General features: G+C 36.6%; 8 protein-coding genes and 2 long non-coding RNA genes across 15 annotated transcripts in view; 3 read left to right on the forward strand and 7 right to left on the reverse strand.

Moving 5' to 3' along the window:
- Positions 1-18,926: 18,926 nt before the first annotated feature.
- ftz-f1 (ftz transcription factor 1) lies at positions 18,927-525,982 on the reverse strand. Of its 2 annotated transcripts, XM_081764115.1 has the most exons (7): positions 525,676-525,982; positions 366,998-367,282; positions 132,823-133,511; positions 75,277-75,535; positions 59,841-59,941; positions 27,904-28,101; positions 18,927-22,704 (listed from the first exon to the last, which is right to left on the reverse strand). In XM_081764115.1, the coding sequence occupies exons 1-6, from the start codon at positions 525,785-525,787 to the stop codon at positions 27,955-27,957; spliced, it is 1,593 nt and encodes a 530-aa protein (XP_081620241.1). In that variant the 5' UTR covers positions 525,788-525,982; the 3' UTR covers positions 18,927-22,704; positions 27,904-27,954. The 2 variants fall into 2 exon arrangements, with proteins under 2 accessions (XP_081620241.1, XP_081620240.1); XM_081764114.1 differs by lacking the exon at positions 525,676-525,982 and having other exon boundaries at positions 366,998-368,490.
- A 73,116-nt stretch (positions 525,983-599,098) lies between these two features.
- On the reverse strand, positions 599,099-660,150 carry Mcad (Medium-chain acyl-CoA dehydrogenase). 3 transcript variants are annotated; one of them, XM_081764118.1, is made up of 11 exons: positions 659,975-660,150; positions 645,019-645,118; positions 641,238-641,405; positions 629,385-629,485; positions 623,117-623,197; positions 618,644-618,774; positions 615,310-615,418; positions 612,745-612,885; positions 612,214-612,315; positions 607,449-607,619; positions 599,099-602,975 (listed from the first exon to the last, which is right to left on the reverse strand). In XM_081764118.1, exons 1-11 carry the CDS (start codon positions 659,990-659,992, stop codon positions 602,826-602,828), a joined length of 1,272 nt encoding a protein of 423 aa, XP_081620244.1. In that variant the 5' UTR covers positions 659,993-660,150; the 3' UTR covers positions 599,099-602,825. The 3 variants fall into 3 exon arrangements, with proteins under 3 accessions (XP_081620244.1, XP_081620243.1, XP_081620242.1); XM_081764117.1 differs by lacking the exon at positions 629,385-629,485 and adding an exon at positions 634,783-634,883; XM_081764116.1 differs by lacking the exon at positions 629,385-629,485 and adding an exon at positions 627,116-627,216 and having other exon boundaries at positions 659,975-660,148.
- A 28,066-nt stretch (positions 660,151-688,216) lies between these two features.
- LOC145689855 (carboxypeptidase B-like) lies at positions 688,217-795,285 on the reverse strand. 2 transcript variants are annotated; one of them, XM_081764119.1, is made up of 10 exons: positions 794,874-795,285; positions 756,880-757,089; positions 741,598-741,688; positions 736,359-736,506; positions 729,741-729,898; positions 725,932-726,022; positions 708,479-708,624; positions 703,757-703,813; positions 695,534-695,618; positions 688,217-691,804 (listed from the first exon to the last, which is right to left on the reverse strand). In XM_081764119.1, exons 1-10 carry the CDS (start codon positions 794,969-794,971, stop codon positions 691,605-691,607), a joined length of 1,284 nt encoding a protein of 427 aa, XP_081620245.1. In that variant the 5' UTR covers positions 794,972-795,285; the 3' UTR covers positions 688,217-691,604. The 2 variants fall into 2 exon arrangements, with proteins under 2 accessions (XP_081620245.1, XP_081620246.1); XM_081764120.1 differs by lacking the exons at positions 756,880-757,089; positions 794,874-795,285 and adding an exon at positions 746,011-746,161.
- On the forward strand, positions 776,243-781,776 carry LOC145688827 (uncharacterized). The gene is made up of 3 exons (XR_014131995.1): positions 776,243-776,399; positions 777,557-777,696; positions 781,560-781,776. It is a non-coding gene; the product is annotated as an uncharacterized LOC145688827 (long non-coding RNA).
- Positions 795,286-804,077: 8,792 nt separating the features above from the next.
- On the reverse strand, positions 804,078-808,877 carry LOC145688828 (uncharacterized). The gene is made up of 2 exons (XR_014131996.1): positions 808,757-808,877; positions 804,078-804,842 (listed from the first exon to the last, which is right to left on the reverse strand). It is a non-coding gene; the product is annotated as an uncharacterized LOC145688828 (long non-coding RNA).
- Positions 808,878-818,670: 9,793 nt separating this feature from the next.
- LOC145689856 (carboxypeptidase B-like) lies at positions 818,671-885,729 on the reverse strand. The gene is made up of 10 exons (XM_081764121.1): positions 885,599-885,729; positions 862,693-862,902; positions 861,184-861,274; positions 858,721-858,871; positions 846,936-847,093; positions 843,954-844,044; positions 830,850-830,995; positions 823,747-823,803; positions 820,257-820,341; positions 818,671-818,927 (listed from the first exon to the last, which is right to left on the reverse strand). Exons 1-10 carry the CDS (start codon positions 885,676-885,678, stop codon positions 818,719-818,721), a joined length of 1,278 nt encoding a protein of 425 aa, XP_081620247.1. The 5' UTR covers positions 885,679-885,729; the 3' UTR covers positions 818,671-818,718.
- A 22,976-nt stretch (positions 885,730-908,705) lies between these two features.
- LOC145689858 (rhythmically expressed gene 2 protein-like) lies at positions 908,706-943,426 on the reverse strand. Of its 2 annotated transcripts, none has more exons than XM_081764126.1 (2): positions 943,096-943,426; positions 908,706-913,000 (listed from the first exon to the last, which is right to left on the reverse strand). In XM_081764126.1, exon 2 carries the CDS (start codon positions 912,990-912,992, stop codon positions 912,273-912,275), a length of 720 nt encoding a protein of 239 aa, XP_081620252.1. In that variant the 5' UTR covers positions 912,993-913,000; positions 943,096-943,426; the 3' UTR covers positions 908,706-912,272. The 2 variants fall into 2 exon arrangements, with proteins under 2 accessions (XP_081620252.1, XP_081620251.1); XM_081764125.1 differs by lacking the exon at positions 908,706-913,000 and adding an exon at positions 929,164-932,041 and having other exon boundaries at positions 943,096-943,353.
- Positions 943,427-943,459: 33 nt separating this feature from the next.
- On the forward strand, positions 943,460-960,916 carry LOC145689857 (splicing factor C9orf78). Its single transcript, XM_081764124.1, has 6 exons — positions 943,460-943,615; positions 946,338-946,452; positions 949,022-949,170; positions 949,975-950,184; positions 955,597-955,730; positions 960,499-960,916. Exons 1-6 carry the CDS (start codon positions 943,488-943,490, stop codon positions 960,672-960,674), a joined length of 912 nt encoding a protein of 303 aa, XP_081620250.1. The 5' UTR covers positions 943,460-943,487; the 3' UTR covers positions 960,675-960,916.
- Positions 960,917-969,615: 8,699 nt separating this feature from the next.
- Positions 969,616-992,402, reverse strand: LOC145689859 (synaptonemal complex protein 3-like). The gene is made up of 4 exons (XM_081764127.1): positions 992,014-992,402; positions 989,019-989,164; positions 981,658-981,771; positions 969,616-969,924 (listed from the first exon to the last, which is right to left on the reverse strand). Exons 1-4 carry the CDS (start codon positions 992,318-992,320, stop codon positions 969,760-969,762), a joined length of 732 nt encoding a protein of 243 aa, XP_081620253.1. The 5' UTR covers positions 992,321-992,402; the 3' UTR covers positions 969,616-969,759.
- A 710-nt stretch (positions 992,403-993,112) lies between these two features.
- The window catches only part of GABA-B-R1 (gamma-aminobutyric acid type B receptor subunit 1), a 77,004-nt gene continuing 56,280 nt past the window's right edge, over positions 993,113-1,013,836 (forward strand). The window contains exons 1-6 of the mRNA XM_081764128.1: positions 993,113-993,717; positions 1,000,158-1,000,295; positions 1,004,484-1,004,582; positions 1,007,299-1,007,433; positions 1,010,578-1,010,748; positions 1,012,925-1,013,141. Coding sequence (XP_081620254.1) covers positions 993,703-993,717; positions 1,000,158-1,000,295; positions 1,004,484-1,004,582; positions 1,007,299-1,007,433; positions 1,010,578-1,010,748; positions 1,012,925-1,013,141 — 775 coding nt within the window. The 5' untranslated portion in view covers positions 993,113-993,702. The remainder of the gene's footprint in view (positions 993,718-1,000,157; positions 1,000,296-1,004,483; positions 1,004,583-1,007,298; positions 1,007,434-1,010,577; positions 1,010,749-1,012,924; positions 1,013,142-1,013,836) is intronic.

The following is a 1,013,836-nucleotide window of genomic DNA, read 5'->3' on the forward strand; positions in this document are numbered from 1 at the left end:
GTTTGGAAAACTGGTCTCGCGAAGAAGCCTGCTCGGCTATTCTATTTTTGTGAGCGAAACATGTAACCACGGCTAAAATTCACCGGTAGATGATACGAGATTTACGGAGAGATTGTAATGTTTCGTTAGCATGTCGCAAAATGATGGTGAAAGTTTGCGGCTGGTAGAGAAAATGTAACCGACGAGGAGCCCAGTGGCCGATTCAGCACGGCATAAACAGATTTGAACACAGCTCTATCCTCTCTACAGCCCGGACCTCGCTCCGAGCGACTTTCACCTGTTCCCGTTCTTAAAGAAGCACCTAGGAGACAGTCGCTTCGCTTCAAACTAGAAGGTGAAACACTTCGTGACAACGTGACTTAACACGTAAGGATAGGATTTTTATCAGGAGGGAATCTTCAAAGTCATCCCTCCCCCGATGCGACAAGTGCCTCAACCGATATGGTGATTATGACGAAAAACAACCTAATGTATGTACTATCTGTTGGCTGTATTGGTTGTATGAAATAATATATACACGTTTCACTGTAGGCTTTGTAACCTTACTTTCTGATCAATCCTCCTATTTATTAAGTGATTTACTTTGGTCAACCGATATGGAGATTATGTCGAAAAATAACCTAATGTATGTACTATCTGTTGGCTGTATTGGTTGTATGAAATAATATATACATGTTTCACTGCAGGCTTTGTAACCTTACTTTCTGATCAATCCTCCTATTTATTAAGTGATTTACTTTGGTCAACCGATATGGAGATTATGTCGAGAAATAACCTAATGTATGTACTATCTGTTGGCTGTATTGGTTGTATGAAATAATATATACATGTTTCACTGCAGGCTTTGTAACCTTACTTTCTGATCAATCCTCCTATTTATTAAGTGATTTACTTTGGTCAACCGATATGGAGATTATGTCGAAAAACAATCTAATGTATGTACTATCTGTTGGCTGTATTGGTTGTATGAAATAATATATACACGTTTCACTGTAGGCTTTGTAACCTTACTTTCTGATCAATCCTCCTATTTATTAAGTGATTTACTTTGGTCAACCGATATGGAGATTATGTCGAAAAATAACCTAATGTATGTACTATCTGTTGGCTGTATTGGTTGTATGAAATAATATATACATGTTTCACTGCAGGCTTTGTAACCTTACTTTCTGATCAGTCCTCGTATTTATTAAGTGATTTACTTTGGTCAACCGATATGGAGATTATGTCGAAAAATAACCTAATGTATGTACTATCTGTTGGCTGTATTGGTTGTATGAAATAATATATACATGTTTCACTGCAGGCTTTGTAACCTTACTTTCTGATCAATCCTCCTATTTATTAAGTGATTTACTTTGGTCAACCGATATGGTGATTATGACGAAAAACAACCTAATGTATGTACTATCTGTTGGCTGTATTGGTTGTATGAAATAATATATAAACGTTTCACTGTAGGCTTTGTAACCTTACTTTCTGATCAATCCTCCTATTTATTAAGTGATTTACTTTGGTCAACCGATATGGAGATTATGTCGAAAAATAACCTAATGTATGTACTATCTGTTGGCTGTATTGGTTGTATGAAATAATATATACATGTTTCACTGCAGGCTTTGTAACCTTACTTTCTGATCAATCCTCCTATTTATTAAGTGATTTACTTTGGTCAACCGATATGGAGATTATGTCGAAAAATAACCTAATGTATGTACTATCTGTTGGCTGTATTGGTTGTATGAAATAATATATAAATGTTTCACTGCAGGCTTTGTAACCTTACTTTCTGATCAATCCTCCTATTTATTAAGTGATTTACTTTGGTCAACCGATATGGAGATTATGTCGAAAAAAAACCTAATGTATGTACTATCTGTTGGCTGTATTGGTTGTATGAAATAATATATACACGTTTCACTGTAGGCTTTGTAACCTTACTTTCTGATCAATCCTCCTATTTATTAAGTGATTTACTTTGGTCAACCGATATGGAGATTATGTCGAAAAATAACCTAATGTATGTACTATCTGTTGGCTGTATTGGTTGTATGAAATAATATATACATGTTTCACTGCAGGCTTTGTAACCTTACTTTCTGATCAATCCTCCTATTTATTAAGTGATTTACTTTGGTCAACCGATATGGAGATTATGCCGAAAAATAACCTAATGTATGTACTATCTGTTGGCTGTATTGGTTGTATGAAATAATATATACATGTTTCACTGCAGGCTTTGTAACCTTACTTTCTGATCAATCCTCCTATTTATTAAGTGATTTACTTTGGTCAACCGATATGGTGATTATGACGAAAAACAACCTAATGTATGTACTATCTGTTGGCTGTATTGGTTGTATGAAATAATATATAAACGTTTCACTGTAGGCTTTGTAACCTTACTTTCTGATCAATCCTCCTATTTATTAAGTGATTTACTTTGGTCAACCGATATGGAGATTATGTCGAAAAATAACCTAATGTATGTACTATCTGTTGGCTGTATTGGTTGTATGAAATAATATATACATGTTTCACTGCAGGCTTTGTAACCTTACTTTCTGATCAATCCTCCTATTTATTAAGTGATTTACTTTGGTCAACCGATATGGAGATTATGTCGAAAAATAACCTAATGTATGTACCATCTGTTGGCTGTATTAGTTGTATGAAATAATATATATGTTTCACTGCAGGCTTTGTAACCTTACTTTCTGATCAATCCTCCTATATATTAAGTGATTTACTTTGGTCAACCAATATGGTGATTATGACGAAAAACAATCTAATGTATGTACTATCTGTTGGCTGTATTGGTTGTATGAAATAATATATACATGTTTCACTGCAGGCTTTGTAACCTTACTTTCTGATCAATCCTCCTATTTATTAAGTGATTTACTTTGGTCAACCGATATGGAGATTATGTCGAAAAATAACCTAATGTATGTACTATCTGTTGGCTGTATTGGTTGTATGAAATAATATATACATGTTTCACTGCAGGCTTTGTAACCTTACTTTCTGATCAATCCTCCTATTTATTAAGTGATTTACTTTGGTCAACCGATATGGAGATTATGTCGAAAAATAACCTAATGTATGTACTATCTGTTGGCTGTATTGGTTGTATGAAATAATATATACATGTTTCACTGCAGGCTTTGTAACCTTACTTTCTGATCAATCCTCCTATTTATTAAATGATTTACTTTGGTCAACCGATATGGAGATTATGTCGAAAAATAACCTAATGTATGTACTATCTGTTGGCTGCATTGGTTGTATGAAATAATATATACACGTTTCACTGTAGGCTTTGTAACCCTACTTTCTGATCAATCCTCCTATTTATTAAGTGATTTACTTTGGTCAACCGATATGGAGATTATGTCGAAAAATAACCTAATGTATGTACTATCTGTTGGCTGTATTGGTTGTATGAAATAATATATACATGTTTCACTGCAGGCTTTGTAACCTTACTTTCTGATAAATCCTCCTATTTATTAAGTGATTTACTTTGGTCAACCGATATGGAGATTATGTCGAAAAATAACCTAATGTATGTACTATCTGTTGGCTGTATTGGTTGTATGAAATAATATATACATGTTTCACTGCAGGCTTTGTAACCTTACTTTCTGATCAATCCTCCTATTTATTAAGTGATTTACTTTGGTCAACCGATATGGTGATTATGACGAAAAATAACCTAATGTATGTACTATCTGTTGGCTGTATTGGTTGTAAGAAATAATATATAAACGTTTCACTGTAGACTTTGTAACCTTACTTTCTGATCAATCCTCCTATTTATTAAGTGATTTACTTTGGTCAACCGATATGGAGATTATGTCGAAAAATAACCTAATGTATGTACTATCTGTTGGCTGTATTGGTTGTATGAAATAATATATACATGTTTCACTGCAGGCTTTGTAACCTTACTTTCTGATCAATCCTCCTATTTATTAAGTGATTTACTTTGGTCAACCGATATGGAGATTATGTCGAAAAATAACCTAATGTATGTACTATCTGTTGGCTGTATTAGTTGTATCAAATAATATATATGTTTCACTGCAGGCTTTGTAACCTTACTTTCTGATCAGTCCTCGTATTTATTAAGTGATTTACTTTGGTCAACCGATATGGAGATTATGTCGAAAAATAACCTAATGTATGTACTATCTGTTGGCTGTATTGGTTGTATGAAATAATATATACATGTTTCACTGCAGGCTTTGTAACCTTACTTTCTGATAAATCCTCCTATTTATTAAGTGATTTACTTTGGTCAACCGATATGGAGATTATGTCGAAAAATAACCTAATGTATGTACTATCTGTTGGCTGTATTGGTTGTATGAAATAATATATACATGTTTCACTGCAGGCTTTGTAACCTTACTTTCTGATCAATCCTCCTATTTATTAAGTGATTTACTTTGGTCAACCGATATGGAGATTATGTCGAAAAATAACCTAATGTATGTACTATCTGTTGGCTGTATTAGTTGTATGAAATAATATATATGTTTCACTGCAGGCTTTGTAACCTTACTTTCTGATCAGTCCTCGTATTTATTAAGTGATTTACTTTGGTCAACCGATATGGTGATTATGTCGAAAAATAACCTAATGTATGTACTATCTGTTGGCTATATTGGTTGTATGAAATAATATATACATGTTTCACTGCAGGCTTTGTAACCTTACTTTCTGATCAATCCTCCTATTTATTAAGTGATTTACTTTGGTCAACCGATATGGAGATTATGTCGAAAAATAACCTAATGTATGTACTATCTGTTGGCTGTATTAGTTGTATGAAATAATATATATGTTTCACTGCAGGCTTTGTAACCTTACTTTCTGATCAGTCCTCCTATTTAGTAAGTGATTTACTTTGGTCAACCGATATGGAGATTATGTCGAAAAATAACCTAATGTATGTACTATCTGTTGGCTGTATTGGTTGTATGAAATAATATATACATGTTTCACTGCAGGCTTTGTAACCTTACTTTCTGATCAATCCTCCTATTTATTAAGTGATTTACTTTGGTCAACCGATATGGAGATTATGTCGAAAAATAACCTAATGTATGTACTATCTGTTGGCTGTATTAGTTGTATGAAATAATATATATGTTTCACTGCAGGCTTTGTAACCTTACTTTCTGATCAGTCCTCGTATTTATTAAGTGATTTACTTTGGTCAACCGATATGGAGATTATGTCGAAAAATAACCTAATGTATGTACTATCTGTTGGCTGTATTGGTTGTATGAAATAATATATACATGTTTCACTGTAGGCTTTGTAACCTTACTTTCTGATCAATCCTCCTATTTATTAAGTGATTTACTTTGGTCAACCGATATGGAGATTATGTCGAAAAATAACCTAATGTATGTACTATCTGTTGGCTGTATTGGTTGTATGAAATAATATATACATGTTTCACTGCAGGCTTTGTAACCTTACTTTCTGATCAATCCTCCTATTTATTAAGTGATTTACTTTGGTCAACCGATATGGAGATTATGTCGAAAAATAACCTAATGTATGTACTATCTGTTGGCTGTATTAGTTGTATGAAATAATATATATGTTTCACTGCAGGCTTTGTAACCTTACTTTCTGATCAATCCTCCTATTTATTAAGTGATTTACTTTGGTCAACCGATATGGAGATTATGTCGAAAAATAACCTAATGTATGTACTATTAGTTGGCTGTATTGGTTGTATGAAATAATATATACATGTTTCACTGCAGGCTTTGTAACCTTACTTTCTGATCAATCCTCCTATTTATTAAGTGATTTACTTTGGTCAACCGATATGGAGATTATGTCGAAAAATAACCTAATGTATGTACTATCTGTTGGCTGTATTGGTTGTATGAAATAATATATACATGTTTCACTGCAGGCTTTGTAACCTTACTTTCTGATCAATCCTCCTATTTATTAAGTGATTTACTTTGGTCAACCGATATGGAGATTATGTCGAAAAATAACCTAATGTATGTACTATCTGTTGGCTGTATTGGTTGTATGAAATAATATATACATGTTTCACTGCAGGCTTTGTAACCTTACTTTCTGATCAATCCTCCTATTTATTAAGTGATTTACTTTGGTCAACCGATATGGAGATTATGTCGAAAAATAACCTAATGTATGTACTATCTGTTGGCTGTATTAGTTGTATCAAATAATATATATGTTTCACTGCAGGCTTTGTAACCTTACTTTCTGATCAGTCCTCGTATTTATTAAGTGATTTACTTTGGTCAACCGATATGGAGATTATGTCGAAAAATAACCTAATGTATGTACTATCTGTTGGCTGTATTGGTTGTATGAAATAATATATACATCTTTCACTGCAGGCTTTGTAACCTTACTTTCTGATCAATCCTCCTATTTATTAAGTGATTTACTTTGGTCAACCGATATGGAGATTATGTCGAAAAATAACCTAATGTATGTACTATCTGTTGGCTGTATTGGTTGTATGAAATAATATATACATGTTTCACTGCAGGCTTTGTAACCTTACTTTCTGATCAATCCTCCTATTTATTAAGTGATTTACTTTGGTCAACCGATATGGAGATTATGTCGAAAAATAACCTAATGTATGTACTATCTGTTGGCTGTATTAGTTGTATGAAATAATATATACATGTTTCACTGCAGGCTTTGTAACCTTTCTTTCTGATCAATCCTCCTATTTATTAAGTGATTTACTTTGGTCAACCGATATGGAGATTATGTCGAAAAATAACCTAATGTATGTACTATCTGTTGGCTGTATTGGTTGTATGAAATAATATATACATGTTTCACTGCAGGCTTTGTAACCTTACTTTCTGATCAATCCTCCTATTTATTAAGTGATTTACTTTGGTCAACCGATATGGAGACTATGTCGAACAATAACCTAATGTATGTACTATCTGTTGGCTGTATTGGTTGTATGAAATAATATATACATGTTTCACTGCAGGCTTTGTAACCTTACTTTCTGATCAATCCTCCTATTTATTAAGTGATTTACATTGGTCAACCGATATGGAGACTATGTCGAACAATAACCTAATGTATGTACTATCTGTTGGCTGTATTGGTTGTATGAAATAATATATACATGTTTCACTGCAGGCTTTGTAACCTTACTTTCTGATCAATCCTCCTATTTATTAAGTGATTTACTTTGGTCAACCGATATGGAGATTATGTCGAAAAATAACCTAATGTATGTACTATCTGTTGGCTGTATTGGTTGTATGAAATAATATATACATGTTTCACTGCAGGCTTTGTAACCTTACTTTCTGATCAATCCTCCTATTTATTAAGTGATTTACTTTGGTCAACCGATATGGAGATTATGTCGAAAAATAACCTAATGTATGTACTATCTGTTGGCTGTATTGGTTGTATGAAATAATATATACATGTTTCACTGCAGGCTTTGTAACCTTACTTTCTGATCAATCCTCCTATTTATTAAGTGATTTACTTTGGTCAACCGATATGGAGACTATGTCGAACAATAACCTAATGTATGTACTATCTGTTGGCTGTATTGGTTGTATGAAATAATATATACATGTTTCACTGCAGGCTTTGTAACCTTACTTTCTGATCAATCCTCCTATTTATTAAGTGATTTACTTTGGTCAACCGATATGGAGATTATGTCGAAAAATAACCTAATGTATGTACTATCTGTTGGCTGTATTGGTTGTATGAAATAATATATACATGTTTCACTGCAGGCTTTGTAACCTTACTTTTTGATCAATCCTCCTATTTATTAAGTGATTTACTTTGGTCAACCGATATGGAGATTATGTCGAAAAATAACCTAATGTATGTACTATCTGTTGGCTGTATTGGTTGTATGAAATAATATATACACGTTTCACTGCAGGCTTTGTAACCTTACTTTCTGATCAATCCTCCTATTTATTAAGTGATTTACTTTGGTCAACCGATATGGAGATTATGTCGAAAAATAACCTAATGTATGTACTATCTGTTGGCTGTATTGGTTGTATGAAATAATATATACATGTTTCACTGCAGGCTTTGTAACCTTACTTTCTGATCAGTCCTCCTATTTATTAAGTGATTTACTTTGGTCAACCGATATGGAGATTATGTCGAAAAATAACCTAATGTATGTACTATCTGTTGGCTGTATTGGTTGTATGAAATAATATATACACGTTTCACTGTAGGCTTTGTAACTTTACTTTCCGATCACTCCTCGTATTATTATTGTTACAAATATTTCAATGTAGGTATACACATACATTAAACATGCTGCTATACCCCTTACTTATATTCTTGACTCTATACTATTTAAAATACGGAATTATTCCATTATTCCTCATAATTTTTACTATCAAGAATATTATATGTTCTGTTTTAACCCTTTGGCGACGGCTTTAGCGCTACATATGATCAACTACCGACTAGATATTCACCATTCGTCAAATACTTGGAAAGAAATGGGAATTAGCGTGGTCAAATGTCCTGCTTTTGGCCGGACAGTCCGACTTTTGGAGATCCTGTTCCGTGTTCGGCTTAGTAGTCGAGCTGGACTCTCATTTGTCCTGCTTTTCAGTTATCTCTTAAATATTTAACTTTCCATTATTCTCATGGTTCCAGTCTCAGACATTTCAGAATATGTTTTAAGTTGTAAAGTAAGAAAAGTTTAGTTCCAAAGTTTGGTGGGAAAAACATTAAATTGCCAACCCTGACCAGGCCATATCAATTATGAGTATCCGTCTGCTTCATAAGCCTTCAATGGTTTTAGAAAAGAGGTGTGGCCGCGTGAGAGTTTACAGTGAATTTTAATTACACAGCGACAGTTAATTCTAAGATGAAACTATTAGTTCCTTGTGATATAACAAAGTACATACGAATCTGATTTTTTTTTTTTTTTTTTTTTTTTTTTTTTTAATTTTTATTAAACGGGCTCGTCAATACATTCGCGAGAGGTATTATTTCAGTGAGACTCTCGTTGCTTTCACTTGGGAATCCCGACTGTTATTTTGAAAATTTTATTTCTGTTGAGGCTTATAATATTAAATCCACTGACATGGATGGACTTTACGAAGAATTCAGTGTTACAAAATGTACCAACTTCAGATATCTTCAAGAATTGTTGAAGAAAGGTATTTAAAACTTTGAGAACGTGCGAAGACACCAAGAGAAGGATTTGAGAATTTGAAGGAAGTCGGTTCATATATTGTTTCCATACGAAGTAGTAATGCTTACTGCGAACGGATATTTTCATTAATGAATTCTGCTTGGACAAAAGAACGCAACTGACTTAAGAGTCTTCATCCCGGCGAAATTAAAATACCGCTAATTTTACAGTAATTAAGTGATATCTTCAAATAGATAAAAGATAATCGAAATGTGGAACAAGAGCCCCCTAGACAATATTGTTTTAAATAAGAAAGCGTTATCACGACTCACTTATCAGCTTTCGATTTCGAGCCATTTTGAAAATCGGCATTTATTTTCGCGTTTTAAACACCTGAAAACGGAAAGCCACTAGGTGACTTGTGTACCTCACGCAAAATAATATTGTCTAGGGCGCTCTTGTTCCATACCTCATTTATCATTTATCTATTTGAAGATATCACATAATTACTGTAAAATTAGCGGTATTTTAATTTCGCCGGGATGAAGACTCCTAATATCTCCACAGTAAAGTCCGAATTTCACATTTGTTTCAGGTTTGAAGGAAAAAGAGAATATAAGTGCAGTGACATCTTTAAAGAATTCTTGCAGAACAAACGTCTATTGAAGGTCGCTCGCTTGAGCCAAAGATGCCTAAACGCAATTAATGAATTGAATTGTCATATGTGAGGAATAGGTTTACAAATTCATAAAGTCTGGCTTTCTAAGTCAATGTCCGGCTTTTTAATCGCTGCTTTCTGGTCACCCCAATGGGAATACAATACCCCGGTACATCAATTATTTATTGATTTGAAAGAGGCATACGACTCTGTTGGGAGCCAAATATTATATAACATTTTTTAACGAATTCGGAACACCGAAAAAACTAATTAGATTAGTTAAGATGAGTTTAAATGAATCTCAAAGTAAAGTCCAGGTAGAAAAATGCCTGTCTATAAACTTTTACGTCAAGAATGGTCTGAAACAAGGAGATGTATTATATCCATTATAATTCAATTTTGCTCTAAAATATGCTATAAGAAAATCAAAGATAGCAACCAGGGTCTAAAGCTGAATGGTTTGAGTTGTTTTTGAGTTTAACGTCCTGTTCAGCAGCGAGGCTATATGAGACGTGGGTCTACTAATTAACGTGGAATCCGAACCACATAAGCTCCCGCCGGGAATCGAACCCGAGCCTCCCACCCCAAAGGCGCGTACGCTAACCGCTTAGCCACTGAGGAGCTCTAAAGCTGAATGGCATTTACTAGATTATCGCTTATGCTGATAATGTAATTTTAACAGAGGATGAAGGAGGAAAATAGAAACAAATGCAGAGGTTTCATTAATGCCTGCAGGGACATAGGTATAGAAGTAAATACAGAGAAAACTACATACATACAAGTTCACTGTGACCATAATACTGCAAATTACGAGTACGTTAAAATATCAAATAATACTTTTGAGAAAGTGGACACATCTAGGATCAACATTAAAAGACCAAAACCATATCCACCAAGAAATTAAATGTCGACTGAAAGTAGGGAATTCGTGTTATTAGCTATATTCAGTCTAAAAGTTTTTGTCCTCGCGAATCCTGTCGAAAAATTTGAAACTTAAAATATATAGGCTAAAACGATAAAAATCTTGTACTGTATGGTTGTGAAACTTGGTCGCTTACTTTGAGGGAAGAACGCAGACTGGAAGTACTTGAAAATAAAATCTCAATGCAATTATTCGGACCTAAAAAGGACGAGAACGGAAAATGGAGAAAAATTCGAGGAACTGTATAATTTATACCACTTACCTAACATTCTTAGGGTCATTAAGTCTAGGAGACTCAGCTACGCAGATCATGTAGCCAGAATGAAATAAAGTACGAACGCTTTAAAAAAAAAATAACTGAAATTTTGACCAATCGGAGAGAGACCAATAGAAGACTTAAGTCACAGATAGGAGGACAATATTAAGATGTGTCTCACAGAAATAGTAATACCAAATCGAAACTGGACCCAGTTGGCTAAGGACAGACGTTGGAGAGCTTTTGTGAATGTGGTATTTAACCTCCGGGTTTCATAACTCATAGAGTGAATCAGTAAATTAGTTAGTTTAGCGATACCTTAAGGGTTTGACCGACGCTAAAAGGGTAAATATGTCTAACACATTTATTTCTGCAAATTGGCCAGATTTCACCACCAATATAAAGGCAGATTTTACTGTATAATAGGTGCTTTTCTATTAGTAAAGAAATTTTGATTTCACCACCTTCATGTGGTTAACGTATAGAGGAAAACTGAGAGTTCACACATGACAGGTAAACGCCAAAAGCCAAGACCTGGTAGTGTTTGACAAAGGTCAAATTATGAAGCTTCGAAGGGCTTGTGTTTCGATTGCGCAAAGAGCTGCAATAGTAGTGTGCTCTCAACAGGGGCAAGTGATGAAGCTTCAGCAAAACTGCGGAAGATGATGTAAGGTTAATCGGGATGAACGTCGCAATCAGAAACTTTCACATGTACAGTACAGTGGAGTAATTGACTGCCCAGTACAACCTTAGTCACCTGGGAAACATATCCCATATAACGATGTGCTGTTTCACAAGAAATGCCACTTGGGTCACTCAGGCTTCAATAAGCATGTGAATTAGATTATATAAGGTTGGAAGAACGTCCATTTGTCTGATTGATCACGATTTCTAGACCACTCCGTGATAAGCGTGTGCTTGGCGGAAACCCCATCATGAGGGTTTCTTCGTGTATGGTGTAAACAGTGTAGATCTGGGGAACAGGGTATAATATGGGTAGGAGCAGGGTATGATATGGGTAGTAATGATCAATTTGTAATGCATTGTGGGCTAGGGCAAAGTAACAGCTATTTTTATTTTGCCTTCCTCTGCTGCAACAATTCGCTGAATATGCATAAATCTACATTTTCTGAATTTGTTCTATTCTGTTCCATGTGTCTAGGGTAATTAGGTACCCACCTAAGAACTTTAAAAGCAACCATCTAAAAGAAAGCCTCACCTTGGAGCAGTGGTTCTCAATCTAATTCCTATCACGACCCCCGTTTTATCATATCCTCTTGTCAGCGACTTCCTTATAATTTCTGGTTTGTAATAAGCTTGTGTTGGAATTTTTAATATACCTATTGCAGAAATCTCACGATATCCGTCTATTTCTATATAATAGTAGAATCCATTTCTTGTATATAGTGGATACAGTAACTTCCCTAAAAGCGAATGGATTAAAACAAAATTTGGTCAGTTAATTCGCATTACAAATATCGAATCTGACCCGTCATAGTGTTTCAAAGTGAATACCATTGGCCGGAGTGTTTTTTTTTTCTTTCTTCCATGGTAAGCATTAAAACAAAGACAAGAAATCGCTTATCAGTTGAAAATGACTTGATTATGTGCATCACGAAGATTGAACCGAACATTGCCTCACTAGTAAAATCACACCATGCTCAGGTATCTTATTAGCTTTCAATTTTAATTGAATTTCAATATACAGGTTTTGTTGCTTTTGTACTTCTCTGGTATTTCAATATGCAGTTCTCATTAGTTTCATATCGTACCTCTTTCATATAAATTGATTTTTAAACAACTCTGCACCTGTTGAAAAGGTATAGTAGACGCATTTTTTGTTGTTCTTAACAGTATGTATAAAAAAAATAAAAATATGCCTATCAGAACAAAATTCAAAATAATACTTTAAAAATTTTTCCGGTATTAGATTCTTTTCTCTATATTTAGTACATCCGCTTATTTTTTACGACTCCCAGGTTGAGAAACCCTGCCGCATTGGAGAATGGGTTTGAAAGTCGAAAGATTAAAGAAAATATTTTCACATTTTAAAAGTAAATGACTCGATTCAGATATTGTGATCGATATTATGATAGATACAAGCTTCTGTTCGTATGGAACTAACAAATGGAATAAACCATACAATTTTTTTTTTTCAATTTTATTCGCAAATCGCTATTTGACGATCACTTACTTGGTAAGAACTACATCGTCTCCTGCTGGTTGTAGACGGACATACGAGGTGTGTTCAAAAAGTATCGAATCTTAATTCTCCCCGCGTAAACCAATGATGCGCAGTAGACTTTCTTAGGGGACACGCATGCGCAGTCGTGATTTTTTTCCCCGCCCGCAGAAAGTTTCAGTCGCTGCCAGTCAGCCAGTCAGCCAACGAGTGAAGACGTGTAGTGAGCGGTCTCGGATTTGTGTTTTTTTGTAAAACGACAGAAAAACTTGAGCAGCGATATTGCATCAAATTTTGCTAAAAGCTTGATGATACCCAAGCGGAAACCATTCAATCGAATCGGTGCATTAAATTTTAAACGAGAGTTTGGGCATGAGGAGAGTGTCCACGAAATTTGATTCACGCTTTCATCGCCAAAGACAACATTCCTGTGTGACGTCAGGCTCTCTACTCACCCGACATGGCTCCGTGTGACTTTTGATTATTTTCCAAGCTAAAAATGCCACTAAAAGGGACCCAATTTGAGTCAAGAGAAGACATCATGCAGCATGAGACGGTACGATTGCTCATCATTCCAAAAACTGCGTTCCAGAAGTGTTTCTAACAATTGCGGAAGCGCTGGGAGAAGTATGCGCATTACCAAGGAAACTACTTTGAAGGGGATTAATATTTCGGATTCCCAAATCAATAAATGTATTTTTGCCAATCAAAGGTTCGATACTTTTTAAACACACCTCGTATGACTGCTGTCCACCTGACATACAGAATACATCTTATGCTGTACTATTCTCCCTTTCATGGCGTTCTTCAAGACGATAACGCAGCTAGTCATTGTGTACGCTCTGTGCAGCAATAGTTTGAGAAACATGGTGCGGACTTCCATCATCTTCCATGGCCCTCGAACTTGTCGGATCTTATCTCCACTGAGTACCTGTGAAACATCATGAATCAGATCCATTCTCTCAAGAATGTTTCTCCCCCTTTAGCACACTGTTTCCAATACATGCTTTTCATATTCATTATTTGAAATGTCCTAAGTTGGAAATTAATGTACCAGAGATTCAAGTAACTTTGAAACAAATAAGTGAGCCTCGTTTCAAAGTGTCAAACTACAGTAGACTCCAAAACTATAGGAATTCAATCCTCAAACTTGAAGTAGTATATCTGTAACTACTGGTTGCAATAGATTAATAAGATTAAAGCTAGAACCTGTTCCTCGAGCACTGCTTCCATACACAAAGGCCTGTACACGCTATGCCTTATTGTGTTTGTTCTATGACGATCAAGGTTGAAGCTGCAAATCGTTAGTTTGGATCAATTCCGGATTGATTTAGGATTTAGATTTCTGGGCTTTCGGCATCTAAGGCCATTTAGCCCTTCACGTTTTGAGGGATGACATCCCTCGGCGAGCACATAATCCGGGGAAAGGGAAGGAAGGAAGTGGCCTGGGACCTATAAGTTAGGTACCACCCCGACATTTACCTGGTGTGAATGAGGAAAACCCAGGAACACCTCATTCAGGGTGGTTGGCCTGAAAAAGCGTGTTACATTTTTTTTCAACCGAGTGACCCCACCGGGAATCGAACGTGGGACCGCTCGCACCGAACGTGGGACCACTACGCTACGCGGGGCCACCCAATTCTGGATTGAATAGACGGTTAAGAGAGAAGATAGAATCTACTCTTGGGAAGCTGGATCGATTGCAAGAAAACTGTACCTAGTTATCTATAACCGTTTTTGCTCTACGAAGATCAGTATTGGAAGCGGAACTAGTAGTAAATTTCAGCCACTTCTGGTTATGGTAGAGTGATGTGGGTTGTGATATGATGTTCTCTTGGGACCATAAAACGTTTTCAAAAACGCTTGTCGCTATCTAATACCACTTTTGTTTTCTGGAGATAAATGATGAAATCGGAAACAGTAATCTTGAACCACTTCCGGTTTGAAATAGAAGGTTAACAGACCAGATGGAATCTATCTTAAGGTGTTAACCAATTGCTAAAAACTGCATCTCGATATATCTTATCGCTTTTGCTCTATAAAAATCAGTATTGAAACCGGAAGTAGTAGTAAATTTAATCCAATTCCGGTTTTAGTACAGTGTTGTGGTTTGTAACGATATGCTCTCTTGAGACACTGAATCGACTATTACACAAAACCGCTATCTATTACCATTTTTGTTCTATGGCGATAAGTCTTGAAACCGAAAATGACCAAGTTGAATTACTTCCGGTTTGAATAGAGGTTAACAAAGAATATTGTACCTATTTTTGGGCAATGAATCGATTGCAGAAATTCGCATCTCGGTATCTCTTCCTGTTTTGGCTGTGGAAATCGGTATTGAAAACAGAACATTAAATCTGAACTACTTCTGGTTTTGGTACAGTGTTTGGGATAGTAATAGTACGTTGTCTTGAGACACTGCTTCTTTTGCAAGAAAAAACAGCTTCTCGCTATCGGGTTCTCGTTCTAGGCGATAAACGTTAAAACCGGAAATGGCTCATTTGAACCACTTCTGGTTTGAATAGAGAGTTAACGAAAGAGATAGGACCTATACTTTAAACGCATAATCAAACACAGAAAAGAACGCATGTCAATATCTCTTTACCATTTTTGTTCTGCTGATACCTGCCGACAGACGGACGAAGAAAGCCGTTCCATAAAACTTCCGACATTTACTTACAGCATAATTTGTGAGTCTAAAAAGACAGGAAGTTTTGGTCAAAGAACAGAAAAAGCAGAAGCCCTTGTATACATCTTTTCCACATATACTTCTGCTCTTGAGTCTTCTTTAGTAAACGTGAAGTAGTGAAATAGTTTCCATAATGTTTATTAATTGCTATGTTTGCCCAGTGATTATGAATTCTGGTTACTTTTATTTCTAGAGCCACTTCATGGACTGCCTTTTCATTAACCATTTTATTTATTTATTTATTTTAAGCAAACAAGCTTTCTGGAGCTGTTTTCCACTCATCTCAGTGAAATAATGGGTCCAGAAGACAATGTTTCTTGACTTATGGTAACTTTTTTCAGAACAGGATTGCTTTGAAAATACATGTTCTGTGGCCTTCTGTCAAAATCTTCTAATTCTATGAAATTACTATATATAAAGTGTTTCAGTTTTCATTTTTCCTAGAACTTTCTTTCATTTTGATCCTACTTCGAGTTTAGTATTATTTAACGTTAGATATGAACTTGGAACTTTTGTCTGAATAATTTTCTCAAAAGACTTTGAACTACAGTGTACCCCATAATTGTGTAAATGATGTTTGACTGACTGTAGTATTTGTACAAAAAGTTTTGGTATGGCAACACTGTGTAGCCTAGCCTGAGAATGGGGTAACGGTCACTAGACTTAGAACCGTTAGTGTATGACAGACAGGATGGTGGACCGGTGGGGCTGAACGAAACATTTCCGAATCACGACGTGGGTTTGTGGAGTGGTCAGCTCGATCTCCCGATTTGATACCGCATGATTTTTTTTTTCTTACGACGTGTTTTAAAGGACAAAGTGTATCAACATCACATAAACAATTTGGTCGAACTACGGGAAGCTATCATAGGAGAGCTCAACAGGGTGCCAGTACGGGTCTGTCAAGCTTCGTCTCCAGGCATGTATCGATTTGGATGGTTGCTCTTCGTCTCCAGGCATGTATCGATTTGGATGGTTGCTCATCGTCTCCAGGCATGTATCGATTTGAATGATTGCTCTTCGTCTCCAGGCATGTATCGATTTGGATGGTTGCTCTTCGTCTCCAGGCATGTATCGATTTGGATGGTTGCTATTCGTCTCCAGGCATGTATCGATTTGGATGGTTGCTCTTCGTCTCCAGGCATGTATCGATTTGTATGATTGCTCTTCGTCTCCAGGCATGTATCGATTTGGATGGTTGCTCTTCGTCTCCAGGCATGTATCGATTTGAATGATTGCTCTTCGTCTCCAGGCATGTATCGATTTGTATGATTGCTCTTCGTCTCCAGGCATGTATCGATTTGGATGGTTGCTCTTCGTCTCCAGGCATGTATCAATTTGGATGGTTGCTCTTCGTCTCCAGGCATGTATCGATTTAGATGGTGCATGGTGGACCATGCCATGGAGAACAGAGATTAAAATTCTTGTAAGGAAAGGTACGACAGTAATGTGTTTATGTTCTATTTTATGATCAAGTTATGTTGCTAGTTTCTTTACCGCAGTCTTTGAAACATTATATACATAATTATGGGAAAATGTAAATCAATGGCTTTTTTTTTTTTTTAAAGCAGTTTGATAAACTTCTCAAATGATAATGACTCATGTACGAGAGAATCCAACTGGCTAAGGAGTTCTCACAGAATGATTGTTTGCACACTACAGTATTCATTTCTACTAGTTCTTGGTCTCGTTTGGGAAGCTCTGAGTATTTTTTTTAATGCTATTTTAATGGTATTTTATTGCTGGCCACTGAGATATAACCCTTTTCGCGGCTATCAACTACATCTTTCAACAAAGATCCTGCATAAACTTCATGAAAATATTACTTGTATGTACAGGGTGTATCAAAATGACTTTCCAACGTTGAAAACTCGTATTGATTTATTCATTTTGCTTACAGACATGATTTGAATATCATTTTGTAGCACTGCCTGAAGATTTGTCGTACGGGGACGCCCTGAAGATTTGTTGTGTCTTACTGAACATCCAGTTTCAATAAAACACTTACGAAACTGATAAATAGTAGGGCTATTGGGAGGATCTTTACCATACTTTGTACGAAAATTACGTTGCATAGTTGTCGAAGACTTGGATTCTTCAAATCAAAACACACAGCTAACACGCTCGGGACCAATAAAGGCAGCCATCTTTGCTGCGACTGCCGCTAGCACTTGCGGTGGCTTGTTTCTGAACTAATATACTACGTGAATCAAAACTTGATTTATTTTGCTACAAAATGACACCAAAACCATGTTTGTAAGATAAATGAATCAACCAATATGAGAAGTTTTAATGTCCTTTTTGATACACCCTGTATTTATTTCTAACTGAAAGTAGAAAAGGTAGGACTTATTTTAAAAGCATAACCTTTCCTGCTGAAAAAGGAGCAAAACTTGAATCTCTGTCCTATAGTACACATATAAAGTAAAAATTCCCCCTTTTGTGTAATTTTCAGTGCTTATTCCTTTTTACGAAACAAATCAGATAGGTAAACATAATAATAAAAACAATTTTTAAAAAAACAAAAGTACTTATTTTTAAAAATCCTTCCAAGGATTTTATTTCTACAATTTGTTGCCTAACTCCATGGACACATGGTTTGTGGTACAAGAAAAAAAAATAATGGTCACCCAAAATATTTTGTTTCAAAACTGACCAAACTGACTTATTCTGAAATATAATTAATTAGTATTTCGGCCAAATTCAAAGAATATCTTTGAACTTCAGTAGCCATTTCTTTATATATACATACATTTACTGTATACATATATATATGTATATATATATATGTGTATTTATATAGAAAGATAAACAATTTGGGCATATTTATTATAAAGTTATAATTGGAACAAAGAAAATGGCATATAAAATATTGTCGCTGGAGTGAAATAAACATATTTGGTACAGCTTTGAAACAAAAAATAATCCCAAACATTATCCTTCAGAATTCATTTGTGTTGGGTTTTTGTTTTTGCTTTTCATGGAACTGATAACGGTACTTTTTTTTATAACTCATTACATACATACATATATTCATATATATATATAATATATATATTTTTCTTTACAAACAATGGTATTACATGTTTATATACATTTAATATGGTGACTGACAACGAGGTAACAGAAACTGCTTGTAACAAACAAGTTACATTGTTAAATGAAGGAGAGAAATCATCATCATAATAATAATAATAATAAAAAAACAGTTAATCCTCTTTTAAGACTGTATAGAAAAAAATCAAATCACAATAGATTCTTCACTCTGAAGATGAGTGAAATCTGTATACCAACTATGTATATATATATATGTTCCAATTATTTAACGAAATTATAGATTCTTTTTAAAAATATGTTTTTATTTACTAAATTTGTAGCAACAAAGCGGTTTCATTTTAATACACACACATATATATATATATATTTATTTATTTAAGGATCTTTCTTTCTTTATTATTTGTTTTTAAAAAAATACCCCACCTGAATATTCATCATCTACATGTTAACAGCAACAATCTCATGTAGTAACCAGGATCACACTCAGTTCATCAAAATAAACATTGTTTCTTTTTTTTAAAAAATCACAACAACATAATAATGACCTCTGCACTGCGCATTAGGTGGACATACACAATCTATATTTTCTTTAATATATATATATATATATATATATAATCTGTAGGCATTTATTATCTTTTAAAAGAAGGGGAAAAGGCAATGTAATAAAATAACTGTACTTTTAACAACATTTTTCTCTCTCTCTCTAAAATTCAAAAGTGGGGTAATAATAGTAATAATAATAATAATAATAATAATAGGATATTGTTACAGCTTTGTATTATTTACTCCCAGGGATGCCAGCATGGTCGTTAATTTTTGGCAGTGAAACCGTGGTGCTTCATTTTACTTACTTAACAATGAAATTGGCTTTGAACAAATCATTACATAGGCCCTACTTTTAATCACCTTTGTTTACCTTGCTTTACGTAACATTTGTTTACATTTTCATATGAATAAATCCAATTATAAAAGAACATGAAGAAGTGAGAGCAGATTTGGCAAACATTTTTCTTTTAAATTTTTAAATGATATCCTTGTCCAAGCAAAATTCAACGGTATAACAATGTTAATTTGTTTACGACAGAGATACAAATAATAATAGTAATAATACAACTTTTATAGATATATATATATGTATATATATGTAAAACACCATAATGACGAGCATCCCTTCTACGGAGTAGGTAACATTCGTTCTTTTTTTATATATAAATGTAACAGAAACAAAAGTTACAACATGAAAAGGACTTCATATTTGCACCAACAGCTGTGTGCACAACTTTTTTCTCTTTGTCCACAATAATATGTTAACAACTATATACTATACAGCGTAATACTCTACGAATACGTACACACACACACGAAAAAAATATATATATTGACCACAGTATCTTTGCTCTTTTTTTATTTTTATTTTTTTAAATATGCATTACTCTACGAAAAAAAAAAAACACTACAGAGCGTTTAATTAGGTTAGTCCATCACCAAATTTAATTGACACACAATCAGTGTTAATAACTACTATAAGAGACTTTCTTTTTTTAAAAAAAAAAATCTAATTAATAGCCAACAAGGAAAAAAAACAGATTCCTTTTCTGCAACCGACAGTAGGTTTTAAAAAAGGAACTTTGAATGCATGACTAACAAAAAAATCGAAGAAATTGGAATGTTGTTTAAAAAACTATCTACTGCCGTTAGAGGCTCCTAATAAAAATCATGCAACGACCTTAAAAGGAAAAAAAATGAGTAAAAACAGCTACATTTTTATTTTTTTCCGCCGGTATAATAAAAAAAAACAGAAATAAGTGCGGGTATACATTTAATACAAGCGTTAATTCACACACACACACATACATACACACATACACATTTATTCTTCATAGGCACTCTTTCACATCACAATAAATCATCAAAGATCATTCGGAAACATGCACTCACATAAAAATCTCTCTGATGCCCTTGAATCCCTCTGTAGGGTAAGCTATGCTTTGGTGCTTACGCCTTGGAATGTGTAAATGCACAAAAAAATATATCAAAGACAAAAAAAAAACAACATTATAAATTAAAAAAACCAGCGATAGAGCAACGATATTGTGGTCCTACTTGACGAATGGGAAAACTAGGGAATCAGGAATAGAATGATTTCAGAAAAAAAAGTAGAAAACGAAAAAAAAAAATACAGACGAAATCATTCTAGGGTCAATATTATCCCTTGAAGTGTTTTTTTCCAAGCTATTCAACAGCGAAGTTCACAATATGTGACATTCTATAAACCATCTATATAAACCCTTCCTGTAATAAGGGATATAACATAACTACAAATCCTGAGTTTCCATGACAATGTGCCTTTCTATGTTTATTTATTTATTTTTTTTCTCTCTCTCTCTATCTTTAAAAAGTTTTGTACTGCTTAAAAAGGCATCAGTTTTCTTGAAAAATATTTGAAAGGCATCCACATTTTTTTATACACACTACAGCACTTTGTTTTAGTTTTAGTTTTCTTTTTTACAGCTTGTTTCATTATGTAGTGCATATTTTATGGTGAAATTATCACTTTAAAAAAAAATCTGTATTTTCTCTGAGAATACTACTACAGAATACAAATATTTAAAAAGATCCTACTAAATTCATTACTATTTAATTTTTTTCTTGTTTTTTTGCAATTGAAGAAAAAAATATTGCACATAATTTGCTCACTAAAATTCTACTTCATTAAAAAATGATGCATATATCATACGTAAGGAAACAAATTCCACATGTTGTTTATATCGATAATATTTATATATATGTATATATATATCTATACTGTATATGCCTTTCATAAATCTTGCAAGAGCTCTTTGTTCTTATTTTTTTTAAAGAAAATAACAATGGAAACTACCCTTTACAAATCACAATCTCTATAACAAACTGAATATCAGCTTCTTTATACCATTCAAGTATTTCCGTACGAAATTCACATCATCGTAACTACAAACAGCACTTCAATTTTATGCTCACTCGGAGAGAAAAATCTTAGCTTACAAACAACACCACACGCAGATTGTTTTGGTCTTCAGAGAATTTCTTAAGGAAAAAAAAAAGTCTCAAAAAAAAGTCTCATCTTCGTCCTTTCAAGACTGGCCAAAAAACTACATATTTAAAAAAAAAAATACACATAACAAGTTCTTTCTCCAATGTGTCATTGCGGATACACAAGAATTTTTTTTTACCATAAAAACACTGGGAAAAGATGCACGACACATTTGGATCATTCCAAAACACTGTGCTTTCAAAAAAAAGTTAGCAAACTCCCAAGAGCACTAGATAACAATAGTTTTTCCGGTGCATTGCTATTATTCTGTTTCTCACACTGCAAAATACTTGTTATGCCTCATATTTATGTGGTGTGTGTGTATATGTGAAAGAAATAATGCTGTGTTCGTGTATTTTATTATTACAACAAACAGTACACAGTTATTTCTAGCTCTTTCTTCAGTTTTCTTATTTCATATGAAGATCTGACAATAACAATAATAATAATAATGTTTTTCGCACGCAGAACGAAGTGCATAACTGAGTTCCATTAGTTGTAAAGTCCACTATCATCATTCTTATTATTATCATCATCATCTGTTCTTTTCTTTTTTTGCTTCCTGAGGAGGTGTATGGAGCTCTGAGACTCATAATTTCATAATGCAAAGAGTCACTGGACATAGGTAAACAGAGGGGCCGGCCTCTGTGCATTTGATTCACAGCTTTCTTGCAATCCTGGAAAATAAAGAAAAGAAATGGGTATTACCATCAATATTTTATATATATACTCAGGAAATATAAACAAATTGTAATACTACGGTAGATTTATAAATTATGGCATTCAATACTGAAACCAACAGTGGTACACCTATGACTTCCAGTACTGACAGTTGGCCATTATGGACAAATAAATGGGTTTCTTTCCACATTGTAAAACTACGGTAGACTTCTGTTTTTTTTCAGTATTGAACCCCATAATTCAGAAGTGATAGATTTATCACTTTCAGTACTAACAGTCGGCCATTTCTGCACTCATACAAGTGGGATACCTTTCACATTGTAGACTTCCAAATTTTGAGATTCAATACTGAAATCGGAAATGTAGATCTATAACTTCTGGTTTCAACAAAGAAATAAATTTGCGAGATGGAATCTGTTCTTGGGACGATGAATGCATTATCAAAAACCATTTCTTGCTATGTCTTACCGTTCATGTTTTTTGAGGATCAATGTTGAAACAAGAAGTTACAGCGGTAGAAAAGTGATAAGAGATACAGAGAAATGGATCTCTTAAATGGATCCAGTATCTTTAGAATACGTTTCATCTCTATTCAAATTGAAGCGGCAGAGATCAACCATCAACATTCATAGAGCGAAAACGATAATAGACAGCGAGAAGCGATTTTCTGAAATGGACTCAAGTGTCCCAGGAAGAAATTTTATCTTCATTCTTGTCCTTCTACTAAAACCAGGAGTGCCAGAAATCTGCTACTAACACTGGTTTAAATTTAGAAATAAGGCTGGAAGCTATACCTATTCCTAGGATGCTGAATCCATGTTAAAAATTTCTTGCTCTCCCTTCAGTTTTAGAAAGATCAACATCGAAATCGAATATTTATTAAAATGCTGTTTGCAACTGTTTTATTATTTTTGTTCGAAAAGCAAACAACGTTTAATTTCACTGACAGAGAATGTATTTTAACAATTAAGGTTGGTTTAAAGGGACAAATTTTGCCGATAGATGACACTACAGTTTTCATATATCTCCCATGTATTTTTTTACCATCCACAAAAAATCACTATTTTTCTTACAAATTTCAACCTAGAGACTTCAAACTTTTAGAAAGGGAACTTCATAATCTATCGAAGGCAATAAACTCTGCCGTTTTTTTGTTTAGAATTTTCTTCATTTTTGAAATGGCTTGATTGTTGGAATGGATATCCAAACCTTTAACAATGAAACTGTTTCAACGATGAAAAAATTCTAAATAAAAAAATCGTCACGGATTGTTCTGTTCCCTTTAATAGGTTATGAAGTTCCTTCTCTAAAAATTTAAAGTCTCTAGGTTGAAATTTGTAAGAGAAATTGTAAATTTTCGTGAAAAGTAAAAAAATACATGGGAGAAATACGAAGACTGTAGTGCCATCTATCAGCAAAACTTGTCCCTTTACACTAACCTTAAAGGTGCTGAGTACAAGTGCAATCTCTGTTTTTCAGTTCATTGATTTATACGAGAAGCAGGGGCGGATTAAGGCTTTTGAGGCCCTGGTGCCGACTATTTCAAGGGGGCCCTATGTTACAAACAATTCCAACGCATACATTTTCTTATTACGCAATAATTGTTATGTTGTAAAATCCTCCATTACTACACGAAATAATATGATCTTAATGCCATTATTGAAAAATGAAATGAAATCTTTTGAGTTTTACGTCCCACGGTTATGCCGGTTAGGCTAATAGAGACGGTGATTATGAGAAATGAATGAATTAGTGGAATGAAGAAAGTGGGAGGAAACGGAAGAACCCCGAGAAAACCCACGAGCACGGTGTTTGTCCACCACAAGATCCACACGGCGCGAGCTGAGATCGAACCGGGGACCCCAAGCACCGGAGGTGAACGTTCTATCATTGAGCCAAGCGCCCCCCAATGCCATTATTGATTGAAGATAAAGAATATTGATGCTGTATTAGATTCTGCTTCGTAGATATCAATAATTAGAGAGTATTTAGTTTCACCTAAGGATAAGATATTGAATATCAACACACGAATAAAAGGAATTACTCAAAATTCTCTTTGATAAACAAGATAGCAATTGTACGTTTCAAAATTAATAGGAGAACATTTCATCATGCTTTTCGCGTATTAAGTAATTTTTCCCAAGGGCATGACTTTTTAGTGTCTCAGAGAGCCCAAATGCATTTGAATATAAACGTTTTATTGTTAAGGAGATTTGGAGAACCTCCTAGATTTGCTCTAAGTAATGACAGAGATATTTCAAAGCAATTGACACCACACTCTAATAATTTGGTAATAGTAATAATAGCTCATTCCCTCACAAAATAAGTATCGTGAAGAAGATGGCGGAAGAAGACCTAACTTGAGCGATACCGTGAGCGTAACGAGCGGGAAAAAACTTAGCATGGGTCTAAAGCCTATAATAAATTGATTGCTATATTTTAGTATTATAGAGAGAAGGATTTTTTGGGGGCCCCTGAGCCTGGGCTCCATTCGCTTCGCCCTTAATCCGCTCCTGACGAGATCAATTTTTCTTCTAAATACACCGGGATATTAATAATTTCATTTTACTGACTTCTTCTTCAAGTCTAGTGGAATGCTTTTTGTTCTTATGAAAATGAATTTTACGTTACAAGCAACATAACGGATAAGTAACGGTAACGTAACGGTTAAATCACCGTTAGAAAAAGACTAAACACTCTGCTAGTTAACACTGTATTCTACTACATGTATAGTACATAAAATAATTCTTCCAAAACGATAAAAACGGTTGATTATTATCGGTAACTTCAAAATACTTCTCCGCACCACACATGTTCATTTTCTCGATTATTTTAGAAAACTACGCATGAGGATTCACCCCGAAGCATTTTATTTTGTTCAGTTTGATGTGATCTATCCACTTACACAGCACAAGTCAAAAAAGATGGACGAGATTCCAGAAATTTTGTTCCGTGAAATCTAATAAATATATGTTATTGTGAGACAAGTGATACGAAAGATAAACAGCGGGCACGGTGGTTCAATGGTACAGCGCTTAACCTTTAGTGTATGGTGTCCCTGATTCGATCCCCGGCCAAGTAACTTCGTGGTGGACAACATCGTGTATGTAAGTTCTGTCGGGGTATTCCCGTTTCCTCCCACTTTCTCATTTGGAGCGGTACACATGAAATTTTATTATAAATATGTACATGAACGATTTTCTTCGACGTAATTTCAAGACATCAACATTTGAACTTCACTGTCCCACGACACTGATTTCTCCCCAGCAGGACACACATTTTTTTTTTTTTTTTTTTTTCTGGTAGATTTACCCTTCTTTTATATAATTCTAAACTTATCCTTCGATTGCTCTTCTCCAACAATACTGTGCTTCTCACACGTATTGTTCTTTCCAAGTCTAATGTCAACTTCAGGAGATTTGTTACTTTCTCACTTAAATTTGTAAAAAGAATCAACTCTCCGTAGACGCCAAAAGATACAACTTCCTAAATTCCACAAAAAACTCTTTCTCATCTCCTACTCCCAATTTTTGAAAGCGTCTGCAGTAGAGTCGCTTCCTCTCAATCCAGATATATTCAGTTTTTCTCTAAAATCCGCCAAATTCTGTGTTAAAGAAACAGCCAACCAACTTCATAGGACTTAGGAAACTAGAAAGGAGCCCAAAGTTTCTTTCGTTGAATTTTGGAGTGGAGAATAGTGAGGATAATTTTGAAAAGGGAGTGTGTGTAATGAAGTGATTGCAACAACATCGTGTGTCTAGTCCAAGTTGAGTTGATTTTGAGTTTAACGTCCTGTTCAGCAGCGAGGCTATATGAGACGTGGACCTACTGATTAACGTGGAATCCGAACCACATGAGCTCCCGCCGGGAATCGAACCTGGGTCTCCCACGCCATGTGTCTAGTCCGAGTCAGACGGCTGGACGAACTAATCAAATTGTGCAGATATATCATCAGCATGGACAGCAAAGAAAAGTTTATCATATCGAATAAATACCTCAAATCATACAAAGTGACACATAAGGTTGATTAACAACCCAAGTGAAGTGAACTGATTCAGTTCATAACGGTAAAAACAGCAGAATCCAAAGAAGAAAGGAACCTGAGACTGTGCAGTGACAAGGAGTGAACTGAATGACAATTCTAGTAGAACCGTCCACGAGTAAAATTGTCATAAAGAACTGAGCTATCTAACAAACTTTTAACGCAATTCAGAGACTCTTTTAATCACACAATTCAATCAGAGACTCTTTTAATTCAGAGACAATTCAGAGACTCTCAGAAGATAGACTCAATTCAGAGACAATTCAATTCAGAGACTCTTTTAATCACACAATCTTGATATACACGTGGGATGTTACACTGAAAGATTTTAATTAATTTCATTTCAAGAAAGATAAATTGTAAAAGCTTTCTTCAAACATATCACAAGTATACTATGTGAGAACCTCGCGTATCACGCTATCAATCAAGCCGATAGTCTATCTTCTACTAAACCTTTTGTAGCATCTTGCGCTATATATCAAACCAGATGATTTTCGTTTATAGATGCAACCCGAATCTATTGCGAAAATATATATTTGTATTTGTTCAAGAGTTATCGTGTAGCACAACAGACGTACACTCATGTCCAAAATGATTGTCGCATATCTATAACTATCTTCTTATATGAATATAATTTGATAATGATTTTTGCAGGGTACTTTTAATAGTGATACTATGTGTATAATCGGGAAATGTATATTTGTCGTAAATTTCATAGGAAAAGAATTATAAATACGAAAATTAGAATGAGTAAAACAAAATGTTGTTAAATGGACAAGAAATTTTTATTTTCGTTTTATTGTTCTTATTTACTGCTCTTTCGACATGAAATTGGCCACATACATGTCTTTGCCGATTATACACATACTAACATTATAAGAAATACCGGGCGAATTCGTTATCAAATTATACTCCTACAACAACATATTTATAGGCATGCACAATAATTTTGGACATGAGTGTACCTATGTAATATTATAATATTACAAGTTTCACTTGCGTAACCCTATCAAGTAAAACCAAACCATTAAAAATCCCAGTTCATTTCCAAGGAGAAAGAATACTTTGAAGGGACTGAAAAACAGAGATAGCACAGGATAATTACCACCCTTAATGAAACCTAGCAGTAATAATCTATCATTGTAGTAATTACCATGAAATATCTGGAGAAAAATTTTCAAATTCTGAAGCTGAAGTGGATCTACTATTTTCTCTTCGCGTGTAGCATTTCCATTAGCAACGTCTGAGTGGGCGCTCCTCCGCTGCAATGTTTGTGGTACAAATGCTCTTCCCCTCGAGTGGCCAGCTGATGAATCTCCGGTAACAGCATCATAAGCTTCGTGAACTTGTCCTATGGCAAAAAAACAATGAAAACAGATGAAGTATCATAGCACTTCTATTACCGTATTTACAACTAAACTTCTTACGTCATATTGAAAGCACCAATAAACAGATAGCTTACAGATGAAAGGTATTTATGATATGAATCTAGAAGATTATTTCCTCTAAAGGTATAATTAACATTATTATTTTCCATAGTAAAATTTACAAAACAAAGACAAAAAAATCTATTATTTTACAATCGTACCCAGCAATTCTACGATTACAACAAATAATAAAGAAACTGATTTTTTTAGTAGTCATAATCAAAACTAATGCAAAGACACTGAAACTCTCCATGGAAAATACATTTAGTTCAGAAGAAATTAATATTTTATTTTTTAAATTGTCTTTGAACCCGTTTTTTTTTTAAATTGCTTTAAACAATTACAATCGCGATACTACCAATCATTATCATTTTAAAATAATAAATTTCTTCTGAACTATTTTGCTATTTCTTTTTCTCTTTTTTTTTAGTTTAAAATTATCTAACGATAAAAGCCTCCACACAATGGCCAAAAAAGATAAAAGAAGATGTATCAATACCCAAGTGGCCTCATTAGGTCACGAGAAAAAAAGTGTATTAAAATTGGAACTCATCAAACATAGTCGCCCCCAGGACACTAGGCGGAAGTGAAAACTGAAAAATCACTGTCGCACGCAAAATACCTGAAAAGATAATTCAAAAAAACAAACACAATTGAAGGAGTGAGTGAAAAAAAAACATGTTGCTAATCTTTGCTGCTGGCTGTTTTTTTGTTTTAAATCAAACACACACACACAGCAAACAATTTTTTGGGTTCTTTTATCTAAAGTGCAAGAAACAAAAGCAGCATGCAGAAGAATGTACTAATTAATAACAAACTTACCTTCACTAGTATTATTATAATTATTATTAGCTAAATTTTGATTATTGATTCAAGAAAATACAGTATTAATTTTGACATGCTCTAAAACAGCAAGCATTGTTCTGTTTACTTCGGCTACTGGTATAGGAACACACACTACCATACAACTAATAGTTATAGCTATACGAGTACAGAAGTGCACTATTATAATAGTTAGTTTCGTTTTCTATAACTATTAACTAAGGAGAAAAATGTAACAAGGGTTGTACCATGCTAAAAGCTAACAGTGGAAAAGGACACAAGGAATGGTACAGGTCTGGAATAAGTTGAATTAATATTGTAGATTTTTTTTTTTTTTTAATTTCTCCTCAAACGAAAACTACGAATAGACATTCTTCTAATACCGTAAGCATTAAACTATAATTCACACTAACAGTTTTTAGTGTTTTATATATATATATGAAAGAATTCAGAAGAAATATCACTTAACCTAAAATATTGTATATAAATATAACTACACTGAACTTCGAAAAATAATTAAGAAATGTCTTCATATTAAGACAATTGCTTACAAGATCACTAGGATTAATTTGTAGATCTGTGTATATTAAAAAAAAAAAAAAAAAAAACTTCTGAAAGAACGTGAAATTCTTTGTTAACAAGTTATCATCCCATTAGTTCCATTATCTTTTACCGCAATAAAAATGTTTGTTTCAAGGCATTACGAATCAGTTACGCACCATTTAAAAAAAAATAAATAGTTATTATTATTTGCAATTGGATCGATAATATTTTGTGTAACTGATTCAGCTGTTTAACTGTATTTTAATTACTTAGGTATATTGATAATTAGATCAACGGTTATTTATGAATATACTGTATAATAAATTTCAATCACGTAGCTGCTACATGTACATAACACTCAGTATTAATATTGTTACGCTAAGAAGTAATTGTTGTTATTATTTGTTTAAGATAGTCGACTTAGCACAATACTGTGACTTTTTAACCTATTTATCCACAAATTTACTGTCCAACTTATGCAATTAGTTGCACGAAATATAAATGTCTGTATAACTATGTTTGTATAACATTCAGAAATATTTTCTTTATTATAATTACTGATGATAGTAAAGGTAGGTATAAACTATCTACTAATAATGACAGAATTACGACGAAGATGTATGTAAACCCTACGACAAATAAAAGGGTTACTAAAATACGAAAAACAAAAACTACACAGCAGTATCAAGAATAAGAAAAAGTCATTAAACAAACAAAACATTTGGTTTACTAAAATGTACAATTATTTTAAAAATTATCTTCTAAAAAAGGCATTTCTTGCATTATAATCTGCAACAACTATTTGAGACCTTCTTGGATTCAGGAAAGAAAAAAGAAAAAGTACTAACAACATAACAGTTCTAGGATAATCTTAAGAAGCAAGGCTGAAAAAAGTTACAAACACTGGGTATCATATACGCCACATGTTGTTTCTCTGCTCTTTCTGTTTCTACATGTAAGGAAGAAGATTTAAAATAATAATAATAAGCTAATTCTCCCCGCGACCATTCCCGCTGCTCCTAATAATTTTGTGGAAAGATATTTTTGAATTCTTTATATACTACTATCTTCCATGGAGGCTTCATGTCTTTGAAAATAGCTCCTCAAAACGCCCCCGAAATTTGTTTGAAGATTCCCCGCCTATTTGAAAAAAAAAAAAAAAAAAAAAAAACTTATCCCGCAAATAATCAAATATTGGATTCTACATAAATTTAAGATAGGAAAAGAGAATTAGCGAAAGTTCTAGCATCTGTTTTATTTTTCTTTAAAAATACATTTCATCTGCAGTACTAACTATTCACAGAGCAACTAACAATCATACTTTCATTGCAATTTCGTTTTGGTATTTTTTTTTTCTTTCTCTAAAACAAGTGTACGTGAACATCATTTTCTGACTTGTGACGGGCGGGAAAGTAATCATTTTCTGACTTGTGACGGGCGGGAAAGTAAAGGCGCAACAACATTCAATTACTGCGGAGTATAGTTTCTCTTTACATTACGTGACCCGGGACTTGAATTAAAATGCAATGCAGGCACAGAAACTGACAAAAGATATAAAAGGGCAAAATGTTGCACTATTACAAATTAAAATCCGCAAACAAATAGAGAGTGTTTTAGCTAGTTTATCTAGAAAACGATTTCATTTTAAACATTTTCAATTTTTTGACATATGTTGTTGATGTGATGATTTAAAAAGGAAAGATATAGGTTAAACGTAATAAATGAGTGACAAAATTTTTATGTATGAAACTGATATGCACTGAATTCTTAATTATCAGGGGCCGCGGTGGCTCAGTGGTACAGCGTTCACCTCTAGTGCATGGGTTTCTTGTTCGATCCTAGTTTGCGCCAAGTGAACTTTGTGGTGGACAAACACGATGTGTGTGAGCTTTCTCGGACTTTCTCCCGTTCCCTTCCATTTTCATCATTCCACTATTTCATTCACTTGTCATCATCACCGTCTTCTTTAGCCTACCCGGGATAATCGTGGGACGTAAAACTTAAGGATTTCATTTCATTTTCTTGTTGTCCTTCAATAGTGTGTTTGATACCTTTTTCCTATCTTGCTTATTCCTTTTTTTTTTTTTTTTTCTAGTTGTTTCGCGTTCTATTATCATAAAAACGAAGTCCAGACTGTAGCTGTAAAGTGTGCTTTATTCAATATTTTGTCCGTGCAAAATTAATCTTTAAAAATCCTATTAAAAGCAAATTAATGCTTGCTTATACTTAATAAATACATATATATGTGTAGTCAACCCATTTTGTAAAGTCTCTATCGAAGACGAAAACAAATATTTAAGATATCAGTGTTTTACAACCAAAACTGACGTGATAGAAGAATATATATCAATCTTAATTCTGACTAAGCAAGAATGACATATCTCGTCCTACATACGTTAGTTTTGTTTTCTGAAAAAAAAAAAAAAAAAAAAAATCCAGTTGAAGATAGAAGCGGAAATGAGGAATGTGACTAGTACGTTTTAAAAAAATTCTACCACTGAAACATATTAAGATAAAAGATAGTTCCTGGATTAAGGTAAAACCTATGATTCACCATTATCGTTTATACAAGATTTTCGACCAGCATTAACCAAAAAGTATACTTTATGGAGTCAGTAAGAGTCGAAAACTATTTAAAATAACTTTTTGAAATTTGACGTTCCTTTTAAATATCAAAACAGCTTAGGGCTTTTTTGTCTTCTTAGTTTTTCTTCGTACATTATCTAAATATAAAAATCAAATAAATACAAAATAATTTTCATTGAGATATATAAAAAAAAAAAGTTTGATTCACTACCAATAAATCAAATCTCATAAGAACTTACGTTCGAAATTTCCCTGAATGTCAAAGGTTATTAAATAAGTCCTAAATACGCTCCTAAAATTCAGCCAATAGTTGAAGAAAAAAAGTTCATTAAAAAATTAGTTGGAAAGAAAACTAATTTTTGTGTTCATTTATCATATTTGACAGAGATCAGTAGCGGCTCTTGAGGGAAGTCACAACAGCAAAAATCAAACTTTTATCGCTTGAAAGTACGAGAAGAAAACCCACCTAATGTTCTAACGGTAAAATACAAGAATTAGGCATTGGGCGAGCTTTCTTCCCTTAGTTTGGAACGATAAAATTCTACCCTCAGAAGCCACCACTGATAGAGTCTATACGAACAAAAAGAAGAAAAAGCTGATTATTCTTATTGTTAATCAAACAAAAGTAGAACTTTACAATCAGGTTCAGTGTATATACAAGTAGAGGAACCAGCAAAAATGCATATCCACTTCATACATGCTAATCCAAGTATTTGTGAATAAATATCGCGATTTTATACTACAATTTTTGCTCAATTGTACTCTTAGCATCTTCACGAGTTTCAAATACTATTCCTTTTACCCGCCTTTTCTAACGCTTTCTTAATGTTTAAGCCCAAGCCTTCCAGTGGTATCCATGTGGATGTCATAAAATACTCCATTGCAAAATACCAGTGGTATCCATGTGGATGTCATAAAATACTCGGTTGCAAAATACCAGTGATATTCATGTGGATGTCATAAAATACTCCATTGCAAAATACCAGTGATATTCATGTGGATGTCATAAAATACTCCATTGCAAAATACCAGTGACATTCATGTGGATGTCATAAAATACTCCATTGCAAAATACCAGTGATATTCATGTGGATGTCATAAAATACTCCATTGCAAAATACCAGTGATATTCATGTGGATGTCATAAAATACTCCATTGCAAAATACCAGTGACATTCATGTGGATGTCATAAAATACTCCATTGCAAAATACCAGTGATATTCATGTGGATGTCATAAAATACTCCATTGCAAAATACCAGTGACATTCATGTGGATGTCATAAAATACTCGGTTGCAAAATACCAGTGACATCCATGGGGATGTCATAAAATACTCCGTTGCAAAATACCAGTAACATCCTTGTGGATATCATGAAAATGTATCCTTTATTAAGGGTCATATTAATCCTGGAGATGATGAATTTTTTTAGTGGAAGCAAGACACGAGTTTGTTCTACTATTTCTCCTTAGATGACAGCACATTACTGACAGAAAAGAAAAAACGTTTTGTCTCAACAGATAGCAGGCCTAAGGGAGCCATGTGTTTGTTTTGACGATAAACACTTGGCAATTTCGATATCGTATTTCGAGATCGAAAAAAAAAACACTGTGTTTGGTCTCCGGTTAGTGTTGCCAACCTGAAGCAGCATAAAAATCCCTCCAGAACATAAAAATTTCTCTTTTTCACTCCAAATGTTCTATAATGCAGATATATATATACAGTGCACAGTTCCACAATCCCAGTGCTTGGGCTGGAGTTGGTCAAAAATGAAGTTCGTAAGGTCAAAAATGAAGTTATTAACCACCTCTGTCCCTAACCCACACATGTATATTGTATGATTTCAAGAAAAAAATTGACAGCAGCCTTCGTAAAATAAAATAATTCGATTATGGTGAAATAAAAAATAATTCTTGCTGAGGATTCTCAATTGTCTTTACTGCTTGCAAAGTTGAAATGTGAATACTGAACCGAGTAGATTGTCCTCTCCCCCCAATATCCCCTAAATAGGGGTTCTCCCTTTCCTCCTAACTTTTTCATTCCACCATTACCATCCACTTCCTTTAACCTTGCTGCACAATCATCGGATCTTGAACTGTAATAAAAACACTGCCCCATGACAATATCAAAAATCCTCTGCTCCTCACTTGGAAACGAATTCGGGCCCACGCACTCTGAGGGTATCCTCGTTAACCAAATAGCACAACGACGTCAGAGATTACTGAACTTAAATTGGTATATTCGCAGCGTTATTTTCTTTTCTCCGAAGAGCATTATGAAGTGGATATGCGCTTTTGCTAAAGGCTATACTTGCACCAAATAATAAGTAAATATCATTATTGAAAGATAAGATTTTCCACGAATATCAGCTTCAGTATTTTCCTTTGTCTCCTGGCAAATATCGCTTTTCCTATGTACATTTTAATAAACAGAAGAAAGAACAGAGGCAGTGTTCTAACTTCGAAAAACGGTTTCATCAACCTCTCACTAATTATATTAATTCCAACGTGAACCGCTTATGAATGAACTCAAAAGGTACTCACTCTTTTTTGCTCCTCCAGATTATTACAGATAGTTTTAAAAATTATGTTAAACATCATATTTTTGCTGACAGCTGTCAGCATTATCAAAACTACGGTAAGGAATATAATAGTAGTATTTATATATAACATTCATAAGTAAAACATCTCACTCTTCCACAGATTATAAATTTTAAATCTTCCTTCTTCTTCAATGGTTGGTGACGGCAGTTAAGGTGCCAATAATGTTATTCCAGCTTCTGTCCAGAATGCCTATGTCCAAATTTACTTCTGGTTTCCTCGTTCGAATGAGAAAGGTCTCATATACCTGTCTTTCCTTTAAAAATAAATAAATAATCACTTTATCAATGTTGTTATGCTTCGAGTCTTTCACACCAAATGGTGGGGTATCGTTATATTTGGCATCCTGAATACGTTCTTTCAGCTCTGTGTGTGTGTATTCCTCTTTGCCACGCCTATATAACTGCTTTGATATGTAAATACATGAGATTTCATAGATATATGCGGACACAAGTGGATTGGCGAATATTGGAGAAGCGAAAATAAGTTCACCTTTGAATTTATTAATCGATCTACACTTTCATCGATATATATAATATTTTGCAGATACCTTCCTAGTTAAGACTTGATTTTTCAATTATGAGATTTAAAAAATGAAACCAAAGTTCTCATCACGGTAAGCAAACGTATACTGCTTATAAGTGACTTCAATTTAATGAAAAATTGACTTCCTGTCAACCTTAAATTTTTATTCAATTAAATTTCGACTACTGTTAGTACGTCATTGAATTAAAAGTGATAACTTCAGGATATACAGAGTAAACAAATTGACAGAATACTACAAAATGTTCTTAAATTGTTTCAAAAATTAAGAGCCTGCCTTACTAAAAATAACGCAAAATTTACAATTTTTCTTTTGATTGTTTTTCATAAGAGAAAGGAGACAATGAAATACTACTTTCCAAAACGACATCATACGTAAGCAAATGCAGTTGAGTTCGCTCCTCTAGTTGGTGCCGTAACTTAGATTTTGGGAGAAATATTATTCTGGCAACACTGTAATTCCTACGGATGGCGAACACTGAAAATTCTTTAGGTTCATATTTTCTGTTGTAGAATAACATTACCTATGATTGTTGTCAGTTGCATTTCATTATCTCCATTCACTTATGAAAAGCAAGCAAAAGAAAAATGGTAAATTTTGTATTATTTTTAGAAAGGCAGGCTTTTAAGGTTCACGTACATCAATTTCGCAGAGAGAAAAACACTATAACCAACATTCATATCCAGGGCCGTGCCGTGGAAAATCAGCGCCCGGGGCGACAGTATACGACGCCGCCCCCATACATATATTCCAAGCAATTTTTCCTATCTTTTTTCCTTTTTTCTCCCGAATTTTTCACCCTCCTTACTTCGGCGCCCGGGGCCGTCGCCCCGCTCGTTCCCCCACGGCACGGCCCTGTTCATATCATTATTGCCCACTATCAGTCCTTACTAATTTTACATGTCCACTAATGCAGCACTTCACCCGTAGCATAGTTTAAAAAAATAAACTACTAGACTTGTAAACACTACGCAATGATCACTTTGTAGGCATACTTTATCTTCTAAAGTAGATGGTGTGCACCTTGTTTCCACAGTTCGACTTTTAATTTCATTCGTACTTAAATCTAGGTTTTGTTTAACCCTATATAAGTGAATTTATGTCAGGATTTTAATGATGAGAATGTACAGACTATAATATTTCTGTAACTTACTTAAGAATGACACTATGGATTAAGAGCTTCGAACTAACATGGACCATAACTTTTTTCATTATATATTTCGTGGTCTATAGCTTTTTTGGGGGGAAATGTGCACAATATTACGACGTTAACGATAAATATGTTACTTCAACTGCACCGGTGGAAGCTTCATAAACATATTAAAATCGTAGTTCATTATATTAAGAAAGGGTTTCCTCATGAAGTTTTCAATTGTTACTAGCTGAACCTGCGGTCTCTATACAGTGCATCATTTACATATGAGCATGAATCTCCTTGTCATTCTTCACAACATCTGTACATGTCCCTTTTCAGACACAAGTGAAAGACATCTTGATAAAAATCGACAAGGGATACCATAAAGGGGGAGATTTATTTCAATATCTCACACAGTTTGCAAAATTTGAGCCTACTTCCGGTTGGAGTTTCTAATTCATGTTATGATCAATGTTTTATTTCTTCTTGCATGCAGTAAGTAATAAGCAAACACATTACACACACCATTAATTATAATGTCAGTGATATACGGTGTTCATTGGGCAAAATACTCCAAACAATAAAGATTCATCTTAGAAAAATTATTGTCCTTCGTTTTTCATTATCATTTGACCATGAAACAAAGCCTGAGAGATACACAACCCCTGTATACAACTATGTGGTGTTGAAATGTATAACTCGTAGGATATGATGCTTACTTTTTTTTAAAAATTTCAACACTTCCAGTGTACCCCTAAAAAATGTAATAAAGAAATAACGGCCACATTTTTTTTAAAAAATATTCAATTAGAGCTGAACAGAGTACACAAAATTTGCAATCGATCATTGAAAACGGTATCTTTCTAGAGCTTGTGGCATCCGAGATGATATAGTCAAAAGAATTGGGCATAAAGATATAAACGTCCACAAACATATAAAACTAGCATTTTGATATATATTAATATAATGAATTATTACACCTTATGAATTTATAACTTTATTATACCTTACGAAGTTTCCATTGACACAGCTGCATTAAGCATCCTTCGTTTTCACTGAACTACTGTGACATTTTTCCCCAGAAGAAAACTCATAAGGAAATCCAATATTAATATAATAAATTAAAACTTTCATATGCCATTGAAGCTTCCATAGATACAGCTGTTTTAACGCATCCATCGTTTATACTGAACTAACATGCCTGATATACAAATATGATGAAAAGCGTTTACGTTCACGTTAGATCAAAGTTGTTAATCCATACTAGCTGTACCCACTCGTGGCTCCTGTTAAACATGATTTCTTTACAGTGAATATCTACGCTGTTATAAAAACTATACACACACACTGGAAAAACAACATTACATAATTAATTATTATGTACAAAAACAGTTAATTACGGTTGATGAATACTCACCCACAAAAATAACTGTAAATTCATTTCAAATGTTTTTGATAACGCTACCTGACTGTTACAACTTAAATTAGCCAGGAAAATTTATAGTTATTCTTTTGAATAATTACTTAATAAAGAAACAAAATATTTAAAATGAACTACACTTACCTTTGTGGGAGAATTACATCCTTTATATCACTCGATTTGCCAGTAAGTGGCTAACTTACAGTACATCCTTTTATAAATTAACTGACAAAAATTTACGGAATTAAAATATATTAATACATGTGCATATTTTAAGTAGGATATATAAAAGTGTTACAAAAATGTGTACACAATATTTATGGAACAGATTTCTCACATCAAAATAAGAAAGAAAGTTCATATGAACCTGTGCTCAAAAGTGGATAGGTTTGGAGTTATAGGGTGCCGAAAACGTGAAAAAAGTGAAATTTAAAAGTCCATAGTTCCACTGCTACAGGACCGATCGTAATCGGGTCAAGACATCAATGAGGAACTAATACGTGAACTATTAAAATATCCAATTTTTTTATTTTTTATTTTATTTTTTTATGTTTTATTTTTTTATTTTTTATTTATTTTATTTTATTTTATTTTATTTATTTATTTATTTTTTTTTTACAGAACATCGGGTACTTGCACAGGCCGTTTGGGAGTACTTGATCACTCTCCGCCTACTTCTAAAAATTGGTGTACAAGTCTAGAGCATTCTTAAACATGGATATTTGGATAGCTCACATACCAGTTCCTCAGTGATGTCTCGATCCGACTACGATGTGTTCCATAGTAGTGGAGCTATGAACTTTTAAAGTTCAATTGTTTTACGTTTCCGGCATCCTATAACCCCGAAACTATCTATTTTTGAGCACAGGTCCATATGAACTTCTCTTTTATTTTAATGTGAAAAATCTGTTCCCAAAATATTGTGATACATTTATATATCACTGTATATTAGCTATATATTAGCTATTAGCTATTTATTTATAGCTAAGTAGTTTTCTTATTGTACCTACCCCGCTAATTTCTATTACAAAAATATTCAACCATAACCAGTTCTATGTATATACAAGTAGATTTCACTACTTCACGTTGAAATATAACAATAAATACAGCAGCTACGAAAACAACAACTGAAACTCTATTTTGTTTAAACTTAAACAAAAATTACACTCAAATATAAAAACATGTACCAAGTTTCTAATATGATGCCTATTCTATAGCCTTAGTTACATATTCTAATACGTAAAATATACGTAAAAAGATTACTTGAAAAATTCACAAAATCGCACCTAAAGTCCTTATTTTTATATCATAACATAGTACAGAAATAAAATTAAACTAAATATCCACTATACGAAAACTAAACATATCTGCCCTATGTGTATACTATTGTAAAAATTCATACAGTTCTCATTCTCAGGTTTTTTCTTTCTTTTCTTTTTAATCTGAAGAGCAGAACAGGAGTATCGTGCAAATAATTTAACTAGAATTCGAAAGTAAAGTAATAAATAAATAAATAAATAAATACGCTGTATTTTAAAGTTATCAAGTGTGGTTGGGAGAAACGAAGTATTGTATTTGTAAGACTTAACGAAAAATAATACTAAATGCATTAATATACTTATCCTAAATGTTATCTACTTTAAATAATATCTTAAATTGCTATACGACATAACATCCATTAAAGCTAGATATGCTAACAACGAAATTGTACAATTATTGACCCATTCTGAAGAACTGTTTGCGTCAAGTTTTCACTTCTTTTTAAATGAAAATATTAAGGTAAAGCCAAAGTATAATTACCAATCTCTAAGGTTTTATTGGAAACAGAAGTTTAATTTAAAATATTCAACAAGAAATGCTTACGAAACAAACAAACAAAAAGGAGATTATAAGACGATTATTCTAGAGTTCTGATAATACGAGCTTCATTAATGAAGTTATATATAGTATGTAATCAACACATAACTGTTGTGTAGCATTCCTAAATATCTTCCACCTGTAGGAAATGTTATTTTTCGAACTTTTGTTTTCCCTAAATATTGTTATTAAATACAAACAAACTATTTGCTGAGCAAAACAATATATTCACATTTAAAAACTACATAGATGTTATAGTTGTGCCAACTAACACTTTGGCTTCATCAGACACTATCAGACTCTTGATAGTGTCTGATGAAGCCAAATTGTTAGTTGGCACAACTATAACATCTATGTAGTTTTTAAATGTGAATATATTGTTTTGCTCAGCAAATTGTTTGTGTTTAATTATATACCAAGCACAGATTCTACTTATGGAAAATACTAAATATTGTTAAGTTCTTCCTTTTCTCTCCAATTTCTTAATTGTGATATAGATGATACTACTGCAATATTTACGTATAATAACTTAGCTACAGGACAAAATTTAATGTGAATACTTTCGTATGTTAGTAATACACAAGAAAACTAAACTGACAAAAGAGTGAAAGATAAAAGCAAAATGGTTTTTGAAGTCAATTTGCAGTTTTTGAATTAAACAACACAAAATAATGCAAGATTCTGCACAACAAAATCTTGCTACATTATGAAATAAAGTTAAATTTCTTTAAATTAGATTGTCAATACATTTACCTTATCTAAAACCATCTTCAAAACAAATTATTACTAGGTTAACGTTAAGTAACTCAAGAGTTACTTTTGATGATGATCTCCTTACGTAAGAAATTTCACTGAATCCGAATTATTTTTATTTCTTTTCTGAAAAGTTTATATTTTGCTGTATACAGGGTTGACATAAAGTTACATGTGAAACTTGCGCGTCGGGGATGGTCTTGTGTTAACGCATGAACAATCTGCACCTTAGAGGCGTATAACTTCAAGCATTTGTGCAAAATTTTTAACATAGTTGACTTCGGAATGTCCAACTCACGTGATGCGCAACACAAAGATTTCCGTGGGCTTCGGGTTAAAGCAACACGAACAGCTTCTACACGTTCTTCACTAACACTTGGTCTACCGCTTCTATCACGATCTAAAACACTTCCTGTTGCAATCAACTTGCTATACCATTCTCTTATGCTCTTAACATCTGGTGGCTGCTGTCCATACTTTCTCCTGAATGTTCGTTGTAACTGTGACGGGAAATTTTGTTTCATGATACCACAACACACACTTCACTTTCTGCTGTGTTGACGCCATTTTTAAAGAAATCACTGTTGCGCTGCGGTCAGCTGCAGTAGATGGCAGCACAGGCTGTGGTAAAATCTTGAAGTATCACATACAAACGATGTTTTCAGAACGCATATTTCTATCGTTCTTTGTTTTCTTGTTATTAATGTTTGTCATTAAGGAGAGACTTTATGTCCACCCTGTACTTTATATACCGTACATTTTTACATGGGAAATGGGGTAGGACAATATTATCATAACAGATTACCATCATTAGTTAAACACATTAGCATAATTATCAAACGCACGGAGACTGCTTATGCTATCAATTTATGTGAATTTCTTTTTTGTCAACTATTACACAGACAGATCGCATACACAATAATTTAGAATTGCTCATTTCCTGTAGTCACTCGACTCTTCTTCGGACACTATGACTTTCTAATTATAATTAAACTAATCTCATCCGAATATCACCTTTCATTCAATGTTGCTTCCACGAAAAATCATTTTTTGACCAGAATGAATTATTATGAAGAAACGTTTGGACTACCGTTGCTGCCTCTATTCTTTCTAAAGTTATAATAATCTACAGAAATAAAAAAAGAAAATAAAATTATTATGTTTACTACACGACAGGCACCTAAATGGTAGCGTAGATTAAAAAAAAAAAAAAAACTGCGATAATACGTACTCGAAGTGGTGACGGTGCACAGACCTATATGGGAACTACATCGCAAAAAAGTGATGACCACCTATCTGCATTCGTTCCTGCCTAGGTAGATAACTTATTGGACGCTTCTCGTATTATCACCCACCTCCTCACGGTATTATTTTATTTTATCCTCTCATATCCCTTTTTATCTCACTCAAAATACATTTTCGCAAAAGCTTTTTTCTTTTTTTTAAAAAAAAAATCAACCCTCTACAAACTGTCCGGGTTCTCCAAGCATGACACGAAGTATATATGGGACACTCGATTTACTTTAACTACTGGCATAACATTTAATGACGAAAGGATACTACATAGTTCGGTACAAATTTACTTGTCGAGGATAGAACCGGGGACCCCACGCACCAGAAGTAAGCACTCTACCACTGAACCACCGTGCCTCCAGTAGTAGTAGTAGTAGTACAATTCTCTTGAACTTCAATCTTGATTTGTAAACTTCAACGCAACAATTATAGTTGATTTGTAAAAGTTTCCACGGTTTAAACACAGTCTATAATTAGTATGTTGGATAATCTCTTGAAATGCACCTCAAGATGTTGGGAGCCGGGACCTATGGCACCATCCTGAATACAACTTTTTTTGGAGGCGAGACAGTGCGGTGAAGAACGGCCTATTTGCACGATGGTCTGTGAATTCGCCCAGTTATGGTTCGGAGCTCCTATCAATATTACGTACTGTCCTTCATAACCTAGGCGTTGCAGGAACGCAAAACAAACTCAAGACTCAAGATGTTGGATGTTATATCAACTATAACCTGTTTGCTTAGGGATTAACTTGTAAAAATATCATAATTTTTGGCTCGATCATTGCTGCTGAGGCACCTTCTTTATTATTTAACAAAGTCACTAGAAAATGTTAACTATACTCCGCGTCACCCGAATTGGCGTATGGCGTCAGCCAATAAGCTCTCAGTGCGCTGTTACTAAACCTTCAGTGACGAATCTAATCATTCATAATTGCCCACAAATACGAACGAAATCAATTATGAATAATTCATTATATTCCACCCTGAAAAGTTTAATAAGAGCGCACTGCGAGCTTATTGGCTGATGCCATCCATCAATTCGGGTGACGCGGATAATAGTTAGCATATCAAATAAGGTGCTTCATCAATGAACGAGTCTAGTTATGTTAACTCTTAAATAAAAAGATATTTTACATTATTCTAAAAACAAGCATAAGATTATTATTTTAAAAAAATATATATATTATCGTTCATCGAAATTCTTTCATTTACTCTTTCAATTGTTGCAGAAAAACTAATGTCAGTCTCAATATTATTTGTGAGATCGTAAAACTAGACTTCAGAAAATTTCATGATGTAAAACTTTTTGATACTCAATTTCTTTCGAACCACGAAACACTTAATATTTGCGGAACAAGACTAACACAGAAAGAATACACCAGTAAAGAGTTGTAAGAGTTCCTTTCTATTCAACTTCACTATCTTGTGGTAGTTCAATGATAATAGTTAAATTTTCTACATAAACAGAATATATTATTTTTCTTATTAAAATACTTTAACCGAAATATGGGTCTCTGAGATCCAGTGGTAAATGTTAAAACACAATGGTGGCACCTCTGGTTTAAGTTTATTTGACACTCATATTTTAAACTTTCATGAGCGAAATGAACTTTCACGAGCAACCAGAGGTGCCACCATTGTGTTTTAACATTTACCACTGGATCTCAGAGACCCATGTTTCGGTTAAAGTATTAATTATTAGAGACCGGATGTTAGGCAAAATGCCTATTCTTTAATATTAAAGATATGATAAAAAAAATAGCGTTTTAAAGTTTATATGGGGTGTTATAGTTTCAATTTAAGCCAATTTTATTTTACCTATTTCGCCCATTCCTGTCTAAATAATTGCTTTAGTGCCTAATATTGCCTATTCTATGCATTTTCTTCAAAATATATAACTTCATTGGGAAAATATGTAATTTATATAATATAAATAATATACAAAAATGTATACATGGAATGCATTTCAAGTTTCGTTTTTATATGTATAGCAAAAGATATTAACAAACAGGTAAGTTTCTATATTCGCTGAACATTATCTGTTACTTGAATTTACTTTTTTAAATTGGATTGAGTATTTATCTTCATTATTTCGAAATATATTTTAGTGTCTATTTTACTACTTTTTTTTTTAAGTGCCTATTTGCCTGGCTATTTTCCAGGTTTCTAATGCCTAAACACTCGGTCTCTATTAATTATGTTTGCACCTGAACTTTTTTCACGATGAAGTTCATTAAATTTGGTCCAAATATTTCAAAATAATTCTTTTTTCGAGTTTCTTTTCAAATTTATAAGCATTATTATAGAATTTCTTGAAGCTTCTTTCTCAAAAAATCACACTATTGCTCTTATTGATACAGTCGGTAGTCTCTTGAATAATTGTAATATCTACTTTAGAATTTTTAAGAATATCTACTCACAAGGGTAGATAAGTAACTAACATATTAATTTGTTTAATTTTTCCGTATTTAGATTACTCACACTGGGTGATAAAAAGAACCCCGTCCTATTAATAAACCTTACCCTAACTACAAAAAAATATTTTAAAATATAAAAGGTATCAAAATAAAATTGTGTGCCTCCATTAAACTTTTAAAACACGATTTCTTCGGAAACAAAAATAAATACATTCCTAAATGATAAATATAATCAAAATATGTTTTTAAAAAATATTCTTACGGTCTACATAGAACGGAACACCAATCCGCGAATTTATGGACTCAAACAGACACTTAAAAGGGTTTGGATATTTCAGTACTATTTTTGTGAAATACCGCTTAAAGAAATCTTGCAACCAAATTCAACAAAGTTAAATGAATAGCCAAAATAGCAATCAAGAAAAATCACATTAGTAAGAGCTCCAGCATATAATTCATCTCCAATTTCATGTATCACTTCGAACGGTAAAGAATTTCTATCCAACAATAAAAAAGCTTTCTGTGAATTCGAAATGTTTCACAGAACTGAACATTTAACCTTCACTGCATCCAGTATTCAACATTGTATCTTCTACATGGTTTCGGTAACCCCTGCTATCTTCCTCGACAGCGATGGGTAATTTCCTTCCGAATTATTTTATTTCTCACAATGTCATTTCTGCACTCGAGAGTGTGTATTGTTGAAGAATAATGGGGTCAAGAAGCTTAATAACCTATCTTTGAAAGGTAGCCTAGGCTATCAAAATCGTTTAGAATACAATATTCATTACTGGACTCAGTGCTAACTGAACTTTATGTAATAATTCTTTAAAAACATGTATCAATTTGTCTCGTTAAATAAGTATTCTTCCATAAGAATTAACTAGTGATTCGCAGCAGCTAAGACCTAATAAATGAATTATCCTTGTGATATGATAAAAGCGATCTGACACAAGTTCTCTTTTTAAGTTAATCACCAGATTGGTCTTACTTGCGATTTGCAATTTTGAAAACAATTTATTATATACTAGCTCTTTCATAATTTCTAACTTATTTACTTAAATTAACAACTACTATAACACAATCTGTAACATTTATTGGTGTAGCTATTGCGTGGTACAGGCACTGGTGTATAGTTAGCAACAAAAGTACAACGTATACCTGTATACTTCTGTCACTAACTTCAGAACGAGTAACCGATGTTTAGACATTGTAACAGACAATGCAAATATCAATCTTAGTTATAGGATATTTTACTCAAATTTATAAATTAGCTCCAATTTTATTGAAAAAAAAAAAAAAAAACATACGGCTGAGTATACAATTTTTATTGGAGAACTGCACAAAAACCTTGACGTATCCTTTGGCAAACTTGCTCTTGTTAAGAGATTTCCACGAACCTAATTCTCCGACTTATTACAATTAATGAATTTCAGAATAAAGTAATAATAAAAAAAATGTTTCATTTTTGTTTCTTTCTTTTAAGTACATACAAAATACCATAAATAAAAATGGTCACTATTCTTCAAAAGATATAACAACGCAATTAATATGTAGACATGACACTACTAAATAAGAGGCATTTTGAAAATAATGGCCACTTCTTCAAGATATTCTGTAACTATTAGGAAACTACAAAGCATCTGCCTAACAGCATTATTGCTGTACCGCAAAATTTTCATGGTTGTACCAAAGCAAAATCTTGACAACAATACAGGGTGTTAAAAAAAATTGTCACAATATTTTGGGGATAGATTAATCACATCAAAATAAGAGAAAAAAAATCAAATGGACCTGTGATCGAAAGTGGATAGTTTCGGAGTCATAGGGTGCCAAAAACGTGAAAAAAAAAAAAATGAACTTTAAAGGTCCATGGTTCCAGTACTATAGGACCGATCGCAGCCGGGTCAAAACATTACTAAGGAACTAGTATGTGAACTATCCAAATATTAATCTTTCAATACTTCCGGTACTTGCACAATCATTTTTAGAGAGGCTGTTTGGGAATACTTGATCAGTCTCCACCTACCTCTCTAAAAATTGGTGTGCAAGTACTGGAGCATTCTTAAAACATGGATATTTGGATAATTCGCATACCAGTTCCTCAGTGATGTCCTGATCCGACTATGATAGGTTCCATAGTAGCGGAACTATGAAATTTTAAAGTTCACATGTTTCACGTTTTCGGCACCCTATAACTCCGAAACTATTCACTTTTGAGCACAGGTCTATATGAACTTTTTTTTCTTTCTTTTGTTTTGATGTGAGAAATATGTTATCAAAATATTGTGAGACATTTTTGTTAACACTCTGTATAAAATCATATTATTTTAGTGCTATACAGATTGGTCAGTGATACCGATATTAGCATGCCTGTACAACACATCTCGATCATACGCCTTACAACTGGAAAAAAAAAAAATCGACCCGAACAAATTGACGGATATTTATTGAATACGGCTGCATTAAAAAAAGAAATTACTGTACAAGAGTTATTAAAAAAATCTAAAAGTACCGTATTTTTGCAACTGCTGATTTCAAAAATACGAAAGTGGAATGAAAGTATAAATGTCAGTCACTCTGGGTGCTATCAAGTTATACACCTAAACAACAGTCATTTACATATGCATATGAAAAAATATAATTCTAAAATTAACCCACTTCAAACAAATACAGAAAATAAAAACTATTGTATCTTAAGACTGTTCATTTTAATAGTTTAATTTCCCGTACTAATGCTGTACGTTTAAAGAAAGTATTCACTATGCCATGGCTTTTAAAATACAAAAATATTGAAAAATACTACGAAAATGACGCTATTTTCGAGAAAAATACTCTACGCATTCGCAGTGATCTAAAAGTTAGAAAGTGCAACGAACTCATAAACAAGGTAAGATTTGTTCAGCTCATATGTACAGCTGAAAATCATCTCATGATTGCATTATGACGTCACAATGTATGTGACGAATTTCTCAGTTGTCAGAACATTCTCAAAATATTTACCACTTTATTTTATGATACCTCCTAAACTGTTTTATCACTTTTTACAAATTTTATCACTTCTTTCATACTTGAAAAGGAAGGAAAACGGAATTCTATTTGGAATAACTTTTTAATAAAACATTTGAAAAAAAAAAAACATTTCGGGTAAAACATTTCGGGAAAAAAAAACATTTCGATCTTTCGGTTTCCGATTTAACTAAGTTCTTTTATACATATATTAGTAAATCGAGTGGATAGTGATTTCTATATTAGAAAGTAATAATAATAATTGTTATTTTGAAGTTTAACGTCCCACACTTATGCAGCAAGGCTAAGGAATAAGGCCAGACAGAATGACACAGACCACAGCGGACTACTTGTCACGATTTGCCACTCGATTAATACACCGTGATTCTCACGTTGGCTATCCCTGTTCTACAGTTAAGTTGATTTTGAGTTTAACGTCCCTTTCAGGAAAGAGGCTATATGAGACGTGGACCTACTGGGTAACGTGGAATCCGAACCACATAAGCTCCCGCTGGGCCCTTGTTCTAGAGTAGAACAAGCAGTTAAAATCACGGTTCACTTCAACTATTGAAACATTCCTTAATTAAATTATTGTGCCAAGAAAACAAACAGCACTGGTAGTATAAGAATCCAATTCCTGATTTGTTCAATTTAGTATCAGATCACATCGCATTACAAAATGTACAACTTCTTGAATGACTGGCTTTAGATTTACAAGATGTAGCGACCAAAACGATTATTCAATAGTTTAAATTTTAGATACAATACAGCTTTTTTTTTCTGTACCTGTTTTGTGGATACTATGATTCTTCTCTACTGTACTTACGTTCAGAAGATAATTTCTAATTTGTACATATGTATATAAATACCAACATGCTCAAGATAACAAAAATATACACTCGCTAACAAATAAGTAAACCTTTTAAAAACGAATAAATAAATGAAATTATCATAATCGCAATGAAAAGTGCATAAGATATCCATCCACATAAACCTGAATAAAAAAAAAAGGATACTGTATTATTTGTAGTGTTTTAAAACTTAAAATATACGACTAAAAACCTTAATAGTTATGAGCATTCAGTACTACTTCAATAGAAGATTATATTTCCATAATCAAATCTTAACTGATCTCCATCATCAAGATGTCTAAAAATATATTTTTACTAGGCACTGTGTCTAATGAAGAAAGTGAAGACAGTACAGCAAGAAATCACTAATAGAGCAAGCAAGTGGATTTTGAGATACATTAGTTCCATTAGGGTCAGAAAGGAATAAACATAACACATTGCATTACAGCTCACAAAAACTACTGGCTTTTAAATTCAGTCGATTATAGTGGCACCATCTAAACTAGCTGAAACCTATATAGTTTGTTCAAAAAGGACAGGTAGAGAATTAAGAGCCTGACATACTAAAAAAATAACGGAATACAAAGTTTTATCATTTTTCTTTTTCTTGTCTTTCATAAGTGAAAGAAGATAATGGAATGCAACTTACCACAATCATAGATAATGTTATTCTACAACAGACAAAATATGAACCTCAAGAATTTTCAGTACTGCCATCCATGAAAATTACAGTGTTACCAGAATAACATTTCCCCCAAAATCTAAGTTAAGGCAGCGACTAGAGGAACGAACTCAACTGATTACGTTACGTATCATGTTGTTTTGTTATCCTGTGAACTACTTTTTAAATAACATTATTATTTAATTTTAATAACTGTATGTTAAAACTATTTTGTTTATTACAAACTAAATACAACTATTATTTAAAAAGTAGTTCGCAGGATTCCAAGCCGGCATGATACGTAATCAAACGCAGTTGAGTTCGTTCCTCTAGTCGCTGCCTTAACTTAGATTTTGGGGGAAATGTTATTCTGACAACAATGTAATTTCTATGGGTGGTACTACTGAAAATATATCAGGTTCATATTTTTTGTTGCAGAATAACATTATCTATGATTGTGGTAAGTTGCATTTCATTATCCCCTTTCACTTATGAAAAACAAGCAAAAGAAATATGATAAATTTGTATTACTTTTAGTGTCAGGCTCTTAAGCAGAATATATACCATTGAGCTTAAAATCTCTTTACAATTGCTCTAGAACAATCCTATAGTGCTAAAGTTAAATTAGCTCGAAAAATGAAATAAACAAATAAAAAAAATCGCACATGTTTTTAGGCTACAATTATGAAAAGATGCAGTTTCCTATCCCTTTATAATAATATGTTTATCTATGGCTTCATTTTGTATCTGTCCTTTTCAAACAGTATATATAACCACACTGTAAACAGCACTGCAAAATTAACAAAGAAAGAATACATTCAGTCTCATTTATTGGCAAAGCTCGGGAAAATTTTATGATTTGCTCTACGCTTAAATTAAACGAAATCTGTTTACTTGAAGATCCTCTCTAAGTTTTCCAAGTAACTACAAGCATACCTCAACTCGGACACAACTAACAACTTAGTAAGAAATACCAGTTACTACATATCTAACCACATTATGTATTGAATTCTGTTTCCCATCTAATAATCATGCGCATCAAAATGTTGTTTGATACTATTCCTGAATATAATGCAACCTGTGTACAATCTGAATTTCTATATTGAAAATGAACCTCAACCACTAGAAACGCGAGATTAAAACCTTGATTCTAACAATATAATTGGTGAACAGGTCTTCTCGGGCTAGCAGCCAGGTAAATACTGTTATATCTTGCGACGTTTCGAGGGCTGACATCGTCCTCATCTTCAGGCGAATATGAACTGAAGGCGGCTTTTCATATTCGCCTGAAGATGAGGACGATGTCAGCCCTAGAAACATCCCAAGATATAACAGTATTTACCTGGCTGCTAGCCCGAGAAAACCTGTTCACAATATGTCGCCAGGAAAACTTTAATAGATAATATAATTGGTATTCTACAATTGATAACGTCAAAATGTAATTAACTTTTAATATAAAACACATTTAAATGCGTTTTACAATAGTTTGATACATTCAAATGATTTGATATTTTTTTATTAGGGGCTTCTTACGAACTGCACAGGAAATTACTAAATTTACATACGAATCAATATAGACTTGGAACACAATATGTAGCTCGAAAGACTTAAGTACAGACAGATAAAATTATGCTATTCGTCTCAGTTACGCAATCCTACTTTGAAGCTACTATATGCCTCACACAAAATCTAAGATTTATTCAAGTGTTGAATGAATTGAACATGTTTTCAGATATTCTCGACTAAGAACATTAGTATTTGTTTTGACTAGGATTTTTAACTATTTGATCTCGTAGTCGAACAGAAAAATGTATTAGTACATCCATTGGAATTCTCTAAAGAATACGATATTCGGTTGCGTTAGTAAATGAATTTCTCCAATTCGTACATGAGAAATACTACAATATAAATTACCAATTTGAATTAAACAGTTGAAATAAAGCTAAGAATTACATATTTCTAACAAGCCTGTAGTTATTTATCACCATAATTGAGCATCATATTATACAGGGTATCACAAAAATTTTGACACAATATTTTGAGAATAGATTCTTCACACCAAAATAAGAAAGAAAGTTCATATGGACCTCTGCTCAAAAGTGGATAGTTTCGGAGTTATAGAATGCCGAAAACGTGAAACAACTGAACTTTAAAAGTTCGTAGCTCCATTAGTATAAAACATATCGCAGTCGGGTCAAGACATCACTGAGAAACTGGTATGTGAACTATCCAAATATCCATCTTTCTGAATCTCCGGTGCTTGCACTATCATTTTTAGAGAGGCTGTTTGGGAGTACTTGATCAGTCTCCACCTACCTCTCTAAAAAATTAGTGTGCAAATACTGGAGTATTCTTAAACATGGATATTTGAATAGTTCACATACCAGTTTCTCAGTGATGTCTTAACCCGACTACGATAGGTCCCATAGTAGTGGAGCTATGAAATTTTAAAGTTCATGTGTTTCACGTTTTCTGCACCCTGTAACTCCGAAACTATCCACTTTTGAGCTTAGGTCCATATGAACTTTTTTTTCTTTAGTTTGATGTGAATAATATGTTTCTAAAATATTGAGACACACATTTATATAACACCCTATATATTTTAACGAGTGGAATACACTATTTCACTCCTTATTAAAACAATTTGCAGTACTTATGGAAAGAACGTAGCGTGTATCACAAACATACTTTAGAAGCGATCTATCGTGCACTTAAAAGCAAAGCAAGTCGGCAATGAGACAGCAATAACCGTGACTGACAACAAATTTGACCTAGCCGTCCATGCAAACAAGTCTCCATTAGAAGACAAATAATTCTAAATATCTGTGACGTAGAAGTTACCTATAATCTATCTAAGCTTACGTTAGTAACAGTTAATTTTGAAGCCAGCAGAGTGAATGCTTTGTATAGCAATAATCTAGCCTAGTAAGAACATGTATTGTTCTCCATATTTTAACACAGGAGCAATAACATAGCTTATCCGACTTTTATTTCATACATGAACCATTTTGGCATAATATTCTTGTATTCGATGCATACGGACAAACGAATTTAAATATACACAGATAATCTATGCGTCCATTCTTATGGATCTATTTTATACAACTGCAACCTAATTTTTACACCTACCCTAAACATATTCTTTAATCAGTACCTTTAGAACAAACAGACCAATATATATTGGATCACTTGCCAGTTAATAGTGATCACACATACTTTAAAAAAAGTTACTCTATACGCACTTTCGCTAAATGCTTTATCAGATAATGGAGGGAAACAAGTAGGGGAAAGATTATTTTACACCAAGAACAGAAGTGGTGTAAAATACCATTTGATGATTCCCGGCTTTAGGTTAATTTTCTGTTGTGCTCTCCTTCCTTATGTGATGAAGCATTTAGCGAAAGTGCTTATATAGCACTTTTTTAAAAGTAAGTATGATAATGTTTACACTGTTTAGTGACAGGTAATTCATCTTCTATTCCCACTTCGACATCATTTGTTTCAAAATATCATGAATAGTTAGTATCTTCATCCCAAAGTTACTGACGGAAAAGCATGTATACGGAAAGAGTACGCTTTCGCTGATAATAGTAACACTACAGTCTTACAGCTAATCAAACATCTGCAAATAACGATTGCGCTAGCAAAAACTTCTAGGATAGGAACACAATCACACATATCAATCCATGTGTTTCATTAAACAAAACATTCTCAAATGAACCTGGAGCGGAATAATATCTGTTTTTCAAGTGATTTGTCCGAATAATAGCAAACTAACTTAATGTAATCGTATTAACAGCATGAGAAAATTGTATTTAATAATATTAGTAGTAATTGCAATTAAATAAGTTAATTTAGCATACGTCAGAATATTTCAAGTAGATATTTCCATTACATGATATATTTGAGTTCGCTATTTTATGAAATAACTGTTATTCTCTTTTTGTTCCTTGCATTCGATTACTAATAAACTTTCTCGTTCTCACCATGTTTTAAAAATCTAATTTCGTAATTAAAACTAACACCTACAGCACTAGTAAACATTCAGAAATTTATTGTGCCATATATTCGACAACTTAAGAAATTTCTAGGATATATTCGTCATTAGAAAGTGAAAAAAAAGCCATCAGCTAGTACAGAGTAACAATTTGCACCTTTACTTATTACATACATGCAAAAATATCCAAATTTGTCGACTATAAGTGCCAATTATCTCAACTTCTTTCAAACTCTGATTCCCGAAAAATTCGCACATTTTTTTGGAACTTTCAGCCCTTGCCTAGAGCCTTGTTCACTGAAGTTAAAACAAAGCAATAAATATACGTTTTGTCCTATCGATTACTAGTATCACTCGTCAAGTAATGCACACGTTTTATTCTTCACACGTTTTATTCTTCGTGTGCAAGGCTCCAGAGGACAGCCGAAAGCTTGCATGTGAATGAATTTTTCACTAACCAGAATTTCAAATAAATGAAATGACTGTTAAAAATTCCTAAGCGTATTACCATATTGTCTATTAGTGCCAAGCTTATAGAGCATTAGTCTGCAACATTAAGAAGCACAGATACGCCACTTCACGCAAGCACAATGATTAAGATTTCGGAAGTACAACTGAACTGAACTGTCTAATAATTCCATTTTATACTCTAAATTTACTTAATAGTACGAAATTCGCAGGAAAATTAAGAACATAATATAATTCTTTTATAGACGAATGAACCGTATGTACAGCAATAAAAATTGATCCATGGCACTTTTCTCGAAACTGATGTTTCAAGTTTGCCGAATTATAAAATTCCTATGCTGGCAAGTCTTACATTGTGGAAAAACACCGGGATCAATTTATGTTATAATACGTTTTTAATACTGAAGTGTAAAACTAAAAATCTAAAACAATTCTATTACATAATTTTATACTATTCTTAAATACGAACATTTAATGGCCACAGCCGATGATAATTGAATTTCAAAACCATTATTAAAACGGTAACGCTTCCATATACTACTTTCTTTAATGATAATAGGAAGAAGTTAATAAAATAATAATGGAGAACTCTTATCAATTACATCATACACTGTAACTATATGTCAATGCATTTTCAAGATCGTCCTTCAACATGGTTAAAAGGAACAATAGTCTAACAGAGCAGCAATCAACTACGGGAAATCACATCAAAACTTTGCCTACGAATGACGCTACTTTTAATTATTCCCTCCTTCCAAATAAAATAATAAGATTTCAGAACACTTCATAATCAATTCTAAAGTTATATACTTTTATGTACATTAGTGATTTGATGTGACTCTTAATTCTACACAAAAAACAGTGTTAATATTCCGTCAGCCACATAGTCACTCTAAAACCTGACTGAAAATTTCAGATATATTACTTCAAACTTGTATCATTTATTCCTTAAACAGCTAATAAGTTGTAATTTGATTATCTTTTATAATTAAACTTACGAGTAAATCTTTAAGGTTAAGTACACTCACATATTAGAAAAGTGCTTCAACTAATTATATTCCTAAAAGCAGAAAAAAAAAATATTTTGAATTAGTACACGAGTATCTCCTTACGACGAACAAGGAGGTTAAATACATGTTATGCAAAAGGTTCTTCACATGCTTGCACTATCAATGTCAGCACGACATTTTAAAAATGTATTTCTCGCAGTGATGTCTGTTTTAATACACTAAATTTACATGTGAGGGCGTAAATAAAATTATATTCTTCCACACTAAAATCAATTACCTGTAAATGCACTTACAAGACTTGTACTCAGTAATTAATTTTTATTTTCCACATGTATACGAATATTCTCCTAGGCAATGATCTTTTGCGTAGCAGACTGAAAATACATCAAGGTTATTACCTAGGAGAATGTTCGCATATATCTGATGCATTAAAATTAATTATTGAGAACAAGTATTAATCTGATAAGTTGATTGTAGCGTGGAAAGAATATAATTTTATTTAGTTCTCATATATACATTTTGTGTATTAAAATAGACGTATCTACGAGAAATGCGTTATAGGAATTGTAAAATGTTCTACTGATACTAATAGTACAATCATATGAGGAACCTTTAGCATAACATGTATTAAGCCTCCTTGTTTTTCGTAAACGGATACTCTTGTACATATCCGAAATACTGGACAGTTTTCTACTACTTCTACGAATACGATTAGGTGATAACTTTTGTAATCTTAAAATATGTATTCCAAAGGTTCTGTCAGTCAATATGCTTACATAATTCTAACGGATCATACTTATATATATATACTAAACAGCCATGTCTAAAGCATTTTTAATCAGATAGTAAACTAATCTAGAACTCTCAAGGAGTAATTGTACTTTTATTACATTTTAAACGTATAAAAATAAGGTAACAAATTATATTATAATACCAATTATAGAATGCAGTGCTGTTCAGTAAACACACTACGGGGAATTACTATGGTCAAATTCAGTAAGGCGAATTGCTGCGTCAAATATATATTACTGCCAGATGTTATCGAGTGAAATACCAGAAGTTTGGTGTTATTAATTGAACGCATCAGTTGTTAACAATCATTTCAAAAAGGACTAAAGTTAGTGGTATACTGAAGGTATATAAGCCTTTAAAAATAAGTATCAAGTTGTAACATGACGTTCAATGTTACAATGAATAAACCGTACCATTTAATATCGAATATAATACTTAGGTGTCAAAGAAAAATATTAGTAAAAAGGAACCTGATTTGACTTTCAGCCACTAGACTACTCCTTTACATTTTCTAAATAAAATTTGTGAATTAGTTTAGGCGTCTTCTTTTACTGGATGCGAAACTGGTTTTGAAGCATAGTTGAACAATAACTGCAGCATGGATAACAGTTTCTTCTTAGGATTCAGAGGCACTTTATAGCACCAAGCTGATTCTTCCCCTCTCTTTTCCCGTTTTCTCGAGAACTTCTCGTACCTCTCTTCTCACACACTCATTCTTCCACAATCACTACCATGCCTTCTCTTCTCAAATTCTTTTGTTAAAAATACTTTCCACACACACTCTCTCCAACAATCTTACACGCCCTTCCTTTCATTCCTCACTGTTTCTTCATTCCTTTATACAGTTTTCCCCCGTTACCACTCCGTTCGAGCTGTCATACTGACCAGTAATTTTACCCTCCCGTAACGTTTTACGTACACAGCTGAATTAGCCGTAAGAAAATGTTTTATATACAATATTGCTGCTGAAGAAGATCGAAGCTACAGCTGAGTTTACTTATTTTGTTAGTCCTCTCGGGCATTCCTATGGTGATATACTGGGGGCAAGATTTACATAGTGACAATCTTCTTAGATCAAGCACTCATTCCAGTGATGAAACTAGTTTATTCCATTGTTCGAAATGTCAACCCAACAGAAAGTATCACATATATTGTGAAAAGTACATGTCAAAGATATGCAATTAATCTTTTTGTAAAAACGTATTCCTATAAGCCCACATTTACAGTACAACCAGATTTATGTCTTTTAGAACATACAAAGCATATTTTTCTTTTGTCTCTCTTTATGTCAACAACTTTTTTATTGTTTAAAATAACAAAAACAACACCGATAAACATCTGCAAACACAGCACATTGGCGAACACTCACCTGATCGTTTTCTTTTTTTTTTCTTGTCCCAAAAGCAAATTAGAAATAAAATTTCTTACCATTATGGAGAACAATTCTGGGGGTTACCAATTTCCACTCGGAATGTTAAAGGGCACAACAAAAATCCACCTGTATATCTATCGGTCTGTGTGGTGTCAACCTAAAGCTTAGGATTGTACGCATAAAGAAAGAGGTTTCATCAAACGATAAAAAAAAGTTACCTTATGATACACATTAACACGTATAATCTTAACACTTAAGATAGATGTTTATCGCAAACCTTCACCAAGTATCTAACACATATACATATAAATACGCTTATGGTTTTTAAATTAGCGAAAGCATCACACATTCCTAATTATCACATCCATACTATTAACTAATTTTTGTAAACTATAAAATTAAGGTTAAAAAAGAAGCTATGATAGTGTTGAACTAAAATCGAATGCTAACAGAGAAGTATCTATCAAATTTGAGCAACTAGCTTATAATTTACTTTCTACAATATTGTATACTTCTTTCTTAACAGCTTGCACAGTCGAAAACACAAAAAATATGACTATTCATGATTGAGAAACAGATAAATCTGACTATTCATGGTTGAGAAACAGATACATCTGACTATTCATGATTGAGAAACAGATAAATCTGACTATTCATGGTTGAGAAACAGATACATCTGACTATTCATGGTTGAGAAACAGATAAATCTGACTATTCATGGTTGAGAAACAGATAAATCTGACTATTCATGGTTGAGAAACAGATAAATCTGACTATTCATGGTTGAGAAACAGATAAATCTGACTATTCATGGTTGAGAAACAGATAAATCTGACTATTCATGGTTGAGAAACAGATAAATCTGACTATTCATGGTTGAGGAAAAGATACAGCTGACTATTCATGGTTGAGAAACAGATAAATCTGACTATTCATGGTTGAGAAACATAAATCTGACTATTCATTGTTGAGAAACAGATACAGCTGACTATTCATGGTTGAGAAACAGATACAGCTGACTATTCATGGTTGAGAAACAGATACAGCTGACTATTCATGGTTGAGAGACAGATAAATCTGACTATTCATGGTTGAGAAACAGATAAATCTGACTATTCATTGTTGAGAAACAGATACAGCTGACTATTCATGGTTGAGAAACAGATACAGCTGACTATTCATGGTTGAGAGACAGATAAATCTGACTATTCATGGTTGAGAAACAGATAAATCTGACTATTCATGGTTGAGAAACAGATAAATCTGACTATTCATGGTTGAGAAACAGATAAATCTGACTATTCATGGTTGAGAAACAGATAAATCTGACTATTCATGGTTGAGAAACAGATAAATGTGACTATTCATGGTTGAGGAACAGATAAATCTAACTATTTATTGTTGAGAAACAGATAAATCTGGCTAATAATTGTTGAGAAACAGGGAGAAGCAGTTTTATCTATTTTTTATACAGTATTTATATTGAGTTTAACATGAGACATACGAAGTATATATGCTTCCACTGGGTATCGAACCCGAGACCAATCTCTGAAATGGATACACCACATCTCTGTGTGACCACACAATTCTAGAAAGGTGCATTCATTCCTTCCCATCCCAATAGATAATGACCTATTTTCACAATTTGTTAAAATACTGTAAAAAACAAAACAGTCAACATCTGCAAGACATTATTCACTGTTGTCCCTCGCAGTAGAGCGTGAGTTACAGAATAAATATCGAGAGAACTTCAAAATGTGGTGTTGGAGGAAGATGGAGAAGATAAAATGGACAGAAAAAGTAACAAACGAAGATGTTTTAAACTGGACAGGAGAGAAGAGGACGTTTCTAGCCATCATCCTTCGAAGAAAGACCAATTGGACCAAAGACATCTTGAGAAGAAATTTTCTTCTTCATACCGGCATAGAAGGAAAGATGGAAGGAAAGCAAGGGATAGAAAGAAGAAGAATACAAGTGATCGATAATTTAAAAAAAAACAGATCAAAATATTGGGGATTAAAAGAGGAAGCTGAAGATCGAGAATCATGGAAGAAACATTTCCAGGCCCAAACTGAAAATTAAGAAAAAAAAAATATATATATATATATATATATTCCCCGGACCTGCCAAAAGGCAGAATACTTAATAATAACCTGTACTACTGGCTTAGTAGTTCTGGCGACAGAGTAAGCGAAATAGAACTTGCTTGCGAGTAGAATACGGCGGCTTTTGACGGAAGTAACAACCGTTAAAAATTGAAATTTTATTGCTAAGACCTACGGGCAGAAAGACTACTCTAATGATCTAATTCTTATAAGAGTTAATACTTTAGGTAACTTTTCTTCCCACGATTTGTAACGACAAAATTTTAATTTTTAACGACGTAATCACCTTTAAGAGCCGAAACTGCAAGACACACTATTGAGAAATGTCTCTTTCGGTTAATAATGAGTTCACAAACACAACGAATTTAATAACAATTACGCAACGTTCGAAACCACTTAAGGTTTAAGTGTAAAGGCTCGACTATCGGCAACAGATGGCACCACGTACCCCCAATCTTTACAATGTATTTTGTAGGGAGCGACAAGATTTAAAATAATTCAATCAAATTAAGAGAGATGAATATTCAGACTTCCTCCAAAGACAAATTAAATCATTAATTACAGAATAATCCGTGCACTTTTTTTATTATTTCTGATGTATTCATTGTTCAGAGCACTTAATTTAATTGTACGGAAGCACGCTCCCTCAACAACGAAACAAACGAAATATCACAAAGTGCACGGATTATTCTCTATTTATTGATTCAGTTTACCTTTGAAGAAAGCTTGGATATTATTCTCTTTAATTTGATTGGATCAATTTGAATATTCTCCTTCTTTACATTGTTAAGATAGGGAATACGTGCCGCTATCTGTTGGTAATTAGCTGTCCTTTAAACTTACCTTAAAAAGTTTTTAATATTTATCTCGAGATTTTTTTTTTTTTAAATTTTAAATTGCTTGAGCGAACAGTTTTTTTGGTCTTCGACTGTACAAAATTCCTCTTTTGAACCTACCTACAAAGGATCCCTGATATTTATTCCTACTGCCTGATAATATTTACTCTAAAATACACGCAGAGAAGTGAAAAATACAAATAATTCATGCATGTGGAAAAGAAGTCAATAATGGACACAGATTTTCGTAAAGAAGCTAGGAAGGATATCTTGAAAAAAAAAAAAACTAATTGCGCAAAGAATACAAGACAATAAAATTAAATAACAACAATGAAATGAATTTTTCAAAAAAATTAAATTAACTACTTCAATGAATCATAACATTTGGAATATAGTAAACACGTGTAAAACTTTTCAATCATTGTGATGTCATGTCATAACTAAATTATAAAAATAAGCTAATAGTAAGTAAAAATAAATATATATAAGAAACAAGGAATGAAAGATACCACAGCCTTTCATGCAAAAAAATTCTGCTTATTGGCTATCACTACAATCGCATCCAAAAAAGCAACTGATGCGTCTACTACCTGAATTTGTGGATAACAATTCACCGTATAGTCGAGTAGTGCCTGTTGTACTTGGTCATGACCATCCTGGACGTGTTTCTTATTCATTAACCCTCGAACCTCTGGAAAATAAAAGTGAACAAGTTTTCATTAGCAATCTTAATATCATTATCAACTGCTCTAATTTTTCAATTAAGAATGAACTACTAGGGCAGTCAAAAAGTTCCCGCATTTTGTTTTTATTGCCACAAGCAGTGGTTGAAGTGAGACGGTATGTGGTGGTATGCCATTCGGCCTCTGGTTTTTCAGTGGTCAAGACATACCGCCACTGGAGAGTGGATGCTTTAATAAATCAATTTTTATACACAGAATTGACAAATAGCTTTGCACGTAAAAAAAAATTGTACTTCTTATATAGAAATAATTTCTACGTTGGCAAGGCCGATATTTTTATCTTTTTCCTATCTTTTGTTTTTAAAATGAGGTGCCTTCAAAGAAGTTCGTCTAGTTTTAATTTTAATGTGCCATTTTCTTATATGTGCGTGTGTCCTCTTGCATATAAATGTCGTGTTTTGAGCATGGGCAGATTTAGGAGCTGTCTGCTTTTGGGGACGGATCTTCCGGGGTTTTGGAATTCCCCTCAGTCAAGTGAGGGGCCCAGGAGCTTTCTCACAGGAAATTGTTAATATAAAAACTCGGCAATTCAGCATTTTTGTGTATAGTTCTCTATAATACAACGTAAGGGGATTTTTTTTTTAGAAAGTTGTTGGCGGGGGATTAAAGCCTCTCCATACCCCCTTTCCCATAACTAAAGAGAAGTTCTCCAATAGTTTTCAGTATTTATGTAAATAAAAATGCAATCCTTTAGGCAACATATCCTCAATTGTATTTCAACATTTAGACAGCCGGTATGTCAAGTCAAAATTGTGATAAAACATACCACCTCGGCTTTTTTCCTCCCCACTTCGAACACTGGCCTCAATATAAGCAAGCATTTACTTAATCGCCCTGAAGGTAGGCATCTTCGGATTACACATACTTACTCCATTGCTCCTGCCATTGCTGGAAACATATCAGACAGAAGTCCACTTTTGGTATCTTCTGAAGTTAAGTCATCACGTTGGTTTTGATCGTCTTCTACAGTGGCGAAACGGGTACCTTTGAGTTAGTTTAAAGGGACAAGTTTTGCCGATAGATGTCACTACAGTCTTCGTATCTCTCTCTCTCTCATGTATTTTTTTACCTTTCACGAAAATTCACGATTTCTCTTACAAATTTCAACGTAGAGATTTCAAATTTTTTAGAGAAGGAACTTCGTAACCTATCGAAGGCAACAATCCGTGCCGATTTTTATTTAGAATTTTCTTCATTGTTGAAATGGCTTGTTTGTTGAAAGGGATATCCAAACCTTTAACAATTTAACTGTTTCAACAATGAAGAAAATTCTAAATAAGAAATCGGCACGGATTATTGCCTTCGATAAGTTATGAAATTCCTTCTTCAAATATTTGAAGTATGTACGTTAAAATTTGTAAGAGAAATTGTCAATTTTCCTGAAAGGTAAAAAAACACATAAGAGAGATACGAAGATTGTAGTAACGTCTATTGGCAACACTTGTCCCTTTGCACCAACCTTAAAGCATTATCACCGTACCCGTAAACTGTTTTAAGGCTATCAAAGTCTTTGAAGTAGATTTCCCCAATTTGAACATAAACTTCATGTTTGCGCGTTGCTTGAATTGTGACATTGCACCGACTGCTCACGTACATTGCCTGTTATCATCTGTTCAAACATGTCAAATTCATAATTAGGCAATCTGCGAACTGTACTGTACAATATTCATTGTGGCTGCATCACAAATGCCAAGACAACAACAATATTCCGGCAACTTTTGACTGCTCTGGTAGATAAACAAGTACTATCACAATATGGAGGCATATTCAGGAGCATTAGCTACAGTTAGGATTATTAGGCTTGCTTACACCTTGGTATGAAGCTAAAAGAAACTTTCATCATCTTTCTTGGGTCTTTTCATTCCCTTTTCCACCCTTTTGCCACTGTTTTTCAAAATATTATTTAAATTACCACAATCTCTTGTGCGAGAATTTTGAAAATCAAGCAGCTTATACTTCATCTGGATAGAAGTGACGCTGATGAAATTTCCTAGGGGAGATGATTTATGATTTTCGGACATAACTTTTTCGTATCTATGGTTACAAATATGTGATTGTCACTATTCAAATCTAAAAGAACTTTAAAAAAAAGAAGAGTGGACTATTTACTTCTGAGAGACAATAGATAAATGGTTTTGTCAAATTAACGCTTAAGGTTACTTTTAGAGAAATCCAATGAATCTATCCATATTTACGTTACAGTGCCAGACATTTAATCATGTAATGGATTTAACCTATCCAGTACTATTTGTTAAAGAAAGAAAAAAAAAAAAGCAAAAAGTTGCTCTCTTTCATGTGGCCCATAATGATCTCTGAAATATTAATTGGACGGGTTGCCTATTGCATGTAAAGCTCAATGACAATAAAATATTCTATTCTATTCTATTGCTGCTTGCAGTTTGTGCTTCTATGGGAGATCTAAAGTTTAAAGTGGGATATGAATCTGTAATATGAACTCTGTGCTTTTCCACCAAAAATCGAACCTAGAGACTTGTGCACTAAAGGCACACATGCTAGCCATCCTAGTTCAACGAGGAAACAACACAATGTGTCAAAGACTTTTGTTTTATGGCAATTCTTAAGTACTACACGGTTGAAAGTCAAGTTACTTATTTGTCTATTGCCGGGGTGAAAAAAAATACAAAAAAAAAATCTACAAATGTCTCTATAAACAACAAAATGCTGTACTAACTAAAATATTTTAATATTAACATTCCTTTTGTGCTATTTGGACTACCTTTATACACACAACTGAATGAACAAGAACGAATAAATTGGAGAGATTGCTCAACAAGTTGATTTTTCCTGTGCCCAAGGCCAACCGGAATCACACTTACAAACACCTGAGGGAAAGTGTTCCACATAGCACCTCAATGCACATTACAACTTTGACGTTATTTTTTTTTTTTTCATAACATCATCGAATTATGCATAAATATTTATTTTAAAAATATATATTATCATGTTCCTATCAGTGGTTAAAATGGAACAGATTGGATTGAAACCACTTCATTCTTTATTAAACCACAGAGTTTCTCAAACTTCTTTTCAAGTGAGAGCCACTTTTATTAGTCACGATGTTCTAAAGGTCGCCCTACTCCTATCCCCTTCAAAAGCAAAGTTATCATTTATTTAATGTTTTAAGCATATACCAGAATATATATACCATTTTAAACATATACCAGCAAGACATACAATTTCTATTACATTTGCTAAAAAAAGCATTAAAACATTTCTCTTCGTGCAGGAGTTATCGTGTGGAGTAACGGACAGATGTAAGTCACCGTTACCCGTTAAGATGTTAACGGATTGACTCCATTAATGAATTCATCCGACATAATCGCCCTAGCTATACTATTGAAAGGCATCAACATTCGCTTTCGTTCGAGATAATCGTGTGCACTAACGGGCGGGTGTAAGTCAACGTTACCCGTTAAAATGTTAACGGATTTATTCCATTAACGTACTCGATTGACATAATCCCTCTAGCTATCGAAAGAAAACAAATCTGCTTTCGTTCGAGTTATTGTGTGCACTAACGGACGGATGTAAGTCAACGCTACCCGTTAAAATGTTAACGGATTGATTCCATTAATGAATTCGTCCGAGATAATCGCCCTAGCTATCTACTGCCAAAAGGTTTTTAAAAAATCGTTTCTACTGAAGAGTTATCGTGAGGAGTAAGGGACGTACAAACCGATGTACTAATATTATAAGTCCCATTCGGATGATCCAAATAATACATATATATAAGCTAATAGATTTTTTATAATCTTTCCCTTATTAACTTTGTAAAATCTATTACTTATATCATCTATACCTCCTTAATGGATAGAGAGAGTAATAAATAAACATATATTTTAAAACGGATAGGAGAGAAGAGGACACTTTTACCCAGCATTTTTCGTAACAAGGAAAATTGGATTGGACACCTCCTGCGAAGAAATTTCCTTCTCCATGACTCACAGAGAGAAAGATCCAAGTAAAGTAAGGAGTACAGAGAAGAAAAACACAACTAATCCATGATTGAAAAAAAAAAAAAAAGATAAAAATATTGGGAGTTACAAAAGGAAGCTGAAGCTCGAAAAATGTGAAGAAGAAAAAAAACATATCCAATGCAAACGTAAGGAGAGTTCTTTTTAAATAAAAATAAATGAATAAATAAATAATAAAGTATTAATCCCAGGATCTGCCTACAGGTAGAATACTTAATAATAACCCAATTCACCTCAATTTTATTTTATTTTATTTATTTGATTATCAATTGTCTTTTTTTTGGAGTAATATTCAATTTAAAAGGACAACAAAAGGTGTACCTCTAGGGCGAAGGTAAGCGGACTGCAGTTTCACAAACGCTGTTATACAGAGAATACTAAAGAGAAAGGAATATACAATTTCTTCCAACAATATCGTCAAAGTGAGCAGGTTTCTTTTTTTCTTTTTTTTTTTTTTTTTTTAACAATGCAATTTGTTACTCAGAACGAAGGACGCATACTCAAAATCTATCATACCTATCTGATTAAGTACCCGTTTGTTTTGTGATAGCGAGTTTTCAGAAATCTACTTGCTCTCTTTTACGAGCTGTTCCAAGAAGGAACGTTGGAGGGGAAAAGCTTGACGAATAAATTTAGGTTATGGAAGTATGTAGTAATTGATATTACGGGTTTCCTTTAAACTCTAAGGGGAATATAATACACTTTATTCCTACGTCCATCATGCTTGTCGGCTGTTAATCAGTTTAAATGAACCGTTGCTAGGTTGTGTTTACCAATTATGTGCACTAAAATATCATTACTCATGTTGTAACAAATACGTATTTATTGAATCTGAATCTTTTATTTATAACTGCCAGTGCAGTATTTAGTATTTTGTTTCGGGAAGGATATGTCCCGTTATGTTTATATCCGTAGAAGTTGGGGTGGGACACCAGTTTCACTTTATCAGCTTCTCTTAGTTTTGGTGTTGCTGACGACGATCGACTTGAATCATAACTAACAACGGTCGAGAGCATGATAGGAGAAACGAAAGAAAGTAACAACTAAGAAAAAGAAACAGAAGAGTAGAATGGACGAAAGAAAGAAAAAAAAAGAACGCGGTTCTTACATGGAATGAAATTTGACAAATACGGTATTATTTCTGAACAAAGAGCATAAGAAAATGGAAAGTCAATGAAATTCTTAGAAATGTTAAAAAGAATTATTGTTGTACATGGAATGCGAAAAAATAACACATTTATTTCGGGGGGAGGGGGGTTGAGTTTTCTACCTCCCTGTTTTACCTTTTACCATATTTTTAATAAGGCAATTTCTTTTCAAATAAAATATTAACCAGTTTGTTTTTCTCTTTCCAACCATTTTCAGTACTGTTTGATTTTTTCTTCATTGTTTTTTTCGTTTCTCTATTCTTCTTGATACCCATATTTTGAACGTTACACAAAGTTCTCAATATCGTAATGTCCACGACTGTTATCGTACATTGAACTAGTGGACAAAACATTTGATGAAGCCTGGCTAACTAATTCTAAGCATAAAAAAACTGCAATGAAAACTGCAACAAAAACATAATGCACACTGTAGCTGCACTTTACTCACCATACTCCATATGCAACAAAAGATTCGAGCATCCTATTTACCTTAGAAACAGGAAACTACATCTTCTAATAAAAATTTAATTTAAAAAAAAAAAAAAAGTTATTTTTTTCTCTCTCTCTCTCCCTACCCTCGATTTTCAGGTTTGCGGGAAGTCAAAAGCTGAGCAAGTCAATTGTTCGAGACAAGTTACAGTAACCAGCTAGCCAAGCCACCCATTCTTTCTATGGCATAGTCTATGTCATGAATGGCCTTGAAAATCACGTCTGCAACACGCCAACGGAAAACTTTCCGCACCTGCTTCATCATTTCGCAACTAAATAAAACAGCTGAATCACTTTGTCTATTGTTATCGCCTATAAATTAAGAGAATCAAGAAACAAAGAAAAGTAACAAAACATCACCAAATCAATCAGAAGTTCTCAGTTCTGAAATCGGTGACGTACAGTGGACTACTCGTAATCTCCTGGGAACTGATGATGTAGAAGTGTATGAACTAGATTGTTGTGTATGTGGTGGAGATGAGGACGGTAAAACGAAGCCCAACACGATACAGAGGTCTGAAAGGTGCAATAATTCAGAATGTGACTGACGCCCCACCCTCCACCCACCTATGATTATCTGACAACAGTAATAAACAAGAAACTTATCAAATCAATACATTTAGCAACAATAAGTAAGTTAACTAAATTTTACCTGAGATATTTGTGCCTAATCTTTTCAGATGAGTTTGAACAGAAGTTTGACACTATCTTATATTGTATATGTGCAGTCAGATCTTGAGGCGAATATTCGGACCCAAGAGGAATGGGGATGGGAAATGGCGGAAACTTCATAACGAGGAATTACATAATTTATACGGTTTACCCAACATTATTAGAGTCATCAAATCTAGGAGGTTCAGGTGGGCAAGTCATGTAACCAGAATGAAAGAAAGTAGGAACAATTTCAACATTTTAATTGAAAATCCAATCGGACAACGACCATCAGGAAGATCTCGGTGCAGATGAGAAGACAATATTAAGATGGATCTCGCAGAAATAGGAATACAAAGTAGAAACTGGATCCAGTTGGCTAAGGACAGAAGTCAATGGAGAGCTTTTCTAAACGCGGCACTGAACCTCCGTGTTCCATAAGCCATAGAATTACCTAAGAGTTAGTTATGTACAGTCAGAAACAGTATTAAGTATAGATTGGAGCTATCATTTCCTATACCTCCAACCTACACTTAATATTGTTTCTGACTGTACAATAATATAAGACTTTTCCAAATTCATATGCGACTTTTTATGCATATTCAATATGTGTACAACCAAATTGACCGACTACGACGAACTGAAAAGTATGGAGGATACTATTGCAAGTGACAACGATAAGCATAATAAAATAGTTAAAAATAGGCGAAGGTGAAAACAGGGGGAGGGGACATTATGCTAGCTGTGAGTATAAAATTAGAAGAGGCGAAAAGCGAAATATTTATTTCAGAATACAGTTTGCAGACTAAAATTATATAAAATTAGCGTCAATTATCCGCTTCGCTGGGTTAAAATAAAAATTAATAATAAATTGTGTTAATCAGTTACTTTGTACTATTACTGAAGTGATCTCTGATATCGGTCATTTTCGATCATTTTTATATATCTCCCACTCCCTCCAAGTTGCGGGGCTGAATTTGCATTTAAACGGAATTGGAAGTGCCATTGTTCATCTCAGGGCCCCCAAAAACTATGGATTCGACACTAAAATCAATAATTTTCGATCGGTACAAACTAACAAAATTATCCTGAAGTAACTTATATTCAGATTTGATAATTTACGAATATGAATGTCATACATACTACATATTCTTGAAATTTTTAATCATTATTATTATTTCTTAACAACATTCCGGAAAGAATCAAAAAGATTTGGCAATACGAAAGTAATTTCCTCTTTTTGTCATATACACAACATGGAGAGGATGTTTAGAAAAGTCAACCAAGTCATATTGTATATTGCATCATGTTCGTTCACATGGTGGAACTGAGGAAAATGCAGTCACGATAGTTGGCCATCAGACTTGAACCTAAGACCTCTTGATTGTGAAGATAGAGTGAAAATTCATGACTGGGCCGTGATTCGAACCCGGGCCTGCAATTTGTGTCGATACGTTAACCACTACACTACTTACCTCGTTCCCTAAACATCCATAAATTCTATCAATCTTTAAGTTGGTGTGTTCAATCAATCGGACTACCTGAATTGTACAACTTAAGTCATGCTAAGACTACACACTGTCTACATTACAAAACATCTCTGAAAGTTGAATACCATAAAATAATTGATAAGATATAAAATCGGTTATCTCTTCCATTTACCATATATAGCTATACGAGGGCTGTCTAAAAAGTATCCGACCTTTGGCCAGAAAAATAGTTGCGAATACCTGACAGATTTGGGACCCTAATCCCCTTCAAAGTAGGCCCCTTGTGCTTCCACACACTTAGCCCACCGATCCTTCCACTGCTGGAAACACCGCTGGAAGTCTTCTTTTGGAATGTTGTTCAGCTCCGTCGTCGTGTTCCGCATTATGTCTTCTCTACTCTCAAAACGGGATCCCTTCAGAGGCGTCTTCAATTTTGGAAACAACCAGAAGTCACAAGGAGCCAGGTCTGGAGAGTAGGGAGGTTGGCGAACGGTTGTAATTCCATGTTTGGCTAAGAACGTGTGGATCAATTGGGATGAATGTCCTGGGGCGTTGTCATGATGGACGTGCCAGTTCTTCGCTGTCCACATGTCTGGTCTTTTGCGCCGGACTGCGTCACGGAGTTGCCTGAGAACATCTTGATAGTACTCCTTTGTCACTGTTTGTCCTTCCGGTGCGTACTCGTGATGCACAATTCCACGGGCATCGAAGAAAACAGTCAGCAACAGCTTGATTTTGCTTCGCACCTGCCGCGCTTTCTTCGGCCTTGAAGAATCGGGATGCTTCCATTGAGACGATTGTTGTTTTGTTTCTGGGTCCTACCCGTATACCCATGACTCATCTCCAGTTATCACGGAATTCAGATACCCAGGATCAGTGTTGGTGGTGTCCAGAAGGTCCTGTGCAACGTCAAAACGGGTGTCTTTTTGTTCCTGAGACAACAACTTGGGTACAAATTTAGCAGCCACTCGTTTCATGTTCAAATCGTCACGCAAAATTGCATGTGCAGAATCTTTACTCACTCCAACATCTTCTGCAATCTCCCGCACTGTCAAACGGCGATCTGCCATCACCAAATTTCGCACCCGCTCAACAACAGCTGCATTCCGAGCAGTTTGGGGCCTGCCGCTACGCTGCTCACTCTCGACTGATGTGCGGCCATCTTTGAATCGGTTGAACCATTGTTTAATTTGTGTTACACCCATCGCATCTTCTCCAAACACCTGCTGAATCTTACGAATTGTTTGGCTTTGAGAATCACCCAGCCTTTGACAGAATTTGATGCAGTATCTTTGCTCAATTCGTTCAGTCATCTTGCGAGAAACACTAAATCCGACGAACACTACCAACAGCACCTCACTTCGCGACCACCAGCTCACGACTGGCACATGCGAACGCGGTGAAAAAATTCAAGCATGCGCATTAAGGTTCCTCCTTCCACCGTGCACGGTGGCGCCGCCTGAGAATCACTACTTTGCGTGGAAAAAATTAAGGTCGGATACTTTTTAGACAGGCCTTGTATATAAATCAACGGTCAGGGATACTTTTAAGTTTTACGTCCCACGATTATGCCGGTTAGGCTAAAGAAGATGATGATGATGAAATAATGAATGAAATGGTGGAATGAAGAAAGTGGGAGGAAATGGGAGAACCCCGAGGAAAGCCATGCACACGGTGTTTGTCCACCACAAAATACACTTGGCGCGAGCTGATCGAACCTGCAGTCAGGGATGCTATGTAATATACATAGACATTAGGTTGTTCAATCCCAACAGAAGTTATGGTACAGTCTATGGGGTCTGAGTGGCTTAGTATCAGCTTTAGGAGTGATAGAACGTATTACTGTTCAGAAAGCGGACTAACTAGGGTAATGTTATTGCATCAGTAACGGTAAGCTAAGCTGGACACCCGGGTTCGATTCTCGTTTCAGTCGTGAATTTTTTTTCTTCGTTGCATGTCTTTAAGTTACCACCTACGAAAGGAAATGAAGGTTATTTCTTCATTTATCATTATGAGAAGCAAGAACTTATCTTACATTATTAGCAATAATCATTCACTTTACTTTCCACCTCTTTCATTATTAAATTTAACTGTTGTAGCTAAACAAACAGAGGGTTCATCGCCGCGGTTTGCAATTGAGTTCTATTCACGTCAAGACAATCTAATCAGGATCACTGCTACTCATGTCTAATAATACAATCTTTAATTTATTTTGATCTTGTTCCACTGGCTCTTCCTTAAGTCTTTCCCATTAGAACTTATACAAAGTTAATATACTCACTTTTGTTCATGTATTGTACATAATGTATAATAATAATAATAATAATAATAATAATAATAATAATAATAATAACGCAAAATTAAATAAAAACCTTAGTTCATATTCTTTTTGTTTCTACTCGAATTTTCCATACTATGTCTGCTACTTTTGACTAGGGACGAAAAATTTCGACGACAAACTAAATTCCATCTGGCTTCATTTATATTACTGTCTTCATATTGTTTCCCCAAATCCCTGATTTTTAGATTTTGACAACAAAAGCACCAATGGAGTGAAAAAACAGTGGTCGATTTATAGCTCAAGTTTACTATATATTTTTAGTTTGTTTTTCAGTGTGTTAAGTATTATAGGAAAAACTTGAAGAATAATCTGAAGGTGTACCAAAAAAAACTTTTTAAAAAACACGATAAGGAACCAGGAATTATGGGAAACAATACGAAGACAACAATAAGAATGAAACCAGGTGGAATATAGTCTCTCGTCTTTATTCAATGGAAACAGGCAACAGTTACCGAAAATTCGGGAACAAAAAAGAAGACGTATAAATGTTTTTTTTTTTTTTAATTTTATTTTGTTTTATAATTATTCAATAGGGTCCTATGCACCAAATGCAAAATTCCCATGCAAACGGCGTCCGCACCACCATTTTAGGTGTTTCAGTCTCATTACTCGTGTGATATTTGGAGGCATACAGCCACTATAAAGTCAGCAGTGTGAAGCTTTCTTCATGTACCTGTTTCGTAGTGAAGTTTGCACTAAGTAACTTTCATTTACCTGTTTGATTGGTCTATTTTCGCACCAACTAGCTTTCTTCATTCACCTGTATGATGGTCTATTTTCGCACAAACTACCTTTCTTCATTCATCTGTTTGATGATCTATTTTTGCGCTAAGTAGCTTTCTTCATTCACCTGTTTGATGGTCTATTTTTGCGCTAAGTAGCTTTCTTTATTCACATGTTTGATGGTATATTTTTGCACCAACTAGCTTTCTTCATTCACCTGTTTGATGGTCTATTTTCGCGCTAAGTAGCTTTCGTCATTCATCTGTTAGATAGTATATTTTTGCGCTAAGTAGCTTTTCGTCATTCATATGTTAGATGGTCTACGACTATTTCTTTAAAGAAGTATCTTTCTTCATCCACCTGTTTGATGGTTTATTTTTGCGCCAAGTAGCTTTCTTCATTCGCCTGTTTGATGGTGTACTTTTGCGCTAAGTAGCTTTCTTTATTCACATGTTTGATGGTGTATTTTTGCACCAACAACTAGCTTTCTTCATTCACCTGTTTGATGGTCTATTTTTGCGCTAAGTAGCTTTCGTCATTCATCTGTTAGATAGTATATTTTTGCGCTAAGTAGCTTTTCGTCATTCATATGTTAGATGGTCTACGACTATTTCTTTTAACAAGTATCTTTCTTCATTCACCTGTTTGATGGTTTATTTTTGCGCCAAGTAGCTTTCTTCATTCGCCTGTTTGATGGTGTACTTTTGCGCTAAGTAGCTTTCTTTATTCACATGTTTGATGGTGTATTTTTGCACCAACTAGCTTTCTTCATTCACCTATTTGATGGTCTATTTTTGCGCTAAGTAGCTTTCGTCATTCATCTGTTAGATAGTATATTTTTGCGCTAAGTAGCTTTTCGTCATTCATATGTTAGATGATCTACGACTATTTCTTTTAACAAGTATCTTTCTTCATCCACCTGTTTGATGGTTTATTTTTTGCGCCAAGTAGCTTTCTTCATTCGCCTGTTTGATGGTGTACTTTTGCGCTAAGTAGCTTTCTTTATTCACATGTTTGATGGTGTATTTTTGCACCAACTAGCTTTCTTCATTCACCTGTTTGATGGTCTATTTTTGCGCTAAGTAGCTTTCGTCATTCATCTGTCAGATAGTATATTTTTGCGCTAAGTAGCTTTTCGTCATTCATATGTTAGATGGTCTACGACTATTTCTTTTAACAAGTACCTTTCTTCATCCACCTGTTTGATGGTTTATTTTTGTGCCAAGTAGCTTTCTTCATTCGCCTGTTTGATGGTGTACTTTTGCGCCAGTAGCTTTTCTACATTCACATGTTTGATGGTGTATTTTTGCGCCAACTAGCTTTCTTCATTCACCTATTTGATGATCTATTTTTGCGCCACGTAGCTTTCTTCATTCATCTGTTTGATGATGTATCTTTGCACCAAGTAGCTTTCACCATTCATCTGTTTGATGGTCTATTTTTGCGCCAAGTAGCTTTCATCGTTCATCTGTTAGATAGTCTACGAGCATTTAACAAGTATCTTTCTTCATCCACCTATTTGATTGTGTATTTTGCGCCAATTAGCTTTCTTCATCCACCCGTTTGATGGTGTATTTTTGCGCAAAGTATCTTTCTTCATTCACCTGTTTGATGATCTATTTTTGCGCGAAGTAGCTTTCGTCATTCACCTGTTTGATGGTCTATTTTTGTGGCAAGTAGCTTTCTTCATTTACCTGTTTGATGGTCTATTTTTGCGCCAAGTAGCTTTCGTCATTCATCTGTTTAATGCTCCACGAGTATATTTTTTTAACAAGTAGCTTTCTTCATTCACCTGTTTGTTATTCTATTTCTTCACCAAGTATTTTCCTGGAAATTTGGAACTCAGTTACTAGGAATAAAGTAAAAGGAAGTCGTTATTATTGGTAAAAGGGCCTTGAAATGTTATTACATTGCAGAACAACTGGGATTTACTATTTCTTCCGATGTCCGAAGAAGAAAAGATGTTATGAAATGTAGTCACAAAATTAATCGTTACTACTCATGTGAAATCAAAAACTTGCTTTGGTTTCTAAGACTTTTAATTTGGAATTAAAGAAAAAAAATCACCATCTTGGCCCCATTAGTCAGCCACGTGCGCACAAGTTTCAACATGAATTAACTTGAATGTGGTTCGTATACAACAGATGAATAGTTCACTGTTAAAATTTCTTGTTTTGTTTGACAAAGAAATTCCGTGACACCGACATTTGTTTGACGTGGACAGACCTTCATGCAACTTCTGTTTAAGTGACCAGTTTGGCTGTCAGATGTAGCTCTTAAGACAGGAAGGACATCGATTCCAGGCTGTACAGCCTTGGGTTATCACGAAATAAGTTAAGTGTAGTTCTTGAAGCAACTGTCAACATAATACACGAGATATTATGCCGGCTTCCTAATTGGCGATTGGATTATTTTCAATCTTATCTTTCGCGTTAATCGTTGCTATCATTACGTAACTTAAAACAACCAATTTGCATGTCTTCAATAAATGACATATTTGGCTAATAATATTCGAATTGCGGAAGGTCTTTCCCCCTTAGCTGTAAAATTAGGTCGGAGTTTATCAGTTTAATAATGTCTAAAAATGAATATTTAATTCTTCTCTGGTGTTGTGCACTGTGAGGCCTTAATAAGACGGTCATATCTCGGAATTTCTTATCGTTGGAGTCATGAAATATGGTATTTTTATTTTTATTTATTTATTAATTTTTTAACTTTCAATTATATTGACCAGTTTGGCTGTTCAAGCTTTATTCTCATATAAAATAATTAATGAATTGTCTGTTTTCTATTTGTTAACAGGGTTCCACACAGTCGCATTCGTAACTAAAAGAGGTTAAGAAATAGTTTGTGTGAAAGCAAATCCGATTATTGTGTTTCAGTACTCCAGCGGTGCCTTCTTGGTCGTTTGTCACATTAATTTCTTGCGTTTCAACTGTACTTGATTTTTCTCTTAAACGTCTATGTCCAACGTTTTTCTAATTTTGCAGCCTATAGCTAACTGCCCCATTCGTTTCTATGTAAAACAAACTTAGATTTATGGTAAACATTTTCCTTATTTTGCAGGTCTATAGCAAAATGTTCCATTAGATTCCATATCGTGCCTCTCAAGACAAAGGGGCGTATATCACTTTTTCAAATTTTCCGGGAGACAAGTTTAAAGATTTTCTCATCATTTATTCTATCATTTTCTGTTAAAATTTGATTTGATTTGGTAAGTTATATACCTGAATCTAAGGAAATCAAACTAATTTTTAAAAGAAAATGAGAAAAGGTTTAAGCTTGTCTTCTGGGAAAATTAAGAAAATGACATACGCCCTTTTGTCTCGAGAAGGAAGATATATATACAAACTTTACTTTTTAAGTATGGTAGTTTTTCCTTACTTTTCAGATCTATGGCAAACCTTTTCTTTACTCTGTAGGTCTACGGAAAAAACGTTCCATTAGGTTCCATATTTGGTCAACCTTATTTTAAATTAGTAACTTTTCAATTCTATGATAATCCTACAAATTCGGGACTCTTCTTTCATTTATGGCATACCTTTCCACTCGTTCTGAAGGTCTATAATCAACTTTCGCGTTACTCCTGAAACCTACAGCAAAGTACTTTCTCACCTTTCAGATCTACAATGACACGGGGAACTTCAGTTTTACCTTTAGATCTATAGCAAACATTTTAATTTTGAAAGTCCACAACCAATTTTCAAATTACTTTTCCGGTCTATCGTAAACTTCTTCTTAATGTTCAGATTCACAGCGAACCATTTTATTTTTGCAAGTCTACGGAAAACTTTCCCATTACTTTTCCCGTTAGGGAAAACTTTTCCACTTCCAATTATATACAACCAAATTTTTTCATATATAGGGTCTATACATATATATTACATCCTTCCCCCATTTGGATTTAAACAGCATCGAAAGTGTCACCGTTCATCTCAGCGACCCCGAAAATTATGGATTCGATAGTAATATCGGTCATTTTCAATCATTTCTAAATATTTCCCCCTCTCCTCCCATAAGCTGCACCGTCAAAGTGGAATGATAAAAAAAAAAAAAAAAAATCCCAGGCACGAACCTTATCTATGTGGTAAATTTAATAAAGATCGGTCTCGTGGTTCAAAAGTTATTTTAAGTTTTATTTATTTTTATATATCTCCCTCCTCCCCCTCTCCTATGCTGCATCGTCAGTGAACCATCTCAAGCACGAACCTCATCTATGTGGCAAATTTGATCGAGACCGATCTCGTGGTTCAAGAGTTATTAAGTTTTACTTATTTTTATATCCCCCTCCCCTACGTTGTAACGTCAAATGATTAAAATCATCCCAGGCCCGACCTTCATCCATGTTGAAAATTTGATCGAAATCGATCAGGTGGTTCAAAAGGTACGAAGTCACACATATAGTCACAAACGATAATCTAAGCCAGTCTAATCCAATTCACTTACCAGGGTTGAGTAGGAGGAGGAACTTGATACAGATATAGTCGCTGATGTCGAATTTGAGCTCATGGAGCTTGGCAGCGAGGTCATTAAATTGGTCGGCAAGCGTGGGGACGCCCAACAGCCCCAGGCACAAGAGATCGAACTTCTGTCCGTTGGGTAATGTAGTCTCGTCCGGAAGATTATTATGCATTCGTTGGTGCATATGGTCCAACACCAACATATCCGACCACGAATGCTGCAGAAGCTTCATTTGGTCATCCACCTGAAAAAACAGAAGAAAATAACATGTTAAAATAAATGTTTCCATAGTAAAAAATGCTTACAAAGTTAGAAATAACTACCTGAGAACCAAGAAATAAGAAGTGTAAGAAATCACTGAGAAAACTGTCACATGAAACTTTTGCACATAAATTAGCTATAATTATATTAGAATAATATGACCGTATAAATTCAAGTTTCGAATACTCCACGGATCACGCAGCTATATGAGATGTAGAGCTCATAAACGGAAATCGAACACTTACGTGTCGGTGCAATAATCACTACGCTACCCAGTTCTTCTTCAGATCAGGGGGCGGATCCAGGACGAACTTCTGGGGGGCGGGTTGTAATATTGCTACTTAGTGCTACTTTTAAGAGCTCCAAACTCTGGGATGGGTTTTATTTATATATAAAATAAGAAAGTTTCCTCTTCTGGGGGGCTGACGATCGTCCCGATCGCTTCCCCCCTTCCCGATCCGCTCTTGCTTTAGATCAGTCACCTATCTTTTACTCAGCGGATTGATTGATTCATTCATTCATTAATTCATTTTGTCTTTATAATCATACATATTGCACGAGTAAGTGCGTATGAATAACTCGTCAAATGTATACAAAGATATAAAAGACACATAGTTATGACAAATGCATACCGATTGAATTAAAATACTAGGCTACGATATAAAGGCAGTACCAAAAAATAGATGTTTTTAATATCAGTAGGGAAATTCATTCACACATCTAAAAAATTATTCACGGAATAAAAACAGTGCTGTAACATATATGTTTTCATTAACCTCTTGAATTCTCCTCGTTGTTCTGTTTACTGGAAAAGTTTATTATATAATATGCTACCCATAAACATTGGATTCCTTTCCTATAACTTTGTGCAATACTGTTTGCTCGGCATTTTATCTTTACGCCTGGTATCATATTTATGGGTTGATGGTGTGTTAAATTAGTCAATGTTGTTTTTAACGAAGAGCAACATTGGAAATACGAAAGGTGAGGGTAAAGGCAATATTTTAAGTTCCTTGAATATTGGCCTACATATATCGTTTATTTTGGCCCCTGTTATAATTTTTAAAACCCTTTATTGAGTCACGAACAACATATTACTTTTTGGGGGAATTTTCCCAGAAGATTATGCCATATGTAAGTAAAAACTGAAAGGATCCGAAATATAAGTTACGAATCGTAACTAGTTGTAAGACATGTTTGATTGATTTTTATGCATGGCACATTTTATTGAGCATTTGGGCCATTAAAAATGTGTGTACTCCCAGGAGAGATTGTGATTTAGCCAGAGTCCCAAAAATTTGGTTGAGTTTCAGAACATTATTTTTTTGATTATTTAACAATATATTGATTTTTACGCAGTGCTTATTTTGAATGTGGTGGAAATTTAGAGCTGTAGAATTGTTTATGTTTAGTTTGTTTTGGGCAAACCAGTTTTCTAAACTACGGATTGTCTCGTCAATTTTATCGCAGATAATATCATAGCTTGCACCTGTTATTGTTAGTCTTGTGTAACTTGCGTATATAGTTGTATTTGCTATTGATACATTATGTGACAAAACATTTACGTATAACAAAAATAATATGGGTCCTAGCATCGAACCCTGAGGGACACCGGTAGACATGCTTCTAAATTTAGGTTTATGAATTGCTGATTCAGCTGTCTGACGAAGCTTGGCCATGATTTTGATAGATTTTGTACTAACTATATATATATATATATATATATATATATATATATATATATATTACAGGTTGTTCCCTGTATCTTATCATAATAAAGCTAGCCAGTTTTACTTCTTATTCTCAAATCCTTCCCCTTATTTTGCAGATGCAGATCTACAACAGAACACGCTATTAGTTCTAATATACCAAACCTTACTTATTAAACATGGTCCTTTTTAAATATGGTTCAAGATCAATGGCAAACTATTTTTCTCTTTTCAAATATTTGGCAAATGTTTTCTTTATTTTGCAGGTCTGGAGGAAAATGTCCTGTTAATTTCCACATATAGTAAAACTTACTTTAAATGTGGTAATTTTTTTATATTTCAAATCTATGACAAACTTTTCCTTTATTTTGCAGATCTGTCGCAAAAGGCCCCATCAGTTTCCATATACACCAAAAATTACTTAAAAACAAAAAGGGTCATTTTCCCTTACTTTTCAGATCTTTAGCAAACCATTTCTTTATTTCCAGGTCTACGGCAAAACATCCCGTAAGTGCCAATATACGGCAAAACCTAATTGCACGAAAAAATTCAATAAAATTGATTGCATTTGTTACGAAATTAGGTATCTTAAGTGACACCATGAAGAACCTATCTTCTGCCAATGAGGATGATCTCATCCCAGGTTTTGAAAGATTGGACAGGTGGATGGGTGGTTGTAGGAATTCGGCGCCCCTTTTCACCGCTAAGGTTGTATGAGACATGGATCAACAGTTTACCGTGGGATCATTCCACATAAACTTAGATCGGAAATCGAACCTAGGATTCCCGCACCAGATGAGAAATGAAATAAAAACTTTTAAGTTTTACGTCCCACGATTGTGCTGGCTAGGCTAAAGAAGACGGTAATGATGAGAAATGAATGAAAATGGTGGAATGAAGAAAGTGAGAACCCCGAGAAAACACACGCATACGGTGTTTGTCCACCACAAAAATCACATAGCACGAGCTGGGATCGAACCAAGGGTCCCATGCACCAGAGATGAACGCTCTACCACTGAGACACCGCGGCCTCACACCCTAACCATTTCGCTAAGAGTGGGCTCAGCATCGGCTGGTACAAAAGGTTTTCATGAGATTGATGGTGAAGTTTATCATTTGACTCTCATCTCAAAAATGATCAAAAGCTTCTCCAATGTCAAAGAAAACACCAACGAAGTATCTGAAGCTCATCGGGATGAAGGTGATGAAAACACAGAAACATTGTATGCGTGACACTAAGTAGTAATCGTTAAGTTCATCAACCGGTTACTTCCCTTAACTTCTGAAATTGATGGCTGACGTGACTCTTTTGTTTTTCTCTGTTTCCCTGTTCACCTGTACACAGGGAACACAAACACACATATATACATACATACATACAGAAACATACACAAACACACACACACACACACACACACACACACACACACACACACATACGAAGATTTCCTCATCTCGTTCGCTTCCACACCATCTTACGGAAAACACAGAAACAAAAAAATAATAAAAAATGTAACTCTTTTTATTGCAGTTGCCCACACACATTAATAGGGAGAAAAAAAATATGTACCACAAGCAAGAGTACGCCTAAAACACTTTGGGAATCGGATAGACAGTCGACCTTGGGCCAACAATATCTCCGGGGTCGGCACGCATCCAAGTTACGCACATGTACGCCTTTCACATTCCTCCGTGTTGAGGAAGAACCTTGACTACAAGGTTAGAACTGGCAGCCGTTGTCATGACGACTTCGGTCACGTGCTTTGAAGCCACGGTAATGCACGCGATGCCCCTTCTCTCTCTAACAAAAGAAAGGAGGATGGATATTAAGACAAAAATCAAACACAATAAGAAATGTCATTATTAAAACCAGGGCAGAACGTAAAAGTTGCCATTCATCTTAATGAAATTTTCTGCAACAGACCAGCTACATCAGGAATCGAACGGAAAACTAACGAACTTCCTGCAACTGTTCTCAAAACATCTCATTCACTTAACGTTTACTTCTTTTGTATATAATAAATAAGTAAATAACAATAACCGAAGACTACAATTTTGAGATAAACCTCACTAATAAAATGTTTGACTTCTTTCGCTTCTATACACTCTTGAAATGAAATAAAGTATCAAATTTATATGAACAATTTATTTATTTATTTATTTATTTATTTAAGTCTAAAGGAATTGAAAGAGGTGAGGAAGGACTAGATATCAGGGGAGCTGGCGAATAAATCAAATTTGTACGCAATATACATGACAATGGTGAGAGATTGCTACTTTGTGGGACACCGAAGAGATCAGTATCCCTAAAATCCTGGTGGTCAATGAGAAGGATTTTAAAAGTGGTGAGACAAACAATGGATAGATATATTAGTGATCTAAGGTCTTTATACCCCACACAATCATTTTTTTAACATTATTTACTAAATGACGTGAATTTTATTGCTCGAAAATCTTTAAGCATAGATTAGGACATAGTTAGTTATCAGTTTTATCACTTATAAGCAAAAGAACACAATATTTGTATCAAGACATATCACGATCGATTGTGAGGTCAACGCACGTATGAACTGAAAAGTAAGGGTGTCCATTGATAATTGGGTTACCTTAAGTCCCAGATATACCGGAAGTAAGGAAAACTTGTTCGAATTTGTTTTATAGTTGATTGATTTGGAGTTTAAAGTCAATTTTCAGCACCAAGGCTGCATGAGAAATTAACCTGCAGCTTAACGTGGGATCTAAAGCACAAGAGGACGCTGACGGAATCGAATCGGGTCTCTCACACCACAAGATTCTAACCTTATAAACTTGCGGAGAATATTTCTTTTATATCCCTTTCTCCTTTTCATGTAATACTGGTTCTTTTACTTTACTTTTATTACCAAGCTACTAAATAATTTCATATTTATATTGTATTTGGGGATTTTTTTTTTTTTTACAACAGACTTCAGGAGACCTCAATTAACCTCGGAAGCCTAGCAATAACTATTAGTAATTACGATAGAAAGTAAAATCCATAAACAAAGTCTAAGCTTAATTAAAACCATAAGATGTTCCAGGGAGCACGGTGGCTCAGAGGTAAAGCGCTTGCCTCTTGCGCGAGGGGTCTCCTGGTTCGATATCCGGCCAAGTTAGTTTGTAGTGGACAATATTGTGTCCATGGGTTTTCTCGGGTTACTCCTACATTCTCATTCCACAAATTATTATATCGTCATTAATTTGCCTTAATCGTCTGTCTCCCTTAGCCTAACAGGCATAAATGTGATAAGATAAACTGAAAGATTTCTATAAATGTTCCATAATCGACGTCGTGAATTATAGTGACCTTGCGAAAGACTGAATTCGAAATCACACAATTAAAATAAGTGCTCACAAAATAGAGATAAAGATCATCCTTAGATTGGTACAAAGACCCTCTGTAGTCGCTTGAGATCATCATTTAGTCACACTAATCAGCGTTCCATGTGTGTGTGTGTGTGAGAGGAAGGGGGGAGTTACAATTGTTATTTACTGGACCCGAGAAGATTCGCTGAATCGGTTGGAAGACATCATTCGGCATGTGTTCACAAATCACAGAACTTTCTGTCTAACTAAACTCAATAGTGGCTATTCCCAACGTTGGTGGGAGAAATTCGTGGGCAATTCTAATACCCATATAGAATTTTAATTTTGCATACAAATTATATTTTTCCGAGGTCTTCATCAACCCTGTAAATCAATCAATTACTGTAAAAGTTATAAGGGATTTTCTACTGACGCTAACTTTTCGCCAACCCTATATTTTAAAATACTTTATCTAACATTTTAATTTTGCGATGGACTTCTCTCCGCTTCTGATTATCATATATTGGTGTCTTGTCTCCTCGTGCGCCTCATTTTTCCATTCTTTCTTAATTTCTTGTAGTCTTCCGATGACAGTCGTTTTGGCAAGAAGCCATACTGATGACGTCAGGCGCAGTCATGCAGAAAGAAAGGAAGAAAAAAAACTTGCGGCAGACGGAGAGTTGCAGAGTGTGTATGTGCTAAAGCACAAATAATCACAGCAATGACACACTACATAGCTGCAGTTTCAAAAAGCATTCCGCAATCAATGCATCGTACCACCAGTGCTCAGCTTATAGTATACACTGATCGCATAAATTCTCAGGACAGCAAAATTTTGGTTAAAAGGTCCCATCACGGAGAAACAAGAATGCCGTTACTTTTACAGTAATTATATATGTTCAAATAGATGAAAGATAATCGAAAGGTGGAAAAAGAGCTCGCTAGATAATATTATTTTACATGAGGTACCGTTATCTAGCCTAATTTATCTGCTTTCAATTTCAAGCCATTTAGGAAAACGACACTTATTTTCGCGTTGATAAATGGCTGCAAACGGAAACCTACTAGGTTACCTGTGAGGGAACCGGTCAAAACCCCCACAGCCAAAACCCCCACACTCAAGAAATGTCAAAACGCCCACACACACGGTCATAACTCCCACACAAATGGGCAAATCCCCCAAACGCACGAACGGTCAAAACCCCCACAGCCAAAACCCCCACACTCAAGAAATGTCAAAACGCCCACACGATCGGTCATAACCCCCACACAAATGGACAAATCTCCCAAATACACGAACGGTCATAACCCCCACAGCCAAAACCCCCACACTGCTAATCGGTCATAACCTCCAACGGTCATAACTCCCACACAAATGGACAAAAACAGCCACACATAGCAAAGGTCACAATCCGCACATAAATGGACAAAACCCCCACACAAATGGACAAAACTCCCACATGCAGAAATTGTCACAACTGCCACACAAATGGACAAAACCCCCACACAATCTATCAAATCTCCCACACTCTGAAATGATCCTGGTTGTATGTCTTGCCCTTGTACTTTTTAATAACATTTTTTATTCCACTTAAACTGATGTTACAACTATTCTCCTTGCAGTGGGCGTCGTAAAGAGCCGCAACAAAGACGTGCAATCACGATAATTTCAGAGTGTGGGGGATTTGTCCGATTGTGTGGGGTTTTTGTCCATTTGTGTGGCAGTTGTGACAATTTCTGCATGTGGGAGTTTTGTCCATTTGTGTGGGGGTTTTGTCCATTTATGTGGGGATTGTGACCGTTGCTATGTGTGGGCGTTTTGTCCATTTGTGTGGGAGTTTTGTCCGATTTTGTGGGCGTTTTGACATTTCTTGAGTGTGGGGGTTTTGGCTGTGGGGGTTTTGACCGTTCGTGCGTTTGGGAGATTTGTCCATTTGTGTGGGGGTTATGACCGATCGTGTGGGCGTTTTGACATTTCTTGAGTGTGGGGGTTTTGACCGTTCGTGCGTTTGGGGGATTTGTCCATTTGTGTGGGAGTTATGACCGATCGTGTGGGCGTTTTGACATTTCTTGAGTGTGGGGGTTTTGGCTGTGGGGGTTTTGACCTAGACCCACCTGTGAATGCTAATAAGACGCTAACAACGCGAACACTACCTTGTCGCCGAAAGTTAAGAGGTCAGCGTCACGTGGTTTTTGAGAACAACTGAAAATCGAACGCGCATTGGCTTGTTACTTCAATTTAAAGAAAAGCGTCTCGCAAGTGATTTTTGGGTTGCCTGCGCTACAACAAAAATAAGCTTTTGTGTATAAGCGAAAGCGAAATAAAATCAAATAGAAGCGACAGGCAAGCTTGTGGCAAGCAAACATGCTGCCTGGGTAGTCTACCTGGCATAACCATGGGATGTTAAAAAATGTGTACAGCACGTGAAGAAGTTGTTTTTTTTGGCGTGATATTTTTTCAAAACTGAAACCGGAAGTGATAGTACATTTCTATAACTTCCGGTTTTAGTAGAGCAATTAGAGATAAACTATTTCCTGGAACGCTTAACCGATTGCAGAAAACCGCTTCTCGCTATCTATTACCGTTTTTAGTTCATAGCGACCAACGTTAAAACCGGAAGTGGCTGATTTCTGCCACTTCCGGTTTGGACAGAGGCTTAAGAAAGATAGTAGCCTATCTATTCTTAAAACGATAAAACAGTTCCAAGCTTAACCCTGTCTGCTCTATGTAAATCACTATTGAAACCGGAAGTTGTATTGGATTTTGATCACTTCCGGTTTTAGAATAGATTTAAGGTTAAAGATGAAATGTACTTTTCGGACACTTAATCGACTGAAGGAAGCCACTTCTCGCTATGTATTAGTGTCTTTGCTCTATAGTGGAGTGATCAACGCTAAATCCAGAAATGTTATTTCTACCACTTCCGGTTTGAATACCATCTTCAATCAGGAACTCTATTTCTAATTTCTTTTGATTCTCTAAATACTGGCTCAAATTGACGATGATCCATTACGTAGGTCTAGTTCTTGATTTTTTTGTGTGTGTCCCGAACGGACAGAAAAAATAGTTTTAAAGCCAAGCTCCTTAAAACTGATCTATAAGGCACGGTAATTAGTATAGTCTGATTGTGGAAGTTTTACATTTTATTTTTTTTCTTTTAAATGAACGAAACCAACCAATAATTCCGAACCCGATTCGATAGTGGACTCCACATTGTAACTTTGCCTTCCTTGGTAGCCTTTTATGAGTGAGTTCAAAGCATTATCTTTCTTCCATCTCTTTAGTAGCCTTTCATGAGTAAGTCCAGTCATTTCGCCTCTTCCGCTGTCAACGAAAGGTTAAGGATCCAGAAGTTACATGATGGGTGCTAGGTACAGAATGCATAGGCCGGTAATTAACTCTATAGCCCATAGAACCCGAACGTTCAATGCCGCATTCACGAAAACCCTCTATTGATTTCTGTCCTCTAATCAATTGGATCCAGTTTCTACTTTGTATTGCTATTTTTGCGAGATCCATCTTAATATTATCCTCCCATCTGCGCCTAGGTCTTCCTAATGGTCGTTTTCCGATTGGACTTCCAATTAAAAGCTTGAAAGCTTTCCTACTTTCTTCTATTCTGGCTACATGACCTGCCCACTTGAGCCTCCTAGATTTGATGACCCTAACAGTATTTGGTAAATCGTATAAATTATTTAGTTCCTCGTTACGAATTTCCGCCAGTCCCTATTCCCGACCCTCATGAGTCCGAATATTGGCATTAGGAATTTATTCTCAAGTTTCACAATTATCTTCCTTCTTTTTGCTTTTAATCTATTTATTCTTTAACGGTGTTGAATACCAGCGCCATGTTTATTTTTGAGCTCGTTGATTGATATGGGAGAACATTTTTTCTATATTCTTTCAACTGGAATTTTAATGGTTCGAGATTATTGATTTTTCTTCTTATCTATTTAAATGTCCCTTACTTTATGGAAATTTAATTAAAGTATTTAAAAATTAAATATAAATATTATTAAGTTTATATAGTATGCAAAGGCATTTTAAAAGAGAAGTGGCTTTTAGCTAGACTTCAAAAACAAGTCAGTAAATTTAAATCATGAAATTTCCAGCTCATTTCAAAGAAAAACAAAATTAATTCCCCGTAAAAAATCAATGGGCTAGGAAATGAATGCGCAACTGAAACTAAAAGTAAAATTCTGTTTTTCAATGTAATTTTATGGATCAGTGCAAAGCATACCATTGCAAATTCCATGTGAAGAACATTTCTTTGGTTATGATAAACAGATCAAACAACCAATTTCAATTTTATATCACATCAAGTCAATTTCTTCTTTCTCAGTTTTTCCCACCTAGGTGGGGTTGCTGTTTTTGATAAGAGTTCGCCAGTGTGATCTATTTAACACCATTTCGGTCCTTTTTTTTTTTTTTTTTAACCAGATCTCAGCATCTTCTTTTAGATTTGCCTCTTCTCCGCGATCCAGCCGCCTTTATTTCCATGACTTTTCTCCCCATATATTCTTCATGTGTTCTCAGCACGATCCAAACCATCTTCTTAATGTCCACTCCTGTACCTCCATGTCCAGTTTTGTAACCTTTCATGATCCTCGAATGTATTCGTTCCTTGTTATCTCACACATACACCTCAGCATTCATTTCTACCACCTCCATCCTATTTATATATTTCATCTTCTGCGCCGCTGTTTCTGTAGGGGAAATATGACTTGTCTCACTGTTCTCTTATGTACCACTTTTCCTTTGGGTTTGATTGGGATTTTCTTGCATACTACTGAGATTTCGCTCCCGTTTGACCATCCTCCCTCAATTCTGCGCACTACTTCCTTCCCTATATCCCTTTGCTCCTCCAATGGGGCTCCTAGATATTTAAAATTATTCATTTTCTTGATTTATGTTCTCGCTCACATTCAGACCACCCTCATCCCTTCCTCCTTACTTCCTACACATGTACTCTGTCTTACTCCGGCTCCATTTCATCCCTCTTTCTTCCAAAGTCCTTCCCCATTTTACTTCCCATCTTTTCTCCTTTCTTTGGTTCATGAGACAATGCCGTCTGGGCCAATTTATCTTATAGGTGCAAATTCACTTGCACACAGAATGGAAAAAGGTACAATTGGACCAGGAATTGAGCTGGGTCTCCAAATTTCCGTGCAGCACCACTACACTGCCCAGCCTGCAGAGGAAGTGGTGTGATATAAAATCGGTTATTTCCTTCACTTATCATATAATTCAACCATCAAAGGTTGGGTAGTTGGATAGTTCAGCGTTCCGTTCAGCACCGGGGGCATATGGGACGTGGATCTACAACTTAATGTGGGATCCGAACATGAGCTTTCACTGGAAATCAAACCTGGATCTGTTTCGTGAAAGGAACTGTCACAGGTGTTCTGCAATTTAGGCATTAGGTTGTTCACGCAGAACTCAAACTGTAATACAGTCCATATGATTTGTTGCTACGTACAGTCCTCAAAAGTTATAGAGTATATGGTTGTTTAAGGAGCGGACTGTGTAGAGGTTAAAGTATTGACACGGTAAACTGGAGACCAGAGTTTGATTCTCGATCCAGTCGTGCATTATTTTTTTAAACTTTTTGTACATAACATCTCTTTGGAACTGTCGTACAATGGGAAGCACGACATGCTTAACTCATCCATTACTAAAAGGTAACTTTTCCACAAATTAAAAATTATACGTACTACGATACGCATCTCAATTTTTTAATCTTGAAATACGAAAATACATATACTTTAGTGCTTCCATATTTAAAAAAAAAAAAAAAAAAAAAATCCCATGCCTGTAATAATATAATTTTTATTCTGAAACAGTGTCTGAAACAGTTTCTCTTCCTCTTTTTTTTTTTTTTTCATTATTTTGCGTATTGAAATAAAAGGATTCATCAAACATGCTAGTACAATATTCTTTATGCTCTATTAATCTGAGTACTTTCCAAGGCTAACTCTTGAATTATTTAATTGAATGTATACTATAAGTATTTCCAAAGCATACGGCAGTCACTTTTTTTTTTGTTTGTTTGTTTTAGAATCATAAAACTAAATGAATAAATTATCTGAATTTAGTTCAAGGCTGATGTATGTATATTTCAAATTAAAGACCTTAAATAGGCACCTTTTTCTCACGATTATTTTGTCGTTGACGGAAGTGTTATTATAATATCTCTTCTAAGGACATAATATTCAAATAATTTGAAGTCTTCTAATTATTATTTAAACAAACATAATTTTTTTGGTACAAATTAACAATTTTCTTTCCCTGATATTTATCCCTTTTAAGTTCTAGTAGGGGCTACCTATTTTTAGGCACTAAAATAGTGTCTTCATCATTCGATTAAAAAGTACCAATAAAGATCTTAACTTCTTTTTTTTTAAAGAAAAAAGTCTAGATGCATTGTAGAACACGTTACGTACAGTTTCACGCCTTTCTGCGTCGACACATAGGGGGTGATGACGTAATAACTTTAAAAAAATATTTTTTGTTTATGCCTATTTTTCTTATTTTTTGACGGGCTTACTTTTGCATCTGGATTGAAATTTTGCACACACATTCAGTGCACCCCTTAGTATTTTTTTTTCAGATTTCTGCGTTAAAACAGGGGGGATCAGACCGGTAAAAAGGTATCCCCTTTTTCGTGATGTTCCCGCCTCAGACACATGATGGAGACATCTAAATGGTACCGCCTGAAAGGTTGTTCTAATCTGAAGAGAATGATGTACGAACCATGACCCTAGGATAATTAGGAATGTCTCAGGAAATTTTTATATTACATCCGGATCTTATGGAGTAATCTGGGGCATTGTGGGGTTCACTGGTAAATATTCTTTCCTGCCCTTACTATTCACGATAGAAGCTTGAAATTTTGTACACATATTTAGTACCCCCTTACTATTTTTCAGTTGATTTTGAGATCTGTGCGTTAACACAGGGAGTATCCAGAGGGGCTCAAAATTTAAAAAAAAAAAAATAGAAAAATCCCGATTTCTCTCATAATTTCCCGCCTCAGGGACATGATAGGGATATGTAAATCGTACCGTTTTGTTTTTGTTTTTCTTGTACGCTGACCTGGAAATTAGTTCATTAAATAAATATGTCATTTACTAATGATTTTTTTCTAAAAGAAAGTATCGAACTCTTTTTCCACGAGTGCAAAATCTACACAATATGAAAGCACACTTGGGACATGCCACACGTTCCTGGATTCAAAACTCGAGTAAAACCAATATTTATGAACTTAGTCTGGGCAGGGAGTCTTCCTAGAATATGAAATGGGACAAAGGAAGTCCAACAATGGACTGGAATAACACATGTACTACACACTCTTCGCTCTTCTGACACGTTAGTCTCGAAAAAAAAATATGTAACAAACTTTAACAACAATAGGTCTATATTAAAATATCATCATCACTATCCTGGTAACACTGATAGATTTTGCTTCAAACCGAGCAGTCGTCATGCACCTTAACCCATTACCACTTCTTCAGTACCCTCTTCAATACAGGCCATTCCGAACATTCTTCCTTTTCCTATTTTACTTTCTATCATATTTTTCATTACAGTGCTGTAAAATGTCCTAACAAGTTTCTTCTTCGTCTTTTTAAAACATACTTTTGGATACCTTTTAACGTTTACTAATACATTTGGATACCACATTACTCCTCTGTTCAAATTTCCCACCATTCCGCAGTATTACTTTATCACAGCCGCCGTCAGATCCTCGCAACATCATATGGAAAATGGTTTCGCATACAGAAGCATGGTCAAGGTATTAGTACGATCAAATTAGATTATTCTGTCTAAACGGCATTTCACCTAAAGATATTTATCGCTAAGTTGTTGAAGTGAACAGTGCTAGTGTCATGTCAATAGGCGTGGATTTGGTGCAGTCACATGGAATTGCCTTAGAATCAGCACTTGGATGGTAGGCGATCCACAAATGATGCGGGAATTCAGCAAACCGTCACGATGCAGCTTCAGGAAATCGAAGCAGAGTCCTTCTATGTTGGTATCAATGCCTTGGTGTGTCGGACTAAACAGGTGGACAGTATGATGACTATGTTGTAATTATTGTGTACCTGTGCCTATTAGGGCCACAGTTGCTCAGTGGTAGAGTGCACACCTCTGGTGCATGCGCTACTTGGTTCGATTTCAGCTCGCGCCAAGTGCACTTTGTGGTGGACAAACACCATATATATATATATATATATATATATATATATATATATATATATATATATATATATATGTGTGTGTGTGTGTGTGTGTGTGTGTGTGTTGGTTTTCTCGAATTCTTCCGTTTCCTTCCACCATCTCACCCATTATAAGCATCGCCATCTCCCTTAGCCTCGGTGTATAATCATGGGACATTACACTAAAAATTGCATTTCATTTCATATTGAAGTGTCCTGTCACTGCAAGAGAAGTAGGATCATGATAGCTCGTTACTTTACTTTTTGAATCATTCTTGTATTTACTTCTTGTCTCCTAACGGAATATATTTATTTACTTTTCTGCTAGAACCTGGACTGTGAATTCATACGACACGTTTTTAACTTTTTTTTTTTTTTTTTTCATTTTCTTTAATAGGATAGATGTTCACTAATGTTGGTGGCAATACCTTATGGAAATCTTTTTCCAGTTGGAAATATATCAAACGTCACATTTTGAGGCCTTTTTGTTAAAATGTACATTTTTCATATCTTGTTAAATGGATCCAAGGTAATACAATGAACCCTTCTATATGTATGCCACTGGTCTAAAGGAAATGTTAGCGAATGATCTTTTCACGCATATCTCCTGATATTGATGTTAGAACGACAAAGGCCATTATGATTGCAACAAAGCAGCCAGTGTCAAATATAAAAGTGGGAGGGGAGAAAATAGAACAAGCGAATAGTTTTCGATACTTGGATAGTATCTTTAGTAATGACATGAAGTGTGAACATGAAATAAAAGCAAGCATAGGAATGGCAAAAGAAGCCTTTATGAAGAAGAAAAGTCTGTTTTGTGGGACCGTGAATAAAGACTTAAGAAAAAAAAAGACTCATAAAATGCTTTGTGTGAACTATTGTACTGTATAGGGCAGAAACATGGACATTATGCAAAAATTATGAAAAACGACTGGAAGCTCTGGAAATGTGGGTGTGGAGAAGAATGGAAAGAATTAGTTGGGTCGAGCGGAAAACGAATGAGAGAGTGTTAGAAACGGTGGGTGAGAAAAGAACAATCTTACGTATTATTAAGAAGAGGAAGAGAAACTGATTGGAACATTGGCTAAGAAGAAATTATAACATGAGGGATGTGCTAGAGAATATGGTGGCAGGAAAGAGAGGGGGAGGGCGAAGGAGACTACAATTAATGGACGATATAAAAGTAGAAAAATAAACACACAGCTGAACAAGACTGGACTTATTTAATACAAAAACACATTTTCACGTGTTTTTATATTAAATAAGTGCAGTCTTGTTCAGCAGTGTGTTTATTTTTCTACTTTTATTCGCAAGACGTTGACTATGATTGTGTGTCAGATATAAAAGTAGAAAGAACATACGTGAAGACGAAGAGGTTAGTGCAGGACCATGGAGCATTGAAGCTTCTAAGTTGCAGCAAATGACCTGTCAATTAGGACAGAATACCTATGATGATGATGATCCTGATATGATGTTATGTTTCATGACGTTAAAGTTGACTATACTCCCGAATATGGAGCAATTTCACCCATATGAATAGTATGACTACAGCAAAGATACTATGACACGCCAAAAGATTCGAACTTACGAATAAGACCTCCACTACTGAAACAACCATTACCGCATGTTGCACCCTTTTGTAGTAAATATATGGAAATGAAATGTTACTACAAATACATTATTAAAAAAAAAAATCCATTCCATAATCAAGACGAGCTCCTTGTTACATTTTCAGTTCCTGGTGGAAAGGAATGACGTCACAACAGTTGGTAACGGCTGGTTTACTGAAGGACTTGTTCTGGTGGTTGGTACAAGTACCACGAATCAAGTGGAACCTTTGCCTGGCTTTGACACACTTTATCAAGGACATCAGAGGCAGAGAAATCGGAAATACCGTGAAATTACAAGCAAGGAGAACTGCCACCACTTTCGATTGCTCTGATGATGTATTCGAAAACAACAACAACAGATTGATACAAGAAGCATTAGTGATTTACTCAGGTATGAAACATGGTTTCCGCGGTTTTGGGATCTGGGAGAGGGGATTTTTTTTCCTTCACGATATATTATGCATTTTGTACATTTGCGCCATTATAATTTGCGAAGTGTCCAAATGAAAATAAGGTTGTCACATTTGGCTGTATGTGCTTCTAAGCTACGATTACTGACGGATGAGAGTCAACTGGATAACTACTTGAATTAAGATGACTCAACTACTTGTCAGCATAACTAGAGTTGACCACGAGATAGAATTTTCGTGATGAGAAAGATGTTCCAATAGAAATAGATACACTATCCGAAAAGTGGCTTCACTTGCACAACACCTTCCCGAGACGAGACAGCCTCAAATCTTGTCTCCTATCCAATCCCACGTTAAGGTTGCCAAACGTCCGATATTTTACCGGACAGATCGGTTTTTGACCTCCTTGTCCGGTATCCGGTACATCAAAATCGGACATTAAATGTCCAGTAATTTATTCTCTTACTAATCCTACTCTCTGTTCTATTGAGATTATTTTTTTAATTCCGTGGAAAGTAGATTTAGTTTAATTTGGATTCTAAAATGAACCATATTTGACACCATAAACCGGCTGATCACGGCTATAGTGCAATTCCATTCCGCAACGAATTTGTTATTCCGTCGCAGTGATGTTACTGTTTGCAAGGTGTAGTGATGCCAATTTGTCCTTTTCTTTTTTTCTTTTTTCTTTTCTTTTCTTTTTTCTTTTTGGTTAAATCTAGCATATGTGGAGAAACATTTAGTCATACAAATATACGAAATACTTATAGCCTTAAGCATAGCATAAGATGGAGTTACTTTGCACCAGATTTAAGGTATTTTAAATAAAATCGCATCTAACTTACACACGAAAATATTTAGAACATTGTATTTTAAATATATAAGGAAAAAAATCGTGCAAGTGCATAAACAAACATTTATTGAAATATAAACTTTGGTGCAAAGTTACCCCATAGGTGGGGATACTTTGCACAACATACAAAAAAAAAAAAAAAAAAAAAAGTTCAAGATACGAACATAATGTTTTTGTGCAATGTTTTCAATTCAGTATTTCTACATTCCACTTCCTACACAAACCTGCATGCAGTCTACAAATGTCGATGTTAGAATGATGGTACCGTTATCAATACTTAGTTTGAATTATCGATATTTGTAAAGAAAATTATGTATTTTCTGGTACCGGTACAGGAACCACATTCTGATAGTTTACCATATGCCCCACGAAAATGCCAACTCAGGAACAGAAAAAAAGTGAACTGATTTGACTTCTTGTTCTTTATGTCCAAGAATATCATCCCAAACGTAATCACTGGTATATTTACAGGTTTTGGGGCTTTCAGGCTGAAGCCCACCCAAAATTGAATGATTTCCTTTTTTTTAAAAAAAAATCTAATTTAGTAATTCCTTTGCGTATAGGCTTCAATTCCCCCAAAAGTCTAGAGATTTGTAATAAATAAATAAATAAAAATCTGAGTGAAGCCCCACTCAAATTATTTTTCTGAATCCTTCACTGTTCGTAATTTATTTTCCAACAAGAAATCCATTTTGGCATCTACCTAAATAAAATAAAATAAAATAAAATAAAATAAAAACTAAAATTAGAAGGCAGAATGTACCAGCAGGAGAAATCTCCTATCTAAAGGGATAGTTTGGACCGTTGCAAAGTAACCCCGATATAAAACAGCTCAATAGTTCGAATTTTATATATATGTATATAAAATAAATACATAGTCCAGCACTTGAGTCCAGCTGAATTTTTATCTTTTCACTCTGATTGAAAGCTATCTTAAGCGGAAGAAATGGATGCAAATATAACTTTCAAACATTTTCGCGTAGCGTAGTCGCTAATGCTCTTGTCTTTAATGCGAGCAGTCCCGAGTTCGATTCCCGGAGGGACACTCGGTCGGTAAAGTGTAAAAGCTTTTTCAGGCCAGCCATCCTGGGTCTTCTGCATTCACACCAGGCAAATATCGGGATGGTTCCTAACATATACATCCCAGACCGCTTCTTTCCTTCCCTTTCCTCGAATTGTGTGCTCACCGAGGGAAGTCATCCTTCATACGTGACGGGCTAACATGGCCATAGATGCCGAAAGCCCAGAAATTTAATTCCTAATTCTAAAAATATTTTCCATATAATTTAGGCCTATTCTTTCCTATTACAAAGAATTTATCCTATTACAAAGAATCAGAATGTGACAAGTTTTGCGGTGTTGGAACTTTTATGTACGAAAAACTGAAGGATAATATTTTGAAGACATTAGTCGAGTAGCAAAGTTTGTCATCGAACGCGCAAGTTCCGTAAGCCAGACAACACAATAATATAAATTCAATTTGATTCATAATCCTATATGTTTTGTCTTACATTATCAAGGCGTCGGACTCACATTTTCAGTCGCCATATGACGATCTGACACACAGGAATCTTCGAGCTCTGTGCATGAGAATAAAAGTGGGTCTATATATCGCAAAATCAACTGAGATTAGTGTGGCGTTTAGAGATGCGGTCACCACACTTCCCCCTTCTCCGCAGATCAGTCACTCTGACATCCACATATCATATACCGGTAAAAAATTATATATATACAGGGTTCCCAGACCCTTTCTTCCTTCCCCAATCCTCAGATAGTATGATCACCGAGGGACGTTGTCCCTCACACGTGACGGGTTAACATGGCATGGATCCCGAAAGCCTAGAAATATAATTTCCAATCCTAACGAAGGGCCACAACAGAAACGTTACGCATACTGTTTATTTCACGTCTACTTTCAGCACATGACTATAAGCGACATGCATTTACAGACATCCCTTACAGTGGATGATCAATACATAGAACCCTGTGAAACAATCTCTTTTCTAAGAATCACCCGGTACTGTGTTTTAGTTGGGGGCTGCGCCTGTGCTGAGGATGTCGCAATACTACAATTAGAAACTTATGCTTTATGCGTCGTGTACATAGTTTGCAGGTGATAGGGGATAAATCACATTTTCATCTCCTTCCTCCGCCCCTGAGAAGATGATTCACTAAATGTACACTCATGTCCAAAATGATTGTCGCATATCTATAACTGTCTTCTTGCGAGAATATAATTTGATACTGATTTTGCTGAGTACTTTTAATACTGATACTATATGTATAATCGGGAAATGTATATTTGTGGTAAATTTCATAGGAAAAGAATTATAAATACGAAAATTAGAATGAGTAAAACAAAATGTTGCTAAATGGACAAGAAAGTTTTATTTTCGTTTTATTGTTCTTATTTACTGCTCTTTTGACATAAAATTTTCCACATACATGTCTTTGCCGATTATAAACATACTAACATTACAAGAAATACCTGACGAATTCGTTATCAAATTATATTCCCACAACATATTTATAGAAATGCGACAATAATCTTAGACATGGGTATACATACGTTACTTTAAAAAAAAATGTTCTGTTCTGAGTATTTCATGTAGCTACACCAATTAGGGCCTGAAATACGAAAAATCTGAAAGTAATTTTATCTATTTATTTAGTATTTATATATGAAGTGCCCCGGTAACAACAGCTTTGCATTGCGGAAGAAGCCTGTTATCAGAAGGTATGCGCTACAGTGCAATTCAAATTCGGACCTTCCACCTTTCGCACGTTGTGTTTGTCTTATCATGAAGTTCATACGGTATTGCTAGCATTCGAACTCAGTTCTGCATCTTGTTTAATCAAGTAATTTGTTTCATACAAACAGTGGTGTACTTAAGGGAGGGCTTCCGGGCTTAACCCCTCCCCCCTGGAATTATATTTACTATATTAAAGTAAATGAAATATCTTGCAAAAATTTTTACATTTCCAAGAATAAAGTTGCAAAGCCTGCTCCGAAACAAAATCGTAAATACGCCACTGCATACAAGAAATAAAATTCTAAACATACAAACTAAGTTCACTAGTAGCGAGTATTTAACCCGTTTAAGCCCAACTTATTTGTTGTTTCAGAATTTCGTAATTCTTCCCAAACTTATTGATTCTGACTTCATTTACTATATTTTGAGGATTTTTAGTGGTAGCAGATGGACTGGTACCAGGTCCTTATTGTAAAAGACGAAATAAATCCATAACAAATAATATACTAACAAAAAGGCGTAAAAAAAATAAATAGTTTCCATTTGGGAACAGTGGACTTAAATGGGTTAAAAGTATCGAGAATTCAATTTGAATATATATAAAAATTATAGGTATCCATTAACTGCAAATTCGGAGCGAAGTGATCGACCTTCGTTGATTATTCATATAATTTTTAGTGCATCAATTGTTTTCGTGAACGAACACGACATGCAACCTGTAGTTGAATTTGACATATCAGCAAAAAGCACAATTGCTTTGAAAAACTGAGTTCGCAGAAGTAAACGAAACGGATTTCGCTCTACTTCTAATGCTCAAAATTCTGTTTTCCATTGTTTACAATAAGAATTCGTGAGCAAAATGTTTTTTTCCAAAGTTATATCTATGGGCATCCTGTTTTTTTGGTGATTATTCCTCAATGGTATGTACACTCATGTCCAAAATTATTGTCGCATATCTATAAATATGTTGTTGTAGGAATATAATTTGATAACGAATTCGCCCGGTATTTCTTATAATGTTAGTATGTGTATAATCGGCAAAGACATGTATGTGGCAAATTTTATGTCAAAAGAGCAGTAAATAAGAACAATAAAACGAAAATAAAACTTTCTTGTCCATTTGGCAACATTTTGTTTTACTCATTCTAATTTTCGTATTTATAATTCTTTTCCTATGAAATTTACCACAAATATACATTTCCCGATTATACCCATAGTATCAGTATTAAAAGTACTCTGCAAAATCATTATCAAATTATATTCTTACACGAAGACAGTTATAGATAGGCGACAATCATTTTGGACATGAGTGTACAATCAGGATATGTGACCTTTTCCCTTAAAACACTCAGCGCGCTCTCTAATCACCATCTCAAATTAGGTTAAGGGTCTTCACTACAGCGAAATTAAACTACCACTAATTTTTGAGTTTTTCTGTAATATCTTGAAAACAAATGAAAAATATTCGAAAAGCAGAAACGTAGTGAACTGGAGAATACGATTTTGCATATGATACCGTCATCACAACTCATGTATTGCAAATGTAGATAGATTGAGTATTTTTTTGCGGGTTCTGTAAATAGCGGCATACCAAAAGCAAATAAGTGAATTGTGGTAAAGGTATCACATGCAACATCGTATCATCTAGTTCACTACGTTTCTGCTTTTCGATTTTTTTTTTATTATTTGTTTTGAAGATATTACAGAAAAACTCTAAAATTAGCGGTAGTTTAATTTGGCTGTAGAGGCATCTCGGAGGAGTATCCGGATAACCGAACGCCTTAAGTCGAGTAAAAAGGAGCTTTGTTCCAATTAATATTAAGTAAAGGAAACTATTCTTCTATGCGCCTAAAATTGATCTGTCTTTACTAAATGCTAAAACTCTACTAAATAAAACCTACACACTTTATGCTTACTGAAAGTTAATACAGCACTGGACGAAGCAACACATATAAAAAAGAAATAGACAAAAAAAAAAAAAAAAACTTGTCAAATGATCTTTAACAACTGGGTGGGGCCTTCTATGATAATGGCGGCACAGGACGTGATCTTAAAAAGAAAAAAAAATCTTTAAAAAGTGAAAGGTACGTCATACAGGGTGTAAACTAATGGGCTACCTTTGTAGTGGACAACCGTCCGTCATATGAACTCTACACACACTTTGTGCTCATTATCTTACAGTAGAGCACAATAGAGTGATTGAGTTTAAGTGCAAAATCATATGGTTCTGTCATCCTACTCAAATCCTATTTCATTTAAGAAAAGATTTTACCTAAATGGAAATTACACGGGCTAAATAATGAAATATTCATGGTCACCTTTAGTTCTAAGTTCGTTGAATCCTTTACATTCTCTTTGCCAAACTCACATTTATTTCTTTCTATTTCCTTTGTTAGACTGTCTTCTTTCCTATTTTAACCAATACCGTATCTCAAAGTTTTTCGAGTTTAATTTTCTTCATTTCAAATTTGTCATCTTTTCCCTGTATTTCTTATATTTCTGTTTCATTAACATGATTAGAGCGAAGATAATTCGATGGTACAGCATTCACCTTTGGCATGAAGGGTCCTTGGTTCGATCTCAGGTCATGTGAGTTTGTGGTGGACAATATTGTGTTCATGGTTTACTCGGGGTTCTCCCGTTTCGTCCCACATTTTCACTCCACCAAATATTTTATATGCATTCACTTTCATTAACCCTTCACACACCAAGCTGGGGGAAGGGGGAGTTAAACATGTCCACACTTTTATTAAACGATGATTTTTATGGATTTTTTTAGTATCATGTCAGAACAGATTTTGTGTCAAAATATTGTAAATTTTATTTTTTGCCGTTCAATATTTTATTATTATTATTTTTTTTTTTCCAAGAGATCCAAAGCTTCGTAGACTCGAGTTCCCTATTTCCTCATTCAATTAGTTACGCAAATAAGATGTTATGATGCTAGGACAGCACTTCAAAGTTCTGGATTTCTCCCGGAATCATCTGCAAAGCGTTGGAATAGAAGAGAACATAACAATAATAATTGTGTCCCTTTGTGGCTGTTTAGTTCTAACTTCTGTGAATTATTTAATTTTTGTAAAAATAAAATATATCCAGTCCAGACCCACAGAATGTACTTTATTACCTGTACCACATATTCTATACAACAGAGAATTTTTAGTTAAATACGTTTTGTTATCAGACATATAAAACATTTGTCTGAATCTGAGATTTTGACAGGGCAATAGAATGGTAACCTACTTAAGAAAAATATATTATCCTCGTCGTTATCGTTTACATATAGATTATGGCCGCACCTGCGCATCTAAACTTGAGCCTGTTCTCAATTTCTTTACTGCAATAGTACGCTTTCGTGTTCCCGCATCTTGAATATTACGTAAGGAGGAAATTTTGCGATATCTTAATATCCAGATGCCGGGAGTACGCAGAAATAACTCTGATTTGAAGTTTCTTTCCAAGATAGTTAATGGAAACCTAAGATCAGAAACCCTATTTCAACAACTATCCATATGTGTCCCTTCCCGCAAAACCCGGAATACCTCCCTATTCCATCTTGCACACTCTAGGTTGACTATTACACAGAAGTCTGTTTTTCACCGAGTACCTAACAATTATAATAATCTAACTAGTGACGTGAACAGTTTTTTCGAGCTACCCGGCGCTTGAAAGAGCAATAAAACGCATGCTGGCCAAATAATAGTACTTGTGCACTCTTTATTGAAATTATTTATGTTACTGTTGTTATTTATTTTTATTGTTTTTATCTTTTATCTTTTTTCCTTTTTTTCCTGCTTGTTAACATTTCCCTGTGTAAAATGGCACAATTATGCTGTATCTCGGAATTTCTTCAATAGATAAGTAAGTTTTTTCAAGTACAACACACATTGAATGAACCTTCTATTTTCCAATGATAAAAGCTAAAATCTCCTGAGAAGTATAGTCTATTGTAAGATATAACGAGTTGATATATTATCAATTTTATAACTAATATATTTTAACTTTTTTGTGCCTCTTCTACTGCACATGAAAAATATATACCGCTAAGGGTAGTAAATGTTATTTGATTTCTCCTAACACTTAGACACCTACTACTTGTAAATAATAATAATAATAATAATAATAATAATAATAATAATAATAATAATAATAATAATAATAATAATAATAAATTTCTCCAACAGCTTCTGTAAAACATATGAAGTATAACTTCTTTTGAAATAAAAAGGGTGTAATATTAACGACATGCAGAGTAATTGAGAGCACAATATATCAAGTGTAATTAATTGTGGTATATAGAATATAGTGTGCATATTGTAACTAATAAAAGTACCAGAACCATTACATTATCAACATTCAAGTAAATCAACTTTTAAAAAAAATCAGAAAACCACCACCAGCATCCTGTGATTTACATTTATTCATCGCCTTTTCTCCTTCCTCCCCTTCTTGCTCCGAAGGAGAGCTGCGTCGTCGACGCGTGCGGATCGATGCCAAAAGGCAAGAGAACGAACAAGCGAGCGTCTAAATCCCAGACCTACATCTACCAGTACGCAGTGGCCTAGTGACCCACTTTTGGAATTGGGTTATTGATGGACGCTCTTGGCCCACTTCCTGCTGATCATCCCAAGCTCTCTTTCTCTCAAGACATTTGCCACACAACATTTTACGACTAACTTAGTTTCTACCTCTAACTTTTTATTTTTTTTTTTTTACTTCTTTTACCTTATAGAAGACTAGGTCTGTTATTTTATAAAACATGATTTTATAACTTTATTATTATTATTATTATTATTATTATTATTATTATTATTATTATTATTATTATTATTATTATTATTATTAGCAAAAGTGTTCGTTCTTCGTACCAAAAGCATAATGTTTATACAAAATCTTTCAAAGAAATGCGTGAAATATTGAACGACGTACAAGATGTATGCAACCTGCATCATAGGAAGAATGTTTGGGTTGCCTACCTCTCATGCAGTACTGTTCACTTTTATATATAGTAAAATCTGCTTTAACGAACTCTTTATAAAACGGAAAGTTGTATTACATGGAAATATTTCACGATCCCATGAATTTACTGGCGAAAATAGTGTTAAATTACCTTCACTAAAGGGAAACTTGTAACGCCAATATATTTATTTAGTATATTCAGGGTTACACTTTAGCCCACAGTTCGAATAAATATAACCTAGTCTACTACTTTTTTCTGAAATTCATTTGAACACACCATCTTGATATTAACTTTTTATTATAATACGTAACGAAGTAAACATTTAAACCTTTTAAACATCACACATATTGATTCTACAAGATGGATCTTCTGTTATATATTATGTTTTTCGTTTCTATGACAGCCAAATAACACATATCATCAGATTATCATGTCGACAAGATATCAATAATAATACCAGAAAGAAATTAATTTTATTTCTTTTCATATTTTCTTCTTCTTCTAAGTAGCTTGTGCATATTTCAATAGCACATATTGCCCGTAAATATAAGAAATGATGTTGAAGATTACGAAAATTAAGCCCCTTACCGGAAAATTTTAAGTCTCGCAGAGCAGCATTTACAAAAATTTTATACGTTCTATGAGAAGTTAAATATAAATACAATATACACTATGTTGTTAGCAAAACAGACAGTGATGTTCAAACCGAAAGAGATACAAGGGATATAGTACTTTAAGAGAGAATTATACAGGAAGTATGAAAGGAGAAGACGAAGTGGAGGAAGAAGAGAACTATGGCATTGAGTTAGAAGAAGAGTAACCCAAGAGAAGCTGTTAAAAATGCAAAGGGGCCCGCCCATACTTCCAACATGCATGCATGATAAATGATAAAACCACAGGCTAGTTGATCGTGTATGGCGTCGTTCATGCATGTTGAAACTTTTTTACAATCTTCTATAAACACACATGAATGATTTTGCCGTTCTTCAAGCATGTTTACCGTGTGTGTGCTCGTTCATGCAGGTTGGTTGTTTTATATTTAGGTCCGCCAATCACGACAGCGGAAGGAATCACGTGACTCTTCCCTATGTAATGCCAAGGTCGTTAATGATGGATGATCTTCTAGTAAGTTGGCCAGCAAGTTGGTACGTGTGTGCGCAAAAAATTCTTGCAACATGCATGATGAAACAAATCTTTAATGCAAGTTGGTCAAGAAAGTGTGTGCGTCTGCCCCCCTTAAAAGAAGTGCAACAATCTGTCTTACGTCTAAATGACATAGACATGCTTAATGTGGTTTATTAGGCGGAAATGTTTGTAACAAGTTGATAAGCAGTAACGTACACAGAAACCCTCCTTAATGTGTGTATAGTATTTTCTGTTCATTGTAAGTTTTACACGTAGTAGAAATAAATTATTGGAAATTGACTAAAGTACGTACAGTATCTTATTTTATATATCCATTATAGCCATGCACTTTGCTTTTATTTTTTGTATAGGTCTACCTTCGTTAACCGGAAACCTATCTCTAACGGAGTTCCGTTCGATTCCGCTAAAGATAGGTTTTATTGTATATTTTCTACATAAATTTTAACTTCTTAATTGCTCCTCGAGCCGAAAAAAAAAAACTGCTTCATATCCAATTAGATCTGGTGAACATCTATCTGTATATAAAAATTTGGTAGCTCTGAACGACTCCTTTCTATGTGAAAATCTTATTATATATACACACGTTATTTTATATATTAGTAGCGGAGATTCCAAGAGAAATGAACTGGTTACCCTATCACAGCTTTACTGGCTTATTGGACTACCCATCTACGGTAGGGTAAATGGGCTAGAACCGATTTCACTACTGCTTCGATTTTATATTATTATTATTATTATTATTATTATTATTATTATTATTATTATTATTATTATTATTATATTCAAAAGAGCATTTCTTTCAAAGCCTTGCATCTCTACTGCGATGACGATATTTGGAATCCACATGTCAGCTTTAGTCTAAATAGTTGAAAGGTATTTTTTTTTCTCCTTACCTACAATTCTTGTGGTCCTGAAGGGGTAAAGTGCCCAAAGTCACAAAAGTGTGAAGACTTACTTCCATCCCATGTAGAACCCCTTCAATCCTTGGGACATTTATAGCTTTTCCCCAATGAGTGGTGGGTAACTTACACTTTACTTTTCAGATATCAGGCTATAACCACTGTGGACCAGGATTCATGTAACTTACACGGACAAGACACATACAGTGGGAATGCACAATATTTAGGAATTTGTATGCCTATCAGTCTACATATAGAAAATTAAGATATATATTTACAATATAAAAAGAATACAAATACAAAAGCCTACAGAGCATAACTAATAATATTGCGTCCCACGCGTACGCACTGTAGGCCAAAGGAAAAATGAAAATGAATTTAAATCGTTTGAGTTTCACGTCCCACAGTTAATATACTGTGTGGGGTAAAGGAGACGGTGGTAATGAGAAATGAATGCAATTATGGAATGCAGAAAGCAGGAGGGAACAGGAGAACTCCGAGAAAACCCACGCACACAGTGTTCGTCTACCACAAAGTTCACTTGGCGTGCGCTGAGATCGAACCAGGTATCCCATGCTCCAGAGGTGAATGTTCTACCACTGAGTCATCGCGGTCCTTCTGCAGGGTAAAGGAGATGGATAATTAATGAAAAGCGAATGTTGTGAAAAATAGTAGAATGAGAATGTGGGAGGAAGTGAAAATAGCGACGGACACGATGTTGTACACCCCAGTCATATGGCCTGGGTTCCAACCAAGGAGTCGTGGCACCACAAGTGAACGCTCTACCGCAGAACCACCGTCCCGTATAGTATAAGTGCAATACAAAGTCTGTGAGTAGCCTACTAGTTATATATTTATTTACTAGCCTTTGGCTAGCTGGGGGCTCCGTCCCCAGACTCCCACATTTACTCGGCCTACGCCCTCGCATTTCTTAAAACCAGAATTCTACCAAATTTAAAGTTTCTTTTACGTATTTCAACTATCTGAAAGATAAGATTTTGTATCCCAAGAAAATGTTTATTTAAATAACATGAGAATTTCTTCATCCCCCTTTAGACCCCTTAAAAACTAAAAAGATTCACTTTTGGCAATTTTTCTCTGGGTTAGTCCCGGAAGGTAACAATCATGTCAATTTTCATCATTCTAATCCTGACAGAAGTGCCTAAACATTTTCGGGTGTAAATGATGTCCCATATAAATAACATGGGAAAAATTCTTAGGTTCCCCAAAAAACCACTCTACAATTGATTTTTATTTTTTTATTTTTGGTGATTTACTTAAAAGCCGATAACAGGACGTACACGCATACTGAATTTCAACTATTGATTCCTATTCCAAATACCTAAAATATGAGATTATAGGTTTTTAAAAAAGACCATTTAAATAACATAGTATTTTTTCATCGTCCCTTTCGACGACCTAAAAATTAAAAAAAAAAAAAAAATACTTTGGCAATTTTCCTGTCAATTAGTATCGAGAAGTTACAATCATGTCAAATTTAATCAGTGTAACTTTACAGGAAGTGCCCAGTAATTCTGGGATGTGAAAGGTTTCCCATATAAATAACATGAAGATTTTTTAGTTACCCATAAAATTACTCTAAGTTCGAAATTTTTATTTTTAGTGATTTTGTTACATAATCCTATAGCAAACGTACAAGCATACCGAATTTCAAATTTTTATTCCAATTACTGTACCTACAATATATGAGATTATAGGTCCAGAAAAAAGCCCATTTAAATAACTTCGGGAATTTCTTTATCCCCCTTTTAAACTTCCTAAAAATTAAAAATATTAACTTTTGGTAATCTTCCTGTGGGTTAGTCCCAGAAGGCTACAATCATGCCAAATTTCAACTTTTCGTGTTAATCGGAAGTACCCCTTTATTTTATGTCGGTTCATATAATTTTATATATAGCTAGGATTTCACTTTATTTGTATTTCTGAAGTGCCGAACTATCAACATGCACCTAATTAAACTCTGTTGACACCAGGAAAACCATTTTGTTTGAATTCACAAGTTGAACACGAAGTCAGCGTTCCTCCCTTTTCTTGACTCCATTCCAGGTATTTGTATCTAAAATAGACATTGCTTTATTTGTTTTAAAAATAATTGAATGGAAAAACCATTCAATCAATGATTCTAACATTACAACTTTTCTGTTTACAAAAGAAGGGAAAAAACACGGCTTGTTTGTTTTTCTTTCCTTCTGTTTATTCTGAGTGGCATTATCAAGTCAGTAACTAACTCGTCATTTGCAATGGATTTTACTGCGACAATATGTACACTTTTACTTTACGGGACAAACTTGACAGTTTTCAAGTACTAAAGACGTCTTTTCACGTTCGACGCACGTTAGTGGCACAGTGGCGTATGCAAAACTAACCAAGGGGTTCAAAATATATGTTAAACTCCACATTAAGATCACAAGTATTGGAACAGCTGAAGCAAAAATCCGTTCCCAGAATGCACTAATAACTCTATAAAGAAATAAGTAAATAAATGTACCGCCAATGTAAAACATAAAAGGAAAACGCTAAGAGAATGATATAACCAGTATTATGTGCTTTCCTATTGTTTAAAGGTGTTTTTATATAACAACTGACAATACACATGAGCGGAAAGAAGTAAGACTTCAAGTTTAAACATCATAAGCGATGAATCACAGAGTAATGTAACAAAAGTTGAAATATATTGTTATAGATGTATAGGGGAAAGTTTAAGCGGTGTCTTTGTAACGATTTTTTAAATTTTATTATTATTATTCGTTGAAATAGGAAAATAAAAATCAAACAGAACATATCGTATATTTTAGTCTATACAGTGTATTTCAGTTTGTACTTGTAGCTTTTTAAAATTTTATATTTATATAGGACTCGCTGCAATGTTCCGTCTTCGCACGGCAAGAATAGGTTTTTGGAAGATATTTGAAAGCTAGCTAAACTTGAACCTTCTGCGCTTTGGATATTTAAATCGAAATAATAATAATAATAATAATAATAATAATAATAATAATAATAATAATAATAATAATAATAATAATAATAATAATAATAATAATAATAATAATAATAATAATTAGGGCACATACGCAGGAATTTATTTCGTGAGAGATCCGAAGCTTTTTTGGTGAGATTCAAATTCAACATATGGACAAATTATATTAAAATTTGTAAAATCCCCCCTTAAAATTAAACTAAATATTCAGCAAATTCGGGATTTCGAGGGAGGTCTGGACTCCAAGAACCTACCCGGTGGCACAGTTTAACGAGACGATTTCTCAACAGAGATGGTCCACGTGCAAGGAGACAAAGACAATTATTGTCCCTGAAATCATGGATGAAATTTATGATACAGAAAAATCACAGAATCTCAGCAAAATATGTGGCTTAGATTGTGGGTATTTCTCGGGAACGCGTCGGTAGCATAATTCATAATGACTTAGGCATGCGGAAGTTCTGAGGAAAATATGTTTCCAAAAATCTTGTCATCAAATCAAAAGCATCAGAGAGTGATGGCATCAAGGGAAGTCAACTCCCATTTTGACCAATTTCTGTCGCGATTTGGACGAGACACGGACGTTTCAGCAATCATGGACGAAACACGGATGTATCACTACGATCCTGAAACGAGAATTTTCGATTTAACGTCCCACGGTTATGCCCGTTAGACTAAAGGAGATGGATGATTAGAGCAAGTGAATGATGATGGAAGAATTGGTGGAAAGAGAATGTGGAAGGAAACGCACTGACAAAACCTATGCACACGATGTTATCCACCACAAACTTATTTAGCCGGGATTGAACCCAGGGGCGTCATTTAGGGGTGCAGGAGGGGGCAATTGCCCCCCAAGAGTTTGAGGAATGCATATACTTTAATCGATTGTCTACTAATATACTAGTACAAAACGCGAAAGTGTTATGTCGGTAGTGCTCTTGCTACCTCCCCTCCCCCATGCGAAGTCTGAAATGACGCCCCTGATTGAACCATGGACCACATGCACAAGAAGTAATCGCTCTTTCACTGAGGTATCGTGCTTCCAAACCTGAAACGAAACAATAGTCAATGGAATCGAAGCACTCAGGGTCCCCTCACACCAGGGACGTACGCAGGAATTTATTTCGGGAGGGGTCCAAAGCTTTTCGGGGGGTCCAAACACAATTTCAGGCTAAATTATACTATTAAAAATTGTAAAATTGCTCCTAAAATTAGACTAAATTTACAAAAAAGTCCGGATTTCGGGGGGGGGGGGTCCGGACCCCCAGGACCCACCCCTGCGTACGTCCCTGCCTCACGCCTCAAGAAGTTTGAGACAGAAGTAGGCTGAGAAAGTGTTTAACATTCTTCTGTGATAAGGATGAAGTCGTCCTTATTAGACTACCTACCCAAGGGTCAAATATTTAATTCAGGCTATTACTCTACATTGCTCACAAAACTAAATGTACGTACAACGCTGTGGACTATTGAAAAAAAAAAAATGTTCCTTCAAGTCACTGCCCTGTCCATCGAGCACGAGACTAGCTGAAGTGTTCTTACACAGGGCCAAAGCTGAGGATTGCTCTGGGAGGGTTTAAACCCTTCTCAAAAGTTTTCGAATTGTAAATCGATTTAATCAACTTCATCTGGCTAAGGTCTTACTTCAAGGGCACTCATAGCGCATATTACAAATGAGGTAAAGGCAAAGGATAATGGAAGATTCTCACAGAGGTTTAACGAAAATATTTACCTTTTATGAAGAGAGATTTTTATTTTCATTTATGTCGATTTAAGCCGGTTTCGACTCAATAATCTGACGGCTGTCTCCAAGGAACTTCCTGACCATATGATAAGTATTCAGAATTACTGACTTTTGTAGATTTGTTAAACGATGTTTTGCAATTCTCTCTTCTAACTGATGCACAGTGCCTTTAGGGACAATAACTGTAGCTTTGATAAGGATTGCTCTTACTGTAACTTTTCCAACATTTCCATATATTTTTGATTTCGTCTGTCAATACTTACTAACTTTTGTACTGAATGTTGTACATATGTTGTGAGACAGTGGCGCTGCTACATCAACGAGTTACTTCTTAGTTCTATTATTATTATTATTATTATTAGTAGTAGTAGTAGTAGTAATAGTAGTAGTAGCAATAATAATAATAATAATAATAATAATAATAATAATAATAATAATAATAATAATAATAATAATAATAATAATAATAATAATAATAATAATGACATTAATATCGGGACTGTTTGCAGATTGAGTTATATCCGTTCCGGCTTCTCCACCCCTGTATAGTTTGTATTCGTTGTTTTGAAGTACTCGGAATTTGTCTGATATTTTGTAGCACGGTTTGTAATGGGTGATAGTTCAATGTTATATCCCAGAAACTCGTAAATGATTTTTTAAAATACTGTTATGTGCAAAATACTATCCCCATATTTTCCGCATTTTTCATCCAATATTTCTTGCTTTAATACGTATTTACAGAAGTTTCAAACTATGGTATCAATCAGGCGCGCACACAAACACTTTTGCTGGGAAGGACGTAAAAATGGGGCCCAATACTGCAGGCCATTGCGTCTATGTAGCACTGAACAGGTATTATTCTACACCCGAACAGACGAAAAGTAATTGTAAAATACTTCCACCTATATATTCAGAAAAGTTGTAGAACTATGTACATTGCTTTTATAAGAGAAAGAGTACAGATGAAGTGTAAGATAAAATTTTCATGCTACATCAATCTTTTCTCTGTTAAAACAAGTATAGTTGTATTGAGAAAATGTACAAATGTACCGTATGTTGAGTCAGGAAGTATTGAGGTGCCCCGGATCCTATGGACCCCCGTGAGTGTGCCCCTGGTATTAACCTGTCCTGACCAGGGGCGGATCCAGGACGGACTTTTGGGGGAGGGGTGGTCGGTAGTAATACTGCTACTTAGAGCTACTTTTAAGAGCTCCAAACTTTTTATGGATGGGTTTATTTATATATAAAATAAGAGTTTCCTCTTCTGGGGGGGGCGATCGCCCTCTTGATACGCCCGTGGTCCTGACCAGCCACCATAAATCCTACTGTTCCACCAAAGATTTCAGGTTTTTTTTTTTTTTTTTTTTTTAACCAAAGTATAAACTGAAGTTTACCTTACTATTGTCTCGTAGGCGATTCTTAAAACGTTACTATTATTATTTGCGGTAAACTTCAATATTTTGGAATAGTTTGGATTTTTCTATAGAAGTGAAGTGACTCAAACCGTGGCCCTTATAAAGTTGAGTTTCTGGTGATGCCAATACTACCTACGTAATGGCGATATTAGCACCGAGGTTTGCTACATTTACTATTTACGAGGATATCATATTTTACTTTTGATCAAGATCTTTCCACAGAAACGACAACATCAGACTTTACTGGGAAACAAGAAAATCGAGCGCCAGCCACCAGAAAACACAAGAGCAGTTTTCTTTCGTGCAATTTTAAGAAAGAAAAAAAAAAAAAAAAACATGATCACCCAGGCGATCTGTAAACTAAAATTCAGCCAACTTGTTGAACTGTTATTTTTAGAAATCTTGGGCGTTAAAATAAATAGTAAAAAAAAGAAAGCACACAGAAAGACGACAGCAAAACTAGGAGGCTATCTCTAATGTGAACTTGACCAACTGGGTATTTCTTGTCTGCACAGATCAAGTAAAAAGCATTCTGGTGAACTTGACCGCCATTTTCAGTTGCCTCGCTTTGCAATGTCCTACTTCTCCTTTGGAATGTGATCTCACTTTCCTTGATTCACTTGGCATTCAGGAATCGGCTCTCCTCCCCTCCATCGGAGTCACTTTTGCTTTTGAGATGTTAGTGCTTATGTAATGATAATAATGTTTACATAGACACAACAACTTGTTACATGTATAGTAAGTACAAAACAACCTTATACGGACAACTTTTCTTCTGTTTCTCATGGAATTCTCGTTCGTTTCACAAGTCCATTCAAGAAGCTCATGCGTTCATAGCCGCAGAAACAAAAGCTTGCTGTAAAGGTCTCACCTTATATTTGTCACATTTCCCATTCGACTGGAAGGTATAATTGGGACATCCCAGAACGGCTATTTGTTATATTTCTCACTCGACTGAGAGATAGAATTAGGTTATCGCATACTTACAAGGTTAACTCGACATATTTTTAAAATTGAAATAAAATTTAACTTATTTTATATAATACACTTTTTTTTTCTTTTGAGCCACAATAAGAATAGCCAAGTCTTGTGATCGTGAAAAAAAAGTATCTAATTTCAACGTATTTACATTTGATGATTCTTTTAAACATCGACAAATTGTTTTCTGGATATCACCCGTCTGTCCGTGAAGTTTCGAATGCACACTGTTCAATAAAACAAGACGAAATTTTAACTTTTAAATTCACTCCCTTTCATCCAAAAATAACGGTTTTAAGGACGAAAATCGATTTTTTAAAAATCTTTTTCAAAAACGGTTCTAACGATTTCATTCACATTTGGTCTACAGTGGCATGGTGGCTCAGTGGTAGAGCGCTTACCTCTGGTACCTGGGGCCCCCGGTTCAATCCCCGGTCAAGTAAGTTTGTGGTGGACAACCTCGTGTTCGTGAGTTTTCTCGGGGTACTCCCGTTTCTTCCCACATTCTCATTTTACCGTTCTATCACCTTTCGCTTGTGTTAATCATCCGTCTCTCTCAGCCTAACACACATAATCGTGGAACGTTAAACTCAAAGATTTTCACATTTAGTCTCCAATCCAACAAAATGGCATGATTCCATGTTTAATTTTAAAAACTGAAAACAGAAAAGTGTGTTCTCTTATTTAATACAGAGAATGTACAGCGCTTTGAATGAATATTTCACACATCACTATAGGTCATTCCTTGGCTCTTTGAATCAGAATTTAGCTAGCATCCTTTGCAGCAGCGACGCTATATGAGACTTGGACCTACACGTTAACGTAGGATCCGAAACATATGAGCTCCTAAATGTATGCCGCGTATTCACTGAATATTATATTTTTCACAGTGCAGTTTAATATGTCTCTCGAGTCGCAAATTATCCCTTACATAGGGAATAAGAGTACACATAGAATCTACGCTACAATACAGTTTTATAACGAATATTATGTTTCAGACTCGTTACAATAAATTATTTTTTCCCTAGTGTTCTACTGTTCAACTCAAAGGTTGAAACAGCCATAATTGCGTGTGTATATATATATATAAGTAGTTTTTAATGTTTGATAACACAAACTAATTATCGACCAGTACTACAGTTTTCAACACTAGTTAATAGCAATATATTGTCTACTTAGCAGGGTAGCCACTGGAGAGAGAGAATTTTCGAGTAGATGAACCTGCCCCTATAGCTTCGCCACTGCTAATAACCCCAGACGGGATCAGACCAGCGATATTAGCAATCATAGGTGAAAAAAAGACCGATAACAGCGAAAGAAAATCGAATTCAAGAGTTCGAGGTATTCAAACATGTCAGGCTTTATGCAGAGTTGTTTTGACGTATGATTAACATCATACTAAAGGCCTGACTACTGCAGGAAATATGTTAGTACAACTCTTTAGTATGGCACTAATCACGCGTCAGAATAACTCTGCATAAGGCCCTTCATGTTTAGGCATACCGAATACGAATTTTGGACATCGTATCTGCTCATTAATATTTTCATAGTCCCAGATCTGATTCTTAATGAGGCCTGAAGAATTTTCAGTATTCAGCCGGAAATGTGATGCAGTTAATGAACGGTTTTCAACCAGTCTGTCGCGCAGCCCCTAAAGCGTGTCGCGAAATTTTAATGGTCTTATTATTATTATTTCCTGTCTAGACTAAATATTTATTTATTTTTTCTTGTTGGTCATGAAGACTTTAAGTTCTAATCACTCTTGAGATCAGGCCCGTGGCCATGCAGGGGGGCTGGTAGAAGTTAGGGGAGCCCGATCCAACCATAATTTCCAAGCCTACCGTGAAAATTTAGGAGACCAGCAAAAATTTTGGTGGGGTTCGGCCTTCTAGCTCCACCCGTGGATACAGGCCTGCTTGAGATAGACTATACCAGCCAACACCAACAACAATAGTCAATTCTAACCGAATCTCTGTATACTGCCATGCCGTGAGCATTCAGTAAAGTAAAAGAAAATCAAGTGATAGTGGACGTCGGTCTAGAAGACAAGAAATAGAGGCAATCGAAGCGTATGTGCTGACCACCAATAACTCGATGTCAATTGGCCGTATAGTTTGTCGTAAACAGGGCCGTGTCGTGGCGGGGGCGACGGCCCCGGGCGCCGAAGTGGGGGGGGGCGAAAAATTCGGGACAAAAAGGAAAAAGATAGGAAAAATTGCTTGGAATATATGTATGGAGACGCAGTCGTATACTCTCGCCCCGGGCGTTGATTTTCCACGGCACAGCCCTGGTCGTAAATCATATCAGCAGTGGCGTTTCAGATTTTGCTTGGGAAGAGGAGACAACCCAAAACTTGAGTATTTGTTACGTTTTCCATTGTTGTATTTAAATTTCAAATTTACGTGGGAATTTTCCGTCTGGAGCCTCAAATGAAGCCCCTAAGCACTGACGGATTTATGTATGATTAAACAAAAGCTATAGCGTAGGGCCCCACTCTGCTGGGGGCCCCAAACAATTCAAAGAAAATCTGGATGTATATTTCCAAAATATAAGAAAACCAATAAATAAAATAAAATCTACATATAGCAACTACAGTGCTTCTTGTTGTGGGCTTCTATGACGTAATTAGGACCCTTCAGCTAGCCTGCTTCCCAAATTATCGCTAGTTTTTTCATTTCCTGGACACAAGGAGCCCCTTTATGACAAGATACATAAAGGTGCCCCATTAGCTTCAATACCTTAGGGTCCCACCAAACCTAAATCCGACTCTGCCCCAGGTCATATAACAAAATACTTGTTTTTAAGTTGATTCAAACTCCACTTCTGCAACCTAATCTTTAGTCGCGGCGCGTCTCGCCAACGAGTTTCCTGTTTCCGTCAACAGATGGCATCCCACGTACTTCAGCAACGAAGATGAATGAAAATCGTGCTGTTTCCCGCTTCCCTCTCCTGTACTCGCTCATACATTACATGATGCAGCAACACTCTACTATATAATTAACATACGAACAAAGTTTACGAGTTCTTAAAACTTCTATTACGTCAACTGAAATAAAAAGAGAAGAATATTCACTTAGCAGAAAGTGGAAAAATAACATAATAGCTGCACACGACACACAACCCGTTTCACATTACACACTTTTAACTTTTTCAGTTAATTTAATTTTTAACTACCACAACTAATGTTATTTATAAGTTTACGTAGTTAAAATTAAATTGACTGAAAAGTTTTTTTCTTTTTTTTAAAAAAAAAATTAAAGCGTAAGATTTTCAACAAATGTATCCTAGTTGTTTTGACAGAGAGATCGGAGCCGTAGAAATTACCAAATCGGACTACCGTCTGGTGACTACAAAATGAAAAAGTTAAATGAAATCCTTTAGTATAACATCCAATGACTCAGTAGCGAATTTAGGTCGGGGCCGGGGCAGGCCTGTTGCCAGTCCCAAAATTTAGGGGGGGCCCGACCCAATCATATTATACTTCATCACCATATTGTAGTTCATATGCAAACCTACCGTGAAATTTTATGAGGGCAGCCAAAGTTTAGGAGGAGGCCGGCCCCCCTTTCCCCCCAAGTGGATACGGGCCTGGGCCGGGGAGACCTAGGCGTAGGGCCCTCAGTTTGTGTGTGTGTGTGTGTGTGTGTGTGTGTGACAAAAGCAATCTAAGCTATTATTTACATAGGGTGTGGGAAAAAGTCCTGTAACGGTTCAATATGTTGCGAAATATATGGATCAGCAAAAAATAAATAATTTTAAAAAGCTATCCAATGATACCAAACTCAATTCCCTGTCCCCAATCCTTTCAGGGGAGGTAACTTTAAAATTTTAAATGGGAACCAACATTTCTTATTCCAGATTTGGATTCTCCAGAGAAAGGAACAGTGATTTAGCCCAGAATTGAGACAGTCCCTTCTCGGATGGCGCTTGAATCGACACACAGAAAAGGGGATACTAAAACGTTATGAAAATGCGAGTTGTCAGTCTCGTACTCTGTCGCCAAACGGTTAGCATACTGGACCGTTCCGGGACTTTTTCAGCACTCTACATATTTTTTGGAAGTTTATGGTAAACTCATTATATACGTGTCACAGTCTGGGTTCTGGCTGACCCTCCCTTGCCAAATTTTTACCTTCTAGATACCCCACTGCAACGATTACCTAACGAAGCATGGAGTGAAGTATGCTAGGAATCATCCGCAACAATAGGAAACGAATGAAATAAATGGATCAGACACTATAAAGACAATGGCATTGAAGCGACACTAGGCCAGTCTGATATATTGTAAGAAATGGCGATGACGATCGACGTACGCAATTGTTAACCGGACGAGACGAGAGGAGACCTAGCAAACTTCCTCGTACAAAGTGGTGTAACGAAATCAAGAAGTACTGCAGAGTAACGTGGAAAAGAATTGCCAAAGATTGATGGTTGTGAAGAAGAGTTGGAGACTTCTTTATCCAGTAGCGGACTGACAATGGTTCACTATATATTATATATATCTGGTGTATCAAAAGTCAATGGCCACCTCCGTTAAAAAGAAATAAAAAAAAAAAGAGTTGTTGGAAATAGGTGCTTTCCAATCTAAAATGGTGGAATGCCTTTATTTGCACTACCCGTTTAGATTTCATACTGGTAGTGCGCCGAATGTTAAACAAACAAACAAAAACAAAAAAACGCTGCTAGTTCAGCGTACAGTTCCCTTGGATCCTCACCATACTAACGATACATTGTTGGGAACTGATTCAAAGTTTCTTAGGTCCCCTCACTCAAAATGTGCACGTACCCCCATATCACTTTTGCGTGCTTTTTATGTTCCGTTCAAACAGTTTGTTGCACTGGAAACATTGCTTTTGCATTTAACATACGGCACATTATTAGCATGGAGCCCAAAGGATTGATGTGACTGGAGAACTTTCAATAAGGATAAGAATGTCAAAAGAAGCCTTACAAGGAAGAAAAGTATATGATTGGGCCTTGAGTAAAAAGTTGAGAAAAAGACTCATAAAATACTTCGTGCGGAGTATTGAACTGTATGAGGCAGAAACATGGACATCACGCAAAAGAAATTAGAAACGACTGGAAGCTTTCGAAATGTGGGTGTGGAGAAGAATTGAGAAAATTAGCTGGCTCGAGCGGAGAACGAATGAAGGGGTGAAATAAATGGTGGGAGAAAAAAGAACAATTTAGGGTGTTATTAAGAAGAGGAAGAGAAACTGGTTGGGACATTGGATAAGAAGGAACTGTATCATGAGGGACGTTCTACAGAGTATTAGAAATGGTGGGGGAGAAAAGAACAATTTTAGATATTATTAAGAAGAGGAAGAGAAACTGGTTGGGACATTGGATAAGAAGGAACTGTATCATGAGGGACGTTCTACAGAGTATTAGAAATGGTGAGGGAGAAAAGAACAATTTTAGATATTATTAAGAAGAGGAAGAGAAACTGGTTGGAATATTGGCTAAGAAGGAACTGTATCATGAGGAACGTGGTAGAGGGTATGGTGTTAAGGTTAGGTTAGGTGTGTGTGTGTGTGTGTGAGGTCGGAACCAGGATTTTCTGAGGGGGGGGTGCACCAATACCTACCAAAATAACCAATCAAACTGAAACTCATCAGTAATACGTGACAATAATTTTTACCCTGACAATGTTGATACATAGAAGGGGGGGGGGGAGTATTTTAAAGAGGATCGCAAGCGATATGCAGGAAATTTTTTTCTTCTAGTTTCTGGTTGTTTTTCTTTTTCCTAGTTGACAAATGTTATATTATTTTGCTTGATGAATCTTCCTTCAACCTTCAGAAAATCGACTTAATAAAGTATTGCTTTTGCAAAACACTGCTTTCTTTGAAGCCCCAAACGGAAACATGATGGCAGAAAGTTTCGGAAAGTGTTGCTATTTTTACTGCTTGCTTCTCATTTTAGATAGTGTATATTTTCAATTTTCAACGAAAGGGAGAGGGTGCACTTGCACCTTTGCACCCCTAAATCCGACCCTATTAGATATATATATATATATACACACACACACACACACACACACATATATATATATATATATATATATATATATATATATATATATATATATATATATATATATATATATACAGTGGCGGATCCAGGATATGATCAAGGGAGGGGTAAACCATAGTTTGCCGTTTATCCAGTGTAAAGCAGGATTGAAGACCATTTTATCCAGTGTAAACCAGAGCGTCAAGGGGGGCTATAGCCCCTATAGCCCTCCCCTTGGACCCGCCACTATATATATATATATATATATATATATATATATATATATATATATATATATATATATATATATATATATATATATATATATATATATATATATATATATAAAGAAGAGAGAAAAGAAATATAAAAGATCACATCTACAACACTGTTTCCAAGTCTAGCAATCGACGCAATATTTGCACGCTATTTTTACGCACACATCCGATGCGTTACTATTACGGCATCATGTACTCAAGCGGAAACAGATCGGTTTTAAAAAGTTTTATATATATATACACAGTATATAATAGTGTTCGAAAGTGAAAGTTATTGTCGTCGTAATTCTTTATCGTAGTATATTGTGTGTGTTTCTGTAATGCTTGGTTTCGTCCTACTGGCAATGACCCACTTCATGCTTCTCCAAGCGCGGTTTCCCAGACCCCGTTTTATTCGAACCAGCGACATCTACACTATCTCCACGATACATCCAATGACGCAACGCTGGCTTCTAAAAAAACACAACGTTGCCACAACACAACACGCATTCAACATACACTATATTTTTCTCTCTTTTTTTTCAACTTTTAGAAAAAAATAATCTCCCCATCTCTATATAATGAATTCATTTGGAACGAGATTCCTTACGCATACTTCTTTCTTTCTTCTGAACCTAATCGCTCCTTTATTGGGAAAATATCATTAACTCTCAGAGTCCTTTTCGAGCAGTGGCATATTTTAAGAGAATAATATTACACAGTTTGATATTTAGGGGGCTATCGGGCTCAATCCTCCTTCTCCACCGAAATAAATTTGTTAGCTTTTCGTGTTCCACGTACAACAATAATAATCCATCTTACCATTTCTAAGAATTTCATGTACGTCCCATTTTCTTATGCTCTTTGTTCAGAAATAGTACTGAATTTGTCAAATTTCATTCCATGTAAGAACAGTTTTTTTTCTTTCTTTCTTTCTTTCATCCATTCTACTCTTCTGTTTCTTTCTTCTTAGTTGTTATTTTCTTTCGTTTCTTCTATCATACTTTCGACCGTTGTTAGTTGTGATTCAAGTCAGTAACACCAAAACTAAAGGAGCTGATAGGTCAGTTACACACCAACTTGCAAGGATATCAACATAACGGAACTTTAGTTATTATAGCAAAGGAATATTTACATCGTTTAGTTATAAAGAAAGATAAATGTCTAAATTAAAGAAAATCAAGATGGGTTAATAAGTAGCCCGAGAAATTAGGTAGGCTAAAAGGATGCTTCCTTTGTCTTCTATGAATAGAATAAAAGGTTAGATTCACTGCTGAATTTTTGGGTGTATCATAAGATTCACCAGTCTGCAATTCTTGCCATTAAAATTGCAATCACTGTATTTCAGCTTCAACTTGTCTCAATATTTTCTTTCGGGTAAGAACGTACACAAATAAAACTGAATATTTCCATTCTTTTCTAAAATGAAATCAGTTAGGCTGAAACAAGATTACAAACATTCAACGTGTGTTTGCAGAAGCGTCACTCGTTTCAGATTTACCTACAGGGGGGGTCCTCCACCAACACACAAGTTTCACGTTTTTTTTTTTTTCCTAGTATATTAGTAGACAATCGATTAGAATACATTTAATTCTCAAACTCAGGTATGCAAATGCCACCTGCTTCCCCGTGTTGTGCATAGAAATTCCCGAAACAAAATCCTAAATACGCCAATGAATATACACTTTTACATTTTCTTCTATTATGTTACGTCAATGTTTGTGAGTGAGGGCTGGTCCAGAATTCAGGTTCACCCCAAAGTAAAATGGGGCTTTGTAGCTAGGTACTCTGAATAAACCTGAACGTTCCTCTTCGGCACCAAAGCTATATTTACGCTGAGACGCAATACGGTGGCCTGTCCTGTTCTCTCTGTGGAAAGTGTTTGAAAAGCTGCAGAAAAAGGCAAACCCTTACACCTAGTATCAAAGGATACACAAATAGAAACCGTTCTCAAATTCCAACCAGCAGATTTCGGGTTGAAAACATGACGATTAACCCGAATTATGCCTTTAAATATAGAAACCTTGAAGTTTGAAATTTCCTTCTCATCTTGCATTACTAATTGTTTTCGCTATAAACTGATCCTCAGTTCGGTTGCAAGTCTGTCCGAAAACAAAACCGTAAGTGTTATCAAAGTGATTAACCATTCGATTTTTTCTATATTAACCCGGCATTGTGTGACAATTCTGATTAGATATTTAAATTTGGAGATAAGGAAACGCCCGGCAAGAAAGGCAGATATAATGGCGTCGAAAAACCTGCAACACTTTGCAACAGTCTGGTTGATAAGTTGACCCGCATCTGGTTGGCGTAGCTTTTACTAAGTTGTAATAGCAGGATAGTTTACATCGTTAATATTCTATAGTAGCCGAACAAATAAAATGCACAGTGCATTTTGCATAGTTAAAATGCATAACGGATCAATCTCCCACAAGTGAAGACAATGGTACTATCTGTCGGCTTTCGAACACAAAGCTGTGCAGCCAACCCACAAACGATTAGAATAGGACCACACATACTTATTGACTTTTTTTTTTTTTTTAAATTCAAACTAATATCTTTTGCTTCTTACTTTCATATATTCATTATACACACATGTCATGTTTTATGTTACGAATGTTCTTGTGTAACAAAATTCTTCATAAGAATTGCATTAAATATTAGTATTATTCAGTTCAGCCTACGATAGCGCGGAAATCCTGCTATTACCGCCACAAAGTAATGTGTATTTCAACCGCAAAAATCAACTCATAAACCTTTTCCCACAAGCAAAAAGAGAGAAGAATGAAAGATAATACGAACCTAAATCATAAAATGTAGTAATTAAATAACAGATTATATTCTTGTGATTAGCACGCATGGTCTCAGATTTGATTCCCACGAAGAGCATTTCTGAGTTAATTGGATAACTACTTGAATTAAGCAGTGCAAAATTCTGGTGAAACGAGGCGAGGAAAACTGAGACATGTAGGTGGTTGAAGACCACTGTTTTGATCATATTTTATCGATTATCCACGAGAAATTTAGATTTCCTCTTCCTCACCGAAATATGTATATTTGTCCGTTACATTTTCTCGGCCTACAACTCTTCTACAAACAAAACATTAGCATTGTTTTAATCTCAATTTTCTGAGCCAAATAATTAGTAATAAGAGATTACTAATGATATAGACGAATTAAAATTAACTTATAGTTTTAGAGAAAAACTCTGAAGCCGATGGGTGTTGAGAAAATGTTTCGAGTTGATTTTCATCTTAAGCTTGCACATTTGAGGTTCTTTCCTACGGTAGTAGTCAACCCAACACACATTGGTGCAGTGTGGGTTGTATACTACGTCAGGCGTTCTCCAAGTTAGCTTGAAAGTTAAAATTAAAAAAAAAAATCAATTAAATCAGTATTTCAAAGCGTATTGACGGAATAATTTATGATTTGCTTCTTCAATGTTGATCCATTTATTTCTTTCATAATAAAAGTGATATGATACACTATACGACTTGTATTTGTGAAATATTTTGTCACAATGCCCTTTTATTTCATACAAACAAAATGTTTAGCTGATATTTAAGTTTTTGTTTTCTTCTTTAGCGACTGCCATATTTAATTTTTCATGTAATGCCGTACTCGTAGAGACAAATGTGTAATAATGACCGAAACATGCACCAAATATAAAGTAGAATAGTTTTCGATGCTTGGGTAATATCATTAGTAAAGACATGATGTGCAAACGTGAAATAAAATCAACGATAGGAATGACGAATGAAGCACAAAGGAAGACAAAAAAGTGAAATTTAAAGCTTATTAAATACAGAGTTAAGAAAAAGGACTCATAAAATATTTCGCCTGGAATACTGTACATTATATTTGGTAGAAATATGAACACTGCACAAACATGCCGAAAAAAATAAAGAGTTGATGCTTTCGATATATATATATATATATATATATATATATATATATATATATATATATATATATATATATATATATATATATATATATATCTGTGTGTGGAGGAGAATGGGGAACATAAGCTGGGTACAATGGAAAACAAATCTTAAAAATAGTAAGCGTAACAAAAATTTTAGGAAAATCAAAAATGGATCAAAAGATGGCGATTTTGGCCAATAATAAGTTTTTGGACCAGGGGCCACAAAATTTCTGAACGGACCTTAAATCGAGTTTTCGTATTTTCCACGGAATAAGCACACCATACTGAGATAAGTGATAGTTTGGGTTTGGCTACACTATATATAGTTATCCAGATATAGGGCCTGCAAGAAAATTTTTGTTCAAATATATTGGATCTTTTGATCCATTTGGATCAGAGGCCACAACATTTTTGAACGGCCCCTAAATACAGTTTTCGTATTTTCCACAGAATAAGCACATCATACTGAGTTAACTGGTAATTTGGGTTTGTCTACACTATATGTTGTTATCCAGATATAAGGCCTACAAGAAAATTTTTGTTGAAATATATTGGATCTTTTGATCCAATTATATCAGGGGCCGCAACATTTTTGAACGGGCCTAAATCGAGTTTTCGTATTTTCCACAGAATAAGCACATCATGCTGAGGTAACTGATAATTTCAGTTTGGCTACACTATATGTAATGCCAAAAGAACAAATGATAATTAACCGTTGATAATAATGAAATACTTATTGGAGGAAACAGAAGAACCTCGAGAAAACCCATGGATATCATGCTACCCACCCCAAACACGCGGACTTAACACCAAACTAGGGATTCCTTGCAACATGAGGTCAGTGTTCTACTATTACTCCCGTACCACCACTTTTAACGTAGTTAACAGTGATAATACCATGAAGAGCACAACTGTTTCATTCCAGCTAAAGCCGAACTTTAGTCCTCGCCAGCAGCACACATTCCGATAAAAATGACCCGCATCCGGATGATTTAAAAGTGTAATTAAAGTGGTAGGAGACAGAGTAAAAATTAAGTCTGAAGAGGCAAATACACAAGTGACTAATACAAGCTGCCTCCCCCCCCCCTTCTGTTTCTTATACCTGAACTTGATGAGTAATCTTATTGTGTGTTGTATAAAACTGACTCACTCACTGACAACTTTCCACTTCACAGACCGGAACGGATATTATACACTAAAATCCAGAAAGATGAAAAATAAACGTAGTTAGCATACAAGACCTAAGCCATGTAAGACATTACGCGCGCTGCGCCTTTAATATTACAAAAGACTAATCTTTCTCGCATCGTAGACTTTAGAAGTTTATGGTCGATCAGACAGGTTTTGGCTTGGTGATGTTTGGTTCGACTTTCGAGTCGACCTCCATCGCCAATATGTGTGACTAAGTTTAAATCTCGAAAATAAGTAATCAACTGGAAGTTACATAATGTGATTACATGTGATTACAATCTGATTACGTTTGATCTGGGTTCACTTATGAGACAAGAGTTCAGCTCAGTAGTAGAGCGCTCACTTATGGGTGAGGTTCAGTCTGATACCAAGTGAGTTTGAGGAAGACGGTATCCTATCCGTGGGTTTTCTCGGGATTCTCCCGTTTCGTAATTTTCATTTCACTAATTCTTTCACCTTCAAATAATTATGCCGTCTTCTTTAGCCTGGAGAGCACATACGTGTGATGTTCTAGAACAGTGGTTCCCAATTACTTCAGAGTTGTGGACCCCATAGATTTAAATTTTATTTTAAATTTTTGAGACAATTATAGGTCGTTTTCCATTATTTATACCTCACCTCTTTTCACCCCATCCCTCACACTTTCTCTTTCTTCCATGGCGGTAATGTGGTAACCTAAGAGAGGCCATGATTCACTAACGTGCTAAAAATAATCAAATTCGGTGCAATTTTAAAATAATCAATTATGAATTATTATTATTATTATTATTCTGCCTTTTGGCAGGTCCTGGGACTAATGAGATTATTTTATTAATTTATTTATTTATTTAAGTTTGAGTCTGGAAATATTTATTTCACGTTTCTCAATCTTCAGCTTCCTCTTTTATCTCCTAATATTTTCTTCTATTTTTCAAATCATCGATCACCTGTGGTCTTCTTCTTCATATTCCTCGCTTTCCTTCCATCCTTCCTTCTATGGCGCTATGAAGAAGACAATTTCTTCGCAAGATATGCCCCCAATCGCCCCAATCCAATTGGCCTCCCTCCGAAGGATGCTGTCTAAAATGTCCTCTTTTCTTCTATTCGTTTCCACTCGCAAAACATCTTCGTTTACTACTCTCTCTCTCTCTCTGTGTCTGTGTCTCTGTCTCTCTCTCTCTGTCCATTTTATCTTCTCCATCTTCCTCCAACACCATATTTCGAAGCTCTCTAAATATTTTTTGCATAATTTCTCTCCTACTAACTTCTCTAACTTCCATCCGTCAGTGTCCACGTCTCTGAACCATACAGTTCAATACATCATATATATATATAGCACTTTACCAACTACTTCTTTAGTTGAATATTAAGGCTGCTAGTTGAGAGTGATCTTTCTTTGTTGAATGCCTTTTAGACTCTGGCAATTCTTTACCTGATCTCTTTGGTGCAGTACAAATCTTTCGTCAAAAATTCTTCCCAAATGTTTGATTGACTTCTGCATGTTCTCTCTGTTCTACCCTGACCTATAAAGGTGCGTTTCTACGGATATTCTCATAACTTCATACATTTCGATGTTAATTTCCATTCCATACAGTTTTCCAGTGTTTGTCAATCATCTCCTGTAGTTCTTCTTCTGTTCTAGCTATAATAATCGGATCATCTGCATACCTGATCATATTGAATATTATATACAATAAAATTTAATTTACACTAAGTTAAGGACCAACTACAACAAATTTGAAATCAGTAAAATCATCAATTAAAATTCCCGCTGATTTCAAAGAAAACAAGAATTTTAGGAACGATTAAAAAAAAATGCGATCTTCGTCAATAATTAGTTTTTGGATCAGGGGCTACAAAATTTTTGAACGGCCCCTAAATCAAATTTTCGTATTTTCTGCGGAATAAGCACATCATACTGAGTTAATTGATAGTTTCGGTTTCGCTATACTATATGGCGTTTTCTAGATATAAGGTGTACAAGGAAAATTTTTGATTGAAATATATTGGATCATTTGATCCAACAAAAAATAATTCTCCATATAAAGCAATGAGTTAAACATCAAAGATGGCGCAATTATTAAACATCCTTAAGAATTATTTCTATTGGTTGAGCTTAAATTGGGTGAAGGGTGAAATGGTGAAATTTTTCATGTTAAAAACTTAATAAATCAGAGAGAGAGAGACCTTTACTATTAGCATGAAGATGCATTTCTGCGTGTACAACTACTCTGTCAGAATATATTACATATTGATGCATTTGTGTGTTTCACGAGCAAACATGTCAATGTGTCTTTTTATTAAAAAAAAAAAAAAAAAAAAAAAAAAAAAAAACAGAAAATTTATTCATATTATCGTTGTCAGTGAAGACAACATCGCGTTTGTGGTAGTTGGACATGGGACTCTTTTTAATGTTGGAATGGAAATGAGTGGAGAGGAGAGGAGACATGTGTCAATCTTGTATGGTATGACCGGCTAAAGGCATCCTTGACCTGGATGTTTTGTGCAACAGTCCTCACGTGAAGCTGAAAAACCACGCAAGCTCATCTAAATAATGACTTTTTAATACATTCGTTCGTCATGTCTCGGCAACACCGCATTCATCTTCGCATTTTTAGCTCTCGCTTACCTCATGCTCTTCACTCGCATCACGTGTACTTGCCTTACGTACTGCGGCTATAAACACCACCCACACTTTTTCCCACTGGAATTATCTACTACTGCCGTAAGTAACTTTGAAGTTCGGATCAGCAGGAAATTTCCGAATGTACTTTTTTTTTTTTACGTACCCTCCCACCTTTTTATGAAAGAACATGAAAGACTATCACGCATTAAATAACGCAGTTTTGAACACGATTACTGCGCATTTTATTACACATAATATGTACGACAATGCTAGGACTAAGTGCAGGGGCGCACATATGGGGGTACATGAGGTCCGAATCTCCCTAAAACTTCCTCACTCACATATATTGTACACTTTCTCAATAAATTATATTTGTTTAACAGGGAAATGATTGAGGCACAAGAAAATTTGATCTTACACTTCATCTGTACTCTTTCTCTTACAAAAACAACCTAATTCTATCATTGTACTCCCTGAAAATATAGATGAATAAGTATACTCCCTGAATAACTATTTTACAATTTCTTATCATCCTTTCGGGTGCACAATAATACCCGTTCAATACTACATAGACGCAGCGGCTTGTACTATTGGACCCCACTCCCTAAAAATTTGAACCCATCCTAGCAAAAAAAAAAAAAAAAAAAAGGCGCTCCCGTTTAAGTATATCACTGTTAGGAGTATGTGTGTGAAAGTTTTTGAGTTTAACGTCCCCCGTTATGTCCGTTGGTTAGGCTAAGGGAGATAATTATAGCAAGTGAATGATAATGGAATAATTGGTGGAATGAGGCAGTGGGAGGAAACAGGAGAACCCTAAGAAAGCCAACGAACACGATGTTGTCCACCACAAACTTATTCGGCCGGGGATCGAACTACGGACCACATGTAAGCGATATACTACTGAGCTACCGTGCCCCCCTAGGAGTATGTGTTTCACTGTTAGGACTACGTGTGTCATTTCTAGGAGTATTGAGTCACTGTTAGGCATGGTCTTACATATGAGTTTAGTGTCCCTCTCAGTAGCGACACTATATCAGACGTAGACTTACAGCTTATCGTGAAATCCTTAGTGTTCATGAGCTCTCGGGATACTCCCGTCTCCTTCCACTTTCTCATTTCACTAATTCATTCATCATCGTTCACTTTCTTTAATCATAGGTTGTCCTTAGCTTAAAAGGAAATAATCCGGAGACGTTAAAAGAAAATATTTCATTTCATTTTGAACGTGAGATTCGAACGAAATGAGCTCCCGCTGGAAATCGAACTCAGGTCTCCCGCATCAAAGGCATATACGCTATTCACAAATCCACGAAGGAATCTCGTCACTGTTAGCAAAAATCACACAACAATACTAAGTATAACAAAAGTACAATCTCCTATTTAACAGTCTAATACTTTTGATACTATACGCTGGGGCCGCGGTGGCTCAGTGGTAGAGCGTTCACCTCTGGTGCGTGGGGTCCCTGGTTCGATCCCAGCTCGCACCAAGCGGGCTTTGTGGTGGACATACACCGAGTTCGTGGGTTTTCTCGGGTTTCTCTCGTTTCCTTATACTTTCTTTCATTCCATCATTGCATTCATTTCTCATCGTCACCGTCTCCTTTAGCATAGTCGGCAAGTCGTGGAACGTAAAACTTCTTCGTGGGACGTAGATTTCACTTCTTTTTGTTTTCTTATAAAATCTCTCTTTTACCTAGTTCTATTATTTTTTCTGAAAATACAGATAGAAGTATTTTAAAATTACGAGATAAATATTTCTCTTGATATTTTCTCTATTTCAGGACTAATATTCAATCTAAAAGAATCAAAAGAGCAGATCTCGAGGACAACAGTTTGAGAAACGTTGCATTAGAATTCCCAGCGTACAGTTGTGAGTATATATTCTTTTAAAAAGAAGAGAGAAATTGGATTTTTAAACAAGATTTTACGTATGGAAGCCCAGCACCTTCAAATATTTGATTTTGATATATTCATGTGTCATCGTAGTGCTGTAAGAAGTCCAGAGGGTCGTAGAGTGGAAATATATTACTTTTTCGCTTTTAAAAGCAGAATAACAAAGTGAGAATTACCCAGTTTTTATATACACGGCATGCCTAATTCATCAGTAATTCTCAACGTAACTCTTCACTCCAGAGGAAAGAACTGGTTCCATTATCGTCTAGCCACTCCAAGTAAATGATCTGGAACATACTTACGGGCAGCAAATCCACAGAACTAGCGTTAATGATCCGTTGAGAAGTCAGAATCATTTATATCAGAAAATAAATAAATAACATATGAATATATCCAGAATGAAGTCTTGTATTTGCCATCGTAATTCTCATTCTATCGTTATTTATTTATTTATTTTCAGTTTCCACAGTACTTGTGAACTACAGAATGAATGACCACCCTACTTCTGTTTTACTGGAGTAATAGCTCTCAATTAAAGGTACACACACAAGAACAGTGGTTTCCTATTACTTCGGAGTTGCCGATTCCTTTCTAAGGGAAGGTACGATCCCAACACCTTTAAATTTTGACATCTGCATAATAATAATAATAATAATAATAATAATAATAATAATAATAATAATAATAATAATAATAATAATAATAATAATAATAATAATAGTGGTGGTGGGTGTTTAAGAGATAGACAGCAATACTAAGAACTAATTTGCCAACCTCTCTATCTATCTAATATATACAATTGAAACTGACTACGTTTGTGACTTAATAACTCTTCAACCACCCGAGCGATCTCGATCAAATTTTTAACATAGATGAGGTTCGGGCCTGGGATAGTTTCCATCATTCCACTTCGCAACTCTGAGGAAGGAGAGAGAGGAGATATTTAAAAATGATCGAAAATGAGCGGTAATAGTGTCGAATCCATAGTTTTCGGGGTCACTGAGACGAACAGTGACACATCCGATGCCGATTAAATCCAAATTTAGCTCGCACTGCCCTGTATGTCCAAAATGAAACGTATTCTTCCCGTGCGTAGAACGGGCAATCTGCAATCTGATAATATGCTATAAGTGTTAATCACATCTTTTATGAATTATTAAATATAAATAATGCTACGAATCAGGCCCACACCAAGAAATTTCGGGACAGGGATTCAGCTACACTCAACAAAGCGATAAGTAATTTTCAAGTACTGCTACCTACATTTTCAGCAAATTAATAAAATGAACTGTTTTTATAAGAAAAGAAAGACTACAGGTGTAATGTACGACCAAATTTTTAAGATGCCATCTGTTTCCTAAAGCAACCATAGTTTTCTTAGGAATGTGTAGAAATGATTATCGAGTTACGAAGTTTCAGAAGCGGGGTTCCAAACTCGGTGGACCACCCTCGTGGATGTGCCCCTGTTACGAACATCTTAACATCAGGGATGTATGCAGGAATTTATTTCGGGAGGGGTCTAAAGCGTTTCGGGGGTTCCAAATACAATTTGAGGCTAAATTATATGAACATTTATAAAATTCCCCTAAAAGTAGACTACATTTACAAAAAAGTTGGAATTTCGGGGGAGGGTCCAGACCCCCAGGACCCACCCCCTGCGTACGCCCCTGCTTAACATCTACACGGACTTCTAAAGGTCCGGGGACCACCGACTGGGAAATATTACGCAGGAACAATCTTTATAAAAAAAATATTCGAACAAAAAAATCCTTTCATTCTCTCAGAGAAGAGACGAATGTTTAATGAAAATGAATGATCATGAAAGAATCGATGAAATGATAATGTGGAAGGAAACAGGAGAATCCTGAGAGAATTACGGAGTTGTCCACAGACAAAATGTTGTCCCCACAAGCTCACATGGCCAGGTATGAACCAGGAACCTCTCGCATCAGAGTTCTACCATTGGTATTCATTGGAATCTGGAATCCCATGCAAATTATTTATCGTATCAGTATACTAAATCTCGGCCAATGGCTTAAAAATCCTTTAAATCTTATATAAATCATAACTCATATTAGGTTATGTACAGAATTATTTTCACAAGACTTTAGTAATAATGAAAAAAGATAGTACAGAACATAACATTATACGCATCTTTTTGTTAGCTCTCGTTTTGGAAAGTCTGATTCTGTTTTCGATTCCAACTGAAAAAAAAAAAAAAAAAGATTTTTCATTCTAAGCTATGATCGTGAGGAAATTGAGGTAGTGGGATTCAGGCCCGTATCCACAGGGGGCAAGGGGGCACGGCCCCCCTTAAACTTTGGTTGACCTCCCTAAAAGTTTCACGGTAGGCTTGCAAATGAACTATAATATGGTGATGAAGTATAATATGATTGGGTCGATCCCCCCCCCTAAATTCTACCGCCCCCAATAAATTTTTGGATTGGCTACGGGCCTGGTGGGATTAGTTTAGCGATCTAGAAATAACATATTGGTTTCATCAGACACTGTCAAGATGTCACCAGACAGTGTATGAGGTAGCCAATATGTTCATTTACTTGGCAACTGTTATACATGTATAATTTTTAACCCTGCACCACTCGCGCGGTGTTAGGTATCAACAACCCCCGCGTGGGGTCACAGTGATCCCACTTTATATTAAACGTATTTTTTTGTGTACGACAAAAGTTGCAGTAAACAACTAACTAATTGTTGGCCTTGAAGTAGACAATACAACAGACAGCTAGTAGGGGGTGGCCGGGTCAGAATTGCCAACTGTCTAGGAGAGCCAAACAAAAAATATCCCTCTGAGGTCATATTTACCCCACGCGAGGGTTGCAGGGTTAAATAAACGTTGCTTTGTTTAATTGGTTTGTATTTCGTGTTTAAGGGTATTCACTACAGCGAAATTAAACTACCGCTAATTTTTAGAGTTTTTCTGTAATATCTTCAAAACAAATAAAAAATATTCGAAAAGCAGAAACGTAGTGAACTAGACAATATGTTTTTTGCATGTGATACCTTTTACCACAATTCACCTATCTGTTTTTGGTATGCCGCTATTTACAGAACCCGCAAAAAAATGTTAAGTCTATCTACAGTTACAAATCGAAATCAGATAGATGAGTTGTGGTAACGGTATCACATGCAAAATCGTATTGTCTAGTTCACTACGTTTCTGTTTTCTGAATATTTTTTATTTGTTTTGAAGAAAATCTCTTGTCGTCGCGAATTCTGTCGAGGAATTTGAAGCTTAAAATATATAAAACGATAATCATGCCTGTTGTTCTGTATGGTTGTGAAACATGGTCGCTTACTCTGAGGGAAGAACATAGACTGAAAGTATTTGAGAACAGGATCCTGAGAAGAATATTCGGACCCAAGAGGAACGAGAATGGGGAATGGCGGAAGCTTCATAACGAGGAACTACATAGTTTATACGGTTTACCCAACATTGTTAGGGTCGTCAAGTCTAGGAGGCTTAGGTGGGCAGGTCATGTAGCTAGAATGGAAGAAAGTAGAAACGCTTTCAAAGTCTTGACTGGTAGACCCATAGGAAAACGACCATTAGGAAGACCTAGGCGCAGATGGGAGGACAATATTAAGATGGATCTCGCAGAGATAGGAATACAAAGTAGAAACTGGATCCAATTAGCTAAGGATAGAAGTCAGTGGAGAGCTTTTGTGAACGCGGCACTGAACCTCCGGGTTCCATAGGCCATAGAGTTAGTTAGTTAGTTAGTTAGTTTTGAAGAAAAAACTCTAAAATTAGCGGTAGTTTAATTTCGCTGTAGTGAGGACCCTTACGTTAAAAAGAAATTATAGTGTTTAACGTACATTATATTGTGAGAGACAGTTAGTTATACAAAACAGTGTCTGATATATAAAAAAAATAACCACATTCGTGACACGACTGCTATTTTCTGAGAAGCAAATATTGTCTGATAATGAATGAAATACACTGCCAACTTCTGGATGATGATTTTTATTATCTGAAATGGCGACACTTGGCGATATGAAAAGTACGAAGTGATACAAATACGCACGTTTCAACATACTAACGAGAATGTACGTCCTTTTGTTTTTTTTTTTCTTCGCATTAGCGGAATTTAGAGTATTTCTGTTTTTCCTTGATATCAACGGGAATTTAAATATATTTTACTTAGTTCTTCTTCAAATGTAGTTATGTTCCTTGATTTTCCAAAATAAATATGAATTATTTATGCATTTAATATCACTTAAATGTGATCATTACATCTTAACAAAATTTAATTTTCACAAAGTAAAGGATACTTGAATATATCTGAGGCAGCAATGGAGTGGGTAAATGGATCAAGATTTGTGAGTGGGTCTTGGCCCACTGCGACCCACCACTCACTGTGATCCACTCTGGTGCACCGACTCTTTCTACTCTGCGGGGGCCGCGGTGGCTCAGTGGTAGAGCGTTCACCTCTGGTGCTAGGGGTCCCGGGTTCGATCCCAGCCCCCGCCAAGTTAACTTTGTGGTGAACAAACACCGTGTGCGTGGGGTTTTCTCGGGGTTCTCCCGTTTCCTCCCACTTTCTTCATTCCACCATTTCATTCATTTCTCATCATCACCGTCTCCTTTAGTCTAACCGGCATAACCGTGGGACGTAGAACTCAAAGATTTCATTTCATTTCATTTCATTTCTTTCTACTCTTCATAGAAGACAGCATCTTTTGAACACTGGTGAATTTGTTTATGTTTTACTTTCTAGGTCTCCATTTACCTTCCTTTTTCATTTGTTACTGTTTACTTACATTAGGGAAATATATCTAACTGAAAAAAAAATTTCAGCCACTTTCGAATATTGATATTTGTATTTGTAATACTACCAAAACTTTCAAATTTAGTCCTATTTTTCACTGAAAAGTATCTGTAATTCAACAAGGAAATAATTATATATGATAATTAAACGAAAATTCATTGTAATATGGCCCATGACAACCACTTCACTACTTTATATCTTAAAGGGCAGATGCACTGGTATTTTAACAGAGCGGTGCTTGAGTGATTGACCGTAGAAATTTAAACTCCGATTAGTAATAGCTGTACAATCCTTACTCAGTGGAGAGAAGGATCAGAGTTTGATGATGATGGGTTTTGGTAGGTGGTAGATCATGGAGGGTCGTGGGTAACAGTCGGTCACGGTGGGTAGTTGGTAATTATGTATGGTGGATCAGTGTGTCATGGGCAAGTTTTCATTGACCCATGCCCTCTCTGATTTAAAGAATAAATCAGTAAAAACACTGTAGTTTATATCAACGCGATTCTATATCCTTTTATTATAGGCAACCAACATATTTTTGCTACTGCTCAGGTTGCATACAAAGTAAGGAATATTATAAATTTTAAATGGAATATGGATATCCACAGTTAACGTCATCGTTACCATTGAAGATGTTAACGGATTGAGACAATTAATAAAATCGGCCAAGATACTCACTCTAAAAAATCAAAACACTGACACTGTAGTTTATATCAACGCGATTCTATATCCTTTTATTATAGGCAACCAACATATTTTTGCTACTGCTCAGGTTGCATACAAAGTAAGGAATATTATAAATTTTAAATGGGATATGGATATCCACCGTTAACGTCATCGTTACCATTGAAGATGTTAACGGATTGAGGCTATTGCAAAAAATAACGCTTTCGTTCAAGAGTTATTGCGTGGAGTAACGTACGTACGTACGTACTACCATTACCCCCTCACAAGCCCCACTGTGTGATTCTAATAATAACATTAGCCATAGCCACTGGTAACTATCCACGCGATTCTTGATTGAAAACTATTCTAAAGAAATCGTTATGGTTATCACATAATTTAATCACAGCTAACACAGTTTATAGTTATCACACGGCTTAGGACTTATTACCTTACGCTAGCTCACACTTGCACTTTCTTGAGTTCGAAGACGCTATTTTCAATGAGACTTATGCCATCTCATATTTGTAGTCTCTCGAGTTCGGACTACCTATTCTCGATGAGACCCACGATAGATCGTACTCGTACCCTCTCGAGTTCGGACTCGCTAATCTCAATAAGGATCACGCTAGCTTAAGATTTGCATTCTCTTGAATTCGAACTCGCCAATAAGTCTCGGTCTCTGGTTTACTATTCCTACTATACCACTCATCATCATCACCATCATAGGTATTCTGCAATTATTGGCAGGTCACTTGCCCCAACTGGGCACCTTCCATGCTCCACGGCCTTTCGTCAACCTCTTCGTCTTCAATACGATTTTTCTGCTTTGATATCGTCCACCAATTGTAATCTCCTTCGCACCTCCCTCTCTTTCCTGCCCCCCTACTCTCTAAGCATGTCCCTCATAATACAATACCTTCTCAGCCAATGACCCAATGAAATGAAAAGAAATCTTTGAGTTTTACGTCCCACGATTATGCCGGCTAGGTTAAAAGAGACAGTGATCATGAGAAATGAATGAAATGGTGAAATGAAAAAGTGGAAGGAAACGGAAGAACGCCGAGAAAACATATGCACACGATGTTTGTCCATCACAAAGGTCATTTAGCGGCAGCTGGGGTCGAAACAAGGGCCTTATGCACCAGAGGTGAACGCTCTACCATTGAGCCAGCGCGAACCAGGAAAATTTCCAGTTTAACGTCCCACGATTATGCCCTTTTAGGCTACGGGAGACGATGATTAAACAATCGACTGATGATGGAAGAATTGGTAGAATAGAAATGTGGGAGGAAATGGGAGTTCCCCGAGAAAACCCACAGACACGATGCAGTCCATTACAAATTTATTTGGCCGGGGATCGAATCAGTGACCCCACACAGCAAAGGTAAGTGCTTTACCACTGAGCCACAGTACCCCCCACCCAAAGAAAAAAAGGAGATTTTTTTATATTTTCACTACAATTGTATGTAGATCTTTATATATAAAAGAAGCCCTGAGCGAGTGACTGACTGACCGACCGATCGACGCTTAGGCCAAACCCCTTAAGATAGAAATTTGAAACTTTGACAGAGTATAAGACTCGTGACGTGAGGTACCACTAAGGAAGTATTTTTTTGGAAAATCAAAGAGGAAGAAAGGGAGTGGCAATTATTACAATAAAATATTCAGATCTCCGAATCTCTGAGGGATAGAAACATGAAATTAGGTATTTAGGCTTCTCATTTAAAATAAGTAAAGAAGTGTTTCATCGTTTTTTGATATTTTCCATAGAACACAAAAAGATGGAAGGAAAAAAAGATAGGAGTTACAATTTCTGTAGTAAAATAGTCATATCTCGAAATCCCTTACGGTTAGAGACATGAAATTTTGTATTAATTTGGCTTTTAATATAAATAAATAAATATTCAAGATATGTTTAGGCGTTTTCTGAGGTTTCCTTCGAAGAGAACAAAATAAGGTGGGGGTTTTAATTGTTATAATAAGCTGGCTATATCTCCAAATCCTTTAATATTACAGTCATTTTAGGGATATGAAACATGCTATATAAGCTACTTATTCAAAGCAAATGGGCATGCGGTACAGCTTTTTGGGGAATTTTCGATTTTAACGAGAGAAAGGAGGTAATTTGTATATTTTTTCTTAATGCAGAAAAACGACTTCAAGGTTGTCAGTCTCACCATCAAGGCAAAATTAATTTTTGAATGGTTCACCCGTTAAAAACCAGTTGGATCGGGATGGATTTTTTAAAAAATCATTTTACTTTGATTTGCGTACTCAAAGGGAGAACGTGTTTAAATTTTTCGCAAAGAATATTGCCATAAACGTATTCTTGTCGTGCGAAGACGCAAAGGTTGAAATATGAGGTGCGAGGCCGAGCAAAGGGGTTTTGCGACTAGGACAATCTCCATTCATAATCTAATGTATTAATCATTTCCCTGAAGATGCTGAAATTAACCAATGTTATCTCCCTGGAGATACAAACTATGATATAATATGGCCGGCCTAACGGCTTTTATTTGAGTAATATATGGCCAGTGTATCAACTCCCATTGCATTTCTAGCTTTTCAGACCAAAGTTCGTTACCTCTTAATTTAATCTGACTAATCGTAAAACCGAAAATTGTCTCGAATGGGAATCAAACCGGGAATAACGAGCGTTATGTAACTGTCACAAAAATAACGCAAATTTTAAACAATGATTGATCCTCACCTCCCCCATAACTTCTTCCAGAAAAGAACTTTCGTTTTGAAGTACGAATTATTTCTCAAAATGTTTGTATTGTAAACTAGTTATGAATTAAATATGAGGATTATTTAAATACGAATTTCTAATGCATTCTCTCAAAATCTTTTGTTCTCCACATGGGAACGAAAAACAAACATACAAAGAAACAAAACATATCACTTACCTTCAGGTCCTTGAAGAATATCGAGTTTCGCGCCCAATCGACTTGAGAGAAGAGGTTTTGATCCAGCACTTTGCACATAAGTTCGAAAAGATCCACTTCACACTGGTTGTAGGTCTGATTCTGAAGGAGACCGAATAACGAGTTTTGCCACTCTCTATCGTCCACTGCTTGCACAAAGTCCCTGATGAGCGGCGAGATCTTCACCGTGTTGGGAACTGCCCCGTCGTATTGGAAGGTCTTGGGCGAGAGCGAATGCGGTGACGGGGTTGTAGAGTTTGGACTCGCCCACAGTTTATGATCCGCTCCGAGGATCGCTGGGCCGTTGGCTGCCACGTGGTTGTTGGTCGTCGCGGTGGTGGCCGTGGTCGTCCCAACGCCGAGCGGGGCGAGGGACTGGTTGATGGGACTGGGCGACGAGTCAGGGGACGACGTAAGTGACGACACTTGAGGGATTTGGATCTCCTGTTTGATGTGAAGATTCGAACCACCGGGCGCTGCAGCGAAATGACCCGTTCCAGCAGGTGTGCTATACGTGAGGGTAACCGCTTCGTTAATACCGGGTACCGTCATACCCGGCCTCTGGGCTGAGAGCTGCCGCTGTCTCATCAATTGTAGTTTTCGAGCTCGGTCTCTTTTGTACATGGGTCCGAATTTATTCCTCCCTCCCCGCATTCGGTCCGCTCGGACGGCTGCAAAGACAAAAGAAAATAACAATATATTAGAATTTGTAAACAAGCACATCAAAATAGAAACAATAAACAATGTCTAAAATAAGAAATTAAGATATTTTATTAAAAAAATATACAGGGCGTTCAGAAAAATCTGGCGCTGTTTTCCACACAGATCATCATTAGATAATGGAAAGAATAAGAGTAGAAAGGAATGTCACAAAAGTGAGCGTAGTTTTTGTTGTACTAAAAATTATATATATAATTTAAAGGGTAATGAAAAACAATAAAAATAAATGAATAATAGAAGTCAAGTTCATATCTTCATATCTCAAACCAATGTTTTGTTTATTATTTCAAAACCATTTTCTACCAGTGGCGGCTTTTGCGAGAAATCATAGGGTAAAAAATTAAATGTTATTGCTACAACAAAAGGCAAGAAAGGATCATACGGTTTCAGAATACTATATACAAAAGTTAGCTACTGCCAATAACCACTTTCATATAGAAATATTATAAATATTAGATCGTTTCAAGCTGTAAATATTTGTTTCTAACCTTACTATCTAGAAAAGTTCCTTAGTTAGTTTATAGTCATAATGCTTTTTATTCTACACTAATCTAATTTTAAAGGTTGTAACCTCAGTATAATACAACAGCCACTTTCTTATTAAAAATTCTATACTAAAATACCTTCAATTATACCCATTAAAAACTACCCTGTAAGTCACACATTACATAATAAAATACACATCATAGTACTTCTGCACTAGGTTACTATCTTTCGCATAACAGTACCTAATATAACATTTTGTACTTGACATTCTCAATCTAACATAACATAATTAATTGATTTATGATTCGTTATTAAAACGAAATATACCATGTCTCAAAATATTAAACGTCTCTAACCTTTTTGTCAAAAGCATCTCCAAACATAATAAACAATACTATTATACAATTCTAGAACACGTTCTCCTTTAATATATACGATTTTGATTCGATTTTAAGTTTAGCGACCCTTTCAGCAGCGAGGCTATATGAGACGTGGACTTACAGCTCAACAAAGGAAGCGAACCACATGAGCTCCTAGACGTGTACGCTAATCGTTTAACCACAAAGGGGCTCTCTTCATTCCCGAGAACCATGTATCGAATGACAGAACACTTTAGTACAGAAAATCCCGACGAACTTAATGCTGAGTTTACGCATATACCCAGTTTCATCTTTCTTATTCGACAGGCTAGTGAGAGAGTGTATTTTTGGTATAAATTTTGAACTAATCTACCCCCTTAGTCAAAGTAAAATGACAAAAGCCAGCTCAAAGTTAATTTTAAATTATTCAACTGTTTCCACGTGATGCGATCATGAGCAAACTACAAAGCCTTCAGTGTGAAGAAAGCAATAGTAGAAAATGTCCTCCATGCTCCCTTCAATTAAAAATAAGAATTTTCAGAATCTTTGGGACACAGGTCCGTTTATTTTCAATGAGTTTATATACCGTAATATAACAGTTTCGTGACAAACTTAATTATCGCATAAATTATGATTCCACATGATTCGTGTGAGTATTGAACTCGAACATTATGCAAAAATGATGAAAAATGACTTGAAGCTTTCGAAATGAAAACTTGACCCACGACCCACACCGTGACACCCTCTGACCCCATGACCCACTCGTAAGATACTAATGTTTTCGCAAAAATTCGAACCTCCACAACCTCTTAGGATATGTATTATAATGACAGCGATATAATAACATCCCAGTTGGGATTGAGGCCTAAACTATACACCAGAAGTCATTGCATTTGGGTTGACATTTGGCCGTGATGATCACATACACATAGTTACATTCATTTTTATATAATTAATTCATATATTAGAGGTCATTCAAAAATATATTTATCCAGTGGCCAGCTTTCAGATGCTGTCTACAATGCACTGAGCAGAATGGCTTGATGGGTCGTAGTGGGTCATAGTGGGTGGTGGGTCGTAGTGGGTCACGTTCTGTTGATCACGACCTATTCAGAAATCTTGACCAACTTGAGTTCTACAGAGATCTAGACTTATAAGGGATCGAAATTACAACCTCCCACACCGCGAGTTGAACCATTTTGTCCTAGACCATTTAGCAGTCAGGTAGCTCTTTATTCGACATTTATTAAGCAAAATTAAAGTAAACATCGTTATAAAGGGAATAATCCTATGTCGAGGAAATTGTAAATTCTAGGAAACAAAAACGCATTACGTCCAATTAACAGACGTAAGCATTGTCGGAAATCTTCATAAAATAAACGCCAATTATGCTTATTGGGATGAAAATAATTATTGTGCTGTTGCATGACAATATTCGTTCTAAACAGCAAAATTTAATAATAGATATTAACGAGGAAAAAATCTTCCGGCCAATTATAGTATTAAACTGCCCTTCTAAAAACATGTTATGACTGTGTTATATAAAAAGGAATATTCTTTTGGAAAAATATCCTCAATAATAATAATAATAATAATAATAATAATAATAATAATAATAATAATAATAATAATAATAATAATAATAATAATAATAATAATAATAATAATAATTCAATTGTAATATATGCTTGTTTTCAAGCGAATCCCGAACCGTAACAATCGTTCACAAGAAGTGAACTGATGCTAAAGTAAATCGACTTCCTAGAATAAGACTATCGTAACTCTAAAATGTTCATTTTACAGGTAAGCTAAAAACTACAGAAACTTGATTTTCTTCTCTACTTTGGGAAATTGTAACGTTGTTTCAATACGTATAACGTTAATTATTGTAGAGAAAACCTTTCTTAAATGCGTACACATTACGAGTATTGCACATTAAAAATTGATATTACGATAGTCTTATTCTGGGGGTGCAAGATGTACTTAGGGACTACAAGGTATCTACTTCTGTCAAATATTTTCATTGTTGGTTTGGATGATGCACACGTTGGCTTATATAGCCATTCTTTCTTGCTTTCAGAACTCTTCAGATATATAAAAACACTGCACAGATCAAGGAGGTTATAAAACAGAGGATCTGCCCTTAGAACAAAATCTTGAAGCCATACGTCACAGTTTCACCACTTCTACTCTGCCTACTCTGCCCAATAAGATCGCAATGTTTGGAGCCAACATTCATGGCGGAAACCAAAGTAGCGAATCAGACAATGGCGAGACAGCAGAGTAGCCAATCAGACGTGCCGATACTCGGCAGTTTTTTGGCTTCATAGTTTTAATAGGATGAAGATACATATGGACAGATACTCAGAGAGAAGTGAGAAGAGTGCATCGCGTAAACAGTTTTATTATACCTTAACACTATGGTGCGTAAACGAACACGGAAGACTAACACTTCCACACTAGACAATGTCATAACAATACAAGATTCTGATTCACAACAGTCAACTGAAACAGAGAAGAACTTCGACATTTCACCCACCAACACTAATACAGAGAAGAACTCAGAAACCTCACCCACCAACACCAATACAGTGAAGAACTCAGAAACCTCACCCACCAACACAAATACAGAGAAGAACTTAGTAACTTCACCCACCAATACAAATACAGAGAAGAACTCTTCTACCCACAACAGAAAACTCTCTATTCTAAAACATTATGTATTCACAAACCTAGCTGCCCATTTCTATGAAAACAATGAATTTTTCGAATATATAAGTGAGAATCTTCCAGACTACAGAAGAAGTTTACGTGGCCGTCAAACCACAAACGGAGAAGGATTTCACCTACTCATTGAAAATCAGGAGACCCTCGATGCATTTCACAACCAGTTCAAAATAACAGATTTCGGCCCCAAAGCCAAAATGTCCACCATACAGACTCCTGAAGACATCAAGAAGGCAGACGGTCTCTTACCATCACCTAAGAACACACAAAACAAGAAAAACAGCAAACATATTTATACTTGTGTCATAAAAGGTGTAGATGTAGACTTCACAGTTCAAGAGCTTAAGGATTCATTCACAGATGCTGGACTGGATTATTGCAACTTAACAAGAATTCGTAACTCTGCTGGTCCACTTCCACTAATCAGGCTTTTTTCCACCAACCCAGAAACCATTAGCAGCTTAATTGCGAAGGGTATCATCATCAACAACAAGAAGCATCGAGCAGAGGCATCAAGATCAGCGCCAAGACCTACACCATGTTTTAATTGTTACAATTACGACCATCCAACCCATGTTTGTACTCAGAGTAGAGTCTGTTTTCGTTGTGGCGAAAGTCACAGTTCACCTTGTGGAAGACCGATTAATCGCTGGTTCTGTGCTACCTGCAAGACAATAGGACATCGTACCGGCAGCAGCGACTGCCCCAAGAGGCCTCAATTCACAGAAAGAAGACAGATCATCCCAAACATTTTAAATACAATCGAATTTCCACCACTTTCAGAATCCGGCCCTTGCAAGGACCACAATCAGGATCCTACCATCCAAGATGAAGAAGAAGAAGCAGCAGAACCAAATTCACAACCGGCTAACCAATGTTTAGATTTTCAAGACAAAATTAATGCAGCAATAGAACAGGCCACAAATTCCATCATGAAATGGGTAGCATCAATACTTGCAATAGTTACTGAACCACCGAAACAAAAAACACTCCATCAGGCCATTTCTCAAGCCACTCGTCAAATATTCCGAAAACAATTAAACATACTTACAACCACACATGGAAACATTTACATCACTCACAAAAATCTACCATCCAGTGGCACAGAAAAAAATTACAGCGAATTCCTCCCATATTACATACAACCATCTCTCTATACACAACACCTTAACAAATACACATTCATAGAATTACATTAACACACACACAATGTTTTTGAACTCAGTGCCAAAGGCTTCTTTCTTTGGCACTCTTCACGGATTTACAAAGGGAAGAAGATATCAAGATCAGAAGCTCAAACCATGGACATAAGAAGATTTTCCAACGGCCAAGTACAGGACCACGCACAGGACCATCTACCTGATGGAAGAACTTATACATCGGCTTCACTCCACTTCGGAATCACACACATAGAAGACCCAAGAACAGAAGCCTACGTGTTAAGACTTGTTGAGACCAATTGTGCGCTTAACATCGCTGCTACCAATTCATCACATACATTTATTAATCCTTTCTCTGGATGAAATAGCAAAATGCTAATATATCCTTCCATCTTTATGAGATGGTAAAAAGATTATGCCTATGCCTATGGACAGATACTCTATTTTACATAATCCTAGGCACAGAAAGTGAATAATTTTGGCCACTCACCGTGAATCAAACCTAATTCTTAAACAGCTAGGTCTCCCTATCTAAATCCTAAAAGTAAAAATAAAAATAAAAATATGTGAATAGAGTCTATACTTAAAAATTCAGTCGGAAAATATAGCCAACTATGACTCCGGAATCCAAACTCTCCACAGCATATTTTGCCCGATATTACGAACACTGCTTTGCAATCCGAACACACAGCACAATTTTTCGTACGTTTCTCCTACGCTTGGGGCATCCATAATCTTTGCTTTTCCGTTCGTTCTCGTAAGCTCAGACAGAAGGTAAAAAAAAGTGGGGGACGGGGACAACTAGAACCCAGACTATGATAACTGTATCATGAGTTGACTATAAACTTTCAAAAATATATAAATAAGAGCTTCAAATATTTTTGTCACTCAAACAACTGGGGAGCCTCGACACCTCTGTCTCTGGGCTAGATCCGCCACTGCGTAAGCTAAAGTCAAAGCACCTCGTGCCGTTTCTTGCTGTTAATTTTATGCTTCCTGTTTTATACTATTATTTTATATATTTAATAAGACTTAATAGTGGACTAAGGAAGTTGATCAAGCATTGGACTGTATAGTTCAGAGATTTGGACATTAAGGAAGTTAAGAGAAGAAATATTTAGAGAGCTTCGAAATGTGGTGCTGGAGGAAAATAGAGAAGATAAAATGGACAGAGAAAGTTAACAAATGATGTTTTGAAACGGATAACAGAGAAGAGGATGCTTCTATCCACCATCCTTTGTTGAAAGGTCAATTGGATTGGATACATCTTGCAAAGAAATTGTCTTCTTCATACCGCCAAAGAAGGAAAGAAGGAAAGCGAGGAATAGGATGAAGAGGAGCACAACTCGATGATTTCACAAATAGAAGAAAATATTGGGAGTTAAAAGAGGAACCTGAATATCAAGAAACGTGGAAGAAACATTTCCAGGCCCAAATCTAAAATTGAAAAAAGAAAGAAAACTTATTAATCCCAGGACCTGCCAAAAGGCACAATACTTTAATAATAATAATAATAATAATAATAATAATAATAATAATAATAATACAGCATTATAAGAACTGAGGAAGCCTTGGTACAAATAAAATATAAACTCGTGAGAATAGTCTATTATTATAACTAACTAACTAACTAACTCTATAGCCTATGGAACCCGGAGGTTCAGTGCCGCGTTCACAAAAGCTCTCCACTGACTTCTATCCTTAGCTAATTGGATCCAGTTTCTACTTTGTATTTCTATCTCTGCGAGATCCATCTTAATATTGTCCTCCCATCTGCGCCTAGGTCTTCCTAATGGTCGTTTTCCTATGGGTCTACCAGTCAAGACTTTGAAAGCGTTTCTACTTTCTTCCATTCTAGCTACATGACCTGCCCACCTAAGCCTCCTAGACTTGACGACCCTAACAATGTTGGGTAAACCGTATAAACTATGTAGTTCCTCGTTATGAAGCTTCCGCCATTCTCCATTCTCGTTCCTCTTGGGTACGAATATTCTTCTCAGGATACTGTTCTCAAATACTTTCAGTCTATGTTCTTCCCTCAGAGTAAGCGACCATGTTTCACAACCACACAGAACAACAGGCATGATTATCGTTTTATATATTTTAAGCTTCAAATTCCTCGACAGAATTCGCGACGACAAGAGATTTTGAACCGAATAGTAACACGAATTCCCTGCTTTTAGTCGACATTTAATTTCTTCGTGAATATGATTTTCGTCTGTTAATATTGATCCTAAATATTTGAAAGTATCCACTTTATCAAAAGCATTATTTAATATTTTAACGCCTCCACAATTTGCCGTATTACGGTCCCGACGCACTTCCATGTATTTAGTTTTCTCTGCATTTACTTCTAAACCCATGTCCCTGCAAGCGTTTAATAAGATCTCTGCATTTATTTCTACTGTTCTCCTATCATCTCCTATTAAATTTTACATCATCAGCATATGCCATAACCTGGTGAATGCCGTTCAACTCTAGGCCCTGGTTGCTATCTTTGATTTTCCTTATGGCGCATTCCAGCACAAAGTTAAATAATAATGGCGACAACGCATCTCCTTGTTTCAGGCCATTTTCGACGTGGAAGCTCGTGGACAAAAATTTTCCTACCCGGACTTTACTTTGGGATTCACTTAAACATATCTTAATTAATCTAATTAGCTTTCTCGGTATTCCAAGTTCTGTAAGAACGTTGTATAATGTTTCTCTCCTAACCGAGTCGTAAGCCTTTCTAAAATCAATAAATAGTTGATGTACCGGGGTATTGTATTCCCACTTCTTTTCGAGTATTTGGCGAATGGTAAATATTTGGTCGATAGTTGATCGATTTTGTCTAAATCCGCACTGATAATCTCCAATAATTTCATCTGCGTATGAGGTCAATCTTGCTAACAGAATATTTGAAAGGATTTTATAGGATGTTAACAGAAGAGAAATGCCTCGATAATTATTAGTCAGTTTTGTCGCCTTTCTTGTGAATTGGAACAATGATTGATTCTTTCCACTCTTGTGGCAATTCTTCCTTGTTCCAGATAAGGAGAATGAGTTTGTGTATCTTGTTCCACAATTTTTCGCCTCCAGCTAAAATTAACTCAGCCGGAATTTCATCTACACCCGGAGATTTGTGTTTCTTCAATTTCTTTATAGCGGCTTCCACTTCTATTCGATTGGGTTCTGGAATATACGGTTCTGCGGTGTGTATCTCCTTTTCTCCACGCACATTAGTTTTTGGCTGCGTGTTCAGCAAATTGTCAAAGAAATCTTTCCATCTATTTAATAGGCTATCCGTATCGGTGAGAACTGTTCCGTCAGATTTCTTTAATATATAAGCACGAGGTTGATAGCCTTTCTTAAATTCGCTGATCCCCTTATACATGTCCCGAATATTTTTGTTTTTACTATTATCTTCAAGTTCCTTAATTTTAGCTTTCAAAAAATCCCGTTTCTTTGTTCTAAAAGTTTTGGAAGTTTCCCGCCTGATATCTGCGAAATTTTGTGTAGTTGTTTCATTCGGATTTTGTAGCCACCGTAATTTTGCCTGTTTTCTCTTCTCTGCTAGTTTAATGCATTCTTGGTCGAACCATGGTTTGTTCCTACGTATTTCCGCGTGTCCCAATTTTTCTATTGCTGAACTTTTAATGCTATCTCTAATTGCAATCCAAGTATTCTCAACACTAGTACACTCCGAGTTTTCTAAAACCGCGAATCTATTCGAAACTTCAATCTGGTATTCCTCTCTTACGTGGCTCTCTTCTAATTTCTTTAAATTAAATCTCTCCGTTTTCGGACATTGAATATTACCTTTATTCAACGATAATCTCTCCCGTATTATCGCTACTACCAGGTAGTGATCAGTGTCACAATCAGCCCCTCTAAACGACCGGACGTCAATTATGCTAGATTGTCTTCTTCTATCTACTAAAACGTGATCAATTTGATTATGTGTTTTTGTGTCTGGTGATGTCCAAGTGTATTTATGAACGTCGCGATGTGGGAATTTTGTACTCTTCACGATTAGGTTTTTGGATGTTGCAAAGTTCACGAGTCTAACACCGTTGTCATTACTTTCCTTATGCAAACTTTCGTTCCCTATAATCGGTTTGAAAATATCCTCTCGTCCTACCTTCGCATTGAAATCCCCTAATAGAATCTTCATATGGTATCGCGGGAGTTGGTCAAATATCCGTTCCACTTCTTCGTAAAAACTATCTTTTATATCGTCACCCTTATCTTCAGTTGGAGCATGTGCATTTAAAACAACAATATCACACCACCGTCCCTTAAGAGTAATAAAAGAAAGTCTGTCAGTAACAAATTCAACCCGTTTAATTGCTGGTAATATTCGTTTGTGAACGAAAAACCATGTTCCTAACTGGTGATTTTTATTTCCTTCCCCGTAAAAGAACGTAAAATTTCCGGAATTCTCAGATCCATTTCCTTCCCACCTAACTTCCTGAACTCCTACTAAGTCCATCCTGTATTTCTCTAACTCACTCGTTACAGATTTTAACGCGCCTGCCCTATAAAGACTTCTAATATTCCATGTTCCAAATCTCATGTCCATTTTCTTTTGCTGATGTCGTGCCAAGTTATCAGTCCTTGTCCGAGGCTTTTGTGAATGTTTCTGAACAAGTACCTTTTTTTACAGGATGAGGGTGTTAGCCTTACCCAAACCCCCAAGCTGGAGGACCACTCCTAGTCGTCTGTCCGCGACTGCTTATTCAGTATATTCGCAGATTATTATTATTATTATTATTATTATTATTATTATTATTATTATTATTATTATTATTATTATTATTAAAGATTTGATAATTGAAAGCTGTGCCCGAAGTCGCAGAAGGGGTCAGCTAAACCCACGTATAGGCAGTGATGTCAACTTGTAGGAAAATCCCATATTATGGGATTATTTTGACAATGATTTTTCGAAATGGAATAAAGGGAATTTTCGTAAAAAAAAAAAAAAAAAAATGGCGGTACTTATGGAATTTTCCATATATCTATTCCACTGACACCAACAAAATTGTTTATGTGGCGACGAGTAGACAAATTGGTCTTCAATAAATTTGAAATAAATCTCATTTGTATTCATATTTTATTATTATAAAATGCACCGAAATGAAAGAAAGTACTGTACGAAAGAAAATAAAACGAGAAACGTCCAACTTCCAAATCGTTCCATACAAAATGACTAAAGAATGAAGTTTATCTAATTTTATTACGTTCCCTACAACATTAAGGCACAAAGGTGGGATGGAAGGAAACTCACAACAAAATGTACTTATTTTCGTCAGCATGTTGAATTTCTCTCTTTCAATTAAGGAAAATACTTGTTCATAAACTTAGTAAACGCAGGCAATCGGAAATTTTTAATAATTTACTCATATCATTGTTCATGTTTTGTAAGTTTAGAAAATTTTATTAGTATAGCGGGGAAATTCAAGAGCAAAATGGGAATTTCAGCTTTTCGAGATGGGAACTTGATAACATTTCAGGCTGACATCACTGTGTATAGCCAACAAGCAAAAGGGACGAGGGATAAGGTACGTTAAGTATGCAAGGTTTATGAAGAGGACGCCAAGTAAATTAGATTGGGAACCACGAAGGGCGCCCATATTGTGGTTTCCAAGAGGGGGAGGGGCAAGTATACGCGACATTTCAAATATAGGTTCAAATTTTGCTGTAACTAATGTAAAAAATCAATTGGGTTTTCGATATTCCGAAGTACGATTTCCTCTAAGGGGGGAGCGAGCGCCCCACCTTGCTCCCCCTGATGAGCGCCCTTGGGAACCACTGTTCTAAGCATAGTGTTGTTTCCTCCTTGCACTTCGCTAGGCTTAACAATCATAATACATTGACTGAATAATAATAGAAATACGGACTGTCATGTTCCTGAAGGTGAGTTTAAGGTCAATATCACACTACGTTAATACGAACAAAATGATTTATTTTTCTTTCTTCGCAAAGTGTACGTAGGAGAAAAATCGATATATATCTGACCGCGAACTATCCTGAATTCGACTCCAGGATTCATTATTTGGTCACGTCATCTAACCCCACACACTATTGATTAATCAATTTATTGGTTTTTAGGGAGTGGCGGGGGCAGGGAGGCTGTGTAACATTCTCCTTATATTTTTATTCTGCAATTACAGTTTTCAAACCTCTTGCATTGATTCTATGTTTATTTCCTTGTCAAAGTCTAATAATAGAGCTTTTGTATTAGTGTTTACGACAAGGGTTATGTCATACAAACATCACAACAACTATTTTCATTTCACAAAACCTAATAACTTTCATCAATTGTCCTTTTGTAAAAACTGCAAATTTCCTTTCTTAGAAAATAGTGCTATTCCCTCGATACTTGCTGAATCTTTTACCTAGCTATGAAATTATGTTTTCAAGTTTATTTCACAAATATATCAAAAACAAGTAAATTTCCAGGGAGCATGGTAGTTAACTGTTGATGAGATTACTAACGAACACTTAAGAAAATCAATAAAATGTTAGAAAAAATGAGAAAGGGCTTTGAAGAATATGGGATGAAAATAAATGTTAGAAAGACAAAAGCCATGGTGATTGGAACGAAGGGGTGTGTGTCAAATATAAAAGTAGGAGGGGAGAAAATAGAACAAGTAATGACATGAAGTGCGAACGTGAAATAAAAGCAAGGATAGGAATGGCGAAAGAAGCCTTTAGGAGGAAGAAAAGTCTGTTTTGTGGAACCTTGAATAAAGAGTTGAGAAAAAGACTCATAAAATGCTTCGTGTGGAGTGTTGTACTGTATGGGGCGGAAACGTGGACATTACGTAAAGGTGACGAAAATCGACTGAAAGCCTTCGAAATGTGGGTGTGGAGAAGAATGGAAAGAATTAGTTGGGTAGAGCGGAAAACGAATGAATGTGTGTTAGAAATGGTGGGTGAGAAAAGAACACTTTTAGATATTATTAGGAAGAGGAAGAGGAGCTGGTTGGGACATTGCCTAAGAAGAGATTGTATCATGAGGGACGTCCTAGAGGGTATGGTGGCGGGAAAGAGAGGGAGGGGGCGAAGGAGACTACAATTAATGGATGATATTAAAACAGAAAGATCATACGCGAAGACGAAAAGGTTAGCGGAGGACCGTGGAGCATGGAAACTTCTCAGCTGCGGCAAGTGACCTGCCAATAAAGACAGAATACCCATGATGATGATGATGAACGAATACTTTCCCGAATGTTCGTTATTCGAATTTATACTATTATATATAAAAAAACAGTAAAAATGACTCATCATCGTACGGGGCATATTACAGCGTAAAAGGTAGAAACTTAGAAGTGTGGCCACAAAGCACGAAAAAGGAACATTTTTTTTTTTTTTTTTTTTTAAATATGAATTGTACCACTGATCAAAAAGTAAAGTTACAAACCCTGCAGTGAAACGTATATATAATTTTATACAACCAATACAGCCAACAGTTAGTACATACATTAGGTTATTTTTCGACATAGTCTCCATCGGTTGAGGCACTTGTCGCATCGTGGGATGAGTTTGAAGATTCCCTCCTGGTAAATAATCCTTTCCTTGAGTATTCAACCACGTTATCACGAAGTGTTTCACCTTCTCGTCTCAAGCAAATCGACTGTCTTTTAGGTGCTCCTTCGAGTGCGGGAACAGTGAAACTCGTTTGGAGGGAGGTCCGGCCTGTAGGGAGGGTAGTTGATGATGTCGCAGCGCAACTGTTTCAACTGCGTGGTGGTCTGTTGATGCCGTGCTGGGTCGGTCACTGCGCTCGTCCTCGGTGACGTTTTCTCTACCAGCCGCAAACTTTCGACACTATTCAGCGACATGCTGACGAGACATTACAGTCTCTTCGTAAACCTCTACCAGCTCTCGGTAAATTTCAGCCACAGTTACATATTTCGCCCACAGAAATCGAATAACTGAGCAGATTTCTTCGCGAGACCAGTTTTCCAATTGTTCTTACCAATAACTGGCGCTGTAGGTCGCGGGTGGCTGAAACTTCACAGTTGCAAACTACACATACTACAATTACGGCACACTCCTCATTCGTCTGTAACATATGAAATTACAGAAATATCTTTTTTTTTTTTTTTTTGTTCCTCCCTTGTATATTTTACGTATCCATGAAGTTCCAGGAAACTCAGCAAGTACTTTTAATTAAAAAATAAGGTAATAAATGTATTGAAACTTTCACTCCTAAAAAGTGGAACAAAAACATTTCTAAAAATACTCAAATTTTCCTTTGTTAATCAGAAAGCGCTGAACGTATGGATTTCCTTAACTTGGAGATTTGAAATTCAGAATATAGTCTTCATATTAAAAATAAGGAAACACGAATTTCAACGTTTCTGAATATCCCATTCCTAAAGTAATAAACGCAATAATATTCAAATTTCTCTTTATTCATAAAATGTGGACTGTAGGGATTCACTTAAGCTCGAGATGTGAAATTTAGCGTAAGAAATCTTTAAATAAAAATAAAAGAATACTTGCTTCAGTGTTTTTTTTTTAAATCTGCTCCAAAGGGAGAAAGGGGGGAATCGGTATTATTATATGAAAGAGCGAAAGTAACTGTCACTCACAGACGCCCAAACCATAGAAATACATCTAGAAAAATAAGCGTTGGGCAGAAAACTCCTATTATTAGGAGAGTAATGAATGAATAAGAAAGATTTATGCTAAGGGAAATACAGGGCATTCAAGTATTTTGCTTAGAACACAGTAACATGAATTCCTGACGTTAGAGAGATGAAACTGATTTTTTTTTTTGTTTGTTTGTTTGTTTAGTAAAATTCAAGCAGATTCAAATTATGATATTAAATAGGGAAAAGAACTTCTGTCAAATGCAGACTGCCAAGTTAGTAATATATCAAACAGTTTCAGAGCACATCGTTCTTAGGATCACGCAGTGGGATATATAAAAGACTGTGCTGTTAACACGTCCGTCCGTTACTCCACACGATAACTCTTGGACAAAAGCGAGTTTATTATTATTATTATTATTACAGTGAAACCTCCCTTAACGGACACCTCTATAATACGGACAGATTTTTTTGTCCCGGCAAAAATATATGTTCTCTTACGGAACAAAGCCCTCCCTTTTACGGACACTCTCAGATACGGACGCGGACAGTCCTTTTCCTCCCAAACGTTTCAATAACCTCTTCATAACGGACAGGAATTATTCTCGATTCTGCGATATATTACAGTAGACAGAAAAGTCTTTTCCCCACAGATGTATCTATCATGAGTCTACACCGGTGAACCATCAAACAGAACAACTTCAACTGAACTTGAAATTATTTTTTCTGCTCTCAATAAACTGCTTTCTGGTGGAAATCATAGAAAACCTTCAATAAGTAATAACACTCATGTAGGCTCAGTCGTATGGCCAAGAATTCTATACAAAAGATCTTCCCTTCCCTAACAAATTTAGTCCTTTTTCCTCTGGGCCTTGAATTTTTCCCGACAATTTCATAGATAACAAAACAAACGCTGTTTGCTTTACAATAACATTTTCAACGAGCAATATTTCCTCGTACTTTTTTGGAAAAGTAACATTTTTCTTTTACTTATGATACTGGAACAAGTCTGGGTTGGAGTTTTCCAGCCATCCTTTTTCACTTTTTCTAAGAAGATATTCTTTGTGATTGGGGATGAGTCAATAAACATATGTAATCACAATAACTTGCTTTTTTCATCCATTCCATGAGTACACAAACATACATACACACACATATATTTTTTCCGCAACTGTACTGAGGATTTTCAGAGGACATTTGCTAATGAGTTTAACCGGTTAGTTGATTCCTAACGCATCTTTTGAGAAGGTCCCGAGGATTTGAAATAAATTAAAAACGCTTTCCCTCCCACTTCCCCCTCCTATGTAGGAATAAAATTATTACCATACACACATTATCTTTTGCAATATACGAATATATTAACACATCCCCAGCAATAATACTATTTAACAGAAATCAATTTCTTCTTCATCCCTCCCAGTAATTCAAATACATACTAAATAGAGTATTTTCATATTGAATTTTACGTAGTTATGCTCATACATAATGTATTTACTGTATATTACTGCATACAGTTACCGTTGCGAGAAATTAAATTACTGTAACCTCTCTGTAACGGACACCTCTCAGTAACGGACAAAAATTTGTGTCCCATTGGTGTCCGTTATTGAGAGGTTTCACTGTATTATTATTATTATTATTATTATTATTATTATTATTATTATTATTATTATTTTGCAATAGACAGCAAAACCCTCTCGACCGACTTTGTTAATGGAGTCAATCAATTTAACATCTTAACGGGTACGGTGATATTCACATCCCGTTTAAAAGCTACAATATTCCCTAGCTTTTATGCAACCAGCACAGTAGCAAAGAAATATTGGTTGCCTGCAGTCAAGGATAAGTAGCTTTTCTTATTGCGACAATCTCTACTGAAATCGTTAATGAAGTCAATCTGTTATATTAACTTCTTCACATACTTTAAAATATATGACATTCCCTAGCTTCTATGCAACCTGGGCTCAGCAAAGCATTGTTGGTTGCCTATGATAAAAGGAGGTTTATGTAGCTAGTTTCGCTCCTTTTTATTTTTCACTTTTGTTGTTCATAAGAGGTGAGTTTTTATTCAAAACGCAAAAATAAAATTGATATAAAAAGATCCCTGAGAGGGAATTTATCTAACTAGCACAACATTACATTAGTACTCCATATTTATTACAGGATTTTTGTTTAAATTCATAATTTTGCGCTGACGATTGTCACAGAAGAGTAAATCATACTTTTAGTACAAAATGTCAATAATTAATACAGCTTTAAACAATTATAACGAAAACTATTTTCTTTCACTTACATTCGCAATTTTATCCGCGATCCACAGAAGAAAAAAATAGTGTCCGCGAAAAGCAGTATTAAGGGAAATAACCACATCTATGTTTACTTTTTTAAAAAAAATCAACAGTTACAACAATTTGGGAACTTCTGGATCCTGAAGAAACCACGGTTATCGGCTACCGAGAATACAGAAGGAGGAGACATGCTGAGTAACAAATAATAAAGAATCAAAGAAACAACAAGTTTGCTGCGTAACATTCCAAACTACAAGAACTTAACATTGAAAACGGAAGTATACTATATCTCGTGCTTCCAGTCACAGTAGAGGGATACGCTCATCACAACACAATTCCTGATTACCTATTATTTTCTAAGATCTACCGGGAATTTCTGGTTTCCTTTTATACATAAAGGTAGTAAAATAAAGGCGGAAACAGAACTTATGGTACTGAATCCATTTTTTAAAAAATCTTTTACTCTATTGTAATCAGAGTTAAAACCATAAATCTTTTTTTTTTTTTTTTAATCTTTTCCGGTTTCAAAAGAGGCATACGAATAAAGATAAAATCTACTCTTGGGAACCTGAATTCATATTTTAAAAAACCATTTCCGGTTATCTTTCAAAGTTTCTGTTCTATGGGGAACAATACTGAAACCGAAAATTAGCAGCTGATTTCTACCATTTCCAGACTTGGTAGAGAAATAAGGGCGGAGATGACACGACTTCTCATTATTTATTACCGTTCTTTTCCTTCTGATGGTAATCAATGTGGAAACTAGGAAGGGTTTGACATCTATAATTTCCAGTTTGAGCGAATGGTTAAGAATCCAAGTGAGTGACAGCCCTAATGAAGTTAAACAGCGCGAGCCCAATCAGTAAAATGGGCGCAAGACCGACCTAGTGCGAGCCTCAATGAGGAAAGCGACTCTGAACTCGAACGAGTGTGGGAAAGCGAGTATCTTAGAGGATAAGGCTCCTGAGCCCGACTGCGAAATAGCTACCTCTGCTGCAGTTACACAAATAAATAAGAATTACCCACGAAAGACACGGTTCTGAACCAAAGTAGGAGACATGTGGATGAATAATGATTGATTGTACTGATGTGTGTACCACAGTGGAGGCCATGTGAGCTTCTGCCGAATCATCATCTTGTTCACCTCAACCATAGGTTGGAAGGTAACATGTAAATTTTAAAACTTTTCTCTCCTTTGGGAGAGCTGTTTTATATTTTGGTAAGTCCTCTTCTTCGTAACTGTATCTAGATATACTATCATTAGTCTGCCTCTTCCTAGTTTACCTTCTGCCTTTCCCTCTATCAGCACGGTGATATAATCGGAGTGTCAAATAAGATGGTAGCTCAGTGATAGAGCCAGCGGTAGCTCAGCGATAGAGCACTCACATCTAGTGTGTGGGGTTCCTGGCCCGATGCTAGCTTATATTAATTGGGCTTTGTGTTGGGCAATCAACGTATGCGTGGGTTTACTCAGAGTACTCCCGTTTCCTCCGATTTTTGTCATTCCATTATTTTATTCATTATCCCAGCTTATCTGTCAGTCCTTAGTGTTGTCCACAAGACGATTAATAAAGTTTCTTCGTCTCGTCTCGAATCTCGAACAATGCCCTCCCAACTTATCTCGAAAATCTTGTCCCGTCTCAAAGATATTCTCGTTTCATTTTGCAAATTAATGTATAAAATTTACGCCCTGATTTTTTCTTAATTTCATCTAGAAAATGAACGAGAAATAAAAGCAAGAATAAGAACGCCGAAGAAAACCTAAGAGACTCATACAATGCTTCGTGCGGGATATTGTACTGTATGGCTAAGAAACATGGACATTACACAAAAGTGACGAAAGTCGATTCGAAGCTTTCGAAATGTATATGTGGAGACGAACAGAGAGAATTAGCTAGGTCGGGGAAAAACAAATGAGAGGGTGTTAGAAATGTGGGGGCAATAACTTTAGATATTATTAAGAACAGGAAGAGAAGGTGGTTGGAACATTGGCTAAGAAGAAATTGTATCATGAAGAACGTGCTAGAGGGTATGGTGGCAGGAAAAAGAGGAAGGGGAGAAGAAACTACAATTAATGGACGATATTATTACAGAAAATTCGTACGTGAAGACGAAAATTTTAGCGGCAGAGCATGGAATCTTCTCAGTTACGGCATGTGACCTGCCAACAAGGGCAGAATACCTATGATCATCATCATCATCATCATCATCATCTATAAGTTATCAAAATGCTTCCGCGTCACGAGAGGACCATAAAGAGAATGACAGAACATTAACATACAAGCCATGCTTATTGTTGGAGTATATTGTGTGATAATGACTTGTTACATCTTCAAATGTTGATAAATGGTCTTCAGTATGTTCGTAGAATCAATTTATCAATTTAAACTTTTTAAACTGTGAATCGTGTAACACGAAAATAGTGTTTGGGATCTAAGACATGGATGAACTAGTGTTGCCGACAAGAGTCACACAAAAAAAATCTCGTCTCATTTTGCAAATTTGAAAAACTCTTACCAGATACTTCCCTAGTTTAGTGAAGAATGTGGAGAACTGTGAGTTGCAGAGCACTCAGATGGAAATGATTTCTCTAGGGCAGCCTTTGCCAACCTGGGATCCGCAAGACGATCTCAGGGGGTCCGCAAGCCAATCTGAGAAACGCATACACAGTCATGGGAAATACAAAATTTAAAGTTAAATGATGGAATTAATAATATCAAGTCAATTTGCGTGGGAAGTGATACTCAACTTCTATATGCGAAGTGAAGTTGTGTACCTCGGTGAGACATACATTTATTACCATGTTAACTCGTTGAAGTTAATTCATTTTATTTTTATTTTCAGAAAAATACCTTTTTCTATACCTGATGGGTAGGCTAGTGTGGTTTAGTCTTGTTTTCGTACTGGATTTGTTTATATATTTGCAATATCTTAGTCAAGGTGTCCGGTCCCAGTTTGAAACCCAGGACCACCCGATTACGGAGTAGTTATCACCCATTCTAACATGATTATACCGCCGAAAATTCGAAATCTCATATTTCAAAACGCCCTGGCTTAGAAACTATAGGAACTTCCTATCCTAAGCGATTTAAGGAATTACATAGGAACTAGTACGCGTTCTGTCCAAATATCAATGTTTCAGAATTCACCGGTACCAGCGAAATGAACGCACCGCTCAATTTCCTTTTTACAGTTCGTTTCGCCGATAACGGAGGATGGTGAAACATGGATATTTAGATAGAGCACATACTAGTTCCTGTGTAATTCTTTAAACCGCCTGGGATAGGTCTTATAGTTTCTAAGCCAGGGCGTTTTGAAACGTGAGATTTCGAATTTTCGGCGGTTCATAACTCTGAAAGGAGACGTTTTTCGACCCATGTTTATTAGAACATTTTTCTTTCATTTCATATAAGCAATCACTTTCGAAAGTTTTTCGGTGTAGTTACCTTTCACCTGGGGAAAGAAATATAAATACTAACCGTATATATTTCAAGGGGTCCTTCACGTGTATTGTAGGCTCTTAAGGGGGCCGCAGTGTTGAAAAGGTTGGGAAAGGCTGCTCTAGGGCGTAAACACGGTATGTTATGTATAGAATGGTTTCAGCAGGTACATATGCAACTTCTTTTATAACAAAAAAATCATCCTTCCCACGGTTTCTTGAATAAGTAATTTTCACATGCATTTGTGCACAATCCTTTATAAAAAGAGTAATTACAATTCAAACATTGTTGTTCTTTTACAGAGGAACTTACTTGTTTTTCAATAACCAAGTGCAACGTATTACACTATTTCTTTCTCCTCTTACAATTAAATTGAATCCAGATCTCTAGCACGAAGGAAAGGAAGGAGGTTTATTTTTCTTAGCAACCTACGTTTTCCTGGAATACGCCGCAGGCGCATCACGTAAAATACAGATTGGTTGGTCTAGCAAAAGCAACTAACTGCATGACGACACACAAGATTCTCACTCTATCAAAGAGAGAGAAAGAGAGAAATACTCAATCCATCGACGTTGCCAAGTAAACTTCTCACTTTCCGACACAAACCAGCAACATTTCATTCGAATCGGCCTTCATCGGAAATTCTTCGGCTTTAATCGGAAATGAAGTAGTGTCGTGCCGACAAATACAGTGTTGCCAATAACTAGGATAAACATAAAATAACGTAATAATTTTATTGGGTGTAGAAAAAAAAAGAATCCTAGATTGAAATACTGGTTTTATTTAGTTTTACTCGTACGTTTCACACAAGGCAGGATCACAAACAACCGGCTGAAAGTTCGGCAGGAATTTTTGTGAAGGACTGGATTTATTTAAATGTACCAATCCACCAATCGTCTAGTGGAGTTTAGAAAAAAAACGATAAACTATGAATACGATAACCGACCATGGGATTCTAATATTTTTTTCTTTAACAATTTTCCTTCTCTATTGGTAAAGTCCGGGTCAGTACTTTTGAATATTTCGTCTCTCATCACCATTGCAAGACTGTACACTTGGGATTCAAGCTTATAACTCCTTTTACTAAAGCAACCCAATACTAGAGCACTTAACATGTTCTAATTGGTAATATAAACATAAATAGCTCTAAATTATGTCTGGAGCATCGCGCCTCAATGGTGTAAAGTATCCCTGTGCACCCAGGGGGTCAACCGGGTTCGGAACCGTTAAGAACTTAATAAATCAACATACATTGGTACACCTTTCTCAATAAAACTATAATTATATAGCAGAGAAATGATTGATGTAGAATGAAAATTTGATCTTACACTTCAGCTGTACTCTATCGGTCATAAAAACAATCTAGTTCTATCATTTTTTTCTGAAAATACAGTTGGAAGCAGTGGCTGATCCAGGATGTGATCAAGGGAGGGATTAAACCATAGTTTGTGGTTTTATCCAGTGTAAAGCAGGGTTGAAGCCCATTTCATCCAGTGTATACCTGAGCGTCAAGGGGAGGACTATAGCCTCTATAGCCCCTATAGTTACTGCCTTGGATCCGCGCCTGGTAGGAAATATTTTACAATTACTTACCGTCTTTTCAAGTGCAGAATAATACCCATTTAATACTGCATAGACGTAGTGGGCTTGGAGTATTGTACCCCACTCCAAATCTTGGACCCTTCTCATCAAAAATTTCTGGGTGTGCGCCTGCCCACATCAACTATATTTCTCGTAAGCAAGATCGTTCTTGTGACTTCTTTTGAGACTAATTTTTTTGGTTGCTCATCACAATACTTCTTTACGATATCGTTGATTTGCACCTTACATTCGTCTTTTCAGCCTTTAAGGTATAACAAGGCGCTAAACTAAATTTTCCTTACATTTTAAAAATCAAGCATACAGTAAGTAAATTTCCAAGGCAAATACATTTTGAGTCCAAGAAAGAAAGAAAAAAACAGCGCTCTCGAAGAAAATCGGGAGATTTTGTATTTGAAATCAACGGTTGGCCATTTGCAACAAATTCAGTTGCGTAAAGAAGGAGACATTCTTTTTTAAACATCCCACAGGCAGACCATTAAATTACTTAGGAAATCCAGCATTAAGGAAAAGTATTTCATAAACTTAACAAATTTTACCTGCATAAATTCGTATTGGTGCGTCATTATTACGAGGTGTCAGGCTTGAATCCCGTGGGCACTCATTCTGATTGACGTTTTTGGGTTAATCACCCGGATTACTCTGACTCGCCAAAGATTATCCGGATAGTGGCTCTAATATATAGACCGTAGTCGATGTTCTTGGTATTTTTTCCCCTTGTTGTAAATGTTTAACTGTACAAATAGTCTTCCATCTGTATCTGAAACATTGTTAGCTAACTACACGCTTCCAATAATTGGCTACGTTCTTGCTAAAATTTATCTTACATATTTTCTTGAGATTGGGCTCTGGGCAACTTCTTTACGAAAGTTAATGATCATAACATCTACGAGTAGAATAATGTTATTTCATTATTACCAAAGTTATAGACGGAGCCATTTCAAATTCAAAACAAATAAACTATATTAAAGAAAGTAAAGAGGGTCACGCGGATATAGAGAGCCACAGTTACCCATTAAAATGTTAATGGATTGACTCCATTATCGAACCTGGACGAGTTATCAGTTAAAATGTTAAAGGATTGACTCCATTATCGAACTCGGCCGTTCCCCATTAAAATGTTAATGGATTGACTCCATTATCGAACTTGCACGAGTTATCAGTTAAAATGATAAAGGATTGACTCCATTATCGAACTCGGCCGTTCCCCATTAAAATGTTAATGGATTGACTCCATTATCGAACTTGGACGAGTTATCAGTTAAAATGTTAAAGGATTGACTCCATTATCGAACTCGGCCGTTCCCCATTAAAATGTTAATGGATTGACTCCATTATCGAACTTGCACGAGTTATCAGTTAAAATGTTAAAGGATTGACTCCATTATCGAACTTGGACGAGTTATCAGTTAAAATGTTAATGGATTGACTCCATTATCGAACTTGGACGAGTTATCAGTTAAAATGTTAAAGGATTGACTCCATTATCGAACTCGGCCGTTCCCCATTAAAATGTTAATGGATTGACTCCATTATCGAACTTGCACGAGTTATCAGTTAAAATGATAAAGGATTGACTCCATTACCGAACTTGGACGAGTTATCAGTTAAAATGTTAATGGATTGACTCCATTATCGACCTTGGACGAGTTATAAGTTAAAATGATAAAGGATTGACTCCATTATCGAACTCGGCCGTTCCCCATTAAAATGTTAATCGATTGACTCCATTATCGAACTTGGACGAGTTATCAGTTAAAATGATAAAGGATTGACACCATTATCGAACTCGGCCGTTCCCCATTAAAATGTTAATGGATTGACTCCATTATCGAACTTGGACGAGTTATCAGTTCAAATGATAAAGGATTGACTCCATTACCGAACTTGGACGAGTTATCAGTTAAAATGTTAATGGATTGACTCCATTATCGACCTTGGACGAGTTATAAGTTAAAATGATAAAGGATTGACTCCATTATCGAACTCGGCCGTTTCCCATTAAAATGTTAATGGATTGACTCCATTATTGAACTTGGACGAGTTATCAGTTAAAATGATAAAGGATTGACACCATTATCGAACTCGGCCGTTCCCCATTAAAATGTTAATGGATTGACTCCATTATCGAACTTGGCCGATTTATCCGTCACTACGAGGGTTGATCTTCCATGATGGTCTCTGCACTCGCCAAGTGCAGCGGATTTACGGCCCGGTCGTAGTTCGAAGCCCACGTTAACAGTATGTTCCGTCCTTTATAACCTCGAGGTGTAGGATACGGACGCAGAACAAAAATTCACTCAACATTTGTTCAAAAAATGAAATGAAATATTTCAGTTTAACATCCCACATCATGCCTTTACGGCTAAGGAAGACGACGATTTAAACAAGTGAATTATGATGGAAGCATTGGTGGAATGAGAAAGTGGGAGGAAACGGGAGTAACTCGTGAGATCTCATGGACATAATGTTGTCCACCACAAACTTAATTGAGTGGGGATCTAACCAGAGACCCCACGCACCAAAAGTAAGCGCTCTACCACTCAGCCAACATGGAACGTGCCCTCTTTTACTGTTCATATTCCTCAGCAAACATCACTGAATACCTGCGAAGGACTCAGTTGTCTGCAGAAGACGTGAGGTCTTTCCACCGTTTTTTTAGTTTAACATCCAACGCTTATGCAGCGAAAAGAAATGGTGATAATGGTGAAAGGAAACGGGAGAATAACAAGAACATCCACGCACATGGTGTCTCTCCACCACAAAGAACACTTAAAGATAACTGGGATCAAACTAGGGACTCATGCACCAAAGGTGACCGCTCTACCACTGAACCACAGCGGCTCTAACATCTGATGCGACAAAATGACTCTCCAATATTTTCTGTACAAATATACCTCAATGCATACGCTTGTTGACAGTTAATCTTGAGATCTATGCAAAAGTTAATAAGAAAAAGAGTATGTATGGATCGCCTTGTATTACAGAGACCGAGAAAAACATCGACATTGATTCCGTTTCTGGCTGGTGACAGGATAATTTGTGCTAGCAATGTTGGCAACGCTCCGATCGCTTCGCTTGTGAGTGGAGTGGAACTACACCGAGGCGCCCAGCAGAAGAATGAGTCTCGGGTAGGGGAAGTCAGGGGAGGACTATAGCGGGGAAGGCTGGCAAAAGCTAGCTGACCATGACCCACTTCGTGCGTCCCCTACCGCCGCGAGCTCTATGCTACTAAAGCTATTTGAGCTGCCACAACAACAAATATTTCTGGCTGAGGCATTAAATAACTTCTTACGTTGCCGCATTTTTATGCTTCATTGATAGCTATTTTTAGCATTACTCCACCCTGAACTTCAAAAACGCTATTTTGTTTCTCTCACTATGGAAATAATAACCAGGGCTCATATACACTTTGGAGACAACCGAATTTGTTGATCTGTTTTGTTACCTACATTCTGAGCTCTATTACCATTAAGCAGGTACCTTTCAAAAATGATATTACAGCTCATCGGGAATCGAACCCATTGTCTACGGTATCAGATATAAGAGGGTGGGATGAAACGAAATCTTTAGTGTCACAATCGAAAATAAATTATACAGGGGAAATGAGTGAGTGTGTGAGAGAGGCGCGAATATACTCATGGACATTATGTCCGCTATAGTTTACATAGCTTGTGATTGATTCACGGACCCCTTGCATCAAAGCTGAGTGCTGTTAAGCACCACGTATCCAGAGGTGCTATTCAGCCGGTTTACAAGAACCGGTTGTTAAAATATTATGGGTTCGCAGAACCGGTTGTTATACCCAGACATAAACACACACACACGTGCATGCATGAGATATCAAGAATGAGAACTGGAATCATATGAGTGAATCGGTGAGGGATATTTGTAATTGAAGCAACATTATATAAAGAGTGTTTCAAAACAACACCGACAATGCTTGGAAGGTGATTCCTGACACGAAGATAAGAGGAAAGTATAGAACAACCTGGGTGCACAAATGCTTCCTTTCTGAGTTACTGACTGCCGAAAACATGAAAAATGAACTTTAAAGATACATAGCTCCTAGACAATGGTACCTATCGTAGTCGGGTCAAGACTTCACTTAGAAACTAATGTGCGCTGTCCAAAAATACGTTTCAGAATCCTAAGGTACTCATGAAGCAACTTTTATAGGGAAGAAGGGGTTGGCTACGAGTATACAATTTGAAGTACTCACTAACTACCTCTATAAAAATTGGTTGTGGAAGTACCGCAGGATTCTGAAACATGGATATTTGGATAGGGCATACACTAGTTCGTAAGTCAAGTCTTGACCTGACTACGGTAGGTCCCATAGTTTTGGAGCTATGGACTTTTAAATTTCATTTTTTTTTTTTTAATGTTCTCGGCAGCCTTATAACTCCGAAAGGAAACATTTGTTCACCCAGGATGGTCTATCCTTTTTTGTCTCATCTCGGTGTCAGGAATCACCTCACAAACGTTGTCGGCGTTGTTTTGAAACACCCTGTATATTTGAAACACCATTATTAACAGTCGATCCATTGCTGGATGTTCTTCCCAATAGTTTTTCACAACAATCTATCTTGGACAACTCGTTTCCAAGATATTCGCAGTGCTATAATTTCGTCACATTACCTTGTATAAGTTGCTACTAGTCACTTGTAATGTCTAAGAAAATTGCTTTTTTTTATCTTGTATGGTTTGTTTCCAAAGAGAATTATATTTATCTAGCTACCTATCAATCTACTCTATCTCTCTCTCATATATATATATATATATATATATATATATATATATATATATATATATATATATATATATATATATATATATATATAACAGAGAGAAAGAACCGGCACGTATTGGAACACTCAGAGGAGAGACAATTAAAAACTGTTTTACTATGTTCTATTAATATTAACCTGGGTAATGTATTAGAGATGATATGAAATGTGAACGCGAAATAAAAGCAAGGATAGGAATGGCGAAAGAAGCCTTTAGGAGGAAGGAAATATCACTGTGGGACCTTGAATGAAGAGTTGAGAAAAAGACTCATAAAATGCTTCGTGTGGAGTATTGTAGGCTTGCTGTATGGGGTAGAAACATGAACATTACGCAAAAATGATGGAAGCTTTGGAAATGTGGGTGTGGAGAAGAATGGAGAGAATTAGCAGGGTCGAGCGGAAAACAAATGAAAGGGTGTTAGAATTGGTGAAAGAGATAATAATTTTTATTATTATTAAGAAGAGACAGAGAAACTGGTTGCGATATTGGCTAAGAAGGAACTGTATCATGAGGGATGTGCTACAGGGTATGTTGACAGGAAAAAGAGGGACGGAGTGAAGGAAACTACAATTAACAGACGATATCAAAGCATAAAAATCGTTTCATGAAGACGAAGTAGTTAGAGGAAGACAGTGGAGTATGGAGCTTCTCAGTTGTGGCCAGTGATGGTAGAATATTTATAATGATTATGATTAATATTAATAATAATAAACTAATGAAAAAGAATTTCAAAAAATATCAAAGTACAGCAGTGGTTACTGCACATATTCTTTTTCTGCCTTTATTGTCTAACACGAATCTGTCCAGCGAGGAACGGTACTTCCGAAAGTTTGGTTTCCCCATCTTCTATGCATCTAATATAGACTCTCATGTATTACAAGTCATTTTTTTAAATGTGTGTTTCTTGCTGTTCGAGTATTAATTGAAACTTGAAAGAGTTATCGGTGTCTAACAGATATCCAAGTAAATTAATTCTTCTATGGCTACCCATAATTTTATAACCGATGACAATACGTTTACTCTTTCCGTGTCACTTCAGATACAGTTAGATCATCCTTCAAAATTAAAACATGGACCTTCGTTTCTCAGCCGCATTCAAACAAAACTAAAAGAGACATCTTGAGTTGGAGATAACCATAGGTATTCGAGTAACAATAATTTCTCAACACTATCAGTGGGTGTCTTTCAGTCACACACAAAAATACTCAGGTAAAATAACTTTTTACACGTTATTAATGCACAGTGGTGTGGAGAAGAATGGGCAAAATAAGCTGAATTAAATTTGAATTGTAACAAACTATGACGTCATATAGAGTATCAATTAGGAATTGGAAACATACACAGTGCACACAATTTCACTATGTAATATTATATCAATAATAAATAATTAAGCAGAGAAACTCTAGTATTATTCTTTGATTTTTTAAATATGAATATTTGAGCAGAACTAGAGATGCAAAAAAAAAAAAAAAAAAAAAGTCTGTTTTTTGGGGATAAGTGTTTCTATCATTAAAAGACGTCTGTTTTGAGGGAAAGGGGGAACGTAAAATTTACCTTATTTTAATTTTATGATTTTCTTAATCAATTAGTACTTCCCTCTCCCTGTAATGGATTCTACAATTTAAAAAGCTCCTTTACACCATTCACTGCTTTTGGATCATATGATGAATCCTGCATCCTTATTTGTTTTCAAAGTTAAATCATTATTTGCAACCAACAAGTGTAAGTTATGCAATCCACCACGTTACAACAGTCGTGTTGGTTGCCTAACTATACCATAAAGTGCTTCTAAGACACAGATCTTGCCAATTCGTATTGTACGAGTTATCTAAACTCAAACTGGTATACGACAAGGAAAAAAGTATCATAAACAAGGAAACCGATACAAACCAATATTTGTTTAGGCATAGAATTTCAATTAAGTCTCGTTCTCCGTCCGGGAAACACTTTCTTATGAACTTCAGAACCAATTCTATTTTAACTAAATATAAGTTCAAGTTTAGGGAACAGCGTAGCCCAGTGGTTAGAACGTTGGACTCACGTCCACGCTGTTCCGGGTTTGATTTCCGGCCGGTGATTCCCAATTTTCTGGCATCCATCCAGTGTCGTGAGGCAAACTGGGGAGTCACGTGAATGAAAGTAGTGATTGCCACTATGTCTAGAAAGCTCTCGATACGGCGGTTAGTGACGGGGAGGATGCAGCCCGCTAACCACGTGCTCGTGCTACGCTGGACGGAATTCAGCCGTCACTGACAATTGGCGTTAGAGCGGCTCAGGCCCGCAAATGGGCTGTTACGCCAGTGGTTTTTATAAGTTCAGTTTACAAAATTAAAGCCGTAAACGTACATTTTGGGTGTGAGACTAGTATAACGGTAGTAAAAGTTCATTATTTACAGAAGTTATTCTTTTATTATTTATATAGCGTCACTAAATATTTGAAATAAACTTGGGTATAGCGTTTCAAAAACAGAAATAAAAGGACGAAATCATCCTCTCAGTGAAAGAAAAAAGTTAGTCAAACTCCAATTATCAACACTAATGAGTTCTAGACACAATCTGGATATGCAAAACTCCGGATAATTGGGGCAATCATCCTCCAAAATCGCATTTGTTTAATAAAAAGAAAGGCCTAATGTATGTTGAGAAAATCATGAACAGAAATGAAAATTCTTTCTCGTTTCGTCTCGTGTGCAACCCTACAAAGCCTCTTCAATGCCTTCTTCGCGTGAGGAGTAAAGCACGAGATGAAAATTTAGTTTATTCTCGTCTCGTCTCAAATTACATTTTCAAATTTTATATGAGACTAGTCTTTGGCTAGCTAGGGGCTCCTTCCCCCCAGACCCCTCCGTTTGCTCGACCTGCGACCTCGCATCTCTTATGCATCAACCTTTGCGTCAAACGTAAAATTCGTGCATTTGTTCTTAATATTTCCTGAATTTGCCCAGCTGAATTTGCCCTTTGCCTCAGACCTCCGCGTTTGCTTGACCTACGGCCTTGCACCTCTAGAAACCCACAATTCTACCAAATTTCAAGTTTCTTTTCGTATTTCAACTATCTAAATGATAAGATTTTGTATTCCAAGAAAATGCCCATTTAAATAACATGGGAACTTCCTCACCCCAACCCCTTTAGATCCCTTAAAAACTAAAAATACTCACTTTTGGCATTTTTTGTGGGTTAGTCGCGGAAGGCTACAATAATGCCAAATTTCATCATTTTAATCCTGCCGGAAGTGCCTAAACATTTTGGGGTGTAGAAGATGGCCCATATAAATACTGTATTTATAACATGGAAGAGATTTTTCAGTTCCTCATAAAACCATTCCACAGTTGGATTCTTGTGTGTGTGTGTGTGTGATTTACTTAGGTAATACTAACAAAAACGTACAAGTATATCGAATTTCAAGTATTTATCTCAATTCCAAAACATAAGATTATAGGTATATAAAAAAAGGTCATATAAATAACATGGGGAATTTCTTCATCCCCCTTTAGACCCGCTAAAAATTCATTATTGGCAATTTTCGTGTCGGTTATTCCCGAAAAGCTACAATCATGTCAAATTTAATCATTGTAGTCCTACAGGAAGTACCCAATAATTTTGGAGTATAAAAGGTGTCTCATATAAATAACATGGAAAAAATTTCCCAGTTCCCCATAAAACCCTCTAAATTTGAATTTTTTTTATTTTTGGTGATTTACTTAGGTAACGCTAATGAAAACGTACAAGCATTCCGAATTTCAAATTTTGTATTCCAATTCTAAGTACCTGAAATATGAGATTATAGGTCCAAAAAGAGGCCCATTTAAATAACATGGGGAAATTCTTCATCCCCCTTTAGACCACCAAATTAAAAATATTCACTTTTGGCAATTTTCCTGTGAGTCTGTCTCGGAAAGCTACAATCATGCCAAATTTCAACTTTCCACGTCAATCGGAAGTACCCGTTATTTTATGTCGTTCATGTAGTTTTATATATAGTTAGGATAATGCCAATTATCTTCTCGATTTTACGACAAGACTGGGTAAGACTGGAATGTTATTTTCTTAACATAGGTTTTTGAATAAAGTTTTTAAATTATTTTCTACATTTCCTAAGATTAAGTTCATTATACACGAAAGTTTTCACATAAATCATGGTAATTAATTAACTATTACGAAAATGGGAACGAAGCAAAAAAATAAATAAATAAAAAGAAAGAAAAGAAAAGAAAAGAAAAAGAAAAAATGCAAATGGAAGGTTAGCAATGTAAACGTTACATGTAGGGAGTTGGATGAACACATATATGTCCATCAAGCCATCAAGATACTGGTAGGACGAAAAGAGAGAGAGAGAGAGCAACGAATAGTTCGTTTCATGTATTTTACGTCGAATTACAGCATTACAAACCACAGTTACAATTATGCGTAAAGCCCAGACACATGGTCTTTCGATACAACTGGCTAGGTCGTTCTCGGCTTTACGCATAATTTTAATTGTATTTATAATTAAGTCGGGATAAAACACATACAAAACGATCGGTGTACTCACTTTTTAATGTTATTTCGTAATAGGGATCAGATATGTATGTTCATCCAACTCACTACATGCAACTATATGAAATAAAATGAATAAAACGAAATTATTCTTTTCCAGTTTTACGTCCCACGATTATGCTGGCTAGGCTAAAGGAGACGGTGATTATGAGAAATGAATGAAATAGTGAAATGAAGAAAATGGGAGAAAACGAAGAACCCCGAGAAAAAACCCATGCATACTGTGTTTGTCTACCACAAAGTTCATTTGGCGCGAACTGGGATCGACCCACGAACCCCGTGGTCTACCACTGAGCCACATTGGCTACTCCCCACGTATAATGTTTACATATTTACTAAACTTATATTTCCATATTTTAGAATTTCTTACATGGTTCCCATTTTCGTTAACTAAAATAGTTGTAATGACTTTTGCGGTAACTCTTGTATTCGTTATTCAGTAATATTCAGTTGATCATCATCATTATTATTATTATTATTATTATTATTATTATTATTATTATTATTATTTCTTTGTTAAAGAGTAAGGTAAACCACTTTCAACACCAACTAAAATTTTAATGGTACACTTTCGTCTTTTTTTTTTTTTTTTTTTTTTGTAATAATATATTACATCTCTTAAACTACTTATAACTATAAGAGGTCCCACGTTTCGTAACAATTTGTGAATTTTACGTACAACTCAAAAGTAACTATAATACGAGACGATAATCTTTGTTTTATTACAAGTGTAAACTCTTTAGTCAGTGGATAGGAGGGCGTGGATCATGGGTCAGAATTTATGACGATGGGTTTTGATATGTGGTGGGTCAGAGTGGGTCATGGTGAGTGGCTGGTCGGAGTGGATCATGGTGAGTGGTGGGTCGGAGTGGGTCACAGTGGGTTACGGCGGGTGGTGTATCAGAGTGGATTACGGTGGATGGTGGATCGTCGTAGGGCGGAGTGGATCACGATGGGTTGTGGATCAGTGGGTCAAGTTTTCATTGACTCACGCCATCTCTAGGTACTTAGTTAGGCTTTAAATCGGTCAAGATAAATGCCAGAATCAGTCTAAAATTCTCCCAATTTAAAATAACAATGAAAGTTCCCTTACATATAATGTGCACGGATGTACCAATACTATTTATACTATCCAAAACCTTGGGGTGACCAGGGCTTCTTAAAGAATCAACTTCTGTGTAACAGATCTGTTGCCTTAGCAATAGGCATAACCACGAAAGTCTTCATTAGTACTAATCAAATTATCATACGTTTTTTTGAGCATGAATTGTACAGTATTATACAGATTATGAACTTCTTGCTTCTAGTGTGTACTACTGCCGATACTAGCAAATATATATCGACTCAAATTGAATAATATATTATCAGCCGTTGTTGACTACTAACAGAGAAACAAGACCACAGAAACTGGATCTGATAACCAGAATAACCGAAATTGATAAAACAGAAACATAATTACTCGCAACTTGTTTGAAGAGGGGGAAATATAGGCCTACAATACATGATTATTATAACGGAAACAGACGAAAATAAATGCAGTGTCAATATATATATTTCTAGCACAGAAGTAGTATTCTCAAATAAAGTATACTGAAATGAAATTAAAAAAAAAAAAAACTAACTGAATCTACGCTATTTACACAGCGCACAGTTTTAATATGAGCATGAATTTCCTTCCCACTTCTCACTATGTCTGTGCAAGTCCCTTTACGAACACAAGTAAATGACAGGAAGATTCTCAAATAGGTTTTATCCAAGGCAACCACGAGAGTGAATAGGTTTTATCATTCGGATTAAAACAAAGCGCCTGAAATGTCCATCAACCTGCTATACGTAGCTGCTCTCCTGGTTGCCTTTCACAAGGATATCAACGTCCTAGTGGCAGTATTAAACGAGTAAGGTCAAAACGACGCCTAAAATGTGGAATAGAAAAATAAAGACAAGCTTTTGAAAACTGGCAAATGTACACAAAATTTGGAATCGACCAGCGATAACGGGCACGTTTCTAGCACTTTAGTATTCGAGATCTCATTGTCGAAAGGATTGCCCATAAACATATACTGTAGGTCCTATACTTTTGCACAAACATGTAAACCAAGTATTTTAATATATAGATACTTCAAATGTCTGTAAAAATCGAATAAACTCTTTATTATAACACGATTATACCCTTTAAGATAAAGAAGACGGGTGATTAATAACAGTGAGTGATTTTGAGATAGAATTGGTGGAATATGAATGTGGGAGGAAAGAGAATATCCAAGAGATAACAAAAAAAGTTGTTCACTAGAAAATCACAAGGTTTGACCACGAACCAGGGATTTCTTGCACTACATATTACAACACCTCGGCTAAAGAACAAGGACCATTATGGCAAAGGAACAATGATGGAAGAATTGGTGAGAGAATGGTGGTGTTTGGTACAAACTCCTGTGACCTGGGATCAAGCCTGAAACCCTTTACACCGAGAAAAAAGGACTAGGGTTTCCGTGTGGATACATCGTATTTACGCAGGTGCCCTCCTTAAGTAATGTAATTTCATGTATAAAAGTACAGCAGGTGGGAACACCATGCCAAGTCTGGAGTTCGGCGGCTGGATTTCATGTTAAAAACAATATTTCCTTTCGTTTCTTCTCACAGAATGATATGACGTCTTATTACTCTCGTAAAGTAGGGAGTCACAGATTTAGAAAGAACCAAGAGGGGACAGTCGTAGGAAGGTGGTAACCACATTATATAAGTAAGTTACCACCGTCGGAATGGATATGGCGTTAATTCTAGATTTGAAATGGTGGTCCCACAATACAAAATTTTCGCTGGACGGTGGTGTAGTTCGTACTACGGATTAAACAACATTACTTAATGTGGTGACGCGCGTAACCTGGTAAAAACAGCATTTACATGCCAACTGGACTATGCATTTTTCTCCGTGTACACACGGAGATGAGCGCTCCAGTACTGAGTTACTGTGCCTGCGAGGTATGTGCTTATGAGTGAAGATAAATTAGCAATGGCGACTTCGGATGAACACAGGAACTATCTGTGTAAAAACAATTGCCAATATCCTTTCAATATGCGACTGCATTAACTTTTCAAAAAAAAAAAAAAAAAATCTTGCAGTTTATCGTCCCATGATTGTTTTTATGGTAAAGGAGACGAATGCTTACTGATAGTAATAAAGAAAGGAATTGAAGGAATGATCACCCAACGATAGGGTGTTGTCCACCACACACTCTCATGGCTTGGAATAGAACCACAGATCCTTCGTGCCTAAAGTGAACACACTAAGCCATCGTATTACTCCTCAAAACTTTTAGTTTATATATTATTGAACTTTAAGAGACTGGTCAGAATTTATTAAATATCTTAGTGTTTAAATAAGTATAAAGATAACCAAAAAAAGTTCTGTCGCTTTTTCAACCACCATCTTCGAACATCGGTATGTCACCTAAGACGTGCCTAGAAGATCAAAAATAGTCCCTATCAGCATCGACGACCTTCTGCTAACGTTCTGGAAGGCCATGGATGCCACTGTCGTAGAAACTGATGGGCCGTAAAGCGAAGAAGGTATCAAAAGTCCATTTTGCACCTCTATAAGGGATTTGAACTGGTGTCCTCTAAGGTGATTATCCAAGGAATTGAACAGGTGATAATCGGATGGTGCAATGTCCAGGAGTATGGCTGATGGAGGAGTGTTTCCCATCCAAGGCGTAGAATGGTGTCCCGGGTTATCCTAGCCACGTTGAGCTTAGCGTTGTCCTGTAACAGGAGGATCCCTTTGTGATTCAGAAGTGCTGGCTCCAGAGTTTTGAATTTTTCTTGAACACGGCTCAACTGCTGACAGTACACAGTTGCATTCATACTCTGACCAGCTGGTAGCAGTTCCCCGATGCATGATGCCGCGAGCAGTCCAGCAAACACACAGGGGGACCTTCTTCTGCTGCAGTGCTGGTTTCGGCTGTTTTGGAGCCGCCTCATGAGATGCTAACCTCTGTAGAGATTCGTACAGGACCCACTTGTCATCACATGTCAACCTGTCCAGAAATGGCTCTTTCCTGAGACGAGACAGCAAAAAAACACAGGTATCTGCTCTCGTTGCCTTCTGGCCCGGAGTCAAATCATATGGGACCCATCGACCGAATTTGTAGTGCTTCCCAAGTTGATGGAGGTGCTGTCGAATGTTTTTTCCGCTCACACTGAATTGTAGTTCCAGTTCCTCACATGTCTGGCCATTGTTCGCCTCAATTGCTGCCTGAAGATCTTCATTTTGTACATGTGTTGGTTTCTTGGTTTCTCGGCACGTGGTGCGTCTTCGAGTGTTTCGTCGCCGTCCTTAAACTTGTAAAAACCACTGCTGCACTGTCCGCGTAGACATGACACCCTCACCGAGAGCCTGGCATATCTTCCGCCCTGCTGCAGCGGCGTTTGACCCCAGTTTGAACTCGTACAGCATACACACCCTTATGACGCTGTGTGGAGGTCCTATGTTCACTCTGTCCTTACGTAACTTCACGGAGTAACTGAACTGCCACAACAAGCTAGTAAGTAGAATATATCCACACCAACATCTGACCTTCCCTTTACCTCCATTCGCATTCAACTCACGGTGTGAGGGCCAATTGAACATAGACATCCACAAAATGCAACAGACGCGTGTACCGTATGCTTTTTACAAAAATACGATATCACTATAGACGAAGGGAAATTTTTATTTCCTGATTTGCGTTTGTGTTTTTTTAAAGAGAGTTCATTAAAATTCTATAATATTGTTTGCCTTAAATGAAAGAAGTAGTCCAAAGATGAGACATCTACCAATCGATACAACTCATTGAGCTCTTAAAATGACATGGATCGGTGTAAATCCTCATGCAGTGTTTACGAGAGAAAAAAAAAGAAACACTTTTGTTGGTTTTTATAAACCTAAAAACCGATACTTTAAGATATCCTTGCAACCTATTGAGATGAAAATTATACTGAAATGTACACCAATCAAATTTCATTGTGATATTAGGAAATGAAATGAAATCTTTCAGTTTAACATCCAACGATTATACTCTTTATGCTAAGGGAGATGGGTGATCAAGGGAAGTGAATGATGATGGAAGAATTGGTGGAATGAGAAAGTGGGAGGAAAAGGGAGTACCACGAACTTTCTTGGCCGGGGATCGAACCAGGAACCTCATGCACCACAGATGAGTCACCGCCCCCCCCCCCCCAGGAAAAATGCAATGTGTTGAGCTGCAGATTGCCTGTACTGCGTTCGAAAATGAAAAATGATTTTTTTTTTTTTTTAAAGTTTAACGTTCCACAATTATGTCCTTTAAGCTTAAAGAGATGGATGTATAATGAAGACGGACCATGTGAAATTACTTTTTTCTGATACTTTACCGGGAGTCGAACACGGAACCATAAGCACCAAAGTCATACGTGCTAGCCACTAGACCAGCGGGAGGTCATACTGCGTTGCAGCCAGGTCAGCCTACATGTTACATACGTACCCCTTATCTCTGTACGTGTGTTCCGCAAAAAAAAAAAAAAAAAATCTAAGTGCTGATATGTACTCAATTATCTTCCCTGTATATTTATTTCCAACCAGAGAGAAAATCTAGATCATACACAAGAATGAGGATGTATAATGTCCTACACAACCATAATTATCTGTATCCTGCAGTGTCGACAGTGAACACGATCATTTATGTCTATACAGATTGGCTAAGCAACAAACTTGTAGATAGACTGATAGAGAAAATCTTGTGTACGATACAGAATCCTGCCTATGTGGATTTTCTAGAATAAAATAAGCTTTTTGTTGTTGTTGTTGTTGTTGTTGTTGTTGTTGTTGTCGGTGCAGGTTAAAGAAGACATATGAGTAATTAAACAGATTATGAAACAACTGATGGAATGAGAATGTAGAAGGCAACACGAAAATAACGAAAGAACCGATGGACACAATACTATCCAGCATAAACTCGCATAACTTGGAATCGAACTAGGGACCCATGATATCAGAGGTGAGTGCTCCACCAGAGATGGAGTGGGTCAAGAATTGTGAGTAGGTGGTGGGTCAACACGACGCGACCCACTGTGACCCACCACCCACCCTGAACTACTCTGACTCATCGAAACATAAACTCATTCTGCTGAGTGCCGTGTAGACAGCATGTTCTGAACACTTATGTATTTGTCTACGTTTTACTTTCAGGGCCTACATTTTTTTAAAATCCTTTTTCATTTATTTATATTTACTTTCCTGAGATGAATATATTTAAGTGAAAAAAGAACTTCATACACTTTTGGATATTGATATTCGTAAATGTTCTTACTAGTTGCCTTTCAAGATACAGCCTGAGAATTTTTAGAGAAGCTAATTAGTGAAAAAAGAATATTTTTTTGAACCACCTGTAATATATGAATTATTATATAAAAAATACATGTAACTGTGTGCGCCTGATCATCATGGCCAAATAGCAAAGCTAAATAAAATGACTTTTGGTATATAGTGAGGCTTCAATCCCAACTAGAATGTTATTTCATTATAATAATATAGTTAGGGGGGAGTGGGGGGTCGGAATTTCTGCGAAAAATTGAGTATCTTAAGAGCCGCTCAACTTAGGAAGCTCTTTATTTATTAACTCTTTATTAATTCTTTATTAAAAATAAACAGAACGTGTCCCAGCATTTTTAAAAATTCTCTTTTATATGGGGGGAATACTTTCTACATATGGGAAATTGGTAGTGGGTTGATTTGCAAAAATAATCGAAAACGATCGATATTAGTTGAATAACAAATTGAGAAACAAAAAAATACAGTGCTTCGTATTATATATCCACTGTTTTCTACTATAATAATTGCTGAAGCTTGTGTTTATTATATGGAGCCTTCAGAGCACAAGGCAATAAGTTGAAAAAAATATACATAAAATTCGTACTGTAAGCCTAATTATATGGAAATTCTAAATTTGAACGGATGCTTAATTGCATATAGAAAATTTTAACCTTTTTTCTCTACAATGGTCTACTATACCTTTATTTGGGACTTCCAAATTTCATCCTATTTTCCACACGAAAGTATCTGTAATTCATTCACAAAGGTATGATAATTAAACTAAAATTCATCGTAATATGACCCATGACAAACACTTTACATTCTATATCATAAAGGTCAGATTCACTGGTATTGTAACAGAGCGGTGCTTGAGCGATTGACCGTAGAAATTCAAACTCCGATTATTGATAATTTCACAGCCTTATTTTGTTACAAGTGTAAACTCTTTAGTCAGTGCAGAGTAGATGTGGATCACGTGTCAGAGTTAATGACAATGGGTTTTGGAGGGTTGGAGTTGGTCACAGAGGGTCTAAGTGCGTCATGGTGGGTCGTGAGTCACAATGTATCGTGGGTCAAGTTTTCATTCACCCACGCCATCTCTGTGTTCTACTACTGAGCCACCACGCCCCCTCCCCAACTTATGCATTCAAGTAACCATTCTATCGAAATAACGAATGCTACTGCACTTTGTGGGTCAAGGTCATATAGGAGCATGGTCCCCTTATTTTCTTTCTCTTACTTTTGATCATATATATGGCAATACTCGGAGTAAAAACTGCCAAATATTTCAATTATTTCTATGGTTTACTATCCACCTCCCTCAGATCCTGCTTTATACATTCTTGCACTTCTTTAGTAAACTCTTCCCATCAGCTTCCAAATGAGTATCCTATACAACACACGAATATTTCAAACACGAATAACAGGCCTCGTCCGTCTTAAATATCTCGATCGATTATAATTGTAGACCTATTTAGTGGCGAGTACACCCAGGGTTCGGCCGAGAGGAAAATCCGATGGTTTTTGAAATCATTGTACAACGTTGTATTCTGAAACAAAACAGAACTTATTTAGTTCTTTTACTTACACCAAATGAAGTACAATTCACGAATCATTAAAAACAAATGGATAAAAAAAATGTTTAAGCTTTTAATATGACGTCACCTATATAAGAACTATCCTTGCGAACGCAGACGACCAACTAATCCCACACAAATGAGGTTTAAACAAGAAGGAACGACTGACTGCTTATACATCAAAAGCATCAATGGCTGTTCTCACACAATACGGTAGTTTCTCCGCAAAAGAGCAACGTGCCACGACAGCCACTCTTAGACGATCTATCGGCATGTGATTATTTTCTATAGGGCTACCACTAACGAAAAAAATTCATGAACAAACCACGCAGCATGAAGAACTGAAAGACGCAATTCGTACGGAGTTAGATATGATTTCGTGCCATGAAGAATTTTCGAGACAGGTTGTGGCAGCGCATTTGCAATAATGGTTCACTTGCATGACGTCACTTTTGAGCTTCATCTACTTTTTAATGATTTATAAATTGTACTCCACAGGCTATCAGTTAAAAAAAAGTTTTGTTAGACTACAACCCTGTACTATAATTTCAAAAACCGTTATATTTATCTGACGGACTATGTATTATATACCTACTCCAAATTTCTTGGTGTGACAAGCGATTCCTTTTCCAAAGGCTTCCCAACGAATACACTACACGCATTTTCCCCAAGCAAATAACGTATCTCAACTATCTTTAAACGTCCTTATCTTATTTTTACTTTCTTATACATCGGCCTTTTTCAGATATCGGCAACATCTGACAGGTTAAATCATAATGACGAAAATAGAGGAAGGACAGGGCATAAGCATAAAATGCTTAACTGACGACTTCGAAAACATTAAACTGTTCTTATCACTATAAGGGCAGAGTATTCAGTGTTATCACCGTGACACTATGCAGAACTAATGAGATCTATGTAAAGGCACGGTTGTTAAATGGATAACGGAACCTTTGGTGTATGTGGTCCCGGGTTCGACTACCGCTGGGAAAGTTGAACGCATCACATTGGTACGGATTCCACCTTAAAGCTGGAGGTCATATATAGTGTCGGTGCTGAAAAGAGACAAATGTACTTAACAACCAAATAAACAAGGTCTCCACTTCAACCTAAGGAACTTTGGGGCTGAGGTAAATAACATTGTCCGTTGCTTCTTTCCTTTCTTCTCGCTTCTTTATTCTATCAGGTCTTTCATCATTTCTTACGTTTATCGACGCATCTTTCGACTATGTATCATATATGGAATGTTCAACCAAAAATTTGTTTACACCCCATGCTGAAGTTATGTATGTCAAATATTATTAATAGATTATTTTTATACAATTACATGCAAATGAATTCATTCGCCATAATAAAGGAACTGGTGTTAACAGTAACCTTTTGGCAACACTAATAAATTCTCTGCACCATGCCGCTAGGTATAACTGCTTATAGTCAGTAGGTGGTATAATTGTACGTAATTTACACGCAAGATGATGGGCGTCGTCATTTTCAAACAGGATGCAAGAGAAAAGTGTCTCCAATCTCGTTACGTTAAATGGAAGTGGCAGACGATTCTGAACAAGTGTTATGCTACACGGTGGTCGCATCTGGATTCAAGTGATAGTACTGTTCTTTTCTGATTATATATTGAGGGACTGATAAACCAAATGAAGGGAGGAAACTGTACTGAACAAATCTAATTAAATTAAATGAAGTTAAATCTTTTAAGTTTTACGTCTCACGAGTATGCCATGAAGGCTAAAGGAGAGTGATGATAAATGAATGAAATGGTGGAATTAAGAAAGTAGGAAGAAACAGAAGAAAATCGAGAAAATACACGCACATGATGTTTGTCTACCACAAAGCAAACTTGGTGCGGGCTGGAATCAAGCCATGGACCTTATAAATGAGCTTTGTGGTGGACGAACACCGTATGTGTGGGTTTTTCTGGGGTTCTCCCACTTCCTTCATTCCATATTTTCATGAATTTCTCATCGCGGCACGTCCCTTTTAGCCTAACTGGCATACCCTAGGACGTAAGACAAAGATTTCATTTCATTTCATTAGCAGGTGAAATAAAATACAGCACATACACCAGAGATGAACACTACCACTAAGCCACCGCGGCCCACCAGATTAATTAAACAATTCAAGTTATATTTAACTAGCATCACAACCATTTTAAAGACACTATTCTTCTTAAACAGTTTTTACATATCTTGAGACACAACGCATATTCAACCAATATACATTTTCTTACGGATACCACGCCGTTAAACAGAAACTATCTTCAACACGGCCTCAAACTTCCACACTATAATTAAAAACTTATTCCCTCATAGTAAACCAAGAGTACACAATAGAAGTTCTTTAAACGGCCTAGCCCAGCCATTCCAACCAGATGCTCTGTGAAGTTACAGTTTGCTGCTCGTATTCTCAGTTAATCCCAGGAGAACACAAGGAAACCCAACACTGACAGAAAACAGTGATAACATGCAAACAAGGCATAGTCGACGGCTTTGCAGATACAGTACTGTTAGACTAACAACTGCTAACAATTGTTTTATTCTACTCCAACGAACTCGTCCATTTCCTTTCCTTTCTCAATCTGTTCTCTCTGTCTTAGCTATGATAGTAAAACCCCGTTCTACACCACACAGTTGGAGTTCCTCGAAAAGGCAAGTTGAAGCTCCTCGTCAGATGAATATTAATTTACGGCAAGTTGAAGCACCTCCACAGATAATATTAATTTACAAGTGCAAATGAATGTATGTGTAATGAAGACATAATTTACATCTTCTTGTATACGTGACATCCCTAATTCGTAACGTATTCGTCTACCACAGCCAGGCACGTAACCAGAATTTCGTGAAGGGGGGCGTTCGTGACATGAAATACTATGGTCATCACACCAGGTGCTCGATTATTCTAAACTATTTTACTGGAACATATATTGGTTCGTTTAGCCAGGATTTCGTAGTGGAGGTGGGGGTGACATGAAATTCTGAAGGCCCAGGAGCTCGATCAATCTAAACTACTTTACTATCAATATATATTAGTTTGTTAGGACAATAAAATGAGGATATGTTGGTAAGTATTTTAATAAACTATGAAGAAATCTCGAGTAAAATAATTACAAAAAAAAAAAAAAAAAAGTATTGAAAAAGATTATACAATATTTACGTCCTTTCTCTGTTTATTCAAATATAACAATTTTCCTTTCATTATGACCTCAACTATTATAAAAAGTACATATTCACTATTATACAAAGTACATACTTAATAATGTCTTGTAAAATGTTTTACAATATCTGCTTTCTTTTCTCTGTTGAATCAAACGTTAACAGAATTTTCTTTCCACATAAATGTTTGTTTTTATTATTCTGCCAACTAGTGTCTGTTCCAAATGACAGGTTAAAGGAGCAGTAGAAAATTGTTTTTGAAATAACATATTTGATACTGCAAGGATGCGATGACGAAAAATTATGATAGAAAATGTCTACGCTATTTTTACAACGGCACTATGCTTTCGGAAGCTTGAAATCTCTCTAACTAGTAGCAGAAATTCAGAATTCCGTAACTTTTCTAAAAATTTCAAATTTCCTGACTCTTCCAGGATATCTCGCTCACCTTGCCACCATGCACTGCAAGCAATACAAATCTCCTCATAAGAAAGAGTAACCAAAAGCTTCCTGTAGTTTATTTTTAATGCTGATCCTTCTTTTTCTTATGTCATTTTGTTTCATCCTTCCTTAATTTTTTTCATTTCTGGTCTTGAAGGGGGTCCTGGATTCCTCGGACCCCCCCTTTTGGCTACGTGCCTGACCACAGCCCTCCGTAATTTCCCATTTCTGTAGCGTTTTGTAAAATACAGCGGAAAAGAAATGAAGAACATACACATGTTCTACTGGCTTAGTAGCCCTTCGTTATGGTAAGCAAGCTTAAATCTGTCTTCGGAAGGAATACATGCATATAACATACATGTTTCTCATCGTAAGAACATTCCAGGCTCACATTGCCATTAACAAGTCTCCATTCTCCCACCACAATCTCCTAATAGTGACGTCTTCTAGATACTGAATTGGGACAAAGGATTCTGTTAAATAGGAAACAAAGTCGCCTGACCTAAACCCCATGAATAATTCAACTTCGGTTTCCATGGAATATTAATATGGGATTCCAATGGGAAAGAAGCTTGCACCTCTAACGTTGAAGATAGTGTAAAGAATTCTACGCCATTTACTCCATTATCCGAATGTGAGTTCTACCACTGAGCCACCATATTTGTTTGCTTCATTGGATCAAAAGATGCATTACATATTTCAGTCAAAAATTTTCCTCTAGGCCTTACATCTGAAGAACTACATATAGTGTAGCCAAACCCAAACTATCACTTAACTCAATATAATGTGCTTATTCTGAGAAAAAAAAAAAAAAAAAAAAGATTTAGGGGCCATTCAAAAATTTTGTGGATTCTGATCCAATACTTAATTATTGACCAAGATCTTGCTTTATTTCTAAAATGTTACACGACGTTGAAACTTCATATGCACACAAAAACACGTAAGTTGTGTTTATCAAGATTAATGATGGTAAACACATTTCTGTATGGAAGCAAAAAAGGATTGGGAAAGAAAGTGGCCTAGACCTGTATGTTAGGTCCTATCCTGGCATTTACTTGGTGTGAATAAGGAAACCCAGGAAAACCTTACTCAGGAAGGCTGGCCTGAAAAAAAAAACTTTTACACTCTGTCAATCAGATTCTCCACCGGGAATCGAACCCGGGACCGCGAGTATTGGAAAATGTGTTTATTTGCTTTCCTTTAGGATAAATGAGATATTAAGAACCAAGTGATGCTTAAAAAAAAATACCTTCGAAAAGACAATGCATAGGACCCATGCCATGAATGGGATCAGAAATTGCAAGACAAGTTTTGTGGTCATCAACATAACACTTTCAATCGTTCAACCATGCCAGATGGTGACACGGATAATTAATGAAAAGTTAATTATTATGAATTAATTGATACAATGAAAATGTGAAACAAAATGGGAGAATCCCGAAAAAAGGCCACGGACAAGAATGTTAAAGAGAAATAAAATTTTTGAGTTTAACGTCTCATGATTCTGCCCTTGGCGCTAAGGGAAACGATGATTAAAGCAAGTAAATGATGGTAGAAGAACTGGTGAAATCAGAAAGTGGGAGAAAACGGGAGTGCCGCGAGAAAACCCACGGGCACGATGTTGTCCACCACAAGCTTTCTTGGTCGGAGATCGAACCATGGACCCCACACACCAGAGGTAAGCGCTCTACCATTGAGCCACCTTGCTTCCTAGACACGAAAGTTGTCTTCCATAAATTCACATGGTCTGAGATCGAACCAAGCCCCTCTCGTACCAGAGATGAACGCTCAACCACTGAGCCACCACTCTTCTTGAAAACTTTCATGTGTAGAAATTCGAGTCCTCCACAATAATGACGTCATAAACTGTACATTCAAATTTCTAGCCTATAAAACATTGGAGTTCATTTGCGAACATGCTTTCTCAATTTCTGAAGTTCAAATAAGTGCCAAAGACCGAAGTGAAGGCTTTCCAAGAAACATTCAGCAATTCCACGAGGACCAACGTAGAAAGCTACATATCCCATCCTGTACACTAATTACATTGTTTTTTCAAAAGCTTATTTAATGATTTGCAAAGCAATGGGACAATTAGTTCTACACAAATTAAAACGCAATTAAGCGGTGAAACATGGGAGTGAAACCTCCTAATTGAAAAACCATAGTATTGCCACAACGACACGAAAAAAAAAAAAAAAAAAAAGAGGTGGAACAGAGATGCCAGAAAAAAAGTATAAGAAACGGAAAAGTAATCTTGCACTGGCTAGCAAGTGCAGCATAGCACACAGCTCAGTAGCGAACCTAGGCTAATCAATGGCTTGTAAGCCTGATTCCATCCATCCATCCAGCAGCAGCTCGGCCGCCTGCGCAACTCAGCAAAGGCATACCAACACCCACGTGAACACTTCCCGTCTGCGAAAAACTTCGCTCAGAGACTTTCCCGTGTCCTTGAGAGCGTTGCGTAATAACTGCGCGCCACCACTGTGTTTACTACGTTTTTGCAACGTTGCCACATCACTGCATTTCCGAGCGAAAAAAAAAAAAACACGAAACGCAACAGCATCTCTTCTCCTCATAAGAGCGTTTCCTTACGAGTGTTTACGTTAGACCCAAACCAAAGAGCCCTTCCTTGCGTCCCTTAAAATACGTGCACGGTAAATGAAGTGACGGGCCTGAATAATAGAATAAACAGTCCCGCACAACATGGAATTCGCCAGCTGTAGGCTTGCTCACTGTTCGACCTCCAAGGACACTCAACGACGATATATTCCACTTTAACCCTTCTTTTACCAACTAAGTTACTCCAACGTCTGTTTTTCTAACAATGACAATAAAAATGTTTTAGGAGAAAAGTCTTATTTTATAATCAATTAGGCCTACCTATTTTAATATAATACGTTTTCTTTATATAATTACCAAACATTGCTGGTATTGTTGTGATTGTGCATTTTTTAAATAAGTTAAGAAACTGGACTAAGTGCAGTTGATTATAACTGATTATGATGGATTATAGCAAACCAGTTCTGGGATATATATATATATAAATCTTTAGCCTTTAACATATGGCTTTTTAAGGTAAATTTTAGACTTTCAGTCAAGCAGGTGGTACTGCTTCATTGCTATTTATCGTAGGATCAATGGGGAGGTTTTCTTGAAGTAACTTTTTCTTTTTTTAAATTTTGCGCCCCTCTGGCCTGGACCTGAATTGACGAAGGCATCACAAAATCACTAGAAAAATACGTAGTTATGTACACAAATATGTGTGCAAAATTCAAATGCGATATCTTTGAAAACTAAGGGCGGGATTTTTAAAAAATTGCCTGACGAAACAAATGTGATGTCACGCCATCCACCCACCCCTTTGGCGCCGCCAAGTTGACCATGTGATTCCGAAACGCATCCGAGGTATTTTTGGTCAAAGTCGTAGCCAAAGTCTTTGGTCATAGTCAAAGTGCAGCCTCCTCCTCTGAAGCGAAGAGCTGCACATTTGTGTTAGCTTTGGAAATTATATGTTATAACCTTGGAACTCTCTCATTAAAACATTAAACATTATAAAACATATTAGAACGTATGCTATTACATCAGCACTATAAGGCATTAATAATATCGCAGTTTATAATTTTTGATTTTTTTTTTTTTTTTTAATACGAACAACAGACATTTTTCTTAAACTTCATGGGCTTTGCGCGATCGGAAGATATTCTATAAAATCATAAAACAACTGTTTTTGTTATTAAATAAGGCAAGTTGTAACGTTTTATCACTATAGCGTAAAAAAATACGAGAGTATTTTATTTTAATAAAGAGTACGAGAAAATTAAGTTTTTCATTTTTTTTTTTTTTTAATTTTTCAGACGCTTTGCGCGATCGGAAGATATTAACCGATTTCGACACTTCTTTTTTTTATTTTTCAAGTCATCACTAACCACAACTTTTCCGCGGTATAGCAACACGGAAACTAAAAAAAAAAAGTTTTTTTCGATCCACCCTAATTTACAGTGAAGGGGTGTATGTGCTCCGGTGCACTCCCCTAAATCCGGCCCTGGGAATACCTGAAATTTAAGATGCAAAACAGAAAAGTAAACTAATAACACCTTGGGCTAATAAAAACAAATGATCTGAACGTTCGATTCATCAACTACCACTCTATCAGAAGCCAGAAGCTCCAGGCGTGGAAATCTGTGGCCAAGGAGAGCTCGATCACGAAATACAGCCATCTTTATTCCTTAGACCAGTGGTTCTCAAACTTTCCGATAACGCAGATCTCCTGTTCATTCGGAAAGTGATATCCGGACCACCTTGCAATGCTATCTGAAATTGCATATGGTATTAAAAATGTACATACTAATTAGAATTACCACTGACAAGAAAAATATTAAGAAAAATAATTCAAAAAGTAGCTAATTTATTCTAACGATACGTGACTTTTTTTTTAAATGAACGAAATTTCAGTTGAAAATATAGTAACTTTCAAAACTGATTAAAACAAAAAAGAAATCCTCTTGATAAACAATGTTCTCAAATGTAGGGTCACTAGAATGAAATTCTGTGTGTTTTTTCCACAATTGCATTGAAATCTGAAATAAGTTTTGTCACCATCAATCTTAGGTCCGATTCCACATTAAGACGATTTCGTTTTAGGGTTTTAATACTACAAAGAACAGAAAAGGTCTGGTGACTTAAGTAAGTGATAGGGAAAGGCATAAAACGTTGCAGTGCCTCTTTAGACAACTCTTCATACTCACAACGCACACAACCAGAAGCTACAAAGTTCATTTTCTTTGAAAACGTTTTTCCATGAAGTATCGTAGGATAGTTCCAATAACTGTTCTTGTTCTGTGTTAGGGATATTCACACTTTGTACGTAATGAATTCCTACATTAGTGAAAGGAATTCAATCCAACCATTACCAGGTTGTGGGACAGGGAAATATCCTCGAAATCTTGTAGCTAATGCTCTCAAGTGTCTTACAAATGTTATGTACATTGCAGCAGAGAGTTTTTCTCCTGAAGAATCAATGAGATCCTTGAGCACTGGAAATAATGAATAGTTATTGTTTTGTACTCGTACTGCCTACAGCTGCAAGTTTATTAATCTTAAAAATACTTCTTGCATAACAGTTGAGAGTTCCATTTTATTACAACACATTTCATTTTATACGCGCTGCGGACCCCTGGTTACGTCTCGTGGACCCCACTTTGAGAACCACTGCGCTTAGACGATGGGTTACTTGTCCACCAAATTTCATTCAGATCCGGCCAGTACGTGTACTTCACGAGAAATAAAGTACCACATATACACTCACTCATATACATCTGGAGTGGAACTATAAGCTCCCGTATGCTTACGCCGAGAGCTAAAAACACTGTAGGCTTAACAAAAAGATCAGTTTATCATAAAATTTAAATGGAGAATGATATGAACTTTCCGCAAAACTGAGTACAGTTTACGATTTCGATAAAGGAACATATACTGTGCAGAATTGTGAAAAAAAATTGTGAGGTAAGGCATGTAATAGATAAGACACATTATCAAAGCAAAAAACAAGGCTCAGGCGCCTTCGCTCTGAAAATTTCGATAACTAAAATGCTCCTCACAGTGGGCGAACAGTTACGGCAAAAGGGGATGATGTTCTGGCAAAGACCAAGCACGACTGATATGTACGCATCCATCACCAAACAGTGTTAAGCCATTTGAAGAAAGGCGGGCCGCGGTGGATGAGTGGAAGAGCGTTCCCTTCTGGTTCACGGGGTCCTTGGTTCAATCCCAGCTCGTGCCTAGAGAACTTTGTGGTGAACAAACACCGTGTGCGTGGGTTTTCTCGGGGTTCTCCCGTTTCCTCCCACTTTCTTGATTCCACTATTTCATTCATTTCTGTTGATCATCGTCTCCTTTAGCCTAAGCGGCATAACCGTGGGACGTAAAACTGAAAAATTTCATTTATTTTGGAGAAAGATGGCTAAAATAGAAGTTCGACATTTGGATGCCACGTGATCTAACTCAAAAACATTTAGTCGATCTGCGAATCTCTACCGACGAACTTGAGCCATTTCTGAAACTGTTCATCACGAGTGAAGACAAATGGATAACAATATGCGAAACAGATCGTTGTTGAAGCGAAGAAAAAGCTTTTCTGTGACAAAGCCCATATTGACGCCCAGGGAGGTTATGCTCTGCATCTGGTGGGATTTGAAGAGTATCGTGCATCACGAGCTGCTGCCACTGGGCATAATAATATACTCGAATCTGTACTGTATAGCGCGAGCGCACTTAGGAACTCAAAAGACACTGCAAGAACTGGTCACCAGAGAGGGCGTCGTATACCGCGCTGACAACGCCAGACCGCACACATCTTTAACGACCTGTCAGAAATTGAGAGAACTTGGCTGGGACGTTTTTGTACATACACCGTATAGCACGAACTTGGCACCGACAGACTAGGATTTATTTCAGTCTCTGAAGAACTTTCCGAATGACGTTAACTTAGTTTCAAAAGAGGCTTGTGAAAGCCACTGATCAGATTTTTTCGACCAGAAACATAAATTTTATAACGATGCCGGAAGAAATGGCAGAAGGTCATCGGACAAAATGCTGCGTATATGGTTTTATAATGTTATTTTCAAATAACAAAAATGTATTCTTAATTTTGATCTACAAAAGATCAATATTTTTTGGACAACCTGATATCTGCCACCACCACCACCACCACCAATAATAATAATAATAATAATAATAATAATAATAATAATATTTTAAGGGTTACTCTACTCTCCTCGTACATTTATTGATTGATCAATTACTCCATTCAATGTATCTTAACTGTTGAACTCCTCTGTCTCTTCAAAACACTAGAAGATGCATCCATCGCAGAAGCAACACACAAAAGAGGTAGGGTTACCAACTTTTGAAAATGGAAATTCTGAACACCCTTCGCGAGTACGTATACTCTTCTTAAGATTGTAACATTATCGCCCGTCAAAAATCGGTGAATAACCCAGAAGTCGTTACTCCACATAAAATTGAGCAATCGGGAGTTCGAATTTAATAACTTTAGTTACTTTTGAAGCATTTATTAAACCCACTTATTCCACTTTTGGCACTTATTCCACTTATGTAATTTTTGTAGTCATCATCATTAATACACCGTATTTAAAATAGAAAAGAAATATAATTGTCAATATAATTATGACATGCACAAAATATACATGAAGAATAAGTGTTCCTAGCTTCGCTTGGGCTGGTAATGTCTGATAATGGCTACATACATTACTGGATCTGGATGCATTATTTAATTGAAAGATGTAGCTGAGGATGAACCAATGCTAGCTGCGCTCTTGAAAATGTACTTTTGTTGACCTTTAGCAGTTTTGATAAGTTCAGTAAATTTTCCTGCCTTTTAAACTCTTCAGCAAATTCCGCGCATGACAGATCGGTATGAAAGTGAATTTTATGCCCTGCCTCAACCATGTTCATCGACAAACGATTGCTTTCATCACTCCAAAGATTCTTCATAACACTGAATGCCCGTTCAACATAGCAATTACATACTGGTGACTAGTAAGGGAAAAAAAAATTACCGAACATTTAACTTCCGTTTTTGAGGTCGTACCGGACACCAGAGAAACAGATTAAAAACCGAACTGTTCGATAAAAATACCGAAAGGTTGGCAACCCTAACTAATGGATTCTATTGTGTGCTAATCCAACGGAATCATGATTACTTTACTGCCTCGTTACTTCTAGCATCACCGATTACTTTCGTAATACCTCTGTCTTAGAAATTGCAGCACAATGATTATAGCTGTAAAGGCTGATTTATACTATCCTTTCAGACACGTAATATATCAGACAAAATATTCCCGACGAAAACATCCCCAATCAATCAGCTGTATCACTTTGTGCTGAACACGCTATATGTCTGAATGGATAGTATAAATACGCAATATACTGTATTACGCTAGTATAAATACTTGCTTCTAAAAATACTGTGAGAATTATTTTCCTGATTCGCCGTATCTGAACGGATAATATGAATCAAGCCTAATGCGGCTGAAGACACGTGGAACACCACTTCGCGCAATACACTACAGAGTACATAGGTGGTACCCTTGAAATCAGAGAGGCGTATGGAATATAGTTATTCGCCCTACTCCAAAATCAATTATTTCAAGTGTGCCTCTGCTGGTGCTGCTGTCGATGTGTGTTTCCCCCTACCCTCTCAAAAGAGACGGGACAAGTTGCTTTGGCCAAGATCCTTCAGTAGTTGCGTGAGGATTAGGTTGTCACATTGACGGGCTTCGCTGTGCACCGACTTGTTAGCCTTTCTAAGTAGCCTACAGATCTTCACTCACCAAGACCAAATGACTGAATGATAAATTGGCAACACAGCCAAGGTCGTATTTTCCCCAAAGCAAAGGGACCTCCGTAAGAGGGCGGCGAGGGTGAGGCCGAAGTATTTTCCGAGGGACACTTGAAACAGAAAAGCTGTAGCAAATACATTATACATCTACATATAGTGGACAAAATAATGGAAACACGTTACGACCCTATGTCATCGTTCAATGTAATAGTGCTTGGCTAGTCTGAAACACTGCGTCACTCAACTTTTTCTTCTTTGTTGCAGCTAGCAGGAACTATAGAGTAATGCTGTAAAATTATTCGAATTTCCGTTATTCGAAGAATTATTATCGAATAATTCAAATTATTATACTTTTTCTTCGAATAATTATTTGAACAATTATTCAAATAAGGCATTTTGTTTGAATATGAACAACACTACTGTGGAGTACTGACCAGTGGTAGCGAGAGGCAGTCCCATAATGAACGTTAAGCTCATGTGTTGAGTAAACAATATGTCAGACCTTACTTTCAAAGAGGGTTGTCTATTTGGTATAACACGAGGCACGGTATCGAAAATGATAAGATACACTATACATGAAAGAACAGTGTTCGCTAAGCACAATAAATACCGCTAGAAAAAGAAATTATTACAATTCTGCTGTCAAAGACGAAAACCTAGTCGTATCCCTCACTGCCGCATTTGCCGACAAAGCGGCAGACTACGGTCGAGCAAAACACACTTCCTCTAAGTAACTGTGATTCTTCGTTAAGTTATTAACCAGTAAACCGCTAGGTCTTGACACTGTCATCCCATGTTCTACACATTCTGCAAATGTCGTATGGGATCAGACGGATGCCTACCTTTGTGATGCCACTTTCGTAGAAAACAGCAATACAATGTGTCTTGTCATTTAATATATATCTGAAAATTCTCTTTTCGGTTTGTTACAGACGTTAAAAGCATTACATGTACATTACTTGGTATCTTCCTTGCATTGATATGTGAAGCATACCTCCAACATCCAAATAAAAATTTATTTACAGGCAGTACAACAACTAGGAAACAAAATTGATTTTTTTTTTTTTTTTTTTTTTTTACTGCGAAGTTCGTTTTGACAAGGAATCTTTACGTGGACTTTCATAGTTTTTCGTAGTGTGAAGCTTACGTATGACATTGGGAACACGTGCGGAAATTTCCAACTCGGCCGGCTGCCAGTGTGGCGCGTGACGCGGCTACGTATGGACTGGTGGCATGATACAGTGTTACCGCTTCAACAATGGTAGAGACTAAATATGAAGTTCTGTGCGTCCTAAAGTTTTAAAGGACTACCTGCTTTTCACGTTGGCGTGTTATTCAAATGGCATAAGAGGTTCAGTACTGACAAGGAGTCTGTGGAAAATGATGTGTCCAGATCCAAACACGTCTGTCAGAATAACTGAAAATTCACCCTGATTTCGTGGAGAGTAAATGAGGAGACTGTTCACTAAATAATAACGAAGAATTCAAAGAAATGCAAGCTGAGAGAACTTTTCGTGCTCTATTTATTAATGAAAGAACAGAAACTGGAAGGAGTGCGCCACTGCATTCGTGAGTTCTTGGCCAAAAACGTGTTTGTATTACTGCACCCCGTGTATACGCCAGACTTGTACTCCTGTGATTACTATCTTCAAATTAAAAGCATTACCAATGGGTTGCATTTTTTGATGATATTTCCTCAACCCATAAAGCAGTGACGATTACCTTATGCAGAGCTGTGTGTGGGCACAGGATTTTTACTTTGGATAAACTGGGGCAATTTGATTCCATTTCTTACTCATTTCTTATTACACACCCGTACTCGTTTCCCAACTGCCACACTATGTATCTTGCTAACATAATTACAACTTATTCTGTATACTGGAAGTGTGGTAACTTTGCTACTCTTTGTGTATTATCCCATAGATCGTTGAGAACTAACTAACACACAGAGCCTATCATACGCCATATTCTGTGCGTAATTTACAACTGAGAACATCAGAAACCAGAAAGTAAAAATAGAAACGAAATACGGGATGAAGATCAAGGTCTATCTTTTTTCGCAGACACATAGCAGACATATGTGCGTATGTATGTGTGTGGTATCCTCTACCCACCACTCTTCCCTGTCAATTTTACATTCGGTATTTATTTATTATCTTGAGAAGCAGTAGCACGGAACAGTTGCAATTTGTCATACAGTTTAGATAAATGAAGCGAGACTGCTTACATGTCACATTTCATTCCTTTATTTCTTTTTTTCAGGTCGTAAAGTACTAAATTTTGGCAAGGGTCTTTTCCGCTATTTTCTATCGAACTGATCATATTGTGAATTGCTTCCTTACACTGTCCTTAGAGTTCTTAACCGAAAACAGACCGCAGCCTATCAAAATCTACTGCAAAAAAAAACTAAGGCTCGGCAGAATTAATATTAATGCGACACAGTGGCTTAGTGGTACAGCAGTTAGTTCTTCCGGAACGAAGGATTTCCGTTGCGAATCTATACCATGAGAATTTGGTAAACACCGAACCAATATAGGTGAATGTCGACTTTTTCTTTAATTGGAAGACTGTCCATCATGTCAGAAATCGTGCCTTTAATGCTTTAAAATTCATTTCCATCTTTCACTGGTAAGGCTTCCTATATAAATTTATCTGTTATACTTGAGACATCTCCAATAAATGTTAGTTATTAATTAAGTATTATACTTATAGGTTAATCCAGTTTCTCACGAACTGTGCATTTGCCTTACTTATTATTATTATTATTATTATTATTATTATTATTATTATTATTATTATTATTATTAATAATAATAATAATAATAATTTTGTCAATATAACACATTCCTCCACGATTAAAGAGATTTAGGATTTAGATTTCTTGGCTTTCAGCATCTATGGCCATGTTAACCCTTCCTGTGCGATCATACTATCAGGGGAAAGGGAAGGAAGGAAGCGGCCTGGGACCTATTAGTTAGGTACCACCCTGGCATTTGCCTGGTGTGAATGAGGAAAACCCAGGAAAACCTCTTTCAGAATGGCAGGCCTGGAAAAGCTTTTTACACTTTTTCGACCGTGTGTTCCCTCCGGGAATTGAACCCGGGACCGCTCGCACCGAAGGCGAGAGTATTAGCAACTACGCTATGCGGGCTCTACCACACTCTCTCACACACACACGAGGCAAATTTGTTCTATTTTTGAGTAACAGTCCTTGCTTGCTTAGAGATAAAGTTATGATTTACTTTCTATTGTATTACTCTTGCGATTACTCCTTCCAAATCTGTCACACTCAATCCGCACAAATTAACAAAGTTGTTTTTTTGACTGGCTGCCGCTTATTATAAATATTGCATTACCTTTTCAAGCGATAAAATATGTTTCACTAAAGTTTTAAAGTTAAAATCTACTGTATCTATGAAAGCTGAATATATTACAGAAAGATAGTAAAAACTAAAAGATGAGCACCTCTTGCTTTAATAAAGCTTATTTTTATTAAAATTCTTGTGTTCAATCTATAGCTCGACCTATAGTTCAAAGTTGTGTCACACAAGGATATGTATACCCCCAAAAGAATGGAGAAGTTCATAAACCAATTCTCACAAAATATGATTTGGGTTCTTTCTGACGTCCCACGATTATGCCGTTGAGGCTAAAGGAAACGGATGATTAATAAAAGAAATTGTTGGAATGGGAATGTAGAAGGAAACGAGAGGAGCCCGAGAAAACCCACGAACACGATGTTGACCACCACAAACTAGCATATAAGCTGGGATTGAACCAGAGACTCTCACACCACAAATAAGTGTTCTACTACCGAGTCATCGTACCGTTTGTTATCACAATGGGTTCCCCATTATTAAATAATACGTCTTCAAATAAAATGTTGATGCAGACTTAATCGCCGAACTAGGTACAAACAAGAAAAATAGATTCACTGGTTGGCTTAGGTAGTACTCTGTGGTTTCCTGAAAGTTGTGTAGAGAAATTATTATTCTTTGATTTCTGCATTAATTTAACAAAGGAAGAAGGTTGGGATGGGACTTTAACTTAAGCTTTATTTCAATATTAGAAATGCAATTAATCTATCATTAATAGGAGGATGCTTGCCACAAACTGACGTCACTCGCACTGCGGTTCATCGCTAACCTCTACCTTGAAGTAGGATTTGTCCAACTTTCGTCCCTAAGTTCAATTTTATTTTCCCTTTCTCTGTTTTTTTTTTTTTCCATCGCCTCCCTACTACATTGATCGGAACAGGATTTCTTCCTTCAGAGAATATCTTACGTAACTCTTTTATTTTTGAGCTTCCAACTTCTACCTCACTGCTTCCGAAATTTCTAATTTTCTCTTCGTCTAATTTTCTCTATTCCTCTATAAACCCGTAATGCGAAGGTTTCTAAACGTTTCTCACAATTTCCTATACACTACATAACGTACCATGTTTGTACCTCATTTACTACAACATTCACTATTAGCAAGAATGTATATAAAAAAAAAAAAAAAAAACTGCGTTGAATGCTAAACTTTTCTGGAAGACAAGCTTTTAAAATTCTGCGAGGAGTGTTTAAAAAATTATTGGTGCAGCATGTAGAAATATAATAATAATAATAATAATAATAATAATAATAATAATAATAATAATAATAATGATAATAATAATAATTTAAATTACTTCTCCACTACCTACACAACGAGTTTCGCCTCCCACGAAATCAATGTTGAATCCATGGCACATCTCGAAAGCAATACAACAACGAACTCACGTTTCATCTCTCCCATTCTTAGGACAATCAAAAGTTTGCTTGTGGCCAAGTCACTAACGCTCTCGTCTTCAGTGCGAGCGGTCCCGGGTTCGATTCCCGATGGGGTCACTCGATCGAAAAAGTGTAACACGCTTTTTCAGGAGGTTTTCCTGAGTTTTCCTCATTCACACCAGGCAAATGCCGGGGTGGTACCTAACTTACAGATCCCAATCCGCTTCCTTCCTTCCCTTTCCCCGGACTGTGTGCTCGCCGAGGGACGTTATCCCTCAAAAACGTGAAGGGCTAAATGGCCTTAGATGCCGAAAGCCCAGAAATCTAAATCCAAAAATCCCTAAATCTCGAAAGTTTGCTTTTTCGATGAGATTGTGTGGCTAATTTAGATCGATCAAAAATAACTGCTACTGAATGTTTTTATTATTATTATTATTATTATTATTATTATTATTATTATTATTATTATTATTATTATTATTATTATTATGTTTTACATCCAACAGGAATTAGGAACCAAGCTCTTCATAATTAACCCTTACGATGCCATAACTAATGCTGACTTTTTAATAATAACTTCCCAGATTATCTTATCTTTCTATTGCACGTGCTGTTATCATTACAATACGGCTTGTTTTCAGCAGTTGTAAACGTTTAGTTCTTTGTAAAACATTAATCATCCAAATCTTTATGAACAAAAGTAGTCAACTGCCAAGTTTTACATTTACCAAAATAAGTAACTTTTTCAACCCACTTATATTTGTATTTTAAGAGTTCACTCACTACTCACGACAGGTTTATCACTGCTGGTAATATTCGTACGTACCTAAAAAAGAAAGAAAGAAAAAATGGTATGAGCAACACGTAATAAAAACTGGCATTAAACAAATTATAGTTACTCTATGCAATATATTTAAAGATGATCGAAAACTTGCCATATCGTTAAGACTCTCAGTCTTACGTGACTTTCAAAGTATATCGGAAGATAGTAGTATGGACTAAAGCTTTGGATGATACATTTTAAATCGCATCTATCATATATATAATTAGACATTCGAAATCATTATTCTGAATTTGAAATAGTTTATGCATCTGTCTGAGGCTTAAATGGATTTCGAAAAAGAGTATTTTTATTCTTGAATGAATAATGTTTGTAACTGTATATTAGAAATTCAAGAGGGTAGAGCTTGATGCAAGTGCCGAGTTCGATTTCTTAGGCACTGACTCAGCATCGTACGGTCGAGTAGGGTACAGAATGTGACACAGTCGGAAATATTTATGCTAAGAGCAGTGTTGCCAGGTCTCCTGATATTCCAGGAGATTTCCTGGTTTTTAAAGTTATCTCCTGGTCTACTGATTTTCCTTTAAAAAATGTTAAAAACTCCTGGTTTTGCGCATCATCCAAAAGCACTTAGAAAATCTAGACTTCAGAAGCCAAAAGGAGTTCTTATCTACAGATGAAATGTACTTTGCAGCAAAAGTTTCCCTATCAATGGCATCAAGAAATCTCCCAAATTATGGACTGCAAGATTTTAAACTCAGGTGTCTTGAATTATATATTGAAGCAATACATCAAATTCAAGAGAGATATGAGCTCATCCGTGGCTAAGCGGTTAGCGTACACGATTTTGGCGTGGAAGGACCGGGTTCAATTCCCGGTGGGACCTTATGTGGTTCGGATTCCACGTTAATCAGTAGGTCCACGTCTCATATAGCCTCGCTGTTGAATGGGACGTTAAACTCAACTCAACTCGAGAGAGAGATACGCTTCATGATCCCGCCATGAAACATTTAGAGATGATTAGCCCATCAAATGAGATAAAGGAATCGGCACAATCAATTGCTCCTCTCGTAGAATAGAGTAAATTGCAACAAGTAGATACAGAATGGCGGTTATTGAGAAACACAGATTTGTAAACTGAAAATGATTTTTCTGTTCAAGATTTTTGGATGATTGTCAGGAGCGTCATTTCAGATTTTGCTTAGAGGGATAAGACCCTTTGATATAAGTAAACTTTCGGACATTTCATTGATTCACTACTATTCTATTGATAAAAATCAATATAACTCTTCAACTCAGCGAGGGCAATTGCCCCTCCCCGCACTCCCTAAATGACGCCTCTGATGCTTGTTAGTAAAAATAGAAGTAGATAGCCTAACCAGTTAATATTTCCGAATTTATCCACATTTGTTGTGTCTTTGCTCTGCCTTCCTCAAGTGTCACTGTAGAAAAAGTGTTTTCAATCGTAAATTTGATGAAGGCGAAACAGACTGACTTGATACCCAAACTTTGCAAGGATTGCTGCACAGAAGAAGGTTGACTTCTACTTGATACCCAAACTTTGCAAGGATTGCTGCACAGAAGAAGGTTGACTTCTAATAACTCATGCTAGGTAGGATCCCCTGTGAATTGCTCTCTGACCAGCAGAGTCAATGTTGACATGTACGCAGATAAAGATGATTAGCCTTTTATTGGTAAGCATAATCATTGATGGGTTCACTGTTTGCCTTGTAAAAAAAAAAAAAAAAAATAGTCATCCTAATTAACATCTTTAGATATTAAGTTCTATCTCCTGGATTTTTCCTGGGGTTTGGATATGAATTTTCCTGATTTTTCGAAAAATTGGTTGGCAACACTGGCTAAGAGTCATTGCGTTGAACAAACATGATACAGTGGAAAATGTACTCTCTGACCAGCTATGACCATTTACCAAGCTGTACAGTCCAAGTTTAATTCGATCAGCAGCGAGAACATAGACTGAAAGTATTTGAGAACAAGATCCTGAGACGAATATTCGGACCCAAGAGGAACGGGAATGGGGAATGGCGGAAACTTCATAATGAGGAACTACATAAGTGATATGGTTTACCCAACATTGTTAGGGTCGTCAAGTCTAGGAGGCTTAGGTGGGCAGGTCATGTAGCTAGAATGGAAGAAAGTAGAAACGCTTTCAAAGTCTTGACTGGAAGACCAATCGGAAGACGGCCATTAGGAAGACCTAGGCGCAGATGGGAGGACAATATTAAGATGGATCTCGCAGAGATTGGAATACAAAGTAGAAACTGGATCCAATTGGCTAAGGATAGAAGTCAGTGGAGAGCTTTTGTGAACGCGGCATTGAACCTCCGGGTTCAATAGGCCATAGAGTTAGTTAGTTAGTTAGTTAGCGAGGCAATACATAGGGTCGTGCAAAAGTAACATATATTGTGGATATACTACAACAGTATTAAGCTTCAACAACCGACAATAGAACAATGAGTTCACTGCTGCGAAAGTCACATGACAACATGATCAATTCTATTGCTCAAACGTTGAGTTGAGTGGATTTTGAGTTTAATGCCCCTTTCAGCAGCGAGGCTATATGAGACGGAACCTACTGACTAACGTGGAATCCGAACCATATGAGCTCCCGCCGGGAATCGAACCCGAGTCTCCTACGCTCTATTGCTCACACGTATCACTTAACATAAAGTATATTGACTTGTGAGAGAGGATTAACTTTTGCATTACCCTGTAGGACGAAACCTATTGTCTGAAGTACCATCTGTATTATTGTAGTGCGTTTGATGCTCTCCAACTGAGAATCGAACCAAGGACCTAGTGCACCAAAGAATTAATCGATTCCCTTATGGTGTTTTTCCGTTATTAGTATAATAAGTTACAAGTTTAATAACGGTTGCATTAACATATCTGCCGTTGACATTGAACTCCAATCACAAAGCGTCTATGGTCCATGTTAACATCCATACTAGTTGTTTTGACCCTTGCTCCCTCCTAAGCCATTAGACCAGGGATGAGGATGCCTAGGTTTATTTATTGTGACCTGTGAAATCTGTTAAAACGTCTCTGATGTTGCGCCTATGTGTATTCTCACCGGAGGAACAGTTGCCAACATTATGGTAACCACTTATATAATTTCTTTGTCGATAATAATGAAAGAACGTTTCACATCAGAAGAAGTCACCCAGAGCCATCATATTTCCACATTGATTGAACTTCGCCCGATCTAATCGCGTACGAGGCCATTTTTCGATTTTCGACTTGGAGGGGGAGGACTCACACTGTCAACACTTATGCTAGAATTATAGTGAAACATAGTGCATATAATGTAGGCAACCCAACAATTCTTTCTGTCATCCAGGTTGCATCCTGAAGGTATTGCTCATTATATATTTCAACGGATTCCTTCACTTTCGTGGGCACTTCTCGTAGTGCTTTAAAATAAGACAAGCATTTGGTTACGGTTCAGTAGCTTAAAGAAGAGGTGAGATTTGCACATTTATAGGCAACTGTACTCAGATCGAAGATAGAAAAGAAATTGTAAAAGTAGTTACTCCCCAGTGAATGTTCTACCATATGTTATTCAAAGGAGGGCTATCAATATCGATATTTTATTATCGATTTTATGTTTTGCATGTGTTGACACATTCCAGAATACGCATAGTTGCATGTCACACCGTCTTAATTATTGTTTTTTTTATAGACGAACTAAGGAAAGTAATACAGAACACTCATCATAATCATCATCATAGGTATTCTGCCATTATTAGCAGGTCACTTGCCGCAGTTGAGAAGCTTCCTTGTTTCATGGTCTTCCGCTAATCTCTTGGTCTTCATGTATTATTTCTTTCTTTTGATATCGTTCATCAATTGTAGCTTCCTTCGCCGCCTCCCTCTCTTTCCTGCCATCATACCCTCTAGGACATCCTTCATAATACAGTTCATTCTTATCCAATGTCCCAACCAGTTTCCTCTTCTCAATGCTATCGAATATAAAACACTGGCGCATGTAAATTTTGTAGAATTCAACGATTCAACATACACATGTATGTAAGTGTATGACTTCGGGACGAGAGATCCGGAATTGATTCCCGGTGATATTGAATGCGATTCGAAACTCTGTAAGAGGTGCATTTACCGATCAGCACAGTCCCGATACCTGTTTGTGACTCTGACCTTAAGTTCAACTAATATTCTAATATTTACATTTCGATTATGAGTTACAGAAATTCCAGTTTGGTCTCTTAATTCATTCCTCGGGAGAGAACGAGTATTGATATTCTTAAAAGGAACTGGATTTTTACCAAATGTACTACATTGAAAAAAAAATCAATACCAAGTAGGTTGTAAAGAATAGAATCACCGTTCGTTTTTTCAATTATGCTCTGTGTTAAAGAGTGACATTTAAGTGTAAACAAACATACACAAGTCTTGGGTGCAAGTGTGTCGACAGGTCTGTCTGCGACTGATACGAGAACTATCTTAGTTCTTTCTCAGGAACCAAACTAAAGTAAGTTACACCAAGAATCAAAAGTAAGTCTGAAAAGCCCATTTTAATAGAACTACACTAAAACACAGATAAATTAGAAGAAAATGTGGATGCAAAAAATTTAAGTTAAATTTTAATCAATTTGCCCACTAGTACCTATCATGTTAACGAACGCTTCTAATCGCAACTAATGTCATTTTTACTCTCACAGCGAGGCATGAAGATTTGTCTGGAAAATATGTTACTTAGATGTAATCAACCAATATATAGTGGTGACTTGAACAGAGAGGGTCTTTCGAGGTATTAGAAAAAAAATCTTAACATGTTATAAACAGTTGTATGTATCATGAATGTGGTAAGTAAATCTTTCAGTGCGCTAAGCATTCTTTACTGATAGTGATCCTCTGAGATCCACCCTTGTTCCTCGTACAGTTAATGCATATGTGCTCCATATGCATGACCCTATTCTTGACACATTTCCCCAAATGTTTCATTAAAATCTCTCCAACAAGAAGCAGCTGAGTGGTTATTCTCTTTCGAAAATGAGTAAGATTTTAAATCTTTGTTTTTAAATGTACTCAAATTGTGAATTCCAAGAGGTTGAGTTGGGTTATGCTATGCACCAGTGAGATGCACCTGTCTTTGGACAAACATAACATTCAACATCTATGTTATTATATATATATATATATATATATATATATATATATATATATATATATATATATATATATATATATATATATATATATATATATATATACTACAAACTTCTCATGTCAGCTTACGCTTTCTCAATTTCCTGTTCTACAATTCAGGGATTACAGATAGTGGTGTTCTAAACTAAATAAAAAGAAATTGTTTCCAGCGAGCTCCCAAATTTGGATTGGACTTTGTCCGGCTATGGTAATACCATGGGATACAATACTTTGATTATGTCCGGACGCCTTCTGATGCCAATGGCGTAATGAACTGTCCGGTGCAAACACGGGATATGTCTCCTACTCAATAAGGGAGTTTCCTCCACCGGTAGATATAACTGGGAGACAAGCTTCGGCCCATCGGAAAAACGTTAAATTACCACTCAGAAATGGCGGGAGATCTGTTTTAGAGAAGGTAAGGATCGTTTCAACTAGTGCACTGAAAAAAAAATACTTTGCGTATCCTGATTATCCATCCTGTCTTCGAATCGTTGGCGATGGGATCATAATATTATAAGGTATTCACCGTTGTAAAGCCTGTATGTTAACTCAGGGAGATGCACTGAATACTTGTAGCCTGAAATTGCAAACACACTGCATACAACATATTCATTTGCAATTGTGCCTTACATTTGCGTCAGATATAACTATACCAGCGATCTTACGTAAAACAATATAAACAGAAAGGCATTTTAGGAACTGCACAGTCGCTAGTAAAGTTTTAACAACAACCAAGTTCATTTCGTCATTGCTTCCGATCCCGACTCACTTTCAAAAATAAGCTTTTACTTCAATTGTTCATTGTCTTAGGAAAAATACGAATGGGCAGAGACGTTCTATAAAAGTTCCTATACTTATGCAAAATATGTTTTATTTTATATGCTTTATCAAAGCATAGCTAAGTCTAATAATAGATAACAGGTAATTTAAGTATAAATTATGAAACAAAAATGATTTCGGGACAAATATCGTTTAATCATTGGAGCTTCCCGAAACAATTGCAATTATGTCGTTCAAAAATTCTTTCCTAACATGCGCTCTGGTTTAAACAGCAAAGAAGCAACAAAAATGTAAAGTGACAAGCGCCCATTCGTGACCAAGAGGGGGATCGCCTAGTTCCTGTTAGAAATCTACCTCCATCTAGATATTATGAAGCCAAATTCCGAATATGTCACAAATTAGATTAGGACCTCACCCGCTTCCCTTACAATTCCCCTCTGCAAGTTGTCAGTCAAAGGAGGGATCTCAACTCAAACCTGAACTGTGGATTTTCATTTCTGTGAATATTGGTACTAGCCGGTACTGGAGCCAGATGAGGTATTGAAATTGATTATGTGTATCCTTTGGTACTAGAGGTACTAAAGTCTGGTACTGGTGTGGTACTAAAGTTAGATAAGGTATTGAAATTGTCCAGTACTGAAGTCAGATTAAGTACTGAAAATGAATGTACCGCACTTGCCGGAGTATAAGAAGCACTTCCATTTTCTGTAATCAATTCTAAGGGGGGGGGGATATTTTCACTGCACTGAAAATTTAATATATATATATATATATAAGCAAGAAACATATGTAGACTTAGGTCTAATCTGGGCACCTTTACAGAGAAAAAGATAGCTACTCTGAAACTGTAAATAAAGCGACTGTATTCAAATTACATTTACTGACTCAGTCATGGGCATTGACGATTAGGGGAGGGCAAGAGAGGCAGTTACCCCTACTTATTTGAAGTGACCCCATAATGTATATAGTTTCATTTGGAAATGTAAAGTGTTAGTATGTATTACTGGTTCATAGAAAAAATGGTGCCATATAATATTTGCCGTTGCGTAAGTACGTATTGGTTATTTGTCTTCCCGTGGACTTAAGAAAGCTACAGAAATTGCGTTTTAATTGCAATTCAAAGCAATTAATATGGCAATTGCGTATTTCTTTAAATGTCGTAGCACATCCTTGCAGTATTTCCTGTCTTTCATTTTCTAATAGTAATAATACACATTTACTGGCATATGTGGAATTAACAATGTAAGTTGTTCATTAATCCCTAGTTTCATTATAACTTCTACAAAACAAGCCTCATTATTCATTACTATGATAAATGTTATCCTTTCTATTTATTTGTTTTGCAAATTTGTTATTAAATAATCTGATCACATAATTTTCCAGACAGAATTTTAAGATGTTCATGAGCAAGGAATCAAATCCCTTCTTACACTTTCGTTGTTTAAGAGTACAAAGGGCTAGTGCCTACTTGTGTTGCTCTTGTCAATTTACTTAATAAAATATGAAATACGATATACTATCTTTTTAACTGTAAAAAAGATAGTATCTTATTAATTATACAACCTTTCGTCAAACAAAGTATTAGAAACAACCAGGAAAACTAATATTGATATACAAATACAATATACAATGATCATTTCTTGCCCCCCCCCCCTTCAATTTTAACGTCCAATCGCCGCCACTGGACTCACTGAATTGTGTGTTGCCGGAATTCTATTGTACACGCACAGAAACAAGGAAAATAACGAAGAGTTGAGAATATGAAAATGAAATAGGCTAATCAAAATCTCTGTATCGGCGTATAACACGCATTCCATTTAATAAGTTCACAGTTTGACCTAGGCGATTCTATTAAGAACCTAGGTTGGTCATGTTTCGATGCAGTTTTCACTAATGGAAGAAATTATTCCTAAGAAAGATTCTTACGTATAAGATACTTGAAAATTTTTAATATTTAATTTTTAAAAAATAAAATAATACCTGCAAGCCTATAAGGTTGAAAAGAACTTATCATAAAATATGTGGCAACCCGATAATCAAAAACGTAACGTTGGTTGTATACAGTCAATATAATAACATATTTGTACCCAACTAACAATAATAAGTAACTAACTCTATGACCTATGAAACGAGGAGGCTCAATGCCACATTCACAAAAGCTCTTCGTTGACTTTTGTTTCTAGTCAACTTGATCCAGTTTCTACTTTATATACCTCTTTCTGCAAGATCTACCTAAATACTGTGCTCCCATCAACTGTACCTAAGTCTTCCTAATGGTTAGAGACCGGATGTTAGGCAAAATGCCTATTCTTTAATATTAAAGATATGATCAAAACTAACATTTTAAAGTTTATATGGGGGTTATAGTTTCAATTTAAGCCAATTTTATTTTGCCTATTTCGCCCATACCTGCCTAAATAATTGCTTTAGTGCCTAATGTTGCCCATTCTATGCATTTTCTTCAAAATAAGACTTTATTGGGGAAAATATATACAATTTAGTATTTCAAGAAAGGATTCTGCACCTTTCGAGAAATACTTGTTGTTTCAAAACAACACCGACAACTTTTGGGAGGTGATTCCTGACACCAAGATAGCACAAAAAAGTATAGACCAACCTAAGTGTACAAATGCTTCCTTTCAGAATTATAGCCTGCCGAAAACGTTAAAAAAAAAAATAAATAAATAAATAAAAAAAATAAAGGTCCACAGCTCCGATACTATGGGACCTACCGTAGTCGCGTCAAGACTTCACTTAGAAAATAGTAAGTGCCCTATCCAAATATCCATGTTTCAGACTCCTGCGGTATTTATAAAAGTTGTTGCATAACTACCGCAGGATTCTGAAATATGTATTTTTGTATAGCGCACATGCTAGTTCCTAAGTGAAGTCTTGACCCGACCACTGGAGACCCCATAATATTAGAGCTATGGATCTTTAAAGTTCATTTTTTCATGTTCTTAGCAGCCTATAACTCCGAAAGTAAGCATTTGTGTATTCAAGTTGGTCTATATTTTTTGTCTTATCTTGGTGTCAGGAATCACCTCCCAAATGTTGTCGATATTGTTTTGAAAACTCTGTATAAGTGCTGTTTGTAGTGATAAGATGTAAAACTTTGAACTGCTATATGTACTAATAAAGTGCTGTAAAACTTTGGACTGGTGTGCGTACTGATAAAGTGCATAAAATTTGGACTGTTATTGTACTGATAAAGTGCTGTAGGGAATGTATTTACTAAATATACCTATATGGAATACATGTCAAGCTTCGTTTTTATATATACAGTAAAAGAAGATATTAACAAACAGGTATGTTTCTATATTCATTGGGCATTATCTATTATTTGAATTTATTTTTTAACTGTATTGAGTATGTATCTTCATTATTTCGAATTATATTTTAATGCCTATTTTACTGCCCACTTTTTTTTAATTTTAAGTGCCTATTTGCCTGCCTATATTCCAGGTTTGTAATGCCTCAACATCCTGTCTCTACTAAGGGTCTTTACCCCCAATGAGTTTCCAGTTAAAATTTTCAAAGCGTTCCTACATCCACATACCCTACCCACGTGTCTCCTACATTTAATGACCCTAACAATGTTAGGTAAACAGTACAAATTATGAGTTGCTGCCATTCCCTAGTCTCATCCCTCTTAGGCTCGAATATTGGTCTAAGGATTTTATTTTGAAATATTTTCAGTCTGCGTTCTTCTCTCAAAGTGATTGACCTTACTTTGCAACCATACAGCACAACAGGCATAATTATCGTTTCGTATAGTTTAAGCTTCAAATTCTTCGACATAATTCGCGAAGACAAAAAGAGTTTGGACTCAATAATAACGTCAACTAGTTAACAATAAATTTCGTAGTTTTTATCCGTTTCCAGATATATGAAGACAGTTTGAAGAGGAATGTGAGGATCTTATGACAGGTGTTCGAGGCCAGTGAGAAGTCGTCAGGAGTTTCGCCATTGCCACCCTGAATTCTATTATGGAAATTAACAGCCAGTCTACTGCATAAGACGATTGTTAATCTGCATCAGCTGAAATGCAGAATCAAGTTTATCAGCACACTGACTGTTAATGGAATAGTAACATTTGTGTGTTTCGAATAATTGAGTTCTTTCGAATATATTTTATGAAGTCCTCCATTATTCCAGTCCTCCATTATTCCATTACTTCTTAGAGTACCTATACATTGAATTACACATCACAACTTTAATGGCTATAGAGTCTGCATTCTTTTTTGATTTCTAACGATGTATATTTTACATCTTATAACACAAAGCATTGAGGAACGTTAACAACTTTTTCCGTCCAATTCAAGGAACTGCCTAGAGCGAGTTTCCCTGTCTAAGAATATGGCTTATACTCGTTTGGAAGCGAGAGTATGAAAGCACAAGTAACATAAAGGAAGAACGCCTATTTTAAAAGTGAGGCACATGCTTCAAAAACAGGGGCGGCTTTATGATTTTAATTTTGGGTAGGCCCACTCTCTCGTTTATAAATACATATACACATTTGGTTGATTAACGACAGTAGGAAATTACTTTTACAATAATAGTTGATGCTATTTGTTAAATAATTATCTACCCATTAATATAAATGGTAGAAAATATATTTACTCCTTGTTATATCTTTTAGTGTTTATATACAGTAGTTTCCAAAATTTTTGGGTAGACCTATGCCTACCGGACCTACCCGCTAAAATCGCCACTGTTCAAAAATTTCACAGAATTGTGAGATAGGTGAAATTAGTATACAACCCAAGTAAATAACGCTTACTAATTCAAGCTATGCACGATAAAAATTTGAAACAAGTAGCACTGTCACGTGTACATCCGTAAAGGAATATTTTGAAATTGGAAGTGGTTGAAGATTAACATTCCGGTTTAAATAACGTGATTAGAATGGAAATGAAATATGATCTTGGGACGCTTAATTAATTAATTGCAGAAAACTGCTTCTCGCTATCCATGAAGACAATACATATTCTTAAAACACTAAATTGATCTTTCATCATTTTCGCTCTATGTACATCAGTATTGAAACCGGAAGTTGTACTGGATTTCTATCACTTCCGGTTTTAGTAGAGTTAAGGATGAAGATGAAATGTAGACTTGGGATGCTTAATCGATTGCTGGAAACCGATTCTCTCGTTTTTGATCTATAATGATCACCGTAAAAAAAATCAAATAGTTGATTTCTATTTTCAGTTTGAATGTCAAGACCATCAACGAATTCTATTCTAACTCTCGACCTTCTTCATCCTCCCCAATATTCATGGTAATCCATCAAAAGCAGTTTTTGAGATTTTTTTTGCCTCGCACATGGACCGACAGGTACACGAACTGACAGGGTAAATATAAGAAGAAATTTTGATAAACTCCTTAAAAATCAATTGTTTCAATATTTTTAAAATCGTGTTACCAGGATTCGAAGTTTATTAATGTCTCCATTTGACACTAACACCCTCTGTACGATACTTGTATGAATTACCTGAAGCCAGCATCTGTTTTTCCAGGTAGAAGGGCACGGTGATTCACTAGCAGACCACTTACTTACCTCTGCTGAGTGTGGGGTCCGTGTTTCGATTCCCGGCCAAGTAAGTCTGTGATGGACAACATCGTGCTCGGGAGGTACTCCCGTTTCCTCCCACTTTCTCATTCCACCACTTCTTCCAACTAGCCTAAAGGGTATAATTATGGGTTTGACATGTATTTAAGGTTAGTTTAAAGGGACAAGTTTTGCCGATAGATGTCACTACAGTCTTCGTATCTCTTTCACGTATATGTTACCTTTCACGAAAATTCACGATTTCTCTTACAAATTTCAAACCTAGAAACTTCAAATTTTTAGAGAAGAAACTTCATAACCTATCGAAGGTAACAATCAGTGCCGATTTTTTTTTTATTTAGAACTTTCTTCATTATTGAAACAGTACATTGTTAAAGATTTGGATATCCAATTTCAACAATTAAGCCATTTCAACAATGAAGAAAATTCCAAATAAAAAATCGGCACGGATTGCTGCCTTCGACAGGTTATGAAGTTCCTTCTCTAAAAATTTGAAGTTTCTAGGTTGAAATTTGTAAGAGAAATCGTGAATTTTCGTGAAAGTTAAAAAAAAAAAAATACATGAGAGATATACGAGGACTGTAGTGACATCTATCGGCAAAACTTGTCCCTTTAAACCAACCTTAAACTGAAAAATTTCATTTCATTTTTGTTTTTCCAAATAGTCATTAAACATATGAATTCTCGAGTTGCAATCTGCATAAATAAACACATTAATGGATATAGTTAACAATGACTTCAAGGAGAAAGGTCTAACAGGGAAAGGACTCCGGAACAGGACATTATGAATTGAAGACTCATCAAAAACGTCAACCGCACATAAGCAGAAAATAAAAACGGAGAAAGAATAATAATTACGATTTTATTTTAATTCATCTACGTTTTCAGTGTGTCGAAGTAATTTTAATTCATGTACGTTTTAAGAGTGTCGAAGTATTTTTATTTCGTACAGCTATGGGTTAATTCCCTCCCAACCACACCGCGCAAAAGCCATGGCAGTAACTAACAAAAAGGTTCCACGCTGTTTCCTTCTTTCCCGAATATTGTGATCGCTGAAGGAGGACATCCCTCATACACGACGGGCTAAAATAGTCACAGACAGGGCCGGATCCAGGATTCTTTGAGGGGGGTGCACCAATAACTATCAGTACATTTGAATTAAATTTGAGTTTTTTTTTCTTTCTTTTTTTTTTTTTTTTTTTTTTTTTTTTTTTTTTTTTAATGTCTTTAGGCATCTGTGATGTGAGTGAGAAATTCCTCTGGAAATGCTAAATGTCTGCTCTCGATGAATTCTTTTCCTTCAACCTTCAGTTAAACTATCGATTTTGCATAACTCACTGACTGCTAGCTTCTCACTTTAGGTAGTGTATATTTACAATGAGGAAGGGTGCACATGCACCTTTGCACCCCGCCCCCTAAATCCGGCCCTGGTCACAGATGTCGAAAGTTCAGAAATATAATTCCTACTCAAAGATTTTTTTAAACAATTCTATTCCTCCCAACCACATTGATTAGATTTGGACATTTGTTGTCCATTATGAATCCACTTGAGAAGCACTTAGTTCTTCCAATTAAAAGACTTTTCTTAATTTATTTGCCGTTACACCTGGTGCTCACTGTTTAACAACGTGTCCTCGATCTATAAATACACAATATTCACTTTCGTTAATATAATATATACTATGTGTGTGTGTGTGTGTGTGTGTGTAAGGTAGGTGTACCTAATACAATGTTTGTGTGTGGTCATTAAGAGAAATCTGTTGGGTGTCGTAATAGCAGGATGAGTAAACACGATATACGAAATAAAAATACTAAAACAAAGAACTCACAGCATTTGGTTGACATACGCGCGCGCTCATTTGCAGGAAGCTTGAGAAATATTTGACGTTCTCAATTACCCATGTTTCTTCCTTTATACTTAAAACAGCTGAAGCGGAACGAATTTCTATCTGGATGGATAATTATTGCAAAGTATGTGAACTTTTCATGCGTCACACACACACACACACAAATATATATATATTATATTCGTTGATATTTAATAATAGAGGGAAAGCTAGCTTTACTGTAACTTAATGGAAGACATTCTTATATATCTAATTTTTTTTAAAAAATGTAGAAAATAAGAAATATAAGACATTCATATGCTCCGTATGATGTAATTTTGCACTATCATTGTTGCATATTTAATTTAGATCTCAATGACACGCTCATCTAAATAAAATGCACAAAATACTCATCGCAACATCTCCAAATAAATTATATTATGTAATGACATCACCAGATCAAATCATGTACTATACTGCAGAAAGCATTATGCGTAACAAACATAAAACAACATTTCAGTATATATTTCCTAGGTTTTATGCGTGCTAATTCCAGTCAGCAGACCGTGTTCATGATGTAGAACACGTGAACTGAACTATTACACGTGTTTAGTTATTTCTAATTTTACAGTCTCAAGTTCATTATTTCTTAATTAAAGGAGCTTCTACCAGCGATATTGCACAAACGTCCAAAAAATGTTGTGCTCCACCGAGAACCGAAACCAAGTGATGCCAACAACCTCTGAAGAAAATATGCTAGATGGCCTTCCGAAATAAGCTTTTCTATTCATTCTCTCTCTCTCTCTCTCTCTCTCTCTCACTCACTCACACTCACACTCACACTCACACACACACACACACACAAAGCTAGATTTTGAACTGCAGCTAACCTATAACCCACATTGTAGATTTTAAACCCCTTTTTTGTGTGTAGGATTATAAGCGAGTTATAGTAAAATTTGGAATGTTGAATTTTATTCACTGAAGAATAATAAGTAACGTACTTGACTTTAAATTACAATAAAATCCATCAACAACTCATCTGATTTGTGACTTTCAACAACCATAATATCATCTAAATTGAAATAAGTCATCATCGATGACGTTCTTGCTAGCCGAAACGCTGGAACTGGATGCACCATCGTTGGATTGTGGATTGGTGGTGTTTGTTTATATTTCAGTAACACTTCTTCCGGCAGGTCATACTCCTTACAAACACTTCTTATTTATCCGTACACCAACATGAATCAACATGATTGCATCGCGAGTTTTCAAGCTAAATAGATATCCTATTTGCTTCCTTTAATAAACAAAAACAATCTCAGTGGCTTGAAGAACTGGACAGTTTACTAAATTTCTATTAGAAAACTTTCATTCTTGCAATGAAATGCGATAATTAAAATAATTAAAAAGTAGCAAATAACGGGGCCGTTACAGGAGCGACATTAGAATTTTGTCTGAGTTCATAAGTATTGTTAAGTAGTTGTAAATCTATGGGTGGGCAGATAGAAAAGAAGAAAGAAAAAAAATATTTGTTGCGTAATAAACTAGCCTGTTTTCTAAAGAAGTCAGTTAATACGATAATATATGATGACAAGTACGCTAATATTTAAAAGTTGCACTGTATTTTCAAAGAAAAAGTATTTTTAGAATTGATTTAACGGCTAATAAAAAAAAGGCAAAAAATTTCATGAAATAAGCTAGATTTACGGCTATAAACATTTCGTAGATTTGTATAGCTAAATGCCTCTCCAAATAGACTAGATTTAGCCAAAAATAGGCTAAATTGTCTGAGACTAAAGTGATTTTTAATTTCGGTTAAAAGCTTGGGCAGTTGTTAAAACAGTTATTGAGTATTTTAAATGACTTGATAATGTGCCCTCAAGAAGATTGAACCGGACATTGCCGCACTACTGAAATCACACCATGCTTAGGTATCTCATTAGCTTTCAATTTTAATTGTATTTCAATATGCAGGTTTTGTTGCACTTGTATTTTTCTGGTATTTCAATATGCAGTTCTCAACAGCTTCATATCGTATTTCTTTCATTTAAATTGATCTTTTAAGAAATCTGCATCTGTTCAAAATGTTTAGAAGAATTATTTGTTGTTGTTGTTGACAGTGTGTATAAAAATAAAAATATGCCCATCAGAACAAAATTCAAAATAATATTTAAAAATATTTTACGGTATTAGATTCTAATTATATCTATGTGTTCCGCTTATCCTCGCGTCTCTCATGAAACCTTCTCGCGACCCCCAGGTTGAGAAACCCTGGTATAGATAATAAATATGACTATCCAAAATAATAAGAAAATCATATTTCTCGGCTACTAGATTCTAATTACATTTCTCTCTCTCTGTTTCTCTCTCCTCCCTTTGCGACTGCCATACATTTCTTCTGCGATCAGGAATTCCGACCCTCAGGTTGAGAAACTTCGACTTGCACTAATTCCTCAAATTCAGTGCCGGCCAGTGGTGGCCCTTGAGGGAAGTCACATTCTTTAAACTTCATCGGTTTCAATCGCTACAAGCTCACAAAAGGAAGTTTCATACGGCTTCAGGAAAAAAATGAAATGAAATATTTGAGTTTTGCGTCCCACGATTATGCCGGTTAGGCTAAAGGAGACGGTGATAATGAGAAATAAATGAAAAATGGTTGAATGAAGAAAGTGGGAGGAAACGGGAGAACCCCGAGAAAATCCACGAGCATGGTGTTTGTCCACCACAAAGTCCACACGGCGCGAGCTGGGATCGAACCAGGGACCCCAAGCACCGGAGGTGAACGCTCTACCACTGAGCCACCGCCTCCCCCATACGGCTTCAGAAAGTTGTACATAAGAATTAGTATCTTAGGTACGCTTTCTTCCTTAGTTTGTATCATCATCATCATCGTAAGTATTGGCAGGTCACTTGTCGCAATTGAGAAGCTTCGATGCTCCACGGTCTTCCGCTAACCTTTTCCTCTTCACGTACGATTTTTATGTTTTGATATCGTCCATCAATAATAAAGTCTCCTTCGCCTCTTTCCTCTCTTTCCTGCCACCATACCCTCTAGCACGTTCCTCATGATATAGTTCCTTCTTAGCCAAAGTCCCATCGCCTCTTTCCTCTCTTTCCTGCCACCATACCCTCTAGCACGTTCCTCATGATATAGTTCCTTCTTAGCCAAAGTCCCATCGCCTCTTTCCTCTCTTTCCTGCCACCATACCCTCTAGCACGTTCCTCATGATATAGTTCCTTCTTAGCCAAAGTCCCAATCAGTTTCTCTTCCTCTTCTTAATAATATATAACATTATCCTTTTCTCACCCACCATTTCCAACACCCTCTCACTCGTTTTACGCTCGACCCAGCTAATTTTCTTCATTGTCCTTCACACCCACTTTTCGAAAGCTTCCAGTCGTTTTTCATCATTTTTGTGTAATGTCCATGTTTCTGCCCCATACAGTACGATACTCCACACGAAGCATTCTATGAAACAACTTTTTAACTCTTTATTCAAGGTTCCACAAAACAGTGTTTTCTTCCTCCTTAAAGGCTTCTTTCGACAACCTTATCCTTGCTTTTATTTCTCCTTCACACTTCATATCATCACTAATACTACTACTACCCAGGTATCGAAATCTAGGAAAATTTAATTTTTTTTACTGATATGTCTTCTAGAAGAATCCACCCCCAATACTAACCATGATTTGTGAAAAAGATAAGATCGATCGAATATCATGAGATTGACTCTCCTTCCTAGGCTAGTTACTAGAGCACACACACTTTCGGGAACGAAGTCTCGAATTCGATTCCCCGGTACAAGAGAACCGAAAAATACATTACTGTGTTTAACTGTAATTCTCGTCCTATATCGCCTTCCTGCTAACAAAGAATGTAAATACAAATCGATCGATTAATACGGTTAGCCTCTAATTATGATTAAATCTACAATTTAAGAAACGCGATAGTCGCACATCGTCGCACAAAAAAAAAATACAGTCCCGTGCCAATCCAATCAAGTCAGGACTAAGTTATTCACTTCTCTAATGTTCTATTTAATGTTATCGTCTTTTCTTTTCATCATTTACCCAAATCTCTATTTCTTCACAGACTCCATAGCTCCTGGAAGTATGCACCCGGCATATATTTTCCGTTCTAGCGAAGTGTCATGCGCCCCCCCTCTCTTATATATATATAAGTTGATATTATAGCGTGGGCACAGTCGACGGCGCGTGGTAAAGAGACGCAAGTAAATGGTGATTCACTTCGTATACACAGTGATGTTAATGTTTACAAAGATGTGACAACATCGCAACCCTCTTATTTGCTAACAGTGTTTAAAGGGGACTTAAAGCACCACTTTCACACGTCATAAACGCCACTTCATAGCATAGTATCCGTATGATATTCGGCGACGGGTGTATATATATATATATATATATATATATATATATATATATATATATATATATATATATATATATATATATATATATATATATATATAGCTCTTATGAAATTTCGCATAGTGTTACTTCTGCACTCACCCGTTTGTTACCCTATAGTAATGAATGAAATTGAATTCCATTATAAATGCTAAAACGCACAAGGGCTATGGCCGATAAGACAGGGTTTTGCATTTAGCAGTGGCGGCTACTGCCTTAAGGTTGAATGGTTCTGCAACTGCCTAGTTCTTAATCTCAAAGAATGTATTTGAAGTCTTTCAAAGCACTGTCTCAGCTCAAATAAAACTTTGCCCTTCAGTGAAAGACCATATTTATGTATTTATCAACAAGTAGCAATGTCACGCATACACCACGTGAAAGAGTTTAGTGTGTTTCTGCCACTGGCAGCTTTAGTGGATATCAGAGTAAATATGAAATACGTACTTAAGATACTTAAACAATTGCAGAAAAACATTACTACCGTTTTCACTCTATAGTGGGGGAGTAGCTCAGTGGTAGAGCGTTCACCTCTAGGGATGCGCACGAGACAAGATTTCACGTCTCGAAAATGTGCTGTAAAAGTGATGTCTCGACTCGAATTTTGTCGGGAAAATACTGTCTCGACTCGTCTCGTGCGCATCTCTATTCACGTCCGGTGCTTGGGGTCCCTGGTTCGATCCCAGCTCGCGCCGTGTGGACTTTGTGGTGGACAAACACAGTGCTCGTGGGTTTTCTCGGGGTTCTCCCGTTTCCTCCCACTTTCTTCATTCCACCACTTCACTCATTTCTCATAATCACCGTCTCCATTAGCCTAACAGGCATAACCGTGGTACGTAAAACAAAGATTTCATTTCATTTACTCTATAGTGATCAAGGCTAAAACCGGAAGTGGCTGATTTCTTAAGCTTCCGGTTTAAACAGAGGGTTAAGATATAAGATACCTACTATTAGAATGCTACATCGATTCCAAAGAAACGATTCTCGCTACCTATTACCGTTATTTACTATATATACACGGTGTAGATCAGACTGAAACAGGAAGCGTAAAGTATTTCTATTATTTCTGGATTTAGTATAGAGTTAACGCTGAAAATGAGATATATATTTTGGGACGCTTAATTGATCGCAGAAAAACGTTTCTCAATATCTACTACCGTTTTGCTCTATAATGACCAAAGTTAAAAACCAGAATACCGAACAGGAAGATGGTTATACTGACAAACAGTGCTGTTCATACTTCTCGGTAAACAAGAGAGTGGCTAAAATTAATATTCGGAGCTTATTTGTATCGAATGATCCCCTCTAGCCTTAGATTTGAACTCAATTAAAGATAAGTATATCTATATGGTGCAAAAATAGTGAATCTAATGGTGGTGTAGAGACGTCAGAATCGAGACCAAACGTTTCTTCAAAGGCCATAACATCAAACAATTGAAACACCCTCTGATTGCTCGGGACTTGTATCTAACATTCCCTCTAGATTCTAAGAAACTCTGGAAGTGACTACACTAAGTATTAGTGTGTCACTTTTATGTAAATCTCTTTAAATTCCATTTGTTTATTATATTTTGTGGAAAGTGAGAAATTCATTCATCTTTGTCTTATTATTAGCTACGTCAAATCTAATAGAAGAGTAATAAATTTTTAATAAAGAATATTTGTTAATTCATTCTTCAAACGGTGTCATGAGCGCCGGGCACTGAAAATCAGGTGGGGTGTTCTCATTCCCAGTCTACAACCGGAGGTTATGGGACAGTCTTGGGGTGGGGTGTCCTTTCCCGGAAAATTTTGAACATTGACTCTTCTAAAAAAAAAAAAAAAAAAAAAAAAAAAAAAAAATACAGTTGATGTATTTTTGAGTGAAGACGGAGCTTTTTTTCCCTTTGTATAGTGAAAATTATTCTTGAAAAAGAGTACGGTGGCGTAACTAGGGAGTTCTAGGGTTCTAAGCTCCTTAATCTTAGAACGCGTTAAGCCATTCTGAACACTAACCTTTTGACTTACGGTATTAAACGGGAACCAAGAAAATGAAGTTAGTTTGATAGAACATAATTTAAGCGCACATTTGTCTAATGTATATAGCACGGGCGTCTCTGGCGGGGGAACAGGGGGAGTGTTCCCACAATATTTTGTTGAGGAGATGAAATTGACCAATGTTGATCTATATGAAAGAAGTACAAAGAAGCAGAACAAGTGAATTTATATGTGTTTGTTAAATATTAAGTTGGTGTCACTGAAATGTCTGTTTGACATGGGCTACTTTGCTACTTTCAAGGATATATTATATATATATATATATATATATATATATGCAGTGGCGGATCCAGGATATGATCAAGGGAGGGGCTAAGCCATAGTTTGCAGCTTTATTCAGTGTAAAGCAGGATTGAAGCCCATTTTATCCAGTGTATACCCGAGCGTCAGGGGGGGCAGGCTATAGCCCTCCCTTGGATCCGCCCCTGTATGTATGTATTTAAAAAGGTACATTTCTTGGTAGCATTGGCAATACTACGAAGGTACAACATACTAGTGATATTTCCCTTATTAAAGGCGGATATATAGCTTTACTAATTACCAGAAAATCTAGTGTGGATCGTATATGACAAATGGATTCACGGTGGATTATTTTTTTTTTTTTTTAACCTGCAAGTTTACATACAAGCACAGTTCCATCACTGTGTTCAAAACAAAAACCACTCTCATCACTGAATATAATAATATTTCATTTGCCTTGCCGCTGCGGTCTCTCTCGACATATATCACAGAACAGAATTGCAGCAAGTGACTTGAAAATAGGTACTAAAGAAGCTTAGGATAAAAGAAACTTAACCAAGTATTTACAGTTGGAATACTGCAAATGACATAGGATGACGAAATGGACAGAAGTATTTGATAAAAATTTCATCTCTTAGTATCATCATTTGCGAGTGCTATCTAAAAGAGTATCGAATAAGAGTTTGATTGGGAAACACATTGATTATAGAAGGTAGAAGGACTAATAATGAAATGGTCGTTACTTCAGAATCTGAACGGAAAATTAACATGATACCAGAGAACATACGGAAAGGCTCTGAAAATAATATAAAAATAAATGTGAAAAAATATTAAAGCAGTAATGGGTAGATGATTGAGACTGTGATACATGTCTGAGCAAAGCAGTAGTTTAGGTGATTACTGTATTACAATACCTACCGGTACATAGCATTATTAACGTAATTATAAAATGTAAACTTTAAATAGAAACGGCGGGGAAAATGGTGAAAAATCCTTTAGAAGATTGTGATGAAAAGCATACTGTGTGAGTCACTCGAATGAAGATTTACAAAAAGGACTGGGATGAAGAATATTGCATTGTAAGAAATAGAAATGTTGCTTACAAGCAGACAACACAAAATACTTGGGTTCTGGATATTTGTACTTTGAGGTGAACGTAAAATTTGGAACAATGAACCAATGAAGCATATTGGGAATAATGAGTAATGATTCTGGGTGCGCAAATGAAGACGAGGAAATTTTTCGAGAATCTACGCGAGGAGAAAGAATTCATTGACACTCAAGACGAAATGAAACTTTCTGCAAAGATTACGAGACAAGAGGAGAAAACCTTATGTCTTGTTTCGTCTTATAGCCAACACTAGTTGAAACTCGTAATCGTAATCGGGTTTCGTCTTCAGTAACGCTGGCGTTGCATAAGAATGAAAGACAAAATCACTGGCTAGTTAAGTTAGATGAATGCATGCATGCTCGTATGTGTGTGGTTCCCTCTTTTTTTTTCCAGCTGTCTCTGCTGCCACGAGTGTGAAGTTAAAAATGTGAACAGGTTCAATGTAACAAAGCAAGTGGTTGACCTTCACCGTTTGCCCCCATACAATTTCCCAGCATCTTCCTGGAAACTATAGCACATTTCTTCGTCCGAATGCAAAACAATGAAAGCTCTACGAAATTCAATCCACACACACTTTTTTTGTACTGTTATCCTGTAGGCTTCCGTGCAGCCAAATGATCAGCGCACAGTTTCTTGTTAGGTTTGTTGTGGGTTCAATTTCAGTGCTGACACACAATTACACATACAGTAATTGATTGGCCTAGTAGCTTGTTGTGGGTTCAATTTTAGTGCGGACACATAATTACACATAACTGATTGGCCTAGTAGTTTTGTTTTTAGAGAGCTAGAGGAATAAAAATAGTACTGTAGGTTACAGTTGCTTTCCTCGCTCCATATTACCACTGGCGTTTCTGGGATGTAAAATTTGAGGGGCCTCAAAGAAAATTATTTGAATGGTAATACCTAGCCCAATCTGTTTATTATCTTTGATTCCATTTGTTACCTTTCTGCTTATCTTCACGAACTCCCTGAGACATATCAAGAACTCTGTTATAATCATTTCACAGCCTGAATATTATATTCCAAATAAATATAATTATTATTATTTATATGTTATTCTGTCGTTAGTAATTAAATTAAATTAAAAAAGAATATTGAATATTTTGTACTTCAAAATATTGAGGGGGAGACGTCCCCTTCGTTCCCCCTAGCCAGAGACGCTCGTGCATATTACCATCACTTGAAGTCATTCATACCATGTTTGAAATTTATATAAAACTTAACGTGACAGAGAGATCGGAATTGGCGAGTTCGGGGATACGCACTAAACGAAGCTAAGGAAAACAGGATGTCCATACCGGAGTGCAAGCCCGAGCTCCATTGAGGAAAATAGCGTTCCACATGAGACGAGATGAGGCAAAATATAAGAATTTCCAGCATCGACTCGTAAAATTTTTGTCAAAGTATCGTTTCCTCTCAACTCTTGACATTTTGTAACATTATATACAAAATTTATGATCGGATTATTTTGTTAATGTATCGAGAAGTTGTGAGAATCGGTCTGTATAACGAAAAGTCCACGAAGGGTGGTATTATCTATATATTTATTATTGGGGTATGTATATTGTGTAATGACTTGCATGTCTTTAACCGTCGATAAATGTTCCTCACTGTGTTCGTACAACGACTTATCAATGTATAGTCTTTATACTATACATGTTTGTGTTGTTATAATAATAATAATAATAATAATAATAATAATAATAATAATAATAATAATAATAATAATAATAAGAAGAAGAAGAAGAAGAAGAAGAAGAAGAAGAATCATTGATAATTACCTATCATTGATAATTACCTATGTAGGATACCTGAAGAGAATACTTGAAACTACACACAAGATTTGGCTCCAGTCGACTCGAAACTCGACTCGAATTCGAGTCGAGTTTCGAGTCAAGTCAACTTAAAAAAAAAAAAAAAAAAAAAAACTCGTTTGAACTTGCTCATGCCCATCCCTAGCCACTTGACAAGAGAAAAAGCCTGATGTCTATATTATAAGAAAAGGCTGATGAAACGTTTTCTAGGAATAATAAAAAAACGACCAGAGGCCTTCGAAATATAATTGTAAAAAAGGAAAAAAAAAGTAGGTGGGTTGAACGGAAAACAAATGTAGGCATGTTAGAACAGAAGGAAAAATAAAGCCATAATAAAAGTTTGAATTTGAGCTAATAAATAAAATAAAATAAAAATTACAATGTTTGAACCAATAAATGTTTGAATCAGGATAGGGGAAAATAGATAACTAAGTCAACCCATTCGGGAGATTTTTTAATACTGAACCAAGAATCCATTCCAGAGTAGCAGCTAGCAAGTGTAAAATGAAATATTTAGTACCATCCAAATGTCAACCCCGTAGGACAAATAACAATGGCTTCAAACAAGTATTTTACAAAACAGAGAACACTATGTAACATGCAAGTGCTTTTAAAATGTATTTAAACTATATATTGCACAGACGCCAATCTAAATTAATATTTTGGAAAGGAGGACATTTTGCCTGAGAAACATATGGGGTCTCGGGGTCACCCGCTAAGGCACAAACACATAATGTAACGAATATCAGAGAATACTGACGCAAACTATGACGTTTTATTTTTATTATCCACACAATTATTTTTATCAACTCTTGTTCCGCAGTTCTACTACTAAATTTTTCCGTTCATTATTTCGCAGTGTCACGCATTAGACCAAGGTTACTAATATTAAATTATCGGAGTTAATCTAAACCAATGCTTTTCAATAACTGTTCCGCCTCCCAGTACAGAGTGTCTTCCTTATATTTACTAACACAAATGTACTGTTAGTTTCGAATTTTAAGCACACTGAAAATTTTATATTATTATTTAAAATATATTTGTATAAGGAGCCGCGGTGGCTCAGTGGTAGAGCGTTCATCTCTGGTGCTTGGGGTCCCGGGTTCGATCCCAGCCCCCGCCAAGTGAACTTTGTGGTGGACAAACACCGTGTGCGTGGGTTTTCTCGGAGTTCTCCCGTTTCCTCCCACTTTCTTCATTCCACCATTTCATTCATTACATCATCATCACCATCTCCTTTAGCCTAACCGGCATAAAAACGTGGGACGTGAAGATTTCATTTCATTTCCCTCGGAGATCCGGTTTTCAGAACCGGTTCCAGATCCGGATCTTAGGAACCAGTTCCAGACCTGGATCCGAAAGCCCATAAAGACCTGTAAAGGAGGCACAAAGTTCACCTTCAAAAAATGCAAAGAGGACCATGCGCTTGTGTCCTACCCGCCCAGACCCGTTTGTGCCCCCAGAAAAAAAATGTGGTCCACCAGTGTGGGTGTTTAGCCAAATGAGTTGGCCAGTTTGCCTGTTTAGCCAATGAATTTGCCAGTTTATTTAGCCAAATGAGACAAGCGGCCGCCGCCTGGGCGCCTGCCTGTCCCCTACACCATTTCATCTAGCACACTGTTCACAGCCTGCCAGCAGCTCGGGTTTAGCGTAGGGAAGGTCACAAAGTTTCGGTTCCAGCGGAACCGGTTCCGTGATGAACTGGTTCTTGGAGATCCGGTTTTCAAAACCGGTTCCAGTCCTGGGTCCGTAAACCCGGTTGCAGAACAGGATCTTGGGAACCGGTTCCAGACCTGGATCCGAAAAACCAGTTCCGGAACCGGATCCGTTCAGACCCGAAAACCGGTTTCACCGGGAACCGGATCTGGCCATCCCTAATAGGAATTGGACACTCTACAAACTAGGGAAAATTTTGATAAGGAAAAATTTTGTCAGTCGAGAGAAGTTTTCTTAAGGAAACCTACAAATATTGGTGTTAATTAGCTTCCTCTGAGCGCTGAAGCTCGAGTCGTACCTAATTCAAGTAATCAGAGAGTCCTATTATAATAACAACTCAACATCTCATTATGCTTTTGAATATAACGTAAACCTGGAAAATCAAACGTTACGTTTCGCATCTACAATGAGAGAGACATCCAGTAGGAACTTGATCACTTCTAGTTTCATGGATCATACAGCGCCGCTGTTGAAAAGGAATGTTAAACTCCAAACACACACACAAGAAAAAGAAAAAAGGAAAAAGCGAGAGAAAGACACACACAAACACACACAAAACGACAAGCTTTCATTATTGGAATATTCCGATGACAAGTACAAAAAAAAAAAGTGTTAAATTCAAATACACGAAAAAAGGAGAAAAGTTTCCAATACCGAAATATTCCAAGAACACGGAAAGAGAAAAAAGAGAAAAGTTTCCAGTACTGAAATATTTCAATGACACCTGCTGAAAATAAAAAAAAAAAAAGCCAAAAACCATCTTATCGCAATTTAAGAACAAATATCTGTGAATGGACAGAAATGAATTGTAGGGGCAGATATTGAAGGTAAAAATTGATGGGCGTCAGCTAGAACCAAGACTACGATAAGTATATCATGAATTTACTATAAACTTTCAAATATATATATATATATATATATATATATATATATATATATATATATATAGCTTCAATTATTTCTGTCATTTAAAATCTGCAGGCCTCCCCGGTCATGGGCTAGATCCGCCACTGGAATTGAGTAATTTCCTGGGCTTAAAGACAAGTGATGCTTCTAAAACACACATGTAATCTAATGAATAAATAAAAGACTTTTAAAACATGTCAACATATAACGTCGTAAAAGGTCCTCAGTTTGTATTATTTATATATAACTAAGGCTATTGATTTATCAAAAATCCATTTTACACACTGCGTTATGATATTACCTTTTATTGCAATGCGAAACAAGTTAACTGTTTACACTCCTTAAAAATTTTACATACAGTATTCACAAGATGGATCCTCTATTATAATATTATTTATTTTTCGTTGCTATGACAACTAAACACACATCGTCGAATCACTATTATAACAAAATATCATCGCATAACAACAGAAAAGTAATTACATCTATTTTCTCTTTTCATATTCTTCTTCTTCCTTTTTAGAACAGCTTGTGCATAATTTTAAAGTACATTTTGCCCATAAATACAAATAAAGAGGTTAAAATTACAAGTATCGTTGTAAACATATCAAATTAACATGTATCCCGTCGCACAATGCTATGGAAATATTATGAAATAAAGATGATCATGTTATTTTTCTTTTAGTAATTACCAGTGTTCGATGCTATTTTCCTTTTATGTAACGCTCTAACGAACTTTTAAATATCCATCTAATCATCTTTTTCAATTGTCATCAAAACATGGGAGTCGCTACAGAATTTCGCAAAGGATAGAAAATTAAATTGCGTCGTCTATTCTCACATGTCATATCATTATTATTATTTTTTTCCGGTGACAAGTGCTGCTCTCTACAAATAACATTAATAAATAAATAAATAAATATTTTAACAATAATAAACACTGGTAAAGACCATGATGAGGATCATATGATACAGATAGCTACTCAGAGATGGCGTGGGTCAATGAAAACTTGACCCACGACCCATGTGACTTACTACCCAGCCGTGACCTATTTTGACCCACCATCAACCGTGACCCACTCTCACCCACTATACCCACCAAAACCCATCGTCATCAACTCTGACCCGTGATCCACGCCCTCTTCTATACTGACTAAAGACTTTACACTTGTAATAAAATAAGGCTGTGAAATTATCACTAATCGGGGTTTGAATTTCTAGGGTCAATCGCTCAAGCACTGCTCAGTTACAATAACGGTGGATCTGGCCTTTACGAAATAAAATAGTAAAGTGTTCATGATCGGCCAAATTACGATGAATTTTAATTAAATTATCATGGTATAATTATTTCCTTGTTGAATTATCGATACTTTTCAGTGAAAAAAGGACGAAATTTGAAAGTTTCAAATCAAGGTGACCAACGTAAACGAAAAATAAGTGTAAAATTTTCCATATAATTAAGCATCAGTACAAACATAAAATTTTCATGTAATTAAGCTTACAGTATAAATTTTATGTCTATTTATTTCATAATTTTTTGGCTTAATTATTTTATGGTTTGAACGCTCCATATAATAAACAGAAGCTTCAGCAATTATTATAATAGAAAGCAGTGGATATATAATGGGAAGCACTGTACTTTTTTGTTTCTCAACTAATATCGAACGTTTTCGATTATTTTTACAAATGAGTCCACCACCAATTTCCCATATATAGAAAGTGCCCCATCCCCATAAAAGATATTTTTAAAAAATGCTAGGACACGTTGTGTTTATTTTTTAATATACTGAATTTCATCTTTCTACGTTGAAGAGCTTGTGAGATACTCATTTTTTTTGCAAATCTCGGACCCCCACTACCCCCTTAGGTTATGTATTATAATGAAAGCGATATGATAACATCCTAGTTTCTATTAAGGCTTAACGATATATTAAAAGCCATTTCATTTGACTATGCAATTTGGCAGTGATGATCAGGCACACGTAGTTACATTCAATTTTTTATATAATAATTCATACAGGTGATTCAAAAATGTATTTTTCCAGTAGTTAGCTCATCTAAAAACTCACAGGCTGTGTGTCTCGAAAGCCAAGTGGTAAGTTGTATTGCTATTGTTACAATTACAAATATCAATATCCAAAATACCTAAAGTTCTTTCTTACTTGTTAGATACACTCATCTCAGGTAAGTAAACAGAAACAAATTTAAAAAAAAGAGAGAGAGAGAGAGAGAAATGGAGGCCTTGAAAGTAAAAAGTAGACAAATTCACCAGTGTTCACAAAATGCTATCCACTGGTTTAACACTAGAACGGCGGCTGGGTCATTTTTGACCCATTTCGAACTTTACGTTTTAACATCTTTTCTATTTTCTTACGAATCGGATCGAATTATTGTGACTTTTACTCATTCTCTGGAAGAAATATTTGTACTAAGTTTCACTGTTAATCACACTTTGCCTTCTGAAATATCAAACAATTATACTAGAACGGCGGCGTGGGTCAATTTTGACCCAACTCTTTTGTTAGTGATAGTTTGTTGCATTGTAGCAACACTGCTGGCTGTGTCTTTATCTTGCGACCGTTCTTTCCATTCCAGCTCGTGTTCAAGACCAGCTTCTCAGCAATTTTGTCAGTGTAGTTGGAGTTAGTAATACTTTAGAGAGTCTGTTGATTAGGAGAATCTCATTATTTTCGGACTGATGTGCTATTTCAAACATTCATTATGAGCAAGTAACTGATGACACCGAATGAAATAGTTGCAAATATCAATGACATAAGTGAGGTCGAGTCTGACGCTGAATTCGTTGACATTTCTTCAGATGATTACCTGCCGAACAACAACGAGTGTGATGATTCGGATGAAATATCGGAAGAGGAAGAGATAAGCACCGAAAACCATATTTCTGCAAATAAGCGTAGTAAAATAGTTAAGACTATTATTATTATAATTATTATTATCATTATTATTGTTATTATTATTATTAAACACAAATTATATGTCTTACATCGTAACAAAATATTCACAAAAATTTCAATCATTTTAACAAAAATTTTGCAAACAATTTGCATGCTATTGTGAAAATATATAGCTAGTGTTTTTTTTTTTTTTTTTTTGTATCACTGTGTTGAAATGTTTCATGAGAAGACGTTTATAGCACAAATAAACCACAGCCATATTCGATCCAATATTGGATGAGGCCTCTCCTCGGAGGGAGGACTGGGTCTACTGCTCCCACGCTGACCAGACGGGTTGGGACAAAGTTCTTATATACCAGACGAGTTGGGAGAAGAAAGCCGAAGCTCTCACTGTGATCGCCACTATATGAGCGCCCCTCTGGTTTAGTGGTGAACGTGACTGACTACGGATTCAGGGATCCCGGGTTCGATTTCCGGCGCTGCCAAGAATTCTTAGGCTACTAGCCTGTGGCGTAACCATAAATTTCAAAGCTACTGAAATCAAAAAGTTTAGAAGTCTAAATTGGAGACAACTTACTATGTCGCATGTTTGAATAACTTATATTTCAACCAAAGAAGTAGAATCTCTAAAGGAGTTGTTCGAAAAACAGGTAGTTTACCATTCATGTCAGAGCTTTCATGATTAGAACCTAGCATATCTTATTTAGAAAACAATCACTCTATACTGACTTTTCTTGGTTTGAACTACTGCAAATCTATGCTATTTTAGGTTATGTCAGGTTATGTGTTTTCATAAATTCTAAATAGGGAGAGGAAAGTTGTAGAAATGCACAGATGCGTATCACAACCATATTAGTAAATATTTTTTGTGTAATACGTCACGTTTTATTTGTGAAAAATGTTTTTGTATGACTCTTCTCCTTGTAGAGGAGTGACTGAACTTTGTTCTGTGTAAGGCTGCAAGTTTAAATGTGTGTACATTAGGTTAGTTTAGTTCAGTTAGGTCATACGCTTGTACAAACTATCTAAGAATAATAACTATCTAGGAATTAGAATGATATATAACATTTCTATATAATAAACTGACATTTTATATAATACATTTAATAATATCGTCCTAACAATATTATTTTCATAAAAAATATCATGTTTCTCAAATTTGTATTATTGGCAAAAAACACTTTGATCAATAAATATTAAGCTAGAGTTCAAAGAAGTTGTTTGTTTTATTGAATGAAAGTCACGTTTAATTATACAATAAATATTAGTGGTTTAGAATACAAATAATTAGTAAAAATGGAATGGGTCATTTTTGACCCACTCCCGTCGTTCTAGAGAGTATCAAAAACACCGCCGTTCTAGTGTTAAGCAAAGTGGGTCGGTAGGTCAGAGTGAGTCATTGATGGATCTGTGAGTCAGAGTGAGTTACGGTGGATGGTGGGTCGCACTGTGTGAACCCCTGTTGACCCACTGACCCATTCCATCTGTGCTACCGTCATGTAGAGACCTGCACGGGCCGAATTTTCCGGCCCAAGCCCAATCAAGCCCGAATGTACCTAGGCCCGGCCCAGCCCGAGCCCGAAAAGTTTTGGAGATTTTCGGCCCTAGCCCGGCCCGGCCCGATAAGTTTTTTTTATTCCTGGCCCAAGCCCGATAAATTTTAAAAGTTTCATTTTGTAAAATTTTTCGCGGGCACACTTCTTCAACGTTTGGCTTTATTCCAATTATCGTTTAACGAAAATCAATAATTATTAAAGAATTGCAATTAATCGGGCCAAGCCCAGCCCGACCTGAAGAGAAATCAGTGTCGGTCCACCCAAGCCCGGCCCGCAGGCCAGGAGGGCTTCGGGCCAAGCCCGGCCCGTGCAGGTCTCTACCGTCATGCCTTAGGATAGGACTGGTTCCATTAACGAACTCACTCTAGCTATCTGCCGAAAAAAAAGATCAAGATCAAAATTTTGCTTTTATGTATACAAATGCAGGGTATGGAATACAGATAACTACTGTTACCCATAAAGATGTTAACAGATTTTGACTATTAAAGAACTTAGTCGAAATAATTGTTCTAGTAATTTATTACAAAGAAATTAATAAAAAAAAAATCGGTTAGGCTGCATATATGTGATTATAAATAGCCACCGTTATCCGTTAAACCGTTAACGAACTGACTCCGGTAATGAATTCGGACGAGATAATCGCTGTAGCTATTCCAAAATTTAAAATTCAAAAATTCCTTTACATAGGCTATATGGGATGTGTGATACAGAAAAGCACCGTGAAGTCACCGATACCATTTAAATATAACAGATTGACTCAGTTAAAAATTTGGTCGACATAATCGATTCTATTGCAATTTAAAAAAAAAAAAAATGCTTATATGTATGTGCGATATAAATATTCACTGTTAAAGTCACCATTACCCGTTGGACTGACTTATTTAACGAACTCTTATGAGATAATGACCCTAGCTATGTATTGCAACAACAGAATTCAAAAATTCGATTTGGTTTAAGAGTTATTGTACGAAAAGTGACAAGCAAATACAAGACCAAGGTCTTGGTCTTCCACATCCAGTCTTGGTTTTGCTTGCAAATCTTGTTTTTAAGAAACCTTGTGCTGTTCATTGGTAAATTTAACACTAGATATAAAAGCTATGCGTGTCATCGTTTGTCTTAATGTGTCAATAGTACGGGAAATGTATGTTTAGACGTGATATTGTTCATCTTTATGTGAATATATGATAGTGTACACAATTACGGAAGTTGAATAATAATTTCGCTTATTTTTAGAAGAACTTCATTAACATGTACTGTTAGTTTACTTTCAGTTTACCTGGTGGCACTTCTGGCACACAGCTATTTTTTATAGGATTTCACAAAATCGAATCATGAGCTACCATAAATGAATCAAATGATGGCCAAAGTACACCAGAAATTGAAGTTTTTATTTTGTAACAATCCTACGAATTATTCTCTCTGTCGTCTTCTACATACCGTTCCAATTCACTGACATTCTTCGTGCTTCAGGTAAGTTCTAAAGGAAGACTAAAGACATTGAGATTGTATTTGACTAACAATTAACCTTCTTGCTTGCTTTTACTAAGGAGGAGTAGTGCCTACAACCCGAACAACGCACACTGGCTAAAAAGGAACTGTATCACGAGTAACATGCTACAGGGTATGATGGAAGGAAAGAGACGGAGGGGGCGAAGGAGACTACAATTAATGGATGATATTGAAAGGGAAAAATCATACATGAAGACGAAGAAGTTAGCGGAAGAACGTGGAACATGGAAGCTTTTCAGGTGTGGCAAATGATCTGCCAATAATGGCAGAATACCTATGATGATGATGATGATGATGGTCATGACAAGAGTTTTGGCAGACAGAAGGAAGTAATCGAAAGTAAAATTATCTATACTTGGGAGACTATGGGGCAATAGTTTGCTATTGAACGAATGTATGAATGTAAAGCTTCTGAATTTGAAGTTTTTCCGAGGTCAACACACCCATCTGTTACATCTTACTCTTAAGAAACTTTATTATTATTATTATTATTATTATTATTATTATTATTATTATTATTATTATTATTATTATTATTATTATTATTACTATTATTATTATTATTATTATTATTAGTTTAGCATAAGTTAGGGTGACCAGACGTCCAGTTTTTAACGGAAGTGTCCTTTTTTCAAAAAGTTGTCCGGCGTCCCGAGAAGTAGTTATATAGCATACGCACTAGTAATTTCTTGTACAGACATCAAACAGTGTTTTCACATAAAGACCAACTCTTTTGAAAGAAATTGAATCACAAAAAGATAAGAATTCAAGAGATAATCGATTCTGGTTCTTGTTAAATACTAAAATATTTTTTTTTTTTTTTAAATTAAGATCGGAGTAAGTTTAAATAAACCAGAAGTTATTATTTTCGAAAGATAAAGACTTTTCTCACTGGTATGAACGACTATATAACAATGACTATACTTTAGTAGGAATTGTCAAATTATGTCAGTTGGCCATGTGTTGCTTTTTCTTTTTTTTTAAAAAAAAATCTGGTTATCATTGTGTGTGCGTGTGTGTCCAAAAAAGAGTGGTAAAGACCAAGCACGGTATGACTTTTTTTTTTTTCTTTTTGAGTTGCATTAAGCGAAACGTGGAGGTCTGGAAAGTAATCAGGTATTTTGCATAAATCGAAAAGAAGCCTTGTATAATTTCATGAGATCATTACATTTTATACTAGCTAAAATCTTCGTTCTTCTTATAACGAGAATAGGTATATAAAAATATTTAAATCCACTTCCCTCTTATAATACGCAATTCAATGAAATTACAATGAGAAATATTCATTAAGATACTCTACTTTCGGCATAAATTTTCAAACATCCTACCCTTACAGAATGTGAACTATAATTGAAGTGGCATGATATATATATATATATACAGTGGCGGATCCAGGATATGATCAGGGGAGGGGCTAAACCATAGTTTGCCGTTTTATGCAGTGTAAAGCAGAATTGAAGCCCATTTTATCTAGTGTAAACCTGAGCGTCAAGGGGGGCTATAGCCCCTTAGCCCCCCTTATCTATCTATCTATCTATCTATCTATCTATCTATCTATATATATATATATATATATATATATATATATATATATATATATATATATATATATATATATATATATATATATATAAACAAGGTTGATATTAACTATATTCAAAAAGTTATTTCAAACAAATCAGATCCTAAAATTATGGATTCGACACAAGTTTCGGTCCTGTTTCGAAACAACATATATTTCACTTCTCACCTATCACGCCGATAGGGACTGAACATGGACTTAAAAAAAGACATCGGGGATGCCAATACAGCCCGGAAAGTCCCTCGACTCCGATAACTATGAATTCGACACTAATATCCATTATTTTGTCATGTCATCCTCTTCCAACCCCCCCCCCTAGAGGAGTCCTAGGGAGGTTTTAACCCATTGCGAGCTGAACTTGGTCCTCTTAAACGGTATGACCATCTTGTGGCACTTCCGATTATATCCAACAGTACCTGCTCACCATTTACCACTAACTAATTCTGGACTATTGCGGACTTGATTAACGTGAGATTTTTGGTAACAACAATAATAACTATAATCGATGTATTCCCATATTTAATAAAAGCAGAGATGTATATTAGACATGCTCTTAGAATTGTAGCTCTTGGTTTCAGTCACTTCAAAATACTGTCAACTGAGGAATACAGAAAAACACACACACATATACAAAAGTGCAAAATTGGTGAAGCAAAGAAAATTTACTTTAAAATATAGAACACTGTCTAAAGAGTCCATATTATTTGAGTATCTCTTATGCAAACATTTACGTATTCTCAATAATTCTCCAATCCACGGTTGTTAGCACCGGTTTAAATACTGGTACGAACTGTTCAAAAAAAAAAAAAAAAAAGTCCTGTCATCTCAGTTTCGACAAAAAGTAATTTCACTAAATTCCTCGTGGATTCTTTATTTATGACCTATCCATAAACAAGAACAAAAAACACACTTAAACATTGTTTACAATTTCGTCATTGTATATCCGGAATGGCAAAACTGCATACAGTGGATTATGCCATTACAATCGGCTGAAAACTCTATCGAGTCAAGGGCGAGTCTACCTAACTGTTGATAGTACTGCATTCAAAATGGTTGGTCACACTGGACTGGTCTCTTTTAGCACCGTGGCTGTAAAAGATCTAGAATTTAAGGTGGAATCCCAACCACATTTGGGCGTTCCTCACACCGGGAATAGAACCAGCGACCATGAGCACGAAGGGCGCGTGCGCTAACCACTAGATTAATTGGAAGGACTGCCATGGCTTGAAGTTTGACCTGAATTACTTCCCTTAAATTTAAGTTTACAATACACTCAACAATTGAAGAATTTGTAAGGCACAGCATTAGATTAGCACCACCCAAGGGCGCCGATTTCTCTGTTAATTTTCGGGGACCCATTCAGATGCAGACGGCATATATATATATATTTAAGACAAATTGCATTCAAATTATGCCAAATACAATGAGGGGACCCACATGAGTTTTGGGGTCGCCCGGGCCTGAGCTCCCCAAGATCGGCGCCCTTGGCATCACTAACAATTAGAAAAATCCGTTATTCGGAGAGCAGTATGTTGTACAAATACAGGGTGGCCCAAAAGAAAGTAGGTATACAGTCCCGTACTCACCGACTCACTGTATTACATATCATTTCTTATTATTCTCAAACAGGTAGACCTAGCTTCTTTATTATTTGTTCTTAATGTATTTTTACTTATACCTTAAGCCCGGAGCAGTCGAAGCAAATAAATCGATAAGCTAGAATGTTATACTTGATCAATGCAGGGATGTATACCTACTTTTGGGACACCCTGTATACGGAATCCATATATTTATTACGGAAATTTATACGGATTAAAGGTTATCCATATGTTAAAATACGTACTGCTCTTTTCCCGCTTAGATTTTACATCATGCCGCTGAAGGATGTCTAACAGTCTTCTGTATATTACATACGTCAGCTACATGTTATATACGTCCATTTGTATGTGATATCCTTACTACCTATATACAATTCAAGTACTTATAGATGGAACACTTATACGGAAAGTACTTATAGATGGAACACTTATAAGGAAAGTACGTATAGATGGAACACTTATACGGAAAGTACTTATAGATGCAACACTTATACGGAAAGTACTTATAGATGCAACACTTATACGGAAAGTACTTATAGATGCAACACTTATACGGAAAGTACTTATAGATGGAACACTTATACGGAAAGTACTTATAGCGCACGCGCCTTTGGCGTGGGAGACCCGGGTTCGATTCCCGGCGGGAGCTCATGCGGTTCGGATTCCACGTTAATCAGTAGGTCTACGTCTGATATAGCCTCGCTGCTGAACGGGACGCTAAACTAAAATCAACTCAACGGAAAGTACTTATAGATGGAACACTTATACGGAAAGTACTTATAGATGGAACACTTATACGGAAAGTACTTATAGATGCAACACTTATACGGAAAGTACTTATAGATGGAACACTTATACGGAAAGTACTTATAGATGCAACACTTATACGGAAAGTACTTATAGATGGAACACTTATACGGAAAGTACTTATAGATGGAACACTTATACGGAAAGTACTTATAGATGCAACACTTATACGGAAAGTACTTATAGATGGAACACTTATACGGAAAGTACTTATAGATGCAACACTTATACGGAAAGTACTTATAGATGGAACACTTATACGGAAAGTACTTATAGATGCAACACTTATACGGAAAGTACTTATAGATGCAACATTTATACGGAAAGTACTTATAGATGGAACACTTATATGGAAAGTACTTATAGATGGAACACTTATACGGAAAGTACTTATAGATGCAACACTTATACGGAAAGTACTTATAGATGGAACACTTATACGGAAAGTACTTATAGATGCAACACTTATACGGAAAGTACTTATAGATGGAACACTTATACGGAAAGTACTTATAGATGCAACACTTATACGGAAAGTACTTATAGATGCAACACTTATACGGAAAGTACTTATAGATGGAACACTTATACGGAAAGTACTTATAGATGCAACACTTATACGGAAAGTACTTATAGATGGAACACTTATACGGAAAGTACTTATAGATGCAACACTTATACGGAAAGTACTTATAGATGGAACACTTATACGGAAAGTACTTATAGATGCAACACTTATACGGAAAGTACTTATAGATGCAACACTTATACGGAAAGTACTTATAGATGCAACACTTATACGGAAAGTACTTATAGATGGAACACTTATACGGAAAGTACTTATAGCGCACGCGCCTTTGGCGTGGGAGACCCGGGTTCGATTCCCGGCGGGAGCTCATGTGGTTCGGATTCCACGTTAATCAGTAGGTCTACGTCTGATATAGCCTCGCTGCTGAACGGGACGCTAAACTAAAATCAACTCAACGGAAAGTACTTATAGATGGAACACTTACGGAAAGTACTTATAGATGGAACACTTATACGGAAAGTGTAATAAAAGATATGTTTTCAGTTGTATGTTTGCTGTAAGATGTTACATATGGTCGTACGTTAAGAGTCTTCATCCCGGCGAAATTAAAATACCGTTAATTTTACATTAATTATGTGATATCTTCAAATAGATAAAAGATAATTGAAATATGGAACAAGAGCGCCTTAGACAATATTATTTTGCGTGAGGTACCGTTATCACAAGTCACCTAGTGGCTTTCCGTTTTCAGCTGTTTATAAAAAGCGAAAATTAAAATACCGATTTTCAAAATGGCTCGAAATCGAAAGCAGATAAGTGAGTCGTGATAACGGTTTCTCATGTAAAATAATATTGTCTAGGGCGCTCTTGTTCCACACTTCGATTGTATTTTATCTATTTGAAGATATCACATAATTAATGTAAAATTAGCGGTATTTTAATTTCGCCGGGATGAAGACTCTTAAGTCCAAAAATAGAGGATTTACGCATGTAACCTACGTTTTTACGTATGCAACATACGTTTTTATCTCCCTGTGTGTGTGCGCGCGCGCAGGCAATTACTAAGCTTTATTCCTCCCTAGTCCATTTTCTTGGTCAAGTGCTTCAATGTAGGTAGCATTGTAATCTTTTCATTTATCAAACTTCGCAGTAGTGGTAGGTGAAGAAATTGAAAAAAAAAAAAAAACTACCCATCTTCTAAAGATGACTTTTTAACCTAATGTTCCCTTCGGTTTACTGGAGACGGTTGTCTCTTCAGTACTGTAATTACAGTAGAACCCCTCTTGCCCGCCCTCGGCTAGTCCGTCACACCGGTTGATCCGACCGTGCTCATGCCCTCAACCCCTATAGACATTTTGTGGATCAAGAAATGGAGGAACATTGCAGCTAAGTCTAGAATTTCATTTGCTAAACAAAAATCTGTAACTGACGTTTTTCTAAGTAATTTTTTATAGTAGGCTTACCTACTAAATACTGTGCATACAGTATGTATTGCTCTTTACAATAATAATAACTTTTCTGAGGTTTTTGCAATTTTTTTTACTGTAGAGAACAATATAGTCATTTCTGAGCTCAGAGATTGTTTATTTTGCTGTAAATTTGTACTTTTTTGATTTTTCGTATAATCCGACGTATTTTGCGTTCCGAGCTCCCTCGTGGCTAAGCGGTTAGCGTACGCGCCTTTGGCGTGAGAGACCCGGGTTCGATTCCCGGCGGGAGCTGATGTGGTTCGGATTCCATGTTAATCAGTAGGTCCACGTCTCATATAGTCTTGCTGCTCAAAGGGATGCTAAACTAAAATCAACTCAACTCATTTTTTTTTTTTTTTTTTTTTTTTTTTTTTTTTGCGTTCCGACCATACCCCCAGTTCAAAGACACACTGACACGGTGACCGATAAAAAGGGTTCCACTGTATTATAGGTTTGTACTATGCTATATTTTACTTGGTTCAAGGGATTTTCGTACATGAGGAAATCTTGGAATTTTAAGGCCATATTTAGTTCAATGTTTTTGTAACTTTGTGTTCACAATTTTAAGTTTAGTACAATATATAAAAATCCGTTGTCTATTTCGTGATTTTTTCACGTTCAATCACATGATTATGATTATGATTCTTGGCTGACATTAACGGCCGCTAGAAGAAGAAACACATCAATAACCCCAACCCAATCGCCTGTTATTGATCAAGCTTTGACCTCATTTCCAGTATTGGATTTCACGCTCAAAACTTCATATTTGACGGGACGCTATTCGCACCTCATTACTGTAATAACAACATAAGGGACAAAGCTAAGACTATATACATTCTCCACCGCTTCTTCGTGAATAACGCAGACAATAAAGAAAATTGGAAATTTTAAAAGCGAACGATCAGTATTTAACCAATAAACTAATAAGGACTTTTACATTGATTTTTTTAAATTACAAGTCTCACCCAATATGTTCCTTTACAGTTTTCTACATTGCAATTCGATACTTCTTAATTCACGTAACTCTCCATTTGATATATATGATTATGTTACATCAACACTGAAAATTCTGGGCCCACACCGGAATCAAAGTTCAGACTAGTGCATCAAAAGAATGCCATGTATACCACAAATTTGCGATCTTTATAAAATAATCTATCTGCCTTCTTGACTACATATATCACTATACCTTATATTGACGTACCGGTAAGTAACTGATATGTGCATATGGATATTTGTGTAGTGGAATCCATCAGTATTCAGGTCTTCTATATGACATATACCCAATCCTAACGCCCAGTCTTTCTCTAAGCATTCTATATGTGGTATACCCAATTCTAAACCTCGATGTCTTTATCAAAATATCCTGTATGTGGTATATGCTCAATCCTACTATCCAATATTTTTCTCCAAATATTCTATACATGGTATACCCAATCGTAATGTCTAATGTCTTTCTCCAAATATCCTATATGTGGTATATCCAATCCAATCTCCAAATATTCTAAATGCAGTATACGTATGGATTCAAAACTTTCCATTTCATGAAACGTTGTTTCCCTTGTTCCTACATCATTGTAATGCTGTAAGTTTTGAAATGAAATGAAATGAAATTTTTGAGTTTTTTAAGTCCCACGGTTATGCCGGTTACGCTAAAGGAGACGGTGATGATGAGAGATGAGTGAAATAGTGGAATGAAGAAAGTGGGAGGAAACGGGAGAACCCCGAGAAAACCCACGCACACGTCGTTTGTCCACCACAAAGTTCACTTGGCGGTTTGAACCCGGGACCGCAAGCACCAGAGGTGAACGCTCTACCAGTGAGCCACCGCGGCCCGCTGTAAGTTTTATTTGTAGTAGAAGTCCCATGAAAATATACGTAATTACGTAAAGTGAAAAATCTAACATCTTCATTTCTAGAAAAAAAAAAAGTGTTCAAAAAATGCACCTTTTTTCACAGAATTCAGTTTTGACATGGGCGTCTCTGGCGGGGGGACGGGGGAGACGCGTCCCCCCCAATATTTTGAAGTGACATAATCTAACATTCCGCTAAGATACTAGCAGTTAGATCATTTCCTTTGATGTCCCCCCCAAATTTTACATGCCAGAGACGCCAATGAGTTTTGATCATACCAAATAGTAACATTGGTACAAAATTAATTTCGTACTTCATTTTAATTTATAAAAGAACAAAATATTTCTTGCTTTTTCGTTAAATACGTATTTTTCTATAATTATTTTGTTTTCTTTCACTATTTCTTGGAAACTTTCTTGTAGGCCTTATATCTGGAGAACTACATATAGTGGAGCCAAACCCAAGCTATCAGTATGATGTGCTTACTCCATTAAAAAAAAAAAAAAAGAAAGAAAGAAAAAAACTCTATTTAGGGGCCGTTCAAAAATTCTGTGGCCCTTGATCCAAAAACGAATTATTGACCAAGATCGGATACTTTTGATCCATTTTCTTTCATAATTCCTAAAATTCTTGTTTAAATATTCTACGTACATATTTTCAATCCAAAGTTTTTAGATCCACTTTTTTTTTTTAAAGAATTAGAATTTATAATTAAAAAGAAGAGTTTATCACTGCAGTATATAACAAAATTTCATATATAGAAACATATATACATAAAACTGTTCCAAAGTCAGAAATTTCCGGGATGGAGGGCTTCGTTTTGTATACCCATGATCTCTTCATGCAGTTTCATTCTATTATTATTATTATTATTATTATTATTATTAAATAACTTTCTTTTCTACATTTATTTTCCCTGTTTTTGAAATACACACAGAAATACATACACATTTCATTACCAAGTATAAAATAATATTTGAGTTTTCCACTTATCAAAGACTTGTTACTGGAAAAATTAGATCTGTTGTTTTATATTCCTATCCATGCAATCAACCCATTTTAAAACTTTGTGTGGAGTTAATACTTGGTTTGGAAAATTTTCCGAAAGAATATAGTGGAAAAATTTTCCATCTCACATCACTAGGTATACCCAATTCTAATGCTCAATGAATTTCTGCAAATATTCTACACGTGGTATATACCCAGTACTAACGCCTAATGGCTTTTTCCAAATTTTCCATATGAAGTATACCCCATCCTAATGCTCAGGGTCTTAGCCTAGATCTTCTATAGGTCTACGTTGCATTCTCAATTCTAATACTCAAGTGTATTTATCCAGATCAGTATGTTGTATACCCAATCTTAATGCCCGGTATTTTCCCCCAAATTTATGTGTAGTATACCCAATTCAAGGCCCATTGTTTTTATCCAGACCTTCTATACGTGATATACTCAAACATAATGCACAGTGTCTTTCTGTCTTTGTCCAAATCTACTATACACTGTATACCCAATCCTAGTGTATAGTATCTGTCTTTAGAGATTCTGTACGTAGTATACCCAATTTTAATGCCCAGTGTCCTTCTCCAAATCTCTTATACGTTGTATACCCAATCCTAATGCCCAATGTCCTTCCTCAGATCTACGTAGTATACTCAATCCTAATGCCCAGTGTCTTTCTCCAAATCTCTTATACGTTGTATACCCAATCCTAATGTCCAATGTCCTTCCTCAGATCTACGTAGTATACTCAATCCTAATGCCCAGTGTCTTTCTCCAAATCTCTTATACGTTGTATACCCAATCCTAATGCCCAATGTCCTTCCTCAGATCTACGTAGTATACTCAATCCTAATGCCCAGTGTCTTTCTCCAAATCTCTTATACGTTGTATACCCAATCCTAATGCCCAATGTCCTTCCTCAGATCTACGTAGTATACTCAATCCTAATGCCCAGTGTCTTTCTCCAAATCTCTTATACGTTGTATACCCAATCCTAATGCCCAATGTCCTTCCTCAGATCTACGTAGTATACTCAATCCTAATGCCCAGTGTCTTTCTCCAAATCTCTTATACGTTGTATACCCAATCCTAATGCCCAATGTCCTTCCTCAGATCTACATAGTATACTCAATCCTAATGCCCAGTGTCTTTCTCCAAATCTCTTATACGTTGTATACCCAATCCTAATGCCCAATGTCCTTCCTCAGATCTACGTAGTATACTCAATCCTAATGCCCAGTGTCTTTCTCCAAATCTCTTATACGTTGTATACCCAATCCTAATGCCCAATGTCCTTCCTCAGATCTACGTAGTATACTCAATCCTAATGCCCAGTGTCTTTCTCCAAATCTCTTATACGTTGTATACCCAATCCTAATGCCCAATGTCCTTCCTCAGATCTACATAGTATACTCAATCCTAATGCCCAGTGTCTTTCTCCAAATCTCTTATACGTTGTATACCCAATCCTAATGTCCAATGTCCTTCCTCAGATCTACGTAGTATACTCAATCCTAATGCCCAGTGCCATTCTCTTCATTCCAGCTCCCATACTCTTGCTCCATTTCTCTGCCTGCTTCCCTTGAAGAAATGGCTAAAACCCGCCTATAGGGACCAATCACAGAAGTGTTACCGCTTTCGGTAAAAATCTTACTTCGTTTTCCTGTATGATTTCAGGTGTTATTTATAGTTGGGGCGCGATGGCTAAGTGGTATAGTGTTCACTTCTGATGTGAGATCCCTGTTTCGAGCCCAATTCGTGCCAAGTAGCCTTTGTGGGCAAATACGTACGCGTGGGTTTTCTCGGGATTCTCCCGTTTCCTCCCACTTTTCACTCATTAACACCATACCGTCTCCTTTAGCGTACACGGCATAACCATAGGACGTAAAACGGAAAACTTTCCCGACTGTCAGAACTTTCAAGTCCCATTTTCTTTGCTCATACAGTACATTATTTCTCTTGTGTGTGTTACAATGTCGAAGCCTATTCGCCTGGCGAGACTCCTGAGTCCTCCTTTTCCCTCAGCATTGTTGAGTAATAATAGAAGCAATTTTTTTTATATAGTCTAAGGTACCCTCAATTTGCTATAACTTACTACCAGGCCTGCAACCAGCCACAGAGGTTTGGGGGGCATAAATATGTTGGGGAGGGGCAAGTCATCAAAAATTCTATTACAAATATCTAAATTGTTTTTTTTTTAATTAATAATATAATTTTGTATCGAGGTTTGGAGGGACCATGAAAAGTTTAGGGGGTCAGGCCCCCCCTAATCTCCCTCTTGTTGCGGACCATATCAAATTGTATTTTAAGAAAAATATAATTCAGTCGGAAAAGGGTTAAAGACATCATTTCATTTCATTTTCATGTGTTTAGATCCCACGTTACGCTATGCATAGCCACGTCTCCCATAACCTCGGTGCCGAAACCCTGCTACACCATCACCAACAACATAAGCAACCAAAGACAAAGAAAGAAAGAAAGAAAGAAATCAAGAAAACGTTAAAAGTTAATCACGCATAATTTATTGTGAATCGATAACTTATTAAAATATTAATTGGTTTACGGAACTGTCAAGGCCGAAGTATTTCCTTTGTATTACGGAAAGAAGAAGAAAGGAAAGAAACAACTGTCGATTTCTGTCATACTGTGTATTATGCATTGAGTGTGATTTCATTGTTATGGAAAAGAGATTTAGAAAGTGAATCTGCCGATGGGAATCGGACTGTTACGAACGAAAAATTATTTCAAGGCCGTTCGTTTTTCTTGCACGAGGCACATTCGAATCGAAGGGGAGGGGAGGGGAGTGGGAGGAGAAGCAAAAGCACGAGAAGTAGGACAAACGAAGGGAAACTCTACACAACAACTTTAACTTCACAGACAGAGACAAGACAGGTTCAATCACAGAAGTTACTCCTCACAACAGAACTATAGGAATCATCTTTCATTGGAAACACGTAGGACAATGAACTTCCGTCCGATCTTCACTATAAAAGGTTACTTTTAGAGCACTGATGCCAATTTGTAATGTACTGCAAACTAAGAACCATAATTAAGGCCATTTTTCTATTTCCCCAGCGATGTATTGCTAAAATTTTTTGTAGATATACAGTTCACTTTGAAAAATATAGTGCATCCAACCTTATAATCTTTATTACATCCCTGTCTATCCCCTCCCTAAGACGATGGTCCACTGAATGTGCGTAAGTGATACATTTTCTGAATTTCTATTCAATTCTGCGTATCCCACTGCTCGTTTCATCTCTAAGCCCCCTGTTGTCCCCTAGAATACTGTTGGACTACAGGTAACTTGCTTCTTTTTCAATTCGCAGTAATAAAGAGCAATACACCCATTAACAAAATATCCTAGTTATCCTATAGTCACGCCAATATGAATGAAGTTACACTCGTAGACCCATAGGTGTCCATTTTTATTTTTTTTTTTTCAATGGGTACTCACGCTTTGGTATTTATAAACAATAATACCTCGTATATTTTCTTTTTCTCACAGATTAAATAGACCAGTACTTCCCAAACAAGGAAGCTCAATAAAAAGTCTTAGAAACCATCAAGGAAACACAGGTTACTGAAATAAAATTAACTCTGAAATTATTTTTAATCCGGAAAGACATTTTTTTTTCTATTATTTTGTGTTTAACAGAACTGAAACTAAATATTAGAATCTCGGTTTAAATTTCAGATGTTTAATAATATTAGTCAAAGGAAAGCGAAAGAAAATAACAGAGAAACCACGGATGAGCGCAGAGAATAGATCCTGGGGGTTCAGAGCCCTGCCACATTGTCCCGACTTCTGTAATTTTTTTTTTTAAATAGAAATTTGAATATAATTTATCCTCACATTGAATTTGAAACCCCCAAAAGCTATTGGACTCTTCGCCAAATAAATTCTAGCATAATTCTTGAATGAAATAAATTCTAGCGTAAGTGCTTGAATGAATACAATCAAAACTCTAAAACATTTTAGAATAATTTGAATGAAAACTGAAACTAATCCAACTGACTGGCAATATATATAAACTCAATTTACATAAATGCTTTTCACATTAAAGAAAAACACACATAAAAACGACACCAAACTCGAAGTTGTGGAATGAAATAATTCTACAAAATAATTAAATATTCAATGTAAATACATCCGTATTTGAAATCAATCCAAGTGTCACATCATACTTTTTTTTTTTTTTTTTTTGAACTGATCCGTATTTTTCTTGGCGTGCTTAGAACACTGTGTACTATACTAGTAATTATCATCGCATTACTATTACTTATTATTGCATATATATAAAAGCTAGCAACAAAAATCATTTGTTACATTATTTGTGAGAATATTATAATACTACAAAATTTCATTCTGTTTGGAGCTTACGTTCATCGTTCAGGAGGTAATCCGCCCCCTCCACCCTATCTTTCTAGATCCGTTAGTGGCCTCACTAAATAGTTCGTACTATACACTTATATCTCACTTCAGAAGGGTGATTTGGGTATGCTCCTTTCTGCTTAAAGTAAACAGCATAATGTATGTTTGTTATTTTTAACTCTAGAATTAGAAATGTTTATAATATTTTGCAAATACACATCTTCAGTGAAATTCTTCTTTAAGAAATTAGGACTAGGATTAGTTGTACGAGTATCTGGACGCCAACGGAGCAAATTTGTTACGCCTGCCGTTAAAAGTTTCACAATATCATCAAAATTTGCAGTTTAAAGAATATATCACACGTTGTTCCATGCTTGTGTGACTCCTTGTTTGGAATCCATAACGCTTTCAAATTCGGAAGTACCTTTGGAAAAACATTACTTACAAAATTCGTTGTGTAAGCACTACATAGTTACTAAATAATTCTATGGCCAATGGAACCCGGAGATTTAATGACGCCTTCATAAAAGCAATCCATTGACTTCCATCCTTAGCCAACTGGATCCAGTTTCTACTTTGTATTCCTATCTCTGCGAGATCCATCTTAATATTCTCCTCCTATCTGTGTCTAGCTCTTCCTAATGGTCGTTTTCCGATTGGACTTCTATTTAAAACTTTGAAAGCGTTCCTACTTTCTTCCATTCTAGCTACATGACTGCGCACCTGAGCCTCCTAGATTTGATGACCAATAATGTTTGGTAAACAGTATACACTATGCAGCTCCTCGTTTCAGCCATTCCCGTTCCTCTTAGGTCCGAATATTCGTCTCAGGATCTTGTTCTCAAATACTTTCAGTTACGTTCTTCCCTCAGAGTAAGCGACCATGTTTCACAACCATACAAAACAACAGAACATGGATATCTAACTAGAAGTTACTGTAGGTTTCTATTACTTTTGGGTGTATTTTAGAAAAATTCTACAGCCTTTGAGCTTGTGTTAGAATTTCTTTCTTAAATTTTTCGACTATTTAAAACTGAAAAATGCTGCGATTTTCAAAGTACATTTATCAGATCTTTTTCACTTGGTGCACGCAATTACATTCCGAGGTTTAGTGGTAATATTATTCGCAGTAGATTCTACTTCTTGACTTTTATTTATATTGTAAAAATGAGATGAGTCCCGTAGCCAGCAACCAACATTATAGCTACTAGTTGTAGTGAAATTAAATGGAACTTACAGTTTTATTTCCACTCTTTATGGGGGGGGGGGTGATTAATGAAAATGAATAATCATGAAATAGCTAGAGGAATTATAAGATGAGAGGAAACGGGAAAATCTCAGGAAAACCCACGGACGCGATACTGTCGACCACAAATTCAGTCCTTTTGAGAGTTCGTAGTGGACAATAGCATATCCGCAATTTCATGAACATGCTCCAGTTTCGTCCCATTGTACTACCTTTCCAATTGCTTGAATCTCGCAAGTGAGCCTTATCAGACTCTAATGTTAGTACGTCCGTTCCTCCATTACTCCACATAACTCTTGAACGAAAGCGGGCTTTTTTTTTAGCTCTGTTTTTACGTACAATAGACAGCTATAACGATTATCTTGGCCAAGTTTGCTAATGGAGTGAATCGGTAATGGTGGCTATCCATATCCCATTCATTCATAAAGATTCGCGTAACGCCAATATGCAACCCTCACAACATTTACAACTTGTGGGTTGCATAAAGAACTAGGCGCAACATTTAGTTAATAAACGTAAGCCCATTCATTCATAAATGTGTGTTTCGATTGATCTTCTATACTGTCTTTAGACTATTTATTATATAAATTTCTGTATAGCACCGTCTGTTTTAAAAAGTCTAACGACGAAAGTTTAAATATAATAATAATAATAATAATAATAATAATAATAATAATAATAATAATAATAATAATAATAATAATAATAATAATAATAATAATAATTTCATTTCACTTTCATCTACAGACCAGACACAATCATAAAACCTAGGTTACTACTTGTACTTACAAAATTAGCCAATAAGACTTCAAAATGTTAAGCTGTTTCATGCTTACCTGAAATTAAAAAGAGGAAACATTAAAATCAATTACTTACTTGGGATGACTAGTACAATATTTTCAAATTATGCATTATTTTTAACAGTTAATTACTACAGACATAACCACTTTTAGTTTCAGAAATTTCCGTCTTTTTGTCAATGGTTGCTTCCCAAAATTTGTATTAAAAAAAAAAAAGTTCTGTATACTCAGTTTCCAAACATACACTGTATGTACCCATTTTACTTCTTTTTTTAATATGCAAGAAATATATTTTTTTCTTACTTAAACAGAGATTATTAAGGGTGATCGGGGAAAGATTTATAGAAAAAGGGAAAGAGATGTATGTTGTATTTATTGATCTAGAAAAGGCTTTTGACCGCGTGAATTGGGAATTGTTGTTGGGAGTTCTAACAAAGATAGGGTTGGAATGGAAAGATAGAAGACTCATAAGAATCTTATACATGAACCAACAAGTAAGTGTTAGGATAGGGGAAGAACTGACGGAAGAGAGTGCAATTGGAAGGGGAGTTTGACAAGGATGCTGCCTCTCGCCAACACTATTTAATGTCTATCTAGAAGAGATAGTGAAAAAGAGTTTACATGATGATGATGGTATTTCGGTAGGAGGTAGAATGATTAGATGCATAAGATTTGCAGACGATATGGCGCTTCTTGCAGAATCTGAAAAGAAAATCAATAAAATGTTAGAAAAAATGAGAAAGGGCTTTGAAGAATATGGGATGAAAATAAATGTTAGAAAGACAAAAGCCATGGTGATTGGAACGAAGGGGTCTGTGTCAAATATAAAAGTGGGAGGGGAGAAAATAGAACAAGTGAATAGTTTTCGATACCTGGGTAGTATTCTTAGTAATGACATGAAATGCGAATGTGAAATAAAAGCAAGGATAGGAATGGCGAAAGAAGCCTTTAAAAGAAAGAAAAGTCTGTTTTGTGGGACCTTGAACAAAGAGTTGAGAAAAAGACTCATAAAATGCTTCGTGTGGAGTGTTGTACTGTATGGGGCGGAAACATGGACATTACGTAAAGATGACGAAAATCGCCTGGAAGCCTTCGAAATGTGGGTGTGGAGAAGAATGGAAAGAATTAGTTGGGTCGAGCGGAAAACGAATGAGAGAGTGTTAGAAATGGTGGGTGAGAAAAGAACACTTTTAGATATAATTAGGAAGAGGAAGAGAAACTGGTTGGGACATTGCCTAAGAAGAGATTGTATCATGAGGGACGTCGTAGAGGGTATGGTGGCGGGAAAGAGAGGGAGGGGGCGAAGGAGACTACAATTAATGGATGATATTAAAACAGAAAGATCATACGCGAAGACGAAAAGGTTAGCGGAGGACCGTGGGGCATGGAAGCTTTTCAGCTGCAGCAAGTGACCTGCCAATAAAGGCAGAATACCTATGATGATGATGATAAACAGAGAAATATTTCCTAACTTTAGAAGTCTAAAAAATACATATAGTACTCTTAAGCCGCCTGATAGCTCTAAAAAAAACATCTCAGCTTAGTTGTCTGTATTCTGTAGGCTAGATATGACACTACAACAGTACAATGTAAAAAGTCACTTAGAGCAAATAACCATCTTTGTAATATTTCACCTTAACGTTCCTTTAGGTTAAAAGAGACGGATGATTAAGGTAAGTGAATGATGATGAAATAATTTGTGAAATAAGTATGTGGAACGACACGGGAATACTCGGAGAAAACTCACAGACACGTCCACCACCACAAACTTACCTGGCCGGGGATCGAACCAGAGATCGCTAGCACCGAAGGCGAGAGCGTTAGCGACTATACTACGCTCTATATACAATACTAATATAGCAAGTGTTTATTTTTTTCATAATATTTACCTCAGCAGGGTTAAAATCCCCGAAATCCCCGTTACCATAATAGTGTACGACTAAAAGTTTCTATGAAGTAGTGAGACTACATAGTACTGGGCATTGTCTTTAGAGACGCTGACTGATGCAGTCTGTCTCAAAATGGATTTTAATTAATTGGTTTATTCAATTCATTCATTTTCATTCGCCTTTATTAAATTTAAAATTCCGTTACACGCCGCTTAGAAACCACTGGCAAAAACCTTTGGTCGAAACGGTCCCGGATTCGATTCCCGGTGGGGACATTCGGTCGAGAAAGTAAAAACTTTTTTCGGGCAAATCATCCTGCGTGAGGTTTTTTCTGAGGTTTTCTCACTCAAATCAGGCAAATACTGGGACGGTATTTAACCTAATGGTCCCAGGTCCATAATGTTCTTTCTGAGGATGTTATAAAATAGAGGATCTGCCCTTACAACAAAATCTTGAAGCCATACGTCACAGTTTCGCCACCCCTACTCTGCCCACTCCACCCAATAGGATCGCAATGTTTTGAGCCAACAATCATGGCGGAGACGAAAGTAGCCAATTAGACGATGGCGGAAACGAGAGTAGCCAATCAGACGTGCCGTTGCTCGGTTCTTTTTTGGCTTCATTATTTAATAGGATGAAGATAGATATGGCAGATCCTCTATTTTATAAGATCCTTGGTTCTCTCCCTATTCCTTTCTTCGTTCCCAATTCCCTGGGTAATGTGATTGCCAAGGGACAACACGTCATTTATGAACGATGACAACAACGTCATAGCTGCCGAAAGCCCACAAATCTCATTCCTAGTAGTCGTATGTAGTTTGCCTTTCAGACAATATTTATTCGAGTGAAGCATTGTTATTCCTGTATAATTTGTCTCTGAGACGCGGCGGTTAAATTAGCACGGATAATAATGCAAACATGTTAACGAGTATATTGCAAAGTATTTTCTAAGGAATATATACAGTGTATTTTGCATGCAAGACTAGGGTTCGATTTCCAGCGGAAGTTCATGTGGTTCAAATCCCACGATAACCAGAAGATCAAGCCTCGCTCTAAACAGGACGCTAAACTCAAACCTAAACCATTTTAAGGAATAGATAACTATACACATGAGATTTTGACAGTTTCCTTTGTCTCATTATTTTAAATTTTAAACTACTAACAACAACAACAACAGAAAAAAAAATGAATCCCCAGATATGAACTTTATCACTTTTTTTTTTTCGCCACAAGTTTATTTGCGTGTGTGTGTTTAAATCCTGTGAAGCTTTCCATAATTCTTTTTAATGAAGCTAATTCGTTTACATGAATTCCGTAATTAAGAGAACGTACGTTTGCCGCTGACCTATTTAGCGGTTGATTGTGGTTGTAAGCAGGCCGCAGCTCACCTTTGCCAGGTTGTGCAAAAACACGGAGCCAGTAACTGAAGCTGGCTTAATCCTTTTTTTTTCTTTTTTTTAATGGCTACTATTTTTTTTTTCTGTGTTGCTGACCATAATATAGGGTGTTCTCTACAAAAACACTCTAATACTGTATATTTTATTATGTATATTTATTTAACAGAGAAATGATTGATGTAACATGAAAATTTGATCTTACACTTCATCTATCCTCTTTCTCTTATAAACACAATCTAGTTCTATTATTTTACAATTACATATCGTCTTTTCGGGTGCAGAATAATACCCGTTTAATACTATATAGAAGCAGTGCCTTATAGTACTGGGCCACCCTCTAAAGCTTCGACACCTCCCAATAAAAATTTCTGGGTGCACGCCTGGAGCAGGTTGTGATCGTTTGCCAATCTTGTAAAATCATTTCCCTCAATACAAAAGTAAATGGTAAATCGCAAGAAAGACCACAACATTTTGGCTCCTGAGGTGCAGGGGAAAATTATAGTTGTGTGTGGAGATAGATGACCAAAATATCACCTCAGGTACGTGAAGACATTCAGGTTCGGAGCAAAGTTCGCTGAAAGTGGTCTCAAATATATAATAGGATGGAGCGAAATGGAGGGGGGGGGGGGACGATTATCAAAAGTTGTCCAACAAAATAGCACTAGGCGTCAAAAGTTGTGTACTGACTAGTATAACATTCGTGATTTTTTTCATAATTTTTTAACTTCATCTTCATTCCCTGCAAGGGCCTTAAAATTTTGCAATTTTTATCAAAATCTGATATTTTTTTGAAAATATTAAAAATTTTTAAAGCTGTCCAATGAAATCGAACCAGGTGACAAAAGTTGCATAATGACTAGATTAACTACACTGTTCATGATTTTTAAAATAATTTGCATCTTCATTCCCCGCAAGGGCCTGAAATTTTGCAGTTTTTATGGTAAATTTCGAAATTTCACTTAAAATATAAAAGTTTTAAAATCCGCCAAATCACTTCACACTAGTTTAAGGAAGAGCTGTGTTCACTACCATAACACCAACGGTATTAAAATAATTTTCGTGCTTTATCTTATTGCCTGCAGGAACCTTAAAATTTTGGAATGTATACGGTAAATCTCAAAATTCATTGAAAACACTGACAATTTTCAAGAACTGTCAGATAATAACTGCTAGATGTCAAGTCTTGTGCGTGACTAGTATAATTGGGATGATTTTAAAAAATATTTTTTCTTTGTATTTCGTTACCTCCAACAAGTTTTAAAATGAGGTTTCACACTAATATCTAAAAATACATTGAGCATAATATTAAAATGCATTATATAAATTTAACAATTTTGCATTGAATTTATTTTTGATATACAGCTTTTTGCTGGTTCCCAGAACTCACCACGAGAAGGTGGGCTGCATGTAGAGTTTCGCCCATGCACCCTACCTTTGGAAATTATCTCTTTAACTTTTTAGTTTATATTCAGATTTTGTTTCAAATGTGGGCATAATTGACCTATCCAAAAGTATTACTCTGATAAATCCATCTCAAGCTAAAACACCCTTTACACGAAGGTTACACACTTCAGACGAAGCTTCGGTAACAGTTTTAACGCACTTCTCGATTGTTTGGGTATGATTTGGCAAATGGAAAACAGACAGGAGGACAGATGAACCTTCCGTTCCACATTTCTGTAGATCCTCCTCCAACAAATGGCATGTCAGGGGTGGCTCGGTTACTTTGCGTTCTTTCCAGTTGATTAGGCCAGTGTAATCCTGAACACTAAAGTGTATTGCTGGAATACTGAACTTACGTACAGGAGATGTTTAGTTTGAGATTCTCGAGTTTGTGTCAAGGATTCTACCAGAGATGGAGTGGGTCAGTGGGTCGATGGGTCAGTGGGTCAAGTTTTCTTGGTGGGTCAGTGGGTCGTGGGTCAACAGCATGTGACCCACTGTGACCCACCATCCACCGTGACCCACCACCCACCATGACCCACTGCGACCCACCACCCACCGTGACCCACCACCCACCATGACCCACTGCGACCCACCACCCACCGTGACCCACTGCGACCCACCGACTCAGTATGATCTACCGACCCTCTCTGCTCACTGCATTGTAGACAGTATCTTCTGAGGACTGGTAAATTTGTCTCCGTTTTACTTTCAAGACCTTCATTTCCCTTTCTTTTCCACTTGTTTCTGTCTACTTACCTGAGGTGAGTATACCTAACCAAGTGAAAAAAGAACTTCAGGCACTTTTGGATATTGATATTTTTAATAGTAATAATAGCAATAGGACTTCCACTACTACTTGGCTTTCGAGACCAGTAGTAATAATACATTTTTGAATCACTGTAATACATAAATTATCATATAAAAAAATTGAATGTAACTATGTTGCCTGATCATCACGGTCAAATTTCAAAGTCAAATGAAATTACTTTTGGTATACAGTCAGGCCTTAATCCAAATTGGAATGTTATATTGCTTTTATTATAATGCATAATATCCTAAGGAGGTAGTGAGGATCCGACTTTTTGCGAAAAAAATGAGTATCTCGCAAGCCGTTAAACTTACGGAGATGAAATTCAGTGTATTAACTCTTTATTGAAAATAAACAGTGTGTGTCCTAGCATTTTTTAAAATTCTTCTTTATGTGGGGGGGGGGGCACTTTCTTTATATGGAAAATTGGTATTGAGTTGGTTTGTACAAATGATCGAAAACGACTGATGTTATTTAAGAAAAAAAAAAAAAGAAACGAAAAATACAGTACTTGACTTCATATATCCATTGCTTTCTGCTATAATAATTGCTGAAGCTTATGTTTATTATTTGGAGCGCTTACAGCACAGGGCAATCAACCCATAAAATTGTGAGAAAAATAGGCATAAAATTTGTACTGTAAGCTTAATTACACGGAAATTTGAAGTTTGGATTGTACGTATGGAAAATTTTACACTTTTTCTCCCTTTACGTTGGTCTACTTACTTTGATTTGGAACTTTGAAATTTCATCCTTTTTTCCACTGAAAAGTATTGATAATTCAACAAGAAAATAATTATACTATGATAATTTAATTGAATTCATCGTAATTTGGCACATGGCAAACAGCAGTGTGGTAATTGAAGTTGAAGAAGGAGGGAAATTCCCATTCAACTCTGAACACTTTCCAGGAACCACGTTCCCTTTCGCTTTCTAGACGGGGAAGGGAACTTGGTAATGGTATCAAACTTTCATGTGTAATTACAAAAAATAAATTTATAAACAAATAAGAAATCATCAGTTTATCAGGCTTTAATTGATAATTTATTAACAAGATTTCCTATCAAAGGCGTGGTAGATGAAGTTTCTGTTTTACATGGGTCGACATTACCAACTGACATGGTCGATATGGAAAAGATGTTGTATGGTGATAGAGAGATGATACTTCTTGCTGAGTATTTCAAACCTAACCAAGAAAAATCGTTATCAGACTTAAGTCTAACAAGTAGATTGTCAATGAGAAGTTGCAGAAATCGGGTAGAAATATTATCAATTTCCACGACAGAGTGCAAACGGGGATTTCTCCTTATGAATTTACAGATGACATATTAGAAATAGACTAAGTGCTCAAACATTGTCTAACTTGTTGCTCATCAATGTTAATGACCCACCGCTAGACAAGCTCGAAATAGACGAGCTAGTTATTTCTTGGTTGAAGGATGGACATCATTCCGCTGCGGACTATTTACCACGAAAAAGTTACCAACAGGAAATAAATCCGATTTCAGATTTGTTTTAAGGTGGAAAATTACAAGTTACGGAAAATGTATACTTGTATTACTAATGGCTTATTTGTGTTATTCAACTTTGTACCTAATTTTTAGTAAGTCTCTTCTTTGCTTTAGGTAAACTACTTTGAATAAATATTCATAATAATTGCAATTATGCATATTTGTAACTTAAATTTAACATGGTGTTTTAGTGATTACACAAATTACAATTATGAGCATACTTTATGGAGATGCTCCCACAGATTGTAACCGAGCACCTTTATACCCTATGAACAACTGATTTTTCAAGTCTTGTGAGAAAAATACTGTGAACTGAGAAACCATAACCGTTTCCATATTGTACAGGGGTATTTTCCTGCGAATAGAAGTTTCTTGTGGAATGCGTTCAGAAATTAACACTTGAAAGAATACTCTCTTAGTACAAGTATATTTTAGGCACACACTAATTTCCCCCCACCTCGAACTGTTTCAATTTCCTCACTGACAAACACTTTACCATTTTATATCGTAAAGGTCAGATCCACCGTTATTGTAACAGAGTGGTGCTTGAGCGATTGACTAGAAATTCAAACTCCGATTAGTGACAATTTCACAGTCTTGTTTTATTACAAGTGTAAACTCTTTAGTCAGTTTAGAAGAGGCCGTGGATCGTGTTCAGAGTTGATGACGATTGATTTTGGTGAGTCAGAGTACGTCAAAGTGGATGGAGTGGTGGGTCAGAGTGGGTCACCGTGGGTGGTGGGTCATGGTGGGTCACAGTGGGTAATGGTGGGTGGTGGGTCACGGTGGGTCGTGGGTCAGTGGATCGTGGGTCACGGTGGGTGGTGGGTCAGTGGATCGTGGGTCAAGTTTTCATTGACCCACGCCAACTTTGGATTCTACGAATAGCTATTTTTCGAATATGCTTTTGATCAGCGGCGAGCATAGATGTCAGGTTCCTATTGGCACTGCCAGCAATTGCCGAATAGTATTCACAACCAACACAGTATACACAGGGGTAAAATGTCTCAGAAAATATTCCCAGGTTCATATTAATACTGCCAGCAATTGCCAAATAGTATTCACAACCAATACGAGTATTCACAGGGGTAAAATGTCTCAGAAAAAATCCCAGGTTCATATTGGCATTGGCAGCAATTGCCGAAGATTATTCATAATCAACACCAGTGGGATGCCGGATTTGGCTACTTCCTTTATTCGTAATTCGGATAATTATTTTGGCATGGGAGACCCGGGTTCGATTCCCGGCGGGAGGTTGTGTGGTTCGGAATCCACGTTAATCAGTAGGTCCAGTCTCATATAGCCTCGCTGTTGAAATGGACGTTAAACCCAAAATCAACTCAACTCGAATAATTAATTGCAAAAGCAAAATACTTGAATTACGAATAAGTATTCGAACAAATATTTGTATTACAATAATTGCTCGAACACTAAAACGAATACCCAAATATTGAATAAAAGCAGAAAAATGATTTGGGTTATTTTAACAGAAGACATTGGCTGAAAAGAAGGAACTGCATTCTAACGGATAACCAGAAGGTGCGTCGGAAGGGGGGGGGGGAGATAGACTACAAGTGATGCCCGGTATTTGAACTGAAAATTGCTACGTGAAGACGAAGAGGTTATCTGAAGACCATGATATATGGAAGTGACCTGCCATTATAGGCAGAAAAAGTGTGATGAACGGGAATCAAATCAGGACCACGAGCACCAAAGACGAAGGCTCTACTAATCCAGCAGAGCACCAAACGAAATGGCAACCAATGAAATATGGCCAGGTAAGAAAAGAAAGAAAAAAACGCATTGAAAAAAAGGAGAGAAAGAAAAAACAAGAGAAGTGTATACCCATGAAGTAAGAGCAAGCAGAGAACTCGTATTATTTTTTGTTGAACAAGAAATGACGCAAGGGATTCAAATCCAGCGCACGCCCTTTCCCTCGCTCTTTGGGTTGCGAAAGAACTCTTTTCAGAGCTTTCCTAACAACAAATCCCAGCGCTCGCTCTTCGTGTGGCTGTTCTGGTCCTCACAAACAGAAACGCAACTACTAATTCCCTCGCTAATAAGAGGAAGCTACTAACTGCATTGATGGACGGGCGACCTTACAGAAGCAACAAAGATGCAAATATACTCTCGCAAAAAAGTTTAAGATATGGTTACATATTTGAAGTATGTTTACACAGTAAAAAAAGAAAATAACTTCAGATCCTTACTAACTCTTGAATACATTATAGTTAGAGATATGCCCGGATGTTCGCGAAAAGATAAAATTTTTGTTTCTAATCATCTTCGAAGCACTGTTGTAATTGACAAATGAAATCTTTGAGTTTTACGTCCCACGATTATGCCGACTAGGCTAAAGGAGACGGTGATGATGAGAAATGGATGAAATGGTGAAATGAAGAAAGTGGAAGAAAACGGGAGAACCCCGAGGAAACCCACGCACACGGTGCTTGTCCACCATTGTTATAACTGAGTTCTTGTACTAAGCGTGTTTAGTTACCATTTCGGGTCAACATCAAAACTGTGTGCCACTGGATTTTCCTTTTTTTTTTTATGTGACTTTGTGTTTTTTGTGTGACTGTGTTGAGGTACCTCTCTCTCAATGGTCTTTTATTATTATTTTTTTTTTCACCTCTGCGTACTGAACAAAGAAGCTTATCTATTTCATAAAAAGTGATACTCATTTTGTGTGTGATCGAATCACGGGAAAACGGCTGAACCGATTAAAATGGATATTGGAATATAGTTTATTACTTAGATCGAACTGGCTTTTTATCATGTCATTTTGATTTACATCCATATCTTTATAAAGAAAGCGGGTGGAGGAGAGTATAATTTATGTGACAAAATTATATCTCTCACGAGCCCTTCAAGTTACGAACAAATCTCCTATTACACACACACACACACACACACACACACACACAAAAAACGGACAGACGTCCCAGTAATTTTGAACTGGGGACATTTCATATATATTGAACACAGAGTTGAGAAAAGACTCATAAAATGCTTCGTGTGCAGTATTGTACTGTATGGATTAGAAACATGGGCACTACGCAAAAATGATGAAAAACGAGTGGAAGCTTTCGAAATGTGGGTGTGGAGAAGAATGGAGAGAATTAGCTGGGTCGAGCGCAAAACAAATGAAAGGGTGTTAGAATTGGTGGAAGAGAAAATAATTTTTAATATTATTAAGGAGAGAGAAAGAAACTGGTTCGGATATTGGCTAAGAAGGAACTGTATCATGAGGGATGTGCTACAGGGTATGGTGGCAGAAAAGAGAGGGAAAGGGTGAAGGAGACTACGATAATGGACGATATCAAAACAGAAAAGTCGTACGTGAAGACGAAGAGATTAGCGGAAGACCGTGCAGCATGGAAGCCTTTCAGTTGCGGCAAGTGACCTGCCAATAATGGCAGAATACCTATGATGATGATGATGCGCTGTTTAAAAGAGATATTTCTGATGGTAATGATCGCATCAAGGGGAAACGGTTACACAGTTTGAAATGAATTTTGGAACAATACGTATACCTCGAGCTAGTATTTTTTTTTATCATGTCACTTTCATTCGAACCGTATCCTAAGGGGGGAATTGGGGGATTAAAATTTATGCGAAGAATAGAGTGTCTCACAAGACTCTCATAGCTAAGAACATGAAACTCGGAAATCCTTCAAGCTTGAATGTCTTATGAGCTTTGTATCACTCAAATCGTTTTAGAAAATGTTAAGGTTTGTATTAGAATTCATTTGTTAATCGTGAGTTTAATGAGAAAGTCGCGCCGAGGTCAAATTCATAAAGTTGTCACACGTTAGATGAATGACAAGGTAAATAGGTTTTACTGTGTAAAAAAGTGTTTTCAAAATTATGCTCAAAACACCAGTGTATGCTCCACCTCCAACACAAACAATACTATACAAATGACTGTGATTAATCCGGTAGGTATGAGATAAATTTATATCGGGTTAGCAAACTCGCCGAATTACAAGGAGATTGTATATTTTTTTTTTTAAAAAAAAAAAGCATTTTAAATAAACTGCAGTTCATGTTCTGTCGAAAACAGTAACAGCACGAGTCATAGTATTACGTTTTTGTCCAGGTAACGTGGGTCTGACTCGTTTCTCAGACCCCGTGACTCAGAGCCCTACAGCATTATTACAAGATTTAATAATAGGATAGGATTATGTCTATTAGTCAAGCTTGAATGTCTACGTGGCTCATTCCCAATGTGACATGCTATTTCTTAATCACGATACACTGAAAATAACTGTTCGGTGTTCATCTTGCACAGCCGATCTCATGAAAGGGAGGACTTACAACTTTAATATGGCATGCGTTTCTTGAGTCTCCTATGGCTCGGTGAGTCACCTCAGGTGGAAAGGATCCCTGATTCGATTCCCGGCAGGTTAGTTTATGGTCGACAACATCGTGTTCGTGAGTTTCTTTAGGGTTCTCCCGTTTCCTCCTACTTTTTCATTCCACCAATTTATTCATAATCATTCACTATCCTTAATCATGTGTCTCCTTTTAACTTCAAGGGCAAAACCATGGACCGTAAATTAGAAATTTCATTTCATTTCATACTATTCCATTCCTAAACCGAAAGCGATATATATCAACAGTATAAAATTTAAATTCTAAAAGTGAACCTCAATTTGTTCACATATCCTTACACATATATGGTCTCGTTATCTGATGTGTACGTATATCACTAGCACAGTTCTATATTTTATTACAAAACGACAAATAAAGAAAATAAATTAGTTTCGTTTCACAGTGTGAAACAATAGACTTCCAAACTACGGGAATTCAATACTCAAACTTGAAGTAATATATCTTGCAATAGAGCGATAAAATCAAAGATAGAACCTGTTCCTCGGACGCTGAATCCATATTAAAAAGCCATTACTCATTATCTCTTACTGCTTTTGTTCAAAAGAAATTAATATTGAAACTGGAAATAGTACATCAATATCTTCCTTTGCAATAGAGAGATAAGATCAAAGATAGAACCTGTTCCTCGGACGCTGAATCCATATCAAAAAGCCATTACTCGTTATCTCTATGGTGATAAAGGTTCAAACCGGAAATAATTAATTTGCACCACGTCCGGTTTAAATAGATGATTAATGGAGAAAGTGGAACTTATTCTTGGGAAGCTGCATTAATTACAAAAATCCGCATTTCGGTATCTATTACCGTTTTTGCTCTATGAAAATCAGCATTGAAACCGTTCGTAATATTTAATTGTAACCATTTCTGGTTTTGGTAGTGGGTTTTGGATAGTCAATGTACGTTGCCTTCGCCTTGAGACGCTGAATCATATACAAAACTGGTTGCCGCTATTTGTTAACGTTTTCTATTATAGCGACAAATGTTGAAACGATAGATGCTCAGCCACCACAAAGTTACTTGGTCCGGGATCGAACTAACGACCCCACGCACCACAGGTGAGCTCTCTACTACTGAGCCACCGTACCCCCCTAAGTATATTTTAAGAGAAATGGATATTCGAAAATGGAAACTATTTAAGGCTTTATTTAGATTTGTTGAGTATAAACGCATTTAAAGCCTGTGACAAACATCTTGGTATTTCAGCTAAACGAATAAGGGGTGTGGCTATGGCTAAGCAGACGAACTACAGCGCGATCAGGTGGCAGAGGATAGACGTGGATGTGTACAAAATAAACATGGCAATACCGCTGGACTCTCATTTGCTAGCAGAATTTAAAGGGAGCTTGGAGCGCCGCCTTCAAATGCCAAGATGTTTGTCACGCCGTTTATTTACGTTTTAGCGTTGTATTTCAAAGACAGATTCATATTTTGACATCCTGAGCATTATACTAACCCGCTAATCTCAACAGGGATGCGGGTAGTTATCAAGCACGGTTGATATCCATAATCATTTTCATAGAAATATATTTTGATTGTCCTCCATATCTTGGGTCAACTGGATGGATCACCTTCATCAACCAAAGCGATTAATAATTTTCGACCTACTGGTACATCCTGGCCAAAATTATTGGTTATCCATCAAGTAGTTGCTGAGATTTTGTGACTCCCGAACGGATACACATAGTAAATATATAAAGGAGTTATGGGAAACCAAACTTAATCATTCGAAATGAAATCTTTGAAACCTTTACGTCCCACGCTAGGCTAAAGGAGATGGCGATGATGAGAAATGAATGAAATGGTGGAATGAAGAAAGCGGGTGGAAACAGGAAAAACCCCGAGGAAACCCACGCACACGATGTTTGTCCACCACAAAGTTCACTTGGCGTGAGCTGGGTTCGAACGAAGGACCTCATGCACCAGAGGCGAACGCTCTACCACTGAGCCACCGCGGCCCTGAAATCTTTGAGTTTAAGGTTCCACGATTATGCCCGTTAGACTAAGGGAGATTTTGATTAAAGCAAGTGAACGATGATGGAAGAATTGGTGGAATGAGAAAATGGGAGGAAACGGGAGCACCTCGAGAAAACCCAGGGATACAGTGTTGTCCACAACAAGCATACTTGTCCGGGGATTGAACCACAGATCCAACGCACTAGAGATAATCACACTCTATCACTAAGCTACCGTGCTCTCCTTTGATTATTCATATAATTCAACAACAGTGATAGAAATTCTTCGAACTAGATAGGGGTGTGCGCTGACCCACCTCAGTTCACCTATGAAATACTTCCGCATGTTCACGTTGTTCCTTAAATACGCGGTAAAAATGAACAGAAAGACAATTTTAAGAGAAAGATAATAATTTAAGTTTTATTGTGCAAATAAATGAACATGAAGTAAATAATGTACTATTATATTAATATTATATTCATACTGTTAACAATAATATTACAAATAGCTATTGTAGAAAACATTCTTAAACCAGTTCTAGGAATTAAGCATTAATACCAGTATCTTGCTTTTTTTTTTTTTTTTTTTTTGAAAAATAAAGAAAAGAAAACATAACACAAGTAGGTCAAAATGAGTGTACGCTGCGAAATATTTTCGCTGAACCAGGTAGATAAGAGTCATAATTATATTTGCATAATTTCTGCATATTTGCGAAATATTTTTTTTATCAAATTAACATTTAAATGATATTTTTTTTAAACTTTTAAAGTATGGTTTTCTTGCCTAAGAATAAATTTAGGTCATAGTTGGGATTCGTCCTTCGAAGTTAGTTACACTTTTAACGGGATGAAGTATATGAACTTATTATTCACCGTCCCATACATATTAAGGACCTTCAATATGCTCTCCACCACTTCTGTGAATATTACTGAATATTTTACATTTTTTTCCTTAATATAACAAATTTTTATGTACAAAGTGTTATTAAAAGAATTAATAATTAATCACAATTCCCCAGTACTTGCATAACAAATTGTTTAGGGTAAACTAGGGTACGGGGATCGATTTTAAGTACTAACTGAGTACTCGATGCGAGTACTAGAGGGTTATAAAACATGGGTATTTAGAAAAATGAAATGAAATCTTTGAGTTTTACGTCCCACGGTTATGCCGATTAGGCTAAAGGAGACGGTGATAATGAGAGATGAGTGAAATGGTGGAATGAAGAAAGTGGGAGGAAACGGGAGAACCCCGAGAAAACCCACGAGCACGGTGTTTGTCCACCACAAAGTTCACTTGGCGGGGGCTGGGATCGAACCCGGGACCCCAAGCACCAGAGGTGAACGCTCTACCACTGAATGGGTATTTAGAGAGAGTGGATACTAGTTCTTGAGTAATTTCTTGAATCACTGGTGGGAGGTCGCGTAATTTTCAAGCCAGTGCGTTTTGAAACGTGATATTTCAGATTTTCGGCAGGTTAAAGATCTGAAAGAAGGCGATTTTCAAGACATGGCTATTAGATCTTATTTTCTTTCATTTGATACAGAAAGAACCACCTTCTAAATTTATAAACACAGAGTTCATTAACACCCTATACTATTTCATTTAAAGAAAGATAAAGCAAGCAAATTTATTTATCTATCTTAGAACTTCAGCAGGGATGAATCCCTAATTATAGAAGTCTCACATAAATTGGAATACATTATTTCATGTTATACAGAGAACAAAAAAGAATGAAGCGCTAAATAAGACAGCTGATTAATGAAAGTTAGTGGTTATGAAAAAAAGGTTGATGGAATGAGAAAGTGGAAGGAAACGAGAGAACTCGCGGACATGATGTTGTCTATTACAAATACAGATGGCCTGGGATCGGACCGGGGACCCCTCACACCACAGATGAGTATTCTACCATTGATCCACTGTCCTACAGCATTTCTATCTGAATGACTTCTTACACTGGATGCACCCCTTCTTAACGAGACACGAGAGAAACTCTCGAGAGCTACTTTATGGATCACCATTAATTTTGGCCAGGATGTACCAGCAGAGAGTCAAAATTTAGGAATAGAGTCCGTTGATGCAGGGAGGGATACATCCAGTTGATCCCAAGATATGAAAAATCAAAAACCGGTTCCCCATGCACTCCTATGAGAGTTAAGTATAGATATCATCCTCACTTGATAGACTACCCCCAGCGCTGTTGAGGTTACCGGGAAAGTATAATGCTAAGGATGCAAAATACTGGTCTATTCTTGGAATAAAACGCTAAAATGAAACTAAACGATTTTCTGTTCAACAAATGAAAAGACTTAAAATATTTTCTAATTTGAAATATTCATTCATTTATCTTAAAAGTATACTTCATTTAATTTGAATATTGAGTCAAGTCTCACGTAGTAAAATTTAACTTGTTAAGGAGTTTGATCGACCAAAAAACCAAAACATATTCCTTCATGTACTATTATTACTTCAACGTTAGCCACTTATGTAAATTTGTATTCTCTTCTGTCCAATCAGAAGTGGGCAAAGGAAACTAATTTTACAGTGCTAGTATTACTTTATACCCAAAATGGCACTCACTTCCAGCTGGCCATTGTACGACGTAGGCGCAAGCTTTTACAATCAGAGAGCTGGCAGCGAGAAACTGTACACCGAAGGAGGGGAGAGAATAAAGAAATGTTGGTAGTGTAGACGTAATCATAGGTCCATGACTAGCACCGGTCCAAAACCTCGTAGACTGCCAGGCCAATACAGTCAGAGAGCGGCTAGAGCGGACAGTACCTGCGACAAAATTTCCCCCCTTCCAAAACGCAACTCTGTACAGAATGTTTACACTGCCTCAGAACTAGATACGGCATTCTTAACAATTTAGTTTAATAACTTCAATTTAATTTATCGCATTTTACTCATTTCTGCATAAAATAATATGCTTTTTGGTAAATGCACTAATGAAGAAATTAATACGTAAAAAATTAGCTGAATTGGATTTGCCTTTTTTATGACAACTTCCTGTAGTCTTGAATTTAGGTCTATGTACCGTAATTTTTGTCAATATAGTAAGGGAGCTGCAGCTTAGTTAGTTTCCGTATATTTTTTTCTGTTCCTTGATGTTTCTATCACTGCCCTCCCAGTATTCCAGTATTCATTGCTCGACCTCTAAGAAATCAGAGGGAAACGGTACCTTCAACTTACGAAGCATATCTATAGTACCTAAAACAAAAACAACAAACGTTTCGTACTTGGTAACGGGCAAATTGCTGTAATACTCGACCTTCATATTTCGTCAAGTTATATAGTACATATTTTAAGTATGGCTTTAATAAACTCTACCAACCGTCTGAATTAAATTGATTAGGTCGGGGTTGTTTCCCAAATCTAATTCAGACGTAATTCGTGTTTCACATGTAAGAAGGATTAAAGTAAGTGTATACCTAGATGTTTTTCCATTGATCTTTTATTTCATCGCAAGGAGTACGAGGGAAATTTTCCATTAAATTCATTAGCACTGAAACATGTATATAGTTAGGTATACAAAAATAAATAAATAAATAAAAAGCACGGAATTCCTAGATTGATTAATAGCGTTCTTGCTTTGTAACCAGGAGGTCTTGAGTTCGAATCTGGTGGCCCAACACCTGATAGAAAATGAAAAATTTCAATTTAACTTCCCACATTAATGCCCTTTAGGCTAAGGAAAACATATGGTTAAGGCGTGTGAATGATGCAAAGATTGGTGGAATGAGACTATCTGAGAAAACGGGAGTACTGCGAGAAAGCCCACGGATACGATGTTGTATACCACAAATCTACTTGGCCGGGAATCGAACCAGGGGTCGCACGCACCAGATGTAAGCGCTCTACCACTAAGTCACCATGCCCCCTGTTGATTTTATGTGGAGAGTGTATGGGGATGTGAGGATACAGAGAAACTTCGACATCAGAAGTCAAAAGTGAAGACAATGCTTCTGTGTTTCGACGACGTAAGGGTATCATTCATCAGGAGTTTGTACCAGAAGGTCCTCAGTGAATGCCCATCTTTATTTAAGTGTTTCATTACGAGAATTCGTCGTGTTCAATCTGAATACTCAACGCCATGTATCTGATTCCTTATCCATGACAATGCACCTGCTCACCGGCCAGTACTTGTTCAGGAATTTTTGGCCAAAAAACAAGTATGTGTGTCTGTGTATGCTGCAGTACCCTCCTATTCTTCATATATATATCCTCCTGCGACTATTTTCTGTTTCCTAAACTGAAGTTACTATTAAAAGGACGGTAACGGATACTTTCACAATGTTTGAAAACATCCAAGCAGCTGTAACAACAACAGCATTACAGAACATACTACAAACTGAGTTGCCGCAGTTCTTCTACTTCTTGCCTAATCGTACCACTAGCTGTATTGGCGCAGGAGGGATGTACTTTGAATTATAAACAGGTATTATTATATTGTCTTTGTTTGTTTGGTCACAATAAAAATCGGTATCATTACTTAATTGTCGGACGGTGTATTTAGATTTCAGCATTAATATTTGTGTAACTAAGTGTTGGTTGGTAGGGAAATTAAAAGATACACAAATTTGTTAAAATGTAAACAATTAAAAGTCATAATTAAGCATGACTTCGCTTATAGTGTGCAGTGGGTCAAAGGCTCTGGCGAAACAACTAGTAACTGGTAAACGAATATTTCGTATTCATTTATTACAAAATCACCGCAAACCACTAAACAACTTGCAGAGTTTACGACAGGATTCCATTCGATAAAAATCTTGGAAAAATAACGGTAATCTACGCTACTACGCACAGAATTTCCAATGACCTCCGCCTCTTACTACTGTTTTTCCAATGAACACGTATCAAGTACCCTCTGCAATCGACTTATGGACAGCTTCGAATACCAAAAAATTTATCTCGCCAATCTGCCACTGCCTCATAATAAAATGCCTCTCATGTAGACAGGCAGATATCTGTTTCACGGAGAAGACGGAAGATAAAAAGAAAAAAAAAAACTCAGAGGGTGGGAGGGAGGAAGCAGCTTCACAATGCTTACTGTGAATGGAACAGATGGTGAGCTGTATCTGAAGGCGGAGCTGGGCTCTTTGGTTGGAAGAATAGGCGTCGCCACATTCCGCATGTTAAGTATGTGGGTAGTTGAGATGCAAGATACTTGAACGTGTCAAGCACACACACCAACAATACCTCAATTACTATTCTAATATTATCATAAAAAGAGAACGATCAAGTAATAATAGATGGCCAGAACTGACTTTAAAAAAGAATTTGAAAAGAAAAAAAAAAAACTAGATGGTAATATTAGTTTGCGCAAGATGAATTTAGGTGACTTGTTATGTTTTATATCAATTCGTTAGTATTGATTTTGTCTAACAAGAATTTTATACTGCATTTACTACTAGCATATCGGATTGCTTTAGAAAAGTATTTCAACTATATGTACAGAGCAATCTAAAAAATTGCCATTCACCTTTTAAAGCATTATACAGTGAAACCTATAAATAACGGACACAGACGGGCATGATTATTTGCCCGTAAATGATACAGTAAGTATCCATTACAAATAAATTACACAAATTTAGATACCATAAACCAGGGTTTCTCAACCTGGGGGTCGCGACGATAAGTGGAAGATCAATGAACTGACCAAATTTGGTTTTAAATCGCTTCTAAGAAAGTTACTGTATCCATTATATACAAGAAATGGATTCTACTATTATAGAACTAGATGGATATGAGATCTCTGCGTAATAGGTATATTTAAAAAAAAAAAAAAAATCATACAAGCTTATTACAAACCAGAACTTATAAGGAGGTCGCTGGCAAGAGGATGTGATAAAATGAAGGTCGTGGTAGGAATTAGGTTGAAAACCACTGCTATAAACAATTATCACAGCTACCGTGATAATTGTTCGTAGTACACTGAAAATTCATTGTTATAAATATATAGACTAACCATGTATACGATAGGATAATGGAAATACAGTACTCTTTAGGTGGTGAACGGGATATTCATCTCTGTAAAGAAACAAAAGTTTTGCTGGGGGTATGTTGATCTACCTTACAACTTAGTGCTACAGCCCTAGGTGGGCTTCGTCCATGATTTGTCTCCACTTTTCCCGACCTTTACATTTCCCTTTCCACCTTCGAACCTTCAATTTTTCCCTTTCTACTCCATCCAGCCATCTAGTTTTTGGCCTTCCTTTACTTTTGCCGAAGTAAAATCTCCCTTTGATTATTTTATATGTCATTTGGCCGCTTTCCATTCTTATTACATGCCTTAGGGTGTTCACCACAAAGTTCACTTGGCGGAGCAGTGTTTGAGCCCGATACCCCATGCACCAGAGGTGAACGCTCTACCACTGAGCCACCGCGGCCACTACATTAAAATTGTCTCGAAGACTATCCACTATATGACCTAGTTCGGTAAACAGTTGTTTTTATATCTATAAAGCGTCCCAGACCTCCAGGCAATAATTCTTCTTTACGCAAGAAGTAAATAAATTCATCTATTCATCTGTCCCGGCTTCAATTGAATCGTTGCTACAATAAATGAACACTTCCTATTTCTAAGCTCTCTTGTGGAAGGTACCAGTGGCTCAGTGATAGAGCGCTCACCTATGGTGTGTGGGTGTGTGACGTTCTTCGCTAGATCTCTCGCCATTGCGCGTTTTCTCGTGGTTCTTATGTTTCCTTCCCTAGGAACGTACAAGAAAGGGGTGGTATTTTAAATATCTGAGAGTATTTCGTGATCAGGAACGAGACGAGACAAAGCCCCTATAACAAAAACAGCTACATTTTCAAAACAGGATATCACGTTATGACATTTATTTCGAGACAAGACAGCTTTAACTTTTACCTCGTAGGCAGCCATATTTATTTATTTATTTTTTTATTTAACAACCACCAGATATAGCTTTCAGGCCAATTTTATGCTGGAAATCTATTAGCAATCCAATAACAATAGAAAGGATTTAGGAAGGTATCGGCCAGGGCCTGTTTAGTAGATACCATCTCGGCATTTCCCTGGTAGGACTGAGGATAACCCCAGTTAGGATGGTCGGCAGCGGGAATCGAACCTACAATCTCCCGAATGCGAAGCCAACCTTCTATCACTTGAGCTACTTCGCTTTGGCATATACAAATAATATTGTAGGTACCACATGCGGTAGCTCAGTGGTGGAGCGCCCATCTCTGATGTGCTGGGTCCCTGACAAACACCGTATGCGTGAGTTTTCTTTGGAGTTTCTTTCGTTTCCTCCTACTTTCGTCATTCCACTATTACCATCCATTTCATCATCACTACCTCCCTTTGTATCGGTGCACACTCCTGGGACGTAAAAGTAAAAAAAAAAAAAAAAATGCACCAGTTGCCTTTACCTCCCCCCTTCTAAGATTTACTCAGATGCCTATTTTGCAGAGGCTGGATAATTCCTGAACCGCATTGGAATGAGAATAGGACGAGAAAAACTTCTTGACCCAAGGAATCGAATGCGGCCCTCCTGGTTGTTTTACTCAATAATCAGCCAATAATACGAGAAAATCCAACGCAAGTATACCCACTCGACTACACCTACTCCGGAGCAGTGTTTCTTACAGACATGTTTTTAGGTAGGCATTGCCCCCCGGAGGAGACCAAAATAATACGTCTATAATATAATAATAAATAGAATAGTACCAGCAGTGCCCACCCCTGCATATGAAGTGTGCCCCCCTGAAAGAAACACTGCACCGGAGCACAAATACATTGATCATATGACTGTGATTAAACAACATGATTTCTGTTAGTCCACTTCGTGTCACCTAATTGCTCTTATCAAGTAACACATAATGAACCTGTCTCTCTGTGAACATTGATGTAAGTGCATAACTGTATGATTTCCGCAATAACAGGAAGACAAGTGTACGGAAAACCACAAACAGAGAAGGAGACTGTATTAAGATCTAATTACAAGGACAACGCCTGAAAAGAAGAGAGAGAGGGAGGAAAGACAATCTACCTCCTGGAAAATAGTCACACCCGTTATAAAGGAATACGTTACTATGCAACAAAACCTTTGACAGAACAATAAAAAAAAAAAAAAAATGATCCACTCACACTGTTACTACCGTATCCTGTTTAGGGAGAGTGATATTATTGGTGACACTAATTCCGAGGCAGACCAGAAAATCTCTAGATTTCAGGTTCTTGATTAAAATCTTCACTCAATCCCTCACAACAAAAAAACCTCTACGTCGTGGGGTTTATCCCTTAATTTAGCAACATTGTTTATATGTGGTACAAAATGAAAAACCTTATAGTGCAGATGATAATGAGAAACTGACGTGAAACTACCAAAAATGCAATTTGAGTAGTACAATATCGTTACATGGAAGACGTGAAAAAGAAGTTAGAACAGGGAAAAGGGTACGCTCTACCGAAAAAAGAACAACTGACGTTAAAGCTGAGTAAGAAAATGCTTTAATTAATGAGTTTTTATGGATTGCAGCTCTATATTAATATATAAGCATAGACAGTGATGACAATTGATATTTACAGGGGAAAAGCAACAGAGTCTATTCTACCAACTCGCGATTACATATCGCACATTTAAATCGTAACATTAAAATGAATAAATTTATTTTTCAATGTCCTAAACAATACTGACTAGCAGTGTGTACAAAACAGCGGCACAAATCTGTCTTCAACATTGGGGGGGGGGGACAAGTAACTTTTTTTTTTAAGCGATGCTCAAAATATTTGTGAAGTTGAAAAACAATGCTGTGGAGGATCAGGAAGCAGAGTTCTCTGCAACATTGAGGGGCGGGAAGATTTCAGGCTGAATCTGGGGGACATTAATTTCATCTCACTTTGATTTGTAGCCATCTGACACAAATCATCACATTTTCACCCCCAAAACACATTTCAATTCGGATTATTGGGGAGGGGGACAGCCCCCAGTTTCAAGTTTGGAGGGGACATGTCCCCCTCATCCCCCTTCGGGATTTGCGCCAGTGGTACAGAAACATATTTCTTGGTTTTCGGTTTTTAGAAAAACTGAATTTTAAAAAATACTTTAAAAAAAAGTTTTATATCTGCTTTAAACTACTCGCTGGCAAAACAAGAAGTTTATTATATATATATATATATATATATATATATATATATATATATATATATATATATATATATATATATATATATATATATATATATATATATATATATATTAACGTGTAACAGTTTCGTTAAGTATCTATTTTGGTTTCATCAGTCACTATTAACTATATATACTTTGTGTTCTTACTCAACACCAAGGTCCGAACGACAGAACTTATTAACGTGAGATATCAGAATCGGGACTGAATCTAGTGCATTTGGTGGATGCAAGAACATCATGCAAGATCAGCTCTCACAATGTAGCCAATCTTTACACCATTTCGGCTCCATGACAGACATGGATTACAGGACTACGCCACGTTTTAAATTACTGTTACTCCTCATTGACATAGGCCGAATCCATGCTATGGTCTTGTCTGCACTAACGTTAGATTCTCCGCAGTGAAAAACTGTGATTCAACTTGCCCTGCCAACAGAATCAATGGAAAAGAGGAACACCTTCCAACAGACTGGAGAGAACATATTTCGTTTGAAACATCTTTTGAGTTCGCAAGGAGGTTATGTAAAGAATTGTACCTACAGCCTGACGCAAGATCTAAAAAGAGCTTCCACTAGGAATCAAACCAGGGACTACCTCACCAAGTCGGAGAAGCTAACCATTACGCTAAGACGACCTCAAACTCGAAACTTTCGTTGCTTATACCAAGAACCTATTGTTTGCTTTATACATAATGACTCAGTCGTTGAGCAGTTACTGTACTTATACCAAGGATCCCTAATCCAATGCCATATAAAAGACTGTAGTTTTTTTTTTTTTTTTTTTTTTTTTTTTTTAATGTAAGTTCTCCAGGTTTCTCCACCATCTTCAGCAATTCTTTGACCATCAATCACAAGCATAAACTTAAAGGCTGTAGCTACGAGACAACTACTCGTATTTAATCGCAATTCATTTTGTGTTAACCATCATTTCACTAAAACCCAACAGGACTAAAACTTTAATAACAGTGCATTTTGCAGCAAAAAAAACAAATGTTCTACAAAAAAAAAAAATCCGCGAAAGGAAACAAAATGTTATGTATAACTCATAAAGAGGGAACGTCCATCCGATTGTTGTAACACACGCTAGCTTTTATCTGTTAGGCATAATCACAGAGTAAAAAAAAAAAAAAAAAAAAAAAAAGAGAGAGAGAGAGAGAGAGAGAAGGAAAATGGGAAGGTGTGGAATGGGAAAAGTGCTTCATCATCTAAATTTTTTAAACAAGAATATTAATGTTGAACAATTTATTTTAGGAACGCATAAACTAAACAATTACGTAACGTTTAGCGTTTTGTACAGTGAAAGAGCACCTTCTGTTGTATGCTATGTGCTTTCGTCACGCCCAGACGATTCCCCCAAAAATCTGGAACTCCATACAACTCCTTTCTCTCTTTCTCTCCCAGCCACTCAATTAGGAAAACAAACGCTTTCGAAAGAGGAGACATTATACACACTACTCTACACGTAATATTTGTAAAACATCATTTTTTTTGTTTTGCCTTTTGTTAGCACATCTGAGAGTTGGACACAATTCTCATAACTATCTCGGAACGGGAAAATGAGACGCGATACGTTTGTGAGAGTACCCTTGTGGCGGGAGAACCGGGCTCGATTTAAGATGGGGATTCACGTGGTTCGAATCCAACGTTAAGCTGTAAGTCCACGTCTCATATACACTCGCTAGTGAACTGAAACAGACGCCTCACTCAAATACAACTACTCATCCAGCGATAGTTATGTGGTTAAACGTTTACCTCTAGCACAGTGGTTCTCAACCTAATTCTTTTCACGACCCCCACTTTATCACATACTCTTGTCTGCGACCCCGTTATAATTTCTGGTTTGTAATAAACTTGTGTGGGATTTTTAATATACCTACACAGTATGTCGGAAAAAATAACGCGACTTTCTGAATTAGAAAAAAAAATAATTAAGTATTTTACTAACTGTAGTTGTTTTCATTCAAAAATATATCCCTTCCGCATCCAATACACAGCTGGGCACGTTCAACCAATGCTTGCATAGAGTTTGGAATGTCCTTTTTCCGAATCGCCTGAATGACCCTCGTCACGGCACACTGGACGAGTGTAACATTGTCGTAAAATGTTCCTTTCATGGTCAATTTCAGTTTTGGGAATAGGAAATAGTCACACGGCGATAACTTAGACGAATACGGAGGGTGTGGAAGCACAGAGATTTGTTTTTCAGCCAAAAAGTCACAAACTGCGACGGTTCTATGACATGGTGCATTGTCGTGCAATAAAAACGAACTGCCTTGTACTCGATACTCAAGCCTTACGCGAACGATTCGCTTCCACAATCGCTCCATAACACGCAGATAATATTCACCATTAACAGTTTGACTCTGTGGAATGAATTCCCGAAGTATAATACCTTTCGAATCGTAAACACAAATTAACAGTGTCTTCTCATGTGACTTTTGAAAACACAATTTTTTTTTCGCTTTCGGACTTCCAAGTAGCATTTTGACGTTTTGTTTTGCGAAGCAAAGAGCGCTTCAGTAATACTGAAAAAGTGACTGACTAACGAAACATATTACTATTTTTTATTTTTATTTTACCCCAGCGAAGCTGGTAATTAACGCCAGTTATTTATATACCCCACTGAATTAACATTAACTCTCTGCAAGATTGAGCACATAATCTAAAACCCGAATTTATTTTGTTTATTCAGCAACACCAATGATTATATCAAACACCTGAATACCGATATTTAACAGACACTATTATGTTTGATTGGGAGGAAAATATCGCTACGATGCCGAACCTAATGTGTATAATTGTATTTAAACATTACACAAGAAGTACCATATAACTCTAACATACGTATATCTCGCGTTATTTTTACCGAAGTACCTTTGAATATTGCAATATCCTCCACATGGCTCTATTTACTAATAACCAACACGTGCTTACGTTATATTTATAAATCATGCAGATCTAAATATAAATTACTACAGTAAGCTTTTTTTTTTCCTGCCCACTTAATTTGCTCAAAGCTCTATAAATATCCTAACCTCAGCCACCCAACTTGCGTAAGGCTTTGTAACTTTTAACCCCCCCCCCCTTTTTTTGCATATTAAAAATTCTAAATTCACTCTATCTAGCTTGCACGCAGTTCTATAAAAATCCTTTCCTAAGCTACTCAACCCCTAAAATATCTGTCTTTAGCCAATATTAGTAAACTATTTATATTAAAGTAATTTTATATTTCACCATCTATAATTTTAAAAATACGGTATAATAAAATTCAATAACAACATTAAAAAATGTTCCCGTATATAATTTAGCTTTACCTATACTCTACCTATACTTGCATAAACTTTACAATATGAAGACAAAGTATCTAGGGATGCGCACGAGACGAGTCGAGACTGGATTTTCCTGACAAAATTCGAGTCGAGACGGCTCTTCAAATAGATTGATTGATTGATTTTGAGTTTTACGTCCCGTTCAGCAGCGAGGCTATATGAGACTTGGACCTACTGATTAACGTGGAATCCGAACCACATGAGCTCCCGCCGGGAATCGAACCCGGGTCTCCCGCGCCAAAGGCGCTTACGCTAAACGCTTAGCCACGGAGCTCGCTCTTCAAATAGAGAAATATACATTTTTTGAGTCGAGACCAACACTTTTACGGCACATTTTCGAGTCGAGACAGCCACAAATCTTGATCTCGTGCACATCCCTAAAGGCAACTTATTTGTATTACATGAGGAATTTCCTTCGGCAATAACAGGGCTCATAGTGGTCTGGTCTCTTGTAAATAGTTGAAAAGTGACCGAAAGCACACGAAAAAGTGACCAAAATCCCATCATGCCCCTTTTTTCCTTTGTCAATTTTTCCATCACCTCTCTCTTTGTTTGTTGTTTTGTTTCATCTGTTCTTCTTTACTTCTTCTTTCTGAGCTTCCTCCTTTCTTAGGTTTTCTAAGTATGCTTTGTAGTTACGGTAAGCAGACTTAGCAGATGTAAGAAGCTTCTGAGTAAGTGGAACCAGTTCTGGCCTATTTCCGAATTTCTTCATCCCAGACATTACATTTAACTTAGCATTGAGAGTTCTCAAAGCCATGAAATATTCTAACTCATCACCTACTCTTAAGAACATCATACAAGAAGCATAACACAAGACGAACCACACGTGCACACAACGTTGAGCGGAGCGTTAACTATTACGAGAGAAAACTAAAAGACTATTATGATAAGAAGAAAGAATAGACACAGAAGGGTTCATAACCCCACCTTGAGAGCTTAAGCATCCACCAACCATCCACTGTGCTTTAGAAAGCATAAAAGCTGAAGTGAGAATAAAACTGACTGTTTCACGTGGCTGCAAGTACTGAAGCTTTCAGAAGAGTAATGAGTAACAAGTTTTTGCCTTTTTTCACTTATTTTTATATTTTTCTTAGAAAACTGATAATGCAAAACATAAATCACACGAAAAAAATCACTTTACCTTCCAAAAAAGTAATTTTTAGTGACAAATTTGAAAAAAAAAAGTAACTTTTAGTGACCAACTTGAAAAAAGTAACTTTTAATTTTAAAAAGTGACTCGCTATGTGCCCTACAATAAGTACTTCGAAGATATACAAGTGTAGCCGAAGAGCATCGTGCATGCCACTTATGAGAAGCTAATCTCACGATGGGTCCCGAAAGTCCACAATGATATATCACTCAAACTAAGGCAAGTGCCCGTTCCTCCCACGGGAAGAATAAGGTTCACGCAATATCTTTGAAAGTAAACAAATGCGTGAAATATATAACTTCGAACAATGTCTGCCGGCGGACATCTTCGCAATTGAAGAATAAGCTTAGTGCAAAATAGGACGAATATATGAAAGATATGCAACCTGGAATACTGACAAAACAATTGGGTTGCCTACTTCACACGCAATATGGTTTTATATGTATGTACTTTAAATATTGATCCTCCAATCATCCCCTCGAGTCGAAAATCGAAAAATGGCTTCGTACGCGATTAGAATCTGGTAAAGATCAATCAATATAAAAAATGGTGGCTCTGGGTGACTCTTTTCGATCACACACACACACAGAAGTGATATTTTATATATTAATAAGGATATAGGCCTAGTCAATCGAACCTCAAATCAAGAGTTGTAACTACTGTTTCTTATAATAGTATGAATTTGCAATATCGAAGAGCTTCCTCTAACTGAACTTCTACCTTCAGAACACTAAATTCTTTATATATATGATATTTGACTGACTGTAATATTTGTCATTCTGGACAAAAAGTTTCGATATGGCAACACTGTGTAGTCTGAGATTGGGGATAACGGTCACTGCATGGAACATGCCACTCTATGTGGAATGGCCAGCTCTATCTCCCCTGATCTCTTCTTATGGGGTGTTTTATGTTCAATTTTATATTGAAGTTATGTCGCTAATTTCTTTACCGCAGTCTTTGAAACATTGTATACATTAGGGCTGTTCCTAATTCCGGAATTCAGGAATTTTTTGGAACGGAAATTGCAATTCCGGAATCGGAACACAGTTTCAAGACGTTCCAGAATTTCGGAATTTCGAAACGTTCCGGAATTTCGGAACATTCCGGAATTTCGAAACGTTCCGGAATTCCGGAACATTCCGGAATTAGATGAATTCCGAATTTCGGAATACGAAATCGAATTCCGAACACCCCTAGTATACATAATTATGGAACCACCCTGTGGGTATTTACAAGAAAAGCAAGATATACCAAGAACTAACAATATCCGATGCCAGGTATAATATATGTTTCAATGAAGTACGTACAGTTAAACGCCCAACTGTTAGCATTTTAGGTAAAAACAGAGAAATTTTAATTTATGATACAGGGTCAGTTTGAAGGCATGTATCATTTGCGAAGCTATTACACTTCAGAAGCACTGTCTTTCTATTAATTTTGAATACTTCATTATTTAAACTAAATTCCCTGGCACGAAGTCACGAAGACATTTTTTTTGATTCTTTTAAATGATGTGCTAATTATTTATAGACGTATTCATACATATTTGTACAGCATGCATAATTAATAAAATTTGCAGAACAAATAGCAATAGTACGCTACTTAAGACTCGCCTCGCCTTGTATAATAGCATATGAATACAATTTCTGCACGTCCTAAATTCTCTTGGTACTCGTTGGGATTCATGAATCTATAAAAGGTACGTTCTAAAAGTAATTTGAACACATGTAGCGCCAAAGAATGTATTACCTCACATCCCGTTTCCTCTTTTCCAACAGGAATCATAAATTTAATGATATTATCACATAAATCATGTGCATAACAAGCACGTCATAAATTATTACACACGTGGACGAAACATCTGAGTGGTTTTTGCAACTATAGATTATAATAATAATAATTTATGAATAAATGACTTAACTGAAGATTTGATAATCTCTTATTAAAGTCGTGACTGACTGACTAAATGATCAACGCCAAGGCAAATAGCTTAAGCTAGAAACTTGAAATTTGAACTGGACATAGGATTTGTGATGTAAGATCCCAATACGGAAGGATTTTTGGCAGGGCTGATTAACGCATCTGGAGGACCGGGGCTAGAAAACATATGCGGTCCTTGCTGACTTCACCTAATACATTTCTGTGAAAATACAGTAGAAAAGTTAAGGGAATATGTTTCATATTTTTGGTTATATTTTATTTTATGATGATGATGATTGTATCTTCGTGATTCTTTTTAGATAGTCAGTTGAGATTTTGATCAGAATGGAGGACCCTGTCCACCTGGAGCTATAGTCCCCCTAAGCCCCTCCTTAAAGTGTCCCTGATTTTTGGAAATTCGACGGGAAATGAGGGGTGACGCGTTTCAATGTTTTTCGATGCTTTCTTTAGGCGGGAAGGAAAAAGTTGAGAGTTGCAATATTTAAAATAACATGGTCATATCTCGAAATCCCTTAAGAGTAAAGACATGTTAAAGACGTGTTCCAGCGTTTTTTGATGTTTCCCTTAGAAGGAACTTAGGAAAAGGGTGGAGGCTGTTATTGTTAGTAAGATACTCATATTGGTAAGATATTAGTAAGATTAGAAATATCTTACGGATATGAAACTTGCTATATAAACTATTTATTCAAAGCACATGGGCATACGCTACAGCGTTTGGGAAAATTTCGTCTTTAACGAGAGAAGGGGGAAATTTTTATTTTTTTCTCGTATAAAGATGACTTTCAAAGTTGTTGGCATTGGTGCAAGTTGAGCCCAATTGTCCCGCACCGCCTACGGCCAGATGAGGGCACTTGGCTCGGATACAAACCCAAGTACTGATTCGGAACCCATTTGAAAAAGTAGGTTCCCTATTGTATACCTTCAGTGGTAGAAATGGACGTTAAACATTAAGAGTCTTCATCCCGGCGAAATTAAAAAACCGCTAATTTTACAGTAATTATGTGATATCTTCAAATAGATAAAAGATAATCGAAATGTGGAACAAGAGCGCCCTATACAATATTATTTTACATGAGAAACCGTTATCACGACTCACTTATCTGCTTTCGATTTCGAGCCGTTTTGAAAGTCGGCATTTATTTTCGCGTTTCTAAACAGCTGAAAACGGAAAGCCGCTAGGTGACTTGTGATAACATTACCTCACGCAAAATAATATTGTCTAGGACGCTCTTGTTCCATATTTCAATTATCTTTTATCTATTTGAAAATATCACATGATTACTGTAACATTAGCGGTATTTTAATTTCGCCGGGATGAAGACTCTTAAACACTTATAAATAAGCACTTTTAATCTTGTCCTCTCATCAGAGGTTGACCCCGGGTCTCCCACAATAGAAGAACGCTGAACATTTAAGAAGCTCAAAAGCCTAGTCGAAAGATATACGAAAGGAGTAAAAAAAAAATAAATTAAACCACACACACACACACACTTTCGAAAGCCACTCCAAGCGGTGCACGATAACATTAATAATTATATAAATATGTTTCTACCTAAGCCTACTAATTTCAAGACCGATTTAATCACCTAAAATACAACCGAAAACGAAGAGGCAGATGTTTGACTAGCCAGTCTTTAGTGAAAGTTAGGAGAAAAATCATTTTGTTGTCTTTTTGAGCAATGTTTTCTGCTGAAGTATTTAAAATAAGTTATTCGCTCGGCTGGGCTGCCACCACTAAAACTTCTGTCCATACCATTCTTGTGAGTTACGCAAGCATTTATGCGAAGACTTTTGCTTTAGCACCGATTGACACCTGTAGCCTTTTGAATCTCCCCCCCCCCCATCAAAAGGCAAGCACCGATGGAGTAACAACTGGTCTTGCAAAATTAGCAGCACAGTGTTGATTGGGCCAGAAATATTGCATTTGTGTATCTTTGCATTACACAAACGGGAAGGCCGGACAGGATAAAATTCTTGTTTTCTGACCTGTATATTAAGTTTCTATTAACTCCTTTAGAGTCTCGACTTTTCGAGTTTGATAGGATCGAGATTACCTCGGATTGGGTATGAAAAAGGAGACGTAATGTTACACAAATTATCTTAATATATTTAAAACAACTTGTTACAATTAATTCATAACACAGTATTAAGTTATGATTTTTAAAAACAGAACTGTACACTAGTGTCAGCAATAGGGATGGCAACATTGTTTCGAAAAATACTTTTTCGAAAAATAAATTTTTCAAAAACGAAAAATTTTTCGAAAAACGAAAAACTGAATTTTTTTTTAGAAAAACGAAAAATTTTCGGAAAAACGAAAAATGAAATTTCCGAAAATCGAAAAACAGATTTTTCGAAAAAGGCCATCCCTAGTCAGCAACGACACAAGATTTGTGATTATATTGTCTCGAAAAGTATACTTGCTCTTGTTGGAAAGGCTGTCTTGTCTCATCTCGTCACGAAAATTGTCTTGTCTCATTTAGTGGGTAACACTACTGTATTGTTTCTAAAACTGCATACTGAATATTCGGAAATTGTATAGAACAAAACTGTTCCTTTTTGTTTCTATAGGGTACCTCACAAAACAAAGCAAAAAAGAGTATTTGAGTTGAGTTGATTTTGCGTTTAACGCCCCTTTCAGTAGCGAGGCTATATGAGACATGGACCTACTGATTAACGTGGAATCCGAACCACATGAGCTCCCGCCGGGAATCGAACCCGCGTCTCTCACGCCAAAGGCGCGTCGCTAACCGCTTAGCCCCCATGGAGCTCATTGGAAGGTATTTGTTTCAAACGTATTTTACCAAGATACAGAAGAAACCAGTTGAGAATGCTCCAAGAGCATTGCCAGAACGAACTTAAATATGGCTCCTTAAATCTCCCGGAATCGGAACTATTTGGGCCAATATCTCGTAACGATAAGAGTGATGCGAAAAATTCCATCACTTTTCAGAGATATTTTTTTTTGACTTTCTATCGAATGAAGGGCTCAAAATTGAAAAATCCGCAAATAATACACACACACACATACCACAGACATAACAACTCTGTAATGAACTTTTTTTTTTTTTTTTTTTTTTAATTCGTTGTCGGTGAACTATTGTTCTCGAGACTCGAGAAATGTATTTTCTCCTCGAAAATGAAACCAGCATTGACATGTTTCTCGTCTCGTGCCATGTTGTCCAGAATAAACTCCTATTGTCTGTTAGCAGAGCGCCTGTGGACAAAAATAATGAAAGCACTCTACCCTCTGCCATCAAAGATTATGTTTGGAAATTTAGAGAAAAGCTGCACAAAGTGAATGCTATAAGGAAGAAGTCTCTCATGTATAATCAGGGGGCTTAGAAAATCTTGCTTGCAAGTACTATCCAGCACAAAAAAAAAAAAAAAAAAAAAAAAAAAAAAAAATCAGCCAGACCATTTTGCAATCACAGTGTTTTACACAGACTTTACTCGCCATATATGAAAAAGTATTCGCCACTAGCGAGCAGACGAATGGATTTTTCAAGCCCTGCGTATAATCGTTTATACGCTCTAATATAATCAAAACAGTTGTTTACCAGGATCAAAGGAATTTGTTAAATTTGATTTGTTTGTTCAATTCCTTGATGCTACAGCCGACAGGGTTTGTATTCGAGGGAATCATCTCCACTAGCAATCGAACCCGGTATTATCTTGTTAGCCACTTGGCCACGAAGAGACAGCTATTGAGATATTGAATCGTAGTTTAACACATCAACAAACAATCACAATCATTGTCCTGCTCGAGTTGAATATATTTTCTTCATAACGCGGTGGATATTTTTCAATAAGCGTAATTTTGGTGAAAGAGCATTTGTACGCGGGAACACTACTATGTGGCAGTAGCTTTGACCTCATTTCTTGCTTGAGCAGTTTTAATCCAAAGGTTAAATCATCCACGCTGGGTGTGGAGACACAAATTGTGTTGTGAAATGAACGCTCCGCATTCGGTTGATACTTTCTTTGTAACGATATGGGTTGCCCAGGAAATGAGGCACCAACAAGCCACATGGACTTCTGCGGACAGCCACATATATTATCTCCATTCTTCATACGTGAATGCAGAAAGCAGTTGTGTGTTCAATTCTACGAAACTTTACTTCAATCTAAAGCTTCAATATTTCAGCGATTGCTTTATATAAATTTGCTATTTTAGCGAGATGAACGGAATTACACTAATGTATTTGCCAATGAAGTTCAATCACTGTTAACTTTAACATAGTGGTTTTCTATTGTATTTTTTGTTTAATACTCCTCACCATTCGTCTAGTGACTACTACGCACATCTTTGGTTCGATTCTCGGTGCAAGAACTTTGGAAAACTTGAATGTAATACAGTAATTTGGATTCCACCTGCTGAAAGGGACGCTAATCCAACTAACTAGCTTTTGTTTAACAGTTCATGTGTAGGCTATGCTTATTATTTAAAGACGTTCAGAAGCGGCTTATTTTTTTCTTATAAGCAGTGATTTCAGTACAATTTCTCCCGGGAGGAATTTCAATACACTGAGGGTTAAAGTAGTAAAGTAGAACCCTTATTGAGCACCCCATCGGAGATTATTTGCCCCGAGAGGAAATTTCGTACCTTCGGGAGTTTTAGCTGATTTGATTTTAACGTCCCTTTCAGCTTAACATGAGATCCGAACCACACAAGCTCCCTCTGAGAATCGAACCCGAGTCTCCTACGCAAAAGGTGCGTATCGGGGGAATTTTCCCCGGATCGCCCACTGAAATCATCACTGCTCACAAGACTTTCAAACTATACTATGCATAAGTATTGCAAGTCTTACAGGACGGCTCTGCCTGTCCAACTATCTGTCTGTTGACAAGAGATGCGAGCAAACACGGTAACATACAGTGAGAAACTTTTTTGTTTGTTTGTTTGTTCTGATCTGGATTTAGATTTCGTCCTCATTCTTCTATTGCAATCAGAAGTGGTAGAAATCTAGCAGTTTATGTTTCAATAGTCAGTGACATAGAAGAAAGAACATTTTATTCCACTCCCATTGTATTTCCCTAATTGCGGTGAAACAGACGTTTCTTTAAATCGGTCTGTTTGCTCCGGCTTCCAGGGACTTATCGAAAGATGTACGCTAAGTACAACACACAGAAAACCCTAATTATAAGTAGGATATAGGATACGCTCATTTTGTGGTAGGACAAGGTCTATCTTCTACTTATTCAGAGGGAGAAATGCCCAACAATGTACGTCTACCGCCAACTGCAGTATCGGTAGAGGGATGGTAGAATCAGAAGGCATAATGTGTACATCGTAGTAAAGCCTAAGGTCAACCCAGGTCAACCCTATATTGGTCATAATCTCAGACTCTAAATGGTAGGAGGACAACGTCTTTAGAGAATCAGGCGTACCTATATTATCCACTCTAAGTACCCAGCATAGTAAATCCTGGGTATAACTCATGAGAGGTGCTCTGACTTTGCTTATCATCTCAAACTCTAATTGGTACGAGGACAATGTCTTCCGAGAATCAGGTGTATTCTAGTTCACCACTCTACCGTCGGATGGTGATGGTGGGGCCATTAAGGCATAAGGAACCCCTACTGTAATAAATCCTGGGTACAACTCAAGAGAGGTGCTCTGAGCTTTACTCGTAAGCTCAAAGTCAACCCCGACTTGATAATTTAAGTTAGTTCTCAACTGCCTTATAATCCAATAGTGTTGTCCCCGAGACGAGTTTGTCTCGTTTCAATTCTTGAAGAATTCTCTTTCGTCACGTCTCGATTCGACTCTCAAAAAGTTTTTTTTTTTTTAATCATTTCTTCTTGAAAATTTTATCCTCGTTTAGTAAATTTACATACAAAATTTATCCCATCACTTATTTGTTTCTTTGTTTAATTTCATCTAGACGTTACCAGAATCCTACCACGTCACGGAAATCCATGAAGAGTGTGATATGCATAACGAATAAACCAAATTTATTATTGGAGTATATTGTTTAATAACTTCGTATTTTAAACGTTGAGTGTACGCGCCTTTGGTGTGGGAGACCTGGGTTCGATTCCCGGTGGGAGCTCATGTTATCGGATTTCATGTTATCAGTAGATCCACGTCTCATGTAGTCTTCTGCTGAACGAGACGATAAACTCAAAATCAACTCAACTTTAAACGTTGATAAGACGTTTTTCATTATGTTCCTATAATCACGTTATCAAATTACAATTCGCACAATCAATGAATGATGTTAACACTGAAACAGATTGAGATCTAATAAGGAGAAGGCAGACTTTGGTAAATGAACTTCGGGCCATTTTTTGCGAGTTGGTAGTGCACATTTAAAGAATTGATATTGTAAACTGGGAGCGCGCAATGGCCAAAAATTACGGAGAAAAACCGTTTTAAAGTTTTCTACTTGCTGCACATATTGTACGACACACACGTTTACCAAGTGTCGGCGTCGCAAAGTGAGGAAAATCTTTGACTCATGAGTAAAGGGTTCCGGGTTCGATTCCTGTTCGAGTCATACATCTTTTCTTTTTTTATCTTCAACCAATAAAGTAGGCATTTGTAACTATAAGTAAAATATTAATTCACTATATGTTTATAATGAATAAAACAATAGAAATCTTTCAATGTTCCATGTTAACTACGGTAGGAACAAAATTTAATCTATTCCGTAAATATTATTGTTACCTCAGTCGTTGTGAAAAATGTTCTTGAAGCTTCGTGCCTACATCTGTAAACAGTGTGCGAATTACAAGGGGAATGAGGAGGAAATCTCCTTTGGTTACAGCAACATCAAGTATTAGCAAAGGTGATACTCCCCCTCAATTCCTTTGTAATTCGCAAACTGTCAACAGCTATAGACACGAAGCGTCAAGAATATTTATTACACAGCGACTGTCGTAACCACTGGCGTATTTAAGGGGGGCGCTTCCGGGTTTAAGCCCCTTCCAAATGTTATTTACTATATTAAAGTAGATGAAATACCTTGCAGAATTTTCACGTTTATAGGACTAAAGTTGGCAAAGTCCACCCCGAAATAAAATCGTAAATACGTCACTGGTCGTAACCATAATATAACTCGTGATATCAGAGTATTTACGGAATAGATTAAATTTTGTTTGCTAGTTAACATGGAACATTGAAAGATTTTACAAGTGATTTGAAAATTTCTATTGTTTTGTTCATTATAAACATACGGTGAATTAATATTTTACTTATAGTTACAAATGCCTACTTTATTGGTTGAAGCAAAAAAAAATGTATGACTCGAACAGGAATCGAACCCGGGACACTTTACACATAAGTTACAGATTTTATTCACACTGTCACTTGGTTAATGTGCGCGTCGTACGATATATGCGGCGAGTAGGAAAACTTTAAGACAGTGTTTCTCCGTTATTTTTGGCCATTGCGCTCTCCCAGTTTGTAATATTAACTCTTTAAATGTGCACTACCACCTCACAAAAAATGGCCTCGAAGTTCACTCACCAAACTCTACCTTCTCCTTGTAAGACATGAATGAACTAGTGTTCCCCAACGAGGCTCGAAAAATTTGTTCCTCTAGTCTCGAAAACGATCCTAGGACTGTAATGCTTCTCGTTTCCCGTACTCTGATCTCGTCTCGTCTCGTATTTGAGCATGTATTTATGATCTCGACTTCCGTCTCGTGCGCAACACTACACTCCGAAAATTTTGTACTTCTCACCGAAGCTGAACCTGAGACTAGCAAGATTTTAACATCACTCTATTTAAATGAATGTACATAGAAAAATAATTAATTATGCTTTCCAGTAAATTCACAAAGGACTGCTCCACCAATGCCAGTAATCGAAATAATGATATTCTGATTCTGAAGCAAACTTGGGCTTCTTACCACAAATACAAGTAAAAGTCCTTGTGATTCTAGTTCTGGTCACGTGACTTATTAAAAAAAAGACCTATGAAAACATTTACAATTAAATACGCGAAACTGTTACTTTGTGTTATCGCTATTTCCATTAGTTAAGGAAAAATATGCATGTTCCAAATAAGGTAGCCCAGAAAAAAAAGCAAGAACTACCGTATCCAATGGAAGTTATCAGCAAACGCCAACCTAAATACCCCGATTCCTTAAGCTCGCAAGCTTGAGGAAAGCAGCCAAGGATTTCACACTATAAACTCTTGTTTTCATTCTTTTTTTTTTTTTTTTTTTTGCATGCAATACCTAACTTCAAGAAGAGAGAAAATTTATACACTTATCGATACTTCTATAAGGTTTCTATGATGAATTCTGAAAAAAAAAAAAAAAAAATGGTTTTGATTCATGGTATAATATACACTGGTTCGGATATTCCATTAAATCTATATCTCATTCTTAACTACTCTCAGTGTGGAAAAGAGCTAAACTCCCAACTAATAAACGTAAAGCTGGGGGCATAATGAACTCTTGTCAGCTGGAAAAATCTTTCAGTTTTACGTCCCATGGTTAGGGATGCGCACGAGACGAGTCGAGACAGGATTTTCCTGACAAAATTCGAGTCGAGCCACGGTTCTTCCAATAGACAAATATACATTTTTCGAGTCGAGACATCACTTTTACAGCATACTTTCGAGACGAGACAGACACAAATTTTGTCTCGTGCGCATCCCTACCCATGGTTATGCCGGCTAGGTTAAAGGAGACGATGATGATGAGAAATGAATGAAATGGTGGAATGAAGAAAGTGAGAGGAAACGGGAGTACCCTGAGAAAAACCACGCACACGGTGTTTGTCCCTTACAAAGTTTACTTGGCGCGATCTTGGCAGATGAGTCCATCCACTAGTGCTATTCAATAACTTCTGATCGTGATGCAACCGTTTCTTAAATGCACTGAACGAAAATGTTTCTGAACATTTTTAAGAGGTATTGTTCACCAATGGTAATTTATACCTGTTGCATATAGTGCAAAGAAGCTATATGTATCTAATTCATATCTGTTTGTAATAAAAGCACCTTTGGTCCGGAATATCCAGTCGGTGGGAGCTCATTTGATACTACGTTAAATTAGTGACGGCATACTGCTGCCTCGGTGTTAACAATGGTTTATATTATACAAAAATTTTATCACTAATATATATATATATATATATATATATATATATATATATATATATATATATATATATATATATATATATATATATATATATATATATATATATATATATATATACTGAAAAAAATTGAGGTGTTGAAATAACACAAAATGACTACCACTTTAGCGTGTTACTTTTGTGTTAATTCAGCAGCAAGCACATCGCCTTCCGGGCATATCAGAAATAACTCTTTACTACCTGGGAGAATTTTCATTGGTATTTATCGTTTAATGTAACGAAGGCTTTGCGAAGTATATTTGGCACTTATGCCAAGTAACGAATAATGTTCTATGTTTTCTGTAATCGGTCACAATAATATTGTTGTAAACCTGTGAATCGTCTGACAAGAGTTGAGCTGATTTTAGTTTAGCGTCCCGTTCAGCAGCGAGGCTATATGAGACGCTCGCTATATGAGGCTTTTGGACCTACTGATTAACGTGGAATCCGAACCACATGAGCTCCCGCCGGGAATCGAACCCGGGTCTCCCACGCCAAAGGTCGTCTGACAAGAGTTACATAGGGAACAGTTCTGTCATCTTCTGCTCATACGTGCTAAGACACAAGAATAACAAATAAAGAAAACAGATGGAAGCACTGCTCTCTGTGTAACTGTTGTCAGATGATTCAAAGATTTACAACAATATTATTGTGACTGATTACAGAAAACATAGAACGTGTTTAGTTACTTGCCACAAATGTGAAATATATTTCGCAAAGCTTTGCTCGTACCAGCCAATAAAAAACAATACAAATACTCACAGCCAGTAACAGGATATTTTTGATATGCTCTAAGGCGACGTGTTTGATGTTGAATTGACACACAAGTAACAAGCTAAAGTGGTAGTCATTTTGTGTTGTTTCAACACCTCATCTTTTGCTGTGTATAGTTAACATTCTGTTCAGATGATATTGCACGAATTATTTCTAGGTTCGAAATAATTTTCTACGTATTTTATATAATAGTAGCAAATGCCCTCAGTGTTACCGTGGGCAACCATTTGCGTTTCTACTTCTGCAACTTTCATATAGACTTCGTCTCGCAATAAATTGGAACACCTCGTATAAGCTAAGCATCTGAGTGAACCGCTCCAATCCCTTTTTCTTCTCATCTACTTAATATACAGGGTGGCCCTGAAGTAGGTATATACCCCTACATTGATCAGATTAAAATACAAGTAAAAAGGCTTTAGGAATATATCATTAAAAAAAAACTAAGTGTACCTGATGCATAACAATAAGAAATGATATAAAAAGCAATGACTTGACCAGTACGGGACTGTATACCTACTTTTGGGCCACCCTGTATATATAAACGCTGAAACATGTGTTTCACTATTCTAAGTAGGAATCCAAATACCAAATATCATTTCTATGAGTTGATCAGTACGGGACTGTATACCTACTTTTGGGCCACCCTGTATATATAAACGCTGAAACATGTGTTTAACTATTCTAAGTAGGAATCCAAATATCATTTCTACAACTTTAAGGGGTTTTGAGATATGGACATATTATCATAATAATTGCAAACCCCCTCCCCCCTTCAAGTCGAACTTTTAAAAATCTTTCCTGAGTGATACCTTACGTCAAAACTCATGCGAATCCTCCGAATTTAAAGTTTGGTCGAGGCGTTATCAGTCAGTCAGGACTTGCTTTACATACAGACACGAAAATGCTTACACATAATATTTTGATTATTCAAATTATTGAATACTGCAATTAGTCTGTAGCCTGTTGTAATCTTACACAATAAATGGTCAAACTACGCTGGGGATAGGTCATAAGGCTCACGAGAAGTGTCAAAGAAAGGTCTACAGTAGTACTGTTACAATCATTCGAATATTATTTTCTGTTTTTACTCGAATATTTGTTTCAAATAATTGAACAATTATTCGTTACTCAAATAATTATATTCATTATCCGAACAACGATTATTATTTGAATTCTAACAGCACTCCGCTTCAGCTGCCTTTAGCTCCTCTCCCCCTAGGTACCCATGCTATAGAAGCTAGATGAGCCCCTTAGCTGTATTACAACAAGGATCATCATCATCATCATATGTATTCTGCCATTATTGGCAGACCACTTGCCGCAGCTCAGAAGCTTTCATGCTCCATGGTCTTCCGCTAACCTACTCGTCTTCACGTACAATTTCTCTGTTTTGATATCGTCCATAAACTGTAGTCTTCTTCGCCCTCTCCCTCTCTTTCCTCCCACCATATCCTCTAGAACGTTCCTCTTGATAAAGTTCCCTCTTAACCAATGTCCCAACCACTTCCTCTTCTTAATAATATCTAAAATGGTTCTTTTCTCCCCCACCATTTCTAACATCCTTTAATTCTTTTTCCACTCGACTCACCTAATTCTCTCCATTCTTCTCCACACCCACATTTCGAAAGCTTCCACTCATTTTTCATCATTTTTGCGTAGTGTCCATGTAGATATCTAATCCATACAGTACAATAATCTACACGAAGCATTTTATGAGTCTTTTCTCAACTCTTTATTCAAAGTCCCACAAAATAGTATTTTCTTTCTCCTAAAGACTTCTTTCGCTATTTCTATCCTTGCTTTTACTTCATCTTCACACTTGATATCACTAATAATACTATTCAAGTATCGAAAACTAGTCACCTTTTCTATTTCCCCCCTTCCTACTTCTATAATTTGACACCGACCGCTTCGTTCCAATCAGCATGGCTTTCGTCTTTTTAACATTTATTACCATCTCATTTTCTTTATAGCCCTTCCTCAAGTTTTCTAACATGCTATTGATTTTCTCTTCAGATTCGCAACAAGCGTCATATCATCTACAAACCGTATACATCTATCATTCATTCTACCTCCTACTGAAATCCTGTCTTCGTTATGTAGGCTCTTTTTCACTATCTCTTCTAGATAGATATTAAATAATGTAGGGGAGAGACAGCATCTCTGTCGAACTCCCCTTGCAATTCCCCCTCTCGTCTGTCATTTCCTCCCCTATTCTGACACCTACTTGTTGGTTCAGAACGACAAATAAACCGCGCCCTACCGGAAGTCGAGACCGGGTGGTCCAACTCGTATACACCACCGCACCTCATTCACTCACAACAAATAATTCACCTTTCCACAGAGGGACAACAATTAAGGTGTCAATCGATTCAGTAGGACCTAAAGAGTGTTTTAAAGTTGGTCTCAATCACTTGCTGATGTGTGGTTGCCGAGATATTCAGGATCAAAGTATAAGAGGACGGAGCCATAGACAAATTGTAAAAATCGGTTCTAAAGCATACCGCATGCAAGAGAATGCAGCACAACGTTGTGGAACAGTAAGAAACGGTCAGTCACAATTTAAATGAAAAGTCTAAATATATTTTTTTTCTTTTTCTTTTCTTTCAAATCCTTTCTAAGCAGTATCTTATGTCACTAATTCTATGTTCTGTTTAATTTCAAGTTTACTTTAAGCAGTTTGTAGTGTGCAAAACTTATATTCTATCCTGTAATTCTTTCTCTAGTTATAAAAAAAATCTTAGATCTTTTCTTTTCTCCATAAAGGCTAAATTCTTCTTTACTGATACTAATTTTCAAGCTTATATAGTGTAACTGGCTAAAACGCTATTGAAGATCGCATTAAAAAAATAAATAAATAAATAAACAGAAGGAATTTTAAATTCAAAACATAACCTCAACCGAAAGAGGTAGTAGTTACCAGAATAAAAGAGTTTTATTCAACAATGAAAACCGAATAAGGTCGAAAATCAATATCAATAAAGGAGAATTTAGCCCTTACAGATAATAAAAAGATCTCAGTATGTTTTTTTTTTTATCACAAGAGAAAGAATTACAGTAAAATACGTTCAGATAGAAAATATATGGAATGAGTTTTGCACAGGCCCGTAACTATGGGGGGGTCTAGGGGGCCGGCCTCCTCTAAATTTTTACTGCCCCATAAAATTTTCACGGTAGGCTTGCAAATGAACTATAATGTAGATGGATAGGCCCCCCCTAACTTCTACCGGGCTTCCCTACATTTTGGAACTGGCTACGTGCTGGCTACCCTACAGTTTGGTTTTGCACACTACAAACTGCTTACAGTAAACTTGAAATTAGACAGTACATAGAATTTGTGACACAAGATAGCGCTTAGGAAGGATTTGACAGTAATTTTACTTGAAAGGGAAAGAATAAGGTTGGTAATTATTATAACAAGACGTTCATACCACGGAATCCCTTACAGTTTAAAAAAGAAAAGAAAAGAACAATTGATATTTAGACTTTTCATTTAAACTGTGACAGACCGTTTCTCACTGTTCCACAACGCTGTGCTGTCTTCTGCTGCATGCGGTACGCTTTAGATCCGATTTCCACAATTTGTCTATGCTCCCTCCCCTTATATTTTGATCCTGAATATCTCGGCAACCACACATCAGCAAGTGATGAGTTGAGTTGATTTTAACGTTGCAGCGAGGCTATATGAGACGTGGACCTACTGATTAACGTGGAATCCGAAACCACATGAGCTCCCGCCGGGAATCGAACCCGGGCCTCCCACGCCAAAGGCGCGTACGCTAACCGCTTAGCCACGTAAGCAAGTGATGAGACCAACTTTAGAACACTCCTTAGATTCTACTGGATCGATAGACACCTTAACTGTCCCTCTCAGACAATTTCCGACAAAACCTATCTGCTACCAAGAAATCTGCACATAATGTGTTATGTGTTGCTCACCCTGGTGCAAAAAGGTCCCTGGTTCGATTCTACAGCATGTGAGTTTGATGTGGATAATATAGTGACCGTGGGTTTCGTCGGGGTTCTTCAATTTCCCTCTACATTCTATCAATTACCTCATAACCATCCACTTCATTCGTCTGTTTTAGCTCAAATGTCACAATCGTGAGATATTAAACTTTTTTTTTTTTTTTTTGCGCTGTACAGGTATATGGAGACTACATGGACCATGTATAGATACTTCACACAAGATTAAATAGGTAAATTACCACTAACTGTAGCTGTTACTTTTATCACAAATGCACGTCCACAAACTCTCATTCAATTACCACAGGAAGAAAAAATGAAAAAAAAAAAAGAAATAAAAAAAGTTTGCATCACGTGCGAAAGTGATGGACACGAATTATGTGAATTAGTCACGCAACCCTCTCCTCTTCTCGCCTATAAGGACATCACGTCTTCAGCAAAAAATAAAACATTGTTATAGTCCCATTTATTTAGCAAATACATAAACCACACCGCTAAGTATTGATCAGAGTATAGAACCTGACAGGTATAAATTACAACCAATGATTGCCACTAGGTTGCTTACAGTTTGTTCATGGCTGTATTATCCAACTGTGTACCTTCGGCACGGGAGAACCAGATTCAAGTCCCGATAGGAGCTGATATTCCTCAAATTCCACGTTAAGCTCTAGGTTCAAGTCTTCTCATGCTTTCGGTGCTAAACGAAACGTTAAATAACAAAATTAAATTGACTAGTGTACGGAAGTTTGCATATATACAAGGTATGATCAAAAAGTACGGTGAATGTAGTTGAACAGTGCCATTATCTATTGACGTTGTATCCATTTCATCTGGTAATCCTGGTAGCTTAAATCTTTGGCACAGTCAGTGTTGTGTTTGAACAAGTTGTGACATGTTTGTTGGCTTCCAGAGCAGTGTTGCCAGATCTACTGATTTTGCAGGAGATCTCCTGCTTTTTCTACGTTCTACTGATCTACTGTGAAAGAAAATAAAAAGTGAACAATCTCCTGCTTTTTTCCTTACTTCGAGAAGTTAAAGAAATATATTATTATTAATATTGAATTTTCAATGTTTCCTCACATAAAAAGACGAAATTTCTCTGTTATAATGCACAAAGCTCTGTAGAGCATATAGTTATAGAGCTTTACTGTATATAATATGAATCCAAAGAATACAACTGTACGTCATTCTCTATATGCATTATGGTTAGCGTTTTTATGACTTTCTGTAAGATTTAGATTGGGACTTGGGTTTGAAGAGTGGCTTAGATCGTTTCTCCACGATCGTCAGCAAAAAAAAAGTCTTACGCCACGGTCACGTGTGACTGGACCATATAGCTACGTTATCGCTACGTGCATGAAAAGACATTTTCCCACTCCACTTTGCTCTTTCACTACGTTTTACTTCACACATGTGTGTGTCAAATAATATTAATATAAATCGGGACTTTTCCCTTTCATTTGCTCAACGTAGTTAATCGGAAATGAATTCTGGACTGCTTGGTTTGACTAGTGCCCCCTTAATAATGGCAAATGTTATTGCCCTCTCCCCTCCCCCCGGATTCACATTCAAACGCCACCACTGTATGTGTCTACTGCTTTCTCCTGTTTTTTTATCTTCGAATCTCCTGCTTTTCCAACTGACTCGTCTGGCAACACTGTTCCAGAGGCAGAAGAGTGAGGACGTGTTAAGATAAGGTGACCAAATCGTCAATTAGAAAAAACGGGACACCTTTTATTTCTAGATAGATTGCTCCCCTAAATATATTTTTTAGCCTCTCCGTTCTCTCTCTCTCTCTCTCTCTCTCTCTATGTGTGTCTTTGTATCTCTCACAAAAAGGGTAAATGTACACTTTTTCGTTTTAGAACCTTTTGAAAAGGTCGTGGAATTAATTACACAAGTAACTATCAGCAGCTAACCAAAAAAAAAAAAAAAAAAAAAAAAAACATTTGAAAACATTACTAAAGATATATGAGCGCTCAAATCTGTCATCGACAGGATTTATAATTACTCTCAGCATCGGATTCCAACTCCTTTTATTTGCATTTTCTTATTTTTAAACATTATTTCACTTACAACTGATTTTTTTTCTTTTACTTTTACTTTTATAGTTATATACCTCTGTTCTCCTTTCGTAGTGTTACATCTTACAGGGGTATTAGTCAAATCACGGAAACACTGTACTGTACTGATGACAGCGCCTCAATGCACATAAATTGAGAATAAAAACAGGTTACATTTGTTCTCCATAAGACTTTCAGTCCCTTGCACTGTTGTCTGCGGAGTGGGGATTCCTAGGAGGGAAAACAGTGCAATTACTACATCCAATATCGCAAACGTCGTAATGACGTTACTCAGTAATTAGACATATTCCAATATAATCACATAGCTTAGAAAAATAATATAAATTAGGAAATTTTAGCGATTCGAAAGGTTTTTTGTACCGAATGTACGTAAATACGGGACATTTTGGCGTCCCGGGAGAATTTTTCGGGACACCGAGAATAGTAGTGAAAATACGGGACAATCCCGTTTTTACGGGACGGTTGGTCACCCTATGTTAAGAGTGTCTGTCGCGCGCCAACATTAAGTTTTGTTCTAAGCTGCAGAAAAGTACCAAAGAAGCTCACGAAATGTCAAAATCAGTGTATGGCGATGAAGTGGTTTTTCGAGGACTGTTTACATGTGATATGAGTGAGTCAAAAGCGGAAAGGACTCGGTTAAAAATGAGCAATGATCGAGACTTCCTTTGATCTGATAAACAGATGAAAAGTGCAAAAAAGTGGCACAAATGATTTGTTCAAACAGGCAAATCATTATTATTCGAGAGCTTTCCGAATATACTAAACACCTCGTATGGGTCCGATTAAATGTCCCGATTAAACGAAAACACGGCGTGCCGCGCTGTGTCACACCTTGCTTTTGATCCGTGAGGTTTTTTGGCAAAGAAAAAATAATCTTGTCTGTCCACGTTCGCTGTGTTCTCCAGATATATTATCATGCGACTTCTGGCTCTTCCCAAAACTGAAAACCGTGCTTAAGGTTGGTTTAAAGGGACAAGTTTTGCCGATAGATGGCACTACAGTCTTCGTATATCTGTCCCATGTATTTTTTTATCTTTCACAAAAATTTATAATTTCTCTTATAAATTTCAACCTACAGACTTCAAATTTTTAGAAAAGGAACTTCATAATCTATCAAAGGCAATAATCCGTGCCGATATTTTATTTAGAATTTTCTTCATTGTTGAAATGGATATCCAAACCTTTAACAATCAAACTGTTTCAACAATGAAGAAAATTCTAAATAAAAAATCGGCACGGATTGTTCCCTTTAATAGGTAATGAAGTTCCTTCTCTAAAAATTTGAAGTTTGTAGGTTGAAATTTATAAAAGAAATTGTAAATTTTTGTGAAAGGTAAAAAAAAAAAAAAAAAAATACATGGGAGAGATACGAAGACTGCAGTGACATCGGCAAAACTTGTCCCTTTACACTAACCTTAAGCGTCTTCATCCCGGTGAAATTAAAATACCGCTAATTTTACAGTAATTATATGACATTTTCTAACAGATAATAGGAATGTGGAACAAGAGCTCGCTACACAATATTATTTTACATAAGATACCATTATAACGACTCACTTATCTCTTTCGGATTTCAGGCCATTTAGAAAATCGGCATTTATTTTCGCGTTTATGATTGGAAATGGAAAGCTACTAGGTGACTCTTGATAACAGTACCTCATGCAAAATAATATTGTCTAGGGCATCTTGTTCCACATTTCGATTATCTTTTATCTATTTGGAGATATCAGTAAAATTACTGTAAAATTAACGGTATTTTACTTTCGCTGTGATTACGCCTCTTAAAAGTGTTATTAACGCTTGTTCCTTTACCGGGAATTCAACCCAAGATCACGCACTGATTTCAAAGGCTTTTACTTTTACAACTTACTTATTATGCTAAATATGATGGAACTTCATGCCAAGAATCCTTACGAAATTATCAATAAGCTTCTTGTAATTTCTATTGATTTATGAACATATCATCATCATCAGAATTATCCTATCATTACTTGACACAAATTTTGGATTTGCATACATTGAGGCATTCTACTAGATCATTTCTATTTCAACTGTGCCCTTACTGGCGTTGCTGTCGCTATGTGATTTCCCGTACCTCCCTGGAAAGAGAAGGGACACGTTACTGCGGCCGAGATCTTTCAATTGTTGGATGCGGAAGCGTTGCCACAATGAATTATTTCACGCACTTCACTGCGCTCTGTCTTTCTTAGCCACTCTCTGAGTAGCCTACGATCTTGACTCGTCAAAACCCAACAACTGAATGGCAAATTGGCAACACAGCAGAGATCATTCACTTCTTTTCCCTAAGCAAAGGGTGGCAGGGGTGGGGCCGAAATATAGTGCGCATACTTTCCGAGGGCACAAGTGGAATAGACAGCTCTAATGACGTTATCATCGATCGAGATATTGCTAGCCCAAGGAGAAATGTCCATCACCTGCAATCTTATTTTCCTCCTCCATGGTTTACCTCATACAGTGCCTTCTATCACTAACAAAATAATTTATTTCTAAATAATGCCCTAACCAGTTTCCAAATACAGGGTTTTCATAAAGTCTGGACGGATTTAATTTGCTTATAATTTTCATAAAAATGCTCACAAACGGTAGCGGAAAGATTAATTTTTTAGTTGGCAACACTGTTAGATAAGCGGCAACTCTTAACACGTTGAGAGAGGGAGAGGGAGGGCAAGCGTCAGTTTCTTACCAAATTCCATCCATTGTTGTTTTCATTGTTGTTTCAATGTTGACTGTTAAAAGTAAGCTGTAAGCTGTATTGGTGTGTGTGTCTTTTAAAGAAAACCCAAAGGAATTTGAGACACATGAGAGAGATAGCCCTAAAGTGAACGTTTGGTGCGCTGTGTCCTATGATCATCTGATTGGACCGTTCTTTTTTGAAGAGGAGACCGTGAATGGAGATTCGTACCTGGATATGTTGCAGAAATACCTCATTCCGGAACTGGAGGCACATGGAATCCAGAACGACAGGACGGGGCATCCCCTCACTGTGCAATCAAGGTGAGACAGTTCCTTGACGAGAAATTCCCTAACCGATGGATTGGCCGCGGTGGCCCGACCGCTTGGCCGCCAAGATCACCCGACCTTACCCCCTGCGACTTCTGGCTTTGGGGTCATGTGAAAACGGAAGTTTATGCAAAGAAGCCAAGTGGTTTGGAGAACTTAAAGGACAAAATCAGAGCGTCTGTGGCTGGCATTTCGGATCAAACACGGCGGAACGCTGTGAGTGGATTCCAGCGCCGCCTACGCGAATGTGTGGACGCAAATGGCGCCCAGTTGGAGGTGTGGCGGTGAATGAACTGAGCTGGTGCAGATTACAGGTAAAAATTTAATCCTTCCGCTACCATTTGCACTTTACTTGAATTCAATATGAGCATTTTTATGTAAATCATAAGCGAATTAAATCCGTCCATACTTTATGAAGACCCTGTAATGCCCAGAATATAATGCTTATATTCTCCATTTCCAGTGCTCTTTATTGCTCACCGAACGTTCGTTAATTGAATGTTTACAGCTAATTTTCTCTTCTGTTATTCTAGGAAGTTCATATTCATGAATAACCATAAGAACGTATCTGTCTGATACAATATAGATACTGGAATTAAAATTTGAAAATACAAGCACCAGTAATATTTACAGCATTTTTTTTTCTTCGAAATAAATAAATAGTATACTGTTTTTATTTCTACTTTCGGAACGCAATACAAAGAAAATGGTTTGATGGTTGTAAATAATAATAATAATAATAATAATAATAATAATAATAATAATAATAATAATAATGGAATTTCATATTTGAGTAATTTCCACGTTTCATTGCCCCTAAATGCCAAAAAAAAAAAAAAAAAAGTTTCTTTTTGGATGTCTTTCCGTTCATTGCTATGTATGCACACTCTCTACTGGCCATATACCATTTAACACCAAATCTTTTTTCTTCGAACTTTCTTGCGCCAAAAATAAGAGTTTGTCTAAAGGGTGTAAACCAAAAACTATCAATCTTTCGAAAATGGCTTTAACGGTTTTGCTTATGGTTCATAAATTAATATTTGGTTAACAATCCAATAATATGTATGACTTAGAATGTAAGTATTTTGTCTGGGGGGGGGGGGAATCCAGAATAGGCAGTAAGGCCTAATTCTTGCAGTGAAATTTATTTCCCGGACGAAATTATCAATAACATTCACTGTCGTTATTAATTTTGTTCATATTTCATAAATACATACAGTATTGCATTGTTAACCCTACGATGTGGCTTGATTTCTCATGCAAAAACTAGATATGCGAAAAAAGAGATTTCTAGGGAATGGAGGTTTCTTCCCGATAAAAAGCGGTTACTTTCGCTTTTGGGGGGGGGGATTTTTTATGACTTTCTTGTTCAAGTATTATTTCCCTGTAGTGGATTCTACAATTAGGAAAGTGCGTTTATAATGCAGTCCCCACATCCGAAATATCGTTCTGGTTGCCTAACTATCTTATCTAGTACCAGAAAGTTAAGCAACTTCAAAAACGTGCTTGAGTAGTTGCCTAAATTTAAACTGGCAGGCAAGAAAAAGTACCACAAACCAAGATTCGCCTGGCAAGAAAAAGTACCATAAATTAACCATAACCAAGATTCGTCATTCATGAAAAAGTAACATAAACCAAGATTCGACAGACAAGAAAGAGTACCATAAACCAAGATTCGACGGGAAAAAAAAGTAACATGAACTAAGATTCGGTAGGAAAGAAAAAGTAACAAACTAAGATTTGGCTGGCAAGAAAAAGTACCATAAACCAAGATTCGGCAGACAAGAGAAAGTACAATGAAAGAAGATTCGGCAGGCAAGAAAAAGTATCATAAGATTCGTCATTCATGAAAAAGTAACATAAACCAAGATTCGGCAGACAAGAAAGAGTACCATAAACCAAGATTCGACAGGGAAAAAAAGTAACATGAACTAAGATTCGGTAGGAAAGAAAAACTAACAAACTAAGATTTGGCTGTCAAGAAAAAGTACCATAAACCAAGATTCGGCAGACAAGAGAAAGTACAATGAAAGAAGATTCAGCAGGCAAGAAAAAGTATCATAAGATTCGTCATTCATGAAAAAGTAACATAAACCAAGATTCGGCAGACAAGAAAGAGTACCATAAACCAAGATTTGGCTGAAAGAAAAAGTAACATGAAACAAGATTCAGCAGGAAAGAAAAAGTAACATAAACTAAGATTTGGCTGTCAAGAAAAAGTACCATAAACCAAGATTCGGCAGACAAGAGAAAGTACAATAAAAGAAGATTCGGCAGGCAAGAAAAAGTACCATAAATTAAGATCCAACAGGCAAGAAAAAGTACCATAACTAAGGTTCGTCATTCATGAAAAAGTAACATAAACCAAGATTCGGCAGGCAAGAAAGAGTACAATAAAAGACAGGGTTTGCCCAAGTGGGCCCAGCCCGAAAAACTCACCGGGTTTTTTCGGGTTGGACCCACCTGGGCTTTTGAGATTTTTGTTAATATATTATTGATACAACCAAGGTGATCACATTGAAAGTGATTTTTATCAGATTTTGGACTTTCCTTGGGCGAATTGAATCCTTTCCCGTTAAGGTATACAACATTCAACATAAGACCTTTATAAAGTTCTGAGTGCACTGAATGAATAATAAAAACTTATTTAGCTTGAGATAATTAAGTAACAAATTAATGTATGGATTATGCTGATGCCTATTTGAAGGAAAAACATGCAATTTTATATTTTAGAGAATACTTTCCGTGAATATTGTGCTCGCCAACTCGACGACGCCGAGGGACATTGTTCCTCATACGTTTGACGCGTTTAAAGCCATAGATGCCGGTACTAGCAGTAAACATGTAGTGCATTAGTAAAAATATTAGTATTATTTATGCCTTGCCTTTGATGGTAACACAAGGATTCTTCAGTAAAATTTAGTTTTCCAACAATAACAGTTTAGTGCAGTTATTTGTAGGTACTCTTCAAATAAGCATTCTATAGAATCAACACCAAGAAAAGCGTAAAAATTCGTCAAATTTAAGAAACTCGATGCTCAGAGTTCCGAACTACGTACCGCTTACTATTTCAAGTGCTGAATTCGAACTTTCGTACTAGTGGAAGTATCGATGTACAGTAAAGGGAGCTGCATTTTCGACGGAGAAAAAAAAAAAAACGTCCCGAAAGAAGTTCTCGGGAAATTCCCCCAATTGAACACACAAATCATCGAAACTGAATACTTCAACAATAAAACTATTTATTTTATGCTGGAAGATATTTAATTTCATTTAAGACATTCTGAAACATCCTAAATATATATAAAACTATATGATCTGACATAAATTATTGAGCACTTCCTGTAGGGCTACAATGATTAAATTTGGCATGATGATAGCTTTCCGGGACAAACCCACAGGAAAATTGCCAAAAGTGAATATTTTTAATTTTGGGGGGTCTAAAGATTGGATGAAGAATTTCCCCATGTTATTTATATAGGCTTTTTTCTTTTAACTTATAATCTCATGTTTTAGGTACTTAGAATTAGATTAAAATCTTGAAATTCGGTACGCTTGTACATTTTCGTAAGCGTTACCAAAGTGAAACATCAGAAATAAAAATTTCCAACAGTAGAGTGGTTTTATGGGGAACTGAAAAATCTTTCTCATGTTATTTATATGGGACGTCTTCTACAGCCCAAAATGTTTAGGCCCTTTCGACATGATTAGAATGATGAAATTTGGCATGTTTATAGCATTCCAGGACTAACCAATAGGAAAATAACCAAAAGTGAATATTTTTAATATTTTTAGGGGTCTAAAGGATGATGAAGAAATTCCCTTGTTATTTAAATGGGTGTTTTCTTGGGATACAAAATCTTATCTTTTAAATAGTTGCAATAGGAAAAAAATGATAGAATTCTGGGTTCAAGAGATCCGACGAAGTAGGCCGAGCAAAGACAGTGAGTGTGTGTGGGGGCGATGCCCCCGGGTGGGCAGATTCAGGAAATATGAAGAACAAGTTCACGAAATTCACTGTTGATGCAAAGGGCGATAGATAAGAAATGCGAGGCCGTGGGCCGAGCAAACTCGGGGGTCTGGGAAGCAGAGCCCCCAGCTAGCCGAAAGCTAGTTTATTTTATAAAATATGAATTATTTCTTTCTTAATGGTCTTAAATTAATTTTCCTGAAAGATCCCTCTTGAAACAAGTGCTCGGGAAATTCCCGTAATTGAACGCACAAGGTATCGAAAGTGAACTTCAACAATAAAAACCATTTATTTTACGCTGTTAAATTAATATATTTGATGTTCACATTTGGCAAACGTCAATGAGGCTTCTGGGATGATTCAATCTGCATTTGTTCTTTCGGCTGCTTGTACCACACATACTACAGAGAATCACTTCCGGTCTTTTAAGTGTAAATTTTCAGAGTACACGCACGAGACACACTAAATTTCCTGTATAGATTTTGGCGGCATACCAACGTAAAATTTCAAAAGGGTGACAATTTTTTTTTTTTTTTTTCAAAATAGCGGGTACGCACGCTACAAAGCGCAATTTTCGGACTCTTAAGTCGAAATTTTTAGAGTAGAAGCACGAGACACTGTAAATTAGCTGTGTATATATTTTGGCGATGATCCAATGTAAAATTTCAAAATGGCGGCCATTTTTTCAAAACAGCAGTGAATAGAAAATTGTTGCAAGTTCTGAAAATGATAATCTTGAAATATAAATCACATTTTAACACTTTTACCCCAAAGACATTAAAATATTTTGATAAAACCTAATTAAACCCGAAAAAACCCAATAAAACTCGAAAATACCCGAAAAAACCCATATGGGCCCAGGTGGGTTGGGCTTTTTCAGAAAAACCCGGGTTTTTTCAAACCCTGATAAAAGATGATTCGGCAGGCAAGAAAAAGTTCCATAAAAAAAAGAAACATACAAAAACCACTTTTTTGGGTATAAATATTGCCTACATATTGTTCTCAGTACACAAAGCACTTTATCTTGATCTTCAGAGAGTTCAGTTTACAAATTTAAAGCCATAGATATATTTATTTGGGATATAATGTTAGTTTAACGTTATTATTTATACAATTTCTTCCGTCTTTACTGTATTATCGTGTCAAAATTTCTGAAATTAGAAACTTGTGGATAGCGATTTAAAGGCTCTACCCCTTTGAATTTTAGTGACCTCAATAAATGTTACATATAGTTATAATGAAGTTCTAGTTTAGTCATAAATTTTAAATGATAAATTTGCTCATTAAAAAAAATGAATTGATAAACCTATAGCTAACTAGTAAATATACGTAATAACAAGCCGTTAAAGAATAATCCGCTTGTTTAAAACCGTGTTATGTAAAGTACGCAGATATTTCACTAACAGACGCACAATAACGCACATTTTTTAAAAATTCCTTATCTTTCACTATTCCCAGTCAAAAACTGATTTCTACACGACATTCAAAACTTCATAAATAAACATGTGTAAACATTAAAGTCGTAACGAAATGTTTTCAAATCTACCTTAACCCGAATAAAACATCATCATGACAACCAACAACCAACGTGAGATACAATTAACATATTTGCACAAGTACAGACCACATGATAGTGTAGAAAGAATCAAAGAAAAGAGTAACAGTTGTTAACAATGGTCCCACCTTTCATGTAATATCCGGCATGTCCCATTTTCATCATTCATTCAACAAACTACGTTCAGCACAATCATAATTTAACCTAATTCACATAACGCCGATATGTAGGTATTTTACAGCTCGGCAATACGTTTTGTATTTAATAGTCTCAATGAATAATATATGCCATTTCACATATTCAAATGCAAGTCTCATTAAATTCCTGAGTGTTGTTATTTTCTCTGCTTAAAATAGTACGTAAGTGGCCCTGACCCAATAAATAAATTACACGCAGAAAGTAACACAAAGAAAAATGATTTCTCAAAGCGTTTGGAAAAAATCAGCACATGAAGGACAAATTTCAGTGAAATCTTAAAAGTTGAACAGTTTTGATTCTAAATTAGGCCTATACAAGTGGACAGCTTAGATAGGGCAATCACACAAGCATGTGCAGTTTATAAAATTGCCCAAGTTACAGAGTTAACTGACTTGATAATTTTACTTATACAGTGACACCTGTGAGGATTCTGACAAAGCAATCTAACAGGATATCAAATCACACGTAAATACTTCTTAGTTTCCACAAAAATATGTCCAACTTGGGTAGGCATATTCTCCAATTACCAACTCCCTAATAGCCTTCATAGTCTGCATTGCAATAATTAGAAATATTATTCGACCTGGAATATAATCATACTAAAAATATATACAGGGTGGCCCAAAAGTAGGTATACACCCCTGCATTGATCAAGTATAACATCCTAGTTTATGGATTTATTTGCTTCGACTGTTCCGGGCTTAAGTTATAAGTAAAAAGACGTTAAGAACAAATAATAAAGAAATTAGGTCGACCTGTTTGATAATAAGAAATGATATAACATACAGCGAGCTGATCAGTACGGATCTGTATGCCTACTTTAAGGTCACCCTGTATATAACGCCCCATGATTATGCTCTTCAGGCTAAGGGAGACGGATGATTAATAAAACTGAATGATTATGGAAGGATTGGAGGAATAAGATGGGGGATAGGGGAAACACCAGAAAACTCTCTCGGAAATGATGCTGTTCATCACAAGTTCACATGTCCTGGGATCAAATCTGGGAACTCTCACAACAAAGGTAGCTTTCTACCACTGACCTACAGTGCCCTCTGAAAGAATATGGATTAATTGGTAGAATCCGAAAGGGGAAATGGGAGTACACGTGACTCTCTCGAACATGATACTGTTCATCGCAAGCTTGCATGTCTTGGCATCCAACCACGAACAACTCGAATCAAAGAGGTGAGCGCTCTACCATTAACCAGTAATCCCCCCCCATCACCATGTATTTAGTGGAGAGAGACAGAGAGACCACCTTACATTACTAGCTAAAGAAATTTATTCTCACTGACATGCTGACTGGCATGTATGGATTGTATTAACATGTAAATGAGTAGAAATCGTTGGTTTCTTTATTACGCATTACTGTATATTAGTTGTTTCCAAGTACGTAAAGAATATGAATCCACGGCACTGTCTCGGTCGATTCGAAATGATTATCGATTGAAATCCAATGTCAAACGAAACTTACTTCCAGTTATTTAGAATTTTCTCTACAAACTATTCTTACTTTATCCATTTTTCAAAGGTAAATTAATAACGAATAACATATTCAGAGTTATTTAAAAACATTTTGGTTTATGAAGTACAATTAATTAACTTCGTCTACTTATCTACTTTTTTTTAGTTTTACGTACCACGTTTCTTTCCTTTAGGCTAAAGGAGACGATGAAGAATGAAATAGAAATAATATACTTTTGTCAACAAACATGCACGCCATAGAATTTTCACCCATCACATGTAGGCCTATTAGCACATCATAATACATTTTTTTCTTTAAATAAAAACGTAGTACGAAAACACCCTAACCTCATGTAATCCCGAAACATGATAATTAGAGACCGGATGTTAGGCAAAATGCCTATTCTTTAATATTAAAAGATATGATCAAAAATAACTTTTTAAAGTTTATATGGTGTGTTATAGTTTCAATTTAAGTCAATTTTATTTTGCCTATTTCGCCCATTTCTGCCTAAATAATTGCTTTAGTGCCTAATGCTGCCTATTCTATGCATTTTCTTCAAAGTAAGACTTATTGGGGGAAAATATATAATTTAGTATTTCAAGAAAGGATTCTGCCTCTTCCAAGAAATATAAGTGTTGTTTGCAGTGATAAGATATCGTAAAACTTTGGACTGCTATGTGCACTGATAAGGTGCTGTAAAACTTTGGACTGGTGTATGTACTTATAGTGTACAAAATTTGGACTGTACTGATAATAATGTGCTGCAGAGAATGTATTTATCACATATACATTAAATACACGTCAAGCTTCGTTTATATATATATATATATACAATAAAAGAAGATATTAACAAACAGGTATGCTTCTATATCATTTGAACATTATCTATGAGTTGAATTTATTTTTAAATTGTATTGAGTATTTACCTCCATTATTTCGAGTTACACTTTAGTGCCTATTTGCCTGCCTATTTTTAGGTTTTTAATACCTAAACATCCGGTCTCTAATGATAATAAACACCATTAAAGGGGACGAGAGAGAATTACATCAAACGTACGTATATTTATGAATGAGTGGGCTTTCATTTATATTAAGAATTAAAGATACCTAAACATTTTCCCCTGGATGTTTATGTAACCCGATAACTCAAATGTTTTAAGGTTTGCATATTAGCGTTACACGAAACGGACTTCAGCGTGATCCTTATATTACAATCTTATAAGACCCTAATAACATTACAATTGTCGTAAGACCCGCTAACGTGAGCCTAATAATTAAAATTACCACTTTTTGAGTGTATGGTTGGTTGATCGATTAGTTTCACCAGTGACGCTAAAGAGACATGGATCTACATAAATCCGAATTAGATGAGCTCCCACTGGGAAACTGAGTCGGACCTTCTCTTTTAGTGATGTACTAACATGTAGTACTATGTAATACACTGAATTGTAATCCTGTTACGACACAAGTTTCATTTACTATTTTTTACTAATGCTGCTGTTTATTAAAGTTTAATGTCTCTTTTCAGTATCAAGGCTATCCAAGACGTACACCTACATTTGAGGAGGAATCCGGAAGACCATAACGAGTTCAAATTTCAATGCTCCATATTGGTAATCGAACCCAGAACCTGCACCAAAGGTGCTTGCGCTAGCCACTAGATCTGTGAGAAGCGCTTGGATATATAGTTGTTCCTTTAACAAAAAAAAAAAAAAAAAAAAAAAAAAAACAATGAAACAAGTGGACTGTAGATTAAACAACTTACTACCACGTACATGGAGAGATTTAGGCAACAACTTATGAAGTCTTATGACAAACACATACGGGATTCGAACCTTTTATCTCGAAACTGCGAAGAGAATATACTAACCTATCACCTACGCTTGTTCTGTGTATTCTATTTAACTGTTCTCCCTTATTTTCACACACTGAATTTACCGTGTTTCGAACTGAACCAATAGGCTCAGAGTTATTGCTCCGTTGCTTCGCCATCGAAAGTAATTTTCAGCAGTTTTGAGAAGGAAGATTAAAGATTTGCGCATTTAGCGAAAGACAGCTCCGTGTAGATTACAAGAAATCATGGGGAACAAACATAGCTATGGAGAAACTGGCTAGCAGGAACGTAAATACTACCGAGAGTATTTGGAGGGCCATAATGGAAGAAAGATAACTGGGAAAGGAAGGATTAGAACTGATGAGTATATAAAGAACAGTCAAACGAAACTTGGAAAAAGTCCGTAAAAAAGATGCTAGTTTTTGACTATCATCGACATACATTTATCGAATTCTTGTACAGGAGTCGGATCAATCTCACCCACGAACGATTTCAATGTCCTTGCATCACTGCAGCAAGAGATTAGGAAGTGTAATCTACTAACGACGGACGCAGTCCTCCTTCAAGATAACGCTAGACCCCACAGAATAAACTGTACCTGCTTGGACGTCCTGGCCCATCCAGCCTACAACTGTAAAATGGTTTAATATTGGCTTAATCATACTGGGAAAATATGTCTCCAATGGCAAAAAGTTTATCTCAGAACTGTAGTACTGAAAGCTACTAAATTTTCAGCAACAGATCGATCTACAAATGACAACAAAATAGTTTATAACGGTCACATATGCGGAATATTCAAATACCAACAGCGATAAAAGAGTGCACGATATACATAGAAACACACACATGTTTGAGCCTGTCAATAGTACTGCTAATTGCTCACCCTCCCCCTTGCCCCGTCAGTTGTAATCATCATGTTGGAGCAGAAGGCACACAATATTATTGTCAAGCGAATTATTAATAAAAATTTAGTAAATTAAACAGATTTGGTAAAGAAAATAGAATTAGCCAATAAATACACAAATTTGTTCTTGCAGTTTTACGAGCAGCACACTATTTCCCTTACTTTTCTATGTAGCAGCATATTGGTAGTCCCCTCCCTCACCTCTTTACCACTGTCGGATTTACGTATAAGCTAAACAAGCTATAGCTTAGGGCCCCACTCGTTTGAGGGCCCAAAAAAATTCAAAGAAAAACTTATTGTAATGTAATTTCCAAATAACAAAGAAAACGCACATACAACAATACTGTTTCGTATTGTTGTATGCCCTACTAGGCTTTTATGAAACAAGTAATAGGACTATTTCTCAGACCCACTTGTGATGGGGCCTCTGTTATCCAGCCCCGCTTATAATGGAGCCCCGTTTTGGCCCTGCATGTTGGGCCCTTGTTTCCATTAAATACCCATTACATCCATAAATTATCATATATTCAAACTTGAAAAACGGCGACATTTTGTCACTGATAAAGAAAGCTTGACGTATAAAGGGCCGCTTCGAACCTAAATCCGCCACTACTCTTTACCTATCTGAATTGAAATGACGAGTTCTCACTTTCAGTTTCGTCAAACAAGAATTACAAACACTCGAGCAGAGCAGTGCAGAGCAGCCAGCCATCGCTATGAAGTTTTATCTCACATTACCAATTCTCCTTTCCCATAACCTAATTTTCTCACTCACACAACCAACAACCAGCGGTGACGAAACAAACTCTTCTCTTCTCTTCTTTTTCCCCTCGACACACGATTCACAGAATATAACGTTTAAAAAAAGAAGTACACTGTGAAAATTAATAGCGAAAAGAGGCTTTTATTAACAGATATATACGAAAAATTCGTTAAAGCACAGGAAGGAGGGGGGGGGGAAGCAGCTTAACACAGTATTGCTTGATCATTAGATGAATGTTGAATCGATATTTGCTTCATTTAGGTGTTACTCAAAATTAATGGCGAAAGAGACTTTTACTATTAACAGGTACGAAAAATTCGTTAAAGCACAGGATGGTGGGGATGGGGACTCCCACAATATGGTAGTCTGTTTTGAGTGGAAACTAAATGTGCAATCACTAATTTTTCTTTACATAATCATGGTCCAACTACAGTTGTTTCCATATGTTTATTTTAATACAGTTAATTCCAACCACCAGTGTATAAAGTAAGACCACGTCTCTGTTCCCGAACAGTGACACAGAGAGAGGGACAACACGGGCGAAGAGAAAGTGATTAACAATTACATTTCTGGGCTTTTCGGCATCTCTGGCCATATCAGCCCGTCATGTATGAGAGGTGACGTCACGGACGTACGCAGAGGGTGGGTCCTGGGGGTCAGTAGCCCCCTCATCCCGAAACTTCGACTTTTGTATAAATTTATCCTAATTTTAGGGGCAATTTTAGTAATTTTAATGTAAAATACCCCATATTGAGTTTGGACCCCCTCCCCGAAATAAATTCCTGCGTACGCTACTGGGTGACGTCCCTCGGCAATCACGCTATCCGACGAAAGGGAAGGAAGAAAGTAAGCGGCCTGGAGCTTGTATGTCAGGTACCATCCCGTAAAATAATATCACAGGAACATAAAAACTGTTATAACGGTAACCAAGATATTTACTTACTAAAGAAAAGGAGAAAAATTATTTATTTGCCATTTTATTGAAACACTTGATCAGTCTCCAAATATTCGGTGGTATACTCATGTTCAAAATTATTGTCGCATGTCTATAAATATGTTGTAGGAATATAATTTGATAAAGAATTCGCCCGATATTTCTTATATTAGTTTATGTATAATCGGCAAAGACGTGTGTGTGGCAAATTTCATGTCAAAAGAGGAGTAAATAAGAACAATAAAACGAAAATAAAACTCTCTTGTCCATTCAGCAACATTTTGTTTTACTCATTCTAATTTTCGTATTATAATTATTTTCCTATGAAACTTATCACAAATATACAAATCTCGATTATACACATAGTATCAGTATTAAAAGTACCCTGTAAAATAATTATCAAATTACACTCTTACAATAAGACTGTTATAGATATGCGACAATCATTTTGGACATGAGTGTACACTTCACACTGGATGTTTAAACGCGGAGGATATTTTGAAGGTGGACATCAGTTATGCAATAAACACTTTCATTTCAATTTAAGAGATTACGTAAGAAATTCATTTTCAATAACGAATCAGGCGGGCCGGATTAAAGGGCTTAGGGGGCCAGGGGCGGCCCGAGGGCCGGCTAGTAAACATGGCTGCTTTACACACTACACTTTTTGAAATGTTTCACGGTCTAGCTCCAAAGACTATCACTAGACCCTAAAGAAATTTTCGTCACACTACCGGGAAAGCATGCTCTTTCACACAAAAGAAGAACCATCAACATCGGTGGAGCTTCGTTCAAGTTATGTGTGAACATAGACACAATCTACATCAATGGGTGGAATTGAAAACCTACTTTAAAAATTTAAAAAAAATATAAAAAAAAAGAGAGAGAGAGAGAGTCGGTTGAAACCAGAAATCCATTTTAGTTTCTTTCAAAACCGGTTCACTTTTGCACAGAAACTGTTTCCGGTTTTCTCCAAAAGAATAATTTTGAGGTTTCACTGAAACCAGCATAACTTTCTCGGAAACCGGTATCAGTTCTTGTTTTTGTATTTTAATCGTTTCTAAGTAAGATAACGAAGAAACAAAGTTTTTGATAGAAAACCGGTTCAGTTTTGCACCAAAACTGTTTCCGGTTTTCTCCAAAAGAATAATTTTGAGTTTTCACTGAAACCAGCATTAACTTTCTCGGAAACCGGTATCAGTTCTTGTTTTTGTATTTTAATCGTTTCTAAGTAAGATAACGAAGAAACAAAGTTTTTGATAGAAAACCGGTTCAGTTTTGCACCAAAACTGTTTCCGGTTTTCTCCAAAAGAATAATTTTGAGTTTTCACTGAAACCAGCATTAACTTTCTCGGAAACCGGTATCAGTTCTTGTTTTTGTATTTTAATCGTTTCTAAGTAAGATAACGAAGAAACAAAGTTTTTGATAGAAAACCGGTTCAGTTTTGCACCAAAACTGTTTCCGGTTTTCTCCAAAAGAATAATTTTGAGTTTTCACTGAAACCAGCATTAACTTTCTCGGAAACCGGTATCAGTTCTTGTTTTTGTATTTTAATCGTTTCTAAGTAAGATAACGAAGAAACAAAGTTTTTGATAGAAAACCGGTTCAGTTTTGCACCAAAACTGTTTCCGGTTTTCTCCAAAAGAATAATTTTGAGTTTTCACTGAAACCAGCATTAACTTTCTCGGAAACCGGTATCAGTTCTTGTTTTTGTATTTTAATCGTTTCTAAGTAAGATAACGAAGAAACAAAGTTTTTGATAGAAAACCGGTTCAGTTTTGCACCAAAACTGTTTCCGGTTTTCTCCAAAAGAATAATTTTGAGTTTTCACTGAAACCAGCATTAACTTTCTCGGAAACCGGTATCAGTTCTTGTTTTTGTATTTTAATCGTTTCTAAGTAAGATAACGAAGAAACAAAGTTTTTGATAGAAAACCGAACTGTTTTTTTTCCTTTTCGTTTTCAAAAAAAAGAAAGGAAAGAAAAACTAGAAACCCGATTTTTTCTCCACCAACAGTTGTACTCTTTGAGCAGCAGAATCAGTCTCATAGGACCTCGACAGTGAAATGGGATGTCAAACCGCCAATTATCCAATCAATCGAACTTACGGACACTGAGGCCCCACTTAACCTCATTATAAGATTGAATGAGCTCTGAGGTCAGGCCTCTCAATCTGGTTTCAACGGTATTCAATCTTAAAAACACAGTAAGCTTACACCTGTAAATGCATGCACTTCGCGTAATTTGCACCACTGTGTATTTAGGGTAACAATGTTTTTAATTTAGATGCTTCATATAATTATCTTCCGAATAATGAACGATATGGAATTCCTAAAACTAAGTGGAGAGGACCCAATAATAATAATAATAATAATAATAATAATAATAATAATAATAATAATAATAATAATAATAATAATAATAATAATAATAATAATAATAAACTACGTCACAGACAGAACTTGTATTTGCTACATAACGCTTCCTGATACAGCTGACTGAACAGTCCAGCAGCAATCAACTAATTATTCAACTAGCTGAAACTGAAAGCCCATTCTTCGCAAGACAAAAATGTTTATGCAAAATATTTGACAATAAAGAAGTGAGAAAAATAAATAACCACAATGAAATGCCCGTTCTTCGCACGGGAATAATAAGTTTATAGAAAGAATCTGAACTGCTGCTGTTATAAATTATAAGTTATTCGAATATCTTTCTCCTGTTTTTCGTACAACTGTTCAACAATTACTCCTTGTTTGAATAACTGTTCAAATAATGTATAATGTGAGAATATTCTAATAATCCATTATTCGAACATTTGAATAAACCATTATTCGAACATTCCAATAATACATTACTCGAAAATTTCAATAATTCATTATTCGAACATTCCAATAATCCATTAATTCGAACATTCTAATAATCCATTATTCGAACATTATTCGAATAATAAATTATTTGAATTTTAACAACCAAAATTTGAACCTATTTCCCCCACAAGATACGCATTTCAATGAAAGTTTTACGCCTGCTGTATAGGCAATCAGCATTGCTACAAGTTGCGAAGTGTTGACTAATCTGTAATACGTTCCCCCTACCCCTCTTTCCCATCCTTTCCTCACAGTATTTTTTTTTTCAACATTGCAAGTCATACGTTTCCGAACTTGAAATTGCTTCAGGTGTTTACGACTTACGCTAGAATATATATATATATATATATATATATATATATATATATATACTATTTGTGAAGGATTTAACATTATATAAATTATTTTATTCAATTGTATTACAGTATGCTACGCAATGACTAAGTCCATCTATGTCATAATTCCCATGGTATTTTTGTTTCCCAGGTTTTAGTCATTCTTTCCACTACTAATTTCCTGAATTCCTAATTTGGTAGCCTTGAAATTTGATTGCATCAAGGAAGGGAGATTCACAAACCGAAGCGAAACACTGTTCATTAACAGCTCACTTCATTAATTAAAGCTAACACTGGAACAAGCGTAACATTACGTGTATATATACAGTATTTCATTCTTATAACATCACTACCGTATGATTTACAGAGGTAGGCCACTTCAACGCCACTGATAATCACAGTGAGGTATAGATTAAAGGTCCAGATGGATGACTTGATTTTTTCGAACTTGAACCATTCCTTCTCAGGCTATAATAAACCAAGACCTACTGTTTAAAATAGCCATGTCCAACAGCAGTTCCCCGGGTCAGTCCCGGCCCACTGAACCCTTTATTATTATCATCAAGTATTCTGGGACTAATAAGGGTTTTTTTTTTTCTTTTCTTCTTAATTTTCAGTTTGAAAATATAGTGAAACCTGCCTTTAGCGAAATCGAGCAGGACTCGCAAAAATTTCCGTTAAAGCCAGCTTTCCGCTTAATGGAAGTAGACCTTGCCTTAAAAAAAAATATACATGCTTATAACGGACATATATTGAGAAAGTATATTGCTGTACGTACTTCCTTCAGTTACAGTACTTCTTTCTTCTACAAGTTAATACACAAAAAAATTTCAAATGAATTCAAAATTTCCTATGTACATGTTTTCTTTATTTTTTTTCTTCTATATATATGTAGTGCTGCTTGGCTGCTCGACTTTCAGCACACACTTTAGCCTGAGCAACTAAACTAAGTAAATCAGAGTCATTTTACCGTAAGCCAAATTGTTGCAATTTCTTTAATATGAGTAGTGGTTGAGGAAAGTCAACACTGTCAGAAAGATTTAACAAAAGAACTAAGACTTTATCGCATACAGTGTAATGTAATATAATATTTACTCTCTCACAAAATGTCTAAGACATTTTCCTTAGTCCGGAACTCAGAATTTTCCGCTAAAGGTTTATTTTGCTTTCTGTTGTCCGCATAACACATTTTCCGTTTAATGAAGGAACTTTATTCGTCTTGTACTCCACAATTCATGGGGCCATGAAATATTTCCGTTTAAGACAGTTTTCCGTTTAATAAAGGGTCCGTTGAAGGCAGGTTTTATTGTATTTCTTTCATGTTTCTCGATTTTCAGCTTCGTCTTTTAACTCCCAATATTTCGTTCTGTTTTTCAAATCATCAATCACTTGTGTTCTTCTTCCTATTCCTCGCTTTCCTTCCATCCCTTTATTGAAAATATAATCCTTACGTAATCTTAAACTGAATTGAAAATATTGACTGGATAATTGACGTCCATCTTGAAAAATATCATCCGCGATCGAACATCCAGTGTAGACTACTTCAGAAAATGAAGAATCAAATTTCAGACTAAAACGATAAATAAATAATTTTTCTGCCTTTCTTTAGTAAATAAATATTTTGATCACCGTCATAACAGTTTGGTGTTCCTATGATGTTAGCGTACGTCGAACAAGTTTGTTCATTAAGTATGGCCATTCAAAAATTATGAAAATGTTATACATTATATCATACGACTCTCGACACCGGTAAGTCCTTTGTGATTGGTTCACCCCCTTGCTGCAACTTGCACATACCTGGTTTAAAATGAACCTCAAACTACTATTTGGTACTTTTACTCAGGGCAACGCTTCACTGGGGATCGAACAGGAGATCACAAACAATGTACCACTTAGCCATGAACGAGTTTATTTCATAAGACTGCCACAAATATATGTCTATCTTCTGTTTCTTCATCATATGCCTTCTTCATGCTTTACAGAAAATAGTTCCTTGCCTTAATGTTCCATGGATTTAATCCTGTTATCAGAGTTAAAACTAACACAGGACTTCCACTCGAAACTAAATAATTGAATTTACTTACGGTTTTTTCAAGGTTTTTACGAACAGTTTTTTTTTTTTTAATTTCACGGTTCCGAAGCACAGTTCTGCGATTAAAATGACTTATTTTATTTTGATAACCCATGGTTTATTCCTTTTTTTTTCATGGTATGCGGAATCCATGGCTTATTCACGGTTTTCACGGTTGGGTGAATACCTTGTAACAATTCTCAATATCTATTAGGCTGTTTTTCAATCAGAATAGTTACAATTATATTTAACAATTTAACGAAAATATTCTACTATTTAGGAAGTTAATATTCTACCACTTTCAAATATAGAGTTAATATGATACCCAGTAACTTGATGTTCATTGTTGAGTTGTTGTAGATTGCATTTACAAAGTCATAACTAAAAAGTATTTCTCCATAATGAAGAATACAACTTCCTTCATAATAGTTTTAGTCACACTGTTATTTGGAAGTTACAATACTCAATGGTACTCATAACTTGTGAACTTAAGTTATGTCATTTTCATTATAACTTCTCAAACATCAAATGACATCAATAAAATGCAGGGTACGGGATAAGTCAATTAAGAGCCGAAAGAACAGAATACTTGACACGTCCTGAATTTCGCGGATCATTTTCTTCGGAATCATATAAATCTAGTCTCCGACTTATCATTAAGTGACACCCACTATTGTACCCAATTTACAATATGTGAAGTCACGCTCATCATATTTAACTCGCCTTGAAAATAAGTAAGTTAGCTAATGTAAGACCCAAATTATCTGGCATGGAAAATTTTATTGTACAATGCAAAAATTACGGTACTCATAGCGTTAATTATGCAGTGCTATATACAAATGTTCTGACTTGTTAAGTTTTTAAAAGTTGGGAAACTTATGAATGAATTTACTATCTACGTAATTTAGCAGCTTACACCGTACCCTGTAATACAGTTCAAAGGCTATTTTAACACGTCGCTTACCTTCGATGTCTAGAAATACGTATTTCACTAAATCAACCACAGTCTACGACGTTTAGTCAACTTACCTATAAAAAGAAAGAAAAATAATTATTAATTAATTACTCTATACAAACAAATTAGACAACAAACATAACATACAGTGAAACATCTGTTTAACACACATTTACAGCAGGGTTGAATTCAGGGGGTAGCCCGGGGGGGAATCTCCCCCCCGAAGAAAATTAATTCCCCCCCGGAGAAACTCCCAAAATTTCAGTCACAAAATGTAGAAATTACTTCACCCAATTATTTGCTTTTCTTTCCGTGTACGTGCAGACGAAATCCGATCTCTCAATATACATATAAATGACGCAGACCCATTCTATATAAATGTTAACATGTAACATCTAAGATAGAATACCAAATAGTGAATAAAACTTGTATTTCTTAACGCTATGACTGAGTTTGGCAGAACATGAAATTGTTAACTGTTGAAGAAAGGTTTGTATTTTAGTAGGTACTATACTCTCGCCCTTTATTATATATTAGTAGGTAGCACTAGCACAGGTTGAGATACGAAAGGAAAGATAGGGAAGATCTTTCGATCATTCCATATAATCTCTCATGTCAGCAGACTTCAGTTCTTGAAAATATACAGTTCCTACATTATTTGAAATAGGGCGCCTAAATCCCATTTCTCGCATCGGAAGTAACAGACGTAAATGTGTTTTACGATTGTTAAAGTAAACACATCTTTCTTTAATTAAAAATAATTCAGTTAAAGGGTGAGATTCAGTGGGCGTCATTTAGAGGGATCAGGGAGGAACAGTTATCCCTCCTTGATTAGAGACTTATATAGAATTTATCAATATGATAATAGTATATAAGTGAAAGATTGCTATTGAAGGTGGCCAAGATCCTGCTCAGTGCCGTTCCATGGGGGAGGGGCAAGCGGGGCGACGGCCCCGGGCGCCGAAGTTGTAACGGTGTTCGAGTCCTAGTTCGGGGGCGGAATTTGTAATGCTGGGGGAATCAAATTTGTGACCAGATAAATTTGATTTCCAGTCTTAGTTGTGAAATTTTATTTGAATAATTTCATAAAAATTATGTTCGGGTTCGCCAAATACTATTTATGAATATGCAAATTATTTTTGCATATTTACTCGCCGCCCTGGTAAGTTATAACATGCCTAAAAAGCAGAAAACTGAAGATACGTGCGTTGATTTATGAAAGCCTGATTTACACCGCACGAGGCTCGATCTTTATAATCCTATTTTCCCCATACGGTACTCCAGAGTGCTAGGAAAATAGGTGCGTAGTTAATTAGAACATATTTCAAAAGATAGTCACGTGCTGCATAGCTGAAATAAAATCACTATTGTAGTTTTATTGGGAAACAGCTGTACTGGCCGTCACTTCGCTAAGCAATTAAATTGTTGCATAAATTAATTTAGTTATCAGACTAAAAGAATTTATGTAAATGTAGAATGGAAAAATTTACTATAAATACTAATAACTGTATCTGTGAGGGTCAGCTCAGCTAGGTTCCCAATTGTTTCGAAATAATATACGAAAATTCTCTAATTGGCCTAGAATAGGTTGGGAAATCTGAATTGTTTTTGAAATGACACTTTAACAAAATTTTAGTAACAGTGATAAATTTTTAATTATCCAAACTTGCAATAAATATTTAAATTGAACAACAATAAAAAAATGAAATGACATGATCATTTTAAGTTGAAATAAATTGAGACAAATGTCACTAAAATAAAATAAAGATGAAATATGGAATACGTTGACTGAAGAATCTGAAGGATTCTTATTTTCTTTACGTTGTTTAAAAATAGGTCTTAGGCAATACTTTCAAATTACAAAGATTTGAATTTAGTGAGCGGTTTACCTTTCTTTTGTAACTGCTTATTATATAAATTACAAACAATATTTTCTATTTTCCACTTTTTAAAGATGAATATTCTAGATATTCCAAAAAAAAAATTAAATGTACATGGCATCATTGTTTCATCTTTCTGATATAACCTTTTGTGTGTGATTTATTTAGTCCAGAAGACAATATTTTATTCATCAAGCACAGAAGGAGAAAGTAAAAAAAAGTATGCTTGAGAAATAGATAATTGACGAAGGTGGGAAAATTAGATGATTTTGAATGCTAGCAAGATTACTATTATTTAGATTAATTAAAGATGAAAAGATAGTGAAAGCCTCGATTTGAGCAGTGCACTGATTTGACTTTAACTGTCTACTTTAAATTGAAAATTCTCAACACATATGTATAGCTCTAAGATAATAATAATATCCAATAATAAGAAAAATACCTTGTAATATAAAAACAAACAATTATATATACTTGGACACATATACTAGATAGTCATATCATATATACACAATGATTACTAGAACACATATATAGATATCAGAGTTTATACTTAACTTGGCCAATATTTCTTTCTAAATGTCGGTACCTTATATTTGTTTATTTTACTTTGCGCAATATTTTACTTCATAATTATGAAGATCTGTCTGTGCGGCGTTTGCGCAGACAGATGTCTTTTTTTATGTTTAGTTGCTTATTTACGAGTTAATTTTGTCCTAATGATATTTTTCTCTATTTACATGCTTAGGGCAAGAATTATACTCTATGCCTTTCAATTTAGGTACACCCTGTCAATACAAATGAAAATACCTATATCTAGCCAACAGATTATACTCGTCTTCTAACTGACAATTACGAGCTTTCTGGGTATGTACTTGGTAAATAAAAAAAATCTTTTGACAGAAATACATGAAAACATAAAGATCATTCATCCAATTAATACTTGAATAGTAATGCTTTTCTGACACATTAATCTCGTCGTGTAATAACCTAACTTTTTATGTCACAAAATTTTCTACATATAATATCTTTAAATGAGCAAACAACACTAATATTTAGAATATAAGGAGATAATTTTCAGAATCTAACACTAATTAGCTGTGTAAATATAAATGGTTAAAATGACAAAAGTTAATCACAAATAAATTTTAAAATATCGATTTCAGTTATAGTTTCTTAAAAAAAATAATAAAAGATAACTGTTCAGTCCGTCAAGGCCGGATTACCACGATTCAATTCTCGTTTCGATACATTAGTGAATTTGGCCAAGGTAAGAGGATGCGCTCGCCCACGGTAATGTGGCAACAAATTCCAAATTGAAAATTTAATATAAAGGTTTTGTCCTACCTTCCCGTCGATTCCCATGTTGAAGCTACCACTTTTATTCACCTCTGGTCGACCACTTACAACACTCGAGTTCCTGTGTTCATGTGACTGCAGCATCCCGTTCGACTCCCGAGATGTGTATTGGTCACCCGCCGATCTCTCTCTCTCCTCCTTAGGCCTTTGGCTCTCTCTCTGGATGCTTAGGACGTCATCATCGGACTGAAGCATCCAAATTCCTCCCCATATCTAGGCGTCTCGGCGTCTCTTCCTTAGTTGTCTCGGTCAAAGTGATTATAGAAGTCCAATATTGGTGAATCCAACTGATACACTGATTAACAAATTATGTATCCGTAAACTGATTAACAAATAATGTATCCGTAAACTGATTAACCAATAATGTATCCGTATATATATGTTGATCACAATTATCAGAATTGGTCACAGTCACAAATCAAACTTTAGTTGCACTCTGTTATAAGTCGATATAAATGCAAAATAGATTATAGTTGTAAGAACGTTCGGAATTTGATTTAACTGTATCAGTGTTTTTATGAGTGAACTCGTTGCGGCACTATTGGGTGTGTTAGCACTTCATTGTCTATAGTTGCTCAACACGATAAAAATAATTAATAAAGTGTGTGTGTGTGTGAGCTCTGTATACGTGTTGTCGGTGTCACTTCTCAAACTTAACTGCCTTTTCTTTTAGTATCTTGCAACCGTCTTTCTATTTTAAAAAAAAATAACGTATGTTCTCCCAATTCCAGTTTTAAAATTTTAAAATTGCCAAAATAGGTTGTTGTTTGTGCGTTGTTCTTTCTTTCTTCCTAAAATGTTAAAATGTGCTAATGGACTTCTAGCTTGCAATATCGTGCCGGTGTGGTTCCTTCGGTTTTATCATGCGCTTGCGAACATACCTCTTTTCTACGATAGCTATTGTGAAGATTCTTTTTCTAGACAAACTGTCTAGCTTTACAATGGAACTTGAGTGTGTCTCCTGGCTGTGGGTGGTCGTGGTGAATAAAGACTTTTAAAGAGTTCCGTTGCTCAGGTGTCTCATTTACCGCTGAAAGGGTGGATACCGTTGGAAAGCAAATAAAAAAATACGCGTTTGAAGGAAAACAGAAATACAGATTCTTCATTTTAAAAGAAAAATGATGTTTCAAAATATGCACTAAAGAATATACTAATAAATGATTTACTAATTAATTGGGGTACAATAGCAACTGTCACAAAGTAAGGGGTGAAAAATTCGGGAGGGAAAAAGAAAAGAAAAGAAGGAAAGAAAAACAGAGGAATGAAATACATGTGGACATATATAAAATGAAAGGAAAAAAGTAATGAAAAGTGCTCAAAATCAAGGAAAAGCAGGGTTTACTTTTTAAAATTTTCCCACCTTTGGCGGCTGGTCTGTCGACCTCACTCATATATACGGGGATGCCGTCGTATACTCTCGCGCCAAGCGCTGATTTTCCACGACACGGCACTAATCCTACTGAAGATTTCGTCAACTAAACTATTGATGTATATGCAGTGAAGAAACCAAGGCTAATATGTTTGATTTAGAATCAGAAGTGTGAGAAAGAATGATAACTTTTTATTAAGATATTCCTAAGTATGTTTGTTTTAGGAGAAAAAATATTTCAGTTAATTTAAATCTTTTTAAAAATTTTTACATTAGTAACAAACAGTAATTACTGAATATAGGAAATAATAAAAATAGTTACTGTAAATAGCAGTTAAAGTTTAGTGTAAACTATTCTTGCCAGTCTTTATTTAATGTTTTAGATGAAATCAAACGATTGTTTTCTTAAAATTATAATCTCATTGAATATTTATCAGCAATTAGTCTCAATATTAGGTATGATGTGTATGTGAATGGAATTGTTAAATATGCTGCTTTCTTGAAAAAAATACAGAAAAATAACCCTCCCCCGAGCAGTTGACATTCCCCCCCGGGTGTAAATGTCTGAATTCAACACTGATTTACAGTATCCATAATTATATTACACAGTACTTGCTAAAGTGAACAGGAATACCTTTCTCTATGTAGCTTCTTTTGAAAATAAATAAATAAAAACTTTAACTCCATGTTCTATGGTTGTGTCCTATAGGAAAACGCAAACGCATGAATAATGAAAGCGAAGCATTATGAAAGCGTTACAATGTGGAGGACCTATAAGTTAGGTACTATGCCGGCATTTGCCTGGTGAGGATGAGGAAAATCCAGGAAAATCTCTTCCAGGATGGCTGGCCTGAGAAAGCTTTTTACGCTTTTTCGACCGAGTGCTCCCACTAGGAATCGACCCCGGGACCGCTCGCACCGAAGGCAAGAGCGTTAGCCACTACGCTACGCGGGGCCACAGAACACTTAGAAGACCCACTAACATGATGATGTTTACCATAAACTCAAATGGCCTGGGACCGACCATCGTGCCTTCATCCTACAGTCATTTCCATCAATGACTTCATGTAAAGGATGTCCCAATTACAGTACAATATCCTTTGACGGTAGAGTGGACATATGTAGTTCTGTCAGTTAATAAAACTGTCCATCCCATCCGGCGTTACTGATATCTATGCGTGTATGCTTATGACTATACACAGCTTTCCGTACAATAAAGGTGAGTTCGTTGGTGCCTAAATCTTTAGCGTTACCGCCCTTGCTGCGGCACATCCGACCGCAATCCCTAATGCGAGTACTTATGGTTCAGACCCCCACGTTAGACTTTAGAGCACGTTCAATATAGTCTGCTGAAAAGGTAAATGAAAAATGAATTTTTTTCAGTTTCACGTCCCACGGTTATACCTGTCGTGGAATGAGAATGTGGGAGGAAACGGGAGTACCCTCGAGAAAACGCACGGACACGATGTTGTCCACCACAAACTAACTTGGCCGGGTATCAAACAAGGGACCTCATGCACCAGAGGTAAGCGCTCTACCACTAACGCACCGTGTCCCCCCCCCCTCCCTGCTGCTGAAATGGGGAAGCTAAATCCAGAAATACAGAAGCATTATGAAGGCGAAATAAATTCTGCTGAAGATAGTAAAGACGATCACATGATTCCATGTACGGGTATTTTGCAATAAGAAAAGCTGTTTATCCCTTTATTATAGGCAACCAACATCTCTATGCTACTGTGCAGGTTGCATATAGGCTAGGAACCATAATATTTTAAACAATATATGGATAGTCACCGTTTAAGACATAGTTACCTATGAAGATGTTAACTAATTGACTCCATTAACGAACTACACCAAGATAATCGCTAGCTGTCTAGTGGAGAAAGCATAATTTTAAAAATCACTTTCGTTTAAGAGTTATCGTGTAGAGCAGCGGTCGCAAAACTTACTGAAGCTTCTGAGCTACCGTGTCATTTTTAAATCCTACTATTATGAACTACCGACCAAAAGGACTGCCAACATTTTTTAACATTTGTTACCCCGAATTGGCAACACTGATCAAGATTAGCCAACCGGAGTATTAACGCGATCTACTGGAAATGTCCCGCGAGCTACTAGTAGCTCGCGATCGATTGTTTGGCGATTACAGGTGTAGAGTAATGAACAGACAGACTAACACTACAATTTTATAATCTAATAAGGTCCATTAGTGTGGTCCTAATAAATAATGTTTAGAAGTATAAAGATCTTTAATATGCTTATGCTAAAAAATAAACTTTCATTGCATTACATTAATGCAAGTGACAGCCACAATTCAAGATAATTAATAAAAAGAACCTTATTTATGATGTAAACCTGGTGAGTATGCAACCACAAACACTTTTTCCGATTGCGGGTTGCCTACTCTAAAGGAAATACTACCCAGACATGTCGGTTGGTACGATAACCTTTCATCATTGTGATGTACAGAACTTTTCTTATATATATAAGTTAGGTGAAACCTACTTAGACGTTACACTTCTTAACCAATTGTGATGACAAATATTCATTTTTTTTTAATAAATAAGCTGCTGCCGTTTCCAGTTCCACAAATCGAACTTCCCGTCCACTAACTTTCTCATATTTATTGTAAACATGTGTATTCTTAGCAACTATCGGCATTTCAAATCGCTACCCCGTGCACAATGATTTAAACCGCAAAGCTGCTACACAAGCTTTTCATTCGCTTTCTTTAAAAGCAAGTTAGAGAGGAAAAGAACGTTAAAACGTTTTATTTTGCAACAATTGTATCAAAATTAAATATGTTACCCGAAACTCTCATATGCTGACACATGAGATTATGTCTAACCAGGCAGCAGCAATTAAAATTTGTACGAAACTGTATTACATTATATACCAACATGTTTTAATCAAGGATGTACACTGAAAGGGGGTGAGATCAAGAAAAATTCAGCAGTAGCCACGATTTAAGCCCTTTAAATTAAGGGAGGCGATGATTAAAGCAAGTGACTGATGACGGAAGAATTGGTGGAATGAGAAAGTGGGAGGAGGCGGGAGTACCCCGAGAAAACCCACAAGCCCGATGTTGTCCACCACAAATTTACTTGGCCGGGGATCGAATGAGGGACCCCATGCACCAGAGGCAAACGCTCTACCACTGAGCCACCGTAACCCACAAAAGTTTAAAAGTAGATCTTATTTTGTTGGGGATTAGTGAGAGTTTGGGCGGCCCGACGTGGACATTGGGGGATAGGAACCCTTGTATATACGGCATCATTTTGTATTTCAATCATTTATTAATTACAGATCAAATTTATACGAACAACCTGGAAGGCCAAATTGTGTTGAAATTGTTTTTTTAAAAAAAAAATAATAATAATAATAATAGGAAAAGAAAAACATTCTCCTGGTATCCCAGCATTCGGTCGGTTAAGACAGTGAGGAAATCCTATGAAAACACTCAGTACGGTGGCCACCGGCTTTACATCCAAGATCCTGTTTCAGGGGCGTCATTTCAGACTTAGCTTGAGGGGGGCAACAGCACGACCGACATAAGACTTTCAGTTTTGTACTAGTATATTAGTAGACAATCGATTAAAGTATATGTAGTCCTGAAACTGTTGGTGCGGAGTAACTGCCCCCTCCTGCCCCTCCTAAATGACGTCCCTCTCCTGTTTATGAAACAAGAACATTAACCACTAGCCTCCAACTTTTTTTTTTTTTTTTTTTTAAATCCAGACCAAGCTTCTCAATGAGCCGAAACTCGTGTATAAGTAAAATATATTGTCGCATATCGATGATTCCAGTAAGTAGTTTGTCAGGGACAAGAAATCCATTAAATTCAGGTTTCGTTAGTTTATCTTTAAACTAGCAACAAAAACTTGATATATCTACAATGTGATGTTTTTATTGTTAAATCGGTCCCAAAACAAGTTAAGCAGGTTACATACACTTCCATAAATATTTTTCAGTCTCTATAGATCACAAACAACATAATTTTACAGCAACAGAAAATAATACCAAACAGTGCCACAGAAGAAAGAAAAAAGTAATCTTTCTAAGAAAGTGTCACTGTATCGAGCTCAAATCTGTGCAGTTTACAAGTCAGGGTACTTTACACCAAGAAATATCAACTCCATGTACTGGAGGCGAGCCCTTCCCCTGAAGTTTGATTGGGCCTACGTATGCATATTACAATCCTCATTGGTGTCTATTTAGATTATGACTGACAAACTTGACTTCTCCCTTTAAAAAAAAAAAAAAAAAAAAAAAAAAAAAAAGCACTACTGAATGAGCCTATGATCACGCTGTTTCTTGTATGTGTGGTATATCCCTCACCCTGGTTCTCAACCATTTTCTTTTCTTCAGTCTTTAATTTTCAGTTTTTCATAGCATCTTTGGAACAACAAAGGAAAAGAACTGGTTGTCCTACCTCTGTTCTATTGGCTCCATCTATATGTTAGGGTAAATGGGCTAGAACCTGCTTTTGGACAGAACAAAAGGTACACTAAGAGTAGTGGGTTAGAATGTATGTATCATGGTCATCTCCACATTCTTGCTGCACCTTCCTTACGTACTGCGGCTCCGTCAAAGATTGTTTACCACTAGTGCGCAGGATTCCTGGTTCAACTCTAAGCCATGAGTACGTAGTAAATACTTTGCTACCAATAGTGTTGCCACGAGATGAGACGACACGAGATTTCAGGTTGCCTCGTATAGCTCAAAGAATGTCTCGTCTTGTGGTAACACTAGAGCGGCTGAGGCTCACAAGAAAGAATTATCATGCCAAGTGGTTAAAATTACAACTTCTAACCAAGTTTGGTTTGATTAACAGAACACAACACGACTACAATCTTCCAACAACGACTGCTTAGTTTCGACTGAACCAGTAATGAACTTCTACGACAGGAATATTTGTCAATACCGTCGGTACAGTCGACAGGCGATCCTTCCCCACTTATTCTGAAATACTTTTTTTTCAGAACCTCTGGCTCCAATCCAACAAATAAGGAGGCCTATGTGACCTTTCGATTTCAAAAATGGCTTAGATTCGAATACAAAAAAAAAAAAAAAAAAAAAAAAAAAAAAAAAACCTAAATTTTGTCAAACCAAAATCCTTTCAAAACTCAGTACCGAAAAAGACTGACATGTTTCTGTCTCTGTTCGGAACGAGAAAAAACAATACAATGGTTAGTTATTGATAAAATTTCCATTAAGAGAACTTGTACTTCTATAACAGAAATTTTATACATAGAGGCCTCCACCAGACCCTGGAATGAAATCTTTTGAAACACTGATCTCGATGAATGCTTTAACATTGTACTTGAATCTGAAGCACTATCACAAACTAATTAAACTTGAATCCATTGACAATTGGAAATGAAAGCTATCTGTAAGAATCACTTGAAATAATAACTTTAGGTATTCCGTGTGATTTGTAAGATAGTCCTCATTTCAAATAATAAACGCTGGTATACATTTCGAATTTATTCCGAGATAATAATTTTTTAAACAAATTCAAAAACTGTGTTCGCATTTTCGAGACAGGAGACGAGACATTTCATGAGACGTCTCGTCTCGTCTTGTGTCTCGCCTCAAACGATTCTGTCTCGTCTCATGACAACACTAAGTAAAGAAAAGCAACTGTCCATCCTGGGGGTTTCAAGCCTTTGCTGGTAACTCTCAATTGTCACCACTTACACATCACTCGAAATAAACTTGAGACCTCTCACGCAATAAGACGTAAAAATATTTAGCATCAAAAATTAATACCAGTATTTCCTTCCATTAGTATATTTATATTTAAAAAATGACCTAATCGTTAGTTTAGTGGCTATCGTGTATGCTATTAATGCACGACTCCCTAGGTTCGGTTCCCAGTTGGAGCGCATCAAACGTATTACAGACGTTCAGATTCCACTTTAGATTACAGGGTTCATACTTCAGCCTCGCTGCTGGCAAAGCACGTAAATACACATCAGTCAATAAATGAGATCCAGGAGAGAGTCGTCTGAAATTGTTTCTTTATTTTCTTCAAAAAATGTTTCTTACATTCACTAGTATCAACTAGACGACATGGCAGCTCGTCTCAATGGGACATAGCTCATTTCTAGTGAAAGGAGAGCTCCCCGTGGCCAAGCTTAGCGTACTCGCCCTTGGCGTGGGAGATCCGGGTTCAATTCCCGGCGGAAGCTCATGTGGTTCGCATCTCACATTAAAACTGTAGGTCCACGTCTCATATAGCCTTGCTGCTGAACAGGACGCTAAACTCACAAAAGAAAACAAAAGATATTGAAAGGGGTCCCTGGTTCGATTCCTGGTCATGTGATTTTGTGGTGGACAACATTATGTCCGTTGGCTATCTCAAGGTTCCCCAATTCTTCTTACATAATAATTTCAATATCGTTTACTTTCATTAGTCATCCGTTTCCTTTAAAATGTAAAAGGATGTTAAATTTAAAAGTAATAACGCAGCAATTATCCTATAAAGGGACGTTAAATTTAAAAATAATAACGCATGAATTGCCTTTTTTCTTATCGTCCTTCAACTGTATTTTTCTGTCGCTGTCTTTTTTTTTCACTTTGTCTTTTATCACGCTTTCAGGACACTTGTCTTTCTCAAACAATGTTCTGAACAAATTCTCTTCCTTTTAATTACATCCAATATTATTCATTCTCCTTACTATTGATACGGTCCAGTGGTGGATATAAAAGGTAAAAACTGGGGAGCAGCAAACACCAGACTGAGACTATGATAGATAGATATATCAAGAGTTTACTATAAACTTTCAAAAATATTATACTAGCTTAAATTATTTTTGTCACTCAAAAAACTTGAGGGCTAGCCCCGCCCCGGGCTAGATCCGCCTCTGCTCGAGTCTTGGCATTTCTCTACTGATTTTACGTTCAACACAGCTAATTTGGACTAGTGTCCATATTTCTGTTCAGTAACAACAACAAAAAACATTTGATGAGTCTTTACAAAGATACACAAAACATGTTTTCTTTCGGCCGGGGTGTTACAAGCTTTAAAATGTGTTTTGTGTATAGTTTCTGCCGACCAATTTGTAAATAATAAACACGAAAACGTTACTTATACATAGATAACTTTGAAACCAAAAATACATTACGAATTTTCTCTCTCTGTAGGCCCAAAGCAACAATATAAAAATGAGTCACCAAGAAATAAAAAAAGGCGACTTAACAAAATCAGTGCAAAAATAGTCTACCAACTGGTTCCTCTACCCATATTGCACGCTTACCAAAATGCGATTGCGGAATACGAAGTAGTATTACTACTACTGCAATTTCTGCCTTCTTTTGGCCTAGTTGCTGGCATACTCGATACGTTATAATAAAGGAACAGGTACCGACCGTGATTTTACCTTCCTTTTCTTCCCTCGCAAACTGCTTAAGTTCCGTTCTGCCGTTCCGTTCAAAGAGAGGAGTAGGGAGGTACAGTAAATAAACAATAATACCTTGATTCACACTTCGCAGTATCTCAACACGCTCGTTCCATCCTACCAGTCAAAAACGAGACTTACAATACCCATACACTGAGAATTGAGAACAAGCAAGGAAACGCGGCAACACTGCGCCACTTTCCGCTCCTGTTGGCACGAGCTCTGTTGGGCAACACACGGTCGGAATGAAATTGGTAAAACTTAACCGGCGTTGTCATACTTTACGTCCACTCAAGTATTCCCCAATGAAAACAAACCATTGTTTCTCACGTGGAAGCCCTCTGACCCCACAGTTGATCATCTAGATATTGGTCCGCTACGAGTGAGCCGCGAAAACTGATTAGATAAATCTATAAAAAATGCGATAATGGTCAAAGTTTGTGTGGCAACACTGCAACACTTTTGTGCTCGAGGCATGCTACCTGGCTGAGTGAGTTTATGACGAAATCAACGTGATCCGAAGCTATTTCTTGGTGAGGGCGGGAGAGAACTGTGACTATATGTGTATGCCCATTATCTCATCTCCATATATTCAACAACCAGATTAGACACACAGATAATAAATCAATTCGTCCCATACTTAAATAATAATAAAAATAGTTGGTGGTTGCTCTTTCAAATTGAATGTAAACATATAAAATAAATAAATAATAAAAAAATTATATTACGAAATCAAATACAATCTCCACTCCCCTCCATTCCTCCCGCGCATTCGTAAACCATTGTTGTAGCAATCAAGCTGTAATCAAAAAGGATATAGAAAAAAAAAACTTTCTCGACCACATTTTTTTTCACGGAGTTAACTAATATTCAGTTGTAGCTACAGGTAGAGATTTCTTTTGTATGTTTATTTTTAGAACTTGATAACACTGCGAAACTCCTGTAACTTAGACACCTGCGTCTTTCTTGTGAAGTGTCCAAATGGAGGGCATTTTTTTTTTTTTCATAACGATTACATTAATACTGTGTATACAGAATCTAGCTTCTTGACAATATACATATGGCCAGAAAACGAATTAACGTGTGCAACAAAATAATATCTGTATAACAAAGATTTAATAATAATGTATCTGGTATTCCTGCTTCTGAGCCTATTCCATCACTCAAGCTTCCCTATTTTCTAGTTCTGAGGCTATTCCTTCACTCAAGCTTCCCTATTTTCTAGTTCTGAAGCTATTCCTTCACTCAAGCTTTCTTATCTCCTAGTTCCGAGCCTATTCCATCACTTAAGCTTCCCTATTTTCTAATTCTGAGGCTATTCCTTCACTCAAGCTTTCTTATCTCCTAGTTCCGAGCTAATTCCAACACTCAAACTTCCCTATTTTCTAGTTCTGAGGCATTCCTTCATCCTAACTGATTATTTCCTAGTTCTAAGCTTATTCCTTCACCCCTGCTTCCTTTATTTTCTAATTACGAACTTATTCCTTCCCCCCCCAGCTTCCTTATTTCTTATTATTCACATTAATCTTTAGAGCCACAAGAGAGACATCGTACTGCATTACTGGTTTAATCCTAGTAGGAGCAAGTAAGTAAAGTCTCTATATACATCTGAACATCTTGTGCGTCTGTCCATTTGGTGCAAATTTGGGATTTTACACTTGTGCCCTTCCTGAGATATTTGTTGGTGAAAATACTCGATTTTCGAAAATTCATAGTGTTTAAACATTTCCAAAAAATCAAGTATATGGCTCTAAGATCTGAAACTTGTTTGGGACATTGTCTATTATCTAGTCTCTATGTAGACAAAAACTTGAGAAGGTGAGTCTCACTTATTAGGTTTCAAAATGTACATTACAAAATGGCCTTTTCAACCTCACTGTTCGGAGCTTTCTCTTTCGACGTTCTGAAGTATTTTCTACGTACCAATGTGCACAGAACACAGAATGCTGTCCATTCCATTACCTCTCAGATGGTTTTGGTTTGAACTCATTGGGCCTTATGCTGTCATTGTGACGCGTGATTAGTGCCATACTTAAAGAGTTCGACTAACATATGTTTCCTGCAGTAGTCAGACCTTTAGTATGACGCTAATCATACGTCAAAATGACTCTGCATAAGGTGGATTATCTTTAAAACTTAAAGTTACAGCGTTTAATGGAGTCCTCTGAAAAGTGCAAAATACGCTCAAGCGCTATACAAAATGGCCGCTACGACAAAACCTGCGCGGTTAAAAAATAAATGAATATCCGTTTTCAATTCCCTGAATGTGATACAAACTTAGGTTACGAAAATTTAAAAAATAAACAATAGATAAATTTTGTCAGCAATCTTTGGCCTGAAAATTGGTCGATTTCATTTGGACTGCCCCTAAGACGTGCTAAGCAGAGCAAGCGGAGGTTAATGGTTAGCGTTGTTTGCTTCGCAATTGGGAGATCACGGGTTTGAATCCGATGGGTAGCTATCTGACTGACTTTTTTTAATATAAAAATGTTTATCCTGTTGCACGAAACGGATGCCGGGATGGCATTTTTAATCAGATGTTCTTGTAGCTTCATTCTATTTCCTTTCTCATGCCGTATATTGTTAAGTATTCCAGTGGAACTTGGGCGCCCAAGCTGTATCAGGATATTGATAATAATTAACTTAGGTATCCAATACTCAATATCTCAAATAAATATTTAGTATTACACAAACATAAAGACTCTTAGAAACATTAACACAAACAACTATTTCACACATATCCTAGTGTTCAATTAGTACAGCAATACTAAGTTAGATTATTCGTTTTATTTCCACCACAGTTACACACAGACTCGAAAGATCTCCCTGATTTAAAGCCAAGATACATTAATAGGGCAAAATTTGTATATTTTATTGGACGATACTTGTCATCAGAGCACTTTGTTTTTTTTTTTTTTTTTTTTTTTTTAAATGTCCAAACTGTTGTCGTTACGAGACATACGTACAAACCCGAAATTCCATCCCCTTCTGCAGTGTATGCATAGGTATTGCCTCTTGTATTACCACATAAATAAATCAATTCAGTTCCTTAGATGTCTGCGGCCTATGCTTATCGATATCAGCTCTTTTATATATGAAAGTAAATCTGGTGGGTGAGCTGGCCAAACAACGTCATCGCACAATGAAATTAAGCGCCCTGGAATCATTTCTCGTACAACTGCAGTAGCTTCGTGGTGTTTGAACCTTGCGACATCTACCGACATTTTTTTTTTTTTTTTTAGATTAATTGTTTGGTTAATTTTTCAGCATCCGATGCCCCATGAGATGGGATGTTTCAAGTGGAACACCCTATGGATATCACGAAGGTAATACCAAGTAGCAATGGCTATTTCACAAATTTACCTCTACACTCAACTAATATCTCCTCCCACCTAGGTGGTATAATTAGTGATTATTTGAAATGTAAACAAAAAAACGAAAACAAGTGTATTTGTGTGTGTTTAATAACGAGATGCAGAAAACTCGCATTCGAATAGTTTATTGTAATGGACGAGGCAATGATAGAACCAGTGACCTACGAAGTCTTGGAGGCAATGGAACTTCGTCAGGCACATGGAAACGACTAACGAAATTCTAACCAGCAATTCTACCAATGAAGCAAGACCACTTACCATCAAGGTTCTTGTAAATTAACCTTGGATCGGATCCATGATTCCCACTGAATGTTCTTACATGCATTCTTACTGTGTACATACAGTTTCTATTTCCAGTCCATCTTCGAAATTTAAACTTCTGTAAATATGATTCGGCAAATTTGGGTTGAATTCTGGGATTTTACTTTAGGCTCGGATTCAATTCCTGGTAGAAATTGCGTGTGATTTCTGATTCCATGTTATCTTAATGAGATTAGTTTTAAGCAACGTGACAAATTCCGAACAAAGTCCATTTAAATGTATCATGATCAAGAAATAGTATAGTTAGTAAGTATTATTAATTACTAGTAGTAGGTATTATTAATTACTATAAAATTTGTAATAATGTAGAACTCACACAGTTTCGTTTGCTTCCGTGTCAAAACAGGTTCTGGAACTGAGAAGCGATATCCAGACCTCTGTTACCCTGTGACACTTTTAACTATTATCATTTACTTTATTGTCCCACAATTATGCACTCAGACCAAGGGAATCGGTACAAATGAAATAGGTGATAATGGTGAGATGAAAAATGGAAGGAAAACCGCGACAAACCTCACTCACACAGTGTTTTGTTCACCATAAATCTCATTTGGCGGTTGCTGGCATCGAACCAGGAGCCGTGAAAACCTGGTGCGGAACTCGTTACGGAAGAGAGAACGACTGGGAAATTTGAAATACAGGTCTGGAGATGAACAGGGTTGGGCTACCAATCTGGAAGCACAGAGCTAGAAAAAATAAGTGGCCCCTGGTAACTACACCTAACACATTTCTGTGAAAGTACAGTAGGAAAGTTAAGGGAATATATTTGATATTTTTTATCATATTTTATGATGATGATTGTATATTCATCATTCTTTTTAGATGACCAGTTGAGATTTTGATCAGAGTGGAGGCTCTTGTTCACCTGGAGATCCGGGGCTATAGCCCCCTAAGCCTCCCTTAATCCGGCCCTGCAGATGAACGTATAAGATTAATTGTGTTGCGCCAATATTCAATCAAAAAGTGTTAACAAATATTACAGAAAGAAAAGTCCAAAAAGAGGAAAACAAGTTGGTTGGGATATTATTTAAAAAGAGTATATCTTCTTACGTTCGTATAGTTATACAGGATGTTTCAAAACAACACTGACAACGTTTGGGAGGTGATTTCTGACACCAAGATAAGACGAAAAGTACAGACCAACCTGGATGCACAAATGCTTCCTTTCGGAACTATAGGCTACCGAAAACGTAAAAAAAGAAAGGAAAAAGAAAAGAAAATTTAAAGGTCCACAGCTCCGATACTATGGGACCTACCGTAGTCGGGTCAAGACTTCACTTAGGAAATAGTAAGTGTCCTATCCAAAAATTCATGTTTCAGAATCCTAAGGTATTCACGCAACAATTTTCATAGAGGGAGTTTGGCTACGGGCATACAATTTGTAGTAGTCAGCAACTACCTCTATAAAAATTACTGCCGAAGAACCGCAGGATTCTGAAACATGGATATTTGGATAGAACACATAGGCTACTAGTTGCTAAGTGAAGTCTTGATCCGACTACGGTAGGTTACATAGGTTTGTAGTTATGGACCTTCAAAGTCCAATTTTTCATGTTTTCGGCAGCCTATAACTTCGAAAACAAGCATTTGTGCATCCAGGTTGGTCTATACTTTTCGTCTTATCTTGGTGTCAGGAATCATCTCCCAAACGTTGTCGGTATTGTTTTGAAACACACTGTATATCATTTAGGAAACCAATTAAAGGAAATGATGTTGCAAACTCAAGGCTCCGTTCATGAATTGTGTTACAATACCCTGTGATGAATGTAGCTATTTAAAAAAAACTGCCCCACTGAATCACATGCAGGTTGTTTCAGCAGCTAAGCGCATACATTTTTATTTCAGTGTGTGTGAGCAGAGAAGACAGGTTGGTTGGTTCCACTGGCACGGCAGCAGCTGTAACTTTGCCATTTTTACCCAATGTTGTTGTTGTGTTCGCTTTACTTCCCTGATGAGCAAACACCTCGGCGACCTCTACAAGATCAGGAAGAAAGAGCGATCTCTCTCTCTCTCTCCTGCTCTCAAGGCATTCCTGGGGGACCTGTCAAGGCCACGGCGCGCGGGCGCTCTTTGTTGAATCGTTTCCTGGATCTTATGACGTGGCTTTTCAATTAGAACAAGATTGCTTACACCAATAAAAAAAAAAAGAGAGAGAGAGAGAGAGAATAATCCTTAATTGAAATCCATGAATAATACGAAATGTCTGTTGCATTATTGAGAAAATCAAAGAAAGTGCCTTAAAAAGTTTTTTTTTTTTTAAATATTCCTTGCAGATTGAATATCACTGTCCATTGTATATTTTGTATTATTAAAATTCCGATTTTGAGATGAGTAGTGTAATATTTAAGAACAGAAACAGAAAGAAAAGGGTCAGCTTTTAACACAAGAGTTATATATTCCACCTCTCCCAAGTTGCGCGGCTGAATTTGGATTTAAAGGGCATCAGAAGTGTCACTGTTTGTCTCAGCTACCCCGAAAAGTATGGATTCGACACTAATATTAGTCATTTTCGATCATTTTTTATGTATCTTCCCCTCCCCTAAGTTGCACCGTCAAAGTGAAATGATAAAAAAAAAAAAAAAAAAAACATCTGAGGCCCGAACCTTATCTATGTTGAAAATTTGATCGAGATCAGTCGGATGGTTCAAAGGTTATTAAGTCATAAACATAGACACTTTTATTTTTATTTATATAGATGAACCCTTTTGATTGTTAAGTTCGTTCGAGAGACAAAATATCTCAACAAGTACTTGATGAATCTCTACCAATTTTGGCCAAGATCGAGAAAGTCAAACGTAAGGAATCGAGTTCGCTGATGAAGGTGATCCATCCACCGGAAGTGGTATAAATGAACCATTTCCGGTTTTAACATCGATCACTATAGAACGAAAATGGTATAAAAAGTAGCGAAAAACATTTTCTACAATCAATTAATCACTCTAAAGAATACATTCCACCTCCACTCTAATCTCTCCACTAAAACCGGAAGTGGTAGAAATTTACTATAACTTCTGGTTTCAATATTACTGATATCACACAATACAAACCAAACTCCATCCCGTGGTGTACACGCGACCTACTACTTATTTTATCTCTATCATAGGATGAAATAATTAATCCATTTTTCGCATTATGGTTGAAACAAGAAGCATCTTTTTTTTTTGAGCAAGACTACACACTCGATATTATGATCGATTGAATGCCTCAGGTTTAGCAAAGCCAATAACAACAATCGTGTTTACAGTGAAAATTCTCTCATATTGATTGCTATATTAGCACATACGTAAAAGCTACGCTATTATGTACTGCGAAAAATAAATGCACTTCTGTTTATATGTATTAAACTACAACAAATAGCGAAACACTTATCTAAATTAAATTATCCACAAACAATATGAAGTGCTCCTTTGTAAGTAGTAAGTTTAAATTGTTCTCGTAATCTTCTTTGCAAGTATTTGTATTATGTTATGTTCTCCCCACAAAATTATGTAACGAAGTCTACATTATGTTAATATTTACAATTTTTCAAAGAGTTTCAATAGTATTGAACGACAAAAAACAATCACCGTCTAGTAATTTTCACGTCTAAATTACGTAATACGTTATTTTAGTTTTTGTACATTATATGTATCTATATACCTTTATATAATATTTGTATATCAATTTCAATAGATGTTTACAGATCGCGGTAGAATGCTCATTTCTGGTGCTTTGGGTCCCTCCTCGATCCCAGTTTGCGTCAAGTGAACTTTATGGTGAACATACACCGTGTGCGTGGATTTTCTTGGAGTTCTTCCACTTCTTCCGACCTTCTTCATTCCAAAATTATAATTCATTTTATCACTGTCTCTCATTGCCTCGGTGCATAATCGTCGGACGTTAACTTTAAATACAATTCATCAAGCACAAAGGAGAGTAGAATATAGACCTCTCCTTATGTCCTGTCTTTCGTGACCCCGGCGTCAACTTTTCTAATCTTGGGACTTAAGTAAACATTTTGGTAAATAATTGCTGGAAGACGCAACAAACCAGAGTTGTCCTACCAATTCCGGGTTTGACAAAGTTGGTTAAATCATAGACAACAAACAAGGAAAGAAACGTTTTTTCCGGCTTATCTCATTTCTTAACAATGTTGTTGATTTACATCCTCAGTCAGGATCGATTCGTCTTCTATTCTTTCTTTCTTTCTTTTTCTTTTTCTTTCTTTTTTTTTTTTTAAAAGAATTTTCCGTCTACCTGATGTAACAGTCAATACAAGAATATGGGATGAAAAAAAAGTGTTAGAAAGACAAAAGCCATGGTGATTGGAACGAAGGAGTCGTGTCAAATATAGAAGTAAGAGTGCATAAAATAGAACAGGTGACTAGTTTTTCGATATCTGAATAGTATTATTAGCGATTATATGAAGTGTAAACGTGAAATAAAAGCAAGAATAGAAATGGTAAAAGAAGCCTTTAGGAGGAAGAAAATACTATATGTGGGACCTTCGATAAACGAGTTGAGAGCAAGACTCATAAAATGCTTCGTGTGGAGTATTCTACTATATGCGACAGAAACATGAACATAATGCAAAAATGATGGAAAACGACTGGAAGCTATCGAAATGTGGGTGTGGAGAAGAATGACAAAAATAGTCGGTCGAACGGAAAACGAATGAGAGGGTGTTAGAAATGGTGGGGGAGAAAAGAACAATTCTAGATATTATTAAGAAGAGGAAGAGAAAGTGGTTCGGACATTGGCTAAAAAGGAACTATATCATGAGGGATGTTTTAGAGGGTATGGTGGCAGGAAAGAGAAGGTGGGGCAGAAAGAGACTACAATTAATGGACGATATCACTTAGATACAGTGATCACAATAATATTAGATCTAGATGCAGGGAAAAAAAAGTATATGGAAATCGTGTCATTGAAACTTCAGCAAATTCATGAAGGAATCAAACTGCAAAATGATATGACGCGCTTCCCAGTTGATCTGATTTTGAGGTTACCGTCTCTTTCAGCAGCGAGGTTGTAGGTGGACTCACAGCTTAATGTGGCTTGCGAATTACAAGAGCTCTCACTGGGAACCGAACCCGGGGTTATCACGTCCAAAAGCGTATACGATAACTGCTTAGAATGGAGAAACCTCAAGCGCTTTGGAGTAAACTCGTGGCTAGACTGCTCTTTTTTGCGAGTTATAACTCTGTTAGGAATACAATACCTTCGATACAAACTATAAGTTATTCAGATCTCATTGTAATAAGTCAGCTAAATAGACCTACATACTTATGGCCGTATGTTTGCAAATCTCAAAGCATAGCTGAGGTCGAAAACTCTCCCACCAATACGAATCTTTAAGATTACGCTGTCCTTTATAAATTCGTTACATAGGATGTAAAGCTAAGAATTACAAATTATGAAAGTCATGCTTGTTCGAAGTTTAAAATGGCGTTTCAGCTGTTATATGAGACGTGCACAGCCTTAGTTTAATCGTGTAGTCTGAGTCACATAAGCCCTCACTAAAAGTCAAATCCACGTACATTGCAACCGAACGCAAGAACTAATTGACCTTGACAAATCTCAAGCATTCGGTAAATAGCAAACTTATCAATCACTAGACTCTAGTGAAGAAAGATACCGTACAACTCTACTACATTAAAATGTACATCTATTAACATTGTTTTTCCTCTACGAAAGGTATTTTATTACTACGTGTTACGGCTAATGCCAAATATTAAATCTACTTTGTTAAAGAAAGAAAAAAAAAAGAAAAATGCTGAGAACCGGTCCTACCAATTGGACACAACCGGCTTCTTATCACTTGACTTGAAGCGTGTGCAATTTGGGACACTCCACACAGGTCGTTCCAATGGTTTCAAAATATACAGCTGCTTAGAATATATAAATAGATAAATACGAAGTCGTCAAACAAAAGGCTGACAACTGGTTAATGATGCTACTTTTACAAAATCTAATCCCTCATAATTATAAGAGAATCATTGGTACAACAGCCTGTTTTGAAAAGCTTCGAATTGCTAGATGAATTTGAAAAAAAAAAAAAGATCGTGTGGTCTTGGGTTTGATTCTAGGTGAGGGCACTTACTGGTATAAACGCCGAGAAACGAAACAGATTCACTTTTTAGTAGTAGGCCCTGAATCATTGTCTCATATTGCATCGGGCTCACAGGAAACTCCAACAAATCGATCAATCAAACGTAGAGAAGCTAATTATAGTGGGACCCCTTGCGGGAAATCACAGTGGTAAAAATTAAACTTTTATAGCTTCACAGTAAGTAAATAAAACTAATTTAATGTACTAATTATTGTATACAGGAATGAGAACATTAGCTGAATTTCCTTCCCTTAGTTTGAAGCTTTAAAAGTTGAATTTTGACTTCCATGACTTGACTCAAGAAGTGACACTGGTTAATTCTCTGTCGTAAGGTACAAAAGCAGCAGTTCAATCGCCCTAATCTGTCCAAAGTTTTGTGAAAAACATACGTACGTATATGTACTAGATAAGTACTCTTTACGGTTTGTGTTTTCTTCTTTTCTTTCTTCCTGACTTTTTAAAACTATACCAAAAAGTTCCAAAACTTTGACTTTAAACCAAACGGTACACTCGATGGGTGACAATTTAAAGTAGAGACTTTCCTTTGCAAGCTTAACGTGCCACTCACGATTATGAAAAGAGAATCGAAGGAGTTTGGATTACATTTTAAAACTAGTATCTGGTTCTATACGGCCTAGCTCTAAGACATCTTGCAAGGGAATGTCTTAACAATGGAAAATACGAAGGCGTCTACCCTGGTTATGTCTACGGTTATGTCCGGTTATGTCCACCTCAGTATTTGCTTGACAGAAAAACTGATGAAAATTTCTGGACAATTTTCGTCAGAATAACTGGACCGGGATTCAAACACGGGGCTTCTGGACTGCGACATGCCGTTAGATCCACGATTAACGCACTAGCATCGTAGTTGATAGGAACTAGGTCTGAATCTTCGGTTATCCTGACTAGTTATCCTGATTTTTTGGTTTTTTTTCGGGGATTTTCTCAGTCGCATCAGGCAAATGCAGATATTATTATTTTCATTAGAAAAGACCTGGTCGACTTCCAAAAGTATCTGCTATTGTTAATGTTTTCCAAGTGTGACATATCGACACGAGTTTTATTTATTTATTTATTTTTTCCTTATGAAGCACCGAAGTTTGGACAGAAACAACTATTAACGACCGGGACACAGAACACCATATAAACGAAATTAACGTCCCACGCTTTTGCCACGTTAGGCTAAAGCAAACAGATGATTCATGAAAGTGAAGGACTTTTTTTTTTTTTTTTTTTAAATAATGAAATTAGAATGCGAAAGGAAACAGAAAACTCCTGAAATAACTCATGGACACGAGACATCACAAACTCATTGGTCTTGGATCGAACTAGGGATTCCTACTACAAAAGATGAACCCTCTGCCACTAAGCCACCGTACCCCCACCATTATTCATGATTAAAATTTACAGTATAGACCTACACTGTTCCCCAGCAACAGCCGGATAAGACCTAGCGGACGACGCCACAGATCAAGCAGCAACTATTTTGAGGTCACTATTAATAATTTGATCGATTTATTGTTATGTTTGATATTTCAATCAGATATCGAAATGTTATGAATATCGACTTTTAATATCCAAATTCGCATATCGCGTTGCCCTACTAACCATCCGCACATATTTCGAACAACTCTCTGGTTGATAGTCCGCCAAGGGCTGGGCACGTTCCCAACGCTGCTGCTGTTCTAGCTTTCTGGCCCAGAGTTCGCTGTCTCTTAATTCAAACAGCTTCTGAGTTGTCTTAGGATTAGTGATGTTAAAATTATTCGAACGATTTTTATATTATTCGAATTTATCAACACTCAAAATTATGTAGCCACGGAATAGAACCCGGAATCATGAACGATAACTTATTCGGTTACAACCTGAGGGCATACAGTCAATACAGTATAGTAGATCATAAATATGTCGTGTCAGAGTCAAGATCTCATTTCATTTCATTCTGTATGGTTCATACATAATCTTTCGATCTTGCTCCAATTTGTCACGTAGCTTCCATTTTGGTTGGTGTACGTGAATGAACTAACACCAACCGTTGTAGTGTGTTTTGGTGCTAGACTGTAACAGGTACAGTGTTATTTACATGTATATATATATATATATATATATATATATATATATATATATATATATATATATATATATATATATATATATATATATATATATATAGCGTCAAAATGAAAGAAAAAAAGAACTCAAAAGAAAGAAAGAGAGAAATTTTAATCTGAGAGTATGAAACATTGTTTCTGCAACCCAAAGTAAAGAAAGAACCAAACTGGCCATGCAGTGTTTTCGTTAGTTTCTATTCCATAATACTTTGTGTGTATGGATGGATGTGTGCGAGTGGAGTGTATTGAAGTGGAAAACGAGAAAGTTGTGTGGAGACCGCACTGTTTGTTGTTAAAGTTCTGTGCTAGATGACGCAATGAGTGGAAGTTTGTTCATATCCGACAGAGGGAGAGAAAGAAAAAGAGAGAGATATAGTGGAGAATTCAACTTACAGTAGGCTACATTAAGTGTGGTATGTTATGAGCTCATTGCTAAAATGTTTTGTTCCCGTTGGATAATAATTTGGTATGCAACTTTATTCTTTAGTTTAAGAAATAAAGCAAAACTTTGAACAACACTTTACATGAATGGTCAGAGAGAGAAAAACGTGGACCAGGTGTCATGCCTCTCAAGTATCGCAAGTTCGATCTCAGATCATGTCGCTACCAACACAGGTAACCTAGATCAGGGTATCTCAAGTGGAGACCACATACACAGGGTGTTACAAAAATTTGCCATAATATTTTGGGAATATATTCCTCTATCAAAATAAGAAAAAAAGTTCATATGGACCTGTGGTCCAAATGCATAAATTCGTAGTTATAGGGTGCCGAAATCGTGAAAAAAAAAACTTTTAAAAGGTCCATAGTTCCACTGCTATTGGACCGATCATAGTCGGATCAAGACATCACTGAGAAACTAGTATGTGAATATCCAAATTTCCATCTTTCAGAACCTCCGGTACTTGATGCTTGGGAGTACTTAATTACTCTCCACCTACAACTCTAAAAGTTACTGTGCAAGTACTGGATGGACCATTCTTAAATATGGATTTTGGATAGTTCACATACCAGTTCCTCAGTGATGTCTTGACCCGACTACGATAGGTCTCATTATAGTGGAGCTATGAACTTTTAAAGTTCACTTGTTTCACGTTGTCGGCACCCTATAACTCCGAAACTATCCACTTTTGGCCACAGGTCACGGTAAGCTTGCAAATTAACTATAATATGGTGATGAACTATAATATGGTTGGGTCGGGCCCCCCTAACTTTTACCGGCCCCCTACATTTTTGGTCTGTCTAGCGGTCTGCTGCTTCAGTCACTCCTGTCATGATGCGCATGCGTAAGCATGGTCACATCTGTGGGGGGACAATACAGCAGCCATCTGCAGCATTTATTGCAAGCTTCTGTACCATGGAAGTATTCTGATTATGGCTGGTATAGCGACTTTCGAATCACCCTGTACAGTTATCATACAGGTAATAGTATAAAACCAAAGGAATAACGCTCCCTAATTCGAGTTTAAGGACGAGAAATTTATTTATTCTGGAGAATCCGTTTCTGGAACTACAGTTTGGTAAGACATCAATGTTATCTGTAGCCAAAGATAGGCATTTTCAATTGAGGCTTTTGCTAGATCAGACTCACTCGTCCAAGACTAGGTCCATAATCAATGGTACTTGCACTACCTCCTGCTCACGCTCACTCGAACTCAGGTTCTTGAGTTCGCTCATGCTCACACGTGCTCACATTCAATTACTGAATTCGGGGCGAATTGTACCTGCGAGCAGGGCTCGAACTCCGGACATTTTTGTCATTGAAGGAGCATGACTGATGGAATTTCTTATTTCTTTCATAAGTCGTAAACTCTGAACGTGTATCAAGCTCATAGCTGTACTTGATATTCACCTGAACTCATGAACATCAGAAAAGCATAATTAAAGTGCATGAAAGTTTAGTCTAATGTAACTCGCGAACCATAGATTGAGAACTCCGTATTATGTATATTTACACTCATGTTAACACACACACACAAAAAAAAACTCACTAGTCTCAAGACCTGCCAAAAGGAATAATAATAATAATAATAATAATAATAATAATAATAATAATAATAATAATAATTCCTCCCCTTAGGAACTGTTTAACATGTGCCTTTATTTAAAACTAACACTTGCACAATGAGTGAATATACAGGGTGCCCACAGTGGATCGGGCGACTTTTAAAAACGTTATTACAAGAAAATGATTAAATTTATTTGGATGTAACAAGTTGGAATACAAATTAAACATGAAAGCATTTAGTTATTTGTGAGTTTAAGTCACCAAACAGAAAACAGTGTGGCAGCAAATAAGGAAAATAATGTTCTACCGAAAACATTTTGCAAATGACCACTTTCGGCTGTACACATTTAGTAACCCTCTTCCTAAGGTCACTCATTATTACTCTTTGCAGCATATTTACGGGAATTCTCGGAACTTCCTCATGAATATCACGTTTTAGTTCTGAAATTGACACAGAGAGAGAGAGAAAAAAAAATTCTTTAACAAACATCATTGTATATGTCTTTTCTTTTTGCAATACATTTTTTAAAATTTGTTCAACAATGTTTTCTGTTTGGTGATTTAAATTCAGAAATAAATAAATACTTTCATGTCTAGTTTGTATTCCAACTTGTTACACCCAAATAAATTTCATCATTTTCTCGTAATGACGTTTTTAAAATCGCCGGATCCACTGCCACACCCTGTATAAAGGCTGACCGACTACTACATTTCATATGCTCCTACACTTACACGCTTCATTCTTTAATTAGCTACACATTTTTCTTTCCTCTGTAAATTCATGTTGAACTAATACAGATCCTACAGTGAATACAACAATAGGCGAGCGAGACCTTGAAAGCTGTATTATTTTAGTATAAGTTGTTGTAGTAAAATTTTGTTAATTTCGGAGGGCTCTAAAATTTCGTTAAACTGGCAAGTATTTTACGGTAGTTAGAAAGAGGACATTATGGAAACAATACATTCCAAATACTTTTGCAATACAATATTACAGCAGGGATGTCAAAACATAAGGAAGTTATTAATCGACTTTCTCAATACAGCCACGTGTAAGATGTACAGGCCCACGTGGACTAATAAACAATTATTTTGAAGCAAGATGACCATTAGGAAGGTACCGAGATTCAAGAGTGTGCAGTTCAGAATGTAACACACATATATTTCAAGGCAAACTAGAAGACTCCACGTGTTTCTCCTTTTGCTTCCAATTTTACTAGCAAGACCTGCACAGTATAGCGGTTTACCTTACGGGCAGCAAAACACACGCAGACAAGTTGAGTAAGGAACCGGTACTTTTGTATCCGTTTATTATTATTTTTATTTTATTTCAGCAACATGTAATGTGAAGTATGGTCTGCTCTAATCATCTTAAACAGTATTAGCTGCACGTGAATTTTTTTCTTTGTTTAAAATTATATCCTGACCTTCATATTCTACGCTTGTTCAGTCTTTCTCTTTTATCACGTGAAATATCAAAAGATCTGACGAAATATTATGCTAAAAATTATTACCTCCAATTTTCGGGTTTTTACTTCCTAGTTGCACAAAAAAATGTAAAGATTTCGTTAGATTATTCAAATACTTGTTTCATATAAAGTATGTCCTAATTAATAACTGATAACCATGAATAACAATGGCTCTTCAGGCTAGTCCAGTGGCTAGCATCTGCGCCTTTTGTGCACACAGTTTCCGGATTCGATTCCCGTGGGACATCATTTAATGCATCGAGGTGGTTCGGATCCCATCTTAAAATGTTCAGATTCCATACTCAACTATCATTTTTTTTTTTTAATTTCTTAAACAATGAAACCTATGTTTTCAGAATTCTTCACTACTGAACACTGTTGAGTATGGATTCACGATTAATTAATAGCCCTAAATATTAGTAAACACTGGTAAACAATGTCGAAAACAGTATTTTAGAGTAAAGCGTTTAGTAAGCACTAAAACCTTTTTTAAAAAATTTAACTCTTCAATTTTCTTTCCCTCTCCTAAATTTTATAGAATTGCTTAAATTAGGCCTCTAGAACGCCATTTTTCTCGAAAAACAGCAGAAAACAGCGCCCATTCTCAGGTTTACAAAGAATTTCAATACGGCAATTGGTGCTGTGACCTGGTGTGGTGCGATTAGTTCATGTAATCATATTGAATCCTGAATACGCTTAGGGAAATACCTACTTTTAGCACGCGATTGTTTAGTTTAATGTCCCACAATTATGCCCTTTAGACAGATGATTTAATGGAAGTGAATGATTGCAAATTTTTCTGCCATTTCACCGGGAATCCAGCCCAGGACCACGTACACCAACGGCACACGCACTAGCCACTACACCAGCGTGGATGAAGATATTAAAAAAAAAAAAATACAATTAATAAGCTTGCTTACCTAACTTGAACCGACAGTCAAGCCAGTGTGAATTAGCGAGTATTTGTATCTGTTTTTCGCTGTGGATGAAAAGGGGCACTGGAAAATAGTATATAAAAGCTGGGGTGATAGTACTGATTGAAAATTTGGATTGCATCCACCACGAATTACATGAATATAAACAAGAGATATTCATTTGCATGCGCCAACTTAAATTCCTCCAATATAAGATGTTTATAACGTTAGAGAAGAATTTAACAAAGGTACAATACATTCGCTACAGCAAGTTACGCCACTTCCTCTCACCGAACAAACAAACAAACGAACAAAACATTCCGGTAAGGTACTTGCAACACATACAAACCCGAAAAGCTGCAGTCGTTCGGATCCCACGTTAAGTAGATGTCTAACGTAGCCTCTGGAAAGAAACGCTGGAGTAGCTAAAAGTTCTACTTTAATTTCGGTGAGATGAATGAAGATCCTATTCGGAGAATTCGGAGTCGTTTCGAGCCCAAGTTAACAAGTAGATCTCGTTTGATACAGCTTTAGTGCATCAATGAGTCATTACACCCGAGAAGTAGTCGTTTGAATACCACGTTAAGAAGCGTATTTTGTTTTGTATTGCCTCGGTGCTGAAAAGCATGGACGCTGATCCTATGGGACCTATGAAGTTTGCTTAGGGCTACGCATTTGCATGAAAATCCTTATTGATGATTTGTTATACGAGAAACAGTCAAGAAGTTTCCGGAATTCTGTTATAGGCCTTTATTACCACAATATAAATAACCATTTACTTAATTGCTTTCAAAGTAAGCATCTGCGGAACACACACACACACACACACACACTTGCTCCACCGCTGTTGTGATTGATGAAAACACTGACGAAATTCCTCTTTTGGTATCTTCCGAAGTTCAGCCGTCACGTTAGTATTTGATCCCTTCTGCGGTGGCAAAATGGGAACTTTGAAGCCGATTTTGAGCTTTGCCGAGACGCAAACATCAAAATTTTGGTGCTAAACTGTTTTTAAGGTTATCAAAGTCTCTGAAGCAGATTCTTTCCCCGCCCCCCCATAATTTGCACATGAACTTCTTTGCACGTTGCTCGATCTGTGAAATTACTCCAACTGATCACCACAAACTCCTACGTTCAGCTACACTTCTCGTACGCTGCCGGTTAAAAATGACCTGTTCACGCTTGTCAAATTCATAAGTAGACAACCTAAGGACTGTACTATAAAAGATTCATCGTGATTGCATCAGGGGCGGACCCAGGGGGCGATCCCCCCAGACGAAGATTTTTTTTTCTTATTTTATATATAAGTAAAATCCATCTCAGAGTTTGGAGCTCTTAAAAGTAGCTCTAAGTAGCAGTACCACAACCCACCGCCTCCCCCCAGAAGTCCGTCCTGGGTCCGCCCCTGGATTGCATCATAAATGACAAAACTACGAGATTCCGAGAACTTTTTGACTACCCCTAGTAACATATGTGACAAACAGGAATTCGTCACCCCGAAAGTTGGCACCACTACTGAAAAAGAGACGTTAAACTGTAATCAATCAATTAATCAAGAACTCTAGTGATGCTTGATGATTGATAGTGACATAAAGAAAAAAGTGATTTCCTAATCATGTTCCTGACTAAATCGGCAGAAAGAACCAATACTCACACAACAATATGCAAATAATACGTGACAAGACAGCTCAACACGAAAAGACGCAACACATAACAATGACGCTTCACATATTATTACACGCACTAAGTGTGAATAAATTTGCATTTAAATTTCTGAATTATTCGCGGAAAAGTAAACGCCGGGAACTGTAAATAATACTTCCAGTACGTTTACGCATCTAACATGAACTCAAGTGTGTTGTACTTTTATTATTAGCTAAAGTATATCTTCATTTATTCTACACACTCTGCTCCTATACGCGCACATTACTTACGTATTTGGTACGAAACGAGCTGCCGCAAAATTATTCTACATTGCTGTATACACAGACGATCACTTATTTTATACATCCGGTCATTTTTTCTAAAACATAGTTTCACTTCAAATATTTGTGGCTAGTACGGAAGTCTCATTTCCTTCGAATACGTTGGATAAATTTTACGACAATAAAATAATGGAATTTCTCTTTGGAGTCCATTAAAAAGGCTGAAACCAATATTTCAACGTCCTTATGAACAAAATATTTGGACATAGAACTATCTGAAATATAGTGAAATCATGAAGAAAATTTTCTTACTGGATATGGCAGAACAGTAGGACACGTACTTCCTCTCAAGTTGCTATTCGAGGTCACTATATGTATAATTTTGAGGTGGATGATCACTTAATTTGGTGACTTTATGGAGGTAATCCGCTCCCATCCCCACATTAAAATCCAAGCATCTTGCACTGAACTTCCATTTAGTAGTACATAAATTTCCCCATCATTCTGTCCCATTATATTTGACGACTCTTGCTGTTAATTTGATCCACATACACAATGAAATTTCTGCCATTTTTCCATTTCTTCTAAATTAACTGAAAAAACAGAGGGAATTTACGATATAGGTGGAAATCCTTAGAAGCTAAGTAGGTTTTCACAAACTAATTCACTGTATTCGGTACCGAAAGAATTCTCTGTGTCTCCTACAGGTTATACAACACTTCCACACGCAGTGTATGAATGGCTGCATATGCTTACAGGCGTCAATTCCTTGCATTTATTTCTATAGAAGAAAGTGACTAATGGTTGGTTCTCCGAGATTAATTCCCTTGTGATACGTACTACTTGATACTTTCATTTTTTCTAACTGGCAACCAATGATTTTGATGACTATGCAAAATCTGGGCGAGATCAATCGAGACATTTAGAAAAACAACAAAAATTCAAATTTCTAGTTTAACGACCCACGTGTATGCCCTTCAGGCTAAAGGAGACAAACAATGAAAATAAATTATTATTATGGAAGATTAGGAATTAGATTTCTGGGCTTTCGGCATCTATGGCCATATTAGCCCGTCACTAGGATTAGGATTAGGAATTAGATTTCTGGGCTTTCAGCACCTATGGCATGTTAGCCCGTCACTAAGATTAGGATTAGGAATTAGATTTCTGGGCTTTCAGCATCTATGGCCATGTTAGCCCGTCATGTATAAGGGATGACGTCTCTCGGTGATCACACCATCCAAGGAAAGGGAAGAAAGAAAGGATTTGGGGAGGAAGGAAGTGGCCAGGGATCTGTATGCTAGGTACCATTCTGGCATATAACTGGTGAGAATGAGGAAAACCCAGGAAAGCCCCATTCAGGATGGCTGGCCTGAATTTTTTTTTTATTTTTCCGATCAAATGTCTCCACCGGGAATCGAACCCGAGACGAATGATTATGAAAGAAATTACGGAATGATAATGCAGGAGGGAACTAGAGAACACCGAGAAAACACACATGCAATATAGTCCACAATAAATTTACACGCCCGGTGATCGGACCAAGAACGCCCTGCATCAGACGTGAACGCTCTACCACTGGGCCACTGTGACTCTTCAGTTTGTTTATTGAAGTTACACTAGACCTGGACCAGTGGCACCAAAGGCGCACGTGCTAGCCGCTAAACCAGTACAGAACGATATTTATGATATGGATTCCAAATAGTTTTAGTTAAAAAAATAATAAACATTTTTAGTTTAACGTTGAATAATTATGCCCTTCAGTCTAAAGGAGACAGATGATTAATGAAAGTGAATGATTGTAAAACTAAATTTTTTGTACTCTCTCACTGGGAGTTGAACCCGGGACAACGTGCACAAAGATTAGCGGAGAAGCCTCATAGTTTTGGTAAGTTATTTACATCCGAGAAATAAATAATTGTGATCTCATAATTACGATTAATCAATTTCAAGGTATTATCTGAGTGTCACAGAGAGTTCTATGTTCATCATAGTAATTCTGGCTTTTCTTCTAAATAGACCCAAGGGTGCCGATCATGGAGGGGCCACTCCAAAGCTCATGTGGGCCCCTTCACTGTATTTGTGAATTTACAATATTTGGCATAATTTGAATGCAATTTGTCTTAAAATCCTTATATATATCCCGTCTGCATCTCAATGGGCCCTCCCAAATTTACAGAGAAATCGGCGCCCTAGGATAGACCTATCAAAAAAAAACCCGCCAGAATTGCGTCTTTCCTCTTGAGAAATAATAACTGATACGCACAGTCCAATTGGAATTATTTTTTCATAGGTTTGCGGCAGAAGTCGAGGACATTACTGAAATATAAGACATTGTTGTGACTGACAATAGTTCACGTAAATCTCGTTAATGGTGTACTAAAGCTGGTTGCTGATGAGAAATTGCTCCGATTCCTTTAAACAGAGGATATATATTTAAATGCTGTGAGGGAAATAATAATTATGATGTCTTGCATTACACATTCCTATTTTCAGTAAACCGTATGAAACGTACTGTGTATATATATAGGTCTATTATTCATTCCGGTCGGAAGACGTACTCGATAGTTTCACCTCTTACTGTTATTTTGTAAAACTTATATTTGCATTTATGAATCTATAATCCCTAATTAACTTGCAGAAACGTATGTACGTAAATTACGAGTTTATAAAATAATAATATTGACTGGAGCCAAGAGAAGTTATGTTCTGGCTGATAAAAGACAAAACTTCATACTTATTAAATACTACATTCACAGAATGTATTAATGGACTACATTTAAGGTTGGATTCTTCATAAAATTCATCTTTTGCTTTGGTTCAGCCCCGTATCCAAGGGGGTCTAGGGGGCCGCCCTCCTAAAACTTTACTGGACCCCCTAAAATTTTCACGGTACGCTTGCAAATGAACTATAATAATATGATGAACTATAATATAGTTGGATTGCCCCCCCCCTACAATTTTGGGCTGGCTACCGGCCTGCTTCGGTTACAGCAAAGGCTATCAAGGGTCTTAACAGAATACTTCTATAATTGATTATCAACCAATGATGGCGTGGTAAGTGTGCGAATTACTAAGACGACCACGAGAAAAATCTCTTTTAAATACTGCATTGTTCCTCTGTATAATGAGTGAAAATAACAGCTGGAAGGCTATGTATGTAAGCCTTTATAATGCTACAAAAATGCATATGTATTATCGACCACTCGTCGCAAATCAAGGAGCTTCTAATTGAAATGATATTCTTCCCCTCCCTCGTTTATCTTCCACTTATCATTCCTAATACTTTAGAATACCTCATAAACACAACGAAGATGACAAAAAAGTATCAATGTTACGTATACTCCAAGTGAAGGAGATTCGTTAGAATACTGGGAGTAACTGAATGTTATGGTGCCGACCTGACGTTTAAGTATTGTTGAGTTGCATACTACCAGGGGTATTTCATACTGTAATACGTAAGGAGTCTCACTCTCGAATCAACTGTGTTTATTTCTTCCATCAACAGATTCAATTCGTAACTTCTGTAAATCTTTAACGTCCCACATTATGCCCTTTTGGCTAAGAGAGACGGATGATTCAGGCAAGTGAATAATGACGGAATAGTTGGTGGAATAAGAAAGTGGGAGGAAACGAGAGAACCCGAGAAAATCTACGGTCATGATGTAGTCCAGCACAAAGTTACTTATCCGGGGCTCAAACCAGGGACCCCACACATCAGAGGTAAGCACTTTACCACTCAGTCACCGTGCCTCCCCCCAATTCCTAATTCCTCACCTTCTACATCCTCATCAAAATCAATGGCAATCCATCAACTTTTTTTGTCTCCCGGACTGATGAACAGACAGGCTAAATATATAAAGGAGGTTTGCTAAAACAAACTCATTAAAAACCGACTTTTGAAAATCCGTAGTATTCAGCTGGCCCGCGACCAGCCACAGACGTTTGGGACGCCATGAATATGTTCAGAGGGGCCAAGTCATTAAAAATTCTCTTACAAATAGCTAAATTGTGTTTTTTTGTATTAATAATAACATTTTGTGTTACGGTCTGGAGGAGCCACGAAAAGTTTAGCCGCCCCCTCCCAGTCCCTCTCTGGTTGCAGGCCTGCTATTCAGTCAGCTGGGACTGCTTCAAAATCATTGATCTCGAATATTTGTTTCAATTTCCAATATTACTTCCTGAACTGTATTTCCGAATTCTTCCCAGATTACAGACTCCCTTAGATATATCGTTTATCAGACAGACTTCTTATAAGTTAACGCTAAATGGAATCAGAAATACTTTTTGTCTTTTTTTTTTTTTTTTTTTTTTTTAATCTCCACTGGGGATCGACTCCGTGATTCGCACACAGAAATCACACATGCTAGGCACACGATGAAGTTCTGTATAGTATGAATGAAGACCACAAAACGTGACAAGCAAACAAAAATGTGAGCACATCGTCTCAAGACGTGAAACATTCAATCGCCCAACGAAGAAGTTTGAGTCGCCAGCCAAAGTTATCTCCAAAGCTCTCTGAGACTCGATCACTGGGTCTTCTTACAAGGCCCTAACCACATACAATCTCAGTGTGTATTAAGATAAAGTAATAAACCTCCATAGACACTGCGCAGAATCATTTTTGTACGCGTCAGAATATGTGTGACCCTGGCAAAACGTCATAGCCTACCATCTCCACGCAGTGTGGTTGCCGCCTGTTAATACTGTACACAGCCAGAAAAGTGAAAGGATTTCTTCCGCACATTAATATTTCTTAAAATGCAAAACGAGATCTCACGAAAAACGTGTGGAAGGCCATGGAATTGAAACCAAAAGAATGTGTTTCAAAAGTCACTGATTTCTTACGACTCCATCAGGAGTAGATAATAAAAACACCATTTTGTTGTCCAACACATGGAATCTATTTTTGATGACCATGGAATTTAGGTTGCGGTGCTTTTGTTCAATAGCTTTAGATCACATTATGTGAGCTTATTGTCCCTTTCAGTAGCAGTGAAACGAGGACCTACAACTTAAATATGTACCGAGTCCTGCGAAAACGAACTAAGCGCCACTTCCATACTTTTAAGAAAATTACGTTTGAAGCTTGATGTCCAGCATTAATGTAGCCGTAATCAAAAGTGAAATTATGTTTCTTTTTTTGGAAAGGTGTTGGTTTTCCTCTCTTTTCGATTGTGCAAAACGTTTTAATGCTTATCAGGAACAAATCGTCGCACTTACGTGGATTTTCAAAATTTGGCGCTTAGTTCACTTTTGCATAACACGGTACATATGGAAACCGAACTACATGAGCTCCCATCGGGAATCGAATGTTCCCTTATTTGACCAATGTGATCATTATTGACTGGGGGAAGTGAGGTTAAGTTTGAAAGAAAATTAGAAAATATGCTACTTACAATCCATGCTATTACATAGGACTACTACTGATATATATCTAAACTTGCATGCCAAGCTAGTGGGGTCGAGATCAAAACTCTGCGAGCCATTGCCCAAGTCCAAGTGAAACCCCAATGAGTCCAAGTGGGGAATATCTCTCGGGGAAAATATCCGCATCCCAAGTTTTAGCAAAAATATTCATTAAAAAAAGTTTCACTCAATATTTCCAGTGATGGATGAACGGATATGGGGTCGGTATTCTTTCAATGTGTTGACTCTTCCGTATTACTCAAAAGCAGAAAAGGGGGCCGAGGTGGCTCAGTGGTAGAGGATTCACCTCTTTGTGTATTGGGTCCTTGGATCGATCCCAGCTTGCATCAAATGAGCTTTGTAGTGGACAAACACTGTGTGTGTGGGTTTTCTCGGGGTTCTCCTGTTTCCTCCCACTTTCTTCATTTCACGTCCCACGTTTATGCCAGTTACGCTAAAGGAGACGGTGATGATGAGAAATGAATAAAATGGTGAAATGAAGAAAGTGGGAGGAAACGAGATAACACCGAGAAAAACCACGAACATGGTGCTTGTTCGCCACAACAGCCAACTTGGCGCGAGCTGAGATCGAACCACGGACTCCACTCAGCAGGAGTAAACACTCCACTACTGAGTCACCACAGTCAAATATAAATAGTATGTACAGTCAGAAACAATATTAAGTATAGGTTGGAGCTATCATTTCTTATACCTCCAACCTATACAGTATTTAATATTGCTTCTGACTGTACAAAGAAAAACTAACGATGATACCTTTCGACAAATCTTCAGTTCTGATACGGTTTAGTATTTCACGTTCTAATGAAACACATAGGTTATGAAGGGCAGGAATTAAAATTAACGTGCGTTTCGAACTACAAGTGATCACTAAATCCGTTGCACTTGGCGGATGCACAGACCATCATATGCCAGATCAACCCAAACAGTATTGGCCGTTCCCTAAGGGTCACGGAAATGGTTCCGGCTCTTCATCTGATAAGAGCAAGGGGTTGCCAACCGATCGTTATTCCACCAAACAGTTCGCTTTTTAATCCGTTGTTCGGTGTCCGGTACGACTCAAAACCAGACGTTAAATGTCCGTTATTTTTTCCTCTTACTAGTTCTATTCTCTGTTCTATTCAATTATTTTTTTTTAATTTCGTGGAAAATAGATTAAGCTAAATCTGGATTCTAAAATCTCATTTCACAGTCGGCTGATCACGATCATAGAGCAATTCCATTCCGCAACGAATCCGAATCGCTCAATTTTATGTGAATAACGACACAGGTTGTTTATATTTTTGACGTGCTATGATGTCACAATCTTAAGAGTATACGTACATCAGGAGGGTGTCCGGTATTTCCATTTTTCAAAAGTTGGCAACTCTAGTCCAATTAAAACCAGAAATGAACAGGGAAGGAACCTATTCAAGAAAATAATATCTTCATTTTTCTTACCTTTTTTTTTAAAAAATCTGATACCTACTGACAGGTAAACGGACGGATAGACCCGTTCTATACGACTTCCAATACCGGAGGTTTCAATGTAAAAAAACAAAAGGCTAATGTAACATCTGCACATGTGTACCAGCCTCCCTGAAGTAAGCAGAGTCAAGCCTGGACGGTTCCTGAATGCGTGACAACTGGAGAAAAGGATAGAAGACTTTACCCATCGCCGTGAGGACAATATTGACGAGCTACCTGAATGGAAAAATAGCGCACTTCAGTTAGGAACACCAACAACGATGTCAATGGGTTAAGCGATGTGCTGACTGTACATTCCGAATCTCAAATGGAGTGTACAGTGGCATATCTGGTGCAAGGGGTCTCAGGTTCGATTCCGAATCATGTGAGTTTGTGGTGAACATCCGCGGGTTGTTTTCTCGGGTTCTGTAGTTTCCTTTCACATCCTCAGTCCACAAATTACTTCACAATCATTCACTTTCATTAATCACCCGTAACTTCTAGCGAGTGGCGGAATAGAAGTTAAAAACTTGGGGGGGGGGAAGAACTCATACTATGGTAGATGTATAATGACTTTACTATAAAGTTCAAAAATATATAAATAATAGCTTAAATTATTTTTGTCATTCAAAAACTGGAAGGACGTAGCCCCCCCCCCAAAAAAAACTAGATGCGCCACTGTTTCTAGCCGAAAGAATCTAATCATGGGATGTAAAACTTTTAAACTAATATTACATTTTATCTCATTTCAAGTCGCTAGCTGGACGGATAATCTTTCGCACCTTCATGCCAGAGAATTAAATTCGGTTTAATTTTTTGCAGATAAAAAAGCAACAATTATTACGTGCTGTTTTAAAAATGTAAAATTATACATACGTACTTCTTCACTGACAAATATAGATAATAAGTGATAATCACACGCTCATCATCAACGACTTTTTGTTTACCCTTTTAATTATGAACATTAATTACTACCTGGAAAATGTAGTTATTGGTTGGAACCTGGGAGTATTGGAATGTGTATAACATATATACGAAAACCACTCATCCATCACCCATCAATGTTAATTTATTCTGGCATCGTAAGAGAAACATATATATCTTACTTAAAAATAAAATAAACAAAGCATGTCTTCTCTCTCTCTCTCTCTCTCTCTCTCTCTCTCTCTCTCTCTCTCTCTCTCTCTCTCTCTCCCTTTCTGTTGTCGTTTAAATGACGTTACAGTGATGTGAACCTTCCCATTATTGTGAGAGAGTGATTCTTCTTTAAACACACACATATATATATATACATACTGTGTGAGAGAACACACCATCAACCACATTGCGCAATTCTTTCGTCATTTTGTTGTGTAACTTCCCCCACGGAGTGGAACTCCAACGACAATGGTCTGCTTGCATGGATGTTTGTATGCGGTAGCATTATTATCTCTCTTTCTCTCTCTCTTTTGCAGCTTCGATGTTAAAAGGCGACCCAAATTTTTCACCGGAACGGTTCTGCCTTCTGCGGATTCGCAATTTTTATATATACTGTTTATATATGGTATTCTATACTGTGCTTCCCAATAATGAGGCAGCCCAGCCCATAACGCATCACATGCGTAGAAAGTACTGCACAAGACATTCAGATATTAAGATGACCTTCATCTCAGTATCTCAGGTAAAGGTGCAGATATGTCCCCCTTCCCACTTTGAACCGTCCAATGAGACCCACAAACAGTGTGCAGGTAAATCTTCACGCGCAGCTCGATCATGATTATTATTCTCAATGAAACTCACGCTCACAAATTTCAATGAGGCTCACGCTAGCTGGGGCTTATATTCATTCGAGCTCGAACTCACTAATTTCAATCAGGCTCACGATACCTTAGGTTCGCACGAATCTCTTGCTCAATCTCACTGCCTTCAAGGCGCTCACTATTACTATCTCAAGCTTGCAATGAACTCTATTTCCGCCTCACTATCCTCAACAAGACTCGCGCTCAGGATGGCACTCACTCCAGACAGACTCACTACCATTAATGACGCACAAGCTCAATAATTTCAAACAAATTCTCACTAGCTCGAACTCCCATAAACTCGAGCTCGCTCTTACTAAGTTCAATGGCTCACAATACCTTAGGTTCGCACTGATCTCTAGCTCAATCTTACTATCTCCACGAAGAGAGCTCACTAAGCTCAATGAAGCTCTCACTAGCTTAGGCTCACAATCAACTCGAGTTCAGGCTCACTATCATTAATGACACTCGAGCTCATTAATTCAAATCAAGCTCACGCTAGCTTTAGCTCGTACTCAACTTTAGCTTAGGCTTACTCTCCTCAACAGGACTCGCGCTCACTAAGTTCAATGAAATTCTCGCTAGCTCGGACTTGCACTCAACTCGAGCTCAGGTTCACTATCCTCAAGAAGACTACTTGCACTTACTAAGCTCAACGAGGCTGAATCTAACTCAGGATAGCACTCACTCGATATCGGGCTCACTATTGAAGTGAAATATTCAAGTTTTAGTCCAAAGGTTATGCCGGCTAGGTTAAAGAAAAAGGTGATTATGAGAAATGAATGAAATGGTGCAATGAAATGAATAAAGTGGGAGAAAACGAGAGAACACCGAGAAAACCCACGTACAGGGTGTTTGTCCACCACAATGCCTACTTGGTGTGAGCTGGGATTGAACCAAGGACCCCATACACCAGAGGTGAACCCTCTGCCACTAAGCCACCTCGGACTCACTATTATTAATGACGCTCAAGCTTATTAAATCTCAATCAGGCTCACGCTAGCTGAAAGCTCGTCCTTAAGACGAGCTCGCGCTCACTCAATTCAATGATGCTCTCGCTTTCTCACGCTACCACTGAATTCGAGCTCAGGCTCACTATCCTCAACAAGACTCGCGCTCACTAAGTTCAATAAGGCTCACGCTATTTCAGGTTGACACTTACTCGAGGTCAGAGACATTATAATTATAATTAATGACACTCGAGCTCATTTAGGTTCATGTTAGCTCAAGCTCGCGCTCACTAAGTTCAATAAAGCTCTTGCTAGCTCAGGTTCGCACTAAACTCGAGCTCAAAGTCACTACCCTCAATGAGACTCGAGCTAACACTCACTATCCTCTATGACACTCGAGCTCACTTAAGTATAATGACTCCCAATCTAGCTCAGGCAGATATTCATTCGAGCTCAGATTCACTATTCTAAATTAAGCCCGCGGTTGTCGACGTTCGCACTCACTCGAGCTTGAATGACGTTCGCAATTGTTCCATCAGAAAGTCAAGGAGCTCGTGTTCGCTACAGGTTCGGGGACTCAGGCTCGCTATACTTTTAAAGGGCTCGTATTCAATTAACTGAGCTTGAGCTTGAAAATATGAATTTTGCATCTACAGCTTCCAAATTTACTTAAACTTTCCTACCTAATCGAAAGCAATTTAGTTAATTTTTGGGCAACTTACATCTACTTCAATCAACTATCTTCAAAGCCACAAGTATTTTTTAACACTGTATTGGAGCAACAAGCCTTTCAGAGACCCCTTCTGAATGCAACTGTAAATAATGAGTTGTGTGTAAAGTAAACAGAAGAAATAGCAGTAATGTTGAACTTTGAAAGAGGAGATAACTTGCTCTTTTGCTTCGGAAAAAACAAGCACAAACAAACCCCAAGCGTGTGACCAAACCAACGCTGTACATCTTATGCTCAAGGTCCAGAAGATACAATGCAGGCGGATTGCCAATTTACAAGTCGTCACAAGTTTTTTTTTTTTTTTTTTCATCCGTAAGATATAAACACACGAAAAGCAGTTTTTAGAACTTCCAATAATTTATTTTTATTCCATTTGCGCATTTATTACTGAAAAAATATTAAATCTTTAATTTAACGTCCTACGCTTATACGCTTTAGCAGCGGGTAAAAGTGAGGGAACGTGTGTGGACGCCGTTCCTCCACTTCCAGAAAATATCTATGAAAATATCTATTTCCTAAAAAAAAAAAAAAAAAAAATACAATGGACAAATGTAAGAACGGGAGACAGCGTGACGTTATGCGTCCCCCTACCTTTTCAGATCCAGTTTTACTCCTGCCCTTTAGACTAAAGAAGATAAATGTTTAAGAAAAAATTGATGGAATGAGAATCAGGAAGGAAACAGAGTCTGAGAAAACCCACGGGCACAATGTTGTCCACCACAAGCTCACTTCAACTGGGATGGAACCAAAGACCCTTAGCACCAAGGGTAGGCGATGTCACTAAACCAATGTGCTGCCCTCAATTGCCGCCAATGCCCCCAATGTGCTGAAACAATTAACAATCATCAAGAGACGAATTTTGTAAATAAATAAATAAATAAAATGTAGAACAGGGCCTATATACGTATTAAACGTACATTCCCAGCATTCGCCTTCCGAGATTTAGATAAAAAGTTGAGAAACTCTATTGCTCATATTAATTTTATCGTAAAACTTTTTAGATATTTAAAAAAAAAAAGTGTTAAACATACAGGCTGACCAAATAAAATTTCTCACATTTTTTCAAGTCTAATAAAGAAAAAAGTACTGTAGATAGAAAGCTGTTTAATGAAAACTATAAGATGGTATTGACAACAGCTTCTTGTAAAAATTCTTCTTACACTCTCCCTAGGAAGACCAACAGCTGCAGCCGGCTTCCCTGCAGACGTTTTGGGAACTGCAAACCAGACAGTCTCACACCCTCAATATTCTCAGGCTACGAACACCTTTGAGGTCGGCCAAGCGAGATGATTTTCTCTCAACACTGAAGCCACTGTTCGGAGATTCTCGATCAGTTGTTCTTTAAAAAAAAAAAAAAAAAATGTTCCGGGGGGGGGGACACGTAGAATTCCAGGTGGGAGCACTTCTGATACTATTTTATTTATTATTATATTATAGACGTATTGTTTTGGTCTCGTCCCGGGGGCACTCTCAGAGCTCCGGGGGGGGGAGTGTCCCCCCAAAAACATGTCTGGAAGAAACACTGTACTCGACCTATTGCAAGATAGTCTTTTGATCGGAAACTTTTTCATTACAGGAAGTAGCAAAACTAAGCGAAAAGCTCTTTGCACTGTAATCATAGAACTGCTACTTTTGAAAGACATTTCGATCAAGGATCTTATAAATAGAGGATCTGTCCATATGTATCTTCATCCTATTATCGACGAAGCCAAAAAACAACCGAGCATCGGCACGTGTGATTGGCTACTCTCGTTTCTGCCATCATGTGATTGGCTACTTTCGTTTCCGCCATGATTGTTGGCTCAAAACATTGCGATCCTATTGGGCGGAGTGGGTAGAGTAGGGGTGGCGAAACTGTGACGTATGGCTTCAATATTTTGTTGTAAGGGCAGATCCTCTATTTTATAAGATCCTTGATTTCAACTGTGTATCCTCCTCCCTTCCCCCAACGAACTTGTGACCAAACCATAATAAGCACTTAAAACGGCAGCAGAGTGAGGAGCGACGAACCCCCCACTTCTCTGGTTTCACCACTGACAGTGCTAGTGACGATCAAAAAGTGGGAGGTTCTATTGGTTATCACTGACAATAATCGTACTGTCAATTGGAGTCATTTTGAATACACAAAAGAATACAGTAATTCAAATCAGATACAAATTAATTCCAATTGTTTTCAACTCCATTTTATATTTTTGAATAACCAAGTTTATATCTACAATACTATTTTGTTTTATTAGCCTTTGAATTGCATCACTCTGTATATGACTAACAAAATGTGTCAGTATTTACAAAATAGCATGAGCGTGTTTGCGATATATTTTTCAACGTACGTCATTATGTCCGAGACGTCAAAAAATGTTTTATTCATAAACAAAGAGTATTTCGAAATATCTCTCTCGTATTTTAGTTAACCAGAGTATAATAGCGAATGGTATTTGATATTGTTTTTCATGTTTTAAAAGTGTTTGCCATTCACTAGATCTTGGAAATTATTAGGGGCAGAAGTCGGAATTTGGTAGAAATAAGCTCCTTAACCACTGGTTAGAAATACGATGGGATTTTGCGAGATGCGACCTCGAAAGAAGATAAATAGCGAAGCTTGAAAAGTTTTCTTTGCCGTTTTCACACCTTTCGAAACTTGAAATTCTGTATAAATTTTATTTCCACACCCTAAGCTGACGATAAGGTGGAGTTTTCAAAATGTGGCCTTTAAAGGAGTTACAAGAGGCGGGGGGGGGGGGGTTGAAACTTACGAAACTCCAGGGAATCGAAATTTAATGAACAAGTATTCTAAACTAGAGAAAACTGAGGGTTGGTCCACAAACGTTATTTTTCCCATGCGAAAAAAAAAAAAAGGAATTTAGGATTTAGATTTCTGGGCTTTCGGCATCTAAGACCATTTAGCCCTTCACGATTTGAGGGATAACGTCCCTCGGCGAGCACACAATCCAGGCAAAGAGAAGGAAGGAAGCGGCCTGGGACCTGTAAGTTAGGTACCACCCCGGCCTTTGCTTGGTGTGAATGAGGAAAACCCAGGAAAACCTCCTGAAAAAGCGTGTTACACTTTTTCGATCGAGTGACCCCACCGGGAATCGAACCCGGGACCGCTCGCACCGAAGGCGAGATCGTTAGCGACTACGCTACGTGCGAAAAAAAAAAAAAACCAGGAGTTCTGATGATAAGTATTAATTATTATGGACAATGATCAATTCTTTCCACTTTTTCAATTTTCAAACCATCATTACGCACCAGATGGGCAGCCTTTTTTTTTTTTTTTTTGTGTGGGATCTAAGCTTTGGAGAGGGGGTTCCAATACTACAAACGTACGTGTATATTGTATTGAATGGGTATTATTCTGCACCCCTAAAGAGGATAAGTAATTGTAAAATACTTCCACCTAGATCTTCAGAAAAAAAAAAATGTAGATCTAGATTGCTTTATCCAAAGATGCAGATCCAAAGTGAAAGATCAAATTTCTGCGTTAGAGGAACCATATCTCTGTTAAGCAAATATAGTTTTATTGAGAAACTGTACATATGTATGTTGAGTTAGGTAGTTTTGGGGGGATAATAATAATAATAATAATAATAATAATAATAATAATAATAATAATAATAAAGACGTACTAGTAGAACTACGTGATATTTCGACATATCGATCGATATTGTGAAATATCGAAATATCTAAATCAAAAATATTAAGCGATATATTCGATATTTGAATATTTTTCGATATATCGAACACATTTTGATAGCTTTCGATATCGAATTTTGATATCGAAATCAAGGTACCGCATAATCTACTAAGCTTACCTACGAGACTGTCTCGTCTCATTGGTTTGGCACGTATTAAGAAATTACCTAGAAAAAAATATTATCGATTCCTACTAGTATTGGCTCATCTCGTCTCAATTCTTACAAGTCGAGACAAAAAGATCGTTTTTAAATTCAAAACGAGATGTTTTCGGGACAAGAAATTTCTCGAGTATTGTGGACGACATTAATTCAGCCAAATGTTAGATCTCGAACTCAGTTTTAGAATATAAAAAAATATAAATCGATAAAGTAATTGTACGAACACAATGATGAGCGTTTATCAACGTTTAAAGATACACAGGTCATTTACACAGTACACTGCAATAATAAATTTGACTTAAATGTTGTTATAATACACCCTTGGTGATCCTCTCGTAACGCGGCAGAATTCTGATAGCTTATAGATTAAATTACGAAAAATTAAGACAAATTTTGTGCATAATATATCTACGAAGTGAGATGACAAAAGCTTTTGTAGAATGGGGACGAGACTTCCACAAGATTTACAAGGCAAAGACGGGAAAACCTAGTCTCATTGCGTGGGCAACACCAACTCTTCAGGGATGCTGAGGTCCATCGAGTCCAGACCTCCACCCGAAAAAAGAAACTTCCTAACTCCACATACATTTCCTTATTTTCTCTATATAACTATATTTGTTTAACAGGGAAATGATTACTGCAGCATGGAAATTTCATCTTACTCTTCATCTGTATTCTTTTTCTTATAAAAACAATGTAGTTCTATCATTTTTTTTGAAAATATAGGTACAAGTATTTTACAATTACTTTATCGTCTTTTTAGCTGTAGAATAATACACATTCAATACTCCATAGACATAATGGATAATTACTTGTAATGCTGAACCCTCCCCCTCCAAAAAAAAAAAAGCTTGGACCATTCAAACAAAAAATTTTGAGTGCGCGCATGACTAAATTCCTACAGTTTTTTAAACAATGAGAAAATAGGAACTGGTCAGTGCTTTTTAATAAGGAAACCTTCATGAACAACGGAAAATTTTCCACTAGACGCCATCGATGGTGAGGAAGACAGCAATATTTTTTTTTTCAGTTTTAACGTCCCACGTATATACCCTTTAAGCTAAGGGAAGACTATTAATAAAGCAAGTAAATGATGATGGAAGAACTGGTCGAATGAGAAAGTGGAAGGAAACGGGAGAAAAACCAAGGACACGGTGTTGTCCACCACAAACTTACTTGGTCGGGGATCGAACCACAAAGCCCACGGACCAGAGGTAAGAGCTCTATCACTGAGCCATCATGTCTCCTGAAGACAACCACTTATCATAACAATGAATCTGCTTTATCTTGTAATATATCAAACCATGTTCTGTAACCGATCAATTCACACAAAAGATACAAAAGAAAAAATATTATATATATATATATATATATATATATATATATATTACTTTTTAAAAAAGCCGACTGTACAACAGTAACACGTGGCACACTGGCGTTGCCTTTATAATATATTATTTAAATCGCGTTTTGATGTTCAAAATCCTCGTGCAGAGTATGCTAGTCCATGTCCCATACTGAGCGGCCGGTACCTCTAGGGAATTGCTGAATCTAGGTCACTTTTATTCTTAAAAACACATTCACTAGCCAGTCGTCTTCGGAACGTAAACCAGTTAGTTCCGAAGAAATAACTGTATTGCTTACAAAACCAACACCACTACTCACGATAAGTCATCTATATCTATTCTCCTCCTCCCCTCGCACCCTGTATTCAAGTCGCAATCATCGACTCCACGAGCCACGCCTCCTGCATTTTATATATATATATATATATATATATATATATATATATATATATATATATATATATATACCAGTGGCGTCATCACAGCTGTTAAAAGGGGGTTTAAAATCTACCGCAAAGCGAGATGAAACAGTCCTCTAACTGGAAGCAAAGTAGCAGAAATTCGGATTTTTCATACAACAACTATCTCATATACTAAAGGAAAAATTATAATTTTGGCTTAATATCTAAATTAGAATCAACTGTCGAGGTATTCATTAATTTTTATTTACAGTAAAAGTACACTCCGTAACGTTACAAGCTACGAAGAAAATCTACGAACCAAGGACCCGACGCACCAGAGGTGAATGCTCTATTACTGAACCAGTGCGGCCAGAACCTCCACGAAGAGATATGGCCGTCCATATTACCTTAGTTGATTGTCGTTTGTTGTAAGTAGGAATCGGATATGCATAGTGAACATTTTTTAGGGATGGACACGAGACAAAATTTGACGCTGTATCGTCTCAAAAATGTGTTGTAAAAATAATGTCTCGACTCGAATTTTGTCAATAAAATTCTCTCTCGTCTCGTCTCATCATCATCCCTAAAAATTTCATGCAAATATACAGTAAAATTTTGAAAATATGCACTATAAATAACGGTGTATATTTTGAAACAGTAAATTCATATTTATTAAAGAAAGAGCTTATTCATTACAGATCTACTTGTCTGCCATGCTTACTTGAGTACAAAGTGAATTTCTAAAGTACATTCTAGGTTTTCAATGTCAAAAGTCATCTGCTAAGTGTTCACGTAAGTCATCTGCTAAGTCATCGTACATGGCTTTAACATACACTGAAGTAATAGGGTAAAGATTTGTTTAATAGCACCATTAAGTTTCAAATTCTCATCTAGCAAAGACGTACTGATCCCATATATATTTTATTAATTGATTCAGCATCTCTCTTAATCCTGGATTTGAGCAAAACACCTGATCTAACTTCCCTTTGATTTCTTTTCTTAACTTCTGGGCCAGAAGTAAATCGCAGAAGAATGCACCTTGAATTTCCAGACGTTTAACTGTTTCGACAATTGCCGAAAAATGTATATAAATGTAATTAAGATCTTGATATGCAGTATCATTTTCTAACGCTAGAAGATAATACTCTATAGGGTAGAGAAAATGCTTTCTTAACGTATATAAAACACGCACGAAACTATCGACTCAGGATGGCAAAAATATTTTTAAAATCTTAACTTCAAATTAATGCAGAAATATCCGAATACTCTTAAAATATACATTAATATTCAAAATATGCATTTTTTTTTTTTAAATTTCGGACCCTGCTTTTCAGATTCAATGCTATACGAAACGTGGATCTGCAATTTAAAGGTGCGTGTGTTCTGACCTATACGATCTCTTGTCGAGAAATCGAATCCCGGTATCGCGCATTAAGAGCCTGCCTTACTAAAAATAATACAAAATATACCATTGTTCTTTTACTTGTTTTTCATAACTGAAAGCAGATAATGAAATGCAACTTACAACAATCATAGATAATGTTATTCTACAACAGACAATATGAATCTGAAGAATTTTCAGTGTTGCCATCCATAGAAATTACAGTGTTGCCAAAATAACAACTGCCCCAAAATCTAAATTAAGGCAGCGACTAGAGGAACGAACTCAACTGCATTTCATTACATATCATGTTTGTTTTGGTATACTGTGAACTATTTTTTTAAATAACATTATTATTTATATGTTAAAACTATTTTATTACAAACTAAGTACAATTATTATTTAAAAAAGTAGTTCACAGGAATCCAAGACAACATGATACGTAATCAAATGCAGTTGAGTTGATTACTCTAGTCGCTGCCTTAACTTAGATTTTAAGGGAATTGTTATTCTAGCAACACTGTAATTTCTATGGATAGCAACACTGAAAATTCTTGAGGTTTATATTTTCTGTTGCAGAATAACATTATCTATGATTGTGGTTAAGTTGCATTCCATTATCTTCTTTCAGTTACGAAAAACAAGCAAAAGAAAAATGGTAAAGTTTGTATTATTTTTAGTAAGTTGGGCTCTTAACCCATTTAATCCCAAATTATTTTTGTTTCAGAATTTCTTAATTCCTTCTAAACTTATTGATTCTGACCTCATTTAATATATTTTGAGGATTTTAGTATTGTTGAGTTTAGTTTATCGTCCCTTTCAGCAGCGAGGCTATATGGGATGTGGTCCTACCACTTAATGTGCAATCCGAATCACATGAGCTTTCGCGAGGAATGGAACCCGGGTCTCCCACGCCAAAGGCCCGTACGCTAACCGTTTAGCCACAAAGGAGCTCAAGAGGATTTTAGTAGTAGCATATGGACTGGTATAGCATGTCCTTATTGTAAAAAACGAAATAAATCCAGAACAAACAATCCACAGACAAAAATTGATAAAAATAAATTGTTCCCATTTGGGAACAGTGGGATAAAAAGGGTTAACCTTTGGAGGGGTGGTCATAACCAGTTACCGACGATGAAGCTCCCGAGATAGATTCACGCTAAGTGATTTGCAATCAGCACGTCGCGTCGATTCCCATTATCAAATTGTTTGTTTCTAGTCGAGAGTTCATTATCTTTTATCTCGTAGTAGGAGTAGGTCTCCAAATCGGGCAACGCAGGGCAAAAATCTTAAATTATTTCCCCCAACGAATAGAACCCAGAACCACATGTAACACAGATAATCACGATAACCATTATTCGATATGACAAAACACGACTGATTTTTCTTCTTATGTAATAAGACTGCTGAATCAAGTACCGTAAGATAAGTTGGTAGATTTCGTCAAACATAAGATAAGGTTTTATGTCATAATTAATCACCAGATAACACACAGGAATGTTTATTTTTATATCTACTGAACTATTATTATTTTTGTTTGAAATACTAAATTTAACATATACACAATACGAAAAGTACAATGCACTTCGTGACCAAGTACCTAACCTGCGTTTTCTGAGTGTACTACTGGGTTCGATTCCTGGTAGGGACACTTGCTTACAATATTAACCTATGTATCGGTTGACATTGAACTTGAAATTGTAGGTCGTGTCTCATATAGTTTTGACGCTGAAATATGACGTTATAAACTCCAAACACTCAACCAAAAACAGATCCTCAGTTACCTTTTTTTTTTTTTTTTTCTGTCATCTCAACCAACTTTGCTACTCTCGACCTCAATGCAATTCGCTCTCACATTACATCAGGGATGCAAATAAGCAACAAAATTTTACTAGCCCAAGCAAAAAACTACTAGCCCTCATCCCACAATAGAAATCATTTACTTACCTTCGGTGTGATATTAAATACTCGCCCGCACTGATGAACCACTCGCGAGTGGGCGAGTTGTTATTTGCATCCCTGCATTACACCGTAACTTCAACTAATTCAGGCTCAATATTATTATTTTTAAAAGTGGTAATTACATTTCTTTTTCTTTATAATTTTCTAGTATTCAGAAACTTCTTCCAATGAAATAGTTTCTATCCTTAATATATATAAGTTCAACGTCTCACGATGATGCATACAGGCTAAGGCAGACAGTTATAACGAGATGGATGATAATGCTGGAATGATAAAAGTGAAAAGAAATGGTAGAACCCTGAGGAAACCCATGCATACGGTGCCTATCCAGCACTAAGCCCAGTTTGTGCAAACTGGGATCGAAACACGGACCCCGCCAACATCTATGATCACCTCGTTCTCCGATATAAATAATTGTGATTTCTTTCTCTTTGTGTTTCAAAACAACACCGACAACGTTTGGGAGGTGATTCCTGACACCAAGGTAAGACAAAAAGTATAGACCAACCTTGGTGTACAAATGCTTCCTTTCGGAGTTATAGGCTGCCGAAAAGATGAAAAAAAATATCTTTAAAGGTCCATAGCTCCAATAATATGGGACCTACCGTAGTCGGGTCAAGACTTTATTTAGGAATCTGCCCTATCCAAATATTTATGTTTCAGAATTCTGCGGTACTTCCGCAACAATTTTTATAGAGGTAGTTGGTGAGTACTTCGAATTAAAGGCCAGTAGCCAAACTCTCTCTATAAAAATTGCTTTGTGAGTACCTTAGGATTCTGACACGTATTTTTGGACAGCGCACATATTGGTTCCTAAGTGAAGCCTTGACCCGACTACGGTAGGCCTCATTGTTTTGTAGCTATAGACCTTTAAACTTCATTTTTTCATGTTTTCGCCAGCCTATAACTCCGAAAAGAAGCATCTGTGCACCCAGGTTGGTCTATACCTTTCTTCTTATCTTGGTGTCAGGAATCACCTCCCAAACGTTGTCATGCTGTTTTGAAACACCCTCTATATATATGAAAGACACAAGTGAAGTTTCCGATACAGACTTCCATTGCGGGACCTAGAAGATTAGAATTAGAAATTAGATTTCTGGTCTGTCGGCATCTAAAGCCATTTAGCCCGTCACGTATAGAGGAATGACATCCCTCGGCGAGCACATTATCCAATGAAAGGGAAGGAAAGAAGCGGTCTGAGACCTGTATGTTAGGTACTATCCCGGTATTTGCCTGTTGTGAATGGGGGGAAACCCAGGAAAAACATCACTCAAGATGACTGGCCTGAAAAAGCAGTTATACTTTTTCGAATGAGTGTCCCCCACCGGGAATCGAACCCGGGACCGCTCGCACCAAAGGCGAGAGCGGGATCTAGAAAAACACCTGACATTCCGTAGAAAATACACATGGAACCTAATATAATTTGGACATCTTACGATCAATCATTGGTGAATTTGAAAATGAAAAATTAAATTGAATCTTTCAGTTCTATGTCTCACAATTACACTCCTTACGGTAAAGGCTATTAATGAAACTAAATAACTATTAAAGAATTAGTGGAATGGCAATGTGAAAGAAGAAGAGGAGAATCGCGAGAAAACCCATGGACGCGATGCTGTCCACCATAAACTCACAAGTCGTGGTACCAAATCAGGACCTTCCATCCCGAGATCAACTCTCTACCACTGAAACACCGTGTTCTCCTTCCAATAGTAAATGTATTGTATAATACTGAGTACGCTGCACTGAACTTTTGCTTCTAGTACATGTTTGAAGAATACAAGTTCTTTGTTCTATATCGTAGCTTCATTTTGCAAGCAACCTGAACCTCAAGCAAGCAACTATATAAACTCTTGTTTGATGAGATTTATCATTCCTTTTCAGCAACGAGGTTATATGAGACATGGACTTACAGTTTAAGCTGGAATCCGAACCCCCACAATGCGTTCACCATTTTAGTGCTCTCCCACCGGGAATCAAACCCTGGGCCATGTGCACACAAGGCGATAGCCATATAAATAGCTACTCACTTGTCAGTCATCAGCTGCAGTATTAGTACTTGAAATAAAATGAAATGAAATCTTTTAGTTTTACGTCCCACAGTTATGCCGGCTAGGTTAAAAGAGACTGTGAAGACGAGAAATAAATGCAATGGTGGAATGAGTCAAGTGGGAGGAAAGGGGAGAATCCCGAGAAAACCCACCAGCACGGTGTTTTTTCATTAAAAAGCCCACTTGACGTGAGCTGGGATCGAACCATGGACCCCGCGCACTAGAGGTGAACGCTCTACCACGTACAAGTACTTCGAGATAAGTGCTCTACCAGTGATCCCCCGTGACCCTCTGGTGACCAAGACTCCATCCCCAGAGGGAGCTCACGTGATTCGGATTCCAGTTTAACTGTAGATCCACGTTCAATGTAGCCTCCATGCTGAAAAGGGATGCTAACCTCATAATCAACCAATTAGTGAACCTTCTGCTAATATTTTCAATTTTAGAATTGATAGCAAGTTTACGAAGTGACCCCTAGAAAGATCATTCTTCTGCGCACGTCTTTGTCATAGAAAACAAGTGTATGGCGACCACAGAATTGATTCAACGCCTGGCTGTATTGCAACCAGCATTTACAAACAGAGTACCGCAGCTGATATGGAAAAATTACAACCAACTGCTTTCTCACCTACGCACTACATAGCCGCTATTATTTACAAGTGCACGCGATTAGATAATCTGGAAGGCTCTTTCAAAACATAAATTCCAAAACTATCTTTGTAGATATAATAAAATCAAACGAAGCACAAAAGGCTACTCGAAAGTAAAATTGTAATTTTTTCTTCTGGATACACCAACTAAACAATGCAAACACTGTATATTATTTATTCCCATATGCAAAATAAGAATAACAATGTTAGTTCATGTATTTAATACTTGAGAATAATACCAATATTTTTGAAAAAAAAAGTAATTACGAACATACATCAAGGTCACTTATATAGAAATGAAATGAAATCTTTAAGTTTAACGTTCCACGATTATGCCTTTCAGACAGAGAGAGAGAGAGAGAGAGAGAGAGAGAGAGAGAGAGAGAGAGAGAGAGAGAGAGAGACTATGATTAAGGCAAGTGAATGATTATGAAAGAATCGGTGGAATGATAATGTGGAAGGATACAGGAAAACGTCAGCAAAACCCACAGCGTGATTATGTCCACCTCAAACGCACGATCTTAAATCGAACCAGGAAGCCCTTCCACCAGAAGTGAGCACTCTATGACTGAACAATAATGGCCCCCCTCCTGAACTACAACGGAATCTGCAACTCTTCCTAAAAGAAGCGATCTCTCTGGTCTTCAACATTTTTCAATTATCAAAGAAATTACGAAGCATGAGCATACGTATTAATACATGGATCGAATACATTTGTTTTCTTGTACAGTCAGCGACAAAAGTTATTTCCGTTTGATGAAATTAGTTTCGTAAATAACTTTACAATAAAAGGACAATTTGAGTAGTTTTCAGTAAATTAAAAAGAATAGAATTTTCTGTGTGTTCCAGCCAGTGGCACGTAGCGGTTACCAGTGAGCAATACCACCGTTATTCCCGAAATAAATTTTACCAAACGGAAAGAACTTTTGGCACTGACTGTACATCCCCAAAATGAGAATCTGAACTGAGTTCTTCTTTAACGATAATAATAATAATAATAATAATAATAATAATAATAATAATAATAATAATAATAATAATAATAATAATAATAATCCTTAGAATAAGACATTCCATCTCTATACTAGCACAATTCCAAATAATACAGTTTAGGAAATCACAGACTAATCTTTCATCACATACTAATCTTTAAGTCTAGAGGTCAGAATTCTCACTCAAATCCACTTGCTTGGCAAAAAAAGAAAAAATCTTTAAGTTTTACGTACCACGCTTATGCCGTCTGGGCTAAAGGAGACGGTGATGATGAGGAGTGAATGAAATGGTGGAATGAAAAAAGTGGAAGGAAACGAGAGATCCTCGAGAAAATCAACGCACACGGTGTTTGTCCACCAATAGCCTCCCTTGGCTCGAGCTGGGATCGAACCAAGAACCCCATGCACCAGAGGTGAACTCTCTATCACTGAGCCACCGCAGCCCCGATTTGCTTAACAAGTTTCAACACTTGAAAGCTGGAAGTAACTGAATTAAGCTCACGGACTCGCCCTGCCATTACTATACTTATTTTTTGAAGTACCAAAATATACCGTACGTAAATACTCCCCTAAAAATGTGATAGGATTAAAATAGTTAGATATTTTACCGTCCTGACAATTTACAACTTCATAAACGAAAAACTAATGTTCAACACAGAGACGCTTTTATTAAGTATGGATATATAAGTTTTTACTGTATACATTTATCAATCTACTCAGATTTTACTGTATAATTCTATCAATTTATCTATAGCTCTGCATTATTCGCTTCTAACATTTAAATACAATTAATAGGAGATGAGACGGCACAAATCGAACACAATTACAAAGCCAAATTGGTATTTAAAAAAAAAGAGGGGGAGGAAGGAAAAGAAAATTTTTTAAAAAGTGACTGATCAGACTCAAACGAAATATCTTGCCTTATTCTGAATAAGTGCTCATGGTACAATAACATCTAACAATAATTGAACATCTAACAATAATGGTACAATAATTGAACATCTATGTGAACCACAGACAAGTGTAAAATCCGAAAATATTGAAGCGTAATTCTTTATTTCTGGTGTAATGAGTTGATACCAGTCCAGTAGCTTTTCAGATTTTGCCGGGGGAAGAAGGGAACATGACTGTCCACCGACATGAGTTTCACATTTTTTTTATTAGTATACAATTTATTGAAAATGTTATTTCTCACACTCAGAGGGAACACTTGTCCCTCCCTGAACTGCTCAAATAACGCCCCTGTCCGAACTATGGAGAAAGAACACAGTGTTCGAGGATTTATGGCTTTTGGGTTTATTCACCATTTTATTATCACATTTATCATCCATTTCCTCTAGTCTACAAAGGATAACAGGAGAACGTTAAACTAAACATTCTAATTGATGTAATTTTCTCATATAATAATACGCGTACTAAATTTAAAACAATCAACAACTGAAGATAAGTGCTGCCATAGCTAAAGAAGCATTCAACAAGAAAAGATCACTCTTAACTAGCAGGCTCAATATTTGGACTTCTTAAGAAGAAGTTGCTCAAGTGCTATATATGGAGCATTAGACTGTATGGTTCAGACACTTGGACATTACGGAAGTTAGAGAAGAAAGATTTAGGGAGCTTCGAAATGCGGTGTTGGAGGAAGATTGAGAAAATAAAATGGACAGAGAAAGCATCAAACGAAGATGTTTTAAAACGGATAGGAGAGAAGAGGACACTTCTAGCTACCATCCTTCGTAGAAAGGCCAATTGGATTGGACACACTTTGCGAAGAAAAATTGTCTTCTTCACACCACCATAGAAAGAAAGATGGAAGGGTAGCGAGGAATAGGAAGAAGAACACAGCTGATCGATGATTTGAAAGACAGGAGAAAATATTGGGAGTTAAAAGAGGAAGCTGGAGATCGAGGAAAGTGGAAGAAACATTTCCTAGTCCAAATCTTAATAATAATAATAATAATAATAATAATAATAATAATAATAATAATAATAATAATAATAATAATAATAATAATAATAATAATAATAATAATAAAATCCTCATTAGTCCCAGGACCTGCCGAAAGACAGAATACTTAACAATACGACTATAATCTTCATTCTGAAAGAAAATCTGAACTGTCCCAACATAAAATAATAATAATAATAATAATAATAATAATAATAATAATAATAATAATAATAATAATAATAATAATAATAATAATAAATATGAGGCAATGGTCTTCAACCGGTAAAAGATTAATCAACTTAAGAGACAGGACAAGACTTTGTGCAAACGAAATAAAAATCTTTTTAAGTGCCCGGTTTTTATTCTATACACAATACAAAGATGGGTGATAAATAAAATTAGATGGTAGTGAAAGAATTAGTGGAATAAAATTAGTAGGGGGGAAAATAAGATAGCCGCTCTTCCCCAGCAACATGAAGCTTTTTCGATTAGATTGAACCAGAGTCACTTCGTACCAAAGCTAAACTGCCTAAGAGCCATTGTTCCGTAAAAAGACCGTTATTACATGCATGATAATTAACACTAGGGTTAATTACGCGCTTCACTGAATTAAAATAAGAAAAATTAGTAATATGTTCTGTTAGTCAATCTCTTTTTTACTATTACTGAAGCGCTCTGAAATCAATACAAACGAAGAACATATAATGAAAATCACAAAATAATAAGTAATCTATGTAAATAAAAATTAAATATTACTATTGTGGACTAAATTTATATTTAAATGGCATTAAAAGTGTTACTGTTCATATCAGCGACCCTGAAAACCATGGATTCAACACTAATATCGGTAATTTTTTAAATCATTTTTATATATCTCCCCCACCTCCAAGTTGCGGAGCTGAATTTGGATATAAATGGCATCGGAAGTGTCACTGTTCATCTCAGCGACCCCGAAAACTATGGATTAAACACTAATACCGGTCATTTTCGATCATTTTTTTTTAAATATCCCTCCTCTCCTAAGTTGTACTGTCAAAATGAAAAGATAAAAACCATCCCAGGCCCGAACCAAATCTATGTTGAAAATTTGATCGAGATCGGTCACGTGGTTCAAGAGTTATAAAGGATATGAACATAGTGTATGGAATACATAGACAGATAAGCTTAACAATGAATCACATAAAAAAGAAAACGCGTAAGTTTCGTCCAATATCATGAATTATTTCCTGTTTACTTCAACAAGTCTTCAAAGAATTAACGAATTTTCTAAACCAATGATGGAAAATTGATAACGCACTGAGGGCCAGGACAAACTGGAAGCTAGACAAAAAAACAAAACAAATAAACATATAATGGTGGCAATTCAACAACATATATACTGTTACGAAAACATTAAAGTAAAAGTGCTTAACGGACAATAAGAGAGCAACCAAAGCTTTTAACTAGAAGAACGAGGTTTGTTTGATTCTTCTACAAGATTTTGATAAAAAGTTCATTTCCATTTCTGATTACAATCCTAAGGCTTATGGAAACACTGAATCATATACTTTAATTTGCGCGCTGCCACTTGGCCACCAATGGTTCTCAACCTAATTTCTATCACGACCCTCATTTTATCACATACTCTTTCCAGCGATCCCCTTATAATTTCTAGTTTGTAATAAGCTTGTGCGGGATTTAAAATATATTTATTACGGAGATCTCCATCTACGTTATCCATCTATTTCTATTATAATAGAATCCATCTGTTGCATATAGAGGATAGAGTAACTTCCCTAAAAGCGAATGGATTAAAACCAAATTTGGTCAGTTCATTCATATTACAAATAATATCAAATCCGATCCGTCACATTGTTTCAAAATGGAGGCCGTTTGAAAATTTTAAAACTTCATTACTCCCTTAATTTTGGGTCGTATGATAAAATAAAGTGATTTCTAATTTTGATTTAAAAAAAAAAGACTTGGACAGTTGTTTAAAAAAGTTATTGAGTATTTTAAATGACTTGATAATATGCGTCACGAAGATTGAACCGAACATTGCGGCACTAGTAAAATAACACCATGCTCAGATATCTCATTAGATTTCAATTTTAATTGTATTTACAAGTTTTGTTGCATTTGTATTTTTCTGGAATTTCAATATGCAGTTCTCATTAGTTTCATATCGTACCTCTTTCATTTAAATTGATTTTTAAACAACTCTGCGCCTGTTGAAAATGTTTAGTAGACCTATTTTGTGTTGTTCTTAAGAGTATGTATAGAAATAAAATTATGCCTATAAGAACAAATTCAAAATAATGTTTAAAAATATTTTTCGGTATTAGATTCTAATATTATTTCTCTCTTCCGCTTATCTTCGTGACATTCAGGTTGAGAAACCCTGATCTAAACAATTGTTAAGTGAATTTACTGGCCACTGCTGAAACAGAAGGCAAATATGTGTATAAGTGTACTCATGAAAATACAGGGAACAGGGAAGTACTGTAGATATTTATTTTATCCGTGAGCACAACAAAGAAACCTTTCTCTGATTAACTGGATAAGATTGTTCCCTCAGAATCAAGGCATGTTCAATTTGATACCTTAATCTTTAACCATACAAATTCATTCTAGAAGTTTGGTGATTTCAATTGAGCGAAAAAAAAAAAAAAAATGAAATCCAAAATCCCAAACAAAGATGGTGCAAAAGAGAAAGAATTAACAGAAAACAAAGTACGGAGAATGTCTGCAAGCTGCCATGAGTTCAACTCCCAAGGTCGTGCAAGTAAAAATCTAACAGCGTATGAATCAAGGACAGAAATAGAAGGGGGAAAAGTATGAAACAAAGAAACTCAATAGCGCGAATCAAACACAATAATATAGCTTACACTTTACGTTTAAAATACTGTTTATAAATACGTTATTTTATAAGATGAAATGCAATGCACATTAATCAAATTATATTCATTATTTTGCACTTATCAGTGAACTTCCTCCACATAGAGCACTAAAACTGTTTTACTCCGATGATAAATAACTAACAATGAAATATGGAAACGGATTTTTAAAGTCAGTCAGGACATGTATGACTTGAAAAGGTAATGTCCCAACATTTGTCTGGTGGATAAAAAAAAAAAAAAAAGTCCTGGAAATTTCACTCAGGATACCAAGCCGCGGGGCTCTCCTTACTAGTTTAGTGGCTAGCGCGCATATGTTTGGTGAAGCACGTAATCCCGGATTCGATTTCCGGTGGGATAATCTTGAAATTTTAACGTATTACAATGGTTCAAATCCCACTTTAAATATACATCTCGTCCTATTTAGGTTTCATGTTGACAAAGGACGTACACACAAATTAATCAATCAACCAAAGACATTTTTTTTTCAGTTTTACGTCCCACAATTATGCCCTGTGAAGATGGGCAATGAATGAGATGAAGGAATGAAGAAACGTATGCAACAAGGAAATAAAAAAAAAATGAAATCTTTAAGTTTAACATCCCACGATTATGCTGGTTAGGCTAAAGGAGACGGTGATAATGAGAAATGAGTGAAACGGTGGAATGAAGAAAGTGGGAGGACACGGGAGAACCCCGACGAAACCCACGAGCACGGTGTTTGTCCACCACGAAGTCCACACGGCGCGAGCTGGGATCGAACCAGGGACCCCAAGCACCGGAGGTGAACAAGGAAATCAAGTAACCACTAACACAACATAAATTAATATTGTGAACAAGCAGGAGAACCGAATTAGGTTTCCAGGGGGAGTCTGATATGATTCAAATCCCATGTTAAGTCCAGGTTCAGGTCTCATAATGTCTGTACTAAAAAGGAACGTCAAGGTACAAATTAAAAGCAAACGGAAAATTATTTCTTTAGATGGAGATTCAAAAGCTTCGTTTTCAAAAAAGCAACAATATTAACGTTAGTGCATTCTACCTAGGTAGAAGTTGATTTGGATTAGGAATTAGATTTCAGGGCTCTCTGCATCTATGGCCATGTTAGCCCGTCACGTATGAGGGACGACGTCCCTCGGAGATCAGACTATCCGATGAAAAGGAAGGAAGCGACCTGGGACCATTGTGTTAGGTACAATCTCGGCATCTGCCCGGTGAGAATGAGGGAAACCCAGGGAAAACATCTCAAGATGGCTGGCCTGAAAAAAGCTTCGTTCGAGTGCCCCCACCGGGAATCAACCTGGGACTGCTTATCCCGAACAGAAGTTGAACCCTAGAATTTAAAGGAGCGGAAAAGAAAGAGAAAGAAAAAAATGTCCGATTATAGGCCAAGGGAAGAAAAGAAAATACCAATGATCATTTACCGGCAAATTCAGGAAAATATTTCATTTTACCCCGGACTTAATGGTGCTTTCTCCTCTGCACGATCGTTCATATTAGCAACAAAACATCAGACCCACTTCAGTAGAAATGAATACCAACATAAGCTTAGAGAATAATCGTAAAATCAAGTATGTATGTTTCGACAATTCTGTCGTTGGATAAAATTACGATATCTGCAATGTGACCACCTTCTACAGTCCTATTATTGCATTATAGTTATTTCAAAATGAGAAACCAGAACATTTTTAACAGCACACGATATGACAAAATATCAATTTTTGTAAGGTCGCGAATATAAGAGCACCCTAATTTTTTATAATAGAAATTTGGATAAAATGTGTGCCTTATATTCGGACCAATACAGTATATAGGACGATACTTAAGAGTTTAAATTGGGTGCTGAATCATTGTGCTGTATTCTCCCACCTGGAATCGAATCCGGGATCTCATGCCCCAAAGGCACGCGGGCTAATCATTATGTTACCGAGAAGGACTTTGTGAACTTCATATTCGAAGCCCTGGCATTATTAGCTACGAAGACTTACGGCCGGCCAGACTGATTTTAGTTATATGGTCAGCACGTCAGTCCAACTAAAGTTACTACTGGACATGGCACAGTTTAATGGTAGAGAGGTAAACTCGGGTACAAGGGGTCCTAGGTTCAATGCCAAACTATGTGAGTTTTGTGATGGACAACGTCGATCCTCGGGACACTCCCGTTTCCTCCCAAATTATTATTCCACCATTTTTTTTTTTCATAATCGTAACCTGAAAGGCATAACTGTGAGACGTAGAACTAGCCCCGTAGCTAGCAGGTTGCTACGGGCGTTTGAGCCCTAACTGCATCCGTTGAAACTTGCAGGTGTTTGCTTAGATTAAGTTATCTGACTCCCCCTTTTTTAGTACTCTGGATATAGGTCTGCGTAAAACTAACTAAACAGAATTCTTAATTCAATTGCCTTCCCAATTTACTCACGACGCTGAGTTGAGTTGATTTTGAGTTTAACGTCTCTTTCAGCAGCGAGGCTATAGCTATGGGACAAGACCTGCTGATTAACGTGGAATTCGAACCACATGAGCTCCCGTTGGGAATCAAATCCGGTTGTCCCATGGCCCTCACGATGCTGAATTAACACTGAAAATTTTTACACAAAAGCAAGGCTGTGCTCTCTTTCTTTCCTTCTCTCTCCCTCTCTTTTTAAGTCAAAAGCGAAGGAGGAGAAAGTAACCATAACTGTTAGTAAATTTTATATCAAATCTCCCAAAAATGCTGAAGTACACAGCTGGATAAAATAACAGAATTTCTTAAAATGCAGGAATTCTTAATACATTAGATAAATTTTGATAACTAAAATTCTAAAAGACTAAATAATTTTATGGAAGATTAAAAAAAAAAAAGTTTCAAATTCACAATCCCTCTACTAAACGTACACGTAACTTGGCTTCACCATTCAAGAGGAAAACAGCAAAATGAAACATGCTTGTCTAGTTCCTCAACTGAATATATTGCTTCAAAGATTTCATCAATTTACAGTACGCCATCACTACTACTACTATTATTATTACTGTAAGTACGAAAACTCCCATTACTTCTGCGCAGGTTCGTAGAATATCTTCCCAACAGAACTCCTAGTCACGATCCCCCTCCTCTCTGGCGGCAACCAAAACGCTTAGAGAGGGAGCTAGCTAGCTCGCACTTCATTTTTTTTTATTTTCTTTCTTTTCTTACAGGCAAAAGTAACACGTAACCTTGGAAGAAAAAACAAAAAGCAATTGAAGTAACGAAAGAATTCTCTCGAAACGTCGGAAAAATGAATTTGCTACACTTTTTTCTCTTTTGTTTTTTTAAGTCGCTTCTTCTAACTGAATATTTCGTCCAAAACTAAAAGTGGGGCCCCTGTAAGGAGACGACAAAAGCCCCAGGGCCCTGGGTATGTACACGCTCGAATGTACCTGACAAAAACATGATTTTTTCTTTTATATATAAACCATTCCTTTGTCCAAACCGGATGGATTTCTTGTCCGTGCCCCCACTACACGTGAGAGCTGTACTATTCAGCAATGGCAGGGTCAGGTTTTGTACTTACTGGTTATGAAGTATTACACTTATTGTAGGTACAGTTGTGAATAAAAATATGTTTCCATCACATTAATTTATTTTGTTCACGACTGGAAAAAAAAATAGGTACCATTTTTAGCACAGTTCTCGATAACAGACTGACAAATTACACGCATTGAAATTAGCCATTTTTTTTTCAAATTTACGTATTTAAAAAAGTATGCAGACTTTTATGATGATTGTACAGTCAGCAACAAATGTTCTTTCCGTTTGGTAAAATTTGTTTCGGGAATAACGATGGTATGCCTGGAACGTAGAGAAAATTACATTCTTTTTTTTTTAATGTACTGAAAAATGTACTCAAATTGTCCTTCCATTTTGAAGCTATTTACGAAACTAATCTCATCAAACGAATAGAACTTTTCTTGCTGACTGTACACATCCTTGATGATCTAATGTCACGAATAAAATATCGTATCTGATGAAGACAATGATATGTTGCCGAAACTAACACAAATTAGTGACAATAAATGGTTTGCTTTAATCATATTTAATTAATTATTTTTTTTTAAATTTAAAATGTAGGAAAGAAATGAATAATCGATTGTGAATTAAATTATTGCGCTTCGTATTTCTAACTTAAATGACATGTTATGTGAAATCTTGTTCAAACAAATTGAACACAAGCCACTTATTTAAAAATTATATTCTTGCAATCAAACGGAGAGAATTTTAATACCCTGGTCTAATGTAAATCATTACTTAGATTAGCCAAAAGAACATTAATTTTTGATTTAATTCCACCTACGATTAAGAATATACGGCTTCACAAAGAGACATGCGAGTTTTTCTTTCCTTAACATGACAATATAAAATAACCCGCAAATTTCACAAAGAAAAATTGCTACAAATGACACAAAAATATATATGTATGATCTTTTCATGATTGAAATTGTGTCAAATGATTGGTTGGTTGCACTGGAGTTTAGTTGTCCTTTCAGCACCGAGGCTATATATTACGTGGGATTCGGACATGAGCTCCTACCGTGAATTGAACCCGGATCTATGTCAAAGAAAGATTTTATATATATATGTATGTATGTATGTATATATTCCTGTGCATTCCCGAGCAAAGGAGTATACAATTCACACGTTAGTAATACATGCTTGGAAGAAGTATACGGGTTTAAGTTTCTACGATCTTTGTTTTACGTCCCACGATTGAGCACTCTGGGCTACAAGTGATAGATGGATACGTTGATTACAATAACTGACGGATAAAATTGGTGGAATGAGACAGTGGAAGGAAACGAGAGTACCCCGAGAAAACCTGCGGACACGATGCTGTCCATAACAAACTTACTTGGTCGGGGATCGAAGCAAGAACTTCACGAACCAGAGGTTAAGCATTCTACCACAGCCACCGTGCCTTCTGGATGATTAATGAACACGAACTATTATGAAAGGAATTAATTGATGAAGTAAAAATGTTGGGAGGAAATGGACGAATCTTGAGAAAAACCCACGGACATGACGTAGTCTATTACAACTCACATAGAATGTGATTGGACCAGGGAACCCTTCGCACTAGAGGCGAGCGTTCCAGCACTGATCACAATACCTCCATAAAGGAAAATTTTCACTAAGACATAGAAAACAAAAGCAAACACACAAAAAAGTGAGAAGCCCTGCAAGGATATCCCCCCCAAAAAAAAAAATATTCTCAAGAAAGTTAAGCTCTTTGCCACTAAGCCAGCATGCATTTTGGGCAGAAGAAAAAAAGACCCTAACGATTCAAAAAAAAAAATCTTTTTGGCAAATTCTCGTAAAAGTATTATAATTTGTGCGTAACTTCTGTTTAACCAAGCCCTTTGCACTAAAGCTACACGAATGGTGTTATTTTTATAAACACTCACTATTTCATCCTTCTTTACAGGTAGAACAAATAAAGAGTCATGTGTTTGTTGCTATTTGCAGCGGTTATGAAACGTCTTTTGTGTGTGTGTGTGAGTGAGTGTGTTGTATACATTGAGTGACGAAGGAGTGTGTGTGTGTTTGTATGTGTGCAAGCCTAAAATGATACGTCGACATAGGCAGGTAGGCCGCACACAACCAAGTGACAAACAAATATCTGGTAATACAAGCCTTTTAAAACAGACGCGAATAATATTTCCAACAACCTGATTCATTTACATTTTTAGAAAAATGAAAGTGAAAACCACAACGGACCACAAACAGAAAACAACGTGTTGAGGAATTACGTACACTCGCAGTGGGGAGATTCCAACAACTCGGGCTGTTTACTTTTGCAATCGGTCATTTTTAAAAATATATTTTCCAAAAACCTAATAGCGCAGGTATACATAAAAGATTCTAGTTCGGTAGAAATTTAATTACTGAAAATCCTATAAAAACGAACCTGACATACAGACTCGCTAAAATAAATAATAACCATCTCCGTTTCTAGTTACACCTGTAAGCAACAGGTAGTTTCCAATACAGGCACCCAACAGGGGGTTCCAAAAACACGGAGCATCACACATACAGGTACAGAATTTCTGCGGGATACACAGAGGAGGTCTTTTTTTTTTTTTTTCCAACGCTCTGGATCCACTTGATATTATGGTACGTTAGATTACTGTATCAATACGTCATTGATAACCGACTAAAATCCAAGTTCTTTAATTATGATTATTATTATTATTATTATTTACATATCTTAAAATGGATCGAAATTACAATTTTCTCCAATTATAAACACGACATTCCCTGCGACGCTTCACGGATAATCATATTAGCTCTTCCCGTTTGTCTTGTGGTTAGCACGTGTGACTTTAGTGCACAATGAGCCCGGGTTCGATTCCCGGTGGGAGGATATTCAAATTTGAATACTACGGTGATTCAACTTCTAACACTGTCGGCTTACGTCTAATATGGCCTCGGTGCTAATGGACGCTAAAATTCAACAGAGGAATAGTCAAAATGTTAGCACGCACTGTTTTTGTTGAGTTGATTTTGAGTTTAACGTGGAATCCGAACCGCATGAGCTCCCGCCGGGAATCGAACCCGGGTCTCCCACACGCATTGCTTTGGGTTCCATACAGACGGGATTCATATAATATTTGCACGAATTAGTACTTCATTATTATTAGTAGTAGTATTAAGAAGCACATAACCTTGAGTTTTAACAGCCAAAAATAATTTAAGTCAATGTACTGATCACGTGTCAACACACTAAAAAGAGATATTTACTTCGCTCGTTCATTCACTGTCTCCTACATATGTATTGATTGTTTTCGAATGGTATAAAGTGTACGCGAATATGTAACGATACATAGATAGCTAGTTGAGTTGTAATCACCGTATGTTTGTACTAAGGATCTTTCTTTCTTTTACGAAAATACCAAAAAGAATAAAAGCAAAGAAGGTCACTCGTATACGGTCTACATAATAATAACCCGTTGTCTTGGCCAATACTCAAAACTGTGTTATTATTACAGTTTTAAGGGGTTTTTAAAATTGAACATTTATAAGTCAGTACTTCGACTTTTATTGCAGTTACTTAGTTCTCTAGGCTAAAATGGCCGCTTTAAGGATCTCAGTGGCAAAATTCTTGATATATGGGCCGACTACGAATAATAGCTAATCATGACATTTGGGTTGCAACTGAACGGGTACTATATTCGGTCGTGATAGATACTATGTTCGTGTTTTTTTTTTTTCTCGGGGTATCCCCACTGTCTCTTTGTGACCATCCATTTCCATCTGTCACTTCATTTAATCTATACAACCATGTTCCCAACAAGATTCGAACCAAAGACCACAGAACGTAATTATATCAGGTCGCACTTGCTTCAAAACAAAAACATCATAGAAATATAAAATTAAAAAAAAAATGTACTCACCTTCCAATTTCATTCCAACTTCGAGGCACTTCTGGAATCTGCAGTACGGACACCTTTTTCTTTGCGTTTTGTCGATATGACAGCTCCTATCCGCCACACACGTATAAACTTTTTTATTTTGCACAGTCCGTTTAAAGAATCCTTTGCAAGATTCACACGTCAGGAGACCGTAGTGATATCCGGACACTTTGTCTCCACACACTGGACACAGTTCTTCGATGCCTTCCTTGGTGTCTGGAAGGTCCTGGGACGGGAGGCCTCCGGTGTACTCCATCCCGGAACTCCCTGCAGAGAACAAACAAGAAGGATCCAAGTTACTGAGGCCGTGGCTTAAGATAGATCCCCCTGCACCTCCTCCGCCAGTGCTGGGCACTGGTCCATGGATACTTGTTACCGAATTCACAGGGTAGTTAGGCCCAGAGGTCAATGGGGGTGATCCAAACACTGACATGTTCATCGAAGAGGTATGTCCTTGACTACCACTAGAAGTCATTGCAATAGAAACACCCATTGGAGGGCCTAGGTTATAGGGTGACATATTCAGCAAAGGGTGTTCCATGTCTAATAACATAGCTTAGATACACTACACTATAAATAAATTATTTGTTGCTGGTTTCCAGAGAAAAAAATAAAAATTTACCACCACCACAAAAAAGTGAATCAAAAAAGCACTGGGGTCACTAAAAAAGTCAGGTCAAAAGTAACAAAAACACACTTAACACCGTAACACACTGTTATTGTTATGTATATATTGATGAGGATTGTATTTCTTAATTCTTTCAATGCTTGATAACAAGAGGCAACCACCTTCCTACCTCCCCCAAGAAAAAGAGTAAACAGTAAATTTTTGGGACCACCAATCTCAGGTTATTTTGTTTTGGTAAACAGATCACCGAACAGCACTTTTTCTCTCAACTCGATTGGGAAAGAAGTAGTACTTCGAGGCTTTCATTGGTGTTGCCAATCAGTACACCCACAAAAGAAAGAAAAAAAAATGAATGGTCACTCGAAAACTTTTGAAAGTGTACAGTCCTTATTGAGCGATATCCACTGTATGATAGCTGCACATAAATAAATTAAATAATAAATAAATGAAATGATCACGTTTTGGTTTACTTAAAACAGAACTGAATCCACTTTGATCACTAGACTCATCGGGGGCATCAGTTTGGATGAAGGTGAGAGATGTGGGGGAGGCACTAGCCAAAAATAAAATAAATAAATAAATAAAAATCGCACACAATCTCTTGATGCGGACAGACACAAGGGATACGCACGCTCACTCAGCACTGGAGTCAGGACACAACTGTTTGTTGTTGTGAAGAGAACAACTAGACAACCTCGCTGAAGCTATGAGAGAGCGAAGCCGCTACAGAGAAACCCTTTCGATTTTTCCCAAGCTAGGAGAACTGAGGAGTACATACACTTCGTTCCAACACGACTTGAGTTGCGAGCCACCCAACACCGTGATACAATGGTAAATGATTAGAAGTCCATGTAATAAGTGAAAGTGGCTTGGGACGGGTGACCCACTTTCCCAATAACCAGGTCTATGTTAGTGCTGTTGTGTGTGTAGACAGCGAGAGTGGTTCGTATTGGGGGCTTGGAAGTGGCGGGAGGGCGAACGGTGCGGGGGGAGGTTTTTCAGTCAGGAGTGGGAGAGGATATCGTAGCTGTCCTACTGACCTACTTTGCCGACAGCCTCACTCTACAGCGCAAGAACTACTCAAACGACCGCTACCACGACGAGCTCTGAGGAAGCTGATAGAAGGGGGGAGGTTCCCCTCCGTCCGTGCTCCACAATCATTGAGTACAAACGAAAATAAAAGTGACAAGAGAGTTAAAAAAAAAAAAAAAAAAAGAATAAATGAAAACGAATCTCCTCGCGTAATACTCTCCCGTCCGCGTCATCTCCCGTAACAATTTCATTTACACTTTTGTTCGACTTCCTCTCACGACGCTCGATAATAAACTAACTTTTATTTTCATTTATTTATGTATTTTTCCCTTCTTTTTTTTTAAAAAAATAAAATGCCATCAATAAAAAAAAATGTATATTCAGTGAGATGCTCTGGAATTAGTACTGCAGGCACTGGAATGGACCAGTGGCGTTGACGCCGCCTAGAACAACAATTTTTAGCAATATTGCATTTTTCATTATAATTTTGCACCTACTGAATTAAGAACGAAAAACCCACATGGTCTTAGTTTTTAGGAAGGCAAAACAAAACTAATAATCAAAACCAACAGTATTAAAGCCTACGAAAGATTGCATGTTATGTTATTCTTTAAGTATTTATTGTCACTTGTGGTACTGACCTATTTCAGCAAACAGTTGATATAATGTTTCCAAAATACGGGATATTTCCCACTTTTCAGTTTACGTAAATAACATCAGTGGCATACACAAAGGGGATATTCTCTTGAGCATGATATTATGCAGAAAATGTATATTTACTACATTAAGATTGAAACGGTATGAATTTGGGGGTTTGAAACTGCCCCCCCCCCTTTAACCCGCTGCGTATGATACAGAACACCATTAAACCTTTCCTAACAAGTATATAAAAAAGCGTGTTTATGTCTTGTGTTTTAGTGAACCATGTTTAAAGGCGACCACCCAAAATTTTAAATAAAAACTGATCATCTTAAAAGAAGATTATGTGATTCGCCAAAGTGTTTCAAATCAGATATTAAACTCGAATCAGGAGAGAGGCTGTAACTGAATTGTAAGGCGTATTGTGTTTTCTGATTTTAGATCAATATACTAGAGGCGGTGACACACAGCGCAGTGATGGCCAAATGGCAGGCCGTAAATCTGTTTATTCTCCCCGCGAATAGAAATTAACAATGTTCCTTTCTTTAATTCCTCCATACAACACAAGTGTCGATATATATATATGTATAATGGAGATTCCATATAAGAATATTTCATAGCTCATGCCCTAATAGGCCAACACATATGAAACGAAAAGTAGGATACCCACAATTGAACAAAGATTCAGAAAATATATGACTTATGCATATTCAGCAAGCCTCAGGGGGGGGATGAACCTGGTCCCAAAGTTTGTTTCTTATATCGTGATAAATTGGCCATCACTGGTTCAGATATTTTTTTTAGTTGGCGGCTCAGTGGTAGAGCGTTCACTTCTGGTGTGTGGGGTCCGTGATTTGATTCCAGCTCGCACCAAGTGGGTTTTGTAGTAGACAAATACCATGTTCGTGGATATTCATTGCAATCATTTCTCATCATTACCGTCTCCTTTAGCCTAGCTGGCACAAGCGGGAATGTAAAACTGAAATGTGTATTTTTTTTTTCTGTTTATCTCTCTTTTTTTTCGTTTATGAAAAATAAACTCTTCATGAATTATGCTTTCACGTAACTGATAGACTCGAGCACAAGTCTCGAATTCGATTCTCAGTAGGCGCACAGGATGACAATGTGATGAAATCGGAAAGCTACTTCGGTAGCAATTTCTTGTCTAGAAAGTCAGAAACAACGGTGCTGAGAATTTTTGTACTGACCACACATCACTCAACTAGAAGTATTCAGTTGGCTATAGCCCACCACAAGCTACAAAGCCAAGAGCTTTTAGTTTTAAATCCCGTAGAACAACAAAATTCCAGATCTTTTTAAAGACATAGTTGAAATGTTTGAAATGGATTATAATTTTTATTGCTGGTTTACCCTTGTATTATCTTCAAGATCTTATATATGATCTTTTGATATATCTCGCGGTATCATGTACACCAGTTGGAAATTCCTGTTCCTAGAACAAATACTTCACCCCTTCACTTTTTTCCGGTTGTTTTTGGAAGCTATGTATAAATGACTGATGTTCTAGGAATCACAGAATGATGGACATGGTTGGAATTTTTCCTCAGTGATGTCACATTTTGTTTTACAATTATGCGAGAATTGGTTCAACCGCATTGGCAGTGTATGTTTAAAAATAAATCATTCCATGTTTCTACATGCCAGTTATCTTTCAATATCACAGTTTTCGATATTAATTCATGCACCTGTTGTTGAATTATCCCTAGGCATGTGTTTCTGTGTAACAAATAAAATTGACCTCCGGCCCTTCTCACGTCTCGTTTATCAAATTTCCAAACACAGCCTGCCAATTAGCCTGGAATCATTAACAGCTAAAAGAGGAAGTGAAAAAGGGTGCAAGTGCGAGTTTACGATGAGCCAGCTCAGAGCACTTACCCAGGCTTTACTACGATGGGCGCCTGTGACGAATATGGACTGAATAATCAGGGTAAGTCTGGTTCGCGAACGATTTACCCTGATCTACTAGTTAATCACCAGCTGGTACGATCCGCGGTAGGCTCACCAGCTATGCTCATACCAAATCTTTCACCACTACTAGGTAGATTACTAACACTCTTTTGAAGAAGGATATTGACATAAGCCCATTCCTCGATCTGCAGCCCTGGTTACACTTACTGGTAGAGGGAACTCCCACTAGTGAGAACGAGTCTAACCTCTCCACTAGTAACACGTCTAGTGGCGGGCATATCGTGTCGGCAACGGAGCGTTAAACAAGCACACTCCCCCAGTAATTTCAGGAGATCCCTTACATGCAGGGCCGGATTTAGGGGGCGTGCACCGGAATTCGTATACCCCCCCCCTCCGTTCTGAATATACACTATCTAAAGTGAGAAACTGGCAGTGGAAATAGCAATACTTTCCTAAAATTTCATGTCATGTGTTCCGTTTCGGGCTTAAAAGAAAGCGGTTTTGCTAAACACAATAGTTTAAGTCAGTTCCTCATACACATCACAAATGCCTAAAGGCATTTAAAAAAAAAATTAAATTTGATTCAAATGTACTGATAGTTATTGGTGCAACCCCTGTTCAGAAAATCCTGGAACCGGTCCTGCTTACACGTATCATACCTTACGGTTTGACCACAACCCGACTAAGCCTTATCCGACCTAGGAGCTTCCTGAACCAGGATGGAGGTGGAATTCCGGTTCTGTCTACATTATGTTATGGCAGAGATAACACGAATATTACCATACTAAATCACAGGTAAATTGCCCATTTCGAAGCGGCATTTCGTTGATGAAGTGTAAATCGATCAGCACCTTTATTACAAGTTACCATTCCAGAATACGCCTGGCGCAACTGAGTAAAAACGGTCATGATGGCTAGGCGTCAGATTCGAAGTCAGTATCTCTAATTAGGATTTAAAAACACAACCACCACTATATGCCGTCTTAGTCTGCAACTGTTCAAGGTACTATACTCTTTTTATAGTATGAATATTCTGGCTACACAATATTTATCCAATAGCAAGATCTATGAAAACATTTTCCCACATACTCATTATTATTCGCAGCGTATTTTCTCAAATGTTTATACATTCCTTTCAACCTTCTCCAACATGAAGGGTACAGATCAGCCATTGCAGAGGTTATCCAAATTCTGGTTTCCTATTGTTTGCTTCAGATTTTCAAGCTCCCAATATGACAGATGTTTATTGGAATCAAACCCGGACCTACTACGTGCATCAGTCACACACGCTAAACACTAAAGCCAGTAATAAGGACTCTTAGCTAAATGAAAGACACGCTTCTTCTCTTGTTAATCACGTGAGAACTTCAACAAAAACATCACATTCGATAAGTGATTTTTATCTTCCAAAACGGGAATGAGTATATACGCTATTTATTTAAACGTTTTTAACGAATATTCAAACAGAAGCATTAATTATACAACCGATCTTAGCGCATGAGGCATGGTTGCCGGCCGCAACGGATGGGTGTCCCCAAAACCCCTTAAGCAATATAACATGAAACAGAAACCAGATCTTCAGCTTCGCCTGGACTACAAGATCTCGATATAGTAACAGTGAAAGTGAAGAATCACCCGGTAATTCAAGTTCTTTTTTCCTTCTTTTTCTTTATGTTCACTTCCATATCCTTTAGCCAACTGGACTTCATGAAGATCTCTTGTTTTTTTTTTTTTTTTATTTTTTTCATTCTTTCTTTCTTTTTAATGGCATATACGTTCCATAAATCACCTTACTAACTTCATACACACACTTTCCTTACATAATTGTAACAGTGTACTTGTTAATAATAATAATAATAATAATAATAATAATAATAATAATAATAATAATAATAATAATAATAATAATAATAAATCACAGTTCCAGTCAAATTGATGAAATACTAGTGTCAATTACCCGTTTCGTTGAATTAAAATAAAAATGAAATGAAATCTTTAAAGTTTTACGTCCCACGCATATGCCGGTTAGGCTAAAGGAGACGGTGATGATGAGAAATGAAAGAAATGGTGGAATGAAGAAAGTGAGAGGAAACAAGAGAAACGCCGAGCAAATCCACGCACACGGTGTTTGTCCACCACGAAGTTCACTTGACGCGAGTTGGAATCGAACCAGGGACCACATGCACCAGAGGTGAACGCTCTACCACTGAGCCACCAAGCTTACCACTATTTTGCCAAAACAACAGGGTGCAATTGCGTTCTATTGAATATCGGCAGAAAACTTCATCCTTCAGAAATGCATTGATACCAAAATTATTTTTCTAGCTTAATTAAGGGCTAAGCTATTGAGGTTTAAATTCTTGACGCAGCAGTTGTGTCAATGGGCGCATAAAGGTTAAAGCAGGCCCCAAACCAGCAGTCAGTCCTCTACTGCTCTAGTGGCCTCGAGTTCCAATTCCGGTGGGAGATAATTGAAATGCAACAAATCACTGTAGGCCAGATTCCATCTAAAAATGTAAGTCTATGTCTCATATAGTATCAATGCTAAAAAGGAAAGTTAAACTTCAACGAAGAACAACAATCGAAACCACTTCTTTCTTTCAACTTAACGTCCCACAATTATACCCTTTAGACTAAGGAAGACACTGATTAAAGGAAGTACTGGTGGAATGAGGAGAAAACCCACTGATCCGGTGCTGTCTACTACAAACTTACTTGACCAGGGTCGAACCAGGGACCCCCACGCATCAGAGGTAAGCGCTCTACCACTGAGCCACAGTGGCCCCCCTCGAAACCACTTCTCCGAGGCAAGTACATCCAACTGAGAATCGAAACCGAAACCATCCACACGGAAAGACGGGATTTGCCACTCAGTCAAGATGATGCATATGACACTAATTCTATGCTATCAATTCAATTATTAATTAATACCATCAAAGGTACGAATACCAGTTCTGTCCCTTGAGAACGAAATGAATAAATTATAAGTTAATAACCATCACTTGCTCGTCCTCGCATCTGAGGATTTACTTCGCTCAATGCAATAGGCGGGCGTTGGAGAGAAGAAAAAATTCCTTTTCGGATGTCTTTTCCATAAGAGTGACAAAACTGATCGAATGTAGGTCAGGACACGTCTACAAGAGAGAGATACCACAAATTCCACATGAGAGAGAGAGGAGGGAGAAAGAGACGCATCGCACGCTAACACTCAAACCAAATTCTTCTCAAATTCTGAAGATACAACTATATCATACTAATACAGTATCTGCGTCATTTATGCATCCTTGATTTCCGAACTACTAAAAGCCACAAGATAAAAGGAAACTTAACATGGAGTGAAAAGATGGTAACAAAAAAACTCTTTTCTAACACAATGTTATAATTTAATAAACTATCATACAATTACACTATTATTCCACAGGGCACAGGGGCTCTGTGGTAAAACATTCACTTCCACTGAGGGGAGTCCTGGTTCCACCCCAAGCCATTTGAGTTTGTGGCGGACATAATCATGTCCGGGGGTTTCTTGTTATTCATTTTCTCCAACATTTTCATTCCAACAATTACTTCAAGCTAATTCACTTTCATAAATCACGTGTTCATTAATCTACAGGGCACAATCGTGGGACGTAAAACTACAAATTACACTGTCATTCCGTTATTTTACACTGTGTTTATTATATAATATCTAGACATTTGGTTGAAACTCCTAAATTTTCTGCCCTACACGCTGTTTCTTTCTGCAGCTTGCGCTCACGGCTCTGAACCACAGCGTCCCGAATTCGATTCCCGGCGGAAGAGGCTTGAAATTTCAACGCTTTACGGTAGTTCAGATTCGATCTTACATTGTAGGTCCAACATTTCATATACCCCTGATGCTGAACAAAGGGTCACAAAACTCCAACCAATCCAAAATTTCCCTTCCTTCTTTCTTTATTTATTTATTTTAAATTTGAAATAAGCAATGCGTCTATATAGATGCGCATAAAGTCGCTTTTTACAAAACAAATAAGCGAAGAAAAGAAATAATGGAGTTATGGACACAAAGTTGCCTCCACTAAAACAAATAAGGGAAGGTGTATGATGATTTAATCTTAAATTCTAATGAATATTTTAGAGTGATAATTGTTCAGCATTAGTGATAGTCAAATAGCGACCCGTGACTATGTATTATCCGACCTATATATCGCGATTTTTTTTTAAATGTACAATTTGTTCCTTTTTTTGTTTTACCTATATGTATAATAGAAAGAGTGTAGGTGTCACCATTATATAACTATATCGAGAGCTCCCGCATGGCAATGGATGGCGTACGTGCCTTTGCCGTGAGAGACCCAGATTCGATTTCCGGTTAGAGTTTGTGATTCGGATCACACATTAAGTTGTAGATCCACGTCTCACATATCCTTGCTACTGAATGGGACAATAAACTCAAACCCAATCCAATACAGCTGAATCGACATTTCGCTTTTAACTATGAAAACGTTTGTTTTAACTTTTTGGTTACTAAATTCATTATGGATGGTAAGGATGTTGGTAAGAGATCAATTTTAAAAAAATGCAGATTACATACAGTTGCTTTCAATTGTTCGTACTGCAGTCCCTAATTGACCTACATACATGAAATTCAAAGCAGAATGCGCAAAATAGAACAAAAATGAAGTGAAATTGTTCAGTTTAACGTCCCACCATTACGTCCTTTAGGCTAAGGGAGACGGAAGATTAAGGCAATTGTAATGATGGAAGAATTGGTGGAATGAGAATGTGGAAGGAAACGGAAGTACCTCGAAAAAATTCACGAACACGATGTTGTCCACCACAAACTTACTTAGGAGGGTATCGAACTACGGACCCCACGCACCAAAGGTGAGCACTCTACCACTGAGTCACCGTCCTCGTAAAATAGAACAAAGACTCACAAAATGTATGACTTACGCTCTCTCGCCTCAGCAGGGAAAGAAATGGCTCCAAAGCATGCATCTTATTTTGTCTTGGCCTGCAGCAGGTAATAAATTGACAAACACTGCCCTACACAATTGGTAATTTAGAAGTTATCACGTAACACTATTTAAAAGTTTATTTTCCTAGGGAATAACCTTAGTATTACAGTAAAAATATGTTACCCTAGTTATATGTTCTCCTAGCCCTTCCCACGAATGTGTACGCATCTGCACAAATGCAAACAACGGACTAGTGATGTCAACCGGCTCGGCTCGAGCCGGCTCAGTTGATGAGCCATCGGCTCGGTTCGGTTAGGCTCAGGTGTGCCATCGGCTCGGCTTAGCTCAGTTGAGCTACTAGCTCGAGCCGGCTCGGTTGGGGTGATCCATCGGCTCGGCTCGATTCGGCCCAAATGAGCCGAGGGCTCGAGCCAGCTCGGTTTGGTGAGCTGTTAGCTCGATGGTGACTGAGCCAAGCCGCTCGAACCGTTAACAACACTACAACGGCTATCAAAAATGGTATAATGAGACATATAGTCATAAAATGTGGAGATCAGATTTTTTTTCAAGCAATATCACAAGATTTTTCTCGATCCAATCGTCGTTCGACATTAAAAATATGTCACCGGATTCTTCATTATGAACCAATAGCATTCTATTTTACACCATTTTGATCCTTTTTTATTCATCAGGCGTTCCTGTTATACGATGAGAAAAAAAAAGGTAACGCACCCGATTCCTTTCAAACGTAAGACTACCAACCTCATCATCCCCAAAATAAAAGTATTTTCCCACGAAAGGTCACAAAAGAGAACGAAACAATAGTTTAAAAAAAAAAGAGAAGAGAAAAGGGGTAATTCTCGTCTTTCAACTGAAAAAAACAGGACAATTTAAGAATTTTTAGATTGAAAAGTAAAGAAGATTGTCAACATCAATTGCTTTTTTTTTCTTTTTCTTAAGAAAAAAAAAAAACTTTTCTCCTGTTTTTCAAGGACGTTACTGAGTTTTCATAGAGTCTAAAAGTAGGTCACGCTTAACATTTCTCTCATGAAGACACCCTCCGATGCACTTTTTTTTTTCTAATTCTTTCTCTGCTTTATTCCCAAGGTGTATGTACACTAGAGACCAGGAATATACATACTTATACGTAAGACCCAGTTTTATAATAGAGTCCTTCATTCATTTTGTTCCCAGTCCTCTCTCTCCCTTTGATCTTTCTATTTTGCTTGTTTTCTTGATCTCCCGTCTCTCAAATTTCCATTGAAAACAGCTGAAACAAGATTTTGATTATTACAAGTAACGTCCTAGATCAGCCTCATGGTGTGTTTCCTGAAGAAATCTCTTTTCCCAATATAACAACTAAAATAATAAAGATATTTTATTATTATCTTAGTAAAACGCATTAATCCCCCCCCAAAATCATAAATTATGTATTTTAATGTACCATAAAATGCATATGTATGTATATTCATATAAATATTCAACTGTATTTATCCTTCCCAGCGTATTTACTAGTGCTGTTCAGAGATCCGAGGATCAATGAACACTTGATTTCCATCACCCACCGTGACCCACTCTGACCCACTACCCACCAAAACCCATCGTCATCAATTCTGACCCATGATTCACGCCCTCCTCTAGACTGAAAAAAAAAGAGTTTACTCTTGTACTAAAACAAGGCTGCACCACCCTATTACAATACCAATCAATCTGACCTTTACGATATAAAATGGTAGTGTTTGTCATGGACCACATTACGCTGAGTTTCAATTTGATTATTATATGTAATTATTTCCTTGTTTCCCAAATCACGGTAAAGTAGGTCAACGTAAAGGGGATTTTTTTTTTAAACTATAGAATTTGACTTTCTCGAAAGCCGAATAGTTCAAGTCCTATTGCTATTATTACAATTACAAATATCAATATCCAAAAGTGCATGACGTTCTTTTTCTCACTTAGATATACTCATCTCAGGTAAGTAAATAGAAACAAATGAAAAATGAAGAAAAATTGAAAGTAAAACGTAGACAAATTCACCAATGTTCAAAAGATGTTGTCTACAACGTAATGAACAGAGTGGGTCGGTAGATCTGAGAGAGTTGATGGGTTAGAGTGGGTCACGGTGGGTGGTGGGTCAAATCTTGATCCACGATCCACTCAATCTCTGGTTATGTTAACTTTTCGAACATTTGAATAACTTCTCGAATGTTCGTAATTTGAATATTTTTCTTCTGTTATTCCAATACTGAATATCCAATTATTTGTTATCGAATAACTATACATAATTATTTGAATAACTATATAATAACTGCATATAATAGAATACCAGGTATTAGAATAGCACGTAGTCATTTCCAGCGTACATCAGTTTCAACACATATTATCAATTTGTACACAATTATTTTGGCATTCGCCACGATCACAACAGTCTAGGACATCTTAGAAAATCATTTAAAGCAAGAAAATGCTTTTCTTTAATTTGATGAACTATTTTTAATCTGCATCAAAAGCTTCGACTAACCTGTGCTAGGTTCCACTAAAAGGAACGAATTGCATCTGATTGAGCCAGCTCACGCGCGGGGAGCATTTGTAAGGAGCAGGCGTGTCAGCAACGGTGAGTATGCAGGTAATCGAGGATGTCCAAAAGAGGATTGTTGAATTTACGTGGCCTACGGTGAACAACAAAAGAACGATTTCCGAAAGCGTTTCACTACTCTAATTCTTCCATAAAATTTTTAATTTTTTTAAGTACCTCTGGCTCGCATCTGCAGAATGAGAATATGGGTTATGTCGACTTTTTTAAGGGAAGGGGGCTAGGTAAAAAAAAAAAAAAACTGTTTACATTATGAATGAGTTTATGATACAAACGAGAGTGGTGAGATGTTCTGAAAGACTAAGAAATTATTGAAAAGTGATAAACTGCCAGTCGACATGCAAACAATTTAAGAATAGGTAGCGTTGAGCAAAGTACTGTGTGCTTGCATTTGGAAGGAGCACATGGAAGGATATTTGGCAGAACATCTATTCAGATGTTCAGTTGAGGAGGAAAATGTAGTATACAATTTTTTGAAAGCCATGGCCGATCAATACAAACCGTGCAGGTAAGTACAAATTTAAGTTACCGTGAAATACCTAACCTAACCTAATCAAAATTAGCCAATACTCAACAAAATACTAACAATTTTTACCAAAAAAAAAAAGGCTTCCCCCTCCCAAAAGCCGATATGTGCCGAGAATATAACAATTATTAAAATTAATGAAACACATCTCCATCACGTGATTATAATACCATCGAAATCAGTTCTCAAATCAGCTTATTTCACTTTGAAATCCATACCCAAGAAGCACCAAAATTTTCGTTGTTTTGCCAATCGCTAATTACTTAAATTTGGTCATCATTTAGGAAGAATACATATTATCAGGTAGAGCAAGAACTTTCGGGATTGTAAGCTTTCCTAGCTGTTATTCATGGTCCTTTGATTATTCACGTTAAAATAAACAATAACTTGTTTTGTACAGTAATTATCTTAAAATTTAAACTCTGTTAAAATTTTCTTCTTCAGGAACGATTTGATTCTATTATTTCGCAGATTTCGCAGACTACTAAAGATAATGACTGACAATTCTTCAAAACTAAATTCTGCTTTAACTACGTTTTCTTTTAGTTTATTCTCTTCTGTTCTTTTTATCTCTCTTTTGATCCCACCCCCCTAGTTCATTCTAACTTTCAGACCTTTTAATTATATATGAACACAGTTAATATATTTACTTTTTAAATAGTTCTTCTTCTTTCAATCCGAAGTTTCATATGGTTTGGAGTAAAAATTTTGTAGTCCACATCTTTTAAACATGCAACACGGAACACAACTAAATTTTCAAATTGAACTTACAGAAAATTAAAATAAACAAAATTGAACAATAAGGATATCTACTACTATATTTAATTCATGGCATACAGAATGCCAGGACGGGTCTCCACTACAGCGAAATTAAGCTACCACTAATTTTAGAGTTTTTCTGTAATACCTTCAAAACAAATAAAAATATTCGAAAAGCAGAAACCTAGTGAACTAGACAATACGATTTTGCATGTTATACCTTTACCACAATTCATCTATCTGCTTTCCGTATGCCACTATTTACAGAACCCGCAAAAAATACTAAAGTCCAGTTGCAAATCGAAAGCAGATAGATGAGTTGTGATAACGGTATCACATACAAAATCGTATTGTCTAGTTCACTACGTTTCTGCTTTTCGAATATTTTCATTTGTTTTGAAGATATTACAGAAAAACTCTAAAATTAGCGTTAGTTTAATTTCGCTGTAGTGAAGACCCTTAAAATACATCCCTTTTGATTTGATAAGATTTCGAAAAGCATTATATGTCAGACCACAACAATATGCAAATATCAGCTCAAAACCGATCGTGGGTAGGGATGGTTCATTATAGTTCCGAAGCCTTCAAATGTCTTCAGTACTCTGAGTGAGACGTTGAAATTTCAAATTGTTACGTGATTTTAAACCTTGTGGCAATAAAGACCCTTAAAATCCCCAACACTGCAAAAAAGAAACGATAAGTTAGTGGTAAAAGTAACCCATGGATTGGATAATAAATGAAATGATCTAAGAAACGTGTTTTCATATAAGGTAGTCAGACAAAATCAGAATTGCTGAGTAACATAAAAAAAGAAATGCCCAAGATAGGTGGTTGTAGAGAAGATTAAATCGGACTTTTATATAGCAGTAGATTGAGAATGGTTCTATGTACAGTTTATGTACAGTCCGCAGCAAAAAACCTGCAATATGAGCATGTAAGTTTATTGTAAAACTACACCTAACAGCGCAGGGAATCAACATAACGTATAAGTGGCACGAATCACGCCAGAGAAACCTCGGCGTCCTCCCCATCACACTTATTTTGGAGCAAAATACTTAATCGTTTCACAATAAACTTACATGCTCATGTTGCAGGTTTTTTGCTGCGGACTGTACAATCTTGTTCAAAAAGACTTGGCCACTGACTTTGCTGTAAAAGTCCAAATTCTGACAACCGCATGCAGCAAATCCTTATACCTGTGGCAGTAAGTAAAAATCTCAATTGAGCAAAGACAGTCGCATTTTGTATACCTGAATTCTAACTGTATGTAAGAGTACAGTGCGTTTCAAAGAGAGGTACTTGGTCAGGTTGTTTTTAGAACAAGACTGTACATGAGATGGCCTGTAGTACAAATCAATATCACACAACTTAATTTCTACATTTTTACATTATTAAGTTATTCACAGAAATAGGTTTTAAAAAAAACTGGGGAATATAATGAAGACCTTTAAATTCAAGATCCTACACGTTATACATTCAAGGCGTTTTTAAAAGTAGAAATATACGAAATTCTTTTATAGCATGTTCAGAATCTCATAAGATATTTGTCAGTGGCCATTGACATTCCATGTATACTTAGTTTACTATATCGGGGCCGCGGTGGCTCAGTGGCGTTCACCTCTAGTGCTTGGGGTCCCGGGTTCGATTCCAGCCCCCGCCAAATGAACTCTGTGGTGGACAAACACCGTGTCCCCGGTGGCATAACCATAGGACGTAAAATTCAAAGATTTCATTTCAATTTTTTAGTTTACTATAGTACGTTAATGAATGAATCTACTGTAAGTTTTACGTCTAACGATTATGCCAGCTAGACTAAAGAAGACGGTGATGAGAAATGAATGAAATGGTGAAGTGAAGAAGGTGGAAGGAAACGGAAGAACACCGAGAAAACCTACGCACACGGTGATTGTCCACCAAAATGCTCACTTGGTGCGAGCTCGAAACGAATCAAGAACCCCATGCACCAGAGGTGAACGCTCTACCACTGAGCCACCGCAGCCCTATAGCAACTTAATGTTCTGACAACCATGCTTGATTCTGTATGCCACAGTGCTTTTAGATTCACTACAATCCCCATCTTTTGGAACACCCTGTATAACTTTTAACATATATTTACTGTAACATTAAATCATTATCTTAAATAGTTCACAAATGCCTTATTCACCGATTTTGCTTTAGTCAATGGAATTCAAAGTTTGTTGTATTGCAAATTATACAGTATATTAACAGGTTGTGGTGGGGGGAGAGGAACGAAAGAAGAACAAAGAAAACCTGTTGGAGGTGTTTTAAAATAATTCTACAGACCGTCCAGTTAAGAATATTCTGATAATATGCAACGAAGTTACCTTCACCTAAATATTTTTCAACTGATTACAACGAAACACCATTCTCGAAGTGTCTAACCATCTAAGAAAACAGCTGACAAATCCTTGTTCGGAACATGATAATAGGTAAACCAATACACGTTACGCATGCAACAGACGTTAAGTAAATCGAAGCAACTATGAATACGTACAGAACAAAACAAATCTTCTTTTATTTAACATAGTCTTTGTTACTTTAATATTAGCGTTAAAATAGTATAACACTAGTTTTTATAGACTAACTGACGTTGGGCTTAATGATCCTGATCTATTCTAAGTTTACTACCTAGGTATTTAGCATAAGGAAGAGATTCAGAACTGTGCATCGCAAAGCCCAAGTGCAGGCGCCAAAATGACAGCGTGATGATTCTGTTTACAAAATATTATTAAATAAATCAATTGAAAGTTCCAGGCCTTTCTTTTAATAGCCGAAAAGATTTGTTGGAGCAGTTTATGACGCCACAATTATTTATTCATCCAATATTAGTTAAAAAAAAAAAAAAAAAACCTAGCAGAATGCCCGCTCTTCGCACGAGAAGAATTATTCATTTTGGACATGAAGGGCACCAAAACTGTTAACAATCAACTTAGGAACCCCAAAAATTATGAATTTGACACTAAAATCGGGTAAATCGGTCATTTCCGAACATTTTTATATATCTTTTCCTCCCTCTCCCTCAAGTTGTGGAGCCGAATTTGAATTTAAATGGCATCGGAACTATCACTGTTCATCTCAGTGACCCGGAAAACTATGAATTCGACACAAATATCGGTCATTTTCGATCATTTTTAAGTATCACTCCCCAAATTGCACCATCAAAGTGAAATCATAAAAATCATCTCAGGCCCGAACCCCATCTATGTTGAAAATTTGATCGAGATCGCACGAGTAGTTCAGGAGTTATTAAGTCACAAACATAATATTATATAGATTAAAACAATCTACTCTCTAGAAATAATTATCTTTTAAAATGAATTGAGATCTTTAACAGTTTACGGATATATTCTTTAGGGTTAGGTTAAAAGGGACGGATGATTAATAAAAGTTAATTATCATAAAATAATTCATGGTATGAGAATTTAGTGAGAGAAAACGGGAGAACTAGCGAAAAAACACACGGACAGAGTCTTGTCCATCACAAACTCATATGGCCTCGAATCGAACCAGAGATCCACCGCACCAAAGATAAGTATTCTATTACTGAGCCGTCATGTTTTGTAGTTGTCATCATCTGCAGTATTATTAAAAATCAATCAATCAAATCGAAAGACTGATTTAAAAAAATCAATTTCAAAATGGGCTTCAATCAAAAGTGTGAGACCGAAACAGTGTTTGTCCTCTTAAATACAACTAAACTACATCTTCCATTAAAGTTTTGTACTTGGTAGTGCTATATGTTAAGAAGGTGATAACAGACACGAAATTATAGGGGGGAGAGTCTAATGAAGATGGGTCAAAAACGGTACAGTTTTAACCGTGAGAGGCGTTCAAAAACCGGCGAAGGGAGCTGATATAGCGCCGACTACCTTATGAACTCCGAAAGATACGCTATCGGGTCAAAATATTACACAAAATGTCGACCCTGACAAAAGAAATGACGTACCAATAGCAGTGGAGCAGTCGCCGCGATACGGGGATCCATACAGACGGTTCCCCATCTGAAGAGAACCCGGTTACGCAGCGAATGCTCCGCTACCATTGGTACGTCATTGCATTTGTCAGGTACGACTTTCTGTGTATTCTTTTGATCCTACAACGATATCTATCTGCATTCAAGAGATAGTCAGAATAGATCCCTATATCAGCGCCTTTCGGTTGTCGAACGCTTCTCACGGTAAAACAGTGCCGCTTTTGACTCATGTTCATTAGACATTTTTTTCCTGAATTTTATATTGTCACTTTCAGTTTGTCGGTTTATTACCGTACCACCCCGTATAAGATGAATTTATATTTCCTGTTAATAGTGGTGTTCATAACTTTGGAACACTTAACAGATAAAGTTTATGACAATGATCGAATGGTTCATTGGAGTATTAACATGTCCCTTTTCGGTGTTTAAGTCATACTACACGGGGAGCAAATGCTTAAATAGAGTTCTGAATCTACTTAGCTTTTTATCCAAAGTTTGGTGGCTCTACCTGGAATCGCACCCGACACCATAGTCGTAAGCCACTTGGCAAAAACAAAAAACAAAAAAAAAAGTACCTTTACGATCTGAATGTTAAGTTCAAACTTCTGATTTAATAAATTACATGCTATTCTCTCTTAATTTATGCCTATTTTATTTATTTAACGAACTTCCAAATAAAACTTTCGAAAAGTTATCGAATCATCTACAACCAAACAGAAGATGGAAAAAGATACGGATTTCAGCCAGGACTTAAATTTGAATGTAGGGGTCGTGGTGACTCAATGGTAGAGCATTCACCTTGGTACTTAGTATGCGAGGTTCGATCCCCGCTCAGTCCAAGTTAACTTTATGGTGGATAAACATTGTGTTGTGCGGGTTTTCTCGGGGGTTCTTCTGTTTTCTCCCACTTTCTTCACTCCACCATTTCATTCATTTCTCATAATCATCGTGTCCTTTAGCCTAGTCGGTATAACCGTGGGACGTAAAACTTAAAGATTTTAAAATTTGAATGTTATATCCCAGCTGGTGAAACTTATAATCTGATTTTATTCTTTATTATTGTAATATTCTTATTATTTTAGTTATTTCAATACTGCAAGTGTTCCTTGTGCCACGCAATTGCTGCAATTTTGTTTAAAATTCTTAGCGTATCCGGCGTCCAAAAAATCTACCATGCAATACAGTGTCACGTCTTTCAATATTTGTAAACATTTCTTGCTTTCGTCCCCAAGCGAGTCAGAATACTTTGTACTAATATTTGTTACATCAGCAGTACATGGGACTGGACAACTAGATAACTGTTCAGATCTACTTTATACATATACTCATAACAAGCGTTGGAATATATAGATACTTTTGAGGCTTCTCTATATCGTAATGGTAGAAATTTCAAGCTCAATTACTGTTTTCAGTATGCTATTATTTAGGGATATCAGATTTTCAGACAAAAAAAAAAAAGACATCGAATTAAAATTTACACTAAAAACTGGCACACGCTGTGATTTTTTTTAAAGATCACACGAATGGTAACTATCTTATGTACTGGAGAAAAACGAAGACATTCGGAGCTTTGGACATTTCTTTTTTTTGGGGGGGGGGCGGGCATAGATAATGTAAATTCGATACATCTGGGACCTCTGCCTATAAGAAGGTTGAGTGCCAGAGTAGGTTATATGCCACGTTCATACTTTCAAGAAAATTGGATCTAAAGCCCAGCTTTCTCATAAGTTTTAACAGCGTAACAAGTAACCACTGCCCCCTAGCACTAAATGTGCCATATTTCCCCATAAGTTAGTATCTCTTTCGGTAAGAGCGGTTCGTAGACCTAACTCAGAAATTCCTATTTTGGTACTAGGAGACTCTGGCATTCAACCCTCCATATATTGTATAAGCTATTATGTATCAAAGAAAGCTAACAGAAATTCTCATTTGTTCTTTAATTCCAGAACTAAGGTTTATACCTTTCTTAACAGCTGCCATTTTCAAGAAACAGAAATAATTTTCACCTTTAAGATGGGCATAACCGTATCTAATTACGAGGATTTTCGCCATTGATATAACCTGTGATGATTTCAGAAGTTTTCACTCTGGTGAAAATTTCTATAACTGGAGGGTGAAAAGTAGTACTAACTATGGAAATACCGGGTATCTACATTGAGGACGATAGGAGATATGACTCCAGAGATTCCTATATGACTGTATTTTTTTTCCTGAAGCAAAAACATGTGTACACATATTTCCGTACCTTTATTATCAATGGTTTGAAAAAAAATGCAACAATAGTAAGTAAAATTCTCCCTTTTCCCTCATTCCTGGCAGAAATCCATTGAAAATTCGTATTTTGTATACCAGAAACCCCTAATGCGTCAAATTTTGAGCTTATACATTCAGTTTTTAAAAATCCCCATGCATTCGCCATGCTGAATTTGTGTAAATAAAACATATATTCGAATTCTACGGACGAAATTGTCCCTTTATATCCAATTTCATGTTTATACGACCAAGAACTTAAAAGAAACACGAAATTTGGCACTTTAATACCTCCTTCGCGATCGATTTTCGAAAAAAAAAAAAAAAAATGTGTTATACCAACAGCATGTTAAGAGACGACGACTAACTTAGACACAATAATTTTGTTAAACAATGCTGGAGGTGATAACGGCCGTTCTTTTTCATATAAGAGCTTTATTTCATACATATACGTACTGTACTATATTTGTGTATCAATTTTTGATCATAGACAATGAGCCCTACCAAAGTTTCTTCCATATCGGCACCTCTGTAATGCATATATTATGTTTCGTACTACATGAATTTTTATATGGGACATTTAGTACTGAAAGAATACAAACAAAACTTTATGCGAGAATTCCTTATAAACTTCATCACTCTCACTTTCGTAAATGTGGAAAATAAAAGTAAAACGAACAGCCAAAGCTACTATAATAAAGTTTAACATTAAGAAAAAAAAATTATCAACAAATCGCAGATTCACGCTTTTCTAACGCGAATTGTATCATAATGAGCTTGTAACAATTGTGTAACAATTCTGCGCCGACGCAGATCGCATGACACAGTTTCTAACTTTTTTCAAACGTGGCCGCCATGACAGTATTTTCCCTTCCTCGCCTTTACTTAACTACAAGATCCATAGTCACTGAGGCTCGCTATAGACAACAGCAACCTGTTTGCCGGGCGACTGCGCTGTGCGGCCATCTTGAATAAAATCGCTAGTAAAAAGAGACAGCAAGTAGGAGCACCAACGTATAAAATCGAGTTCAAGTGCAGTGGGTTTCTAGGTTAATACTGCCATGAGGCTTTTCAGCAGCCAGGGACACTTTGATATATTGTTCATATATTGAACAATATCATCTCAAACGAAATACGAACCATATATGATTAATAGGTGATTCATCGGCATGAAGATTTTTAAGCAACTATTGAGTAACTTAATGGGAAAAAAGTAAAGTAACATTAATAAAACTTTCCTTACTCGTTTTGTAACAAAAAAAGGAAAAGTTCAAATATATTATATCATGGTTGAATCGTATGTATATTAAATAAAGAGATACCGCTACATTGAAACCAAAAATATCCTGACTATATATAAAACTACATGAACTGACATACAATAAAGGGGTACTTCCGATTGACATGGAAAGTTGAAATGTGACATAATTGTACCTTTCCAGGACTAATTCACAGGAAAATTACCAAAAGTGAATATTCTCAATTTTTTTCCAGGGTCTAAAGGCGGGATGGAGAAATTCCCCATGTTGTTTAAATGGATCTCTTTTTGGACCTATAATATCGTATTTTATGTACTTAGAATTTGAATTAAAAAATTGAAATTTGGAATGTTTGTACATTTTCTTCAGCGCTATGTAAGTAAATCACAAAAAATAAAAATTTCGAACACGCCGTCCCCTGCCTATCTTTGCCCATTGTAATTTTTTAGGAATCGGGGAACGCCGTACATATTTTTTGAAGGTGGGGGACGGCGTCCGCCTGCTTTCCCCTTTACTTTTACCCCTGCTTCTGTATAAATCTTTGTTTCAAAGGCTAAATTTTAAATTTGAGGAATAAAGCGCATACATCAGACGCACGGAGATCTAGGTCAGGAGTCCATATGACTATAGAACAACTGGATGACAATCGGTAATGACTAATGAGATTGTGGAAGATGGTCTCAACTTTAGACCAGACAAGTGATGGGTAAACATTTTTAGGAGACGGACAAAGGAAAAAGAAAAAAAAACATAAGGAGAGCCAAACAACAATTGAACATTTTACAAAATTCTTATATTCTAAGCTTTATTAATGATTGAAGTTTCTCTAATATGGTTCAGAATGGAATGCATTATTTCTCAGAAGTAATGTTAACAGCAAATTAGTCGGTATCTTTCTAATTTTCAACTCATTAAAAGTAACTCGATTCTTCTTTTAATTTGTCAGATTAGGACTTACATCGCAGGCCGGATATGACTTTTCAGAGTCGCACGCATCTGGCCCGCGAGCCTCAGTTCGCTCATTACTGAACTAGACCAAATAATATTCATTAGCACATATACTTATAAAAGCACTGCATCTTTTCTCCGATGTTTCGATACTATACGTCTAAAACAGTTGTTCACTGTAGCCACATAGACATATGTGGTGATATCCTCCATTAACTTGTGTTCATAAGCTTTAAATAACAATTCATGTTTTTTTTTTTTTTTTAAATCATCTACAACTTTGTAACTCTCGTGCATATTTTTAATGAAATAATTTAATAAACTATGCCTGACGCATATGCAACCAATTCCACACATTCGTATCGACGTGGCATAACTTAAAGGATATTGCTATCAAGAGGATGCTAATACAATTGGTAGTACTTAATACGTTTCGGTCATCAATTAGGATGCATTTCTTTCGATCTTTTTAAAGGTTAACGCCCCACAAGTATACACGAAATAAGGAAAAAAGTAATACGCGTGAAGAGATTGATAATAATGAATAAAATAATGGGATGAAGAAAGGAGGAAACGGGAGGGCTCCGGGAAAATCCACACACACGGTAGGAGTCCACAACAAAGCGCACCTGACGGGACCTGGGGTTGAATCACATACCTAAAACACCAGATATGTGCACTCTCTACCATTGAGCCACCACGGCCCCTTCCCTTCTTTCAAGATAGACGAAGGGATGAAGAATGGTAAAAGTGGATTGGTAAAATCTAATGATTCAGTCTGCACAATGTATTATCAGCAGGAGAGATGTTGTATGCTATTTTAGTCAATAATTTGGGAATTATTGACCAACTTTAGTAGCATTCTCTTTTTAACGGAAATATTGTAATGCTCTAAATAGCTCCGACGATCATACTACAATTAACGAAATTAATAAACCTAAAGGAACAGGATTGCAATGAATTAATTATTTAATATAGTTTGTTATTCAAATACAATGAGAAGAACAAATGACTATGTGGTCAGAAGAATAATGGCAATGGATGGGAAGATAGGTAGAGGGTAACCAAGAGGAAATGGGTGGATATGATAAAAATGACTTCTGGGAGAAAGATCTAACAGGGAAAGGATTCCCAGACAATGCTTTACAAAAGGAGACTCATCAGAAACATCGACGTGATAAAAGACAGAGAGAAAGAAGAATGTCAACAGATAAGAAGGAATGCTGCTGATTATACAGTAACCCGTTAGAATTCAACAAGTAAGAATTAGGGGGATGATTTATTGCTCAATACTGACCAGTTGAGGGATGCCAAGGTTCAGTATATAAAAAAGTAAATAATATTTCACGATACTTTTAGTATAACGTCCCACGATTATAGTCCGAGGCTAAAGAAGACGGCGATGATTTCTTTGAGTAAATCCTTTAGTTTAGCCCACGACTATGGTGATGATACTAATGAACGAAATAATGGAATGAAAAAAGCAGGAGGAAACGGGAGAACCCCCAAGAAAACCGACGCACATTGTGTTTCTTTTTAACTTTTGAACATAAAAAGACACATTAAGAAAATACTCTTATTACTAGAGATGAAAAACGACTCTCTTTTCACTCGCTTATTATGATTGTTTTATTCAAGTACCTTGGTTTTCCTATAATGAATTTTATAATTTAAAAATTGTCTTTACAACATTCAATATTTGTGAGTCCAATGTGCACTCTACGCCTGGCTATCTTGATTGATTTTAAAACTGGCATTGCATTAGTTACCAGCAATCATAAGTTATGCAACCAAACATATCACACGTGGCGTTTTTGGTTGCCTACCTATCTTATTAGTCATGAGAGTTATGCATCATGTCTGGTTGCCTAAATTCAATCTGGCAGATAAGAAAAAGTACCATAAACCAAAAAAGACACAAAAATATTTTTGTTTTCGGGATGAAATTTTGCTTGCATCTCGTTCGTTCGATAAAAACTTCACTGTGAGCCTCAGATATTCCATTAGAACCTAATACGAATTCAGTTTACAATATTAAAGCCATAAATGGCTTTTGGATATAATACAGTAGTTTAACAAGGTAGTAAAAGCTTATTATTCACATAACCTTTTGTTGTTATATCATACTAGAGTGATATGTTTGAAACACAAAATTGAGCGATAAAAAAATTGCCACGTGTCGAAGATGCACGAGGTCCAGGTTTCGATTCCGGATGGAAGCATGGAATGCACTACTGTGGCTCAAAGCTCCTTTGAACAACATATCTTGCTCTCCCATGCTGTAATTGGACCAAATACACATCAATCAAGAACAATGAAGAAAAAGTAAGATGAAAGTGATCAGAGCCTAATTACAAGGCCTTCCTTATGTTCTTCTACCATTTCTCTGAATTTAAATCAATTTCGAGCTCTTCCTTATGTTCTCCTACACACAATCATTTGTTTCATTTCTTGGGGGGGGGGGGCGTAACAATAATGTGTGAGTCACTCTAATAAACAATGTCAAAATAGAGTAAGCTCCAGCAATACACAAGCCACGTGATTCATACTCAAAACCAATGACAAATACAAGGTAGGTCACCTATTGCGATAGATACAGCCCGATAAGTCACCTACTGCGAGAATACCGACTTTTCTTCCTCCTAAATGCATCTTTCCCTATTCCTATCCTTGTTTTAACTCACGTTCGCACTGTATGTCATATCACTAATGTAATAATACCACCCATGTATCGAAAACTAGTCACCTGTTCTATTTTCTCCCCTCCCCCTACGTTTTGTATGATAAAACGGTGATTTGGTGAATTGACAAGAAATGTGTGTATCTACCAATGATAAAATCGTAGTTGGAACAAGTTTTGTATTTTTTTTTTTTAATACTACAGTATGTTTGAAAGGTTAGTTGGGTTCGAGGCAATATTGCGTCAAGGTATAAAGAACTGTCTCGAACTTCTTTTTAATACAATGTTTTATTTAATACAGATGCTGTTTTTAGATTCTTTTTATTTTGGATACGGAATTTAAATTGTGTGGACAACCTTGGCGTCACTATTTTCCTTATTTACAATAATTTCAATGTATTAACAATATTGTTTAAAATGGGCGAATTCGGGTTCTATACCTGTGCCATTTTGGTTACGGCCCCAGTAGTGATTATGTCTTTTAGCGTAAACCAATTATTGTTTACTGCAATTTCATTATCTTATAACAATTTATAATGCAGTAATTGACATGGCTAATATGGTTGCCACATTACTTTTTAAAACCAGAAAATGGTTATAACACAATACAAGGTTAGTTTTGGGCCCCATAGCAGAACATGCCGCGATCTGCGATGTGATCGCAGAAAATTTGCCGCGCCCGTGCAGAAAAAATGGCCAACAGAAAAGTATAAAAAACATGCCTGCTATCCTATGTTTCACAGATGTCTTAAATGTATGGACGACTTGCATAACTATAGTTTGAACTGTTATTTTACATCACGTACAGCGTTTTTTTTTTTTTTTCAATCACAAGTGTTTCTTCTGCAGAAAATTTTTGCAGAATCCCCGCAGAAAATTTTTGACTTACAAAAGCTCGTAGCAGAAAGACAAAGAAAGTTCTGCCATCGGGGTTTTGAGACGATTTCAAAGTGGTATGGTTTGTATTTCTTTTGTAATTACTTCATATATTACAATATTTTATTGCTATTTGAAAAGCTGCGCTTTTGATATATGTTTTGCTGGAACTCAAGTTATATTTTAGAAGGAAATTTATTAAAATAACTTGTATATATCCGGCCAATGATTGGCATTTAAATTGTTTAAGACTCTCCTAATAGACTATTTGACGCCAATAGCTTAATTCCAATCAACATGGCTCTCGTCTTTCTAACGTTTATTTTCATCCCATACTGTTTACAATTCTCTCATTTTTTTTTTTTTGAACAAGAAATGCAATATATTTCAATCAAAAATTTGCTTGTACGCCTTATTTGTGGAGAACTACATATACAGGGTGGCTCAAAAGTAGGTATACATCCCTGCATTAACCAAGTATAACATTCTAGTTTATGGGTTTATTTGCTTCGGTACTTCCGAGCTTAAAGATGGAAGTAAAAACAATTAAGAACAAATAATAAAGACATGATATAAAATGCAATGAGCTGATTAGTACGGTATTGTATACCTACTTTTGGGCCACCCTGTAGTGTAGCCAAACCCAAACTATGAGTTAACTCAGTATGATGTCCTTATCCCGTAGAAAATAAGATAACTGGATTTTAGAGGCCATCCAAAAATTTTGTGGTTCCTGATCCAAAAACTAATCATTGGTAATTTTTGAGCATTCCTAAAATTCTTGGCCAAGATCGCAATCTTTTGATCCATTTTTTTAAAAAATAATTCCTAAAATTCTTGTTTAATCATCATTTTGATTTTCTTTTCAACTCCAAGAAGCGCCATATCATGTGCAAACCAGGGGTAAAAGTGAGGGGGAACGCGGAGGGACGTCGTCCTCCTACCTCGAAAAAATATGTGCGGCACGGCGTTCCCCCAGTTCCTAAAAAGGTTACAATGGGCAAAGATAGGCAAGGGGAACGGTGTGGCGTCATGCTGCTACCTACCGTCCCTCCACCTTTTCAGATCCACTTTTACCCCTTGGTGCAAACCATATACATACACAATCATTCTACCTCCTACCGAAATACCGTCTTCATTATGTAGACTCTTAGATTTCAAAAAATCATCATAAATTTCATCAACCTTTATAATATGGAAAAAATAAGGCAGAAAATATTCCCATGGAATTTCTATATTAAAGTGGGCATTTAATTTAAAGAGAAAGAAAAATAACAAGTGGAGAAATCCTAGTTGAGTAAATATGAACAATTTCATTCCCTTCCGCAAATGTTATAATTTCTACTAAATTACATTTTTAAGACTCGTAATTTGCAGAAGTGGCCTTGGAAGCAATACTTTCATAGGACACGGTGCGTAATTGTGTCAAGAACGTTGCACACAGAGAATAGGATGTTCCCGTTTAAACAACACTTTTTTAGTTCTTCTCTACCCCCTTCCCTTCCCCCTTACAACAATGTACAACTGAGTCAGTGAGTGAGTGAGTGATTCCTTTGTTCACCTGTTCATCATCATATATCATCCCTCTTGGGACCATTGACGGTAACGCCATATCATGGATTTATTCACATGTTCTTTTTCTTTTTAAAAAAAAATCTAGAAATAATATATTATAAAAATAAAACCAGTGGAGAATACTCGAAAAACATTCACAAAACGAGCTTAAAACGAATTATTTTTTTCGAAATTTATATGAAATTCTATATTAAATTTATTTGATTATGTTCAATAGATAAATACATTTACATATTTGGAACCTGCGTATTGGAGAATGTGTTGAATTAGCTATATTGAGCTGTCATTTTTTATCACTGTATATATATATATATATATATATATATATATATATATATATATATATATATATATATATAGTGGCGGATCTAAGGGGGGCTATAGAGGCTATACCCCCTTGACGCTGAGGTATACACTGGATAAAATGGGCTTCAATCCTGCTTTACACTGGATAAAACGGCAAAATATGGTTTAGCCCCTCCCTTGATCATATCCTGGATCCGCCCCTGCATATATATATATATATATATATATATATATATATATATATATATATATATATATATATATATATATATACAGTGGCGGATCCAAGGGGAGGGCTATAGGGGCTATAGCCCCCCCCCCTTGACGCTCAAGTATACACTGGATAAAATGGGCTTCAATCCTGCTTTACACTGGATAAAACGGCAAAATATGGTTTAGCCCCTCCCTTGATCATATTCTGGACCCGCCACTGTATATATATATATATATATATATATATATATATATATATATATATATATATATATAAAAGAGAACGTACAATTCTTTGTCCGCTCATCACGCTAATACGGCTGAACCAATTTCTTTCATTTTTGGGGGGTTATTAGGATTTGGACCCTAGATGGTTTTTATCATATCACTTTAATTTTTAATTACCAGTGTCTTGAGATAATTGACCATTCAGGTGTCCACAAATCCTTTGTTAGTTCATCATAGGTAAAAATAAACGTATTTATATGCAACCCGCATGACCGTGTCACTCGGCGGGTTAACATAAATGACAGGCGATATACAGCGGAAAATAGCTTGAATCTTCTGTTTAAAATTTTTTAATTGATTTGCTTATTTTTAGAGACACTTTTACAATATGCCAGCACCGGGATGACCGCAGCGAAGCGGGGCGGGTTAACATAAATGACAGGCGATATAATGTTAAGATTTACTGCAATCTTCTATGGTTTTTATCATATCACTTGAAAGCGAAAAAGTAAAAATTATCTAAGTAACAAAGTTTATTGCGTTCCGGGGTGACCGCAGCGAAGCGGGGTGAACGCTGCTAGTATATATATATATATATATATATATATATATATATATATATATATATATATATATATATATATATATATATATATATATATGTACGGTATATTGAAAATAAAAATATAACCAGTGGCCACCGCTTACTATTTGATACCAAAATGTTCACCATCCTCTTAGGTTTTGATAAACACCAAACGGTTCCCGAGAAATGGTTCCTTAAATCTCCCGAAATTGGAGATTTTTTTTTTTTTTTTTTTTTTTTTTGGCCAATATCTCCGGAACGGTAAGAATGACGCGAAAAATTCCGTCATTTTCTCGGATAGTTTTTGATGCTCTATCGAAAGAGGACTCAAAATTAAAAAAAAAAAAAAAAAAAAAAAAATCGCAAAGAACGCACATACACTCACATAGAGAACTCAGTAAAGAACTTTTTAAGTTCGTTGAATATGGTACCCATTTCCAGAAAACAATAATTCATATTTAAATCTAGTAATATATATACATATATATTTATGTATTCTTTTCTAATGAATCAATGGCGGTTCTTAAAGGAAGTCACACTGCAGAAAATAGCAATTTTATCGATACAAGCGAAGGGAAGATATATTATCTAATTATATACACGAATTAGGACATTAGAAAGTGTTCTTCCCTTATCTTCCACTGAAAAAAATCGTGATTTTACCGATGTGATTTCCTTCAAAGGCCGCCACTGAATTTAAGAAGTTCAATAAAAGAAAAGAAAATTAAATACATACATTAAAGAGAAAGAAAGTAATACATATGCATATACAATCTATTAAACGTGGCAATTGCATATTGAATTTCCAGATGCAGACTTTTAAGTTATTTCATTCTGTATGTCATAATATTACACTAATAAGTGCGTAGTCAGAGATTTAAAAAATATTTGAGTTTAACGTCCCACGATTATGTCCTTTAGGCTAAGGGAGACGGATGATTAAGGGAAGTGAATGATAACGGAAGAATTAATGGAATGAAAATGTGGGAGGAAATTGGAATAGCCGAAAAAAAACCTACAAACACGAAGTTGTCCAATACAAACTTACTTCCCCGGGGATCCAACTAGAGCCTCCACGCACAAGAGCTCAGAAACTCTAGCACTGAGCCACCGTGCTCCTCTGGGTGATATTACGGGGCCAGACAAATATTTTACAAAAGCTAATAGTTTTTCTTTCGCCTGCTTTTCGTAAGTAAACAGAGAGAATGAAATGTAATTCACCACAATAATAGAAAATGTTATTCTATATCCAAAATTACGAATCGGCAGAATAATCAATGTTGCCATCCATGGAAATTACAGTGTGGCCAAAATATAAATTACCTTAAAATCTAGGTTAGGGCAACGACTAGAAAAAATGAACTCAACGGTAATTGATGACTTATCATGTTTTGGTTCACTGTTAACTAGTTTTTTAAATAATATTTGTATTTATTTTGTAATAACGGTCATCAATTATCATTAAGTTAATTTTTCTAGTCGCTGCCTTAACCTACATTTTTGGCTACCGTAATTCATATTTTGGCCACACTTTAATTTTCATGAATGGCAACACTGATTATTCTGCCGATTCGTATTTTTGGGTGTAGAATAAGATTATCTATTATTGTCGTAAATTACATTTCATTATCTCTTTTCATTTACAAAAAGCACGCAATAGAAAAACTGTTAGCTTTTGTAAAATATTTAAGTCTGTCCCCTTAACACTGGACCAAAAAAAAAAATCTGTTGAGCATGACACTGTAAATGTGAAGCTGAAAATGTTGAAGTCGAACCTCAACAAAAAGTATCCATTAGGGAATATGATTTATTGAAAATGTGAGAATAAGTGTAGCGGCGCAAATCTATCTTTAACACTGGGGACAGGCATTTTTTTTTTTTTTAATGGATGTTCAAAATCTTTATGAAGTTGAAACACAATGCTGAGAAGGATCAGGGTAGCAGAGCTGTCTTCAACATTGAAAGGCGAACAGATTTGAGGCTTATTCTGGGGGACATCAATTTCATATCACTTTCCTTTGTAGCAATCGGACACAAATAATCACATTTCGGCCCCCCAAAAATTTCAAATCGGATTACTGGGGGGATAGTCCCCCCAGTTCCAAGATTGGAGGAGACATGTCCCCCTTATCTCCCGAGATTTACGCCAGAGGATAAGTGAGGTTGTCAGACTTCTACAAAAATTACCCGTTGAACGTGATTGAGGTTCAGGTCGGACCCCAACAACAACGACAAAATGTGTTGAACCTGGCTTATCGGGATTAAAAATGTAACGGTTGTATCAATTGAACGTCACTTACTGTACTGAAAAATATTAGGAAGAATGAGGTACAGGACGGACCTAAGTAAGTTTTCAGCACATCTGTACATCAGACATTTTACAACACGTGTATACTAAACTAATATTATGACTGCTTAATATTATGAAACATAATTACTTGAACAGCTTTCATTAGCGTCTTACTCCTTTATCCATGGTTCACAAGAAATTGAAAATAAAAAGAAAAATAAAAAAAACAATTTGGAAGGCAATTGTGCAACTGGAACTTAAGTTCCTTTCAGAGAAACTACCATAGGAGATGGAGTGAAAACCTTAAGCAATTTGCCAATCATTTTTTTTTATATATGTACTTTCACTTTTATCAAACTTTTTTTTTTCTGGAATTAAGATTTTACTTGACTCTAATAAATGTATATTTTTGTTACGATTTCGTGATATATGTACAGGAGCTAAACGGTTCTATGAATTCACATGCTGGGTTGTAAGATCATTTGTTTTTAGGCTTTCCACGCACTATTTATGACCAAGCTTATAAAGTCCAGTGACGTTTCGGGTGTAATTTTGGTAATCCGGTGCAAGCTATGCGGTTTGTTCGCTTGTATAAAATAAATTATATTCAACCGTGCTCAACACATAGGTACTAATTTAGCATTTAACGTAATTTTCGGCAGTGTATTTTTTTTTCTGATGGCACATTTTTCTTCAAATTACATCGGTTTATTTGAGTTAATGTTTGCAGCATAACGAAAGCGTGAGTTTCCAGAAATGTGTTATTGCTCCACTTAGATTTTAGATAAGGATGGTCTCGTAGAATGGAAGTACTTCCAAACGAAACAGAACATATAGTAATTTTGATTGAAATTATATTACACAGATATCTAATGTATTAAATATATTTGAGAATACCTAATATAAGACAAAATACGGTTGATTTCAGTAATATAAATGGAGTATGTAGTTTGTATAATAGTTTTGTAAGAAGTAAATTAGAATATGGATATATAGATTGGGCACCTTGCTAACAATATTATATAAAAATGATTGAAAGGGTACAAAATAAAATTTTTAAGATATCTCTTTTATATATAAAAAAGTATAGAAGATCATCGTATCAAGACAAAATATCTTATTTAAAAAAAAACCTACTAACAGAATTTAATTATGATAGCTTGTGTGACAGGAAAGAATTAATTGATCACATGTTCTTATACAAAATAGTTAATGGTTTGATTGATAGCCAGCAACTTGTACATTCATTAAATTTTAATATTAGGAAGAAGAGTCTACGCGTACGTTTACCTTTTCATTTAATGTAAGTCTAATACCCTCGTACAGCAAAACTCACCAATAATAAAACTAAAAAAAACAGAACCTATTAGTGAGAAACTGTTGGGCGGTCGACTTTACGATGAATCTGGGACATTATAGAACTATACTAAAAGAATACATTTAACAAGTACGAGAGTAATTTTGTAACTAATAATGTATTAGTAATTTGCAATGCGATTTGGACCATTTATAATTTACAAATACTAAAATATGTAATGTGCTAAAATTATAAGAATAACTATGGTTTGCACTTTATTCTTGTATTTTTTTGTTTCATTCTTATGTATATGCTTACTCTTTTCTTTCTTTTAAAGGGTGGTCCAAAAGTACGTATACAGACCGGCATCAATTAAGTATGACATTTTAATTTATTAAGATAATGCATTTATTTGCTTCGGCCTGTTCCGAGCTCCAGGTATAAGTGAAAAGAAATTAAGAACAAATAATGAAGAAACTAAGTCAATACCTGTATGGATAAGTATATAAAATGCCATGAGCCGATCAGTACGGGACTGTATACCTACTTTTGGGCCACGCTGTATTTTTCTTTTCTGTTTTTTTTTTAACTTCATTATTGTTTACTATTGTAAAATTAACCTGTATTATCTATTGTAAAAGGGAGCAACAGCTCTGTAATAGGTAATAATGATAAATAAATATAGAAATTAAACTAATCTTGTGGGTAATAGAATCACGGCAAAACCGTTAAAAATTAATTTTGAAACATAGTTAACAGTACCTCGAATTGTTATTATTATTATTATTTTCATTTAATTTTGTCAATTTTATTAAAACAAATATCCTACGGGGGAACAGGGAGCAGTAGATTTATTTTCTGAAAGTAAATTCGATCCATCTACTTTATTATCTATTGTTCGGACTCACGGAGGGGATTTCTTAAGTTCATTAGTTGTACTGTGATGTTAAATTATTTATTACTTATACTATTTTTAGTCCGTCTTGATTTTAATTTTAAATTATGATAAGTTGTCCAATTTTGGCTTGTTGTTGGGTGTTTTTTTTTATTTATTTTAGGAAATAGAATATCTAATGTGTCTTCAGACGTAAGAAATTCTGAATGGCTCGAGACAATCTTTAATTTTATTTTTAAAAATGAAATATTTTAGTTTAATGTCCCACGATTATGTCCTTTAGGCTAAGGGAGACGGATGATTAAGGCAAGTGAATGATAATGGAAGAATTGGTAGAATGAGAATGTGGGAGGAAACAGGAGTACCCCGAGAAAATCTACGGGCAGGATGTTGTCTACCACAAAGTTACGTGGCCGGGAATCAAGCCAAGGACCTCACACACCAGATGTACGCGCTCTGTCACTAAGTCACTCAGCACACAACCAATGAGTAAGATTTTTACAAATGAAGTGGCACCATCTGTATCTATAATCCATTATAATGAGAATAATATGGAAGAGATACAATAACCAACTAATAGTATCTTTCTTTTCAACAATGTAAAGTACTGATTGACATGTATAGTGACTATTGAGAGCCAACTCATACTAAAGAAGTCCCTCCGTGGCTACTGGCTAACGGTGGATGTATGTGTTTCTTACCATTCGCGTGTATGAGGCAGATCCATTTTTATAAAGCTGCAGCTTATATACGCGAGAACACCAGCTATTTTTTTTTTAAACAACTTTTAGAGAACACTGAAGAACTCAAAAGATACATCAATGAAATTGATGAATGCGTACAGGAGAGGCTTACGCAATAGTATTTCGGAAAATTACCTCCAGAGAGTATTCTCCTGCAACGCAGAGCGATACTTGCATAGCAGCTGAAGGAAAGTACTCCATTGACTTCCAGAAAATCATTTCAAGAGTACACTTTACCAGTGAAGGAACATACTAAACGTATAAGTAAAGGACGGAATGAAGAACTAAGCTGAATTATTGACTTCCTTACGGTATACCTATTCGTCCCGACAATTGAATAGCACCTCGCATTGTCATTCAGAATCCCACGATGAGCCAACCCCACTCGTTTTCACTCTGGCTCAATATTTGCGCTTTTGGGGAGCAAAATACATTAATGATTCTGGCACAATCTTCGTGCAACAATACTTTCTAATTGTTGTCCTGCTGCCGGTCATGTCCTTGGTACACGAAATCCCGGATTCGATTCCCGGTGGGACAGCACTGAACGCATTAAAATGATTCGGACTGCACTCGCTATAGATCCACGTCTCATAGAGATTCACTGGTGAAAAGGGGCGCTAAATGTGTCAATGCAATAATAATAATCAGTGGTAGCTTTAGCGGGTAGGCCGAGTAGGCACGGGCCTACCCCCCCAAAAATTGAAAAATATATAAACGCTAAAAGACATAATAAAGAGTAAATATATTTTTCATTATTTATATTAATGTTAGATAATTATTTAACAAATAGCATCAACCACTATTGTACAAGTAATTTCCTACTGTCGTTAATCAATCAAAAGTGTATATGTGTCCATAAGCAAGGGAGCGGGCCTACCCAAAATTAAAATACTAAAGCCACCCCTGATAACAATAAGGAATTTCAAGCGACAAATAATGGAAAACGCAATTACCATGCAGAGCAAACTGTATTTTTACAAAGCATTACCTAAAACAAAGATATAGGTTGCTACTGTGACTGTACAACGCTATGTGCAAATTACATAGAGTATGCAGCACGTATTTATGCATACAATGAAGGAATAATTTCAATAATGTGATTGCGTCACAGCATAAAATCATATAAGAAAAAAAAAACTAAACAAAAACAAATACTCCTTCGGGGAAAAGGAAGAAGAGTTTATTTATATTTGACGCTGTATTTCCTGGGTCACCTGACATCGAGGTTTAAGCTTAGGTCAATCCACATTACGCTTTTTGCCCTACAGGCTAATGTAAACAATGCTCAATGCTAATCAATTAGTGATCACATAATTCGAATAATAATGAAGAAAAAATACTCCTATAAATATACTAGCTATTCTGTATATCTACCATGAAAAAAATCATTACTAGAAGAATACTAAGTAGTCTCCAACAATGCTCTCTACCAAGCTGTTCATATTCTGAACGAATGTAAGCCATCAGGAAAAACAAATACCTGTATCACAGTATACACCACGCGAACTTAAGTGTCTTCATCCCGGCGAAATTAAAATACCGCTAATTTTACAGTAATTATGTGATATCTTCAAATAGATAAAAGATAATCGAAATGTGGAACAAGAGCCCCCTAAACAATATTATTTTACATGAGAAACCGTTATCACGACTCACTTATCTGCTTTCGATTTCGAGCCATTTTGAAAATCGGCATTTATTTTCGCGTTTCTAAACAGCTGAAAACGGAAAACCACTAGGTGACTTGTGATAACGGTATCTCACGCAAAATAATATTGTCTAGGGCGCTCTTGTTCCATATTTCAATTATCTTTTATCTATTTGAAGATATCACATAATTACTGTAAAATTAGCGGTATTTTAATTTCGCTGGGATGAAGACTCTTTAAGTTTGAATTTTTCATGTTCCTTTACCTTCTATTCCCCCAATCAAAGACTTCAGTAAAATAAATGATTATTTTAAAATGGAAAATACTTGTAGTTAATTCTCTAGATTTATCGAGTTTCATTTTAGTGTTGTATTCCACGGCCAGATTAGTATTTTTCATCCTGAGCATTATACTAACCCGTTAACCTCAACAGCGGTGCGGGTAATCTACACAGCAAGGATGATATCCACAATTGGTCCCATAGAAATACATGATGAACCGATTTTTGATTTTCCATATCTTGAAATCAACTGGATGGATTTCTGTCGTCAACGAATTCCTAACTTTTGATCTATACCCGGGCCAAAATTAATGGTGATTCATCAAGTAGTTCTTAAAAATTAGTGTCTCGGACAGACACACACCCAGAGCGGATATACACCGTGAGCATAAAGTTCTGCCCTGATTATAAAAATTTATTACGGAATAACCGTTGGACAGAATAATGTAAATTCTGGTCCGTCACATAGGTTAGTATTACAAGTTTTTTTTTAAAAGACCAATAGATGGATGGCACTAGTGCTACCCAAGAGTGACGCAGTACGAAATGGCATCGAAGCAGGAGAAAGCGCAATGCGTGCTGTGGTATCACGAAAGCAAATCGCCCATCAGTAACATAAGTAACATAAGTGGTCTTTAAAAAAAAACTTGTAATACTAACCTATGTAACTGACCAGTATTTACATTATTATCTCAAACGATTCTTCTGTAATAAATTTTTGTAATCAGAGCAAGACTTTATGCTCACCCTGAATATATATATATATATTTACATATGAAATCCAAACTTATTACTGAATACATATCCTTCATATGCTTTGTCAGAAACTTTTGAGAGTTGATGGCAGGGGTCCATGTTTCATTTCACAGACCTGTTTGACTCAAAGTCCTGGTCACCCAGATAAATGATGTCCATCAGACCTGGTTTGACTCAGAACGCTCTGGTGACCCAAACAAAATGTGTATATTAGACCTGGCTTGACTCAGAAAGCTCTGTTGACCTAGACAAATGATGTCCATCAGACCTGGTTTGACCCAGCAAACCCCGGTGACTCAGACAAATGAGGTCCGGTTTGACTCAGAAAACCCTGGTGATCCAGACAAATGATATTCAACAGACCTCGTTTGACTCAGAAAGCCCTGGTGACTTAGGCAAGTGATATTCATCAGACCTAGTTTGACTCACAAAGCCCTGCTGACACAGACAAATTAAGTCTACTACTTGCGTCCCCAATATTCAGTTGATTGATTCTCGGCTGTGTGACATTTCTTATTAATGAAGGTACCATGCCTCCAATATTTTCAAATCTTATAATTTCATCCCGCGCCTTTAATCCACGTAGACCCGTGTTCGGTCCACAAGGATTGAAATTTGAACTATTTCGGACGTTAGGATTCCACTTTAAATTGTAGTTCCACGTCTCTCACAGCCTCGGTGCTAACAAGGAATGCTACATAACAATAACAAATATAATTTCAAGTTTTTGCGTCTTCATTCTCTGCAAAATAAATAGTGATTGATTGACTGTAACAGTTTAGAGAAGTTGTTAACAGCAAGGCTCTTTGTCCCTCTCACGATAAAAGCACGACACACGCTCCATACTGAAAGTTGACAATAAAACATGTAGTTCTCAGACACGTTCTAAAAATTAGAGTATATCTAAAATACTGTGAAAATTAAAACAAAGGTCACAAAAAGACTAAAAGAATAAATAATAAAGTATAAAATATAACTAGAGAATGAGTCAAAAATACCAATAATAGATAAATGAAATAGTAGTTTTGAAAAAAATGACAAAAAATAATACAGTGCGTTTGGCATAGCTCATTATTTACGCAACATTTTTTTCCGGTACTTTTAGAGACTCATTTGCTTACCTAAGATCGACATCCCTCCCGCCAAAACTTCCTAACCCAACATACATATGTACACTTTCAGCAAGTATAGTAAAACTTCTTAACATACATTTGTACTGTTTCTTAATAAAACTATACTCGTTTAACAGGGAAATAATTGATATAGCATGAAAATTTGATCTTACACTTCATCTATAGTCTTTCTCTTATAAAAACAATCTGGTTCTATTATTTTTTTTCCTGAAAATATAGGCGGAAGTATTTTACAATTACTTATCGTCTTTTCGGGTAAAGAATAATACCCGTTCAATACTACATAAACATAGTGGTTTGTAGTACTGGACCCCGAAAAGCTTGGATCCATCCCAACAAAAAGTTTTGGGTATGCAGCTGCATCCCTCGTAAGACAAAAATGTACACTTTCTGATGCTGACACTTAGTCTAAGATAATCCTTGCAGTTATCTTTCAGTATAGTCCTTTACAGATATACACACATACGTAAGGGAAAATAAGAGATTTGACATGAAAAGAGAGTTAATTATCATGCTTATTAGAATTACATTAGTAGACGTTAAGTTCTCCGTATGAATGATGAAACTTCGTGGTCTCCGGGTCACGGGTGTGACTGCTTCCAGGTCAGGGGTCACAAAGTTCATGATCTGTTCCATCACCCTTTATTTTAATAGGTTAATTTGTTCAGAAGTTAATGCCAAAAAGTATACGGGCTATACGCCCATTTTGGTGAGTGTCCACAAATTTAAATACTATGTTCAGTAACCATAAGTTAGCTTTCCGTCTGCTATACACAGAGTGCTTGCTCATTCATTGGAGATGATATTGCACAGCTCGTACTTATTTTCATACATTTTGATACAGAATATCCTTTCTGAGCTTCTCACCCTAACAAACGAAAGTCTTTGTTCGGTGCTCTATTTTAGTTCAGCTTTTATTTCCACCTAGACATGAAATACTCAACACTTCGAACGCTAAGATCGGGTCAAAATGACCCATGAAGGCGAAATTTATTTTTTTGACCATTGATAATTACACGCGTATTCTTCACTAGATGTCCAAGAGCCTTTAGAAAGAAGAAAAAGAAAAAAACACTAAACTCAGGTATTTATTATGTAATAAAAAAAACAGAAATATCTACCATGGGTCAATTTGTTCAGATCTTCGCGTTCTGTGTAACAACTTCAAGGGATGCGCACGAGACGAGTCGAGACAGGATTTTCGTGACAAAATTCGAGTCGAGAAGGATTTTCGTGACAAAATTCGAGTCGAGACACGGCTCTTCCAATAGAAAAACATACATTTTTCGAGTCGAGACATCATTTTTACAGCACATTTTCGAGACGACAGTGCCACAAATTTTGTCTCGTGCGCATCCCTAACCGTCTACTTTCAAGTTTAATTTTATGTTGAAAGAACAAGTTGTTTTGTGTTCAAATGATCCCACGACTCTTGTCAAACGACCGACACTTTACAGTTCCTCAATTTTGCAGACAATGTAGCCACTACCAGCTCAAGCAACCATCCAAAACACCTTTAGTTCAATTCAGGCGCACAACCAAAAATTTTTGTTGGGAGACGTCCAAGTTTTGGCAAGGAAGTTCCAACATTACGAGCCAATACATTTATGTAGTATTGAACCGGTATTATTTTGTACTCAAAAAGACGATAAGAAATTGTAGAACACTTCCACCTATATTTTCTGAGAAAGAAAGAATGATAGAACCAGATTGTTTTTATTACAGATGAAGTGTAAGATCAAAATGTTTTAAGCTGCACCAATTATTTACCTGTTAAACCTGTATAAGGTTATTGAGAAAGTGTACAAATATATGTTGAGATACGAAATTTGTGCCGCCCCTGGTTCAGTTAGGCGTCACTATATGGCTGTCTGCAGGAGTCAGTACAGTACTAGTGTAGATTTCATAATTACGTGAAACAAGCCACAGCCTTCACTCTCTATGGATGAAAGTCAAAAGAAGTGACGAGTATGCATGGTAAATTGAGATCGAAAATTGCACACAGGATTCTTATGCGTATTCCACTTTGTGACGGGTGCGAAATCAGTGAGTATAGCCTTGTGGAGGTGGGTAGACTATACCCACATACAATGTGAGCTAAGTTAAGCATTGTAATGCTTAGTGTAGGGTAAGGTTGTCTTAGTATAAGTAATTGTAGTAGGTAGTAGGAACGGGTTAGAAGCCCCACAGGGGTTGGTTAGGTTCTGTTCTCAACATTATTATTATTATTATTATTATTATTATTAGTAGTAGTAGTAGTAGTAGTAGTAGTAGTAGTAGTAGTAGTAGTAGTAGTAGTAGTAGTAGTAGTAGTAGTAGTAGTAGTAGTAGTAGTAGTAGTAGTAGTAGTAGTAGTAGTAGTAGTAGTAGTAGTAGTAGTAGTAGTAGTAGTAGTAGTAGTAGTAGTAGTAGTAGTAGTAGTAGTAGTAGTAGTAGTAGTAGTAGTAGTAGTAGTAGTAGTAGTAGTAGTAGTAGTAGTAGTAGTAGTAGTAGTAGTAGTAGTAGTAGTAGTAGTAGTAGTAGTAGTAGTAGTAGTAGTAGTAGTAGTAGTAGTAGTAGTAGTAACTATTATTATTTGTTTGATTTCAGTGTTCCTGTAAATATGAGAAAGACAAAAGCCATGGTGATTGGAACGATGGGGTCGGTATCAAATATACAAGTAGAAGGGGACAAAATAGAACAGGTGACTACAATATCTGTATAGTATTATTAGTGATGACATGAAGCGAACGTGAAATAAAAGCAAGGATAGGAATGGCGATGGACGCCTTTAAAAAAGGAGAAAATACTATTTTGCAGGACCTTGAATAAAGAGTTGAAATAAAGACTCATAAAATGCTTCGTGTGGAGTATTATATTGTAAGGGTCAGAAACATGCACATTAAACAAAAACGATGAAAAACGACTGGAAGGTTTTGAAATTTGGGTGTTGAGAAGAATGGAGAGAACTAGTTGGGTCGAATGAATAAGGTCTTATGAATGGTGGAGGAGAAAATAACTATTTTAGATATTATTAAGAAGAGGAAGAAAAAACTGGCTGAATCATTAGCTAAGAGAAAACTGTATGATGATGATCGTTTTTGAGGGTATTGTGGCAGGAAAGAGAGGGAGAGGGCGAAGGAGACTACAATTAATGGACGATATCAAAACAGAGAAATCGCACGTGAAGACGAAGAGGTTAGCACAAGACCGCGCAGCATGGAAGCATCTCAGTTGCAGGAATACTAAAAATGAAATGAAATCTTTAAGTTTAACAGCCCACGATTATGCCCGTTAGGCTAAAGGAGACGGTGATAATGAGAAATAAATGAAATGAAGAAAGTGGGAGGAAACGGGGGAACGCCGAGAAAACCCACGAGCACGGTGTTTGTCCACCACAAAGTCCACACGGCGCGAGCTGGGATCGAACCAGGGTCCCCAAGCAACAGAGGTGAACGCTCTACCACTGAGTCACCGCGCCCCCTGTAGGAATACTGGCAGCATACCTATGATGATGATGAAGATGATAGAAGTACCGATATTATACGTATGAAACACTGATCTGGAGTTTAAAATGAAATCCGGACCACTGTAGTGCGTTCACCTTTAAGGGCTCACCCACCGGGAATCGAACCCAAGACAATCTGCACCGAAGGCGTGCGCGCTAGCCACTAGACCAACAAGAAGGGTAGCAATCGTTGTAGTACGCATACGAACATGACCTTATAATACGAATTCCACTAGAAATAATACATAACCTTCTGACACTACAAAACATAAATATTTTTTTATTATGATTAGACCAGCGAAAAAATTAAAACAAAATTGCAAGATATTGTTATTTGTAGCAGACAAATAAATAACTGTCCTTAAATATGCAGTGTAGAACCCTCATATCTCCTCTTCTTCTTGACTAAGCGAACAACTTGTCACAGTGCTGTCATGTGACGCACCGCATGATAAGGCCCGTCCTCATCTTAGCTAAATTAGTATCTTCCCACCTCGCCTCCCCTTCCTCTGCTTACATAAATCACGCTCGCAAAAACCGAGAGTAACCACATAGGGCGGAAAATAACCCTTCCCCGACGCACGCCGCTCTCCGCTGGCCTACTTAACCACTAACCCACTGCACTTGAACTGCTTTCGAAAAGATATTCTTTGAAAAAAAAAAAAAATACTCTCACTCTCGTTGATGTATAACCACGCCTACAGGCACAATGTATATACTTTTAGTTTCTTTAAACCAATCTAATAGATAATACACACTGTACTGTACAATGTGTAAAAATCTTGTCCATGTAAATTAAATACTTGTGCTTGTTTTTATGTTCCAAATACTACAAAAAAAAAAAAAAAAAAAACTAATACGCAAGAACATTTAAAAAACCTTACCATCACTTTGTGATATATGAATCACCCTCTCCGCTCGTCTTTTGCTGCACGTAGTCTATCAAGTATGATTCCCGGTGGAAGATCATTAATATTTGAAATTATTATGGTCATTGGGATACCACGTTAAAAACTGTAGGTCCATATCACACACAGCCTTGGTACCGAAAACGTACGCTGAACTTCAAACGAACAATTCTATAGATTTGACACAATTATGTGAGTATATCAGCCATGCAATCCAGTACCGTGGCGTGGAGAGGGGGTGAGCGAGGTGACGGCTCTGGGCGCCGAAGTAAGGGGCGCAAAATTAAGGATGAGTAAATGGAAGGAAAAAGTAATAAAAAGTGCTCAAAATCCAGGAAAAGCAGGGTTTACTTTTGAAAATTCTCGTGCGCTTCGCGCCAACCACCTCACTCATATGTTCGGGGGAGGGGCGCCGTCGTGTACTTTCGCCCTGGGCGCTGATTTTCCACGGCATGGCACTGGTGCAGTCAGAGCCTGGGCTTTGCTACTATAATAGTACTTTGTAGTAATATATTACTTTTATAATAATAATATACTTCTTATCCATGTTATGATTAATATCTAAACCACATTATATATAGTTTTGAGGATAATTCATAGAAAGTAGCATATCTCCCGTTCATCACAAAAGGGAGAGGCATGATGAAAATCGCGTCAATGATTATTTTGTAGGACCAGATTGATTGATTTGAATTTGAAGTCCCTTTCAACAATGAGACTATATGAGACGTGGGCCTACTGATTACCATGGAATCCGAACCACGTAAGTTCATGCTGGGAATCGAACCCGGGTTTCCCATGCCAAAGGTGCGTACACTAACCGCTTAGCCACGAAGGAGCTCGAGGTTCAGAAAAACTAGTGGACGAATTTTAATCAACTAACTGATTGACCAATAGAAATTCAAACTCCGATTAGTGATAATTTCACAGCCTTATTTCATTACAAGTGGAAACTCTTTAGTTAGTGGGGGGTGCGGTGGCTCAGTGGTAGAACGTTCAACTCCGATGCTTGGGGTCCCTGGTTCGATCCCAGCTCACGCCGTGTGGACTGTGTGGTGGACAAACACCGTGCTCGTGGGTTTTCTCGGGGTTCTCCCGTTTTTCCTCCCACTTTCTTCATTCCACCATTTCACTCATCTCTCATTATCACCGTCTTCTTTAGCCTAACCGGCATAAGCATGGGACGTAAAACTTAAAGGTTTCATTTTTTTCTTTAGTTGGTGGAGAGGAGGACGTGAATCACGTTTTCATTGACCCACGCCAGCTCTGATTCGTACTACAGAACAAGTGCGATTTTTGAATTCAGATCTCAATATAGTAAATTTTTATTTGTCCATGTCTTGTAAGAAATGAAAATGAAACTTCTATTTTTATGTCACACAGATATGTTCCTAAGGCTAAAGGAGACTGAAAATTAATGGAAGTAAATGGCTATGAACGAACTGTAGGAATAACAATATGAAACGAAACAGAAAATCACAGAAAAAGCACCCGAACATGATATCTGCCACAAACTCACATGCAGTAGCGTAGCCAGGATGTGTGTTGGGGTGGGGGGCAAGTGCTGTTATAGGTATATATAGAAAAATTACAAACAAAAAATATATAAATATAAAAATATACAAAAAAATACAATCAAAGTACCAAAGTACATTGTCAGACCCCTCTGGGGAAAGGGCGCCCCTCTGGGACCCCCTTCCCTACACCACTGCTCACATGGCATTAGATCGAACATGGAATCTTCGCAACAGAGCCGAGAACTCAACAACTGAACCACTGCCCCCTTGGTTACCTTACGTTTTACAAGGCTTCCCATATTTATGTGTGATTTGGAAATCTTTTTAAAAAATGGTGCAATGGTGCAATGGGAGGAAACGGGAGTACCCAGAGAAAACCAACGAGGCCGGGGAACGAGCCAGGGTTCCCAGGCATCAGAGGTATGTGTTCTACCCCTGAGCCATTGTACCCCCTCTGAAATTTCATTTTTAATCTTATTACTATCACGGCCTTCCTTAAACGAATCTATTTCTAATTTTCTCTTTACCACTGGAAATATAGTCCAGGGTTCTCTATGATGATGATGAAAGTGAAAAAAAAAGTAAAAACCAACACTGATGTCCTCCCATAAAATAATGGAAAAATGTTTACTCCAATTTCCACGGCTTTTTCATGCCACAGAGAAATTAACAATTCCAAGCTTACGTCAAGGCCGGGTCGCTTCCTCACGCTACAATTTCTAACGCCAATTATGACTCAATACGACATTTAATTACATTTTATTTTGAATCCTTTTCTTTCTGTGGGAATACTTAAAATTTATTTCAGTCTGCCTTCGTCTTGTAGAAGAGTGCTAACTCACCTCTTTCAATATAAGAATAAAATTGACGTTGACTCTTACATCACAACGAATAAACGGCTACACTGTTTGAAATGAACTTTTTTATTTTTTTTATTTTTTTTACTTTTTGAACATGATACATACCTGGACTTTAATATTTGTCATGCTAATTTGATTAAAATGCGCATCCAATGGAGGGAATGAAATGAAGTCTTTCAGTTTTACGTTCCAAGACTATGCAGTGTGGGCTAACGAAGACGGTGATGATTAGAAATGAATAAAAGGGTGAAATGAGGAATGGGAGGAAACGGAAGAACCACAAGAAAACCCAAGCATACGGTGTTTGTCAAACACAAAGGCAATTTGGTGGATGCTAGGGAGTTGAAACTCAGTATCAAATTTCATTAAAAATAAACAGATCACGTGATTAAAAGTTTTCGAAAATTCTGCTTTTACGGAGGGGGGATGGAAATTTCTATTTCTTTTTAACCGCCATATTCATATCGATGTTATTAATCTCATCATCGCGGATAACGGCTTAACAGTTTCGTTTTTTTTTTTTTTTTTTTAACCATAGTTAACACTACTGAGCCCGCGTTCTTCTCAAGTCACTTTCATTAAAATTCGTACTACAAAAGGAAGGAGGGTGTCATAAAAAAAAAAAAAAAAAAAGAGTGGCAATCTTCCACACGTTTCGATTTTCTTCTTCAAATCCCAACAATCATACATAATAACGGACCGACTTTTGCTGCTCTTATATTCTGGCAACCCTGTAAAGTAATGGAGAAAACCTCTCATATCTGCCCTTCCAACACCCCCTTCAACCAATAACACCACGTAAACATAACACCGACTCTGCATACAAATGCAGTAACTAATTAGAAACTTACTACGTCATACTAACCATAAATGTTTATTTCGTTATTTATGTACACTTTTTTTCTTTTCAATGAATTGCGACTTCTAGAAGAATATTCTGATACTACTAGAAGGGTCAGCCACCCTGTAGAAAAATCTTTACAGTACCGAGCGGACAGAAAAATTCAGCTGGAAGGTTCAGCAAAGTCGATTTCTGATCTGGTTCTGCTGACCAACAAAAGAATACAGACGGAAGGAGGTCCGAGGTGGTATTTTCTTTCTGTGGTTCGAAGGAATACCATCTGGACAAGTTCATGAATTGGTGACTGTGTATGGAAATGACATAATCGAAGTACTTAATGATACCGTGATTTTGGAACACATGGACGGGCTTGCATACTGTAAACTTATTTTCATCATTTATACGCAGAATTCCTCAGTCGCATGTAATAACTTCATGTTGTGTCATTTCAGAACAAGTTAAGTTTCTACCGAATTGATAACACTGAGTTGGTGATAATATTTGTTGACAGCCTTAGTAGTATGTACTATGTAACTAAAGATTGTTTTATATTGATTACATATATTTATTAAGAAAATGGTTTATTAAGACTGGTATGGAGACTGGTAGAACAGAGAGAGAGACATGAACATTGACAAAAGCTGAAATATTCAAGTTGGAAGCATTTGAAATGTGGTGTTGGCGAAGAATGCTGCGCATATCATGGACCAAAAGGAAAAAGAATGAAGACGTACTAAATGAGGCTAAGGAAGTACGACAGATCACGAGGATAATAGGAAAAAGAAGAAACATCACGCTTGGCCATCTTGGTCGGTACTCCGATTGGATCACCGTGTTGATGGAGGGAAAGGCAATCAGGAAAATCAGGAAAAGGAAGACTAAGGATAGAATATCTAGATGCAGTTAAGAAGAAAACACCTTATCAAAGTATAAAACAGCTCTCCCAGGGGAGAGAAAAGTTCTAAAATTTCCATGTTGTCCACCAACCTATGGTTGAAGTGAGAAAGAAGAATTTATCCATAAACTTTACAATTATTCGCATGCACCATTTTTGTTTGACATAATTTTCTTACTCATCGGTATTAGAAGCTACAATTTCAGAGATAATCACGTCTTCAAGGGATCTACCAAATGCAATATTCAGAGTTTCTAAATGCATTTTACAGTTGGTAAGCATCCCTTGTCAGTAGATCAGCATCAATCTATATTGCAATGTCATGTACACAACATAATGTTGTTCATTCATTTTATTTATTTATTTTTTCCACTGAAAGAAATGAATCGGAGAACAAAAATGGTGGAAAAGTCCGCTAGTTCTTCGCTCATATCACGATCTTTTCTGCGCATCATAAAATACGCAATCATTTTTTTGTTGATACACTCACAGTCGCTGTAGATATGTTGTCATCTTTCTTTCTCGTCTCTTTCCTTCTTCCAAAAATAAATACTCCAAAGGTTTTTTGGCGAGATTCCAAGATCTGTTTCCAATGAAATCCATCGAATGATTCCGAGAGGTCAGGAAAAAACAGCGTTATCTGTTCATTATAGGTCACCCGAATCATCTTAACGACAGAATGGCTTAAAACACACGGAAGAAGATAATTTCTGCACCAACAGGGCATTCATCCTCAGCTATTACAACGCTGCAGTCTGCATTGGGTGCAAGCAAACAACTAGCAGAAAATCTGACTCACAACACACTTTAATGCGATTTCGAAAGAATGTACCATTTCGTTTACTGTGAGAAGTCTTGGTGGAAATGCATACTTGCAAAATGAGAAGCTTCGATACAATACTGTCTTTCATTAACACTTTTATCTTGATACAACGATATACTCGTTTAATGTTATCAATAAATTACAGTTTTCTTCTGCTATTTTTACTTCCTACTGTATTTTCGGAAATATATAAAATATTTACGTAGTCTTCTTTCAGTATTATTACTATTATTATTATTATTATTATTATTATTATTATTATTATTATTATTATTATTATTATTAAATATTCTGCCTTTAGGCAGGTCCTGGTGGGACTAATGAGGATTTTTTTTTTCAATTCTAGATTTTGGCCTGGAAATGTTTCTACTACTTTTGTCGATCTTCAGCTTCCTCTTTTAACTCCCAATATTTTCTCCTATCTTTCAAATCATCGATCAGCTGTGTTCTTCTTCTTCCTATTCCTCGCTTCCCTTCCATCTTTCCTTCTATGGCGGTGTGAAGAAGACAATTTTTCTTCGCAAAATGTGTCCAATCCTATTGGCCTTTCTACGAAGGATGGTGGCTAGAAGTGTCCTCTTCTCTCCTATCCGTTTTAAAACATCTTCGTTTGTTGCTCCCTCTGTCCATTTTATATTCTCCATCTTCATCCAACACTGCATTTCTCCAAATATTTCTTCTCTAACTTCCGTAATATCTTAATTCTCCAACTTCTTCTTAAGTCAAATATTGAGCCTGCTAGTTAAGAGTGATCTTTTCTTGTTGAATGCTTCTTTAGCTATTGTAACTCTTGATCTTATATATATACAGTATATATACAGTATATATATATATATATATATATATATATAGGAAAATTATGATTTCTATTATTATTATTATTATTATGAAACTTATGATTTCATATACTTCAAGAGCCCGGATCAAAAGATAACAGATAACTCTATATTACAGTTTTATTTACGATACGTATTCCCTCATTCAACATCACCTGACTTCAACATTATGCTACAATATTTTAGTTTCCTCATGAAAGCAATTCTAAAGCACAGTAATTCAGTGATAGAGTCCTTATCTCCCAAATGAAGGGATTCTGGTTTCAAAAAGTTCATGAGAATGCAATGGATAATATCGTGGGTTTCAGTTTTTCTCCCGTTTCATCTCTCTACCTTTATGCCACCTCGTGATGCTAACATTAGAATAATACATGATTAATTAAGGATTCTTCGAATAATTGTTCTATTGAGTAACGAAAAATTATATGAACTACTGGAGTAACGAAAACTTATTTCAAAAATTACTTGAATAACGAAAAGTTATTTGAACGATTACTAGAATAACGAAAAATTATTTGAACGAATACTCGAATAACGAAAATTTATTTGTACGATTACTCAAGTAACGAAAATTTATTTGAAGGATTATTAGAATAACGAAAGATTATTTGAATGATTAATAAGATCGATGATTAATAATCGAATAAGAAAATTTATTTGAATGATTACTCGAGTAACGAAAATGTATTTCAACAATTACTTGAATGACGAATTATTTGAACGGTTACTCGAGTAACGAAAATTTTTTGAACGATTACTCGAGTAATGAAAAGTTATTACAACAATTACTTGAATAATGAAAATGTATTTTAACAATTGCTCGAATAACGAAAAAATATTTGAACTATTACTCGAATAACGAAAATTTATTTGAACTAGTCAAATAATGAAAGATTAAATGAACGATTATTCGAACTCGAATAACGAAAATTTATTTGAACGACTACTCGAATAAAGAAAAATTATACGAACAATTACTCGAATATGAAAATTTATATGAACAATTACTCGAATAACGAAAAAAATATTTGAACGATTACTTAAGTAACGAAAAATTAGGAGAACGATTACTCGAATAATGAAAAATTATTTCAAGAAGTATTCGAATAACGAACACTCAAATTATTTTAACAGCAGTAATTCCAACATTTATTTCATTTTTAAGCTTGCTTTAGTTATATGATTACGTACACGCCTTCAATGGGAAAGGCTTACGTTCTATTAGGGTGGGAGCTCATGTGGACTGGATCCCGCGTTCAGCTGTAGATCCACGTCTCATAGAGCCTCAGTGGTGAAAAGAGATTTTAAAACTTCAAATAAACCATTGAAACAAATTCTATCATCATCATTGTATAGCACATGTATAACTCGTCTCGTTTAGTCCACATACAGTAACAATAAACACGCTACTATAGATTTCCAGAATAACTATAACTTTCCAATTTCAGGAAGAAACACTGAGGATTAAAGAGGCTGAGGTCGAATTAACCTTCTGAGAATGACCATACGACGAAAGTTTAATCTGTATCAATCATATTTTGCCTAATTTGGGCATGTTCTTTTCTCATCAACAAAGACATTCTCTATATTTTCGGGAAGAGTGTATACATACAAAGGGTCCCAACAAAGAAGTGTAGACTCTGCATCCGTCCCCCGATTTTCCTCTCGAAACAAGCTTTCGAAAATTTAAAAAAGAAAGAAAGAAAAAAAACATGACGACGAAAAAGGAGTGATTTCACTAACCTTGATCCACTTACTCCTCCCTCCCTCCCCTTTCGTTGGAGGTGGAAGAGTAAGTGAAGTGGCAATTTACTCGTATACAACAAACGTGTTGAAACTTCAACATCCAATTACGTACAATCTAATTACAAAATTCATCCTCCAAAAGCTAATACAATGCGTACTGTTAATCTCACCTATGTGTGCGTCTTATACACGCTGCTAACTAACGTCTTTTACTATTTGCTCATCTCACAGTCTTTCAGTAAGTGACAGAGAGAATGAGTCAAAATACAGGGTTACATCAAGAGGAATAGAGACAAAAAATATTACAATAGAATCAACATTGAGAATATATCTCCAACGCGACATTAATTAAATTAAAACTGTTCTCTTTTAGGCATAATGAAAGGAACATACATGACTGACATACCACTACACCTACACAAATCTCTGCCTATTTTATGGCCAAGTGACTATCATACGTGTAGTCCTGGGTTCGATTCACATTTTAAGAAGTTCCATCTCTTGAAATGAAATGAAATCTTTTAAATTTTACGTCCCACAGATATGCCAGCTACGCTAAAGGAGACGGTGACGATGAGAAACGAATGAAACGTTGGAATGAAGAAAGTGAGAGGAAAAAGGATAATCCCAAGAAAACCCACACACCTAGTGTACACAACAAGGATCACTTGGCACGAGCTGGGATCGAACTAAGAACCCCGTGCACCAGAGGTGAATGCTCTACCACTGAGCCACCGCGGCCCCAAGTTGCGTCTCCAACAACCTCAACGCAAAAAAAAAAAAAAAAAAAAGCACTCGGTGGTGACAGACACTTAAGGTGAATATAAATAAATGATAGTACTCGACAGATGGCAGCACATGCCTTCTCTTTTTCCCAATGCCGCAGTGACTCAGTGGCAGAGTGTACACCTCTGGTGCATAGAGTGCCTGGTTCGATCCCAACTCGTGCTACGTGAACTTTGGTGGACAAACACCATGTGCGTGGGTTTTGTCGGGGTTCTCCCGTTTCCTCCCACTTTCTTCACTCCAGTATTTTTATTCATTTCTCAGCATCAACGGCTCCTTTAGCCTAGCCGGTATAACCGTGGCATGCAAAATTCAAATAACTGATTTTTCTTTTATTTTTCCAATTTATTTTGTAGAGTGCTACAAAATTCAAAACAATTTAATCCCATACACGAGATTAAAACTTTGCCCAAAGTTAAGTCTAATTAATAGTAATCAGAAAAGAATCCACTCATTTTTTTTTTTTTTTTTTTTTTGGGAAAAAAATCTTTTTCTTCCGTCATTATTGAGAAATTTTTGTTGTTGAGATCAACGGCGCCGACTTTCCAAAATTTATGTAGGTGCATATCAATGGCTGGACGTATGTTTTCAGGGGAGTCTCAATACTCTTTGACTGATTTCCTTTTAGCTAAAGTCTTTTATGAACACTGTCATGAAGGGTTGTAGTTCGATTCTTTTCACAATATAGTTCCAATTTTTATTATAGGGACTGCTTATGACTAAACTAGAGACAGGCAAGGAATGGGCGAGTGTGTTGCTTGGTTGCCTCTAGACAAAATTTGAAACAAACAATTATGTTTTAGAGGTTAGAAATTTTAACTTCCATCTCAACTTTTTAAATTGCTTATTATTTTTCATAATGGCAACTGAGAAATATTTATTTTATTTTGTTTCTATCAAACTAGTTTGGGGTCATGTTTCTGAAGAGTAATATTCTCAATAATAATGGGAACAAAATATTTTTTAAAAAATCGCATGGATTCTTTTCTGATTACTATTAATTCGACCTGACTTCGGGCAAAGTTTTAATTATTAATCTCTTGGATTGGATTATTTTCAATTTTGTTGTTTTCTACAAAATACACTAGAACGATAGGGGTATATGCTGAGACTCGTCGAGCCTTAAAATGTTTCGTGTTGAGTATTGTACAGTATTTTTAAAATGATTTTTTTTTTTTTTTTAAGTTTTACATCCTATAATTATGTCCTTTAAGCTAAAGGAGACGAATGACTAATGAAAGTGAAAAAGAATGAATTGTAGGAATGAGAACGTGCAACAAAACGGGAAAATCCCGGGAAAATCCACGGATACGATGCAGTCTACTACATTCTCACAATACGGGATCGAGCCAGGAATTGCTAGCATCAGCCGCCTGGAGTACTTTATTGTATGATGCTGATGCATAGACATCACGAAAGAGTAGTTAAAAAAAAAAAAAGTGTATTAGAAATTTTGTTGTGAAAAAGAAATCGTCAAGTGTATGTATGTTTGTTTGTTCTGAGTTTAACGTGTATCCCTTTCAGCATACATGTGTATTATAGTTTAAAAGAGGGATCGGAAACAACATCAACTTCCCACCGAGAAACGAATCTGGGTCTCCTCCAAAAACGCTAAACATTTAGCCACGAGTGAGCTGAATACAAATAAATATACAGAGTGTTTCAAAACAACACCGACAACGTTTGGCAGCTGGTTCCTGACACCGAGATAAGACAAAAAGTATAGACCAACCAGGGTGCACAAACGCCTCCTTTCGGAGTTATAGGCTGCCGAAAAACATGAAAAAATGAACTTTAAAGGTCTATAGCTTCAAAACTATAGACCTACCGTAGTCCGGTCAAGACTTCACTTAGGAACTAAATCTGTACCCTATCCTAAAATACACGTTTCAGAATCCTAAGATACTCAAGCGACAATTTTATAGAGGGAGTTTGGCTACGCGCATATAATTTAAAGTCACCAACTACCTCTAGAAAAATGGTTCCGAAAGCATCTTAGGATTCTGAAAGATGAGTATTTGGATAGGGCACATAATAGTTCCTAAATAAAATCTTGACCTGACTACGGTAGGTCCCATAGTTTTGGAGCTAGGACCTTTAAAGTTTATTTTTTCATGTTTTCGGCAGCCTGTAACTCCGAAAGGAAGCATTTGTGCATCCAGATTGGTCTATACTTTTTGTCTTATCTTGGTATCAGGAATCACCTCCCAAATAATGTCGGTATTGTTTTGAAACACCCTGTATAAATAAATGAAATTAACTGTAGCACGAGAAAACTAATGGGAAAATGTTACCAAAAGTTTAGGAATAATACACAACTTACACATGCTTGCTGAATAGATTTTCTCATTAGAAATATGCCAGAAAGTAAAGGAAGGAAAGAAGTTAGAAATAATAATAATAATAATAATAAATATTCAGCCACAAACTGAGACCTTCCATGTATCACAATCCCAAGGTAATTTCGTTACGACGCAGAAATGTTTCGCTTTTTGTTACCGTCCATCAATTGTAGCCACTTTTGCCTCATCCTATTTTTCCTTCCACTATGCCTTCTATCACGTCCCTAAAGACACATTCCTCCACAGGAATGTCCAAGCCAGTTTCTCTTTCTCTACTATTCCTTACATTTCTAATTCTCTCTGGTCTAGTGTGACTTTTGTGCACAGGGTCTTGGGTTCGAATCTAGAAGAGAGGGGTTTTAAATTTGAACGCATTATGATGGTTCTGGTTCAACATTAAAAACTATTGTTCCACGTCTCCTACAGCCTCAATGCTGAAAAATGATGCTAAATTCTAATCAACCAATCTAACATCTCTAATTTAGTTTTCCGCTTGACTTCATTTAATTCTCTTCATTCCTCTCAATGCTCACATTTTCGGTCAATTTGGATTGTTTTTACATGTCTTGGTATCCGGTGATGCCCGGCCCGCATACAATGGTAACTGAATTTTAAAGTAATCGCTAATGGAAGTGTCACCATTGATCTCCGCGAAAATTATGGATTTGACACTAATATCGGTCATTTTGGATTATTTTTACATGTTTCGGTATACTCCCCTTCCGGTGACTGCCGGCCCACAGCCGAATGGGGTGAATTTGAAGTTAATGCGATCGGAGTTTTACCATTAATCTCAGCGACCGCAAAAACTATGCATTTGACACTAATAATAGTCATTTTCTACTACTTTTACATGTCCCGGTAAACGCCTCCCCCTGAGTCCCCTGGTTCGAATTTTGAAAAAAAAAACGCTTTGTTTTGGTCCTGGGCCTGGATCGAGGTACTCGTTTTTCGAGCGTTTATTTTCATTCCATACACATCGCAGCATTTCCTCGAGCTTTGCAAAAGCCTATATATATATATATATATATATATATATATATATATATATATATATATATATATATATATATATATATATATATATAGCCTTCATTTGAAGACCATTCTTTACTAGCTCTACCAGTCAGATTGCAACAGATGGGCAACGTTAAAAGAGCAAATTTTCAAGAAAAGATAAGCAGAGAACCACAGTGAACCGACAATTTAAAGTTACAGGAAGCGGTCTAAAGTTGATGAAAGAATGATTAACCGGAGAAGTGTTAAACAGTTACTTCAAACCCTACGGCACAGGCCAGTAACCAGCCCAAATATGTAGGGGAGGGGGGGCGCGGTAGAAGTTAGGGGTCCTGATCCAACGACATTATTGTTCATCACCATATTATAGTTCATTTGCAATCCTACAGAGAAAATTTTAGGGGGCCAGTAAAAATTTAGGGGGCGGCTCCACTAGACTCCCCGTGGATACGGGCCTGCTACGATACCTTTTAGAAGTTATCTTTAGTGTACTTTCAGCCTTACAGCATCTACTCAAATATTATTTCCTCTTCGCCTCTTATGTTGTCTAAATTACCAAACATACGTGTATTGAGCGCCTTCCATTTCAATTTTTCCACTCCTTTCTGAGGATCATATTTAATTCGTTGCCAGCAGTTTTTTGAGTATAGGCCAACAAACAAACAAACAAAACAAAAAAATCACCAAGGCAATGCAGAGAACATCTGGTATCGTAAGTTACATATGCTTGTGCGGGTAGGTCTTCCAAGGTCGATCGAACAAATACAGCGTAAAACACGTGTCAAATCTTTCATATCCTAGGCATTTAAAGGAAAAGTAAAAAGGTAAACAACGATATGAAATAATTAGATTTTATTTTCTTGATTGAAGATATCCCTTCCTTTGGAATCAGTATGAGTGGAGAGAATTTATTGATGACGCAGAAAGAAAAATCACGAACACGAGCGCGCACTAATGGAAACTGATGATGCAAAAGCGTTACTGGAATTTTACAAGATCGAAAAAAAAAAATGTAGCTTAAACCAGCCCAGAAAAGCATTACGCACAAAAAATTTTGAGAAAAACATTAAGCAAACAAAAGTTTGCATAAAAACTGTACAATATGTATAAGAAACCTAAGTTTTAATCAAAGCTATACTTGAAAGTGACCATACACATTCAGAAGCAGATCATTTAAGAGTCTTCATCCCGGCGAAATTAAAATACCGCTAATTTTACAGTAATTATGCGATATCTTCAAATAGATAAAATATAATTGAAATATGGAACAAGAGCGCCATAGACGATATTATTTTGCGTGAGGTACCGTTATCACAAATCACCTAGTGGTTTTCCGTTTTCAGCTGTTTAGAAACGCGAAAATAAATGCTGATTTTCAAAATGGCTCGAAATCGAAAGCAGATAAGTGACTCTTGTTCCACATTTCGATTATCTTTTATCTACTTGAAGATATCACATAATTACTGTAAAATTAGCGGTATTTTAATTTCGCCGGGATGAAGAGACTTATTACAAATTTTTGCGAGGGTGCATGAAGAGGATAATTTAGGGTAGAGGGTCATAAACCATAAGGAGATACGTACGTCTCTCTGTGTTAAAACAATACCTAGGGTGAGAAAGAAGTTGTACAGTTGTATGGCGTGGAGGTTATGATTATTACGCAGGGACGTCATTTAGGGGGGCAGGGAGGGGCATTTGCCCCCCTCTCTGAGTTTGAGATTTATAAAGATTTTATCAATAGAATAGTAGTAAGTCAGTGAAAAAAGCGAAATTTTACATATATCAAGGGGTCTTGCCCCACCCAGGCCAAATCTGAAATGACGCCACTATTATTACACTGAGGGAAAAACTGTGATGTACGTAAAAACATAGGTTACATATGTAATTCCTATAGTCTTTTGACTTAACGTACAGCGAACGTATAACTGTAAAAGTATATTTTATACGTACTTTGCGTATAAATGTTCCGAAAAAATGTACTTCCCGTACCAACGAAAGAAATGTATATAGTCAGTCAGGATCTAACATACAGATAGACGGATGTAACATATAGCTGACGTATGTAAAATATGTATACGTATGCAATATAGGGAAGACTTACTCGTATATGTCAGACATCCTGTAACGGCGTGATGTAACATCTAAGGGTGGTGCGTATGTATCATATGAATAATATATGGTCCGTACTGATTTCTGTAGTAAACATAAGGATTCCGTATATCTGTACAATATACCGCTGTCCGGATAACGGATTTTTCTTAGTGAGTGGTATTTACTAAATTATAACCTGAACATTTCTAACACAAGTCTACCACAAGCCCTGTAATTCTTATAGTGTTTCATGATGGAGAACTTTAAGATAGCATATTTGTGATATTTGTATTGTGCGAATTAAGGATAATTCTTATTATATGAAGTACATGTTCTTTGGTAAAGCAAGGGACAGAGAGAATTAGGGCTAAAAACAGAAAACTGGGTAATTATTTATTGCTGAATTGAATTGATTTTAGTTTAGCGTCCCTTTCAGCAAGGAGACTATATGAGACGTGGACATACTGATTAACGTGGAATCCGAACCACATGAGCTCCCGCCGGGAATCGAACCCGGACCTTCCGCGTCATAATTATTTACTGTCATTGTTTTGGTTACTGAGGAAAATATGTTTGACTTACGAAAAAAAAAGTGTTAACAGAAATTCCAGTAGTTTGGTTAAAGCTTTGCCTACCCAACAGCTTTAATTCCTGCCACAATAAAGTGTTGCAAAGAACTGAACTTCTCGGTAAGTATCTAGATACCACAGGCGTTGGCTCAAGTTCGTAAAATAGGTGTTATGAATTCACAATAATTAGAATTTTTATTAATGAAGATCCGAGATGTGAAAGTGAGATAAAAATAATCAAGGGAAGTATTTCGGAAGAAGAAAAATGTAGTTTTGAAATTAAAAAAAATGAAATCTTTAAGTTTTACGTCCCACGGTTATGCTGGTTAGGCTAAAGGAGACGGTGATAATGAGAGATGAGTGAAATGGTGGAATGAAGAAAGCGGGAAAACCCCGAGAAAACCCACAAGCACGATGTTTGTCCACTACAAAGTTCACACGGCGCAAGCTGGGATCGAACCAGGGACGCTCTACCACTGAGCACCTCCCCCCCCCAAATGTAGTTTCGAATCGTCTTGAAGAAAGAGGTACGAGAAGAATTTCTATCAATATTTCGTATGGAGTGTTGAGCTGTGGAACGAAACACTGAAATGGAAAATTGATAAGAAAGTATTAGCAACGTCTGGAATGAAGTTCTCTGATATTGAAAAAGCCTACGAGGACAGAAACTGTAGTGTGTGTTGTTAGTGCATACGGTAAAAAAAGACATTAGACGGAAATGTTCCAGATATATTAGAAGTAATTTGAGGACAAACTGGTGTGTATTTCTTTTATATATATTAAGAGTCTTCATCCCGGCGAAATTAAAATACCGCTAATTTTACAGTAATTATGTGATATCTTCAAATAGATAAAAGATAATCGAAATGTGGAACAAGAGCGCCCTAGACAATATTATTTTACATGAGAAACCGTTATCATGACTCACTTATCTGCTTTCGATTTCGAGCCATTTTGAAAATCGGCATTTATTTTCGCGTTTCTAAACAGCTGAAAACGGAAAGCCACTAGGTGACTTGTGATAACGGTACCTCACGCAAAATAATATTGTCTAGGGCGCTCTTGTTCCATATTTCAATTATCTTTTATCTATTTGAAGATATCACATAATTAGTGTAAAATTAGCGGTATTTTAATTTCGCCAGGATGAAGACTCTTAAGTAAATGAAATGAAATCTGAGTTTAACGTTCCACGTTTATGCCCATTAGGCTAAGGAAGACAGATAATTAAGGCAAGAGGACGATGATGAAAGAGTTGGTGGAATGGCAATGTGGGAGAAAACGGGAGTACCTCGAGAAAACGCACAGACATGATGTTATCCACCACAAACCTACTTGGTCGGAGATCGAACCAGGGACCTCACTCACCAGAGGTAAATGCTCTACCACTGAATCACCGTTCCCCTCATTAAATAAGTATGTGAAAAATAGGAGAGAAATGAATTACATAGAAGATAATTTTAAAAAGTTGATTAAGCTAAAAGGTATTAATAGTTTCATGTTGGAGAATAAATTATTTTGAGTGATGTGACGAAGTTTAGTTGAAGGGGAGATACTAAAACTACAGAATTGACAGACAGCGTTCATGTATGTAGAGATGGTGGACAATATTGAGGCTTCATGAAAACTACCAGAATATGATCTTTCAACGAAGGTAGAATTATTACATTATTAGACTAGTTGAAATACTTGTTCTTTGCTGGGAAGAGTAATATTTATGCAAAATATTTTAAAATAAAGAACTGAATGGAATAAGTGAAATGCCTGAATCTTTGCTCGAAAGAATTGGTTTATGATAAGTATTTGGACCCCTTTCTCCCGTAGGATATCAATTCCAACCAATGAAAGTGTTACCCTTGCTGTCTAGGCAACCATCTTTCTGTTAAGTCACGAGTGTTGCCTAATCTGCTAGGGACTGATAAACGTAACCCTATTGGGGTGCTAGGGTTGTCTTACTTGCACAGTTTTTTTTTTTTTTTTTTTTTAAATTGTAAGTCATAAATATGTATATCAAGTTTGGTTGAAATTGCTGCTGGCAAATATGCTGGAACACATACATATTGTTGAGAGAGAGAGAGATAAACAGAAGAATAAGGCCGACTGATTTGGATTTAATTATATAGTTACATGAAAACCAATATTACAGAAAAAGGACCCTACTATCTACGTAGGTCCCGAGCTCTGCCATCTACAGGCAAGAAACCATATCTTCTGAAAAAAATGGCTTTGAGAAAATTTCGAGTTTCTGTTTAGGCTCAAACTTTGGATATGAACGGCAGCTGGGATTTGAAGTCGATGCATCATCATATATGCATAGATGGCGCGGGTCAATGAAAACTTGACCCATGACCCACTACCCACCGTGAACCACTCTGAACCATCCACCAAAGCCCATCGTCGTCAATTATGACCCATGATCCACGCCCTCCTCTCCAATGACTAAAGAGTTTATACTTGTAATAAAACAAGACTGTGAATACGATGAATTACAAAATTTAATTATCATATCTAATTATTTCCTTGTTGAATATCAGATACTCTTTAGTGGAAAATAGGATGAAATTTGAAAGTAAAGTAAGCCACTGTAAAGGGGAAAAAAACTGTAAAATTCGACTGTGTCTCGGAAGCCAAGTAGTAAGTTCTATTACTATTATTACAATTACAAATATCAAAATCCAAAAGTGTCTGAAGTTCTTTATTCACTTAAATATGCTCATTTCAAAAAACGGAGGCCTTTGAAAGTAAAACAAATTAAATGAAATCTTTCAGTTTAACGTCCCACAATTATGCCATTTAGGCTAAGGGAGACGATGAATGTAAACCGTAGACAAATTCACAGTGTTTAGAAGATGCTATCTATAATGCACTGAGCAGAATGGGTCGGTTTTGACCCACGATCCACTGACACACTCCATCTCTGCATATATGATCACCTTGCACACAGAATAGGCTCTTTCCATCACATTATTTCGTGTTTAAGAAGCTGAATTAGAAAGACCACTATAAGTTCACTGCAGTGTCTTAGGTAGTAAAAGGAATTACTTCATTATGTGTTTCTTCCGATAACGCACCCACTATAGAATTACAAATTATGCGAAAAATGCTTGTATCTAACAAACCTGGTTTAAAAGGGGGGGGGGGGGGGCAAAGGGTCATTTGGCTGAACTTCGTGTGGGCAAGAAAAGAAAATACGAAGGAAAGAAAGAAAGAACTACTTACACAACTGGTGTTAATGATGACAACGAAGACAGGAGAGACGGGGGGACGACCAAGTTGTGAAGAAGATTCGTTTCATAAGCACCATAATGAGGTGAAACCATCCACAAGCAGACACATTTCCTAACGCGTGATAAATGCAAATCCACGGAATCGGTATTACCTATGCACTTTCATATACGTTCAATGTTTTTCCTCACAATTAGGGAAAAAAAAAAAAAAAAAAAGCTTCGTATTAGGACAACTCCGAAAAGCTGGCCAGAAAATGACAGCGATATGCTAAAACGAGTTTCATGGATTAATGTACGAAACACTGACTATAACACGGCTACCTATATCATTGATGAGAATTTCCTCAGATCACCACTCAAAAACATGTCCCTCTAACTTATCCAACATGTGGTGTATCCATCAGGGATCTATTTATTTTGTTATTAATATAGTTTCAGATATAACTGTAAAGCCATTTCACATTTAAAACAATTGACAATGAAACAATGGATGGAATTGAGAGGTCTGGTGAGAGAGGGAGCTATGCCACAAATCTTGAAAATTTTAGTTATTGCCATTTCTAGTATTGTACTCGCATATGCCATCTAACATCCAAACTACAATTATGTGACATAGCTCCCACATTTTCTGCAGCTGATATTGTGGGTTTATGAACACGACCTCAGCAGCATTTTGAGTGAGAGAGGATTTATACCACTTATCGATGATTTCTGGTAGGCAATAGAGGAGGTACTAACAGTTGAATAATAAACTGGTAATAGTACAGGGTGGTGTTGTAATATGTGGTGCAAGCTGTCTTATCACGAAAATAACTACTGTGAAATTTGATACAACACTACAACGCATATTCTTCTTTAAATACACCTATTTTGACATGTAACTCTTCAAGAAGATGCCATTTCGTCGCTCGAAAATCAGAAGAGATCTCGTGGTTGATTATCCTTATATGACTACACTTCTTGAAGAAACACCACTACTCTATTCACATGGACGACCCATATCAGACCTGAAGTTAAAATATCTCAGGGTAATAATGCCTTATGCTCGTCGTTTTTCATGTTATTTACCAAAAACTGACATCCATAGAAACAATGGACAGTAAAGATACTCCAGAAGACATGTTGGCTTTCTGTAGCTCATATGAAAATATATCACCATTATTTAATCTCAGGCAAAAGTATTTAAGTCATGTTAAAACTCTTTGATGCATTATATTGATTTTTCCACATGGTATACTACAAACATTATACCATGCATTTAATAATAAATGTTATTTACATTAAAATTCGTATTTTTCCTTTTGCATAATTTACCGAACACAACACGATGCTTTAGAGAACTCAATTTATTTCCATTTCTTGTTATAGTGGCATTGTTCCCTGGAAGGAAGATGGCCAGAGACTATAAACACTTTGACCAATATTTACCCTACAAAATCGCAACGACTGCTAAGCGACAAAGTTAAACGCCCTTTCCTTATTCAGTATCAGAAATCACAGTGACTCATCCATAGAGTTCATCTCTGGTGTGAAGGGTTATGGTTATGTCCCTGGTTATAGCATGGTTATGTCCTTTAGGCTAAAGGAGAAGAATTATTGATCAAACTATATGATTTTGAGAGGTTGATGGAATAAAAAAAACAAGAAAAATGGACGACAAGAATACTACACACACGAGGTTATCCACTGCAAACTCACACTGTCTGAGAGCGAAGTAGACAAGTGAAATTGCATGTAGCGATATCTATTATCGTCAGACAGACAGGTAATATTGCATGTAGCAACTCTATTATCGTCAGACATACAAGTGATATTGCATGTAGCAACTCTATTATCGTCAACAGGCAAGCCATATTGCATGTAGCAACATCTATTATCGTCAACAGGCAAGCCAGTAGCATACGCAGGAATTTATTGCGGGAGGGATCCAAGCTCAATATGAGGGTATTTTTTACCAAAATTCCTATAATTGCCCCTAAAATTAGGCTAAATTTACCAAAAGTCGAAATTTTGGGGAATCCGGACCTCCCAGGACCTGCGTACGTTCCTGAGGCAAGCGAGTTGATTTTGAGTTTAACGTTCCGTTCAGCAGCGAGGCTATATGAGACGTGGACCTACTGATTAACGTGGAATCCGAACCACATGAGCTCCCGCCGGGAATCGCCTGAGGCAAGCGATATTGCATGTAGCAATGTCTATTATTGTCAGGCAGGCAAGTGATATTGTATGTAGCAACATCTATTATCGTCAGGCAGGCAAGTAATATTGCATGTAGCAACATCTATTGTCATCAGGTTGGCAAGCGGCATTTCATGTAGCAACATTTATTATCGTCAGGAAGGTAAGTGATATTGCATGTAGCTGTATATATTAGCATGGCTTTGATTAGTATTAGCGTGTATCGATTTAATTGTAGTGCCAATTTTCCTGAATATATTTTCAATTTTAGACGTCTACGTATTTGCTGAATATTTCGCATACTTTTAGTGCCTAAGATTCGATTCTTAATTATAAGCATTAAGAACAACTCAATACATTAAAGTCTTCTACTAGCTAGCTTCGAGAATGAGGAAAAACCTCGCCAATTTAGTAAACCACACACACAAAAAAAGTTAATTAATTTCCAGAACAAATCCAATTTTTTTTTCCCTTCAAGTTTCCTAGAAGACCACCCGCCATCCACGAAAGGAACAAAATGCAATACGGAATGAAAACAATGAAGGATCAAGACTATATACGAAGGCCACATGTTACCAAAAGGTTAAATCTGAATTAAATCCTACAGAGATCCATTAATGAATACACAGACGAATTACTCTTATAATGTCCTCCTATTAAGTGCGAAGGACAGTATCAGTCGTTCGTTTAAGAAACCAATTTCAATCCTTTTCAACTACATAATTTGATTCCATACCAAAACATTTCTTATCAGCAATTCAGTAAACTATTCAATTAGAGGTCTTCATGAAGATTCTCATTAATTTTGCTTACTATTATTATTAATACTGTATTAATGTAAATAATAACATTATAACATATACACTAAGTGAAGGTTTTTGGTTTGTATATCGTGATATATTCTCAATTAGTATTGCAACCAAAAGTTGCAGTAATTTTACCACTTAAGATTCTTAATACTCAAAAAATACTTCTAACTGCCTCAATCTTTGTATCATAGGCAGCCTGACTTTAATACTCAGAAAATACTTCTGTCTCAATCTTTGTATCATAGGCCTACTTTAATACTCAAAAAATACTTCTAACTGCGGCAATCTTTGTCTGATAAGCAGCCCTACACTAACCCAGAAAATATTTCTATACACATTTACCATTGTTTCCAGGATCTATTTATCTAGCACAGAAAATTGAGTGTCAGATTCGACAATTATAACCCCGTCGACTGCCTATAAGAAACCACCTAAAAATAGTTTCTAATTTGGCTGGTCGGTTAGATTGGAGTTCAGCGTCCCTTCCAGCACCGAGGCTGTATAAGACGTGGATCTATAGTTTAATGTGACATTCTAACTTACATGATGAGTTCAATATTTCACTATTCTTCCAACGGGAAGAACCTGGGACCCCGTGCACCAAAAGGGCACGCGCTAGTCACTAGTTAAGGAGGGAGGGCAGTTTCCAATTTATTTAGCAGCCATTTTGTAGATGCTACCTGGATGACTTGCCAAGTTTTTATATCTTTCTTGTCTTTTAAGTTATTTACAAAAAAATGTTAAGAATCCTAAGGAAGATTATATTAATGGTCGTACGACACAGATCATTACTTTACATGAGAAAACTTAAGAGTTTGTTTTAAAAATGGCCATGTTAAGAGGTTTTACTGTACAGGTGAAAGGTAAATTTGGGTGCTATTCCTTATACATATATAAAATAATTCATTTATGGAATTAATCAACTTAGTAACCAATAATAATACACGGTTATATTATCATGGTTTTGCACAAAACGTGAAACTCCAAAGGTGGTCAACTTAACAGGCACAATAAAACTGGTTCATAAAGGAACTTATTTTTTAAAAAGCAGAAACCTGTGTCTGCTTTAATGAGAAGTGATGCGGTTCCGTCATTTTTCATGTATGATTCCATATAATAACAAGAACTTTAGGAAAACTAAAAATGGATCAAAAGACTGTGATCTTTGCCAATAATCAGTTTTTGGATCAGGTGCCACAAATTTTGAACGACCCCTAAATAGAGTTTTTTTCGTATTTTCTACGGAATACGCATATTATACTCGTATTGAGTTAGGTGATAATTTGGGTTTGGCTACACTATATGTAGTTGACCAGATATATGGCCTAGAAGAAAAATTTTGATTGAAATAATATATTGGATCTTTTGATCCAAAAACAACTAACTCTATGCCCTATACAAGCCGGGGGCTCAATGCCGCACTCACACAATCTCTTCGTTGACTTCTGTCCTTAGCCAACTAGATCCAGTTTCAACTGTATTTCTATTTCTGAGAGATACATCTTAGTATTATCCTCCCATCTGCACCTAGTCCTTCCTAATGGTCTCTTTCTGATTGGGTTTCCAGTTAAAATTTTGAAATTGTTCTTTTTTCTTCCATTTTGACTATATAACCTGTTCACCTGAACCTCCTAAGACTTAATGGCCGTAACAAGGTCGGTAAACAGTAAAAATTAGTAATACAGTTTCTCTTTATGAAGTTCTGTTTATAATTTCTATCCCCCTTACGACTGAACACTCACCTCAGGATTGTATTCTCAATATTTTCAGTCTGCGTTCTTCCCTCCAAGTAAGCGACCACGTTTTGCAACCATACAGTACAACAGGCATAATTATCATTTTATATATTTGAAGCTTCAAATTCTTTCGACAGAATTCGCCAAAATAAGAATTTGAACCGGATAATGACAAGAATTTCCTACTTTCAGTTGACATCTAATTTCTTCATGATTTTGGTCTGTTAACGATGATTCTAGATATTTGAAAGTATTCACTTTGTTGAACATATAATTAAAACGGAAAATCAAATTAAAGTTTAAAAATTAAGGATAACTTAAGGGAAACTCAGGATAATTAAAAGTCTAAATCAGCTACATCTTGACTGTAATTTTGAATAATAATAATAATAATAATAATAATAATAATAATAATAATAATAATAGAAAACATCACACAGGAAAGGACAACTCAAGTATAAAAATAAAAGATAAATTGAAGGTAACATACGATGCAGACAACTGAAGTCTAAAAATACATTTCAGAGTATGTTAATGCATTTTCTTTTATATAATTATTAGGTCTATTTTACCATACCTTTTCTGTTGTAGTAAATTAACAATCTATCCCAAAATCTACCTTACTGCAGGGACTATTTGGTCTTAGTGTGAAATATTAGTGATTTTCAGTTGCTGAGGACTTAAAAGAAAGGCTACTGCGTCAGGGGCGGATCCAGGACCGACTTCTGGGGGAAGGGGTTGTCATACTGCTACTTTTAAGGGCTCCAAACTTTGCGATGGGTTTTATTTATATATATAAAATAAGAAAGGTTCCTCTTCTGGAGAGGGCGATCGCCCCCCCCCTGGATCTTCCCCTGTACTGCGTTATGCTTGTTTCGACGTACTGAGCTACCACAGACACTTCCAAAAATACTTTCGAGAATAGTACTTAAATAATAGTACATTTTATTACAATTCCATTTTGTATACTACTTATTCTTGTCTCAATTCGATCGAACTATATTACGTGAAACTTTTTTCCCCCTCTAACTAGAGGCTCTCCACTGAATAATTAAGAACCATACAAGGTGTAACGCATAACATTATATTTCTCATTTGTACGTTGTCTGTCTGTCTCCCTTTATGTTGATTAAGCAATCCGAGAAAAGGAGTGAGTTTTCATTTGTAAATACCTCCACACCCTAAGTATGTTGCTTCAAAAAAAGGGGGGTAAGGAGGGCGTATTATATTATATCAACAGTTTTAACATGTTTTTCATGTAAACAACAACATTCTTGACTGTTTAATAAAAAAAAAAACGAAGATGCCTCATCACTGTTAGGAATATTACATTCTCATCTCTGAAAACTTGGGACAAAACATTTTGAAAGGGAAACTGGGTCATAGTGTGACGTCACCTCTTGTACTTCGCGAGGCATGACGGGGCCATTGCGTCACTTTCCCAGATGGCGATTCGCTCCGTTGGCTTGCATCCGGAGAGCCTTGAAGTACTCCTGTGCCCTCTGGTGGCAGAATCAAGAAACATCCTTTTTCTGTACGAGGTCATAGGTCATGGTGTGAGAGCGTTAACTATAGTTGTCACTTGCAGAACAAGATACAAGGAGTTTCTTTTCTAATCTTCTTCAGGCGCACCACCACATAATGTACGTTGAAAGTTACAGTTCACGCAAGGCGACATCTACCTGCGCGTGTAACGAGTGTTCCCCACCTATTTCTTCACGTTTCTCTTGAGCATTGCAAAAAAGAGAAGTGAAGTCTTTAATTAAACGTCGCATTATTATGCCCTGTAGGATAAAAGAGATGGATGACTAATGTAAAAGAATGATTATTAGATAATTGGCGGAATGGGAATGTAAGAGGCAACAGAAGAGCCCGAGAAAAATCAAAGGACACGACCAGTGGCGTATTCAGGGGGGGCTTCCGGGCTTAAGCCCCCCCCCCGAAATCTTACTTACTATAGTAAAGTATATGAAATATCTTGCAGAATTTTCACATTTTCAGGCAAAGCCCTCCCCGAAAGTTAGCAAAGCCCCCCCCCCGAAAGAAAATCGTAAATACGCCACTGGACACGACAAATGCAACGTAGCGTGGAAGAGAACCATGGACCCTTCGCACTACAAGTGAGCGCTCTACTACTGAACAACTACGTCCCCAAATACTGCAAAAAGAAATATGTTAAGCTGGCCATATTGGCTTAAATTGTCCTATAATACAGGATAAATGGTAAATCAGAAGTTCCACAAGGTTCCAACTTAGGCCCTTTACTATTTCTATTATTTATGAACCATCTTCCAGATCATATATCCAACAGCGAAACATCATTGTTCGCTGATGATCTCAAAATATACGCCAAGATAAAAAGCTGTGCATGTTTGTCTTGATTTACAATACGACTTAGAGAGTATAGCGAACTGGTGTTCAGTTAATAAATTTGGAATAAATATACACACATGTAATGTATTATAATTCAGCAGAGACAAAAGTACCCTTCAATATGATTATAAGCTTAGTAATACTTCTGTAAGTTAAATTGGGGTCAAAATAACACCTAAATCTTTTACTTAGCTCCTCCGTGGCTAAGCGATTAGCGTACGCGCCTTTGGTGTGGGAGACCCGGATTCGATTCCCGGCGGGAGCTCATGTGGTTCGGTTACCTGACACAGTTACCTGATACAGTTAAAGATTTATGATGATGATGATTTTGAGTTTAACGTCCCATTCAGCAGCGAGGTTATATGAGACGTGGACCTACTGATTAACGTGGAATCCGAACCACATGAGCTCCCGCCGGGAATCGAATCCGGGTCTCCAACACTAAAGGCGTGTACGCTAATCGCTTAGCCACGAAGGAGCTAAGTTAAAGATTTAGGTGTTATTTTTAACCCCAATTTAACTTTCATTAAACGCATCAAAAATGTTACTCATGATGCGTCTAAATTATTAGCATTTATAATTGGAAATGGTAAGGACTTCAGTAATATTGCAACACGCTTGAAAATGTATCACTCATATGTACGCTTCAAGTTGGAATATGATATGATTTGAAACCACTCGCAACAAAAGTATCACCAACAAACTGAAAGAGTTCAATTAAATTTCTAAGGTATTAAATATACAAAACAACTGGAATTTATCCTTCACTTGAAAGTCATTGTACAGTACACTGCTAGACAATTTTAATATTTACTCATTAGAACAAAGGATTGATTGATTGATTGATTTTGAGTTTTACGTCCCGTTCAGCAGCGAGGCTATATCAGACGTGGACCTACTGATTAACGTGGAATCCGAATTACATGAGCTCCCGGCGGGAATCGAACCCGGGTCTCCCGCGCCAAAGGCGCGTATAGAACAAATGAATACTATTGCCGATCTGGTATTACTGAAAAAAAAAGAAAGAAAAAGAAAAAAGTTCAAAATGAATTCGCTTGTTCAAACTTTATATCTTCATTATACTTCCATGTTTCTTCAGTTAAAACTACAACCCAGCGACGTACGCAGAGGGTGGGTCCTGGGGGTCCGGACCTCCTCTCCCCGAAATTTCGACTTTTGTGTAAATTTAGCTTAATTTTACGGGCAGTTTTAGGAATTTTAATATAAAATACTTTTATATCGAGTTTGGACCCCTCCCGAAATAAATTCCTGCGTACGCTACTGCTCCAACCAATAATACACGTCTCTTCTATTGCAAAAAAAAAAAAAAAAAAAAAAAAAGCTAGGACCAACATAATGCTGGAGTCATTAATCTGGAGAGTATGTTCTTTCTGCAACAAATTATGTCAAAAACATGATGAAATTGATATGTGTACAATGTCCTGTAAAGCACTGAAAAGAACCGTTGCAAACTTATAATGTTTCAACACTTTAATTGGTATAAGCCGGTTGAATTGATAAATACTGAGCTGGAGATTTTTGGGGAAGCTCTGTGGTTACACTGTAGTTACAAAATACTTTTTTTCATAAAATAGTTCCTGCCGTCAAGACATTTCGTATGGCCAGGAAATGCATGTTCAAATCTAAGTTAACAAGCAGCAGTTTACACAACGTAAAAATTGAAGTTTTAATTTTTGCATACCCCTCACCCCTTACTGTCCACTTCCTACTTTAAAAAATCCAATGAGATGAATGAATATTTGAAAATAGAAAATATTCAACTCCTTAGATTTGTCAAATAAAAAGCCATTAAGTTTCATTTCATATAGTCCGCGTCACCCAAATTGGCGTGTGGCATCAGCCAATAATGTTCAGGATGCAAAATACTTATCTCCAAGTGTAATACAACACTATATAGTCCGCGTCAAACGAATTGGCGTGTGGCATTAGCCAATAAGTTCGCAATGCGCTGTTACTAAACCTTCAGGGAGGAATCTCTCTAATCATTCATAATTGATTTTGTTCGTATTTGTGGACAATTATGACTAATTAGATTCATCCCTGAAGGTTTAGCAACAAGAACATTGCGAACTTATTGGCTGATGCCACACACCAATTCGTTTGACACGGACTATATAGTGTTGTATTACACTTGCAGATAAGTATTTTGTATCCTGAACATTATACTGACCAGCTAATCTCAGCAGCGCTCCGGGTAGTCTGTCAAGCAAGGATGGTATTCATAAATACTCGTATAGGAATATATGGGGAATAAATTTTTGCTTATCTGTATCTTGGGATCAACTGGATGGATCACCTCCATCAACGAATTCTATTCCTAATATTTGATCTTTTACATTCTGACCAAAATTGATGGTGTTCCATAAAGTATTTGGTTGGTCCATCTTGGCATTTTTCTTTTAAGTGAAAATTTTGCGTAAAAAATAAAATTTTTTACAATGCCTTTTATGGTACTCGATTGAGAATTGTGTGCTCTACAAAATAGTGTGTTTATTTATTTATTTATTTATTTTTTCTCCTGATATACTTCTTTTTTCTTTTCAGATCATTAAAATGGAGTGTCACGTCGACAAGAGGGAGCATTTTCGACACCTTCTGCTTTTTGCGTTTAATCGAGGTGCCAAAGCTGCTCGAGAGATTTGTGAAGTGTATGCCAAAGAAACGACGCCTCCTAGGATGCGTGCGAAACTGAGGATTCCAAAACGGATTTGAGATTCGTTCTACCTCTGTTCCCAGAGAAACTGTAACGGCCAGAGTTTGGTGTTGAATACAGCACTCCCTGTTCGTGCCGAAGAAAAAAAAAACTTTTAGTTTAAGTCTTCATCCCGGCGAAATTAAAATACCGCTAATTTTACAGTAATTATGTGATATCTTCAAATAGATAAAAGATAATTGAAATATGGAACAAGAGCGCCCTAGACAATATTATTTTGCGTGAGGTACCGTTATCACAAGTCACCTAGTGGCTTTCCGTTTTCAGCTGTTTAGAAACGCGAAAATAAATGCCGAATTTCAAAATGGTTCGAATTCGAAAGCAGATAAGTGAGTCGTGATAACGGTATCTCATGTAAAATAATATTGTCTAGGGCGCTCTTGTTCCACATTTCGATTATATTTTATCTATTTGAAGATATCACATAATTACTCTAAATTAGCGGTATTTTAATTTCGCCGGGACGAAGACTCTTAATGTCCCAAGTATATGATCGTTAGGTTAAGGGAGATAAATGATCAAGAAAAGTTAATGATGGTGGAAGAATTGGCGGAATGGAAAGATGGAAGGAAACGGAAGAATCCTTAGAAAACCCACGAACACGATGTTCTCCACCAGAAACTTATTTAGGGCGCTCTACCACTGATCCACTGCGTCCTCTCTGCTGAAGTCGACAAAATATGGAAACTTAACATCCACATCGTCCATGGAACATGTGCAAAGACTACGTGGGTGATCCGGGGTTTCAGCACCCACACAAATAATCTTGTGGGTACGTAGCATCACACAAGATTTTTAGTTTGGTAGAAACAAGATAAAATAAGTAGTTCTCACTTGCCATTATCAAAAAATTATAAGCAATTAAAACATTGTCATAGAAGTTAAAATTTCTAACTTCTAAAACCATATTGTTTGTTTCAAATGTGTTTGTGGAAAGGCAAGCAAGCAACACACTTCTCCTTTCCTTGCCTATCTCTGATCTAGTCAAAGGCAGTCTGCACAATAAAAAATGGAACTATATTGAGAATAGAATGGAGAACAGCCCTTTATGACAGTGTTCATAAAATATTTTAAATAAAAGGAAATTAATAAAAAAAATGTCGCAGCTTTCTTGAAAACATAACACGATCCTCCATTGATATGCACCCACATAAATTTTGTAAATTTGGCGCCGTTGCCGTCGAACACTTACAGAGGGGGAGGGGGTTCCGAATTAGGGGGGATGTTATGTGAGTGCATCACTGAAGATGATGTACAACAGTATGTATTAAGAAAAATGCACCTGAATAAGAAGTTAGTAAATACTATAAATGAATATTTGCGCATTAACGTGACAAATCGAGCAAACACTTCAAAGCGGAAATTACAGTTGACAGAATATTGTTTATCTGCGATAGTGACAACGGGACCTATCTACTCGTAAATACACACAGTTGTCCAGACAATCTTTTATGGATTATGGGAAATATTATTACTTTAGAAAATTAAGAAAAAGAAAAAAAAATGAATGTGCGATAAACTAACATCATGTGACTCAATATCAGTTTTATATCAGCGTGAGAATGAAATATATATACACACACACTCACGCAGTTTGGTTTGATTTCTGCTCTGAAGATCTATACATATATATTTTTCACATATACACTAAAAAATTCTGTCATAAGTCACCCCATGAAGAAGCTCGAGTAATATATGATAAAAATGAAGGGAAAGAAAGAAAAGTTCTTTTTTTGCTGGGAAAGTCTTATTCTCAAAGAAATGTTACAAGGCCACATTACAACAGGAGAAAATTGGAAAAGAAAACATTAAGTAGGTCAGCATTTACAGTTTTTTTCTTTCTCTTCTTTTTTATTTTTTTTATGCAACATATTTAACTTCCTAAATCACGAATAGGGATAAACAGAGGTTGGATGTGCTGATATTTGAATTTTTTTTATTTATTGTGTAGCAAAATTAATTAAATTGGCCACCAATATTACTTCATGTCCACGTAAAACAGTAAAATAATAAAAATACGAGGGGGTGCTGATAAAGATTGTCTTACTAAGAAAAAATGAGCTAGGAAGCTGAAATTAGCAGAGTATATAGGGCAGGATCTGTATAAACTATGTTGCAAAATGCAATGCTTTATAGTGTTAACACCAGTGGCGTATTTACGATTTTGTTTCGGGGGGCTTTGCTAACTTTCGTGGGGGATTTGCCTGAAAATGTGAAAATTCTGTAAGATATTTCATATACTTTACTATAGTAAGATTTCGGGGGGGGGCTTAAGCCCGGAAGCCCCCCATAAATACGCCACTGGTTAATACCCTTTCCTTTTTCATTTCAGAAGTGAAAATAACTTTACCTCCAGCAAGCTTCAGTCCAGAAGAGCATACGACCGTCATGAAGTTTCTATTCCTCCAAGGGAAAGGTGTGATGTGACGCAGATCTACGATGAAATGAAACAAACTTTGGGGGACCGTGGGCCGTCATATGCAACTGTCAAACGCTGGGTGGAAAACTTCAGAACTGGCCATTTTGATGTCGAAAGTGCGAAATCCAGTGGCATGTCTGTTTCCGAAAATGTGGAAGCCATCCAGGACATGATGATGGAGCATCGTCGAATATTATTAAAAAAAAAAAAAAAAAAAAAAAGCTACATGTTTAGGCATATCACATGAAAGACTTGATACCATTATTCATAATGATCTGGATATGAGGAAGATTGCAGCAAAGTGGATCCCCAAACTTCTGACAAAGGAACAAAAGCAGGGAAGAGTGAGAATTTCGGGGACAGTTTTGGAACATTTTGCAAGAAGTGAGGTTGGTTTCTTGGAGAAACTCGTAACTGGTGATGAGACGTGGATCTATTGTTACGATCCCGAGATTAAAGAACAGTCTAAGGAATGGAAGCACAGTTCTTCTCCTCAGCCAAAGAAGTGCTATGTGCAGAGGTTTGCACAGAAATAAATGGCAACAATCTTTTGGGATAAAGACAGATTTCTGCTGGTGGATTATCTTCCAGTGGGTGCAACCATTAATGCAGCATATTACTGTAGTCTCTTGAGGACGTTGCGCGAAAACATCAAGGACAAACGTTGTGGTAAGCTCTCCAAAGGTCTTATGCACGACAATGTCTCCTCACACACGGTATCCGAAACACAGGACACATTGGCCATCCTAGGCTTTCAAGTGTTGTCTCATCCTCCTTATTCGCGTGATCTTGCTCCATCCGATTATCATCTGTTCCCGAATCTCAAAAAACATCTCAAAGGTCGCCGTTTTCAGAGTGTTCACGAGGCAAACTGATGCTACAGATGAGAGGTTACAGCAGCAGACAAAAGACTTCTATTTACAAAGACCTAAAAAGTTGCAGGACAGATGTCGCAAATGCGTTGACCTACTAGGGAAATATGTGGAATAGTGTGGGAGTTTCAGCTTCCTACCTCAATTTTTTTCTTGGTAAGGCTCAATCTTTATGCTTTAGTTTTTGCTTTTTTTTTTTCGAAAAAAAAAATAATAAATCCATCGAAGAAAAACTTTCTGAAAAACAAAATACAGTTTCGAATGGCTATAACTATGCAAAGAATTATAACAGGCAGCAATACGAAGTTTATACTATGAAAATGTGACATTTCTTGCAATGCGTACAGTAAAATCATATTATGAGATGGCATGTTTCCCTTCCTTGAAGGAACAGGAAAACTTCCTTTCAAAATATGTAATATTCAATAACTAAGCAAGTTCCATTACATAGCTAAGTTCCAACCAACAAACACAATTCATTGTTACGGAAAATATAAAATCTAGCTGCTACGCCATCTTCCTTCACGATCCATTCAATATATATTTCAACAATACACCAGTGACACATTTATTCAACCGTTCAAAAATAACGGTTCTGTTTCATAAAATACAAAACAAGGCGACCAACCCCGACGGCAAAACCCAGAAACAGGAAATTTTAAAATTAAGAACGATGCGTAAATCTTAAAATTTTACGCCTCATAAAACGTCATACCGTTACTTTTCGTTAACCTTACACAACAAGTCTTATTCTACCTGACTCCCAATACCTAATATAAATCGAACTTGAAAGAGAGAATAAAGCTGTACAAAGCCGATACTAGCTTTCTCCTAAGACACGTAGCTACCAATAAAATCTAACAGCTTCTATTAACTACTGTATATAGTAATAATAATAAAAAAATACAGATTTCTGGGATGAACCCCCAAGCTTTCACCTGTCTTTACGTTCTATGATCTTAAAAACATCTTCCAAATTCTTCAAAAAGGTGAAGAAACTACTTACCAAATACCACATTACCAAAAGAAGATGCCCAGTCCTTGTTTTCACCCTCAAGCTATATACACCTCAAGATTGGCAAAAACTACCTGCGGATTACACTCATAAATATTTTCTGCCAAATACGGTACTTTAAATTCCTTTCAGTCATCTTTCTGAATAGAGCTACCGCTCGCTCTTTTCCCTATTGTGCCCGCTATGGAAACAGGAAGGTTCCACGGAAGCTCTTCATCTTAGAAGAAATTGTTATTTTGTGTGGGGGGGGAGGGGGAGGGAGTGCATCTACGGTTCGAAAACAAAATTTGACAAAGGAAATTGCACCTCTGCAACAAAACACAGAACAAGATATACCAGGGCCGCTATGAACAAAATTTAACAAACAACTTTCAACATCCAACGTACAGCCGCTGAATGCAGACTATAAAGTGAAAAGTATGAAGATTGCACGATCACAAAACTTTATTTCTGTCGGAATAGGAAAACAAGTCTTACATTAACTCAATTAGTTTGCATAGAGAGAGCTATAATTGAGAAAACTAGATTATATAGTCATTTTATAAGGAATTAGAAAGGAATTAGGTTTCTGAGCTTTCGGTATCTATGGCCATGTTAGTCCGTTATGTATGAGGAATGAGGTCCCTCGACGAGCATACTATCCGAGGGAAGGGAAGGAAAGCAGCACCCTGGGACATGTATGTCAGGTACCATCCCGGCATTTGCCTGGTATGAATGATGAAAAACCAAGGAAACCTCACCCAGGATGACTGGCCTGAAAAAAGCTTTTCACACTTTTTCGACCTAGTGTTCGCACTGGAAATCGAACCCGGAACCGCTCGCACCAAAGATGAGAGTGTTAGCGACTACGCTACGCAGGGTTACTGTAATTTTATAATTGTTAATAGAAGAACTATCCATTCTTAAAAAGGAAATAATAACTTTAATGAATTTAAAACTGGATATTTGAATATTATAGGATTTTCACTCTCCTTTCCCCACTCTATAGAAGAGGAATTTTCTAAAGCGTTGCAACATATTTTCAGTCATTTTTAGTGAAGAGTTTATATATGGAATTTCTTATCTTCAGCCTACGCGAATCCTCATATTGTTATTTTTAATAAAATACGGAAATTAGATTATTATAGAAATTCCATCTTTGGGAGCGGATAGTACTTTATATACTGAGTTTTCCACAATTTCAACTTGAACGAACGTTTACACTGAGCAATTTCAGAACTATAGAGTCAGAAATAGAAATGATATAGAAATTCCACCTTTTCCCTCTTAAAAGCAAAATTTACAAAAACGCTGATACGCATGTTCAGTTAGTTTTAATGAGGAGTTTGTAGGCCGAGTTTTATCTAATTTCAGCGATTTGTGGCTATATCAGATATCCTACTTTTGAAAAATAAATACATAAACCCCTATACCTCATCTTAGAATATGTACAAATGAAGTGAAATTTTTGAGTTTTACGTCCCACGATTATGCTGGTTAAGCTAAAGGAGATGGTGATGATGAGAAATTAATGAAATGGTGGAATGAAGAAAGTGGGAAGAAACAGGAGAACCCCGAGGAAACCCACGCGCACGGTGTTTGTCCACCACAAAGTTCACTTAGCAGGAGCAGGGTCTGAACCCGGGACCCCATGCACCAAAGGTGAACGCTTTACCACTGAGCCACCGCGGTCCATCTTAAAATATGTAGTTCAAAAAAGTAATTTTCTATTCCTTGCTCTTGTAATAAAATGAGTTTTCTGTCCACGCCTTGCATTTCTAGATGCAGTAAGTAGTACGTCTGGACATTGATGTTGAGTCAGTCAGTGTTATTCTTTTACATAATAATAGATGTAGCTCAAATGGTAGCGTTAGCTTCGCATTCTGGAGGTAGTGAGTTCAATTCCCGCTGCCGACCATCATGACAGGAGTTTTTTTTTTAGAGTTTTCCTGTCCTACCGAGCAAATGCCGGGATGGTATCTACTAAACAGGCCCTGGCTGGTACCTTCCCAAATGCTTTCCATTGATATTGTTGTTGTTAGATATTCAGTATAAAATGGCTTCTGAGCTGTACCTCGTAATTGTTAAATACATAAATATGGGAGTTCTGGATTGAGCATAATAAACAGAAAATTTTAGAACAGCTGTAGAAATTTTAACCCCAAATTTAGAACACTCAACAAGTTCCTAAATGGAGTTGCTATCCTTTTAGACTGACCTATGTAAGTTTCCCATCCCAAATACATGCAGATCTAAAGTACCTTATTAACAAAAACTGAATCCATGGTATTTACTGATCTAACTAATCAATATACACTTAACGAATGGACTTGATCTCACTCTGACTTCTTTGAGTTTATGATTATATCTAATTCCTTTTTGTTTCATCTTCCCTATTTTAAACTATACCATAAATTTGTACCAGTGTAACTTTCCCTTAGCTGCACATAGAATGGCAGAGAAGATATTCAATTTATGTAGATATAGGTACTCATTATAAAATAAGTGTAGTACGCTAGCAAAGGAATAGTGAAAAAAAAGTATATTTGTATGTTTGTTGAAGATTAGAATTCCTTTTCAGTGCCGAAGCTACAAGACACATGGACCAACAAAACTTAAAGTTGAATCCGAACACGTAATGCGCTCAAATTTTAAGGCTCTTCAATTGGGAATTGAACCCGAAACCAACCACATGAAAGACAGGCCGGCGCCCCGCTGACCACTAGATTAACAGAAACAGTTAAAATAACTTTCATTGTCGATCCCTCGCAAAAAACATGTCTTCAAATTACGAACTTCTTAAGAAAGAAGACTACATGAAAAAAAAAAAAAAAACGGTTAGCTTACTAAATAGTGTTCTGTACTTTATAGAAAAGCACATATACAAATTATAGCCTAATATTACAACAATGAAGTTTTAGTAATATGACACAAAAACAAGCTCAAAAGAAGAGAAAATTCAGACTGAATCAATTTTCATGTTAACAAAAACAATGCTTTTTTTTTTCTAGTCGAGCATTACCCACGATGAGGGTTGCACAAGAATGAGACGAGATATATTTTGTTACCAAAGAGAAGATTCTTGCAATAGAAACAGATACACTATTCGAGACGAGAAAGCCTCAATCGCTGTCTCGTGCTCACCCCCTACGCATACGATTTACCCTCAACACGTCATTTTGTTCAAGCTAATGAGATCTATGAATTCATATAGCTCTGAAATTTCCTATTGTTTTTCCTATTATACATTCATAATATGGTAAAGATTTTAAGTGTCTTTGGCTCGGAAGACCCGGGTTCGACCCGAGTTCGGATCCCACTTTAACCTGTAGATCAACATCTTATATAGCCTCCTCGCTGCTGAAGAGAACGCTAGTCAAATCAAACCAAACCAAATGCATTGATTTGTGATTTTCTTTATAAAAAACACGATCATCCTCCGAGACTAAGAAAGCTGATGAATGATGAAAAAAAAAAATGGAAAGAAACGGGAGAATCTTCACGGTAGTTGCCCACTTAGCGGGAGCTTGGATCGAACCAGGGATCTTACGTGCCAAGGGAGAGCGCTGTAACGAAACAGGGATCTTACGTGCCAAGGGAGAGCGCTGTAACGAAACAGAGCTCTTCCAATACATATTTTTTTTCGAGATGAGATTTCACGATATTTTCTAAAGATACAGCTTTGAGACGAGACCGCTTCATCTGCTGTCTCGTGGTTACTCATACGCACGAGGACTTACCCTGAAAGTATCTAATGTTGTTCAGCTCATTCAGATATATCGATCGATATATGTGTATGGCTCCCAGGCGTCCTGTATCATGTCCCCACCAGGAATTATTCGGGATTCTCAATGTCCTTATTTCTCTCCAAAACAAGTTAATATGATTCGCGTTTGTTTTTTTTTTGTTTTTTTTTTATCTTGCTTTTATTAATCAGCTATACTCAACTAATAGAAATAATCTACTCTCTGTCACTTACGTTTGGTTAGTGATCAGTTGTACTGTAAATTTTCATAGGATATCCCGGTTTCTTAATTTAGATGTATGGAAGCCCTATAGTATATCGTTGTTGATACTACAGTAGGTCGAATGCCAATTTTTTTTAGTACAGAAAAAGAATTAATGCTTGTTCACGATTGTTTACGAGTAAATTAATTTGAGATGATATGTCATATATATATATATATATATATATATATATATATATATATATATATATATATGAACCCTATGAATTTCCTTACGTCCACACTATCTTGCACTATTAGTTTACCTGTTGCGCCACCTATTCAGTGTAGTTTGCTGGTTTCACGTCTTACTCCAATCGAAAAAGTATTCGTAGCAAAATTACCTTCCAAAATACTGTTAGTATGATTACTCTTGTATTGGTGCTTGAAAAGGCTGCTGACAGAAGTATAAACCTATTTCTCAGACTCTTGTTTCACTTCAAATATTTAGAAAAAGAAATGATAGGACACAAACGAAAAGAAACAACGGAGGATGAAAGAAAAATTATTATCAGGGTTCATAATGAGATTAAATCGGTATCTGAAAAATCTAAAATCATGGAACGACATTCTTCAATGGCGCAGTTGATATTTGATAGATCCAGCGTTACGAAGTCAATTAAAAACGAACGTAGGAGTGTTACCTACACGAACTATAAAATAGATACAAGAACATAATAGTGCATACTATCAAAATTCATCCAAAGACAAGTGCCCCTGAGATAGCAAATGAGCTGCAGAGACGACGAGTAAAAATATCATTGGCTACAATGAGGAATGCGTTGAAACAGTATGCTATAATTGCCGTATCTCAGAAATAAAAGTTGGGCGATAAGCAATAATCGCAAGAAGGCTCCTAGAATTCTCTCTGAAGGGCGTTAATAAGCCCTCTGGCATTTGAAACGAAGTTATTTTCATCGACGAGAGATAAATACAACTTGTTTGGGTCAAACGGGAGAAAATCTATGTGAAGAATGAAAAGAACAGAGATCGATCACAAAAATCGTACTCCCATAGTGAGACATGCTGCAGGATCTATACTTGATTGGCGGTCACTGAGTGCCTTTAGGGGGCGGTAATTTGTGTTCGGTAGAAGGAACGATGAACCAAAGGAACGAAGAACCAAAGGAACTTTACCAAAGGAACTTTACCAAAGGAACGAAGAATCAAAGAAACTTTACCAAAGGAACGAAGAACCAAAGGAACTTTACCAAAGGAACGAAGAACCAAAGGAACTTTACCAAAGGAACGAAGAACCAAAGCAACTTTACCAAAGGAACTATATCAATATTTTAAATAGCAATCTTCGGCACAGAACTGCAAAAATGGGTCCCAATAATGACTTCGTATTTTTGCACGATAAGGATCCAAAAATACCACACATAATGCTAGAATGTCGGTATTAATAATGTACTCAAAGAAGTTCACTCATACACAGATGTGACATTAATCCCATAGAGCTTTAATGGGAAGTTTTCGACCCCCCTAAAAAAAAAAATACAGGGCTATTTCTAACAAAGTAGTTCTCAAAAATGCTTTATTGGAAGAATGTAACAATATTTCACTTAAAAATACACCGAACTTAATCGTTCCTATTCACAAAAGACTCACGCAATTATAGCTGCTAAAAGCAACCCTACAGAGTATTAATTGAAAAGTGATGTTATTATTACTATTATTTTCTTGAATATATTAGTTCTACAAATACTTTTTCCACCTACAAATTTAGAATAATTTTGTTTCTATTTTTTGTTAGAGAGAGAGAAAATACCTTTTATTTGAAAGTCACTTCGTTAATATATTCACAGATGTATACACGTAATTCTATCACCCACTTTACATCCTTGATATGAATAGTACTACTGAAATTATACGAGACTTGTGACCATGGGAGTCTCTGGCGGGGGGCGGGACGAGGAGGACGTGTCCTCCCCAATATTTTGAAGTACCAAATATTGAAAATTTTATTCTAATTTAATTTAGTTACTAACGACAGAATAACATATAAATAATAATTATTATATTTATTTGGAATATAATAGGAAACGATTATAACAGAGTTTTTGATATACCTCAGGTGGTCCGTGAAGGTAAATAGAAAACTAACAAATGGAATCAAAGATAATAAACAGATTGGGCTAGGTAGTACCATTTAAATCATTTTCTTTGATGTCCTCTCCCCACAATTTTACATGGCAGAAACGCCAGTGCTTGGGACTGTATGGTTACTTTTTCGAGTCAGTGTATACTGATTGCTGTATCCAAATCCGAGACAGTCCCTTGAGACTAGTTGTACTGTCAGGGTGAAAGTAAGCCCTTTGCTATTGGTGTGACATCTTTCAGGGACCTAGTAAAGGCATTGAGCTGAGTTGATTTTAGTTTAGCGTCCCGCTCAGCGTACAGGCGATTTTAATTCAAAAATTGATTATTTTGTGACATGCAACATACGTCTCACACTTGGAATTACGTTTTTTTTTCTTTTGCCTCCAATATACGCCAAAAATATTGTAGAATTCATTAATTTCTACAATACGTTGGAGGAAATGAAATCTTTTAGTTTAACGTCCCACGGTTATACTCTTTAGGCTAAGGGAGACGGATGTTTAAGGCAAGTTAATGATGATAGGAGACTTGGTGGAATGAGAATGTGGAAGGAAACGGGAAACCCACGGACACGATGTTGTTCACCACAAGCTTATTTGGCCGGGGATCGAACCAAGGACCCCACATACCAGAGATAAGCGCTCTACAACTGAGCCAGAGCCACTGTACCCCCCCGCCCCCCGAAATACGCTGGAGGAAAATGAATAAACAGTAGGGTTGAAATGAAAAAAAAATAGCAGAGAAGTATTAATGGAGGACAAATTGTTATATTTTGGGCAAATGATCAGCCAGTGATTAACAATACTTATATATTGATGATGATTTTTCAAAAAACGTATATTACCCTGAACTATGACTCTAATCGCAAGATTACGTCATATGTTATCAGTCAAGTATCGTGTCATATCCCAACTAAACTTAACGCTGGTTGGGTTGCGACGTCTCTCGTCTCTCTCTCTCTGTCTATCGACGTTTCAGCCATAGCATCATTTAGTCTTGCAAGCGGCGTCGCTCACTTGATTTCATCGGACAAGCCAACATTGATCTTACTGACTTACTGACCTATTTACCTAGTGCACTAGACACAAATTTTCCCTTCTCAGCCCACCACAATCTTACTGCTCATAGCGTGGTGTGTCACTCAGTTAGGTAATGCAACGCACAAGTTCGGCAATGCTTACGTCACACCACGATATCACTTTCGAACATTATGCTAGCTAGCTAGCTATAAGAATATGTTGTGTGTGTTTGTGTGTGTGTGGCATAGCATGCAGACAAACGCGTAATCACATTCCCTGACCTACTAGCACAGTGCACTAGACCTACTTTTGGCTTCACTTTCAGCCATGCCAACAGCTTTTTATTTTCTTCTTTATAATATTGATGGTATTACCAGTGCTAGTATTAATATTATACGTAAGAAACAAATACTTTCCCGCCAAAGGGCATTTTTTCTTTTAAAAAAAATTCTGTAGGTAACCTTGACAAGTTCTCTTTTCTATCTTCTTCTTTCAATAGCCACGGCATACAGAGTACGCCTTGTTGCAAGCTATGACGTACACAAGAAAACCTTTGAAAAGAAAATGCAAAGAACTGTTTAGCGAGATGCCACGCGCATCCGCAATTCACGCGAATTCATTACCTACATAGCAACAGTTGTCTATTTAAAAAAAAAAAAAAAAAAAATCCTATGCCTTAAACTGTATTTTTCTTAAATTGAAAACTTTTTTTTTTTTTGAAAAAAATCATATTTTCCACGCTAATTAAAAACCTAATAAGTTATACCTGATTTTGGAAGGCATAGTATTCTTTACAAAAAAAAAAAAAAAAATCTCACCCATACGTAGCGTAAATTTAAGTCTCTTCATCCCGACGAAATTAAAATACCGCTAATTTTACAGTAATTATGTGATATCTTCAAATAGATAAAAGATAATTGAAATATGGAACAAGAGCGCAATCGACAATATTATTTTGCATGAGGTACCGTTAGCACAAGTCACCTAGTAGCTTTCCGTTTTCAGCCGTTTAGAAACGCGAAAATAAATGCCGATTTTCAAAATGGCTCGAAATCGAAAGCAGATAAGTGAGTTGTGATAACGGTTTCTCATGTAAAATAATATTGTCTAGGGCGCTCTTGTTCCACATTTCGATTATCTTTTATCTATTTGAAGATATCACATAATTACTTTAAAATTAGCGGTATTTTAATTTCGCCGGGATGAAGACTCTTAAGCATGTGAATCTTCTAGTGGCGACGTCCTGTAATTCTGCTCTTTTCTGGAGGCGGGATTGTGTGGTGGGAAAGAACAACCTATAATGTAAGGGATAATAATGTATGATGGCATGAGCACCCGGTGACTATACAGGATTTAATCCCGGTTGTAATTCGGAGCCCACATTTAACACTTGGTTTCGCACTTCGTAACCTCCTCGATTTCATAAAGGAAGCAAAATGAGAATCTTTTTTTGTTTAAAATTAAGAACTTCTTTCCAAATCAAAATAGCCTACTAAATTGTCCGAAAAGTCGAACTCTCCTAAAATATTACGTACTGTCGTATTTTCTTTATTCTTAAACAGAAGAAAGATAGTAAATATGTCATTAAAAAAGATATGTTACTAAACCATATCTAGGTCGAAATTTGATTCCACTTTATAATTCTGAAGAACTTTTTTTTTATTATTTGAAGATAAAATACAGTATGTTGTGTGTGGTTGCATAACTATCGAAAATAAGCTTGGCTGTTGCATAAAAGGGAAAGGTGATATTACTGGTTTTCGATTATTAACACAGAAATGAAATGATTATTAAAAATTACCTGCTTGAATGTTGTCATTACTGCTTAATAAATTACTACGCATTTTAAAAGTGTATCCCCGTACCCCACCTTTCGTTGCGCCGGCATGGGACGATTCCGCAACATAAATATTTAGTTTCATACTGTTAATATATGTGTAATTTCTTAAATCGCTTGGGGGTAGATCTCACATAACTTTCAAGCTAGGGCATTTTAAAGTGTGATTTTTCGCATTTTCGGAGATTTATAACTATGAAAGGAGGCGTTTTCCGACTATGTTTATTAGGACTTTTTAAATTTTTCAATTGATACTAGCTGAAACTGCGCTCTCTACACAGCATATCATTCACATACGAGCATGAATCTCCTTGTCATTCCTCACATCTGTACATATTGCTTTACAGACACAAGTGAGACATCTTGATAAAAATCGGCAAGGGGCACAATAAAGGAGAGATTTTTTCGATTACTTTTTTCAATATCTCGCACCGTTTGCAAGATTTGAGGCTCCTTCCCGTTGGAGTTTCTAATTCATGTATGATCAGCGTTTTCATTCTTCTTGTACGCAGTATGTAATAAGAAAATACATTATATACACACAATTAATTATAATGTCAGTGATATAGGTTTATTGGGCAAAACACTCCAAACAATGAAGATGCAAGACTGGAGAAATGGTCATCGTTCGTTTTTGTTATAATTTGACCATGAAAGAAACGCCTGAGAGATATACTACCACCGTAAACAATTGTGTGGTGTTGGAATGTATAACTCGTAGGATATGATCTTTATAAATCAACACTTCCAGTGTACCCCTAAAGATGTGTCCCACAAGATATGTCCTAAAGATTCCAACACTTTCAGTGTTCCAATAAATAAAGAAATAACGGCCATGTTTCTGAAATATTCAATTACAACTGATAACCTATACAAAATTTGCAATCGATCAGGGAAAACGGCATCTTTCTAGAGCTTATGGTTTCCTAGATATCACTGTCAAAAGAATTCGCCACAAACATATAAACGTCCAAAAACACAAACTTTTCTTGACCACAAACATATAAACCTAGCATTTTAATATATAGATAAGAAATCGCCTCCCGAAATTTGATGGTATTATTTTTCTGCACCATGAAATTTTAAAAAGTTAAAAGTGTACTAAGGATGACGTCACTTGTGTGCAATAATAATCAGAATATTCTTACAGAGTGGTGTGCCTCTAGGCGACGCAAATGATCAATTGCTCATTAATCAATTGAGTATCTAGATGGTGGTTGGTAATGCAGTAACTGTGTTCTCAGGAGTTGTGTGATTGGCTGTACTTACTGAAAGGAAGATTCTTTATAATCTTAATATTCATGGTCATACGTAGACTACAGCGAGAGAGCAAGAAGTTGTCCATTTTGCATAGCGAGCAGCTGCCCCCGCAAATACCGCAGTGCGGGGGGCCCCGAAGTCTTGCGATGAATAAAGATTTAAAGAAGTAGAGCTTCAACCTTACTTCTGTCGGCTTTACAACTAGGGCCCTTTCTCTATACTTTGCGGGGGGGGGCGCAAAAGTGTGCTACGCCACTGACTCTGCCGCTCATTTCCCTAACTTACAGCAAAAAATAATGTTCACCATTTGTTTCATGTAAGAATCGATGACAATGGGAACAATGGGGTCTTCGATGATCGATTTTTATAAAGAGGGGCATAGGTAGATGTTCTGTTCACCGAATCTTCACGTTCTGCAAAACAATAATTTCGTAATACTAATTCACCGAAAATCACTGCGGAGTATCATTAAAAAGGATTGTCCAACATAGATGGTATGGAGAAAGATTGGAGAGGCCTTCACCCAGCAGAGTACAGACAATGGTTCACTATGATATATTTACTACAAACATCGTATACTCTTATTACGGTCCTAATCGTTAACAAAAAGGACGTTAAAATAAACAAAATATATCATTATGTTAAATGAAAGAATAGTAGCATGGCTTGGATGGAAACTTTTTTTTTCTGTTTAAAAAGTTCGACGTCCGCAAGATTTTCTCATTGGTGTAATTCTGTTGTTTAACATACATTCGGGTCCTTTGGTACAACATCAACTATAAAGCGGCAACCGCCAAGCACACGACAGCAATTGCATTGCTGTGCAAGCATTTTAAAACACTTTCTTAGCCGATGCTCGGTCCATTACCAATGAACAAAGTTCTGTGGCTAATAATTTTCATGCCTAAGAAATAAGAGATATTTCAGTTTTATAGGATAAGTGTTTTAAGAGAAGCAACTTCGAGTATTCCAACATCAAAGTTAAAAAAAAGAAAATCCTCTCAATTAGCTTTTAAAAACTCTTTAGACCTGCTTTAAGTATGGTTCTTCATGGCTAAAATGTTAGGTTACAATCTTTGGTCCCGTTGATCACAGTTCTATTCTCAGTGAGAGAGTAATGAGATCTCATTTGAATTCTACAAGCTCCAGAATAACAACAACAATAACTAAACTACTAATGCATTTATAGGGTGTCTACTAGATGTTTGTTTTTAAATTTCAGACTTTTTCCAGGTCTATTTATATTATTTTCCAGTTCTCTATTTTTTTTTTTTTAACAGAAAAGTTAATTATCTCCTAAAGAAAAGAGCAGCTGAGAAAAATGTGCAGTAACTGAAAAAAAAGTAGAGTTCTCAACTTTAACTAACGAGTGTTTCATATCCCTCTCCCGTTTCAATTATCGGTTTATCTTAACAAATACGCAAAACGTAAAAGAAAAAAATTCACTTCCTGAGCAAAAATCTTAAATTTCCCTTGATTTCCAATTTAAGTACAATTTTCCCTGATTAGTCCCTTACTTTTTCGTAAAATTTCCTTTTCCGTTATTTCCTTGATTTCTAGATTTGTAATGCTGCAAAAAATGTTTTCGGATTACCATATAAAATATGGATAGAAATTTCACCTAAAATCTTTCTAGGTCTCTGGGAACTCTGCCACAGAAAGCGTTAAAAAAAAAAAAAAAAGAAAGAAAGAAAAGAAAGAAAAAAGAAACCTGTCACAAGCAAGTGGAAGCAGTGTCAGAACTCAACTCAGGTATCCCCGTTGTCGCCATCAACATACTCACAAAACGTAAGCCTTTAAGAAAAGTGAGGATTTTTCTATTATATGCAGTGAAAAAAGCAAGATTGACAGAAGTCCAGGTTTGTTGTTAAATTCCAGGCTTTCTTCAGGTTTTAAAGGTACAAAAATAAATTCCAGGTTTTCCAGGTGTATTATTATTAATACACAATAATACACTACATGTCTGCACGAGTCAGAATTTTTAGCCCGGGCCCGGCCAGGCCCGTGAATTTATGACCGAGTCCGAAATATGCTTTAGCATTTAGGCCCGAGTTTGACCCGAGCTCGTGTGATAGTCAAATGAGGTCGAAATAAGCACGAATTACAGAAGCTTAAATAATTAACTCAAAATTATGTTTTTAATTACAGCAAATACAGGTTTAATTTTGCAGTTATGCTATAAAAGTTCTCCAGAAAGAACAGCCCAATAAATATCGCTGTACAGTGTATTTACAAAGTTAGGCCCGAAAATGTCCAAAAAATAGGGTTTTATAATTAAAAATTTGCGGACCGAGCCCGGTCCGGGCCCGAAGTAAATTATAATGTGTAGGCCCGAGCCCGTGTAGACCTCTACTAGACACCCTGTTTTATTTCACATACGCACTTACGCCTTCACTAATGATACCCAGGTACATTCATGTTCAAAATGAGTGTCGCATATCTATAACTGTCTTCTTGTAAGAATATAATTTGGTAATGATTTTCAGGGTACTTTTAATACTGATACTATGTGTATAATCGGGAAATGTATATTTGTGGTAAATTTTATATGAAAAGAATTATAAATACGAAAATAACAATGAGTAAAAAAAAGTTACTAAATGGACAAGAAAGTTTTATTTTCGTTTTATTGTTCTTATTTACTGCTCTTTTGACTTAAAATTTGCCACATACACGTCTTTGTCGATTATACACATGCTAACATTGTAAGAAATACCAAGCAAATTCGCTATCAAATTATATTCCTACAACATATTTATAGACATGCGACAATAATTTTGGACATGAGTGTACCTAAAATTAATCATCTGTTCTATTTTCGCCTCTCCTACTTCTGCGTATATTTAATAGAGACTGCATCATTCCAATCACCATTCTTTTTGTCTTTCTAATGTTCATTTTTATCCGATAATATTCGTAGTTTTTTCCTCCAAATTTCTTACTGTATTAATTTTCCTTTTAGATTCCGAAGTCAGTGCCAAATCATCTGCAAACTGTGTGCACCTAGTCTAAAAGTACACGGCAATATTATCTAAAGTTTTAATTTATTTATTTATATTATTACTATTAATGCTACTTCTGTTTTTAATCCAACTTGGGGCTACCCTGTTTTTACCCTGTTTCCGAACAAAAAACATGTTAAGCACAATGGCATTGGCAGGCAGTTTAAACAGTGTTCATAGTTTGAGGGAAATTTCCCCGATTTAGGGAAATTTCGTAGGCAAATTTAGCAAAAAGGGATTTTTTCGATAAAACGTGAAAATCCAGGGAAATTCTCGCGCTGACTGATCGACCAACATAAATGCTAAAATTTTTCTTTATTCTTGAAAAATAAAACATTAGAACAGCAATAGTGTGTGTATGTATCTGTCCATAGTAGCATAATTTTCACTCATTGTTTGCTAATAGTATTTTTCTTTGTAGGAAAAGTGAAAGAGGAAAAGTAAAAATCGGTAAAATTAGATCGATTTCGAATGAAATTTTCGGACTTTCGGCATATATGGAGATGTACGCACAACATGTACGAGGGATGACGTTCCTCGGTGATCCGAGGAAAGGGAAGGAAGATAGCGGAAGGAAGGAAGATTGCTGAAGGAAGGAAGCGGCCTGGAACATATGTTAGGTACCATCCCGGCATTTGACCAGTGTGAATGAAAAAAATCCAGGAAAACCTCACGCAGGATGACTGGCTTCAAAACGTTTTTACCCTTTTTCGACAGAGTGTCCCCCATCAGAAATCGAACCCGGTGAAAAAGTAAAATAGAAGCAAAAGACAAATGAACCAAATAGATGTAGTTGGCACTTTCTTTAATCAGCTAAATTATCACATAACTTCTGTCATAGGAAATGGACACTCAACAAACTCGGGGAAATTTGGTAACAATGGGAAATATTTATGTCACTCGAGGGAAATTTTCTTTTAAGGAAACCTACGAGCACTGAGTTAAAAATGGATCGAGTGTTCTCACACCTGCCAAATAATATATAATTTGTATTTATTAAACGAATGTTATGCAAATGTGATGTGAAGAATATTCGATCTGAGCAGTAAAGTTTCGAAGTTGTTAGTGACTTTTTCAACTACGAATTTATGTGAAACAACTTGTCTGCTGTCTGTGTAACCAACATTAAAAAAAAGGTACCGACTGGACGTTGATGCCGCTCCATGTCTTGCATTTTCAACGTTATATCCAGGAATAGAGAATATTTTTGGTAAATAAACAGCAGTAAATGTCACATAAAAAACTACTTTTCAAATAAATAAATTACATAATGTAGTTCTGTGATCGTAACATTTCTAACCCAAAAGTAAAACTTAGTTATGGCTCTAAACTTTGTAAATTTTGTATTCATTATTTCAATAACAAATAAAAATTTAAAAAGTGGCCTTGTATAGCGTAGTCGCTAACGCTCTCGTCTTTGGTGCGAGTGGTCAGGAGTTCGATCCACTGTAGGGACACTCGCTCGAAAAATTGTAAAAAAATCTTTTCAGGACAGCCATCCTGAGTGAGGTTTCTCTGAGTTTTTTCCCATCCACACCGGGCAAATGCCGGAATGGTCCTTAACATGTAGGTCCTAGGCCGCTTCCTTTCCTTCCCTTGGATAATACGATTACCGAGTAACGTCATCCCTCATACATGATGAGCTAACATGGCTATAGATGCCGAGAGTCCAACAATCTAATTCCAAATCCTAATGTTAGAAATAAGAAATAACGTTCATTATTAATACTGGAGTTGAGATCTAAATGGCATGCAACTGTTTTCTACTTTGCCGTTCCGCGGATACCGAAAGGTTGAAAATCACTGCTTTATACAACTGGCAACCCAGAAACTGATTTTTGAAAGTAGATATATTTTTTGAAATTATTTCTGTTCCCCCCAAGGAAGAAAAATTAAATATGTCTGTCAGTCTATCAATGTGATTTATCGAGAGTAGTTTGTAATTAGATATTTTGTACTTCCCGGCAATTCTTGAGTAGGTAATTTTTGAGGAGTACACCGGTTAGCAGCCAAAAACACAACGGTTCTTCGTTTGCCACCAATACCCAAAGAAAAATAAATATGCATGCATAGTCAATAGTCTATAGAATGGTGGGCTACGTTAATTGCGTAACTTCCTATTAGTGTCCATTGGCAGAACTGACTTCGAAAACAAAAAAAAAACAAAAAAAAACGAGGGAACGTAAAACAATATTATTCATACGTTCAACCATCAGTAAAGCTACTTATACATGGAAACGTTACAAGGTTGAATAGCCAATAGAATTATTACTGCATGACGAATAAATACACATAAACAAAACCTAAAGGAACTGATACACAACTGGCTCGTGCATCTCTTTTATTCAAACCAAAGGACAAACTTACAGTAGCATCACTAACAATTCTTTTTAGAACTCAATTTTCACTTTCAAAAAAGAAAAGAAAGATAATTTGCACAGTAAAAAATAATACAATTACCAATTTCGGATGTGTGGTTCAATCTTAACCTCATCCTTTCTTTACCAGTGAAACTTATAAATACCGTATATAAAGGTCTACAAATGATTTGGAGTTGACTTACATACCCTGATTCTACATATTTATAAAAGTGTAGCGCAAACACATGGGGATTTTTGCTATTAAATGTATCAAGGGCCAGAAATGATAGGTACACTTTGGATAAAGCTAAGAGCCTTATTAAGGTTATACGATCACAGGTACAATGAAATCGAGCTTAGGGACGGTTGAGATTCGAAATTGATGCTAGATTAAAGATGAAATGAAATCTTTAAGTTTTACGTCCCACGTTTAGGCTAAAGGAGACGGTGATGATGAGAAATGAATGAAATGGTGGAATGAAGCAAGTGGGAGGAAACGGGAGAACCCCCGAGAAAACCCACGAGCACGGTGTTTGTCCATCATGAAGTCCACACGGTGCGAGCTGGGATCAAACCAGGGACCCCAAGCATCGGAGGTGAACGCTCTACAACTGAGCCACCGCGCCCCCCTTGATGCTAGATTGAAAGTGAGTATGTGTCTATGAAAGCAAAACGGTGTTTTATTGACGATAAAGAAGGTTTCAAAGTTCTGAAGTGATCTGGAGTTGAGTCTGACTGACTAGGAAGGTGTAAGGTGGATCAGGTCACGAGCTCTTTATACTACTCTCAATTTCACCCAGTATGCGAACTGACGGAATGGGGAAGGGGATAGACCACGGATTTTCCCCTATGACAATTCTTTATCTCCCTGGAGAAAAAAAAATCATCCCTGACAGAAATATCTTCCCTCCCTGTGTGTGTGTGTGTGTGTCATGGCTGGGTCATGTATGGGCGACATTCATCCCCCCTTTGGAAAAAAAAAAAATACTCAATTCGCACACTTATTTCACCCGCATTTGATTCTATTCCAAAGCAATATCGAATCTTCTGGTTTGCCTTATTTTCCATAACAATATGTCGCGAAGAACCGTTGTTTTGCCTCTTCTATATTTTGCTTATTTCTCTATTTTCTTGATAACTCCAAATGAGGATTTTCTCTCACGCATAACCCTTTGTTTAGTTGTATGATACCTATACGACTGGTACAGACGCCACCCAAAAATTTTTGTTGGAAGGGATCCGAAATTTGGAGAAGTTTCAATAATACAAGACACTATGTTATATATAGTATTTAATGGGTGTTATTCTATAACCGAAAATAACGATAACTGCTATCTATATTTTCACGTAAAATTACAAAACTACTGATTTCTATCAGAAAAGAAATAGTACAGATGATTAGTAAGGCCAGATCTTTAGTTTACATCAGTAATTTCTCTGCTGAACATGTATAGTTCTATTAAGGGTCTTCATTACAGCGAAATTAAACTACTGCTAATTTTAGAGCTTTTCTGTAATATCTTCAAAACAAATAAAAATGTTCGAAAAGCAGAAACGTAGTGAACTAGACAATACGATTTTGTACGTGATACCGTTATCACAACTCATCTATCTGCTTTCGATTTGCAACTGTAGGAAGATTTAGCAATTTTTTGCGGGTTCTGTAAAAATAGCGGGATACCAAAAGCGGGTAGGTGAATTGTGGTAAAGGTATGACATGCAAAATCGTATTGTCTAGTTCACTACGTTTCTGCTTTTCGAATATTTTTATTTGTTTTGAAGATATTACAGAAAAAAACTCTAAAATTAGCGGTAGTTTAATTTCGCTGTAGTGAAGACCCTTAAGAAAGTGTGCAAATGTATGTCGAGTTACGAAGATTTTTTTGGGAGGGGGGAGGGGGGATGGGAGCTGGACCGGTGGGCATCTTGTGGGTGTGCCCCTCGACTGGTGTATGTTTCATGTTTCGACATTTTTTCCTCCGTTTAACAAAATATACTAATATTATCGAACTATTAAAAACTACAAAGTCGGTCTATTATTTTGGTATTTTGAGGATCTGCTATTAGAAATACAATAATATGAAGCATTCTGACGAAAGTAAAAACCATAAACGTTAGTATTACGTTTTTGCTTTCTTCATAAACGAAAAGTATGCCGCTTAAAAGTACTTTCACCGTAACATACTGTTAGGATGAGCTAACTATTACCTCTTCATGTATGCTGTCATACCTCTTTTTTTGTTCCGTTACATTATACTTTCACCAGTGCAAGTTAAGTTGATAAAAAGTTCTCTGTTTCGATTACGGAGTTTTTAACTGCATAACGTTTTGTGTTTTCTACTCGTGCAATCCCAAGTCATTCTCCCGCCCCCTCCTCACTCCGAGCCCCGCGTGTCCAAACGAAAAAGTAGTGCCATTGTCAGTAGGTGACCAGGTTAATAGGTCACTTTCGATTTCAGGCTATCTCTTATGCCGAAAAGTGGGTCACCACAACATGTGCATGTGGATTATATCACACACACACACACACAATTCGCTGAAGGTATACCCTACAACCAGAGCGACACAGCACAGCGCATGCGTGTGCACGTTTATATATAAATACTTTTTTATTCTTTTTTTAAGTCCACACCTCTTTTTCAACAGTACATACTAAACGAAGATTGTGCCAAGGTCGCTTAGTAGTAGGTTGGATCATCACAGTAGGCAATCAGAGAGAAATATAATATACGTACACCCTAATTTAGGAGAAATATCTCGAAAATACCTCGTCATTTCTGCGACAATTATAGAGCTATCAATTATTCTTTTACAAAATCCATGTCAAACAATCACGCAATATTTAAGGGATAAAAAGGCAATTTTCTGAACAATTTATAGCTAAAATAGTAAATAGGGCACGATAACTATCAAAAACAGTCCAAGACATAAAGAAGATACATTTGTAATTACAGCATTCAGAACAAGGAATACTTCAGAGAGAACATTAACAGAAAATGTTCGATTTTTAGAATAGAATGAAACGAGTAAAATTGGATCTGAAATGATATGAGGACGCATCACGTCATGCCGTTTCCCGTGTCTATCTTTGCCCATTGTATTTTTTACAGGTGCACTGTCGCCCTAGATATTTATAGGAGGTATGGGGACGACGTCCCTCGGCGTCCTCCACACTTTTACCACTGGTGTGAATATACAATATGATAAGCGTATAACAAACAAACAAACAAACGGAAGACACTGTAGCTCAGCGGCGCAAATGTGTCTTCAACATTGGGGGGAACGGGTAAGACCGTACCCATAATCTTTATTTACTTTTTTCTTTTTTAACACATGTTCAAAATATTTACGAAGTTGAAAAACAATGCTGTGGAAGATCCGGAGAGAGAGTTGTTTTCAACATTGGGAGGCGGGTAGATTTGAGGCTTATTCTGGAGGGACATCAATTTCATGTCACTTTACTTTATGGCAATCGAATCATCACATTTCTCCGTCCCCCCCCAAAAAAAATCATTTCAAATCGGATTATTAGGAGAAACATTCCCCCTCAGTTGCAAGATTCTGGGGACATGTTTCCCTCATCCTCCGGGATTTGCGCCAGTGCTGTAGCTCAGTGGTACAGCACTTACCTCTCGTGAATGGGGCCCCTAGTTCGATCCCCGTCCAAGTAAGTTTGTGGTGGACAACATCGTGTCCGTGGGTTTTCTCGGGGTACTCCAGTTTGCTTCCACTTTCTCATTCCACCAATTCTTCCATTATCATTCATTTGCTTTAGTCATCCGTCTCCCTTAACCTAATGGGCATAATCGTGGCAGGTTAAACTGAACAAACAAACAAATCAAAAGATGAGAAATACAGTAATTGATAGCTCTCATTGGGCTGAACGAAGTGATTTGGCTTGGTGCAAATTCAGATGTGTTGTTTCCAAGATGTCCTAGTAGCTAAGCGGTTATCTTTCGTGCCTGTGGCGTGGGAGAAGAGGGCTCGATTCCCGGCGCGAGCTCACGTGGTTCAGATCACACGTTAACCTGTAGCTCCACGTTTCATATAGTCTCGCTGCTAAAAAGGGACGCTAAACTAAAACTCAAATCAAATCCAAAAAATTAGAGGGAAAAAAAATTAAGTTAACAAGGAGTGTCACACTGTATACCACATGAAGAAGTTTGGTTTGTTTTTTTGGTACACAGAATTCCTTAACAAGCGAAATTTTACTAAGTCTAGGCTTAAATATAGCATTTTACCTCAAATTAAGTGCATCAGTCGTTACGCTTGTGGTGGACAACATTGTGACTGTGGGTTTTGTCTAGGTACTCCTGTTTCTACTTATTATTATTTTTTTTTTCATTTCACCAACTCTAGCATCATCATTCATTTGGGGTTAATTATCCGTCTCTCTCAGCCTAAAGAGTATAATCTAGAGACGTTACACTGAAAATATCATTTTCAAATTAAATGCAGTATAATCTGTACTTTAACACGAATGAATATTTGAAAATATTTAGGAGACATTTAAGTTTCTAGATTTGTCGAGCAGAAAGTTATTTAATTTCATTTTAGTATTGTATTCCCAGGAACAGATTTGTATCCTGAGCATTATACTAATCCGTTAAGCTCAACACCAATGTGGGGTAGTCTATCAAGCAAGGATAATATCCATAATTACTCCCATAGGAATACATGGGCAATCGATTTTTGATTGTCCATGTCATTGGATCAAACACATGGATCACCTCCATCAACGAACTCGAATAATGGCATTTAACCCCCTCTACATCTCGACCAAAATTTATGATGATTCATCATTAAACCCCCTAAAAATTGATCTTTTATAATAACCATCCCAATCATTAAGATGAAACTGATAGTAGGTATTTAGTAACCAATCTTTTCATTATGACACGAGCAAAACGACATCATCAAACTCCTTAAAAATTGATGTTTTACAATAACCATGCCAATCATTAACATGAAACTGATAGTGGGTATTTAGTAACCAATCTTTTCATTATGACACGAACAAAACGACATCATCAAACTCCTTAAAAATTGATGTTTCACAATAACCATGCCAATCATTAACATGAAACTGATAGTGGGTATTTAGTAACCAATCTTTTCATTATGACACGAACAAAACGACATCATCAAACTCCTTAAAAATTGATGTTTTACAATAACCATGCCAATCATTAACATGAAACTGATAGTGGGTATTTAGTAACCAATCTTTTCATTATGACACGAGCAAAACGACATCATCAAACTTCTTAAAAATTGATGTTTTACAATAACCATGCCAATCATTAACATGAAACTGATAGTGGGTATTTAGTAACCAATCTTTTCATTATGACACGAGCAAAACGATAGTACATCTAGTATTACTAATAAGGGAAGTTCAGGAGAAAGCACTCATCTGCAGACAACCTAAGCATGTCATTTGAAAGACTAATTTTAACGTCCCATAATTATGCCATTTTAGGTTAAGGAAGACGGATGATAATGGCAAGTAAATGATGACAGAGTAAAATAAATGAAATCTTTCCGTTTAACGTCTTACGATTATGTTCTTTAGGCTAAGGGAAACGATAATTCAGAATTATATGTCCTTTCTCAGCACCAAAGGCGGATCCAGGGGGGCGATCGCCCCCCCAGAACAGCAAACTTTTTTATTATATATATATATATATATATATATATATATATATATATATATATATATATATATATATATATATATAACCCATCAAAAAGTTTGGAACCCTTAAAAGTAGCAGTATGATAACCCACCGCCCCCCAAAAGTCGGTCCTGGATCCGCCCCTGCTCAGCACAAAGGCTATATAGCACGAGCCTTAGGGTTTCAAGTGGATTCTGAATCACTGTAATGCGTTCTACGCTCGCCGATTGGAAATCGCAGCCGGTATCGAAAGTACACATGCTAGTTACTACACCAATGCACTAATCAAATGGAGATGCATGTCAGAACAGAGGCCTTAGGGAGCGAGAGCAAAATGAAGTTATGGAGCGTGAGTTAAAATCAAACTAACAAGAAGGCGAAAGCCTCTTTGAGTATCGCAACTCCGAGCACAAGCGAGTGCGAGACCGGGCGAAGACAGGAAGCCCGAATCCTTAGGCTAGCGCGAGCCTAATGGTGTTAGTGAGATCGAGACAGTGCAAACCTCAATGACGATAACAAGCCTAAGCATCCTACTGCAAAATTGCGATTTCTGATCCTTGTTGACAATAACGAGCCTGAGCACCCTATTGCAAAATAACGATTTCTGATCCTTATTGACAATAACGAGCCTGAGTACCCTATTACAAAATAACGATTTCTGATAATTATTGACGATAACGAGCCTGAGCACCCTATTGCAAAATAACGATTTCTGATCCTTATTGACAATAACGAGCCTGAGTACCCTATTACAAAATAACGATTTTTGATAATTATTGACGATAACGAACCTGAGCACCCTATTACAAAATAACGATTTCTGATCTTTATTGACAATAACGAGCCTGAGTACCCTATTACAAAATAACGATTTTTGATAATTATTGACGATAACGAGCCTGAGCGCCCTATTGCAAAATTGCGATTTCTGGTTCTTATTGACCATAACGAACCTGAGCGCTGTATTGCAAAATGGCTATTTCTGATCCTTATTGACGATAACAAGCCTCAGCGCCTTATTGCAAAATGGCTATTTCTGATAAGACCTGAAATTCCGAAGTTAGTCTGGTTTTCCATTCTCAATTTTGCTGTTGTCTAAAGGCTTAAACTGGAAGATATGACAATATTCTGAATTATATAATCATGAAATCCTGACGTTGTTGCTGAGGAGGAAAAGCAACAAGTCGCAACTGATGACGCTAAATACCATGGGGATAAAAGTAATAATAAACCTCGTACTTAATTGTTTTCTTGCCGGAGCACCCAACAAGGTAAAGAAAGAACAGACAATTTTTTCATAGGAGAAGAGTGGAGCATGTGTATGTATTGTTACATTTTAGCCTTGAAGTCGTCAGAAACTGGGGCAATTCAATGAATCTGACAACATTCACCGAAACAGAAGACAAACGCAAAAAAAAAAATCACATGTCTTCGTAACTCCTCATCCTTCGCCATTTCTATCTCTCTCTCTCTCTCTTTAGAAGTATTTCGGGTGCTTAAATGGCTTTGCAATGTGACGACACCAACCATCTTTTCTCATGAAGCCAAACGGAACGAAAAATAACTTGCCACACATATGTCTCAAATAAATGGACAGGGTGGTTATGAAGTTTAGAAGCCAAAAGGGGAACGACAGAAGTATTCTAACGCAAGACTTAACCTCACATGTCCGACATTATCCCCAATGCATTTCCTCACATATTCCTAATGACTTAAACCTCTCTTTTACATGTGATAACTCAGAGCAACTGTTGTAGTGGTTATCCTGTCCCGAAAAGAAATGAAACATCAACAATAGAGATACTTTACATTGCACTCTCACATAAAAAAATATAAAAATATTTCGATACATTTTTTGAAAGTTTTGTTCAAATGTTTCAGTATTTATTGATATGAATTTATTATCTGGTTGCTCGCTTTTATTTCTAAGGTGTGAAATATCTATGCAAACAGACAAGACGGGATGACCAACAAAATGGTGGGTGGCGTTTCAAGTGGAACAGAAGATTCTCCATATCATCAAAACATATTCCTATTTATTAATAAAATTAAACATAAGCAAGCCGAGAACGACAATGTCGTGAATATTCTCGAACTAGGCTAACAGTCTATAAAATAAACTAAACCAAACCAAACCACTTGGTCTGACAGTTCTTTGTGGACCTGAGTCACTCCAACGCCATCTGTTAGCGACCGGCTGAGGTACGTCCAAATTAGCGACGAATATGTAGTCAACGTGTTGCATCGCCATTGTCTCTAACAGGCGTATAAGGATATCTGTAGACCTAGTGTCTGTCACGTCTTTTCTTAACATGACTCCCAGTTTGGCTCCCAATGCTCGGTCGACGCTCAGAAAATACCAATCTATAGCTCACAAAATGAAATGGAAACAGATTATAGCCTTGGTGTTAAAAAAAAAAACAAAAAAAAACCTTTAAAACAATGAATTATTTATTATTATTAAAAATTCTGCCACTCGGCAAGTCCTGACGAGCTCCCTCGTGGCTAAGCGGTTAGCGTACGCGCCTTGAGCGTGGAAGACCCGGGTTCGATTCCCGGCGGGAGCTCATGTGGTTCGGATTCCACGTTAATCAGTAGGTCAACGTCTCATATAGCCTCGCTGCTGAAAGGGATGCTAAACTAAAAATCAACTCAACTCAACTCGGCAAGTCCTGGAACCAATTAGTTATTATTATTATTATTATTATTATTATTTTAAATTTAGGCCTGGAAATGTTTCTTCCACTTTCCTCGATCTTCAGCTTTCTCTTTTAACTCCCAATATTTTCTCCTATCTTTCAAATCATCGATCAGCTGTGTTCTTCTTCTTCCTATTCCTCGCTTCCCTTCCATCTTTCCTTCTATGGCGGTGTGAAGAAGACAATTTTTCTTCGCAAGATGTGTCCAATCCAATTGGCCTTTCTACGAAGCATGGTGGCTAGAAGTGTCCTCTTCTCTCCTATCCGTTTTAAAACATCTTCGTTTGTTGCTCTCCCTGTTCATTTTATCTTCTCCACCTTCCTCCAACACCACATTTCGAAGCTTTCTAAACATTTCTTCCCTAACTTCGGTAATGTCCAAATCTCTAAACCATACAGTCCACTGCTCCAAAATATAGCACTTGACCAACTTCTTAAGTTTAATATTGAACCTGCTAGTTAAAAGTGATCTTTTCTTGTTGAATGCTTCTTTAACTATGGCAATTCTTGACCTGATCTCTTTGGTGTAGTTAGCGTCTCTCGTCAACATACTTCCCAGATATTTAAAATGATCGATCTCTTTAAGTACTCTTTGTTCTACTTTGATCAGTAAGGGCGCATTTTTTACGAGATATTCTCATGACTTTCGATTTTTCGATGTTGATCTCCATTCTATATAGTTTCCTAGTGTCAACTATTTTGTCAATCATCTCCTGTAGTGTCCCTTCAGTTTTAGCTATTATAACCGTATCATTTGCATACCTGATCTTGTTAATGATCTGCCCTCCAATCTTGAAATTTCCAGTTCCCATTAATGCAATACTTCCTTCATTAAACATTCATTGTAAATGTTAAATAATTGGGCGGACAAACTACATCCCTGTCTGACTCCTCTTCCAATCTCCACAACAATGAAATAGGTTTATATTCGAATTTGGACATTGTCATATTGTGTTCATCTCGAATAGTGGTTCCCAACCTATGGGGCGCAAGTTTTAACAGAAATAAGGCGTGAAATTACCATTACCATGGCGCCGAATAAAGCATCACTTGTATTCAGATTTAAATTTAGTTTTAGTAAAATCCGTAAACGCTATGTTTTGACATTTTGTCTCTCCTATTCCTATTCAACATTTTTACGTAATTAAAAACGTAAATGTAAGGGGGGTGATACTATGGTTATTAGTAGGTCTACTATTGAAGTTTTCAAAATTCAATGTTGCATCTGAAATTGCAGATCAAGTGAAACAAAACAAGCAAATATAACCAACAGCGGGAAGGAGGAGGGTATGTGAAGTACGGATGGGTAAAACCGGTTTTTATAAAAAAAACCGCAAACCGGTTTCTAGAAAAACCGAAATCAAAAACGATATTTCGGTTTCCTCAAAAAACAGTTCGGTTTTTCAACGAAACCGGTTTCGGTTATCTCCAAAACCGGTTTCGGTTTTCTTGAAAACAGCTTCGGTTTTCAGCAAAACTAGTTTCAGTGAAAATATTTAAAAAAAAAACATAAAACTATTTCTGTGCAAACGGAATCGGTTTCTGGAGAACAACGAAAGGAACACTAGTCTGGTCAGAAATAGAACCAATTTTGGAAACGCCGGAACCGGTTTTGAAGAAAACCGAAACCGGACCAGATGAAAAACCGAACCGGTTTTGGAGAAAATCGAAACCGGGTTCGGTAAAAACCGAACCAGTTTTGAAGAAAACCGAAACCAGTTTTTCGGTGAAAATCCTCAAAAAACCGGTTTCGGTTTACCGAAAAAACGGTTTTTGTGCCCACCAATAGTATGAAGTATTCAGGGTTTACGAAGAGAGATTCCTGGTACAGAAGACTGGGAAGCACTGATCTGGAATCATAGTTTCTCAATATGTGGTAGGCGAGCCGCTGCTAGGTGATAGATACGTACTACATTTGGTGCTATTGTAGAATGTTAGATTAGTGAGATGATAAATTCGCTTTTTAACTGGCTCCTAAAAGGAAGATGTCCTAAATTCGACCTGTTTATATAATGTTGTAAGTATGTTCACTCATAACTTCACATAGGTGAACCGATTTTGATCATTTTTTTTTTCAAAGAGTATACTTTCCCGGTGGTCCCGTATAAATTTAATCAAGTAAGTCTACTAATACGAGTGTTTTCTTTTAAGTTCTTATAATTATTATTTCGTAAATTGAATCGTGAACTTTTAACGCATAATTACGACGAGTGTCTGCAAAGTAAGTTCCGTTTTGAAAACAAATATATTAAAACAGTTCTGTTCAAGCCAAAATTATTTTTACATGACATTATTTGGTCACCTTAAACTATTGTTCTACATAATTTCCACCAATGTTCAAATACTTGTCAGAGCGGGTGACCAACTCGTCCAAACTTTACTCAAAGAAGCATCCCGCCAGTGTCCGGCAAGTGGTAGGAAACCATCAATGCGGAATGATACTGTGAGACTCTTGAGAAAACTTCAGCATGCAATCCAAGATGAAAGGAGAGGACTGCTCAGTAAAGGAGTTGTATTACTCCATAACAATGCTCATCCATCGTTGAGTACCGATTTGGCGCCGTCAATCACCTGTTCCTGCACCTGAAGCGCGAGCTCGGCGGTAAGCGCTTTGAAAGTGATGATGATGCAAAAAAAAAAAAAAAAAAAAAAAAAAAAACGCTGTGGAGGTATGATTAGCTTCAATGGCAGGATGTTTTCTTTGAAGGAGGTTTGGTTACCCGCTATGACAAGTGTTTGAACATCATCGAAAAATAGTTTAGAGTGTGATCTTTCATGTAAAAATAAATTTGGCGCGAACAAACCTGTTTTAGTATGTTATTTTCAAAAAGGTATTTACTTTCCGGACACAGCTTGTAATTTAATGTTAGTTAATTCATTTTACATAAAGTTATTGGAAAACAGAAGCAGGTTATATTTTGAAAAAGAAAAAATAGCTTTATCACTTTTCTTTAGTTTAACTGATGAAGGTTGAACAACTTTCTACAAAATCAAAAATAACTGAAATTATTTTTAAAATATTGACCAGAGTGGAAGGTTAATATATTTGAATGTCTCTATTCTTCACATATTAGGTAATTTTCTTCTATATTTTCTCCACGGTTTAGGCATAATAAGGATCCGTATTTTGTCTAAAATGGCGGACACAAATTTATCTTTTAAGTGTATGAAGTACAGTAGACTCAGGATTATCCGAGTCCCGATCCTCTCGATTAACCGAGGCAGTCTTTAAAAAAATAAAGTTATCCTGAATATTATAGTTGTGAGGGATGGCGTACACACTGACTGTTGCTAACCGGTAAATCCCAAATCTTCGGACACAACTGTCTGTCACTCCAAAACATGTTCAAGAAAACAATCACTGAAATGTCCCAGAAAACAATTAAAAAAAAAAAAAAAAGTTTTGTACGGTACTGTAGGTATGTAAAAAAAAATTGGCTTTTTTTATGTTCTAGTATAGTGTAATAAACAAAATTAAGGTACGTACTGCTATAACAGATAACAGCTGATCTCCGTACTATCCAAGTTTGTGCGTATCCGAGGTATGCCTGGTCGCAATTACCTCGGATAATCGTGACTTTACTGTAATTAGGCGAAATGATGAGACACGTGCATTTACCTACGATTTGAACAATTGAGTTCGGTCACATCCATGTGAATTTGTGGCGGATTGCATCGTATCCATGGATTCTCTCGTTTCCTCCCACATTTTGAAAATACCAATTCCTTCGTCACCTTTCAGTTACATTTATTATGCAAATACTTTTGGCTTGAGAGAATAGCCGTGGAATGTTAATGATATAAAAATTCATAGTAACCCAGGTTGTTAACGAAAGGCTCAGTGTAAATATACAGAGAGAGAAAGAAAGAGAAAAAAAGAGAGAGAGAGAGAGAGAGAGAGAGAGAGAAAGAAAGAAAGAAAAAGAAAAACTCTGACCGTGATAGAAGCAAAATGGCTACTACGTACTTTTTTTTTCTTTTTAATTCATGTTTTACTTGACATGAAGGAACTTTAGGAGAACCCACCCACTCCGTTTCGAGTGAGCTTCTACACGGAATAAGGCATTTCCGTTCGACCCCGGCAATTCAAGGACGGACGTACTATTGCTTCAGATTCCTCCAGCCTTTTTAGATTCTCTACTGTTATATGATTTTTTTGTCCTGAACACAAGAGTACTATTATACAAACCATAAGAACAAAGGAAAAATAATACTTCACTGGACTAATCGTTACCTAACGCTCATACGCTATTCAAGAATTAAAAAAAGAAAGAAAGAAAGAAAGAAAGAAAAAGAAAGAGAAGAGAGCACAGGGATTGATAGCCATTCTGAAATAAAATCTTTTAAGGTCAATGTTCCATGATTATTCCCCGTAGGCTCTGTCGAATGATCACAAGAAGGAACAATTTTGAGAAAATCCCGTCTGTCTACAAGTTTAATATCTCTTAACATTGAACCTACGACACTGAAGACCAATTGAGTTACCATGATCAACGGCGCCGACTTTCCAAAATTTATGTGGGTGCATGTAAATGACGGGACGTGTTAGCCTATATGTTTTCAGGGAAGTCTCGATAGTTGATTGATTTATGTTTAGTTAAAATCTTTTTATGAACACTCTTATAAAGGTCTGTGCTATGATAAAAGTATAATATACCAGGTACTATAAGGAAAAGTTAGGGCTGCCCTAGCTCAGTCGGTAACACGGCTGACTTACACGCAAGAGAAACGGGTTCAAACCCGAGACCAAACTAAAAATCTTGTGGGTGCGCCGCACTTACAAAATTATTTGTGTGGGTGCCGGAGCCCCGAAGCACCCATGTAGTCGGCGCGCATGACCATGATCCCCATCCAAATCAATTTGATTTCAAGACTAGTACGGAATTTTTATATACTATTGGCGAGTCTCCACGGAAATTATTATTTTAGACGTCGACCTTTGGGCTCCACTATCCAGGCCATATGCTTTTATTTACCTGTGAGAACCAGTTGAACACTGTGTCATAAATTTAGGTTATATATATATATATATATATATATATATATATATATATATATATATATATATATATATATATATATATATATATATATATATATATATATATATATATATATATATATATATATATAAATGTTAGAAAGTTGTGTTTGTGGACGTTTATATGTTTGTGGCCAATCCTTTCGACAGTGAGTTCTCAGGAAAAAAATGAAATGAAATCTTTATGTTCCACGCTTATGCCGGTTAGGCTAAAGGAGACGGTGCTGATGGGAGATAAATGAAATGGTGGAATGAAGAAAGTGGGAGGAAACGGGGGAACCCCGAGAAAACCCACGAGCACGGTGCTTGTCCACCACAAAGTCCACACGGCGCGAGCTGGGATCGAACCAGGGACCCCAAGCACCGGAGGTGAACGCTCTACCACTGCGCCACCACTGAGCCACCGGACCCCTCCCGAAATAAATTCCTGCGTACGTCCCTGTTAGCATGGAAGTGGAAACATTCCCCTATATATAAGCTGCATGTCGAGAGACACCAGGAAGGCTGACGATAAGTTGGCTATCTTCCTACAGCCTCGGAGCATAAGTGTGCAATGTTAAAACTTCTCTTCCCACACAAGGAGATCTATCTACATTAGATGTCCGATCATAGATTTTAAATATTGTTTATACAAACTCTCATGAAATGCCGTTTGGGAAAGAAATATAGCAAACAGGAAAACAGGACTTGGGATATAACAAATACGATCCGTGTAATTATCGTTTCATTAATACACAGGTAATCATCTACTTACATAATTGTCATTCCTTAGATACAACGCACTGACTTCATATAATGGTGAGGAACCTTGTAAAGAATTGCGTTATGTTAAAAGAATATTAATTGAAGTGTGCGCGGGAATACAAGAAGTTATACTTCTCTTTTCACTCAAGTCCTTAATTAGTAGTTTTACATATACCGTTGGAATCAAAAGGGGAAAGGAACAGGCCATCTTACCCTTGGCTTACTGTTTGAAAGCCTCTTCTAGCTACCTTAGATAATACGATTAAAACTAGTATTGCTAAAATTATTCGAATATTCCAATATTTTTTTTTTTTTTTTGTTATTCAAATGTCTGTTTCCAATATTCGTGTAGTTCTTCGTTATCAGAATGTTCGAATAATTCTTTGTTATCCGATAATTATTTGAATAATTCTTCGTTATCAAAATGTTCGAATAATTCTTTGTTATCCGATAATTATTTGAATAATACTTCGTTATCAGAATGTTCGAATAATTCTTTGTTATCCGATAATTGTTTGAATAATTCTTCGTTATCAGAATGTTCGAATAATTCTTTGTTATCCGATAATTGTTTGAATAATTCTTCGTTATCAGAATGTTCGAATAATTCTTTGTTATCCGATAATTGTTTAAATAATTCTTCGTTATCAGAATGTTCGAATAATTCTTTGTTATCCGATAATTGTTTGAATAATTCTTCACTATCCGATAATTGTTCGAATAATTTTCGTTATCAGAATAATTGTTCGAATAATTAATTATCCGATAACTCTCCAATAATTCTTCGTTATCTGATAATGGTTCGTACGATTATGTGTTAACCAGTAATTATGCAAATAATCATACATTATCCAGAACAATGTATGCGTGGGTCTTCTCGTGCTCTGCCGTTTCCTCCGATTCTCTTCATTTCATCATTTCATTCAATCTCATTATCACAGTTCCTTATAACGATGAGACGTTAAAAATGGAAATTTCATTTCTTTTTGTTTGCATTAAGCACCCGAATAACATTCGAATACGGAATTTTATTTGATTGCTCGCATAACGAATAATGAATTTTAACAGCATCATCTACAGACAGCCTTAGACATAACATTAAGGCAAGACATTTAAATGACACATTCTCAAATTCTTTACATATTCTATCAGCAAACATATTTAAAAAAAAGACATGAGAACTTAAAAAAAAAAAAAAAACTTCTGCACGATATTTATTCTTGTCAGTGTCGTCACAGAATAAAATATTAGTTTTATCCATTTTTCAGTCCTCATATTTTCAGCTAACCACAACGAATTAAGCAATCTTCTTCGATCAAATTATGTTATTGTTTGTTCCCTCTGCGAAATGTAGGGAAACCGGGAACGTCCTGGGAGTAAATCATTAACCTAGTTCCAACAAAGCCTGACCTAGATACAACCATGATATTGACCTGCTCTGTTCCATCCACGCTCCAGTCTAAGAAAACAACGCATGTCACAGTTTCTGCGTACAAGCACGCAATTTCACATAAATCTTTTACGATGATAATGGCCACATGTAGATATTATCTACACTAGTATATCAAACATCATATGGTAAGATATATGTATATATTGTTTACTTAAAACCGCAGGATCGATTTTAATGAATCTTCAGCTATGTCTTTACTAGAATCTCGAAAGTTGAGTCGAAAAATATCGCGTATCCTTTCTGAATGAAGCAACTAGCCTTCCCGGCTATTTTACACAGTGAATTTCTTAGAAGATGTGTAATTTTCACGTGAAATGAATTGATTCTTCTAGTCTTGCATTTTATGTTTATGCCCTATAAGCTCAAGGGGACGGATGATTAATGAAAGCTGGCTGATTTGGTGTTTCGAATCTTTTTCAGCGCCGAGGCTATGAGGCGTGAATCTACAGCTTATAGTGGGACTCGAACCACATGAACTCTCATCAATTAATGGGAGTGAATAATTAATAGGGACTGCTGAAAAAATTCGTAGCCCAGCTCAAAAGGAGTGCAGGTAGAACGACGAAACTCTATAATTTTAAAGAATATGTGTCTGTATGTACAAATACAAATTTTCATATCAATAAACTCCTATTCTGTCCTTCAGACCCCTGAAGTGATCATGTCTGCCCAACCAGCAAAATTCACGATCGTCAAGATCAGAGCTGTCATCAAATTTTAGATTCATCAAGGAAAATCACCAAAGCAAATTCATGACGAAATCAATTAAACATTAGGGACTCGCCTCCGACATATGCGGAAGTGAGTGACAGTTCAAATGCAGCGATTTCTCAATTGATGTTCCACGTACAGAAAGACCAAAATCGGTTACTATCCCCGAAATCATGGATTAAATTCATGACATTATTCTTGAAAATCGCAGAATCTAAGAAAAATTTGTACGAGGAATCGTGAGTATTTCTCACGAATGCGTCGGTATGGGCATACGCACACTCTCGGCAAAATGGGTTACCAATAATCTGTCAGCAAATGAAACGCTTAACAGAGCGAGGGCATCAAGGAAAGTCATCTCCCATTTTGACCGCAATTCCGACCAATTTCTGTCACGAGTGGTAACCATGGACGAAATGTGTCTGTGAAACTAGAACTTGAAACAACAGTCAATGAAGTGGGGGCACTGAGGTTCCTCTCGCCTCAACAAGTTCAGGAGACAAAAGTCGGTTGGGAAAGTGTTTGCAACATTCTTCCGGGATAAGGATGGATTTATAGTCATAGACTACCTGCCAAGGGTCTGACATTTAATGCAAAGTATTGATCTGCATTATTCACAAAACTGAAAGATAAATTGAAGTTTAACGCCGCGAAATATTGAAAAAGAAATTATGTCCCTTTAGGACAATGCGCCAGTCCGCCAAGCACTGCAAACAAACGGACACTTCATTATCTAGTGATTCAATGCCAAGATCCTCCTTATTTTCCAGATCTAGCTCCGTCGGATTGTTACTTATTCTCCAAACTCAACATCATTTGAAACGAAACCATTTTGGATCTGATAAGGAGGAATTAATGGTACACGAAACATTTTTCAGAATTTTTATTAACTGGTGTGCAAAAATTGGACATCGTGCAAGGAACAGTACTGTACTTCGGGGGAGTATGTAGAATAACTGAAAATTTTCATCCTTCCACGAGCACTCCTTCTGGGCTCAGCTACGAATTTCTCACCAACTCATCGTATGAAAAATCAGGAATGAGAAGAAATGAAATGGGAAAACCCCGAGAAAACCCACGGGTACGATGTTATCCGCCAGAAATTCTCATGGTCTGGGATTGAACCCGGGATCTCTCTCACCAGATGTGAACGCTGTGCCATTAAGTTATCGTGTCCCCTTCTCCGTCTTATAGTTTTGTATGATGATATAAGATCCAGGTTTAGATCTTTAGAAAAGCCGTTATTTCTTTATGCGTTGCTGTGTTGCCACTTCTGTTCTCCATGTTCTTTGAAGTTACCGTTGGTCTTCTGCCTTGTTTTTCGTCCTTCTTTATCTGTTGTACATTGCCTACGCTTTTACGGGCCGAGGTGGCTCAGTGGTAGAGCGTTCACCTCTGGAGCATGGGGTCCTTGGTTCGATCCCAGTTGGCTTCAAGTGAACTTTGTGATGGACAAATACCGTGTTCGTGGGTTTTCTCGGAGTTCTCCCGTTTCATCCCACTTTCTTCATTCCACCATTTCATTTATCTCTCATCATCACAGTCTCCTTTAGCCTAGCCGGCATAACGGGGGGACGTAAAACAAAGAATTAATTTCATTTTTTCTACGTTTTCAGTTCTTTGATATGCATTACGGTGTTTATCCACTACAAAGTCCACTTGGCGCGAGCTGGGATCGAATCAGACATGAACGCTCTACCACTAAACCAGTGGCCCTTATTTTAGAAGGACACTTACAAAAAATTATTTCTTATCTCCCGCGAAAATATCATATTTTCTCCATGATGAAAATATCTTAATTATGACAGAATCAAACCAGTGAGAACGGGAAAGGCTACCGTTCTAATGGAGACGTTGAAGAGGCACATGAAACAAAACTACTAAATTTTCTATTTGTTATATAACATCTTAATTTAAGTATAAAAAATATATAGTTGTGCACATTCGCTGACTCACGATTCGCTACCAGAATTGAACTCAAGGGCTTTCTTTCTCTTATGACTAAAGTAAAAAGGTTCAAATACATAATTACGACAATTTTAAAGGAGTTTGTTATTCAAAATACTTATATCGCATATTTTGGAATAATTAAACTGGTCATACTGTGTACAAATCATAAATTTAAATTCTGGAACAAAACACTAGAAGCAAAATTCGAGAAAAGTAATTACATGGTTGACGATGGATTCATAATTAAAGAGATTCACTGTCTTACATAGCCACGAATTTTGTTCTCAGAACGATCTGTTCATGGGAATTCTCTCTTTCTCCTCGTAATATAAGTTTCAATGTCGAAATTGTCTCCAGTTACGACATTGTCGATTATTTCATCAGCAGTTCTTTCTATTTGGTATCGTCACAATTAGTTCACATATGTAGGTCACATTATAGTGCGATTAATCTATTTAAAATGGCATACGTGATAGCGCACACCAAAATATGGGTGGGAAGCGTCAGTAACGGAAGTGATAGTGTAAACAAAAATGAAAATTTTCAGTTTTACGTCCCACGATTATGCCGGCTAGGCTGAAGGAGATGGTGATGATGGAGAAATGAATGAAATGATGAAGAACGTGAGAAGAAATAGAAGAGCCCCGAGAAAACCCACGAACACGGTGTTTGTCCACCACGAAGTTCACTTGGCGCCAGCTGGGATCGATCCAGGGACCCCACGCACCTGGGATGAACGCTCATACCACTGAGCTATCGCGGTCCCTGATAGTGTAAACAAGAATAAGAGAGAAAAGACTCAATTGCGAACGTAATGGTACCCAAAAATACGAACAAGTGGGCTCTTTTATGAGTTACGGTCTCCTGTAAGTTGCATTTGTCACATACACAATTTATATATATACGTATTTTCTAAATTACTGAAGGTATCTATGTAGAACTGATGTAGTTAGATTTTTTTTTGTGAAACAGACACTTACTGACAACTAAATAGATCTGGCCCGCGGAGATTTTGGAATCAGAACTGAAACACTTTGGATTATCTTTAATTTCACTACGTTCCGATCACGACAGAGTAAAAGACCGCTTTATAAACTTGTACAAGGTTGGGTGCTGTTCGAAAGTTATATCCAAATTAGCATATTGTATTACACTGTATTACACTCCTTGTGTGTAATTTTTAATCCAACCAGCAAACTCACTGCTTCGCCAATTACTAACACAAAATGTTGATTAAGAAATCATCAATATCTATTAAAATAACATTTCTATTATATACAGTATATGTTTTTCTTTGAACTACTTCCACAGTGAATACTAGATAGTCAGTTTTTCACTGAGTAATATAAGGAACATAGGTCACATTTTTACATTAAACAACTTTTCCTTTTTGGGCATTTAGCACTTTATTATTATTATTATTATTATTATTATTATTATTATTATTATTATTATTATTATTATTATTATTATTATTATTATTATTATTATTCAGGCTACATGTTCTATTATAACTTTATTCAATATTGATTCCGACACAATACGGTATACGTGTTTATTGAGGTTTTCACATAATTCTCACTGTTTGGATGTGAAATCAGTCAAATGTGAGGACTCAATAACAATTCCATCCGAAGATTTAAAAGAAGAACCGTTCCATGATAACCTTCGTAAAACAATCGATTTAGTCGAGATGTATTTTATTTTTCTTAAGGATTTCCAATTGTCTGAACTGCTTGGAGTTGAAATCTGTATAAATAAAAATGAAAGTCACCATATTTGTGACTTAATAACTCTTGAACCATGTGACCGATCTTGATCATATTTTCAACGTAGATGAGGTTCGGGCTTGGGATGGTTTTTATATTTCAATTTGACGGTACAACAAAGGGGGAGAGGATATATAGAAATAAATACAACTTAATAACTCTTGAATCATGTGACCGATCTCGATCAAATTTGGCACATAGATCGAGGTTCGGGCCTAAGATGTTTTTTTATATATGTCACTTTGGCGGTACAACTTAGTAGATGGGAAGAAGAAGGGGAGATACATAAAAACGATAAAAAAAAATGACCGATATTAATGTCGAATCGATAGTTTTAGGAATCGCTGAGATGAAGAGTGACACTTCCGATGCCATTTAAATCCAAATTCAGCCCTGCAACTTGAGGGAGGGGAGAGAGAGAGATATAAAAATGATCGAAAATGACCGATATTAGTGTTGAAGCCATAGTTTTTGGGGTCGCTGAAATGAATAATGACACTTCTGATGCCGTTTAAATCCAAATTCAGCCCACAACAGTAATATTTAATTTTTTTTATTTATATATAGTAAATTACTTATTATTTTCTGATTGTTCATTAACATATTATTAAATTTTCTTATTTTAAACCAGAAAAGCGGGTAATTGATGGTAGTCGGTCTATAAGGAGGAAGTTGTATTCAGGGGCGTCATTTTAAACTTCGCTTGGGGGGGGGGGCAAGAGCACGACCAATATAAGACTTTCATGTTTTGTACTAGTATATTAGTAGGCAATCTATTAAAGTATATATATTCATCAAACTCTTGGGGGGAGGGAATTGCCCCTCCTGCCCCCCTAAATGACGCCCCTGGTTGCATTCTCTTGAAGTTTATATAAGATATTTCCAGTGGACGTTTATTTAAAACACTCATATTACATTTGTAATTTCTTCGCAGATTAGAAACTTACTTCTATAATTAGGAGCTGAAATTAGTAAAATGGAAGATCGCCCGTTTCAACACCGCACAGCATCAACGACTATGATAATACACAATGAGTATGCTTTTTTTTTTTTTTTTTTTTTGTTTATGGTTGAATTTATTAACTTACAGATTTATTATTATATAAGGAAGAATGCAGCACAATTCTATCTAATTTTTATCGATGCAAATGAAAAAAAAAACTATAAATTAAAAAAAATGCTTTCCTTTTCCTAATTAGAAGCGTCGTAAACTTCTAACATCCATGTTTTTGTCTCGTTTCGAAACACACGTTCAATGGAAAGTGTCATGTGACGCAATTCAGTTAGTATGTGTCTATTCTTTTTCACAAACCATGTATACACTCTCTCATATAGTGTATAGTATAGAGTGTTATCTCCCAATCTCTATATTTTTAGGCCAAGATTCACTTTATGTTAAAGCATGGAAGAACAGTGTACTGAAATATATATATATACATATACACTGTATATGATGAAAAAATCTCTCTTTTTTTCTGTGTTGTATGTTAATTGTGCCAAGGTCGTTCTCGTCCCTTGAGCTAGTAGAGGTTATGGCATACATGCGAGGATTTCCAAAAGTGGGTTTCCGGGGGAAAATAACCAATCACGGGGGGGGGGGGGGTAAGGGGCTGTTTCCTATATCATCATATGGAAGTTATCTTGTAACAATACAAAAACATCCGGCTTATTACCAATAAAAATTATTGTATTTGGAAATTCGAAAAAAAAAAAAAAAAAAACGTTCAAAAGTTAGTAAATTTTCTTCTAATGTGCTTCTGTGAGATTTCTTTCACCCTTTCCAAACAGCTCAATTTAAAATGTCATGTAAATATTAAAATGCTTGTATATTTGTTGAATTGGGGAGTAATTATATTTGGGCAGGGATAAAACATTCACCTTTCTTCCTTCATAATGTCAGCGAATAGGCCCGACAATTTCGTCTAAATGATATTCAACTTTTAATATTTCATTTATTAATTACAAAATACTTGAAAGCACAATACAAATCAAAGTACTTGTGCTCCAAATGGGAATTGAACCCGAGTCTTCGTAACCAAAGTTAAGGACAGTAGCCACAATTAATAATTATTTAGTACATTTTACAACAAATTCTGAAATGAAAGTGTAACCTTACCGAGCAGATATTGACGAAAAGTTATCCACAAATACTGACCAAAAGCTATCATTTTACAAATCCTGGCTGGAGAGTTCCGGGTCCATATCTCGCACATGTCTATCTTCTCAGTATTTTCAGGGATTTTTCCACAATCCCACCACACGTATGTTCAACAATATATTATTTAGTTATATTTATTTCCTGGCCAATATCCTTTAGCGCCGAAGGACGTAACTGCTGCGTCGTGTTAAACCTTAATACCTCAGCCCCTAATTAAGCTAGGAAGATAGTTTTGTTATCACTTGCCGCACAATATGCATTTTATGTATGTGGGAGTACTATGGCGGAGAGTGGGGAAGGTAAAGTTCGTGTAATTTGTTTTTTTGTATCAGTTTTATTGGGGGGCATTCTCTTCCCTTAGGGGTATAGTCATAAAAATTGGTACGTGAAGCAAATAAGTAGTCGTACTACACGCTAATACCCTGCAAAAGTATTTGTTGCTTATATGGGGGTAATAGGGGAGAGCAAAAGATGGTCAATTTTTTGAGTCTCAAGTTTTTTTTATGTAAATTAAATTCATTTTCTGGACGGTTCCATGTAAGACAAGATATCTTTTCACTAAATTGGTTTAGAAGCATTATTCTTGTTTCTGCACTTCCTATGGACAATAATATTTTTTAAAAAAATGGTATGCATATAACGTGGTACTATGGTGTGGGGAGCGGCGACAACGTGAAAGTCTGCAACAGCCCTTTGAAAATGATATACAGGGCGTTTTATAGGAATTTTGTTCTGAATTTTTACCTCGTTTTGTATTGCAGCAATAGCCACATTTTTTTATATTATTATCACAAGTGTACTGCATACACATTAGCTTCATTTTTGTCAGTGTAGAGTGACTGTAAGGGTTGCAAGGCTCCCAAATTCGATTTTTTCATATCTTTGGGGTATTTTTGTTTCTTTTCTTCTACGAATAGGGTGGGAATTGCACACGTGCTACATTGTTGGAATCAGTGTTCCATAAACTTTCCAACGAAGAATTAAAAATTAGCCTATGATAATTAGGGGGGTCACCAGGACCCCCAACGTAAGAATCTACGACTTCGTTCAAATCTCTGCCCGGTTTATAAAGGATATTAAATCTCCTCTTCGGTCTAGTTGCTAGGGCACGTGCCTTTGGTGCATGTGGTTCCGGGTTCGACTCCTGATTTCGGTACACTTTTCAAATACCCCTGGTATTGAAAAGAGATTCTGAACACCAACTAATCAACCATTGTTCCCATTTCCAATTCATAATGTTTCAAACGTAAAATGGCCCTCTATAGTGCTGCCAAAATGTCTTGAGCCGTGGCAAAAATGTGAACTAAAGCTCATACCCGCTACACACCCACGCGTTGAGCCACTGTTGCTACGCGAGAGAGCCTTAGCGAAAGGGAGTGGAATTCCTTCAGCCGATACCAGAGCTTGGAATGGAAGACTATCAGGTGTCAAGTCAATGCGGCATATCCATAGTACATCGATTTCTCTGAAACTTCTTTAATAAAGAAATATTCCTTTTGGATTCGTTTGTAACAAATAATGTTTAATTTAAGGCAAGTTATTAATCTTACCTGCACACCATGACGAAACAACACACTAAGTATCACTTGGATCGCCTCCACTCACACATTTCCACTTTTAAATAATACAAAATCCATACTATAATACACATGATCACTATCAATATTACACATACACCCTGTCTTTCCTTCAGCAACTAACAACTAGGCTGTCAAAGTAATAATGAGAATCTAATGAAAACAACGAAACGAAATACGCAATCAAAATGTTGTCTGTACACGTAATATGTTATGACGAGCAAAGGAAAACATGTGTGTATAAAGTGTTACAATTAGAAATGCCTACTTGAAGAAAAAGTATACAAAAGATGCCATACTTCATATACAAGCTAATATCTTCGTTATGATATGCTTTCTCAATCTGCAATAGCGATTGCGAAACACTAGATCACAAGTGGATCAATAAAAAAACACAGTAAAAAAATGAAATCTTTCAGTTTAACGTCCCACATGTCATGCCCTTCGGGCTAAGGGAGACTATGATTAAGCCAAGTGAATGATGGAAGAATTGGTGGGATGGGGATGTGGGAGGAAACGGGAGAATTCCGAGAAAACCCATTGACACGATGTTGTCCATCATAAACTTATATGGCCGGGGATCGATCCAGGGACCTCACGCACCAGGTAAGCGCTCAACCATTGAGCAACCGTGCCCCTGCCCCCCTAAAAAATACAATAAAACTCTATAGCGTTGGTTAGCTTTATTAGCTTGACCAAAGCGGATCGTGTTCATAATTTTTAAGGAAAGAGGGCCGTTCGACACTTGTACTATTAAACTTAACTATAGGTTTAATTTTTCTGTATACACACTTCGATTTAATGGGAGTAATACGTAACACAAGGGAGGTTTGAAAAGCTTTTCGACTAACTTTACTCTTATTTTACTAACCGTGTTCTCAGTTGTTCTGGGAATTTGTAATGAAAATATTTTAGGATAAAAGCGAGTCTCTTCTATATGCTGTTTATTGTAACGAGAGTCGAATACCCTTAGGGGCGAATCCACGACGGACTTCTGGGGGAGGGGGCGGTGGATTGTAATACTGCTACTTAGAGCTACTTTTAAGATCTCCAAACTCTGGGATGGGTTTTATTTATATATAAAATACGAAAGTTTCATCTTCTGAGGAGAAGGGGGCAATTGCCCCGATCGCCCCCCCCCCTTGATCCGTCCCTGAACACCCTAGTATGCTTATTAATATACTTTTAAGTTCCGATCAATAAATATATATCCATTGGTGTCTTACGCGTTATTTTTGGGTAATTGTGGAATATTATCGGTAAAATATGCATGTATACACAAAATTGAGGAATAACATGTGTATCTTGGAACAGTGTGTTACAGTAGGTTATGATAGTTCAAGTTTACTTAAAAACATGTGAACTTGTCCTTTTATAAAAGTGAAGTTTGCCCATTCACCCCTTGTAGGTTGCTATATTAATTTTATGTTTGTTGTTCATTAAAGACAGCACAGAAAAAAAAAAGAGAGAGATTAAAAAAAAAAAGAAAGCTACATTTGTATATATATACCAAAGTCGTCGTCCTGACTGGTTGATTGATTGACAACGCTCAGGCCAAACCGCTTAAGCTAGACACTTGAAATTTACAGAGAACATACGATTTGTGGTGTAAGGTCCCATTAAAGAAGGATTTTTTTTTTTTTAAATTTGACGGACTTGGGAGGCAAGAAGAGTGGCAATTATTATTTTAAAATAGACATATATCAGAATCTCTGAAGTTTAGAGAGAGAAAATTTGGTATGTGGACTTCTCTTTTAAAATAATTAGATATCTCTTTCAGCGTTTTCTTTTTTCCTGTTTAATATTTGATCTAGAACGGAAGAAAATGGGATGAGAAGGAAAAGGGGGTGGAAATTACAATTATTATAATAAGATGTCAACATATCGTAATTTCTTAAGGTTAGAGGCAAGGGCGCCGATCCTGGGGGGCGAGGGGGTCCGGAAATAGATTACGGTTAGACGTATGAAATTTGATGCTTAGACTTCTCATTTAAAATAAAGACATATTTAAGCGCTTCTTAATATATCTTTTTCCCTACTTGAAAAAAAAAATCGGAGATAGTGCTGGCAATTTACGAAAAATGTCGCTAAATCTAGGAGATTCGAATTTCAAGATAGCCACCAAAAAAAAAAAAAAAATGGAGTTTGGCGACTTTTTAGGTGATTTTTAAATGACGATCTATGACAACGTATTTACAAATCTGAGATTTTTGTGCTGCTAACAATTTGTCCTTCTATAATCAAGCACTGGTTAGTTCGAAGCACTTTTGGTGCTTCTTTTTCTTTGTTTTTGTTAGTTTTAATCAACGCAAGCAGCGACAAGTTGGGCAAATTTACAGCGTGGCCAATCCTCGACAGTTCCATTTTGTTTCTGTTGCCCCTTAACCCTGTAACGAAGAACTCACTGCCTTCAGTATCCATAAATTTGCACAGCTTCCATTGAGATCATAACTAATACAGCATTAACTTCAAGCAGATTAGCTGTAGAAACGTAAAACGAAGTGAGTATTTGCGGACTTTTAAATTGTATGGATTTTTTAAAATTGAATTTTAAAAATCTGACAAAAGGACAGCTTATTATTAATCTGTGCTAGTCTTTCGGTTATATATCATTGCCTTTACAAGCGACCTTATCTGACTTATGTTTAATTGATTTGATTTTAAGCTTAGCGTTCCTTTCAGCAGCGAGGCTATATGAGACGCGGATCTACTGATTAACGTAGAATTCGAACGACATGAGCTCCCACCGGGAGTTCCGCGCCAAAGCCCCGTACTCTAACAGTTTAGCCACGAAGGAGCTCTAATTTATGTTTTATTGTCAACATTGTATTTTCTAACCAATATTAGTGTATGGTTTGGCTAATTTTATTTTTAAAGTAACTTCAATACCAACGACGAGACAATTGGCAGAAATAATCGAATGCTCCCATCGTACCATACAGCGTCACCTTCACTCGATGGAAAAAGTTAAAAAAAAAAAAAAAAACAGAATTTACGGGCCAACCCAATATGAGACTCATTTAGTTTTATAATTATTGCACGTACGTTAGAAGGGGTCATAAAACCAAGAAATATGAATTTTACAAAGACAAAGCAAAGAGTTGTGATAATGTAATTCTTCCCAAAAGCAATTAGTGGAAGTGGAACATAATACACGTCTACATGTAAAATTCTACATTACTGTTAGCATTTAACGAAAAAATGTTCTCTCTCTTTCTATTTGTCTGTCATCCAGGAAATTAGTTACATCCAGAATTCCATTTTCAGCAAATTAACATCCTTCTGTTTCCTTCTTTTGTTTTAAAGAACTAATTTTAAAAAAGAAACATTTTCGGAGTCTAACTTAATAAACGAACTTATTAACTAGTGAATATGAGGTGTGTTCAAAACGTGTCGAACCTTATTTTTTTCCCGCGGAAACCAACGAGGCGCAGGATACCTTCTTTAGTGTAAATGCAGAATGGACTAGGGATGGCATTTTTCGAAAAATCTGTTTTTCGATTTTCGGAAGTTTCATTTCTCGTTTTTCGCTTTTTCGGAATTTTTTCGTCTTTTTCGAAAAAAATTTCGTTTTTGGTTTTTTCGAAAAAAATTTCGTTTTTGGTTTTTTCGAAAAAAATTCGTTTTTGGTTTTTCGAAAAAAATTTCCTTTTTCGTTTTTCGAAAATAATTTCGTTTTTCGTTTTCGAAAAAAAACATTCCTAGTATTTTTCGAAAAAATGTAGCTATTCCTAGAATGGACACTCAAGCGCAGTCGTGATTTTTTATCGCAGAAACCGTCTGTCATTGGCAGTCGGTCAACGAGTAAAGACGTGTAGTGAGCGGTTGTCGGGTTTTTCAGTTTTTTTGTAAAATGACAGAAAAACTTGAGCAGCGATATTGCATCAAGTTTTGCCGAAAGCTTGGCAAAATCTAAAGGGAAACCATTCAATCGGATCGGTACATTCAATTTTGAATGAGAATTCGGGCACGAGGAGAGTTCTCGCGAAATTTGCTTCATGTTTTCATCGCCAAACACAACATTCCTTTGCGTCGCCAGGCTCCTTACTCACCCAACATGACTCCGTGTGATTTGTTGGTTATTTCCCAAGCTGAAAATGCCACTAAAAGGAACCCGATTTGAGTCAAGGAAAGGCATTACGTGGATTACGACAGCACAGTTGCTCACCTTTCGAAAAACTGCATTTCCAACTATGGCGGCAGCGCTGGGAGAAGTGTGTGCATTACCAAAGAGACTCCTTTGAAGGGGATTGGTGTTTCGGATTTCCAAATCTATAAATATGTATTTTTGTCTACCAAGGGCGCAATACTTTTCGAACACACCTCGTATACCGTTTTAAAACACTACGACATTCCGAAGTCAAAAGTAAACAGAGAAATATACGTTTTTGTATCATGAAACAATAATGCATAATATGTTAACAAATAGTTGATTCATGTGTAAACTAACTGACAAAAAAGCAGTCAAAATAAACATGGAATCAACAACTGAACATATAATACATGTGTGTATATAAATTACAGAAGCTGCTTTATTGTTTTTCTTTCTTTCTTTTTTCTTTTTTTTTAAATCAACATATCGTCAACAACTCAAAAGAATACATAGAAGCTTTTCACCATTGCGATTCATACTTTGTCATGCTCCAATTCTCTTTACTTCTTAAGCAATCATGATTTATTACGTTTCTTCTACGAAATAATACACACTTCTGTCATCCTTATCTAGTCAGCAATCTATTCATCAGTGGTTCTCAAACTTCCTGATTAATGGGGGATCCACTGCTTTAATAAACACCGTAATTATAACAATTACTATTAATTGAAAATGAAATGAAACTAGGCTAAAGGAAAAAGGATAACAAAAGTAAAGGATTACTAAAATAATTGGTGGAGAAATGAGAGATATGAAATGAAATCCCCAAGTTTAACGTCCCACGGTTATGCCGGCCAGGCTAAAGGAGAAGGTGATAATGAGAAATGAGTGAAACGGTAGAATGAAGAAAGTGGGAGAAAACGGGAGAACACCGAGAAAACCCACGAGCACGGTGTTTGTCCACCACAAAGTCCACACGGCGCGAGCTGGGATCGAACCAGGGACCCCAAACACCGAAGGCGAGAAATGAGAGAATACCGAGATAATCCATTCGTATACGATGTTGTTTATCACAAATTCGGATTACCTGGGATCGAACCAGAGACTTTTCACACTGAGTTACCGCACCCCAGGATTGTTCGAAGTTTACTATGACATTTCAGCATCGATTAGGATTAGGAATTACATTTCTGGGCTTTTCGGTATCAAAGGCCATTTAGCCCCGTCACGTACATGATGTCCTTTGGCGAGCACACTATCCGATGAAAGGGAAGAAAGGAAGGATTGGGGAAGGTAGGTAGAAGCCTGGGACTATTATGTTAGGTAACATCCCGACATTTGTCTGGTGTGAATGAGGGAAACCCAGGAAAAAACCTCACTCAAGATGGCTAGCCTGAAAAAGTTGTTACATTTTTTCGACCGGGTGTCCCCACCGGGAATAGAACCCAGGACCGCTCGCACCAAAGGTGAGAGGGTAAGCGACTACGCCACATGGAGGCACATTTCAACATCGAGGCTAAATGATATATATCTTAATCTTTAGTTCAACGTGTAATCCGAACCAAATGAGATCTCATCGGGAGGATCAAACTCGTGTCTCCCACACAGAAAGCCTGTATTATAACCATACCTATGGGGTTAGGATACGAGTTATTTTTAAATATTATGTGTGGTAGGCTTTTACCACAATATGAACATATTAGGTATTTAACGTTTAAAAGAAGGGGAAAAAAGTAAATAAATAGGTTTTGATATAAAATATGAGATAAAAATGAAATTAAAAAATAAAAACCAAGTTTCTTGGTGTTTTATCTGCTTCTTCATTCACATCTGGGGATAAAACTCACCCCCAAGCGACCAGTTACGGGTTAAAGATCACGGTATTACAATCTTTTTCCTACACATTCAGTTTAAGCTTTAATACAGTACATATCTTTCCCAAGCCAAATTAGCAATTCATCCTTACTTCCTGTTCGACAAAGGTGCTCCTTCCTTTGCTAAAACTTCAATTTTCGTTCCCAAAGCCTCAGCTCGCATGCGGTAGAATCCAGTGTAAGAATCGCGTGTTAACTATGTATTCGAATTATACTGAAGTACTGATTTTAATTTCAGCTTTTTTTCTGACCAGGAACAGGGTCTACCCATTCCCCATTGGCTATAAGGTACTGCTCTCCTCCGAGAAATTCTCCTACTGATACGCGTTCTGAAAATTTCACTCATCCAATACCCCCCCCCCTCGATTATGGCTTATTTAAGAAACTGTTTTTATTATAGAATTTTGATTACAAAAACTTCATTGTATATTTTACTCTGCCCTGTGTCCGACCTCTCAAGAACTACTTGATGGGTCCCCGTCCATTTTGGCCAAGATCCAGAGGAGCAAAAATTGGGAGTCGAATTTGTTGATGGAAGAGATCCAACTTCGGAAGTTGTATAAATAAACCATTTCCGGTTTTAACGCTGATTATTATACAGGGTGGTGCCGAGCCGACCGAGCCCTAAGTAGAATTTTATATTGGGTTGGCAACACTTTTAACCTGGTAACATCACAGAGTATCCAAACAAAATCCCCCTGTCGATATTTGTACGGTACTATATTATAGCGTTTTTTGTCTATTGGTTTAAATTTTTAGAGTTACAAGAGCATATAAAGAAAAATTGCAAACCCTACATATCAGCGTTTTTTTTTTAATTTTGATTTTTACGTACCAAACTGCGAACAAATTTAAATTTGCATCCCAATTTACAAGTTTTGCACCGCATTCATTATTTGGTTATTTATTTTACTACTTTGCATGAAATAATAAACTATTTTGTGTGTACCACGAACAAGTATGACAAAGAAAAGCAAAGGGGAAAAGTAATGGCAGTTATGATTTTAACATGTCTTAACTTTGACATTGTAGATGTTTTCGAATGTATCACATTTTACGGTATTTTATTTCTAATAAGTTTTGAATTCGTAATGACTTCAAGAAACGGAGAATTGGAATCATACAGTCCTCGAATTTAACCTTCATTTTTACGATAAAAACAAAATAGGTTAATAAAAGGTTTTCAGGATATGTTTAGCAAAAATTTTCCAGCTTTCATGAATGCTCTCTATAGAATGCTTGAAACTGACATAGTCAAAAGTTCTCCCTTCCACTGTGCACGATTCATTACTTGAGTTCAAAATTTATTATCAAATTCCATTTGCTAGAACATTCTAACACCCAAGATAAAACTTCCAAGAAAAATATTGACAGAAAAAAAAGATAATGAAACAGCGCCATCTAACTGCTGACAACAATTCCTCTCCATGTACCCTTTACTTGACACGTAAAAAACATGCAAATGAATATACCAACAGAATTAGGAAAAAGGAAAAAAAATACCAGTTAAATGTTTAAAAAGTGCACAATCAACTATTCGCCTTTACAATATAAATAAAGGGGGAAAATGTTTTGCAAACGAGACAATTCAACTAGGCAACACTGCATATCTTATGTAACAGTCACACACTGATGCTAGATTATGTAATATCCGAAAGAATAAGTTAAAAGAGTACCAGCAAATTGTTAATGCTTTAAGACTCTTCTACTTACTAGGTAAGTCAAAGGCAAGTACATACGATAAGAATATCGTGATGTTAATAGTTCCATTATTACTAGCAAAAAGTGAAATCTCCAACGATGCTACTTCCCATACGGTGTCAGAATGTCCAAATTGAGCTCGCGCTCAACTGGGCCTGGGCTTAATATATAAGCCCGAGCCCTGTTGAGAGTAGGGAGTCTCAGTGTGAATGCGAATAAAGGTAGCGAGCCTCAGGGTAAGGCTCAATGAAGATAGCAGGTCCGAGTGCGAGTAAGCGCGAGTCCCTCTGAAGGCAGCAAGCCTGAATTCCAGTCCTATTGAGAACAGAGAATCCTGAGCTCAAGTCCTATTGAGAATAGGGAAGCCTGAGCTCAAGCCCTATTGAGAACATTGAATCCTGAGCTCAAGCCCTATTGAGAACAGGGAAGCTTGAGCTCAAGTCCTATTGACAACAGAGAATCCTGAGCTCAAGCTCTATTGAGAATAGGGAAGCCTGAGCTCAAGCCCTATTAAGAACAGAGAATCCTGAGCTCAAGCCCTATTGAGAACATTGAATCCTGAGCTCAAGCCCTATTGAGAACAGGGAAGCTTGAGCTCAAGTCCTATTGAGAACAGAGAATCCTGAGCTCAAGCTCTATTGAGAATAGGGAAGCCTGAGCTCAAGCCCTATTAAGAACAGAGAATCCTGAGCTCAAGCCCTATTGAGACCATTGAATCCTGAGCTCAAGCCCTATTGAGAACAGGGAAGCTTGAGCTCAAGTCCTATTGACAACAGAGAATCCTGAGCTCAATCCCTATTGAAAATAGGGAAGCCTGAGCTCAAGCCCTATTAAGAACAGAGAATCCTGAGCTCAAGCCCTATTGAGACCATTGAATCCTGAGCTCAAGCCCTATTGAGAACAGGGAAGCTTGAGCTCAAGTCCTATTGAGAACAGAGAATCCTGAGCTCAACCCCTATTGAGAATAGGGAAGCCTGAGCTCAAGCCCTATTAAGAACAGAGAATCCTGAGCTCTAGCCCTATTGAGAATAGGGAAGCTTGAGCTCAAGTCCTATTGAGAACAGAGAATCCTAAGCTCAAGCCCTATTGAGAATAGGGAAGCTTGAGCTCAAGCCCTATTAAGAACAGAGAATCTTGAGCTCAAGTCCTATTGAGAATAGAGATGCCTGAGCTCAAGCCCTATTGAGAATAGGCAAGCCTGAGCTCGAGGCCTTACTGAGGGTAGCATGTTTAAGTATGAGCAAGCTTGAATCCCATTGAAGTTCACGAGCGAGTTAAATGCAAAATAGCCATCTGTGATTCAAACTAACGAACCCACCTTTCGGACACAATTATAAACGGATTGTGAGCCACAGTCTAAACTTGAGCCCCAACGAAGATACTGAGGGAGATATCGAACAGATACAAGCACGAATTAACGTCAGCCTTACTGAGACTTGCGATCCTGAGCCAAATTTATCTAAACACGTTAGGATGGGAATATCTCCCCTATTTTTATATTGTAACTGAAGCAGAACTAAGAAAGAAATGAAGATAAATTTTTAAGTTTTACGTCCCACGCTTATGCCGCCTAGCCTAAAGGAGACAGTGATGATAAGAAATTAGTGAAATAAAGAAAATGGGAGGAAACGGGAGAACCCGTAGAAAACCCATGCACAAGGTATTTGTTCACCACAAAACTCATTTGGCGCGAGCTGGGATCGAACCAACGACCCCAAGCACCAAAGGTGAATGCTCTACCACTGAGACACCGAGGCCCTAGAATTAAGAAAGATGATGAATATAGTCTCGCCCTTGAAATGTACAGCCTGTCGCCGAAATCAAGGAGACTGGATACAGCACCGCGTGAGCCTCATATGCATGAAACAAAGACCCGACTTCATGGCTGACCACATTAATTTCCACTAACCAAAGAATCGGGCCCAAAATCATATACATTAACGACAGGCATGGTTAATGGTTCCACGCCTGTAATTTATATTTTTTATGATCAATATCAGCTCATAAGATAAATGTTAACCATTGAGAAGTAGGCAGGAAATTTTGGAGGGAAATCAGCAAACCCCTATATTCGTAGGTGCTGCGCATTAGTTCAGTCTACATATACATGTGTGTGTGTGTGTGTGTTCAAAACGCCGCAGGAAATGAAAAATAATTCCAAAATTTGTGTGCGTAATTAATTGCATCTTAGAAACTACTACGTAATAAAACAGATTGTATTTTTGACATGTTCTGTACTGTCAAGGTAAAAGACTAAATAAATGACGCCCTAGGATTACATAAGGGATTAGAGACGAATGAAGATCTCAAAAACAATGATTAGTGTACTCAGTGGGTTTTCGTGCTGGTTTAGTTGCTAAGAAGTGTTCGTTTGGTGCACGAGGTCCCGGGTTCGATTTCTGAAAGATTAGCGAACGCACTGCAGTGGTTCAAATCCCAACTTAAAATGCAGCTTTCTCCTATTAACTACTGACAACAGGTTCAACTTTAAAACAGGGATGGGGAAAACCGGTTTTGATAAAACTGGAAACGGGTTTCTACAAAAACCGAAATCCGACAACCCACATTTCGGTTTTCTCCAAAAACTGGTTCGGTTTTTCACCGAAACCGGTTTCGGTTTTCTCCAAAAAAAAAAACGGTTCGGTTTTTCACCGGAACTGGTTTCGGCTTTCTTCGAAAACTTTTGGAAAACGCATAACTATTTCTGTGGAAACGGAATTGGTTTCCGGAGAACAACGAAACACTATTCTGGCCAGAAATAGAACAAATTTTGAAAAAAAAAAACGGAATCGGTTTTTTGTAGAAAACCGAAACCGGATCGAATGAAAAACCGATTTTTTTGAAAATTTTCAAAAAACAGTTTGTTTTTCTAAAAAACCGAAAACCAAAAGACTGTATTTTTGTCCACCACTATTTTAAAATGTAGATCTGTCTTATACAGCTTAGCTCTTAATAAAAAGACGTAAAAACAAATGAATCAATTAGTATTTCTTACTTATTAGGAACTTTTACTTTAATATTATTATCCGATTCCTAACATATTTTGAGAAAGTGAATAACTGGAGAAGTCAGTGACGATTTCAGACCATTTCTCCCCGGGGGCGGTGGGGGTGGGGGGAGGATTTCAATATGGAGAGGATTAAAGTATCGCTGCGAACATATTCAAAGCCATTATTAAACACGATCTGAGATTTACTCCGGGGTAATTTCTTAGCTCGGTGGGGGGATTCCCCCTGGCCACTCCTGAAATCATCACTTAAAGGTAATCGATGAGAGTGTTGCCTACCAGACAAAAGGTTACGAGTCTCGTCCCGAAAAAAAGACCGGATTTGAGACGAGTTCATTTACAAATTCGAGACGATACAACAAATATAACGAATATCGTGAAGAACACTATAGTCCGCGTCACCCGAATTGGCGTGTGGCATCAGCGAATAAGCTCGTAGTGCCCTGTTACTAAACCTTCAAGGGGGGGAATCTAATCATTCATTATTGATTTTCTTCGTATTTGTGGAAATTATGAATGATTAGATTCCTCCGTGAAGGTTTAGTAACAGCGTACTGCAAGCTTATTGGCTGATGCCACACGCCAATCCGGGTGACGGGGACTACAGTCCACCCTAGCCTTAGATCTCAAACACCATTTCAGTGTTGCATGATTCGTAACTATAAATTGAGAAAAAGGAAAAATTCAAGTTTTACGTCCCACGTTTATGACGGTTAGGCTAAAGGAGAAGAAGGTGATGATGAAAATTTAATGCAATGGGGAAATGAATAAAGTGAAAGGAAACGGAAGAACCCCCGACGGAAACCCACGAACACGGTATTGGACCACCACAAAGCTCACTTGGCGCGAGCGGAGATGCAACCAGGAACATACGCACCAAAGATGAACTATAAATTGATAAAGTGATTGTACGAACACAATGAAAAACATTTATCAACGTTTAAAGATACAAAAGTCATTACACAATGTAATCCAATAGTAAATATCGCTTAAATGTTGTTATACCACACCCTTTACGTCATTAGAGTACGCAGGAATTTATTTCGGGAGGGGTCCAAACTCAATATGGAGGATATTTTATACTAAAATTCCTAAAATTGCTCCTAAAATTAGACTAAATTTACACAAAAGTCGAAATTTCGGGGGGGTCCGGACCCCCAGGACCCACCCGCTGCGTACATCCCTGCTTCACGTACCTCTCGTGACGCTGAAGGATTCCGCTAAATTCTGGATGAAATTTAAAAGGAAAAATTAAGGCATCAATTTTGTATCTAAATTTACAAAATGAGACGAGAAAATTTTATGATAATCGAGACGAGACAATTGTATATCTCGCCTCGTGGGCAACTCTGTTGATGTGTGTCCGAGGTGTATTCAAAAAGTATTAAACCAGTGCGAGAAACTTTCTTCAGTGTAGATGTAGAGGGGACACTCATGCGAAGCCGGCAGAAAGTATCAGTCGCTGGTAGTCGGCCAACGAGGGTGACGACCAGTGGCGTATTTAGGGGGGCTTTCGGGTTTAAGTCCCTCCCCGACATCTTACCTACTATAGTCAAGTATATGAAATATCTTGCAGAATTTTCACATTTTCAGTAAAAGCCCCCCCCCCCGAAACAAAATCGTAAATAAGCCACTGGTGATGATATAGAGTGAGCGGCTGTCGGATTTCAGTTTTTGCAAAATGACAGAAAAACTTGGAACAGCGATATTGTATTAAATTTTGCAAAAAAAAAAAAAAAAAAAAAAAAAAAAAACTTGTCGATACCCAAACGAAAACCATTCAATCAGATCGGTACATTCAATTTTGAATGAGAATTTGGGTATGAGGAGAGTGTTGCCGAAATTTGATTCAGGTTTTCATTTTCAAACACAACATTTCTGTGTGCCGTTGGGCTCCCTACTCATCCGAGATGGCTCTGTGTGACTTTTGGTTATTTCCCAAACTGAAAATGTCACTAAAAGAGACTCGATTTGACTCAAGAGAAGACATCATGCGGAATTCGACGGCATGGTTGCTCACCATTCCAAAAAACTGCATTCCAGAAATGATTCCAACAATAGCCAGAGCGCTGGGAGAAATGTGGGCATTGCGAAGGAAACTACTTTTAAGTCTTCATCCCGGCGAAATTAAAATACCGCTAATTTTACAGTAATTATGTGATATCTTCAAATAGATAAAAGATAATTGAAATATGGAACAAGAGCGCCCTAGACAATATTATTTTGCGTGAGGTACCGTTATCACAAGTCACCTAGTGGCTTTCCGTTTTCAGCTGTTTAGAAACGCGAAAATAAATGCCGAATTCAAAATGGCTTGAAATCGAAAGCAGATAAGTGTCATGATAACGGTTTCTCATGTAAAATAATATTGTCTGGAGCGCTCTTGCTCCACATTTCGATTATCTTTTATCTCTTTGAAGATATCACATAATTACTGTAAAATTAGCGGTATTTTAATTTCGTCGGGATGAAGACTCTTAAGGGGGATTAGTATTTCGTATTTCCAAATTGATAAATGTATTTTTGCCAATCAAAGGTTCGATAGTTTTTGAACATACCTCGCATTTTAAAGTGCCATAACATATTTGCCCAGTGAGATTAAAAGGTCAATCCCGGATAACCCAACTTCCGATACTCATCTACAAGATTTGAACAAATAAACAAATCCATCACGAAATTAATTAGTATTCATATTTAATCTCTATTCATACATACAAATATTCTTTGTCGCTGACTTAACAATTATTTCACGCTTTCGAACGCGAAAAAAAAAAAAAAAAAAAAAAGGAAGCCTACGGCAACAACAGATATCTGCATAGCAAATACCGAGGCAGCGAACGCGACCACTTATCTGCAACAAGGCACTTAGACCGGAACATGACACTCGTATACAAGACTCAGGGGAGGGTGCAGGGGGCAAGACTCAGCAGTGTCCCTGAGTTCTTTTTCCGGAAAGGATAGCAGCAATGGACCTTGGCCCAAAACACAAACCTCTGATAAAGATGCTTTAACCGACCGACCCTGTTCTACACACGCATACAACTGGAAAGGAAAACACGGAAGTAGCTTGTCTTTATAATATACCAAAGAGATATTACTGCGGACTAACACAAAACAATGCAGTCGCATCTAGAACCTAGATCTCGCCTAATCACAATGTACACTGTCACTTGCAAATAGGTCTCATATCCTGCCGCCCTTAAAAAAAAAAAAAAAAAAAAAAAAAAAAAAAATCACTGAAGACTGACAGGTACAAGCTAAATGATATTTTTTATTTAAAAATTATAATTCTTAAAAACACGATCATCATCTACTTAAAGATTATTCTTTCAAGGTTTTCTGTCGATTTTTTAAGAATAAATTTAACCAACTTACACAAGTATATTTTTTGATCAATCGGTTATGAAAACATAAGGTAATATCTGCAACAGCCGTTGGACCCACTGCCGTACACAAAGGGGAGTTTTGGGGTTTTTACCCACCCTTCAAAAACATACGTTGTATTATCGAAAAACAAGAATTTTAGGAATGATCCAAAACAATGGATCTTGCCCAATAATTAGTTTGTGGATCACGGGCCACAAAATTATTGAACGGCTCCAAGAACGAGTTTTCGTATATTTTACGGAATAAGCACATCATATCAGTTAAGTGATAGTTTGAGTTTGGCTACATTATATGTAGTTCTCCACATATAAGGCATACAAGAAAATTTTTTTATTGAAACATACTGGATCTGTTGATCCAATACAAGTTTATTAAAATGTGTATACAGACGCATGCGTGGCCTGAAAATATGTGAGACTGGTTGCTTGAACGCCCTCCCCTTTTCCTGATGAAATTCTGCTTACGGCACTAGCTGGAACCAGTGAATAATTCACATGAAATTTTAAACAGTTATTCTGAATAATTTAATGAAGGTAATAGGAGTGAAATTTAAATGCAGCTTGACTGGAATCATGTTACGTGCAAGGTAGGTACTAGCGCGCTCATTCAAACTTTGAAGACTCTGTGATAAGAGTCTCAGCTCTCACGCGAGGGGTCGATGGTTCAATTCCAGGATATGAATTTGTGGTGTGCTTTCTCTTTAAGTTTTCCCATTCTCTTCCACACTGTCATTTCACCACTTCTTTCTTAAGAGACTTCATCTCGGCGAAATTAAAAAAACCGCTAATTTTACAGTAATTATGTGATATCTTCAAATAGATAAAAGATAATCGAAATGTGGAACAAGAGCGCCCTAGATAATATCATTTTACATGAGATAGCGTTATCACGACTCACTTATCTGCTTTCGATTTCGAGCCATTTTGAAAATCGGCGGTATATCTCATTAATCATACCATGTGAGGTATATCTCATTAATCATACTATTTGGGGTATATCATTAATCATACTATGTGGGGTAAATCTCATTAATCATACCATGTGGGGTATATCTCATTAATCATACCATGTGGGGTATATCTCATTAATCATACCATGTGGGGTATATCTCATTAATCATACTATATGGGGTATATCTCATTAATCATACTATGTGGGGCATATCTCATTAATCATACTATATGGGGTATATCTCATTAATCATACTATGTGGGGTATATCTCATTAATCACACCATGTGCTGCCCTCTTGCTAGTGTAATAAGGGAAACTTCAGTATTGGTTTCGTCAATGGGTGATGTGGTTATCATACAGAATCACTTTTTAAAAGTACAAAGATCAGTTTTCCTCGATTTTGTAGAAAAGTACACATCAGTATTACACTGAATGATATGATTTTGTTATGGGGGATCCGTAGTCTAATGGTTACTCGTTGGACTCATGTCCACGTGGTCCCGAATTCGATTTCCGGACGATGTATCCCAATTTCTGGCGTCCACCCAGGGTCGTGAGACAAACTGGGGAGTCATATGAATAAAAGACGTGACGGCCACTAGTTTCAAAAAGCTCCTGATAGGCCGATTAGAGATAGAGTGACGCAACACACTGACCACATGTTAGTCGATAGGGTGGACATAGTTCAGCTAATCGTTAACAGATGGCGTTGGAGCGCCCCCCCAGGCACAGAAAGGGCTGTCACGCCAGTGGTTAGTTAGATATGATTTTGTTTATCTCGCTTGAATATATTGATTGACATACCTCACCATTGAACTTCTGTTTTGTTAAATGCTAAAAACAGAATTATTGCTTACCATGCGTAGACTATTAGTTACAAATATCGATTTATCATAAGCATACAATACAATCAGGGCCGAATTTAGTGGGGTGCACCGATGCACGTGCCCCCCTTCGTTGTAAATTTACATAATCTAAAATGAGAAACTAGCGGTGAAAGTAGCAACAGTTTCCGAAACTTTCTGCTGTCATGTTTCCGTGTTGGGGCTTAAAAGGAATCGGAGTTTTGAAAAACTAATAGTTTAAGTCGATTTTCTGAAGCTGAAGGAAGAGGATTAACCAAGCAAAATAATATTCCATTCACACCACAAATATCTAAAGGAAATTTTAAAAATTCAAACTAATTCAAATGTAGTGTAAGTTAGTGATACATCCCCAGCCTGCTCCTTGTATCCGGTCCTGAATTCAATCTGTGAACTGCACAACACACAGTAAATTAATTCATTTCTCAAGTAGAGACGAATGTTCAGGCATGTCTTAAATTCGTGTTATTCCTTGATCCCTTTGCTTCTATGTTGTTGATGAGTAAGCCGTCACTTTCCTCTTATTAAATCAATACATTCCATAACAGTGTCTTCTATATTTTATCAATGTGTCAATTTACAGCTACCATGGCTTTGATGAATTACAAAGCATGTGTAAACAAATCTAGTTTCCATAGTAATAACACACATCCATTTAAAAGGGTTTTAAGAAACGTATTCGCTGCTTTAGGTATATTATACATATATTTTAAGTAGTAATTCTGCACAGTTGCATATATGATCCTAACTAACTAACTAACACGTCGAAAATGGCCTGAAACAAGGAGATGCGTTGTCGCCATTATTATTTAACTTTGTGCTGGAATACGCCATAAGGAAAATCAAAGATAGCAACCAGGGCCTAGAGTTGAACGGCATTCACCAGGTTATGGCATATGCTGATGATGTAAATTTAATAGGGGATGATAGGAGAACAGTAGAAATAAATGCAGAGATCTTATTAAACGCTTGCAGGGACATGGGTTTAGAAGTAAATGCAGAGAAAACTAAATACATGGAAGTGCGTCGGGACCGTAATACGGCAAATTGTGGGGGCGTTAAAATATTAAATAATACTTTTGATAAAGTGGATACTTTCAAATATTTAGGATCAATATTAACAGATGAAAATCATATTCACGAAGAAATTAAATGTCGACTAAAAGCAGGGAATTCGTGTTACTATTCGGTTCAAAATCTCTTGTCGTCGCGAATTCTGTCGAAGAATTTGAAGCTTAAAATATATAAAAACGATAATCATGCCTGTTGTTCTGTATGGTTGTGAAACTAACTAAAGCATATATGATCCTTCCAGTATTTAATACCTAGTTTGATTCTTGATGAAAGGACAGTTCTTTCCAGCGTCTTTTCAAATGAAATCGTTTAGTTTAACGTCCCGCAATTCTGCCGTTCAGACTAACGGAGACCATGAATAAAGCAAATGAATGATAATGGAGCAATCGGTGGAATGAAAATGTGGGAGGAAACGGGAGTACAGGACAAAACCCATGGACACGATGTTGTCCACCACACACTCACTTGATCGGGGATCGAACCAGGGGCCTCACACACCAGAGATAAGTGATCTACCAATGAGCCACCGTGCCTCTTAGGGTCTTTTCAGTCCATGGACTATGACCAGCCGGATTGTGCACACTCAGTCAATCAACTCCCCCCAAGATTGTATATATTAAAATACTATATGTATGTGTGTTTGTCTATAGCAATTCACTCCCTTTGAGAGACTTCTTGTCCTTGACTTGTGTTCGTAAAGGGACTTCCACAGATATAATGAGGAGTTGGAAGAATATCCACGCTCATATCAGAACTGTGCGCTGTGCACGCAGCGCAGGTTCAGTTAGTTATAGCATGAAAAAAAAAAATATATATATACAGTGGCGGATCCAAGGGGAGGGTTATTGGGGCTATAGCCCCCCCCTTGACGCTCAGGTTTACACTGGATAAAATGGGCTTCAATCCAGTTTTACACTGGATAAAACGGCAAAAGTATGGTTCAGCCCCTCCCTTGATCATATCCTGGATCCGCCACTGTATATATATATTCTGACAAAAGGGAGTAAAAAATTATCAAGAAAAACAGTCATGTGACAAGAAATAAAAAGGACCAATTGGTGAATGTAACGCATTCTCTAGTTTTAACTATTAGAAATTAAATGGAATCTTTAAGTTTTACGTCCCACAGTTATGCCGGCTAGGCTAACGGAGACAATGATGATGAGAAATGAATGAAATTGCGGAATGAAGAAAGTGAGAGGAAACGGGAGAACTCCGAGAAAACTGACGCATACGGTGTTTGTCTATCACAGAGCTCACCTGGCGCGAGCTGGGGTCGAACCAAGGACCCTGTGCCCCAGAGGTGAACGCTCTATCACTGAGCCACAGCGGCCCAGTTTAACTATTAGAGCACCGTTCAACTACAAATATATTTGTGAAAATATTAAATAGTGATATCAAAATGCCTGTATTCAAAATGTAATGTTTGGGTTTTGTTTCACGTTATTATTATTTTTATTCAAACAGGATACGATGTAATAGTAAAGGAAAAAAATCCATGAATAATAAGATTTTACTAAGTAACTAACTCTATGATCTATGGAACCCGGAGGTTCAATGCCGTGTTCACAAAAGTTCTCCACTGACTCCTGTCCTTAGCCAACTGGATCCAGTTTCTACTTTGTATTCCTATTTCTACGAGATCCATCTTAATATTGTCCTCTCATCTGCGCCTAGGTCTTCCTAATGGTCGTTTTCCGATTAGACTTTTAGTTCAAACTGAAAGTGTTTCTACTTTCTTCCGTTCTGACTACATGACCTGCCTACCTGAGCCTCCTAGACTTGATCACCCTAACATTGCTTGGTAAATGGGATCTTACTACCACGTTAAACTAACATCATGCCCAAAATGCCAGTCATTTTTTAAATTTGAACACATACAGTAAAACTTGCCTTCAACGGACCCTTTATTAAACGGAAACTGCGTTACGCGGACAACGGAAATCAAAATAAGGTTTTTAACGGATAAATTCAAGTTCCAGATTGCGGCGTTTAGAATTTTTTTGACAGCTACTGGGAGTCAAAATACATAATACACATAATACACCACGTTGACAACCAAACAGATAGTTGATGTGCAAATCAAAACAAACACAATGAGTATAGATGCCTTAATGAGAATTATACGGAAAATCTGAAAGGAAAAGAGGAAGTAGAGAAGAGAAGAGAGAGATGCCATTCAGCTGGAAGAAGAATGTAGGGTAAAGACTAATTAAGATTCTGGTAAAAGTTTAAAGGAAATGCAACAATATGCCTTACGTCAAAATGACACTGATATATTCAGTGTGGTTTCTCAGGCTAAAGTGTTTGTTGAAAGTCGAGCAGCCATACAGTAATATGTACAAAAAACTCTTTTTGACTATAGGAAAACAAAGTTAACGTGCGTACAGTATTTTTCTGTTGATTGTTAGTTTTGTATGTATTAACTCGCAGTAGAAATAAATAATGTAAATTGGCTAAGATACGTACAGCATATTATTTTGTTTTGGTATGTCAATTATATACATGCATTTTTTTCACAGATTTACCTCCGTTAAACGGAAACCTATCTTTAATGGAAATTTTTCCGAGTCCAGTTCGATTCCGGTAAGGACAGGTTTTACTGTATTAGGTTATTGTAATACAATATAAATCTCACATTGAAGTGTTTCCAATTCGGAGGAAGAAATATACAAGCGTAATTTTAAGCCAAAACAAACCCATCCGAACAGTATCGTCTACATAAACTTACATAGTCTGAGATCGAACTAGGGTCCTCCTACACGAGAGATGAACGGTCTACACTGAGCCACTGTCCTCGCTATTCACTTATTGAATTTGCGCTCATACGGCTAGTGTCGAATTATTAAGCTTGAGGTTTGCGAAACTATATATCTAATCAGGGATGTGGTTATGATTACTGTGTAAACAACTACTTCATAAATATAAAGAACGTTTGATACAATTTTGTGTTCTACGCACATTCGTTAGGATCAGTGGCGTATTTAGGGGAGGACTTCCGAGCTTAATCCTCCCCCCCACGAAATCTTACTTACTATAGTAAAGTATATGCAATATATTGCAGACTTTTCACATTTTCAGGCAAAGCCCCCCCGAAACAAGATCGTAAATACGCCACTGGTTAGGATAAATAACAAATATTATAACCTACATGGATAAATTCATTAGGATCAGTGCTAACACACCTAAGAAGCCATAGGGCCAGCCAAGCCACCTGTAGCACCTGTGAGAGGGAAGAAAAACACGTTCTACCAGATTCCCCTCTATGAATTATATGTTCTTATAGAACATGAAGAGCGATTTCCATTCAAGTATTTACACACACGATTTATATGGGCCACGTCCTTCCATATAGAAAGGTAATCCTATATAATTAAATTTGTGGTTAAACGTTGCTCTTTCTTTCATTATCATTGCAACATAAAGATATTGCAGGTGTATTTGTTAAATCTGTTTTTATCTTCTCCCAGAAACGATTAAATATTATCCAGAGGAAACTACACAAGCTGGGAATACAGAAGGAACTACATGAAAAGAACTTCAGAAAAACAAACTAAAGCCATGCTTTCCAAACCATGATTCCTAATCCACAAGTGGTCCTCGAGGCATGGCCTTATTTGGGCTTTAGCTCAAAAAAAGACGGAAAATTTTAAAAGGATTGTGTATCACACACTATAGTGGAGAACAAAGGGTTTTGTATCGATTAAACACATCCTGCATGGAATTTCTCCGGGTTCTCTCGTTTCCTCCCACTTTCTTCAGTTCATCATCATCATAATCACCGTTTCCCTTAGTCTCGGAGGAGATGGGACGTTAAACTCAAAAACAATGGGAGGTACGGTGGTTCAGTGGTAGAGCGTTTTCCTCTGGTGCGCAGGGTCCCTGATTGGATCCCCGGCTTAGTAAGTTTGAAATGGACAACATAGTGTCCGTGGATTTTCTCAAGGTTCTTCCGTTTCTTCCCAGATTCTCATTTCACCAATTCTTCAATCATCATCCACTTGTCTTAGCCATAGTCTCCCTTAACCTAAAGGGCATAATCTTGGAGCGTTAAATTGAAAGATTTCATTTCATTTTCAAACAAACTGAAAACGAAACAATTAAACATCCCCATTAGTCTACTGAATAGCGCGCGCGCCTTTAGGTACACGGGGTTCCCAGTTGAACACAACACACTAGCTCAGATTCCACCTTAAACTGTAGGTTCACGTCTTACATAGCCTCGGTTCTGAAATCGTCGCAAAACGCAAATCCAATCACAGAATAAAACATTTAACGTGTCTCTCAACTCTTTACTCACGGATCAAGAAAACATACTTTTCTTCTTCCTATACACAAAGTAGCAACCTATTTTACTCTCTCTTCGATATTATATTTGAGACTAGGGCTGCACCCACGGAGGGGGGGGGGCGAACCCCCTACATTTCATAACTCTACTAGAATTTTTAGACTTTCTTAACAGAACTATACTTGTTAAACACAAATGATTAATCTAGGCAAACGATTTGATTTTACGCCTCATGAGTACTGTTCTTTTCTTGTAAAAATAATCTACATTTTTCTAAAACAATATACGTGGCAGTAATTAACAATTACTTATACTCTTTTCGGATGCAAATAAGACAGGTTAAGTATTATATAACTATTGGATTACGCCCAAAATACTCTGGACTCCTACCGGCAAACATTTTTACGTTCGAAATGCCGTCTTTTTATTATTATTATTATTATTATTATTATTATTATTATTATTATTATTATTATTATTATTATTATTATTATTATTATTTCCATCCCATATTCATCGCAGCAATTCCCAAATTTTCTAAGATCTTACTAACTTCTGAAAATGTGTACCTGAAACCGTAATGCACTTCTGCGAATTAAATGGTATTTCTTTGTATTATCATCGGACTACAAATTGTAGTAGGACTACAGGTGTTTTCGATTTCTTCATTTAAATTATGTGTGCGGGGTTTTATATTCTGCATTGTTAGTAAGAAAAGGGCACTTGGGTAGCTACAGGATGTCACTCCGACAAAATGAAGGGTTTACTCGATACGCTCTCTGCCTCGCACAGAACGGAATTCTACGGAAATGCAGCGATCCTTAAGACTTCTACTTGATAAAACAATACAGTATCTTGCACACACATATATTTAGGTGAAACATTTACATAATAAATTAATAATGCACACACTAATTAGCGAAGCACTGACCAGTTGTGAACGTGAGAATGTTGCCACTGTGGGAATGTAGGAGAATTGCGACCTGCAACAATTACGATTAAGTGAAAACCCGAAACGATTGCCAATAATAATAATAATAATAATAATAATAATAATAATAATAATAATAATAATAATAATAATAATAATAATAATAATAATAATAATAATAATAATAATAAAGTAAAATAAATAAAATAAAAAATAAAAATAAAAAAATAAAAATGAAATGAAATCTTTGAGTTTTACGTCCCACGGTTATGCCGGTTAGGCTAAAGGAGACATGATGAGAGACGAATGAAATGGTGGAATGAAGAAAGTGAGAGGAAACGGGAGAACCCCGAGAAAATCCACGAGCACGGTGTTTGTCCACCACAAAGTCCACACTGCACTAGCTGGGATCGAACAAGGGACCCCAAGCACCGGAGGTGAACGCTCTACCACTGAGCCACCGCGCCCCCAACCCGAAACGATTGCAATCACACTGTAAATAATCTTATACGCTTGTACCAAATTTTAGGAATAATGTCTGATATCTAGGCTAAAACTAAGTTAAAGACTGCTGAATGAGAAGATAAAGGTACAATCATGTCCAAAATGATTATCGCATATCTATATGTTTTGTTGTGCGAATTCGTTATTAAATTATATTCCTAGAAAAACATATTTATAGATATGCGACAATAATTTTGGACATGAGTACATCGCTTGTACACGCCAATGAATATTTCTCCGGTCTAAAGCAATCTGGTTTCCTACAGTATGAAGGAGCCAGAGTTTTCATAGAAGACATATCACCATATGGTTGTGAAATATGAGAATCGAAAATTTATATCGACAAATATTGCAATTCGTACAATCTATCCAATCCAGCCCGGCCCGTGAAATTATAATGCGAGGCCCGACGCGAGTCCGAAATATGTTTTAGCATTTAGGCCCAAGCTCGTATGATAATTAAATGAGCTCGAATTACAGAAACTTAATAATTACCGCAAAATTGTATTTTCATTTACAGCAATTAGAGGTTTAATTTTGCAATTATGTTTGAAAAGTTCTCCAGAAAGAACGCTCAATTAAATGTCGTTGTACATGTACAGTGTATTTACAAAGTTAGGCCCGAAAAGGCCCAAGAAATATGATTGTAAATTTAATAAATTTACTGCCCGAGTCCAGCCCGGGCCCGAAGTGATATGTAATTTGTAGACCCGAGTCCGGCCCGTGGACCGAGTTGGGCTTAGGGCCGCGGGTTCGACCCGAGCCCGTGCCGACCTCTAATATCGGAATATCGCAGATCACAACTGTTATTTCTCGTTTTTCGCATAGAAGTATCTATCTCTTAATCCAAATAGCCTCTTAATTTCCTCAGAATCCGTGAAAAAAAAAAAATATATTTGGTCTAGGAATTAATTCATGCGGTTGGTACGCACACATTGAAGCTGTAGTACAAACACAAAATACATAAATACCTTAAGAAAAATATTGTCCATCGCTAGCCACCACTTTCGCCCATCTGTCAGGCAATGTACGGATTCCGTGGCGAAAGAAGTCCTCATCCTTGGAAGCGATCCAGTCAGAGACCCAAGTTTCGATATCTTCTGAAGAAATAAACCGCTGTCCAATCAAATCGTTGTTCATGCAATCGAACAAGTAGTAGTCCGAAGGAGCAACGTCTGGTGAATACGGCGGGTGGGGTAAAACTTCCCATCCGACATTTTCTAAATAGGTTTTGACCGGTTTTGCGACATGTGGGCGAGCATTATCATGTTGAACAATAAGTTTATCATGTTTGTTCTCCCATTCTGGTCGTGTTCTGGCCAGAGCTTGCTTCAAACGCATTAATTGTCGTCGATAACGTTCTCCATTCATAGTTTCACCCGGTTGCAGCAGCTCATAGTACACCACACCTTTCATATCCCACCATATGCACAGCATAACCTTTGCACAGTGAATATCTCGTTTTGGTTGTGATGGACCTGGTTCACCTGGTTTCACCCAGGCCTTTTTTCGTTTAGGGTTCTCGTAATGGATCCACTTCTCATCACCCGTAATAATTCGATGCAGAAACCCCTTTCTGCTCTGTCGTTGAAGCAGCAATTCGCAAATGGTTTTTCGTCTTTCAACGTCTCTGTCTTTCAATTCATGTGGAACCCAATGTGACATCTTTTGAATCATTCCCATGGCTTTCAAGCGTTTGGAGACTGTTGTTTGATCAACGCCTAATGCTGCTGCAAGTTGTTCCTGCGTTTGACACGAATCCTGCTCGAGCAATGCTGTCAATTCTTCGTCTTGAAATTTTTTTGGCTGTCCAGCTCGCTCTTGGTCTGCCAAGCCGAAATCACCACTTCTAAACCGTGCAAACCACTTCTGACACGTTCGCTCAGCTAGAGCATGGTCACCATACACTTCCACCAAAATACGATGACTTTCAGTCGCACTTTTCTGCATGTTAAAGTAATGCAGCAGGACACCCCGCAAAAACACTTTATCAGGCACAAATTGCGCCATGTTCACTTAACTACAAACTGGTGTTGTTGACGCTTTAATCCACTGCCCTATACTACGAACGATACGCGATGACAGGGGTTTGCAACACATGTGTGAATACACGGAACTGTGGGACGCTCCGTTCGTTGCGCCATCTCTTGTCCACCCGCACGAATTAATTCCTAGACCAAATATTAGCATCTGGTATCAAATTCGAGATATCATGTACTAAAAGGACACGTGCAAATCATTCGATTAATATATATGACATTTCTATCACAATTTAAATTTCGTCTATTAATACATATCTATTCCTTCGAATGACAGAATTTTCTGGGCATTTTTTTAAAGCTGAAAATTTGGCGATATTTGCTCCAACAGGTAGGCTATAAATAAGCATTACCAATTTTGTTTGTTTCTTTCTTCAAATTTACGAGTGTTGGAAGCTTAGAAGTGGGTTGAAAACTACGTTAGCATTTGCTGCTTTTCATATATATATATATATATATATATATATATATATATATATATATATATATATATATATATATATATATATATATATATGTATATATATATATACCATCTGGCTCTTTCAGAAGTGCTGGAATTTTCATGCACATGTGATACTGTACAACCATTAACAAAAATACTTCCCTATGTATTCTATGATCTGCAAGATCTGCAACTTCGTAACGAAACTAGAAAATTCTAGTACTGATCTCCTTGACGTAAAAACGTAACCCTTGTAAAGTTACAACACTCCACCACTCAAAATAACGGATTCCTCCCAATGATATTTTTTTTAACCATTCGATTGGTAAAAGAACAACTTCACTGGAAAAGTATCAACATCGACTGCACACTTAGTTCTTATTGCTGGTCTTAAGGTTAAATCGCTTCTTTGGTGCACGTGGACCCAGGTCCAGTTCCCGGTGGGAGAGCAATAAATGCATTATGGCAAGTCGAATTCCACCTGAATTGTTCAGGTCCACATCTTACATGGCCTCTCTGCTGAAAATGTATAGGCTTAACTTTTCACAAACAAGACTGGATATCAACTGTATACAAGATCTAGTGTTACCCATGAGACGCGATATGCTCACTGTCGTCTCGAAATGGTGTAGTCAACGTGATCTATAATCTCGCATCTCATCAAGAAAATCATGTCTCGTCTCGTGGATAATGATAACAAGATCCTTATTACAAACATACGTTTTGTGTTGTGTAAATGTAAGACTTTCAAAAGCAAGCTGGGTGCTTAATTTTTAATATTACTATATAACTCAATGGTATACTGCTGAAATTTTCATTCGATCAGTGTTTCTTCCAAGTATACCTCCGAACGATGAAAACGACCCCGGAATTCCCTTTTCTCTCTCCTTCCGGAGCTAAGGTAAGTTAAATTGCGATTACATGTGAGTCTAAGGCAGAGATTTAGCAAACACAGTCTCAGTGGAGGTCCTCCACATTTTGATCTTAGCCCTCTCCCTCCTCCCCCTTCCGGTACAATACTTCGTGAAAGAAAGGCTGCATCTTTCAGTGTGTCGCGAAATTTTTAGAATTTCAAACTTACTTTTATGACATCCAAAAAGGTCTGTTCATCTCTATTTTATACGACACATATTTTTACCAAGAAGCCTTTAAATAATGAGTTAAAAATCAATTTTAAGACAATCTGTAAACAGTCAACACCTGTAACCACCTAATCTCAGTCGTTTGTTGATCCCGTAAATCGCTCATTTCCTGTCACGTATGCAACACCGCACAACTCAGTCGAGTCAGGAAAAAAAGAAGGAAAAAAGAGCAAGTAAGAGGTACAGGAAAGGGAGGCCGTGTGAAGTTCATTCCCACAACTGGGCTTTCTCCGAGACAACCCCTTCCGACCCTTGAACAGCTCAGCCACCTGTGGCACCTGTGAGGGAAGGGGAGAGAAATAAAAAAAACATGCTCTACTACCAGACTCCCCCAACGAACCGCAAATAATGCTTTATACTCCAACAACCTGCTGCACATCCTGTCGGCTTCTATTTAATAGGGGAAGGAAACGTTTTAAACAGGTCGCTCGCTCTTCATTTCATACGAGAACTCTACGAGAAATGAATATGCGATTCTCTGGATACGAACATCTCTAAATAAGTCACCTCACATATTTTATATATAAGAAAGCAATTATACAAGGCCGTATTCAGCACAGGTATTCAGGGTCACAAATATAAAATACCAACGCATTGTTATGCTCTCCACAATTTTTATTTTATTTCCAGTTGGTTTCTTAATTGATTGACTCAATTAAGAATGTCTCTTTTCAGCCCCAAGGCTATAATAAGACAAACTCATGTGAAAATCTTATGCAAGCTCTCACCTACTCACCGGGAATTGGAGTTTTCCATCAAAGTCTAATGTAAAGCTACAATTACAGCTATTTTTCATTAGTATAGCATTATTCTTCGATTATTCTTCAGTATTACTGTCAATAAATGTGTAATAGTGTTCAAGCTCAATAGTTGAGCGCAAGCCAGAGTCCAACTCATCAAGAACACACGCGAATTCGAGTCCCATTGAGAATAGTAAACTCAAGCCTTTAGTAAGCACCAGAACAAAAGTCAAAAAGATCTGCCGATCACGAGCTCCGATGAGGATTGCGAGCCACAGTTCGTGCAAATGCGAGCCTGATATAACGTGAGGATCACTCAGGATAGTGAGCACAGCCTGTCTAAGTCCGGATAAGGCTCGACTGCAAAATTACCATGTCTTTAATTGGTAGCTCACTTAATTAAAATTAAGCAATCTTCATGCGCTTCTATCTTCAGCTGTTAGTCCCTTTCTATCGGAATTCCACTTTTTCTTCAAAAATATGCTCTACCAATTGCAACCTTTCCCCCTCTTTCAATCAAACACGGAAAATAACTTACTGTAATACAGGGTGATTATAAGTGATTCATCGTGTTTTAAAGTGAAATGTCTAAAACTACTAACACAATACGTTATTGCTACTGACGAAACGAAAGAACACATTCGAAAGTTTAATTTCTCATATTCGTCATCTTGACTCCTAGTAACAGATGACAGCACAAAATGGTGTCTATGAACCAGAAAACATTATGTGTTTTGGAACGTAAGAAGTGTTTGCAATTACACCGCCAGAACACTCAAGCATTCTGAAATGGTATCGACACTTTAAGGACATTAACTATGGGTCTACAGTAAAATCACAAGACGTCAAAGCGTTTCTGATAACGATATGAAACTTGGACAGTTTCTGTATATTGTCATGTATCATTAGTTGTTATACATTTTTAATATAACCCTTCCAAATCCAATAAATCAACTATAGAATTATAGTCACCCTATATAAAACAAAAAACGGAACACGTGACTTATAAACAAGCAAAAGTCAATTGTAGTGATCAGGAAAAATGGAATGCGTTTAAATTACTTACAATGTACACTCATGTCCAAAATTATTGTCACATGTCTATAAATATGTTGTTGCAGGAATATAAGTTGATAATGAATTCGCCCGGTATTTCTTATAATGTTAGTATGTGTATAATCGGCAAAGACATGTATGTGACAAATTTCATGTCAAAAGAGTAATAAATAAGAACAATAAAACGAAAAATAAAATGTTCTTGTCCATTTAGCAACATTTTGTTTTACTCATTCTAATTTTCGTATTTATAATTCTTTTCCTATGAAATTTACCACAAATATACATTTCCCGATTATACGCATAGTATCAGTATTAAAAGTACCCTGCAAAATCATTATCAAATTATATTCTTACAAGAAGAAAGTTACAGATATGCGACAATCATTTTGGACATGAGTGTACATAACTATCTATTGTCATTAGAATATACAACAACGTTAACTAACTTTAAAGACGCGTTGGAAACTGAACTGCCATTTGAGAACAGACGGATGATTTTTAGGGGAGTCATTCTGTATTGTATGTTAGAGTAAAAAGAATTTTACAGAAACGGAAGATCCAGAAATTTAAAAGTTCAATCTGTTTGTAAAACAAATATTGTTGATAATGGTTAAATGTGAAAACCTTGAAAAACAAAACATAATTATGTTGATTATTCCACGATGTGGGAGGCACTGTGCCTCAGTGGTAGATCGCTTACCTCTGGTACGTGGAGTCCCTGACAAAATCGTGCTCATGGGTTTACTCGGGTACTCCCGTTTCCTCCCACTTTCTCATTCCACCAATTATTCCATTATCTTTCTTTTGCATTAATCATCGTTTCCCTTAGCCTAAAGGACACAAGTGTGGGACGTTAAACTCTAAGATTTCATTTCATTCTACAATGTCTAAAAGCCTATACGAATACTGAGAGAAATGATGAACGTATTCATGTAGTCTTCATAATAGCTGCTTAAAAGTGACAGAAACGAAAGTTTATTAGCAGTGAGTTGTTGGTAAGGTACAATTACATTAAAGCTAAAAATCTATCTTTAACAATAGAGAACAACGGATCGATATTTTACTATAATTTAACGTCAATTAAAAATTTACAAAAAAAAAAAAAAAAAGGAAGTGAGAAAGATAGTAGCTACACAACGCTGTTAAATAAACTTAAAAACTATTTCCAGGTGTTTCCTTATAAAAATCTGGACGAACAGTTTATAAAATCGTAACTGTTGGCCACTGACTCAAATGTCTGCATTAGATGAAAATTCTGGAAAACAACTATTAATTCATTTAAATAGCATTCTCTAAGCACTAGTTGCGCCTGCCTGCTTCGCTGGGTGTTACATAAAGTTTCAATAGACGTTTAAACAACTTTTGTTCTTAAGAACTCTATCTATAACAGCTGAGCACACACACACACTGCATATCTTTCTCCCTTTTTTTTCTTTCTCCCAGCTCCAGATTAAGTTATCCTTCGTGGTTAGGTAACCCACCGAACAACTAATAAATGCGGGTTGCTGCACCACAAAGGGAAAGTTCTAATATGAAAAAAAAATTAAATTAGTAATTATATCTATTAAACGGATGAAACTAAAATATTATACAGTAGAATATCTATTAAACAACCGTGCTACTTTGACTATCGAGTATTCTGGTTTTCTGGTGGACTCTTCTGAGCGTGGAGAGTAAAAAAGACCACTATCTCACAAAAGTTTCGAATAACAATGTATTCCGTATTCATACTTGAGTTTTAAATAATGCTGAAAATATCACTTTATTCCTTTTTTTTTTTTTTTTTTTGGAGGGGAGGCATTAGAGTTAATAAAATCTTGTCACTTTCAGATTAACCATGAAACGTGCGGAATCAAATATTCAAGCACACATCTGAAAGCAATCTCGACTGATGAATATATATTTTTTAATATGCTGGTGGAAAAGAAATATTTGTGTCCAAGTACTAAGTCGGAAGCATGTAAAGTGACGGATAAAACTTTAAAATAGGACGTTACTGTTAAAAAACATCTGATTTACTATTCCAACTATATTACTTTTTTATACCAGTCCTTACAATTCAAGGCCAAAACATGTAAGCCTATATATCAATTTGAATTTGTGTTATTGGAGCACTAGGGTTTTAGAATTGACGCCTATATCAGAAGATTTTTTTTCAAGCCGTATCACTAAGAGAGTGTTGTAATTCCATGTCAACAATATGAGTTGAGTTGACTTCGAATTTAACGTTCCTTTTAGCAGCGAGGCTATATGAGACGTGGACTTACTGATTAACATGAAATCACAACCATATGAACTCCCGCCGGGAATCGAACCCGGGTGTCCCACGCTAAAGACGCGTACGCTAACCGCCGAACCACGAAGGAGCTCACGCGAACAGTATGTGAAAATTTAAATTTGTATTTAAGTGTTTGAAGCATACAAAAGTGACTGTTGCGCATTGGTCGGTTTAATGGCAACCAACGAAAAAAACATGTACTGCTATGTACTGCCATGTCAAAAAAATGGTATCTTACATAAGTTTCTCTTGCAAGATCTTCTCAGAAAGCCAATACTACTATGTAGATCACAATAAGAGTACTGTATGTAGATCAGTAATAAGGTACTTTCGCTAATTCGGCACTTGTCTGGGTAAGAAGAGATCAGATTAGAGAAAGTACAGTGGTTTACTGGGCCTATTTTCCAAAGATGTTCACATTATCTTAATCGCATTATTAGCAAAATTTGAAATAAAGCAGTGAAGGCCTTTGAATGTGGCTAATTTGAATTACGATTCCTTCTTTAAAAAAAAAAAAAAATGTGCCAATGAATTTCTGAAACTCTCGTATTATAAAGAAAAACTAAAAATTCTTCGAAGTTAAATCTATTCATTAATTTCAAAGAACTCAAGTTTATTTTAAAACAGAAACGTAATCAGAAATACCATAATATGCGTGTACTATTTATTCCCAACACAAGTGACCATGACATACATACTTCTCTACCTCTCCTCTCCTCCCACATTAGGTAAAAAAAAAAAACTATTGTCATTATGTCCAATATATAAAATTACATCATCAATTGGGATTCATTATTTTATGTTGAACTTTTTTTTCTAAATCATCTCTCGGTTTATTATGAATTTTATGTATAAGGTACTTTCAATTTCGAAAAAGAGTAATTAGTATACGGATGATGCAACTACCACGCTATCACTTTCAATCAAACAAACGTTTACTTTAAAAAAAGAAAAATCAAAATATAAACAGCCTTTCTTGGCATGCTGAAAAATGTTGTTTTACGACAACGATTACACAGAAAATTCAGGTCACCTACTAACATTGGCACTATTGCCCGCGTGGCCTCTTTGTATGTAATGGGAAGGGGAACGGGGAATCTTGCTTCTAAAAGAGTGGCGCGCAGACGCAACACGCCACTGTCCCGCCTACTACATCCATCCATTCCAACTTCACTTGTTTCGCTTTCGTCCGTCGCTCGCTACATTACTACGTTCGGCTCGGCTCCCTCAAATACCATGCGAACACAGCTTATAACAAGAACCGAGAGTACAAGTGTGGTGCGCAAGGCAGCCATATTGGAGGCACAGTGAGAGCGGCGCGCAGTCGCTTTTCGTAATTCTCTCCTGACCTAGTTTCGCGATTGATTGCAAGTACACTCAGGGTACTGGCCAAGGGCTTTCTCGGATTAAAAATGATATATACATTATTTTCATTATTTCTTTTATCTTAAAAAAAAGCATATTTCAAAATTTATGAGCGTTAAATGTGCAGGATATATTTTTTTCTTTTTGTTTTAACCAAAACAAAATATGAGCCAATAATTTTAAGCGTAATACAGGACTTTATACAAGACAGAATTGCTACGTTCAATTAAAAAACATTACGACGTCAAAAACTGTTGTTATGTCAGCTACACTATCTACGAATTAAAGTACTTTTCTTTTTTATCGGTATTTACCTATTAATACTATATTTTGATAACATTTTTTTGTAGAGATTTTTATCTTGCAGTGTTTTGGAAAATTACCTGACCAGGTACAACCATCAAAGTAGTGGTCTTTCAATTTGTCTTGAAAGGAATTTAATTTTCAACTTCTCAATTTGGAAACGCTTTCAAAATTCGACGCTTCCGCAAAGTTAAGAGTTTGAACTTCATCGATATTCAACGAACTTTTTTTTAAAAAAGTTCGTTATTGAATTCTCTATGTCTGTGTGTGTGTGTATGTCCTGCCTGTTATCTGTGATTTTTTTTTTTTTTTTTTTTTTCAATTTTGAGCTCTCCATTCGATAGAGCACCAAAAACTATCTGGGAAAATGATGGAATTTTTCGTGTCACTCTTACCGTTTCCGAGATATTGGCTAAAAATTAGTTCCGTTTCGGCAGATTTAAGGAGTTATATCTCAGGAACCGTAAGTCATAAAGAGATAATATTGGTGTTTATCAATACCTAAGAGGATGGTAAATAGTTCGGTACCAAATAGTAACCGGTAGCCATTGTTGAACTGGCCACCGTTCTCCATATATTAGCCAAAAAAAAAAGTTCGAATTTCGGGAGATTTAAGGAACTATATCTCGGGAACAGTAAGTCTCAGAGAGATCATATTGGTGTTGATCGATACCTAATAGGATGGTGAACATTTTAGTACTAAATAGTAACCGGTGGCCACTGATCAACTGGCTACTGGCTAACTGGCCACTGTTCCCCAGATATTGGCCAAAAAGTTCGAATTTCGGGAGATTTAAGGTAATATCAGAGAGAGATGATATTTTGCGAATTTTTGCGAGAAACAGAATAAGGTGCGGATAAAAAGATTTACTTTTACATGTAAGAACAATCACATTTATCCTTCCCGCTCCATCTCTCCATTCTTTTTAAGTTCGTTCTGGCAATGCTCTTGGAGCATTCTCAACGGGTTGGTGTTGAAAGTAGTGTTTACGTTACTGTTACAAGATAAATAACAATACAACCAATACGTTACTTTACAATATGACATTTTTACATGTACAGTGCCTTAAAAAAATATATGTTCCAGCAGAATTAATATAAATGCAGATTATTAATGGAAACGAAATGAAATTTTTGAACTTAACGCCCCACGATTATGCTCTTTTAGGCTAAGGGAGACAGATGATTAAGGAAACTAATGGATGAGGGAAGAAAGATTAAGGGTGGATTCAGAGGGGGGGGCTGTAGATCGAAGCCTCCAGGTGGACGGGAGGCTCCACTCTGATCAAAATCTCACCAGGCTGTGTAAAAAAGAATCATACAAGATTCAATCATCATCATAGGATAAAATATAACCAAAAACATGAAACGAATTTCTTTGCTGTTAGCGTACGCGCCTTTGGCGTGGGAGACCCGGGTTCGATTCCCGGCGGGAGCTCATGTGGTTCGGATTCCACGTTAATCAGTAGGTCCACGTCTCATGTAGCCTCGGTGCTGAACGGGACGTAAAACTCAAAGTCAACTCAACAAATTTCTTTGCTTGTTACATCCACCATAACAAACGATAAATTAGCATATATCAGCTTTTAAAAAACATCATTACATTTATATTATAGATTTACTATTTTATGTATTCTTTATGCATTTGGAGCGGTCCCAGGTTCGATTCCCGGTGGGGTTACTCGGTCGAAAAAGTGTAACACGCTTTTTCAGGCCAGCCACCCTGAATGAGGTTTTCCTCATTCACACCAGGCAAATGCTGGGGTGGTACCTAACTTATAGATCCTAGGCCGCTTCCTTCCTTCCCTTTCCCCGGATTGTGTGCTCGCCGAGGGACGTCATCCCTCAAATCGTGATGGGCTAAATGGCCTTAGGTGCCGAAAGCCCAGAAATCTAAATCCTAAAAATCTTTATGCATTTGGAAAGCTCCATTAGATATAATATCATCCTAATGCATGGCGTGGTTGATATAGTAGAACTACATGTATTCCCTTAACTCTTCCACTGTTCTTTCACAGAAATATATTAGGCGAAATCAGCAGGAACCACATATTTTTTTTCTAGCCCCAGGCTAGATGGATTAATCCGGCGCTGGAATTATTTGTGGAATGATAATGTGGGAGGACGATAAAAACCCCAAGAACACGATGTTTGCCCCAAAAACATACTTGGCCAGGGATCGAAAGCAGGGACCCCACATGCCAGAGGTAACCGCTTTACACCGAGGCAACGTGCTATTATTGCTAACACGAGCGATACACTTTCCAACACCATAAATTGTTGTTTTTGTCGTCTTTTTTTTTTTTCTTTTAATTACGCATGACAATTTACCTCAAAGCATGTCAATTTGAGAGTACAAATGTGAGGAAACAAATTCAAAACTGATAAAGCCTCCGTTTGTAGTTTAATGTCCCTCCCACTTTTTCTTAAGCACCAAGTTTATATAAAACATGAATTTTAATGTAGTATACATGATCTTAACGATCCCATATACACCAACTAAAAATGAAATCAGTGTTGCCGGTTGTCTTTGCAAAAAAATACTGTATATGTATTCTTAATATTCATTTTACTCCTTTATATTGTCTTTATATTTATTGAAAACCGTCAACGCAATTGGATGTGATACTTATCTGAACGCTTTTTCGAAATAAAGTCTTTTGAAAAAAATAATCGAATTTTCAATTCCTTTTAACTTTTTACTACTTCTTCGAAATACGTCATCTGATGGCCATAGTACTGAACACTAAAGTATCTTGAATGTGTGTTATCCCATTCGTACAACTTGTGTAAATACTGTTGAAGAACCTGCCAAAAATTTGGGTGTTGTTTTTCAAGATTTGTATTACTGTAATATTCTTAGTTTGCAACAGTGGATAATAAATGTGAAATTGTAAGATATTGTTTTACATGTAGATTTGAAATATGTAATAACTTAACGCAGTGCCATTTGTTGAAGAGTATGTCAAACAATGTTCCTCCTGTCGATATTTTAATGGTACAAAATTTCAGCATCTTGATTTGTGTTTGTTCGGGTGAAGATAATGGTCCACTGCACTACGCGGTGGAAGTTCCTTTCTTGGGAATCACTTTCTCGAGGACGGCTTTAGCTACACTTTTTCCATGTCGGTTCTCGAAGACATAGAAATTTTTCATGAGAACAGTGTCCATGGTGTACAAGGTCAGATCCAGAATTATGTGACGAGCAGGTGCACCAATAACTACCAATAAATTTTGAATTTTGTAATGCCTTTAGGCATCTGAGGTTTGAATGAGAAATTGCCTTGCAAATGCTATGTCTGGTTTCGGGAGTCGAACCCACGACTTTCCGAATGCACACTCAACGCTTTACTATGTGAGCCACCGCTGCTTTGTATTGCTATAATTTTTCAGTATATAATTAGCTTGCTGCTTTTCGATCAGGAATTTCTTTAATCATTGACACCTGGAATGTGATGGATACTTGTATCGTAGAGAATCCTTATGAAAGTGTTGCCATTTTCACCGCTAGCTTCTAATTTTAGAATATTTTTTATTTACAACGAAGGGGTGCACATACAACGATGCAGCCCCCTAAATCCGCCCCTAATGGTGTAGGTCTCTCTCAAATCCTCAAGATTAATGACCGAAAAATTGTCCCATTCGTTAGGATGGATACTTTTAAAAAAAGACCAAACTTTGCAATTTATTAAGTAGTCATGACGTAGATAGTTTTAAGTAAGGTGATTATAATCAGTCATGACCCCGAGGAATAGTGGCCAAAAACTTCCCATACACTTAACATTCCATACGTCCCTGATGAACTAAGACATAACTTACTTTGCACGGTAATTCGCGTAGTGGTAGGAACATTTCCCTTCCTCAGCTCAATTTTGCATTCTGAATAGGTGATGAATAGTATTAATTATTCTCCACAATTGATAATTAAATGAAATCATAACTGATTAGCTATACTTATCTTTAAAAAAAAAAAAAAAAAAACGTCAAATATAAATTCATTCCACAATTCTTGCGGTAATTTGACGATTATCATTGGTATTAAAATCTTCAATTGTATGGTAAACTAGCCCCTTCATGACAAAGACTTAATAGTGACGCTCATCGTTAGTGCCAGCGGTCTCTGTTTCGATCCCGGCTACGTAAATTTATGGTGGACAACATCGAATCTGTGGGTTCTCCAATTTACTCTCACACTTTCATTCCTCATTATCTTTATTTTTCCTTAGCCTAAAAAAAGAGATTTATGAATTAGATTTCTAGGCATTTGGCATCTATGGCCATGTTAGCCCGTCACTAAGATTAGGATTAGGAATTAGATTTCTGGGCTGTCAGTATCTATGGCCATGTTAGCCAGTCGTGTTTTGAGGGATGACGTCCTTCGGCGAGCACACACTATTCGGGGAAAGGGAAGAAAGAAAGTGGCCTGGTACCTACAAGTTAGGTACCACCCCGCCATTTGCCTGGTGTGAATGAGGAAAATCCAGGAAAACCTCATTCAGGATGGCTGGCCTGAAAAAGCATTTTACACTTTCTCGATCGAGTGTCCCCACCAAGGGGGCTAACAAGTATACTTTCCCTTGCGCGTGGGTTTGGGTTAGAAGGTCCCGCAAGGTATGCTTCCACGGATACAAACCAGAGTAAATAGTTCGGATTCCATTTTAAATAGAAGTTCTCTCATATACCCTCACTGTCACAAATATGTATAATAATAATAATAATAATAATAATAATAATAATAATAATAATAATAATAATAATAATAATAATAATAATAATAAGAAGAAGAAGAAGAAGAAGAAGAAGAAGAAGAAGAATCTAAGAGTCGAGTCTAACGTTCCACAATTATGTCCTTCAGACTAAGGGTGACGATGATTACAGCAAGTGAATGATGATGGGATGAGAAAGTGGAAGGAAACGGGAGTATCCCGAAAAAACGCACGGACAAGATATTCTCTACCACAAACTTACTTGGCCGAGGATCGAACCAGGGTTCCCAAGTACCAAAAATATGAGCTCTACCACTAAGCCACCGTGCCCCCTTGCAAAGACGTGTTAAAAGAAGTCGAATTGCCTACGTTCATAATATGTATATACTATATAATATTGCTAACTATTATCTATATTTTTAAAAAAATCTTGATACTTCTGTAAAGAAATTTAAGATTTCAGGATTGTGTGAAGGGTGTAAAACCTTCTGTAAAATGCCGTGGCAATACATTGTATGCAACAGTACTATCCGCAGTCAACTGGCTGGAGATAAGAAGAAATAAAAAACACATTTGCCAGTCATATTTCACTGTTTTTTATTTTTATTTCTTGAGTTATTTTGAACGGCAAAATGGTGAAGACAACTCACGTGCGAACTTGGCCCAGAAAGAAGAAATGGTTAGTGGGTCAATTCAATACTGTGATACCGTGTAAAAGCCAGGAGTAGCTTCTATTGCAAAACCATGGCAACCGATTATCTAGCGCCGTAATCAAAACGCCTACGTAAAAGGCTCGATCGAAGTCGAAAGGATGGATCTCTTCGTTTACTGCTAGTACTGTGATATATATATATATATATATATTCTCCGGCTTTTTTCTTCTTTCCTCAAAATGTAAAAACATTCCACTCCACGAAAATGTAATGCTTTGCTTCGAAATAGGTTACTGGGACTCATTTTGTAGTTCAAAGTCGATGGGGGAAGAAAGAAATTGGGGTAAACTTAATAGCAAGAAAACACGATAGATGGTAGCACTTGTTTTAACTCAGAACTCATTCATTACAATATACAATGAAGTAAATTTATACGGGAGGAACACCAAAACTTGTCTATAAGAAAAACATTAAGTTTCATTTTTAGAGTAAATTTTTACAAAAGTAATCAAATAAAGTGAAATTCATTTACATGTCCATCTGTTATATGTATATGAAAAGGGCTGGCAACCACACTATTCAAACCGAAACAAATTGTAAATATAAGTAATTCAGCACTCAACATTGGTGAGAGGGTTCCCTGGTTCGACCCTTGGCCACGCAATTTTGTGGTGGACACCATCATGCTTATGGGTTTTCTCGGGATTTTCCAGTTTCCTAACATATCCTCACTTCACCAATTATTTCATACTAATTTACTTTCAATAATCATATCCATCTCCTTTAGCCAAAAGATCATTTTACTTTATAAGCTCGTATTTAGGGGATTCCTTAATGAAAAGTTCCTTTCAACCTTAAGAGGCCTCATCCCGGCGAAATTAAAATACCGCAAATTTTACAGTAATTATGTGATATCTTCAAATAGAAAAAAGATAATTGAAATGTGGAACAAGAGCGCCCTAGACAATATTATTTTGCGTGAGGTAACGTTATCACAAGTCACCTAGTGGCTTTCCGTTTCCAGCCGTTTAGAAACGCGAAAATAAACGTTGATTTTCAAAAACAGCTCCAAATCGAAAGCAGATAAGTGAGTCGTGATAACGGTATATCATGTAAAATGACATTGTCTAGGGCGCTCTTGTTCCACATTTCGATTATATTTTATCTATTTGAAGATACCACCTAATTACTGTAAAATTAGCGGTATTTTAATTTCACCGGGATGAGGACTTTAACACCTAATACTAAAGCTAACGTAGAACTTAAATTTCCTTACGTTACAGACCAGGTTTTCTTTTACAAAATTTTGTATGGAAAATCATGATGTGAGAAGCCTGCGATGCGATAATATCTGCTTAATGATGTGTCCTGTACTATACATAATAGCAATTCAATTTATCTTGGGTAGAGATGGAGAGTTGATCAATTCCGAGATGCAAAGCTCTCAGAAAGTGTACCTCGAAGAAACATTGCTACAGCCCACGAAAACTCCGGTCGCCTATATGGTGCATACTCAACAGTTTGATGTATGGTCAGCACTTGGACGTCTTATACCATTATTGCCGACTTTGAATGTCAAGAGTTTAACCCCTGTAACTCAGGCAGCTTTTCCAATTTTAACCAGGACGTTGAGTACACAATGACAACAATCTTTGCTTTTGGCCAAGGATCGAACCCGGGACTATGTATATCAAGCACGCTCACTAATCGCAAGGCTACACTTGAGTTGAAGGGTAGTTTACTGAAGAATAATAAAACTGAAGAAAAATCAAATATTAAAAACGTCCATAGTCCGAGTTAATATAAACCGCGTACATTGCAATTCAGCGTGAAAGTCAATGTAGGACCATTCCTATGTTTAATTTGCAGAAATTCAATCCTACCCTCAACCAAGCTAAAACCAACCTGCTATTAGCCTCTAGCGGGTTATGGGCAACCAAACAGCCTTTAATTTGGTGATGTGTGGCCAGTACATCGGTTTATGTCTTTCTCGCTTGCTGAAGATTCGAAACATGTATAAATTGGATTATTATGAATACAAACTATTCAATAAATTAAATCAAATTATTAAAAAAAAAAACTGACTGGCATTATAATACTATCTCCATTTGACTTTAAGTCTGTGGTATCTTGCGGAAAAAGGGTACTCTTATGTTTCAAACAAAATCATAAAAATTAACATAGCTGTGGTTTTGTGGAACAGTGATGACCTTTGGCGAGGAGTCTCTGGTTCAATTCTAAATGCTATAAGTTTGTGGGCATTACGTCCACAGGTTTTCTTGAGGTTTTCTTCTTTACTCCCACATTTCCATTCTATCAATTCTTTTGTAATCATTTCATTTTCGTTCATGAACCATTTCCTTTAACCTAAAGGACGGTTTTTATTTTTTTAATTTTGAATTTTTGGAAATGAATCTCGACCATTAGATTGGGTACCTCTATCTTCAGTTTTCAGATTGCAAAGAATTAATTAATTTAAGATATTAGATGTTTCTTTGACTAATGAGACTCATCAGATGTTTAGCGTGAAGATTTGTATTTTATGGGGTAGAAATGACAAAAAAAAAAAAAAAAAAAGCGACCGAACAGGACTGGACGAATTCGAAATGTGGATATAAAACATGTAGACAAGTAGCTGAAGTGAGGATATATTGGATAGTAGGAAAGAACGAGTTTTGATCCAATTAAAGATAGGAAGGAGACGAAAGAGACTACACTTGTATGGAATTAAAAAAAAAAAAAAATGGCGTCAAGATCAAGAGGTTAACTGAGAACTGTGGTACACAGTGCCGTAACTTAGATTTTTTTTCTGGAGGGAAAGCATTAATACGCATACTTGAGCCCACTAGAAAAAGTTGTTTTAATAATTCTTGGGCCCCTCTTTCCATCTTTCTCTTACTCTTTATGAGCCCCCGGAGTCTGTGGGCCGTTCCGCACGGCAAGGTCTGCAGGGCCGTTAGTTACGCCCCTGGGTGCGTTCCATACACGAGAAATTAATTAAGGGGATAATATTGATATATCTCAAAGCCATACGAATAAATATTATTTCTAGGTCCCCTAAGAATATATATATATATATATATTTTTTTTAACTGATATGCGTCCACGACTCATTGTTTTATTTGCCTTTTGTGTGCTGTTTTGTTTATGTAAGATAGTGAACCTGTTTGATGCTTCGTTTATAATTTCATGTTCGTATCGTATATGGAGTAAGAAAATTTTGTCAAAGTGGGAACCCTACGAACGAGGGGAGCTTTCCTGGAGGGGCAGTTGCCCCCTGCCCCGCATAAATTACGGCCCTGGTTGTACATGTGAAATCTTTGCGGTAAATGATCTGCCAGTAAAATGTGAGCGCAGCTAAGATATCACTTAGGCCCATACATCATATGGGCCTACATTTTTTTCATTAATTTAGTTTGATTTTAAGATTCAGTCTGTAAAAATGCACTTACAATAACTTTGGGAGTTATGCAGTTGTGGGGTTCCTAACGAGAAACGGATTAGTCCTATACATTAAAAGAGTGGCTCCCAACCGTTTCTGACTGAGGACATATTTACTGAACACCTACTTTATCGTGATACACTTGTTTGATTTTTGATTAATATAAATTTAATAGTGTACGCCTATAAATTTCCGAAAGGTGGTAGCTTAGGTAGTACTGAGAATTGTTGCTGCCGATGCAAACGTTGAATGGTACCACTGGCGGATCCAGGAAATGATCAAGGGAGGGGCTAAACCATAGTTTGCAGTTTTATCCAGTGTAAAGCAGGATTGAAGCCCATTTTGTCCAGTGTATACTTGAATGACAAGGGGGGGGGCTATAGTCCCTACAGCCCTACCCTTGGATCCGCCTCTGAATGGTACAACCTGTCTCAATTTTTTTAACGTATTATTAAATGGTTCATGATTTCAAAATTCTAAAATTTTGCTACACACCAGTGTGTCGCGACACACCGGTTGGGAACCATTGTTTGGCAAATGTTTATATTAAAAATTTCACGTCTTTTTTTCCTACTATCCTTCAATAACAGTTGTTTATTATATCAATTAAACTATTCATATATTATACAGCAAAAGAAGTCCCTGGACAGTCTTACACTATTCTTTTAGTGTAATGAATTGGAAATAAATCTTTGGGAATAAATCTTTAATAAGAGCAGGGGTAGAAGTGTGGGGAAACGCGGGATGTTGCTCCCCCCACTTCCTAACAAAATTAGAATGGACAAAGATAGACAAGGGGGGCGGCGTGACGTCATGCGTCCTCCTACCTTTTCAGACCCACTTTTATCCCTTGCTTAAAAATATTAATTTTAGTGGGAAAATGTATTATTTGAAGTACATTACTTAATTTCTACGTTCATATTATGTACGTTTAGAGTGACAATATATTTTTTTTTCTACATCAGGAAGCATCATCAAGTGGCCAAGATAGGGTTTCTTCCACCCCACAATATATAATCAGTTATATAGGGTGTCTTACACAAATGTATCCATCCATTTATTTCGGAAGCAATTCGCACAAATGAATGGAAAGTGAGGAGGCCGTTTTGAGTGTGGGAGACCTACAATGTGTTTAATTCAACTCTACATACCGACCTAGAAGGGACGACATTCTATCCTACTTATAAATTTTTAATTGCAGTATCGGCTCTTGAAGGAAGTCAACTATTAATATATAAGATATTTTCTTCCTTTGTAGCAATAAAATTATTATTATTATTATTATTATTATTATTATTATTATTATTATTATTATTATTATTATTATTATTATTATTATTATTATTATTATTATTAGAGATGCCACTTCCATCAAGAGTAGCCACTGCTTAACTGATAATATGGGTCAAGTTATATGTTGTTTAAAAGATGATGTGACTCTCCTCAGCGACTATTATTATTAATTTATGCAGAAGCTGATAAATCGTTCTTTTAATCATTTCAAGAGTAGGAACTAACTTCAAATAGAATTCAATGTTGCCAACTTATTTATTTAACATTTGCAGTACTGTAATGGAAGGGCCTGGAAAAACAGAAATGAAATGAAATGAAATATTTGAGTTTTACGTCCCACGATTATGCCGGTTAGGCTATAAGAGACGGTGATGATGATAGATGAATGAAATGGTGGAATGAAGAAAGTGGGAGGAAACGGGAGAACCCCAAGAAAACCCACGCACACGGTGTTTGTCCACCACAAAGTTCACTTGGCGAGAACAGGGTTTGAACCCGGGACCCCAAGCACCAGAGATGAACGCTCTACCACTCAGCCACCGCGGCCCCCCCCCCTGGAAAAACAGAAACCACTATCTCGGTTACGTCTTTGGAGCCTTCTTCTTCTTTTTTTTTCATATACAATGAATCAGTATTGTTACCGCCTCGTAAAATATGAAATTTAGTAAATTTGTATTCAACTTTGTTTAAACTACTCAAATTTAAAGAAAATATGCTAACGAACAGGATTGGAAATTATCATGAATTCATTGCGGAAAGGCAATTCTCTCCTTCAGCTTCTTCCTATTTGGCACCCACCTTACCGCAAAGCCCGTATCTCAGTCAGTGTCTGTTACAATGACTGCCAATGTCAATAATAACAAACGAAATACGTTTGAAAGTTCAGATTCTTTACTAAATAACTTTTTTGACTTTCCTCCATATTTCCATGTACCAGACCATCTATTTTCTCTGATCTGCGTCATTTACAAAGATAAACAGTTTACTGATTAAAAAAAAAAAAGAGAAAAAAACTAAATAAAGGCTTGGTCAATAACAACGGATATACAAACACGTAAAGTAACCAAAGAATTGCTGTTTGAACTACTGAATTAGTATGTGAGACAAGTTTAAGTTAATACATAAGTCTGAATTACTGGCTTATCACAATAAATAAGCAAAGCGGGGGAAGGGGGAGATATCACTATCTAAGAAAAATCCCAGTTTTCCCTGATTTCCAATCTAAGAATTTTTCCTGATTTTTAAAAATATTTCTAATTTCCCCGAATCCCGATTTGTGAGAATCCCGATTTGTTGCTTTAGTTGAACAAAAAATGTCCAAAGGAAATGGGCACCGTACAATGTCGTCCACAACTATATTTATTTACACATAGTAAAGCTTGATAAGTTAACCACCTGTAGACTTTTGACCGCATATTATTTGAATAACGGTATGTTTTACTCTGCAAGTTGGATATTTGTATCAGTTACCCACTTTTTTAATGTTAAATATAGGTGGGATCTCTTTTTGAACTGAGTAAGGTGTGAAGAGTGTTGAAAAAGACAGTGGAAGTATAAAAGTATGTAGATATAGCCCAGTAAATCGTGTATGTTCTGTAAGAACAAGCGTGGTCAACAGATGGCTGTATATCCCATTATAATTATTTTGGGATCTGAAATATCATCCTTGGACAGTCTTACTAAAGATGGAAAAACTCCCTATTCATACCTTGGTAACAGAAACCTCTAGGCCCGCAATGTATATGTATGCCTTTATAGTAAGAAATTACAAATTTTTACGACTAAATATTACACGAATATGCGTAGCTACTCTCCAAAGTTTTAGGATATGGTTGTTCTTCCCTAGTTTAATTCAGCAAATTCAGCCCATGAAGTGGCAGTACTCTCAGGTAGAACATACGATGTAAACATAATTTAACAAAGTAGCCAGTCACGTACGTAGGAATTTATTTCGGGAGGGGTCAAACGCATTTGTGGGGGAGGGGTTCAAATTCAATTTGAGGATAAATTATATTAGAATTTGTAAACTTGCCCCTAGAATTACATTGAATTTGCAGACAAGTAGGGATATTGTGGGGTCCGGACCCCGAAAACCCATCTCTGCATACGTCCCTTTAAGTAGCTTATGTAAATATACTTACAAGTATCTAATTCGCTCTAGTTTCTGTACTACGGAGGTCTTACAATCACCACTTTACGTATATTAATATGCAGTGTGTCATTATATAACCGTCATTGTATTATTTATGATACTGATTTATTTAAACAGTCAATATTTATATAGAGATACGATAAAATCGTTTCGTGCCAATAGATAAATTAGATGCGCATATTCACGATTAAATCTTAAATTTATTTTCTGTGTATTGTATAATGAATGCCCAAGATGTAGGGCATTACGAAGACTTTTATAGGGACGAAGGAGTGGGATAATCTTCTTTCTCGAAATCTTGAAGTAGGGTGTTGCTGAAAAAAAAAAAACTTGGCCATACATCTCTCTATAAAAATCTCTGTACTTTTAGCCATACGAGGATTGAAATCACCAAAAGTGGTTCTTATTTACTGTTGGAGTTTTCTATTTTATGCTAAATTAATAGTGTTTTCTACACTGTTACGAGAGTTCGGTCTTTGAAGTGTATGGTCAGGAATTTTTTAAAACAAGACTGCACATGAAATAATAACTTATACCTTTGTTTTACGTCCCACGATTATGTCCTGTAGGCTAAACACGGATAATTAATGAAAGTGAGTCATCATGAAGGGAAATGATGAAATGTGTGTGAGGAAACGGGTGGACTTTGGGAAAAACATAACGACGTCCACCACCTACTCATATGACTTGGAGTCGAATCAGGGACTTCTTGCATCAGATGTGAACGCTCTATCACTGAGCCACTCTGTCTCCAAAACTAAGCATATTTGTTAGCTTTTTCTTCGTCACAAGCTCCTCAAAATTTTAGCTATAACCAACTCTTAAGTACTATAAAATTACCGTAACAGTTTCTGGCTCAGTTAAAGTTTAGTGGGTCCACTACGGTATCGCATCTAAGTAGTAGTTTGACAAGGTCAAACTGACAAAATTAATATTTTCTTCCAGGATTTTCCTTGCTTAAAAAAGAAAACTCTTATGTCGTTTTTAATAGTGAATGTTCTATTTTTTAGGTTCATAAATTGTGGCCGTACTGAGGTATTAATGGACCACCGGTATAAGGATCTCTAGTGGTAGAAAGTGCTGTTCGGTGAACTTGAAATCAATACCAATGCCTTTTTTACGATTTATTAATTACGTTTTTTTTCTTTCTTTCTTTGAAACGTGTATACGCAATACAATTGTAATGAGATGTGTAACTATTATGAAAAAAGAAAAAAAATTTCATCCTGGTTTTCACTTTCGTGGCAACCATAACCTACACAAGTAAGCAGGCAGCTCTTCCTTTCTCATGACCCACAAAACCAGTTCAGCAAAAAAATACTTGTTCCGATTTCACTCTCAATACAATTGAATGTAAAGTGATCATCATTCATTGCATAATATGAACTGTAATCCTTCTTTATTATTATTATTTTTTTTTAATCATAAATAATTTTTACTCGCAATAATTAGCTGCTAAATCATCTCATATTATTTTATATAATTTTCCTTTATTTATTAATGACGAAACTCATGTTAAAATTGTATTTGTTTATAATAATTTGTGTTGTCATTAATTTAAATTTTGAATTACAAACGTAAATAGTAAACAATTGCGCACTATGTTCTTCTTAAAAACTATGCCATAATAATGCTAACAAAATTATTAACAAATAGTTCTGCGGAGCTGTAACAAAAACATACATACTAAATCACGTTTTTGATTTGTTTTAGATAGTTAAGGTTGTTTGTTGTTCTACAGGTAGGCTTACCAACCTACCCAAGCATTCCGGTACAGAAACGATAACAAGATTTGTTTTTCCCCACAAGGGCAAGGGTAAACTGGTTGCTGGTCGTGCAACAGTTTTTTTATTATTACATCTACTCATGTTCACACGTCAATAGCATAAAAATGAATTTGATTTTTGCTGAAATAACAACACATCGAATTTACCTGCAGTGCCAGACGAGTATGACACTTGTAGTTCTGTGTCCGTGGGCTGTGTAGTGGTGCAAGTTGCTGCAGCTGTGTTTGGAACGCTCATGCTTGTGGCCTCTTCATGCATGTTTTTTGCGTTATCGAACAATAATGTTGAGGCACCCCCGGAGTCCCAGAGCTTCAGAAAGCCCTGAACTTTTCGTCTATGCCAAGGTTTCACTAAAATCTTCTTCGTTACGTAGTGAAAAAAAAAATTGGATGCTGAAAATGTAGGTCTCTAGGACACTTCACTCACACTTTACATACAGACATTACTACGTGAGTCAACTCAGAAACATGGTCCGTAATAGATGAAAATAACTCAAAGTTAGTTTTGTTTGAGGACTCTAAATTGTAATTAATTACAAAATTAATTAATTTAAGTATTTATTTTGATCTTTTGAACTGTTAAAAGTGAAATTGGCAATTTAGTTTGAGAAATTCAACGATAAAAATATTTCTATTCGCTTACATCGCTTACATCTACAAAAGTAGGTCGAGCGTTTTATTGGGTTTTTAGCTATTTCTGTACAATAAAGAACTACCAAAGACGCTTTATTATTTCTAATAATCACAATCTATCATTTGGTTCTATAACAAGCTGCAAAGATTTATACTTTTCAAAATATTCTATTAAATATATAATATTCAGAGCGTTACTTGCTTTGTTGATGTAAGCGAGCAACCTTGAGGACACACTGCCATCTATTACCATTTGGCCGTACTATTTGAACTTAAGATTTGTTTTGTTCCACAGGAAAGTAAAAGACAGAAATGAATTACAGAAAAAAAAAGAGGAAGAGAAGCCATGATTTCTCTCTATACATCTATATTTATTCTATTCATTCACAATCCAAATCGATATTTTTATTATAATAACTAATACATACATGTTACCTACAGAGAAACTGTACTGAACATTTTTTTTTTTTAAACAATTGTATGCATTAGAACATTTTGGTAAGTAACGAGGCCGCAACATTAGTATTTATAATGACTTTTATCATTACTATCATTCTGGTATTCTGCTTTGCAATATTTTGGTATTTGTAAATATCATTTGTAGAATTTGCACGTTTTGAAACGGCCTCGGTAGTTTGTGGTGTATATTCACACTGTCATAATGGTAGGGAAAAAAGAGAGAGAATTTCCATTAATAAGATTTAAATATATATATATATCTTTTAGCAGTGGTAGTAGGCTATGAGTTTTGCATTGTTGAAATATTAAAATTCATTGAGGAAAAGGCAATTGAAATTTTGTCTCTGTTGGTGAAGGAATATATCAGGCTACAGATAGTTATCTTTAGGGTTTGGCATGTTTCGGAAAAGACCTCATTCCGTAGAGATTTACGTCAATGTAACACAAAATTTGAGCTTTAGTTTGCAATAATCGACAAAGCCAATATAATTATTAATTGTAATTTTTGCGTTGTATTGCGATCCGCAAATTTTGCTAAAATTGAACAGAATAAGGCTCTGCCTAGAAAATTTCTTTTAGTCAAGTTCCCTCAGAAGCATGGGCACCCGAAGAAAATTTTCTAGGGGGAAGTCATCTCCCTGGTTGCTAATTAGGTTTGGATTTTTTATTTTTATTAAGGGGACAGACTACTAAATATTTTTCAAAAGCTAAGAATTTTTCTTTTGCCCATTTTTCGTAAGTGAAAAGAGATAATGAAATGTAACTTACTACAATAATAGATAATGCTATTCTACACCCGAAAATACGAATCAAGAAGTTTCAATGTTGCCATCCATAGAAATCACAGTGTGACCAGAATTTGAATTACCCAAAAATCTAGGTTGAAACAGCGATTAGAAAAATGAACTCAACGGTAATTGATAACTTATCATGTTTTCTTGGTTCCTTGTTAACTACATTTTAAATAATATTTGTATTTATTTTGTAATAACTCATTTATTTTGTAATAGCTTACGTAAGTTATTACAAAATAAATACAAATGTGATTTAAAAAGTAGTTATCAAGGAACCAAGACAAGATGATAAGTCATCAATTACCGTAGAGTTCATTTTCTAGCCGCTGCCTTAACCTAGATTTTTGGGTAATTTAAATTCTGATCACACTGTGATTTGTATGGATGGCAATACTGAAAATTCTTCGGATTTGTATTTTCGGGTGTAGAATAACATCAGTGTGCGAATTAGATAATCTATATTGGGGGGGATAAAATTAGGCCAACAGGACATAAAGTCTGAAGGTGCAAATTTCAAAATGAGACAATAATGCCTTACCCCCATATTATATATATATATATATATATATATATATATATATATATATATATATATATATATATATATATATATGACATCTGTAATAAATAAGAGATTTATTAATTTAATATATCTACCGACAATAACTATGCACGTATATATTGTCTGACACACACACACACACACCACCAAACCTTTCTGAATGTGTTTAAATGTTGTACTCTCTCTTGTCCCCGTAGCTCTCTAAGGTTTGTTTAGTTGTTAATTCGGCCCGAGTGATAGCCACAATCACAAGTATTTGTTAATTTTTCCACTCATAATGAAATCTTCCACTTTGTGTTATTACATACAGGTTGAGAAAAAAAGATACTTCAGTCTTATGAAAACCACTAAAATTATCAGTTAAACCTGGCATATTTTTTTAAAAAGAAAATCTAGATATTAGCCCATCAAACAAGAAATGGATTGTTGCTGGTTCCGATCTCTGACACCAAGGTCAAATCGAAGGCCAAATATTTAAAATCTTTCAATTCAAATTTCGAGCTTGTGCTTCTTCTCCCCGCTAACACTGAGCTCTTTACGACTTTTTTCTCCAAATATCGATTCCTTGATGGGGCTCAGGAAGTCAACACTTACAATTACTTTCTGTTAGGTTGCAGATGAGTTGATTCACTATGGGCTACGTTATTCAAATAAAGTAAAACATTCCATTGAAGTTTCTCTGACATTATTAGCGTGGGCAGCAAACTGTACAGCGAAAAGAAAGATGAAAAATGAAGGGTTAACTTTAAAAATCCCGCTCAAGTTGAAATGCGTATACAGACACGGACAAAATGACACGGAGAACCAATTATTCAGTATTAACAAATGCTGAAACAAATCTTCAATTATGCGCTTATTCATCTAAAAATCACCTTCACTAACATGTCTACTCACTAGGAGCATATCCCTAGAGTGTACGTTAACATATACTTACGAGAAAATATCCATATCTCAGATTTTGAGTACAGTTTCAAAAATTCATTTCCGTAAACTGTAAAAGGCAGTGATTACTATGCTAATTATTACAAATTAAATGCAACCTTTGAGTTGCATACACACAAACTACTAGGGAATGAAGACCATGTGCTAAGAAATAGTACACTGGAAAATGAAATAACTTGTTATAACAAAAAATTAAAATAAGATGATAATCGATACAAATGTAGAGGATGAATATGACATGTCCGAACTTCCCCAAGTATGGTGGAAGAAACTATTTGTTTACTTCTTGGCCAACCGCTAAGAACATATATAAAACCATATGTGGCTTTGGTGTACACAATTAGTACATTCAAATTCACGAACGATGACGAACTGAAGAGTACGAAGGTACAGCTGCAAGTAACAACCGTAGTCATAATAATATAGTTCATAATAATATAGTCATAATAATTAGGTGGTAAGTAGAAATGACCAAAACTGAATAGTTTCCATCGATCATTTCGAAATACAGCTAGAAGGTAGAAGATTGAACTTACAAGAAATGACAAAAATCAGTGAAATATGGAGTTATACTGAGCATAGTTTGGGGGGGAAAGCGAGCATCCCCGGTGGGGATACTTCAGCTGACTTCTTTGGGGGGGAACAAAATGTGATTGAGGGGGAAAATCCCCCTCATCCCCCCCGGTAATTCGCACCCTGAATAACATTATCTATTACTGTGGTAAGTTACATTTCATTATCTGTTTTCACTTACGAAAAACGGGCAAAAGAAAAATTGTAAGCTTTTGAAAAATATTTAGTAGCCTGCCCCCTTAAGACAATCTTAAGAAGTTTAATAGGTTTTTGTAAGTCAAGGGGCGGGCCCCTTCCCTGCCCCCTTCGGGCACCCAACTCTCAGAAGACAACTCAGGGGCGAATCCAGGACGGACTTCTGGGGGGACGGTGGGTCGTAATACTGCTACTTAGAACTACTTTTAAGAGCTCCAAACTCTGGCATGGGTTTTATTAATATATAAAATTTTTTAAAAAAGGTTTCCTGTTCTGGGGGGGGGGGCGATCGTTCCCCTGGATCCGCCACTGAGACAAGTAAGGTTCTGGAGTCTCCCATTTCATAAATTAATGGTGTGCAGGATTTTAATTTGTAATTTTATTTTATTTTTTAAAAATTTAAGCCGCAATACATTGGTATAAAGCCTAGTTCACTTTAACTGTGTATTAAGTAGTATTCTTTTTTTTAAAAAAAAGTATCTTACTTCAAGTTATTTGAATTTCGTGTTTACTCTACACTGGCAAAGCAAAAGAAAGAAATGATTTTTTATTAATTTTTGTCTGCAGAGGCGAATCTAGAAGGTAAAAACGGGGGACAACCAGAATCCAGACTATGATATGTATATCATGAGTTTACTATAAACTTTCAAAATTATGTAAATAATAACTTAAATTATTTTTGTCATTCAAAGAACTGGGAGTTCTAGCCAGCCGCGTAACAATATTTCGTATATAGGAGGGGACAAGTCTTTTTGTTGCGCCCCTCTCACAACAGCGCCCCCCCCATCACAGCGCGTAATTTCCACTAATCTTTACAGTATTACTGTTATGTATTTTTTTTTCGTGAGTGTGGGAAAATAATTTTAATTTACGAAAACAGCTATACATTTGAAAAATTAAAATATTGACTTACTTGAAGTAAAGAGCTTCTTCATCCACACAATCTATTCATTCAACACAAGAGTCGAACATTAGTAGAACTAGTAGACCTCATTTGATTTGCGTCGGGATATGTATGAAGTACAGTTTACTATTAATTAATCACTAAATAGTACGACATGATTGTTCCGTATACGTTCGGCACTAAAGCCACATTCTCATTCTCTAGAACTCATAGGCTGAAGACATATCACAACCACAAAATTTTTTTCTAAATTGATCAACAGATTCTCACAATACACCTACACGCACACTTTTCTTATTTTACTTTCAAACCACATTAATCTTCAAACGTTTCAGTACATAGATTGAACTGCATTTTGTATTGATATACCGGACTAGAGATGCAAAATAGCCGGATTTTTGAGACATGCTTTATTTTCATTAGAAAAACGGCTTTATGAAAGAAAACGAAAATTTTCGCTCTTTTGACATAACTAGGATCTCATAAGTCCTACGTTGGTTGCCTTACCATGATATGAAGTTCTTGAAATTTATACATCTTGAAATGTGTTGTTTGGGTTGCTTAAAGTCAAACTGGCAGACAAGAAAAAAAAATATCACTGCCGTTCCAGAAACACTATTGTTTCAGATACTCTTCAATACCTAATATTAGAGCCGAGAAGGCTTAATAATTTTGTTCATATTTCAGAAGAAAATGCTTCACTAATAGCAGCAGCATAATATGATTTAGTTTAAGGAACTGAAGCAACAAAACTTAGTGCAGTGGCTCTTACTTTTTATTTTTCTTCAGAATACAGTTTTTTTTTTTTTTTAAGTTAGACTATGATGGGAAAAGAAAGCTGGAACACACTGTTGTTTCTTCGCTAAATATGAAATATTAAAAGAAAAAATCCTAAGCCAAGAAAAGCATTGAAAAGATATATATATATATATTTTTTAAAAAAAGCAGTTTTTTTCCGAGACCTTAAACCACTATACAGAACAGTTATTGTTCCCACCACTAACTTTTCACTCTTTTTTTTTTTCAAACATTATTCTAAGAACTATACAAACAATTCGTTCGAACTAGGAAGCCCTATACATTAACCCTTTTGAGATTTCCACTTTTTTAGGTAAATCTTATACTTTCAGTCAAGCAGCTATTGCGTCGAGACTATTTATCGTAGAATCATGGTTCATACCCCGTTTTATTCGGAATGAAACAGTGTTTTCCTAATTTGTAAATTTCCCTAATATGTACCCAAGGCAATAAAACTTCCTGTCCAAATTGGGAAAAAAATAACTTTTTTAAAAAAAAACTCCCCATTTCCTGCGAATTTCTTCCCTCCGGTACAGAACATGGACATGCGAATGTTACCAAAAAAAAAAAAAAAAAAAACTTTACTTCACTCCAAACAAAATGAGGTATGAACCATGATACTGGGGTAAATAGTCTTGGTGCTAAAATTCATTTACTATTTTTTCCTAATATCTATTATTGTTATTCAACAATCTTTAGTGTCAAGACTCTTTATCGTAGGATCATAGTTTGTAACTCTTTGTATTTGTAATGAAGGAATGTTTCCAACTGTATCATTCATATTTCCCCATTATGTACCAGATGTGAAAAAATCCCGATTGGGAAAAAGAGATTTTTGTCAGGAAAAAATAACCTTTTTGAGAATTTCTTCCCCCAGATAGATGCTAGCGCCACGGCAGTGGTACAGTTCGAAACGTTACTTCATTACAAACAAAATGAGGTACAAACCACGGTCCTACAATGAACACTCTTGACGCTAGAGCTTATTGAATAACAATACATTAGTAACTATTACCCAAAAATGGGGAGGGCAATTTAGTACATCAGCTCTAGCACCATGACTATTTATTCTAGGGTTATGGTTTGTACCCTTTTGTTTGTAATGAACCAGCATTTTAAATCGTATCACTTGCATGTACCTATCATGTATCTGAGGGGACAAATTGCCGCCCACAATGTATAAAGAAAAGCGGGAAATTCAATTTTTCAAAAATTAACTTTCTCGGAATCTTATCTCCTCAGGTACATGACAGCGCAATGGTAGTGGTACCTTGGAAACGTTGCATCATTACGAACAAAATGAGGTGCGGACCATGATCCTACGACAAATAGGGATGACCTGTAGCTACTTCACTAAACACGTTGACTAAAAATGTGTAATAGGGGAAAAATTGATTTTTTTTTTTTTTGAAAAATCACTATTTACCCTACGATCATAGTTTGTATCTTGTTTTGTTTGGAATGGTGGTAGGTTTTAAACGGTACCACTCACATGTCCCTGAGGAGAGGAATTCCCGAAAAAAGATCTAAAAAAAAAACTTTTTTCAATTTGGTCGGGATATTCCCGTTTCTGGTACACAATAGGGAAATTTGAGTGGTACAGTTGGAAACATTTCTTTATTACGAACACAACTAGGTATAGACCATGATCCTTGATTAATAGCGATGTGTTAGGATTTTTTATTAAAAGAGCTCTAAAATTTATCCTTTTCTTTGTTCCTTCGTCCATGTTTGTGACGTCACTGCCCCCAGGCATCGCAAGCGTGACTGCAAAATGCCCATGAGACATATACTTTGATGCTTCCCCGCTTGAATGAATGCAAAAAACACGATGTGAAAAGCTTTACTAGAGATTTATAAAGCAAATTCCGAAGGTCGACGTCATGGTTCAGATCTGTACCAAAAGTCCCCAAAGGGTTAATATATTTGGCCTTCTTTTTCTTATGAGTGATCAATTATTCTTGATTGTTGAACTTCTCATATTTATTTTTCTTGAGAATACAGTAACAGAGCTGCTTTTCTTCTTATAAGGGAGAACAAAGGTGGAAAAATACTTTCTTCATTAAAGTTGAAATATTAAAAAAAAAAAAAAAAAAAAAAGTTCAAAATTTGACAGGCATCAAGCGGTGGAAAAAAAAACTTTTAAAAGCCGTTTTTTTAAGCCCTTCCGTACGTAACATCCAACTTTTAATACATTTAACAAAAACGGAATAATATAGTTTCAATTTGATTAAATGTTCAATGTAAAAAATAAGGAGCTACTGTGATCCTATAGCTCATTTCCACACAAAAACTGCACACTTCAAAGAGCAGAATTCACAGTTTTCGGAAGACAAGGCACGGTAGGAGCTATTTGTAAATTCTCTACACAGTTTCTTCACGTCCAGTGAGTCAAGTCTGTCTGAGTATGCATTAAGAACTGCAAAATGGTTGTCTTGCTCGGCAGTTGCAGATATCGCTGGGGTGACAAACAGGAGACGAAGGACTTTCAACACTTCAGGAAACAACTCTCTTGTTTCTTTACAGTTTCTTGAAGTTGTGAAGCAGATCTCTTAGATTTTTTGAAGTGGGAATAGTTGTGAGTAACTGTTGCACCTGTAGTTGTAGTCTTTCCGGATTGACATGGTATTCTTTTAAAATGTCAGTAATGTCGTGAGAAAAATTACCTTCCAGAATTACATCCTCTATTGCACGATACTTCTTCAGTTCAGGCTGATGGAATCGACTAAATTTTGCAAATGATATTGTCCAAACATTCATAATAGGTTGCGCGTAATTTCTCTTCTGCGGTATTAAATAGGTAATTTTTCGCGGATGTCTGCGAGTGTTCTAGTCTTTTCGGGGTCTATTCTCTGCGCGGTAGCTGAGGAGATCCTTGTTTGTTCTATCGAAGATCCACCTATACAATCAGGGGCGACTAAAAGAATAATTAATACATCTACAACGCCCTTGATGCAATATTATATCCTTTTTAGTTCTATCGACGGCGCCCTATACACTCAAGGGCGACAATAAAAATAATTAATGTTCCTAATGCGCCCCTTGTTGCAATGTTATTTCTTTTTTATTCTATCGAAGGCGCCCCTATACAGCCAGGGACGACGAAAGGAATAATTAACATATTTACAATGCTCCGTCGTTGTAACATTATTTCCTTTTTTATTCTATCGAAGCATTATGTCGCCCATACATAATGAGGGGCGAGAAAGGATTAAGAAAATGTTTATATCGCTGCTTGACTGTCATATAGATAATTTTTATTTCTTTATTTTATTGTATCAAAGGTGCCCTGGACAATCAACACGAAAGGAAGAGAAAAACTGTCCATTAGTTATAATAATACAAAGCACTACTGCACTCTATATTTAGTCGAGTATTTGGCAGTGCATACAAAACACTGCTTTTGTACATAAACTTCTCATTCTTCAATCGGCTTTGAAAAATGCAAAGTAATCATTAGGCGCCTTCGGCGCCCCCAATAACTTCTACCAGAACTTTTGGGGAGGGGCAATGCCCCCTTGCCCCCCATCTTTTTACGCCACTGGTTCTAGCCCCCCCCCGTCCCCGGGCTAGATCCGCCACTGTTTGTCTGACTGCAATGAAGTTAAAAAGGGTAATGTTTTCGTTTTTACCCGATTGTGCCCAAGCTGTAAGAGGATAAAGTTTTCCATCTATATCTTAATGTGTCTGAGGAAGGCTATATTTCATACCCGAAACTGTAACACAAATATATATATATATATATATATATATATATATATATATATATATATATATATATATATATATATATATATATATATATATATATATATATATATATATATATATATACTGCTTAGGTCAGTTGAAGTTTTATTACCCATCTATATATATAAGTTTACTAACATTCATTTTCCATAAGGGGTTTATACAGTATAAGAGGAAAGGAATATACGAGTGCCATATCATTAGAAAATATCCTCAAAACGTAATTTGAAGGCTTGGGGTAATATTTTGATTTTTTACGTAGTTCTTTTTAATACAATACGACTGTTGAGTGCCTATTTGAACGCCATATCGTATTTCAGCTCATTAATTTATGTAGAAAAGTTATCATCTCTTATTTAATTTGGCACACTTATTAAGTTTTATTTATTTAATAGTAACTTAATTTTCTCAAAGTAAGGTTAAACAGATCTGAAGAAAAATCTAGTAGCATCGAACTGTTAAATTCTAAGATCTTTTCAAAGAAAATAAACCATTTTCTCATATAAAATAATGAACTGAGAAATCAATATGGCAGGGACCGCGTTGGCTCAGTGGTAGAACGTTCACCTCTGCTGCACGGGGCTCTTGGTTCGATGCCAGCTCGTGCCAAGTGAGCTTGTGATGAACAAACACCGTGTGCGTGGATTTTCTCGGGGTTGTCCCATTTCCTCCTACTTTCTTCATTCCACTATTTCATTCATTTCTCATTATCACCATCTACTTTAGCCTACTCGGCATAAACGTGGGAGGAACATCAAAGATTTCATTTAATTTCATTTTTCATTAATATGGCATATAATATTTAACAGTTATAATTAGATTATTAATAGTTTAATGCATTACTAATTTGATTTGGTGGATAATGTAGTTCCTGGGAGGTGGGTTATCCGTACACATGCAACCTATATATCAATCAACTCGTCTTGACGAAAGAAAGTGATCGCTACCAGAATTGGTTACTTCTGGAACACTATCTAATACTGTTTCCAGGGTAGATTAATTTAAGCAATTGCAAACATTTAACTTATATATTGATCAACTCGTATTCGAAAATAAAGCGTTCGGTACCGGAATTGGTAATTTCCAGTACACGTTTGCGATGATTACTCTCTTGATGTGTACGGTTGCTGGAAAAAATCTCAATCCTGAAAACTATATTAGGTACCGTGTAGCATGTACTACTGTATGCGCAAGAAAAGGTGGCTTCTGACAGTTGGGTAGAGCAAGTGAAGTATTGGAGGCGCTGTTGCCAGAGGCTCAGCAACAGAGACAGCAGCTCTGTGGACAAACTTAAGACGTTAAATTAAGTCGTCTTAACTACCGGTAACAGCTCAGTCAGTAAACTTCGTTGCCTAGAAACAGCGTGGAAAAATAGTGCTGTGATTGGCGAACAATCCTCCCTCTCGTTTTGTTTACAACATGCGCAGCTATCTGTCAGAGGCCACCTTTCAGTGACTCGATAGTAGAAGTGGGAGACCAGATGTGACCGATTTCGATACCAGTCGCTTTCTTTCCTCAAGACGAGTTGATCAATATATAGAAGATTATGTGTTGTTTGCCACGGCTCGATATTGGTGTTGTTTATCATGATATTGTTCTCTATAGTCTATCTTATATCATAATCGTGAAGATGTATACAAAATCGACTCATGAGCTAAAGGTTGCCAGATGACTTTATTGTAACAATCAAATCTATTATATTTATAAATAGAATACATGCAATACAAACGGTCCCAAGCATCTTATAGGGTTACTGCGACATTGGCTGTTAACGCCATAGTTAAACTTATTCGAGTTTAAGCACTCGGGGTAATCATTTGTGAGCTTAGAAACTCTTCAAATGTATTTTGAAAATTGATACGACGTACAGTACATTTGTGTGTGTTGGAATGCATAACCAACATTGAATCTAGGCAAAACCTCAGGACCACTCGTAAGTGAGGAGTAGCAATTCCGACAGTGGTGACCCTGGCATTCGTGAGGAGGCGTGATATTTTTTTCTTTTAATATTTCATAACTTTCCTCGAGATTAAACTAAACAAAATTAAAAATATAGATTAACCAATCTTTTAAACACCTTTGGTGAGAGGAATTAAATTTAGTGTATTTTTAATACAAGAATTTAATGACTTTTGTATTGTTTCTTATCTATTTTCAAGCCCACAGAGATTATCTGAACTATATACGGAGCTGACAAATTGTTGAACACTTCCTGTAGGGCTACAATGATTAAATTTGATATGATCGTATGTTTCCGGAACTAACCCACAGAAAAATTGCCAAAATTGAATATTTTTAATTTTTAGGGGGTCTAAAGAGGGGATGAAGAATTTCCCTATGTTATTCAAATGGGCTTTTTTTTTTTTTTACACATATAATCTCATGTTTTAGGTACTTATAATTGGAATAAAAACTTGAAATTCGGTATGCTTGTACGATTTTGTTAGCGTTACCTCAGTGAATCATCAGAAATAAAAATTTTCAACCATAGAGTGGTTTTATGGGGAACTGAAAAAATCTTTCCTATGTTATTTATATGGGACGTCTTCTACACCCCAAAATCCGGTAGGATTAGAATGATGACATTTGGCATGAAAGTGAATGATTAAAAAATCATTAGTGGAATGGTTATGTGGGAGGAAATACCAAACTCGCAAGAAAACCCATGGACACGTTGTTGCCCACGATAACTTACATGACCTGGGATCGAACCATGACCCTCGTACCTTCCATTAATCAACCGTCTCTTTTACCTTACAGGATATATCCGCAAATAACCTTAAATAACTATAAATAAGGGGGCCGCGGTGGCTCAGTGGTAGAGCGTTCACCTCTGGTGCTTGGGGTCCCGGGTTCGATCCCAGCCCCCGCCAAGTGAACTTTGTGGTGGACAAACACCGTGTACGTGGGTTTTCTCGGGGTTCTCCCGTTTCCTCCCACTTTCTTCATTCCACCATTTCACCCATTACTCATCATCACCGTCTCCTTTAGCCTAACCGGCATAACCGTTGGACGTAAAACTCAAAGATTTCATTTTTTTTAACTATAAATAAAACATCTTAATGAACTTCCATATAAAAATGGAACATAATATAACGTAAAATTAGAGAGTGTGCCCAAACTGCAATTTGAAGAGGAAGGCGAGAAAGTTCTCTCAAAAAACATAAATAAACATTTCTGGAAGTGTTTCAGTGTCAAATGGATTGTCTTTGGATTGCAAGAGTCAACTTCTTACATTTAACTATACAGTATAGTCTATTTTTTTTTTCAAACATCTGAGGGAATTAATGGTTCAAATTTACAGAAATGTTATCTGACCGTTTACTTATCTTATAGGTTTCATTGTTTCAGTTCGTACTCACAGCTCTCTTGTGGCTATGTGGATAACGTACGCGCTTTTTGTGTGGGAGACCCAGGTTCGATTACTGGCGGAATCTCATGTGGTTCGGATTCCATATTTATATTCGGATTCGGAGTCCATAAAATTTTTCGAAAAAGCGAAAAACGAAAAATGAAATTTCCGAAAATCGAAAAGCAGATTTTTCGAAAAGGGCCATCCCTACTTTCTCATCTCCTCTGAAAGTGAAACCTCGCTCTATAAGACTACCACAACTCATTCAAGAACTTGTTTCCAGTACTGTCGTTCATCACGTATCTGTTCCGCTAGTTTGCAGTCAATTGTTGAACCACATTTCCTTGTGAGATATGCTACTAAAGCTGTTCAATTGTCTTCAGAATTTTCATGACTTTGAACTAAATAGGTATTACGCCAATCAGAAAATCCATCTGATGACAACAGTGTGAAAGTTACTAAATGTAAAGACTGGGAAACAGGGGCCTCACTACAAGCAAGGGTGGAAAAAGAGGGCCCCATTATAAGCGGGGCTGGGTAACAGAGGTCCCATTACAAGCAGGCTGGGAAACAGGGCTCCATTACTTGCTTTATAAGAGCCTAGTACATAACAATGCAGAACACCGTCGTTGTATGTGTGTTTTATCTTATTTGCTTTTTCTTATTGTTTAGAAATGGCATTACAGCCAGTTTTTTCTTTAAATATTTTGGGGTCCCCAAGAGAGTGGAGCCCTGAGCTATAGCTTGTTTAGCTTATACGTAAATCCGGCACTGATATAGGGTGTCTCAAAACAACACCGCCAACGTTTGGGAGGGGATTCCTAACACCAAGATAAGACGAAAAGTATAGACCAACCTGGGTGCACAAATGCTTCCTTTCGGAGTTATAGGCTGCCGAAAATATGAAAAAATGAACTTTAAAGGTCCATAGCTCCAAGCTACCGTAGTTAGGTCAAGATTTCACTTAGGAACTAATATATGCGCTATTCAAAAATACATGTTTCAGAATCCTAAGGTACTCACTTAACAATTTTTATGTAGGCAGTTTGGCTACGGGTATATAATTTGAAGTACTCACCAACTACCTCTATAAAAATTGTTGCGGAAGTACCGCAGGATTCTGAAACATGGATGTTTGGATAAAGCATATAATAGTTCCTAAATGAAGTCTTGACCCGATCACGGGTAGGCCCCAGAGTTTTAAAGCTATGGACTTTTAAAGTTCATTTTTTCATGTTTTCGGCAGCCTATAACTCCGAAAGGAAGCATTTGTGCACCCAGGTTGGTCTATACTTTTCGTCTTATCTTGGTGTCAGGTTGTTGGTGTTGTTTTGAAATACGCTGTACATGTAATGACTTGTAGTGTATTTTGTACTAGCAGGATAGGTCTAGTAGCCATGTCTAGGATTCTACACTTGAATAGCTTTTATTGCCCTCTTAATTGCTTTTATTGCTTTTATGACTGTGTAGATTTGATGTCAATATGGCCGTGTCGGCCTTGGGGATGTTTTAGGGGGAGGCGGTTTTATTACCCTGTTTGTTAGGTGGTTAGACGGGTTCCTGGAAAAGGTTGAGTGTTAGGAGGGATGGAGTAGTTTCTAGAAAAGAGGTTGAAGGACATGATTTTGATAGGGTTGTTCCTATCAGCTATGCTATGATCAAATTAATTATTCTTTTATTTGTATTTTCTTAATAAATTAGTCGGAGCAATTTGTACTGGTTCGCTTGCCCTGCAAACTTTTTTTTATTGGATCGCTTCATTAGAAGCTCATTTTTTATTTGTATTTTCCTAATAAATTAATTGGAACAATTTGTATTGGATCGTTTGCTAAAGCATACTCTGCTTATTTATTGGATCGTTTGCTGTGCAAACTCCTTATTTATTGAATCATATGCTAAAGCATATTCCATAGAACAATCTCTGATTGTGATTATATTAATTAATTCTTTTAATAAATTAATTGGAACAATTTGTATTGGATTGCTTGCTAAGCAAGCTCCTTATTTATTGGATCGCTTCATTAGAAGCTTATTATAAAAATATTATGTTCGAACAATATGTGAGCATACTAGAAACGCTCGTTGTTAAATTTGATTGTGATTATATTAATTAATTTGACCATTTGCATTCATATTAAAATGGTGGAGGGAATAAACTTTATTCATGCGGGACTTTTTAATTTGACGAATCGTATGCATAGCATACTCGGTGAGCGTGGTAAAAGCTCGTGTATAGAATATGTATAGTGCGGTATGATAAGCATTGCTGGTACATATACAGAGCGTGGTTCTCGTACGTCTTTCGCTGGTGAACTTAAGACATGAACTGAACTTTTCGCGCGCTTTTTGGAAACTGGTTGTGCAACAGGGAAAGATGGCGTTGTCGGGTAACAGGTGCGTGTTAAAACATGAAGACAAATACAAAGGAAAACCGACGACACGTTTAGTACACATCACAGAGTACCGACAGAGTAATAAAAACAAGTTTGGCGCCAGGGTAGGTGAACACAACACATTGTCGGCGAAGAATACAAAGAAGATTGAGGTTGGGGGTAGTTAAACATGTTGAATCATGCCCCTATGCTAATTGGTAATAGAAAACAAGTTTGGCGTCAGGGTAGTTGAACACAAGATAATGTTAACGGTGAATACAAAGAAGATTGAGGTCGTGGCAGGTAAACATCACAGAGTGCCGACAGCGTAATAAAAAAGAAGTTTGGTACCGCGTTAGGTGAACACAAAACAATGTCGATGGTGAATACAAAGAAGATTAAGGTTGCGGTAGATAAACATTGCAGAATACCGACAGAGTAATAAAAACAACTTTAATGGTATAGGAAATGAAAATAAAACATTGTTGACGAAGAATACAAAAGAAGTTTGGTACCACGAATGGTGGTACATGATGCGATAGTGAACGGAAATACAAAAGAACTGTTGATCCTGTTGAAACATGAAGCGGCATTGAATACAATAGAAGATTGTCACATTGATATGATACCGAATGAAAACACAAAAGAAGTTTTGCAGTATGAATTGTGTTGACACTTTTCTTTGTACGTAGATAACATTTTAAGTGATTAGTACAGGATATGAATAACATTATTGAGGGAATACAGTTGTAAGATGTGAATGATCGTGGCACAATGTAAATAATATTGATGATGTTGTTTCAAAAGAATGTTTGATCAATAAATGATACATGAGCACATAAACGGAATGTAAGCATATGTTTTTTCGTCCCTTATACCTATTGAAAGTTGTATAGAGAATTGGGAAAGTACATTTGAAAATATTTTAAATGATGTAAGGGGGGCGTGTTTTAAAGTACCACGTGATGTGACGTCGACATAAGTTTTCCTTATATACTGGGTATGATGAGAAGACTGACATAGTATCATCATGGATTCGTCTACCAGTATAGTACAGCGAGAAATTCAACTTTGCAACGAAGTAGATTGGGATTCTACATTTGACTATGTTGAATCTCCCAACAAAAAGTTTAAATTGCATAGAGAATCTCCGGACTTGTTTATTGATGAAGAAACTTGCTATTTTTCACCGGCTTCTCCAGATGTCATTATAGAGGAAGAAACTTGCTCACCGGCTTCTCCAGATGTCATTATAGAGGAAGAAACTTGCTCACCGGCTTCTCCAGATGTCATTATAGAGGAAGAAATCATTGATTTAAGAGAAGAGCCAATATTAATTCCAACTTCGCCAGTTGGATCAAGAACAACTTCACCAGTATCAGTAGCAGGAACACCGGAGCAAAAGTTTCAAGTTCCAACGATAAAGTGGACACTTCCAGAAGAAGGAAGATCAACATCTCCTGATTTATTTAATGAGGAAGAGGAGGAAGAAATTTGTAAGTTATTCAACGAGATAGAAGAGTGCAAACCCAGCACGCCATCACCAAGTGTTTCACCGTTGGACTATTCATCTTCACCCCAAAAGGTTCCATTGGATTTGCGTGTGCAGTACCAGTGCGAGTGTAATAGTGACTTTGTAAGTGAAACCTGTGTTAAAGATAGTATTTTAAAGTGGAAACCAGATACAGTTTTACTATGCCCTGGTTGCAACCTACATTATTTCAACCAGTTCGGGCACAGGTGCCTTCTTGTGAATATATTAACTCTCGAAGCAGAAGCATGGAAAATTATGGCAAGCAAAAATGTGAGAGACAATGTGTATTCAAATTATGTGAAATCACATTCTGCTAACAAAAGAAGTGAACATTTATTTCATGAAAACTATGACAACTTATTAAAGAACCCAAATTATATTGAAGGACTAGTGAACATTTTATTAGAAAAAGATAGAAACGCTACAAACTGATTTCTTTTTGTATGTAATATAATCTGTATATATTATTTTTATATATATATGTGTGTGTGTGTGTGTGTGTGTGTATGTGTTTGTACATATATATAATATTTTCTATACTTGTCTGCTTGTATATATCTTTATCTCCAAATAAATATATACGAATTTCATTTCTTGATTTTTTTATTTAATAAAAGAAACTTTCCTAAATAAAAGGTATCATTGGCATTTTACAAACTGAAACTCATTTACGGTTTTTATCGTTTAAAATTGGTATTTGATGTGTGTTTTATATTTTTCTTCATTTTACTAATACTTTGAAGTATTTAAAAGTTTGATGAGTATTTTACAAGTTTGCGATTTTGAAACATAGATCCTCAAAGTTTGTGTAACAAACAAACATACCTTGAATAAGAAGAGTTTATGTAACGAAAGATCCACATAAATAAGAACGAATTTGTACAACAAATATTTGATGAATTACACTCTATGAGTATTGTGTTAAGAAAAGTAAGTAGAGTTTCTGCAAGAATTTTTATTATATTCACAATCATAGATTGTTTAGAGTTCCACAGAAACTTTTTAATATATTTACAATAAAAAAAATTAACACCGACTTTGCAATGAGAAAGCATTTTAAGTTCACACTTAAGTGTCCTTAGTATTTTACATAGTATTTATTTAACACTACATAACTATGTTGATGTAAGAGTATTACGGTAAGTAAAACGAAATAAGAAGATTGTTCATCGTATTCTTAATACGTTCACACAAAGTGTTCGATTAAATAATTACGAGATATTAAATAATACGACAACAAAAAAAATTAACACCGACTTTGCAATGGCAAAGGAGAATATATATAAAAAAAACAGAAACTGATCGAATAATGAATTTAAATATGTATACTATGAAGTAATATTATAGTATGATTTATATACTTACCTTACAAATACAATAAGTTTCACATATATGTGATATAAAATGCAGAAAGTGTTTTTACAAACGCGAATCATAACATGTAGAAGTTGTTTTACATACAAGCATCATAACATGCAGAAACTAATTTTACAAACGCGAATCATAACACGTAGAAAGTGTTTTACATACAAACATCATAACATGCAGAAAGTGTTTTTTACAAACGCGAATCATAACACGTAGAAAGTGTTTTCACATACAAGCATCATAACATGTAGAAAGTGTTTTACAAACACGAATCATAACATGCAGAAAGTGTTTTACATACAAACATCATAACATGCAGAAACTAATTTTACAAACGCGAATCATAACACGTAGAAAGTGTTTTACATACAAACATCATAACATGCAGAAAGTGTTTTTACAAACGCGAATCATAACATGCAGAAGTTGTTTTACATACAAACATCATAACATGCAGAAACTAATTTTACAAACGCGAATCATAACACGTAGAAAGTGTTTTACATACAAACATCATAACATGCAGAAAGTGTTTTTTACAAACGCGAATCATAACACGTAGAAAGTGTTTTCACATACAAGCATCATAACATGTAGAAAGTGTTTTACAAACACGAATCATAACATGCAGAAAGTGTTTTTTACAAAGTGAATCACAACATGCAGAAAGTGTTTTTACAAACGCGAATCATAACATGCAGAAGTTGTTTTACATACAAACATCATAACATGTAGAAAGTGATTTTACAAACGCGAATCATAACACGTAGAAAGTGTTTTACATACAAACATCATAACATGCAGAAAGTGTTTTTACAAACGCGAATCATAACACGTAGAAAGTGTTTTACATACAAACATCATAACATGTAGAAAGTGATTTTACAAACGCGAATCATAACATGCAGAAACTGTTTTACAAACGCGAATAATAACATGCAGAAAGTGTTTTGCATACAAGCATCATAACATGCAGAAACTGTTTTTTACAAACGCGAATCATAACATGCAAAAAGTGTTTTATAAACGCAAATCATAACATGCAAAAAGTTTTTCACATACATGTGGTATAAATGTCGAAAAGTGTTTTTTTCAAAAACAAATAATTAACACCAATTTTAAAACGTTCACAAATAAATTTGTTCAGAGTATGTTTAACATACGATCCGTAAAAAAAAATATGAAGTGATTGAACAAATTAAAACTAAAAAATACAACTTACGAAAATGAAAATGTAACTTGCAAAATGAAAATGCAACTTGTCAAAATGAAAATGTAATTTTCAAAATTAAAAAATGCAACTTGTCAAAATGAAAATGTAATTTTCAAAATTAAAAAATGCAACTTGTCAAAATGAAAATGTAATTTTCAAAATTAAAAAAAATGCAAGTTGTCAAAACTAAAATGCAAGTTGTCAAAATGAAAATGCAACTTGTCAAAACTAAAATGCAACTTGTCAAAATGAAAATGCAAGTTGTGAAAATGAAAATGCGAGTTGTCAAAATGAAAAATGCAAGTTGTCAAAACTAAAATGCAACTTGTCAAAATGAAATTGTAACTTTCAAAATTAAAAAATGCAAGTTGTCAAAATAAAAATGCAACTTGTGAAAAATGAAAATGCAAGTTGTCAAACTAAAATGCAACTTGTGAAAAAAATGAAAATGTGAAGTTTTCACATGCATGCAATATAAAAGTGTACAAACAAATTTTAGACACGCGGATCATAACATACGGATTTTTTTTTGTTACATACACATGATAAAGTTTTTAGTTGTATGAAATAATTTTAAGTACGATAATGTAAAACGCATTTACACAAAAGAAAGTTTTAAAATCATACATCTAAGGAAATAATATAAATGAAAACAAGTAATATACAGTGATAAAATTTTATTTACAAATTATAATAAGATATATATTTATAGTTTACATACAGATACAATTGTGATTTTAACATTCCTTGATATATTGTTTAATACAATCTATATTTATATTAGTATATGTACAATTACATATTGGCCAATTTTTTGCTGAAAGTTTTTTAGCACTTCTTTTTGTTAATTTATACACATTGTTATTATTATTATTTTGTAATTGATTAGCAGAAGAGTTTTTATTTTCCATTATTACTTTTTGTGCATATTATAATGTAAATCTTTTTGTAAGAATAACTCTGTAATTAACTGAATGTTATCTTTGTTTAACAAAATGTTATATAATGTATATGTAAATGTCCAATCATCAATTTCAGTATCACAATGTACTGTTGCAAAATCTTTATATAAGTCATCAAAACTTTGTGTGCTTACCATTCTACGCCATGCATTATAGCATAACATATCATAGTCTAAAGTAATACAATCGTGTTCTTCTATTTTGCTTCTGTTTTGAAAACACCCATAACACAAAAGTTCTCGCTGTGGTTTCCAACGGTCAATACATAATAACAAACACTGTTCATCTATAGAAAAAGAAGAACACCGATATTCACAATAATTGTATGTATTTAGGAAACGACATTGGTATTCACAGTATGGATTGTTGATACACATTTTTATCGTGTTCAAGATATGTTTCTCTTAAATCAGAAATGTGATAATCATTGAATGTAATCTCCTGATATGTATAGTTAAATTTGTTTATAAGATGGGGAATAATGTTCACGTCTATATATTTCACATGAATCTTTAGATATTGTTTTAATATTTCTTCGCGTGTTGATTTCTTAATTAGGAAATTCCACACAGTAGTATTTAATTCTTCATCACTTTCACTTACACATTTATGCTCAGTTTCTTTCTCACTACGAATTGCACAACTTTCACAAAGTAATGGTTCAGAAAGTTTATATTTTTCTAGTAACTGTTTTACACAAACTTCATTTACTTCATTAGGAGTACAACCACACTTCACATCATTGAATATCAGAATGTCATTAGAAATTGTATTTTGATCTACCACTACTACTTCCTCTTCAAACGGTATTTCATTTGGGTATCTGAAATTTCGTCTATACACAGTATCGTCTATGCTAATTTCTTGTGTTGGATAAATAATCCTATATTTTTCAGCGTCTTCTTCAGGAATGTCAGGATCATTTGGTTGTACAACAATAATTTTCTTTTGTTTTTCAAGTTCAAAACGTTTTTCACGTGGTGAAATGTACTTTACATGTTTACTTTGCGATAAGGAAAGATTGGTTTCAATTTCACCTTTTCTTTTCTTATTATGAAAAGAAGAATATGTTCTTAATTGTTTAACATTATGCAGGTCTTTATTTATTTGTCGCTTTGCAACTGCTGAAACATCTACCTTTTGACTGTACATCTTAACAACGTATCATCCACTTTATTTGTGTTAGTACAAGTACACGCATGCGCAGGATTTATAGTGCAAAGGTAGGGGATGCGCGAAACAAATGCGCAGAAAAATAGTATGAATATTTTAAAAGTTTTTTCCCCATTACAATATTTGTTTACGTATTGAATTAGATTCCGTGTATTTTAAATATCAAAAATATTTAATTTGATACGTCAGACTAACTCCACTTTTATTTTGATTGAATATAATATTAACTTAAGAATAACATTAATTATATACATGATCTTATGAAAATATAGTGTGAGAAAGCATGATTTTATTCATAAAGATTTAATTGGATGACAATTCAGTATTTGGATGTTACAGTACTATATCCACTTGTAATGTTTCATGATACAGAACATATACACAATGTAAAGAAATATGCATGTAACAGTAGACATATACGTGTAACGGTTGACTTATGTTTGGCTTATGTTGCACATGTAAGGAAGAAGGTATCATTGAATGCACACATTGTGACACTCAGCATGTCTTAACAGACACATATTGTACCCCAAAAATTCATAAAGCGTTAAAGACTGAATATAAAATTCTGCAAATTATTGAAGTATGGGAATTATGAACTGTTGGTTCTGAGCTTAGTCATTTAAATATATCAGGAAGCTTTAAGATTTACCTTATGTCAAATTAAAGGAGACAAAGAAAAATACATGAAAGAGTATCATGTATATGAAGGAATAGAATTAATGGAAGATAATATTAGGATAAACCCATGCATGTAACAAACTACATGTCAATGTACGAAAAATGGACATAACGATCAGACTTACTGCAAAATAAAAGATTTTGTTTACTTGGTGTTAATGCAACGTTATGCTACGGGTGTGAGGGTAAACATATGTAAACTTACTGCCGGCAGCATTCCTGCATTTTGGTTGTGTACCGGCTATTGTATTGAAGAGTTGCAAGTCCGCAAAGGATATTATTGATTTGTATCGTGTGGGCTTCTTTCGTCAAGACAATATGCTGAAAGCTACGTGTGAAAAAATTAGTGAATTTGTGTCTGTAGGGAAGACTACCGGCTTAACTGCTGATGATTCCGACGAGTTAATGGGTGTTCTTCCGGGGGCTAGTACGAGTTCTGCACCAGAACATAGTACATGTTCTACATTGGAACCTACATTGTATGGTGCAGGCAAACGGGATTATTTTCGCATTGTTAATAGTAGAACTAAGCACTATCCTTACTTTGGTCTGCATGGAAAGGAAGTTACCATTGAGCGTATGCGCGCTACTGGAATCGAAGACCCGCAAACATATATTCGCTCATTATTCGAATTTGCACAAGAACATAGGCTAAATGACCTCAATGATGATGATATGTTTATCGGTATTACTATTGAAAGTTCGCGTCAAAATTAAACAAACGATGTACATAACATGACAGCCTAAAAAGGAATTGAAACCCGATATATCGTTTCATACAGTTGAAAATGTTTTAAATACTAATGAACATTTTGGAAAGAAGGGAGATCCACGCAAGGGAAAAGGGTCAAACCCGTGGATCAGCCAAATATGAAGATTATGCAACGCTTTTGGAAAAGTGTTCCACCCCAATGAAGAAACATTGTATATTGTTATCCTCGGAATGGGTAAGACTGATTAGCGTCGTAACTACGTGTACAAACTAAAGAATCATCCTGAGCTAGTATTAAAACAGGCTATGGATTTGTGCATTGATCCCAATGTTAGTGTTGACCATTAACATGGTTGTACTATTGCAGATGCGAAGAAGTTCGAAAACAAACTAACCTCTGAATACCAGATAATTATTTATGAGAAGAACAAATGAGTTAACAGTATAATATATCCGTGAATTAAAGATTGCAAACAAAATTTACACCTTGTATGAGAACCAATTGATAACTAACATACATAAACGTTTGGAACCCAATGTTTTTGTGGTGATTGTTTGTAGGATCTTACATGTATTATAGTGAATATCTTACTATCACTTATTTAGTAAAAATTATCTATTCATTCTTACATTATGAAACTTTTAACACATGCTAACAACTCATCAAGACTTATAAACACTTATTTCCCAAATAATTCTAGCAGAAGCATATCTTTCAATATTTTAAATTGACTTGTACATAGTTTTCATTAGTATTGGTGTTAATCAGTTCTTTGCAGCATTTACCACATTCTTTTCATCATTATCAAACATATGTTTAAAATTATCGCACTATACCGAACTATGCAGTAACTATTGTCAACTTTCTTAGAGAATTACAGCAGTTAGATTCATTTGTTATCAGTTTTTTTACGTTCACAGAAGAAATCAAGTCATACCAAATCCTTTTTTTACACTTTGTATGTGTAATACGTCTACAGAGGAGTAACATTTTATCCATACGTCTATTATTTCTTCATATTTTTCAATCACAAACACTATCACTATCACTATGGTTTTTATTCCAAATTAAGAATTTCTTAAAATCTTTCTGCAAGAATATTTCTATCAGTTGATTAAGAAATGTATCATTATGAATGGCATCATCATATATATGAAAAAACTGTTCTAATTTATTAAAAGTATTGCCGTGCATCTTTTGAAACTCATGCCAAATTTCATCCTGTGTATCAATATCCATAACAATGCTTAGTACTTTTGTTTTCAATATATTTTTATCTAACAGAATACACTCATGGTTTATTGCGTCTTTTAATCCGCGTGCACATCCACTGCAAAGAAGCATACTTCTTCTTTTAGATTCCCACAGTTGAAACGCATTTATTAAGCACTGAGTGGTTATGCGAATGTTATCGCAGAAACAAAGCCATACGTTTTCAGCATTAGACATTTTTTCAGTTCAAATTTTCAACAGTTTGAAAATATTGTTGTTTTTATGTATTTTTCTAAAACACTAGGCACAAATATTTTCACTGCCCACCATACGAAGAAGAAATCTTTTCATCGACTACAACGGCACAAGATTATTATATGTACCTTTGTTAACTCTGGTATTTATACGTTTCGCCGTAGGATGTATTGTATTATCTGGATTAACCAATGAAAACAGGTTTGAACAAGTTTAAGGTAGACCTGAAGCTCATAGTTTCCACCCCATTAGTTTTAGTTGCTATTCTTTTATGATTATGAAGTGATTCTTATATTCAAATTAACTTGAATATTTCATCTTTGCAACAGTTTTTTTCCACAACAGACAAAGTCACCCACCCCGTTTACCCGCGCTTGCTTGAATATCACATCTTTGCAACAGTTTTCTTATAACAGACAAAGTCACCCATCCCGTTTACCCGCGCTTGCTTGAATTTCTATATACTGACATTTAGATTAATAATTAGAAATCACAATACCTGAACACCAATAGATCCTTTGCATGTGTTTGTTTTAATTAGACTATTGGATTCCAACGCAATGTGACAGTTTGATTTGATCGATAAATAATCCCTTTAAAAAGTTAAAGGGAACATTTTAACAATGTCTACTAGATTTTCCGATTCTTAAGTAGTCCTTTGCTCTTGTTATTTTCCAATATTGATTATCTTAATCTCTAATGTGATATGTATCTAATTATCATTTTCTTACTTTTGACCAGTCTCTCTCTCTTATGCTGAGTTTCCTACTTTGTCCACAGTCGTCCTATCCTATTACCCATTGAAGCCTTAGCGGTTTACTCCCCATTTCTATTTGCTTTTGGTATTGCTTTTGACTTGGTTCCAGCGTAAAATTCAACAGATTTGACACCGGGATAGGGCTACAACAAAACATTACCTAAAATAATACTGGTCATAGGCAAAATCAAATGGTAGTAATAAATTGTTTAAGGATCTGAGAAGTGAACTTTGTGCCGGACAATATTGTGTTCGTATCTTTTCTTGGGAATTTTCCCCGTTTTCCCTCATAGTTTTATTCATTTCCTTTACCCTAACCGACATAAATGTGGTACGTAATACTCAAAGATTTCATTTATTTCATTGTTTAAGGAGAACGAGAATATTTGTCAGCATTGGTTAGTCTAGGTTGGGAATATATGTTGCAGTTGTACTCGCTGTCCAAATCAGCTATTTTGCTACAAACTTATACAAATTCTCATATTCACTTGATAAATCTCCGAATGCTGATATTGTTCACAGTGCAGTACACTTTTTATAGATAAATAGATACTGAGACCTTCATAGCTAACATGTCCTTAAGCTCAAACAAAGAAAGAAAAAAATCTAATTCCTAATAATATTTAAAGTAAACTGAGCAAATTATAAAAGTTTCCAACTTCACCCTCTGCCACCTTTCCTTCTTACGTTTCATGAAATTGGAATTTATTTTACGGATAAAGTGTAGTATATCGCCTATTTATCTGTTGTACAATCAAATAGCTTTATATGTAATAGGGTACACATCTCTGATGTGGTAGTTTGTGATTCGATTCCCATCACCCATGTTTTCCTTCATTTATTCACCCACATGTCTTAAGAGGTGTTCTTCATACCCACTAGAAATAAAGATTTCAGTTCAAGTATACTTTCTGACTTGAGCCCATTCAACTTGTTGGTATTTAATAGCTTCAGCTATATATCAGGTCTAATTTTGAAGTGCTTACTTATCATTATTTAGTGTTCAAACATTTTTAACAAGGAGTCTGCTACGCATATGTTCTCTAAAATAATACGAAAAATTACAGTGAGAACTATGAAATTGTTGACAAATCCATCATTAGGTTAGTTCTAGCTTCGTATTGCTTATGAGGAATTCAGTTGAGTCTGAAGAAATAAAATGATGTGAACTATCAAATCGTTGTAAAGAAAGATAGGAACATATTTCGCAAAACCATGAAGATTATTGAATACAAAGTTCTTGTAGTGTACATCCTATTTCTCTCCCTATCTCCATCTCTGTACCTCTCTCTATCTTTCTCTTCATCTCTCTCTCCCTATCTTCCTATCTGTACCTTTCTCTCCATCTCTGAACTTCTCTCTCTCCCACCATCTCTGTACCTCTCTCTATCCTTCTCTTCCTCTCTCTCCCTTCATCTCTCTCCCTATCTCCATCTCTGTACCTCTCTCTGAACTTCTCTCTCTCTATCCTTCTCTTCCTCTCTCTCCCTCCTTCCCTCTCTGTACATCTCTCTCCCTCCATCTCTGGACCTCTCTCTCTCTCTTCCTCTAAATGTACATTTTGTTTTGTTTTGATTGTCAGCATTATTCATTTCTCTTAGCTTACAGAGCATGAGGAAAGGAGATTACACTAAATGATCAATGTATCGATTTCATGTCTCATATAACCTCACTACTAAAAGTAATAAGAATAGTTTTTCTCTTTGTTCTATCTTGCCTATGAGATGAAACGATATGAAACAAAAGTTTGTATGGTTAAGCGGATAGCGTACATGTCTTTGACATCTAAATTTTATTCGTACTTATAGTTTTCTAATATCATTTTCCATTTATTTCACAAGTAGCTCTTAATATAGTCATAGACTTTAGTGTTATTATAAATAACACGAAAGAATTCAAAAGCTGAGTTTTAATAAAAACGAAATAACACAAAAGCAGAGCTTGAACAAGCGATTCGTTAAAAATGTAATTGGTAAGTCAAAATACATACCGCAAAGCCGATAATCCAATACAAGAAATACTCAAAAGAATAAGTAATAAGAGGATTCGATTCCCAAGTAGAATGTTTAAAAGAACTTCAAAGTCTATCAGTTTACTGTCTAAGGACTACAAAGAAAATAGCTTTGATGATGGCAAACTCCAAACAAATTCATACGTATCATGACTATCTTACGTAAAGTTTTCCTTAATCGTGCCACGCAAATGTGATGTCAAATAAAATAAGATTGTTTTCACATTACGCTCACAAATTCAAAACCAAGGGAGGTTTACACCAATTAAATGTTAAAATGAGACTTGACATACACTTGCTTACTGTTCTATCCTCACGAATACATATTTTCAAACTAATTGTGGAACCAAACTTCACCTTAGATGGTTGAGATTCCGGGTTGACCAACTAAAATTATGACTGAACATATTGTGTCTGTAACTTTTCCAAGCGTTCCCCTCAGAGTTTCTTCATTTTACCAATTGCTTTATCCTAACCAAATAATTGTGAGGTATCACATTTCATTTTAATACACAGTCAAGGGGAAATCATTTCAATACCTAGCGAAGAGAGACCACTAATTATTTATTTAATTAGTAAAGAATATGATTTCAAATTTCAATATAAGACATCAGTGGGTCAGTGGTAGTACCACCAGTTAGACTTGTAGTGAACTCTCTTGGAGTTTTTCAAGACGAAACAACATTAAATCATTCATTCATTTCTCATAATTACTGTCTCCTTTAGCCTATCCAAGTTTAAACTTTGATTAGTTTACCACAAGACAAAGAGAAATATTACTGGTGAAAAATCAAATAAGCAATTTTCTTTCTCTCTTTTCAATTGTTTTGAAATCTTCAAGGTTTGTACAGTATAGTTCCGTGTACAGTTTGTTTTCTACTGTACCAACTAAAATTGTTTCATGACCAAGTGGTTAGTATGATCGTCTTGGCTAACTGAATAGTACATCAGTGTTGGACATTTAATATTTTTATTTGTACGAAAACATTTTCTAATATCACTCGTCAAGGATTCGATTCCCGAAGATAGGTCATGTGACAACAGATTAATTCTTACAAGGAATGTTCTAAGAATTTAGAAAAAAAAATAGAGACTTCTTGCTGAAAAATAAACTCAAAATTCAACCATTCATCAAAATAGACCCTGCATTAATTTCAAGTATATATAAAGGAAGAAGAAACCTTATATGTTTGCACATTAGTTATTGAGACTATTATCAAAATACCTCAGCACTGTTAAAAAGTTGGAAAGGTTTTAAAAATTCAGAGGAAAGAAAACACAAATTTCCCAGCACCCATCCAACAACAACACACAATTTATTTACAAATATATATACACATATATACAAATATTTACACCCCAACAATTACTTCACCCCCCTCTTCCTCCAGTTCATCCACTTCCTCTTCCATCACTTCTTCTTGTTTTTGCCCCCACACTTTCCCCTCCAAATCCCACTTAATCCCCAAAATCTCCTTTACACTTGACTCTTTTTCTTTTTCTGAAACATAATGTTCCAATAATGTTTCATTAATACAGTTCGAACATGTGTGCCATCTTTGTTGATTACTATTTAAATAACACGCTGTAGATAAATAATACGCTTTTCTTTCACCTCGCTCTCGTATTTTTTTGATGCAATATTCTTCACATGTCATGGCTGCGCTGCATGGTACTGGTTTAATTCTTTTTAAAATAAATTTTCTTAACCTTTTTCGGCATTCCCCCAAATTCGGTGATGATGTGAAAGCTTGGTGTTGGGATTTCATCTTTTCTGCAAAATAATAAAAATAAAAATTATTAGTACAACATAATTTCATCAAAATAGTGCAAATTATACTTAATAGAAATAAAAATTCTGTTATTCTATCCACGTACAAAATCAGTTTCTTTTAGCCTATAAAAACTATCTTTAGTTTGCAAAAGCTATGTAGAATTTTGGCAAAGTACTTTATACATTTTCGAATTCTCAATAAATCTGTACAAGCAAACTATCTGTGCTGTGTAAAACCCAAAGCTGAACGTACCAATAACTTAAGATCAAATCTAGTGTTCCCTCACAATATAATCGGTAACGTTCTTGCATTCAGTGCGAGCACCACCGGGTTCAATTCCCGGTAGGGGAACTATTGTTCCCCCTCACAATATAATTGCTAACGCTCTTGCATTCAGTGCAAGCACCACCGGGTTCAATTCCCGGTAGGGGAACTAGTGTTCCCTCACATCGTAGTCGCTAACGCGTTTTGGCTTTAATGCGGATGGTTCCGCGTAGCGTACTTGCTTTCGCTTTTGCGTTCAATGTGAGCGGCCCCGGGCCCGTTTCCCGGTATAAAGGTGTCGCGACGCGGACGTACCCGAAAACGTATTCAAAGCAAACGGTTCCGGTCCAATTACCGGCGGGCCATTCAGTCAAAAATAATAATAATAATGATTTTCTCATTTACACCAACAAATGTCTTGCATGATACCTAATTTCCCTCTTTTCCCTCTTTTCCCAAATAGTGTGCTCGCTAAAAATTGTCTGATCTCACAGGTTAAAATGTTTAGAGATCGGAAATATAAAATCAAATCAATCTTTCATCATCGTATAAAAGATAAATCTAATTCACCCGCAAAAACTCTTGCACTTGTAAAATCCTATATCTCAATCCCGATAAAAAACTTACATGAATCCACTTCAACAACATAACAATCAAAATTTTGATGTTATAAAACGGAATTCAGACAAAATTTATTTATTTATTTAAAAAGTGGTAAGGTGTTCACTTCATATGTTAAGGGGTCTGTAGTTCAATCCTAGGTCATACCAACTGAACAAACACTATGTCTGCGGATTCCTTATACTTTTTTATATACTAATACTACCAATATGTTTCCAAGAAAAAAAAAATCAGAACCAGTACATTAGCAATAGCGATTTAATACTATTTTAATAGAACTAGTAGTGACACCTATCGGTAAAAGTCACAATTAAAGATTAGTTGTGCGTTGAAAGTCCCGCATTGCTGACGCGTGTTCAACAAAGTTCCGTATATTTCTCAGGTGAGTATAGTATATATGTTTTCAATGTGTAATAAACCATAGCACATGTTTGTATATTCTGTTGGTCTTAATATTCTATCAAAGTATTGAAGATCAAACGCGTATAAGTAAAACTATTGGCTTAAATAAGGAATATAAACCCATGTCTTTCAGTGACAAGCAAACATTTACTTAAGTGGTGCGGTACCACATCATTTCAGGGGGATGAACCCCAGTCTTTCAGTGAGGGACCCCTCTACTAGTACTGCTGCATACGTTTACATTAAAATCCTAGTGCAAAAAAAAAAAAAAAAAGACGGGATAAAACCGAGATCTCTCACTCCAAATCCATATATAAAACAAGTAACGTTCAGTAATGGGAGGCATTACTCTTAAGGACGGGTATACCCCCTTTTCTCTACGCAAAAAAGAGTGCATTCAGTAATTAAAAGTTATGAGGGGGAATTCAGTCCGGGCATAGTGTCCCCTCTTCTCAACGCAACAGAGCGCGTTCACTATTTGGAAAAAGTTATGAGGGGAAATTCACTCCGGGTATAGCCCCCCTTTTCCTCCACGCAAAAGAGCGCGTTCACACTGCATTGGATTCTCTTTCTGCAACCCCTAACAAAATATTTCGTATTTCATTTCATTTTTACAAAGCCAATATTTATTTTTTTCACTCATTACCTTGCTTAATATAGACTTAGTATGTACAAAAACCATGTGACTACCATATGATTAAGATTTTGAATACTGCATCACATGTTTAAATACGCAAGTTCATTTTTCAAATATATTCCCAACACTTCTCACTCAATTATATTCGTTTATTCCTCATGTCTTGGAAAAAGATCCATTTGAGTATTCACTACGTTTCGTGATAGCCAAGCTATTCTAACACGAATTCAAAGGGAAAAGGCCGTTGCTATGATTCAAAATGAATCAATGAACGTAGTTCTTTTCTTTCGAGTCTAACTGTGGGAAAGAAAAGTCTACACATTTACGTAAAAATTGCAATATTCGCATGTATCTTGGAAAATTGCATCCACTACAACTAAGAACTCTTTATATATATATAAAAAAAAACACTTAATACTGACTGATTTTCTAAATATTAGGGATACAAGCAAGACAAATGTCTATCTTTTCTGTTGAACTTAATTATTTTACACTAAACAATATATTTTGAACATTATCTGTAGTAAATATTGAATATGTATGTGTTCTAAAAGTGTTCTTTATGTGTAAATTGCTTATTTTCCGAATAGACAATCCAATATGAATACAGATTCATGACAAATCATTCAGACACAATGTATTTATATAAAATCTACCATCAAAAATATTGGACAGTACGCAGTTCAGTTTAATCACAATTTCAGTTATAAAGATTCAAAGAAATTGCACACTTGATTTTGCCGTAAAGTCCATCAGTGGCGGGTCTTAAGGTAGATTGTCAAACATTTCTAAAATACCAGCTATTATGTAAAGTATCTCATTGACAGTTCTTAAGGGACGTCACCATGCATTTCTAAAACTATAAGTCCAACCGTCATTGGCGGTTCTTAAGGGACGTCACCACGCATTTATAAAACTATAAGTCCATCTGTCATTGGCGGTTCTTAAGGGATGTCACCACGCATTTCTAAAACTATAAAGTATCTCATTGACGGTTCTTAAGGGATGTCACCACGCATTTCTAAAACTATAAGTCCATCTGTCATTGGCGGTTCTTAAGGGATGTCACAACGCATTTTTTTCTCTAAAAAGATTAACACTGCCAAGATATTTTTCGTGTCCCCACATATTCTTAACTATGATAATAATGCTAATTCCATTCTTCACTCTTTCCTGTGGTCAACTTGTCCAAAAAAAAAAAAAAACGCAACCGAAACGGAATCAAAACTCAAACATAGTCTTCAAACAATTTTAAAAAAAAATAAAAAATAAAAATATTTCGTTCCTTCGTGGTGACCGTTCAGGAAGCTAGCTTTTCCGGTGTTGGTAAACCCACTGTTTGGCAAACACGAAAAGCAATATAAGTCAAACGCGGTTCCCTCAGGTTTGGGGGGCTATGCACCCATGTATGCTTCCCCTCGGTTTTCGGTAAACACATAAGGTGTTATAAGTCAAACGCGGTTCCCTCAGGTTTGGGGGGTTATGCACCCATGTATGCTTCCCCTCGGTTTTCGGTAAACACATAAGGCGTTATAAGTCACACGCGGTTCCCTCAGGTTTGGGGGGGCTATGCACCCATGTATGCTTCCCCTCGGTTTTCGGTAAACACGTACAACAATATAAGTCAGCCGCGATTCCCCTGTTTGGGGGGCTATGCCCCCATGTATGGTTCCAACGGTTTTGGCTCGATATGCTCCCCACAAGTTAAAACATATTGGCAAACTCATAGCTCGTTTCTACACCGTGTTAATTATTTTCATAAGAAAAAACAATATGTGTTAATTTTCTAGGAGGAGTCCCACCATTCGATACTTATGCAAATATATCTAATCAATTATAATGATATAAAACTTACTTGAATATATTATCTTCTTCTTTGAACAAACACAGAAAAAATCCAGAAAAAACACTTTAAAGAAGCAAGGCAGAAGCAAGGTAGAAAACTTCACGAGCAAAATTGTTAATACAGGAAATGTGTACTCCATTTATATAATATATTTTTTTATTTATTCATTAACATAAGGGGAATGGAATAGGGGGAGAAAAAAAAATAAAGTAAATGAATTTGCCTTGTAATACAGCATTGCCTCGCTTTGCAAAGAAGCAGAAAAGAATTCCTTTGTCGGTCTCTTGCCGAATCGAAGGAAATATTTCTTTTCTATAGAGGTAATAGCAAGGAATTTTCACACAATGCCTAAAGTTTGAAAACATCGCCAGCATGTCTCAATTCATACCTTAAAGACGCCAAATTGTCGTATTTTTCACAGCAAATAGTTGTTTACCAAGCAATAAAATTCGTTAGTTGGGTTCAGGCAACAATGTTCCTAAATTTTAAAATTCCGGCTTTATTCAGTAAGCTAGATAGCTATCATTTCAACAACTGTTTCAATAGCTTGTATCTTGCCGAAAAGAACAGCATAATTATTGTATGTGGGAATACACAAAACCATTCTACAGGTTCTTTTTTGTGTGTGTGTTGTTTTGCAGTAGTCAAAATGAAGGACAACCATTTATTCATCAGGTTATTGGCAATGAGTACAAGGACATCCTACTTGTTGTCCAGCAGGTTAGTGGGCGGGGAAGAGGTTGTTGTCCGCAAACCATCCACCAGAACTGGTTTGAAAAACACCCTTTGTGAGGAAAAATGTGTCAGTTATCGCCGTTGGGGGGAGAGAAGGTATAAGCATGTTCACACAGGATGCAACCAAAGAGTGGCAGTGAGGGGTGGGGAAAAAATGTGTGTCACTTGTCGCAGGGTAGAAACCTGATCACACAGAATGCGGTCAAGAGATGCGGGGAAGGGTGGGGAGCGGGTAGAAACTTGTTCACACAAGACATTGATGATGGAAAGAGAAGCGGGGACGGGTGGGTTCTCCCGTTCAGTCAAACTAAAGGGAATGATTGGTCCCCATTGTTAAACATTGCAGGCGGAGCAAACTGGTTTTTCCTGGCCAATCATATCGCAAGGTTGTTTGCATAGGGTGTGAGAAACTGAACTTCAATCTTCACCCTCAGTATTGCAATGGCGCTTGGAGAGAACACAGAACCTTGCGTATCTGCGAATTTCGTACTGAGCGCGGCTGAAAAATAGCAAAGTTAAGTCTGTCATTTAAGAACCATACAAGCTAAACGAAAGAAGTGCAGTTCGCAACAAGAAAAATAAATGAAAATAAATAAATATTTCTTCCTTTCCTTCCTTTTTCCCTCCCATCTTAATACTTTACTCCGTAAAACAAAGCACCATTAAAAATCGTTGCTAAACATTGGAGCTTAAAGGGTGTAATCATATTCATTATTCATAATTTTCTAGTTCAAATAAGAGTGTTCAATTAGTTACGAGCTTTACAAGTCAGATCATAATTAAATTAATGGGGAAAAACCTTGTGGGAACTAGGGACCGCGTTTTAAGCCATATACTGAAGTTCTAATTATCTAAATCATAGTTTTAATTCTAATTTGATTATAATTTCGATTCAATAAACGTATTAAATCATGTTTAAAGCTAGGAACAGCATTCAAAGCCGTATCCTCAATCAAAATCGTGTTGTTTCATGTTTGAAGCTAGGGATTGCGTTCAATGACGTATACCACTGCTCTAATTATCTAAATCGTAGTTTTAATTCTAATTTGAATATAATTTCGATTCAAAAATCGTATTAAATCATGTTTAAAGCTAGGAACAGCGTTCAAAGCCGTATCCTCAATCAAAAATCGTGTTGTTTCATGTTTGAAGCTAGGGATTGCGTTCAATGACGTATACCAATGCTCTAATTATCTAAATCATGGTTTTAATTCTAATTTGATTATAATTTCGATTCAAGAATCGTATAGGAGCATGTTTCAACAAGAAAGAAGGTCATTCCACTTTTCCAAACAACCTCTATTGCACAAGTAATAAAACCACTTCCCCCAGAAACTTCCCCCAAGCCCGGGGCCGGTCTCCCCAAGGCCGACACGGCCATATTGACATCAAATCTACACAGTCATAAAAGCAATAAAAGCAATTAAGAGGGCAATAAAAGCTATTCAAGTGTAGAATCCTAGACATGGCTACTAGGTCTTATTAACATGTTACTTTTATATACAATTTAAGTATTTTACTTATTTTGCCACTTTCCTTGTACTATTCTAATAAATTTATTTGTAGTTTACAGTAAGAAACTGCAATATAAAAGCATCTCCTGAATTTTTCAATGCGACTCTGAGGGAGGACCCGATATTTCACGTCACGCCAAATAGCCTGTTTCTGTTGGCGTGACGTAAGCAGCGCATTTTGCTTCGTTTGAAGCTTTGTATCTCCGTAAATAAATATTTTTCTGAAATTTTTTGTATGTGCTATATTAAAGACTAGTTGTACAAGATAAAATCATTAAATTAAAACTTTTGGTCAGAAAGCAAATGTCCATTATGTTCAAATTGACCCCCCAAAAAAAGGACTTGTTTCTCTTGTGCACTGAACACTGCACATTAATGTTGGATTTGTACTTTAGTAACCAAGGGGATAATTCCTGTTCTGTTAAATGGGATAAGTATTGTTTCCGTATTGTATTAAACATATTTTCCGACACCTCACAACAACATCTCAAAATCCCACTATGGGCACGCTTGGTATACACAAAATTTGCTTTGGAAGGTACGTGTATAATTGGTTCAAACAGCTAACTTAAAAATACTGATGAAAATAATAATAATAACTCTACGGCCTATGAAACCCGGAGATTCAGTGTCGCTTTCACAAAAGCTATACATTGGTTTCTATACTTAGCCAACTGGATCCAATATCTAGACCTACTTTGTATTCCTGTTCCTGCGAGATCCATTTTAATATTGTCATCCTATCTGCGTCTAGGTCTTTCTAATGGTCGTTTTAGCTCCAACAGCTAGAGTTTTATATTGTAATCAAGTACGCCCCCCCCCAAAAAAAAAAACACTATCCCGGGCTATCCTCAAATATTTGTTCCGGAATGGGTCTATCCTAGTTGGGAATCCTAGACTGAGTTTATTACAAATCTGACCTCTATTGTTGTATATCTTGGAGTGCTGTTTATTTTTCAGCATAAAAGTTTTTTTCAGTCTCAATCTCTAAAATGGTTCTATATTAGGTCAAAGTAAGCCATGAGAAAAAAATAACTCAATGCATATTTAATTATCTTAGACAAAGGGTCCAAACGAACAAAAACGAACCATTTTTCTCACATACGAATTTAGCCCTCAATCTTGGGACGTGCGCCTATTTTCTAAATCCCATTTCTTAATTTTACCTCTCTCTCTCTCTTCTTCACACACACACACACACACATACCCGAAATTATTTTAGGGCATTTTATGAAAAAACCTATTATTAGTGATGATATGAAGTGTGAACTTGAAATAAAAGCAAGAATAGGAATGGCGAAAGAAGCCTTTAGAAGGGAGAAAATACTATTTTGTGGGATCTTGAATAAAGAATTGAGAAAAACGATCATAAAATACTTCGTGTGAAGTATTGTGATGCAGTGGCGGCCGGTGGATTGTGGTTTCAGGTGTTGCAGTACGAACGATAAGAGACAGAAGATATAAAGTTGACTCATTGACTAATCAGCATAACTTTAGATGCAAATGCTATGTGACATGTTAAATTAATAACATTCTGTTTTTAAAAAATAAAAAAATGCAGAACATTTTATCCGATTAATCACCTTAATTAATTAGTAAGTTTATTCTCCTCTCTTTGATTGGAGAAAATCTGTCTAATGCATGCTGGTTGAACTCTGGTATTCTTATTGTCAGGTCTTTTTCGATGGAAAGCATAACCAATGGTGATAATCTTTCTTGGGACATTCAATTCCTTGAAAGTGTCAATTCTTTCTCATGTGAAAAAATTTTTTTTTCGTCATTTGCTGACGCCATAGGTACAGTTAATATTAATTTCAGAAGCTTTGTAGATTCACTAAATATTTTTTCTAGATTATTGCTAACGATTTATTCTAGCAAACTCAGCCCTTACAGTGATCCGAATTCCTCTTCAGCGTTAACTGAAGAGAGTTCGTAGCAGAGATTAGTGTTATAAAAAAAAATGTACATTGAACACACTTTATTCACAGTTTATCCAGGAAAATTTAAAATAAATTGAGGAAATGTATCTAGTGCAAACAACACTACTGCCATAAGATATCCTGTAAATTTAAATTGGATTTTGTTTCGAACACTCTCCTGAATTACCCCTTGCTTGTTTTGTCTAAGCCTTAATTGCAAATTTTTCCTCAGTTGAAAGCTGGTGAATGTTTTTTGTAAGTTATTTATAGAAGTCATGATATACAATTCTTTCAGAATTCGTAGATTATTTACAGAATTAAAACACATACAATAAAATTAAACCTAATAATTAAAAACCAAAACAGCTGATACAAAATAGGTACTGGTATATGAATTCCGAATGTCACATATTCATACATCAACACACACACACACATGTGCGTAAAAGAAAAAACTACATTCCAAATCATCCGTCTTGGTTGTTACGCAATGCACGATGAACACAACATACTTCCACATGAGGCGAAACAATACTTAGCAATGTGATATGTTCTGGAAAGGAAACCTCGAAACCCGCCATATGAAGGATCAGCATGTAACAGAAGCCAAAAATCAAAGAACACCAAAACAAAAAGTACTCCCAGTTCTACACCCAGAAATGTTAACTGGGAGGGGTCCAAAGTATTTGATGGAGGTCCAATACGTCTACATAATATGGAACCTGTCTTATACTGCACCTGAAAAGACGATAAGTAATTCTTACTTACTGTCATCTATATTTTTAGAAAAAGTGATAGAACGATTATTTTTATAAGAAAAGAAGAGTACATGATGAGGCGTAAAATAAAATATTTAGCCTACATCAATCGTTTCTTTGTTAAACTAGTATAGTTCGTTAAAAAAGTCTACAAATGTTAGTAAAGTTTCGAAATTTTTGGGAGGTCCGGACCCGGTGAACCCCCCTCGTGGCTACGCCCCTGAGCATTGCTAACTAGTCCCAAATTCAATGTGGCGTTCCCCATCACACAGTTTTATGTGGAAATTATCAAGAGTATAAAATATACTTATTTTATAAAAGAAATATGTTTATACTAAAATACTATCCACAGGGGAGGGGGGGGGGGAGCGATTCTACATACTGACTTTTTAATATTTGATTTATCAATATAAGCTAAGAATTAACTTGTAAAAGCGGGTCTACTTTCATTTGTTTTCTCCTCTACTAGATATCTTCTTTCTTATTTTGTAATTCTGCAATTACTTGTTTTAATTGTCATTATATTGATTTGCTTCAGTATGATCCCGTAATTTAAAAATATGAATGCATAGAAACAAATCCCATTTGTTAATTGCTAGTGAAAAAATTCAGAAATCTTATTTAGCGTAAAAAACCTTCTCGTTCACTGGAAACCGTGTTGTGTTGCAGAAGCATTGCAACGACCAGTTCCTTTAACTTCTGAGATAGGAGAAAGGAGACTTAACATTTGCTCCAATTGCCGCGCTGAAGGAATCTGGTCGTTGTATGCTCGCTGCAACACAATATAAATAAGAGACTCTGTGACGGATTATTTTTCGCTTTTTAAAACGGATTAACGAAACGGACAGTTACAGAAGTAAAAAGATATGTTATTTAAAGTGTATATATGCAAATATTAAAAAGTATTTTTTCTGTTCTTTACTACTATTGATAATAACATTTTTTTTTCTTGAAATACTTTGGTCGTTGCGCAACGCTGCAACACTAACATTAGCCGCCACTGTTGTGATGTATGGGTCAGAAACACAGACATTACGCAATGAAAAACGACTGGAAAATTTTCAAAATGTGGGTGTGGAGAAGAATGGAGAGAATTAACTGGGGCGAACGGAAAACGAATGAGAGGATGTTAGAAATGGTGGGGAAGAAAATAACAATTTTACCTATTATTATTAAGAAGAAATGAAATTGGTTAGATTATTGTCTAAGAAGGAACTGTATCATGAGCGACATGCTAGAGGGTATGGTGGCAGGAAAGAGAGGAAGGAGACAAAGGAGACTACAATTTATGGACGATATCAAAACAGAAAAATCGTACGTGAAGAGAAAGAGGTTAGCGGAAGAACGTGGAGCATGGAAGCTTCTCAGCTGCAGCAAGTGACCTGCAAATAATGGCAGAATACCTATGATGTTTTTTTTATTATTATTTTTTTCATACTGGCCACCAATGTCACACAAAAATAGTCTAAGATCATTCTAAAAATTTAAATGTAAAAATGCAAAACCGAACTGATATTTTCGGCAAATTCCGATTTTGAACTATAAATTTGACGCGCATTGTTTATAACCTTATCGTTACTATACAGGAAATGGAATATCAATAAGCACAGGGAAAAAAGGAAAAGAAATAAGTTCTACGATTATCGACGTCTTAATTTATATTGTCATTGTTGTCGTATCAATAGAGTCGAATAACTTACTGAATTATCGAACAACACTGTCATAACAAGGTTATGACCATAACTTAACCAACTAACCTAAATAACTGACCTCATAAAATCCCTACTGTCTACAGAGTGATTGTAAATTAACATTGATGCATCCCATTTAATTCCTGTAATTTAGAAGCAGACTTTAAGCTATTATTATTATTATTATTATTATTATTATTATTATTATTATTATTATTATTATTATTATTATTATTATTATTATTATTATTATTATTATTATTATTTAAAAACTTTAAGGTAGCTTGTCCATCCGTTCCTTTGTGCAACGCCTTTCAGTTTCCATCGTTCAAAATTTCAAGTTCAAATCTATACTATCCTATAACGTATCAGTGCGTCACGATAAATACAAATAATAAACAGTCATGTTAATAGATGTAGATGAATGCGCTTTCACTTGCCTGCCTAATGCTAATAGATGTCGATGCATGTACTATCACTCGCCTGTCTAATGCTAATAGATATCGATGCGTTAGCTATCCTTCGCCTGCCTAATGCTACTAGATGTCGGTGTATGCGCTATCACTCGCCCGCTTAATGCTAATAGATGTGAATCCATGTGCTATTGTTCGCCTGCCTAATGCTAATAGATGTCAATCCATTTGCTATCGTTCGCCTACCTAATGCTAATAGATGTCAATGCATGCATTATCGTTCGCTTGCCTAATGCTAATAGATATAGATGCATGCGCTATTGTTCGCCTGCCTAATGCTAATAGATGTCAATGCAGGCGTTATTGTTCGCTTGCCTAATGTTAATAGAGGTCGATGCATACGCTATCGTTCGCTTACCTAATGCTAATAGATATTGACGCATGCGCTATCGCTCGCCTGCTTAATGCTACTAGATGTCGATGTATGCGCTATCGCTCGCCTGCTTAATACTACTAGATGTTGATACATGTGCTATTGCTCGCCTGCCTAATGCTAATATATGTCAATCCATGTGCTATCGTTCGCCTGCCTAATGCTAATAAATATCGATGCATGTACTATCACTCGCCTGCCTAATATTAATAGATGTTAATGCATGTGCTATTGCTCGCCTGCCTAATGCTAATAGATGTCGATGCATGTGCTATTGTTCGCCTGCCTAATGCTAATAAATATCAATGCATGCGCTATCGTTCGTCTACCTAATGCTAATAGATGTCGATGCATGTGCTATTGTTCGCCTGTCTAATGCTAATAGATGTCAATCCATGTGCTATTGTTCGCCTGCCTAATGCTAATAGATGTCAATCCATGTGCTATCGTTCGCCTGCCTAATGCTAATAGATGTCAATCCATGTGCTATTGTTCGCCTACCTAATGCTAATAGATGTCAATCCATGTGTTATTGCTCGCCTGCATAATGCTAATAGATGTCAATACATATGCTATCGTTCGCCTACCTAATGCTAATAGATGTCAATGCATGCATTATCGTTCGCCTACCTAATGTTAATAGATATAGATGCATGCGCTATTGTTCGCCTGCCTAATGCTAATAGATGTCAATGCAGGCGTTATTGTTCGCTTGCCTAATGTTAATAGAGGTCGATGCATACGCTATCGTTCGCCTACCTAATGCTAATAGATATTGACGCATGCGCTATCGCTCGCCTGCTTAATGCTACTAGATGTCGATGTATGCGCTATCGCTCGCCTCCTTAATACTACTAGATGTTGATACATGTGCTATTGCTCGCCTGCCTAATGCTAATAGATGTCAATCCATGTGCTATTGTTCGCCTGCCTAATGCTAATAGATGTCAATCCATGTGCTATCGTTCGCCCGCCTAATGCTAATAGATGTCAATCCATGTGCTATTGTTCGCCTGCCTAATGCTAATAGATATCAATGCATGCGTTATCGTTCTCCTACCTAATGCTAATAGATATCGATGCATGTACTATCACTCGCCTGCCTAATATTAATAGATGTTAATGCATGTGCTATTGCTCGCTTGACTAATGCTAATAGATGTCGATTCATGCGCTATCGTTCGTCTACCTAATGCTAATAGATGTCAATCCATGAATTGACTGAATTCAGAATTTCATAGTAAGCATCGCTCATATATCCAGGACCGGATTGCCATGTTTTGCACCCATGGGCCCTAGCGAAATTGCCGTCCTTAACTATACTAATTACATCACTCTCCAGAAACTTCCATTCTCCTAGATCCACTTCTTAAAATATTATTTTTACGTTTGCTACTAAATTATAGTTATTACTATTACTAGTTATTACTGTTCTTACTTATTATATATCTGGCCAACATTTGGAGTAGATTCATTAAAACTTCCTTGCTTCTGCCTAACCTATTCAACATTACATGGTGTAAAAGACAGCAAAATATAAAACAGTGCTAAATTATATAAAGAGGTTAATAGAGGTTAATAGAGGTTAATATTATTGTACCTAAAAATTTACAGAATGACGTTTCTCAAACTTATGTGTATAAAAACTGTTTTCGATTTGCTTTGACATTGGCAAAATCATTAAGAACGTAATCAAAATCAAATTTAACAGTCAAGTCAAATTCAAATAGTTTTAGGTTCTTGATAGTGTGGAAAACGATATTTCCACCGCACAATAGGTTGCTGGTGTACATAAAAACACTTTAAGGTAAATACTTATGTTAGAATATAAGTCCTGAAGATTTTTTCGATATGAGAAATTGGTTAAGTTGCGATAGTTACATTTTTTCAGTACTTCCCAACTTCTCTGAGTTAGAAGTCCTTTCAAATGACGGCACTCAACAACAAACGAAGATTCCTCGATGTCAGATGTAACTGACTTTTCTTTCCGAAGCAAAAATGGTGCTAATCAAACCGAGCGAAATAGCTCTGTTGTAGAGCGTTGGGTTCGCATTCGGAAGGACGTGGGTTCGATCGTCACCACCGACCATCCTAACTCGGATTTTCCCTATTTCTTTCCCTTATTGTTAAAGGCCTATATCCAGTGTAAAATGGTGAAATATGTATTTTCAATAGTTTTATCGTTTTTATTTATTTATTTTTTTTTATATTGCCACCCCCTCAAAACTTGCCGCCCTGGTTCCGGACCCATGTGGCTCATGCCTAAATCCGGCCCTGCATATATCAGGTAGATCTTGTGGTGAACTTTAAGAAAATAAGGTTATTTGATTCTTGATAGTGTGGAATAGAACATATTCGAGAAATCGGTGAAGAAAGAACTTGCTTGATTGCAGCTTAGTACCTTGTCCAGGTGCTCACTCGTAATGCGGTACAAGTTTTATTAAAAAAAAAAAAAAAAAAAAAATCAAGGAAGCGTTCTTAACATGAAAGAAAGTAAATCCTGCTATTCATTTCTGTATTTATGCATATCAATGCATGCCATTCTTAAATTTTAAGTTATCACGGCATCGAACGCAAAAGATTTCAGTCTTGTGGATAGGTCATGTCACACTGAAATCACAGTATATGATTACGTCTTCCTCGTGTTAAGCAAGTGCATAATCAGGACATCATATATTACAGCAATGATTCTTAACTGTTGTGCCGCGGCACACTAGTGTGCTGCGAGATTCGGCCTGTATGCCGCTGAATTTTTGAGGAAATGTAACAATGTTAGGTGAAAAATAAATAAAAAAATAAATATAATTAGTGACGAAAATCACATCGATAAAAATGTAAATTCTTTTGCTACGCGGGTCCCGGGTTCGATTCCTGGCCGGTGTTTCCCAATTTTCGGTGTCCACAGAGCGTTGTGAGGCAAACTGGGGAGTCACGTGGAAACAAGACGTGACGGCCATTAGGTCTAGAAAGCTTCTGATGGGTCTGTTAGGAATAGGGCGTCGCAGCGGGCTGATCACGTGCTTGCTGTTAGGGTAAACATAATTCAGCTGGCCGCTAGCAGGTGGCGCTGGAGCAGGCTTAGGCTCACAAATGGGCCGGTCGCTAGCGGATGGCGTTGGAGTAGGCTTAGGCTCACAAATAGGCCGGTCGCTAGCGGATGGCGTTGGAGTAGGCTTAGGCTCACAAATGGGCCGGTCGCTAGCGGATGGCGTTGGAGTAGGCTTAGGCTCACAAATAGGCCGGTCGCTAGCGGATGGCGTTGGAGTAGGCTTAGGCTCACAAATGGGCCGGTCGCTAGCGGATGGCGTTGGAGTAGGCTTAGGCTCACAAATGGGCCGGTCGCTAGCGGATGGCGTTGGAGTAGGCTTAGGCTCACAAATGGGCCGGTCGCTAGCGGATGGCGCTGGAGTAGGCTTAGGCTCACAAATGGGCCGGTCGCTAGCGGATGGCGTTGGAGTAGGCTTAGGCTCACAAATGGGCCGGTCGCTAGCGGATGGCGTTGGAGTAGGCTTAGGCTCACAAATGGGCCGGTCGCTAGCGGATGGCGCTGGAGTAGGCTTAGGCTCACAAATGGGCCGGTCGCTAGCGGATGGCGTTGGAGTAGGCTTAGGCTCACAAATGGGCCGGTCGCTAGCGGATGGCGTTGGAGTAGGCTTAGGCTCACAAATGGGCCGGTCGCTAGCGGATGGCGTTGGAGTAGGCTTAGGCTCACAAATGGGCCGGTCGCTAGCGGATGGCGTTGGAGTAGGCTTAGGCTCACAAATGGGCCGGTCGCTAGCGGATGGCGTTGGAGTAGGCTTAGGCTCACGAATGGGCCGTTCCGCCTAGCGGTTTAATTTGGTTTTACTTAAGAAAAAGAATTAGTAATTAATGAGAAATTCGAGCTCGTCGTTTATTATTCGTACGTTAATGTACCGTGGATACACTCAACAAAAGAGGCTGTGCCGTGACTAAAAGAAAATGGATAACTATTGGCTTTGAAGTCAACTCTATTCCCTCCTCTTCCTCACTCAAACATTTAAAAAGACGGAAGTTCTTTTATTTAGTCACAATAAGATGAGATTACATTGTACGTAAATGTAGGCGTTCGAAACGCTATTCTGTGACAGCAAGCGGACATTAAAAAGAGCCAAGCTAGAACACGTGAACGCCTATCAACATTTGAATATCAACCATCGTGATTTACATTATTTTTGCAAATCTCTCAAGAACATCGAGCAGAGCTGAATTAAAATAACTAAAATGTATTCGATCTTACCTCATTCGTATACAGGAATAAATGTACGGTACTTAGATGTTTGTTTGTTTACAATTTTCTTTTCTTCGTATTAATCGGAAAGGCACGTAGCTTTGTGAATACATTATTGAGTCTCTCCTCTAGAATACTGTTTATATACGGGGGAGGATCAGAAACCAAGTTTACAAGATCAATATTTCAGGAGTTTCGTCTGTTACAGAGGATTGAGGGGTTGCGGTAATTTTAATCCATGAAGTTGGCAACTGTGCAGAGATTCAGCCACTCGCCACTTATGCAGGATTGAAACCAGCCACAGAGGTTTGGGGGGAAGGCATGAACATGTTAGGGGGGCCAAGTCATTAAAAATTCTCTTACAAATAGCTAAATTGTGTGTGTGTGTGTGTTTTTTTTTTTTTTTGCATTAATAATAGCATTTTGTGTTAAGGTGTGGAGGGGCCACGAAAAGTTTAGGGGGGCAGGCCTCATAGCCCCCCTCTGGTTGCGGGCCTGCACTTACGGCGCTAGTTGGAGGTAAACACAAATGGGGAGTCGTTCGGAAAACCGATCTCGCAAAGAAGGCCGCTCAGTTATTCGATTTCTATGAGCGAAACATGAAATCGCGGCTGAAATTCACCGGTAAATGATACAGATCTACGGAGAGACTGTAATGCCTCGGAAGCATGTCGCAGAGTGGTATCAAAAGTTTGCGACTGGTAGAGAAAACGTAACCAACGAGAAGCACAATGTGGAAGAAATTAAATGTCGTCGGAATTCGTGTTATTATACAGTTCAAATTTTATTGTTACTGAGAATTCTGTCCAGGAATTTGAAATTTAAAATATATAAAATTATAATCATGCCTGTTGTGCTGTATGGTTGCGAAACATGGTCCTTAACTCTGAGTGAAGAATGTAGAGTGAAAGTATTTGAGAATGAAATCCTGAGACGAATATTCGGACCCAAGAGGAAAGGGAATGGGAAATGGCAGAAACTTCAGAAGGAGCAGCTACGAAATTTATACGGTTTACCAAACATTGTTAGCATCATCAAGTCTAGGAGGTTCAGGTGGGAAGATGATGTAGCTAGAATGGAAGGAAGTAGGAACGCTTTCAAAATTTTAACTGGAAATCCAATCGGAAAACGACCATTAGGAAACCTAGGCGCAGATGGGAGGACAATATTAAGATGGATCTCGCAGAAATAGGAGTACAAAGTAGAAACTGAATCCAGATGGCTAAAGAGATAAGTCATTGGATAGCTTTTGAAACCTGGTATTGGACCTCCAAATTCCATAGGTCATAGAGTTAGTTAGTTAGTTTCAAAATAATAGTGGGGTCGCGGTGGCTCAGTGGTAGAGCGTTCACCTCCGGTGCTTGGGATCCCTGCTTCGATCCCAGCTCGCGCCATGTGGACGTTGTGGTGGACAAACACCGTGCTCGTGGGCTTTCTCGGGGTTATCCCGTTTCCTCCCACTTTCTTTATTCCACCATTTCACTCATCTCTTATCATCACCGTCTCCTTTAGCCTAACCGACATAATCGTGGGACGTAAAACTTAAATATTTCATTTCATTTTTCAAAGTAATAGTTCCTCACAATAATTCGAACTAGAGTAACTTAATCAGTCAAGAATATTTGTAATTTATTACATATAGAACATACATCATCAATAAATCGCAAAAATGTGATTTTGAGTTTTGACGACCATCTATCGATACAGGCCGGTAGCCAGGCCAAAAATGTCGAAGGGGGGGGATGAAGTTAGGGGGGCCAATCCAACCATATTATAGTTTATCATCGTATTATAGTTCATTTGCAAGCTTACCGTGAAAATTTTAGGGGGCGGCCCCCCTAGACCCCTCTGGATACGGGCCTATGTCAATATCTTTCTTTGACCTGTTCTATCAACCGTAAAAGGTCCATAGTTAAATTCCTTATATTAATGGAAATATGAACTTTCTGAAGATGGCGTATCTTAAAATGAGTAGCATGTAATATGTCATTACAGTCTAGTGAAATTATGTTTTTAATAAGAGGGTGCCCGAAATTTTTTGCACCGACTGTACCTGACGTTTAACAAAAAATTTCTGGCTGTTCATATAATTCGTAATATTGTTCATTATTCTATTTCAAATTAACATGGAAAAACTGTAAAAAATTCATTGGGAATGATAGTTTTGGGAATCAATATCTTTATTTATATTTTAAATTAGTTATAAGTCTTGCATATGTATATGTAAATGGATTATTACAATTCTTACGGTGTCAGTGCTATCCGAAAATATAGATCCACTATTGGACGGAACTTTCCAGATCAAATAACCAATCTAAAATTCGACAGAATTTTCAGGACCACCCTTCACCTCTCTTTTAGATACCTAGGTCCTTCTAAAATCTAGTTTAATCCAGATTTTACCAAATTTTATTCGCTTCAAAGCCCCACCGCCAAAATGCTTAGTTTTGATTGGATGATAAACCCACGCGATGATATTAGGGCGCAATTATTCCATTCTACGCCGGAAAATCTCACTGACAACAGCCAGATTCGGATCTCCAGCTCAGAAAGATAAAAATGAGCTAGAAAAACTGCAGTAAAAGGTAAAACTAATATAATAGTCGAATAACTACCAAGCAGGAAGCTACGGAGCCATAATTTGTTAGTTTTTCATAGTAAAAACCGGACTGAAGAAATAAAAAATAGATGACGCCATGTTGTGCAGATATTGTTAGTTATGGACAGGCTTTGTAAAGTGCATCAGTTTGCGAGTTTTCTTAGGAATCTATAAACAGTTTCGGAGGAGTGGTGTTTTCTCCCTTAAAATATTCTTATCCTTAAAATTATTCCTTTTCTAGTTACGTAAGGCCTGCCTCACTACCGTTTGTGTTCGTGTATGTAGTGGATGTGATTTCTTTTTGTATTTATTTATTAGTAACATGGCGGTATTTAATTTTGTGGTAGTCAGTCCAGTAATCACAATGCACGTGTAAATTTCAGTAAGGGCTCCTATCTGACTCCCAAATTGGGAGTACGGCTTCCAGCGGGATGAGTTGAACATTCAGTTTGTTCCGGGTTCCTGCCCCTTCAGGGCAGGGGTCCTATTGCTAGCTAATACTCCGATATGTCCCCTCAGGGCATCGATTAAATAGGTCGAGTAAAGAATATGATTTAGTAAATATAAGGGCCAGTTGGCCCTGTTCATTTCTTTCCTTTCGTTACCTTTCATAGAGCCGATTTAACATGGTAAAATCTGAATGATTTCTGTGTATATTTATTAGTATAACATGTATTAATGTAGTGTGTAGTATGAATGTGGCATGATGTGTCTTGTAGTTCGAGTAGTATGTGTATATTTGTAATGTAGTATCAGTGATAGTGATAATTAAGTGATGAAAGAGTGTGTTGGACAGTGTAGTATTTACTATGCGATAAATTTTTATTACTCCGTCATTAAGTGAACGTAATATAGTATAATAATTCCGTGTACAAGGTCACATTCAGTTGTTCAAGGGTTCATTATATCGTCGCTAGCCCTAGTGTCAAAAGTCAGTACTAACCGCCATTCTTCTGTCGAGGTGCTTAGTGATTTAGTTTTCGTGAAATTGACCTTTCTTTTCAAACTAAAACCTGGAAGGTATAATTCACAGCCTATATGGATGTACAGTTAGGTCAAGTGACCCAAAATTAATATATTCTAAAAAATTTCAACATTCTGCCTAGTCTAGAAATCTAAATATTTAAATAAATAAACAATACGTAAATTTTTAACAGAAGTCGGGCGATATGATGCTAGTTCTTCGCTTTGAAATTATATTAGATGTTCATTTTTCTTCGTGGCTGCAGAAGCTTATTGTTGCTGCAGAATTTCATAAACATTAAACATTATCGCAGATAATTCTATTTTCAGTGAACATACATAGGATTTTTTTTTCGTTCTTAATAAAGCTACCAGGTATTACATCGTATTGTGTGTTTGGTAAAAGAGTCTTGGGTTCGAGTGAGGTTGTCGTGCGGTGATCGGAGCGGGAAATGTTTGTAGTGATTATAGATTTTAAAGTATTATGATGAAATGTGTAAATAGGCTGGGCGTAGATAGAGGAAACAGGGTGTTTGTAGAATATAGCGTCGTGGCAAATGAATATTAATGTGAATATGAATATTAATAAGTATATGAATATTGTAGTAGATGAATATAGAATATAGGACACCCATATAGTTAAATATATAGTAGCCCAGTGAATACTTCGCCGTGTGTTGATATATATAGATATTGAATAGATATGTGTGGCTACAAACATCTCAAGTTCTGACCCCTGCACCATAATATCACGCGGACCGGAGGGCGATATATAGTCGGACTACGGTAATACTTTGTAGTTTTATGTGTTATAATAATAATCAACCATAGTAATACCATCTGATAGAATAGGTAGCATCATATAATCGCAGACTAGACATATTGAATAATAAATTATGAAAAGACAATAGTAGTTAGACAACAGGGCTGTAGTGAATTATATTTTCTGGTCGGGTTTTAAAATAAAATACCCTGCTCCGTGAGATTTTTTTTTTCCCACGTTACCTACTCGAGCTAGCTTACAATGTTCATGGAGGCGACAGCTCTGTATCAAAACAATTAGTTATTGAAATTTTTTCGCGTACCCGGATGTCGACCCCTAGTCCCTTTAAGTATTTTCATTTCTTTTCTTAGTTTAATTAGACGAGGGAAATTAACGACATCCCAGACTGTGGCGTGTCTGCGCGGGGTAGCTATCGGTGAAGTTTGGCAATAGAAATCACCGATCCAAAATTCAGTTTATTTAATTTTTTTTTATTTTGGCAAATCACTAATTAGGGATATCTTAACTATTACTCTAATTTCATTACTATTCTGGAATCTTCTAGTTTCCAAGAGGTCGGATGATTTTTTTTCTTTTGAAATCCTAAATTAACGCCGTCTCTAACCTTCCGGAGGATTTCGGGGTCTGCAAGGGTGTTGACCGGATACGGTGAGTGGTGGGATTTCCCTAAAGCCTTTGTCTTTCCGAAAATCCCATTGTGGACACAGACTTGTCTCATCTTCGCAGACAGTTTTATCGGCTATTTATTTGGTAAGCCGAACCCTTTTTGGCATGTTAAGAATATTTTGGCTATGGATTTTGTTGAGAGCGAAATTCGACTTCTAACTTTGTAGCGTTAGTTATTTCTCACTTAAGTCTTTGGCGCCCCTATTCTTCGTCTTCCTTCTTCTCTATCTCTCTCTCTGTCTTCATTTCTTCAAGTTTTTTTTAATTTTTTTTTTCAACCTTCCCCCCCCCCGAGATTTTGAACTTGTTGCTTACGATTTATTTAACGTACAACTCTGATCTGAAATTACCAGCTGAGACGTTGCAAGACACGATTCATGAATGGAGTAGATAATGATTGGGTCCTCCATCACATTTTGACCTATCGCTGAAATGAACAAAGACTTCGTAGTTGACGACACTTCGATTACGTTCTTTCACCGTCGTCCCTCTTAAGTTTTTTTTTGTAATCCGTTGGTCACTTTCCTTTCTGTTTTGGTTTTCGATTACTTTGTAGTTAATCTGGGCCCAGAAATTGTATTTTGATTTACCTAGTTATATCTAGAAATGCTCTGTGTTACGTGCCTGCCTCACAAAGTTTTTTTTTTCTCCTTCATGATTTAAACACGAATTGATTATATAAAAGTTAAAAATTTATAGACGCGCGGTATCAGATAAAATTTAATTTGTTTCCAAATGTAATGTTGGAAGTCATTTGTTTTCTTGGACAATGTTGCAACCTTGTAAAATTTTATTGTTGGGGATGATTAATTTAAATGTGTGCGCATTTATTATAAATATATATATATATAGAGAGAAATAAATACTTCGAAATGTATGTGTAATTAGTATGTGAATATGATGTTAAAGTAAAAGTATGATATTAAATGTATTATGAATATATGTAAGAGCGCTCGTGTCTGTCCCCCTAGACGTGTATTGGTTGCTATAGTTTACCAGAAGTCTTCCGACGAATTTAAGAACGTAGATTTTGTTAAGAATACCGCCGTGCACTCAAGTAATTTTCCTTTTCCTCTGAATCAATGTAAGTGATAACCTCTGTAATTATATAATGGCATGCATTGAAAAAATATCGGCAGGTCTAAACGTAACCCCCATCATAACAAATATTATTCCTGGACAATTAACCTAAAACCATTGTGGAAAGTGCACCTTGAATCCTTCTCACCTACATGTGTATCCTATGACTTGACCAGTTTTTTTTTTATCCTCAATTTGAACCATCATACTCCGTACACCTGTGGAAGATCATTTTTTTTTTTTAATCCGAACCATGTATAAACATATACGAAAGTGATCCTAATGAAAGGTCTCGTGAAGTGTCCCAGTGTTGGATAAATAACTCGAAATTATTCGATTAATAAATTTGGAAATAGACCGTCTAAGAGGAGAAACTTCCTCTAGTGAAAGCTATTTTCTCGAAATCCCTAGATGGGTATAGACGTAGCAGTGTGCGATTGCAGATATAAACTGTTACCAGTTACAAACCAAATATAGACGACGAATGGTTTTGTAAACCAATAGATATATATATATATACATATAGAGATATATATAAATGACCACAAACTAAGTCAAATGGAGCGAAATGTTTTGGACACTATGAGTAGTGCGTGATTTGTGATTTGAACGCTCAAAATCATTAATATTTTATTACCCGATGTGAGGTAGAGACTCATATAAGTTCTGATACACTTAAAAGTTTTTTTTTCTTTCCTCTTTGTCCAATTTTTTTTTAAGTGAAATAAGTGTCTTCTTTGCATATGTTGCAAATCATAATTTTGCTTTAGCATGCCTAAGATATGATATATGTAATAATTCCTTTTTTCTTTTCTTTTGTCAATATGATTGAATATATAAAAAATTACTAAAATATAACACTATGTACTCTATTAATATATAACCAAGAACTTGTGCGTTTAATATTTTCTTCATAATTATTTGTTTTGTTCTTTTTCTTTTCACTATGAATGTAATAAACTATTTGTACCCTTGTAGCTAGTTGATTTTCCTTTAAACATATATACACTGTCCTGAGTGAGTGAGCGTGTGAATGCATGATAGATTTAATTTAAGTAATTTTAGTGATATCATTTGTCATATTAACATCTGTAATATATGTGTCATGTTTTAATATATGTGTTAAGGTAAATAACCTAGGTTATGAAGGACCGTCACTAACGGTTTAAATCGGCTCGAGGAGTGAAGCAAAAATAGCAGGATAAGCCTAAATACGACATCTTTCTTCCAGGAAGTTGAGACTTCGATTGATACGATACCTAAATTTATATTGAGTTAATAAGTTTTTTTTTTTTTTCCTCTTGGCTAATTCATATGTGTGGTCGATCCTAGAGGACAGAGTTCAGATGCTGGATAGTTATCAATCACCGGTTGGAATAACTTTACAAAGAATTAAATTTCACTTTTCTCATTTCCAGGTCTAGGTCTGGGCAACCCCATGATCGTGGTGCCTGGAGCTAGGTCTGGGTGGTATGAGGGAACATGTGTCTATTCCGAAGCATTCCAAAATTGATTAGTTGTTAATAACATTTAGAATGATTCATCTTTCAACGACTTTCCCGACCTTTTACTATATTTCCGGAATTATCCAGTAACCTGTTTCTCATTAAAATACCCTATTTCTTTTCTTTCTTCTTTACCTACCTCCTTCTTTTACCCTTCTACTTTCTTCCCTTTCTTTCCTATTTCTAAATGAAAGAAAACGGAGTCATGATTGAGAGTAGTCGCTATTGGCACGGTCAATAAGTTGTTTCGATAAGTTTTCTTCGGGAGTCCGATATGGAATAACTAACAATAACAAAAGGTTTATTGGAAGTTACTCTATTGGAAAATAATCTGGATTTCAATCAGTAAGTGATCTTTCGTAATCGTCCTCGTTAAAGAGAATTAATTTTAGCGACTCCTCTTCAACTATTACATTAGTTTTTTTTATCTTCGTTAAATTTTTACGTCTTCTTTCAATTTTGGCTAACCGTGACAGGATCCGTTGCCCTAGAAACGACGGTTTCTATGGCAACGGACAGAAGTTTTCTTTCAATATTGGCGACCGTTGACATCGGACAGTTACCATGGAAACAATTGTTTTCCCTGGTAACGAATCTGAAATTATTTATTAAACACTGTTTAGGATCGAGCACATATTGACTTGGCCACAAAGATGAATAATTAAAAAGTCACAGTGAGATTAAATAATTATAGTCATTGGCTATTCTGCTATCTTTGTCTCTCTCTGTAGAAAGGGGGAAATGAAGGAATTTGTCAAAGTAAATTCTAAAATTTGAAAATGCTGGAAGTTGACCCAAGGAGGGAATTAGATAGGAGTCCCTTAATTTATGAATAGTACCTGATTAATAAGTATTGTTAGTTTATAAGTATATAATTGCATGTGTTCATATTGTGTCTTTTTATATGGAAACTATGGCAACCAATAGGGAAGTAGTATCACACGAGAACGCGGAAGTCTCATGTACACAATGTACTTTAGAAAGTAGTGAGAAAAGAGCTCGCGTCTCTCGTAGGCTAGTGAGGTGTCACGAATGTGGGCTGAAATGGATTCATTTCAGTTGTACCAATTTAGAGGATACTGCGGAAAATGCAGAAAAGGTCCGGGCTGGTGAGATAGTTAAATACTGCAAAGAATGTGAAGGGAAGCTCCACCAGTCGCGTGAACCCATGAGTTTATCCTCTGAAAAGGAAAATGAACATCCCGATTCAGACGGTGAGCGAGGGTTTAGTACCCCGAAGAACCGAGGCCAAATATCTCCAGTGGAGATATCTGACCTCGATGATGATGAAAGAGATGGGGATCCAATTGGTGATAAACCCAAAGAAAAGCAAAGGAAGACTGGGTCATCTAATAATGACGCTCTCCTCCTTTCATTGCAACAAATGCTACAGGAAATGAAACGCGAAATAAATGGAAAAATAGATAATAATAGCCTGGAAATGAAACGCGAAATAAATGAAAAAATAGATAATAATAGCCGAGAGATGAGACGCGAAATGAATGAAAATAGCCGCGAAATAAATGAAAAAATAGATAATAATAGCCGAGAGATGAGACGTGAAATAAATGAGAAATTTGACACCTCGAAACGAGAAACCGAATCTCGATTCGAGGTATTAACCCAGAAAATCGACAACATATGTTTGGACTTTGCTTCCTCAATAACCACATTGAGGCAGCAAACGTCTACTGAAATTGATTTGGTCAGATGCGAGGCTCAACAGTCCCTAAAGCAACTTCAGCAGGAGACTGGTAAATTCTGAAATCGAACAAATAGATACCAAATTGCACAAGATTAACAATAAATTAGAAACACAGCAGGCCGAAATTGATAGTTTAAAGTCAACCTTGTCGGACTTATCATTGAAAACCGAACTGGAAGTAACTGACCAGAAAATTTCGAAAATTCAAAACGAAATAGTAAATATTCAAAAGGAAATGACAAAATCTAGTCGCGAAAAATCAGAGGTAACCTATCCTTTCCCCGGTAGCGATTCCTCAGAAATATTACCCGCTATAACAACTACATGTAGCGCAGGAAAAGAAAATTTAATGTCAGTTGATGCACGGAATATTGCGACGCACTACCCCATGCATCGGTCGGAACCAAAGTCGTGGTTCAATTCCAATAGTGTGCCGAATCAGTCGAGTGTTGTGACGACTACGGTCACTAGCGTGAGTGCTCCCTCCTTACATGGAGGTATTCAATCACATAGCGTGTTGCCGGGAAGAGGAGATGGGTGCCATTCTGAGTCGTTGTTCACGGGTGCGATTGGTCCGGGGATGGAGCCCAACATATTTAATACGACCAACAAAATCCCTTTCCCTTACATGGGTAGTTATAACACCGCTACTACGTCGTCGGTGGTAAATCCGGTGACGACTCCGATTGTGCAGGAGAATATGTTAATTCCCAGTAACAATTCCCCTGCTTATGTTAGTATGAGCTCTAAAGTGTCCCTCCGGGATATTGAACATTTTCCCACTTTCGATGGGAACATTGCGAACTGGTTACCTAGTGTTTTCCTGCTACCTAAAAGGTGAACTCACAATTTCCAAAATCTTAAGCTTTTCAACTGTACTGAGGACAAAAAACGGGAACTTCCATCTCAATACCCAAAGTGAATGTTACACTGTCTCATTTGAGTGTATGAGAGTATGAGTGAGTAGTTAGTTTATTAATATTAATACATGTTAATTCTATTCAACAAAATTTTGTTATTCAAACAAAATTTTTTTTTAACGACGCCGGGGAACTGTAATATGTCATTACAGTCTAGTGAAATTATGTTTTTAATAAGAGGGTGCCCGAAATTTTTTGCACCGACTGTACCTGACGTTTAACAAAAAATTTCTGGCTGTTCATATAATTCGTAATATTGTTCATTATTCTATTTCAAATTAACATGGAAAAACTGTAAAAAATTCATTGGGAATGATAGTTTTGGGAATCAATATCTTTATTTATATTTTAAATTAGTTATAAGTCTTGCATATGTATATGTAAATGGATTATTACAATTCTTACGGTGTCAGTGCTATCCGAAAATATAGATCCACTATTGGACGGAACTTTCCAGATCAAATAACCAATCTAAAATTCGACAGAATTTTCAGGACCACCCTTCACCTCTCTTTTAGATACCTAGGTCCTTCTAAAATCTAGTTTAATCCAGATTTTACCAAATTTTATTCGCTTCAAAGCCCCACCGCCAAAATGCTTAGTTTTGATTGGATGATAAACCCACGCGATGATATTAGGGCGCAATTATTCCATTCTACGCCGGAAAATCTCACTGACAACAGCCAGATTCGGATCTCCAGCTCAGAAAGATAAAAATGAGCTAGAAAAACTGCAGTAAAAGGTAAAACTAATATAATAGTCGAATAACTACCAAGCAGGAAGCTACGGAGCCATAATTTGTTAGTTTTTCATAGTAAAAACCGGACTGAAGAAATAAAAAATAGATGACGCCATGTTGTGCAGATATTGTTAGTTATGGACAGGCTTTGTAAAGTGCATCAGTTTGCGAGTTTTCTTAGGAATCTATAAACAGTTTCGGAGGAGTGGTGTTTTCTCCCTTAAAATATTCTTATCCTTAAAATTATTCCTTTTCTAGTTACGTAAGGCCTGCCTCACTACCGTTTGTGTTCGTGTATGTAGTGGATGTGATTTCTTTTTGTATTTATTTATTAGTAACATGGCGGTATTTAATTTTGTGGTAGTCAGTCCAGTAATCACAATGCACGTGTAAATTTCAGTAAGGGCTCCTATCTGACTCCCAAATTGGGAGTACGGCTTCCAGCGGGATGAGTTGAACATTCAGTTTGTTCCGGGTTCCTGCCCCTTCAGGGCAGGGGTCCTATTGCTAGCTAATACTCCGATATGTCCCCTCAGGGCATCGATTAAATAGGTCGAGTAAAGAATATGATTTAGTAAATATAAGGGCCAGTTGGCCCTGTTCATTTCTTTCCTTTCGTTACCTTTCATAGAGCCGATTTAACATGGTAAAATCTGAATGATTTCTGTGTATATTTATTAGTATAACATGTATTAATGTAGTGTGTAGTATGAATGTGGCATGATGTGTCTTGTAGTTCGAGTAGTATGTGTATATTTGTAATGTAGTATCAGTGATAGTGATAATTAAGTGATGAAAGAGTGTGTTGGACAGTGTAGTATTTACTATGCGATAAATTTTTATTACTCCGTCATTAAGTGAACGTAATATAGTATAATAATTCCGTGTACAAGGTCACATTCAGTTGTTCAAGGGTTCATTATATCGTCGCTAGCCCTAGTGTCAAAAGTCAGTACTAACCGCCATTCTTCTGTCGAGGTGCTTAGTGATTTAGTTTTCGTGAAATTGACCTTTCTTTTCAAACTAAAACCTGGAAGGTATAATTCACAGCCTATATGGATGTACAGTTAGGTCAAGTGACCCAAAATTAATATATTCTAAAAAATTTCAACATTCTGCCTAGTCTAGAAATCTAAATATTTAAATAAATAAACAATACGTAAATTTTTAACAGAAGTCGGGCGATATGATGCTAGTTCTTCGCTTTGAAATTATATTAGATGTTCATTTTTCTTCGTGGCTGCAGAAGCTTATTGTTGCTGCAGAATTTCATAAACATTAAACATTATCGCAGATAATTCTATTTTCAGTGAACATACATAGGATTTTTTTTTTCGTTCTTAATAAAGCTACCAGGTATTACATAGTATTGTGTGTTTGGTAAAAGAGTCTTGGGTTCGAGTGAGGTTGTCGTGCGGTGATCGGAGCGGGAAATGTTTGTAGTGATTATAGATTTTAAAGTATTATGATGAAATGTGTAAATAGGCTGGGCGTAGATAGAGGAAACAATGTGTTTGTAGAATATAGCGTCGTGGCAAATGAATATTAATGTGAATATGAATATTAATAAGTATATGAATATTGTAGTAGATGAATATAGAATATAGGACACCCATATAGTTAAATATATAGTAGCCCAGTGAATACTTCGCCGTGTGTTGATATATATAGATATTGAATAGATATGTGTGGCTACAAACATCTCAAGTTCTGACCCCTGCACCATAATATCACGCGGACCGGAGGGCGATATATAGTCGGACTACGGTAATACTTTGTAGTTTTATGTGTTATAATAATAATCAACCATAGTAATACCATCTGATAGAATAGGTAGCATCATATAATCGCAGACTAGACATATTGAATAATAAATTATGAAAAGACAATAGTAGTTAGACAACAGGGCTGTAGTGAATTATATTTTCTGGTCGGGTTTTAAAATAAAATACCCTGCTCCGTGAGATTTTTTTTTTCCCACGTTACCTACTCGAGCTAGCTTACAATGTTCATGGAGGCGACAGCTCTGTATCAAAACAATTAGTTATTGAAATTTTTTCGCGTACCCGGATGTCGACCCCTAGTCCCTTTAAGTATTTTCATTTCTTTTCTTAGTTTAATTAGACGAGGGAAATTAACGACATCCCAGACTGTGGCGTGTCTGCGCGGGGTAGCTATCGGTGAAGTTTGGCAATAGAAATCACCGATCCAAAATTCAGTTTATTTAATTTTTTTTTATTTTGGCAAATCACTAATTAGGGATATCTTAACTATTACTCTAATTTCATTACTATTCTGGAATCTTCTAGTTTCCAAGAGGTCGGATGATTTTTTTTCTTTTGAAATCCTAAATTAACGCCGTCTCTAACCTTCCGGAGGATTTCGGGGTCTGCAAGGGTGTTGACCGGATACGGTGAGTGGTGGGATTTCCCTAAAGCCTTTGTCTTTCCGAAAATCCCATTGTGGACACAGACTTGTCTCATCTTCGCAGACAGTTTTATCGGCTATTTATTTGGTAAGCCGAACCCTTTTTGGCATGTTAAGAATATTTTGGCTATGGATTTTGTTGAGAGCGAAATTCGACTTCTAACTTTGTAGCGTTAGTTATTTCTCACTTAAGTCTTTGGCGCCCCTATTTTTCGTCTTCCTTCTTCTCTATCTCTCTCTCTGTCTTCATTTCTTCAAGTTTTTTTTAATTTTTTTTTCAACCTTCCCCCCCCCCCCCGAGATTTTGAACTTGTTGCTTACGATTTATTTAACGTACAACTCTGATCTGAAATTACCAGCTGAGACGTTGCAAGACACGATTCATGAATGGAGTAGATAATGATTGGGTCCTCCATCACATTTTGACCTATCGCTGAAATGAACAAAGACTTCGTAGTTGACGACACTTCGATTACGTTCTTTCACCGTCGTCCCTCTTAAGTTTTTTTTTGTAATCCGTTGGTCACTTTCCTTTCTGTTTTGGTTTTCGATTACTTTGTAGTTAATCTGGGCCCAGAAATTGTATTTTGATTTACCTAGTTATATCTAGAAATGCTCTGTGTTACGTGCCTGCCTCACAAAGTTTTTTTTTTCTCCTTCATGATTTAAACACGAATTGATTATATAAAAGTTAAAAATTTATAGACGCGCGGTATCAGATAAAATTTAATTTGTTTCCAAATGTAATGTTGGAAGTCATTTGTTTTCTTGGACAATGTTGCAACCTTGTAAAATTTTATTGTTGGGGATGATTAATTTAAATGTGTGCGCATTTATTATAAATATATATATATAGAGAGAGAAATAAATACTTCGAAATGTATGTGTAATTAGTATGTGAATATGATGTTAAAGTAAAAGTATGATATTAAATGTATTATGAATATATGTAAGAGCGCTCGTGTCTGTCCCCCTAGACGTGTATTGGTTGCTATAGTTTACCAGAAGTCTTCCGACGAATTTAAGAACGTAGATTTTGTTAAGAATACCGCCGTGCACTCAAGTAATTTTCCTTTTCCTCTGAATCAATGTAAGTGATAACCTCTGTAATTATATAATGGCATGCATTGAAAAAATATCGGCAGGTCTAAACGTAACCCCCATCATAACAAATATTATTCCTGGACAATTAACCTAAAACCATTGTGGAAAGTGCACCTTGAATCCTTCTCACCTACATGTGTATCCTATGACTTGACCAGTTTTTTTTTTATCCTCAATTTGAACCATCATACTCCGTACACCTGTGGAAGATCATTTTTTTTTTTAATCCGAACCATGTATAAACATATACGAAAGTGATCCTAATGAAAGGTCTCGTGAAGTGTCCCAGTGTTGGATAAATAACTCGAAATTATTCGATTAATAAATTTGGAAATAGACCGTCTAAGAGGAGAAACTTCCTCTAGTGAAAGCTATTTTCTCGAAATCCCTAGATGGGTATAGACGTAGCAGTGTGCGATTGCAGATATAAACTGTTACCAGTTACAAACCAAATATAGACGACGAATGGTTTTGTAAACCAATAGATATATATATATATATACATATAGAGATATATATAAATGACCACAAACTAAGTCAAATGGAGCGAAATGTTTTGGACACTATGAGTAGTGCGTGATTTGTGATTTGAACGCTCAAAATCATTAATATTTTATTACCCGATGTGAGGTAGAGACTCATATAAGTTCTGATACACTTAAAAGTTTTTTTTTCTTTCCTCTTTGTCCAATTTTTTTTTAAGTGAAATAAGTGTCTTCTTTGCATATGTTGCAAATCATAATTTTGCTTTAGCATGCCTAAGATATGATATATGTAATAATTCCTTTTTTCTTTTCTTTTGTCAATATGATTGAATATATAAAAAATTACTAAAATATAACACTATGTACTCTATTAATATATAACCAAGAACTTGTGCGTTTAATATTTTCTTCATAATTATTTGTTTTGTTCTTTTTCTTTTCACTATGAATGTAATAAACTATTTGTACCCTTGTAGCTAGTTGATTTTCCTTTAAACATATATACACTGTCCTGAGTGAGTGAGCGTGTGAATGCATGATAGATTTAATTTAAGTAATTTTAGTGATATCATTTGTCATATTAACATCTGTAATATATGTGTCATGTTTTAATATATGTGTTAAGGTAAATAACCTAGGTTATGAAGGACCGTCACTAACGGTTTAAATCGGCTCGAGGAGTGAAGCAAAAATAGCAGGATAAGCCTAAATACGACATCTTTCTTCCAGGAAGTTGAGACTTCGATTGATACGATACCTAAATTTATATTGAGTTAATAAGTTTTTTTTTTTTTCCTCTTGGCTAATTCATATGTGTGGTCGATCCTAGAGGACAGAGTTCAGATGCTGGATAGTTATCAATCACCGGTTGGAATAACTTTACAAAGAATTAAATTTCACTTTTCTCATTTCCAGGTCTAGGTCTGGGCAACCCCATGATCGTGGTGCCTGGAGCTAGGTCTGGGTGGTATGAGGGAACATGTGTCTATTCCGAAGCATTCCAAAATTGATTAGTTGTTAATAACATTTAGAATGATTCATCTTTCAACGACTTTCCCGACCTTTTACTATATTTCCGGAATTATCCAGTAACCTGTTTCTCATTAAAATACCCTATTTCTTTTCTTTCTTCTTTACCTACCTCCTTCTTTTACCCTTCTACTTTCTTCCCTTTCTTTCCTATTTCTAAATGAAAGAAAACGGAGTCATGATTGAGAGTAGTCGCTATTGGCACGGTCAATAAGTTGTTTCGATAAGTTTTCTTCGGGAGTCCGATATGGAATAACTAACAATAACAAAAGGTTTATTGGAAGTTACTCTATTGGAAAATAATCTGGATTTCAATCAGTAAGTGATCTTTCGTAATCGTCCTCGTTAAAGAGAATTAATTTTAGCGACTCCTCTTCAACTATTACATTAGTTTTTTTTATCTTCGTTAAATTTTTACGTCTTCTTTCAATTTTGGCTAACCGTGACAGGACCTGTTGCCCTAGAAACGACGGTTTCTATGGCAACGGACGAATTGTTTTCTTTCAAGCATAGCATAACGTCAAACAAGATATAATACATCACTGTCCTGTAAATTTATAAAAATCAATATACCTTGTACACTACTACGCCTCTTCACCGACAACATGGATCTTTACATTTTATTGCAAATATCTAATCTATTAAATTTAATAGCAGAAAAAAAAAATAAATGTAAGTAAAGAAAATACTATTTTATTTATAATTCATTATGAAATGACGTAATAATTCCTGAAAGAGAGTTCTTCTTGTCTTTTGGATGTATGCTGCTCAAGAATCTCAAATCAAACTTCTTCACGTGGAACACCTTTTCTTCAATAGAAATCCCAATCCAGTGATCTAATGATGAGTCTTTGAGTCAATTTGTTAGAGGTGTTATGAATCCATTAATTATGCCGAAAGACCTTTTAATCTGACACCGTTAATATGTTTCACATATGCGCTTATTAGTCCATCATAACCTAGACTTGAACCCAGAATGTATTTTAATGTTGACACATTGCTATTTATACACTTAGTTAAGAATCTGAAGGATTTTACATCTGCTGGTAAATTGTCTTAATCTACAGGGTGAGGCAGAGAAGACGGACATTTTTGAAATGGCTAAAATTCCCCACTAGGTGGAGTGACAGATATACGGAAAGTGTTATTAGGTTCATGAAGTCTTAGCTAGCATTTTATTGTTTTTTTTTTTTTTTTTTTTCAGATTAACCCATGGAGCCATGAACAATAGAATACCATGTTTTTTGCCTATGATAGTTTTGTCAAGAGTAACGAGTCTATCATGATAGTTCAGCTTGAGTTTGATTACCATTTCAATATCCACAGAAATCAAGCTGTTGCCAGTCGTAATACGATCCTATACATTGGGTTAAAATACTTCGTAAACGAGATACGCTAATGAACAAAAAGCCGCCAGGGACTACACGAATGCCACGTACATTCGAAAATGTGGAGAGTCAGGCAACCGTGCTACGCAGTCCACGTCGATCCTCTCGGAGGCATGAGTCTGAACTTGGTCTCAGGATTCGTTCAGTCAGGCATATTTTGTATTTAGAGCTGTTCTTCCACTCATACAAATTGGTCGTTTACAACAGTTGAAGACCAGGACTACGCACAGAGACTGAACTGCATATATGAGATGGAAGCAATTTTTGAGCAAAATGACAACTTTCATTTGTTCATGAGTAATCAAGATCCTTTTCATCTCAATGGCAATGTGAATCAACAAAATTGCCGTTATTGGGCTTCCTAAAGAATTACACGAAAGACCATTGTACAGCCCTAAAGTGACGGTTTGGTGCACTATAGGCGAAACTGCTGTCATCGGTCCTTACTTTTTCGACGACATTAGTGGAAATGCTGTTACCGTGAACCCGGAGCACTATGTCGAGATAATCAACTTCCTCTTAGCCGAACTGGTGTCTCCTCCCCAGTGCAGCGCGGAGGTAGGTAATGCCTCCTGCCCAGTGCAGCGCAGCGATAGGATAGAAATCTCTTGCCCAGAGCCGCGCAGAAGTAAGGTTAGAGAGTTCCTCTTGGCCAGAGCAGTGCGAGGAGAAAGGTAGGAATGACTCATATGTCTTCTGTCCCTCGACGTGCTTTCTTACAGCCGAATTTGGAAGCAAAGACTTTGGAAGGGTTGTAGGGGTCTCTACGTGGTTCTCCGTGTCCTCTCCGTACTTTTTCGTAGACGACTACCTTCGGCTGTTTGATGATCCTGGTGGAGACGCATCCTGGAATATTGCAATTTTGTCCTCTCATCTGCGCCTAGGTCTTCCTAATGATCTTTTCCCAATTGGGTTTCAGCTAAAATTTTGAAAGCGTTCCTACTTTCGTTCATTTAAAAAAAATGTACCTAGGTAAGTATTGGATGTAGAGTGGAGAGAGAATGTTAAGAATCGGCTAAATGTCATTACTGGGTAAGAGATAGCAAGGAATGGCTGGATGAAATGGATTCAACATTTCCAAGAATAAATTTAACCTCACAAGGGAACATTCCGACTTGGTGAATTCAATTGCTGAAAATGATTGCTAGCACTGGATTCAGCACCAAAAGAAACGGAGAAAAATGGGGTGTTTAGTGGCAGACCGTATACAAGGTTGGAGATAAATGAGGGCAAAGTGTGAAGATAGAACGTAGAAAATGTCTAGAAATGCCATGTTAATTTTGAAACGAATAGAGGAATTGAGGTCAAATGTTGGATATGAGGAATGCATGTAGAGCTCCACTGAATAGATGTAATGTGAACCATGGGGGACATCTGAAAAGCCACTATGTTGGACTTAGCGCAAGAAGAATATATGGGAAAGGGGCCATGTGACATATGGTTCTTGACGCACACCGTCCATTGAAATCAATAGTGGCCAATACGGTTGGAGACCTCTGTTTAATTGCAACTGTTATGGACCTTAAGAATGATTGTGTGGTTGATACCAAAATGGAGACAACAATGGGCACATTTGAAAAACGATAAAGTGGACAATCGGGCTCGTCACAGCTGTCGCCGGTATTGAAATTGAAGCAGTAGTCGACAGGTGTCATGAATGCGCCAGCCGCTGCTTGCAAATATCCAGCTTTGTAGAAAGCATATCTAGTCATAACATGTAACCTTGGTGCTGTAAACTGGAAGTGGGTGAGTGACTGCAACTTAATAAAGTTGTCCCATTGTCATATTTTGAAGTCAGATGACAGAAAAACGATATCTGTTATATATTTTACGAAATTCTTATACAGGCGGAAGAAGAACACATCCAATGGTTGTATGAGTGACGTGCAGTCATCATGGATAAGGAGTTGGGTAAGTTCAGCATTGTCCGGTTTCTGCACCAACTCTTCATCGTTATTGGTTCTCCATGAATCAACGAGGAGCAGAAGTTTTATCTGCTTTATATAGAAGACCAGAAAACGTCAGTCATGAACTCTTTCAGGTCATATTTGCACTTTTACCAGCATATAAACGAATATTGGGTTGATCGGGACGTTTGTTGGTTGGAGTGGTCTTATCCATGTTTGTGATTGTTTCTCATTCACGACACCTTTACGACAGTATTGCTACATTGCTATAGCGTGGAACATGCTATAGAGGTCTCAGACTGTATTGGCTACTATTGATTTCAATAGACGGTGTGCGTCAAGAGCCATATGTCGCATTGACCCCTTTCCCATATATTCTTCTTGCGGTAATTCCAACATGTCGGCTTTTCAGATGTCCCCCATGATTCACATCACACCTATTCAGTGGAGCTCTACATACATTCCTCATGTCTAACATTTGATCTCAATCCCTCTACTCGTTTCAAAATTAACATGGCATTTCTAGACATTTTCTACGTTCTACCTACCAACTTTGCCCTCACTTATCTCCTACCCTGTATATGGTCTGCCACTAAACACCGTCTTTTTTTTATGTTTCTTTTGGTACTGAATCCAGTGCTAGCAATCATTTTCAGCAATTGAATTCACCCAAGTCGGAATGGTCCCAGACTTGTCATTTCTTATTGGTCTACTGAAACCGGAAACAGTACAACTTTCAGTTTCAATATTGGTTCCTATATAATGACAATTATAACATATAGCAAGAAACTGTTCTTAATATGAATTCAACACGTTCTCTCTTGACACCGGAAGTTACTAATACTTGCAACTGGAGATCTACTTCCGGTTTCTATATTGGGTTCGCATAGTTAGGAAGTCTACGCAGTTTCAGAACGTAAAACGAAACTCATTTTTTTAAATGACATTATCAAGGGCTCCCATCAGGGGGGAAGGTGGGGAGCTCGCCTTCCCCCTAAGAGGAAATTGTACTTGGGAATATCGAAAACCTAATAGAATTTTTACATTAGTTACAGCAGAATTTGAAACTATATATGAAACGTTGCTTATACTTGTCCCCCCCCCTGGAAACCACAACATGGATGCCCTTGGACAGAATGGATTTTGTGCAGTGTGAGACGGGTCAGATTTTCGTGCCCAAATCCTGCAGGGTTTTTTCCCCTTAAGATTAAAGTTCACGATTATGCATCGAAGCTAAGTGATGATGAAATGAATGACAATGGTGGAATTATGAAAGTGCAAGGAAACAAGAAAATTCCGAAAAACCCACGCACACTTTATCTACCACAAAGTGCGGGCTCGAATCGAAACAGGGACTAGAGGCGAACGCTCTATCATTGAACCACGCGGCCTCCAATTAGTTAGCAAAATATTCCCTAGTATGAAGCTCCGATTTCAAGTAGGGAACATATGGTCAGCACATTGCGATTTCTGTCATCCGTGTTACAATTTTTTGAGACCGGATTTTTTTTTAACTATTATTGTATTGGCCATGTATAGCACTGGACCTCACCTTGAGCACCGACCTCATGCTTCCACCTACTCTACCTTTGCTAAGGGGGCTAGAAAACATACTGAAGACACTGACCATTATGCATAAGGAAGAAAGGGAGGATTTTTAACCCTTTAACCGCCATGAGGCATCAACGCTACTCTGTTTTTATAAATTTGTGCCGCGTGGCACCTGTGGATGCCTCACTTTTTTTTTTTCGAAGATTATACACATGCAGTACGCAGAATCGGTCCAAATAAAATGAGGAAAATCAAAATTACGTTTTGGCCCCAGCGATATAGTTTTTGCTCAGACATCGTGGCAGTTAATGGGTTGAGTTTCCACAACAATGCATCACTAAAATGTTCCAAGCACCGTACTTGGAATTTGGCCTGCTAGTTTCCCGGACCAATTTTATCTCAATTAATTGAAAGAAAATATATACGAGAACAATCTCTACAGAATGGAAGTTGACAGCAATTACCCAATACACTATAGAGATCATTCTTACCATCCTCAGTAATGTGTTCAATTTAATACGTTGTGTTCAGGCATTTACATCACCTACTGTAGAAGAAACTACCATATCTAACAAGTAAACCTTACGTTTGGGTGAATCAAGTTGGTGACTGAGACACGTATGAGAAAGTAGTACTAAATGTGGCAAGTATTTCAGTGAAGTTGTAGGTGCGAAGCTCCAGGGGTTTAGGAGATACAGCTACCAGAACATCACATGGAAGTACAGAATAGTCTTCATACAGTTGGAGGTAAAAGCTCTGTAAGACCTCTTGTAACGACAAAAGGTGAATAACAAATATATGGGCACATATTAGGACTAGGGGGAAGTCATATAGTAAGGGTATACCTGACGGCGGCCATCTTGAAATCCGCCATTTTGAATTAAGGTTAAGTTTTTAAAATAGGAATAGGGTCATGTGATACATGATTTAAGGCGTAAATTTAATCAGAAGAACAATGGTGACGTTAATTTTGATTTATGCCCAATTGGTAAAAAGTTACAGGGAAATTAAATATTGTTGCAGCATATGTATTAGTCCTTTACCCCACCTAGTAAATTTGGGGTAATGATAATAATTAAATAAAAAGCAGGTGGATAAATATTAGGTCTATGGTAAGAGTTGCCTTGATGGCGGCCATGTTCAAATCCGCCATTTTGAATAGACAAAAGTTTTAAACAAAACGCATAACAGTGACACCTTATTAATAGCAAATTTTACCATAACTCCAACGGTATAATCATCATTATCATTAGCCAGCACAAAATTAAATGGATCGCTCCTTAGACGGAATTGTTAACGACAAATGTGTCAAGTGTAACTCGATTGCCTTTGTCAGGTGTGCTCACTGTGAGCAGAGCATTTGTGCAAGTCATGCACTATTTTCTGAACTACATATTGATTGTACTCGTCGAGGACTTTTCTGGAAGAAAGACCCAACTTCAATTATGACTCAATTCCACTTTGGTCATTTTTCCTTAAATCAGCAACGTGTTTATGCGATAACAAATGCTGGTTAATGATAAAGCAAAAATGGTTATACCGTTGGAGTTATGGTAAAATTTGCTATTAATAAGGTGTCACTGTTATGCGTTTTGTTTAAAACTTTTGTCTATTCAAAATGGCGGATTTGAACATGGCCGCCATCAAGGCAACTCTTACCATAGACCTAATATTTATCCACCTGCTTTTTATTTAATTATTATCATTACCACAAAATTTACTAGGTGGGGTAAAGGACTAATACATATGCTGCAACAATATTTAATTTCCCTGCAACTTTTTACCAATTGCGCATAAATCAAAATTAACGTCACCATTGTTCTTCTGATTAAATTTACGCCTTAAATCATGTATCACATGACCCTATTCCTATTTTAAAAACTTAACCTTAATTCAAAATGGCGGATTTCAAGATGGCCGCCGTCAGGTATACCCTTACTATATGACTTCCCCCTAGTCCTAATATGTGCCCATATATTTGTTATTCACCTTTTGTCGTTACAAGAGGTCTTACTAAGCTTTTACCTCCAACTGTATGAAGACTATTCTGTACTTCCATGTGATGTTCTGGTAGCTGTATCTCCTAAACCCCTGGAGCTTCGCACCTACAACTTCACTGAAATACTTACCACATTTAGTACTACTTTCTCATATGTGTCTCAGTCAGCAACTCGATTCACCCAAACATAAGGTTTACTTGTAAGTAAAATTTAATTTTTGTTCCACGATTATTTAAACCTTTTCTACTTCACTGTAACTTCTTTAACTTATATACAAGAGAATATTATCTCGTGCATTTCAAATAAACGAACCTCACAGTCAGAGGGTAACCAAACGTCTTCCTTTATCCGAAAATGTTTTCTGAAAATTCATCCGGGTGGCTTTTAAAATATAGTAGTATGTCCGAGTTTTTAAATAGAAATAATTAGAATAAGGTTATTTGTTACAAATAATTTCTTAAATAAGCTTGCATGAATGCCGAACAAAATAAAACGCATCTTTAAAAGACTAGTAGTCGTCTTGTGTTCTGAGGTTGGTGCTATTGATAATGTCATATGAGATTTTGCTTGGTGTGAGTTCCGCCTTGAGGCCAGACTTGCCATACTGATGGATAAATTCCACGGAGTAGGGATTTTCCTTGTGTAGAAGTATTACCTAATGAACCATTATCCCAAAGACCGCTTTCCCGCTGGTGTAGTTGCTAGCACGTGCGCCGCTGATTCGATTTCCGATAGAAGAGTATTGAAATTTGAACACACTTCGGTGGTTCGGATTCCGGGCGTTAAATTTTAACAAATATTTCTTTCTTATACGCCTTCCTTTAAAAGGAGTACGATTTGTTTTACTATCTTTATCCGCTGTTAGAACGAAAAATAAACAGAATACAGAAGTTGAGCCTGAAGGAAATTGGATCAACTGGAAAATACCCTTGGTTATCAATAGGAACATCCAAGGAGGAAGTTAGGATAGGCATTAGATTTCTGGGTTTTCGGGATCTATGGCCATGTTAGCCTATCATTTAGAGGGATGACATCCTCGGCGATCTCACTACCCGCGGAATCGGAGGAAAAAAAGGAGGTTTGGGACTACTATGTGACGTATCATCCCGGCATTTGCCTGGTGTGAATGAGGAAAAGCTCTCAGAATGACAGGCCAGTAAAAGCTTTCTTTTTCGACCGATAATCCTCACCGTGACCCTCGCACCAAGGACGACAGCGTTAGCGACTACACTACAAGGGGCTATATCAAAGAAGAAAGTACTAGACTAAGCAGTAATTATGTTTGTACAGATATAAATTTATTCACTGAGCTAGTACTCTTGTAATTTTAGTGTCATGTCAAGATATTTAATGTTTGTATAAATCCTTCAAGTGTGTTTTGTTTCAAATAACAATACATGAAGTAAGGAGTCATTTTCGTTGCATGGAATTTGGTAACCCTGCTGAGGCACCTTTAATATATCTAGTTCGGAAATTTTTTTAAAAAGATCACATTTAAAATGTGACAATTTTAGTTTTAAGAACAAATAGAAACATACTACAGACATAATTAGCATATAATTAATAAATCACTTCAAATTTGTAGTGCGGTAGCAACATGTAATGCTTAGTGAAATGTATTTTACATGTTATTTTAAAAGTTTTTTTTAAAAAAAAAAATCGTGATATTTTACGGCTTAGAGAAGAGAAATTATCATATTTATTTAAGCAAATTAGTTAACAGAATTTCTATTTACTACCTGAAGTACACACAAACGTTAGGAACAAAATTGACGAATGAAATTTTGCAATCTTACCACAAAAATATCATCCAGATTACACTTTTGAAGAGTAGCGAAAGTTTGAATCTCCAATAACTTCAAAACTACAGAATGAACATAATCTGCTATCCAGGATTCGGTTGGATGTGCGCTGTATAGTTGAATTGGTGAGAAAAAAAAGATCCATATTTTGGTCAAACTTAACTAACTCAACTATCAATTTGTTCCTGAAATGAAGACTCATCCACAGAAAGCATTCACCGACTTCTAGTACATTCAGAAGCTACAGACAATTTTGACAGATGAAGGAACATATTTTTCAAATGTTTCCCTTCTTAATCGGGGGAATTTCGTTTCTTCTATTGTAATAAGTGTATAAGCAGTTAAATTCCACAGAAGGGTCATGCCATTATACATGAATCTATTCACATTAAGTATGAGGCCTTTAAACTGTACAAAGATGGGAAAGTTACACTTCCTACTGTTAGGATGCTTTACGCGAAAGTCAAGACGCAAATCTTGCAGATAAGCACCTCGGACAAAATATTACGAACTGTGGCCATTCTAGAGGTCTTGCGGAAAGTGTTTTGGAATAGCAATATCTTTGTAGATACCGCGAATTTGAGTACTGTATGCTATTTGTGTCAGTAAGCGGCTGGTAAGACATGCATGTTGATGTGGTATCATTTCATTATAGGTTGAACCATGGGGTAAAGAAGGGATGTGACCAAGTGGCAAAAGGGAACCATTATCTTCGGGCGTGAACATGAGCATAACCTGCGTGAGGTAGCACAGTTCGTTGGTGTATCCGAATCCGTGGTCAATACTTATCCATGCAGAGTGAAGTACGTCTGGCAGAAATCTATCCTTTCGAAGCAACAGTGGCAGGAGCCCCTCATGTTGTGACTATGACCGTAGACCTCTAAATGGTTCTAAACCCAACAGGAACTGCTGCAGGAGCCAGTCAAGTTTCTGAGTAAACCCTGCAACCAGAACTGCATGGTATAGGCATATTCAGTCACGTTCCAAGGTACGCTCCTACAGAAGAAAAAATCACCTGTCGAGGGTGAGGGATCACTACCAATGGACTAGAGACCAATGGTGACGTATCCTCTGGTCAGATGAATCCTGGTTCTACCTCTATTCCAATGACGGCCGCTCCAGGGTAATGAGGTGGGCCGGAGAAGCCTACAAACTTGAAAGGGCTGTACAGAAGGTGGCGGTAGTGTCATGTTGTGGGGGGTGTATTTCGAATGTTGGTGTGGGTCTCTTGATAGAGGTGCCCAGCCGCAAGAAGGCTGTGGATTACGTGTGCATTCTGGATAATAAGGTGTTGCCATTTTCCAGTTTCTGCGAGAAGGTCATATCCTAGAGTCCCAGTATCAAGACAACAATTGCACCGTCCACCGAGTCAGTATTGTGCGGGAATGGTTTGCTGAACATGACGTGGACATCCCATATCTCACCTGGCTCGCGACTTCGCCTGATCTCAACGGACTGTGAAGAGGAGACATCAACATCATCCCACATTGGCTGCTCTGCAGGACCACTTGTTCAAAGAATGAAGCAAATTTGACTTGAACGTCATCTTCTTCAACACTGACAGCATGTCACAGAAAATTAACACTGTAATTCTAGAGGGGAAAATCAAATGAAAACTGCAATTATTCCCCCCCCCCCACTATTTTACTGTAGGAAGAATGTCTGCTTATTCATCATTTTTCTATATAGTCCCCTCCCAGTTCTATGCATTTACGCCATCGGATAGAAAGTGCTTCGATACTACGTACAAAAAAATATTTTAATTGAGGCTGTAGCTACTCGTGCACCGCTAATTGGACGTCTTCGTCAGAATCGAACTTCTGTCCTCTAAGGGGCTCCTTTAATGGATCAAAGGTGTGGAAATCTGTGGTGCCAAATCTGTCGAGTATGGCGGATGTGGGAGGCACTTGAATATGTTGTCAATGGCTTTTATGGCTGCACGAGCAGAGTGAGGATGGGTGTTATGTTACAACAAACCATCTCCAGTCAGCAATCCCCTTCGCGTTGTACCGGTACGTGTTGCTGGCCTCAAATAGTTCTTGATAAGGTCGGTGTATGTGGCACTAGTCACTGGGAGCATATAGTGTTACAAAATCGGACGATTCTTATCCCATAACAAAGTCAACATGACTCCCTGCAGAGGGCCTGGCTGGGAAACTTCTTCGGTTTCGGTGAAGAATGTCGGTCACTTTTCTATAGTGGAATTTGTCATGCACTACTTGTTGTACTGAACCGAAGCTGTTATTCACCAAGGAAACCATTTCGGTCAGAGTGACACGTCTGAATAAGCCGATCTGCTGCGGTATAGTCTCCTCTGGGCCTGACCTGGATGGAGAAAATCAGTCAACAAAGTCGTCTGTGAATTTCTTGCACGACTCGTATACTTGCCGTGTGACAGACAGATGTGCCCAAACTTCGTGTTCATTCTCCGATGAATATTAACTGGTTTCACCTTTATTCCATAAAAATCGAGTAACTGCACGCCGTTCCTCCTGGGTGCAACTGCGTAGTAGTACCGCCATATTGAAAAATGAAATGGAATCTGAGTTTTACGTCCCACGGTTATGCTGGTTAGGCTAAAGGAGACAGTAATTATGAGAAATGAGTGAAATGATCGAATGAAGAAAGTGGGAGGAAACGGGAGAACCCCGAGAAAACCCACGAGCACGGCGTTTGTCCACCACAAAGTCCACACGGCGCAATACCGCCATATTGAATCAGCTGTTACTCAACTCTAACTCCATCTACCGTTAAGGTACCAGCTCAGAAAGATGTCAAGGACTGTGTCTGCAAATCATCTTAAAATCACTTTTGCAGTTTTCATTTGATTTTCTCTTGTATTATGTATTGTTAAGAATTCAATATACTGTATAATATGTACACTCATGTCGAAAATGATTGTCGCATATCTATATCTCTCTTCTTGTAACAATATAATTTAATAATGATTTTGCAGGGTTCTTTTAATACTGATACTATGTGTATAACCGAGAAATGTATATTCGTGGTAAATTTCATAGGAAAAGAATTGTAAATACGAAAATTAGAATGAGTAAAACAAAATGTTGCTAAACGGACAAGAAAGCTTTATTTTCGTTATATTGTTCTTATTTACTGCTCGTTTAACACGAAATTTGTCACGTGCATCCCTTTGCTGATTATACACATACTAACATTATAAGAAATACCGGGCGAATTCGTTATCAAATTATATTCGTACAACAACATATTTATAGACATGTGACAATAATTTTGGACATGAGCGTACATGAGTTCTTTGAACAATATATAATAGAAGAGCACGGAGAACCTTTTGAGTATTAATAAAATATTGTGTTTTGTTTTTCATTGTTAAACTACAAGAATGGACATAAGTTATTCTTTTGATTGTTAAGACTTAAGTAATTATTCTTAAGAGATGTATACATTGTATTATTTGTATTTTTCCATCACACTTTATGCAGTAAGTTTAAAAAGGGAAAAATTCCATTAACTCTTGCTTTTCCATGAATATTTTAGAAATAACATACTGGACAATCTTATGTGGGCCTTACTAAGTTCGTAATTATAGCTTTGTGGTTTAGACTTAATCTAGCTGCATTCCTTTATCTTTTTAATTTTCAAAAAATTAACGTCAGGTGTAATACTTCCCTCCTTAACCTCAGTTCTTCAATTGTTATGAACTTAAAGGCAGTATCTTATATCGATCTGTTTTGTATGGTTGGCTGATTGCAGCCGGCTTTTGTCACTCACGCCTTTGGGGGTGATATGTGACCAGTAGATCGGCTCCCTTTCACCATTAATGCTGACTTTCTAAACCGTAGTTCGCTACTTCCTTTCTCTCAAGAAGCTCCCAATTGTCCTCACGATGCTAACTGGATGCCACACTACCAACACCATCTGGTGAGCACAAACGGTCATCATCTATTCTCCGATCAGATCAACCATTACTTGACTTCACGAGAAGCGGTATTCCAATGCGGCTACGGTGTTTGCTATGTTTTAACTAACAAGTCGCTCTCTTCCTGTTATATTTTCAGAAAAGAAAGAAAAAAAAAGTACCGAAAAATATTAACATTACATTTTTCCCCTACTCATACGGTACAGTCCGCAGCAAAAAAACCTGCAATATGAGCATGTAATATTAAGTTTATTGTGAAACGACGAAGTATTTTGCTCCAAAATAAGTGTGCAGGGGAGGACGCCGAGGTTTCTCCTGGCGTGATTCGTGCCACTTAGACGTTATGTTGATTCCCTGCGCTGTTAGGGGTAGTTCCACAATAAACTTACATGCTCATGTTGCAGTTTTTTTGCTGCGGACTGTACAAGATGTTAAATGATTATTTCCAACGACATTTTTAGTCATAAGCACAACATACTAGAGGCATGGATATCAAATTACCAACACTAAAAGATTTTTCATACGAACGTGAAATTACATTCCAATTACGCATAGTTCTTTGCATTTTATTTAAAGTCGTTTTATTTATACAAAAATGACTTTCTTGGAAAATATAGTATCACGATCTCATGGTATACATACACATATAAATATTTCATGGAACTAATACACTGGGTGAAACTCATTATGTACAGAACACTTTTTTTTTTTTTTTTTTTTTTTTTTTTTTTACAAATTACAACTTTTTAATTAGGTTTTTATATATAGCAAGCCAAAGTGCATATCTCCCCATCCTGTATGTTATCATTATCTTCGGAATGAATTAACAAAACTGAATAAGTGTTGCAGTCTCTTCTTTTAAAACTACTAATAGTCAAAATCTATTGGAGGAGGAAAAAGTACGACGCACTTTTGCTGACGACTGTACAATGGAAATTATTGAGCACTATAATGTTTATCATATATTTAGTAAGTAGGCACTTTACAATATTGTATTGATTTCTGCATTCAATTTACTGGTATTCTGAACAAAGAGCGGCAATGATAAGGATCGATCTTAAAATTTTACATGTTTTATAAACAAAATTATACATGTTTTACAAACACTGCACGTACACAGTTTTTTTTAAAAGAATAATTGAAAAGACAAAATCCACAAGATTAATTTAGTTGGATTGTTTATTTCAAGGTCCCTTGGAAGAATCTATACTAAAAGCTAAGCTAGAAGGAGAGAAATTTCACCTGTACCAAACATCAAATGTAACCAACTTAACAACAGGTTTCAGTCTAGTGTCTTAAAACTAGATATATAAAGCTATTTGCTTCGCAAATATCCAAATATAATATAAAATAGATGTTTTTATCACCTTCTATACCTGCTTATTTCACGCAGCCAAAATCTACATGACGAATCAGATATTAAGGTTAATTTCTGAAAGTTTATACAAGTCAACATTGAATTCACTATTTCATACTGTATTCAGTCAAAAATATATGAAACTAAATTATGTATTAAGGAAACACAAAAGAAAAAAAATATTTTTATAAATCATCATCTGAACCATATTTCACACATACTGTCATTTTCTTAAGCTTCTCTAAAATTCACATATTTTCGCTCCGCTGCTTCTTCAAAACTTGTGCAAATCATTTTCGGCAGGGAATTCAACAGTACGTACTCAATGGTGCATGATTAAATGAAACAAGAATTTTAGGAATGATCGAAATCCAATCAAATGATTGCGATCTTGGCCAATAATTAGATTTTGGATCAGAGTCCACAAAATTTTTGAACAGCCCCTAAAATCGAGTTTTGGTATTTTCTACAGAATAAGCACATCATACTGAGTTAAGTGATAGTTTAGGTTTGGATACACTATATGTAGTTCTCTAGATATCAGGCCTACAACAAAATTTTTGATTGAAATATATTGGATCTTTTGATCCAAAAAGACTTGAAATAAAACGATTAGGAAATATACGAAAAATAAAGGTTTATACAGGGAAAAATTTACATTTTTGCAAGTTTGTTCCAACACTTTTTCGATATAATATCTACAAACAAAATACTAATGCTCAAATCGATCACCGTAGGAAACTCTGGAACAATATGGAGCGAAACAAGTACGAATCTGCGAGAAGCCTTAAGTTTGTTAAGCTGTAAGTCTTTCCTGAAGTAGCAATATATCACATTTACTGCTTACATCCGACACGAAAAGAGGTTAAGAAAAGCTATTATAACCTAAATATACAAGAAATTTCTGTACACAAACTTCTCAGCCTATATACAACACACACTGTAAAAAATATACATCATCAAAATCAATATACGAAAACAACTATTTTTGTAGTAAATTGCAACAAAAATGGGAATAACTACAAACCTACTTCTGTAGATTACTCTTTAATACATAATTCATCACTTAAAAGTGTTGCATACCAACGCAAATAGCACCATCACCATTTTTCATTATTGATAACTTCCCACGCCACGGTTTTACCAATTTAAAATTGGCTCACCGATTTTAAACAGTTTTTAGGAACAACATAACGTAAGTATAGAATACAAGCAAATATATTTATTTCGACTTATTAAAATATAAAGAGATATATAAAGTCCGACAGCAATGACTTGATCTCTGGGAGTTAATAGTTCGGTACAAGTTAATTATATATATATATATATATATATATATATATATATATATATATATATATATATATATATATATATATATTAATTTTACTTTTATCTGACTTCCGAAAACTATCTTCTTAAATTTATCTTTCCTAATCATCCAGAAGAGTGTTGCAGCAAACAACCAAATACATGTTTGAATTACAGAAACTATTTTCATTTATTAATACTACTTTATCTAAAATCAAAAATTTTCGTATTCGATTAAGACCTTACAAGTATTTATCAAAGTCATCACGGTCGAACTATATAAGAAATATACATTTTTTTAAAAAATACTTTGAAATTAAATTGAGCTATGTCCAATTTTCATAAGTGAACATGTTAAGGTCAACTTTTGTCAGTCGATTCAGATATACATAAAGCAGAAAAGCTGTTCGTAATGAGGCGCAGAAAATGATTTTATATCTAAAGATGTACTTATTCAGTCAGCAACTCTAATGTATATTTTTCTTTCTTTATGAATATTTTATAACCTAGTTAAATCAATTAATATACTTACAATTCCAACACGAACTGATGTACCCGGTATTCGTATAGGAAAAAGAAGTTTTGAATGGTTTGGCGAAACAATGATGCGTGTTTAAAGAACACTTTATTTAACAAGTGTACCGTTTATCATCTTCTGCCCGACAAAACAGCAAAGTACTACCTGGTCGAAATGCATTCACTCATGCAATGAACTTGTCCTTAGTTTTGTCTGCTACACGAACCCCAATCCGAAGTTTTATATGTTAAACGATCCACATCCAATCCAGGAATAATCGAACATCCAACCTTATATGGAGGTGAAATTATATGGGGACTTCGATATAAAAAGGCGCCTGGATATTCTTACAGGCTGTGAACAAGTTTATAGCATATATTTTTGGATGGCATATCCTATCTGTATTTCCTGTTCGCTTGGCAAGACAGAAAAAGTGTTAGGGATTTTTTAAATAAAGTTTTCTTTATATACGCACTGTGTTTTGACAATTTATTTTGATTCGACATTCATTTCCTTTTCTTCTGCAGGAATATTTTTTGAACTTTTAACTGCTAATATACATTACATAAACTGTACAGTATTTTTCTGGTTTCGTAAATAGGGAAAACAAAATTGATCAATAAAAGTAAAGGGATACATTTATATCATGGTTATCGATTTCCAATTAATACTTAAGAAAATATAAGTATTATTACAAATTTGCACCTCATGCATAACAAAGATGACGTATTAAATCAGTGTGCAATCTGCGACCAGAAATAAAAAATAAAATTTACATTTGAAATATACTATTTCATTTTGTTCATGACTGTACACACAGAGCGGTTGAGCGCATAATATGATTCCAAAATATAATGATACAATAATAAAAACATTTCTAACTGGTTGCTAAAATTCAGCAACAACTAGAGACGAAAGTACAAGTTGATGTTTTGCATTGAAAAGCTGAGAATAGTTTTTTTTTTTTTTTTTTTTTTTTTTTTTTTTTTTTTTTTTTTTAATACACCCATTTCAACTCGTTCCTGAACTTCACACAACCATGGATTGATGTTAATTGTTATCCCTTCCGTCTTCGTTATTAGTTCTTTCATGACATCTGCTTTGCTCGTTCAATTACCTCCCTGGATACAATCAGTCTCTGAATCTGCGCTGTACCTTCGTAGATTTGGTAGATTTTAGCATCTCGCATTAGCTTCTCAACTGGATACTCGCTGTTAAAACCATTTCCACCAAATATCTTAAATTGAAATAGTAAATCCCTTTTGTTAATATTTAAAATGTAAAATAGTACTGAACACAAAACAATAAAAGAGAAATGAAAACAAAAACAATACAAGATAAGTAAAATGAAGACAAAGTCAGTCAACTGTAAAGTAAACCCAATTAGAGATTAATAATAATGTTCGTTTCTGTAGATTAATGAACATAAACACTCAGCACTAGCTTTTTCTACAGGATATATTACACTCAGGAGGACAAAGACGCACCTATATCTACGTTACAATGAGATCACTGGAAAGGAGGTATGATACTATAAGAGCACTGTGTTAAAGAGTTATCTATCTATCTATTATATATATATATATATATAAAAGGCCGGATCCAGGATTGTCTGAGGGGGGCACCAATAACTACCAAACAAACCAATCATACTGAAACTCTTCAAAGTCACACGTGACAGTATTCTTTACCCCTGACAACGCTGATACATAGAATGGAAAGGGGGGGGGGGGGTATTTTAAGAAAATGAAATCTTTGAGTTTTACGTCCCACGCTTATGCCGATTAGGCTAAAGGAGACGGTGATGATGAGTAATGTATGAAATGGTGGAATGAAGAAAGTGGGAGGAAACGGGAGAACCCCCGCACACGGTGTTTGTCCACCACAAAGTTCACTTGGCTGGGATCGAACCCGGGACCCCAAGCACCAAAGGTGAGCGTTCTACCACTGAGCCACCGCGGCCCCAGGGTATTTTAAAGAGGGTCGCAAGTGGAATGGAGGACCTGCTCTTACCTCCTGTTTTCTTTCCTACTTTAAAAATCTTATATTGTTTTGCTCAGTGAATCCTTTTGCTCCAACCTTCAGAAAATCAACTTAAACTTGCTTTTGCAAAGCTCTGCTTTCTTTTAAGCCCCAAACGGAAATATGATGGCAGAAAGTTTCGGAATGTGTTGCTTTTTTCACTGATAGCTTTTAATTTGAGATATTGTATATTTGCAACGAAGGCGGAGTGCACGTACACCTTTGCAACTCCCCCTAAATCCGGCCCTATATATATATATATATATACACACACTAGAGATTGGGTAGTTGGAGATTACTTCAAATTATATGCTCATAGCCAAACTGCCTCTATAAAAATTGTTGCGTGCGTACCTTAGAATTCTGAAACATATATTTTTGGATCGGGTACATATTAGTTTCTAAGTGAACTCTTGACCCGACTACGATAGGTCCCATAGTTTTGGAGCTTTGGGCCTTTAAAGTTCATTTTTTTTATGTTTTCTGCAGCCTATAACTCCGAAAAGAAGCGTTTGTGCACCCAGATTGCTCTATACTTTTTGTCTTATCTTGGTGTCAGGAATCATCTCCCAAACGTTGTCGGCGTTGTTTTGAAACATCCTATATATGTATAAAATTGAAAGTACTATGGTTGTGACTTAACTGTTGAATCACACGACCAATCTGAATCAAATTTTCAACATAGATGAGGTTCGGGCCTGGGATGGTTTTTATCATTTCACTTGACAGTGCGACTTAGGGAAGGAGGAAGGGAAGATATATAAAAATGATCGAAAATGACCGATATTAATGTCGAATACATAATTTTTAGGTAAGATGAACAGTAACACTTTTGATGACGTTTAAATCCAAATTCAGCCCATAATTTGGAGGGGGGAGGGGAACGGATATAAAAAGATGATCGACAGTGACCGATATTAGTGCCGAATTCATAATTTTTGGGGTCCCTAAGTTGATTTGTGACAATTTTGGTCACCTTTATATTCAAAATGAATCTTATCTTCCCGTGCGAAATCATAACAGTGGAAATGGGACAGACAGAAGTGTAAAACATACACATACAAAATAAATAAATAAATAAAAACTTTTTGCACTGGAATGTTTTGACAAAGCACACATTTGATCATTCATAAATTATTAAACTATATAAAATTAGGGATACAGTTATCCACTACTCCACTCACTGATTAAAAATGAAATACATCTTAATTACATAGAATTACTGTAATTACTTTCAAACATCTGATAGTGATGTTAATTTATCCACCCTCAGTTGATTTTAGTTCAGAGGAATTTTCTTCAAAAAATATTAAGTGGAAGGGAAATTCCCTCCCATCCCATCAGCATTTCGCATCTTAATCTACAGTCAATATTAATTATTAATGTTATTTAATTAGATGTTCGGATTATGAAAATATTAATTGCTTATACACATATTGTAGAAAAGTTTAGTATTAAAATACGTTGAGCGCCGCAGTGTATTTTGTGTGTTTTTTAATGGGCCGCTAATAATTTTGTAGATGAAAAAATAAATAAAAGGCACAAAACCCTTCGAAGGGGCCGCGTCTGTCCTTTCTAATGGGGAAGTCTCAACGAGATCGTCCGAACTTACGGCCTCCTAAGAAAGTAACGAAACGCAGTAGACATGTCGGCTCATGGGGAGTACATGGTGCTTAACGTGTTAAGTAAATAAACAAGTGGTAGTGTCACGTGTACACAACATGAAGGAATTTTGTTTATATAGTGAGATATTTTTTATTATTATTTAACCGGAAATTATAGAATTATACCACTTCCGGTTTCAGCAGAGATTAGAGTCGAGATTGAATATATTCTTAGATGCTTAATTGATTACAGAAAACAGTTTCTCGCGATTGGTTTCCGTTTTCACTCTATAACAATCAACAGTTAAGTGACTGATTTCTACCACGCCCTGTATGAATCGAGGTTAAGAGAGAAGATGGTACCCATTGCTACCAGAAGAAAATGGTTCTTGAGTGCAAAGATCGCGCTAGACGTCCAAATTACTCTCCTGTGCAATGTATAGGAAAAAAACCAAGGATCCTCAGGCGAACAACAACTACCAAAGGTGAGACACTACTAATGAGCAACCGTGCCCCCTAATTGGTAAGTGTAATATCAAATATGGGTAGTTCATTAGATAAGAAATTAGGGCCAAAGACTATAAAGGAAGCCTCATTTCTAGCGCTCCATGAAAAATATACTCGCAGGAAGCACCAAGGAAAAATAAGTAAGATTTTTCAAATTTAGTTTTATTTAGTTTTGCACCTACAAGTGCAAGATGTTTTTTAGAAAGTACGAAGATTTACATGTGTGACCGAACTCTCTGAAAAGCCAGTAGCAGGAACTATCGAAACGGTAAAGTTTTATTTTTTTTTTTTCGAATCTTGTATACGCATGATTATGCGCCAATGAGTGAAAATTGGAAATATGAAGCATTGTTGAGCTGTACAGTGCCAAAATCAGTCCGTAAAGCAAGTAGTAGTGTTTGCGTGTTTTAAGTGGCCAGTGTTATGACGAGTTCTAAACCAAGTTTAGGAAATTTGAACTACATTCTTGTATAAAAATCCAAGCAGTTCTTGGTATAAATGCACTACAGAGTTATGAAGGATTGCAGAAAGAGTGGTAAAGACACACTACAGTATCGGACAGCTGCACAATGAATCAAGAGATTCGTCAACCCGGAAGACGCCTGGTTTCCAGCTATTCTGTCCTTATTAAATGATGTCGGACGGTCCATCGCGGAAATCAAAGAAAGAAAAAAAAAAAAAAAAAAAAAAAAAAACAAGTCACCACGGATTTGTAAAATAGTCCAAGGCCACGCACGAGATTATATCAGAGGCCTATAATGTGATCGTCAATACATGATCAAGTAACATGTCTGCACTAGCTCTGTTGGCAGTACTTTATTTACACATCACCTACTTATTTTCAAAGAACTTAAAAGGTTCGTTACTGAAAGCTAGCTAGCTAGCTAGCTCTCTCTCTTTCTCTGTCTCTCTCTCTCTCTCTCTCTCTCTCTCTCTCTCTCTCTCTCTGTTATTTGAGAATTTTTCAATTTTGAGCCCTCCATTCGATAGAGCAATAAAAAACTATTTGAGAAAGTGATGGCATCTTTCGCGTCACTCTTACCGTTTCCGAAATATTGGCCATAAAATGCCTATTTCGGGAGATTTAAGGAGCCATATCTCGGGAATCGTAAGTCACAGAGAGGTGATATTTTGCGAATTTTTCAATTTTGAGCCCTCCATTTTGAGCATGTGTCTTCGTAAAACAACATATCGTAGAACGTTTTAACAGAACTCCTCTTAAACAAAACCTGTTGACAACTTTTAGTAAAGAATTGTTTGATAAGTATAATAATAATAATAAAAGTACATAGAACAATTGTTATAAAGCCTGTAGAAGTTAATAAGAAAAAATAATTCTTTTTAAGTTCATTCTGGAAATTCTCTTTGGAGCATCTCAACTGGTTACGATTAAATTCAAGACAAAAGATTAAAAAAAAAAAAAAACAAAAAAAAACGCAAGAAACAAAAGTTACTTTGACGGTAATAACCCGAAATGAAATTCGACAAGTTCTAAGATTTATTGCGTTAGTCTAGTAAGTTGTTCAAGGTCTCGCTATACATTTACGAATGAAACCTTGCACTGTTAATCCTTTTACCTGGACAGCATCAGAAGCACACTTGTTGGCTACGTCGCCAGCTAAAGCTTTAGCAATGGATGCAAAGTACGTGTTTTTTCTGCCTTGATCTGTCTCCCAGGCAGCACGCATCCAGGCCAATCGAGACACTTCAATTCCAATGGCCATCTCAGCTAGCATAAAAGCCACTGCCTGAAAAATAAAATCACAATTCAAAAATTAATAATACTGAGATGTGCAAATAACAATAGGAAAATCTGGGAAGACTGGTAGATAATATTATAATCCAATTTCCCATTTAGTAATTCAGCTTTCACTAACACGACCTATTTTCTATAAGCAAGAACAAACGAAATATAACCAAAGCAATAACTATGTATTAAGTTACAGTTTTGGCATACATCATTCCCTTAATCAGACATACAAACACAACTTGAATATACTTTTAAAATGAATGAAGGAAAGCCAATCAGTATCCTTTCCTTTCCCCTTTCATTTTTCATAAGAATTCTACTCTTAATTAGGTACAAAATACAGACTGGCCAAAATACAAAATACAGACGTATATTATGATTGATTAACTGTAGTATTTGTAATTCTGGCCAAAAAGTTTCTAAGTCCTTTTTTGGATATTTTTAAGTCTTTTTATAGGTAATTTTTAGGTCTTCAACTTCCGAGCTCTAGTTATCACTGAGCCCTCTTGTCATAGAATGATTTCTCGATTTTTTAAAATTGTTATTGTCATTTTGAAAGAAGTGATTTTTGGAAACTAAATATCTAAACAGGTATGTACTTGAACCTGAACCCACAAAGTGGGGGGTGATGTATATATTTCCTAAAAGCTTGGGTCAAGGTAAGATCAAAACCGGTTACCAAAATTGAGGAGGTCTCATGCATTCCACTTGGGGGCAGCACTTTATTCATTGTTATTAAAATCTTTAAGCGTGTCCATAAAGTCCGTTGCAATCCCCGAAAATCTGAAACGGTAGGACAGATATGAAAAACAGAAAAAACTTGTCTTTCATCATTTCAAAACTACAACGTATCAAAGTAAAATAAATTGTCGCAGGGACCCAGACGGGGTCCAACTCAAAATTTTTAAATGGAAAGGGGCATTAATGTGCATATCGTGTGAAAGTTGGTGTTAAATGAAAGAAGATAAATAAAGCCTCGACTCGCTACGATATGCCTGTGCCAAATAGCAGTGGGTCAAAATATCAACACAATCTTCATTGCTAAGACTATGGCCACTCGTATGAATCTAAAACGATGGGATAGGTGAGAAAAATAACACTTGAATGTATCAACACGCTTGTATTGACATTTTGACCCACCGCCATTTTGCACAGGCGTATCATCAAGAGTCGAGACTTGTTTCATCTCCTGTCATTTAACACAGTTTTCATACGATACTCAGCTTGAATCCCCTTTCCATTTCAACATTTTGAGTTGGACTCCGTCTCGGACCTTGCGATCGACCCTGGATTTTTTTATTTTTTTTTTTTATTATTACTTCGAATCATCATACTTTTGAAATAATGACATATCTGTGATTTTGTTTTTACACCTGTCCCACCGTTTCAGATTCATACGAGTGGCTATAAACTCTGCAATGAAGATTGTATTGATATTTTGACCCATTCGTATTTTGCACAGGCTTATCGTAGAGTCGAAACTTGATTTATCTTCTTTCATTTAACGCCAACTTTCACTCGATATGCAAGCTGATCCCCCCCCCCTTTTTTTCATTTAAAAATTTTGAGTTGGACCCCGTCTGGGACCCTGCGACAATTTATTTTACTTTGATACGTTGTACTTTTCAAATGATGAAAGACTTTTTTCTGTTCTCATATCTGTCTCACCGTTTCAGATTTTTCGAGGTTGCAACGGACTTAATGGACACGCTTAAAGATTTTAACAAAAATGAGTAAAGTACTGCTCCCAAGCGGAATGCATGAGACCTCCCCAATTTTGGTAACCGGTTTTGATCTTACCTTGACCCAAGCTTTTAGGAAATATATACATCACCTCCACTTTGTGGGTTCAGGTTCAAGTACATCCCGGGTAAGATTTAGTGATATCGAAAAGCGCTTTCTTGGAAATATTCACTTTTTGAGAAAAGAAAAAAGTGAAAAAGTAAGTATGAATGAGGGGGAGAAAAGAGAGAGACAGGGGAGAAGGATGAAAGCTAGTTCAGCTGAAATTCTCCTCTCTCCATGGCCTGAAAGAAATTAAATGGTGGTACTGAAAAGGAGGGATATTTCGAACGCACATACTGGTTTTATTCAAATAATTATTTGAACAAAGTTTTTATTCTTTTCAAAATTATTTGACAAATAATAAACAAAACTTAGGTTGGTTCTCTTAAACGAAATTAGGCCAGAAATTATGGCCCCCTATAAATTAAAAAAAAAAAAAAAAAATATCAAAACAAGAGAAGAACATATTAAAAAGAAAGGAACAAAATATTTCTCGTTTTTCTAAATTACAATATTTTAAATTTTTCTTTATTCATTGTGCCTCCTACTTCCTTGTAACTGTTTTCTCTTTCCATTCTTTCTATTTGCTTCAACCTATTTCATGCCTTGCTTCCCTTACATGCTTGCCCACTGCATATAATACTTGAACCGAAACTAACGCAATTTCTTATTTCTTCTTAGTCTTAAGACAGGTCTAAAAGATGGTAGACTTGTTTTTTCTATCAGGTATTTCGTGTTCGACTCGTTGGGTGGATTGAATTTAGCGTCCTTTTTCAGCAGCAAGGCTATATAAGACAAATCTACAGTTTAAGGTGGAATTCAAACCACCGTAATGCGTTCAAATTCTAGGCTCTCCCACTGAGGATCGAACGAAAATCCGTGCACCAAAGGAGAAGGCATGTTTGCCAAACATTAATGGAAAGAGCTTTGTTCAATGTTGAGTCCTCTCCAGTCTTGTGCTTAGAGTTTTCGATTATTTTTACTTTGTGCGTCTTGGTATTAAATTCTCAAAAATATAAAAGAATAATAACGGTCAAGTATCGTGCATAATGTAGCACTGACATCAGCGTGGTCGAATCGTATCTGGGAAAATGCTGATTTAGACGACAAAAATTTTACAAACCCTAATCATGTCAACATCGTCCAGATTAAACTCGATTTCTCACACTAAAGACGAGATCGGCGCCTACTTAACTTAGGAGAGCACCAGATGGAGACTGGAATGTTGGAGGCATACAAGAAAGAACATTGATAGTATTACAGTTTTAAAATTTGAAAACTCTCAAGTATAACTGTCATTAGCTTTCAATGCATCGCAAGACTAATGAACCACTTAAACAATGTACGACACGTATCGGAATTATCAAGTTTAACCATAACAGACACTTTTGACATTTTTAAATTAGAGACTGCAAAGAGATAAGTAAGTTACTAGTAAAATGCTCTAGGGTACATATTTAATACAAAAACCTATTTTCAATATTTCAGCTCGATCTGGGGCTTTTGCCCAAATAATCCGACTGTAAACCAGAAGGATTTAATTAAACATACCTCGTTGTTAAGAACAATTCGTTACTTAGTACATGTATCTTCATCTCTGCATACACAAAGCAGCACAATACCACGGACTTAATCTACAAAACGGCAGCAAAAGGGAGTGCTTCACGTGATTTTGGTTGCTGAAAATTTTAGTTCTAACTTTATGTGGTTTACTCGGTAGGCTGAACAAAATATTATACAAGATGTGATCAAAATGTACCGTGAATGTAGTTGCACAGTGCCATCTATCGACGTTGTATCCACTTCAACAAGTAAGCCCGGTAGCCTAAACCTTTGGTACAGTCAGTGTCAAGTTTGAACGAGTTGTGACATGTGTCAGTTGGCTTTCAGAGGCAGAAGAGTGAAGACGTGTTAAGAGTGTCTGTCGCGCGCCAACATTAAATTATGTTCTAAGCTGCAGAAAAGAGCCTAAGGAGCTCACGAAATGTCAAAATCAGTGTATGGTGATGAAGCAGTGGCATTGAAGATTGTTTATAAGTGGTATCAGCGATTCAAAAGCGGTAAGGGGTCGGTTAAAACCGAGTAACGATCGAGACGACCTTCGATGTCAAAAACAGATGAAAACGTGCAAAAAGTGGCACAAATGATTTGTTTAAAAACAGGCGAATGATTATTCGAGAGTTTTCCGAAGAACTAAACATCTCATACAAATTCATGAAAAGCATTTTAACTGACGATTAAATGGGCAAATGGCCTCCTTCTTCACCACGAAAACTTGCTTTTGATACCTGAGTTTTTGGCCGAAAAAAGTGTTCCTCTCTGTCCACATCCGCCTTGCTCACCTGATTTAGTACCATGCGACTTCAGGCTCTTCACAAACATTAAAACCGTGCTTAAAGGATAATGTTTTGACACCATTCCTAACATTGAGAGGACCACGACAGAGAAGCTGAATGCCCTACCAAAAGAAGCGTTCTAGAAACGCTTCTGGTCATGGATTCAACGTTGGGATAAGTGCACTGCTAGCCAAGGACAGCACTTTAAAGCAGATTAAATTAAATTCCATGTAAGCTTACTACTTTGTTTCTAATAAATTTACTCACCGTACTTTTAGATCACACCTCGTAAATATAAATATGAACGATATTGGTGGAATGAGAAAATAAAAACAGAAGAGAACAAAAAACACAACAATGCTGATCAGTACTGAGGCTCTACAAAACAATCTTTTCTTTGGACTGTCAAATTACTCTAACATGGATCAGTACTCGATCAACTATATAAAGACAACAGCTTTTAATAGTTACCTGGTGATTTGCAATTGGTTGTCCGAATGTTTTTCTTTCTATGGCGTATTTTGCAGCTTCATCCATTGCTCTTTGTGCAAGACCCACGGCTCCTGATGCTACCTAGAATACATAACGTAAATAAATAAATAAAAAAGCAAAAAGAGAAAGAAATAAATATTTTAGAACATCTCTGAGAAAGTAATTAGACCAATTTTACGAATAGAGGTAATGGGAAAAAACTTAAATTTTACAACCTAAATTCATCCAGAATCCTCTATCAGAGTACATTAGATGCATATTATACAGGGTGGCCCAAAAGTAGGTATACACCCCTGCATTGATCAAGTATAACATTTTAACTTATAGGTATATTTGCTTCGGCTGTTTCGAGCTTAAGGTATAAGTAAAAATACATTAGGAACAAATAATAAAGAAAGTGATGGATAACAGTAAGGAATGATATAAAAAACAGTGACTTTCCATACATATACCAAACACTAATACATTTCGTAAATATATGTGGTTTTATCCTTTTACATATTTACTTACTGGAGGACGAGTCTTGTCAAAGGCTCCCATGGCTATTTTGAAACCTGCACCTTCGCCTATTAGAACATTCTCTTTCGGCACTCGAACGTCTTCGAAGGTGATTCCACGTGTATCAGAACACCGCTGACCCATGTTGATTTCCTGCGAGTGAAACAATAAAGATTACACCTAAATCAAAATAAGAAGTACTTAGATAATACAACGAACTTTCTTGGGAGTGAGCTAGTTTTAACTATACAAATTCAATCATCGTGTCTTCACTAATAATCGATTGTCAAGCACAGTAGTAGTAGTAGTAGTATTAGTATTAGTAGTAGTAGTACAGTCTGAACGACAGAGCAACGACCTTAGGAATGAAGGCAACGAACTAGTGTAGTAGTTAGCGTCCTGGTATTGTAAATCAGATACCTGGGTTCAATATTGGGACCCACTAGCACTTTCACTCTTTGAACTTCACTGAATTCACTTCTCTCTCCCTTATGCCCAATGGAACCGGAAGGTTCAATGCCGCGTTCATAGAAACTCTCCATTGACTTCTATCCTTAGCCATCTGGATGCAGTTTCTACTTTGTATTCCTATTTCTGCGAGATCCATCTGTATATTGTCCTCCCATCCGTGCCTAGGTCTTCCTAATGGTCGTTTTCCGATTGGATTTCCAATTAAGACTTTGAAAGCGTTCCTATTTTCTTCCTTCTGGGTACATGATCTGCCCACACGAGATCCTTGATATCTTTGATTTTCCTTATAGCGTATTCCAGGACAAAGCTGAATAATAATGGCGACAACGCATCTCCTTGTTTCAGACCATTTTCGACCTCCAAGCTAGTGGACAAGAATCTTCCTACCCAGACTTCATTTTGGGATTCATTTAAACATATCTTAATTAATCTCACTAGCTTTTTGGGTATTCCAACTTCTGTAAGGATGTTGTACAATGCTTCTCTCCTAATCGAGTCGTAAGCCTTTCTAAAATCAATAAATAATTGATGTACCGGGATACTGTATTATTCCCATTTCTTTTCGAGTATTTGTCGAATGGTAAATATCTGGTCGACAGTTGATCGATTTCGTCTAAATCCGCACTGATAATCTCCAATAATTTCATCTGTGTATAGAGTCAATCTTGCTAACAGAATGTTTGAGAGGAATTTATAATGACCTTCTTAACAGCGGAATTCGCTTCTATAAAGAATTAAACTGTTTCCTCCATTTTTCATATATAATATCCGCTGTTGAGAAGGTCATTATAGGAAACTGTATAATAATAATAATAATAATAATAATAATAATAATAATAATAATAATAATAATAATAATAATAATAATAATAATAATAATAATAATAATAATAATAATAATAAATATTACTACTACTACTACTACTACTACTACTACTACTACTACTACTAATAATAATAATAATAATAATAATAATAATAATAATTTGTAAATTTTTAGAAAAAATAATTTTAAATCATCGGCATAACAGAAATTTTAAGTGGAAATCCCATACTAAACGCAAATTAAAAGCTGAAAGAAACTAAGTTTCGTTTCATACTGTAAAACCAAGACAAATTTCCAACCATAAGGCTCTCATATTGGAATCGAAAGTGGGAGATTATCACATCCGGTGTCAATAATGGATGAAGTGTGAGAAGGAAACCTGTTCTTCGGATGATAAATCCATATCAGAAAAACATTTCTCGCTATTGTCTACAATATTTGCTGATAGCTGTCGACAGACAGACCAATGGAGACATACATTGGCATTAGTTTGGAAGTCTACACCGTAAGAACGTGTGTATTATGAGTATACAAAAGTAGAAAAAACACTGACAGAAGTAATGTACGAACTTTATCTCAGCTTTCTCATGAAGTTTATCCTTTGAGTTTATATTTTATCATTGGAAGCTACGTGAGCCTTAGGGCAAAAATGACACACTGGTAAATAAACCTCTTCCATTGTGTTAAATTTGATTTTCTTCAGGATCGAAAATAAATTCCAGCCTTTCAGGTCCCACAACGCCTGTTCCGGCTACTGAAAGAGTTCACATGTACATTGTAAATATTTATATTTGTAGATTATCCAGTTGTTTTAGAACTTCTTATTGCCCACTTTTCAGAAAAAAAAAAGTTTTGAATGTTTTAAAAAATATTTATTGTCAAAGGATAATCAGAGTACTGGACAGAAATTAAAAATGAAAATGTCATTGCAAAACGAACAGCTTGAAAAGCAATCTTAAACTCAAACTTACTCATTTTTGCTCCTCTAAATTTCTCCAGATTGTTTTAAAAAAATGTGTATTCTGTTGAGCAACTAGATTTTTTTTTTTTTTTTTTTGTCGAACTTAAACATTTAATTACCAAACTCCTATCTCTACCCAAACAGTTCCTTATCTCGGTCTTGATAATGCTGAAAGTTGTCAGCGAAATTCGACGCACAATACTTTTACACAAGAATTTTACAGAATCACAAGTGAGCAATTTTGAGCTTATAGAAAATGTCAGTTTGTAATACTATACTATATTTCGATTTGGAAGAAAAATAAAACGATAAAACGAACCTTCCTACCAGGTGTAAGTCCCGGCGTATCTCTATCCACGATAAAGCCTGTGAAAGCCTTTCCGGCAGGTGCCTTTGGATCTGGATTTGTTCTTGCAAGAACGAAGTACCTTAAAAAGAAAGAAAAAAAATTGTTTGTATTATCTTGAAGTCACCACTAATACTCTTCAGATTCCGCGACGGAAATACTATTTTTTTTTTTTTTTTTTTTTCAGACTACATTAAAGCTACACGGGAGTTAAAGAAAGGAAAGCATCATGTAATGCATAATTTCTTGGTGAAATGTATTCTTTTTCGTACACAGAACATTGTAGTGCACATTCTATTATTAATTAAATAAATTTATGAATTAAATAAAATATAATTAGAAGTACATCAGCGCCTACTACACCTTCGAAACATTTTTGAAGCTTTATTTCTGGAATGGTCTTCAGAACTACCGTCGAATTAGCCTTGATGTAATTGAAATGCCTTTCTTCCAGTAGTTTTTACCCTTGAGTAAAGAAAATATCATTGGAAGCCAGATTAGGTGAGTATGGCGGATGATGTACCACAGTTATTTGCTTTCTGGTCACAAACTCAAGTATGGATAATGCCGTGTGGGCAAGTGCAATGTCATGATGGAGATGGTATGAGTTTCCTTCGAAAAATTCTGGTCGTTTGCGTCTCATCTTCCCACGCACTCTATGCAGCACTCTTAAATAGTATGTTTAACCTCGTGGTACAAACTCATGGTATACGATCCTATGGACATTAAAAAAATGTTATCAACATAGTTTTTATTTGTTATTTTGACTGCCTTAACTTCTTCGGTCATGGGAAGTAAACTGTCTTTCATTGGGCACTTTGTCGCTTTGTTTTAGGATCTTACGCTGTAATGGGCTGTTAATATGATTATTTTTAAAAAGTAAGCTATTAGAGTTGTACAGATGTCAGGGAGAGTGACTACAGCGCTGTAGTGGCAATATATGGAACTACAGCTGTTCGAATTTTTCGTCATGCGTTATATGCTTCAGTTCTGAAGCTGAAATCCAACTGGTCGGGAAAAAAAGAATTGTATATTGAGTTAGTGAGTGGTGTGTTAAAGTTTTTTGTAAGGCAATTACGTTAAAACAATTGTTTCGTGAGTTTTTTTTTTTTTTAAAAAAGCAATTATTTAATGTTGGTAGATGCCAGATATAAACAGTATTGGGTGAGTTTTAATGCTTACATATTTTTCTTAAAATACGAGGTTGAATAGGTTGCTTAAACGAATGTACGTTGATTCCAGAGTTCATGACTGAACTTGTATTCTAATAGAGCTTGCTTAACTTTGATCAATTACAAGCCAAATATTTTGAATGTTATTAATACCTGAAGATATAGTTTATGTTAGAGAATTTAAATCGAAATTAGATCACTTGTTTTTCAACCAGTTATAGTATTGTTGTTCGTTACAATTCTTTGAGAAAGATTTATATTAAAATAGCATTATTTAGAAATTTGCTTACTCATTTCACCTTATTGAAAGTTCTTAATAATAGAGTAATATTGTCATAAACTTATTTGTGCATTATGTTTGGTGTACCCGGCTCAGACAATTTAATACTTTTTATTTTAAAAGTCTACTACCTTTAAACAAATAGTGTAAATAATCGTTGTACGTTCTCGCAACGGATGTATATCAGCAATGAGCAGACGAAGCAGCCAGTGGCTTTGGCAATCAACTTCAGCCAATCACAGTCGTACTTGTGAGGCAGCCATGGCCCAAACGCGAGAGGCAGCCATCATTAGGCACCAAGAAAGTTAATAGGATGAGATTCACCTTCTCATCGCTGCTGAAACAACTCATATAAAAAATAATATTTAGCACATCTGTCTGTATTTGCACAATTTAAAAACATCAATATCGTCTGTTATAATCTTACCTTTTACTTGTAAAGACATGTAAGTATAGTGTTAATATTAAATATAAATCTCCAATTTGTGCGTATCATTAGCGGTATTCTGACCCGAGAATGCTGCCTCATGTTTGTTCGCTTTGTTGTGCATGGTACGGAATATATATTAATGCTAGCAAATTATTGTTGTAAGTTGTTTTTCACATTAAATGATGCTGAAATTTTGTCCTATTCGTAAGATTACGGTTGTTATTTGAATTTTCGCCTATGTGTAGTTAGCGGTGAAAGAAACTATTGCTTTTGAGATAACTTGTTTCGTCGTTAACGCTCGGGTGAAAAGTTCGATTAATGACTATCTACTGTAATGTTTGCTCTACTGGAATTACCATCCTATGGAGTAAACATCAGAATATCTAGTTGACAGGTAGGTAGGTAGGTAGGTCGGTCGGTCGGTCTACCTACCTACCTAAACTAAACTAAACTAAAACTAAACTAAACTGATTATTCAGCCCAAAACTTCGCACTGCCTCTCAAACAGGTCTGTGTACAATTGCACCCTTCTTTGCTTTTGTTCATCTAGGAAGTCTTTTGGAACACACTTTGCGCATGTCAACGTCCTCAGTTAAAAGTTTCCGTACAGTTTCTCTATCAATGTTCACTTCGTCTGCTATGAATCGCAGTCAGTTGCCGATTTACACGCACAATTTGTGGAATTTTGGCAATGTTTTCGCCTGTTCGACTCGTTACAGGTCGCCCCACCCTCTCTTCATTAGTCACTTATTCCATCTTCTCTGAAAAAATGTTTAACCCATTTGTACAATCAATGACAAAACTTCTTTCCGTTTGATGAAGTTAATTTCGTAAGTAACTTCCGTATGGAAGGACAATTTGAGTAGTTTTTGGTAAATTAAAAAGAATGTAACTTTCTGTACGTTCCACCAACGTTGGTCGCTAACTACACACTGCTGTTTTCTTTATGGAATTGTCGTTGCACATCTGCTGTAACGTTTCCTGTATTTCACTTCCTCTCTTTCTCAGCTTCACCAAAAATTTCAAGTTTGTTCGTTGCTCCAATTCCAGCTCAGATATTTTCAAGACAACACACACGCAAGTACAAGCAATGCGACTCTCAGGATGAAACCATCACGCGTCAAGCAAACACTGCTGAGAGATACTGAAATAATAGGCTTTTAGGAAAATACAAAATTGCTTGTATAGTGCTGCCCTCACACGGTGGTGAGTTCGCGAGCTTAATTGTCACATCTCAAACCTTCGACCATATACAGTTTGGCAATAATAAACTATTCTTTTATTTAAGGGAATATTCTCGCAACTATTCAGAGGAAATTTTAGTAATTTCTTGTAATGTTTTGGTTTGAATTAAGATCTTCACTGGTAAAAGCCCTACATTTCTTCGTTTAATTTAATTAAAGAAGAAAGAGAAGAAAAACTCACCAATTAGCTACACCTCCGTTTGTTATCCACATCTTTTGTCCATTAATAATGTATTCATCACCTTTCTTCTCTGCTCTAGTCTTTACTCCTGACACATCGGAACCTGCGCCAGGTTCTGTTACACAATATGCCTGAGAATAAATGCAATTTATCAGATTTGCAAATCCGAACATGAATATATAAGTACTAAAATCAATCGGTACATTATTCCTTTACATATAGTGTACAGCACAAGGGCTGTAGAAGAATCTAGGAATATGTATCTGAAATATGACTACTCAAAATTATCTTAATATTGAACAAATCATATTATATATATATATATATATAATGTATAGTTTTCGAATAACTCGAATTTGAACACTAGGGTTGTTTGAAGCCCTATTTCGTAATTCTCAAGCACACTAACAAAATGAGTCACTGACTGTTTGAAGAATAGATTTCCAAGTTTTGAATAATTACCTTGATGCTTCGTTACCCCTCAAATATTTACTTGTTTACGCTGGGAATGGAGACACCTCTAAAACGTGTTAGTCATTTTCAAGTTCCATGAAAAACGGTTCAGTTACTACGGTGCAGTATGCTTTTTGAAGGTGATTCAATATCACTCCGCCCTCTCCCAAGAACAGTCGACAGTTTTAAAACAGTGGACACATTACAAAAGCAATCAGCGCGCTTGAAAAGAATTCTCATGTAGTCTTGATATTACCCATGCTACAAGTAGTGACCACACTGAACAGTTTTGAGACAGTAAATAAAACTTTATTATTAGTAAAACTTTTTTCTTAATAGAATACAGTATCACGAAGCCAGTCCATTCGTTTGGAATAACTTTGTATTTTAAATTATATACAATTCAAAATGAAATGAAGTCTTTTAGTTTAACGTCCCACGATTATGCCCTTTAGGCGACACAATTTATTACAGTAGATTCTTTGTAATTCGGCTCACGATACTCCGGTTTTAAAATATACTATGTAATTATTTTAGTAAACTTTGTAATTTATAATACACTATATTCCATATTCACTTGAGCTATTTTCTTGTTGGTACTAAAATTATGTACTGTACTGTACTTATACAGTTAGTTTTAGGTTATTTAGGTTATTTTGAACAAGCTTTCTCGTGAGTCAGCCATTTCCGTAATCTTGCTCAATCTGGTCCGATATCAGATAGATTAGCGGAAGTGTATAGTTTATAAGGTTCTAAAAATGTCCCCCACGAACAACAGAACAAAGGTAAATATAGCAAAAATGTTATATAATGGTATGCCCTACAGGACCACCTTCAGATGCTACGGCCAATCAAAACTCTGACGATGTGGCAACGTCGACGACAAAAGTTAGGCCATAGTACATTGTATATGATCTACGAATCCATCAAATAGTGACATTTTCCCCCAGATAGCAGAGAAAGACGCCAGACGTTATTACTAAGTACATCTATAGGTCGTTACAAGTTATGTACGGTGTATAAACAGAAATAAACGCTTTAACTTGCTAACAGAGAAGGAAACACACACAAATTTTTAAAGAGGTGATTTATCTTGAACAAAGATATAACTTGTACCAATGTTAATAGACAAGTTAGTATCAACGTCTAGCGGCTTTAACTGTTACCTGGCGAGAATCGAAGCAACTATTTGATGGATTCGTGAAACAATGCTGCTAACGGTTCATAGTTTGTGACGTTGCCATATTGTGAAATTTTTGGATGGGTCCTACTGCCCTGGAGAGTATACCATTATACAGAGTGAACAAAGTCTCTCCCTGATAACAAACATTAATAACAAGAAAACTACGAATGATAGAAGCATGCGGTTTGAGGTAAATAATAGGAAAACGCATTTAAAATATGATTTAGAGAATTTCCACATGTGCTCCATTAGTTGCCCTCAAGACATCCATGCGATATTCAACTTCCATCCATGTGTTACTCGAAATTTCAGGAGTCACTGTGTCTATTGCGACCCTTATTGTGTTTTTGAGTGTTGCAATATCATGAACAGGTGTTGCCTAAACCCTGTCTTTAACATAACCCCACAGGAAGAAGTTCGCGACGCAAGGATTTGTGTGGACTTCAGGTTAAAGCAACACGAACAGCTTCCACACGTTCCTCACTAACACTGGTCTAAACTTGCTATATCATTCTTTTATGCTCTTAACATATGGTGGCTGCAGTCCATACTCTCTCCTGAATGTTCGTTAAACTGTGATGGGAGATTTTGTTTCATGATACCGCAATATACACTTCGCTTTCTGCTGTCGTGACGTCATTTTTAAACACATGACTGTCCGCTGCGGTCAGCTGCAGTTAATGGCACCACAGGCTGTGGCAAAATCTTGAAGTATCATACAAGCGATGTTTAGAGAACGTATGTTTCTATTATTTTTAGTTTTCTTATTATTAATGTTTGTTATCAGAGAGAGACTTTATGCACCCTGTATATCTTTCCCGTTTTTATTTTCATCTATAGAACAGGTTTCTCTGATCCCTGGGCTTTATGTTTAGAATATCCGATACATATAATAAGCAGTTAATTACAGGTATGTAATAGGCAAGTATAGGGTGGCCCAAAGTAAGTATACACGCTGTACTGATCAGAGATCATTGTATTCTATACCATTTCTTATTGTTATCCATGTTTCTTTATTATTTATTCTTAATGTGTTTTTACCTACATTTTAAGCTGGAAAGAGCCGAAACAAATAAACCCATGAACTAGAATGTTATAGTTGATCAATGCTGGGGTATATTCCTACTTTTGGGCCACCTTTTATTGAACTGTACGATAATACAGGGCCTGTCCCAAAAATAAGTTGAATAAATCTGGGAAAAGAAATTTATTGCAGATCAAAGTACAAATTACTAAAATTCTTCCAAACAGCTCCTTTGTGCATTGACACTGTTGCTGGCACATCTGCCAGTCTCCGTATGCTTCCTGGAAGGCGACGACGGGAATCTCGTTCAGGCATATCTTCACAGCCTCTGATGTTATCTAGCGTTCCAAAATGACTGCCTTTCAAGCTTCTTTTTATTCTTGGAAACAAAAAGAGGTCTAGTGGTGTCAAGTCGGGGATGTAGGGAGGCTGGGGCAGCGTTGCCACCTTGTGCTTGGCCAGGCACTCGGTCATGAGGAAGGAGGTATGGGGCGGTGTATTGTCGTGATGTAGCTTCCCGTTCGCAAAGATCTCCTTCCTTACGCGTTGCACTCTTTTCCGGAGCCTTTCGAGGTCCTCCATGTAAAACTTACTGTTCACTGTCTATCCCTGCGCCAGACTTGATGGATAACGCTTTTTGAGTCGAAAAAGATTATGAGCATCACCTTCACCCGGGAATTGCTCATCCTTGCTTCTTTCAGACGTGGAGGACCCTTTGTGTGCAGTCTTTGACTAGAGGTCAAACTCAAAGACCCATATCTCGTCATTAGTAACCACTCTTATTTAAACGGGTAACTTTCACAGCGGTCCACGCGAGACGGTTACACGAGCAGCCCTCTGATATTCCGAGAGCACCTTGGGGACCATCTTTGCGCGCACACCTTTTTCATGGCTAAATTTTCTGTAAGAACGATGCACTGTGATTTTCGGAATATTGCACTCTCCTACTAACAGTACACTCAGGCGTCGATCGGAATTTATCTTCTCATTTTTTGCACATTTTTGTCCACTTTGTCCTTGACGAATATCCAGGGCGTTTCGCGTCGTCAGCCTCCTTTCAGCCCTCCTGGAACATGTTGTGCCTGCGGAAAACTATTCCTTGGGATATTTCTTCATCCCCGTAAGTGTCTTTAATTTTGGTCATGGTCCCCGAACGCGATTTTCCGAGCCTAACATCAAATCTGATCGCATACCGGTATCGTTGCTCCATTGAACGTGAAGTCGTAACGAAGTTGAACTGGGATTCAGTTTAGGAGGAATCCGCACCAGGGCCGTGCGGAACATCAGCGCCCGGGGCGAGGGTATACGACGGCACCCCCATACATATATTACAAGCAATTTTTCCTCTTTTTTCTTTTTTCTCCGGAATTTTTCGCCCCCGTACTCCGGCGCCCGAGCCCGTCGTCCCGCTCGCCCCCCCCCCCTCCCCTCGGCACGGCTCTGATCCGCACACTGTAACGGCGTGCAGGTAATTGATGTGCCTACGTTGCTTTTCCAAGACACTCACCACTTTTCCCGTCACAAATAGCCCTACTCCAACCGTCCGTGTCGGCGGCACCACATCATTCTACTTATTTCTGGGACAGACTCTGTACAGTATAAGCTATATAAACATTTCAGGAAAGATATGAAGATGGTATTAAAAAAAAAAAAAAAAAAAAAAAAAAAAGTGTTCAACAAATAAATCAAAATGGTCTACATAATCGGAAACTTTCAGTAATAAATCCCGTATCTTATGAACAGACATAAGTCCCTTGAATGAATTAAATTTTTATTTTGCTAATATTCTGCATGAAAATAAAGCAATACTTACAGCAACCAAAGGTTCATCAATTAACCTTCCTAAATACTTCTTCTGTTGTTCTTTATTTCCAGCTAAAATTAATGGCATTTGCTACAAAGGAAATGAAAAAAATGTATTACATTACACAGAAACAGTAAATTATTACATTTAATTTCTTTTCATCCCTCAATTCTTATGACAAGCCTTACTAAGAGAGTACAAATATGATTTCAGTAAATACAAGTTTAGCCTTAACAAATACATCTACTTCGTTACCCTAATAGAATAGAATATAAAAAGAAGATTTGTCGTACCTCTGTACTTCCCGGTCACAAACAAAACGCACTCTGTCTATAAAAGGAAAATCATATTTATGTTTTAGTTGTAACTTGTTTGCCTACGCTCAAACTACAAAGGTGCGGATGTTAAAAAACAAATCAAATCATAAATTCGAAAAAAAAAAAAGTACTATTCACGTTTAAACTAGTGGTGGGCACAAAAACTGGTTCCAGTTTTGTCCAAACACCGGTTCGGTTTTTTACCGAAACCACGGTATTGTAACTAACATGCGTCGAGAACACATATGAGAGAATGAGAGAAGCTCAAAAAATGTGTAAATTCTCATAAAAAGGAAGTGCAAACCGAAATCGATATGTTTAAAAACCAAAATGTTTAAAAACAAAACTGTTTTTGTTGTAAACGGATCCTGTTTTCGGACACTGCGAAACTACTCTGGTGAGAAACCGAAACCAGTTTCAATGAAAACCGAACCGGATTTGGAGAAAACCGAAACCGGTTTCAACGAAAAAACGAAACGTTTTTTTTTTTGAGAAACCCGAAACTGGTTTCGGTGAAAAACCGAATCGGTTTTGGAGAAACTGAAATGTCGGTTTTTCGGATTTCGTTTTTTCTGGTAACCAGTTTCCAGTTTTTATAAACACCGGTTTTGCCCATCCCTAGTTTAAACTGAGCATTATCTCTGAGAAGTACTGTGATGTGCATTAGATAAGAACAGAAAAATACGAGGGGGGAAGGGGGCTAAAAAGTTTCTGGCTTTGTTACCTTTAAATTGAAGTAGACAAATAAAATTGTTGGCATATGAAAGCCTCATATCTTAATATGTAAATGAGTTAAAATCAATTGATCTTAATTGCATATTTGGTATTGCAGATAGAAGGTAAGATAGAAGATGCACGAGGAAGTTTCACGTCGTCAGAGCTGAGGACCGTTATGAAGTTCTTGTGGCACCAAGGAAAGAATGCAAACGAAATTCATATGGAGATGTGTCAAACACTGGGAAAGAAATGTCTTTCATACAGCTGTGTAAAAACCTGAATATCACCTTTCAAGACTGGCCCTTCACAGTGGAAGATGAGCCCCGAAGCGGACGCCCGTTAACTTCAACAGACCAGCAAATATGCAATGCTGTCCATTCTTAAGGACCGTCGAACATCCGCCAAAAAGACTGTCCAGATACTGAACATCTCCAGGGAGCGAGTTGGTTATATTTTATTACCAGTCCTAAACATGCGCAAGCTTTCAGCGAAATGCGTGTTGAAACTTTCGAGTACGGATCTAAAGAAGGAACGTCTTGCAGTATCGAAAGGCACCTTGGCCCATTTTCAAAAAGACAAATGACTTTTTTCTTTTTTTTTTTGGGTAAATTAGTGACAGAGGATGAAATCTGACTTCATATTTATGAACCCGAAACCAAAGAATAACCAAAAGAAATGGCGCCATAGTGGTTCCCCCGCCCGAAAAAGTTCCGTACCAAGAAATCGATTAAAAAAGTCCTGGCGTCCGTTTTCTAGGACAAAGATGACATTATAATGGTGGACTACCTGCCAAATTGCACCTCCATCAACGAAGAGTATTATGCTAATCTTCTAGACCAGCTGAAAGAGGCAATTAAGAGAAAACACCGTGGAAAGCTCATAAAAGGGATCATGATGATGTACGATAATGCATCCATATACAAGTCCAACATTGTTGCTGCCAAATTGGCCACCCTGGGATTCCAATTGGTCCACCACCCACCTTACTCCCCAGACCTGGCCCCTTCTATTTCCCAACCTGAAAACACCTGATGGATCACCGTTTTGAGGACATTTCTGACGTCACAGGCTGCTGAGAGCTGGTTTGAGGGACAATCAAAAGACATTTTTTGCATGGGCTAGAAAACCTTCAACAACGCTGTCAAAAGTGCATTGATCTTAACCCCTTCACATATGATTTCTTTCGGAATTTTTCTGCAATGCTGTAAATATCTATGCCTCTTCTGGCGCTTACTTAAACAGATGCTCACAAAGCACAGGAAACCTGTAAGCTTCTGCCTTCTATTGACAGCAAGCGGGATACAGCCGCTCAAACATCGGAACGCGTGACAACGCGTCAAAATACGGAAGTGAAAAGTGAAAAGCAACGCGTCCAGCGCGTCAAAATATGGCAAGGCGTTAATGGGGAATACGTTGAATAAATATGTAATCTTAGCCCTCTGACACTTGTTTTTCTTGGCAAAGCGAGAACTTTTCAGCACCTCCTCGTAATCTTAGTACAATAAATTCCTTAAACTTCTTTCTCTCTCCATGCTAAAGTAATTACTAATTGCTTTCTCCACGCTCTCCATGTGCAATTACTACGGATAAGTTTAGTTGTTAGTGAACTAAATTAACACGTGAATTAGACGGTATTTCATCAAAATATTGTACATTGAAATAGTATTCATCCAGTATCCAAACAACTGTTCGAACATTAAAAAAAAAAAAACATTATTCGAATGTTAACAGAACTAATATGTACAGTACCTAGCCTTATAGGACAGCATCTTACTACTTTAATCTGAACTGTAAATGAATGTGGCAATGATTGCTCCGCTTTATCTACCAGTTTTGCCTACTAGCGCGTACAAGTCTAGCTCACATGCTCCTTTTTGGTGCTTCGGCACCGAATCTCACACCCGGCTACAAATCCCAGCCCTGTCTAACATTAGGGCTGAGGTACCAGCCTGCACTACCGGAACCAATGACTCGTTCAATACGCTCATTCGGGAAAGCTCCTTCGTGGCTATACGGTTAGTGTAAGCGTCCTCGACGCTGGAGACTCAGGTTCAATTTCCGGCGGGAGCTCATGTGGTTCGGTTCCCATGTTAAGCTGTGGGCCACCGTCTCATATAGCCGTGGTATTTAACAGCCTGCTAAAACCCTAGTTCAAGCAATCTCATTCGGGAGTGGGACGAATCTTGCTCCTCCGGCAAGATATCTCGTCATAAGAAAGATATTGCCAATAAAAAATATGAATGTCTCCCAACTACAAAGGACGGGAAACTATTGGATCAAAATTTATCTAGCAACTGAAATTACTAGGAGCTGATTTGGACCTCTGGTACTGTCGCATACATGGAGCGTATGGCCCTGATACTAACATCAGAAAATGAAATGAAATCTTTAAGTTTTACGTCCCACGGTTATGCCGGTTAGGCTAAAGGAGACGGTGATGATGAGAGATGAATGAAATGGTGGAATGAAGAAAGTGGGAGGAAACGGGAGAACCCCGAGAAAACCCACGAGCACGGTGTACACTAACATCAGGTTTATCAGTAAATGTACCCGATGCATCGCCAGTGGATTTCTGCGATTTAATCTTGCTTAAACTGGCAGTACGACAGCGATCCATTAATGGCTTCTGGAAAAAGGATAGCAAAGTACAGCTGCAGAATAATATAATTGGTAGTGGAGCAAAGTCTAATCTCTTACGATACGAAGCCTTCAATGTTTGCTACCATAACCATGAGCCAAACAAGATACATGGAAAATGATACTGCTTCATTACATAAACTATTTGGAAATTACAACACTAGTTCTAGCCAAAATTTTAACATAAAAATTAAATCTATAATACACAACTGTGACCATCATATCTGAATGGGTTAATAATAATAATAATAATAAAGTAAAATAAATTCTCTTATAACCCTGGCTTTAAAAATATACTCACAAACTTAGTAACTATAACAAAATTACATTTACTTACACCTAACCCGCTTGCTTCCAAAGCTGTCTTAATACCAGTACAACCATACGCTAATTCTTCAGCGACAAGACAGTCTTCAAACACTCCAAGACCCATACCACCTAGAAGCAAAGAACTCGTACATTTAAACATAGCACACTGACACCACGCCCCTTGGAAATAGTACACATAACATTCTGATTATTCACATCTGAATATCCACAAGGCGTAAATTATTGACGCACAAGTATGCATCAATAATCTTGCTACAACATTGAGTATGTCTCATCGGTCCACTTTTATCTCCATAAAGCTTGTAGTTTTGATGCTCTTTTCACTGTGACCAAGGCTCGGGACAACAGCCGAAATAGGTTATGAATTTGGTAGCGGTGGTTGAGAAACTAATAAGAGAAGAAATCTGTGAGTGGTGGAGCAGTTTTTTTCTTTTTAAGGTGGCCCAGAATGATGATGCGGCAATTAAGTAGATTAGTAAAGGTACAGGTTATGACAATATCTGCAGAACGTGTTTCCATGAGGGACGGTGCTTAGCTACTTCTACAAATTGTGCATTTTCCATACTCATTTCCATGTTCCTTGAAGAAAAAGTGCACAAAACATGCAAGAATTCAAAAAATAAAAATAAAAAACTTTCATTTATTTTCTCTCTTCCAGTAGTAATGATTGTTACTTTTTCAGACGTTCCTATTTTTCACATATATTTTTTACTCGATGAAATGCCCGTTCTTCACAGGGGGAGACTAGAATTGGAAAGTATTTGAATAGTCTTCTACCCACTTCGTATATGCATTTCAATGACCACGTGTTGATAAAAAAAAAAAAAAAAAAAAAAAAAAAAAAAAAAAACCGTAAAATATTTTATTTTTGGTATAATTTTGAACCAACTCCCTACCCTATCTTGAAGAGATAGCGAAAAAGAGCCTACATAATGAAGACAGCATTTCCGTAGGAGGTAGAATGATTAGATGTATACGGTTTGCAGATAAGGCGCTTGTTGCGGAATCTGAAGTAAAAATCACTAAGATGCCAGAAGACTTGAGGAACGGCTGTAAAGAAAATGGGATGAAAATAAAGACACATTCCATGGTCCGAGCGGGCTCGGGTTCGATTCCTGGTGGAGGCATTCGGTCGAAAATGTATAAGAAGCTTTTTCAGGCCAGCCACCCTAAATGAGGTTTTCCTTATTCATATCAGGCAAAAGTCGGGGTGGTAACTAACATGTAGGTCCCAGGCCTCTTCCTTCCTTCCCTATCCCCGGATGTTGTGCTCACCGCGGGACGTCATCCTTCAAACGTGACGGGCTAACATGGCCATAGATGCCGAAAGCCCAAAAATCTAAATCCTAATCCCCGTTACATGCACTGATACTACAAAACGGTTTAATCAAAAAAGGTTTCGTAACAAATAGATGTGTGTTTTAAAGTGTAAGAAACGTTTTTAGGTGCGCCTATGGAAAAAAAAAAAAAAAATAAAATAAAACAAAAAAAGCATTTAAACACAAGTAAGTCAATATCATCAAAAAAGTATTTTTATAGACTCAATTACGTCAATGATCTTCCAAATCTCAATAGTCATATACGTCAAAAATAGGAACATGTAAAAAGTAGCTATTCTTACTGCCGGAAGGAAAGAAAACTGAACTGTACATTTTTATGTACTTTATCTGTCTTCAGGGAACATGGAGGTGACTAAGGAATTAAATAATGTTCTTAACGTTCTTTTAATAACTGTAAGGAAGTATGTATTGTTTATTTTCATTGTGTGTTGGATGCTGTACAATGGAATTAAGTTGTTAGTTGGATATTTGACCATAGTAGTAAGTTTGAGCCACAAAACTGTAAAGAGGGCTAGATAAGTTGAGCGGTCTTAGAAGAAAAGATAAGCAGATGCGTTGTTCCCATGCGATATACACATTTCTTTAGGTCCCAATTTGCAAGTTCAGTGTAGTACATTCATTGGTTTCTTGCTGACACTCTTGATTTGCAACACTAACAGAAAAAATTAAAAATTATTTTGTATGTGGAACAATTAGTATTTAACGAAGTATAAACATTCATTTCGGCGTTAAAAATCACCAAAGAACACCTCAACCACATTACACATATTCAATTAATATATATCATACAACATAAAAGCTAAGAACACAAAACATAAGCAGTTACAACCCCAAGAAAAAAAAAACAATATAGTGAACCATTTCTCGGCGCCAGAAATACACTTGCTATACAATCTTGACGTACAAATTTTAAAATCACTGTGCGCAGTAACTTACTCCAAGTTCGGTACCTCCCACAGCAGTACATATGCCTGTGCAACCATATGCTAACTCTTCTCCTACCATACAAGAAGTAAATACTCCCGCATTCAAACCACCTGAAAACACCAGTAAACATTAATTCAACAATGAACCAAGTTTCATTTCGCAATCATTAACTTTGGATAATATACGGGGAAACGATACAAAATAAACGTGATTACGCATGTAGTCTTAAAAGGCATTTTTTTTAACTTGTACTTAATAAAGCACTGAAGTGGTACTTTCTAAGTAATGTTAGCTTTGTAATTCTCCAGTTCAGAAATTATAAAGCTGACCAATTGTCTCATGATTTTAATACTGAAATCCCCTCATACAATCGATTGACTATGTTCACCGAACAACTTGCTTGATGTCATCCAAATTTCCGTACAACAATTGACTATTTTCTGAGATTATATTGTAAGGTTCCATGTATTTTTACACTATGCTGGATGTAACCATGTGTTTTTATAACACGTGTTTGAAGTAAATACTTTTCAGACGACAGCCACGAAGAACATCATCCACAATCGCCAACGTTCGGCAAGTGACGCAGACGCACGCTGTCAGCAACACTTCTGTATAAAGGGAGACTGGATACCACAGAAAACATCAATCTCGCCCAATTGATCAAACTATCAGCTCTCTAAGACGCCTGGTCATTGAGAGCTACCCTTCCTATAAGATCTAAGACCCCTAGTCATTAAGCTCTTTTCTACCTCTCTAAGACACTCAATCATTGAGAGGGACCTAATCATCAGTCTGTAAGGCTCACGGTCACTGAGAATTCCAACTCCTTTCTCTAAGACGTCCGTTCATTGAGACGCACATATCCTATACGATCTAAGACGCATGGTCATTGGGCTCCTTTAAATTTTACCAATAAACCTCCAAAGTAATTAGAGGCACTTGTACTTATTTGTAGTTTTTTGTATTCAAGAGGAAATCTTTTATAATACAAGGTGATGGGGAAGTCCAAACTTTTGTTTACCATCTTTTAGCTCTACCCTAAAAGGCAGCAAACTTTACAATATACATATGAAACAAAGGAATTCTAAAGCGGAAACAAAACTAATTACTTACCAGATAATAACACAAAAACATCAATTACATAAACTAAAAACATCAGTGCTCTTTCGCAAAATGCTTCATCAGATAGGAAGAGATGATAAAAACTCAAAAAACACAGAAAAAAGCTATGAAGTGTCCAGTTAGACATAAAATTAGTCAATTGACCACTTGACCCTGCATGTCATCTATCTGGACGCTTCACAGATTGGTTGAGAGGAGTTTACAGTCTCTTTGCAGCCACGAGGCTATACGAGACGTGGATCTATAGTTTTAAGGTAGAATTTGAACCACCGTAATGCGTTCAAATTTTAATGTTCTCCCAATGGGAATCGAGCCCGGGACACCGTGCACCAAAGATGCGCATGCCAGCACTAGACTAACGGGAAAACGGGAAGAGCTGGACGCTTTACAGAATCAACACTATGAACATGAGTTGGAATCTTCTCTTTTCAATCAAAGGAACACACAACTTAATGCCACCATTTTATAGAAAGCCATACTGTCACGTGGGAAGTGATTGCACTGCACCAATCTTGGCAGTGTATACGGTGGACGTTGCGCACTGAAAGCGTACTTTAAATAGGATCGGAGAGAGTATATATCGACTACTTCTACTGAAACCATTTTGATATGGTTTACATTGACTAACTTAAGAATTTATCGTTTTACTTCGAAATTATTTCACACAGTGGGGAAAAGTCTTGTTTAACTCAACGAAAATATACGTATATATAATCCATTTAGAATGCAGATTACTTGTAGATAGAATGGCACTGTAGTGATTTAATAGATCCCTAAATAACATTAGTTTCATGAACTTTCGCTTACTTTTTCTGTCTTTTTCTTTTAAAGCGCTTTTGTCAACAACTACAGCCACGTCTCAACTTTCTGACAATATAAATTATGGACGCTTAAGTACGAGCGGAGACTAGGGATCTGCATTTGGTCCACTGACACGTCTTTTTTTTTTTAACATCTTTATCTCGTGCTGCCTTACATTTCTTACATTTATTGATCAGTCTTAATACCCATCTACATAAAAATCTGGAGTTAAAGGCAAACCAAATTTCAATCGCATTAATAACTCACCACCCGCAAAACGCCTACTTCTCAAATGTTCCTTCATATTTGGGAAGAGGAAATAATCGGACGGGGTCAGATCAGGTATACATGGCAAGAGAGGCAGAGTCGCAGCCACATTGGTGAACAAATGTGAGTTTTTGCTTACCAGTATGCCAGTGCATTGTTCATTAGTAGTAAGTAATACTTTTTGAGAGCAAACGCGGCCTCTCTGCTTCGATATAATTCATAGCTTCTGCAACAGGGCTCCGGTGATTATAGGCCCTTTTTCGTAAGTAATAAGTCAAGATCACACTTTTGTGGTCCAAAACACGAACAACATGACATTGGATGAATGCTACAACCTTTCTATAGCTGTAGCCTTTTTGGATGTGGGAGATGTTAAGTAGTCGAAAATTAGAGCAAAGGTATTTACTTTTAACTTTTTAAACTACTAGTAATTCCAAATGAATGTCTAAACTTCGAGATTTTATCCAACCTTTAATGTCACTTATGGTTCCTTTCTAACTTACAAATATCATCAGCCACTTATGGCTCATATCTCATTTTCAAACAGCTTTCAGTCACTTGTGGCTATATTCCAACCATTAATACAAAAGCCTACTATTTATATTACAGTTACGTCAGTTACGCCCATCATTTGTTCTCACAATTTTCTAACACCTTGTCCGATTATTCAATAACAAACAGACATAACCTAACATGAGACGTGGTATATTTCCATATTTTATATATTTCTTTGGTTTCAGAGTTAAATAGATACACCCAGCATTCATCTATAGTCACTAATCTGTTTACAAAAGAATCCTTATCCTTGTGGTATAGGTCCAAAATACTTTCTGCGTATTGCACACGTTGCTCTTATAGAAAAGTTTTCATCAATCTGACAATCCACCTTGCTCATACTAGAATGTCATATAATATGGCGTGTGAACGGATTCCTACTAATGTTCACTTCCCTTGCTAAACAATTATGTCATACGTCAACTTCAAGCACTAGTTGCTTAACTTTTGCCACCACGTTTGAGTATGTAGCCGTTGAGGGACTACCTTCTCTTGGGTCATTCCGTAGACTTGTGCTATCACATCTGAGTATTTTTTTCAGCGTTTCACTATAAGATGAACATTCCTCACCATACATAGATGCCACCTCTTCATGTATCGTTTGTACCGATTTTACTTTAAGACGGACGGAGCCTCGTCACAGCTTGTAATCGATTTTGCCCAACATTTTGTTCCTGGAAATTTTCTGGCTGAAACATTAATTCAACAGGATCTGTGAAGGTCAAATTTGCACACACATTAGTGAGATCCCAACCTATCATAGTGCAAATGTTTATATTCCTAGCATATCCTTATCGTGGTGCGGATACTTTCCGGCATCCCTTCGTATTAATGAACGTATATAGAAAACGGACAGGATTAGTATTGTATCCCTGCAAGTATCTAGTTGTTAGTATGTGCTATCCAGCAAAAATGAATCCCGCTCGGGCCAGAAATAAAAACAATATTTACAAATCCATGCAAAGAAAAGTGAACAAAACATTGATGTTTCGAGTTCCTATATATAAACCAACCATTCATTGATTTGAAAACCAATTTATGTACAAAACACCAGATACAAGAAAACAATAGAAAAGCCAGTAAATTATATACAATTTAACGCTTGAAATCAATTATAACATCCAAAGTTTAATTTATAATTCACAGCTACACTTATCAATATTTAATAGCTATTAATGTCATAGAACAGCTTCAAAATATGATAGAAAAGTAGCTTATTCCATAGACAGCTTCTCTCTATATAATTGAACTATGGAAAGAAATTACTACAGAAACTGAGAAGTAGTATCTATGACTTATTTCAATATGATTAGAATTATTATTGAAGACAAGTGCAAACGACAAGGCGAAGGAAGTCTTTGGGAAGAAAAGATAATTTTGTAATTCTTAAAAAGAAAGTCCAGAACAAAGGACACTTTAAACGACCTTAGGACACTGTGCTGTCCTTAAATGCAATTCAAATAATCCTGCGATATTTGGCACACAACTGAATTCACCACTTGGAAAGATAATGTAAAAATCTACCAATCAGAAAAGAAACGAATCTCCGACTGTTTATTTTTATGTTTGTATTAAGAGCTTTAAGCTGTGTCTGATAAAGAAAGAAAGAAAAAAAGTTACAAGGAGAGATGTTTTATTTTTATTTATTCCAATGTAGTTTCAATAGGAACTTCTACCTTCCTCGGTTGGAAACAAAAATATTACTGAATGCTTTTTTTGTTTGTTTGTTTGTTTGTTTGTTTGTTTGTTCCAAAATTCAAATGGCATACTTATCATATCACTTGCTGGTTAAAGACATTAACTTTTCAAAGCGTGAATGATTTTTCTTCAAATGAAATGAAATGAAATCCTTAAGTTTTACGTCCCATGGTTATGCCGGTTAGGCTAAAGGAGACGTTGACAGTGATGAGAAATGAAATGGTGGAATGGAGAAAGTAGAGGAAACTGGAGAACTCCGAGAAAACCCACGCACACGGTGTTTGTCCACCATAAAGCTCAATTGGCGCGAGCTGGAATGGAACGAAGAACCACACGCACCTTAGGTGAACGCTCTACCATTGAGCCACCGCGGCCCCTGATTTTTCTTCAAGTCATGTTGCTTGTGGTGGACAATATTTTGTCCCTTGGATCTTCCGTTTCCCCGCACATTTTATTCCAGCAATTCTTGTATTATTCTTAGCTTAAAAAAAAGAAAGAAAAAAAAGAAAAAAAAGAGAGAGAGAGAGGGAGACGTTAAATTAAATTTAGAAAAGAATTACCATCTCTCCTCAGAAGGATCAGCACGTTCAACACAGAAAGAAATCAGCATGTTCATGTCTTGACGAGAAATTATTTACGTATGTTGTAGTTAATGCCTTAAGCACCGATTATAATGATGAAGTTACCACACGAATTTCGCGTGGGAAGCATTTAGTAAAAAGTTTGTACGAAACGAGAAAGGTGGAAGTTTCCATTGGAACTGTATTGGTATTTTTTTTTTTTTTTTAAATTCAAGCCCACATAAAAGCCCAAAAATGACAGGAAGCATACAATTGATTCAAACTCCATGATAAATCAATATCGTAAGCAAGAGAATACACATTTCTTGGCACCCAAAATATATATTCGCTACTGCGACCTTGACATGTAGCTCTTAAAGTCAGCGTGGGCAGTAACTTACTCCAAGTTCGGTACTTGCTACAGCAGTAGATATGCCTGTACAACCATACGCTAACTCTTCTCCTACCATAGAAGCAGCAAATACTCCTGCATTCAAACCACCTGAAAACACCAGTAAATACAAATTCAACAATGAACCAGGTTTTAATTAAAGAAAAAATCTGACCAAAACAAATTATTTCTAATAAATAATAATATTCCAGTTTCAGAAATATATCATTGCCTTTTATCAGATCATGTGTCTGATGAATATTGCTGTAAAATCATTGTTTATTGTAAGTGATTTACTTTTAATCAGATATTAAATTTATTTAAGGCAAAGCAGTTCCAAAGCTAAAATGAACGGCATTCAAACCAAGTTTTATTTCCACGTACTATTACTTCGGAGAGTAGACGAAAAATGAAATCTTTGAGTTTTACGTCCCACGGATATGCCGGTGAGGCTAAAGGAGACGATGATGAGTGATAAATGAAAATGGTGGAATGAAGAAAGTGGGAGAACCCCGAGAAAACCTGTGCACACGGTGTTTGTCCACCACAAAGTTCACTTGGCGGGGGCTGGGATCGAACCCGGGACCCCAAGCACCACAGGGAAACGCTCTACCACTGAGTCACCACGGCCCCCCGGAGAGTGGACGAATACGAATGAGTCTTCGGCATATATGGTCATGTTAGCCCGTCACGTATGAAGGATGAAGTCTCAGCGATCCGCACTGCCCGGGCAATTGAAGAGGAAAAAGGGAAGCAACCTTGGACTAATGTGTTAGGTACCATCCTAGTAATTGCCTGATATGACTGAGGAAAACCTCATTCAGGATGTCTGGCCTGAAAAAGCTGTTACACTTTTCCGACCGAGTGTCTCCACTCGGAATAGAGCCCAGGACCACACGCACCAAAGGCAAGAGCGATAGCATCTTGGAGAGTAGACTTAGTAAACTAAACACACAGATACTACGATGCATGTGGTCATAAGTAGTTTTCATTTGTATTTAATATAGCATTTTTGAACAAGTTGATATTAGGTGTAGTAATCCTTAATTCAAATAGGTTATCAACTATCACGATTCTGACAATATCCAAAATTGCTGTGGTATTGGGATTCGATCCTCAGATCATCACTAACACGGGCCTATGTTATTACACCCGGACGACCAGCAGAGGAAAACAACAGTCTGTATACAGATATCAGAGCATCACAGGAAGACACAAATCCATGTATGTCTTGTGTACTAATAGACTGCAATGAACAGCAGGAATACTTCAATTCCATTTTCTTCCACTACCGGTTTTGCCAGCATTTCTTAAACAACGACTTTTCTATCGGTCTAAACTCGCTTAGCTCAGCATCTGATTTCGACAGCTACAATCAAGAACAAGGTGGTGGCCAGACCATATCTACGAACCGTTTGACCGCCATATAAAAACTTTGGACAATAAGGTCAAAATTATCTCAGTTTATGGCCGCTGGCTTTTCATTCACAAGATCTTAAAAGCTAGATCACAAGCATATGTTTGCTTGAAGACCAAAAGCATGAAGGTCATGGACTTTGGTCAAAGCCAGATAGAACTCCAATATTAATCACACAAGACTACTGAGACTTACAAATCTCAATGTCAGGTGTCAGAGCATTCCTTAACCCACTAAGTCTCTAATAACCTCACTTTTTTTTTTATTTTTTTTTTATCTACTTTCATATTCAATTTTAGTTTCTGCAACACTTCTATCAAAGCGTTTGGTTTTATTTAAATAATTTGCCATGCAACATAACCACATTCAAGTAAAGTCTTCAGTTATTGCAGTTAACGATTACTTGTCAAGCTGTCACATCACCAAATAAGATACTCTTCGAGTATACCGTATCTTCGAAAATGAAATGAAATCTTTAAGTTTTACGTCCCACGATTATGCCGGTTAGGCTAAAGGAGACGGTGATGATGAGATATGAATGAAATGGTGGAATGAAGAAAGTGGGAAGAAACGGGAGTACCCCGAGAAAACCCACGGGCACAGTGTTTGTCCACCACAAAGTCAACACGGCACGAACTGGGATCGAACCAGGGACCGCAAGCACCGGAGGTGAACGCTCTGCCACTGAGCCACCGCGCCCCCATCGTATCTTAGATTCGATACCAGTATCTATTATTGGAATATGGTATCAAATACTGATTTTTAATACTGGAAGAAAATTACCTTACAGAATCGAATAATGAACTCTGGACCATTTATCTTGAAATGCCTTTTAAATATAAACTTAAAAATGCTGAAGGGCCAAATTGTTTGATATAGCGGAATTATCAGATTAACAATGTTGCCAACCCCAACCCAACACTATACTGTTTTCAAATAACACTATGTCAGACTATTACATATATCAAATCTACATTTTAAACGAAAACTTAAAATTCTACACTTATTATTCAGTGTTTCAAACTAAAGATAATACGGTATCACAAACATTCAAATGTCGGAGGCCTGTACAACAATAACAAAGGAAATGAGACAAACGGAGCAATGCACACCCAAAGTACGAATACTATGATAATGATATGAAACATTTAGAATAGAAATATAGTTGTAAGGGACTGAAAATTGGACTATTTGCAAAAGGCTCTATTTCGAATAGTTTTCAAGAGAGGCAAATCATAATGCAGTTTACAGCAATTTGATATGCCAAACCGTTTCGGAGATTACTGTATTGCTTAAAATGACGTACTTGAGGGAAATCGTTCAAATAATCGTTGCTTTCCTTTGCTTCAATAACATTACAATATAGTTTTTAGTAATTGTAATTACAAGTTATCGCATTCACATAATTTATACATGTAAACATATACATATTTTGAAATATGCGTAATCTGCTTTAGTGCAATTAAAAAAAAAAAAAAAAATACAACTTTATGTTGAGTTGGCAACTGTGTTAATATGATAGTATTGCCGAGTACGTGAAACAATGCCCCTCTTGTCGATATTTGTGAAACGTCACCTAAATAATGCATTATAAATATGTAGCTAAAACAATTGTGCCTAAAATGAGCAAATCTTAAAACACCATTTATTTAAAGATTTCACAGGCTCAATAGCCATATACCAAAAGTAATAAAAAATCCACTAGGGAATGTAATTTGATGTTACAGAATTTTTCAATAAAATGTGAACATTTTGACTTTTGAAATAGGTACGGCGGACTAAAAGATTAAGGTGCAGAGATGTGAATCAAATCGGGGAGTGCTTTTAAAGTGTTTGGCGTAGAAGTTCCCAAATGTCTGGCACTTTACCTTGCTTTACAGGTGAAGACCCACTATCTCACTGGTCGACGAGCTCATGTGAACCGTCGAAATCTGGTTCTTGAATTCTCCTGTTCTCCTCAGTCGGTAGTTTTGTCTCCGAGAACTTTTCTCGGTTCCGCCTTCGGTTTCTTCCAACTCCAAATACGGAAACTCATGACACAGCTCCCACAATTATGACCAAGATAGATGCTATCTCGGGTGTTGTGCATGAAGATTATGGACCTCAGTTACACGCGTCTTCTTTAAACCTCACTACACGACATCGAACACAGCAGACTTATGATGTTGCAGAAAAGCGAAATAAAAGCTCCTGACGATAGGACAAAGTTACGGAAGACCAGAATGTTCGGGTGTTTACATTCCTCATTACAAAGCAACCAGGACGTTTATACTCATACACCGCCAATCCACTATATTTCTCGGAAATAAAATAAGGCAGAGAAGTGTAATGACAGGAAAGAATGAGGAATAGCTGTAAAAGGTAAAGTTTGCGGAAATCGCTTAAGAAGGAAGTCTGCATAATGACATGTGTTTATTGTGCAGAGGAAATTAGAAAAAAAAAAGGAAAAAAAACTTAGAAGAGCGCTCACAGAGCTTCAGACTACATCAATACTGTGTTAAAAAAATAAATAAACAAATCAACGATGATGCCTTGAGCTGACATTAACGCGGATCGAACCTGTGAACCCTTCAAACACAATCTTCAACACTTGCATCGTACAAAATTTCAGAGTTATATAATTCATCAGTTTAAAAGTTGCAAGAATGTATGAAGAGAAATGATCCATCCTGTATATGAGAAACATCCACATGCGCACCATGTTGAAATGCATTCCTAACTCCTGCGATGGATCAGTCATTTGCGGGCGAAATGATGGTGGTGGAGTTAGATCACAGTGCCGAGATTTGGCAACACGGCAAGTCTTGAATTACTGAGACTACAGTCCAACACAAGTTTTTCAACCGCATCCATTAAAGGCCTATGGAAAAGAACCCCTATCCAATTTGACGCAGACAACCATGGTCCACTCAACAACCTATACCAAGTCACGATCTTCTACAAGAACACTCAAAACCCCTACTGCAACATACACAAACCCGGCAATCCAGAAAAGATCTAGTGTTTCCAATATTGATAGCCCTATCGAACGTGTAAGGAGTGCTAATTGGGTCTTTACCACTACTAGGACCTGACCTTGGACTTAAAACTGTACCAAACCGGTCACCAATCAACTTACGGGCCCCGAAAACTATGAATTCGACACTAATATCGGTCATTTTCAATTATTTTCACATGTCACCCCGTCAGAAGTGCTAATGGGGGCTCAATTTGAATTTAAACGACATCGGAAGTGTCACTTTCCATCTCAACGACCCCGAAAACTATGGAATTCAATATTAATATCTGTCGTTTTAGATCATTTTTATGTCTCCTCTTCCATTCACTCTAAGCGTACAAGAAGAGTCTTACCTTCACTGGGAGGCCGAATTAGAACTTAAGGGCATTAAAATTGTCACCAATCAGCTCATGGACCCCGAAAACTATGGATTTGACATTAATATAAGTCCATTTTAACAAAAGTTCTTATAGCGTACTCTTTTAGCATGTGTATGTGTGTGTGTTTTCACTAATATTTGTGAAAGAAATTATTTCTTTTTCCTATTCCAGCTTCGGGATTCCTCCGTTCCAAATATAAGTGTACACAACAGTATAAATTATGGCAACTTAAATTAATAATTCCTGGGATATTTAAATTATTCCACTTTTATTAGTCACCGATACTCAAGTAATAGAAATAATCTACCTAGGCACTCCCGGTCACTCACTTTTGGCGAGTGTTGATCTATACGGTATGTGGCAAAAACAGCACTGAAATTCGTGTACGGATGGCTCCCGGTGCAATGTAGTAGGATCTGTGAGCGACACATGTGTGCTTAGTTACATGTGAACTAGCATACAGTTGACGCGAAGATTAATGTTCCTCAGAACAGAAAAGGTGTGTATTGTCGAGAACTATTTCCGTTCATACGGTGTGGGACAGCGTCTCACTGCAGGAGATGAGCGCGCAGGTCTACTGTATTGCTCTAGAGCGTAATTATGGTATACAAAGATGATCTCATCAGCAACACATGGTCCAGTGATGAAAGCCATGTGTACCTTGATAGCTACATTAATTGACAGTTGATTACTGACCCATTCTTGCATGATTTCCGCGGTTTTTACCACACCAAAAATCTGTTGTTTCAACACAATGGATGCAGCAAGATGGGGCTACTGCCCACACTGCAAGTGAGTCACTTGCCCTTCTGCCTACAAGAGTCTAGACATCACTTGATTTTCCGTGGAACGGATTTTCCATATCCTTCCCACTTCCCTGACCTCACGGCTCCAGATGCTTACATATAGGGTATGCTGAAGGGAATATTTTCCGAACAGATAACCCCGTACCACTATACCGGAGTTAACAGAGAAGATTGGGTCATTTGTTTTGTCGTTCCAGCAAACCGTGCTTATGAACACATTCATCGATCTACAGAACCGCTATGAAGAATGTGTACGACATAATGGTCAACATTTTGAACACATGATGTACGTGCGCGATAGCTCTTAAACGTAATGTGTTAACACGTTTAACTTGTGTTGGGTAACATTTAGTTGACACCCATTTAACAATATTTCTTATGTTTCATTATGTTGAACAAATAAGTAAATAAATAAATAAATGTCAACCATGTGATTTCAGCTGTTTATTTTCCCGCATATTGTATGTAATTAATTGTGAAATTTCAGCAAGACGCAACTGCAGAAATGTCAATATACCGTAAATGTTCATCCTGGCTTTTTACATAGATAGGACAATAAATGATAAACATGTAAACTGTGCATCGTACTTTTCTCATGAAGCCAAGTTCATTATCAGTTTGAAAAATGAGTTAGTTTACTTTATCTCTTAAGGAAGATTCTACTTGAAGTTTGAAGCCCTAGCAAATGGATTGTTTAGTAAGTCATCGAAAAAAATGCCAACACTGAAACAGTTTGATCGAAATAAAATTACTTCGTGATACAAGGTGAGACTGTTCGTATTTCAGATGGGAATTTATAAAAACACGTTTCTGCTGCCGATCACACTATTTACGGACAACAGAAAACGCTTGAAGATCACTTACCACAGTGTTCTGGAATATGTAGATTCATAATACCCAAAGACCACGCCTTCTTCACAATATCCCATGGGTACTCCATTGTGCGATCATAATGTGCAGCTTTGGGAATGATTTCTTCCCTTGTGAATTTTCTTGCGACTTCTTGCATTTCCTTTTGGGTATCACTTAACTCTGAAAAGAAAGAGTACGTCAGAAATTTATTTGAACTAAGACAACTACGCAAAATCTCTATATAGTTTCTAATGCAGTGCGAAATCAATTAGCTTACTTTTTAATTTTTCCCCTCATTAAAATTCCTTTTCAGCATTAACGGTATATCAGACGTGGACCCAGTTTAATGTGGTATTAGAACCATCGTAATGTATTCGAATCTCAAGCCTTCCTCACAGGAAATCAAACCCGGAAGCCAATCAACTGCACTCGATACTAGTCCCAGATGTGACTAGGTCGCATCCTTCATGACCACGGTGTTTCATAAAGACGTAAACAAATCAAAAAGATTAAGTTATGCAATCCTCCTCATCATTCGTTCTGTTTTGATTGCTTAAATTGAAACGTATAGGAAAGAAAATATCACTTTGAACACAGAATCAGCAGAAAAGTACTTAAAACAAACAAACAAAAATAAATAAATAAATAAATAAAAAATTAAATAAAAAAAATAAAATAAAATAAAAATAAAATAAAATAAAATAAAACCTTCCATGCTCACATTTCGAGAAACAATTATCCACGTGCTTCAAATATTAGGTTTGAAGAATAATGTAAATTTACTTATTTATACATATTTAAGGGCATTACAGGCATCTATGGCCTTAAGCGCGTCATGTATGACGTCCCTGGGTGAACACACTATCCGGAGAAGTGAAGGAAGAAAGCAGCCTTGGACCTGCATGTTCGGTAGCATTCCGGCATTTCCCTTGCGTGAAGGAAAAAAAAAAAAAATGGCTGGCCTGAAAAAGCTGCGACACCTTTTTGATCAAGTATCCCACCAGGAATCGAACCCGAAACTACTCACACTAAAGGCGAAGAGTTTTGTTTAAAATATTGAAGAAATGAACTGCCATTCTGAAGAGGATGCACGCATAATACGAAATGAAATTTCTCGTTTGATGCCCTACGATTATGCACCGAGGCTAAGGGAGACGGTGGTGATAATGAAATAAATAGTGGAATAAAGAAAGTGGGAAAACCCCGAAAAAACACACATGGTGTTCGACTACCACGAAAGCCCACTTGGCGCAAGCTGAAATCGATCCGGGGGCTCCTCTCATCATATGATCACTAATACTGACTGAGTCACCGTGATCAATAAACCTACTACGGTAGTACAAAAGAGTCGTTAACGGCAAAAGAATCGATAGATGTAAATGGGTTCTACTAGGTTCCGAAATCGAAACCTAGTAGAAATGAAAATCGGTTCCGGTTTCAGAACCTGAACCGATATTCTCAGCAAAATTTCCAACCTTCTTTCTCAGTGATGTCAATAAGGGCATAAAGAGAAAATGAAATCTTTCAGTTTTACGTCCCAGGGTCATGCTGGATAGGGTAAAGGCGACGGGTGATGATGAAAATGAAATGAAATCTGAGTTTTACGTCCTACGAATATGCCGGTTAGGGTAAAGGAGACGGTGGTGATGAGTAATGAATGAAATGGTGGAATGAAGAAAGTGGGAGGAAACGGGAGAACCCCGAGAAAACCCACGCACACGGTGTTTGTCCACCACAAAGTTCACTTGGCGGGGGCTGGGATCGAAGCAGGGATCCCAAGCACCAGAGGTGAACCCTCTACCACTGAGCCACCGCGGCCCCACGGGTGATGATGAGAAAGGAATGCAATGGTGGAATGAATGAAGAGGAGAACCCAGAGAAAATACATAGCCACGGTGTTTGTCCACCACAAAGTTCACTTGGCGCGAGTTGGGATCGAACCAGTGACCCCACGCACCAGAGGTGAACGCTGTACCACTGAGCCACCGCACTGCCAAGGACGAAGAATATACACCAAGGCGTAGTTTGGTGAGTACAAACTCCTTCTTACTCACCTCGCGCGTTCGTTTACTAAAAATGTGTGCTACCTTCTATGAAAGGAACCAAAATTGTAAAAATAAACAACATAGCAAAGGCTTCTAAGATATCTGTAAGAAGTGTTCCGCTCCCAAGGACATGGCCAGCTTATTTTCAAGAAGAGGGAAAGCAAATTAGCTACACACAGCCAGATTTCTGAATTTATAGCAAGGTTGCAGAGAATAAGCGTACGTGATTGTCCAATAACTTTATTGTTCGTTTTATTGAGTCTTATGCTCCAAGGTTTTGCGTTATATTGATTAAAAAACTCGGTTAGGAGAGAAACATTGTACAACATTCTTACAGAATTTAGAATACTGAAAAAGCTAATTAGATTAATTAAGATATGTTTAAATGAATCCTAAAGTTAAGTCCGGGTAGGAAAATTCTTGTCCATGGGCTTTCACGCCAAGAATGGCCTGAAACAAGGAGATGCGTTGTCGCCATTGTTATTTAACTTTGTCCTGGAATACGCTATAAGGAAAATCAAGATAGCAACCAGGGCCTAGAGCTGAATGGTATTCACCAGCTTATGGCGAATGCTATGTAAATTTAGTAGGGGATGATAGAACAACAATAGAAAGAAATGCGGAGGCATTATTAAATGCTAGCAGGTTTAGAAGTAATTGCAGAGAAAACTAAATACATGGAAGCTCGACGGGATCTTAATACGGTAAATTATGGACGTGTTAAGATATCAAATAATACTTTCGATACAGTGGATACTTTCAAATATCTAGGATCAATATTAACAGACGTAAAACACGTTCATGAAGAAATTAAATGCCCACTAAAAACAGGGAATTCGTGTTATAATTCCTTCGTGAAATTTACAGCTCAAAATATATAAAACGATAATCGTGCCTGTTGTTCTGTATGGTTATGAAACATGGTCGCTTCCTCTGAGGGAAGAACGTAGACTGAAATTATTTTAGAATAAGATCTTGAGATGAATATTCGGACCCAAGACGAACGGGAATGAGGAATGACATAAACTTCATAACGAGGAACTGCATAGTTTATACCATTTAACAAACATTGTTGGGGTCATCAAATCTAGGAGGCTCAGGTGGGCAGGTCATGTAGCCAGAATGGAAGAAAGAACGCTTTCAAAGTTTTAACTGGAAAACCAATCGAAAACGATCGTTAGGAAAACCTACACGCAGATGGGAGGACAATGTTAAGATGGATCTCGCAGAAATAGGAATAAAAAAATGTAGAAACTGGTTCCAGTTGGCCAGTCAATGGAGGGCTTTTGTGAACGCGGCATTGATCCTCCGGGTTCTATAGACCACAGTTAGTAAAGGAACATTTAAAACTATAGTATGTTAATGAATGCTTCCTTACAAACTTCGATTTTCATAGAAATACAAACTCACTCTTGAAGCTCCACAAATATATAATCTTATTGATTGGAGATTAGCATAGTTTTTCAGCACAAAGTGGAATCCAAACCACTCTACCAATTTCAACGCTATCCAACCGGAAATCGAACCCGTGACCTAGTGCATCAACAGCAATGTTTAACAAATTTCTCCAACAGAAAGAAGAAATTGCGCATTAAGGTAATATTTTACACGTTTTTCTTTACTCATTTTAATCTATACCTAAATTGTAAATAATTCTGTGGAACAAAATCTGCTTGTCATGATTTTCTTAGTAATTTCACTTCCTTTAAACTTTAACTCAGTTACTCATTCATTCATCAACAACTTACCGAAGTTATATCCACCGGATGGTCTATCGGAGGCTTCGGCAACAGCACTTGCAGTGTTAGCCAAAGCACGAATGCTTGGTCGCAAACCATTCTTCACAAACTGAAAAATAAATTTTAGAATGAGAAACGATATTAAGTCCTATAAAATAACAATATTACATCTGAAAAATTTATCTAGCAAACCAGGGAAAAAAAAAAAAAAAAAAAACGACCGTAATAAGCAACTAATTATATTTTGATTTCTTACATACACGCTGAAGATTCCTTTGTCTGGAAGTGGTATTAGAACAAAGGAGTATTAGATTATGGCCATCCATTGATTTCGCGGACCTCCAAACAAATTCGGCGAGAATTTCGTAACTTACATAAAAAACACACATCATAATTGTATGAAGAAAACTACACATAGAAGAAGAAGAACAGAGAGAGAGAGAAGATAAGGAGTAAAGAGAATTTATAGAAGGAAGAAAAAAGAGGTCTTATGATGTTGAGAAGTAGGAAAGACATAGTAGTAGAACAGGCGGACAAAGGTGGAGCAGTGGTAGTTATGGAGAAAGAATGGTACAAGAAGAAACTAAGATTTATGTAACGATACATATGAGATTATAGGGGATAAGGATATGAAGGAAGAGGATCTATTGAAAAAAAGTAATGAAAGAAGGAAGAGGTTTCTCAAAATTACACAAGAAAGAGGTGAAGCTTAGACCAGTACTAGACTGTACAGGCAACTACTGGGAGCCACTAGAGAAGGAGTTGAAGGAGATTTGTGAAAGCATAAGCGAAGGACAAGAATCGTGCAGAGTGAAGAACACAGAAGAAGCCAAGGAAGTGTTAAGAAGAGTGGATCTTAGTGGAGGCAGAAAACTTATGTTTAGTCTTGATGTTAAGGTTATGTTCCCGAGCCTTAGTAGAGAAACAATAATAAGTGTCATAGAGGAAGAAATGGGAAGTAAAAGTATAAAAGGATGGACAAAAGAGAAGGTAGTTAAGGCTTTGAAGGTAATATGGGAAAACAGTTATTGTATAATAGGGAAGAAAGTGGTAAAAGTAAGAAAAGGAATCAGTATAGGTTCGAGGCTGAGCCCAGTACTGGCATAAAATAATTATGAACAAATGGGAGAAAAAGGTGAAAGAAGAAGGGGTAAGAACTTGATCATGTTTTGTAGGTATGTGGATGACTGTTTAGGCTTGTGGAAAGGGACTAGGAGACAATTAATGAACTTCAAAGATAATGTGGAAGATAAAGAAAAAGGTATAAGCTTGGACATGGAGTTGGAAGAAAATGGAAGAATAAACTTTTTAGACATGACCATAATAAAACAAGGAGAAGGGCTGGTTACGAGGTGGTACCAGAAAGAGTGCTCAGTGGGGGTATACTGCCATGAGAGGAGCGACGTGGATAGGAGTACAAAGAGAAATTTCATAACAAACATGATAAGAAGAATAGAAATGCTGGAGGATGAAGAGGAAGGAGAGCATACAGAAATTCTACAGACAGAGAAGAACGGTTACAGCAAGGAGGAGTTAGAGAAGGAAGAAGAACGCAGGAAGAGAGGGAGAAAGAAGAATGAAGAAGATGAGAGTGGAAAATGGCATGGTATAGAAAGTACGGGAGAAGAAACGGAGAAACTGAATAATTTATTGAAGAATGGAGGGGTCAGAATTTATAGAAAGAGTGGAGAAAATTTATTAAGATCAATAAAGAAGAAGAATAGAGAAGGAACTAAAAAGATTAACGAAGATGAAGATGGAATCATCTACACGGTATGGTGTAAGGACTGAGATATGTCATATATAGGAGAGACAGGAAAGAGCGAAAGAAAGATTAAAACAACATGAAGATGATGTTAGGAGGAATAAAGATACCAATGCCATATATAAACATGTTAAGGAGACGAATCACGGAATTAATTGGTATAAGATGGAAGTATTGGAGATGGAGTAAAGAATGATAATAAGGAAGTGGAAAGATGCAGATTGGATAAAAAAGGTAGGAAGAGAAACTGATGAACTGGACAGGAGGCTTACTTATTATTGAATTATGGCAAGGAAGTTTGGATAGCATAAACAAGAAGAAAATAAAAAAAAAGGCCCTTATAAGAAACAAAAATGGCGGAACGTGATAGTTGGAAAGTGAACAAGAAAACTTACGGGATAGGCTGAAGGCTTCAGCAAATAGGAGGAAAAAAAAGTACAACAATAACTATATATATGTCTGTTAAAAAAGTTTAAATGTTTTGATAACAATGATTATATATATATATGACTGTTAAAGAATTTAAACTTTATCATAAATATGACTATATATATATATATATATATATATATATATATATATATATATATATATATATATCTGTATTTTCATTTATATTCGATATTGTCTGAAAGAATATTTACCTGTTCATAAAAATATTTGGCTACATCCTAAAGAGCGACTCCCGAAAGACTGTATTTTACTATTCACAGATGGCTCAAAAAAAAAAAAAAAAAAGTAGGTGTGGCAGTTATAATTCCCCAACTTGAATTAAAACGTCAATACAAATTGCCGAAACGTATCTCCATCTTTGAAGCGGAAGCTTTTGGAATAAGACAAGCTATGATTTTAATTAAACATCTAAGGATAAAGATAGCATGCATATGTACTGATGCCTTAAATGTAATAACTGCAATTAACAATCCCAAATGGATAACCACAACGACATGGAATATAATGTTAATTAAATCCTGTTACGATACTCTACGACGCCAAAATTATCAAATTACATTATTTTACACTAAAGCACATGTTGGCATAAAATATAATGAATATGTGGATGACTTATCTCGGAAAGCAGTTACGTCAGGAATAACAACTAAAATAAAAATACCACATCATAACTTTAAATACTTAAGCAAGGAATATCATCACCAACAAATTTTGGCATGGAGAAAGAAGAGTGAATCAGGCCCAGGACAGAATTATTGGAAAATAACAGAATGACACACGCGCCCAATCTCAACAATCATAGATTCTTGGACAAGATCAAAAACTATATTACTACTTAGGTTACTTTTACATACTACTTTAACTCCTAGAAAATTGTGTCAGACTAAACGTACAGATTCAGATACTTGCTGGTGTGGTAAATCAATTGGAACAATTAATCATTTGATATTTCAATGTGAATTATTCAACAAAAATCGAGACAAGTTTATGGAACAAATTGTTAAATATTTTCATACAATACCAGTCAAGATTAATTTTCTTTCAACAACCATAAATCAAGAGTTTTTACATATCTTTTTACAATTTCTACAACAAAACAATTTAAACATATAAAAGAAAAAAAAAGTTTAATAATATATTTTTCAAACAGCTTGATGGCAGATTACAAAGTATGCTGGACTTCAAAATTTCTTTTAATAATAATAATAATAATAATAATAATAATAATAATAAATTACCCTACATAATCTTTACGTTTGATCTTGTGTTTGTTACTTTCAATTTCAGTTACAAGAAGAATCCAGTGTTCGACCACAAAGTTTTCAACTCAAGACTTTATATCAGGAATCATTAATAACAATAGCAGGACATAGGCAAACTGGGATGAGATAAGATCTGTGCCTTATACCTAAACTCCTCGAAAGAGGATAAGACAAGATATTGTCTGAAGAAGGATATGTTAGATATTCGAAACAGTTATTATAATTTAAAATAAAGTGTATTTTAAGCTTTGGTCAGTGTTTCTTTTGTTAGAAGAAAACTTGAAAAAAGATAATTATTTTACGTCCCCCGCGACATTTGTCAAGGTTGCTGTCCTTCCTCCTTTATAGGAGGCTTACTACTATTGGTACCAACAACTATCATCGCTTACGTAAACGAATTGACGTACAAGGTGGCCTATAATTGTGTGTATGTTGTTTGACTGACTGTAGTATTTGTAATTCTGGACAAAAATTTCGATATGGCAACACTGTGTAACTTGAGAGTGGGGATAACAGAATCATTAGTGTATGCCCGACAGGATGGCGGAACGGACGAAACATTCCAGAACCGCAGTATCGGTCGATGAGGGGTCTGTGACGTTTCCAGCTCGATCTCATGATCTTATACCAGGGTTGGCAAAAAGCATGGTTTTTATTGAAAAAACCAAAAAACCACGTATTTTTGGTTTATACTTTTTTTTTTTTTTTTTTTTTTGTGGTTTAAATACTTTGCTCTATGTATTTATATCACATACGGCCAGAAATAAGCTTGTTTCGCCTTGGCGTTAGTATGCAACAACCGGGTTATGCTGGAAGGGGTCACATAAGCTTAAAGCGGAATCCAAATCGCTTCTCGACTTACATGCAAGAAAAATTGTCCTCCATTTGAACTCGAAACCGGGACTAATTGGCCACAAATGCGATACGTCTGCCGACTCACTCACGAAGGACTCCTGATAAAAATACGTTGACTGATCTTTACATATTTGTTAATATAATCGTAAAGAGCCATTAGGACAGAAGGACAAAAAGATAAACAATTGCACAAGTGGAACCATTATACAGAATTATATATGGACAATTTCAAAGTACTACAGAGTACAGAAGAACTAATTTAGTCCAAGTCAGTTCACTACGACTTTCATTAGTCCAAGTTAAAGAAATATAACGACTTACTTTGCATATCAGTAAGAAAAGTGAATAAAGATACGAATTATTTGAATCCACTTTGGCTCTGACCCATTTATACATATATAGTTACCAAAGATGCTTGTTATTTCAATAATTGCCTCTCGTGGGGTTTGTATGACCCCCTCCCCCAAAAAATACGGCATTTCGATGTATTTTATCAATAGTAAACATTATTAAAACGAAACAATGTTTAGAATTTTCCTTTGGTTGCATAACAATAATAACAAACTATAAAAAAAATCACCAAAGAAACACCCATAAAGTTACATAAAAAAGTTGCTTTTGTAATATAATCTCTGAGTAAACAATGGAGAATTTAGGTCTGAATATAGTACGAATAATATATGGGAGTGAAACGTGATAACCCACAAATGTGTGTTCATCAAGATCTCACGAATAGTTACACTGTTACGAACATTTTTCGTTTTTTGGTTTAAATCAGCCAACCCTGTTTTATACCACAAACTAACTAACTAACTAACTAACTCTATGGCCTATGGAACCCGGAGGTTCAGTGCCGCGTTCACAAAAGCTCTCCACTGACTTCTATCCTTAGCTAATTGGATCCAGTTTCTACTTTGTATTCCTATCTCTGCGAGATCCATCTTAATATTATCCTCCCATCTGCGCCTAGGTCTTCCTAATGGTCGTTTTCCTATGGGTCTACCAGTCAAGACTTTGAAAGCGTTTCTACTTTCTTCCATTCTAGCTACATGACCTGCCCACCTAAGCCTCCTAGACTTGACGACCCTAACAATGTTGGGTAAACCGTATAGACTATGTAGTTCCTCGTTATGAAGCTTCCGCCATTCCCCATTCTCGTTCCTCTTGGGTCCGAATATTCTTCTCAGGATCCTGTTCTCAAATACTTTCAGTCTATGTTCTTCCCTCAGAGTAAGCGACCATGTTTCGCAACCATACAGAACAACAGGCATGATTATCGTTTTATATATTTTAAGCTTCAAATTCCTCGACAGAATTCGCGACGACAAGAGATTTTGAACCGAATAGTAACACGAATTCCCTGCTTTTAGTCGACATTTAATTTCTTCGTGAATATGATTTTCGTCTGTTAATATTGATCCTAAATATTTGAAAGTATCAACTTTATCAAAAGTATTATTTAATATTTTAACGCCTCCACAATTTGCCGTATTACGGTCCCGACGCACTTCCATGTATTTAGTTTTCTCAGCATTTACTTCTAAACCCATGTCCCTGCAAGCGTTTAATAAGATCTCTGCATTTATTTCTACTGTTCTCCTATCATCCCCTATTAAATTTACATCATCAGCATATGCCATAACCTGGTGAATGCCGTTCAACTCTAGGCCCTGGTTGCTATCTTTGATTTTCCTTATGGCGTATTCCAGCACAAAGTTAAATAATAATGGCGACAACGCATCTCCTTGTTTCAGGCCATTTTCGACGTGGAAGCTCGTGGACAAAAATTTTCCTACCCGGACTTTACTTTGGGATTCACTTAAACATATCTTAATTAATCTAATTAGCTTTCTCGGTATTCCAAGCTCTGTAAGAACGTTGTATAATGTTTCTCTCCTAACCGAATCGTAAGCCTTTCTGAAATCAATAAATAGTTGATGTACCGGGGTATTGTATTCCCACTTCTTTTCGAGTATTTGGCGAATGGTAAATATTTGGTCGATAGTTGATCGATTTCGTCTAAATCCGCACTGATAATCTCCAATAATTTCATCTGCTTATGGGGTCAATCTTGCTAACAGAATATTTGAAAGGATTTTATAGGATGTTGACAGAAGAGAAATGCCTCGATAATTATTACAGTCAGTTTTGTCGCCTTTCTTGTGAATTGGAACAATGATTGACTCTTTCCACTCTTGTGGCAATTCTTCCTTGTTCCAGATAAGGAGAATGAGTTTGTGTATCTTGTTCCACAATTTTTCGCCTCCAGCTAAAATTAACTCAGCCGGAATTTCATCAACACCCGGAGATTTGTGTTTCTTTAATTTCTTTATAGCGGCTTCCACTTCTATTCGATTGGGTTCTGGAATATACGGTTCTGCGGTGTGTATCTCCTTTTCTCCACGCACATTAGTTTTCGGCTGCGTGTTCAGCAAATCGTTAAAGAAATCTTTCCATCTATTTAAGAGGCTATCCGTATCAGTGAGAACTGTTCCGTCAGATTTCTTTAATATATAAGCACGAGGTTGATAGCCTTTCTTAAATTCGCTGATCCCCTTATACATGTCCCGAATATTTTTATTTTTACTATTATCTTCAAGTTCCTTAATTTTAGCTTTCAAAAAATCCCGTTTCTTTGTTGTAAAAGTTTTGGAAGTTTCCCGCCTGATATCTGCGAAATTTTGAGTAGTTCTTTCATTCGGATTTTGTAGCCACCGTAATTTTGCCTGTTTTCTCTTCTCTGCTAGTTTAATGCATTCTTGGTCGAACCATGGTTTGTTCCTACGTATTTCCGCGTGTCCCAATTTTTCTATTGCTGAACTTTTAATGCTATCTCTAATTTCAATCCAAGTATCCTCAACACTAGTGCACTCCGAGTCTTCTAAAACCGAGAATCTATTCGAAACTTCAATCTGGTATTCCTCTCTTACCTGGCTCTCTTCTAATTTCTTTAAATTAAATCTCTCCGTTTTCGGACATTGAGTATTACCTTTATTCAACGATAATCTCTCCCGTATTATCGCTGCTACCAGGTAGTGATCAGTGTCACAATCAGCCCCTCTAAACGACCGGACGTCAATTATGCTAGATTGTCTTCTTCTATCTACTAAAACGTGATCAATTTGATTATGTGTTTTTCCGTCTGGTGATGTCCAAGTGTATTTATGAACGTCGCGATGTGGGAATTTTGTACTCTTCACGATTAGGTTTTTGGATGTTGCAAAGTTCACGAGTCTAACACCGTTGTCATTACTTTCCTTATGCAAACTTTCGTTCCCTATAATCGGTTTGAAAATATCCTCTCGTCCTACCTTCGCATTGAAATCCCCTAATAGAATCTTCATATGGTATCGCGGGAGTTGGTCAAATATCCGTTCCACTTCTTCGTAAAAACTGTCTTTTATATCGTCATCCTTATCTTCAGTTGGATCATCCTTATCTTCAGTTTTATACCACATGATTTTTTTTTATGGGGTGTTTTAAAGAACAAAATGTATCCACATTACATACACAATTTAACCGAACTACGGGAAGCTATCACAGAATAGTTCCCCAGGATACCAGTACAGGTCTGTCAAACTGCTTGTGACAACTAGGGATGGCCAGAACCGGTTCCTGGTTGAACCGGTTTTCGGATCCAGGTCTGGAACCGGTTCCCAAGATCCGGTTTTTTCGGATCCAGGTCTGGAAGCGGTTCTGAAAACCGGATCTCCAAGAACCGGTTCCGCTGGAACCGAAACTTTGAGACCATCCCTACGCTAAACCCGAGCTGCTGGCAAGCTGTGAACAGTATGCTAGATGAAATGGTGGAAGCGACAGGCAGGCGCCCAGGCGGCGGCCGCTTGTCTCATTTGGCTAAATAAACTGGGTAACTGGCAAACTCATTGGCTAAACAGGCAAATGGCCAAATCATTTGACTAGACACAAACTGGTGGACCAACATTTTTTTTCTGGAGGCACAAGCGCATGGTCCTTTTTGCAGTGTTTTGAAGGTGAACTTTGTGCCTCCATTACGGGCCTTTGGGGGTTTTCGGATCCAGGTCTGGAACTGGTTCCTAAGATCCGGTTCTGGAACCGGGTTTTCGGATCTAGGTCCGGAACCGGTTCTGAAAACCGGATCTCCGAGAACCGGTTCCGTCGGAACCGGAACTTAGTGGCCATCCCTAGTCACAACGCGGCTCTTTGTCTGCAGGCATGTATCGATTTGGATGGTGCATTGGTGGACCATATCACCGACAACAGAGATTAAAATTCTTGTAAGGAACGATATGAGAGTAATGTATTTATATTCAAGTTATGTTGCTATTTTTTTTACCGCACTCTGAAATATCATGTACACTCATGTCCAAAATTATTGTCGTATGTCTATAAATATGTTGTTGTAAGAATATAATTTGATAACGAATTCGCCAGGTATTTCCTATAATGTTAATACGTGTATAATCGGCAAAGACATGTATGTGGCAAATCTCATGTCAAAAGAGTAAGTAAGAACAATAAAACGAAAGTAAAACTTTCTTGTCCATTTAGCAACATTTTGTTTTACTCATTCTAATTTTCGTATTTATAATTCTTTTTCCATAAAATTTACCACAAATATACATTTCCCGATTATACACATAGTATTAGTATTAAAAGTAGCCTGCAAAATCATTATCAAATTATATTCTTACAAGAAGACAATTATAGATATGCGACAATCATTTTGGACATGAGTGTACATAATTATAGTAATATTAAATTTCACACTGAAAACCGTTGTAAATATTTATTTATCGTAACGTTATCGACACAGAAAACTAGAAAGAAAAAGAAAAACACTCTAGAGCAGTGGTCGAAGTGAGATGGCATGCGGTGGTTTGCCATACCGTCTCTGGTTTTTTAGTGATTAGGGCATACCACCTCTGGTTTTTCAGTGATTAGGGCATACCACCTCTGGTTTTTCAGTGATTAGGGCATACCACCTCTGGTTTTTCAGTGATTAGGGCATACCACCTCTGGTTTTTCAGTGATTAGGGCATACCACCTCTGGTTTTTCAGTGATTAAGACATACCGTTACTGGAGAGTAGATGCTACATATCTTTAATACATCCATTTTTATACGTAATAATTGACGAATAGCTTTGCACGTAAAAAGATTTTATTACGTAGAAATAATTTCTAAGTTGACAACATCGACATTTTTGTTATCATTTTCCTATCTTTTGTTTCTGAAATGTGACGTCTTCCAAGAAGTTCAACTAGTTTTTATTTTGATGTGTCATATTTAATTTTTTTCTTTCCTTCCCTTAATGCATATGTTGTGTTTTGAGCATCGGCGAATTTAGGGGTTGTCTGCTGTGGAGGGCGTATATTCCGGGAGTTTGGAATACCTATCAGTCAAGCAGGGGGTCCGAGAGTTTTCCCGCAAGAAATTGTTAATATAGAAACTCGGTTTTTGAGAATTTTCGTGTATAATTCTTTATAATACTCTCTCGTACAATACAAGGGGATTTTTTTTTTTTTTTTAAATTTCAGAAAGTTGTTAGCGGGGGATGAAAGTCTCCCCATGTCCCTCACGTAACTACAGAGAAGCTCTTCAATGGTTTTGAAGCATTATCTAAATAGAAATGCAATCTTTTAGTCAACATACCCTCACTGTATTTCAACATTTAGATAGCCGATATGTCGAGTCAAAATTGTAATAAAACGTACCGCCTCTGCTTTTTTTTTTCCCCACTTCGAACACTGCTCTAGAGACTTCACAAAACAATCTAATCACACCTCAAAACTTCTTACATCAATGAAAGAACTCATGCTGAATCATCTTACATTAGAATATTAGAAACGCAAAAATCCTATTTAGATTGGATGGATTGTGATCAACATCGAGAACGGGTCCCAAAATAACCCCTCATCTCAAAGGTGGCGTTGAATGCATGGTGGCCTACGGGAGAGGAATTCATTATGCAGTTATCTGTCAAGGGGGAAATACAGAGCTGAACTTCACGAAACGAACCATAAACTTGTCTGCATGCATCCAATGATGGTGTTTTCATGTTGTAAAACAATGCATGTACAAAAGAACGGTGGAGACTCTCTAAGATTTGCTGTGTGAAATCCTTCTTCACCTACCGACTACCATCTAGATCACTTCTCAAAAGGGAAGAACTTCCCTAATAACTAAGCCGTGCAACATATGGTTTCGCACCACAGATTCCAGATTTGTTTCATCATGCATTCCAACTATCGGCTAAGCAATGGGGTAAACAGCATGATTTGTACCGCCGAATACTTTAACTAATCAGGAGTTATACTTTTTTCTGACTTTCTTTCTTTGAAACAAAAACGTTTGTACGACACTTCCATCGTACCAACCCAATATTTTCTATTTTTTCACTTATCAAGAAGGTAACAGTTTAGTAGGTCTATATCTTAGCAGCACCGATAAAGTTTTTGATTTCGAGGTCAGTATTGACATCAGGAAAAGCGAGTTAAAATCAGCAATTAAGTTTTAAATAACATTGTTGATGATCACAGGGGAGCGTGCAGAAAATGTTCCGGTAAAAACAATTACGACATATTTAAAGGTAGCTTTTAATTAAAAAAAAAAAACAACTGTCATTTTTTCCTCCTTCCGTTTTTCATCTTTTTCACACCCGAAATACATAAAAGGACACCGTACAAAAAAAAAAAAAAAAAAAAAAAAAAAAAAAAATGCATTTCCTCGCCTGTTCGATTTGGGTGATTTTTGGATACGTTGTAGCTGAGGACTCCCTGGTCAATTGTTTTATATGAGGTCAACTCCATATGACTAATCCTGTGACCTCCAGAGGTCATCAAAGTCACCGTTACGTGAACTATCCTCATTTGCCGTAGTCCAGTATAACACACAACTATTTTTTTGTATGCCAAGTTTGTACCAGTTCTAGTAACACCCATTAATTATGTGACCTTTGGTGATCTCTGGAGGGCACAGAGTTTGTCCCATATAAACAATTGACCAAGGGGTACTCACCTACAACATATATACAAAAATCAACCAAATCGGACAGACGAGGAAATGCAATGTTGTTTGTACGGTTTGACCTTTGGTGACCTCTGGAGGTAACAAGGTTGGCCCCATATAAACAATTGACTCAGATACAACATATCCAAAAATCACCCAAATCGGACAGACGAGGAAATGCAATGATTTTGTACGGCGTTCTTTCCATTTTTACGTTCAATACTTATGCTATGTAAAGTAAAACGACATGGGCAATGATTGTAAATAAACGAAAACGAAAGTAATGATGGAATGTGAATGTGGAAAAAAACCGGAACAATTTCGAGAAAAATAAGGGATACATTTTTGATCTTGGTCTTAGTATTAAACGCCTGCGGTCACCAACCCGCCTCTGCTACGCCCATGTCGTCGGTTAGACAGAATTCCCGATTTAAGTGACCACCTACCACAAGTTGGTTTGGTTTTTTGAGTTAAGTGCTGTATCGTCGGACCAATTTTAGGAAATTTACCGGATCATTGGATAATTTATTTAAGTTTGTGAGGAAGACTGAGTCAAAGTCAGGTAAGGGGAATAGTAAAAGTTAAGAAACTAGTTGTTTTTGTTATTGTAAGCGGCACTGTATATGGAGGCAGATGGACTATTCGCGTAGAGGTACACTTGTTATGATAAAGTGGCGCAAAAGGCAGTGTGCAAATGGCGCATGCATGTCAAGGCATATCATGTGAGTTATATAGAACTATTCAAAAATATCAGCGACAGTTCTTGAAATTTTGTGAAAGACGCGGTATGATAAACAGGCGAACAGTGTGAGGTAAATGTGGAATGAATTGAGAATACAGAAAAGGAACACGCATTCATTTCAGTGTGGGGAAAGGAAACGTGGGAATCAGTGTAAGTGGCATTAGTTTTGAAGGTAAGTGATTTCTAACTCAACGACAATGTATTTCTGCGCAGTTTACAGAAGCTGCATTTTATGTTTACAATTGATGCGCTATTAGTACGAAACGATGACAAGCAGTATTGAAAGTTTGTATGATTGCCAATATCTACATGTCAGTACACTTGTTTACGCGTATACCCATCGCCGCTATCACGCCTGCTCCCTCCGGACGCCCTCTGCGCGGGCTCACCAGCATCGCACTGCCCTGACTTGGTTAGATAGCATTCGTGATTTTTAGTCGCCACCTACTACTTGTTGGTTTGTGTTCTTGCACTATAGTTTTTATGCCCCTAACCTAATGTAACGTAATCTAACGTAGCCTAATCTAACCCAACCAAATACAACCGACATTTAGGTACTTTTTTTTAGATTTTCAAATTGGTCCGGCGATACAACACTAAAACTTTTTTTTTTTTTTTTTTTGCACAGTCGATTTTATGGCATACATTTGAATGCATATTTATATCAGTAACAGGAATTCTCGTAAAATGCACCCATGAATGCTACTGAGAAGGTTTAGAATGCTGGTCCGCACATATAGGTGAGGCTAGGTTAATAGCTAGACTGGTTTCTTTATTTATCAAAACTCAATACTCAATTCACACAATAATGTCGAGCGTGCGACAGGAAGTGAAGGCGGGTAGATTACTTTCAATATGACTCAACAGAGATGTAATCCTGGGTATTACTGCTGTATCGCCGGACCAATTTGAAAATCGTAAAAAGTACCAAAATGTACTGCATTCGATTATATTTGGTTGGATTACATTACGTTACGTTAGATTACGTTATTAGACGTGTAGATTTACTATAGGGAACCATAATATAAATAGTAGTAGTAGGAACGGGTTAGAAGCCCCGCAGGGGTTAGTTGGGTTCTATTCTCGACATGAAATGGGCAAATTAAAAAAAAATGCCCAAATTTTTCTTGCCCCTTTTACAATCTATGGATCTGTATAGTAAAACAAAGTGTACCTCTCCGCAAAATAGTCCATCCACCTCCACATACAGTGCCGCTTATAACATCAACAGCAACCAAAAAATACAAACATTTTCTTAACCTTTACTATTCCCCTTACCTGACTTTCACTCATTCTTCCTCACAAACTTAAATCAATTCTCCAATTGACCCGGTATTTTTCCTAAAATTGGTGCGGCGATACAGCAGTTAACCCGTAATCCAGTATTAATCCTGCCAATGCAACTCCTACTCTAAGACAAAAACTAAAACGCTGCGAGTGAATTTCATTCTGAAAGAATTACATTTAATAGAATTGCAGGTAGGTAAAATAGCATGCAGCAATTTCCAGTGCACATCAATCTGTACGCAATTATTTGGGCATTGGACAAGAGTAATAACAGTCCAAAATTCCTTAGGAAATCATTGAAAGCAAGAAAAGTGAAACAAGACTCTTTTGGGTTTACTTTACAACGCCCGCTCCGTGTTAAGTGCCGTATCGCCGGACCTATTTTAGGAAATTTACCGGGTTAATTGGAAAATTTATTTAAGTTTATGAGAAAGAATGAGTACAAGGGAGGTAAGGGGAATAGTAAAAGTTAAGAAAGTGGTTGTATTTGTTGACTGTTTTTGATGATGTTAACGGCACTGTATGTGGAGGCGGATGGACTATTTCGCGGAGAGGTACACTTGTTTTACTATACGTATGCAGAAATTGTAAAATGTACAGAAAAAAAAACATTGGCAAGTTTTTAATTTGACCATTTTATGTCGAGAACAGGGGTCCACGCTCCAGCTACGCATCGATAAGTAGGCCTAAGGCTCTTTTAAAATGTATAGTAGAGTAGGGTAGGGTAGAGTAGAGTAAGATATAAATAAGTAGGGTAGGGGTTAGGAACGGTTCTGGGTAGGGTAGAGTAGAGTAGAGTAAGATATAAATAAGTAGAGTAGGGGTTAGGAACAGGTTTAGCTTAAGTTTTGATCCATTTTCATAAAATTATTGGTAATTTCTCGTTTCTGAGTGAGTATACCTGCTGGAGGGTGTTGTAAAGTTAACCCCAGAACAGAACCCAACCAATCCCTGCCGGGCTTCTAACCCGTACCTACTACTACTATTACTACTCTTACTCCTGCTACTACTACTACTACTAATACTTATACTATGGATCCGTAGAAGTACTGCACGCCTAACGTAACGTAATCTAACGTAACATAATGTAATCCAATAAAATATAACCGAATGCAACACACTTTGGTGACTTTTTTCAGTTTTCAAAGTGGTCCGGCGATACGGCACAAATGACCCCGCTCCAGCTGGTATAGTCACTTTATTAATTTTATGAAAACCGATCAAAACTTCCCTAACCTTAAGATAACCTGTTCGTATTCCTACCTTTCGTATCCCTATCTTATTCTACTCTACTCTTTTAAAGTTGTCCTACTTATCAATGCGCAACTGGAGCGTGTATTGTAAACTTACTCCAAAAAATTTTTCCTATAAAAATGTATTTCTATGCAGAGTATTCAATTTTACCTGTACATTTTGCCAAATGTGGTTAAACTTAATATGCACCCTATTTTCACAGTACTTAATTCTTATACTGAAACTGAATTGTATTATAAAGTGCATTGGCCTCTTTCTATATATAAGGCGAGGAGAAATATTACGTCTGTAAACATAATTTGGAAAATTAATATTCTCCACAATTGATGTAAGAATTTTACAAAGGCTCAATTCTTACCTGTGACAAGGTACTCATTTTTTACGTATTATTAAACGACACTTCAATTAAAGTACTGAGGTATTTTAACTCACTACAAAGCTCGAAAATTCACAAGTCACTCTTGCTCACGCGCAGTACAGCGCAGACACAGCTGTGCGAAGATCGTAATGTAATCTTTAACCCAGTCCCGACCCCTATTGCTCGAATGCTATTGGTTCCTCATGGCACTCCAAACTGCTGCCCGCCTTGAAGATAATTCTTTGCTTACATTCTAACTTCCATCATATGGTCGATTAGATAAGGAACAAGATAAACAGGCTTTCACCTTATTTTTGTTTTTTGAAAATTATAAAGTGGTGAGATGAACAATATAAGAATAACCTGGTGCAAGGGTCTTCAAACTGTACGGCGCGCCTCCCTGGGGATGCGCGAAAACTTCTAAAGATGACACTACAAAGGAACATACCCTTCTTCTTTAGTAATATATAGTGGACTAAGTTTGTATCACCTCTGTTCCACAAACGATCAGGGATGACCCTATCACCTTTGGCTTAAACGTGTATAATCCTTGTTAGATGACCATTAACGATCTTCTATTTTATATCTGTAGAATAGTATGTCTTCTTAAATGTCTGTGGAATTTCGTGCGACGCCAATGAGAACTGAGTTTTTCTTTCTCTCACTATTCTGTTATTATTTTTGGGACGATTCTTGAGTTTTAATACTTTCTACCGCCATTCACAAATAGTCTTTTTTGTTTTATTTTCATTGGTCGGAGCCGTTTTGCGTCTTGACATTTCAAAATAAGTACCGAGATTTAATGAATTGTATGACTCAAAACAAGCTCATATATTCCATTGACTACGCTCAACATTTAAATGTGCCGGTTTTTACTCTTTAAATTCCTTCTCTGCTCATATTTTTCAATTTTAACATAAACATCTTAATTACCACAATTTATAATTATTAACACCGGTTAATAACATTAAAGAGTGTAGTCAGTGTGTACACTAGAGATTTCCATTAGTTATTAATAAATGAAACATGTAGTCAGTGTGTACATTAGAGATTTCCATTAGTGATTAATAAATGAAACATAGTTTATTATAGTGATAGGCCTAGTCTTTCTTTTAGAGATACATATTTATGTTGTTGACACATTTGATTTTTGATAGGCGAGGCTCGTTCAGATTTCGGTGGTTGAGAGGAGCCTCTACTGCAAAAAGTTTGAAAACCCATGGCCCGATGTGTTTAAGTTACATGCAAGCTATTTGAGGACAATAAGTATTTTACGACATAAATGCAAGAAAGTCAACTTAGACGGATGTTTTACATTGATTCTCTTCACTTCACTTCGTCACCTATCAGGGGCGCACAGCATGAGTGGTTTACCCACCGAATTCGGATTCCCCTCCGAAAAAAAAAAAACTCGGGAACTCGACATATATTTGTACTGTGACATGGGGATACTTTAAATCCCGGGGATACTTTGATCAAAACTTCCAAAGTGAATAGAGAGTCACCTAGCGGCACCAATACAAAATATATTGTAATTATTTATGTGAGTGTGGAAGCCCTGAGAATCACGTCACGTACTGATGACACAGTTGTTGATCAGTTTGCATGTGTCCATATGAGGAGGTGCTTTATCCGCAGCGGAAAATACGTATAAACTTGTAAGCGTAACTAACGTCTGCAAAACTTCCCACTTACAAAGGTATGTGTAAAATATATACTAATTAAATGAGTACTGTATAACTTGTGTTTGGTAGCTCTGGGAGTATAGGAAAAAACATGAATGCAAAATGTTTGTGCTCATGTATCAGGGGCGGATCCAGGGGGGGTGATTGGGGCAATCGCCCCCCCCCCCCAGAAGAGGAAACTTATTTTTTATGTATAAATAAAACCCATCCCAAAGTTTGGAGCCCTTGAAAGTAGCAGTATGACAACCCACCGCCCCCCAGAAGTCGGTCCTGGATCCGCCCCTGTCATGTATGTTGTAGAAAATATTAAAATTGAAGGTGTAACTTTGATCTTTGATAGGGGCAGTGGTGTATTTACGATTTTGTTTCGGGGGGGGGGGGCTTTGCTAACTTCCGGGGTGGGCTTTGCCTGAAAATGTGAAAGTTCTGCAAGATATTTCATATACTTTACTATATTAAGTAAGATTTCGGGGGGGGGCTTAAGCCCGGAAGCCCCCTAAATACGCCACTGGATAGGGGCAACATTGATCAAGCAGTAGTAGCATGTTCCACACATACTCACGAATACAACTGCAACATGACATCGGATTCAAGATAAATTTGATCAATGGATTCCGAACGTGTGGGATATATTCCATTGATCGTGAACAAGTGTTTAACAGATTGCCCAGAGAACATGCTTCAGAAGATCCCACCCATGGGGTCGAAGATGCTTTAACTACTCTGCTCAAAGAGCAGCTATTTGGTATCGATACTTCAAGCAAAGTACCCAGAAAGAAGAAAAGACTGGATGCAATATACTACGGCTGTAACTACACCAGAAGGAGACACTGAGAGCGACGACCCCGCTGATTTGCCTGGGATACAAGAGCATCCCTTCTCCGGAGACGACGCATACGCAACACTTGTCTCCCAGCAGCCAACATTACGAGTTTACGAAGTTGGTCAATATATTGTATGTAGCGAAGTTTGCTTCCCAGAAAAGGAAAAAAAAAAACTGACAAATAAGAGACATTAAACCTGAAATAATCGTCGCAGACCTCAAAAGAAATGGCGCCAATAAAAGAGAAATTAAATTAAATCTTAAGTTTTACATCCCACGATTATGCCGGTTAGGCTAAAGGAGACGGTGATGATGAGAGAAATGGTGGAATGAAGAAAGTGGGAGGAAACGGGATGACCCTCAGAAAACCCATAAGCACGGTGTTTGTCCACCACGAAGTCCACACGGCGCGAGCTGGGATCGAACCAGGGACCCCAAGCACCAGAGTTGAACACTCTACCACTAAGCCACCGCGCTCCCTGCGCCAATAAAAGAGAGTTCAAACTTGTTGCTGATGATGTCAGTATCATGCAACCAGACGATATACAGGGTGTCCAATATACGATGCAACCCGGAGTTTGGGATAGTAGAACTTTTGAACCTTAAGCGATACACAAATAATGGTTATATCAAAATGAAGCTTTGCTCATGTATATATTTTTAAACTAGGAAGCAACGATTGAAGTAAAGTAGGAACAACACAATGACTTGACTTGACTTTTTGAGTTTAGCATTTCGTTCAGCAGCGAGGCTATGTGAGACGTGGACCTACTGATTAACGTGGAATCCGAACATGAGCTCCCGCCGGGAATCGAACCCGGGCCTCCCACGCTAAAGGCGCGTACGCTAACCGCTTAACCACAAAGGAGCTCTATCAACCACACAGTGTTCCTAGATGTAACCGGAGGTGAAATTCTTTTTTTTTTTTTTTTTTTTTTTTTTTTTTTTTTGCAAAACACGTATATTGACTCATAACTCATACATATGGATGTTCTGTCGTTAATTTTCAGTTCGTAGCGTTGGAGTAGCTTGGAAACTATGGAATGGAAAAAAGAATTTTCCATTCCCACCGATAACTAATCGGATGAGACCTCTGTAAGGGGTTGCAAGGGAAAACATGGTTTTCATAAGTTAACATTCTGAATTGGCAACAGTGCTGATGTTTCAGTGCATCAAAAGGTGTGTTAAGAAACTATGGAATGAAAAAAACGAATTTTTCATTTCCACCGATAACTAATCGGATGAGGCCTCTGTAAGGAGTTACTAGGGAAAACATGATTTTCATAAATTAACATTCTGAATTGGCAACAGTGCTGATATTTCAGTGATCGAAAGGTGTGTTAAGGATCTGTTTACATTATGAAATTCCTGAAAACAATGAAAAAGAAACTTCGAAATTATCATGATAGAATTTTTACTTATATGCACCCGGCAACATTGCTATTCATCACGAACTAAATTGTCAGTTCTACGGCAGATTCTAGAAGTGGCCCCGTTTTGATTCAATGAATATCAGTGTTGCTGGGTGCATGCAAGTAAAAGTTTTATCACGATAATATCAAAGGTTTTTTTTTTCATTGTTTTCAGGAATTGCATAATGTAAACAGATCCTTAACACACCTTTTGATGCACTTCTCGACCCCTTCCCCTCCCTGTAATCCATCAAGATTCTTGGTTTAAAAGGAGGCGGGGTCATTCAGGATCACCTAGCTACAGCCAGAGGGCAAACAGGTGCAGAGGAGTCGGTGACATTATTGCCTTCACAAACAGAATTCTTGAATTATTTTTAACATCAATATGTGTTAAATGCTCATACTTTTCCGATTGTTGCAAAGGTCAGACAAATGAGTCAGAGAAACACTTTTATTCTGCTTTACAAAGAAAACCACTGCGGAAGTATTAAAAGATGTGGCTCTTCATTTTCTATGGGAACGATTGAGGATAACTTGCTTGATTCTTTCAACGTTTGAGATTTTGAAAACGAATTATCGTGAAGTGCTACGGAGGGAACATACGATCCTGTCTACGGAAACTCCTTCTAAGTTCAATATATATACTTGACTACTTCAAGATAAAGGTAATATTAACTAGATTTCCAGGGGGGTCGACCGACCCCTTCGACCCCCCTGACGACGCCTATGTCCTTCTGAATAATTGAGACAAAATAGGATCAATTGTTGGCTTTGTTTTTCAGAGATGAATCTTTGAGTTCGTGAAAACGTGGAGTATCTTGTTAGACTAATATGAAATAATTTGTAGACTTAATTTATTTTTTGCTGATCTAAAACTTATAATAGAAAAATTATCATAAACAAATTTCATATGAAAGAAGAATACCACATAATAATATTGCTATCAGTTTTTCTTCTCTCGCGCGACTCTAGATGGGATAGTTTCAAGTAAACTACTTAATCCCTACACAATCTTCCAACTTACAATTAGATATTAAATTGAAAAAAAAAAAAAAAAATGGTACGTAAGATTCTTACTGTCAGATACAAGATAACTTTCAAGGTTAAAATAATAGCAACCTCGTAATTTATCTATACATGATGTAACTTAATCTGTAGTATGACTTTTTTTCTGCCAAATCATTTTATGTATAAGAAAGGTGTGTTTGTGTGTATAAAGCAAGTTGCTATGGTCGTTGCAATGTCATTTGTCTGGTTAGCGTTAAGAAAATGGAGCAATATTTTCGTCGTACTGATGTTACATCTGCTTGTATTGCTACTGACCTCTGGATCTTTCAATTACAACAAGCTACTATCGTAATTCCATGCTGAGTTAAGAATTAAAAAGAAGAAAAAAAAACTCACGCGTGTCAAGTTAGACCAACCACCAACACCAAAACGACCGGAACATATCTAAGAATTATGGGCTATTTATGGGCTAATTAGTTGCTCTAATCCCAATTTTTGGGCTCCTACTGTTTAGCGGGAAATCGGATTCAAAGTGGGCGAGTCCAGCTTGATATCAAGCTAGAACCCCCCATATGGTTAGAATGGTCCGATCGAAAAAATTCAAACGCCAGAATTATGGGCTATTTATGGGCTAATTAGTTGCTCTAATCCCAATTTTTGGGCTCTTACTGTTTAGCGGGAAATCGGATTCAAAGTGGGCGAGTCCAGCTTGATATCAAGCTAGAACCCCCCATATGGTTAGAATGGTCCGATCGAAAAAATTCAAACGCCAGAATTATGGGCTATTTATGGGCTAATTAGTTGCTCTAATCCCAATTTTTGGGCTTCTAGTGTTTAGCGGGAAATCGGATTCAAAATGGGCGAGTCTAGCTTGATACCAAGCTAGAACCCCCCATACGGTTAAAATGATCCGATAGAAAAAATCCAAACGCCAGTATTATGGTCTATTTATGGACTACTTATTAATTTTAATCCCAATTTTTGAGCTCTTATTGTTTATTAGGAAATCGGATTTAAAATGGGGGAGTCTAACTTGATATTAAGCTAGAACCCCCAATATGGTTACGGTTAAATTGGTCCGATCGAAAAAATTCAAACGGCAGAATTATGGGCTATTTATGGGCTAATCAGTTGCTCTAATCCCAATTTTTGGGCTCCTACTGTTTAGCGGGAAATCGGATTCAAAATGGGCGAGTTTAGCTTGATATCAAGCTAAAACCTCTCATTCGGTTACGGTTAGAATGGTCCGATCGAAAAAATTCAAACGCCAGAATTATGGGCTATTTATGGGCTAGTTTGTTGCTCTAATCCCAATTTTTGGGCTCCTACTGTTTAGCGGGAAATCGTATTCAAAATGGGTGAGTCTAGCTTGATACGAAGCAAAGACCTCCCATACGGTTAAAATGTTCCGATCGAAAAAATTCAAACGCCAGAATTATGGGCTATAAATGGGCTACTCATTTGCTCTAATCCCAATTTTTGGACTCCTAGTGTTTAGTGGGAAATCGGATTTAAAATGGGCGAGTCTAACTTGATATCAAGCTAGATCTCCCAATATGGTTACGGTTAGAATGGTTCGATCGAAAAAATTCAAACGCCAGAATTATAGGCTATTTATGGGCTAATTAGTTGTTCTAATCTCAAATTTGGCTCTTACTGTTTTATCGGGAAATCGGATTCAAAATTGGCGAATGCAGCTTGATATCAAGCTAGAACCCCCCATACTGTTAAAATCGTCTGATCGAAAAAATTCAAACGCCAGAATTATGGGCTATTTATGGGCTAGTTTGTTGCTCTAATCCCAATTTTTGGACTCCTACTTTTTAACGTGAAATCGGATTCGAAATGGGCGAGTCTAACTTGATATCAAGCTAGAATCCCTCATATGGTTAAAATGGTCCGATCGAAAAAAATTCAAACGCTAGAATTATCTGCTATTTATGGGCTAATTAGTTGCTCTAATACCAATTTTTGGGCTCCTACCTTTTAGTGGGAAATCGGAATCAAATTCTGCGAGTCTAGCTTGACATCAAGTAAAAACTCTCCGTAAGGTTAGACATCTCGAATCGAAGAAAATCAAACGTCAGAAATATGGGTTATTTATGTTCTAATTGATGCTGTAATTCCGAGTTTGGGGCTGCTACATTTTAGCAGGAATTCCTTATCAAATTGTGAGATTTGGCTTAACTTCTTGCTATAAACCTAGGGCTATAACACTCCGATCAAAAGAATTAAAACGTTGGAATTATGGGTTATTTGTATTGCTAAAATGTTGCTCTAATGTCGAGTTTTTTCTTCTATCGTTAGCAAGAAATCTCAAGCAAGATTGGTATTGATTTTTAGATAAGTTGGGATGATGCTTTCAAAGTTGCAGTGAGAAAACATCGATGTTTATTAACTGAAAATTGATTTATTTGCACTCTCCGCAAAAGTACATCTATATCTCTACTAGTAAATCCATAAATTCTTTTTTCACGTGTTTATGTTCATTAAGTTTTGAAGTAAATAGTGTATATATAGAATTTATATAGTGAAATATCATTATTTTTTAAATCAATTTTTTTCTAAGGAAATGCCTCTTTGCCGTTGCTGGGGCCGCAGTGGCACAGTTATAGAGCGTTTACCTCTTGTGCGTGTGATTCCTGGTTCGATCTCAGATCGCACCAATTGATCGTTATGGTTGACAAACACCATGTACTTGGGTTTTATCGGCATTCTACCGCTGTGCCATTGCGGGCCCATCAACGATGAAGAGGCATTTCCTATAAACTAAAAAATAATAAAAAAAAGCAATATGATATTTCACCATATAAATCCTATATATACACTACTTACTTCCAAACATACTGAACATATAAACGTGAAAAGACAATTCACAAATTTACTAGTAGAGATATATATTTGCATTCGCGGAGAATGAAAAAAAAAACAATTTTCAGTTAATAGATATCGACGTTTTCTCACTGCAACTTTGCAACTATCATCCCACGTTATCTAGAAATCAATACCAATCTTGCATGAGATTTCTTGCGAACGATAGAAGAACCAAAATGGACATTAGAGGAACTAATTAGAAAACAAATAAACCATAATTCCGGCATTTTAATTATTTGGTTATTTATAGGACTAGATTTATAGCTAGAAGTTAAGCCAAATCCCACAATTTGATGAAGAACTCCTGCTAAATGGTAGCAGCCCCAAACTCGGAATTAAAGCACCAATTAACCCAAAAATAGCCCATAATTCCGGCGTTTGAGTTTTTTTGATCTGACCATTCTAACCGTAACCGAATGGGAGGTTTTAGCTTGATATCAAGCTAGACTTGCCCATTTTGAATCCGATTTCCCGCTAAACAGTAAGAGCCCAAAAATTGGGATTAGAGCAACTAATTAGCCCATAAATAGCCCATAATACTGGCGTTTGGATTTTTTCTATCGGATCATTTTAACCGTATGGGGGGTTCTAGCTTGGTATCAAGCTGGACTCGCCCACTTTGAATCCGATTTCCCGCTAAACAGTAAGAGCCCAAAAATTGGGATTAGAGCAACTAATTAGCCCATAAATAGCCCATAATTCTGGCGTTTGAATTTTTTCGATCGGACCATTTTAACCATATGGGGGGTTCTAGCTTGATATCAAGCTGGACTCGCCCACTTTGAATCCGATTTCCCGCTAAACAGTAGGAGCCCAAAAATTGGGATTAGAGCAACTAATTAGCCCATAAATAGCCCATAATTCTGGCGTTTGAATTTTTTCGATCGGACCATTCTAACCATATGGAGGGTTCTAGCTTGATATCAAGCTGGACTCGCCCACTTTGAATCCGATTTCCCGCTAAACAGTAGGAGCCCAAAAATTGGGATTAGAGCAACTAATTAGCCCATAAATAGCCCATAATTCTGGCGTTTGAATTTTTTCGATCGGACCATTCTAACCATATGGGGGGTTCTAGCTTGATATCAAGCTGGACTCGCCCACTTTGAATCCGATTTCCCGCTAAACAGTAGGAGCCCAAAAATTGGGATTAGAGCAACTAATTAGCCCATAAATAGCCCATAATTCTGGCGTTTTAATTTTTTCGATCGGACCATTCTAACCATATGGGGGGTTCTAGCTTGATATCAAGCTGGACTCGCCCACTTTGAATCCGATTTCCCGCTAAACAGTAGGAGCCCAAAAATTGGGATTAGAGCAACTAATTAGCCCATAAATAGCCCATAATTCTGGCGTTTGAATTTTTTCGATCGGACCATTCTAACCATATGAGGGATTCTAGCTTGATATCAAGCTGGACTCGCCCACTTTGAATCCGATTTCCCGCTAAACAGTAGGAGCCCAAAAATTGGGATTAGAGCAACTAATTAGCCCATAAATAGCCCATAATTCTGGCGTTTGAATTTTTTCGATCGGACCATTCTAACCATATGGGGGGTTCTAGCTTGATATCAAGCTGGACTCGCCCACTTTGAATCCGATTTCCCGCTAAACAGTAGGAGCCCAAAAATTGGGATTAGAGCAACTAATTAGCCCATAAATAGCCCATAATTCTGGCGTTTGAATTTTTTCGATCGGACCATTCTAACCATATGGGGGGTTCTAGCTTGATATCAAGCTGGACTCGCCCACTTTGAATCCGATTTCCCGCTAAACAGTAGGAGCCCAAAAATTGGGATTAGAGCAACTAATTAGCCCATAAATAGCCCATAATTCTGGCGTTTGAATTTTTTCGATCGGACCATTCTAACCATATGGGGGGTTCTAGCTTGATATCAAGCTGGACTCGCCCACTTTGAATCCGATTTCCCGCTAAACAGTAGGAGCCCAAAAATTGGGATTAGAGCAACTAATTAGCCCATAAATAGCCCATAATTCTGGCGTTTGAATTTTTTCGATCGGACCATTCTAACCATATGGGGGGTTCTAGCTTGATATCAAGCTGGACTCGCCCACTTTGAATCCGATTTCCCGCTAAACAGTAAGAGCCCAAAAATTGGGATTAGAGCAACTAATTAGCCCATAAATAGCCCATAATTCTGGCGTTTGAATTTTTTCGATCGGACCATTTTAACCATATGGGGGGTTCTAGCTTGATATCAAGCTGGACTCGCCCACTTTGAATCCGATTTCCCGCTAAACAGTAGGAGCCCAAAAATTGGGATTAGAGCAACTAATTAGCCCATAAATAGCCCATAATTCTGGCGTTTGAATTTTTTCGATCGGACCATTCTAACCATATGGAGGGTTCTAGCTTGATATCAAGCTGGACTCGCCCACTTTGAATCCGATTTCCCGCTAAACAGTAGGAGCCCAAAAATTGGGATTAGAGCAACTAATTAGCCCATAAATAGCCCATAATTCTGGCGTTTGAATTTTTTCGATCGGACCATTCTAACCATATGGGGGGTTCTAGCTTGATATCAAGCTGGACTCGCCCACTTTGAATCCGATTTCCCGCTAAACAGTAGGAGCCCAAAAATTGGGATTAGAGCAACTAATTAGCCCATAAATAGCCCATAATTCTGGCGTTTTAATTTTTTCGATCGGACCATTCTAACCATATGGGGGGTTCTAGCTTGATATCAAGCTGGACTCGCCCACTTTGAATCCGATTTCCCGCTAAACAGTAGGAGCCCAAAAATTGGGATTAGAGCAACTAATTAGCCCATAAATAGCCCATAATTCTGGCGTTTGAATTTTTTCGATCGGACCATTCTAACCATATGAGGGATTCTAGCTTGATATCAAGCTGGACTCGCCCACTTTGAATCCGATTTCCCGCTAAACAGTAGGAGCCCAAAAATTGGGATTAGAGCAACTAATTAGCCCATAAATAGCCCATAATTCTGGCGTTTGAATTTTTTCGATCGGACCATTCTAACCATATGGGGGGTTCTAGCTTGATATCAAGCTGGACTCGCCCACTTTGAATCCGATTTCCCGCTAAACAGTAGGAGCCCAAAAATTGGGATTAGAGCAACTAATTAGCCCATAAATAGCCCATAATTCTGGCGTTTGAATTTTTTCGATCGGACCATTCTAACCATATGGGGGGTTCTAGCTTGATATCAAGCTGGACTCGCCCACTTTGAATCCGATTTCCCGCTAAACAGTAGGAGCCCAAAAATTGGGATTAGAGCAACTAATTAGCCCATAAATAGCCCATAATTCTGGCGTTTGAATTTTTTCGATCGGACCATTCTAACCATATGGGGGGTTCTAGCTTGATATCAAGCTGGACTCGCCCACTTTGAATCCGATTTCCCGCTAAACAGTAGGAGCCCAAAAATTGGGATTAGAGCAACTAATTAGCCCATAAATAGCCCATAATTCTGGCGTTTGAATTTTTTCGATCGGACCATTCTAACCATATGGGGGGTTCTAGCTTGATATCAAGCTGGACTCGCCCACTTTGAATCCGATTTCCCGCTAAACAGTAGGAGCCCAAAAATTGGGATTAGAGCAACTAATTAGCCCATAAATAGCCCATAATTCTGGCGTTTGAATTTTTTCGATCGGACCATTCTAACCATATGGGGGGTTCTAGCTTGATATCAAGCTGGACTTGCCCACTTTGAATCCGATTTCCCGCTAAACAGTAGGAGCCCAAAAATTGGGATTAGAGCAACTAATTAGCCCATAAATAGCCCATAATTCTGGCGTTTGAATTTTTTCGATCGGACCATTCTAACCATATGGGGGGTTCTAGCTTGATATCAAGCTGGACTCGCCCACTTTGAATCCGATTTCCCGCTAAACAGTAGGAGCCCAAAAATTGGGATTAGAGCAACTAATTAGCCCATAAATAGCCCATAATTCTGGCGTTTGAATTTTTTCGATCGGACCATTCTAACCATATGGGGGGTTCTAGCTTGATATCAAGCTGGACTCGCCCACTTCGAATCCAATTTCCCGCTAAACAGTAGGAGCCCAAAAATTGGGATTAGAGCAACTAATTAGCCCATAAATAGCCCATAATTCTGGCGTTTGAATTTTTTCGATCGGACCATTCTAACCATATGGGGGGTTCTAGCTTGATATCAAGCTGGACTCGCCCACTTTGAATCCGATTTCCCGCTAAACAGTAGGAGCCCAAAAATTGGGATTAGAGCAACTAATTAGCCCATAAATAGCCCATAATTCTGAGATATGTTTCGGTCGTTTTGGTGTTGGTGGTTGGTCTAACTTGACACGCGTAAAAAACTCTATGGTCTATGGAACCCGGAAGTTCAATGCAGTGTTCACAAAAGCTCTCCACTGACTTCTATCCTTAGCCAACTGGATCCAGTTTCTACTTTGTATTTCTATTTCTACGAGATTCATATTCATTTTGTCCTTCCATTTGTGCCTAAGTCTTCCTAATAATCATTTTCCGATTAACCTTCCAGTTAAGACTTTAAAAATGTTCCTATTTCCTCCCATCCTGGCTACATGACCTGCCCACCTAAGCCTCCTAGACTTAATGGCCCTAACAATGTTTGGTAAACGGTATAAATTATGTAGTTCCTCGTTATGAAGTTCCCGCCATTCCCCATTCCCCTTCCTCTTGGGACCGAATATTCGTTTCAGGACCTTGTTCTCAAGTACTTTCAGTCTATGTGCTTCCCTCAGAGTAAGCGACTTTGAAGTTTTGAAAACGAAAACCGCCTATACGACACACCAGAAACACAGATTTCCAATAACTGCGCACAACCAACTATGCAAAACTAAACCTTTCTCTTCTTGAAAAGGGTCAATCTCCATCCTGCCCGCTAAAAATAACATTGTACTTTTAAACCGCGGGGTCTCATAGGAAAAAAAAAAATAAAATAAAAACAGCTCAATTTCTTTCTGCTCAGAACGCTACTAAAAACAAGGAAGACAATGTTTGACAGCATTAGAATCATTGTCCCTGCTGCTCCATTTGCAGTTTTGAGTGTCGGAAAGTGATAAATGTGTGTGGTTTTCGATCTCTGGTCTCTTTCAGAATTTAGTTGGTGTTTTCCCCTTAGTTTATAATTTATTTAATATCTCATGTGTAGGTGAGTGAATTAGAAAGAATTGGTTTTTAAAAATTAATCATGCATAAGCATAAGCAAATGAAACTCGATGTTTTTTCTAAAACAGCAAGTGTCCTCAAAATTGGAAAACGCCAAACGTGATATTCTGTGTGTTGAAAATCTGAGCGAAGAAAAAGAGTTACCGGAGGGCAATATCGTTAGCGTACCTTCTCCCCAAATGTCCCCTTGTGCAACTTTATTAGGCGAGGAGACGTCCTGTGACCCAAAAGACATTGACTTAAATTTGCAGTCAGGTTTGTCGGGCACTGGTCGATATGAAATATTGATGTCACCGTGGCACCCGACCAAAACAAGATGTGATTTTAAACAAGATGTTATGCCAGGAAAACGCCCCATTTTGTATAAGTGGTTTGTTGAATTTCCGTGGCTAGCATATTCTAGAAAGTTGCGAGGAGGATTATGCAAGCAGTGTGTTCTTTTTCAATCTCCGGTAAAAAGAGGATTGCAAAGGTCTTTTATACTAACACCGTTTAGAAATACAATGATTTTTTTGGATCTGCTCGACAACACGAACAATCTGAATGGTATCGGACGTCCACAGAACGTGCTCAGTTATTTTCGAATGTTATATCTACGAAAAGTTTGTCCGTTGATTTGAAAATTGATGAAGCGGCTCGGAAGCAAGTTGAGGAAAACCGAAAAAAACTGTCATCAATCATTGAGACAATTGTCTTTTGTGCGACACATGATTTGTCTTTACGAGGAAAGAATGCTAAATCTGGCAATTTCTACGATCTTCTCCAATTTAAAGTAGATTCAGGAGATATAACATTAAAGCAACACTTTGAAACTGCTGCTCAAAGTGCAAAATACTTATCTGTGCAGACTCAAAATGGATTGATATCAGTTGCAGGCAACACTTTATATGAACAGTATATAAAGCCTAAAATTGTTTCTTCCCACTATTATAGTGTGCTTGCATATGAGACAGCTGATATTGGGAGTGCAAAACAATTGTCTCTAGGTATTCGGTTTTAAGATACTGTTGAAAATCAGATGCGAGAAGATTTCGTAGGTTTCATTTCATTAGGAGAGTTAAACGCCGCATATATTGCTAGAATAATTCTAAAAGCATTGGAAGAACGTGGATTATCTCAGTGTGAACTTGTAGGGCAGGGTTTCAATGGTTGTTCCACCATAGCTGGATGTAGTAACGGTGTACAAAGCATTATCAGACGACAATTCCCAAAAGCGTTTTTTTTTACCATTGTGCATCACACAAGCTCAATTTTGTCGTTAATAAGCTATGTTCCGTTTCTTACATACGAAACACAGTGGATACTATCAAAGAAATCACAATTTTCTTTTGCGAGAGCCCATTAAGAAGAAAAAAATATTCCAAATATCCCACTTCTTTCTGAAACCCACTGGACTTCCAAATACAGCAGCTTCAGAAAACTGGACATTTCATAGAAATAGTGTGTGCGTTAGAAGAACTGTCAATAAATTCTACAGTTTCTGATACTAGAAGCAATGCTTATCGTCTTTTTTGTGCAGGAACAACAAGAACCTTTATTGTTTCTTTGTCAGTTATCAGTCAATATTCCTCGTACCTTGAGCCAGTAGCACAAATTTTGCAAGGAGTTCAGTTGAACTTTATGGCGGCAAAATCACACATTTCGGAGTTGATTTGTATGTTCAAAGAACAGAGAGACATTTCATTCGATCTTCGAAAAGTGTATTCGTGTTGCTGATGAACTGAATATTGAGCCGTCAGTTCCCAGACTTGCATCTCAACAAGTTCATCGTGCTAATCCTCCATACAGAAATGCAAAAGAATATTATCGGCAAATCATATTTATACCGTACGTAGATTCTTTGTTACAGTCGGTAAATAATAGATTTTCGGAAGAACATAGTCCAGGCTTTTCACTTTACCCCCGTGTTCCTTAACCGTTCTCGCATCCTTTTCCAGGAGCGGGGGTTGCACGGGGGAGATAGGGCGACACTGGTACCATGCTCGTTGCCGGTACTTTAACTGCCATATGGCAGCGAGTGCATTGCAGTTTCAACAACCTACCGGCAGAGGTGAGCCTGAGGGGGGCATCCTCTGAAATGGGCGACTAACTCGTGCCATTGGATCTGGGAGAGTGCGTGTGACCCCATCACGTCCTCAGTGGGGTAGGTAGTTTCGACTGCCGTACCTACCGGCGGGGGTGAGCCTTCGGGTATCCCCCGAAATGGGCAACTAAGCCGTGTCCTTGGGTCCGGAAGATAAGGCTGCGTGGTACCCCAACACGCTAAAAAAGAGTGGGTAGCTGGTGTGCCCAAGGGTGTGGGCGGGTCCAGCGCCCTACCGGGAGGAAGATGTGCCCTCAAAGAGAGTGTAATGTGTTCTCTTGGGTCCGGGATGGGATACCTAGTATCCTAACGCATACTCGTACCTCAGGAGCGCTGAGGAAGTGGGTCACTCCGTCTCAGTAGTGTAAGCTGGGTGCAGGAGCCACGACCCTACCAGGGGAGCCGCCGCTCCCAAATGGCCATTGTCTTTAAAGGTAGACAGTCTACATCAGCCATTGGGTCTAGTAATGTACGGTGTACCTCTACCGTAATAAGAGGTAGTTCCGTATTGTTTGAACGGCCCTACCGAGGAAGGGTGTGGGTGTCCCTTCTAATGGTGGTCTACACGTACCATTGGGTTTCGGACAAGTAACTTAGCTACAACGTGTACGTGGTACCTAAACACGTTAAAGATAGGTAGCCCCGTATTGTTTGGACGGGCCTACAGGGAAGACACGGCTCCCTCGGGAGACACGAGTCCCAAATGACAATGTCTGCCTTGAGCAAACGGTCTACATCAGTCATTGGCTCTGGTAATGTACGGTGTACCTCTACCGTAACTAGAGGAAGTTCCGTATTGTTTGGACGACCCTACCGGGGGGGAGGGTGTTTGATTCCTGCCTGCAAGGGGACCAAACGTAGGTGGGGGAGGGGCCAATCCCAGGAATCTGGGTAACGGTTCTGAACCTGCTAAAGGGAATAAACTCTGTGGGATATGGACCGGCACCAAACTCAAATGGTAACTTAACACGTACCATTGGGTCCGGGATGAGATACGGGAGTATCTCGACGTGTGCGTAGTACCTCTACACGACAAGGCGGTTGCCAGTTGAACGATAGAGATAGGCAGGGCCGGGATTGAACAAGCCCCCTCGGGCATTGCCTGGGGCCCCGGATTTGGGTTGGACTCTGCCGGGCTGTGGTCATACCGGGGGATTCGGTAGCTTGTGGGAGCCAATCCCAGGAATCTGGGTAACGGTGAACACGGGCGGGAGGTGAGCTTGCCTTATAACACTCGGGCGCCATGCCTGCAGAGCATTGTAGGACTGACCCGCTAGCAGTCTGCCTCAACCAGTAGGTATACTGGTAGGCACTCAGGGCTTCGGTCTGGCCGCGCAGTGGACGTATCCCACTCCCTCAGTGAATGGGGGTTACATCGCTTAGGCGAGTCAGAATTAAGGGGCAAATTCTGACGGTGCACATTGTGCATGTGAAATCAATAGCGTATTGAGGAACTACGGGCGGGGTGCCTTGTTTGGCGGAACCCGTCCATTAAATAGACCGAACGGTCGCGGACATGCTCTCCATGCATGCAACTAAGCGTGGCAAGGTAGACCACTAGCATCAACGTCTTCACACTGCATCCCCGTGAAATAAAAAAAAAAAAAAAAAAAAAAACACATCTAAACTACAATTCATGAAGATGATGGATGAAATAAATGAAATTTATGAATTTGACAATTTTCTTCCTCAAGCTGAATGCTGGTACGATTTATGGAAACACAGAAATCTAGATGCAGACAGTTTAGAGAAACTCTCTCTTTTTGGTTTGATGGATCACGCCACATTTTATCCGTCAATAAAGCAAGAAATACAAGTAATAGTTACTCTCCCCGTTACAACATGTAGTGTTGAGAAAAGTTTTAGCACCCTAAGACGTGTGAAAACGTGGTTAAGGTCAACTATCTCTGAAGAAAGATTGACAGGATTGTGTATGTTGATTCTCCATCGGGAACTTATAAATAAAAATAAAACACAATTCATATCAGACGTGTTGGATGCTTTTGGGAAAGAACCAAGGCGTATGCAATTCTTGTTCAAGAAGTAGACCTATATGACACGTAATAATGCTTATCTATATATAGAGATTTTTTATATGCACTTTCCTTTATATTGTGTGTTCGCTTTTTTTTATATAAATATAATTTGATTGTTCTGCGTTTTGTAAAGTGGTTACGGAAGAAAGAAAGATTTTGTGCATTTTGTGTGAACTTTATGAAACAAGACAAGGAATTATTTCTACCTGGTGGCTTAGTTATTTACAAACACGAAGATGACGACTTTATCTTATAAAATCTGACCTTTTCCTGTTTGGTAAGTAAAACCGTAATATTTTCGTAAATAATTTTTTGCATGTGTTATTTTTTTAAATTTCTATTTATGTGAAACGTTTAAGTTCTGATTTTCATGCACAAAAAATATTTTACTTGTATTTATCGAGATCCCGACAGCAGTCTCGTTGTTGCATTACTTCGCAAAGGACTGATAAATAAACATCAAGAAACACAGTACTGTTATAAAGTTTTCTCTTTTTGGGTTGGTTTATTCTAAGTTTAGTGTCCCTTACAGCCCCGAGCGTGAGATGTGGACCTAAAGCTTCATATGGAATGCAAACTTCATGAGCTCAACTTCTACCGGGAATCTAACTCGAATCTCCCACACCAAAGGCACGTACGGTAGCAACATAGTGACGAACATGCATTCTTTCTCTCTCTCTCTCTCCTTGATTCTTTCAACGTTTGAGATGTTAAAAACAGGAATTATTATGAAGTATTAAGAAGGGAACATATGATTCTGTCTTTGGAAAGTTCTTCTAAAGTCAACATAGTATATGTACTTGCATGACTTTCTAATTATAATATTGTGATTTTGTTTAATATATATATATATATATATATATATATATATATATATATATATATATATATATATATGTGTGTGTGTGTGTGTGTGTGTGTGTGTTATTAGCGTTTGTTTTGACCCCCCTGCGAAAGTTTCTGGCGACGCCCATGCAGAAGGATCCAAGAAATAACTTCTTTTGTTCCTGGAATTCAATTTTTCAATTTTTTATAGTCAGGTCATCAATCTTATACTTAGCACAGTGACGATGATTTGTGTATAACTTTTGAGGGGGTATTCAAGTTTGTCAGTTATCACTAGGGCTCGAAATTCGAGTGGTGGTGATTCGAGTTAATGGCCAGTAAATTTATTGTCGAAAGATGAAGTGCAAGAAAAGACGTTAAGACCAATGAAAAGCTTTAAAAAAAGACCAATAAAAAAACACACCGAAAAAGGCAAGAAAGGACAAATAAAATCCACCATTTTCTTGCCTACAATGACCCAAAATGAACATATATTATGTTAAGCCGTCTTCAGGTACTCGTAAAAAAGAGGATTTTCCCTCAACTTCCGGGCCCTAGTTATCATCTAACAAGACATCAATGAGAATTTTAATGTAAATACTCCAGGCGGTGGGGCTTTTGATTTCCCAGAATCAGGCCTCATAGCTCAGTCCCAGATTTAACGAAGAACCACATTTGTTTTCGTCAATTGGTCAATAGTACAGTTAATATTTAGCATGGAGGCTTGATCTCTATCCCATACCAATACTTGTCACCGGTAGTGTTACATAGAGTGTCACCGGTAGAGTGGTCGAAGTGAGACGGTATGTGATGTGTGCTATACTGTTCCTGTTTCGACGATTCTGCGAAACAGGAATGTACAAACTTGACAACATTGCACACTGATAATACATTCTGCGAAACAGGAAACAACCGCCTCTGCTTTCTCAGTGATGAAGACATATCATCTCTTGTTTTTCAATGATCAATACATACCGTCACTGGAGAATAATACCTTTAATAAATCCATTTGTATCCACAGTAATGGCGAATACTTTTCCAAGATTTTATTTCTTATATAGAAATAATTTCTAAATTGACAACACCGACATTTTTGTTATCTTTTTTCTACTTTTTGTTTCTAAAATGTCTTCAAACAAGTTCATCTAGTTTATATTTTGATGTGCCATGTTGAATTGTCTTTTTCGTATATGTGTGCATATAAATGTCGTGTTCTTTTGAGCATGGACGGATTTAGGGGTTGTTTTCTGTTGGGGATGGATCTTCTGGAGATTGGAATACTCCTCAGTTGAGGGGGAGGGGCGGGAGTTTTCCATCAGGAAATTGTTAATTTAAAAACTCGGTTTTTGAACATTTTCGTGTACAATTCTCTATAATACAATATAAGGGGATATTTTTCTCAGAAAATTATTTGCGGGGGATCCAAGTCTCTCCATGTCCCCTCTTCCCGGAATTAAGGAGAAGCTCTCCAATGATTTTCAGTCATTATGTAAATAGAAACGCGATCTTTTAGACAACATACCCTCACTATATTTCACCATTTAGATAGCCGGTATGACGAGTCAAAATCGTATTAAAACACACCGCCTCTGCTTGGTTTTCCACTTCGAATACTGCCTACCAGTAGTGGTTAGTATCCTGTAAAAACAGAGATTTCGGAATCCAAGACATGTGAGCATGAACGGCTACAGTATCAAATGTTACTTAAAAAGTTGGAAGACAGGGGCAGGAGAATATATTATTGATTATTTTCATATTTATTGGATTAAATTTCCTAAAATTAAGAGCTCGAGTCCGAATTATATCTTAACATTTACTATATACGGTTGGGTTTTCCCTTTAACCTAACATAACTGTCAATACCTTAAACTGTTGAAAAACAAAACATATTTTGTTTGTTATAAGCAGTATAATATCCTGTTCAACAATAAAGATTGCAGAAATTGATCTATTAAGTACAAAGATCAATTTAAGTTATCACTAACTATTTTTAAATATCTCTAACATGTGTAGTTTCATGTTTTTTTTTTCAACCGATAAAAGTACAATTTTATTCTGTTGATCAATGCGTTGTTATGTAGGCCTATAGGTAATGCGGAAAACTTAACACAGTTTGGTAACATATTTCTTCAATGCTGGTATTTGGGTCACATATTATATTAATATATCTAACTTCAATCAATACCTGGGGGCGCGGTGGCTCAGTGGTAGAGCGTTCACCTCTGGTGCTTGGGGTCCCGGGTTCGATCCCAGCCCCCGCCAAGTGAACTTTGTGGTGGACAAACACCGTGCTCGTGGGTTTTCTCGGGGTTCTCCCGTTTCCTCCCACTTTCTTCATTCCACCATTTCCCTCATCTCTCATCATCACCGTCTCCTTTAGCCTAACCGGCATAACCGTGGGACGTAAAACTCAAAGATTTCATTTTTTTTCAATCAATACCCCTCTAGAGATTAACCCCTCCTTGGTATCGGGAAGACTGGATCAAGCACCGGAAAACTGAATTTTTTGATAATATCGGCATCTTATGCAATTAGGAAAAGCTTTAAATTTCGCTCTTTTCATTGATTAGCCAGGGGTGCCCACAAGGGGGGGCTATGACGCAAACTGCGTCACTGAAATATTTGGGGGGGGTAAAAATCTATATAAATATGTTTGAGGGTGTGTAAAAATTAATCGAAAAGATTTTTTTTTTCATGGAAGAACACTTACGGATAGACAATTGAGGGGGGTGCGTCATGGACATGAGGGTGGTGGGCACCACTGGATTAGCGTATGCAATTAGAAACCACACAAATATCCTATAAACTCTAAACTTGTTAATCATTTTCAATAAACTTTATTACTTTATTCAAAGTCCCTTTCGAGCACTGAACCAAGGTGACCAGACGTCCCGTTTTTAAACAAAAATGACCTAGGTGTCCCGTAATTATTATTCAAAATGTAAATGGTCAATGCAAATTCTACACTCTTCCGTTCCAGCACTCATTGGGAAGGTTCAGCCGTGTCTGAAACTTCTGAATGTTCAAATTGAGTGTTCTGTGATTCAAGAGGGAATTCTGAGTGTTCAATTAGTTAAAAGTATTGTTGGGTAGTACTTAAGTTAGAAACGCTGTGTTGTCACTCTTACTTGCGTATTTTGTAAATTGAAAACACTGCTCAGTACCAAAGCACAATCTGGAAGTCAGATATTTACGACCCCCTCCCGTCAATGATTTGTATGCGTCCCGTTTTTGCAAGTAAAAGTTATGCTCACCGTGCACTGAACATACAGTATATTAAACACTGTTACATTCTGTATACGTTTTGCTTCAACGAAACGCAAATTACTCGTTGATGTTTGTGATATTCAATATAATATACTTATTTTGTGGTATGACGTCAGTGACACAAATTTTTAGTTTTGCAATAATCTATCCTCTGCATTTTTGTGCACAGACCCACCAACCAAAAGTTGATATATACAGAGTGTTTCAAAACATCAACGACAACGTTTGGGAGGTGATTCCTGACATCAAGATAAGACAAAAAGTATAGACCAACCTGGGTGCACAAATGCTTCCTTTCGGAGTTATGGGCTGCCTAAAACATGGAAAAAATGAACTTAAAGGTCCATAGCTCCAAAACTATGGTACCTATCGTAGTCGGTTCAAGACTTTGTTTAGAAACTAGTATGTGTCCCATCCAAATATCCAAGTTTCAGAATCCTACGGTACTTCCGCAACAATTTTTTATAGAGGTAGTTGGTGAGTACTTTCAATTAAATTCCCGTAGCCAAAATCCCTCTATAAAAATTGTTGCCTGAGTACCTTACGATTCTGAATTTTTGGATAGCGCATATACTAGTTCCTAAATGAAGTCTTGACCCAACTAAGGTAGATCTTATTTTTTTTACCTATGGACCTTTAAACTTCATTTTTTCATACCCGACTAAGATAGATCTCACAATTTTGGAGCTATGGACTTTAAAAGTTCATTTTTTCATGTTTTCGACAGCCTACAACTCCGAAAGAAAGAATTTGTGCATCCAAGTTGTTCTATACTTTTTGTCTTACCTTGGTATCAGGAATCACCTTCTAAATGTCGGTGTTGTTTTGAAACACCCTGTATATATAAACGGGTCGAATCGAAAACTTCTTTTTTTTATAAAGTCAGTTAAAAAACTAATCAGTTTCTTCCTCTCGAAAGATTTGTGTAAATTGACTAGTATCTCTTTTACGTGTAAAGTATAAGCAACTTATCATCATAGCTCCTTCGCCAGTAAAAATACGTTACTAGTCAGTTGACTTATTATCATTAGCACGTAGCAGGAACTCGTATTAGCTTAATTAACATACAAAGAGTTATTTAAACACAGAAACACACACACACATCTACACAAATATTGTGTAAAGTTAAAAAAAAAAAATTAACGGGTCGTTGTACGAAGAGAAAATTATTCAAGTTCGCCTAACCTTTTTAGATTAATGAGCAACTAATGTAGACCCTAACTCAAAAAAAAAAAAAAAAAAAAAAAAAAAAAAAAAAAAAAACTTCGCAATATACTCCGTTTTCTTCATCATCTTCCAAATTAAACGGTTCTTCACTGTTATCTTTAACTTAAAGCTAAAGATTTTATTATTATTAATTATTATTATTATTATTAAGCAGGGAATTCGTGTTACTATTCGGTTCAAAATCTCTTGTCGTCGCGAATTCTGTCGAGGAATTTGAAGCTTAAAATATATAAAACGATAATCATGCCTGTTGTTTTGTATGGTTGCGAAACATGGTCGCTTACTCTGAGGGAAGAACATAGACTGAAAGTATTTGAGAACAGGATCCTGAGAAGAATATTCGGACCCAAGAGGAACGAGAATGGGGAATGGCGGAAGCTTCATAACGAGGAACTACATAGTTTATACGGTTTACCCAACATTGCTAGGGTCGTCAAGTCTAGGAGGCTTAGGTGGGCAGGTCATGTAGCTAGAATGGAAGAAAGTAGAAACGCTTTCAAGATAGGAATACAAAGTAGAAACTGGATCCAATTAGCTAAGGATAGAAGTCAGTGGAGAGCTTTTGTGAACGCGGCATTGAACCTCCGGGTTCCATAGGCCATAGTTAGTTAGTTAGTTATTATTATTATTATTATTATTATTATTATTATTATTATTATTATTATTATTATTATTATTATTATTATTATTATTATTATTATTATTTGGAACAAACTCATCCAAGATCCACACATAACAGCTACTATTCATGTATTTACTTGGCTGAATTAAGGGAAACCTTTGTAACAAAAATTTTAGGAATGATTAAAAAAAATGCATTGAAAAATTTTGATCTTGGCCAATAGTTAGTTTTTGGATCAAGAGCAACAAATTTTTTGAACGACCCTTAAATCGAGTTTTGGTATTTTCTACGGAATAACCACATCATACTGAGTCAAGTGATATTTTGAGTTTGGCTACACTGTATGTAGTTCTCCAGATATAAGACGTACAAGAAAATTTTTGATTGAAATATATTGGATCTCTTGATCCAAAAATCCCTACTACGATAGCCAGTTGAGAGAGATTTGATCCTGAAGGGCGCCGATCCTGGGGGGCCCGGCCCCCCCAAAGCTCATGTGGGCTCCCCTATTGTATTTATGAATATACAATATTTGGCATAATTTGAGTGCAATTTGTCTTAAAATCCTCATAGGCCTATATATACCTTATGCATCTGAATGCCCCCCCCCCCCCAAATTTACAGAGAAATTGACGCCCTTGCCTGAACGTCCCGATTAAATGGTCACTACGTCGGATAGGCCTATAACACTTTTCTCGGGGTAATACGTGATACAGAAGGGCTTCAATAGCTTTGTTTTCGTTTAAGTGCAAAATCTCTGTATATAACAATGTTATCTTTCTTTCTTATTCCGAAATAAAACATTTCATGGCTATTATAATCACATTCGAATATGACAGAAAACAAAGACCTGCTTAACTCAAGGATAGTTGTTTATTTTCGCTTCATTCAGTTGCTGTAATTTTCCTTTCAAGATTTTGTTACTTCTTACGTAACAAGAGGCAAACATCCTTCTATGAAACACACCGTCAGAATGTAGTAGCAAAAAAATGTAAGAATGCAAGCTAAGCATGACTGAATGAATGTTAGTTATGTATATCTTATCGCTCAGCGAAAGAGCAAATTCCGTATAGTGATCTTTGAAACTGAGTTGCACTCGAGGAGAAAAATATAATTGAATGTTTTCGTAAATTATAGAGGATACAATAATTTGATACTCGACTACCCTCGAAGGTCCCTAGAGACAAAGGTGCACCCATCGGGGGTCCACCAGGTCCAGACACCCCCAAACTAACTCAACGTATATTTGTATATTTTCTCAATAAAACTATACTTGTTGAACATGCAAATCATTGGTATAGCATGAAAATTTTATACTTCATCTGTACTCCTTCTCTTATATAAACAATATAGTTCTATCATTTTTCTGAAAATATAGGTGGGAATATTTTACAATTACTTATCGTATTTTTGGGTACAGAATAATAGCCGTTCAACTGTACATAGACGTAGCTCCTTGTAATATTGGACCCCCTCCCAAATAAAAAAAAAAGCATTGATAGCCCCAGCAAAAATTTCTTTGTGCGCATGTGGTTCCTGATAAGCATTTGCACGGAGTCCAACCCAGTGGACGGGAATTTTCTCTTTACATGAGCTTGGTTTAAAGGGACAAGTTTTGCCGATAGATGTCACCACAGTCTTCGTATCTCATGTATTTTTTACCGTTGACGAAAATTCACGAGTTCTCTTACAAATTTCAATCTAGAGACCAAATTTTTAGAGAAGGAACTTCATAACCTATTGAGGGCAACAAATCGTGCCGATTTTTTATTTAGAATTATCTTCATTGTTGAAATGGATGTCCAAACCTTTAACAATGTAATTGTTTCAACAAGAAATAAAATTCTAAATAAAAAATCGGTACGGATTGTTGCCTTTGATACATTATGAAGTTCATTATCTAAAAATTGTAAATCTCTAGGTTGAAATTCGTAAGATAAATCGTGATTTTCGTCAACGATAAAAAAAAAATACATGAGAGAGATACGAAGAGTGTAGTGACATCTAGTGGCAAAACTTTTCCCTTTACACCAACCTTAAAAAAAAGTTTCAATTAGGAGCGAGTTAGGAGGGTTTTTTAAAATGTCTCTTTGACTACTTTAGATCTCTTTGGTGGAATAAGTGTCTCTCGTCAAAGGACTTGCTAAACGTCGGTAGGCTGACGACATAATGACGTAACTCACTTTTTTTTTTTTTTTTTTTTGAAATTGACTGACGCCTATTTTTATGCAGCTACTGTTAGCCTTATCTTCTGACAAAACGATGAATTTCGATTTCAAATAACAACGAAGTTATTCTTTGTGAAAGTTATTTGTATGATACTTTGACAAACGTACGGGAAAAGTGATTTTCCTCTATACTTAAAAATTAAAGAAATTGAGATACACCAGTATGTTATCCGACCGATGATATCTGAAGTGATCAACCTTTTTTTTTGTTTTTTTGATGTTTGCTTTGTTCTTCCTTGAATTGTAAGGGCACGTTTCCACGGGATATCCTTGCGAATTTAGGCTTTTTTTTTTAAATTTTAATTCGCATTCCATATGTTTCCCAGAATCACTATTCTATTTATCATCTGCTAGAGTTCTTTTTCGGTTCTGTAGCTATAACAAGTAGTTGGAGTAGACGGTGAACTTAATGAGAAGTTACCGGCAAGGGCGCCAATCGTGGGGGGGGCTCCCCAAAGCTCATGTGGGCCTCCCTATTGTATTTATGAATATACAATATTTGGCATAATTTGAGTGCACTTTGTCTTAAAATCTTCATATATATATATATATATATATATATATATATATATATATATATATATATATATATATATATATATATATATATATATATATATATATATAATATATATATATATATATATATATATATATATATATATATACCTTCTGCATCTGAATGGGCCCCCCAAATTTACAGAGAAATCGGCGCCCTTGGTTCCCAAGCCGAGGAAAGTAGAGCTTGTCTCTGATTAAACTAGTCCACCAAATTTAGCGATCTTTATTCTTTATTACGATTGGCTATCTCCTCACCAAAGGACCTATCTAGAATCTACATAGTCTGTTCTATATTTAAGCTGATTTTCAGCCCTCTCTCTCTCTCTTTTTTTTTTAAATGATAAGTGGAGGAATTATTTGCTTTTCATTGCTTTTCCATTGACATCAATGTTAATGTGCTTTTTTAAATGTCCCATCCATTTCAGGACAATTTGCTTTTTGGAATATATAATCTATATCGTCTCTTCTACATTTGAACTGAATCTCAGCCATCTTCCCCCAAAATATGTTTACATCATTGCAACCGATAGGCTCTTTGGTTCAGATCCGGCAAGTAGTTACCAAGAAATGAAAAACCACATACAAGTCGAGCCGAACCTGTCCCTGGTAGAGCTTGGCCATCAAAAATAATGATCTCTATTCTTTAGATGACAGGCTATTTCCCCATCAAATTTTGTACAAACTTGATCAGTAATTACCGAGAAATAAAGTACCACATACGAGCCGAGACGAACTTGTCCCTGATGGATCTTGTCCACCAAATATAGCAATCTTCATTCTTTAGTCGATAAGCTACTCATTTTTTGCCCTGACTGAATTTTTCATTTAGAGAATCGTTGCACGAAAAACGTAGTTCGATTTTTTTAGTTTGAAAAAATTGCTTGAAAAATTTATGTTGAAAATTTTATTTAAAATTTTTAGTTTGGAATTTTCATTTAACAATTGTCGCACCCATAAAAATTTGAATTTTTTAAAGTTGAAAAAAATTGTTTGAAATTTCAATTTTAAAAAAAATTTACTTGAAAATTTTGTTTCAATTTTTTTATTTGAAATTTTTAAAAATTGAAAACACTTCCCAAAATTTCAGAGTGTTGCACTATGCTACCCATATCCTATTGAAGTCAAAAAATCAATAAACTCCTCCATATAATGATATGTTGCAATAAAGCCTCATCTTAGTGAACCTTGGGCCAAATATTCAAATTTCCAACCTCATACAGGAAGTTAGTTCAAAGTTTCCTTCAAATGTGCTGTGTAGCTTACATATACTTTTCGGCAATTTTTTTATCCATGGAAGCATACGAGGTGAATCAATCAAAGCCATTATGTATTTACGTACTAGAGTTTATTCAATCACTCATTTATATTTTTTAACAATTTCCTAATTTAGGTATTGTCCTATGTATTCCCGAAATTTGAGAGAGTACACTATTTGGAAGGTCGAAAACGATTTATTAAGAGTATGGTATCAGCAACGTGGACTTTTGGGATCGGCAACGTGGACATTGAGGTAAGCTGAAATATCCAAGCTGAAAGCATTTAAAATGTGGTGTTGGCGCAGAATGCTGCGCGCCCGAAAAGAAACTGAATGAAGACGAATTAAAAGAATCTAATGAAGGATGAGAGATCATGAAGATAATAGGAAAAAGAAGAAACATGCTTGGCCATCTTATCCGGCACTCCGATTGGATCATCCTGTTGATAGAAAGACAGAAGGAAAACCAGGAAGAGGAAGACCAAGGATAGAATATCTAGATGCATTTACGAATAAGAGACCTTATGTCGCCCACCAATCTATGGTTAAGGTGAGAAAGAAGAAGCCACTATTACACTTGTATCCTATTCAAGAGAATGGATCCGTAAATTTACTCATATATTCATATGTTGTATCAAAGTCTCATCAAATTAGGTCAATTATTGACTACGTGGTAAAACGTGTGATTACGTAATTTCTAAAACAGTTTTTACCCATGAAAGGGAAGAAGAAATACCAACAAAATTTACAGAAGTATATGGTTTAGAGAACATTTATCAAGTTTTAGTTCTTAACAATTCCAAATTTATGAAGTGGGCCAGTGTACCCCTCCCGAAATTTGAGAGGAGAGCATCAACATACCCATATGAAAGAAAATGGATCCTTGTATTCATCCCTAACCACATAATATGATAAACCACCATCTAAGAAGATAAAACATCCGGAATTTTATGTTTTGAGAATTTTTTATACATAGCAGAGAACAAGATGGATCACATATACGAAAGTGATACCCTGATCCTATACTACTACACCAAATTTTTAGTTGTGGAAATTTTCAAAATTTAGGGAGGTTGGGTCAAGGTACCCCAGCCAAAATCAAAAGGATATTGGCCCCTATGACGTGGAAGAAGAAAAAAAAGAGGAATAAAAAATGAAAATACTAAAACACAGTAAGTTCTAGTTGTGTTTATTCGGATTTGAACCTTATACAGATAAGTGACAAATAGTTAAATTACAAAATATGGTTTACAAATAATTGTACCTATCTATGCTGCAATATGTTCACACAAAATATGTCGACGGTATGTGTCGGAAGTTCATATGCTAGGAAGTCAGCCAGTCTCATTAGGTTAATTGGCATTGTCGCAGGATTTTTCACCGTAGTAGGACTCCTGTGCAGAAGAGGAAGTTGGATCCATTCCCATTTCTCTTGACAGTCCTTCTTCGTGGTATGCAACGTGTGGCTGCAGTTAAAACCTTGATTTTTATTGAATCTACTACTCAAAGCTTCCACAAAAGGTCAAACGACCACAATAGGAAATACACATCTTTTTTCTACATTTTTCACAAACATTAAATTATGTATATTTTACCAGTGGTGTACGTAGAATTTTATCATAGGGGTGTTCAGTCACTTAATCTCATATCCTTTTAGGACAAGCTTGATTGATATTTGTAAATATAGTAAAGGTTTACTTTTCTTCAAGAGGGCGGTTTAAACTCCGAGACCCCCTTCTGTACACAACTGTATTTTACTTAACTACATTATTCAGATTGTTTCTAAATAAATTTCGATGTTACTAGTACACTTTGTAAGAAAAACTACGTACAGGGGCGCACCTACGCGGGGTCCATTGGGTCCGAATCCCACTAATAAGTTCGTAAATCAACATGCCTGTACAGTTTCTTAATAAAACTATACTCGTTCAAGAGATAAAATAGTGATATGTATCTTAAAGATTGTATCTTACACTTCATCTGTACTCTTTCTTTTCTTATAAAAATATTCTAGTTCTATCATTTTTCTGATAATATAAGAGGAAATACTTAAGAATTACTTACTGTCTTTTCAGGTATAGAATTACACCGGTCCAATACTACATATATAATATGAGTGACCTGCAATATTGGACCCTCCCAAATAAAAACTGAATCCCTTCCAAGAAAAATTTTTTAGGTGCACACTTTACTATGTAGTTTACGCTGCATGTTTGCGTCTACTTTCGATCATCAAAATAAGTTCTTTGAAACTAAAATTCTACTTAATTTGATCTCAAAATTTATCCTTGATCTCGCAACAGAGTGCTTCTCTGGAATAAACCAGGCTTCGCCACTGCATAACAACGCACAAATGGTTAAATAATCTAAAATCACGATAAAAAAGTAAATAAAAGTATAGAGTTTCAATTATTGTAACAATTTATGCCTCGTTGTCTTTGTATTCCAACTCTTTCTCAAACGATATGTGTCAATGGTATACAATGTACCGATCGAGGAGATTTTATGAAAATTATTCATTGTCATGATTTGGCAACCTTATCTCGATTGCTGGAGTGATACAAATAGCCATAGGATTGATAATAAATCATCGAAGTTTCAATGCGATTAGCATAACAGGGAAGAAAAAATTACAATTAATGAAAATAACTTAATTAGCGTATATTCTAAATAACGGATGTGTAATTATTCTTTTTTCTATCACTATAGTGTGTGAAATCATTATATTTGTTATAAAGCATTTTCAAATTATATAAGAGCCAATGTTATAGGACATACAGGTTAAGAGATACAAAGTAATTTCCAGGAAAATTATCATCTAACCTAACTTTCCTAACCTAAACCGGAAATTTTCTAGTATTTCCAAATCTAAGACATTTAAAACATTGTTAACATTTGAAAGTTTTCGTTGTGAAAAATAGAATGATAGACTGTTTCGTTTTCTTTAGGATAGTCATATGCAACTGGATACTTCGTGACGTAAAAATCTGGTTCTTGGAAAATGGAATGAAATCTTTAAGTTTTACGTCCCACGGTTATGCCGGTTAGGCTAAAGGAGACGGTGATGATGAGAGATGAGTGAAATGGTGGAATGAAGAAAGTGGGAAGAAACGGAAGAACCCGGGAAAACCCACGAGCACGGTGTTTGTCCACCACAAAGTCCACACGGCGCGAGCTGGGATAATCTGCTTCTTGGATTCTCAGTAAACTCGTAGAGGGCAAGGAGAAGGCAGCAAACCTAGCGTTCATAGGAGGCACTGGTATGCTGAAGTAGGCAAATAGCCAACGAAGGAGATTCAATCTGTAAGAGCCTTCGCAACGACGCGCAAAAAATGAAATAAGTGTTTATAACAGCCATATCAACTATTGCAAAATGCTGTAAAACACAAAATTTGCGTTGCGTTGAAGCAAACCGTTACGGAACAGCAACCCGGAAAGTGCGTTGTCATTACTTGTATAGCTTCCTTTTAGCCTTTGCTCACGCTGAAGAAAACGATTACTCTAGGGGCAACTGGTATTACCTGGCAGCACATTCGTACGCTGTGGGTGGAGAGGGGAGCGAAGAAAACTGCGATGTTAACTATTCTAACTAGAAAAGTGATTTCTGCTACATTGTCATACCGAAGATCTCTTAAATTACCGAGACAGACTGCGTACAAAAAAGTTAGTGGATCTTTCTAAATACATAAGATTTTCAGAAACTTGTATCATTGAAAGAAGATACTAAAGTATAAAATTATCAATATAAATTAGTTTATATTACAATAACTTTATTTTGTAATGTTCTACGACTACCGCCAGTAGCCCACAAAATACAACACTGCTCCTATGTCATACGTCGACGAGCTGGATATATTTGATCATCAACGAAATCAATACACTAGTAAATAAAATTGATTGTCACATAGGCCATTTTAAAGAATAACTCATATACAAATTAATTTGTTCCTCTCTCTCCCGATCAATACATCTTATGGCATTGAGACTTATACATACACATAATGACATGTAAATAACCTTAGTTACAATGAGAACGGCAGCTAATTGAATTAATTGAATACCCCATGTATCATATTATTTAGGGATGCGCACGAGACGAGTCGAGACAGAATTTTCCTGACAAATTTCGAGACACAGCTCTTCCAATAGAAAAGAGCACATTTTTCGAGTCGAGACATCACTTTTACAGCACATTTTCGAGACGAGACAGCCTCAAATGTTGTCTCGTGCGCATCCCTAATATTATTCTGGTACCTATAAATTAAAAGGGTTAAAAGTGATAAGGATGAGTAATGTGGTGCTATGGTCCTTTCAAAAGACTAAATTCGGAACAGCGCATAGCACTAATTTTTGTCCTAGATACGACATCAAGCAAACTTTAGTTCACAATTTCTTTATGTGGAAATATAAATTATATGTTGAAAATAACAATTTCATTAAAAGTCTTAAAACGAACACTTTATTATTATTATATTTCTTACTATTTTTTGTGTCTTTTTACGGAGGTAAATTTTCGACAGTTCTTGTCTCCTGATGTTGTTCGTCCGATGACACTCTTAGCAGTTACGTCCCTCTCGTGTTGGATGACAACTTTACAAAATTTGCGAAGACTTTCATGCCTTCAAACGTTTCTGCAACAACCCCCGCTATTTCACCGGGCGGGAGATCAAATCCCCAATTGGCGCTGGGTAGCTCGAAAGTAAATGCGTAGCTGATACCAGCGACACCACGCACCCAGTCTCTGCTAGACCCTGAGGAAGTAGCTGAAATAAAACATAAAATTATTATTAATAATATTAATAATATCTTTATTTCAAGTGCTGCGAATAGCTCAGGTAAAAAAAAAAAAAAATAATAATACATTTTGTAAAATATCAATATACAATTTCAATTTTGTATAATAGGCTAGAAAAATTAATAATATGGTAACATGCTAAAAAATCAGTCACAGATTAGTAGGTATTTATTCATTTTACAAATGAGTTCTTGCTCACGAGAATCGGCACACACAATTTTTTAAATATAGACATTCCTTAACTAGGAAATAAATAGTGAAATCTAGATATTGCTGAGTCGAAGAAATATATCTGTCTTCCCGTAAGACTGAAAAATAGGGAATAGAATTGAAATCAGAAGAAGAAAAGAAGCATAATAACGACACGGAAAGAGAAGGTTCGTGGACATACTCGAGAGAGGGAGAGAGAGAGAGCAATGACAATCAAATTGAATTTATGGTAAAAACAACATCGAGCCCATTGACCATATCCCTAAAATTGGTGGTAAATACCAATCTCTACTGACTTGGAAATTATGATGTATTAGAACTGGCAAAGCCTGATTCATATCAATATCACTGTTGCCGACATCAAATTGTTATTTCTATAAACTCAAAAAAAGTTTCATCTAAGAGACACTGAAACAGAATACCAAGGTTAGAATACCAATTCTAACACCAGGTTAGAATACCAATTCTAACACCAGGTTAGAATATCAATTCTAACACCAGGTTAGAATATCAATTCTAACACCAGGTTAGAATATCAGCTAATCACAATTCAGTGTTTTATTTGTTTATTAAAATAGATCTGCATGTCTTAAATAAATGAAGTAAAAGTGACATCAATTCTCATAAGGGTTCTAAGTGTGCGTGGTCTACAGTCCGCATCAAAATCAATGAAAATCTGAACTACGTATTGACCACGCTCCAATATAGTGCATAATGAAATATAAGGTAAGTAAGAGAACTAAGCAGGCCCTTATCAGAAGCTTAAAATATTCAAATTTCCTAGCTTGACACTGATTTTTCAAAATAAGATTCAAATCAAAATAATCACTTTAGAAAACTATTTATGGAGTAATGCAAAGAAAGTTTCATATAAAAAGAACTAATCAATCTTTTTAAACTTTACATCCAACAGATAAAATAGTAAATGTAAAATAAATACCTAAATGTTAAATAAATAGTAGAATGATTGAAGTATGTTGAAGTTAATTATTAACAAAATTGATATACATTTCCTTGTCAGAAAATTAAAATAATCTGTTAATCTAGGTGACAAACCTCGGTTAGTGATTATTAATACTTTAAAAATACAATTAGTTTAAATTTGCAGATTTTGTAATTCTTATCAGTCTTCAACTAACGTTTCGAATTTAATGTAACCAATAGTGATTGATTCCTTATACTATAATTCAATTTTGAAACAATATTCGCTATTAAGAAAAAAGACCCTCCAAATTATATTTAATAGAATGTTGCTAGAGTTATCAAATGAAATAATAGTAAATCTCATAATATTATCCTACTTGTTTAATATAATTGATTAAATCAGTTTTTTTTTAAAATAAGTTAATCATCTTAAAAGATCAGAACTCTAATGTATATACAAGAACTACAACTTATAATTTGTTATGTTATTATTAGGTACTTTGAAGCCAATATTATGTACAGTACGTGCATTATCCAGAACATATTGTATGAAAACTTTTATCTGACTTATCTTCTGTTAGTATGACTCTCCAAACTTCAATAGTTATTCCATCATGGCAAAGAGAATAACAGTTATTTCAAAATAGAATACTTTTGCAGACAACTTTGTAGATTTAGATACCATCAAGCGAGCGTTTCATAAGTTGATACAAACAATGAATAAGGCATGTATTAGTTAACATGAAAGACGACGCATCGGTGGATGAATTTCTTTAAAGTTGTGGCTTTCAACGTGGGACGCACGCCGCAGTAGGGGAAAATTTGATATTTTAGTGGAGCAATTCGACAATTTAGTTGCGTTAAACAACCTCGTTCAACAATGAAAATGTAAATTGAACAAAATCTAATTCTTATTGATTTTGTGGAGCTGAAGACGAATTTAAAAACGAAAATTAGCTATCGTTCTTACATTACATTTCGATGTGTCTAATAGTAACGTTATACTAGTGAAAATGTTCGCCACATTTGGAATAAAATGTCACGTTGACGTGGGAACACTAGAAGTACTATAACAACACTGAATTTTTCCGTTCCTTATTTCAGTTGCGTATTGCTAGTGTGCGAAACAACAACTTAATAGCATTCATCAGACTTCTCGATGTGTGTTATCTGAAGTGCTATACATAAAAATACATATGTTTGCTTGTATATTTGTGAGCAGTTCCTCAGAATTTTAGTAAACTTTTTAGGCAAAAATATCGCGACGTTGTGTAAAAAGTGAGAACAATTTCTGCTACGTGACATTTTCTTCACAAAAAACGCACATAACCCCATTAATCAGGAAAGCCCATCATTGTTAATTTGGGTGTAAAATTGGAGACAAAGCATGGGCATCGTGCATTGTTTACAATACTTGCGCCAGCAATCTATGAAATTGGATATGTGCAAAAAGATGTCCAATGCTGTTTGCAGTGTCAATGGTTTGGAAAGAGACAAGCAGAAACATCAGAGATTGATGCTTTTTTTTATGGTTCCTCCCGTTCAGAAGGGAATTTCCGGGAAGAAGAAGCGGACATTGATCTATCCTAACATTCCATCTGCAATGCGCCCAGTTCAACATAGAGGACTTCCTGTCCATAGTTCACCCAAAAAATACATTTCATCTGATGAGTATTAAGAAGTTGAATCTTCTAACCAAGTACTTCAAAAGGCCTTGAATTGGTTGTAAACATACCACATAGGCTAATCCGAGAAAAACTAAGTGGTCTCATTTGGGATTTGAACCTCTCAAAAACAAAGCTGAAAGCTTAGTCTTGGTTTACAATGGAATTTACTGCAGGGAGAAGTAAATATTTCAGTGTATCAGAACAGGGAAAAGAATTTCACTTTTTTCTACTATACAAGAGACATTTGTGGCATGTGTAGACCCAAATGGCCTCATGAAGGCTCTAAAACTTAATTACGATTCTATGGAATGGAGGCTCTTCATAGATTCTTCAAAGGCGAAGAAGCCTTTACATGCCATCTCGATCCTTGCACATAGCCCCGCTCGATTTCTTTTCGTAGAATGTCCTGTATGTATAAATACCACAAAGTTGACGAACAGAATGACAGAATACGGGGACGATTCGCTGATATTCTCGTCGATTTATGTCGTAAGACTTGTTTGAATGAGGTTAATAGGATACACGAATGTCTCGCACGAGGTAGATAGAATTTTTTTTAAAAAAAATCACATAAAATGTCGTATACTATGCTTTAGTGTGGTGTTGTGTAATTATGTTCTGATATTATATTTTTGCGATTGTCTTCAAGAAAGTAATATGAGAACATTTCTGATTCTATCATATAATAAAAGATTTGATGTGGAATATCTGCACATGAAACAAAGGGTCTTCTTTCTACCGTATACATATAGGAACATGTTACGAAAGAAAACTTTCCATCCCTTCTAGGAACAAGAGGTGACTATTTTATTTTTGCAGATTTAGCAAAGTGTACATATTATAGCACTATTAGAAGATATTATTTTAAATAATAATAATAGGAAGAAAGGCCATACCTAATATATTGGCTGAAGATCCAATTCGGTATTGAGTTCCTCTAACGGACTGGATACGGTCTGCTACTACTTTGGCTAGAAATTCCTGTCAAAATAGATATCAAAATAAAATAAGTGTTTTTTTGCATCAAACAATTAGTCAAGTAGCAACACCGATAGAAAGTTGTATACACCGGTTGCGGTGTTGCCAGATTTTGGTTCATGGATTTTGAATCCTCTACAACATAAGGTCCTAATTTAATATTATTATTACAGAATCACAAAATTAACTATTTGCATTCGACATCATTTAGGCTTTTTGGTGTGTTTTTCGTGCTTTAAAAAACACAGTAAAGCACGGTTACTATATTCTGAAATGTAAAAAATGCTTGTACACTTGTATTTAGAATATATCGTTCTCTTTACTTGGCTGATGTGCTGGCCTGAAAACATATAGTAAACACAATAATAAGATATAGAATCGTGGAGTCCCTAGATTTAACATTTATATATAATAATATGTTTACAAAACATTAGCATAGCAAAGTATACGATCGATCGATCGCATAAATGTTGAGTGTACTGCCAATCTACTTAAAGAAATACTACTGATCTACTTTCTATGTATGAGGATTTTAATTTTATAGTGGTATCACTGTTGGGAATATGATATACTACAGGGATACAAGTTACAAATCTACCCTTTGCACATGGACCGAACCGAACTAAATCGAAACTCATCAATTTACACCCCTCAAAGGATGGGTGTGATGGACTTCTAGCTCTTCAGCTATTTTGCCCTCGGATTTTATTTATAGAATGTATGGCTATTTAAATAGGCTGTTATTCTTGTTATAGTTCGATGTATTTGTAACTTCCTGGTTTTGGAATTGTTCTTCATAAAATAACGGTTGACAGCGTCTGTGGTGAAAGATGTCACCCATCGACTTTTTGTATGAGCGGGACACTGCTGCTGGGTATTGGTGGCAGGAAGCATCCACACAAAACAAGAGGAGAACTTGGTTCCTCAAATTGCAATATAAAATTAGCCGGTGTTAGAGATTTGTCTACTAGTTTTGTAGTTATTTCTAATCTTTGCGTTTCGTTTTCTGTGAACAAGTGTGAACTTTTGTTGTTCTTTTTCCTTGTTGGTTGCAGTTCTAACAGTGAGATATACACATCTCTGTTTGTGGTTTGCAGGACAGATATTGAGGATTTTAATATTTTCTGTGGAGTAGATTGAATGACTTTGTGAAGAAAAGCCTGTTGTGGTCTACTCGTAGTGATGAGTAATAAGGAAGCTACCCATTACATTATTTCTTGTTTGGTGCTCAAGATTGCAGAGTTGATGGCCTCCTGATATTTGAAGTAATCTGCTTTGTTTTATTGATTGGATATTGAAGCAGATTATCTATTTCTAATTGGTTGTTGACTGTACACTCTGATTAACTGATATCGATGTAATCTAATTTTGTGCTGTCGGATTTTGCAAGGGTCAGATTTTGCTCTTTAGCCGTTTATAAAAAACAATTATGTTTGACAGTGATTTCATGAAAGTAGGGTTTTGTAGTGTTTTTGGACATTTGTTGTCTTCGGTACGATGACCCTCCTCCTTGTAGGTAGAGTAGAAATTAGTTTTCACAGGTACGGAGCAGGACCCATCGTGAATTTCACCACATCTGAAGCACACTTGAATTTTTACAAAATTGGTCAGAATGACCGTATTTGAAACAGTTTCAACAAGGAGACACTCGTACATTAGATCTAGATACTAGTGCTGTCGAAATCGGTTTTTGAAAAAACCGAAAACCGGTTTTTGAAAAAAGTGAAATTTCACAAAACCGAAATGTCGGTTTTGTAAACCGCATTTGCGGTTTCGGTTTTGAAAACCGCATTTGTGGTTTCGGTTTTGAAAACCGTTTTTGCGGTTTCGGTTTTGAAAACCGTTTTTGCGGTTTCGGTTTTGAAAACCGCTTTTGCGGTTTCGGTTTCCAAAACCGCATTTGCGGTTTCGGTTTTTAAAACCGTTTTTGCGGTTTCGGTTTTAAAAACCGTTTTTGCGGTTTCGGTTTTGAAAACCGCATTTGTGGTTTCGGTTTTGAAAACCGTTTTTGCTGTTTCGGTTTTGAAAACCGCACTTGCGGTTTTCGGTTTTCAGAAAACCGGTTTTCTCAAAAAACGAAAACTGCAAAAGTCACAAAAATTCGACAGCACTAATGTCAAGCAATGACGAGAAAACAGCAAAGAATCTTTCCCATCTTCGACTCACAGTTGCCAGATGGAGGAAAAAAATGCTCAAAATTTGCAGAGGGGAAAGAAGATATTTTTTCTTAAAATGTCTTAATGTGTAGGGAAATTCTTGTTTAGTATACTTTTACAATTGGCAGAATAAAAAAAATAAGTTGCAGTTTCTCACAAAGAGGCACGGCTATCGTTATTGGGAAGTAAAATGATATACAGTAGAATAAAATATGATCGGCGTTCCCTTCACGTATGAACTATTGCAGGTGTCTGGGACTTGCGATAAGAAACCAGTCAACACATGCAAAACCACAACATTCTCATTTATCGGAGTGGCAACAAATCAACAATAAAATTGTGTATTGCGATCTATTTTTTTCTTTTCTTTCTTTTTTTTAAGAAATGGAGGTGGTGTTTTTTAGTTAACATAAGAAAGACTGGCAGTACTATTTAAAAACAAGGTGAAAAAGTAATGATAATATAAAATATCTCAGTCTAAGTGGATGAGATTTCAAGTTGGATTTCATGAGTTGCAGGTGTAGTGATCTAAAATAGGGATATACCTTATTTTCTATTTAGCTTAGTGTTGTCATATTACCCGATTTTTGCGGGCACCACCCGATTTTCAGGTTCTATATTCGTCCCTCGCTTAAACGTATCTTAATCACGAAAACCCACCCGCATTTTGGGATTGAAGAAAAATCTAAGACGACTTATGGATAAAGTCTTGGCATATTCAACGTAAACCGCTACAACTCTGACAATCTTAACCGCTACACCTCTGATTTTTATATATTTCGTAAACTAGATCACAAGGAACACGAATCTGAAGGATTTTTGGCATTCCGACTTCCGGAACTCGAGATATTAAAACTTTAAGTTTAATATAGATATATTCTCTATACGAAAAATATTATGTCCTGTGAGATATATATATAAAGGTAACCAAGAAAGTTCTGTCGCTTTTTGTGGAGGTTTGTGTTCAATTGATCCTCACACCGTGAGTTGAATGCGAATGGAGAAAAGGCGAAGGTCAGATGTTGGTGTGGGTATATCCAACACTCTACCTGCTTGTGGCAGTTCAGTTACAACGTAAACTTGTGTAAGGACAGAGTGAATATGGAACCTCCACAGAGCGTCATAAGGGCGTGTATGCTGTACGAGTTCAAACTTGGGTCAAACGCCACTGCAGCGGGGCGGAAGATATCTCAGGCCTTTCGTGAGGGTGTCGTGATTACGCAGACACTGCAAGGGTGATTTAGAAAGTTTAAGGACGGTGACAAAACACTCACGAAAGACGCACCACGTGCCGGAAGACCAACACATGTACAAAATGAAAATCTTCAGGTAGCAATTGAGGCGAACAGCGGAGGGACCTGTGAGAAACTGGGGCTAACATTCAATGTGAGTGGAGAAACCATCCGGCAGCTCTTCCATCAACTTGGGAAGCAGTACAATTTGAGTCTATTAGTCCCACATGAATTAACTCTGGGCCAGAAGGCTACGCGAGCAGACACATGTGTTTCTTTGCTGTCTCGTCTAGAAAGGAGCCATTTCTGGACAGGATGTTGACATGTGATGAGAAGCTCCATGGCGTCGTCACCACTGGTTAAAATCCCATGAACTGGTTCCAAAACAGCTGAAACCAGTAATGCAGCACAAAGTCCTGCTGTGTGTTTGGTGGATTGCTCGCGACATCGTGCATCGGGAACTGTTACCGACTAGTATGAGCAGAACATTAATGCAACTGTTTACTGTCAGCAGTTGAGCTGTGTTCAAGAAAAACTCAAAACCCTGGTGCCAGCACTTCTCAATCGCTAAGGGGTTCTCTCGTTACGGGACAACGCTAAGCCCCACATGGCTAGATTGACCCGGGACACCATCCTACGCCTTGGATGGGAAACACTATTGCAACCGCCATACTCCCCGGACATTGCACCGTCCGAATATCACCTGTTCCATTCCTTGCACACTCACCTTAGAGAACTCCAGTTCCACTCCGTAGTAAAAGTGCAAAATACACTTGATACCTTCTTCGCTTCACGGTAAACCAAGTTCTACCGCGAAGGAATCCATGCCCACCCCGAACGTTGGGAGAAGGTCGTTGATACTGATGGGTACTATTTTTGATCTTCCAGGTACGTCTTAGGCAGGGATGTAGTTACCACCGCGTAGCAGCGACCAGCGAGAACTTTGTTTTGGTCCGCACTTCTTAGATTCTTTGCGGAGAATCGTGAAGGAACCAACACGAACTATCGCCAGTCATGTGCATGCGGTTATTATTATATATTATTTTTTCCTGGAGAATTGTTCCTAAAGTGAGCTCCGTGGGTCAAGAATAACCTCTGCCTCAACATCATGAAGTGAAAAATCTTGAGATAAGTGCGATAATTGCATGAATTTAGATGGCAACTGTCGTCGATCATTAGAAAGTGAGTATGGGAGAACTATGAAATAAAGTAAATAGACACGCGTGATTTTGTTACAAAATTACACACATTTTATCTAATTCCAAACAGTTATCGTCGAATATACACGGTTAAAGGAGCACTCTGATTGAACCAATTAAAAAGATCTTAACGATTTATCCCTTTACAAGCGACGTTTCCTTCATCGCCTTCGTAGCGAAGTAGGAAGAACACTTGCCTAGTAATCATAAGGTTGGTGGTTTGAGTCCCCTGCGGGGTAATTTTTTGATACTTTTTAAAGTGTTTTTTAGACTCACCTTAATGTAACTAAATCACACATATAGCCGATTTAACATTTAACGTTTGGGGGAGTAAGTTTGTGGTTCGTTGGCGCTTTGTCGCGTCTCTGCCGCTGGTGGTATAATTTTCAAAACGGTAGAGGGGCCACCGGGAATCGTCGCTGCGGCGCCGCCAATGTTTGGCGAGATGTCGCTAATTGCCCATTTGTAGTCCACCGACGCTTACGGCATGGAGACAATTCAGTGTGAGTGGCGAAACCATTTAATAGCACCTTCATCAACTGAGAAAACACTAGAAGTTGGGTCGATGGGTCCCACATAACTTGATTCCGGGTCAAAAGGCAACGCAAGCAGACACCTGTGTTTCTTTGCTGTCTCGTCTGAGGAAGGAGCCATTTCTGGACAAGGTGTTGCCATGTGATGAGAAATGGGTCCTGTACGAAGTTCCACGGCGCCGTCATAATTGGTTAGCATCCCATGAACGGTTCCAAGACAGTCGAAACCAGCACTACACCAGAAGAAAGTCCTCCTGTGTGTTTATGAACTGCTCGCGGCATCGTGCATCGGGAACTGCTACCAGCTGGTCATCGCATCAATCAACTGTGTACTGTCAGCAGTTGAGCAGTGTTCAAGAGAAACTCAAAACTCTAGAGCCAGCACTTCTGAATCCCAAAGGGGTCCTTATGTTACAGGACAACGCTAAGCTCCTCGTGGCTAGGATGACCCGGGACACCATTTTACGCCTTGGATAGGAAACACTATTGTATACGCCATACTCACTGGACATTGCACCGTCCGATTATCATCTGTTCCCTTCCTTGGACAATCACCTTTAAAGGATGCCAACTCAAATCCCAAGTAGAGGTGCAAAATGCACTTGATACCTCCTTCGCTTCACGGAACACCAACCTCTACCGCGATGGAATAAATGGCCTTCCAGAACGTTTGCAGAAGGTTATCGATGTATTCTTAATCTTCCAGATACGTGTTAGGTGACATATGAATGGTGGTGGGTGAGAAAGCGATAGAACTTTCCTGTTTACCTTTATAGATCGGTTCTGTGTATTGAAATAGTTATGAACAAAGGTATAATGTTTGGTCGGGGGCAGTAGTTCTTGGTTAAACATAATACAAACTATCTGTAATATAATTTATGAAATTATTATTATTATTATTTTGTTATTAATAATAATAGTAAGAAGAAGAAGAAGCAGCAGCTGAAAACAGTGTTTTTAGTTTTCTGGAAGAAAACCAAAAATTTCCACGTTTTTTCAGGCTTCAAAAACACTAGCTGCAACACATTTTTTTTTTTAGATTGTAGCTCACCCCCCTTCAAAAACGACGAGCCCCTCCTACAGAAACCTGCTGGCTACACCCCTGGTCTTAGGTGACATATCGATGCTCTAAGGTGATAGGTCAAAAAGTGACATAACTTTCTTCGTTAATTTTATACATACTATGTAAAACTACTGTATAAGTTCTAGTATCTCGAGTTCGGGAAGTCGGAATGTCAAAATTCCTTCAGATTCGTGTTCCTCGTGGTCTAGTTTACAAAATATATAAAAATTAGTGTGGTCACTTTATGTTCGAATATCTCGAGATCGGAAATTCGGAATGTCAAAATTCCTTCAGATTCGTGTTTCTAGTGGTCTACTTTACAAAATATATAAAAATAAGGTGGGGTCTAGTTTGCTTCCGTGGTCACTTTATGTTCGAATATCTCGAGATCGGAAATTCGGAATGTCAAAATTCCTTCAGATTCGTGTTCCTCATAGTCTAGTTTAGAAAATATATAAAAATTAGTTTTGGTCCAGTTTGCTTCCGTGGTCACTTTAAGTTCGAATATCTCGAGTTCCGAAATTCGGAATGTCAAAATTCCTTCAGATTCGTGTTCCTCGTGATCTAATTTACAAAATATATGAAAATCAGGTGGGGTCCAGTTTGCTTCCCTGCAGCCGAAAAGTACATTGGAAGTGTCATCAAAGAAGTAACTTAAAAAAAAAAGTGCGATGGATCCAAGGTCAGTATTTGTAACACACAAGTTCACATCAGTACTTACGGTTTAGAACTCCCCACTTTTCTGACTTTAAAATATTGCAACCCTAATTTAGCTGTGACTTGTACAACCATCGAACAATCCCTTTCGCACAGTGCTGCATATATTACCATAATAGTCTTGGAGCAAATAAAAAGAGTTAAAACACAGACATAAATCAATACAATTGTCTCGATCGATAAATGCTTTCACAATTGTTAAAAGGTGTAATTAAAAACATCAAACATTGTTTGTGCTTTGAAAAGGACAAACAAGGTTTCGTTCATAAAACCGCAAACACCGGCTTTCGCTTTCAAAAAGAGCTTCTGCGGTTTCGGTTTTGAAAACCGCTTTTCGGTTTCGGTTTTGAAAATCGCATTTGCGGTTTCGGTTTTGAAAACCGCTTTTTCGGTTTCGGTTTTGAAAACCGCTTTTGCGGTTTCGTTTTGAAAACCGCATTTGCGGTTTTCGGTTTTCAGAAAACCGGTTTTCTAAAAAACCGAAAACCGCAAATGTCACAAAAATTCAACAGCACTACTAGATACTTCTACCTTGAGTAGTTTCTTCTGAATGTGCACTCCTCTCTGTTTTATTTTGGTCACATCTGCCGGGTGTTGAGTTAAAATGACGAATGGCATGGGGCCATTTCTTGATTTGATTCGCACTAGATTGGTCCTATAAATATTTTTCAACCTGTGCTAATTTCATTGAAATGTCAAAATCCTTTGTTGGATACGTAAAAATATCTTTCTTCGGCTGCTGATTTGGCGCGGTTTTGACAAACGGCTGGTTTGAACTGTTGATTTGGTGCGGTGTTAACAAGCGGCTGGTTTGAAGCGCTTTAGACACTGGTTGAATGAGAACCTCTAATAAAATAGGCTGCTGGTTTGGTAGAGACGGGCCGTTGAGGGGAGATCTATGTCCTCACTCTTAGCTTAGGGGAGGCCTATCGTGGTGGAAATAAGAAGCAATTAATATTGTTCCACTATTGCCAACTGCGAAAAACAAATTATCCTCCTTTTCAAATTGTAATTGAGCGGATTTTTGACTCTTTAAAACTGAATTCCAGCTTTTTTTGGGCGAGGTTTGCCTGTCTTTAGTAATGGGAACTAGTAATTAGTACAGGAACTTGATATAAAACACTTTTCTTTTAAAAATTGGCTACCAGAAATTTGTTTTTTTATTTTAAAAAAATCTTATATTAGTGTATGCGTTATAATTTTGTTCAAAATTAAAAATTATTTCGAATATTTTCACTTACCAAACTTCTCCAATCTGCGGGAATTTTCTTGGTAAAGCCCCAGGGATACAAAATCATCTGCAATTAAAAAAAAAAAATTCGATTGGTGGTTCTTAACTTAGTACGATAAAACAATCTAACCATATCATAATTCAAGGCGAGACAAAGAAATAGAATGTTTTTGAAAAAACTAATACTCGCCGTGTAGGAGGGAAGTATACTCGACTTGTGATGGCGTTCCATTTCTTTCTTCATAGCATTTCACTCTCACGAGGGACCCTATCCAAGTGAGACTCTGACTTCGAGTCGAGACTATGGTCGTTGGATACCTTGTCCCAAAAGAACATAACACGAAAAGTGATACATCCTCGATCGCAACCGTTGCAGAGATATAAGCGTGAAAAGTTCGAAATTGAGCTCCATACTATACATTACAAAGTCAGCTTCCGGGTCAGATTTGGCGGAAACGGTCAGGTAAGGAAACTCAGCGAATACATATCAAAGTAGTGTTGGGAGCCCACCACCTTTTGAATGAAAAAAATGTTGCCCCCGGGGCACTCGCAGGGTCCCAGGCGGGGTCCAACTCAAAATTGGCAAATGGAACCGGGGGTCAAGTAGCATATTGTATGAAAGCTAGTGTTAAATAAAAGAAGATAGAACAAATCTCAACTCTCTATGATGACCCTGTGCAAACGGGCAACTGGTCAAAATGTCAATACAACCTACATCAGAAAATATATGGCCACTGTGAGAGACTCTGCAACAATTTGTTTAACTTCAATACCTTGCACTTTTAAACGTGTTTTTCTGTCTTGTTATTGTCACAACTTAACGGATTTAGAAGAGTGGCCAGAAAATATATGGCCACTGTGAGAGACTCTGCAACAATTTGTTTAACTTCAATACCTTGCACTTTTAAACGTGTTTTTCTGTCTTGTTATTGTCACAACTTAACGGATTTAGAAGAGTGGTCATATATTTTCTGATGTAGGTTGTATTGACATTTTGACCAGTTGCCCGTTTGCACAGGGTCATCATAGAGAGTTGAGATTTGTTCTATCTTCTTTTATTTAACACTAGCTTTCATACAATATGCTACTTGACCCCCGGTTCCATTTGCCAATTTTGAGTTGGACCCCGCCTGGGACCCTGCGAGTGCCCCGGGGGCAACATTTTTTTCATTCAAAAGGTGGTGGGCTCCCAACACTACTTTGATATGTATTCGCTGAGTTTCCTTACCTGACCGTTTCCGCCAAATCTGACCCGGAAGCTGACTTTGTAATGTATAGTATGGAGCTCAATTTCGAACTTTTCACGCTTATATCTCTGCAACGGTTGCGATCGAGGATGTATCACTTTTCGTGTTATGTTCTTTTGGGACAAGGTATCCAACGACCATAGTCTCGACTCGAAGTCAGAGTCGCACTTGGATAGGTTCCCTCGTCAGTCAACAGTATCCAACTGTAAATATTAGAACAGCGTGGTTTTTGTATGACTGCTTTGTGAGAAATTTGATCTAGATTGGTCGGGTGGTTCAAGAGTTATTAATTCATAAACATATTGACTTTCATTTATAGGCTATATATATATTTAATTTGCAGTTTGCATCATAATTGAAGGTCGACTGAAAAATAAATGTACTGAAATAGAAAATAAAAGCAAATTAACCTAGCTATTTTGAGTTCCCTGGATCTACTACATTTCTTGATTTTTTTTTAAAAAAAAGAAAAATTACTTAAAAAATATTTTTACACATCACATGTTCTGGAAAGTGTTTATACTAACTTTCAACTTTTGTTTTCTTCTTTTATTTTAATTGTATTTGTATTCTCTAAAAAGTAGCAACAAGAACAACTGTTCTCCTAGGTCATGATTATATTTCTTTTTGTTTTCAAGTAATCATCACTTTCTTTTTACGTGGGAAATGTCTGTACTAAAAAGGAGAAAAATCAGGTCATGATTTAATAATACCTTAACACAATATGAATTTCAGCTTAAAATGATATAACAAGTCTAATTTTCCCATGATTGTTTTCCTGCCGAAAGAAAGAAAATAAGAGCGCATACTGTATATAATTCATTTCAAATTGTATACTGTATACAATTTAATCTTCACCTTAAAGATCTCTATGGAAGGTATAATTTGGATTACATCTTTTCAGAAGAGAAAAAGTTATAACTTTTGCGGACAAATACAAGTTCTCATTAGACATAAAAAAAGAGGAACAAGTTTCTATATAAATATCTGGCAACAGTGAAGAAAGATTTTGTAAAAATTGTGACACTATTTTTAATAGCGCAAGTGACACAGTTCACATAAAATTAACATCTTAGAAAATACTATAATCTAAGATATTTTACGGGCTCATACGCTGTGCTTTATACGAAATAAGAGTGAAGATAAAAACAACAAACTGTGATAATACTAATATTTCTATAGTTTTCATGAATTCCCCTGGCCATTTTCATGGACTTGCATAAAGAGATGTGTTGCTCACTGTCGTTCATAATCAAAAGAATAATCTTTTACGCTTAATTTTAGGGGGGGGGATATAATTAACCGTACCCGAATTTGGATTGGAATAAAAGAAAATATAAGGACTCAGAAATTAACAAATTTTCTTTAAATTTCCAGTATTGGAACCAGTGGCGCAAATTCCGGGAAGATGAGGGGGACATGTCCCCTCCAATCTTGGAACTGAAAGGACTGTTCTCCCCAATAATCCGAGTTGAAATGTGATCATTGTAGCTGTCTAAGTAGAAACATACCAGTTATAAGTATACATGTATTGAGATTTCAGAATGTGTTCACGACACTGATTTGTAACATTGATATGTATCACTACTTCATCTACATTGTCTCATATATAATATATACAACAAGTTCATATCGGAAATCAGATTCATCTACCGTAATATAGTCTCACCTCCCGCCCCCTCCCAGAATAATCCTCAAATCTGCCTGCTTCCCAATACTGAAGACAACTCTGCTCCCCTGATCTTCCACAGCATCGTTTTTCAACTTCATAAATATTTTGAACGCTTTCCGAAAATTTTTGTCGTCATATTTCCGTTTGGGCTTAAAACAAAGGAAAGTTTTGCAAAATCGATAGTTTAAGTCAGTTTTCTAAAAGTTGAAAGAAAAGGATTCACCGAGAACAGACACTTAGCATTTCCAGGACATCTCCTCATTCACACCACAGATCCCTAAAGGCATTTTTTTTTAAAATTCAAATTCAGTTCAAATATACTGGTAGTTATTGGTGCACCTCCTCAGAAAATCTTGGATCCGACCCTGTATGGGAACGGTCTTACCCGTACCCCTCAATGTTGAAGACAAATTTGCACCGCTGATTGGAACGAAATATGTTTGTTTATAAACATTTATATCACTCCATACGCAAAAATGATGAAAAACGACTGGGAGCTTTCGAAATGTGGGTGTGAAGAAGAATGGAAAGAATTAGCTGGGTCGAGTGGCAAACGAATGAGAGGGTGTTAGAAATGGTGAGGGGGAGAAAAGAACAATTTTAGATATTATTGAGAAGAGAAAGAGAAACTGGTTAGGAAATTGGGTAAAAACTGTATCGTGAAGACGTGCTAGAGAGTATGGTGGCAGGTAAGAGAGGGAGGGCGAAGGAGACTACAATTAATGGACGATATTAAAATAGAAAAATCGTACGTGAAGACGAAGAGGTTAGCGGAAGACCGTTGAGCATGGAAGCTTCTCACTTACAGTAAGTGACCTGCCAATAATGGCACAAAACCTACAATGATGACGATGATAATAATATCGCTGCTGTTAAAATTATTCCCTCAATTGGTTTCATTAGAGTTTACCGTCACCTCCAGCACCGAGGCTATTTGAGACGTGGACCCACAGTTTAAGGTGGAATCCTGCTCCTAATCCTGACCACATTTCTGTCATTAAGGTTGGTGTAAAGGGACAAGTTTTGCCGATAGATCTCACTACGGTCTTTATATCTCTCTCATGTATTTTTTACCTTTTACGAAAATTTACAATTTCTCTTACAAATTTTAAAATGGAGACTTCAAATATTTAGAAAAGGAACTTCATAATCTATCGAAGGCAAAAATCCGTGTCGATTTTTCATTTAGAATTTTCTTCATTATTGAAACAGTTCCACTGTTAAAGGTTTGGACATCCAACTCAAGAGTAAATCCATCTTAACAATGAAGAAAATACTAAATAAAAAATTTGCACGGATTGTTGCCTTCAATAGGTTATGAAGTTCCTTCTCTAAAAATCTGAAGTCTGTAGGTTGAAATTTGTATGAGAAATCGTGGATTTTCGTGAAAGGTAAAAAATACATGAGAGATATACGAAAATTGTAATGACATCTATCGGCAAAACTTGTCCCTTTAAATTAACCTTAAACCGATAAGCAATACAAGCCCACCGATCTCTGTATTAATTTGAAACTAGCAGCTTACCTACTTGTAATTTGCTGCTTGCATCCAGCAGAGAAAAATAATACTGTTCGTTACTTTTCGATCTCTCCTCGCATATTACTTAATCAATTTATAATAGAAAGTAAGATCATTTCGACTTTGGTTCTAAAAAAAAAAAAAAAAAAAAAAAAAAAAAAAAATACACAAGAAGGCACCCTAATTTACAAAGGAAAGCTGTGTAACAAAGATATTAGTTTAGACAGGTCAAACATAAACATAAACATAAACAAAAACAAAAACAAAACAAAAAAAAAACAAGAATGTGAATACCTGAGCAGCACTGTGAAAACTGATGTACAATTGAAGTTTGCTCCTTAGTGAGAGAATTGTATCTCGAAGAATCTGAGATTCAGGCTCAGAGAAAGCCGTGGGACCCCGGTAGACCTGACTGCAAGGGTCAGGAGACGACCCCTTCCCTAGAAAGAATAACAATATACATATGCATATATAAGGTCTCTGCACACACGTAACACCACTTACTCACTACACTAATACATAGTTATAGTATTTTTCAAGCTGACAATAATTTCAACCTATTACGTGCCCTCAAAATTGCCATTATACTGTTCAGAAAACCTTTGAAAACACTTTAAAACATATTTAACCTCCGCATATTGTACGACTATGATGTCATTGTTGATTATTGAATGTTGATACTGTTTATATTTGGTTATTTTACTTTGTTAATTTTGCATCATATTGTTTAGTTTTGGAAGGATGATAGCTCAGTGGTAGAGCGTTTGCTTCGGGTATATGGGGTTTCTGGTTCGATACAAAGCAATATGAGTGTACAGCTCACAGATGACGAGAAGAATCCTAAAACAGGGGCAGCGGGGAAAGGTCAACGACACGGTCAAGTCCGTTTTCGATTTTTCAGGTGTGGTCTATACTTAGATGTCGTCTGCTACTCCGGGTAGTTATCTTAGTGCTATTCCGTGGTGTCATTTGAAACACCCGTGCGAAAAGTGGGCGAGCCCATACCTACGTCACACTACTTCTGCTAGGGTTCTTCTCGTCATCTGTGAGCTTTTTTTGTACTCCCATATTGTCTCTAGGTACTTCCGTTTCTTTCCACATTCTTCTCACATCGATTATGTCATTATCCATTTGTAATAGGCTAATACAGTGGAGTACCGGTAATCCGAACATCCGGTTAATCGGAACAGGTCTGGAAGGAAAATTTTATTTATTTATTTATTGTGGGGAAAATACGCAGTTTGAGGAAATTAATAACTAAAAGGATGAAATTGGGTGCATGTTTTCAAAGAAAACAAGTAAACTTTCGTTAAATACAGTTTTCTTCTTTAATACGTGTATTTAGGCCTTAAGGTTATTCATTACGTCCAAATAGTTTGTGTCTAAAACGGTAGATGGCGCCACCGTCACCAATGTTAACATATGCAACTAATAAAATTAAAACAATCAAAAATAAAATGAACAATTCAAAAATTAAGCAAAAACGGATATAATCTGGTTAATGGACGTTACAAAATCTAGGGAATGGTACGTGTCGATTTCACTTATTGTTATTAGTTTCATTGTTAGAGGCCACCATTGTTAAGTAAACAATCAACTTTATCTGCCGTACTTTTTACCAGAAACTGACCAAACTTTACACACCCATTTAAAATTGAAATATCTAGGGAATGGTACGTGTCGATTTCACATATTGTTGTTAGTTTCATTGTTGAAGACCACCATTGTTAAATAAACAATCAACTTTATGTGCCACACTTTCTAAAACAAACTGACCAAACTTGGCACACCCATCCGATTAGCAGATACATCTAGCGAATGGTACCTGTCGAATGTTCGACAGGTTTCATTGTTCGAGGAAACCATTGTTAAACAAACAATTGCTGGATTTTTCCATTGTTAAAAAAACAATTAACTTTATCTGCCATACTTTATACTACAAACTAACCAAACTTGGCAACTCATTTACAATTAAGACATCTATGGAACCGTACGTGTCTATTTCACTTATTGTTGTTAGTTTCATTGTTAGAGGACATCATTGTTAAATAAAGAATCAACTTTATCTGCCACACTTTCTACCAGAAACTGACAAAACCTTGCACACTCATTTAAGATTGAAATATCTAGGGAAAGATATGTGTCGGTTTCTCATATTGTTGTTAGTTTCATTGTTCAAGACCATCATTGTTAAATACACAAGCGTTAGATTTCTACATTGTTAAATAAACGATCATCTTCATCTGCCATACTTTCTAACACAAACTGACCAAACTTGGCGCACCCATCGGATTACCACAGAGATATATACTGAATGGTACCAATCAATTTCTCATATTGTTGTTAGCTTCATTCTTCGAGGCCACCATTGTAAAACAATCGTTGGATTTCTCCATTATTAAATAAAGAATCAACTTTATCTGCCATACTTTCTACCACAAACTGACCAAACTTGCACAATCATTTACGATTGAGATGTCGATGGAACGGTACGTGCCGATTTCACTTATTGTTGTTAGTTTCATTCTTAGAGGCCACCATTTTTAAAAAACAATCAACTTTATCTGCCACACTTTCTACCAGAAACTGACCAAACTTTGCACACGCATTTAAGATTGAAGTATCTAGGGAATGGTACGTGTCGATTTCACATATTGTTGTTCTTTCATTGTTAGATGCCACCATTGTTAAATAAACAATCAAGTTTTTCTGCCACACTTTCTACCACAAACTAACCAAAATTTGCAGAATCATTTAAGATTAAGATATCTATGGAATGGTATGGGTCGATTTCACATATTGTTGTTTGTTTCATTGTTAGAGGCCACCATTGTTAAACAAACAATCAACATTAATGGCCATACGTTCTACCAGAAACTGACCAAACTTTGCACACCCATTTAAAGTTGAAATATCTACGGAATGCTATGTGTCGATTTCACATATTGTTGTTAGTTTCATTGTTGTAAGACACTATTGTTAAATACATAATCGTTGGATTTCTTCATTATTAAACAACAATCAACTTTATCTGCCATATTTTCTACCACAAACTAACCAAACTTGCACAATCATTTACGATTGAGATGTCGATGGAACGGTACGTGCCGATTTCACTTATTGTTGTTACTTTCATTCTTAGAGGCCACCATTTTTAAAAAAACAATCAACTTTGTCTGCCACACGTTCTACCAGAAACTATCCAAACTTTGCACACGCATTTAAGATTGAAATATTTAGGGAATGGTACGTGTCGATTTCACATATTGTTCTTTCATTGTTAGATGCCACCATTGTTAAATAAACAATCAAGTTTTTCTGCCACACTTTCTTCCACAAACTAACCAAACTTACACAATCATTTACGATTGAGATATCTATGGAATGTTATGGGTCGATTTCACATATTGTTGTTAGTTTCATTGTTAGAGGACACAATTTTAAGTAAAGAATCAACTTTTTCTGCCGTACTTTCTACCACAAACTGACCAAACTTTATACATCCATTTAAGATTGAGATATCTAAAGAATAGTACGTGTCGATTCCACATATTCTTGTTAGTTTCATTACTGAAGGCCTACATTGTTAAGTAAACAGTCAACTTTATCTAACACACTTTCTAACACAAACTGATAAAGCTTGGCACACCCATCGGATTACCACAGAGATATCTACTGAATGGTACCAATCGATTTCACATGTTGTTAGTTTCACTGTTCGAGGCCACCATTTTAAAACAATCGTTGGATTTCTCCATTATTAAATAAACTATCAACTTTATCTGCCATACTTTATACTACAAACTAACCAAACGTGGCATACTTATTTACGATTGAGATATCTATGGAATGGTACGTGTCGATTTCATTTATTGTTGTTTGTTTCATTGTTAGAGGCCACCATTGTTAAACAAACAATCAACATTAATGGCCATACGTTCTACCAGAAACTGACCAAACTTTGCACACCCCTTGAAAGTTGAAATATCTACGGAATGCTATGTGTCGATTTCACATGTTGTTGTTAGGTTCATGATTGATGGCCACCATTTTTAAATACAGAATCGTTGGATTTCTCCAGTGTTAAGTATACAGTCAACTTTTGTCTGCCATATTTTCTACCAGAAACTAACCAAACGTGGCACACTCATTTACGATTGAGATATCAATGGAATGGTTCGTGCCGATTTCACATATTGTTGTTAGTTTCATTGTTGAAGGCCACCGTTGTTAAGTAAACAATCAACTTTATCTTTCGTACTTTCTACGAGAAAATGAAGAAACTTTGCACACCCATTTAAGATTGCAGTATCTAGGGAATGGTACGTGTGGATTCCACATATTGTTGTTAGTTTCATTGTTGAAGGCCACTATTCTTAAATAAACAATCAACTTTATCTGCCATACTTTCTAAAACAAACTGACCAAATTTGGCACACCCATCGGATTTGCACAGAGATATCTACTAGTCGATTTCACATATTGTTTTTAGTTTCATTGTTCGAGGCCACCAATATTAAATAAACAATCATAGGATTTCCCCACGGTTAAATAAACAATCAACTTTATCTGCCACACTTTCAACCACAAACTAACCAAACTTGGCACACTCATTTAGGATTGAGATATCTATGGAATGGTACGTGTCGATTTCACTTATTGTTGTTAGTTTCATTGTTAGAGGCCAGGTTTGTTAAATGAACAATCAACTATATGTGCCATACTTTCTACCAGAAATTGGCCAAACCTTGCACACACATTTAAGATTGAAATATCTAGCGAAACATATGTGTCGATTTCTCATATTGTTGTTAGTTTCATTGTAAAGATCACCATTGTTAAATAAAAATTCGTTGGATTTCACCATTGTTAAATAAACGATCAACTTTATCTGCCATACTTTCTACCACAAACTAAGCAAACTTTGCACACTCATGAACGATTGAGATATCTATGAAATGGTATGTGTCGATTTCACATATTGTTGTTCTTTCATTGTTGAAGGCCACCATTGTTAAATAAACAATCGTTGAATTTCTAAATTGTTACCTAAACAATCAACTTTATCTTACACTCTTTCTACCACAACTAACCAAATTTGGCGCACTCATTTACAATTGAGACATCTATGGAACAGTACGTGTCGATTTCACTTATTGTTATTAATTTCATTGTTAGAGGCCACCATTATTAAATAAAGAATCAACTTTATATGCCATACTTTCTAGCAGAAACTGACCAAACCTTACACACTCATTTAAGATTGAAATATCTAGGGAAAGATATGTGTCGGTTTCTCATATTGTTGTTAGCTTCATTGTTGAAGACCACCATTGTTAAATACACAATCCTTGGATTTCTACATTGTGAAATAAACGATCAACTTTATCTGCCATACTTTTTACCACAGATTAACCAAACTTAGCACACTCCTTTACGATTTAGATATCTATGAAATGGTACTTGTCGATTTCACTTGTTGTTGTTAGTTGCATTGTTAGAGGCCACCATTGTTAAATAAACAATAAACTTTATCTGTCATACTTTCTACCAGAAACTGACCAAACTTTGCGTACCTATGTAAGATTGAAATATCTATCCTATGGTTTATGTCGATTTCACATATTGTTTTAATTACGTTGTTGGAGACTACCATTGTTAAATAAACGATTCACTTTATTTTCCATACTTTTTACCACAAGCTGACCAAACTTGTCATATTTACAATTCAGATATCTAGAGTGGTACATGTCGATTTCTCATATTGTTGTTAGTTTCATTGTTGGAGGCCTCCATTTTTAAATAAACAGTAAACTATTTTCCATACTTGCTACCAGAAACTAAGCAAACTTTGCTTACCTATTTACGATTGAAATATCTATGGAATGATACATGTCGATTATCAAGGGCTAACAAGCTCTAGCCAAATTGTGTGTAATACATCAGTATGCGTTGGGATCAAACGATAATTATTCGTGATCAAACGAGCTGGACAAATTCCGATTGAATTTGTTTTCATGGTGGCTGTGGTGGAGGGGTTAATAGGTCATCGGTAAATGTTATTGTTCGGAAAATGGAATAGTAAATATATATATTTACACTGGAGCCGGATGGCCCCCCTACAGCGTTCCTAGAATTACACTCTAAAAGCCCACAGTGTTCCTAGAATTGCACTCTAAAAGCCCCTCCCATACAACTGACCTGTGCTTCCCAGCAGACACCTCACATTTGAACTCTGTTGAGATTCTATGTAAGTTTGTCGGCTGTACGTACAAATTCAGAGAATAAACATGTATTAGGGAATGAGAAGTTCTCGAAATAAATTTGCAAGCTGAATATTTTTTCGCGACATAAGTGAAGAGTAATTATATACCCTTGAAGAGTACCCTGGAGAGTAAGAAAGCTCTAAGCAAAATAATCATTGAATAAATAGCAATGTAATCACAGTAATGTGTATATATGGCATGTTGTATTTCTACCAGATTGTCAGAGCACTAATTATCTCATTTTTTGATGTGAGCGATCTCGCTATCGAATTTCCAGAAGAACATTAAAAAAAAGTTGTAATTAGGTCTATTCCATTTTAAACAAACGAAATACGTTGCGTAAAAGAATTTTCCATGTTAAAATATTTGATGAGTAGAGTAGTTTGTGTGGGATTTGATTGTTATTGCATGTATCTATTGCATGCTGAATGGGTAGCTGGGAAAGCAGCCAGGATATTCATTCTGACGGTTGCAAACCCATGAAAATACAGAGCAACAGTTACTCCAAGGGAGTAGATAATAGATAAAAATTCTTAAAACAACCGTGGGGGAGAGAGCCGAAAATTTGGGCCAGAATCACCTGTATACAGCTCTCATTGTTGAGACACTAAAATTTTTCAATTACTCGTATACGGAAGATAAACATTACGAAACTATTTTTATTTATTTATTTATTTACTTATTCCTCGAGGGGTAGTCTATCTCAGAAAATTACGATTAGCATAATTCTATGTTTCAGGAGTGCGCTTCGAACCCACCCCCCAAGTGCGCTTCGAACCTTGTCCGCAGGTCCACACATTAATTAAAGTATATGTAACACACATGTACGTGTGTGTGTGTGTGTGTGTGTATGTATATATATATGTGTGTATATATGTATGCTAAATGTAAAATATTTTTGAACCAATGTTTCCAATCCAAATAATAGAGCCCCACGGCTCCAACTCGCCAAGGGCTCCATAAGAACAAATTCCGCCTGTGTCACCTTCTACACATCAGTGACTATGCCCATAGTATATTCTATGATAACAATTGACTGAATGTGCTTTTCAAGTTTCACTTTCTTGGAAAGAGAATGCGTAAGACTCTCTTAGTGTTCCAACGAGACGGGACTCGACTCTTTGAAGCGAGACACGATACAATACGAAACTTTTTGTGAAATGTCTCGTCTCGTGTGTCGAAAAATACAAACACAGTTTCTGAATTTGCTTAAAAATTTATTAACCCGGAATAAATTATTTGCCTTCGAAATGTATACCATCTTTTATTATTTCGAATGATCCAAATGATTCAATGTTTCAAATCCTACAAAGAACAGGGAATACCTAAAGAATTTTTTTAAAAATGATTCTTACAAACAGCTTTCACTTCCATTTTTCAATCGATTCAAATTTAATTATTTTGTGATAGTGCTCTAGACTCAAATACAAATGTAAAGCGTTCATTGAGATCAGTGTTTCAGAAGATTTTATTCCGGGGGCTGGTGGAGATATCTACGTATAAAAATCCTGTTATAGAAGTACAAGTAGAAGTGGCAATTTTATCAGTACGGTAACTAACTATTGTTTCATTGTCTTTCTCGTTCCGAACCAAGACAGAAACGTGTCAGCCTTTCTCGATACTGAGTTTTGAAAAGATGCTGATTTGACAACAAAATTTATCTTTTTTATTGTTTTATGATGTTATTCGAAGCTAAACCATTTTTTAAATGGGAAAGTTACATAGGCCTCCTTATTTGTTGAAGTGGCGCCAGGGGTTCTAAAAAAAGGATATCAGAATAAATGGGGAAATCTTGCCTTTCGACTGTACTGACGGTATTGACAAATGTTCCTATCGAAGTAATTACTGGTTCAGTCGAATCTAAGCAGCCGTTGCTGGAAGATTGCAGTCGTGTTGTGTGTTGTGCTACCAAACAAAACTTGGTTAAAAGTTGTAATTTTAACCACTTGGTATAACAGCTCTTTTTGTGGGCCTCAGCCTTTCTGGTGTTGCCACGAGACGAGACAGAACCATTCGATATGAGACGAGACGACACAGCCAGAAATCTTGTCTTGTCTCGTGGCAACACTAGACTCTCTAGATATGTCAGTAAAAGGAATGACAACGTTCCTCACGGAGCACGTGTTAGCTCTCAGCCTCTTTCTTTCACTGATGTTTGTTTACATAGTAGATGAATATATAGAGAGTAACAAAAGGATGAGATATGCAGATTCTCCTGAACCACATTAAAATTGTAGCAGTATTTGGAGCTTGTTATAAATGGATGTACCGGGGAACTAAAATAATTCTTGGAATTGATCATACAGTATTGATATAAAAAAAAACATGGAAACAAGTAAAGACAAAGAACTGAAATCGTGAATTTGTTTTCAAAATACAGAAATCTCAAAGGAATATCTGTTTAGCCGACTTTAATTGTAAACGAATTTTGAATAAATTTGCATTCCCTGAATTCTTATACATAAAAAATAGAAATTTTTCTTTTAGCGTACGAATGAGAGGCTTTAGGAAATTAGGCCAAGATAATTAAAATGATACTGTCCTTTACAAAATTTAAGGGGAAGACCATGATCGAAAAAGCATCAGTCAAACTATAAAGGTCAATGGTAGCTTTTGTCATTTCTTACGACCACTATATGCACCTTATTGCGAAAAATTTATTAGTATTATAAAACCGCTATCGTTCAATAAATGTCAAATTTAATAGATCTTAAAGATGAAATTGTCATTACCTCTGTCGCATAATATATTCTAGCTTTGGGACCTATGTCATTATATGACTTTCACGATAAGTGACAAGAATAATATAAATCCCAAGTTCAAAACGTAAGGAAAGAAACCGGCTGTTCGCCCTTCAAATTATGAAAAATGTACCAAAATGGTTGAAATTATGATTTTGTATTTCTTTACGAGAGAGAAGAATAAAAATAAAAATTGGAGCAATTGTGTATGTATAAGGCCACTATCTTCTTCAAGTTACTAAACTAACTTCAAGTGTTTCTACCATTTTTGACACATATCTCGAAAACTTTTAGTGATATTAGAGGCAAGAATACGTGGTTGATAATGAGCTTTTTAATTATGTCACAATACTTTTGAACTTTACCTTATGAGAAATGGCATATTCCAAAAATAATTCTGTACCACCCTAACCTGAATTTTACCAAAAGATTAGCGAAAGTGATACGGTGTGCGTCGTCCAGAGTTTAATTCCCGGTGTGGCACTCAAACATTGCTGTGTTGACCAAACATCGAGAGAAATGTTGGGAAACTAAAAGATAGCGGACTTCAATCTAGACAGCCGGCTACGTTGGGTGTAGTTGTGCTGACCACTAACATAAGCCCGCTGCAGACTCAGATCACAAGGGACTGTTGCGCCAGAAGTTTATATATATGTATATATTGGTGTTATTATTTTACCTTACCTCTCAGTAGCGTAAGTAAGGACGAATGGGCCTCCCCGCAAAAATGTTAAACGGACCCCCTCTATCCACATCCATGAGTCACGTAAAATTTACAGAGAACAGTTTTGACTTTCTATGTTCTATCAGTGAGTCACAACTTGCTCATATGCAAAAAAAAGCACATTATTATTATTATTATTATTATTATTATTATTATTATTATTATTATTATTATTATTATTATTATTATTATTATTATTGTGCTATAGTTTTCGTCTATTCTTCTGTACCAACCTCGAGAGTCTACGACATTTTTAATGAGATGTAGTCGCCCCACTTTTTGTTGTTTGGTTCGATGCTGGTTTCACTGTCCTTTTCCCATCTTTGAAATACATAAGCACTGCAGATCGCGAAAACTCGACAAGTCGCGCTGTTTTCGAAATGAAGCTCCCAGCCATTTAGTCACCCTGATATATCGTCGTCCTTCCCCATTCAAGGCACAAGCACCACACTGACTAATCGAGTGAGATTCTTGTCGTGTTTGGCGCGCGGTTGTGATATGCCTTGTAGCTCTTATCTCAGCCCGATGATTTCGTTCAAAAAGTAGCGAGTGGTCATAATGTTTTCGCTGGTCAGTATAAGTTTTGTTGGCATTTAATTTACTAAATAATCGCTCAGGTGTTACCGTCTTCACAGGTAAAAATGATATATAGTTGAAACATCACATAATTTTTAACATCCTAACATTATAAAGTTTAACTTCGAAACTGAAATGGGCCTCTTTCTGTTCTGGGCCTCTCAATGTTGCGGGCCCTGCAGGCCCTTTAGTTGCGCCACAGCATTCTCTCTACTCAGAAGGATAGGGACAAATAGAAAAATCAAAATTCATTCTGTCCATTTTTCAAGCATCATACACTTCATGAAAAAAAATCATATAATACTGATATGTAAGAAAATATTGGTATTGTTTGTTTTCTGTATACAAAGAACCATTTAGGTTTTTTATCTCATATTCTGGTAATATTCGAAAAAAAAAAAAAAGAAAAGAGCTTCATGTGATAAACGGACGAAAGAAAATTTGTCAACGCGATGCGAATGACGCTCTTTGCAACCTAATTCACGTTTTTCGTACAGAAACTCTATTCCTACCTGCAAAAAGGAAAGATTTCTGTTACCCGTCAATGGTTGAGATTCTGCCCTGCGGCTGAACAACACGGCTTGCTGACTGACTGCAGGTGCACGAAGGAAAAAAAAACTGTTGGATTCCTCTCCCCGCCCACTTCAATTGTGGATATCCTGGACACATTTAAACTGAGCGGTACGATCTTTCAGTTCTTCCCAGTAGAGGTACCAGCAGTGATTGCTAAATGAAAAAGTGAGCATCTGGTGGCGAAAAGGCGAAGTGCTCGGACAAGGGGGTGGGCACAGTAACCTTAAGCCACATTACAACAATTACACAGAGTGTGATATAGAATACGGTATACGTACTATACAATATTGAAACTTGTAGGTTTAGTATGAGTGAAATACAGTAATGCAGTAGAATAAGTACTGTACTCTTAATATATAACAACGTACAATACTGGCAGTGTACAGCACTAGTATTGTACTAGCCTACTATAGTACGTACCATAGTACCGTACTAGTATTACTTGTTAAAAGACATTAACTCAGTTATTGTATTTTGTCGCAGTGAAGAGTGTTATTGGACGACACGAGTTTCGCCATCGTCTCATAAACATTATATCGCCAGGTGTAGCAGTAACCTGTCGTTCTAGACACAGGAGTACTACGTCAATCACTGCTGCTCTCTCTGCATAACTGTTGTACGTGAAAAAATAACGACATCAAGTTTTTCCAATATTTTAAACATTTTTCCAATACAGTACACATACTATAGTCAGAAAATGTGTTTTGAAATACTATATACATTGTATTACAACACAATAGACCCTTTCGCCCACTTCAAACTGCGATTTTACTGTTATACCGGCTAATCCAAACATGGTTCGGTCCCGATTAGTTCGGAATAGCGGGACTCCACTTTTATATATATATATATATATATATATATATATATATATATATATATATATATATATATATATATATATATATATATATATATATATATATAAGAAAAAAACACACTTACATAGGAATCCCAGAGTTCTGAATTTGATAGCACTTCTGACTACACAGTTGATTTTATTGAAAAGTTTCTGTATTGTTTTCTCTAGTTGGTTAGGACGGTATTCAAAGAGAATTCGTTAATCGAGGATTAGTCACAGACTAGTTACTGGCATACTAGCTCTTTACTAAGGAAGGTGCACTTTTTGGTATTCAGAATCAACTGTGAGTACAACTAAAATTATGATTTGGGTATGATTAAGTTATATAACCCTAATGCATCGGGTGAGAAAAATAAATGTGGCAACTACGGAAAAGTAGATGAGCGCATGCGTAGTCTGTAAAAATGAAAATACATGAAATACGAAATGTTGTGTCGCACGGTATACCGTGGGTAAAAGATTAGGCTTTGCTCTAGATTAATTAGTCACATGTGATTAACTTTGTCAAATACAACGTCATAATCAGAGACTCTGAATACAATTTTGATAACCACCCGTTAGTCAACCACGTAGTATGGCGTTAATCAGAACTCAAAACGACTTTGCATAAGGCCCTTAGTGTTTATGTTATGTAACATCAAAGTTTACTACATGTTCGAAATAACTCAGAAATCAAGCCAATTTCGACTTTCCTGTGCTCGTATGCTTTAAGGAAATGCTTCCTAATGTCTCAGTGTTCTGACAGATTTTAGTTCATTTACATAGAGAAAATAATTTCTTTCCCATTTGATTTTATAGTGCATGGAAAACTGGAACGTAGGATGACGCTGGACTGAAGGAATATATTGAAAAAAAAAATGGGAAGAATATGTATAAATTCAAATACTGAGTAGTAATTATGGCCTCATTACACATATTCAGTTCATTTGAACATGTCAATCAATAAATATTCCACCGATAGAAGGCACTCTGATTTCTTATAATGTTAAACCAATCCTTGACAAAGACAAAATGATATATGTAAAACCAGCGCCATAACTTAGATTTTTTTTTTCTGGGAGGGCAAGCACTAATATTTGGACCCCCTAGAAAAAGTTTTGGGCCGCAAAGTTCGAAAGTAAGTCCCCTCTCTTTCCATCTTTCCTTACTCTTTGTAGGCCTCCAGAGTCTGTGGAGCCTCTCGCACGCCCCTGGTCCCGTTCCATACATAATAAATTAATTAAGTGGACAATATTGACAAATCTCAAAGCCATACGAATAAATATTATTTGAAGGTCCCCTAATACTAATAGTAGACTTTTTTTTTTTTTTTACTAAAATGAGCTCACAACTCATTTTTGTTTTATTTACCTTTTGTGTGCTGTTTTGTTTATGTAATATTCTGAATCTGTTTGATGCTTCATTTATAATTTCATATTCATATCGTATATGGAGTAAGAAAACTTTGTCTTAAAGTGGGCCCCCCTCGAACAGCGGGGAGCTTCCTTGGGGGGGGGGGGCAGTTGCCCTCTCTGGTCCCCCACAAGTTACGGCCCTGTGTAAAACTGGAGTGAAGGGATAGATTGAAAATTAGGAATTAGAGACATAACGCATCCATAAAACGACGTAATAATGAATGCATTGCATAGATATTTGTTTGAATACATCAGTCAAATTTTCTTTCTCCGGTATAATGCATTTAAAAAAAAAATATTAAAATGTCAATAACCCAGGTCCACCACAAAGTTATGTTTCAATAAAACTTACAACAGTAAAAAAGGAAAAGGAAAAGAAATAAGGCAAAGAACTGGAATGCTTTTAACAAAATTAACCTTATTTTTCTTGTAAGTCATTCTGAACATGCTAGTTTTCAGTTGCACTACTTTGATAAAGTAATGTTATCATTGTTTACAGATAACACACTGAAAACTGGTATTTTCTTAAATTCGAGATAAGTCGTTTATATAATTATAATTTTTTAAACATTCTTTGTTCTTACAGTATATGATTAGTTTAAATGCTTCAAAATAATCGGCACAAAGTCTACAAACTATAGGGTTACTCAGAAATTTACTCTGTGGTTTCATACCTTTTCAGTACAATAACAAAGAAATCCACAGCGGAAATTAAGTTACCAGCAAACAGAAATTCTCTGCAAGTTTTAATTCGTAATACGTGTTCAAGAGTAATTGCAGAGTTTATCGTCAGAGGATAATTGTAGCATTCACTGGTGATCATGGACGTCGATAAGTATGATTTCAAGGGGAGGCGATTTTATGATCACTTGTTTTATACATACAGCCGCGGCAGCGTAGTCAGAGTAATGTGTTTCAGTAAAGAAAGAAGAGTTCAGAATGAGAACATACGGTGTCCAGCAGAGAACTTCAGTGTTCTACTGCTCAACAGAAGTTGAGAAGTAAGAAGGTCGAGTATTCACCAAAGATTGCTACAGTAGTACTAAATGGGATACTCTTTTGAGATAATTCTGTCAAGCACTTACTGTTAAAAATAAATACTTCAATATTGCTATTACAGACACTTACACACACACACTGTGCTTCATGGGAAATAGGCATTACTTCCCACCTATCTGACTCCCTATTGTGGAGCATGTTTTGGCCATAAAGTTCCATAAACTTTGCCGATAGTCGACGGCACGGGAACACAATACTCAGATAGTGCTAGAAATGCGCCAAACACAGCAAATTAAGTTGATTTTGAGTTTAGTGTCTCTTTCAGTAGCGAGCCTATATGGGATGTGGACCTACAGCTTAACGTGGAATCCGAACCACATGAGCTCCCGCCAGGAATCAAGCTCGGATATCCCACGCTAAAGGTGTGTACGCTAATCGCTTAGTCACGAGGGAGCTACACAACAAATTAGAGAAACATTTGCCCTTATTAGGACCATCTCATCCTAGCTCGTTCATAGAACTACGTTCCTTTTAAAGACCAATTCTTAACTAGATGATGCCCAGGAGAGCTCGAAAGGAGACACCGACCAAGAAGCCACGAAATGAAGCCGATCGAACAAAAGAAGTTCTCAGAGAACACGGCACAACAGAGAACACTGTAACCAAACCTCCAGGACATGTTACGTGGAGAAGACAGCAGAGAAGAAAGGACAAAGAAGCCACAACCGGAAAAGAAGAAGCCCCACCGAGGAAGCCAAACTGCACACCAAGTAAATATCATTAATTTGACCAAATCAGGTTTTTAGGAATATTCATAAGTCCTGCTAGAGTCTGTATAGAGAGTAAATCAAAGATACACTAACATAGACGAAGTAGAAGCCAATTTTTTCAAGGACGAATCCAGAAGAATTCCTTATAATACACTCATGTCCAAAATGATTGTCGCATATCTATAACTGTCTTCTGGTAAAAATATAAGTTGATAATGATTTTGCAAGATACTTTTAATATTGATACTATGTGTATAATCGGGAAATGTATGTTTGTGGTAAATTTTATAGGAAAAGAATTATAAACAAGAAAATTAGAATGAGTAAAACAAAATGTTGCTAAATAGACAAGAAAGTTTTATTTTCGTTTTATTGTTGTTATTTACTGATCTTTTGACACGAAATTTGCCACATGTCTTTGCCGATTATACATATACTAACATCGTAAGAAATACTGGACGAATTCGTTATCAAATTATATTTCTACAACAACATATTTATAGACATGCGACAATAATTTTGGGTATGAGTGTACATAGGGGGACAAAAAATATTGTATAAGTCTTACTTAAAAGCAGAAACTTGAAAAGAAATCTTCCTAAAATCATTTCCAACTTGAACTTTGACTTAGAAGCACTCGTTCTAGCAAAACACCGCTATACTCACTCAGATGAAAGAAGAAACGCAAGGAGGTATCACAAGAAAACCCACAAGCACCAATACAAAACTACATAGATGTAAGAAACCAGGTCTACGGGCGTCGTTAGAATCACCCGCTTGCGTACAGGTGAAAAATAGCTTGTGATGGATACCATTGTGTCTCAAAATGTTCTCGAAGTTGTTCTGTTTCCTCACATTTTCTCATCATACCAATTATTTCATTATCACTCAATTTATTAATTAGCCGTCTCCTTTGGCCTGACGGGCGTTCACCTCTGGTGCTTGGGGTCCCGGGTTCGATCCCAGCCCCCGCCAAGTGAACCTTGTGGTGGACAAACACCGTGTGCGTGGGTTTTCTCGGGGTTCTCCCGTTTCCTCCCACTTTCTTCATTCCACCCTTTCATTCATTACTCATCATCACCGTCTCCTTTAGCCTAACCGGCATAACCGTGAGACGTAAAACTCAAAGATTTCTTTTCATTTCATTTTTTAGCTCTACATTAGATTTCAACAAATTATTTATTCACAGTATTGATCATTTTTTTCTGAATTCTTTCTCGCTAGCACAAACATAAAAATTTATCATCTAGAAAGGGAGTGTTTAAGTTTTAAATACTATGGATCTCCTAGTTAGCCAGATTGTTAAAAGCATACGATTTCGGTCTGCATGTGCCACGGCTCCACCACCTGTGGAAGCACTAAAAAAGTCTCCAGTATTAAGGCAATTGTGGAGCTACTTACATTAAGAGATATCAAACTCTGGACCAGAAAGCCAAAAATACTGCCACCTGGGAGCTGTATATCCCAGTTGAACTAGTGTCATCTAGTAAGCCATAGCTATTTATAGCTGAAGCGAAAGTGAGTTTAGTTCAATGATTGCTTCTACCTGTTGCCTAATTTAATCAGTATTTTAATGTCGTGTAACTAAAATCTGATTTTTCAGGTCAGTATAGTACAGGGTCATTACAAATGATTGGCCCTATTTCATAAATTCAGTGCAGCTTTATTGCTGGACACACTGTTACAAAACTTTGCAAACATGCTGAAAAACTCAAAAAGGTTTTTAGTGACATATTACTAGTGCTCTATATGTGCCCCCTGCAAATATCAAGTCGATAATCAAGTTTCCACACTCGGTACATGATCCTATCAATCCGTTGTAAAGCACTGTTGATGCAAGCTCTCAGTTTCGTTAGGTTTATTGGTAGAGGAAGTGTAAACACTGTATCTTTCACATAACCTCACACGAAAAAAAAAAATAATAAATAATACATACGGTTAGGTCCGGAGAGCGTGGAGGCTACGGCAGAAATTGCTTATCATCATCCCCACCATGACCATTTCTTCAGTCACTGTAGGCCGACCACTTGATTTCCTCTTACAGAGGCATCGTGAAGCTGCAAACTGTCCATACCGTCACCGAATGCCCTTGACAGTTGGTAGATCTTTGTTGAACTTCATTCGGAAGTATCGTTGCACTATTAGGACAGGCTAATCTGAATAACACTCGAGCAACATAAACTTTCTCTGTGCCTGTCGCCATCTTGAATAAATGTTCACTGCTGCGCTCTCTTGGCGGAAATCAAAAGTTAAACTGATATATGCTTATGTATGTGATTTCTTGACATGAGAATTATTAGCGCTTCTCATGTGTTTCTGGCTACGCTACTGCTCGTGTTGTTTGAAACCGAAAATTTAACTTACGGAACCTTACTCTTTCGATACGGGGTGGGGCCGCGGTGGCTCAGTGGTAGAGCGGGGTCTGCTGCTTGGGGTCCTGGGTTCGATCCCAGCCCCCGCCAAGTGAACTTTGTGGTGGACAAACACCGTGTGCGTGGGTTTCCTCGGGGTTCTCCCACTTTCTTCATTCCATTATTTCATTCATTACTCATCATCACCGTCTCCTTTAGCCTAGCCGGCATAACCGTGGGAGGTAAAACCCAAAGATTTCATTTCATTTTTTTTTCTTTCGATACCGGAAATATCAAAATTATTAAATGAATCCATTACGTGTTAAAACTTGGAAAGATTCCTGTCATCACCTGGTAGATTCATTTCTGTTGTTCTCCCTTTGATGTGCAGGGAGATTTGAACTCCAGAATAACAGAATTACAGAACTCTGTAGATTAAAAATACACAATGACATTTACAGTTCTTTTCTTTTTCTAAGTAAGCTACTTACCGCCCCACTGGTATCCGAAATTTCTGTTCAGATCAACGCCAATGCAGTTGGTACCCGCACTTCTGGCTCTGTTCTTTCTCCAATATCTGTCCTACACGAAAAGAAAAACAATGCAGAAGTGTTTACTTGTACCATTCTTGATTGATGGTGTTCAGGGGCGTCATTTCAGACTTCGCTTGAGGGGGGGCAAAGAGCACAACCGACATAAGACTTTCACGTTTTGTACTAATATATTAGCACACAATCGACTAAAGTATATGTATTCCTCAAACTCTTGGGGAGTAATTGCCCCCTCCAGCCCTCCTAAATGACGCCCCTAATAGTGTTAGTGTTCCCTCTAGTACTAAACTCTACACAATAGTATTACAATATAATGAAAACAAATCCAAAGTAGAGACATTTATTAATAGATAGCTCTCATAGAACTAAATAAAATAAATCTTTTCCTTTCCTTTCCAACCAGGCTTGCCAACCGTATGATAATTTATCGTGATATACGATACTTTAACTCTTAATGCTATATACGATAATGCTCTTGCGATATTAGATGAAAATACGGAATTTTTAGAATGCCTACTTTTTTTTTTTGTTTTTGAATGTCCAAATAAATAGCAGGTTACATAATTACAAAACACATACATTGAGGTTTTTAACAGTCATTCCCGCTAAAACAAATCAATAATAATTTGAAAATTGGCAAATGGCAACCCTGTATCCATTCTTTAAATTCAATTGCGTTTACGACGGGATGGAAACATTGTTGTTGCTTAGAGTAGTGTTATAAGAATTTTAAAAAATGGTTAGAATAGTGACGCCGATTTGGATTTCGAGACTGAAGATTATTGGATAAGTTTATTATATCTTTATATTATTATATCTATATTTAGTAATACGATATTATTCTTATCTCTAGAAATATCACGTCCATAACGAATATACGATAATTACTTGTAATATAAGATAATTTAAAAGACGAAAATCGACAATTTTGTTCTTTAACGTTGGCAATTCTGTTTCAAACCACAAACGGGTTATATTAAATATGGTGTACACATAAAGCCACGTTTTCTACAAATCCAGTGTTCTTTCGTGTAGGAATTGTGTGAAAATAGTTTAAGGTGAATTGCCGGTCTGTCGTATGACTGAATTCCCGATCTTAATGCAGTTATTAAGATACTGATATGGAGCGTGACGATTTACAGATCAGAGACGTGGACATTGAGGAAAGTCGAAATATTCAAGCTGGAAGCATTTGAAATTTGGTGTTGGCGCAGAATGCTGCTCATATCATGGACCGAAAGGAAAAGAAATGAAGACGTACTAAAGGAAGTTAATGAAGAACGACAGATCATGAAGATAATAGGAAAAAGAAGAAACAGCATGCTTGGCCATCTTATTCGGCATTCTGATTGGATCACCGTGTTGATAGAGGGAAAACCAGGAAGAGGAAGGCCAAGGATAGAATATCTAGATGCAGTTACGAAGAGGCCTTATGAAAGTATAAAACATTTCCATGTTACCCACCAACCTATGGTTGAGGTGAACAAGAAAAAGAGTGCAGTTATGGTAGATTAGTTGAATTGTCTTTAAAATAATGTCGATCATGTAAGAATCGTGTTGTAAAATACTCAATATTTCTAACTTGGTAATATATTAAACATTCTAGATAGTTGCGTTGCCATTTGCATTTCAAAAACATATGAGTTTTCTTTTTTCACTTCATTAGTGTACACTCATGTCCAAAATTATTGTTGCATGTTTCTAAATATGTTATTGTATGAATATAATTTGATAACGAATTCGCCCGGTATTTCTTATAATGTATGTGTATAGTCGGCAAAGACATGTATGTGGCAAAATTTCATGTCAAAAGAGCAGTAAATAAGAACAATAAAACGAAAATAAAAGTTTCTTGTCCATTTAGCAACATTTTGTTTTACTTATTCTAATTTTCGTATTTATAATTCTTTTCCTATGAAATTTACAACAAATATACATTTCCCGATTATACACATAGTATCAGTATTAAAAATACCCTGCAAAATCATTATCAAATTATATTCTTACAAGAAGACAGTTATAGATATGCAACAATCATTTTGAACATAAGTGTACATATAAACTGGTTTTAAGTAAAACTGTTGTAAGTAATATAGATTCCATCACACAACCAAAGTACACGTGAAGTATTATCTGTAAATCATTAATTAAGTAACACTAAATATGAGAAAAATTGAAGTCTAACCAAGATGACAACATTACCGAGCGATTGAAGATGGCGCCGTGCGAGCAGTCCTGCCAGATTGGACTACAAGCAGCGGATTCAAATTGGGAGATACGCTACTTTTTTGCTGCTAGTTTTACTTATTTGCAGGCTATAACTTTTAAGAATGCGCCACTTCCTTATTTTCATATATGAAATCATTACAAATAATTAGTTTTATATAACACAATACAAGTTTTTCTTGTCGAATTTTCTATTCACAATGAACAATAGTTTTAATAAAACTAACATGTTTGATACTAGTTCAATTCTTGTTTTAGTACTTGTAGTAAAGCTTTGTGGTTTCTTTTCCCACCTAGCTTGCAGCTGAGCTCTGTGGGATTTCGATCTCTCTTTGCTCGCAGCGGAGCACCAACAATCCTACTCCACCTCACTCAGGTTGCAGCGAAGCTCTGTGAGGAATCCTTCCGTTGGCTGTCTAGGCCTTGGGATACCTACTTACTAGTGAATTTCGTACTTATTTAGTAAAATTGTTTAATACTGTTTTATAACAGGAAGTTTTATAATAAAACTGGTTGTGGGAGAAAATCGATTCCCGTGTGTAATTACTTTACCTTCTACTTACATGAGCAGAATTTTACAATATTCTTTTTATTTTAGTTTGGGTTTAAATACCGCCTAAAGCAAAAATATAGTTCAAATATGCATTTATACGACCAATGAAAATAATAATTCCATGTTCACAAGAGAGTCAGAAATGAGTTTATATTTAAATAGAAAGTTAAAATATACCAGGATAAAAGTATCACATATCATACAAATTCAAATCTTACTTACGTAAATTATAATAATTGTAACCCTCATCTCATCCCTCTCTTAAGTCAAATTTCCAAAAATTCTTGAATAGTACCGGTACTTTAAGCCATAAGTAATATGCATTTATTATCGAAATTTCAAGGTTCTAGCTTAATTAAACCCAGACGTTCATAATTCATTCAGTCAAGATTTTATTCTTGTGCGTTTTTCGTGTGTCATATATTGTTTCTGACTGTACAAAGTTTTGTTAAGCTTTTGAAATATTTAAAATAGCGGTCTAGCCTCCTATTGACCCATCTGTAGAACCATACACTATGACTCATAGTGTATGGTTCTACAGATGGGTCAATAGGAGGCTAGACCGCTATTTTAAATATTTCAAAAGCTTAACAAAACGTTGTACAGTCAGAAACAATATCAAATATAGGTTGGAGGTATAAGAAATGATAGCTCTAACCTATACTTAATATTGTTTCTGACTATACAAATATATACATATGTTGGGAACTTCCAATATATGTATTAATGTGTTCATTCAGTATTTCAGGAAGAATTTCCCTTTCGATCTTACACTCTTCTACTGAAACCGGAAGTGGTAGAAATCGACCACTTCCGGTTTCAAGATTTCAATATCCATCCATGCAGAGCAAAAATAGTGGTAGATTTGAGAAGTGGTTTTATGGTATGAATTCAGTATTCCAAGAATATACTATATGTTTTCCCTCATCGCTTTGTTGAAATCGAAAGTGGTAAAAATCTTAGAGCTTACCTGAGTAAATGTATAGTTATATCCATCAGGGTTTAACACTGGTAGCAGATACCAATCAATGGAGTCCACCAGCTCCTTGTTTGAGTCATAATTCTCAACCAGTTGATGAAGGATATAGAGAACAGTCGATGGGGCAATCCATTCCCTCGCATGAATAGCTGTAATAGCAAAACTACATTAATTCTAACTACCTTCAAATCTTAATTCTATCATTAATGACATGTGCTAAAGGGTCAGTTGTGTGATTCCTTCTACATTATCAAAACAAAATTTGCTGGTTATATGAAGCATTTTATACTATAATACAATAGCAATCTATACCCATGTTTCTCATGTCTTCGAAACCGTTTGAAATATCAAATTGTTGTAAACAGGATTATGATCTTTACATCTTTCGAAAACAATCTACGTAATTGGATCTGATTATACTAAAGATGTTGGGTGGGGTTATTTGTGTTTTTAACAGTGTGCTTCTTTAACTGGCAACAGTGTTATGTAGCTTAGCGCCTTGTTTTTGTTTCCAAAGTGAGGAGGCAAAAGTTGCAGTTTCTGGCAGATGGAACATATAGTACGGTCAAAGATTTTACAACGTAGTTCAAACAATTAGCTATCTTACCACAAGCAGTTACAGCTAGAAGGATTGGAAACATATTTTTCGTGTAGTATTTTATATGCAGTTGAAGTTAAAATCCATTAAATATAGTACATTTTATATTTTGTTGCACTCGTGTGGTGAGGCAAATCAAACTTTAAAATTACAGTCCATTATGAACATTGTTTCTAGCATTTTCATTTCATTTAGTGAAAACAATTCAAATATACACATTTACATGTACAGATATGATACTAAGGATAATGGCGTCTGAAATTATAGGTACACTCATGTCCAAAATGATTGTCGCATTTCTATAACTGTCTTCTTGTAAGAATATAATTTAACAATTCTTATGCAGGGTACTTTTAATACTGTCACTATATGTATAATCGGGAAATGTATATTTGTGGTAAATTTCATAGGAAAAGAATTATAAATACGAAAATTAGAATGAGTAAAACAAAATGTTGCTAAATGGACAAGAAAGTTTTATTTTCGTTTTATTTTTATTTACTGCTATTTTGACATGAAATTTGCCACATACATGTCTTTGCCGATTATATACATACTAACATTATAAGAAATACCGGGCGAATTCGTTATCAAATTATATTCCTACAAAAACATATTTATAGACATGCGACAATAATTTTGGACATGACTGTACACACGAAGCAGAAATATATTATTGAACTTCCTGAAAGCTTAACATATTACATTCATTCTCACTCATCAACGATTGAAGAAGACGATGCAGGGGATGCGAGTACTGTAAAGCGATAAGTAGTACCTCTTAGAAGTGGTGAAAAGGGTGTACACCACAAGCCACGGCCCCTGTTCAGCTGTCATGCCTCAATCAACCCATCCGTGCTGCCTGCTTTGAGATCACAAGATGTTTCAACGTTTTTAGAAGGGTCATTCTGAAAGTAATGAAGAACATTCAGCTGTGCATACAGTTTCTTGGACGTAATGTCATATATATCCTTTTCACAATTTCTCAAGCGCACTACATTCCCTGCAGGCTCGTGTCCAGGGGAGGGGCGGGCCCCCTAAATTTTTACTGCCCCCTTAAAATTTTCACGATAGGCTTGCAAATGAACTATAATATGGTGGTGAACTATAATATAGTTGGATCGGGCCCCTCTATATTTTTGGGCTGGCTTATGGCCTGATTCCCTGTATGGTCTCCATAAACCTTTAGCAAGCAAGCGTGAATAAATGACAATTGAGTGCAATTAGTTCAGCTGTCAGGAACTCCAATAGCATTTCTGTTTTGTATTATCTATGCCAGAATCCATTTTGACTAAATGCTGCGTTTGTTGCTATCTATCGGTAGAGAACGAAAACGATATTAGCAGTAAGGTTCCTCCTTTACTACAATACCAATAACATTCGCCTCGGATCTTATTCATAAACGCAAAGGTCCCCAAAACATTTGGAATGACACGTGTACACTCAATGACACGTGATGTGCATTCACCAGCCAAAACATTATTACCACCTACCTAATATGTGGTATGTTCACTTTTGGATCTTAGGACAGCGGTAATGCAGTGTGGGATGTCAATAATGAGACTTCGATAGATTGGTAGACGCGTGGTGATACTATGGATGCACAAACAAGTCACTTAATTCCTGTAAATTCCGCGGAAAGGGTGATAAGCTCAAGTCTAACGTTCAATGACATTCCAATGGTGTTCAGTTGGGTTAAGAATCAATGAGTTTGTGGGCCATTCCAGCAATAGAAATTCACTACTGTACTCCTTTAACTACTGTCCTGCTGAAAGATATTGTGCCAGCTTGAAACGTGGTTCACATAAATGGGTATACATAATCAACAATAACTTGCCAATAGCTTGGAACCATCGTGGTACACTCTACACGCACTACTGGGCCCATAGATGACTACGTGAAGGTTTCCAAAATTACAATGCAGTTACAATTTATATATAATCGTCCTACTGTGCACATCTCGATCAGTTGTTTCTCTGAAAGACGACGGATTCTGACCCAGCTATCACCGTGATGAAGGCAGTATTGTGATTTATCGGATCATGCAACGTTGTGTCATTGTTCAGCGGTCCAATGACAAATGGTAAGTGCCAATTCCAGTTGTTATCCACGATGCAATGAAATTATCTTTGATGCACATGTGGATCATCGACTGCGGAGTTCCATGCCTAACAGTGTACGATGAACTGTGTGTTCATACAGTCTAGTGTTTTGCACACTGTTAAAGCCTGTTGTTAATTGTGCAACAGTTTGTGACCAATCCTGTTGCACCAACCTCCACAGTCAACGTGTCTGATATCTTTAATGAGGTGTGGCCGCTCCAGACCTTGTCTTTTGGTGCAGGTTTTACCGTCCTTTTTCCACCTTTGAAGACATTAACCACGGCAGCTTGCGAACATCCGACAAGTCGCAGAGTTTCTGAGATGCTCGTTCTCAGCCATCACAATCTGGTCTCTATCAAACTCTGATATGTCGCCAGCCTTCCCCATTCTACCTACAAGTACTACACTGATTGATCGAATACGATACCTGTCACCGTCTGGCAAGCGATGCTGCTGTGCCCCGTGACTCTTATCAGGCCAACGACTTCATTCAAAAAGTAGTGGGTTGTTGTAATGATCTGGCTTGTGAATTATTTCACTCATTTTTAGAATACATTTGCTATCTTTTTAATAAATGTATGATATGGTTCTATAATTAGAACGTTAGAATGCATATATTAATAGTGCAAGGTTATTTTTAAGTATGTTTTCAGTTTTCGCGTATTAGAGGCAGTGGTTTACACTTCCATCCATTTATCGAAATCCTGTACTATCTATGAATATCTTTACATACCGGTACATGAGTATTAATCTGCCATCTATAGAGAAGCTATATTTAGAACAGTTCATTCTGGTATAGGTATTCTGAACAGGTAAAAAAAAAAACGCTTTTGGATATTAGGTACGACATTGCTACACGTAGGTTTGGTCTATATAACTTCACATTAATATAATTAATTTTAAAATACCAATATTAAAGGAGCCTTTCTGTAAAATGAGTGCTTGAATATGATCGGTGTTGGTCACTGATAATAACATTAAGTTCACGAGTTTACGATATAATATCCATTCCGAATTATTTGTTCTTACTTTCTAAAAAAAAATGAAAAGAAATCATGGCGAACAATATAAGCAGAAAAAATAAACTTGCACTGCTGCTCATAACACGAATTATACAACCATCAAGTACATATTATGCATTATTAAAAAGATATAAAAACGAGATATTACATTGACTGTAGATTACCTATAATCTTCGAGATAGATTACAGCTTTTCTCGTGTTTCAACTTCACCCCACGGCTGCAAAGGTTAAGACAATAATTCCGCTACTATAATATTAGAAAATGCAAGAAAAGTCTTCTATTTTTACAGAGAAGCACACATTCGTCAGTCATATAGGATACTTCGCAAGGTTACTCGTTCTGGCCTTCTGACAGATAAGAAAGAATCTTTATCACATGAATGAACTTTTGATTTCTTATTTATAAGGACTTGATTCGGATTGCCAGTTTGAACCTATTTCAAGCTACATTCAGCTCAGTTGGATAATAACTCGGCGGCATAAAGTTCATAAAATAATATATGGCTTGATACATAGCCATCTCTTTAAATAGAGATGTTATGCTTGAAATGTAGTTTATTTGGCTACTTGCAGTGAAGTACAGTGCAATTTTTCTTTCGTTTCATTCAGCAGTTCTCGTGCGCATAAGGTTGCCAACATTTGAAAGCGAAGAGTCAGGATACACTTGTTACGTTTCAAATCCTGTACCCTGTCCAAATTTCAAGTTTCTAGCTTAAGCGGTTTCGCCAAGGCTTGGATCAGTCAGTCACTAATTTACTCAGAACTTCTTGTGTTATATTATAGAGATAAGGAAACAAATAAATCTGTTAAAATCGCATTAACAACATAATTGTCAATTTGTGTGCCATAATGAGTTTCTCAATTATTTTACATTTTATAAGCTGTTCGTGAATACTTCTTCGTCTTTATTTTCAAGCAGTGAAAAAAATAATACCAGGTAATGCTAAATATATCCACTGAAACATTGATGATAAAGTCAGCGTTATCAATGTTATAGCTTGAAAATCTTTCAAAAAAATATTTTTGCCTTTGATATAGTGGAATTTCCGATATGGTATTGTCAACTCTGAATTTGATGTTATCTCTCACAACATATTCATTTATAGCTAATCTACAGCCACTGTACAGCTACATGATGTCTGAATCACAGAATTGGCATTTATTTACTGCAGTTCATTTAGAATAAAACATATCTAGCTAATGTGGCTATTGTCTTCTGCATTTGACTACAAAGGTGGATCAATATCTAACGTAAAACTAAGAAAGTAATAAGTAATAGGTAATGTAGATGAAAGTAATAGGTAATACGACAATAATACATAAAACTTACAAAAGAATTATATTAAAACTACTCTTTAACATAGCCATCAAATTTCTCAACACATTTCTCGCATCATGACACAAGTTTCAGAATATTTTATTCATAGAAGTTGTCTTTTGGGAGTATAACCATGTGCCCACAACTGATTTGACTTAACCATCAGAACGGAAAAGTTGACTAGTCAAGAATTTCTTAATTGGGCCAAATATCCAGACCAGGACTGTACAGCGCGTGTTCGAGCAGCACCCATCCAAACTTCTTGAGCTTCTTACGTACAGAACAAGCATCATGGGAGCGTGCATTGCCATAAAGAAGTTTTACATTTCCAGCATTAATATTAAGGCATTTGTCATGATCCTCACGAAGTGCATGACACAATTTTGCCAATGTTGTTTCATATGGTGTAGCATTTACAAAGGCCTCGCGTATTAGAAATAACCTATACCATAACCCAGAATACAGTCACTAACACAGATTGAGTCACCTTGGATTTCTCTTTTGTGAAGAATCGCTACGTTTCCATTCCACACTCTCTTTGTTTCAGGTGTGTAGTGGTACGCTTAGGACCTTTACCTGTAAGGAAACTTTCCAGGAAAGAATGTCCTTTTCAGCGTACCGTGCCAGGTCGGGGTATGCCATTATTCGCTGCCCCTTTTGAATGTCTGTGAGATTTTTTTTCACTTACCGTGCATTCATTCTTACGAAATTTCGGTTTTTCATGCACCACATCATTCGTTGCACCGTACGAAATGTTGAACATGTCTGACAGAGCTCGAAGGTGGATTCTCTGGTCTTACCAAGTTGGCTCTTTAATGGATGTGACATTCTGGTCTGGTCTGGTCTGGTCATGTGACATTCTCTTGATTCTGGTGCTGGACGTATGGCACGTGGCAAATTGGCAAGGTTTACACTACCCTCTTCACAAATTTTGTACCAGTTGCTATGGTCCATACCGTCTTCCTGATACACCCCCCGAATTTCTCTGGTCTTGTCCTTCGTGAGCCAAAAAAAAAAAAAAAAAAAAAAACGCACTGTTTTTTACAAGTAGACGGCTGTAACACACACTCCATCTTTGCTCAATAGTTCACGCCTGATCCAACAACTGCCGACTACAGTGCGAACTTGAAAGTACTTTACTTTGAATTTTCACGTCCCAGGTTAATATAGTGTCTCGTGAAATATGTGCATTACTAATTGATCTGCTGTTGCATTTAAACCTTGTAGTAGCAGTTATAAATTTATTTTCTACTTTGCGAGTGATCAAGTCATCATGACTAGGCAATAGCTAGAACAAAGTCCTAATAAATAAGAAAATATAATCCTTACCGGCAGGTTTCACCAACTTTCATTAAATACGAGACAACATTTGTGTAACAAAAATTGCATAAAGTCATTTTGAAATTAATTAGGCCTAAATTATTAAAAACTATCATTTCCTGACGATCAACGATAATCGAAATTGGTCAAAAATATATTTTTTTTAAAAAAGATTTTAAAAACAACATGTTAATTACAACGATTGTTGGTGAAACTGGCGGTTAGATATACAATAAAAAGTAACTCACTTCCATCAATGAAAATGGCGGGCTTATTGGAACCTCCTTTGGACACTTTTATCAGGTAAATACTGCGTCCTTCTACACTTTTTCCTAAATCCCAGGCTGTCACAAGATGAGGGAAGTTGGTTGCTAAATGCTTCAGATATGAGGAGATCTAGTGAAATGTAGAAGAACAAAAATTAGTAAATTAATTGCAAGAGTTGTATTAATTTGCAAACACTCCCAACCAGATATGTAACGTGAACTATTATGTGCAAGTCAGTTTAATTTACACGGTACATAGACTAATATGAACCATATTCAGCACGGTGGATCAGTGGTAGAGCGTTTACCTTTGGTGCGTGGGGTCCCTGGTTCAATCCTCCCCCAAGTAAGTTTGTGATGGACAACATCGTGTCCGTGGGTTTTCTCGGGGTACTCCCGCTTTTTCATTCCACCAATTCTTCCATCATCATTCACTTGCCTTAATCATCGTCCCCCTTAGCCTAAAGGGGGCATAATGTTAAACTGAAATATTTCATTTCATTTTTACGAACTATATTTAATTAACTTACCAAAATGTGTTAAATAATCATCATAAATAAGTAATTAAATTCTGTAAATAGTTAAACAGGTTCGAAGCAATAGTTTAGGTCCTGTAACCCAGACATGCTCCTAGTTTGTAGAATAGAGTCGAAACATCAGGTGTCAGAGGAGCATATTCCCTATTCATTAAGAAGGTGATAGTTTTCCAGTATTTCGAGCAGTCAAGCCATTGCTTTCAAGTACGGATGCGCACGAGACAAGATTTGTGGCTCTCTCGACTCGAAAATGTGCTGTAAAAGTGATGTCTCGACTCGAAAAATGTATACTTCCCTATTGGAAGAGCCGTGTTTCGACTCAAATTTTGTCAGGAAAATCCTGTCTCGACTCGTCTCGTGCGCATCCGTACTTTCAAGCTACTTTGTGCACCGCCGGGGAGCAAACCTTGATCCAGGTGGAGTCAAAGCATGCGCGTTAGCCATAAAGCAACACACTTTTCTTGAAGGCAAAATAACGTAGTGGGGAAGGGTTTGCTCTATCCGAGGTCCGTGAACCGTCATGATGCTCTGTGAACTGTCAACTTGAATGGATTCAGGGGAGGCACGGTGGCTGTGATAGAGCGTTCACTTCTGGTTCGTGGGGTCCCTGGTTCGATCCCCGGGGAAGTACGTTTGTGGTAGACAACATCGTGTCCGTGGGTTTTCTCGGGGTACTTCCGTTTCCTCCCTATTATCATTCCACCAGGTTCCTCTATCATCATTCACTTGCCTTACTCATCCGTCCCCTTTAGCCTAAACGGCATAACCGTGCGCCCTTAAACTGAAAGAAAAGGTTGAGTGGATTCAGGTTCTGATGTATTCGGAGCCCATGCACGTAGTAGGTTCCGCTCTTTATAACGTCAACGTTGCGTAAGAATAAATCAAACCTTAAATTGAGTTCGTGGTGTATAAATGATTGTTTCTTTTTAATGTTATTTTCCTGTATAGTTTGTATTCCAATAATATGGCCCGGAAATACTACAATAATGTCTAGAAATAAGAAATACATTTATTATTTTATACATTGCTTGTAGTAATATTATTTTGCATATATTTTTTGGGTACTCTTTAAAATTTATATACAGGGTGTTTCAAAACAACATCGACAACGTTTGGGAGGTGATTCCTGACATCAAAATAAGACAAAAAGTATAGACCAACTTGGGTACACAAATGTTTTCTTTCGGAGTTATAGGCTGCCGAAAACACGAAAAACTGAACTTTAATGGTCCATAGTTCCAAAACTATGGAGCCTACCGTGTTCGGGTTAAGAGTTCACTTGGGAACTAATATGTGCCCTTTCCAAAAAATGCATGTTTCAGAATTCTGGAACAATTTTTATAGAGGAGGTTTGGCTACGGGCCTATAATTTGAAGTACTCCCAACTACCTCCATAAAAATTGTTGCAGAAGTACCACATGATTCTCAAACATGTATTTTTAGATAGCGCATATATTATTTCCTAAGTGAAGTCTCGTCCTGACTACGGTAGGTTCCATAGTTTTGGAGCTATGTACCATTAAAGTTCATTTTTTCATATTTTTGCAGTCTATAACCAGTGGTGCTATTCAAATTTTTTAACAACCGGTTCTCTCTCTCTCTCTCTATATATATATATATAGTAGACGGCAGGGGCGGATCCAGGACCGACTTCTGGGGGGGGCGGTGGGTTGTCATACTGCTACTTTTAAGGGCTCCAAACTTTGGGATGGGTTTTATTTATATATATAAAATAAGAAATCTTCCTCTTCTGGGGGGGGGGCGATCGCCCCGATCGCCCCCCCTGGATCCGCCCCTGGTAGACGGATAGGTAGATATAATTCTCTTGTGACATGTAGCGACCTACACAGCATACAAATAGTGTGACGAAATTATGTTGCACTTCGAACGAATTATCCAAGATAGATGGTTGTCAAAAAGTATTTAAGAGACCTTGATCCAACAATGGATCGACAATTGCTAATAATGGTATATATGAGTTTCGAAAGTAAGTAACCCTCACTACTTCACCCATATGATCCCAGTTCTCATTCTTGATATCTGAGCATTTGAGATTAGGGAATAAACATCTATACCTTCTTCTGAGATATCGTACTTAACCCTGTAGCTGTAAGAATTTCTTAGAAAAAAGACACTTAAAATAAAATTTACCATTCCCCCCGCCCTCCATTAATAATCTCGTATGTACAGAGCAAAGTAATGTTCTTCAAATAGGTCAATTGTTTTGGCTGCGAAAAATTTGTATTCTACAAGCTCTCCCTTCCAGCTGAAATTTGGAATGCACACACTTGCTATGCTAATAGAAATACAAAAGATATAGAAATCTTATCTGCGTAGTTTATTTTCGATTGCCGAAAATGGATACTGCTACGTGTAGTTGGCACCGCCGATTTTGCTTTTGGTATTAATTGTTTATAAATCCTGAACAAAAGAAAATTTTATGAGAATAATCGTGAACGAACGATCTCCATGGTTTAATTTTCAAATTCTGAAAATGAGTTCTGCCAGGTTTAAACATATACTTTGTTTGGCTTCTTTCTTCCACGCTTGGCTTGGTAATTGTGTGTGTGTGTGTGTGTTTGTATGTAGGTTTATCTCGGTATAACAAACGGTTCTGCGAACTCGAAGTATTTTAACAACCGGTTCGCCCGAATAGCACCATTGCCTATAACTTCGAAAGAAGCAATTGTGCACCCAGGTTGGTCTGTACTTTTTTTTTGTCTTATCTTGGTGTCAGGAATCAGCTCCCAACGTTGTCGGTGTTGTTTTGAAATACCCTGTATTTATTTTAGTTTACGTCCGACGATTATCCTAAGAGGTTAAGGGAGGCGTAATGATAATAATGGATGGTGGGAGGAAGTAAGTGAAAGGAAACAGAACATGAAACAAACGCAGGCGGTTGGCCCACCACAAAGACAACTTGGCTCGAGCTGTGTTCGTACTAGAGACCCCACACATCACAGGTGAGCGCTCCACCACTATGTCACTGTGGTCCTACTATTTAAAAATCGCAAATACTGTAAATTTCAGACTTAAGTAATACAAGCATTCGTTTTGTGTGTCTATCACCATTTTTATTGCGAACACATTCAACAGATGGCAGCAGCTCTATACTATGTGCTATCTATGGTACGCTGTACAGTAGCGCGGCAACGCGGTAAATGATCAAAATTCTTGAAAGTAGAAGTGTATGTTCTTATCAGTGCTGACAATTTTTACATTTCTACATGCTGATTAGCTAGTAGTATTGTGGTTCGGCTGTAACTTTGGACCATTCTGCACTCATAATGCCAATTTCTAACGATCTACACTTAACAGTAGCATTTTTTAAAAGTATAAATGTTACTTTTAGCTAAGTGTAGTTTGTTCATTTTCTAATCATGCTGCTCAGTGACAATTTCCAGGGAGTGACCCTGAAGGAATTTCCCACGGAAATACAAAATCCCTTCCGGGGCTATGTCTCCTATTCTCCTGAATGTGTATTCCCAAGATTTCGCAGTATTACTTTCCACCCCAGTGTATTAAAATCCGCTCCCGCTGGAGATGGAATATTTTGCACTTTCAAATGAAATGAATTTTTTCAGTTTAACGTCCCACGATTATGCTCGTTAAGCTAAGAGAGACAGATGCTTAAAGCAAGTGGATTAAGGATGATGGAAGAATTGGTGGAATGATAATGTTGAAGGAAACTGAGTATCTCGAGAAAACCCACGGGCACGATGTTGTCCAACACAAATTACTTGGCCCAGGAATCCAACAAAAGTCCTCATGCACCAGAGGTAAGTACTTGACCATTGGACCGGGGCCGCGGTGGCTCAATGGTAGAGCGTTCACCTCCGGTGCTTCGGGTCCTGGTTCGATCCCAGCTTGCGCCGTGTGGACTTTGTGGTGGACAAACACCGTGCTCGTGGGTTTTCACGGGGTTCTCCCGTTTTCTCGCTCTCTTCATTTCACCATTTCATTCATATCTCATCATCACCGTCTCCTTTAGCCTACCCGGCATAAGCCTGGGACGTAAAACTGAAATATTTCATTTTCTACACTGAGTCACCGTGCAGGCCGATGGCCAGCCTAAAAATGTAGGGGGCCTGGCTGAAATTAGGGGGAACGATGCAACCGTATTATAGTTCATTTGCAAGCCTACCGTGAAAATTTATGTGGAGCAAAAATTTAAAGGGGCCCGACCCCCCTAGACCCCCCTGGATACGGGCCTGCCACCGTGCTCCCCAAATCTTTTGAACTGCTTGTAGTCGCAATCATAGAAAAATATTTTCGTTTCGCAATAGAAGTCATTCACAGTTAGATTGTCATAGCCTCAGGGCAAAGGGATTCCAGCGAGCTATATGCTTGAGCGAGCGTATCTAGCATATAGCAAATAAGTTTCAGAGGTTATTTTCCGGGGAAGACAATAAGCATAAGGGGATTGACTACAAAAATAATGATAACCCACCTTAAACACAATCAGAGATAGACTTCTTGGTGGGGAAAATTTCAAAACTCCGGTGGGGGATCCAGGATGCGTCCTGAAATCATCACTGGCAGCTTTCGTTGCGGAAGATCCGTGTTCGATTCCCGGTAGGGATATTTTGCATCAGGATGCACAATATTATTTTTACTTCATGACACATTTTTATGTACTAACATTGTTACATTCTACGTATAGTGTACAGGTAAAAATCACTCACCTCTGATAAACTGTGATATCTATCGAACGAAATAGTGGACTCCAAAGCAATTCTTGATCGCGATTGCAGCGCCATTTCTGCATCTACTGCTCTGCAAAGAATCAACACATTTCTTAATAAAATGACAAAAACTGTTTTTATTCAATAACAACAGACAAATAGGAAAAGTGAACATAATAACACATCAGTATACCGTAACTTTTCTTGCTACTTTCCGCCATTACACTGCTAAAGTCAGGCTCATTTTTTAGGTAATTTACGCTCCTGGGACCAAGAAAATTTTGCGCCTCTCCCAGCTTATTTGATGGTACTCAGTATAAGACTACGGCTGCGTCCGCTTAGATTGAGCCATCGCACAATGACGATGCGAGAGGAAGCAAGGGGTAAGTGCCCCCGGTGACATCGCCTGCCTTCCAGACAAATATTAATTTCGGTGTACAGAAATAGCTGCCCCCCCAAAAAAATTCTCTGGTCCTCTGCTTACCTATCCCCTCGAGATATTAAAGCTAGCGTCGTCACTGATCATACCGGTTCTACCATAAGGAATCTGCTTCTTCTTTATACATATCTCTTGCTTTACATCCCTATGTAGCACTGATTTTATTTAAATAATAATATTATTATTATTATTATTATTATTATTATTATTATTATTATTATTATTATTAATAATAATAATAATAATAATAATAATAATAATAATAATAATAATAATAATAATAAAAAGGCTCTGCTATCTTCTACAATTGAGTATGAACTGCAAGAGCTTCTGATCCACGAGGTTCCGGATTCAATTCCCGGTAGAAGATAACTTGAACGCATTATGATGGTTCGGATTCCACCTTAAACTGCAGGTCCTCATCTCATATAGCCTCGATGGTGAAAAGAGGCGATAAACTTCGATGAACAAAAACAAGTACAAAAATCCGGCCTTCCCTGTTAATACGCTCCTTCAACTCAACACAGAATTCAATTCCTTGGTACATTGGATTCCTGATTCGATTCCAGCTCTTAGTTTTATTGCAATCGTTGGTTTGAGAGGACAAATAATGTTATTGGATTTTAATTTAGAAATTTACAAGCAGAATACCCGTTTTTCGCACGGGGAGAATACATTTCATTTTGGACATAAAATACTAATGGGTGATGAATTTGGATTAAAACTACAACGATATGTTGTATTTTTAATTGTATTCTTTGGGCAAAATGTGTGATCTTTTCTATAAAATATGCACTAGCCAGCTAGGTTAAAAAGAAGAAGAAAAAGAGGCAACATATCTTGTTATAAATCAATGTATGTTTTGTTGTTTATATTTTACCAAGACTATGTGTTTATATATGTTACTATGGAAACAGAAGCAAGGTTAGACATATTGACAACTACTTTTTAAGAATCACAAAGTTTATAAAAAGAAAGTATAAAATAAACGACATTTTGCATTATGTCAATTTAGTTTATTCATTGTGGCTCAATAAGATAATATAATGTTAGAATCAGAACTAAAACAAATATAACAAAAGTATATTGTTATAAAACGGCATTGGAAATATCACTGTTTATCTCAGCGACCCCGAAAACTATGAATTCGACATTAATATCGGCCATTTTCGATCATTTTTAAATATCACCTCCCTCCCTCACTCCTAAGTTGCATCGTCAAAGTGAAATGATACAAAAAAAAATTCCAGGCTTGAAGTTCATCTATGTGACAAATTTGATCGAGAACCTTATTTTTTATGGTATACTCTTTCAAGTAAGTAGCTTTTAATCAGCGAAACATCAAAACTTCGATGTAAAAAATACTGTAAACTGTTTTATAGGTTATGATTACCCTCATAATCAATAATTAAGAATCATGGTTAAATAAATAAATAAATAAATAAATATATATATATTACTTTTACTTTTCAAAATATCTTTTTGTAAGAAACATGATTACATTATGCTACAGCAACTATCATGTACACTGTAAAAATCCTACACTTCTTGTGTGCCTAAACTGCAACGAGTTTTGATCACTTCATTTACATGTATATCTGTGTGCAACAGGAGTGAAAAATATGTACAAAATGTGTGTGAAATGTGCAGAAACTTCCAAGGGTGGAACTAGTGCACATTACTCACACGTTTCGTACACACTTCACACTCCTCCTGTTGCACGCACACACATACACTAACATACACCAAAGTTTCGGACCTAGGCCTAATAACGTTACTTTCGAAGTAGGGTAACAGTTACTTTTCTGGTGCAAGTAACGCGTTACTTTTTAAGGGAAAGTAAAGTAACTTGTAACGCGTTAAATTTTTACAAGTAACTTACCCAACACTGCCGCATAATGATACATTTAAGTAGGTTAAATTGAAATTTACTCTTCAGAGCAAGTTCTCTGGATTGTTTTGTTACAACCAACTCCAACTTTCTCTACAATTTTTCATTTTCTTGGGTGGGGAGAGTGATAAGTGTGGAGTGATTGCTCCCACGTATTTGGGAGGGGGAGGGAAGAGAACCTTCGCACTAACAACTAAAAAAAAAAATACACCAACATTGTCTTTGAGCCACAGTGGCTCAGTGCTGCAGCACTAATCTCTGGTGCGTAGGGTCCGTAGTTCGATCCCAACTGGCGCCCAGTTGACTTTGTGATGGACGAACACCGTGTGCATTGATTGCCTCAGAGTTCTTCTGTCTCCTTCACTTTCTTTATTCTCCAATTTCATTCAGTATCATCATCACCGTCTCCTTTAGCGTTGTGCATAATTATGAGGCGTTAAACTAAGAGAAAAAGTGTCTTGAAAATATATATATTTTCCTATTGACAGGAACGTACGCAGGAATTTATTTCGGGAGGGGTCTAAAGCGTTTTGGGGGGTCCAAATACGAGGCTAAATTATATGAAAATTTTTAAAATTACCCCTAAAAGTAGACTACATTTACAAAAAAAGTCGGGATTTCGGGGGGGGGGGTCCGGACCCCAGGACCCACATCCTGCGTACGCCCCTGCCTATTGATTCTCATTGAGTTGTCAATTTCATTGTCACTCAACAACTGCTAAACATTTACCCAAATACACACAGAACATTTCAATTGTAGTCGGAATTTGCGTACTATGTATCCTTGCTAACATATTTTTTCTTCTTCGGTATTTGGAGGGAGGCCACAGTGGCTCAGTGGTAAAGCACTTATCTCTGGTGCATGGGGTCCAGGGTTCGATCCTCTACCAAGTAAGTTCGTGATGGATTTTCTCGGGATACTCACATTTCCTTCCACTTTAACATTCCACCAGTTTTTCCATCCTCATTTACCGTACTTGCTTGAATCGTCGTCTCCCTTAGCCTAAATGGCGTAATCGTGAGACGTTAAACTGAAAGCTTTCTTCGGTATGTGTTTAGCTATTCCTTTTTCTACGATTAGCGTCATTGAATTCCACTCGTTATAGTTTATCTATAATGTCATTGACAAAATTACCAAGAAATTTGTGTAAAAATTTCGTTGAAAAAAAGTAATTTCTCCGTGTCTATCACTCGTTTCTAGCTGTTTATTAGATTTCTGCATTTCGTGTTTTTTTCTTCAAAGAATTAAAATAAACTTAAGACAAAACATCTGTCATAAATATATAACTTGTATTTTTTATATTATACTAGCTGAATCTGCGCTCTCTACACAGCGCATCACTCACATATGAGCATGAATTTCCTCGTCATTCCTCACAACATCAGTACATGCCCCTTTACAGACACAAGTGAAAGACATCTTGATAAAAATCGGTAAGGAGTTTCTGATTCATGTATGATCAGTGTTTTCTTTCTTCTTGCATGCAGTATGTAATGAACAAATACATTAGATCATAATTAATTATAATGTCAGTGATATATGGCGTTCATTGGGCAAAACACGCTAAAGATTCATCTTAGACTAGAGAAATGGTTATCCTTCGTTTTTCATTGTCATTTGGCCATGAAACAAACGCCGCAGAGATATACTAACACCGTATACAAATGTGTGATGTTGGAATGTATAACTTGTAGGATATAATGCTTTTTAAAATTTCAATATTTCCAGTGTACCCCTGAAAAACGTAATAAAGAAATAACGGCCATTTTTTGAATATTCAATTAGAACTGAACAATTTACACAAAATTTCCAATCGATCAGTGAAAACGGCATCTTTCTAGAGCTTGTGGTTTCCGAGATATCACTGCCAAACGAACCGGCCACAAACATATAAACTTTTCTTGACCACAAACATGTAAACCTAGTATTTTAATATATAAATAGCATATAATGGCACATTGTGGTCTGAGGGAGCAACAAACAATTAGCGAGGGAGGGCCCACTATCCGTTCCGTGATTGCGACTCTCCCACTATTGCTTTTAAACTCCATTGCCATCCTGTTCATTAACAAATTTACCTTACCTTAGCGTTAAGGTGTGGCGCCAGCATTGAAACATTTTTAGCAACATGTTATAATTGTTTAACAAGCTTCTGCACTTAGCACAAATGAACGCGCAACGAGAAACAAAAACTGAAAATCCCTGTAATTTTTTTATATCTGTAACTAGTAATTTATTTTTATGGTTTCCATGAAAACAAAGAACATACATTACATTATTTAAAAGAAACAGATTAAAACAGAAGAAAAGGAAAGCAAGCGTAATGTATTTAGTAAAGCAAATGTTTTACACAACACGCATAGAACAAACACGTAAGAGTGTAAGAAGGATTAGCTCGTAAATTTTATAACACATAGGATGCAACGAAAGAAAATGAAATGAAATTTTTGAGTTTTACATCGAACGCTTATGCCGGTTAGGCTAAAAGAGACGGTGATGATGAGAGATGAATGAAATGGTGGAATGAAGAAAGTGGGAGGAAACGGGACAACCCCTAGAAAACCCACGCACACGGTGTTTGTCCACCACAAAGTTCACTTGGCGGGAGGAGGGTTTGAACCCAAGACCCCAAGCACCAGTGGATGCAACGAAAGAGTTCCTTTTACAATTAATAACTACAATCTACTTTTCAATACCTCCAATATATGTTTTTTATCAGGGAAAAATCTTGGGGTGAAGGAAATTCCCTCCTTAATATTTTTGGAAGAAAATTTCCCCATTCGTAACTTGCTTAGTGGGAGTGAATAAAATCACACTATTATTAGAAATTGACGTGTTAACTACAGTAATTGATGTGTAATTAACATGTATTCCACATGTGATTAATGAGTAAAGTATTGGTTTTTCGTATCCCTAATCTTACATACGAGGGATCATTAAAAAGTAAGGTTACAAAGCCTGCAGTGAAAAGTGTATACATTACTTCATACAACCAATACAGCCAACAGATAGTACATACATTAGGTTATTTTCCGACATAGCCTACATATCGGTTGATGTAGTTGTTGCATTGTGGGATGAGTTTGAAGATTTCCTCCTCGCAAAAAAAAAAAAAAAAAAAAAAAAAAATCCTATCCTTGTGTGTTCAACCACGTTGTCACGAAGTGTTTCACTTCCTCGACTGAAGCAAGGATGTTATAAAATAGAGGATCTCCCCATACAACAAAATCGTGAAGCCATACGTCACAGCCTCGCCACATCTACTCTGCCCATTCCGCGCCACTAACATTGCAATGTTTCGAGCCAACAATCATGGCGGAAACGAGAATAGTCAATCAGACCTGCCGGTTCAGACGATGCTCGGTTGTTTTTTGGCTTCACTGAGTTCATATGATAAAGATACATATGGGCAGATCCTCTATTTTATAACATCCTTGGTCTGAAGCGAAGCGACGCCTTCCAAGATACTCCTTCAAGTGCAGAAACAGGTGAAAGTGCCATCAGATGCCGTGAGCTGTGTACAAATCTGTTGATGCCGTGCTGGGTCGGCCACTGCGTTCCCTGTCGGTGACGTTTTCTATACCAACCGCAGACCTTCGACACCATTCTGCGACATGCTAACAAGACATTACAGGCTCTCCGTACACCTCTATCAGCTCCCGGTGAATATCAGCCACAGTTACATATTTCGCTCACAGAAATTGAATAACTGAGCGGATTTCTTTGTGAGACCAGTTTTCCATACGAGTCGCCATTTGTGTTTACCTACACTAGCGTTGTAGGTGGAGGAAACTATACACAGTTGCCAACTTCATGTATTTCCTCTATAAGAGACGAAACTTCAGAAATATCGGCCTTGTAATATTAGTTTCTGATCCTGCCTGGCAGTTCAATAATCATGGATTTCAAATATTTATACTCTGTATGTACGTGGAAATATGTCAGTTTTTTTTTTTTTTTTTAACAGTTGTCTCACCCTCGTTCTACACACATACACACTTCAACAATTGCGACTTCGCAAGCTGTTTAAATTCTTTTTCTGTATCCTTTGAAATGAACTGGGATTTAAATGGTTTGATTTCTTCTTTAAATCAATGGTAGTGATGTATTTAAGGGGGGGACTTCCGCTTAAGCCCCCACCCCTCGAAATTTTATTTACTATTTTAAAGTAAACGAAATATCTTGCAGAATTTTCACATTTCCAGGAATAAAGTTAGCAAAGCCCTCCCCGAAACAAAATCGTAAATGCGCCACTGATCAATGGGAATTAAATTTTCTTATAATTTTTATTATTTTATAATCAAATTTTTTTAAGTGCTATGATTTTTTTTTTTTTTTTTGTATAATGCAAATTCATTTTGAAAACGCAAGACATTTTAAACTTGAATAAAAGGTGTCTTCCAACTTGTGACAGTCCTATTAGCGACAGGAACTGTTAACTATCCTATGAGCGACCAATTCGATCTGTTAATTGTCCTATGAGTCACCGATTCGTTCATACTAAGATAATGGAAGAAGATAAGGTTCTCTCTTCTTTAACTTGTTTCATGCTAATGTTATTTAGAACCTAATAAAATCTACTATGAAAAATTTCGCTCTACCTAAATTTAATACGTGAGAATGCTCTCATTACATTAACAATCTTTTATACGTTTTTCCTAATATTATATTTTTGAATTAATTTCTATGAATACATTGACTCTTCGCCTTTGTATATGATTCTAATATAATTAAAAAATTCATGTTAAAATGATACGGAGCATAAGTTTAGATTGAATATGTTTATGGCATAAGAAAGAAATCAGAGAGAGGTAGGAGCGCCCGAAGAAAATTTTCTAGAGGGGCATCCCCATGGTTGCTGTATCACGTCTGGTATATCTGGTATTTAATATACGTGGCTTGCTATATTATGTATACATTTTTGTGAGCCAGGGGGGCGACCCCTGCCTTCCCATCGGACGCCTATGGAAAAAAGGTGTTCGCTATTTGAGGATATCAAAGAAATCTAAAAACACGGTGTATTCGAAGAAATTATTACACAAGTTACAAATCTCTCGCAGGACTTAACAGTTCGGCTAGTTATAAGGGATTATTTCAGATTGCTACACGACAAACTTTTTTGTATAAGTCAAAACAAGGGAGGTAGGCAAATTAAGCAATTAGTTTACGTTTTAGTAGCTTACAACAGGGGGAGGTAGTTTAAAGAGTTTGTTTACCTTTTGGATTGTTTGGAGTGAACTGCATTATAATTAGTGGAATTGGTTGAGAATAGCCAATCAGATGTAAGGGATCTCAAAAGCTGTCTTTTATCATTGACATTTTTTTTTTTCATTTTATTCATAGAGTCTTAGGAAGTCTAAAAAGTAGATAGTTGGCGAAACTGTTACACGTTTAAGTTTTTCAAAATAAAATATATTAATATGCTTAGTGAGTAATTAGATTTGAATCAAATTAAGTACAGAAAACAGAGCTTTTCAAGAAAGGGGATATTATAACTGGATTTTCAATAATTACATAGGAATATACTTTTCATGGAAATATCCCTGTTGTCCCGTTAAGTTATTTGATATGTTTTATGGCAAATCTAACTCAATATTAAAATAAGTTTTATTTGCACTCACCGTAGAGGAAAAATATATTTGACGAACAGTATCACTGGAACGTACATATTTCATACCAAGGTTGTTCGGGCGCTAATAACGCCAGAGGCAAACATATTTTACGAGATGGAATCATATCATCTTCCATCATCTCAATGTAAATGAATCGGTCGCTCATAGGACAGATAACAGTTCCTGTCGCTAATAGGACTGTCGCTTCTGGGACTAATTCGAATAAAATACCAGTAACATCACATCACTAAAATTCCGTTGCAATTAAAAGAAAATAGAAAAATACATGATTTTCCATATAAATAAGTGAGCTTAGAAGCAAACGTGATGCAGATATTCAACATCGTTAAATATCTTTGTTAAACTTAACCCAGTCTATTTTGAATTTTAATGTCCTTTTATCCTTATGGTTGCGGTAACGGGTACGTTTCTAAACTACTTGAGTTAAATAAGTTCTTTTATACAGCCGGCGAGCCTGAAAATCCAACTATTGCTTACTAGTTAATATCAGCGTCGGGTGGGTGGTTTCTAATTACATTGTATTATGTATAGGACTTTTATCCACAGCGCTTAGGTCTGCCGACTCTGCTCACAGCACGGTTTAAAACCATATGTTGTTCATAGATTTCTATAAGAAAATTTCCCTCGACTGTCACAAAATTTCCCTTTTCTTAACAAATTTTCCCTGGTTTGTTGAGTATCCCATTCCTATGACAGAAGTTATGTGATAAGATTAATTTAGCTATATTAAAGGAAGTGCCAACCACATTTCTTTTATTCATTTGGTTTTTGGTTCTATTTTTCCTTTTCTTAACAAATTCTCCCTAGTTTATTGAGTATCCAATTACTATGACAGAATTATGTGATAAGATTAATTTAGCTATATTAAAGGAAGTGCCAACCACATTTCTTTTATTCATTTGCTTTTTGCTTCTATTTTTCCTTTTCTTAACAAATTCTCCCTAGTTTATTGAGTATCCAATTACTATGACAGAATTATGTGATAAGATTAATTTAACTATATTAAAGGAAGTGCCAACCACATTTGTTTTATTCATTTGCTTTTTGCTTCTATTTTTCCTTTTCTTAACAAATTCTCCCTAGTTTATTGAGTATCCAATTACTATGACAGAATTATGTGATAAGATTAATTTAGCTATATTAAAGGAAGTGCCAACCACATTTCTTTTATTCATTTGCTTTTTGCTTCTATTTTTCCTTTTCTTAACAAATTCTCCCTAGTTTATTGAGTATCCAATTACTATGACAGAATTATGTGATAAGATTAATTTAACTATATTAAAGGAAGTGCCAACCACATTTGTTTTATTCATTTGCTTTTTGCTTCTATTTTTCCTTTTCTTAACAAATTCTCCCTAGTTTATTGAGTATCCAATTACTATGACAGAAGTTATGTGATAAGATTAATTTAGCTATATTAAAGGAAGTGCCAATCACATTTGTTTTTTGCTTCTATTTTTTAAGTTTTTCCTTAACTTTCTTTACAAAAAAAAAAAAAAAAAACACACACACACACAAATACATCTAAGGTAATTGCTGGTATATATGCCAGTGCAGCTAAATACGCCAAGCGTTCGACGAAATCCCTTAGACTGCGCCTCCAAAATGTGCCTGGTCTTGGACAAATTCAATTTGACGAATATTCCGAGCAGGGTTGTCAACCGTCCCGATTCTGTTGGGACTGTGCCGATTTCCGACTTATTTGTCTCGCGTGCCGACCAAACACTCGTCGGGACGCATATTGTCCCGATTTATCGATTTTCAAAGTTAATTAATATTTTACTGGGCCATTTTTACAAAGGAATGAGTTATTCTTTTACACACACAGTTTTATGTATAGAATCAATTTAACAAATTTGTGTTTTAATTTGACTCATCAAAAAATTGTTAGTAGCTCGTTTTTATTTTATAATTATTCAGCTGATTATCCAGCTGATTATGATGGTACTACAGGGTGATATTCTTAAAACTCAAATACTTAATTTGGGTCTAGAATTTCTAACTGAAACCCGATTTTGATGTGGTTGGTGGCAAATGATCAAGGAAGAATGGGAGATTTATGGGACTATCTCTACTGGTTTAAATTCATCCGGGGTAATATCGTCCATGCTTCTGAAAAAACAGCAAATATGAAGCCATTTTTTTTTTTTACATAGAGTCCATCATGTGCTGAATGTCTGGGGGGGGGGGAGCAGGAGTTCTGCAACACCGACTGTCCCATCCCGGTTTTTTCTTTAAAAAAGTTGGCAACCCTGATTCCAGGAGACAACGCTGAGATCGCCACGCCGCGCCGTGCAGTATTGTTTGCTTCAGGAAGGTTCCGTGGAAGGACGTTAGTATTTCAATAAAGGTAAGAATCCGTTATTAGTACCGTGCTAACTCAGAACATTACCGAATGTTTACAGCAGTGTACGCCTTATTTCGTGTCCGTCTAGGAACACTCTGTTTTGTAAGTGTAATTTAAGTATTTGTGATTCTGTAGCTACTAAATCAATACCACATATGGTGCAGTGAAATACACCAGGGCTTGTGCAGGACTGACTGCAGAAGACGAAGATGTTTTCATTTGTCCCACATGTTCCAGGTAATATCGATGTAGTTTTTCTTTTTAAGTCACAGTACAATGATATTGTTTGTTTATCTTTTTATGGACTAAAACTTTTCAGTTTGGAACTTCATTTCAACTTTGGAGATTATAGCTTTTACATTTTATGTTCTTATCTTCACCTTGCACTTTGGTTTTTCTATTTTTTTTCCTTGCTTCACCCATGTTATACAGTAATATTTGAGTTCATATAATACAGATAATGTAAGCAGTTGCAAGATTTATTACAGGTTTCTAGTAGTATCTGGACTTGGCGTAATTACCTGCACGTGTTGGTAAATACGCCACTTTGTAACACTTTTTTCTTTTACCTTGGGTACAAAATAGAAATGAGTTGCATCATTCCCACATTTTTTTTTTCTAAACGTGGAAAATGCTATTCTGCAACGAACATGGCGGAGCTATTTACCTGCACCTACCTTAGATAACAATGGGTGTAAATTATGCTACTTTCAGCACGAACACACACATACATACACTATAGCTACTGTAATGGTTTATTTCTGAAAAAACAGAGAAAAATATAAGCATTTATATTGGTCAATAAGTCAGCGTGAGTATTTCCCTGGATGTTCATGTTTTATCAAAAAATCCCTTTTCTTTTTTTGGCCAAATTTCCCTACGAAATTTCCCTAAATTAGGGAAATTTTCCTCAAACTACGAACACTGCCGTATGTTCAGTTACTCGTTGTTATCTGAAATGGACGAATCAAAACATGAATGACTTCAATACAAAACGTCACAAAACTGTTAACTGAGTATGTCAACAACATTGTCTAACGTAATTCCTCCCCAAAATTGCCAAAATTGCCAGACACAACCGCAAGTGTGAAGAACACTAGTGGACCCGCGGCGGTCGAGCAACCGCGTGGACGAAAGGACCCTTCGTGAATATCTTTATAATAAGTAAATAACATACTTAAAAAGCTTAGAAAGCAAACCAGTTCTATCTACAAAATGCTATTAAATGAATTAGTGAATGTATTAAAACCGTTAAAAGAAAATAAATCTGAGTTTGAAGTTTAAGATGAAAGATACCGAAATTTATGCATTATAGGTCTTGAATACAATTATTAGTTCCTGTAATAGGATTTTGTAGATAAAACTATATGGTATGTATTCAATGATTGATTTGTAGAAGTTTAGCGTGCCTTTTCAGCAACAAGAATTACAGTTTAAATAAAGTGGAAGCCAAACCATCGTAATATGTTCAAATTTGATCTGCTCATCCATCGGAGATTGAAGCCGGGATATCTGCAACTAAGAGGCGCGTGTTAGTAACTAGACCAGCAGGGCAGACTTTATTTATTTCATTGCCTTTTCTCCAACGTAAACAAAGAATAGTCAATTAGGATCATAAATAGATATGGCGTTGTATCTACAATGGAGTGCCGCAAGGCAGAGCACTGAGTCCTCTTCTCTTTGCTCTTTACATTAATGATCTCTCTAAAATTATGACATATTGTAAATACCATATTTACGTGGACGATTTTCAGTTACATGTTTCTTTTCTCCAAGAAGATATTAGTAATAGAAAGGAAATAAATGGCAATTTAAGAACAATCAGCGACTGGCCCACGGCTCACGGGTTAAAATTAAATGCAACAAAATCCTAGTTGGCTCCCCAAGAATTCTCTCTTATATTAGCACCTATCAGTTCCCAAATAAAATTGCCCAATACTGTTATTCCATTCTCCACAACCGTCAAACATTCGGAAGTTATACTAAACTAAAGTTTCTCCTGGTCAGATCAAACAAATGGAGCTTATAAAAGAGAGTTTGGTGTCTTGCATACATTAAGTCGGCTTAGAAATTTCTTACCGATATGTTTAAAGATCCAACTTGTGAAGGTAGCTACTCGTGTTTCCACATCTTGACTACTGCGACTCAGTTTAATCTGATCTTCGAGGTAATCAAACAAATCGCTTGCAAACAGTGCAAAATGCTTGCATTAGATTTATTTTCTATTTAAACTACAGTGAACATTTCAAACAATTTTATAAAAAAAACCGTCATGGCTGACTTTAGTAGAAAGAATAAATTTACATAAGCTTACTCTCTCGTACAAAATATTTATTACGTCAGAATCAGAACTACTGTATCTAGCACGTAGATTCTTATATTTATTGGATTTTCACAATAGGAGCACTAGATCACGAGACAATTTCTTGCTTTCCATACCTAGTCACAATTCGGGCTCGTACTCCAAATCCTTCACAGTAGAAGTTCTCACGTCTCTGGTACAGTTTACTTCAATTAATACATAGTATTTCAACAGTTGCCAAATTTAGAAAATCTGAGAATTCCTTTATCTTAAACGAGGATAAAGATATTAGTGGCTCATAAGGCATCTTCGTATTACCAGATTATTTATCTATGAATGATCACACAATTGATTAGTAACCCTTATTAATTTTTACAGCTTACAGCTTATATTACCGCTATATACAATACTAGCCTTTAGCTAGCTGGGGTCTCCGCCCCCAGACCCTCGCGTTTGCTCGGCCTATGACCTCGCACCTCTTAAACCTACAATTCTACCAAATTTCAAGTTTCTTTTCCTACTTCAACTATCTAAAAGATAAGATTTTTTATCCCAAGAAAACGTCCATTTAAGTAACATGGTAATTTTTTTCATCCTCCATTAGACCCCTTAAAAACTAAAAAAATATACACTATTAGCAATTTTCCTGTGGGTTAGTACCGGAAGGCTATAATCATGCCAAATTTCATCATTTTAATCCTACCGGAAGTGCCTAAACATTTTGGGGTGTAGAAGATGTAGCATATAAATAACATTGGAAAGTTTTTCAGTTCCCCGTAAAACCACTCCACAGTTGGAATTTTTTGTTTTTGGTGACTTACTTAGGTAACGCTAACGAAAACCCACAAGCATATCGAATTTCAAGTTTTTATTCGAGTTCTGCGTAACTATCTTGGCAATTTTCCTGAGGTTAGTCCTGGAAAGCTACAATCATGCCAAATTTCAACTTTCTACGTCAACCGGAAGTACCCCTTTAATTTATGTCAGTTCATGTAGTTTTACATATAGTTAGGATTAGGATTTGATTCATGTTTCTCTATGTTATTTTTGTTTTTGATTATTTTTTGTTTGTTTGTTTCTTCTCTTGTATTTTATTTCATTTTATGTTCTGTAGTATTTAACTATTTTCTTAAATAGCATATTCTTTTTTATGTGGTTGAAATCAATTTCTTTTGTAATTTTTGTATTTTTTGAGTATTAATATTTTTAAAAAAAAACAACTATGCATGTGGTTAAGTGCTCGGAAAAGGCTGCAGAGCCATAATTTCGCTACGCAAAAGAAGTCATCAACCAATAAATAAAATTAATTGATGATTAAAAAAATAATGTTATTCATTGAAGCGAAAAACAGATGGGGTAGTAGAGACCTGCACGGGCCGAATTTTTCGGACCGAGCCCAATCCAGCCCGGGCCCGATAAATTTTAAAAGTTTTGGGCCCGATCCCGGCCCGATATATATTTTTTTTAAATTAGCTCGAGCCCCAATCTTTCTCAAAATTTAGTATTAAACTTGACCTAACCCTCAGAAACATTTTCTAAACTCTGGTTCACAACCTGACGCTTGCCTCCCGAATGGTACCATTGCCTCCTAGAACTTTGTCTATCATCGAGAGAACAAAAACTCCATTTCCTGTGACAAAAATCTAACTTAATTGATTTTTAGAATAAAGTGAAGATGGCAATATTGTTTAGCGACAGGCAAAACTTTTCCACCCCTTCTTGTAATATTTTGGATTCAGTGAAGGTCAAGGTCAGAGCTCAATCTACAACGCAATGCCTGCAATTCTCTATAGTGAAAGTGGAGCCGCTAAGCAACACAAACTGTAAATAGCTATTGCATTCTTTGTAACATTTTTCACGGGCACACTTCTTCAACGTTTGGCTTTATTCCAATTATCGTTTAACGAAAGTCAATAATTATTAAAGAATTGCAATTAATCGGCCCCAGCCCGGCCCGACCTGAAGAGAAATCAGTGTCGGCCCGCCCAAGCCCGGCCCGTGCAGGTCTCTATGGGGTAGGGATGAACTTAGTTAGCTAAGAGTCTTAAAGAACATTTGAAAGAAGGGAAGGGACAACCGCTCCATTTATAGGTTTAGAAAAGACCATAGCAAGAGTTGCGTGAAATCCAATCAGAATGTTAATTGCACTCTGAGACTACCCGATATTTAATAATACTTTCATTCAAGTGGTATTAGGCCCTATTTTTTGGAGTAATGTCGAGGTGTTACTTTTAAGACATTGACAAATTCTACAGGTCGTCAAATGGGGGGCCGCGGTGGCTCAGTGGTAGAGCGTTCATCTCTGATGGATGGGGTCCCGGGTTCAAACCCTGCTCCTGCCAAGTGAACTTTGTGGTGGACAAACACCGTGTGCCTGGGTTTCCTCGAGGTTCTCCATTTCCTCCTTCTGTCTTCATTCCACAACTTCATTCATTTCTCATAATCACCGTCTCCTTTAGCCTAGCCGGCATAAAACTCATAGTTTTCATTTCATTTCATTTTCGTCACTTAAATGAGTCATCAACCAGGTTCTTCGAAATCGGTCAAACCATACAGGTAAGTTGAGCATAGAGCTTGCTTAAAATTACAAATGTTCTCTCAAACAACGGAAGCAAGATTAACAAAATCGTAAAATAATAATAATAATAATAAAATAAGAAAAACACTTACTTCTGTACATCGTCCATCATTATCGAGTAGGAGATGTTATGTCGATCCAGGTAGTCCAAGAACTCTTCTAAATACTCAGGTGCAACCATTACGTCTGCCTGTCTTCCAAGAGAAGGTGTTGTCCAAAAATCTAGATCCGAGTGGTAATACATAGTTGCTAGATATTCCAGGGTGTCATTATCTCGTACAGGAATACGAATAACTTTGTATCTAGAGGAAACAAAAAGAATGGAAAATAATCCAGTTTTATTACTATTAACCAACATTTTTAAATCCATAAATAACTATGCTAAAGATTAACCCTTAAGGGATCCGGGTTTTTTGGAGTATTTTTTAGACTTTCAGTCAAGCAGCTACTGCATCGTTACTATTTATCCTAGGATCATGGTTCATACCTCATTCTCTTCAGAATGAAGCTGGTTTTCAAATGGTATCACTTGCATGCCCATATCATATACCAGAAGAGGGAAAATTGATGTCAAAGGGAAAATTTCGGAGGGATTTTTTTTACAATTTGGGCCCCTCTGAAGGGGCCCTGTGTGAACGTAGAGATCTAAAAAAATCTGATAAATAGTACTTGGTAGACTGAATGTGTGTGCCAAATTTCAAGTTTCTATCTTGAATACTAAGGGCGAGAGAAATTTTATCAGGAATCCCCACAATGCCCCAAATTACCGCAAAAGACCATGATCTCAGGGAAAAAATTTCCTGAGACATCCCTAATTACCCTAGGGTCATGTTTCGCCCATCATTCTCTTCAGAATAGAACTGCCTTTCAGACGGTATGCCTCACATGTATTTAAGGCGGGAAAATCCCAAAGAAAGGGATTTTTTGGACTAAATATCCCTTTTTTCAACTTTTACCCCTCTGAACCCCCCTGTTTTAACACAGAAATCTGAAAAATATCTGGTAAATACTACTCGGTGGACTGAATGTTTGTGCACAATTTCAATCTTCTACGTGCAAAAATAAGGCATCCAAAATATAAATATATATATATACCGACAATGTCCCATATTCCCCTATACAGAAGTATATTTCGATAAAAATTCCCTGAGACATCCCTAATTACCCTAGAGTCATGTTTCACCCATAATTCTCTTCAGAATAGAACTGCCTTTCAGACGGTACGACTCACGTGTCTCCATTATGTATCTAAGGCGGGAAAATCCCGAAGAAAGGGATTTTTTGGTAAAAATATTTCTTTTTTCTGCCCCTCTGGATCCCCCCTATTTTAACGCAGAAATTTGAAAAAAAAAATCTGGTAAGTACTACTCGGTGGACTGAATGTTTGTGCAAAATTTCAATCTTCTACGTGCAAAAATAAGCCCGCCAAAAATGATGAACATAGGCTTAATAAGAGAAAATATATATTTTAAAATTATGACGTCATCACCTCCTATGTCTGGACGCAGGAAGGTATGAAACCATACGTAAGGTCTTTACAATGCCTCTGGACTTTGAAAAAAAACGGTCGAAAAAGCTCAAATACAAGAGTTATAATGCAATGTACCATGAAACACCCGTATGGTGCAAATTGTACCATATCGGATCCCTTAAGGGTTAAGAATTCCACATATAACTAGTTGGGTACTATTTTAAGGACAGTTGAATATAGAATAACTGGAAAGTAAGCAGTTTAAAATGAATACTAATACTAATGAAAATACTAATTTTTGCGATAAACTTTAAAAAAAAATCATAACGTCGGACCATAAATGAGTATGTACTGCATGTAAGCAGAATCTATTTTGGAGGGGCGCGGTCTTGAGCCCGGTCAGCCCCCTGGCTACGACGCTAGTTTAATTATTTTTTTAAAAAAAATAAATAAAAATTCTTGTTATTTCAGAAGTGCAACGCATCACAAGAATGAAAATAAAAATTTTAAATATAATTTTATCTTCTGCATCAGAACTGCCTCTAAGTTGGAAAGAATGATTGCGTTTTATTACTTAGATTACGCTCAGTTGTCCAAAGATGGATATATGTAGACCTCAGGGCCGGCTCTACCATATGCAACACGTACATTTGAACTGAGCGGCAAAATCTGTCATGTGGGTAACATTCATAAGTCCTAAACGGCATAAGACCTACAAATATACGCACCAGATCTAAATTTTAGGACTTGTGCCGTTTAGGATTTGTGCCATTTAGGACTTGTGCCACGAAATGACTTTTAGGTCTTGTGCTATTTAGGACTTGTGCCGCGTCCCCTGTCATGTCGCATTAGTTTAGGGTTACATGGACAATGCTAAAGCAAATGGACAAACAAATCCCAGCACGAATTGCTTGATTATTGTCAAATACAAGAACTTAATTCTCCAACAGTAGCGAACACCTGTCACATTTAGTTAGTTATCACAGGTTTGATATGAAAACTAGTCTTGTCTTTGTCAGAAACAAGTTCCTTTTCATTGAATATGGAAACAAGTTTTTTTTTCTTTAAAACTTATTAACAGCTGTAGAAGGAAAATCACGAAATAAAGGTAAGGCCTCTTTCACATTATCCGGCGATTTGCCGGATCCGTTTCCGGCTGTTTGCCGGATCCGGTTTCAGCCCCTTTCATATTATCCGGTGTTTTGCCGTGGATGAAAAATATGCGAGCAGGTTTGCTGTGCAACTGAAGAAACAAAACTCTGTGACTCTTGTCGTGTTGTGGTGGTTTTAATGGACAGACACAAAATGTATTTTCTACTCGCCTTGTTAAGACACAGGCAGAAAAAAAAAGTCAGACACATATATGGGTTCACTTTTTTTTTTTTTTTTTTTTTTTTGTTTTAGAGAAGCGGTATCTTGAAGATTTTTCTATACTGTTTCCACAATTAAGGGAAGACGAAGGAAAATTCTTTAATTACTTTCGTATATCTATCGCATCAACTATTGTCATTCATTAGTTTTGTTAACGTGGCTGCAGTGGACAAATGCAAAATAATATGCATTTTATTCGCTTTGTTACCAGGCCCGTAGCCAGCCCCAAAATTTAGAGGGGGCCCGGTAGAAGTTAGGGGGGGCCTGACCCAATCATAGTATACTTCATCACCATATTATAGTTCATTTGCAAGCTTATCGTGAAACTTTTAGGGGCTAGCCAAAGTTTAGGGGGCCCGGCTCCCTAGCCCCCCGTGGATACGGGCCTGTTTGTTACCGAAATGAGAGAACATGCCACATACAGAAAAGATGTGCACTTTTTATTAGAGAAGCGGTATTTTGGAAGAGATGTTTCTATACTGTTTCCACAATTGATAAACTTGGGCAAAATAGCGGCCCTGTTCTGGATATTTAAAATACCATTCCGGTATTCAACTGTTGTGACTGAGAAAACCAGGCTAAAGTCCTCTCGAGATAGTTGACCATTGAGGTCTATCCGAGAATCTCAAGCCAACATTCAGTCACTGACCCCAAGACTGGTCTGTAGGCATTCTTATTATTATTACTAGCTGTTATGCCCGTTCTTCGCACGGGTCAGATGAAATATCAATGTAAACAAACTGAACAATGAGAGAAGAATTAAGAAACATTTCTAAAATTAGATACATTTTGTGTGAATGTATATCCAACAACGTACGTGTTTTCATTGGGAAGGCCGATGGGGGCTGAATTTGAACGTAAACACTATAGAGAGTATCAATATACATCTGAGCGGCCTCGATAAATATGAATTCGACACAGATATTGGTCATTTTCTACTACTTTTACATGTCCTGGTAAACGCCCCCTGAGACCCCTCCCTGATGCGAATTGTGAAAAAATCGCCTCTGGCCTTCAGCCGATACCGCAAAAACTATGAATGTGACACTAACATCTGTCATTTTCTACTACTTTTGCATAGAAAGTAAACGCCTCTGTGATCCTCTGGTTCCAATTTTGAAAAAACAACGCCTCTGGCTCCCAGTCGACAGAGGCTGTATTTGGAAGTCAACGCCTTGGGAGTATCACCATTCATCTCAGCGACAGCGAAAACTATTGATTTGACACTAATATCGGTCATTTTCGATTATTTTTACAGGTCTCGCAATTCTCCACCCCGGTGACTCCCGGCCCGCATACAATCGTGGCTGAATTTGAAAATCATCGCTAATGAAAGTATCACCATTTATCTCAGAGACCGCGAAAACTGTGTATTTCACACTAATATCGGTCATTGTGGATTATTTTTACATGTCTCGGTGATCTCCTGGCCCAAGTTCCTTAGCTGATGGGACTAAATGTGAAAGTAAACGCTATCTTGAGTTTCACCATTGAACTCAGTGACCCCGAAAGCTATGGATTTGACATTAATATCGGTCATTTTTGATTATTTTTACGTCTCGAAATTCCTCCCCCCCACTGGTGACCCCCGGCCCGCATACAAATGGTGGCTGAAGTCATCGCTAATGGTAGTGTTACCATTGATCTCAGCGACCGCGAAAACTATGGATTTGACACTAATATTGGTCATTTTCTACTAGTTTTACATGTCCTGGTAAACGCCCCCTGGGACCTCCTGGTTCGAATTTTGAAAAAAGCGCATCGGCTTGATCAAGGTACCCGTGACCAAATTTTGGTAACTTTCGGTCCACTCGTATGGTCCCCAGGCCGCACAAAGACACAGACAGACACATAAACTCTTTATTTTATTTATATTAGATTATTATTATTATTATTATTATTATTATTATTATTATTATTATTATTATTATTATTATTATTATTATTATTATTATTATTATTATACTATTTCGGGTTTATTCCTTTGTTTTAAGCGTTCTGACTATTGACTCAAGTCTCTTTAAAGCACTGCTCTAGTCCCTTAATTCAGAGGACTATTCAAGAAATTACAGCCAGATAATTATTCGCCGGGAAACAGAAAAGTACGGTATATTTATCAAATATCACATCATGAATTCTCTCTTGCTTTGCGTAGCGAAATAGTACATAAATATATAGCAAAAGACTGTATTGCTGAAATATTTGATAGTGTCTACTTCAAGTTTGGATCACCACAAATTTATAGAAGCTCATTTGTCCAGTGATACCCAGACATCTCCCAATCTTCTATTACATAGAAAAATAATAATTTATATTGATTTCGACACTTCGGTAGTATTGGTCGTTTTCAATTAATTTTACATGTCATCTTTCCCCATATATTGTATGTACAGGTTTGGTTAATTACTCCAGATGTACTGGGCTAGAATATAATCACATACACAAACACACTCCACACATACACAAAACCACATGCTCCCATATTATAGCAGCCACTTTCTGCTGTTTCCTGGCAACACTTGCTTCCTCCCCCACACCCATCCGGTAGTTTGCCGCGTATATGTGAAGAGCTTCATTGCTTGTAATGTCTCGCTTGGCTATACACGGCGATTTGCCGCGCCGGATTCTAGCAGGGAGATCCGGCTGTTTTTGCTCGCCGGATAAATGTCCGGCGACCGCCACACACATGTGAAGAGCTTCATTGCTTGCAATGTCTTTCTACCTCGTCCGGCAATTCGCCGGAAACGGATCCGGCAAATCGCCGGATAATGTGAAAGGGACATAAAAGAGCTAGTTGCACTGGAATTGCAAACTGATATATTGAGATTGAAGCTAGATATTCAATTCTATATAAAGGATTATCATTTTTTCTCTGTAGATGTGTTTGCTTTATCTCTCACTAACGTAGGCCCTAATAGATTATTGTTTAAAGAAAAAAAGACAACGAAATTGTATTTGTAGTGGTTAGGCCTTTCTGAGTGTGAGTTATCATTCCTTCCCCTTCGTTGATCAGCATCGAGTAGCATGCTTAAAATTGTGTCTTTTAAGATCTATTCTTTCTGGAAAAAGGCGTCTGCATTTACACGGGTCGACAAATTGCCTAGGGTCGGCCCTGGTAATCTTAAATATAGTAGTGTTAAAAACACACAAAAGAAATTTGATAGTAACTTAAAATTATATTTCACCCCTGTAACTTAGAATTTTTGGAAGAGGGCTTCTGGCTCCATTGCTCCCATCCTCTCGAAATAGCATGATTTTTCTTTCACTTTTTTCTTTTCTTTTCTTTCTTTTTTTCGCTATTTACTATTACAGGTTTATTATGACAAACAAGTAGTTTTAATGATACATAATGAGCTTTTCAACTCATAATTGTTCTTGTTCAACTTATCAGTAAGAATTTCAATAAACAAAATTTTCACATTGCAAACAAGGTTATCTTCTAACAATCACTGATGATTTTGTTTTGGTGCTTCTTGTGTCTCACAATATGAATATCTCTAACGTAAATTCATTCCACCAGATGCCATTAGTAGTCTGTTAGCAAAAAAGAGAAGTACGTGTTTCGCTTCAGGCCAATTTGCAATCTGTTCATTTATCTATGGATTGTTTACACTGCTTTCACTTAATGAAGGTTGGTATTACTTCCTCGTTTTGGGTGTTTTTTTTTTATCTGCAAATTATTGTTTTTTGCCTTCTTTAAAACTATTGGCCTGCTTTAATTTTACAGATGTATCCTTGTTCTAAACTTTAAGAGTATCAGTTGGTCTTTCAATATATTTGTTTTTTAAGAATTTCGGTTTGCCAAAACTTCTCTGGGAGACAAAACCTCATCAATTTTAGCCAGAATGTTGTGGGTCAAAAGTTAGAGATCGAATCCTCGATGAAGGTGGTCTGTCTACCGGAAGTGGTAGAAAAAAAACTATTTCCAGTTTTAACGTTAATCCCTATAGAGCAAAATGGGTAATATATATTGACAGACGATTTACTGCCATTAATTAAGCATCCCGAGAATATATTTTATCTCAATCCATAACTCTATAGTAAAGCCGGAAGTGACAGAGATCTACTACCACTTTCGGTTTCAATATTGAGAAAAAAATCACACTGAACCTAAAATACTTCACGTATTGTACACGTGACACTATCACTTGTTCAAAAATATATTTTTCTTTATTAACGTCAATTGAGGTTTTATATCTTCAGATACAAACCTAGGTCCTAGTCACCGTATAACTGAGTTTTATTGTTTTTAATATATGAATTTCAGTGCAACATTTGATGAAAATGATAGATGATGATTAAAGATAGCGGATTAACCCTACTTCATATTATTTATATAATACTTTTATGTTGTAGTGTAAGTTTCTTGAGTCACCAAATTCTCTGGTGTTCCACACGCGGGTATACGGCCAGCTAGACAACATTTTTGAGTGGAACGTAAGTACATTTTTTTTTTCATTACTGACTTTCTAGATCAGAGAGATCGTTGACTCTTATATCAAGTAGCTCCCAAATTGCTTGCATCACAGTGCTAGTCATTACAAAGGAAAAATCTGTATCATAACACCAACAATTTGAATTTTAAAAACTTCTCTTCAGCTGAACACTGTTGTGTTACGTGACTTCTTTTGCTGTTTAGGTCTAAGATCAAATACAGAGCCTTTTCAAACATTTTGGACACATGTAAACCTTGAAGATACAAGAATTGAGTACTCGTCACACTGCCGTCTTCAGGAGGTACGATGGTATGAACGTACCCTCTGTTGTTCCATTGATACCGGACCGATGAAGGCAAAACATAAGAGAAAACGTTAATATGTGCAAAAATGTTAATATTTCGGACTGGACTCATAGATTATAGGCTTCTTTTGCAAACTCAATTCTTAACTTTGGTCTCTTTAACATGCACAAACATTTCAGTACAAATGGAAGAAATTTAAATAAATCTTACAGTATCAGCACTACAAGAGCAAGATAATTTTTTTCTGCTTAGAGGGTAAGGTGGATGGTATATTCAGACGCGCACCCCGAAATTATTGTTGGAATGGGTCCAAGTTTTTCGAAGGATCAAATGCAGGATAGAACTAGATTTTATATATATACAGGGTGGGCCATTTTAATTAAACCACGGAAATATCTGAAAAACGATAAAACATAGAAGAAATTTTTGAAGTACACGTTATATATTGCTAAGGGGGAAACCCAATTCCGCCAAAAGTACCCCTCCCCGCCCCCCGTAAATGGGGGTAACGGGGGGTAACTTTGAAATGTCAAATGGGAACATGGGTCGAGTAATACCTCGTTCGAAAGGTCTTGGAAAACTAAGTAACGCTGTACCAAAAGATGTTCCATATTGTGCACCGGTTTCAAAATGGCCGCAACCATGGAAGGTAAATGAATGGAACAAAATTGAAATACGTAAATATCGTAGGACATATCGAACGGTGTGGTCCCTGTGATCCCAGTGGCCTCCCTAAAGGGGTCTTGGGGGCTAACTTCAAAATTTCAAATAGTAACATGAGTCGAGTGGTACCTCGTTCGATAAATCTTGCAAAATCTAACATATTGCAGGAGAAAACGATTGATGTGAAATGGCAGTGTTCTCAAAAGGCCGCCGAAACATAGTATCCGTGTCAGAGAAAAGGTTTAGTACCCGTAGTATGAAAGCGATTGGAGATAAATCAACAAACGAAAAACTGGCGTAGCTAACTGACGTAAGGCACATCGAGAGGTGTTGTCGGGGTGACTACAAGGGCCAACTGAAAGGTATCCGGGGCCAACTTGAAAATTTCAAATAGCAGCTTGAAGCGAGTAACATCACGTTACATAGCCAAATTAATATCAAACAGCTTCTGTAAGAAAATTTTCGACATGAGACACCGTTTTCAAAATGATCGCAAAGACATGGTGACTGTGTCTAAGGAAACGTCTAGTGCCCATAGTATGAATACGGTTAGACATAAATGAAAATAACGAAAATTAAATAGGAAAACCACGGAGGCGTTCCAAGGCTCGAGAATAATACAACAGAGATAAAAATATTACAGTAAAATTGCCATAATGTATAGAGAGAAATCAAAGTCCTGCAAAATAATCTCTCCCTGCGCTCTGTATGTGAGTGGGGTGGAAAGTAAAGTGAAAGTTCAAACAAGAACTCTAATTTAATTCTTAAATTAAGGCTAACCTTACAAATAGGTATGGTGTGGTTGAAACATTTGTTTGTAAGTATGACGCTGTAGTGACTAAAAAAAGAGAAACTTTTATGCAATGCGTGCTGGTTATTCAGAAAGCATTTCGGGAATATACGTACACACCGTTTCGTCCCTCAAGCTCACAATATGACATGAATGCTAATAGTTAATCAAAATGTAACTGTGGCCATCCGCGTTAACTTAGTGCACCAATTCTCTATGCATGAAGTCTGCCTTCTAAACAGCATTGGGTAGGTCAAGCGTACGCCCGAACCGTTGTCCGGTCGGACATTGAAATTTTGAAGTTAGCCCACAAGACCCCTTCAGGGAGGCCACTGGGATCACAGGGATTACATCATTCGATATGCCCTATGATATTTACGTATTTCAATTTTGTTCCATTCATTTACCTTCCATGGTTTTCATACTACGGGTACTGGAGTTTCCGAACTATATCATGGCGGCCATTTTGAAACTGGTGCACAATATGAAACATCTTTTGGTACAGCGTTACTTAGTTTTCCAAGACCTTTTGAACGAGGTATTACTCGACCCATGTTCCCATTTGACATTTCAAAGTTACCCCCCGTTACCTCCATTTACGGGGGGCGGGGAGGGGTACTTTGGGCGGAATTGGTTTTCCCCCTTAGCAATATATAACGTGTACTTCAAACATTTCTTCTATGTTTTATCATTTTTCAGATATTTCCGTGGATTAATTAAAATGGCCCACCCTGTATATAAGTACAGATGAAGTATAAGATCAAATTTTCAAGCAGCATCAATCATTTCCCTGTTATACAAGTATAGTTTTATTGAGAAAGTGTACAAATGTACAAGTGTTAGGAAGTTTTGGGGCGGGGGTTTAGACGCGGTGGACCCCTCGTGGGTGCGCTCCTGGTGATATTTTGGAAATGAGGACAGAATCAATTACTTTCTGGAAATACTCAGTGATAACTGTCGTCTTCGGGACACACAGTACCTAAGAAATGAACAATATAGAGGCGTTAGTAGTTTTGTTAGAGGATTGTATTTAGACCAAGGATGTTATAAAATAGAGGACCTGCCCATACGTATCTTCATCATATGAACTCAATGAAGGAAAAAAAAACTGAGCATCGTCTAAACCGGCAATTCTGATTGGCTACTCTCGTTTCCGCCATGATTGTTGGCTCGAAACATTGCGATCTTAGTGGCGCAGAGTGGGCAGAGTAGGAAAAAATGAAATGAAATCTTTGAGTTTTACGTCCCACGCTTATGCCGGTTAGGCTAAAGGAGACGGTGATAATGAGTAATGAATGAAATGGTGGAATGAAGAAAGTGGGAGGAAACGGGAGAACCCCGAGAAAACCCACGCACACGGTATTTGTCCACCACAATGTTCATTTGGCGGAGACTGGGATCGAACCCGGGACCCCAAACACCAGAGGTGAAAGCTCTACCACTGAGCCACCGCGGCCCAGGGCAGAGTAGGTGTGGCGAAGCTGTGACGTATGGCTTCACGATTTTGTTGTATGGACAGATCCTCTATTTTATAACATCCTTGATTTAGAAACTAAAATTCAAAAAGTTGTTATGTTAATTATGTATATTGTACTAATATACTAATAAAAAGAAGTCATGTAAAAATACAGACTGAACTACATATAAATTTGGCAGAAAAAAACTAGTACAGGGTGATTCAAAAAAACGGGAAATTTTGAAAATTAAATAATTTTATGAAAACATTTTTTAAAACTATTTATCTCATTTAATAGTAAAAATAGTACCACTTTAGAATACACAAAGTACAATTTTAGTAACTGGTGACCACTGGCTAACCGGTTTGGCCAGTGGCCCCTAGTTACTATTTGGTACCAAAATGATCACCATCCTCTTAGGCATTGATCAACACCAATATCATCTCTCTACGACTTACCATTCCCGATATATTGGCCAAAAAAAGTTCCGATTTCGGGAGATTTAAGGAGCCATATCTCGGGAACCGTTTTGTTTATCGTACCCGTTGTTTACGAATCCTAAAACTGCCGACGATCTTGATATTTGAAGAATATAGTACATTAATAGTGGATTACTTACGTACACATGTCTCCATACGTTGAAATATGTAAGGGGTGATTGGAAATGGTTGCCAGAGTTTCAGTATTGTATTATAGACATCATAGGAAATGTGTAAGGTGTATAACCACTTATATTGATAGAAAAATTCACAAAGTTTACTTTCACTATAAATGATGTCCAAAAGAGGTAATTTCGAGTTTGGTCGCTAAGAGGAGAAATTTTCAAGATGGCATCAAACGGCAGAGAGAAAACAGTTTCCCTACTGAAATTTCATGAAAGTCACTCAATAACAATTTGTCGACACTTCCGTACTCAGAACTGGAAAAGTCTTCTATCTGATAGTTCCATTATGAGGTGGTATGCCCAGTTCCAGTGCACCGGGTGTCCTCCACTAACAAAAGAGCAAAGTAACCAGTTAAGAGAATTTTCTTAAGGAACCCTAAGAAATCAACAAGATGAGCTGGCAGAGAACTCGAGAGTTAACAGTTTGGAACATTTTACTTAACGATCTACCTACCCCAGTTTCCCAACCGGTGTGCCGTGAATGGGCCACTGGTGTGCCGCGAAGAATCGAAACAAAATTATTATTTTATTTTAGCAATCAAATTGCAAAACGTATTGAAAATGGTATATTTGTATTTCACATTACTATGAACCTCTACTATGGATCTACAATTTTAAGTTTCATACCGGGCTACTATTCTGTACATTTCTAATGTTGAAAAAAGTATTTGTTATCATTGTTATGACCATTATTGCTTCCTTATTGTTGCAGACTATTTTGTAACTTGAAAATTTAAAATATCATTCAATCCTTTCGACAAATTACCTATATTTGTGTTTTAAAAGTAAGAGAGATTTGTTTGTTCGTTCATTATTTAGTGATCTTCCTTCTTAGTAAAATCTTGGATACAGTTTTTAAAAATAAAGCGTATTTCTAAAAACCTGAGTCCAATATTTCATCGCAGTTGTTTTCTAATTTTAAAATTAGGATGAAAAATAAACATAATGATTTACCACGGGGAAAAACCAGTGATCGAGCTTTCTTCTCTGTGAGAAGGAGATCAATAATCAGAGAAAAAATATCACTGTGTTTTATATTTACTAATAATAATATCTATAAGTGTGCCGCGAGAATCCAACTAACACCCGTAGTGTGCCGCAAGTTGAGAAAGGTTCTGAAACGCGGGTCTACCCTAATAGCATCCCAGACTTTCAATAGCCTTACTCAAGTCTTGAAAGCTAAGTCTATACGCTTCCACTTTTGAGTTACGGTCTACCCTAATAGCATCCCAGACTTTCAATAGCCTTACTCAAGTCTTGAAGGCTAAGTCTATAGGCTTGCACTTTTGAGTTACAGTCTACCCTAATAGCATCCCAGACTTTCAATAGCCTTACTCAAGTCTTGAAGGCTAAGTCTATAGGCTTGCACTTTTGAGTTACAGTCTACCCTAATAGCATCCCAGACTTTCAATAGCCTTACTCAAGTCTTGAAGGCTAAGTCTATACGCTTCCACTTTTGAGTTACAGTCTACCCTAATAGCATACCAGACTTTCAATAGCCTTACTCAAGTCTTCAAGGCTAAGTCTATAGGCTTGCACTTTTGAGTTACAGTCTACCCTAATAGCATCCCAGACTTTCAATAGCCTTACTCAAGTCTTCAAGGCTAAGTCTATAGGCTTGTACTTTTGAGTTACAGTCTACTCTAATAGCATCCCAGACTTTCAATAGCCTTACTCAAGTCTTCAAGGCTAAGTTTATAGGCTTGCACTTTTGAGTTACAGTCTACCCTAATAGCATCCCAGACTTTCAATAGCCTTACTCAAGTCTTGAAGGCTAAGTCTATAGGCTTGCACTTTTGAGTTACAGTCTACCCTAATAGCATCCCAGACTTTCAATAGCCTTACTCAAGTCTTCAAGGCTAAGTCTATAGGCTTGCACTTTTGAGTTACAATCTACCCTAATAGCATCCCAGACTTTTAATAGCCTTACTCAAGTCTTCAAGGCTAAGTCTCTAGGCTTGCATGTAATATAAGGCTAACTTTAAAATTTATTTAAAATGGACACATATCTCAAGCTTGATTTAAAATTTACACTTGGAAAAGTCGTACACAAAGAGGATCTGTAAGTTTAAATCTAAGACGCACACGTTTTTGTGCAAGGGGGCGGGGTGGCTCAGTGGTAGAGCGTTTACCTCCGGTGCTTGAGGTCCCTGGTTCGATCCCAGCTTGCGCCGTGTGGACTTTGTGGTGGACAAACACCGTGCTCGTGGGTTTTCTCGGGGTTCTCCCGTTTCCTCCCACTTTCTTCATTCCACCATTTCATTCATCTCCCATCATCACCGTCTCCTTTAGCCTAACCGGCATACTGTGGGACATAAAACTAAATATTTCATTTTTTTTAACGTTTTTGTGCAGCCATCATTCTTACATCTGATCTAAGCGTACACAGGTTTCTACATCAAGGCTATTTGGACACGAATCACGTCTTAAAATTTACACTTGGGAAAGCCATTCACTGAAAAAAAAAATCTGTAAAGTTACTTGTATCAAGGGAAATTCAGTGCAAATTTAGATTTACTCTAGCCGTGCTTGCTTACTATGTACTGATTAGATGAAACCACAGTGACTCAGCGGTTGAGCGCTTGCGTCTAGTGCGTGAGGTCTCTGGTTCGATTTTCGGCGGGCAACATCGTGTCTGTGGGTACTCTCGGGATACTTCTGTTTCCTCCCACTTTCTCATTCCACCAATTCTTTCATCATCATTCACTTGCATTAATCGTCGTCTCCCTTAGCCTAAAGGACATAATCGTAGGACATTATACTAAAAGATTTCATTTTACCGGGTGCTGATATGTTTCTATTTTCACACAAAACAAAATCATAACAATTTTGTAGTGAATTTCAAGAGATTATGGAGGAAGATGATTTTCATGAGGAAAAGTTTTCATATCGAGGTATAAGTAGCTGTACAAAATATTCTAGAGTCATTAGTTGAGTTGAATTTCAGTTTAGCGTCCCTTTCAGCAGCGAGGCTATGTGAGACGTGGACCTACTGATTAACGTGGAATCCGAACTACATGAGCTCCCGCCGGGAATCGAATCCGGGTCTCCCGCGTCAAGGGCGCGTACGCTAACTGCTTAACCACGGAGGAGCTCTCTAGAGTCATTCTATCAAATGCATAAACACTACTTGTGGCAAATATTGCAAACTTCGACGATAATTTATAATCACTCTGTGTATGTCTATCGTGCTATTTTGCAGAAAATGCTGCTCATCGTATCCTTTTCAAGAAAGAAAAAAAAATTAAGAAGTTAAGAATGATCTACTGTTGTACTACTCTACAAATACATTTACTAATTCTTTACGACAAAACGTAATCGTATTCGGTCTTGTTTTTTGGTGAAGAATATGGCACACACACATTATCTGGAGCTAGAGATCTGGAAAGAAGATGAAAGCGTGCGTTTCGAGAAAGGTCACAGTTTTATCTTGATTTTCTTTCAGGTTATGAAGACTCAGTTTGTGACAAACTAGTGCAGAATAATGTGTGGGCTGCATTCACACATTTATTTAAGGGAAAAAAAATAATAAACAAATGTTAGGTGAAGAGAACAAATTAACCCATTATTATTTTGACAATGTTTAAAATTGGGGTTAGTGTCATATGGGCGTTCATGTGGTAGAGAGAAAAGAGAGCGATCATCCTCACATGGCATTCCAGAACATTTTACTTAGATTTAAAAAAAAAAAAAAAGAAAAAGAATTGAAAGAGAAATACATGAGCCAAATAATATTTATTTACTCATATTGAACAGTGTGTAAAATCTGCATTAATTTGGACTTTTTTGTATCCCAGGGCATGAAAAACGACACGAAAAATTTGAAACCAATGATTTGCATTTTTTTCATTGTAGGTTTTAATAAAGTATTGTTTAGAATATATTAATATCATATTACAAGTTATGTTCTGAGGTTATTAACGGTATCACTACGATTGTATCCTACTACATTAACAGTAGTAGGTATATCTTAACTGGAAGAATTAAGATCAACTTAAACTATCAATGTTTTTATTGAATTCCATAATACAGTAGAGCGTCGATTATCCGAACGTCGGTCAACCGAACGACCGCTTAACCGAACTGTGTACTCGCTCGCACCTGTTACTCTCCCACCCTACCGTCCATCATCCCCCTCACTCCCAAACCAAGTTTCCCACAGTAGTCGCCGCACTGACCCACCGCTGGCGGAACATTGCTTCTAATGGGGCCTTCATAAGGCGCTGCTGACCGGCCAAGCCGCAAGTCGTTGTGTTTCAACAATCAGCACACTTCTGTCGGTTTGGCACTGGCTGTAGAAGTACAGTCCAGTACAGTGCAGTACAGTACAGTACAGTACAGTACAGTTCGATTATCCGAACAAACCAGTTTTCCGAACACCCATGTCCCCCAATTACTTCGGATAATCGACGCTCTACTGTAATAATAATAATAATAATAATAATAATACTCAGTAATTTTACTTTCGCCAGAGTTACAAATCATACTGTGAGCCAGTCAGGGTTTTCGGGTCTTTTTTTTGCCAGGTCCAGGTCTATAATAGCAGAGTTCCAATACTCTGCACAAAGCATCTTCCAAGCAACTGTTTCTTGCTAAAAATCCCCATGCCTGGCAACACGTCTTTCGTTTTTTTTTTTTTTTTAACTTCCTTTAGACATCTATTAAACAGCAGCGGTCTATTGTTCCGAAACGCACCAAATACGCTCGAGCTGACGGTTTCTCCATGTTTTTATTGCTTTCGCGTTTGTGATTAGCCATCTACATTTAAATACATGGTCAGCGTATTCCAAGCGTACGCATGAGCAATATAAACGCTTTGCGAACGTTTCAAATAGCCACCTACTAACGTTCTACACATCTAAAGATATTTTGATCCGAGTAGCAAAAGAGGTATTTTCTAACACATCATAACACGAAGTCGAATTGGATGTTTTGATATGTATTGCGAAGAACTGGACAACTTTCGAAAAAGGGGGGCGCGGTGGCTCAGTGGTAGAGCGTTCACCTCCGGTGCTTGGGGTCCCTGGTTCGATCCCAGCTCGCGCCGTGTGGACTTTGTGGTGGACAAACACCGCGCTCGTGGGTTTTCTCGGGGTTCTCCCGTTTCCTCCCACTTTCTTCATTCCACCATTTCACTCATCTCTCATTATCACCGTCTCCTTTAGCCTAGCCGGCATAACCGTGGGACGTAAAACTTACAGATTTCATTTCATTTCATTTCAACTTTCGAAAATTCAGATGAGAGAACTTGTCCGTTCCTATGTGTGGAGATGCATGTAAAGCAGGAGCGGCGATGAGGCAAGAGGAGGCAGTTGCCCCCTCCACTTTTTTTAATTGACCCCTTAATGTACGTATATAGTTTCATTTGGAAATATAAAGTTTTTGTATGTGTTACTGGTTCATACAAAAAATGGTGCCATATTATATTTGCCCTTGCGTGTATACGTATTGGTTATTTGTCTCCCCGTGGAGTTAAGAAAGCTACAGGAAATGCGTTTTAATTGCAATTCAAAGGAATTAATATTGCAATTGCGTATTTCTTTAAAGGTCGTAGCACATACAGTACTTGTAGTGTTTGCTGTCTTTCATTTCCTGACAGTAATAACATACATTTAATGGCATATGTAGAATTAAAAATATAAGTTGTTCATTAATCCCCAGTTTCAATATTCTATAACTTCCACAAAATAAGCCTCATTATTCATTACTATCATTAATATTATCCTTTCTATGTATTTGTTTCGCAAATTTGTTATGAAATAATCTGATCACACATTTCCAAACCAAATTTTAGGACGTTTATGAGCAAGGAATCAAATCTCGTTTTACACTTTCGTTGTTTAAGAGTACAAAGGGCTAGTACCTACTTGTGTTGCTCTTGTAAAGTTACTTAATAAAATATGAAATACGATATACGGTGTTTTAACTTAAAAAAAAAGTATCGTATTAGTTATACAACCTTTCGTCAAACAGTGTTAGAAACAACCAGGAAAACTAACATTGAGTTACAAATATTCAGATCATGTCTTGTCCCCTCCCTACTTTTAACGTCCAATCGCCGCCACTGATGTAAAGAATATCCTATAGAGAATGCAACTTTTAAAATGCCCGGTATTTCTGTTCTAGTAGGTTCGCAGCACTGAACTTTACACGATTTTCAGTTTTTAGTAGTCACGGAGATCCGAATCAAGGATGTTATAAAATAGAGGATCTGCCCATACAACAAAATCGTGAAGCCATACGTCACAGCTTCGCCACACCTACTCTGCCCACTCCAAGCCACTAAGATCGCAATGTTTTGAGCCAACAATCATGGCGGAAACGAGAGTAGCCAATCAGACGATGCTCGGTTGTTTTTTTGGCTTCATTGAGTTCATATGTTGAAGATACGTATGGGCAGATCCTCTATTTTATAACATCCTTGATCCGAATAGCGTATGATCGTCATTTGTTTCCTGTACAGATAGAAATGGAACGCTTCACGACGGAACAGGGTGTTGTTATAACATGAACTTATTACAAATGAGGTGAACTGTTCGCAAACTCTGTAGAATATTTGATCAACGTACTGCACCAAATAAATCGACTGTGATCAGACTGATTGCTAAATTTGAGAAAACCGATTCGGTCGTGAACATTAAATCTTGTAATAAGTTTTCACTATGACAACACGCTGTTTCGCCGTGAAGCGCTTTGTTTCTATCCATACAAAAAAACAGAAGACGATCATGGCGCTATTCGGCGCTCTGTGACTACAAAGACAACAGATGGAAATCGTGTAACGTTCAGTGTTGCCAACTTACTAGAACAGAAACGGCTGACATTTCATAAGTTGTGTTCTTTATGGGATACCCTTTATATATTATTGTGGTAATACAGATTTACTGAAGACAGGGCCGGATTAAAGGGGGGCCTTAGGGGGCCTCCAGGTGGACGGGAGCCTCCACTCTGATCAAAATCTCAACTGACTGTCTAAAAAGAATTATACAAGGTACAATTATAACATCAACATAAAATAAAATATGATCAAAAATATGAAACATATTCCCTTAACTTTCCTACTTTACTTTCACAGAAATGTATTAGGTGAATTCAACAGAGGCCACATACCTAGGTATTTTGTCTAGACCCGGACCGGGATCAATTCGGCCCTGCCTGAAAAGTATTGAAGGTAGTGAAAAAATATGTGGAAAGTAGCGTACCATAAAGGATCATTTGTTCACAATTCTTCCGTTTTTCGAATTTGAAATATAGTGACCCCAATTAAACATGATTTTCACCTATAGGATACAAGGGACCAAAGATTTGGGCGGAACAACTCCAATATACCTAAAATACGGACTCCTACACGACCCATCAAGGACGCTGATCCTGAGGGGCTGGGGTCGGTCCCCCCAAAGCTCATGTGCCCCCCTGATTGTATTTATGAATATACAATATTTGGCATAATTTCAGTGCAATTTGTCTTAAAATCCTCATATATATACCTTCTGCATTTGAATGCCCCCCCTCCCAATTTACAGAGAAATCGGTGACCTTGCCACCCAACAGATTCTAAATGAATAAATTGACTCATGTATGCACGTATCTCATACCACCATTCCTATTAAAAAAAAAAAAAATAGTCATTGTGGAAATATCTTCCAGTGCCATTATGGGACGCTGTAGCTAGTTATCCATCGCTTGAAACGAGATGATACAAACAGAGGTTCATATGGAAACACAAACAACACCCAAAATCACTAGGGCTTAGACACTGAGGGCGAGTGCAGCCTTCGTCAAAAGTTGACAAGATAATTCGGATGTGTTGTCTAAGAGATGAGCCGAGACAAGAAATAAGGTTTTCTAGTCTCGTCTCAAAGAATTTTTCCAATTCATTAGCCTATGCAGTAATATTGACATTCCTGTAACCGTACAGCAAGAGTTACCCGTAGGATTCTTTCAAAGAGGGAAGCGGTGTGCAAAAGATAGACATACAAATGTAATTTCCAATGCATACACACATACACTCTTAAAAATTCAGGTGGTTTCGCAGAAAATTCACCGTAAAGTTTACAGGTCTTTTACCAGAATTGACATTTCAGGTGAAATTTCAGTAAATTTTGAACAGTGTATCCAACATTTGACAAAAGCTCTTTCGAGTTGGTTGAAGTTGTTATCATATTTCGAATAATAGAATGAGTATTAAGTTATACGAAAGAAATAACTTTCAAAGATGTTTTTCATTATTTCTTCTGGTTTAATCGTAAAATAATTTGAAGAATTATTAAATAGTTTTAGCTTTATATTGAGTGGTTGCAGACACTGTCGTAAGATACTATTATGACAAATGAAAGTTATTTCCGCAACTGCAGCATTTAAGAAAAAAAATCTCACCAGTAATGGGATTGTTCGTGTTGTGTGTATTCCAACGTTAGAAACTGTTGATCACACGTTTTCTTCATTTACATTATAGGTGTAGGTGAGTACATTTATTACTATTATTTTAAGTATATTTATAAGGTTCTTATTGCTTATATTTTACGGATTGGAGTTCAAGTTTCTTTTAGTATTTCATGATCATATTCTGTGTGAAGTTTTAGCCGGTGAAGCACCTTGGTTTTTTTTGCATCCAAAGTTTGATCCCACGTTCAGTGTATAAATAGTGCACTGACGTTGAAGTCACATATTATGCAACATCCCATAAGGAAAAGTACGTTCGGAACTGTTCTAGTGCAAGTAGTAATGTGTGCCGTCAATTTAAGTGCAAGAAAAAAATTGGACCTTTGTGCCGTATAGTAGATCCAGTATTTTCAGACCTAGAAACGTTAAAATTTTATTATTTATCAAGAAATTCACTGTCACTACCTTAGAAATTGTTTCTTGGTGCGCATTCACTTTAAGAGGACCTCATCGTTTGTTTGTAAATACTGCGTCCGGATATATGCTATAAAACTGCAGTAACCTGTGCTTGGTGGCCACTAAACGCACGAATGCCATGTAATAGAGTCAGGACAGGGCAGCCCGAGCGGTAGCAAGGGGTGCGTGCGTAGGTAGCAGGCGTGTCAGCGATGGTAGGTATTCGCGTAAACAAGGATGTCGTTGAAAGCACTTAGATAAATTAGGTTAGTTTCTTAACACGTGATTACTTACCTTTACGATTTGTACAATGCACTTAGGAAACTATAAACAACTAACTGGTTTGTGGTAGAGGACTTGAATTCCTCTGATAACCTTTCATGTGCTCACTTTTCTCACATCATTAACACATTTGAATATACGTATAATTGTTTCTACATTTCTTTATTTTCAATGTTTTCCTACGTTGGTCATATTTTCTGCTCAATTTCAATAATACGTACCGGTCCACAAAATATAATAACTCTTTTCTTCATAATACAAATTCTTATAACACTCAAAATCGAAATCGAACACAGAGTTGCCATTTTTGAATACGCCGAACTAATTTCCTCATTATACCCTAATGTCTCATGTCAGCATGCATCCACTGAAAATAGTACCAACAGCACGCAGATTTTCACGTCTGAAAATATTACATTAAACTATCTAGCGTGAATTTTTTAAAAAATACTATGTCTTTCCTTTAAAATTTACGTATTTTTCATATTTCAGGTCCTACTCTCACGCACTTAACTCGAAATTCTCTTTGGATGCTTCGTTATACATTTTAACCAGCTAATGAAAATAGTGGAGATCGGAATATGACTTCGCTTTCGTGCCTTTCGCTAACAGTTGATTGTTAGGGAAAAAAGGTAAGTAAGAAGGCCAGGGGAATTAAGGTTACAAATTTCACAGTAGCCCTGTAAACATACTTTTTTTGTAAGAAGTTTTCAATTTAATACACTGCTTTGCTGAACATTCAAAATTTACCGGACATATTAATCAGCATATTGAGTTGCTGGCTAAGACACACCAATTTCATTTGCTTTATACAATAATTGTTGCTTTTTATAGTTATCGTTGTTATTTAGCAAGAGTTAAACTCTCTTTATGTAAAGTGTTTCATGCTTATTTTCAATGTTCCAATGTATAGTTATCTCATAAATTTTGCATGGCACAACTTATCAATAAATAATTACTCTTCAATTCTTATTCTTAAACTTAATATAAGCTTAATTTATTGCATGGTAGTGTTCATTTTGAATAAAACTCTTGAACTTTAACAAATAATTTTCTATGATATATGAAATACGGAATTTTTTAAAAATATGCTTGTCTTTAGGTATTTATAAAGGAATAATTTTTAAAATCATGAAATACTGAAAATTTCAAATAATATGGAAAGATTGGCAATTTATCCATAAAAATGAATACATTATTTAAAATATTTACAGCTCATACTGAACTGAACTACATCTTTGATAACTTTTTTTTCTTTCCTTATTATGAAACAATGTATGGTGTGGCTCCTTGACAGTTGTTACCATTTGCTCTGCGTCAACATAAAACCTCGGTTTACTAATTGCTACATTATGATCCTCTTGTCTTCATTACGGTCTGTACGCTGTAAGTTAAAATCATTCCTAATGCTGTAGCGATATTTTCTTACATTCATTATTATTATTATTATTATTATTATTATTATTATTATTATTATTATTATTATTATTATTATTATTATTTTGCTCACCAAACACCACACATTCATACCATATATTAATGATATACTTATTTATGCACTTATTCAAGGGTTTCATTATAAACAACTTTTCGCTGAAGAGAGTTAATATGTGCCAAAATATTAGATGAGGCAAGCATCAAAGTCCATTATTTTTAACTATCATCTATCTTGATTCTACAGTATAGCGTTGCTTAGTGCGTTTATATAATTGACCCTGATTCAGTAGTGAGATGTTTCGCTTTTATAAGAACGATGTCTTAACATTAGTAGATCCCACTTCAAATTTTTAAGATTAGAAGAAATAAATATTGCAGGAAGTTGATATATATATATATATATATATATATATATGTGTGTGTGTGTGTGTGTGTGTGTGTGTTTGTGTGTGTAACGTAAAACAAAAATAAATTGTAATATTAAAACAGAGCTTCCGGGTAGCCGAATAATCAGCGCGCGTGCCTTCTGCAGAATACGTATGCAATAATTTATCCATACTTCTGCCTATAATTTTATGAAATAAAACGAAGTCGTTTGCTGATATTTGAACAAAGGAGTCAACAAATAAATAAAAGTAAGTGAAATGAAATCTTTGAGTTTTACATCCCATGGTTATGCCGGCTAGGCTAAAGAAGACGGTGATGAGGAGAAATGAAAGAAATTGTGGAATGAAGAAAGTGGGAGAAAACGGGAGAACTCCGAGAAAACCCACCCACACGGTGTTTGTCTAACAGAAAACTCACTTTCCGCGAGCTGGGATCGATCCAAGGACCCCACGCACTAGATGTGAACGCTCTGCCACTGAGCCACCGCGGTACCCTAAAGCAATTAAGACTACAAACTAACCAATCACATTTTTTTAATCAGTAGGTTGAGCTTATTAAGTTGTTCCAGGTTCAGTTTAGTAAGTTATTGCATCGAAATTGAACTAATGTGATGTGAAAATAAACCTGTGTTGTACCATTCAATCCATAGACTTTATAGTTGAAGTTCCAGATAACAATTATTCATAATGTACATGTATTAACAGAGTTCTTCATAGATATGACAAAAAGGCCTATAGCCACTAAGGTCAAAGAGTATTCCAGATTCGATAAAGAGGATGATGAGATACTTTCAGATTTGTCACAACATCTTCATGCGTTCAAACACAGGTCAATGATTATTAAAGTGCTACACAGAACAAATTCGTTCATTAAGAGGAATGTTTATGAATAGTTTTGTACAAGAATGAACAACCTAGTTTGAATCTCGACAAAGGCCACTTGAACAACAAACGAGTTAAAATAATCAAATGTCATCTGGAGCACAAACTTTAAAGTCTGAAGATTGTATGGTACAAAACAGGTTTATTTTCACACAACATTATTTGCGGACATATTTATAATTTTGTTGCAAAAACTCACCTTAACTAAATCTGCAACAACTTATTAAAAATTAGCTTACAGGCTAAAGAGGGTGTAGTTAGTGTTTTATTTTTATTTATTTTGTTATATTACCAGCTAACAACTTAGTCTAAAAAAAAATATAGACTCACAGGTGTATGGATATTTTACCAGCATATGGATAAATGTATAGGGAATGTTATTGTATAGGAATTCGAGTTAATATTTTGTGTAAAACAACTGTTAAAAGTATGATAAAATATGAAGTATTAGTTTTTGGAGACTTATGGCAAGGCAATTAGCAATAGAAAATATACTGAATGCATCACGTTATTCATAAGAGGAAGATTAAAATATTAAGAAAAGTTTCATAATGGGAGTTTTGTAAATGTGTTCGTTTTATTAAAACGAAAGAAGAAAGGAATTTAAAGCTTTTGTTGCTGATAATATTAAGTTATTTATACATATTTCTATCATTGGAAGGAACGTCTTCATTTTGATATCTCTGTACTTCAAGGGTGGATAATATGTTAAGTGGTTGGTGTTTTAATGAAGACGGGAGTTCCTATCGAAAATTTCGGCATTTACTATATGACTGACGTATACAAGATTAGTTCCAGTTAATAACGATTCTCTCTTGTTGCGTGTTCCAGTGACGCAAGCATACACCAAGTAAAGTGGCTTCACAACGTTTGTCGGAGTAAAATTACTCATGGGTAGCTACTTGGCCATAAGACCTAAGTTTCCACATCTTGTGTCGAACACTTACGGTGAATAGAACCTGATACACTGTGAGCGGGGCGATGGATGATTACATTTCCACAGAACAATCTACTTAAACGCTCTACAGTTCTGGAGGCCAAAATGTGAGGTCGTCCTCGCTGCTTTTGTGTTCAGGAACGTCGCACCACTTTTCCTTTTCACTGCAACAAGTGACGCCTTTTTTTTTTTTTTTTTTTTTTTCAAGAGCTTAAGTATCCTGAACCAGTTACACATTAGATGTGGCATGCAACCATCTCAGCACGTTGGACGTTCGTGAAATGCACAGTTTTACTCATTCGGTTCTCTCACTCATTTAGTACGATAATGAACGTTGTCCATATCTATTATTCCAGACATATATGGTTTCCCTTTGTAACTGAAAAACACATTTCTTGTGTTTGATACCACTATTAGGTGAAATCTGTAATACTGATGATAATACACTATTTCTCAGTACCTTTTATGGTGCGAAATCGTTAATCGTTTTCCACAAATCCAAATCGGTTTTCAAGACTTCTATTTATCTTAATCCACAGTTCTTATGCCAGCTTCACGGATGTGAAATAGTGCAAAATGAGAATGGTTAGTGTTCATCAAAGCTTAAGTAAATTTATAGAATAGTTAATGCAAATGTATATGAATAATTCATAGTATTGTTTATGAAACAGAGAAGAGTTTGTCTTAAAAAATCGTACAGGAAAGGAAAATGTAATGATATGATGATAAAAGAAACACGATTTAGCATGATATTGCGCTCAGAGTTACATAACTCAATTTACAGCTTGAAAGAAATAAAAATATGTTTTGCCTATTTTCTCCTGCTTCGAAATATATTTGTTTCTGATTTCAGGTGTTTTGTTGGAATTAATCCAGAAATTGAATTAATCCGCGGAAAGCGAGAGAAGATACAGCAATATGATACTTCTAAGGATTTTCCGTAGCAAATTTTTGACTTCCATGAAAGAACTCACTGCCAGTTTATAAACAGAATATTGACTAGACTGATCATTTCTTTTTTATTTCATGTACTATCATTTGAGAATTAAATATGATGAGAGATTTAAAAATATATTGTTTTTATTTGTTTTTACTAAGTCCTGTTAGTTTGTTCAAATCTTTTTTTTTTTTTTTTTCTTTTCAGTAGCGTCATTTCAGACTTTGCCAGGTAGGAGTAAATTTGTCCATCAACATAAGAGTTTTATGTTTTGAATTAGTATTTTAGTATACAATTTATTGAAGAGCATATGATTCTCAAATCCAGGAGGACAATTATCCTCCTTGCCCTTCCCAAATGACTCCCTATTTCTTTCTCCCTGAAAACCTTCTTCTGATCTCTGTACATGTAGACTTAACTCTGGTTGTATTACTGTTACAAAGAAAAAGTGTCGTGAATACATACACGTTTTTGTATACAAACTACTGTATATTTCTGAATGCAAGACTAGGTATTTTGCCGCAATTTTGTGAAAGAAAATATGGAGTCGTCTTGCTTTTGCGACATATCATGTAGAGTTTTTCTTTACTGAATAGAATCACGAGATTCCATTAAACGATAATTTTACCCATTTCCTTGCCTATCGCTTTAGTCTTCAATGTTTGCAGATTTACTGCAGAGGCATCATGTGGGAAGGGCAGGGACAATTGCACCCCACTTAGCACTTAGTTTGAGAAATACATGCTTTTTAATAAATTGTGTACTAATATTCTAATGAAAAAAACTTGAAACTCTTACGTCAGTGAACAATATTGTTCCTCCTGCCAAAACCTGAAATAACGCTATTGATCCAGTGGACCCTTCTAATGAGAAAGAGTAAGTTTCTATTTGATTTGATTTTAGTGTAGTTTTGAAAATATGTCTAGTATGTGCTATAGATGTATTTGTGTAATCCTTTGTTAAAAATATGGTGGTTCGTCTTAGTAATTATGTGTGAATTTGCAGGAGGAAATACAATTTAAAGTAATCCTAACATACTTGTGAAAAAGTGCACTTGAAAATATTCTTACTTGTAACTCTATCAGTAATAGTCACAATAATTGATTATTTATTAATATTATTTTTTCCCCTTTTCACTGTAAAATTGTTTTCTTGAAGTGCTTTCTTGAATTTGATGTTGAAAAATCTCAACTGAAGTTTATAAGAATTTAAGCGATTAAGTCATCTTGCGTCGTACTTAACTACTCTGATGCACTTTTTTTTTTTTGCCAGATAATAGTTACACAATCTTTATACATCGTAGCTGCTCCGATAAGTTGGCAAACTTGACGAGGAAGAATGTGTCTTAAGGCCATCAGTGTAATTGGGCTCTTAAGTAGTACCGATAAAAATATTTCTTTGTTAAATGAACACGGCAATAACTTCAAAGCTTGTTGAAGAGTACCGCAAATAAATACATTAAATCATCACTGTGCAAAATACTCTCATGCTCATTTGTTGCTCTAAACTAAACACGAAATCACATAAAAATATCTAGTTTTTAACCATAATGATTTCCACCTCAATTTGTGAGGCAGTTTCAAATGCCTGTGGAAAACAGATGTCCAACGTTTTGGTGAATTTACGGAACTTTCCAGGAGAAGTTTCTGTAAATTGTTAAATGAAATTCATGCAACATATCCGTTGAAATATCTGTACATTTTTGTGTGAAATATCTAGCACTTTAGGTTATGTATATGCTATAATTCCCGTAAATTCTATAACGCACAAAGAGTGAAAAAGTGACCAACTGGACAGAGAATCGACCCCGGGACTTCCGACATACCGTGTCGATGCGTTGACCACTATGCCATCCAGTCCGTCTCCCAGAAAATTCACTCACTCTCGAGGTCGATGCTCTACACTCAGACCATGGGTTGTACCAGAGAACCACTGCTGTGCTCGGACAGTGCCTGTGTCCGTACATTGAGTACCTATGACGGTTGATTTCGTAAAGATGTTAATGAAAGAGGAAACAACATATTTTTAACACACCAGTTCCTCTGTAGATGTGAATTCTATAATGCATAAAGAATGAAAAATTGACCCACTAGACCAAGACTCAAACCCGGGATCTCCGGCATGTCGCGCCGATGCTTTAACCACTATGCTACCCCGTCCGCCTCCGAGAAAAGCCACTCACTCTCGAGATCGGTGGTTCCCACTCGGACTCGTATAACCCACGTGCTTCGAGTGGAGAGCACTGCCCTCGAGAGTGAGTGGCTGTTATGGAAGACGGACTGGGTGGTATAATGGTTAACGCATCGACACGGTATGCCAGAGGTCCCGGGTCCGAGCCGGTCCCGTCGGTTATTTTTTCACTGTTTGTGGGGTATATAATTCACATCTACATAGGATCTGGTATGTTAAAAAAATGATTGTTTCCTCTTTCATTAATATCTACACTCCGGCAAAATTACTACAAAATTTCCGTTAAAATATTTGAAAGTCCAGGTGAAATTCATGGAATTATTCCGGTGAAATTACTGTAAATGTTTCAGTAAAATATCTGCAGGTAAGGTGAAATTCATGGAATTATCCAGGTGAAGTTACTGCAAATTTTCCGGTGAAATATCTAAAGCTCAGGTGAAATTCCTAGAATATTCCGGTGAAATTATTGCAAAATTTCCGGTGAAAATATGGCATCCCCGATTGCCATATATTTCACCGTAAAAATTCCGGTATTTTTTTAAGAGTGTACATATATATTAATTTATATATATTATTAAAAATTTGCGTATTCTCTCTTTCTTTCTTTCGTTTTAATTTCTTTTCTTTAATTCATTTTTTATATTTCTTTTCTTTTCTTTTGAAGCCACAAATGTGCAGTTTCCTACTTGCAATTGCAACAATATGACCTTTAAAAGAAAGAGAAATACATTTATACTTTTTTTTTTTTTTTTTTTTTTTTTGCAGAAGGATGGAGAAAGTTATATAACGCGGAAATCCGCAATAGATACTCGTTACCAGCTGTAGTGTCATACTTATAATCATAAGTCCATGTATAAGGTGGTGGCATGGTGTTAGAAAGGAGGCTATAGGGAAAATTGCATAGCTTCGAGTTTGTTGCCTTATGAATGTTTGGAGTTTCCACAATTGACTCAAAATCTAAAGGACTTTCCCACTGATCTAGAGGTTAGGATGCTCCCCTTTCATACACGGGACCCGAGGCATTCGCAGTGGCGGATCTAGAAGGTAAAAACTGAGGGGGAGGGAAGCAGCCAGAACCCAGACTCATAGGTACACCATGAGTTTACTATAAACCTTTAAAAATATATAAATAATAGCTTAAATTATTTTTGTCAGTGAAAAAACTGGGGAGCATCGGGCTAGATACGCCACTGGCCAGGGCGGAAAGCATTCTTGAAAGCATTACAATCGTTCATATTCCACCTCAAACAGTAGGTTCACTTCTCATATAGCGTCGGAGCTGATAAGAAACCTTACACTTCGATTATGCAATAAAGGAGGTACTCTGTCAATTTACAATGATATACTGATAGCTTCATTGTCACATTGTCGTTGTAAAATTGCAAGTATTGTTTGAATATTAAATTATCATTATTTGAATATGAAACTTATTCCTTACATTACACCTAGTTTTTGTTAACGATATGTTTAGTGACAGCACTTTTGACAACGTATCATTGCACAGGGTGGTTCAAAAGTGTGGAAAGACCCAAATAAAATCCAAACCGTTCAGAATTGGGAAAAAAAGGAAAGAAGTGATGATAACAGACAAGGGGAAAAATCTTTTAAGACATATGGCACCATTGGCCACCATCTTGAAATCTGCCATCTTGAAAATTTTAGTCCTATTTGATGTACCACACGATAGGATTCCCATTTATAAAAGTTACCGCCATTTCAAGATGGCGGCCGATGGTGCCATATGTCTCAAAAATTTTCTCCTTCGTCTATTATCATCACTTTTTTTTAAATCTAATTCTGAACGGTTTGGATTTTGAGTGTTTCCACACTTTTGGACCACCCTGTAGTTTGGTTTAAAATCTTGTATATAGTCTGTACCTTTTTAACATTAACCTTCTACTGGAAAGATAAAGCGATAAAATTTCCGTTCTAGTCCTTTGTTCCTTGCTGTATAGGCTTGTGAAGAAACCGCCACTGTCATTGGTTCCTGAATATGTGTATCTGTTCATAGTTTTTGTCTGTTGTGATGTAACTTGGTGGTAAATTTGGGTAGTATTTTTACAGTTGTTGGTTGAAGTGAGCTCTAACTTGGTGGCTTTATGGATTGGATGGATTAAAGTTGAGCTATTTTCTATTTGAGGCAGTGGGGCTATTTGAGATATGTACCTACAGCTTAACGTGGAGTTCGAACTACATAAGCTTCTCCGGGAATCGAACCCAAGTCTGCTACGCCGAAGGCACGTACGTAACCATAAAGCCACGACGGAGCTCTTAGGTGGCTTTATGTACACTCATGTCCAAAATTATTGTCGCATGTCTATAAATATGTTGTTGTAAGAATATAATTTGATAACGAATTCGCCAGGAATTTCTTATAATGTTAGTATGTATATAATTGGCAAAGACATGTATGTGGCAAATTTCATGTCAACTGAGCAGTAAATAAGAACAGTAAAACGAAAATAAAACTTTCTTGTCTATTTAGCAATATTTTGTTTTACTCATTCTAATTTTCGTATTTATAATTCTTTTCCTATGAAATTCACCACAAATATACATTTCCCTATTATACCATAGTATCAGTGTTAAAAGTACCCTGCAAAATCATTATCAAATTATATTCTTACAAGAAGACAGTTATAGGTATGCAACAATCATTTTGGACATGAGTGTACCTAGTACTGGTAACCCTTATTGCGCACGATTGAAAATTTGCCCCGGGGGGAATTTCCCCCAGGTCATTTACTGAAACTATCACTGTGGACGAGTCCTTGCTCTGTTTGGCTGATTTCTGATTGACTAGTTATTAATCTGGATGGCGTATACTGATGTTCAGGTAATTTTCATGATGAATGTCACTCATTTTTTTTCCTGGAAAGCCACCGCTTTTGTAAATCATTGTAGAATTTCCCTTACTGCTTAAGAGTCTTCATCCCCGCGAAATTAAAATATCGCTAATTTTACACTAATTATGTAATATCTTCAAATAGATAAAAGATAATCGAAATGTGGAACAGAGCGCCCTAGACAATATTATTTTACATGAGAAACGGTTATCACGACTCACTTATCTGCTTTCGATTTCGAGCCATTTTGAAAATCGGCAATTTATTTTCGCGTTTATAAACAGCTGAAAACGAAAAGCCGCTAGGTGACTTGTGATAACGGTACCTCACGCAAAATAATATTGTCTAGGGCGCTCTTGTTCCATATTTCAATTATCTTTTATCTATTTGAAGATATCACATAATTACTGTAAAATTAGCGGTATTTTAATTTCGCCGGGATGAAGACTCTTAATCGGTTCTATCATGTACAGGCACGTCAAACTCGTGGACCGCGGACCACATGCGGTTTTGTATTCATTTTTCTGCGGCGCTCGGTTTATCCCAAGAAAGTAACAAAAATATACAAATTTACTTATTTACAAAATTGGAATGGTTTATTTGTATGCTCAACGGGTGATGTGCTGTCTAACACATTCCTGAGTCTTGCAGCAACATTAGAGCAGTCCTGCACGAGCTTTTCTCACTTATGAAAAGAGTTCCCACTAAAGATGGGGTGCCACGTTAGAAGAACTTGTAGCTGTCATAAAAAAAAAAAAAAAAATCTTGAAACCCTACCATATTTCACCATGTACACAGTCTTGAAAGTGTGATAAAACATGTTTTTCCATCTTGCAAGGAGTCGAACCCAGTGTTCAATTTTCTGGGACGTCTTGTTTGCTACCTGCTATCGCCCTCCCGCTGATATAAAGAAAGAAAGAAAGAAAAAAAAACAGTTTCGCCGCTTTCGAAATAACGGATTCTTTTGGACAGGGAGAGAAAGTGCGCCAAAATACACGTTTTTAATGAGGAGGTTCACTGTTTGTCCTCTAGAGTGCAGTGCTACAGGGGTGGTGATACCTTTCTTGCGTACAAGAAGTTGTAAAATCTAAACAATAAATAGAAAGATCGGGTAGCAAGGTCTTTTTTATGACAGCTACATGATTCATGTAAAATGGAAACGTACCATAAGATCCAGGATTGCACGCGTTCCTCTCACTTCTGTTCCGAAATTCGCTAGTACGGGAAGCATATCTCTAGACATTCGGAAGCTGGTTGTAGGGAAAAGAAGTTTGGCGTTAGGAAAGAGATATTGGGTTTCCATCTACTACCTTGATTTAGTTATGTACACAGTAAAAAATGGTTGTGTTAATTCAACTCAATTTTAACACAGGGCAGTGGTTCCAGCGTGACTACCACTATGTGGTGTTAATTCAACACAGGCCCCGCGGTGTTGACTTTTAACACAGGAGGTGTGTTACGTTTTTAACACAAAACCGGTGTTGAGCGGTGTTAAATTCGGAGCTGTGTTAGTATTTTCAGTGTTGATTCAACACCATGTCAGGGTCAGCAGTGTGGGGAAAAGTGTTGAGTGTAACTTATGGCGGTGTTGCACGAACACGAAAAAATGTAACACAGTGTGTAGTGTGTTAATTTTTTGTGTTACACCATGTCAAGTATCAATATAACACAGTCCTTGTGTTATTTCAACATCATTTTCTTATTATTTCAACACACAATCTGTGTCATAATTTAAGGTCAAAGCCGTATAAGTAACACCGTTTTCGTGTTAATTCAACACTCCCTGTGTTAAAATTCAAGGTCAGACCACCAGATTAACACCGTTTTTGGTGTTAGTTCGGTTCCACTTCTGTGTTACTACGACACCTATTTATGTGTTGAAATCAACTCCGTGTGATGTGTTGATGTAACCATTTTTCCGTGTTGGAAAAGGTTGTGGTGTGCATGCTTACGCTTACCGAAGATTCTAATTTTAAAATAAGAATAGTAAACTACAGAACACTTCATTTAGAAAATCTTCATAAACTTTTTTGTCGTCTTCCCCAACATTTATTGTGAAGTATTTCTTGATGATGCGAAACACAACCTTCACCAACATCTTGTTCAAGAATGATAGGAAACTCTTACTTATATCCTTATAATTTGTTTGCCTCTTAATCCTGATTCTACTTGTTTTCCGACATTTTTGAAGCACAAACCCCGGTGTCGACTGGTGAGTTCTAGTGCAGTGTAGAAGTTGCACAGTAATACGATGTTGTTTCTCGCTGTTGACATATTTCTTCAGGAACATTATGTAAAACAATTGTAAAACACATCGCGCGGTTTGCATGTTGAAATTTTGTGTATACCTGGATTTGTTTAAGTATTTCTTTCTACTGTGTTTCTCTGTAGCTTCAATTTATAAGCCTTTATAATTAGATGCCCAACATATTTGGCAATCACGCAGAAAACAACACCGAATTCTACACTTGTGTTAATTTTACACACAGGCTGTGTGTCATTTCAACTACTGGCATTTGACACATGACTCCAAATGGAGAGTGAGTTGCTCTAATCACCTGTTTGTGTTATATTTTAACACAATCGTGTTAACACATAGGCATGTCGTTGAAATAACTCAACGAATTTTTGCAGTGTACATTTTTACTTTTTTCAAGAAAAAGAATTACAATATTAGGTCGATTTTCAAACACATCATTAAATAAGAAAATAGTTTTTTTATTATTATTATTACGGCCTACACTATTGTACACTGATGAAATTTCGCCCATTTGGCTCATTTCGGCTATTGAGTTTGACATGCTTGATTTTAAGATTTCTGCCGTCATTTGTTTGAGAATGGTAAATCTTGCAGTTGAGTCCTTTGCTGCTTTTAATTTCAGTTCGGTTTCGGGATTAGAACTTTCAATAGCTGTCTGATGTCCTTAAGGCTATTACTGATCTCATTTTTGTCCGAATTAAAGTGTTCTTCTGGGTGGTTAAATACCGCTTATGCACGAAGGTTTTGATGATAACATAGAAGCTGCATTCAAAACAACGATCATAGCTGTCTATTGTGTAGGTCTGAATGTTTGTATTTTCTACTTCTTCATTTGTGGTATACTCGGCGCACACACAATGGAAGTTCAGGAGAAAGCACTCGCCTGCAGAGAAAATAAGCATGCCATTTGAAATACCTATTCATGCTGAACGGTTGTGAACTTTTCGAGAGATTCAACGTTAAATGTACGATTGTGTCTCCTAGCGACCTACCGTTATTATGCAGTTTTGAACAACACCAACAGATTATGGCAGGAGATTCCTACATAGTATGAAACTTCTTCATCCGGACGTTATGATGTACACTCATGTCCAAAAGATTGTCACGTATCTATAACTGTCTTCTTGTAAGAACATAATTTGATAATGATTTTGCAGGGTACTTTTAATACTGATACTATGTGTATAATCGGGAAATGTATATTTGTGGTAAATTTCATAGGAAAAGAATTATAAATACGAAAATTAGAATAAGTAAACAAAATGTTGCTAAATAGACAAGAAAGTTTTATTTTTGTTTTATTGTTCTTATTTACTGCTCTTTTGACATGAAATTTTCCACATACATGTCTTTGCCTATTATACACATACTACAATATAAGAAATACCGGACGAATTCGTTTTCGAATTATATTCCTACAACAATATATTTATAGACATGCGACAATAATTTTGGACATGAGTGTACAAACGAAACAATCAAATAAAGTTCGTGTCCATGCTAATGAATCAGTTCCGATCATAGCGATACATTGGGATGTCTCAGTTTGCGTTCCATAAGGCAGGTAATCAAACAAATTATATACCTTTTGAATTAAAAATTTGCTTTTCGCTTTGGTTATGCAAACTGTTCCCTTGATGGATGCAACGCAATTGCATATATAAAATGTTCATGGTGCAAGGCAGTCTTTTGCCTGCATCATTTCTTTATAGAACAGAACAACAACAGTGATCAATTATCATCTCTAACCTATCATTATTGTGAACAGTATAATGACTAATTTTAACTAATAAACCCCTCAGTTAGTGCATTCCGATATTTTTCAATTGGTGTGTCATTATTTGTTGCTAATAATGTACGTAACGCGTTTAAATGCGCATATACTCATTTTTTTAAAATATAAAGTTTCAAGTTGAATCTCTCGAACAGTTTCCAACCGTACAGGAATTTTCTTGGAGCTCCTCCGTGGCTAAGCGGTTAGCTTTGGCGTGGGAGACCCGGGTTCGATTCCCGGCGGGAGCTCATGTGGTTCGGATTCCACGTTAATCAGTAGGTCCACGTCTCATATAGCCTCGCGGCCGAAAGGGACGTTAAACTTAAAATCAAGTCAAGTCAAGTCAGGAATTTTATTAGCTTGTTATATCAGCATGAATTGGTCCTCCACATGGCATGCTTACAAGGAACGGACATGAAACCTGTCATCCGGACATCCGAATCAAACCTAGTCCATTCGATAAACATAACAAAGATATGTTCATGCACAAACAGTTAGGTACCGCGGACAACAGAATAAGTCCCTGGGCCCACTAACCCTGTTAGTATTAGGGATGGCCACAAAGTTCCGATCCCGGCGGAACCGGTTCCACGAGGAACCGGTTCTCGGAGATCCGGTGTTCAGAACCGGTTCCGGACCTGGATCTTAGGAACCGGTTCCAGAACTGGATCTTAGGAACCGGTTCCGGACCTGGATCCGAAAACCCGGTTCCAGAACCGGATCTTAAGAACCGGTTCCAGATCTGGATCTGAAAACCCGGTTCCAGAACGGTTCCAGACCTGGATCCGAAAGCCCCCAAAGACCCGTAAAGGAGGCACAAAGCTCCCTTCAAAAGAAATGCAAAGAGGACCGTGCGCTTGTGCCTTCCCCGCTCAGACCCGCTTGTGCCCCCATAAAAAAAAATTTGGTCCACCAGTGGGTGTTTAGCCAAATTAGTTGGCCAGTTTTCCTGTTTAGCCAATGAGTTTGCCAGTTACCCAGTTCATTTAGCCAAATAAGACAAGCTGCTGCCGCCTGGGCGCCTGCCTGTCGCTTCCAACATTTCATCTAGCATACTGTTCACAGCCTGCCAGCAGCTCGGGTTTAGCGTAGGGATGGTCATAAAGTTTCGGTTCCAGCGGAACCGGTTCCACGAGGAACCGGTTCTTGGAGATCCGGATTTCAGAACCGGTTCTGGATCCGGTTCCAGACCTGGATCCGAAAACCGGTTCCAGACCTGGATCCGAAGAACCGGTTCCAGACCTGGATCCGAAAAACCGGTTCCGGAACCGGATCTTCTAGAACCGGATCCGTTCACACCCGAAAACCGGTTCCACTAGGAACCGGTTCTGGCCATCCCTAGTTAGTATAAAGAAAACCGTTGACTCGCAGTGAAATAGCTTTGCATCAACACTGTTCATTGGAAAGTCATGGTTTATAGTTCATTCTCTTCAGCATGAAATAATTCTTCCAGACGTGCTACATATTGTGACCCTTAACGTACTTGAACAGAGCAAACTGGGAGAATGTCGGGCATGTTCCCTCCAGAAATCCCTTCCATCAACTTCGGACCCCTCTGGAGTGGCCCCGGGTAAAAACACATAATCCAAATGTATCTCGAAAAATACTATAGGGAATAAGAAATGTGTGTACCAAGTTTTGTATTGATAGACAGAATAAGTATGAGGGGAAAGCGTGAATTGGTATACAAGCTGTGTGTACATTTTCTTGGGGTACTCCCGTTTCCTCCCTCTTTCTCATCCCACAAATTCTTTCATCTTCATTTATTTCTTTTAATCATCCGTCTCCCTTAGCCTAAAGCACTTAATCGTGGAACGTTAAACTCAAATAATTCATTTTTTTTCATTTGTTAGTAAACGTATCAAAATTCACTGTCTGGATTTTAAAGTGCAAGGTTTTTAAAGATTTTAAAAATAATACTGACCTTTTGTTTGAGCTGATTTGTTAGTGCGTGCTACTTCAGTGTACGAAGTCCCTGGTTCTATTTCCGGTGGGAGCACTAAAACTTTCCCTGTTGACCTAGCATCAAGAGACAATCGGGATTTCTCTACTTAAATTAAGAGATAGCGAACTCTGGTTCAGAAAACCAGAGATAATGACGTCTCGGAGCTGATCCTCTGATGAAAATGAAATGAAATCTTTGAGTTTAACGTTCTACGACTATGTCCATTAGGCTAAGGGAGACGATAACTGAAGCAAGTGAATGATAATGGAAGATTTGGTGGAATGAGAAAGTGAGAGGAAACGAGAAAACCTACGGACACGATATGGTCTACCACAAGCTTACTTGGCCGGGATCGTACCAGGGACCTCACGCACCAGAGGTCTGTTCCACTGATTATGTATCATCCAATTCTACGTCTCCTTCTATCCGCTCATAGAGCTTCGCTTCATCGGAGCCAGGGAGTTCAAGTTAATACTTTTCCCTACCTGTTAGCTAATTTCATGGGTATTTCAATTACGTGTAACTGAAGAAAATTGAAAAACAATGTGACTTCTTTATTGTCTCTCCTAATTCACATCACCTCTGTGCACTGTAATAAAAGTATTAAATTTCGTGTCGCAAGAGTCGATGAAGGACTGGTATTGCGTGCATTTCAGCCAGTGTAACGTGGTAAGAATTCCTCAAAAATCTTCCTCTCTTCCCCAGAATCAGTAGACCACTAATTTTAAATTTACTAAATGCTTCAGCTCAACACTGATGTTACGATATTATTTAAAGTGTTTTCCAGTGGCGGGTCCGGGGGGGGGGGGGGGCGATGGTCCCCCCCAGAAGAGGAAACTTTCTGATTTTATATACAAATAAAACTCACCCAAGAGTTTGAAGCTCTTAAAAGTAGCTCTAAGTAGTAGTATTACAACCCACCGCACCCCCCCAGAAGTCCGTCCTGGATCCGCCCCTGGTGTTTTCATTGTATAAATTATAGTTTCTATTTATTTTCTTTTAAGTTGTGAGCTAGATAAGGATGCTCGCAAGATGAGGCAAAATTTTCGTGACGAGATACAAGACAAGACATAACTTTCACGAACTCTTTGAGACGAGACCAAACCAATACAGATACACTTTCCGAGACGAGACGACGCACTTCCAATAGAAACAGATACACTTTCCGAGACGAGACGATGTACTCACAATAGAAACAGTCATGCTTTCTGAGACAAGACAACTTTAATGGTACCTTTTCGAGACGAGACGATGCACTTACAATAGAAGCAAGTACACTTTCCGAGACGAGATGACGCACTTCCAGTAGAAACACATATTCTTTCCGAGACAAGACAATGCACTTACAATAGAAACAGACAAGCTTTTCGAGACGAGACATCACTTTTACGCACTTTTTCGAGACGAGACAGCACTTTTCCAAAAGACATAGACACACTCTGTGAGACAATATATTTTCAGGATACCTTGGAGACAAGATGACGCTTTTTCAATGGAAACAGATACGGTACTGTCCGAGACTAGCCATCATTTTCACGAAACCTTTTTCGAGATAAGTAGAAATTAAAAAAAGAATGAAATTTTTCAATTTTACGTCTTACGATTATGCCGTGTAGGCTAACGGTGATAATGAGAAATGAATGAATGAAATAGTGGTGTGATGAAAGTGGGAGGAAACGGAAGAACTCCGAGAAAACTTACGCACACGGTGTTTGTCCACCACAGAGTTCATTTGGCTTGAGGGGGATTGAACCAGGGACCCTAAGCACCAAAGCTGAAAGCTCTACCACTGAGCCACTGCGGCCCCCAAACCAGTAGAAGCAGACACATTTTTTAAGACGAGACCACTATCAAGACGTTATTTCTTGACGAGACGAGACGACCAAAGCTATTGCTTCGTAGGAGGCAACTGTATCGTGATCCCATTTAAATGATCCAACTATTGTTTTCGCGATCTCCTAAAATTTTAACGACACAATTTTCTCAATGTCTCTTCAGTTGCGAAGGACTCAATTCGACTCCCGGTAAGAGTTAATGTAGCTCGGATCTCACGTTAATTGTGCATGCTTTTAAAAGGCACGTTAAAATTCCAAAGAACAACTTTCTCAGGCAAAGAAATTGATCACACTCCGACTGTAATATATTTTTTAATATATATAAAAGTACAATTGTGCAAAATAATGTTTGAAACAAAATAAAAATAAACAGTACCTACCCTTTGTAAGATTTGTAGTCCGCCGTAGTTAAAACAAATAATACAGGTACAACCACAAATTTCACAAATGAAAGCAAATCCATTCCGTCGCGTCGCATGCGAAGAGATGATACCAGCGCAGTGACTACAATGCAATTAAAAGCGTGTTTTGCTTCACTTCTGGTCTATTCACAATCAACAAACCACACCAGAAGACCAAAAGAGAGTAGCAAAGCGTCTTGGAATCCCGTAACAGTGACACAAAAAGAAAAAAAAAGCGCCAAAGAAGAAAACATTACGCTATTCCCCTTTATTAGGTCACTTTCGAAAGCTCGTTATTTACTCCCACCTTTGAGAGAAAATCTTGTACGTTTTAATACTCGGTTTTCCCACAGTGGAAAAAGGGCTTCCATGTAAAGCACACACCAATTGCATATCTATCTCTCTTTCTCTTTCTTTGTTGTTGTAGATTACCAACTGCAATTAACAAGACAACTGACTTGTTGAGGAAGCTCTCAGAACTACATTCCACCTTCTCTTTATTTTTTTTTTCCTTAAATCTCTTGACTGGTTTTTCTTTAATGGGTGCATCTACTTAGAAATCAATGTCGCAATTTATTCAGTGATATTTATAGAATAGCTATTTTACACGGTTGTTCCGAAAATACATATGAAGCATTTATTATGAATATATTTACAAGTTATGTCCATATTAAGGTAACAGCAAATCCAGCGGGTCCAGTTCTCTTTTTATTTTGTAGTAATTCGAAGATAAATGTCTTAGTCTGTCAGTCACAGTAATAGATGTCGATAGCAGGGGTGGCCAACCATCAAATCGCGAAAGATAGTCCGCGGTGGTCCAGGGGCGGATCCAGGGGGAGGGCGATCGGGGCAATCGCTCCCCCCAGAAGAGGAAGCTTTCTTACATATATATATATATATATATATATATATATATATATATATATATATATATATATATATATATATATATATATATATATATATATATATATATAAGACCCATCCCAAAGTTTGGAGCCCTTAAAAGTAGCAGTATGACAACCCACCGCCTCCCCCAGAAGTCGGTCCTGGATCCGCCTCTGCGGTGGTCTGTGTCATACTATTTGTATCCATCACTTTATTTTACGTTATTTATCACGTTGTCACGTTATTTTATGTTTTATGATCCCTCTAGTTCTATAATTGATACTTTCTTTTTTTCTTCGAGTTTTCCGTTTTCGTTCTCTTAAGACTTCTAATTTCACAACTGAGTCCTCTGTATTGTTTGGAAGGGGGGATACAGTGGCAAATTGGTAGAGTGCTTACCTTTGGTGTGTGGAGTCCGTAGTTTGATCCCCGGTCCAGTAAGTTTGTAGTGGACAACATTGTGGATTTTCTAGAGCAGCGTTTCCCAATGGGCTGCTGGTGTGCTGCGAGGAATCGAAACAAAATTATTAATTTTATAGCAATCAAATTGCAAAACGTAGGGAAAAATGTATATTTGTATTTCACATGATTATGAAACTCTACTATGAATCTACAATTATAAGTTTCATACCGTGTTACTATTCTGTACATTTCTAATGTTGAAAAAAGTATGTGTTATCATTGTTATGACCATTATTGTTTCTTTATTGTTGCAGACTATTTCGTAACTTGAAAATTCAAAATATCATTCAATCATTTTGACAAATTACCTACATTTGTGTTTTAAAAGTAAAAGAGATTTGTTTGTTCGTTCGTTATTTAGTGATCTTCCTTCTTAGTAAAAGGTTGGATACAGTTTTTAAAAAGAAAGCCTATTTTTAAAAATCTGAATCCAATATTTCATTGCAATTGTTTTCTATTTTTAAATTAGAATGAAAAATAAGCATAATGATTTACCACGGTGAAAAACAGCGATGGAGGTTTCTTCTCTGTGACAAGATCAATAATCACAGAAAAAATACAAGTGTGCTTTATATTTACAAATAATAATATCTATAAGTGTGCCGCGAGAATCCAAGTAACACTCGTAGTGTGCCGTAAGTTGAAAAAGGTTGGGAAACGATGTTCTAGAGGTACTCCCGTTTTCCTTCCACATTTTCATTCTACCAATTATGCAGCATACACTTGCTTGATCATCATCTCCCTTAGCCTAACAGGCATACTCGTGGGACGTTAAAAAGGAAATACTGTTTTCTTTATGAAAGCTAAGCTTTATGAGTCCACCTATTTATATACCTTTGTGTGTTCTATGACCCTATTGACAAGTATGCAAATTTTCACCGGACGTATTTAGCAGCCAAATTCGACCATACAAGCAGGGGCGGATCCAGGACGGACTTCTGGGGTGGGGCGGTGGGTTGTAATACTTATACTTAGAGCTACTTTTAACAGCTCAAAACTCTGGGATGGATTTTATTTATATATAAAATTTAAAAAAGTTTCCTCTTCTGGGGGGCGATCGCCCCGATCGACCCCTCCTGGATTCGCCACTGCATATAAGTTTGGTTTGGCTTAAATTCTGTCATATTATTTCAAGTGGCTCTCTAACATCCTCACGACCCTGACTCAACATCAAATTTTCTTGAATGCAACTTGATATCACTTGCTTGACTACAAGGGTGAACTTTTTTTTACCACACTTTTTTTTAAAGAAATAATTAGGTTTGCTTCTCACATAGAGTGCTCCTACCAGTTTCTGACCCTCTTTGCAAATCATGTACATTTTTCTCAGTACCTCTATACGTTTTGTCGTACCAACTAGTGAATATTGTCCATCCTGCCTTCTCCAAACGCATAATTAAAAAGCATTTACAGTAGTATTTATTTTCTTTTTCGTAGCGACCATATTTGGTTCCTATGTGGGCCAATATTTCGAATTACAGAGCGTAATGTACAGTAGTAGAGCTCCCATCCCTGTTTTGAGGGGTCGCTGGTTTGATCCCAGACCAAATAAGTTTGCGGTGGAAACATTGTGTTCAGGCGCGGATCCAAGGGGGGGGCTATAGGAGCTTGACGCTCAGGTATACACTGGATAAAATGGGCTTCAATCCTGCTTTACACTGGATAAAGCTGCAAATTATGGTTTAGCCCCTCCCTTGATCATATCCTGGATCCGCCAATGATCTGTACACACTGAAAAAAATCATATGTGAGGTACGTAAAAACGTAGGTTACATGTGTAAATCCTGTAGTTTTTGGACATAATATACACCAAACGTATAACGAGAAAAGTATATTTTATACGTACTTTCCGCATTAATGTTCCCAGTAAACGTACTTTCCATACGAACGAAAGAACTGTATACAGGGGTTCAGGATCCCACATACAGATTGACGTATGTAATATATAGCTGACGTATGTAACATATGTATACGTGTGTAATATACGGAAAACTGTTAGATGTCAGACATCCATCAACGGCATGATGTAATATCTAACGAAATAAAAAGGCAGCACGCAAGTAGCATATGGATGAGATATGCTCGTACTGATTTCTATAGTAAACATAAAGATCCTGTATATTTGTACAATATATCGCTCTCCGAATAACGAATTTTTCTCAGTGTAGATTATCCGAGTCCAGGGCCGTGCCGTGGGAGGGGGGGGCGAGCGGGCCCACGGCCCCGGTCGCCAAAGTAAGGGGCGAAAATTTCGGGAGAAAAAAATATAGGAAAAATTGCTTTGAATATATGTATAGGGGCGCCGTCGTATACTCTCGCCCCGGGCGCTGATTTTCCACGGCACGGCACTTCCCGAATCCCAACTAACCAAGCTCTCGGCTCACTGAAGCGGTCCTAAGAAAAAAGAGAAATGCCAGAGCGAACGGTATGCGTTATAGTGTATGAGCAGAAGCCGAGGCGATGCAATAATTGGTTAAATTACCAAAAATTCAACTTACACTAGGACGATTGAACATGCTGTAGAGCAGCCGTGTCCAACAGCCGGCCCGCGGGCCATATGCGGCCCGCCTAACCCTGTCTTCCGGCCCGCTTTTCAGTTATTGAAAACAATAATTACAATTTTTCTTTTTACAAAACCTGTTAAGAGTGAACTGGAAATTTCCCATCGATCACACAGTGCGAAACGTAGTAACGCCTTGAAGACAAGCACTTGGCAAGCGTAGGTACTTGGGGGAAATTTCCCTCGGTATATGTATTGCTAGATGTACCGACAAAGTTTTAAATACATTATTCTGCTCCACTTTAGTGAGTAAATACAGTATTTTGGTTACCAGTATAACAGCTGTTTTGTGATATTGTGATGTAAATTACGATGAAGATGTTCCATCATTTAATACTATACTATTCAATTGTCGTAAAAATGATATACCTACAGTGAGGCCCGCGACGCCATTTAGTGCTCTGTAATTGGCCCGCCCACTGATCTAACGAGGAAGGTCCATAAACTGTGAGAGTTAAATTTTGATTAAAATTATTGACAAAATTCAGTTCGAGTTGCTAAGTAACGTAGTAATAGTCACTCGATGCGCAAATGCTTCATTGAGCTGCTATACGGACGCCATCTTGAAATCTAGTAGGCAATGTCCAAGAATACCCTTTTGGTACAAAAATGAAAAAAAGCTTTTGATAGACCTGACTTCAGTATTGTAAACCGAAATAGAGCATCTATATGTGGGAGTACTTCCAGTGTATGATCGCCATCTTGAAAGGCGCCATATTGAATCGCAGTCAAATGTGATATATGGCAAGGGGGTCATGTGGGGTATCAAATAGCACTGGAATTTACTCCTGAATCCATTTCCGTAACCAAAGTTTACATATCTGTTTTTACGTCAGAGTTAAGAGCTCTCTAACCCACACGAACATATAAAAACTGTGCGAGTCAGATGTGTTATGAAACCGAGCACTTGCAGGGTTTTAACTAATGTAGTGGTAGTCACTTGATGTACAATAGCCACGATACCAATCAGATCTTGAGCCTAATGAGAGAAATCGTTAATTAAATTGAAATGCCTTTAGTGAAAAATTGAAAGCAGCATGCTACAAATTATACCTATTTCGAAGTGCGAAGGAATAGACTGGTGATCGATGAAACACATGTTTAATAGTACTGACGAGCAGAGAATACCAAAGGGTTTGTTCGGATATACTGTATATTAGAAAAAATATATATACTGGTGTATATTAGTTGAACGACCAAAATGGTTTGGATTCTACTATAATCAATAGGTCCACGTTTCCTTTAGCGTAGCAGATATAAGTGTGGGACGTTAAACTGAATCAAACCAAAATTCTATTTTAGGCAATTTTACATGGTCCATTATAGTGTGTTAATTTTTCTTCTCCAATCTTGAAACCTTACACAAAGACCCTCATTATTGCAGAATATTGAATTCTTTTCCAATACTCATACTTGACAACCTATAATTTACCATGCATATTACGAAGTTAAAATACTTTAATGTATTTATTTTCAGTATGTTTAAATAAAATCGATTTATTGCTGACGCATTGAACAATGAAGTGGATTTAAATTATCAGTTCACAGCCTATTCTTAGAAGAAGATACACCTGGAAACTTGGAATTCACTTTTCTTGTGTCCGTTCTGCTATTAGTGATAAGATAGTGCATACACACCTGCTACGAATAGATGGCAATAAAGATTATTACAAGATTCGATACCAAGTTGCAATCCATTAAACAAGCCTCTTTCTTTCTTTTTCTTTCAATATTAAATAATTAAATATCTGTATCTTTCCACCTTTAACGATAAAACACTCGCTTATAATAAGGGCAAGACTAGTTCTCATATTAAAACTGTGATAAGTAACTAATTATAGCAGGTCTTCCTTAAAGTCCGAGGATTTATTTATTACTCGTATTTAAATTACGTACTTGACAACTCAAGAAATTCATTTTGGGACTTGTTTATTCATTTGCTTTAACATTCACAATGATATGTATGGCTCTTTTTTATGTTTAAAATACTCTATGGGAATGGGGTGAATTTCCCCAATATTGTACTCCGTATTATTAAAAACTGACAAAGCAATTAGTTCCTTTGACTTTACTGTTGTTTAGGGTTTTAAGACATAGCACGCAGAATTTAGAATGCTTTCCTAGGCAATTCAACATGGGTGTGCAGTGAGGTGTATGGTACCTGTCTTCGAATGACAAACGGTAGTAGTACAGCAATTTTGGTGCGGACAGGCGTGTGACGTTCGGCACGAACGCATTTGTTGGACCAGTGAAACATTCGTTCTATGCATAAAATGCGAACATTTAATCCGATAAACGTAGTCAACATTTTAAATCAAGCAGTCGTGGGAAAATATAGTGTCATGAGTGAGAATGTGGTAGAAGAGAAGACATTTGCAGGTACATTGCTTGCAATGATAGCAAGCAAATATGATGGTGACGTTTCTCTAACAGTTAGTGACACATTAGATGTAGACACTGACACAGAGAATGAGCATGAATATTCGACAAAAGAAATGGATTTGGAACAGATAACTAGTCCATCAATTAGTGAGCCTTCTAAGAGCGAGTATGAGATGTCATCCCTAAGCCGGACTAAATCTAAATTGTTGAAATGGCTTGATTGTTGAAATGGATACCCAAACCTTTAACAATGGAACTGTTTCAACAGTGAAGAAAATTCTAAATAAAAAATCGGCACGGATTGTTCCCTTTAATAGGTTATGAAGTTCCTTCTCTAAAAATTTGAAGTCTCTAGGTTGAAATTTATAAGAGAAATTGTAAATTTTCGTGAAAGGTAAAAAAATACATGGGAGAGATACGAAGACTGTAGTGACATCTATCGGCAAAACTTGTCCCTTTACACTAATCTTAAGGCTTCGGAGGGCAACAACCGTACTCATTTCATTTTATTTCATTCAACATTCAATTCAATAATACTAACCAGCAATAAGAGCATTTCCAGAAGTAACTTGAAAAGAATTATTTTTTTCTTATTAACTTCTACAGGTTTTATACTAATTGCTCTATGTACTTTAATATTATACTCATTAAACAATTCTTATAATATATCTATCCATTTATAATTTCCTTGAGTACAAAATTTTTTCCACATGTTTTGTTTAAGAGTTCTGTTAAAACGTTCAATGATATGTTGCTTTACTAACACATGCTCAAAATTGAAAAATTCTCAAAGTATCAAATCTCTATGACTTACGGTTTCCGAGATATGGTTCCTTAAACTTCCCGAAATCCGATTTTTTCCCCAATATGTGGGGAACGGTGGACATTTGACCAGTGGCCACTGGCAGGGGTGCTCACAAGGGGGGCTATGACGCAAACTGCGTCATTGAAATATTTGGGGGGATAAAAATCTATATAAAAATGTTTGAGGCGGTGTAAAAATTAATCGACAAATTTTTTTTTTCATGGAAGAACACCTACGGATAGACAATTGAGGGGAAGGTGCGTCATGGACATGAGGGGGGTACCACTGGCCACTGGTTACTATTTGGTACCAAAATGTTCACCATCCTCTTAGGTATTGATCAACACAAATATCGCCTCTCTATGACTTATGGTTCCCGAGATATGGCTCCTTAAATTTCACGAAATCGGAACTTTTTTTTTTTTTTTTTTTGCCAATATCTCGGAAATGGTAAGAGTGACGCGAAAAATTCCATCATATTCTCAGATAAGATGCTCTATCCAATGGAGGGATCAAAATCGAGAAATTGGCAGATAACACACACACACACACACACACACACACACACACACACACACAGAGAGAGAGAGAGAGAGAGAGAGAGAAAATTCAGTAACGAACTTTTTAAGTTCATTGAAAATATGGCTCGTTATTGAAGGTATCCCTTTCTAAGAATAATAGTTTTCACTTCACAATTCAGCGACTGTCCATCCTTGGTGAAGTTTTTCCAGGCCTTTTCCTCAACTCCATCAAGATGATGTATGACTTTTAACGTTTAGTTATCTCTGCCTTATTCCTAATTATTTCTTCATTATTAATTAACTGTTTCCAGTTTCAGTGTAAAATAGCTTCACAAGTAGATAGAACTATGTTGATTAATAAATAAACAATCGAACACACTTCGTAGAATATGGCAAATAATACTCTTTTCAACACAGAAAAGAGGACATTTTTTATTTTCAGAAACGACTTTTCCGTCTAAAAATGTTATGTAGTGTTCCATTAGTGTATAAAAAGTGTCCAGAATGTCTTCTAACAGTCAACTGCCCAATAGTGTTCAAAATGTATCTGAACTTCAGATGTATTCAATGAGTATACCGGCACATTGCAAAAAAATAAATAAATAAAAAGTAAAAATAAAATAATAAAAATAAAAAAAATAAAGAAAGAAACTACTTTGAGAAACAGGAGGACACTTTACACATTACCGATACTCTTTGAACACCTCCAGATTACACATATTCACCTGTTTCAGATACTGTGTTTTCCAAGTATGTCCCAGATGTATTTGCAAAATGTGTCAATACTTTGTTTCACAAGTGTTTCCCGACAAGAAGTGTTTTAGATATTTCATACTAGATATTGTTTTTAGAGAAGTAACGCTTTCAGACACGAAGCACACTTTATAAACACTATTTCATCGATCGTCTCAACATCTGTATTAAAAGTGTTTAAATTATACTTTATTTTTTTTTACAGTACAGAAAAGACTTGTAAATGGTTATGTGTTAAGTGTTCTAACTCTGTTTAAAAATGGTTTCTCTGTCTGTATATCCACTGTACACATTTTAAAGTTCAGGTACGTATAAAGTTTCTTAGGATAATTCCTCTTAACCACTGGTAGCAGGCATTCTAGACATTTCTTTTTGTTTACTTACAACTTTTCAAAATATTTTTGGACATGTTAAGCAATGAACTAAAAAAGTTTCTTAAAAAATGGCCAAATCATATTCAAACACTGATTTTTTTCCATTGAAATATTTAAAGAATCCGTTACTAAAGACGAGGAATTTCCAACATTTTTTTTTTACTTTGGTACACTTAGAAAATCATAAACTTTGGAATATCTTTGTTGGGATTTTAAACACTAATATTTAAAGTATTGACATTTTAAACACTAATATACACTTAGAAATTCACGACACGTTTGGTCATGCTTAAGCAAATGTGTTGGTTTTCATTTGGGAGATAGATTATAGATTCCATGCATTACACTTAACTTTTCACTTGGAGAACCTAATTTATAATTCGCCGAAATTTAATTTAACTTTTTACTTGCGGGGTAACTACAATTGACACAATTCAATTAACGTTTAACGAGTATATTGAAGAATATGTCTACACTTAGCACAATTATGATTAATTTAACATTAGGAAAATATATTACAATTTTGTGTGCATTCCTAGTAACTTTTCATTTGCGATATAACTTACGATTTGCACCTGTTACAATAAACGTTTCAGTTACGAGATAACTTACATTTTGCACGTGTTACAATTAACATTTCACTTGCGAGTTAACTTGTACAAGTTACACATGTTACAATAAAGATTTCACTTGCGAGATAATTTACAATTTGAAAGTGTTACAATTAACTTTTCACTTGCAAGATAACTGTCAATTTGCACGTGTTACAAGTATCGTTTCATCACTTGCGGGATAACTTATAATTTGCACATGTTACAATTAACGTTCCACTTCTGGGATAACTTACAATATGCACATGTTACAATGAACGTTTTCCTTGCGAGATAACTTACAATTTGCACGTGTCATTATCGTTTCACTTGCGAGATAACTTAGAATTTGCGCACATTACATTTAATGTTTCAATTGAGAGATACATTGAAATATCTTACATTACAGTTAAGAATTTATAATTTAGGGAATACATTACAAATTTGCACAATTCAATTAACTTTTTTGCTTGAGAAATACATTGAAATTCACTTGCATTACAATTAATACATCATTTGGAAAATATATTTCAATATTGTGCGAAACCATGGACAGAAGTCTGGCGCAACCATTGTACGTACTACAAAATAACAAGTACGGGTTAAAAGACACCTATGATAAGACATGAAAAGAGAATAATATGTTTGTAGAAAGAGAGAAAGAAGAAACAAACAATAAACACCTATTCCTAATACTGGACATGAAAGTATGTAAATTGTTCTTTCTTTATTTCTGTGTGGTTTGAAACTTAAAATACATGTAATAATAATAATAATAATAATAATAATAATAATAATAATAATAATAATAATAATAATAATAATAATAATAATAAACTCCCGTTTTCGACTCGTAGTTACGTACAATACTAGTTTTTTTGTATTGACTTTTACAGTTGTTTGAAGGAAAGGTCAATCCTTTCTACACTGTAAAAAATAAAACACCATTCAAACACTTTTAGTACAGATATTGAGGGGAAAATTGATGAAATAGTGTTTATAAAGTGTGCTTCGCGTGTCCAAAAGCGTTAATTCTCCAAAAACAGTATCTGGTATGACATATTTAAAACACTTCTTCTTGGCAAACAGTTCGAAAACTAAGTGATGACATACATTTTGCACGTACATCTTGAACATACACTGCAAAATATATAGAAACTACTTTTAGATACAGTAGGACACTTTACGCATAACTGACACTCTTTGAACACCTTCAGTTGTAAAGACTGTGTTGTCCAAAGAATGTTCCAGATATATGTGTAAAATGTATGTCATCACTTTATTTTCGAACTGTTTGCCAAGAAGAATTGTTATATGTCATACTAGACAACTGTTTTCGGAGAATGAACGCTTTTGGACACACAAATCATACTTTTTAAACAGATACTTTATTTATTTCCCGCTCAACGTCTGTACTAAAAGTGTTTAAATGCTGTTTTACAGTGTGTACTAAGAGTATTTTACAGTGTATTTGGATAACACAGTATCTAAAAGGGGTGAATATGTGTAATCTGGAGGTGTTCAAAGAGTGTCGGTAATATGTAAAGTGTTCTACTGTATCTAAAAGTAGTTTCTTTATTTTTTGCAGTGTACAAGAAAATTCAGTCATAAAAATATGTGACATTCAAGAGACAAATGATATCCTGATTCCTGTTAAATGTTAAATTACAGCGACGCCGATTTCTGTATAACTTTGAAGGGTTCTGTTCAGAAATGCGTGATTAGTTGGCAGATACTCAAGCGAAGATGTTGAGATCCTGGTGGAACCAAGGAATCTTTGGGTGGCCCAGACGCCGTCGGTAGGCCAGAATCGGCTTCCACGTTAAAGGTAATGTACAAATTAAAGGATTAGAATTAGGAATTAGATTTCTGGGCTTTTGGCATTTATGGCTATGTTAGCCCGTCACTAAGATTAGGATTAGGAATTAGATTTCTGGGCTTTTGGCATTTATGGCTATGTTAGCCCGTCACTAAGATTAGGATTAGGGATTAGATTTCTGGGCTTTCGGCATCTATGGCCATGTTAGCCCGTCACTAAGATTAGGATTAGGAATTAGATTTCTGGGCTTTTGGCATCTATGGCCATGTTAGCTCGTCACGTCCCTCGGCGATCACACTATCCGACATCGTAAAAAATAAAACACCATTGAAACACGTTTAGTACAGATGTTGAGGAGAAAATTAATGAAATAGAGTCTATAAAGTGTGCTTGGCGTGTCCAAAAGCGTTACTTCTCTATACTGAAAAAAAATAATACAGAAACTACTTTTAGTCATAGTAGAACACTGTAGACATTACTGTACACAGCAGGACACTGTCTTTGAACACCTGCAGGTGACACATATTCATCCCTCGTAGATACTGTGTTGTGAAAGTATGTTCCAGATGTATGTACAAAATGTGAAAAATGTGTGTCATCGCTTTGTTTTCGAACTGTTTGCCTCGAAGAAATGTTTTAAATATGTTATACTACTGTTTTCGGAGAATGAACGCTTTTGGACACACGAAGCACACTTTTCAAACACACACTTGATATATTTTCCCCTCAACATCTGTACTAAAAGTGTTTAAATGCTGTTTTACTTTTTACAGTGTAAAAACAATATCCAGCATGACATCTCTGCGAACAGTCGAAAACAGTGATGACATACATTTTGATCATTTTGTACATACATCTGGGACATACGTGGACAACACAATATTTACAACGGGTGAATATACGTCATCTAGAGATGTTCAAAGAGCGTCGGGAATGTGTCCTATTATGTCTAAAAGTAGTTTCTGTATTTTTTTTTTTTTTTTTGAGCGGAGGAAAGGGAAGGAAGAAAGCGGCCTGGGACCTGTATATTAGGCATTATCTCGGCATTTGCCTGGTGTGATGGAGGAAAACCCAGGGAAACCTTACTCAGGTTGGCTGACCTGAAAAAAACTCTTACACTTTTTGGACCGAGTGTCCTAGTCGGGAATCGAACCCGAGACGGCTGGCACCAAAGACGAGAGCTGTATAAATTAAAATTGAAATAAGCTTAAATAATTAAAATTCTGGCCATTTTGCAAACCAGGTTTCAAATCTGATCATTACTTCACTGGTACGAATAACAGTATACCGCAACAATCACTTGACTAGGTCGTTAGACAAATTATGGCAGATTGCTGAGTGTTCCGTTTATTGTTATTATTATTGTTATTTCCTTAATCTGGTCACCCCTAGAGTACAAATAAACTCTCCGCCATTAAACTACTTTGTATTTCCTTTTCGTTTTCTTCATTCTTGTTTTGTTTCTAACAATTCAGATCATGGGAAGAAAAAAAAATGTTAACATGTGTAAGTGTTTTTAAGTGTAGTTGTTTGCTTACAGACGACACGCGTAGCAAGAGAAAGTATTGAGAACACACTACTCTTCCTTCCAACAGATTTCCAATCATTGTCTCACTTCGCGAACATCATTTTCAAAGCTTTTTTTTTTTTTTTTGCGAGATAGTTTGTAGTTTTCAAAGATACAGGGCGTTCCAAAATTAGGCCCTTAGTCAGAATACTAAAAATGGGAGGCAAGGTTTTTTTTTTTGGGGGGGGGGAGATAGCTTTAGTTCATCTTACATTCATAGTTTGAGCTTTTCTATTTCAAGTATGTCTTGGCTGGCGCTACTGTCGATGTGTTTTCCCGTACCTCCCTCGAAGGTGGAGAGACAAGTTGCCACAGCCGAAACCTTCCGATTGTTGGACGCAGAAGCGTTGCCACAATGAATTATTTCACGAAAACCATTTGCTTACGCGTTCACCGACTAAAAAACGCGAAACTTGATATTTATTGGTGAACAAGGGCGCCCATATTGTGGTTTCCAAGGGAAAGGGGCAAGTATACGCGACATTTCAAAGATAGGTTCAAATTTTGCTGTAACTAATGTAAAAAATCTATTGGGTTTTCGATATTCCGAAGTTAAATTTCCTCTAGGGGGGACAAGCGCCCCACCTTGCCCCCTGATGGGCGGCCTTGTTGGTGAAGTATTTTGCTCCCCTCTGACAAAATCTGAAATGGCGCTGCTGGTTGTATCTTGAACAGCTTTATACAGGATGGCCCAAAAGTAGGTATACAGCCCGGTACTGATTAACTTATTGCTGTTTATATAATTTCTTATTGTTATCCACCAGATAGACTTAGTTTCTTTATTGTTTGTTCTTAAAGTCTTTTTACTTATATGTTAAGCTCGGAACAGCGGTGGCAAATAAACCCATAAGCTAGAATGTTATATTTGATCAATGCAAGGGTGTATACCTACTTTTGGGCCACCCTGTATGTTGTAATTATTACTTTACTTGTGCATTTGAAGAATGTACTTAGATAGAGTGGTTATAATTATTGCAGAGAAAGTATTTAAGTATTCCTAAATAAATGTTATAACGTAACTCGTTATACACAGGTCCTCAGTCATAATTATAGCTAAATTATATTAATGAAATCACTTAAAACAGTTTATGTTGCGTTTAGCTTTCCTGACATTTACACACTTATTGAAATAAATACACACCTTCATGATTATGCGTATATTCCTTTTATAATGGTTCCTGAATTATATTGTTTATTTACAAAACGTTGCTATGACAATGTAAAGACAAAAACTTATCACAAATCTTCAGATTAGAATCAATTTTGATTCTCTTTCCTTTTTCGTATTTTCTTCTTCTTCTTCAAACTGGTTAGTGCATATTTTAAAATCATACATTGCCCAGAAATATAAGAAAATATATTTAGAATTACACTGAAAATACAAGATGTCGTTGCAATGTAGGCGTACGTTACATTAGAGTGGGACATTTCTATATAATATTTTGCCATGAGAAGAATGCTCGAGGTAAATTTCAAGCTGGATAGCACATATTAATGAAGATTTTAGTATTAATTATGCATCTTACGTTCATCTGTATTAGAAAAACAGTGTACAACTGCAATAGGTAAGGTGAGAATGCTTTGCATCTTAATATAGGGTCGTCTCACTGGAAACGGCCTAATAAAATTGAGAATGCAAATCCCGAGGATTTGTTGATAACTATTTTCTAGTGTTTCACACGAGACAGAAAAGAAAGTTTTCTCGTCTCGTCTCGTATATTTGATACATGTCTCGTCTCGTCTCGTCTCGATTATCAAATACTTATTTCTCGTCTCGTTTTGTATATTTATGTGGAAAATTTGTGCCCTAATTGTTTTTTCTTAATAATTATCTAGAAGTGATAAAAATTCTTCTTTCGCGTCATAAGAGGTTCACATAGTATGTGATATAACAAATTTAAATCATATTTATTTATTGGAGTATATTATGTAATAACTTTTGTGTTTTTTAAACGTAGATGAACACGTTACATTTTGTGCGGCCACTTTATCAATTTATAATTTTTTACAGTATGAATTATATGTAACACTAAAACAGTGTTTGAAATCAAAGATTTGGGTGAGCTAGTAGTACCTACGAGACTGCAGAAAATGTTTGGTCGCATCTCGAATTTAAAGATGTACTTCTCCTCTCGTGGACAGTGTTAGAATGTTTGTTCACCTTTCTCTTTTATATACAGGGTGTTAGAAAAGTTTGTTACAATATTTTCGGAATAGATTCCTCACAATAGTTACAGGGTGCCGAAAACGTGAAAAAAAATGAACTTTAACTACCAACTTCCCCATCAGGATTCTGCCGCCTACAGTCGGGCAATTTGTCAATGACGACCAGATGCCGCGGTCAGATTGCCGGCGCCGGACGCCGGCGTCTTTCAGCGCGATTTTCGACCGGGACGAATAGTTGCCTTGCCGAGCAGTTGGCAAACAGCCGGAAGTGAGCATTAAATGCGCCGGCGCCGCCGTCGGAAAGTTGTCTTGCCGAGCAGTCGGCAAACAGCCCTAAGGGCGCAGTAAATGCACCGGCGCCGCCATCGAAAAGAGGCGGCATAAGGAGTCGGCAGAGGGTCGGAAGGAGGCCTTCCCGACTGTTTTGCTGACTCTGACGGTCGGCAACAGTTGGCAAAGAGTCGGCAAAGGACATTTTATTTTACGATTTTTGACCACTTGCCGCCTCGGCAAAAGGTCGGCAACTTTGAACAAGTAGATCGTCGTGCCGCCGCGGATGGGTGCCGGCTGCCTCCGGCGGCCCGCCACCGTCCACGACGGCAATCCCTCTTTCCGACCGCGACTTCCTGATGGGGTTTAAAGGTCCATAGGTCTGCTATAAGTCCATTGGTCTATAGAACCGAACCTAGTCACTGAGGAACTAATAGGTTTGTAAACTATCCCAATATCCATCTTTCAGAACCTCCGGTCCTCGCACAATCATTTTTAGAGAGGCTGTTTGGGAGTACTTGATCACTCTCCACTTGACTGTTCTAAAAATTGGTGTGCAAGTATTGGGGCACTATTAAACATGGATATTTGGATAGTTCACATAACAGTTCCTCAGTAATGTCTTGAACCGACTACGATAGGTCCCATAATAGTGGAGCTATGAACTTTTGAAATTCACTTGTTCCATGTTTTCAGTATACTGAGAGAAAAAGGACTAGGATTTCCGTGTGGATATATCGTATTTATGCGGGTGCGCTCCTTAAGTAATGTAATTTCATGTATAAAAGTACAGAAGGTGGGAACACCATGCCAAGTCTGGAGTTCGGCGTCTGGATTTCGTGTTAAAAACATCTTTCCTCTCTTTCCTTCTCACAGAATGATATGACGTCTTATTACTCTCGTAAGGTAGGGAGTCACAGATTTAGAAAGAACCAAGAGGGGACACTCGTAGGAAGGTGGTAACCACATTATATACGTAAGGTACCACCGTCGGAATAGGTATGGCGTTAATTCTAGATTTAAAATGGTGGTCCCACAATACAAAATTTTCGCTGGACGGTGGTGTAGATCGTACTACGGATGAAACAACATTACTTAATGTGGTAACGTGCGTAACCTAGTAAAAAAAAAAAAAAAGCATTTACATGCCGACTGGATTATGCATTTTTCTCCGTGTAGCAATGCGTACGAGACAAAATTTGAGACTGTCTCGTCTCGAAAATGTGCTATAAAAGTGATGTCTCGACTCGAAAAATATATGTATATTCTATCAGAAGAGCTGTGTCTCGACTCGAATTTTGTCTGGAAAATTCTGTCTCGACTCGTCTCGTGCGCATCCCTAGTTTTCAGCACCTTATAACTCCGAAACTATTCACTTTTGAGCACAAGTCCATATGAGCTTTTCTTCTTATTTTTATGTGAGGAGTCTGTTCCCAAAATATTGTAACACATTTTTGTTATTACCCTGTATATATATACAAAAATCACACTCGTCCTGAAAGTATATGAAATTGAATTCTTGTATGCCCCCTTAAGAATCTTCATCCCGGCGAAATTAAAATACCGCTAATTTTACAGTAATTATGTGATATCTTCAAATAGATAAAATATAATTGAAATATGGAACAAGAGCGCCCTAGACAATATTATTTTGCGTGAGGTACCGTTATCACAAGTCACCTAGTGGCTTTCCGTTTTCAGCTGTTTAGAAACGCGAAAATAAATGTCGATTTTCAAAATGGCTCGAAATCGAAAGCAGATAAGTGAGTTGTGATAACGGTTTCTCATGTAAAATAATATTGTCTAGGGCGCTCTTGTTCCACATTTCGATTATCTTTTATCTATTTGAAGATATCACATAATTACTGTAAAATTAGCGGTATTTTAATTTCGCCGGGATGAAGACTCTTAATGAAATTCTGCGTACTTCACTGTCCACTATTCTGCTAAAATATCGTGTATATTATATTCCTTTAAATTAAAGGAAACAATAATAGCTGTTGGAAGTAAGAAAAAACAGAGCACATTTCGAAATCTCTTCATGTACGGGAAGCGGACGCCATCTTTTACCAAAGAGAACTTGAATCTGTGTAGAAAGTGTCACACATGAACCTGTTGGATTTCTCGATCACGTAGCTTCCAAGGTCAATTTCACATTTTGTTGAAAGGACAAGTGTTGCAACTTTTCAGTCAAGTACCATTGTAATGCATTTATTTGTTTTTTCCCACAAGATGGCTTTAGGCATATCCAGAGAGGTTCTAAATTTATTTAGTGTCCTGGATAGAAAAAAAAAAACATCTGTATCATTGATATGTAAACCAGAAAATCAATGCAAAAGTATGTTTTTTTCTACATACCATGGTCGCCTCTAGCAAGAGCATTGTCCCCCTCCCCAGGCCGGTAGCCAGACCAAAAATCCCGGTAGAAGTTAGGGGGGCCCGACCCAACCATATCATAGTTCATCACCATATTATAGTTCATTTGCAAGCCTACCATGAAAATTTTAGGGGACCAATAAAAATTTAGGGGGCCCCGGCCCACCCTAGCCCCCCGTGGATACGGGTCTGCCCCTCCTGCTTGAAGTTTCGAAAAGGATTTGGTTCTTCGAAATAGATATCCAAAACATAGGTCTATTAGATTTGGTTACTCATACATAGGCAACACGTAAATATAAATATGTGAATATGTAATATGTGCGTAAACGTGTGGGAAATATTATGTTGTTTTACATCAATTATTATACACATCAATTTGTTTATATTTGCGTTCGCTTGTGTGTCGGCACTTTTGCACCCTTCCCCTTGGAAAAAGTCATTGTAGTGTTCTTCCTTCTGGGTATATTGAAAATAACGCAGTTACATATTAGACAAATCTAGGGGCGTCATTTATGGGGGGGCAGGGAGGGGCATTTGCTCCTCTGAGTTTGAGGTTTATATAGATTTTATCAATAGAATAGTTGAAAATCAGTGCAAAACGCGAAGTTTTACTTATATCAAGGGGTCTTGCCCCTCCCCCAAGCAAAATCTGAAATGACGCTTCTGGACAGATCTACAGCTGCATCAGTGTTTTGATGGTAAAACTTATGTCCTAATGCCTTAAGCCAGTGGTTCCCAACCTCTTTTTTAACTGAGGACACACTAATTTTAACTATTAAATACTTCTTGATTTTTCAGCGAACTTAAAATGTTCGTTACTGAATTATCTGTGTCGGTGTGTGTGTGTTTGTCTGTTATTTGCGATTATTATTATTATTATTATTATTATTATTATTATTATTATTATTATTATTATTATTATTATTATTAGTAATTTTGAGCCTCCCATTCGACAGAGCATCTAAAACTATCTGAAAGAATCACGTCACTCTTACAGTTCCCGAAATATTGGCCAAAAGGTTCCAATTTCGGGAGATTTAAGAAGCTATAATCTCGGAAACCGTAGAGAGATGATGTTGGTGTTGATCAATACCTAAGAGGATGGTGAACATTTTGATATGAAATAGTAACCGGTAGCAACTGGCCACTGTTCCACAGTCATTGGCCAAAAAAGTTCGGATTTCGGGAAATATAAGGAGCCACATCTGAGGAAACTAGGTCATAGAGAGATAATATTTTGGGAATTTTTCAATTTTGAGTCCTCCATTTTCAGCGTGTCTTCGCAAAACAATATATGGTAGAACGTTTTAAGAGAACTCTTAAACAAAACATGTGGAAAAAAATTGTACTCAAGGAAATTATAGTTGAATAGATATATTACAAAAATTGTTTAATGAGTATAATAATAAAGTACATAGAACAATTGGTATAAAGCCTGTAGAAGTTAATAAGAAAAAATAATTCTTTTTAAAATCATTCTGGCAATGCTCTTGGAGCATTCTCAACTGGTTAAATTCTAAAATTTTACTGTGAGGAACGATAGCGTTACGCTTTTAACTGCCGAAATTTTCACCAGTTTTAGAAATAATGTGGCTGTTTTAAAAAAAAATTAAATGTCATCTCATAGGTGCCGACTCTTGATTTTTTTTCAGTGGGTGCTCAATTTGCTCATGTTTGGTACTTACATACCAATCACGATATCTTGGATCTCGTATTCTAATTTTTGAAACAGTTCCAATCAGCAATGATTTCAGAAAGTGGTTGGCCAGAAAATCCTCTTCTAGCTACTAAGTTATCCCGAAGGGTGTCTTTCCGTTCTACCTAAAGGTCGTCCAGCACTTTGTAGAAAATATTTTATATGATCTTATCTTTAGGCAGAACAAGAATTCCCGTTCTGCCTAATTCCCGTTCTGCATAATCTTTTGAGACGGGGAATTTTGTCCAGGGAGGGATTTCTTCAAGGGCATTTTTCTCTAGTAGTTGTAACAGATTCTGTAAGAAGAATAACTATTTCTTCAAGTTTCGTCATAAATGATTGATGTTATTCTACTTGTTCTTCTCGAAAAAATGGCTAGATACAATTCTGTTATTAGCAGTGTTATTCACATCTACTTTAGTAAAAATAAATCTGATTTTCTTTCTTGCTTTCTTGCAACTGAGTCGATCGACAACCCAAAGGTTCAATGCCGCATTTGCAAAGGCTCTCCATTGACTTCTATCCTTAGCCAACTGAATCCAGTTTCTACTTTGTATTCATATTCTTCAAGCTCCGTCTTAATAATGTTCTTACATCAACGTCTGAGTCTTTCTAATAGTCTTTTTCTGATTGGATTTCCAGTTAAAATTTTGGAATTATTTACTTCCATTCTATCTATAGGCAGGGTTGGCAAGGTAATTTACTTGTTACGTATTTTACCTAAATTACGCGTAATTTACTTGTAATATACGTCATGTAGAAAACCAGTTTTTTACGCAGACGTAGAAAACTATATTTCTTTCATTAAAACTAAGATCATTTTGAATAATCGGTTATATTGTAAGCTTAGTTTTCTTATTTGAGCATTAAAATATTATTATCTTCTAAACATTATATTGAAAAGTAATGATTTCATGCCAAATCATAGTAATAAAAGACAATTTTGGATAGCCCCTCGCCGGCCCACTACTACTTTCCACTTATTAGCGCGCACACAAGCACAACCACCCAACATGTAAGCACACACATTAAAAATATGTGTTGGTTCGGATATGTTTGAAAGTATCAAGTAACCTTTTGATTATAACAATTTATTGTTACACGTTTGCAGCTTTTAATATAAAACTCGAAACATTTCAGTATATTTTGAGACTTCTATTAGAAAAGAAAAAGAGATTGACTGTTAGGCTCATTTCAGCTTCATATTACACACTAACACACACACATAACTGATACGAAAAATACTGAACAGACTATTGAAATAATGAAATTTTAGAATAAACTGATTTGTTTTTCTTCAACGTCCCAACGATACTATATATACCACTTCAGTTAGCACTGGGACATATTGAATTTTCGATGTAAAAGTTATTAGATTCTCATTTTAAACACACACAGGTGAAAAAAAATATAAAAGCACCCAACAGAACATTATACTACATTTTTCGGAATGAACTCATTTATTTTGCTCTTTTCTTCCAAGTCCAATAACAACACTAAATATATTGCTTCCCTTAGCACTTGACTATCATTTGAACTTTTAATGTAGAAATTTTTCATGCTCATAATAAATAGACAAAACTGAAGAAAATACTCAACAGAATATTGAACTACTTGTTTGTTCGTTGTTTTTGGAAAGAAACAATTTGTCTTTATTCCTAGTTCGAATACTGAATATATTTCACTTGGTTCCAATAACACTGAGTATATCATTTCATTTAAAACTTAGCCATTATTTTAATTCTAAAAAAATGTTACATGCCATTTCCATTATAGTTCAGTACAATTCGAACACAACACTCTTAATCACACTAATATTCATAACTTGAGTGGTCTTGTAATTTGAGGGTGTAGTATATTTGAAGTAGTTTCTTCGAACGTTCGAAGCTGAGCCGGTTCCTTGTGACGTTATGAACAAAGGACCAATTTGAGAAAAAGTCTTTCAATTTTGTGCTGAAGATGCTAGAATGTTCAGTGACTTCATAGCAAATTCCGACAACTCCTTATGTTGCCAAGTAGCGAAATACCAGAATGTGTGTGGTGTTGTAATTCCCTTCTTCATAAGTTCTTCAAATTTTCCACATTTTCCCCGATATTGCTGGTGGCTAGTTATTCCTGAAGGGCCGAGGTTTTCAAACAGAAACTCCTCTACTTGTTCGTGATTCTTTTCTCAGACATAGCAGAAAGTCGTCACAAATGGAGACCACGAAATCTTACCATTGTTGTGTATTGCACAATAATTTCTCCCACGACTTCTCTGGCATAAAACTTTTCTCGATTACAGAGGGTTAAAAACATGAAACATGATGAAATGGGTTTTGAACAGTCACGCATGCAAACCGTATTATACAATGCTACTTTACAAAGCCAATACAAAATTCCCAGTTTATGCTTACGGATTAAGTTATGCAAAAGCCAGCTAGATTCCATATAATTTTAGGAAGAGTTTTTTTAAAGCTCAGCGCGTAGAACGTTTTCTTTTAATTTGTAGACATGTTTCTAATTTTTTACGTACTTTACGTATTTTACGTAAATTACGCGTTTTTTACGCGTATTTTACGCGTCACACAGAAAACCTTTTTTTACGCGTAATTACCCAACCATGGCTATAGGACCTGGCCATCTGAGCCTTCTAGACTTAATGATCTTAGGTAAAGAATGTTAGATAAAAGTTTTAAGTTATGCACTTACTTAAGTAATGGTAAGTAAATGGACTTCTTTATATTGTAAGGTTCCATTCCCGCATGCACTATAACCATATGTATTTACTACGAACACATTTTTTTACGTTCATAAACGAACAATAGTAAACGTCGTAAGAGAAACCACACCTCCAGGCATGAGCGCCGACTACGTGGGTGCGCCGGGGCTCCAGCACCCATAAAAATAATCTTGTGGGTGCGCCAGGGGCGGATCCAGGACCGACTTCTAGGGGGGGGGCGGTGGGTTGTCATACTGCTACTTAGAACTACTTTTAACAGTTTCAAATTTTGGAAGTGTTTTATTTATATATATAAAATAAACATTTTCCTCGTCTGGGGGGGAGATAGTCGCGATCGCCCCCCTGGATCCGCCACTGGGGTGCGCCGCACCCACAACATTTTTAGTTTGATAGGAACAAAATAAAGTAAATATTTCTCACTTGCCGTTATCAAAAAAAAAAAAAAAAAAAAAAAGCGATTAAAACAGAGACGGAAGTTATAATTTCTAACCTCTAAAAATAATTGTTTCTTGTTTGTTTCAAATGTGTTTGTGCAAAGACAACCAAGCAACACAGTAAGTTATTCAATTTATAGTTTATGTTCACAACAAAATCCTTGCACAGTTCTTTCTGCAATACCGTTAAAATTATTTGTTTTCATGAAGATTGTTTCATCTTAATTTGTATGAATGTGGTATTTTCTTTTAGTACCGTGTTGATAATATCATTGCCTCTTGCAATAATTGTGCATCATGTAAGTTATGTAAAGTATACATTTAATGCTACGATTATATATGTTGAGAATATTCATTACAGTAACTTATACTTAACCTTGGATCCGGGTTTGAACCCGTTTCTCTCGTGTTTAAGTCAGCGGTGTTACCGATTGAGCTAAGGCAGCCCCAACTTATCCTTATAGTACCTGGTATATTATACTTTATTACAGTAGAGCACTTTATGACAGTGTTCGTTTTAACTAAAAGGAAATAAATAAAAAAATATTGAGACTTCGCTGAAAACATATTACACGTCCCGCCATTCATATACACCCACATAAATTTTGAAAAGTCGGCGCCGTTGTCTCAAGGAAGACACGAAGATGAATTCGGAAAAGCTATCGAAGAAGGCCATCTTCCCCTCATGGGCTCTTCCTTGAAAATGATGTCTATAAAAGAAGGCCTCAAGAAGAGGAAACTATCAGTTTCGCGCTGATCACTGACCCATCAACACTTTCTCCTGGGGCTGACATGGGCTATGGAGAATTCCTTTAAAACCATCTTCCGAAGGTGCTATGAGTGAAGGAGTTCTCATCGTTACCTAAGGCCATTACGAGCTAAAGACAATTGAACTTTTATTCCGAGGCCAGGAATAAGGGCCGATAAATATAAATATAAGCTAAAGATAATTGAACCTTTATTCCTTTTGTGTGCCGAGGATTTTATTGAAATCTCAAATCAATAAGAAATTCACAAGAACTTTGTAAACATTCTTATAATACTTTATATATATACAGTGGCGGATCCAGGATATGATCAAGGGAGGGGCTAAACCATAGTTTGCCGTTTTATCCAGTGTAAAGCAGAATTGAAGCCCATTTTATCCAGTGTAAACCTGAGCGTCAAGGGGGGGGGGGGGCTTTAGCCCCTTAGCCCCCCTTGGATCCGCCCTTGTTTATATATATATATATATATATATAATAAAAGGTGATGGGTTTAAACCCCGAGTCTGTGATTTGAGACTGTAGATCATTTCAATAACAGAACATTTCAATATTATGCACTTATTACGAAAAAAATTAGACAGTAAACAATCAGACTGATATAAATAAGAAGCAACACAAGTGAAATACGTGTCTTCACTTTATTTAATACATATAATACAAAATAACCCAGTGTCACAGGGCTACAATATTTGTGTTAAACATTTTTCGTTGTTTTGAAGCAAAATTCGCGAAAACTTTGATGGCTTCGAATGTTTCTTGTACAACTCCAGCGATTTCTTCTTCCGGGAGGTCGAAGCTAGGTCCTGGTAACTCAATTGTGTAAGCATACTTCACTCCACCTCCGCCTTTCACCCAATCCTGGGCTTCACCAGAGGATGCATCTGAATTAAATACAAAGGAATAATAATAATAATAATAATAATAATAATAATAATAATAATAATAATAATAATAATAATAAAGTGGTGCCGCGTCATGCTTGGCATATATATATACACACACTAGTCTTTGGCCAGCTGGGGGCTCCACCCCCAGACCCCTACGCTAGCTTGGCCTACGGCCACGTATCTCTTGGGTCTGAGGCCTTTGCATCAAGAGTGAATTATGTGCATTTGCTCTTTATTAACATTTCCTGAATTTGGTACAGCTGAAGGCTTCGCCCCCTTGCCCTCACGTTTACTGGGCCTACGGCCTCGCACCTCTTAAATCTGCAATTCTGCCAAATTTCAATTTTTTTTCCTATTTCAACTATCTAAAACAGGGATGCAAATAATCACTCGCCCACTCTCCTGGGGCGAGTGGTTCATCGGTGCGGGCGAGTATTTAATATCATATCGAAGATAAGTAAATGATTTCTATTGTGGAATGTGGGCTAGTAGTTTGTTTCTTGGGCGAGTAAACTTTTGTTGCTTACTTACATCCCTGATCTAAAAGATAAGATTTTGTATCCCAAGAAAACGCCCATTTAAATAACATGGGGATTTATTAACCCCTCCCCCTTTAGATCTCTTAAAAACTAAAAATATTTACTTTCGGCAATGTTCCTGTAGGTTAGTCCCGGAAGGCTACAACCATGCGAAATTTCATCATTCTAATCCTGCCGGAAGTGCCTAAACATTTTGGGGTGTAGAAGACGCCCCATATAAATAACATGGGAAAGATTTTTCAGCTCCCCATAAAACCACTCTATAGTTGGAAATTTTTATTTTTAGCGATTTACTTAGTTAACGCTGACGAAAACATATAAGCATACATAATTTCAAGTTTTTATTCCAATTCCAAGTACCTAAAACATGAGAATATAGGTAAAAAAAATAAAATAAAATAAAACACCCATTTAAATAACATGGGGAAATTCTTCTAACCCTTCTTTAGACCACCTAAAAATTAAAAATATTTACTTTTGGCTTTTTTTTTTTTTTTTTTTTTTTTTTTTTTTTTGTCGGTTAGTCTCGGAAAGCTACAATCATGCGAAATTTGAACTTCCCACCGATTTAATTTATGTCAGCTCATGTAGTTTTATATATAGTTAAGATAATATATAAGCCTATATATATATATATATATATATATATATATATATATATATATATATATATATATATATATATATAGAGAGAGAGAGAGAGAGAGAGAGAGAGAGAGAGATAGATATAGATATAGATATAGATATAGATATAGATATAGATATAGATATATGCAGCACTTACAAGAAATGCTTCCTGTAGATCCAACTTCATACTCTGTGCCTCGTACAGCAGATAGAGCCAACGCTGCTTCCTGTGCCACTAAGTCCTAGAGAAAAGCATAAGAGAATAACATTATATTCTTTTAAAGTGATTAATACTCAAGTGGTATTATTTCAAAGATCTTTATCAAAATACTAGAAACACCTGAAAAAGTGCAACTTGAAAGTCCAGGTTAATATAAGGGTCGTTCAGTAAATAATTAGAAAAAAGACCAAAAAAAATCATTTTGGGTAGATTTTTATTTCTCAACATAATCTCCATTTAGCTCGACAGATTTTGCCCAACGTTTTTCCAACTTTTTTTTAAGCCTCCAAAATGTAGAATTTCGGAAGATCCTCAGGATAGGCATCTGCTTGGGCAATGACCTCCTCGTTGGACGCAGGCCGGTAGCCAGCCCAAAAATGTAGGGGGCGGCTAAAGTTAGGGGGACCCGATCCAACCATATTATAGTTTATTATCATATTATAGTTCATTTGCAAGCCTAGCGTGAAAATTTTAGGGAGCCAGCAAAAATTTAGGGGGTACCCGGCCCCCTAGACCCACCTGGATACGGGCCTGGTTGGACGTGAATCGTTTTCCGCGAGTCATTTTTTCAAGTTTGGAAATACAACGACACTGGGGGCCAAATCTGGTGAATATGGTGAATGTTGTAATAATTCGAATTTTAACTCCATAATTTTCACTATCGAGACTTGTATTGATGGAAGAGAGTTTTTTTCTTTCTTTGCCAGATGATTTTTTTTTCTTGATTTCTTCTCTCAACCGATGCAATAACGACGCATATTACTCTACATTTATAGTTTGCCCTTTTTTTCAAGTAATCGATGTAGATGATTCCGCGTGCATCCCCAAAAATTGGCCATCACCTTGTCGGCCGATTTCACCGTCTTCGCCTTCTTCGGAGCTGGATCACCTTTTAAAACCCACTGCTTCGGTTGTTTCTTTGCTCTGGCGTCTAGTAGTGTATCTATGTCTCGTCAATTGTTATGTATTGACGCAGAAACTCATCGGAATTGCAATGAAGAAGCTCCAAACCGGCCTCCAAATCAATCACACGATTGTGTTTATTCTCTACTGAGAGCAAACGCGGCACCCATCTGCTGAGATTTTTTCAAATCCAGTTTTTCTTGCAAAACTGAAAACACTGCACCTTCTGAGATGCCTGTGACATTCAACTATTTGGCGCACTTTGATTCGTTGATCACTTAAATCATATTGTGGATTTGTCAATCATTTCGGAGAAAGTCACTTCCACTGGACGTCCCGGACGATGTTCATCATTTATGGATGCACAAGCACGTTTAAACTTATTTACTCAATTGCAAACAGTCGCAAATACAGAAACATATGTATATGCCATGAACTTAATCAAATTCGGCTTTGATCTCTCGGTGTTAAATCTTTTAAATAGAAGTGTTTAATAACGGAAGAAACTCATTTCTTTCCATTTTTCTAAATAAACACAAGTTTATTTCTTCAATCGACTATGGCAATGAAACCACGTGGCGGGTATAGCTGAAACTTTAACAGAAGTCTAGTGAGGAAAAACGCTTACCAAAAGCAAACCATTTTCGATACTACGAGTCATCTTTCGAATTTTGTAAGGATTTATTGAACGACCCTCGTATTGTGCAAATGGGGAAATGTCAGCACTTGTAGCTAAGATAAAACTTAACAACGAAAGGGATGATTGGTGATAGAAACTGACAAATCCTCTAGCATGTTCAACAAGACCAGATTATGTTTGGGAATGTATAATCAAACTCAATACTTAGAAAATGAGAAAGCACTAGATTAGTGAAGATCGAAAAGTGGCAGAAGGGATTAACTATAAGGAAAGGATAACGAGCACAGTATGTCTTTAACTTGCGTCGATCTTTGGTTCTTTCCTTGATGACAAAGAAGATGGCCGTGTGGCTACTGCTGGATAGATAGCTCTCAAACACAGGTAATGCGAAGACAGAAGTGTGGTACGTAAATATCACATCCTGTCTAATAGCCAGGGGCGACAAAACCGGTGCTCTGCCAAATATCAGTTGTGAGATATCGGTCTAGTTTGCGTCAACATCACAGATGATAGCATTTGTGGCGTTTAACGTAGAGAAACTAGTAGCTAGTCTACAGCCGGGAAACAACCTCTTGTCTCTAAGGGTAGAAGGCGTGGATTTGCTATATCTCTCAAGGACTGTCACCACAATCACCCACGATTCCTCTGGTCGATTGGTTTTGATCGAACCCTCTAGTGGCGCAGATATTGGTTGCCTTTCAGAGTACTGTATCCCGGAACAAACATAATATGCTTCAATGGAGTGTCGTTGTGGAAGGGAAAGAACAGTCTCTGTTATTTTATTTTCAATATCGTACAAGCTGATGAAACGAAGACAGAATTCTACAAATAGGTCTACTTGACTGTCTGAGAATAAGAATGAAAGTTCCGAAGTTCTTGAGAACTAAATATCCAGTTGAAGTAAATTGCGAGGCCAATCGAGTACCTTCACAATATGGCGTTGGACGACCTTTTGCCCTCAGGACAGCTCTGATGAGATGTTAAATGGATTCATAGAGGTCGTGAATGGTAGCAAATGGTGGAATATTACACCACTCTGCATTCAGTGCACCACTCAATTCCGTGAGAGAGGATGGAGACGGAAATTTGCGCTGGATGCCACTGAGATGTTCAATTATGTTCAGGTCCGGGCGTTGGGCAGGCCAGGAGGTGTTCAACTTCATCCTCATGTTCATCAAAACAGGCTACAATAGCTCCATTTGTATAAATGGTTGCACTATAATCCTGAAATATGCGTCATTGACCGGAAGCAACATCTGGACCTAAGATGCATATAGTTCCCTAAAATGGAAACATAATCACAGACAATGTCGCGATTAGAGGACTAACTGGAGACTAGGATATTGTGCTCCACGGCGCAGCATCACAGAGCTCCGCCATATTTTACGGTTGGACTGAAACACCGCCTGCTGTACGCTTCTCTGGGCGCCCGCCAACCCTGAAAATGTTGGGATGATACTTTTAAATAGAGATTTCGTTTGAGTTCCTTTCTGTTATCCTTGTTGATTTTATTAATTCTAATGTAAATTAGCATGCTGGAAGCTTATTAAATAAATATATACAATCAGTGGCCTATGCAAAGGGGTTGTTCTGGGGTTTAACCCTCTTGAGCAAGATCTAATGGAAACTTAACTATATATCTATAAATCACTCTTGTTCTAAAAGGAAATAATTTGAGTGCTTGAACACCCTTTGACGAAATTCTGTGTATGCCACTGTGCACATAAACAAACAAACAATCTTTGCAGACTTTTAATTCTCGGAAGCTGGTATGAGTCAGGATACATCCGCTGATGGGATTTACATTCTACGGCGATGAACCTTCAGGTGCCTTATTCGATTGATTTAATTAGTTAGTTTTATATCATATATTTATTTACTTACCAAATCTTGCCAGTCAGCAGGTCGATTAGAGGAGTAGCTCCAAGGATACATAATTTGCTGAAATAAAAAGACGATTATTCTTCAATATTAAAACATGTAATAACTCTGTGCACACTTTATATGCTTGTATATAAAAAAAAAAGTGATGTGCAGAGTTGAATCAAACCTATACTCAGGAATTAAAATTCTAATACGATCGATGGGTACGCCTTCGACCAAATGGTATCATGACGCTAGAATGTAGCTTAAATGATGTAGGACACTCCTATCCCAGCAATAGAACTTTCTTAGTAGAGGGCTAAAGAAAGAAAAAAAGAAACTTAAACGGGCTATTATTAAAAATAACAATAGTGCATTTTACAAAAATTCTTGTAACACTAATTGTTATTAATAATTAAAGTTACTCATAATCTGGTTCAAACTGGAGTCCACTGATTCTCAGAAGCAGGCTTGCCAACAATACGATAATATATCATGATATATGATAATTTAAGCCTTAATGTTATAGCTATATGGCAATGTACTTACTATAATAGGTGAATATTAATAAAAACATACTATAGTCATTTCCGCTAAATAAATCAATAACGATTTGAGAATTAAAGGATTTAAAAAGTGAAGACAGTGATACCAATTTGGAATTCGAAACTGAGGATTAAAGTTTATTATATATTACTGCTGTTATTAGTAGTATTATACATGTTTTTGTAATTATCACGTGCACAACGAATATACTATGTAATTTTTTGAAATATACGATAATTTTAAAGACGAAAATCAATAATTTTGTTCTTTGAGGTTGTCAACTCTGCTCATAAGTGAAGTTGAATACTCAATTGTCAGTCTGTTTCTCGAGTGGAAAACGAATGAGAGAGTGTTAGAAATGGTGGGTGAGAAAAGAACACTTTTAAATATTATTAGGAAGAGGAAGAGAATCTGGTTGGGGCATTGCCTAAGAAGAAATTGTATCATGAGGGACATCCTAGAGGGTATGGTGGCGGGAAAGAGAGGGAGGGGGCGAAGGAGACTACAAAACAGAAAGATGATATTAAAACAGAAAGATCATATGCGAAGACGAAGAGGTTAGCGGAGGACCGTGCAGCATGGAAGCTTCTCAGCTACGGCAAGTGACCTACCAATAAAGGCAGAATACCTATGATGATGATGATGATGATGAGTCTGTTTCTAATACAGTTTTTTTGGGGGGAGTAATTCTAAATTCTACTGCCTTTTATTCGTCAGATTAGAAATCGCGGGCTAGATAGAACCTTTCAGGAGGCCGTATCTGGCCCACAGGTTACAGTTTGCTCATCACTGTCGTGTCCTATCAATGGACCTTATGCAGGGCCATATTTAACAATTTTGCGTTCCCAGACGACTATAAAATAAGTATTTTAAACTACAAATATTTGAAACCGATCGCGTGTAGTTTTAATTGGAGATGGAGCTACGGCAACCTCTATAAAATCGGTGTAGGAACTCGGACTCCTTTTGGATACTCACTGAATGTAACCCCTGCCTATAGGATCCATATACCCACTCGTACTGCAAGCCTCTCTTTTTCAATACAAACACGTGTTTTTACAATTATAAACAAACAGTGACAGACGACGGAAGGAGACTACACCTCTACGAAGAGAATTCGGAGAACTATGAGAAAAACAACAACCCCTCTACAGGCCCTTCCTCCAAGAGGATGGTTGTGCTTGGGGTCCCGGGTTCGATCCCAGCCCCCGCCAGGTGAACTTTGTGGTGGACAAACACCGTGTGCACGGGTTTCCTCGGGGTTGTCCCGTTTCCTCCCACTTTCTCCATTCCACCATTTCATTCATTACTCATTATCACCGTCTCCTTTAGCCTAACCGGCATAATCGTGGGACGTAAAACTCAAAGATTTCATTTTTTCCAAGAGGATGGTTAAAAAATTGGACGACAGAACAAGAAGTTAATCAGACCAGTGCTGATCGTTTACCTACTAAAACCTTCTTCCAAGGCCGCCATCGGCTACGGAGACTTCCTTTAATACCTATTCCTCAGGCTGCTATGAGCTACGGAGTAAAATCCTTAAAATCACCTTACGAAGTATAATCCTTTAAAATCATCCCACGAGGCTCCTATAAACAACGGACATATCCTTTAATACCTGGGGCTACCATGAGCTATGGAGTGTAATCCTTTAAAACCACCTCCCGAGGCTCCTACAAGCAACGGATATATCCTTTAATACTTGTTCCTCAGGCTGTTATGAGCTACGGAGTATAATCCTTTAAAACAATCTCCCAGACTCCTATAAGCAACAGACATATCCTTCAATACTTGTTCCTCAGGCTGCCATGAGCTACAAAGTATAATCCTTTAAAATCATCTCACGAGCCTCCCATAAGCAACGGAGATATCCTTTAATACCTACTCCTGGGGCTACTATGAGCTACGGAGTATAATTCTTCAAAACAATCTCCCGAGGCTCCTACAAGCAATGGAGATATCCTTTAATACCTATTTCTCAGGCTGTTATGAGCTACGGAGTATAATCCTTTAAAACCACCTCCCGAGGCTCCAATAAGCAACGGATATATCCTTTAATACTTGTTCCTCAGGCTGTTATGAGCTACGGAGTATAATTCTTAAAAACAATCTCTTGAGGCTCCTATAAGCAACGGAGATATCCTTTGATGCCTACTCCTGGGGCTACTATAAGCTACGGAGGATAGTCCTTTAAAGCCACCCCCAGAGGCTTCTATAAGCAACGGAGATATCCTTTAATACCTATTCCTCAGGCTGTTATGAGCTACGGAGTATAATCCTTTAAAACCACCTCCCGAGGCTCCAATAAGCAACGGATATATCCTTTAATACTTGTTCCTCAGGCTGTTATGTGTTACGGAGTATAATTCTTCAAAACAATCTCTTGAGGCTCCTATAAGCAACGGAGATATCCTTTGATGCCTACTCCTGGGGCTACTATAAGCTACGGAGGATAGTCCTTTAAAGCCACCCCCAGAGGCTCTTATAAGCAACGGAGATATCCTTTAATACATATTCCTCAGGCTTCTATGAGCTATTGCGTATAGTCCTTTAGAACCATCTCCCAATGCTCCTATAAGCAACGGAGGTATCCTTTAATAACTACTCCTGGGGCTACTATGAGTTACGGAGTGTAACCGATCCCGTTTGAGACCGCCGTGGGATAAGGCAAATATCCTTTATTCTGAGGCCACATCGTGTGCTGAGGAACTTTGCACTTACTGTATACTGGAAACATATAAAGATTTAGAGAAAACACACGAATTTTGTAAAAATATTTATAAGACATTCTTTTTATAATAAAAGTGTGGAGGTTGAAATTCCGCATACGTCATTTAAATTTCACCTATAGAACATTGCAATGTAGTCGATTTTATTAATACTCAAAATTAGTTTCCCATACAATCAAACACTGTTTAGATTAAATTATACCACAAGCAAACTGTACTTAGTTAACACTTTGAACGTGGTGACCATTTTCATGCAAAACCTAAGAAATAGAAATGAGTAAGAGGACATATTTGTTACTAATCTATCACTAATTTGATGTTACGTTTAATTTTTTTTGTTTGCAGTTCTTTTCTGCTAAAGATTGTATCTATACAACTTTGCTGTAATTAGGCACTATAGTTTCTGTTTGAAGTTGATAAGTAAATAAGAAAAAATCTGTGAAGCAAATGCGTTATAGACGGTGAAGCGACTTCGTTTGTCCTTTACGAATTTCCCTGATAGCTCTCTGTGTTTATCTATACAAATAAAATTTTGGAGCACCTGGTTTTCTTGAATTATACATAATGAAAGTCAATTATACAATAGTGACTCGTGAATTTAATGACATGAAGACTGCAGATTTTATATAACAAAATAGTTTTTCTTCGTCGTTTGTTACTAGATACTGTAACTTACTTAAATTAAAACGGTATCACTTTAGAAAAGAAAATAGAGTGAATAGGTATGGATCTAGAAAAGGCTTTATTGTGTGTTAAGAAAGACTGTATGTAAAAAAGATAAGGAGATGACGTGAACAAATGCGATATAGAGCCATGATGGTTTAGCGGATAAAGTATTTACCTACCAACGACACAGGCTGAGTTTGGTGTTCGGTGGGGACCAGATTTAGCATTTTGTTTCGTTCTACCCTCGTCCACATGGAGATCAGGGATTGCATAGCCTCTGTCAAATGGGTTCCAGGGAAAACCTGGGGATTAAAGGCAACTAGAGAGTGGTATTGAGGTCATGGAAGTGTAGACCCTGAGCTCCATACGATTCTACACTACATTGGGCATCTCAAATAGGAAGCGTACTTTTATTATTGTCTTAACAAACACATTGATTGCTTAGATTAGTTAGTCTTTCATTGTTATATTACTCAATGCCTGTTATCCTTGAAGGAGGTGTGCCAACGTGCGTGGCTCCAATCCACGGCTCATTAACACGGACCATTGCGCACAAGAGTGTACGTCGTACCCCACACAACATACGTTGAACGTTCTAAAGTAGGCAATTATTGCCGCATTGCCGGGAAAGAGCGATTGATACCTCCCAAACGGTAATATCTGTCTGGTACAGATTATCTAGATTAGCTATTTGTTCCCATAATGTGTGGTGTACCTCTTCCATAAGATGAAGCAGGCAGGACATTAACACTTGCTGAATATTCTTCTGGAAACCTTCGGGACATTTCCCAAATGGATGAATAATGCGTGACCTTGAGCTCGGGAAATGGTACTTCCCCATAGAGTTTGAACGATCTAAGGTAGTCAGGGCCAGGAGCCAGACCCCGTACGTTATCTGGTGTTCTTGGGCTTGGATTCGTTTCTGACGGGCTGTGGTCATACCGGTACAATGGGATTTATTAACATAGAGTCGGGTACCAATTCTGCTTATGCTGGTAGATTCCTATTCGTTACGGGAGACCCCTCGATCAGTAAGTATAACTAATAATCGATAAGCCTCTAAAATCTGCTGGTTAGGAAGTTGGACGTCGAGCCTGAATGGACTTAATCCATCACCCTCCTTCTTGAAGGGTTCTGAGTCAGGCATGGTGCAATAGGAAGCTGAGCGAGAATAGGCGTTCTGGACCAATAAAATGTCAGTGCAATCAGTGCACCAGTCATGACATGTAAGACACGTCTATAAAAATCGGGATCGTCCCAGCCCATAACAGGCAAACTCAGGGTGTACTGCTCACGAGGAACACTCGTTCCGAGTGAAATGTCGTAGGATTTAGTGGGGATGAGATGTGAATATATAAGGATTTCAATTCTACGAGCAACAGTGAATATAAGCAAGAGGAGCTGAAGAATGAAATAGTGCACAGGATTCAGGTGAGATGGTCAAACTAAAGGGAAATCCCAGGTGTATTATATGGCAAGAAAATTGCGATCAAACTCAAGGGAAAAAGCGTATATGACAGCAGTGAGATCGGATATGATGTACTCAACTAGAAACAGTGGCTCCAAAGAAGAAAAAGAAAATAACTAAGATGAAAGTGACAGAAATGAGTATGCTGGGCGTAAGAAAAAAGAATCACATCAGGAATTAATACATAAGGGGATCAACAATGGTTGCAAAATTGGGAATGAAGATGCAGGACTCGAGATTGAGATTGTTTGAAGGAACATGTGTGCTGAGAAGGAACAAACAATGCACATAGAGAAAATTTGTGCAAATGTGAGGCAGCTGGATAGCGGTGAAGAGGCAAACCTAAAAGAAGATGGCGCAATCTACTAGAGGCCTCAGAGAAAAAGAACTGACGGCCGAAATGACTTTAAATATATCATTATGTTGAACTTACTAAGGCAGTCAAAAAGTTCCCGGACTTTGTAGCTCTTTATTACCACAATATAAGTACACATTTACTTAATAATTTTCAAAAGTAGGCACCTTCGAAACACACAAACTTGCTCTACCGCTCCTGCGATTGCTGGAAACCCAGACGAATGTTCTCTTTTGGATCCTCCGCAGTTCAACCGTCACATTGGTTCTCATCGTCTTCTTCGGTGGTGAAGCGGGCAAGTTTGAGGTCAACTTTTCCTTAAGAGTCTTCATCCCGGCGAAATTCAAATACCGCTAATTTTACAGTAATTATGTAATATCTTCAAATAGATAAAAGATAATCGAAATGTGGAACAAGAGCGCCCTAGAGCCTGCTGTGTTATTTTATGTAATAAAATAAAATAAAATAAAATAAAATAAAATAAAATAAAATAAAATAAAATAAAATAAAATAAAATAAAATAAAATAGACAATATCATTTTACATGAGATATCGTTATCACGACTCACTTATCTGCTTTCGATTTCGAGCCATTTTGAAAATTGGCATTTATTTTCGCGTTTCTAAACAGCTGAAAACGGAAAGCCACTAGGTGACTTGTGATAACGGTACCTCACGCAAAATAATATTGTCTAGTGCGCTCTTGTTCCATATTGCAATTATCTTTTATCTATTTGAAGATATCACATAATTACTGTAAAATTAGCGGTATTTTAATTTCGCCGGGATGAAAACTCTTAAAGCATTGTCACCGTAAACTGTTTTAACGCCATGAAAGTCTCTGAAGCTGATTTCCCCAAATTGCATATGAACCTGATGGTTGTGCATTGCTTGAACTACGACATTGTGCCAACTGATCATCAAGCATTCTTCCGTTCAGCTACACTACTTGTATGACCTGTTTACACTTGTCAAATTCATAAGTAGACAACCTAAGGACTGTACTGTAAAAGAGTCAAAGTAATTCCATCACAAATACCAAAACTACAACAACATTCCGGGAACATTTTGACTGCTCTGGTACACCAAAAACAGCGAGAGCATGTGGGAAAAACTGGGGCGGAAAGAGAAAGAGAACTGGGGATAGGATGTATAAGAACTAATTACATAGTAGCCTATATAACTAAAAAGATGAAAGGCAAAAAAAAAAAAAAAAAAAAAAAAAATTACACTAGTAAATATTAACTTCTCGACAATGCTATTATATCCATAACAAGATACAAAACACCAAAATGGTTATCTTCTAAGTTTATTTTCATAAGACTGTCTCGCATTATAATGCAATCGAACCCATATTTACCTGGCCGTAGCTGTGAAATGCAATATAAACTTGTATTGTGTCTGTGTTATTGAGTATAAAATCTCGAAGAGCCTGCGCTTCTGGTTCTGTGAAAGGTGCGGTGCTACGATAAGTTTCACTACAAGGGTTGCTACTGGACGAAACACCTGCGAGAAAAAGAAAGGAATCCATCATTTGCAGAGCTCAAGTTGCAGAATACAGTGTATCAGAAAGGAATTTTCAACTTTGAAAACTCATACTGATTTATTAATTTGTCTTACATTTTGGTGCATTTTAGCAAAATACATCAAGTTTTGACCCACGTCGTACACTAGTTTAGAAACATGTCACTGTACCCAGATAGCAAAAATGACTTGCAACAAACTTGCAGCAGATTTGCAATTCAAGTCTGGCAAACTTGCAGCAGACTTGTGACGCAAGTTTGATGCAAGTTTAATGCAAACTTCCTAGTTGGCGCTCTTCGAACTTGCATAGCACGCCTGCAGTGCAAATGTATGGTAAGATTGCAAAGCAAGTTTCTGCAAGCGGTTTACTTGCACAGCAAGCCTACTGCAAATTGCTACTTGCACTGCAAGTGCACAGCAAGTTAGTGCAGGTTTGACGTAAGTCTCTGCAAGGATACCACTTGCACTGCAAGTTCACAGCAAGTTTGTAGTAAGTCTTCTGCGAGTATATACTTGCATTGCAAGTCTACAAAAGGTCTTCAGCAAGTGAGTGTAGTCAGGGGTGCCCACAAGGGGGGACTATGACGCAAACTGCGTCATTGAAATATTTGGGGGGTTAAAAATCTATATAATGACAACCTAGCCACTCAGTGCCTAATTGGGGATGCAAAGTTGAGTGCAACTAGGCGCCTTCCACTCACCATCTAGAATGAGTGGGACAAACACTGATATTTACTTGCGAGAGGTTTCTCATTTGGGGATAAATTAAATAACAATACGTCCACTTCATTAAAATAAAACACTGTATTTCGTTATGCTTGAGAGTGTACTGTAAGATTTCAGAACGTTAGTAATGACGGATATTAAGATTCATTTTGCCAGACGAGTACAGAAACGGTCAAGTATTGAGCTTTTGAATACTGAATCGGTGCTACACATACCTGGATGAACTGGTGTATTTCCCTCGTTGTTCCGGCGTTGAACTCGGCTCCTTTAATCTGAATCTCCTAGCTGATGAAAGATGAAATGAGCATTGGAGTATGACTCCGTTCCAATGCTACCCTCTGCGTGACGTTCTACGTTGTTAGGATGATTTGGAATATGAAGTATTTTCTCCTCCTGTCATCTGGCTGATTCTCGAATAGAACTTGGTTCTCCAAACTCGAACCAAAGAATGATCACTGTAACTTGATCATAGACTCTACTATAGACTTCCTATCAAATCTCGAAGTACTGTCCACTGTCGAATCTCTACGAACTCTCCAAAGACTGTCTACGAACTCTCTTCCACAGACCGTCTACGAACTCTCTCCAAAGACTCTCCCAAAACCTTCTCGTCCTCCAGTTTTGTTTCGCCTTGTCCAACCTCCGTCGTCTGCTTGTCGTCTGCTGCCGCACGTGCAACACCGTTTTCACATGGAGAGACAAATTCCTTCCATGTGTCAAAACTCAAAATTGCAATCCTCGACACGTTCTGATTTCCCGATTCTAAGCAATTCTCCGAACATCCGTAATCTCATGAAATTCGTGAAATCTTACAGATTCACTTTATACAATTTCTAGAATCTGGCTAATGTGAGGATAGACACATTGTCAACATTTCCTTCCTACATTGCCAGACTCTCAACGATGACATTCTTGTACACATGTGTTTACAATAAACTGCTGACACAAACATTAGCAACTTTGTGCAACTTGCATTTACTCACATATACAACATTTAATTCCCATAACCTCAATAAATGATTTTGTGACATAAACATAAAATAAAATCAAAATATACAAATTACTTTCCTCGAAAATCGAGTCCTGCTACATGGCCCCCCTTAAAAACTTGGTTGCTCCGCAAACCAAATTAGACCTCATAAGAGGGCGATTTTCCATAAACACCCTGTACATGATATATATATTAAATCCATATAAAATAAAATGAAACATGTATTATTATGCAGAATAATTATATAAATAGTAATGAATATTCCTTCACCTAAAATTATTCAAAAATATATTTGAATCTTTAATCTTTTTTTTCCTTAATTCCTATAATTATAAAATACAAAAACTTCAAATGTAATGTAGCAAAGTATATCCTCACGACATCTAGTGAGTTTTCGCAGAACTACTTGCTCATCACATTTGGTCAAGAATGATTGTGCATAATTACATATATGTTAGTTTGCAAGTACTCTTGAATTATCTTCTCTTAGCGACAACGCTTTTAGAGTCTCAAGTTACCAAAAACTTCCACTACTCTGTCTGTCCATACGTGCCAACCAATGAATTTATTGGCCGTATCAGTACTAGATCAACTTCATTTATTTCCACCGCTATGTAAATGGAAATCTAAAACAAAAACTTGTAACATAGTTTGTAAGACATAGTTAGTTAATATATTCACATTTGCACTGTAAAAACTTGAAAATATAATTGTTTTATTTTCATCAAAATTTTATTCACTGACATTTTAGCATGAACGAAAATATAATCTAGCCGCAGGGCGTTGGATATCCTGTAGATACTTCCAGTATAGTTACTGCAAGATCAACAGTTTTCAATCAAGTGCGTCAAGGTTAACCTAACTTCTATTTCCTGCCTTTCTGTTCGCGCGTCACTGTTGACTGGATAACATCGAGTGTTAATCTTCCGTAGCAATTATTACGTTATTAGTTTTAAAACACTATAATTTATAATACCACGATATCACACGTAGTATGTAACTGCTTTTATCCGTGTCGAATGTTTATTGAGATTCACTACAATTGTTCCAATTCTTGATGTTTACTTTCGGGATTTCGTGCGGGATCTCATGCACTGCAGTAGTGTAACCGATATTCAAGGCTCATACTAGTACTCAACCTTTACTCTACCAATCTGGCATATCCGTTTGTGATTAAAATATTTAAAATGTGATATATTAAAATTAATAAAATATTATTAAGTGATATAATGTTTAAAAGTGAAAATGTTATTGGTTAATACGTGATATATACTTAAATGGATATAATTACTTTATGGACATTACACAGGATTACACAATGGACTATTTACTGGATTATCTATATGGGTAAGTACAAAATTTACACGCGAATATATATTTAATTACTATGACTATTTACTTATTCATAACCTATAATTATTATTATCCCTAACATTTGTTAACTGCATACAAAAATTGATTGCGATTCAGAGAAAATGATGGATTTTACATTTCCTTAAAATCCTGAAGGCTTTGGTTGTTAAATACGGCAGCCTGACTTGCCGTATCATCTCAATCAAAATTTGGCTACAGCTAGCACATTTATTATTATCTATATACATGATTTTACAAAATCTGACCGATTTTCAAAATTTTAAAACTTGATTCTTCTCCATACTTGCATTTGATAGAACTATCGTGACGTGATTCCTTTTTTTTCATCAAAATTGAAGACGTGACTATTTATTCTCCTAGATCATAACCATAGACTACTTATTTATTATATTATTTATTTATTTGCCTAATTACGTTGTCTAGGATGGCCATTTCCATAACAATTTCACTAGGTCAACAATTCATTCTATTATTTACTACTATTAATCTTCTTATCATATACTTATTAACTTATTACTCTATACTTATTTCTACATTAAAATATTAAATTATTAAATTATTTTAACAATGCCGACAGGGCCTATAGCGTGTGAGAAGGATTACTTTCGAAGAAAGTCTAAAACTACTTCATATTTCCAACTCGAATAAGTACTAAATCTGTTCAGGGCTTCTCGTGTACAGTAAAATCCTCTGCATGTCCCCGATAACATTTCTCTTTTTTTTCCACTATTCTTCTTGCGCTTTATTCATTTATTTCTATCTACTTCTTATATTCTCTTGGAGTACTCTTAGCGCTAACTCATGCATAAATATTCATCTATAAATCTATTCGTCGATGCATGCTTTATTCTATAAACTCATTATTTACTTCTATCTTCTTACTCTTATTTACTTATTAAACATTATTCATTATTTATTATTTCTCTCTTCTTCTCTCTATCTACATTTATTATTAATTCTAGTCTATGTTATAAATCTACTGATGGTTATTTCTTTACGTCTTACGTCTTTAATTGTTTACATTCTAAATCTATCTTCCACCAACATGTCCTTCTTCTCAATACTCACATTCCGAAAACCAACTCTTTTCCTCTTTCTTTCTTACTAACACAAATGAACCGATTAATCTAGACAATTCTTACATTATAACTAGAAGAATATAACTATATTCTATTTTCCTATATTCTAAATGTACTACTAACATCTTTTTCTCTTCTGACTATCCTAGCATTCCCTAGAATATCGAATGAATTACTCGCTAATTATTACTATCTTAATTTTAATCTTACGCTAAGGGACTGGCTAAAAATGAAGGATATCTCCACCAAAAAAAAAAATGCACGGCTTTACACGTGATGTACGAGTCAACTCCTGTGTCTCTTTTCAACAATCACGGAAGACTTATGTTGCACAATAAATAAAATATTCTCGTCGACGTTCGGTAATCGCCCAATTTTAACTCGACGAGAATGGGATTTCCTTCCTGATTAGAGTTTCCCCTAATGAAAGGTTTGCCTAATTATCAGGGTTTCTTAATTTTAACTTATGTCTAGATTAAATCTACTTCAATTGCATCATTCATTTCTTGTTTTTTTTTCATTCTTGCCTTTTCTTACATCTAAAATCCTAATGCAAAAACTAATCACAAAATCATTCATATTTCATTTTCTTTATTTTGCTTTTCTTTTCTCCATAGTCTTTCCTACTTTTATTCTTTTTATTACGTCACTATAAAATTACATTAAAACTATATGCCATAAAGACATAATTCAAAAACCAATAGACAGTCAAATTTTATTTCTTAAAACTATAATTATATCACTAATTATACTCCTATCATGCTTACTTCTACACTTATTTTACTAATTTAACTGATCACCAAACTAATAAACTGGAATATGTGTACACTAAAATATATCCTATATCTATATGTCCCTTTAAATACTAGTAACAATATTATTTACAAAATTCCTACTCTCTTAGTCATCTTTAGGCTGATAACCAAGGTGTCCTCTCCTTGAAAAATGTTGCGAATGCAGTTAAATCCAATAAAGATTTATCACTCGCTACAACTATTCTTGCTTGTTTTTCGTACTGTGCTAATGTTGTTACAAAGTCAGAAATTCTGACAGCCTGAGTACAATTAAATTTAAGCCTAAATCTTTCTAACCATCTATTTACTATGTCTTGACTAGCACCATTTGAGAACAACGCACATATTTTATACTTAATCGGATCCTCTTTCACTGCGAAAAATACAGCGTTTCTAATCAACGTATTGGTTTCAGCTATTCCTGTTAAAACTGACAAATAATGCCTTCGGAAACCTAATTCTACCAAATCCTCTATACTAAAATTTCTCTCCGAGAACTCTATTAAATAATAATGCTTATATGCGTAACCTAAGACATTACATCTAAATACTTGTTCTTTGTTATTGCTATACGTTGGAGCATATTCTGTGAAGTGTTTTAGTACTCCTAGGTCTAAACAATAATATCTAGACTTAGAAAACATAGACACTGGCTTTCCATTGTCTTTTAACACTGGGTAGTGAACCCTGTGATTATTCTTAAGTGATAGCATTGTAAGATATTAGTACTATTTTCTACAAATTGAACACTAAATAGTTTACTTTCAAGATTAATATAGGTTATATTTATTCTTTTACACAGTAACTGCTTTGTATTTGTTATTCTCCCTACTCTGCTCGTTACCTTGAAACGGAGCAAATAATTCGAGCGGCACTCGACGTGAAAATGCACAATCGTGTGCCGTCGTGTCTAATCGGCCACACTCGTGTTTAATCGCTTGAGCCACAATCTGCGTTCGCTCAGCATATCCTGTCTGATTCATGCATCCCGTTCTGTGTATTCAGAACGTACCAACAAACTTATTTCACTACTTTTCTTTTCTCTTATTATTATTACTCTACACTTGTAATATATTATCACTATATGTGTTACTATTATTAACCTGACGATTATAAAACAAACTACCATGAAATTACTACGTTTGTCGACCGTAATACGTTATTTAATTTAAAATATCACTGAAACACATTCCTATTATACAAACGAGAATCGAACTCAGTCGTTACACTTATTATACTGTTATACATAATCGAAGTGAGGGAGGGATGGGTGGGTTTCATGTACAAATATATAAGTTACTAATTTAACATACTTCACCATTAATGGGCGGGTAGGGAGGGTTTTTAAATTTACTATTGTTTAAATTTACAAACGCTTAAACTTATTTTCTGAAAAATACCCCGATTATTTCTGCCATGGGTGGGAAGGGAGGGTTTTAAATTTACTTACTGAGATGTGATCCCAGCTCTACACCATGGGAGGGATTTAATCGTATCTACTGGGATCGTTACTACGGCGTAAGCCACCAGCGTCTCCAACATGCTGTCTAATTACTAGGATCGCTACAATAGTCAAAATGACCTCACAGCATCTCCACTATGACAACCTCCAAAATGAGGATAAATTAAATACTGAAATCGTAAACTTCATTACAATAAAACACTGTATTTCGTTATGCTTGAGAGTGTACTGTAAGATTTCAGAACGTTAGTAATGACGGATATTAAGATTCATTTTGCCAGACGAGTACAGAAACGGTCAAGTATTGAGCTTTTGAATACTGAATCGGTGCTACACATACCTGGATGAACTGGTGTATTTCCCTCGTTGTTCCGGCGTTGAACTCGGCTCCTTTAATCTGAATCTCCTAGCTGATGAAAGATGAAATGAGCATTGGAGTATGACTCCGTTCCAATGCTACCCTCTGCGTGACGTTCTACGTTGTTAGGATGATTTGGAATATGAAGTATTTTCTCCTCCTGTCATCTGGCTGATTCTCGAATAGAACTTGGTTCTCCAAACTCGAACCAAAGAATGATCACTGTAACTTGATCATAGACTCTACTATAGACTTCCTATCAAATCTCGAAGTACTGTCCACTGTCGAATCTCTACGAACTCTCCAAAGACTGTCTACGAACTCTCTTCCACAGACCGTCTACGAACTCTCTCCAAAGACTCTCCCAAAACCTTCTCGTCCTCCAGTTTTGTTTCGCCTTGTCCAACCTCCGTCGTCTGCTTGTCGTCTGCTGCCGCACGTGCAACACCGTTTTCACATGGAGAGACAAATTCCTTCCATGTGTCAAAACTCAAAATTGCAATCCTCGACACGTTCTGATTTCCCGATTCTAAGCAATTCTCCGAACATCCGTAATCTCATGAAATTCGTGAAATCTTACAGATTCACTTTATACAATTTCTAGAATCTGGCTAATGTGAGGATAGACACATTGTCAACATTTCCTTCCTACATTGCCAGACTCTCAACGATGACATTCTTGTACACATGTGTTTACAATAAACTGCTGACACAAACATTAGCAACTTTGTGCAACTTGCATTTACTCACATATACAACATTTAATTCCCATAACCTCAATAAATGATTTTGTGACATAAACATAAAATAAAATCAAAATATACAAATTACTTTCCTCGAAAATCGAGTCCTGCTACAATAAATATGTTTGAGGAGGTGTAAACATTAATCGAAAAGTTTTTTTTTTCATGGAAGAACACCTACGGATAGACAGGTGCGTCATGGACATGAGGGGGGGGGGGGCACCACTGGTGTAGTAAGTCTTCTGTAGGTATATGCTTGCATTGCATTGCATGGCTTTTACAAACCGAACATTTACTGTATACTATCAATCACACAGTATATTTTTCTCAACAACTTTGTCAAACAATACACGTTTAAAATACAAATTATCTCTACATACTGGATGCTTACGTAATTATCTTAATTATCCACTTGTTTTAATGCTTCACACACTTCGCACCTACTACAAATGGCGGCCTGGCGGGGAGATTTCTAAGATTAGACTTTTGTGCCACCTGTTGGTAGAAACTAGAACTGACACACTTGCTACAAAGTTGCAGCAAGCCTCCGAGGCAAGTAAAATCTAGCAAGTGAAAATCAAATTACGACATTTGCGGGTAACTCTTTCAAAACGCCTGCAGCAGGTGTACAGTGCACGGAAAGTCTAGCAAGTTAAAATCAAATATAGTGAAAGACTTTATGCAAACCAACATGCTATTGGTGCAAGCGCTAGCGGCAGTTGCATGAAAGATGGCTGCCTTTACTGGTCCCGAACGTTCTAGCTGTGAGTTTTGGTTTGAAGAATCTAAGTCTGCGTCAACTGTGCAACGTAATTTTCTTACAAAATATGGTAAAGATCCTCCCACTAAGCCTACTATTTATCAGTGGCATAAGTATTTTATTGAAATTGGATGTTTTGGTAAGACACAACAAATATTCAGGTCGTCCCCGTATGTCTGAAGACATTGTAGAGCAGAAATCGGCTTCGGACGGGATATGTTTCACATCACCAATGGAAGCAACATTGTATATCTTTGTATATAACGTTAAAAAAAATTGATGCATTTTGCTATAAAATAATACAAAAATGTCCGCAAGCTAAATAAATAAAATGAATATGAGTTTTCAAAGTTATATAGTCCTTTTTGTGCTAGGGGGCGCGGTGACTCAGTGGTAGAGCGTTCACCTCCGGTGCTTGGGGTCCCTGGTTCGATCCCAGCTCGCGCCGTGTGGACTTTGTGGTGGACAAACACCGTGCTCGTGGGTTTTCTCGGGGTTCTCCCGTTTCCTCCCACTTTCTTCACTCATTATCACCGTCTCCTTTAGCCTAACTGGCATAACCGTGGGACGTTAAAGATTGCATTTCATTTTTTTCCTTTTTGTGGTACTGCTGCAGTCGTCACTATTTATCTTTGAAAATTTGTCTTTGAAGAAAGTGATTTTGCCATAATAATTTAGTTATAAGCAGGATAAAATAAGTAAAATGCCACACTAAAATAATACTATATAATATATTACTAATAATAGACAATACTTCAGATTGGCGTGAATTAAAGAGAAAGATAACAAGCCCAAGCTATTGTTCATCGAAAGATTCTTAAACTTTCATTAATTTTCCATTAGTCGCATGAGTTAAATTTCCATTAGTCGCATGAGTATCAGATTGAGTATCATATGCGTATTTATTTGCCACCAATCATTAACTTTTGCATTACTACGTCATGACCTTTTAATTAGTTCTCTCTCTTTCTTTTCTTACAACAAACCAGCGATGCCAATCCCTGGGAAAAATCCCATATTACAAATTATAACGAGAATATTTATATATCTATATTTCTATATTATTATTAAATAATATTATCGGCAAGACTTTTTATAAGATATTATAATCTTACGGTTCCTTTTATTTCCAAAAGATGACTCCTTGAAACCATTACATCACAAAATATTTGTCTTCATAACAACCATACCTTCTTGACAACCTATTATATACAGTATATCCATGACAACCTAATCAACAAACTTTTTCTTTTTCAATATATATATATTTCTGCTCACTTATTGCGCCTCTGATTATATTCATAAAACAGGTACAGATTGATAATATTATTTTACATCGTTATAAAATTACATATTACATATTTAATATTAGGCCTAATATTTATATTTATTATTTGGTTTTTTGAAAATATTGAAATTCCACAAATACAGTTCCCTAGTATCTTATGAAAAGTGCTTTGTAAAGAAAGAAAAGAATTAGCGAACCCTATTCACGGTTGTCAACTGTACAGGTTTCACCTGTATTGTACGCGTTTAACAACTCAGATACAGGTGTACGGATTGCTATTCAAAATGTACTGGTGAACTAATATTTTTCTGAAAATTTACTGAAATCTGAACTAATGGTAAAAAGTAACTTTCACATGTCCTGCAACGAATTATACTCTTAAGTAAAAAAAGAATCCTATTGTGTTAAAAGGTGCTAAAAATTGAAAACGAGGTAAGTTTAAGTTTGTTCAGAAATAAATGTTAATTACAGTTTCAAATGAACCCTATTTTGTTTCTCTAACAAATATTGCTAAACATAGATTTAAAAAAAAAAAAAAAAAAAAAACATACATGGGTGTGTTTAACTGAAATAAGGTTCTAATTTAACGAAATTGAATTTAGAGGATTCAAGCTGTGAATGTAGCCCTGACCCTATTGCGAACCCAGGCACTGCAGACAACACCTGAAGATCTGGTAATCCTACGGTTGTCCAATATACAATATTTCCATATTCACATAGAATTTTGTAAATTCTGAGTTACGAAAAAAATACTTTTTACGAAAAGAAAATAATTTTCTAAAATCAATACGAAGTTACTATTATTTTTTCTTCAACACCTAGGCTGAAATTCTTTTCATGGTTTAACAACATTTCTTCTATGGAATGTTATGAGTATTGTTGCTATGTTGTTCGATGGTATAGGGCTTACAACTAATCCTTCCATGTGGAAACAAGTCATGACACGATTGTCCAACGAAGTTAATCAACGAAAGTCAGTATGATTTAACCACTCTGCAAGTATAGATATATTTTTTCAATGTTGATTTTGAAAGTATGATTAAATTTCAGAGATATTTTTTTTTAAAAAATCCAAATTGGAGCATTCGGGAAAAGGAGCATATTACATTCGGGAAAAGGCTAACTTAAAAATGTTAAATTTATCGTAAAACTGTGATTTTTTTTTTTTAAATATCGGCAAAATTTAGAGCACATGCTCACCCGGAAGATATAAATCGTCTTTATTTCTTTTTTCTTTTCTTTTTTCTACAATTTTTTAGTCTTCTGAATTGCAAATTTTCCACGATATTACGACTTGAAGAAAGCATTTTGTATTTTTTTCGTCCTACCCTATTGCACATCCAGAAAAAAAAAAAAAACGCTGTCATAGGTAGTATTACATAATTCAAATAAATTTGGACTCTAAAAACGCTATGGTATGTAAATACCATTTTAAAGACACTATGATCTTACCTTAGTTGTGTTCTGTTTCTATATTTTGTTTATTTATAATTTCAGTCAGTTGTAAACTCAAGCATCTTCATTCCAGCAGTTGGAAAGTATGGTTGGAAAATTGCAAAAAGTAAAATATATTAATATTTTTTTCTTTTCTTTCTTTCTTTCTTTCTTTTCTTTTCTTTCTTTCTTTTTTTTTGTTTCACATTATAGTGTTCCTAGATCATGTGGCTAATTTGTGAAACTTATAATTAATTAACTTTTATAATAAAATAACTACATGCATTACTGTTTGTTAAAAAATCGTCCACATAGTCCATTTTTTATTTATTTAAATTATCTCTGTCTGTATTGAAATCTGGATCTCTGGCTAGAATAAAACATGATTAAAATGTATTCCTTGCAGTAAGTAGGTCTAATAATGATTCTTGTAGAATGTGTATTCACAAACAAATTAAATGTCGACTAAAAGCAGGAATTCGTGTTATTATTCAGTTCAAAATCTCTTGTCATCTCGAATTCTATCGAGAAATTTGAAACTTAAAATATATAAAATTACAATCATGCCTGTAGTTCTTAATGGTTACGAAACATGGTCGCTTACTTTGAGGGAAGAACGCAGACTGAAAGTATTTGAGAACAAGATCCTGAGACGAATATTCGGACCCAAAAGGAACGGGAATGGGAAAGGACGGAAACTTCATAACGAGAAACTACATAATTTATAGTAGGTTTATCAAACATTGTTAGGGTCATCAAATCTAGGAGGGGAGAGGTGGGCAGGTCATGTAGCCAGGATGGAAGGAAGTAGAAACGCTTTCGAAGTCTTAACTGGAAATCCAATCGGAAAACGACCATTAGGAAGACCTAGGCGCAAATGGGAGGACAATATTAAGATGGATCTCGCAGGAATAAGAGTACAAAGTCAGTGGAGAGGTTTCGTGAACGCGGCGTTGAACCTTCGGGTTTTATAGGCCATGGAGTTAGTTTGTTAGTAGAATATGTATATCATTTGCATTTTGTTTGTACTGTTTAAAATGTTTAGGTAATCTAAAAATACTAATGCGTCTCTAATGTATCACCTAATGTATTTTCAGATCTCCAATGTGAAGGGGATCGCGGGGGACGTCATCCCCCACTTCCAAAAATATCAATAGCGTCCCTCCACTTCCTAAAAAAATAAAATGGGGAAAGATAGACACGGGAGACGGCGAAACGTCATGCGTCCCACTACCTTTTCAGATCCACTTTCACCCCTGCTCCAATGTATTTCCTTATTCTTGTTCTCTTGTTGCGTTTCGTTACACTAATATAAGTAGTTTTTGACATCTACATGTAACTTCATAGGCTCCTGATCGTTTCTTTTGGTTTACAATACAGTATTTGTACCCAATTAATGTTTTTTTTTTCTGTATTAAATTTCTTCTCTAAGCTCATCCCACCTTTTCAAAATATTTGAGTGAATACCTTAAAGACAATAAGAAATATCAGAAAAGCAGAAAGCGGGCCAAACAATTTCTACAAAACGATATTATGTGAACTTGTGTCGGAACTGATTATTTATTTATTTATGGAATAAATATAGTTAAGTACAAACTGTATCTATATATTGCTGTTTGGATTCTCCTAACAGTGGCACAGATATACCTAAAAGTGATGCATATGTCACTTGTAAAAAAAAATAAAATAAAAATAAAGTTAAAAATAAAAATAAAAATAAAAATAAAAATAAAAATAAAAATAAAAGTAGATAAACCAATATGAAATCTATTGCTTTTGTTTGAGAACAATGTTCCCCAGTTTCCACACTGAAAAACCGCCCATAAGAAGAAATCTTGTTCTTTGGAATAATTTTGTGCAGCCTATCACGTTACATGTAATTACATTTCTTTCACAACATGGTATGCAGAAAAGGAATTGAAACCACTTACCTCCCCATTCATAGCCGAAATTACGATTTAAATCAACTCCTCTGCAACGATATCCAGAATTTAGTGCACGGTTCTTCCTCCAAAAACGATCCTAAATATCAAAGAACAATATTAGTATTTTTTAACACCATGAAATAAACAAAAATTTTATACGCAGTACACACGATAGTCAAATATTATGAACCAAGGCAATAAAACAATTGATCTTTGATTTTCTCCTGATCAGTATTAAGAACTGGCATTAAACAACATATGATTAATATAACATTTTTTTTTTTTTTTTTTTTTTAGTTTGGGCAAGTCTCTACCTTGTACATGCTCCTCTGGACGAGTTTTGATATGTATAAAATTACTGACGTGAGAGCGAGGTGAACGTTTTCTGTCGATGAGAATGCGATTAAGGGAAGAGGAGTTAAAAGATATTAGGATTAATAATATGTGAAATGGAACGTTGCAATAAAATAATTCTTTAACACATTGAATATGGAGGCATGATTAACAAATCAAATACATAGAAACATATATATATATAACTCTCTCTCCATGCAGGCACGTAGCCATGATTTCGTGAACGGGGGGGGGGGGGGGTCCATGACATGAAATACTATGGTCATCACACCAGAGGCTCGATCATTATAAACTATTTTGCTGAAACATATATTGGTTCGTTTAGCCAGAATTTCGTAACGAGGAGGGGACATGAAATTCTGAAGGCCCAGGAGCTTGATCAATCTAAACTAGTTTGCTATCAACATATATTGGTTTGTTAGGACAATAAAATTAGGATATGTTGGCAAGTATTTTAATAACAAACTATGAAGAAATCTCGAGCAAAATAATAATAATAATAATAATAATAATAATAATAATAATAATAATAATAATAATAATAATAATAATAATAATAATAATAATAAAGAACGTATTGAAGATTTCACAATATTTACGTCCTTCCTCCGTTTATTCAAATATAACAATTTTCCTTTCATTATGACCTCAACTATTATAAAAAGTACATATTCACTATTATAAAACTACATACTCAATAATGTCTTGTAAACTATTTTACAATATCTGCGTTCCTTTCCCTGTTGAATCAAATGCTAACAGAACTTTCTACACAAATTTTTGTTTTTATTATTCCGCCAACTACTGTCGGTTCCAAGTGACAGATTAAAGGAGCAGTAGAAAATTTTTCTTGAAATAACATGTTTGATACTGCAAGGATGCGATGACGAAACATTATGATAAAAAATGTCCACGCTGGTACTAAACGGCACTATGCTTTCGGAAGCTTAAAATCTTCCTGACTAGCAGAAGAAATTCTGAGAATTCCATAACTTTTCTTGAAATTTCAAATTCCCTGACTCTTCCAGGATATCTCGCTTACCTCACCACCATGTATTGCAAATAATACAAATCTCCTCATAAGAAAGAGTAACCAAAAGCTTTCTGTAGTTTTTTTTTTTTTTTTAATTTTTAACATTGATCTTTCTTTTTCTCATTTCATTTTGTTTAATCCTTCCTTAATTTTTTCATTTCTGGTCTTGAAGGGGGGAGGGAGTCCGGACCCCCCTTGGCTACGTGCCTGCTCCATGTAAAGTATTGAAGTTTGATAGATTATTTTAGACATTCTATTATATGATATTAGAATTACCATCGTTGACAGAAACATGCCATTCGTTAATTTAACTTGTCAAAGTTTAACAATAGCTAATTAATTTCCTCTTGAATAGTTTATTCTTGCTTCATTCTGCCATAATCTGCTATGCAGACCAACACATATATTAAATATAGAACACTTAAATGATCAACACACTTAAATGACTTCCCCATTCTACCTACAAGCACTACACTGACTAATTAAGTGAGATTCCTATCACTGTTTGGCGAGCGGTTCTGCTGTGCTACGTGACTCTTACGTCAGCGCAACGACTTCATTCAAAACGTAGCGAGTAATCATAATGGTTTGGTTTGCCGAGTGTATAAAATCAAAGTATATTGAAAATTCGCAAATGGGAACTTTAACACGGTAGGCTGGAAGAAGTACATAGACGAGCAATGTTTTGACACTCTGTGCTAAAGGACATGCTCTGCATAGGGTAACACTTTTACTCCCGAGCTTATATACAAATTCCAGCTTTCCTAGTTTAGTGCATGTATAGAGTAGTAGGGAAAAAAAGTAGACATATGAAATATATGGCAAATAAGTTTATAAATACTCCGTTTTAAGATGAATGCAAAATTTATTGGTATTATTGGGAAGAAATGCTGTAATATTGCCGTACTGACTCGGAGTTTGTCTGTTAACATTAATAAAGTTATTGTCAGTTCTGCTCAGTCATAGACTTATAATTCAAAGTGTTAATTTATCTTAGCTTCGGGTAGGAATAGGAAAGGCAATTTTTTAGAAGTCTGGAAGAAACACTGCCTCTATGTCGGCGAGATGGCTTGGAAGCGAAGGTTTTTTTCTTCCTTTTTTCAACGATATGTTTATACAAGCGTAGCAAAACATGATATTAGTATCGAATCCATAATTTTTGGAGTCACTGAGATGAATAGTAGCACTCTAGATGCCATCTAGGGCAAAGTTCAGCCCCTATCAGAATGGGGCAACAGATGAAAAGGGATGAAAAACAAATGTCCAAAATGACCGAGACTAGTGACGAACCTATAGTTTTCGGGACCACTAAGCTGGTTGGTTATAGTTTCAATTACATTTAAACCCAAGTTTAGTTAAGAACGTGAATGACACCTGGCAAGGAAATTGGTACGGGCAACGCCAAAAGCGTTGCTTGTGGTTTATTTCACTTAATCCTTACTTCTCACAGACTAGACTGGTTAGTACAATATTCTGTCAAATAAAAATAACCCCCACTTGGCAAAACGAGACTTTGAGAAACGTTGCCCTTGTGTTTTTGTTTTTATCCTCAAAAACCGTTGCAGCTTTGGAAATAATAAGGTGAATCAGTAATTGCTTACATTTGTCCAAGTGTAGGAGTAACCATCTGGATTGAGGACCGGGATAAAATACCAATCCACGGCATCTGCTATTTCTTGGTTTGACGCATAATTCTCAATCACTTGATATATGGCGTACAACACCACTGCAGGAGCTATCCATTCACGAGCGTGAATTCCTGAAATATATATTTTATATATGTGTTAGAACAAAACAATTCTACAATAAGTATATAAAAATGATCATTAAAAGTATTTGTATGATTCTTATGTAGATAGACACTAAAATCACTAAAAAGAATATATTTAGCTTTCAAGACTCGAACGGATTGTCGTCAGAAGATAGAGAAGAGAGCGTTTGCGGATCGTGAGCCAAAATTATGATGGTTTGGATTCGTAACACACATGTAGAAATAAGATTAATGTATACCGCAGAATTTGAAACATATACAATCTTCTGGCATCTGATTTAGAAAATGCATTTATGCAAATTCGCTCACTGTGGAGTTTAAAATATTTATTACACCCTCCAAGTCGCCCCTAGATAAACTTTTCGAAAGGGTAACGTGGCTAGATTTTTTTTTGTATTTAAAAACTGTGCATTCATCCTATATCATGTATATCGTTAGCTAATCAAGAGAACTAAACGGAAAGAAATTACTTATTATTTCATTTATTACACCCTTTGCGACACAAGCTATTGATAAATCCTTGTAGTCTAAATGTGATGGCAAGTAATCTCTAACCATTCCAAGATTACAGTGAGAATGTTAAGAGCGGCATAGCAGTACTGTATATGAGCAGTAAATGCATACAGAGTTCGTCAAAAAAATTTATACACTGTTTTAATGGAGGAAAAGCCCATAGAATGATCATAAAGTCCCGTTATTCGCTATGCATATATCGCAGTACAAAAGCCATAAACGTTTATTTCTGGAGTGAAGAAACCCCACATATTTATGAAGAACTTGAACACAACTCACCACATGTCATGATCTGGGCTGCAATGTCTGCAATCCACTTGGTAGGTCCATATTTCTTTGACGGTGCTGTGAATCACATTGCGTATCTCACTGTCACGTGATTGGTCTATTCCATATCTGCAAGATCGAGGACTGCTTGGTCCTGTATGGTTTCAGCATGATGGAGCACCAGCCCATTATTCTAGTGCCGTTATAGAATATCTCAACGAGGCATTTCCTGATAAATGGATTGGACGTGATTCTGCCCTTTGTCTGCAACTTTGGAGGGGCCACCCCGAAGTCCAGATATGTCATCTTGCGACAAAGCATTTTGGGGTTTCGTAAAACAAAAGGTTGGTGCCACACGTTAAGAGACAGTTGACGAAGTTAAGGATGCTGTTCGACGTGCAATTACTGCTTAGGAACGTTGAGGAAAATTTCACATCGCATATGGAGTAAGGAAGCATAAATTACTCTGTTATGAAAACGATGGTGCACATGCAGACACACTGGAATAAATAGTAAAGAATAGTCATACTACTTACTATTCTTTACTAGCCCACTACCATACCCCGTATGTCACAAATTATAGTTCTTAAGAATTCCGACGTCTGCTGAGGAAACACCAATGCTAATTCAATTTCAAAAACGATACACAGATACCATCAATTAACTTGTGTATTCAATTTTTAACGGACATGAAACAGTAAAAATCAAAAATAAGTTGTCACGTGTCTCAACTTATTTCCAAATTTCCATTTTTAAGAGAGGAAAAAGGGGAATTTCTACATTTTTGTGCCACAGTAAAATTGATGTTATCTGTTGCTTGTGATCCCATCACGGGAAAATGGCTTACTCCTTTGAATGAATTTTAATACATAATTAGTGCCAAGCTCGAGCTAGTTTTTATCATGGCAGTTTGATCAAAGGGCGTATCCTAAGGGAGTGGGCACAGATGTAACTAGAGGAACGTAGACAAATCTAAAATACCGTTGGACTCCATGTAAGCCTAAGGTTTCTTTTAATTCTCAGAAGTAAAGGATCATGTCCCCTAGCAATGTATCTTAGTTACGAAAGTAGAGGAAGAGGGCTCAAAATTCATGCTGAAAATAGGGTACATTGTAGATTTTTACCATTACACCTTGACTGAAATGCGTATCTTAGGGGGTAAGGGTACAAATACTTTCCATAATCCTATTATTCCCCGTGCGAAGAACGGATATCTCAGCTAGTATATGATGATTTAATAAGATTTAAATTATAAGCATTCAAATAGCTTAGGCAAGGTCAGGTTGTTAACGAACACCGATGTAATACCCAACACCCTAGTTTTGTTCGAAGGACTCTTTAAAAATCATTCGATAGCGCTGCAATCTATCGGAAAGACTTGGAAAAGCTGTAGTTCACCGCTCGGTGACAGTCGGTTGAGCGAATTAGAGCCAATAAAATATTTTGTTGTTTTTCTCGATTGTCTTATAATTTTGGGTTTATATTCTGGTCAAGATAAGTTTATTTCTATTACACCTAGATTATTACATGTCAGGTTACATTATTCATTCCCTATTTCAGCATTAATTCTGTGTGATCCCACTATCCGTATTGCACTCAACAAGTAGATCTGAACTTTACAATAAAATGGCGTCTCCGTGGGTAATGCCGGAGAGAAAGTTCATTACCTCGGAGTCTGATGCCAAATGTAAGAATTGGATTCAAAAAGATTGCAGTTCTTGCAAACGAAAGGTTAATGCATTTATTTGAGATTTCTGAACTTAGACCTAATGCTATGTGTTTATTTTTATCACAATTTTCTTAAATTCCCATTTCTTTATTTGCTTCACCTGAGTAGCTGTTGGTTTAGCCTATGAATAGCTTTTCTTTGAATTAAATCAAATCATAAAAGACTAGTTCCTTTATGTACCTCATTATGGTAAGATCTTTAAATGCAAACAATATAGTAAAATTCCATCTCCGTTAGCCTAAAAGGCATAAGTGTGAGACGTTAAGCTGAAAGATTTAATTTTCAATACAGTAAAATTACAGCATACCTTCTAATATAGACTTTTTTTTTTTTTTTTTTTAATTCAACTTCATGTCTTTGTGAAAGGGGGATATGTAATGTTCGGGATTGCCGAACAAAAGTGTATTAGAAACTAACATTTTTGGGTTTAAAAGATTTAATTTTCTTTTGTACTTTAGTAAGTAGGACATTTTCTATTGACAAAATATGTCACTTTTATCTCTGCAAACTTAAGTGTTCCAGAATACCTCAGTTTCCCTTATATCAGGGGCGGATCCAGGACGAACTTCTGCTGTTGGTGGGTTGTAATACTACTACTTAGAGCTACTTTTAAGAGCTCCAAACTCTGGAATGGGTTTTATTCAGTGGTCGAAGTGAGACGATGTGCGATGGCATGCCATACCGTCTCTGGTTTTCAGTGATGAAGGCATAGCACCTCTGGTTTTTCAGTGATCAAGACATACTGTTACTGGAGACTAGATGCTAAATATCTTTAACAAAAATCCATTTTTATACGTAGTAATTGAAGAATAGCTTTGCACGTAAAAAGATTTTATTACGTAGAAATAATTTCTAAGTTGACTATATCGAAATTTTTGTTATCTTTTTCCTATCTTTTGTTTCTAAAATGCGATGTCTTCAAAGAAATTCATCTAGTTATTATTTTGATGTGTCATATTGATTTTTTTTCTTTCGTATGTATGTGTGTGTCTTGTTTTAATGCATATGTCGTGTTTTGAGCATCGGCGAATTTAGAAGTTGTTGTGGAGGGCGGATATTGTGGGAGTTTGGAATACCTCTCAGTCAAGTATGGGGTCCGTGAGTTTTTCCGCAGGAAATAGTTAATACAGAAGCTCGGTTTTTGAGAATTTTCGTGTATAACTCTCTATAGTACAACATAAGGGAACAAGGGCGCCCATCAGGGGGGCAAGACGGGGCGCTTGTCCCCCTAGAAGAAATTGTACTTCGAAATATCGAAAACCCAATAGACTTTTAGAATAGTCACATCAAAATTTGAAACTGTATATGAAAGGTTGCTTGTACTTGCCCCCCCTGGAAACCACAGCATGGGCACCCTTGTAAGGGGATATTTTTTTAAAAACAAAATTTCAGAAAGTTGTTGGCGGGGATGAAAGTTTCTTCATGTCCCTCACGTAACTCCAGAGAAGCTCTTCACTGGGTTTGAGTCATTATGTAAATGTAAATGCAATCTTTTAGTTAACATAACCTCACTGTATTTCAAGATTTAGATAGCCGGTATGTTGAGTCAAAATCGTAATAAAACAAACCGCCTCTGCTTTTTTCCACTTCGAACACTGGTTTTATTTATATATAAAATAAGAAAGTTTCCTCTTCTGGGAGGGTGATCGCCCCCTGGATCCGCCCCTGCCCTATATAAATTTTCTTAGATATATTATTAAACATATTTGATAGCTTTAAATTACTTTTAAAAAGCTAATATGTCTAAACTAACGATCGATATTTGCTCAAAATATAAAAGATAAATTATAAACTTGCTTTCGAATGGAGCAGGAGTACAATATTCTTATTAATAAAAATGATCCTTAGTTGAAAAAAAAATCGAGAAACGTTGATTTATGGTAGCCTACATCCACAGATTTGCGCTCCATAGAAGTGTGTGGTTTCTTTTACATTGTTTTGTTGTCCCCTGTTGAGGAAATTCCACTTTTTCGCTCAATCAACAAGAAGAAACCTGAACAACTTAAATACATGCAAATTAACATTACATTAAACAAAGTTTTGAAGTGAAAGATGATCTAGCCATAAATAATTTCTGTAGAAAGAGAAACAGTAATAGTTGTCACTCCGTCCGGCAGATGGCATCAGTGTCTTCTTTCCGAAATAGCGCTGAACGACTGAGGCAGATATTTTGCAAAGTGATGATTTAATATTTTCACCAGGAGGAATTTCAATATACGGTGGGTAAAAGTACTGCAAAAAATAAAGGTAATTCACATTGAGCACAATCAGAGATATGGCCACGAAGGGGGAGTTCGTAGCTCGGGAGGATTTCTTATACGGCAATAAGTTATCCAAGATTCCTCTTTGAGGCGGGGGGAAGACAGAGAGAGAGATTAGAATATTGCTGTACTGCTCAACAAAAAGATTACATAAACCAATGCCAGTAGTTTTCGTTGAACATTGCATCCAGTGTTTCTTTCACAAACAATGTTCCGAGGGTCACACTTAGTATTCCTGGGAGGGGAGGGGGAAGGCGCACTGCTGGTACTATTCAATTTATTATTATATATTATAGACGTATCATTTTGGTCTCCTCCGGGGCATTTTTAGAGCTCCGCGGGGCAAAAACACGTCTGGAAGGAACACTGATTGCATAAGACTATGAAGCGTATTCTTACTATAGGCTAATAGTCGAGATATCATATCAGGAATGAAAACTGACAAGGGAAGTATGAATGAGCTCATAGCGAAACCTACCGTAAAATTTCACTCAGAGGAAGGAAGTCCCACAGAAAGACCACACACAAAAAAGCAGCTGCGTTTTCGAAGTGAAATTAACCAAAATGGCAAATTGAAATATCGCGTATCCATGTCGACAATTGTACAATACTTTCAGTACCACCCCTTGTAAACGACCTGTTAATAATAAAAAAGTCAATAAAAACAATGTGGGTACATACTATACTTAAGGGGAAGTCGTACGGTAAGGTGAACCTTGACAGCAGCCACCTTGAAATCCGCCATCTTGAATTCAGGTCAAGTTTTGTAAATAGGAATAGGGCAATATGATACATGATTTTGGTTTAGAATTTAAGCAGAAAAACAATGGTAGCAATAGTTTTAAGATACGTGCATTTGGCAAAAAGTTACAGGCATATTTATTGTGTATGTTTCCACGTGCACAATTCCCGAATGAAGCAGATGTCCAAAAATAAGTTGTCGCTGTTGAAATGTAACTCCTACTTGATAGTTCCACAATACATTTCAATGAGAGACGAAAGAAAAGCAGAAATGAGACAGATTAGAAGAAAATTGCACATACAGCATTTGTGTTATCAGCGATTTTGGCTAAATTTTCGTATTATCTGGTCTATCTCCGCCCCTATTCAACCAATTTGGACCAAATTTGCAGACTAATCTCCTATAAGTGTGTAGCTTTGCTCAACAACATTTGGAATAAATTGGAAAAATATAGAGGGTGTTTCCTATATTTTTGTATTTTACAAATTGTTGGACAGCTGCTTCATTCGGGAGTTGTTCACATGGAAACATACACAATAAATATGCCTGTAACTTTTTGCCAAATGCACGTATCTTAAAACTATTGCTACCATTGTTTTTCTGCTTAAATTCTAAACCAAAATCATGTATCATATTGCCCTATTCCTATTTACAAAACTTGACCTGAATTCAAGATGGCGGATTTCAAGGTGGCTGCTGTCAAGGTTCACCTTACCATACGACTTCCCCTTAGGTATAGATATACCCGCATTGTTGTTATTGACTTTTTATTATTAACAGGCCGTTTACAAGGGGTGGTACTGAAAGTATTGTACAATTGTCGACATGGATACGCGATATTTCAATTTGCCATTTTGGTTAATTTCACTTCGAAAACGCAGCTGCTTTTTTGTGTGTGGTCTATCTGTGGGACTTCCTTCCTCTGAGTGATATTTTGCGGTAGGTTTCGCTATGAGCTCATTCATACTTTTTTTGTGAGATAATTAAGCGTCCCGAATATACTTCTCGGGTTCCTCAGGCAAATACAGGACCATCGCAGGGGCGGACTGGGTATATTAGGACCTAGGCCGCGGTTACCAAGGAGAGCCCTCAGACTATAATATCAATTTCTAAAATAACGTAAGAATTACAATGAACATCTGCGATGAGCCATCGCGTTAAGCAGTTTAAATGTTTCGTTACTTGATAGTTTCTGCAAGCTATGATTTATCATTGGTCATTGGAAATTTGATGTCAGAGCAAGTTTTAATCAAAGAGCAAAGCACAGGATTTCCAAAAACATAAACTCTCGAGAGAATACTTTATAATTATTTTTGTATTGCCATGTAATAGCTGAAACACTAAATAAATAGTAGCCAATAACTTCATATTGTGGAATGAGCAGGACAGTTTACTGAAAATTGAAACACTAAACAACTTCTTCTGACTGTTGAATGAACACGACGGTTTTCACTACAAATGGAAAACACTGCTGAAACAAAAACAACTAATAATCTTTTAAAAATAGTATTCTTTTCAGTTCAGATGATGAATTTCAGAGTTCCTCAATAATTTCGTCCACGAACACTAAATTTAACATGACTTTTTCCATACTCATTAGTAAAAATATGTCCAAAATGTCTTGCTCTGACAAACTAGCTCTGAGATTTATTTTCGCCAAGTTTAACTTTGAGAAGCATATCACTTGTGTGCATGGTTGGTAAAGATAACGCATGTTTGTATACAATATATAAATTATTAAAACAACTAGACTGACATAGAAATTGGTACAAGATTTTTCCTGCATATGACTAACAATTTTTACACAAGGTGTTTGCAGCATCATTATCATTCTTGCCTTGAATACCGTTCAAAGATGTTTCATCTCGCATAGCAAGCGCAAATGCATAATCATAATCTTCTTCTTCTTCTACTGATTCAGGGACTTCATTCTTTTCTGGATCATCAAAAAGCAGAAGGTTTTTGGACATAGTGTCATACACGACATAGAACTGCTGGAGCTCTTTGGATATTTCCTCTTTTTTGCAAGAACTCTGAAAGCTTCTGCAGGCACACCATTCTTCTTGATTTCCGAAAAGTGCTTAGGATCCAAGATTTGAAGTTCAGACAGAAAGCTTTTTGGATGCTGAAATCTATCACTGACACATGTAACAGCTGTATTCAGAATTTCGTTTTTTTTTTTTTTTTTTTCTATTCTGAATAAACCGTATTCACTTACATTTAATTTCTTTCCCCGTTCATCTGCAGCAAGCTTTCCTGGCATTTTCTTCCTTCTTTGAGATTTTTCTGGGCGGAAAGTCTTCTTCAATTTCTATTTCTACACCAGATTGCGCAAGCTGGTGATTTATCTTCTTACTAAATATGTTTGTGTTTTCGCAAAGCATTAAACAGACATCTTTTGCCTCCATTTTCTTCTGAAGCTGCTGCTGCAAATTGTCTACAAGTCTCCAGAAAGTAAAATAGTCCAATCCGTGAGACTAGGTATTTTGAAACAGGCTCCGTTTTTGTAAACAAGTCCTGATTCACAGAGCACATCATTACAGTGTTAAATTCTGTCCATTTATTCAGCAAAGTCTCAACTTGAAATTTTGGTTTCGCATCAAAGCGCTTGTCCTGTATAACATCATTGAGGAACAATAAAAATTTAAGAAATCTTGATGATGACGGACAGTCGTAATCGTTTTGGCTTCCTGTTTCGTAGCGAAACTCGTTAGTGTCGATTATCACATTCAGTGCCTTGCTTTTGCTCCACCATCGTGTTGCACAAACGTTTTGAAGTTTTCGTAGTCTGTCATGTCCCTCGTGGCTTGCATCAATCATTTTCTTCCAAGCATCCATTCTTTTGTAGGATACAGACAGGAACACAGCACTGGTTTGAACCACACCAAATAAGTTTGCAGTTTCATTGATCTGCTCAGTCGAATTTGTCATAACCAAATTAAGTTGGTGTAAATGGTTTCAGAATTTTCATTCTCCAGTAATGCTTTAACTCCTTTATAGCAACCACTAAAGTTAGCAGCTTCATCAAAAGAGCAGTCTACAATAACATATATCAAAACATTGTTGGCAGAAAGCACTCTTTTGATTTCATTATGAGTTCCTTGTCCTGTTGTGTCAATGTTTACAACAACTGCTAACAGCAATTGACAATACTTGACCATTTATGACAGCAAATTACAAATGCCAGCTGATTGTGCATTGAAACATCTTGGGTAGAATCAACCATTATGCTGAAAATGACAGCTTTCTTGATGTCTTCCACTATTTTTTCTGCAATAACTGTTCAATAATACGAATTGGTTTATTTATAAAATTTTGTGATAGAAAAGTCATTAGCGATCCTCTTCTCTGCCCTTTCAGATTTCCACGACGTTGCTGCAATTCCTTGCGATGTTTACTGAACGATATAGCTTCTTTAACATGCTCTTCAATACTGCATCATATTCAGGCACTAGTAAAAAACCAATTCCAGGAAGCTCCCGTGGTTGATATTTCTTTCATCCAGTTTATAGGCAGATTAAGTGTTCCCTGTTCCCCCTAAGTATTGTCTTCTAATGAACAAAACAATATCTAATAACCGTTTAATCACAGCTCGCTTCTTCTCTACTTGTTTTCGTCGCAGATTTATTTCATTAGTATAACAGAGAGATGATATCTTCTTCACTCCAGCAGCTACGACTGCCTCCGCAGCCTAAACGTGGAACAAGGAATTTTTGCGGCGTTTTACATCTTTGTGCACGTTTTTCATATTCACTCTATATCCTGTGACAAACTGACTACTCGGAGTGACAGTCCGAATTTCCCCAAACGCCATGCTGGTTGAGCAGTACAACAACTTGCTTGTAGCATAAAATGATATCCACTGTCGCTTAATCTTTTCACCATTTGGTAGTTCTTGATAATACAATTTCTGAGCTTCAAATGGCAGTTCGGTTTCATCGATCCGCGGCTGAATCGGGTGGTGCTTCAAACATGCGATCTTCATAACGATATCTCGTTCATGAGGAGGTATGAAGAAGGACAAATAGGGTGTCTGTTCCTTGCACTTGTTGATCAGGTACTCCTTCACCAAGCGTTTCTTTTGTTTGGTCATCATCACTGGAACTATCCGACTGGATTTGTTCTTCTGTTTCTTCAATAACGAAAGTAGAATCATCGGGTTTTTGGAAGTTGCTGCTTATTTCACAATCTTCATCAATGTAAGAGATGATATTTTCATTAGCAGGTTGCTGATTGTTAGAAGTCCTCCTTTCTTCAGCGGAAAGATTTAAAAAAATGGCATGTAGTGCAAATAAAGCAAAATAAAAATTCGCCTAAAAGATCGAGTATTATGGCGTATACTTCGCACCATTTAAAGCTACAGAGTTCCGAAATTCAGTGATGACATAATACTGTACCTGCAAACATTATTACGAGAAACGAAGAAATATGTTTTCTGTTCTAAATAAACTTGATATTTGGACTAGGCAAAAGTAAATACATTTTTAAAAATGCGCTGTTTTTCCATTTTTGAGTTATCAAATGTAGACCTACAAGATGTGTTAACATCCATAAAGGACCAATCAGCCTGTGGTTAAATATGGATGCAGCTAGAAGCCAGACCCCAGTCTTCAACGATGAAAGGGCCCCAACTGCTCAACCTAATAAAAAGGGCCCAGGGCCCCAACTGCTCAATGTAATGAAAGAAGGGGCCCAACTGCCCAACATAATGAAAAAGGGCTCAGGGCCCCAACTGCTCAATATAATGAAAGAAGGGCTCCAGAAGTGTCCAATATTATGAAATACTGTCCAAAATAATGAGAAAGGGATCAGAGCCTCAATTGCCCAACATAATGAAAATAGGGCCTTGGGCCCCAACTGCTCTATAAAATGAAAGAAGGGCACCAACGGCCAATATATTGAAAAAAGGGCCCAAGGCCCCAGCCACAAACTAAATCACAGTTTCCAATAATAAAAGACCATAGTCAGCCTAGCTACAAATGTAGTAGCAAAAGGGCCCTAATGAAAAAAAGTTAACTTACTGATGGAATTATGGTAGAGGGGTGGATATTAGCAGCAAAATAACCAGTGATCTACCGAATTATTTAGTTTTCTTCTGTTTTAGATTTCTCTCTTTCTTTGTTTATTTTTTTTTCATTAATTTATTTTCTGAGAGGGCCTAGGCCGCGATTGCGGCCTAGCGGCCCTGGACCATCGTGTAAAAATTGTGACACATGTAATATATCGGCCCAAGTGACAATGATGCCGTCTGAAAGATGAAATGACAATTATTACGAGACATCGAAAGCACCTGGGGTCACTTTCCATAGAGATTTGCGTCAACACAACACAAAATTTGCGTTTTAGCTTGGGATAATCGAATAACAGCTATAATTGCTTTTTGGATCTTTTGTGTTGTGAGCCGCAAATTTTAGAAAGAGTGACACGGAATAAGCCCCTGATGTGGAACCTTTCTCTGACTACTTCTTTATTTTAGGCTTTAACTTCCATCCTTTCACTTCATTATTCTATTTCAGGTTGTATGGATTTAGTGGAAACATTTATGCGCGCAATTTCATTTCAGAGAAGCGTACAATGAAGCGTGAAAGAGATAGACAGTATCCCCGTTTACAGAAGAGTACATTGAAGACACGGACAGTGTCTCTATTTAGAGATGCTAGCAATGAAGACACGGACAGTATCTCCGTTTACAGAAGCGTGCAATGAAAACACGGACAATATCTTAGTACAGAGAAACGTACAATGAAGACACGGACAGTGTCTCTGTGTAGAGAAGCGCCGATGAAGACACGGACAGTGTCTCTGTGTAGAGAAGCGTACGATGAAGACACGGACAGTATCTCTGTTTAAAGAAGCATACAATGAAGACACGGAAGTGTCTCTGTTTAGAAAAGCGTACAATGGAGACACAAACAATATCTTCGTTTAGAGAACTGTACAATGAAGACATGGACAACAGTGTCGCCGTTTACAGAAGCGTACAATGAAGACACGGGCAGTACCCTATGTCTTCATTGTACACTTCTCTGAAACAAAATTGTGTGCGTAAATGTTTCCATTAAGTCCATAAATTCTGAAATATTCTGAAATTGTTTCTACTTACCTCCATCGATTAAAATTGCCGGCCTGTTTTCAGATGGATTTGCACCAGATAATCTCAACAATCTAATATCTCTGCCTTCAACTGTTTGACCCAGTGATTGTACCGTAATTCTCTCAGAAAGGGCTGTCAGTTCTTCAAGATAGTCATATATCTGTAGTATGAGCACCAAATGAAGAAAAAAGTAAACTTTACTTCGAATACTTATTCTAATTCTAGGTCACACACATCAAATATCTAATATATCTTATCGATCTTAACTACAACCCAGTGGTGCTATAGAAATGAGTGGCATCCCTAACAGCACAATCACATAGCAGGCATATCATGTTTCCTTAGGTACATGGGTATGTGTCCAGTATGTGACTTATGTAACTCTGAGAAAGAAATCACATGGATGGCAAGTGATAGTCAGTCTATATCCGCCCCTAAGCACATGCCTGACATGTACTTGGGGAACGTGCCTAGTAAGTTCTAGGTATGTTCCCCATGTCGTAAGCGTCAATGAACCATAAAATTACACCCCCAAAATATGTTAAATCGCCTATATGCGTAATGTGTTTACATTAAGGTGAGTCTAAACAACACTTTAAATAAGTAAAAAAAAAAAAAAAATGTAGGGCTACGCTACGGTGGGCTCGAATGAGCAACCTTTGGATTACTATCCGCGTGCTCTTCCTACTTGGCCACAGAGGCGATGAAGAAAATGTAGCTTGTAGAGGGATAAATTATTGAGGTCTTTTGCATTCAGTTAATCAGAGTGCTCCTTTAACCGCATATATTCGTCTATAACCGTTTGGAATCAGATAAAATCTGCTCGCCATGTAATTTTATAACAAATTGACGAATGTCTATTTACTTTCTTTCATGATTCTTTCGTTTTCACTTTCAAATGATCTGCAACAGTTTCCATCTAATAAAGTCGATACGTTTATTGCTTCTAGTACACAATCGCTTAGAAAAAGAAGCAACAAATGCTCAAATGTGGGAGATGAATTTAGAACACCTTAATGTAGCATGTCTACCAGATCTTGTGCTGTTAGAGCGTCTGAAATAGTATGTACAATCATGTCCAAAATTATTGTCGCATGTGTATAAATATGTTGTTCTAGGAACATAATTTGATAACAAATTCGTAGGCATTTCTAATTATGTTAGTGTGTGTATAATCTGCAAAGACGTGTATGTGGAAACTTTCATGTGTAAGGAGCAGTACATAAGAACAATAAAATGAAAATAAAATTTTCTTTTGCATTTAGCAACATTTTAGTTTACTCATTATAATTTTCGTATTTATAACTCTTTTCCTATGAAATCCTAACTCATTTCCCGATTCTACACATAATGTCAGTATTAAAAGTACCCTGCAAAATCATTATCAAATTATATCCTTACAAGAAGACAGTTATAGATATACGACAATAATTTTGGACATGAGTGTACCTAAACGACGTACCTAGAACATGACAGATATATATCCCACGTGACAACATAAAAACAAATGACTGTTAGAGTGCGAAACTGAGTCAGGTATATAAATGCTATATTTGTAGTTCATAGTTGCAAATATCAATTAAGTATAACAAGTACCTAAAACTGTAGGTAGCTGAAGTACATAATTAGCACATCAATATCATATGTGCCAAGTGTCGGGTACCTAAAAAGTAGCTGGGACACCTAAATGGCACACACCTTGCACATCCTGTGCTGTTAGGAATGATGACAATGCCGTAACTTAGATTTTTTCTGGGAAACACGCAGATATTTGCCCCGCTAGAAAAAGTTGTTTTGGGTTGAAGAACACTTTTTACTGAAATGGGCCCACGACTCATATTTGTTTTATTTACCTTTAGTGTACTGTTTTTTATGTAATGTAGTGAGCCTGTTTGATGTATCATTTATAAGTTCATGTTCGTATCTTATAAGGAATAAGAAAACATTGTATTAAAGTGAGCCCCCCTCGAACGGCTGGGAGCTTCCTTGTGGGGGGAGAGCAGTTGCCCTCCCTGCCCCCCACAAGTTACGGCCCTACTCAACTGATGGGAATAATCTACTTTCTGCTACGCAATTTATATAGTTAATACTGATATTTCAGCAAGAAACAAGTTTATAACTATGAATATAGACTGCAAATTTACACAGGGTGTCCCGCTCTAATCATATACGACCTAAAATTTTCTTTATGAGTTTTGTTGTACGGCTGGCAACACTGCACAATGTCTTTTGGTGTCAAGAGCCTCCCACTAGTCCCACCTCTGTAATTTCAAGTTGTTCTTGTTACATTTTATTGTAAGCATTTTCGTTGTCTGTGCTCTTTGCCATGTAAATTAGCCTTTTCTAATGTAATCTTGCACCATTAATTTACATTCAAAAAAATAGGAGAAAAAATGAAAATAGAAAATTTTGTATGTGGTACAATTGGTAACAATAGTACAGATACGAAACTATAAATAAGAAAAAACTCACCTCGTCCAGGGAATAATATCTATCAAACGATATAGCTTTTGCGGCACGACTTCTTCTGGAAAATGTCGGTCTTCTTTTTTCCTCTAGTTTACTGTAAGAAATGATTTCTCACATCAAAATAAGAAGAAAAGCTCACATAGAAATGTAAGGAAAAGTGCAGTTTTGGAGCTAAGGCCGTCAAAAAGTGTCATAGCTCGCGTTATTTCGCAGTACCGTTATTTCGTACATGAAGAACTGTGGAGTTGGTGGGTGGTTCCTAATACTCCCGTCTCCCTGCCGACGCATTTCGTGTACACTGTTATCAAATCTTATCTTCTGCCTACTTTGAATCTAATTTTAACGCCGAGTATGTCTGGGAAGTCTGTATGCTCTATGGGAATACCTCGCGCATCCATTGCAGTTATCTCATTGCTAAAACATGTATTTTTGGATGGCGCATGTGATTTCCGTTACGTTGAAATTGACCATCATTCCACGTTTCCTCATGTATTAAATGCCGTGTACTGCATGTTGCAATCCATTTTTCCACACTTCTGAAACTTTCGTGCAAGGAATCACCTTTTACAATTTGTCGATCTATTTCATTAATACCCTATATACATGCAACATGTTAAAACAGTATAGTATGCCTAAAATACACGCTTAACAGTAATACAAAGGTTTTTATTGTGTGTGCGGCAATCGAATTGGTGTTTGACTTTGAATGCTTCTCCACCAGTCCGCTTAGAACTACGTTGCCGATGCTGTGATATGGGAGTCAGATTCCATTTATATGCTGTGCATTCTTAGTAAGACAATAACCTTAGTAACATGTAATATTCAGTCACTGAAAGTGAATTTCTCAAAAGTGTCGTACGGTCGTTGGCTCCAGAGGCGTAGCAGAATTTTAGCAAGAGGAGTTCAAGTTCTCAAATTCATACCATTTTTATATGGCATGCTTCTGTACATATATTTATATGGCAACTGCACATTTTTGCATACTATCTTGGTCAACGGAAGCAAAACGCGGAACGGCCTTATGTACACCACCGGTTGCTTCACACCAAATGCCAATTTGGCTGCCACGTAGTATAGTAGAATTTTACAACCATGTATTGAACTTCAAATACTTTCAAATACTTTGAGTTTAACCAGTAAGTTGAATCACGAGTCACGAAAATATGGTATATCAGGAATTTTTGATGTTTCATTGTATTACCTCTTCTTTTATTAAAACATTGTCTATGCACTGGATGATCATTGCATTAGAAACATTTAGGAACATTTCTTTTTAGCGTATTGGTCCATCTTTCTGCGCAATCACGAAGTTCAACGCTAAATAATAAAGTGTACTTTCCAAGCATCGAAAAAAGCATCGGGTAAATTTTATGAAAATTATTGTGGATCAGACATACAAATATAAATTGAATAAAATGTAAATAATAATAATAATAATAATAATAATAATAATAATAATAATAATAATAATAATAATAATAATAATAATAATAATAATAATAAGGCGCTTACCTTTGCACATCCTCCACTAAAGTTTCATATGTTAAGTGATTTTGATTTAAAAATGATAAAAACTCTTCCTGTACGTTAGGAGATACCATGACATCAGCAAATTGACCCACGGTAGGATACTTCCAGAAATCAAATCCATTTTTCCCGTCCAATTCAAGTAAGATCTTATGACTAGACGTACTGTTAACAGGAACTTTGAAGACTTTATAACTAAAAGAAAAAGAGATGACATTTATATAATAATATAAATAGAATCTATCGTTTATAATAGAAAATAATATACGATTTCCTAATTATAAAAGGCAGATAGGTCAGTCTGTGCATTTTGCTATTCTAGAAATGTTAGACAACTTTGCCTAAGAGTTGAGGTTGTATAGAAAAATGAGGAACACAATGGGAATCACTAAAATAGGCTAAATGGCAAACTTTCCAGTTTCTCATACTAATTCTTAATAGTACATTGCCACGCTAGTAGCTGTCGCTACGCACTCTGTCAATTCCATGTCTGATGCTAGTAGATGTCCTTACGAGCGCTTTCTCTAGCCTGTCTGACGCTAGTAGCAGTTGCTATGTACGCTATCACTTGTCTGTCCGACGCTCATAGATGTCGCTACGCGCGCTATCACTTGCCTCTTATGTTAATAGATGTCGCTACGAGCGCTATCACTTGTCTGTCTTACGCTAATAGATGTCGCTACAAGTGCTATCACTTGTCTCTCTGACGCTAATAGATGTCACTACGAGCGCTATCATTTGTCTGATCCTAGTAGATGTTGCCACGCGCGCTATCACTTGCTTGCCTGACGCTAATAGATGTCGCTACGGGCGCTATCACTTTCTTTGACGCTAACAGATGTTGCTACGCTAGCCATCACTTGTCTATATGATGCTTCTAACTATCGCTATGCGCGTTATCAGTTGCCTGTCTGACGCTAATAGATGTCGCTACGGGCGCTATAACTTGTCTGTCTGACGCTAATAGATGTCGCTACGGGCGCTATCAGTTGTCTGTCTTACGTCAATAGATGTCACTGTCTGGGGATTGTTGTGCATTACTGCATAAAAATATGGTATAGAGTTTGGAGTGATTGGTGGACAAAATAATAATAATAATAATAATAATAATAATAATAATAATAATAATAATAATAATAATAATAATAATAATAATAATAATAATAATACATTTCTTAAATGTAAATAATTAAAGCTTTTAATTAAGATATAATGTACAGGGGCTAGAATTGGTCACAAGACGAGGTAAGACGAGACGATGATATTCTAGACGATAAAGCACTTTCATTGCACCTTTCGGATACGAGACAGTTCTAAATTTCGTGACGTGGTCAACATTACAAGGGACTATGATTGTGTGAACAAGACTTCGGTGCGACAACTGGCTTTAATCTTATAACCTCAAAATCCGCGGTTAAATTAGGATTTCGAAACCTGTTATCTTAACCGAAATCACTTGAGATGATTAAAAGAAACAAAAGGAAAGAAAAGAACAGAAAAGCTGTTTTGAACTAATAATGCTTCTCTACAGATAAACAGGTTGTTTGCAGCAAAAAAAAAAAAAAAAAAAGTCGCTAGACTTGTAAATCGCTAAATCGTCATTTAAAAGTCGCCAATCGGAAAGATTATTTTTTGTCGTTATCGTGGAGGTCGAATCCCCTACATTTAGCGACTTTCTCCCAAATTGGCAACACTGAACTATGCTTTGACTGTTGCTCACGTTTACCGAAATTTCACGAAGAACTAGCCTAGTCAGCTTCGTTTGTTTTCGTCGCTTCGCTTCGAATTTGTGTACTGCACCCAAAGTGTTTCTTCTGCTGGGAACAACGAAGTGATTTTGTGTCTGGCTACGCACGTTTTCATTCAATATAGAATAGGCTACCAGAGAATAGCCTTCACAGTGCTCTTGGAGGACCTAAAGCCTCTATTAGAGGTCTTCTATTTCAAGTGTGCCCTCGGAAAATATGTAAAACACACCTTGGCCCCATCGCCACCGCCATCTGACGGAGGAAACCCTTCCTTTCCTTAGGGGAAAGAAGTGAATGACTTCAGCTGTGTTGCCTATTTGAGACAGTGCACAGCGAAGCCCGTCAATGTGACAACCCTGTCCACATCCAACTATTGAAGGACCTCGGCCAAAGCAACTTCTCCCTCCTCCTTTGAAAGAAGAACGGGAAAACACACACCGACAGCAGCCCCAGCAGGGGCACACTTGAAATAGAGAGGCTCTATACAGAGCATTATAAAATAAATCGTATATTAATAAAATGCAATATATTAATGATTAGAAGCATTATTTTGAGTATGAATATTTGAATAGGCTTAACCATTACCTTAATGGACCCTATGTCCCTGCAGGTGGGTACCTACCTACCAGTGGCGGATCCAGGGGGGAACGATCGGGGCAATCGCCCCACCCCCAGAAGAAGAAACTTTCTTATTTTAAATATATAAATAAAACCCATCCCAAGTAGCTCTAAGTAGCAGTATAGGCCTAACCCCCCCCCTTAGAAGTCGGTCCTGGATCCGCCCCTGCTAAATACCTGGAAAGCTTTACACTTTTACCTCTAGTTGGAACCAAATTAAAGAAATATGGATATTCTTTGAGTCAATTCAGATCTTTACTTACAGCCAAAGTATTAGGATTTTCTTATGTACGGTTCCTAGAATGTAGCCTCCTGAATAAAGGTAAGTGGACATTAAAAAAAAAAAAATGTATATTTAAATGAAACTTTCGACAGAAGAAAACAATAAGGTACTTTTCTACTGTATGCATGCAGTATGTTCTCTCTCTCTCTCTCTTTCGTTACGTACCAAGCATGTCCCGATGTTTCACTTTGAACAGCTGCCAACCTTAGTTTGATGTAACATTAAGAAAAGGATTGTTTTGTATGGTTAACAAGGTTGAATAACAAATACATTAGCTACACGCTGTTAATTAGGTTTTGTGATCAAAAAGAAAGTTTTTGAACCTCGCGTTTTCGTATTCTTACTTCTCTTCGGCCTAGTGAGACTTGCGAAACAAAATTATGTCCGCCATTATGTTACTACACGAAAATACCTAGATATTCTCTTCCATTTATTCGTCGTTTGATATAATTTATTTCTTAAAGAGTACTTTTCTGGGATTATATTTGGTTACAAGGGAAAGGGAAAAATAGAAAGTTAATGAAATTAAAAAAAAACAAAAACTACCGCGTCTCTAGGTTGTATGGTTAGCACACACACTCCTCGAGAGTAGCAGATCTGGGTTCGTTCCCTGGTAGGAGTTCATATGATTCGGTCTTCACGTTATTGCATGTTGCAAAGGGCATGTCCTATGGTGGAGTGTTTGACCCTTAACATGTTTCTTTTATCAAGGAAATTTAAACTCTCTACTACGTAACCACTGCTTTAGCGCTTTTCATATGAGCAACACGGTTCGTACATAATTTTCTTTAGAATAATAATAATAATAATAATAATAATAATAATAATAATAATAATAATAATAATAATAATAATAATAAACTTTCAAATGTTACCCTACACATGCGCGCTTGGTATGTGTGGGGAAAGAAAAATTGAGATAATTCGATAATTTTCTCTCCAAACAAATCCCGTTTGGAAATTTTTGCATCCCCTGGAGCAGCCCGAGCTAAGAGTACATGAACGTAATGTATATACCTTTAAAAAAGTATCACTAATGTGTGTGCCAAATTATATTTCCTTCATATCTTCAAGAGGTGCGAAGGAAAATATATTTCACTGTTCTGTTTGACAATATAAAATTTCATAGGACAGATCAAAAATACATAAAATATAGACTTTCAGATACCTACTTATTGCTGCAGGAGCATTCACACAAGCATATTAAACAACCTACACAGTTAATTACCTTTCGCTTAATACAAACCAATACTAGGTTCTCAAAAAGACACTCGCTAGCACTGAAATACAAGTCTTGTTTGAAGCAGAATCAAACGTGGAATTAAAATTTTCTGAATATAGGGATGAAAGATGAAGTAGTAGGATGCTACAAAGGTACACTCATGTCCAAAATGATTGTCGCATATCTATAACTGTCTTCTTGTAAGGATATAATTTGCTAATGATTTTGCAGGATACTTTTAATACTGATACTATGTGAATAATCGAGAAACTATATTTGTGGTAAATTTCATAGGAAAAGAATTATAAATACGAAAATTAGAATGAGTAAAACAAAATGTTGCTAAATGAACAAGAAAGTTTTATTTTCGTTTTATTGTTCTTATTTACTGCTCTTTTGACATGAAATTTGCCACATACATGTCTTTGCCGATTATACGCATACTAACATAATAAGAAATACCGAGCGAATTCGTTATCAAATTATATTCTTACAACAACATATTTGTAGACATGCGACAATAATTTTGGACATGAGTGTACATGGGCAGGTCATGTAGCCAGGATGGAAGAAAGTAGAAATGATTTCAAAGTCTTAACTGGAAGTCCAATCGGAAAACGGGCATTAGAAAGACCTAGGAGCAGATGGGAGGACAATATTAAGATGGATCTCGCAGAAATAGAAATACAAAGTAGAAACTGGATCTAGTTGGCTAAGAATAGAAGTTAAGAGAGAGCTTTCGTGAACGCGGCATTGAACCTCCGGGTTCCAGAGACGATGGAGTTAGTTAAACGGCGTGACAAACATCTTGGCATTTGAAGGCGGGGCTTCAAGTTCCCTTTAAATGCTGCTAGCAAATGAGAGGCCAGAGGTATTGCCACGTTTATTTTGCACACATCCACGTCTATCTCCTGTCACCTGATCGCGCTGTAGTTTGTCTGCTTACCCATAGATACACTCCTTTACTACTTGGCAACGTCACGCCAGAGCTTGAGTTGTATTCTTTTAGCTGAAATGCCAAGATGTTTGTCACAGGTCTTAGTTAGTTATGTAGATCGGATCCATCATATCTTTCTCCAGAGAGGCGAAACCACCATTGCGGATTGTGCTGGACTCCATGAAGAGCACCGCAACTTTGTTCGTAAACATATCAGAAATGTTCAAAAGAAATGGTTTCCTCATTTTGCATGACGATGCACTACAAATGTTGCTCAAAGGATGTTGAAGGGTGTCCATGAGTTGTAGTATTAAACCCTTTGTCATCCACAGTTTTCTCTTTATGTCTCTCATACCAACTACCTCGAACACTTCTTGTGAGGGAAATCATTCCCTGGTGATCGGCCAGTGCAACGAGCAAGTGGTTTCTTCGCATCACAGACTCCAGGGTTTTTCGCCACAGAACCCAATCATTGGGAGAGCGATGACAAAAATGACGTTACAGACGGTGTAGTTTCCATATTAAGAAAAAAACTGTATCTTGAAAACGAAGCACTTGGGGCGGACATTTCATTCGAAGACATGACAATCAAAATTGGAAAGACGGGAGTGCTAGTAAGTCGCGAACATAGACGACCCGCTCGGGAGGGCAATACTCCCGGAAGTACGTTTTTTCTCGCGCTACCCTAGCCAGCTGTTTTACGCGCTACACTAACCAGTTGTTTTAAGGTCACAAAATTTGTATCATGGGGGTCAAGGTGGAACAAAATGAGTCCTGAGGCGCTTCTAACCCATTCCTACTCCTCTTCCTCCTCCCACTATTACTATTAATACTACTTATCTGCACAAAAGTAAGTAAATCCCTTTTTAGTATTATTTTCATCTTATTTTAATGAAAAAAGTTTTATGAAAATTTAAAATATAAAAAACTTTCCTTGGGCCGGGTTTGAACCCAGGCCAAAAGCAATTTGCATTACTAGCCCGTAGAGCTAACAGAAGCCACGAGGGTCGACAGCAGCCAGAATTTGATTTCTGCTATATGAAAGCTACGTGGCAAAAAAACGAATAACGGCAACCAATCAGAACCGTGTATTTCGTTCCTACTTCTGGGTGCATTACTCTCCCGAGCTAGTCCTGAACATAGTGCAACGGGAATGAAGAAGAAAGTGTTGAGCTTAGAAACTAATGTCGAAAGGGAATAAACGTTTCTTCAGAAAGAATTTTGCAGTTGTCAGAAGTAAAGAGGCCATATGACCACCTAGTTCCACCAATGTTGCTAAGTATAGAAACATGATCTTCCATTTCTTTTCATGCAAGATGTTTCCATACCTTCCTTATCCTTGATTTACTTATTCTTTAAGCTTCTCTTTAATAATTTAGACAAAATTATTTTTTCTCTTTTATTATAATGTTAATAATAAAGAAATCAACAACAATTCTTAAGTTCCATAGGTAGCATATTTCTTTGGAACCCACCGGAAGAACTAATAGAAGTACAGAATGCTTCACCGATTGTTGACCCTAGTAGCAGAGACAACTTGCAAATAGCTTGCTGTAAGCTTGAATTGCAAGTCGGTCAAGCTTGCATCCAGCTTGATTGGAAAATGTGCAAGCTTGCCGCAAGTGGGATTCCAGTAACGAAGTTACATGGGGCAACCTTGCATTCAGTGTTTCATTCAAGCTTGATGAAAGCGTTTTGCAAGTCAAGTCAAGTCAATAGCTAATGAACGGCCAGTGATGCTATGACGCTCTGCGAAGATTCTAAAGCATCGCTTGTAAGTATAACAAAAGGCAGATTGTATGAAAGCACTCGTTGAAGATGCAAGCGTAGAAAGTCAAAAGCCAAGCATGCGCCAACTGGCCGCAAGCTTTCTTGCTACTAGGGGAGATTTGAGTCAGTGATTGACAGTAGAGTTGATCTTAGCGCGAATCATATTTAGTTCATGAAAAGCAGCTTAAATTTAGTTGTAAACAGTGACACATGGATTAGTACAGTCACCGACAAAAAATCTTTCCGATTGGTAAAATTTATTTTTGGAATAACGGTGGTATGGTTGGAACGTACAGAAAATTCTATTCTTTTTTAAATTTACTGAAAACTGTACTCAAATTGTCCTTCCATTCTGAAGTTATTTACGAAACTAATTTCAGCAAATGGAAGGAAATTTTGTCCCTGACTGTACATTTCGGGAGGTTTCCTTTCTTAATTTGAAGCGATATAAAGAATTAAATTTTACCCTTGTAACTTTCCTCAAGAGCTGCCACTTACGGAACAAGGAAAATAAGTTGATGTTATTCCGGGAGCACCAAACTCGTAATCCCCGTTATATTGCATCTTTGATACTTTCTCCTGAGCTATTTTGCAATACACCAAACGTGTTAATATTCGATAATCCGTGTTAATATTTGATAATCCATTTCACTGATTACATGCATGTTATGTGGGAATGGTGTTTTCCTTTTGATAATCTCTTCTGCATATCACATTGGCCTGTTTATCTTATTAAACTCATTCATCAAGCACGAACGTTTGGTATTTACTTTACGTGCATACCGCGTGATAGCTCCCTACTTCCTTGTGCTATCAAATTTTACGAATTGCGTACATATGAATTACATTTATGCATATACACGACCATTAAGAATAGTTTTCTAATAATCATCGTAAGATTGAAAGAACTGGCGTCTCTCTAAACTTCGTTCTACTACGAGTCATTACCTCAGGAAGGAGTCGTGCATGCAGGGCCGTGCCGTGGGGGGGGGCGACGGCCCCGGGCGCCGAAGTAAGGGGGCGAAAAATTCGGGAGGAAAAAGGGAAAAAAGATAGGAAAAATTGCTTGGCATATATGTATGGGGGCGGCGTCGTATACTCTCGCCCCGAGCGCTGATTATCCACGGCACAGCCCTGCGTGCATGTAACCATTTCTCTTAAAATTTTTACCCGCGAATATAATGCATATCAAATCAGGATAAGTCCCCGCTCTTCGCACAAGGAAAGTATAAATATTAACAATGGAAGTTCGGGAGAAAGCATTCGCTTGCAGAGAAACTAAGCATGCCATTTGAAAGACCAATTCATGCTGATTACAACAAACTAATAAAATTCCTATACCGTTGAGAACATTTCGAGAGATTCCACTTGGAAGTTGGGCCGCGGTGGCTCAGTGGTAGAGCGTTCACCTCTGGTGCTTGGGGTCCCGGGTTCGATCCCAGCCCCCGCCAAGTGAACTTTGTGGTGGACAAACACCGTGTCCGTGGGTTTGCTCGGGGTTCTCGCGTTTCTTCCCACTTTCTTCATTCTACCATTTCATTCATTACTCATCATCACCGTCTCCTTTGGCCTAACCGGTATAACCAGGGGACGTAAAACACAGAGATTTCATTTTTTTCCACTTGGAAATTCATATGAAAAAATGAATATATACGCATTTAAGCGCGTTAAGTACAACATTATTAGCAACGAATATTGATATACGAATTGATATCTATCGGAGGTGACAGAAAAAACTGTTTTGCATTAACTAACGGGTTTATTAGTTAAAATATTAGTCATTATACTGTCCACAATAATGATAGGTTAGAGAAATTTGATCACTGTGATGAAAATTGATCACTGTTGTTCTGTTCTATGAAGAAATGATGCAGGCAAAAGACTTCCTTGTACCATGAACATTTTATATTTGCAATTGCACCCGTCAATGGAAGAGTCCGCATAACTAAAGCGAAAAACAAATTCGACAGGTGATTCAAAAGGTATATAATTTGTTCTGTAACCTGGCTTGTGGAACGCGAAAAGTGAAACAATCTAATGTATCGCGGTGATCGGAACTGATTCATTAGCATGGACACGAACTTTATTTTATTGTTTCTTGGTACCTCATAACGTCCGGATGAAGAAGTTTCATACTATATACAAATCTTCTGGCATTATCTTTGATTGGTCGGAATCCAAAACACATCAAATGGTTGTACAAATCGTGTGCAGTTCTTTGGTATATTACGTCAACCAACTTTGAATGGACAATTTCTCTATGAATGGCCCCAGTGATCAAGCAGTTGCAAATTCAGGCTTCGCCATGCGGGAGAATACTTCAGTTATATACTTCTCATATCCTTATATCATCCTGCATTAACATTGAATCTCTCGAACAGTTCTCAACGTACATGAATTTTATTAGCTTGTAGTAATCAGCATAAATTGGTCCTTTAAATAGTATGGTTAGTTTGTCTACAGGCAAGTGTTTTCTCCCGAACTTCCCTCGTAAATTTCGGCTGCAGGGAAACAAACTGAATCCCACGTGATTTTCATATATTTTGTATATTAGACCACAAGGAACAAGAATCTGAAGGAATTTTAACGATCCGACTTTCGTAACTCGAGATATCCGAACATAAGTGACCAGGGAAGCAAACTGAACTCCATCTGATTTTCATATATTTTGTCAGGTGCGGTCCAGCCCTCCAAAATTTACCATTTCTTCCCTAAAATTTACCAATCTTTCCCCCAGATTTACCCATTCTCCCTCAAATTTATCACTCTTGCTCCAAACCTACTATTCTACCATAAATTTTCCACTCATTCCCCGAAATTTACCAGTTTCCCTACAAATTTACCATTTCCCCAAAAGTTTACTATTCTTCCCCAGATTTATTGTTCCCCCCTAAATTTTACAATTCTTCTCCCGTACCTAGTATTGTCCCCTAAATTTGCCACTCTTTCCCTGAAATTTACAATTCTCCCTCCAAAATTTAATATTTTCCCCAAAATGTACCATTCTTTCCCCCAGATTTAACATTTCTCCCTCCAATTTACCATTCATCCTCCATATCTACTATCATTCCCTAAATTTTCCAATCTTTTCCCCAAATTTATCATTCTCCCTGCAAAGTCTATCATTCTTTCCCCCAGATTTACCATTCCCCCCTCAAATTTACCATTCTTCCTCGATATATATTATTATTCCCTAAATTTAGCACTCTTTTCCTCAAATTTACTATTTCCCCCAAAATTTACCATTCTCTCAGCAAAATTTACCAGCTTTTCCCCAAATTTACTATTTTTCTCCCAAATTTACCATTTTAGCCCTAAAATTTAGTTTTCTTCTTCCTCAAATTTACCATTCTTCCTCCAAAATTTACCATTTCCCTCAAAATTTATCATTCTCTCAGATTTACCATTCACCCTCAAATTTACAATTTTCTCCCAAATTTAGCATTACCTCCCAAAACTTACTATTCTCGCTTAAAATTTACCATACTTTGCCCCATATTTACAATTTTCCACCAAATTTACCATTTCCTCAGCAAAATTTACCATTCTTTCCCCTAGACTTACCATTTTCCTCGCAAATGTTACCATTATTCCTCCCAAATTTACCATTTTACCACCAAAATTTAGTTTTCTTCTTCCTCAAATCTACCACTCTCCCGCTTCTGCAGCAACCACATCCAAATACTATTCATAAGAAACGCAACATTCTGATTGTACATCATCATTATCATGTCTTTCAAAGCCTACGCAGGTTAAGAGGAAGTCACTCGAAAAGCTTATAAGGTGCTTAACGGTGCTTTTGATACCGAATCGAATACAGCTTTATGTCAAGGTCATATTTTAAAATAAATTTCCCCGCTCTTGTCAGTATCCAGATAATCAATCACCATACACTATTTTCCCTATTACATATAACAGATAAGGATTGAGGAAAATATACAGAACAGAAAACCAAACACTTGGATAGTGTTTACAAATTACCAAACCTAGTAAGGAATTCAATAAAAGGAATTTAAAAAAAAAAAAAAAAAAAAAACTACAAAGGAGAAATTGATGTTCACACTGGACGAGATAAACATTTCAAACGTCATAACTTTCACCAGAAGCGTCGCCAGACCTTTTCAGACGGGATTCAATTCCCCCCTCCCAAAAGAAAAACTTAAGCCTATAATTTGTAGCAGAATGATTATAGTACAATGTAGCAAGTTTACTTGGCCAGAATGCTAATATGCTCCAGCGTCGATTTTGAATTAAAGATATCCAGATCCTGGGGGCTCAAGCAAGCTTTAAGGACGGGCCCCTTCGTCCCAGTCCCCAGAATCGGTTCTCATGATAATATAGCCATGTTTTCTCGGAACTTGTATTTGCCCCAAAAATATGCATTACTTATCAGTTTAGGCAGTGTCATTTGTATCCTACTGATTTTACTGCTGTTGGACACCTAATGTGAAAAACTGCGCATATGATCTAATTACTAAGAAAGCCGCTCGATATCTTTCACTATTGTCAAGTTTCTGGAGCTCAATAAAACCAAGAGTGAGACAAAAATAAAAATAAAAAGTTGTCCATTAATAACTTATCTAAAAATCCAGGAAGCATTGGTACTATTTATTGTTAGTAAGTGTATCAACAGATCAGCATCTTTAAGCTTTTCTATTTATATTCAAAAATTTGAAGCCAGTCTTTGATGCAAGCGCTCCCGGGTTTAGTTCCCGGTGGGAACAAGCTGAAACCCGGTGAGGAGAAGCTGAATCGATTAAAAAACAAAAAAGCTTCTCGACATATTTTACCGGTTTTGCTGTATGCAGGAGCGTCATTTCAGATTTTGCTTGGGGGGGGGGGGCAAAACCCCTTGATATAAGTAGAATTTCGCGTTTTTCACTCATTTACTACTACTCTATTGATAAAATCTATATAAATCTCAAACTGGGGGGGCAAATGCCCCTCCCTGCCCCTCCTAAATGACGCCTCCGGCTGTATGGACATCAGTATTGAAAACGGAAGCAGTAGTAAATTTCAACCACTTTGATGTGTGATGTGATTTTGAGTTTAGCGTCCCTTCCAGCAGTGAGGCTACATGAGACGTAGACCTACAGCTTAATATGGGATCTGAAATTACATAAGCGCTCGCCAGGAATCGAATCCGGATTCCCCACACCGAAGGCACGTACGCTAACCGCTACTTCCGGTTCGAACAGAGGATTATCGGAAGAGATGGAACCTATTCCTCGGACGCTGAATCGATTCCAAAGTCAGCTTCTCAAGATCTCTAACCGTTTTGGCTCTGGTAGGGTCTACCTGTTTACAGAAGGACATAGCCGTTCTTATAAGACTTCGGATATTGTGCATAGCGTAGTTTGAAAAATGAAATGAAATCGTCAAGTTTTACGTTCCACGATTATGCTATGTGGGTTAAAGGAGACGGTGATGAAGAGAAGTGAATGAAATGATGGAATGAAAAAACGGGAGAACCCCGAGAAAATCCAAGCATACGGTGTTTGTTTACCACAAAATCCACTTGGCGCGAGCTCGAATCGAACTAGAAACCCCGCACATCAGAGATGAACGCTCTACAACTGATATAGCATACTTTGAGTGTCTAATAACAAGCGCAAAATCCATAGCATAGCTTGCAATTCTATTAAAAATCAGGACTTAAATTTTATACTAAATTTACAAAACCAAAGGAAAGGAGAACAGGTTTCCGATAATAAAGACGAGACGAGACAGAATTTTTCAAGCACTGAAACGAGACGATATTTGTACAAAATTAAAGAGACGAGACAAAAAAAAAAAAACTTATTTCTCGACTAGTGAGGAAAATTAACGAACGCGGAAACATCGAAAATAGTTTTTAAAAAATCTACCTATGCTATGATACCATAAAGCAGCGATCGCCAAACTGTCACTCGCGATCGGGTTCTACCGGGGACATTTTCGGTAGATCGCTTTAATGCTGCGGTCGGCTAAGTAACTTTGATTCCTGCACTGAGCTGACGCTAACGACAGGGGGCGCTGACAACGGCTGCTCGTTTTTCCCGCGCAACTGCCATTGTAAGCCTTATCTTACAGTTGATTGTATACGCGTGGGGTTGTGCACGTTATGTTTTTCGTGTGTATATTAGACATTTGCTATGTTTTTCGTGTGTATATTAGACATTTGCTATGTTTTTCGTGTGCATATTAGACATTTGCTATGTTTTTGTGTGTATATTAGACATTTGCTATGTTTTTCGTGTGTATATTAGACATTTGCTATGTTTCTTTGTATGTATATTAGGCATTTGCTATGTTTTTCGTGTGTATATTAGACATTTGCTATGTTTTTCGTGTGTATATTAGACATTTGCTATGTTTTCGTGTGTATATTAGACATTTGCTAACTTGGATAGTTTAATTTCATATTTAGTAGAAATGTAAGTTTATATGCAGTAAACAAATGTAAGGTTCTTTAAAAATATTTTTGTTTGGTAACTTACAGTAGGATTTTTTTTCGATTATCCGAGGTAGCCAAGAAGCTTCATGATTTTAGCGACCATTGATATAGAAGGATTAAAACCATCAATGGATTTCACCTCAGACCATTTCGACTACACCCACTGGTTTCCACTGAGCCACTGAGCCCCCGGTACGAAAAAAAAAATGAGAGAAGGACAAATGTCTTATAAAATACAGTACACTCCCGATTATCCGAGGTAATCGGGATAGAGACTACCTCGGATAACGAAAACCTGGGATAATACGGAGGTGAAATGCACTTTGAGGTCTTTTATAAGTGGATCTTTCTAAACAAGTAAAATATTTTAAAAAATTATCAATACACCGAGTGTTAGATCTATAGGAAAATGATTTTAAATAAAAGGACTTTTAAAGAATCATCGTTTACAGAACAATAGGGTAAAATGAAACTGTTCATGAACACTTAACTTTACTAACACTAAATTGAAATTTAATTACAGGTATTCAAAAAAGTCCTATTACATTGACGTTGAATATAAAAATAATTTTTTATAAGTATTAATCAAGTCGAATAACTGGGGCTCGGTTAACTGAGAGTATACTGTATAATGTCTTTGGTGGAGATGGGGAATCCTCAATATTAAATGAATACTGAATATACAGAGTGTTTCAAAACAACACCGACAACAATTGGGAGGTGATTCCTGAAACCAAAATATGATAAAATGTATAGACCAACCTGGGTGCAGAAATCCGTCATTTCGGAGTTATAGGCTGCCGAAAACATGATCAAAATGAACTTTAAAGGTCCATAGTTCCAAAATTATGTGATCTACCGTAGTCAGGTCAAGACTTCACTTAGGAACTAGTATGTGTCCTATCCTAATACCCATGTTTCAGAATCCTGCAGTACTTCCGCAACAATTTGTATAGAGGTAATTTATGAATACTTCAAATTATATGCCCGTAGCCAAACTCCCTGTATAAAAATTGTTGCGTGAGTACCTTAGGATTTAGAAACATGGATTTTTAAATAGTGCACATTTTATTTCCTAAGTGAATTATTGACCCGTCTACGGTAGATTCCATAGCTTTGGAGCTATAGACCTTTAACATTTATTTTTTCATGTTTTCGGCAGCATATAACTCCGAAAGGAAGCGTTTGTGCACGCAGGTTGGTCACCCTGTATAGATCACACGAAAAGAATAAGTAGAAGTACGCAACCAATTTCAGCGTTACCACTCATCTCCCGTAACTGATAAGTTTATGATGTTATTAAAGTTACTGTATATATATATATATATATATATATATATATATATATATATATATATATATATATATATATATATATATATATACAGTAAAACAAAAAAGTTCCAATAAACCCCATCGTTTACGTGTTATAGGCTGCCAAAAAATTGAAAAAAGGGATTTTAAAGGTCCATAGCTCCAAAACTATGGGACCTACTGTAGTCGAGTCAAGACCACTTAGGAACTAGTATGTGTTCTATTCAAAAATACATGTTTTAGAATCCTAAGGTACTCACGCAACTATTTTTATGGAGGTAGTTGGAGAGTACTTTATATCATAGGCCCGTAGTCAAACTCCCTCTATAAAAATTGTTGTGGAAGCACCTCAGGATCCTGAAACACGCATTTTTTGGATAGGACACATACTAGTTCCTAAGTGAAATCTTGACCCCGACCAAGGTAGGTACCATAGCTTTCAAGCTATGAACCTTTAAAATTCATTTTTTCATGATTTCGGCAGCCTATAACACGTAAACGATGAGGTTTTCGCCCTACGTTTATGGTTGGAACATTTTTTTTTCTGTTTTACTCTCAGGAATCACTCCTCTGCTTTTGTACAACGAATTTAGCGCCATACTATATATATATATATATATATATATATATATATATATATATATATATATATATATATACGTGTGTGTGTGTGTGTATGTATATATGTATGTATGTATATGTATAATTTGATATGATTTTGAACTTAGCGCCCCTTTCAGCACCGAGGCTTTATGAAACGTAGACCTACAGCTTAACGTGGAATCCGATACAACTTCGTGCAACACAAAACTAGAACATATTACGAAACAATAAGAACAAACTGCCCGGGAACACGAACGCATAAGCCACGTGTTTCAATTTCTTGTCCATAAAGAGCCAAGCTACTAGTAGAGCATTAATAGGAAGTGGAATTATTTAAATTGAGTTGTGCTTGTGAAGTTCTTTATTTCTTTGGGATTCGTTTCCCATGTGCGAGGGCCATTCGGAAAGTAACATGCGATTACTTCTTTGCTCTATTTTTCAACATAGTTTCCATAAACATTCAAGCATTTATCACATCTCTGCACTAGCTTAGAAATTCATCAGCATAAAAATCTCCCGCCTCTGCCTTGAGCCAGCCTGTGACCGCATCTTACAGTTTCTCATCATCACCAAAGCGCTGAGATCGAAGCCACTTCTTCATATACATGAAGAGATGATAATACATATGAACTAGTTCTGTATGAGTTCATCAGTGAGCACTGATGGCCTGCCACTCCTCTCTTCAACATGAATGTTTGTTTGTCCACTTTTTAAATGAACGAACCCATTCGCCAAAAACACTTGGTCCATGCACTGCAGAAAGTTCCAGAAGAATAGCTGCTGCCAAATATTGTTTTTCTGTAAGAAAACATATAACAACTCGCACCTAGCACTTGGCGGGGTTTTCTATTGCAGCATAAATTTTGACACGCCACAAAAATGGAACTAGTGATCACACAACCTTTACTCTATCACAGCTGGATGCAGACTGATCTACTGGGCATGTCTGTGCACAGTTGGAAGCGCTGGCCCCACTACTTCAATTGGAAGTTACTTCCCGAACGTGCCTCATATAATTAAACAGTAAGTATACTACAATTAGTGTCTTATGCAGAGATGTTAGTAGAAGGATTTACTCTAAAAAAATAAATCGATATAAATGAAATAAATCGAAATAAATCGATATAAATGAAATAAATCAAAATAAATCGATATAAATGAAATATATCAAAATAAATCGATATAAATGAAATACATCAAAATAAATCGATATAAATGAAATAAATCGAAATAAATCGATATAAATGAAATAAATCAAAATAAATCGATATAACTTAAATGAAATAAATCGAAATAATTTGATATAAATGTAGCATGATGTTGATGATGAATTGATTTAGATGTGAATAATACATTTATAGATCCTCTAGATTTATAGATCCTCGCCCCCCCAAAAAATCGAAGAAAGAAATAATAATAATAATACATTTTATTGTAGAAACATCGGAGAACATCAGATGTATTACAACCGTCAGAAATAAATAAAAATTGAAAATTTTAGGGTTACATAATATAACATACCATAATATAAACAAATTTCACTGCATAACAGACGAAAACATTTTAATTATCAATTTTGAGTCCGAAAGATCCAACACTATATATACAATTATTAATAAGTAATTTCTGCACTTGTCTTTTTTAAAGCCAGAAATGGAAGTTCTCTTAAAAATATAGGAAGAAAATTATAAAATTTAACTGACATATAGTAAAAGGTTTTTTGTGTCTTACTATATTCACATCTAAATAATCCTAAACGGTTCCTATTTCTAGTTTGATATGTATGAGAGTCAAGGGCGCAGATTTCTCTGTAAATTTGGGGGGGGGGGACATTCAGATTCAGAAGGCGAGGATTTTAAGACAAATTGCATTCAAATTATGCTAAATATTGTATATCCACAAGTGCTTTGGGGGCCGTGCTACATGAGCTTTGGGGGCCGTGCTACCCCGGCCCCCAGGATCGGCGCCCTTGTATAAGAGTACCCTAATTCATTGTAAATATGATTGTTTTCCTTAATGTAAAGCAAACATTGATATATGAAAATTGCAGATACTGTCATAATTCCTAATTTAACGGAGCCTGACCTACAAAATGAATTTGTATAGATTAACGTTCCACGATTACGTCATTTACAAAGAAACAGATCATTAATGGAAATGAATGATTGTGAAATTATTTTTTTCTGCTACCGGAAATCGAACCCGACACTATGTGTACTAAAGCCATATATATAGCCTATATTAACCACTAGACTAACGGGAAGAGCTTCCCCAAAATCAACGTGACTGTATAAAAACGCTGCTCACAATCATCAAATTATGCACAGTGAAATAGGGATATTCATGATTATGTTTTAGAGTGCAGAAATCAGATCGGTGATTGGTAATGTCTTTGAGGAAATGGTCAATGAGAAACTACGTCATAAACTTAACATTTTTATCGTGGCGCGCGCGTTTGTAAAGTTATTCATTGTAGCGAAACAATAATCACATTTTCATTTCTCTAAGACCATAAAAAGCAAGATATGTGTCATTTGATAAAGATTTCCAGTTACAAACTATGTTTGAAATGTGTTTTGGTACACGTACTGGAAAGGTAGTTAACTTGCTAGTGCGATGACCGATGAACTATGTGGATATAATACAAGTACAATTAATGAATATAGTGTTGATGGTAAAAGCTTAAATATGTAATTTGGTCAAAGATAATTCCGACTTTATTATCTCTCCTAGAACATCTCTTTGGAAAGTGTCGCAACACAACCGCTGAAATGAAAACCAGGGCCACGCTCACAGGTCCACCGTATCCGGATCTCCCAAAGTTGATGACTACATATATTTGTACACTTGCTTGATAAAACTAATACTTGTTTAGTAGAAAAATGGTTCATGTAGCCTAAAGAAAAAAAAAAATATGAAATTTTTGAGTTTTACGTCCCACGCTTATGCCGGTTAGGCTAAAGGAGACGGTGATTGAGAAATGAATGAAATGGTGGAGTGAAGAAAGTGGAAGGAAACGTGAGAACCCCGAGGAAACCCACGCACACGGTGTTTGTTCACCACAAAGTTCACTTGGCGCGAGCAGGGTTGGAACCCGCGACCCTGTGAACGCTCTACCACTGAGCCACCGCGGCCTGTAGCCTAAAGAGTTTGATCTTAGTACTATCATTTTTGATGAAAATATTAACAATTACAATTAGTTATCTTTTTTTTTTTTTTTTGGGTACATAATAACACAGATTCAATGCTACATAGACGTAGCATCTTCTCTTCAATAATAAAAAAATCTGAGTGCTTGCCTGGTGACAACCATTGATTTGAAGTTATTTAATATATATATACAGGCCCGTATTTATATATTGTGCGCTCCTGTGCTCTAAATAATTTGCCGCCCCCCTCCCCGCACAAACTTATGTTTCAAACAAGGAAACCAGCCATAATTTTGCAAACATACCAGCTCTTGTTGACTACCAGTTTAGTATGACAAGTTACTAAAGTTACAAAGTAACTTTAAATGGCCTAATTCTCTCAATGGTGATTATGATGTGATGTTCTGCCCGAAGGTAACTGTTTGACCCGAAGGTCACTGGGCAAGGTGAGCCCATCGTAGTTTGTCATTGCCTTCCCTGGCATGATGATGACGTTCTAACAACGGGACCTACAGCTTAACTCGGGATCCGAACCGCTTGTGTCCCCACCGGTAATCAAACCCGGGACCCCTTGATTATAAGGCAGCGAGCTTAACCAATCATTTATTGGGTACATATTTTCTCAATACTGGCATGTAATTTATTCATGTAGGTTTTAATTTCTGTCCGAAGAAAATGCATTACATTAATTCTTAAACTGTCTGTCTGTGTGTAGCACTTTTCAACTCGAGAGCCATAATAGAAACATGAAACTTTAATATGTTTTAAAGCTCTCAGAAAAATGATCCAGATGACCTGTTCCAGGCCTTTAGGTCACACCTGGGCTCAGATATGGGACTGCAAAGTCTCCATAAGAATAACATAAGGGCATTTAAAAAAAAAAAAATATCGAAAACGAGCAATATTAGAGTTGAATTCATAGTTTTTGAGGTGGCTGAGATGAATAGTGACAGTTTTAATCCAATTCAACTTCAAGGTCATACTCCACTCTCCAGGTTGGGGGCGAAATTTAGAAACTAATAAAAATGACAGATATTAGAGTTGAATTAATAGTTTTTGAGGTTGCTGAGTTTAATGGTATCAGTTTTCACGATGCTCAAGTTCATCCTCATCCCTTAGGGGAGGAGAGGATGACTTTCAAGCTAATTAGTAACCACTGTAATTAGAGTGAATTAAACACATTAACATATTTCCTCGTGCTTGCGGGCTGCTACTTTTAAATATTACTTTATTGTGAATCTTTAAAAAATCCAAAATTTTGCCGCCCTGTGCTCGAGCACAGAATAGCACTTACCTAAATCCGGGCATATATATATATATATATATATATATATATATATATATATATATATATATATATATATATATATATATATATATATATATATAGTTTTAGACATTACAAAATATGCCTTAAAATGTGTAAAATATGTTTATTTTTAGACTTCCTTTTCCTGTAATTAAAAAAAATCGTATGTTACAACACATAAACATTTGCGTATGAAATGAAATGAAATCTGAGTTTTACGTCCCACGGTTATGCCGGTTAGGCTAAAGGAGACGGTAATGATAAGTAATGAATGAAATGGTGGAATGAAGAAAGTGGGAGAAAACGGGAGAACCCCGAGAAAACCCACGCATACGGTGTTTGTCCACCACAAAGTTCACTTGGTGGGGGCTGGGATCGAACCCGGAACCCCAAGCACCAGAGGTGAACACTCTACCACTGAGCCAACGCGGCCCCCATTTGCGTATGAAGTACTGCTCTGTAACTAAGAGGTCAGAAAATATCAATAAGAGCGGGCTTTGGTATATAAAAAAGTGTGTTTTTAATGATATGGTTAGGGCAGGAAGTGAGAATGATAAAGGGTGATTTCTTTTTTTAACTCACGGATTTCATTTGAGTCTAGAATTTTTAACGGAAGTTTGATTTTCATGCGGTTTGTGGCAAATGATCAAGGAAGGATGGGAGATTTATGGGACTATGTTTACTTGTTTAAATTCATCCCGGTTAATATCGATCAGGCCTCAAGAAAAACAGCAAATTTTAACCAGTGTACCTTACAATAAGAATGAGGTTTTGGATTTTTGAAGCGAAACTGAAGAAAGCAAAGTGTTAGTGAGAATACAAATTAAGTGTTAGTGCTAACACCTATAAATCACATGTTCAATAGCTACAGCCGTTTTCTTGCCACAAATGACGAGGAGATTTCTTGGATGATCTAAGGAGTCGATAATTGACATCTTTCACACCACCCGCCTGCGGGGTCCGATGTTTCCCTGTCTCACTCAGAAGCGGTCCTGTTTCTTACAATTTATTCACTAACGACCACATTATGTTACTGTCTGGGGAAGAATGTGAGGCAAATTTGTTTCTGGGTGCCCTTGGCATAGCAACAACAGATTTCGTTCTCCAAAGTTTTAACGATAAACTTATGTTGTTGCAAAGAGTACACTATTCTCACTGTGTGCTGATCATACTCACACAGTAGCACAGAATTGTACAGCACAATTCCCAATACAGCCGGCCCAGTTTCTTGCTTCTTATCGACTTTAGCAAGGTTGCCATCTAACGAAGAAAAAAAAACACTACATCGCACTTCATTCCAATTGTAAGGTACTCTGTCGAAAATTTGCTGTTTTTCTTGAGGCGTAATCGATATTACCCCGGATGAATTTAAACCAGTAAACATAGTCCCATAAATCTCCCATCCATTCTTGATCATTTGCCACAAACCGCTTGGAAATCGGATCAGTTAGAAAATCTAGATCCAAATGAAATCCATGAGTTTTAAAAGAATCACTCTGTAGAATTCCGCCCTATCTAGCCATATTAGGCCAAACAGTCGAGAATCTGCAGCATTAAGACGATGAAAAATAGCTCGCACTACACAGTGCGTAATATCTCGCAGATAGCATAGACTGGCTCTCTAAATGAAAAATAGCAAAATAAAGTTACTGAAACGACGGCTAAACCGATTATCACGATATCATTATGACAAATTATCAAAATTTGTGTGTAATAAGTTCGTTGAAATCGTAAGATGTAGTAGGTTGACTTGCTTTTGTTTTAATGGTGTTACCTGCTTATGGCTTCAAGAAGAAGAGGACCGTCCATTGTTGCACTAATGTTAAGAGACACTGACAAGGGAAGGCCCGACAAAACCAACCGGGTACCATAACCACGGGCATCTCTGGCGGGGGGACGCGTCCCCCACTATTATGAAGTACAAAATATTCAATATTTTATTCTAATTTAAGTTATTTACTAACGACAGAAATCATATAAATAATAATAATTATATTTATTTGGAATATAATATTCAAGCTGTGAAACGATTGTAAACGAAAAATGAAATGAAATTAAATCTTTGAGTTTTACCTCCCACAGCTATGCCGGTGAGGCTAAAGGAGACGGTGATGATGAGTAATGAATGAAATGATGGAATGAATAAAGTGGGAGGAAACGGGAGAACCTCGAGGAAAGCCACGCACACGGTGTTTGTCCATCACAAAGTTCACTTGGCGGGGGCTGAGATCGAACCCGGGACCCCAAGCACCAGAGGTGAACGCTCTACCACTGAGCCACCGCGGCCCCTACAATCGTAATCGAGTTCTTGATATACCTTAGGGGGTCCGTGAAGGTAAGCAGAAAGGTAACAAATAGAATCGAAGTTAATAAACAGGTTGGGCTAGGTAGTAGCACTTAAATCACTTTCTTTGATGTCTTCCATAAATTTTACATGCCAGAGACGCCAGTGATCATAACTAAATATCTCTATGACCTATGAAACCCGGGGGTTCAATGCATTGTTCACAAAAGCTCTCCACTGACTTCTATCCTTAGCCAACTGGATCCACTTTCTACTTTGTACTCCAATTTCTGCGAGATCCATCTTAATATTGTCTTCCGATTTGCGCCTAGGTCTTCCTAATGGTCGTTTTCCGATTGGATTTCCAGTTAAGACTTTGAAAACGCTCCTACGTTCTTCCATTCTGGCTACATGACCTGCCCACCTGAGCCTCGTAGATTTGATGACCCTCGTAGATTTGATGTTTGCTAAACAGTATAAATTATGTAGTTCTCGTTATGAAGTTTCCGCCATTTTCCATTCCCGTTCCTTAAATCAATTCAAAGAGGCATATTATTATGGTTTGTGCCAAAGGGATCGCGCTTCAACTGTTATATCTTCAAAATAACTCTCCGATTGGATAGCCCCACAAATATTCTCCTATACATGGGTGCTAAACAGATTTTTACGGCAATTGGATCCAAACAATTGCTCGTTTTGAACTACAGGCAAATACTCCCACTCAGGAGTAAAAATGAGAAGGAACGCGGGAAGACGCCGTTACCCCACTTCCAAAAAATTATCTATGGTGCCTCTCCACTTCCTAAAAAAATTACAATGGACAAAGATAGGCATGGGGAACGGGGTGACGTCATGCATCTCCCTAGCTTTTCAGACTCTCTTTTACCACTGCTCCCATCAGGAATCGAACCCAGAACCACGCGCACAATTAGCATGTGCATCAACACAAAGAAGCATAAAATGAATGAAAGAAAGACAATACAGAGAAACAAATATAGCTTACATATGAATGTTATTTTTTGCCCGTAAATTGTAGCATATATATAAACTTAATAAAAAACACAACTTAAAGCCTGTAAATTATCACTTTTCATTCTCAAAATAATGTAAATAAAAATTACAAAAACTATTTGCACTGCAGAAATAGAACCCATATTAAAGAAAAATCTATCTGTCTGAATCTTAAAGAAAAATCATATACAAACAAACTTTACTCACCCTTTGTATGAGACTTGGGCAACTGAAACAGTGATGAAGCTTAAACAACATAGTAACAACAACAATAATAATAGCCTCATGTCTCTCTTTTTTTCTGCTTTTTGACGTTCGTGAAGGTACTTTCTGTTATCGCATTACACAAAGCACTGATGGGTTTTTCTTCCCAGGCATGATATTTATATTTGTAGTGGTTGCATAATCTCTTTCTCTCTCTCTCTTTCTTTTTTATCAAATATGAAAAAAAAATCTCACCCTCCCTGTTTGTACTATGAGAGTATTCACTTCTCACATGATAAAGACCATTATGTATAAAGTTATATCAGTTTTCTTTTTTTACTTTCTTGTTTTCTATTTTACGACCTTAAAAATAGAATTTTTGATTTATTTTCACAGCTGCGATTAAATTTTTTAAAAAAATAATAGACAGACCAGTCTGTGATCTTATCTCATTTTTATAAAAAAAGAAATAATCTATCAGACACTAATCTATAATGATAATCTATAACACTTCATCTAGATATACTAAGAGAAATTATATAAAATTATTGTTTTTTTAAATTGAATTTACAAGAAAATAAATTTGTTCTCTCCCCGCCTCCTCGCCACCAGCAGTGTTGCCACAGTCCTAGCTGTGGAGTGGGCTGAAAAATAGTACCAAATTGAAACAAAAAGGACTGAATTCATTATTTTATACCAGTGTAATACATGGCTCTATAACACGAAACTAAAAGAGGTAAAGTTGTAGAACAGTCCCCCCCTCTCTTCCAAGGATCCAAATCAAGAAAGTGTTGTTTTTAAAAATCACTTTTTAAAAATATTCAAATAGGAGGATCCCGAACTTTTCTCGCACGTAGGAAGTATAACAGAGGCTGCAAATTAAAAGGCAAAACAGTTATCATTTTTGGTTGTAAGGAAACCAAACGATCCTCTATTTCAAAGTGACCAATAAACCAAAACGGTATTATGGCCATTTATGAAAAACATATATAAAACAACGAACAAATCACTTCATCTCCGAGTTCGTGTGTAAACAGTACGTTATAATAAAGTATTAAAATATAAATTATTGCACCTTATTCTCGCTTATTTTATGGCCGAAGGAGGATAATAGACTGTAAGAAGAATATAAGGTAAGTAAACTGACGTTTGTAAAAAATGTGAAACCAGTCCAGGGTCCTAGAACGTCACAGAACGAATGTTCAACAGCATTTTTTTAAGTCCAACACCACTGGGGCAAATCCTAGGGGAATGAGGGGGACATATCCCCTCCAATCTTGGAACTGGGAACTGTCCCTCCAATAATCCGATTTGAAATGTTTTCCTTTGGAGGGGGGAAGATGTGATTTGTGTCCGATTGTCATAAAGGAAAGTGAGATGAAATTGATGTCCCCCCCCCCAGAATAAGCCCCTCAAATCTTCCCGTCTCCTAATGTTGAAGACAACTCTGCTCCCCTGATCCTCCACAGCATTGTTTTTCAACTTCACAAGTATTTTGTACATCACTTAAAAAGGTATGGGAACGGTCTTACCTGTCCTCCCCAATGTTGAAGCCAGTTTTGCGCCGCTGTCCAACACAGTATGAATAACGTGAGATGTACGAAAAGTCTCACTGACACTTTTGAAAATGTGACAAGTATTTGTTAAATGGCACTGAATTGGGTAGAACTGTACCAACTTTTTCACAAAAGGGGCTGAAAATGCCAGCGTGGTACCAACGGGCCGATGAATGACAAAAAGGGCTAAATTTGGTACAATTGTACCAAGTGTGGCAACACTGGCCACAAGAGAATATTCATACTTACGCATTTCATTGATTTGTGAACAAAAGCCATTCAAGTATACGTTCTCCTCTTTTATATATAAATAAGAAATTCACACTTTCAGAAAAGTTATCCACAACAAATCTACTGTAAAAAATTACTTTTTTGCTAAACACTTGTAACTGTTTAATGATTTAATATGCCAATGTTTTTTCACAATATTTACCTGAAAAACATATTTATTTTTATATTTTAAAAAAATCTTGAAATAATTTTTCTTTTTTTCTCTCTCTCTCTTCTAGTTTTAAAAGTCGCACTTCTGACGATTGACATTGAAGCGTAGTGTATCAAGAACTGTTTTTTCTTTCTTTTTTCTTCTTTACGGCTGAATTTAACAACCGCAGAAAAAAATGATACATTGAGTTAACTTTTTCGTTCTCTTTGATTAAAAATAGTCACAAAAGAAGTATGCCGCTTAATATCTCTATGCAATATGTATTATAGTAACTTGGTATTGTTTCTTTGTACTTGTTTTAAATCTGCATTTCTAGTGCAGCTGTGGACTGGTTTTGAACTCTATTGTGGCTAAGCTAAATAGCTTCTTGTTTTTTTTTTTTTTTTTTTTTTTTTTTTTTGTTTTGGTATGAGCAGGCTCGTATTTAGGTAAGCGCTATTCTGTACTTAAGCACAAGGCGGCAGAATTTAGAGGGCTGCAAAATTTTTGATATTTTAAAAAAAATATTCACAATAAAGTAATATTTAAAAGTAGCACCCCACAGGGTCCCGCGCAACCACAAGAAAATACAGGGTTTTCATAAAGTATGGACGGATTTATTTCGCTTATAATTTACATAAAAATGCTCATATTGAAATCAAATAAAGTGCAAACGGTAGCGGAAGGATTAAATTTTTACCTGTAATCTGCACCAGCTCAGTTCATTCACCGCCACACCTCCAACTGGGCACTAGGATCAACTTCTGTGGGCTGTTGATGATGCTTTCCCTTACCCTGATCACTGTTGCAGGTGATGTTGGCCGCCTCCCACCTCGAGGACGGTCCAGGACGCTTCCTGTCTCCAAGAACTTAGCATGCCACTTTCGGATTGCACTCTCAGTCGGCGCCGGCTTTTTGAACTCTTTGGTGAACTTTCGACACACCAGAATTGGTGATTTTAGCTCTGCGTACCACAGAACACATTGCGCTTTCTCTTTCACCGACACCATCTTTGATACGGTAACAGTGTTGCCAACTAAAAATTTAATCCTTCCGCTACCGTTTGCACTTTATTTGATTTCATTATGAGCATTTTTATGAAAATTATAAGCAAATTAAATCCATCCAGACTTTATGAAAACCCTGTATGTTAATGTGTTTATGTTCGCTCTTCTAATTACAGTAGTTACTAATTAGCTAGCTTATCTGATTATTTTTAAAAAGTCATCCTCCCCACTCCATCCCAAGGGGTGACGGTAAACTTGAATATCATGAAAACTGATACCGTTAAACTTAACGACCTCGAAAACTATGAATTCAACGCTAATATCTGTCGTTTTCGATTACTTTTAAATCTCGCCCCTTCTCTAGGGAGTGGAGTATGATCTTGAAGTTGAATTAGATTAAAACAGTCACCATCCGTCTTACCCACCCCCAGGGGCGGATCCAGGACGGACTTCTGGAGGGGGGTTGTAATACTGCTACTTAGAACTACTTTTAACAGCTCCAATCTCTGGGATGGGTTTTATTTATATATAAAATAAGAAAGTTTCCTCTTCTGGAGGGAGAGGAGCGATTGCCCCGATTGCCACCCTGGATTCGACCCTGGCCACCCCAAAAACTATGAATTCAACTCTAATATCGCTCGTTTCCGATTATTTTTTAAATGTCCCCATGTTATTCTTATGGTGACTTCGTACCCCCATATCTCAGCTCAGGTGTGACCTAGGGACCTGGAACAGGTCATTTTGATAATTTCTCTAAAAGCTTTAAAACATATTAAAATTTCGTTTTTTCATTCATTATTTATTATTAATAACTGTACGTTAAAACTATTTTGTTTATTACAAACCAAATACAACTATTATTTAAAAAAAATATTTCGCAGGATTCCAAGACGACATGATACGTAAATGAAATTGAGTTCGTTTCTCTAATTACTGCCTTAACTTAGATTTTTGGGGAAATGTTATTCTAGCAACACTGTAATTTCTATGGATGGCAACATTGAAAATTCTTAAGGTTCGTGTTTTCTATTATAGAATAACATTATCTATGATTGTGGTAAGTTCCATTTCATTATCTCCTAGTAAATTTTGTACTATTTTAAGTGTGATAGACTCGTAAGCCTTTCCTGCGAATTTAGTAGTAGAAAGACAAAACCGGGCCCCAAAATGTTTTTACTTGTTCCTCAGCATCTATGTGAATGGTATAGTTTGAATTGGTTTTCAAATGCTAAATAGATTTGTTATTGACACAAAAATGTTTATTTCAGTAGAAAAAGTTCATAAATTCAAGAGCAAAAACATTTTTTCAAGGAGTATGCAAAAACCCGGTTTGTTTGACCTGATCGGACAAAACCGCGTACATAAAAATAATTATTAAAACGTTTCTTTTACAAGAAATATTTATAATTACTCCAAGAACTAGTACAGTAACCCAGAATGCAATTGGAAAAATATGAGAGCTTAAAATTACAGAAAATATAGAGGGCTAGACTATATTAGACCAATAACTTAGAAAAAAATAACTTTAGGTCACGACTTTATTAAGCCTAAGAACAAAAATCACAAACAAAAGTATAATCATGTTCGTTCGCATTGCTACAAGTTTCGTGTGCCCAAACTTTACAGTTAAGACATTGTGTCCAACCTTTTCCAGATTTTGATTGGGCATACAATTCATTACAAAAGATACGTGATTCGTCACTTTCCTCGTCATCTTCATCTGATGTTGAACCAGGCCCGTATCCAGGGGGATCTACGCGGGCGCCCCCCTAAATTTTTGCGGACTCCCCTAAATTTTTCACGGTAGGCTTGCAAATTAACTATAATATGGTGATGAACTATAATATGGTTTGATCGCCCCCCCTTGCTAACTTCAGCCGGGCCCCCCTAAATGTTTGGGATGGCTACCGGCCTGTGTTGAACTGTCAAATTCAATGACTGGCTTCCTTTTCGTCTTGGTTTTGACAGGTTTTCAGTCAAGGTCCTTAAACAGTTTACGTTTTCTGTTTTTTTCTTATTTCTTGACTTTTTCTGCTTCTTCTTGCTCCAATTCTCGCTTATGAGGGGACAAAGTAAAAATGACTGTCTTCCCTTGCCTCTTGTCGAACTTATTCACAACTTGTGGACCTTGTTGCACTGGAAGAGGCATTAATTCTGTTGGTGATATTGCAAAAGAAGACACATTAGCCTGCTTTACTGTCTGCGGAGAGTAACAAGATGGCTGTTCATCGACTTGATCTTTAAGAGTAAGTAACAAAGTGCCTCGCTCGACAGAACTCAGACAGCCTATTTGCTTCTTCCCGCTCAAAACCAGCAATATAGAGGGTTTATTGGGGACAATTAATATCCCAGTTTCATTCAGACTGTAGCAGAGATGGAGTGGGTCAAGTGGGTCAAGTTTTCTGAGTGGGTTAGTGGGTCGTGGGTCAACAGCATGTGACCTACTGTGACCCACCACCCACCGTGACCCACTGTGACCCACCACCCACCGTGATCCACTGTGAGCCACCACCCACCATGACCCACTGCGACCCACCGACTCAGTATGATCTACCGACACTCTCTGCTTACTGCATTGTGGACAGTATCTTCTGAAGACTGGTAAATTTGTCTCCGTTTTACTTTCAAGACCTTCCTTTCCCTCTCTTTTCCACTTGTTTCTGTCTACTTACCTGAGGTGAGTATATCTAACCAAGTGAAAAAAGAACTTCGGGCACTTTTGGATATTAATATTTTTAATTGTAATAATAGCAATACGACTTACACTACAACTTGGCTTTCGAGACCTGTGAGTTTTTAGAGCTAACTACTGGGAAAAAATACATTTTTGAATCACTGTAATATATAAAAATTGAATGTAACTATGTGTGCCTGATCATCACGGTCAAATTGCAAAGGCAAATGAAATTACTTTTGGTATATAGTTAGGCCTTAATCCAAATTGGGATGTTATATTGCTTTTATTATAATGTATAAAAACCTAAGGAGGTAGTGAGGATCCGAATTTTGCGGGAAAAAAATGAGTATCTCGCAAGCCGCTAAACTTACGAAGCTGAAATTCAGTGTATTAACTCTTTATTGAAAATAAACAGAATGTGTCCTAGCATTTTTTTAAATTCTCCTTTATGTGGGGGGGAGGAACTTTTTATATATGGAAAATTGGTAGTGAGTTGGTTTGTAAAAAGGATCGAAAACGATCGATGTTATTTCAGAAAAAAAAATCAGAAACAAAAAATACAGTGCTTGGCTTCATATTTATCCATTGCTTTCTGCTATAATAATTGCTAAAGCTTATGTTTATTATATGGAGCGCTCACAGCATAGGGCAATCAACCCATAAAGTTGTGAGAAAAATAGGCATAAAAATTGTACTGTAAGCTTAATTACACGGAAATTTTAAGTTTGGATTGTACGCATAATTGTATGGAAAATTTTACCCTTTTTTTTTCCTTTACGTTGGTCTACTTACTTTGATTTGTAACTTTGGAATTTCATCCTTTTTTCCACTGAAAAGTATTGATAATTCAGCAAGGAAATAATTATATGATGATAATTTAATTGAAATTCATCGTAATTTGGCACATGGCAAACAGCAGTGTGGTAATTGAAGTTGAAGAAGGAGGGAAATTCCCATTCACCTCTGAACACTTTCCAGGAACCTCGTTCCCTTTCGCTTTCTAGACGAGGGAGGAAACTTGGTAATGGTATCAAACCTTCATGTGTAACTACAGAAATTAAATTTATAAACAAATAAGAAATCATCAGTTTATCAGGCTTTAATTGATAATTTATTCACAAGATTCCCTATCAAAGGTGTGGTAGATGAAGTTTCTGTTCTACCATATATGGGTTGATATTGCCAACTGACATGGTCGATATGGAAAAGATGTATGGTGATAGAGAGATAATACTTCTTGCTGAGTATTTCAAAACTGACCGAGAAAAATCGGTATCAGACTTAAGTCTAGCAAGTAGATTGTCGATGAGAAGTTGCAGAAATCGGGTAGAAGTATTATCAATTTCCACGACAGAGTGCGAACGGGGATTTCCCGTTATGAATTTACAGATGACTGATATTAGAAACAGATTAAGTGCTCAAACATTGTCTAACGTGTTGCTCATCAATGTTAATGGCCCACCGCTAGACAAGCTCAAAGTAGACGAGTTAGTTATTTCTTGGCTGAAGGATGGACATCATTCCACTGCGGATGATTTACCGCCAAAAAGTTACCAACAGGAAATAAATCCGATTTCAGATTTGTTTTAAGGTGGAAAATTACGAGTTATAGAAAATGTATACTTGTATTACTAATGGTTTATTATTCATCTTTGTACCTACTTTTTAGTAACTCTCTTCTTTACTTTAGGTAAACTACTTTTGAATAAATATTCATAATAATTGCAATTATGCATATTTGTAACTTAAATTTAACGTGGTGTTTTAGTGATTACACAAATTACAATTATGAGCATATTTTATGGAGATGGTCTCACATAGGGTACCCGAGCACCTTTATACTCTATGAACAACTGATTTTTCAAGTCTTTTGTGAGAAAACTATTGTGAACTGAGAAACCATAACCTTTTCCATATTGTACAGGGGTATTTTCCTGCGAATAGAAGTTTCTTGTGGAATGCGTTCAGAAATTAACACTTGCAAGAATACTCTCTTAGTACAAGTATATTTTAGGCTCACACTAATTTCCCCCCAACTCGAACTGTTTCAATTTCCTCAGTGACAAACACTTTACCATTTTATATCGTAAAGGTCAGATCCACCGTTATTGTAACAGAGTGGTGCTTGAGCGATTGACTAGAAGTTCAAACTCCGATTAGTGACAGTTTCACAGTCTTGTTTTATTACAAGTGTAAACTCTTTAGTCAGTTCAGAAGAGGCCGTGGATCGTGTTCAGAGTTGATGACGATGGATTTTGGTGAGTCAGAGTAAGTCAAAGTGGATGAGAGTGGATGAGTGGGTCACGGTGGGTGGTGGGTCAGAGTGAATCACGGTGGGTCGTGGGTCATGGTGGGTGGTGGGTCAGTGGGTCGTAGGTCAAGTTTTCATTGACCCACACCAACTCTGGAGGTGAAAGTTTGTGCTTTTCATAAATAGACTCAAGCAGGGTGAAGGATTCATGAACAACATCAAGGTTAAAATCCTTTGCTGGGGCTATGGACGTTTTTCCTGGGTCTCCCAAAGACAGTTCTGGATTTCTGGGCAGAAAACTATATAACCACTCTGTTTCCGGCAATCTTTTCTTCTGTGTTAAAATTACGTGAGATACTTTTTTTTCGGTGAGTTCAAAAGCAAGTCTCCTAAGGTCTCTGACTGTTATTCTTAGCAATCTTTCTTCCATGGTAAGGATATGTGCTACCAGCTCCTTCTCCTGAGCTACAGAAAAAATGGCTTAAATCTAGCCAAACTTTTTTTTTTTTTTTTTGGCACCAGACTCCGAAGACAGAGCGTTCTAGTGGGCTTTTCTTATTCTGTCTTCAAGGGTACTTTGAGGAACGTTGAATGAAGCAGCCGCTCCCATTCTACCGCTCAGCACTTCTTGAATAGCCCCAACTATTCCTCTTTCTGATCAGCTCTGCCTATTTATTTTTCTCTCGTGTTTCTCCCTTCTGGGCATTATGCAATTTGAAAATATATTTAAAATAACAATAGTATGATAAGTTTTCGGCGGAAAGTAGATTTTTTTAGTCATTAATAAATAGGCTCTTATAAAGTTCCTATCTGTAAATACCATACTTGAGGGTAAACCCATCATTCAGGAATGCACTTAGGGATGCGCACGAGACGAGTCGAGACAGGATTTTCCTGACAAAATTCGAGTCGAGACACTGCTCTTCCAATAGAGAAATATACATTTTTCGAGTAGTCGAGACCACTTTTACAGCACATTTTCGAGACGAGACAGTCAAAAATCTTGTCTCGTGCGCATCCCTAGGTGCACTCGTTCCGTACTGCTTTCTGGGAGAAAACACTCCACATTCAAACATAAAAGTTTGATTAACGTTTCATTTCAACAATAATATGAGTAATAAAGATACATTAATTAACATTTGTACTATTAAATGTTTCCCATTCAGTTTCTAAATGTTTAGTTTTTGTTTTCAAATGTGATTGAAAAAGTATTCCACACATTTGTCAATATTAACAATTTTGTCTAATGCCCGATCCTCACTTCATAGTTATTAATATGGTATATGGTAAAAATTGAAACGTTCCGGTATTGGGTAATTTATGAGTGTAGCCCTGATATAATTTCATAATGAAATAGGCAAATATAAGCTACATACATGCCATGAAGGATTCGAACCCGTGCCCCTTAGCATTTCGCATGTAGAAGACGTCAACCTCATACACTCTTATTTTTAATTCACATTTTAAGTTTTTATATTAACAAAATGTAATATTTTATACACATTTTATGAAAATGAATATTCTTATTATATATACATAATTAGAGCAACCCACATTATGCTTTATTTTTTGCTTAATTATGCTTTACATTTTTCCAAATTATGCTTTATTGTTAATTTCAATCATTGTTTAACATTAATCATGTATAATGTATAATATTTACTATATATTAGATATTCTAAATATCTTGATATATTTATTAATATTTTATGCAACTAATTTCTTTCATATTTAATGAACTTTCTACTTAGTGCACTGTAAAGAGATATCTGCTCGAGTCAGCTTTTCTTATCATTTGTGTGCACCTTAGAGGTGCGTATATACAGAAAGGGAAAGTAAAAGATGCCACCAAAAATACAGAAAGTGCTCAAGTTCAAGAGGTACATATGCGGAGTTCTTGTGCACTTTTTTTGTGCATTTCGAATCATCATACATAACTGTGCAGTTACACTTACAAGGAAACCTATCCAAGTGTAACTCTGACTTCGAGTAGATATTATGGTCATTGGATACCTTGTCCCAAAAGAACGTAACACGAAAAGGAATACATTCTCGATCTCAACCGTTGCGGAGATAGAAGCGTGAAAAGTTATAAATTGAGCTCCATACTATACATTACAAAGTCAGATTCCGGGTCAGATTTTTAGAAAACGCTCGGGTAAGCAAACTCATCGAATACATATCAAATTAGTGTGGGGAGCCCTGCACCCTTTGAATGAAAAATCTGTGTCCCCGGGGTCCCAGTCGGAAACTCAAAATTTGCAAATAGAACCGGGGGCCAAGTAGCATATTGTGTGAAAGCTATTGTTAAGTAAAAGAACACAGAACAATTCGCAACTATCTACGATAACTCTGTGCAAACGGGCAACTGGTCAAAATGTCAATACAATCTACATCAGAAAATCTATGGCCACGCTTCTAAATCCGTTAAGTTGCGACAATAACAAAACAGAAAAACACGTTTTAAAATGCAAGGTATTGAAGTAAAGCAAATTGCTGCAGAGTCTCTCACAGAGTCGTACAACGGACCTTACCCAAGTATAAGTGTGATTTCGAATGACCATGACCATTGGATTTCGTGTCCTAGAAGAGAGAGGATACATTGTCAATCGCAACCGTCGTGGAGGGTGAGAAGTTCAAAAGGCAACGGTATATGCTTCGCGAATCGGGACCCCAAATTCGCAGATTGCACCATGAAATTTCTATCGGGGGATTTGAAACATAGTGAACGTACCAGAAGGTAATGTTTCATAGAATATTGGCACACAAAGTACCCTGTGACAATACAATATTGATTTTCAGCAATATGCAATTTATTGGAAGAATATGTGGATGAAATATAAGTAAACAAAACTATGTCCAAAGAAAATAGATATAAAACTACGCATATATGTGTTGCTATATTTACAGAATATTACTTCAATAAAGATGTGTTGGCTCGTCTCCCACCCCACTTGGTTATCGTTTTCTTTCCCGAGTTTACAATTATCAAACTGGTTTCCAACTTTATATTTTAACGAAATATTATTCTTGACCATTCCCTATAGCCCTAGAAAAGCACCCTCCGATATATTTTATTTCTGCACCATTATTTCAGTTTTCTCCAACCCCACTCCTCTCCAAGTTTCCTCACAGTTTCAAGGACACTCCTTTTCGTCTTTACCATCATGTTTCTCGTTCAGGAAATCCCCCGATAGAAATTTCATGGTGCAATCTGCGAATTTGGGGTCCCGATTCGCGAAGCATATACCGTTGCCTTTTGAACTTCTCACCCACCACGACGGTTGTGATTGACAATGTATCCTCTCTCTTCTAGGACACGAAATCCAATGGTCATGGTCATTCTATGGTCCATTCATCTCAGAGTTCTGAAAATTGCTGATTTTTTTTCTTATTGGTTAGTCATAATGCTAGCGTTGAACGGTGTTTTCTCTTATTAATAATCAGTGGACAAAGGAAAGGAGAAGATTATCCATAGAAACAATTAAAAGTATTGCATGTGTGCAATATAATCTTAAGGAATGTTCATGTTGTGAATTTTATGATTTCCTTTTGAAAAATAAACAAATGTTAATGGAGATAGGAGCATTAAAGAAATATGATACAGCTGAAAATGAAAGCAAATCCAATTAAGCATGAGTAATTTGTATAAGGAAGTGTGAATCAATGCAGCGTTTTAAGTTTATTATACCATATTTTCTACATATATAAAGTTTTCTACGCACTCATACCGTTCAAACAATGACTTTTGTTGATAATGCCAGGTTTAATAAAATATATAAATATTTCTTTAAGCTCTCATAATATCTGCCTACATTATATATAAATTCAAACCATTTCACAGTATCATAGTATGTGACATAACTTATTAGCCTTACAACCATCTCATCAACTCAAAGCGATCATAGGAGACGTCCTAAGTCCATAATTGAAGCTATTTTCAGTATACGATAATTATTACAGGTATATATTATTTCCGCCCATGTTATTTTAAACAAACGCCCTCTTTTTCAAATGAGTAATCTGGTCACCCTATGTGTATGTAATGTATTCAAAGAAATAAAAACACTGACCACGCATAAATAAAACATAAATGCTTGAAAGTAGACGAAAATATTAAATCTAGAACAACTGCTGGAAATAAGTTTGTAAATCATTGCCTCCATTCAGAGACCTTCTCCAATTATCCTCATTCCAACATCTTTTTCCTCCTCGGCAGGAGATCTTGCTCGTCACACTGAGTATGTATTGAAATTGAAACATTTGAAAAAACTTGAACCTGGCCGGAATTTGAACCCGGGGCCGCCGAATAGAAGTTCAATGCGCTAACCACTTACCTACCGCGTCACTACACCTTCCCACACAACTGTTAGCTATTTAAAGTCGTGTCATGTAAGACTATACACAGTATACTATTGCTCGTATGAAGAGACATTCTTTAGGTGAGTGACACATGACGAACCCAAGATTGTTTTCTTTAACTAAGAAACATGTTATATAGACCTTTCTCAATGTAGAAAATATCACGAAAGGTTCTGAAACTTGAAGCTGCATTATCGATTTTAAAGGTGATCCCGATTCACCCTACAATTCTTCCTAAGCTTAACTTTTAACCCTTTAACTGCCACAATGTATTATAAAAAATTCTGTCCCTGGGGCCAAAACGTAATTTTGATTTTTTTTCATTTTATTTTGATCGATTCTGCGTACTGCATGTGTATAATCTGGCGTGTTACACTTTGTGCATTTTTTCTTGAGGCATCAGGTTGATGCCACGTGACACCCTAAGATGAAAATTATAGGAACAGGCCACGCGGAGTGAATGTTGCGCCTCATTTTCGATAATAACAGTATAGAGAGGTAATGATAATGTAATGGTAAGTGATAATGTAATTGTAAGTGATTATTTACGTATGTATTAGCTAGTGTTAAGTAAAATTTCATATTCCAGCAATTGTCGTAATTGGACATAAAGGGTAAGCTGAACAGTCACACACACTGCATAGTTCGAGAAGCAAAGATCGTGGAAAGTCGCATGTGAAGCAGGGGCGGATCCAGGGGAGGGCGATCGGGGCGATCGCCCCCCCCAGAAGAGGAAATTTTCTTATTTTATATATATAAATAAAACCCATCCCAAAGTTTGGAGCCCTTAAAAGTAGCAGTATGACAACCCACCGCCCCCCCCAGAAGTCGGTCCTGGATCCGCCCCTGATGTGAAGAATGTGTAACATAATTTTTCATTCTTATTTAGCTTTTCGCTCTGAATTGGAATGGCCGCCTAAATGCTAGAATTCTCCATAATTGTATTCAGTTTCTTTTTTACTTGAAACCATATTTTTGTGTTTCGCTATCCATGAGTGTTTCTTTAAGATTCTTCTGTTTTCTTCAGGTTGTGATCCATTCAGTTTTTAATTCATTGATTCGTATTGAAACTTCAGTATGGATTATGAAACGGAGCACAAGTCTCTAAAGCAACTTGTGGATGAGTTCCTATCAGATGATAATTCAAGATGATGACTTACTTCATGATGTTTATCTTTCCGATGAATATCGAGTGTCTGAAGGGCGATGGTACGGACTCTTCAGAGCCTGAAAGGAAGAAACAGCAGAAGCGAAAGAACATTAGTAAACATTCCCGTTCCCGCAAACAATCAGGATGACTCCGAAAGTGAGGCCACGCTGCAGTAGCTGGACCTTCAACGCAAAATGTGTTTGATGTTGTTGTTCAACAAAGGGATAGCATTGCTGAGATCATTGATGAAGTAATTGCATAGTATTTGATAGGCGATGTTGGTGACAAGGAAGTTAGTGATGTTGAAATTTCTAATGATGTCGTTTGGGGACCCGTTGATGAGACTACTTTAAATAATTTTCCATTTACTGAAAGTAGACCAAGGATCTAACCTGAAATCTTCGATAACTTCTCCGATAAAGTGCCGTATGATTTTTTTCAAGCTGTTTATCACTGACGACATTATTCAACATGGTAGTAGAAACTAACAGACACGCCCATCAAACAATTAACAAGGGTCATAAACCAGAGTCCAATTACAATAAATAGGTCTACGGGGCCACTGTCTTTAAGATTCCAACAAACGATTCCCGTGGACTTTCGTGTTACCACACAGCATACGAAAGCAATCAACGTGAGGCATCCGTAAGTGCCACGCGGCACAAATTTACACAAACAATGAGACATAGCGTTGATGTCTCATTGCGATTAAAAGGGTTAATTTCGAAGAAGAAAAGATGGCAGACGCTATTTTCGCATTTTTTGACTTGTATCAACACGTGTAGAAATATCAAGTCAAGTTTATCTTCCATAACTAGTAATTTATTTTCTGAGCTTTGCATGAACAATTTGTGGAGTGATAGTAACGCATGAGATGCCTATCGTACAGGCCTGCGTTCGAATCCCGTCGTGGAAATTAGTTTTTTTTCATCTGATTTTATCGTTTACGTAATTGGTATTGCAAATCTATTATTGTTTTATTATACTATTCCTATAATTATTATTAACAGTAATTTTTTATTGTGTTCTATTCCAAAATAAATCATCCCATCGAAAACATTTGATGTAAAAAAATGACTAAGTTTCGCACCTCTTTCAGTAAAGAGCCTTCACTACAGGGAAATTAAACTACCGCTAATTTTAGAGTTTTTCTGTAATATCTTCAAAACAGATAAAAATATTCGAAAAGCAGAAACGTAGAGAACTAGACAATACGATTTTGCATGTGATACCGTTATCGCAACTCATCTATCTGCTTTCCATTTGCAATTGTAGATAGATTTAGCATTTTTTTTTTTTTTTGCGGGTTTTGTAAATAGCGGCATACCAAAAGCAGATGGGCGAATTGTGGTAAAGGTATCACATGCAAAATCGTATTGTCTAGTTCACTACGTTTCTGTTTCTCAAATATTTTTATTAGTTTTTATATATTTAACTTTATGATCAATTTTGCTTCAAAAATAAGTTTAGAAAAACGAACAAAATTCAAGGTCTAGGAAAAATCTTACTTCACTTCTACTCACGCTTCTACAGATAATCTGTTTGCTATCGTTAATGAAATATTTGTGCTTCTAAACGGAAGCTCTGTAAACTAAAGGACATTAAAAGCTGAAGTTGGTCCCCGTTAGAAGGTAAGAGATAACAGTAATCAAAGTGGGAATATAAAGATAAATGTTATGTACTTTTCCAGCTCGTCAACATCTGCACTGATTCAAATAAGCAAAAGGAAAATAAGCATATGTCTGAACTGATTCGAGCTAATAGTACTTATTTTGATAAGTTGTTCGCAGTACAAAAGTCGCTAGATTTGTAAATAAGTCGCCAACTCGTCATTCCAAAATCGCCAAAAAAAGTCGCTAATCGGAAAAATTATTTTTTGTCGCTATCCTGGAATGCGAATCCCCTAGGTTTAGCGACTTTTTCCCCAAATTGGCAACACTGGTTTGAACCCGGACAAGATTAAACGAAGCGGTATGGTTTGCTCTCTATCGGGTGTTGCGTAACTCAGAAATTGAAAATTTTGCCTCACACCTTTCAATTTATGTCCACTATAGCAATAGGCACACTGTTACATGTATTTTCATAGTCACTAGAATAATAAATATGAACATTGAAATGTAAATGAGAGCGTGCTACAGCGTCATGTATTGGCTGCGTATTGACCAAGTCATGCAACTAAGATGTAAAGAAAAAGAAGCTTGTAATGTTCCGGGAATGTAGCGTTCAGGAGAATAGCATACGTTTCTAAGTGTGAAATCGTCGAAAATGGTCGATTATTGAAGCATACGGATCAAACTCGTTTGCTGCTGCCTGAAAACAACTGTAGGTCTGGAATGTAGTGTAGAGACATGTAACTGTACTCATATTATTTGTTCTGCATTGCAGGTCAAACTAACAGATGCACATATACATGCTCGCTTAGAGTTCACACATGAGCAAGCCATAAGATTTCTGAAACCATGTAATCTGGAATGATGAGAAAGATTTTAGTTCGGACGAAGGAGTAAAACATTATGGCGGCAGGGTAACACGCGATATTTTCTACAGAACGTTCAGCCAACACATAGATAAGGCCATGTCTCTGTATGTGTTTGGACATGGATAAGTGCAGATAGGATTGGGAAACAAGTTGACGTATCATCTAGGATGAATGAACGCTAACGAGTATGTTCAGGTTTTGGAGGACTGTGTTGCTTATCCGTGCGCTTGGTCCACCCTACTGAAGAAATGCCAAAAATAACTTTTGTTTATGATAACTGCAGCGTTCATATGACACATATTACTACGGAGTAGTTAAATGAACACTCTGATATTTCGGTTTTGGACTGGCCAGCGAAATCTCCAAACTTAAATCCAATAGAGAACCTTTGGGGGATCATTGTACGGGAATGGGAATGTAGACAGGAGAGAGCAAAGGAGACATTGCTACAACGTGTGAAAGAAACGTGGGATAGTATCCGAAACAGATCACGAACACGTGAAAGACTGATATATAGCATGCAGAATTGCCTTAGAGTTGTCTTTAAAACACAATTGCTGGTGAACACATTATTAATCACTTACCGGTATTATTGACTTCTTATTATTAGTGGCTACCAATACTACTACTACTACCAGTGGCGCATTTAGGGGGGTGGCTATCGGGCCCAAGTCCCCCGAAATAAATTTGTTATATGCATGATTACATTAAACTTTGTCGGCACCCAAAAGGAAAATATAAGTGCTTATTTACGTGTTGTGCATAGCCCTCCCCGAAACAAAATCCTAATACGCCACTGACTACTACTACTACTACTAATTTCAGCTGTTAAGTATTGAAATCTTGGCCCCCATATTATCCTATTGTACCAATATGTATACATTAATACTTTTTAAGCATAAGAGAGCGCACGTTGCTGGGTGCCTTCCTCTAACTACTGGAATGATAGCTTTAGATTTATACCTTCCAAAGTTGTTTGACGGTAAGTTTTCCATCAAAATTACACTCAATTGTTGCTTTTTTTGGTCACCAAATCATTATAAAATTACATCAATACCTAACACAACGAACGTTGTTTATATTTATACAGTGTTCGAAGTGGAAAAAAAGCAGAGGCGGGATGTTTTATTACGATTTTGACTCGACATACCGGCTATTTAAATATTGAAATGCAGTGAGGGCATGTTGCCTAAAATATTGCATTTCTATTTACATAATGACTCAAAACCATTGAAGGGCTTCTCTGTAGTAACAGAGGAGGGGGAGAAGATATGGAAAGATTTTGATCGACCGCCAACAACTTTCTGAAAAAAAAAAAAGTCCCCTTGTCTTGTATTGCTGAGAATTATACTCGAAAATGCTCAAAAACCGAATAAGGATATTAACAATTTCCTGCGGGAAAACTCTAGGTCCCCCCACTCGTGTGTGGGGTATTCCAAACCCCCAGAAGGTCCACCCCCACAGCAGACAACCCCTAAATCCGTCCATGCTTAAAAGACGGCATTTGTATGCATTAAGGCAAGAAGATACATAACAAAGAAACAATTCAATACGGCATATCAAAATATACACTTGAACTTCTTTGAAGAGAGAACAAAAATGTAAGCGTTGTCAACTTAGAAATTATTTCTATATACGAAATTAAAATCTTTTTACGTGCAAAGCTATTCGTGAATTACTGTGTATAAAAATGTATTTGTTAAAGGTACGGTATTTAACATCTACTTTTCAGTGACGGTATGTTTTAACCATTGAAAAACCAGAGACGGTATGCCTTCATCACTCAAAAATGAGAAGCGGTATGGCATACCACCACATACCGTCTCACTTCAACCACTGTAATTATGTGAAAAATAATATATCGTTATCACTATGGCTTATTTTTATTTTTGATTTTTTCAAATAATTTCAACATTACTTTTTTACTACCAAGATTCTGTCTTTGGGTAGTTTGTAATTTAACAACCAGATAATGACAACATGTATGTCTCTGATACATTATAATTTTACTTAAAATCTCTATTATGTTATTTTCAGATATACGAGAAGCGTTTGATATGTTATCTACCTGAGCATGAAAATGGAAGAAACTTACCTCACTTTTTTTTAAGTGTTCTCTCATTGGTCTTCAACACACTTTGTCCAGTTCGCCTTAAGTAATCGAATACTTCCGTAATATTTTAGATTTTGATTTGAATTTCATGTCTTTTTTCGGCAGTGAGGCTATATAAGACATGGACCTATACAGCTTAAGTGGGATCCGAACCACATGAGCTTCCAATGGGAATCGAATCCAAGTCTCCCGTGCCAAAAGTGCGCCGCTATCCACATGCCCACGCAGGAGTCTACTCTCGGAGTCATCTTAGTTATGGAAGCACTTCGTTACAGGTTCTGTGACTACATTATCGTCAGGCAATCGTTGCCTGCTAGGGATGTGCTCGAGACGAGTCGAGACAGGATTTTCCTGCCAAAATTCGAGTCGAGACACGACTCTTCCAATAGAGAAATATACATTTTTCGAGTCGAGACATCACTTTTACAGCACATTTGCGAGACGAGACAGCCACAAATCTTGTCTCGTGCGCATCCCTATTGCCTGCTGACAAAATTTTTCAGATGTCGAAACAGAATAGATTCGCTTGTAGATAGGATTAGACTATATGGTGGATGGTTACATTCTACGAAGCCATATTCTTTGATGTCAGTCTGTGATTTGCATGACTTGCGTGCAGGCTTGTTGTTGTGGAATAGGAAGACCAGCCAACAATTTCTCACGGCGTTTCTGCTTGATTGTTTCACGTAACGACTATTCATCCCTTGTATTTAACAGAACTGTTGTGAATATGATCCCTCTTTACAACGCACATTAGAAAGTTGGGGATATATGCTTCCATACACGAAGACACAACATAAACATTGGCTACATTAATAATAATAATAATAATAATAATAATAATAATAATAATAATAATAATAATAATAATAATGCAAATACATCGTTTGAATATGCCAGCAGAACAGATAAATGAAACATTATTCCATTTTCTGAAACCATCAGAAATCTCGGGGTAATAATAGATGAACTTCTAGAGTGGAAACCTCGGATCAATGCTGTATGTAAGAAAGCATTCTAGTCTTTGCATTCCCTCACTATAAGAAAATTCTACCCACTGAAACAAAGTTACTACTTGTAAAATCTCTAATATTTCCTCACCTTGAATATTGTGATGTAGCTCTATCAGACTTAAATAAAGAATTAGCGTATCGTTTGCAACGTATCCAAAATGCCTGTATACGGTTTGTTTATACTCAAAAACGATCAAATCATTTAACTCCATATTACAGAAAGCTGGGTCTTTTGAAACTTGCCGATATACGTTATTTGCATCGACTCACACTTCTCTTTAAGACTTTGCGCTTTCAACAACCTTCCTACTTATTTCAACGATTGCAACCACCAAATGCTCACCACGATCACCATACAAGATCAGGTGTAAATAAATTCCTTTCTCTTTCCTTACACTAACTGAAATTTTACTCGAATGCGTTCTTTGCATCTACTATCCGTGCATAGAATTACTTCCACCCGGCATACGACAATCCCAGTCAATCAATCTATAAATATTTAAAAAGTCGGTTGAGCAGACCATCCATGAGTCTCTCTAGGCTTACTCATATCTAACACAAATGCTGATTTTTTTTTGTTCTTTTTAACTTTTATTTGTTCTTTAATACTCTAAATGTATCTGAATCTATCTATCTATATTAGGGTTGCCAACTCTGGAAAATAAAAAACCGGCACCCCCCAAATTCCCTATGATATAGGTCTAAGTGTGAAGTATCTATGTTCGGACCAGGGGAGGCAGGAGGGAGTAATTCCCCTCCCTCCGAAGAGTTTGGGGAATACATATACTGTAATCGATTGTCTATTAATATAATAGTACAAAACGTGCAAGTCTTATGTCGGTGGTGCTCTTGCCCCCCTTCAAGCGAAGTCTGAAATGATGCCCATGGTTCGAACCCATCCATGGGAAGGAAATATACTATCGTGAACAAAAGTGTATTAGCACTTGTACTCTGCATAATCTTTGTACTTTCGCTAATAATCTTAAGATACATTGTGCTATAAATGAGAAATTGAAATCAACATTGATCATTTTATTGTATTTATCAGTAACTGCCACTTCTTTAAAATCATCGAAACAGATGAACAAAAGTATATTAATCTCTATGTGACAATTTTGGACTTGGAAATTAAATTTATACATCAATGACAGGAAATTGCTTTAAGAAGTCATTTTTCACTCTCAATAAATGTATAAAATTCCTTACAAGTCAATTTCAAATTTTCCCTGATACAGTCCCTATCATCTCTTTAAAACTGTGTATACAGATGAATAAAATATGTTAATATTTGACAGATGGTGAAAGGTGACAGTTTTGGATTTACAGAATGAAAGTTACTTTTTAAATCTATACTTCGAACTAGATACATATTTGAAAAACCGGTCATAAAGGGTTTGTAAGAAGTTTGACCGGTCACCGGCTTTAATCAAAATAACAGCAATATATCCGACCAGACGGTGAAAAACCGAAAAAGTTGGCAACCCTAATCTATATACGCAAATAAAAATAAAAGTGATTATGTTTGTGACTTGACAACTCTTGAACCACCCGACCGATCTTGATCAAGTTTTCAACATAAGTGAGGTTCGGGCCTGGGATGGTTTGCATCATTTCACTTTGACAATGCAACTTAAGGAAGGGGGAAATACTTAAAATGATCGAAAATGACCGATATTAGGGTCGAATCCATAGTTTACGGGGTTCGTTGAGATGAACAGTGACACTTCCCATGCCGTTTAAATGAAAATTCAGCTCCGTAACTTCGGAGGGAGAGAGGGAAATATATAAAATTGATCGAAAATGACCGCTATTAGAGAGCGCTTCAGTAGTAATAAAAAGTGACTGACTAACGGAACATGTGCTATCTTTTCTTATTTAACCCAACGAAGCGGGTAATTCACACTAGTATAAGTTTATTTGTAGTAATCTAATTGTATATGTTATGTATGTGTGTGTCTGCGTATGTGATTGCGAATGTAATTTTTGTTTGTTGTATTATTTACTACAGTGCGTATAAATTCATGTTATATATACAATAATTTTCGTATTTGTATTAGTGGATATCAAGGGCGCCGATACTGGGGGACCAGGCCCCCCTATTGCAGGGGGTGCCCACAAGGGGGGGCTATGACGCAAACTGCCTCATTGAAATATTTGGGGGGGTTAAAAATCTATATAAATATGTTTGAGAGGGTGTAAAAATTAATCGAAAAGATTTTTTTTTCATGGAAGAACACCTACGGATAGACAATTGAGGAGGGTGCGTCATGGACATGAGGGGGGGTGGGCACCACTGCCTATTGTATTTATAAATATACAATATTTGGTATAATTTGAATACAACTTGTCTTGAAATCCTCATATATATATACCTTCTGCATCTGAATGCCCCCCCCCCCAAATTACAGAGAAATCGGCGCCCTTGGTGGACATGTGTCATTTCAATTATTGTTCTATAAATATTTGCTATTGTAATACTAATCCTGATCATTATGTAATACTAATACTAATCCTGATCGCATGGTCAAGTGGGAGACAAAGCGTGGTTAGCCTTAACTTTGCTATCTAAAATAAGACTAAATAGGTTTGGCCTTATGCAGAGTCGTTTTGACGTAAGATTAGAGCCATACTAAAGAGTTCGACTAACATGTTTTCTGCAGTAGACAGGCTTTTAGTATGACGCTAGTCATACTTCAAAACGACTCTGCATAAGGCGGATTAATATCAAACATTTTAGCCAGCTGAGACCCAACGCTTTTCTTCTTCTTAAAAGAATTATGTCTATACCTACAAGCTACAGACCTAAAAGCTAGATACAGACATTTTTCGTGTTGCAACGATATGGATGTAAAGATCGTAATAGCAGCTACAAATATGGAAAGGAATCTGTGGTCAAACATAACAAAAGAAAGACGTATTGCATCATTCAGGAAGGTAGTAAGGTGGAATTAATCTTCTCTGTAGTGTTTAACTTCTTTAAATATTTTTACTAAGTTCTTTTCACTTGTTGCTCGAACAAATACAAATACAAAAACAATTTACAAAGAGGCCGCACAAACCACCTATAAAGAAAATGCCTTGAATGGTGCATTGTACAATTATTTTGTTCACATTTTATATTTGGATTTAATGTAAATTTATGGTTTTTTCTTCTCTTTGACCACTTTTTCTTTTCTCTTTAAATAAAGAAATATAGGCATAACAATATTACACTACTCAAGCTAGATTAAAGAGAAAATAACCTTGACACAATTGGTCTCCTGTCATCGTCTTCATTCGCGCCGTCCTTCTGTCTTCTCTGGCAGTGATGCCAACCTGAAACAATATGAAGTCCCAATGTCGAGAGACAAAAAATCCCATTTTACATGTGAACTTCCCACGTTATACTAATTAAAAGTATGCTATAATATTAAAAATTAAATTTCTCTGTGTTAGTCACTTTTTACAATATCTAAATGAATAAGCCGTAAATTTCGATCTTTTTGAAAAATCCCATACATGCTGCTTATTATCCCTTTCCGAGGAAATGAGGTCACAAACTCCCACGATATGGGATTTTCCCCACAGGTTGGCATCACTGTTCTCTGGCGTTTTAGCTTCTGACATTGTTGCCGAAACGTTGACAGAAAAAAAAGTCGCTAAGCAAGAAATGTAAAGACCAATTTTGGGGTGGAAACTCGCAAGAAAATTTATTCGCGAAATTTCTTATTTAAATGTGCACTGTTTTCAACTTTCAAAGATAGACCCTAATTTTAATGGCTTACCATGTTTCTAACAAGGTTAAGTTTACTCTTACTAATATTATTACACTCACACGCACACAATATGCTCTAGACCAGTGGTTCTCAACCTTTTTTTTTTTTTTTTTTTTTTTTTACTGATGGCACACTTTACCGAACGTCCAGTGCATCACAACACACTTGTTTGATATTTTTATTATAAATAATAATAATAATAATAGTGAAACCTATTAGTATTTATAATGCCTCTATATAGCACTGGGCATTATTGCTACCGCTGGAGGTGTTAACTGGTACAGACTGTCTCGATTTCAAGTATTTTTTTATTAAATTCTTCATGATTTTTAAGTTCTAAAATTTCGCGACATTACATAGGGAACTGCGTGACGCACTAGTGTGTCGCGACACATCAGTTGAGAACTACTCAACTGCTCTAGACAGATATTTGTCTAGGGGACACAACCAATCCTTCAATTTGAAGTTCGTTTCCTATAGTTTTCTGTACTTTGTTCGTATTTTTGAAGCAGTAGCGTCAATTAGATTTTCCTTGAAAAATGAAATGAAATCTGTAAGTTTTACGTCCCACGTTTATGCCGATTAGGCTAAAGGAGATGGTGATGATGAGAGATGAGTGAAATGGTGGAATGAAGAAAGTGGGAGGAAACGGGAGAACGCCGAGAAAACCCACGAGCACGGTGTTTGTCCACCACAAAGTCCACACGGCGCGAGCTGGGATCGAACCAGGGACCCCAAGCACCGGAGGTGAACGCTCTACCACTGAGCCACCGCGCCCCCCGAGATTTTTCCTTGAATGTCGCTTTCATTGACTATATTATACAAAAACAGAGAAAAAAGAAACATATCAAAAAGTGCTGGGTTAGAAAAGGATAAGTTCGCAGCACAAAAGTCGCTGGATATCTAATTAAATCCTTAAATTGACATTTAAAAATAATCAAAAAAAGTCGCCAATCGGAAACATATTTTTTTTTCTAGCTATCATACAATATTGGTAATTTTGGTTTAATGTTAACCACCCCTGGCTTATTTACTCATAAACAAAATATTGGGGTACAATAAGACATTGACATTCTTAAGTGTTTCGTTCTCTGTTACTAAGTTCAACGCATATCCAAGATGAAAATCAACAGAAAATGATAAGAATGACATTTGACGTTTGGTTTTCCAATGTGTTAACGGTTGTGGTAACTTCAGTTTGATATATATACTATGTGATCAAAAGTATCCGCACACCCCCAAAAACATACATTTTTCATATTAGGTGCATTGTGCTGCCACCTATTGCCAGGTACTCATTGTCAGCGACCTCAGTAGTCATTAGACATCGTAAGAAAGCAGAATGGGGCGCTGCGCGGAACTCGCGGACTTCGAACGTGGTCAGGTCATTGGGTGTCATTTGTGTCAGAAGTCTGTATGCGAGATTCCCACACTCCTAAACATCCCTAGGTCCACTGTGTCTGATGTGATAGTGAAGTGGAAACGTGAAGGGGCACTTACAGCACAAAAGCGTACAGGTCGACCTCGTCTGTTGACTGACAGAGACCGCCGACAGTTGAAAGGGTCGTAAAGTGTAATAGGCAAATATCTATCCAGACCATCACATAGGAATTCCAAACTGCATCAAGATCCACTCCAAGTACTATGACAGTGAGGCGTGAGGTGAGAAAACTTGGATTTCATAGTCAAGCAGCTGCTCATAAGCCGAACATCACGCAGGTAAATGCCAAACGACGCGTCCAAGAAGCATAAACATTGGACGATTGAAACGTGGAAATACGTTGTGTGGAGTGACGAATCACGGTACACAATGTGGCGATCCGATGGCAGGGTGTGGGTATGGTGAATGCCCGGTGAACGTCATCTGTCAATCTGTGTAGTGCCAACAGTAAAATTCGGAGGTGGTGGTGTTATGGTGTGGTCCTTTTTCTTGGAGGGGGCTTGCACCCCTTGTTTTGCGTGGCACTCTCACAGCGCAGGCCTACATTGATGTTTTAAGCACCTTCTTGCTTCCCACTGTTGGGATGGCGATTGCATCTTTCAACACGATCAAGCACCTGTTCATACTGCACGGCCTGTGGCGGAGTGGTTACACGACCATAACTTCCCTGTAATGGACTGGCCTGCACAGAGTCCTGACTTGAATCCTATAGAACATCTTTGGGATGTTTTAGAACGCCGACTTCGTACCAGGCCTCACCGACCTACATCGATACCTCTTCTCAATTCAGCACACTGTGAAGAATGGGCTGCCATTCCCCAAGAAACCTTCCATTACCCGATTGAAAGTATGCCTGCGAGAGTGGAAGCTGTCGTCATGGCTAAGGGTGGGCCAACCCCATATTGAATTCCAGCAGTACCGATGGAGGGCGCCACGAACTTGTAAGTCACTTTCAGCCAGGTGTCCGGATACTTTTGATCACGTGAATTTCTACCAGAACGTAATCATCTTCATTTATGTTTCCATGGTAGTCTTTAAAATCATCTGGCCGAATTTCAATTTTTTCATCTGATGAGGACAATTCGACCAATTCTTCCTCTACATCTGGATCAACTTCATAATCAAAAACGCGTTTTTTTTTAAATTGTACTCGTTTCCCTCTTTGTTGTTTTCTTGATGTTGTACAGTAAGACATATCTCTATTTCGTTTGAAGGAAGCGTCTAACTGTACCCCAATAGCATATTATCAATGTCAATCTATTTTTTGGAAACCACGAAAGAGTTTAACTATTGACAATATTGTGCTAAACATCGACAAATAATGAAGCATTTCATGCTCTAAAATTAATCTCCAATTATTTGATTTACTTTGAGTTCTTCAGACATAAAAGAATACAGAAAATTTACTTTGTTTAATTGAAAATCACTGAATTTCGCTTCAGCCATTTGCTTACTAAGGTGACACAGGAAGGTCAACAGCTGCATGTCTGTAATATAGGAGGGGAAACCGTTCCCAAATATGATGTTTTCAATCTAAAGTGAAGAATTTTTTAAATTCGGACGAGCCGTTTGGGTTGTATAATTTCCATTAATAGAGGGATTAGGTGTAGCGAGGACGGGGCGGGAGGTGGATACATTTTGTAAGAGTATGGTGAACGGGGGCATGTTTGAAATGGGGGCTGGCCATCGACACGTTAGTGTAAAACACAGTAATTCACTCACTTATGTTGTGGGTCCAGGTAAATGGCAACGTTGCATTTTCATTTAACATTGGGCGCATAAAGAATGTACAGCCCAAACGGCTCGTCCGATTAAAAAAAAAGTCCTTCCCTTTAGATTGAAAACATCATATTTGGAGAAGGTTTCTCCTCTTATATTTTGTTGTAACTCTGATAAGAACAGAGTTACCCTGTCAGACACCTTATATATATGAAGGATCTTGCCCCCCTCAAGCAAAACCTGAAATGACGCACCTGCTTTTAAACCAGATGAGTAATTTATAATCACTCTGTATCTATCATTCGTCTTCTCGTGACGATGCCGTACATAATACTAACAATGATGTATAGTCGAAGTATAAACTAAACCGGTTTTTCTTATCAGCAGTAACACTTTTAAAATGGTATTAATGCCACACATAGACTGTCTGTGAGTCAAATATCCACCATCGGAAAGGGTTAGCCACTTTGTATTGTCACCAGGAGCAACAAGAAGATTGACCTCCTCTTCCCTTAAATGAAGTCACCGTACGTCTTGACCCTAAAGGAAAAAGGATGGTTTTGTTTGTACGTAAACTATACATCTATACATATATACTACGTGTAAATAACAGTACTTCTGCCTTGAGGACTATCAAAAGCTAAATGAACTATTATTCATTAAATAATGGAATAGTAATCTCGGCTAGCTCTTTTCTAGTTGAGCCACCCTGTAACATTTTTCGAGCTAAATACTACAATAAATGACGTTCTAAATCAGAAAGAGTTTCAAATACAACCTCAGGGTTTACTTTTTGCAATAAAGTTTTAGTTTTTGAATGAATAATATAGGCATTCCAGCCAGCTTTAGTTGCACCAACGTAATCTGTATCGTATGTGTCCCCGATATGCACAACTTCACCAGGCTGTAAGTTCTCACCACTAAGTTTCAACGCTAAATCAAATATCCGTGAATCAGGTTTCTCGTACCCAACATCGTACGAGGATAGAACAAATTTAAAATAGTCTCGAATACACATATTAACTAGAATTGTATCAAGACGACTGTCAAAGTTAGATATTACTCCCAGAGGGATCTGATTGTCACGTAGACGCTTCAGTAACTCTTTGGCACCTTCGCAGTAATCCCAGCATTCAGAAGTTGAATAAGCTGATAACATTTCATTGGTCAGAGAATGGGACAAACTTTTATCTAAATTCACACCAGCATCTTTAAATGTTCCTTGCACTATTTCTCTCCACCAACTTTGCCATGACATTCCAGTTTTAAAGCCAAAATTAGGATGTGCAGCACTTAATCGTTTCCACTGACTTCTGAAACTTGAGTTCAATCGGGCAGGATCTGCAGTGATTCCAAATTTTAACCCAAATCGCGCATACTGCTCTCCAACTGGCAAACGAAACTTGAGAATTGTATTTGTAATGTCAAAGGTGATCAAACGGAAGCGTCCCATCGTTATCTCTGTAATAAAAGAAACTATATCACTTAAATGAAAATATTTTTTTAAAATTGGGATATACAACAAAGAAGCTTCTACATTTAATCTGATCACTGCTTGTTAAAATTTTCAAAATATGAAAAAAAAAAAAAAAAGCACAAGAATAAAGTCTATACGACAATTAAAGCACTTTTAGTATCCTTGTTTCTACGACACGCATTCGGAAAGTAACCTCCGATTGGTTAATATGCGTGAACTAGTGAGGGCAGCGCTACCATCTTTGCACAGACGTGAGCGGGAAATCAGTTTGCATCCAGTCGTGGTAGAGTGAAGGTTGTCTGATTACTAGTCTCAAAATGTGTGCTGTAATAGAAAACCCCGCCAAGTGCGAGCTGTTTTACGTTTTCTTAAGGCAAAACAATATTCGGCAGCAGCTATTCGGGTGCTGTGTATGGACCGAGTGTGATGAGTGAAGGAGTTGTTTTGTGAATGGATTCGTCCATTTAAAAAGTGGACGAACAAACATTCATGATGAAGAGAAGAGTAGCGGGCTATCAGTGACCACTGATGAACTTATACTTAATCAGAAAATTAATGGAAAAGTTCGTGAAAATCGACGTTGCACAATCTCGGAGCTTTCCGATGAATTTCCACAAATTTCCAGGATCTGAACGCTTTGGTGATGATAAGGAGCTGAAAGATACGGTCACGTGCTGGCTCAAGGCAGTGGCGGATCCAGGGGGCGCTCGCCCCCCCAGAAGAGGAAACTTTCTTATTATATATATATATATATATATATATATATATATATATATATATATATATATATATATATATATATATATATATATATATATATATATATAAATAAAATTCATCCCACAGTTTGGAGCTCTTAAAAGTAGCTCTAAGTAGCAGTATTACAACCCACCGCCCCCTACTAGAAGTCCGCCCTGGATCCACCACTGGCTCAAGGTACAGGCAGGCGATTTTTATGCTGATGGAATTTCTAAGCTAGTGCAGAGATATGATAAGTGATTGAGTGTTTATGGAAACTATGAGCAAAGAAGTAGTTTTCAGATGTATATAATAAATTCTTCTCATATACTTTGGTGTTTCTTCTTTAACGAATCGGAGGTTACTTTCCGAACGATTCTCGTATTTACCTTATGATGATGATCATATTAGACCTGTCCTGACCTAACTGCATTTCTGGAACCAGCAGGTGTTACGCTTCTATGTTCATCGTAAAATGATACTCTTGTATGTATCCGAAATATTGGACAGTTTTCTGTTTCCTGGAATACAATTGGATGAGTTCTTTTTCCAATTTTGAAATATACAGGGCGATTTTTATAAACCTCATGGATTTCATTTGGGTCTAGAATTTCTAACTGAAGTCCGATTTTCATATGTTTGTGGTAAATGATTGAGGAAGGATGGGAGATTTATAAGACTAGCTTATTGTTTTAAATTCATCCTCGGTAATATCGTCCACACCTCAAGAAAACCAGCAAATATTTACCAATGTACCTTACACTTGGAATGAAGGTGGTGCGATGCGGAGGTTTGAGTTTTCTCCGTTAGATGGCAACCTTGCCACGGTCAACAAGAAATAGAAAACTGGGCCCTTGTATTGAGAATTGTGCTGTACAGTTGTGTGCTATTGAGTGATAGTGATCAGGACACAGTGAGAATATTATACTCTTTGGAGCCCGTGTGTTTATCATTACAAGTTTTTGGAGAACGGAATCTGCTGTTGCTACGCAAAGGACATTTAGAAACAAATTTGTCTCATGTTCTGCCCCAGACAGAACACAATATTGTCGTTAGTGAATAAATTGGAAGAAACAGGATCGCTGTGAAGTGGTACAGAAAAGCACCGGACCCCGCAGGCAGGTGTTGTGGAAGATGTCAGTTATAGACCCCTTAGGTCACCCAAGAAATCTCTCCGTTGTTTGTCGCAAGAAAACGGCTATAGCTATTTAACATGTGATTTATAGGTGTTGGCGCAAACACTTAATTTGTATTCTCACTAACACTTAATTCCGCTTCAGAAATCCAAAACTTCATTCCAGTTGTACGGTACATTGGCGGATATTTGCTGCTTTTCCTGAAGTGTGGCCGATATTACCCGGCAAGCATAGTTCCATAAATCTCTCATCCTTCCTTATCATTTACAACAAACCGCATGAAAATCGGACTTCAGTTAGAAAGTCTAGACCCAAATGAAATCCACGAGTTTTAAAAAAATCACCCTGGATACTTCATATGTTCTATTAGTCACTAAGATCGTATTCATTGGAATCAAACAGCATAGGGATTTGAAAAAGTTAGAAACCTACTCTATTGGTCGATGTTGTTTCCTCTCCATCAGTATCTTGCAACTAGATTTGAGAGCTTCAAAAGAAAACGCCTTTTGTTCTTTGTCATTCCTTCTTCCATACACATTTTTTAAAAATCTATTCTCAAGACATTGAGAACGGAGGAACAAAACCGGCCAATAAGGTACTTATTTAAATTAACGAAATCGACTTATATGCATTCATATTGTCTTTAGCAAGTCTTCTCGGGCTATTTCCCGGCAGGAGCTCATGGGGTTCGGATTCCACGTTAATCAGTAGGTCCACGTCTCATATAGCCTCGCTGCTGAAAGGGACGTTAAACTCAAAATCAACTCAACTCTTTTCGGGCTATCAGATATTGACGTCCGACGTTTCGAATGGAGACATGGCATTCATCTTCAGGGATTGTGATGTATAGACCGTAGATGTTGGTTGGCATGTATATATAATGACTACTTAGGGGCGGAGGTATGAATAGGCGCTTGTGATTGGCTGAGGGAAATGCTGGCTTCTGATTGGCTGTTGTTTCAACTCAGCTCCTAATTGGATAGGGTTTCATCTCAGCCCTATATGATCGGCCTTTTTCAGAAACAAAAAAGCAGACATTCAACAAAGCCATTTCTCGTAGCCACAAGTTTGTTACACCGTATCAAAGAGATAAGTAATGTAACAAATAAAAAAAATAACATTTCATTCTCCCCGTTATAAACCACAAAACGGTAGCAGTTTCGAGGAACACGGCCCTCATCTTCAACTGACTTGAATTTGAAAAAAAGGTTGAATAGGTTAAAAACATGTGAAAAGATGAAAGGATAAAGATCGTTATTCGAAGTAAACAAACCATTTCACGCCCAGGAAGACTATGGCGAATGAACCTATATTAAATACTATGGAAACTGCCACTATTGACTTCATTGTTTCTCCTTTCCAAGCGACGGCAGTACATAGTGAAAAAAAAGATCACACCATATTGGATTAATTTCCCCTTTGTCAAGATTGAGTTTAAGGTTAAATTTATGAATGTAAAAATATTAGTTCTTGCTTTTTCCATTACGAGCACATTAACAAGATCATAATCGTTAAAATTATATGGGTGCATGAAAGGATGATCCAAATTAACAAAAAATTGGCTACTTACTAATGAATCCTCCTTTGGCAAGCCTAAATATTTCGCAGGGCATTAACTTGCGATTGTCCAAATGATCTTAACGACGAAATACAATTTTTATTAAAAACAAGAAAAGAAAAGGATAGAAGCTGCGTACTTTACGAAAGTGGTTTAATCCAACACATAGATTGGTGCAAGTCCCTGAAACAGTTATTCACAAAGAAGCAAAAAAAAACTTGGATAGGAATTCCTTACTTTTCACAATTAACGACAAAAATTCAACGTATTCTTGTAAAGCAGAACATATCTGCTTCCAGTATCTGCCCGAAAAGTCTACACAAACACCTCACCGGATTTTTAAAAAAATATTTTGTTTACCCACTAAATAAGTCACGCTTTAATCGCGTTCAATGCGAATATGACTCCTCATATATAGACCAAACGAAACTCCCCGATATTTAATATTAACACCCGAATTAAATAACAAATTATACAATCAAAAAAGTCACAAGAAGAGAGCATGTCGGGATTGACTCTTTATTTAAAACAACATACACATAATATAAAACAGGCAATGTAATAGGTTTAGCAAAAACAGAGAAACAACGGAAGATTAAATAATTATTCTTTATACATAAATATAAACCTGCTTTAAATTTGGATACTGGCAACATTGACAGAATTTGGTTACCTATCTTTGATGTATATTTTGAATCTGGCAATAGTGACGTAACATAGACTTCGCACTTCTTTCGAGTCAGTTCAGTCTTTTGCGCTTTGCTCTGCTCGTGGCATTTCAGGATCTATTCTTTACGTTACATTTATTTAGTGGTATGTACTCCCTGTTTTATACCTTTTATCTCCTATCCGTTTTTATCCATGTTACCTTGCCACTGAAGATGGATTCAGCTGGGCGTTCCCGAAACGTATGGTGAATATTTAGGTTTCCAAGGGAGGATTCATCGGTAACGGTAACTGTTCAATTTTTTTTGTTAAGATCATAATCGTATTTCCCCCGGCTGGAAAGAAAGAGAAACAATAACAGTGAACAGTGACTATCTTCGAAGATGGACGTGAAGGATAATAACCATTTTTATCCTTTCACATTCCTACCTTTTTCAATCTTAAGTCGGCTGAAGATGACGATCATGGCCCTCAAAAGTGCTATTGTTTCGTGATTTACAGCGGAGTATGACTCAGAGGCGGACTGGCCCGCCCGGATTCCCGGAAATTTCCGGGTGGGCCCTACCCTCTGCAAAATCATTGTTCGATTAGTTATAACTAATTAGAAACTCCGTTCTCGTTCATAGTAACCAGCGGTGTAACTAACAGGTCCCCTGCCCAACCCGTAGTCTTGTTGTAGCCGAAAATCAATCAGGCAATTTTAAAAAGTCTCAAAAATACATGTAAGTTATTAACTCGAAAATGTAATCTCGTCTGTAATTTATGTATTCAATAATGTGATGTGCAATCGATAACTATATATAAAGAGCACGGAGCTGATTCTCCTATGGTAAGGAAACCGTGTTAGACATGGGAGTTGTTGAACGCGAGTGGTGGCGATAAATAATGGTCCCCTGAGAACAGCGGTGATATCAGAAAACAGGCCCGAAACCCCAGAAATCGGGTCCCGAAGTTTCGAGCTTGGGTCCCTTATATTCATAAAAGAAATATGTAGTTCTTGGACGTGGGAAGAGGCACTGGAGAAGTCGTGGTTTCCTGAATACAGCAGTGATGTCACAAATCGAGCCCGGGGCCCAGATATTGGGCCTCGAAAGTATATGGTCGGGTCCCTTCTTTTCACCAATGAAGCATGGTGTTTTTGGACGTGGGTGGTTGTATTGAAAAGGGTCGGTTTTTCCTTAGCACACCGGTGATGTAAATCTGGCCCGGGACCCGAAGCCCAAGAAATAGGGCCTCAAAGAATGTTCATGACATATTCTCCATGCTTTTTGCTCACAAAAGTAAGTTTCTTTATTATCTTCTCTGAATGTTATTCAACCGGACAATACTGTGATGTTGCATGTCAGTAAGGAACAGCGCAATATATTTGATATTGCATAGATGGGACCTGAGCCCAAACATGTGGGACTCGAATTCTTGGGTTTCTGGTCACGGGATTGATTTCTAACATCACTGCTGTACTCAGTGGACCCGGTTCTTTGCAACGCCACAACTCGCTTTTCCAACTCCATGTCTAACACAATTTCTTTACTGTAGGGGGATTTTCATGGAATATTCTCCATGTTCTTATCCAAGAGTAACAAAGACATTACAAGGCTGTGGGAATTAACAGGGCATTAGACTGGAACAATTTCTTTTCATTGTGTATATATAAAGCACACGCGAAATAGTAAACTCAAATCGAAATTCATCACTCCTTCAAAATTTTTATTTTTTAACTTATGATTTTTATTTTATTTTTCTATTTGTTTTTAAAACTCGGTTAGAAGGAGATCTCCATTAAAAAAAAAAAGTTCGAGTCGATAAAGAGGAAGACGGATAGCAAGATTGGGTTTCTAATTCGGTATATTTAACAATAGTGGACGAATATTGATGGAGGCCCATTTACGAATATTGCGGAAGGTTGGGAGCACGCGGTCTTAGTTACGCTATTAATAGTAACATTAAAAAATATATAATTTGAATTATAAGTGTATTATGTGGAATAACTCATCCTAGGGAAATATATGGACTACACAGGTCATATGGGTCTTTAATGAGGGGGCCACCGAAGCAAACAGAACACGGAAAGATATTGCAATTAATCATTTTCGTAACTCGGAACCCGATTAACCAGGGGTGCCCACAAAGGGGGGCTATGACGCAAACTGCGTCATTGAAATATTTGGGGGGAAGGGTTAAAAATCTATATAAATATGTTTGAGGGGGTGTAAAAATTAATCGAAAAGATTTTTTTTTTTTTTATGGAAGAACACTTACGGATAGACAATTTAGGGGTGGTGGTGCGTCATGGATATGAGGGGGGTGGGCACCACTGGATTAACGATGAGCTTTTTGGTATTTTCTTAACACTTCATTTCTTAACATAGCGATTAGCAATAAAGCATAAGCTCATCGTTTCCAATCCTTAGAAAATAAACTTTACAATCATAATATCACACTTTTTTTTTTTTTTTTTTTTTTTAAAGTTGCAACACCGATTATTTTCGCAACCATCTGAAACCTCGAGAAGATAATTAAAAAAAAAGCTCATTTTTGTAACCAGAACTTGTTCTTTTTTAAAGGTAGAATTGAAAAGTTTAAAAAATAAACACCATTATAGCTAAGTAAACACTATTCGGAATATTCTAGTTCAGTTTGAGTACAATTCCGCTAGGTTTGCGAACCATTGCTAACAGTGTAGTGTTGCTAAGCGTGTAGAACGCATACAGCTGCAAATCTGTGACGCCTAAAGTGTGGTAAGGATTATGCTCTATATTCGATACTCTAAGCGTAGAACTGTTTCATTTGGCGAATTTGGTTTTCTACAAAATCCGAAAGTGATGGAATCGAGAAAAGGTACACCATTAATACAAAATGGAAAAAAGACAAATCTGGATATCAGAAACATAAAGAAACAAAGAATAATTCACTTTTCGCACCTGGAAGTGATCCAATGCAGCAAAAACTGCCTTTTCTACCAATTTCTCAAGCGGTAAAGGTAAGCTTTATCTTTATATATATATCTTTCATTCATTTATTTGAATTTGTGGGATGTCAGCAACAAAGGACTTTACCTCACTAGAAATAATATGGGGAATACATTATCTACGGCCAGTGCCGGATTAATCCGCGTGGAGGTCTCCAAGCTAGTCGAAAAATCGTCCCCTTCTCCCCCAAGGAAAAAATTAAAATATAGCTAAGGAAAAGTAAAATGAGATGAAACTTCAGTGTGCGCGCTCTAGTGGGAAAGCAACAACATTGAACTAAGTAGAAAAGTAATTACATTGGCCGCTAGATTGGAAATAACCATCACTACTATGTATTACATTATATGTATCAAAGTTCACACTTACACTGGACGTTTTATAGACTGATAGCTGAAAAGAAATGAAGTTTTACGTGGTAAATTGTCATTTTAAGTTCCTCTCTGTATAGGGAAAGGGAAACTTTTTTTTTTTTCAATAGGCACTTATGGCATTTTTGACCTAAGTCCGTCTCAAGACCGAGGATGAAGTTTCCTAACGCACGCCTCCGAGCAAAGGGATTGGGAAGGGGGCGCTCAGAGCCTTATTCAAGATACCATCCCGGCATTCGTCTGGTGTGACTGAGGGAAACTTTGGAAAACCTCAGTCAGAATGACCAGCGACAGGGTTTGAAACGCTCGCCTCCCCAATTGCCTGCTCCGAGAACAGACTTACGACGATAGGTGAACGCCGAAAAGTTGCACCTCCACCGGAAATCGAACCCGAGACAGCGTAAACAGAAGTCCGACGTCTTAGCTACTACACGAAACCGTGGCCCTCTCTATAGTTTTTCTTTCTTGGAGTTAAAAAAAAATGCAGTAGGAATATCCTCATGGCATTGTATTGGTTCTATGGCCTATCTTCTGTTTTATGATTCAGTTTCTAACTTTCGGAAACAATATTAAAAAAACTTGTAATCAAAGTCGGATCTAGTGGCGGGGAGGGGAAGGGGCGAAGGGTCGTTCGCCCTGGCCAACAAACCTCTTCCTAGTATTTGCGTACGCGTATTTGGGTAGAAAGCGGCAAAGAGAATCCTCCTTATGAAGCAACCTTCATCAAGCCCCTTAAGCATCATTCTCCGGGTGGGCTCTTGTACTCTCAGTCCGCCTCTGGTATGACTCATTACTTTTTATTCACTATTGTGACTGTTATCACTGCCGCCATATACTAAAAGGGGGTCCAATAAAAGAACGCAACTTTTGAAATGCCCGCCATTTCTGTTCTAGTAAGTTGGCAACACTGAACGTTACACGATTTTCATCTGTTGTCTTTGTGGTTAGTAGTCACGGAACGCCAGATAGCGCCATGATCGTCATCTGTTTTCTGTGTGCGGGTAGAAATGAAGCGCTTATCACATTTGTAGTAAGTTTTCACTATGACAACAAAACTGTTCTGTCGTCAAGCGGTCCATTCCCACCCAAACAGAAGACGATCATGCGTTCCGTAACTCCTAACCACAAAGACAACAGATGAAACTCGTGTAACGTTCAGTGCTGCCAACTTACTAGAACAGAAATGGCGAGCATTTCAAAAGTTGTGTTCTTTATGGGACACCCTTTATATTACTATAGATAAAGAATGCATTTATCAGATGTAGATCTGCTACTTTTTTTGAAGAATTATTATTTTTTTTATGTATATGACTGAAGCTTGTCTTTCCTTTCTTCTAGGATAGATATTCTTCATTTGCGCAGTATCGGTAACAGCTCATATTGCAAATGACACCTTTTACATTCAAGAAGGTAAGATAAAAATTTAATGAATGATAAAAGATCAGCATACAGTTTTAAGTGTGAAACTACATTCCTGATCTATGCATACGGTTGATAGCACAGAGTGGTATTAAACTTCAAAGGACGTGAAGAAAATTTACAGGAGGAATTTCTAACCCACTGAAGAAGACAGGAGATCTTGTCGAAACTATTGACATTTGTTTATGAAGACGTTTCTATTATTACGACGTTAATAGTAGAGTACTTGAAATAAGTAATTAAATTACTGAATGTTAACTTTTTCTCTTTTCGTTTCTCTTCTTCTTCTTTTTTATTTTTGGAAGTATGGACATTTCAAGTAAAAAGTTATTAGTTAGTTTAACACGCAGTTTAATCAAATGCACTGCAAGGTGCAAAACAATGAACTTTAAAAAAAATCATAACTATATTAGCCAACTTCTTCAAGGTGTTAATTTCTTCTTCAATAAGAGCTATTTCCTTCCTGGCCTCTGCCATAAGCTTCAACTTCGTCTTTTCCAACTCTTTCACCTGATCAGCAACCCGTTTTCTTTTCTTCTCAGCCTTTTCTTTATCGCGTCTGCAGCACTTTTCTTTGTATTCTAAATATCTGGAATGAGCATTTCGGGCAGCATGAATCATACTTTTGTTTAATATAACAGAATTTATATCACCATGAGCCTCAATGGAATCATATACTTACCTCATTGCTACAAGGCTTTCCTTCTTTTGACTTTCAACCAAGACGAAAGATCTGAGCTCCTTTGAGCTTTCGGAACCTGAAACATACTGCATCCAATGATGGTCAAGTCTGGTGTTTTGTCTCAAGTAAGATTTCATACACTGTCCTACATGTGGCAATACACACATTCGTTTGTAGTCTCTGTCAACTTTATCTGCCAAAGCGCCAGACATCAAGTTATACTCCACAAGTACTTCAAGGCATGCAGACATGCGTTTACACGTAAGATTTGTATGCATCATACCAAAAGGATTGAGACATGAAATGGCTCTCGTAATTTTGTACTTCAGACGTGACCTTTCCATGACTTTCTTTACAAATGTCTGTACTGCCTGACAGCATGCCTGTCGCAGCTGCAAAACCTGGAGAGGGGTGGTTTTCTTAATTTTTTTTCAAGGAACCCCTAGTCGAATAACCCAACTCTATGTCTTTCGCAGGAGTTGAGTTGATTTTAGTTTAGCGTCCCGTTGAGCAGCGAGGCAATGTGAGACGTGGACCTACTGATTAACGTGGAATTCGAACCACATGAACTCCCGCCGGGAATCGAACCCGGGGTCTTTCGCAGGAATTAAGTTGCTGTTGTCACTAATATCCACTTTACTTACTGGTTTCTGCACGACATCTTTTACAAAGCGACTCATGAATGACCGCATCAAATACGGTAATTCTGCGTATAAAAATGGTGCAAGCGGAGCATTCCTCTGAAACTCGCGAAGAAAACGTTCGATGGCAAAAGCAAACGATTGGACGAAAGCTAGTTTCACATTAAATAACTTGTCATTTACACGTGCTATTACCAGTTGAAATAGTGTAGATTTTGGACACTTCTTGTCACGAATAGCATACTCAACATACTTGATTAAGTTGGGTAACATTTCCATTGCTCTAGCTGCAACCTTAACATTTTCAATCCACCTTACCGAACAAAACTTCAAAGGGAAAACCCTTGATCCTGTGTGATGAATATAATCAGCCTGTCTTGCGGGAACGTCCTTAAGAAGATCATATATTGCTCGTAAAAATTCGACAGCTATCCAACCTGTTATCTTGATGGCTGCTTCAAACGCACAATGTAGCTTACGTAGCCCACAGCTACCTAAGTCTAAGAATAACGGATCGGAGGGATATCATCTGTTAAATCTTATAAACTTCAGATTAACATTGAGACCATCCATGGAAATCTGTATTATCTTTCTGAGATTGACGTCACACAGAATATGCTTAAATGCATTCAACAGGTCTGACGTGTAAGTGTTACTAAGAAAAGCAGATGCACAGTATCTGGAGGACACTTTATTCGACTCAGGATTCCAGAATTTATCAAGAATATCTAGCTGCTGCTTCTGAGATATCTTATTCAAACTTTCATCAAAACCTACAAAATGTTCACCGTTGTTCACAACATTTTTCAGTTCTCTGTTGAAGTAAGGATCCAGTCAATGAACAATTGTGTATGCAAGATTTGTTCGTTGAAGTTGTCTTTTTTTTTTTTTTTTTTTTTAATTTCGCTATCAGAAAATATTGTTTTAAATACACACACACACACACACGCTTAGCAGCAGTACGTTGTCGTAAAAAGAGCCCAACACAGCAAGATACAACAATTGACAACCAATAGAAACGAAAGCTGAAAAAATGAGAAAGTTGTTTGGACACCATTTCCACCCTGATTAAAATTACTTGCTAGACCAGAATTGAAAGGGAGTTTCGGGCAGAACCCCGAGAAACCAAACCATTTTTTTTTAGAGGTAGGCAATTTTTCAATCAATTTAGATCTTCACAAAATTTACAGAATCTATATAGAATTCCCTGACTTTTCCAGGGTAAATCAAATTCCCTGACATTTCCCGGTTTCCAGGTTTGAATGGCCAACCTGCATATATAACACTTGGCCAACTTCTTCCTTAGTTTAATTTTAAGCCTGCTAGTTACGAGTGATCTTTTCTTTTTGAATGTTTCTTTGTCTATAGCAATTCTTGATTTCAGTGTCCTATGTATAACATAATACCTTTCGAGCGTTTTATTTATTTATATCTGTTTCCTATTCGTACCGTTGATCTCCATATCTTTTGACTTAATTTCTTTTATCCATGGTATTAGAGTGGAGAAGGAATCGGATCCCCTCTCACATTGCCTCGACTAATGGATGGGTCAGGCCTGACGTATTTCTGCCAATATTTCCAGCATTATTTGTTTCCGGCAGGCTCCAAAGACATAATCTACATATGAAACCCTATAATGGTCATATTTTTTGTTGATTTTACAAATATTATAATGAAATAATGAAGGAGAGAATTGCATTTTTAAATTTTTATTTTATTTTATTTTTTTTTTTTTTACTTATACACTAGCTGAACCTGCGCTCTCTACACAGCGCATCATTCACATAAGAGAATGAGCCTCTTTGTCATCTCTCACAAGATCTGTACATGTCCCTTTACAGACACAAGTGAAGGACGTCTTGATAAAAATCGGCAAGGGGTACCATAAAGGGGAGATCTTTTTCGATATCTCGCATCGTTTGCAAGATTTGAGCCTACTTCCGGTTGGAGTTTCTAATTCATGTATGATCAGTATTTTCTTTCTTTTTGCATGCAGTATGTAATAAGCAAATACATTACATATGCAATTAATTATAATGTCAGTGCGTCTGAGCAGCGTCGTAACGCATCCATTTCTGTATTTCCGTCAACTCATGCAAAACCTATCGTGATGCAATTTTGCGCATGCCCAGGAGTTCCTTCAGGATGCGAAGCACAGTCGTATGCGCTAATCCGGTTTCGTGGGCGAGCTCACGAATCGTCAGGCGTCGATCACTGTCCACTAATGCGGCAACAACTTGCACTTCTTCTTCAGAGACGCTAGGACGACCTGTCCGATGCATGTCTGCCATAGTTTGCCGACCTTCGTTGAAGGCTTTTACCCACCGTGTCACTGTTCTGTACGGCAATGCCGATTCCCCACACGCATCTTGAAGCCCTTCATGACACTGTCGTGCTGTACAACCTCTGGCACATTCAATCTTGATCCAACTCTGTTGTTCCTGTTTCGAAAACGTAGTGACACCTTTACGTTAGACCGCTCGCTCACAAGTGACTACTTCCCTCGCTTGTGCGCCTGCCGGTAACGTGGGACGGGCGAGTCTATTTGCTCGGAGGCTAGGTAGGTATGTCAACAACGTGCGCTATCAGCGCCACTAGTACATTTCATTGCATAGTATCTCCACAGCAGTGTTGCCACTATTTAAGTTCCAACTTTCGTAAGTGCAGCGCAAGCATGAGTCTCACTCTCTCTTCTTGGTTACAAATCCGGTAGGAAGCAGTGGGGAAAATGGCTCATGAATTCGATTGGCGCCAAATGGAAGAATCAAGTTACATTTAAGTTTAATGAGGATTCTAGTTCTCTGTGGATTGTTTCAAAGTAATTAGTGACAGTGTTGTGCTTCTAGATGAAGACACTTTACTGACCTGTGAAGCGGAAGAGGACTGATAGTCCTGCAGAATCTTCAAAGCTAAGTAGCTGAACATTTATTTTTCCTAAAGAATATCCCCTTTTCAAATTTTGCGTAGTGTTTTGTAATTATTCGCCAATATATTCTTGGAAGCTACATGAAGTGTTTACTTTCTGTTCGCATCCCTAGATTTCATCATCTAGTTTCATCCAGATATATTGCAGATAAAAGACGCGTACGCCTCTCTCCTTACCGGCCAATGTGCTCGTTGAATGACCAGAATGTATGTTAGGTACGATTCCGACATTTGCCTGGTGTGAATGAGAAAAAAACGCAGGAAAAACTTTACTCAGGGTGTCTGGGCTGAAAAAAACTGTTACACCTTTCTGATTGAATGTCCCCATCGGGAATCGAACCCGGGATAACTTGCACGAAAAACCAAAAGCGTTAGCGACTACGTTACGAGGGGCACAATTGCAATTTCTTGTTTAAATTTCCAAAAGAATGAACTTGAAAGAGCAAATGGATCAGATAAGAAAGGTAAGGGAACCTATTCACATGAAAGTAAAACATATAGGGCCTTATGCAGAGTCGTTCTGACGAGTGATTAGTGTCATACTAAAGAGTTCGACTAACATATAATTCCTGCAATAGTCAGGTCTTTAGTATGACGCTAATCATACGTCAAAATGAAAAAAAAATGAAATCTTTGAGTTTTACGTCCCACGGTTATGCCGGTTAGACTAAAGGAGACGGTGATGATGAGTGATGAATGAAATGGTGGAATGAAGAAAGTGGGAGGAAACGGGAGAACCCCGAGAAAACCCACGCACACGGTGTTTGTCCACCACATACGTCAAAATGACTCTACATAAGGGGGATAGTCTCGTTATCCAGTAGATGTATTGTTTTGAAAATGTAAGTTTTCAAACTTTGAATTTAGTTTGGAAGCAATATGACGAAATTATTTGACTCATCCATTGGGGAACGAAATTCTGAGCAGTTGGTACCAGTACTTATCATTTTCGAAACAAGTATATACTCAAACGCTTTACTATTCCTAATAGAGTATTAACGTTTGTGAACTGACACTAGGCAAAGAACCTTTGACCATTTCATTTCCACAACTTAATTAGTTGGAAAAAGCTTATAATAAAATTTAAAAAATGAAGGAAATGGTCAAAGGAATGAATGAAAATTAACTATAAAAATAATCATGCCCAATCAACAAGTTGTTTATGCAAGGTACGGTCAATAAATAATGCACAATTCCCCCTACCAAAATAACTAATTAATAAACTTGCATACAATTACTGTAGCTGATAGATACAACATTTCCATTTTCAAATCTGCAATCAAAATTAAAACATAATTTTTATTCTTTCAGATTGGGAGCCTGAAGTAAATATTAGAATAGGACTACGGTCGGTGATTGAGTTGCTGTTTAGGTCTCGAGACATTTCAGCTACAAAAAATGAAAATGAATGAAATCTTTTAAGTTTTACGTCCCACTCTTATGCCGGCTAGATTAAAGGAGACGATAATGATGAGAAATTAATAAAACGATGAAATGAAGTGGGAGGAAACGGGTGAACCCCGAGAAAATCCACGCACACGGTGTTCGTTCACCACGAAGTTCACTTGACGCGAGCTGAGATCGAACCAAGGGCCCAAGCACCAGAGGTGAACGCTTTACCACTGAGTCACTTTGGTCCACATTTCAGCTACAGTAATTCATTCAAAAAAACTGCATCCTATATATGGTACGAAACCTTTGATAGAACAAGCATAATATAGAGATAGACTGGTGATTTTGATGTCAGTGACAAAGAGACACATGCAGACTCTCCTTCGCAGCACCACACCAAAATTTGGCTCGTGTGGAGGAAATGGTCAGGAATAACCGGACAATAACGAGTGAAATGATGGAAAGGTTGTCAGTCTTCAAAGGAAGTGTTCTTAACCTTCTTTCAGATCCTGGATATCGAAAATTTCATTCAAAACACGAGTCACAGCTTCTAATAAGATAAATTATGCAAACTTGGAACGAAATTTGTTTAAACCTCATCGAAGCTTTCCCAGAAGCACCTATTCAGGCGTTTCAGGGCGCAAAGTGTCAATGAAATGCAATGAACCTATACAACATCACCAGTCAAGAAAAGCCAAAGGCTTACCTTTTCCAAAGACAAAATTATGATCACCGTCTTTTGGGATCAAGATGGTTTCATCTTTATGGATATTCTTGAAAAAAAAAAAAAAAAAAAAAAAAAAAAAAAAAAAAAAAAAAGGTTTTCTTTATCAAGGAAAGATAGTGTAGGATAGGAAGCTAACAAGAACAATTACAACAAAAAGTCACTCGTATCAAATTTCATCAGGACAATGCAAGACCGCATACCGAATACCAGAGATTGACAAAAATTGCAAGATATGGATGGACTTTGATACCTGACCCACTTACAGACTCAACTGGCTCCCTCAGACCTGTTTGGTAGATTGAAAAAAATTCTACCTGGTACTCCAAGAGGTTAGAGGATGATTTCGCAAATAAGATGTAGAATGTAACCACGGTACTTTTCACAGTTGCAAAGAATGTTGGACCAAATGTGCAGTAGCCAACAGTTGTGAGTTCACATGTACCAAGTATCATTATTATGAGTTATCAATTAAAAAGTTATTAAGCATTGTGCATTACTTATCGACCGAACCTTACCTCCTATTACGTAATTCAATGTACAATTATCTTTGCATTTACGATTTGTATCTGGTGCAAACAACAACTATGTGAGAAGCTAACAGTGGGATTATCATCAAGTTTTGAAGGAGTAAAGAAGAAAAAGAGTCAAAAATTAAGATTAAAATTAAAAGGTAAACTAGCAAGGATACACTCCATGTGTAAAAGTTTATAAAAAATATTTCATTTTCCTATTTCCTCTATTGCAAGAATAATTCTACATTCGAAATTATTAATGGCTCAGAGGAACTTAAGGTAAATTGTAACATAAATATTGACTGCAAATTCCAGCCTCAAGTTACACCACGACGTTTTCCAATGTTTTATGTCTGTTTAGAACTCCTTTGAGGGACTCTTTTATGTGATGTATATGAACAGAAAATAAAACTACGAAATTTTAAAATAATTTAATCACAAAATTCATTAGATATATTTTCATTCTTCGATAGAATTTTAAAAAACTCATTAACTTAAGTAATAAAAATGAAAAATATTACATCAGATCCAACTTAAATGCAACTTACAGTAAAACAAGCGAGTGTACAAATTTAAATAAAAATCTTCATAATATAAGTTATTGGAACAAAATACATCATTCTCTTGTTCAAAACAATAAAATGTTTCTAAAAGTAATTCGTTATCAGATTCTTTAATCCTCCATGTATTACTTAAAGAATATAAAATATCTAGGTAGGATTCAACACAGAGCAACGTGGTAGAAGATATATATATATACTGCATATATCTTTGTGAATACCATTCATTTTGTTGCTTTTTAATTATTTTTTTCATTCATTACTGTTTGACGATGAGCTATGCATAAATAAAAGTGTCTTCTTCTTTTTAATATCATTATTTCTAAAGAGTATGTGTCAAGAAAACTACGATAAAAAAAATAAATTCTCATTTTTAAAAAATGAATTGCAAAACAGCAATATTGACCGACTTCTATATAGAGTTTCACCTGAGCTACTGACAAAGACTTTTGTAATTACATCACGTATACTAATGAAATTATTATTTTGTGATTAGAATATGCTAATTCCCGCATGCTCGTCTTAATGGTTTACGGCACAATAAGGTATTTTTTTGTTTTTCGTAGATTATTCCAACAAGAATGGAAATAAGCACAAAATAGTTATCCCTGAGCTAAGCTTATTTGATTCCCTAACAATAAAATTTGCCTACTACTCAGTTGTTGTGGTTTTGTTGCTGCAATTCAGAAATAATTTATTCTAGAGGAATTGATTTACTTTGATTATAATAGTAGTAATAGCACAGTGATTAGCTATACTTATCATCACTTGCTACACATTATCAGTTTAGGAACTTTTTTTTTTTTTTTTTAATAATAATAATAATCCTTTAGATGAGGTACATTCAAATTTTCATATGCTATGTAGCACGAACTTGCTGGAACACAAAGTCTGTATCGGCCTTGGTTTAAAGACTGATCGCTCAACAATGACATATGTAACACACATTGCTTTAAGGCTATAAGATACAACTTTGTGACGAAATAGGTCGTCGATAAAACTGTGCACGAGCATAAATACTAATACACTAAAAAATTAACCTAACTTTCCACGTGGCGATGTATTTGCAATTATTGACTGTCGTTTGCACAGAGGCATTAGCTGATGTTGCACCACCACTGTAACAGAGTTATTGCAACTATCTAAGCGAAGACATTACAGGTGAAGAGGTCTTCATGCTGTTAAGCAGTCTGTCGAGATGATAACGCTTCAAGAGCAGAGAGGGAACATAACAATTTTGGTATTACGCACTTACGAAGACATGTAAACAGATCACGCGTATGGTGAGGAAGCAATGTCACGGACCCAAGTTTACGAATAGCACAAGCGATTCACAAGTGGTCATGTTTCCACTGAAGCAAAAGAACATCCAAGGATGAAAATGAAATATTTTAGCTCAACGTCCCACGATTGCCAGAGTTCACGAAGAGATCCAACGAGACAGTAGATTACTACTTTTCTCCGAAGCTTAAACAGATCTTTAAAAGGTGGAGGTTTACTTCAGCGAAAAAAATGAAAACGTGCCCAATGCGCACTCTGAATGAAGAAGTTACCAAAAGAAGCCTGCAGAACAGTTTGTGCAGAAACAGTATGAAAGCTGGCAGAAGTATGTCACTACTCAAAGTTATTGCTTTGATGGTGGGTTGTGTAAAAAAATATGTACTAGTATTAGAGTTGACAATTACAATGAGTTATGTGCTTTTTCTGTGTATTACCTAAGGAAAGTTATTGAAGTCTGTAATAGTAAACCTTATTCTGACCCATCATATATATGTAGGGAATAAAATATATATTTCCTACACACCCGTTTTTGCCAATAGTATTCACTGTTCAGAAAGTAATAAGGAATAAATGGCGTGAGAATAGCTACTTTGTGCTTACTTTCCTTCACATCTGAGTATTTAAAATAAAACCTGGAAGGTGGAAGGTTAGTTAAATTCCTTTCCACATTTACAAGCATTAAAAATGCAATTATAAAAATCACAGCATAAAATATACATAAATTTTACAACAAATGGCACTGCAATTCCGGAAGACTTTGAAACACAACCTCTGGATTCACTTTCCGATCCGCCTCTTGGTTATTCAGATGTACAATATAAGCATTCCACCCTGCACGAATGGCACCCATGTAATCAAATTCGTACGTGTCACCTATATGAACTGCTTGACTAGGCTTTATGCTATAACCATAACGTTTCAAAGCCAATTCGAATATTCGTGGGTCAGGTTTTTGGTAACCAACACTATAGGAGGATATAACAAACTGAAAGTAATCTCTAATCCCCATATTGACTAGAATTGTTTCAAGACTGTCATCGAAATTTGATATTATTCCGAGAGGAACTTGGTTTGCATGTAGACGTTCTAGCAACTCGGTTGCACCTTCGCAGTAGTCCCAACACACAGATGTCATATATGCTGACTGAAGATCATTGGTTACAGATCGCAACTGATTTTTATCCATATGAACACCAGCGCCGCTAAAAGTCCCACGCACTATCTCACTCCACCAATGCTCCCAAGAGATTCCCGTTTTAGCACCATAATTAGGATGAGCCGCATTCAGCCGCTCCCACTGGGTCCTGTAGCTCGATGTCAATCGAGATGGGTCTGCAACGACTCCAAACTTAGACCCGCTTTGTGCATATTGTTCTCCAATTGGTAAACGAAATTTCAGAATTGTTCCAGTGACGTCAAAGGTAATTAATCGAAAACGACTCATTGTATGCCTGTAATAAAATATAAATATAATTGTCAATGATTGTGCAATTATTCGTCATTACAGACAAACTGTATACAGTATAACACCGATTTTAATGAAAGATTAATTTGGTCTGCAAAATAATGCTATATACGTAATGCATTTAAAGAAAAGTATATTGGTAAATTTCCCACATGTAACGAGAGAAAAAATAAAATGTCGAAACTGGAAGAGGAGTCACACGACAATGTAGTATGCCACCCCACTTTCTCAACATTTACGCTGAATGTTTAAAAAGGGAAGCATTAATGGAAACTAAAGATTTCAAGATTGAAGGGAAAATCATTAACAAAGTCAGATATGCGGATGACGCAGTTATTATAGCTAGAACCAAAGAAGGACTACCTGGAAATGGTGCATAAAATAATTGATACTGGGAAACTACATAGAATGGAAATCAACATCGAAAAGTCGAAAGTCATGAGAATGTCCCATGCAAACACGCGCTTACGGCCTGGGAAGCGTTTTGACGAAAGATGTTTACAGCACTAAAGAGATCAGATCAAGAATCACAGTAGTCAAAGAGGCAGTCAGAAAGATCATTCCTAACTAACAGGCTAGACACTCGACTAAAGGAGAAGTTGGTCAAACGCTATACTTGAAATATTGGATTGTGTGGTTCGAAGACTTAAGCATTACGGAAGTTAAAGAAAATGATACATTATATATTTTCTAATGTATCATGATCCTCGATTTTTGGAATACACTGTATAGTGTCTCATGTTTCCTAAATATCGAAATATTGCATATTAATGTTATCTATTTTGTGGAATAACCTCTAAAAATTATAATCAATTGGGTAAAACATTAAAATTTTGTATAATGTTAGGGTTATATTGTTCTTATCTTTTAGTGTATTTAGTGTAAATAATATAATATATTTGTATATTATATTATTTAAGTGTGTATTTTGTAGTTTTTTGCTGTTTTGTTAATGTTTCTGTTGAAAAATTGTCATGTGAGGTTTTTCCTTAAAAATCTCAATATTTCTGTCTTTAAAATCATCAAAATTACACTATTTTCAAATCCCCCGTTTTTGTTATCATTAAAAATTTCCTATATTTCGTAAGTTTTCCTTCTAATTGGCAATAAATTTCAGCGACATTTAGGTTCTTGGTTTTGGTTGGCCGGCATTTCTTGTGTCTTTTGATTAGTTCTTCATCCTTTTGTTACTATCTCATTATTAAGTCAATTAGGAGTACCTCTCATTGTTGCTTAATGTCTTTTAGCTTCAACAGTAAAAAATGTGGTCAACGTGAATCACTCGTCTTCGTAAATAAAGTAAAAAGTTAAAATTATTGCAAAAAATGATATTTTCCCGCACTTCGACAGATACAAAATGGTAGTCTAAAACGAAGTGAGAATTGAACTGTGTAGTGGTGTTACACTCAAAGAGGAGTCCAGTTTGCCAAAGCCGAGTACGACGCGGGGTTTAAACGCCATTGTTAAAGTTTCACTTGTGACAAAAAGGCTTCTAGTTGCAAGCACGTACAACTTACAAGTTTTTATAGAAATGAAATAACTTCCACTCTCTCTCTCCAGAGAGAGAGAGAGAGAGACAGAGAGAGTAAAGAAAGAAAGAAACAAAGTTGGGGCTGGTTCCGTTATTTAACACGTTGACCGCCACTATATATTTTGACCTTTCTCATCTGTGCGCCACGGGCAACAATCCGCCACTAATACTTTGTTTTAACCCCATAAATGTATAATTTTCTTTGTCTATGGTTTTGCATACACGCGGCGTGGATATTAAATTTTGACTTCTATGCCATATGTATGTAACAGCATACACACCTATAGAGCGAATGTGAAAAAGTGCAATATATATTTATGTGTACGGAAATTAATACACGCGGCGCTACATGGGAAAGCCGTGTGTATGGAATTCCATACACATTGCAGTCAACGTGTTAATCTTAAAGAAAGTCACTAGAGCCGTAACATCGACACAATACATCGATTAAGCTATCGACACCGACAGGACCTAATACAGGCACGTTGTGCATATACAGCAGCCATATCTCGTCCAGTGTTGAGGAGAAAAGGAGGTATCGAAGCAGCTTGTTCGCGTGTGTTTGTTATATGGGTTTAAAGTGGGCCTGTCAGCTGCCACATCAAGTTGCCGCATATGTCAAACATTTAGGGAGAATGTCAAGCATTGGTTCCAGAAATTTTATTCGGGAGACGTGCCTTTCAGATGAACTTCGCAGTGGACGATCACATGTGTTGGATGACGAGGCCTTGGAAGCAGCCATCGAGGAGAACAGTTGTCTAACGTGTGATGAACTTGCAGAAAGGTTCCATGCTTCAGCTAAACAGTCAAGCCTGCACCTGCATGGGATAGGAAATCATACAAGTTAAGCAAGTGGGTACTCTACATCTGGTCGCAACCAACAAGGTATAACAAGTGACAGTCTGTTTGTGCTTACTCACTCAGCACCTGAACATACCCACCTTTGATCGCTTGCTCACTGGTGACGAAAAGTCGGTTTTCTATGACACTCCCAAGCGTACCAGAGAAAAAATGAAATGAAATCTTTGAGTTTTACGTCCCACGGTTATGCCGGTTAGGCTAAAGGAGACGGTGATGATGAGTAATGACTGAAATGATGATGAGTAATGAATGAAATGGTGGAATGAAGAAAGTGAGAGGAAACGGGAGAACTCCGAGGAAACCCACGCCACGGTGTTTGTCCACCACAAAGTTCACTTGGCGAACCCTGGACCCCAAGCACCAAAGGTGAACGCTCTACCACTGAGCCACCGCGGCCCCAAGCGTTCCAGAGATTAGTTGTCGCCATGAGACCCTGTTCGTCGCACCTCAAGACCACCTCTATACCCACGAAAGGTTATGCTCTCTATATGGTGGAACTGGCAAGTGATGAATTACGGGCTCCTTCCACCTAGTCACATCATTACTGCTGATCTCTACTCTCAGCAGCTGCAAAGGATGCACCGTGCATTGCGGAAGAAAGAGCCGGCATTAGTGAATCGCACAGGTATGCTGTTCCTGCATTATAATGCCATGCCACATGTGGCAAAGAGAACTCAGAAGACCCTTCAGCAACTTGACTAGGTGACTGCCATGCACCATATTCACCGGATCTTGTATCAAGAAATGTACCATCTGTTTCACTTCTTCGAAAACCGCTTTCGTGGGAGATCTGTGGAATGCACTCATGGATTTCTTTGCATCCACGACCGCCGAGTTTTATCACTAGGGTATGGTGCAACTGCATGAACGTTGGCAAAAGATGATGGATTTTGATGGAGGTTACTCTGAAACCTAAAGATAAGTACCGTCCACTGTATTGCTCTTCTTTTATCACTGCTGTAGAAGGGAAAGGACTTTTTCGGTTACCTTGTAAAAATAAGGAAATAAAAATCGGAATAACAAAAGTCTCGGAGAGATACTGAAGTAATTTCCACAGAAATATCAACGGGGCGCAGTTGTACATTTTTGCTTTCAACCATACGAAGAAGACCCAAAACAAACCGGATTAAAAGCACGTGGTAGTTTCTAGGAATAGCACAGAGTTCTTCTGTTAGGTGAGTCTAGTAGAGACCTTCCTAAATCAGTTGCCCAAGCGGTGTCTGCATGGCAGATTAACGTTTGATCGTAGCGTTCGGCAACAGACGCTTACCAAATGCTTCAACAGGCTTTCAAGAAGGATGCTGTGAGCTGCACATTAGTTTTCGAGTGGTGTGGGCGCTTTAATCGTGGTGAGATGAGTGTTGAAGATCATGCTCATTCTGGGCACCCTTCAACATCTTAAAATGACGAAAAACATTTTAAAAAATTCACCAAAAATCAACGAGGATCATCGTTTTACGATTGAAGAAATTTCAGAACAGACAGGAATGAGTTTGAGCTCGTGCCAGCGGATTTGCAAATAAGGCGTGTTGCCTCTAAGTTTGTTCCTTGCTTGTTCATAAAGGATTAAAAAAACAGTATGAATTTGAGTCAACACTTGAAAAATCAAATTGAAATGACCAAAACTCTTTGACCAAGGTCATTGCAGGTGATGAGAGCACGCGAGAATGATAAAGAAAAAAGTTTTGATGATGTGGAGGCTGTAAAAAGAGCTTCGCAGAGGGATTGGACGATATCAAAATTAAAGAGTTCCAGAGGTGCTTCAAACAGTGGAAAAGAAAACTAGAGAAGTTGACTGGATTGCATCTAATGGAGAGTACTTAGAAAGAGACTGAAAGAATTTTTTAAAAAGCTTATTTAATTATTTTTTTTTAAAGAGGAAAAGTTCGGTTTCGGATTTTTTAAGCCTTGAATAATCAAATTGTTCCTTGAGTCCTCGGTACTTGTGAAACGCATACATTGCACGCTTTCTTAAATATACCAGTAACCTTTTTTTTTTTTTTTTTTTTTTTTGTCCAAGATCAAGACTGTAATAAAATAATGAAGGAACTAAACTGATACGTGATAATAATTATTAAAGTAAACTCCTGAATGCATCTAATTTCTATTAATGGCGAAATCTTCAATGGGAACCTTGTCTTTGTCAGCTTTACCACAAGTAAAATGATTTTTCATCAGGCTATATAATAGATTCCGTGAGATGCAATTGAAACAACAGTGTGGTTTATGTAAATAAATAAATCAGTGACAAAGGTGGGAGGTATCCATTGAATACTCACCCATTAATACAAATTTAGACGCATTGCTGAGTTTATCATATACATATATTTTTTAATTATTCGTATAGTCATAGTACTGTACCTACAATTGACACATGAAATGCACAACTAATTTCTTAAGTGTGGAAATGAAAATAATAACAAATAAATAAATAAAAAAAAATAGCTTAACGTTTCATTAAAATAATTTGTTTCCTTTTTTCATATTTGCACATAAGTGATTACTAGTGTACTCAATGTTTCAATTGTAGGTCCAATGTAGCTAAATACGGCAGTCATATTAACAATGAGTATGAATATATAATGTCTCTTGCATAAAGTCTAATTCTGATTATGTAATAATAATAATAATAATAATAATAATAATAATAATAATAATAATAATAATAATAATAATAAATATATTTGGGATTTATCGTCCAGCTAGGCATACTTATGCGAGAATAAGAGTCGAGATTTTGCGTTTTACGTTCTTACACAGCCACCAGGATACGAAGAACAGGGCTTAAGGATACGAAGGACAGGACATAAAGATATGAAGAACAGGACTTTGGGATACGAAGGACAGGGCTTACGGATACAAAGGGCAGGGCTTAAGGATACGAAGGACAGGGCTTAACCATACGAAGGACAGGGCTTAAGGATAGGAAGGAAGGACTTACTAGGGCTATGAACCACTACCGAGGATTGAATCCAGTGTAATTGGCAGATGCACAGTCCACCATGCAAAATCATTCATCACAATATAGGCTGTTCCCCACCATTTTATCTCGCCTTCAAGAAAGGATTACATGACGACGTCACCAGTACGGAACGAAGATATTTATTTCAAACATTAGGAACTTGAGTAAGCAAAGGCAGCAGAGTAAAACGCAAAAACCAGTGATTTTGTAAGTCATTGTAACTTAAAATGTCATGGGAAAATTAAATTATCTTTATTGGAGTGAGTAGTGCTTCTCCTATTATTAGTAGGAATAGTAATGTTTACCTTATTCACGTTATTTCCTTATTCTTAGTTTACTAAGCGATATGATGTTTCACTAATTTTCAGTTTAGTTGAAACATGTGTGGGGCAAAATTTTGTAAAACAATGAACTACCTCATGTTTACTGTTTAAGAATCTATTAGTAATGAAATTATATTCTTTTAGGAAGAGCGCAAAATTACCAGTCAATATTTTAGTTGACTACGGGAGTTCGAGACAAGATGGTGTGCGGACAAGTATTTGTGTTTTGAATTCCCATTTAACTCAATTTTCCACCTTAATTTATTTCTCTCTCTCTTCCCCGATATTATATATATATATATATATATATATATATATATATATATACATATATATATATATATGAAACCTTGAGTTTTTTTTTTTACATTTTACAGGAGAGCGAATTTTCTGTCGCAAGAAATCTACATGTATTACAGCAATCGTACCTGGTATTTGTGAAACGGCTGTCATAAGCAATAAGTTTGGCAGATACAATATAAATTTAGAAATTTTTAGATTTCGAGATATAGATCGAACAATAGTGTCAAATTTTCACAAAAACTTTACCCACGAAAACACTAGGAAATTGCACAGACATCAGACTTTGCTCAAATAAAGGCAAAGGATTAAAGACTTAACATGCATCACATGGGACGTTTTCCTGAGTGGTTTGTAAAAAAGCAAAGCGTAGATTGGGAAGATGTATCTTCTTCCAAAAAACCTTCTGTTCTGTTTGTTACATTGGCCTCGGAACATATACATAAGACTTTCTCCACTGTCTGTTTTTTTATTTGGATAAGGTTTCATCCTTAACTTGCTAGATATTCACCTATATGTAATTATTTTACAATTTTATCTTTTACTGATTTTTGAAATGGTTTAACTTAAAGTATTACCGTTATGCCCTTCAGGGTGACGGGGTCGATGATTGACGAATGTGAATGATTGTGAAATTAACTTTTTCTCCCACTTCGAATCGAACCCCAGACCATGTGCACCAAAGGCATACACATGTAGTAGTCGACTTGGCCTAAATTCTGCGACAGTAATATGAGATGCTATCCCATTTTATAAGGGTATAGATTTTAAAATTTGTTACTTGGTTTCATAAAAGGATTGTATAAGTAATCAAAGGGAAGGTCCTAGAATGATGGCCCGCATATATAGGTGTAGGTTTCATAAAAGAATTGTATAAGTAATCAAAGGGAATGTCCTAGAATGATGGCCCGCATGTATAGGTGTAGATTTCATAAAAGGATTGTATAAGTAATCAAAGGAAAAAATGAAATCGTTGAGTTTTAAGTCCCACGGTTATGCCGGTTTAGGCTAAAGGAGACGGTGATGATGAGTAATGAATGAAATGGTGGAATGAAGAAAGTGGGAGGAAACGGGAGAACCACGAGAAAACCCACGCACACGGTGTTTGTCCACCACAAAGTTCACTTGGCGGGGGCTGGGATCGAACCCGGGACCCCTAGCACCAGAGGTGAACGCTCTACCACTGAGCCACCGCGGCCCCTCCTAAGTAATCAAAGGGAAGGTCCTAGAATGATGGCCCGCATATATAGGTGTAGGTTTCATAAAAGAATTGTATAAGTAATCAAAGGGAAGGTCCTAGAATGATGGCCCGCATATATAGGTGTAGATTTCATAAAAGGATTATATAAGTAATCAAAGGGAAGGTCTTAGAATGATGGCCCGCATATATAGGTGTAGGTTTCATAAAAGAATTATATAAGTAATCAAAGGGAAGGTCCTAGAATGATGGCCCGCATATATAGGTGTAGGTTTCATAAAAGAATTGTATAAGTAATCAAAGGGAAGGTCCTAGAATGATGGCCTGCATATATAGGTGTAGATTTCATAAAAGGATTGTATACGTAATCAAAGGGAAGGTCCTAGAATGATCGGCCGCATATATAGGTGTAGGTTTCATAAAAGAATTATATAAGTAATCAAAGGGAAGGTCCTAGAATGATGGCCCGCAATATATAGGTGTAGATTTCATAAAAGGATTGTATAAGTAATCAAAGGGAAGGTCCTAGAATGATGGCCCGCATATATAGGTGTAGATTTCATAAAAGGATCGTATAAGTAATCAAAGGGAAGGTCCTAGAATGATGGTCCGCATATATAGGTGTAGGTTTCATAAGAGGATTGTATAAGCAATCAAAGGGAATGTTCTTAGAAAGATGGCCCGCATATATAGGTGTAGATTTCATAAAATGATTGTATAAGTAATCAAAGGGAAGGTCCTAGAATGATGGCCCGCATATATAGGTGTAGATTTCAAAAAGGATTGTATAAGTACCGGTAATCAAAGGGAAGGTCCTAGAAAGATGGCCCGCATATATGGGTGTAGATTTCATAAAAGGATTGTATAAGTAATCAAAGGGAAGGTCCTAGAATGATGGCCCGCATATATGGGTGTAGATTTCATAAAAGGATTGTATAAGTAATCAAAGGGAAGGTCCTAGAATGATGGCCCGCATATATAGGTGTAGATTTCATAAAAGGATTGTATAAGTAATCAAAGGGAAGGTCCTAGAATGATGGCCCGCATATATAGGTGTAGGTTTCATAAGAGGATTGTATAAGTAATCAAAGGGAAGGTTCTAGAATGATGGCCTGCATATATAGGTGTAGATTTCATAAAAGGATTGTATACGTAATCAAAGGGAAGGTCCTAGAATGATCGGCTGCATATATAGGTGTAGGTTTCATAAAAGAATTATATAAGTAATCAAAGGGAAGGTCCTAGAATGATGGCCCGCAATATATAGGTGTAGATTTCATAAAAGGATTGTATAAGTAATCAAAGGGAAGGTCCTAGAATGATGGCCCGCATATATAGGTGTAGATTTCATAAAAGGATCGTATAAGTAATCAAAGGGAAGGTCCTAGAATGATGGCCCGCATATATAGGTGTAGGTTTCATAAAAGGATCGTATAAGTAATCAAAGGGAAGGTCCTAGAATGATGGTTTGCATATATAGGTGTAGGTTTCATAAGAGGATTGTATAAGTAATCAAAGGGAATGTTCTTAGAAAGATGGCCCGCATATATAGGTGTAGATTTCAAAAAGGATTGTATAAGTAATCAAAGGGAAGGTCCTAGAATGATGGCCCGCATATATAGGTGTAGGTTTCATAAAAGAATTGTATAAGTAATCAAAGGGAAGGTCCTAGAATGATGGCCCGCATATATAGGTGTAGATTTCATAAAAGGATTGTATAAGTAATCAAAGGGAAGGTCCTAGAATGATGGCCCGCATATATAGGTGTAGGTTTCATAAGAGGATTGTATAAGTAATCAAAGGGAAGGTTCTAGAATGATGGCCCGCATATATAGGTATAGGTTTCATAAAAGGATTGTATAAGTAATCAAAGAGAAGGTCCTAGAATGCTGGACCGCATTTATAGGTGAAGGTACGTTAGTAGCCATGTTGGTTCCTTTCTTCATTAAAGCTCAATAGTCAATTTACATAGTAATGCAGAGCGAGCGACAGCGAGTGAAAGTGGATTATTTTCTTTATTACGACTCAATAGGGATGCAAGCCAGTGCTTTAGAACTCTATCGTAATCAAAATATATCCGGATCTTATTTCTCACATGTATAAGACAGAAAAACGAAATGTAAACTGTTCATGAAAATGTAATTCTCTTACATAACTAAAACAAGAAGCGAGTTGCTATGTGGAAGCAATGATCATAGCTAGGTGTTGAAAAGCTGTGCCACACGCAAGGCATTTGCTTTCTGCAATATGCATTGACTTTCACTATCTTCCTTCATGGCTATACTTACATCGGAGATGCGCCTACTCCCTACGAACGCATCCTCCTGCGGGCTCCCCTGTCTTGATTCGATTAGATAGCATTAGTACTTTTTAGTGACCACCTAGTTCACGTTTCTTTTTAAATTGGTTCGTGTTTCGTGCACTGCAGTTTTAAGCCATATATCCACACACTAATTAGTCCTCCTGTCAATCTTGGCCCATTAATGCAACTTGTCCCTTAAAAAACCTTCTAAAGCAATAACAGTGTATTTCCTGCTAAAAGTAGTTCATATTTCATGAAGTATGCCTCCGTAAAATGGGACAGGACGTAATATTAAAACTAGCTGAAGAGAAATATTGGCATTTAGGGTTAAGTTCCGAAGTTGGTCATCCGCTTAGTTTTAGGCGAATAGTGTAATAATTGGTTCTTTTCTGTACCAAAATTTAATATTTAATTCACATAGTATTGCCGAGCGAGCGTCAGGGAGTGAAGGCGGGTTAGAGTCCCACAGGGCACGTTGTTTTCTGTCTTTATTACAACTAAATGGGAAGAGGAACCCGTGTTATTGAACCTTGCCGCCATGTTGGTTATGTTACTTTTCGTTACAATGAAAAGTATAACTTTCTCCACAGTTATTTGCTTACCATACTTTCTGCAATTTATTTTTAATCTATTAAGCCATGACTTTTACTTACTTTTAATACAGTGTAGATTTTCCTCATTATCGCCAGCCGTGTTTAGAAAACAAAAGCTCATTACATCCCATAATCCTACCATGAAGTAACCTTGCGCCAAGTAGTTTCCTCAGCTTGCCAAATAGATCCATGTTTAGAACCGTTTATATAAGGAAATAAACATAACTTTCGCTCTCCTTATACATTATCAAGCACACAAACAAACAAATTATTAATTTCTTCCCAGAAAATTTCCCTAGAAACAGACGACTAACTTTGGAACTTAACTCGAAATATTTTATATTGGCGTTCATTTGCTTTCGATCTGCTACTGAGTTAAGACCTGAAATTTCGTGCCCTGGTCTAAGGAACTTACTTGAAGAGGAAACATATGTAGCTAAAGTAATAAAGTAGACATTGTAAATAGGAAAAGCATAGAACATCTTAACAGCTTACATGTATTCCCTCAAATTATTGTAAATGAGTGTTACGAAGTAACACCTCCCCCTCTGCGCTCTGCTGTTAACACCTGATTCTATATGCTACTTGCCTGTCATTATTATGACATGATCAGATACCTCACTTTTCTGCGGTTCACGAAACAAATAATCTTGTCCAAGCACTTCTACCACACACTGTGCTTCTACCAAAAGGAGTCATTACATGGTGCCCATCGCATTCTTAACCTATACCATGGTGGAAGTTAAAATGTCATGCGAATAGGAATGCATTACTCGTAGCTTTTCCAAATATTGTCCTCCACAATGTTAACTAACCCTGTAATTTAAAGAATAATATCTTAAAAGTACACTACTTTCACTGAATGTTTGGAGGAGTAAATAGCCAAAATAAACTACGAACTCCAAGAAGTAAGAAACTAACTTTTCTAGAATCATTTCCAATGAATTTGAAGTATAATACCACATCTTACCTGGAGCATCATTACATTTTTAACTTCCCATTAATATAGAACTTCCTTTCTATTCTTTCTATGGTCTACAAGTGCAAAGTACGATTACATTCCACATTCTGCAACCAAAACAACCATTTTATAAAGGTTATTTTCTTGTGGAAATTGACGCTAGTGGTCAAACTCAACGATTTCGTTACCTCTACGACATATGGATATATACTTGTGCCTGAGTTTTCTCTGGCTTTTTTGTATCCAAGAATATAATTTCAGTAATTATTTAGAACTTTATTTTTTTTCGTGATGGAAAAATACGGATCTGCCTGATCTGTTTTTTTCTCTTCGGAATACTCATTGATACGGACCAAAACTGATAACCGCTTGTGTTTTGTTTGACAAGATCAAGATCAAAAATGGCAGACGAAGGGTCAGAGAATTCATCAGAATCAATTAGTTTCAAGCCAAAGAAAAGGAAACCACTGAGAAAACGTACCGACTCATCCGATGAAAATGAAGAAAGTGAAGAGGAGATCAATGTAAGGTAATTCAATTTAAGATATACAGAAGTAAACATGGAATGTGTTATTGAAAAGTTTTTGTTTACATCTTATGTTCCTTGCACATTTGTTCTTCGGTGTAGTACTAGTTCTGATGTACAGTATATTATAGTTACAAATTATGGTAATAGGAAAAGGAAGAAATAATTGTCAAAGTTGACAATTGGCAATACCACAGCATACATATAACGGGCACGGTGCTCATTCAATGTTAGAATAATTTTAATGGCATACCTATACTGAAGACATTCTAAATTGGATGTACACAGAGGAATGCAAGCCCACAATCCAAAAATGGCATTACTGCTGTATCGCCGGACCACATGAAAATCGAAAAAAAAAAAAGAGAAAATATTGGTAAATGTTTAGTAAGTGGGGGCCAACACTTACGAAGACAGAAAACAACGTGCCCTGCGGGGCTTTATCCCGCCTTCACTCGCTAACGCTTGCTCTGCAATACTGTCTGAATTAAATATTATTAACCTAACCGAACGTGAATAGAATATCCCAAACAAGTCTGTTAAAAACCTAGCCTCCAAAACTAGACAATAGCCAAGATACTTAGTATCTTCCCAAAAATCGTTAGTATCTTGATAGTGATTATTGTTCAAAATACATAAAAGCTAGTGAATAAAAGACGAACCAACTTGTGCTAGGTGGCGAATATAAACATGAATGCCATGTAACCGAGTCAAGACGGGGCCGCGGTGACTCAGTGGTAGAGCGTTCACCTCTGGTGCATGGGGTCCTGGGTTCAAACCCTGCTCCCGCCAAGTGAACTTTGTGGTGGACAGAATTTTCTAAAATTGGTCCGGCGATACAGCAGTTAACCCGTGGAATGTAATGATATTGTTTTTTTTTTTTTTATGCCTTTTAGAACTGCCTGTAACCGATGTAAGGTATAGATTGAGAATACGGACCCAGGTAGATATGCATTACTTGTACCTTGCCATTTTGGCGAAATTGACTCTTAGTATCTTTGTCTTTTACGTATAGGGTCGCATTCATAAGCGCAGATTACGTTAGTAGGATTCAATTATTCTGGATATTAATATAGTCTTTGACGCGATAAGTATGGATTCGATTCCCTGTTTAAGAAGATGTGATTCGGGTCCAACGTTACGGTGTGGGTTGACGTTTCAAATAGTCTTTCTGCTGCAAGGGACATTGCACTTTGATCTGTCTAAGCTACAAATATACCGCTTTGTTCGGAAAATTCGACCAAAACAGCGTAAAAATCTCTTAGTGACTTTTTACTATTTGCACATTAATTACTTACAGATTTATAATGTAAGTGATAAATGATGTGCCAGTAAAACTATTATTCATGTTAGAAACACCAACCAATGCTAGTCGTACTTTAATTGTATCTATTCTGGTTCGGGGCTTAGTGAAGCTGATGAGGCACGCGAGAATGGGTCAATAAGGACCAGACGCGTTAGCAGTGTTGGAAATCCAGGTTAAGAGAAGACAAGTGAGAAAACCATGCGCAACAATTTTTTTTTCTTTTTACTTGTTTATTTATTTTGAAGATATTCCTGTAAGTATGATGAAATATGGCCATTACCTTCAAAGACTTTCTGTGATTTTTATTTCTTGAAAGAATAACCACTATAATTTTTTCCCAGTTGATGTGCACGTTAAAGTACGTTACTCTCCACTGTAGATTTTAACTCTTCTGTAGACACTACTTCAAACACGATATTTCTGTATGTACAAACACACATAACTTCCAGTTTCCTTTAAAGTTTTTCCAGGGAAACAACTTTTAAAGATGATAATTTAATGAAGCAACTAGGAGAAGTGGTGTTAAAGAAAGATCCCAGAGAGAAAATCTGATATTATATACAAAAATTTGCATAGAACACAGAGGTTACTATTTATTCGGTGGACGGATGTCCGTTCAACGTTCAAAATTGTAGGTGAATGTAGAATCACGAGGAACATCCAGAAAGTAACTTTTCCAAATGCCTTGAACAGGAACAAAACACAATTGAATGGAAACGTTTATTGTACCAGATATATGATGTGTTTAGCTATTTCACCACCGGAATTCAGACATATGTGGGATCGACTTGTCTATATCTGTATCATAGAACTCTGCCGTTTAAGATTTGGAACAACCTCCTCCGCCTCTCCGTCATTCTGAAAATGTTGATGCTAGGAGATGTAAGAACAGATGGTAATCGCGCAGAATGAGATCCGGGCTATGTGGTGGATGATCCAAAATGTCCAAGCCGAACTTCTGCAGGAGATCGGTTGTCTGGCAACCTGTTTGTGGGCGGACATTATCGTGCAGCAGGACAACACCAGCATTAAGCATCCCACGCCGCTTATTCTGAATGGCCCGTCTTAATTTCCGCAGTATTTTCCCTGTGCATTCAAAAACTTTATCATTGCTCGCACTTCTCACGCGGCGGGAGATGGAATAGAAACGTCCATCATCAACCACTGTCACAATGCTGCTGAGAGCACTAGGGAAGTTCCGGTGGCACATGCGCCATGCTAGGACCTTACTCCCCCACGTGCACGAAGTCGCGTCGCGCAACATACGGTTTCCAAGCTATGGGCTACGTGGGAAAATTATTTTCTGGATGCGTGTCATATCTTTGTAGAAGCTCTACTAAAGGTAAAACTGTACTTTTCTGCGCTATATTTTCAATTGTTTAATTCTTTTTTGCTTACATGTTTTCTCTTTCTTTCAAGGTCAAAGCTAGAAGAAATGAAAGAGTTACAGAAACTTCGGAAGAGGCCGAATGGTGTCAGCATCGTGGGCTTAGCTCTTGGGAAGAAAGTCAACACAGATGAAGTTGAATCAATAGTGAGTAACTACAATTGCAGTTTAGGATTTAAAGTATAAAAGGTATTTTTGTATGTAAACTTTAGGCAACAGCTTAAAAGCCTTAGTGGGTGGTATAGAAAATTGACCTATTAGCCTTCTCCTCCCACTACATGATAGTGAAACATATACTTTTTCCAAAATTCGGTGTTGCCAACAAAAGTCGAACTGGACGACAATTCTCGACGAGAATAGGGGGGTGAATAAAAGCTGATGTTTTCCGTCGCATGAGTAAGGAATGGAATGTCTTAAATGTTTTGGCGAAGAAAAAAGTAGTTTGGAAACTCCGTGCTTGGTGTTGCTTTGTTATTTGACATTTTCAGCCTAGAATATTTCTTCTCCCGTTGGGAAGAAAGGACCCGTATGCGCAGGCAAGTTGGTCAATGTTTGTTTATTTTCCCCTTTTCTATATAGAAAGAAAGAAAGAACCCATGTATGAATCATTAATCACAGTGTAACGGGGACCAAAACTATGGCAACGTCGTTGGACTCACATTAAGTTACAATGTCACTAGTAAGAGGATATGATTGTTCGGACAGTTCCGATTACCACCAATTTAGTTGTTGTTGCGGCCACTATGTGCAATTTTAAACTGCCATTTTGGGAGATATTGTGGCTCAGCAGTAAAGCGCTTTCCCTGGTGGAGAAGTCTCTCGTACAATCCTACACGATTTAAGCTGTTGTTCCTTTGTTGTGGTAAGTTTCCGTGTAGTTTTTATTTTCTTTTCTTTTTTTTTTTTTTTTTTTTTATTCATTTTCATCTCATCAATTCCTTGGTGGTTTAATTTTACGCATCTTGTACTAATAGGTTATAAATTACATAAATTAATCTGTTTTGTTACATTGTATTTTCGTGAATCTTTATTTAGTACCTGTATATTTTAACTACCAACTTTCCTGTACCGTCGTCAGGGGTTACATCTTGAATCTTCTGTATACGGATAAATAAGAATTTCTAAATTTCCTGTTCTTCTCATTATGTGCCTACAACTGTAGACCGACTATAAAATTTGTGCTCAGTGCCAAAATGAAAGTGTTGAGTAAAAAGCCCAGATTTTACTTCAGAACTAGTGGACATAGGTCCACGTGCACTCTTCTGGCCATTATTTGAACTACTTCACAGTGAATACTAGATTGCCAGTTTTTCACTGAGCAGTGTTAGGCACATAGGCCATATTTTAACGTTAAAACGAAGTTTTCCATTTTTGACACTTGACACGGATTTTATATTCAGTCTACAATTTATAATTGAATTTGTGAGAAAACACTGAATATATACGATATTATAAGAACCTCGAATGTGTTAGTCTGCTGTGCTCACTGTTCACATGTGTTAGTCTGCTGTTACTTAGTGTTGTACTCTGTAGGGAAGAAACTTGGACATTACACTAATGAAATTTGGGTGTGGAGAAGAACGGACAAAATTAACTGGATTGAACGGAAAACGAATGAAGAAGTGTTAGAGATAGTAGGAAAGGAAAGAGCAATTTTAGATTCAATTAGAGAGGGGAAGAGAGACTGGTTGAGACATAGGCTGAAATGGTATCGTATCCTGAAGGACGTGAAAGAAAGTACAGTGGAAGGATAAATGAGGGATTGATGGATGGTATTAAAACGAAGAGATTTGCTGAGATTTTAGCCATATGACTTTGCTGAACAGATGAGGTCATTTATATGAAGGTGAAATCACTTTATTTAAAAAAGAAAATCTTGCTTGTTAGGTGCAGAGGTTCTTTAATTGAAAAAAAAAAAAAAAAATCATGGTTACCAATCTTGTTGATTTAGAAGGAATTTTACTTCCTTAGAATTTAAGAAAAATGTAACTGATTTTGAAGGCAGCTAAAGGTATGAATATGTGACGTTTAGTAATACATGATTACGTTAATAGTTTCAGTCTTTATTAAACATCCCTCGTGCGTAGAGATACAGAGCGGCGCAGGGAAACGGGAAATTTTTAATCTAGAATTAGCAACACTGTTTGGCCGGCATTTGTTTGGGATCAGTAAAACAATATTGAGAACCTTTTAGTAACAATGAAGTGTTCAAGTTGTCCGGAACATGTGTTCGCTGTGAAAGCATTTGATAAGAACGGTGACATTCTATGACCTCCGAGATCCACTGAACTCTGTGTGTGCGATTTCTCTCTACGGCAAATCTATGGGGACATCTCGAAAGCCAAGAGTACAGTGCACGTCCTGCTACCATCATTGAACTGAAACAGAGGATTAAAGAACTCACTGGCGTTTTCCAGGTTATAATATACTAAGCATTCCAGCGAATTTTCAGGGCATACTGTCATAAGTGTACGCCGAGATGGAGCACATTTATCCGATATCGTCTTCAAGAAGTAACGTGCCGTAGCTAATGTCATTGCTAATGACATACTATTTACATGCATCTTAGTCATTAAATGTATTTTTTCCTGTGTTGATTAGTGTATTTTATGTCAATTGAAATTTTCTCGTTTTCCTGCGGCACCCTATATTTAATTATTGTTGATTACTGTTTTTCTCCGAGGATTGTCTAGATTTTTATACCATTTCTTTGTAGACTGATCCATTCAAAGTGAAAACTGGTGGCCTCGTCGATATGAAAGCCTTGAAGAGTGGGAAAGTAAAGCGAGTGGACGATGCTTATGATACGGGCATTGGAACGCAGTTCTCAGCAGAAACCAACACTAGGGATGAAGATGAGGAAATGTGAGTATATTTCGGATTTGGTTGATATTGAAGCTAGGTCTGGTAGAATGTTTTTTTTTCTTTCTTCTTCTTATGATGGTGGGGGACTCGGTGGCTCAGTGGTAGAGTGCTCACTTATGGTGCGTGGGGTCCCTGGTTCAATCCCCGTCCAAGTAAGTTTTTGGTAGGAAACATTCATGGGTTTTCTCGGGGTATTTCCGTTTCCTCCCACTTTCTCATTCCACCAATTCTTCAGTCATTCACTTGCCTTAATCATCGTCTTCCTTAGCCTAAAGAGCATAATCGTGGTTTGTTAAACTCGTGGTTACACCGATCCTGCTTGTGTAAAAGAACCAACTTCTTAGTCTTTTTCCCCCTACCGTTATTTCAGTGCTGCAAATATTTTTTTTTTTTTTTTAAGGAATTTATGTTTAATCGTGTGTAATTTGTGTTTAATAGGAGTTCAGGTAAGAATAGTTACCAGATGTCCTGCTTTTGCCAGACATGCTCTCTCTTTTAGGACTTAAAAATGGTCCCGGCGGATTTTAAACACCCAAGCGTGCCACACGACTACAGTGCCACTTCCTGGTATATATGTATATGTTGTAACAGCTGTTCTGTATACCGTAGAAATAATAAATAGTAATTTATACAGCCACTTTATGGTTGACGCGCTTAGACCTGTGATGTAGTTCTGGAATTCAGCTTTCTTGGAGACCGAGATTGTGCAGTGGGGAGTGACACTATGTCACGCATCTTACGTTGTGTCAGAAAATTTACATATTTCTTCCCCTTGTTTACATAATAATAATCTTTCTTTTCCAGGATGAAGTATATCGAGGAACAGTTGTCGAAGCGGAAAGGTCGGAAAGGAAAAGAAGAAGGGAAGACGGATGACGAGAAGTACCGATCACCGGAAGAAGCAGCTCTTCAGGCTGTTCCAGATCATCTACGGGCGTCCTCTAGTCAGAGGTCAGAAGAAATGTTATCTAATCAGATGTTAAGTGGTATTCCAGAAGTGGATCTTGGTATTGAGTAAGTAATTTCTGGGAGTCCAGGTTTGTTTAATATTTACGTTTTATTCTAGATTTCACTATTTTTTCCATACCAGAATTGGGTAGTCTGTATAATTTAAAAGATGATGGCTCAGTAATAAGTATTCACTTTTCGTACTGATTTTATATTAAATGATGTTCCTCGTGCTGCTAACTACTCGTTAAACATGTCAATCAAGAGAAATTGAGCATGACATAGACTTCTAGAAGTGCTGATAAATTCCAAGCTCACACTGTCTTAAGAGTCTTAATATTTTGATATGAAATCGAGGCGTTAGTCTTTATTCTATTTCATGTTGGTAACCCTGCAGCCATTTAGTTGAGATCTTGGCTTAAGGGATCAACTTGACTGTTATGTTGGGATGCAGGAACGCAGGGTTTTCAGAATCAGTCGGGGTACTCTAAGTCATGTACAACCGGGAATTCTGGAGGTACTTCCAAGATTAGCAGTGGTCCGGAGCTCCCTTCCCGGAAAGTTTTGAACGGGGTCGGGGTCGAGATCATGTTGCATTCTAATGAAGTGAGAATAATTATAATAAATTTTTGTAAATAAGCAAAAGATGTTTTTTAAAGAATGAAAACTAAATATTTCCAGAAGAGAACAGGTAGCAGCTAGAATCGTATCAGGGTAAAGAAGAATTGCAACTAGTTAAAAAATGGCTTTGTCCACTACATAATAAGTCTTTGACGTTCCTCCAAATTCCGGTTAAAGTTAAACTTAACACAGCGATGTGCACTAACACACACTCACCCGTGATACTAATCTGACTCTCTTAAAAGACTCACGCGAATCGATCGAGATAGGTTTTGTTCCTGGCTCGTGTGTGACGTAGATAGGAAACGTCGGATGATCTCCACATGAGACTAAAATGTCACAAATGAAACCTTACCAAATAAAAAGCTTTACCGTCTCGTGTCTTATAGTAACCCAGTCCTCATGTTCAACAGAAGTAAACATGACATACGCATTTTCTTCAATGTATGTGTAAAATTAATTATATTATATACATTAAATAACATAATATTATGAACATGACAGTAAACTGCTCAGAAATCCTTTTAAATAATTCTTGCATGGCTGTAGAATCCCCAATGAATGTGACTGACATTTTCAGTCCTCGCGGTGAAATATCGCACACGCCCGTTTTCACATTGTTTGGAATTCATTCCACGAAACATGGTGTACTTCGAAAGGTGATTCCATATCTATTCCATGGATGGGTTTATTGAATGAGGTATTTTTCATAGGAGTAAGATTTCGTCTAATTCTTTTCCTGGTGGTATAGTTCCACGAATTGAGGCAACATTGCTTCTTTGTACGGCCATGCTTATATGTTGTGTTAAAAAGGAACTGGCTCTGTTATCTCCAGTTGGAAGAGTAATTCGTTGACCAACTTCCTTGATAAAATTGAGACCTCCTTTGTCTCAAGCTCCACTGGTTTCCATAGCTATAGTTACGAATTAGTATTTGTCAATTAGGTTACTATATTTGTGTCTCTTTTCTGTTTCTTTTCTACTAGCTATGGTTCCAGCTTGAACCGATGAAAAAGGAATATTGGAAGGAGCGAACGTGTCGTCACATGTAAAGTCCCAGAACAAGGCTTTACCTCTTTTCCAAGGTATCAATGTTAATCCATCAGGTCTCTTCCCGTCTGATCGATTGCATCTAGTTGGTTCTCGTATTGATGGTATCCCCGCTGAGATAAGAGCTCTCATTATTAACTCGTTAACCATAGAATGTCGTGGATGTCTGCCAGCACTTTTTATACAGGAAAGTCCGTGTAGTCCTCTTTCATCAACTGGGCTCCTGCAAGCGAAACATTTATGAGGTACGCAAATCTCTGCACCTAAACGTAATGCTATAGCAATTCGGAAACTTTCATTGGGTACATGGAGTCCTAGCGAAGAAGATGGTAGGTAGGGCCTTAAGCCAATCGCCTGCTTCAACAAATGTGATAGCGAGTAGTCTGGCTTTGTTCTCTAGATTATTGGTTGAATGCATTAGGTAAGAGAAGTGCGTTTTGATGATAGGATCATCCCATGATGATTGCTTTGTCCTTGCACTTAGTGGAGGAAGTTCAGAGCTGACTAGTAGAGCACATGTAGAAGAGCATTCTGTGATTTCTGAGTCTATGTATGGGTGAAGGTCCTGTTGAAGTAATGATCTTATGAGGCTTCGGGAACCGTAGAGCGAGGCCAGAAAGGCTAGAACAGCTATATCTAAGGTTCGACGAATGCCTAAGCCGCCATTACTAACAGGAGGAGCTGGAGCCAGCTGTTATCTTTCAGAGCACAATTGAGTATAGACTCTAGTCCAGATTTTATGGCGTTGTCAAATCAGGACTTAAAGATCATGTATCCTCCTATAGTCCAGTATCTCTTCTTTCTGAAATATATCTGCGAAAAAATAATCAGACAGGCTACTTAAATTCACCTCATCTTACATCCATAGTTCTCAGCACGGCTTTCTACAGAGAAGCTCAAGTCCCACAAACTTAAGTACTCTTCTTTCCTGTGCAGTCAAATGTATGAATAACAATACTCAATTAGATGTTATCTACTTTGATCTCTCGAAGGCCTTTGATTCTGTCAGTCACATTTATGTTCTTCATAAACTCTCCAATAGATTTAATGTACATGGCAAATTTCTCTCTTTAATCACCAGCTACTTGAAGGACCTTAAACAAAGAGTTGTTCTTTCAGGGGCGATTTCTAACCCCCAACCCGTGATCCGAGGGAAGTATACTTGGGCCTCTGCTATTTGTCCTGTTTATGGAGATCTCTACACGCACTTAGCAGCTTAACCTAGTGGTCTTCTGCTTTTTGCTGACGATTGCAAGTTATACAGAGAAATATTGTGTCTCCATGACACGATTGCTCTACAGGAAGACATAAATTACCTTATAGGCTGGTGTGAAATGTGGCACTTGAAACTCAATAATAAGAAATGCAACAGTGTTACTATTACTTTGAAAAAGTCTCCTGTTCCCTCCACATACCATGTCAGTGATTCCCCTATCACATTCTGCTAATCATAATGATCTTGGTGTCATCTTTGATTCAAGACTCACATTCTCTGACCACATCTCCTCAATACTTAAGAATTCAATGCGTATGTTGGGACTTTTTTTTATCGATTCACTGAGCTACGCACTGTTTCGTCATTAGCAACAGCGCCCAAGATGGAATACTACTCTCCCATATGGGCCATGGCATCACCTACACATCTCTCCAAACTTGATTCTGTTCTTAATTTCTTTATCGCTATAGTCTGTTTCCGTGTTCTTGCACTTCGAATATTATCTAAGAAGGAACTCTTGCGACATCTGAATATCCAGACTCCGGAAGTACGTAGAATTATCTCTGACCTGAAATATCTTCATAAAATAGTGAATGGAGACTTAAGATTGGAAATATTACCTCAGGAACTATCCTTTCGTGCCCTTCCCGCATCACCCAAAATACCCACCTATTCCATCTTGCCCGTCCTAGGTTGGCAATTATACAGAGGTCTCTTCTTTACAGAATATCAAACTGTTATAATCAAGTAACAACTAATGTGGACATTTTTTCGAGCTACCCGGTGTTTGAAAGAGGAATTAAACGAGTTCTGACGGATAATATTACTTTTACACTCTTTTTTGACACTGTTCTATGTTGTTGTCTTCTCTTTTTTTTCTTTCTTTTGTTAACATTTCCCTGTGTAAAATGGCAAACTTATGCTGTATCTAGGAATTTGTTCAATAAATAAATAAATAATGTTCTAGAAGGTCATCATCTTGCCATGTTGAAGAGCATCGCAGAAAATGTGATAGGAACAGGTCACATTCCATAGCTGGAAAAGAATTTCAAGCTTGACGGTTCTCTAAAGCTTGTCCTGAACACACATCCTCTAGAATCGAAGTCGTAGCAGATGTTACACGAAAACTGAGGGCAAAAACAAATCGACTTGTAAAACACACGAGCAAGGAACAGACTATTGGAAAGTCCAAAATAAAATCAATGACTGTAAAAATTTACAATTTCAATTTTCTGAATTGTGGTAAGCGTAATCGAAGAAAAGCATTATAATGGTAATAGTTGTTTATCCGTAGTGTGATGTCATGAAGTCAATGTTGCTCTAAATGACCATGAACTTCGGGGTAAATGACCATTCTGCTTGACGAAGGCGGCTCGACTTCCGTGGATGGAACTAAAATCGACGAATAAAATCTTCATTCTTTGACTCGGAACGCAGGGTCTCTTCGTACAAGACACGGAACTTTTCAGAAAACTAACGTTGCTCGATAAACTACACTACTGTCATTATCTTTACTTTGTACAATAACTTACACATTTGGTTTAATGAATTCTCCCTGTACCTGTATAGTTCCTATGTCCTGTGAACGAACCTGTATCCTGTAAAGTTGACTATGAATAATTAATAAAACATTGATAAGAGCCTGACTTGTTTCACCTGTATATCATTTTCAGTTTACTGGTAAACATACTTCGGGTAAGAAAAATGAAAATGAAAATAATAATAATAATAATAATAATAATAATAAAACTTGAAGCTTAAAATAAAACGATAATCATGCCTGTTGTGCTGTGTGTCTGCGGAATATGGTCGCTTACTCTAACGGAAGAACGCAGGCTAAAATTGTTTGAGAACAAGATCATAAGACGAATATTCGAACCCAGAAGAAACGGGAACGGTGAATGGCGGAAACTTCATAACGAGGAACTACATAATTTATATCGTTTACCAAACATTGTTAGGGTCATCAAATCTAGGAGGCTCAGGTGGGCAGGTCATGTAGCCAAGATGGAAGAAATTAGGAACGCTTTCAAAGTTTTAACTGGAAGACCAATCGGAAAACGATCATTAGGAATACCTAGGCGCATATGAGAGGACAATATTAAGATGGATCGCAAAGAAATAGAAATACAAAGTAGAAACTGGATCCAGTTGGCTAGGGATAGAAGTCAATGGAGAGCTTTTGTGAACGCGGTATTGAACCTCCAGGTACCATAGCCCATAGAGTTAATTAGATAATACAACTTGAAATCCATGATATCTGGTTGTATACAGTAAAGGTTTGTCAACAATGGTATAGTTCGAGTAGCAACTTCAGTTTTCTGAAAGGATCTGTGGCAAGGAAGGCAATAACCATTTGCTGAAACATTCGAACTAGAATTATAATCTTGGTGATTTTTGGTAATCTTTAATACATCTCCTGCAGATCATTAAACGTAGTTTAGAGAACGAATACTTTTGCTTCATTAAATTGGCTAATTGGAAATGACTACACCAGCCGTCTATTTCTTTTTTCTTATGACAATGGAATCTTGAATTTTAAGCTAATAAGTGATAAGAAACATATTAATATATGTTATTATTTAATTCCAGTGCTAAAATACGAAACATTGAAGCCACCGAAGAAGCGAAACTGAAATTGTTATGGGAAAGGCACAGTAAAAAGGATGCTCCATCGCAGTTTGTTCCTACGAATATGGCAGTGAATTTCGTACAGCATAATCGATGTAAGTGGAAATTACTATATCTTCTGTGTGTTAGTAAATGTAATTTCTTTGGTATTTCAACTGAAAATCGTCAGCTTTGTGTACGAGCATAAGACGAAGTGGTTCTGAAAAATATGCGTAAATAAGCGGGGAGTGAAGATTTTAACACTGCACTACGAAAACCCACACAAATTCAGATAAATTGACGATTAGAAGTTTAGTACTTCCAACTATTCTGCTTTTGTATTCTGTAAACCAGGTATTAGCTGATTTATTGTATAAGTTGTTGTTTTCCACATTTTATATAAATTTTCTTGGTCAGAGTAGTGTAATTGTGGATTTTTTGTTTTAATAATGATCTAGTCTAATTTAACATTACTCCACAGCTTTGAAAATTTTGAAATTATCTTTGGTAGTATTTTTACATATCGCCTTTATAATTATACTACGGAAATCTTTTCATATATATGTTAATACAATAAGACCTCGATTTAACGGACAAAGTGGACACCATCATCGCATACGGAGAGATCCAGTTCAGGTGTTTGTTTTTTAAGAAACAGCATTTAATGGGAAAGCAATTGAAGCCAATGTGCCCATATCTGAAGAGTAAAAAGTAGCGAGGTTGTGCTCCGAAAGAGCAGATTTGAACTTATTTGTAGCCCAAACGTAAAAATGAATAATTTTGTAACTGTACACTTTAACTAATTATGAACTGGGCAGATGGTGATAGTATGAAATGAGCGACCTTTGTGATTTCCAAGGGGACGTGTTTGCTTAAGTCAGTTTTGTGGACTCTGAAATAGACTTTACAACATCTACAGCGGTGCTTCTTAAAGTGTGGGTCGCGGGCCGTTTTTTGGTGGGTCGCAATAAGTTTTTGCTTTTAAGTATGAAAATTTTATTTTGATGCAGAAACATATGTTATGAATAATTATTCAGAAAATGAAAATTGGAAGCGTTTGTTAATGGAGTGAAGAGTACGTGGTTACTCAGAGCCCTGCCCTGTTGTACAGTCAGTAGAGATGCTGGGGTAGAATGGACAGAGAGTGAGTGTGTCAAAATCTGTTACGGGGTAGGGCATTGCGTCGCGAGTAGTGTTAATTCTGTGTTACCTTTCAATGGAAACACTTTAACACTCTTTGTGCATACCAGGAGCAGATCCAGGACAGATTTCTGGGGGGGGGAGGGGGGTTGTAATACTGCTACTTAGAGCTACTTTTAAGAGCTTCAAACTCTGGGATGTGTTTTATTTATATATAAAATAAGAAAGTTTAATCTTCTGGGGGGGGGGGGGGGCGATCGTCCCCCTCTGGATCCGCTCCTGGGGCATACGTACAATTTCATATGATACAGTTATTAGGAAAAAAAGTTACATTACACTTGCTTGATAGTCACCGATTGATACTATTCTCGTACCAGCAGAACCAGTATATTCATAAATTTACATTAGAATTTAGTTTGAAAGTGAGATATTTACGATAGAGATAAAAGAAACCAACTAAACTTTGCTTTATTAAAATTTAAGCATCGAGCTCTACTTTGTAACATGCATGGTCGCTCGGAGTTTTCATAACATCTTCAAATAAATCTCTTGTTAATCACTCATATGGACTGTTATTGAACGAACTGGAACTAGATACGGAAAAAAAAAAAAAAAAAAGCCTTGAAATTTACAACAATTACATAGAATGTCAATGTGTATTTGAACAAAAATAGGTCGGCCACAAAATTCATTTTATTAGTTAATATGGGTCGCAATAACAATAAGTTTGAGAACCACTGATGTACAGTATGATTTTTCACTGTTATTCCTTTTCGCTTCTTTATGAATTGTGGAAGATTTTTATTGTACTTACTCCACTTATTTATTATATTGATACGGATAATACAGTAATACAACTAAATTTGCATTTTCACGTTTAGATAACTCTATTCAACTATTAGGTCTTGGCATTAACTGAGATAGCAACATGGTCACTGATACTACAACAGTGTAAACTCAACAAAAGTCTAGTGTTGTCAGATCTTGAGATTAGAAAGTACTAAAGCAAGAATTGAACTAATATCGAACATGTTTATTTTAGTAAAACTATTGTTCATCGTAAGTAGAATACTCAACGAGGAAAACTTTTATTGTTGTGATTTCATATATGAAACTAAGAATGTAGCGCATTCGTAAGGGTCTTCACTACAGCGAACTTAAACTACCGCTAATTTTAGATTTTTTTTTTTGCTAATATCTTGAAAACAAATACGAATATTCAAAAAGCAGAAACGTAGTGAACTAGACAATACGATTTTGTATGTGATACCTTTACCACAATTCACCTATCTGCTTTTGGTATGCCGCTGTTTAAAGAACTCGCAAAAAAATGCTAAATCTATCTACAGTTGCAAATCGAAAGCAGATAAATGAGTTGTGATAACGGTATCACATGCAAAATCGTATTGTCTAGTTCACTACGTTTCTGGATATTTGTATTTGTTTTGAAGATATTACACAGAAAAACTCTAAAATTAGCGGTAGTTCAATTTCGCTGTAGTGAAGACCCTTAAAAGTTAAAGCCTGCAGATAATTAAAAGTAGACCAAACAGTAGCGTGTTATCCAATTTAAAATTTTGATAGGGAGGGCACTTAAACTATCACCCAATCCGCTACCTGTAGCCCAATCTGGCAACACAGATTGAAGCTGGAGGCTTTTTTCACCCTTCTAATTTGCACTTATAAGTAAGGAGTTTTTTGTTACTAATATGGTACGTACATTAAATATTTTACGTTTACATTATGGAAGACTGTGTTAAGTGTAATATCTTATTTTAAATATTGTTCATAGCACAATTGTGATTTAACATTTCTACGGATATATTTTTACCCCGATTAGTCGGTTAAATAAAGGATATCCTATATTTTCCAGTTTTGTAAATTGTGGACCTAATTTTGTATTAATAAAACAAAATTGACCGTAAGACTAAATATATTACGAGGCGCATATAAAATAATAATAATAAACAAGAAAATGATAGAAGAAATTTATTGTGATTGATATATAGGTACATACTTTGAATATTTTTCGACGTAGTCACCTTGAACTTCCAGACATTTCTGATAGCGTGGTACAAGTTTCTATGTACTCTTCGTGTAATAATATGCCGCCTGAGAATTCAGCCAGTCGAGAACTGATATCTTGAGCACTTTACTGCCGTTGTAGCACTTCGACGCAAGCCACTTTTGCAGGTGAAGAAAAATAAAGAAATTGTTGGGGACAAGATCGGGGCTGTAAGGAGGATGATTGAATAGTTCCCATTGAAATTTTTGAATTGTCTCAACAGTACGAGCAGCTGTGTATGGGAGGGCGTTGTCATGGATCAGAACGAAGCATTTCTCTCCGCCGATTTTGGATGGCACATCAGAGATTATTTAGTGTTTGGCAGTACACATCAGTTATCAGTGGCGTAACTAAAGGGCCTCCACGCAAACAGCGTGGAGTGGGGCCCCTTCTCTACGTCTTACTTCATGATTTGGGACCCCTTGATGGCTTGAGGCCCCCCCACAATGCGGGGTCCTTATTTACGCCCGTGTCTTTTATAATTGTTCGTCCTGGTTCCAGGAATTCAAGAACCACACCTTTTTAATCCTAATAGACGGTTTCTATGATTTCATGAACTGATGGTATTTGACTTCCTTTGCTTCAGAGTGCCACCATTACAGTGACTGTTAGTTCGACTCCACAGTTGCGTACGATATCGAAATTTCATCCCCCGCCACTATGAGAAAAGAAGTCATCTCAATCCTCTCCCCAGCGGGCCAAAAATTCACGAGCAGTTGTCATTCTTTGGTGTTTTTGTAAGCGTCTGTCAGCATTTTTGATACCCACCTTTCACAGCTTTTCAATCACAGTTCAATGCGTTGTTTTGCAGATACTTGTGGAAACTCTTTTGCGAGTTCAGTTATTGTGAAACAGCGACTGCATGGCATTTTTCGTTAACGCGTTCCACAAGGTCGTCTGAACACTAGGCGTTCCGAACATTTGAACGTCCTTCCCGAAACTCACTGCACCATTGCGTGACCTTCCTTTTACTCATTACTGTGGGTCCATAAATGGTACACAATTCTCGATGAATGCCAGCTGCATTCTGTCCTTTGGCTTTCAGAAGTCGTATGACAGATTCCACATCAAATTTGGTGGGATTTTGTATTACAGCAGTCATTTCATCTTACTGTTATCCGCACGTACACAATTCCACTTGAACAATTCTATCTCTGTTGCAAGCACAGGATATTAAGGCGTGCTGCTGCACATGCTAAATTTAATCAGTGTTGCCAACGTCACGTAAAAATTATTGTCCCTTTTAGTGACATTTGCCTCGTAATACTTTTGTAACAGTTTTGACAATGTTACAATACACGTTGAATACTTGCAAAGTTATAATGAACAATATATAAATCTAATTTTACAATATTTTTCAGTAAATGATTCACAAGAAACTCTTAAACATGTTGGTAGGTTTAATTTTTTTCCATCACACTTTTTTTTTTTTTTTTTTTTTTTTAACTTCTTGACATTATATTAAATTTTCGGTTTTGATTCCACAAAGAGAGTCATATCGTCTTCAGATGTGTTTTCTTCTGAATTGAATTATTACTGTATATCTAAAAAGAGATTTTAATATTCAAAAGATGTCCACAAAAATAATTTCATCACAGTATCACAACTTTTTACACTATATTTTTTTCTCTTTTTTTTCCGTAGACTTAGTATCCTAACAAGAACATTTTATTTTGCAGTTAATATAGAGGATCCAGAACCACCGAGAAAGCGCGAGAGAAAAGAAGAAAAAAGAAAAACGGTTGTTGTTGGCGAGGAACCGGAAGAGAAAGTGAAACGTGTTCGAGATGCTGGTGAGAAAGCTACCGACGACTACCATTATGAGAAATTTAAGAAGCAGTTCAGAAGATATTAACTTCCAAAGATTGGTGTCTGCAAAGTCACATGACAAACATTGTGTAAATAATCTTAGCACAAAAGAAACTTTGTGTTTTGTACATGTTGTAATTATTCATCTTCACACTGGTAATTAACCATGATGCGTGTTAATTGTGGTTGTTTTCTATGAATGTGTTTTTATAATAGTTGTTTGTGTCCCATTGTGACTGTCATTTGAATAGATTCAGTGTAATAAATGTTTGTTTTAGAAACATTTTTTAGATATTAAAATTTTTTATTTACATACATCAAAGCGTTGGTTTCATTATTCAGTTCTGTGATTTTGTACCTTGTGGCCATTTTTACTCTACACAGCAAGCATTAACAATAGAAAGGAAGTTCGCCAGAGAATGTATTTAAAAATATCAGCGTTTGACTACTGGAACTAAGGAAGCATTTTCTTCCGACTGGGAATGTCAACTTATGGTCACTAGATGAAATATTTTGTTATCGTAATCCAGGAAACTTCAAATTTTTGTCTTGTTTAACCAATAAGTACCTTCTTTCTTTGGCAGTCCTCTCTGCTGGTCTAATGGTTAGTGTACATATCCTTGGTGTACGGGCTACTGGGTTCGATTCCCGGTGGGAGGCAATTGAAATTTAAACGTTTTATGGTGATTCAGTTTCCACCTTATAGACCTGTAGGTCTATGTCTCATGTAGCCTAGGTGTTGAAAATGGTCGCTAATCTTCAATAAACAAGAACAACTCTGGAAATTTTTGTATAAACTTAAAGAATAAAGAATTTAGAAATTTAAAGAATAAAGAATGTGCATCGAACTCGGGTCCCCGGCTTACCATGCCATTGCGCTAAATAAGTACTCAACGTAATCTTATATTTCTTACCTGTATATTTCTTTTATTCTCTGTGTCACATATGCACATTCTAATTTTCAACTTAAGCTCAGTAGTTACCAGTGGGCTGAAAGTGTTTATCCCGGAGCAAAAGATGCTTTGTGAAAATCTTAAACGAATCCATAAGTCGAAAGCTCCTGTTGACAAATTATTGATCACCCATGAGATGCCATTAATTAAGATTGCTAGCTTTAATCCTGGGAATTTTCCAGAATTACTAAAGCTCTCCATTGTGGAAAGGAGTTGAAATACCTATTGGCTTTCCCAAAATACAGAGTAAACAAATACAACCACTTCTAGAGTTCCTATATGTAATGTTTCGTAATGTCTTTTTTGTTCATCGTCCTTTCACTAATCAGAGTGCTATTACGGTCGTTTGACCTCTCAGCACAAATCGTGGGAATACATGCTTTTGTGTTTCTATTCACAAATACAGCATATCTGACCAGGGTTGCCAGGGATTTTTCAAATCAATTTTCCCTGACAATTCCAGGTTTTCCAGGAAATATCTATTATTTTCCAGTCATAATTCGCTGCTCGAAAGAATGAATGAATGGATAACCCTCCACAACATCCACCCACTGCCTTCCATTCACTTTTTTTTTTTTCCTTTCCTTTTGTTAAATATACAATTAACAAGATTTAAATCTTTGATATATATCTTTCATTATAATAAAATTACAGTACCGTACTTATGACTGAAGTTTATATAAATAATTTCTGTTTTAGAACTTCACATTAAACAAATTACTACTGCATGCAGGGTTCCCACTCATTTTCCAAGAGCAAATTTCCTGACTTTTCCAGGTTTTCCAGATCAGTTCTCAGAAATTTCCAGATACACCATTGTGTAGCACATATTTGTACCGGTGCATAGAAAAATAGAATTTGCACATGAAGAAACAACATTTTTTTTTTTTTTTTTTTTTTTAAATTATGAAATGTTCCCTACCAAATATCCGGATAAGGCAAAAAGTGAAATCTGGTAACTTTAAAAAAAACCTGTACGCTATTTATGTACATTTTCTGGTCAATAATGTTGCCAATGAATTTATGAAAGTGCTCAATAATTTCAATCTGAGCCTGACTTCACCCTGGATGGGGTATAGTTGTTTATTTTTATTAATTGCTATAAGTATTCTATTATTTTTCCTTTTCACAGAAGTAATTATAGTAACATTTAGAATCGTTAAAGTTGTTAATGGACGGATTCAGAAGTTAAAACATTTTATCATCAGTTTGCCTATTTGTGAGACTTACTACAGATATATACTTTCTGTCTTTAAAGAGAGCTTTCTGTATTGATGATACATAATTACAACAGTTTTCGCAAGTCTGATAATTTCTTATCAATGTCTGCTTCCTCGCGAGATAAAGTTTTAAATACCTTGGACTTCTTAGCTTCAAGTTCTCTTATTTAAGATTGAATGTGTCTCTTCTGCAGTCTTTATGTTCACTTTTCTTTTTCTGTATTGCATCTGTATATCTTGAGTGGAAGCAACGTACACTCATGTCCAAAAATATTGTCGCATGTCTATAAATATCTTGTTGTAAGAATATAATTTGATAACGAATTCGCCAGGTATTTCTTATAATGTTAGTAGTAAATTTCATGTCAAAAGAGCAGTAAATAAGAACAATAAAACGAAAATAAAACTTTCTTGTCCATTTAGCAATATTTTGTTTTATTCATTCTAATTTTCGTATTTATAATCCTTTTGCTATGCAATTTACCACAAATATACATTTCCCGATTATACACATAGTATCAGTACTAAAAGTACCCTGCAAAATCATTATCAAATTATATTCTTACAAGAAAACAGTTATAGATATGCGACAATCATTTTGGACATGAGTGTACATATTGAAGCATCTCGTTGGTCACGTTCACTTTTAATGGACTACCCTCTAGATAAACTGAGTTATACACCATTCTTTGAGCCACAACTGTCTCTTCATGCAAATTTTCCACTAGCAAGTCTTTATTAATAGAAAATCAACTTTCAACATTCGCGTTGCCATGCGAAAGCGTAAGTGTTAATTTCACGACATACCACAATTCCTTACATTGTTTGTTGCCTGTACATTTGACAAAGATTATCATTTTCAAGAGAAAATTCCTTATGCTGCTGATGGAAATTCCTTGTATCTGAAAGAAATCGGGTGTACTGCTGTTTTGCAACATCCAACAGCAGTATATGTTGCAAAACATGCATTGCACTTTGGTTAATACAAATTTTACTTAGAATAAGACATGACAGATTTCGCACTATTTTGTTTTAATAGGTATTTTTCAATACTGATTTTTTTTTTTTTTAATGTCATCAGTATACAAAATTCCCTGACATTTCCAGGTTTACAAATCAATTTCCCTGACATTTCCGGGTTTTTCAAGTTTTCCAGGTCGCTGGCAAGCCTGCTGACTCTCATATAGAAAATATGCAAGAGTTAACAGAAATAATCACAGTCTGGTGTTTGGTGTAGCCAAGATACACAGATAAATTTATCATGAGCTATCATCATCATTTACATTAGAGGACAAACGTTACGTCAATGCGGTCGGGTTTCAAAATAGACAAGTAGCCAACTTACAGAGTAATAATTAATACATTTCTTACGAGAAAATGCAGATTCAAGTAAAAATTGAGGCCAAAAGAAGCGGGTGGCTAACTTACAGAGTAATAATACAAGTAACATGGAAAAATGCAGGTTCAAGTAAACAGGCCAATATAAGCAAGTGGTCAACTTACAAAGTAATAATTAATGCATATCTTATGGAAGTTCAAGAAAAACGAGGCCAAGTTAAGTTATACCGCATTTTCTTTATTTATATATGTACCCTTTAGTGGCCAATGCGCGAGGTAGCGGGTTCAGCTTCCGGTAGGAGTATTTGCCCAGTAGTGGGTCGAATTTCACTTTAAACAGTAGGTCCCGTTCTAATTTGTGCTGGAAAGACCCGTTAAGCTCCAATTAATCAGTTGCCATTTACAGATAAAAGTAGCAGAAGTGACCATTCTTCCGACAGGGACAATAAGGTTTAATAAATATAAAACCAGAAATTTAAATATTGTAGAAATTTTCTCACTTTAGAAGCAGAATTTTCCAAACTGTTGAAACACGTGTTTACTCAATTTTAGTAAAGAGTTTAATAATCAAATTTCACACCCTAACTTAAAAGCGAATTCTGAAGGGAGAATTGGAAGTTTAAATATAGAAATTGTCCCCTCTTCCCTATTCGAAATTTTCAAAAACGTTGAAACTCATGTTCAGTTATTTTTAACAGGAAGTTGATATGTCATCTTCCAAACTTGTGAGATAACATATTCCTGACAAAACATTTTTAACACCCATTCGCTTTGGATATTCTTTATCCTTAGGGTTTGTGGTGGCTCAGTGGTAAAGTTCACCTCTGGTGCATGAAGTCTCTGGTTCGATCCCAGCTCGCTCAGATCATTTCTCATCACCACCGTCTCCTTTAGCCCAGGCGGCATGACCATGGGACGAAAAACTTATCTTTTGCTTTCGCGACAAAATAAGTTTACAATTTCAATTTTACGTATAGTAGTTGATGAGTCAGTCACTTCTAATCTTTTGTTTAATCCTATATATTGTATCAAGCAATGTAAAGTGAAAAATGCATAAACTACAAGTGAAATCGTAGATGATGAAGGGAAGATATATATGATGATTCAGAAACAGACTTGTACGAAGCATCACTAATTCATTTCATGTAAAGACCATGTGAGCTTTAAGTATGGTGTTCGCGGGTGATAATTTGGTCTCACAATACAGAAGTTTGTTCGCTGTATATTCGACCCTTTTCGATTCTGTGCTGCCACCTGGCGTATCATGCTGGAACTATGGGTTTGCTAGCGGGAGCAGTGTGTTGTGTTTGTTCTTGTAGGTGCGTGAGTATCAAATGGCGCCGAAAATCAACCGGTATTAGGAGGGATATGTAATGACCCTTTTTAATGCCAAGTGTTCGTACGTAAGCATTGTGAAACAGTATCCGGAGAAAGGGCTAACAGTCGAGGTGACTACTGCGAAAGCGATTGTGGCCCGTTCGCAAGCGCCTCAGGCTGAAGTGTGTGCGAAAGGCCCGTGTACACCACCTTTTACCGCGTCAACGTGAAGGTGAATGCAAGATATTTCCAAGAATCTATTTTGACACTATCTATCGTAGAGACATTCCACAATTGTATGGAACGGAACGAGAAACAGGTGATCCATATGGACAAACCTTCGAGTCATACCGCCAAAACATCGCTACGTTTTTATCAGGAAATGGCAGAGGAATTAGTTTGATTTTGATCTGGTGTTTAATGTCCCGTTCAGCAGTGAAGCTATATGAGACGTGGACCTACAGTTTAACGTGGGTTCCGAACCACGTGAGCTCCTACCGGGAATCGAACCCGGGTCTCTCACGGCAAAGGCGCGTGCGCTAACCGCTTAGCCACGAAAGAGCTCTGAATTAGGAATTCGTATTATTCTGTTTGAAGGCATTCCTGTGAAAAGCCCAGGGTTTTTGTGCATTTGGGCTGTTGAAACGGAAACGATGTCTTCAACATCGCCGCCCGCGCACCCTGGATGATCACTGGAAAGCTTGCAGGGAGGAATGAGACAGAATTCCCATGCCTATCCTGCGCCGGAGCTTGCTGCAATTGAAATTGCGATGTTATATGATAGTCCAATGCTGGGGGTCCAGTAGAATATGATCGATGATGGCGGCGCGGTATCTCTTAAGGTGACTACCCGTCAAAAATGATACAAAGCGAACAACCTTCTGTAGTGGAGGAAATGGCGAACCAGACTGCGAATTTCCTTGTGGTTAGCATGTGCATCTTCGATACGGAAGACCCGGGTTCGATTTCCGATGGGAGCCCATGTTCGAGTGTCCGTTCTCGATTTATATGCTCCAGCACTGAAAAGGAACGCCTGACTCCAGATCAACCAGATTGTATATACTCAACTGGATGATAATGTGATAAGCGTATCGGTTATCAAACCATGTTTTCTGATTCTAAACCACAGTTCGCTACTTCTTAATTCAAGGAACTAACTCAATAATGGTGCTTAGTGAACACTGAAATTTCTGTGTTCCCAGGAAATCACACTCGAAACCATACTCACCACAGGCACCCAGTGGTTCTCAACCGCTGTGTCGCGACACAATGGTGTATCGCGCAATCTCATAATGTATGTCGTCAAATTTGTAATTTATTGAACCTATCAGCTATTGTGCTGCCAAAATGACTTGAGCCGTGGCAAAAATGCGAACTAACGCTCACACCCTCACACACCCACGCGTTGAGCCAATAAGGGTTCAGCTGTTGCTAAGCGAGAGAAAGCGAGTGGATTTCCTTCAGCCGATAGCAGCGCTTGCAACGAGAGACTAGGGATCAAGTCAATGTGGCATATCAATAGAACCAATTTTGGGGGGCACGGTGGCTCAGTGGTAGAGCGTTCACTCCAGTGCTTGGGGTCCCTGGTTCGATTTCAGCTCGCCGTGTGGACTTTGTGGTGGATCAACACGGTGCTCGTGGGTTTTCTCGGGGTTCTCCCGTTTCCTCCCACTTTCTTCATTCATTTCTCATCCTCATCGTCTCCTTTAGCCTAGCCGGCATAATCGTGGGACGTAAAACTCAAACATTTTATTTTTAAAATCAATTTTGAGATAGACTGTACCAGTCTACACCTTCAACGGCAGCAACGATGCCCAATATTACCTAGAGTCACTATTTTATACAATCTTTTAACCTTCCACTACTGTAAGTGGCGTACGTAAGTGGAGTTTCGGGATTTTAACCCCAACCCCCTTGAGAAAATTACAAGTTATGTCAAGATATATACAAAAATTATGCATGTTCTGAAAGGATATAAGATTAAGTGCTTGAACTTCCCTTGATGAAACTCTGCGTACGCCACTGACTTATTATAATTTATATATAATTTTAATTTTAAAAATCAAACAAGTGGGTCACACTGTCGTAGGCGTACGGTAAAGCGTGTCAGTTAAAAAAGGTTGAGAACCACTCCTCTAACCATTTAGCTAAAAATAAATGTGCTGAAAATCAAAATATATGTACATCTTAAAAGTAGATTTATTAAACTAAATTCTGAGTACAAACTAACACACGAAAGTAAAAAGAAATTAATATTTTTTTCTTTCTCTTTATACATTAAATTTTAAGGTAGTCCTATCGAACACAGACTTAACAGAAAATAAACCAATATGCTTTAAAAATAAAATTATTAGTTTTTGAATAAATTACATAAATTGTTGATTCTCTATATTAATTATATTTTAAAACAAAATAATTCCATTAAGTACATAGATGATGCATATTAAATAACAAAAATGAAATCTTCGTACAATCTTATTCATATATATATATAACAAAACTGAAAGTTACATAAATAAAGAACAAATTTGTATGCTAAACTGGTTTAAATACTGTTTTTTATACATTGTATATATATTAAATGCTATAAGTCTATAGTACAAACTATTAGTAAAGTAGAAATAAGCATACAATTAATAAATACAATAGGAACAAAATCTTATGTTAATATATTATCTATTTCAGTAGAACATAAATCTAGTACAAAAATAGAAGTAACAAATATTATATCATTTTTCTCTCGTAAAAAAATGGTAGGAAGTTATCAGAAATCAGGTACTATTTTTTGTTTTAATATTAGGAACATTCATTTGCAAAAGTCAATGTATTGTTTGTTACGTATTAAATGCACTTGTGTAGTATAAGGTTGTTTCAGAATATGAAGAAAAAAAGACGCAAAGAAAAAGCTTTTTCAGTTGATGGCAATGACGACAAATATTATATATCATTGTACAAAGTAATAAATGTTGAGTGGTACAGTGGACAAAGTATGTTTTAATAGTTTACAAGGAAAATATTACCCTGCTGAATACTATTACGAAGCAATATGAAGAGATAACAATTATATGTATATATACACAGGGTGTCCCAGAAATCCGTTCTTATAAGGAATATTCGAAATGTTAATGCCTGCCTTCCTGGACTATTGATCAGTCGAAGAGGAACACTTTTTGCTTTATTTCTAGTTTGAAGAGGAGCACTTTAAAACCGGACATACCAAAAAAAAAAAAAAAATCTTGCTTTTCATAAGTGAATGGAGACAATGAAATGCAACTTACCACAATCATAAATAATGTTATTCTATAACAGAAAATATGAACCTGGAAACTTTTCAGTGTTGCCATGCATAGAAATTACAGTGTTGCCAGTATCACATTTCCCCCAAAATCTAAGTTAAGGTAGCGACTAGAGGAACGAACTCAACGCTATTTGATTACGTTATCATGTTTCTTGACATCCTGTGAACTACTTTTTAAATAATAGTTGTATTAATTCGTAATAAACAAAAGTTTTAACATTCAGTTATTAAAATTAAATAATAATAATATTATTTAAAATCAAATGTATTTGAGTTCGTTCCACTATTCGCTACTTGAATTTAGATATCTGGCAACACTGTAATTTCTATGGATGGATTGAAAAAAAATCTTCAGGTTCATATTCTCTGTTGGAGAATAACATTATCTATGACTGTGATAAGTTGCATTTCATGCTCTCCTTTCACATATGAAAAGCAAGCAAAAGAAAAATGGTAAATTTTGTATTATTTTTAGTATGTGAGGCTCTTAAAGTCTGTTGTAAGACATTTCCAGGTTCTATTGCAGGTCGCCAGGATAACTCCCCAGCTGCACATTATGATACCTCACTAACAATATTAATGCAATGTAGAACGAACTTTCCAATGCTTGTGTCAATAATTGCAAGAGTTAAAAGGGGCATCAATTTGAACATTCGTGGCTGTAATCCTTTTCATACCTCAAATAACGGCTATAGTACACATATATTCTACTTAGTCAACTATATGCTTCTAAATCTGCAATATTTCAGTATTTCCTATGAGACTAAACTTTTGAGACACCTTACATACATATATATTCAATCAAGACAACTAAGACTACAAAAAACACGCTTTAAAACTGAAAGAATTGGGACTAGAGGAACGAACTCAACGCTATTTGATTACGTTATCATGTTTTTTGAAATCCTGTGAACTACTTTTTAAATAATAGGGAGGGAGTAAGAGCGAAACTATAGCTTGAATTAAATTCTAGATGATGGCAGTCCCTGAGAACTTAGTTTTAAATTAAGTGGAGAAGAGCATAGACTGCAAGGACTTCCTTACGTTCGCCATTTCTTGTTGCTGAGTTTCTATCAGTATTCTTTTTTGCAACAATGCCAGCTCCTTCTTCAACTCAGCTTGCATAGTTCCTTGCTGTTCTTTTTGCTTCGTCTCGAGTTCTTCCAGGTTCTGAAAATAATATCAATTTGAATAGTATAATTTATTTTGCACACAGATAATTTATTTTACATCTGGTTTGATACATTCATTCGTGCCATTTATTTTTAGGAATTTCTTGCCAGACGTCAGTCAGTGGAATATACGAGGGAGGATCAGAAACTAAGGTTACAAGTTCGATATTTTTGGAGTTACGTCTGTTATAAGAGTAATGAATGGAGTTTGTAACTGCAGTTTCAGCCACCCGCCACCTATAGCGCTAGTTGTATGTAAACACAAATAGTGACTCATTTGGAAAACTGCCTTCGCAAAGAAGTTCGCTCAGTTATTCGATTTCTGTCGGCGAAACATGTAACCGAGGCTTAAATTCACCGGTAGCGGTTTACGTAGAGACTGTAAATGTCTCGTCCGCATGTCGCAGAATGGTGTCGAAAATTTGCAGCTGGTAGAGAAAACTAATCGATGAGGAGGGCAGTGGCCGACCCAGCAGGTCATCAACAGATCTGAACACAGCTTGGACATCATCGACCACCCTCCCTACAACCTGGACCTCGCTTCAAGCGACTTTTACCTGTTCCCACACTTCAAGGAGCACCTAGGATTTCGTCGCTTCGCTTCAGACGAGGAGGTTAAACACTTCAAGACAACGTGGCTGAACACGTAAGGTAGTTTTTTTTTCTTTTTTTTACGAGATCTTCAAATTTCTCTCACGATACGATAAGTGCCTTAATCGATATGGAGACTATGTCGAAAAATAACCTGATGTATGTACTATCTTTTGGCTGTATTTGTTGTATGAAATAATACATACACGTTTCATTGCAGGCTTTGTAACATTACTTTCCGATCACTTCTCGCGCCAAACTCTTTAGTTATATTATCGGTAATGTGTAGCACTATTTGTGGTTAAGCTGGGGCTAATCAATTTTTGTTTTTCAGAATCTGAAGTATGGAGTGCTTAGTTGAAAAGACGAGTCATCTCCAATACGTTCTCCTATACGAGTTGAACAAAGGTTTAGGTGTAGTAGAGGCATCTAAGCAAATCTATACAGTGTGTGGAGAGGATGCTTTTGCTGAAAGGGCCATCCGGAAAATGGTTTGACAGGTTCCAAAGTAGAAATTTTGACCTGAGCGATGCCCCATGTTCGGGTCTCGCATTCTATGTTGATGAGGACCATCTGAACGACTTGATTCACCGTGATTCACGTTAAAGCACGGCCAGGAGTTGGAAATGGCCACGGAGATGGGCAGTGAATAGGCAACTGTTGTGCGTCCCCTTCAACGTATGGAAAAGGTTCAAAAACTGTTCGTGGGTGCCTTATTCACTTAGTGCAGACAACAAAACCAGCATGTTGGCATATATGGTTCTTCGCTTATCCGCAATCGTGAATCCCGTTGCCAATATCAGCCCTTTCTCTCAAGTCTTGTTGACGGAAATAAGAAAAGGTGCCTCTACGTGAATGTTAAAGCCACATCACGTCCCAAACAGTATTTGCATCCCAAGAACAAAATGTTGTGTCTGCTGTGACACAGTAAACTCCTGCCTCGTATTCGAACAATGACTGCTGCTGTATACTGTGATCAACTCCGACACGTTTATGCAGTATTTCAAGGAAAAAAGGCCAAATAAACGACATGGGATCATCAACAACGTGGACAACGCAAGATCTTATAAAGGATACATGGCAACCATGGCCAATCACCAGCTTCAACAGGTGGTTCATTCTCATCTAGCGTATTCCCTAGATGTGACTCCTACAAAAATGAACCATGATTATGCTGGTTAGACTAAAGAGATTGTGATTATGAGAAACGAATGAAATGGTGGAATGAATAAAGTTGGAGGAAACGGGAGAACCTTTGTCCACCATAAAGTTCACTTGGAACGAGCTGGGATCGAACCAAGGACCTCATGCATCAGAGGTGAGTGCTGTACCACTGAGCCACCGCGGCCCCGTGTGACTCCTACAGATTACCATATTTTTTAGTCCTTATCGAATATACTTTGTGGCGCATCCGTTGAAAACTATGAACAGCTGCAAAATGTAATTTGATGACTTCTAGGCATCCAAACCAAGCAGCTTTTTTTCGTAAAGGGATTCAACATTGCCTGAACATTGGCTATTTTATTACATAGTCATTAATTATAATTTAATGATTTGTTAATTATAACAATTCCCACTTTGACACAACTGATGAAAATTGATTTTAAAGAAAGGGAACAAAATGGTTCCTTTAAGCAATGAACTGCTACACAGAAATGACATGGAAATTCATTTTTGAGCTTAACATCCCACGATTACACCCATTAGGCATAGGGAGACGATGATTAAAGCAAGATAATGATAATGGACGAATTGGTGGAATGAGAAAGTGGGAGGAAACAGAAGTACTACTACAAACCCATGATCATGATGTCCACCAAACTTACTTGGCTGGCCGAGGATCGAACTAGGAAACCCACGCACCAGAGGTGAGCGCTCTACTACTGAACTACTGTGGCCCCCCTGAACTGCTACATATAATTTAATTTCAGAAGATAGGAACAATTTATCTTTCTAATTGCTCTTATGAATGTCACTAAATTTATAAACAACCTAACATTGTAGGACTTAATATACTTGACTTATTATGTTTCAATTCGTGAATAATAATAATAATAATAATAATAATAATAATAATAATAATAATAATAATAATAATAATAATAAAACTCACTGTCTGTATTTCAAAATCCTACTGATTTCTTTAGCCGGACATTATACAGTTACGAATACTTGAAACTGGTTAAAAGCACGCTATCTGGAATGTGGTGAGGTTCTTTGAAGCTAAACTTGAAACTCGCACTGGAGCAACACATTTGGGGACAAGGAATACTTATTCTGCTGACTCGCCGCGTAAGAAACTTGGTCTAGCAGTGTGCGTAAATAAAGTGACAGTACTTAAAGAGCTGTTCTTTCATCATGAACTAGGTTACATCTGTGTAAAATACGAGGGCTGTCCAAAAAGTATATTTTGGGCTATAGCGGTAGTGGGCGGGGCTAGAGTTGCCATCTTGGTGTCAGAACGTTGCCACACTCGGTACGCATCTAGCTATGGTAGCGTGAAGACTTGTGACGCTCTTATTGTGCTTTCTGTGACGTATTAAGATGTGTGCTCCAACCGAAAATCTCGCTTCTTGTGAGTTGTGTTCTGTGATTAGGATCGGTTTTGGATGGGAGGTGTTCGATCACACACCATACAGTCCGGATTTGGCGCCGAGCGACTACCACCTCTTCCCAATGATGAAGACATGGCTCATACCGGTGTAAGCCAGTGGCTGAAATTGCAGGCGGAAGATTTCTACCGAGACAGTATTGAAAAACAAGTTCCACATTGCGATTATGTGAAAAAATAGCTTAAGTGTGTACCTTTCAAATGTATATAATTGGTTTATTTTCTGTTAGGTTTCTTTTTAATTTCAAAACGTGTCACTTTAGGAACAGCGCTCGTAGTTAACACTCACTGTCTTATGAAATCTTTTACTCATTTACGAAATTCCAACATTCTTTTATAAATATTTTAGTTGAAAGAAGTCTTTGAAAGACAGAGGCCTAAAAATTAGCAGAAAAGAAAATGGAATATCTCGAGGTCAATAGAGAAAGAAATGAGGAGAACAATTCAATAAAGTGAAAAACTTTAATTATTTAGACTCATCTATTTTCCAAGAATGGTGATTTGGACGTGGAAATAGCACACAGAATGCAAGAGGGATGGCGAAATTGGAAGAAAGTATGTGGAATTCTGTGTGACCCCAGACTCATGATAAAGAATAAAAGGAAACAGTGGTTAGGCCAGGAATGAATGCAGAGCAGAAACATGGCCGATAAAAAGGAAACACAGGAAAAAGGGTTGAATGCTGCTAGTTGTGTGGAACAACAAAAAGAGACAGCGATGAATGAAAGAGTAAGGAAAACAACTAATGTTATAGAGATATCCAAGAAAGAAGACTGCTATGATATCAGTGTTGGGCAAAATCAATTGAAATCAATTGCAATTGATCAATCAATTGAAAGTAATTGCTCTGAAAATCAATTGCAATTGATTTCAATTTGTAATTGACAATTAATTTCAATTGCAATTGAATTCAATCATAAAATTTGCAATTAAATTTTCGTCAATTGCTAATTGTTAATTGGTCACCAGGCAATTGAAACTTTTAATTGTCAATTGCAAAAGGTGCAATTGAAACATTCAATTGTTAATTGCAATTGACAATTGAAACTTGTAATTGTTAATTGCAATTGAAATCAGCAATTAAAACTGAAGATAAGATGTGTGTATATTGTATTGTCCACTTGTTACTGTTTTACATATTTCAAATAAGGTACTTATAAGAAATGCTGGATACCTACCATCCCTTTCCCCCCTGGGAAGAAAGCCGTGAAACTAAGTATTTTTTAAATATATTATGTTTATGGTTCTATCCCCCTCGAAAGAACTCTATATGCCCATCATGCATACAATGAGCACGAGCGAGTTTTCTTTAAAACTCGACTCGACTCGAAGCAGACATCTTTGAGTTCGACTCGAGATCTCGGCTCGAAAAATTTCCCCCAACTCGACTCGAATTCGGATCGAGTTTCCAGTTGAGTCGAGTCAATTCGAGCTAAATCCTTTGTGTAGTTCCAAGTACTACTATCTTCAAGTATCCTACATAGACAATATAATTATCAATGATACTACTACTACTACTACAACTAATTATTATTATAACACCGTGTACCTGTATAAACATGGAATATAGGCGACTTGTATCGGAATACTAAAAATTAGTTAACTGTCGATCTCGGTAGTCAAGAAATCTTCAGGAGGCAAGGACATTGGTCACGAGGTTCTTGGCTTGAGTTCAGGAGGAACAAGTATTCGGGCTCGAGCCAAAAATTGTTAGAAGTTATGGGACTCCAGCCAAACATGTTTAAAACTGCTCGACCCGGGTTTAGGGTTGTCAACGACTCAAGCGGCTCGCTCACAGCTCATTAACTTATCGAGCCGAACCGAGAAGTGAGTCGAGCCAACAGCTCATCCAACTGAGCCAGCTCGAGCCGAACCGAACCGAGCTGATTGCTTACCCCAACCGAGCCGGTCCGAGCCATTGGCTCAGTTAAGCTAACTCGAACCCAGCCTATGGACTCGTTTCAACGGAGCTGGTTCGAGCCATTGGCTCCAATCGAGCCGAGTCGATAACTCGCTTTTACCGAGCCGGTTCAAGCCATTGGCTCAATTGAGCCCAGTCGATGGGTAATCCCAACCAAGCCAGCTCAAGCTGTACGCTCAGTTGAACCGAGCCGGGCTGGTTGACATCACTATTCCGGTTGGGCTTCTACTTTGGCTAAAAATTGGACCGTGCAGTTCTCAGCTTTGATGGTAAGAACTACAAAAAATTATATGAAATCTTTAGTTTTACGTTCCACGCTTATGCCGGTTAGGCTAAAGGAGACGGTGATTATGGGAAATGAATGAAATGAAGAAAGTGGGAGGAAACGGGAGAACCCCGAGAAAATCCACGAGCACGGTGTTTGTCCACCACAAAGTCCAAACTGCGTGGGCTGGGATCGAACCAGAGTCCTCAAGCACTGGAGGTGAACGTTCTACCACTGACCCACCGCGCCCCCTGGTAAGAACTACAGTATATACTTATATTGGTGCTCACGGCGTCATTAACTTGTTCCACCACCAACGAGTTTCGAGGTACTTTGTTTTGCATCTTTTGTGCGTGTTTTGTGTCGCTTTGTGCGCCTATTCCCACATTTTGTGTATCACCGGAAGTGGGTCAAAATGGGCCTACAAATATGACGGAACAAATTATTGCTCTTCCACCACCAATGAATTTCGAGGTCGTTTCCTTCACATCGTTTTGTGCCGTTTTGTGCGGCACCAGAAGTGGGTCAAAATGGGCTTCCAAGATGGGACGAAAATGACCAAGAGTTCCGCTACTATCGAATTTCGAGGTCGTTAATTTCACACCGCGTACCCTTTTGTGCGCCTATTTCGACGTTTTGTGCGTCACTGGAAGACGGTCAAAATGGGCCTCGAAGGTGGGACGTAAATGACCCACTTCTCCGCCACTACCGAATTTCGAGGTCCTTCCTTTTGCATCGACTACTGAATTTTCGTGCTGTTTCGTGCCCCCATTTCCACGTTTTGCGCGTCACCAGAAGTGTGTCAAAATGGGCCTCCAAAGTGTGACCAAAATGACCCATTGTTCCGACACTATCGAATTTCTAGGTCGTTTCTTTTGCATCGTTTAGTGCCTATTTTTAAAAAAGGTTTTCTGTACCTACTTCCTCGTCTTGTGCGTCACCGGAAGTGAGTTAAACAGGCCCTTAAAGTGGGAGTTAAATGGCTCACTGTTCCGCCACTATCGATTTTCGGGGTCGGTTCTTTCACATCGTTTAGTGCCTGTTTTGTGCGTCACCAGAAATGTGTCAAAATGGGCTTCCAAAGTGAGAAGAAAATGACCCACTTCTCCGTCACTACCGAATTTCGTGGTCCTTCCTTTCGCATTGACTAGTGCCTGTTTTGTTACGTTTTGTGCCCCTATTTCCACGTTTTGTTCGTCACTAGAAGTGTGTCAAGATGAGCCTCCAAGGTGTGACGAAAATGACCCACTGTTCCGACACTATCGAATTTCTAGATCGTTACTTTCGCATCGTTTAGTGCCTTTTAAGTTTTCTGTGCCTATTTCTCGTCTTGTGCATCCCCCGAGGTGAGTTAAACGGGGCTTTAAAGTGGGAGTTAAATGGCTCACTGTTCCGCCACTATTGAACTTCGGGGTTGGTTCTTTCGCATCGTTTAGTGTGTATTTTGTACAGTTCTGTTCGCCTACTTCCACGTTTTGAGCATCACCAGAAATACGTCAAAATGGTCCATCAATGTGTGAGAAAATAGAGCCATTGTTCCGCCACTATTGAATTTGGAGGTCGTTTCTTTCGCATCGTATAGTGCCTGCTTTGTACTGTTTTGTGCTCCTATTTCCACTTTAGTGCGACAACGAAAATGGGTCAAAATGGCCTACAAGTATAGCGGAATAACTTAATGCTGTTCCGTCATCATCGAATGTCGAGGTCGTTTTCTTCATTTTTTTTTTTTTTTTTTCATGATTTGTGTCGCCTTGTGCATCAGTGGGAGAGGCTCAAAATGGACCTTGAAAGTGGAATGAATATGTCTTTTTCTGCCATATTTGTAGGTCGTCTTTGACCCACTTTCGTTGGCCTACAAAACGTGAAAATATGCGCAGAAACGGTAAAAACATGCACTAAACAATGCGAAAAAGCGACCTTGAAATTCGATACTGGTGGGAGACTGGATCATTTTTCTTCCCACATTGAATGCCCATTTTGACCCACTACCATTGATTCGGAAAACGTGGAAATAGGTTTACAAAACGGTAGAAAACACGCACAAGATGATGTGAAGGAAACGACCTCGAAATCGTTCCTGACGGAACAGCATTAACTTGTTCCACCATATTTGTAGGATAACATTGACCCATTTCCGGTGACGCAGAAAACGAGGAAATAGGCGCACAAAACGACACAAAAAATTTCCATGTAATTAAGGTAAATTTCCATTTAAGTTTGTAAGCTTAATTATATGGAAAATTTTATACATTTTTCCTTTACGTTGGTCCACTTTACGTTGATTTGGGACTTTTAAATTTTATTCAGTTTTCCACTGAAAAGTATCTATAATTCAACAAGGAAATAATTATTAATTATAATTATTATCTATATAATTGAATTCATTGTAATTTGTTCCATAACAAACACTTTACCATTTCGTACTAGCTGTTATGCCTGTTCTTCGCATGGATCAGATAAAATATCCATGTAAACGAACTGAACAACGGGAGAACAATTAAGAAACATTTCTAAAATTGGATATATTTTGTGTCAATATATATCCAACAACGTACATGTGTTTTCATTGGGAAGGCCGATGGGGGCTGAATTTGAACGTATATACTATCGGGGGTGTCACTATACGTCTGAGCAACCCCAATAAATATGGATTCGACACAAATTCTACTACTTTTACATGTCCCGGTGAACCACCCCTCAGACCCCCTTGGTTCGTATTGTGAAAAAATCTCCTCTGGCCCCCACCAACCCCCAACCAATACCGCGAAAACTATGAATGTGACACTAGCAACTGCCATTTTCTACTACTTTTTACATATGCCGGTAAAAGTCCCTATAATCCTCTGGTTCCAATTTAAAAAAAAATGCCTCTGGCCCACAGCCGATGGGGGCTGTATTTGGAAGTCAACGCCTGTGGAAGTATCACCATTCATCTCAGCGACAGCGAAAACTATGGATTTGACACTAATATCGGTCACTTTCCATTATTTTTACATGTCTCGCAATTCCCCACCCCCGGTGACTCCCGGCCCGCATACAATGGTGGCTAAATTTTAAAATCATCGCTAATGAAAGTATCACCATTGATCTCAGCCACCGCGAAAACTACGGATTTGACATCGGTCATTGTGGATTATTTTTACATGTCTCGTGATGCCCCCCTTTATAATGCCCCCCTTTCTTAGCTGATGGGGGCTAAATAAAAGTAAACGCGGTCTTGAGTTTCACCATTGAGCTCAGCTATCCCGAAAACTATGGATTTGACATTAATATCGGTCATTTTCGATTATTTTTACATGTCTCGGAATTCTCCCCTCTGGTGACCCAAGGCCCGCATACAACGGTGGATGAATTTGAAAGTCATCGCTAATGGTAGTGTCGCCATTGATATCAGCAACCGCGAAAACTATGGATTTGACACTAATATCGGTCATTTTGGATTACTTTTACGTTTAGGTATCCCCCCCGTTGACCCACGGCCCCCAGCCGAACACGGTGAATTTGGAAGTTAATGCAATCGGAGTTTCACCATTGATCTCAGCGACCGCGAAAACTATGAAATCGACACTGATATCGTTCTACTTTTACATGTCCCGGTAAACGCCCCCCTGAGACCCCCTGGTTCGAATTTTGTTGAAAACGCTTTGCCTTGGTGTGGGACCTGGACCAAGGTATCTTTGACCAAAATTTGGTAACTCTCGGTCGACTTTTCTGGTCCCGAGGCCGCTCCCGGTAAGCGTCCCCTGGAGACCCCCTAGTAAGGAATTAAAAAAAAAACTCTTCGTCTTGGTCTGGGGCCTAGACCAAGCTACCCGTGACCAAATTTTGAAAAGTTTCGGTTCACTCGTCTCGTCCACAGGCCGCACAAAGATAGATAGACAGACACACGAACAAACTCTATTTTATTTATATTAGAAAGGTCAGATCCGCCATTATTGTATTAGTGCGGTGCTTGAGCGATTGATCGTAGAAATTCAAACTCCGATGAGTGATAATTTTATAGGCTTGTTTTATTACAAGTTTAAACTCTTTAGTCAGTAGAGAAGAGGTCGTGAATCATGGGTCAGAGTTGATGACAATGGGTTTTGGTGGGTCTGTGGGTCACAGTGGTTTATGGTGGGTGGTGGGTCAGAGTGGGTCACGGTGGGTCGTGGGTCACGACGGTGGTGAGTCAATTGGTCGTGGCTAAAGTTTTCATTGCCCCACGCCCTCTCTGAACTACAGTATTGAAAATTAATCAGTGAAAATCAATTGCAATTGATCAATCAATTGAAAGTAATTGCTGTGGAAATCAATTGCAATTACTTTCCACTGCAATTACTTTCAATCAATTGATCAATTGCAATCGATTCTCCTTTTTCAATGGCCAACTGCAATTAACAGATTAATTGTTAATTGTTAATTCAATCGAAATTTGCCCAACACTCTATGATATTGCTTATCCAATGAGAAGAACAAACCACTATGCAGTCAGAAGAGATATGACAATGCAAATAGATGAAAAGAGGTAGAGGAAGATCAGGGTGTCTACTAAAATTCCAAAATGAAATTTCGTGACTTTTTCGTTACCAAATCATAAAATTTCCTAACATTTTCAAGAGCGAACTTGGGTACGAATTAGACTGAATTTTCATCCATGCGATAGAAACGTACTTTGATTGCGATTTGGTAGCGTCTAAAGCCGACTATAGACATTTTTGGTGGTGGATTTTGACGTTTTAAAGAACAAAATTTTCCAACCTGTACTTACATTTGTACAATTTTAAAAAAAATCGTGACCCAAAAGCTAAATTTCGTGACTTTCATGACCGTTTTCTGATTTCGTGACTTTCGTGATCGATAGACACCCTGAAGATCAAGAAGGAAAAGGACGGATATACACTATGTGATCAAAAGTATCCGAACACCTGACTGAAAATAACTTACAAGTTCGTGGCGCCCTCCATCGGTACTGCTGGATTTCAATATGGTGTTGGCCCACCCTTAGCCTTGATGACAGCTTCCACTCTCGCATGCATACTTTCAATCAGGTGCTGGAAGGTTTCTTGGGGAATGGCAGCCCATTCTTCACGGATTACTGAACTGAGGAGGGACGTCGATGTAGGTCGGTGAGACCTGGCACGAAGTCGGCGTTCCAAAACATTCCAAAGGTGTTCTATAGGATTCAAGTCAGGACTCTGTGCAGGCTAGTCCATTACAGGGATGTTATGGTCGTGTAACCACTTCGCTACAGGCCGTGCAGTATGAACAGGTGCTCGATCGTGTTGAAAGATGCAATCGCCATCCCCGAATTGCTCTTCAACAGCGGGAAGCAAGAAGGTCCTTAAAAACATCAATGTAGGTCTGCGCTGTGAGAGTTCCACGCAAAACAACATGGGGTGCAAGCCCCCTTCAAGAAAAACACGACCACACCATAACACCACCACCTCCGAATTTCACTGTTGGCACTACACACGCTGACAGATGACGTTCACCGGGCATTCGCCATACCCACACCCTGCCATCGGATCGCCACATTGTGTACCGTGATTCGTTACTCCACACAACGTTTTTCCACTGTTCAATTGTGCAATGTTTACGCTCCTTACACCAAGCGCGGCGTCGTTTGGCATTTACCTGCGTGATGTGTGGCTTATGACCATGAAATCCAAGTTTTCTCACCTCACGCCTCATTGTCATAGTACTTGGAGTGGATTCTTATGCAGTTTGGAATTCCTGTGTGATGGTCTGGATAGATGCCTACCTATTACACTTTACGACCCTCTTCAACTGTCGGCGGTCTCTGTCAGTCAACAGACGAGGTCGGCCTGTACTCTTTTGTGCTGTACGTGTCCCTTCACGTTTCCACTTCACTATCACATCAGACACAGTGGACCTAGGGATGTTTAGGAGTGTGGAAATCTCGCGTACAGACTTCTGACATAAGTGACACCCAATCACCTGACCACGTTCGAAGTCCGTGATTTCCGCCGAGCGCCCCATTCTGCTTTTTTACGATGTCTAATGACTACTGAGGTCGCTGATAATGAGTACCTGGCAGCACAATGCACCTAATATGAAAAACGTATGTTTTTGGGGGTGTCCGGATACTCTTGATCACATAGTGCAGTTAAAAGTGACTTCAGGGAGAAAAGTTTTAACAAGGAAAAAATTCCGGACAAGGGTTTCTCGAGAAGACTCACCAGAAACGTCAACCTTACATAAAATGGAAAAGACGGAGAGAATGGAGTATCACGAAACTAATATCTATACTAAACATATTTTGCATATATTATGTAGCTACAAATTCTCAAGAGCCTGTATAATACATAATAATTTCAACTGAAAACTAAACAATATTTACCTTAAAGAAAGACTCGTGTATCTTTCGAAGCGACGCCAATCTTTGTCCTTGAATAATCCGAGATTGTTGAGCCAGTTTCAACTGTTGCTGGATGGCTTTCTGCAGCTTTTCCTCCTAAAGAAAGAAAGAAAGAAAGAAAGAAAAAAAGAAAAAAAAAAGCAAGTTAGAAGTGAAAACTTTAGTACTTTTCATGAGCTCATGGTTTCATGACAACACTTTACAAATTCAAATGAAAATACAATAATACTACTAATACAGTACCTTGTAATTTTTAAACATTCATTCCCATTTATAGTTTTAACCTTAGTTTTATGCAGAACGATCTGTTCTGTTATACAATAGGCAACAACAACAACTGTTTTTAAACTGCAAATTTAGCATCTGTTTGACAGAATTTGAAAGTTTATTATATTGTTTTTTTTTTAATTATTATTATGAGATGTCACGACTTTTGAGTTTTTATTAATCTAAAATCTTTTATATGAATATGATTGGTGATTCTAGTGTTATGTTAGTGTTAAGTTCGAACTGTGCTTGTGTTACAAAATTTCGCTTTTTCATACTTATGCATGTATATAATCCATACACATAACTCCCTGTTTCGAGAATATGTATAATCTATATTATATAAAAGAGTAGAATTGAATCACTTCTCATTGCCTACGACATACTACTACAACTAGAAATGCGAAATTTGGAAAAGAATACTCCTTATTTAAGAAAGCAAGAGGTAATGAATGATTTTCTGAAACGTGTACCCTGAGAGAAATTTTCTGCCAAAAATTGAGTATCACGAATTCTTGAAGTTAAAAAAGAGATGGAATTCGGGATATAACACTACATTAAAAGAAAATACATGTTTCAGTAGTTTTCTTGCTTTTAAAGGAGAGTAATTTCTATAATACATACTCAAATTTCCCTTTTATTCAGAAAAGTCGGACATTATGATTCGCTTAAGTTGGAGGTGTGAATTCAGTATAAACACTCTTAATTAAAATAAGGGAAAACGTGTCTCAGTGTTTCCAAAATCTCCGATCCTGAGCGAGGGAAAAGTGGGTTTATTTCTATAATATCCATATTTTCCTTCTCTTATTCATGAAGTGCCAAATGTGAGGATTTGCTTAAGTTGAATGTGTGAAATTCGATATGTAAATTCTTAATTCGTTTTCGAAAAATAAATTCCTAACAGGGAAAAGGGCCCATTTGTATAATACTGAAATTTAACCTTTCTCCAGAAGGTGCTGAATGTGAGGATTCGTTTAATCTAGAAGTGTGTGATTCTGTACATAGACATTTTAATTAATTGCTTTAGCGTTTTCGGAAATACTGCTCCTATCCGACAAAAGGTAGGAGCAATCATACAGAGCCATTACTATATAATTTAAAATCCCCTTTCTTTATTCAAGTGCGTAATATGGGAATTTGCTCAAGTTACAGGTGTGAAATTCGGTAAGGGAATTCATGTTTCAGTGCCATTTTCGAAAATTCACAAAAAAAGAGGTAAAATTTATACTAACTAATTAACTAACTTTATGGCTTATGGAACCCGGAGGTTCAATGCCGCGTTCACAAATGCTCTCCACTGACTTCTATCCTTAGCTAACTGCATCCAGTTTCTACTTTGTATTCCACTCTCTGCGAGATCCATCTTAATATTGTCCTCCCATCTGCACCTAGGTCTTCCTAATGGTCGTTTTCCGATTGGTCTTCCAGTCAAGACTTTGAAAGCGTTTCTACTTCTTTCCATTCTAGCTACATGACCCGCCCACCTAAGCCTCCTAGACTTGACGACCCTAACAATGTTGGGTAAACCGTATAAATTATGTAGTTCCTCGTTATGAAGTTTCCGCCATTCCGCATTCCGGTTCCTCTTGGGTACGAATATTCGTCTCAGGATCTTGTTCTCAAATACTTTCAGTCTATGTTCTTCCCTCACAGTAAGCGACCATGTTTCGCAACCATATAGAACAACAGGTGTAATTAGTGTTTTGAATATTTTAAGCTTCAGATTCCTCGGCAGAATTCGCGACGACAAGAGATTTTGAACCGAATAGTAACACGAATTCCCTGCTTTTAGTCGACACTTAATTTCTTCGTGAATATGATTTTCCTCTGTTAATACTGATCCTAGATATTTGAAACTATCCACTTTATCAAAAATATTATTTAATATTTTAACGCATCCATAATTTGCCGTATTACGGTCCCGACGCACTTCAATGTATTTAGTTTTCTCTGCTTTTACTTCTAAACCCATGTCCCTGCAAGCGTTTAATAAGATCTCTGCATTTCTTTCTATTGTTCTTCTATCATCCCCTATTAAATTTACATCATCAGCATATGCCATAACCTGGTGAATACCGTTCAAGTCTAGGCCCTGGTTACTATCTTTGATTTTCCTTATAGCGTATTCCAGAACAAAGTTAAATAATAATGGCGACAACGCATCTCCTTGTTACAGGCCATTTTCGACATGAAAATTCGTGGACAAAAATTTTTCTACCCGGACTTTACTTTGAGATTCATTTAAACATATCTTAATTAATCCAATTAGCTTTCTCGGTATTCCAAGATCTGTAAGAACGTTGTATAATGTTTCTCTCCTAACCGTTTCGTACGCCTTTCTAAAATCAATAAATAGTTGATGTGCCGGTGTATTGTATTCCCACTTTTTTTCGAGTATTTGACGAATGGTAAATATTTGGTCAATAGTTGATCGATTTCGTCTAAATCCGCATTGATAATCTCCAATAATTTCATTTGCGTATGGGGTAAATCTTGCTAATAGGATATTTGAAAGTATTTTATAGGATGTTGACAGAAGAGAAATGCCTCGATAATTATTACAGTCAGTTTTGTCGCCTTTCTTGTGAATTGGAACAATGATTCTTTCCACTCTTGTGGCAATTCTTCCTTATAGGCTCTTGTGGCAATGTTCTAGATAAGGAGAATGAGTTTGTGTATCTTGTTCCACAATTTTTCGCCTCCAGCTAAAATTAACTCAGCCGAAATTTAATCTACACCCGGAGATTTGTGTTTCTTTAATTTCTTTATAGCGGTTTCTACTTCTATTCGGTTGGGTTCTGCGGTGTGTATCTCCTTTTCTCCACGCACACTAGTTTTTGGTTGCGTGTTAAGCAAATCATCAAAGAAATCTTTCCATCTATTTAAGATGCTATTCGTATCAGTGAGAACTGCACCGTCAGATTTCTTTAATATATAAGCACGAGGTTGATAGCCTTTCTTAAACTCGCTGATCCCCTTATACATGTCACGGATGTTTTTATTTTTACTATTCTCTTCAAGTTCCTTAATTTTAGCTTTCAGAAAATCGCGTTTCTTTGTTCTAAAAGTTTTGGAAGTTTCCCGTCTGATATCTGCAAAATTTGTGTAGTTATTTCATTCGGATTTTGTAGCCAGCGTAATTTTGCCTGTTTTCTCTTCTCTGTTAGTTTAATGCATTCCTGGTCGAACCATGGTTTGTTCCTACATATTTCCGCGTGTCCCAATTTTTCTTTTCCTAAAATTTTAATGCTATCTCTAATTTCAATCCATGTATCCTAAACACTAGTGTACTCCGAATCTTCTAAACCGAGAATCTATTCGAAACTTCAATCTGGTATTCCTCTCTTACCTGGCTCTCTTCTAATTTCTTTAAATTGAAACTATCCATTTTCGAACACTGAATATTACCTTTATTCAACGATAACCTCTCTCGTATTATCGCTGCTACTAGGTAGTGATCAGTGTCACAACTCAGCTCCTCTAAACGACCGGACATTAATTATGCTAGATAGCCTTCTATCTACTAAAACGTGATCAATTTGATTTTGTTTTTCCGTTTGGTGATGTCCAAGTGTACATATGAACGTCGCGATATGGAAATTTTGTACTCTTTACAATTAGGTTTTTCAGGGTGTCTACTGGAATACCAGAAAGTAAATTAATGACTTTTTCATGATTTTTCATGACCTTTTTGTTCAAATTTTCATGACCATGGCGATAAAAAATTACCATTAGTAATAATAAACCCCTATCATCAGTGGTGCATCGGTTAAGATGAAGATCACATAATGTTCTTATTTTTCTAATGTACATAATGTCGATTAGCTGATAACTAATTTTAAAATGCAAAAGCAATTTAAAAGGCAGTAAACAAATTTTTAATTGCGGTTCAAGTATGGGTTTAAGGCTTTCCAGGTTCTATAGATTTAAAAAAATCTTGTGAACAGTCCCGTTACATTCAGCTAGGTTTTTTATCTGCATTTTATGTACTCTGAATTCTAAATTTATAATTTTCGTTTACAAGAAAAGACTGATTACGTAAATAATCAATTCTTTTCCATCGTGTCATATTTGAAATTAGCGCGCATAAACATACTGATAAGACCTACTTAATTTGTTCATAATGGAACCTTCATCCTGGATGGGGTCTGATGCCTTCTTTCTTCTCTTTTTTAAGGATACTTTTACAAATATTTTTTTCTCACAATCTGCGTACTAGTATCACATCAAAACTTAAAAAAAAAGTGAACACAAAAATAGACATCTTAACAACTGTTTCAGTACATGCAGTATGAGGTATAAAAGTATGAAGTATAAAAATATACTCTGAGATTTCAGATTTTCATGACCAGTTGGGTAAATAAAGGACTTTTTCGTGGCTTTCATGACCACTAAGCAAAATATATGACTTTTTCATGACTTTCATGACCAGTAGACACCCTGTTTTTGGATGTTGTTAAGTTCACGAGTCTAACACCATTGTCATTACTTTCCTTATGCAGACTTTCGTTCCCTATAATCGGTTTGAGAATATCCTCTCGTCCTACCTTCGCATTGAAATCCCCTAATACAATTTTCGTATAGTATCGCGGAAGTTGGTCAAATATCCGTTCCACTTCTTCGTAAAAAGTGTCTTTTATATCGTCATCTTTATATTCAGTTGGGGCATGTACATTTAAAACAATAATATCACATTACCGTCCCTTAAGAGTAATAAAAGAAAGTCTGTCCGTAACAAATTCAACCCGTTTAATTGCTGGTAATATACGTTTATGAACGAAAAACCCCGTTCCTAACTGGTGATTTTTATTTCCTTCCCCGTAAAACAACGTAAAATTTCCGGAATTCACAGATCCATTTCCTTTCCACCTAACTTCCTGAACTCCTACTAGGTCCATTCTGTATATATATATATATATATATATATATATATATATATATATATATATATATATTTTTTTTTTTTTACAGGATGAGGTTGTTAGCCTTACCCAAACCCCCAAGCTGGAGGACCACTCCTAATCGGCTGTTCGCGACTGCTTATTCAGTATATTCGCAGATAACTTCTATATCTAGAGGCCTTCTCCTCGATCCGCAACCCGAGGACGCGCCATGCCGTGGTGACAGGAATCTACGTTATACAGTATTCAAAATTCTGTTTTTGTATGTATTGCACTTCATCATTTTCGTGTGAGGAACGGGTACATTTGCTACTGATAATACTCTTAGTCTTGATAAAATAGTCTTCTAAGTGTGATCGCCGAGGAACGTTATCCCTCATACGTGACGGAATATAATTCTTATTCCTAATTCTCCTGCATTGTAGTTACTTTTCTAATGGTAGATATTACCCTAGAATATGACTTCATACGAAATTAAGTGAGGATCAAGCCAAAGTTTACTTTCGTAAATTTAGTATTATTTATAATTTTTATTATATTATTAGTATTCATATTTAAGAAGTTAATTGTAAAGCTTATTTTGTTAACTAGATTACTTCTTTTTTTATATTTAGAAATGAATGTACATGGCAGGAAGGGGAATAACGATTTCTGTTTCTGTTTTTTTGGTATGCGGTGTAAGAAGATTGGCTAATAACTGGGGATGGCCGGAACCGGTTTTTCGGATCCAGGTCTGGAACCGGTTCTTCGGATCCAGGTCTGGAACCGGTTCCGCTGGAACCGAAACTCTGTGACCATACCTACGCTAAACCCGAGCTGCTGGCAAGCTGTGAACAGTATGCTAGATAAAATGGTGGAAGCGACAGGCAGGCGGCGGCAGCTTGTCTCATTTGGCTAAATAAACTGGGTAACTGGCAAACTCATTTAGCTAAACATTCACTGGTGGACCAAATTTTTTTCTGTGGGCACAAGCGGGTCTGGGCGGGGAAGGCACAAGTGCATGGTCCTCTTTGCATTATTTTTGAAGGTGAACTTCGTGCCTCCTTTACGGGTCTTTGGGGGCTTTCGGATCCAGGTCTGGAACCGGTTCCAAAGATCCGGTTCTGGAACCGGGTTTTCAGATCCAGATCTGGAACCGGGTTTTCGGATCCAGATCTGGAACCGGTTCCTAAGATCCGGTTTTGGAACCGGGTTTTCGGATCCAGGTCTGGAACCGGTTCTGAAAACCGGATATCTGAGAATCTGTTCCTTGTGGAACCGGAACTTTGTGGCCATCCCTACTACTTTGTACCAATCGGAATTCGTGGATATTTTCGCTCTCTTATAGACCTATATTAATTCTGTCACTATCTGTGTATTCATAGTGTCTGATGAAGCAAAATGAAATCTTTAAGTTTTACGTCCCAGGGTTATGCCGGTTAGGCTAAAGGAGACGGTGATTATGAGAGATGAGTGAAATGGTGGAATGAAGTGGGAGGAAACGGGAGAACCCCGAGAAAACCCACGAGCACGGTGTTTGTCCACCACAAATTTCACTTGGCGGGGGCTGGGATCGAACCCGGGACCCCAAGCACCAGAGGTGAACGCTCTACCACTGAGCCACCGCGCCCCCGTGTCTGATGAAGCCAAAGTGGATAGTTGCCGAAACTGTTACACAATAATATATATTTACAATAAACGCATTGTTTTACTCAGCGAGTAGTTTAAACCAAAGATACAGTATCTCATTTCTGAAGCAGTTTTTAAATATATTTGCATATGATTAAATACCTGTAAATATGTGGCTTCAATAACACCACAGGGCAAGAAATAGAAACAAACCTTAACCCTGACAGTATACGTGGAGGTCTATAAGATCCCAGCAAAGTTTTACACAGATGGCGCATGTGCTCCCGTGGAGGTAAGACGCTATGCGTTTCGTGACCAACAACTGAGAGAGAAATAACAATTGAGGACTGTATAACATCTTAACTCCCTAGAAACTTATACACCATCTGTGTAAATCTTCGCTGGGGTCTTGTAGACCCCACGTAATTTGACTTCGAAGTGCTAAATCCAAGCAAGAAGATTAAGTATCATTGTAAATTTCATTTCTGAATTCTGATTGGCCACAGTTCTAATTCTTTCGCGCTGTGTTATAAAGGTTTCATTAAACTTACACAAATTTAGTCGTACCTGTTCTTTCATGCGATTAAGATCAAGATCCCACTGATCTAAGACTGTGTTAACATTGCGTTGCAGATCTTCTTGGCAGCGCTGACGGACTTCGATCTGAGACTGCCACATTTGTTTAACTTTTTCTTCATTCGCTTTCATAGCATCTGAAACACAGCAGAGAAAATACTCATACATCTGTTATTTTGTTAATACTTTTATGAAAAATATGTGAATTTATTTTTTAGAATAAGACAACTCTTACTTCCTTTAGTAGCCAAATTGATTGATTGAACTGGCATTCAGTGTTCATTTTAACTATATCAGAAGTGAATTTATAATTTAACATGGAAACAAATATGAGTTTTCCCCGGGAATCGAATCCGAATCTCCCGGGTCGAAAACACGTACGGTAACTTTATAGCCACGAGGCAGCTCCTGTAATATCTAAAATGTCTTGACTCATTCATTTGAAGGGCTCTAATGAATGTGGTCGATTACAAGACACCACAACTATTCTATCAAGCCCCTTGTTTCCATATTGTGAAGCTAAACACAACACTGGGCAAGGCTATGTGGTATATATACACACAAGGTGTCCCACTTGAAAGAGGCCCCACAAACATTTGCTTAAATTACACTTAAAGGCTTTTCATAAAAATCAGGAAGTGAAATGAACATGTCATACCTCGTTCATAGGGAAATAAAGGTGAATCACAAAAGGTGCTGGAAGTGACCGTCCTCCACGACACTGTAGATTCTCGAATGTTGCTGCCAGAACCTTTGGTGTCACTGCCTGGATTTCACGGATGATGTTCTTTCATAAATTTTCCAAGTTATGAGGTTTGTTCCTGTAGACCTTGCCTTTTAGGGCATCCCAGAGTGGTGTTAAATCGGATGACCTTGGGGACCACAGTCCTTTCGAAAATCACTGCCGGAGAAGAATTATTCGACCTCAGTCATGGTCATTCGAGACGTGTGACATTTGGCGTCATCATGATGCTACCAGCCCAGGGTAAGTTCTTCATCGTCCAACTGGTTCACAATTTCTCGAAACATTTCGATGTAAACTGCACTTGTCACAGTAGACTCGAAAAAAATTGGGACGCTGTGATATTGCACAGAACACGCCAATTTTTTGTGAATACAGGGGTTGCTCGGCCAGTGCATGTGGATTTTCATTACACCACAAACGTGTATTCTGAGAGTTTACATAGTCATAGAGATAGAACCATGCCTCATCACTGAACCATGTGTACTGCAATATTCCTGGCCTCTGAGCAATAAATTGCTGAAACCAACGGCAAAATGTAATGAGTTTGTCTCTGTCATTGACATTCAGTTCTTGAGCAACTGTAATGCTGTATGGATACATGGCGGCTTTCTTCACATCTCTGTGACATGTGCTCCGCGACATTGCACATTCCGCGGAGCACATACTTTGCAGGAGAGGTCAACAATCGTTGTTTCACGTCAGTCACTTTTTCTTCCGATAATGGCGGCCGTCCCCCACCATGAAGATCTAACACCGTTCCATTGCTTTCCATCTTGTTCAACAACTTTTGTAGACAGCATTTAGTTGGTATATACTGCTTACGAAACCGTTCAATAACTGTTCGCAGACATGTCTTAATGAAACCAGTAATCCAACATTGTTTCATAACAAACACGCGCTCTTCGACAGAATAGTGATACATTGTCACTAAACACTGAATACTAAGCTGCAGTCACAGAGACTCGCGGAAACACACTGCTGTATTAAAGGATGTTGCAGAGTGCAATGTTGCCACGTCACAAATTACAAGATTTCGGAGGAATTACTACACATGTTTGTAGGGCCTCTATACATATAGCGTAACAATTTCAACAGAGTAACGGTGTGTTCGGACTTTCACTCCTTCTGGCTACTTGGGAGTTGGTCTCTCGTATACTTTCACAAGATCAACTTCTAATTAGGCTTCACCTCTTCATTAAAAAGGGCAGGAGACAACATGATGGAATGCAGTATTTGCGATAAATAAAAAAAAAAAAAATGGGAGAAGATTCGATTATAGAATGGGAAAAAATTAATAAAGGAAGATAACAAGGCTAATTAGAGAAGAAGAATGTATAAAGCAAAAAAGCATATTTTTAATTGGACAAGTGAAAGTAAAAAACACAACTGTTAATTTCTAATGAAGAGGCGGAGCCTAATTAAAAGTTGGTCTCCCGATCAGCTCCGACAAGTAGCCAAAAGGAGTACAAGTCTGATAAAAACACAGTTATTGTGTTGAAACTGTCACATGATTGTGTTCTTCCCAGGTTATAGTTAAGGAACCGCGCTTCCCGTTTAGGAAAGGACGAGAAACACTATACCGGTACTTTTAGGAATTATTCATTGACTATCTAGGATGTTAAAAAGTAAGTAATAGACTGAGTTCTAATTAGTTAATGAGTCATTGAACAAAAGAAGACGACGTGCCTATATTCCGCTTTTGTTGTGTTTTGAAGTTTGTTTATAGGTCTTAATAAGTTGAACGGGAAGGTTCTAGAACACAGGTCCCCCTACATAGATTAGTACCTAGGTTGAATCCTTTCTGTACCAGAGTTTAATACTCAATTCATATAGTATTGCCGAGCGAGCGTTAGCAAGTGAAGGCGGGTTAGAGCCCCGCAGGGCACGTTGTTTTGTCTTTATCACAACTAAATGGGAAGGGGGACCTGTGTTCTAGAACCTTGCCAAGTTCAACCATTGAGTGATTACATAAAGTAAAATCTTGCCTAGCTCAGTAATATAATACAGATGAATATACATCTAATGAAAAGAAAAAGAGCATAAAAGTAAGAAATATTTATGATTAACTGTTAAAGAGCGAACGACAGAAATGAAATAAGAGTAATTCTTGGTAAAGGACATTGAAATAACAACAAATGAATAGCAATACGACATTGATAAAATGTTCCTGTGGGTGTAATCTGGGACCTCACCATCTGCGAAATTTTACAATTTATAAAACTGAATTCACATATACCGTACCTGCTGTATATTTTTCTAGACGCTTGCGTCTCACCAAGAAAGATTTGTTTATATCAGCTCCAAACGTCTCTAGCAGCTTTGACATTTCGTTTCCAAAATTACAATTTAATTCTATTTCTCCAATGTCATTATTGCCACTCTTATTAGGGTAGGATCTTTTATTCGGTGCTCTATTAGTTGCCGGTTCTTCAGGTTGACACTTAACTTCATCTTCCTCTGCAGTATCTGGTGAACTTAGATTGTCCTCTGAGCACGGTTCCATTCGAACCTTCTTTGATATTGTTCTTTTATTTGTTATTTTCGGCATTGTGAAATTTATCTTCTAGATTTAACAAGTGCTACACAACCGAACAATCTTCGCGCCTCCACTGGTCTTTTCTGTCTGCTGCAGCAGTGCTGCCAGATCCTGTGCAGCATATTATCTGCACATCACGCAGTTACTATCCTTTCTTAAATAACAACAATGTTCAAGTTGTGTAATTACCAAAAGCTATAACTTCGTTCATTACACATCTTTAAAAACGTTTTTGTTATAATACGAATACGAAAGAAAGCGAATCAAATGTTATTGAAACTTTTAACTTACAGATGTGAAGAGAAATAAAGAAATGGCATTCGTTACTTGTATTATACGCTCAATTCATGAATAAAACACATTATTCAGGTGCTATTATATTTTAAAGGGTATAAAATGTGTAAAATCTACGGAATATTTATGTTATTTGATTTCACAGTAAGATCATGTAAGTGATCAAAATATATCGGGGTCTTACCTCTCGCATGTATAATAAGGTGGAAAGATTAGATAAGGAAGACATAATGAACTGAACTGCTATATGAAAGCAGTGTACAAAGTGATAATAAAAGTGTCACAAAGTTGTGTCACACGCGAAGCATATGTTTTAACATCATATGAATTCTTTCCACTATCGTCGTTTATGCATATATCCACCGTCGCTGATATGTGTGCTCTCTATGGACGCACTTCCACGGGGAGTCCCCCTTCAGTGCTCCTGTCTCGACTCATTTACGTAGGATTCATGCTTTTTATTGGCCATCTAGCGCAAGTTGATTTGTTTTAAGTTGGTTCGTTTTATATTCAGCACTCCTAAAGTCCATTTGCATCCAGTAATTCAACTCTCCTCTAAAAATACTTTCTAAGGCAGTAAGAATGCATTTCGTGCTAAGTGAATTGAATATTTCATATTAATGTAAGTGTGCTTCCCTAAAATAGGATATTATTTACCATCGTCATGGTGGTATTCTTAAAGTATAAGATAATAATAATTCATCTTCATTTTCGTGTTCAAGTTGGTTGGTTCGTGCATATGAGAACAATAAAAGTGCCTTAACTGTTTTCTACTATTGTATTCGAAAAATACCATATCGTGCTTCATTTCATATTAATATAAGAATATTTATTGCATTAATATCAGAAATAATATAGCAATAATTCAATGTACATCTCCAGTTCAATTACGCGTTTTTATATGTAGAATTTAAATATAAGATCAACTATCGGAACATCTGGAATGTTGACATGCTTTAATGTTATGACGTCGTGCATGACGTCAGTAGCAGACGATCGATTGTCAAGGAGCAATTGCTTAGGATCAGAGCGGGAGCCCCAGCAGCGGCGTAAAATTTGTTAGCTGAGGGAGTGGGCGTTGAAGTACCTGGGAAAAGAAAATGGTGAAATATAAGGTAAGTTACATTTTGTGTGAGAATATTTCTTTGTCAGTCGAATGTAGTATTCAATTTAACGTATATTTGTTGTAATTTTCTTAATTATTAATATTTTTAGCGGAGACAGAATGACAAGAGTAACAGTAGTTCGAATTACGTACAGACAATATTTTCTGTAATCTTGGATAATTTCTTTCATGTTTATTTTTCTGTTACATTCGCATACTGTCAGCTAACCTAAGATACAGTGGAAACCCCTTTTGCCGTAAGTAGCAGAAGTCCATTAATTGCAGCAAGTGATAATATTATTTGTTGGTGTAATAGTAAGAAATGAGTTATCTATTATTTTCATGATTTTTCAGGGAGTAAAGAGTAAGCCAATGTTTAGTTGAGGAGTCCAGCCTTTTTGCTATTATAATTTTACTAATTTTTGTTAATATTAGGTTAGGGGAGGTTTGGTCAATTAGTATGGCTTCCTTCGTCTAAACATTAACCAAAGGGCCTGTCTCTCTTCATACTTTAATAGACGTATGCTCTGCAATCATTTGAATTAATTTTATGTCTGCTCTCAAAACTGTGATTCTGGATCGTGAAGATTGAAAATATCGAGGCCACCATATTGGCCAAATAAAGCATTTTCTTGAAGAAGGAAGTCGTATTCTGGTAGTGCCTTTATGTTTTCTCACCATGCATAGGTCAGCATTCATTTATTGCTTAGATATGGCGAATAGCCTGGCAGCACATTATGGCTGCAAATGTAGCATTGTCTAAATCAGCCGTCATCCCCACGTTAAAAAAAAAAAAAAAAAAAAAAAAAAAAAAAGCTTGCGTAACTCATTGAAGAGTCATCCAGCTAACACAAGGTTAGGGCGCCGAAATCGCCCTGCCTTGCATTCGTTATTTGCAGTCATCAGACCTATAGCCAGCTCGATATCTTAGGAGAAGAGGAATGAACATTTGTGGGTAATGGCAAAGACACCACCAACCACTAAAAACTGTTTGTTTATTATTTACGCTTTTCGGAATCCGTAACAAAGCCATATCTTTTAGAAAAAAATACTATTCTGACAAATATTGCGGTACACAAACCCAAGACTACGAAGGTTCATCATTATGATAGAAATATTTTTAAAGATACGACGGTATATAATTTAATTCAGTTACATATTGTTGTGTGTTATGGGAGATCTTAGACGCACATTATTTTGCAGAAATGAGTCAAGGGCGAAATTAAATTGCATTTATTGGAGGAAAAAATCCAATATATTTCAATCAAAAATTTTCTTGTAGGTCTTTTATTTGGAGAACTGGATTAAGTTCCAAAGTTGGTCATCAGTTTCTACAAAAATTTTGAAAATTTACCGGGAAGAAATTTGCTCGTTTGGTTGCTTGATATAATGTAAGGTGAGAGTAAGTTGTGTTTATTTTTCTTTATAAGCAATCATAAACGTGGAACTATTTGGCAAGCGTAGGGAACTATTTCGCGCAAGGTTATATTGTAGGAAAGTAACGAACATTTGATTTCTGAACATGACGAAAGGTGTACAGAGGCGCTCCAGTTAGTATCCTTGTTCAGAGACGAGAAATTACACTCTATTAATTTTAACAAAATGAGTCCAAACTTCCCTAACCCTTAAGCTAAACTGATCTTACCGTACCCAATCTATCCTTACATTATTCTACTCTATTATACCCTTTTAAAGTAGTCCTAAAAATTGATGATTTTTAAATTTTCGTAGTTCTTATGTCCTAAACCAGGCGGACGACCAACTTCGGAATAAATGCTGTAGAACTACATATAGTGTAGCCAAACCCAAACTATCGCTTAACTCAGTATGATGTGCTTATTCCGTAGAAAATACGAAAACTCGATTTAGGGTCCGCTCAAATATTTTGTGGGCCCTGATCCAAAAACTAATTATTGGCTAAGATCACAATTTATTGATCCATTTTTTCATCATTCCTAAAATTCTTGTTACATAATATTATAAGAATTTCATATCTAGTTTTGAGTCAGTTTAACCCTTTTCTACAATATTCTGTTTTAAGGGGAAGAAAGTAGTTGAAGGCGGGCACAGCCCGTTAGAGCCCCTTCCTGGCCATGGACGAAGCAGTCATTTAAGTGCTACTTCTCGTAAACTTGCAGAGTATGGAGTTGCTCGATTATGACAGTAAATATATTAAATTTCCGTTATCATACAATGCTTTTGTGTTCTGCACTCTCTGCGTTATTTATCATCTTTTTAAAGAGGACAGGAGGGAAGAATTATAAATAAATAAATCCGATGATTCGGAACAATGAACACAAAGTCGAATTCTCGTGAGTTAAGAAATCATACGGATTGAAGTAATCAGTAACAGACATGCAAAGCAGTGCCGGACTGGCCACGTTGGCTATTTGGCGATTGACTTTGTTTTCCAATCGATATATGAGCTCCCGTGTGCCTGAGCGCTTAGCGTACGCTCTTTAGGCGTGGGAGACACGAATTCGATTCCTAGCGGGAGTACATGTGATTCGGATTCCCCTCTAAGCTATAGATTCATGTCTCATGTAGCCTCACTGCTGAAAATAAAATAAGTCCAAGCTGTATATGTTTGTAGGACATTACATGTTACGTTGGTTCTCAGATTTCATCTATTTCTAATTTACTTCTACATTAGTAAGCTTGCTTCAGTGTTCACAGTGTTTAAACTTCATTTCCGATCCTGTTTTGTCAATAATTTTAATTTGAATAAAGTTATATTGTTTTATCAAGATTGCTTCGAACAATGCGACATTAATATTGAAATCCTGATACCCTTTTTCTACTTGTGCTTTAAGTATTTGATGTGTTACAGTGGTTTACTATAATATTAAGTCTTTTAGTTCATAATTTATATCTGTAAATTTTGAGGAATTGAATTTAACACTAGAACACAAAGAGCGCACCATACTTAATTTGATAGTGTTATATGCGGTATGTTCTCGTGTATGAAAATGGTTAAAACAGGTTTTTTCTTTTTGTGTGGTTGCGAGTTCAGTTCCTGGTAAGAGTACAGATTTTGCAAAAAATCGGGAAGGCTTCAATTGTATAGTAACTTTTTTTTTAGTGGTATAAGTTATACTTGCTGATAATATGCTGAATAAAATAAATAGCTGATAGTAATTAGAGTAACTTTAAATACGCAACGGATATATCACTTATACTGATAATCCAAAATAACTGGTGTAGACGCACATAAAACTATAAACTGATTTCTGACTTTAATTTAATAGTTATAATCAGGCATCAGTTTAGTTCCTTCAGTAGTTAGGAAGGTACTTCAATTAGGAGCGAATGTAACGAACTTCAATCTAGAAACCAAGATATAACGACAATGAGAACTGTTAATAGAACCAAGGTAATGTCCGCCTGGACGGCTGATTGTACAGTTCGTCGATTGTAACACTAGGGAACTTATTTTATATACGACATGTTATTATTATTATTATCATCATATGCAAAGTCAGGTGGAAATCATACTGCTCGTAAAAGTGCGTATTCTGATTAGTCTCCTTCATTGTAGGAATACTGTTAACGAACTGTGGGGTAGAATCAAACTAAAATCCGCATGTATGGACATAGTCCTTCGTCGGCTGTAACACAAGGAAGTTTAATTAATTTATATGTATTATATATATATATATATATATTAATGATGATCATATACGAAATCAGTAGTGGATCAAACATCAAACCAAATAACACATTACGAAAAATACAAGGAAATGCATTATTTGGTGTATCCAAGTATGTTTAATACCTAGATAAAATAATAATAATAATAACTCAATGAGCACCCAAATAACAATTCGACCTATACGTTTGAACAATCAATTGTCAATATCTCAGTGTGCTCCTTAAGAAATCACTTCTTGTAAAACTGTCAATTTTGATTAGATTTACTGCATTGTAGAAATAATGTTAACCAACTGTGGATAGAATCAAACTGAAATCTGCGTGTATGCTCATAGTCCAGCGTCGACTGTAAAACTGGGGAGTTTACTGTATATATATATATATTTTTTTTTAAATAATCATTTGTTAAATCAGCAGTAGATCAAACATCAGACCAAAATTATGCATTTCGAAAGATATAGGAAAATGCATCATTTGAGAGAACTTAGATTTAAAGAAGAAAAAATACTCAAGAAAATACGTTTCAACGATCAACTGTCGATATCTCAGGACGCTTCTTAAGAGATCACGCTACGTGTAAAAGTGTTCTGATTAGTTTTTTCCATTGTAGAATTAATGTTAACAAACTGTAGATAGAATCAAACTAAAATCTGCTTAGATGGCCCTAGTCGTAGTGTCGACTGTAACATTAGGGAGTTTACTTTATATACATTATATGTCTTCTCATTCTTCTTCTTCTTCTTCTTATTATTATTATTATTAGGGAAATCAGTAGTGTATCAACATTAAACCAAAATTATACATTATAAAAGATACACAAAAATGCATCAATTGATATGTATGAGTATATTTAATACTTAAAAAACATACACACACAGTCAATAAAGCACCTATACATCAATTCAACGTATACGTTTCAACAACCAATTGTCTACTTCCTCAGTGCGCTCCGTGAGAATTGACACTGCTTGTAAAACTGCGTTTTCTGAGTACCCTCCATTGTAGGAATAATGTTAACTAGTTGTGAATTACTGCCTTTAAGTATCATTATTAAGTAAAATACGCCCGTGAAGTGAAGTGTAATAAAAATTATCACTGAACAGATATATATATATATATATATATATAATTTACCAACATCTTTTTAGGTACACTTCCCTTGACAGGCTTATTTTACTTGACTCACTAAAAGCAAGGTAAGCACCAGAGGTTTATTTCACCAGAGGTGAGCACTTACTACATTTTCTGACGAACAGTACACGGTGGCTCAGTAGTAGAGCGCTCACCTCTGGTTCATGGGATCCTTGGTTTGATTCCGAGTGAACTTTGTGGTGGACAAACACCGTGTGTGTGGATTTTCTCGGGATTCTCTCGTTTCCTTCCACTTTCCACCATTTCATTCATTTCTCATCATCACTGTCTCCTTTAGCCTAGCCGGCATAACCATGGAACGTAAAAGGTAAAGATTTCATTTCATTTTCTGACGAACAGTAAAGAATGCCATTGTGTTTCCAAGCAATGCGCATGCGTGAAGTCCTGTTGCATTCATTTGTCTGCTGGGCATAAAATTCTATTTTTTCCTCTTTCGATAAACCAAAACTGGATGATTCTATCACTATTGGTTCTACACTTATTCAAATTTCTTATTAGTGTATTTTCTTCTGGACAAACTGTATAAGAAAGTACTAGTAAGCAATGTAGTACTAAAGTTATATTTTTAGTCTGGAGTGTTGATGATAAGCCTGTGGAAAATGGCGGTGGGTCAAAATGTCAATACAAGTGTGTTGAAACTTTTTTTTTTTTTTTTTTTTTTTTTTTTTTTTTTTTTTTTTTTTTTTTTACAATTGTCTCACCGTTTTAGATTAATAGGAATGGGCATAGATTTTTCAATGACACTTATGTTGACATTTTGACCCACCGCCACAGGCATATAATCAGGCTTATAATCAAGAGTCGAGACTTCTTTCATCTATCACTTCACATCAGTTTCCATACGATAGTCAACTTGAACCCCTTTCCCATTTCAACATTTTGAGTTGGACCCTGCGAGGGAACCTGGAACATTTTTTTTTTTTTTTTTTTTTTTTTAACTTTGAATCATTGTACGTTTGAAATAATAACATATTCGTGTTTTTGTTTTTACATCTGTCCCACCGATTTACGATTCATACGAGTGGCCATAGACTTTGCAATGAAGATTGTGTTAATATTTTGACCCATCGATATTTTGCACTGGCTTATCGTAGAGAGTCGAGACTTGATTTATCTTCTTTGATTCAATACCAACTTTCATACGACCCATCGATATTTTGCACTGGCTTATCGTAGAGAATCGAGACTTGATTTATCTTCTTTGATTCAATACCAACTTTCATACGATATGGAAGTTGAGCCCCTTTCCATTTAAAAATTTTGAGTTGGACCCTATCTGGGACCCTGGGACCATTTATTTTACTTTGATACGTTGTACTTTTGAAGTGATGAAAGACATGTTTTTCAGTTTTCATATCTGTCTCACCATTTCAGATTTTTCGGGGTTACAACGGACTTTATAGACACGCCTAAAGATTTTAATAAAAGTGAGTAAAGTGCTGCCCCCAAGCGGAATGCATGAGACCTCCCCAATTTTGGTAACCGATTTTGATCTTACCGTGACCCAAGGTTTCAGGAAATACATACATCACCCCCACTTTGTGGGTTCGGGTTCAAGTATATCCCGGGTGAGATAATTTTCTTTTAATAAATCGGTTGAATGAACATGCAATGACTCATGTATTAAACCTTACTTCAATTTTTCAGATAATGCTGCCTGTATTTCTGCTGATGATGGTGAATCTTTCCGTTGCTAATATACGGAAAGTGCAGAAGCCCAACAAGGTTCTTCACATTGGAGGTATATTTCCCATCAATGGAACAGGTGGTTGGCAAGGGGGCCAGGTGAGTTATTTATTAAGTTTAGAATCTAAATTTGTACTTATTAATGAGCGATGTTTTTTAATAGTGAACGGTTTCGATGGTAATTTGTGTCTTCATCAGTTCTAGTTAAATGAAAACTCTTCCTCATGTTACCTTGATTTACGTACAATTTAGCTATCTGCTAACAGGCGGCCAAATAAATATACGAATGCTGTCCAGAAGTAACACATATTTTGAAATAAAAAAAAAAGTAACAAAATGAACAAACCAAATTGTATTAAATACATTTGAAAGGAACACTCTTAAGCTATTTTTCACATAATCGCCATACAAATTAAGGCACTTGTCATACCGTGGCACAAGCGTTTCAATACCGTCGTTATAGAAATCTGCGTCTGCGATTTCAACCAGTGGCTTACACCGGTATGCAGTTTAGCATCAGTATCAATGCATTGTGTAGCGAGCCATGTCTTCATCGCTGGGAAGGGGTGGTAGTTGCTCGGCACCAAATCCGGGCTGTATGGTGGGTGATTGAACACCTCCCATCCAAAACCATCCAACAGTTCTTGGGTACACTCAACCGTGTGTGTGGATGTGCCTTTACTCGGCCTTCACTGATTATTCCATATTCGTATACTTCACACAGTTGACAATAGATTTCAATTGGCTTGTGGTGTTTGCCAACAAAAACCTAATCCCAGAACATATCTCATAAGGAGGCGAGATTTCCTATTGCAGCGCACATTGTACCACGTCACAGAAAGCACAGTAAGAGTGTCACAGTCCTCACGTTACCACAGCTGGATGCGTACTAAGTGTGTCAACGTTCTGACATCAAGATGGCGACTCTAACCCCGCCCACTGCCGCAAGCATTTTCGCCGATCCCAAGATGTTCAGCCAAAACATTGCTGCAATAGCATTCTTATTGGCTACGTACCGATGACGTCACCTACTATTACTATTACTACTACTACTACTACTACTACTACTACTACTACTACTACTACTACTGCTGCTGCTGCTGCTTTTGCTATGGATCTGTATAGGACAAGGGCAAACTTATTTTAATGATAGAAGTTTAATGGAAATTTTGAAAAATAATCGTTAAATCACTTTGGATCTATATAGTACAAGGGCAAACCTATTTTAATGAAAATTTTAAAAAATAATCGTTAAATTACTTTCTGAATATTACTTTTAATATTATTTTAACAGAAGAAGTGTTATAAAAAATTTAAAAATAATAATAAAAAAAAACTTTCCTTAGGCAGAAGGCAGGGTTTGAACCCACGTCAAAAACGATTTTCCTTACTAGCATGTTGCACTAGCTCACTCGGCCACGAGGACCGACAGCAGCTGGCGTTTACTTTGTTCTATATGTATGTCATGACTCGTGATGTCGTATCTGTATCGGCCAATCAGATCAGAGGATATTTGAAGCTCTTGCTTGCCGCGATAGACCAAAACGTCTGCTACTTTCTGGACAGCACTCGTATATCTTATTGAATATGTGGAGAAATTGCAAAGTTTAGAAGATGTTTCGTTAGGTATATTAAATTTTATAAAAGTACAAAAGGAGCAATATACTCTGTTCATGAATTCTATAATATGTAATTGTATCTATAAGATATTTTTTCGAAGTGCATTTCAATTTTCTTCTCTAGTCCTCTTTATGTCTAGTTTATTCTCATGAATATTCTGTTATTGGAACGATTTTTCAGGGATAAATATCTGATATGAATTTCAATATTTGTGGAGGAACATGTTTTTTTGTTTTTAACTTGATTTCATCTTTCTTAATAATAAAAATACTCCATTTTAATAGTTGCTGATATTCTGAAACAAACTAGTAAAACATGTTATTTTGGAATAAAGTAAATTGTTTCACTGGAGAAATCACAATTTAACGAAGGTAATTATTAGTGTTTATGTATCATCATCATAAGGTTTCGGCAAAGTTTTATAACAAATAAACTTGCCTGAATTCTGGAAAGAAATAAATGTTGGTCTGTTTGTTTTTGTTTTCTATTTGTTCAAGCAATATGTACTTCAATAGATATGTAACATTTGAATCCAAATCTTACTAATTTGTACTTGAGGTTATTTTCCTGTGTAGGTTAGATTGTTGGGGTTAGCCATTACATTACGGCTGAGCTATATATATAAACGCTATATTTGTGTTACGGAACACATGAAATATAGTGTACAGTATGGAATTCTTACTTTTGATGTAGGAAAGATAGCAAAGAAGTGAACGACCATCCTAAGATGCTTTTAGGATATTTCTTCAGTCTTCGAGGAACAATAAAGTAGTATTTCACTGTTGATGTTATTATTTGTTTAAAATATGTCTCGAATATTTTCTTATACCTTTGACTAATATATGCAATTACTCTCTTGAAACGGGAAGATTTACAGAAGATCTTAAACATGCTAAAATAAGACCTACGCACAAAAAAGGATCAAAGGATCAACTAGTGACCTAGGAAATTATCGTCCTATCTCTATCTGTTTTCTCCAGAATTTTTGAAAAAGTCATGTATAACAGATTAGTACCCTTTCTGGAAAGGAATATCTTCACAAATATCCAATTCGGTTTTAGAAAGTGCAGATCAATTAATAGTGCTGTAGTTGCTTTTCTAAGTGATTTATATGTAAAGCACGAGAGAGGAGAAATAAAATGTGGAATTTTTCTGGATCTCACAAAAGCGTTTGACCTTAAGAGAGTCACAAAATTCTGTTAAATAAATTACATGGTTATGGTATGAGAGGTCATGCTAATATATGGTTCCAATCCTATATAACTAACCGCATACAATATGTGGAAGTAAGAACAACCAAGTCAGAGGTAAGGCACATTAAGCACGGAGTTCCACAAGGATCAATATTAGGTCCTATCCTTTTTCTTATATATATATATATATTAATGATCTTTCCGATTATATAGTTCCCAACAAAAGCATCCTTTTTGCTGACGACACAGACGTTTTAGTTGAAATCCCAAACAAATCTTACTCCGAGGAATACATATTTATAAACACGATAAATAAGCTTTCAGAAGGGGTAAAAGCAAACCAATTCAACTTAAATACAGCGAAAATAACAATAATAAATTTTAATGAGGGAAAACTCTCTAAATATACATCAAATACGTATAGACGGGGAGCTCATGCAGGTATTTGACACTTAATAAATTTTTAGGATTAAACATTTTTAGGTTAATCCAGAAGGCGAAGAATGACTTAAATCCTATTTATTTTGATTTCTTATCAATTACCTAGCCCCAAAGCAGAACGTTTTTCAACTACCCTCCGACGGCTCTCAAAACTTTCTGCAACCATTTTATTAATGATGTAGTAAAATCTGACCTAAAATTTTCAAGCGCATAAAAGCAAAAAAGTTCTATATTTCTAAACATTTTTTTTTTTAACTTACAGGCTTATTATTTATGGAGGAATATACCCAAATAATTATAGGGCTGTATAATAACTGAAGAAATAACCAATCAAGAAATCCTCACATAAGGCTGTATATATAATAACTGAATAAATAACCAATCAAGAAATCCTCACATATATTTACTGAAAAAGCCTTTACAACTATTTACTTCATTCAAAATACTAGCACTAGACCTAGTCTTACTAGAGACAGTTGATCTTCCTGATTTATATATCTTTTTTTTTTTTTTTTCTTCACCGCGGAACCATCAAGAAATGTACTTATATTTTTGCTGGTCATGGACATAAATTTCACAGGATAACTCAGATGATGTCTTGAATAATGAATTTTAAGATTTTTACGAAGATTTTTTAATTACCATACTCACGTTATAACCAGGACGGCAGCACTGCCAAGTATCACACTCAGCGAGCACCCTGCTCTGAGACAGCTGCGTGCTAGAGTCTTGACTCGGCTGCATGTACTGTACTACTGACGACTCTATGTATCACTTACTCTTCCCTTTCGCGCCTCTCAAGCTTTCGGTATATTATCATGAACATCGAACGTTGAACTGTGCTGAATTGTGTTTTATTTACAGACAAGAAAAGTCTTTCTGCAGCCGTAAGTTTTTTTTTACATAGTAGACGATCTGTCTCCAGCCCCCATTTCCTTTCTGCGACAATGTCGCACCGTCTCCTGTTGTTCTGCTTTTGGGGTCACCTAGTTAAGTGTGCTTAGACTTACATTTCTTTTGGTTTTGTTTATAGGCTTGTGAACCTGCAGCTCATTTAGCGCTGGAAGATGTGAACGAACGAGCAGACCTTCTCCCGGGATTTACGCTTAACTTGCATTGGAATGATAGTGAGGTATGTGTTCAAGTTATATTCTTCTAATATATTGTTGTGAGTTTATTTTCTTCTACGTTTCTTACCCTCATACTTACTTGTAATTACTTCTTCATACTTTAGTATGATTAGAAGAAATAATAATCTTATCCTGATATATATTTTTGTAATATACTAAATTTTATATGGTTTTTTGAATTTTACTCAAATTTCAACTGCTGATGTCGCATTCTTCGTTGGGAGTTAATTCAAATCAGGAGCATAGAAAGGATCGTAATAATAACAATAAAAATAGGTTTAAAATGTGTTCCATTGACTTAAAATTCTCCGCGTAAAGCTAATTAATAACCGCTAATCTTTCTTAATGTGCTTTCGGTAAGAGGGTTGGTTGCTGACATAATGTTAGTCAGAATAGGAATCCGAGGGCACATAAAAAAGTTAATGGTTTGTGGATAGATGCTATAGGATACATAATTTAAATGAGATGCCTAGTATCAAAATCTGCCAAATCCATTTAGCTTAGTATCGAGTAATTTGTAAAACGTGTAGTGACGTTCCACATAGACACATAGAAAGTCCCATATTTGAATTACTTTTTTAGCAATATATATCGAGCTTTTCAAACAAAATACTGTTTCCATGAAATTCCTTTAGATCAAACATATAATAAGCGATATATAATTCGATTTTGGTTTTAAAAAATCGGCTTTTGATACGAGGCGTCTCAAAGATAATGTATTTATCTTGTATCTCAAATCAGATAATTCATTTATACAGTGTCAGTTTGTTCTGTTAGTTTCTTCAGTAATTTCATAAAATTTTAATTACTTTTTGAGCGTTGCAATAATACTAACAGGCTGACTCACCTGTAATGTTTTTTGAACACGTATTTTTTAGCTTATATGTCAATTGAACTATCGGTCAATCTTCCCCAGGGCAAAAGGCTTAAATTATTTTCGTATGCAGATCTTCACATACTGTAGTTCTTACAACTAACAGTGGTACATATATACATTGCGCGTTCTTATATGAGGAATTCACTAACATTTTTTATCTTACCATTTAAGAGCTCCTAATCTTTTAATATTTGAATAGACTCAGCTATTTAATATTTATTTATTTTTTTAAGGAATTACTCAAAGCGATCTTCTTGCACTAATCTTCATTATGTCCATCAATTGATGAACGCTTGAATTTCTAGAAGTTCAGAGTTGCCCGATCAAACACTATTGCAAATTCCATAACTATTACAACCCAAAAGTTATGAATTTTGTGATGTTTTACAGCCAAACAGGTTATAATAAAATACAGACAGTGAAAAACCACGCTCAGGAATTCTATCATTTTGGGCCGCGGTGGCTCAGTGGTAGAGCGTTCACCTCTGGTGCTTGGGGTCCCGGATTCGATCCCAGCCCCCGCCAAGTGAACTTTGTAGGTGTGGGTGGGTTTCCTCGAGGTTCTCCCGTTTCCTCCCACTTTCTTCATTCCACCATTTCATTCATTACTCATTATCACCGTCTCCTTTAGCCTGACCGGCATAACCGTGGGACGTAAAACTCAAAGATTTCATTTCATTTCTATCATTCTACTTGCAGATTTCTGTAATTCCTGAGTATTATTTGTACTTCCGAGCTTTCGACTCTGTCCTGGACTCTTGGTCACGGAGGATGAAAGCAAGAAGAAAATATAAATAAAAAAGACGATTCTAAGTTATACGGAGCAATGTCTTGTTTCCATAACACGAATGTCCTACAGCAAAATATAAATTATCTTATAGGCTTGTGTAAAATGTGGCACTTGAAACTTAACAGCAAGAAATGTGACAGTATTACCATTACTTCGAAAAAAAATCCCCTGTCCCGTCCACATACCATATCAACGATTCCCATATTACACATTCTGCTATTCATAATAATCTTGGTGTCATCTTTGATTCGAAACTTACATTCTCTGACCACGTCTTCTCACTAGTTAAGAATTCAATGCACATGTTGGGGCTTCTTTATTGATTTACTGAACTACACACTGTGGTATCATTAGTAACTTTTTATAAAACTTTAATAGCGCCCAAGATCGAATATTGCTCTCCCATGTGGGCTATGGCAGCATCTACACATCTCTCCAGACTTGATTCTGTTCTCAATTTCTTTATTGCTATAGTATTCTTTCGTGTTCCCGCACTTCGTATATTACCTAAGAAGGTACTCTTGTGATGTCTTAATACCCAGGCCCTGGAAGTACGCAGAAATAACTCTTGACGTGAAATTTCTTCATAAGATAGCTAATGGGAGCTTAAGATCAGAATAATTACTTCAGGAACTACCCTTAAGTGTCCCTTCCCTCCTAACCCGGAATACTCACGTATTCTATCTTGCCCGCCCTAGGTTTGGCAATTATACAGAGGTCTCTTTTCCACAGAATACAGAACTATTATAATCATGTAACAACTGATATGGACATTTCTTCGAGCTACCCGGTGTTTGACAGAGTAATTAAACGCTTGTTGGGCAAATAATATTACTTTTGCACTCTTTATTGACACTGCTTTCTGTAAGTAGAAGTTTCTGTCCTGAGAAAGGCCACAGTAAAAGGAGGCTATCGAAATATCAATCAAGTCTTTGATCACGCAGAAACTTAGGTAACAAGTTGATTCACATAGTACAATTTCCGTAAAATGAGATCTATTACATCTGATATTAGCTGAGATGCCCACTGTATAATTTGTATTCTTTTTCAGTGTGAACCTGGTCTTGGAGCATCTGTTATGTATAACCTGCTGTATAATGATCCGACAAAAGTAATGTTGCTGGCTGGATGCAGTACTGTGTGTACTACAGTAGCTGAAGCTGCCAAAATGTGGAATCTGGTGGTTGTAAGTGTCAAATACAATTACATTTTCTTCTTTTCTGTAATAATATGTATTACTCTACTTTTGAATTTTAAAGAGGAGTATACCAAACTTTTTTGTCCTCAAATCTGTCAAATCATTGTAGTTTCATGAGTAAATTGCGTTCTCGGATTTGATGAGGGAGATCCGGGTTCTTGTGCGATGAGAGCACAAGTAAATGAAATCACCATCTTCCATCATAAACCCGATCGGCTATCAGTTACCTTTTTAATTAATTAAAAATTATTTCTTTTTAGCTTAGTTGAGAAATAAACTGAATGTCTTCAGAAGTTCAAGCACGTAGCCGAATATGTAACGACCTTTCTGATCGCCGTAGCCGTTCTGAAGAGGAAAGATGAAACTAGAAATTATATTGTATCATATACAGGGTGGTAGGTAACTCCACCGACAAACTTTGGGAGGTGATTCCTTATATGAAATGAAAGAAAAAAGTTCTAATAAACATGGGACGAAAAACGTCTCCTTTCAGAGTTATGAACCGCCGAAAATTCACGTTTCGAAACGCTCTGCCTTAGAAACTACAGGACCGATCCCAAGCGGTTTAAGGAATTACACAGGAACTAGTATGCGAACTATCTAAATATCCATGTTTTACCATCCTCCGTTATCGGCGAAACGAACTGTAAAAAGGAAATTGAGATATAGAGATACTCCTTTAAGTACTAATAACGCATTCGTTTCGCCGATAACGGAGGATGGTAAAACATGGATATTTAGATAGTTCGCATACTAGTTCCTGTGTAATTCCTTAAACCGCTTGTTATAGACCCTATAGTTTCTAAGACAGGGCGTTTCGAAACATGATTTTTCGAATTTTTGGCGGTTCATAACTCTGAAATGAGACGTCTTTCGACCTATGTTTATAAGAACTTTTTTCTTTCATTTCATATAAGGAATCACCTCCCAAAGTTTGTCGCTGGAGTTACCTACCACCCTATATATACGTGATGTACGTATGTACAGGATGTTTAATGTTACTTAAAATATTAGAAACTTGTATGAACACTGGAAATATTGAAAATGTACCTAATAGTGGGGAAAGGTAAAAATTCTCTTTGAGACCTTAAAGATGGCAGCCCCATGATTTGGGAGTAAGTGGCGATAGGGCTACTTGGCCTACCACTGAAAAATTAGCTAGTTCGAGAAAAACAAGGAGGCAATTCCATGTTATTTATGTAGCAGCGAATTTTCTTTCGATGCGCCGACGAAGTAGTGAAGAATGCTCCGAACAATTCGCAGTTGTTTTTTTGCTGGATACTTTGCTTTTTCTAAACTATCGTAATTGTCTCTTACTATGTATGCTGTCTAACTTCCAAGAAATTTTAGCTTGCTCGACTTGTTCTGGCTCCTTTCAAAGCGATCGAGTCATAAAGAAAATGACGTATTCTTATTATACTTACTACGCTCCCGTATATATACTGGTTGATAGATTTGTTATCAGTATTTATAACTTTGTGTTGTTAGGGATCCGGTTTCTTTCGGATCCGTGTATCCAGTTCCTTTTGGACCTTTTAGTTTACCTCTCAGTTTGTGATAAAGCTGAGCCCTTTTTGCTGGAATAACGGTTAGCTGTCGCGCTTTTGGTGTATGGGGACCCGGATTCAATTTCCAGTGACAGAGCGTTGAAATTCGAACGCTTTCGATAGTTCGGATTCCACCTTTAACTCATATAGTTCCATGTAACTTTGGTACTGAAAAGGAGCGCTAAAAACTCCAAGCAGTCGATTGATAATGCTGGGCACTTACTAGCGATAATTTAGAACCTTGATATTAAGGGTCTTCACTACAGCGAAATTAAACTACCGCTAATTTTAGAGTTTTTCTGTAATATCTTCAAAATAAAAATATTCGAAAAGCAGAAACGTAGTGAACTAGACAATACGATTTTGCATGTGATACCGTTATCACAACTCATCTATCTGCTTTCGATTTGCAACTGTAGATAGATTTAGCATTTTTTTTTTTTTACGGGTTCTGTATATAGTGGCATACCAAAAGCAGATAGGTGAATTGTGGTAAAGGTATCACATGCAAAATCGTATGGTCTCGTTTACTACGTTTCTGCTTTTCGAATATTTGTATTTGTTTTGAAAATATTACAGAAAAACTTTAAAATTAGCGGTAGTTTAATTTCGCTGTAGTGAAGACCCTTAAACGTTGTAAGTTAAACATTATATTGGAAGTTGGGCAGCCTGGAAGGAATAATTATTGGATATACGTATATTTTTACCGTATATTTACCATATATTGGATATATGTATATTAACCTCAGTTGTCAACCCTCTAATTGGAATATTTTAGTGAATAGTATTATATGTTGCATTAATCCTAATTTAAGTGATAGTTTTGAAGCAAAATTTATTTGTTTGCTTATTATTACTTCCTTTCAATGCCGTGTCGTGGGGGGAGGAACGAGCGAGGCGAAGGCCCCGGGCGCAAAAATTCGGGAGGAAAAAAAAAGAAAAGAAAAGAAAGAGACAGAATAGAGAGGAAAAATTACTTGGAATATTACTATAGTCCACGTCACTCGAATTGGCGTGTGGCATCAGCCAATTGTCCACAAATACGAACAAAATCAATTATGAATGATTAGATTCCTCCCTGAAGGTTTAGTAACAGCGCACCGCAAACTTATTGGCTGATGCCACTCGCCAATTCGGGTGACGCGGACTATAGTATGTACTTAAATTCTCTTCCTACTTTAGGAAGTAGTCTCATAATATTACTCATATTAGGAAAATGCATGTGCATATATATATAAAACTGAAGAGAAAAAGTAATAAAAAGTGCTGAAAATCAAGGAAAAGCTGAGTTCATTTTTGAAAGTTTTCTTACGCTTCGCACCAACCGTAGTGGCTCTTCGCTACTGGTCTGTCGACCTTATTCATATGTACGGGCGCTGATTATTCCACTGCATGGCACTGATTCTGTTTCATATTTAGGTAGTATCAACAATATCAGTTGGATAAAGTTAATTAAATTCTCAAAGGAAACATTCAAAATTTGCATAAAATACGTAAATAAAAAGAATCTTACTTTGATCGTAGTATTTGCTTATTGTTTTTCTTTTCTGTAGATAAGTACAATCATTATCTTAAATAATTACAGTTATGTTATGGAGCCAGTTCTCCAGCTTTGTCAGACAGGAACCGATTTCCAACATTATTTCGGACTCATCCTTCAGCAACTGTTCATAATCCAACTAGGATCAAGCTGATGGAAAAATTTGGATGGTCTCGAGTTGCTATTTTGCAGCAAGCTGAGGAAGTTTTTATATCGGTAAGTACTCATAACATGATAATATAAATAAACCAAATGCAATAAGTAAATCATGTGATTGATTGGATGGGTTTTATGAAGGTGTTAGCAGCGAGGTTATGTGCCTCTGTCACGAAAAGACCAATTGCCAACATGTTCATAAAACAAATTGTAAAATAAGCATGATTATAAATAAGAGATGAAAAGATATAATGAATACTCGAAAAATTTTCTTCAGACCTAGGTGCCAGTGGTAACCCCCCCCCCCCCCCAATGACACAAGTCTAATTCGATACGTAACCCTACGTTATAGTTACTGGCATATGAAAGCAACAATTGGAACAGAAAATTTGCTTTTAATCCAACCAAGAACATAAATATCACTACTACTACTACTACTGACAGGGAAAACCTGAAATGAGTAACGTTAAAATAAACTAGGCGCCAGACTAGTATATTCAGTCGCCATGGCGACTGGGCACGTAAATATTTCTAGCCCTAGGTATAATATTTTCATCAAGCACCTGTTGGGTTTAGTAGTTAGGTTTTCGTAGTAGTTGTAGTACGGAAACTGTCTTATGGAGTTTGGACACGTACTTTACCATGTGGTGGGAACGTTATATTCTATGGTAACAGTGTAACGATATCTTTGTATTTTTAGTGTAATTCTAAATATCTTTTATTATACTTCTGGGCAATGTGTAATTTTAAAATATGCACTAACTAGTTAGAAGAAGAAGATACGGAAAAAAGAATAGAATCAAAAATGATTCTAATATGTTAATTTGATGAGTTGTCATAACAGCGTTTTATAAATAAACGATATAATAGTTCACGAACCATCATATAAAGTATGTATGCATAAGTAAAAGGTGTATTTTATTTCAATAATTGTGTGCCACTATAAAAGCTAGGAAATCTAAACACAACATAAACTGTTTTGAGTGAATTTAGTGATATAAAATAGAGAACAATATGACTGAGGACCTGTATATAACAAGTTATGCTGTTATAACAGTTGAATGTTGAGTAGTATTAGTTGATCGTAGTGAAGTAAATATTGTAGGGAACTAGGAATTGTAAGAAAGTGTGTCTCCTCTCGGTTTAAAGAAGTGTTGGTTTATGTGTAGAAACTAAAAGGTCTAGCGTTACTGAAGGTTGTGAACGAACCCAAAATTGAAGATGCTTGACTCTATTGCCTTAATATAGTACGGTACGAGTTATGTTCAGTTCATAAATGTAGCTGTATAGCAACGGCATATATTTTAACCACGCTTGACCCTAGCCATAGGAACTACATACACGGTTCTGATTGGTTGGAGTTATCTTGGAGTTATCCGTTTCTCGCCACGTAACATACATATAGCACAAATCAAACGCTAGCTGCTGTCGGTCCTCGTAGCCGACTATGCTAGCGAGCGAGCTACTAATGAAAATCGCTTTTGGCGTGGGTTCAAAACCAGCCCAAGGAAAGCTTTTTTTAAATTTTCATAACACTTTTTTCATTAAAATAAGATGAAAACGATAATCATTTGTCCTTTTACGTATTATATAATGCATAAATTGTGCTTTTTCCACCATGTACCTAGAGATTTCTGATAGCCTTATCAACAATGACGATATAAACCAACAAGAGTGGAAAAAGTGAGGCCCTCGCGAAGTGGGAGTTGTAGGGGGTAGTGGGGAGTTACAGAGGGGGAGATACGGGAGGCACCAGGAAGGGGATTGGTAGACATATACTAGTGATTTACTTAAGTTATGAAACATAGCTGAGCGAGCGTCAGCGAGCGAAGGGGGTTAGAAGTCCCTTAGGGCTAGTTTTATTCCACCTTTTTCCCCATGATAATACCATGCGAAATTACGTCACACTCGGGTTGTGCAACTTCGATGTAAATCTAACCTCATCCACTTTCTTGTGTCCAACTTAAAAACAGTTAGCAGGGTAGCGCGTGAAAAAAATACATGCGTACGAACGAGTGTTTGGATATCCATCTATACTCCCTATATAAATAAGCAAGATTACACGCTGTGAAACAAAATTATCAAACCAAGTAACAACATCAACAGTTTTTCTGTTTAGGTGAGAGTACCACGGGAACAATATTAACTATACTGGAAACTTAAGTGTAGTTAACATTTATCAATACTTTTCATGTACAACGAATTACTAGTAATAATTTGTATTGTGTATCTTCAGACTGTTGAAGATCTGGAGGCCCGTTGTAAAGAGAGTGGGATAGAGATTGTGACAAGGCAGAGCTTTCTAAGTGATCCTACAGATGCTGTGAAGAATCTAAAACGACAGGATGCCAGAATCATTGTTGGATTATTCTATGTAGTTGCAGCAAGAAGAGTCCTCTGTGAGGTCTACAAGCAGAATCTGTATGGGAAGTCATACGTTTGGTTCTTTATTGGTAAGGGATCTCATTTTAAGAAGATCTATATAATTATCGTTCTCAAAAATCGAAATAATTGTTATTAATTAAGATAAACCTTATGCAGAGTCATTTTGACGTATGATTAGCGCCATACTAAGAGTTTGACTAATGCGTGGTTATTATAAGTATTCATAATCTCGGATTAGCACGTAGTAGTTGACTAAGTTAATCACATGTGACTAATTTAGAGCAGAGGGTACCCTGCTTTAGCTATAATTAACTTACATTATGAGAATGCAAAGGCAATTAATTACCTGTCTGTCTGTCTGTCTGTTTTTCTTTCTTTCTGTCTGTCTTTCTTTCTTTCTGTCTGTCTTTCTTTCTTTCTTTCTTTCTTTCTTTCTTTCTCTCTTTCTCTCTTTCTTTCTTTCTCTCTTTCTTTCTTTCTCTCTTTCTTTCTTTCTCTCTTTCTTTCTTTCTCTCTTTCTTTCTTTCTCTCTTTCTTTCTTTCTTTCTTTCTCTCTTTCTTTCTTTCTCTCTTTCTTTCTTTCTCTCTTTCTTTCTTTCTCTCTTTCTTTCTTTCTCTCTTTCTTTCTTTCTCTCTTTCTTTCTTTCTTTCTTTCTCTCTTTCTTTCTTTCTTTCTCTCTTTCTTTCTTTCTTTCTCTCTTTCTTTCTTTCTTTCTCTCTTTCTTTCTTTCTTTCTCTCTTTCTTTCTTTCTTTCTCCTCTTT

Source organism: Thermobia domestica, chromosome 7 (assembly GCF_964235325.1).
Source record: "Thermobia domestica chromosome 7, izTheDome1.hap1.1, whole genome shotgun sequence".
Taxonomy (NCBI): Eukaryota; Metazoa; Arthropoda; class Insecta; order Zygentoma; family Lepismatidae; genus Thermobia; species Thermobia domestica.

Excerpts from the sequence above, each read along its gene's own strand:
- LOC145689858 (XM_081764126.1), bottom strand. The coding sequence starts at position 912,992 with ATGGGACGCTTCCGTTTGATCACCTTTGACATTACAAATACAATTCTC.
- ftz-f1 (XM_081764114.1), bottom strand. The coding sequence starts at position 367,568 with ATGTTATTAGACATGGAACACCCTTTGCTGAATATGTCACCCTATAAC. Across the intron at positions 133,512-366,997 it reads AGTTGGAATGAAATTGGAAG|CCGTCCGAGCGGACCGAATG; the intron begins GTGAGTACATTT and ends TTGTCTTTGCAG. Across the intron at positions 28,102-59,840 it reads ATTGTTATCCACAAATTCAG|GACAAGTTCACGAAGCTTAT; the intron begins GTAGTAGACGCA and ends TTTTTGCCATAG.
- LOC145689859 (XM_081764127.1), bottom strand. The coding sequence starts at position 992,320 with ATGCCGAAAATAACAAATAAAAGAACAATATCAAAGAAGGTTCGAATG. Across the intron at positions 989,165-992,013 it reads TCTAGAAAAATATACAGCAG|ATGCTATGAAAGCGAATGAA; the intron begins GTACGGTATATG and ends GCTGTGTTTCAG. Across the intron at positions 969,925-981,657 it reads TACACGAGTCTTTCTTTAAG|AACCTGGAAGAACTCGAGAC; the intron begins GTAAATATTGTT and ends TATTATTTTCAG.
- LOC145689855 (XM_081764119.1), bottom strand. The coding sequence starts at position 794,971 with ATGCGACGCGACGGAATGGATTTGCTTTCATTTGTGAAATTTGTGGTT. Across the intron at positions 757,090-794,873 it reads GACTACAAATCTTACAAAGG|ATACAAAGTTATTCGTATTC; the intron begins GTAGGTACTGTT and ends TGTTTCCTCTAG. Across the intron at positions 703,814-708,478 it reads GTTTTCACAGTGCTGCTCAG|ATGATTTTGTATCCCTGGGG; the intron begins GTATTCACATTC and ends TTTTAATTGCAG.
- Mcad (XM_081764118.1), bottom strand. Across the intron at positions 615,419-618,643 it reads AACGGAGGTGTAGCTAATTG|GTACTTCGTTCTTGCAAGAA; the intron begins GTGAGTTTTTCT and ends TTTCTTTTTAAG. Across the intron at positions 612,316-612,744 it reads TTGACAAGACTCGTCCTCCA|GTAGCATCAGGAGCCGTGGG; the intron begins GTAAGTAAATAT and ends TATGTATTCTAG.
- LOC145689857 (XM_081764124.1), top strand. The coding sequence starts at position 943,488 with ATGGCAGACGAAGGGTCAGAGAATTCATCAGAATCAATTAGTTTCAAG. Across the intron at positions 946,453-949,021 it reads CAGATGAAGTTGAATCAATA|ACTGATCCATTCAAAGTGAA; the intron begins GTGAGTAACTAC and ends ATTTCTTTGTAG. Across the intron at positions 950,185-955,596 it reads GAAGTGGATCTTGGTATTGA|TGCTAAAATACGAAACATTG; the intron begins GTAAGTAATTTC and ends ATTTAATTCCAG.
- LOC145689856 (XM_081764121.1), bottom strand. The coding sequence starts at position 885,678 with ATGAGGCTATTATTATTGTTGTTGTTACTATGTTGTTTAAGCTTCATC. Across the intron at positions 862,903-885,598 it reads GCCCAAGTCTCATACAAAGG|TTATAAAGTCTTCAAAGTTC; the intron begins GTGAGTAAAGTT and ends TTTTTCTTTTAG. Across the intron at positions 818,928-820,256 it reads ATCTACAGGAAGCATTTCTT|ATGCATCCTCTGGTGAAGCC; the intron begins GTAAGTGCTGCA and ends TATTTAATTCAG.